We start from the raw sequence: 1,153,433 nt of genomic DNA, 5'->3' as shown, positions 1-1,153,433 counted from the left end.
ATCATGACTGATACAGGGATTAGTGATCACAAGGTCGTTGTAGCTAGGCTCAATACCGTTTCTTCCAAATCCACCAGAAACAGACGCAAAATAATTTTATTTAAAAAAGCGGATAAAGTGTCACTAGAAGCCTTCCTAAGAGACAATCTCCATTCCTTCCGAACCGATTATGCAAATGTAGACGGTTTTTTAGGTCAGAAGGCCTCGGGAAAGTACGGGGTGGGCTGCAATCTCAAAGGGTGCATGGCAAATACAGGACGTGCTTGGATCAACGAACAGTCGGAATTGTAGTTGTATATTGTTGTAGTTGTGCTGGGAAAGTCCCTGAGCTTCAAGCGCTAATAGAAAGCACAGAAGCTGCAATCGTTATTCAAAGATATAGAAGCAACAGCAATTGAGAGATTCATACCTCATAAATTGGTAAGAGATGGAACTCATCCCCCATGGTACACAAAACTGGTCCCAACGCTGTTGCAGAGGCAACGGGAAAAGCATGCGAAGTTCAGAAGAACGCGAAATCCCGAAGGTTGGCTAAAATTTACAGACGCGCGAAATTTGGCACGGACTTCGATGCGAGATGCCTTTAATAGGTTCCACAACGAAACATTGTCTCGAAATTTGGTAGAAAATCCGAAGAAATTCTGGTCGTATGTAAAGTACACAAGCGGCAAGACGCAGTCAATACCTACGCTGTGCAGTGCCGATGGTACTGTTACCGACGACTATGCCACTAAAGCCGCTAAGTTTAAGAAGGGTAGTAGGACTAATCTGACGAACTACAGACCTATATCATTGACGTCGGTTTGCGGTAGGGTTTTGGAGCATATACTTTATTCAAACATTATGAATCACCTCGAAGGGAACGATCTATTGATACGTAATTAGCATGGTTTCAGAAAACATCGTTCTTGTGCAACGCAGCTAGCTCTTTATTCGCACGAAGTAATGGCCGCTATCGACAGGGGATCTCAAGTTGATTCCGTATTTCTAGATTTCCGGAAAGCTTTTGACACCGTTCCTCACAAGCGACTTCTAATCAAGCTGCGGGCCTATGGGGTATCGTCTCATTTGTGCGACTGGATTCGTGATTTCCTGTCAGGAAGGTCGCAGTTCGTAGTAATAGACGGCCAATCATCGAGTAAAACTGAAGTGATATCAGGTGTTCCTCAGGGAAGCGTCCTGGGACCTCTGCTGTTCCTGATCTATATAAATGACCTGGGTGACAATCTGAGCAGTTCTCTTAGGTTGTTCGCAGACGATGCTGTAATTTACCGTCTAGTAAGGTCATCCAAAGACCAGTATCAGTTGCAAAGCGATTTAGAAAAGATTGCTGTATGGTGTGGCAGGTGGCAGTTGACGCTAAATAACGAAAAGTGTGAGGTGATCCACATGAGTCCCAAAAGAAATCCGTTGGAATTCGATTACTTGATACATAGTACAATTCTCAAGGCTGTCAATTCGACTAAGTACTTGGGTGTAAAATTACGAACAACTTCAGTTGGAAAGACCACATAGATAATATTGTGGGGAAGACGAGCCAAAGGTTGCGTTTCATTGGCAGGATACTTAGAAGATGCAACAAGTCCACTAGAGAGACAGCTTACACTACACTCGTTCGTCCTCTGTTAGAATATTGCTACGCGGTGTGGGATCCTTACCAGATGGGATTGACGGAGGACATCAAAAAGGTGCAAGAAAGGGCAGCTCGTTTTGTATTATCACGTAATAGGGGAGAGAGTGTGGCAGATATGATAGGCGAGTTGGGATGGAAGTCATTAAAGCAAAGACGTTTTTCGTCGCGGCGAGATCTATTTACGAAATTGCAGTCACCAACTTTCTCTTCCGAATGCGAAAATATTTTGTTGAGCCCAACCTACATAGGTAGGAATGATCATGACAATAAAATAAGAGAAATCAGAGCTCGAACAGAAAGGTTTAGGTGTTCGTTTTTCCCGCGCGCTGTTCGGGAGTGGAATGGTAGAGAGATAGTATGATCGTGGTTCGATGAACCCTCTGCCAAGCACTTAAATGTGAATTGCAGAGTAATCACGTAGATGTAGATGTAGATGTAGCACTGTTCGTCTAAAATTGTGAGCCGTATGTTTGTGACTATTACATCGCCATCTCTCACAAAGCGAAAAAAGTGGTCCAACTAAGACATTCATATTTCTTTACGTACTACACGAATATGTAATAAAAAATGGGGGTTCCTATTTAAAAAAACGCAGTTGATATCCGTTTGACCTATGGCAGCGCCATCTAGCGGGCCAACCATAGCGCCATATGGTTTCCCCCTTCAAGCTAGACATGTTTCGTTCTTTGACGCTTATTTCGTCAGATATTTGGTCCGGTCACGATCAATTGACCACACTGTATGTTGAGTTTTGTTACAGTATGTTAATCAGTAAGACTTCATAATAGCAGATTCCGGTAGAAGAAGCAATTCTAGCTAGTACGTACACGTCCAGCTGCGAGTTAACAGATTTAGAAACGCATTTTGTCTGCTGAGCTGAGCGAGCGAGCGAGTGCAGGCCTACCTTCATGACGTTCGCGCGGCGTCGCCGTCTCTGACGGTGTGTTGGTGTTGGTGCTCGTGCTTACAGCGTGTCTGCGTGTTATCTTTCCGGAATCGCTTTGCAACTGCAAACCGTTGTATGTATGTATATATTGTATGTTAACCGGGGGGCCTAGAAACGACGGAGATGCTCCGTCCCCGCCGCAGCCGCAGTAGTCCACAACGCCACGACGAGTACCGCAGTCCACTTCACCCCTCCGCCGCCCCACACCGAACCTAGGGTTATTGCGCAGTTCGGTCCCCGGTGGACCCACTAGGGAACGTCTCACACCAGACGTGTTTAACCCCTATGTTTGCGAGGTAGAGTAATGGTGGTGTACGCGTACGTGGAGAACTTGTTTGCGCAGCAATCGCCGACATAGTGTAACTGAGGCGGAGTAAGGGGATAACCTCCTGATAACCATCCACAGACTGGCCGGTTCACTGGACATCGACACAAATCTGCCGGGCGGATTTGTGCCGGGGACCAGGCGCTCCTTCCCGCCCGGAAAGCCATGAGTTGGACCGCACGGCCAACTGGTTGGGTCTGCACAACCCTAACTTTCTGCAGTTTTGCCTCGAAAATGAAAGGGTTGTCATCTGTCGAAATATCGGCGGTTGTCGACAATGCCTCCCGGGTACATTCTTTTAAGTTATTTTAATACAGTGTAATTTTCTCCTTTCCATCCCTGCTGGGGCAATGTGTAGGGGCTGTGGTAAGTTCCTCGACTCATCATTTAAAGCTAGTTCCTCAAACAATTGTTCAAATGGTTCAAATGGCTCTAAGCAATGTGGGACAACATATGAGGTCATCAGTCCCCTAGACTTAGAACTACTTAAACGTAACTAACCTAAGGACCTCACACACATCCACGCCCGAGGCAGAATTCGAACCTGCGACCGTAGCAGGCGCACGGTTCCGGAATGAAGCAGCCTAGAACCACTCGGCCACAGTGGCCAGCTCAAACAATGTAAACAGGGTTTCTCGGGATAGTTTGCAGCTCTCTTCAAGCGATCCGCAGTTCAGTTTCATCAATATTTCCATGGCACTCACCCACGGGTCAATCAGTTTCTGGTACCCTTTTCTGCAAACGTTCCATATCACCTGTTAGTCCCGTTTCGCACTGGCCCCACACACTCGAGCGATGTGGTAGAATGGATCGCACACATCTGTAGTAAGCAGAATACTGTGATATCTGACTGAATTTCCTGAGTGTTCGACCAAAGAACCGAAGTCTGCCACCTGCACTACCTGCTACAGAGCCTGTGTGCTCGTGCCATTTCATGTCCCTACAAAGCGTTACATCCAGACACTTCTATCAGTTGACCGATTGCAGCTCTGACTCCTTGATATTGCAGTCATACGTTTTTTTTTTAGTTTTATGAAGAAAAAATGTTTTAAGTTTCTGAACATTTAAGGGTTGTTCCCAATATCTGCACCACTGTAATAGGATGACCGGAGTGCGTGACGTGGTCGTGGTTGTAAGGTGCGGCTGGGTAGAAGAAGGTGGCTGTTTATAACGATCTTCCTCTTTATTGTTGGTTCCCCCAATACATTTTCCGGTAGCTCAGCCCCACCGCTAGTGTCGTGGTGGAGACGAACTGATGCACGCAGTCCGGGGAATGCGACGCCGCGGTCGGTCAGCGGCTGCGCAGGCGGTAGGAGGTTAGCGGCACGAGACCTGGACGATCGCGCCTCCTGCAGACGCTGCTGCTCTACATCTACATCTACATCTATACTCCGCGAGCCACCTTACGGTGTGTGGCGGAGGGTACTTATTGTACCACTATCTGATCCCCCCTTCCCTGTTCCATTCACGAATTGTGCGTGGGAAGAACGACTGCTTGTAAGTCTCCGTATTTGCTCTAATTTCTCGGATCTTTTCGTTGTGATCATTACGCGAGATATATGTGGGCGGTAGTAATATGTTGCCCATCTCTTCCCGGAATGTGCTCTCTCGTAATTTCGATAATAAACCTCTCCGTATTGCGTAACGCCTTTCTTGAAGTGTCCGCCACTGGAGCTTGTTCAGCATCTCCGTAACGCTCTCGCGCTGACTAAATGTCCCCATGACGAATCGCGCTGCTTTTCGCTGGATCATGTCTATCTCTTCTATTAATCCAACCTGGTAAGGGTCCCATACTGATGAGCAATACTCAAGAATCGGACGAACAAGCGTTTTGTAAGCTACTTCTTTCGTCGATGAGTCACATTTTCTTAGAATTCTTCCTATGAATCTCAACCTGGCGCCTGCTTTTCCCACTATTTGTTTTATGTGATCATTCCACTTCAGATCGCTCCGGATAGTAACTCCTAAGTATTTTACGGTCGTTACCGCTTCCAATGATTTACCACCTATGGCATAATCGTACTGGAATGGATTTCTGCCCCTATGTATGCGCATTATATTACATTTATCTACGTTTAGAGAAAGCTGCCAGCTGTCGCACCATGCATTAATCCTCTGCAGGTCCTCCTGGAGTACGTACGAGTCTTCTGATGTTGCTACTTTCTTGTAGACAACCGTGTCATCTGCAAATAGCCTCACGGAGCTACCGATGTTGTCAACTAAGTCATTTATGTATATTGTAAACAATAAAGGTCCTATCACGCTTCCCTGCGGTACTCCCGAAATTACCTCTACATCTGCAGATTTTGAACCGTTAAGAATGACATGTTGTGTTCTTTCTTCTAGGAAATCCTGAATCCAATCACAAACCTGGTCCGATATTCCGTAAGCTCGTATTTTTTTCACTAAACGTAAGTGCGGAACCGTATCAAATGCCTTCCTGAAGTCCAGGAATACGGCATCAATCTGCTCGCCAGTGTCTACGGCACTGTGAATTTCTTGGGCAAATAGGGCGAGCTGAGTTTCACATGATCTCTGTTTGCGGAATCCATGTTGGTTATGATGAAGGAGATTTGTATTATCTAAGAACGTCATAATACGAGAACACAAAACATGTTCCATTATTCTACAACAGATTGACGTAAGCGAAATAGGCCTATAATTATTCGCATCTGATTTATGACCCTTCTTGAAAATGGGAACGACCTGCGCTTTCTTCCAGTCGCTAGGTACTTTACGTTCTTCCAGCGATCTACGATAAATTGCTGATAGAAAGGGGGCAAGTTCTTTAGCATAATCACTGTAGAATCTTAAGGGTATCTCGTCTGGTCCGGATGCTTTTCCGCTACTAAGTGATAGCAGTTGTTCTTCAATTCCGATATCGTTTATTTCAATATTTTCCATTTTGGCGTCCGTGCGACGGCTGAAGTCAGGGACCGTGTTACGATTTTCCGCAGTGAAACAGTTTCGGAACACTGAATTCAGTATCGGAACACTGATGACGCCGGGAGACGCCGGTGAAGCAGCGGGCAGCGCTCTCCACCGGCCGGTCCTCTGGGACAGCGTCACTGATTACGACGACGTACAGCGAACCGAATGCCGACACCCACCTCTGATGCCCTTAAATAGTGCAGACTGCTGCTGAATCCGCCAGTTACGCAGCGCTTGTGTTTATTAGAAGTTTCTCGACGAGTTGGCTAACGCAACCGCGCCACACGCGGCCCGCGCCTACGTAATTCTGCTAATGCTGCCTTCTGGCTGTTGATGGCTGCCGCGCACGTACAAACATACCGACAATCGTTGCAAAACTGTGTCACCTGCATAACGCGCCGGCCGGCCTTCGTCCGCCGTCTGTCGTGAGGCTGGCTCATCGCGCACTGAAACACTCTCAATCACAAATTCGCATTGTATTTCCTAAAAATAACCCCTTGTCCTCTACACCACTTTCACATCTGTTGAAGATCAAACTGAATATTTGAGCAACATTTTTTTTCAGACAGTACTTTCCTAAAGACAATTGCAAGATATTCGAAAAGTCTGAGATTGCTGTTAATATTGTCTGCAAGTTCATTAACATACAACATGAACAGCAAGGGATCCAACACGCTTCCCTGTAGCACAGTCAACGTTGCATCCACAACTGTCGACGACTGCATTCTGCGTCCTCCATACTACGAAGTCTTCAGTCCGGTAAGAAATTTCGCTTGACACGCCAGACTATCGATCTTTCGATAAAAAACTGTAGGTGTGATACTGAGGTAAATGCTTTTCGTAAATCGACAAATATGCCGTCACCTCAACTGCCTTGATCCATGGGTTTCAGGGTGTTATTGAGAAAGGTGCGAGTTGTATTTCACATGATCAATATTTTAGGGATCCGTGTGGGTTGGCATGGAGTGGTCACTCTGTTCGAGCTACATCATTTCGTTTGAGCTTAGACTATGTTCCAAGATTCTACAAGGATACTGGACAACACTTTCGTGGATCACTTCCCTGTGATCACTACTGGAGAATTTCACCTGTGAGCTCTTGTACGACTGAAGGGATATTTTTATTCGCCTGTCCAGTCAGTGTGTGCAGTAAATGCTGTTGTACTTTCACCTTTGTAGCATCTGTCTTAAGAGAAAAAATTAACTTTTGTACAATGATTAATACACATGAGCTAAAATGACAGGATGGTGTACAAATAGCTACATAGCAATCAAAGATTAATTAGAGTACCGCATTTTTTCCTTAAGTGAGGGTTCTTGCCCTAACCTCCCTTAGTTCCCCCACCATAAAATGTTAAACAATGTTCGGATAAAGATGGTCGGATTCGCCTTAGTAGTTTGGTATTAATTTCAACATAATTTGCGTACTTGCTGGATTGCTGCTAAACGACATTCTACAATATTCCGGCATAGATTACAGTGGATTTAAGAAGATTATTAAATAAAAAGAAAATGTTAAAAAAGGTAAGAATAGGGCAAAAACGAAACTGGAACTTTCAGCTGTCTCTTATCATTTAATAAGTGATAAGGTCTATTTATTGAAAACGGAGTGACAGTTGTACATGTATTCAAAGTTGTTTGGTTTCAAAAATGAACTAGAAGTGGTTAGCCAATAATGAAAATTATGAATTTTCGAAGTTAGTACAAGCTGACGTGAAGGAATGCACTCTACGTTTGGAAAAAACGACCATGTCTGTAGATAACGGCCTTTCAAGAGAAATATTTAAAGACAGACTCAAATTAATATAAATCAAAAAAGGAAAAATGGCTTACAGAAAGCCGGCTGTGGTGGCCGAGCGGTTCTAGGCGCTTCAGTCTGGAACCGCGTGGCCGCTACGGTCACAGGTCCGAATTCTGCCTCGGGCATGGATGTATGTGATGTCCTTAGGTTAGTTAGGTGTACGTAGTTCTAAGTTCTAGGGGACTGATGGCCTCAGAAGTTAAGTCCCATAGTGCTCATAGCCATTTGAACCATTTTTTTTTACTTATAGAAAATCTTCTGTACTTTTAGGCTTTAAAAGAAATGGGACAGATACGACACACAAAAAAATCATTGATCTACTGGTCTTTCCGTAATGTACGACATTTCACTAAAACCACCACCAACTGTATAGAAAAACAATGAATATTGTGACAGTACACACAACCTGTGTTTAGATGTGGGTATGTCGCAGACAGGTTGTGAAGGAAATTATAGAACGAAGCAGTTGCGCAAACGTACTACCTTATCACGATATTATTACTGAACTTGGCCTCACCTGTGCGTTACCAGAAACACGCAGTGACGTTACAGTAAAAAATGCAGTGCTGACTAAGGAAAACACATCTTGCTGTGAATGATATCATGACATTTGTGCTTATACTATGAAGCCTTTCAGAGGGGAGCCAAACAAGCGTCAACCAATATTATCAAAACACTCATCTGGACCAGAATCCTGATGAGTTACTGGCATTAAATGAAATTTTACTTTAGCTTCATAGTGTGCGCTACTAATTCATGAGCATATTATATTTATTGATATATAGACACTTGCCTAATTCACAGAATTATTTAATTAAAAAGAAAAATTGAATGTAGTAATTTAAATAAATAATCAGCATTAAACAGTCATTGACAATTTTATAAAAGAGAAAGCATGAGTACTGCTGTGAAAAGATAAGAAAATTTTGAAAAGTGCAACACATAACAAGAAAGAAAAAGTAGTTTCCTTTTATAGAGATGTTACAGGCACTCATAACTACTGCCCGATATATTCGCATCCTGAGAAGAACTTTACGTTGTAAAACGTCCCCTTAGAAAATTTAATGAACTACTGTGCTGATAAATCTCGACGTTATTTGATTTTCAAACATGAAAACTGAACGTACTCCGATATTACTTTCTTTACTTGTTCTGATCAACACTAAACTGACACACAATATTTTTAGCGCAACGCAATCTGACTTTCAAAAATCCCTACAAAAGAATAGCCCTGACTAACAATAACCTATACCTTTCATGAATCACTTACCTCACAAAAATCTTCGTTACTCGAACTACTGCAATACAGCAAGCGCCACTACTGCCAGCTAAATAAAAGATTCTAACTACTGAAGACACAAACTATTGATAGGAATAGTTAGCAAATGAAAGATTTTGATAAAGAACAAACAATGTATTTACCTTAATAGTGTTCAAAACTCATTATATATATATATATCAGTTCATGACATCGAGTCTTACAAATTTACTGTCTCTGATGGGCAGACGTCCAGATCATCCGCTCTCAAAACTCCGCCATTTCTCTCCCCACATCCACCACTGCTGGCGGCTCACCAACTGCGCAGCGCTACGTGCTGTTCACATCCAACTGTCCAACACTACAATAGCAAGCAACAATGCAAACCAGCCACAGACTGCACACAGCACAGTCAGTGATTTTCATACAGAGCGCTACGTGGCGTTACCAACATAAAACCTAAACAGCCTACTTACAATGTAAATAACACAAATGTCGGAAGTAATTTAATTCTCATGCACTCTAAGGAATAATGAAATCTCCTTTTAAATCGAATGTACAAATAAAGGTCAACAGCAGAAAACTCGTGGAGAGGATCCAAACGTAGCGATCTAACTGATAGGGGCTGAAACAGTAACCACACATAATGGCAATATCTTATTAATCGCTACTTAAAACGTTAATCTGTAGATTTCTTGTGTTCCAAGAGAGGTTCTCTTGAAGTAGCGTCACGTTCGCAATAAAAGTTTTGTTACAAGTAGACCGTGTCTCAGCGCTAGCAAATCCATATGGAAATGATATTGTGTTTGATGAGAAAAAAGCCAAAGTTTTTAAGCTGCCCGTATAAAAGTTCAAATTCTGAGAGAAAACGGAAACTAAACTTATTTTCTACAAAAATGGCTCTGAGCACTATGCGACTTAACTTCTGAGGTCATGAGTTGCCTAGAACTTAGAACTAATTAAACCTAACTAAACTAAGGACATCACACACATCCATGCCCGAGGCAGGATTCGAACCTGCGACCATAGCGGTCGCTCGGTTCCAGACTGTAGCGCCCAGAACCGCACGGCCACTCCGGCCGGCTTATTTTCTACAAAAAATTTTAGATTTCATAAGACAAAATCAATGTACTCAACAGTCGACGGCTCCTGTTCGTAGCGTTAATGCTCACGGTTGTTATAGTATGAATGAGTGCATTGCCTAACACAGTTTATAATTGACTATGTGACTTATATTACTATGTGACAACAGCCAGCTCTGTGTAAATGCTATGTACCTGTGTTGTTTTTGATATGCTTTGTTTGTAGTTGGTTACAGAATTCTGTGTGTCGTAATTTTATTTGCAGTAACGAATTCATGGGTTTCACAATGTGACGCTGTGACTTTATATCGCCTGGTATGATGTCGTAAATGCTTTTATGAGTGTACGTTACATTTTATTAGATGGATTTTGTTCGTTAGCAGGTACATCAATTAGTAAAAGTGAGAAAGTTTAATCTTGTATTGCTTTATATACGTCTTTTCAATTTGATACAGGAACCTGACAATGGTCCGTGGACCGTGTAATGGTACTTGAATTATGTAACCATTACGGCACCTCACCTCAACCTCTCGATACCAGCAATATTCTACTGTGTTTCTGTAAAATAGTTAACATATTTCTGTGACAATATTCAGATTTGATTTCATTAATGTAGAGGTACTTTGATACATCGATATGTTCATATTGCAATGATATTATTCTTATGCATATTCTTTCTTTTGTCACTATGCTCTTTGTCGTACTTGTAACTCTGATTTTTGGGCGCATAAGCGGTTATTAGAGAGTCAAGTCTTGGTCGTCGTGTTGAAAAGACGCAAATTGTAGTCAGTTTATGAAATGTGAACTTTAGCAGTGAGGAAGATATTTTCAAGTATGTTTTATATTGTGATGTTGCAACAAAAGTAATAAAAAAGAAGTGTAACTTAAATTCGGAGTGTTGATTACTTTTTTACATCACCATTCTCTTAACTTGCAAAAGTTTAATCTTCAAGAATGGTTTATGAAGCACATCTATAAAACTTTTTAATATCGCAGAGCCGGCCAGGGTGGCTGAGCGGTTCTAGGCGCTACAGTCTGGAACCGCGCAACCGCTACGGTCGCAGGTTCGAATCCTGATCACAACGAGACCAGCGTGGGAAGCACGAAAAGATGAGTGCCTAGTTTATCCATTATTTCACGAAATCTTTATTAACTGTGCTCTAATGACACCTGCCACATAATATAACTTTGTTGTTGCCCGAAATGCAATATTTAGCAGCGTGAGCAACACTACAATCATAATTAAATTTTACCTTTGTTGTGGTAGGGTTGTTAGAACCGAAACTGGTTGTACAATATAAAAATTGTATCAGCAGCTCTTGGCGGGAAATCATGACGTCCTTTAAATATTTTCTATCACGTCACATAAATCAGCAATCTATTGCAAGTAAAATGTAAAAATTCCATAAAAATACTTGTTTTGTAGTGTCATATCTCACGTATTACTTTGTTCGAAACGTCGCATAATTCCACTTTTAGTTTATGGCAGGCGAAAGGGATGATCGGGCTCATGTAAAAGTGACCCTGGATGAAGAACCTTTATGAGATTTTCACATTAACCACAATGCTAGAAACGACTGACGTGTTGCAGTAAATTTCACCATCATTTTATCTTAATATAAAATATGGTGACTAAAAATGGGGCAACTACCGATAAAACAGGTAGTTTTGCAGTACGTATTATATAAAACTCGATACCGGTAACTTCTTCACTATAATCCGTACAACGTTTAAAACATAATTCACTGCCATCATGAAGAAAGGAAAACATGCGAGCGGATTATTGTATACAGACAGGTTCGGCTGAAGGCCTGCGAGAACAGTAGCGGGAAACAGTTTATGCGCACGTCCGCTCTGCTGATGGGCCTTTCCAATCCGTGCCAACATTTTCAGCCGTGCATTTTTTTGAAGTACTTGTCGCACAGAGGAGAGCCACGCCTTCAGAGTGATATTTCTACCCGTAAAATGTGACACCGAACGATGTTACTGGTACAGCGCGGGTGAAATGAGAGGAAGAGGAACGGGGGTAGGAGAGAATGGGATTTAGGTGCAGGGGTTTTGACGGACACACTCTGCATATTGAGCTTTAGTAAAATATACATGATATGCATACGCATCTCTCCGAATCACCCTTTATCCTCTCTCCACTCCCTGCCCCCACCTCTCTACCCCACCCCTCCCTCTCTTACACATACACACTAGTGGCCGCAGTGGCTATTCATTTCCTCGGCTACAGTGCTTAGCGGAATTTTTTTGCTCCCGTTTTCATTTCCACGGGACGCCGCCTCGCATTTTAAATAAGCGCCCCCCATTCAGCTATACGCAGTCGGGGTCATGCTGGCGCTATTTACGCGGTATTTTTCCCGCTGGTCCTTTGTTCGCGTGGGTGCAGCATGTGAAAGGTTGGACACGAAACGTGTGACGGGTTACGCGTACGAACCGTTGCTGCCAACTGACGTTCGCAGAGGTCGACAAGTCTCTAGCGTTCCCGCATCAATGTCATGCTTGCTATCGCACTGTACAGCGTTTTAGGGGTATAATTACAGAAAATAATTCACGTATTGAATTACGTACAGGGTGAAAATTATTGAAACGGAAAAATTCTTGAAGGTTCCACGAGATACTGAAAACACAATTTCTAAAGTTTCTTTTTCCTGTAAGGACCAAAGTAATACAAAAAGTTTTAGTTCTTTTTTTACCAAGTGACAACATTAAAACGACACGATAGTCCAATTACAATAGAAGTTCAAAAATGCTTCCATTGACTTGTAAGCAGAATTTCACCGGTGGCTCCTGTTCTGTCTAACACAGTCAACGGTTGCAGAAGTGTGGTTAATTTCTACTGCTGTTGCTACTGTCTGGGTAACCAGATATTCTTCAGATTCAACAGGAGTTTTTTAGACAAGGTTGCGCATCTCTCATCACACAGAAAAGTCCAGACGGATCAAGTCAGGAGGTCGAGTAGGCCGTGCTGAAGGACCATCAGTTCCAGTTCACTTCTCTGGGAACTGTCTGCTTAAGAATCGACGCACAGGACGACTGAATGTGCCGGCTCCCTGGTTAAATATGGGCAGACTAGACCAGGTTAATATAATAAGTGGTTCTCCGCTGAAGAACAAGCGGGACCTCGAACAATGGAAAATCGATACATGGTAAGAAGAATGGGGCACAAGTGATAAGGACGGAGAGTACATATATTTTTTCCGGATATAACGATAAGGTTGAGAATGAAACATGCCAATCCTAGCCGCGACATGGTGCATTTCTTGACTGGGCACGGACCTTATCCCACGCACTTGAACCGCGTGAGTCTAAGAGACACATCTACATGTACATTCGGAGGTATGTGAACCCCCGAACACATAATCCTATTCTGCGGCAAATACAGACAACACAGGAACACACCACGAATACAACACTTACAAACTGAACGACACGTATACGATGCAATCAGAACACCAGAATTATGGGACGAACTAAACGTACTGACAGAAAAAATCTCAGATGAATGCCATAAAGAGTACAGGCGCGAGAGACCGTACAGACAACATGCAGCACCTATAAGACGCCATAGTGTGGAGGATGAAAACCGAGACAGAAAGTAGACCAACAGAAATGCATCAGTCTAAGCATAATGTACGGACATCACAATAGATTACACATATCTAAAGTTCAACATGAATAGATGTAAACAGTGTCGGCGCACCGTCGCAATTGCCACAGGCAAACATGGCACTTTAGACCTGTTAATAGCGTAATTGTCTTAGTAACAGCTTAAGTAATTAGCATAGAAATTACAGATTAGCATAGATCTCCTTAGTTCAAGGTAAGCAAAGGATTGGAGACTGAGGATCAATGGCTTGACGACTAATCCCAAGGCTTTCATCCTCAGTTCCCCAAAGTGGAGTGACTATAAACTTCTTTCTTTCCTATCTTCTTTCCTCTTCTTCATTCTAAACTATACTTTTGTAGTTCTTTTTCAAAATTTAAACTTCATGTAAATTTTTGTTATTAAACGGTTTGGGAAAGCTGCCATGAAGAAAAGAAAAGAAAGATAAATAGCAAACAAATATAACGAAGTAAAAGAAAACAAAAGACGATCAACTGTGAGCCGCCTCCACGTGGCGGCACACGGGGCAACCGTGCGATCGGATGCAGGAACTACTGTGGAGGTTCAGCCGTATCAGCGCTCATATACCGATCGCAGCGGCTAAGTGGTCAATAAAGACCCACCTTAAGCAATTAGCTGGTGGGTCGTCGAACCACATGCTTTGTCTTGTAGCGAATGGCACGTCCTCCAGCAACTCTGGCAATGCTCTGGCGAGCAAACCGCAATAATTCATGTCATTTAATGGCCTAGGTAGGAAATATGGTCCAATTAAACAGTCATCGACAACACACGCCCTCACATTCACGTATAACCACGGTTGTGTAAATGCGGCATTCGAAACATGCGAATCATGGGTATTGAAGACCACATGACGTCTGAACGTTGCTTCATTTGCAAACAGCACAAATGACGGAAGTGTGGACGCGAAGACCATTCTGAATGAGAATCGTCTGGTTCCAGGTCGTGCTCACGCTATACGTCAAATGGATTAACGGTTGCTCATGAGGAAGGGCTCTTACAGTCTTGATTCTTCCCCATGTTATGACAGAGCGGTGTAGTGCAGTGGTTAGCACACGGGATTCGCATTCGGGAGTACGACATTTCAAATTCCAGTCCGGCCATCCATATTTAGGTTTTCCGTGATTTTCCTAAATCACTCCAGGCAAATGCGGGGATGGTTCCTTTGAAAGGGTCATGGCCGATATCCTCCCCCATCCTTCCATAATCCGAGATTTTGCTCCGTCTCTAATGACCTCGCTGAAACGCCCGCTAAACCCGCTGGGCAGAACAGGTAATAGGATTGTGGAAAAGGCCAAGGACTGAGGTCAGTTTCTGCTTCTAATTGTCATTTATTGTAATTTAGTCACTCTTTTGGACTGAAGGCCTCCAACAAGAAATCTTAACAAGATAAAATCCAATTAAGATAGCAATAAAATAATTCAAAAAACAACATATGCAAAGTGCAATACAAATGGCTGCGGGCCACAACTAATTTCCTAACTGTAGAATATATGACCATAGACCCTTAAAGGCAGAAGGCCAACAAGAAATATTTAAAAAATCAAAATTTCAATTAAGATAGCAATAAAATAATTTAAAACCCAAAAGGCAACGTATTCAAGGTGCAACACAAATGGCTGAGGGCCACAATTAAATTTCAAAACTTCAGAATATACAGGGTGATTCAAAAAGAATACCACAACTTTAGGAATTTAAAACTCTGCAACGACAAAAGGCAGAGCTAAGCACTATCTGTCGGCGAATTAAGGGAGCTATAAAGTTTCATTTAGTTGCACATTTGTTCGCTTGAGGCGCTGTTGACTAGGCGTCAGCGTCAGTTGATGCTAAAATGGCGACCGCTCAACAGAAAGCTTTTTGTGTTATTGAGTACGGCAGAAGTGAATCGACGACAGTTGTTCAGCGTGCATTTCGAACGAAGTATGGTGTTAAACCTCCTGATAGGTGGTGTATTAAACGTTGGTATAAACAGTTTACAGAGAATGGGTGTTTGTGCAAAGGGAAAAGTTCTGGACGGCCGAGAACGAGTGATGAAAATGTAGCACGCATCCAGCAAGCATTTGTTCGCAGCCCAGGAAAATCGACTCGCAGAGCTAGCAGAGAGCTGCAAATTCCACAATCAACTGTATGGAGAGTCCTACGAAAACGTCAACTACCGAGGCGATGGATCGGCCGCCAGGCAGCCCGTGACAGAGCACTTCATCACTGGCCTCCAAGAAGCCCTGATCTTACCCCCTGCGATTTTTTCTTATGAGGATATGTTAAGGATATGGTGTTTCGGCCACCTCTCCCAGCCACCATTGATGATTTGAAACGAGAAATAACAGCAGCTATCCAAACTGTTACGCCTGATATGCTACAGAGAGTGTGGACCGAGTTGGAGTATCGGGTTGATATTGCTCGAGTGTCTGGAGGGGGCCATATTGAACATCTCTGAACTTTTTTGTGAGTGAAAGAAAACCTTTTTAAATACTCTTTGTAATGATGTACAACAGAAGGTTATATTATGTTTCATTCATTAAATACACATTTTTAAAGGTGTGGTATTCTTTTTGAATCACCCTGTATTACCATAGACCTTTAAAGGCAGAAGACCAGTATGTTTAACAACAAGAAATCTTAAAAATCAACAAGATAAAAATCTAATTAAGATAGCAACAAAATAATTTAAAGAAACAATGTGTGCAAGGTGCAATACCAGTGGCTGAGGGTCACAATCAAACTTCAAAATTTCAAATACATTACCGTAATCTTTCAAGGCAGAAGGCCGCTGTGTTTAAGCTTGAAGGTAAATTTAAAAATTAATTTTGCAGGATTAGAAGAAACAACAATAACCCTAAGCCTATAATTTAAAATAGCTGACAACAGATAATTAAACACCGGTAGCACTCAGAAGGCCTCCAGGGAGGTCGGTCTGCCCTCGTTCACTTAGGCGAGACAGGTGGTGAACCCAACTATACTTGATCCGTCGGAACCAAACCAGGGGGCAGCCACGGACCGACCGACACAACTACTTGCTTCCCGTCAATCAGTAAATGAGAAGCCCAACCGGCAGTGTTACAAATAATCCACAATGGAGTACGTATTAGCTGTCAAAATTACATACCATGTTGGTCAGCGACAACAGGTGAGGAACGGACGCTGCCTGAAATTACGTTAGTGGCCAGGGCAGGTAACCGGAACACTAACGGCCACTAGGCAGAAAATTCTGCTGGTACACTAGAATTTGACATAGGGTAATAGTTACCTTCACTCAAAACAACACTGTCTGAATTTACGTCAGTGCCCAGGGCAGGTAACCGGAACACTAACGGCCACTAGGCACAAAATTCCACTGGTGCACTCAAATCGTTGTTGTTGTTGTTGTTGTTGTTGTTGTGGTCTTCAGTCCTGAGACTGGTTTGATGCAGCTCTCCATGCTACTCTATCCTGTGCAAGCTTCTTCATCTCCCAGTACCTACTGCAACCTACATCCTTCTCAATCTGCTTAGTGTATTCATCTCTTGGTCTCCCTCTACGATTTGTACCCTCCACGCTGCCCTCCAATACTAAATTGGTGATCCCTTGATGCCTCAGAACATGTCCTACCAACAGATCCCTTCTTCTGGTCAAGTTGTGCCACAAACCTCTCTTGTCCCCAATCCTATTCAATACTTCCTCAATAGTTATGTGATCTACCCATCTAATCTTCAGCATTCTTCTGTAGCACCACATTTCGAAAGCTTCTATTCTCTTCTTGTCCAAACTATTTATCGTCCATGTTTCACTTCCACACGTGGCTACACTCCATACAAATGCTTTCAGAAACGACTTCCTGACATTTAAATCTATACTCGATGTTAACATATTTCTCTTCTTCAGAAACGCTTCCCTTGCCATTGCCAGTCAACATTTTATATCCTCTCTACTTCGACCATCATCAGGTATTTTGCTCCCCAAATAGCACAACTCCTTTACTACTTTAAGTGTCTCATTTCCTAATCTAATTCCCTCAGCATCACCCGACTTAATTCGACTACATTCCATTATCCTCGTTTTGCTTTTGTTCATGTTCATCCTATATCCTCCTTTCAAGGCGCTATCCATTCCATTCAACAGCTCTTCCAAGTCCTTTGCTGTCTCTGACAGAATTACAATGTCATCGGCGAACCTCAAAGTTTTTATTTCTCCTCCATGGATTTTAATACCTACTCCGAATTTTTCTTTTGTTTCCTTTACTGCTTGTTCAATATACAGGTTGAATAACATTGGGGAGAGGCTACAACCCTGTCTTACTCCCTTCCCAACAACTGCTTCCCTTTCATGTCCCTCGACTCTTATAACTGTCATCTGGTTTCTGTACAAATTGTAAATAGTCTCTCGCTCCCTGTATTTTACCCCAGCCACCTTTAGAATTTGAAAGAGAGTATTCCAGTCAACATTGTGAAAAGCTTTGTCTAAGTCTGCAAATGCTAGAAACGTAATTTTGCCTTTCCTTAATCTTTCTTCTAAGATAAGTCGTAAGGTCAGTATTGCCTCACGTGTTCCAGTATTTCTACTCAAATCGTAGTCGACGAAAATAGTTAATTGCACCGCATGGTGGCTAAATCTCAGCAGTAGAACCACTCGGTGTTGCTCACCGGAAAACCTCCCCAACAGCAAACCACCGAAGCGAACCACCAAGAATAGACGTGGCCTGGGTAGTTGAAACCACTACTCAACTTTGACGTCCTGGGTCGGTGAACCACGAGGCTCGTAGCGTTCGGACAGCTCCACACACGCACCGACACTGCGCAGGGACTGCCAGCGACCCCAGCCGACTGCACCGCACGGAGAACTTCCCACGTCCGCAACAACCGACCGACTCACTCCAGACCCCCTTGCCGGAAACTATATTCACCAAACCAAAGATGGTACACCGCGTAAATATCGATAGACATCACTACTGCCAGACGTAGAAGGGAGAAGAACCACGACGTAACCGCGACAAGGGCGGGAAACCAAACACTTAGAGACAGCGAAGTTCACGGAAACGCATAATTGGCAGAAAGCACGGCTCGCTCGCCATCGACAGGATGTTAAACTCTAATTACTCCACCTCCTCCCATGTTATGAGTAATTGCAATAGTGCTGAAAGCGATTATGCCCTCTACCCTATTGAAAATGCTCACAGGTAATTATGACATTAAGAAAAATGATTCTTTTGTTTTCAAATGTACCCGCCGCTATTTGACTGTACTTTTGTTTGTTTAATTACAACCCAGATTTCTGGTCTTTTATGTCATTTTCAAGTGACTGATTTTTGTGTCATTAACGTATATTGCAGGACTGATGGCAAACTCACTCATACTACATACACCGTGCATGTGTCTGACCAGCATTCATTCCTCCCCACGCCTGGGCGGGTTTACATCGATAGTAGGTCGATGGTCACAATGTTCTAGCTGATCAGAGTATACTTATTAAAGAGCGGAAAGATTACGAACATCTGTTTAGTGGCATGTTGGTGCAACTTTGTTACGCAACACAACAGTAATGGTGCGTGGTGTGAATAGGACAGAATTTCGCAGGTTTCGTGAGATCCGTCTATGCACGGGTCACGTATTTCCAGTTTATTACGGGCCGGTGGGTTGTGAACACAGAGCTGACGCCAGATCGTTTCTCAGATGTGTCCCACATGGTTCAGGTCAGGTTAAATTGGTGCCCAAGAGAGAACTGTTCAACATTTTCCTCAAACCAGCATGATTTGGGCCGTGTACCATTGACAGTTATCCAGTTTTCTGAATTTTGGTCACGGTCAGTCTGTAAAACGTGAAGAAGACGAGATTAACAATTCATCTTGTTTTAAACTTGTAACTGTTGCAAACGTCTTAAGCACTTTCACTCTTGAACTTTACGTTTGAGAACATGTGCATTTCACGGAACAAATACGTAAAATTTTGTTTTGACACCATATTCCCCGGATTACAGATATCAGGTTATACAAATGTCCGTACTGTGCAGTATACGCCTTATGTAGAATCACCTAGATATTCGTTTGTATGTTACTCGAGAGTTTATTCAGTAACGGTCAGCAGATTTTTTGGAACTACTTTATAGCCAACTGGCAGGGAGAGAGTTCTCTGTAGCTCTGACCCTATTTCTGTCACGTGTCTTTTAGAAGGGTGACTTTCCATTCATCTGTAATACTTCTGTTTTCTACATTTCTTCAGAACCTCTTTGCAGATTATTTATAATCTTCGATGTGTCCATCTCACGACCTGATCTCCAATTTTTATTCTAGCTACTTCTTTCTTATTCGAATCCCCTTTACATTTTGAATATACTATCTTCTATGGCAGTTTTTTCTACCTCATTTTTCGAATTATTTCTCCTAGACACTTAAACATGCTTACGTTTTCTATTTTATTGCATTGTCCTACATTTTCGTTTGCACTCTGATACATCTAAACAAACAGAAAATGGCGTTCTAAAATATTTTGTTTGTGTTACGACAGTATGTTTTGATTACTGTTATTAGAAGAGATTATACGAGGGGTTCTCATAATTCTTTAACTAGCACCGCGAAAAAAAATCCGAAGTAACATAATTCATTTTTTGCTTGTTTGCAGGCAACAAGTGCCGTCCGGGTACCTACTGTAATGCCTGCACCACATTACTGTTGTACGATTATTGTGAGTCGAAGAGTGCAGTTGATTGCCTTGACACAGCTGCCGAAAACAAATTACACTATTGGCCGTTAAAACTGCTACACCAACAAGAAATGCAGATGATAAACGGGTATTCATTGGACAAATATATTATACCAGCACTGACACGTGATTACATTTTCACGCAATTTGGGTGCATATATCTTGAGAAATCAGTACCCAGAACAACCACCTCTGGCCGTAATAACGGCCTTGATCCGCCTGGGCATTGAGTCAAACAGGGCTTAGATGGCGTGCATAGGTACAGCTGCCCATGCAGCTTCAACACGGTACCACAGTTCATCAAGCGTAGTGACTGGCGTATTGTGACGAGCCAGTTGCTCGCCCACCATTGACCAGACGTTTTCAATTGGTGTGAGATCTGGAGAATGTGCTGGCCAGGGCAGCAGTCGAACATTTCCTGTATCCAGAAAGGCCCGTACGGGACCTGCAGCATGCGGTCGTGCATTATCCTGCTGAAATGTAGGGTTTCACAGGGATCGAATGAAGGGTAGAGCCACTGGTCGTAACACATCTGAAATGTAAAGTCCACTGTTCAAAGTGCCGTCAATGCGAACAAGAGGTGACCGAGACGTGTAACCAATGGCACTAAATACCATCACGCCGGGTGATACGCCAGTATGGCGATGACTAATACACGCTTCCAATGTGCGTTCACCGCGATGTCGCCAAATATGGATGCGTCCATCATGATGCTGTAAACAGAACCTGGATTCATCCGAAAAAATGACGTTTTGCCATTCGTGCACCCAGGTTCGTCGTTGATTACATCATCCCAGGCGCTCCTGTCTGTGATGCAGCGTCAAGGGTAACCGCAGCCACGGTCTCCGAGCTGATAGTCCATGCTGCTGCAAACGTCGTCGAACTGTTCGTGCAGATGGTTATTGTCTTGCAAACGTCCCCATCTGTTGAATCAGGGATCGAGACGTGGCTGCACGATCCGTTACAGCCATGTGGATAAGATGCCTGTCATCTCGACTGCTAGTGATACGAGGCCGTTGGGATGCAGCACAGCGTTCTGTATTACCCTCCTGAACCCACCGATTCCATATTCTGCTAACAGTCTTTGGATCTCGACCAAAGCGAGCACCAATGTCGCGATACGATAAACTGCAATCGCGATAGGCTACAGTCCGACCATTGTTAAAGTCGGAAACGTGATGGTACGCATTTCTCCTCCTTCAACGAGGCATCACAGCAACGTTCCACCAGGCAACGCCGGTCAACTGCTGTTTGTGTATGAGAAATCGGTTGGAAACTTTCCTCATGTCAGCACTTTGTAGGTGTCGCCATAGGCGCCAATCTAGTGTGAATGCTCTGGAAAGCTAATCATTTGCATATCACAGCATCTTCTTTCTGTCGGTTAAATTTCGCGTCTGTAGCACGTCATCTTCGTGGTGTAGCAATTTTAAACGCCATTAGTATACCTTACGATATTACACTTTATGAATCGGCTGTGCTAGCACTGTGCTGCATTACCGTGGCTCTGCGATTTCAGTGTTTAAAAGGCTTGCGGACACGAACCCGCAAACAAAAAACAAATTAATTAGATAAATTAATTTTATTGGTGACAAAACTTTATGTCAACATCTTGTAAGTAAAAGAGAAAATCCCCTCCAGAGGTCCCCGCCGCACACGGAGCAATGATGGAGACGTGGAGCGGAGCGTGGGAGGCTCCCCCGTGCGTGACGCAGTGGCTGCGCGCGCCCCCGCGCCGTCTCTTGTTCCGCGATGGCGGCGTGAGATAAACCCAGCCGTGCCTGCCACGGCCGGCGCTGGCAGCGGGCGCCTTATCTCCGGCCGCGCGGCCGACCCGCCGAGCACCGCGGCTTTGCGGGCCGCCTTTCGGCACGCCGGCTGTGTGCGCTCCCAAGTGTGTGTACACGGGAGGGGGTGTGGTCGGCAGGCGCGCCGTACCGCCTCCTCTCATTCTGGCGGGCGAGCGGTTCGCTGACGTGCAATTTCAGCTGTTTACCATACATCATTTGAACTATTATCTTATCGAAATGATGTGGAACGAGTCAGTTCGCGGGATATATATATGATTAGAGTCGAGATTCATCAACACATCATTTTATTCCTACTCATACAACTGTTTAAAAAAGTTTATGGTTTCTTTTTACTTTGTACTGACTACCAGTTTTCAAGTAGAAATTCGTCACTGAAATACGAAATTTATGCAGGACAAATGATTTTAAATTACATTTATAACTTGCTTCGCTACCTGTCAGACAGTTTATGTTTTTGGACAAATAATCGACAGTTTTTATTTCTGCATATTGAGCTCCTCTCTAAACCACTGACGGCTTGAATAATGGCTAATAAAGGTCATTTCATCCCTCTAGTGTTCTTATGAAATTGTACTGGATTATTTATGACGAATTTCATTAGCGGAAATATGTGTTGTGATGGTGCAGTTAAAATGCTTAGCTCCTTGAAGAGGCATGTACATGCCATCCGTGAGTGAACACTATATTAAATTATTTTTCAGATCGATTTTATGCAGTCAATACTCCCTTTCTAAGTGATGAGTTATCCCCGAAAATTATCCCGTAAGATAATGTTGAGTATAAATATGCAAAATATCTGAGGAGGTTGATACTTTTCTTTCCAAGAGTAGCAATTTTGCGAAGATCGAAAGCAGCTGAACTTAATTGCTTGAGAAACTCAGTAATATGCTTCTCCCAATTCAAGCTTTCATCAATATGGACACCTAAAAATATGGAGCTTTGTACCCTACTTACTGACGTCTGCTGATGTGCTACATCAGTCATTGGTATGACTATTTTTTGTACAGAGTTGAATGTAGTGAATTTTTTCAAACTTTAGGGAAAATCCATTCTCAGAGAACCACTTAATAATTTTTTGGAAAGCCGGCCGGTGTGGCCGAGCGGTTCTAGGCGCTACAGTCTGGAACCGCGCGACCCCTACGGTCGCAGGTTCGAATTCTGGCTCGGGCATGGATGTGTTGATGTCCTTAGGTTAGTTAGGTTTAAGTTGTTCTGAAGTTCTAGGGGACTGATGACCTCAGACGTTAAGTCCCATAGTGCTCAGAGCTATTTGAACCAATCTTTGGGAAATATCATTTAGTAACTTTTCTGCTGCTTTTTCTCTAATGGGATTTCTTATAATAATGATATCGTCACCAAAAAGTACCAATTTTGCTTGTAGACTGTTAAATGGAGTGTCATTCACATGTGTAAGATACAGGAGTAGACTCAAAACTGAACCCTGTGGGACTCCCTTTGTGATTTTTTTTTTTTACCCCTGTCACTAAAATTTTCTACCTTTCCGACACTGAATTATTCAGCACAACCTTTTCCATTGTGTTTGTCAAGTAAGATTCATACCGCATGTGTGTAAAGCCATTAGTTCCATAAAACCTGAGATTTTCTGTTAGAGTATCATGATCCACGCAATCGAAGGCCTTGGAGATATCACAAAAATACCAACTGGCGACATATTATTATTGCAATACAGGGAGCCTAGCACTTCCCAGCTTGATACGGATTCGACACTGCGACGGAAACAGAAAGACTTACATAATCCAAAATACACAATTACTTGAGACAGCCAAAACTTCTCAGCCAAGATCGCTTGTAAACAACTTTTACTGGCGATTGCCTTTTTAAGTAAACATGGTTACGATCTTCAGATTTGTGAATACAGGCATGCAATGTGAAATTATACAGAGATAAAATTAAGTATAACAGCAGGTGCATTGTATAATAGCAAAACCGAGTTACATCATACCTCATAGAAGTTATTAATCGTTTCCTACACCAGCTGTACAAGTACTCTATCTGAAACATTGGCAGGTATGTGACGGACGAGATTAACGATGCGTCGGCAAGTCAATATCAAAACCACGATATGCAGAGTAATTCGTCAAACTCTCGTGTCCCATACCTCACACTAATGTTCGCGTCCTTGGAGCCAGGGCACCGCTAGATTGGCGGTTGCTGTCCGGTACTGGCCGGAAAAATGACAAATGACAGCGACGGGTGCCGCTAGGTAGATTAACACTCTTGCAAGAGATCATTACGTTTGTATTGGTTAACCAGATAAAACACGGCATTAAATGTTTGCCGACAGCTGTTTAACCCATAGTGACTGCTTTTTTCGAGCTGTTCTCTACTGGCTGCGACCTTTACAGTTTAGTTAGCTGCTCCCACTTCTTCTGATTTCAGGTCATACCCATTCATACGTAGACATCACGCGACACATCCTTCGACTTTCAACATTTTTCTGACATTGCCTTTTCTTCTCTACCAACAAATGATGACAGGAATTGTAATTAAGGAAGACAAATATAGGTCACAGGTAGACAGCTTAACTGAACATAGTAAAATAGCATTTTGTGGAGGTGTCATGCGTCTTATGCGTGACTTTAATCCGTTCTCTTTGTTATGCTATACATTTGTTTAACTCGTTTTTAACTCGATGAATTTAGCCTATCCATTAATAACATCGTGATGAGTATGTATTTTTCAAGTAGTAGACCACTGGAATAAAATGCACCCACTGTTCATGGCTTTGATACGGGCCGTCACACCGTCTAACTGTTGTTACTACGTGAGTTAAGTGTGTTATCCACTAGCACTGCAATACTTTATTATTTGCATTATTGTTAATTACTTGGGTGGTCATCTGCAGCGTAAAAGGCTATCTAAATGATACAGTGGAAGCCCACCGTGTAACTTCTGCACAATTTTGTAATTTTTATAAGTATACAATAATGTTTGCAGACTTTTATAAATTACAGAATATCGTCATACAGCAATTTATTGTATATCAGTTTTTAGTAATTGCACCAAGTTTTAACGCAGCTTCTACATTAACGCATAAGTGAATGTTATAAAAATATTTAACGGTATCTGTTTTCATAACTATTTTAAGGAAAAAGTGTTTAGGAATCTTTTATCGACACATAACAGGACTCGTGCTGCAATAAAATACACTCCTGGAAATGGAAAAAAGAACACATTGACACCGGTGTGTCAGACCCACCATACTTGCTAAGGAGACTGCGAGAGGGCTGTACAAGCAATGATCACACGCACGGCACAGCGGACACACCAGGAACCGCGGTGTTGGCCGTCGAATGGTGCTAGCTGCGCAGCATTTGTGCACCGCCGCCGTCAGTGTCAGCCAGTTTGCTGTGGCATACGGAGCTCCATCGCAGTCTTTAACACTGGTAGCATGCCGCGACAGCGTGGACGTGAACCGTATGTGCAGTTGACGGACTTTGAGCGAGGGCGTATAGTGGGCATGCGGGAGGCCGGGTGGACGTACCGCCGAATTGCTCAACACGTGGGGCGTGAGGTCTCCACAGTACATCGATGTTGTCGCCAGTGGTCGGCGGAAGGTGCACGTGCCCGTCGACCTGGGACCGGACCGCAGCGACGCACGGATGCACGCCAAGACCGTAGGATCCTACGCAGCGCCGTAGGGGACCGCACCGCCACTTCCCAGCAAATTAGGGACACTGTTTCTTCTGGGGTATCGGCGAGGACCATTCGCAACCGTCTCCATGAAGCTGGGCTACGGTCCCGCACACCGTTAGGCCGTCTTCCGCTCACGCCCCAACATCGTGCAGCCCGCCTCCAGTGGTGTCGCGACAGGCGTGAATGGAGGGACGAATGGAGACGTGTCGTCTTCAGCGATGAGAGTCGCTTCTGCCTTGGTGCCAACACCCGGCATCATGGTGTGCGGAGCGATCTCCTACACTGGCCGTACACCACTGGTGATCGTCGAGGGGACACTGAATAGTGCACGGTACATCCAAACCGTCATCGAACCCATCGTTCTACCATTCCTAGACCGGCAAGGGAACTTGCTGTTCCAACAGGACAATGCACGTCCGCATGTATCCCGTGCCACCCAACGTGCTCTAGAAGGTGTAAGTCAACTACCCTGGCCAGCAAGATCTGCGGATCTGTCCCCCATTGAGCATGTTTGGGACTGGATGAAGCGTCGTCTCACGCGGTCTGCACGTCCAGCACGAACGCTGGTCCAACTGAGGCGCCAGGTGGAAATGGCATGGCAAGCCGTTCCACAGGACTGCATCCAGCATCTCTACGATCGTCTCCATGGGAGAATAGCAGCCTGCATTGCTGCGAAAGGTGGATATACACTATACTAGTGCCGACATTGTGCATGCTCTGTTGCCTGTGTCTATGTGCCTGTGGTTCTGTCAGTGTGATCATGTGATGTATCTGACCCCAGGAATGTGTCAATAAAGTTTCCCCTTCCTGGGACAATGAATTCACGGTGTTCTTATTTCAATTTCCAGGAGTGTACATCAGTAACTTTAAGTAAGGACGATATGAATACACTAGCGGCACCTGCGGTGACAACTGTCAGTTTTCTGACCAGCACCGGACACTGCCTGCCAGTCTAGCGATGTCCTGGCTGCCATGAAGTACACAGTAGCACGTGGTATGGAATTCGAGAATTTGGCAAATTCCTCTGCATATTGTGGTTTTAACCTTGACTTGCCGAGACATTGTCTATCTCGCCCCTTACATACCTGGCAATGTTTTAGAAAGAGTACCTGGACAGCTGGAAGAGGAGACATGTAATAACTTCTATCAGGGTATGTTGTAACACGGTTTTGCTATTACAATGCACCTGCTATTATACTTAACTTTATCTCTGTATAAATTCATAAATTCACATTGTGTAACCACGCTTACCGCAACCGTTAATCGATAGTAAAGGTAGTTCACAAGCGATCTTGGCTGAGAAGTTCACGTCCTCCTGAAAAATTATCACAGATCGCTCCTTAACACTCAAGATGAGTAAACTAAACAAAATACACAGGTTTTTACGGAAAACTGCCATTTACTGTATTTGCTAAACATGCTCCATGTCACATTTGACAGCTCAAGGTATTACGTAACTGTTACTCGCCAAATTCTGACAACTTATTTATAAAATTACACTAAAAGCGCATTGTGTGTTGTATCACTTGCTTTTAATTCACTTTCTGGAAACATACGTCCAACTTTCTTTTTCTCTCTGTATTTAATTCCCGATGTTCCTGAAGGCCTTTCTCATTTTCCGGAAGAGTCAAAACATTGGTATATTCAAACGAATTTTGTCTTGCATATTTTAAGAAAATGTCGGTACTATATCAGTGTCCCGGTGTGTGTGATCGCCTAATCTTCGCTCTCTTGCTCCACCGAACACGCGTTGTTGGCTATAGCCGATCACTTCGCTGCTTACAGGCATCGAATTTAACCACTCGCGGATGTTTTCATTTTCTACGTATTCACAACCGCAAATTCGTATTTCATAAAAAAATATTCGTTCCAATTACAACAGAATCCTTCAGGTCTGTTTTTCTTTATTTTTTTCGAAAATCGCTGAAATATGCACAGATAATTGGCAAACAGGGTAATGGGGAGATTTGTGCACACACAGTACGCGCGGAGACAGTTACCGACACGTGTCGTCCCACGTTAAAACCACAGCGCAACAGGAGCGCTATATTGTCAGCAGTGATCCGATGTTCCAGTTTTCCCACAGACACAGTTCTGCTACGGTAGTGAGAACAGGTGCATCACGGTCTGCGAGTGAAATGGTGTGGCAGATGAAAGCTGAAGTACGTGGGACAGTACGATTCATGTCGGTAAAACGCCTAAGAAGCACACAGACTGTCAGTAAAATTCGTGACTGTCGACATTTTTTTCTGTTTTCCGTCGTTCCCTAGTTGCTTCAAAATTTGTGGGGGCACCTTCCGTCTACGCAACTAATTGAAGGCACTTGTTTTATTTCCATACGCGTTCCGCTTCGTTTATTTGTGAAGCATCTTCAGTGGCCTTTAATACATGTTTCTTTTTATACATATAATAAATGTATTATGTGGTAGTTACAATGTGTTAATATGTTACATTTTGTCATGTTTTTCTCTTGTTTTTTCGGTTAGATTTTGTAGCACGAATTTCATCATGTGAAACTATCGTTCGGTGTTACTTAAGATTTCCAGCCCTCTTAGCCCATGTGTGTGGTCCTGGAGATATATTCATTACTTTCCATCCTCCAGTTGGCCGATTTATGGCGTTCTTTCACCCACATTTGATTCAACGCATCGCATACTTCACTTGCCCTTTACATTTTGTGTTCAACATTCGATGTCTAGTGTTGCCAGCTATCGCTGTGTGTTCATCTCTCGTCTTTTGTTTGTATTGTGCGTGTGGTTTGATATTTTCATCTTTTGTGTGTGTGTGTGAGTGTGTGTGTGTGTGTGTGTGTGTGTGTGTGTGTGTGTGTGTGTGTATGTGTATTTTGTTGCGTATAAATGTGTCGTTCTTTCTGAGAGTGTGATTTTTTTAGTGGATAGACGGAACACACCTCCATGAGTTCGTGACAAAGTTGAAGAATATTCTGACGTGTCTGTGTCTTCAAAGCGTAGTGCAGAATTCAATAAAGGCTACTTGATCCGTCACAATAATGTGGAACTTACTTTTTGAACTACAAGGCTACACACAACCACAACAGTATGACATTTTTATCTTTCCCTTTGACGAGAATAATAAGTTAAAATTAAAATAATGATCACTAGTTCTTGTTCATATTTCATTTTAGGTTAAATAGTAAATGCGTGATATAAAGAAAAAAATGTCATTTGCCATTACGTGCCTCATCTAGTGGGAAGACCTGTGTTAGGGCAGGTCGCAGGGCGCGGCGAGTAATCTAAGCGCGCGAAACTGGAGGAGTCCGCTGAGAGCAGTCTGACCTGGCGAACGTGGAAAGAATGGCCTCGAATGCTGTAGCGTCATGTAGACTTGCCGTGAAGTCCACTGAAGAATTGGCAGCGCTCATGGGTGTCATAAAATTTTCCCAATGGGCTCAGCAGCGATTTTATCCACCGACCATCTTGAGTCCTTATGCTAACTACAAGTGAGCGTTCTATGGCATGTGGACCACATTACAAGCGCCAGTTCACGATTGCCAGCAGCTCTTCATCATTATATGGAGGCTATCTACAGGGTGGTCACAAAAAATCTGAGAAGCTTGAGTGAGTGTTGCAGGAGAGTTTGTGCTGAGAAATAATTATTACGAAAAATTTCGATACGTTGCGCCGCTTCCGAGTTGTTCAGCACTGGAGTTAGATAATTAGATAGTTGCTTGCGCAAATTCAAGCATTTCCACGCGCTAAGATGCGGTGATCCACAGACATCTGTTGGTCTGTGAGCTACCTCTTGTTCAAATGCTTTACAGCAACCAATATCATTGAGCAAAACTGAATCACAATGAGCTCCTTCAGTCTTATGTAAACTGTCCAACTGTCCATTAGTATAGCAGTTCTGCTAGAAGGCTGCTGTTGATGGTATTACGTTATGGCAGCAGCCAACTGGGGACCTACCGTTAGCGCAGTTCGGAACCGCGGGACTGCTACGGTCGCAGGTTCGAATCCTGCCTCGGGCATGGATGTGTGTGATGTCCTTAGGTTAGTTAGGTTTAAGTAGTTCTAAGTTCTAGGGGACTGATGACCACAGAAGTTAAGTCCCATAGTGCTCAGAGCCATTTGAACCTACCGTTATCTGGACTGCTGCAACTACTCCGTCTCAAGCGGACACAGTTACTTTCTGACCCTGAGCTCCCTGGGTTACTCAAGTAACCGCTATCATCTGGCAAATATTGACTGGTATTTGGGGTACCAACTTCCTCGGCATTCCATGGTGATGAGCAGCTGTCCATCATTCCCACTAATGCATTACTCTATCATTTTTCCGGTGTAGGTCAAGATAAAGCTGGTCAACAGCAACACAAAACACACTGAATAAGCAAGCTTTTGAATACGATTTGATTTGAATTTGTTAAAAAGTGCCTTTTTCTGGAGCGATAAATTTAAGCTACTTCCAGGACAACTGTTAAGAAATAAGCCAGTGACAATATTAATAGTGCTCTTACAGACTCAAATGCAAATTTTATGACCTTTGTGCCCTTCTGTAATGATGGATGATTTTAGACCAATCAACGGAAGCTCATACAGTGTGAGACGTCTGTAGATCTTTCATTTTAGTTGAATAGTCTGTGTCCTTGTGTTTGTTATATCGCTAAAAGTATTTTACCCATTTCATTAAATAAACCACAACATGGTCATGGAGCATAACTACATTAATTATTGGCTGTCAAAAGTAGGTAGAAACGCTCCACGTTCAACATGTTCTCCCAGATGCAATTTTAAGTTTCTATACCTTTTCTGGGCACCGTGCATTTGAAACATTCTACAAAAGTTTTTTATTATTCTTATTTATTTATGAGCTTTCGTTTACTCGAAAATATCTGAAATGAGAACGCTGCAGAGCAAAGTACATTAAACGATCGATATTTTCTTTGTCTAAGAAAAACAAAATTTCACAGTGGAGCTACTATTTATATTTTGTTGCTCTAGATGGGCTCTCTTTCTCTTATGGAAATTAGCGTTTGGCGTCTTTGTCCGAGAGGCCCCTTATGGGATAGGTCCGGCCGCCTTGGTGCAGGTCTTATTACATTCGACGCCACATTGGGCGACCTGCGCTCCGGATGGGGATGAAATGATGATGAAGACAATTCAACACCCAGTCCCTGAGCGGAGAAAATCCCCGACCCAGCCTGGAATCGAACCCGGGCCCTTAGGACGGCAATCCGTCACACTGACCACTCAGCTATCGGGGTGGACTTCTTTCTCTTATGAAATGAAAGTGGCAGTTGTCACCCAGGTCATTCCAACATTATGCTCATTGTCAGTTTACGTTCATAAATGTCGGCGCAAGCTTTTGTGCACCAAAAGCTACGCTCTTTTTATTGTAATGGCTGTTCGTCCATTCGTGGCTTCAACTGGATCTATATGTCTGTCGTAAGTTCATCTACACTAGAAGGAAAAGAACAATACCATCAGCAAAAGGAAAATGGTTTTGAGATGTTCCATTCATATGAATTTCTTCTTCACTTTTACAGTGTAAGTATGTAGATTGCTAGCATCGTTTGAAAAACCGAAAGTAAAGCCCTGTGAGGAGAAAAATAATTCGAAAGATCACTTGTGGTGGTAAACCATTGTGGAAACACTTCGATTAACAATTAAAAAAACGTAATCTGTCTGTTACAATATCCTTTATTAAAGTATCAGTAATTCTAAACACATTTTGTACTTTTTATACATATCCCTTTCAGGACCTTGAGTGAATATTACGATGCGCTAAGACATGAAGGAACTAGAGGAAGCTGTTGAGGTTAAAAATTGCAGGCTAAGACAGAGATTAGTACACATTAAAGTAATAATTGAGGATGTACGGTGCTGCTCTGAGATCAGAGGATGCCACCGGAGAGGAATTCGTAGCAGGCCACTTCGAACCCGTCGGATGAGTTATGACCCAAGAAAATAGTATCAGTGTGACTTCAATAATCATCGATATATATTTTCCTGTGTAAGATGTTGGTGCGAATATTTTATGGAGGAACTGTTTGGGAAATGCCATCACATATTTGAGAAATAATTACCAATCCAGTCTTTTCAACTTGCCGGATAGAATAGAATTAAAACGTTTCCTTTCTATGGCATAATAATAAATTTTAAGGATATTATTTCGGATTCTAAGCTCAGTTACTCGCAGTTTAATTTACTTGCATGGCACAAAATCAGCTTAAAACGTAAGTACTCTTTCCAGATTAACTTATCTTTTAACCAAGCATTCGGATATAACGCGGAGCAGTGCGGAGTCATTCCAAGGCAACGCTAATTTCTATGTTTAAGACTTGGCAATAAACATTACGAGCACGAGCCGCTTCTGTGCCGAGAAAGCGGGATTAAACGTTTATTTATGTAGAACGAAGAAATAACGCCGGCAGGGGAGAGGCATTAGGCGCCGGTCGTAGGTGAGGCCGCGGTAGACGAACGACCGCGGTAGCGCCTAAGAAGATTAGGCTGGGCCGCGGCTCGCCGATAAAGCGTGTAAACAAAAGTGGATAAAGAAAGGTGCGTGCGCGCCGGAATGCGCGATAGCGGGCGCTGCGTGCAGCCTAACCGGCAGCGAGCAGGGGTCCGAGAATACGCTGCCGTCACTGTCTCACTACCGCAGAGTGTCGAGACTGCGATCAAATGGACTGGAGATGCCATTTATGCATTCTCTGGACTGTAACACCACGTGAAGAGTCTAGAGTCACCAGTGCATTTTTTTGTAGTAGGGAAGTTCCGATTTACTGTCACGTTGCATCTTAAAAATGTCTACCTATGTCAGTCGATGAGAACTGTCAGAAAGGAGCTACTGTTCCATTTGCGATGACAGATTAGATCAACGTCTACATCTGCATGGTGAACCCGCGCTCCCACCGACAATATTTCAAAGGTTTCAATGTATTTTATTCGTAACTGAAGCGCCAAAGAAACTAGTATAGGCACGCGCATTCAAGTACAGTGATACCGGGTGATCAAAAAGTCAGTATAAATTTGAAAACTGAATAAATCACGGAATAATGTAGATAGAGAGGTACAAATTGACACACATGCTTGGAATGACATGGGGTTTTATTAGAACCAAAAAAAAATACAAAAGTTCAAAAAATGTCCGACAGATGGCGCTTCATCTGACCAGAATAGCAATAATGAGCATAACAAAGTAAGACAAAGCAAAGATGATGTTCTTTACACGAAATTCTCAATATGTCCACCATCATTCCTCAACAATAGCTGTAGTCGAGGAATAATGTTGTGAACAGCACTGTAAAGCATGTCAGGAGTTATGGTGAGGCATTGGCGTCGGATGTTGTCTTTCAGCATCCCTAGAGATGTCGGTCGATCACAATACACTTGCGACTTCAGGTAACCCCAAAGCCAATAATCGCACGGACTGAGGTCTGGGGACCCGGGAGGCCAAGCATGACGAAAGTGTCGGCTGAGCACACGATCATCACCAAACGACGCACGCAAGAGATCTTTCACGCGTCTAGCAATATGGGGTGGAGCGCCATTCTGCATAAACATCGTACGTTCCAGCAGGTGTTTATCAGCCAGGCTGGGGATAATGGGATTCTGCAACATATCGGCGTACCTCTCACCCGTCACGGTAGCAGTTACAAAACCAGAATCACGCATTTCCTCGAAGAAAAAAGGCCCGATAACGGTAGATGTGGTAAATCCAAACGATACCGTGACTTTCTCGTCGTGCAATGGAGTTTCCACGACAGTTCTAGGATTTTCGGTAGCCAAAATTCTGCAGGTGTTGGCGACGACAGACCCTCAGAACGCGAAATGAGCTTCGTCGGTCCACAACAAGTTACTCAACCAATCGTCATCTTCCGCCATCTTTTGAAACGCCCACACCGCAAATGCCCTCCGCTACACTAAATCGCCAGGTAACAGTTCATGATGCCGATGGATTTTGAACGGATAGCATCGGAGGGTACGCCTAAGTGCCAACCAAACAGTAGTGTACGGAATGCCGGTGCGACGTGCGACTGCACGACCGCTGACTTCCCGGTGCATAGACGAACCCGCTACAGTCTCCATTTCTTCCTGAACTGTCTCAGCAGCATTACGCCTTGTGCTCGGTCAGCCTCTACGGGGTCTATCGTCTAAGCAAACCGCTGCTTCGAAATCATTCTCGCCACAGCTGCATTTGTCAACGGACCTTTACCCGTTCGAATCCCATTCCTATGGCTATAGGATCGCAACGCTGAACTAGCACATTCCCAGTTCTGATAATACAGCTTCACTGAAAGCGCCTTTTCGGTTAACGTCAACATGCTGCGACTGCTGGCGCATCTTATTCTATCTCTCTCTCTCTCTCTCTCTCTCTCTCTCTCTCTCTCTCTCTCTCTCATTACAGCTCCTTTCATACACGATTGTCATGCGCAGTCACTGACGTTTTGCTCTCAAGCGCCATCTGTCGGACATTTTGTGAACTTTTTTTTCTAATAAAACCTCAAGTCATTCCAAGCATTTGTGTCAATTTGTACCTCTCTATCTACATTATTCCGTGGTTTATTAAGTTTTCAAATTTATACTGACTTTTTGATCACCCGGTATGTAAACAGGCATAAGACGACACTGCGGTCGGCAACACCGATATAAGACAACAAGTGGCAGTAGCAGTTATTAGATCGGTTACTGCTGCTACAACAGCAGGTTATCAAGATTTAAGTGATGCTGAACGTGGTGTTACGGTCAGTGCATGAAGAATGGGACACAGCTTCTCAGAGGTAGCGATGAAGTTGGGACTTTCCCGTACAATCATTTCACGATTGTACCGTGATTACCAGGAATCCGGTGAAACATCAAATGTACGACATCGCTGCAATGGGAAAAAGATCCTCCAAGAACAGGACCAACGACGACTGAAGGGAATCGTTAAGCGTGACAGAAGGGCCACCCTTCCGCAAATTGCTGCAGATTTCAATGCAGGGCCATCTACAAGTGTCAGCGAGCGAACCATTCAACGGAACATCATCCATATGGGCTTGATGACCGCACCACACAAGGCCTTACGCCTCGCCCGAGTCCATCAGCACCGACATTGGACTGTTGATGACTGGAAACATGTTGCCTGGTCGGTCGAGTGTCGTTTACAATTGTGTCGAGCGGATGGACATGTACGGGTATGGAGACAGCCTCATGACTCCATGGACCCTGCATGTTAGCACAGGACTGTTCAAGTGGGTGGAGGCTCTGAAATGGTGTGGGGCGTGTACATTTGGAGGTATGTGGGACAACTGATACGTACTGATACGACTCTGACAGGTGACACGTACGTAAGCATCTTGTCTCATCGCCAGCATCCATTGCTGTCCATTGTGCGTTCCCACGGACTTGGGCAATCCCATCAGGACAGTGGGGCACCCCACAAGTCCAGAATTGCTACAGAGTGGCTCCAGCAACGAGCTTTCGTGTTTAAATACTTCCGCTGCCCACCAAATCCCCCAGACATGAACATTATTGAGCAAATGTGGGATGCCTTGCAACGTGCTGTCCGGAAGACATCTGCACCCCCTCGTACTCTTGCCGATTTATGGACAGCGCTGCAGGATTCGTGGTGTCAGTTCCCTCCAGCACTACTTCAGACATTAGTCGAGCCCACCGTACGTCGTGCCGCGGCACTTCTGCGTGCTCGCGGGGGCCCTACACGATATCAAACGTAGTCTCATGTGACTTGCTACAGAGTGATAATGTAATTATGATTTATTCGGTTTGTTAACTCTATAACCTTATCGCCGTTAAAATACCTCCTGAAGAGTGAAAAGGCCTGTAACGTGGAATCAGCAAAAGACAAAGAACAGATTAACGCAACAATGCTCAGATTTACCCTCAGTTGAGAAGTCATTGGGTAGCAATATGCATACAGTGTGGTCCATTTAGAGTGACCGGGCGAAATATCTCCCTAAATAAGCATCAAACGAAAAAACTATAAAGAACTTGTCTAGCTTGAAGGGAGAAACCAGATGGCGCTATGGTTGGCCCTCTAGATGGCGCTGCATAGGTCAAACGGATATCAACTGCGTTTTTAAAAATAGGAAACCCTTTTTATTACATATTCGTGTAGTGCGTAAAGAAATATGAATGTTTTAGTTGGACCAGTTTTTTCGCTTTGTGATAGATGGCGCTGTTATAGTCACAAATATATGGCTTACAATTTTAGACGAACAGTTGGTCACAGGTAAGTTTTTTAAATTAAATTACAGATCGTAGGTACGTTTGAGCATTTTATTTCGATTGTTCCAATGTGATACATGTACCTTTGTTAACTTATCATTTCTGCGAACGCATGCTGTTACAGCGTGATTACCTGTAAATACCACATTAATGCAATAAATGCTCAAAATGGTGTCCGTCAACCTCAATGCATTTAGCAATACGTGTAACGACATTCTTCTCAACAGCGAGTAGTTTGCACATGCACATGCACATGCACATGTTCGCACATGCATTGACAGTGCGCTGACGCATGTTGTCAGGCATTGTCGGTGGTTTACGGTAGCAAATATCCTCCAACTTTCCCCACAGAAAGAAATTCGGGGACTTCAGATCCGGTGAACATGCGGGCCATGGTATGGTGCTTCGACGACCAATCCACCTGTCATGAAATATGCTATTCAATACCGCTTCAACCGCGCGCGAGCTATGTGCCGGACATACATCGTTTTGGAAGTACATCGCCATTCTGTCATGCAGTGAAACATCTTGTAGTAACATCGGTAGAACATTACGTAGAAAATCAGCATACATTGCACCATTTCGATTGCCATCGATAAAATGGGGGCCAATTATCCTTCCTCCGATAATGCCGCACCATAAATTAACCCGCCAAGGTCGCTGATGTTCCACTCGTCGCGGCCATCGTGGATTTTCCGTTGCCCAATAGTGCGTATTATGCCGGTTTACGTTACCGCTGTTGGTGAATGACGCTTCGTCGCTAAATAGAACGCGTGCAAAAACTCTATCATCGTCCCGTAATTTCTGTTGTGCCCAGTGGCAGAACTGTACACGACGTTCAAACTTTTCGCCATGCAATTCCTGTTGCAGGTGCAATCGATGTTGATGTAGCATTCTCAACACCGATGTTTTTTAGATTCCCTATTCTCGCGCAATTTGTCTGCTACTGATGAGCGGATGAGCTACGACAGCAGCTAAAACACCTACTTCGGCATCATCATTTGTTGCAGGTCGTGGTTGACTTTTCATATGTGGCTGAACACTTCCTGTTTCCTTAAATAACGTAACTATCCGGCGAACGGTCCGGACGCTTGGATGATGTCGTCCAGGATACCGAGCAGCATTCATAGCACAGGCCCATTGGGCATTTTGATCACAATAGCCATACATCAACACGATATCGACCTTTTCCGCAATTGGTAAAGTGTCCATTTTAACACGAGTAATGTATCACGAAGCAAATACCGTCCGCACTGGCGGAATTTTACGTGATACCACGTACTTATACGTTTGCGACTATTACAGCGCCATCTATCACAAAGCGAAAAAAAGTGGTCCAACTGAAACATTCCTACTTCTTTACGCACTACAGGAATATGTAATTAAAAATGGGTGTTCTTATTTAAAAACACAGTTGATATCCGTTTGACGTTTGGCAGCGCCATCTAGCGCACCAACCATAGCGCCATCTTGTTTCCCCCTTCAAGCTAGACGAGTTTCGTTCTTTGTAGTTTTTTCGTTTGATGCTTATTTCGTGAGATATTTGGTCCGGCCACTATCAACGGACCACCATGTATATTATGTTTGTGATGTTTTGTATGTTTTAGCTGCGTAGTATTGTTTATGTCTAGGACTTTTGAAATAACTAACTCGTGCTGTTCATTTCGCAGGTAAAACGCGCGATTTCTTCGCTTACAAATACGCCAAAGGTGCAGTTTCTGGGGTACTTTTATTTAATGTGTCCATGAGTACAGCAAAGTCTGTTACCAAGATGTGGTTTTGTACAAACTGTGAAGTATGGCCCGAATCTGGCTCGCAATATGGCCGCTCAGCACTCCCCGAATACTCTCGGCTCCCCCCGCAACGCCAACAGATTTTTTTTTTCTTATCTGAGAGCTTTGGCAAGCAGCTCGCGAGAGATGGAGGTTGCAGCCTACACGTGAGCTCAGAACTCGCAGATAGCAACTATCTGGATCTGGCCCCACTCTCGGACAGTGCGGGCAAGCTGACTCTCGGGTATTTTTGCTCGACACGTATTGACTCTCGTATATTTTTGCGCGACACGTATTACTCGCAAAACATCTCCGAGAGAGAAAAACTCTAGGGAGTATACCTAGCTAAACTTTGTCTCCTTACTATTAGAATCACATTCCAATTCAAAGTAATGAGCGTTATTACCTCGAAGTGCGAACATGAGCAGTGATCTCGAATACCTTCGCGAGGAGCCGCAACACCTTGCTGTTAACATCATTAATTTTACGGACAATGAGAACTGCGCCAACGGAGAATGAAACGGAAGGTGCAAGTCAATGATGTGCGAATTATAGAAGGAGAAACACTATGCCGACAAACTTTATTTTTGCTGTCATGTGTGGGGTCTTGCCCTCTCGTCTCGTCTAGGGTGCCTAAAAGATGCTGTGTTATCGAAATGCTATACAACAATTCAAGCAAATAATATTAGTAGTTTTATTTCAATAAAGCAGGTTGACAATACTTAACGTCGAAATAGCAGTGGTGTTGCAAGCGCTGGGTGACACGCAACATAAATCAGAGTCCTTTGCTACATACGCTAGTCATGCTAGTTTGAAAAACAGTTGTGGATCACTAATAACTGTACTCTTAGCGTTCTCTGCTAGGCCTGTCCGTAGACTGTCCCGATACTGAGCGAGTACTGAGCGTCGGGGCTGGCAGGAACTGCGGCGCTTCTCTTCTCTTTGTGTAGAGGCCGCTCGTGACGTCGTTCGATCCTAATCAGCACACCACTGGCAGATGTCCTTTCACCGCCTTCTCTTCTTTTGCGTTCTTCATCTTCGTTCCGGCGCTCGTGGTTTCGCCAGGACATCAAATAACGCCTATATCTATATCATTTGTGAAATATTTATTGTGTGCCTTTTACTATTTCTGCTGCGGTGCAGATACTTGAATCCTCATGCTTTTGTTGATAATAAACAAACACCGTGTATCATCTTGCCTTGTACAAGACTTTTATTCGGTGATTGTGGCGTCGGTTTGGCTGCTTTTATGTTAAAGTGGCTTCTCAGCTGTCATCATAAGGGTGAGTGGTCCTCCTTCCAGACGTTGCTACCAAAAAAGAAATTGAATTGGTCTCTGGGAATCGAGCTCAGGACCTTGATGATCGTAGAGAAGAAGTCTAGCCAGTTCTTTTTTGATTAGCAGATTGACTTGGTATTTTCACGAAATTCAGGTGACGATAATCAAAATCATAATGTAAAATGAACTACAAATTCGTGGCCGAGCGGTTCTAGGCGCTTCAGTCTGGAACCGCGCCACCGCTGCGGTCGCAGGTTCGAATCCTGCCTCGGGCATGGATGTGTGTGATGTCCTTAGGTTAGTTAGGTTTAATTAGTTCTAAGTTCTAGGGGACTGACGACCTCAGATGTTAAGTCCCATAGTGCTCAGAGCCATTTGAACCGTTTGAACTACAAATTCAGCGAACAAATAGTCATTAGTAACGAAAGAAGACAAAAATATTCTGAGTAACCAGGAAAGTAACTTACAATGTATTCTCTAGTTTTTAAATTTTAATTATTTATTTTTATTTGTTTTATTTATTTTTGTGTAAGGAAGAAAAGTGAACAAAACTGGGCCTTACGTGACTGAGCAGCAGAAACAGGAAAGAGCCAAAGGTCGCAAGGGAACTTAACCAACAACTTAACTACTTGTCGATTAAAAATAACAAATAGCATCTTTACAAAAAGCGTTCGACAACATGGGGACCGCAGCCGCTTCCAATGCTCGGTCTCCAGATACTTATGAAAGACATGGGGATCAGGCTACTTCCTTTCTTCAACAACGTAGTGATCCAGGACACAGACGACCATTCGCTTTCGTCTGAGAAAAAAAGGATACGTGTGGACGAATAAGAAATTCATCCGAAAAAGAGTATTCAGGCCCGCTGGAAAGAAAAGCCAACTGTCGACGAGTCCAGAGCTAATGATCCCGACCACAAGAGACCAGCCTGTGAAATAAGCTATAAGGATGATGACATTCGTCACAGTGATGTGTCGGGCGAAGGCCTGTGTGAAAAAGCGGTTGTTGCCACTCGGTATCAAACGATGAATGGCTCTATACCACAACGAAACAATCTCTATCGGTAATATAGGAAGACTAAGATGAGACCAGACAGTTTTCCAAGATGTTGACGGCGAAGCAATTGCAACAGGGAAGCGGGAAGGTGTTTGACCCCAACGGGATTGTAAGGTGCGCCTTTTAGTTAGTTACCTATTGTTGCACATTTGAAGAATATCAAGACCAAAGAAACTGCCAGTTACAAAATATTCGGGGATACGTCGTAATTTGGGGTTATTCCAGCTAACATCATTGGGAGGAGTCAGGATGATCATTTGGAGACAGGAAAAAAAATGGCTCTGAGCATTATTGGACTTAACATCTGAGGTCATCAGTCCCCTATAACTTACAAATACTTAAACCTAACTAACCTAAGGACATCACACACATCCATGCCCGAGGGAAGATTCGAACCTGCGACCGTAGCAGTTGCGCGGTTCCGGACTGCAAAGCCTAGAATCGCTCGGCCACCGCGGCCGGCGACAGGAAAATAAACGAGATGTAATGGGATGCGGCGCCTATGTACATGTTACAAAACTGTGTGGTACAAACAAGATGAACGCCTTCACTTTAATATCTGGAAGATCTCATCCTCTGAGACTGCGAGGCCTGGCCGCTACTTTATACTGACCGCGAAATGTGTGTCGTCGACGCAAGAATCGGCCAGATAGTTGTTTGAATCTGTGGATCATCATCGCGGGAAGCGCGAAAATCTGTGCTACGTAATACACTTTGTTGAAAATAGAGGTGTCTGAGACCCGGTGACTAAGGGAACGGCGTTAGCGTTCAAGAATCGCTCCCTGAACACGAATAGTAACCTCTCGCCAGTTAAGTACCGCCATTTTGGCCGGGTTGCGATCTACTATGATCCAGAAAGTCTTATGACGATCGACAGCAGTCGCCAACGGAATTACTACTTTGTTAAAGCTCTGAAATAGTAGAAAGGTGCATTTGCGATCATTCATGTGGGCACTAGATTGGCGACAAAAGGAATCCAAGTTATCCTTGAACCCTGAAATGCCGTCAGCATTTCCTACTAAAACGATGACGTCATGGGCGTAAGCGAGTATCGAGAATTTGTCACCCAATTTAGTCCAGCCACGAAGTAACATGGCAGATACGCCGAAGCAAGAGTTCTACGAACAAAACAAAGAGTGACATGGATAAGAGCTTCCCCTGGGGTAGATCCCGTCGGATCGAAATTCGGGCGGTAAGGTGACCATTCAAAACCACGGAGGCATGGATACCAGTGAAAACTTTGGCTAGGACCTAGCATGCGTCGTGAGTAAAACCCAAAGCGGTTAACTCATTCATTAAAAAACTGTGCCTGACATGGTCAAATGCCTTGTGGAAGTCGAGAAAAAGCAAGACGCCCGAGGTATTGGTGGCTACAGCCACCGAAACGACATCTCGACATTCGATAATAGATGTCAGAACCGTGCGTCCAAGCACACAGTTTTGGTGATGAGCAATGATTTTCTCGAGCAACTTAGACGGGTGCTTATAGCTCCAGCAACAATTTTATAGTTGAGCTTTAGGAGAGTAATCGGACGAAGTGAGTCAAGGTCAGGTCGACCCTTGGTTTTCGGGATGAGGAGTATTTTACCTTGCTTGAAAGGAACAGGAAGCGAGACACACCGTATCACTTCAATGAGCATTGACGTCATTCTATCACCTACGAGAGGCCAAAAAAAGAACAAAAAATCCTTAGGAATGCGTGACTTGCATGACTGAAATCCGGTAACAACGTCATACACATTGTCCTTGTGGAAATCGCTCGAAAAAGCATCATTCAATTTAGGGGTGACGACTAACCCCAGCAAATGGGTGAAGTCGGGAAAATTTTCAACTGGAAAGTGGGAGTCATACAATTCAATAAATCAGTTAAAATTAAATTGAAAACGTCATGGTGGGACGTTGACAGTCGATCATCGGCGTTAGGAAGTGGAACAATGGAAACGTCTTAGTTGCGCGGGCGCATACGGATCAGATGGTAAAACGGAACGTCGTTGAAATTGCATTCGGAGCCCCTCCACTTGAAATTGTTTTAACTGTAGCAGTTTGGCTTTAATTCGCCGTACACCCATAATCCGTAGAGAAGATTGTCTAGAGCTGTAGTAAAGTTGACGGAGTGATAAAGCTCGTGGGTCCGCGCGGACATATGCCACCCGTAACCACCAGAAGGTACGTGAGCTTTACGGATTTGTGGCTTGGCATGAAATGTCCGCCATTCCACAATAGACGAGTACCGTGCTATAGCACGAGAGCAACGGGCCCGTACTCACTGAACGACAACAGCTAGAGAATGGTCTTGTAGATTGGCTACATTGTGCATCCAGGGAAGACTACATAATTTTACCGGCTGCTGCAGATAATTAAATGTCACAGCTACAGCACAATGATCAGTAAAGGAGGCGGGTATCACGTCAGTGTCCAAAAGCTGCCCGCGCAAGTAATCAGAAAGGTAAAAGCGATCAAATCGACTGCTAGAGCTAGGAGAAAAGTAAGTGTATCTGACACGTTTACGATACCAGCAAACCCAAGCTCCATGTAGGTGCAACGAGTGTGCCAAGTCATCGAGTTCCTTACTAAAACTAAAATCAGGATACTAGTTCATCGGCCGTAGAACACAATTAAAATCAGCAAACAACAGAATCTTTGTAGAGTATTTAAAAAGTAGATAAATGATTTTCTTTTTGTAGAAAAGCGAACGTTCCATAGAACGGTCAGAGCCAGAAGGAGCAGAGAGAAGAAGTAAAGTGATACCACAAAAGGTGCATCCTACAGCCCACCATCATCGAGAACTTCGATTTTCGTAACGGTGTTCCGTCCCTATAAACCAAGGCAGTGCCCGTAGAAAGTTCGGAAGCCACATTAAAGAATGTCCAGAACCCAGATACTAAAAAACTGATCAAATAATGCTTCCTGCATAAACATAACGTCTGCACCATATTCATGTATAAACTGTCGCAAAGTGGCAAGCCGGAGTTCAAAACAAATCCTATTAATATTCAAATTGAGGGAAGTATATGCTTACATAGACAATTGAACTGGAAGAAAAAGTACAAAATTACAAAACCATCATGGAACGGAACTGTATACCAGTATCCATGGCAGAATCAACGGACATAACGGAGGGAGAAGGAATATGGACATCTCTCCCATCTTCCCTGATGCGACTCTTTCAGTCTGGATACGTTGTTTATTGCGGCTTCTCGGATTTCCCGCTACCTTGTGCGGTTGTGAGGGTGGATCATGCAGAACGTTCGTTTTAGACTGGGAGGGAAATACTTCCGCAGCCCATTCGTCGACGGACAGGTCTTCGCGTGTGGAGATTTGTTTCCTAACGACGAGTTAATCCCGCCCTTGGGAATCAATCCAGTTATGCTCATCAAGATGTCGTGACGTGGAAGTCGCGACAGAAGGCGCAGAAGTAATTTAGGAAGCTGAAACAAAAGGTGAGGTATCCGATAGATATGGGGGACACAAGTGGGATTCTGAAACAAATTCTTTAACGGGGGGCGGCCTGCATGATGGGAGAGTCGCTAGATGACTTATCAGTGACCATATGACCAGATGCAGAAGCACCCGTGGCTTCGTCGTGCACAAACTCAGGCCGGAGAAAAGGGACCGTCATTGGAAGACTACCCGAAGGGTGAGCGAAAGCAAAAGCCTCCTCATCGTCTTGTGTTCTGCTACGTTTGTTTTGAATAACCAGGACCGGCCTCACGGGAGTGATGGCGTTAATTTCTAATACGCATGAGCCGTGGGGGAAAATCAGGAGCATTATCTCTCAAAGATCCATTTTGACCCTCAACAACCGTTGTTGACTCAGCTGCAGAATCCTGTGGGAGAAGATCCGCTGAAGTCACCTTTTACGCTGTTCGTAAGCAGGATTCAATACTACCGCACGATGCGTACGAGTGGTACGGATGCGGCTTCTCTGACTACAAATACAGCAGGTTCCTTCCCAACCGGTATACGTAACATTAACCCGCACTTGGAAGTGAGGGTGAATATTTTTTTAATCACCATTTTGAACCGTATCATCTTCATCTTTGCCTAGGTGTGGTGTGTCGTCATCCGGAGCCTTGGCTTTGCTCTGCCGCGATTGGTCCGTTTGCTTGTAAATTTCGGAGGGCGCTGCGTTCTCGAGAGAGACCTGCTGACGACGAGAGTATCGAGTGCTGCTGCGGGGAGTTTAGTTTCCGGTTGTGTGGTAGCGCAATGTTGCGGGAAGGGTGGTATAACTTCCTGTGAACGCACGTGATTGTTACGAGTGTGTGTACTCGGGACGGCGGCAGTCGTTCTGGACGGGCTGTGTGATACGGAAGCTCGGCGTGGCAACTGTTGACGCGGCGTGTCCGCGTTGCTGTGGCGGAACTGGGGCGGTTGACTTAACTCGAGTTGGTGCTGGTTGCAACCTGTCGCCGAATGCTTGTCTGCCTTCTGGATTAACGGTGAGAATTTCTTGACTTGATGTGTCTCACTCAATTTCTGCCCGTGTCGTCGGGTGTGTTTAGCTCTAAGGTCGTGTGCCATGGTGTTTCGCAATTTTAGTAGGTTCAGGTGTGCGCGAAATCCCGGTTCAGTGATCTGCTGTTATATTGTCAAGTGTAACTATCACTAGAAAACAGTGTTAACGCTCTGTGCCTTAATAACTGAACCTAAAATATTATCTATGGCTGAAATGTTTTTCTGACCCAAGTGCAATAACTATCTTGTATTTTACAATTTGAGTGATATTATTATTTAGTACTGGCCGCCACATTTACTAAGTCGAAGATTTACGAAGGCCAGTGGGCGTCATAAACAGTTCCTGCCTAGATAGGCGTTATATTTTGAGCTATGTGTTTCAATGTTTAGTAATTTTTATTTTATATGTTACAGAGAGTTGCTGTCATGCTCTATGTGGACAATTCGCCACGTTGGTGAAGTTTCTAGTTGTTCTGCTGGTCTGTGCCATATTGCTAAAGCAGGCAGTCCTAGCACAGCTGATTCTAATTTATCCTAGTGGTGAGGACCACGGGCTGGTGTCAAGTGCTAACTCACTAACTCCAACCATTCTCAAATATTTATTACTACTGATATTCAGGCCCTTCAGGCCGAGTGGCGACGTCACTAGCCCTTTTTGGTTATTAATTTTATCTTGTTAGCTTGTTTCATTAAACAAAACACTTTTGCTATATGAATTTGTCTTTTGGTCTCTACTGCCCCTTTGGACGAAGTAAATTAACTGTGGGTTTTGCATTCTTGTAGCATTATCAAAACAGCATTTGTGGTTATATTTGATTGGCCTCTCTGGCCGAATGATTAAGGTCATTCCTTTCAGTAACTTATTGTATTGGTCAATAATTAATCAAAAGTGTTTGGTCCTTCAGACCGTGATTATCTTGAATCTTAAGGTTGTCATTCTGACATTACAGTTGTGAATGTTCAGCGGCTCTTCAGGCCTGGAGTTTAAAAATTTTTATTGTGTACTGAAACTGTAACCTCATTTGGGTATACGCTTTCACTCCCTGCAGCCTTTGAGCTCTGCTTACCTTACGTTTTGGTTAAGTTTTCCCATACCACGACGTATCACATTTATACCGACCGAACACCACTGCTGACCTGTGAGCCGTGCTGTGCAGACCAGCATTCCCTTCAAATGTGTTGTATATCCCCGTAATGGAGCAGGATAGACCCCAGAAAACTGTCCTCTAGCTCGAGGTGAAGATTTAAAACCCGAATATTTGTATGGACTACTTCTGTATTCCCCGAAAGAACCATGCTAGTGGAACCATCACGATGAGTAAAGGGGACCTGGGCACCGTGACGTAATAACACCCTGGCAACCTGAAGCGGGTCGAAAAATTTAGTAAAAAACGCACATAATCCCGAATCAAAGTCTATAGTATGCACTTGATCTTGTAGTAATCTTGATATTTTCCACTAGCCTGTCGTGTATCTGTAAAGAGCTGTGCTGCACATGCCGCATGGGTTTTCCAAAACCGAAGCTCACGGCAGCTGTAGGTGGAATAGATGCGGGGAGCATCTTGGCCGTCACGGCGCGAGACAACGCTGTGTCACGAAGGGCTGCACGAACACCAAACAGTGGACGTTAAAAAACAATGTGACGCACACGATGACTCACAAGACACTAAACGGAAAAAACTAAGGCATGCGGCGCTCGGTAAGACGCGGAACTAGGACAGCCCACTACAGTGGCCAGTAGACGGCGCCGTCAGTTTCCAGTCGCTGCTGTAACTGTAGCATTGATTGTATGAAACAGTCTGGATTATCATCCACTACTGAAACTGATGGTGATGAATCAACAGACCCGAGCGGTCTAAGGCGCTGCAGTCCTAGATTGTGCAGCTGGTCCCGGCGGAGGTTCGAGTCCTCCCTCGGGCATGGGTGTGTGTGTTTGTCCTTAGGATAATTTAGGTTAAGTAGTGTGTAAGCTTAGGGACTGATGACCTTAGCAGTTAAGCCCCATAAGATTTCACACACATTTGAACATTTTGAATCAGCAGACACTGCTGTGGAGAATATTGACGTCGCCGAGTAAGATAGGGTTACGGATATTGCTAGCGAACCGCTGTGGGCAGCGAAGGTGAGTCATACTGTACGTCCTGCTCCTGTTCTGAAAGGGTACCTCATTTAGCGGCGCGAAGAGTGTAGCTTATGAGTACTGGTGTGCCGTGGTGGTGATGGTGGTGGTTAGTGTTTAACGTCCCGTCGACAACGAGGTCATTAGAGACGGAGCGCAAGCTCGGGTTCGGGAAGGAGTGGGAAGGAAATCGGCCGTGCCCTTTCAAGGGAACCATCCCGGCATTTGCCTGAAACGATTTAGGGAAATCACGGAAAACCTAAATCAGGATGGCCGGAGACGGGATTGAACTGTCGTCCTCCCGAATGCGAGTCCAGTGTGCTAACCACTGCGCCACCTCGCTCGGTAGGTGTGCCGTAAGGCTGCGTATTATCACGTTACTTATGCTATCTGTACGCAGAGTACGTTGTGAAAAATGTCGGGCTAGATGAAGAAGAAACCGGAATTAAGATAGCTGGGATAAATATAAACAACCTTAGATACGTAGATGATATTATGCTGTTGGCAGGAAGTGAAGAACAGTTAGGCTTTCTCGCTGAAGGTGAAAGAAGAAATCGAAACAGCTTGTCTTAGGCTGAATGTTAAGAAAAGGAAAATTATGGCAACTACACCTATTTCATGACATGTGGGAGGAGATGCAATGGAGGCAGCGTCTCGATCAGTTATCTCGGTTCCCAGATTTCTGGTGATGGTGACTGCAGCCACAAAATTAGGAGACGCTTGCTGCTTGGTAGAAAGGCAGTGTCAAATCTTGACGACGTTTTAAGGAACAGATATATAACTGTAGCAACAAAGATCCGTATTGTAAGGGCTATGGTCTTTCCAGTGAGACCTGGACCATTAGAAAGGTTGAATGGCGAAGAATAGACTGCTTTGAATTATGGTGTTGGAGGGAACTTCTTAGAGCCCCATCGGCTGCAAAGAGAATGAGTAGGCCAATATTTGAGCAAATAAAACCAGATTGCTCCTTGGAAGATCTGATACTAAAAAGAAAGCTGACCTACTTTGCACACATCATGAGAAGACATGTTTGACTGAAAAAAAAACACTAATTCTGGGGAAGATCGAAGGAACTAGAAGAAGTCAGAAAATGAGTTGGATCGATGGCATCACAGAAGTAATGTTTTCCAATCTGGAAAGCGTATGGAAGACAGGACAGGGAAAACTGGCGTGCTTTGATTCAAGGGGTCACGGAGAGGAGAGATAGAGAGAGAGAGGGGGAGGGAGGGAGGGAGGGAGGGAGGGTGGATTGTACGATATCGCTTATCGCTACCTCCCATCCTACTGCCACCGTCGCGAGGTTGTCAGTCTGCTTTGCCCAGCAATAAATGCACCGTAATGCGGTTGCCCTCACAGCGGAAACAGCTCAGCATAACGCCGTTGTACCGCTTTTCCATTGTTTCAGTGAACCCTAACGCAATGTGTATACAGACTAAGTCTTCATCAACAATCCAATCCGCGCTGTTGTGTGCCACTGTAAATGTTTAACAAATACTGCTGGATAAACAAATCCTAGGTAGAACAGAGGACGAATGAATGCAAACTTGAGGCCGAGGAGTAGAATGTGCGTTATTGTCGTCAACGACAAGTACCGAGAGATGATGTAACTGCTTCGTTTCTAAACTACACATACATCGCACACCGTTGACACACAGTTGTGCAAATACTTTCAGACCATTACAGACAGGAAGATAGAGGGAGCTACGAGAAACAAACAAAATGCACATGCTGAGAGCCATCAGAGTCCACGTTACTCATAAAATGTTCCTGAACAACCTTCGATATTTTGTCAGTGTGTTTGGGGTTTACCCAGGGTACTCCGAAAACCATCACAAAGTACGTGTCGGGAGGTACTTCCTACCAAAGTTATCGATTTTCTGCCCTGTTCTGCTTGCGTATTGAGCGAAACAGTAGCTGGTTGTTACATGGCAGCCGCGCGGGATTAGCCGAGCGGTCTGGGGCGCTGCAGTCATGGACTGTGCGGCTGATCCCGGCGGAGGTTCGACTCCTCCCTCGGGCATGAGTGTGTGTGTTTGTCTTTTGGATAATTTAGGTTAAGTAGTGTGTAAGCTTAGGGACTGATGACCTTAGCACTTAAGTCCCATAAGATTTCACACACATTTGAACATTTGTTACATGGCTCTGTAGGTGCTTTAATCTCTCTTATCAAATTCTCATGATCATTAAGCGAGACATACGAAGGGGCAAACATAATGCTCGCACAGCAGGTTTCGTAAAGAATACGGCGCGTTTCTTTCAAGAACTATCATTTCTGTTACACTTTCGCATTGGCTACACCGACCTCTTACGATCGTAACAGTCCGTCTCTGAATTCGTCTGATGTTTGTGGTCGTGTGTACTGGATAAGGAGGCAGTAGATTAGTGTTTAACGTCCCGTCGACAACAAGGTCGTTAGAGACGGAGTGCAGCTCAGATCAGAGAAGGATAGAGAAGGAAATCGGCTGTGCCCTTTCAAAGGAACCATTCCGGCATTTTCCTGAAGCGATTTAGGGAAATCATGGAATACCTAAATCAGGATAGCCGGAAACTGGTCTGTACCGCCGTCCTTCCGAATGCGAGTCCTGTGTGCTAACCACTGCGTCACCTCTCTCGGTGCTGGATAAGGGCTCCAGACACTGGAGGAGTAATGTAAGAATGCAGAGTCTCGCGGCGATAACATTGAATAAAATGTTCTCGGGTTTCCAACTGCGTCAATTGGTTAAAACTACACGAGCTTTCGGCCAAGCACCCCTTGGCCATCGTCAAGTGATACGACTGCCAGTGGGCTGTTGGTGCGCCCTTATACACGCTAGCTGCCGGCTGTGACGTCACTGGTGCCCGTGACATTACCACATATGGGCATGTCTAGAGTCGGCGTTCGATCCCACGCAGCGCTGAGCTGTAAGCCACCGTCTCTATTCAGGGTGTATGCGGTAATTTTTATTTCAATAGCTTCCTTTGTTAAACTATCCCAGAAGCCGTTAGTGCGAGCCACGACAGAGGTATCGTCAAATTTTATGTGGTGACTGTTTTCTAACGCATGCTAAGCTAACGCAGATTTCTCTGGATAGCGTAGGCGATAATACCTCTCATGTTCTTTCCTGCGTTGTTTCACAGTACGCACTGTTTGTCCGATGTACTTCTGGCCATACTCACAAGGTATGTCGTAGACTCCAGGTGTTCTGAGACCTACTGCGTCTTTAACTGGTCTCAGTAATTGACGGATTTTCGTTGGAGGCCTGAAGATTGATTTGCTCTTGTGTCTTTATCATATCTGATAAATCATTTACGTCGTCTGAGATATTAGAGTTCCCGTTACTCTTCCTTGAGCGCACCCAGTGATACTTTGGTTTCTGCACAACTTTCGCCGCCCTCTGTAACTTTCTGGAATCTGTTGGCCACATTTCTATCGAAGATCTTCACATCATCTAACATCGATCAGTAGTCGACGATGGAGTACCAGCGTCGATCACCTTACGGAAATCTACGAAGACGGAATGTACTTGTTTGCGCGCGTGTATTATTTGCAGGATTTACTATATGTATAATGCAAGCAGTGTTTCACACCAATGGGTTTTCCTGGATCTGTACAAATTCTTCGATTCAGTAATGACACTCTGTTTAAGCTTAGCATATGTTGTAGGGTCTAAGAACAGTCGGACCTCAGCGATACTGATCTGTAATGTTGTCCATCCGATCCTCTGGCCTTTTTGCTAAACCGGAATGACCTGCTCTCTTTCCGTCACGCAGACTGGTCCCTGCTACAGAGGTTCTCGATAAATATAAGCTAGGAAAGGTGCTGAATCCGCTGTGTATTCAAAGTAAATTCAAACTGGAATTCCGTCTGTGCCTGGTGCCTTTTTCCCTTTTACCTGTATAAATTCTTTTTCAAAGCCGGGAGAATTAATAACGATGGCTCTGCGCGGCGTTCTGACATTTATATGGTAGTATCCTCAGGCGTGAATACGTTTTTAAACGCAGAATTTGATATATCAGCTTTTCTTCTGCTGTCTTCAGTTTCAACAAAAGCAGACGGATCCACTACAGAATGAATGAAAGGTTCAGGAGAAAACTATTTATCTTTTTAACACAATAGTAGCACAGAAATATACTAGAGTGGCAAAGGGGATTGTAACATTTAATAGGAAGACCAGTGCGATGAAAATCATTGTTGACTTTATTATTTCCATAAAGAACCGTGTCAGCGAAAACAGTGTCGCGGGGAACACACTAAACATTTGCTGCTGTTGTCAAAGCTTTTAGTAAATACAAAGAATAAGCACCACTTTACTGAAGAATAAAAGATGTAGATAAGGATCCAGTGGAAACATGCCATGTTTTCCGATGGACGTGTTTACGTATGCAGAAGATCAAGGGAAGCATTCAGACTGTGTTCTTCCAACTGCAATGCTGGAGGCTCCCCAATGCTTTTACCAGTCACTGTGTGCTTTTTAATGAGTTCTGTGACTACTCTGAAAGGACTCGTAATTGCCAAGACATAATTACGAGAAAGACTTTAAAATTATTTTATGTAACGAGTGGCTTAATCTTCTTATTTTGTCCTTTACTGTCATTGCGTAGAAGTCTACATGTAGATACAAACATCTAGAGAATAGAAGACTTGAAATAAATTGCAATAATTCGTCTCTCCGTCTCTCCCTCCCTCCCTCTGTGTCCATCTATCTATGTGTCTCTCCCTATCTCTCTCCCTATCTCTCTCTCTCTCTCTCTCTCTCTCTCTCTCTCTCTCTCTCTCTCTCTGTATCTATGTCTATCTACCTCTCTCTCCCTCCCCCTTTCTCTCTCTCTGTCTATCTACCTACCACCCCCTTTTTCAGGAAGTAGTTATCCAATTATTTTGCGTTATTCTCCACTTGTACCTGTGCTGCTTCAAATCTCTAGGTTCGTTCTTACCTTTTATGATGCAATTTACATACATATTCTAACCTTTGTCTTCCACTGTAACTTTTCATGGCCGCTACTTTCCCGAACGCTAAGTGTTTCAAGTACTTTACTTTATACCTCATTGCCCACTTAATTTTAACATCAATCTGTAATATCTGCTTTTGCGGTTCGTACATAGTCCATGGAACATTTTCGTCAATCCTTTTGTGTACTACTTCATAAATAACAGTAAGGGCAGGTGGGCTACAGAGTATTGCAGCAACTCTTATCACAGGACACTGGACAGGAACAGAAATAAGTAATGAATTAGTTAATATAGTAAACAGAAGACTTACTTAACTTTCATTTCTCCAAGTGTATGAAGTTTCATAAATAATACAGCAACAAGCAGAGTCCAGCTACTACATTAGCAACAATGAGGCTCTTTGTACGAGGGTGAGTCAAATGAAAACCTTAAATATTTTTTTAAATGTCATTTATTGTGCAGAAGTGGTACAAAGCTGTATCACTCTTCAACATAATCTCCCCCGTGCTCAATGCAAGTCATCCATCGCTTACAAAGTGCTTAAATTCCTTTAGAAAAAAGTTCTTTTGGTAGTCCGCGCAACCACTCATGCACCGCGTGGCGTACCTCTTCATCAGAACGGAACTTCTTTCCTCCCAGTGCGTCTTTGAGTGGCCAAAACACATAGAAATCACTTCGGGCAATGTCTGGTATCGTGGATGAGGAAGACACTCAAAATGCTGGTCTGTGATTGTTGCAACTGTTGTACGAGCAGTGTGGGGCCTTGCATTGTCATGTTGCAAAAGGACACCTGCCGACAGCAATCCACATCGCTTTGATTTGATTTCAGTCCCCAGATGATTTTTTAAGAGATCTGTGTATGATACACTGGTGACAGTGGTCCCTCTAGGCATGTAATGCTCCAAAATGACGCCTTTTTCGTCACAAATGAGAGTCAGAATAACCTTCCCTGCTGATGGATCTGTTGGAAACTGATTCGGTTTTGGTGATGAGGAATGGCGGGCGCCATTCCTTGTTCGCTCTCTTCGTTTCCGATTGTTGGAAGTGAACACAGGTTTCGTCCCCAGTAACGATTCTTGCAATGAATCCATCACCTTCTCGTTCAAAGCGCCACAGAAGTCCTCACAAGCATCAACACGTCGCTCTCTCATTTCAGAAGTCAGCTGCTGTGGCACCGATCTTGCAGACACTTTGTGAAACTGGAGCACATCATGCACAATGTGGTGTGCTGACCCATGACTAGTCTGTAAACATGCCGCAATGTCATTCAGTGTCACTCGGCGGTTTTCCTTCACTACGGCTTCAACTGCTGCAATGTTCTGTGGAGTCACAACTCGTTGTGCCTGACCTGGACGAGGAGCATCTTCCACTGAAGTCACACCATTTGCGAACTTCCTACCCCATTCGTAGACTTGCTGCTGTGACAAACATGCATCACCGTACCGAACCTTCATTCGTCGATGAATTTCAATAGGTTTCACACCTTCACTACGCAAATACCGAATAATAGAACGCTGTTCTTCCCTGGTGCAAGTCGCAAGTGGGGCGGCCATCTTTATACTGATACTGCGACGGTATGTGTGCATCTTCACTATGCTGCCACCTACAGGCCATTATGCACGATGTTTGTAGCACGCTTACCGACTTACAGGATAACGGCGCGAAATTTCGATTTGTTATTACAAATTTAAGGTTTTCATTTGACTCACCCTCGTACTAAAGCAAGAACAATTAAATCGGAGCCACGACTAGGTGGCGTCTGTGTAGCTACACGTAGCGGAGAGGCTTCAACTACAAGCGGTCCGAGTGGCTGTCGTCGGCCGTCCTGTATCCCGGCGGCAGAGGGAGCTCGTGGTACACGGCCGCTGGAGGCGTGGCCGGCAGGCGTGCGCCATTGGGTCCGCCGCATCCGGCATGACCACTTTGAGCCTCTGACGGACACATTTTTTGTTATCGTCGGTCTACATTTTACAGTCTTCCCACTTGGGCCATCATCAGATTTTTGCTGCCCAAATAGCAAAACTCTTCTACTGCTTTTATTGTGTCATTCCTTAAGCAAATTCACTAAGTATCGCCTGATTTAATTCGTCTACATTTCATTACCTTGGTTTACTGTAATCTATATTCATTTTGTAACCTCTTTATAAGGCCATATCCATTCCGTTAAACTGATTCTTCGTGTTGTGTATCTGCTGCAATAAATTACAGTGTCGGTGGCTAAACGCTAAATTTTTATTTCTTTTCCCTGAAGTTCAAATCAGTTTCAAAATTTCTCAAGGGTGTGCTTCAATCTTTGCTCGATGTAAAGACTGAGTAACATAGGGGATAGACTACAACCCTCTGGTTCCTGTATAATTTGGGGATGAACGTTCGCCTCCTGTGTTTTATTCCTACTATCCTGAGAATTTCAAGAATATAATCCCTTCAGCTCAAGCTCTCTCTAAATCCACAAATGAACATAAACTTGCCTTTACTCAGTCTAAGACAGGCCGTAGGGTCTGTATCGCCTCACTTTCTCTTACATTTCTATGAACCCAAACGGATCTTTTCTGAGACCGACTTCTACCAATATTTCAATTTATCTGTAAATAATTCGTGTGACTACTTTGCATACATTGTAAGTAGGCTGTTTAGGTTTTTATATTGGTAACACCACGCAGCGCTCTGTATGAAAATCACTGGCTGTACTATGTACAGTCTATGGATGGTTGACATCGTTGTAATATTCGCTATTGTACTGTTGGGCAGTTGGAGGTGAACAGCGCGTAGCGTTGCGCAGTTGGAGGTGAGCCGCCAGCAGTGGTGGATGTGGGGAGAGAGATGACAGAGCTTTGAGAGCGGATGATCTGGACGTGTGTCCATCAGAGACAGTAAATTTGTAAGACTGGATGTCATGAACTGATATATATATTGTGACTTTTGAACAGTATTAAGGTAAATACATTGTTTGTTCTCTATCAAAATCTTTCATTTGCTAAGTATGCCTATCAGTAGTTAGTGTCTTCAGTAGTTACAATCTTTTATTTAGCTGGCAGTATTAGCGCTCGCTGTATTGCAGTAGTTCGAGTAACGAAGATTTTTGTGAGGTAAGCGATTCATGAAAGGTATAGGTTATTGTTAGTGAGAGCCATTGTTTTGTAGGGATTTTTGAAAGTCAAATTGCGTTGCGCTAAACATATTGTGTGCCAGTTTAGTGTTGATCAGAACAAGTAAAGAGCAAAATGTCTGAGTAGGTTCAGTTGTGCTCAGCTGTTTGCAAATTAAATAACGTAGAGGTTTTCCAGCACTGTCATTTATAAAATTTTTCCAAGGGGACGTTTCATAACATGATGTGTTATACTGACGGTTCTCTCATATTCACACTACTCAGTAGCTGCAGTCTGTAGAACTGGAACTATAACGTTCTACTTGAATTCTGAGGGAACTTCGCCCATTCCTACATTGTTACAGTAACTGAAAGATTTATGGCAATTTGGTGTTGCTACAGCAGAGAGGAATATAAAATAAAATATTCTGACCTCAGGCGTTTCAGCTTCGTATCTCAGCAAGTATACATAGGTGTAGGTGCCGTTCAGATTTAGTGTATACAAAGATTAATCTAGATACTGTTTTTGCAGTAGGGCTGTAATATCGAATAAACTTATAAATCCTATAGGATTCAGGCAGGATAAAAGGCATGGATAAGATACACATTGTTTGTACAAAAGATGTTAAGAGTGAATCGCCACTAAGCACACTCGAGAGTATGTTACTGTACAGTATCACAGTATTTGTTGCTGCTTACCTTCATGATAAAATGCAGAGAGAGCTTGGAATTTAAACCGCATAACGTCCCCTACACGTTCTATAAAAGGATATTTGAAGAGATGGCACCTCCGATGTCTTTTAACACAATTGATTTCGTCAACTTCTCTCACCTCTCTGTCCGTTTCTAAGACATAAGTTTCGTAGTGGTTAATATTCAAGTGAAATTGAAATCAAATCTTGCCTAACAACCATGATTACATTTTTCCTCGCTTCCCTAATCACATGACGGAAGGCCAGGGTGCCACTTGAACAAGACCATGGCTGCATTACTTTAGCAACTTTTTTTCTTTCCATCCTTGAATTTCGTCTATTTATGATCTCGACGTCGACGGGACGATCAATCAAAAATAGTTGAAATGGCTCTGAGCACTATGGGACTTAACATATGAGGTCATCAGTCCCCTAGAACTTAGAACTACTTAAACCTAACTAACCTAAGGACATCACACACATCCATGCCCGAGGCAGCATTCGAACCTGCGACCGTAGCAGTCGCGCGGTTCCAGACTGAAGCGCCTAGAACCGCTCGGCCACACGGACCGGTGACGATCAATAATAACTGATTTGTTTTCCATCTTGACGAAGTCACAAATGAAACAGGAATAATGAGTAGCCGGGAGAGTAACAAGGAACATAAACTATCGGTAATCCATTATACAGACGCGCGTAATAATACTGTAAAATAGTACTCAGAGTGGCGCTACTGAGAGCTCTGGAATGAACGGGAGAGAAAAATTATAGTTGTCACACTGATGGAGACAACCCTATATTAGGGAACCCATTAGAAACCTATATCCTAGGAGTCAGACGATAACTAAAATAACTGTAGTCCTAAACTTGAATCTAGTGTCTCGAACACTGCGGAATGAAAAATGGCGTTCATATTTGCGATAGACAACTGACATGTTGGATACTGTGAATACAAGCAAAACGTTGACAAATGTGGTCATCTTTAATGAAAATGTAGGCCGAATAAATAAACATGGAGATAACGAACCAGCGACAGTATTAGGTCATAATACTCTGTTGTTTCAAGATCCACAGTTATCCACACTACTGCGCGAGAATACTGCGAGTAGTATTATATAGGACACGAATCACCATCTGCCGCCAGAATATATTTCGTGTTTAATTTTTCAAAACAGTACTTACTAGAATGGTGTTATTACTCGCTAAGTGAATTTTTTGAATGTTTATGCAAATAGTGGACAAGCAAATATGAAACATTGGTTTAATAATGCAATGCTTTCGTTATAAGCGATTTTTTAAGCAGTTTCAAATGTTAGTGACTCCAGTGAGCCACTATTGTTCTTATTTATTACGTTGTATTTTTTATACGGCGTAACAAGAAACTTATGTTTGAAAATAGACATAAAATAAATTATGAATTTATCAAGGGATATTTACTAGCACGCTTTTGTGAAATAGTACACTGTCACGTTTAGGATGCCACATTTAAAATTTGCAAGTGCTTAGGCAACGCGGTTTCGGGTCATGAAACGTTAGCGGACCTGCGTATATACTCGTCTACGTGAGTAATACCTAAATAGCGTGACAAGCGGTAATTTTACGGTTTGTATTTCAACAATGTTTATTGAACGTCCTTGTGTTCTCAAATGCGATTGCGTGTGTGAACCGCGATTCATAACAAGGAGCGAGAAAATTATTGTTTCCTGTCGTAGAATAAAGAAGTCTCACGTAATTTTATCTTGGTTGCTGTATAACATTACTTTCAACGTGCCAGAGTGCAATAAGGGATAATGATGTGTGTTCATGATCTCGGCTGAGAACTCACTCCTTTATTTACATTGTTTAATATGAGAACTTCAGTGTGTTCATTGAATTTGGTAGAAAATACACTCGAAAGTGTGCGGTTTTCTGTTTAATGCGTGCACAGAAACAGTACGCTTCTAAGTAACAACAGTCGATGTGTAAAAAACAAGTTGTGCGAGGTGAATTGACTCATGAAGGAGCTGCAGGTAATGGCACGATATCTAAACTGACTGAAAATGTGGAAGAGGAGATCCAGATACAAAAAAATTACTGTACTTTCCCCTATTCAGTCTTGAAGCTCATTTCGCTTGGATGTCCATGCTTAGTAACAACTGAAACTCTTATTTCTTAAAGGGAACAACTCATAATTGGTAAATTGTTCAGGAAGAAGAAAAAACGTGTCACAGCTTTGTTTAATAATTAACGCTGAACTTGTTTCTGCCGTATGAAACAATTCATTTTCTGGCATGTGTAACGCTAGCACTACCTAGTTTGAAAAATATTTGTAGCTGATATTGTGATCTTTATCACCAAGAGTTCTCCCCTTATAGCAACCCATGAGGAAGCAAATATGTTTTAAGGCACTTACTTAACTTACATAAAAATAAAAACTTATAATTGATGAATGACTGTTTTTCTTGCGCAATAAATGTGACGTAAACAAAATATGTCTGTCTTGAACATATTGTTACCAAAAAAATGGCACTACTGTTGTACTAATTATGTTATGAAGAACATTTAAATGATAACCAAATAACTTAGTGTTCCTCATTGTCTCTGAACCTAAACCACTCAATATGTTTAACATTTATTTTATAGCCCTAAGTGTTCACAAAAGTATCAACTACTAGTCCGTTCTTTTCTAAACTGTGTTCGTACTACAGAAAATGCTGGGGAGCAAATGACACTCTGTCACGTTTCCTAGTGCCTCTTGCGGTTTTCTCAGCTGAGATGACCTTTCTGTACAAAAGGATCCACACTATTTCGGTTGTTTTTGCTGCATAAGCTGTAAAGAGACAAAGGTGGCTGGATTCAGTGATGGGTGACATCTATCGATCTAGAACAAGTATTCGGCGACACAATCGTAACTTTTTTCTCGCGACACCCAAGTAGCGTTCAATAGCTAGACATGAGTGCACACTGATCTGGGAATAGTGGCAGATTTTGTTAGTTCTTCCAAGAACATATCTGTCTGTTAAGAACCACAACAGTCTTGTGATTGTATGATTGCTATTTTGTCCTCCACATGCATCTCTGAATAAGTGGATTTCTCTTAACTTTTTGGGGACAAAGTTCTCAATGTAACGACGCAGAAAAGTGCAAGCTTCGTTAGGACCTTTCCTACTTTGACCCCCATGATGATTATAAAACATACCTAGAAACGTCCCATTAGAAAAATTATGAATGACAGTGCAGGAAAACCTCCTACGTTATTTGATTTTCAAACAGCTGAGCAAAACTCAACTTACTCAAACAGCTTTCTCTTTACTTATTCTGATCATCACTAAACTGACACACAACATTTTTAGCGAAACGCAATCTGACTTTCAATAATCCCTACAAAAGAATGTCCCTGACTAACATTAACCTATATCTTGCATGAATTACTTACCTCACAAAAATTTCCGTTACTCGAACTACTGCAATACAGCGAGATCTAACTACTGAAGGCGCTAACTTCTGATGGGCGTAGTTAGCAAATGAAATATTTTGATAGAAAACAAACAATTTATTTATCTTAAAAATGTTCAAAAGTCATCATATATATATATATATATATATATATATATATATATATATATATATATATCAGTTCATGACATCCATCTTTACAAATTTCCATTTTCTGGCGGGCATAAGTCCAGATCGCCCGCTTATAGTAACCTCTCAAAACTCTGGCATCTCTCTCTCTCGACATCCACCACTGCTGGCGGCTCACCTCCAACTGCACAACTCTACGCGCTGTTAACATCCAATGCTCAACACTACAATAGCGAATATTCCAACAATGCCAACCAGGCACAGACTGCACACAGCACAGTCAGTGATTCTCGTACAGAGCGCTACAGGGCGTTACCAACATAAAAACCTGAACAGACTACTTACAACATTCATCTGCTCTCATGTTGTGCATCTCAAAATTAAGAACCCATAGCATACTAAAAGGTATTCAAGCTTACCTTTCTTGTTTTCTCAATTCTTGATCATTATTTGAAATTTCCAACTCTGAGCTGCTCATCTAAATAGTATCTGCGGATAGTTTATCAGAGTCAGTAATAAAAGTCACCACGTGGTTGAGCATGATTCCAGGCCTGCTATACGCCTATTTCTCAAGCGTGACAGCTCCTGGAGTCCCATATTAGGAACAAACGCAGATTTCAAACTGCTTTCCACAAGCAATAAGACAATGTCAGCATCTGATTTAAAACCTTCATTTTCAATTTTGGAGGAGTTATCTCATTTTAGTAATAAGTGAGTCAGTTGCCTTAAAATATGTTTCAAAGAGCAGCTAACGATTATTAAAGCGTAGGATGTTTCAGGAAAATTTCACACCACTATATCTTCTACATAAATGAGCTTGGGGCGGATATTAACTTACGCATCGAAATTAAAAGTTTACCTCGGCGCCAGTTGTAAGTTGCCGGTTAATATGGTTGCCGGTAAAGGTCTTGCTGGCACAGCTAGCGAGCCCCCTGGTTTATTACCAGTTCAGTTTCCACTGTGCGGCATATGACTTTCTCTGAGAGTACGCCACTGCAGCCCCTACAGTGAAAGGGTAGTACGGTCCGCACATTGCCCCATTGGCCTCCGAGGTCGCCTGATCTCAGAGTATGAGAATTCCCTTTCCGTGAAAAAAGACTCCCTCTACTTTGGCTGAACTGCATCACCGCATAGCAGCAGCAGAAGTGAATGCAATAACTCGAGACGTCCTCTCAAAAATGTGACAAGAGTATGACTACCGTCTGGATTTTGGTCGTGCGTCCGGTGGTGGGACAGTGAACATTTATGACAAACAAATGAAAATCTTAGTCCTAGACGCAGTTATAGAAAGTAACCCTGCGATCTACGCGCATGTATGTAAAAGATGTACTCTTTTAAACTCTGATGGTATTTTGAAATAAAAGCTGGCAGTCCTTCGTGTAACTTGGTGCAGGGAGTGGACCTGACGGGATACCAATTCGATTCTACACAGAGTACGCGAAAGAACTTGCCCCCCTTATAACAGCCGTGTACCGCAAGAATCTAGAGGAACGGAAGGTTCCAAATGATTGGAATAGAGCACAGGTAGTCCCAGTCTTCAAGAAGGGTCGTCGAGCAGATGCGCAAAACTATAGACCTATATCTCTGACGCCGATCTGTTGTAGAATTTTAGAACATGCCTTTTGCTCGAGTATCATGTCGTTTTTGGAAACTCAGAATCTACTATGTAGGAATCAACATGGATTCCGGAAACAGCGATCGTGTGAGACCCAACTCGCTTTATTTGTTCATGAGACCCAGAAAATATTAGATACAGGCTCCCAGGTAGATGCCATTTTCCTCCACTTCCGGAAGGCGTTCGATACAGTTCCGCACTGTCGCCTGATAAACAAAGTAAGAGCCTACGGAATATCAGACCAGCTGTGTGGCTGGACTGAAGAGTTTTTAGCAAACAGAACACAGCATGTTGTTATCAACGGAGAGACGTCTACAGACGTTAAAGTAACGTCTGGCGTGCCACAGGGGAGTGTTATGGGACCATTGCTTTTCACAATATATATAAATGACCTAGTAGATAGTGTCGGAAGTTCCATGCGGCTTTTCGCGGATGATGCTGTAGTATACAGAGAAGTTGCAGCATTAGAAAATTGTAGCGAAATGCAGGAATATCTGCAGCGGATAGGCACTTGGTGCAGGGAGTGGTCCTTTATTGTATGATTATATGATAGCGGAACAAACACTGGTAGCAGTTACTTCTGTAAAATATCTGGGAGTATGCGTGCGGAACGATTTGAAGTGGAATGATCATATAAAATTAATTGTTGGTAAGGCAGGTACCAGGTTGAGATTCATTGGGAGAGTCCTTAGAAAATGTAGTCCATCAACAAAGGAGGTGGCTTACAAAACACTCGTTCGACCTATACTTGAGTGTTGCTCATCAGTGTGGGATCCGTACCAGACCGGGTTGACGGAGGAGATAGAGAAGATCCAAAGAAGAGCGGCGCGTTTCGTCACAGGGTTATTTGGTAACCGTGATAGCGTTACGGAGATGTTTAACAAACTCAAGTGGCAGACTGTGCAAGAGAGGCGCTCTGCATCGCGGTGTAGCTTGCTCGCCAGGTTTCGAGAGGGTGCGTTTCTGGATGAGGTATCGAATATATTGCTTCCCCCTACTTATACCTCCAGAGGCGATCACGAATGTAAAATTAGAGAGATTAGAGCGCGCACGGAGGCTTTCAGACAGTCGTTCTTCCCGCGAACTATACGCGACTGGAACAGGAAAGGGAGGTAATGACAGTGGCACGTAAAGTGCCTTCCGCCACACACCGTTGGGTGGCTTGCGGAGTATAAATGTAGTGGCCAAAGGTAAATCTCCAGTGAATCTGCAGCTGTTAATTAAAATGATAACACCGAGTAAAAATTTTGCATTTGACTGTGTTAAAATAAAATTCGTTCTGAGACACGATCCAAAAGTTTCCTTCTATGGGAGTTTATAGAGTTTCTGAAAAGTAAACACTTGGCACTGTTCCTAATTATATTTCACACATTAAATTAAAATTCATCAGCTCCAAACTTCCGATCAATAATCGGTGCAACCTACTGCCACTTCAATAGCAAGAAGAGTACAAATGCTGTAACTAATTTTTTGCATATAACAGAATTAAAGACTAGTCTGCTACAAAATATCTTATTACGTCACTCGATCAAGTACGCAAAGCAAGGATTGATTGTGCACAGTTAGATATTTTTCTTTTTTTTCGTTTCTTGTTCTGCAGCTGTCGCGTCTTCAAGTCCTTTGGCTGCCGGTGTGTTGTCATCTCGCTGCCGTTGCTCACACGGACGAGGGCCAGGAAATTTCATCTCTCTCAGCACCTTCGTACTCTGCGTGGAGTCGCTCAAATACGTAGCTCGCTGGACGGTCGTCGTGGGCGAACCGTCACAGTATAGTAAAATCGTATGAGTATTTTTGAAAAAACCCTTAGTTTGTACTCAGTTGTAGATCGAAGTAAAAAAGATACATTTCTTGGAGCGTTTTCATTCTAATTTCCCTATGACAACAAACTGGGATTATAAAACACAATGATGATATGCTCACTTGGGCTACATCCGGAAATTTGACTGCCTTAGATGACCATTTCCACATTCGTGATAGACAATTTCGCATAAAAATAAGTTAGAACAGTAAAATTTAGAGATGATCATAAGTAATAAGTGGAAACTTCATCTGGGTTGCGACTCGAAAATGATTGATAATCCTTTGTGAGCAATCTGTTTGTTGTCTGCGGTATCCCAGGGAACTTCACAGATGCACCTAAACCCTCAATCTCTAGTAGGTTACCCGTAGCCTAGGGAAGCTGACACGGCAGAGGGCTGGCTGCCCTCTCCAAAAAAAAAAAAAAAAAAAAAAGAAGTCAACGATGAACTTGAACAGGTGTCATGTGACGTCCGTCCAACCCAAATGCCACATAAAATCACGAAAAAAAGGAAAGCAAAAATGGATAGCATATTTGACTGATAATCTGGACGATAAATAGTTTGGACAAGAAGAGAATAGAAGCTTACGAAATGTGGTGCTGCAGAAGAATGCTGAAGATTAGATGGGTAGATCACATAACTAATGAGGAAGTATTGAATAGGATTGGGGAGAAGAGAGGTTTGTGGCACAACTTGACCAGAAGAAGGGATCGGTTGGTAGGACATGTTCTGAGGCATCAAGGGATCACCAATTTACTATTGGAGGGCAGCGTGGAGGGTAAAAATCGTAGAGGGAGACCAAGAGATGAATACAATAAGCAGATTCAGAAGGATGTAGGTTGCAGTAGGTACTGGGAGATGAAAAAGCTTGCACAGGATAGAGTAGCATGGAGAGCTGCATCAAACTAGTCTCAGGACTGAAGACCACAACAACAACAACAATCAAAACATTCTGGGTCCCAGGTTCGAACATAGCCACTCCTTAAATGCTGAATAAAAATCATCAGCAATGGGGATCGAAGACAATCGGCGTAAGAAGTCACCCTCGTTCTGCAAACGACCCTGTGATTGTGGGAAAAGGAGCATACAGACGTTCAGGTCACTTTCTGTTTGCAAAGGTAAAGATAAAATGCGTGTAATCAGATTTTCGTCAGATGAAGCAATCGAACGTTATAAAAACTGGTTTCCTGAAGTGTGAAGAGTGTCATCCTTGCTTTGAGTACCGTATCCCCTGTACAGAAATATACATAATGCAGAATAAGTTTTCTCTCTGCAACGGAGTGTGCGCTAATATGAAACTTCCTGGAAGATTAAAACTGTGTGCCAGACCGAGACTCGAACTCGGGACCTTTGCCTTTCGCGGGCAAGTGCTCTACCATCTGAGCTATCCAAGAACGACTCACGCCCTTTACTTCTGCCAGTGGCACGTCTCCTACCTTGCAAACTTCACAGAAGGTCTCCTGCGAAACTTGCAGAACTAGCACTCCTGATAGGATAGATATTGCGAAGACATGGCTTAGCCACAGCCTGGGGGATGTTTCCAGAATAAGATTTTCACTCTGTAGCGGAGTGTGTGCTGATATGAAACTTCCTGGCAGATTAAAAAGTTCGCAGGAGAGCTTCTGTAAAGTTTGGAAGGTAGGAGACGAGATACTGGCAGAAGTAAAGCTGTGAGGATGGGGCGTGAGTCGTGCTTGGGTAGCTCAGATGGTAGAGCATTTGCCCACGAAAGGCAAAGGTCCCGAGCTCGAGTCTCTGCCCGACACAGTTTTAATCTGGCAGGAAGTTTCAATATACATAATGGATGAACGAGTGTAGGTTGTAGACACGTGGTTGACGACATACAGAAGTTTCGTTGTGGACGTGAAGCGTGCTCGGATAGCTTAATGGCAAGCCGACCGCTGTGATAAGCGGAAAATTCGGGTTCGGTTACTGATCGGACACAACTTTTCACTGTCGTGGTTCCTCTACGCAGCTGCTCGTTATTCTTTTTCTCAGCTGCAAACGAAATAATGTAATGTACCAAGACGTACATGTATAGTGTGGTTCTATAGGTCGGTCTAAGCTGGGCACTGCTCAAGACAGACAAAAAGCGCTGGAAGTGATGGAAACGTGAGACTGGTGCAGACTATCGTAGAACAGATCGACGGAAAGAAGATCCAATTTAGATGTTATGAAAGAGTTCAATGAGCAAAGGAACATCATGGCAAATGTCCCAAAAAGTAATCATCGTCATCATCATGATCACCGTCATTTAAGACTGATTATGCCTTTCAGCGTTCAGTCTGGAGCATAGTCCCCCTTATAAAATTCCTCCATGATCCCTTATTCAGTGCTAACATTGGTGATGTTAAGCCTATTACTTCAAAATCATTCTTAACCGAATCCAGGTACCTTCTCCTTGGTCTACCCCGACTCCTCCTACCCTCTACTGCTGAACCCATGAGTCTCTCGGGTAACCTTGCTTCTCCCACGCGTGTAACATGACCCCACCATCTAAGCCTGTTCGCCCTGACTGCTGTATCTATAGAGTTCATTCCCAGTTTTTCTTTGATTTCCTCATTGTGGACACCCTCCTGCCATTGTTCCCATCTACTAGTACCTGCAATCATCCTAGCAAAGTAAGACAAACATTTTTTTCATACTTATTTAGACACGATATTTTTAACAAACACATTGGAAAGAAAATTTGTGGGAAGGATAACCAAGGGGAGAATAAGAAAGGAAATAGATCTATTCGAAACAAAAAAAGCACCAAGATTATTGAAAAATGAGAAAGACGGCAGAAGACAGAGGAGGAAGTCTGCAGCGACCTTCAGATGACGGTGATGTTGGTGATTATGGTGGCGGTGGTTGCTGGTAGAATTTGTGCAGACTTCTATCGCATGCTTCTCCTCTTGGCGCGACCGCACCAGAGCTCGGCGCAGAAGGCAAGAGCGCCAGCGGCGAGCCCCGCTGCCAGCAGGCAGAAGGCGCCCTGCAGGTGCTGCAGCGCCAGCGCGCGCCGCGGCGCCACCCCCGCCGCCCCCGCCGCCCCCGGCGGGCGGCGCAGCCTCGCCTGGAAGAGCAGCGCGTGCTCCAGCCGGTCGACGACGCCCGCCTCCAGCAGGCGGCGCACGGCGCGGCCCAGCGCGGCCGCCAGGTGCGAGCCGCGGCGCACCAGCGCCACCACCGGCACGGTCAGGAACTTGGCGCCCAGGTGGCGCACCAGCGGCCGGCCCTCCTCGTCCACGTACCTGCCACACCCCCCAGACGGCTGAAAGACTGACTTACATCGTCCAAAAACTAAACGCGAAAAAGTAAAAGTAGAAGTACTGTGACTGATGTAGTGTCCCAGCAATGAATGCCATCCTCTCACAAGGAAACATCACCAACTTGACCTTATATTATAAGGAGAAAAATGTACACTTGCCCCACCTAGCATGGCCTCACCATTGACCGTCACCTCACCTGCATCCCTCATCTCTGCTCCATCCATTCCAAAGCCCACAACTGTCTCCGACTCCTCAAACTACTCTCTGGCTGCACATGGGGGTTCCACCCCTCTACCATCCTCCACAACTACAAATCCTTAATCCGTCCCATCCTCTGTTATGCCAGTCCCACCTAGATATCTGCCCCCCCCCCCCCCCGAATTCTATAAGTCCCTCCAGATTCTTGAGCGTCATGCACTCCGCCTCACCTTCCGTATACACCTCCCGTCCCCCACGTGGATCCCCTATGACCTCATTTCTTTCCCCCATCTGCTCCTATTCCTCGAACATATCCGCATACTCTACACTTCCCGTCGCCTTGATCCCCCTCACCCCTGGTTGCTCCTCTCCTCTCCTGTCCCTGCCCCCTGCCATGTCTTCATTGTTGTGTCCCCCCTACCCTCCATATCTACACCCTTCATCTCCTTTCCCAAGGTGGCTTCCATCAACTCCCCCTCCCAGATGGTGCCCTCTCTCCCTCCATTCATCCCTCCTATCAACTCTGATCCTCACTCCCCCTCCTTTCCTCTGTCCTTTTCGTGGGCTCCCTCTCCCCCTCTTCCATCCTCTTTTTTCCACACCTACCCTCTCTCTGCCTCCCTTCTCTCCCCAGAGTCCTTTTGCTTTCCCTCCTCTGCCTTTTCCCATTCTCTCTCGTGTGTGCCCTGCCCCTCCCCCCCTTATGAGTCATCTACCTCCTTCGGTTTCCCTCCCCCCTACTTTCGTTTTCCTCTCCTCCCTCCTTGTTTTCTCCCTCATCTGTCCAGGTCGACCCCCATCTGCACTTGGCTATGGTATGTCATCTTTGTGCCGACATTTTAGTGCACTGCTTACAGTGACTGTTCAGTGTTGTGTGTCTTTTACGCAGAGTTGCCCCTGGACATCATACTGTCGCTGGGTGTGACTTTTATATCTCTTGCGAACAGAAACCAAACTGTCGCCATGTTTTTTTTAATTGTCTGTCTACTATGTTCCCTGTCTACTTCCTGTGTATTTTATTCGCATTGCCAACCCTTTGTTTTATGTTTTAACTTTCCACAATTTTCCGCCGTTTTACAATTTTATCGCCTGCTTTTATTGTTTATTATCTTCTTCTTACGTTTTAAAAAATCTGTAGGCTGCAGCGCAGTGTACTAAGCTGCTGCCAGCCCGCCACCTTAGGGGGAATCGAAATTCAATAAAGGAAAAAAAAAATGTTCACTTGCAAGAAAATTCAACTCATCACCTGGTCACGACTGCATCACCTATCGACACCCTGAAGAATGCCCCACCTCCTTTCTACTTGCCCTTGCAACCCATTGCACGACTATCCTCTTCACAGGTTCCTGCCCTGAGCTGTGGAAAACAAAATCCTGATGTTCCTCAATCTGCACAAACCCCCTTCTGATTCTTCCTCCTACTATCCCATCTGCCTCACCTCACTGTTCAGCAAGATCTTTGAATCTGTCCTCTCCCAATGGATCCATCAACACCTGAACCTTCTTTCCATTCACGTATGGGGCTTCTGTCCCAAGTTTCTCCTCTTCTGACCAGCTCCTGCAGGCTGCACCTCACCCACCTCCTATCACACCAACTCGACTACCCTGTTTTCGTCGACCTAGAAAAAGCTTACAGTCCCACATGGCACTCCAGTCTCCTTTTCAAACACGGGACATACACATCTCCAGTTAAATAATTCTGCCTTATTTCATCTTTCCTAACTAATTGTCCATCATTCATCACTATTAACAATACTGCTTTTCTCGCCCTCTCCCATATACTTTAGAAATCCCACCGGTCTCTCCAAATCCATCTCACTCAGTCAGTTTACCTTCTTGTGTAATCAATAGCTCCTCAAGATCTACATCTCCAAAATTTGGCCAGTAATTATAGGATGAATCATCCAAGCTTTCAGACTTCATTACTTTTGCCTTAAAATTTCCACATCCATTTATCTTCCCCCACATTGATCCACTACCATCTCATTAAATTCCCACCACATCTCTTACACCATCTGTAAACTAGATTCCAGAAACCCCATTTTCTTCCCTCAGATCTCTAACGCTGCTACGATGTCATGCCTTCCATCTACACACATTGCATATCCTATCCCAGCACAACTTCAACCAACTCCATCTCGCAGACAATGAGATCTGCCCAAGTCTTTATCCTTTCTAACAACTTTAATTCTTCCCCACCTATGACACCCCACATCAGGGCTCCTCTCTCCTTTTCTCTCTCTGTCCACCCTCACACGTTTCCTCTTGTGGCCAACACCCTCCCCACACAGCACAGAGCTGCTGACTCTCCGCCTTACCACCATGTACATGCCCACTATCCACCTCAACTCCTACCTACCATCTTCAGTGTTTTCATACAGAACTGACATCTATCTTTTTACCCACACTCCTCAATGCTACGGAACGTACTCTCTCCTTGCACAATACTTCTCTTGCAGTGCAGGTCCTTTAGAGCTTATGTGAAAGTGCAGTGCTCCAGGAGAATATCACCATGCTGCAATTGTATTTTTGAAGTGTATATTTTTTTTCTTTTAGCTGCTCATTTTTAATATTTATAATTTCGAAAGAAAACAGTTCTCATATTTTTTATCTTCTTTGTTGTATTTTTAAGAATGTCCTTGGTTGAAGAGAGGAGTTCTGTACTGCTGATACTCCACCCACCCCTTGCTCATATGGGGCAAGGAGGATGAAATATAATAAAGGAATCAAAATTACACTTGCAAGATATCAATCCTAGAAAACGGTGCGCACACGAAAATCTGACATTTTATAGCAAAAACTCCTCAGCCAGCTATATCCTGACCTAGTTTCAGTAAGCCACTACAGCGCTCGTGGCTTATAGCTACGTCATCAGGTGCATTTAAATACATGGTAAACAACATAGCGGAAAACATAGAAGGCCCAACATTTATAATTAAAACCATAATGACCGTAGGACGGACAGCCAATAAATAAAAATTTAGGCGTCGACAGACATTTTATCCCAAGCAACTGGGTTGCCGCACTTCACCTGAGCGGTTCGGTGTTGCGCTGACTTTGTGGTTATGCCGCGCTCTTGCGGCATAAGATGTTTTCCGTCCTCCAACATTTTATTGATTGACTATCCGACCTACGTACATTGTGGTTTTAACTATGAAAGTTAGGCGTTCTGATTCTCCGCAATGTTTTTTACTATGTTTTAACATTTATAAGCACCCGATGATGTATCCAGCGAAACTTGTAGTGACTTAATAACATTGGTTCGAAATACGCCTGTTTGCGGAGTTCTCGTATTGATACGCTGCAGCTACATACGAATAAACATAACCAACTGAACAATTATTGTGAAAAAATGAAAATAATGATTTTCGATTTACATTTTAATCATGCAAATCACGTTGAAGAATGGAGCATCTTCTATACTTTATTTTAATAGTACCAGTTTAAAATCTAAAGAAAATAACGCACAACAGCGTTGTCAATAATTAACGAGTGCACCGTAAATATCAGGCATCCGGTAAAACATCAAATTTCCGACATCGCTGCGGTCGGACAATGATCCTGCAAAAACGGGACCAACGACGACTGAAAAGAATCGTTCAGCGTGACAGAAGACCAATCCTTCCACAAATTCGTGCAGATTTCAATGCTGGGCCATCAACAAGTGTCAGCAAGCGAACCCATAATAACTGCATGTCACAAAGCTTTACGTCTCGCCTTTACGTCTCGCCTGGGACCGTCAACACCGACATTGGACTGTTGATGACTGGAAATATGTTGCCGGGACGGACGAATCTCGTTCCAAATAGTATCGAGTGGATGGACGTGTAGGGGTATGGAGACAACCTCATGAATCCATGGCCCTGCATGTCAGCAGGGGACTGTTCAAGCTGGTGGAGGCTCTGTGTGGGGCATGTGCAGCTGGAGTGATATAGGACCCCTGATACATTTAGATACGACTCTGACGGGTGACACGTACGTAAGCATCCTGTCTGGTCACCTGCATCCATTCACGTTCATTGTGCATTCCGACAGACTTGGGCAATTCCATTAGAACAATGCGACACCGCACACGTCCAGAATTGCTACAGAGTGGCTGCAGGAACACTCTTCCGATTTTAAACACTGCCGCTGGTCACAAAACTACCCAGACATGAACATTATTAAGCATATCTGGGATGCAATGTAACGTGCTGTTCAGAAGAGATCTCCACCACCTCGTTCTCTGACGAATTTATGGACAGCCCTGCAAAATACATGGTGTCAGTTCCCTCCATCAGTACTTCAGACATTAGTCGAGTCAATGCGGCGCTTCTGCGTACTACCTGGTGCTCTACACGATTTTAGGCAGGTGTACCAGTTTCTTTGGCTCTTCAGTGCAGAACACTAGTAAGACCATTTCTTGAGTACTGCTCAGCTCTTTGGGATCAGCACAAAGTCGGATTAAAGGAAGACCATCGAAGCAGTTCGAAAGCGTACTTCTAGATTTATTCCTAGTAGATTCGAACAAAACGAATTATGGGCGTGCTTCGTGAATTCAACTGGGAATCCCTGGTAGGAAACCCTGTTGAGAAATTTAGAAAACCATCATTTGCTGCTACCTGCATTTTGGATTCCGTAGAAATATTGCAACACGTGAGGCAATGCTGACCCTACGACTTATCTTAGAAGCTAGATTAAAGAGAGGCAAACCTACGTTTCTAGCATTTGTAGACTTAGAGAAAGCTTTTGACGATGTTGAATGGAATACCTTCTTTCAAATTCTGAAGGTGGCAGGGGTAAAATACAGGGAGCGAAAGGCTATTTACAGTTTGTACAGAAACCAGATGGCAGTTATAAGAGTCGAGGGACACGAAAGGGAAGAAGTGGTTGGGAAGGGAGTGAGACAGGGCTGTAGCCTCTCCCCGGTGCTATTCAATCTGTATATTGAGCAAGCAGTAAAGGAAACAAAAGAAAAATTCGGAGTAGGTATTAAAATCCATGGAGAAGAAATAAAAACTTTGAGGTTCGCTTATGACATTCTAATTCTGTCAGAGGCAACAAAAGACTTGGAAGAGCAGCAGAACGGAATGGAAAGTGTCTTGAAAGGAGGATATAAGATGAAGGCCAACAAAAGCAAAACAAGGATAATGGAATGTAGTCGAATTAATTCGGGTGATGCTGAAGGTATTAGATTAGGAAATGAGACACTTAAAGTAGTAAAGGAGTTTTGCTATTTGGGGAGCAAAATAACTGATGATGGTCGAAGTAGAGAGGATATAAAATGTAGACTGGCAATGACAAGGAAAGCGTTACTGAAGAAGAGAAATTTGTTAACATCGAGTATAGAACTAAGTGTGAGGAAGTCGTTTCTGAAAGTAATTGTATGGAGTGTAGCCATGTATGGAAGTGAAAGATGGACGATAAAAAAGAAGAGAATAGAAGCTTTCGTAACGTGGTGCTACAGAAGAGTGCTGAAGGTTAGATGGGTAGATCACATAACTAATGAGGAGGTACTGAATAGAATTGGGGAGAAGAGGAGTTTGTGGCACAACTTGACTAGAAGAAGGGACCGGTTGGTAGGACATGTTCTGAGGAATCAGGTGATCACAAATTTAGCATTGGAAGGCAGCGTGGAGGGTAAAAATCGTAGAGGGAAACCAAGAGATGAATACACTAAGCAGATTCAGAAGGATGTAGGTTGCAGTAGGTACTGGGAAATGAAGCAGCTTGCACAGTATAGAGTAGCATGCAGAGCTGCATCAAACCAGTTTCAGGACTGAAGACCACAACAACAACAGCAGAACGATTGTACAGTTGTCAAAGTACACTTCGCGTAAGGACAAATACCTGCCGGCGTAGCGGCACCGGCAACGAAGCCGCCAGCTGCTGCGGGCGCTCTTTGAGCAGCTGGGATGCAGGGAGTGCGTTACCTGGTGGACGCGTAGTGTTTGAGGTAGGTGGCGCTGCCCCAGAGGGCGAAGTCCCTGCTGCGCACCACGCGCTCGTAACAGGGCGGCAGGTGGACGCACAGCTGGTAGGAGTCGTTGATGCGCGCCTCGGCCGGCGTCTCGCGGCCCGCGAACAGCGGCAGCGCAACCGGGTGGCCGCCGAGCGCCAGGCCGGACGACAGAAGGTCGTCCACCGTCTCCAGCGGCCGCGCGTACGTCGCCACCTGTCGCGGCAGATCCTCAGCTGCTGGAGCTCGAAACGTGGCGATGTGATGAGCGCGGATGCCCACGCTCTAGCTTAGTACCACACCTCTCAACAAAAGTTTGGAATATCATAGTTTACTACAATGACTTCTTATACACTGAAGAGCCAAAGAGATTGGTATAGGCATGCGTGTTCAGATACAGAGATACGTAAATACGCAAAATACGGCACTGCGGTCGGCAGTGCCTATATAAGACAACAAATGTCTGGCGCAGTTGTCCCCCAACTTCTCCTTTTCCTTGAACAGATCCGCACTCTATACAGTGTGAGTCACCTAACATTACCGCTGGATATATTTCGTAAACCACATCAAATACTGACGAATCGTTTCCACAGACCGAACGTGAGGAGAGGGGCTAGTGTAATTGGTTAATACAAACCATAAAAAATGCACGGAAGTATGTTTTTCAACACAAACCTACGTTTTTTTAAATGGAACCCCGTTAGTTTTGTTAGCACATCTGAACATATAAACAATTACGTAATCAGTGCCGTTTGTTGCATTGCAAAATGTTAATTACATCCGGAGATATTGTAACCTAAAGTTGACGCTTGAGTACCACTCCTCCGCTGTTCGATCGTCTGTATCGGAGAGCACCGAATTACGTAGGGATCCAAAGCGAACGGTGATGGACCTTATGTACAGAAGAGACTGGAACAGCACATTACGTCCACATGCTAACACCTTTTTATTGGTCTTTTTCACTGACGCACATGTACATTACCGTGAGGGGTGAGGTACACGTACACACGAGGTTTCCGTTTTCAATTGCGGAGTGGAATAGAGTGCGTCCCGACATGTCAGGCCAATAGATGTTCAATGTGGTGGCCATAATTTGCTGCACACAATTGCAATCTCTGGCGTAATGAATGTCGTACACGCCGCAGTACATCTGGTGTAATGTCGCCGCAGGCTGCCACAATACGTTGTTTCATATCCTCTGGGGTTGTAGGCACATCACAGTACACATTCTCCTTTAACGTACCCCACAGAAAGAAGTCCAGAGGTGTAAGATCAGGAGAACGGGGTGGCCAATTTATGCGTCCTCCACGTCCTATGAAACGCCCGTCGAACATCCTGTCAAGGGTCAGTCTAGTGTTAATTGCGGAATGTGCAGGTGCACCATCATGCTGATGCAACATACGTCGACGCGTTTCCAGTGGGACATTTTCGAGCAACGGTGGCAGATCATTCTGTAGAAACGCGATGTATGTTGCAGCTGTTTGGGCCCCTGCAATAAAGTGAGGGCCAATGAGGTGGTCGCCAATGATTCCGCACCATACACGGTCGCTGTCGCTCTACCTGTCTGAGCCAGCGAGGATTTTCCACGGACCAGTAATGCATGTTCTGTACATTCACTGTCCCGTGGCTTGTGAAACCCGCTTCATCGGTAAACAGGTAGAACTGCAACGCATTCTCTGTTAATGCCCATTGACAGAATTGCACTCGATGACTAAAGTCATCACCATGTAATTGCTGATGTAGCGACACATGAAACGGGTGAAAGCGGTGACGATGCAGTATGCGCATGACACTACTTTGACTCAGTCCACCGGCTCTCGCAATGTCCCGTGTACTCATGTGTGGGTACATGGCAACAGCAGCTAACACACCAACTGCACCCGCTTCTCCTGTGACGGGCCTGTTACGGACCCGTTTGCGTGCTACGACCATACCTGTTGGCGGTAGATGTACGTAAGTACGTGTTAGATATGTGTTACGCGTCGAGCAGCGCATGACTTTGATTGGGACTTAGGAGTTTTCGCTGCCTCTGCTACAGCGTCCTATATATTTACTTGGCTCGTGTTGCAGAAGTTGTGGTTTTGCTACTTCCGGTTGCGCAAGATAGATGTTTTGCAATGTGCGGCACGTTGGATGCTCTCTGTCCGGGTACCGTTCTGCATACACCCTGCAGGCTTCAGCTGCATTTCGTCGACACTCGCCATAGATGAGTATCATCTCCGCCTTTTCAGAGTTCGAATACACCATGGTCACAGTTCCTACAACACTACACTATCACAGACGTCTGGTAACACGGTGTACTACAGTTGGTCTGCGTGTGGAGACGAATACAGAATAACAATAGCAGTAAGCGCTACATGCGGACACTGCGACAGATAGACCAAACAACAACAGTGCACTACAGCCACACTCGTAAACACGGTCGTCATCGTAAACATGTCGCTGCAGATGCTGCTCGCCGACCGTGGCCCGTGTTTGTTACAACACGCAACTGAACGTCGGAGGTTTCAAGCGTCAACTTTAGGTTACAATATCTCCGGATGTAATTAACATTTTACAATGCAACAAATGGCACTGTTTACGTATTTGTTTATATGTTCAGATGTGCTAACAAAACTAACGTGGTTCCATTTAAAAAAACGTAGGTTTGTGCTAAAAAACATACTTCCGTGCATTTTTGTATGGTTTGTATTAAACAATTACACTAGCCCCTCTCCTCACGTTCGCACTGTGGAATCGGTTCGTCAATATTTGATGTGGTTTACGAAATATATCCAGCGGTAACGTTAGGTGACTCACCCGGTATATTTTCCGCCGCGCCTTTACCGTTGTGTCCCACCCTCTCTCCATCTCCACACCCTCCGCCTCCTTTCCTAATGCAACTTCCACCATCTACCCCTCCGAGATGATGAACTTCGCCCTGACATCTACCCTTCCTCCCAACTCTAACCCCATCTTCCTGCCTCCTTCTCAGGGCTCCCTCTCCTCCCCCTTCCTTCTCCTGAGCGACTTTCCCCTCCTACCCCCTCCCTCTCTTGTGCTCCCCTTCAGTGTCTCTGCACTCCCTCCTGCCCTGTCTTCCCTCTTCCTCTCCTGCCCCACCAGTCTCCTGCCCCTTAGTGCACCTGCTGACACCCCTACTCTCTTCATCCCGCCACCTCCCCTGCTGCCCCTTGCGCTCCCTCCTTTTCCATCCTCTCCGACCTCTCCCTCGGCAGTTTTATTCTTCATCGTGTGTGCTCCAAGTGGGTTTTAAGTGTGTTGTTCTGGAGTGTATTTCATACTGTGGCCGACTTTTAACCTGTACGTGTGCCTTCAGTGTCTTCTTTGTGTTTTTAGAATCGCCAACTGTGTTTTTTAACCTTATGTCGCCTTTTTTAATTGTTCCCCCATGAACGTCTCCATGTCAGTATATTTCTACCTCAATTATCTCCCCTTATTCTGTTGTATGTTCCCCTTTTTTATCGCCTTATATATGAAACATTTTATTCTTGTCTTAGTTGTCATGTCACTCGGCTGAAGAGCGGCGGATTGTGCTGCTGACAGCCCTCCCCTGCCCATATGGGGCAGGGGAATGAAATCACAATAAAGCAAAAAAAAAAAAATGGTGCAGTTGTCACATTGCTGACTGCTGCTACAACAGCAGGCTATCCAGAATTAAGTGAGTTTGAACGTGGTGTTACAGTCGCTGCACGAACGATGGGACACAGCATATCCCAGGTAGCAGTGAAGTGGGGATTTTCCCATACTACCATTTCACAAGTGTACTGTGAATATCAGGAATTCGGTAAAACAACAAATTTCCGACATCGTCGCTGCTGGAAAAAGATCCTGCAAGAACGGGACCAACGACGACTGAAGAGAATCGTTCAATGTGGCAGAAGTGCAACTCTTTTGCAAATTGCTGCAGATTTCAATGCTGGGCCATCAGCAAGTGTCAGCGTGCGAACCATTCGACTAAACATCATCGATATGGGCTTTTGGAACTGAACGGCTACCAGTGTACCCTTAATGACTGCATGTCACAAAGTTTTACGCCTCGCCTGTGCCTGTCAACACCAATATTGGACTGATGATGACTGGGAACATGCTGGCTGATCGGACGACTCTCGTTTCAAATTGCATCGAGACGATGGACGTGTACGAATATGGTGACAACATCATGAATCCATGGAACCTCCATGTCAGCATCGGATTGTTCAAGCTGGTGGAGGCTCTGTAATGGGACACCTGATTCGTATATTTTAATTTAATTTATTTATTTATTTATCTAACCTTATCAGATTAGGGCCATCAGGCCCTCTCTTACATCGGACCAGTGTTTCACACATGCAGCATTTCACATATCAGAGTTACATCATGACCATAGTTTAAATGAGAAAATTAGCTTACTTAGTGACAATATGAATAAAGAGTAGTGACTAAGACCTAATAAAGTAAATGCGGCAGTATTTTTACAACAGGTGCTATACATACAGATTATGATAAAAGCAATAATAATAACAGTAAAACAAATCAAATAATAATGATAAACATGACTAAGACCTAATAAAGTAAATGCTGGCAGTATTTTTACAACAGGTGCTATACATACAGATTATGATAAAAGCAATAATAATAACAGTAAAAAAAATCAAATAATAATGACAAACATGAGAAATATTGGCAATAGTAATGGTTTGTGCAGATGTACATTAATATCTTGGTGTGTAAAGTAGATGTTTACTAGTATAGTGAGTTTTTGGGAAGGGAGATTTAAGGAGGGGGAAAGAGGGAAGTAATGAGGTGAAGTGCATTCATGTACAGAGGAAGGCATTACTGTTGCTTAAGTAGATACGTCATTAACTGTTTTTTGAAGCTGGACATGTTTTTAAGTTCTCTAACATAACGAGGGAGGTTATTCCAGAGTCGGGTTCCCGCTACAGTAAAGGACTTGGAGAAGGTGACTGAGCGATGCAGTGGAACGGAGAGGATTTTATTATAATGGGAACGTGTGTTTCTGTCATGTTGTTCCCAGATGAGCGTTAGGGACGAGGAGAGATATGAGGGACAGTGTACATTTATAAGTATTTTTACAACAGAGTGTATGGAAATCTCTGCGTTTGTCTGCGAGCAGCCAGGACAATTTTGCATATGCTGGTGAAATGTGATCAAAAAGTCGAACGTCACAGATATATCGGACGCAGGCATTCATGACTAGTTCTAGACGTCGGGAATTTTCCTGAGAGAGGCCTTGTAGTATAATATCGCTGTAGTCAATGATTGGAAGTATAAGCGCTTGTACTTATTTCTTTTTCAGATCTAAAGGGAAGAGTTTTTTATATTTTTGTAGGACATGAAGGGATGCTGATGCTTTTTTGCACACTGCAGTTACGTGCTCTGTCCAATTTAGATTTTCATCTATTATTACTCCCAAACTCTTTGCTGAAGGAGAGAAGTTAATATTTGTTCCATTTAGGATAAGAGGTGGTACAGATTCCCAATGTTTTGTGCTAATGAGCTTAGAGTGACCAACAAGTACCGCTTGGGTTTTAGATGGGTTTAGTTTTAGACCTATGTCCTGTGCCCATTTTGACAGTGCATCGAGGTCAGTATTGAAATTTTCAATAGCTTTCTTGAGATAGCTTGGTTTCGCACTTTGATACAACTGAAGGTCATCAGCATACAAATGATATTTGCAATAGGTCAGAATCGATGACACATCATTGACATACAGAGAGAAGAGTATAGGACCTAATACTGAACCTTGGGGAACGCCTGACACTACCTGCCGCCATTGTGATTTTATATCCCCAGACAGGACGCGTTGCTGACGAGACGTCATGAATGAGCAAAACCATTGCACTGCGCTTGGTGAGAAATTTAGACCGCTAAGTTTGGCTAGTAAGATGTCGAAGTCGACAGTATCAAATGCTTTGCTGAAATCTAAGAAGCAAACAATACTCACTTCATGTCTGTCCATGGCAAGTTTCAGGTCATCTGTCACCTTTATCAGTGCGGATGTTGTGCTTCGATGTTTACGGAAACCTGACTGGTATTCGTCTAGTGGGTTGTTAGTAGTTATGTAGTTGGTGAGCTGGTCATGAACTATATATTCTAAGGCCTTTGATAGTGCAGGAAGAAGGCAGATGTGGCGGTAGTCAGAGGGTGCTGTGGCGATGTCTTTTTTAGGCAGTGGCTTAATTCGTCCCAGTTTCCAGGCCTCAGGGAAAACACTTGTGATTAATGAATCGTTGAAAATGTCTGTTATAGAGGGCAGTAGTTGATCAATAATAAGTTTTACCATCTGGATAGTGATACCATCATGTCCAGTAGATGCTGGTCTAATCCGCATTATGGCTTTCTTGACAGTACTGCAAGTGACGTGCTGTAGGTAGAATTTTTCTTTGCTACAGTCGTTCATCCCCATGAAGTAATCAATGATTCTCTGTTTGTTTTGCGGTTCAATTTTGGTTGTAGGTAATGTGAAGAATCGGTTTAGTTCTTCAGCTGGGACCATGGGATTTTCTGCAACTTTTATTTTGCCTAAACCGAGACTACGGAGATTTTTTCACAGGATAGTTGGTCTACATCTATTGTCAGCTTATGTACGGGCATGTCTGAGCTTAGCGTTTCTCACCGCTTGACTGACTTTGTTTCGTTTCTGCTTGCATACAGCATGATTTTCAGGTGTGGGGTGTATCTTGTATGCTCGATGTGCAGCATCTCTGAGATTCATGAGCTGTTTTAGTTCATCAGTCAGCCAAGGTGCAGGTTGCCTTTTTGCTTTTCTGGTCTTTATTGGAGCATATTTGTCATATAGTTGAGTAATTTTGTTAGTGAAATCGTGGAGTTTGTCGTTTATGTCCATGAGGGGAGTAGAGGTCATCCCCCAAACTATTTCTTGTGCCTCAGTTTCGAGTTCAGGCAAATTTATGCGTTTGAGGTCTCGGTATGTAGACAGTTTTTGTTTATTTCTAGGGCATTCTAGTGAATACGTCATGGAAATGATGTCATGGGCAGACATGCCAGGCGCAGATATTTGAGAGGTGCGGATTATTCTGTTCGGAGATTTCGTTGCGAATATATCTATGAAAGTGTGACTGGTAGTCGTGTGATGAGTAGGTGCCAGCTGAAGTAGCGTCATATTTGAGGAAGAAAGCATCCTCTTAAATTTCCCAGTGGAAGGACTATTGCACAGAAAATTGATGTTAGTGTCACCCGCTATAATTACATGTTCATATGACGATTCGAGACTAGAGAGGGCAGTTTCGAAGCAGGCGAACCCACCTACTTTAGGAGGTTTCTAAAGGACACATATTAAGCGCTTTCTGTTAAGTGATTTGATCTCTATGAACATATATTACACTTGTGTATCTACATTGTTTTCGGATGCGTGTAGTACTGTAGGTGACAAATCAGAGCGTATGTACGCCCCTACTCCGCCCCCTCGTCTGTTGCATCTGTCGTGCCTGAGAAAGATATAGCCATCTAGGTTTTACGGAAGTTGTAGGAATACTTGGTTTGAGCCAAGTCTCTGACAAAAGTATTACGTGTATATCAGCAGTTTGAAATATATATTTGAACTCGTCGAAGTGAGCTGGCAGAGACTGGACATTTGCATGGGTACGACTGTGACAGGTGACACGCACGTAAGCATCGTGTCTGATAATCTACATTCATTCATGTCCATTCCGACGAACTTGGGCAATGCCAGCTGGAAAATGAGACACAGCACACGTCCAGAATGTCTGCACAGTGGCTCCAGGAACACTCTTCTGAGTTTAAATATATCCGCTGGCCACCAAACCCCCCAGACATGAACATATCTGGGACGCCTTGCAAGATGCTGTTCAGAATAGATCTCCACAACTTCGTACTCTTACGGATTTATGGACAGCCCTGCAAAATACATGGTGTCAGTTATCTCCAGCACTACTACAGATGTTAGTCGAGTCCATGCTACGTCGTGTTGCGGCACTTCTGCGTGCTCGCGGCAGGTGTACCAGTTTCTTTAGCTCTTCAGTGTAGCACACCCATTGACGATTGTACAATACAACTTTATCCATAGCTGTGTGCAGCAACCGTGAAAATATTTTTTACAGTAAAGACAGCCCACTGGTTGCATTGGATTTTATAGTCGAATTAACCATGGTCTCGACTCCTTAACTAAGGGAGTCGAAACCATGGTCATTCCGACTATAAAATCCAAATGCAACCAGTGGGCTGTCTTTACTATAAAAAAAGTTTGTGCAATACTTAATTAATAAATAAACATAATTCCTGTCCCTTAAGTGTACATCTTAACAAGAAAAACCGTGAAAATCTCTATCTGTTGATGATAATTATCACTCTTTAGTTGGTAGTCTGTCCTCCCACACACGGATGAGCTCTTCCACCCTGCGAAACACGCTCTGGATCAGACCACCAATTTTATCTTGCTGTATTAAGTCTTCAATGACGTCACGAAGATTGTCAGGTGTATTCGGACGCTGTGCAATGGCTACCTTCAATAGGTCCCATACATTGGATTTATGTCTGCGGACTGCGCTGGTCAATGCATTCGATTGATGTTGCATCTTTCAAGATACCGAGTCACTGCTAGAGTACGGTATGGTCTTGCATTGCCATCGACTAGGATGATGTTGTTACCGAGTTCACGTCTGTAGGGCCTTACAGTTGTTTGTAGGACCTCTTGGAGGTATTCGGGAAAAATAAAATTGTTGCAGAATGGAATTAGAGGAGTCCGCCGTCCCATCATTATTGCCTACCAGAACGTTATACTTCTGACTGCTTAAGTGGAAAACTTCTCGTTGGACTTCTGGAATGAAGACTAACCTGATGCAGTCTTTTACGCACTCTTTGGTCTGAGATACGAATCCCTGTTGCCCGGGAGAAGTCATTCCCAATATTTCTGGCAGCTGATGTTAGGCACCTGCGAGCCGACCGCTGGAGGAAACGATGCTGCATTAGTGTTATTGTACGAGGACGACCACTGAGAGGTCTATTGATCACATTTCTCGTCTTTCTGTACTTTCTCCACGCCTTAGACATACCGCTTTGAGGGACATAACCAATTGGCAGCAGCTTTCTGTCTACAATCTGCTGGAATTAAAGCCACTATTCTGGCTCCGTCAAAGTGCTGTATGCCTCTACGTGGCATGTTACTGCAGTGCTGGACACAAACTGAATGAAGCTGTTATTGATACTGAACTGCTCGCCGTGTGCCTCTGTAGTAGCGATATTTTACACGTATGTGTCTGGGAAACTGCGTGCCATAGTAAAAACCGTCCAGGATATGGACTCTTAACTGCATAATGCATAAAGTACCTAGGTCAATGAGACCTCTATTACGGTAGACTACATTTTACGATAGTATTCCAAACTTCTGTTGAGCAGTGTGCTTATAATCTGTAACTGATGTACATGGGAATAATCACTCATTGTAAAAGCAAATGCGGTTGGTGTATGAGCAGAGAAACAGAAGTTATAGCGAGCTAAGAGGCGCGAATCGGAATTCAGTGTGGTATTGGTCGTGAAGTGAGATGGCACGGATCACATGGTTGGCGCTGCCGAATGCTTACGGAGTCAGCCGAGTCGTGTGTCGGCTGGCGATCGCAGTGACTAGCACGAGCAAGGAGGCGGAGGAACACAGCCACTATAGGAGTGGACAAAACCTAAAAACGCAGTATCTCTAAGCGGATACGCTTCTACAATGGGACAGGTCCTAGTAGTGTCCTCCATCAAAGATAGAACAGATCCGTCGGTAAACAATTAAGGTGAAGCAAGAGGCCATATATATATATATATATATATATATATATATATATATGGCAAATTGTTCTTCGTTTATGGGCGACAGTCGGTTGTTTTCTTGGCTAGGTTAAGTACGATCTGAATTAGTATGGTGTCACTAATCGTGCTAGTTACCTGAATTCGTTGTTCTTATAAGAGGAAAGACTAAATGTGTTCGTTGGATGACAAGGTCCGGGAGTTGCTACTTGAACAAAAAGTGAAATAAATGTTCTCTGTTCTAAATGTTTCTGCCGTTGCACCAGTTATTTGAGTTCTTAGGAAATCTGAATATCTGCCCGTTAAAATTGCTACACACGCGAAATTTAACCGACAGGAAGAAGATGCTGTGATATGTAAATGATTAGCTTTTCACAGCATTCACCCAAGGCTGGCGCCGGTGGTGACACCTACAACGTGCTGACACGAGGAAAGTTTCCAACTGATTTCTCATACACAAACAGCAGTTGACCGGGCTTGCTTGGTGAAACGTTGTTGTGATGCCTCGTGTAAGTAGGAGAAATGCGTACCATCACGTTTCCGAGTTTGATAAAGGTCGGATTGTATCCTATCGCGATTGCGGTTTATCGTATCGCGACATCGCTGTTCGCGTGGGTCGATATCCAATGACTGTTAGCAGAATATGGAATCGGTGGGTTCAGGAGGGTAATACGGAACGCCGTGCTGGATCCCAACTGCCTCGTATCACTAGCAGCCGAGATGACAGGCATCTTCTCCGCATGGCTGTAACTGATCGTGCAGCCACGTCTCGATCCCTGAGTCAACAGATGGGGACGTTTGCAAGACAACAACCATCTGCACGAACAATTCGATGACGTTTGCAGCAGCACTGACTATCAGCTTGGAGACCATGGCTGTAGTTACCCTTGACGCCGCATCACAGACAAAAGCTCAACGACGAACCTGGGTGCACGAACGACAGAATCCAGGTTCTGTTTACAGCATCACGATGGTCGCATCCGTGTTTGGCGACATCGCGGTGAACGCACATTGGAAGCGTGTATTCGTCATCGCCATACTGGCGTATCACCCGGCGTGATGGTATGGGGTGCCATTGGTTACACGTCTCGGCCACCTCTTGTTCGCATTGACGGCACTTTGAACAGTGGACGTTACATTTCAGATGTGATACGACCCGTGGCTCTACCCTTCATTCTATCCCTGCGAAACCCTACATTTCAGCAGGATAATGCATGTTGCAGGTCCTGTACGGGCCTTTCTGGATACAGAAAATGTTCGACTGCTGCTCTGGCCACACATTCTCCAGATATCTCACCAATCGAAAACGTCTGGTCAATGGTGGCCGAGCAACTGGCTCGTCACAAAACGCCAGCCACTACTCTTGATGAACTGTGGTATCGTGTTGAAGCTGCATGGGCAGCTGTACATGTACAGGTCTGTTTGACTCAATGCCCAGGCGTATGAAGGCCGTTATTACGGCCAGAGGTGGTTGACTGGGTACTAGTTTTCTCAGGATCTACGCAGCCAAATTGCGTGAAAATGTAATCACATGTCAGTTCTAGTATAATATATTTTTCCAATGAATACCCGTTTATCATCTGCAATCGTTTTTGGTGTAGCAATTTTAATGGCCAGTGGTGTATTACGCTTTTGTAGAGAGAATTCATAGGGTGGCGAACACAGCAGGAGTGGCCGCGATGCATGTAAAGTCAATAGCTTACAGATCGAGGCTGAATACACTTCCAATGTGCAGGTATGTACAGTAAGGACCTGCCAAGCACACGTCTAAGGCCATCGCTTACTGTACCAGTCAGTCAAACTGGTCCCCGTACGCTCGATACGGAGGGATTGTCATCCACCGCTTCTCCTGTTCCGACGCCAATGCGAATTCGTATTTTACTTTTATCTTACAAGGAGGAGTAGTGTGTTCGCCTTCGGAGAGAAGTCTATGACGAGAAACGTTGCACGCTGTTGAGTCATTACTGGGTGAGTCTGCCTACCGTGAGGACGGTGACGAGAGAAGACTGGTAGCCGGCAGAGAGGACGAGCGTCGCGACGACCCACCCCAGCAGCAGGAGCCGCCTCGGCCACTCGGAGACGGGCGTCGGCGTCGAGACGGCCAGCATCGCCGCCCACACGTTCAGCGGAGACAGCCCCGCCAGGCGCGCAGCGGCGCTCATGCACAGCTGGCCGGCAGCAAGGGCAGGCGCACTCGCATCAAAATAGGAGTAACACAAAACATCTTTGATATAAAAGCAATGGTACAGTATTCAGCAGTCTCAGATAATCTAATTAGCGTCTCGTCGTTCGTCTAAAACTGGCCGTTGTAAACCTTTTCATAGGAAACTCAAATTTAGAAATGCTTCTTCAGGACAGTGTTTTAAATTTTTTAATTTAATCATATGGTGATTTTATACAGTATACATATGATATAACACAAGATTAAACCTTAAAGTCCGTGAAACTTCCTGGCACATTAAAACTGTGTGCCAGGCCGAGACTCGAACTCGGGGCCTTTGCCTTTCGCGGGCAAATGCTCTGCCATCTGAGCAACCCAAGCACGACTCACTCCCCGTCCTCACAGCTTCTGCCAGTACCTCGGCTCCTACCTTCCAAACTTTACAGAAGCTCTCCTGCGAAAGTAAAGCTGTGAGGACGGGGTGTGAGTCGTGCTTGGGTAGCTCAGTTGGTAGAGCACTTGCCCGCGGAAGGCAAAGGTCCCGAGTTCGAGTCTCGGCCTGGCACGCAGTTTTAATCTGCTAGGAAGTTTCATATCAGCGCACACTCCGCTCCAGAGTGAAAATCTCGTTCTGGAAACATCCCCCAGTCTGTGGCTAAGCCATGTCTCCGCAATATCCTTTCTTTCAGGAGTGTTAGTTCTGCAAGGTTCGCAGGAGAGCTTCTGTAAATTTTGGAAGGAAGGAGTCGAGGTACTGGCAGAAGTAAAGCTGTAAGGGCGGGGCGTGAGTCGTGCTTGGGTAGCTCAGTTGGTAGAGCACTTGCCCGCGAAAGGCAAAGGTCCCGAGTTCGTGTCTCGGCCTGGCACACAGTTTTACTCTGCCAGGAAGTTTCATATCAGCGCACACTCCGCTGCAGAGTGAAAATCTCATTCTTAAAGTCCGTGTTTTTCAACCAGTTAATTAAGCTGGGTGTGAGAGTGAACAAGTCATCGGGAATTCCAGGGGATGAATGAAGTGGACAGCGTTGGACTAAATGTTCAATTCTCTGCTCTTCTTGATTACATTCACACATTGGTGAATTGATCCAGCCCCATTTGTACCTGAAGTAGCTACAACAACCATGTCCAGTCCTTAACCTGTTGAGGCGGCACCAAAGTTTCCTCGGTAGATCAGAACCTTTTGGCTCCTTTGTGGGATCAAGGTGATGAGCTCTTGTTCCCAATGTTTTTGTTGACCATTCATGCTTCCACCTTAGATCAACACCATCCGCGATGAGTTGTCCTGCAGTAACACTTGCTAGTCTTCTTGATCGCAATCGCTGCTGTGGCGGATGACAGAATTCCTGGTGCAGTGGTAGAGAAGGTGATGCAGAGATTTTCTTGGCCTCCCTCAGTAGAGCTTGTTTTCGCCTTAAGTGAGGTGGAGGGATGTGACTCACTACAGGTACCCAGTGGCATGGGGTTGATTTGATGGAACCAGTAATGCAGCGCATTGTGTCGTTAAGTTTTGTATCTACCTTCTTCACACGTACACTTTCCAACCAGACAGGTGCACAGTACCCGGCAGCAGAGTTCAAATGGTTCAAATGGCTCTGAGCACTATGGGACTCAACTGCTGAGGTCATTAGTCCCCTAGAACTTAGAACTAGTTAAACCTAACTAACCTAAGGACATCACAAACATCCATGCCCGAGGCAGGATTCGAACCTGCGACCGTAGCGGTCTTGGCAGCAGAGTACACAAGACTGATGCCAGTTAAACGCAGAGTCAGCAGAGGTTCCCCAGGTGGTACCACTGAGCTTATGTAGTATGTTGTTCCTTGCAGCAACTTTATGAGAAAGCTTGATGATGTGCTATTTGTTTCAAATAAGTAATTATTATGGACCACAAAATGTATTTGGCGCATATGCGACCTCTTTTGTACAGGACGGCCGTGAGTGGCTTGTGGTCTGAATGGAACATGTGACAGAGAGTCATACATTGAAATAAAAAGGCTGCATTTATTGCGCACTCGGGCTGCAGTAGGGCATAACTATTTTTGGAAACTTGTGGTAAGTTCCTATGGGACCAAACTGCTAAGGTCATCGATCCCTAGGCTTACACACTACTTAATCTAGCCTGAACTAACTTACACTAAGGACAACACACACACACACACACACATACATACACACACACACACACACACACACACACACACACACACACACACACACACCTATGTCCGAGGGAGGACTCGAATCTCCGACGGCGGGAGCAGCGCCAACCGTGGTAATGCGCCTCAGACCGTCCGGCTACCTCGCGCGGCATTCACATTGGCAAAGGGGTGGGCGACCGAAAGTTAAGTTTTCAAAAGGAATAGTGATACTGCAGAGGAGAAAGCTGAACAGAAGAGAGAAGGGCAACAGGTCTAAGCTGGTTTCAGAAATATCCAACTGTTGTGAGTGTCGGCGAATAGGTTTTAGCAGACTTACAGCTACATAACCACGTCGACTTTCTCGTTGTATTACGTTGGCCAAACTCTCAATAGTGCTTGCGAACAGCCTTTCCGCAACATCCACCACATTAGTAATACGTTTTCATTATGAGAAAACGCTGCCTCGTCATGCACCGCTCCATTACTAACCACGGAGAAAACAATCGAAAATTGTGCTCTGTTCAGTGCTCCCAAATTATGGAACAGAAATGGCGGAAACTCAAAAATTTGCTTTTTGGGAGGGGGGAGGGGGAATACCCCTGTAGCAAAAGAAGACCACTTGCCATTATTCGACCGTCTGGTTCTTTAATACTCAGAGTCCAGCGGAAAACTTGGATGTCGCAATCACTCAATCCCAATGCGTCGACAGTAATTTTCCACCCTGGAGAGAGTGTAATCACAACAGCCACACTTTGTTAGCAGTCAGGGGTGGTTTCAACGCACAGGACTGATCAGTTTTTATTTGCCTTTGCCGGACACATAATCACAAACAAAGAAAAGGAGAACATTCAGAAATACCGTAGCTCGAATTCATGAATCAGATGACATTTCCCCGAAATTAAGCATCACCTAGAGCACAATAAATGCCAAGAAATGGTTCAAATGGCCCTGAGTACTATGGGATTTAACATCTGAAGTCATCAGTACCCTAGAATTTAGAACTACTTAAACCTAACAAACCTAAGGACAGTACACACATCCATGCCCGAGGCAGGATTAGAACCTGAGACCGTAGCGGTCGCGCGGTTCCGGACTGAAGCGCCTAGAACTGCATGGCCACACCGGCCGGCCAGTAAATGCACAAAGAGGGCACTACACAGGCGTTCCACACTCACACACTTCGTATCTTCCGACGTAAACCCCTCAGTTTAAGGGAAGACTTCACCCATCCGACACCAATTCTCAAGCGGTTAAGGGACCTCCAAACAAACGGTTCCATCAAATCTTGCTATGCGGTCTCTGTTTAAAAGTCCTGCCTTGGCTGGAGGGAGTTTCAAACGGTCCGCTGCTGGAAGGAAACATTTTCTTGATTTTAGCCTAATCTGAGGTAGTTCATGGCCAAACATTGGGCCAATTTCAGTCGTTCGTGATATGCGGCAACTTCTCTACGAATATTTGCAACTGCAATACCCTCAAGACAGTGAAAGTGAATCTTCTCAACACGGATAGAGTTTAAGCACTCTATAATCAACCTGCAAGCTTCGTTCAGAACAGGTGCCACAGTTTTGGCATAAAGTGGTTTATACCAAACGGGGTACAAAGCCCCTACACTGTCTTCTGTACTCCTAAGAAATAAAGTAACCCTATTGTCTAGTATTACAAGTGTCTGGTCGTAGCTTTCAAGCTGTGTAACCTTGCCACAACCTTGATTATAATTGCAAAGTTTAATATTCGAAGAAACCCAATAATAATTACACATTGAAAATTTACTTTTTATTGATTCAGAAAGAAATAAAATATACCTTATAAACGAATGAAACAAAGAACAGTCAAAGTACACTGCTGTTGACCAAAACCTTACAAATTCAAGTTGTTACGAGATAGTTTTACTTAAACTTTCCCGTAACATGTGTAACACCCAATAGAAATGGTCAAGTTAAATTGGAATAAATTAATTCCCACTGGATAATAAAATACGAATTGGCACTAGTGATTTTCAACACGTAACCAATTGGATTTTTATTTCATATACTACATTGCCTGCAAATCTAAATGAAAGGGCACTGGCAAAGCAAACTGAACTCTAGTAAGAGGGAGGAATGCTTTGTAGGTCGTAACCCCTCCCCGAGGGAGTCCAACCTCATGCCGTTCGCAGAACCACCCGATCGCTTCCCTGTGTGAAATCAAACGAGAAGCAGCTCTGAAAACGGCTAGAGCAGTGTTTTGTTCAGTGGAAGAGAGCCACCCTGACACAGCTGGCACCGTGCGTCTGCCGGCAGACAATGCAGAGAACATTCAGGAATTTGCAGGACAAAAGAGGTTCTTTCGAACAGCACACGTCCACGGGATGCGTGCTGCCAAACGGTCAGGGACCCAGAAGAGCCACTTTTGTAGGAGTATTCAGTAGGAAGTCAAAATTTGCAGAAAAACATGGGCTACTGATATGGGGTGTTAGAAAGTTGAAGAGGAACAGAAAGTTGGGTCCTCTTTGTAGTCCATGAGACACCGACACTCAACCGTGTGACACCAAAGTAAATGATTTTTTTTTTAAATTAAGACAGGTCCCATTGGTTCACATAAACAGTCTAGCAGTGGGGGAAGAGGGTGCGACTGTGCCTAATGTGATCTAACCGTATTAGTCAGGGCCGAAGAAAGCCAGAGGGAGGGATTAAGCATACACAGCTTTGGAGCCCCGACACTGGCAAGTTTTTGACCGGTAAACCACTTGGAATCCGAGTAAAGAAGGGAGGGCAGTGTCTTGCAAGACAACGTCTTACTACTCAGCACTCACAAGAATCGGTATGCTGCAAATCAAAATTGCCGGCAACTACAGAGCTCAAAGTTTTCCACGCCGGATGCGCTCGGCATTTAGTCACTTCTGTCGTAGGCTTCACTTCTGGGCCACACTTCTGTTCTAACATCACACGGCCGGGACGAGAAGCTCTCATCCAGCTAAGGTTAAACTTTGACTGTGGCAGTGACCAACTAACCGAGTCAAAGACTGATTCTGCAGCCACTGCAGTTGCCACTTGTAGGCTCTCGGTGCTGCGGCGCACAGCCGCAACCGCGAAACGAACTGTAAGGCAAGCCGAAGTTTACATAATGATGTTCAGTAATTCAATTTTTAAGTTTCGTAGACTTATTTGCAGTTAGAAACTCAACATAATTTCGACTCTAGCAATAGATCCACACAGAAATCCTATAATACGACGATCACTCCAAAATAAATGCACACTTTTTTTTTTTAAATCCATCTTTTATTCTGCATGTTTGAAAGTTTTACAGTGTGTAGATACATCCTTTAGGAACAATATTTTCATTTCCCCACATAATTTCCATCCCTCTCAAATGCCTTACGCCATCTTGGAACCAGCGCCTGTATACCCACACGGTAAAATTCTGGACCAACCTGTTGGAACCACTGTTTGGCAGCGTGCACAGGGGAGTCATCATCTTCAAACCTTGTTCCACGAGGAGAGTCTTTCAGTTTCCCAAAGAGCTGATAGTCACATGGAGCCAGGTCGGGACTGTAAGGTGGGTGTTCCAGTGTTGTCCATCCGAGTTTTGTGATCGCTTCCGTGGTTTTTTCACTGACATGTGGCCGTGCATTGTCGTGCAACAGCAAAACATTCTGCTTTGCCAATGTGGTCGAACACGACTCAGTCGAGCTTGAAGTTTCTTCAGCGTCGTCACATATACATCAGAATTTATGGTGGTTTCACTTGGCATGATGTCCACAAGCTAGAGTCCTTCTGAATCGAAAAACACCGTAGCCATAACTTTTCCAGCAGAAGGTGTGGTTGTGAATTTTTTTGTCTTGGGTGAATTTGCATGATGCCACTCCATTGATTGCCTCTTCGTCTCTGGTGAAAAATGATGGAGACATGTTTCATCACCTGTCACAATTCTTCCAAGAAATTCATCTCCACCATTCTCGTACTGTTCCAAAAGTTCTCTGCATACTGTTTTTCTTGTTTCTTTGTGAGCCACTGTCAACATCCTGGGAACCCACCTGGCACAAACCTTTTTTTTCTAACGCCAACACTTTCAGTATTCTGCAAACACTTCATTCCCCTGTCCCAACGTAGCGTGACAATTCTTTCACTGTGATGCGTCTGTCAGCAGTCACCAATTCGTTAACTCTCTGCACATTATATGGAGTGTGTGCAGTACGAGGCCTGCCGCTGCGACAACAATCCTCAATATTGCCGTGCCCGCTTTCATCACGTAACCGACCAACTGTACTGCGATCTATAGCAGCATCTCCATACGCCTTTTTCAACCTCTTGTGGATGTTTCCCACTGTCTCGTTTTCACAGCACAGGAATTCTATGACAGCACGTTGTGTCTGACGAACGTCAAGTGTAGCAGCCATCTTCAAAACATGCTTTGACGGCGCCACTCACGAGAACAGGTTGAACTAAGTTTGAAAACAAGCGGGAAGGATGTATCTACACACTGTAAAACTTTCACACATGCAGAATGAAAACTGTATTTTTACAAAAATAGTGTGCATAAATTTTGAAGTGACGCTCGTATGTTCTTCCTCAAGTCCGCAGGAAGAGCTCAGACTTTATAAATACGATAGTTTTAAATCCTTAAGCATATGACAACGAAATAAATGTGCAGTTACTAATCTCAATGTACTCTTACAATGGTTTTATAATCTCTCTTCACGATAATCGTCTTTAAATAATCGTTACGAAATTATGTCAGATACTGACAACACACTACGAGAATGCAAATGTAACGCTGTCAGATTACAAGGGGAAACACATTCTCCTGCAGAATAGTACAGGGCCAAATCAGAGGGTCTAAGAACCAGCGGCTTAGCTCGCCATTCTGGCCTCTTAAACTTTTCAAGACTTTGCTTGGAGGGTTGATTTCCCGTTTGGCGTTGGAGCCGTGTTGTCTGAAGGTGGAGAAGCAGCCCAGTGTTGCTGCTGTGTAATCTGGTGTGAAGCAATGTCCTAAGGAGGTGCTGTTCCAAGACACTTTCAATTTTCCAATTTTCTTTCGGTCACGCTGTTTCTGAGATAGAAAAGACAGAATATTGGAGGGGTCAGGCTTCAACTGATTGGCCTTATAGTATGTGTCGAGTTCTTTCAGAGCAACGGTAGAGAGTGCGCATATCAACCGACTGATTCTGCACAACCTGAGGATGAGATAAATAATGTAATATTACATATTAATAACTCGGTGGAAACGAATGTAAGGGATCATTTACCCAGATGTCTCCCAGTCGTGCACACAGAGAGCTGGACGTCGCATGGCCTAAGATCAACGTAACTATATTGCTAAATGGTAGTGGCCCGGCAATAGGAGGCAGTTGAAGACAAAAAGACAGTGTGTGTGAAACAGCAAGCAGTTAGGGTGCACTGTGGCCGTGTTCGTCTTTGCAAAATGGGCCAGAGACAACATTTGGATGATTTCACACGGGAAAAATCATCGGGAAACCGGAAGAAGGACGAAGTGTGACAAATGTAGCCCAGGGGTTCGGAATTGATCACAGCATTGTTTCACGTGCATGGGGAGCGTTCTGAAAAAGAGGCACTACTGCCAGAAGGAGAGGTAGTGATCGCCACGGTCCACTACAGCAGGAGATGAATGTTACACTGTGCAACAGGCAGGAAGGGGCCCACACCAAACAGCGAGTGCAATTGCAGCGATATTTAACAGGACTACAAGGAATGCAATCTCACGCCGCACAATGGCACGTGGACTGCATTGGGGCGTTCTCCTTGGCTGACGAACAGTACGTTGTGTTTCGCTGAGGCCCTCACATCCACTGCACCGCTTGCGATAGTAACAAGACTGTAGGGAGTGCACGAACGGAAAGTGACCCCACGTGGTCTTCTCGGATTGGCTCTGAGCACTATGGGACTTAACTGCTGAGGTCATCAGTCCCCTAGAACTTAAACTACTTAAACCTAACTAACCTAAGGACATCACACACATCCATGCCCGAGGCAGGATTCGAACCTGTGACCGTAGCGGTCACGCGGTTTCAGACTGTAGCGCCTAGAACCGCTCGGCCACTTCGACCGGCCTTCTCGGATTACAGCAGATCCAGTCTGACAAGGGGAGGCCGCCAATTGTGAAATTCAGATTCGATTCATACTGCGCATAATAAAAGCTCATGGCCACAGGTGTAAAGTGGCAAAGCACCAAGATGCACTTCTCAGCCGTTGTCGAGAAAATCGACAGTTAAAAGAAACCGTTGCGGTGAAATGCTCTCGACGATTAGTAATTTTCTACAGCGTCGTGGCGCAGCGGTAAGCGCTCGGGTTCGTAATCCGAAGGTCGCCTGATCGAATCTCGCGCCATGCAATTTTTTTATTAGTTTTTTGTAATTCAAATATATATATATATATGCATGCATAAGCAAATCATTAATATATATATATATATATATATATATATATATATTTTAATGATTTGCTTATGCATGTTGGTGAAGGCGGATCGCTCTCCAATTGTACCGCCTCCATTTTTCCTTTTTTCTTAACAGGGTGTACCAAAGCTCTCACGTCCGCACTGATTTTCGACAATGTTATAAGTTGCGCTAGGGACCGCATCTACCTTCTCTCGAAGTTAGCAGGCAACTACGCTGTTATGCAGCGGCTCGTTTCGGCCCATTCAACATCTGTCATTCAAGTGTAACGAGCGAGTAACGGAGTTTATATTTCATACCTGCCATAGCAAATTTGTGTTCGTGGGGTCTCTATTCTAATTCGAACGTTTGACTTACGCTATACGTATTCGTTTCGGAATATCATTTCTACGTCTTCCGTTAACTATGCGTGGTTAACATTATGAAGACAATTAATAACATTTGTGAAATACAACTTTGTTTGCGGAAAACATAATAATGTTCGAAGTCGCCAGTTTTTCCACGACAAACGACTTTCAACAACTTATTATATGCATAATTGTTGCAACTGATTGCCGGGAATTATATATATATATATATATATATATATATATATATATATATATTTATATATATTTGAATTATAAAAAACAAATACTAAAAAAAAGGTTACATAGCGCGAGATTCGATCCGGCGACCTTCGGATTACGAACCAGAGCGCTTACCGCTGCGCCACGACGCTGTAGAGAATCATTAATCGTAGAGAGCATTTCACTACAACGGTTTCTTTTAACTGTCGATTTTCTCGACAACGGCTGAAAAGTGCATCTTGATGCTTTGCCACATTACACCTCTGGCCATGAGCTTTTATTATGCGCGGTATGAATCGAATTTGAATTTCGCAATTGGCGGCCTCCCCTTGTGAGTAGTGATTCTCTACGTACTCTTGTATGGCGACGGATGGGAACACGTAACACAGCCAGCAACATTGTCTAATATAAAATATCTTCCATCCTATTGTGTCGTTTGATACAGGATCTGCAGGTAGAATATTTGAATTAAAACCAGTCATGGTTGCAATTTATTCTTTTATTAACAATGAGTTTTGCCTTCGTGGGGCATCTTCAGATTATTTTGAAATTATGTGGTTTGACGTGTGCTTCACTCCAACACAGAGCTGTTTTATCGTTTGTAATATGTTATAAAAGGAAACTTTTGAGATAACCTGAAGATGCCCCACGAAGGCGAAACGCGTTTTTAAGAAATAAATTGCAACCAAAACTGTTTTTAATTCAAAACATCATTGTTTTGGTGATCCAGACGTTACGGTGTGTGGAGGCAAAATTTTGCATAGGCGTACTGATGTCCAAATATTTGAAAACAGTAGGTTCAGCTGTGAAAGCTATTGTGACGCTGTAGTTGTTCCCCACGTGTGTCTTTTCAGCGGCGGGGTTCGGCCCTGCCTTCATTTTTATGGATGGCAGTGAGAAATGGCATCGAACTGTGCAGATGGAGGGACTCTTGGAACGGGAACATATTCGCTGAATAGACAGGTTTGATGGCTCTCTCGTCTTAAATCCCGTCGATCACGTGTGCAGCACGTCCACACGGACCAAAGACAATGCAACAGCTGTTAACTGTGCTGTTTGAGGGATGGAACGTCCTACAACAAGAGCTGTTTACCAATCATGGGAGCACGTTGCAGAGCCAGCAATGCCGTTCTATTAAGCACCATGTATTGCCTTTTGTAACGTCCAAGGGACCATAACAAATAACGGATATTTCAGTCTTTAACTTACAATAAAAGTGTAAGTTCGTTCGTCTCGTTGCGTATTTCTTTGTTACCTTCCGTACTGTACTGTAGCAATTGTTTGTATGTATCGTATACGTTTCGTCGTGGCATGTTACTTGTAAGTGACACATCATGCGAAAATCACTTTCGTCGTTAATCCTTTGTATAGCAATTTTATTTCAAAAACGTTAACGTACGGTTATTTTAATTGGCGTTTTAGTCAGAAATAACAATATGAAAAGAGTATTTCCCGCCGGTTCGTTTCCCAAGGGGGTTGCGGGTGGGGGAGGGGGGAGGGAGGAAGTACAGGAATATTCATAAGTACCTCCAGGTCCTCAGAAGAAGACTGCGCAAGATCTACAAGACACACTGAAACAGACAAACATCAGAAGACAGCATCTCTCCAAGTCTCTACCTCGCAATATATGGGCTCAATATATGGGCCTTGTTTGTGATGTGGTAAGTGTCAATTCATGGGTTCAACTTCTCGACACGATGTGTCTGGGAAGGCGCGAAGACAACTCACTTTGCCATCTGGTAATAGAGTTGCCTAACTGCAGGAGCGAAATTATTCGAAGTGATAATATGGAGACGTGTGTGGCTCGTGTTCTCGCCATCATTTATTTTACACCCTGTTTTTATCGTACTTCCACCTCACTACGTTAAGTTAAATTACTGCTGTCACTGAGTTGCTGATGTGCCTGACCGTGAGCAGCGTTAGCAGCGCGTATCGATATGTCCCCTCTCGTAGTATCTTTGCTCGACTGCTACTACTTCCCGGTCTTGTCTGTCGTGAGGCAGTTCGCGTCGGGAGTTCGGGTAGCGAGTTCGGTCTGCCAGTTAGTTGGTCGGAGTTCGCATAGAAAGTCAGGTCTGCCAGTCAGTTGGAACGGGACTCGAGCGCAGTCTGGACCTGCCAGTCCGTGTTTCCTCTGCGTGGTTGGGTCCGGGCCAGTATTTCCGCCGTCGTGTGTCTGCAAGTGAGTCGGAGGCGCACCAGCAGTGCAGTCGCGATGGACCAGCAGGCAGTCGGTCAGTTGATGCGCACCAGGGAAGATGTCTCCATGCGGTGCAGTCGCTGGGTCCGCTGCCGATCCCTGCGCAGTGGCGGAGCGTGTGTGGAGCTGTCCGATCGCTACGAGCTTCGTGGTTCACTGACTCAGGACGTCAAAGTTGGGTGTGGTTTTAAGTACCCAAGCCTGGTCCATTCTTTGTTGTTCGTTTCGGTGGTTCGCTGTTGGGTAGGTTTTCCTGTGAGCAACGCCGAGTGTTTGTATATGTTTCATTGTGAATATTCACGTTCGTAACCTTTTGTATTTGAGTTCTCATGTACTGATTGATGGCAAGCAAGTCGTTGTGTCGGTCGGTCCGTAGCTGTCCCCTGGGTGGGTTCCGACGGATCAAGTGTAGTTAGGCTCACCACCTGTCTCGCCTAAGTGAACGAGGGCAGACCGACCTCCCTGGAGGCTTCTGAGTGCCACCGGTGTTTAATTATCTGTTTTTAGATGTTTAAAATTTAAGGCTTGCGGTTATTTTTTTCTGTTTTCTTAAAAATTTTGCAAAAGTAATTCTTTAATTTGTCTTTCAAGCTTAAACATTCTGGATTTCTGCGTTTAAAAGTCTATGGTAATATATTCTAAAATTTTGAAATTTATTTGTGGCCCTCAGCTATTTTTATGGCACCTTTCATATGTTTCTTCTATCTACTTCGCTGTGATATTTTAAAAAAAATTTATTGCTGTATTAATTGGATTTTATCTTGTTGATTTGATAAGATTTCTTGATGGGAGGCCTTCAGCCGTGAAAGAGTTGCATTCGGTAAAGGTCCGGCTATGTGCCGCTTTGATTGTAAAGGTTATTAAATCCTGTTACCTGTTCTGCCCAGCGGGTTCAGCGGGCGTTTCATTAACGATGAAACTTGAAGGCACCACAACCTACAGGTGCAATCTGTAACTATTACAATTCTGGTAATGAGTAGTAGGCTTGCCTTTAGGAGTGGGGCATTGATGCATAGCAGCAACATCCAACAAATTCCAGTTCGTTCTCTTGCACACTGAGGACGCCTCCCAATATCGAGCCGGACCTCCTTTTTTCCGGCATGGTGCAGCAACTCGGCATCGTCTCAACAAGTAGAGGGAAGTCCCCTGCAGAAACCCTGAGCCATGCCGCCTCTATAACCGTGCACCATTGCTTAAGTGTTGCCACTGCATGATTTTGTGCACCAACTGACATCTCGATTAAGTCCCATAAGTCTTTGATGGGATTCATGTCCGGCGATCTGGATGGCCAAAACATTCGCTCGTATTCTCCAGACTGTTCTTCAAACCAGTCAGGAACAATTGTGGCCCACGACACGGCGCACTGTCATTCATAAAAACTCCATCGTTGTTTGGGAACACGAAGTCCATAAATGGCTGCAGTGGGTCTCCGAGTAGCCGAATATAACCATTCCCAGTTAATGATCGGTTCTGTTGGACTAGAGTTCCAATTCAAGTTCCGAGTAAACACAGCCCACAGCATTATGGACATTTTTTGGAAATTTTTGGTAAGGTCTTGTGGGACCAAACTACTGAGGTCATCGGTCCATAAGCCTGCACACTATTTAACCTAAGTAACTTACGCTAGGGACAACACACAGACCCATACCGGAGGGAGGACTCGAACCTCCGACGGGGGCAGCCGCACGGACCGTGACAGGGGCCCCATACCACGCGGCTACCCCGCGCGGCACACCATTATGGATCTACATCTACGTACATACTCCGCAATCCACCATACGGTGCGTGGCGGAGGGTACCTCGTACCACAACTAGCATCTTCTCTCCCTGTTCCACTCCCAAACAGAACGAGGGAAAAATGACTGCCTATATCCCTCTGTACGAGCCCTAATCTCTCTTTGTGGTTTTTCCGCGAAATCTAAGTCGGCGGCAGTAAAATTGTACTGCAGTCAGCCTCAAATGCTGGTTCTCTAAATTTCCTCAGTAGCGATTCACGAAAAGAATGCCTCCTTTCCTCTAGAGACCCCCACCCGAGTTCCTGAAGCATTTCCGTGACACTCGCGTGATGATCAAATCCACCAGTAACAAATCTAGCAGCCCGCCTCTGAATTGCTTCTATGTCCTCCCTCAATCCGACCTGAGAGGGGTCCCAAAAGCTCGAGCAGTATTCAAGAATAGGTCATATTAGTGTTTTGTAAGCGGTCTCATTTACAGATGAACCACATCTTCCCAAAATTCTACCAATGAGCCGAAGACGACTATCCGCCTTCCCCACAACTGTCATTACATGTTTGTCCCACTTCATATCGCTCTGCCATGTTACGCCCAAATATTTAATCGACGTGACTGTGTCAAACGCTACACTACTAATAGAGTATTCAAACATTACGGGATTGTTTTTCCTATTCATCTGCTTAATTTACATTTATCTACACTCCTGGAAATGGAAAAAAGAACACATTGACACCGGTGTGTCAGACCCACCATACTTGCTCCGGACACTGCGAGAGGGCTGTACAAGCAATGATCACACGCACGGCACAGCGGACACACCAGGAACCGCGGTGTTGGCCGTCGAATGGCGCTAGCTGCGCAGCATTTGTGCACCGCCGCCGTCAGTGTCAGCCAGTTTGCCGTGGCATACGGAGCTCCATCGCAGTCTTTAACACTGGTAGCATGCCGCGACAGCGTGGACGTGAACCGTATGTGCAGTTGACGGACTTTGAGCGAGGGCGTATAGTGGGCATGCGGGACGCCGGGTGGACGTACCGCCGAATTGCTCAACACGTGGGGCGTGAGGTCTCCACAGTACATCGATGTTGTCGCCAGTGGTCGGCGGAAGGTGCACGTGCCCGTCGACCTGGGACCGGACCGCAGCGACGCACGGATGCACGCCAAGACCGTAGGATCCTACGCAGTGCCGTAGGGGACCGCACCGCCACTTCCCAGCAAATTAGGGACACTGTTGCTCCTGGGGTATCGGCGAGGACCATTCGCAACCGTCTCCATGAAGCTGGGCTACGGTCCCACACACCGTTAGGCCGTCTTCCGCTCACGCCCCAACATCGTGCAGCCCGCCTCCAGTGGTGTCGCGACAGGCGTGAATGGAGGGACGAATGGAGACGTGTCGTCTTCAGCGATGAGAGTCGCTTCTGCCTTGGTGCCAATGATGGTCGTATGCGTGTTTGGCGCCGTGCAGGTGAGCGCCACAATCAGGACTGCATACGACCGAGGCACACAGGGCCAACACCCGGCATCATGGTGTGGGGAGCGATCTCCTACACTGGCCGTACACCACTGGTGATCGTCGAGGGGACACTGAATAGTGCACGGTACATCCAAACCATCATCGAACCCATCGTTCTACCATCCCTAGACCGGCAAGGGAACTTGCTGTTCCAACAGGACAATGCACGTCCGCATGTATCCCGTGCCACCCAACGGACTCTAGAAGGTGTAAGTCAACTACCCTGGCCAGCAAGATCTCCGGATCTGTCCCCCATTGAGCATGTTTGGGACTGGATGAAGCGTCGTCTCACGCGGTCTGCACGTCCAGCACGAACTCTGGTCCAGCTGAGGCGCCAGGTGGAAATGGCATGGCAAGCCGTTCCACAGGACTACATCCAGCATCTCTACGATCGTCTCCATGGGAGAATGGCAGCCTGCATTGCTGCGAAAGGTGGATATACACTGTACTAGTGCCGACATTGTGCATGCTCTGTTGCCTGTGCCTATGTGCCTGTGGTTCTGTCAGTGTGATCATGTGATGTATCTGACCCCAGGAATGTGTCAATAAAGTTTCCCCTTCCTGGGACAATGAATTCACGGTGTTCTTATTTCAATTTCCAGGAGTGTATATTTAGAGTTAGCTGCCATTCTTTACACCAATCACAAATCCTGTCCAAGTCATCTTGTATCTTCCTACAGTCACTCAACGACGACACCTTTCCGTACACCACAGCATCATAACACATTGCTATCCACCCTCTCCAAAAGATCATTTATGTAGATAGAAAACAACAGCGGACCTACCACACTTCCCTGGGGCACTCTAGATGATACCCTCACCTGCGATGAACACTCACCATCGAGGACAACGCACTGGGTTCTATTACTTAAGAAGTCTTCGAGCCACTCACATACTTGGGAACCAATCCCATATGCTCGTACCTTAGTTAGGAGTCTGCAGTGGGGCACCGAGTCAAACGCTTTCCGGAAGTCAAGGAATATGGCATCCGTCTGATATCCTCCATCCATCACCAGTTTGCCCAGTGTCTTTCTGACAACTTGGGCCCAAGGTTTTGTGGGGGTCTCCGCCACATTTGAACCATACCATCAGCTACTACGAACTGAAATCGGGACTCATCTGACTGGATCACGGTTCTCCAGTCGTCTAGGGTCCAACCGATACGGTCACGAGCCCAGGAGAGGCGCATCAGGCGATGTCGTGCGGTCAGCAAAGGCACTGGCGTCGGTTGACTGCTGCCATAGTTCATTAACGCCACATTTCGCCTAGATGTCTCAACGAAAACGTTCGCTGTTGATTTCTGTTGCTATTTCACGCGATGTTGCCTGTCTGTTAGCACAAACAACTCTATGCAAACGCCGCTTCTCTCCGTCATTAAGTGAAAGCCGCACTGCATTTTCCGTCGTGTCAGGTTGAGAGGTTCCATGCCCTATTTTGCATGTCTCCTCTCATTTCCATCAACTTTATTAATGTTCTATGTCATTGCACGGTAGTAACAGACTGAATAAGGTTATTGTAATGAGAGTATTTGTACTGAGAGCTCAAAAAATACTTTTCCCGCATTCCTATAAATGTTGGGTTACTTAACTGGGTGGCCTGTCCGAGTCAAGCATCAGAGGACGCGGCACACGACATTTCCGGTTGGGTGCTGCACTTCCCTGAATTCTGAGAGGTTCGTACAACAGGCTGGTGGAACGACTGACGTCGGTCGAGTTTCGCCTATTGTGTGCAGGGCGAAACGACCTGCGAGACATCTGAGTATCGGCGCAGTTTATGTGTTTACTGTTCCGGCGCGTCCGGAACGAAGATTCGTGACACCGACTGAGTGCGTTGTCCTCTAGATTGTGAGAATACTTGCGGCCCGTGCCCTGCTGGGTGCGACTGTCTGGCGCCGGATGGCCAGTGGCCTAGGCAGGCTGTTTTCGTAGCCGGTCAAACGGTAAGTTCAGTGCCCTCAGCTGAATAGCAGAGGCATGATTGGTCAACTTAAACTGAGGGTAGTTGATGTCATAAAGCCCTGCTCGAAATTGGAGGGAACAGTAGCTATTGGTGCGAATGATGTTCCGAGACAGTGTGGGGGAATTTTGAAATCAGCACTGAACGCTGATTCGCGGTTTTCAAGGAGACTAGGGAGTTGAGCAATGCTGGCTTCGCTCTTGCATCGCATCACAGAGGATTCGGGATCTGATCTTCCTCGGAGTCGGACAGTCCTGGTCGCTCGTTTTCGGAAGAAGTTAGAATTCTCGGACAGTCTTCGAAGCCAGAGGTTGAGACAGAGTTGCTGCACGGCAGAAGTCGGCGCCTACGTCATCAGGACGCAGCCTACCGACGACGTGCTCCAGATTTCAGTACTGGTACAGTATTTGGCGGCTCCGGCATTGTAGGACCTTATCAATTTTATGCTGAATCCCTCAGCAGCACGCACGTTTGATATGCTGCAAGTCCACCTTGCTTGTTTCTTCATGTGATCCCATTTCAGCTCTCACTATTAATTACGATACTGCTATATAGTGGGAGATTAATATTTGATTCATTAGGACGTCCAGTCATTATCGTCAGTCTATTGCATCACAGTAGGAGGCTCTTGTTCTCGAGCCAACTCTTATTCTCATCATATTTCAGTATACCCTATCCTTTAACCTACTGTTTGTGTCGATAATCATTTGCATTTATGTTATGATGTATAATAAATTTCATTGTAGTATTTAATCCGGATATCATTTCGTAGATATATGCAGAATCCCATTTCCTGTTGTTTATTATGATAAAGTTCTCTTTTTCTTGAGTAGATTACGATTTTTATTAAATTATTGTGAGTGTGCGCTCCTTATTTTACCATCTAGTAGGGTCCATCATCATTCCCTTCCATTACCGTTGTGCGCATAATTAATTAGCTGGTAGATAAGGAGGAGGTCGAGTGCATGTGTCGTTCTCATGCAAAATTCTTCTGAATTAAAGAGGTACATACTCTTCTCAACCCCGCCACCTCGCAAGGTAATGCCTGAAATATCGTATTCATGGCACACTCTTGGCACTGCGGATCTCGGAATATCGAACTCCCTAACGACTTTCGAAACGGAATGTCCCATGCGTCTAGCTCCAGCTGCCATTCCGAGTTCAGTGTCTGTCGACTCCCGTCGTGCGGCCATAATCAGTTCGAAAACCTTTTCACACGAATCACTTGAATACAAATGACAGCTCCGTCAGTGCACCGCCCTTTCAAAGGGTACTTCCGCGATCTTTATGTCACGTCAGTGTATGTTCCGTTCGACCCGCCAGGTTAGCCTAGAGCGCTAATGCGTTGCTTCCTGGACTCGGGTAGGCGCGCCGGCCCCGGATCGAATACGCCCGGCGGATTACCGAAGTCGGCCGGTGTGTCGGCCAGCCTGGATGTGGTTTTTAGGCGGTTTTCCACATCCCACTAGGTGAATACCGGGCTGGTCCCACGTTCCGCCTCAGTTACACGACTCGCAGACATCTGAAGACGTTCGCACTATTCCATGGATTACACTAGACACAGACAGGTGGGGTACACTATAGTTCAATTGTTTTATCTTGGCGGTTCGCGCATGCCCGCCCAGACGCGGGAGATTGCTGCGTTGCCAGTTGAATACGCCAAGAGAATCAGCGCCATAGTATAGTTCGCAAACTTAGGTTTAGGGGGGAGCGCGCAGTTTATGAAGTAAAGCCACCATGGCCGCATTAACCCTTTAGCTGCTACAGAGACGTGCTCCCCGCATTCTGCGATGTGCCCGATTTTGTCATCATTGCACTGCTCACCTGTGCAGACACATGGTGTTCCGACTGCTTTGACACATTTTATCATTCGATTTCATAAAAACTATTTGGCCCAAAAATTTGATTTTTACACATCTACTTGACTGATGCCTTCCTCCCATAAATGACTTAATTTTGTTTCGATGTTCAACGCAGTTATTGTGCAGCATTAGATGTAGTAAACCATTGCACGAAATTTTGAAGAGTTTGCAGAGGTAAACGTCCATAGCGTATACTTTCCGTATGGTCGATTTTAGTTGCCACTAAAAATCTCAAAAAACTACATTCAAACGAATAAAATTCAAGAAGTACGACACATCGATATTGTTTTTAAAATAAAGAAAATATAAGGACCGATCAAGGTTTGAACCCAGAATCTTTCACTCAGCAGCCATGCACTTTAACCATTACGCTAACGCAGCTCGTCGTTTAGTATTTCGCCCAGAGGACTTAAAAATATCACGCAAAATACCGACAAACACTGTTGGCATGATTATGAATTACTCACGTTTCGTCGAAGTACTATAGGAAATAAACAATTACCGCTCTTCTTTATTGCGAAAAAGCGGTTAGTGAGAATGATACAATTACCTTTCCTTGCTATGGCCTGAATTAGGAGGCTTATTGCTTGTTTGGTTTAATTAATTAATAGAATATGAAGCAAATGGTATAAAGAATGCTTTTTCCAAACGTTCTATAAATGAAAGTCTGCTATCAAGACATTGCGTTTGTTCAATTACTTTATTTATGACAGAACGTTTCTAAAACTGAAGACACTCGTCCATGCTCTGCACTGCAGTCGAGCTCTGGCAACGTCGTTCTCTGTTCATTGGCTGACTGTGTTTTGTGACGTCAGATGCGCAGAACGTACCTAAACTCGGCTGCCGTCATAAATGACGCGCACTTTAATTCTGTCCTGGGGGGGGGGGGGGGCGGGATTGGGGGGTACGGGGTGGCGGCAGGAAGGGCATCCGGCCAACCCTTATTACTAACCTTGCAAAATCCGTTCCTAACCGTTCCGACCCTGCGAAACTGCGGGACAAGGCGCCAGCAAAAGAAAGGAAGCAAAAGAAAGCAACTGGAATCACTCAACAGAGGGAAGTCCACTGGACCTGACGGGATACCAATTCGATTCTACACAGAGTACGCGAAAGAACTTGCCCCCCTTCTAACAGCCGTGTACCGCAAGTCTCTAGAGGAACGGAGGGTTCCAAATGATTGGAAAAGAGCACAGATAGTCCCAGTCTTCAAGAAGGGTCGTCGAGCAGATGCGCAAAACTATAGACCTATATCTCTTACGTCGATCTCTTGTAGAATTTTAGAACATGTTTTTTGCTCGCGTATCATGACATTTCTGGAAACCCAGAATCTACTATGTAGGAATCAACATGGATTCCGGAAACAGCGATCGTGTGAGACCCAACTCGCTTTATTTGTTCATGAGACCCAGAAAATATTAGATACAGGCTCCCAGGTAGATGCTATTTTTCTTGACTTCCGGAAGGCATTCGATACAGTTCCGCACTGTCGCCTGATAAACAAAGTAAGAGCCTACGGAATATCAGACCAGCTGTGTGGCTGGATTGAAGAGTTTTTAGCAAACAGAACACAGCATGTTGTTATCAATGGAGAGACGTCTACAGACGTTAAAGTAACCTCTGGCGTGCCACAGGGGAATGTTATGGGACCATTGCTTTTCACAATATATATAAATGACTTAGTAGATAGTGTCGGAAGTTCCATGCGGCTTTTCGCGGATGATGCTGTAGTATACAGAGAAGTTACAGCATTAGAAAATTGTAGCGAAATGCAGGAAGATCTGCAGCGGATAGGCACTTGGTGCAGGGAGTGGCAACTGACCCTTAACATAGACAAATGTAATGTATTGCGAATACATAGAAAGAAGGATCCTTTATTGTATGATTATATGATAGCGGAACGAACACTGGTAGCATTTACTTCTGTAAAATATCTGGGGGTATGCGTGCGGAACGATTTGAAGTGGAATGATCATATAAAATTAATTGTTGGTGACACGGGTACCAGGTTGAGATTCATTGGGAGAGTGCTTAGAAAATGTAGTCCATCAACAAAGGAGGTGGCTTACAAAACACTCGTTCGACCTATACTTGAGTATTGCTCATCAGTGTGGGATCCGTACCAGACCGGTCTGACGGAGGAGATAGAGAAGATCCAAAGAAGAGCGGCGCGTTTCGTCACAGGGTTATTTGGTAACCGTGATAGCGTTACGGAGATGTTTAATAAACTCAAGTGGCAGACTGTGCAACAGAGGCGCTCTGCATCGCGGTGTAGCTTGCTCGCCAGGTTTCCAGAGGGTACGTTTCTGGATGAGGTATCGAATATATTGCTTCCCCCTACTTATACCTCCCGAGGAGATCACGAATGTAAAATTAGAGAGATTCGAGCGCGTACGGAGGCTTTCAGACAGTCGTTCTTCCCGCAAATCATACGCAACTGGAACAGAAAAGGGAGGTAATGACCGTGGCACGTAAAGTGCCCTCCACCACACATCGTTGGGTGGCATGCAGAGTATAAATGTAGATGTAGAATGTAGATGAAGATGTATGTCCTATTGGGAGTCAAAGGGTTAAGTTTTGCTCAGCGGCGTATTTTAATTGGAAATGCGACTGACCAGCGACAGCAACAGGGCGAGCCAGAGCGGGGGCGCCAGAGGCCGGAAGGGCGCCGTCCAGGGCGGCAGGCGTCGCGGCGCCGGCACGACGAAGGAGTACCCGTCCTGCAGGTAGGCGGGAGAGAACTGGAAGGCGAGCAGGGTGCGCGGGAAGGGCCGCAGCCCGCAGGCGGCCAGAGCAGCGGACCCGCGCCACACCTCGCCCAGCACACCCTCCGCCCTGCGCCGCGTCACGTCCAGCAGGCCCCACAGGCTGCCGTCCAGCGGCGCGCGGACCGCCGCCGTCGCGTTCAGCGCCGCGCCCACCTGCCGGCCGACCGCCTCTGTACTGCCTCCACACCAGCTGGCGACACTCGAAAGCTCCTCGCTGCGAAGTCGCTAGGCGCGATATAGCGGAACACCAGAACGTATTTCTTACTCGTTAACCGCTGGCCGGGGTGCCCGAGCGGTCCTAGGCGCTTCAGTCTGAAACCGCGCGACCGCTACGGTTGCAGGTTCGAATCCTGCCTCGGGCATGGATGTGTGTGATGTCCTTAGGTTAGTTAGGTTGAAGTAGTTCTAAGTCCTAGGGGGCTGATGACCTCAGAAGTTAAGGCCCATAGTGCTCAGAGCCATTTGAACCATTTGGACCTACTTCCACAATACATTTGTGGTGTGGTCCCAAGGAACGTGTAACACCATAGCTGAGACACTATATATCTTTTGTTGATTCATTTTGCTTTCTGTTTTGTTCAACGTTCCATTGTTGAGGTTCTCTCGCCGGAGAGCTTCTGTAAAGTTTGGAAGGTAGGAGACGAGATACTGGCAGAAGTAAAGCTGTGAGGACGGGGCGTGAGTCATGCTTGGGTAACTCAGATGGTAGAGCGCTTTCCCCCGAAAGGCACAGGTCCCGAGTTCGAGTCTCGGTCCGGCACACAGTTTTAATCTGCCAGGAAGTTTCATATCAGCGCACACTCCGCTGCAGAGTGAAAATCTCATTCTGGAAACATCCCCGAGGCTGTGGCTAAGCCATGTCACCGCAATATCCTTTCTTTCAGGAGTGCTAGTTCTGTAGGGTTCGAAGGAGAGCTTCTGTAAAGTTCGCAAAGTAGGAGACGAGATACTGGCAGTAGTAAAGCTGTGAAGACGGGGCGTGGGTCGTGTTTGGGTACCTCAGTTGGTAGAGCACTTGCCCGCGAAAGGCAGAGGTCCCGAGTTCGAGTCTCGGTCCGGCACACTCTTTTAATCTGCCAGGAAGTTTTCTAATTATTATATGATTAATTTGGTACTGTATAAAAATGGGTACTTTTTCCTTTGTAGAAACTTTGATGTCCTGGTTTAATCACATGTAATGTATTGTCTGTATTATTTAAATTCTTTGCCTTGCGTGGAAGGGACAAAACTTACTATATATAATTGTAATTTCTATGTGAATAATTTTTTTGTAGTAGTACCAATAAGTGTAACTGATCTATTTTATTCAATATGTTTGGTTGCTGTTATGTAATTGCTGATCCACAATAGGTTCTTTGTATGTAAAATGTGGTGTGGCTCCCCTCGGGAACGGAATCGTGTATCGCGCGCAAAATGTGGTTGGCACAGATAGAAAGGTGGAACAAAGAGTCAGTCGGGGACGAGCTCAAATTGGTTCAAATGGCTCTGAGCACTATGGGACTTAACATCTGTGGTCATCAGTCCCCTAGAACTTAGAACTACCTAAACCTAACTAACCTAAGGACATCACACACATCCATGCCCGAGGCAGGATTCGAACCTGCGACCGTAGCGGTCTTGCGGCTCCAGACTGAAGCGCCTAGAACCGCACGGCCACTCCAGCCGGCGGGGACGAGCTACCAAACTGTCAACTGCTCATGTAAAAGTTGTGTATTGTACCGGTGCCGAGAGAGGCTTTTCGTGCCCTTTTCCGATGTGCCAATGCCTCGCATGTATAAAGAGCTGGAACTGCTCTGGAATTGGTATCTATCATCACCACCAAGAAATGACAGAGTACAGCATTTCCGCATGCAAATCCACCCACCAACATGCACCCGCCACCACGTTGCGCAATCACTGAAAAGGAACCAAGGAAATGTAGAAATGTACAGTGAAGGATCAGGTCATGTGGATGATTTATTTGTTTTCAGTTAAAAGGTAAACCAAAAGGCTATTTACGAAAACATACCTTGATCTATCCTCCGTCACATTTCCACTTAGGATCCTTCCCATGCTAAAGTGATTACCGAGTGTCTTTATTGAAAGAACATCAAAGCCCAGTGTTTTACTAATTAATGCCTCTTGAACATAGTGAAAAGAAAGTTAAGGTCAATGTGGCAAAAGAGTGAGCTGAAGTAAATAATGTTTGCTGAAAGTAATTTTGCAATTGAAACTGCTTAAAGTTTGGGGGCTTGCCAAAAAACTAAAGTGAAAAATAGAATTTAAAGTAATAAAGCAATACAAAACAGGTATTATAACAGTTTGCTGTCAATTTCAAAATTAAAAGTCCTTAAAGCTGACGCTAACAAAATTTTGCTATGTAAATGATCACATTACTGCCTGCTGTAAATCGCAAAAGGTGAGTCAGTATCTTACAAATATGTCAAATTTGTGTCCAACTGCAGCAAAAGTTGAAAACTGCAATTGTGGAAAGTTATACACTCATGGTTGCTAAACACTTTTTCCTCTTGTGTATTGAAAGTGCATATTAATAGTGTAACAGGCTCCACAGTTTATCCTTTATGCTCATGATAGATAACAATTAATGGAAAGACCACTATCTATGAAAATAGTAACTTCTTTCATTCGAAGGTCAGTGAGGAAGTGTTTGTTAGTGAAATACAATTTAACTTTTATTTTAAATAGAAAAGTATTTAGCTGAGAGAGGCTTAACCTATGCCCAGTTCATAATTTTTCAGTGAACTACATTTACAAATTTTTTGTCAGATAGGAAAATGTTTGAAAAGTAATACTGAACCTATGTCCAATTTATGATTCTACAGTGAATATTAATAGTAATATTATTGAGACCACTCAGTTTGACTAAGCCCTGAAGGTAATAGTGTGTATCGTTATCTGTTATATTTATGCAAATAGTTTGTTCTGCTCGAACTGTCAGCTCCAACCTTAACGTTAACATATGCGAGTGGCTGATTTCATTGCACTCTCGTGTGACAAAGTATAGGCTGTGTTTGCCCATTGAAGTTACTTATTTTCAGTTTCTTATTTTCAGTTTCTTGAACAAGAATGTTACTCATTCTTATGCCTATTTAGGCTGGCGACCGTTTTTATTATCATTTGGACAGTGTGGATAGGTAAATTATTGTTTGTTACTGTTTAAATATTTACGTAATTCTGACTTTCACTTCCGATAAGCCACCTCCATTAGGTACATCACGGTCAACATAACAAAATTCCTTTCAGAGGGTAACACTGCTCTGTTGCTTTATACCATAATTGCTTTAACAAGATAGTTACATTATACGATCTGCCTCAAACTTAAAGGTTATGGTATAGCAGTAGAAGTGGTAGTGTTGTAAACAGACACATTACCCATGTTTCTCCAGCATCTGAACTCGCTCTACCCGAATATACAGTTCACCATGAAAATGGAAAAAGTTGCCATCTTACCATTCCTGGATGTCACGCTTAAAAGGAAAGTCGACGGTACACTGGGACACAGTGTCTACCAAAAACAGCTGCTGTCATCATCCTGCACAACGAGGTAGTGTCCTATGCTCACTAGTATATAGAGCACATGTGGTCTCAGATACCGACAGTCTGCCTGGTGAGCTTCAACACGTTCATGGAGAACGGCTATTCTGATAAACAGATACGCCATTAATTCCGTTCTAAGCCAGTTGAAAGCAGGGACGTAAAAAAAGATGTGGAGGCATCCATTGCAACGGCTTTCTTGCAGTATTTCGGCGGCCTGTCTACAACAATCTACATCTACATCCATACTCCGCAAGCCACCTGACGGTGTGTGGCGGAGGGTACCTTGAGTACCTCTATCGGTTCTCCTTTCTATTCCAGTCTCGTACTGTTCGTAGAGAGAAAGATTGCTGGTATGCCTCTGTGTGGGCTTAAATCTCTCTGATTTTATCCTCATGGTCTCTTCGCGAGATATACGTAGGAGGGAGCAATACTGCTTGACTCCTCGGTGAAGATATGCTCTCGAAACTTCAACAAAAGCCCGTACCGAGCTACTGAGCGTCTCTCCTGCAGAGTCTTCCACTGGAGTTTATCATCTCCGTAACGCTTTCGCGATTACTGAATGATTCTGTAACGAAGCGCGCTGCTGTCCGTTGGATCTTCTCTATCTCTTCTATCAATCCTATCTGGTACGGATCCCACACCGGTGAGCAGAATTCAAGCAGTGGACAAACAAGTGTACTGTAACCTACTTCCTTTGTTTTCGGACTGCATTTCCTTAGAATTCTTCCAATGAATCTCAGTCTGACCTCTGCTTTACCGACGATTAATTTTATATGGTCATTCCATTTTAAATCACTCCTAATGCCTACTCCCAGATGATTTATGGAATCAACTGCTTCCAGTTGCTGACCTGCTATATTGTAGCTAAATGATAAAGGATCTTTCTTTCTGTGTATTCGCAGCACATTACACTTGTCTACATTGAGATTCAGTTGCCATTCCTTGCACCATGCGTCAATTCGTTGCAGATCCTCCCGCATTTCCGTTCAGTTTTCCATTGTTACAACCTCTCGATATACCACAGCATCATCCGCAAAAAGCCTCAGTGAACTTCCGATGTTATCCACAAGGTCATTTATGTATACTGCGAACAGCAACGGTCCTACGACACTCCCCTGCGGCACACCTGAAATCACTCTTACTTCGGAAGACTTCTGTCCACTGAGAATGACATGCTGCGTTCTGTTATCTAGGAATTCTTGAATCCAATCACACAATTGGTCTGATAGTCCATATGCCCTTACTTTGTTCATTAAATGACTGTGGGTACCTGTATCAAACGCCTTGCGGAAGTCAAGAAACACGGCATCTACCTGGAAACCCGTGTCTATGGCCCTCTGAGTCTGGTGGACGAATAGCGCGAGCTGGGTTTCACACGATCGTCTTTTTTGAAACCCATGTTGATTCCTACAGAGTAGAATTCTAGTCTCCAGAAAGAATCCCTGAGAGACGCGACGTCACGCTAAAGACAATGGAGGAATGTCGTTCGGTCGCATGAATCTTGTTTCACACTGTTACATCCCAAGAGTGAAACACGACAGCGGGTTCGAGTATGATCCTGCGAGCCACATCGTGGTATTCCATGGGCCCCATGATTACCCTGCAAGATTGCATAGCTGCCAAGGATTATGTGACCATTTTGGTTGATCAAGTCTGTTCCATAGCACAATGTTTGTTTTTTTCCAATAGAAATGCTGCATTCCAAGACGACAAGGACCCTGTCCACATAGCTCGCATCCTCCTGGACTGGTTTAGTGATCACGACGACGATCTGTCACGCCTCCCCGGGCCCCACAACATTCACCAGATCACAGTGCTGCTGAGCCTTTGTTGTGTACTTTGGAGAGAATTGTGCGTGACACCTATCCACCTTCATCATCGTTAGCTCATGTTTCACGAAGAATGGTTCAGTATTCCTCTGAAAGCCATCCACGACTGTCTATCCATTCCGAGACGACTGGAAGTTGTTTTGAATGGCAATGCTTACACCTTATTAGGCATAGTAATATAATACGTTTACGGTGATTTCATATTTGGTCCACTCCCTTAAGTTTTCCGTGGCTCTCCCTTCCACCACTGTACAAAAATTTGCGATGACACGAATTATTTATCTAATTTTTCAATCGTTGACCAGACAACAGACATGACAGACCTGGACCCGTATCTGCCACGCAATCGGAGTTCGTCTCGCTGTCCAGCCGGGCTGGAGCCGCTGTTGCTACAAGAAGCACTACGTTTCAAATCCTGTAAACCGTCAAATAAGCTACAATACGCACAATCAATAAAGATATAGATCTATGCTATGCCTCAAGCTGTTACAGTTTTAGTGGCCAGTACCGTTTTCCTAGGTTTAGAGATCTCTGAACGACGCGTACGGCTGATAATCTGGGAACGACTATACAAAATATCATCCAGGATGTGTGAATTGTTGGAATAAGTGTTGACTGATAGAACATACTTCTTTTGTCTATAATGTCATGACAGTGCTACTCAGCGGTTAAGACAAAATAAACTTTTCCCAGTAACCGATATTATCCTGAAATCTGCTATTATTTATTCTATTTTATTAAAAATAAATATAATAGAATAAAAAGAATACATGGATAATATGCAGAAACAAAAAATGTGTAAATTCAATTAAATAAAAGCGGTTTGAGGTTTGTTTACTCCTGATACACCTAACTCAGTTCTTTGTCTCTGATTTTATTTATATAAACTGTCTAAATGACCAAAGAAAGCCGGCCGGGGTGGTCGTGCGGTTCTAGGCGCTCCAGTCCGGAGCCGCGCTGCTGCTACGGTCGCAGGTTCGAATCCTGCCTCGGGCATGGATGTGTGTGATGTCCTTAGGTTAGTTAGGTTTAATTAGTTCTAAGTTCTAGGGGACCGATGGCCATAGCAGTTGAGTCCCATAGTGCTCAGAGCCATTTGAACCATTTGAACCAAAGAAATGATCTGTAAACAATATTTATCTCAAATTTAACATTTACCACAGAAATATAACTTGCAGTATTGACAAATGTGCAAGTATCCTTTCTGAAATTATTCCAAACTTAATAACTCATTCTGTGTATTTGAGTAGCAATAGCTGCGTAATTAACACTGACGAGTAGGGTGCTGTACATTGAATGAAGAGCTGACAGATAACGGTGTGACACGAAGGAAGAAATCGAACGCTTACTCAGGACCAGAGACAGAGAGTGTCTTACAGCACAAATTTACGCCGACTGCAAACGGGACCGATATCAAGAATAAGAAGCCAGAATCGCATACTGTCCATACGTCAGAGCTATTTTCGGGAGGATCATAAGAAAGCTAGGAAAATGCTATTTCCATATTGTATCGATTCCTCAAACGGATTTATTCGTCTACTGTACTGCGTGGAATTAGCTGTATACCACAGGCCCTCTGAATGTGGCTCAAAAATGGTTCAAATGGCTCTGAGCACTATGGGACTTAACATTTGAGGTCATCAGTCCTCTAGATCTTAGAACCACTTAAACCTAACTAACCTAAGGACATCACACACATCCATGCCCGAGGCAGGATTCGAACCACACTGAAGCGCCTAGAACCGCTCGGCCACACGGGCCGGCGCGAATGGGGCATATCATGCATTAGACAATGTAATAATTGTTGGAGGGAGATGTAAAGAACCCAAATGTTATGCCCATCTCAACCAGAGGAATAAATCACCAATGGAAGAAAAATGCCTCACCTCAGAGCATGAAACGACATACGAAGATCCCAGCATCCCGACCAATTTAAAAAAGGAGACACTATAGATTGGAGCGGCGAATACTGTAATCAGCAGACTTGTATAAAGTGTGGAATCCGATACTCATCTTAAATCATTTCGCACATCTAACACCATCTCTCTGCTCAAACATAAGCACATATTAAGGTATCTTTGGTGAATGGTATTACCCTTTGGCACTATGGCCTTATTTTTACTTTTTCGCATAGCCATGCTATTGGTTGTTTTATTCCTGTTGACTGTTTCATTGTTTAACATCACCGGAAAACAATATTTAAGTCGGCGCGCATTGTGTCCCGTTCAAAGTTTGGTCAGACTCCGAAAGGCGAGCAACGAAGTTTGTGCAGAGGGAGACAGCTAGAGGATTTGTCTAAATGACGTTTAAAGACAAAATGATGACTCAGCTGCAAATCCGATAGTTAGTAAACGTTAAAGTATTTTACTGATTGGCGCAACGAGAAGCGTAAATGAATATATGAAATTCAAAAGAAAACATCGTTGTCGTTCTAAAAGATGCACAGCAAAAATGGAAGTGCGCTGAAGAAGCAAATACGTAAGTTTCAGGAATGCCCCTGTTCAGTGGTCAGCCTTACCTCTTTCACGAGACGAATCTCGATACCATCCGTCAGCTCATCGTTGACGAATGGCGGGAGTGGAATTGTGACAACGGTCAGCGGGCACGCGAAGAGATTTTTCCCCTTATCGGGAAACAGTTCCAGTCGGCCGTCAGGGAGCGCCCCTCCTGGTTCCGGGCAGACGGTGAGTAGAGAGACCTGCCCAATCCTGGGTCCCGCGCAGCCTTGGCTCCACTGTGCGTCGTACGGGTGCCACGTGTAAGCCAACACCAACGGCCCCAGCACGACCAGTACGGTGGCCGACGCAATCTGCACAGCAGAAATAACAGCGTATTTGTCGTTTTGTCTGGCCAATGAAGGCAGCAATCCACACAGTCAATATAGGGAGGGTGTCGTCGTTACAGGAACCGAGCCCATGTCTTACGAACTGTGTCATTTCATGTTAAACTGAAGTGTTACCAGCGTAACATTCAGTTATAGTTTCTTGAAGTAAACAGCATGCAGGTGTCGTATTAAATAATACAATAAATTCGTGTAGGTAAAAAAAAAGGAGTTGGAGCATGGCGACGAAGATACCACTGCGCTGTCTTTCTGATAAAGGCAAATGAGAAATGGATCTGAACCGTGAATTTATTTTCAAAGAATATTCTTAAGAATTTCTTTTATTTACTAGCGATTCATCAAGAACATTAACACATTTAATCACACTATGTAAGCGTGGAAGTAGTTGCCACGGAGTAACTGATGAAATCATAATCAAATTCCTTTTAACAAATGGGAATTTTATTTACTTTACTTTAAAAGAAACAGATTTAAAAATTATAATCAGAAAGCACCCACTAAATATCAAGTTACAATTTATTCAGAGGCAGAAAGAAACAAGTTTTGACTGCATGAGCTTCCGGGCAAAGAACTTCGCCGCTCCCTTTTGACACGGCCGTAGTTACGACCGCTCACAACAGCCTCTGAAAGACTTCACTGGTGCAAATCTGCAGCACACCAGATAACTTTAAACTAACAGTTTTAACAATTTACACAAGCACACAAACTATGCACCCCCCGTAGGAGGGATGGAAATGGTATAAAACAATAACAATTAAAATATTAACCTTGCCACCGAAGGTACAACTTCTAAGTAAAGTCTTACGGTGAATGGGTGGCAACTTTATATACTATGGCTCTGAGCACTATAGGACTCAACATCTGAGGTCATGAGTCCCCTAGACCTTAGAACTACTTAAACCTAACTAACCTAAGGACATCACACACATCCATGCCCGGGGAAGGATTCGAACCTGCGACCGTAGCAGTCACGCGGTTCCGGACTGAAGTGCCTAGAACCGCACGGCCACCGAGGCCTGCTTTATATACTAAAATGATCATTTAAATAAAAGCCCATGAAATGCAATCTCATATAAAATTCTACAAGGTTGGCCAAACAATAGTTAAGATGCTCTACAGTACACAGATACTGCCTCTCAAGATGATAGGCAACACCAGAACATATTTCAGGAATTAGGCCGTTACACTCCAAACAATAAAATTCGTTAATACACCGAATCCGACAAACATGACAGAGGCAGCTACTAATGTACGGCAGATTGATAAGGAGATTACCGAACAACCCGAACCGCAGGTTGCTCTAACCCGCCCCCACTCCACAAGGGAAAAAACGGACCACCCAATTCATAAATCACCTTCCCGCGGGTGGACAAACGGAGAAGAATGGTGGGACGACCCCAAACAAAGCGGCTGGTGACCTCACCAAGAAAACAAGTAGAATTTAACAAGTAAATGAAACAACATACCACAAATCACTTAACTTCTGATAAACTGCGATTTCTCGAGGAGACCTGGCGCAGCACCCCCAACTCGCTCTCCCGAACCGTCCGCTGCCAGCCGCTTCAACGGACGCAGGAAGGCGCGCCGATCTCCCGTCTTTCTTGGTCCGCACTAACTGACCGACTGCCTGCTGGTCCGTCCGCGACTACTGCTCCGTCACGACTGCACTGCTGGTGCGTCTCCCACTCACTTGCAGACACACGACGGCGGAAATACTGGCTCGGACCCAACCATGCAGAGGAAACACGCCCACTGGCAAAACTAAATCCCTCCACCAGGAAAGGACCGAGCCAAGCTGCACAAGATGGTAACTGAAGGGGCCAAGAAGCACTCTGAGAACCAGTTACACCACGGCGTCGCAGCTCACACCGGCCAGACTGATGTCGTGGGATGACTCCTGTTGCTCTCGTGTCGGCCGCGAAGCCACTACCCCTCGCTATACGGCTCGGCCCACTGGACTCACGTGGCGACCTCACCTGTGCCGACGCTCAAGGCGGACAAGTCATCTTGTGTCTCAGTGCGCGACCGACCAACCGATCGATCGATCCAACCGCCAATGACCATTGCCTGAGCAACTCAAGCAGACTGGCGGCCTAACGCGCAGACTCAGATGCAGGAACTAAGCCCCGACCGGGCGACCACTCGCTGAGTTCTCTTACTGGAGGAGTGGAAAGATTCTCATTTATCCGGCCTTAAAGATTGATCCAGAACGAAAGACAGGCTAGCACTCCGGACGACAGACAGACACTAACTGCCTCACAAATTCGGATGGGAGACAGACTAGCAACCAGGGGACGAGACACTGACCCCAAACTCACTCCAGACTGATCCACTGGCGAGCTCATAGCGCCCGTTAAATGCACGTCAACAGCAACCTTTCCCCTTTCCCACCAGATGGAGACACCAAAGCTGCGATTGCCACAGCGGCGCCACCGCCACAAACTGAGGGCGACTACTTCACACTACGCGCTGCGGCGCGCTCTTCAAAACAGCAATTTTTACCACGGCTCAGGATAACTAAATACAATTGTATGCACGCCTTATTAATCCTCTTTTATGGGGTAAGGAATGCAAACAACACACGAAAGCTTCCCTGAGCACAAAGTATGTCACTTAGTTTCAAAAAGCATCACTTGTAAATTGACCCGCTGTACAGTCGTTACTGCCGGCCGAAGTGGCCGTGCGGTTAAAGGCGCTGCAGTCTGGAACCGCAAGACCGCTACGGTCGCAGGTTCAAATCCTGCCTCGGACATGGATGTTTGTGATGTCCTTAGGTTAGTTAGGTTTAACTAGTTCTAAGTTCTAGGGGACTAATGACCTCAGCAGTTGAGTCCCATAGTGCTCAGAGCCATTTGAACCATTTTACAGTCGTTACTTATTTCGATCTCTTGGTCCCAGTGGCATACCAACTGCCTTTTAGCGGGCTCAGGGGAGGGGGGTGGGTAACCATGTAAATCACATGGGAAGACGCTGTGACTGAGTGGAGGATGTGAAGAGCTTCCCAGCAAATCTTCTGCAGTGTTCTCGAAACAACCACGGCAGCAAGTGGGCGGCAAGCCTCTCGTTCATGTCAAATGAAGCCAACATATCGAAGTAGTTTTCTATCTAGGTAGGAGACTTGTGTCTCTACCATAAGACGAGTAAATGGGTTGTGTGTTTCGGTGATAAGTCGTGAATGAAAGTTTCGGCATGCCACGGGAGCTTGGCTGAGAAATGTATGTCAAATTCACATTAGAAGAAATCAGCGAACAGGCAAGAGCGATGACCACTTCGAAACCGCCAGATCTCATTTCCATTTTTTTGTCCTTTTACACAAAATTGAAGGAAAATAATTGGCTAGACTGCGCACGTTTCACGTTCGTCACCAGAAGAGCAACGTGTGGTAGGGAAAGTATGACCTGAATTAGTAGGGGTGGGGAAAAGAAGAGATAGCATGGGCGTCTGCAGAAACTTATCCGGGCAGGGAAGAATTGTATGATGCTGAAATTTACATTTTTTTATATAAATGAGTTCGTCAGTTTAGAGAGGCGTCATTCCAGGAGAACTAAACCTTATAAGTAACAAAAAAACTTACTGCATCCCAGAGAACTGATAATTATCCAATCAGTATGTGTTTCAGGCAGATTAGTTTTATAAACATGATCTCATGACTGTCTTAAAACCGTAGCTTTCTGTATTATTAACCCACCGTTGTTAACATGAAAAGCACATCATTCAATGGTAACAGTGGCGACTTATCGCACGAATGTTTTACTTCGTAATTGACAGCAACATTGCAAAACTTTCTGAATGGTAATTAGTCCAATGTTACGTGTTCACATTCTTATTATCATACAAACATTACAGACAATAATTTAAATAACGGTTATTAGGTTATTGTGCTTTAAGAGAAACAAGATGTGAAGATTTGTCTATGGTCACTGAATGCAGGCTTACCGTATTTTACACAAGCTATTGTCACTTTCCTGTCTTTATCTCTAGAGCACAAATAATGACATCTTGCTTGCTGCTGCAGTCTTGTTAGCCTGTAGTTTTTGCTGACAGGAATTTTCACAATGTCACGACTCTCAGCATTACTTTCCTTACAGCATTACTTTCCTTAGACGGTACTTTAGTCCTTATAAAGCCAGTAGTATCTTTCATTGTGTTTGTTGACGAAGCCTCGTCCGTCCCCCCCCCCCCCCCCCCCCCCCCGTTATCACCATCTTTTGAACTGCAACTTAGCTCTCACAATTATATTCACAATATATTTCTGAATGATCTCCCTCGCTTGAAAATAAGTTATCTTCACTGCTATCGCCTTCGTCTTCCTCAAAAACACTTCCCACAAGGTCCTCAAACCCTGTATCACTCATATTTGCATATTCCATACCTGAGAAGCTTATGAAATTTGGAATTTTGTAGTGAGGTCTTATGGGACGAAACTGCTGAGGTCATCGGTCCCTAATCTTACACACTACTTATTCTAACTTAAGCTAAATTACGCTAAGGACAACACACACACTCATGCCCGAGGGAGGACTCGAACCTCCGACGGGAGAATCCACGCGAACCATGAAAGGTGCCTCATACCGCTCGGCTGAGCCATGCGGCAAAAGCTTATGAAACCTGGGATGGCTACAAAGGAACATTTCACCTACGTAAATGGTAACAGGGGTATCATATAACCCCAAGGATTATTGCATCTCAGTTAGGGGCTAATGGCAGCTGACTAACAGCACAACTGACTAGTGACTAATTTATGGAGCAATGACGTAAAACTATTGTAGCCAACTTTACCCAAGAAACAAACTATTGCTGGAGTGACGTATCACCCCTGTTAAAATGATTATGGGTGTGACTTTTTTTAACTGATGATCTGAACTTATTTATTTGTACGATTAAATGTTATATGTATCGGCCACATGATCAACAGGTAAATCGAGAAGACAGTCTGGCTGCTCAGGTTGAAAAGTATTGTGTATTTTAAATCTGATAGGTACCTGCCACATGATCAGTAGGTAAACCGGCCACACAATCTGGCTGCTCAGGTTGAAAAGTATTGTATGCTTTATATATACTCGGAAGGTGATAGACGTGTAATTCATTTCAATATTGGATGAGCAGATGTAAACTTCATTGATTCTGGAACATTCTGATTTCATGCTTTTCTTGACACTAAACTTCTAAAGCGGCATTTCACGAATAGAAGGTGTGCTACCTGACAGCTATCATTTGGCTCTGAACCAATCGTGGCCCTATAAATGAAGAAAAGAAAAGTTCGAGTCGTTTCCTACATATTCATGACCCAGCTGCTGGGAAGTATTGCAGTTCATTCAACTTGGTGGATGGACTCCCTAGGAGATGTAAAAATGGTTGCGATACCTTTCGGTCCCAGAACTGCTGCAGCACGTCTCGGGCGACAAGCTCCGGCTGGTGCGCGCCAGCCGCTGCTTCCACGACGGCCAGGAAGCGAGAGCCGCTGTCCCAGAAGGGGAGCGTCCAGTTCCCCACTGTGGCCAGCAGCGGCTGCACGCCGTCTGTCGAATCGGCCCACACCACCACCGACCGCGAAGCCGTCTGTGGGAGTTAGTTAGTTACTTAGTTACGTGTTCCATCGATCAATTGCACGGAAAACCGTTATGATGCGGAACATGTCAAATGCACAAGAAATGCGCACAGGAAACAAGGTTTTTTTCATTATAATGTTATACGTAAATATTTCTATTATCTATCCCATTCCCTTAAATGGCACAAAATGCATATATTATATCTCCAGATTTATTTACTCATATTCAAGAACTCATCTATGGTAAAGAAGGAGTTGAGAAGGAGGTATGATTTCAATTTGTTTTTGAAACTATTACTGCTGTCTGTCAGACATTTTATTTCAGCTGGTAATTCATCAAAAAGTTTTACAGCAGCCTATTTTACCCCTTTCTCTGACAAAGATAGGTTAAGTAAAGGATAGTGTAGGTCTTTCTTTTTTCTGGTATTGTAATCATGAATGTCGCCATTGATTTTAAACTGGTCCATGTTGTTGAGAAAAATTTCATTACTGAGTAAATGTACTGTGAAACAGTTGTAAGAATTCCTAACCTTTTAAACAGATGCCTACAAGATGTGCGACTATGCACCTCACACATTATTCTAACTACTTTCTTTTGAGCAGTAAATACCTTTTGCCTAAGTGTTGAGTTGCCCCAGAATATTATTCCGTATGACATCAGAGAGTGGAAGTATGTAAAGTATGTTAGCTTACTAATTTCTACATCCTCAAAATTGGCAATTATTCTGATTGCCGGTAGCGTTCTCCCTTCCCGCGCCCGGGTTCCCGGGTTCGATTCCCGGCGGAGTCAGGTATTTTCTCTGCCTCGTGATGACTGGGTGTTGTGTGATGTCCTTAGGTTAGTTAGGTTTAAGTAGTTCTAAGGTCTAGGGGACTGATGACCATAGATGTTAAGTCCCATAGTGTTCAGAGCCAATTCCATTTATTCTGATTGCAAAAGTTCCTGAACCTAGTCGCTTTAGCAGATCCAAAATATGAATTTTCCAATGAAGATTCTCAACTATATGTATGACCCAAAAACATAGTATGCTCTACCCTGGCTACTGACTTCTTTTGATGTGTTATGTTTATTGAGGGAATTATACTTTTTGCAGCAGAATATTGGATGTACTGTGTTTTTTCAAAGTTCAGAGATAGCCCATTCGCAGAAAACCAATTAATAACTTTTCCAGGGACCTTATTTGTATCTTTTCTATCGGACTCTCTTTTACTTGATTAATAATGATGCTTGCATCATCAGCAAAATGTGTCAGTTCAGCATCTTGCTTCACATAAGAAGGGAGGTCATTCACATATATCAAGAACAGGAGGGGACCCATGATCGAACCTTGTGGAACACCTAATGTAATTTCACCCCAGTTAGATGAAGTGGCAAACTCCTTTGAATCACTTGAAGCATACAAAGAGACTTTTTGCTTCTTGTTCTGTAGATATGACTTAAACAACTCATTTGTTGTTCCATTTATACCATAGAATTGTGATTTCTCAAACATAATGTCATGGTTCACACAATCAAATGCTTTGGATAAGTCACAGAATATTCCTGCTGGTGACATTTTACTATTTAAAGACTCTATTATGTGGACAGTGAAATTGTATATTGCTGTCTCAGTGGAATAGTCTTTCTGAAATCCAAACTGTGATTTACTAAGTATCCCATTACTGTTGAGATGGCTACCCACTCTTGAGTACATTACTTTCTGAAAGATTTTTGAAAATGCTGTAAGCAAGGATACTGGCAGGTAATTATTGATATCTTTGGTTCCCCCTTTTTGTAGAGACGCCTGACAATGGCATATTTTAACCTGTCTGTAAAAATACCCTAAGTCAGTGATGCATTACATATGTGACTCAAAACATCAGCTGTAATTGCTCCACATTGTTTTAATAACTTGTTAGAGATGTCATCTACTCCAACAGAACATTTATTTTTCAAAGATTTAGTAATTTTCCTTATTTCACAAGAGGTTGTTAGATGAAACTTAATCTGACAAAAATTTTTCAAAACTGACTCTTCCATGTACTGCCTGGCTTTTATTATGAACTATTCTCCCCAATTTTTTCTCCTACACTCAAGGTAGAATACATTGGCTACCTGTGTACTGTTGGTTAAGATGGTCTCATTCTCTGTAACAGTAATACTACCTACCCCAGCGGTTACTTTTCCTGCCTCCCGTCTAACAACATTCCATATTGATTTGATTTTATTGATGAAGTTGTTAATTTCTTCTCTAATATACATATTTCTTGATTTCCTTACAACTTTTCTCAGTATGTACGCGCTGGAATCGTTTTTATGGCGGCTGGCGTCGTAAAGTAAACGTACCCTGTGTCCTTTGTGCTCGCGAGAACATAAGCACAGTTCCAACAAGAAACGCCACAAACACCAGGGTGCTTCAGGAAATCAACGACAAACTTTCAGGAATGACATCTCGCACACAAGGGATAATTTTGTCATATTAGTAGATTCTTCTGTCATTTCTTTCAGAATTTCATTTTTAAGTCTGAAAAGCAAAGAAACTGCATTTTGTGGCGCTATTGTGCAAGAAAACAAACTTGTAACTTAACATACAGAATCCTGAAAGGTATTCCATATTTTCAGAAGTGGTAGTGTGGACCAAAACGAGAAAAAAAGTGCAGTAAGCATGAGCTCTAAAATGCATACTTTAAGAGCTATGAGCACTTGTTCATCTTCTCCATTGTGAAACACATCTCCTCTGCTGCAAGTTCTCTACTGTTACTAACAGTCTATATTACGCAGTCACCATCTGATAAAACAAATGGGAACGCATTATTCTGTACTTATGAAACAGTAATGTTATAAGAAACGCTCGAAAAATTTCCGTTTGTGGGCTTTGCTGTAGTGTATATGCAAGGTAGTGTGACTCCGATGCAGGTATATGAGCACTGGCATGTACGCAGGGTATCAATGTGGCATTCGTCTCTTTCGGACGTGCGTGTCGTAAATGTGGAAACGTGAACTATCGTGACGTTATTACCAAATGCGACGAATCAGGACCAATGTGTTGTTATTGTTTGAAAGGTCCCCTTTGAACAATTCTACACGACTGTGCTTAAACTGACACACAATATTTTGTTAGCGCAACGCAATCTGACTTTCAAAATTCCCTACAAAAGAATGGCCCTGACTAACATTAAACTATACCTTTCACAAATCACTTACCTCACAAAAATCTTCGCTGCTCAAGCTACTGCAATACAGCGAGCGCCACTACTGCCAGCTAAATAAAAGATTCAAACTATGGAAGGCACTAACTACTGATAGGGATAGTTAGCAAATGAAAGATATTAATAGAGAACAAACAATGTATTTACCTTAATATCATCACAAGCCATAATATATATATCAGTTCATGACAAATTACAAAACTCCGCCATCTCTCTCCCCACATCCACCACTGCTGGCGGCTCACCTCCAACTGCGCAATGCCACGCGGTGTTCACATCCAACTGCCCAACGCTACAATAGCTAATATTCCAACAATGCAAAGCAGCCACAGACTGCACACAGCACAGCCAGTGATTTTCATATTGAGCGCTACGTAACGTTGCCAATAAGAAAACATAAACAGCCTACTTACATAGAGAAAACATAAACAGCCTACTTACATAGAGAAAACATAAACAGCCTACTTACATAGCCCCCATGCTCCCCACAAAAATTTTTACAAATTGGATGGGGCAGTGGCCAATACAGATTTGAAAAAATTTTTCATAATTACAATAACAAAGAAATCAAATGCACACACTTATTGATACAATGTTGGTCAAAAGCTAAAATTGTCTCACAGTCCATAAAGACAGTCCTAATCGTACATCATAACAGTAATTACAGGTTTTTTTTCACAAAGTCTCATTAGTAAAAGAAATTGCACACAGAAGTAGTGGATTTCCATGCAGTCTTGAAGAAGTAGTGTTGTCCTTCCAACGGAAAGACAGTGCTGACTCTTGACATGCTGACAGATAACGGGCCACAACAGAGCAAACCCACAGCAGAGTCAGTCGTAGTTTGGAAGAATATTGGTAGGTAGGTCATCACAGAGCAGACCCACTGTAGTCCTGGTAGAGAGTGTGGTATTGGTGGGCCACCAGAGGTGCAGACCCACTGTAGTCCTTGTAGAGATAATGGTATTGATGGATCATCAAAGATGTAGACCCACTGTAGTCCTTGTAGAGATAGCCAGCAGCCATCTGTTGTGACTGTGCAGGTGCACAATCACCATTGAAGAGTCTTGCGGATAATATAGCAAGTCCATAAACCATCACTTGTGCACTCACAAAGTTTTTGGAATTGTCCTTAGAACCAGCAATGCTGTTATCCAGTCCCTTGCAGAATTATTAACAAACGTGCAAACACTAACAGTCCCTACTTCTCACATATTGTCCATGTACTATGACCAACAGAAACGTGTGCAGTGAAATGTAACTTACATGTTAATAATATCATGAACTGGTGACAATTACAATTTTATAACATAAGAATACAATAACATAGGTACAAAACACATCATTAAAAACATAATAATACAGATAACGTTTGTAGTAATAGGGGCTTTACAAAAGAATAGAAATAAACATATACATCAATGTTACAGGAATTATGACATAAGTACATACATAGATCAGAATAATTATTGAAACATCAACTTTACACATGAGCATTAAAACAAAACAATAAACAATGTCTAAACATCTTTACAAAGTAAATAACACATTATTAATGCCAATTGTATTTGAGGATAACAGTATTCCTCATCATAGTGAATATAGCTTAGTATTAAAAGAAGAAAAAATTCTATGAAACTACACAGAGACAGGAAGAAAACAAATACACAAGGGTACACACACACATAGTGGGATAACACCAATAGGAAAGGACAGGGTTCGTTTTCAGTGTAACATTTGGTACTGCAGTCCATCCCAAAACTTCATTCTATAGATCTTTCGTCTTATTTCACCCTTTGCTTCCACCAAAAAAATCTTATCCAAGCATGCTTTCTGTATTCTGTTCATATTTCTTTCAAAATAATTATTTCTGATTGTACAATACTCATTTGGGCCCAAATCCTTTTTTATATAACTTCGCAATGCATTCTTTACCTATTCTCCATAGTCAGTTTCTCATATAGTCTACCCCCTCTTAAGCTAACTTAAATCTACTGAGCTCAGATGCTAAACTAAGGGACGAGGCAATGCAGCAGCACGTAAAACAATTATTATAAACAGCAATGAAAAAATGGAAAATTGCAAAGCAAGCTACAGTATAAATTAGCAAAAGTCAAATTCAATAACACTATGCCTGGCAAACAGCAGCAACTTATACCTAAACATGACATAGCTCAACCAGAAAAAATAGTACACTAAAGATAACAATGCAGATAAGGGAAATGTATAATCACATCTTAATGTCTAAGTAATTAAAGTGGTGCACCACAAGAAGTTATTCTACCAAAAAGTTACCAATTACTTGAAAAGAAAATTATGAATGCAGTTACTAGTTCCTTCTTATTGTTATTTCCTTTCCAAGTGCTCCTTTTTTAAAGAATGTGGATCATAAAATAATTATTTAATAGATCTGTTGACAGAAAGTGTTCACATTAGCAAATGCATTTAATTTTATTTTATGAAACCAATGCTGCAACACAGCTGGAAAACAGATGTCAAATGAAATAAGCAATTACGCAAACCAAAGCATAAAAACATCATTCAATAGCTATGTGGCATTTCGTAAGTCAGTAGCTCTCAATTCTCGTAGAAAGACACTTGTCATTATCAGGTTTGCAGATGTAAGAATATTTCCAAGGATAATGGCCTCCCCTTTTTTTTTGTGCTACCTGTGCCGCTGAAAAGGGCTCGCAATAATGGCTTTTTCTCCAGGCGTCTGACACAGCTGGGTGCCCGCGACGCATTACGTGCAGGTGGTCACTTAACTTTCGTACGGAAATATTTACGACAGGAGATTCTGCTACCGTGGTAGTCTCATATAAAAATATTTCACAGGTCAAGAATTAGCGTTGCAAATCTGTAGAAACAAAATCCTATGAATATAAACAGTGTCCAAAAAAAATTTTCAGTGGCATTGTGATACATTCACACATGATTCACACATGTCATAACTCTTAAAGTACGATTCTTGGTTTCCAACATCCTTTTTCACAAGTCAAGAGTCCCTACCCACTATTCATTACTCCTTACCTTATTACACATATACGTATCCATCGACACTCGTCAATATTTCGTCATTATAAATATGAAGCATAATCAAATAACTCATATAGCCTCAGCCTATTAATCATAAACATACCTCAGCAGCATAATACACATCGTCGTCGTAAAAATAACATCATAACATCTCAGTCAAATCTCAAAATCGTCGTAGCTTCCTCCAATAATTAAAAAAATTCTCTGCTCATGTCAAAAGTGTCATCTGCCTCAAACGTACTTTAAAAATCATGAATCCATACCAAATACATCATTCAAAGCTCTCATAGTATCACAATGGGTCCGAAAAACTATGAAGAGTTCACACAGTACAGACAAAATACAATTTCGTAAGTGTGAAGTAATCCAACTCTGTAATTGCGTAAACATATGTCACTGATGTAATAAAAAAAGTTTATCTCTCAGTTAAATGATCAGATAGCTGTGTAATTTGTGTGTTAGAGAAATATGGTACCGATGTGTAAAGTTGTATAAGCAAATACCATATTAGCTAGGGTTCCTTGTGGTTGCCACACACATGGTACACAAAGTAGGCGTGTACCCCCTGAGGATTAATGTAATTATACCCTCAGGTGTTACAGATTACAGCAATGGAATGAAATGTATCACGGAAAACTTTCTTTGTAATTCAAAAATCTTTAAAAATAAATGTTTTAAGTACAAAATTAATCACTCAAATACGTGTACTGTAGCGCTAAATGTGCGACTTGTTGCAGCATAATCTGTGTGGAAGTGTAGTAGTTATCGTCCTCCGAAAGCTAAGTTCTGCAGAAGACAATGTACTTACCTCATGATAAACGAAAGTGAAATGCTTTGCGTATAGATATCTTAGTTATTACGCTTATTGTTGTGGTGAAGAACGTACTGTGCTGTAACGTATTGTTGTGCTACGGAAAACCCTGTCTCATTGTAGCTATACTACAAAAGTTACTACTAAAACATGTTTTACTTTCCAGAATAAAACAGAAAAACTGTGCAGATATAAAACAGAAACACCGCAAAAGCAACATTGTAAATTGTCACTCATTAGTAGCGTCGTGATAAAAATCGTGTAGCTGTCACATAAACTAACCACTGTGTCATCTGGTATCTCACAGAAAGTACTTTAAATCCAAAATATATTTTCAAGTAAACCAAAATGTTGCATTAAAATCTCATTAGCAGTACTGGTAAATGTTCTAAGTATGTAAGCCTTATAGTCGTTCCATAATCGTGCAACTAACAAGCAAGAATGTACACACACAATAACACTGTGACGTCTGTTCACTATAGCAATGCATTCGTCATTTCTGTTTAAGTAAGTTCTCTTGGTTCTTGATTGGATATTTAACTTCAAACACTGTTGTATGTTAACAGATTCTAAGTCTGACAATGCATATTAGAAATGTGAAGTGAAAAATTTTATGGCAAAGACTAAGTTAAAAAGTAGATTATCTTTCAATAAACGGTTTTACATGTGAAGTGTGGTGCAATCCTTTACTCTTCATAGTACTCAGAGTTTGAACTTGAATGCAATTGTCAGGCGGTATACGTCGGTAAAGAATACTGGAATTTTTCTCAAGGTTAGCGTCTATGTTATTTTTCTCTGAGCCACCTGGCGCACGCGGCTGCCTGCTGTGCGAGTCATTGTTTGTCTCTTTGTTGGCGCGCGTTGTTATTGGGATTAGGAGACCTAACTTCTACAAATTCGCCTTGCCGAGAGGGCCCAGCTCTGTTAGAATCCCGCCAGTTCTGATGAAATTCACGTCTGTCGTTTTGTCGGTAGTTTACATAGTTTCTTGTTTGTCGGTCATGTGGTGGAGAATTTCTCCCTGAATCGTAACTCTGCGCCGAACTGTTGCGTCTGAAGTTATTCTGCCTCTCTTGATAATACTTGTTTTGGTTCCCATATTGTCTGTTTCTCTGATTGTCTCTGTGATAGTCATTACTACGGAAATGCGATCTTTCTCTGTAACTATTATTACTCTGCCAACGGTTGTCATACGGGTGGTGTCTGTTTTGGTCACGATTTGTGTTGTGAGAATAGCCTTGTCGTGTCAAGTTATTACTTCTTTCATCGCGGAATTGCGACGGATGTGACCTGTAATTGTTGTGTTCCTGGTTTCGCGTTCCGCGATTGTCAGTGTCAATTTCTAATTCTTGTAACAGTCCCTGAAATGCTTCAATGTCGTCTTTGCAACGTCCTGCCAAAATAATATGTCGTAAATGTTCAGGCAGTTTGATTAAGCAAATGCGGATGAGTTCTGAGGGGCTGTATGGGTTTGAAAGATACTGATTCTTATGCAACATGTCTTCAAAATATTTCATAAGACTGGAAAATTCAGATTGTTCGAAACGTTTCATCATTATGATGCTATGTTTTACACGGTCTTGTGTGGCTTGAGACCAATATGCTGAGAGGAAGGCATGGTAAAACTCTCCTTCACTGTGGCAATCGTGAATTACCGATCGCATTCTTACAGCTGGTTCATTCTCCAAGTAGCCACACATAAATTCTAATCTGTGTTCCAACGACCAGTTGGGAGGAAAACAATGAGAGAATTGATGGAGCCATGCTCGTGGATGAATGTCGTTGCCAGAATTCTTAAATGTTTTGAATTTACGTGTAGTAATGAACAGCTTATAGTCAAAATCATCATGTCGGCGAGTAGCATATCGGTCATTGTTACGTCGTGTCGGCGGTTCCATATCGAAATTCGGTGCACATTGCCAGTTTCTTTCATAACTTCCGAAATGCCCTGTGTTATTATTTTGCGTCTTTTCCGTATTTCTATGTCCCTCTTCCCGTGTTGGAGCGCGAGTGTCCTCTGAAATACGTAATTCTTGTATTACCTGTGTCAGCTGATCTTGTACTTCCCGGATTTCTCTTTGGTGTTGTGTATTAATTTGATTCTGATTTTGTTTGAATTTTCTTATTTGTTCATACTCTTCTGTGTCAGTGTAGGCTACAGGTCTTGTGTCATTCAGATCATCTACCTTTGTAGATAAGTTAGTGACCTGATCCGAAAGTTCGGCTACTTTCTCCGATAGTGAACACATTTCTTCAGTGTGTTTTTCTGAACCAAGTTTCAGAGTGTCCATTTGTGTTGAAATCGAATCTACTGTGTCCTTTGAGTTTTCCTGAGTTTTTGCATGTTGCGTAACCGAATCGGTAGATGCAACTGAGTCAATTTTAGCCCACAAGGTCTCATGATTTTTATGAACAATGGTTTGCAGTTCTTTTATGGCTGCTTCGTGATTCTGTAATGCATTTACATGCCGCGAAAAAATAGGTTGAAAATGCTCACAAATTTGTGTTTTTACGTCATTACAGACTTTTTGACATTTCGATTCAATGTTATGTAACTCAGTAGTTAAATCTTCATGTGTTTGTTGAAGTGTGGTGTCTAACTTTTGAAGATTTTGTTCCACTGTGTCTAACTTTTGAAGCTTTTGCTGTGTTTGTTCCATTTGCTGTATTAATTGTAATAACAATGCACTGGTGTCTGGAACATGTTCCTCAGTGCTTTTCGGCAGTGAATTTGCACCGGAAACATTCATATTTTGACAAGCAGAAAATGTGTCTTGACTTATTTGAGAAAACGGTGAGGATCCAAAACCTGAATCTACAGTATTTGCGAGATTGTTTCCTGTCATTTCGGATTCCTGAGGCGAGCTGTTGCCGACCGATCGATCAGGCTTCCCTGTTCTCTAATTGTTTCACTGTCTACACCATTGTTTGCCGCCCGCTCCATTTCCCTAAGCACAATTACCAAATTACTACTTTGAACATTAGTTAATTCATTACTCTGCGGCGCTAACACACTGCTTTCGTCTTCACTGTCATTTCTCAATTTACTTTGGAGCCTAGTATTACGTTTTTCACACGCCATTATTGTCACAATATTTCACGATAACACAGAAAAGCACAATTTGAAGTGCAAAAATAAGAGAACACATTAACGTAACACTGAAACTAATATCTAGTTAATTGCAGCTGCGAAATACTTGGTGCAAATCTACATGCATGCCACAACTGTTCTACTGTACAACAATGAAAGACTTCAACTACAAAGGAGATTTTCTCTACAATTACGCGCTAGCAATAAACAAAAGCTACACTAATTACACAAACTACAAGAAAAAAAAATCAGAAGATTCCAGTGAGGCAGTGAGGTACCTCGGCTAAGGGTCGCCATATGAAAGGTCCCCTTTGAACAATTCTACACGACTGTGCTTAAACTGACACACAATATTTTGTTAGCGCAACGCAATCTGACTTTCAAAATTCCCTACAAAAGAATGGCCCTGACTAACATTAAACTATACCTTTCACAAATCACTTACCTCACAAAAATCTTCGCTGCTCAAGCTACTGCAATACAGCGAGCGCCACTACTGCCAGCTAAATAAAAGATTCAAACTATGGAAGGCACTAACTACTGATAGGGATAGTTAGCAAATGAAAGATATTAATAGAGAACAAACAATGTATTTACCTTAATATCATCACAAGCCATAATATATATATCAGTTCATGACAAATTACAAAACTCCGCCATCTCTCTCCCCACATCCACCACTGCTGGCGGCTCACCTCCAACTGCGCAATGCCACGCGGTGTTCACATCCAACTGCCCAACGCTACAATAGCTAATATTCCAACAATGCAAAGCAGCCACAGACTGCACACAGCACAGCCAGTGATTTTCATATTGAGCGCTACGTAACGTTGCCAATAAGAAAACATAAACAGCCTACTTACATAGAGAAAACATAAACAGCCTACTTACATAGAGAAAACATAAACAGCCTACTTACATGTTTTATTGCAGAACGACAGACAACGGTACATCCATCGGAGGATGTCTATCGAAAACGAATGTTGTGGAGTGGTACACCTAGTTCCGTGCTGCAGAAAGTTGAAATAAGCAGTTCACATAATATGCAAAAAAACTGGTGATTTCTCAAACTGGGGAACAATCAAGAATGGGGTGCCGCAAGGTTCGGTCTTGGGTCCTCTGGTGTTCTTAATACATATTAATGACTTGCCATTCTATATTCAAGAAGATGCGAAGTCGATACTTTTTGCCAATGATACAAGCATAGCTATCACACCCAACAGGCAAGAATTCAAATGGTGAAATTGTAAACGATGTTTTTCAGAAAATCATTAAGTGGTTCTCTGCAAATAGGCTCTCATTAAACTTTGACAAAACACAGTATATACAGTTCCACACAGTAAATGGAATAACACCATTAATAAATATAGACTTCGATGAGAAATCGGTAGCTAAGGTAGATTATTCAAAATTTCTATGTGTACGCGTTGATGATGGTTTGAACTGGAAAAAACACACTGAAGATCTGCTGAAACGTTTGAATTCAGCTACTTATGCTATTAGGTTCATAGCAAATTTTGGCGGTATACATCTCAGTAAATTAGCTTACCACGCCTATTTTCATTCTCAGCTTTCGTGTGACATCATATTCTGGTGTAACTCATCATTGAGTAAAAGAGTGTTCATTGCACAAAACCGTGTAATCAGAATAATTGCTGGAGTGCATCCAAGATCATCCTGCAGACACTTATTTAAAGAGCTAGGGATTCTCACTGCAGCCTCACAATATATATATATATATATATATATATATATATATATGTATATATATATATATATATATATATTGTGAGGCTATATATATATATATATATATATATATATATATATATATTGTGAGGCTATATATATAGCTATATATATATATATATATATATATAACACGATTCACAGACGAAGACCATTTCAACACGGAGAATTTCAGAATATACAAAGGAAAACCATCGAGACAACTGAAAAACCTAAGGCTTTTTGGCACAGGATTTGCAGTACACAGGTCCATCACGGACAGCATTATTGACTTTTCGTCACCAAACGAAAGAATCAGCACCATCACAGTGAAATCAGCCAATAAATCCTACACAATAATCAACGCACATGCACCAACTAATGACTACAACAGGAAAAACCCGGACGAAATTGATGACTTCTGGACGACAATGGAAGAAACTATCAGAAAAATTCCTGCACATAGAGTCAAAATAATACTGGGAGACTTCAACGCCAAACTCGGAAAAGAAAAGATATACAGACATATCACAGGAAAACATACTCCACACAAGGACACCAACAAAAACGGAAAACATCTGATAGACTTTTGCAAAAGCCACGACCTCGCCATTATGTCAACAAAATTCAAGAAACCAACACGAAAACTTACCACATGGAAATTCCCCAGCGGAAAGCAAGAACTACAAATCGACCACGTAATAGTGCAGAAAGACTCACAAAAAGAAATTTTGAACATAGACACCCGTAAAGGCTACTTCGACTCAGACCACCACCTACTACAGATCAGGATTCGTCTTTTGCCCAAGAAAAAGCTCCAGAAGAACAAAATTGTTAGACCAGATCCAGAATACGTTACTTTAAACCAGACACAAATATTACACAAAATTAAAATGGAGAAAACGACAGACTGGACAGAACTTTCACGAAGAATCCGAGAGGCCATGAAACTAGCACAAGCACCACGAACACGGAAACACCGTTGGTGGAACCACACATGTGACCAAGCTATTGACCAACGAATCAGTGCATGGAAAAAATTTAGTTGCCATAAATCGCAAGAGAATTGGATGAACTTCTTGAAAACACAGAAGCAATCAAGCAAAATCATTCGCAGTGAAAAACGACAGTATGACAAACGGCGACTGACAGAGATCGAATCGGACTTCATGAAGAACAATACAAGAAACTTCTACAGAACGTTCAGAGAAAATATGACTGGATATCAACCACCCAACTTGTGCTTCAGAAGACCGGATGGAACCCTAGAAACCAATACCAAAAACAATTGTGACATTCTGGCAAAGTACTTTGAAAAACTGCTCAACACGGACCCCCCCATGGAAGAAATGATGACAGAAACGAGCACATACAATCCAGATAGTGAACCTCCAACTCTAGAAGAAGTTAAAAAAATAATAAAGTCACTCAAGAATCGTAGAGCACCAGGAGAAGATGGCATCATCGCGGAAATCTGGAAGTTACAAGACCCAGAACTCACCAAAGACATCCACAGGATCTTGGAAGACATCTGGAAGACCATGAAAATCCCTGACGACTGGAAAACTGCCCTGATACACCCACTACACAAAAAAGGTGACAAGACTAACCCGAACAACTACAGAGGAATATCCCTACTACCGGTCACATACAAGATCCTCTCTAAAGCTTTACTGAACAGACTAGAACGCCAAACCGACCACTTGATTGGGGAATACCAAGCAGGCTTCCGTAAAGGGCGGTCTTGTGCGGAACAAATTTGGAACCTGAAAATGATTTTACAACACAAACAGAACCTGATCATTACCTTTGTTGACTTCAAAAAGGCGTACGACTCTATCGACCGGAAAACTCTCTTCAAAATTCTAGCAGAATACAAAGTAGACAACAAAACACGGGCTATCATAGAGCAAACTTTAACCAACACGACCTCCAAAGTAAAGTTCTGTGGGGAACTATCAGAGCCCTTCGAAATTCGCACAGGTGTCCGACAAGGCGATGGCCTCTCACCTCTCCTTTTCAATCTGGTGTTAGATAAGGTCATAAAAGAATGGGAAACATCACAACAGGGGATAACCTTAGGAAACCTACAGATTAAATGCCTGGCTTTTGCAGACGATTTGGCGATTGTCACGAAAGGTATAAAGGAAACAAAAGACGCTATTGAAAAACTGCATGAAATCGCTTCCAAAACTGGACTACAGATCTCTTACGAAAAGACACAGTTTATGAGCACAAAGAAACTCTCATCTCTGAACACAAAGTATGGCACGATTTACAAAACAGCAAACTTCAAATACCTCGGTGAAACACTACAAATGAGTGGACATAACAGAGACTCAAATGAAGAAAGAAAGACTAAACTGGACAAGGCATACAAAGTAGTGTGGAATAATTACAACAAGAAGTCTATCTCACAAAAAGCCAAATTACGCCATTACGACACGGTGGTGCTCCCCGAGGCACTATATGCAGCAGAGACCACACTAATCCGAGGGCATACACGTATCAGACAATTAGAAAAAGTAGAACGGAAAATACTTAGGAAAATATTTGGCGCAACTAACAACAATGGAATATGGATCAAGAAACCTTCAGAGGAACTGTGCAAACATACGGAGACAATCACAGAAAAGATTAGAAAACGCAGACTACAATTCTATGGACACCTATACAGAATGCCATCACACAGGCTGACCAAACAGATCTTTGACTGGGTAACCACTAGAAACAACAAATGGGTGGCAGAGGTAGAAAACGATCTGAACCAGCTCAACATAACAGCAGACACAATAAACGACAGAATAAAGTTCAGAAACATCATTAAGAAAAGTAAACTACATGAGATACAATGCGACAAACGAACAGGCATAAAATGGACCGAAGAACGAAAGCAAGATCACAGCCAGAAGATGAAAGAAATATGGGCAACCAAAAAGGCAATCAAGATGAAGCCGAAGATACGAAGCCGACAAGAAGCATGGACAGAGGACCGGAAACAGAAACACAGCGAGCGAATGAGGGAAGTTTGGGCAGCAAGGAAGGCAGCAAAAGGAACTGGCCATGTAGTTTAGTCAAATGCGCTCTTTAAGGGCAAAACACCAATAATAATTATATATATATATATATATATATATATATATATATATATATATATATATATATTCACTTATGAAATTTGTTATTAACAATCCGAACGAATTCAAAAATAATAGCAGTGTACATGGCTACAACACTAGGAGGAAGGATGATCTTCACTACTCAAGGTTAAATCTAACTTTGGCTCAGAGGGGGGTAAATTATGCTGCCACAAAAGTCTTTGGCCACTTACCTAATAGCATCAAAAGTCTGACAGATAGCCATATAGCGTTTAAAAGGAAATTAAAAGAATTTCTGAATGGCAACTCCTTCTACTCATTAGGTGAATTTTTGGATATAGTAAGTGGGTAATTTTCTCCCCCCCCCCCCCCCCCCCCCCCACCAAAAACATAAATATTAAGTGTAGTGTAATATTTTGTGTAATGTATTATCTTGGATAGACATCTTTTATTAACCTGACACGTTCCACATCATTACGAAGTGTCGTATTCATTATCTATGGAACAAGTACTAATCTAATCTAATCTAATACCACGCGTTGCCGTATTTTAAATGTAGTAATACTGGAGTTATGCCACCAAAAAAGGGGTACACTCGAGTACCGTCCCTGTAGTGCCTATCTCCACCATTCTTTTGCCTTTGGTCTCCTAAAGAAGGCCTTGAAGGGTTGACCATTCCCGTGGGACGAGGATGTGTAGCAGGAAGTTAAGGATTTCTTTACACAGCAGAACATGATGTTTTATCAAACGGTATCTCCAACCTTGTACGACGGTGGGATGATTCCCTCTTTGCTCACGGCGATTTTCCCTGATTGGCATACCGATTCTGGACTGTACGGTCTACGAACGGACACCTTTTTATCGCCCCTTACACAACAAACAGGACATGAGCTCCACCACTGCTTCCGTCTGCCTCACAATTACGGAAGGTCGTGGCTGCCATTTCCCGTGTGAGATAACAGGTTTGTATTACGCTGGCAAGTGTGAAGGTAAAACTACAAAGTAAATGCATTTCATAAACTTATCAAAACACAAACTGGTCCCTTTAGAATTAATGTATGCGCTGCGTTTACCCAGAAGTGTGAATGCGCTTTAAAGTAAAAGAAATTTCCTGTATGCTGTATCCCTCGACAGTAACAGACGAATAGGTCTTCGTTTGTTAACAGCATTCTGTAAATTCTTCGTAATGGCAAAGAGCTTTCAGTAGAAGACCTGTGTTTGAGAGTACCAAAGATGAACAACTGCTCATTGCTCTTAAGCTATACGTTTTACAGCTCATGTTTACTGGATTGTTTTCTTATTTTCGTCCGTACTACGACCTCTCAAATTACGGACCACTTTTTCTTAACCGCCGGTCCTACTAGCGCACAAAGTCTTTAGTCATGACACAGTTGTGATCCGTCCAACCGACTTCTTATCATTCGTCTTATGGATAACACTTAGTCACTTAGTGTCCTACCACCATGAGGTAAAGAGGTTAAAAGTGGGTAAAATTGCAATGTAAACAGTTTCCACTGTATGATAGATACATTACAATAAAAAAAGTGTTTACCTTAAATATACGTAGACTCAGAATTATTGTTCTTGTTTTTACAACAGGACGCAGATTGTGTAGGAAGATCATAACTTAATGATATTGTTATTATACTGGAGTGTTAAATTATTATTTACGGAGTGAATACTATCAAAACAGTTTAGAACAAACACACACAGATAGATGTAATATAAAAGAGCCCAAAATCGCCAGTTTTGTTTATTTATGAACCCATTCAGGTGAGAGTGTGCTTCATCTCTGAATGAGACGCAGGAAATTCTTAATTGCCATTCACTATGAGAATTCGGCTCGAAAAGTCAGCCCTTCGTCTCACAGTGGGTGTGATTGTATCGGGATATCCTCCTCTAGCATTACTTTTCCTCAACAGTAGTTGTCGATACCAATATTGCTTTTCTAATTTTGGACAGGTCAGTATTATGACAGTTTGTTTTCATATAATTTTATACACAGTATGTTATATTTCAATCTAAAATTTATGAAAAGGACTTTATAAAATGTTTTAGTTTCGATGTTATAATCGATAAGTACTAGTTCTGAATGTGTAGTTACAATTACTTTTTTAGAAACATTTGAAATTACGATATATTTGTACACTTAAAAGTTCTATTATTAATTACACAATCCTGTACTGTTCACTATGTTTATTTCTGGATTCGTTTATGAAATAATAATCGAAATTAATAATGTAACGAGAACTAGTAGGAATTCATTTTTAAGAAAAATTGTAAACCGTTTGGAGTGCGAGAGTTGTAAGCTTGCCTCTGATGTGATCGCATGTGTTTCTGTATAATGGGTGCGAATAATGTAATTTCAGCTTTGTTAATGTGAAAAATCAAAATACTGTATGATATACTAAAATGTGACAAAATATATTTACGTAAAAAAATCCTGCAATAACAGTCTTCAAATTTATTTAGTTACAACCAACAGTGAGGACCTGATGTGAGATTTTCAGCTACAAGAATCAGACCCCTAGACAAGAAGAACTGGAGCCATCTCAACTTGACAAGCTAAGTAAACCTGAAAGTTTATTGTAATATCCGCTCCTCTCAAAATCTTCATAAAGGCTTTCCTTATTAATTACGTGGACTGCGTATTGTTTAATGTGGGCAATAGCTGGAAGATGGAGGGAGGGGGGAGATTACAGTATGACATGGTGATATTTGACTTTATATCGAAAAGTATTTTGGCTGTTTATCAGCATTGTATGCGTGAAGGAACGTTTCAAACCAGTCTCCATTTCAGTTGTTCGGGCGGATTTCCTGGTACATTGCTGAACTAGTACACCAACTTTGTTTCGCCGCTAGATCAACAGCCACGCTGCCTGTCCCTTCGAATTTCCTGACTTGACTACGCAACGTGTCCTGCTCGACCTATTCAGTGATCCCCAAAATCGAATGGTAGCTTTGATCGTACATCGCACTGAAGGTGCTACAACTACAAAAAAAACCTCTCGTGTCCGGCAGTTGTAAGTGTAGTACCCGTATGCAGTTACTGGCGTAAGCTGTGTCACTTTAGTACGCCGTCAGAGGCGTACAGATCCAAGACGATGATTAGAATTATCTAAACAATCATTCAACGTAACTCTTTATGGTCAGATTTACCCCGGGATAATCTGAGATGTAGCAATTATGACTGTTAAATTTACGGCCAACCATGAAGTATTCTCCGCCTCCGACTAACACATGTGTGTAGAGACAGAATCATGGGTACTTTCATGAAGAGAACTAGAACAAATCCCGCAAGAGTGACAAAAATTTATGGTCCTAGTGAGTCATCGGAAGATGGTACACGTCTGAGTTGCATACCTCCAGTATACGCCGAACAGTTACGCGAACTGTGTTGGTAATACTTTCCGCAGCAGCATTACTGGTTTGAACTGCATTAGGGTGTGCACGCAAAGGAAGCAGGTTACGCGCACACTGCGTGAGTTGGCTTGAAATAGTGCGAAGGATATCCTCCTATTTTCGAATGGGGAGATACACCTACATAAGCGAACAGTCGTCGGCTAGCCACCCGGAATTCACGAAATACTGTTTTGCTGCTCCAGTGCGGCGGTTTGGACTCGCTATACAGTGGGAACGGACTCAGCTCGTCTCCTGCTCTGGAATCTCCTTCAAACGATTTTATCGAAACTATTCGATAGCAAGTTTTTTTATACAAGTTGTCATTTTTGTTTTTAGGACTACTTTTTTCCACTGTCGCTGTTACATCAGTAATATAGGTTACACTCCGTCTTTTGCGATTGAAACAAGAGTCTTCTTCAGACCATAAGCATTTCGTTTTATTTCAAAGCGTCTTCAGTGGTTACTGTAACAATTTGATTGATCTATGTGAAGATCGTAAACAGTTCTCATGTTTTACATTGCGACTACTAAATATTAAACTGCAATGATGACTCACGTTTTTTTTTACTGCATTCCTAATGTTCTTCCACGCAGATGTTGAATTTTTAGAACATTACACTTGACTAATACTGCGTGTTTCATGTTATGTAGAGGTATATACAGGATGTTTCCGTGAGAGTGTGTAAAAATGTAATAGGACATAGACAATGCTCCACTGAACAATTTGAGGTAGGGAACTTGGGGTCAGAGAAGCGAGCTTAAGGAGATATGGTAGTAAACTTGTCTACCCCTTTCTCTAGCATTGCCATTTTCCAGCTTATTTACAACTAACGTGTGTACAAGTTTTCATGCACTGTGCTGTTTATTCACATGTACATTCTTTATTTCCTGCAAGGAAACAAGAAGGACAAGCCTGATTACTGGGAAGTCATAATGGAGGTGGCCGTCTGAACGGCCACCTGTACTTCAGGTTCGTGCAAAGATTTCTGCCTGACTTGGAGAAAGTACCCTTGGCTGTTCGTGAGAGGATGTGGATATAACGTGACTGTGAACGGCCTCACGTCAATGTGGATGTCTGCAACCTTCTCAGTGCTGTATTTTTTGGTCGTTGGAGGACTGGAAGCGGAGATCCAATTCCGTGGCCTGCGAGGTCACTTGAGGATATCTAAAGTCATTTGTGTAAGAGTCCCCAGCAGATACGGAGATGTAATTAGTTGTCAGAATTGTAGCTGCCTGTGATGTGATTAGAAATACACCAGGGATATTTGTCAAGGTGCGTCAGAGTCTTGTTCACCGATTGCATGCTTGCATTGCATTGAAGGTCGTCAGTTTCAGCACATTTTGTAAGAAAAGCTACAGATGTTATGTCCATTGTGTCAATGACGGTGTTTGCAGTTAACTGTAACGTATCTAAATGTAAAAGTAAAAAGTGATGTGGCTTTATTCCTATTATCTCCTTAAGCTGGATTCTCCGACCAACTCAAATTGTTCGGAGGAGTATCCTCTATGTCTTGTTCAATTTTTGGCCACTCGTACGGAAAGACCTTGTATACTTCCTGTAGTTTGTTTTGATGTGACTGTCGTTTGTTTCTGATATCTGTGGCTATGGGAACGTCTGCTGTTCCTCTCTCTCTCTCTCTCTCTCTCTCTCTCTCTCTCTCTCTCTGTGTGTGTGTGTGTGTGTGTGTGTGTGTGTGTGTGTGTGTGTGTGTGGGCGTGCAGGACAGGCGTATTTCCTAAAGCCTGTGAGCACGTAGTACTACTTTGTTAAAGCTACTTTACTATGATACTGTGATACTGTGACGCTGTGATGGGTGATCTTCAGTGGGTATGTTGGCCGCATTATGTGACAATGTTTTCGTGGTGGCTAGCGGGATTGTCATTGATCTACTGTATGTTTTATTAGTTTAAATAACGTTTGGCTGCCGTTATTTGTTTCGTCACCTACTATGTGTTTGTTTTCTGTGGTTGCTTTTTGAATCTGTAATTTTTCTTCTAGTGTCAGTAGACGCTTTTTTGTTGTTGAATATGATTTCGTTAGTATCTACTTCTATTGTGGTTGATGGGTGAGGGGGTGGTTTTCTTGACAGAAGTGTTGCAAATATTGAATGGCTGGAGCACACATTCAAGCTGTTCTGTAATTTATATCTTGTTTCAAATGTTCTGCTAGTCGTTCCCGAGTATAGAATGTCTGGAGTGTAACAAAATCAATGATTCAATGCTGAAAGATTTGAAGAACGAAGATGACACTGAAATGTATCGAAAATATGGTGTTTACCAACTCCAGTGTAAGAGCTGTGATGCTGTTATTTAAAAATTAAGAAACCCATCACAAGGAATTCGAGTGGTTTGCAATGAATTTATCTTTGGTTCATATTAGGTAAGACATTGCTCTGTATGAAATATAGCTGACGTACTGATTATTTTTAACTTGGCAGGAGATCTATACCGACATCTGCATCCCGTCTCCAGAAAGTGGATTGTATGTAGTGCACTCACTTCCCGCTGTACACATCACAATACATCAAGAGTTAATTATTTAGAACTTTCATCATAGTTCATGAATGGTTCATGATATCGAAACGAGATTTTGTCAGATGACAGCATTTAAAGATGAGAGTATTTTTTCTATATTTTTTTGATATTTGAAACTTTCTCGTCTGCTGCTATACAGAAATAACTACAGACGTTTTTCAGTAGAATTGTGCTTTTTTAAGAGCTATGAATAGCTGTAGAAAAGAAACTTTGTTTAGACCTGCAAAAATATAGGTGAAGGAAATATACATTTATGTGTATTTGTGCTCCGTAAACAAAACAAAAAGAATGATTGTTTGATTTTAAGTATCACTCCATTTGAAAGAGGAATATCTTCATCTCAGTTTTCCTATATTCATTGCGCTTCTCGATCAATCATTTTAAATCAAAAGCTGTATTTACGAACATTGGCCTCAAGCTTGGACCATACAAGTGATGAAATGAAAACAGCTTTGTATTACATACGCCTGGTAAATTCACTCATTAGGAATGCATCATCTACACAAACTGTCTGTTTACAAAACGATACACAGGGTGACTCAGCTGTCCCTAACCATGGGTATTATGCAGCTGTCAATGCCTCCAAATACCATGTAAAAGATTTTCATATTCTCTCACTTGTTCCACTCAAACTTTTAGTCCTACAGAAAAAATTAATGGTGTGTTTTTGTAGGAAATTTAATGTAGTTAAATCTTCGGACACGTTTCCGCTAGAGGCCATAGTTTTCAAATTATCAAGAAAAACATGTAAAAGTGACCTTCAAATGCGTTCTCTTGAATAATTAAAAAACTGCGGCCTCCAGTAATAAGTTATCCCAACGCAAAATTTAAAACTGCAGCTAATCTCCACTTAGCAGGTCTCAGAAGGTCGAAGTTATCGACCGACAGCTGAGTCTTCTTTGGCCGACAGGCTTTACTGGATGCGGGTATGGAGGGGCATGTGGCAGCACACGACTTTCCTGGCCATTGTCAGTTTCCGTGACCACAGGCGCTACTTCGCAGTCAGGTAGCTCCTCAACTGACCCCACCAGGACTGAGTGAACCCCTCTTGCCAACGGCACACGGCAGGCCCGAACAGTCACCCAAGCAAGTGCTATCCAAGCCCGACAGCACTTAACTTCGGTGATCTGAAGGTAACCGGTGTTACCACTGTGGCAAGAACGTTGGCAGTACAAAATCAAACAACATTAAATTCCCGACAAAATATTCTGTTCACTATTTCTGTAGTAGTAATACACTACTGGTCATTAAAATTGCTACACCAAGAAGAAATGCACATGATGAACGGGTATTTATTGGACAAATACATTATACTAGAACTGACATGTGATTACATTTTCAAGCAATTTGGGTGCATAGATCCTGAGAAATCAGTGCCCACGACAACCACCTCTGCCCGTAATAACGGCCTTGATACGCCTGGGCATTCAGTCAAACAGAGCTTGGATGGCGTGTACAGGTACAGCTGCCCATGCAGCTTCAACACGATACCACAGTTCATCAAGAGTAGTGACTGGCATATTGTGACGAACCAGGTGCTCGGCCACCATTGACCAGACGTTTTCTATTGGTCAGAGATCTGCAGAATGTGCTGGCCAGGGCAGCAGTCGAACATTTTCTGTATCCAGAAAGGCCCGTACAGGCCCTGCAACATGCGGTCGTCCATTATTCTGCTGAAATGTAGGGTTTCGCAGGGATCGAATGGAGTGTGGAGCCACGGGTCGCAACATATGTGAAATGTAACGTCCACTGTTCAAAGTGCCGTCAAAGCGAACAAGAGGTGACCAAGACGTGTAACCAATGGCACCCCATACCATCACGTCGGGTGATGCGCCAGTATGGCGATGACGAATACACACTTCCAATGTACGTTCACCGCGATGTCGCCAAACACGGATGCAACCGTCATGATGCTGAAAACGGAACCTGGATTCATCCGAAAAAATAACGTTTCGCCATTCGTGCACCCAGGTTCGTCGCTGAGTACACCATCGCAGGCGCTCCTGTCTGTGATGCAGCGTCAACGGTAACCGTAGCCGGCGTGTCCGAGCTGATAGTCCATGCTGCTGCAAACGTCGTCTTACTGTTTGTGCATATGGTTGTTGTCTTGCAAACGTCCCCATCTGTTGACTCAGGGATCGAGACGTGGCTGCACGATCCGTTACAGCCATGCGGATAAGATGCCTGTCATCTCGACTGCTAGTCATACGAGGCCGTTGGGATCCAGCACGGCGTTCCGTATTACCCTCCTGAACCCACCGATTCCATATTCTGCTAACAGTGATTGGTTCTCGACCAACGCGATGTCGCGATACGATAAACCGCAATCGCGATCGGCTACAATCCGAGCTTTATCAAAGTCGGAAACGTGATGGTACGCATTTCTCCTCCTTACACGAGGCATCACAAGAACGTTTCACCAGGCAACGCCGGTCAACTGCTGTTTGTGTGTGAGAAATCGGTTGGAAACTTTCCTCATATCAGCACATTGTAGGTGTCGCCACCGGCGCCAACTTGTGTGAATGCTCTGAAAAGCTAATCATTTGCAAATCACAGTATCTTCTTACTGTCAGTTAAATTTCGCGTCTGTAGGATGTCATCTAAGTGATGTAGCAGTTTTAATATCCAGTAGTGTAGTTTGTGTATAGCGAGTGAGAGAGTATGAAAATCTCACACGTGTTTTTCGAAGGTAGGGGCAGCTTAATCGCCCTGTGCAGTAGATGGCTAACATCTCGAATAGTTCGCTGACTCACTTCATCGCTGTGTAACTGACTTGAACCTTAGAGCGACTCTGTTTCTGCTGGTATTTGTAACTTTAAGTACAGTGAGCCACAAAGACGCATTTGCGGCGCTGCTGGCGACAGCCCACCTCGATGGTGAGGCAGCAGGAGGTGCAGACTGGCCCGCGGCAGGCCTGGACGGCCCACCTGCCCGAGGCGTGCAGCCGGCGCGAGGTGTTCTCCTGCGGGGGAGAGTCGACTGGTCCGCACGAGACGAGCACCAGCTGGCCGGCCGGCAAGTGGCGCTCAGCAGCGGACAGCAGGCAGTGCTCCAGGGCTGACAAGGGCGTAGGCGACAGGTGGCGCAGAGGCAGCTGAGACGAGGGCTCGAAACCGACAACGGCCACAGCCACCACCAGCATTAACATCTTCAATGGGGCCAACACTCGACCCGTTAAGCAGTCTCTTCTCCTGTAAAACAGACCCTTAGTTATCTAACAACTTTTCCAAACATACCGGTACGTGTCTCCACTTAAGCAGAAACTTGACACTAAAATACAGGAAACTGACTGGCGCTTGTAGCTTCGAGATAACAATAATAACGAGCGTATGGCATTAGTGGCCGGGAGACCCCTCGCGGGGCGGTTTGGCCGCCGCTCCACAAGTTCTTTGACGCCACTACGGCGACTTGCGAGTGAATGAGGATGAAATGATGATGTAAGACACACAACAACCAGTCATCTCGAGCAGAGAAAATCCCTGACCCCGCCGGGAGTCGAACCCGGGACCCAGTGCGCGGGAAGTGAGAACGCTACCGCAAGACCACGAGCCGCGGACACCTTCGAGATGAAAGGTCCTCGTTCCAAAAAGTGACCATTCTTGTGAGGTTCGTTTCATATAATACGAACAGGCTCACCAAACTGGAGAGGAACAAAACTGAAAATTACATATGTTTGAGACAATGTCTCGAAGAAGACTGGGTCAACACTCGACCCGTTAAGCAGTCTCTTCTCCTGTAAAACATACCCTTAGTTAACCAACGACATTCCCAAACGTACGTGTCTCCGCTTAACCAGAAACTTGACACTAAAATACAGGAACCTGAGTGGCGCTTGTAGCTTCGAGATGAAAGGTCCTCGTTCCAAAAACTGACCATTCTTGTGAGGGACGTTTCATATAAAACGGACAGGCTGCCCAAACTGGGGAGGAACAAAAGTGAAAATTACATATGTCTGTGATGATGTCACGAGGAAGAAGTAATTTTTTTTTCGTGGTTTCCTTTATTACGTAGAGGAAACTTGAGATCGAATTAGCATGGTTTTCCAATATTTGTGGCGGTTTAAGATAACAGACGGTGCACAGTAAGGCATGTGTCTACATCTACATCTATACTCCGCAAGCCACCTGACAGTGTGTGTGTGGCGGAGGGTACCTTGAGTACCTCTATCGGTTCTCCCTTCTATTCCAGTCTCGTATTGTTCTTGGAAAGAAAGATTGTCGGTATGCCTCTGTGGGGGCTCAAATCTCTCTGATTTTATCCTCATGGTCTCTTTGTAACGCCGGAAATGCATATCCTCCTATTTCCATCTATTGTACTATTATTTGTTTTCCTTATTTTTGCTACCTGAATATATGATATTTCTGTGTCTTCACATATTGTAATTGTTTTACTATTTATATATATGTATTTATGCATTTATGTCGATGTATAATTGGTTTGTTGTGTAAAGATTATTTGTATTTTTACGCTGGGTCTTGCCTAGGGAAAACTGCTATCGAACGATTACATCGATAGGTCGTGTGAAGAATCAAAGTGTGTAGGATCTTTGGGAGTGTTAACTCTGCCGGGTGAAGCGCGGGCAGGGCAGTGAGGGTCTGGCGGGAGTAGCGAGTGGAGCAGGTGTTGTGTGACGCTCCCGCGAGTTGCCGCGCTTTCGGGGTTTGGCAGCATGTAATTGCGCTCGACTCGCGATGATAGTTTCTGACATGGTGTCGCGGACGGGAAGCATTAGCTGGCGCACATCAAGAGCCCGTTTCGCCTGGTGACCGTGTCGAGAAGAAGGCGCGCCAACATCCAGCTTCTGCAACAGCGACGGCCGACAATGAGTGACTGTCGCCACCTCCTCGATCGACGGCTTCAAACCTTCAATCAACCAACAAGGAAGACTAAAAGCACGTAAAGTTTCAGAACTGTATGGCAGACCTCAGCTTTTCAAATTGTTCCATTTGCCTCGCAAAATTACAGCAACTTAGCATGAACCTTTGTTGCTCATTGTCCCAATTGCATTGCCAAGCAGGGTCCCTTCCTTTTCCGAAATGAACCCGAGTGTCGTTGAAATTCAAACGCCAGCATTAAAATAATATAATTAGATTTCACTGCTTTAATTTCAAAGTTCAGTAGCTGGATACAATATTTAGGTTACACGAGCACAAATTTAGAGTGCGAGTTTTGTTAGCATATTTTAGCTTACCTGTGACTGCAGCTCAGCTTGGTACGTACTAAATTTTACTATTGTTAATAGTTCAGAATCATTTAATTCAAGTTCAAAGTTAAATCTCTTGTTTCTAAATTGCGTAGAGTCAAGTTGCTTTTGAAATGATTGTTGAGGTAGTCCAAGACTAACCGTATTTTACTGGATTTCGATGTGCTTCAGAAAGAAAGCTCACTATTAACTTCAGTCACTAAATTAACTTTCGATTTTCCGGTTTCATTAATTCTTTTGCTAAATTAAGTGTAGCGAAATTTATTACTTCTGACAAACTTTCAGTTTTCACACTACACGTGTCAACCTTCAGTTGCCACGCTTCTAGTGCTAATTATATGTGTAATAACCTTTCTTTTTCAGTTATTATAGTAATTGTCCATAGGACTGGCGACCGTAATTTCCCCCAAATCTCAAATATCTAATTACCGCTAGTTGATTGTTAACGTAACGGCCGCACATTTACTTTCTTTATTAACTTTATCCCTATTTCAAAATTAATTTCCACCAGTTTCACTTGCATTTTTCCTTTCATTTAGATGTAACCCTTTCCTCCCTCTTTACCGACAGGTTAACTTCGGTGACGATTGCTTTTCCAAAATTTCCATTAGGTACACGCGGTTTAATTTTTCACTGTCATTAAGGTCGATAAGTGAGGGGGGAGGTTACACGTGGCGACCTGGTGACAGGACAATCTTCGGATTTGAGGTTGTTCTGGACACGAATTTTGTATGTTGCAAATCTCGTAACAAAGTACTGGTTACGTACAGGCCGTTACGTCAGCGAGAATAAGTAGTGGGAGTAATCCTAATTATATTTGAGATTTGGCAGTTATATTGAAAATTATTAAAATGAGTGAAGGCAACAATTGCCAAAATTTGGTAGACTTGGATACGGAACAATCGGTCGAACAGTGGGAAACGCGCGCCGCGGTACCCATTGTTCAGGGGCAGGCGGCTAGCATGAAAGACGCGACCGCCGAAACGCAACAAAGAGCAGAAATGGAAATCCAAAGTTTAGAAAATGTTTCGGAATCAGAAGTGAAAATCAAATCTGAATCCCTTGATGACGAATACGGGTGGACAATTAAAGAGGAAGCCGCTACGGAAGTAAAACCGGTAGTTTCCGGGAATTTAACTGATTTATTGAATGTTTTGATTAACGAAATCAAGAGTCAATCGGCCAAGCAAGAAGATCAGGCTGCCAAACAAGAAGCTCAGGCTGCCAAGCAAGAAGCTCAGTCTGAAAAATTTGAACGGATGCTAGACAATCAGAACAAAGCTATTAACGTTGTTATCAACAATGTTGGAGTTGTTAACACAAAAGTTGATAAAATCAAAGAAGATATTGTTGTAATTAATACCGAAATCGGTAATCTTAAACAGGAAATGATAGGCGTTCAGGCGGAAATTGCGAGCATAAATACTCGTTTTGATTCCGAAATTAGCAGAATAGAGAAAAGTGTAGGAGACGCAGTTGCTCCGATCATCGAGAATAAGGTGATGGAACAAATTCAATTAGTGAGAAAAGAGGATCATCAGAAGGTGGAAACTTTAAAGGCTTTAGTATCCGAAGTAGATACCAAAGTGACGAAGCAGGCTAATACCTGCGAAGAGAAAAAGAGGGAAGTGGAAACGCTTGCGACAACCACTTGCCAAGTGATTACGAGGGTGTCGGAATTAGAAAGGAAACTTGACGAAAAACAGAGCTATGTGCCAATCTGTGCACATAGTTCGGAGTTGTTGACGAAAGAGGAGCGGTTCGACCCCTTGAAAAAAGGCGGTATACACCCGACGGATTTCATTAAAAATTGTGAAAGAGTTTTACCCAGATCATGGACTAATGAGAGAAAAATTAATGCGGTTATTGATGTGTTGGCTGGTGATGCCAAGCGTTGGGGCTTAAACCTCAACATTACGAACCTGACTTTTGACGAGTTTAAAAATTTGTTTCTGGCTGAATACTGGTCAGAGCAGAAACAGCAAGGTGTCTGGCGCGAATTTGTCGTATCGGGGCCTTTCGATGCGAATTCGCGCGTTTCGATGAAGGAGTTTTGCGAGGGCTGGATCCGCAAGTTGGAATATTTGCGTGATCGCCGCACGGAATCCGAAATAGTCTGGGAACTCTACAAGAAGCTTCCAGATGATACAAAACGATACGTAGGAAGCAATTACAGGACAATCAATGATTTCCTGGAAAGAGTGGAGGATGAGGACAATTGGCGCAATAATCGCGACAGTGGTAGAGGCCGTGGTAACAACAACGGGTACCACAGCAACCACAACAACGATAACCATGGGAATAATGCATACCGCAACCATGGCAGCAATAACAATAATGGTTCGGATCGTAATAACAATCGGTACAATGCAAATAATAACAGGAATGACGGAAACCAGTATCATACTAACGTGATACGGGCTTCACAGAATAGTAATAACGCCAGAGGGTGTGATCAGCCGCCTCAGCAGCATCCGAGGAGCGTATCTGCTGGGACGAGACAGGGAAACCATTAGCCGCGCCGGTGAGGGGCCGACCGGGCGTGGAGAAATTTTGGCGGCCCAATAACAGGAGAAAACCCAGGTGTCGTCGTTATGAAAATTCCGTATGGAATAATCAACGGCGGGAGAGTGTGCCAGTATTAGGAGAAAGGAGTGCGCCCACAAGTAGTAGATCAGCTGTAGACACGGCAGTAGAAAATACGTTCACTGTCAGTGAGAACAATTTAAGTAGTGTTCCGGAAATCGACTATAAAGTGGCAGCTGTAATACCCACAGCGGAACTGGAGATTGAGTTTAAGAATGATTCGCAAGTGTTGAAAGAAGATCAGATGTCGGATAAAACGTCCGTCATCGAGCGAGGGGATGCAGAGAGGGATGAGGTCTGGTTAAGGCAGTTCGGTCGCTTATACGACGAACTAAGAGATTATAGGGGCCTGTACGGGAGAAGTGTTTATGGGGAGCGCGGGCAGGATTTGCCGCGTCTCGTCCCGCAGGAAGATAGTGATTGTGAAGTGATAGAAAGTTCTGGCCCTAACCGGCAGACTTTACTAGAAATAGTTGATGTTAACGGGGAGCACGAGCAAGATGCGTCGTGTTTCGTCCCGCAGGAGTTGAATGTTGAAGTAGTAACGGAAAGTTCTGGCCCTAACCGGCAGACTTTACCGAGAGTTGTAGTGGTAGAAGTAGCCGACCCATCCGACGCGAACATCCAGTTTAAACATTGCGAGAGTATTAAGGAGAAAGATTACGAAAATTTTAGTGATAGCCGGAAACGATTGGTAGAAAAGCACGTAGATTACAGCGTGTATGAGGTTAGAGCTGACGTTATACGGTCAGACGGTAGCAGTGTGGGTTGCGCAGATCCAGAGGAAGTAATTTCAGATGCTACTGGGCACATTCTTCCAGGTAGATTGGCAGATGAGATCAATCTGACCAAAGAGGAATCAACGAAGGTGACAATTAGTGAAGTGATAGCAAGGCAGCACTCTTTAGTTGACGAGTTACAGGAAAAGGTTTCGGTATTGGAGGCGAAGCTACAGACTAAGCCTCAGGACAGACGTGTTGAAATTAAAACTGTAAGTGAACAGAGGCTGAAAAAGCCGCCAGATAAACCGGATTTAGGATCAAAGCCGGATGGTTTTTTCTGGAATGACCTGGATACAGACGAGGATTTACTGTGGGAAAATAAAGAAACAGTCGAGGACAAGTGTAGACAGATAGTAGTGTCTGTTAATATGCACGACCTACAACTAAACGTGTTGATTGACACCGGTGCAGAATTGAGTGCTGTATCTGGGAAAATATTTGAGTTACTGAAAGACAGACCTGGCATCGTAGTTATGCCAGTAACAGGAGTGAAAATTATCGGTGCTACTGGGAAGGCCAGTAAACCGGTCACAAAATAGATTTTTGTCAACTTCGAGATATGTGGGGCACGATTTGAACAAGAGTTTGTCGTCGTGCCAGACTTAACTACGGAAGTAATTATCGGGTTAGATTGGCTATTAAAGTACCGTGCAGTAATTAATTGCGAAAGCAAAACTTTGACATGTACGTCCCAAGAAAAAAAACAATAGTAGTTCGTTTTGACGAGGCAGGAGACGGTGTGCATAGGCAATACCAGCCTATACACATTGTTAACTGGCCGAATGACACTGACGTAGGAATGAGTTTGAACTGCCGTAACATGAGGAATTTCGGTTTTGACAATAATGTAGAAAGTGAATTGGAAAGTATTGTAGACGGTGTGTCAAACGTAACACACGAACAAAGACGAGCCCGACTTTCCCGTACCTATTGCCATCACAATCATAGGGCATGGGGCAAATATGTAGCAGTATTTGAGAGAATTATGAACACCTTGAGACATGAATCTACGGGATTTTCTCCAGAGGAAATCCTGTTGGATGACAGAAGTAAAAGTTTAGTGGAAGAGATAATCAAATTCCCTCCACGGATTGACATTAGTATTGGTGTGAAAAAAGATCGTTTGCGAGAAGTAATGAAGCTAAAAGCCGATGCTCGCATACGTCGTCATGACGCTAAAGCGCGTTTTGCTAAGTTTGCAATCGGAGACTTAGTACTTGTAAAAGCTCATGAGAAATCGAGCGAGATAGACAATGAAATCTCTAAATTTAAGTTTGTTTATAATGGACCATATAAAGTCATTGGTATACCTCACACAAATGCTTATTGCTTAGAGTATCCAAGCTCTGGAAAACTATTAGGTATACGGAATATAGTAGACTTGAAATTGTACCAACCTAGGATCGATTAATACCACACAATGGGTAATTTATAAAGTATGTAAAATAGAGTGTAAGATTTAACGATTTGCTAGATTGCCATGCTTTTGACTGACCAAGGTCATTAAAGAAGTTGTAATTAATAAGTAATTAATTTTGATTAATCAATTTAATTTTAATCAATTTAATCATGATCTAATCAACTGAAAAATCCAAGCTGCTAGTTTAAGTTTTCAGCTGAGTCACAGTAGATTAAGGAATGTAAATATGATTTTGTAAATAGCTGTAAGATTCCATGAATATGTGTTCTACTAGTCATTGCCGATGTACTTAGACGCTGTTTTAAGTTTCAGGCTAGTACATGGGTGTGATGATGGACAGTGTTGAGTTATCCACTGTGATAGTGTTTATGGACTCCTTGAGATTACTCGGGAGTGAGTTTTACCGAAAGAATTCAGTGAAACGGACATTCTGGAAATGCCGTTACAAGGGCGAGAGAGATCAAGCGTGCCGCACAGGCGGGCGCAACAATACTGGCGGGGCGGAACCGCTGTCGGCTCTTGTGCCGCTGTCGGCATTCTTTGTACTTGCGAGTACGAAAGGCGGAATAGTTTTTCTTCCCGGACAGCTGATGTGAAAGAATTCTGCTGTCAATACTTATGTTTTTTTCGATCTACTGAATATTATTTTCTTGTTTATCATCAAGTGGACTCTCATGGCAAGCGTATTAATTACGAAAAGGTTATATAAAATGTGTATTCTATGTAATTAATAATTAATTTGCGTATTTTGATCTACCTGTTTTTATGACCATGCAATCTAATTAATTTTGCAAATAGTATTCCATTTCTCATAGTGTTACGAATTTTAATGATTTTGGAATAGCTAAACCATTTTCTATATTTTCTATGAATTTTAATATGTTGGCAACCTGTTTTATTTTGTGCAAGATGACAGAGTGGAATAAGATTAGGAGTGTCTCCACTCAATTATTATGGTCTAAAAATTGATTTATGATTAATTAGACGAATGCTAACTTTTGTTGATGTTTGGAGCATATGCATTTCCGCTGTTTTTTTTTTTTTTTTTTTGGGACATTTTCTGAGTCTGTTTACGTTACACGAACATCCTCAGACAATGTGGGGCACGTGTAACGCCGGAAATGCATATCCTCCTATTTCCATCTATTGTACTATTATTTGTTTTCCTTATTTTTGCTACCTGAATATATGATATTTCTGTGTCTTCACATATTGTAATTGTTTTACTATTTGTATATATATATATATTTATGCATTTATGTCGATGTATAATTGGTTTGTTGTGTAAAGATTATTTGTATTTTTACGCTGGGTCTTGCCTAGGGAAAACTGCTATCGAACGATTACATCGATAGGTCGTGTGAAGAATCAAAGTGTGTAGGATCTTTGGGAGTGTTAACTCTGCCGGGTGAAGCGCGGGCAGGGCAGTGAGGGTCTGGCGGGAGTAGCGAGTGGAGCAGGTGTTGTGTGACGCTCCCGCGAGTTGCCGCGCTTTCGGGGTTTGGCAGCATGTAATTGCGCTCGACTCGCGATGATAGTTTCTGACATGGTGTCGCGGACGGGAAGCATTAGCTGGCGCACATCAAGAGCCCGTTTCGCCTGGTGACCGTGTCGAGAAGAAGGCGCGCCAACATCCAGCTTCTGCAACAGCGACGGCCGACAATGAGTGACTGTCGCCACCTCCTCGATCGACGGCTTCAAACCTTCAATCAACCAACAAGGAAGACTAAAAGCACGTAAAGTTTCAGAACTGTATGGCAGACCTCAGCTTTTCAAATTGTTCCATTTGCCTCGCAAAATTACAGCAACTTAGCATGAACCTTTGTTGCTCATTGTCCCAATTGCATTGCCAAGCAGGGTCCCTTCCTTTTCCGAAATGAACCCGAGTGTCGTTGAAATTCAAACGCCAGCATTAAAATAATATAATTAGATTTCACTGCTTTAATTTCAAAGTTCAGTAGCTGGATACAATATTTAGGTTACACGAGCACAAATTTAGAGTGCGAGTTTTGTTAGCATATTTTAGCTTACCTGTGACTGCAGCTCAGCTTGGTACGTACTAAATTTTACTATTGTTAATAGTTCAGAATCATTTAATTCAAGTTCAAAGTTAAATCTCTTGTTTCTAAATTGCGTAGAGTCAAGTTGCTTTTGAAATGATTGTTGAGGTAGTCCAAGACTAACCGTATTTTACTGGATTTCGATGTGCTTCAGAAAGAAAGCTCACTATTAACTTCAGTCACTAAATTAACTTTCGATTTTCCGGTTTCATTAATTCTTTTGCTAAATTAAGTGTAGCGAAATTTATTACTTCTGACAAACTTTCAGTTTTCACACTACACGTGTCAACCTTCAGTTGCCACGCTTCTAGTGCTAATTATATGTGTAATAACCTTTCTTTTTCAGTTATTATAGTAATTGTCCATAGGACTGGCGACCGTAATTTCCCCCAAATCTCAAATATCTAATTACCGCTAGTTGATTGTTAACGTAACGGCCGCACATTTACTTTCTTTATTAACTTTATCCCTATTTCAAAATTAATTTCCACCAGTTTCACTTGCATTTTTCCTTTCATTTAGATGTAACCCTTTCCTCCCTCTTTACCGACAGGTTAACTTCGGTGACGATTGCTTTTCCAAAATTTCCATTAGGTACACGCGGTTTAATTTTTCACTGTCATTAAGGTCGATAAGTGAGGGGGGAGGTTACATCTTCACGAGATATACGTAGGAGGGAGCAATATACTGCTTGACTCCTCGGTGAAGGTATGTTCTCGCAACTTCAACAAGAGCCCGTACCGAGTTACTGAGCGTCTCTCTTGCAGAGTCTTCTACTGGAGTCTATCTATCATCTCCGTAACGCGATTACCAAATGATTCTGTAACGAAGCGCGCTGCTGTCCGTTGGATCTTCTCCATCTCTTCTATCAACCCTGTCTGGTACGGATCCCACACTCATGAGCAGTATTCAAGCAGTGGGCGAGCAAGTGTACTGTAACCTAGTTCCTTTTTTTACGGCCTGTATTTCCTTGGGATTCTTCTAATGAATCTGCTTTACCGACGATTAATTTTATACGGTCATTCCATTTTAGATTACTCCTAATGCCTACTCCCAGAGAATTTATGGATTTAAGTGCTTCCAGTTGCTGACTTGCTATATTCTAGCTAAATGATAAAATAAAGGATCTATCTTTCTATGTATTCGCAGCGCATTACACTTGTCTACATTGAAATTCAATTGCCATTCCCTGCACCATGCGTCAATTCGTTGCAGATCCTCCTGCATTTCAGTACAATTTTCCATTGTTACAACCTCTCGATATACTACAGCATCACCCGCAAAAAGCCTCAGTGAATTTACGATGTTATCCACAAGGTCATTTACATATGTTGTTAATAGCAACTGGCTATGACACTCCCCTGCGGCACACCTGAAATCACTCTTACTTCGGAAGACTTCTCTCCATTGAGAATGACATGCTGCGTTCTGTTATCTAGGAACCCTTCAATCCAATCACACAATTGGTCTGATAGTCCATATCCTCTCACTTTGTTCATTAAACGATTGTGGGGAACTGTATCAAATGCTTTGCGGAAGTCAAGAAACACGGCATTTACCTGGGAACCCGTGCCTATGGCCCTCTGAGTCTCGTGGACGAATAGCGCAAACTGGGTTTCACACGATCGTCTTTTTCGAAACCCATGCTGATTCCTGCAGAGTAGATTTCTAGTCTCCAGAAAAGTCATTATGCTTGAACATAATACGTGTTCCAAAATTCTACTACTGATCGACGTTAGAGATATAGGTCTATAGTTCTGCACATCTGTTCGACGTCCCTTCTTGAAAACGGGGATGACCTGTCCCCTTTTCCAATCTTTTGGAAGGCTACGCTCTTCTGGAGACCTACGGTACATCGCTGCAAGAAGGGGGACAAGTTCCTTCGTGTACTCTGTGTAAAATCGAACTGGTACCCCATCGGGTCCAGTGGCCTTTCCTGTTTTGAGCGATTTTAATTATTTTTCTATCCCTCTGTCACGACAGTGCTTTGAATGAACTTGGCGGTCAGTTAAGAGTGGATCTCTGCACAGTTTCTCTTTGGTCTAATCGTTTTTGATGATAGCCGTGCTAGTATAAACGCTCACTCGAGATCACCAAATACATAACTAACAACGGATAAAATGAAGAGAAGTTTTGTAGCAGATTGCGTTGAAGAAACTTCGTGAAACCACTAGTCTACCACCGCTAGCACTCTGAATACAGACGACTGATCTGTGCAAAAGGAAAACATTCGACGTTGGTACTGGAGCAGTCTTTTATAAATTTGTTGCATGTGGCAAAATATGTTTTTCACTTTTGCTCGTAAGTTGAATTTAGAGTCCACCTAGTGTACAATTTTATCATCCTCGTGATCAAGTAGTTGCGAAGTCCTAAGTCAAAGGTCTTACAAGCTATGTTCTTTGTTTACAATGCCCAAGGAATTGTGACAGACACTACAGTTTACTAGCATGACCTCTCACATACATTCTGCAAGAGATTACGCGAGGATGAGTCACTCATTCTACACGACAACTTTCTCCAGATGGTTTCAAAGCCGGCCGCTGTGTCCGAGCGGTTCTAGGTGCTTCAGTCCGGAACCGAGCTGCTGCTACGATTGAGCCGGCCGAAGTGGCCGTGCGGTTAAAGGCGCTGCAGTCTGGAACCGCAAGACCGCTACGGTCGCAGGTTCGAATCCTGCTTCGGGCATGGATGTTTGTGATGTCCTTAGGTTAGTTAAGTTTAACTAGTTCTAAGTTCTAGGGAACTAATGACCTCAGCAGTTGAGTCCCATAGTGCTCAGAGCCGTTTTTTTGCTACGGTCGCATGTTCGAATCCTGCCTCGGGCATGGCTGTGAGTGATGTCCTTAGGTTACTTAGGTTTAAGTAGTTCTAAGTCTAGGGGACTGACGACCTCAGATGTTAAGTCCCATAGTGCTTAGATCCATTTGATGGTTTCAAATTTCGTGATTGAAACGTTGTGCGAATACTGTTGCAGTGTTACTCAAACTCCATACGGTCCAGCCAATACCTTATCCTCGAAGTGCGCCGATATTCTTCTCCGGAAGATATCGCTGCTATAGCTAAATGAGTGACTCATGAGCTGAACAGAAATGACGTCATCGATGGAATAGAAAGACTTAGCACACTTTGAAACTGGGCAACTGACAAACTTCGAGATCGTGTTGGAGGACTCTGAAGAGATACTGTAAAATAAATAATATAGGTAACCCGTTCTAAGCTGAAGCCTACGCTCACAATTTTTGTAAATATTAAGCGGGATCCCTCGACACCCAAACTTTCACGGTTATCACTCAAAAAGGTCTGTCACCTCTGCTTTGATTATTATCTAAAAGGAATTCCGCCGAAAATACAGCGATTCGTGTTTTCCTGGCTTGTTAACCATTTGTAACTTTCAGAGAAGTGTCAATATGTTAGCTAAATTTCATACGCAGCAGCATACACTACTAGCCATTAAAACTGCTACACCACGTAGATGACGTGCTACAGACGCGAAATTTAACCGACAGGAAGAAGATGCTGTGATATGCAGATGATTTAGCTTTTCAGAGTATTCACACAAGGCTGGCGCCGGTGACGCACCTGCAACGTGCTGACATGAGGAAAGTTTCCAACCGATTTCTCATACACAAACAGCAGTTGACCGGCGTTATCTGGCGAAACGTTGTTGTGACGCCTCGTGTAAGGAGGAGAAATGCGTACCATCACGTTTACGACTTTGATAAAGGTCGGATTGTAGCCTATCTCGATTGCAGTTTATCGTATCGCGACATTGCTGCTCGCGTTGGTCGAGGTCCAGTGACTGTTAGCAGAATATGGAATCGGTGGTTTCAGGAGGGTAATACGGAACGCCGTGCTGGATCCCAACGGCCTCGTATCACTAGCAGTCGAAATGGCAGGCATCTCATCCACATGGCAGTAACGGATCGTGCAGCCACGTCTCGATCCCTGAGTCAACAGATGGGGACGTTTGCAAGACAACAACCATCTGCACGAACAGTACGACGCCGTTTGCAGCAGCATGGACTAACAGCGCGGAGACCATGCCTGCAGTTACCCCTCACGCTGCATCACAGACAGGAGCGCCTGCGATGGTGTGCTCAACGACGAACCTGGATGCACGAATGGCAAAAACGTCATTTTTTCGGATGAATCCAGGTTCTGTTAACAGCATCATGATGGTCGCATCCGTGTTTGGCGACATCGCGGTGAACGCATATTGGAAGCGTGTATTCGTCATCGCTATACTGGCGTATCACCCGGCGTGATGGTATGGGGTGCCATTGGTTACACGTCTCGGTCACCTCTTGTTCGCATTGACGGCACTTTGAACAGTGGACGTTACATTTCGGATGTGTTACGATCCGTGGCTCTAACCTTCATTCGAACCCTGCGAAACCCTACATTTCAGCAGGATAATACATGACGGCATGTTGCAATTCCTGTACGGGCCTTTCTGGATGCAGAAAATGTTTGACTGCTGCCCTGGCCAGCACATTCTCCAGACCTCGCACCAATTGAAAACGTCTGGTCAATGGTGGCCGAGCAACTGGTTCGTCACAATATGCCAGTCACTACTCTTGATGAACTGTGGTATCGTGTTGAAGCTGCATGGGCCGCTGTACCTGTAAACGCGATCCAAGCTCTGTTTGACTCAATGTCCAGGCGTATCAAGGCCGTTATTACGCCGAGAGGTGATTGTTCTGGGTGCTGATTTCTTAGGATCTATGCACCCAAATTGCGTGAAAATGTATCACACGTCAGTTCTAGTATGACATATTTGTCCAATGAATACCCGTTTATCACGCGCATTTCTTCTTGGTGTAGCGATTTTAATTGCCAGTAGTGTATTATGTAATATGCACCAAACGCAAAATCATAACGACCCCCATATTTAATTGCAAACTTTTTCGAATTTCGTGCATTGTCTTACTTCTAAGTAAATATCGCAATAACTATAACCATTTACGAAATGATGGACACATCACAATGAATCTGACATATGAAGCTTCTATTATAGCAGAAATGATTTTTTTTACCGAATAGTTTCTGTAAAATCGGTTGAGAAAGATTGCGGTTCAGTTGTCGCCCACCGGCTGAAAGGTGGCAGATAGTGTTGGTCTCTTTTTTCGAACAAACGAATGATCTCGCCCAGAGCTTCGGGCGAAAACCGGTCACTGAGCATCGGCCATGACATCCTGCGCGGAATCTAAACATCTCCTCCGTGTATTTCCACTCATAATTTACTCAAACCAAAACCGTACACCGTCCATCCGCAAAGTTACGAGACTGATTTTACTCTTAGCGTACAAGCGAAATAGTGCAGAAACTATAGTGGCAACTTCAACTAACAATTATAAACAAAGGCGTGCGTGTGACCTGCCAGAAGTGAGCAGACAGTGTTGAGTGGTGGACGTGCGGCCACACTGTGTCAACATTGTGTCACAACCAGCAATGGGGCAACGTCTCTACATCGAGTGCTGGAGACATTCTCTTGACTGTTTGGAAGAAGAGAGAAGTTGGTACAAAATTTGTCCCGCCCTCCTTCACATTCGAACAAAGACGGTGATGTGTCGACACCTGCACGAATTGATTGGAATACAAAACGCCCACAATTCTTTTCTTGGAAAAACCATCATGGGTGACGAGTCTTGGTATTATCAATGCGAACCTACATTTTCTTCTGACTGGTTTAATGCGGCCCGCCACGAATTCCTCTCCCGTGCTAACCTCTTCATCTTGGAGTAGTACTTGCAACCAACGTCCTCAATTATTTGCTGGACGTATGCCAATCTTTGTCTTCTTCTACAGTTTTTACCCACTACAGTTCACTCAAGTACCATAGAAGTAATTCCATCATATCTTAACAGGTGTCCTATCATTCTGTATCTTCTCCTTATCAGTGTTTTCCACATTTTCCTTTCCTCTCCGATTCTGCGCAGAACCTTCTCATTCCCTACCTTATCAGTCCACCTAATTTTCAACATTCGTCTGTAGCACCACATCTCAAATGCTTCCATTCTTTTCTGTTCTCCCACAGCCCATGTTTCACTACAATACAATGCCGTACTCCAGACGTACGTTCTCAGAAATTTCTTCCTCAAGTCCTATGTTTGATATTAGTAGAGTTCTCTTGGCTAGGAATGCCATTTTTGCCATTGCTGATCTGCTTTTGATGTCCTCCTTACTCTGTCCGTCATTGGTTATTTTGCTGCCTAGGTAGCTGAATTCCTTAACTTCATCTACTTCGTGAGAATAAGTCCTGATGTTAAGTTTCTCGCTGTTCCCCTTTCCGGTACTTCTCATTGCTTCTGTCTTTCTTCAGTTTACTCTCAATCCATACTCTGTACTCATTAGATTGTTCATTCCGTTCATCAGATCACGTAATTCTTCTTCACTTTCACTCAGGATAGCACCGTCATCAGAGAATCGTATCATTGATTCATGATCTTCACCTTGAAATTTAATTCCACTCCTAAACCTATCTTTTATTTCCATCATTGCTCACCCTTTTTTAATCCGAGCACTCGGCTCTTGTACATATTGTGTATTACCCGTCTCCCCCTATTGCTTGCCCCCTTTTTTTTTCTAAAAATTTCGAAACATCTTGCACCATTTTACATTGAAGAAGGCTTTTTCCAGGTCGTCAAATCCCATGAACGTTTCTTGATTTTTCCTTAGGTTTGCTTCCATTATCAATCGCAACGTCAGAATTGCCTCTCTCTTGACTTTATCTTTTCTAAAGTCAAATTGTTCGTCATCTAGCACATCCTCAGTTTTCTTTTCCATTCTTCTGTATATTATTCTTATCAGCAACTTGGATGCATGAGCTGTTAAGCTGATTGTACGATAATTCTCGTACTTGTCAGATCGTGCAGTCTTCGGAATTGTGTGAATGATATTTTTCTGAAAGTCAGATGGTATGTCGCTAGACTCATACATTCTACACACCAACACGAATAGTCGTTTTGTTGCCACTTCCCCCAATGATTTTAGAAATTCTGAGGGAAAGTTATCTATCCCTTCTGCTTAATTCGATCTGAGGTCTTCCAAAGCTCTTTTAAATTCTTATTCTAGTACTGGATTCCGTACCTCTTCTAAATCGACTCCTGTTTCCTCTTCTATCATATCATACAAATCTTCCAATTTATAGAGGCTTTCAATATATTCTTTCCACCTATCCGCTCTTTCCTCTGCGAACCTACTACAAAACGACAAAGTGCAGAAAGTCACAAGCAGGATCGACTACAATCAAACCAGTGTGACGCATGAGCTGAACATCATCTCAGAGGACGGTATTTCTGACAGTTTCGCATAGTTTAATGTTCTGTGCATTGTACGAAAATTGGGGGAGGGAGGACTATGTAGAACAGCTGAAGCATTAACACCGCCATCTTAAATTTTCTTTTTTGTTGATCCAGTCTCGAAACGTTTTGGATTGGTCGGGTACGATTGCGTAAATCAGCAATATGAACCACTAAACGCAAGATGTGACGTGAACTCTTATATCCACAAATTTCTTCTCTGTTTGATGAAGAACAGACAATTGCTATTTTTTTTAATGTACTACTGATGCAAATACACAATATCAAACGACAACTGGCCTTCAGTTAGAGGCGGGGAAGTTCCCAGTTCCAATGCATCGTTTTTAGACTAGAGTAAATTTCCCTTTAGTGCACAACATAGAACAATATGCAAGCTTACGGTGATGTTCCATTGTGTGCTCCTCCCCAAAATCGTTTTACCCAGGATCTCTGAAGTATTACCATTTCAGGCAATGTTCTTCGTTTGAACTGTGCCCACAAAATAGTAGCGCTCTCACGTCGTCCAAATGGGATAATCCCTGAAGAACAGCCGACACAGGAAGTTCTTTCAGCCCGTGAACAGTTGATACTGCGTTGTGTCTAAAATAGTCACTTACCTCGCTCACATCAATCACAAAAACAGTTTAAAATCAACCAAACTCCCAACGTACTTTGTAATACGGTTCCCGATATGATACGACTGTTGATGTTGTTGGGCACCAGTCCACGGCGTCTGGGGAACTCTGTACGGCAATTTCTCCTTCAGTGATGTTTTATACTATTTGCTGTAATGTGCAGGTATGAGATCTATACATTTTATGACGCCGTTCGGTACATAGCTATAGCTCAAAGCGCTGCTTTGGTCATTCTCATAAGAACTGTTTACCATTACTCTGTTGCGTTTGTTTTTTTTACTGTTCTAAGAGAGTTTTACCGTGTGTTGTCCCATAATAATACCTCAGGCTGTAGTCTGTTACTATTTGAACTTACTCCTGACTTTCGATCCACTTACTTGGTAATTGGTAATCATAAAGAACGTGAATAAACATGAGAATTTCAGACAGCACTGTCGCGTGCAGTTCGTCCGGTAGAAAGGAGCTGAACCGAAATAAAGAGCGCTCAGTTCTTTTATTACAGAAGCCTGATGAAATATTGGTCAGATAATAGCTTTTTGTATACTGGAGACTCGTTCACAGATTTATTAAGTCTGCAAATTTACTTCGCAGAGAAAATGGGGACGAAAGCTAGAGAGAGCGAAGGGAAAGACAGAGACAGAGAGGGATTGCAAGGGGGTAAGGGAGGGGAGCCGAATTTTAATTTCTCTCGAAGAATAATGGAACATAATTCAGTTCAGTTAAATGAATATCTTGTGTTTCATTATAAAGATTCATTTCCCGCCGTTTTAATAGACCGTTAAGAGCGCTTCCTAAGAAATGAACAAACACAGATCAACAAAGCGCATTTCTCTTCATTAAGAAACGTCTGGCATCTTTCTACTCATTTGTGAGTCCGAGGAGAAAACTGGGAATTGTATAGTGCATCAAGTTATTTCAAAGTGGTGGCGCAAGTGGCAACGTTTTCAGACATTTCGAGCGAAAACGTAAGGTGCAGACCTGAAGATATCAGTGAATCGTAAATTATTACTAGCATTCGTTACTTGCAAACAAAACGTTGTTTTTAATTGATTTCGCTCTCAGGCTTGCACAAACTCTGTAACATCTAGAAAATATTGCTTCTATTCATCTCCTCAAAGCTTGTCGAAGGACGACAGAAACCACATAGGATACATTAGCATGAAGAAGTGATGAATGGTGTTTTTTTTTATTAACAGATGTTTGTCGTTTCGATATCACAGTATTGCACCTAGAATTGTTTTAAAGTAAGGAGAAGATTCCCGCAGGTTTGAAATCTAAGTCCTGAACGATTTTGTAGCCTTCTGTTGGAAAGTGGAAAATCCTCTCACGGGCCAAACTTTCCAACAGAAGAATTTTCCAGAGTGAACACCTTCTTTGAGCATGCTTTAAAACTTCCAGCTTTACTCTGCTGGGGCAGAAGTGCTTAGAAGGGGACTGTACAAACTTCCTCTCACTAATTTGACTGATATTGAAAGGGTGTGTAGGGTACAACTACTACTTCAGTATGTCTAAACAGAAAGACACCATTCTGAACCGTTTCTCAGAAAATGGAGTTTGAATATTACAGACGTACCAATGCTGCGTGCTTTGTGGGGCCGCTAGTGTTACTGGAGGCTGCAGCCGGGAGATGCAGTCTGCCTTTGGTAATGGTGAGGTCAGCACGTATTGTTTGCGTCTCGCCTGTTGTGCTGCTTATGGGCGAGCGCACATTTGTTTATTTCTACGTAGCGGTTTGTCTCTGCGTCCAAATTCATTGACCGTCAAGGCGTTTCCATATCGCTAAGCCACAACTGAATTAACATTTCCTTTGAATCATGAACAACCAAAAGCGTATGAAGTAGAGTGGTTTACATGGGACGAAATGCGTCTCCCGCCACAAGATGTTCTCGAAATTAATTTTTTGACGCTTATTACCACCATATACATAAAACTGATGACTGAAGAGCTGTGAGGCCGGCCGGAGTGGCCGAGCGGTTCTAGGCGCTACAGTCTGGAATCGCGCGACCGCTACGGTCGCAGGTTCGAATCCTGTCTTGGGCACGGATGTGTGTGAAGTCCTTAGGTTAGTTAGGTTTAAGTAGTTCTAAATCTAGGGGACTGATGTCCTCAGATGTTAAGTCTCATAGTGCTCAAAGCCATTTTTTGAAGAGCTGTGTGGCTCCATGATGCCGATCTCAATTTCTGATACTCTGATGGCCATGTAAGAGCCATGGTGGTTGAGCATACTGGTTTTCGCCTGCGGACACTGAGGATTTTCGACCTCCCCCGTCGGACATTGTGGCGGCCCTGTTTAAACTTATAGCAACGTCATCAGTCATGTTTGTGAAACGTAAAAGACGTTCAAAACATACTGTGTTCTCAATGGTGTCCATCAGATAAAAACTGAAGAGAGGAAACATGTACCTTCTTACTTCGTCATTGCTGGGTGCAGGGCTGGCATCATGTATAACGATCAGCAGCGCTTTTGTTCAGATTGTGGTCAGGAACACTATGTCCACTCTGAATGTCTCTCAGCAGAGAATTCGCTCTCCCTGTGGCGCCCACTTTGTTACCCCTATCTTATACGTCTGTAATGGGGCTGCCAGCAGCAACCACTATAAATCGATTGGCACCAGCGACGTCTCCTCTTGACAACACAATGGATATTTTGCATGCATCTCCTACACTGCTGCTAGACGCAACACCAACAGCTGTTGACAGTCAGCATCTGCAAGACAACTGTTCGAACCCCATGTTTGTTCATCATGGAGTTGTTCCCATCTCTGCTTATCTGCCATCTGGCCATATGTCGGCACGCGTCTGCCATCCGACACAGAACAACATGTTAGGAAGCAATAGTTGCTGAGGAAACAGCGCTGTACCCCTTTTGATGACAGCCTCCATCATCTGTGTACACAGGATGATGACCCTCCTACTGACGAGGTGCTATCCTCTGATGCTCTGGAACTAGACGATACAATGTCTCTACCCAACCCTATTTCCAGGCAGCATTCACCTATGGACACAGACCTTTCCCCATCTGTAACTGATGAGGCTGCCTGCCTTTCTGTGTCTGACACATTTCTGATAATGTTCCACTGAGCTGGCCCAGTGGGGCATCTTTTTTCCTGGATGCTGAGGATGGACGTTCTGGAGGTGTACAAAGTAATGCACACCCCTTGGTGGGGTAACTCCCACATGTCACCATGATGTGCTCTTTCATGGGGGACTAAGCGGTTCTCCCTGTGCTCCCTTCATGGTTGCATCTCCTGCTCTCTTGACGATGGCAACTTTTCAACTTATGACTTAGCCATGGTCAATGTTAATAACATTCGCACGTGCCATAAACAAGCATTACTCCACAAAATGCTGTATGCAGCGGACTTTGATATTTCCCTTCTTTAGGAGGTGAAAGTTGCAACATTCTGCGCTCCCCATGGCTTTATGGCACACATCTCCTATGCTTCCACTATCGGCAATGTGATGGCAATGATGGTATCCTCATTGATGCAGTTTCCAGTCTCCCAGATGCCAGAGGTATGGCCCTCACGTCTGGTGGGGTCAGCATCATCAGCATCTATGCGTCATTTGGTTCAGCTCGCCGCTGTCAACATTCCACTTTCTTCCCAAAGACAGTCACACATCTCTTCCTGGGTTGGCAGGATGCCTTAATCATGGGAGGCGACTTCAACTCCAGCCATGTATCCAAAGACCAACTGCCGTATCACTCTCTGCGCATGGTGCCGGCGGCGATTGTCCAGCACCTCAACCTTGTGGACTCTTGGGAGCATGTTCATGGTTATCGCCCAGGGTTTATGCATTTCACTAGCCATTCTTCCAGTCGTATCGATCGTGTTTATATCTCCCACTACATTGTCAGTGGATTGCAGGCTGCTCAATTCTGACCCCAGGCGTTCTCTGAGGATGACGCATGTACCTCTACCGCCAAATTGTGCAGCGCAGCTGGGTACCATGGAAATCTGTGTACTGGGAGATCATCGAGATCACGTGGACAAATTGTCGTCGGTGTCGTGGTGCATATCGGTCTGCCCTGTCACGGTGGGTCCTCTCACAAAGTCCATCGTCTGCAGGGCTCACATTGGTTGTGGAAGGGAGGTCATGGCGTGGCAGCGGCAGAATTTCTATTTCACCATTCTCTGGGAATGTGCTACGATACCATATTCGCCAGAGCGATGGTGAATAGTGTTACGGTATTGTCCTCTCTCGACTTCGAAGCAGCTATGGTCAGGAAGTGCATATATCACAGTTTAGTCCAGGACTGTCCGTCTATGTACCACGTGATAGCAGGATGCAGCCACCATCGGATGACTTTCATTAATGGTCTTACAACGTATGCTGGGTGGCGCTTACCTACTCAAAGCGATATGGGATTTGCCTTCCATGCATATTACGATTTGCTGTACTCTGCACATCACCACCCTGCCAACATTATGGCCCTATCCCGACTCTCCTTTGGCTCGGTTCCTGGGGATTCTACGATGAATCTTCTTGCTGACCGCATGGAGGATGAAGTCCATGACGGTATCCAGGTGGGTTCTACAAACTAGTCGCCTGGCCCTGAGGGCCTCCCACTACAGATTTACTGGACATTTTGTCTTCTGCTGGCGCCAATGTGGAGAACTCAGACCACATCCTCGACGGTCTCCTCATTCCAATCCAGAAACCTCAGGATACCTCACGAATATGTGATTATCGTCCCTTGACGTTGCTCGATAGAGGCAAGCTTAAATGGATTGCTCAGTATCTTTTCCCCTGAGCAAACCTCTTCGAGAGGTGCCAGTAAAATCCTCACTGCCTGTGTCGCAGTCGAGACATAATCGCTCTTGCTCACGCTCATCTTGTGCCTAGACTTTTAACAACTCTTGACATCTGCCAGGCGTTTGGTCGGATCGATCACGGCTACCTGGAAAGGGTGCTCAGCAAAACAGGATACCCCGGTACTACCATCTACTTCAAAATGCATCTCCTTCGTGGAGCGACGTCCCATGTACCCTGTAGTGTCCTTCTCGCTGCTCCCATATTTATCCCTCATTCAGCGCGTCAAGGGTGCTCTTCTCTGCATTTTTGTATGCTTTCGCCATGGAGCAGTTGCTGTCCCAGATATTTCTCGATGCCCGTGATATTCAACTGCACTGGTTATGGGGACGATCTCGTCATCTTTATCTGGTGCGGTGCCGAGGTCAAAGAGCCACTGGCATGGGTTACCGCCTACGACGAAGCTTCTGGTATCTGCCTCAACGTCCGCAAATCAAGAGCCATGGTTATAGGTGTAGGGCTTCCTGAGGACAGTGCTGCCCCATTACGTGTAGCTGCTACTGTCTGATGTTTAGGACTCGATTTCGCAAGTGATCTGCATTGTACGACTGCCCTCAACTGCCGGCACCTATTGCCCCAGTAACGAGCTGGGCTCACAGATCATCGTTTATGAGCCCTCGATCTTCTGGAATGGACAAAATATATTAATGGATGTTTGGCGACACACATCTCCCACGTGGCACAGACACTCCACATTCCGTCAGCCGTGGCCCGCCGCATGCTAGCGGCACTGGGTTCGTATGTTTGCCACGGTTTGCTAATCAAGATACAGTACGAGACCCTCCCACGGTGCAAGGGTGGTTAGGCCTGCATCATGTCCGTTACAGAGAGATAGCCCCTTTTTTCAGCTCTCAGATGGTGCTGTTGTCCTACGTGCCTTACCAGCCTGTTGCTGGAGACCCTTCTAAAACGCTCTCAGCCCCTAACCAGCCGCCCTTCTTTTACTTCCGCCGTTTTCCTTCGAAATGAGCTACATCCGTACTTCAGTATTGCCAGTGCACTTGATGTCCGCCAAGGTGATCTATGGCTTTCTTCAGCAGAACAGGTCACCAAATGTGGTTGAGGGGAAGCAGCGTCACGTCGAAACGCATACCGTCCGGCGATCGATGTGCGCTCCTTACATTTCCGCTGAAGTCCAATCTGCGTTGTACCTTGCAGTAAATGGGAAGCAAATAGGCCAGGCACCCCCTCACGGGATTCACCTTGCAAACACCGCGTTGTTATTCGCCTGTGATGTCACCTATTGCCCGGATCGGCTATGGGTGTCTGGATCTAGGCGCTACAGATGCTGGCCTTAATTACGCGTACGACACCTCATCAGATACTTCCTCACCCGCTCCTCTTCTGGTCTCAGGATGCTTCACACAAAAGAAGACGAACTCCGTGAAGTGGATAAGTGGATCTGTCAACATGCAGTCCACCATTTCTGAATTTGTCTCTTTCGTCTATCATTTCTTTATTGACTCCTGCTTGTTTTAGGTCTTCTTCTGTTTCATGAAACCAGTTTTTTTTTATTGAGCCGTTGGCTACATCAAAAATCCTGTTTGTGAGTCTGTGAGACTGTTATTGTTCATTCTGTTCCCAAAGAATGTTAACCGACGTTTTCTGATTATGTCTGTGAGTCTGTTTGTATGATCGTACAGTTCTTTGGTTGGCCTCTTCAACCATACACCATCTCTACGTACTGCTCCAAAAATTTTTCGAAGGATTTTACGTTCTATATTTTCTGTCTCTGTGATGCCTGGTGTCCCGATTGTGAGCGTTTCTGACGCGTAGAGGTCTTCTGGAAGTACAACTGTATCAATTAATTATTAAATATTGATACTTTACACTGTCATAAATCTGTTGTTGAAATTGCTTGAGGAAAAAACAGCAGCTAGATTCGATCCAGAGACCTCGAGCTTATTAATCAATGCGATTGTGTCTTTAGTTGCTGACTCCGTGAACACTAGTGGCCATATAAAGCATACAAAATTAGCACGCCTACAATTCTGAAACCTGATGGTCTCAAAAACGGTTGAAAGCTGCGTCTTTCTCTTTACATATGTTAAAGCTCTACTCGTTACGTATACTCATTTGTCGGTATGAATGAAATCGGTAGTGATGAATTCATACATTCCCCTTGTTGGCTGCGCGCTGTACTGCCATATCGGTGGGGCCAACGAAAGGAGGAAAACCCACACAAGACTATATTGGGGACGTACAGGTAGTAGACAAAAACATGGAAACACATTCAAATCTGTAATACGGTGTAGGAAATCCGTTGACATTCACCACAGCTTCCATTCGTCTCGGAATGGATAAATACAGATCCCTTATGACTATCAAGAGAATTCTCGCAAAATTGTGGCAAGTTAGGTAACCGATGTGGATAGCGACCATGCACCATTTTCTTCTAAGACGATCGCAAAGGCGCAATAATATTGACATATCGTGACCGTGGCGGCCAGGGAATATGCGAAAATTCGTCCTCGTGCTCACAACAGTCCTTACGATGCGAGCTGTGTGCACAGGAACCTGTTGTCGTGGAAAACAGCATCTCCATTGAGGAACAAATATTGCGCCATGGAGTGGATCCTATCGGCCAAAACGGTCACATAACCCTTAGTACTTGAAGCAGTAGATGAGTTTTGCTGTTTGGGGAGCAAAATAATTGATGATGGTCGAAGTAGAAAGGATACAAAATGTAGGCTGGCCAAAGAAGAGAAATTTGTTAACATTGAGTATAGATTTGTCAGGAAGTCTTTTCTGAAAGTATTTGTAAGGAGTGTAGCCATGTATGGAAGTGAAACATGGAATATAAATAGTTTAGACAAGAAGAGAATAGAGGCTTTCGAAATGTGATGCTACAGAAGAATGCTGAAGATCAGATGGATAGATCACGTAACTAATGAGGAGGTACTGAATAGAATAGAGGAGTCTGTGGCATATTTTGATTAGAAGAAGGGATCTGTTGGTAGTACATGTTCTGAGGCATCAAGAAATCACCAGCTTAGTACTGGAGGGAAGCGTGGAGGGTGAAATTCGTAGAGCGAAACCAAGAGATGAATACATTAAGTAGATTCGGAGGAATGTAGGTTGCAATAGGTACTTGGAGATGAAATAGCTTGCACAGGATAGGGTTGCATGGAGAGCTGTATCAAACCAGTTTCTGGACTGAAGAACACAAAAACAGCTCTTGGCAGTAATATGATCTCGTGGAGTAACCATGGGGTCATAGAACAATACGATGTCTGCCCAAATCTTCACAGAACGCCCGCATGGTTCACTTTCGCGATGTAAACTCGGCCAGAAGTTAGAAACAGTGAACAAGACTCATTCAAAAAATTACTTTCTTTCGTTGCTCCACAGTCAGGGTTTTATGGCTTTCGTACCATATATTCCTGTTACGGGCTTTTACGTCACTGATGAGGGGTTTTGTAATACCAGCTCATCCTGAAATTCCCAGATAATGGAGATCATCTTCGTGTTGTTTTGTTGGTGACTGATTTCGCGAATGCAATGACCTTTGTAGCTGTCGACCTCTCATATTTCCTCACTTTCCTGTTCAATGATCATCCGTCACGATTATTCGATACACTCTTTCGTCAGCGTTGTAACTTAGCGAATGATTTTTTCCGCTTCCCCTGTCTACGGTATAAATCTTCGACTGGAGCCTGTTCAAACCGTGGACACTTCGGCTATCGGGATTGGGGAGGCACCCACCGTAGGAGCGCTAGCAATTTGCCCACTACGAATTCGCTTTGCTCTGACATAATACTGTCACAACTACACAGAAACTGCTCTGGCCAAGACTAACATTGCAACGTATTGATCCGCGAGGGGTAGCCTCGTGGTCTGAGGCATCTTGTCACGGTCCGCGCGGCTGCCCCCGTCGGAGGTTCGAGTCCTCCCTCGGGCATGGGTGTGTGTGTTGTCCATAGCGTAGGTTACCTTAAGTTAGATTAAGTAGTGTGTAAGCTTAGCGATTGATGATCTAAGCAGTTTGATCCCATAAGGTCTTACCACAAATTTACAATTTTTGCAACGTATTGAGGATATTGCACAGGTCCCGCGGGTGGGCAAATACAACAGTCCAAAATGCAGAACTGGCTAGCATCTGCATTTATGTTCAAGCGTGCATTTCTCGCCGCGTCTCCATATTTTTGTCCAACCCCTGTCCGTAAAACAGTCAAGCTTGATTTTTCAATTTACCAACAGTGAAATGCAAATTCAGTTGAAATATACTGAATAACGTATGGAAACACACCATGGCATGCAAGTATAGGCGCCTTATTACCATATAGCCAACGTCTATTACGTAAAAAACACGTGCAGAATTTTTGTGGAAATTTCCAGCTACATTGTTAGTTAACGAAAGGGCACAGATGAAGTACGTGATTATTGGTACAATACATTACACTTTAAGATTTACCTATGATTTCGTGATATTTAACTTACTATTTACGAAAAAACTGGCTCAAAGGTCATGTACACTATAATTTGACGTTCTGCAAGGAAAATTCACTCATATCAAACTGACGTGAGTAGTGGTGCACTTCACGTAAGACCTCATGTATATTATTCAGTCAATAGCCACGAAAATTGTACGTCTTGTATTGTTTTAAGATACGTCGCTAGTGTCAGCGGGGCTGGACGGAAGACAGTAAAAAGCGATTGCCTATGACACGCTAGGTAGCTGCGATAGTGAGGGAGCACACAGACTGCAAGCGTTGGACGACACTTGTTGTTCGCTGGTAAAACGGGGCAGCTCATGCTGGGGGACAATGGTGTGGACCCTTGATGGCATGAGATCTAGGAGTGAGGACTTAAAGAGGAGACGCATTACAGACATGTTCGCCATCATAGTTTCTGTCCAGTAGACAGACTTTTTCACCAACGGCGTTGTCACGTAAATACACCTTTTCTCATGAAATCACCGAAGTTGGTTGGTTCAGTTGGGGGAGCGGACCAAACAGCGAGGTCATCTGTCTCATCGGTTTAGGGAAATATGAAGAAGGAAGTCGACCGTGCCCTTTCAAAGGAACCATTCCGACATTTTCCTGAAGTGATTTAGGGAAACCACGAAAAACCTAAATCATGATGGCCGCACGCGGGTTTCAGCCGCCGTCCTCCCGAATGCGGGTCCAGTGTGCCAACTACTGCACCACTGCGCTCGGTATCACCGAAGTTACGCAACGTCGGGCGTGGTCAGTGGATGGGTAACGTAATTGTGTGGGTGTTATGTTGACGTGTTGCACAACGGTTTGATCTGACAAGTATCCTTTGGCTTCTGCAAGAAACAATATCCACCCCACACTACTACAGAAGTCAGACAGATGATCCTGACGTACCAAAAAGAAATGCTTGATAAACTTTCAGCAATAAATATCTTCTGGAATCGTCCTCTGTAAGGAAAAGGCACAAAAATATTCTATTTTCGTACGTAACTAGTAGGATACTTGGGTACTGGAGTATTGCTAGCTAGTGTAAGAAAAACATTAAATGAATGGAAAATATTATTTACTGCAAAATCTGAGAAAATAAAGTGAAACCTTTTTTTTTATAAACTGATACACAAATTTCTGGGTTCTTCTCGGAATGGGAGGTTACCTCTTATGGATAGGAATCCTGTTAATGAAATTTATATTCAAAGTGTGGGAAAGCTCTTTTATCCCTTTTCTTTAAGAATGTTATTTATTCAGCAGAATGGCTGAGAGGCACACCTACTCAACTTGAATAATTATCCGATTGAATTTTTCAAAGTACGGTTGAGGCTGTCGCGTGAGAAATGTAACGGAGTGACGTGAATGAAATATGTTATTTCTAATGGAGGAAAGATGGGGCTCACCTACGGTGTAGCGCACAATACCGTGAGCTGCAACGACTGTTGCCTGCGTCGTTCGCCGCTGAAAAATAACAAAATTATCTCTTTCTATCTGGATTGACCTTCGCCAATCGAACTCTCCCTACGCCTTGATGAAGTCAAGGACTCCTATTTGCCCCTAGTCTAACTACTGGCGTGGTACACCGGTCAGATAACCAGTCCACCTGGATGCCACTCAATGTTCGCTCGCAGGCGCTAACTAATACTCTGTCTGTGTTCACACCGTACATTTAGTGTCATGGCCAACACAGAGAACAAGCATTTAATCGCGAGCGACTCAGTATATAGTATCACTCAGATTTGCTAGCGACAGAGGTGCTCTCTCAGTGCAGTACTGAGTAGAGACTTTGTTCCTCGCTCTCTGCATGCATGCACGAGCGCACTCGCTCCCGCTACGTGTTCCTACTTTAAGAGCTTCACCGGACCGACCCCTCTCCATATAATCCGCTGTCTTTCCCTCACTCCTCCGTCTTATTGCGCCAGAAATAGCCCGCCAATCAGCGTTACTCTTACAAATGGGAGAGTGGCGCTCCATTTCAGCCGACCAGTCCGGAAATATATAGCATCCGCATTAGGCGTTTACTTTCCACCTGTGAGAACTCTGAAACTGCACACTAGGTCCATCAAAAAATGCGTATGCTGGGGCTCTCCCAAAGAATACAGTGGGTTTTGCTTTTAAGGTGAACACACAGGCCATTATCCATTTTCTCTGACAAAAAACTGTTTTGGTCCTTGGGTGATCGACTGGCTGGTGCAGCTGCATGCTAACTCACCCTTCTATGGACTTCCCAGCGGGCTGGTTGCCTCCGCCGAGCGAAAACTCCTGTGCCTGTCATGTCTTGAATGTTTGTTTATGCCAGCCTCGACTTTTAAAACTCGGTGCGCACTTGCAAAAAAAATGGCTCTGAGCACTATGGGACTCAACAGCTGAGGTCATTAGTCCCCTAGAACTTAGAACTAGTTAAACCTAATTAACCTAAGGACATCACAAACATCCATGCCTGAGGCAGGATTCGAACCTGCGACCGTAGCGGTCTTACGGTTTCAGACTGCAGCGCCTTTAACCACACGGCCACTTCGGCCGGCGCGCACTTGCAATTTATTTATTAGATTTGCATATCGATTAAATGGAAATAAGTAAACTTGACTCTACCCTATCGAGTTTGGGCTGGAACGAAACATCTTGATACACAGAATACGATGTTGAGGTCGGAATATGAAAGAAATGAAAGTCAGGAGAGAACGCCACCTTATCTTTACGAAAAAGGGGAGGATATGCAGTGACGTATAGTTCTTGGTCACAGGTCTTTGTGTTAGTGTCCTGGATTAAGTTCCAAAGCTCTCCTCAGTGTCTCACGAGCTGAGGACATGTGACGCTGCTCACAATCATCAGTTCGTTGGAAGGAAACGTTAAGCCAAATAACCTTCTCGGTGCTGTCTGACAGGTGTAGGCTATGTACTAGTACAGGGTTTCACCCTCTCTCATCTTCTGATCATCGTCATCATCATCACTGTCAGCCATCACGAACGTGACATCACATTGCGGACACCCATTACAGTCACACCGAGCGACATAGGACAATGGTTATCACACTGGACTCGCATTCGGGAAGACAGCGGTTCAAATCCAAGTCTGGCAGTACAGATTTTTGTTTTCGGTAGTTTCCCCAAATCGATCCAGGCGGGAATGGTTCCTTTGGAAAGAGCACGGTCAATTTAGTTCCGCATCTTTGAAACAGTCCGAACTTGCGCTCCGCTTCTAACTACCTCGATTTCAGTGGACCGTTAAACCCTAACCTTCCTTCCATACTTTCTTCATTACCGTCACCCACACATGTCAGATACACCTAAACACACTGCACTCATACTTGGCGAGGTTAAGGATTTACTGTGCTCGAAGGACAGGAAAGGTTTCCAATTAAGTGGCTTAATGTGCTCTTCGGGGTGTCTCAACGAACAATGCCACACGTTTTCTTTACTTATTTTACAGGTTTTGGGACAGAAATCAGTGTAGTATTTAAATATTTTTGAGGAGCATTTTATGTTGTCAGGTCCCAATTATTCTTCGCATGCCGTTACAAAAGCAGTAATGGATATAGGAACAGCACATTGTTCTTCATTTAGTTTGATTTAGTGAAAGAGTGTATACACTGTCTGCCAGCTTGCGCTGCTGTGACAACAGTTTTTAACGGCAAAACGATATGCATTTTCAACATAAATATTTGTGTTTGAAACTATAATACACTACTAGCCATAAATGCATATGATAAACGGGTATTCATTGGAGAAATATATTGTACTACAACTGACATGTGATTACATTTTCACGCAATTTGGGTGCATAGATCCTGAGAAATCACTACCCAGAACAACCACCTCTGGCCGTCATAACGGCCTTGATATCCCTGGGCATTGAGAGAAACAGAGCTTGAAAGGCGTGTGCGGGTACAGCTGGCCATGCAGCTTCAACACGATACCACAGTTCATCAAGACGATTGTGACGAGCCAGTTGCTCGGCCACCATTGACCAAACGTTTTCAATTGGTGAGAGATCTGGAGACTGTGCTGACCAGGGCAGCAGTCGAACATTTGCTGTATAGAAAGCCCGTACAGGACCTTCAACATGAGGTCGTGTATTATCCTGCTGAAATGTAGGGATTCGCAGGGATCGAATGAAGGGTAGAGCCACGGGTCGTAACACATCTGAAATGTTACGTCCACTGTTCAAGGCGCCGTAAAATGCGAACAAGAGGTGACCGAGACGTGTAACCAATGGCACCCCATACCATCACGCCGTGTGATACGCCAGTATGGCGATGACGAATACACGCTTCCAATGTGCGTTCACCGCGATGTCGCCAAACACGTATGCGAACATCATGATGCTCTAAACAGATCCTGGATTCATCCGGAAAAATAACGTTTTGCCATTCGTGCAACCAGGTTCGTCGTTGAGTACACCATCGCAGGCGTTCCTGTCTTTGATGCAGCGTCAAGGGCAACCACAGCCATGGTCTCCGAGCTGATAGTCCATGTTGCTGCAAACGTCGTCGAACTGTTCGTGCAGATGGTTGTTGTCTTGCAAACGTCCTCATCTGTTGACTCAGAGATCGAGATGTGGCTGCACGATCCGTTACAGCCATGCGCATAAGATGCCTGTCATCTCGACTGCTAATCATACGAGGCCGTTGGGATCCAGCACGGCGTTCCGTATTACCCTCCTGAACCCACCGATTCCATATTCTGCTAACAGTCATTGGATCTCGACCAACGCAAGCAGCAATGTCACGATACGATAAACCGCAATCGCGATGGGCTACAATCCGACCTTTATCAATGTAGGAAACGTGATGGTACGCATTTCTGCTCCTTACACGAGGCATCACAACAACGTTTCACCAGGCAACGCCGGTCAACTGCTGTTTGTGTATGATAAATCGGTTGGAAACTTTCCTCATGTCAACACGTTGTAGGTGTCGCCACCGGCGCCAACCTTGTGTGAATGCTCTGAAAAGATAATCATTTGCATATCACAGCATCTTCTTCCTGTCGGTTAAATTTCGCGTGTGTAGCACCTCATCTTCGTGGTGTAGCTATTTTAATGACCAGTAGTGTAATTCAGCCTTTGCGCACATACACGATCCATTAATGTGACCACCTGTTGAAAGCATGAGTACCGTCTTTTGCAGCGCGGACCTGCAGGAAGAGAGTGGGTGAGGCTCTGGAATGTGGAGCCTTGCGGGCTCAAGGGCCGTGGCCAGCTGCGCTTGGTTTCTTGGCTGAGGATGCGTGGCGCGCACAGCCTGATTGAGGTGGTCCCATAGATTCATGACTGAGTTTAAATTCGCCAAGTTTGGTGGCCACGGTAGTACGATAAACTCGTTCTGATGCTCTTAGAAGCCCGCACGTACACAGTGAGTAACGTGACACGTTGCATTGTCCTGCTGGTAGATGCTGTCGTGCCGAGGAAAAAACGAACTCCATGTAGGGCTGTACATGGTTTCCAAGAACAGATGCATACTTGTGTTTATCCACTGTGCCTACCAAACCAAAACTCACCCTCCTCCGGCCTAGACCCTTTCAGCGATTGTTACAAAGAGTTTGCTTTCTAAAGTTTCACTCTGAGGGAGCATAAAACGTTTCTCGTCTGGAAAGGCCAGCTGTCACCAATCAGTAATTGAGTGCCAGATCCAGCCTTCGTCGCCGACTATCATCAGTCAGCATGGGTCTATTGCAGAGGCCCCTATGCAGCACGGTTCACTGAACGGTCCTTGAGAAGACACTGGTTCATCTGCGCGGTCAGTTATTCAGTAGTTACACTTCTGTTTCCGCGTACACATTTCGGCAAGCGTCCTTCACCCCTGGCCCGTGGTGCTTAACAGTTACTTCGGCGCCTGTTCCTGATAGCGCCACTTTGCCATCTACGGTGTACTTTAACCACGGCGGCTCACGAACGGTCTACAAAATTGGCTGTTCCTTTCACATTTGGCCCGGAAGCCAACGATCAAGACCTGGACGTCAGCTGGATCACTCCGCTTCCACATTACGACAACGACTGCACTGTTTCATACATCCCACGGAACGCTTTATATACCCTCCACTGTTAGTGCTGCCACCTGTCGCCTGTAAATGTTTATTGCCCGTCGACTTCGAACATATGCGGTGGTCACGTTAACAGTACTGCACCGTGTATGCACTAGAACCTGGTCACTCCATCACGTGTGACTGTTACGGCATAACTTTTCTGTGAGACTCGACATTGTAAAATCAGATAAGAGAAGAACTGTCGCTGTGATATCTGAAATTTGTGCGTCGTGCCTTTCCGTACCGTTTGGTACATATACATACCATGGGGCTTTCAAGCAGTCGTAAACTTTAACAGCAGTTTCAAAGCAAAAACGTTACTGTAGTATCTGTGGATTATTTCCTGATGGGAAGGAGCGCCGGTCCTCGACACGAATCCGCCCGGTGGATTTGTGTCGAGGTCCGGTGAGCCGGCCAGTCTGTGGATGGTTTTTAGGCGGTTTTCCATCTGAATTGGCGAATGCGGGCTGGTTCCCGTTATTCCGCCTCAGCTATACTATGTCGGCGATTGCTGCGCAAACAAGTTCTCCACGTACGCGTACACCACCGTTACTCTACCATGTAAACAAAGGGATCACACACGTCTGGTGTGAGACGTTCCCTGGGGGGTCCACCGGGGACCGAACCGCACAATAACCCTGGGTTCGGTGTGGGGTGGCGGAGGGGTGAAGTGGACTGCGGTAGTCGTCGTGGGGTTGGGGACTACTGGAGCTGCGTCGGGGACGGAGCCTATCCGAAGTATCTAGGTCCCCGGTTAACATAACATAACATAACATCTGTGGATTAAATCCTTCCATTATATTACCGTAGTTTATAATTTTGGCTGTGCTTAACAGTGGAGAAATCAAGTTAAAAAGGATTCTTCAGTTTGATCTCATCAAATGGCTTTTTTTGTACTTAACACACATGTTGCTTTTCATAAATGTAAGCTATTTTGTAAGTATTTTTCGTGTTGTGTGCTAACCATAAGAGTCCCATCAATTCGCTAGTGTAACACAGCTATTTACATACATTTGGCACTACACTAAGTTTTCACAACACGTCATCCGCTTCTTACGGTTTCCTTTGACGTAACGCAGAAGTCGGCAGTCCTCCAAGTTTGAGTAAAGTATGAGAAACGATGAGAGAGAAGAAACGATTTGCTGTGTAGTATACACGGTCGCAGAGCCTTGGACTTGACGAGATCTGTCTACGGAAAAAGAAATTACTAAGGTCCCAATAGTCTGTTAATTAATCTGCATTAGTAGAACATTACGTGTAGTATTTGAAAGTAAGCGAAGATTCGCCATCTTCTACTTTTCCCACCTCTTTTTACACAGGATACCTGACTTATGTCCGCCCCCGCATATTAGTGGTCAGCGGCGTCTGGTTCAGATTCCCGGTACTGTCAGAGTTTTTTGTGGGCAGATTGGAGCGAGGTGCGCCTCGTGAAGCTACCTGAGGAGTTACTTGAATGAGACGCGACTGGTTTAAGGGCAAAAAAGAAATGCGGACGTCCTCTGAAAATAGATGAGTAGAGCAACATATGTAGAAGGAGGGACAGAGTGACGAGACGTGTGTTGAGCCAACAAGGAATAAATTAAACGGTGCTTGATGGGGCTGTAGAGGGAAAGAAATTCTTGGCAGGTCGCATCAAAGTAATGAGAAAACTAATGACAAAAACATGAAACTCTACTCAGTCCTATATGGGACTGCAGGCTTTCTCGGCGAATTCTTCTGATGAAATCTTCTCGAATCGTAGCATCACCTTGTCGCAACGTTTCGATGACCTTCCTACTTGTCATCTTCAGGTGAATATGAAGCATACGAAACTCGTGGAAACATTGCAACAATACGACGTAACGACTCGGTTGATAAGATGATTTGCTCAATTCATTCATTTCTGTTTCTTAGTATTTACGAATGATTAACATCTCAGAACGCTTCGAGACGCTGCTCGTCAGGTGACTTATGATAATGCCGTGCAGCGCCCTATATTCTCACACCATAGACGCACACTCTTGGTGAAAAAGAGAGAGCTGGCCCTGTTCGCGAGACGTGCAGTCGTCGCCTACGCGGCGCGGCGCACAGCGCCTCGTATTTCGCGCGTAACGGCGGCCTTCGCCGGCGCCGTTAGCAGGTTCAGACTTACGGCACCGCCGCGGCCCGCCGCGCCGTTCCGGAGCGCAAGCACCGCGGCCGCCCGCTCTACGGCAGCGGCGCCGAGATGGGAAAGCCGATACGCCGCCCCTCACACCGTGACGGAACCGTAGGCCGCACTGCGGCGCACACTTCGCGTATTGTGTTCGCCGCGGTCTGCCCGTACGTCAGGGCAGACAACTTTCGTGTACCACACTGAGGCTGGACGACAATGTTTAGTGACAGTGTACTTCATAACTATGGCAGTGAATGCATTTTCACTGCTGGAATTTACACTCCTGTGTAGAATTCTACCACTCACAATTTCTTAAAATTGGCTCCTCCTTACAAGTTACCATCACATCCTATTACAGAATTTCGCTTAGGATATACTGCCTGGATGTTAAGTAAGAGTTCTTTACACTAGTAAATCTCCAATGTGTGTAGTTAAGTATATACTATTCTCTTTGTATTTCGTTATTGTATAATACCTACATGTACACCGTAGGGTGCTATAACAAAACTCTGAAACACTGTTAGTATTTTAAACATTTATTTATTTACATATTTATTTATATTTTACATGAGTGTTTTGAATGGTTTAATGCGGTGATTTCCGCTCCTGTGGGAGCCTCTTCATCGCAAAGTAGCTCTTAACCCAATATCCTCAATTGTTCGTTCGACATTTTACAATCTTTGTCTGTGTGGTGTCACCGCCAGACACTACACTTGCTAGGTGGTAGCCTTTAATTCGGCCGCGGTCCGTTAGTATACGTCGGACCCGCGTGTCGCCACTATCAGAGATAGCAGACCGAGCGCCGCCACACGGCAGATCTAGAGAGACTCCCTAGCACTCGCCCAGTTGTACAGCCGACTTTGCTAGCGATGGTTCACTGCCTACATACGCTCTCATTTGCAGAGACGATAGTTTAGCATAGCCTTCAGCTACGTCAATTGCTACGACCTAGCAAGGCGCCATATTCGGTTACTATTGATATTCATATTGTGAATCATGTACCGTCAAGAGCGACGTTCATCATTAATGGATTAAAGTTAAGTATCAAACTAGCTACGTCCGCTTTCTGGATTCTAATTCCTTGTCATGTTCCAGACCTCATGTCAGTATAGTTCTTCCCTCCTCACGCCAGCCTGCGTGAGCTAAAACGTGTGCATTTCGGCCTCCTCTAGTAACACGGTGTTGGCTCTTCTGCCAACACAACAGTCTGTACAGTTTTTTCCCTCTACGGTCCCCTCAGTACCATTCAAGTTCTTCCATGACCTCATAACATCCATCCTAAGAGCTTGCCCCTTCTTGTCATTTCTTTGCTGTATGTTCCTTTCTTCCCAGATTTTGACGAGAACCACTTCATTCCTATGTTTTACAAGTCCACCTAATTTTCAACATCCTTCTGGAACACCATATCTCAATCACTTCGATTCTCTTCTGTTCCGCCATTTCCACTGTCCATGATTCACTACCGTACAATGTTGTGCTCCGAACTACATTCTCAGATATTTATTCATGGATTATAGCCTATGTTTGATACCAGCAGGCTCCTCTCTGCCGGAATGCCCTCATTCTTGTGCTACTGTCCTCCTTGTTTCGTCTATCAGGGGCTATTTCGCTTACAAGGTAGCAGAATTCCATAACTACGCCTACTTCGTGACCACTGATATTGATGTTAAGTTTATCACCATTCTCATTTCTGCTACTTCTCGTTACTTTTGTCTTTTTCCAGTTTAATCTAAATCCGTGTTCTGCACTCATTAGACTGTTCATTCCATGCAACAGCTGCTGTAATTCTGCTTCACTATCACTGAATTTCATCATTGATAATCTTTCACTTTTAATTTTAATCACACTCCTGAACCTTTCTTTTATTTACGTCATTACTTCTTCGATATGTAGATTTAACAGTAGGGACGAAAGACTACATCCCTGTCTTACCCCATCTTTTATTCCAAGAAGTTCGTTTTTGATCTTCCTCTCTTATTGCTACTTTTTGATTCTTGAACATATTGTATAATACCCTTCTTTCCCTGTAGCTTATTCCTATTTTTCACAGAATTTCTAACTTCTTACACCATTTTACATTGTCTAACGGTTGTGTAGGTCGAAAAATCCTATGAAATTGTCTTGATTTTCCACCCGTCTTGCTTCCATTATCAAGCGCAATGTCAAAAAGCCTCCCCCTTTGCTAAAGCCATTTGATCGAAGCCTCCACCTCTGCTGAAGCCAAATTGATTGTCGTCTAACAGACCCTAAATTTTCTTTTCCATTCTTCCCTATATTATTCTTGCCTCTCAACTGGAAAAGCAGACGGTCTCGAAAACAGATGTAAGACAGACATAGTGCTCATAACGTTTAGGAAATTATCCTTGTAATTCTTTCAAAATCACAATGATTTCTTCAAACCTCAGGTTCAGTGAGCTTAGGGAAGAGAACAGTGCTTGTCAGAAAGTGTCCCTTCTATCATGTTTTATAAATACATCCCCGTCAACTAAGAAAAATTTGTTTCTCACTTTACAATGTCTTATTGAGGGCAGTGAGCATTCAAGCCCATTTGAAATGCGAGGTCTGCAACCCATTGTGGATAATCTAATTTCCGTTCCTACACTCTCTTTTTCTTCATAAATTCAACAACAGCGAGTTTCAAATCTAAAAATCATACCAGGCAAGCCCCTTGACTTAACCGAAGTATTTTGCAGTAATATATGAAGTTTCCATACTCTTCTCTCAATTCCATCGAAAATTGTTGCCACTGACAGTGCAATAACGAGTGCGAATTCAAAAAGTTTGGGAATACTATTCATACCACCAATTTCTTCATGTGCTGCAAGCCTTGCGGTTTAGCACAAAGTGTTTCAGATTCCTCGATCGTTGTGGTTTTTGCTCTTTCATTGTCAACTAAATCTTTAACTTTTTTCTGCATGGTAGTGCAATGTCGTTTCATAGTAAATTTGCAGTACCCGTCTGTTGCGCAACCGCATAATACATACTGAAATACTGAGAATTCTCATCCCTCTTTTCTGTCATTACCATTCATTTTTAAAGGCTTTTGACGATAGATAGCTAAACTGCTCTTCTTGTCTGGACATCCTGCTACATCCATGAACGTCCTTCATACCACAACGAAATAGCGAAAGGTAAACAGCGCTGACCCGACGATTCTGCCGAACTGAAGAGAGTTGTGCAGACCGTAAAGAGCCACCCCACAATGTAAAACGACAGTTCACGAAGTACCCAGTACTTCCGAAAGGAACGAGCAAAACCGAGACGGGCCGATTCGTCGCCAGCACACGGCCCACTGAACAGGACTGCGTGAAATCTGGTACACCGTGCCCGGTCCTGCCCCAGAATATCAAGGTCATGTCCTAGTGACCAGCTTTCAGTGTAGCTTCAACTAAAATAACAATAACGGAAACAAAATATCTATAGTTCATCTCCCATAGAATAATGTTTTGTGGCATGTGTTCACATCCATCATCCCTTCTGGTCATTATTGATGATTCCTACATGTTGTGTCTTGGCAGTAATACCTTAGTAATTTGTAGAACTACACTACTGGCCATTAAAATTGCTGCACCACGAAGATGACGTGCTACAGACGCGAAATTTCACCGACATGAGGAAGATGCTGTGATATCAAACAGATTAGCTTTTCAGAGCATTCACACAAGGTTGGCACCGGTGAAGACACCTACAAAGTGCTGACATGAGGAAAGTTTCCAAACGATTTCTCATACAGAAGCTGCAGTTGACCGGCGTCGCCTGGTGGAACGTTGCTGTGATTCCTAGTGTAAAGAGGAGAAATGCCTACCATCACGTTTCCGACTTTGATAAAGGTCGGATTTTAGCCTATCGCGATTGCGGTTTATCGTATCGCGACATTGCTGCTCGCGTCGGTCGAGATCCAATTACCGTTAGCGGAATATGGAATCGGTGGGTTCAGGAGGGTAATACGGAACCCCGTGCTGGATCCCAACGGCCTCGTATCACCAGCAGTCGAGATGACAGCCATCTTATCCGCATGGCTGTGACGAATCGTGCAGCCACGTCTCGATCCCTGAGTCAACAGATGGGGACGTTTGAATGACAACAACCATCTGCACCAACAGTTCGACGACGTTTGCAGCAGCAGCATGGACTATCAGCTCGGAGGCCATGGCTGTGGTTGCCCTTGACGCTGCATCAAAGACAGGAGCGCCTGCGATGGTGTACTCAACGACGAACCTGGGTGCACGAATGGCAAAATGTCATTTTTTCGGATGAATCCAGGTTCTGTTTACTGCATCATGATGGTCGTATCCGTGTTTGGCGTCATCGCGATGAACGCACATTGGAAGCGTGTATTCGACATCGCCATACTGGCGTGATGGTATGGTTGGTTACACGTCTCGGTCAGCTCTTGTTCGCACTGACGTCACTTTGAACAGTGGACGTTACATTTGAGATGTGTTACGACCCGTGGCTCTACCCTTCATTCGATCCCTGCGAAACCCTACATTTCAGCAGGATAACGCACGACCGCATGTTGCAGGTCCTATACGGGCCTTTCTGGATACAGAAAATGTTCGACTGCTGTCCCGGCCAGCACATTCTCCAGGTCTCTCACCAACTAAAACGTTTGGTCAATGGTTTCCGAGCAACTGTTTCATCACAATACGCCAGTCACTACTCTTGATGAACTGTGGTACAGTGTCGAAGCTGCATGGGCAGCTCTACCTGTACACGCCATCCAAGCTCTGTCCGACTCAATGCCCAGGCGTATCAAGGCCGTTATTACGACCAGAGGTGGTTGTTCTGGGTACTGATTTCTCAGGATTTATGCACCCAAATTGCGTGAAAATGTAACCAAATGTCAGTTCTAGTATAATATATTTGTCCAATGAATATCCGTTTATCATCTACATTCCTTCTTGGTGTAGCAATGTTAATGGCCAATAGTGTACTTCTTACAATTCTCTAAGAAGGCCTGTATTACGAACAGAGTCGCAATGATGGCAACGCGTGGTGTTGCACGGTAGGAACCCCGTTCTACGCGTTGTCGCTGGATCGCCCCCGCCTCATCGCATTTTAACACAGGAGTCCTGCCGTGTGTTTCCGCTGCGCAGCGCAGTGCGGTGAATTATTTGCTGGCGGGGCCGTTGGCAGTGAGGGTGTTATGCGGCCGCCTGTCGTAGAACAGCACACGGCTGTCACTGCGCCTGCGCAGGCGGCAGCTTCGCCTTGAAAAATACACGCGCGCCCCCCAAAGTGCTCCCACACGGCGTTAGCAGGGGGCGGACCTCGCGTGCCTCTTGCTGCCTGGCTTCTCTCCAGCACACGTGACCCACGTGGAACTCAAACTAGCGCTGTGGAGTGGCCCTCCACTGCAAGGCACAACTGTTCTTCCCAAACTGCCGCAGTAATCTTCCTTGAGACGATTTGTACCATTACTTCTAGCTCATTTTTGTACCTGGCCTCTAACATGCAAACCTGTGGTGAAAACCCCGGTTTCTTTTGTAATTTATAGAGAGTTTCTACTAAAGTGGTAGCACATTTGGCTTCACTAAATCAATACTTTGTAATGTAGATTCGTCAGTAAAATGTCAACTTGTAACAACGGAAATGCACATCCTCCTATTTCCATCTATTGTACTACAATTTTTTTCCTTATTTTGTTACCTGAAGATATGACATTTCTGTCTCTTCATATATTTTAATTGTGTTATTATTTGTATATATATGCATTTATGTCGATGTATAATTGGTTTGTTTTGTAAATACTATTTGTATTTTTACGCTGAGTCTTGCCTTGGGAAACCTATGCTATCGAACGATTACATCGATAGGTCGTGTGGAGGACCAAAGTGCTTAGGATCTTTGGGAGTGTTAACTCTGCCGCGTAGAGCGCGGGCAGAGCGGGGTCTGGCTGGAGTAGGGCGGCGGAGCAGGTGTGTTGTGTGACGCTCCCGCGAGTTGCCGCGCTTTCGGGGTTTGGCAGCATGTAATTGCGCTCGACTTGCTATGATAGCTCTGACACGGTGTCGCGGACGAGAAGCATTAGCTGGCGCACATCAAGAGCCCGTTTCGCCTGGTGACCGTGCCGAGAAGAAGGCGCGCCAACATCCAGCTTCTGCAACAGCGACGGCCGACAATGAGTGACTGTCGTCATCTCTTCGGTCGACGAGTTCAAACCTTCAATCAACCAACAAGGCAGACTGGAAGCACGTAAAGTTTTAGAACTGTACAGCAGATCTAAGCTTTTCAAACTGTTCCATTTTTCTCACTAAATTACAGCAACGTAGCATGAACCTTTGTTGCTCATTGTCCCAATTGCATTACCAAGCAGGGTCCCTTCCTTTTCCGGAATGAACCCGAGTGTCATTGAAATTCAAACACCAGCATTAAAGTAATATCATTCCATTTCATTGCTTTAATTTCAAAGTTCAGTTAAAGTATTCATAGCTGGCTACAATATTTAGATTACACAAGCACAAATTAAGAGTGCGAGTTTTGTTACCATATTTTAGCTTACCTGTGACTGCAGCTCAGCTTGGTACGTACTAAATTTTACTATTGTTAATTGTTCAAAATCATTTAATTCAAGTTCAAAGTTAAATCTCTTATATCTAAATTGCGTAGATTCAAGTAGCTTTTCAAATGATTGTTGAGGTAGCCCAAGACTAACCTTATTTTATTGAATTTCGTACTGCTTCAGAAACAAAGTTCACTATTAATTTCAGTCACTAAATTAACTTTCAATTTTCCGGTTTTATTAATTCTTTTGCTAAATTAAGTCAGAGTGTAGCGAAATTTGTTACTCCTGACAAACATTCAGTTTTCACACAACACGTGTCAACCTTCAGTTGCCACGCTTTTAATGCAATAACCTTTCTTTTTCAGTTATTATAGTAGTTGTCCATAGGACTGGCGACCGTAATTTTCCCCAAATCTCAAATATCTAATTAACGCCAGTTAATTGTTAACGTAACGACCGCACAATTACTTTCTTTATTAACTTACCCTTTTTTAAATTAATTTCCACCGGTTTCACTTGTATTTCTCCTTTCATTTAGGTGTAACCCTTTCCTCCCTCTTTACCGACAGATTAACTTCGGTGACGATTGTTTTTCCCAAATTTCCATTAGGTACACGCGGTTTAATTTTTACTGTCATTAAGATCGATAAGTGAGGGGCAGGTTACAAACTGACTCTTTTGCCCTTGCTTGGTAGCAAGTCCACATCGACAGCAACTTTGGTGGTATTAGCCGTCGAGGTACACTTGCTTCTTGATAAAAATGATTGTACACAGTCATTATTGTGAAAATTTTTTAGGTACTATGGTGGTCTCAACAGACCAAACTACTTTCGTTCAAATTATAGTGTGACTTTCGTGCCCTTTATGGCAGCTAAGCTTGATAATTGTCATCGACCAAAACTAGTGGTGAATTGTGCAAAATAAAGGACAGCTGAAAGCTTAACCAGAAATTTTAACAATTATTTGGCTCCTGAATATCCGCACCTGCAATCACAGGGGGCTGTAACGCCAGTGATGATGATGGCGATGATGATGATGACGATGATGTAGGACTTTCCATTTTCTCGTCTCGCCTCCCTGTGTTACCACTGGCAGTACTATACCCCTCGTAGAATTTGTTCAGTCCCTCCGCACCTCCGATGTACTTCTTGGTATAACTGCATAAAATCCTTACTGGAACATTTGTTGTAGTGTGAATGGTGAAAAAAAGGTTTCTAACCAGAATGACATAGAGCGAGAAAAGATTTTCTACGACTTAAAATTCGAGATGTGTCGGGTAGTATGGGCCATACAATAAAAACAACTTTTCAAATAAAAAAGGTGCCTTTGTGGTTTACAAACAAATGAATCTGTTTATACATCAAAAATGCAAGGTAATAAAAAAGTATGTTAAAATAACTTTCAACTTGTGGTCGACTGAATCTTGACACAACACATCAAGATTTTCAGCAAGGTAGTTCTGGGCTCTTTTTCATAAAGTTTTGATACAGATCTTTACCTATCAATTTCTTTTTCTCTGTTCAATATGTGAAGTAGTTTTAAATTTTCTGCCAAATCGTAAGCCAACTTTTGAAACTCAACCTTAGCTTGCAGTGCTAACTTTGAATCCAAATCTTTCATGTGTGCAACAAATTTTCTTTGTAACTACCTTCAGACAGTGGTTTGAAACCACCGCTGATCTGACACTTCCCTATAATGATTTTAATCTTCGTAACAGTGTAGTTCTGGGAACATTAAAACGATCGACAGCAGCACTTTCGGCCATTTCGTCTTCCAAAACATGTGAATCCGATTCCTTCATCGCATTCTTAGACCAGTCCCCTCAACTCTCATCGGCACATTTCTTCTTCAACGTTTTCCATACAACTCTACTTCGGGGTACCCAACTGCGCTGTACATTAACACATGACGGAAGCAGAAACTCACTTAAGCTAGTGGAATTTCATTATTACAGTACAATCTACATTAGACTATTTAAATACCGCAATACCTGTGTGGTAGTACTATTTCTTACCTGTAAAAGAAATAAAAGATACTGAAAATGACACCATTCACCAGCTTCGACAGTCAGAAACGAAAATGGATTCTACTATGACACATACTCAACAGATACGTACTGAAGTTCTAGCAAATGGCGCAGTTATGTGTGCGCTTTATTCGAAGCACTGCACGCATCTGCTGTTTTCCAGCATAAAGCAGGTGGCGCATATTGCCCACTGGCGCATAGTAACCACCGTTTCCCTACAGTTTCTTACAAAACATAAAATACAGTCTAAAATCTTCCTTGTTTGTGCCTGCATGTGTGTGTGATACATTTCTTAACACCTACAGGGTGTTTCAAAACTGACCAGTATATTTGAAACGGCAATAAAAACTAAACGAGCAGCGATAGAAATATACCGTTTGTTGCAATATGCTTGGGACAACAGTACATTTTCAGGCGGACAATCTTTCGAAATTACAGTAGTTACAATTTTCAACAAGAGATGGCGCTGCAAGTGATGTGAAAGATATAGACGACAACGTGGTCTGTGGGTGCGCCATTCTGTACGTCGTCTTTCTGCTGTAAGCGTGTGCTGTTCACAACGTGCAAGTGTGCTGTAGACAACATGGTTTATTCCTTAGAACAGAGGATTTTTCTGGTGTTGGAATTCCACCGCCTAGAACACAGTGTTGTTGCAACAAGACGAAGTTTTCAACGGAGGTTTAATGTAACCAAAGGACCGAAAAGCGATACAATAAAGGATCTGTTTGAAAAATTTCAACGGACTGGGAACGTGACGGATGAACGTGCTGGAAAGGTAGGGCGACCGCGTACGGCAACCACAGAGGGCAACGCGCAGCTAGTGCAGCAGGTGATCCAACAGCGGCCTCGGGTTTCCGTTCGCCGTGTTGCAGCTGCGGTCCAAATGACGCCAACGTCCACGTATCGTCTCATGCACCAGAGTTTACACCTCTTTCCATACACAATTCAAACGCGGCAACCCCTCAGCGCCACTACCATTGCTGCACGAGAGACATTCGCTAACGATATAGTGCACAGGATTGATGACGGCGATATGCATGTGGGCAGCATTTGGTTTACTGACGAAGGTTATTTTTACCTGGATGGCTTCGTCAATAAACAGAACTGGCGCATATGAGGAACCGAAAAGCCCCATGTTGCAGTCCCATCGTCCCTGCATCCTCAAAAAGTACTGGTCTGGGCCGCCATTTCTTCCAAAGGAATCATTGGCCCATTTCTCAGATCCGAAACGATTACTGCATCACGCTATCTGGACATTCTTCGTGAATTTATGGCGGTACAAACTGCCTTAGACGACACTGCGAACACCTCGTGGTTTATGCAAGATGGTGCCCAGCCACATCGCACGGCCGACGTCTTTAATTCCCTGAATGAATATTTCGATGATCGTGTGATTGCTTTGGGCTATCCGAAACATACAGGAGGCGGCGTGGATTGGCCTCCCTATTCGCCAGACATGAACCCCTGTGACTTCTTTCTGTGGGGACACTTGAAAGACCAGGTGTACCGCCAGAATCCAGAAACAATTGAACAGCTGAAGCAGTACATCTCATCTGCATGTGAAGCCATTCTGCCACACACGTTGTCAAAGGTTTCGGGTAATTTCATTCAGAGACTACGCCATATTATTGCTACGCATGGTGTATATGTGGAAAATATCGTACTATAGTGTTTCCCAGACCGCAGCGCCATCTGTTGTTGAAAATTGTAACTACTGTAATATCGAAAGTTTGTCCGCCTGAAAATGTTCTGTTGTCCCAAGCATATTGCAACAAACGGTGTGTTTCTATCGCTGCTCGTTTAGTTTTTATTGCCGTTTCAAATATACCGGTCATTTTTGAAACACCCTGTACATGCGTGTAATGTTGCGCAACGGATTTATCTAACACGAAATGAAGAGTGGCCCTGTCGCTTACAAATACCGCCTGGAGGTAGTTGTTAGAAACAAAAGCTAACTGACAACAACAAGCAGTTTAATCACAATAAATATCTTACAAGTAGAACATATCCCATGGATAATAATAACGATAATGAGCGTATGGCATTGGTGGCCGGGAGGCCCCTCGCGGGGCGGTTCGGCCGCTTCTCCACAAGTTCTTTTACGCCACTATGGCGACTTGCGAATGAATGAGGATGAAAGACACACAACACCCAGTCATCACGAGGCAGAGAAAATCCCTGACCCCGCCGTGATTCGAACCCGGGACCCGGTGCGCGGGAAGCGAGAATGCTACCGCAAGACCACGAGCCGCAGACATCCCATGGATTGTTCACTGATTTTATAGCATATTCAGACTATATTCTCGTCTCCGAGCTCATCCAAATTAATTATTGTGCCGCGCGGGGGTAGCCGTGCGGTCTGGGCGCCTTGCCACGGTTCGCTCGGCTCTCCCCGTCGAAGGTTCGAGTCCTCCCTCGAGTATGGGTGTGTGTGTGTGTGTGTGTGTGTGTGTGTGTGTGTGTGTGTGTGTTGCCCTTAGCGTAAGTTAAGTTAGATTAAATAGTGTGTAAGCCTAGGAACTGATGACCTCAGCAGTTTGGTCCCGAAGGATCTAACCAAAAATTTCTAAATTAATTATTTCATATGAATATTGTGAATAAAATAAACAACACAAAACAGTAAAAGGCACTGATAAGGGGAATTAATCTCTATTGAAAGAATAAATGGCATTCGGCATTATAAAATTTTATTTTAAGCCACAATCCGTTTAAATGAAGATGATGTAATGACATAAGCGTCCAACGGACATACAAAACTAAATAAAAGTCTCTGAACTAATACCAGCAATCAGCTGCCTAGTTCAGCTCTGTGTTTGGATCCGTAGCCTCAGAAATAGAACCTGAGATGGCTGACGTCACCTCAGTACGAAACTCTATGAGAAACTACACCAAAAAAATTGGCGTGAAGCCTCAGTGGAGATAAAAAATACGTTAATAGCGATCACAGAAATTTATTTTTGCAGCCTTACTGATCCGGAACGAATTGTAATACCACCGTGAATACAGCGCTGTGGCGAAACGGAGTGACGATTCTCGAAGAAATGTGCGCCGTCGGCAGAGCTACAGACGCTCAGACTATTCTAAACGCTACAATGCAAAACCTCGGACAGCAGACTGCGGTGCACAAGCTACTGCTGTCTTCTAACTTCTCTGCACACTACAAACGAGAGACGTGAACTCCCAGGCAAAACGGCGAAATTTAGTGAAAGTATAAGAAGAGAAGTGCTCTCAAAATCACCGTACGCTGCTTAATACACGAGAACCCCCAGCCAGAAAAGCGAAGTTCAGAAATGTCTAAGTTTATAACAGATATAATGTTCTGCTCGCTAAAGTACAAGTTCGCCTGGGAGAAAAAGGCACCAAGTCCGTCCGTCATCAACAAGAGCTGACACAAAAGCACGAAAGACGTCCACCTTTCGCGCGTGCCCAGGCGGAAGTCCCCTCTCACAAAACTGTTGGCTCTGGGCTCTCCAGCAAACCCCCGACTTCCTCCCCCTCCCCCCCCCTCTTAGTGCGAGCGGTGAATCATAATCATAGAATTTCCGTACATAATCACTCTGTGCTCATTCTTCCGACCACCAACCAACCACCCACTTAAGCTTGGTTTTTGGTATACAGGTATACAGGTACGGCCAAACTTTCAGGAAACATTCCTCACACACAAATAAAGAAAAGATGTTATATGGACATGTGTCCGGAAACGCTTAATTTCTATGTTAGAGCTCATTTTAGTTTCGTCAGTATGTACTGTACTTCCTCGATTCACCGCCAGTTGGCCCAATTGAAGGAAGGTAATGTTGACTTCGGTGCTTGTGTTGACATGCGACTCATTGCTCTACAATACTAGCATCAAGCACATCAGTACGTATCATCAACAGGTTAGTGTTCATCACGGACGTGGTTTTGCAGTCAGTGCAATGTTTACAAATACGGAGTTGGCAGATGCCCATTTGATGTATGGATTAGCACGGGGCAATAGCCGTGGCGCGGTACGTTCGTATCGAGACAGATTTCCAGAACGAAGGTGTCCCGACAGGAAGACGTTCTAAGCAATTGATCGGCGTCTTAGGGAGCACTGAACATTCCAGCCTATGACTCGCGACTGGGGAAGACCTAGAACGACGAGGACACCTGCAATGGACGAGGCAATTCTTCGTGCAGTTGACGATAACCCTAATGTCAGCGTCAGAGAAGTTGCTGGTGTACAAGGTAACGCTGACCACGTCACTGTATGGAGAGTGCTACGGGAGAACCAGTTGTTTCCGTACCATGTACAGTGTGTACAGGCACTGTCAGCAGCTGATTGGCCTCCACGGGTACACTTCTGCGAATGGTTCATCCAACAGTGTGTCAATCCTCATTTCAGTGCAAATGTTCTCTTTACGGATGAGGCTTCATTCCAACGTGATCAAATTGTAAATTTTCACAATCAACATGTGTGGGCTGACGAGAATCCGCACGCAATTGTGCAATCACGTCATCAATACAGATTTTCTGTGAACGTTTGGGCAGGCATTGTTGGTGATGCCTCGATTGGGCCCCATGTTCTTCCACCTACGCTCAATGGAGCACGTTATTATGATTTCATACGGGATACTCTACCTGTGCTGCTAGAACATGTGCCTTTACAAGTACGACACAACATGTGGTTCATGCACGATGGAGCTCCTGCACATTTCAGTCGAAGTGTTCGTACGCTCCTCAACAACAGATTCGGTGACCGATGGATTGGTACAGGCGGACCAATTCCATGGCCTCCACGGTCTCCTGACCTCAACCCTCTTGACTTTCATTTATGGGGGCATTTGAAAGCTCTTGTCTACGCAACCCCGGTACCAAATGCAGAGACTCTTCGTGCTCGTATTGTGGACGGCTGTGATACAATACGCCATTCAGCAGGGCTGCATGAGCGCATCAGGGATTCCATGCGACGGAGGGTGGATGCATGTATCCTCGCTAACGGAGGACATTTTGAACATTTCCTGTAACAAAGTGTTGAAGTCACGCTGGTACGTTCTGTTGCTGTCTGTTTCCATTCCACGATTAATGTGATTTGACGAGAAGCAATAAAATGAGCTCTAACATGGAAAGTAAGCGTTTCCGGACACATGTCCAAATAAAATATTGTCTTTCTTTGTGTGTGAGGAATGTTTCCTGAAAGTTCGGCCGTACCTTTTTGTAACACCCTGTATATACTTCTAGAATTTATTCCAACTTTGTCATCTAGACAAAATTCCCCCAATTGTAGACCACTAAGTGAAAATTTCACTGGAAGCAGCCTCGCATATGTGCCGAGCTAACGGCTGATGGCGCTGCCAGATCGCACAGGACATTCCAGACTTCCTCTGTACTGGTCAACAAGATTTGCAGCGTAACTGCAAGGTAACCACGGGTCTCAGCTGCTCACTGTATGCGTGCTGCCACGATCCACTACGTGAGGTCGCCGACCGCTGCTTCACGAAGAGACCCTGAGGCGCCCCGCATCTCCCCTTTGTAAGCTGGGCTGTGAAACCGTCTTTGAAAGCTGTACCGCCGCCTCTCCACACTACACGCCCTTTCCAGGCTGGCGAGGGCTGCCCGCACACACATCTTGAGACCTACGTCCCATTTCTGTCTCTTATTCCACCGAGCTAACAGTCTTTGATAATAAAACCAATCACCCATCATGGAATAAACATTAAGAATTAATACAAGAGTGTGCCTGACTAAGTCAGTCACCTTCAAATGTTCTCATAAACGATACGGAACATATCAAGTTTCAGATTAATCGCATGGCGAGGGATGGGAATTGAATCACTCCAAGGTGCAAAATATCTGCATCTACGTATATACTCCGCTAGCCACCAAACGGTGTGTGGCGGAGGGCATAATTCATATTTCCCTCCCTCTGTTCCAGTCGCGGATCGTTCGAGGGAAAAACGACTGTCTGAACGTCTCAGTACGAGCTCTAATTTCTCTTATCTTTGAATGGTGATCATTGCACCATTTGAAAGTTGGTGGTAATAATATATGCTCTACATCCTCGGTGAAGAACGGATTTCGGAATTTAGGGAGCAGCCCCTTCTGTTTAGCGCGCCGTTTATCTGCTAGAGTGTTCCACTTCAAACTTGCTATGAGATTTGTAACGCTCTCGCGATGGCTAAATGTACCAGTCACGAATCTTGCCGCTCTTCTTTGGACCTTCTCAATCTGTTGAATCAGACCCAACTGGTAAGGGTCCCATACAGACGAACAATACTCCAAGACTGGACGAGTTAACGTATTGTAAGCTATTTCCTTTGTTGAAGGACTGCATCGTTTCAGGAGTCTACCAATACACCGCAATCTAGAGTTCGCCTTGCCCGTTACTTGTGTAATCATTTCATTTGACATCGTTTCGAATAGTCACACCGAGATACTAGACGGACGTTACCGCTCCCAAAGACTGTTCATTTATTTTGTACTCGTACATTAATAGGTATTTTCGCCTTGTTATACGCAGTAGGTTACTCTTACTAACATTGAGAGATAAGTGCTAGTCATTACACCACGCATCCATTTTCTGCAAATCCTCATTGATTTGTTCACAACTTTCGTGTGATACTACTTTACTGTAGACTACACCATCATCGGCAAACAGTCTAAGGCCGCTGTCAATACCATCAACCAGATCGTTTATGTAAATCGTAAAAAGCAGAGGACCTATTACGCTGCCCTGGGGCACACCTGAAGTTACGCTTGTTTCTGTTGAAGTCACCCCGTTCAGGACGGCATACTGCTTCCTGTCTGTTAGAAAACTTTCTATCCAACCGCATATGTCATCAGATAGACCGTAAGCCCGCACTTTTTGTAGCAGGCGACATTGCGGAACTGAGTCGAACGCCTTTCTAAAGTCGAGAAATATTGCATCAGCCTTGGAGCCAGATCTAGAACCTGTCGTATATCATGCACAAAGATGGCCATCTGTGTCTCGCATGACCGCTGTTTCCTAAAACAGTGCTGGTTTCTGCAGATGAGCTTCTCAGAGTCCAGAAAGGTCATTATGTCTCAACACAAAATACGTTCCATGATTCTACAACAAATCGATGTCAGTGAAATTTGCCGGTAATTATGTGCATCCCATTTTCTACACTTTTTATAGATTGCTATGACCTGGGCCTTCTTCCAGTCCCGTGGAACTTTCCGCTCTTCCAATGATCTCTGATAGAAGATGGATTAGAATGGTGCTATATTTGTAGCATAGTCAACATAAAATCTTATGGGGATACCGTCTGGGCCAGATGCCTTCCTGGCGTCTAAGGATCTTAACTGTTTTACAATCCCAGATATACTAAACACTATGTCAGCCATCCTTTCGTTTGTTCGATAATTGAAAGGAGGAATGGTGCTGCAGTCCTCTACCGTAAACGAGTTTTTGAAGGCTAGGTTTAGAATTTCGGCCTTCTGTTTATCATCATCAGTTACATTACCCGTACTGTCAGCAAGAGAATGTATTGAATTATTTGTAGCGTTCATAGATTTTACCTACGACCAAAATTTTTTGGGTTTTTTTTAGAATCTGCAGATAAAATATTCCCAAAATGAGATTTTCAGCCGGCCGAAGTGGCCGTGCGGTTCTAGGCGTTACAGTCTGGAGCCGAGCGACCGCTACGGTCGCAGGTTCGAATCCTGCCTTGGGCATGGATGTGTGTGATGTCCTTAGGTTAGTTAGGTTTAATTAGTTCTAAATTCTAGGCGACTGATGACCTTAGAAGTTAAGTCGCATAGTGCTCAGAGCCATTTGAACCAATTTGAGATTTTCACTCTGCAGCGGAGTGTGCGCTGATATGAAACTTCCTGGCAGATTAAAACTGTGTGCCCGACCGAGACTCGAACTCGGGACCTTTGCCTTTCGCGGGCAAGTGCTCTACCATCTGAGAAACCGAAGCACGACTCACGCCCGGTACTCACAGCTTTACTTCTGCCAGTAGAGCACTTGCCCGCGAAAGGCAAAGGTCCCGAGTTCGAGTCTCGGTCGGGCACACAGTTTTAATCTGCCAGGAAGTTTCAGATAAAATATTGCTTTCAAATTCGTTAAAAGTATCTCTCATTGTCCTTCTGACAGCTGCTTTCATTTCGCATAATTTCTGTTTCTCAATGCCGCCTTACAATGTAACTATTGAAATTCGTTCTGGTTCTTTTGGATTTTCCTTTTTCTGAACATTTTCTCAAAGATGAGTCCAAGACTGGTGTCCCTACCATAGGGCACATAGCCACTCCAATTTTCAGTGTTAACTTCAAAGCAGATAGGTGGTGACGACTCGACCTGCCTAATGGTGACACGGACCTTCTAGTCACAACATTATGCGATTGTCGGATCTTACAATCAACCTTATGAGGTCGCAGAATTCCTGCTTCGGAATAAGCTTTTTCTATGTAGCCGCACGAAGATCAATGTCCTTGTGGAGAAATACCACTACAGACAACGCATCCGACTGAACTCTTCTGTCCACTGCTGCTGCCTTCCAGATTTTGTACCAGAACTAAACTTGCGCTGTACCAAATACAGTGTCTGGTTGTTTAGGCAGAGCACATAAATGACGTAGTAAATAGTAGGATTACGGATAATATTGGTAGCATAAATACGGAAAGAAACATAACTGAATGCGTAACAGAGAAACTGGGAGCCGACCACTTTTCTTTGTTTGTTGTGCACAAAATCAGTAGCGCACAACATTCAGTGTTAGTCCATTGTGTATTCTGTACCACTATGCAATAGAAATTGCATTTCGTAACTAATAAAAACTAATCAATCGCGTAACTTCTGCGCTTTTATGTAACCAAAGCATTTACTTTCCATGCAAGTACAGTTTGCTTGCACAAACACAAAAAGTATTAATTATTTTTGTTACTTTGTGCTCAATCAAACGTTTGTCATCATGATCAAAGGTAAGATTTTCCTGATGTTACCGATAAATTCGAAAGTTGTTTATGAATAACAGGAACATGTTTGAAATATGTTCGACAAAGTATTGAAGTGACGACTTTCTTTTATTTTACGTTTTTATGGGAAATTGCATTTTCTAGAGCTATATGATAAATTTGTATTTCTTCTTTATTTTTACAACAACATAGCAACATGGCAAATCAATTGTTTTCGAATAACCCGAATTAATCATTGACAGTTTCAATTTTGATGTAAATACTGTTTATTTTGAAATAACAGGCAGGAGGATGTCTCTGTAGAACAAAAACATTCCTTAGGTTACCCAGCCCTTTATATATACCCAGCAGTTACTGGACATTTGACCACTTCTGATTTTTAGCGGAATCTAGTAGGACACTGATCGTATATGTAACTATAGCGATCATCGTGAGGTAATGCCGATACGTATGCAACACAACCAACATACAGGTATTGCAGGTATGATTTTAACTGACCAAAGCTATTAGGAAAACTACCGCAGTCAGCGCTTACTTGCGGTAGTCTACATAGGCCTATGGTACTTGTTGTTGTTGTTGTGGTCTTCAGTCCTGAGACTGATTTGATGCAGCTCTCCATGCTACTCTATCCTGTGCAAGCTTCTTCATCTCCCAGTAACTACTGCAACCCACATCATTCTGAATCTGCTTAGTGTATTCATCTCTTGGTCTCCGTGTACGATTCTTACCCTCCACGCTGACCTCCAATACTAAATTGGTGATCCCTTGATGCCTCAGAACATGTCCTACCAACCGGCCCCTACTTCTAGTCAAGTTGTCCGACAAACTCCTCTTCTCCCCAATCCTATTCAGTACCTCCTCATTAGTTGTGTGATCTACCCATCTAATCTTCAGCATTCTTCTGTAGCACAACATCTCAAAAGCTTCTATTCTCTTCTTGTCCAAACTATTTATCGTCCATGTTTCACTTCCATACATGGCTACACTCCATACAAATACTTTCAGGAACGACTTCCTGACACTTAAATCTATACTCGATGTTAACAAATTTCTCTTCTTCAGAAACGCTTTCCTTGCCATTGCCAGTCTACATTTTATATCCTCTCTACTTCGACCATCATCAGTTATTTTGCTTCCCAAATAGGAAAATTCCTTTACTACTTTAAGTGTCTCATTTCCTGATCTAATTCTCTCAGCATCACCTGACTTAATTCGACTACATTCCATTATCCTCGTTTTGCTTTTGTTGATGTTCATCTTATATCCTCCTTTCAAGACACTGTCCATTCCGTTCAACTGCTCTTCCAAGTCCAGAATTACAATGTCATCGGCGAACCTCAAAGTTTTTATTTCTTCTCCATGGATTTTAATAGCTACTCCAAATTTTTCTTATGTTTCCTTCACTGCTTGCTCAATATACAGATTGAATAACAGCGGGGAGAGGCTACAACCCTGTCTCACTCCCTTCCCAACAACTGCTTCCCTTTCGTGTCCCTCGACTCTTATAACTGCCATCTGGTTTCTGTACAAATTGTAAATAGCCTTTCGCTCCCTGTATTTTACCCCTGCCACCTTCAGAATTTGAAAGAGAGTATTCCAGTCAACATTGTCAAAAGCTTTCTCTAAGTCTACAAATGCTACTTATGTAAGTCTAAATAGGCCTATGGTACTTACGGTAGCCTACATTGGCCTACAGTACTTGCGGTAGTATACATAGGCCTATGGTACTTATGATAGTATACATAGGCCTACGCTACTTTCACAGCACCGAGATACGTGGCTGGAGTCCCATTCTGGAGGATGACAGTTCAAACCTGCGTCCGTCAATCCCGATTTAAGTTTTCTGTGATTTCCCAAAATCGCTTCAGGCAAATCCTTTGAAAGGGCACAGCCGATTTCCTTCCTTTATCCGATGGAACCGATGACCTCGCTGGTTGGTCCCCTCACCAAATCAACCAACTAACGTCCTGTTACGACTCTAGACAGAACATCTAGATGGGGGGACACGTCCATCAGGCGCAGTCGCTGGCCTGCGCCGCAGTGAAAGAAACAGCAGCGGCAGTTGGAAGAGTGCAAACAGGCGGGAGCGCGCCACTGGCTGTGACGAGCTGCGGCCTCCCGCCTTTGGTCGGCCGCAGCGGCGGCAGCAGCCGGGGGCCAATTAATTAGCGCCTCTCCGCCTCCGTGCCGGCTAATTATTCCGAGAGGCGCCCGCGGACTCGCCTGCCGCCTCGATCCGCCGCAGCCCACCTGCTCAGAAGCAGAGTTCACAAGCAGACAGTGGCTTTGTCAGCGTCCGACGAGACACCGGCTCAGTTGCCTGTGCTTCCGAGAGCTCTCTTAATCAACACCGCCCAGTATCTCATCGCGGAATCCGCGCGGACTTGTCGCTTTTGTTCGCAGAGGCTGCTGGCTCGGCTAACGAGAATGCCTCCTGAGGGCAATAAATTATAGCAGGTTTCGTTAAATAGTGCACATGTGCGGTCGTATAAGCTGATACCTTGCCTACAGCAAAGTGCCTACGTAGCACGACCAGTGTTTCGACAGAGCGAACATCTACAATATTCGCTATCAAGTCAGATACTGGCGAAGACCGTAAGTGTTGCCACTCAATTCGCATAAGAGCGTAAACGGCACTGGAAAGAATACATACATTCAGCTAGTGCCTTCTTTGTGCCACATTTGTGAGTAGTTCGTAGCACTAGTGAATAGAACTGGGGGGGGGGGGGGGGGGAGGGGGAAAGAAAATAGCACTACAGAACTAAGTTTGGTTGGTTGATTTGTGAGAGGGACCAAACAGCTAGGTCATCAGTCTCATCGGATTAGCGAAGGAAGTCGGCCATGACCTTTCAAAGAAACCATTCAAGCATTTACCCGAAGCGATTTAGCGAAATCACGGAAAACCTCATTCAGAATGGCCGAACATGGGTTTGAACCGTTGACCTCCCGAAAGCGAACCAGTGTGGCACTGTTGTACTAAGGGAATGGACAGGTTAATAGGACAATGATAAATCATCGACACGGTAGTGGAGAAAAGTGTGAGGAGGTAAAAACTGGTTGGCTCAAATGGCTCTGAGCACTATGGGACTTAACATCTGTGGTCATCAGTCCCCTAGAACTTAGAACTACTTAAACCTAACTAACCTAAGGACACCACACACATCCATGCCCGAGGCAGGATTCGAACCTGCGACCGTAGCAGTCGCGCGGTTCCGGACTGAGCGCCTTAACCGCAAGACCACCGCGACCGGCAGGTAAAAACTGTACAACAAGCAGTTTCAGATGGATGTACACTACTGGCCATTACAATTGCTACACCAAGAAGAAATGCAGATGATAAACGGGTATTGATTGGACAAATATATTATACTAGAACTGACACGTGATTACATTTTCACGCAATTTGGGTGCATAGATCCTGAGAAATCAGTACCCACAACAACCACCTCTGGCCGTAATAACGGCCTTCATACGCCTGGGCATTGAGTCAAACAGATACAGCTGCCCATGCAGCTTCAACACGATACTACAGTTCATCAAAAGTAGTGACTGGCGTATTGTGACGAGCCAGTTGCTCAGCCACCACTAACCAGACGTTTTCAATTGGTGAGAGGTCTGGAGAATGTGCTGGCCATGGCAGAAGTCGAACATTTTCTGTATCCAGAAAGGCCCGTACAGGACCTGCAATTTGCGGTCGTGCATTATCCTGCGGAAATGTACGGTTTCGCAGGAATCGAGTGAAGGGTAGAGCCACGGGTCGTAACACATCTGAAATGTAGCATCCACTGTTCAAAGTGCCGTCAATGCGAACAAGAGGTGACCGAGACGTGTAACCAATGGCACGCCATACCATCGCGCCGGGTGATACGACAGTATGGCGATGACGAATACACGCTTCCAATGTGCGTTTACCGCAGTGTCGCCAAACTCGGATGCGACCATCATGATGCAGTAAACAGAACCTGGATTCATCCGAAAAAATGACGTTTTGCCATTCGTGCACCCAGGTTCGTCGTTGAGTACACCATCGCAGGCGCCCCTGTCTGTGATGCAGCATCAAGGGTAACCGTAGCCATGGCCTCCGAGCTGATAGTCAATGCTGCTGCAATCGTCTTCGAACTGTTTGTGCAGATGGTTGTTGTCTTTCAAACGTCCCCATCTGTTGACAGAGATCGAGACGTGGCTGCACGGTCCGTTACAGCCATGCGGATAAGATGCCTGACATCTCGACTGCTAGTGATACGAGGCCGTTGGGATCCAGCACGGCTTTCCGTATTACCCTCCTGATCCCACCGATTGCATGTTCTGCTAACAGTCATTGGATCTCGACCAACGCGAGCAGCAATGTCGCGATACGATAAACGGCAATCGCGATAGGATACAATCAGACCTTTATCATAGTCGGAAACGTGATGGTACGCATTTCTCCTCCTTACACGAGGCATCACAACAACGGTTAACCAGGCAACGCCGGTCAACTGCTGTTTGTGTATGAGAAATCGGTTGGAAGCTTTCTTCATGTCAGTGCGTTGTAGGTGTCGCTACCGGCGCCAACCTTGTGTAAATGCTCTGTAAAGCTAATCATTTGCATATCACAGCATCTTCTTTCTGTCGGTTAAATTTCGCGTCTGCAGCACGTCATCTTCGTGGTGTAGCAATTTTAATGGCCAGTAGTGTATAAGTGTGAGTAGTTCGTACAACTAGTGAATAGAACTGAGGAGAAAAGACAAATTGCACTACTGAACTAAGTTTGGTTGGTTGGTTTGTGAGAGGGACCAAACAGCTAGGTCATCGATCTCCTCGGATTAGCGAAGGAAGTCGGCTGTGCTCTTTCTGAGAGACCATCCCAGCATTTGCCAGAAGCGATTTAGGGAAATCAGGGAAAACCTAAACGGGATGACCGAACGTGGGTTTGAACCGTTGTTCTCCCGAAAGCGAGTCCAGTATGGCACTGTTGTACTGAGGGAAGGACAGGTTAAGAGGACATTAATGAATCATCGACACGGTAGTGGAGAAAAGTGTGAGGAGGTGAAAACTGTACAGCAAGCAGGTTCAGATGGATGTAATTAGGCAGAGCTGAAGAAGCTTGTCCGGTGCAGAATAGCGTGGACAACTCTTCAAATCAGTCTTCGGTCTGAAGTCCACAAATGTTGTGCACTACTTTGTACACAACGGTAAGGAGAGTTGGGCTACAGTGCGGTGAAGCAGCTGTCGTTGTAGGGAAGCTGAAAAGATCAGCGAATATGTAAATACAATAAACAGAAGATTTACTCAGTTTATAGCTTTCTCCAAGCGTCACGAATAAACTTTAAAAAAGAACAAGCAGCAGTGAAGATCAGCTATTCCAAGAACCCAAGTGTTGTGGAGTGTCGTGCTCCTACTACTGATGCAAGAGTGAACTGTCGAAGGCTGATTAAGGCGAAGATTGTCGAAGGCTGCAACTCAGACTGGGCCGTGTAGCTCCCACCAGCCATGCTATACCGCGGTGCATAGGGCTCTCATAATCGGAGCCACTGAAGGCGTGGCTCAGCCGGCACGCGTCACTGGGTCCATCAGGTCCCTGCACGAATGTTGTCGCCGTCTGTCGGGAACGTGTGTTTCTGTTGCCAATAGTGAGGGTGATATCGATCGGTGACACAACAACAAGTGAGTAAAACTGACATGTGGAGCTTGAGGTATATTTGCTCACACCTGGTGTGCAAAAAGATATCCGTTCTACAGTTCCGACTGTTATATTCTAATTACCTTGCATATGAAACTTCCTGGCAGATTAAAACTGTGTGCCCGACCGAGACTCGAACTCGGGACCTTTTCATATCAGCGCACACTCCGCTGCAGAGTGAAAATCTCATTCTGGAAACATCCCCCAGGCTGTGGCTAAGCCGTGTCTCCGCAATATCCTTTCTTTCAGGAGTGCTAGTTCTGCAAGGTTCGCAGGAGAGCTTTCTGTAAAGTTTGGAAGGTAGGAGACGAGATACTGGCAGAAGTAAAGCTGTGAGACCGGGCGTGAGTCGTGCTTCGGTAGCTCAGATGGGCAGTCGGCTTTCAGCCGTGTTACCGTGCGGACGGACTCGGCGCGCCGGGCAGTGCTCCGGAGGTGTTGTTGTTTACCTGCTAGCGCGCGGTCGCGTCGTTGTATTGCCGTATAGCACCTGTACCGACCCGACATGGCGTTCTCATATCGAAAAGCTACAATCAAACTAACGTTCAACGCATCGTACACGAGACCGAAGGCCCATGAAATTGAACGGTTTCTACGAGACATCATGCACATCGAACCACAAGAACTGATAGGAATTCATCTGTCTATTGTAACCAGCACAGTGTAACTCAAACTGATTGACGAAGCGGCCTGCGACAGATTACTCCAACGATCTGCAAACGGCTTTCGCTTCTGTCACGCAGACGGTAACGTGAGCGTGGTAGGAGTTGACCATGCTGGTCTGGGGGTGCGTACCGTGCGCATCTTTGAACTACCGTTCGAAGTCCCTGCCAACCTAGTCGCTGATGCGCTGCGGCCATACGGCACAGTTCTGAGCCACACAGAGGAGAAATGGAACACATTCGAAACGTACCCTGTCCTTAACGGGGTACGACAAGTGCGCATAGAACTTAAGAAGCACATTCCATCGTATGTTTTCGTTGGTGGCTGCCGCGCAATTGTTATATATGATGGACAACCGAGGACCTGCTCGGGCTGCGGCCAGGAGGGCCATGTTAGAACTGAGTGTCTGCAGCGCCGCCTCGTTCAGGTGGCCCGCAATGAACTTCCCCAACGATCCACTATGACCTCTCTCCCGCTAACATATGTGGAGGCGGCACGACATGATGTGACGGATGATCAAAACCTGCTACCTCCTCAAGCCGCTGCCAGCTCCGTTGGAGAGTCAGCGCCGTCGACGACGCCGCAGCCCAACGGTGCAGAGGTTCCTACAGCCTCCGCCCACCGCAGCGTCGTGGGCACCCAGCCACCGTCACTGTCGGGATCAGACACAGGGGTTCCTAGCGACCGAGACTGTGTCGAGCCCCGCCCTCCAGTGGATGTCGAATCTCGGACCCGAAAGCAAAAATCACCCAAGCGACACAAGAAGAGGCGATTGTCAGCTGACGAACAGGACAGGAATGTGAAGCCGGCGGAAGACATCGACTTCGTTGACTCGCCCACAATTGCAACGGACTCCAGTGGCATCATTCACCAGAAGGTGCCTGAAGACAAGGAGCACTCTCCTAAATCTGGTGGCCCAGAAAACGAGGCGCACTGCGTCGACTCCCAAAATGTGGGCTCCTGTGAAAGCGTCCAGCCCCCAATGACATCACAATCGTCTCTTGGTGATTGGGCAGACGATATGGAGGCAGATGATGCACAGCAAACATCGATATCTCCACCAGAGCCCATGGCTGACAATGAGCCCGGAGGGCTCTGCCAGTCAGGGACTTCTACGGCACAGTAATGCACGGCATGCAGGTGGATGGCTGCGTGGTGTGTGGAGTGTGAAATAACTGTGGGATTGCACCGGCACACTGCCTCCGCCACTTGATGTGTCTCAGTCATACCGTGTGGGAACAGTCAACGTAAATGGTGTCCACTCCACTGTCAAGACCCGCATGTTACACGACATGATCAGAGCGGCAGACTTGGACATTGCCCTTCTCCAGGAGGTCCGTCCCGAGCTGTGTTTAGACCTATATGGCTACACCACGTACAGCCTACCCGTAGGTGATGGCGCAGGAGGAACGGCCATCCTTCTCCGAGATGGCATAGACGCGACGGACGCGACGTACTTGCCGAACGGGCGAGGCATCGCACTCACACTTGGCGCAGTGCGCCTCATTAACGTCTACGCTCCCTCCGTTAATTCGCACCGCGGTGACAGGCATGTCTTCTATTCGGAGGAGTTGGCCCCACTTTTGCAAGGAAATATGTACCATTACATAGTGGGCGGCGATTTTAACAGTGTTCTGCGGCCCGAGGACCAGATACCGCATTACGTCCCATGCCCCGCTCTACAAGCATTGATACGTGACCTCGCGCTCCACGATACATGGCTCTTGCATCATGGGACCCAGAGTGGATATACGCACTTTACCAGCCATTCTGCCAGTCGTCTGGACCGGATATACGTCTCGCGTGCCCTCCGCACAGCAACCCGTGATGCAGAACTCTGGCCGACGGCCTTCACGGACCATCTCGCGTACATCTGCACTGTCACCTTGCCCCGACAGCTCACAAGACGCAGCAGGGGCCCGTGGACGCTGAACGTCTCCCTCCTTCGCGAGGAAGCGTGTCGGCGAGCAGTCACTGACACGTGGCGTCGATGTATCAGGCGCCTGCCTATGTACGCTTCCACGTTGCTGTGGTGGCTGGGATGTGTCAAACCTGCCCTCCGAAAGACCTTGATGGCCTACGGGCGTGACAGATCGAACTGGCAAAGGGCAACATCGGAATTTTACTATACAGCGTTACGTGAGCTGGCGACGCAACCGCCGTGGTGGCTGGGATGTGTCAAACCTGCCCTCCGAAAGACCTTGATGGCCTACGGGCGTGACAGATCGAACTGGCAAAGGGCAACATCGGAATTTTACTATACAGCGTTACGTGAGCTGGCGACGCAACCGCCGTCTCCCGAACGTCAGATGTCCGTACAACGCATCAAAGCTCGTCTACTTCGCATCAGGACAGAGCAGCTCGACGGTGTCCGCATCCGTGCGCGAGTGCAAGACTGTATCCCCAACGAAACAGCGTCAGTGTATCACATTGTGCGCGAGAGGCGCCACCGCAAACGTCAGCTCATTACGGCGGTAAACACGGAGGACGGCGGGCGCGCAGTGACACAAACGGACATCGCGCACACGTTCGCCAGACACTATGGGACCTTGTACATGGAAGATCCGCGAAATGTAAGTGATTATGACGGGCTGTTGCACGATTTTCCCGCCCCTCGGGACGTGGCACCCGATGATAGTCTGCTGTTGCCCATTACACCCGACGAGCTGACATCGGCCTTGGCACGCGGAGCACCGAACAAGTCGCCTGGACCGGACGGTTTACCCCTGGAATTCTACCGCACTTTTTACCACCTTATGGGTGACAAGTGGCTACAAATGTTTCAAGACCTGATCCGCCCTGATTTCACTGTCCCCACAGAATTCACAGAAGGCATCTTGATCCCAGTTCCGAAACCGAATGGTGGTTGTAGGTGGCAGGATTTTCGCCCACTCACACTCCTCAACAACGACTACAAGATCTTCGCCCGTATCCTCCGCGCGCGTCTCCACGCCGCTATCGGGAAAGCCATCCACACCGATCAGACATGTTTAGGTGGTGTCAGCAACATTCATACGGCGTTAGGAGCATACCGCGACGTAATTGCTTTGACGGCGGCCTGCAAAATACGAGGCGCCCTTGTCGCCGTAGATTTTGACCACGCATTCGACCGCGTCGATCACGGCTTCTTACGCGCAGTTTTGCATCGCATGGGCCTCTCTCCGGAGTCTGCACAGGTGGTCCTTCGACTGGTCCACGGAGCGCGCTCCCGCATGTTGGTCAACGGTTATCAGTCTGGTCACATTGTTGTTGGACGGTCAGTGCGACAAGGGTGCCCCCTGTCGGGCATATTATTTGCTGCAGCACTTGAACCAGCTTTACATGGTCTACGGCAGCGATTAACTGGTATCTCCTTGCGGGACGTGACCTTTTGTTGTGGTGCATTCGCCGATGACGTGGTGTTCCTGGCCAGATCCGAGGATGAAATGCATATGGCGCTACAATGGCTACGCCAGTACGGGGAGGTCGCTGGGAGCGTCATCAACGTGAAGAAGACAAAATACATGGATGTCGGAGGGGGGATTTCCCACACAACGGCGGTGCCCTTTGACAAGGTGCCCGTACTCAAGTGTTTAGGAGTGCAATTCTATAGCAATGTCCGCCGCCGTGCCACGTACCGCCGGCTCCTACACCAGACACGTGCTCTGCTGCAGGACAACAAACTGCGTCGCTTGGATATGCTCCTCAGAACACGTTATGTCAACACCTATCTTGTCTCAAAACTGAACTATTTTGCGCATATCCTTCCCTTGACAGCTACGATGGCCGACAGATTTCAAGCAGCATATGGACATTTCGTAAGCACCGGTCTGGTTTTTAAAGTCCGATACGCCACCCTGACACTGCCGCAGCGGGCGGGCGGTATCGGTTTAATTCACGTATATAACCGTGCGCGATCGCTTTATCTCAACACTATGCGTCGCACGTGGACCTCTGCCCACGCCACTCTGACGGGCACCCTGATAGCGGAAGTGGCACCACACCCTCTGCATCCCCCGGTTTATGTAGGACACATTTCACCGGCACTCACCCACATCAGAGACTTCTTTATTGACTTCAGTTACTTACGTTCAGAACTTCCGACGACACGGAAGCCCAGCACAAAAGACTATTATCGCCTCTATCAGCAGCGGCAACCTGTAAATACGGTCACCCACAGACACCCTGCAGTTGCCTGGAACACGGTGTGGCGAGCGGTACACACGCCTTTTCTACCTACGACGGTGCGTTCATTGTGGTACGTAGTTGTGAATGGGAAGTTCGCTACTCGTCAGAGGTTACATTCCATACATCTGACGGACGACCCCTTGTGTCCGACATGCTCAGTCGCTGACTCGGATGCACACCGTCTGACGTGTGCCGCGACCAACGAGTGCTGGCTACTAACGCAGCGCATGCTGGCATTACTCTTGCGGCGATTGCCGGAGTCTATCTCCCCTGATGACGTATTGCGCCCCGGCGTCGTATACTTTCCATCAACCAGAACGAAAGCCGTTAACTGACTAAAAGGCATGGCCGTTTACTACATATTTTGCGATGCTCCCAAAGGCACACTCGACTTTTGGTCCCTATTGATGACGACACATGCAGCTTTCAGCCGCCACCCGAAGTACAGAACTCGTTTCGCAAATTATTTAGGTTCATTATTTGCGGGTCCTCCTGCTCACTGGGGCGTTCCGGGTATGAGACGCTGAAAATGAAGAAGAATCCTGGAGCATATTGATCCTCTACGGACGGAATAGGGGGGGAACCCCTCCCAACAGGCGAGAAGACGACTCGGACGCTCGGCTACGGCAGTTGTAGGATCTTTCTTTGTAATGAAACAAAAATAAATCTATAATAAAAAAAATGTTATAAAAATTAAAGAAATAAATAAATAAAAAGAACAACATCGACAAACCCACTCCATCCTCTTCCTGATCCTTCGATCCTCGAACTCGAACACGTTGCTTGGGCGTGGCGGCGGGATGGCCAGGCTTCGGGTGTCGACCCCTGCCCTACCCGTCGTCCTGCTCCGGCAGCGGTTCATTTAAAAAAAAAAAAAAAAAAAAAAAAAAAAAAAAAAAAAAAAAAAAGGATGGTAGAGCACTTGCCCGCGTAAGGCAAAGGTCCCGAGTTCGAGTCTCGGTCGGGCACACAGTTTTAATCTGCCAGGAAGTTTCATATCAGCGCACACTCCGCTGCAGAGTGAAAATCTCATTCTGGATACCTTGCATATAATAATTTTTTTCATAATGTGGGGCCACAGTCATAATATATTTCTTTAAAGTCAGTACAGCCATTAGACTTTTTTTTAGTATTATTTGCAGTGTTACATTTACATGATCATGATTTCGGCTTAAAATGCCATAATCAAGTGTTTTAATGTTATACAGTACCTAAGATGGCATACTGTCGTATTTAAAATACACTGTTAGACACATTGCCTAAGGGTCAATATTTCTGGTAAAATCCTACTTCTTTGTTTTATCACTGAGTTTACCATCTATTCAGTCAAGATGGTAAACTCAGTGATAAAACAAAGCAGTATGATTTCACCAGAAATATTGACCCTCAGACAATGTGTCTAATAGTGTATATTTTAAATACGACAGTATGCCATCTTAGGCACTGTATAACATCAAAATACTTGATTATGGCATTTTAAGCCGAAATCATGATCGTGTAAATGTAACACTGCAAATAATAAAAAACAGTCTAATGGCGGTACTGAATTAAAGAAATACCTTGCATATGTGGAATTCTTTTTGTTACAATCAGATATGGATGAGTGTGCTCAACAAACCACCACTTTCAAAATCAACATTTTCGAAAATTCTAATATTTTAATATCGCTTTCATATTGTAATTCCAGTCCTTCAGAAGTAGCCGTGACAGTGATCGTCCTGTCGATTAACTCACAACCCGTGTGGTGGTCATACCACGATTCTATTCTGGAAGTGTGTCAAGCGAGCTTGCATCAAAGAGCTATTATACCATATTGCGTGCTTCAGAGACATTAGATCCAATTAACTATTTATTCTCGAGTCAGATCGGGCGTGCCCTGGGCGTCAGGTTTCTCTGGCGGCTGATCCTTTCACACCAGAAAGTATGAAGAAGCCGCATAGTTCCCTGCTAACGTCCATAACAAGTAGTATGCCTTACTTACAAAACCATCCTACCCCAAATTAATATTTACTTTTAATTTCAGAACGTGGTCTACAGGCAACTGGACGTATTACGGAGATTGGGTTAAGAAAGAGTACACATTTTGTAATTTACCTGATCGTGTTCTCGGGCACAAATGCATCTTATACAACCAGTAAAACTAAAAATAAGTTCACGACAGTAGACATTTGCTCGTTTTTTAAACGAGCTCAACAGTGCATTTCCTTCGCTAGCCTATTTCTCTAGTCATTAGATTTGAATTTTTCACTTTCTCAGTTTCATATTAGAATTTTCTACTATTTGAATTATTTTATAGTTGCCGTTCAGGAGTTCACAATACACTTTCACAGCCACCGTAATGTAAAATTTAGAATTCTTAACTGGTACAATGATAGCTGGTTATTGGCTAATAAATTCGCGCTATCTGAACGAACTGATCATTAACAGCCCAACCTCCACGTCATAACTCATGCGATTATATTTACTTTTTCCTTACTGATCGACGAATTGTCCTTCTGCGAGAATTCGCGACTAATACAGCGGTAAGGATCTCATGTAATCGCGACTTAACACACAACCGACTTCTCGAAACGTTTAAGTCAAAACTCAAACCGTGGTGACTTAGGCATTTTTGTTTACACCACAATGCCGTCACATTCTGAAAATCCCAGAAAACCAGAAGTGTACTGTGTTATCAGTAGCCATGAACTTATAGATGTGTTACAGTCCTGGCTAAAAAGATTAATTTCTACTGAATTAACAATTATGAATTTTGAGCTCAAAAATAGCTTCTAAGCTAATCTACTGCATTTGTTTATCCACTTTAAAGATGCTGAAACAGTTCTTATCTGTTATAAACGTAGATTTCACCTTAAAACTGTCGTTGAACTGGACCAGGTAGAAATATATAGGTTGGTCAGCAACAGCTTGAAAAGCTTGTAAGGACTTTGCAGGGTAGATTGAGCTGAGAAATAAGTGATAAGAAAAAAATTCTATACGTTACGTTGTTTCCGAGTTAATTAGGATTGAAATTAGGCAATCAGGCCGTTGCATGCTCAAAATGAAGCGGCGCCCCAAATAAATGTAGTGTTAGTTGTGCTAATAGCGTAGATGGTACCGCAAGAAGCTACTCAGCCTTTGACTTGGGTTCGTTCCTTACTATTGCTCCCTGTCTAATTTTTGTGTCGCTCTCGTTTTCGGTTTTAGGAAACCAAAAGAAGAACACGTTTGGCGACACCGTCTCTGGCATGCCGCTTCAATTAGGGCGCGTGCAACGGCACGATGGCTAACTTCAGTGTTAATTAACTCAGTAATTGCGCCATGCGCGGAACTTCTTCCTTAGCATTCATTATCTCTCAGCACAAACTACCTTGAAACACCCTTACATGTTTTTCGGACTGTTTTTGACCATATCGTGTATATAATACGTATTCTCATCGTGCACTCCTCTTTTATCGATATGAACAATTTTAATAGCTGCGACTACAAACTCTGAAGTCGCTCTGGAACAAGGAACGGGTTATTTGACCATAATCAATGTTTCTTTCTTTCCTTCAGTTTATTAACTGAGATTTCTCTTTGTTGCAGCTGGCATTCGCCGCTGGCAGCAAAGCTGCCGACAATGCGACCTTGCTACCGGACGCCGACTCTGATGCCGTGGGCGGCGATGGAAACTTTATGAGCAACAGCCTGGACCAGCTCGAGATGGAACTCGTTGAACAGGTGAGCTGTGCTACGAATTCCTGCCTCAGTCGTAACGCCTATTTAGTTGGACACAGCTCCACGTAACACAATAGAGCTTTCAACTACTTGTTTATTGTTAATGTGACACATTTGCGTCTCCGTTTGTTCACAAGCTGAATTTGGTAAGTCATTATCCATATTATAGTGAAGAACTATTTCAGACAGCTAACGGCAGTGCCATCTTAAGATGGTTTCCACTACTATGCGGCATTCAGGTATAAATAAATTGTCCAGCTAACCTGGAAGTCCTTGTGTATGTTTTGTGAAAACGTGAAATTAGCATTCTACTCCATTCAGTCATTGAGCTGACAGAACGTAACAGTTAGAAACAACGGACGCAAGAAGAGCGGCTTCTAGACCTAATGACAAGGCCTACTTAAACTATTCAGTCATTGAGCTGACAGAACGTAACAGTTAGAAACAACGGACGCAAGAAGAGCGGCTTCTAGACCTAATGACAAGGCCTACTTAAACTGTTCCTCCCTACGATTCGATATTTTTTTCTTAGAAGATCTCTTTCCAACTTACGTAATGAACTTTGTTTTGTTATTTTTCCTATTTATGGTGAATGAAGCGCTGCATGGAATGTCTGCTACGACGTGTAATCATCGGCTACGTACTTGTAAGAAAGAGTAAGAGAATGTGGAGCACCAGTTAAGGCCTTCCATAAAGCAAGCTATAGCTAGTAACAAATCCTTAAAAATGGTAACCCCACAACTTTTGTAACCAGCCCAGGAGATACATGGTATTTATGTTCTGCACAAGTACTCCCTCAACACAGGAATGAGAGCTGTATATTCAACGACTGCGTGCCTAAACTCCAAGTACCTGGTTTTCCCGCGGCGGTTGCTCTTCTCTCTTTGCACAGCCTGCCCCGATGTGCACCGCAATACTTGTTGCTTAACAGGACGTGGAGCCACTCACACAGCCAATGACAACTTAAACTCGGGACCTTTGCAGGAGAACTTCTGTGAAGTTTGGAAGGTAGGAGACGAGGTACTGGTGGAATTAAAAGCTGTGGGGACGGGTCGTGAGTTGTGCTTGGGTAGCTCAGTTGGTAGAACACTTGCCCGCGAAAGGCAAAGGTCCCGAGTTCGAGTTTCGGTGCGGCACACAGTTTTAATCTGCCAGGAAGTTTCATATCAGCGTACACTCCGCTGCAGAGTGAAAATTTCATTCTGGAATGACAATTTAGCCTGGTATAATTCAATATATTCTTTTAGACACACACACGCCGTGTTGGGGTGCACTCACCACAGTTAATATTATTCCACAATTGACGTCAGTATTTGCATTTCACTTACGTAATCCATTGTAACGTACTAAAGTTATTGTTGAAGTAATATTAGAGTGGGACAAATAAAAGTGGTCTGGAGAACAGAGTTCCAGGGTACAAAGAAACAGAGCAAAGGAAAGGAGATACAGTACTAATCTGACTATAGCAGATGTTGAAAAGGACCACCGTTCATCTCTAGGCACTATTGGTCCATGGTCAGCAAGTTTCTGACTGCGGATCGAAGCTGGACTGCTGGAATTGTTGCAGTACCATCCAAACTATTCTGGTGCAGTTTTTGAACACTGTGACGGTTGTTGTGATACACCTCAAACTTGAGGGCTCCCCACCCAAAGTAATCGCACACCGACTGATCAGGTGAGCTGGGTGGCCAGCTAGAGCTGCGACCGAACTGACTGCTAACAACTCTGCTAGGCGTGAATGTTGTGTGAATGTGCTCCTAAGTTCGACGAGCCGCATGGTCATTTGCTGCACCCTGCTGGAAGTAACTGCAGGTCTTTTCCGCCTCCGTTAATGCTCCCACAAATAGTTTCGTTCAGGCCACCTTTAATGTGCCCCCCCCCCCCCCTAGACAATTCAAATACGTGCAACACAGAGCACACATGAAATTCACTGTTCGGTGGGTGGTTTATAAGTCGACGAAACCGACTGTTCTTCCAGCCAGCACTAAACAATTCCTTTGTTCATTACACGAGCGTGAGCGTGACCGGACGGTGAAGTTTCAAAAGGTCGGTGTGCGATATCCGAAACGAGAAAGTACCTAGGCTCGTCATATTCAAACAGTGCAATCATACGTGTTTCTTTCACTTGGAACTTGTAATCAGAGTCAATCTAGTCCACGTTATCTACCAGTAACCGTCCCTGCGTGGTTGATCGTTGACCTCCCGACACGAAACACGAGGTCGAAAATCGTCCCCTTTCAGATAAACATCAATATTGAGCCATGAACACTGATAGAAAAGGTACAACTTTCGTGGAAAAAATTTTTAATTCCATGACAATAACTTGAGAAATTTGTGCTAGAGCCACGGCTTTGACCCTGGACGATCCCACATCAACTAAGCTACGACTACCGATGCGGTCTACCCTCGCCACAGCGGCACATGTCGAGAGATCAGCGATACAGCAGTGCGCTTAAAAACCTCTGCAATATTTTAGATAATTAGTGGTTTTATTGGTCATTTTGTAATTCTAAAATATGCTGAGTAAGTAATTATAGGAGTATACAGCTCCATTTATCATTTCAGGTCACAGCTTAACCACAGCAGTGGAATGACATAGGCGTCAGAAATTTTTGCTAGTGGCACACATTACAACAAATGTGGAAACGTATCCAATAAGAAATGAGCACTAAAGCAAAAGTCACATAGTTATCTTACGATCCTGTCATTTTCCGCTCTTAAAATATTTTTTTCAGATGATAAGCTATAATGCAAAAATATTTAATATCTTAAATAAAAGTTCTTAACTAAAAAGCGTGCAACATTTTTGCAACAAAAAATCGTATAAAACTTGTGTTCTGTCAGCATAGACCTACAATAGTAACTAGCGTATATATATGTACACGCTCTATCAAGTAATTCAAGTTGAATAATGGTAGGCAACACAAACACGTCTCTATGAACTTCTTAAAAATGGAAACTAGACCATGATTGACCACAGCTACTGGTAACGCTATCACTGTAGAATTTGTATCATTGACAGGTGTTTCATGTCAAGATCAAATACCCAGTAAGATAAAAACCAGTCGTAAGTAGTCCGATTTTTAGTAAAATAATTCATCATTTGCTCGCATAATTACTGTGGGGAAGTTGTGAAAATAACGTAATTAGTCGCCTGTTACGTTGTAGAACAACATTTGGGATGAAAAGCAACCTCATTCCTTCGTGGGCGGAAACACGCAAATTATAAGCGATGGCAAATAGAACTTCTCGGCATAACTCGCGAAGGAAATGTTCCATTTCAGCAAAATGGTAACGGGCCTTGCTGTTATTTTTTATACCATCACCACTATAAGATAAAGCTCAAGTGCGATATTTTTGGAAACCAGGGAAAACAATGTAAGATATGTAACGGTAGACTTCCGCGGCCGTTGTCATAATCCATAAAATCTTCAATGTATGTGACCGCATTGATAGTGTGTAAAATTCTCTGACATTTCAGTCGATGTTGCAAATGGTCTTCCACAGGGTGTTTTTACTAACAACAAAAACGCCCTGAGAAAGGCCATTTGCAACATTGGCCGAAACGTCGGAGAATTTTACACTTGTCATTGTGGTCACATAGCCTGAAGAATTTTATCGACATTGTAAGACATTTCCAGCTAAGACACTATCTCGAAAGGAACAATCCGTGTGAGAACACAGTAATCACTACTGAGTGAACACGATCAATTACAGTTGGTTTACAGACATCCCACTTCTCTCTAGTATTCAGTGAAATCAAGGACACAAAAAAGTCCAAACAGGTAAGAGATTATTTTCATCTTAATGATGTTGACGAAAAGTTGACTGCTTCGTTCGCGTGCTTCACTACTGTACAGAGTGATCAAAAAGTCAGTATAAATTTGAAAACTTAATAAACCACGGAATAATGTAGATAGAGAGGTAAAAATTGACACACATGCTTGGAATGGCATGCAGTTTTATTAGAACCAAAAAAAAAAAAAAGAATGCACAAAATGTCCGACAGATGGCGCTGGACAGCAAAACGTCAGTAACTGCTACCATGACGGGCGAGGGGTGCGCCGATATGTTACAAAATCGCATTATCCCCAGACTGGCTGATAAACACCTGCTGGAACGTATGATGTTTATGCAGGATGGCGCTCCACCCCATATTGCTAGACGTGTGAAAGATCTCTTGCGTGCGTCGTTTGGTGATGATCGTGTGCTCAGCCGCCACTTTCGTCATGCTTGGCCTCCCAGGTCCCCAGACCTCAGTCCGTGCGATTATTGGCTTTGGGGTTACCTGACGTCGCAAGTGTATCGTGATCGACCGACATCTCTAGGGATGCTGAAAGACAACATCCGACGCCAATGGCTCACCATAACTCCGGACATGCTTTAGAGTGCTGTTCACAACATTATTCCTCGACTGCAGCTATTTTTGAGGAATAATGGTGGACATATCGAGTATTTCCTGTAAAGAACATGATCTTTGCTTTGTCTTACTTTGTTATGCTAATTATTGCTATTCTGATCAGATGAAGCGCCATCTGTCGGACATTTTTGAACTTTTGTATTTTTTTGGTTCTAATAAAACCCCATGTCATTCCAAGCATGTGTGTCAATTTGTACCTCTCTATCTACATTATTCCGTGATTTATTCAGTTTTCAAATTTATACTGACTTTTTGATCACCCGGTATATAGAGGGCCAGAGATAATTATGGGAACAGCCCGCGAGAAATACATACTAGAACATAAATGTAGATGCTAGCGAAGCCTGCAGGTTGCGCTGTTGTATTTGACCACGGGCGCCACCTGTGCAGCGTCCTCTATACCTCGGGAGCGTCAGTCGTGGTCTGGTCAGAACAGTGTTCTCTGCATCTGTGAGTGCATTATGTCAGAGCTAAGTGAATGCGAACTTGAGCAAATTGATGGTGTTCTTATCGTGTGTGTTCCCCTAACCAAGGTAGCCGCAGTGTTTGGTTTTCCAAGAGCCACTGTATTGAAGATCTATACCATTCACAGGATAAGCGGAGAGGCATTATCCGCTAAGTCGTAACACGGACGAAAGTGTCTGTTGAGTGATCGTGACAAATGGTCATTTTAGAGGACGGTGAAGGAAAATAAGAGGACGAATGGTGCGAAAGTCAATGCAAAGCTGAATATCGCGCTCTCGAACCCTGTCAGCTACAAATCAACACGAAGGGAGCGCCATAAGCTGTGAATTGCAGGACGATCTGGATCAGTGATGCAATGCCCATTACAGAAAAACGTGCCGCCGAAACCATAAAATTAGGACATGGAGCAAAGCAGAAAGAGGTCCGGTAATTTTTAAGAACATTTCTCGTGGAGAACAGAGGTCTAGCAGAAAGTAATTAAAAAATGAACACAAATAGTCTCTACTGCAAAAGCCGACCGCGGTGGCCGTGCGGTTCTAGGCGCTGCAATCCGGAACCGCGGGACTGCTACGGTCGCAGGTTCGAATCCTGCCTCGGGCATGGATGTGTGTGATGTCCTTAGGTTAGTTAGGTTTAAGTAGTTCTAAGTTCTATGGGACTGATGACCTAAGATGTTAAGTCCCATAGTGCTCAGACCCATTTTTTCTATCGCAAAAAAAGGAAAATTGTGTAACCTGTTACGTTCATGGAGTCGTAACACCTGCTTCGTTCACCGCCACCGCCTACCACCATAGTATGAGGTCTGAAGATGGTAAAAAACTGACTGAAACAGCTTACCACAAAATGTTTTTTTACCGTCCAGACTGATTATGTTCACTTTAATAGAAGGTCAGTTTGCTGGGTGAATCTTGTTGCACACTGCTTAGAATTTCTAACCAAGTTTACGCTCCAAGAGTGAAACATGGCGGCGGTTCGATTATGATTTGGGCAGCTACAACGTGGTGTTCCCTTGGCCCTTCGATGCTTTATAAAGTCACATTACTTCTAGGGATTATGTGGCCACTTTGGCTCATCAGTTCCATCCCATGGTACGATATGCATACTCAGTGTTGACGCTGTGACCCCTTTTCACACGGTTCGCATCGTCCATAACTAGTTTCGTAAATAAGAGGATGAACTGTCGCATCTCCCCTGTCCGCAACAGTCACCAGATCTCAGTACCAATCAGCCTCTATGGTCTACTTTGGAGAGAATGGTGGGCGATCACTACCTATATCTGTCGTCGTTACGTGAATTTGCAACTACACTGAAGTACCAAAGAAACTGGTACAGCTGCCTAATATCGCGTAGGGCGCCCGCGAGCACGCAGAAGCGACGCAGCACGGCGTGGCATGGACGCGACTAAAGTCTGAAGTAGTGCTGGAGGGAGTTGATACCATGAATCCTGCAGGGCTGTCCATAGATCGGTAAGACTAGGAGGGGGTGGAGACCTCTGCTGAACAGCACATTGCTTAATAATGTTCGTGACTGGTACGTTTGGTGGCCAGCGAAAGTGTTTAAAGTCAGAAGAGTGTTCCTGGAGCCACGCTATAGCAATTATGGGTGTGTGGGGTGTCGCATTGCCCTGCTGCAATTGCCAAAGTCCGTCTGAATGCACAACGGACGGGAATGAATGCAGGTGATCAGACAGGATGCTTACGTACGTGTCACCAGTCAGAGTCATATCTAGACGTGTGAGGGGTCCCATATCACTCCAACTGCACGTGCCCCACACCATTACAGAACCTCCACCAGCTTCAACAGTCCCCTGCTGAGATGCAGGGTTCATGGATTCATGAGATTGTCTCCATACCCGTAAACGTCCATCCGCTCGATACAATTCTAAACGAGACTCGTCCTACGAGCAACATGTTTCCGGTCATCAACAGTCCAATGTCGGTGTTGACAGGCTCCGAAAGCCCATATCGATGATGTTTCGTTGAATGGTTCGCACGCTGACACTTGTTGATGGCCCAGCATTGAGATCTGCTGCAATTTGCGGAAGATTTGCACTTCTGTCGCGTTGAACGATTCTCTTCAGTCGTCGTTGGTCCCGTTCTAGCCGGATATTTTTCCGGCCGCAACGATGTAGGAGATTTCATGTTTTACAGGATTCCTGATATTCACGGTACACTCGTGAAATAGTACGTGAAAATCCCCATTTCATCGCTGCCTCGGACATGCTGTGTCCCATCACTTTTTTGCCGACTATAACAGCACGTATAAACTCACTGAAATCTTGACGCCGGCCGCGGTGGCCGTGCGGTTCTAGGCGCTGCAGTCCGGAACCGCGGGACTGCTACGGTCGCAGGTTCGAATCCTGCCTCGGGCATGGATGTGTGTGATGTCCTTAGGTTAGTTTGGTTTAAGTAATTCTAAGTTCTAGGGGACTGATGACCATAGATGTTAAGTCCCATAGTGCTCAGAGCCATTTTTGATATCTTGATAATCTGTCATTGTAGCAACTGCGCCAGACACTTGTTGTCTTATATAGGCGCTGCGGTCTGCCCGTTCACATATATCTCTATTTGAATACACATTCCTACACCAGTTTCTTTTGCGCTTCAGTATATATATGAAAACAAGCATAAAAAACGCAAACGTCCATTCGCTCGTCAGGCCATATGAAATCTTACTATTGTTGTTCTTTGAACGACTACAGCCTCTGATTCGTACTCACCTAGTTTACAAGAGTACCGATAATAGCACCTACACGTTAAATGAATTGGCGTTGGACTGTGTAGAGTTCAGAACTATAGTAATTATAGTAACAATGATCTTATTCTGTTTAATGCTGATCTGCCTCTATACATTTTTTCCTATTATTGCATTTAGCATAGAAGCTTTCGCATGAGTCTTCTATGCTGACGTTGTACTAAATACAATGGTTCCAAACAGACCAACATTTACCCGAGTCTTCACGGGCAACAACAATTCGCCCTCGTTAAACATCTGTGACGTTTGACAAGCCATTAACAAACACATAACAGCCACAGCAATAACAGACCCTCTATAGACTCCAAATACTTCTAAAGTCTAAATTACTGAACTCGCTCTGTGAGGAGCCGGTTTCGAATCGCCGTTGGGGTGTCATAATTTAAAACTCCTCGTATGTTTTTTTTCAGGTAATTAGAGTTTACAGAGTAGTATCACTGACAATCCATACAATACCGAAAGCTATTGGCGATGTTTCATCTTGGACAGTATCCTCGGCAACGGAGCCTTCTTTTCCTCCAGGAAAAGCGGCGGTTTATTGTTGTCATCCTAAATGTTTGTTTGACTGAACGAAGTTGCAGGGAAGGGAGCCTACGGTCTTATGTTCCCCTGCACGCTGGTAATACACACAATTGTTTTCATTTCATGGATACAGGTCTTGTTCCTAAGAAGCTCGGTTACTTTATGGTATTTTATGGCTTCAGGATATCACCATAGCGCAGTGGCTGGCGAATTCTCCGTTCCCGAATTATTTATTTCTGAAATGGAAAGCACATCTTGGTTTCAGGACTCGTGTTCCATCTTCAGGTGTATATTAAAATGTGAGTTCTAAAAAGATGCGTAACTGAGGGTAAAATAGATTGAAATATGTTAAAATAGTGCATACCTTGTATCAGGGATGCTCTATTTTAATGTATTTTAACATATTTCAGCCTAAGTTATGCAGTTTTAAGTACCTATATTTTAATATGTAACTGAAGCTGGGACACCGGTCGTGAAACTGGGTTGTACTTTCCATTTCAGAAATAATTTTTTTTGTTACCACTGTACGGATTTTATCATTTATGATGTTCTGAAGGTGTTTAGATTTGCTTGGAAGACTAATGAAACTTAGGTAGTTTCTCTCACGACTTTTAGAGCCAGAAATATCTCTAACAAAATTAGGCCGAAATGTATCTCATGCTACACTTACGAAGCAGTTTTGGCTGTTCTAAGTCATCACTCACCATGTTGGCTGTAATAAATATGCTGACTCCATCTGTTTTTAAGCCATGCCCTTATTGAAAAGGTTCTTCTGGTACGTCTTGAGTTAGACAGTCAAGAATTAAAGGTCATGTCCATACCGTGCTGAATCAGTACATTATGACGACATGTCTTACAGCGTGATGGCGCACCTTTCGAATTCAATATAGCGGCGATTCTGCATGCGATGGATTAGACAAGACGTTTCCAGAGATAAGTGGCACTAGGGCGTCTACATACTGGTCACGCAGTTCAATAAAATACGAGCTGGTGGTTTTTACCCACGGAGCTGGCTCCTGATAGCGTCACATATTTTTTCCATTGGGTTCATATCAGGCGAATTTGATGGTTGAGACATCAACGTAGGCTCACTATTATGTTTCTCGGGCCACTGTAGACTATTCTGACCTTATGACATGGATATTTATCCTGCTGGGAGGTGCTATTACTTTCAGGAAAGATACTAAGCATTAAGACATGTAGGTCAGCACCTGGTCGACAGCTATCATGTTGCCTTTGGCTACTACTAGGGCTGTGTTTGAACACGATTCGAACTGTTCCAACAGTTTACGTCTCCGTTCGGGAAATCTCTGGTTCTGTTCATTCTTTTGATCGGCTGTGATCTAGTGGCATCTATCGATACGATTACAACGACCTTAATGCATGGATTTTAATAATAATCATAATAATAACTGTGAAACATGGTCTGTTATGCCTTACAACGGTAACTAATAAATAAATAAAATATTGTAATCATGATTTTATCCAGTTCGTGAGCTCTCGCACATCCTGCCATCTGATGAAGTCTAGCGGTATTATCTCGAAGATGATTCTCGCCGATGTAACCCATTCTCAAAACAAAAATTAAGTACTTTATTACGATGCTTGTTTGTGTGCCATTTAATTCCTGCTTAATTTTCTCGATTGTTTCATCTAAATGTTGCCATCTGGTAATGAAACTCATTACAATCTGGTGACGTTTCATCTGTTATTCTAATTTGTGAAAAGGTATGGACTGCTCATTTGCAACTTACTTTGTAAATCATTACTGCCTGTGATAAATAGCCTAAGGCGCTGCAGACAGGGACTGTGCGGCTGGTCCCGACGGAGGTTCGAGTCTTCCCTCGGGCATGGGTGTGTGTGTTTGTCCTTAGGCTAATTTAGATTAAGTAGTGTGTAAGCTTAGCGACTGATGACCTTGGCAGTTAAGTCCAATAAGATTTCACACACATTTGAACATTTTTTTGTGATAAATGCATAAAATATTACACTGGGTGCACGACTGCATGAAGGATAGGATTTTCATCTTTGTTATCTATTCTTAAAAGTCAGCATAAGCTTTTAAAATGTTAATACATACCAGTAGTGTGTAAGAACTTGTAGGAGTTTTTACAGTGGTAGAATTTGATGTTATTTCCTCCGGTGTTTCAAAGAATAGTCAGATTTTAAACAGAGCCATAGGTCATTACTGTGGCTAGTTCGTTGTTTCTTGCATATCCCTCACACTCATGCTGCGCGAGTCAAATGTCACCTGATTGTTGAAACAAGCGCAGTGCTATGTCAAACACTGCAGCGTATCAGAAAAAAATGTTCCCCACCTCCACCTGTCCGTATCCGTGACACAGTGCTTGTTTTGAGCAGCCATTCATGTATAAGACGGTTTATGTGGACACTGCTGTTGACTTGTTGTAACAAGAAGCTGATTTATCAGTCCAGGTAAGACGGTCCAGTCTTTATATGCCATCTGTAATTGTAACTGAAGATGCCATTGAGTCAATATGAAAACATGTAGGTGTCACCTGCTATGGAGCGCTGTGTTCATCAATGTGTGGTGAGTCATGTGCTCTGACACAGTCGTGCGTCCGTCAGCACCGCCCTTCTCGTCAAATTTGCCACATACCGCTGCCTGTTACAGATGAGAAACGGAGCGCGTACGAGTCTGATGTTGCGGGTTGCATAAGTCAGATATCAAGGCGCCGCTGCCTCGCTAGTACTCTACCGTCTTCCTTCCTTCTTTCCCGCTGTAGGCCCGCGTATATGATGTGTCTGAGAATGGTGACGCTTCGGTCGGTTAGTACTCGTCGACTCGCTCCCTCTTACTGAAGCGTGTAGGAATGTAAAGCTTATCGTGACGTAGTAGGTACGTTGAAATTTGCTGCTGTAAAGTAGCAGTAACAAGGCGAAATGACCATTTATCGGGATCAGATTGCCTTTAAACGAAGCTGTATTTTGTAAGGGTGCGGAGGGTGTAAGACAAAAATTAATTGATGCAGTGTTTACAACTGCAAAAATGTTTCATTGAGGAAGGATTGGTGTCTGGATAAGTTCCATGCCATAATGCACGCTTCAGACGAAAAAAATACAAATTTCATCTGATGCAGACAAAGTGCTTGTTTTGTTACTTATTCCGCCTGCACCAAGAGAAAACGTGCTTTGGGCACAGAGCAACGTCACTGTGAACAAAAAACGCGCTGTTTCCGTACACTTTTGGTCATGGCAACTTCTATTCATGGACTGATACCGAGTTGTGTAGTTTACTAGCCATTTCTGTAACTCTTTCGAAAACTGCTGTAAATTTATTTTAAGATCTCGCCAGCATTTAGAGAACGCACTTCATCCTCGTGTAATGTTTCCTTCTGCTGTCCTCCCATAATATGTAGGGTGTTTCTTTTAACTTGAGACAACCAAATATTTAGGAAACTATGCATCGTACGAAAAAAAATCAGTAAAGCGGACATGCGTCCATGCTACAACTGACCTCCTCCTAACAATCCCTGCATGGTTGGGGGTCAACTTTGTATTATCAAAAAATACCCAAAGTTTTCTCAAACCATTTGACATACGGCGGTGTAATCGACAGATATCAAATACTGCTTACCTGCAAGTAAGAGCCGGTGCATTTGATTCTACATTTCATTTACGACGTAAATTTCAACCTTTATGATCTAATGGTTGCTATTTACGTTCAAAATTTGCTTTTGTGCTGCAAATGTGATTGTGCAGTACAAATAATATGCCTAGATATTGAAATTTATGGTACATGAGCTACTTGTATGGTCGGTCTATGTTTCCATCCATCCACCGTAATTCTCGCACTGGCCGCTATGCGACTACCTAAAGAATACAAACCACATTAAGTTAAAATGTCCTTGAAATGATAGTGACAAGTGCATCTGCCATGGACAGTCACTGAAAACGAGCACCCCAGTTGTGAGAGGCAAGGGGATTCATCAATATCTAGCACCGCAGTGGTGAGAGGCAAGCGAACTCACCGACATCAAGCATCCAGATGGGAACAGAAAACTATTACAGCCACATCCTTGTTCTGGGATGACCCTGAAAGAACATTCTAATCTAACACTGAAATGGCAAGGCTACATTAAATTTCTAACATAAATATCAACAGTTCGAACACAAAGTTTTATTTACATGGTATATAGAGAATCAAATGCGTTATATATATATATATATATATATATATATATATATATATATATATATGTGTGTGTGTGTGTGTGTGTGTGTGTAAACAGGGCAATATTGACTGTCAATCGATCAGTCTTTGCACTGGTACATATTGTTCATGCCCGCATCTCGTGGTCGTGCGGTAGCATTCTCGCTTCCCACGCCCGGGTTCCCGGGTTCGATTCCCGGCGGGGTCAGGGATTTTCTCTGCCTCGTGATGGCTGGGTGTTGTGTGCTGTGCTTAGGTTAGTTAGGTTTAAGTAGTTCTAAGTTCTAGGGGACTGATGACCATAGTTGTTAAGTCCCATAGTGCTCAGAGCCATATTGTTCATCATGCCTAGGAGTTGTGTATGTAGCGGCAGTGCCGCGAATCAGCAGGTATACATGCGACCGAGGCGAACAGGTGTCCTAGGTCTCCCTTCGACGCCGGCTTGTACCCAGAAACAGAGTGAAGTGACGAGTTTTCGGTTAAATGGGCGACAACGGGGACCCACTAGTCGATTCACCGAGCACACGGAGAGTGCAAGCTCGGAGATAACGTCGTAGGACTCGGTGGAGGGTGTAAAGCGATTATATGGACCTCATTTCTACTCTCTACTGTCTCGCTCGCGTTACAAAGCAAGAATCATCCGACCTCTACCCTTTCTATGATCAGTCGCGGACGTCCAACGCTGTGCCGCGCACTCGTGCTTTCACCGTCCTCCAACCACTTGTTGACGACAGCAGCACGCTAACGGGCGACCAGCTTCATCGTTTCCGAAGTGCTTCTTTCCAGGCGCCGGGCCGTAATCATCTGACCTTTGTCAGAGGATTTCCCTGTTTGTGGCCCATGTAGTTACAAGAAAGACGCCCCATTCGTTTTGCTACTCCTATCTCCTTTCCTTACCGCGTAGTTATCATTATGTTTTAGCTAATCAGAGCATTATTCTCTGTCTATAAGCGCATTTTCCTGTCAGAGCGAACTGAAAGCTATTGGTACCTAATGTGTGACACCTAACACGAGCGCAGGATTATTTCCGCTCGGTCATTCCTTCCTCAAAAACTCGTTAAGTATGACAAATGTTATAAGGAAACTGTCACAAAAACCGCACCGAATGACGTTTGACGTTTCCCATTTTTCGGCCTTTTGGCATCCTTCTTGTACTTACGATGCGACTTTCTATTATCCCCGTGAGATTATTTCGTCACGACCTCCACAACTGGTGGTCTAGTAGTTGGCGTTCCTGGCCCTAGATCGTAAGATCCGAGTTTCGATTCCCGGACAGGTCAAAGATTCATCACTCGGGAGCTCCGTGTCTATTTTACCCTCATCATTTCACGTCGTTTTCATCGACGCATAAGTTACCGAAGTGGCGTCAAATAGGAAAATCTACAGCAGTCGGCTCAAGAACCGCAGACAGGTTCTCCGGACCAATAACGCCACACGATCACTTCATTTACCATTGACGACAAAAGCTTGTAATATTAACTAAACGAACGTGGTGCCTTGTAACATTTAACGGTATGTCACATATCTGGAAGTCGAAGAAGTACAAAATCAAATAAAAACGGCTGCGTCTGATATTTAACTCAGTTGTTTCAAGGGATACTACGTCATTATGTTCAGTAAAGCAAATAAGCATCCATCGTAGGGGAACATTAGCCGCCAAAACTGACATACCTCTGGAAATGACAGGTGATGCAAGAAAGAGCACTTGCACGTGCTAACAGCCGAATAAATTATCTGTGTCTCAGACGACAGACATGTTTTGGCTGCCACGGATTTAACTTTCACATTGCAGGCACTGCAGGACTCAGTAGCTGATCGATGAGCTCTTTTTATTTTGTTTTGTAATGGCTTACTAACTGTGACATCAGCAAGGCCAGAGCACTTAGTTTGTTTGGCAAGAAAATGGGTAGCGAGAGGGGTTGGCATTGGCCGGACTGTGAAAACCGTGTTCCGTCTAACCAGACGTGGTCTAATGTGACACACAAACACAAAATCCAGATGTGATTCCGATAACTCTGTGTTGCCCGCAGCTCGTGGTCTAGTGGCTAGCTTTGCTGCCTCTGTATCACGGAGTCCCGGGTTCGATTCCCCACCATCATCATCTTCATCATCATCATCATCATCATTTGTGACAGTGGCTATACTGGATGGTGAAAAAAACTGGACTATGTAAAATTCTGGTACTTTTTACTGGCGGTGATGACCGCGCAGTCGGGCGCCGCACAAACCAAACATCATCATCATCATTACTCTGCATAGGAACGTCACTCCACTATCATATCATCGACTCCGTCTCATCCCACAAGAAAATATGACGATAGTGGCAGAATAATTCATGATGTACTATATATGTCCTAAAAGAGTATACGTAAAGTAATACAATGCCGCTGTTTCACTGATTCTCTACATACTTTACGTCCCATTCTTCCACAGCGGTAAAAATAAACAATGTAATGTATGTCACATAACTACTTCATCTTTGGACTAACCGTAGGAAGGAGCATCCGTAGGGCACTGGGTTATTTGCGTGAGCGAAATTTTTCAAATCAACTGAAATGCCCATCTATGGCTGAAGCAAGTGCATAAGAATACTATGTGACAACCGTATACCGTGAATAAAATAGTTCTCGGCTTGTAGCCTCAGACTTCAAGAAGAATGAAATAATTCCATTTCCAGAGAAAGTAGGTGCTGACAGGTGTGAATTTTACTGAATTATCAATTTCATAAGTCGTGGTTGCAAGACACTAACGCGAAATATTTGCTCGAGAGCGGAAAATCTAGTGGAAGACAATCTCCGAGAAGATCACTTCGGATTCTGGATAAATGTAGAAAAACACGAGACAATACTGTCCTTACGACTTCACTTAGAAGACAGATTAAGGGAAGGCAAACCTAAGTTTACAGCATATGTAGACTTACAGAAAGCTTTTGAAAATGTTGTCTGGCATACATTCTTTCAAATTCTGAAGATAGCTGAGGTAAAATACAGGCAGAGAAAAGTTATTTACAACCTGTGCAGAAAGTAGACAGCAGTTACAACAATCGAAGAAGAAAGCAGAAGCAATAGTGAGGAGGAAGTGAACGAGGGTTGTAGACTGCCCCACTGTTATCCAGTCTCTACAATGAGCAAGCAGTAAAGAAAACCGAAAAATTTGGAGAAGAAATTAAATTTCACGGAGGAGAACTAAAAACTTTGAGATTTGCTGATGACACTATAATTCTGTCAGAGACAGTAAATAGCTTGGAAGGGTAGTTTCAAGGAACAGATAGTATCTTGAAAGGAGGATATAATACGAACATTAACAGTAACAAGACAAGGGTAATGGAATGTAGTCGAATTAAATCAGGCTCTGCTGGGGGATTTAGGTTAGGAAAGTGGACACAAAAAGTTGTAGGTGAGTTTTGCTATTTGGGCAGCAAAATAAATGATGACGGCCGAAGTAGAGAGGTAGGCATTTGTCTGGAGTGTAGCTTTGTGTGAAAGTTAAATGTGGACGATAAGCAGTTTAGAAACGAAGAGAATAGAATCTTTTGAAGTGGGGTGCTGCAGAGATGTGCCAAAGATTAGTCGGGTGGATAGCATAACTAAGCAGGAGATGGCGGAGAGTGTTGTACCTGGAGTATAGTGTACCAAGGAAAACATGATGTTTCTTGGTCGGTGTTTTATTCGAATGGCAGATTTTAGAATCACATGAAGCAACGCGCACTAAAAACAGCCATAAGCAGTTTCTACTAACTTTTGCCTCTCGACGTTTAAAGGTTTTTATCGACACATACTTCCCCAGAGTGCTGTTTCAACAATTACTTCCCCAGAGCGCAGTTTACAATCAGTTTAAACTTTACCCTTAATACCCCTGTGTCCATCATGATGGAACTAACGATGTCCATTCATTGTATAACCGCGGGACCGCTACGGTCGCAGGTTCGAATCCTGCCTCGGGCATGGGTGTGTGTGATGTCCTTAGGTTAGTTAGGTTTAAGTAGTTCTAAGTTCTAGGGGACTGATGACCTCAGAAGCTAAGTCCCATAGTGCTCAGAGCCATTTGAGCCATTTTTCATTGTATAAGCGGGATGCTAACAACTGGTTAGCTGCTCTTTCCAGAATAAATACTCTCCTAGCCTCCTTGATGTAATCAAACCCCGGCCGGTGTGGCCGAGCGGTTCTAGGCGCTTCAGTCTGGAACCGCGTGACCGCTATGGTAGAAGGTTCGAATCTTGCCTCGGGCATGGATGTGTGTGATGTCCTTAGGTTAGTTAGGTTTAAGTAGTTCTAAGTTGTAGGGGACTGATGACCTCAGGCGTGACGTCCTGTAGTGCTCAGAGCCATTTGAACCAGTTTTTGTATTCAAACATTTGTCGGGCAGTGAGAAAACAAACAAAATCGTCGGGTTCAGATGCTTTGGAAGCTCTGTTTCTTCGGGTGGAAGTTGGAATCGCAAAAGCGAAAGAAACTTTCAGTAAAAATCGTAGTACATCAATAATGAAAATCATCTAATGAAAAAAATTGACAGAGGAGTCGTATCACGAGGATCGGAAACTCAGATTTAGCATGAGGAGGATAAGACGCGAGCAGGGCAGCCGTTGCCAACATGGGCCTAATTACTACCCCTGGGGAACAATATAAAATCATCTGAGGGGTAAAATCAAAAAGATTTAGAATATGGCTTAGTCACTGTCCTGTAACATTTTTAAAACATAATCATTAAAATATTACGAATTTCATAAGGAAATCTATATTGCAATTCACTAAATCCTGCACAATAGCAACTAAATACCATCAGCCAAAATCGTCCGTTTATCTTAAGCAAAATACGATGTTTTCGACTAAAACCAGCATGGACAGATCAGGACAATAGTATACGAAGCCGCCCAAATTCTTCACAAATAAATGCGAGAAATCAGATCTGCAGAAGCACCAAAAATTATTGAGAGTACCGCAGCACTACTTTTACTGAAAGCTTCTTTCGCTTTTGCGATTCCAACTTGCGTCAGAAGAAACGAAGCTTCTAAAGCAGTTTTAGAAAATCAGTAGGTTTTCCAAAACCCTGCCGTACACGTCACCCAAGAAATTCTCAAAATAGCGTAAACAGTTATTCGTTTGAAAACTGCGAAACGCCACCACAAACGCTCGTGGTTTGTTGGACCTCCTACCACGCCGGCACGGACGCCTGTCTCTGAACTGACAGAGCCCTCCCCTGTTTCCGGCTGAGATACGCCGACGCCGCCCCCCGTTATGACAGGTGCGAGAGCCGCCCGCGGCAGGGGAAGACGGTAGGGAGGCGGGGGTGGGGATGTTACGGTCCAGAGGCGCGTCACCACTGACGGAACACTTGCTGTCGCCCTGCAGAGTGCACACTAATGCAGGGCTCCCATCGTACTGGATGTTTCCAGGATGCTGAGAACTTTTTCAGGTCTGTTGTAAGTAGTCCACACCTGATGTTCAGAACTGTGATTGAGAACACTTTTAATATTGTTTGCATCATTCGTCATACAACAAAAAATGTTATCAGTACATTGAAAAGTAATTTTTGTACAAAAACTGCCAAAAAATTGTTTTACTAAATTTCAACAACGTTGGCTAATACGTAGTTCAAGCTGTTCGGAAAGCCTAACTAGCTAAAGTTAGGTGTCACGACAAGCAGGTGATCCAAGTTCAAATTCCGGTTGATACAAGTTCGTATCATTTCATTTCATTCATTTTATCTCCTTTATTGTTATTTGCCCACGGGGACGGTAGACACGGTGGACGGGGGGGGGGGGGGGGGGGGGTTGATACAATTTGCCACTCTTCAGCCACATGAGCGTAAAACTTTTAAAACATAACATAAGAAAGCCGTATAAAAGATGGGCATGGCGGGTGACTGAAATAAATGTTCTGTACAATAAAAAGATAGATCGTCAGTTACATAAGTTAATATACCGGGTGATCAAAAAGTCAGTATAAATTTGAAAACTGAATAAATCACGGAATAATGTAGATAGTGAGGTACAAATTGACACACATGCTTGGAATGACATGGGGTTTTATTAGAACCAAAAAAATACAAACGTTCAAAAAATGTGCGACAGATGGCTCTTCATCTGATCAGAATAGCAATAATTAGCATAACAAAGTAAGACAAAGCAAAGATGATGTTCTTTACAGGAAATGCTGAATATGTCCACCATCGTTCCTCAACAATAGCTGTAGTCGAGGAATAATGATGTGAACAGCACTGTAAAGCATTTCCGGAGCTGTGGTGAGGCATTGGCGTCGGATGTTGTCTTTCAGCATCCCTAGAGATGTCGGTCGTTCACGACACACTTGCGACTTCAGGTAACCCCAAAGCCAATAATCGCACGGACTGAGGTCTGTGGACGAAAGTGATGGCTGAGCACACGATCATCACCAAACGACGCGCGTAAGAGATCTTTTACGCGTCTAACAATACTTTTTGGTTCTCGTAAAACCCCATGTCATTCCAAGCATGTGTGTCAATTTTTACCTCTCTATCTACATTATTCCGTGGTTTATTAAGTTTTCAAATTTATACTGACTTTTTGATCACCCGGTATATTCAATATAGACACAGATTGATGGAAAATTAGTGTCACACACGAATATATAAAGACAGATACGTAGTTGCATAAGGTAACGGCTGATGTGTTGTCTGATAAAAATGCATACACGGAAGAGTGAAGAGATGAGTGAATGTAAACTACTAGGGATAACGGTATCATTGGGCCGTAGAATTTAAAGGCAGTGCATAGGAGGGGGTATGTGTAGGTGAATGTTTGGAGGGAGAATGGGGAGAAGAGTGGAGAGAGATGCGGTTCTGAACCAAGACTTACGAAGTGGGTGGAGAGTGTGAGGTAACGGATGAGTTGTGGCGCCCTTGAAATATTGTATGTTTGGAATTGGGGCGGCCGCACTGGACGGTCGTCAAAGCCAGGGCCCAGCAGAAAACACGTGGTGGCAAACGTTAGCCGGACGAGAGGGGCAGCGCATGGTCCAGCTGCGTGGCTGGGAATTCCGCTGTGACGAGGACGGTGCTTTGTGACGATGAAGGAGACACACAGGGAGTGCCAAAGACGGCGGACTATGTGAAACCTTAATGGCAGACATTTCACAGTTCGCATAGAAATTAACAGTAGCCAGATGAGTCATGACACCTCAAAAAGAAACATGTACATTACTATCATTTGCACGAGGATTCTCATGGTGTAATCAGATTTTCAATATCTTTATTACTTTAAAGTTTAGTACCTGACGGTAAATTATACAAGTAACACGCAGCAACGAATTTCCAAAATCGAAGCGGTTCTTCCGATTTCGTTGATCTACGTGTCTTTAGAAAGCTATTAGTGTAAACCTAAATTGGTATGAATTACAGGCATGTAACTTAAATAGTACATGAGTTATTGGAGATCAAAATGGCAAATTACTATCGATCGCGTCAGGCCGTAAGTACTCCACAGTTACACGACAAAACGGTAGCAGCATGCTTATAAATATATTTATTCATTTATGTCTTTGTATATATCCGATATATAGTATTCATGAAGAAATTGGTTAAATATTTACTGTGTTTTAGAAAGCACAGAGACATTAGGTTCCTAGCCTTCTTCTGCTTCTTTTATTTTGATATGCGTTTATTTAATTCTTTATGTATTTAATAATGTGTGTTAGAGTGTTTTTATGGTCCATCCGTAGGAATATTTACTTAATTTCAAGTTATTTAAATGTATGCCCAGTATTTAGAAAATGTCTCATTTTGTTTGTGTGACTGTGCGTTGGCATGAAGACATGGCGCGAGCGCTCTAGCCAATCACAGCGCTCGTGAATGGGGAGACTGGATGGAAGCGAGTTTCCGGGGAGAACACAGGGGTAGTCCGGAGTGTATGGCACAGGACACGGGAAGTGGCGGGACGCGGAGTCGGCGGAAGGACTTGGACAGTGGAGCGGTTTGCAGGTGGTCGCGCGAGAGAGAAATACTTCGGAGTGCGGACTTATGAACTTGTGAGATTTCCGAGGTTTCTACAGTGAAGACGTAGTGTGCGTTTAGAAGTGAATATCTCGCGAGCTATGTTGTCGTTCACAACTAATTACGCGCAGTAGGAATCTACTGTTTCCCTGATGTTGTTGTTGTGGTCTTCAGTCCTGAGACTGGTTTGATGCAGCTCTCCATGCTACTCTATCCTGTGCAAGCTTTTTCATCTCCCAGTACCTACTGCAACCTACATCCTTCTGAATCTGCTTAGTGCATTCATCTCTTGGTCTCCCTCTACGATTTTTACCCTCGACGCTGCCCTCCAATACTAAATTGGTGATCCCTTGATGCCTCAGAACATGTCCTACCAACCGATCCCTTCTTCTGGTCAAGTTGTGCCACAAACTTGTCTTCTCCCCAATCCTATTCAATACTTCCTCATTAGTTATGTGATCTACCCATCTAATCTTCAGCATTCTTCTGTAGCACCACATTTCAAAAGCTTCCATTCTCTTCTTGTCCAAACTATTTATCGTCCATGTTTCACTTCCATACATGGCTACACTCCATACGAATACTTTCAGCAATGACTTCCTGACACTTAAATCAATACTGGATGTTAACAAATTTCTCTTCTTCAGAAACGCTTTCCTTGCCTTTGCCAGCCTACATTTTATATCCTCTCTACTTCGACCATCATCAGTTATTTTGCTCCCCAAATAGCAAAACTCCTTTACTACTTTAAGTGCCTCATTTCCTAATCTAATTCCCTCAGCATCACCCAACTTAATTAGACTACATTCCATTATCCTTGTTTTGCTTTTGTTGATGTTCATCTTATATCCTCCTTTCAAGACACTGTCCATTCCATTCAACTGCTCTTCCAAGTCCTTTGCTCTCTCTGACAGAATTACAATGTCATCGGCGAACCTCAAAGTTTTTATTTCTTCTCCATAGATTTTAATACCTACTCTGAAATTTTCTTTTGTTTCCTTTACTGCTTGCTCAATATACAGATTGAATAGCATAGGGGTGATGCTACAACCCTGTCTCTCTCCCTTTCCAACTGCTGCTTCCCTTTCATGCCCCTCGACTCTTATAACTGTCATCTGGTTTCTGTACAAATTGTAAATAGCCTTTCGCTCCCTGTATTTTACCCCTGCCAACTTCAGAATTTGAAAGAGAGTATTCCAGTTTCCCTGATATTCAACTTATATTTTATTTAATTGCTGGACCATCGACATCAATATGTGTTTGCAGAAATATACGGCATTTTCAAAAGTACTTCTGCTATCGTACCCATCATTTAAAGTCGTTAAAATAGCACCTGCAGATTTTATTTAACTGCAATTTTTCATTTATAAATTTCTATATTAATTCGCATTTGCCGAGTGATAAGAACCTTTGACCATTCGATTCATGTGTGTATTCATGTTGTATACTGTAGACTCAGCAGCGTTTGGCTTGTAATGCGGCAACAATGTATCCCACCCCCTAGACAACGAAAACAGCCAAAACTGTTAACATTTGCAGCTTTGAATCGGAGGGTGCGTAGTTATTATTAGTAATCCCGCAGGAGGAGAAGACGGCAAAGGAATTCTGTCAAGGCCAGGGCGATAGATTTCACCTACATCTGGTAGGACGGTTATATATCAGTTCGAATTTCGTAGTCGGACAAGTGAAGTGCACGGCATTTTATGTCCTATACTAATACAATGAAATCTAAATAACTACTCTGTCTCTTGGTACCCTATGATGTCAAAGTATCACACAGGTGAACATTTACCTCTCCTAGTTCTCTGTAAATAGCAACTGCTAAGTCAGAATGCAGTCATCGGAATGGAACTCGCGAAACTGTGCTCCACGGTGCAATTACAGGAACTGTACTGAACCGGCTGCCGGTGCTGCTTCGTGGCTCGTCCTCTTTCCTGCCTGTCGGCAGGAGGATTCCTCTCTCTGCCAGTACTAGGCAGAAGCAAAACCGAGCGAGGTGGCGCAGTGGTTAGACACTGGAATCGCATTCGGGAGGACGACGGTTCAATCCCGCGTCCGGCTATCCTGATTTAGGTTTTCCGTGATTTCCCTAAATCGCTCCAGGCAAATGCCGGGATGGTTCCTTTGAAAGGGCACGGCCGACTTCCTTCCCTAATCCGATGAGACCGATGACCTCGCTGTCTGGTCTCCTTCCCCACAGAACCCCCAACCCCCGATGACCTCGCAGAAGCAAAGTAGTTTCCAACCAACAGCGGCCTCTCGGTCACCTGGCAACACAGTTGTCGGCGATTACGACGCGCTGATGGATGTGGCGCGGAAGCAGAAATATGGCGGACTCTCAGTATTTGCTGTCCGGTACAGAACAGACTGCAACACTGAGGAGAAAGAATATAAACGGTTACATTCACAGAACTGACCATTATCCCTCACTTGGAAAATTCAGCATGTACGTGTTCCATCGGACAAGGTTCAAAAATGGCTCTGAGCACTATGGGACATAATATCTGAGGTCATCAGTCCCCTAGAACTTAGAACTATTTAAACCTAACTAACCTTAGGACATCACACATATCCATGCCCGAGGCAGGATTCGAACCTGCGACCGTAGCAGTCGCGATGGGACAAGGAAATTGAGGCTACGTCGCCCAGGAAAGAAGGTTGGCTCATTCCTCGCCACACCTAAATCGTCAGGAGGAGTGGCAGTATGTCTGGCATTTGCTGTTCACATCCCCTTCAACACAAACGAATAGGGAATCGAACCTGATGTGCAAAACAGAAACTTTCCTTGTGTTTTTGTTCTTCACATACAGAAGGTACGTACCCGGATTCAAGACAATGCTAAGAAATACGCTTTGGATTCTTTTACATGGTCCACGGCGCAGCTCTGTACTCTGGTGCAAAGTTGTTCAACAACTTAAACGTGTATACCAAGTCAGTCGTGCAAATTGTCTTGTTATTGAGATTCGAGGACAAGTTCTGTTAACTGCGAGGCAGGTAATTGCATATATATACACTCCTGGAAATGGAAAAAAGAACACATTGACACCGGTGTGTCAGACCCACCATACTTGCTCCGGACACTGCGACAGGGCTGTACAAGCAATGATCACACGCACGGCGCAGCGGACACACCAGGAACCGCGGTGTTGGCCGTCGAATGGCGCTAGCTGCGCAGCATTTGTGCACCGCCGCCGTCAGTGTCAGCCAGTTTGCCGTGGCATACGGAGCTCCATCGCAGTCTTTAACACTGGTAGCATGCCGCGACAGCGTGGACGTGAACCGTATGTGCAGTTGACGGACTTTGAGCGAGGGCGTATAGTGGGCATGCGGGAGGCCGGGTGGACGTACCGCCGAATTGCTCAACACGTGGGGCTGAGGTCTCCACAGTACATCGATGTTGTCGCCAGTGGTCGGCGGAAGGTGCACGTGCCCGTCGACCTGGGACCGTACCGCAGCGTCGCACGGATGCACGCCAAGACCGTAGGATCCTACGCAGTGCCGTAGGGGACCGCACCGCCACTTCCCAGCAAATTAGGGACACTGTTGCTCCTGGGATATCGGCGAGGACCATTCGCAACCGTCTCCATGAAGCTGGGCTACGGTCCCGCACACCGTTAGGCCGTCTTCCGCTCACGCCCCAACATCGTGCAGCCCGCCTCCAGTGGTGTCGCGACAGGCGTGAATGGAGGGACGAATGGAGACGTGTCGTCTTCAGCGATGAGAGTCGCTTCTGCCTTGGTGCCAATGATGGTCGTATGCGTGTTTGGCGCCGTGCAGGTGAGCGCCACAATCAGGACTGCATACGACCGAGGCACACAGGGCCAACACCCGGCATCATGGTGTGGGGAGCGATCTCCTACACTGGCCGTACACCACTGGTGATCGTCGAGGGGACACTGAATAGTGCACGGTACATCCAAACCGTCATCGAACCCATCGTTCTACCATTCCTAGACCGGCAAGGGAACTTGCTGTTCCAACAGGACAATGCACGTCCGCATGTATCCCGTGCCACCCAACGTGCTCTAGAAGGTGTAAGTCAACTACCCTGGCCAGCAAGATCTCCGGATCTGTCCCCCATTGAGCATGTTTGGGACTGGATGAAGCGTCGTCTCACGCGGTCTGCACGTCCAGCACGGACGCTGGTCCAACTGAGGCGCCAGGTGGAAATGGCATGGCAAGCCGTTCCACAGGACTACATCCAGCATCTCTACGATCGTCTCCATGGGAGAATAGCAGCCTGCATTGCTGCGAAAGGTGGATATACACTGTACTAGTGCCGACATTGTGCATGCTCTGTTGCCTGTGTCTATGTGCCTGTGGTTCTGTCAGTGTGATCATGTGATGTATCTGACCCCAGGAATGTGTCAATAAAGTTTCCCCTTCCTGGGACAATGAATTCACGGTGTTCTTATTTCAATTTCCGGGAGTGTATATATATATATCTCCGTAAAATATTTTCTTTTGAAAATACGAACGCAATAAAACGTATATTACGCTGCCTTTGGAAGATAAACATCACGTTTATAATGAAACAGAGGAAGCAAAAGTTTTTTTCCGAATAATTGCTTTCTTGCCGATTCAAAAGGTTAAGTTTAATTGGTGTAAGCAAAAAAAATGGTTCAAATGGCTCTGAGCACTATGGGACATAACTGCTGTGGTCATCAGTCCCCTAGAACTTAGAACTACTTAAACCTAACTAACCTAAGTACATCACACACATCCATGCCCGAGGCAGGATTCCAACCTGCGACCGCAGCGGTCGCGAGGTTCCAGACTGTAGCGCCTAGAACCGCTCGGCCACTCCAGCCGGCCAATTGGAATAAGCACTGTGTTACTCGGTGCAGTGACGGTTTATTGACAATCAGTGTGTCCATTAAGTTGCTAAGCATAGCTTTTGTGTTGTTAACGTATACCTCCACTTGTTTGAATCCATGACGGTTCTCTTTCTTGCTGGAACCTACATATGAAGATGTATGAACGACTGAATGATCACTATTTTGTTGCTCTAATACAGGATGAACCAGAAGTTACGTAAAATCCTAAAATTCAAATGGCTTCAAATGGCCCTGAGCACTATGCGACTTAACTTCTGAGGTCATCAGTCGCCTAGAACTTAGAACTAATTAAACCTAACTAACCTAAGGACATCACACAAATCCATGCCCGAGGCAGGATTCGAACCTGCGGCCGTAGCGGTCACGCGGTTCCAGACTGTAGCGCCTAGAACCTCACGGCCACTCCGGCCGGCCCCAAATTCAAAACTTTATTATTCTACTAACATACGTTTTCTCACAAAAGATGCTGCAAATGTCATCCATGTGCTGCAGTACACACCTCAATACGTCCCTTCATGTTAGCTGCTACGCTAACGCTGGATGTTTCGTCTCGATGCTGTGCTTCAGTTAATCGACTGTATGAGCGTTGCTGTTATAGACTTTATCCTTCCGATATCCCAAAGAAGAAAGTCGGGGGGGGGGGGGGGGGGGGCAGATAAATCTGGCGATGTAGGCGGCCACACGTCGCGTGATGTTAAGTGTCCGTCAAACAACTCATGCTACATTATGAGGGTGTTATTCACCGCGCGCGCTGCTGCACCATCTTGCTGCAGCCAGTCCAGCAGTGTCGTTCAACGGCTTCTAACAACGATAAAAACTGCATTTGATATCCTGGTAACGTTCAGCTGTTATCGTCTCCGAGAAATAAATTGGGGCTCACCATTCTTTTGTGCGAAGCTTGACACCAATCGCCAAAATTCTATGTTTGTAATGGAGTCTCCAATACCTGTCGTAAGACAGTTTTGCTAACACATTTCCAGTATCGACTTTCTTGCTGGATGTAACAGGATACGCGAATATTTTCTAATGATGCATCACTTAACACTGAAGGCTGGCCAGAACGTCACACAACCAGTTTTTCTAAAACGAGCGACTACGAGTAAAAATAACCATTTGTTAGCACCCTTGTTTAAGGAAAAGCTGCCCTAAAGTCTTTCTGGCGTTTTAAAACAGATTCCTATTTAAAGTAACCTGAGAAGAACTGTCGGAAGTTCGATGCGGATTTTCGCGGATGATGCTGTAGTATACAGAGAAGTTGCAGCATTAGAAAATTGCAGCGAAACGCAGGAAGATCTACAGCGGATAGGCACTTGATGAAGGGAGTGGCAACTAACCCGCAACATAGACAAATGTAACCTATTCCGAATACTTGAGTATTGCTCATCAGTGTGGGATCCGTACCAGGTCGGGTTGACAGAGGAGATAGAGAAGATCCAAAGAAGAGCGGCCCGTTTCGTCACAGGGTTATTTGGTAAGGGTGATAGCGTAACGGAGATGTTTAGCAAACTCAAGTTGCAGACTCTGCAACAGAGGCGCTCTGCATCGCGGTGTAGCTTGCTGTCCAGGTTTCGAGAGGGTGCGTTTCTGGATGAGGTATCGAATGTATTGCTTCCCCCTACTTATACCTCCCGAGATCACGAATGTAAAATTAGAGAGATTCGAGCGCGCACGGAGGCTTTCCGGCAGTCGTTCTTCCCGCGAAACATACACGACTGGGCCAGGAAAGGGAAGTAATGACAGTGGCACGTAAAGTGCACTCCGCCACACACCGTTGGGTGGCTTGCGGAGTATAAATGTAGATGTAGATGTTTTTAGCACACAAATAACTCAACACTGGGATCGAAATGACGGGAAAGTGTTTGGATATGACGTGCCGCGCGTCTACGATCAGGTCATCCGTTGCCAAGGCAAACATTCCCGCCGATAAGAAAGTCAGTTTCCCACTACATTATTTTCTTTTTAATTTAGGTTTGCGTAATTTCTGGCTCTGACTGTTTTTATTACACCATCGTCATTTTAAGCAATGGCGGCTCATGCAAAATTTTATCAGTGCGTTACTACGTGGTGGCCTATAGGGTTTCGAATTACACTGATAGTAATCGTAACAATATTGAAAATATAGCATATTTAAATGTTGTAACTAATTGTTTGGCATTGCGAGGAACAAAATACAATGTGAAAAATGACGGTAACAGTGGTAAATAAACCCAGAATGACAAATCGCCAGTATACGCACTTAACCAATACGCTGCAGAGCTGATATTTGTACCGCTACCCGAAAATCGCTCATGCTGTATGCTTAAAGAACTTAAGCGCTGTTTATCTGTTTTGTTCCACCAACCCTCTCACTTCAATGGACGAGATACTTCCATTAATCGGCAAATAAAAAAGTTTCGAGAATTTATCATAACATACCTTTGCGTGCTATCATTTGTAGAATGCCTTGTTTCGATATTTTGAACCGTTTATGAAATATGGCGATTGTTACTCCCGCATTGTCGATGCGCAGGGACAGCAATGGGCGCACGCGACCGTCCAACGGATATATGAACAAAACTTTAGAAAACGAAAAGAGATATCGTTCTACTTTTAATTTTAAATAAAATTTCGATATCTTAACTACATTTCACACACATCAGCGTTTGGGCGTATCAACCATACGCAATGTCTACTCTATCCGTTTTTACCGCTGCAAACTCTTTAAAATTTTGTGCTGTGCTTGGACGTACCATAGTAATTACGACAAATAACGAAAAGAAACTCAGTCCTTTATCGAGCGAAGATGAGCAAAAATAAATGTTTTCACTGAATGGGATGATGAGTATTTCAAGCGAATGGATTTCCGTCTCTCAACCGAGGTAGAATCATCACGTGAGCAGTAGAGCGACAAAAAAACCACGCTCAACACGAAATGTGGTGAGCACGACTATAGCTCTCAGAGTGTTAAAATTTTATAATTAATAGTTTAACACTGAGAGGAGTGAAATGTTGTTGTTGTTGTGGTCTTCAGTCCAGAGACTGATTCGAGGCAGCTCTCCATGCTCCTCTATCCTGTGCAAGCTTCTTCATCTCCCAGTACTTACTGGAACCTACATCCTTCTGAATCTGTTTAGTGTATTCATCTCTCGGTCTCCCTCTACGATATTTACTCTCCGCGCTGCCCTCCAGTACTAAATTGGTGATCCCTTGATGCCTCAGAACATGTCCTACCAACCGATCCCTTCTTCTAGTCAAGTTGTGCCACAAATTTCTCTTCCCCCCAATTCTGTTCAGTACCCCCTCATTAGTTATGTGATCTACCCATCTAATCTTCAGCATTCTTCTGTAGCACCAAATATCGAAAGCTTCTATTCTCCTTTTGTCTAAACTATTTATCGTCCACGTTTCACTTCCATACATAGCTACACTCCATACAAATACTTTCGGAAATGACTTCCTGACACTTAACTCTATACTCGATGTTAACAAATTTCTCTTCTTCAGAAACGCTTTCCTTGCCATTGCCAGTCTACATTTTATATCTCCTCTACTTCGACCATCCTCAGTTATTTTGCTCCCCAAATAGCAAAATCATTTACTACTTTAAACGTCTCGTTTCCTAATCTAATGCACTCAGCATTGATTTTATTCCACTACATTCCATTATCCTCGTTTTGCTTTTGTTGATGTTCATCTTATATCCTCCTTTCAAGACCCTCTCCATTACGATTAGCTGCTCTTCCAGGTCCCGTGCTGTCTCTGACAGAATTACAATGTCATCGGTGAACCTCAAAGTTTTTATTTCTTCTCCATGGATTTTAATACCTACTCCGAATTTTTCTTTTGTTTCCTTTACTGCTTGCTCAATATACAGATTGAATAACATCGGGGATAGGCTACAACCCTGTCTGACTCCCTTCTCAACCACTGTTTCCCTTTCATGTCCCTCTCGACTCTTATAACTGCCTTCTGGTTTCTGTACAAATTGTAAATAGCCTTTCGCTCTCTGTATTTTACCCCTGCCACCTTCAGAATTTGAGAGTATTCCAGTCAACATCGTCAAAAGCTTTCTCTATGTCTACATATTCTAGAAACATAGGTTTGCCTTTCCTTAAGCTATTTTCTAAGATACGTCGCAGCGTCAGAATTGCCTCACGTGTTCTAATATTTCTACGGAATGCAAACTGATCTTCCCCGAGGTCGGCTTCTACCAGTTTTTCCATTCGTCCGTAAAGAATTCGTGTTAAAATAGTTAGTAGCAGCGGTATTACTGCCCGAACCACCAAATTGCGTCTATATACTATACCCGTGAGCCACAGCTTTATTATTCCAAGCATTTCACCGTCACCGCTGGCAGATGTCCGTGACAACAGAGCAGCACAGTTGAAAACAGATAGCTGCGTCCCTTCTCTGAGTTGATCGTAACAACAGCTGACTGTACAGCACTCGACACTCGTGTGTAGTTAAAGCGGAGAGAGCGTTACAAAACATATTTTCGTCGAGTTTATTTGCTTACCAGCACGGTTTCGTAGAGAATTGGCGTAATTTTAAGGCGATCTCCAGCTCGCATTCGAAGAGAAATGGCATATTTTTAGTGCGATATTTGCAGTGTGGTGTAGCACATTAGCATATAATCACCGGCGGCCAGTGATCGTAATCTATTCGACATTCAGTCAGTTTAATTTTTAGCTCTCTAAAGCCCATCGAAGTTCTTCCTTGGTCCACCTGCCACCCATTCGCTTGCCACGTGTCGTTCCATATCATGCCCATTTCTTTACAGCCATAAAAATATTCCAGGTACTCTTAATTTTGAACTGTACGTTCCCATTTCTTCAATCTACGCTGGTGTCCAAATCTAAGGCAACAAACCGCTCTTTCCCCGTCGTGTATCTAATTCACGATATAATGATACAAACTGTCAACCAGATATCCGTACGATAGTGTACTGCACGGAACTTGGCATTTCGTTCAACGGACAACCATGCCAACGATGACGCCAGGTCACCTATCAAACCTGCGCAATCGCTGTGTACACTCACTGACGGTGCAGTATAGCACAGAGAATACGGCTACCAGACTTCCTGCGGTGAAGGGCCATAGAAAGAAAGGAAGCAGGTGTAGCGTTGCTCTTGGGGGGCGAAAAGAAAAAGAATTGTTATTTTACATTTTTTTTGAAAAATGTCGAAAAAGTGAATATTTCGGTGGGCCACCTGGCAACAGAATCAGGGACTGATTACACTATTATAATATCATACGTTGAGCATTAAATACCTGAATAAGAGCAGGAGATTGATTTATTTGAGATCGTTCGGAAAAAACCATTAACATTTCTGTGCATTTTTATAGCCGTGATGTAGCGATACCCGGAACAACACAGAGGGACGAGAAGATTTATAGACTTTAAAAGAAATGCAACACTACACAATTTAAGAAAAGTTGATTCAGAAATAATAGGAAAACGATAATGTTCCTTCTGCCTCATGAAGCGTTCAGCCCATCAGCGTGATCGTAATTTATGGTGATGAACTAAGACAAAATAATTATCATTCAAGTAAGTGAGGAGATGGAAATCATCAAGGTTAATTTTCTAAAATAAGCACACTTATATCTGTAACACACGTTTTTTTAATACTACGTACCTTTTCATATTAAATTACAATAGATGACTATTGTGGTTAAATACTTTATACATAACAGTCAAAATGTCCTCTTGATGCTGTTTTTCGTAATCAGTTACAAGAAACTGCATGTTTTCTGATTGGAAAAAATAACAATTATCATATTTATTGAATATTTTCACATAAAATATAAAATACCGATGCGGAACGCAGCAAGTCCGCGCCCGCCTTTCATAGAATACAAACAGTAAAAGGTGAGGCACCCAATGCTTCATTTGTCTTGAAACAACAGAATTCTTTTTTATATCATCAGTCGATACATGTACATAGAGAGTTACAGGCACCGCGCAAGAACGGCAAAGATAAAGAATAATAGATTCTGTCGCTGCTATGCGATGGTTCATTTCTTTTACTTTACAATTGTTCGATAACTTTAGGCCGTCAGGCGTTTACTATTGAGCGTATATTAATGTTCGTGAGGGGAAAATTACTAATATTACACAGGACAGTCGCATGTGGCCTAATGGCTTAATGTGAATCGCTCTGTTATTTTTCGAATATGGCGACAGTTTATAGAGACTGTAACTGTATGCCAGCCGTAGTACTGCATGGCAACTGGCATGTAAGCCCTGAGCATCCACTGGATGTGTTGTACGGAGGAAAACGCTGTGCAGAAGCCGTCGTCAGAGTGGCCTTTACTGTCGAAAACATGCTGTTTGTCTGCCCCCTGACGCGTCTTCACAGAAGGGAAGGTTTAGAGTGGAGTCATCAACGTGCCACATGGGCGATCTAACAGTGGGCCAATGTTGTTTTCGTAGATGAGTCTCGATTTATTCTGGAGAGTGATTCTCAGTGGATTCGAATCTGGAGGGAATGTGGAACACGATTTCGGCACCCAAACAGTTCGGAAAGAGACCGACATGGAGGAGGATCGCTAATGGTGTGGGCAGGGATTATGTCTACCACTCGAATCCCTGTTCACGAATTTGTGCAGATGACTCGGCAAGGTTTAAATGGGACCTCATTTGCGGTTGTTGCGAGGTGGTGTGGGCCCAGACTTCGTATTGCTGGACGATAATGATCGACTTCATAGAGCAGGGGTTGTTGATGTTTTCTTGGAAAAGGAAGATGTTTGACGCATGGCGTGGCCTGCTCGCCCTGACGATTTGAATTCCACAGAGCACGTCTGCAACGACCCGCCAGGGCAGCCGAGAGCGCTAACGCGCTGCTTCCTGGACTCGGGTAGGCGCGCCGGCCCCGGATCGAATCCGCCTGGAGGATTAACAACGAGGGCCGATGTGCCGGCCAGCATGGATGTGGTTTTTAGGCGGTTTTCCACATACCGCTAGGTGAATACCGGGATGGTCCCTACGTTCCGCCTCAGTTACACGCGTCGCAGTCATTTGAAACACGCCCACACTATTTTAGGATTTCACTAGACGCAGACAGGTGGGGTACACTGATTCCGTACTGGGGGGTACGGGGTGGCGGCAGAAAGGGCATCCGGCCATCCCTAAAACTAACATTGCCATATCCGTTGTAACCACGCTGAGCCTGCGATCGCTGCGGGACTATGGCGTAAGCGAAAGAAAGAAAGAGAATGCCTGTGACGCATTAGGGAGACGGTGTGCGTCTACATCTACATCTACATTTATTCTCCGCAAGCCACCCAACGGTGTGTGGCGGAGGGCACTTTACGTGTCACTGTCATTACCTCCCTTTCCTGTTCCAGTCGCGTATGGTTCGCGGGAAGAACGACTGTCTGAAAGCCTCCGTGCGCGCTCGAATCTCTCTAATTTTACATTCGTGATCTCCTCGGGAGGTATAAGTAGGGGGAAGCAATATATCCGACACCTCATCCAGAAACGCACCCTCTCGAAACCTGGCGAGCAAGCTACACCGCGATGCAGAGCGCCTCTCTTGCAGAGTCTGCCAATTGAGTTTGTTAAACATCTTCGTAACGATATCACGGTTACCAAATAACCCTGTGACGAAACGCGCCGCTCTTCTTTGGATCTTCTCTATCTTCTCCGTCAACCCGATCTGGTACGGATCCCACACTGATGAGCAATACTCAAGTATAGGTCGAACGAGTGTTTTGTAAGCCACCTCCTTTGTTGATGGACTATATTTTCTAAGGACTCTCCCAATGAATCTCAACCTGTTACCCGCCTTACCAACAATTAATTTTATATGATCATTCCACTTCAAATCGTTCCGCACGCATACTCCCAGATATTTTACAGAAGTTACTGCTACCAGTGTTTGTTCCGCTATCATGTAATCATACAATAAAGGATCCTTATTTCTATGTATTCGCAATACATTACATTTGTCTATGTTAAGGGTCAGTTGCCACTCGCTGCACCAAGTGCCTATCCGCTGCAGATCTTCCTGCATTTCGCTACAATTTTCTAATGCTGTAACTTCTCTGTATACTACAGCATCATCCGCGAAAAGCCGCATGGGACTTCCGACACTATCTACTAGGTCATTTATATATATTGTGAAAAGCAATGGTCCCATAACACTCCCCTGTGGCACGCCAGAGGTTACTTTAACGTCTGTAGACGTCTCTCCTTTGACAACAAAATGCTGTGTTCTGTTTGCTAAAAACTCTTCAATCCAGCCACACAGCTGGTCTGATATTCCGTAGGCTCTTACTTTGTTTATCAGGCGACAGTGCAGAACTGTATCGAACGCCTCCCGGAAGTCAAGAAAAATAGCATCTACCTGGGAGCCTGTATCTAATATTTTCTGGGTCTCATGAACAAATAAAGCGAGTTGGGTCTCACACGATCGCTGTTTCCGGAATCCATGTTGATTCCTACATAGTAGATTCTGGGTTTCCAAAAACGACACGTCAGCATCGACCAACCACTCTGCTCTGCAAGAAGAATGGGCATTATTGCATCAACGTGAGATTGATGACCCCATTCACAGCATGCCCCGTCGTTTTAGGGCCTGTACTGCTACCAGAATTGGTAACATCCCATACTGAGTACATTAACCAGTTGTCGGAATGTGTTTGCAAATCCGTTAAATTGGAAAAACGAAGCACATTGTTGCCTGCCGTTAAGCACGTTGCAGTTGTTCGTATTCTGCAGTTTTTACGTTGCTTTTACATTAGGATCACCTGTTCATACTGTTTTGTAGTAAAATAAACGAAACCTTGCAAAATTTCCATTTGTTGCTTTAATTTCGGACACCAGTGTATTTCCCTAAGACAAGTCGTAGAATCAGTATTGCTTCAGGGGTTCCTCCATTTGCAAGATACCTCGTGTTGGAAGGAGAAAGAGATGTGAATTTTATTTAAATTCTATAAATGAAATCCATGGGGTGCTGTTCAACATATAAGTGGTTTATTCAGTGAAACTGCATTAAACTGCTATGCAATAATTATTGAAATTTTATCAAATTCCTTTAACAATCAGTCACAAATTATTCAAATAATGATAAACAAAAATAAAAAATGTGGGTCTCCAGAAACTGTAGAAAGTATAAAAAAAACCAACAGCAACAACAAATAGAATTGAACTGGCACCAAGAGCTCACAACACGTGAATTATATAAGGTACCTGCCATGGTATTTGCCTTTTAGCATGAGCATTGTATGACTTCATTCTAATTTAATATATAAATAAATTACACGAGACGGGTTGACCTGGTGTAATAAATGAGGAAGGAATAAAAAAAAAAAAGCTGAACATATGACTCTCTTAACGGGCAAACGGTGAATACTGTGCCTTTCGTTTTTATGAGCATCTAACACATTGCAAAGAAATTCAAGAAAGCGAAGCGCAGCTAGGAAAGCGGGAGTTTTCTGTATTACCATGCTCATGGCGTGGTCGGCGTGGCGGTGGAGTCGGCTGATTGCATGCGGCTGCATCAAGACTGCCGTCGACGTAGTTGATAGCGTCTAACATGCCCTAAGCTGAAAATAGTGAACGAAACCTGCCTGCTACTGGAAGTTATCATTACTGGACGGCGGTATGCGTCCATCTGCAAGTGTAACCCTACGTGAAAATGCATTAAACAAAGCTCAAAACTGTTCTAACAGTACTACAGTGGCTCTGAGCACTATGCGACTTAACGTCTGAGGTCATCAGTCGCATAGCACTTAGAATTAATTAAATCTAACTAACATATGGACCTCACACACACCCATGCCTGAGGCAGGATTCGAACCTTCGACCGTAGCGGTCGCTCGGATCCATATTGTAGCGCCTAGAACCGCACGGCCACTCCGGCCGGCAGTACTACAGTCATCGGACATGTAGTAAATCAAAATGTGATCCCGAGTTAAGCTCTTTATAACGCCCACAGTCAGTGAAGCTTGGATCCAACAGACTTTGCTCTCTACGCTGTTTGCGACGAATGTAAAGTGCATTGTCTCATGACAAGCGATTAGAGAAACCTTGCGACTTATCGGAAGCAGTCAAGAGCGAACGCCTGCCTCCTCAGAAGCAATATTCGGGAATGCCCAATACTAGTGCGCACCTCGCACCTGGAGAGAGAGAGAGCCGCTCCCCTCCAGTGTCTTGTCTCTACCCTTCCACAAATTACGTAGCTCGAACTATTTTTTCAGAGCGAACATTAGATTCTTGCCAATGCAGAGGTTCCTTTCAAAATTTCCTCCCTCCTTGCCGTCGTATTCCGCGAGGAAAAGAGAGCGATACTCTGCGTGAGACAGAATATACAAATAAACCAAGACTTCTCCCTTTGAGTATTGCCGCTGCGTTCCCAGGTGTTCTGCTCGCGGGAAACGGTCAAAATTCCCCGGGCCACTTGAGATTCTTGGACACTCAACTCATGCTGTTGCTATTCAACTCGCCGCTCTGGTCTGCGTCACCTAGAATCGTGATCAAGCTGTTTCTCATTCTAAGTTTAGAGTTTCCGCTGCCTTGGGCAGATGTGCGAATGTCCACGACTTCCTTTGGCAGGGTGTTGATGTATGCAGTGTTTTCGCCTGTCGCTAATCATCTGGGGACCTGCCCTCTCTGAAGCGTGCGACATAGGCGCGCGACCGCCGCTCGCCCGTGGGCATTACTTGTGTCCACCTGGTCGCCGGGCTTCCCTGCTAGGAACACATCAGAAGAATTCCTTTCATGCACAAAGTGTACCAAGTTTGCAAAGAGAAGAATCATAGCCCTTTCCCGATGCTTAATGACACAATAATTCACCTCCATCACACTTCATATATTGCAATAAACTAATGACAGATTTTAAAAGCCATTATCTCCTTTAATTATAAACATGAAAAGCTTTGATATTTTTCACGTTTCTCAGGAACCTTAAATGAATTTTGTGCGAGGTCGATGTAACGACACCAAATATTTCATTGCTATCTGTACCCGGGGGACAACTTCTCATCTTACCGCTGCACTACATTTGACACTTCACGACCGTAAATTAGACTTAGAGAAAGCTTTTGACAATGTTGACTGGAATACTCTCTTTCAAATTCTGAAGGTGGCAGGGGTAAAATACAGGGAGCGAAAGGCTATTTACAATTTGTACAGAAAGCAGATGGCAGTTATAAGAGTCGAGGACATGAAAGGAAAGCAGTGGTTGGGAAGAGAGTGAGACAGGGTTATAGCCTCTCCTCGATGCTATTCAATCTGAATATTGAGCAAGCAGTAAAGGAAACAAAAGAAAAATTCGGAATAGGTATTAAAATCCATGGAGAAGAAATAAAAACTTTGAGGTTCGCCGATGACATTGTAATTCTGTCAGAAACAGCAAAGGACCTGGAAGAGCAGTTGAACGGAATGTATAGTGTCTTGAAAGGAGGATATAAGATGAACATCAACAAAAGCAAAACGAGGATAATGGAATGTAGTCTAATTAAGTCAGGTGATGGTGAGGGAATTAGGTTAGGAAATGAGACACTTAAAGTAGTAAAAGAGTTTTGCTATTTGGGGATCAAAATAACTGATGATGGTCGAAGTAGAGAGGATATAAAATGTAGACTGACAATGGCAAGGAAAGCGTTCCTGAAGAAGAGAGATTTGTTAACATCAAGTATTGATTTAAGTGTCAGGAAGCCTTTTCTGAAAGTATGTGTATGGCGTGTAGCCTTGTATGGAAGTGAAACATGGACGATAACTAGTTTGGACAAGAAGAGAATAGAAGCTTTCGAAATGTGGTGCTACAGAAGAATGCTGAAGATTAGATGGGTAGAACATATAACTAATGAGGAGGTATTGAATAGAATTGGGGAGAAGAGGAGTTTGTGGCACAACTTGACTAGAAGAAGGGATCGGTTGGTAGGACATGTTCTGAGGCATCAAGGGATAACCAATTTAGTACTGGAGGTCAGCGTGGAGGGTAAAAATCGTAGAGAGAGACCAAGAGATGAGTACAGTAAGCAGATTCAGAAGGATGTAGGTTGCAGTAGGTACTGGGAGATGAAGAAGCTTGCACAGGATACAGTAGCATGGAGAGCTGCATCAAAGCAGTCTCAGGACTGAACACCACAACAACAACAACGACCGTAAATTTCGTCCTCGCCCGTGTACACCGCTACGCGACGTGCGCAGAGCAGCCAGGTTCGTAGAGGACTTGTCTCCCACCGCCGGCACTTTCGCCGGCAGAGGGAGCTCACATCCGGCCCGGTCCGTGCCGCAGAGCCTGGCAGCGGCGCCGCTGCTGTGTTTGCGTGCTGCCGGCCCGCCGGAACAGTTAGCGGCGCGCCCGGGCAATTACTGTCGGCGCTCGCTCTAATGGCATTCCGCTGGCGCCGATTACGGGGCCCGGCTGCCGGCGCGCGCTGCTGCCGCCGCCTGGTGGTGGGCTCGTCTGCGTCTGCTCGGGACCGAGGCGGGCGCCGGGCTGTCCGCTCTGGAACCAGCCTCACCCGCCTACCTGCCGAAGCGCTGTATGGCGAATGTCGCTTTTACCTCAGCGTTTTGCGAGGCCTGATGTTGATACGCGGAGGAATCTGACGAGGTTGCTCCCGTGAGTCAGGTCTGTTTTGTGGCTGGGAGCCTGGTGGAAAGCTTAACCAGAAACTCAGGCGATTCCGTGACGATATTGGTTGCGGATTTGTCTGCCTGCACCATGCGGAGAAAGATTTCTACGGCCCCCGTTAACAGGTCAGATGTGCACTACACACAGGAAGCAACTACTAGGTTATGGGAGTGGCAGTGGCGTGCTTATGTGGATTTCCTAGGGTAGGGAAATCTCTCTACAGACTCGATAAGATGCGTTCTGATTCCAGAAGGCTAACTTCGTCATCGCACTTCGGAGAATGCAAATGTTAATATACACTATTGGCCATTAAAATTGCTACATCAAGAAGAAATGCAGATGATAAACGGGTAGCCATTGGACAAATACATTATACTAGAACTGACATGTGATTACATTTTCACGCAATTTAGGTGCATACATCCTGAGAAACCAGTACCCAGAACAATCAACTCTGGCCGTAATAACGGCCTTGATACGCCGGGGCATTGAGTCAAACACAGCTTGGATGGCGTGTACAGGTACAGCTGCCCATGCAGCTTCAACACGATACCACAGTTCATCAAGAGTAGAGACTGGCATATTGTGACGAGCCAGTTGCTCGGCCACCATTGACCAGACGTTTTCAGTTGGTGAGAGATCTGGAGAATTTGCTGGCCAGGGCAGCAGTCGAACATTTTCTGTATCCAGAAAGGCCCGTACAGGACCTGCAACATGCAGTCGTGCATTTTCCTGTTGAAATGTAGCGTTTCACAGGGATCGAATGAAGGATAGAGATACGACTCGTAACACATCTGAAATGTAACGTCCACTGTTCAAAGTGCCGTCAATGCGAACAAGAGGTGACTGAGACGTGTAACCGATGGCACCCCATACCATCACGCCGGGTGATACGCCAGTATGGCGATGACGAATACACGCTTCCAATGTCCTTTCACCGCGATGTCGCCAAACACGGATGCAATCATAATGATGCTGTAAACAGAACCTGGATTCATCCGAAAAAATGACGTTTTGCCATTCGTGCACCCAGGTTCGTCGTTGAGTACACCATCGCAGGCCCTCCTGACTGTGATGCAGCGTCAAAGGTGGCCGCAGTCACGGTCTCAGAGCTGATAGTCCATGCTGCTGCAAACGTCGTCGAACTGTTCGTGCAGATGGTTGTTGTCTTGCAAACGCCCCCATATGTTGAGTCAGGGATCGAGACGTGGCTGCACGATCCGCTGCAGCCATGCGGATAAGATGCCCGTTATCTCGACTGCTAGTGATACGAGACCATTGGGATCCAACACGGCGTTCCGTATTACCCTCCTGAACACACGGATTCCATATTCTGCTAACAGTCATTGGATCTCGACCAATGCGAGCAGCAATGTCGCGATATTATACTCCCCAATCGCGATAAGCTGCATTTCTTCTCCTTACACGAGGCATCACAACAACGTTTGACCAGGCAACGCCAGTCAACTGCTGTTTGTGTATGAGAAATCGGTTGGAAACTTTCCTCATGTCAGCACGTTGTATGTGTCGCCCCCGGCGCCAGGCTTGTGTGAATGCTGTGAAAAGCTAATCATTTGCATATCACTGCATCTTCTTCCTGTCGGTTAAATTTCGCATCTGTAGCACGTCATCTTCGTGGCGTAGCAATTTCAATGGCCAGTAGTGTATTTGGTACCAGCACTTGAACCGAAAATTTGACTGTGATATGAAACAATACCTTGAATTCCGAGACAGAGTGCAAGAAAGGAGACAATGCTGAGGTGCTACAAGACGCTGGTGCTGCCAGCACGTCTGTACAGCGGTGGAGTGTGAGCCGTGACTAGCAAAGTCAAAAGTGGGGTAAAAATCCCAGAAACACGGTTTCCTCGATCAGGTGACGTGGAGGGCTGGAAGAGGAATGACGATACCCCCCCCCCCCCCCCCCCCCCCAAACACTGAACATGAGTTGCGGCGTTGTGGTAGCAAACTAACAATGATCCAGGTATGACTTGATTTATTTCGTTCTTATTCGAGTTAAGGAGCACCCTATATTTGCATCGGTAATTAGTTTCGGTCTGTGATAAATATCTGATTTTAAAGCGAATCTTATGCCATTCTTACTGCAAAATAGGGCACGTTTCGGTAACAATAACGGAAGTGGATAATGATAACAGACTCTTCTCTCCGAACCAGACCACAAAAGCTCAATAATATTGAGGTCTGGCGACTGTGGTGGCCACCACAGATGTAACAGTTCATCCCCGCTGGTCCCAAAACCTGTTTTGGACGATACGAGCTGTGTGAACAGTGGCGTCTTGGAGCCCAGCATCACCACTGGGGAGAAAACATTGTACCATAGGATGGATCTGATTAACCAAAATGGTCACATAATCCGTGGCAGAGTATATATGCGTGTGTGGTGTCGGTTGTTTCGGACATGTCATCATTTTACATGCTGCAGCCACTATGAGTCACAAAGGAGTTACAGACATTAAATGGCAGTGGACATTGATCTAAATCAATGGGGAAAGTTGATAATGTGTGCCTAATCGGGATTCGAACGCAGGTCTTCTTCTTACTAGGCAGATGCGCTGGCCACTGCGCCATGTTTACACAGTGGTCGTCTCAACTGCACGGACAACCGAAGCACATCTCCAGTCAGAGCCAAATACCTTACTTATGTAGTGCCCCTTGCCCACTATCCTCATTACTCGTGGCATCTCGCCGATTCCCGTAAGAGCTCGAGGTTTGTGTGCGTCTGTACTGAAGGAATCATTGCCTGATAAGCAGGAGACCCAGGTTCGAATTCCGGTTATGCACAAACTTTCAACTTTCCTGATTGGTTTAAATCAATGTCCACTGGCAGCTAACGCTGTTAATGCGCAGAAGATGCTGTGATATGCAAATGATTAGCTTTTCAGAGCATTCATACAAAGTTGGCGCCGGTGGCGACACCTACAACGTGCTGACATGAGGAAAGTTTCCGACCGATTTCTCATACACAAACAGCAGTTGACCGGCGTTGCCTGGTGAAACGTTGTTGTGAGGCCTCGTGTAAGGAGGAGAAATGCATACCATCACGTTTCCGACTTTGATAAAGGTCGGATTATAGCCTATTGCGAGTGCTGGTTATCGTATCGCGACATTGCTGCTCGCGTTGGTGGAGATCCAATGACTGTTAGCAGAATATGGAATCGGTGGGTTCAGTAGGGTAATACGGAACGCCGTGCTGGATCCCAACGGCCTCGTATCATTACCAGTCGAGATGACAGGCATCTTATCCGCGTGGCTGTAACGGATCGTGCAGCCACGTCTCGATCCCTGAGTCAACTGATGGGGACGTTTGCAAGATAACAACCATCTGCACAAACAGTTCGACGACGTTTGCAGCAGCATGGACTATCAGCTCAGAGACCATGGCTGCGGTTACTCTTGACGCTGCATCACCGATAGGGGCGCCTGCGATGGTGTACTCAACGACGAACCTGGATGCACGAATGGCAAAACGTCATTTTTTCGGATGAATCCAGGTTCTGTTTACAGCATCATGATGGTAGCATCTGTGTTTGGCGACATCGCAGTGAACGCACATTGGAATCGTGTATTCGTCATCGCCATACTGGCGTATCAACCGGCGTGATGGTTTGGGGTGCCATTGGTTACACGTCTCGGTCACCTCTTGTTCACATTGACGGCGCTTTGAACAGTGGACGTTACATTTGAGATGTGTTACGACCCGTGGCTCTACCCTTCATTCGATCTCTGCAAAATCCAACATTTCAGCAAGATAATGCACGACCGCATGTTGCAGGTCCTGTACGGGCCTTTCTGGATTCAGAAAATGTTCGAGTGCTGCCCTGGCCAGCACATTCTCCAGATCTCTCACGAATTAGAAACGTCTGGTCAATGGTGGTCGAGCAACTGGCTCGTCACAATACGCCAGTCACTACTCTTGATGAACTGTGGTATCGTGTTAAAGCTGCATGGACAGCTCTACCTGTGCACGTCATCCAAGCTCTGTTGGACTCAATGCCCAATCGTATCAAGGCCGTTATTACGGCCAGAGGCGGTTGTTCTGGGTACTGATTTCTCAGGATCTATGCACCCAAATTGCGTGAAAATGTAATCACATGTCAGTTCTAGTGTAATATATTTGTCCAATGAATACCCGTTTATCATTTGCATTTCTTCTTACAAGGGGAGGCCGCCAATTGTGAAATTCAGATTCGATGCATACTACGCATAATAAACGCTCATGGCCAGAGGTGTAACGTGGCAAAGCTTCAAGATGCACTTCTCAGCCGTTGTCGAGAAAATCGACAGTTAAAAGAAACCGTTGCGGTGAAATACTCTCTACGATTAATAATTTTCTATAGCGTCGTGGCGCAGCGGTAAGCGCTCGGGTTCGTAATCGGAAGGGCGCCGTATCGAATCTCGCGCCACGCAATTTTTTTTATTATTAGTTTTTTGTAATTCAAATTATATATATATTTATATATATATATATTTTAATGAATTGCTTATGCATGTTGGTGAAGGCGGATCGCTCTCCAATTGTACCGCCTCCATTTTTCCGTTTTTTTAACAGGGTGTACCAAAGCTCTCACGTCCGCACTGAATTTCGACGATGTTGTAAGTTGCTAAGTTGCGCTAGGGACTGCATCTACCTTCTCTCGAAGTTAGCAGGCAACTACGCTGTTATGCGGCTGCTCGTTTCGGCCCATTCAACATCTGTCCTTCAAGTGTAACGAGCGAGTAACGGAGTTTATATTTCATACCTGCCGCAGCAAATTTGTGCTCGTGGGGTCTCTATTCTAATTCGAACGTTTGACTTACGCTATACGTATTCGTTTCGGAATACCGTTTCTACGTCTTCCGTTAACTATACGTGGTTAACATTATGAAGACAATTAATAACATTTGTGAAATACAACTTTGTTTGCGGAAAACATAATGATGTTCGAAGTCGCCAGTTTTTCCACGACAAACGACTTTCAACAACTTATTATATGCATAATTGTTGTAACTGATTGCCGGGAACTATATATATATTTGAATAAGGTTGCATGGCGCGAGATTCGATTCGGCGACCTTCGGATTACGAACCCGAGCGCTTACCGCTGCGCCACGACGCTGTAGAAAATTATTAATCGTAGAGAGTATTTCACCGCAACGGTTTCTTTTAACTGTCGATTTTCTCGACAACGGCTGAGAAGTGCATCTTGGTGCTTTGCCACATTACACCTCTGGCCATGAGGTTTTATTATGCGCAGTATGAATCGAATCTGAATTTCACAATTGGCGGCCTCTCCTTCTTAGTGTAGCAATCTTAATGGCCAGTAGTGCATTTAATATGAGAAGGTAAAACAAAGGAAATTAAATTTTCTGTGCTGTTTGGTGGATTTTTTATTAATAACCAACTTGCAGCGCATTTGAGAAGCACCACAAAATGCCATGGATTCTGTTTCGTGCAGCGACGTTTCAGAATTGCACTTGTCCATTATTTTATTTAGTTCAAACGCAGCTCGTTGTAGTACATCCCAGAACTTGAAACTGTTACCTAATCGTCAGCAGCGGCAAGACAATCGCTGTTTATGCCACTGTCAAAACTATATTAGCTATCCATAAATATTTTTTCCTTTTATACAAATAAAGTTTTGAATATTAATCCACGACTATTATTTTTTTATACGTTCAGTTCAACTGGATTTATTAAGTACAATAATGTACATGTATCCATGTCAGAATGAAAACAGCAACTAGATCTTATTGTCCTTTGCCGTGTTTGGTAAACATTAGCTACATTTCTTGTCCTTCCTGGTATCTTTCAGAGCCGACTTCTAGATAGATTGCTCCTGTTTGATTTCACTGAGTTTATTACCCAGGAACGTGGCCTGTGAACGCAGTGGATGAGCTGCACGCTGCGCCGGGACTGTATCGGCAAAAGCAGGGGAGAGTGCGGCCAGAGTGAAGCTCTGGTGAGCAACACAGGTTTGGGTTCATTTCGCGTCTGCCGCGGGGTGTAACGGAGCTGCGTGTCAGCCCAGCGCGTGACAAATGAGCGGAGTTCTTCACAAACCACAAGCCAGAGGCCGCCTCCTGCGCTTCTACAACTCAGCTACGTTTCTCCAGCTGTCGGCTGGCAGTGCATCAACGCGCCGCTCACTGCAGCTGGGTATCGTGTAGACAGCCTCTCAAAAACTCTCACCAGAGATACTCTTCTTCATGTCCTACTTTCATTACCTCAGCAACAGATTATATGAACTGGCAACTTTACCTGTGCTCACTACATCTACATCTACATACATACTCCGCAATCCACCAGACGGTGCGTGGCAGAGGGTACCTCGTACCACAACTAGCATCTTCTCTCCTGTTCCAGTCCCAAACAGAACGTGGGAAAAATGACTGCCTATATGCCTCTGTACGTGTCCTAATCTCTCTTATCTTATGTTTGTGGTCTTTCCGCGAAATGTAAGTTGGCGGCAGTAAAATTGTACTGCAATCAACTTCAAACGCTGGTTCTCTAAATTTCCTCAGTAGCGATTCACGAAAAGAACGCCACCTTTCCTCTAGAGACTCCAACCCGAGTTCCTGAAGCATTTCCGTAACACTCGCGTGATGATCAAACCTACCAGTAACAAATCTAGCAGCCCGCCTCTGAATTGCTTCTATGTCCTCCCTCAATCCGACCTGATAGGGATCCCAAACGCTCGAACAGTACTCAAGAATAGGGCGCATTAGTGTTTTATAAGCGGTCTCCTTTACAGATGAACCACAACTTCTCAAAATTCTACAAATGAACCGAAGACGACTATCCGCCTTCCCCACAACCGCAATTACATGCTTGTCCCACTTCATATCGCTCTGCAATGTTACGCCCAAATATTTAATCAACGTGACTGTGTCAAGCGCTACACTACGAATGGAGTATTCAAACATCACAGGGTTCTTTTTCCTATTAATCTGCATTAATTTACATTTATCTATATTTAGAGTTAGCTTCCATCCTTTACACCACTCACAAATCCTGTCCAAGTCATCTTGTATCCTCCTACAGCCACTCAACGACGACACCTTCCCGTACACCACAGCATCATCAGCAAACAGCCGCACATTGCTATCCACCCTATCCAAAAGATCATTTATGTAGATAGAAAACAACAGCGGACCTACCACACTTCCCTGGGGCACTCCAGATGATACCCTCCCCTCCGATGAACACTCACCATCGAGGACAACGTACTGGGTTCTATCACTTAAGAAGTCTTCGAGTCCATATGCTCGTACCTTAGTTAGGAGTCTGCAGTGGGACACCGAGTCAAACGCTTTCCGGAAGTCAAGGAATATGGCATCCGTCTGATAGCCTTCATCCATGGTTCGCAAGATATCATGTGAAAAAAGGGCGAGTTGCGTTCGCAGGAGCGATGCTTTCTAAAGCCATGCTGATGCATGGACAGCAACTTCTCTGTCTCAAGGAAATTCATTATATTCGAACTGAGTATATGTTCGAGAATCCTGCAACAAACCGATGTTAATATGTATTAATGTTTTTCGAGAACTAGACTACAGAGAGCCTACTGGTTGTGAAGATGTACTTTCATTTAATATGATTCTCTGTCTGTTCGTAGCCACAATATACAGAAGGAGGCTTCAGAAAGAGTGTAAGCACGAACCCGGTTCGAAAATTGAAAATGAATTTCTAACTGCACTGGCATGTATTCCAGTTCGACAACTTCTGTTGAATTTATTTGCTACAAAACTCTTTCTCCTGGCTATCTGAATTAGCTAAGCCGGCAGTGCTAATTTCAGTTGCAGATTATGAAGATCCGGATACTCTCATTAGCTTTTTTCAAATGTGACCATCATATTTTGGAAATATAAGTTCACTAGGTGGAGTATTATTCGCACCGCCCCGTAAAAAAGCGCAGTGCTTAGTTTGGAGCGTTGTACGTTACGTAAAGCTGTTGTCAATCGGTGATGTGATCTTTCACTGCCAACGTAAGTTGGCTGTATGGAATGAGCATAAAAAAGTGGGTTGACGTCGTGACGTGATAAAACGGAAGAGGTGTGCTTCCGCGTTTTGATGTGCCCGTGACCACAAAGTGAATTAAGCTGCCAGATTTGATGGTTTGCCACGCAGACTATTCAAAGCGTATAATAAGAATGGTTTTTAAAGTGGTACCCTTTCATATACGAAACTCCAGCCCTATAGTCTATAAATAAATCTCACGGTCCTGCATTGCACAGTCGCCCACCCTTCCTTAGCCAGAAATCGAGCAGTTTGTCAATTTTTTTGCCTCCCTATTCACCGGAACCGTGACCGACAGTATACTGACGGAAAAAAAATCAGAACATCGAAAAGTAATTAAAGTACAGTAATGAAATTTCGGGAATACATTTGTCTAGGTAACATATTTAAGTGATTAACATTGTGGAATGTGTGGTGTATACGCACGACTGAGTGGACAGTGTACAAGAGGAATACAATGATGACGATACGTGCTTAACAATTGAAAGTGATCATGAAACAGGTGGAAAACCATGTATTTCATCATTCAATCGAACAGAAAACCACAAATCCCGTTTCCGCTCAAACGTACTAACGGATAATCACTGTCCAAGGAACGGATACTATAAATAATTACGTACATGCAAGATTATCTGCAGCACAGCAAAAAAATAATTATGAACACATTTCCAGTAAGTCCACAGCAACATGACCGTGTAGCACATAAGAAAAACTACGTATATTCAAGGGAGGACAAGGTGCACTTGTTACAAAAACTGATGTCTGTGAGTTTTAAGTGTGCTTGTAACCTCCTCCTCACTTATCGACCTTAATGACAGTGAAAAATTAAACCGCGTGTACCTAATGGAAATTTGGGAAAAGCAATCGTCACCGAAGTTAATCTGTCGGTAACGAGGGAGGAAAGGGTTACATCTATATGAAAGGAAAAATGCAAATGAAACTGGTGGAAATTAATTTTGAAAAGGGGTAAAGTTAATAAAGAAAGTAAATGTGCGGCCGTTACGTTAACAAATAACTAGCGGTAATTAGATATTTGAGATTTGGGGAAAATTATGGTCGCCAGTCTTATGGACACTTACTATAGTAACTGAAAAAGAAAGGTTATTGCACATATAATTAGCACTAGAAGCGTGGCAACTGAAGGTTGACACGTGTAGTGTGAAAACTGAAAGTTTGTCAGAAGTAATAAATTTCGCTACACTCTGACTTAATTTAGCAAAAGAATTAATAAAACCGGAAAATTGGAAGTTAATGTAGTGACTCAAATTAATAATGAGCATTGTTTCTGAAGCACATCGAAATTCAGTAAAATACGGTTAGTCTTGGGCTACCTCAACAATCATTTCAAAAGCTACTTGAATCTACGCAATTTAGAAATAAGAGATTTAACTTTGAACTTGAATTAAATGATTCTGAACAGTTAACAATAGTAAAATTTAGTACGTACCAAGCTGAGCTGCAGTCACAGGTAAGCTAAAATATGGTAACAAAACTCGCACTCTTAATTTGTGCTTGTGTAATCTAAATATCGTAGCCAGATATGAATACCTTAACTGAACTTTGAAATTAAAGCAGTGAAATCGAATGATATTACTTTAATGCTGGCGTTCGAATTTCAACAACACTCGGGTTCATTCCGGAAAAGGAAGGGACCCTGCTTGGTAATGCAATTGGAACAATGAGCAACAAAGGTTCATGATACGTTGCTGTAAATTAGTGAGATAAATTTAACAGTTTGAAAAGCTGAGGTCTGCCATACAGTTCTAAAACTTTACGTGCTACCAGTCTTCCTTCTTGGTTGATTGAAGGTATGAAGTCGTCGATCGAGTAGGTGGCGACAGTCATCCATTGTCGGCCGTCGCTGTTGCAGAAGCTGGATGTTGGCATGCCTTCTTCTCGACACGGTCTCCAGCCGAAACGGGCTCTTGATGTCTGCCAGCTAACGCTTCCCGTCCGCGGCACCATGTCAGAAACTAACTTAGCAAGTCGAGCGCAATTACATGCTGCCAAACCCCGAAAACGCGGCAACTCGCGGGAACGTCACACAACACACCTGCTCCACTGCCCTACTCCAGCCAGACTCTCTCTGCTCTGCCTGCACTCCACGCGGCAGAGTTAACACTACCAAAGATCCTAAACACTTTGGTTCTCCACACGATCTATCGATGTAATCGTTCGATAGCATAGTTTTCCCTAGGCAAGACCCAGCGTAAAGATACAAATAATATTTACAAAACAAACCAATTACACATCGACATAAATCCATGTATATATATATATATATATATATATATATATATATATATATATATATATATATATAAACAAAGATGATGTGACTTACCAAACAAAAGCGCTGGCAGGTTGATAAACACACAAACAAACACAAACATACACACAAAATTCAAGCTTTCACAACCAACGTTTGCTTCGTCAGGAAAGAGGGAAGGAGAGCGAAAGACGAAAGGATGTGGGTTTTACGGGAGAAGGTAAGGAGTCATTCCAATCCCGGGAGTGGAAAGACTTACCTTGCCGGCCGCGGTGGTCTAGTGGTTCTAGGCGCGCAGTCCGGAACCGCGGGGCTGCTACGGTCGCAGGTTCGAATCCTGCCTCGGGCATGGATGTGTGTGATGTCCTTAGGTTAGTTAGGTTTAATTAGTTCTTAGTTCTAGGGGACTTATGACCACAGCAGTTGAGTCCCATAGTGCTCAGAGCCATTTGAACCAAAGACTTACCTTAGGGGGAAAAAAGGACAGGAATACACTCGCACACGCACGCACACACGCACACACACACACACACACACACACACACACACACACACACACACACATATCCATCCGCACATACGCAGACACAAGCAGACATATATATATATATATATATATATATATATATATATATATATATATATATACAGTAAAACAATTACAATATATAAAGAGACAGAAATGTCATATCTTCAGGTGACAAAATAAGGAAAAAAATTTATAGTACAATAGATGGAAGTAGGAGGATATGCATTTCTGGCGTTACATGCTCCATACAGTTATCAGTATGTGCACGATAGCGACGTGCTACGTTACGGATATCATATTGTGCGCGCATAGATTACAGTGATTTCAAGGGAAGCAGTAAATGGTTATATGACTTCAAACAGTGCTACAGCATTGTAAGATGTAAGGTAACGAAATTTCAAACCAAGCGTCAACTTGACGATGCACAGCAAACTGTGGACTTGGCCCAAAAATTTGTAGATGAGATAAACAAACTTATCCCATCCTTAAATGACGAATATTTTTTTCGACTCCGACCATTCGGAATTTGAAGAGGAAATGTGTTTGAAACGGACCCAGTAAATTAGAGGAACCAATAGAGTTGTATCAAAATCAACTAACATCAATACCTTAATGCATTCGTATACAATTATACCGACTGTTAATCTGGATGGCAAATTGGCTGGAAAGTTATTTATTGTGCTGCTAGAAGTTGAAGGTACTCTGCTCCCAACAATTCTTTCTTGTGTTTGTGGTCCTGGAAGGAAGGTTGGTAATATTTACGTCACAGCAAGCAACACGGGGAAAATGTGTGTAAGAGAACTACAACTGTGATTTGATATGTACTTTTGGCCAATATCTGGCCAAAATAATTTGCTGTTGCTTGATTCCTTGTCTGCGTATAAAAGTCATGCTCCTTTAGAGTAAACTTTTCCTGCTGAAAATTGTGTGACATTACAGTTCATACCACATGGAACCACTGGACAAATTCAGCCTATGCATGTTTGTTTTTGGCGTGCCTATAAAACATATTATCGAGCTATCTGTAGCGATGCCTTAAAGGATAGCCAGTTTCACGATAAGCTCCTCAACAGACTGTTTTGTATTCGGTTGCAAGCCATCACGTTCCGTCAGTTCTCATCACCCCGTTGAATCAGTATAATTCAATATGCATTTTTTAAGAGTGGATACCAAGCTGAACGTCCTCCATGATTTGTAACACCCAAAGAGTCCGTCTTCTATCTTGACGGTGCGAACCTTTGTGATCACTTTGACGCGCGATTTTTCATTCGGTATTCATGGTGCAAGTTAATGGTTCCTTTTGAAAATTTCTTGAATGTCGGAAATGTCGATTTTGTGAATTGTGAGCACTGAATCCCACAGAAGGCTAATCGCTGCACCTCCCGGACACATTTCCTGTCGTCCTCCTGATACACATGGTAAGTCATTAGCAGCTAGTATTTTTCCTGTCATAACTGTTAACACAACAATTGCAAATGAGCCTTCCTAAAGATTGAAAACGTGAGCTCGTACTCAACGGGTTCTTTATTAGTATAGTAATGCTACCTAAGCCAACATGTTCTACCCACGGGGCAAGTTGGCAGAGTAGTTGGAGCAAATTGTCCAATATGACTTTATCATTTAATTCAGTTACAACGCTAATTATTTAACTGAAAGTACATCGACTGTAATGCTCCCAGTAACACAAATTCCTACAGATTTATCAGAAAAACTGCGATCATAAATTTTGTTATCATTGTTATAATAACAGTCTGACAGAAACGTGAGTCCAAAATTTTCGTCTCCGCTGGAATGCCCGATAGGGTTCTCACAGTTCAAATATTCATAAAGAAGTCCTTCGCGTCATTTTTGACACATGGCATGTCTGACCACCGCTTACAACTTGTGCAGTTAAGCCATTCATCACGTGTATTGCTGGGAGAAAATGGTTTAAAACACGTAAGTCACACGGCATACTCATTCTCATCTTGAAGAACGTTCTTAAGAATACGGCTGCATTTCGTGTCTGGTGTGATACTGAGGTTCTCATAAACAGATACTTCATATAATATTTGTTTATTATCAGCACCCACCAAAATTGTTCAAATGGCTCTGAGCACTATTGGACTTAACATCTGAGGTCATCAGTCCCCTAGAACTTAGGACTACTTAAACCTAACTAATCTAAGGCCATCACAAGCATCCATGGCCGAGGCAGGACTCGAACCTGCGACCGTAGCAGCAGCGTGGATCCGGACTGAAGCGCCTAGAACCGCTCGACCACAGCGGCCGGCTACCAATCAGTTGTGCACATCAAAAATAACATTGGTAATCACTGCACATACAGTTCTGTCCATGACAATGGAACAAGAGCTAAACTCAACTTACATTTACCAAGACAAAATAAACGCAAAATTCAAAACAGAATTTTCTGCCAAGGAATAACACTGTACAATAGATTACCAAAAGAGATAAAAGAAATTGCAGAAATACATTTATTTAAAAAGTCAGCTAAAAAGTACGTGTTATGCAATACATTTTATACATTAAATGATTACATTTATAAGACATTACACAAATAAATAATAATAATTACTATAAAACATCCAAAATTCCACATAACACCTTCACACTATGTTTTCTTCCTTCTTTTTTCCTTTTCTAGAAAACGTTACCCGCAAGCTATGCATTGTATAATACTAACACCTTTTCGTCTTTCTGAGCCCAACATCTCACTCACTATAGAGGGATGCTGACTCAGTTTTTCAGGTATCAAATGGGAAGTTGTGGTACAGAAAATGGCCCAGAGATCACCAGTGTGTGTGTGTGTGTGTGTGTGTGTGTGTGTGTGTGTGTGTAGTGAGTGAAGTTTTATGAAACAATGTGTGTATAGTGTGTGCAGTGACTGATGGTGAAATATGAGTGAACAATGTGGCATTACATTATTTAATTAGTTATTTGAAAAAAAAATTGTTGTATACCAGGAGTAAATCAAATGATTGTCTCTAACTATAAATCTGTAAATTTATGTCTATACGAAGTAGCTTATTTTCAATTGGTCTACTTGTAAATACTTTGACATGTCCTATGTCCTTGTAAAAAGAGATCCACAGATGAATAAAGCTACTTCTAATAAGTAAAAACATATACCTGATTCACTCTAATATGATCGCCACTATTGCTGCCGTCATAGCTTTATTGCCATGATACCGTTACTCATAAACGAAAATCTCGTGCAATACACGAGTGTAGCTGAAAACCAGCCACCATCCTGCCACTCTGCTAGTAACTGACCACCTTCTGCTGGGTCGCTCCTTTTGCAGTAGTGGCTTCTGACGTCATTATTATGGCGTCAGTCAACCCATACGTCAGAATTACAAGATACTCGTAGCTTTTGAATCAAGTTTCAAAGGATTATGAATACCACTTATTAACTTCTCAGTCCTGAGCTCATCTTTTATGAGTGAGAAGGTTATGTTCTTGACTAATCCATTGCTCTGGGACAAAATAAGACCAAAATATAAATTTAAAAAACCGGAGTAATTTACAAAAATTTTAATATATGTTCAAAGTGAATAATATTTATGTCAGAAAATAATCTAATATATACAGGGCTATTGTACACGATTTCTTCGTTCTGCACTTTCCAAAATAAAGCATGTGCAAATATAACTGATGAACGAATATATCTGTAAACTCCGCATGTTAGCATGCTGTAGTCTAAAAATGTACTTCTAGTGTCCCTCTGGTCATACATCATAGTACATGCAGCAGTAACATTCGTTCCATACTTTATGTAGCAACATGCTTCAGAGGTAGTCAAAGCAGCACTGATGCCTTCTCTGAGCTGTTCCAGCATCCTTGGCAGCGGTACATAAGCACGGTCCTTAACCCTAAAGGAAATATTCACAAGGCGTTAGGTAAGCTGACGTGGGTAGGCCAAACGAACATCTTCGCTCCTATGCCCACTCCAGCGATGCGGAAGTTCGTCGTCTAAGAACCGACGAATATCAGTGCTCCAATGAGGGGAGGCCCAATCTTGTTGGAATATAAAATTTTCGGAATCGACAGTCATTTGTGAAACACCAACACCTGCAACATATCAATGTCCCATAAAACTTCGACTAAAAAAAATGGTTCAAATGGCTCTGAGCACTATGGGACTCAACATCTGAGGTCATCAGTCCCCTAGAACTTAGAACTACTTAAACCTAACTAACCTAAGGACATCACACACATCCATGCCCGAGGCAGGATTCGAACCTGCGACCGTAGCGGTCGCGCGGTTCCAGACTGAAGCACCTAGAACCGCTTGGCCACTCCGGCCGGCAACTTTGACTAAGACACTGGCCAGAAAACATTATCCTTCGGCAAATCTCGTACATCTGCCACAATTTCATGAGGATTTTAAGGTTCAAATGGCTCTGAGCGCTATGGGACTTAACTTCTGAGATCATCAGTCCCCTAGAACTTAGAACTACTTAAACCTAACTAACCTAAGGACATCACACACATCCATGCCCGAGGCTGGATGCGAACCTGCGACCGTAACGGTCGCGCGGTTCCAGACTGTAGCGCCTAGAACCGCTCGGCCACCCCGGCCGGCTGAGGATTTTAAGTTCCCAATGCTCTCACATTGTGGCGATGAACCTCTCCACATAAATAAAGATTGCTTCGCCGCTGTATGTCAGCTTGGAGGTGAAATGTTCATCATCGAGCGCTTCCTGTATTGTGAAGTAGAGCTGAAGGCGCCGGCCATAACCTTCCTGTTTAAATCGTTGCACGAGCTGCGGACGATACAGTTTTAAATGTAGCCGCCGCCGCAGAAACTTCCACACACTTTGCTGCTGTATTCCAAGTTTCTAGGTCGCGTGGATCGTTGATTTTTTGGACTGCGTACGAAACTTTCCCTCACCTTCTCCTCGATTGCGTTTTGCAATCTGGTCGACCCGAACGCTTTTGTTCATAGAGGTAACCAGAGACCCTAAACTGTCGATACTAACGCACAATTCTACACATTTCTCTGTTTCCACGACGGTTCTTTTCCATAATTCCTTTTGAGTGTACGCTGTGCTATTATTACATGTAAACATCTCCCATACGCTTTCTTGCTTTGTCGCCATTTTGTCAAGGCATTGCCCTCGTAACGCCAAATGCACAATGCAGACTCAGTGAGTTTACGGTTCTATTCCCAAATCAGTAATACTTGTACATGTGATGCTTTAGAAAATATAGAACTGGGAAGACCGTTGATAATGTGTAGCTACCCTTTACAATACTCAGAAAACTCAGTATCAGAACTGGAGAGCCGAACTGCCCGAGACACCTCGCGGGCCAAGCCAGCAAGGCGTGACCCGAACGCCACCGAAATGTATCGGCAGTAATATCGTCAGTCTTTTTTTTTAACAATACTTTGATTTTAATAATTTTGAAATGACTTATTGATAGCTGGCTGTTGAGAGATGTTTATTTTAAAAAATGAAGTAATTTGGATGACAGGTGTAATTAATAATAGCAACTAAAGTTTAACGTTTTGGCACCCTACCGCCGAACACAGCAGCCAATCACAGAGCAGCAGCATCATGCATGCGATCTTTCTCACGGGAATGGTACCGAATCTAACATCTGTCACCGGTATCTCATCCCACATTGCGTCATCTCTAAGCTTCTTGTTTCTCCACTGCCGGGGAATAGCTTCCTGGAGCCTAATATGATGGCTGAAGAAGCCAGAAATATTACAAACTACAGACAACACGAGCCGTGTATATCCTTCTTGGTGGAATGACTGGAACTGTTCGGCAGTTTAGTGACATCTCTGAACAGTCAAAGGGACTGTGTGAGTCAACGTCTATCTTCAGGAGTTCTGGGAACCGGGGAGATGCCAATTTTTTCTTATGTGTGTATTTCGAAAGTTAGTGATGCGTGATGCATTGTTATCGTGCTTTAATTAACTTGTATTAATTAAGAGCGCGGCTGCCGTATGAAACTAGTAATGTTTATCGTGCTATTTTAACCTCTTACTGAGATAGTCATACAGGTTAAGAAGACTGAAGGAATCAGTTATACGTAGATCGATCTGAGAGTGACAAAGAGAGTGTAAAATTCTCCAGAACTATGTTACATGTGGTACAGAAGTTTTGTCTCGTTTATGTCGGTTTGTGGAATCGGAGCAACTACTACTCCATTAAATAAATACCAGTTGTCTGCATGAAACTGAACTGATTCGATTTCTGTTCTTCTTGATATCATAACAAGACCTTCAGAACATGTGCTAACCCATCATCCATGAGAATAAAGATATGCCGCACGGGATTAACCAAGCAGTCTAGGGCGCTGCAGTCATGGACTGTGCGGCTGGTACCGGCGGAGGTTAGAGTCCTCCCTCGGGCATGGGTGAGTGTCTTTGTCCTTAGGATAATTTAGGTTAAGTAGTGTGTAAGCTTAGGGACTGATGACCTTAGGAGTTAAGTCCCATAAAATTTCACACACATTTGAACAATAAAGACATCGGAGGTGGACAAGAATCAGGGAACTCCGAAACCACAACAAATTACCAAGCCTGATGCGCTACAGGCAAACAAGTCTCAATAATATTGAGAACGGTTAACTATGGCGGCCAGTGGAAATGCAAAAAAAAAACATATCATCCTTGTGCCCACAAAACCAGTTCGGGGTGATGAGAGCTACGCGAAATGGAGTCCTGTCGTTTCGTACACTGTGTCGGTTGTGCTCTTTTGCATTCCCTTTTGAGGCTGCAGTCCGTTCTCTGGTGACGTCGAATGTGGTGTGTGCATCTAGCAGGTGAAAGACGGGTGAAGGACACATTTGCTGGTCCTCTAGACATGAGAAACACCTTAGCTGACTTTCTAAATTGTAAGAATGATTTGGAATCTTTTACATCACTGACATCGGTATTCGGGAGTGGAAATATCTATTTCCTCTATGTTTTTTTTTTTTTTCGGGTTTCACGTAAAGGCCTTCACGGACGGGATGAGTTTCTAGTTACTCAGTGGTTTACAGCACGCTCCACCTAGCTAAAGTTTCGAGTTTTTGGAGAAATAATTTTGAGCCTATATCTTCAGAATAATACTGTGCGAGCGATACTGCTATGCAAGCGATATTTCTGTGTGCTTGATATCGAGAAGTATCGTGTAAATGGTATAATGTTCTGGCAAGCCATGTGAAAATATATGTGTTCTTGCAAGTTAGGTTAGTGAAGGTAGCCCATTTGACCTATTTTCCCGCCAAAATTTGAACTTACTGCTATGATGTCATTGTGACATTGCCATATCTACAGCCGCCATCTTGGATCTGCCATCTTGAATAAATTTGGCAGCTATGTAACGTGGCGCCTTGCTCTCGTTGTCCCACTGCTAGTATTATTTTTCTTTCCCCCGTAATTCTAACAACAAGTTTATTGTAACTGTGCAAATTATCAGTATCTAATGATTCACTTGTTACTTACATATCATGAAAAAATCCTGTTTTCCTAAGGGGCTTCGAAATGGAGAAAGATACACGAGAACTTTCAATCAAATCAGTGTAGTCATTTCCGTAAGATTATTGTGTCTGTATTTGCGACGAGTATAGTACGTAATGTATGTAGCACTGCACGAATTTGGAAAACAATAATCACTGTGACATAGAGCACATGTGATGAATGCCGCATTTTTGTATTTGTATAATTTTTCAGTGTGTCTCTTGCAAAACAAACTTTCTTTACAATCATAAACAATTCTAAGTCATCACACGGCTTAGCAGCGTACCATGCATATCGCACCATATCGCGAAGATTGGCGCAGACGACTGATTGCGAACGATGGATTCGATTTTACGCCATCTTCTCTTGAAGGTATCTCTTTATTATGTTCGATGACGTACGCCCAATGTCTTTTCATAACGTTCTGCGTCTGCATGTAAAAATAAATGTCGCAAGTCTGCACCAACAGAGTATGTTTAGGAGGGATTTTTTTACTATTGCACGTTGGCAGAAGAACGTCGAACGAAAAAGAAAAGTGCGGGGAGCCAGATTCGATCCACGGACCTCGCACTTTGAAACTAACCGCTTCCCTCTCAGCTGTGGACTCCTTCAATGCTAACCGACCTTACAAAATATGTAAGCAAGTCTAAAATTTTCAGGCTTCTCAAAGACGGTTGAGAATTGCGTCCTCCTGTTTCCATATGTTGAAGTCCTAGTCGTGCTCTAAACATCCTGTTAGTATGAATCAGATTGGTCAGGGGAAGTTTGAAAAATATGCACAGAACAGATATAAAGTGAGTACCAAAAATAAACTAGTAACGTTAGACTCGTCACTGGCAAAAAAAATCGTATTTGTAAATGCACCTGCCCCAATTCTTATACCATGAGGTATTATATCCTTCATCCATTCCCTGACCATGTCATCGATGCAGACATCGGACAGCGATATTGGAATACTACAGCCTTAACCTACTCTCTGGTTTATCTCTGTTTCTGGGAAATTATAGCGACGGAAATTGGCCGTGACCATTTCGAAGGAACCGTCTGGGAATTGAGTTCTGTTTATAGAAAGCACGAAAGGTCCTAATGTGAATGACCGCAGTCTTCCTAGTGCGTGCTTTGAGTTCATGAGTAGAAGAACAATTTCAAAAACCATATTTTAACATAGAAAAAATTGAAGGAAACTAGGCTTTAGTGTCTTGTCAACGACAAACTCTTTAGAGCACTAGGGCAGATGTAGGAGGAATGGGGAAGGTAATCGATCTCGTCCTTTCCAAATGAACTATCCCCGCCATGTGCTGTGGCAATCAACGTTTTGAGCTATATAGGAAGACAACGGGAAATGTAAATCAACTTGTCTGGGGTGGGATTTGAAACTCCGTTTGTAGCACTGCTATCGATATCACCTACGTTTCTGTTATTAACTTTTTTGTCTGCTTATATTTAATAAGACTTCTGTATCACGAAGCTCTTTTAGATACCGTCTGTGTAAAATTTTTATTCATTATTTATGTCTATTTATCTCACTGTAATAGATTTATGTGTGCAGTTTTAAAACCAATGCTCTGCAAAACTATTGGCATGTTAAAAGTATACTTGTAGTACTGGTAATCATTGTAATGATGTAAAAACCTAGTGGGAATTCCTTTCGCAACGAAACTGGCTTAGCGGGAATAGAAAATGTGGATTTGGTCGACGAACTGCAAGGTTCCTTTTTGGCAAGAGTTAGTTGATGGCTAGCATGTAAAGTGTTCGCATGTTGTGTGCTAAATAAGGTAAGACGATCAGCAAGATTATTTAATATAGCCTCGGATATGGAAGAAATTTTGCTCGTTTTTCATAGAATACATTGATTAGCTCTGGACGACAAAAATCTGACGCTAAGAAGAGAAGAATCAGAGATTTTGTACAAGAAGAGCCGTAAGTACACTTGCCGCCCTTTTAGTAGCCACAGAAGATCGCCATAGTCATCACCTTCGTCTTAAATAATCGGTTGAGTACTATATAACTGCATAGATCAGTTATTTGGTTTCTTATCCAGATAATAATGCCATTTTGCTTAAAGTATGCGTTGAGGACCCGTATTCAATCCTGTTATTTACCTAGGCAGAATCCTTTTCCAGTTCCTGCAATATTTCCGAGAATTCTACTTTATTGAACTGAAAAGAAATTGTTTTCTAGAACAACGTTTAATAGCTTTGGTTGAGTATTAGATTTCATAATTATTCAGTGAGTCTTGTTTCTGGTGTATTCCATTAGTCTTACAAAAGTACAATTACAAAGAAAAGATCTCAAGTGCCTTGCTCAGATGTTATTCTCATTGAAATCCCAGTGCGTTATTAAAGTTGTCTGCCTTAAACTGGGACCATTCAGAGCATTTACTGGTTAGTAAACCTGAAGGGCCAGCTTACGGAATAATTACTTACATGTTTGTAATAATGTTTATATTTTACATACGTTTGTAGGAAAAAGTGTTTCTTTTTCATATTGTGTTGTAACAGGACTAGCCAGCCTTCATTTTAATCACAGATAGAATTAGTTTCTCGCACCCTCATGCTAACTGTTGAGCTATCTTTTCATTATGCATTATAACTGCAGTAATAATGAAGTGCAGCTATGACAGTTGTGTGATTTACTAAATAACTGGCTGCAACTATTCAAACTAGTATACTAGCTTCAGCGGCCACAGGTTTCGTTTGTGCTCTAGCAAGTATAAAGAAGTGAATGTTCCATAAGAAAAAAAAATCAGAAACAGTGAATATAAGTATCAAAAAACTACTTCAATGACAGCAAATTTCTAATCATTAAACTGATGGAAGGACTTCGCATCCAGGTTAATAGTGCTCAATCGTGAGTAATCCTCTGCACGTAACGAACATTAGTTCTCCTATTCTGTTGTAAGGATAGTAAGTGTTACTGACAGCAAGTTGTTGCGAAAATGCTTAACATTTCTTCAGTGTTGTTCACGCCAAAACACGTAAATTTCTTGTTAAAATGTACTACTGTCTAAGAGTCCTAAAAGCAAAATAGTATTTCACTATTAAGTAAACTAATACCAATAGCTAACTCTCTTTATGAGCAGTGCAAGTACTTGGTTCAAAACTGCGTAATTAGGAAGGAGACCGTTTCGTTTTATGTAATTGCCGTTCACTTTATTACTAATAGAACCATGGGTCGATTTCCTTTTATTTCTACAGAAAACTTTCGATAAATGAATTCAATTGGATACCTTAACCATTGATCACATTCCTCAAAAACGTTCAAATGTGTGTGAATTCTTAAGAGACCAAACTGCTGAAGTCATCGGTCCCTAGACCTACACACTAAACTAACTGATGCTAAGAACAACACACGCACCCATGCCCCGAGCGAGGACTCGAACCTCCGGCGGAAGGGGCCGCGCAGTCTGTGACATGGCGTCTCAAACCGCAAGACCACTCCACCCGGCCCTCACATTCCTCTCACAGCAGTAACATTATCATTATATTGCTGTACTAAATGTGTTCCATTTTTTTCTGAATATGAGACTGTGACTTATGATATTTTCGATGTGGAACACAATAGGAACTTGCATTTTTCACGCTTTCTCCCATTTGATGATTGCTTTTGTAAGCAAACGGAACATTGCTGCAAAATCGTAGCTGAAGGACTCTGCTTCCATTCGAGTGCCGCCACACTTAACCACTGGAGCGCTACTGTGGGACTCTGTTTATTTTTTAGCGTTCCGAACTGTGTCTTGGGATACCAACGGGACTTAGCTTCTGATACGGTAAGGCTGGACTGTAATTATTTTCACCTCATTTAGGTGAGTGATTCTGAACAGTGCCCCTGGAATTTAACTGTGTTTAAACCAGTCGGGGCCGGCCTGAGTGGCCGAGCGGTTCCAGGCGCTACGGTCTGGAACCGCGCGACCGCTCCGGTCGCAGGTTAGAGTCCTGCCTCGGGCATGGATGTGTGTGATGTCCTTAGGTTAGTTAGGTTTAATTAGTTCTAGGCGACTGATGACCTCGGAAGTTGGGTCGCATAGTGCTCAGAGCCATTTGAACCATTTTTTAAACCAGTCGGGACTTTGAATATTTCGTTGCATGCGACATTTAGGAATTCGTGCTAGTGCCGAGTGAACTTTAGATCATCGGGGTTAGGCCATGTTTTAGAAAACTAATCGATTTGCTAACTTTCAATCGATGTTCTTCAGCATTCGACAATTTTTATTAAAATTGATGTGTTCGGTAACGCTATTCGGGGTTCGAGCAGTAATTAAAACGGCACGTAACTCTTTGGAAGGTACCACCAGTGAACTGTATTCAGCTATGAATAAAAACTTGTGAATTTTAATGAACTTAACACACGCATTCGATTCGTCATTTGACATCAGGTTCCTAGACTGTACTCTGGTGAACATTTGTACTTGTCGGTCAGCAGCATCGAGAGTGTTTTATTTGCGCGTTTTAACAGGTGTTAAGCGCACTCATTCGATTCGTCATTTGACATCAGGCTCCTAGACTGTACTCTGGTCAACATTTGTACTTGTCGATCAGAAGCATCGAGAGTGTTTTGTTTATGCGGTTTAACAGGTGTTAAGCGCACGGGTCGGACGGTAGAAGCATTTGCAGCACCATTCCACCGACTGTCGCAAGACCGCTCGTGCTTCTAGTTTCTACGAGTATTGTTGCGGTGTTCGGGTGTTAGCAGACAGTTTTGCAAAGTCTGGACAAAGCACATCTCTCGTTGACCCAATCCACCACTGGTGGTAGTACTGCATAGACAGAGACACGGGGAGACAGGTACACACACACACACACACACACACACACACACACACACACACACAGAGAGAGAGAGAGAGAGAGAGAGAGAGAGAGAATGAGTCAAATAATGTGCACGCCAGACTTAATCTCCTGATGCAAATCTCACGCGCCCGGCACGTCGCCGGAGCTCATCAGGTGGAAGTGAGAACGTGTGAGAGAGCTCCCCCTGCGGCCGCCAGAAGTGATGAGAAGAAAAACTGGCGGCGACGCCGAGCGCCGCGGCTGACGTCATAACGAGAGGCCGGAATTAAAATTGGTTGTCCGGGCCAGCCGGGAGCGGCCGGCGCCGAGTACGGGCGCTGCCAGCGCGCCGGCCCCGAATGCAGATGCAATTACCGCTGCGCGTCCCGCAAACACGAGGGAACGGCCAGAAACAAAGGGCCAAAAAAGGCGAACAAGCCGCAGCGGGACATCGGCCGGATGAAACACTGGATTCTGTGTGTGCGTGTGTGTGTGTGTTTGTGTGTAACCGGAGCCCAGTGCTACGAATAATAGAGGTCGAAAAAAACAACGGCGGGGAGAAAGAGAGAGTGGTGAGGTCTCCGGGGATTGCTTTCGGGCTAATCACGGGTCATAGCGGCCCTGAGAGCGCGCGCGTCCGGGTTGATAATGTTACCGCCAGGGGTGAGCGGCCGCTTTCCGCTGACTGCGGCCTCTGCAGAGAGGACACCCACACACCAACTGCACGCCACAACTGCTGACCCATTTTGACGGAAAAGTGTTGCAAGCGTACGAGACACTCGTCAGCGGAGTGGAGAGCGTACCAACTAACAGGGCGCGTGTTGCAGAGGTCAGTTTAAATTATTTTTCCTTCTTTTTTATATTATTTTTTAAGCATTGCTGTACAGGGGCTGGACAAAAATATACTAACACAGCGAGAAATGGATGCTTGAACATAAACGCAGGTACTAGTCGAGGCTACAGTTTCATTTCGGAGTTTTTATCGTCGACTCGGACACACAGTTTCCTGTCCTGCAGAAAGCTGTCTGTGAGTCCAGTGTAACAATCCGCAACAGGGGTAGTGCGATGCAGTTTGACGATAAGGTTGGGCCGCCACACCTTATCGTAAGCTTTTTCGATGTCAAGGAATACACCAGTTGTGAAGTGCTGCTTGTTGTATCCTTCTTGTATCCGTTCGGTGATCCGTAGAAGTTGAAGTCTGGCACATAACTTGTCCTTGTAACCGAATTGTTCGGGTCGTATAACATCATGCGCTGGATAAGCGTGTCATGGAGCCTCTTCTACACCACTCTCTCGAGCACCTTGCCAAGGGTCGGCAAGAGGCTAATTGGCCGGTAACTGGTGGGTTCTGCTAGGTTTTTGCCTGGCTTTGGGGCTGGAACTGTTCGGGCCGTCTTCCATGCCGTAGGAAAATATCGCTGCAGGAGACAGCTGTTGAAAATTCGGGTAGATTTTACGGATCTCTGCAGGTGTGGTGAGTTTTGGGAGGCTCTGCACAGGCGTAGTAGCAATGTCCTCAATAGATTGCAAGTGTTAGTCGTGGCCAGAACAGTGTTCTGTGTAGATGGCAGTGAATTATGTGAGAGCTAAGTGAATGCCAACAAAGGAAAAGTGTTGGTGCTCATACCATACCGAGGTAGCCTAAGTGTTCGGTGCTTCAAGACGCATCGTATGAAACATTTATACAGCATACACAGAAGGCGCAAAAACATGTGTTAAGTCACAATGCTGACGAAAGTGTGTGTAGTGCGATCGCAGTAGACCGTCATTGAAGAGGACTGTGACGAAAATAAGAGGACGACAGATGCAAAAGTCACTCCAGAACTGAATGTTGAACTCGCGAACCATGTCAGCACCAAAATAAATCGAAGGGAGCTCCATAAGCAGGGAATAGCAGGGCCAGATGGAATGTCAAAGCTGTGTCCAAAACAGGAAAACATAGTGTCGAAGTCATAGAACCTGGACTATGAATCAGTGGGAGAAAGTCATTTGATCGAACGAGTCTTGTTGCACACTCTTTGCAGCTTCTGGCCAGGTTTACATGGTGGTGGTTTTGGTGATGGTTTGGGCAGTTATATCGCGGTATTCCACGAGCCCTATGGGTATTCTGTAAGACAGCATTACAGCCAAGGTTTATGTGACCATTTTGTCTCATAAGGTCCATCCTATGGCGCAACATATGTTCCCCAGTGGTGATGCTGTTGTTAGGTGGTCAGTTTTTTCTGAAACTGTCTCACAACAAGTTTCAGAATATTTCTAACCTCATTTCCTTTGATCAGTTTGTCTGTCACTGAGGCTCTACGATAACTGTAATCAAAAAGTACCTCCAGTGACTGTCCCTTTTGTGGTCTTCGTTCCACTTCTCTCTTTCCAGTACGGTGAAGTACGTACAAAATTAGGAGCCTACGAGCTGGCAAGCAAAAGATAAGTCCTATTTAAGAGCAGCTGGCTGCTATGTAAGTGTTGAGAGCCTGAGGCGGAGTCCCAGCCTCAGATAGACAGAACGGTATTCGCGTCCATTCGCGTCTCCCGTCCCACACTCTCAGGGCAGGACACGGGACACCTGCTTCTGACGGAAACAACCCAGCATTGTTCGTTGAAGCCTTTTAGCAAGATAACGAATCACTAGCCAGGTATTACTTACCAGAGGCCAGCGTATGAATCTTCGTTACCTCTAGAACGATGCCACAAAATAATGTTCGGTTTTAATTTTTAGAATCCTACGTTCTGGTTTGTCCTTACTGTCATTTCCATAGGGCCTACAGTATCTCGCCTGTGCCTACATGCTGGCCATTATATAGGTCTGTATCAAAATTGTGGCATGGAGTGGGGGTGATTTTCTGCCTGCCTCCCCACCTGAGACCACTACTGGTTCGAAACAACAGAAATCTGAAAGAGCAGGAGGTTGTTTCACATCTTTACTTGAAATTTTTTGAACGTAGTTTTAGGAAATGTAAGCAGTCGTAAAATACTGTTAGCAATATAATGAAAAATTAATAAAAACAGCATGACTGCCTATGTAGTCCAGATAGCTTTTGTAATTTAGATGACTCCGTGGCGTCTGTTCTTGGCTCTGAGCACTATGGGACTCAACTGCTGAGGTCATTAGTCCCCTAGAACTTAGAACTAGTTAAACCTAACTAACCTAAGGACAGCACAAACATCCATGCCCGAGGCAGGATTCGAACCTGCGACCGTAGCGGTCTTGCGGTTCCAGACTGCAGCGCCTTTAACCGCACGGCCACTTCGGCCGGCGTCTGTTCTTTCGGACATCAGCGGCGACGAGCAAAAACTGGGATTCGCACCTCGGATCTCCTGTATAGAAGGCAGTTGCGTTAACCACTGCACCACCCGGCCACAGTGTTTGTCGCGACTAAGTGGACTGCCACTGCACGCCTCTCGGGCGACCCACAGCAACACCGTCTCCAAGGAAGGCCTCGGCGCTTGTTGGTGACGTCACGTCAGCTAGGCACGGCGAACGACAGGTCTGTTGCAGGCAGAAACGCCTGGCCGAGCTGATCACTATAAATCTTTTATTCTTGGACAAAATATTTGGTATTGTTTTGGATTCTGCAGTTTTATTTAGATGAAAGATTTTGTTACTATCGTAAAGCTACAAATGAGGATCATAGTTCTGTATTACTGAATCCTGTCGAAACAACGGTAGATCAATATAAGAAGATGCTTTGCCCCATTGCAAGTTTAGGAAATTTTACATGCAAGTAACTATATTTACTTGATCCATTTCGTTATCGAAACTTACCCCAACCACCTTACAATTAACTCGTTTCTTTTATTTATTTTTTAATTTCGTTTGACATCGTCACTGGAAATGTGAACCAATTTACATGTGTTAATGTCCAACTGTTGCCAGTCATTAGATTACAGTCGTTTTCAACGACAGGAATTCTAAACAGGAAACAAAATAGCTTCATACATCGAAAACACTGCTGAGCTTAAACTTTTTTAAACATGCACATTAGAAAAGATAAATATTCCTCTCTTGAAACTGAAAGGAGAAACTCAATAAGACAAAAAAATTTTATTTGATAAAACAAGTATCTCTCTTTTGCCTCTTCTTCTGTCCGCCACCCCCTCCCCCAACGTGTACAATCGCAAGATATTTCATTAACATTCAATGCTCCTCACCCCATAGTCAACCAAGATACCTAAAGAAGAGCAGCAATATGTTCACAGTTTCTTTTAAAAGCAACGCAGTACAAACATAACTCAAAAATGGCTCTGAGCACTATGGGACTTAACATCTTAGGTCATAAGTCCCCTAGAACTTAGAACTACTTACACCTAACCAACCTAAAGACATCACACACATCCATGCCCGAGGCAGGATTGGAACCTGCGACCGTAGCAGTCCCGCCTTTCCGGACTGCAGCGCCTAGAACCGCAATACAAACGTAACTTCCTCAGATTTACAAATAAGGTAAAGAAGCACGAATCCTGTTGCTGCTGGGCCATGAAGTTGTTTTTGTATGTCAATCCTTAAAACAGGTGGAAATTTAAGTTCAGAAGTACACTATTTGTTGAGAAGTGTAATGAATTGCACAATTAATTGATTGCAGAAATCTCTCAGGACAATTTGTGTTGGTCAAGTACTGCCAATAGTTTCACATTTTACTGTGTCAGGGAGGGAGACACCACCATTATGAGTGCAACAGACCTGGCGTTCGCCGTGCCTAGCTGACGTCACGTCACCAACAAGCGCCGAGGCCTTCCTTTGAGTCGGCGTTGCCCACAGTCGCAGCCAGCGCCACCTGTCCGTGTCCTCCGTGCTCGCTACTCTGAGATTCCCGCAGGAGGTCAGACGTGGTCGTGCATTCGCACAGAAGAACGTGGATTCGTCCCCCATCGAAGGATATGTCCGAAAGAACAGACACCACGCATTCAAATAATTGATTCGCCTCGATGGGGAACGAATCCACCTTCTTTTGTGCGAATGCACGATCACGTCCGACCTCCTGCGGGAATCTCAGAGTAGCGAGCAAGGACGACACGGACAGGGAATGTGGTGGACAGGTAGCGCTGGCTGCGACTGTTGAGTTGGCAGAGAGGAGCGCCGAGGTAGTCTGCGCAGTTGTGATAAATACTGCTTTGTAAGCAGGAGATTCCAGGTTCGGATCCTGGTCCGGCACGTTTGCTTGTCGCCACTGATTCCGCGTAACGTCCCGATGTGGCTGACACCGACAGTCCCTTACCTTTCCTTTTCTTTCTCCCCCCTCCATCTCCAGTTTACATGTAAAACTTTTGTTACATTTTTAATAAACCTCTACTTGATCACTACAGGGAACTAGCAATGTCCAGCGCCAGTGGCCGGCGAGGTCTCTGCTCTAACAGAAGCAGCACAGATACAGAGCGTTCTGGAAAAAAAAAAAAAAAAAACTCTTCAGCTTGGTTGTGAGTTGGCGTTAGGCTACGGAGGAGTGATGGCAGAGGCTGTTGGACGACTGATGAGTCCAGCCTCACTGTGGCAGAGAAGTATCTTTCCGCTCAAGTACCGAGTCCATAAACAGATCTCAACTCGAGAGTATCCAGCCATCACTGCCATCGCTTTCCGCATTACGCTAAGATGGGCCATTGTTGGGCGACCACCGATTCCGTAGGGGGACGATATTAGCCCACTCCTTTCAGAAGCCAGTTATTCCGTTTTAATATCTCGCAGCCAACTAGTTTGCTTTTAGTATCTAGTTTGGTAGCCCGCCCGGCTACCCGTGCAGTCTAACGCATTGCTTCCAAGGCGGATTAATGTCGAGGTCCGGTGTGCCGGCCAGCCTGAGGATAGGTTTTAAGGCGGTTTTCCATCTGCCTCAGCGAATGCGGGCTGCCTCCCCTTATTCCGCCTCAGTTACACTAAAACGGCGATTGCTCAGCAAACACTGTCTCCACATACGCGTACACCATAATTACTCTACCACGCTAACATTGGGGTTGCACTCGTCTGGAATGAGACGTTCCCGGGGGGGGGGGGGGGGGGGGGGCGAGAGGGGGGCGAGAGGGGGGCGAGAGGGGGGCGAGAGGGGGGGTTCCTCTGTGGCCGAACCACACAATAACCCTGGGTTCGGTGTGGGGTGGTGGTGGGGTGAGTGGACTGCTGTAGCCAATTATGGGGTTGTGTACCACTGAGGGCTAAGGTGTCGACGAAGCCTCTCCGTCGTTTCTAGGTCCCCAGTTCGATACATACATACATACATACACCACTGGCCATTAAAATTCCAACACCAAGAAGAAATGCAGATGATAAACGGGTATTCATTGAACAAATATATTATACTACAAATGCCATGTGATTACATTTTCACGCAATTTGGGTGCATAGATCCTGAGAAAGCAGTACCCAGAACAACCACCTCTGGCCGTAATAACGGCCTTGATACGCCTCGGCATTGAGTCAAACAGCGCTTGGACGGCGTGTACAGCTACAGCTGCCAATGCAGCTTTAAAACGATACCACAGTCCATCAAGAGTAGTGACTGGCGTATTGTGACGAACCAGTTGCTCGGTCACCATTGAGCAGTCGTTTTCAATTGGTGAGAGATCTGGAGACGTAGGGTTCCGCAGGGAGCGAATGAAGGGTATAGTCACGGGTCGTAACACATCTGAAATGTAACGTCCACTGTTCAAAGTGCCGTCAATGCGAACAAGAGGTGAACGAGACGTGTAACTAATGGCACCCCATACCATCACGCCGGCTGATACGCCAGTATGGCGATGACGAATACACGCTTCCAATGTTCGTTCACCGCGATGTCGCCGAACGCGGATGCGACCATCATGATGCTGTAAACAGAACCTGGATTCATCCGAAAAAACGGCGTTTTGCCATTCGTGCACCCAGGTTCGTCGTTGAGTACACCATCGCTGATGCTGCTGTCTGTGACGCTGCGTCAAGGGTAACCGCGGCCATCATCTCCGAGCTGATAGTCCATGGTGCTGTAAACGTCATCGAACTGTTCGTGCAGATGGTTGTTGTCTTGCAAACGTCCCCATCTGTTGACTCAGGGATCGAGACGTGGCTGCACGATCCGTTACAGCCATGCGGATAAGATGCCTGTCATCTCGACTGCTGGTGATACCAGGCCGATGGGATCCAGCACGGCGTTCCGTATTACCCTCCTGAACCCACCGATTCCATATTCTGCTAACAGTCATTGTATCTCGACCAACGCGCGCAGCAATGTCGCGATACGATAAACCGAAATCGCGATACGCCACCGGCGCCAATCTTATGTGAATGCTGTGAAAAGCTAATCATTTGCATATCAGCGCATCTTCTTCCTGTCGGTTGAATTTCGCGTCTGTAGCACGTCATCTTCGTGGTGTATCAATTTTAATGGCCGGTAATGTACTTGCACGTCGGTGATCCAGCTGGTGTCCGGGCCTGTCTCTCCGTGTCCTTCCTGTAATTTACTAACCAATCTTATAACCAGTGATCGTATTCGCGCATTATCAAAGACGGTGAAACAGACGATTTCGTCGACATTCACATGATCGATATTTTAAACGCACATTATATAGAGTGATATTTAGATCGAATTAATTTGATATGAAAACAGCGCATTACTTTATTTGTATTAAAGATTGTCCGATAGTGATTGCCAATACATGAAGTGCTTGGAGGCGTTTCATTTCTTGAGAATTACGTTTGGATGACCTGACAAACAGCAGATCTAAGCGGACCGATGGCACCAATACCCTGTCGCGGGTTGTTATGGTGTCGCCGACGCCAGGTAGGACACAGTGGATAGGGCGAGCGGTCGCCAGTAGCAAGCCGACACAACGCTGACATACAGGCAACGCCGTCGTTGTAATTATGCACGAGGTGAACGCCGCTGCCACGTTCCTAAAGAGTTGTTCTGCGGTGAGGGCATTTTAAAGTACTGTGAAGATCCTGGAAGGCGGTAAGTAGTGAGCATTGGGCGGAGAATGCGGAGACGTCGGCGCCAGTCTGCCGATAGGAGAGCAATATACCGGTCGACACCATGCAGAACCTGTAAAAGCTACACGTATTTATGGCTCTATGCTCTCGGCAGAACTTTGCAGGCAGGTGTGATGATCCTGTAAGAGTCAGACCAAGTTCCTCATCCCAAAAATATCTGTAGGTCTGCCCTCATATACACTCCTGGAAATGGAAAAAAGAACACATTGACACCGGTGTGTCAGACCCACCATACTTGCTCCGGACACTGCGAGAGGGCTGTACAAGCAATGATCACACGCACGGCGCAGCGGACACACCAGGAACCGCGGTGTTGGCCGTCGAATGGCGCTAGCTGCGCAGCATTTGTGCACCGCCGCCGTCAGTGTCAGCCAGTTTGCCGTGGCATACGGAGCTCCATCGCAGTCTTTAACACTGGTAGCATGCCGCGACAGCGTGGACGTGAACCGTATGTGCAGTTGACGGACTTTGAGCGAGGGCGTATAGTGGGCATGCGGGAGGCCGGGTGGACGTACCGCCGAATTGCTCAACACGTGGGGCGTGAGGTCTCCACAGTACATCGATGTTGTCGCCAGTGGTCGGCGGAAGGTGCACGTGCCCATCGACCTGGGACCGGACCGCAGCGACGCACAGATGCACGCCAAGACCGTAGGATCCTACGCAGTGCCGTAGGGGACCACACCGCCACTTCCCAGCAAATTAGGGACACTGTTGCTCCTGGGGTATCGGCGAGGGCCATTCGCAACCGTCTCCATGAAGCTGGGCTACGGTCCCGCACACCGTTAGGCCGTCTTCCGCTCACGCCCCAACATCGTGCAGCCCGCCTCCAGTGGTGTCGCGACAGGCGTGAATGGAGGGACGAATGGAGACGTGTCGTCTTCAGCGATGAGAGTCGCTTCTGCCTTGGTGCCAATGATGGTCGTATGCGTGTTTGGCGCCGTGCAAGTGAGCGCCACAATCAGGACTGCATACGACCGAGGCACACAGGGCCAACACCCGGCATCATGGTGTGGGGAGCGATCTCCTACACTGGCCGTACACCACTGGTGATCGTCGAGGGGACACTGAATAGTGCACGGTACATCCAAACCTTCATCGAACCCATCGTTCTACCATTCCTAGACCGGCAAGGGAACTTGCTGTTCCAACAGGACAATGCACGTCCGCATGTATCCCGTGCCACCCAACGTGCTCTAGAAGCTGTAAGTCAACTACCCTGGCCAGCAAGATCTCCGGATCTGTCCCCCATTGAGCATGTTTGGGACTGGATGAAGCGTCGTCTCACGCGGTCTGCACGTCCAGCACGAACGCTGGTCCAACTGAGGCGCCAGGTGGAAATGGCATGGCAAGCCGTTCCACAGGACTACATCCAGCATCTCTACGATCGTCTCCATGGGAGAATAGCAGCCTGCATTGCTGCGAAAGGTGGATATACACTGTACTAGTGCCGACATTGTGCATGCTCTGTTGCCTGTGTCTGTGTGCCTGTGGTTCTTTCAGTGCGATCATCTGATATATCTGACCCCAGGAATGTGTCAATAAAGTTTCCCCTTTCTGGGACAATGTATTCACGGTGTTCTTATTTCAATTTCCAGGAGTGTATATCAAGCGGATCTTGGAGGGTCGTAGGAAACAACATCTTAATGCGCTCCTTTGGGGCACCGACAGGACAGCGCCAAAGCACATTCCTTTCGTTAGCTTTAGGCCTCGGGGCGCGAAAGTGCGGGAATTTCATTGGTCAGCGTGGTCTGACGTAGTAATTTTACAAAATTATTGAAAAGTGTGAGGACGCTCTCCATGAGAACTGAGTCTTGTGATTGGATGAGGCTAGGATTGTTCCCAAAGAAGGGGAGAATCTTACGAGGAAAGACAGACATAGTCAGTGGGCTTGATTAATCAGTCGTAAAGGTGCTAAAGCAATGAACTACTGTTTGTTTACACACTAAAAAAGTAAATCGGAACTTTTAAAATACAAGCTGGAAAAAATCAAGAAAAGAAAGTGGGCCAACCTGCCCCGGTCGCCGGGCTTCCTCCTTCCAGCTGCATGTGTTGTCGCAGAATGGCTGCCTTCCCTTCTTGGATATTTTGATCAAAAAAAAAAGCCGGACGATACGTTAGGACACTCGGTCTACAGGCCGGCCGCGGTGGTCTCGCGCTTCTAGGCGCGCAGTCCGGAACCGCGTGACTGCTACGGTCGCAGGTTCGAATCCTGCCTCGGGTATGGATGTGTGTGATGTCCTTAGGTTATAGTATGAAGGCTTTCACGACCGGATGACATATCTTCTGGTAAACCTTCCGGGGTGTAAGGTCGTGGTCCATGAAACTCTTCAGCTCCTAACGTTTCGTCCAGAGCTGCGCTGGACATCTTCAGAGGGGTGTTTCTCCTCCGGTGAGTCTTGCCGACTGACGGGTCGGACGTCTGAGAGCGACTTATGTATCGTAGAAAGTGGGCGTGACCAGAGTTACACGTGATATGCAGAGATAACCTTTGTCAGAGATAAAACTTAACTATCGATCGTAATCTCGTCACGGGTAAAGCTGTCTAGCAATTCTGTAGTGCTACTGTCCAAATATCACTAAGTTTCATGGTCACTTCTTTCCGATTAAAATTATCCCTATGTCTATATATTTCAATTGCTTCTCTACAAAGCCGTGGGTAATAGTTCGTCGTCGTAGATAAAATTTTTGTTTCGGAAAACTTCACTTGATGATTTCCTGGCTGAAAAGCGTGTTCTGCTACAGCCGATTTATCTGTTTTTGCTAATCGGCAAAGACTTCTGTGTTCTTTTAACCGTGTATTTACGCTTCTTTTTGTTGTTCCAACATAAACTTTACCACATGTACACGGAATTTTATATACGCCACTGGCTGATAGAGGAGCGCGTTTATCTTTTACAGACCGAAGAACATGACAAATTTTCTTCGTTGGTCTAAAAACAGGTCTAATATCATGTTTATTTAAAATCTTTCCAATCTGATCCGTTACTTTCTTTATAAAAGGGAGAGAGACTGTATTCTTCCATCGTTTTTCGGACTTGTCCTTAAGCTTTTTGTTACTCGGGTGCCGAATTCTGCTTACTTCTTTCTTTGAGTAGCCATTTTTCTCAAAAGCGTGCTTCAGATGTTTTAATTCGTCGTCTAGATACTCCGGCGTGCAAATCCGTCTGGCTCTGTCAACGAGACTTGTAATCACACCTCTTTTTTGTTTTGGATGGTGGTTAGAGTTTTTGTGTAAGTATCTGTCTGTGTGCGTTATTTTTCTAAAAATTTGTTGTTTCAAGCTTCCATCCGTCTGTCTCATAACTAAAACATCCAAAAACGGTATTTTGTTATCATTTTCTCTCTCCATGGTAAACTGGATTCTTGGATTTATATTATTAATGTAATCAAAAAATTCGCCTAAGGCTTCTCTACCATGTGGCCAGACCACAAATGTATCGTCTACATACCGATACCAGCGAGATGGTTTCTTATCTGCTTTTTCCAAGGCTGACTGTTCGAATTTCTCCATGTAGAAATTAGCTATTGCAGGACCCAATGGGTTACCCATTGCTACGCCATTAAGTTGTTCGTAAAACTCATTATTCTACTGGAAATGACTGGAAGTAAGACAGTGTCTGAGAAGAGCAGTCAGATCTTCTGGAAAAATATCCGTTATAAAATCCATAACTTCATTAACTGGAATCATAGTAAATAAAGATACTACATCGAAACTTACTAAAATATCTTCAGGAGTCAGAATTAAACCTTCAATTTTCTCTATAAAATGACGTGAGTCCTTTATATATGATCCGTTTTTCCAAAATATGGTTGTAAGCGAGTTGTTAGATATCTTGCTATTTCGTACGTAGGAGAATTGATAGTACTAACAATCGGTCTCAGAGGTAGGTCCTTCTTATGTACCTTGGGTAGGCCATAGAGTCTAGGACACATAGCTTCAGTCTTCCTTAGGTTAGTTAGGTTTAAGTAGTTCTAAGTTCTAGGGGACTGATGACCACAGCTGTTAAGTCCCATAGTGCTCAGAGCCATTTGAACCATTTGAACTCGGTCTACAGGAAGAAGACGCACACGGACTTATATCTCAATGCTCGGAGCTGCCACCATCCAGCACAACGTAACTCAGTACTGAACACCTTAGTACAAAAAGCCAGGTCGATCCGTGACAGCGAGAGTTTGCCGCGTGAGTTCGCACATCTGCGGGAAACCTTCCGAAAGAACGGCTACACCGAGACACAAATATGACACGCCTTGCGTGCAGATAAGAGGCGGCAGGAGAAACCAGAAGAAGACGAAGCAAAACGTGTGGGGTCTCTGCCGTTTATTGGACCGCCGACAGCCAAGATCGCAAGAATATTAAAGAAGCACGAAGTAATTACCATCTTTCGCGCACCGAAAAAAGTCAAAGATATACTTGGCTCAACCAAAGACCAGCTAGGGTTGCAGCCGCCGGGCATTTACAGTACTGAGTGCGAATGTGGGATGGAATGTGTCGGGCAGACACAACGATGTATCGCCCAACGCTGTACTGAACACATCAGGAACGTACGACTAGGACAGACAAGCAAGTCCGCGGTAGCAGAACATAGCATTATCGAGGGACACACCTTCGAATTCCAAGAAACGAAGAAGTTATGCAGCGCCAACGGTTTCTGGGACTCGGTCTTCAAAGATGCAGTGGAGATACGCCTGCACAACAATTTAGTAAACAGGGATAGCAGTTTTTTAGCTTAGTGCAGCGTGGAATTGACAAAAAACGTCAGGAACACTCTGATCTGAAGGCACGTGGTTGGCCGGCCTACAGAAGCTGACGACGTCCAAGCAGCTATATAGATATTCAGAACACAGCATCCCGACAACAAGAACATTGTGATCAGAGACCTACCGAGACGACTGTCTCCGCAGGCGATCAAAACAGACTTGACTGCCCAGGAGTACGTCGTCAAGGCGGTCCTGCAGATGGGCAACATAGGAAGCAAATGGCCCCTATACCAGATCACACTGCGAGATATCCCGCAAAACAAAAGGGAAATAAAGATGGTCCTGGCTGTCCCTGTGACCACTGAAGCACTGCGCTGCAAAAACAAGACGGTACAGTGCTTCAGGTGTCAGGGCCTTAACCATATTGCAGCACACCGCTCCATGGCACTGAGGTGCAGAAAATGCGCCGAGGCCCATGACACAAGGACATGCACAATAAAACACTCGGACCCACAAATAAGGTGCGCACTGTGTGGTAAAAACCACACAGCAGGTTACCAACGCTGTGAGGTCCACAAAAGACACTCACAGCAGGCAAAGGGCCCCAAGGCCGCCCCCCATACACGCAAAAAAAAACACCACCAACCCATCCAGCCACACAAGAAAACAAAACACGACAACACACACGGAGAAGGCCTGGGTAAAACCAAAACCCAACACACCAATCGCAACTTACACGGAAGTGATTTATCCTTCGAGAAGCCATGGAAACGTAGCCCCGTCACCACAACACCAGACACCATCACAAGAGCAACACCGGGAAACGCACAGCAACAATGACCAGGTCCACCATGACAGAGAAAGCTCTAGGTAACCCCACACACAGCCCACACCCTCGGATCAGGTGTTAGGCATTATGGTGCAGGCCATGAACCTCGTCATGGAAATGATGAAGGAATTCGAGGAACCCCAGAAGCAGAACACGCAGATCCTCATTGCCCTTCACGCAGCAGTCCAGCAGTCGCTTCCCTCTGCGACTTCCTCAGTAGTTCAAAACCCCATCATGAATAGATGACCAAACATCCAAGGCCTGACAATGTGCGTCTGTAACACAGACGGCATTGTTAATCAAGAGGTCGAGTTCAGAGAACTCATGAAGGAGTTCTCCATCGACATATGCATGATGGGGGAAACCCACCAAAAACTGGGAATAAAAGAGACAGTCCCCAACTATGTTAGCTATCGCAAAGACAGGCCAACCCAAAGCAGAGAAGTGGCCATATACATAAAAAGAGGGATCCCCCACCACTAGGTATTCTTACCAGCTACCAATAAAATCGAAGCATTGGCGGTGGAAGCAACCACTGCCACCGGACCCCTAACAATTGTTGCAGTCTACCGACCCCCACATGACCAGATAGAGGAGGGAGACACAGCTGCTCTAGGGCAAATTGAAGGCAAAGTCATAATAGGGGGACACTTCAATGCCAAACACCCTGATTGGAATTCTAGAGTAACCTCCAGAGCAGGCGCCAAACTGCAACAACTAGCGCGCACCCACCACTTCAAAACATGGGGTCCAGTTGAGCCCACACATTTTCCAAAAAATGGAGGCAGGCCCAACGTTTTAGTCATAGCTCTCACTAGGAGGATCGCAGGGTTTTTGGCCGCAAGGACAATCAACAGAATGTCCTCCGACCACAACCCAGTGATTCTAGAGGTCGATGTGGGAGAATGGGTAGCACTCCCACGGTACCAGACGTCTTACAAACGTACAGACTGGGAGCGATACTGAGAAACTGTCGCCTCTGATATCGCTCGCGCTCCGCCACCTACTGCCGAAACAGTAGAACAAGCGCTACAAGACTTAACAGGCACCATCTTGCAGGCAGCGGAAGAGGCCACCCCTCCACAAAGGGATGTCCCACCGCCGCAAATACAGCTCCCGGAAAAATTGCTAGCTCAAATTCGACATAAGAACAGAGTGGTAAAAGAGTGTAAGATCACCAGAAATCAGGCCACCAGGAGGCAGCTCAATCGTCTACAGAGAGAACTGAAGGTAGTGCTCAATGAGCACAGAAACCAGCAATGGCAAAACCGCCTCACAGCTCTCAAAGTAGACGATCATACACTATGGCAAGCAACAAAACAGTTCACAAAAAGACGCGCTAGGATGCCGACACTGCACGGCGAGTGGGGTCTGGTCTACAGCCATGCTGGGAAGGCCAACGCCCTCGCCGACTCGTCTGAGAAGCAGTTTCAAGCGGCAGAACCCCAGGTTGAAGAGCATGAAGAAGTAGTCAGTCGTCAACTGGCTGTCTTCCTCAATGCTGAGGAGGACCCAAAGGACGAATACACGCTTTTCGCCCCCGAGGACGTGGCAAAAGTAATTAGGTCCCTCCCCACGAGGAAGGTGCCAGGACACGACAGTATCACCAATCAGTTAGTAAAAAATCTCCCACCCACGGCGATGACACACCTCGCGAACGTCCTCAACGAGATTACTCGATCCCGCGAGTTCCCAGCTTGCTGGAAACATGCGGAAGAGGTAGCGATACATAAACCATGGAAAGACTCTCTATTCCCGCAGCACTACAGGCCGATTAGCCTCTTGCCAACTCTCAGCAAGATCTATGAGCACCTCCTGCTAAGACCCATACAGGAACATATTACCAGAGAGCAACTTCTGCCGGATTTCCAATTCGGGTTCCGGCGGAACCACTCTGCCCCACAACAGGTCAGTGGTTGAAGCAGCCACGGAGGGCTTCAACCACAGAGGCTATTGCGGGATGGTGCTACTAGATATAGCCAAAGCCTTTGACTCAGTATGGCATAGAGGGCTACTCTACAAGTTGTACACACAAGGGTTTCCCAGGAGCATAGTTAAGCTGATCAAAAGCTATCTCACGAATAGAACTTTCTCAGTCAAAGTAGAAACTGCCACCTCCACCAAAAGGCGTATTCGTGCTGGGGTGCCATAGGGATCGGTCCTGGGGCCCGTTTTGTACAGTCTGTACACTGCGGACACACCAACCGCCCCTCTGGTGCACACTGCGCAGTACCCAGACGACACAGCCCTCTACACGAGAAATACGAACAAGGACCTGGTCATCCATAGGCTAAAAAGGGTTTTAGATGACACAGAAACTTGGGCCCGTCGCTGTCGTATCACCGTCAACTCTGGAAAGACACAGGCTACGCTGATTACCCGCAGGCTCGGAAGGCGCGAACCGCCTGAAAGTCCCCCCCCTCCACCTTCTCCCAAATGGAACCCAACTCCCCTGGCGCAGAACCGCCAAGTACCTTGGCGTAACCTTGGACTCTCGGCTCACGTGGAAACCCCACATAGACGAGGTCCACAGGAAGGTCTGCTCCAGAATGTCCATCTTATTCCCAATCTTGAACTCAATCAGCTCCCTTCCCTGCCCAGTAGCAGTTAATGTGTACCAGGCCTGATCTGGCCAGTAATGGAATATGCGTGCCCTGTCTCGGGATACGCTGCGAAGCAGCACCTGGACAAACTCCAGAGGCTGCAGAACCGCGCCCTCAGGAGGTTAGTGCATTTACCTCTGGGATTCCCCACAGATGATCTGCGCGCCGCAGCTGAAATCCCACTCCTGAGAGAGCGTTTACAAGATCTGGCAACAGCCTTCTATGAAGGTTCTTCCAGATCAGGAAACGCACTCATCCACTCCCTAGGTCGGTATGACATGTCCCGCGACAAGCACAAGCGCCCCATGACGATCCTCGACAATTAAGTCGAAGAGAAAATTCCTATACCCAATCCCTAATCCAACTCCTTCCGATATAACACCAATCATCTCGCCAACCTCAGGCAAGTACCAGACACAAACAGAACAATCATCACATTTCACAGACACCAAAAAACTATAGAAATAATCGCACACACACCTACAAAGGGGAGTAAAAGCCGAAAGGCTACAAACTCCCCCACACACTTCCCCAAAGAGGGGAAAGTAACAGATGAGAGCAGCAGCAGCATCCCGACACTAAGCGCGATAATCCGTTTCCTGCAGACACAGCGCACGCGAATGGATAGCCACATATTACCTTACTGCATATATTTCAACCTGCAGCCTTCACACCAGCACGGCGCAAGATAGTACATTCGATTATATCAACACCTGACAAACAAATGCTCGCTAGCGCAGCCTGATTACGAGACAACGATATAAACTCTGAAATCCAAAGTCTTTCCTCTATACGTGTACTCCGTAAATTAACAAACATTACAAACAAAACTGTCATCTCTCATAATACAGGAAGCTTAAAGTGCATAAATTGGTGAAAAAAGTCCAGATCGCAATGGTTATTTTATTTAAAATGACCGATGTCATCATAGTCCTCGGCCATCTTCGGAATAGCACCATCATCTAAAGCTGGCGATGTCTGAAACAGCCAGTAGAGCTCAGCTCAGTCGCTGAAATTTCTGAGGTCTACTGACTGTTCTGGACATCGTCAACATCAGCTGATGGTGCTATTCCAAACATGACCTAAGGCTACGCCAAAACCGGTCATTTTAAATAAAATAACCATGGTGATCTAGACGGTTTTTCACTAATTTGACATAGCTCACAAGATCACTGTTCTTCGAAAATGTTACACAAATTTTTGACCATAAATGGTACCGACTAACAGCTTTCTCTGAATTTGGATAAGTAAAGATGGTGCCTATATAAAGAAAGAGAGTGAGACAGTCCGATACTACTCGGGTACAAAGTTACCTGGCGAACTTTTCTATGAAGTCGCATCGCATAAATATTTACTAGTAGTTCTAAATAGTGATTTGAAATGTGTAAGAGGTCCGTAGGCCCTTACTATAACTTTGCACTCGGCACAAGTCGATAGGGCGAACAATCGATTGTGACGTGTTGTGAGAGCGAGTGTGGAGATGCGCCAGAGTGGTTGGCGGGAATGGTGTGTGTGGGTTTTTAACCGAGAAGGGTGTCACCATGGCCGTGGTTAGACCCCTAAATAATAAATGAATACCGGGAAAGTGATGAAGTACTTTATAAAAGTGATCAGTGACGTTACTAGTGCCTATATTTAGTTTCGCGTCTACCGCGCCGGCCTAACCTTGGATTGCAGTGTTGGATGCGGTGATGGATTAGCGTGTGACGATAATGGCAAATGAAGAAAGCCTGCGCTGAGATTAGCCGTAATTAGATATGTATGACTAAGGCAGTGGCTGTCTCCTTTTTTGTGTTTTGAGAAGAATATAAGTTCGTAATTAGTAAAACTGTGTTGGTGTTCCTTATTACCATACATTCAGTGTTATAACATTGAACAGGACGAACTGGAAAGTAACAACTTCCGTAGCAGTCAATTCCGATTACCAGCCCCATTAGGTTCACGGTCATGTTAATAATAAATATTGGGCTGCTATTCGATCAGATCAGGTCGGGATAAAAATCGAAGGTGTTACAAATGGGATCGATGAGTTCTACGTAAGGCGAATGAGAAACCTATATTTGTTGGAAAAGCGTTGGGAAAATTCAGTGCGTCTCTAAGAAAAGCGAACCGACAAGTAAACATAACAGCAGACATCGAGCGAGATCAAAGATGCACCTCATAGGGTTGTAACCGTTCCGTATGGCCCATATGAAAATGAAACAGAGTTGCTAGGGGAACTGAAATGAGGCTGTTTGGTAGAAAAGCGACGTAGTTGCAGAGAAACTCTGCTGCGTACATATAGAGTTCAGGCCCTCGAGGATGACTATGCGAGAATGTCACTGCGATCAGCTCAAATTCTGCGAGGGGTCGCCAGAGGAAGGTAAAAGAACAGATCAGCGTGCTGTCAGAACTATTTATTCCTCGCTCAGTACTCGAACAGAATTGAACCGAAAATCGTTAACTGCTGCACTATCTGATCAAAAGTATCTGAACAACTTATGTGATGCGGTACTCACCGTCCCCTCCCCCCCCCCCCCCCCCCCTAGACATGACGAGAGGTGCACCCGCCAGGATAAACAGAGGCGCATGAGTGTCGTGCTGTAATTGGAGAGACAGCAATTGCAGAACGGGTCAGTCAGGGGAACCCAGTGGACTATTCATTGAAAGGAAGGAAGGAAAGAAAGTCAGGTTTAACGTCCCGTCGACATCGAGGTCATTAGAGACCGAGCACAAGTTCTAATCGTGCCAAGAATGTGGAAGGAAATCGGCCGTGCCCTCTCAAAGGAACCATCCCGGCATTTGCCTGCACCGACCTACGGAAATCATGGAAAACCTAAATCTGGATGACCAAGAGCGGGTTGGAACTGTCGTCCTCGTGAATGTGAATCGAGTGTGCTACTCACTGTACGACCTCACTCGTTCCTAATCGTCACCGTATGTCACCTTAGTAACCAATCAGTCAGGGATAGCTCAGTACTTCTAATGTTACACAAAGCGACTGTTGGTGATGTCAGCACGAATTGAAAACCACAAGGAACAACCACAGACGAACCGAGTCCAGATAAGTCTCATGTACTGATGAAGAGGGGCCGTGTAGCGTCGAGGAGAACAGCTGTAAAGTGTTACAAGAAATCAGCGCAAGGAATCACTTGTCAGTTCCAAAGTGCTACTTACAGTCCAGACGGCACAGGGACAGTGCGTCGGTACACTACTGGCCATTACAATTGCTAAACCACGAAGATGACGTGCTACAGACGTGAAAGTTAACCGACAGGAAGAAGACGCTGTTATATGCAAATGATTAGCTTTTCAGAGCATTCACACAAGGTTGGCGCCGGTGGCGACACCTACAACGTGCTGACATGAGGAAAATTTCCAAGCGATTTCTCATACACAAACAGCAGTTGACCGGCGTTGCCTGTGTGAAACGTTGTTGTAATGCCTCGTGTAAGGAGGAGAAATGTGTACCATCACGTTTCCGACTTTGATAAAGGTCGGATTGTAGCCTACCGCGATTGCGGTTTATCGTATCGCGACATTGCTCCTCGCGTTGGTCGAGATCCAATGACTGTTAGCAGAATACGGAATCCGTGGGTTCAGGAGGGTAATACGGAACGCCGTGCTGGATCCGAATGGTCTCGTATCACTAGCAGTCGAGATAACGGGCATCTTATCCGCATGGCTGTAACGGATCGTGCAGCCACGGCTCGATCCCTGACTCAACATTTGGGGACGTTTGCAAGATAACAACCATCTGCACGAACAGTTCGACGACGTTTGCAGCAGCATGGACTATCAGCTCTGAGACCGTGAGTGCGGCCACCTTTGACGCTGCATCACAGACAGGAGCGCCTGCGATGGTGTACTCAACGACGAATCTGGGTGCACGAATGGCAAAACGTCATTTTTTTGGATGAATCCAGGTTCTGTTTACAGCATAATGATGGTCGCATCGGTGTTTGGCGACATCACGGTGAACGCACATTGGAAGCGTGTATTCGTCACCCTGCGTGATGGTACGGGGTGCCATTCGTTACACGTCTCGGTCACCTCTTGTTCGTATTGACGGCACTTTGAATAGTGGACGTTACATTTCAGATGTGTTACGACCCGTGGCTCTACCCTTCATTCGACCCCTGCGAAACCCTACATTTCAGCAGGATAATGCACGACCGCATGTTGCAGGTCCTGTACGGGCCTTTCTGGATACAGAAAATGTTCGACTGTTGCCCTGGCCAGCACATTCTCCAGATCTCTCACCAATCGAAAACGTCTGATCAATGGTGGCCGAGCAACTGGCTCGTCACAATACGCCAGTCATTATTCTTGATGAACTGTGGTATCGTGTTGAAGCTGCATGGGCAGCTGTACCTGTACATGCTATCCAAGCTCTGTTCGACTCAATGCCTAGGCGTATCAAGGCCGTTATTACGGCCAGAGGTGGTTGTTCTGGGTACTGATTTCTCAGGATCTATGCACCCAAGTTGCGTGAAAATGTAATCACATGTCAGTTCTAGTATAATGTAATTGTCCAATGAATACCCGTTATCATCTGCATTTCTTCTTGGTGTAGCAATTTTAACGGCCAGTAGTGTAGTTTGCTAGAAAACATCCACATACTGCTGCAATAGTTTACCTTTGAATATCTGTGAGCAGTGAAAGGCTAACCGCATAGTTCACAGTTCTTGAAAAATAAAAAGTTATGTATGGAACATACAACGTCATTGTTTTAGCACCCTGCCTAATTGTGTAACACTTATTTCACAGATAAGTTGATGAATTGTTGTTGTTCTAACCAATACAGGTTTCCTGTCTGAAACCAGGCCTGGACTGACTGTCCCGGGACCAAAAATCTGGCCTTCTATATCCCCAGAATAATAGGTGCTGAAACTTCACAGTTTTCGAAGTTTAATTTGCGGAAATTACATTGAAAACTTAACGCATTAAATTAACTGAATAGATCAAAAATTGGTTCTTTTTAACAGTTTCTTCTACTACAAGAAAGAGACCAAATTAGTTGTTTAAATCATGAAATTAACTAATACACTTACGCAAACAATACTTTTGACAAAACTGTTAATTCTTTTGGAATTCATTAAGGACTGGCTTTGCTAACATGTTTTTTGAATAGAGCCAAATAGATCCTTTAAGAATACTATTTGTTGTTCCTCCAGATGTTTCTAATTAGTGCAGAATTTATATTTGTTTATACGTCAAGAACAGAATTGAAGTTATGAAACAATTACTGATTTCACCCTATAACAAAAGATACTAACTAGGAATAGTCAAAATAAATTAGAAAATCAATTATATACATAAACTAAGCACAAAATTAGATCTGGTGTTGTATTTTTTAAAACTGAGGGCCAACCTTTCTCTTCTATGGAAATGCAGATTATACTCACGTGTGCTAATGCTAATTAGTTAAAAGTGAAAAAATTAATTTTAAGGAGGCAGATGGCAAAACAAGAGGGGAAGTAACAATATACCAGCTTGCTTCGTCACAAGTGGGATGCCATTCCTCCACAGGTGTCAGACACCTCGTTGAAAGTACCATCAGAAGAGATCAAGCAGTCATGAGAGCGAAGACGGGACGCAGCCCATATTCATATGCCGTAACAAGTGTCCAGATTGTTTTTCTCACATAGTGTGTATGTGTGTCCCCAGACACCTAGGTAGATACTCTACTACAGTACATACGCTGCCAAAGACTTTACCTGCTACCAGTAAGAGGTGCCCGCTAGCAATCACTTGCATCTAGCTTCTGGTGGCATGCAGGAAAAAAATCCAGCTGTCTTCACAACATGAGCTCACTTAATATCACTCTGTGCTTTATTATTCACCTCCCTGACAGGTGTGCATACGTGACAGAGATGATTATTGAATCTCAATTGGACAGGTCTTTGAATTGCGAATACACGGATTCTGACGGCCTAGCGTGGCCACGGACTAACTGAATTCTTGTCTTTTTTATTTATTTATTTATTTATTTGTTCCGTGGGACCAAATTAAGGAGAAGTCTCCATGGTCATGGAACGAGTCAATACATGAAATTATAGCACGATAGTAGAAACAGATAAAATGAAATACAAGAAACATATTCAGGCGACAAGCCGTAAGTTTAAATAAAAAGTCAACAATGTAACAATGGATTTTGCTTAATTTTTCAGCTCTTCCCGGAGCTCCTCGACAGAATAGAAGGAGTGAGCCATGAGGAAACTCTTCACGTTAGACTTAAAAGTGTTTGGGCTACTGCTAAGATTTTTGAGTTCTTGTGGTAGCTTATTGAAAACGGATGTAGCAGAATAGTGCACTCCTTTCTGCACAAAAGTCAAGGAAGTGCATTCCACATGCAGATTTGATTTCTGCCTAGTATTAACTGAGTGAAAGCTGCTAGCTCTTGGGAATAAGCTAATATTGCTAACAACAAACGACATTAAAGGAAATATATACTGTGAGGGCAATGTCAGAATTCCCAGAAAATTGAATAGTGGTCGACAAGAGGTTATCGAATTTACACCACACATAGCTCGAACAGCCCGTTTTTGAGCCAAAAATACCCTTTTTAAATCAGAAGAATTACCCCAAACAATTATACCATATGACATAAGCGTATGAAATTATGCAAAGTAGACTACTTTTCGTGTTATCACTTACTTCAGATACTGTTCTAATGGTAAATAAAGCAGCATTTAGTTTCTGAACAAGATCCTGAACAAGGGCTTTCCACAACAGCTTACTATCTATCCGAACGCCTAGGAACTTGAACTGTTCAGTCTCGCTTACAATATGCCCATTCTGTCTTATCAAAATATCGGTTCTTGTTGAATTGTGAGTTAGGAACTGTAAAAACTGAGTCTTACTGTGATTTAGCATCAAATTATTTTCCACAAGCCACGAACTTATTTCATGAACTAAATGGTTCAAATGACTCTGAGCACTATGGGACTTAACAGCTGATGTCATCAGTCCCCTAGAACTTAGAACTACTTAAACCTAACTAACCTAAGGACATCACACATATCCATGCCCGAGGCAGGATTCGAACCTGCGACCATAGCGGTCGCGCGGTTCCAGACTGAAGCGCCTGAACCGCTCGGCCACTCCAGCCGGCCTGTTTCATGAACTACATTGTTTGATACTGCTTCAACACTACACACAAGATCCTTCACTACCAAGCTGGTGTCATCAGCAAACAGAAATATTTTTGAAGCACATGTAATACTAGAAAGCATATCATTTATATAAATAAGAAACAGCAGTGGCCCCAGCACCGACCCTTGGGGAACGCCCCATTTAACAATGCCCCATTGGGACTGAACATCACTACCACTCTCAATATTGCGGAGAATTACCCTCTGCTTTCTGTTCTTAAAGTAAGAGGCGAACAAATTGTAAGCTACTCCCCATACTCCATAATGGTCCAACTTCTGCAGCAATATTTTGTGGTCAGCACAGTCAAAAGCCTTCGTTAAATCAAAGAAAACACCTAGCGTTCGCAACCTTTTATTTAATCCGTCCAAAACCTCACAGAGAAAAGAGAATACAGCATTTTCAGTTGTTAAATCATTACCAAAACCAAACTGTACATTTGACAGCAAATTATGTGAATTTAAATCCTCCGGTAACCTTGTATATACAACCTTGTCGATAACTTTAGCAAACACCGATGGCATAGAAATAGGTCTAAAATTGTCAACATTATCCCTGTCTCCCTTTTTACAAAGTGGCTTCACTACCGAGTACTTTAATCGGTCAGGAAACCGACCACTCCTAAAGGAAAAGTTACAGATACGGCTAAGTAATGAGCTAACATACATAGAATAATACTTCAGTATTCTGCTAGATACCCCGTCATATCCATGAGAGTTCTTGGTCTTTAGTGATTTAATTATTAACTCAATCTCCCTCTTGTCAGTATCATGGAGGAGCATTTCAGGTAACAGTTTGGGTGTTTGTGTACAATTTTACGACGACTAGGCACGTACTGGTTTTGTAAACTGTCAACTGACGATGGTGTATCCACCTTTACTGTTGTAATAATAAATATTTGTTTTGCACTTCATCAGATATAATATTAGCATTAGTATATAGTACCCACCGCCAAGCTCTACACAATTTCTAGTGGCATATTTGCGTAGAATTTGTTGTAGTAGTTTTACTGTAACCTACGTTCCAACCTTCTTCTCGACACGAATGCTTCCGCGTTGAAGGTAGAGGTTTCTTATTATAGTTTGCTTCCGTAATAGTGATAATCGGAGCTACATACTATTTAATCGCGAATCTTGAAACAAGATACAACCAACAATCGCTGCCCTGGACGATTCGATATACCGTAGATCCCGATCACATATTCATGATCCTGGGCGCTTTCCGCATGCGCCTGGAAACGATCGCGAAGTCGACGACAATAACACGGGTACCGCAGTAGTCTGTGCAGTCGTATCGAAATCTACGAAACAAACGTGTTAGCGAGGCCACTCCATTCAGATCTTCAGCCATTTCCACACAGTGCTCCAGTGGAAAGGCATAAACCAGCGATCAGCGCCGAGCTTTTCACGGCTGCACTTCCGATCGGTGCGCGCACGACTCTGGCGGAAGATTTACCGCCGGACGTTAAAATGGCGCGGGGGCCGCGTTGCCGCACAGAGCGCGTATCAAACAAACGCCGCACACATTCTGCGCCGGCAGATATTCGGGGCGCCTGTTCCCCAAGGCGACGCTTTCTGGCGGTTGCTTTTTTCCCTTTCTTTTTTTTTTTTTTGCATTTTTTGCAATCGCGAGCTGTCGCATCGGCAGTCCTGGCGTTCCGCCCCCGGCGAACTAATGGACGGCCGCGGTATATCTCCCTGAGCCTGCGGTCGCCGCGCCCGCCTCGGTGGTAATATTTTCGTTCCATTTCACTCTCCAACTCGTTCTCAAAATGACGCTCTGAGATATGACTGAGTGGTGACTTCACACGTAGCTAACTAATGCTACTGGGTATACTTCGAATGTTCTTACCCAGGGATGGAGTCCTTTTCCCTTTAATACCGCGCAGGCAAAGCACAAACAGCGCCAATTCCAGTACATATTTCTAAGTACTCTTTACTCTGATACAGATTACAATGTACTGACTCTGCGATTCACTATGAAGTATATGGCAGAAGGTACTTCTTTTTCGATGAAATTTATTATTTTTATATTATTATTGTGTACTTAAGTCTGCTGACAAAACTCTACCATTTAGTGCGCAAGATTTATGAGACAAGTGAACTAAGCTCAGACTTCAGGAAGAACATAGTAATTCCAATCCCGAAGAAAGCAGGTGTTGACAAGTGTGAAAATTACCGAACTTAATAAGTCAAGGCCGCAAAATACTGAAAGGAATTCTTTACACGCGAATGGAAAAACTGCTAGAAGACGACCTTGGGATGACTTATCTTAGAAGATAGGTTAAGGAAAGGCAAACCTACGTTTCTAGCATTTGTAGACTTAGAGAAAGCTTTTGACAATGTTGACTGGAATACTCTCTTTCAAATTCTGAAGGTGGCATGGGTCAAATACAGGCAGTGAAAGGCTATTTACAATTTGTACAGAAACCAGATGGTAGTTATAAGAGTCGAGGGGCATGAAAGAGAAGCAGTGGTTGAGAAGGGAGTGAGACAGGGTTGTAGCCTATCCCCGATGTTGTTTAATCTGTATTTCAGCAAGCAGTAAAGGAAACGAAAGAAAAACTTGTAGTAGGAATTAAAGTCCAGGGATAAGAAATAAAAACTTGAGGTTTGCCAACGACAGCAAAGGACCTGGAAGAGCAGTTGAACGGAAGAGACAGTGTCTTGAAAGGAGGATATAAGATGAACATCAATGAAAGCAAAACGAGGATAATGGAATGTAGTCGGATCAAATCAAGGTATGCTAAGGGAATTATATTAGGTAATGAGAGACTTAATGTAGTAGATGAGTTTTGCTATTGGGGGGGGGGGGCAATATAACTGATGATGGTCGAAGTAAAGAGGATATAAAAAGTAGACTGGCAATAGTAAGAAAAGCGGGAAGAGAAATTTGTTAACGTCAAGTATAGATTTAAGTGCCAGGAAGTCTTTTCTAAAAGTATTTGTATGGAGTGTAGCCATGTATGGATGTAAAACATGGACGATAAATAGTTTAGATAAGAAGAAAATAGAAGCTTTCCAAATGTGGTGCTACAGAAGAATGCTGAAGATTAGATTGGTAAATCACTTAACTAATGAGGAGGTACTGAATAGAATTGGGTATAAGAGGAATTTGTAGCACAACTTGTCTAGAAGAAGGGATCGGTTGGTAGGACATGTTCTGAGGCATCAAGGGATCACCAATGTAGTACTGGAGATCAGCGTGGAGGGTAAAAATCGTAGAGGCAGGCCAAGAGATGAATACACTATGCAGATTCAGAAGGATGTAGGGTGCAGTAGTTACTTGGAGATGAAGAAGCTTGCACAGGAGAGACTAACTTGGAGAGATGCATCAAAAAATGGCTCTGAGTACTATGGGTCTTAACATCTGAGGTCATCAGTCCCCTAGAACTTAGAACTACTTAAACCTAACTAACCTAAGGACATGACACACATCCATGCCCGAGGCAGGATTCGAACCTGCGACCGTAGCAGCAGCGCGGTTCCGGACTGAAGCGCCTAGAACCGCTCGCCCACAACGGCCGGCGGAGAGCAGCATCATACCAGTCTTTGGACTAAAGATCACAACGAGTCCAATATGTCCCACACGAAACGTCTACATAATGAGCGATTTTCTTAGGCGCCACACTTATTTCAACTTCTCACTATGCATTTCGTTCTATTCTTCTGACCAAGTTGGTTCTAACTTGAATCCCTTCACCTCTTGGCTCACTTTCCACTTTAATATATTGACTGTCTTGTTCAAACATGTTCAAATGTGTGTGAAATCTTATGGGACTGAACTGCTAAGGTCATCAATCCCTAAGCTTACACACTACTTAACCTAAATTATCCTAAGGACCAACACACAGACCCATGCCCGAGGGAGGACTCGAACCTCCGGTGGGACCAGCCTCACAGTCTATGACTGCAGCGCCTTACCCCGCTCGGCTAATCCCGCGCGGCTACCTGTCTTGTTTATCCTAGACTTTCATATCTTTTTTGACCTCGTCGATCCACTTCATATTCTTATAGCTTTCTGTGTGCTCCAAGATGTCCAGAATTCTCTCGTTATCCCCGTAAATGTCACCCAACGTTTCTTATATTATTTATTACTGTTTAGTGTATTATTTACTAGCTGAGTAACCGGCGTTGTCCAGGTGTGTATGTATTCCCATGTTCTGTTAGTCCATCTCCTTCTTCCCTCTCTCTCCGTCCCTCTCTCTATGTCCGCCACCTCTACCACCGACTCTCTGTCCATCTCCTCCTACCGCTCTCTCCTTTCAGCTCCTCTTTCCCCCCCCCCCCCCCCTCTCTCTGTCAATCTGCTCCTCCCCCTCTGTCCATCTGCTCCTCCCCCTCTGTCCATCTGCTCTTTCGCCTTCGTTCATCTACCCTCCGCTAATGCCTTCTCCTCCTCCCCCTCTCTTTGTTCATGTTCTCCTCCGCCTCTCTCTTTTCATCTCCTCCCACATCCATCTCCTTCTCTCCCCTTCATTTGTGTATCTCCTCCCTTTTCCTTTCTTTGTCCATTTCCTCCACCTCCTCTGCCTGTTCATCTCCTCCTCTGTCTGTCTAACTCTTTCATTTCTCTGTCCATCTCCACCTCCTCTTCCCTCTCTCTGTCCATGTCCCCTCCCCTAACTCTGTCGACCCCTTCTCTGCCTATCTGTGCCTCTCTCCTCCTTCCCCTCGCTGTCTGTCGAGTTCCACGTCTTCTCTCTCCATGTTATCACACTCACCCCAACAGGAAGCTGATGTTTCTTACCTCTACAATATTTCTTTGCAGATTGTTGCTATCATGTGCACCAAATTTGATTCAATTGTTCCATGGGTTTAGGATTAGCTTTTTACCAGTTAATTTGCCCAAGTAGGCACATTTCAGATATATTTCACATATATGTAACATATTTCACGAGCATTCTACACATATTTCTTCTGTATGTACAGCGAATTTCGCTCTGCAGTTTCATTTTCACGCATCTCAATGTTTATGACGACGTTTCTCCTGAACTACTTGTCGTACACTGCTATGTTTTTCTAGGTCAATTCATCGGCATACGTGGATAGTGTCTGCGAATTGTGTTGCGAATGTAGGTAGTAACAAAGAAGTAATAAATTAAAACGACAAACACGATGCGACAATTTTTCTCGTAGCTCAGTATTTGACGTCATATTTCCTGAACTAAATATGTATCACACTACGATATATTTTTGTTGGTACATTCAGCAGAATGTGTGAATACTGTCTGCGAAATGTGTTGCGAGAAGAGTGAGTAGCAAAGACGCAATTAGTTAAAACGACATGCATGATGGGGTACTTTTTTCTTGTGTCCCAGTATTTGACGCGATATCTCCTGAACTATGTATTGTAAAATAATATAGGTACATCCAGCGGCAGCTGCAAATACCGTCTACGGAATGGGATGCGAATAGAGTAGGTAGCAACGAAGTAATAAATGTAAACGCCATTCTTGATGCGGTAATTTTTCGAGCATCTCAGTATTTAAGACGTCATATCTCCTTAACGAAGTGCCGCATAATAATGTAATTTTTGTGATATGTTCAGTGATATATGTCAATACTGTCTACAAAATATGTCACGAATACAATTAGTAGTAAAGAAATAAAAAAAACTTTATGCTTCACGTGGCAGTTTTAGCGCAGGAACAGCAAAAAATGGACTAAGCGGTAAGCTTTTTAGCACTCTTCATGAGAGCATACACAATTTCATTTTCTCTGACACCATAGGGCTCTTTGTAAGCTGTTACGTACCTTGTAAACTAGAAGTTGCTTATTCACACAAGTGCAAAACAATTATTTATGCCCCGAAGAATGCCCCTCAATAGCAGAAACAATAAGAAAAACGTGACCTTATTTGAATGGTGATCGGGAGAGCAAGTTTAAGGAAAAGCGCATCAACGGGGGGATATCATTTGGTAGTAATGACTTTGTGAACATTCAATATGAATTGCAAACTGCGACTCCTAATTTCACTAACTCACAGCTTAACGAACAGTACCTTATGCGGTTCGTTAACTCCGGAATGTACCTTAATTATCAGTTGCTCATTATTGTTTCATAACCTGCAAATCTGTGTTATTTGAGCAATATTAATAATAGCAAGTTGTTTGTCACTGCTGCCTCAAGACCTCGGAGGAAACTGCGTCAGCGTCAAATCTACCTTACGATCTGAAAACCACGGAGACAAGTGTCCGATGTATACCAGATTACGTGGATTATTTGAGGTCGTAGAGGGATGTCGTTGAAAATTCTAATGTGTATGCCGTAGCAAATGGCACATTTGTGACTCAAGAGAACGCGAAACAAGTTACTGAATGCGTGTAGCCCAATTAAACTAACTTGCTTTAAGCGAAAACGCAGGGGTCCCCAGAAATATGTTAATCCTCAATTCAGTAAGGATTAGTTTCATCAAGTTATGTGTTGTGCTTCCGAATGCACCATTCGTTGGCCACAAGTAGTTAGATATCTACTACTAAAATGCTGTCTGTTATAAATATTGCTTTGTTTTTTAGTACAGGGTATCTCAAAAGGTACGGTAGAACGTCAATGTGTTATAGTAACCAAACTAATTAAGATGTTCACATCGCGTCTGACTTATGTGATACGCTATCTCATAAAGCTTCTGAGCCATTCAGTAAATTACAGCATATGAGCCTTCAGTGGTGTACACAACATCCAGTCTATATTCAAGCTCTCTCCACTCTTGGTTCAACATATCTGCATGAACTGTGGCAATTGCAGCAACGATTCCGTTCTTTAAATCGTATGTCTGGATAACAGGCGTTTGGTACTCTGTCCTTGACATACTCCCATAGGAAGAAATATGTCGGTGTAATGTCAAGCGACGTAGGGAGCCGGAGAATTGGACAATCCCTGCCATCCTAGTAGCCTGGAAACTCCCTGTCTAGAAAATCTCGCACTATCTTAGCCCAGTATGACGCTGCACCACCTTGCTGGGAAACGACTGTGTCTTGATGGTCAGCCAGTTGTGGTAACGGAAACGCTTCAGCATATCAATGCTACTGTTGGAATTAACTGCTTTTCTGAGGAAAAAAAAAGAAAAAAGACGGTCCCACAATGCAGATAGTGTCGGAAGTTCCATGCGGCTTTTCGCGGATGATGCTGTAGTATACAGAGAAGTTGCAGCATTAGAAAATTGTAGCGAAATGCAGGAAGATCTGCAGCGGATAGGCACTAGGTGCAGGGAGTGGCAACTGACCCTTAACATTGACAAATGTAATGTATTGCGAATACATAGAAAGAAGGATCCTTTATTGTATGATTATATGACAGCGTGTAACCTCCCCCCTCACTTATCGACCTTAATGACAGTGAAAAATTGAACCGCGTGTACCTGATGGAAATTTGGGAAAAGCAATCGTCACCGAAGTTAATCTATCGGTAAAGAGGGAGGAAAGGGTTACATCTAATTGAAAGGAAAAATGCAAATGAAACTGGTGGAAATTAATTTTGAAAAGGGGTAAAGTTAATAAAGAAAGTAAATGTGCGGCCGTTACGTTAACAATTAACTAGCGGTAATTAGATATTTGAGATTTGCTGGAAATCACGGTCGCCAGTCCTAAGGACAATTACTATAGTAACTGAAAAAGAAAGGTTATTACACATATAATTAACACTAGAATCGTGGCAACTGAAGGTTGACACGTGTAGTGTGAAAACTGAAAGTTTGTCAGAAGTAATAAATTTCGCTACACTCTGACTTAATTTAGCAAAAGAATTAATAAAACCGGAAAATCGAAAGTTAATTTAGTGACTGAAGTTAACAGTGAGCTTTCTTTCTGAAGCACATCGAAATCCAGTAAAATACGGTTAGTCTTGGACTACCTCAACAATCATTTCAAAAGCAACTTGACTCTACGCAATTTAGAAACAAGAGATTTTACTTTGAACTTGAATTAAATGATTCTGAACTATTAACAACCACCGAGCGAGGTGGCGCAGTGGTTAGACACTGGACTCGCATTCGGGAGGACGACGGTTCAATCCCGCGTCCGGCCATCCTGATTTAGGTTTTCCGTGATTTCCCTAAATCACTCCAGGCAAATGCCGGGATGGTTCCCCTGAAAGGGCACGGCCGACTTCCCTCCCCATCCTTCCCTAATCCGATGCGACCGATGACCACGCTGTCTGGTCTCCTTCCCCAAAACAACCAACCAACCAACTATTAACAATAGTAAAATTTAGTACGTACCAAGCTGAGCTGCAGTCACAGGTAAGCTAAAATATGCTAACAAAACTCGCACTCTAAATTTGTGCTCGTGTAACCTAAATATTGTAGCCAGCTACTGAACTTTGAAATTAAAGCAGTGAAATCTAATTATATTATTTTAATGCTGGCGTTTGAATTTCAACGACACTCGGGTTCATTTCGGAAAAGGAAGGGACCCTGCTTGGCAATGCAATTGAGACAATGAGCAACAAAGGTTCATGCTAAGTTGCTGTAATTTTGCGAGGCAAATGGAACAATTTGAAAAGCTGAGGTCTGCCATACAGTTCTGAAACTTTACGTGCTTTTAGTCTTCCTTGTCGGTTGATTGAAGGTTTGAAGCCGTCGATCGAGGAGGTGGCGACAGTCACTCATTGTCGGCCGTCGCTGTTGCAGAAGCTGGATGTTGGCGCGCCTTCTTCTCGACACGGTCACCAGGCGAAACGGGCTCTTGATGTGCGCCAGCTAATGCTTCCCGTCCGCGACACCATGTCAGAAACTATCATCGCGAGTCGAGCGCAATTACATGCTGCCAAACCCCGAAAGCGCGGCAACTCGCGGGAGCGTCACACAACACACCTGCTCCACTCGCTACTCCCGCCAGACTCTCACTCTCTGCTCCGCCCGCGCTTCACGCGGCAGAGTTAACACTACCAAAGATCCTACACACTTTGAGTCTTCACACGACCTATCGATGTAATCGTTCGATAGCAGTTTTCCCTAGGCAAGACCCAGCGTAAAAATACAAATGATATTTACGAAACAAACCAATTATACATCGACATAAATGCATAAATATATATATACAAACAGTAAAACAATTACAATATATAAAGAGACGGAAATGTCATATCTTGAGGTAACAAAACAGGGAAACAAAATAATAGTACAATAGATGAAAATAGGAGGATACGCATTTCCGGCGTTACAAGCGGAACAAACACTGGTAGCAGTTACTTCTGTAAAATATCTGGGAGTGTGCGTACGGAACGATTTGAAGTGGAATGATCATATAAAATTAATTGTTGGTAAGGCGGGTACCAGGTTGAGATTCATTCTGAGAGTGCTTAGAAAATGTAGTCCACCAACAAAGGAGGTGGCTTACAAAACTCTCGTTCGACCTATACTTGAGTATTGCTCATCAGTGTGGGATCCGTACCAGATCGGTTTGACGGAGGAGATAGAGAAGATCCAAAGAAGAGCGGCGCGTTTCGTCACAGGGTTATTTGGTAACCGTGATAGCGTTACGGAGATGTTTAATAAACTCAAGTGGCAGACTCTGCAAGAGAGGCGCTCTGCATCGTGGTGTAGCTTGCTCGCCAGGTTTCGAGAGGGTGCGTTTCTGGATGAGGTATCGAATATATTGCTTCCCCCTACTTATACCTCCCGAGGAGATCACGAATGTAAAATTAGAGAGATTAGAGAGCGCACGGAGGCTTTCAGACAGTCGTTCTTCCCGCGAACCATACACGACTGGAACAGGAAAGGGAGGTAATGACAGTGGCACGTAAAGTGCCCTCCGCCACACATCGTTGGGTGGCTTGCGGAGTATAAATGTAGATGTAGATGTAGATGTAGAACCTACCCTCAAACAGCACCAAAAGTTCACCTTCGGGATGTCAGGTACCTCTTGCGTCGCAGTATGTGGATTGATTTTGCCCCATATGTGAACAACGTGTTTGCTTACTTTCCTACACATGTGAAATTTTTCTTCATCGGAAAATGGTAGGTTGTTTAGAAAATTTTCATTCTCCTGTAAACGGCGTAGAAGAACTACATACGTTGTCGCTTGTCGTCTGTTTCCAGTGCCTGCAACAGTTGTAATCGGTATGGATAAATCTGTAAACGTTTCCAAAAGACCCGGCGCATAGTCGCTCTATGCATTTGCAGCTCTTACGACACCCTCCGAACAGACTTCTGCGGAGAACGTTGAAAAAACATGTTCAAATGTGTGTGTAATCTTATGGGACTTAACTGCTAAGGTCATCAGTCCCTAAGCGTACACACTACTTAACCTAAATCATCCTAAGGACAAACACACACACCCATGCGCGAGGGAAGACTCGAACCTCCACCGGGGGCGAACGTTGAGTAGCCAACTGTATCCGTTCTGTGTCCGCTTCACTTGTCCCACTTCTACTACTGTGATGCTTCATACCAGCGCTTCCTGACGGCGTAACATTCATATACCACCAGTGTATCGACGTCCGCGAGGGTCGCTGCTTCCTATACCGTGTTTGGAAGTTCCTTTGAACCCGAGCGTCCCATTAGGTCTAAAAAAAAACATACCACACTCTAAGTCTTTTCTTGAGCTGTTGTCATTGTACTTCACTCATGACAATCTAGAACACCCACAAACAAAACTCTGTTAGTTTGTCTGTCAATTAAGCCAATCACTGTGTGAATATCTCAATTAGCTTGTGTGCTACAGCACACTGAAGTTGTAGCGTACCTCTTCAGACACCCTGCCTAGTTCGTTCTTATCACTGAATTTAACAAACACATATCATTCACTAATGCAAAATACTCCTTTGTGGGTAGTCACTTTCTTCTACCGACATCTTCTATTCATCCTTGGTGGCTGTGCCCAGATAACGAAATAGGGTAACAGTTTTGAACACGGCTGTCTTTCATATATAAGTTTCAGTGGAGAAACAACACAGCCAACCGGTTGCAAATAATTTTTAGTACATTGCCCTAGGTTTGGACACCTCTAAGGATGTCTTCACCAGAATGAAATTTTAAAAGTCGCTGTGTTACACTGCGAGAAGGCAATAGCCAAAGTTTAGAGTAGATATGCTAAAGTCAAAAATAAAAATTGAAAACGTTCGAACCTTTGGTACGTATACCTCGCAATGGACAAATTTGGCTATTGCCTTCTCACAGTATAACTTCACGCCTTTTAAAATTTCGTTCTGATGTAGACAGCCTTAGATGTGTCGAAACCGAGGTCAATGTACTAAACAATTATTTGTAAGCCGTTGGTTGTGTTGTTCCTCCGTTTGAAAGGGGGAAACTTTAAATGTTTTATGTAAGTAACACAAAACCACATTACAAAAACATCTGATTTAAGATAAGATAAGGGACGTGTAAGTCATCTGAAGCTTAGGATGCCTGTCATTGAAACGTACATTGTAAGACAAAGAAATGACGCACCACCAAGGAGTTATGCAAATTGGTCACAAATTGATATCCATAGAGGTATCGACGGAATATGCAAAATTTTAATTGTGGCGGTCGATGGACGAATGCGTGACGCTGCAGCGCAGTTTCACTACGCAGCTGGCAAGGATAGTAAACAGGGGACATGTCGTCGATATCGGGGCATAAAGTTTGCCAATTTCATTCCCTGTACTTACAAGGGAACCTCCCCATCGCACCCCCCTCAGATTTAGTTATAAGTTGGCACAGTGGATAGGCCTTGAAAAACTGAACACAGATCAATTGAGAAAACAGGAAGAAGTTGTGTGGAACTGTGAAAAAATAAGCAAATTATACAAACTGAGTAGTTCATGGATAGATAAGCAACATCAAGGACACAGGGACCCCAGGAGCGCCGTGGTCTCGTGGTAACGTGAGCAGCTGCGGAACGGAAGGTCCTTGGTTCAAATCTTCCATCGAGTGAAAACTTTAATTTTTTATTTTCAGTTTATGTGACAAACTCTTATGTTTTCATCACTTTTTTGGGAGTGATTATCACATCCACAAGAAAACCTAAATCGGGCAAGGTAGAAGAATCTTTTTACCCATTCGCCAAGTGTACAAGTTAGGTGGGTCGACAACATATTCCTGTCATGTGACGCACATGCCGTCACCAGTGTCGTATAGAATATATCAGATGTGTTTTCCTGTGGAGGAATCGGTTGACCTATGACCCTGCGATAAAATGTTTTCGGTTCCGATTGGAGAGGCACGTCCTTTCGTCTACTAATCGCACGGTTTTGCGATGCGGTCGCAAAACACAGACACTAAACTTATTACAGTGAACAGAGACGTCAATGAACGAGCGGACAGATAATAACTATGCTAAAATAAAGAAAGTAAAATTTTCACTCGTGGGAAGACTTGAACCAAGGATCTCTTCTTCTGCAGTTGCTCACGCTTCCACGGGACCACGGCGCTTCTGAGCTCACGTTTTCCTTGATGTTGCCTATGTAGCCCATGGACTACTCAGTTTGTATATTTTGCTTATTTTTTCACAGTTCCACACAACTTATTCCTGTTTTCTCAATTGATTTGTGTTCAGTTTATCAAGGCCTATCCACTGTGCCAAGTTATAACTAAATCCGAGGGGGGTTCGATGGGGAGGTTCCCTTGTTAGTTAGACAGTAACTATGTCTCACAGGCAGCCGCTTGAAAACCTAAACAAGTGTCAGTATTTGAGAGAGGTCGTGTAGTTGGGCTCAAAGAAGCCAGCTGAAGTAATCGGCGAGTCGCTCGACATTTTAAAAGGAACGATGCCATTATTCAACTATGTTGGCAGGAATGGGTGAAACTTGAGAGAACACAGAATCGAAAAGGAAGCTGTCGACCGAGAGACACGATACAAAGAGAGATCCGAAAAATCAGAGACATACTCGGAGCCTCAGTTCGTCGTTATCATCGATTTGACGCACATCTCGTGCTTCGTGACCACTAGAAACTATTAATAGATGACTCACAGAAAAGGGGTTGAGCTCACAGCGCCCCTTGCGTCGAAAAACATTGACTTTTGTACACCAGCAAGCCAGTTTGCAGTGGTGTCGGATACACTTGGCCTGCAGAATCACTGACTGGAGTAGATTTGTCTTTAAGGGGCCACACCCTGCCTATCTAACCCATGTTAATTTAGGCAAGTATTCGACCCATTTCTGAAAAAACTATTTGATGCAGGACCTCAATATTTTTACTGTATGTTACATGATGCTAATAGAATCAACCGTACTAAAATCTACATGGTGATTCAAAAAGAATACCACAACTTTAAAAATGTGTATTTAATGAAAGAAACATAATATAACCTTCTGTTATACATCATTACAAAGAATATTTAAAAAGGTTTTTTTTTCACTCAAAAACAAGTTCAGAGGTGTTCAATATGGCCCCCTCCAGACACACGAGCAATATCAACCCGATACTCCAACTCGTTCCACACTCTCTGTAGCATATCAGGCGTAACAGTTTGGATAGCTGCTGTTATTTCTCGTTTCAAATCATCAATGGTGGCTGGGAGAGGTGGCCGAAACACCATATCCTTAACATATCCCCATAAGAAAAAATCGCAGGGGGTAAGATCAGGGCTTCTTGGAGGCCAGTGATGAAGTGCTCTGTCACAGGCTGCCTGGCGGCCGATCCATCGCCTCGGGTAGTTGACGTTCAGGTAGTTACGGACGTTTAATACACCACCTATCAGGAGGTTTAACACCATACTTCGTTCGAAATGCACGCTGAACAACTGTCGTCGATTCACTTCTGCCGTACTCAATAACACAAAAAGCTTTCTGTTGAGCGGTCGCCATCTTAGCATCAACTGACGCTGACGCCTAGTCAACAGCGCCTCAAGCGAACAAATGTACAACTAAATGAAACTTTATAGCTCCCTTAATTCGCCGACAGATATTGCTTAGCTCTGCCTTTTGTCGTTGCAGAGTTTTAAATTACTAAAGTTGTGGTATTCTTTTTGAATCACCCTGTACTTTATCCATTGTATAGTTTTCCAGAAATATTTTTTTTTAATTTATTAACAAAAAATATTAAGTTTTTTCTGAAGAAAATATTTTTTTGTGAACTTCCTAATCGGGGAACATTAATGAATGTAGTACCAGATGTAGCTTTTTATGTTATGCAGAGTCTCTGAAAATTACATTAATTTATCTATGATAGTTTCTGATATAATGGGGCATATCTACTGAAAATTTTAGTTTGCGGGAAATTGACTTTAAAGAAAAAAACTTTTGAAATTTGTTTCTTGCAGTTAATTAAAACTGTCCTGCAGCATTTGATGGCCCTTCTTTGGCCTCTAGCTGGTCTTTCAGCTATTTTTTCACCTTCCTGGATGTTTGTCTTGCTTTCTTGGCCATATTAGACGCAGAGCTGATGCATCGGCTATCCTCATTTTATCGCAATGTTGCAGCCCAGTGATAATATTTTCACCGGGATTAATTCCCAGCTTTTTCAGTACCCAACACTTTCCAATATTATCACAACTGAATGTAATAACAGCGTGATGAACTCATAGTTTCATGGTATGCATGCCTACAAATACAGTTTTAGGAAGGCGGTTCCAAATTATGCTGTTGAAACATTCATTTGGGTTTTGTGTCTACCCATGCAGAAATTTCCTTAGAAGGTCAGGATGAGCCAAGTCTCTGGAAATAGGTTTAATTGCTGTAATAACAGCAACAGGAAGAGAATGCTGGTGAGAATAAGATTCTCCAGCTGCCTGAGCACTATTCTATTTGCAACACGAATTTTCTCCTGATGGACACAATCCATGACATGGCTTATCATCAGTAGAGGACTTATGGAAGAAAATGGCCCAAACATCTCTCTTCATTGCCTCCCGATTTTCTTTATTTCTCCTAATTGCCTGCCCATAGTATACCTGCAAGTTTTCTATAACAACTACTCGCAATCACACTTGAACAAAACGAACTGCGTGTTTCAAAGCGTGTTGTTTACAAACAGCAGAAACAAAAGAATACCGACCGTTTCATTCCAAGGATAGTCAACACAGTTTGGAGTTAAAAAAAATCCCTAACGTGCAATGTAGGGGATATAAAGATCTAAAATATATGCAAAAAAAGTGGCTGACAGAAAAGTGGGCGTGGCACATAAATACACGTGGTAGGAAAATGCTCTTTAAATGCTAGAAAAAAAAATTTTCAGCAAAATCCTTTTCAGAGTACTTAAATAAAACCTTAATCTATCGAAATATGATGGACACCGAAAATCGATTTTTTTCGACCTGAACCACGGTGCGGTCTGCTTAATGAGTCCCGCTTCGAATTGAGGCGCACTGGCCAGTCAAGGCGTGTGTGGAGACGCCCTGGACAGCGCTGGGATACCAGCCTGACTGTAAACTGAAGAGCGAGCAGCGCTTTTGGTGGGGGAAGTGGCCTTTCCCGGAAGAACCCTGCCACTGGCCTACAGGGCAACCCAAAATCAGTTGCCCGTTACCTATCTAGAGGTGTAGTTCGGCGTGCCACGATATACGTCGTTTCTGTTCGTGGGATCTTAGTTGCCAATCTCAGTTAGTTGACTTTGAGTACTCACTGATATACTTCAGTATTCGGAAGTGATGGATAATCGCCCTGCATTGCAAGAAAATGTACAGAATACAAAGGAGATATTTGCGCAGAACGAGCGTTCGATCGTCTCTAACGTTATTACAGCTTGTGTTAAGGAGGCAACATAAAAATAGCTGTTGGCTAATGTTACCAGTCCCAATGAAAGGGCTGCAGTTTATGCAAACGTCAGCTTCGCCAAAATAGGACGCATAAGGAAGGAACGCGAAAACAACTCGCTTGGTTTACTGGAATCGCCGCGAAGAAAAACTAATAATTTAGGTAGGAAACCCATCGTTATAGACAGTTTCACAAAATCGGTCATTCGACAAACGATGAAGACATCGCATGAAATGGAATTTACCTGGAAATACTTTTCAGACATTTTTACGAAGACAATGACAAAAAAAGCAGTGCGAATCGAACTAATACAACACACGTAACTATAAATTTCTGATTAATTTTTAAACACTCTTCGTGTTGCAAGAATTGTTAAGTTTTAATGCAGCCCTTCAAAGAAAACTTCTACCTTTTAGTAGAAACACAAAGTAACAACAAGCCTTAAATTCTACAGACTGATTGCACTATATCTGGTTCGTCTTACGAATAGAGGAACATACATTCATATGAATAGGCATTCGATTCTATGTTTGTAGTAGAATCCTTCCTTCCGTTCTTATGTTAATATTATTTACTCTATAATGCTTTGTTTGGAAGAAGCTATCGTCTTTTATTTTCCTTATACTCTTAACGCCTTTGTCTACAAATAAACGCAGACGGGACGTATCTGCACACGGCGTCGCCACAGATTTTAAAGCGCGCGCCACGGCAGGGACTGTACTACGTTGTGGAACAGCCTGTAGAAGCGCCCTGTGACGTAGCAGGGTAGCCAGAGTGGGGACTCGCGCGCTCGCTCTTCAGTTTACCGACAGACTATACCAGCCTGACTGTCGGCCACAAAACGGCGAGTGATGGTGTGGTGTCGCATTTCATTTCATAGCAGGACCCCGTTGGTGGTCAAACACGGTACCCTTAACAGCACAGCGGTACATCGACGACATTCTTCGTCCCGTTTTGTTGTCATTCGTGGCATTCCGTCCTGCGCTTTCATTTCTGTAAGATCATGCCCTTCCTCTCACAGAGTTTTTACTGCTTGTCGGGTGCTTTCCAGACCATATCTTGGGCAACAAGGTCGCCAGATTTCTCTCCCGAATTGAGAACGTTTGGAGCATTATGGACATGACCCTCCAAACATCTCGGAATGCTGACAATCTAACGAGCCAACTGGACAGAAAATTCGATTATTTTTTCGTTAGAGTGTATACCTGATCATATGTCCTACCTGTAAATCACACGAAATAATAAACTCGATATTCCAGTAAAGCTCATTTGAAACACAGTTAAACGCAATGCACACTGCAATCTGCATCTCACCGTACCACGTGGAAGTGTACTACTCAAAATGTTCCATCTTGTTCACTAGACAAAGGTCTGGATAACTGCGTGCTGCGCCCAGCGACAAAAGAAGAGTCAGTACGTCTGCTCCAGAGAACGGAGACCAGCCGAGAAATGGAATTTTGTGTGTTGCGAGGCACGTGGGCTGAACAAGCGAAATTACCTCCTAGCATTCCTACTGACCTAACTCCGGTTCAAATACGAGGATGAGTCAACTGAAAACCTTAAATTTTTAATAACAAATCGAAATTTCGCGCCTTTATCCTGTAAGGTGGTAAGCGTGCTACAAACAGGGTGCATAATAGCCTGTAGGTGGCAGCATAGTGCAGATGCACACATACCGTCGCAGTATCAGTATACAGATGGCCGCCCCACTTGCGACTTGCGCCAGGGAGGAACTGCGTTCTGTTATTCGGTTTCTGCGTAGTGATGGCGTGAAAACTATTGAAATTCATCGACGAATGAAGGTTCAGAACGGTGATGCATGTTTGTCACAGCAGCAAGTCTACGAATGGAGTAGGAAGTTCGCAAATGGTGTGACTTCAGTGGAAGATGCTCCTCGTCCAGGTCAGGCACAACGAGATGTGACTCCACAGAACATTGCAGCAGTTGAAGCCATAGTGAAGGAAAACCGCCGAGTGACACTGAGTGACGTTGCAGCATGTTTACAGATTAGAGGGTTTATCGAACCCCCTTCGCCGGCTGGAGTGGTCAAGCGGTTCTAGGCGCTACAGTCTGGAACCGAGCGACCGCTACGGTCGCAGTTTCGAATCCTTCCTCGCGCAAGAATGTGTGTGATGTCCTTAGGTTAGTTAGGTTTAACTAGTTGTAAGTTCTACGGGACTGATGACCTCAGAAGTTAAGTCCCATAGTGCTCAGAGCCATTTTTTGAACCCCCTTCAAGCTACTTCTCTACTGTTCATTAACTGAAGAACGTGCGGAAAAGACGAACACTTAAATCTTCACATGGAAGTTCTGATTTCTCTTATTTTATTACAATGATCATTTCTTCCCACGTTGGTGGGTAGAAAGTAGGTGGATCGAAAATGGTTCAAATGGTTCTGAGCACTACGGGGCTTAACTTCTGAGGTCATCAGTCCCTTAGAACTTGGAACTACTTAAACCTAACTAACCTAAGGACATCACACACATCCATGCCCGAGGCAGCATTCGAACCTGCGAACGTAGCGGTCGCGAGGATCCAGACTGTAGCGCCTAGAACCGCTCGGCCACCCCGGCCGGCAGGTTGATCGAAAAAAGCCTTTGCTTTAATGACTGCCACCCCACTTCGTGTATCATATTCGTGGCACTCTCTCGCCTACTTCGAGATAAAGCAAAATTTCTTTGAACTTTCCGATGTCGTCCGTCAGTTCTGTTCAACCGCAAACTGAAAAAAAGTTTAGGGAAGTTTCAAAAGAAAACTACTAACTTTGGAAGAAAAGCTTGGGGGGTGTCGAAAACATTTTATTTTACTTCACTTCATTTTAACGAACATAAATATTTTGCAACTTAAAGTAATCATGTTTAAGAAAACAGTCTGCAAATCTGTCTCTCACTAAAAAACACACATCGACCTCCTCTGCCTTAATACCTAACACAGTTGTTATTCGTTATAGACGAGGAGGAAGAGTGTCCCGTCTTCCTTTGGTGTGAAATACACCGGAGGAAATCCGTACGGTCGGATGAGCTGTATCTACACTCCTGGAAATTGAAATAAGAACACCGTGAATTCATTGTCCCAGGAAGGGGAAACTTTATTGACACATTCCTGGGGTCAGATACATCACATGATCACACTGACAGAACCACAGGCACATAGACACAGGCAACAGAGCATGCACAATGTCGGCACTAGTACAGTGTATATCCACCTTTCGCAGCAATGCAGGCTGCTATTCTCCCATGGAGACGATCGTAGAGATGCTGGATGTAGTCCTGTGGAACGGCTTGCCATGCCATTTCCACCTGGCGCCTCAGTTGGACCAGCGTTCGTGCTGGACGTGCAGACCGCGTGAGACGACGCTTCATCCAGTCCCAAACATGCTCAATGGGGGACAGATCCGGAGATCTTGCTGGCCAGGGTAGTTGACTTACACCTTCTAGAGCACGTTGAGTGGCACGGGATACATGCGGACGTGCATTGTCCTGTTGGAACAGCAAGTTCCCTTGCCGGTCTAGGAATGGTAGAACGATGGGTTCGATGACGGTTTGGATGTACCGTGCACTATTCAGTGTCCCCTCGACGATCACCAGTGGTGTACGGCCAGTGTAGGAGATCGCTCCCCACACCATGATGCCGGGTGTTGGCCCTGTGTGCCTCGGTCGTATGCAGTCCTGATTGTGGCGCTCACCTGCACGGCGCCAAACACGCATACGACCATCATTGGCACCAAGGCAGAAGCGACTCTCATGGCTGAAGACGACACGTCTCCATTCGTCCCTCAATTCACGCCTGTCGCGACACCACTGGAGGCGGGCTGCACGATGTTGGGGCGTGAGCGGAAGACGGCCTATCGGTGTGCGGGACCGTAGCCCAGCTTCATGGAGACGGTTGCGAATGGTCCTCGCCGATACCCCAGGAGCAACAGTGTCCCTAATTTGCTGGGAAGTGGCGGTGCGGTCCCCTACGGCACTGCGTAGGATCCTACGGTCTTGGCGTGCATCCGTGCGTCGCTGCGGTCCGGTCCCAGGTCGACGGGCACGTGCACCTTCCGCCGACCACTGGCGACAACATCGATGTACTGTGGAGACCTCACGCCCCACGTGTTGAGCAATTCGGCGGTAAGTCCACCCGGCCTCCCGCATGCCCACTATACGCCCTCGCTCAAAGTCCGTCAACTGCACATACGGTTCACGTCCACGCTGTCGCGGCATGCTACCAGTGTTAAAGACTGCGATGGAGCTCCGTATGCCACGGCAAACTGGCTGACACTGACGGCGGCGGTGCACAAATTCTGCGCAGCTAGCGCCATTCGACGGCCAACACCGCGGTTCCTGGTGTGTCCGCTGTGCCGTGCGTGTGATCATTGCTTGTACAGCCCTCTCGCAGTGTCCGGAGCAAGTATGGTGGGTCTGACACACCGGTGTCAATGTGTTCTTTTTTCCATTTCCAGGAGTGTATAATAAAGAGTGAATGTATATGTTTCAGTCAGGAGTCTGTTGCCGACATAAGAGAAAGAGAATAAGCTGAAGATGCGCACAAAGACGAGAAAACAACCATACCTGATGCGGCTGCATTATATATATATATATATATATATATAAACGCACTTCAAAGCGTTCCGAAAGAAAAGAAACTGACCACCAAAATGAGAGAAATGAGCGTCATAAATAATATGGTCCTTCATACTACAGTCACATTCCAAATATGTATAACAACACACCTACAGGAAAATGGCCAGTTGGAGGACATGGAAATGATCGTCCCGCATATTCCTCACAAGTCATTTCTGGTGCTGCAATACCTACTTCCTGATCTAAATAGCGCAGCTACGTCTTTTGCTGCAGCGAATGTCGCTAATAGGTCCTGTACATCACATTCGCGAGAATTATTTTAAGAAATAATACGTATAAAATGTTAAACAGGTCTCCTACCTTTTTGTATCATGTATTCGTAGTATAAATTTTGAGTTTACAATAAGGTGCTTTTGGAATAAAAACTGAAAAATCGCTTCTGTGTATACATTACAGTTATAAGTTGTGAGGTAACGGGCGAGTTGTGGCGGCCTGGAAATATTTTAAGTTCAGAGTGGGGGGCCACCGCTCGGCAAGCCGCAACTCGTCAGCAACCGCATGATGCCACACAACGGCCGGACCGCGTGGCTGGGAATTCCATGGTGACACGCCTGGAGTGCCAAGGACGGCGGACATTGTGAAACCTTAACGGCAGACATTTCACAGTTCGTATAGAAATTAATAGTAGCCAGATGAATCGTGATACCTCAAAAAGAAACATGTGCATTACCATTATTTGCACGACGATTCTGATTGTGTAATCAGATTTTCAATATCTTTATTAGTTTAAAGTTTAGTATCCGACGATAAATTTCGCAAGTAACACCCAGCAACGAAAGTCCAAAATCTAAATTCTTCGTCCGATTTTCTCGATCGATGTGTCTTTATAAAGCAATTAGTGTAAACCTAAATTGGTATAAATTACAAGCATGTAACTTGAATAGTACATGAGTTATTGGAAGTCAAAGTAGCCGATTACTATCGATCGCGTCAGGCCATAAGTACTCCACAGTTACACGAAAAAACGGTAGTTGCATGCTTATAAATATATTTATTCGTCTAGGTCGTTGTTTATATCCGATATTTACTACTCATGAAGAAATTGGTCAATTATTTACTGTGTTTTAGAAAGCATAGAGACATTAGGCTACTGGCTTACTTTTGTTCTATTCTTTTGATATATGTTTATTTAATTTGTTTATGTGTTTAATAATGTGTGTTAGAGCGTGTTTTGGTCCAGCTGTAGGAATATTTATTTAATTTCATGTTATTTAAATGTAAATGCAGTGTTTAGAATGTGTTTTAATATGTTTGTTAGTGTGCGTTGGCTTGGAGACATGGAGGGAGCGCTCTAGCCAATCACAGCGCTCGTTACTAAGGGAGGCGACTACTGAAGTGAATGGAGGGGGAGTTCTGAACAGGGCGGCGCTAGGGACAGTCGCACAGGACACGGAGGGCTCTGGACAGTACGGGAGAGGACACGAGAGAGTCCTGGACAGTATGGCAAGATGTAGAGTGGAGCAGTTTAGCGCGCGGTAGCGGGAGATAGAAATATTTCGTAGTGCCAACTTGTGCACTTGTGAGATTTCCGTGGCTTCTGCAGTGAAGACGTAGTATGCGTCTAGAAGTGAGTATCTCGTGAGCTATGTTGTTGCTCATAACTAATTACATGAAGCAGGAATCTATGATTTCCTTGTTATTCGACTTATATTTTATTTAATTCCTGAACCATCGACACCGATAAGTGTTTTGCAGTAACAAATGGCATTCATAAAGGTACTTCTGCTATCGTACTCATCATTTAAAGTCGTTAAAAATAGTACCAGCAGATTTTATTTAATTGCAATCTTTCATTGATAAATTACTACGTTGCATTAAAAATTCGCAATTTCCGAGTGATGGGAACCTTTGACCATTCGATTCATGTATCTATTCATATTGTTTACCGCATACTCCGCTTGTAATGCGGCAACTACGTATCCCAGCCCCTAGACAATGAAACCAGCCTAAAATTTAATATTTCAACTCTGAATCTGAGGGTACGTATTTGAGGGCCATCACATTTTATCATTTCAGTTTTTTTTAAAAACCCGCAAACTTAAACTGTAAAAAATAAGTGCAAAAAAAATTAGCTGCTGACTAGACCTTCATGTCACGAAAATACTTTTATCCAGCTAGAAGGCTTTCCTTAAATCAGTGTCCTTTTCCTTCAGTTCAACTCGACAGATCTCCAATACGTTGTCGAATGAGCATACCGAGATATCCACGTAGTTGAAAACTTTATCGCAGTAATTCCTCGAATTATTGTACAGTGTGTGAAATAAGAGAAGAAATGTTGTGTGAATTACCAGTTTTTCTGCATTCTCTTTTTATTTCGACGCCGCATACGAAGCACTGCTACTAGCTGTTCTGTGTCCACTTCGTTGCTGAGTGCAGACTGAGGAAATTTCTCTGGCGTCTCTGCTGCCACTATCTCGTGGCATCCCAGTGCGCGGCAAATTGAGGTGCGCGTACCGCATGTAGCGCGTCGCAGTTCTTCGCGCATTTTGGTAACTTAACAGGTTCAAGTGCGACCGGGCAGACTGTGACGCGACGCGATGGTGACGCGACGCGATGGTGACGCAACTTGCACCTGCACCGGGTCGCGTGGTTCTGTGGTTTGTGACGTCAGGAAAGTTTCCAACCGATTTTTCATACACAAACAGCAGTTGACCGGCGTTGCCTGGTGGAACGTTGTTGTGACGCCTCGTGTAAGGAGAAGAAATGCGCACCATCACGTTTCCGACTTTGATAAAGGTCGGATTTTAGCCTATCGTGATTGCGGTTTATCGTATCGCGACATGGCTGCTCGCTTTGGTCGAGATCCAATAACTGTTAACAGAATATGGAATCGGTGGGTTCAGGAGGGTAATAAGGAACGCCGTGATGGATCCCAACGGCCTCGTATCACTAGCAGTCGAGATGACAGGCATCTTATCCGCATGGCTGTAACAGATCGTGCAGCCACGTCTCGATCTCTGAGTCAACAGATGGGGACGTTTGCAAGACAACAACCATCTGCACGAACAGTTCGACGACGTTTGCAGCAGCGTGGACTATCAGCTCGGAGATCATGGCTGCGGTTACCCTTGACGCTGCATCACATACAGGAGGGCCTGCGATAGTGTACTCAACGACGAACCTGGTTGCACGAATGGCAAAACCTCATTTTTTTGGGTGAATCCAGGTTCTGTTTACAGCATCATGATGGTCGCATTCGTGTTTGGCGACATCGCGAAGAACGCACATTGGAAGCCTGCATTCGTCATCGCCATACTGGCGTATCACCCGGCGTGATGGTATGGGGTGGCATTGGTTACACGTCTCGGTTACCTCTTGTTCACATTGACGGCACTTTGAACAGTGGACGAAACATTTCAGATGTGTTACGACCCGTGGCTCTACCCTTCATTCGATCCCTGCGAAACCCTACATTTCAGCACGATAATGCACGACCGCATGTTGCATGTCCTGTATGGGCCTTTCTGGATACAGAATGTGCTGCACAGGTCAGCACATTCTCCAGATCTATCACCAATGGAAAACGTCTGGTCAATGGTGGCCGAGCAACTGGCTCGTCACAATACACCAGTCACTACTCTTGGACTAATCTTTATCAGTATGTGTAGCAGGTGGAAGGAGGAGAAGAAGAAGAAGAAGATGATGATAATGATGATCATGATGATTCTCAGTCTGCCGAAAGCAGAGGAGTGGTACCGACAATAGTCTCATTGGTTTTTGGAGTATTGTTTGAGTCCCTGTCTACACCATCTGATTCTTCATGGTTTCTCTACATCTTTTCAGGCTAATGTGGAAATGATTCCTTCAGCAAGTTCACTACTGCGTAGTTCCCATGTCTACACTACTGGCCATTAAAATTGCTATACCAAGAAGAAACGCAGATGATAAACGGGTATTCATTGGACAAATATATTATACTAGAACTGACATGTGATTACATTTTCACGCAATTTGGGTGCATAGACCATGAGAAATCAGGACCCAGAACAACCACATCTGGCTGTTATAACGGCCTTGATACGCCTAAGCATTGAGTCAAACAGAACTGGGATGGCATGTAGAGGTACAGCTGCCCATGCAGCTTCAATACGATACCACAGTTCATCAAGAGCAGTGACTGGCGTATTGTGACGAGCCAGATGCTCGGCCACCATTGACCAGACGTTTTCAGTTGGTGAGAGATCTGGAGAATGTGCTGGTCAGGGCAACAGTCGAACATTTCCTGTACCCAGAAAGGGCCATACAGGACATGCAACATGTCGTCGTGCATTATCCTGCTGAAATGTAGGGTTTCGCAGGGATCGCATTAAGGTTAGAGCCACGGGTTGTAACACATCTGAAATGTAACGTCCACTGCTCAAAGTGTCGTCAATGCGAACTAGAGGTTGTAACCTCCCCCTCACTTATCGACCTTAATGACAGTGAAAAATTAAACCGCGTGTACCTAATGGAAATTTGGGAAAAGCAATCGTCATCGAAGTTAATCTATCGGTAAAGAGGGAGGAAAGGGTTACATCTAAATGAAAGGAAAAATGCAAATGAAACTGGTGGAAATTAATTTTGAAAAGGGGTAAAGATAATAAAGAAAGTAAATGTGCGGCCGTTACGTTAACAATTAACTAGCGGTAATTAGATATTTGAGATTTGGGGGAAATCACGGTCGCCAGTCCTAAGGACAATTACTATAGTAACTGAAAAAGAAAGGTTATTACGCATATAATTAACACTAGAAGCGTGGCAACTGAAGGTTGACACGTGTAGTGTGAAAACTGAAAGTTTGTCAGAAGTAATAAATTTCGCTACACTCTGACTTAATTTAGCAAAAGAATTAATAAAACCGGAAAATCGAAAGTTAATTTAGTGACTGAAGTTAATAGTGAGCTTTCTTTCTGAAGCACATCGAAATCCAGTAAAATACGGTTAGTCTTGGACTACCTCAACAATCATTTCAAAAGCAACTTGACTCTACGCAATTTAGAAACAAGAGATTTAACTTTGAACTTGAATTAAATGATTCTGAACTATTAACAATAGTAAAATTTAGTACGTACCAAGCTGAGCTGCAGTCACAGGTAAGCTAAAATATGCTAACAAAACTCGCACTCTTAATTTGTGCTTGTGTAATCTAACTATAGTAGCCAGCTAATGCTTGAATTGAACTTTGAAATTAAAGCAGTGAAATGGAATTATGCTGGCGTTTGAATTTCAACGACCCTCGGGCTCATTTCGGAAAAGGAAGGGACCCTGCTTGGCAATGCAATTGGGACAATGAGCAACAAAGGTTCATGCTGAGTTGCTGTAATTTTGCGAGGCAAATGGAACAATTTGAAAAGCTGAGGTCTGCCATACAGTTCTGAAACTTTACGTGCTTTTAGTCTTCCTTGTTGGTTGATTGAAGGTTCGAAGCCGTCGATCGAGGAGGTGGCGACAGTCACTCATTGTCGGCCGCCGCTGTTGCAGAAGCTGGATGTTGGCGCGCCTTCTTCTCGACACGGTCACCAGGCGAAACGGGCTCTTGATGTGCGCCAGCTAATGCTGACACCATGTCAGAAACTATCATCGCGAGTCGAGCGCAATTACATGCTGCCAAACCCCGAAAGCGCGGCAACTCGCGGGAGCGTCACACAACACACCTGCTCCACTCGCTACTCCAGCCAGACTCTCACTGTTCTGCCCGCGCTCCACGCGGCAGAGTTAACACTACCAAAGATCCTACACACTTTGATTCTTCACACGACCTATCGATGTAATCGTTCGATAGCAGTTTTCCCTAGGCAAGACCCAGCGTAAAAATACAAATAATATTTACGAAACAAACCAATTATACATCGACATAAATGCATAAATATATATATATACAAATAGTAAAACAATTACAATATATAAAGACACAGAAATGTCATATATTCAGGTAACAAACAAGGAAAAAAATAATAGTACAATAGATGGAAGTAGGAGGATATGGATTTCCGGCGTTACACGTGCCCCACATTGTCTGAGGATGTTCGTGTAACGTAAACAGACTCAGAAAATGTCAAAAAAAAAAAAAAAAAAAACAGCGGAAATGCATATGCTCAAAACATCAACAAAATTTAGCATTCGTCTAATTAATCATAAATCAATTTTTAGACCATAATAATTGAGTGGAGACACTCCTAATCTTATTCCACTCTGTCATCTTGCACAAAATAAAACAGGTTGACAACATATTAAAATACATAGAAGATATAGAAAATGGTTTAGCTATTCCAAAATCGTCAAAATCCGTAACACTATCATGAAATGGAATACTATTTACAAAATTAATCAGAGTACATGGTCATAAAAACAGGTAGATCAAAATACGCAAATTAATAATTAATTACATAGAACTCACATTTTTACATAACCCTTTCATAATTAATATTCTCGTCATGGGAGTCCATTAACGCTAAACAAGAAAATAATATTCAGTAGATCGAAAAAAACATAAGTATTGACAACAGAGTCTTTCACATCAGCTGTCCGGGAAGAAAAACTATTCCGCCTTTCGTACTCGCAAATACAAAGAATGCCGACAGCGGCACAAGAGCCGACAGCGGCACCGCCTCGCCAGTATTGTTGCGCCCGCCTGTGCGGCACGCTTGATCTCCCCCGCCCTTGTAACGGCATTTCCAGAACGTCCGTTTCACTGAATTCTTTCGGTAAAATTCACTCCCGAGTAATCTCAAGGAGTCCATAAACACTATCACAGTGGATAACTCAACACTGTCCATCATCACAGGCATGTACTAGCCTGAAACTTAAAACAGCGTCTAAGTACATCGGCAATGACTAGTAAATCACATATTTATGAAATCTTACAGCTATTTACAAAATCATATTTACATTCCTTAATCTACTGTGACTCAGCTGAAAACTTAAACTAGCAGCTTGGATTTTTCAGTTGATTAGATCATGATTAAATTGATTAAAATTAAATTGATTAATCAAAACGCGCTTTAGTGTCATGACGACGTATGCGAGCATCGGCTTTTAGCTTCATTACTTCTCGCAAACGATCCTTTTTCACACCAATACTAATGTCAATCCGTGGAGGGAATTTGATTATCTCTTCCAATTCACTTTCTACACTTTTGTCAATGCCGAAATTCCTCATGTTACGGCAGTTCAAACCCATTCCTACGTCAATGTCATTCGGCCAGTTAACAATGTGTATAGGCTGGTATTGCCTATGCACACCGTCTCCTGCCTCGTCAAAACTAACTATCATTGTTTTATCTAGTGACATACATGTCAAAGTTTTGCTTTCGCAGTTAATCACTGCACGGTACTTTAATAGCCAATCTAACCCGATAATTACTTCCGTAGTTAAGTCTGGCACGACGACAAACTCTTGTTCAAATCGTGCCCCACATATCTCGAAGTTGACAAAAATCTGTTTTGTGACCGGTTTACTGGCCTTCCCAGTAGCACCGATAATTTTCACTCGTGTTACTGGCATAACTACGATGCCAGGTCTGTCTTTCAGTAACTCAAATATTTTCCCAGATACAGCACTCAATTCTGCACCGGTGTCAATCAACACGTTTAGTTGTAGGTCGTGCATATTAACAGACACTACTATCTGTCTACACTTGTCCTCGACTGTTTCTTTATTTTCCCACAGTAAATCCTCGTCTATATCCAGGTCATTCCAGAAAAAACCATCCGGCTTTGATCCTAAATCCGGTTTATCTGGCGGCTTTTCCAGCCTCTGTTCACATACAGTTTTAATTTCAACACGTTTGTCCTGAGGCTTTGTCTGTAGCTTCACCTCCAATACCGAAACCTTTTCCTGTAACTCGTCAACTAGCGAGTGTTGCTTTGCTATCAATTCACTAATTGTCACCTTCGTTGATTCCTCTTTAGCCAGATTGATCTCATCTGCCAATATACCTGGAGAAATGTGCCCAGTAGTATCTGCAATTACTTCCTCTAGATCTGCGCAACCCACACTGTTATCGTCTGACCGTATAACGTCAGCTCTAACCTCATACACGCTGAAATCTATGTGCTTTTCTACCAATTGTGTCCGGCTATCACTAAAATTTTCGTAATCTTTCCCCTTAATACTCTCGCAATGTTTAAACTGGAGGTTTGCGTCGGATGGGTCGGCTACTTCTACCACTATAACTTTCGGTAAAGTCTGCCGGTTAGGGCCAGAACTTTCCGTTACTCCTTCAACATCTAACTCCTGCGGGACGAAACACGACGAATCTTGCTCGTGCTCCCCATTAACATTAACTATTTCTGGTAAAGTCTGCCGGTTAGGGCCAGAACTTTCAATCACTTCACAAATACTATCTTCCTGTGGGACGAGACGCGGCAAATACTGCACGCGCTCCCCATAAACACTTCTCCCATACAGACCCCTATAATCTCTTAGTTCGTCGTATAAGCGACCGAACTGCCTTAACCAGACCTCATCCCTCTCTGCATCCCCTTGCTCGATGACGGACGTTTTATCCGACATCTGATCTTCTCTCAACAATTGCGAATCATTCTTAAACTCAATCTCCAGTTCCGCTGTGGGTATTACAGCTGGCACCTTATAATCGATTTCCGGAACACTACTTAAATTGTTCTCACTGACAGTGAATGTACCTTCTACTGCCGTGTATACAGCTGATCTACTACTTGTGGGCGCACTCCTTTCTCTTAACACTGGCACACTCTCCCGCCGTTGATTATTCCACACGGAATTTTCATATCGACGACACCTGGGTTTTCTCCTGCTATTGGGCCGCCAAAATTTCTCCACGCCCGGTCGGCCCCTCACCGGCGCAGCTAATGGTTTCCCTGTCTCGTCCCAGCAGATACGGTCCCCGGATGCTGCTGAGGCGGCTGATCACACCCTCTGGCGTTATTACTATTGCGCGAAGCCCGTATCACGCTAGTATGATACTGGTTTCCGTTATTCCTGTTATTATTTGCATTGTACCGATTGTTAATACGGTCCGAACCATTATTGTTATTGCTGCCATGGTTGCGGTATGCATTATTCCCATGGTTATCGTAGTTGTGGTACCCATTGTTGTTACCACGGCCTCTACCACTGTCGCGATTATTGCGCCAAATGTCCTCATCCTCCACTCTTTCCAGGAAATTATTTATTGTTCTGTAATTGCTCCCTACGTAGCGTTTTGTGTCATCTGGAAGCTTTTTGTAGAGTTCCCAGACTATTTCGGATTCCGTGCGGCGATCACGCAAGTATTCCAACTTGCGGATCCAGCCCTCACAAAACTCCTTCATCGAGCCGCGCGAATTCGCATCGAAAGGCCTCGATACGACAAATTCGCGCCAGACACTTTGCTGTTTTTGCTCTGACCAGTATTCAGCCAGAAACAAATTTTTAAACTCGTCAAAAGTCAGGTTCGTAATGTTGAGGTTTAGGCCCCAACGCTTGGCATCACCAGCCAACACATCAATAACCGCATTAATTTTTCTCTCATTAGTCCATGATCTGGGTAAAACTCTTTCACAATTTTTAATGAAATCCGTCGGGTGTATACCGCCTTTTTTCAAGGGGTCGAACCTCTCCTCTTTCGTCAACAACTCCGAACTATGTGCACAGATTGGCACATAGCTCTGTTTTTCGTCAAGTTTCCTTTCTAATTCCGACACCCTCGTAATCACTTGGCAAGTGGTTGTCGCAAGCGTTTCCACTTCCCTCTTTTTCTCTTCGCAGGTATTAGCCTGCTTCGTCACTTTGGTATCTACTTCGGATACTAAAGCCTTTAAAGTTTCCACCTTCTTTTGATCCTCTTTTTTCACTAACTGAATTTGTTCCGTCACCTTATTCTCGATGATCGGAGCAACTGATTCTCCCACACTTTTCTCGATTCTGCTAATTTCGGAATTAAAACGAGTATTTATGCTCGCAATTTCCGACTGAACGCCTATCATTTCCTGTTTAAGATTACCGATTTCGGTATTAATTACAACAATATCTTCTTTGATTTTATCAACTTTTGTGTTAACAACTCCAACATTGTTGATAACAACGTTAATAGCTTTGTTCTGATTGTCTAGCATCCGTTCAAATTTTTCAGACTGAGCTTCTTGCTTGGCCGATTGACTCTTGATTTCGTTAATCAAAACATTCAACAAATCAGTTAAATTCCCGGAAACTACCGGTTTTACTTCCGTAGCGGCTTCCTCTTTAATTGTCCCCCCGTATACGTCATCAAGGGATTCGCATTTGATTTTCACTTCCGACTCCGAAACATTTTCTAAAGTGTGGAATTCCATTTCTGCTCTTTGTTGCGTTTCGGCGGTCGCGTCTTTCATGCTAGCCGCCTGTCCCTGAACAATGGGTACCGCGGTGCGCGTTTCCCACTGTTCGACCGATTGTTCCGTATCTAAGTCTACCAAATTTTGGTAATTGTTGCCTTCACTCATTTTAATAATTTTCAATATAGCTGCCAAATCTCAACTCTAATTAGGATTCCTCACACGAATATTCTCGCTTACGTATCGACCATTTCGTAACCAGTACTTTGTTACGAGATTTGCACAATGCAAAATTCGTGTCCAGAACAACCTCAAATTTGAAGATTGTCCTATCACCAGGTCGCCACGTGTAACCTCCCCCTCACTTATCGACCTTAATGACAGTGAAAAATTAAACCGCGTGTACCTAATGGAAATTTGGGAAAAGCAATCGTCACCGAAGTTAATCTATCGGTAAAGAGGGAGGAAAGGGTTACATCTAAATGAAAGGAAAAATGCAAATGAAACTGGTGGAAATTAATTTTGAAAAGGGGTAAAGATAATAAAGAAAGTAAATGTGCGGCCGTTACGTTAACAATTAACTAGCGGTAATTAGATATTTGAGATTTGGGGGAAATCACGGTCGCCAGTCCTAAGGACAATTACTATAGTAACTGAAAAAGAAAGGTTATTACGCATATAATTAACACTAGAAGCGTGGCAACTGAAGGTTGACACGTGTAGTGTGAAAACTGAAAGTTTGTCAGAAGTAATAAATTTCGCTACACTCTGACTTAATTTAGCAAAAGAATTAATAAAACCGGAAAATCGAAAGTTAATTTAGTGACTGAAGTTAATAGTGAGCTTTCTTTCTGAAGCACATCGAAATCCAGTAAAATACGGTTAGTCTTGGACTACCTCAACAATCATTTCAAAAGCAACTTGACTCTACGCAATTTAGAAACAAGAGATTTAACTTTGAACTTGAATTAAATGATTCTGAACTATTAACAATAGTAAAATTTAGTACGTACCAAGCTGAGCTGCAGTCACAGGTAAGCTAAAATATGCTAACAAAACTCGCACTCTTAATTTGTGCTTGTGTAATCTAACTATAGTAGCCAGCTAATGCTTGAATTGAACTTTGAAATTAAAGCAGTGAAATGGAATTATGCTGGCGTTTGAATTTCAACGACCCTCGGGCTCATTTCGGAAAAGGAAGGGACCCTGCTTGGCAATGCAATTGGGACAATGAGCAACAAAGGTTCATGCTGAGTTGCTGTAATTTTGCGAGGCAAATGGAACAATTTGAAAAGCTGAGGTCTGCCATACAGTTCTGAAACTTTACGTGCTTTTAGTCTTCCTTGTTGGTTGATTGAAGGTTCGAAGCCGTCGATCGAGGAGGTGGCGACAGTCACTCATTGTCGGCCGCCGCTGTTGCAGAAGCTGGATGTTGGCGCGCCTTCTTCTCGACACGGTCACCAGGCGAAACGGGCTCTTGATGTGCGCCAGCTAATGCTGACACCATGTCAGAAACTATCATCGCGAGTCGAGCGCAATTACATGCTGCCAAACCCCGAAAGCGCGGCAACTCGCGGGAGCGTCACACAACACACCTGCTCCACTCGCTACTCCAGCCAGACTCTCACTGTTCTGCCCGCGCTCCACGCGGCAGAGTTAACACTACCAAAGATCCTACACACTTTGATTCTTCACACGACCTATCGATGTAATCGTTCGATAGCAGTTTTCCCTAGGCAAGACCCAGCGTAAAAATACAAATAATATTTACGAAACAAACCAATTATACATCGACATAAATGCATAAATATATATATATACAAATAGTAAAACAATTACAATATATAAAGACACAGAAATGTCATATATTCAGGTAACAAACAAGGAAAAAAATAATAGTACAATAGATGGAAGTAGGAGGATATGGATTTCCGGCGTTACAAGGTGACCGAGACGTGTAACCAATGCCACCCCATACCATCACGTCGGGTGATACGCCAGTATGGCGATGACGAATACACGCTACCCATGTGTGTGCACCGCGATGTCGCGAAACGCGGATGCGACCATCATGATGCTGTAAACAGAACCTGGAATCATCCGAAAAAATGACGGTTTGCCATTCGTGCACCCAGGTTCGTCGTTGAGTACACCATCGCAGGTGCTCCTGTCTGTGATGCAGCGTCAAGGGTAACCGCACCCATGGTCTCCGTGCTGACAGTCCATGCTGCTGCAAACGTCGTCGAACTATTCGTGCAGATGGTTGTTGTCTTGCAAACGTCCCCATCTGTTGACTCAGGGATCGAGACGTGGCTGCACGATCCGTTACAGCCATGCGGATAAGATGCCTGTCATCCCGACTGCTAGTGAGACGAGGCCGTTGGGATCCAGCACGACGTTCCGTATTACCCTCCTGAATCCACCGATTCCATATTCTGCTAACAGTCATTGGATCTCAACCAACGCGAGCAGTACTGCCGCGATACGACAAACCGCAATCGCGATAGGCTACAATACGACATTTATCAAAGTCGGATACGTGATGGTACGCATTTCTCCTCCTTACACGAGGCATCACAACGACGTTTCACCAGGCAACGCCGGTCAACTACTGTTTGTGTATGAGAAATCGGTTGGAAACTTTCCTCATGTCAGCACGTTGTAGGTGTCGCCACAGGCGCCAATCTTGTGTGAATGCTCTGGAAAGCTAATCATTTGCATATCACAGCATCTTCTTCCTGTCGGTTAAATTTCGTGTCTGTAGCACGTCATCTTCGTGGTGTAGCAATTTTATTGGCCAGTAGTGTACATTGAAACCATTCACTCGCGGGTTGGTAGATTTTTTACCCGGAAGTTCGATCAGCACACGACCGTTGCCGAGATGCTTTGTGAACTCAAATGGGAATCTCTGCAGAGATGACGACGTTCTTTTCGCGAGGATCTGTTGAGGAAATTTAAAAAAAACTGGCATTTGAAGCAATCAGCAGAACGATTCTACTGTTGACAACATACATTTTGCGTAAGCACAAGGAGGGTAAGATGAGGAAAACTAGGGCTGTTACATGGGCTTAGAGAGAGCCATTTTTCAGTCGGGCACCCTCCATTCGGTGGCTTGCGAATTACCTATGTAGACATAATTACCACTACTGCTACTACTACACTACTGGCCATTGAAATTGCTACATCACGAAGATGACGTGCTACAGGCGCGAAATTCTCCAGTTGAAAACGTCTGGTCAATGGTGGCCGAGCAACTCGCTCGTCACAATACGTCAGTCACTACTCTTGATGAACTGTGGCATCGTGTTGAAGCTGCACGGGCCGCTGTAACTGTACACACCATCCAAACTCTGTTTTAGCAATGCCCAGGCGTATGAAGGCCGTTATTACGGGCAGAGGTGGTTGTTGTCTACTGATTTCTCGCGATCTACGCACCCAAATTGCGTGGAAATGTAATCACATGTCAGTTGTAGTATAATATATTTGCCCAATGAATACCCGTTTATCATCTGCATTTCTACATCTACATCTACATTGATACTCCGCAAGCCACCCAACGGTGTGTGGCGGAGGGCACTTTACGTGCCACTGTCATTACCTCCCTTTCCTGTTCCAGTCGCGTATGGTTCGCGGGAAGAACGACTGTCTGAAAGCCTTCGTGCGCGCTCTAATCTCTCTAATTTTACATTCGTGATCTCCTCGGGAAGTATAAGTAGGGGGAAGCAATATATTCGATACCTCATCCAGAAACGCACCCTCTCGAAACCTGGCGAGCAAGCTACACCGCGATGCAGAGCGCCTCTCTTGCAGAGTCTGCCACTTGAGTTTATTAAACATGTCCGTAACGCTATCACGGTTACCAAATAACCCAGTGACGAAACGCGCCGCTCTTCTTTGGATCTTCTCTATCTCCTCCGTCAACCCGACCTGGTACGGATCCCACACTGATGAGCAATACTCAAGTATAGGTCGAACGAGTGTTTTGTAAGCCACCTCCTTTGTTGATGGACTACATTTTCTAAGCACTCTCCCAATGAATCTCAACCTGGTACCCGCCTTACCAACAATTAGTTTTATATGATCATTCCACTTCAAATCGTTCCGTACGCATACTCCCAGATATTTTACAGAAGTAACTGCTACCAGTGTTTGTTCCGCTATCATATAATCATACAATAAAGGATCCTTCTTTCTATGTATTCGCAATACATTACATTTGTCTATGTTAAGGGTCAGTTGCCACTCCCTGCACCAAGTGCCTATCCGCTGCAGATCTTCCTGTATTTCGCTACAATTTTCTAATGCAGCAACTTCTCTGTATACTACAGCATCATCCGCGAAAAGCCGCATGGAACTTCCGACACTATCTACTAAGTCATTTATATATATTGTGAAAAGCAATGGTCCCATAACACTCCCCTGTGGGACGCCAGAGGTTACTTTAACGTCTGTAGACGTCTCTCCATTGATAACAACATGCTGTGTTCTGTTTGCTAAAAACTCTTCAATCCAGCCACACAGCTGGTCTGATATTCCGTAGGCTCTTTCTTCTCGGTGTAGCAATTTTAATGGCCAGTAGTGTACTATTAATGTGTGAAGCAAGTGAATGAACGACTAAAAAAGGTTTCATGCCAGTATGTCTGGAGCGTTGATTCCATTCATCGTCAGAACGACTCCATAAACACATTTTCGTCAGTCGAAAGTAGTCGCGCAGTTCTAGAACAGGACCGGGACCGAAGAGCCCAAATGTAAATACGGCTAACATCGGTGATACCCAGGGTGGAATCGCCCGTAGCGGGCATTAGCAGAGGGCCCGCAGTGAGTTTTTCGCGTGGCCCGGCGCCGTGCGGCTTCCTGTGCCGCCCCCCGCCGCCCCCCTCCCCCACCGGCGGCCCCTGCCGCCCGCAGCCTGGAGCACCTCCGGGCCGGCTGGTAATCCCCTCGGCAGAGCCCCTCCTAATACCCCCTTAACTCGGCCTCCGGGCCTAACTGGCGACCGCCCCGCTGCCGCGGTGCAAAAACTGCTTCCCAATTCCCCTGCAGCTGTTCCCCACCTGCTCCTCGTTTGCATCGCTCGCGACCGACATTCAGGGTCAAAGTGGCTCTAAACCCGCGCAACAGGGCAATTTCCGCATCCCTCGTCCTCGTACCTCTTACACTGATGGCTATTAGGATTGCAGTAGCAGGAGGAATATCATTTTTTATCCTACTAGGCGTAGGTAAAACACAGTTTATCATCACTCGCACTGGCAGTGACACAAAGGTCAAAGCGATATGAAATGGTTTTCAGTAGGTGCTGCTCCCCTGCTCTTATATAGTTGAAAAATGTCATATTACCGCCTACAGCCGCTGGTAAGATACACTACTGGCCATTAAAATTGCTACACCACGAAGATGACGTGCTACAGACGCGAAATATAACCGATAGGAAGAAGATACTGTGATATGCAAATCATTAGCTTTTCAGAGCATTCACACAAGGTTGGCGCCGATGGCGACACCTACAACGTTTTGACATGAGGAAAGTTTCCAACCAATTTCTCATACACAAACAGCAGTTGACCGGCGTTGCCTGGTGAAACGTTGTTGTGATGCCTCGTGTAAGGAGGACAAACGCGTACCATCACGTTTCCGACTTTGATAAAGTTCGGATTGTAGCCTATCGCGATTGCGGTTTATCGTATTGCGACATTGCTGCTCGCGTTGGTCGAGATCAAATGACTGTTAGAAGAATATGGAATCGGTGGGTTCAGGAGGGTAAGACGGAACGCCGTGCTGGATCCCAACGGCCTCGTATCACTAACAGTCGAGATGACAGGCATGTTATCCGCATGGCTGTAACGGATCGTGCAGCCACGTCTCGATCCCTGAGTCAACAGATGGGGACGTTTGCAAGACAACAACCATCTGCACGAACAGTTCGACGATGTTTGCAGCAGCATGGACTATCAGCTCGGAGACCATGGCTGCGGTTACCCTTGACACTGCATCACAATCAGGATCACCTGCGATGGTGTACTCAACGACGGACCAGGGTGCACGAATGGCAAAACGTCATTTTTCGGATGAATCCAGGTTCTGTTTACAGCGTCATTGTGGCCGCATCCGTGTTTGGCGACATCGCGGTGAACGCACATTGGAAGCGTGTATTCGTCATCGCCATACTGCCGTATCACCCGGCGTGATGGTATGGCGTGCCATTGGTTACACGTCTCGGTCACCTCTAGTTCGCATTGACGGCACTTTGAACAGTGGGCGTTACATTTCAGATGTGTTACGACCCGTGGCTCTACCCTTCATTCGATACCTGGGTAACCCTACATTTCAGCAGGATAATGCAAGACCGCATGTTACAGGTCCTGTACAGGGCATTCTGGATACAGAAAATGTTCGACTGCTGCCCTGGCTAGCACATTCTCCAGATCTCTCACCAATTGAAAACGTCTGGTCAATGGTGGTCGTGCAACTGGCTCGTCACAATACGCCAGTCACTACTCTTGATGAACTGAGGCATCGTGTTGAAGCTGCATGGACAGCTGTACCTGTAGACGCCATCCAAGCTCTGTTTGAATCAATGCCCAGGCTATCAAGGCCGTTATTACGACCAGAGATGGTTGTTCTGGGAACTGATTTCTCAGGATCTATGCACCCAAATTGCGTGAAAATGTAATCACATGTCAGTTCTAGTATAATATATGTGTCCAATGAATACCCGTTTATCATCTGCATTTCTTCTTGGTGTAGCATTTTAATGACCAGTAGTGTACTATGTTTATACAGTTGCTGTCAGTAGTGTGATCACCATCAGGTACATCAATATATTCACAGCGCCACGTTAGGCAAAACATAAAACCGTATCGTCAGGTGATAAAAACATGAACAACACATTGTTCTTATATCGTAGATTGCCGACATAATTTACATTACGATGTGATAACAGAGTATTATTAGTGTTTTTATCACCTGGTGATGAAGATATTATATTTCGCTTAAGTTGATTCTGTAAATACTTTGATGTACCTGGAAATTGTCAGACCATTTTCTCTCAAACAGTTCTTGAAAGAACATTAAAGTCCAGTTTCATGTAGCCAGGCATCGTCACAGTCGAAGTACTAGCTTTGTTGGAAGCTGACGTGGAATAAAATTGACTGTTGACTCGCTGAAGGATACAGGGTGGCATCCACGTGACGTGATTTAAGAGAGTCACAGGAGATGTTTGTTCTGATTGGTTTACTACGAACAGTGGGGTGCAACAGGAGATTCTCCACCACAGTGATGAAGTAATAAATGAAAGTAGTAAATCAAAAATGTAATAAAGAATTCAACGCTTTTGCCTTTTCAGCTGATGCACTGATGTGGAGAAGTAAATAAGAAGGAGAAGAAGAAATGCAACAGAAATTAAAAATGTGAATCCACCAATTGAAGCAGTTTGGCATAACAATAATCCACACGTAACAATTGTGATGTCAGTCGGCAGACAAGGTTTACATATGAACATCGACCTGGATGAAGCTACAATTTGACCGCTTTCAGTACGTTACTTGTTTCGTTCATAAAGACACAAAGTCTTGTACCGAATTAGTAATGGAATCCAGAAATGAGCTCAGTTTTATCACCAAATTAGGACTGTCCTATGCGACAAGAAAATTCTTTTAAGAGACAAGAAAACCACTAAGGAGGCAGTTTTTTTCCTGTAGCTTTTGACGCCCTTCAAATCTGTTATCGTCACCAGTACAAACAAAAGCAGACTCCAGGCTGCAGAAGTACACTGCTTGAGTCCTGTGCGAAAAAAAAGGCTCGCGAAGACTGTATGAAATCATAAGATTCGAAATATTTTGTACGCTTAACGAGGTTGAATCAAATAAGGAAAGCGAGAAACTAAAGGCATTTGTAGGCAAAAGACCTAGACGTCGGACCAGGAAACGGTGGACCACTCAGGTGAAAGAAGAAGTGAAAGGCAGAGGACTGTGATTGTACCAAGAGTGGGCAGAACTGTACCTGAACACACGAACATGGAAAGAGTTCTTACACAACACTCGCCTTACTGCTAATGCTTAATAGATGGTGACTGTGGTCACAATGGTGGTGACATCTTTACAGGCGAAGCTCTAACTTGGTTTATCAAGGATATGGAAGAAAATGTGCTGTTGCCAAAAAATGCTCTTCTGCACCCATGTGACTTGATTTATTTGGTTCAAGGAAATTCTTAATACTGCGTTGCCTGTAACATTCCGATGGACTATCTATAAATATGGTTCTCGGCCGAGACGTTGGATGTTTTGTGTTCGCTGCACCTGAAGATTTCGTTCAGTTGCACCGTCGAAATACTGTGGAAATTTCGCAATGACATCCAACGTCTCGCCCAGAACCAAATTTACAAATTCTTAATATTGATTGTCAGATGAGAATATCAACACCGTATCTCCCGAATGATTCAACTGAAGTTACAGTTATGGAACTTCGCTCACTTACTTTATTAAACTAAACTTCGTCCGAACAGACCTTGGAAGGCCCAACGGAACCAACCGGCCGCCGTATCATCCTCAGACCACAGGCGTCACTGGATACGGGTATAGAGGACATGTGGTCAGCGCACCGCTCTCCCGGCCGTATGTCAGTTTACCACTTACTTTATTAATACTGAAAAATTTAGGAAAGCGTAGAAAGCGAGAATGTGTGTCACTAATCGTGCGACCCCTCCCGCCGGAGGTTCGAGTCCTCCCTCGGGTATGGATGTGTGTGTTGTCCTTAGAGTTAAGTTTCAGTTAGTTTAAGTAGTGTGTAAGTCTAGGGACCGATGACCTCAGCAGTTTGGTCGCTTAGGAGTTCACACACATTTGAACATTTGAACATTATTATAAATTGGTTTCCTTCACTCTCAAAATTAGGTGACAGATGTAACATAATAACCGCCTCTTAGCGGCAAATGAACTAAACATTAATTTACGTACGTTTGTAGTAAAATATGCGACATGTCTTAGCATGATCCGCTGTACCCAAATATTCTGCTATCCAGGAACCTGCGATCTGTTGCAAGTTGCCTATCCCGAGAAGTGTATGTTGCTGAAGAATCACCGATAAAGCCTTGAAAACTACAGAAAACGGAGTTAGTTTACGGCAGTAAAGCTCCGATTATATAAAGAATCGCACTCTCGTATATAAAACAGCTTCAAACGTCTGATTATTTTACATATGAGTTAACGCATGTTAAATATTTAAGTTTAAGCATGTAAGCGAGAAAAAAAGTTTAGGAGAGATTTGAAATTATACTTGTTGTTGTTGTTGTGGTCTTCAGTCCTGAGACTGGTTTGATGCAGCTCTCCATGCTACTCTATCCTGTGCAAGCTTCTTCATCTCCCAGTACCTACTGCTACCTACATCCTTCTGAATCTGCTTAGTGTATTCATCTCTTGGTCTCCCTCTACGATTTTTACCCTCCACGCTGCCCTCCAATGCTAAATTTGTGATCCCTTGATGCCTCAAAACATGTCCTACCAACCGATCCCTTCCTCTAGTCAAGTTGTGCCACAAACTTCTCTTCTCCCCAATCCTATTCAATACCTCCTCATTAGTTATGTGATCTACCCATCTAATCTTCAGCATTCTTCTGTAGCACCACATTTCGAAAGCTTCTATTCTCTTCCTATCCAAACTATTTATCGTCCATGTTTCACTTTCATACATGGCTACACTCCATACAAATACTGTCAGAAACGACTTCCTGACACTTAAATTTATACTCGATATTAGCAAATTTATCTTCCTCAGAAACACTTTCCTTGCCATTGCCAGTCTACATTTTATATCCTCTATACTTCGACCATCATCAGTTATTTTGCTCCCCAAGTAGCAAAACTCCTTTACTACTTTAAGTGTCTCATTTCCTAATCTAATCCCCTCAGCATCACCCGGTTTAATTTGACTACATTTCATTATCCTCGTTTTGCTTTTGTTGATGTTCATCTTATATCCTCCTTTCAAGACACTGTCCATTCCGTTCAACTGCTCTTCCAAGTCTTTTGCTGTCTCTGACAGAATTACAATGTCATCGGCGAACCTCAAAGTTTTTACTTCTTCTCCATGAATTTTAATACCTACTCCGAATTTTTCTTTTGTTTCCTTTACTGCTTGCTCAATATACAGATTGAATAACATCGGGGAGAGGCTACAACCCTGTCTCACTCCTTTCCTAACCACTGCTTCCCTTTCGTGCCCCTCGACTCTGTACAAATTGTAAATAGCCTTTCGCTCCCTGTATTTTACCCCTGCCACCTTCAGAATTTGAAAGAGAGTATTCCAGTTAACGTTGTCAAAAGCTTTCTCTAAGTCTACAAATGCTAGAAACGTAGGTTTGCCTTTTCTTAATCTTTCTTCTAAGATAAGTCGTAAGGTTAGTATTGCCTCACGTGTTCCAACATTTCTACGGAATCCAAACTGATCTTCCCCGAGGTCCGCTTCTACCAGTTTTTCCATTCGTCTGTAAAGAATTCGCGTTAGTATTTTGCAGCTGTGACTTATTAAACTGATAGTTCGGTAATTTTCACATCTGTCAACACCTGGTTTCTTTGAGATTGGAATTATTATATTCTTCTTGAAGTCTGTGGGTATTTCGCCTGTCTCATGCATCTTGCTCACCAGATGGTAGAGTTTTGTCATGACTGGCTCTCCCAAGGCCATCAGTAGTTCTAATGGAATGTTGTCTACTCCCGGGGCCTTGTTTCGACTCAGAAATTACCCTTAAGTTTGCTGGAAGTCGCTATGTGCTCTAATTATGAAATACTGGATGAGTATAGTTTGGTAAATTGCGATAAATTTTAAGCAAAAACTAGTTTCTCACGCATCTCAATGTTTGTAACGTTATATCTTCTGGACTACGTGCCGTACAACGATATAATTTTGTAGCATAGGTACAATCAGTGGTATATGTGGATACCATCTGCAAAATTTATTGCGAATAGAATTTGTAGTAAAGAAGTAATAAATTCAGACATTATTCCTGATGTTGAAGACTGAGTGCATAACAGTGAAAATGTAAACGAAGAACTTTTTTCCATTCATCGTATTGTGGGGGTTGCCATGGAGAAAACGTCTAAAATTTGTTGAAAGTTGTTAAGCGCTCTCATTCTCAGATACTGGATGAATGAAGTCTACCTGTTTGCGCACCGCACGTTATGCTGCCTAAAGACAAACGCACAGTTTCTCGCTATAATACTTATCTCATTGTGTGGTGTGCGTGCTGTAAGACCTTCAGTACACACACCATCAGATTATTTGACTTGTCGCTCTAACGAAGTAGGCGAGTGTCAGCAATATGTCTCGTGGTCTTATCGTGGCGTGTTTATCTTCTGCCGTTAGGTCAGACAATAGAAATGCCACTTGCACGCTTAGAGTAGCAGATTGACGGTGACCAACTTTAAACAGAACTTGATTAATTTTCGCACACATTTATTAAAATAATAACAAGCATAAAAATTACTGAACTTGGTTCTGGATGCTTTTTACAATTGACAATCTGAAGTTCCTTTGGTATTGGTACGTTAATCTTATTCTCACATATATCTCTGATATTTGACAAAAGTGTCTATACATTTATCTTCATGGCTATATACAGGAATATGGTAATCTTATTAGGCGCAGACTGAAGCTTGACTATAGTCTGGTACAGAGAAATGTAGAACTCGCGCGTTCATGAATCACTGCGCGAGTGTGATCCGCGAGGAGAAAAGGTTCTATGTAAGCAGTTATCTCATTGGCTGTGTTACATATTAATATGCGGATCGGCGGAAGCAGAATTTGGTCCATCTCTATGGCAGCGCCATCTCGTAGTGCGGAGGTGGACGAGCGCTGCGCCTGTTCTGTTGTGCTTACCGGGCCCGCTCTAGTGGAAAAGTTGTGTACACGCTGACTACGCGGAACTATGTACACAACACATTGTGTTAAACGTAACATTATACCTTTTATGAGTAGACAGTGGCAGCATTTAAAATTTTTCAAATCAGTAATTAATTATCCGATTGATAGTGGGTGCTACCTGCTATCAACACTCGTGTGGCGTTAAAGGGTACTGGAACTGAGGTGACAAATTTTTTGCCAAGTGAGAGTTTAAGGCTATACGTCCAAACCTTCAAAGTTCGCCCCAAAAAATCTACATTCGAGTGGGATTAAGTAATTTGCCAATGCCAAACAGAGGTTCTCATTGATCATTTTCTTCTGATATGCCCCCCTCCAGGATGATTTAGAAGTCTGACTGAACTTCCAAACATTTGTAGTTGATCCAAATTTATATACTTCGTCGCAAATCGTATTTCAAACTAACAGCTGCCCTTTAGGTCAATGTGGTACTCTCAAAATCGACCAGATAGTAGTAGTTCCGAAATCGAAAATAGAAAGGCAGCAAAATACCCTTGTTTCAGGACAGAAACTAAGACTGAATTTGTGTGATGTCAGTCAGAAGTAGTTGTACAAAACAGTATCGTCCACCTACACGGATGTAGATACACTCCAGGATTTCTGAGGCACGCACGTACGGGCGGGGGCCATGTACAATGGTGTGATACCAATCACTGCAGATGCAGAAATGTCGTTTTCACAGTAAGTCTTTCGATTTGGCCAACTTAACACAACTGCAGCACTTTATTTTCGACTCAACAGAAAGCAGTTAAAAAAGGGTCGACATTGCGTGTAAACAGAATTTCCATCACAAGATAGTGCACGTTAGAAACTAGTTCGCAATTAGAATTGCTTTATTCTTAATCATCTTAAAAATATTTACATTCTTAATATTCCAGTTCTGTTTTTGCACCCGGGTTTACCAACATTTCCGTGAAAATTGATGAAAGACCTTGACTGATCTTGGGAATTTTGCTCCATTTTGATACGCGAGGGGATGCCTTCCAGTATATTTACCAGAGTGGGACGTAATGAATTGTACTTACGTTGCGAAAATGTTTCTGGTCCCTGCGTTCAGATTTTGTTAATACAGGTGCCTCCTTCCGTAGTTGGAAATACTACTTGCTTCTGAGTCCGCAGCTCATGGTCGTGCGATAGCGTTCTCGCTTCCCGCGCCCGGGTTCCCGGGCTCGATTCCCGGTGGGGTCAGGGATTTTCTCTGCCTCGTGATGACTGGGTGTTGTGTGATGTCCTTAGGTTAGTTAGGTTTAAGTAGTTCTAAGTTCTAGGGGACTGATGACCATAGATGTTAAGTCCCATAGTGCTCAGAGCCATTTGAACTTGCTTCTGAGGATGTTATAATGCGAAGGAGTCGGTTGTGTGGATTAGTAAAGTACTACATTATTCCTATTCACTCCAAAAAATTTCATTGAATGCTTTCTTTCGCTGGAATTTTTTAAGAAGCGAGCAATGAAAGATTGATCTGATAACAGTTATGGGAACAGACGCCGGCGGTTGGTATGTACCACTTGGTGTTTCTAGGATTTGCAGCAGAACAGCGTGTAGTGCTTGGAATAAAGCGCAGACACCGCTCCGCCATTTTCTAAAACTTTATTGGTGTGGCTATTGAGTTTGTGTCAAAAGTGGATTTCATTTGTTTTTGAGTGCTGTACTATGCAATCCTCAGTATCTGTTTATGCTATTAAAGGTAAGAAGTAATATTATCCTACTATTAAAATTTCAGTAGTCTAGTGCAGATTGTGTCGCAGTACTGGAATTCCACTCGCTTCAGCCGGTTTCTCTTTATGAAATGTTTTTATAAGTAATGTCAGTCTCACAGTATGGGCCATACCAAATTAGGATAATATGGGCAATATAAGTTTAAACAAAAGGGGGGGGGGCGTACAATGCCAATGTTGAAGAATGAAGAATTGAAGACATAGTGTGCCAGAGAGGATCGAGCATTGGCGGCCCAAGACTTCCGGTTTACTGCCAACGGCCTTTTCAAAGAGGGTGGAAGAGCGGACAGAGGTTCAGGGCACTCTCTTGTCCTAGGGGTGGGAAACTGCCCCTAAAAGCGGAAGAATCAGCAATTATCAACGGAATGAGGGTGCAGAAGGCAATTGAAGCCACTGCATTAAAGAAATGTAACGTGTATTCACAGGACATGAGGCCTGTAATTGAGGAAGTGTCACGATGATCTCTCCATTGGCAAAAGATTCCGGAACAGTCCCCCATTCGGATCTCCGGGAGGGGACTGCCAATGGCGAGGTTACCACGATAAAAAGAGTGAATAATCAACGGAAGGATAACGTTCTACGAGTCGGGACGTGGAATGTCAGAAGCTTGAACTTGGTAGGGAAACTAGAAAATCTGAAAAGGGAAATGCAAAGGCTCAATCTAGATATAGTAGGGGTCAGTGAAATGAAGTTGAAAGAAGACAAAGATTTATGGTCAGATGAGTATAGAGTAATATCAACAGCAGCTGAAAATGTTATTCCGGGAGTAGGATTCATCATGAACACGAACGTAGGGCAGAGAGTGTGTTAATGTGAACAGTTCCGTGATAGGGTTGTTCTTATCAGAATCGACAGCAAACCAACACCGACACAAAATAGTTCAGGTATATATGCCAACGTCGCAAGCTGAAGATGAAGAGATAGAGAAAGTGTACGAGTTTGCTGAAAGGGTAATACAGTATTTAAAGGGATATGAAACTCTAATAGTCATGGGAGACTGGAATGCAGTTGTAGAGGAAGGAATAGAAGAACAGGTTACAGGAGAATATGGGCTTGGGACAAGGAATGAGAGAGGAGAAAGACTAATTGAGTTCTGTAACAAGATTCAGCTAGTAATACCGAACACTCTGTTCAAGAATCACAAGAGGAGAAGGTACATTTGGAAAAGGCCGGGTGATACGGGAAGATTTCAGGTATATTACATCATGGTCAGACAGAGATTCCGAAACCGGATATAGACTCAGAACACAATATAGTAAGCTGAAGTTTAAGACATTAGTCAGCAAGAATCAATACGCAAAGAAGTGGGATACGGAAGTACTAAAGGATGACGAGATACGGTTGAAGTTCTCTAAGACGATAGACACAGCAATAATGAATAGCCCAATAGGCAGTGCAGTTGACGAGTAATGGACATCTCTAAAAAGGGCCATCACAGAAGTTAGGAAGGAAAACGTAGATACAAAGAAGGTAACTGCGAAGAAACCATGGGTAACAGAAGAAATACTTCAATTGATCGATGAAAGGAGGAAGTACAGACATGTTCCGGGAAACTCAGGAATACAGGAATACAAGTCGCTGAGGATTGAAACAAAAAGGAAGTGCAGGGAAGCTAAGACGAAATGGCTGCAGGAAAACTGTGAAGACATCGAAAAAGAAATGATTGTCGAAAGGACAGATTCAGCATACAGGAAAGTCAAAACAACCTTCGGTAACATTAAAAGCAAGGGTGATAAAATTAAGAGTGCAACGGGAATTCCAGTGTTAATTGCAGAGGAGAGAGCGAACAGGTGGAAAGAATACATTGAAGCCCTCTATGAGGGGGAAGATTTGTCTAATGTGATAGAAGAAGAAACAGGAATCGATTTAGAACAGATTGGAGGACTTAAGATCAAATAAGACAGAAGGAATAGAAAACATTCCATCAGAATTTCTAAAATCATTGGGTGAAGTGACAACAAAACGACTATTCACGTTGGTGTGTAGAATTTACGAGTCTGGCGACATACCATCTTACTTTTGGAAAAGCATCATCCGCAAGAATTCCGAAGACGGCAAGAGCTGACAAGTGCCAGAATTATGGCACGATCAGCTTAACAGCTCATGCCTCCAAGTTTCTTACAAGAATAACATACAGAAGAATGGAAAAGAAAATTGAGGATGTGCTAGATGACGATCAGTTTGGCTTGGCAAAGGAGAGAGGCAATTCTGACGTTGCGGATAATAATGGAAGCAAGACTAAAGAAAAATCAAGACACGTTCATAGGATTTGTCGACCTGGACAAAGCGTTCGACAATGTAAAATGGTACACGATGTTCGAAATTCTGAGAAAAGTAGGGGTACATCTACATATACATCTACATGGATACTCTGAAAATCACATTCAAGTGCCTTGCAGCGGCTTCATCGAACCACCTTCACAATTCGCTATTATTGCAATCTCGTATAGCACGCGGAAAGGATGAACACCTATATCTTTCCGTACGATCTCTGACTTCGTGGTGATCGTTTCTCCCTATATAGGTCGGTGTCAACAAAATATTTTCGCATTCGGAGGAGAAAGTTGGTGATTGGAATTTCGTGAGAAGGTTCCGTCGCAACGAAAAACGCCTTTCTTTTAATGATTTCCAGCCCAAATCCTATATCATCTCTGTGACACTATCTCCCATATTTCGCGATAATACAAAAAGTGCTGCCTTTCTTTGAACTTTTTCGATGTACTCCGTCAGTCCTATCTGGTAAGGATCCCAGCTATAGGCTGAGATGGGTCGTATACAATACATACTACAGCCAAGAAGGAATAATAAGAGTGAACGACCAAGAACGAAGTGCTCGTATTAAAAAGTGTGTAAGACAAAGATGTAGCGTTTCGACCCTAATGTTCAATCTGTACATAGAGGAATCATTTATGGAAATAAAAGAAAGGTTCAGGAGTGGAATTAAAATTCAAGGTTAAAGGATATCAATGAGACGATTCGCTGATGACATTGCTATCATGAGTGAAAGTGAAGAAGAATTATATAATCTGCTGAACGGAATGAACAGTCTAATGAGTACAGAGTATGGATTGAGAGTAAATCGAAGATAGACAAAGTTAATGAGAAGTAGTAGAAATGAGAACAGCGAGAAAGTTAACATCAGGATTGATGGTCACGAAGTAGATAAAGTTAAGGAATTCTGCTACATAGGCAGTAAAATAACAAATGACGGACGGAGCAAGGAGGACATCAAAAGCAGACCAGCAATGGCAAAAAGGGCATTCGTGGTCAAGAGAAGTCTACTTATATCAAATATCGGCCTTAATTTGAGGAAGAAATTTCTGAGACTGTATGTCTGGAGTACGGTTCAAATGGTTCAAATGGCTCTGAGGTCATCAGTCGCCTAGAACTTAGAAATAATTAAACCTCACTAACCTAAGGACATCACACACATCCATGCCCGAGGCAGAATTCGAACCTGCGACCGTAGCGGTCGCTCGGTTCCAGACTGTAGCGCCTAGATCCGCACGGCCACTCTGGGCGGCCTGGAGTACAGTATTGAATGGTAGTGAAGCATGGACTGTGGGAAAACCGGAACAGAAGAGAATCGAAAAATTTGAGACGTGTTGCTACAGACGAATGTTGAAAAGAAGGTGGTTTTGCGCAGAATCGGAGGGAAGGAATATGTGGAAATCACTGACAAGGAGAAGGGACAGGATGGTAGGACATCTGTTAAGACACGAGGGAATGACTTCCATGGAACTAGAGGGAGCTGTAGAGGGCAAAAGCTGTAGAGGGAGACAGAAATTGGAATACGCCCAGCAAATAATTGAGGACGTAGGTTGCAAGTGCTACTCTGAGATGAAGAGTGGAGGAATTCGTGGCGGGCCACATCAAACCGGTCAAAAGACTGATGAAAAAAAAAAAAAAAGATGGTCGAGTAGGATGATCCGAGATTTCAATGAAATTAGCAGTTTCCAGTGTTTTTAAGGTGAAAAAGGGCTGATACTGATCGTTTTAACATTACTAGAATTACGTTACAAAGGAGATTAAAATCAGTGTAGTGAATCATCATATATTTAAGACAGTTCAGATGGGCTTTTTTCAACTCAACGTTTGAAGAAAATTACGAAGGAATGGTTGTAGCATTAGAGATTTAGATTCCATCTTAGTTGTCGGTAGCTAAGATTGAGTTCCAAACGTTGATTTACGATTTGTCAGAAAACTTAAAACTGCCTCCCAGCTTTAATAGAAGGAAGTGTTTGGAGGTAAAGCTTTCCGTCAAAACATCGTGAGGAAGTGATAAGAACTGTCTTACAGAAAACCACGGCCACAAGTTTAATGCGTTTGGTTGGATTCAATCGATCACAAGTCGAAAGGATTTTAACAGTTTTATTATCTTGTACTGTTCATATACAAACAGATTAATTTGTTTGTGGGTATCAAAAACACGGTTTTGGGTTTCCATTTATCAATGGGGAAAAACGGGACCCTGGCAGGGTAAAAAAAAGATTGGAAATTTGTGGTAAGGTCTTACAGGACCAAACTAGTTAGGTCATCGTTTCCTAGGCCGACACACTACTTAACCTTACTTAAACTAACTTACGCTATGAACAACATACACGCCCATGCCCAAAGGGGATTCGAACCTCCTCCGGGGGTGGGGGCGGGGGGCGGGGGGAACCGCGCGGACCGTGACAAGGCGCCTCAGATCGCTCGGCTACTCCGCGTGCCTCACAGGGTCACTTTATTGTCCGTCTCTCTGCCTGCCTGTCCGACTATTAAAAACGCTGTTTCTCGAGAACGATTAGACGTATCAACTTGATATTTATGTCACATGCCAAGGTCTATGTAAAAAATTTAAGCGTCTAAGACAAAGCCACTTACGTCACGGATTTTGACACACTCAAACTCACTCATCAAAATCTGTAGTATACTTTCCGTTGACCTAGAATCATACCGAGGGAGGTGGCACAGTAGTCGGCACATTGGGCTCGCATTCGGGAGAACAGTGGTTCAAACTGGCGTCCGGCCACCTTGATTTAGGTATTTCGTGATTTCCCTGAATCGAGTCACTCAAATGCCCTTTAGAAGGGCACGGCCGAATTCCTTCCCCGTCCTTCCCTAATCCGATGGGACCGATGACCTCGCTGTTTCGTCCCCTTTTCCAAATAAACCAACTAACCGACCTGGAATCATGAAATGAGGCAAGAAGCAAGATCTCATAGTATAAGTAGGCGAGAAAATTTGAAACTGTTAATTTTTAATTGTATCACACGATTTTTTTTATCCGACTGCCTGTCAGTCCGTCTGTTAAAACCCCTTTTTTCTCAGCAGCGGATATAAATAATGAACTGAAATTTATCTTACACACTAGAGTTTATGGTCCCTTCGTGGTGTAAAAAAATTCAGCTTCTCCATCAGTGCAATCAAAAGATACTGGCGTTTACGTTACATATTTTGTGATCATGGCAGTATCGATATCGATAACCGGCAAAAATCGTCGAAATTCTCGATTCACAGGATGGTTGAACTGTCAAGTTCGTGTGAAACGCTCTGCGTGCTAGTCCTACTCGCTCTTATCCAGATATTTTGAATTTTTTTTTAATTTTATGACCCTTTCCCCCCTATACTTTTCTTAACATTTCGACTTGTAAGTATCTGAAAATCTCTTCTTGCTGTGAGTCGGTTTGGTTAGAAATGTTTTCTCCAGCATTTAAATAAAAACAAATGTTCAAGAATAGATTTCTTGCATTTATACCTTATTTGAAAAGCGCAAAAAAGTTGTATACCAATTTTGGCTTAAATGGCCCATACTAGATGCCGTTCTCCTAATGGCGGATCAAAAAGTGTACGATTTATTACCCAAGTTATTATTCGCTTCAGACCAGTTTAACTAAGTTTAGCCATGTCACATACACCACAATAAAACATTAATCGCTTTACACTGGAGCTCTGAGACCATAAGAGCGCGGTGCGAATAATTAGCCGGAATACATTACGCACGTCTCACGCGAGCGCGGCTGATCGACGAGTGCTGTTCCAGTGTCTGGACTCCCTACCAAGTAGGAACGACGACAGGCATAGAATGACTTCTGAGACGCGCTGCTAGAAACGTAAGAGGTCGGTATAGCTCACGCGAACATATAACAGAAGCTGAAATGGGAGTGCTTGGAAGAAAGACGACATAGTTCTCGCGAAACCCTGTCTGATTAATTTAGAGACTCTGTATTCGGCGGCGACTATATGGAAATTGTAGTGCCATCATCGTATGCCTCAAGTCGCGTTCATGCGATTAATGTAAGAGAGATTATGACATCTGCAGAGGTGTGTAGGCAATAATTTTTCCATCGCTCAACGCAGGAATGGAGTAGGTCAGAAAAGCGATAATATTGGTACGATTTTCCTTCCTCCATCTACTGCGCAGCATATTGCAGAGTACGTGTGTGAATGCAGCCAACAGTACGAATGATAAGAGAGAATTCAGATGGTTCAAATGGCTCTGGGCACTATGGGACTTAACATCTGAGGTCATCAGTCCCCTAGAACTTAGAACTACTAAAACCAATGTAACATAAGGACATCACATACATCCATGCCCGAGGCAGGATTCGAACCTGCGACCGCAGCGGTCGCGCGGTTCCAGACTGTAGCGCCTATAACCGCTCGGCCACACAGGTCGGCGATAAGAGAAAGTTATTGTTACGTTGTGATTAATTTTGACTCGACGAATCTGGTTGGCGTTCACCGTTAATGTGATACAGCTCGAAGGAATTTATGGAGGGCCGGCCGCTGTGGCCGAGCGGTTCTAGGCGCTTCAGTCTGGAACCGCGCGACCGCTGCGGTCGCAGGTTCGAATCCTGCCTCGGGTATGGAAGTGTGTGATGTCCTTAGGTTAGTTAGGTTTAAGTAGTTCTAAGTTCTAGGGGATTGATGAGCTCAGAAGTTAAGTCTCACAGTGCTCAGAGCCATTTGAACCATTTTAACTCTATGGAGGAAACACTGTTAACAGAGTTGGGCGTCTCTTGAAAACAAAAAACAAAAAAAAAACAAAAAAACCATTGTGTTAAGCGTCCTTCCGACGTTCCTCGAACGTTTGGGCTCTTTTGGGGTACGTAAGGGACGATCTAGGTCTTTGCAAGGCAGGTGTCCTCCGTACCCTTGTCATTGCGGCAAGATATAGATCGGTCGGACTGTCGAGATGTTGAAGACGGTTGTGTGGAATTTAAGCAAATAGACTACTGTGAAATATTTGCTTGCTGCTAGCCATCATATGGAATACAACAGCACGAATGTTTTGGCCTCCACTTAGACATCCCTTGTATCTACATCAATACTCCGCAAAGGTCGTTACGGAGTGTAGCGGAGAGTATTGGTGTACCGGTCTCACTTCTGTTCCAGTAGCGAAGGGTCCACGTGAAGAACGGTAGCTGGTTAGCTTCCGTGTGAGGTGGAATCTCTCTAATTTTGCCTTCGTGGTATTTCGATAGGTATACATATGAGAAAGCAATCTATTGGTAGCAACGTAAGTCCTCGAAAATTTAACAGTAAACCACACCGTAATGCAGAACGCGTCTCTTGTAGCATCTGCTAAGCGCCGATCCTCTGAAGGTCTTCCCGCATTTCGCTACAATTTTCTATCGCTGCCACTTCTCTGTGCACATCAACTTCGTACGCGAGAAGTCACACTGAACTTGCTATGCTGTCCGCTGGGTACCTTATATACACTACTGGTCATTAAAATTGCTACACCACGAAGATGACGTGCTACAGACGCGAATTTTAACCGACAGGAAGAAGATGCTGTGATATGCAAATCATTAGCTTTTCAGAGCATTCACACAAGGGTGGCGCCGATAGCGACACCTACAACGAGCTGACATGAGGAAAGTTTCCATCCAATCTCTCATACACAAACAGCAGTTCACCGGCTTTGCCAGGTGAAACGTTGTTGTGATGCCTCGTGTAAGGAGGAGAAATGCGTACCATCACGTATCCGACTTTGATAAAGGTCAGATTGTAGCCTATCGCGATTACGGTTTCTCGTATCGTAACATTGCTGCTCGCGTTGGTCGAGATCCAATGACTGTTAGGAGAATATGGAATCGGTGGGTTCAGGAGGGTAATACGGAACGCCGTGCTGGATCCCAACGGCCTCGTATCACTAGCAGTCGAGAGGAAAGGCATCTTATCTGCATGGCTGTAACGGAACGTGCAGCCACGTCTCGATCCCTGAGCCAACAGATGGGGACGTTTGCAAGACAACAACCATCTGCACGAACAGTTCGACGACGTTTCCAGCAGCACAGAGTATCAGCTCGGAGACCATGGCTGCGGTTACCCTTCACGCTGCATCACAAACAGGAGCGCCTGCGATGGTGTACTCAGCGACGAACCAGGGTGCACGAATGGCAAAACGTCTTTTTTTCGGACGACCCAGGTTCTGTATACAGCATCCTGATGGTCGCATCCGTGTTAGGCGACATCGCGGTGAACGCAGATTGGAAGCGCGTATTCGTCATCGCCATACTGGCGTATCATCCGCCGTGATGGTAAGGGGTGCCATTGGTTACACGTCTCGGTCACCTGTTATTCGCATTGACGGCACTTTGAACAGTGGACGTTACACTTCAGATGTGTTACGACCCGTGGCTCTACCGTCCATTCGATCCCTGCGAAACCCTACATTTCGGCACGATAATGCACGACCGCATGTTGCAGGTCCTGTACGGGTCTTTCTAGATACAGAGAATGCTCGACTGCTGCCCTGGCCAGCACATTCTCCAGATCTCTCACCAATTGAAAACGTCTGGTCAATGGTGGCCGAGCAACTGGCTCATCACAATACGCCAGTCACTAGTCTTGATGAAATGTGATATCGTGTTGAAGCTGCGTGGGCAGCTGTACCTGTACACGCCATCCAAGCTCTGTTTGACTCAATGCTCAGGCGTATCAAGGCCGTTATTACGGCCACAGGTGGTTGTTCTGGGTACTGATTTCTCATGATCTATGCACTCAGATTGCGTGAAAATGTAATCACATGTCAGTTGTAGTATAATATATTTGTCCAATGAAACCCGTTTATCATCTGCATTTCTTCTTGGTGGCAGTTTGTATGGCCAGTAGTGTACATTGTGAAACGTAATGATCCTATAACACGTCTTTGGATACCCCCTAACTTACTTTTACGCCTAAAGATTTCTCTTGTTTGAAAGTGACAACCTGTGTTCTAAGACAGAACACAATCACCGTTCAGTGTGACAGCCTTACCGCCCACGTGGTACCACTCTATTGGTCGACATGGGAGTCAACGTCTTGCTGCATCAACAACCTCCCCATCATCCAATGATCCAAATGGCTCTGGGACTTAACATCTGAAGTCATCAGTCCCCTGAACCTAACTAACCTAAGGACATCACACACTTCCATGCCCGAGGCAGGATTCCAACCTGCGACCGTAGCAGCAGCGCGGTTCCGGACTAAAGCGCCTAGAACCACACGGCCACAACGGCTGGCTCCCCATCAACCACTTACTGCTTCCCGTGGAACGCATCCTTCTCGGACCCAACAGATGGAAGTCGGAAGGCGCGAGATCCGAACTGTAGGATGAATGAGAAGGAACAACAGTGCAGTGAAGTTTTGTGAGCTACTCAAGAGTGGGTACACTTGTGTGACGACTTGCGGTGTCATGGAGAATAATAAAGTCTTTTACATTTTTGTGCCGACGAACATGCTGATGTTGTTTCTTCAATTTCCTGAGGATAGCACAGCTGTGTGCGACCGTCTGGCACATATGAGATCGTACGGGCTTGCGCAATCTTCTTACGTTCGTGACAAACGCCCCGCCCAACGACTTACAGTGCTTTTGCTCACTGCCAGTTCTCCGTAGATATTCTGCAAGCGCCTATGAACATCTGTGATGGCGTGGTCTTCTGCCAAAAGAAACTCAATGACAACTCTCCACTTTCAACATACGTCCGTTACAGACGCCATCTTGAAGGTATGCACAGAGCCGCTACCCACTGGGACTTCGTGATACTTTAGGGTCTGAAGCAGGAATATTCCACGATGTCTCAAAACAAATTCCGCATTTTTTAATAAGTAAAGCCGAGAGAAAAATACGTTGCGTTACTTACTGAATGCCTCTCGGATGTGCTGTGTTCCGTTTGCTAAAGGCTCTTCAACCTAGTCATTTAACTGGTCTTATATTCCGAACGTTCGTATTTTTTTCCTTAGGTGGCAGTGCTGAATTGTACAGAATGCCTTCCGGAAACTGAGGATCACGTTGTCATCCTGGACGTTGGTGCTATTGGGTCAATGTTGCAAGGGAAACCTTTGAAATTAGATTAGTGTGTCATCTTATAAACAGGAAATAACGTGTTTTTCTTTAACCCTGCACAGAATCCAGCCAAACTACCTCAGGATAAAGGTGAACTCAATTCTTTAATTTATCTGCGAGTAGCTACTACAGCACAGTTGGCTAGTAGTCACCTTTGGTAGGCAGTGACGCTAGAGTTGATTACTCGTTGTCCTATCTTTCTCTGTGCCCTCGTACATGGTTTGCACTTGCGCAGCACCGTCCACGGTGGATTGATGTTGGGGAACGCTAACAGCTTATGTGTCATCCCTGGTTATATTTTAAATGTCGTGCAAGAGCGCCAAATAGTTCTTTTCACAAACCATAAAATTTTCCTACAGTGTATAATTTCAAAAACAGAAATTTTTCGATGTGTACTGTCTACATTATACACACACAAAGTGAACCAAAATTCGTGGACTTGGACTCCGCAGGTCAGTTCCTTGCATACTGTGTTCTAGTTGTCTTTAGTCCGAAGAATTGCTTGGTGCTTGATGCAGATGTCCATGGTACTCTATCCTGTGCAAGCCTCTTCATTTCACATTAACTACTGCAACCTGCATTCTTCCGAATCTGCTTACTGTATTCATTTCTTGGTCTTCCTCTATGATTTTTACCTCCCACATTCCCCTTCAGTACAAAATCGGTGATCCCTTGATGCCTCAGAATGTGTAATACCAATCGATCCCTTCTTCCAGTCACGTTGTGCGGTAATTTCATTTGTCCCCATTTCTATTCACTACCTCATCATTAGTTACGTGAGCTCCCCATCTAATTTCCAGCCGTCTTCTGTAACACCACATTTCAAAAGCTTCTATTCTCTTATTGTCTAAACATTTTATCGTTCATGTTTCACTTCCATAAAGGACTAAACTCCGTAACCCTTAATTCTACATTCGAAGTTAACAAATTTCTCTTCTTCAGAAAAGCTTTCCTTGCCATTGCCAGTCTACATACTGTATCCTCTCTACTTCGTATATCATCAGTTATTTTGTTGCGCAAATAACAAACCTCATCTGCTACTTTAAGTGTCACGTTACCTAATCTAACTTCTCAGCTTCACTGGATTGAATTCGACTAAATTCCATTAACCTTGTTTTGCTTTTGTTTATGTTCATCTTATGTACTCTTTTCAAGACACTGTCCATTCCGTTCGTCTACTCTTCCAATTATTTTGCTGACTCTGACAGAATTACGTCGTCATCGGCAAACCTCAAGGTTTTTTATTTATTCTCCCTGGATTTTAATTCTTACTCCAAATTTTTCTTTGGTTTCCTTTGCTGCTTGCTCAATGTACGGATTCAGTAACATCGGGGATAGGCTACAACCCTATCTCACTCCCTTCTCAACCACTGATTGACTTTCATGGTCCTCGACTCATAACTGCAGTCTGGTTTCTGTACAAGTTGTAAACAGCCTTTCGCTTCCTGTATTTTATCTGTGCTACGTTCAGAATTTCAAAGAGAGTATTCCAGTCAGCACTGTCAAAAGTTTTCTCTAAGTTTACAAATACTATAAACATTTGTTTGCCTTTCCTTAACCCGTCTTCTAAGATAAGTAGTAGGGTCAGTATTACCTCGCGTGTTCCTATATTTCTCCGGAACACAAACTGATATTCCCTGAGTTGTCTAATTAAGCTGATAGTTCGGTAATTTTCACATCTGTCAACACCTGCTTTCTTTGGGATTGGAATTATTATATTCTTCTTGAAGTCTGAGGGTATTTCGCCTGTCTCATACACCTTGATCACCAGGAGGTAGAGTTTTGTCAGGACTGGCTCTCCAAAGGCTGTCAGTAGTTCTAATGGAATGTTGTCTACGCCTGGGGCCTTGTTTCGACTCAGGTCTTTCAGTGCTCTGTCGATCTCTTCACGCAGTGTCATATCTCCCATTTCATCTTCATCTACATCCTCTTCCAATGCCATAATATTGTCGTCAAGTACATCGCCCTTGTATAGTTCCTCTATATACTCCTTCCACCTTTCTGCTTTCCCTTCTTTGCTTAGAACTGGGTTTCCATCTGAGCTCTTGATATTCATACAGGTGGATCTCTTTTCTCCAAAGGTGTCTTTAATTTTCCTGTTGGCAGTATCTGTCTTACCCCTAGTGAGATAAGCTTCTACATCCTTACATTTGTCCTTTAGCCATCCCTGCTTAGTCATTTTGCATTTCATGTCGATCTCATTTTTGAGACGTTTGTATTCCTTTTTGCCTGCTTCATTTACTGCATTTTTATATTTTCTCCTTTCATCAATTAAATTCAATATTTCTTCTGTTACCCAAGGATTTCTACTAGCCCTCGTCTTTTTACCTACTTAATCCTCTGCTGCCTTCACTATTTTATTCCTCAAAGCTACCCATTCTTCTTCTACCATATTTCTTTCCCCCATTCCTGTCAATTGTTCCCTTATGCACTCCCTGAAACTCTGTACAACCTCTGGTTCTTTCAGTTTATCCAGGTCCCATCTCCTTAAATTTCCACCTTTTTGCAGTTTCTTCAGTTTTAATCTACAGTTCATAACCATTAGATTGTGGTGAGAGTCCACATCTGCCCCTGGAAATGTCTTACAATTTAAAACCTGGTTCCTAAATCTCTGTCTTACCATTATATAATCTATCTGATACCTTCTAGTATCTCCAGACTTCTTCCATGTATACAACCTTCTTTCATGATTCTTGAACCAAGTGTTAGCTATGATTAAGTTATGCTCTGTGCAAAATTCTACCAGGTGGCTTCCTCTTTCATTTCTTAACCCCAATTCATATTCACCTACTACGTTCCCTTCTCTTCCTTTCCCTACTATCGAATACCAGTCACTCATGACTATTAAATTTTCGTCTCCCTTCACTATCTGAGTAATTTCTTTTATCTCATCACACATTTCATCAATTTGTGTTAGGCGTTGCAAAATGTGATTTTTTCAATTTAAATTCTCATCAACATGGACACCTAAGAATTTTGAAGTTTCCACCCTATTTTTTATTTCCTCACCATGTTTACACTTTTGGTGTAGTACCTCTAGATGCACAGAACTCAATATGTTGTGTCTTTTTAAACATCTGTTTCTGTATGTATGTCTTGACTGATTACAGTACTAGTGCCGCCTGCAAAAAGATCTGATTTTGCTTGTTGTGTCTTAGACGGAAGATCGTTTGCATACATGAGGAACAATAGCGAACCTAAGACTGAGCCTTCCTTATCCCCATACGTGATTTCTCCTCAGTCGGAATCACGTTCCTGGACTAGATTGATTGGATAACCAAGTACAACTTTCTGCATTATTTTGGTTAGATATGACATTGTCCATTGGTTGGCTATATTATCAGTCCCATAATACTTTCATTTATCAAGGAGAACACCGTGGTTCACACAGCCAAACGCATTTAACAGGCCACAGAAAAATACTAGGCAGCGCTATTTCATTATTTAATGTTTGTAAAATTTCGCAGGGTGACGACGTAAATGGGATTCTCAGTAGTGCAACTCTTCTGAAACCGAAACTGTGAATTTCTGACGTATAGTTGTTGCTAAGGTGAGGTACTATTCCAGGGTGTATACATGGCTAAAGATTTTCTATGCCGGCAGTGAAACGGGTTGGTAGTTATTGACATCTGTCCCATCACTTTTCTTAAAAAAGATTTTAACAACGGTACATTTCAGTCTCTCTGGAAAAATTCCTTGAGGTGATGGCGATGCATTATATATTTCAGGTAAGAGTGGGCTTATTATTTGGGAACAAATGTTTAGTATATTGAAAATAGAACCAGAACCAGATGAGCTATTGTTTTTGAGAGAATGTATAAGTTCTTTTTCAATTTCAGAAGGAGGTGTTAGCGATACTGAAAGGGTCCTGTAGCCACCTTTCATTAGTCCGGTAGCCCATTTTCACTAGCATTTCTCTTTCTTTTCCTTGTTTCTCTTTTCTCATAACTCTCATAATCGTGTGACTGAATGAATGTGGTTGTTGGTCACGTTGCTAGACGGTGGCGCAGTCTGTGCAGAAAGTCTGCGATAGTCGTACAGATCCAGCAGCAGTTGTACAGAATAGCCAACTCTCGTAGTGGTCAAGCAGGCAAAGAGGTTTGCTCAACTTGTGAGAAATCCACCGGCGTTAGGTTGGTGGCGGAAATGGCATCTTTGGGTTTTCCGGGCCACGCGGAGCCTGGAAGAGGCTGGAGAAGTAAAAAGGAGGCAGTCTGCCGCCGGTACGAGAAGCGTCCACAGCTGTGCTCCAGTCGAAGAAGGGCGAGTTTGGCTGACCGCGTGGCTCGTTGTTACTTGGCAAGAGGAGAGCTGTTAGCTTTTAGTCTCGCTTTTCAACTCTGAAAGATTGCTTTGCCTTGTCGCAGCAAGGAATGCAAAACTTTGGCTGATTTTTTTTTTTTTTTTGTTTGTTTTTTTTAAATTTCTATAGCAGACTTGGATCCGCCGGAAGAGCGCCTCACAAAGGTGTCGATACGATGTGAGCACTCGCTTCTGTATGAATGTCTGTTTGCCTTCAGCTGTGCCTGTATAAGCTTTTATTTTTCTAAATATTAGTTGCTCTGCCTTCTCGTAAATTTTCCTTGCTTTATGTATCTTTCGTCTGGGGAGCCAACCACGTCGTTGAACATTAGAGTTTTTTGGGCTACCGTCATCACTAACTGTCCGATATCACGCTTGTTTTAAAGAATGTTAACTGTTCATGATTGTATGGTGTGATATTGTGGCAACTTGGTCACGATACCTAGATATTGCGTGTCCACAAACCACGTGGGCACGCGGGTGAACTGCGAAACGTGTACCTTTTCACGAGTTTTTGCGATCGGTTATCAGGCAACAGCAGTTGTATGAATGATTCAAACCAATGATTTTAGGTGTAGATCATAACGGTGAACGCTTCGATGCTTTTCTTTAATGTTTTAGGAGTTAATGTTATCAGGAATTGTGTATACGCCTCACATCCATATCTTAGGAATAAATGATTTTATCTACAATTTCCTCTTTTGTTCCGAGGTTACGTTTTTGCACCTAAGCCACTCACCTCGTAGCTTTCCCGTTAGCACATCCAACGCGTTTCGTTGCGCACAGGTCCAGAGATTAGTTTCCTCTTTTATTTTAAAACAAATGCTTTAGATTAAGTCTTATTTTCAGGTGTGTTGCTGGGAGCAGATCTTATGCACAGTGTTCATGCATTTTCTATTTTATTTTAAATGTTTGATTCTCGTGAACAGTACACGGGCAATACTATTAATTACATCGTATCCCCTATGAGCGACATCATAATGTATGCATTTTTATGAGTTTTTGGTCTGTGATCAAAGTAATTTATTTTCCGACTCGGCTAAACCTTTGATTAGTTGTATCGTTAGAGTCGGTGGCGGGGCTAATCTTCTCACGTTAATTTCACGATCAACAAGCATTTCCATTCCCAATAACAGCGTAATAACCCGTAGAAACAGGTTAGTTACAATACATTCACATGGTTGAATTTTATGAGAGTTACATTTTTCACATACTGCTGTGATTTTTTTCGTGAGCTGTTTGTCCCTATACTTTCTGCTATATTTAAGAAATGATTATTGAATATATTTGTTGCATAATTTTTAACATTTTTATGCAGCGACAGCAACTGATATTGTTTGTATAAGAATATACAGCCTACAGTTGCAGGTTAACTTTATCGTTTACCTTGGTTTCAACGTGAGTAATAACGTCTTCTTCAGAACATAAAATATTATTTAAATGTTTTCCTAAAACAAGCCACGTCTTAAGTCAACTTTATCAAACTTGATGCATAACCATAAGGTTTTGTCATTTCTATGAAGTCAGCTGTAGCACAATCACTTTAAGCCCGCTGTATGGGCCCCGTCGTGTGACTAGAGACTAGAGAGTCTCTAGTCACACGACGAGTGATTGTGCTACAGCTTGCTTCATAGAAATGACAAAACCTTATGGTTATGCATCAAGTTTGATAAAGTTGACTTAAGACGTGGCTTGTTTTAGGAAAACATTTAAATAATATTTTATGTTCTGAATAAGACGTTATTACTCACGTTGAAACCAAGGTAAACGATAAAGTTAACCTGCAACTGTAGGCTGTATATTCTTATATATATTTGTGGCCTGTAACTCATCATGTGCAGCCCTTCCTTTCAGTTCAGTAATAATGTTGTCCTGTTCTGTAGCTGGTTCTGATGTCTATCGTCTCTAATCTTATCTGTATTATTTGAGCGTCAGTTTGACTGGTGGCAGTTACCGATTTTTACAGTATACGTCTTGTCTGTCTCTGGGGCGGCTGTTAGCTGTTGAGTAGAGTGTTTTATGTTACTAATTTACTATCTCAGCTTGAGGCTGGAACAAATTTATTTTCTAAGCACTTGAAGGATTTCTTGCGCTTTCCTTGGAAGATTAAACGTGGTCTACTGTCCGTTCAAAATTTCTAGTGTTCGGCGCACGTACAGAACAAAGTGCGACCATCAGTTTTGAGGACCACGTACTCGGTACATCGTAGCGGTCTGAAGCAGATAGAGGAGGAGGAGTGTGCAGCTGGGGCGTAACTCAGCCGATTCAATCGTACCGCCTGTGGCAGTCCGGCGCAGCGCGGTCTGCGCTTTTCGGTTTTATCGCGGCCGCGGTGGAGGTAGTCAGTTTTACGAGCGTTATATCTGCGTCGTGAATCAGGCGAAAAAAACGGGCCTTTGGCAGCAGTTGCGGGTGGGCGATTCGAGGCGCGATAGCGGCTGGGGCCAGCGAGCGTTGCCGGCGCGAGCCGGCCGATGGCGTCGTCCCCTTTAACGCAGCCGGGAACACTTGGCGCGTCAATCAATGCCCCACAAAGCCGGCGCCGCAGATAACAAACCGACCCACACAGCCACGCCGCCGCCCGCGTCTCTCAGACACAGGGAAATTCCGAAACACTGCCAGACTCTCTCACTTGACACTTTCTACTGAAAGTCTTGGCTCTGGAATAACAAGTAGCTCTCTCCTTTCTCCTGCTTCCAAAGCTCCCCCCCCATCCCACCTCTCTCTCTCTCTCTCTCTCTCTCTCTCTCTATCACACACACACACCTGTGACGAAACGCGCCGCTCTTCTTTGGATCTTCTCTATCTTCTCTGTCAACCCGACCTGCTACGGATCCCACACTGATGAGAAATACTAAAGTATAGGTCGAACGAGTGTTTGTAAGCCACCTCCTTTGTTGATGGACTACATTTTCTAAGGACTCTCCCAATGAATCTCAACCTGGCACCCGCCTTACCAACAATTAACTTTATATGATCATTCCACTTCAAATCGTTCCGCAGCTCCTGCCACCCTACTACGGTTAGTTGAATCTTTGTATTAAAAGTTATACAGGGCGATTTTTTCTACATCTACATCTACTTTTATACTCCGCAAGCCACACAACGGTGTGTGGCGGAGGTCACTTTACGTGCCACTGTCATTACCTCCCTTTTCTGTACCAGTCGCGTATGGTTCGCGGGAAGAACGACTGCCGGAAAGACTCCGTGCGCGCTCGAATCTCTCTAAATTTACATTCGTGATCTCCCCGGGAGGTATAAGTAGGGGGAAGCAATATATTCGATACCTCATCCAGAAACGCACCCCATCGAAACCTGGACAGCAAGCTACACCGCGATGCAGAGCGCCTCTCTTGCAGAGTCTGCCACTTGAGTTTGCTAAACATCTCCGTAACGCTGTCACGCTTACCAAATAACCCTGTGACGAAACGCGCCGTTCTTCTTTGGATCTTCTCTATCTCCTCCGTCAACCCGACCTGGTACGGATCCCACACTGATGAGCAATACTCAAGTATAGGTCGAACGAGTGTTTTGTAAGCCACCTCCTTTGTTGATGCACTACATTTTCTAAGCACTCTCCCAATGAATCTCAACCTGGTACCCGCCTTACCAACAATTAATTTTATATGATCATTCCACTTCAAATCGTTCCGCACGCATACTCCCAGCAGTAACTGCTACCAGTGTTTGTTCCGCTTGTAACCTCCCCCCTCACTTATCGACCTTAAAGACAGTGAAAAATTAAACCGCGTGTACCTAATGGAAATTTGGGAAAAGCAATCGTCACCGAAGTTAATCTATCGGTAAAGAGGGAGGAAAGGGTTACATCTAAATGAAAGGAAAAATGCAAATGAAACTGGTGGAAATCAATTTTGAAAAGGGGTAAAGTTAATAAAGAAAGTAAATGTGCGGCCGTTACGTTAACAATTAACTAGCGGTAATTAGATATTTGAGATTTGGGGAAAATCACGGTCGCCAGTCCTAAGGACAATTACTATAGTAACTGAAAAAGAAAGGTTATTACACATATAATTAGCACTAGAAGCGTGGCAACTGAAGGTTGACACGTGTAGTGTGAAAACTGAAAGTTTGTCAGAAGTAATAAATTTCGCTACACTCTGACTTAATTTAGCAAAAGAATTAATAAAACCGGAAAATCGAAAATTAATTTAGTGACTGAAGTTAATAGTGAGCTTTCTTTCTGAAGCACATCGAAATCCAGTAAAATACGGTTAGTCTTGGACTACCTCAACAATCATTTCAAAAGCAACTTGACTCTACGCAATTTAGAAACAAGAGATTTTACTTTGAACTTGAATTAAATGATTCTGAACTATAAACAATAGTAAAATTTAGTGCGTACCAAGCTGAGCTGCAGTCACAGGTAAGCTAAAATATGCTAACAAAACTCGCACTCTAAATTTGTGCTCGTGTAACCTAAATATTGTAGCCAGCTACTGAACTTTGAAATTAAAGCAGTGAAATCTAATCATATTATTTTAATGCTGGCGTTTGAATTTCAACGACACTCGGGTTCATTTCGGAAAAGGAAGGGACCCTGCTTGGCAATGCAATTGGGACAATGAGCAACAAAGGTTCATGCTAAGTTGCTGTAATTTTGCGAGGCAAATGGAACAATTTGAAAAGCTGAGGTCTGCCATACAGTTCTGAAACTTTACGTGCTTTTAGTCTTCCTTGTTGGTTGATTGAAGGTTTGAAGCCGTCGATCGAGGAGGTGGCGACAGTCACTCATTGTCGGCCGTCGCTGTTGCAGAAGCTGGATGTTGGCGCGCCTTCTTCTCGACACGGTCACCAGGCGAAACGGGCTCTTGATGTGCGCCAGCTAATGCTTCCCGTCCGCGACACCATGTCAGAAACTATCATCGCGAGTAGAGCGCAATTACATGCTGCCATACCCCGAAAGCGCGGCAACTCGCGGGAGCGTCACACAACACCTGCTCCACTCGCTACTCCCGCCAGACTCTCCCTGCCTGCCCGCGCTCCACGCGGCAGAGTTAACACTCCCAAAGATCCTACACACTTTGATTCTTCACACGACCCATCGATGTAATCGTTCGATAGCAGTTTTCCCTAGGCAAGACCCAGCGCAAAAATACAAATAATATTTACGAAACAAACCAATTATACATCGACATAAGTGCATAAATATATATATATATATACAAACAGTAAAACAATTACAATATATAAAGAGACAGAAATGTCATATCTTGAGGTAACAAAACAAGGAAAAAAATAATAGTACAATAGATGGAAATAGGAGGATATGCATTTCCGGCGTTACACGTGCCCCACATTGTCTGAGGATGTTCGTGTAACGTAAACAGACTCAGAAAATGTCCCAAAAAAGAAACAGCGGAAATGCATATGCTCAAAACATCAACAAAAGTTAGCATTCGTCTAATTAACCATAAATCAATTTTTAGACCATAATAATTGAGTGGGGACACTCCTAATCTTATTCCACTCTGTCATCTTGCACAAAATAAAACAGGTTGACAACATATTAAAATTCATAGAAGATATAGAAAATGGTTTAGCTATTCCAAAATCATTAAAATTCGTAACACTATGAGAAATGGAATACTATTTGCAAAATTAATCAGAGTACATGGTCATAAAAACAGGTAGATCAAAATACGCAAGTCAATAATTAATTACATAGAATACACATTTTTACATAACCTTTTCATAATTAATATTCTCGTCATGTCCAATTAACGCTAAACAAGAAAATAATATACAGCAGATAAAATAAAACATAAATATTGACAGCAGAATCCTTTCACATCAGCTGTCCGGGAAGAAAAGCAACTCCACATTCCGTACTCGCGAGTACAAAGGATGCCGACAGCGGCACAAGAGCCAACAGCGGCACAAGAGCCGACAGCGGCTCGCCTCGCCAGTATTGTTGCGCCCGCGTGTGCGGCACGCTTGATCTCACTCGCCCTTATGACGGCGTTTCCAGAACGTCCGTTTCACTGAATTCTTTAGGAAAAACTCACCCCCGAGTAATCTCAAGGAGTCCCTTAATACTATCACAGTGGATAACTCAACACTGTCCATCATCACACGCATGTACTAGCCTGAAACTTAAAACAGCGTCTAAGTACATCGGCAATGACTAGTAAATCACATATTTATGAAATCTTACAGCTATTTACAAAATCATATTTACATTGCTTAATCTACTGTGACTCAGCTGAAAACTTAAACTAGCAGCTTGGATTTTTAAATTGATTAATATTCAGTAACTCTTAAATCATTTAATCAACATAAATTACTTATTAATTACAACTTCTTTAATGACCTCTAGGTCAGGCAAAAGCATCGCCACATGGCACATCCTTAAATCTTACACTCTATATCTACATACTGTGCAAATTACCCTATCTGTGGTACTAATCAATCCTTGGTTGGTACAATTTCAAGTCTACAATATTCCGTAAGCATTCGTGTGAGGTATACCAATGACTTTATATGGTCCATTATAAACAAACTTAAATTTAGAGATTTCATGGTCTATCTCGCTCGATTTCTCATGAGCTTTTACAAGTACTAAGTCTCCGATTGCAAACTTAGCAAAACGCGCTTTAGCGTCATGACGACGTATGCGAGCATCGGCTTTTAGCTTCATTACTTCTCGCAAACGATCTTTTTTCACACCAATACTAATGTTAATCCGTGGAGGGAATTTGATTATCTCTTCCAATTCACTTTCTACACTTTTGTCAATGCCGAAATTCCTCATGTTATGGCAGTTCAAATTCATACCTACATCAATACCATCCGGCCAGTTAACAATGTGTATAGGCTGGTATTGCCTATGCACACCGTCTCCTGCCTCGTCAAAACTAACTACTATTGTTTTATCTTGGGACGTACATGTCAAAGTTTTGCTTTCGCAATTAATCACTGCACGGTACTTTAATAGCCAATCTAACCCGATAATTACTTCCGCAGTTAAGTCTGGCACGACGACAAACTCTTGTTCAAATCGTGCCCCACATATCTCGAAGTTGACAAAAATCTGTTTTGTGACCGGTTTACTGGCCTTCCCAGTAGCACCGATAATTTTCACTCCTGTTACTGGCATAACTACGATGCCAGGTCTGTCCTTCAGTAACTCAAATATTTTCCCAGATACAGCACTCAATTCTGCACCGGTGTCAATCAACACGTTTAGTTGTAGGTCGTGCGTATTAACAGACACTACTATCTGTCTACACTTGTCCTCGACTGTTTCTTTATTTTCCCACAGTAAATCCTCGTCTATATCCAGGTCATTCCAGAAAAAACCATCCGGCTTTGATCCTAAATCCGGTTTATCTGGCGGCTTTTTCAGCCTCTGTTCACTTACAGTTTTAATTTCAACACGTCTGTCCTGAGGCTTAGTCTGTAGCTTCGCCTCCAATATCGAAACCTTTTCCTGTAACTCGTCAACTAGTGAGTGCTGCTTTGCTATCAATTCACTAATTGTCACCTTCGTTGATTCCTCTTTAGTCAGATTGATCTCATCTGCCAATCTACCTGGAGAAATGTGCCCAGTAGCATCTGAAATTACTTCCTCTGGATCTGCGTAACCCACACTGCTATCGTCTGACGGTATAACGTCAGCTCTAACCTCATACACGCTGCAATCTACGTGCTTTTCTACCAATTGTGTCCGGCTATCACTAAAATTTTCGTAATCTTTCCCCTTAATACTCTCGCAATGTTTAAACTGGAGGTTTGCGTCGGATGGGTCGGCTACTTCTACCACTATAACTTTCGGTAAAGTCTGCCGGTTAGGGCAAGAACTTTCCGTTACTCCTTCAACATCTAACTCCTGCGGGACGAAACACGACGAATCTTGCTCGTGCTCCCCATTAACATCAACTATTTCTGGTAAAGTCTGCCGGTTAGGGCCAGAACTTTCAATCACTTCACAAATACTATCTTCCTGTGGGACGAGACGCGGCAAATACTGCACGCGCTCCCCATAAACACTTCTCCCATACAGACCCCTATAATCTCTTAGTTCGTCGTATAAGCGACCGAACTGCCTTAACCAGACCTCATCCCTCTCTGCATCCCCTCGCTCGATGACGGACGTTTTATCCGACATCTGATCTTCTCTCAACAATTGCGAATCATTCTTAAACTCAATCTCCAGTTCCGCTGTGGGTATTACAGCTGGCACCTTATAATCGATTTCCGGAACACTACTTAAATTGTTCTCACTGACAGTGAATGTACCTTCTACTGCCGTGTATACAGCTGATCTACTACTTGTGGGCGCACTCCTTTCTCTTAACACTGGCACACTCTCCCGCCGTTGATTATTCCACACGGAATTTTCATACCGACGACACCTGGGTTTTCTCCTGCTATTGGGCCGCCAAAATTTCTCCACGCCCGGTCGGCCCCTCACCGGCGCGGCTAATGGTTTCCCTGTCTCGTCCCAGCAGATACGCTCCCCAGATGCTGCTGAGGCGGCTGATCACACCCTCTGGCGTCATTACTACTCTGTGAAGCCCGTATCACGTTAGTATGATACTGGTTTCCGTCATTCCTGTTATTATTTGCATTGTACCGATTGTTATAACGGTCCGAACCATTATTGTTATTGCTGCCATGGTTGCGGTATGCATTATTCCCGTGGTTATCGTTGTTGTGGTTGCTGTGGTACCCGTTGTTGTTACCACGGCCTCTGCCACTGTCGCGATTATTGCGCCAATTGTCCTCGTCCTCCACTCTTTCCAGGAAATCATTGATTGTCCTGTAATTGCTTCCTACGTATCGTTTTGTATCATCTGGAAGCTTCTTGTAGAGTTCCCAGACTATTTCGGATTCCGTGCGGCGATCACGCAAATATTCCAACTTGCGGATCCAGCCCTCACAAAACTCCTTCATCGAGCCACGCGAATTCGCATCGAAAGGCCTCGATACGACAAATTCGCGCCAGACACTTTGCTGTTTTTGCTCTGACCAGTATTCAGCCAGAAACAAATTTTTAAACTCGTCAAAAGTCAGGTTCGTAATGTTGAGGTTTAGGCCCCAACGCTTGGCATCACCAGCCAACACATCAATAACCGCATTAATTTTTCTCTCATTAGTCCATGATCTGGGTAAAACTCTTTCACAATTTTTAATGAAATCCGTCGGGTGTATACCGCCTTTTTTCAAGGGGTCGAACCGCTCCTCTTTCGTCAACAACTCCGAACTATGTGCACAGATTGGCACATAGCTCTGTTTTTCGTCAAGTTTCCTTTCTAATTCCGACACCCTCGTAATCACTTGGCAAGTGGTTGTCGCAAGCGCTTCCACTTCCCTCTTTTTCTCTTCGCAGGTGTTAGCCTGCTTCGTCACTTTGGTATCTACTTCGGATACTAAAGCCTTTAAAGTTTCCACCTTCTGTTGATCCTCTTTTCTCACTAATTGAATTTGTTCCGTCACCTTATTCTCGATGATCGGAGCAACTGCGTCTCCTACACTTTTCTCGATTCTGCTAATTTCGGAATCAAAACGAGTATTTATGCTCGCAATTTCCGCCTGAACGCCTATCATTTCCTGTTTAAGGTTACCGATTTCGGTATTAATCACGACAATATCGTCTTTGATTTTATAAACTTTTGTGTTAACAACTTCAACATTGTTGTTAACAACATTAATAGCTTTGTTCTGATTGTCTAGCATTCGTTCAATTTTTTCAGACTGAGCTACTTGCTTGGCAGCCTGAGCTGCTTGCTCGGCAGCCTGAGCTTCTTGCTTGGCAGCCTGATCTTTAATTTCTGCCGATTGACTCTTGATTTCGTTAATCAAAACATTCAATAAATCAGTTAAATTCCCGGAAACTACCGGTTTTACTTCCGTAGCGGCTTCCTCTTTCATTGTCCCCCCGTATTTGTCATCAACAGATTCAGATTTGATTTTCACTTCCGATTCCGAAACATTTTCTAAAGTCTGGAATTCCATTTCTGCTCTTTGTTGCGTTTCGGCGGTCGCATCTTTCATGCTAGCCGCCTGCCCCGGAACAATGGGTACCGCTGTGCGCGTTTCCCACTGTTCGACCGATTGTTCCCTATCCAAGTCTACCAAATTTTGGTAATTGTTGCCTTCACTCATTTTAATAATTTTCAATATAAATGCAAAATCTCAACTCTAATTAGGATTCCTCACACGAATATTCTCGCTGACGTATCGACCATTTCGTAACCAGTACTTTGTTACGAGATTTGCACAATGCAAAATTCGTGTCCAGAACAACCTCAAATTTGAAGATTGTCCTGTCACCAGGTCGCCACGTGTAACCTCCCCCCTCACTTATCGACCTTAAAGACAGTGAAAAATTAAACCGCGTGTACCTAATGGAAATTTGGGAAAAGCAATCGTCACCGAAGTTAATCTATCGGTAAAGAGGGAGGAAAGGGTTACATCTAAATGAAAGGAAAAATGCAAATGAAACTGGTGGAAATCAATTTTGAAAAGGGGTAAAGTTAATAAAGAAAGTAAATGTGCGGCCGTTACGTTAACAATTAACTAGCGGTAATTAGATATTTGAGATTTGGGGAAAATCACGGTCGCCAGTCCTAAGGACAATTACTATAGTAACTGAAAAAGAAAGGTTATTACACATATAATTAGCACTAGAAGCGTGGCAACTGAAGGTTGACACGTGTAGTGTGAAAACTGAAAGTTTGTCAGAAGTAATAAATTTCGCTACACTCTGACTTAATTTAGCAAAAGAATTAATAAAACCGGAAAATCGAAAATTAATTTAGTGACTGAAGTTAATAGTGAGCTTTCTTTCTGAAGCACATCGAAATCCAGTAAAATACGGTTAGTCTTGGACTACCTCAACAATCATTTCAAAAGCAACTTGACTCTACGCAATTTAGAAACAAGAGATTTTACTTTGAACTTGAATTAAATGATTCTGAACTATAAACAATAGTAAAATTTAGTGCGTACCAAGCTGAGCTGCAGTCACAGGTAAGCTAAAATATGCTAACAAAACTCGCACTCTAAATTTGTGCTCGTGTAACCTAAATATTGTAGCCAGCTACTGAACTTTGAAATTAAAGCAGTGAAATCTAATCATATTACTTTAATGCTGGCGTTTGAATTTCAACGACACTCGGGTTCATTTCGGAAAAGGAAGGGACCCTGCTTGGCAATGCAATTGGGACAATGAGCAACAAAGGTTCATGCTAAGTTGCTGTAATTTTGCGAGGCAAATGGAACAATTTGAAAAGCTGAGGTCTGCCATACAGTTCTGAAACTTTACGTGCTTTTAGTCTTCCTTGTTGGTTGATTGAAGGTTTGAAGCCGTCGATCGAGGAGGTGGCGACAGTCACTCATTGTCGGCCGTCGCTGTTGCAGAAGCTGGATGTTGGCGCGCCTTCTTCTCGACACGGTCACCAGGCGAAACGGGCTCTTGATGTGCGCCAGCTAATGCTTCCCGTCCGCGACACCATGTCAGAAACTATCATCGCGAGTAGAGCGCAATTACATGCTGCCATACCCCGAAAGCGCGGCAACTCGCGGGAGCGTCACACAACACCTGCTCCACTCGCTACTCCCGCCAGACTCTCCCTGCCTGCCCGCGCTCCACGCGGCAGAGTTAACACTCCCAAAGATCCTACACACTTTGATTCTTCACACGACCCATCGATGTAATCGTTCGATAGCAGTTTTCCCTAGGCAAGACCCAGCGTAAAAATACAAATAATATTTACGAAACAAACCAATTATACATCAACATAAGTGCATAAATATATATATATATATACAAACAGTAAAACAATTACAATATATAAAGAGACAGAAATGTCATATCTTGAGGTAACAAAACAAGGAAAAAAATAATAGTACAATAGATGGAAATAGGAGGATATGCATTTCCGGCGTTACACGCTATCATATAATCATACAATAAAGGATCCTTCTTTCTATGTATTCGCAATACATTACATTTGTCTATGTTGAGGGTCAGTTTGCCACTCCCTGCACCAAGCGCCTATCCGTTGCAGATCTTCTTGCATTTCGCTGCAATTTTCTAATGCTGCAATTTCTCTGTGTACTACAACAGAGACTGCGGTCTAATACGCGCTGTAAGATGCAACCACAGCTACATTATGTGTTGAAAATGGTTTCCGTTTTCCTCAACGCATGCGTGTACGCGCCTAACATGTTCTGTCTCACACGTTCACATTGGTCTGGCTGCATCCGTTCAGTGTCAAAGGCAGCAAGAATACTCTGCTCTGGTGTCTCTACAACTGGAATGGGCTCTGCATACACGATACGTTTGAGATGGTCCTATAACCAGAAATCGCACGGGTTGAGATCCGGTGAACGAGTAGACCATGCAACTGGACCCTCTCGTCCGATCCATCGATTAGAAAAGACACACCTGAGATGCGTCCGGACGTTAACGGTGAAATGGGATGAAACATCATCATGTAGCAACCACAAAACCCTTCGAATCATCAACGACATTTCTCCCAGCAGGGGAGGCAACGTCACGCACAAGAACTGCCGATAGTTCCGGGTGTTAGGAGACATGGTAGGAAGACTATTCCCAAAATACGGTCGCCAGTTATCCCGACCCACACATTCCAGCTGCACCGATGCTTATGTTTCACTGTCACCATACTATGGGGGTTCTGCATACTGCCCACAGATGACTGTTACACTACTGGCCATTAAAATTGCTACACCAAGAAGAAATGCAGATGATAAACGAGTATTCATTGGACAAATATATTATACTAGAACTGACATGTGATTACATTTACACGCAATTTGGGTGCATAGATCCTGAGAAATCAATACCCAGAACAAGCACCTCTGGCCATAATAACGGCCTTGATACGCCTCAGCATTGAGTCAAACAGAGCTTGGATGGCGTGTACAGGTACAACTGCCCATGCAACTTCAACACGATACCACAGTTCATCAACAGTAGCGACTGGCGTATTGTGACGAGCCATTTGCTCGGCTACCATTGACCAGACGTTTTCAGTTAGTGAGAGATCTAGAGAATGTGCTGGCCAGGGCAGCAGTCGAACATTTTCTGTATCCAGAAAGGTCCATACAGGACCTGGAACACCCGGTCGTGCATTATCCTGCTCAAATGTAGGGTTTCGCAGGGATCGAATGAAGGGTAGAGCCACGGGCTGTGACACATCTGAAATGTCACGTCCACTGTTCAAAGTGCCGTCAATGCGAACAAGAGGTGCCCGAGATGTGTAACCAATGGCACCCCATACCATCACGCCAGGTGATACGCCAGTATGGTGATGACGAATGTAGGCTTCCAATGTGCGTTCACCACCATGTCGCCAAACACGGATGCGACCATTATGAAGCTGTAAAAAGAACCTGGATTCGTCCGAAAAAAAGACGTTTTGCCATTCGTGCACCCAGGATTGTCGTTGAGTACACCATCGCAGGCGGTCCTGTCTGTGACGCAGCGTCAGGGGTAACCGCAGCCATGGTCTCCGAGCTGATAGTCCATGCTGCTGCAAACGTCGTCGAACTGTTCGTGCAGATGGTTGTTATCTCGCAAACGTCCCCATCTGTTGACTCAGGGAACGAGACGTGGCTGCACGATCCGTTACAGCCATGCGGATAAGATGCCTGTCATCTCTACTCTAGTGATACGAGGCTGTGGGAATCCAGCACGGCGTTCCGTATTACCCTCCTGAAACCACCGATTCCATATTCTGCTAACAGTTATTGGATCTCGACCAACGCGAGCAGCAATATCGCGATACGATAGATCGCAATCCCGATAGGCTACAATCCGACCTTTATCAAAGTCGGAAACGTGATAGTACGGATTTCTCCTCTTTACACGAGGCATCACAACAACGTTTCACCAGGCAACGCCGGTCAACTGCTGTTTGTGTATGAGAAATCAGTTGAAAATTTTCCTCGTGTCAGCACGTTGTAGGTGTCGCCACCGGCACCAATCTTGTGTGAATGCTCTGAAAAGCTAATCATTTACATATCACAGCATCTTCTTCCTGTCGGTTAAATTTCACACCTGTAGCACGTCATCTTCGTGGTGTGCAATTTTAATGGCCAGTAGTGTAGCAGAACAATATAGCAATGTATAGTCTGCAATTGTACAAACTTGCTTCCATTAACTGCCATTAGAGACAAGTACCAAGCAACGTGTACGGCTGCTTGGCCTCTGTGGGATATACTCTACTAACTGGAATTCAAAACCACGGGTACCTGGGTCCCTGCAGATGCGACCACTGGCTTCCGTCTGCACCTATCCACATACTACACTCCAGGAAATTGAAATAAGAACACCGTGAATTCATTGTCTCAGGAAGGGGAAACTTTATTGACACATTCCTGGGGTCAGATACATCACATGATCACACTGACAGAACCACAGGCACATAGACACAGGCAACAGAACATGCACAATGTCGGCACTAGTACAGTGTATATCCACCTTTCGCAGCAATGCAGGCTGCTATTCTCCCATGGAGACGATCGTAGAGATGCTGGATGTAGTCCTGTGGAACATCTTGCCATGCCATTTCCACCTGGCGCCTCAGTTGGACCAGCGTTCGTGCTGGACGTGCAGACCGCGTGAGACGACGCTTCATCCAGTCCCAAACATGCTCAATGGGGGACAGATCCGGAGATCTTGCTGGCCAGGGTAGTTGACTTACACCTTCTAGAGCACGTTGGGTGGCACGGGATACATGCGGATGTGCATTGTCCTGTTGGAACAGCAAGTTCCCTTGCCGGTCTAGGAGTGGTAGAACAATGGGTTCGATGACGGTTTGGATGTACCGTGCACTATTCAGTGTCCCCTCGACGATCACCAGTGGTGTACGGCCAGTGTAGGAGATCGCTACCCACACCATGATGCCGGGTGTTGGCCCTGTGTGCCTCGGTCGTATGCAGTCCGGATTGTGGCGCTCACCTGCACGGCGCCAAACACGCATACGACCATCATTGGCACCAAGGCAGAAGCGACTCTCATCGCTGAAGACGACACGTCTCCATTCGTCCCTCCATTCACGCCTGTCGCGACACCACTGGAGGCAGGCTGCACGATGTTGGGGCGTGAGCGGAAGACGGCCTAACGGTGTGCGGGACCGTAGCCCAGCTTCATGGAGACGGTTGCGAATGGTCCTCGCCGATACCCCAGGAGCAACAGTGTCCCTAATTTGCTGGGAAGTGGCGGTGCGGTCCCCTACGGCACTGCGTAGGATCCTACGGTCTTGGCGTGCATCCGTGCGTCGCTGCCGTCCGGTCCAAGGTCGACGGCCACGTGCACCTTCCGCCGACCACTGGCGACAACATCGATGTACTGTGGAGACCTCACGCCCCACGTGTTGAGCAATTCGGCGGTACGTCCACCCGGCCTCCCGCATGCCCACTATACGCCCTCGCTCAAAGTCCGTCAAATGCACATACGGTTCACGTCCACGCTGTCGCGGCATGCTACCAGTGTTAAAGACTGCGATGGAGCTCCGTATGCCACGGAAAACTGGCTGACACTGACGGCGGCGGTGCACAAATGCTGCGCAGCTAGCGCCATTCGACGGCCAACACCGCGGTTCCTGGTGTGCCCGCTGTGCCGTGCGTGTGATCATTGCTTGTACAGCCCTCTCGCAGTGTCCGGAGCAAGTATGGTGGGTCTGACACACCGGTGTCAATGTGTTCTTTTTTCCATTTCCAGGAGTGTATTACATACACGTATAGTTCATCAAGTAGATTTAATATGCATTTAAAATATAAAAACTATTTTTACACAATGAGAAACAAGATTTATCAGTTCCCATAATTGGGTGCATGTTTAAAACACAAGCCACGTGTCACAGGTGGCGTTTACGTTCCGAAAACTCCATGAACGGTTCCATACGTCGAAGTAAGTTTTACGATATGTGTCAGCGCTCTAAGAGACAAATACTTTGCTCTGTTATAAACGCCCATGACTCTCTTACGTACCGCTATATTGAAGTACACTGTTTTTAACAAAGTAAGGCATGTTTTGGTGCCAGCTCTTGAAAGAAGGACCAAATAGCATGCTACGTTTTAAGGAGTCAGGTAATGTAGCGGGTAACCCACTGGGCTCACATCTGAGAGAAACGATTCAACTTTCAGTTCAGCCGTCCTGGTTTCCGAGATTACCCAGATCGCTTGAGGCGAATGCCAGAATAGTGCCTTTATGAACACCACGACGAAATTTCTGCCCAATCCTTGTCTATTCAGGGTTTGCACTTCGAACGTAATGACCTCGTTTTCCATTTTACGAAACGTTCTAATGATTAAAGATAAATATTTCGCTAAACAGAGAACATTCTTCAAAACACGTACGACGACATATTTTCGTAGCAAATTAAGGTACGCGAACAGTGATGACTTTCAAACTTAGCGAATATTTACCTAAAAATTTTAATTTGGGTCACAACACTGTATGTAGTTTATTAAGAACTTTAGAATGCCTATAAAACAGTAGATCGTTTCATATTTAGAAACATAAGTAGAAATGTCAGTGGTTTGTTTCCTTTCTCCGTACATGAAGAAAAGTTAAGAGTATTAACAAGATAGCATATTTCGTGCACAGTGAAGGGTGCTCACATTACATATGGCACGCTACGTATACAGGGAATGTTAAAGGTCTAAGCACAGATATTTTATTGATGACTGAGGAAGGTGTACAGTACAGAATTACATCACTACTCACTTCATTTGCAGAATAATAGTTACAGGTGCAAGCTTCCTACTTTCGATTGCTATCAAGATGGCTCTGAGCACTATAGGACTTAACTTCTGATGTCATCAGTCCCCTAGAACTCAGAACTATTTAAACGTAACTAACCTAAGGACATCACACACATCCATACCCTAGGCAGGATTCGAACCTGCGACCGTAGCGGTCGCGCGGTTCCAGACTGTAGCGCCTAGAACCGCTCGGCCACTCCGGCCGGCAATTGCTATCAAGACTGTACTAAAATTGGCAAAGGTAACGTTAATCAGAACACTGGCAGGAGTTGTTATCTAAATAGTAATAGATTTATTCATTATTAACATCACAAGACAAAAAGATGTATAAAGAAATGGCACAGACACATTTTTTGTTGGACAAATGCTTTCAATGATACAGGGTGTTTCAAAAATGACCGGTATATTTGAAACGGCAATAAAAACTAAACGAGCAGCGATAGAAATACATCGTTTGTTGCAGTATGCTTGGGACATCGGTACATTTTCAGGCAGACAAACTTTCGAAATTACAGTAGTTACAATTTTCAACAACAGATGGCGCTGCGGTCTGGGAAACTCTATAGCACGATATTTTCCACATATCCACCATGCGTAGCAATAATATGGCGTAGTCTCTGAATGAAATTACCCGAAACCTTTGACAACGTGTCTGGCGGAATGGCTTCACATGCAGATGAGATGTACTGCTTCAGCTGTTCAATTGTTTCTGGATTCTGGCGGTACACCTGGTCTTTCAAGTGTCCCCACAGAAAGAAGTCACAGGGGTTCATGTCTGGCGAATAGGGAGGCCAATCCACGCCGCCTCCTGTATGTTTCGGATAGCCCAAAGCAATCACACGATCATCGAAATATTCATTCAGGAAATTAAAGACGTCGGCCGTGCGATGTGGCCGGGCACCATCTTGCATAAACCACGAGGTGTTCGCAGTGTCGTCTAAGGCAGTTTGTACCGCCACAAATTCACGAAGAATGTCCAGATAGCGTGATGCAGTAATCGTTTCGGATCTCAAAAATGGGCCAATGATTCCTTTGGAAGAAATGGCGGCCCAGACCAGTACTTTTTGAGGATGCAGGGACGATGGGACTGCAACATGGGGCTTTTCGGTTCCCCATATGCGCCAGTTCTATTTATTGACGAAGCCGTCCAGGTAAAAATAAGCTTCGTCAGTAAACCAAATGCTGCCCACATGCATATCGCCGTCATCAATCCTGTGCACTATATCGTTAGCGAATGTCTCTCGTGCAGCAATGGTAGCGGCGCTGAGGGGTTGCCGCGTTTGAATTTTGTGTGGATAGAGGTGTAAACTCTGGCGCATAAGACGATACGTGGACGTTGGAGTCATTTGGACCGCAGCTGCAACACGGCGAACGGAAACCCGAGGCCGCTGTTAGATCACCTGCTGCACTAGCTGCACGTTGCCCTCTGTGGTTGCCGTACGCGGTCGCCCTACCTTTCCAGCACGTTCATCCGTCACGTTCCCAGTCCGTTGAAATTTTTCAAACAGATCCTTTATTGTATCGCTTTTCGGTCCTTTGGTTACATTAAACCTCCGATGAAAACTTCGTCTTGTTGCAACAACACTGTGTTCTAGGCTGTGGAATTCCAACACCAGAAAAATCCTCTGTTCTAAGGAATAAACAATGTTGTCTACAGCACACTTGCACGTTGTGAACAGCACACGCTTACAGCAGAAAGACGACGTACAGAATGGCGCACCCACAGACTGCGTTGTCTTCTATATCTTTCACATCACTTGCAGCGCCATCTGTTGTTGAAAATTGTAACTACTGTAATTTCGAAAGTTTGTCCGCCTGAAAATGTATTGTTGTCCCAAGCATATTGCAACAAACGGTGTATTTCTATCGCTGCTAGTTTAGTTTTTATTGCCGTTTCAAATATACCGGTCATTTTTGAAACACCCTGTATGTGGTCTATGGTAAACAAAGTGATCAGCTGGGGATCAGTACACGACACTAACAGAACTAACCGCTTTACCTGACTTCATACGTGTTAATGTGTGGTATGGACCAAAAACTACGCTACTATCAAGCATCTTTACTCTACTATTCCATAAAGAAAAATATGGTTCCAAATAACAGGGTGCTGAGAAGCATATATTGGAGCCCTGCGCCGCAGCTGCGAATACTTTACCGTCCTGCTGGTCACGGCGTCACACCACGATGCGCTCGGCGACTGGAGTCATGGACGGCAGAAATCTGTTAATTTTGCGCGCCCAAAACAAAATGCAAGTGCGCAGTCTCGCGTTCGGCTAATTCGGAACGCAGGTACTTCCCTATGAGCCTCTGAAACCCCGGTGGATTCCAGTACGCAGGTGGACCCGACTGCTGGTCTGCCAAACCAATTTAACTCCGTGCCACAACTATGCGTGACAGAATATATCAAATGTTTAGACGGCCGACTCGAAACAAATAAGTACACCCACGCATCACTCGCTGTGTGCGTGATGCTGGAAGCAGTACCTCTGACGGTTCAGATGGTGACTGTCACAGGCTCTAAGTGGCACACTAGCAAAGGACACAAGTCTTACCATTTAGGTAGAGACCTGCAGTTCCTTACTAGTGAAGCGCCACTACAAGAGCGTCCACTTCTCTTTCACTCACCTTTCCTCGGCATCTCGGTAGCCTAGCACATTTACATGTTAGACTACTCCCACTTTGGCCCAAGCCAATCACGAGCTGGAGCACGGCACTCGAAGCTGGGAGACCGCCACTTGCTCTGCATACCCAGATTTGACCAATCAGAGACCTTAAAATTAATTGGGGAAAATGAAAAACGATTCAGTTTCGCAGCCTCTTTCCCACGCGTTTATGCTGTGCCTTTTGCCAATAGCATGACCTGTATGGAACCACAGCCCTCCATAAAAAGATCGTTATCTCCCCTGCTGCGTCCATTTCGAACTTTCCAAAGAACGGCCATAAACTCCCTAAAAGCCTCATGCCTTCCCAAATATGTTTTGTACCAGGGTCTGGACGTCTGGGTGCCACTGACCTGTCCCACGGAAATTCACAGAAACATACAGTCGTCCCATCGGATTCCTGCCTAACAAGGACCCATCCTCTGCTTTATTGCCGGTCATCAATGCTCTGCCCATGGCAGCGACGATTCCTACCTGGACGTGGCTGCCGTCCGACCGGCGCCATCCAACGTGTCTGCACAATGAGACCTAGGAGCTGGGCAGTCCGCAACGTTTTCACCCAGGCTTAGCAAAAAAAAAAAAACGCTCCTCTCGGCCCTCTGCCGCCGTACACCTTTACTGCAGTTGTTTAAATCGGCATCCTCTTCCTTTGAACGCTAGTAAAGCTTACCACTACTCCTTCACTAGAGCACACAAGCAAATGGTTCAAATGGCTCTGAGCACTATGGGACTTAACATCTGAGGTCATCAGTCCCCTAGACTTAGAACTACTTAAACCTAACTAAGCTAAGGACATCACACACATCCATGCCCAAGGCAGGATTCGAACCTGCGACCATAGCAGCAGCGCGGTTCTGTACTGAAGCGCCTAGAACCACTAGGCCACAGCGGCCGGCCGCACAAGCAAGATCATTAACTACTACCAACCATTTCATCATATTGTGGCGGATCGGATTTATAGTATTTCACGACTCTAATTACTTATAAATGATATTTCAGGTAGACCAAAAAAATATAAAACCAGTTACCTATTGTCAGCGTAACATTTCATTTGATCTCAGAAATGATTACTCCGGCTAATATTTGTCACTCTGCTAAAGAAATCTCCACTTGACGTTGTGTAGAAATGTTGTCTGTGAAATCGTGTGAGTGGCACTAAATTGCATATAATTTATCAGATTTTGCACAACTGTTGCTTAAGATGGAAGCACTTTTCTCTAGCAAAGGAAACAGTCACAAAATGCTACCCGCGCACAACCCTGGCGTATGTCTCCTATTAAAATATTTCATGTAAATCGTCCGAAATAATCAGGCTTCATACATCAGCAAATAAGAAATTGATATTATGTAATGTGCTGTGAGCACTGTATTTAAGGATTCAATCTGAGTTGAATTCTGTATTTTAAAGTAGATTCGGGACCACCAGTGCACATTTACTTCCATTCATTTATATCTAACAACATTTATGTTTGTTAAAATTCTCGATTCAAACCTACCGCGGAGATATTTTTGCTAAGATGGCGGCAGACAGACGATAGTCAGTTTGTCTATTGTTATTCTCGATTCCTTTTATATCAAGTTAATATACTCAGATAACAATCTTTAAGCCGTTTGTTCTCTATTCTTTAGCATTTAAAATTATTCTCAATAAAAAATGATTCATATTTTTTATACCAGCTCCTAGTTAACTCCGCTGTAAGTTACTGGCGCTAATTGCTGCGCTCCTAATTGCAGAGCTGAAAATTAACACTTAAAAACATTAATTAGATTGGATTACAATTGAAATAAATGCAAATCCATGTATAGACAATAGCGACCCAATTTTTCAAATAATAATTAACAATATATAGTTACAGGCTTTCTCTTTACAGACCTCACACGTCTCACGTCGAACAGTTCATCGGTTAGCACAGGAAGAACAACTGAACCACAATTATCACAGATAACCAAAAAAAGATTAATTTGTCATTGTCTATGAATGTACTTCTCCGATAATAGTTTTAATTCAGACAGAAATTAAATTATTACAGAAATAACGAAATAATTATCGTCGTATTTACACGACACAGTCTTTTTTATACGTAGTATCGATAATATTGCTTGAAGTTTGTACACTTAGTTCATTTTAACATCTCGTGGCTAGAACATAGTGTCGTGGATATTACAGTATGAATGAAGTCAGATTATATCCATGTATAGCAACCAAGTAATAAAGATCAACTTCCCTAAGAACATTGTGCAGCATAACACCGTATCAGAAGTGAGAGTGCCTTGCAATCTCTTACAGTTACTGGGAGTAGTATGTTTTTAGTTGAGTAGTTCCTCAAAGTGCATGTGGCATAGCAAGCCATTAATACCTGCTTCCCCCGAGGCAGCACGTCAGGTACTGAAGTGTGGATGCGTGGACGAAATACGGTTAGTCTATACTGAGAGACATATTCCATTTAGTGGAGCAGTTACGACCGTACAGAAAATATCAGGTAGCAAATTATGTAATGTGTTTGCGAGAAGACCGTTAGATGCAGAGGGGAAAAAAACGACTAATACGCTGAAGTATGTGCATATTAAGGTAACAGTTATCACAATATCTGCATTTATACCCCTAATACCTCGTGTATAGTACTGTGAACATCCATAATTGTTCCCAAAGAGATACAAAAAAACGATCAAAGCAATTTCAACCAAACTTGGTATGCACGTGGCTTATATGGCAGAACATGTTGTGGGGTGATGACACGATCTATCTCTTCTATGGAAGGGGAGGGAAAACGGGAGATATTAGCTTCGAATCCAGTTGTTTTTATGTTGCCTGTTTAATGTGTGACATTCGTATCGACATTTCACCTCTCATAGTGTGACTAGATGTGCAAACGGGGAGTCACATAAAAATAATCGATAAAAACTGACATTAGTGGAAAATCAACAATTTTTGAGATTATGCACCCTCAGCAGCATCGTAATACGGTAATATTCAGTAATAACATAGAATCAATTTGAAATATTGCTGAGAGATAAAAAGTAAGTGAAAAATTTTATTAATAAGTTTGGCAATTTGAACACTATTGTTACGTATATTCCAAAAAGAACTGAGAAATCATATGCACATATTGATGTTCCTCAGGCGTAGAGATACTTTTCATAGTTTTGTCGATGAAATTAATTGAAGTAAGTTTGACCAAGGAGCCTTTGTATGGAAGATCACGCTTCCAAGCACAGGGATATTCACGAAAATTAAGGATAAACAGCGATCAGAGCCTGGCAGCCTAAGATCACAGACCTGTTCAAGTTGGGCGCAGAAAGCACTTCCACTCTGGTCAGGCGACTGTCGTTCTGGATACGAGTCTTTAAATAGGACCTGCGGCAAACAACCAATCTCACTTGATAGCTAAACTTCAAGGAAATATCACGCGCCTCGGCAATCGGTACATTTTGCTGCCAGGTCACGTGGATCTGCCACAAACCTATAATTTTCGCCTTTTGCACAGAGAAAGACAACTGATACCCAAGACAGTTTCGGCAGCTTGAATTTATTGGGCAGTTCAGTACGGATATTACGCACATTGTACGGTAGATAATGGGCAACTGCCCACAGCACAGGCTACGGAGGTTCAGCTAAAAGAATGTTTACATATTGAATTGACAGGACCGCAGTTTAAACAGGTTTGGCAAGTAGGGACTAAGGTAAAGATCCGGTGCGATATGTCACAAGACAAACCCAGACCTTTCGTACCAGAGCGACTGCGCAAACTTGTTTTTGATGATATACCTGTCGGGTTTGCTAATACGATAATTATCTGCTGATGACTCAGGAAAATAGGATAACAACTCCCAACACGAGCAGTCATTTCGATCGTTTCGTTACTCGAAAATGGCAGTATCTACGACTAATTTAGTAATGATATCACGAATGTACGATTGCAACCAAGCCTCGAGATCAACAAAATTGCCGCTTATATTATATTACCCCTGTTAGGTCTGCTGGGTTTTTTCTTGTATTAGTTAGCACATTTTCAGTGGTGTTAATGTTACTCAACCGGTGTCTTTTAATGGAACGTATTTTAAAGACCATAATTTATCTGTTTATTCGTGTCTAAATACGACTCTCACTTGACTGTTTTTTGCGAAGGTCTGCTCGCGTACTACAGTTTATATGTCAAATTTTACTGAGCACAAAAACTGACCTTGATTTCACCAGTCCACTACGAAAAGAAATATGATGATATCGCAGATCAGACAGGAATATTTCAAGCAGATTCCCACTCTTAGGAGATCTTAACCAAGAGCGGAGGATGATACAGGCGTTATACCGCCAGGAGTAGGGAGTGCACTCTTCACAACTCTGTCCCTAGCAATGTGATGGAAAATGTGCAAGAAAGAGACTGTCTTACAGTAATATCTGGTAACACGGTTTTTTTCCCGTTCGTGTTTTGACTAGTTGTATGCGGCCCGTCACGCATTCCTCTCCTGCATCAAACTCTTCACATCAGAGTGGCACTTGCACTCAACGTCCCAGTGATTTGTTCCATAAATTACAATCTCTGTCTTCGCCTGCAGTTTTCACCCTCTAATGTCCCTTCCAGTATCATGGAAGTTTCCAAAATGAGATTTTCACTCTGCAGCGGAGTGTGCACTGCTATGAAACTTCCTGGCAGATTAAAACTGTGTGCCGGACTGAGACTCGAACTCGGGACCTTTGCCTTTCGCGGGTAAGTGCCCTACCAACCGACCTACCCAAGCACGACTCACGCCCGCTCCTCACAGCTTTACTTCTGCCAGAACCTCAGTTCACATCAGTGCACACTCCGCTGCAGAGTGAAAATCTCATTCTGGAAACATCCCCCAGGCTGTGGCTAAGCCATGTCTCCGCAATATCCTTTCTTTCAGGAGTGCTGGTTCTGCTAGGTTCGCAGGAGAGCTTCTGGAAAGTTTGGAAGGTAGGAGCCGAGGATCTGGCAGAATTAAAGCTGTGAGGACGGGGCGTGAATCGTGCTTGGGTAGCTCGGTTGGTGGAGCACTTGCCCGCGAAAGGCAAGGGTCACGAGTTCGAGTCTCGGTCCGGCACACAGTTTCAATCTTGCCAGGAAGTTTCATCATTGCAGTTATTCTGTCATGTATTAACATATGTTCTTTTGTAACGTAACAATAGAGAACTTTGTATACTGTCTCATATGTTTATAATCAAATGATAATATCGATTACATCTTATGGAAAAACTCTCTGTACAATAACTATTTAACTGATTTTGTGTGTGTATGATATCTGTTTTATCAAGCAATGTTTTTATGGTTATTCGCCAAACCTTAGAAACTTCAAAGTAAATAACCGATCTTTACCTGAGGGATCAGAATACTCTTTCTGAACGTAGTCTTACACCACTGAAGCAGGGATGTTACAATCCTGTTTGCTTTAGCACCTTTTCTTGCCGTCGCGGGCAATGTTGGGGTTTCACTTGAAAGTCAGTCGTGGCGATATATCAGCGAAGAAAAGTCCCAGGTAGACGTTCGAAACAAACAGTGGTGACGTATCGTGAACTGCGCTGCACAGTGTTAAACGGAGGATTCAGATGAGTTTAATTCAGAAGTAAGTCATCTCTTTCATACAGACTATCCCATGAGGAGTGGTCAGTATTCAGGGATATGACAGACACGATCATTCGAAGCAAAAAAGGCTAGTAAAAAAAATGGGCTCTAAAATGCGTGCCATAAGTGCTATGATCACTTCATCTTCGACATTGTCAAACAAAATTTCTTCTTCTGCAGTCTCTTCACTTTCCATATTTTGAGAGGAAGTAGTGTGGACCGAACCAAGAAAAAGTTGTCTAGTAAGCATGGCCTTTAAAATGAATTCCTTAAGAGCTATTAGCACTTCTTCAGTAGAAGAGATGTGTTTCACGGTAACGAACTGGAAAAGTGCTCCCAGCACTTACTGCACTCACTTTAGAGCTCATGCTTACTCGGCTTTTTTTTATTTTCGTCCATACTACCATTTCTTAAAATAAGGAAAGCAAAGAGCTTGCAGTAGAAGAGATTTGTTTCACAGTATCGAAGGTGAATAAGTGCTCATGGCCCTTAAGGTATGTATCTGGAGCCCTTGTTTATGGACTTTTTTGCGTTGAATGATAATTCCTGTCATATCCCTGAATACTGACAATTCCTCCTGGGACACCTGCATAATTAACTTGGGTGCAAGATTTATGAGGCTACAAAAGTTAATGTTCTCACTTCACAGCTTCAGGAAGCATGACGTTTACAAAAAACTATATTTGTGATAAGAGATGTGAAGATACTGCAAGATGTCGGCTGATTACTGCTCACACGTCTGTGCATTATTAGAAAAATAAGGAAGTTTCATTTCTTTAGAACTGTTACAGAAAGATCAGTTGTAGTTTCCAACTATTTTTAACAATACTTTCGTTTTGTAAATTGTATCCTACTTTCAGTGTAAATTATTGTGAGCAGATCGTTACCTTTATCCCACCTCATGTGTTATAATCCGGCATCACTTAGAAAATAATTTTGTGTGATCTTAATACTTGTACGGCAAAAGAATATTTGTGCAACATAAATGGTAACTGAGTGGCTCTGTATCAAGTAATGTGGCTTGTTGAATATCTATGGTACTGCTATTCTGTTAACTCAATAAAGCAACTGGTAGGACAGTTACTAGATCTGTTTACTTCCGAAGAATGGCCGCAATGTTTATGTTTTTGTGGTTAATTGGCTTTTAATGTATTTCTATATTAACTTGAAACAGTCATAGATTTAAATTTGCTTACATTACATTATGAATAGATTTAGTAATTCTGGCTACAAAAAGTTCTGAAATTGTGCTTGCTTGAATAATCTTGATTTTCGCTTAAGGGGCTCCGGAAAGGCTCAAAATCATGAAAAGTTCAATTTTTACTTTTTTGCGTTTTCTGAATCTGCAGACTATTACCTTCTAATAGATATATAATTTATTCAATTCCGAAGACTACAACTATTTTTCAATTTTTTTTGAAATGTGTTCTAAATGGGCGTGACCCACTGTGGCGCTGTTAAACTGCTGTCAAATGGTGTTATTATTAACGTCCGTGTTCATCAGGTACATTTTAGTGATGTGAGATAAAGTATGTGTTGTGGCTAACCTGTGATGGTTCAATATATATCGCTGGTGTGATTGTCGATTGTTTCATGTTTATTTACTCTGTCGTTATCTTCAAAATATTCGTAATTAATTCTGTTTCTTGAGTCTCTGTTTTGTTGAAGTATAATAATGAGTAAAAGTAAAGTTATTAGAAATCCTCTGAAGGCTTTTAAGAAAAGGAGAAATGTTGGAAAGCCAAAGGTATGTGTTATTACTGTAAACAATAAAGACGATAACCAAGTGAGTGAACCTAACCTCTCAAGTACACCTGCCCATAGCAGTCAAAGTGGGAAAGAAAATACTTCACAGAAGAAGCTTGGTTCAATGAGTGAAAACCATGAATGTTTTATGAGCGAATCGGATGTGAATGAAATATTTGATATGTCGGTTCTCAAAGGAATTTTTTCAAACTGTGTAAGATGTATTCATTGTAGTGAAGTTGGTCTGGAACTCTCCATAATAAAGCACGTAGGACTTGCTAGTGAAATACAACTGAAATGTGATAAGTGTTCATACATGACCACCTTTTGGAACAGTGTTGCAGTAACTGCAACTGAAGAAAATGGTAGCAAAATCTACGAACACAACAACGAGTGATGCTTGCTTTAGACAAGGAACGCCTTCGGGCTGCAGACAGGGCTGTAAAGAGTCTAGAAATACAAGCAAGAGTAAACAGGAGGAGGAACAAGAGGAAGCTGGAGGAGGAGTTTGCAGAGGATGAAGATAATCCATCCTATGGACCTGGAATGCACTAAAAAGTTAATCCAATCTTTGTTGCTCGATTCCCAAAACTTTTATTTTCTCATACTAATTACATGTTTTCTAAGGATCTTCCAAACATATTTGTTTCAAACTTTCAGTAAATGTTACACAGTACCTTCTGCATAATTTAACACAGCCTTTTTCCAAAAAACTGTATGTTTTTGAATATATAAATAAAAAATTGCAAAAAAATGTTGTGAATTTTCATTACAATTGAAAAAAATCATCTTTAATAACTGAACTAAAATTTTGTAAAATCCCTGTGTTAAGTTGTAGCCCATATTCCAATAAATAATCTGTAAAAAGTTCAACTTCCTACCTCAAATACTTTGTGAGGAAAGATGTAATTTATAAGCGTTATTTTAACATTGCAAGTATAGGGCGTTCCGGAGCCCCTTAAGCAAATGCGTCAAATGTCATACCAGGTTCATCCCATGACTTCTTAGTCGAGATCCAAAATTATTTTTCATTTGCCCTTCAGGGATGGGGATCATTTTCCTCATTATTTAAGATTTCTCGTGAGGTGAGACTGTACTGCTTCCCGCCCCAGTAGTTGAATACTGGCGCTGGTATTCGGTGGATAATAAAAAGTTATCTAAATGGTACCTCAGGTGAGCAGCGAAATGTTAGTGAAACAGTTTCGACAATACCCTCAATAATACCCACAAGATATTCAGAATATCCCGACAGTCTTTACAGTAGTTTCGAGAGGTGTTACAATAGACATTTCCAAGATTTATATCTTTTAAGTTATTCCTAAATAAGTAAGTGCTTCAGTAAAAGTAATCATCAATAACGCTAAGGTGCCTCTTTGCTAGACTATTCGTGTATATGGTTTACGTGTCTGTAGCAACACAAGGTTTATCAAGTTAGCAGATACAACTTCAGACTCGGAATGTACGAGATACAAAATAACAAAAAATTGAATGAGTGAAGAGGTGTTGCACTTATTGTGGTCAAAGTTTCGCACATGTTACCTTCCTCGCCGATTCTGCGGAGAATCTCCTCATTCATTATCGGTGCACCTAATTTTCAATGATTCAGTTCCATATAATGCTGTGCTCCAAACGTACATTCATCGACATTTCTTTCTCAAAGGCCTGCGTTTGATGCTAGTACATTTCGTTTTGCCGTGAATGCCCTTTCAGCCAGTGCTAGTCTGCTTTCTATGCCCTCCTTGCTCCGTCCATCATGCGTTATTTCGCTTCGAAGGTAGCAGAATACTGCCGATTTGTCTATTAATCAGCATATTGGCTTCTAAATTCCGCGCCATCATCACTCCTAATACACAGGGCGATTCCGTCATGGCTTTACAAACTGGGCTGTTGAGAATGCAATCAACAACCCAGAAGAATTTTATTGTCCATGTACCGGTACCATTGTTGCTACTATTTTAGGGTAGGAAACTATCGTAGCAGATAGTATGGACCAAAACAACAACAAAATCTCAAATAAAAATGAGCTACAAAATGCATACGTTAAAAGCTATAAGCTTCGATGTTGTGAAACACATCTCTTCTACTGAATACGTCCCATAGGTCTAGGGCAAGCACTTTAGAGCCCATATTTACTAGGCATTTTTTTCTTGTTATGATCTATACTACCTCTTCCAAAAATATGGAAACGAAAGAGCTTGCAGTAGAAAAGATGTGCTTCACAGTATCAAAGATGAGCAAGTGCTCATAGTTCTTAAGGTATGAATTTTAGAGCTCAAGTTTAGTAGACTTTTTTTCGTTTTTTGCCCCGCACTACCACCTCTGAAAATATCCTACTCTACAAAAACAAAAACAGTATCAGTATATCTCTTTTACTGTCATAGATACATTTATACACTTCTCCGTCATCCTTGAAAGTCAGTAACATCATAACGGGATCACCCTATATTTATGTCTATCTGAGACTGACGCCTTCATCCAGAGTTCTATGTGGTGCTCGGGAGGCCCCAGTGAACTTCCTCGTAACGTGTGAACCCTCGCCGCCTGCTTTTGCTACACGATCTGCCTACACCACAGGGCCAGCGAACGTGTAGGCCGCAGAGGGTTGAGCCACGGGTCGCCTTTCACAGCGCGTGTTCCACGGCAGCCTCAGGTGGGGATCGCCGTGACGCGTGTGGACGGGGGGCGGAGAGAGGAGCCCCTCACTCTGCCTCCTGGAGCCAAGAGCTGAGAGCGCCGAGGGGTGGCCGCCTGCCTGCCACGGGTTGCCAACCTCGCAATGCAAGAGTCTCTCTTTCGTGAATAACGCCGTTCTACCTTCGATTTATCCGTATTTTCAGCGGGCTGGGTACTCTGGCACTAAACAATCCCAATGAACACGCTACTCATACAAGCGAATTTCCTCCAAACAGCAGAACGCCATCCACTGTGCATCGATTTCCGTAACCGACTACCGTCTCCAACGTCGATCTTTCACTGGCTTTTCGCCTCCATCTCTCTCCTATCCTTTACAAGATGCATAGGGACTACCTAAAACAATTTTGCTGTAGCAGACAGGTTCGAGAAAGTTGACACATTTCGAAATACGAGAGTCCAAGAAATATGATTCACTGTAATCATTAAGGGTCTTCTCCATGGGAGATTGGAAAGACTTGATTCCAAATCATAGATATCATTTCTTGTGGATAGTGTAACACTTGAGATCTGAGAAGCCTGTGTACATTTCTTATGACCTCAATCAGCACACCATCTACTGTTTGTGATCCTTCTCAATAAACGAACACCTATAATCCACTGGATATATAGGGGAACCTGTGACATTGTATCGAGACAGAATAAGTTACAAATACTGAAGAAATATCTAGCTTCAGCATGAGAGAGTTGCAAATAGCAGTTTCATACCACGTTCCTTAGCTGAATCACTTTCAAAATTCAGCGATTTTATCACGAGGTTGCATCGTGGGCTATGTCCACACCCGTCAGCAGTGTGTACTTCCGACACTTTGCTCATCGTCGCATGTCGTTCACTGGGGGTGAGCGCCACGCAGCGCCGGTGGCGTATAGCGGGAATGATTCAAGTTTCTGGCTAACGGAGCTGTCCGAATGGAAAGACCTGTTGGGAGGTAGGAATGTGCATGGCTTAACAGTGTCAGAGAGCGAGCTAATACTTAATATGTGTTGGAGAGCTTTCGTGCTCGTATGGAAAGATTAAGAAGAATCAATATGGACGTGTGGCTGCACATTTGCACATCTACTTACTTGAGAGAACACCGACTTTGGTTTGCGGGTCTAGCAAGTGAAAGAGAGGTGGAAGACACGTTGTCTGGTTCTCTAGACATGAGAAACACCTTAGTTGACTTTGTAAATTATAGGAATGATTTGGAATCTGTTATATCACCGACATCGGTATTCGCGAGTGGAAATAGCAGTTTCTTCTATTGTTTTTCGAGTTTTCATGTAAAGGTCTTTGCAGACGGTATACGTTTCTAGTTACTCAGTGGTTTACAGCATGCTCCACCTAGCTAAAGATTTGGGTTTCTATAGAAATAATTTCCAGTCTATATCTTCGGAATTTCGTTGCGCCATCGGTACTGCTATGCAAGCGATATTGCTAAGTGCTTGTTATCGTGAAGTATCGTGAAAAATGTTATGATATTCTGACAAACCATGCGAAATTACATATGTTCTTGTAATCCCAGAATGGGTGTAGAAAAGCAAGCAAGCAAGCAGATCGGGACCAGAAACAGTAACATCTTTGTGCCGAAGGAAACCGACCCAGCCTTTACACAACAGTTCTGAGAGTGATGACGATCCACTGAGGGCACTCTGGTCACGTGTCGGTAGTGGATGACTGTCCAACCTCACGCGAAATATTTAGTGCAACATGGTGCATGTGCTTATGCTGTCTGTCTTCGCAGTATATGTACAAGTGTCTGGCTGTCGATAGCTATACGAATGACGTAAAAGGGTCACTTTTGTATGGCGCAGGATACGAATTGTATGTTTACTACATCGACACGATACACGGTGATATATTGGCGGGTTGGGGATCAGTTTCACTCTCTAATATTCAAGCTCCCATTCACAGTGACAGAGCAGTGTAATTGAGTAAGAGTCTTTCTGAATAACGATCTGTAGGACACTTTGCAAGGTTTAATTGTTAGTGCAATTTGGTGATCTGTACAAAATCGTTTTTTCCGCTGAAAGTATCATCTACAGAAAGAAAGAAAAGGCGGACAGTGCTCCCAAACCGGCAGTATCAGTAATTCGGTGGGTAAATTCAATAAGAGCCAGTCATAATCCTCCAATCATCCACAAGACATCCTACGTGCCAGGACGTAGAAGTGTCTACAAACAGATTCGAACAAGATAGAGGCAACGTATCTACAGTAAGTTCTGAGAAAGCAACTGTTCAAAGACAAATTTGAAGCAGACCATCCATCTCTGGCTGGGATGTCACTCATCTGCCACTGTGGCACCAGGACATCTCCAGACAAGTAGCTGTAGGATACCGAAAATTCCCACCATTTTTCTCTTCTGTAAGACAGTGCTTCGAATTCTGTTTGCATAATTGTTCTGATTTCCCGCAGTCTGTGCTTAGATAGTGTTCTTTCCAAACAACAGGAATGCTTTTATGATTAACGGTGTTTTCACAAATGCACACAGACAAGATGAAGGCTTTCAGCGGTGAGAATGTTTAACGTTTCTGAGACGTATGTTGACTGTAGATCGAAGATTTTGCAGTGATGTGTCAGCAACACTTGTCAGTTAAGCACACGTGCATGGCTAGATGTGGCTCGCATGTCCCATTATTAGCGCTAGCAACAATGCAGACTGTGTTATTCTGGAAGCATTGCAACAGATTTCTATAGCGCATCTAGAGATAGAAATTGGCTGTTACTTACATAGATATGTGATGTCGGCATGCCAATGTGAACCTTTAAGCTGCTATGCAAACATATCTCAGCAGTGTGGGGTAGCTGTGCAGTCTGAGGTGTCTTGTCACAGTCCACACAAATCCCCTCATCAGAGATTCAAGTCCTCCATTGGGCATGAGTGTGTGTGTTGTCCATAGCATAAGTTAGTTTAAGTTAGATTAAGTAGTGTGTAAGCTGAGAAACTGATGACTTAAGTAGTTTGGACCCATAAGATCTTACCACAAATTTAAATTTTTATCTCTCAGCACTGTACCTGCACGGCAGCTATGTGTCGTTGTGCCAACAGTGGTGCCTAGGTGAACACTTATTTCGACAGAAATTTCTCAGTTGTCAAGAATGAAACGGATGCTGCCGCCTCATGCTTGCGGTACACAAACGGACACCTGTGCATGGCTTTGCAACTGATTGCCAGGATGTCACTTCACGGGGCCCGCCAGAGCATCCCAACTCCCACGGGTGTGTTCGGAGTTGGCGTCATTGGCTTCGGGTGGTGGGATGTGTTTTGTTTAAATTATATTCCATTGATTTTACTGACCAATAGGATGCTGCAAATTAAAAAGGCTACCCTGCACATGTGAAGAACATCGATATTATTGTTGTTTGTTTGTTGTGGTCTTCAGTCCTGAGACTGGTTTGATGCAGCTCTCCATGCTACTCTATCCTGTGCAAGCTTCTTCATCTCCTAGTACCTACTGCAACCTACATCCTTCTGAATCTGCTTAGTGTATTCATCTCTTCGTCTCCCTCTACGATTTTTACCCTCCACCCTGCCCTCCAATACTAAATTGGTGATCCCCTGATGCCTCAGAACATGTCCTACCAACCGATCTCTTCTTCTAAGCAAGTTGTGCCACAAACTTCTCTTCTCCCCAATCCTATTCAACACCTCCTCATTAGTTATGTGATCTACTCATCTAATCTTCAGCATTCATCTGTAGCACCACATTTCGAAAGCTTCTATTCTCTTCTTATCCAAACAATTTATCGTCCACGTTTCACTTCCATACATGGCTACACTCCATACAAATACTATCAGAAACGACTTCCTGACACTTAAATCTATACTCGATGTTAACAAATTTATCTTCCTCAGAAACGCTTTCCGTGCCATTGCCAGTCTACATTTTATATCCTCTCTACTTCGACCATCATCAGTTATTTTGCTCCCCAAATAGCAAAACTCCTTTACTACTTTAAGTGTCTCATTTCCTAATCTAATACCCTCAACATCACCCGACTTAATTCGACTACATTCCATTATCCTCGTTTTGCTTTTGTTGATGTTCATCTTATATCCTCCCTTCAAGACACTATCCATTCCGTTGAACTGCTCTTCCAAGTCCTCTGCTGTCTCTGACAGAATTACAATGTCATCGGCGAACCTCAAAGTATTTATTTCTTTGCCATAGATTTTAATACCAACTCCGAATTTTTCTTTTGTTTCCTTTACTGCTTGCTCAGTATACAGATTTTATTAATTTGCATAAATTTTATCAATTAATTTTGTTAATTTGCATAAATTTTTTATATCAATGTGTTGTGAGTGGTATAATAGTTAAGGGTAGGGTATGCGTGAGTGGTTGACATGGAGCAGAACAGCAGGTTAAGTGCAGAACACTAGGTTAATTTGCATAATTTGCATAATTTTTATGTAAAACACAGTACAATGGTTTAAGGGGGTGGGTGACAAAGATGAATGCGCCAGAAATGGCCTTCAGAAGCATATGAAATTCGAAAAGAGTACCAGAAAATGGTAGGAGGACATAAATTACTTAATTTGATATCAAAGGTGGTACAATAGTTTAAGGAAATGGGGGTGACATGGAAAACTAATTAACAGAACAGTAACTTATGTGCCGGCAATGAGCCAAACATTAGGTTAAGACATCCAGAGTACAGTGCCAAACATTAGGTTATGCTACATGTTTGCTCAATGTAACTACTTCTTACAAGTCCTACATGTTTCCAAACAGTAGATAATGATGAGCAAGAGAAATCCATCCCCTAAAAACTGAATTTTTTTTTTTTTTGTAAATAAAGTATATACCCTTGAATTTCCTGTTATGAGATCCTTCCTCTCTCTCTCAGAGCCACCAATTTCCATATATTTCACATACTGCCTTGAATCCCCTAATTTGTTTAAAGAAACAATATTCCACACATTGTATAAATTGTTTAAACAATATTCCATACACATTAATCGAATTCCCCGCAATTATTAATTGACCAATTTAATTAAGTAGTCATTTAAGTTGAAATGTGTGAGAGGGGCTATCCAATAACTCAGACCTGAAAGTGTACCTGTAGCAGCAAGGGGTGAGGTTTCCTGAGGGAGGAGGGGAGTGCGAAGGGGTGGGGGAACAATAGGTTAAATGCCTGTCAATCAAAAGGAAGGATTCTTTTAGCAGAAAAATAGGTTAAGGACCTATCAATCAAAGGAGAACAATAGGATAGGTACCTGTCAATCAAAAGGAGAACAATAGGTTTGCCCCTGGGTGCATACCTGCCCCTGATGTAGGCAACCCACACTAAAAAAAATGCACTGGCGTCCTTGTTGCCCTACTCTTGGAATGAGAGGATATTCGACAAATATCTGGTCTTCCCATTCGCTGCAATTTGAATCCTGTCAATCACGTGCGGGAAGCTTTGGAGAGACGTGTTGTAGACATTCACGTGCACTACCGGTCATCCGCAGCTGTCAACTGCGTTTGCGGAGGAATGGAACACCTTACACAAGAATTCTTTATTAAACAGCAACCACGTTGCAGATTATGCACCAGTTCATGGTGATCACACAGCCTATGAAGAAACATGTGCCATCTTTTGTAATGCTCAGGGGACCACAGTGAATCGTAGTTACTTCAGTGTAATTATTGTCTTTGAATAAAAGTGCAATTTATGTTTGTCGCTTTGTGTATTTCTTTCAGTCACTTTTCGTAATACACTCCTGGAAATGGAAAAAAGAACACATTGACACCGGTGTGTCAGACCCACCATACTTGCTCCGGACACTGCGAGAGGGCTGTACAAGCAATGATCACACGCACGGCACAGCGGACACACCAGGAACCGCGGTGTTGGCCGTCGAATGGCGCTAGCTGCGCACCATTTGTGCACCGCCGCCGTCAGTGTCAGCCAGTTTGCCGTGGCATACGGAGCTCCATCGCAGTCTTTAACACTGGTAGCATGCCGCGACAGCGTGGACGTGAACCGTACGTGCAGTTGACGGACTTTGAGCGAGGGCGTATAGTGGGCATGCGGGAGGCCGGGTGGACGTACCGCCGAATTGCTCAACACGTGGGGCGTGAGGTCTCCACAGCACATCGATGTTGTCGCCAGTGGTCGGCGGAAGGTGCACGTGCCCGTCGACCTGGGACCGGACCGCAGCGACGCACGGATGCACGCCAAGACCGTAGGATCCTACGCAGTGCCGTAGGGGACCGCACCGCCACTTCCCAGCAAATTAGGGACACTGTTGCTCCTGGGGTATCGGCGAGGACCATTCGCAACCGTCTCCATGAAGCTGGGCTACGGTCCCGCACACCGTTCGGCCGTCTTCCGCTCACGCCCCAACATCGTGCAGCCCGCCTCCAGTGGTGTCGCGACAGGCGTGATTGGAGGGACGAATGGAGACGTGTCGTCTTCAGCGATGAGAGTCGCTTCTGCCTTGGTGCCAATGATGGTCGTATGCGTGTTTGGCGCCGTGCAGGTGAGCGCCACAATCAGGACTGCATACGACCGAGGCACACAGGGCCAACACCCGGCATCATGGTGTGGGGAGCGATCTCCTACACTGGCCGTACACCACTGGTGATCGTCGAGGGGACACTGAATAGTGCACGGTACATCCAAACCGTCATCGAACCCATCGTTCTACCATTCCTAGACCGGCAAGGGAACTTGCTGTTCCAACAGGACAATGCACGTCCGCATGTATCCCGTGCCACCCAACGTGCTCTAGAAGGTGTAAGTCAACTACCCTGGCCAGCAAGATCTCCGGATCTGTCCCCCATTGAGCATGTTTGGGACTGGATGAAGCGTCGTCTCACGCGGTCTGCACGTCCAGCACGAACGCTGGTCCAACTGAGGCGCCAGGTGGAAATGGCATGGCAAGCCGTTCCACAGGACTACATCCAGCATCTCTACGATCGTCTCCATGGGAGAATAGCAGCCTGCATTGCTGCGAAAGGTGGATATACACTGTACTAGTGCCGACATTGTGCATGCTCTGTTGCCTGTGTCTATGTGCCTGTGGTTCTGTCAGTGTGATCATGTGATGTATCTGACCCCAGGAATGTGTCAATAAAGTTTCCCCTTCCTGGGACAATGAATTCACGGTGTTCTTATTTCAATTTCCAGGAGTGTATATTGTAGCAGTTTTTGCTGTGTATGGTCCAACCTTCATCGAGCTATGGTTGTCAAATATCATCCGAAAGTTACTTTTGCACAACAGTCTATACACAGTTGATTTCCTAAAAGGCAGACAACCAGTGTGGTGCCACGTACTGAATGCATCTGGTTCAGAAGGCGTTGAATCCGTTCTCTCTTAGGTCTCCAGTTGTCTGGTTTGTGTTCTCGAACATGTTCCTCGAAACTATCGATCTCAATGTACAACTAGTCGCCATGCTTCATTAATAGAAACGACGTTATCTTAGTTATCATGCATGCATACATACATTAATCCTTGTTCCATATATCATGAATACGACATTTCGTAATGATGTTGCACATGTCACTTTAACGTAAGTTTTGTTTACACAAAATAATTAATTAATAATTTTTTTACAGCTACTGCTTCATATCTAAGAATTCATCTGTTGAGTAGAAAGAGTAGTCGTTCAGAAATTCTTTTAATTTATCTTTAAATGTTGGTTGGCTATCTGTCAGACTTTTAGTACTATTTGGCAAATGACCAAAGATTTTTGTGGTAGCATAATTCATCCGCTTCTGTTCCAAAGTGAGATTTAACCCAGAATAGTGAAGATCATTCTTTCTACTAGTGTTGTAGCTATGCACTTTGCTGTTATTTTTAAATTGGAATCGGTTAGTAATGCAGTGAGTATATGTATTGTGAAGATACAGTGAATATCTCGAGCTCCTTAAATAAATGCCTGCAATCTTATCTTATCAACGTAGTTATCGAGATACAGATTGGTCTTCAAGGCCTATTTGTAATTATTTTCGTCCTACATTTAGTTGTCAATGAATAGGTTGCTTTAGGCGGCACTTGTCAACATGCGGGCAATATGACATTTCCATCTAAGTTGGTGTTTAATAGTTATGGAACATTAGCGATCTTTTAAGACCATTCTTCTGTAAGAAATACTATCAGCAAGTAAGTGTGAGGGACTAGATACAAGGATAGAGTCGAATTTTGTTACAATAATTCGTTTGCCATCAGATTCCTATTGCCGGCGGAGGTGGCCGAGCGGTTCTAGGCGCTACAGTTTGGAACCGCGCGACCGCTACGGTCGCAGGTTCGAATCCTGCCTCGGGCATGGATGTTTGTGATGTCCTTAGGTTAGTTGGGTTTAAGTAGTTCTAAGTTCTAGGGGACTAATGACTCAGAAGTTGAATCCCATAGTGCTCAGAGCCATTTGAACCATTTTTGAACCAGATTCCTATTAATAATGTACAGAGGGGTAAAACTAAGATTCTTCGGAATGGGACATAGATGAAATTGACATATACCGAATAGGGAATGCTAACGTTAAACCGAGCGAGGTGGCGCAGTGGTTAGCACACTGGACTCGCATTCGGGAGGACGATGGTTCAATCCCGTCTCCAGCCATCCTGATTTAGGTTTTCCGTGATTTCCCTAAATCGTTTCAGGCAAATGCCGGGATGGTTCCTTTGAAAGGGCACGGCCGATTTCCTTCCCAATCCTTCCCTAACCCGAGCTTGCGCTCCGTCTCTAATGACCTCGTTGTCGACGGGACGTTAAACACTAACCACCACCACCACCACTAACGTTAAAGATTATTCTCAAACAAGAACCCAATGAATTACTTCCCCTCTCCTCGCGTATGCCTATGGTGTATTTAAATAGCAATCAGCTCGCAACTAGTCACTGACGCCTTCTCGGAATGGATGATATTATATCAGTTGTGGGATCCTTATTCGAAGTGTCTGATGATAGATGATCAAGTTCTGTAAGCATACCACTTGTGGTTACTGCTGCAACTTAATTGTTATCTCTTGTCGCTCACTGGAAGACGCCTGCAAATGACATCGTTTTACTTTGTTATAGGTTCAGAACATTTCTTAAGAAACATAGAGATTCTACACTATGCATTAAACGCATGTTTCTGTTTTCATTCTTTCCAGCTTTAAAAACGAAGGAAGGAAGAACGGAGATTAATGTCGCGTGGACGACGCAGCCATTAGACGCCGACCAAAAGTTTAGATTGGGGAAGAACGGGCAAGGAGGTCCGCTGTGCTCTTTTATTGGAACCATCCAGGTTACCTTAAGGGGATTTTTCGATCTCTAAACTTTAAAAATATCGTTTTTATTACATATTTTGACTCCTTATAGTCTTATGAAATGTAACCTAATTGATTTTGTCGGGAAATTATTCTTTATACTTGAAAATCACGTTTCGATGGAAGCACACTTACGCCCACTCTAGCCGCTGTCGGCGTTTGGGCCTTTTGCGACGCTAATCGACATCTCTTTCTCAGTAAAGCAATTGTAATATGCTAGATCGAAACAAATATCGACATACGTGCTGTACTTTCCCACCAGATGTCTCAGGTATATACTTTATCACAGGAGTTCAACGAATGGCGGTCTGCAGCATGACTGCTGTTCTCAGAGTTGGTATAAATAGAATGAAGCTGGGATGAAGGTGGCAATGGATACTTCAGATCATAAGCCGCCACCGAGAACTAAAGTTGCTGAAGCTACTGCTGATGTATACAAACATCTGACTGATTGCCTTGGAGCCCACAGCGCACACGCAGAAGAAAAATGAAGCACTTGTAATGTAACAGTATTTACTTGTGCTTACCTGCTCTCAGTAGCTGCACCTCCGTCAAATCTGGCTGAAAAGTGCTAGTCGAAATGATGAGGTCTACACCAGGTTTGCACTTCACACACTTCCATTGGAGTTAGATGTTGCGTATCCTACTGTTTGTGGCCAGATCGAGTCTCACTTACTATAATTTATGCACAGATAAATGGTTAGCCACATCTACACTCTGTTGAAGTTCCACAACAGTTCACGTCTGGCAAATGAATAATTAGCAAAGCTATGAATCACGGTCCTTGTAGTCTAAAAGTCATACCAACACGAGAAAAGACATGCACAGTGAATAACACAGTTCACGGTTCGACCTAAATGTCACAGTGAGCATTATTGACCTTTCGCACAGTTCATGAAATTAGTTACAAGCTCACATCACTGAATCACTAATTAAACTCCTGGACGCAACATTTAAGTAAAGCGGAGTGCATTTTTTTCCTACTTGTAATTTATACTATTCGTCTGCCGTACATTTCCGTGAATAGGCGGGCACAGATCTTGTACGTTTCATAAGCGTCTGTAGATTGCCTGAAATGGCTTCCAGAAGCTCCTCTTCCATAAGTTTGCAATAGTAAGGCTGAAGTTGGCTATTGTTGTTTGCTGACTTTCCAAATTACGATTAAATATTTACCTTTTTGACTACCGTAACTTAATAACAGAGGAACATTCATCTTTAAGTGAAGTTACGGATTCAACAATCATTGCTATTGAATTTCGCTCTCCAATTTTCCAAAATATGTGATTCTATTGCAGCAACAATGCTTTAGTTAAGAATGCTAATTACTCCAGAATTAAATGAATGAAACAGTCGCTAAATATTTTCAACATTATAAATCCTACAGCCCTTTACGTGACTTTTTCATGTGCTTTATCACGAAGTTAGCAGTCAGTTATATGTTCACATATGAACAATAATAACGCAGGTTTATATTACTGGTATTTGTAATTAGCATGGTATTGAGATAAACTAATTACACTTATGGGTTCTAATGAACCAAAAGAATGTAATGGATAATAAAGTTGAGTTGTCAAAGACCTGAGTCAATATTTGAGATTATTAAATAACTGTGCCTATTAAAGATATTTGTAAAAAAATTAATTTAGGCGATGAAAAACATAACATAAGGAAACAATCCACCTACTTTGTTACACATTGAATTCATTAATTTGGACTTAGGCTCCAAAACATGTTTTCGAGTATAAAAATTGTCTATGTTGCTAACAATCGGACGTGCGTCATTTTCAACGACGGACTGAGGGACGACCTGAATAACATAAAAGTCATCGGAGTCCTTATCAGCCCATGGCTTGCTCATTCGCCACGAAACGGGAGGAGAAACGGCTCAAACATTCGGGCCAGCACTCATTCCACAGCAGAACTACGCCTAGAGAGAGTCGCGCCTTAGAAAATGAGATCGTCGAAGAAGAGGAGGGTTTACTGTGGCTCAGGACTGGCAAGTTAACAGTAAGTTGAAACATTTTAAGTTATATACACAAAATCCGAACTCAAAACATTAAATGTGTGTTTTTCTAGACAACATTTATTAAACTGGTTCGCCTGATTAAAAAAATTACTTGGTGAAATTGTATGCCTTTATGGATTCAACAAAGTAGATACTTGTAATTTTGGCCTGAACCTCAAGAAACAATACTTTTTCATTATTTCGTTATTTATTTACACTTAAAGGCAAGAAAATAGGTCACCTTTCAGTACCTACGTTTTAAAGTGACCCCCATTTTGAAATGCACTTCGGGAAATTTGGTTTCGGGGTTCACGGTACAGAGAATTTAATTCTGATAATGTACTTACGTTTAATCTTGATTGCGGACCTACACTTCAGCATCAATCGTTCGAACCGTTTAGTTGCGCAATCCGCGCAAAGCTACTTTGGCAGGCATTTTGTGCTGCATAGGCTCATCTATTTACCTGCAAAAAATTATTTATATAGTATTTACTTTATAAAAGTCTTGTAGAATTGTAAAAATATCATTTTTGAAAAAAAAAGTTGAAAACGTGCATAAATCATGGCTCCGGTACCGCAAAACTCTCTTAAACTACTTAAGAAAATCACAGTAAACCTTAATTTGGATGGCTAGAAAAACATTTGAACTGCCGTCTTCCAAACTGCAAATCCAGTGTTTGCTATTGCACGACATCACTCGGTACCCCTTGTTTGAGAATAGCTGGAGAACGTGTTGTCTTTTCGTTTCTTTTTACAAGGAACGTTCAGCCAAAGTTATAACCATTATAAGATAGACACTGGTATCACAAGCTAGTTGGGAACAAATCAGTGATCCAGAAAGCGTAGAATAAATTTCTTATATTTCCTTCAATTATCACGAATTTTTGTGTCCTTACTGTACCGGTTCCGGTAAGCGATTACCATCTTCGATTTGCAGCGAAACATGGTAAAACATAATACAACCTAAACCGGTAGTCTAAAGATCAAAACATTTTGTAATAATTGACGGAAATGATATAAATTAATTCTAGGCTGTGGAATACCAACCAAACTTTTAAAATTTTTAAAAACATTGGGCTGATTGTCTGTAACTTACATAGTTACACGTACCCAGCTAGACATCTGGTGCTACATTTCTGGATTGTCACGTCCCAGTTTCATTCAGCATCGTTTTAATAATTTTTTGTCTTAATTTCTTTTCTTTCACATCAGCAACTTTATGAAGCCACAGCTCTGACAGTTCTGTATGCATGTATAATCAATATGCATCGTGCTCATGCAACAGAAAATATCTCCATTCCAGTATTTATTTTAATTTATATTTATAGACCAATGATGACGTATGCGTCAGTAATTCACTTTTGTCCTTTACATTCGGGGATTACGAGGATTTGCGTAGGATATATTGATGATCAATATTCTGTATATTTGGAGATTACGAGTATTTTCAAACGATATATTGTTTATCGGCATTTCCAGTGATGTGTAACGTCCAGATTATACCTCGAGGCGAAAGATACATGTGATACCACGTAATCCCAAATGAAACTCTTTTAAGTGGTCTTGCGTCAGTTGGAGATGAAAATTTTTCGCTAGTGGAGATCTACATGTTCAGGTCGGGAAAAAAAGACGCGAAAAGTGCTATACGGCGCTTTCGGATATGTATGTGCTTCGAAATATAACGCCACTTATGACAGCTTTAAAATGTGAATGACTATCAGATATAGCTACGCCCAAGAAGATTCCACACTGTTGTTAAGTAATAACAAGTTTAATAACATGTACATTCTCCCCCTACGTGCATGTATCTTTGATTGACGAAGGATAAGTAACAAATATTTCTTCATACAGCGATAATCCGAAACCACCAGAAGGAAACTGTGACATGGTCTCAGGCCTCGGAAATATTTTGAAACATAACTAAGCCCAATAGACTAAACCAAACCGTAGCCGACACTATGTGAATGTCAAAAGGGCAAAATATAATTTCAGAATAGACTACAGTCGTCATGGGTGCTGAATGTCTTTCCCGAGAGTTCTTAAGCTACAGAAACAATCAAACAAGCACTTAACAAAACACTCCCGTCAAATTCTAACTTCGAAGAAATAGAGTAAGCCAGACATTCTTCCATAGCAGGCCACCATTGTGCCGAAAGTCGTAACTAAACTGTCTGATCAAAAGATTCCGGGCACCTGTTAATGGATATTAATATGGGGTGATACCAAAGAGCCGAAACGAGAGAATGTAATGATGTTGGACGATGATGTACGAAACGAAGTAGACATTCTAACTCTTCCAAATATTGATTAACATTCTTCTGGGTGTCGTATCACGTCACTGTATATAACACCGTAAACCATAAATTATTTAACCGACGTTTCGGCGGTATTACAGCAGTTTTTCTCTAGACCCTGAGGAATACTGTTGTAATATGGTCGAAACATCGAGTTTACGGATTCTACTTTAAAATACTTAAACTTTAAAATATTTTATACAATGACGTGGAACGACGCCCAGAGCAATTTTAATGATACTGACAGCAACCGCGGAAGCCGCCGTGATTATGTCATTATGTCATCCAAAAATTGTTCTCAGGTCGGAAATCTGGGCAAGCCAGTCCATATCAGGAATGTTATTGTCCACAAACTATTGCTTCATGATAGAGTGTATTGTCGTGCTGAAACAATTACTCATCTTTTCCGAACTGTTCTTCTACTGTACACAGTTTACAACACTGTAAAACCATATCCTGCCACATTTAGTGTTTTGTTAAGTTCAAAAAGCAGAGAGCGGACTATACCCTCACCACGCAAATATACTATGTGGTTAAACGTATCCGGACACCTCCAGAAACAAACGTTTTTCGTATTAGGTGCATTGTGCTGCCACCTACTGCCGGGTATTCCATATCAGCGACCTCAATAGTCATTAGACATCGTGAGAGAGCAGAATGGGGCGCTCCGCAGAACACAAGGCACGCTGACAGGCTGATCGCTACACACAAGCTGCTTTTCCCCAACATGGTTGAGGTACATTGCGCTGCACTGAACTGCACTGAGACGCTCCTTTGCGCAGCTGGCTGTACATAGGGGTTTCCAGTGATCAAAAGTATCTGAGAAATGTCTGACATGAAAAAACACAAACTATTCCTGTCTTGAGTATGGTGCGAAATTAGTTAATGTTTCTCAATTAAGCCAGCTATCTGGTAATACAGCATAATAAATGTGCAGGAGATTTAGATTCGGTGTTTATGAATGGCTTGCTTAAAAACCAGAACCCTTCTACGTGATCCTCTGAGAAATGAGAATATAAGTCATCCAAATACTGCAGAAATTACGTGTTAATTTACCAGTAAACTCACAAACATCTTCCATCCCTGTTGTCCCCTGACTGGTTAATGCAATAAGGTTGGAGCTTGACTCTTTAACAGCTCCAGAGGAGGAGCGTAGTGCCACTCACTTGAAGGGTGTCAAGGGGTTGCCTGCCCACAGGCGCCTAGGAATCGGTCAAGGATTGTCTCGGTACAGGAACATTTTTCAAGTGCTCAGCAAAGTTGCGAAAGCGGCATCGAGGGCGTTGTTGGCCTGGTCGATCTTAGTGACCCTTTGCTGTTTTGTTCACATGCATATCTGTGTCACAATTCCTCCACCCCATGACCACACCATAACCACAGAATGGCATGAAACATGAGGACTGAAAAGTGTAAACATTCTTTTCATTTTTGAATCACGTTAATATTCGTTAAATGGTTATGAATGGTCCCTAGTGGTTCCATCCTGGATACCAAAGCAAAACTTATGCTTACGCTACATTCCAGAGGAGTTAGATGAGGTTTTGTGAGTTTGTAGACCCACAAAGTCCTTCAGAACGCTTGAGTCGTCCAGGGGTTGTCAAAGAATCAAAGTTCGTCAAAAACGTTGTTTTGTAGCATATCGAATTGTAAACTATTGTTTCTGACCGCGAAATGTATGGGAATCAGCACAACGTTAGGTGTGGTTTAATTGACGCCCATTATGCCACCTCTGAAGGCGTTTTAGTGTCGATTGTGAGCGGCGGTATATCTCAAATGTTTCTCTGCGAACCATCAGAAAATTACGTGGTTTCAACGCTGGGGGTCGCGGCGGCTTTGGTTACAGTTGTGATGAAATTTGGTGCCAATGTACGAGGGTCACTACAAAAGGAATGCACACTATTTTTGTAAAAATACAGTTTTCATTCTGCATATGTGAAAGTTTTACAGTGTGTATATACATCCTTCCCGCTTGTTTTCAAACTTATTTCAATCTGTTCTCGTACGTGGCGCCGTCACAGCATGTCTTCAAAATGGCTGCTACACTTGACGTTAGTCAGAAGCAACATGCTGTCATAGAATTCTTGTGCTGTGAAAACGAGACTGTGGGAGACATCCACAAGAGGTTGAACAAGGTGTATGGAGATGCTGCTGTCGATCGCAGTACAGTTAGTCGGTGGGCAAGCAGGTTACGTGATGAGAGCGGGCACGGCAATATTGAGGATTGTCCTCGCAGCAGCAAGCCTCGTACTGCACACACTCCAGACAGTGCGCAGAGAGTGACTGCTGACAGACGCATCACAGTGAACGAATTGTCACGCTACGTTGGGATAGGGGAAGGAACTGTTTGCAGAATACTGAAAGTGTTGGCGTTGAAAAAGTATGTTGACAGTGGCTCACAAAGAAACAAGAAAAACGGGATACAGCGAACTTTTGGAACAGTACGAGAATGGTGGAGATGAATTTCTTCGAAGAATTGTAGCAGGTGATGAAACATGGCTCCATCATTTCTGACCAGAGACGAAGAGGCAATGAATGGAGTGGCATCATGCAAATTCACCCAAGAAAAAAAAAATTCAAAAGCACACCTTCTGCTGGAAACGTTATGGCTACGGTATTTTTCGATTCCGAAGGACTTTTGCTTGTGGATATCATGCCAAGCGTACTGCCATAAATTCTGATGCATATGTGACGACACGGAAGAAACTTCAAGCTCGACTGAGTCGTGTTCAACCGCATCGGCAAAAGCAAGATGTTTTGCTGTTGCACGACAATGCACGGCCACATGTCAGTCAAAAAACCATGGAAGCGATCACAAAACTCGGATGGACAACACTGAAACACCCGCCTTACAGTCCTGACCTGGCTCCATGTGACTATCATCTCTTTGGGTAACTAAAAGACTCTCTTCGTGGAACAAGGTTTGAAGATGATGACTCACTTGTGCACGCTGCCAAACAGTGGCTCCAACAGGTTGGTCCAGAATTTTACCGTGTGGGTATACAGGCGTTGGTTCCAAGATGGCGTAAGGCAGTTGAGAGGGATGGAAATTATGTGGAGAAATGAAAATATTGTTCCTAAAGGACGTATCTACACACTGTAAAACTTTCAAACATGTAGAATAAAAGATGGATGTTTAAAAAATCTGAAGTCTGGCCTAATTTTCACATGTGTCAACATCTTGCTGTTTGAAGCGCCGCTGAGTCTGAGATTGAAATCGCCGGGCACCACGCTTTTGCGTCAGTACAAAGTCAGTTTGATGTTTGGTTGTTTATAAGTTATATCACACCAGTAACTCCCCCCCCCCCCCCCCCAATCAGAAATTCCTTAAAGAATTGTACTTCCATGTATAAAAGAGCTTCAAACATCTGGCTACTTTGCGTGATGCAGAAATTTTAGCACATGAGCGGCCAAAGCGTAGTAAGCGATACACTTTTTCCTTTCATTATTTCGTGGAGAATGTTGGCGAGAAGACGTTTGAAATTATGTGTAAAGTTTGTTGGAAGTCGCTAAGAGCCCTCGTTTCGTATATACTGGATGAATAAAGTCTGGCTTCTCTGAGAGCTGCGAATTACGCTTCCTCACGACACATACACAGTTTCAAACTTTAATACTTGACTTACTGTATTAAACCTTTAGCTTAACAATATACCTTCTAGTGAGTAAATTATTCACCGTTTTAAATACACTCCTGGAAATGGAAAAAAGAACACATTGACACCGGTGTGTGAGACCCACCATACTTGCTCCGGACACTGCGAGAGGGCTGTACAAGCAATGATCACACGCACGGCACAGCGGACACACCAGGAACCGCGGTGTTGGCCGTCGAATGGCGCTAGCTGCGCAGCATTTGTGCACCGCCGCCGTCAGTGTCAGCCAGTTTGCCGTGGCATACGGAGCTCCATCGCAGTCTTTAACACTGGTAGCATGCCGCGACAGCGTGGACGTGAACCGTATGTGCAGTTGACGGACTTTGAGCGAGGGCGTATAGTGGGCATGCGGGAGGCCGGGTGGACGTACCGCCGAATTGCTCAACACGTGGGGCGTGAGGTCTCCACAGTACATCGATGTTGTCGCCAGTGGTCGGCGGAAGGTGCACGTGCCCGTCGACCTGGGACCGGACCGCAGCGACGCACGGATGCACGCCAAGACCGTAGGATCCTACGCAGTGCCGTAGGGGACCGCACCGCCACTTCCCAGCAAATTAGGGACACTGTTGCTCCTGGGGTATCGGCGAGGACCATTCGCAACCGTCTCCATGAAGCTGGGCTACGGTCCCGCACACCGTTAGGCCATCTTCCGCTCACGCCCCAACACTGTGCAGCCCGCCTCCAGTGGTGTCGCGACAGGCGTGAATGGAGGGACGAATGGAGACGTGTCGTCTTCAGCGATGAGAGTCGCTTCTGCCTTGGTGCCAATGATGGTCGTATGCGTGTTTGGCGCCGTGCAGGTGAGCGCCACAATCAGGACTGCATACGACCGAGGCACACAGGGCCAACACCCGGCATCATGGTGTGGGGAGCGATCTCCTACACTGGCCGTACACCACTGGTGATCGTCGAGGGGACACTGAATAGTGCACGGTACATCCAAACCGTCATCGAACCCATCGTTCTACCATTCCTAGACCGGCAAGGGAACTTGCTGTTCCAACAGGACAATGCACGTCCGCATGTATCCCGTGCCACCCAACGTGCTCTAGAAGGTGTAAGTCAACTACCCTGGCCAGCAAGATCTCCGGATCTGTCCCCCATTGAGCATGTTTGGGACTGGATGAAGCGTCGTCTCACGCGGTCTGCACGTCCAGCACGAACGCTGGTCCAACTGAGGCGCCAGGTGGAAATGGCATGGTAAGCCGTTCCACAGGATTACATCCAGCATCTCTACGATCGTCTCCATGGGAGAATAGCAGCCTGCATTGCTGCGAAAGGTGGATATACACTGTACTAGTGCCGACATTGTGCATGCTCTGTTGCCTGTGTCTATGTGCCTGTGGTTCTGACAGTGTGATCATGTGATGTATCTGACCCCAGGAATGTGTCAATAAAGTTTCCCCTTCCTGGGACAATGAATTCACGGTGTTCTTATTTCAATTTCCAGGAGTGTATTTCAATTAGATAGGCAACCTTCCACTGTGAAAGTCATCGATCGTTTTAGCTCTTTAATAAAATAGATACAATTTAAAATCGCGCATCACCCACAGTGCCCTCAAACTCTGAGAAAGGGCGTTAATTAATGTGAGCTAGTGTTTGGCTGGTTAGACTTCATCAATTGTGGATGTACCTAACTACAGTCAACGTCATTCCGATTACTCTCGATTGATAAACTGTGTGCAGTAATTGCTTTTGACATGTGGTGAATTTAATTGCTTTCATTTACAACCATTTAGTACCCACTTTTGTTTGGCTTTATGTAACTTTTCATAATAAATACTGTAAAGATATCGTGTTATAAAACTTCTTGACGTGTTAGAAATCGAAATAAGCTCCTTCCGTTTCATGAGAAATGCTCTTGCTAACTAAGTACTGTATCGACTTCTGTCCACTACTTTCCAGAACCCTTAGAAGGTACTGTGTATACAATTTAGTGCGAAATATGGCGATTAACGGTTTATCCACAGCCGCTGGATTGTTTTTATAATGAATCTTTTGCTCTGGAGTGCAGTGTTCTTTGTAGTGTGGTCTCGGAGTCTTTCGCTACACCATGCTGGAATAAAATCACTCTTGGTGTTGAAGCTACGCATTTAGCATAAAATTCTCGAGATTTCTACAGTTTTTTCTACCATCGTCTTCAGAAGTTTATTCTGAATTACTCGGCTTGAACACCGAGAAGATTTTACTCTCTTGTCTGTAATGATATTGGCTCACATGTTACAACTCCGCCCTGAAACGTAACTCGAACCCAGGTCTCTGCATTTCGCTCCTAACGGCCTCGTTGTCTATGCAAGCCTCACAACTGGTGGCAAACTTATAGTGTACAATGCCCCTCCGCTATTGTCGAGACACGGAATCTCAAAAGGTTTAGACATGTCAGTTTCCTCACAGCGCAAGCTCGGTTACAGAGTGACAGATTCTGTTTTTAGTCTCGTTTCTTTTCCCTTTTCTACGGTAACATTTCTTCTGTGTATTTCTAATAAATTATTTTTATCCAGGTACCAAAATTGTCGGTTACTGATTTCAGTTTTTGGATATTCATTAAGATTTTTTAACAAATAGGTTGGAAGAAATAATTTTATAAAGCTAAGTGGTGATAAGAAAAAAATACACTACTGTCCATTAAAATTGCTACACCACGAAGATGATGTGGTCCAGTCGCGAAATTTAACCGACAGGAAGAAGATGCTGTGATAGGCAAATGATACGCTTTTCAGAGAATTCACACAAGATTGGCGCCGGTGGCGACACCTACAACGTGCGGACATAAGGGAAGTTTCCAACCGATTTCTCATACACAAACAGCAGTTGACCGGCGTTGCCTGGTGAAACGTTGTTGGGGTGCCTAGTGTAAGGAGGAGAAATGTGTACCATCAAGTTTCCGACTTTGATAAAGATCGGATTGTATCCTATCGCGATTGCGGTTTATCGTGTCGCGACATTGCTGCTCGCGTTGGTCGAGATCCAATGACTGTTAACAGAATATGGAATCGGTGGGTTCAGGAGGGTAATACGGAACGCCGTGCTGGATCCCAACGACCTCGTAACACTAGCAGTCGAGATGACAGGCATCTTATCCGCATGGCTGTAACGGATCGTGCAGCCACGTCTCGATCCCCGAGTCAACAGATGGGGACGTTTGCAAGACAACAACCATCTGCACGAACAGTTCGACGACGTTAGCAGCAGCATGGACCATCAGCTCGCAGACCATGAGTGCGGTTACCCTTGGCGCTGCATCACAGACAGGAGCGCCTGTGATGGTGTACTCAACGACGAACCTTGGTGCACGAATGGCAAAACGTCATTTTGCGGATGAATCCAGGTTCTGTTTACAGCGTGATGGTCTCATCCGTGTTTGCCGTCATCGCGGTGAACGCACATTGGAAGCGTGTATTCGTCATCGCCATACTGGCGTATCACCCGGCGTGATGGTTTGGGATGCCATTGGTTACACGTCTCCGTCACCTCTTGTTCGCACTGACGGCACTTTGAACAGTGGACGTTACATTTCAGATGTGTTACGACTCGTGGCTCTACCCTTCGTTGGATCCCTGCAAAACCCCACATTTCAGCAGAATAATGCACGACCGCATGTTGCAGGTCCTGTACGGGCCTTTCTGGATATAGAAAATGTTCGACTGCTGCCCTAGCCAGCACATTCTCCAGATCTCTCACCAACTGAAAACGTCTGGTCAATGGTGGCCGAGCAACTGGTTCGTCACAAGACGCCAGTCAGTAATCTACCCGCATGGGTAGCTGTACCTGTACACGCTTCCAAGCTCTGTTTCACTCAATGCCCAGGTGTATCAAGGCCTTTATTACGGCCAGAGGTGGTTGTTCTGGGTACTGATTTCTCAGGATCTATGCATCCAAATTGAGTGAAAATGTAATCACATGTCAGTACAAGTATAATATAGTTGTCCAATGAATACCCGTTTAGCATTTGCATTTCTTGTTCGTGTAGCAATTTTAATGGCCAGTAGTGTACATTGCCGGAAATTCAAGGTTGTTGCAACATTGCCTATGGAGTACTTGACATGACTGCATTTACAGATCAAAGCACAAGCGGTTCTGAGGTATCACGCATCGACCCGTACTGCAACACCCATATTAGTATGTGATGTAGCATCCATAGGCGGCTTTGTAGACGCTGACTCTGACATCCAGACTATCGTATAGATGGCGAATACTGTCCTGGGGTACGCTACGCCACGCCCACTCGACCTGTTCACGTAGTTCTGTAAGAGTTGTTGGTTGTCGAGTTGAACGAGTCACTTCTCGTTCCATCGTGCTCCACACGTGCTCGATTGGAGACAAGACCGGAGATCTACATCTACATCCATACTCCGCAAGCCACCTGACAGTGTGTGGCGGAGGGTACCCTGAGTACCTCTATCGGTTCTCCCTTCTATTCCAGTCTCGTATTGTTAGTAGAATGAAAGATTGTCGGTATGCCTCTGTGTGGGCTCTAATCTCTCTGATTTTATCCTCATGGTCTCTTCGCGAGATATACGTAGGAGGAAGCAATATACTGCTTGACTCCTCGGTGAAGGTATGTTCTCGAAACTTCAACAAAAGCCCATACCGAGCTGCTACTGAGCGTCTCTCTTGCAGAGTTTATCTGTCATCTCCGTAACGCTTTCGCGATTACTAAATGATCCTGTAACGAAGCACGCTGCTCTCCGTTACATCTTCTCTATCTCTTCTATCAACCCTATCTGGTACGGACCCCACAAAGGTGAGCAGTATTCAATTGGTGGGCGAACAAGTGTACTGTAACCTGCTTCCTTTGTTTTCTGACTGCATTTCCTTAGGATTCTTCCAATGAATCTCAGTCTCGCATCTGCTTTACCGACGATTAATTTTATATGGTCATTCCATTTTAAATCACTCCTAACGCCTACTCCCAGATACTTTATGGAATTAACTGCTTCCAGTTGCTGGCCTGCTACATTGTAGCTAAATGATAAAGGATCTTTCTTTCTACGTATACGCAGCACATTACACATGTCTACATTGAGATCCAATTGCCATTCTCTGCACCATGCGTCAATTCGTTGCAGATCCTCCTGCATTTCAGTAAAAATTTTCCATTGTTACAATCTCTCGATATACTACAGCATCAATCCGCAAAAAGCCTCAGTGAACTTCCATGTTATCCACAAGGTTATATATATATATATATATATATATATATATATATATATATATATATATTGTGAATAGCAACGGTCCTACGACACTCCACTGCGGCACACCTGAAATCACTCTTACTTCTGAAGACTTCTCTCCATTGCGAATGACATGCTGGCCAGGAAAATTGTTGCACATCTTACAGAGCACATTGAGTTTCACGGGCACTATGTGGGCGAGCATTATCCTGTTGAAACAATTCATCACTTTCCTGTTGCAATAAGGCAAAAAACGGGTCTAACCAAATTCTGTACATAGCGAGCGCTGGTTAGCGTCACCACCAGAAACACCAAAGGTGAACGAGAGTTGCAGCTTATCGCACCCCAGACCTTAAGGACTGGGGTGGGTTGGTTCAAATGGCTCTGAGAACTTTGGGACTTAACATCTGAGGTCATCAGTCCCCTAGAACTTAGAACTACTTAAACCTATCCAACCTAAGGACATGACACACATCCATGCCCGAGGCAGGATTCGAACCTGCGACCGTAGCGGTCCCGCGGTTCCAGACTGAAGCGCCCATAACCGCTCGGCCACCACGGCCACTGGGGTGGGATCAGTGCATCCTGATCGAATGCACTGTACGAGTCAGCATCCTCCAGGTTTGCGTCGTACGCGCAAACGACCATCACTTACGTGCAGGCCGAACCTGCTTTTATCGCTGAAGACCACAGAGCGACATTCCACTTCCCAAGTGATCCTCTCACGGCACCAGCCGAGCCGTGCACGTCGATGCTGCAGCGTGAGTGGAAGACGGACCAGAGCTGTGAGTGCCTGCAGTCTCACTTTTAATAACACGTTTGGGCTCAGAAGCCCTCTCATCCGTGCTGTGGTAGCTGTACGGTCTGCCACTGCTGCCTTTGCAATGCAACGGTTCTAGCGGCGTCTGTGCTGTATGGACGTCCAGAAGCTCTTCTATTGGTGTGAGAATGTTCACATGACACTACCACCTGCTACTGTTATATCATAACCTCAAAGCTGGAGGCAGTTCGTATAAATGAAACTAATTTTATTAAAGCAGTTGCAGTATAAAGAAGCAGAGCAGTGTTACCCTCTGAAAGGAATTTAGTTGTGTTGACCGTGATATACCTAACGGAGGTGGCTTATCGGAGGTGAAAGTTAGAATTACGTAAATAATTAAACAGTAATAAACAATATTCAACCTATCCACACTGTTCAAAGAATAAAGACAACGGTCGCCAGCCTAATTAGGCATGTGAATTATTAACATTCTTGTTCAAGAAAATAGTTATGAGTAACTTTAACGGACAAACATAACCTATACTTTGTCACACAGGAGTGCAACGACCTCTGGCACCTGCATATGTTCACGTTAAGGTTGGAGCTGACAGAGCAGAACAGACTATTTGCATAAATATAACAGATAACGAAACACACTATTACCTTGAGGACTTAGTCAAACTGTATGGTCTCAGTAACTTTACTACTAATATTCACTGTAAAATCGTAAATTGGCCATAGGTTTAATATTACTTTTCGAACAAATTCCTATCTGACATGAAATATGGATATGGTTCACAGCAAAATTAGTGATTGTGCATAGATTAAGTCTCTTACTACTAAACCCCTATCCACGTAGAATGAAAATTAAATGGAGTTCACTAACAAATTACTTCTCGCAGTCTTTCGAATAAAGAAGTTACTGGTTTCATAAATAGTGGTCTTCCTATTAATCATTATCTAGCATGAGCACAATAGACAAGCTGTGGATCCTGTTACACCATTAATATGCACTTTTATTACACGACAGGAACCCAATATTGCACAGAACTTGACAGGGATAGGAAGAGTAATTGAAACTTTCTATGATTAGGTAACTTTGAGCCTCTGGACTACTTTCAGTGGAGGGCCTTAATCTTGACCACTGTAGTAGACCAAACTAAATGCACTTTCATTACATTAGTGAAACAAGCACTTAGCAAGCATGAACATATAACTTTCAACAGTTGCAATTGTGAACTTTTACTGCAGTGAAACACAAAACTGAGATATTTGTAAGATCCTTTCAACAAACAATATTAATATTAGCACACTCTATTGTCATATTAATTTTAATATGCTTTCAATAAAGGACACTCGGTAAGCACTTTAGCGTGGGAGGGACCCTAAGTGTATATGTGACTGAGGATAAATCACGGTAGGTACAAGAGTTCAGTTAAAATTTACCTTATATTTGAGTACACTATAGCATCCTATGAGCTGATCATTCACTGTACATTACTATAGTTCTTATGTGCCATTACAGTGATTGCGCAATGTGGTGGCAAGTGCATGTTGGTAGGTGGATTTGCAAGTAGAATTGCTGGACTCTATCAGTTCTTGGTGATGATGATAGATATCAATTCCAACATAATTCCAGCTAGTTACTGCATCCATCTGAGGCTTTGACCCATTGGCAAACGGCACAAAAAGCCCCTCTCGTCACCAGCGCAATTCACAACCTTTTCGTGAGGTTCAGTAGGTCATCCCCGGTTGCCTCTTAATCCACTTCCTCTACCTATGCCAACCACAATTGCGCGCTACTAAGTTCCGTTCCAGGGGGGAGGGGGAATCACAACGGTTTTTACATACAAATAAATAAGAATCCTAAGTGAAGGTCAGCAGTTTACATAACAGCAACCAAACATATTAAATAAAATAGAATATTTGCACATATTGACATTTCTACAAAAAAAATTATTTAAACAAAATTATTCAACCTCAAAGATAACCAAAGAGATTATGTGGGAAAGACAAAACATGTCATTTGCTCATATTGTGCATATTACGGAGATTACACTTCTTACAGTATCGAATTAATCATTCACTAATTACAGAAGTTCAACGATGAAATGTTGAACAAAACAGAAAGCTAAATGAATCAACAAAAGGTATGTAGTGTCTAAGCTATGGTGTTACACACTGATAACAGCATCGTTACACAGCTAACGCACCTCTCGAAAGGACCATCCCGCCAATCGGAAGACCACAATTTGACCCCTTTCAGACTCGCTCAGTCGGCTGCAGGAAGCGCGAGAGCGTCTCTACGACATGGTTGCCTGCTTGCTTCACACGTTTGCATCACACTGGGTTTTCTGGCTGTGAGCTTTCCCTGCTAAATGGTAGACACAGATCGCCCTCTGGTAGCTATGCCAGTACGCTATCTGTTGGTAGGCGACGATGACACCCTGGTGACATATGACGTCATCAGATCAAAACCGACGTCGTCGTTCCAGGCGTATTAATTTTTTTCGACAGTGTAGTATAAGATCCACTGGAGGGAACAAAATGTGAAAATTATCAAGAAATATTGAAGATGGTCCTAAACAGAAGAGAATGGATGCATTGTCTAAGTTGATTGATTACTCTGACTAAAACATAATCAAGTAATTTGAAACACTATAAAAATGGTTCACGTAGACATTTGAAAAGCCTATGCTAAGTTTTGTGTTAGCAGAAGAGCCAACACCGTGTTACGAGTGGAGGCCGAAATGCACGCGATTTAGCTCACGCAGGCTGGCGTGGCGAGGGAAGAACTATACTGACGTGAGGTCTGGAACATAACAAGGAATGAGAATTCAGAAATCGGACACAATTAGTTTGATACTTGACTTTAATCCATTAATGATGAACGTCACTCTTGACGGTACATTATTCACAATATTATCTGTTCAGAATACATTCTTGAAGATAGTTCTTATAGTAACTGAACAGGGCGCCTTGCTAGGTCGTAGCAAATGACGTAGCTGAAGGCTATACTAAACTGTCGTCTCTGCAAATGAGAGCGTATGTAGACAGTGAACCATCGCTAGCAACGTCGGTTGTACAACTGGGGCGAGTGCTGGGAAGTCTCTCTAGACCTGCCGTGTGGCGGCGCTCGGTCTGCAATCACTGATAGTGGCGACACGCGGGTCCGACGTATACTAACGGACCGCGGCCGATTTAAATGCTACCACCTAGCAAGTGTGGTGTCTGGCGGTGACACCACACTAAGTTCATTCGCATTGTTGGTCTATCTAATTATATCAGGTGTTGTAAACAAAGTTAGCTATTGCAGAGGTGTTTGCACTCGAAAATTGTGCTGGGCACTTGAAAAAACGCTCGCCTTTCGTAGGAGAGTGGTTCAAATTTCTCTCCGAACATACAGACTTCGTGTTTTTCCGTCAATACTGCTTAAAACGAATGTCGAAAACGTTCCTTCCGACTTGGTTCCCAGTTCTTCTTCAATCTGATTACGTGCCCAATCTGTAATGCCTTCGTCCTCGAAGGTAATTTAAAGCTTCAATTTCCGTTCATTGAAACAGTGTGCGATTCAGTGTCGTATTTCAGTGTGGTAAGTTTTTAACTACTCGCAATATAGTGCCACTGAAATCAAACCTGTCTTACAGCACCGTGGCCGTGGCGTGTGCTTTCGAGAGCGTTTGTAACAAGATGAAAATTGTATGGTTGAAGTATTATGGCAGAGGTCCATACGAAAGAAAAGGAGAAAAAACGGGAAAAGAAAAAATATTGTAAAAGCACAATGCTCGTTGATATAGGATATTATAGACTGCATTACTCGTTCTCTAGAAAATGGATGCAATATGCAAATGCAAGCGTCTGCGTAATGGCTGGAATATTGCACCCCATCACTGGCGGAAATAATAGCCCTTACCTTCGGGCAATGCATAGTGTACAGAGAGAGAGAGAGAGAGAGAGAGAGAGGAGGAAGAAGGAGACGGAGGTCGAATAGACCACAGGAGTAAAACACGCTAGCCGCTAGTATATAGAGAAGCGCCCACATAGCGCAGGAGATGGTAAGGTGTTAGCCATAATAATGCATACTCCTATTTCACAGAACCGCCCGCTACGTAAACGATGCCAAGGCTTAGTGAATCGCCACATGCGCCCATTATGCATTTCAGGTCAATCTTATACCCCTTGCGCTTGGCATAAACGTGTTTCATGCGCTTATAAAAGGAGATGCACTGCCTTCCAGAGACCTAGAGACCTAGCAGTAGTTAGTAGCTTGAAAATAACAGTTATTCCAGCCACACCTACGAAATGGTACAGATGGGCACGGCCAGGTTCGGTCGTTAGAGGCCAGCATGGAGTGGTAGAATATTTTACCAGAGACACATCCATTATCGAAAATGAACGTGATATGTCACACTGTAATAAACTGTCCTGAATTGAAGATGGCAACCAATTTATGAAACCACTCATGAGCACTTGTACAGTTCCAATTAAATGCTTAAAGTAGAACAAAAATATCGTAGCCGTAAGCAGCATAATATCAATTTCAGCTGGCCAGTACTGGGGCCATTGCCGTCAATATCTCAGTATTTACGTGTAAATCTGTAGAAATTTCCCATGATGCTGTGGCGTATCTTTCTTGGTCAGAAACACACAGTTCTCCATTCGGTTTGCAATTGTGTTTCGTACGTTATCCTTATTAGTACTGGCAGATTAGTGGGAAATAGTAGATGATCAAATTAAAGTAGCATGCACGGACAAGAATCTATTCAAGGTATTATTGGGTGGTGGTGGTAAGTTCCCATGGGACCAAACTGCTGAGGACATCGGTCCTTGGGCTTACACACTACTTAATCTAACTTAAACTAACTTACGCTAAGGACAACACAGACACCCATGCCCAAGGGAGGACTCAAAACTACGACGGGGGAGCCGCGCGAACCGTGGCAAGGCGCCTCATCCCGTGCGGCTACCCCGAGCGTCATATTATCGGGAGCAGAAGATACGTAGAAGTGACTGATGACATCAAGGTAACTGATCAACTTGTGAAAACAAAGAAATAGTATTCTCTTGAACAACACAAAACCTAATAACTTTGTTCCAATTTTTTTTTTCTTTTGCCTATGAACATGTAACAATATTTGTGTAGAAAAAAAAATTCTGGACAAGGTGAGTGATTACATCAAACTTATCGAAGAGGATTTAACAATTTAATGGTACTGTCTTTTCCTTTAGAGATGCACAATAGCGCTACAGTTTTGTTGGTAATTATCGTATTGTTGTGTTACAGTACTACCATAGTCCATTTACCAACGTATATTTCAGTAATAAATTATAACAACATACCAGTTCAAATTGCTGCACCTTCGCGAACTTGCTGACTATAGTATGTCGCTCTGCTTCATGAGGTAGTGATGATACCCATTTTAAATCAAAGTATGAACTTGTTAAGCAATGTAAATGTAATTTTCATGTTGTCTTCATGTGTACTTGGCATCTGTAGATTGTTCTGTAAGTTCCATTTGTCAGCTAGTTTAAAAATCAAATCCCGTAGTCTTTGGGAGAACGTTTTCACGTCTTCGTAATGAGCTTGCAAAAATTATACAATTTTTCGATCAACATACATGACTGAAAGGCTTCTTTTCCCATACAAAGCTAAATACGATTACGTGGCAACCTGACTGCAAAAATCTATGAAATTGTCTGTGTCTCTACATATGACGACAGTTTATACAAAATATAAAGTATATTACGTCTTCAATAAGCCAGATAATTAAATAATACTGGGGCTGTGTTTCGTCTGAGACCTATGTTGTCGAGAAACGTGAAATATGAAACAAAAATTGTCTGCAGTGGGACTGCATTGCCATCTACACTGAAGCACCAAAGAAACTGGTGTAGACACTCCTGTTCAAATACACAAATATGTAAACAGGCAGAATATGGCGCTGTGGTCGCCAACTTCTATATAAGACAACAAGTGTCTGGAGCAGTTGCTACAATGACAGGTCATCAAGATTTAAGTGAGTTTGAACGCCGTGTTATACTAGACGCACGAGCGATGGGTCAGAGTAACCCCGAGGTAGCGATAAAGCGGGCATTCTCCCGTACGACCATTTCACGAGTATAGCGTGAATATCAGGAATTCGGTAAAATGTCAAATCGCCGACATTACTGCAGCCGGAAAAAGATCCTGCAAGAATGATACCAACGACAACTGAAGAGAATCGTTCAACGCGACGGAAGTGCAGCCCTTCGACAAATTGCTGCAGATTTCAATGCTGGGCCATCATCAAGTGTCAGCCTGCTAACCATTCAACGAAATATCATTGAAATAGGTTTTCGGAGCAGAAGTTCCAATCGTGTACCGTTGATGATTGCACGACACAAAGCGTTACGAATCGCCTGGGTCCGCCAACACCGACATTGGACTGTTGATGACTGAAAACACGCTGCCTGGTCGGACGAGTCTCGTTTCAAATTGCGTTGAGTGGATGGACGTGTGCGGGCGTGAAGACAACCTCATGAATCCATGGACCCTGCATGTCAGCAGGGGACTGGTCAAGGTGGTGGGGGCTCTGTAATTGTGTGTGGCGTGTGCAGCTGGAATGATATGGGACCCTTGATACATCTAGATACGACTCTGACAGGTGATACGCACACGTACACGTACAAGTGACATACTGCCTGAACACCTGCATCCATTCATGTCCATTGTGCATACAGAGCGACTTGAGCAATTCCAGCAGGACAATGCGACACCTTACATGCCCAGAATTGCTACAGAGCGGCTCCAGGAACACTCCTCTGAATCCAAACACTTCTGCTGGCCGCCAGACTCCCTAGACATGAACATTATTGAGCATATCGGGGACGCCTTGCAACGTGCGGTTCAGAAGAGATCTCCACTCCCTCGTACTCTTACGGATTTATAGGCAGCCCTGCAGGATTCATAGTGTCAGTTCCGTCCAGCACTACTTCAGACATTCTTCGTTGATCCAATATGGACCGTGGGACAAAGGCTTGCATGTATTTCTTGATGCAATAATTTACCAACAGCTGCATGTACTGTAGAAATTTATTTTAGTTTATTATATTATGTTTATTTTATTGCGCCTGGCCACTAAGAGCTGTTGCATAACGATTTGATTCACGGATCCAGTTCCGTGTATAGTGATTTTACGACTATGACATGTGGAGCCTGAAGATGGCATCAATGTGATGCCGAAACTGGTAGCACATAAGAACTCCATAAAATAAATTTCAACAATACATACGGCTGTCGGTACATTATTGCATCAAGAAACTTCAGACACTAGTCGAGTCCAGTTCGCAGCATTTCTGCATGCTCGCGGAGCCCTACACGTTATTATGCAGATGTACCAGTTTCCTTGGCTCTTCAGTGTAAATATGGCGCGTTCATGGTGTCCCACTCTTTCTCTTCCTCAAACTGAGACAGAGTGGAAGCGGTGGAGCAGTGTGCAGCCAGGCGAGAGAGCTTTGGCGCACAAGCGAAGGCACTGCTCATGAGCCGAATTCCAGACAATCCCTGTTCTGTAGTATCACATTTCAAAAGTTTCTAATTTTTTCCTAACTGAACTATTTATCTGCCACGTTTCACTTCCATACAAGTTTACAATCCATCAAATGCCTTAAGAAAAAACTTTGTATATTTAATTTTATATTCAGTGTTAAAATATTCTCGCTTTTAGAAACGCTCTTCTTGCTATTGCCAGAGTATATCTCCCAGCCGTCGTTAAAACTCATCTACAATTAGTGCCTTTTCCTTAAGGGGAGTCGTACCGCCCAAAATGACAAAATTTTACATTTTTTCTTTTATGCAAATTATGAAAATATGGATCTTTATGCTTAATTTGGTGTTGGTTTTGTTGAAATATTCGATTATTTACTATTTTAAAAAAATATTTGAAAATAATCATGCAGTGACATTTCCGAGAATTTTGTTTTCCATCATTTCGCATATTGACATTTTTCTCTGAAACTATATAGTCTAGAAGGCTGTGGTTTCTTTTGTTTTGTAGAGAACTGTCCGTTTCATAAGTTGCCTACACTGACGGTACTTCGCAGTACACTCTTTGAACTGTACATTTGTTTGTGTTTGACAACAACAGTTATCCACTAGCCGCGTTTTAGTTTCTGTGTTTCCTGTGATAGTTTTCGTCATGACTAAACCGAAACGATTGTTTAAAAAAATACGAAACAAAGGAAACAGATACCACAGAACAAATGTAGCAGCAGTATAAAAGAGTGGTTTGCGCCGAAGGGCGTGATAATTTGGTTGTAAATAGTGACAGTCCTTCTACTCCTCCGAGTGCTTCCAAGAAAAAACTGCTGGATAATGATGTAAAATACAACGCAGCTTCAGACAGCGAAACAAACTACAATATCATTATTAATCTCCATATACTTGTTTCAGCTTTGTGTGAAACAGTGTGTTGGCGTATATGTGGAGGGGCAATTGAAATTTCTAAAAAGCTATCTCAACGCAATGGTCTGGTGTGCACTTTACAAATAATGTGTTTGAACTGTAAAATTCTATGGACTTAGATGCATAGGAAAAGGCCATTACGCTGGTAAGGTTCATTGTGGCTTGCTGAATCACCCAAGTCTCCCTACAAAATCTATTAAATACAACTCCATAGTAAGAAGTAGTGTTAAGGCGTGTGCTATGGAATCAATGACTACAGCAGCAGAGCAGGCTGTAGCAGAAAATGGCACTTCTGACATAGCAATATCATTCGACGGATCCTGGCAAAAAAGAGGTTTCCAGTCAAAGAATTCATGTGCATCTGTTATCAGCATCGACAATGGGAAAGTGTTGGATGTTGACGTGTTGCCCATGTACTGTCAGGGTTGTAGGCAAGCAGGCAAGAGTATTGAAATGCAAATAAAGCATGAAATGAGTTGTCAGAGGAACTATGAAGGAACTAGTGGAGGGATGGCGGTTGCTTCTGCAGTGAAAATGTTCCATCGTTCCCAGCATGACTGTACTGTTTGCTACATGAGTTTTCTTGGGGATGGAGACTCACGATCGTATAAGGCAGTGGTGGGGAGTAAACCCTATGGTGATTTGTCAATTACAAAACTAGAGTGCATTAATCATGTCCAAAAGTGGATGGTCACGAGACTACGTAGACTCAAACAGTAGTTGGGAAGCACCATGTTATCTGATGGTCTAAGACGTCGACTGACTCACAAACAAATTGATCAGATTACACAATATTATGGTATGGCTATTAGAAGTAACAGAGATAATTTAGATGGTATGAAGAGAGATGTTTGGCCAATTTATTTTCACAAGCTATCTACAGATGCTGAACCAATACACAACCTGTGTTCCACTGAATGGTGTTAATACTTGAAGGCAAAAGAGGAGGGTAAAGTAGACACTTTCTCGCACAAAATTACTATAACAAATGCTGTTATGCTTTCCATAAAACCTGTGTTTCAGGATCTTGCCCAACCAGAGCTGTTGAAGAAATGTCTCAAGGGCAAAACACAAAATGAGAATGAATCATTTAACAATGTTGTATGGTCAAGGATACCAAAAAATGTGTTTGTTGGAAGGTCAGTCTTTGAACTTGGTGTTTTGGATGCTCTTCTTACTTTTAATGATGGCTACTCTGGAAGGCTACAGGTTTTGGAATATCTTGGCATTCATAAAGGTTACAACACCAGTAAAAGTGTGATGGACGTGGAGCAACTGCGAATCACTAAGGCAGAGATCGCCACAAACGATACGTCAAAGGAAGCCAGATCCAAGAGGAGGAGGGCAGCACTGGGTGAGGAAGGTGAAGGAGGATATGAGGACTATCATCCAGGAGGATTCTAACATACTTTTTATGTATCTGTTTGCTGTATATTAAAATTTTTTTCTTAAACGCAATTTTCTCAACATGACATTTTTCAGTATAAAAGCCCCTTCTTCTCAGAAACTTCTGTATCTACATCAATGAATTATTTACCACATAACATAGATAGTAGAATGATGTTGTAGTTAATAAAATTCAAGAAATTAAAATTGTGAAAATTTACACCAACAAATTATATGTTTAGGGAAAGAATCATAACTTTTGTTGCAGTTGTTATTTTAAAGTGATTGTAGAGCAAGACAGTCACAAAACATGGGAGAACATGTGATAAAAACACCACATTTAAATAGTCAACAGTTCAATAGAAAACGGGGCATTTATATATCCAATTTAACATTGTCGAGATAGGGCGGTAGAACTCCCCTTAATTTACTTCCTTCACCATCGCCGATTTAATACAATTGCATTCCATTATTTATCTTCTGTTTTCATTTATGTTTGCCACAAAACCTCTTTTCAAGACACCTATTCTGACTCAGCTGCTCTTCTATGCCTTTGCCGTCTCAGACAGCAGAGTGTCATCTACAAAATCGAAAAGTGTTCGTTTCTCCTCGCTGATCTTTACATCTCTTTCCAACTTTCCCCTGCTTTCCTTCATTGTTTGCTCAATGTACAGAATGACAGTCTACTACCCCTCCCAACCTCGTCCCTGTCTGAAGAAGCTGGCGCCGCTATAGACGTGACACCAGCCTACTGGCCAGTGTAATGACGGGGCGGCCCTGTGTTGCAGCAGCAGCCGAGCGCGGAGCGGCGCGGCGCCGGCTGGGCGCCCTGGTCCACGTGGAGCGCCTGCTCACGCACCTGTGACGGCGGCGTCGCCTCGTCGCTGCGCCGCTGCCAGGCCGCCGCCGGCTGCGTCGGCGAGTCCATCCGCTACAAGATATGCAACATGCAGGTCAGCGAGCGAACACACACACCTTTCCTTCTGAGAGCACAGTGGCCTTGACGCTTGTAGTCTTTGGGTGCCTTGCGTGGAGGATGCTAAGTTCACCCAACCTGGATATGATGTGACGTCATTATGACGTATATACGTTTTAGTCGATTAACACACCTATCGACTTTTACGAACATTCGAGATTCTAAACTGTCGTCAGCTAGTGGCTTGTTTTGACACGTGCGATTCTGAAAGCAGCTCAGTGTGGTAGCGTATATGTATTTCGCCAAAATAAAAGAGCTGGATATTAATAGGAATATTCCTGACCGTGGCCTTGAAAACACCACGTAAAAAAGTGAAGTCTTCTTATGTCCCAACCAGATTAGATTGTGTGATTGTTGTATTGAATGCTTGCGCCGAAAATAATATTTATTTATTATCAACATTTTAGTATGGTTTCATACAATTGGTCTTGTCAGTACATATTAGATTGTAGCAGCATACTCTTGCTGACTTTTTTTTCTTAATTTATATAGCTGAAAGAGAACTCGTGCAAGTTTGTTAGCTAAGTAATTTATATGTCCATACCAAGATAGTCTTTTATCAACCATGATTCCAAGTCATTTTACACTCGGACCGCAGAGACAGGTACCTTAGTGTCCAGTAATGACTGATGTGTAGAATGATTGAATTTCGAACTTAAAAAGAAAAATATGAGGCATTGTTGAAGAAAAATCGTCGACCGGAGATGAAATACGAGGGGAAGTGGATTTCTCCATGTAATCTTAACCAAAGGTTAGTGTCTAGTACTGATTGACGTATGAAATGATTGAATGCAGTGTCAAAGCATTCCATGGTGGTAAGCTATTCTCTCATTAGTCTCTCGAATGCTGAACACATAATTAGAGACGAGCAAACGAAAAACAACGCACAGGACACAAAAACAGTACAATACACGATTTAAACGCAAGGAACGCAGAACACATTTAAACGAATGGTTCAGAGCACAGCGCTACCCTGTCACAATCTCTCGAAAGTTCACAAAAGTCGAATAGTTGATATACGGTTTCTATCGTTTTCGATGTGGCGTGTATACGTCATAATGACGTCACATCGTATCCAAGTCCGGTGAACTTAACATCCTCCGCCTTGCGTACACCAGCCAGAGAGCTTCAGACTCTCTGTGTTTACATGTCGCACAACTTATGGAAGAGGAAAACCGAATTTCACAAACCGTGTCGGTTTACATGTCCACGCCTGAAGCGGTGTTTCCACCTTGTCACATATTAGTTTCCCGAACGTCAGTTGCCTCTGTAGCGTAGAACTTGGGTGGAGCCGTGTTTGGACTATGGAGCTGCACAGGCGTGGGTTCAGTTCTACCAAAACTTTATTAAGGGGGGTAGGACGTCAAACGGGCCGACTTGGAGCAGGAGAGGCACCACAGGACAGTTTATTTTCTACTGTCTACACTTTTACAAATAAATTCATAAAACTTTGTCAGCATGACCAGGAAGGATTCAGGATTCACACTCATAGCAGTGGAAGTGCAAAAACATAACAAAATAAATTTTTTTAGATATGAAATTTCATCATTTTTTCACTTACTGTTGGCTACATTTGTTGCTATAGGTACATTTTTCTTCACAAGTAAGAGAGATTCTTTGATGAATTATGCACAGCATACAAACCATACTTACAGGTGTATGAAACTCTAGAATTTTCCAAATCTATTAAAAACTGTGGTAAAAATTGAGATCATTAACTACAAAATTTTATTTTTTTCTAAACATAAAGTTTAAAAGGTAACAGCTCATCCTTTTTTTCGTAAATTAAATACATTCTAGAGTTTCAGACATCTGTAAGTATGGTTTGTATGCTGTGCAAAATTCATCAAGCAGTCTCTCTTACTTATGAAAAGAAGTGTACCTATAGCAACAAATGCAGCCAATAGTAGGTGAAAAAATGATGAAATTTCACGTGTAAAAAAAATTATTTTGTTATGTTTTTGAACTTCCGCAGCTACGAGTGTGAATCCTGAATCCTACCTGGTCATGCTGACAAAGTTTCATGAATATACTTGTAAAAGTATAGACAGTGGAAATTAAAATGTCCTGTGGTGCCTCTCCTGCTCCAAGTCGGCCCGTTTGACGTCCTACCCCCCTTAAGCGTAATTATTCTTTTTCATACTGGAGAAATCGTAACAAAACAGGTCGTAATTCAGAGCCCAATAGAGTTCTTCAAGGCAGGGCTAAACAACAGAGTATCGGAGTACCGCCTCATTTGTGCTACTGTAATCGCAACTTCCTGTCAGAAAAGCCACAGTTCGTGGAGCATTTATTGTTCGCTTGTAGCGCCACTGGGTGATTTGGTGGTGTCGGATAGGCAATTTTCTAGCATCACACCTAGCTGGGCTAGGGCGATGGTGAGTCTGTAATTCCTCACTCTACATTCATTACCTCTTCCAATGCATTTCTGTATGTTGCAAATTTTTGTGAGCAAGTTTTATCGCTGTGTCGCATATGGAGTGGTAATATCATGCACATCAATAGCAAAGGGACCTCTTGTTGTCTGTAGGTACAGCGTAGTCGGCTTCTAGCCAATGGACGCGTCCGGGACTAAGAAATCAAGCTGTTACTATCTCCATGTCCGTTGGCGTAGAGCTTTCCCTGTCCCCTTCTCTGTGTTACTGTTTCTGGTGACCGTACAAGTTCAATTATATCCATAATATGGCTTTTTGTATGAAAATTGTACGGAGAATTATACTTGGGCAAAATTATTCCATTTATTGCGTTGATCGCACAGGTTTTTGAATAGAAATACCGGTTTCGGCTGTGCAGTAGCCGTCACCAGACTCTGCAATGGAAGTGAAAGAATGTACATTACTAGCCACTGCATTAAGAGATTAAAACAAATTACAGAAGCTATAGAAACCCGTTACACCTCTCATTTTGCTACACTACAAAAAGTCATGAAATGTAAAAATAACATAAGTAAACACTGTCATGCATGATTCAACCGCTAATACATAGGATGCAAAGCGATCCTAGACGTCTTCGATGCATTCGTACCGGACAAATAAATATAAAATGTAATTAAAATGACATTCGTTTAAAAGTGCAGTTCTTTAAATTGTTCTCAGTTGCATATAAGAAAGCATGATTAAAAAATTTAATCATTTGTAAAATGTGTTCGTCTTCAGACAGTTTATTTTTTGAACATTTTGTTAAGTACTGACCAGTTTAAAATGTAAGGAGACGAACACATTGTTCATATGATTAAACATTTTAAGAAACCTGCTTTCATATAGTGCAAATGATAATTTAAGGAACTGTACTTTTAAAGGAACTTTCTTTTAATTACTTTGCATATTTATCTGTACGTTGTGCATGCATCAACGACCTCTAGGATCGCTCTGCATCCAATACATAAATGCTTGAAGGATGGATGGCAGTTCTGACTTGTGACGTTTTTACACGTTATGATTTGGTCCAGTGCAGCAGAATGAGAGCTGTATTGTGTTTTTTACGAGAACCACTTCAGAAGAAATGCACACCATTTTTGTAAAAATACGGTTTTCATTCTGCATGTGTGAAAGTTTTACCGTGTGATTCCTATTAACGTTCAAAAACCTCTGGAGCGACGTAGATGGATCTGAGATAATTAATTCAATGTAAGACACATGAGGCCGCAAATAACGAGAAATACACCAAAGGTAAGTGACAATTGTTGAACATGTGAAGTCATCGCACGATGTACGTCGCCACCAGTACAGCGGTTGAGCCTATCCATCAGATCATCCTAATCCAGGTCAAGTGTAGTTCCGGCCCACGTGTGCGACTTCAGTGCGTAGCGCTCAGGTTCGAGACTTGTGTCTGGCAGACAAGATTTTTTCATTACGGTAGACAATTATGTGTTTGCATTTAGGTAAGATTTATTATTTTATTTACAGATCTTGGAGTCTGCGCTGGTTTATTGCAGTGAACACTACAACAAAAACCTGCCGTACTGCATCACAAATAAAGGAGTATAAGCTTCCGAATTTCTTTGCTATCAATAAATAACCTACGGTTTCTTTACTACATAATGTCTGTAAACAAAAAAGAAGGAACAAAAAGATAGAAACAGAAAATAAGAACAGCTTCTCCTTGATTACAGCGAGAGCATTAATTTGGTAACTTTTACGTTTACAACAGATCTTAGTCATAAAAGGTGTTTAAAATTTGCACCATTGTGCAGCAATGTATGGCATTGCTCCCTACCGGCGAGTGTAGAATCGACAAACACAGTCACTGCAAGTGAAGCGAGGTACATCATCTAGTGACACGTGTTCAACATTCGTTATCCAAACTGCCTGTTGGCTTCCGTCTCGGGTTCTTCGGCCGACGCTCGTCTAATGATTTTCCTGACGTTTCGCCAGTACGAGTGGCTGGCATTGTCAAAGTTTCACCCTCCATTGCTCTTTGTCGATTGGACCCGAGCTCGCGGCCGCGAACTAAATGTACCTGGCGTGCCAACGTCCAAACGCTTCTCCGCTGTCATTTCCGGTGCAGTTCTCTTGCTACCTGCGACGGTCGTTCGCCGCACCATGGGAAGCCAGGATCCGTTTAGCTTGAGGCTTTGTTCTTTCTTGTTGTAGCTATTCTTGTGGTTATGTGTTTCTATAGCTTCTCTGAACAAGCGAGAATTTCCGAGTCGGCGAATTTTACTAAGTGTTCCGTCTCATACAGCGAGTGCTCTGCCACAGCCGATTTCTTCACCTGTCCCAACCTGAAATGTCGCTTATGTTCTGCGAGCCTGGTATTGATTGATCGTCCAGTCTTTCCAACATAAACTTTTCCACATGTGCATGGTATGTGGTATACTCCCGACACTGAAAGTGGGTTTCGTTTCTCCTTTACCGATCTGAGACACAGCGGTTTCATTTTCCCGCAAGATATCACAAAGCTCTTTCATGCATGTCTCACCATGAGCTATTTCGCGTGGAATGGCAGCTTCCACGAACACCTGGAAGGCGTCGCCATGGGTAGTCCTCTTAGTCCCGTGGTGGCCAACTTCCTCATGAAACATTTAGAAACACAGGCACTGTACTTGATACCTTGTAAACCTAAGGTGTGCAGATACGTCGATGACACCTTCGTCGTGTGGAGACATGGTGAGAACAGCTCAGTGACTTCCTAAGACACTTGAACAGCCTCCATGCCAATATAAAATTTGCCGTCGAAATAGAAAAGGACAAAAGCTACCATTCCTAGATGTGCTGGCCACAAGGGATGGCGAAAGCCTGGGACACAGCGTTTATCGGAAACCGACACACACGGACCGATCGATACCTGCACAAACTTTCAAATCACCACCCGAGCCAGAAAAGAGGCATGATTAATACGCTCATAACGCGAGCGAGAAGTATTTGAGAACACCAGTACGTCAGACGAGAAATACAACATTTGTAAAGTGTTCTGAGGAGCAATGGGTACTCCACACGTTATTTTAGCAGTATAACAGAGCCAAACGATCGGCGAAGTGACAAATCAGAAAAAGAATTGTCGGTTACGGCCTTTCTGCCATACATTTGCAGGTTAACCGACAGAATCGGCCGTATATTACGCAAACACGGCGTAAAGACTATTCACAAACTGACAAGAAAGATCGGAGAGTGTCTCAGATCGGCAAAGAAGAAAACTAACCCACTTGCAGTGCCAGAGTATACCGCATACCATGCACATTTGGACAAGTTTATATTGGAATGACTGGACGATCAGTCAGTACCAGGATCGCAGAACATAAGCGACATTGCAGGTTGGAGCAGGTGGGGAAATCGGCTGTGGCAGAGCACGCACTGTGTGAGAAGGAACACGTAGTAAAGTGCGGCGACACGGAAGTTCTGGCTGTAGAGAAGCACTTTCAGACCCGCTTGTTCAGAGAAGCTATAGAAACACATAAACACAAGAATAGCTTCAACAAGAAAGAAGAAAGCCTCAATCTAAACGGATCCTGGCTTCCCTTGCTGCAGCGAACGACCGTCGCAGGTAGCAAGAGAACCGCACCGGAAATGACCGCGGAGACTCCTCTGGACGTTGGCATGCCAGGTACATATAGTTTGCGGCCGCGAGCTCGGGTCCAGTCCACCACCAGCAGTGGAGGATGAAACTTTGACAATGCCAGCCACTCGTACTGGTGAATCGTCAGCAAAATCATCAGACGATCGTCGGCCGAAGAACCCGAGACAGCAACCAACAGGCAGTTTGTCAACAAGTGGCCACGAAAGCACTAACAATTTTGTATTTGGTATCCACTTTTGGCGTGTTCGCCGACATCTGCGACCGCGTGTGTCTTACATTACACTGCTTGTCTCAGCATCACTACGAGGTCGTTTCGAGTGCTTTTAAACGTTAGCGATTCAGGAGACAGTCTGAACACCATTGTCAGAGTGTTTGCAAGTGATGCTGTTACTTACCGTGTAGTAAAGTCATGAAAAGAGCAAAACCAACTGCCAAATGTTTTAAACAAAATACCTGTATAGTGCAAAAAGTAGCAACTGATCCTTAACTGAAACGTATGACAGCATCTATACGACAACTAAAAGGAATCTGTTAAATTTACGTTACATTATACAGGGTGGTCAGAAAATGTGTGAAATGCTTGTAGGGATGTTACAGGGCAGGTTGTACTGAGACATAAATGTTAAGAAAGAAATTCGATACGTTGCTCCGTTTCCGAGTTATTTAGCATAGAATTTAGCCAATCGGGGCGTCGCGCGCTCGCATTCAAGCGGCCTCCCAGGGGCGGTGTTACCCAACGAGTACTCTGTCTCGTTAGCTGAAACATGAATTTACGCGCGACGATCTGATTGGCTAACTTCAATGCTAAATAACTCGGAAACGGCGCAACGTATCGAATTTCTTTCTTAACATTTATGTCTCAGTACAACCTGCCCTGTAACATCCCTACAAGCGTTTCACACATTTTCTGACCACCCTGTATATCACACAAATCTAAAGGCTTTCAGTTCAACTAAATACTTAGGGATTATCTTTACGAATAATTTAAAGGGGAACGATCACATAAATACCACTGTAATCGCCTCCTAAAAAGTATCACCTATGCATGTATTTAGTTTAAGTAGTTGAGTTATCTGCCGACCACAACCAATGACTTCAACTGTTGAATGGAATGGGAATAAAACAAGACTGCTATGTAAGCCTGACAAGAAATAGACTGCACAAATCCTGAATGCTCTACATCAAAAATTCATCTCTGGGAATGAAGATAAGGAGCTCCCATTGAAAAATAGCGACATAATGAGAAGGACAGACAAGGCTTGGTGCTGAAATAATCATCTTCTCTATGATGACTATTCGGAAAGTAAGGTCTGGTGAGTCGCGAAATGGCCACCACAGTGAAAATCAAAAAAAAGTTCCATGTGCAACAGATAGTGAACCTCCCAGCTACTTCCCTAGATAGTCGCCCTCCGAATACCCTTGTCATTAAAGGCAGCCGTCCGTGCTTTCTGCCAATTCTCTACGCTGATCTGCAGCTTGTTTTCTGTACCAAAATGTTGTCCTCATAGCCAGCGGTTCAAGTGAGCAGAGATGAACATCAGACGGTACCAAGTCCGGGCTGTATGGTGGGTGATCGAACACTTTCCATAGAAAACGCTGCAGGGACGTCCTGATTGCCCCTGCAGTGTGCGGACGGGAACTGTCATGAAGAAGGAAATGCGTGACAGTTGAGTTGTGTGGGCTGCATGAAATCAGGCGAAATCTCTCATACGCGGTCATGCTAGGCAGGAGAAATATATTTCAGGGCAATTTTACGTGCTCACTGTGCGTTGAAAATTGAAAAGAGCGAAGTTTCGTGATCAACGGGGATTACTAGAGACACCGTCCAACATACACTACTACCCATAAAATAGCTACACCACGAAGATGACGTGCTATAGACGTGAAATTTAACCGACAGGAAGAAGATGCTGTGATATACAAATGAGTAGCTGTTCAGAGTATTCACACAAGGTTGGCGCCGGTGGCGACACCTACAACATGCTGACGTGAGGAAAGTTTCCAACCGATTTCTCATACACAAACAGCAGTTGACCGGCGTTACCTGGTGAAACGTTGTTGTGATGCCTCGTGTAAGGAGGAGAAATGCGTAACATCACGTTTCCGACTTTGATAAAGGTCGGATTGTAGCATATCGCGATTGCGGTTTATCGTATCGCGACGTTGCTGCTCGCGTTGGTCGAGATCCAATGACTGTTAGCAGAATATGGAATCGGTGGGTTCAGGAGGATAATACGGAACGCCGTGCTGGATACGAACGGCATCGTATCCCTAGCACTCGAGATGACAGGCATCTTATCCTCATGGCTGTAACGGATCGTGCAGGCACGTCTCGATCCCTGAGTCAACAGATGGGGACGTTTGCAAGTCAACAACCATCTGCACGAACAGTTCGACGACATTTGCAGCAGCATGGACTATCAGCTCGGAGATCGTGGCTGCGGTTACCCTTGAGGCTGCATCACAGACAGGAGCGCCTGCCATGGTGTACTCAACGACGAAACTGGGTGCACGAATGGCAAAACGTCATTTTTCGGATGAATCCAGGTTCTGTTTACAGCATCGTGATGGTCGCACCAGTGTTTCGCATCATCGCGGTGAACGCACATTGGAAGCGTGTATTCGTCATCGCCATACTGGCGTATCACCCGGCATGATGGTATGGGGTGCCATTGGTTACACGTCTCGGTCACATCTTGTTCGCATTGACGGCACTCTGAACAGTGGACGTTACATTTCAGATGTGTTACGACCCGTTTCTCTACCCTTCATTCGATCCCTGCGAAATCCTACATTTCAGCAGGATAACGCACGACCGCATGTTGCAGGTCCTGTACGGGCCTTTTTGGATACAGGAAATGTTCGACTGTTGCCCTGGCCAATTGTGGCCGAGCAACTGGCTCGTCACAACACGCCAGTCACTACTCTTGATGAACTATGGTATCGTGTTGAAGCTGCATGTGCAGCTGTACCTGTACACGCCATCCAAGCTCTGTTTGACTCAATGCTCAGGCGTATCAAGGCCATTATTACGGCCAGAGGTGGTTGTTCTGGGTACTGATTTCACAGGATCTATACACCCAAATTGCGTGAAAATTTAATCACATGTCAGTTATAGTATAATATATTTGTCCAATGAATACTCGTTTATCATCTGCATTTCTTCTTGGTGTAGCAATTTTAATGGCCAGTAGTGTATATGTCCAAAGCTTCGTCAGATTTTCGCTGTGCTTTCCACTTCGCCATGGGCTTTTTTTATTATTTATGAATAGACCAAGTCCTTTCCTGTACGGTTTCAAGTATAGTCCTTTTCCAATGGCTGCGGCTTCCATCATGCGGTTATGTCTTCTCGCCTCTTCTAACTGTGCTTGGGAGTTTTGCGTGTTCTTGACCGTTCGAGCAATAGCTGCATCACCACCAGCGAGGGAACCTACCGCCGAGAGCGCGGAAAGGGCAGGGACAAGAAATGGAATAAAACCGCCGGATGTCTTGGGTATTGGTAGAGCTCGAGGTGCTTTAACCGATCCTCTTCTTCTTCTTCCCACATCTTTCTGGTTCAGTGCGTTTTTAGCTGCATACATCGCTGTCAGGATACAGTTTTTCAAACAGTTCTGCTTCCCCCCTTCTTGTACTTCTTCTTGTTTAGCGAACAACGTGCTGTATTCATAACTCGCTTGAAGTTCACCACTCCTAAAACCAGCTTAATTTTTCCGCACATGGTTTTATCACAGAGAAATCAACTATATATTTTACCCATGAAGAGTAACTTCAGCAATGATCCTCTCAGTAACTCGTATAGCATTGAAAAACATTAATAATTGTAATACTTTGATTATAATGAGAGAGGTATGAAATAAAACACAAAAACGGTTTGAGATTATAAATACATAAATTATTTATTTAAATATTATACATGGGGTGTAGTATTTCAGGAATATCATTACAATCTGTATGTATCTTCTTCTTCTTCTTCGCACCTGCACAGTACTTACCAAATAAAGCTTTTTGACAAGCAATAAATTCAGCACATATCTCACTCAAGCCAGTAGATTACTCACAGTACTCAGGTTTTTCACACACACCTTTAATCTGTTTCTCTTTAGGTTTAGCGTTCATGTGCGAACAAAGGTGTTGCTTAAGATCGTCAAAATGTATACTATGCACACGTAGGGAGTTGACAACATCATTGTATGCAGAGTCTATGCTAGGCAACCAATGGTTCAGTCTGTCCAGTTCAAGACGTATGGCAATGTTCAGATCGTATAACTTTATAACTTAGGCATGTCTTAGATAAACACAGTTGTCACCCGATTTCACACATAATGCACAGTCATCATACACTGTTGTAATAGAAAGTGTCACACCACTAAGGCGAATGTCTAGAGGAGAACGAGATGTATAATACTCTGTAGTCATCTGCTGATTGATGTAGCGCTCTGCACGACATATTTCATCCCAGTCGAACTCGGAAATTGGCAATTGAACACATTTGGATATTTTTTCAATCTCCATTCTCGCATGCAACCCCCAGACACGATGCGCTTCTATAGCAATGTTCACACGTTTCGATCCATTGGGAGTTAAATTGTATGTGGAGGTGGTAAGCTTAGGAGCACTGGACGCCTTCTTATCCACCGTCTCTGCACTTTGTGGTTGCGCTATCACAGAGATGTTCTGCTGGGATGGGTCATACGTTGGTGACCAGTGCAGACCTCCATCTTGTTGTTTAACACCACCAGCGACAGCATTCGGTGAGTGGGACGGACAACAACAACTCCTTGTCCTGCTCCATCAAGTGGGCTATGTGCGCTACCGGATCCCACGTGGCCGCAGCTGGTTCAGACGCGCTGGAGGCTGTTGCTCCAGGTCTCGACGAGATGGCAGACAAGGTTTCTACAGGCCAGGACGTGGCAGCAGAGCTTGGCATGTTGGCACTCGACCCTGTTGAACAAAGGCGAGGAAGCATTAGACATGGACCAAGACGTGAAAACTTTGAATAATAAGGCTAAGCAGAGAGAATGATGTGATACGGGATACTTACTTTTCCTTAATCCTGTTGTGCAAACTGTGCTGGAGTGCGACTGCTTTTAGCACTTCATTGTTCTTCTTCTTCTTCTTCTTCTTCTTCTTCTGATGCTGCCGACTGACTGAGGCCCCAGAGCTGCTGAGCATCACCTAGATCTCCTACAATGACATCACCAGATACTACTATCCTATTGGCGGAAGTCTAGCACATGACTAGTATTAAGCGTCCCTATTGGTTCCAACCATTTCTTGGATTACATCACAGAGTGGACGACAGCGTGCTCTGGTGGTGGCAATATGTACAGGACCACTTGGACCTCGTGGTGAACACAGTGTATGCGGCCATATTGGATAACGGTACTCGCGTCATCAGATGACATTACGGGCGACAGTGCCCTCTGGTGACAGTACTGGGTACTAGGCCACATGGTGAACACAATGTATGCCACCATCTTGAATAATAGTAGTCGTGTCATCAGATGGCGTCATGGACGACAGCGCCCTCTACTGGTGGTAGTGTGTAGTAAGTCACTTGGAGTCTGGAACTCGTGGTGAGCGCACACACTGGGTAGCGGTAGTGGCTCAAATGGTTTACATAAAGACTGGTGCATGATTTCGACAGCTGACGATTAGCAAGCACGCTTGCAGAGTCTTTTAGTAGTTTGCATGTCTGTATGCTGTGTGGCATGTCAGAGTGTGTCTTCTGTATTACTGTGGTAAATATACTCCACCCCTAAATAAATTGTTCCAAAATAAATAAAGTACACCCCTTCCTCTCTCCACCAGCCCAGTGCAGGCTGAGTCCTTTTCCCATCAGGTCCTAGGAAGAGGTGGCGGTGAGGCGTCTTAGTTGTGTGGAGTTGAGCTTCGTTTGTTGCAATTTTCTTAGGTCAGTAAACCTGGGTGTGATGCATTATCCTGTTGGAATTTGAACTTCCCGCTGATTCCTAGGAAGAGGTGTCGGTCAGATGACTTAGGTTAGTGGAGGTAGTCCAAGTGACCTTTTTTCCCACCATTTTCTGAGGTTAGTAGAGGTGTGATGCATTATCCTGTTGGAATTTGAACTTCCCGCCATTTTCTGTGGGAGTGGGTTAGGTTAGTGGACATAGCCCAATTGACCTATCTTCCCACCAAAATTAAAATTTCCCACCAGGGGGGCGTGGCTGGGGTGTGTGGCACTTGCGTCATCAACTGACATCACGGCCACCATCTTGGATTATGTCATGCGCTTCTGCCATCTTGGATGATGTCATCACCGCCATCTTGTATACATCTGGCAGCAATGGAGAGCGGGACAACGGTCCCCTAGCCCCTCTACTTGCGTAGGGATCGGCATTAAGCCCAAAGCGCCACGGATTGTCAACTCCCGATGTTGTCTACCTGGAGAGCAACTGGGCAGCGTCCTATAAAGCTGTAAAGTTGAAAAATACCAAGTAAGAGTGGTGACGGCACTTGACTCGTGGAAGCGAGATATCACTGGCGAGAGCAGCGCTGTTTACGGCGAACATAGAGAAACCTGGTATCATGGCGGCTGCTGAAGTGGAATCTCTCTCGCGGTTGGGTTGCTAGTGTACTGGAAATGAGGCAACCCGCGGTGGGTCACTGTGTGGCTCGTGGTTGGGCCGTAGGTGACAGTCGAGGTGCAGCATCCCTCTTTCAAGCAATCTTGCCGTATGATTGGCCGCTGCGACGTAGGTGACAGTCAATGGTACCACATATGTCCAACATGAATACCGGAGCATTCTGTCGCTTACTGTACGCTGCGTCAATCACACAGCCTCCGACACAAGAAACACAGGGCACGTGGTCAGATGATCTTTCATTCGTCAAGCCGGCCGCTGTGGTTGAGCGGTTCTGGGCGCTTCAGTCTGGAACCGCGCGACCGCTACGGTCGCAGGTTCGAATCCTGCCGCGGACATGGATGTGAGTGATGTCCTTAGGTTAGTTAGTTTTAAGTAGTTCTGAGTTCTGGGGGACTGATGACCTCAGATGTTAAGTCCCGTAGTGCTCAGAGCCATTTGAACCAGTTTTCATTGTGATTCTTCAATTTCTCCAGGCGTATTTTATGACGAAATAAATCTCGGGTAAACAGCCTGGTGTGAGTGTGCACAGGATACAATATTTCGGCAATCGACCACGTCGCCATCATCAGGTGTGCTGATGTACTGACCGGCGGTGCGCCAGCACCATGCACATATAGGACAATCCCCCTCCCGCTCCTCCCTCAGGCGCTTCCTCTGAGTCGGTGTGGTCCGCTCCCCGCGCGCGGTCCAGGTACAGCGTCCGTTGTCCCGCCGTCTGGGCGCCGCGTCCTAGGTCTTCTCGTTCAGGACGGTCTGCCGGCACCGCTCCCGTTATTCTTCCCTCCTCCCCCGAAGTCGGTACACTCTGGGAAATATCCTTTTTCTTCTTAATCCGGGTGATCGCGGGCTCCCACGCCTTGCTAAGGATGTAATCGCTGTCACGATTTAGTTATGGCTCCCTTACTCTGATTTCTATGGCTTGTTTGATGACACAGTCCCAATATTTGGAAGTCTGTGTCAGGAATTTAGTTTGGTCATAATCCACGCCGTGGAGTTCCGACGGGCAACGCACAGCGATTGCCGACTTAATGGGCTGTTGCAGTCTAGTGTGCTGTTGAAGTTCTCGGCATCGGTCCTCAATGGTACGAATGGTCTGCCCTATGTATACACTACCGCATTGGCAAGGTATCTGATAAACCCCTGATTTACGTAGACATAGGTTGTCCTTGACACTACCAAGAAGCCTCTTGGTTTTGCTTGGAGGACGGAAGATGGTTTTCACTTGGTGTTTACGTAAAATGCATCCAATTATTCCGGATAAGGCCCCGCATAACAATAATTCCTCATTCGTCAACGACATATACCCTAGTAGCGGCGCATTTCTGGACACATTTTCACAGGACCTTTTTTCCTCCATTTCCAGTCAGGAATCCGTCCCTGCTAAAATTGGCTCTGAGCACTATGCGACTTAACTTCTGAGGTCATCAGTCGCCTAGAACTTAGAACTAATTAAACCCGACCAACCTAAGGACATCATACACATACATGCCCGAGGCAAGATTCAAACCTGCGACCGTAGCGGTCGTTCGGTTCCAGACTGCAGCGCCTAGAACCGCACGGCCACTCCGGACGGCTCCGTCTCTGCAGTTTGTCGATTTTACTACTGTTCTACATCTACATCTACATTTATACTCCGTAAGCCACCCAACGGTGTGTGGCGGAGGGCACTTTACGTGCCACTGTCGTTACCTCCCTTTTCTGTTCCAGTCGCGTATGGTTCGCGGGAAGAACGACTGTCTGAAAGCCTCCGTGCGCGCTCGAATCTCTCTAATTTTACATTCGTGATCTCCTCGGGAGGTATAAGTAGGGGGAATCAATATATTCGATACCTCATCCAGAAACGCACCCTCTCGAAACCTGGCGAGCAAGCTACACCGCGATGCTGAGCGCTTCTCTTGCAGAGTCTGCCACTTGAGTTTGCTAAATATCTCCATAACGCTATCACGGTTACCAAAAAACCCTGTGACGAAACGCGCCGCTCTTCTTTGGATCTTTTCTATCTCCTCCGTCAACCCGATCTGGTACAGATCCAACACTGATGAGCAATACTGAAGTATACGTCGAACGAGTGTTTTGTAAGCCACCTCCTTTGTTGATGGACTACATTTTCTAAGGACTCTCCCAATGAATCTCAACCTGGTACCCGACTTACCAACAATTAATTTTATATGATCATTCCACTTCAAATCGTTCCGTACGCAAACTCCCAGATATTTTACAGAAGTACATCTACATCAATACTCCACAAGCCACCTGATGGTGTGTGGCGGAGGGTACCCTGAGTACCTCCATCGGTTCTCCCTTCTATTCCAGTCTCGTATTGTTCGTGGAAAGGAGGATTGTTGGTATGCTTCTGTGTGGCCTCTAATCTCTCTGATTTTATCCTCATGGTCTCTTCGCGAGATATACGTAGGAGGAAGCAATATACTGCTTGACTCCTCGGTGAAGATATGTTCTCGAAACTTCAACAAAAGCCCATACCGAGGTGCTACTGAGCGTCTCTCTTGCAGAATCTTCCACTGGAGTTTATCTGTCATCTCCGTAACGCTTTCGCGATTACTAAATGATCCTGTAACGAAGCACGCTGCTCTCCGTTACATCTTCTCTATCTCTTCTATCAACCCTATCTGGTACGGACCCCACAAAGGTGAGCAGTATTTAGTTGGTGGGCGAACAAGTGTACTGTAACCTACTTCCTTTGTTTTCGGACTGCATTTCCATAGGATTCTTCCAATGAATCTCAGTCTCGCATCTGCTTTACCGACGATTAATTTTATATGATCATTCCATTTTAAATCACTCCTACTCCGCCACACCTTCACCTGCCCATGTTAGGCAAAATTTTTCTGCCTGACACATGTAGCACTATCACCGTCAGAGGGTGGTACGGGACTACAAGTCCCACCGCCACACCTCCAAAGTGAATTGCAGTGACGCAGTCACTGCCCTGTGGAAATTTACTGCCTCACCAACACAGTTAGACCGGAATAGACCGGTGATGCTGTATTGTAACATATCACCCCGGACTGCAAGTCCATTAAAAAAAAAAAAAAAAAAAAAAAAAAAAAAAAAAAAAAAAAAAAAAAAAAAAAAAAAAAAAAAATCACTCCTAATGCGTACTCCCAGATAATTTATGGAATTAACTGCTTCCAGTTGCTGACCTGCTATTTTGTAGCTAAATGATAAGGGATCTATCTTTCTATGTATTCGCAGCACATTACACTTGTCTACATTGAGATTCAATTGCCATTCCCTGCACCATGCGTCAATTCGCTGCAGATCCTCCTGCATTTCAGTACAATTTTCCATTGTTACAACCTCTCGATACACCACAGCACCATTTGCAAAAAGCCTCAGTGAACTTCCGATGTCATCAACAAGGTCATTTATGTATATTGTGAACAGCAACAGTCCCATGACACTCCCCTGCGGCACACCTGAAATCACTCCTACGTCGGAAGACTTCTCTCCATTGAGAATGACATGCTGCGTTCTGTTATCTAGGAACTCCTCAATCCAATCACACAATTGGTCTGATAGTCCATATGCTCTTACTTTGTTCATTAAACGACTGTGGGTAACTGTATCGAACGCCTTGCGGAAGTCAAGAAACACGACATCTACCTGTGAACCCGTGTCTATGGCCCTCTGAGTCTCGTGGACGAATAGCGCGAGCTGGGTTTCACACGACCGTCTTTTTCGAAACCCATGCTGATTCCTACAGAGAAGATTTCTAGTCTCCAGGAAAGTCATTATACTCGAACACAATACGTGTTCCAAAATTCTACAACTGATCGACGTTAGAGATATAGGTCTATAGTTCTGCACATCTGTTCGACGTCCCTTCTTGAAAACGGAGATGACCTGTGCCCTTTTCCAATCCTTTGGATCGCTACGCTCTTCTAGAGACCTACGGTACACCGCTGAAAGAAGGGGGGCTAGTTCCTTCGCGTGCTCTGTGTAAAATCGAACTGGTATCCCATCAGGTCCAGCGGCCTTTCCTCTATTGAGCGATTTTAATTGTTTCTCTATCCCTTTGACATAAGACCAAAATTTCTTAGGATTTTCTGCCAAGTCAGTACACAGAACTTTACTTTCGAATTCATTAAACGCCTCTCGCATAGCCCTCCTCACACTACATTTCGCTTCGCGTAATTTTTGTTTGTCTGCAAGGCTTTGGCTATGTTTATGTTTGCTGTGAAGTTCCCTTTGCTTCCGCAGCAGTTTTCTAACTCGGTTGTTGTACCACGGTGGCTCTTTTCCATCTCTTACGATCTTGCTTGGCACATACTCATCTAACGCATATTGTACGATGGTTCTGAACTTTGTCCACTGATCCTCAACACTATCTGTACTTGATACAAAACTTTTGTGTTGAGCCGTCAGGTACTCTGTAATCTGCTTTTTGTCACTTTTGCTAAACAGAAAAATCTTCCTACCTTTTTTAATATTTCTATTTACGGCTGAAATCATCGATGCCCCAACCGCTTTATAATCGCTGATTCCCTGTTCTGCGTTAACTGTTTCAAATAGTTCGGGTCTGTTTGTCACCAGAAGGTCTAATATGTTATCGCCACGAGTCGGTTCTCTGTTTAACTGCTCAAGGTAGTTTTCAGATAAAGCACTTAAAAAAATTTCACTGGATTCTTTGTCCCTGCCACCCGTTATGAACGTTTGAGTCTCCCAGTCTATATCCGGCAAATAAAAATCTCCACCCAGAACTATAACATGGTGGGGAAATCTACTCGAAATATTTTCCAAATTATCCTTCAGGTGCTCAGCCACAACAGCTGCTTAGCCAGGGGGCCTATAGACACATCCAATTACCATGTCTGAGCCTGCTTTAACCGTGACCTTCACCCAAATCATTTCACATTTCGGATCTCCGTCAATTTCCTTCGATACTATTGCACTTCTTATCGCTATAAACACGCCTCCCCCTTCACTGTCCAGCCTGCCTCTGCGGTATACATTCCAATCTGAGTTTAGGATTTCATTACTGTTTACGTCTGGTTTCAGCCAACTTTCTGTCCCTAGTATTATATGGGCGCTGTGACCGTTTATTAATGAGAGCAGTTCTGGGACCTTTCTATAGACGCTCCTGCAGTTTACTATTAGCACATTAATATTGTTATTCCCTGTTGCATTTTGCCTACTCCTACCTTGCCGCGTCTCAGGAGGCGTCTTGTCGGGCCTAGGGAGGGAATTCTCTAACCGAAAGAAACCCCATGTGCACGCCACACGTACTCCGCTGCCCTTGTAGCCGCTTCCGGCGTGTAGTGCACGCCTGACCTGTTCAGGGGGACCCTACATTTCTCTACCCGATAGTGGAGGTCGAGAAATTTGCACCACAGATCTCCGCAGAATCGTCTGAGCCTCTGGTTTAAGCCTTCCACTCGGCTCCAAACCAGAGGACTGCGATCGGTTCTGGGAACGATACTACAAATAGTTAGCTCTGATTCCACCCCGCGTGAAAGGCTTTCCGCCTTCACCAATTCCGCCAACCGCCTGTACGAACTGAGGATGACCTCTGAACCCAGACGGCAGGAGTCATTGGTGCCGACATGAGCAACAATTTGCAGTCGGGTGCGCCCAGTGCTCTCTATCGCCGCCGGCAGGGCCTCCTCCACATCTCGGATGAGACCCCCCGGCAAGCAGACAGAGTGAACACCGGCCGGCCGAAGTGGCCGTGCGGTTAAAGGCGCTGCAGTCTGGAACCGCAAGACCGCTACGGTCGCAGGTTCGAATCCTGCCTCGGGCATGGATGTTTGTGATGTCCTTAGGTTAGTTAGGTTTAACTAGTTCTAAGTTCTAGGGGACTAATGACCTCAGCAGTTGAGTCCCATAGTGCTCAGAGCCATTTGAACCATTTTTTTTAGAGTGAACACCGGCCTTCTTCCCAGACCTTTTCGCTATTTCCCTGTGGGGCTCCATCACCCGCCTAACGTTGGAGCTCCCAATAACTAACAAACCCCTCCCCCCCGTGTGCCTGCTCGGACCTTGCTGAAGGAGCAGCCACATGTCCACTCACAGGCAGAGCGGGCGATGCCACACAGCCTCCACATTTACCCTCCGCCTCGTGAGCCGCGAACGCCGCTGAACCCGCCACTCACCTTGGGGAGAGGGTGGCCCAACCACCCCGGCACCCGCGAAGATGTCTCGACAGCAGGGACGGTGGGAGACGCATGTAACACCTGGGGTGTACCATGCGACGCACCAGACTCCCCACTGCCGCTACACTCCGCGGCAGCAGCCTGGGGACGGCTGACCGCGGCCATCAACACGCTCAGCTGTTCGCGAACAGTGGCCAGCTCCTCCTGCGTCCGTACACAGCAGTCACACATCCTATCCATCCTAAGGAATCAATTTACTGAAGACAAGTAATCAACTTTTAACTAGACTGCTAATTCACTAAAGGCGGCTGACTAAACTGACTAAACTGTGGTTGCTAGCCACTTCTTGTAGAAAACAATGAAAATAGCACTACCTGTTTCTGGACTGTATTGAAAACAAACACTAGCAATACTGGCACTATGGTTGACTAAAGGGACTCTCTCTGACTGTATTCAAAACAAACACGAAATCTATGGAACACTATTAATAGCACTCGACAAATAAAGCTTTCTAAAAGCAAAAACGCCGGCCGCGGTGGTCTCGCGGTTAACGCGCTCAGTCCGAAACCGCGCGACTGCTACGGTCGCAGGTTCGAATCCTGCCTCGGGCATGGATGTGTGTGATGTCCTTAGGTTAGTTAGGTTTAAGTAGTTCTAAGTTCTAGGGGACTGATGACCACAGGTGTTAAGTCCCGTAGTGCTCAGAGCCATTTGAACCATTTTAAAAGCAAAAACACACGGAAGAAGAAGTGATAAGTAATAAAAATACAGTTAATGCTTAAATTAAGGTAGCTCGCTGCACAGCAGACGTGAAGCAGACGGCGGTTAGGACGACTGCTACCAGTGTTTGTTCCGCTATCATATAATCATACAATAAAGGATCCTTCTTTCTATGTATTCGCAGTACATTGCATTTGTCTATGTTAAGGGTCAGTTGCCACTCCCTGCACCAAGTGCCTATCCGCTGCAGATCTTCCTGCATTTCGCTACAATTTTCTAATGCTCCAACTTCTCTGTATACTATAGCATCATCCGCGAAAAGCTGCATGGAACTTCCGACACTATCTACTAGGTCATTGATATATATTGTGAAAAGCAATGGTCCCATAACACTCCCCTGTGGCACGCCAGAGGTTACTTTAACGTCTGTAGACGTCTCTCCATTGACAACAACATGCTGTGTTCTGTTTGCTAAAAACTCTTCAATCCAGCCACACAGCTGGCCTGATATTCCGTAGGCTCTTAATTTGTTTATCGGGCGACAGTGCGGAACTGTATCGAACGCCTTCCGGAAGTCAAGGAAAATAGTATCTACCTGGGAGCCTGTATCTAATATTTTCTGGGTCTCATGAACAAATAAAGAGAGTTGGGTCTCACACGATCGCTGTTTCCGGAACCCATGTTGATTCCTACAGAGTAGATTCTGGGTTTCCAGAAATGACATGATACTCGAGCAAAAAACATATTCTAAAACTCTACAACAGATCGACGTCAGAGGTATACGTCTATAGTTTTGCGCATCTGCTCGGCGACCCTTCTTGAAGACTGGGACTACCTGTGCTCTTTTCCAATCATTTGGAACCTTCCGTTCCTCTAGAGACTTGCGGTACACGGCTGTTAGAAGGGGGGCAAGTTCTTGAGCGTACTCTGTGTACAATCGAATTGGTATCCCGTCAGGTCCAGTGGAGTTCCCTCTGTTGAGTGATTGCGTTTCATCCCGTATAATATGTATCCCATTGTATTTAATGAAATGGGAACTTGAGTAGGCAGACTACTTGATCAACAGACTGAATCCCTTTAGCCCATAAGCAAATGCAGTTGCCTAGTTGTGTTTGCTCTAAACGACAGTCTCGCATTTCAGTGAAGTACCGGGATGGCGTGTACACGCGGTCGGCGTCTCTCTCACACGCACGCACACAGAGTGCGGCGCTCACGCCGGCACAACTTGTCTCGGCAACGCAAACACGCGCGCACTGGAGTGGTGCTGGTCGGCCTCGGACGCCCCTCCACTCTCCAGTGGCGGCCGCCGCGCGTCGAGTGCTGGCTGCGCGCCGGGCCGGGCTGTCCCGCGGACGGACAAACCCCCTCCCCCACCCGCAGCCGCCATTCCCACTCCACCCCCACTCGGCGCGGTCCGGCTGACACTGGGACTACCACGCCAGGGGCGCAAACAAACCGCGCCAGCGCCATCGCACGCGCCGCTCTAATAAATGAAAGGCAAACACGGTGCCGCCGGTCGCACTCCGCCACGCACCGCACCTGGCCGAGTGACCACTTCCACCCCACAGCCAGACACATCCCACCCCACGCCTTCCCCTCTCTCTCTGTCCTAATCTCGAATTACGGAAAACTCGGTGGGCTTCACGTCCCGAACCGCATTTGGTCTGCTATCAGTACGATTATGAATCAACAAGCACGTTACACTTGTATAAATACTGAAAAACACTTTTTCTTTACTTCCGCTAGAGGTAATTAAACTACCCGCACGTATGACATTTCTCCCACCACTTCACGAGCTAAAGCGTACAGGGCGTTCGGAAATTCCCGCTGCAAACTTCTAGGACTTGTAGAGGGAGTGAATAAACTGTATAATATTTTGAACAGGAAGGCATGTCCGGAAACCTACTGTTTCCGTTCTACGACGAATTCAGTTCATATGCGTAACGCGTCCACGCCAGCCGGGGAAAAGAGAAAAGTCTCAGAGCTGCTTATTCTGGTATGCAATAGGGTAGACAGAAAGACGTGTACCACGTCAGACTGTCCCCTGACGTCACTTAACGCCTGCCTTGCTTCGGGACTCCTACAGAGACAGAGGAAGATCTGCTGGCACGAATTATGAAATTTTGGACCTCTATTAGGGTTATGCTTATCAATTAAAATTATAACTGGACTATTTTTAGCTATAAAGCTGCACAATAAACTGAAGAGACACTAGGTGGGAATGAGAATGTGTTCCATAACAAGCTACGTAGGTACAATGTCTGTAACAACGTTGGTGGAGCCCACATCGAGCCGCTGCTGTAATGCATCAGTGTTGTTCTGTATGTATAGTCTGCAGGGTTCTCTTTTGTTTTGAAATAATGTAAACACGTAACATTTAGGTGTTAATACCCGTACAGACAAATGTGTTTAAGAGATAAAGGATGTTTCATTATGTTTCTTTTCGAATTGTTATCTAATAATTGTACGGCGTCACGCGTAATTGCCGGCCGCGGTGGTCTCGCGGTTCTAGGCGCGCAGTCCGGAACCGCGCGACTGCTACGGTCGCAGGTTCGAATCCTGCCTCGGGCATGGATGTGTGTGATGTCCTTAGGTTAGTTAGGTTTAACTAGTTCTAAGTTCTAGGGGACTGATGACCTAAGATGTTAAGTCCCATAGTGCTCAGAGCCATTTGAACCATTTTTTTTCACGCGTAATTCAGTTCGACTAGCAGAAGAGGATGAGTTAATCATCACAACTGAAACAGCCTTGGAATGGAAATTGCAAATGGCTCTGAGCACTATGGGACTTAACATCTGTGGTCATCAGTCCCCTAGAACTTAGAACTACTTAAACCTAACTAACCTAAGGACATCACACACATCCATGCCCGAGGCAGGATTCGAACCTGCGACCGTAGCAGTCGCGCGGTTCCGGACTGCGCGCCTAGAACCGCTATGGAAATTGCACATCCGTACGATGCTGTGAGGCAAGTTTTGAATATACGTCTCACCCGTATAGACAATTGGATGGCACTCACGTCTGTGCTCTCTGATATTTTTCAAGTAAGCAATTCGTGTTGCCCTGATACCACTCTCTTCCTAAAGAACTTTTCCGTTATTCGCCGTCGTCTTCCAAATAAATCCTAGAGTGCGAAGATTTTACAAAGTGTGTTGATACTTCCTTCAAAATTTATGAAACTCAGTAACTTCTTCCGAATTTCCTCCAAAATACGTCTTCTGTTGTCTGTAATATAGAAGCTACTCAGCACGCAGCAAACGAATTGCTCAATAAACCAGCCTTCTAAGATCTTCTGGGTATTTTCTTTTGTGATGCTGACAATGTTGGTGACTCACCTGCCTGAACACTTCACTTCTCTCTTGATTCACTGAACAAAAGTAAACGACACACCTGCCGGTTAGGCCACTCGTTTCAGTGTGGTTTTTAGTTTCAATACAGCCCTTAGAACAGCTTCTTCCTCCATAAACTGATAGACATTTGTGTCCAAATCTCATATTTGACTATGAAGAAATTTATCCCTTGTCTTGCTCTGTACTAACGGCATCTACGTGCCTTAGCAAAGCTTCTATTATATTAGACTATGGTGCTATTTAGAATACTGAATGGCAGTTTGGTCTGTGGTCTTGCCAGTCCAGCACAACCTGGCCATCTACAAGTTTTACAAAATACGGTACTCAGATGGATACTTTGTGCCAGCCGCATCGTTGACCTGCACGCTGCCCTACATACGGATACGGTACTAGAAGCAGTTCGCAAACGGACGACGACCCTGCACAACAAAGTAGACACTTTGCGTAACTCGGCGTACCACGTAAGAGCTCTGGACAGGACAATACCCCTGCCATGGCATCGGCATAAGGTACCACGTTCCTTGGTACTATGATATCCTAATCCATTCCACCAACTCACCAACTGGTAGTATCTTATGGTCCGACCAACAGGCCCTAAGAAGTTGACCCCGAACGTTTATTCATAGTAAAGTGAACCTGAGTACCTAATTACCTTCCACCATGAAGTCTGGATCGCCGTCGACGATAGCACTTCGATTTACAGCCTGTCAGACAAACAAAAAAAGGCATCTACAACCTCGAATCTGTTCTCCCAGAGTATTTACCGGTGGAGAGCTCCGCCTGACTCGACGATGGCGATCGACTCCGCGCGCTCTGCTGCGCGTCGTTTATGATACCGCCCAGTTTTGTAGCTCTGTTGATACTAAAATTTTCTATTCGCCAACCCGTTCCACAGTAGGAGAAAGTAACTTTTCTTAACAAAATTTATAAAGCACACCTACAGATAGTTTAAGAACACAATAATAGTTAGTTAGCAAATACATCATGTACAAAGTTTATGAAAACCTAACGATACTATCTTTACCTCCCAATCGACCTCCACCCACCATGAAAGCTGGAACGTCCACTAGCGGACTGTAGGACCAGGTTGTCTACCACTGCTCTATAGTAAACTAAGCTGCTTATACATAAGTAGATATGCTTAAATATAAAAGATTGCAGAAATTCACCATTATTGTATTCAGAGATTCATGTGGCAAAAGAGAATTTTCCTGTATCTGTTCTTCAACATACTTCGTTCTTATTGATGTGAAAGACTTCTAAATCTATTTCTGCTGAGAGGTTTTAGTTCCGAAGGTCTACTGGATGGTTTCAGTTGAAAGTCAATTAAAAATTTCAAATGAATTTACCTTAAATCTCGATTTAAACATAGGAGTCCCAGAGGCTCCACCTCGTGATATACGCTACAGAAAAGCCACTTCGTGGGTTAAGGGCTAGATTTGTCACCATTAAGCATGTCTGCGATGCTACGGGAAGATGTATACTTTCGTAACACCCTCGAGCCAGCAATCTTCATGAACCTTTACAGCTTAAGTTTCGGGCATGGCAAGAAATTCTTCAAGATGACATTAGGGAACTGTTTGCTTCCTTGCGACAACGACCACAAGATTCTGGCCATGGGAGTCACATTTCTTACTGGTACTGATGATCATCATAAGTTCTGAATGGAATAAAATAACAATTTAAAACCCGTTATGAGAACACCTCCAAAACATTTGATAAATATCGGAATGGTGCATCATGGTCTAACACTTTCCAAGCCCGTCGGTGTACGCACAGCAAAGGTTCTTGTCCGTTACATCGGTTAGCAAAGTAAAAGCTTCACAATACTCCGACAGAGCTTCAGGTAATTATCTTCAGGCAGTGATGTTTGCCGCTGGTAACAACACACCAGGATGGCGTTACTCATGTCTTCCGTGGTGATAATGTCTTTAACAGCAGTATGTAAGTTCGTCAAAAATGACAGTTTCTACTAAGCTGTTGTTCCAGCCTTGCTTTGCATCACCAAATAGTGACAGATGAGTCTTCTTCGCTTGGACAAAAGATTCTAACCCTGCATTTTCTGCGTCTTAATATATTTTTCAGTCATCACAAGAGTATGGAGAAAATTTGTAGTTTACTTTTTCGGGGCGTACTTTCATTTTGAGATCTGTAGCAGTGTAAAACTGTCAAACCTGATCGCGAAATGAGGAATAATGCAAATAAAAAAAGTAAGCTGTCTTTGTCAATGACTTTACCGGTCATCGAAGTAGTTTCTTACGTCCGCTTAGTGCCCCAGTTGCGTTATTCCATTTAAGCAATTACCGAGCAAGTGCACAGCGGTATCAGAATGTGTGTAATAACTCGGTTGGCAGAATGCTTCGAGAACGCCTCTGACCACCCATAAAATTTTCACAAGACTTCGAAGCAAAAACAGCGAAATGGAGTAGCTGTTGACATGAATGATCCCGCTGTGTGAAAAGTCTGTAATTATGTAATAATCACTAGCACAATACTTATTTTATTGTGTAAATGGGATTATAACTAATCTGCATAACAAACGACGAATTCTGAAGGGATCTGCATTTGTAGTAAATATGAACGGTCCTTTGCTGATGGAAAAAGTCACGGGACTTGTTGGCTGTAAGCGATAAAACTAATCCATTTTTTACGATTTAACATGTAGAGCCACGTCGCATGTATGAAAAAATTTGTTCTCCTCTCTCTGCACACACTGATGCTTACCCAAAACGATTGATGAACTGTTGGTGTAGAGACTATGAAGCAATTAACATCAAAGTAATGACTGCAGTGCTATAACACTGTTCATTTGTTGTTAGCTACGACCCTGTTTTACAATAACGACCCAGTTTTCTTTTTTTTCACAAGGGAGAAAATTGCATTTTATTTCACTATATGAAGCAACGAACCTCCTCCCACACTCTGGTAAAAAACAAAACAGTGTGCAGCGATTGCTTTAGTTGGTAATGGTAATGTTTATCCATTACCATTGATCATGTGACATCGCGTATTTACGAACCTATAGGCAACACCTAGTTATTACAGTAGCCTGTTAATTTTAATGTGACAATATCAACAAGCAGCTTTGCAGTCTCCCGTCCATGATGTGTTATAATGCGCCTAGTGGTCGAATTAAAAATTTGTAACATTGTCTTGTGTCTATACATCGTACTTTTATACCACTTTATAAACTTTTTCAGCGTGTAGATACCACTAGGAAGATAATGATTGTAATAGAAATTGATTTGCGGCGGCTCGTAAACCACGTGATCCATATATGTAATCAAGTATGCCACTTTCTGGCAAGTAGTGAGTAAATATCTGTAGGATTTAACTTTTCCTCTGCTACTTACTGCTAGCGTAGCTATCGAATTAATAAAAATACCAGATAGCAGCCACTGTTGTAGTAGCTAAACATAACGGGGATCACTTGTGAAAGAAGAAACGCCGCGTAATGAGCTACCAGAGTGCTGCATGATTCATGTGCATCATAGCACTCACCATTAAATACAAATGTAGTCTCTATCACAACCAAAGTAAATTGACATCACTCCTTCACCTAGCAGACGTCAGACAGCGGAACACATTATTATTCATATTCATTCTGTAATACATGTAAACCTATCGATAATTTATTCAGACTGTACAGAACGACTTTTAACCTATATCAAGGAAGAAGACAGATTACCAGAGTGGTGCAGAATACATGCGGCAGTACGATAGGGATGCACCCTTCCCCCACTTTCGTTTGTTATTTATATGAATAAAACCACCCAAGAGTCGAGACAAATGACGCACGGTCTCAGTCATATCAACAGAAACTCAAGAGTTAGATGATTTACTTTTAGAAGATGACTTAGCTATTTCAGCATCTCCAGAGGATAGCTCACAGCATGCTGTACAGTTACGGACTGTCTATATCTACATCTACATGGATACTCTGCAAATCACATTTAAGTGCCTGGCATAGGGTTCATCGAAGCACCTTCATAATTCTCTGTTATTACAAGCTCGTACAGCGTGCGGAAAGAACGAACACCTTTATCTTTCCGTACAAGCTCTAATTTCCCTTATGTTATCGTGGTGATTGTTTCTCCCTATGTAGGTCTGTGTCAACAAAATATTTTCGCATTTTAAATTATGTCCATCCCAAATCCTGTATCATTTCAGTGACACTCTCTCCCATATTTAGCGACAATACAAAATGTGCTGCCCTTCTTTGAACTTTTCTGATGTACTCCGTCAGTCCTATGTGGTAAGGATTCCACACCGCGCAGCAGTATTCTAGAAGAGAACGGACAAGCGTAGTGTAGGCAGTCTCCTTAGTAGATCTGTTACATTTTCTAAGTCTCCTGCCAATAAAACGCTGTCTTTGGTTAGCCATCCCCACAAAATTTTCTATGTCTTCCTTCCAATTTAAGTTGTTTGTCATTGTAATTCCTATGGATTTAGTTGAATTTACGACCTTTATATTTGACTGATTTACCGTCTAACCGAAGTTTAGAATATAGATGACTTCACACTTTTCGTTATTTAGAACTAACTGCCAATTTTCGCACCATTCAAATATCTTTTCTAAATCGTTTTGCAGTTTGTTTTGATCTTCTGATGACAAACGACAGCGTCATCTGCAAACAACTTAAGACGGCTGCTCAGATTGTCTCCCAAATCGTTTATATAGATAAGGAACAGCAAAGGGCCTATAACACTACCTTGGGGAACGCCAGAAATCACTTCTGTTTTACTCGATGACTTTCCGTCAGTTACTACGAACTGTGACCCCTTTGAGAGTAAGTCACTAATTCAGTCACATAACTGAGACGATATTCCATAAACACGCAATTTCACTATAAGCGGCTTGTATGGTACAGTGACAAAAGCCTTCTGGAAATCCAGAAATACGGAATCGATCTGAAATCCCTTGTCAATAGCACTCAACACTTCATGCGAATAAAGAGCTAGTTGTGTTTCACAGGAACGATGTTTACTAAACCCATATTGACTGTGTGTCAATAGACCGTTTTGTTCGAAGTAATTCATAATTTTCAAACACAAGATATGTTCCAGAGGCCTGCTGCATATCGACGTTAATGACATGGGCCTGTAATTAAGTGCATTACTCCTCCTACCTTTCTTGAATATTGGTGTGACCTGTGTAACTTTCCAGTCTTTGGGTACGGATCTTTTGTAGAGCGAACGGTTGTATGAGATTGTTAAGTATAGAGCTAATGCATCAGCAAACTCTGAAAGGAACCTAATTGGAATACAATCTGGACCAGACAACTTGCTTTTATTAAGTGATTTAAGTTGCTTCTACTCCGAGGATATTTACTTCTATACTACTCATGTTGGCAGCTGTTATTGATTCGAATTATGGAATATTTACATCGTCTTCTTTTGTGAAGGCACTTCGGAAGGCTGTGTTTAGTAAATCTGCTTTGGCAGGACTATCTTCGATAGTATCTCCATTGCTATCGCGCAGAGAAGGCATTGATTGTTTCTTGCCGCTAACATACTTCACATACGTCCAAAATCTCTTTGGATTTTCTGCCAGGTTTCGAGACAGTTTCGCTGTGGAAATTGTTATAAGTATCTCGCATTGAAGTCCGCGCTAAATTTAGAGATTCTGTAAAGCATCGGCAATCTTGGGGATTTAGCGTCTGTTTAAATTTGGCATGCTTGTTTAGTTTTTACGAAATACGACGTGGATATCAACACCGAGAAAACAGAAACTATGGCCTCCTGCGCAAAATTCCGAGTACAGATTAAGACCTGTTAGAAAAATTAAATTGTCGAAACAGTCAACACATTCACAAACCTAGGTGGTAAACTAAATACCGAGGAATTACAATTGCCAACAACTTAAACTGGAAGGAAAGTATAGAAAATGTTGTGGGGAAGGCTAACGAAAGATTGCGTTTTACTGGAAGAATATTTAGAAAATGTAACAGATCTACTAAAGAAACTGCCTCCACTACGCTTGTCCGTCTTCTTTTAGGATACTCCTGCGCGGTGTAGGATCCTTACCAGATAGGACTGACGGAGTACATCGAAAAAGTTCGAAGAAGGGCAGCACGTTTTGTGTTATCGCGAAATATGGGAGAGAGTGTCACTGACATGATACAGGATTTGGGCTGGCCATCACTAAAACAAAGGCGATTTTCGTTGCGACGGAATCTTCTCACGAAATTTCAATCACCAACTTTCTCCTCCGAATGCGAAAATATTTTGTTGATGCCGACGTACATAGAAAGAAACGATCATCAATAAAATAAGGGAGGCCAGAGCTCGCACGGAAAGATAGAGGTGCTCGTTTTTCCCTCGCGCTGTACGAGATTGGAATAATAGAGAATAATTGTGAAGGTGGTTCGATGAACCGTCTGTCAGGCACTGTGATTTGTAGAGTATCCACGTAGATGTAGATGTAAACTACCCTTTCGTGCAAGAAACAGACCCAGCTGAAAAAGCTATCAGGCATGCTAAAGCAATGCGAGTCATGAACAACGTAATGTAACCTTCCCGCGAGGGCCACACCAGAATACGCCTCATCAGACCTTAGCAAGACCTTTGCCGTGCTATGACAATGAAGCCGTGACAACAAAGGCAAACGAGAGGTGAAATACTGTTCAGTTTGCTTACGTACCTAAACACGCAAGTGCGTGTCGTTTCGCTTAACCTGCTAAAGATTGCAACATCTACCTCATGTAACGGCATTTCCCAAAAATCGTATTTCGTGACACTGAATTAATGTGAAGCGTTACCCAACATTGTGTTGAAACAGTTATTTCGTGAATCTGGATGAAGAGCGGAAGACTTACGAGAATTTAAAAAGAGAGACAGCAGAATAGCGGCGGATATGTGATAAGCCAAGGATGTATAATGACCAACACAAACCAATTTTATTTATCAGTGTTTAAAATGTTCGAAATTATATCTTCCAGGGAGATAAAGCAACCGATTGAAATTGGCACATGGGAAAAATGTTACAAATTAAACGTTCGGAGCGTATCAACAGACTGACAATAAGACAATGTTGTGTGACCCGCAATCCACCATTGCATTGCCACAAGTTCCAAGAGCGAAACTCAGATGAATTGTTTATTCTCAAGTGCAGTTTTACTTTCTTTCATTTCCGTTTTTACGCCTTTCATTATCAACCCTGAAGGGAAAGAGTGGGCTGATGAGAGAGCTAGTGCTTTTTCCAACCATAGGTTTGATTTTTTCGTTTTGACTATTTTTATTTTTAGATGGGGACAAAGGAGAATTTTGAATTTATTATCTTTTTTCTGTTTCTGATTTTGTTTCTATTTTGATTTTGGTTTTGATTTCAGGTGGCTAATTAAAATTCCAGTATTCGCCTTACAGGTGACGGAAACCTAAAACCTCATCTGGGATTAGTCAGGAAATATAACGCCCTCTCGAAATGTAAATTGTCGGCAGTAGAATCTTTCTGCAGTCAGCTCAAATGTCAGCTGTATAAATTGTCTCAGAAGGTGTTCCTCTAACAGAACGTCGTCTTCCCACTAGGGTTTCCAATTTTATTTGCCAAAGCATCTCCGTAACACTCGTCTGTTGCCCGAACCTACCGGTAACAACTCTAGCAGGTCCGCCTCAGAATTCCCTCGATGTCTTCCTTTAATTCGATCTGGGGCGGATCCCAAACACTCCAACAGAATGGATGACACTAGTGTTCTACAAGCATTCACCTCTACAGATTATCCTAAAATTTTCGCAATAAACAGAAATCAACCATTCGTCCTACCTACTACTGCCGTTACGCGCTAGTTCCATTCCATATACCGTTTTACACTGTTACACCTAGATATTTAACTGACGTGACTGTATCAAGCAGCACTTTACCAATACTGTACTCGAACAATATGGGATTGTTCTTCCTACTCATCTGCATTAACTTACAATTTCTAAATGTAGAACTAGCTGCTATGCATCATACTAACTAGAAATTTTTTCTAAGTCATCTTGTATCCTACTTCAATCACTCGATATCAACACCTTCCCCTACACCAGAACATCATCAACAACCAGCGGCTCATCCCGTCTGTCAGATCATTTATGTATACAGAGTGTCTCTCCGAAAAGGAGTCAGGTACATTTTCTCTGATATTTGAACACATATTTACAGTTTCATTTTTCTGAAGTATAACTAGAGTTAGTCCAAACAGATAATGATCGTCACGTACTTCATCCGACGCCCAGCATAAGAAGACAAGGATGCAAGCCAAGTAACCACGTTATTTTATTCTTATGGTCCTTATTTACGTTTCGTAAGTCTAGTGCGACATTCGTTTTTCGACATATACCAACAGGAACAGTAAAACACAAAGAATAGTCAGTACTGCAGCAGCGACAGCTCCTCCTTGGCTCGCGTTGATTGTTACCGCCATGCAGAATTGCTGGTCAGTCACTGACGCCAGCCACAAATTGCAAGAACGAAAGACCAGAGAAAATGAACCTAAAGAGCCACAGACAAAAGCTGCGACCCTATAACACCTCAGTGGTGCTCTCCTGATAATACTCTTGTCCTCACCATCGAGGACACTGTACTTGTTTCTACTATTTAAAAATTCTTCGCTACATTCACGTAATCTGCGAACCGACTCCTTATGCTAGTACCTTCATTAAGTCTGCAATGGGGCACTGTGATGGACGATTTTCTTCAGAAATACACTACTGGCCATTAAAGTTGCAACACCAAGAAGAAAAGCAGATGATAAACGGGTATTCATTGGACAAATATATTATACTAGAACTGACAGGTAATTACATTTTCACGCAATTTGGGTGCATAGATCTTGAGAAATCAATACCCAGAACAACCACCTCTGGCCGTAATAACGGGTTTGATACGCCTGGGCATTGAGTCAAACAGAACTTGGATGGTGTGTACAGGTACAGCTGCCCATGCAGCTTCAACACGATACCACAGTTCATCAAGAGTAGTGACTGGCGTGTTGTGACGAGCCAGTTGCTCGGCCGCAATTGACCAGACGTTTTCAATTTGTGAGAGATCTGCAGAATTTGCTGGCCAGGGCAACAGTCGAACATTTCCTGTATCCAAAAAGGCCCGTACAGGACCTGCAACATGCAGTCGCGCGTTATCCTGCTGAAATGTAGGATTTCGCAGGGATCGAATGAAGGGTAGAGAAACGGGTCGTAACACATCTGAAATGTAACGTCCACTGTTCAGAGTGCCGTCAATGCGAACAAGATGTGACCGAAACGTGTAACCAATGGCACCCCGTAAATCACGCCGGGTGATACGGCAGTATGGCGATGACGAATACACGCTTCCAATTTGCGTTCACCGCGATGTCGCCAAACACTGATACCATCATGATGTTGTAAACAGAACCTGGATTCATCCGAAAAAATGACGTTTTGCCATTAGTGCAACCAGGTTCGTCGTCGAGTACACCATCGCAGGCGCTCCTGTCTGTGATGCAGCGTCAAGGGTAACCGGAGCCATGGTCTCCGAGCTGATAGTCCATGCTGCTGCAAACATCGTCGAACTGTTCTTGCAGATGGTTGTTGTCTTGCAAACGTCCCCATCTGTTGACTCACGGATCGAGACGTGGCTGCACGATTCGTTACAGCCATGCGGATAAGATGCCTGTCATCTCGACTGCTGGTGATACGAAGCCTTTGGGATCCAGCACGGTGTTCCGTATTAGCCTCCTGAACCCACCGATTCCATATTCTGCTAACAGTCATTGGGTCTCGACCAAAGCGAGCAGCAATGCCGCGATACGATAAACCGCAATCGCGATAGGCTACAATCCGACCTTTATCAAAGGTACGCATTTCTCCTCCTTACACGAGGCATCACAACAACGTTTCACCAGGCAACGCCGGTCAACTGCTGTCTGCGTATGAGAAATCGGTTGGAAACTTTCTTCATGTGAGCACGTTGTAGGTGTCGCCATCGGCGCCAACCTTGTGTGAATGCTCTGAAAAGCTAATCATTTGCATATCACAGCATCTTCTTCCTGTCGGTTAAATTTGGCGTCTGTAGCACGTCATTTTCGTGATGTAGCAATTTTAATGGCCAGTAGTGTAGTAGGACTGACACTTGGCTGTGTTTCATTCTTACGCTTCCGCCAACTTGACACAGATTGTTGCAGCATTGTTCTCATTCAAATGCAGGAAACGAATTACAGCTTAATACTTCACTCCACCAGTGGTGTGCGCCATTTCTCTTCGACTTGTCTACCAGCGTGCTACGGCACTGTGACATGGATATCTCATGCATACTAGGACTACAGAAATGATCATGCAAACAAATAATAGTTACGTAACCTTACGACTAGCCGCCGCACCGATATATTAATAATCAAACAACTAATCTCAAGAACAAAGCTTCTTCCATAAACTGAGTTTTTATACACATGTGCTTTTTTCACTAACATTAATGTGACCACCACCTATCAACGTGCAATAACAACTCACAGACGGCAGGTAGAAGCAATGAGAGTGGAGGATATACACTCCTGGAAATGGAAAAAAGAACACATTGACACCGGTGTGTCAGACCCACCATACTTGCTCCGGACACTGCGAGAGGGCTGTACAAGCAATGATCACACGCACGGCACAGCGGACACACCAGGAACCGCGGTGTTGGCCGTCGAATGGCGCTAGCTGCGCAGCATTTGTGCACCGCCGCCGTCAGTGTCAGCCAGTTTGCCGTGGCATACGGAGCTCCATCGCAGTCTTTAACACTGGTAGCATGCCGCGACAGCGTGGACGTGAACCGTATGTGCAGTTGACGGACTTTGAGCGAGGGCGTATAGTGGGCATGCGGGAGGCCGGGTGGACGTACCGCCGAATTGCTCAACACGTGGGGCGTGAGGTCTCCACAGTACATCGATGTTGTCGCCAGTGGTCGGCGGAAGGTGCACGTGCCCGTCGACCTGGGACCGGACCGCAGCGACGTACGGATGCACGCCAAGACCGTAGGATCCTACGCAGTGCCGTAGGGGACCGCACCGCCACTTCCCAGCAAATTAGGGACACTGTTGCTCCTGGGGTATCGGCGAGGACCATTCGCAACCGTCTCCATGAAGCTGGGCTACGGTCCCGCACACCGTTAGGCCGTCTTCCGCTCACGCCCCAACATCGTGCAGCCCGCCTCCAGTGGTGTCGCGACAGCGTGAATGGAGGGACGAATGGAGACGTGTCGTCTTCAGCGATGAGAGTCGCTTCTGCCTTGGTACCAATGATGGTCGTATGCGTGTTTGGCGCCGTGCAGGTGAGCGCCACAATCAGGACTGCATACGACCGAGGCACACAGGGCCAACACCCGGCATCATGGTGTGGGGAGCGATCTCCTACACTGGCCGTACACCACTGATGATCGTCGAGGGGACACTGAATAGTGCACGGTACATCCAAACCGTCATCGAACCCATCGTTCTACCATTCCTAGACCGGCAAGGGAACTTGCTGTTCCAACAGGACAATGCACGTCCGCATGTATCCCGTGCCACCCAACGTGCTCTAGAAGGTGTAAGTCAACTACCATGGCCAGCAAGATCTCCGGATCTGTCCCCATTGAGCTTGTTTGGGACTGGATGAAGCGTCGTCTCACGCGGTCTGCACGTCCAGCACGAACGCTGGTCCAACTGAGGCGCCAGGTGGAAATGGCATGGCAAGCCGTTCCACAGGACTACATCCAGCATCTCTACGATCGTCTCCATGGGAGAATAGCAGCCTGCATTGCTGCGAAAGGTGGATATACACTGTACTAGTGCCGACATTGTGCATGCTCTGTTGCCTGTGTCTATGTGCCTGTGGTTCTGTCAGTGTGATCATGTGATGTATCTGACCCCAGGAATGTGTCAATAAAGTTTCCCCTTCCTGGGACAATGAATTCACGGTGTTCTTATTTCAATTTCCAGGAGTGTATAAATCGTGTCAGAAGGATGCGGAAAACAGTGCAGTCGTTGTCATAATGTGGAAACGTAGCGATTTGTCTGACGTCCAAAAATGGCGTGATAATTTGCTAAGTTTGTAAATTGTTTTCCTGCAGCCGTGGTTAAGGTATATCGTGCACGGTAGAATGGCGCTAACCAAAACCGGTGTCGAAGTAGCTGTTGCGCACTGTGTGCCATAGGTGACAGGTGAGAGCGATGGCTGCAGAGGTGTTTGCGGGCGAAAAAAGGTGCAACTGTTGAGCAACTGACGTCCCAGATGAACCAGGAGACTGCCAACAGTGTCTGCTCAACGACTGTACAGCCAGCTCTGCTGCGGATGGGGCTCCACAGCCTGGGTCAAGCTGTCCTGCTGACTGCTGTTCATCAGTGACGAAGCCAGAAATTTGGCACGCCAATGCAGCAACTCGACGTCTACTGAGTGAAACAGGTGGCTTTTTCCGATGAATCACGATTTGTGCTCCATCAGACAGAAAGCCGCTTGGCGTATATGGCGTAGAAAGTGTGAAAGAAAAGGATACAGGTCGGAGCAGGGAGTTGTATGGTCTGGGGAATGTTTTAGTGGCATTCCTAGGGCGATTTTGTCATTCTGAAAGGCACAGTGGACCAACACAAGTATACATCTGTCGTTGGGCACCAAGTCCACCCCCGAAATGCAGTTCGTTTTTCCTCGGCACGATGGCATCTGGCAGCAGGAAAATGTAAATTGTCAAACAGCTTGCAGTGTACAAGGGGGGACCCAAAAGTAACCGGAATCATAATGCGGCACATCGTGTACTTGTAGTAGCAAGTTGCGCCGCCAGAGGGTTGTAGTAGGAGCTCTGCTGTGTCATTCTGCCACGCGGCGTCACCCAACAGTGAGACGTGTGGTTTCTTTGGCAGTTCTTTGAGTGTGTGTACAGTGCAGACGTGACACGAGGAAATGGCTAGTTCTTACGAACAACGTGCAGCAGTGAAGTTTTGTTTCTTGCTCGCAAGAACGCAGCAGAAACTGTTGCGATGATTCAAAAAAAATGGCTCTGAGCACTATGGGACTCAACTGCTGAGGTCATTAGTCCCCTAGAACTTAGAACCAGTTAAACCTAACTAACCTAAGGACATCACAAACATCCATGCCCGAGGCAGGATTCGAACCTGCGACCGTAGCGGTCTTGCGGTTCCAGACTGCAGCGCCTTTAACCGCACGGCCACTTCGGCCGGCTACGATGATTCAGACAGCCTACAAAGACCGTGTCCTTAGTATATCGCAAGAATATGAATGGTTTTCTCAGTTTAAAAAGGGAGAAATGGTGGTCGAAGATCACCCTCGTTCCAGTCGACCTTCAACTGCTCGAAGACAACACCGACAACAACCGTGATCTCATCAGTGAAGATCGACACAGGGCAATCGACCAACTCGAGAACTTGTCCGGGTTGTCCTGGATCTCAATTCAGCGCATCTTGACCAACGATTTTGGGATGCGAAGAGTGGCTGCAAAATTCGTGCCGAAGCTTCTTACCGGAGATAAAAGGGATTGTCGCGTTCAAGCCTGTCTCGAAATGAAGGACGGGTTTAAAGATGATCCACATTTTTTCAGTAAAATCATTACAGGTGATGAGTCATGGTGCTATGGGTACGATCCAGAAAGTAAACAAGTCATCAGAATGGAAGTCGCCTGGCTAACCTCGACCAAAAACAGCTCGACAAGTGAAATCGAATGTGAAAACGATGTTGATCTGTTTTTTTTTTTTTTTCTTTTTTTGACATCAAAGGTATCGTACACTCTGAATTTGTCCCTGAAAACCAGACAGTAAACCAACAATTCTATTTGGAGGTTATGAAATGGATTCGCAGAAGTTTGTCGCGAAACGTCCGGCTTTGTGGGATTCTGGCGTGTGCTTCTTTCATTACGACAACGCTCCCGCGCACACGGCTCTCAGCGTTGGCCAGTTTTTGGCCTCAACGAAGACGACTACCTTGACCCACGCGCCCTATTCGCCGGATTTCGCACCCTCGGACTTCTTTCTATTCCCAAGGATGGAAAGAGACTTGAGATGGAAGCGTTTTGCGGATGTGGAAGACGTAAAACCCAATGTCATGAAAGTGCTAGCAGGTATCAAAGAGGACGAATTTAAAAGGTGCTTAAAACACTGGAATGAACGTTTGGACAAGTGTATTAATGCTAATTGAGAGTACTTCAAAGGAGATTAAGGTTGTATTTGAAAACAATAAAGTACGTGCTTTCTAGAAAGAAACTCCGGTTATTTTTGGGTCCCCCGTCGTATGTGCGTGGTTGAAAGAGCACCGGGATGTCTTCACCATACTCTCCTAACCACCAAACACTAAGGATTTAAACCCAATCGAGAATCCGTGGAACCTCCTCGATCGGGCTGTTTGCACCATTGATCCTAAACCAAGAAACCTTGTGCAGAAGGCCACGGCACGGGAGTTGGTATGGTTGCCGGTACCCTCCAAAAAATATGTTCAAATGTTTGCGAATTCCTAAGGGACCAAACTGCTGAGGTCATCGGTCCCTAGACTTACACACTAACTTAAGCTAACTTTTGCTAAGAACAACACACACGCCCATGCCCGAGGGAGGACTCGAACCTCCAGCGGGAGGGGCCGCGCAATCCGCGACGTGGCGCCTCAAACCGCGCGGCCACTCCGCGCGGCGACTTTCAGAACCTCGCTGCAAAAGATGGTTATTCAGGTTTTTGAGTGGTGCTTACATCAGTGTGAGTGGATAGTGTAAAACTTACCATTCTGAAAGAATTTTCTACACTACAACTTGATCAATGAGGTGAAAAGCGAACTTCACTCTTTCTACAGGCTGCAAAAGAAAGCTACTATTAAATGACAGCGTGGAAGTAGGGTACTAAAGCGTACTAAAACAACTATCGGATGATGCCTGACAAACTTATAATCGAATCGCTTTAACGCATAGAGCGAATTTACGGAACTTCCACACCGTTTCTATGTCAAGAACCGCACTGCTAGTCACTGCTTTTTCTGCCAAAAGATCCTCTCCTCGGGAAGTCAGAGAGGTTTCGATCTATCGAAGCTCTCGATGTTCCCACAATGGTATCCTACTTATTTGCATTTCGACTTCTCGCATGATAGGCATTCCTGTTTTATACATATAAGGTATGGGGGCCGAATAACCCTACATCAGTACATAATACGTTGTAGTTTCGTTAGTAAGTCATATAGAACATCAAAATTTATGAGAGTGGCTCTTTAATCTCTTTTGAACATAAAAACATAAAGATATTGTCGATACTGATCTCTGGAGGTTCAGAAACTCAAAATAAGGAAAATGCTTCAATTAACGCCACATACTTTTAACACAAAGTCAGTTGGTAGAGCACTTGCCCGCGAAAGGCAAAGGTCCCGAGATTGAGTCTCGGTCCAGCACACAGTTTTAATCTGCCAGGAAATTTCATATCAGCGCACACTCCACTGCAGAGTGAAAATCTCATTCTGGAAACATCCCCCAGGCTATGGCTAAGCCATGTCTCCGCATTATCCTTTCTTTCAGGAGTGCTACTTCTGCAAGGTTCGCAGGAGAGCTTCTGTAAAGTTTGGAAGGTAGGAGACGAGATACTGGCAGAAGTAAAGCTGTGAGGACGGAGCGTGAGTCGCGCTTGGGTAGCTCAGTTGGTAGAGCACTTGTCCGCGAAAGGCAAAGGTCCCGAGTTCGAGTCTCGGTCCGGCACACAGTTTTAATCTGCCAGGAAGTTTCACAAAGTAAGTAGTTATTTTCACTCATGATTATCATTAATTAACTAAAACATCACACTGTCAACCTGTTTTGAGCTTATATAGCACATGAACATTCACCATCAAAGTCATCAGTCGGTACATTCTGGGCACTTGTACATTGTAAGGTTTATCTTTTTTCTAATGCCCCCACATTTATCATGCAAATACCTGACACAGAATTTACACAGTGACATGTACTCCACACGACCTTCATCACACAGAAAACACATCCAGCCTTTGCCTGAGTCTGCGCTGCGTTGGGGATCCTTTGTCGCAGGAACTTCTTTAGACCTGGTCTTCTTACGTATGTTTAACACGTAATTAAACAGTGAGGCCTTAATTACAGTTCCTTTGTAGTTCAGCGATTTACGTGTGATCCTCTCAGGGCGTTTTCGTTTTGTCATGGAAAGCACAGCAGAAAATGGAGTTGGGCGTGTAGTTGTTCGTGATGTTTCTGCCACTTCTTCGTTAGCATTGTCTATAGGACGACTAAAATTAGGGATTTCTACTGTGCGAAAACGTTGTGAAGTCATTTTCAATGAGGGAGATACGCTTGGTGGATAGTCTTGAGCAGTACTGGGATATGAAACTTCTATTGCAGCCGTAATTTGATTTCCAGTTGCTGGTTCTGCTAGTTCTGCTGCTTAACCTACAGCTGAAGCGTTTTTCTTGCAACTTCCTCCAGGTGACGTTGCAGGAGCAGTGTCAACCGCTTCCTGCCAACAGACCGTTTTAACACATCAGAACCGTATGGTAAACTGTTAAGCAGGCAGACGTTGAAAACAGAGACAAGTAAAACTTTCGCAGTTATTGGCATATCACTCTCATTCAATCGAAAATACGAAAACCTAGTTATTCTTCCATTTCCTTATTAAGGTAAGGATTACGGCCAAGCATCCTGGCACATGATCCAGTTAGATATGGCCGCGTAGAGTCCTCCAAGGAATTTTATGTACTTCTGAAGCTCTTTTTCACACTCATTCCTTCGTCTATTGCATTCACTGCAGCCTTCAACTGTTCTTCTGACCATAGTGCTTTTTTTTGCGTCTAAAATTAAAAGACAATACCGTTTAGAGTACGTGAAGTAGTTTTACACAAAACGATGTTTTAATACTATAAATATATAAAATAAAGTAAAGACTGCAAGTTACGACTGCAATATCGTAAATATTTTGTCTATAGACCTATAACGCCAGTATACTGTTGTATGTAGACCTATAATGTCACCATGGCGTTAAAGTGCTATCATGTATTTCATGAGAGTATAAATTCGTTTCTCTAGTATTACACATTTTTTTATAAATTAAGGTTTGTAACATTAAAGAAGAACCTTGGAGGATAGCGAAAATGTATAGTTTTACATAGTTTTCCATTCGTTCAACCAATAAATGCTTACCTTGATATAACATCAGTGTGTCCGCCGCTCGTGGTCTCGCGGTAGCGTTCTCGCTTCCCGAGCACGGGGTCCCGGGTTCGATTCCCGGCGGGGTCAGGGATTTTCACCTGCCTCGAGATGACTGGGTGTTTGTGTTGTCCTCCTCATTTCATCATCATCCAGGAAAGTGGCGAAAATTGGACTGAGCAAAGATTGGATAATTGTACGGGCGCTGATAACCACGCCGTTGAGCGCCCCACAACCCCAACATCATCATCATCATCATAACATCAGTGGTTTAGCTGAGTGACAGAAGACACAATGGCGTTTGTAACCTTGATATGAAGGATGATCTACATCTACATCTACATACATACTCCGCAGTCCACCATACGGTGCGTGGCGGAGGGTACCTCGTACCACAACTAGCAATGCCTCTGTACGAGCCCTAATCTCTCTTATCTTTGTGGTCTTTCTGCGAAATGTAAGTTAGCGGCAGTAAAATGGTATTGCAGTCAGCCTCAAATGCTGGTTCTCTAAATTTCCTCAGCATCGATTCACGAAAAGAACGCCTCCTTTCCTCCAGAGACTCCCAGCCGAGTTCCTGAAGCATTTCCGTAACACTCGCGTGATGATCAAGCCTACCCGTAACAAATCTGAATGGGGAACTTGTAATACCTTTTCCTGCCACTAACTGCCGTGACAGCACAGACCCATACAGCAGACAAGAGCTGCCTAGTACGATTACACGAAATTACTTGGGTGGCGTTAAAGGCATAAACGGCGTCATATGATCGAGGTACTTGGTTGTAGTCTGACGTTACGAAATTCCGATCAAGCTGATAGACATCGAAAAATGATGATGACTGCTATTCCCGTTATTTTTTTACTAAAGACACACACAGACACACACACACACACACACACACACACACACACACACACACACACACACACACACACACACATACACACGACCACACAATTTTTCGATGAGTGAGTTTTAAATTCCGAAAACTCATTGCATTGCGTTGTTGTTCTTCTTGTTTTTGTGGTCTTCAGTCCGAAGATGCATCTCTCAGACGTACTCTATCATGTGCAAGCCTCTCTTCGAATAACTACTGCCACCTAAATTTCTTCCGAATCTGGTTACTGTATTCATTTATTTGTCTCCCTCTACTATTTTTAGTCCACACATTTCCCTCCAATACTAAATTTATGATCCCTTAACGTCTGACAATGTGTCCTGTCAACTGATCTCTTCCTTTAGCCAAGTTGTGCCACAGATTTCCTTCTCCCCCAGTTATATTCAGTACTTCCTCATTAATTACGTGATATACCCGTTAAAGAATTAGTAAAACGATTTTCGCTCAGATACTAACATGTACTCTTTTTCCCGTGCTACCGCGCGCCGCACATTAGAGAAATTTATTACGGCTTTTATTTCCTCCTCGTTCCGCGGAAATGTGCTGAATTTATCTGAGAAACTCTGCCTCCGTCGTCGAAGCACCCGTCGATCCACTCGGCCCGTTCCGCCTTAACGCACCGGCGACTCGGTGACTTATTCATATCCTTCAAAAGAGATAAGGCGAAAGGCTGCGATCCGTCTTTTGTTTCCCTTTTTCCGCCGGACCGCCTGGCAAACGGGCCGCCCGCAGAACGAGATGGATGGCGGAGCGAACGCGGGCGGGTCACACAGCGGCGGCTATTCGCGGCACTCTAAAGCGTTTATCGATTCCCTCCGCAGACACAGCCGCCGCCGCCGACGCGCCACGAAATGTGTGGGCGCTGCCCGCTCGGTGACTACGATTCACTTTTACCTCGCTGTTACCCCCCTCCACCGCTTCCTCCAAACCACTCTTTTTTTTAAGCAACATTTAGCGTCCGAGTGGAGGAAAAACGAGAATGCGCCGCTTCAGCTGGCAGTCTGCAGTGAACAAGACGAAAAGGACATTAAACAAGACGCGTGCCAACTTTTGTTTTCGGCCAGTGTTTCTCCTGCTTGCCGCAGAGCGGTGCAAATTGGTATATTTGTTCTTCTTTTAAAGGGTATTCATAGTTTCAGAGAAACGATAGAGTGTCTTGTTACAGTTTTTGTGAATCTGTTTCCAGTTTCCCCGTACATCTTATCCGAGGAGTCGTTCCTCTCTGTTTGTCTCCTGTTTCCAGCGATATACCGAGCGAGGTGGCGCAGTGGCTAGCACACTGGACTCGCATTCGGGAGGACGACTGTTCAAACCCGCGTCCGGTCTCGCTCATTTAGGTTTTCCTTGACTTCCCTAAATCGCTTCAGGCAAATGCTGGGATGGTTCCTTTGAAAGGCCACGGACGAGTTCTACATCTACATACATACTCCGCATTCCACCATACGGTGCGTGGCGGAGGGTACCTCGTACCACAACTAGCATCTTCTCTCCCTGTTCCACTCCCAAACGGAACGAGGTAAAAGTGACTGCCTATGTGCCTCTGTACGAGCCCTAATCACTCTTCTCTTATCTTTGTGGTCTTTCCGCGAAATGTAAGTTGGCGCCAGTAAAATTGTACTGCAGTCAGCCTCAAATGCTGGTTCTCTAAATTTCCTCAGTAGTGATTCACGAAAGGAACGCCTCCTTTCTTCTAGAGACTCCCACCCGAGCTCCTGAAGCATTTCCGTACCACTCGCGTGATGATCAAACCCACCAGTAACAAATCTAGCAGCCCGCCTCTGAATTGCTTCCGTCCCCATCCTTCCCTAATCCGATGGGACCGATGACCTTGATGTATTGTCCCCTCTCCCCCCCCCCCCCCCAAAAAAAAAAATAAACCAATCACCCAACCTAACAATGCAGAGCTGATACCTGTTAAGAGTGCTTTTGCTCTGGACATTTGAATTATTGATACAAAGTCGATACCTACAGTACGCGGTAGCAATGGTAATGTTACGAATAACAGTCCAACAAAAGCGGAGTTATAGTAAAATGATCTTCCGAAATTCCTTCACCAAAGAACACGTGCTAGGAAATGGAGTGCCAAATGGAGAAATCGGAACATTTCCAACATATTCTTCGGTTTGAATTCAGCAGAGGACTGACAGCAGCGGAGGCAACCAGAAACATTTGGGATGCGTATGGGGATAATACCATGGGAGAGATGACCCACCGGCCGCTGTGGCCGAGCGGTTCTAGGCGCTACAGTTTGGAACCGCGCGACCGCTACGGTCGCAGGTTCGAATCCTGCCTCGGGGCATGGATGTGTGTGATGTCCTTAGGTTAGTTAGGTTTAAGTAGTTCTAAGTCTAGGGGACTGATGACCTCAGATGTTATGTCCCATAGCGCTCAGAGCCACTTGAACCATTTTGAACAGAGGACGCCAAGAAAACGGTTTTCTCGTTTAATGAGGATCTTTTTGACATTAGTGACTGTCCCAAGTCCAGGAAGACCTTCAAGGTTTAATGAAGATCGTTTAAACGCATTAATCCGCAATGATCCACGTCATTTCGAGAACTGGCAAATATGATGAACTATGAGCAGTCCACCATCCTGCGGCATTTGCATGCAACACGGAAGTTTCAAAAATCGAGTGTATGCGTGCCGCTTACTGTAAGCGAAAATCACAAAAATCAGTGGGAGGAGATATGTGCATCTCTGCTTGCTCGTCATCAATGGCTCGCGAACAACACCGACCATTCATATCCCGTATCGTTAACGGTGATGAGGAATGGTGTCTTTATACTGATATAAGGTAAAGAAAGAAACGGTTGAGCCGAAACAAAGCAGCAACTGCCAGTACAAAGACCTCCGTACATCCACGAAAGGTAATTTTGTGCATCTGGTGAAACAGTGACGGTGTAGTGTACTTCGAATAGCTTCCCCGAGGTGCGGCCATCACTGCTGACATTTACTGTCAACAACTTATACGTCTTACGGACGCAGTCGAAGAACAACGACCGCGAAGATTGCGGGAAGTGATGCTATTCCACGATAACATCCGCTCGCATTCTCATAGACTGACAAAATACACTGTACAGTAGTTGGGTTGGGAAGTCATTCCGCGTCAGCCTTATTCACCTGATCTTGCGCCCACAGAGTTTCACCTTTTTCGCTGTCTATAGAACTATCTTCAAGAAATTTCCTTTCCGGATGAAAAAGCGCTTCGAATTTTGCTTGGCGATTTCTTCACTTCAAAACCACGTGATTTATACAGTCGCGGAATCGAAAAATTACCCTTTCTTGGCAGACTGGCAGACTACTGGACATTAAAATTGCTACACCAAGAAGAAATGCAGTTAATAAACGGGTATTCATTGGACAAACATACTAGAACTAACATGTGATTACATTTTCACGCAATTTGGGTGCATAGATCCTGAGAATTCAGTACCCAGAACAACCACCTCTGGCCGTAATAACGGCCTTGATACACCTGGGCATGGAGTCAAACAGAGCTTGGATGGCGTGTACAGGTACAGCTGCACATGCAGCTTCAACACGATACCACAGTTCATCAAGAGTTGTGCCTGCCGTATTGTAACGAGCCAGTTGCTCGGCCCACCATTGACCAGACGTTTTCAATTGGTAATAGATCTGGATATTGCGCTGGCCAGGGCAACAGTCGAACATTTTCTGTATCCAGAAAGGCCGGTACAGGAGCTGCAACATGCGGTCGTGCCTTATCGTGTTGAAATGTAGGGTTTCGCAGGGATCGAATGAACGGTAGAGCCACGGGTCGTAACCCATCTGAAATGTTACGTCCACTGTTCAAAGTGCTGTCAGTGTGAACAAGAGGTAACCGAGACGTGTCACCAATGGCACCCCATACCATCACGCCGGGTGATATGCCAGTATGGCGATGACGAATACACGCTTCAAATGTGCGTTCACCGCGATGTGGCCAAACACGGATGTGACCATCATGATGCTGTAAACAGAACCTGCATTCATCGAAAAAATCACGTTTTGCCATTCGTGCACCCAGGGTCGTCGTTGAGTACACCATCGCAGGCGCTCCTGTCTGTGATGCAGCGTCAAGGGTAACCGCAGCCACGGTCTCCGAGCTGATAGTCCATGCTGCTGCAAACGTCGTCTAACTGTTCGTGCAGATTGTTGTTGTCTCGCAAACGTCCCCACCTGTTGACTCAGAGATCGAGACGTGGCTGCACGATCCGTTACGGCCATGCGGATAGGATGCCTGTCATCTCGACTGCTAGTGATACGAGGCAGTTGGGATCCAGCACGGCGTTCCGTATTACCCTCCTGAACCCGCCGATTCCATATTCTGCTAACAGTCATTGGATCTCGACCAACGCGAGCAGCAATGTCGTGATGCGATAAACCGCAATCGCGATAGGCCTACAATCCGACCTTCATCAAAGTCGTAAACGTGATGGTACGCATTTCTCCTGCTTACACGAGGCATCACAACAATGTTTCACCAGGCAACGCCGGTCAACTGCTGTTTGTGTATGAGAAATCGGTTGGAAACTTTCCTCATGTCGGCACGTTGTAGGTGTCGCCTCCGGCGCCAACCTTCTATGAATGCTCTGAAAAGCTAATCGTTTGTATATCACAGCATCGTCTTCCTGTCGGTTAATTTTCGCGCGTGTTGCACGTCTTCTTCGTGGTGAACCAAATTTTAATGGCCAGTAGTGTATTATTGACTACTAAATTGTTCACTATGTGTCTCTGTTGTGTTAATTAAACTTACGGAAAAACACTACGAACTTAGGCACCAATGTAATAGTATGTCGATATAAATATCGCCATACTGTCCAATCGTATACCACCGGTCCCTCGACGAATGATCCGTACCGAAGACTTGAAAGATGCAGAGACCACACGAGTGCACAATAAATCCGCTGAATTGCAGAGGCGTATCACTGACGTAGATCTGCACTACGAATTTGTAACTATACTGTGTTCGAACATTATAAATTAAGTCGAAGAAAACGATCCATTGAGACATAGTAAGCACGGATTCAGAAAATTGTGTTCTTGCGGAACACAACTAACTCTTCATTCACACGAATTAATGAATTATGTCGACAAGAGATCTCAAATTGATTCCATATTTCTAGATATCCAGAAGGCTTTTGACATTGTTGCTCACGAGCGGCTTCTGGTCAAACTGCGTACCTGTGGACTATCTTCCCAGCTGTACCACAGGATTCTTCATTTCCTATCAGAAAGGTCAACGTTCATAGTAACTCAAAGAAAACCATCTATATCTGGCATTTCCCAATGAAGTATTTTAGGGCCTCAGCTGTTTCTAATCTATACAGGGTACTTGAGACAAAAAACGACGCATCGTACGAAGAAAAATGTTCTATGTGAAAAGTTAATAGAGGGCTATTACAAATGATTGAAGCGATTTCATAAATTCACTGTAGCTCCATTCATTGACATATGGTCACGACACACTACAGATACGTAGAAAAACTCATAAAGTTTTGTTCGGCTGAAGCCGCACTTCAGGTTTCTGCCGCCAGAGCGCTCGAGAGGGCAGTGAGACAAAAAGGCGACAGGAGCAGAGAAAGCGTATGTCGTGCTTGAAATGCACTCACATCAGTCAGTCATAACAGTGCAACGACACTTCAGGACGAAGTTCAACAAAGATCCACCAACTGCTAACTCCATTCGGCGATTGTATGCGCAGTTTAAAGCTTCTGGATGCCTCTGTAAGGGGAAATCAACGGGTCGGCCTGCAGTGAGCGAAGAAACGGTTGAACGCGTGTATCTGGACATGCTGGAAAATTGGCTCATGCCACAACTGGAGACCGACAGCGCCGACTTCATCTTTCAACAGGATGGTGCTCCACCGCACTTCCATCATGATGTTCCACATTTCTTAAAGAGGAGATTGGAAAACCGATGGATCGGTCGTGGTGGAGATCATGATCAGCAATTCATGTCATGGCCTCCACGCTCTCCCGACTTAACCCCATGCGGTTTCTTTCTGTGGGGTTATGTGAAAGATTCAGTGTTTAAACCTCCTCTACCAAGAAACGTGCCACAACTACGAGCTCGCATCAACGATGCTTTCGAACTCATTGATGGGGCCATGCTGCGCCGAGTGTGGGAGGAACTTGACTATCGGCTTGAAGTCTGCCGAATCATTAAAGGGGCACATATCGAACATTTGTGAATGCCTAAAAAAACTTTTTGAGTTTTTGTATGTGTGTGCAGAGCATTATGAAAATATCTCAAATAATAAAGTTATTGTAGAGCTGTGAAATCGCTTCAATCATTTGTAATAACCCTGTACTAGTGAAGAGGACATATGTTTGTGCTACAACTGGCCACTTCCCAACTACTCATCCTGTGTGAGCGGGGTCATCTTCGCAGAACCCCTCTTTTTTGCGGAATATTTGGATTCTGCGCCAAAAAATACGTACTGTTTAATCAAACCATTTTTTTCCATTCGTGGTAGATGGCACTGTTGTTAAAATGTTCAAATGTGCATGAATTCCTAAGGGACCTAACTAACTGTTGAGTTCTTCGGTCCCTAGACTTACGCACTACTTAAACTGACTTAAGCTAACTGATGCTAAGAACAACAAGCAGACCCATGCCCGAGGGAGGACTTGAATCTCCGGCTGGAGGCTCCGCGCAGTCCGTGGCATGGCGCCTCAAACGGCGTGCCACTCCGCACGGCAGGTGGCACTGTTATCGACAAATATCCAGTGTGCCTGCTTTTGGAATCAAGGACGGAAGCGTTTGTTTCTACTTTCCACATTTTATTTCGATGCAGATGTAAACCTTCGTGTTCTAACAGTTGATATACTCACAGTGGTCCATTGATCGTGACCGGGACAAATATCCCACGAAATAAGCGCCAAACGAAAAAACTACAAAGAACGATACTTGTCTAGCTCGAAGGGGGGAAACCAGATGGCGCTGTGGTTGGCCCGCTAGATGACGCTGCCATAGGGCAAACGGATCTCTACTGCGGTTTTTTAAAAATAGGAACACCCATTTTAATACATATTCCTGTAGTATGTAAAGAAATATTAATGTTTCAGTTGGACCACTTTTTTCGCTTTTTGATAGATGGCATTGTAATAGACACAAAGATATAGCTCACAATTTTAGACGAACAGTTGGTACTCGAAGGTTTTTTAAATTAAAATACAGAACGTAGGTACGTTTAAACATTTTATTTCGGTTATTCCTGAGCAATCAGTAAAGGAAACAAAAGAAAATTTCGGAGTAGGTATTAAAATTCATGGAGAAGAAGTAAAAACTTTGAGGTTCGCCGATGACATTGTAATTCTGTCAGAGACAGCAAAGGACTTGGAAGAGCAATTGAACGGAATGGGCAGTGTCTTGAAAGGAGGATATAAGATGAACATCAACAAAAGCAAAACGAGGATAATGGAATGTAGTCAAATTAAATCGGGTGATGCTGTGGGGATTAGATTAGGAAATGAAACACTTAAAGTAGTAAAGGAGTTTTGATATTTAGGGAGTAAAATAACTGATGATGGTCAAAGTAGAGAGGATATAAAATGTAGACTGGCAATGGCAAGGAAATCGTTTCTGAAGAAGAGAAATTTGTTAACATCGAGTATAGATTTGAGTGTCAGGAAGTCGTTCCTGAAAGTATTTGTATGGAGTGTAGCCATGTATGGAAGTGAAACATGGACGATAACCAGTTGGGACAAGAAGAGAGTAGAAGCTATCGAAATGTGGTGCTACAGAAGAATGCTGAAGATAAGGTGGGTAGATCACGTAACTAATGAGGAGGTATTGAATCGGATTGGGGAGAAGTTTGTGGCACAACTTGACTAGAAGAAAGGATGGGTTGGTAGGACATGTTTTGAGGCATCAAGGGATCACAAATTTAGCATTGGAGGGCAGCGTGGAGGGTAAAAATCGTAGAGGGAGACCAAGAGATCAATACACTAAGCATATTCAGAAGGATGTAGGTTGCAGTAGGTACTGGGAGATGAAGAAGCTTGCACAGGATAGAGTAGCATGGAGAGCTGCATCAAACCAGTATCAGGACTGAAGACCACAACAACAACAACAACATTCCAATGTGATACATGTAACTTTGTGAACTTATCATTTCTGATAACGCATGCTGTTACAGCGTCATTACCTGTAAATACCAAATTAATGCAATAAATGCTCAAGATGATGTCCGTCAACCTCAATGAATTTGGCAATACGTGTAACGACATTCCTCTCAACAGCGAGTAGTTCGCCTTCCGCAATGTTCGCACATGCATTGACAATGCGCTGACGCATGTTGTCAGGCGTTGCCGGTGGATCACGATAGCAAATGTCCTTCAACTTTCCCCACAGAAAGAAATCCAGGGACGTCAGATCCGGTGAACGTGCTTCGGCGACCGATCAACCTATCATGAAATACGCTATTCAATACCGCTTCAACCGCACGCGAGCTATGTGCCGGACATCCATCATGTTGGAAGTTCATCGCCATACTGTCATGCAGTGAAACATCTTGTAGTAACAAAGGTGGAACATTACGTAGGAAACGAGCATGCATTGCTCCATTTTGATTGCCATCGATGAAAGGGGGCCAATTATCCTTCCTCCCATAATACCGCACCATACATTAACCTGCCAAGGTCGCTGATGTTCCACTTGTCGCAACCATCGTGGATTTTCCGTTGCCCAATAGTGCATATTATGCCGGTTTACTTTACCACTGTTAGTGAATGACGCTTCGTCGCTAAATAGAACGCCATAACACCTGTCATCGTCCCGTAATTTCTCTTGTGCCCAGTGGCAGAACTGTATGCGACATTCAAAGTCGCCGCCATGCAATTCCTGGTGCATAGAAATATGGTACGGGTGCAATCGATGTTGATGTAGCATTCTCAACTCCGAACTTTTTGAGATTCCAGATTCTCGCGCAATTTGTCTGCTACTGATGTGCGGATTAGCCGCGACAGTAGCTGAAACACCTACTTGGGCATCCTCATTTGTTGCAGCTCGTAGTTGACGTTTCACATGTGGCTGAACACTTCCTGTTTCCTTATATAAAGTAACTATCAAGCGAACGGTCCGGACACTTGGATTATGTCGTCCAGGATACCGAGCAGCATACATAGCACACGCCCGTTGGGCATTTTGATCACAATAGCCATACATCAACACAATATCGACCTTTTCCGCAATTGGTAAACGGTCCATTTTAACACGGGTGATGTATCACGAAGCAAATACCGTCCGCACTGACGGAATGTTACGTGATACCACGTATTTATACGTTTGTGACTATTACAGCGCCATCTAACACAAAGCGAAAAAAGTGGTCCAACTAAAACATTCATATTTCTTTACGTACTACACGAATATGTAATAAAAAATGGGGTTTCCTATTTTAAAAAAACGCATCTGATATCCGTTTGACTTATGGCAGCGCTATCTAGCGGGCCAACCATAGCGCCATCTGGTTTCCCCCTTCAAGCTAGACAAGTTTCGTTCTTTGTAGTTTTTTCGTTTGACGGTTATTTCGTGAAATATTTGGCCTGGTCAATATCAATGGACCACCCTGTATATTCGAAATTTACTGTAGTGTTAAAAATTTGATTGTACAGCACAATGTGGTTAGCCGTTTCCATGTCTGGTTGGAGACAACGCTAAACGCTATCGTGGACTAACGACGTGGATGTAATAGTTTTCGGTTGCCTTCGGAATGATTGATGTCGATGAGTCCCCTTGCCTGTCACCACTGAAGCGCTTGGTTTCGGTGAGTATCCATGCCAGGTCGCCTGTCACTACCACTTCATGGACATTTGACCTTATTGCAATGGTTGTGGTTCGTATTGTGCAAGTAGACGCGTAACGAGCAGCGCGAGAGTTACGGCGGTTGGACGGAAAAACACCTCGAAATCTGTGACAAATATGGCGGCATTCGAGGACAGCCGCCGAAATCAGGCAGTCCGATGGTTCGGGGACTCACCACTGTCAACCCCGTAGGGAACAGAAAACTACATTACCATACAAGTAGCTTATCTGAAGGGAATTTCAGTATCTAGCAGTATTATTTGTACTGTCCAATCACACTTGCAACACTCAAGTAACGTTTGAACATTAATATCATCCGTTGCAGGTCAACTTTTACATCGTAAATAGCCGCACTTGATATTTGTGGGTTACAGCACCGTCTACTATAAATGGAAGACAATGGCTTGGTAATTTGTTTGTATTTTTTGCGTAGAATTGAAAAATGCGAAAAAAATGTGAGGTTCCCATTTGAAAATACGAAGCTGACCCCGCACAAGCAGACAGGGTGGTTACGAGGTGGGTAGTTATAGCACAGACATATGTCTCCTTTACTAATATTAACTTTTCATCTAGAATTTTTTTTTCGTACGATGGGTCATGAGCAGCTCTCTTAGACTTTTTGTAGATGATGGTGCCGTTTGCCGTCTATTAAAGTCAGCAGAAGATCAAAACCAATTGTAAAACGACTTAGGAAACGTTTCTGTGCAGCCCTGAAAGTAGTAGTCAGTTCTAAACAATATAAACCGTGAGGTTCTCCGCATGAGCACTAACACAAATCCGTTAAATTTCGGTTACACAATAAATCACGCAAATCTAAAGGCTATAAATTCAACTAAATACCTAGTGAATACGATTACGAACAACCTAAATTGGAACGATCACATAGATAATATTGTGGGGAAGGCAAAACGCTTAGGAGATCAAACTTGTCTAACAAAGAGAATGCCTACACTACGGTTCTCCATCCACTTGCCAGCCCTATCTATCAATCAAATCAGTCACAACATGCGCCGTATGCGCCAGAGCAATGTCCTACAAAATGAGGGACAGGTCGTTCAGAAAGCGTTGGCGCTTCTTTCTCTGAGCAGATCGTAAGCTGTACTCCAAAAAGGAACAGCTTAGAGAAAGAAACGGCGACAGTTTCTGCGCGACCTGTCCCTCACTCTGTAGGACAATGTTCGGGCGCATACGGCGCAACTCGTGACTGATTTGTTCGGTCGATGAGGCTGGGATGTGCTGTACCACCCACCACACTCCCCGGATTTCGGCTCTTGTGAATACGTCTACATCTACGTGATTACTCTGCTGTTCACGATAAAGTGCCTGGCAGAGGGTTCAATGAACCACCTTCAAGCTGTCTCTCTACCGTTCCGCTCTCGAACGGCACGCGGGAAAAACAACTACTTAAATTTTTCTGTGCGAGCCCTGATTTCTCTTATTTTATCGTGATGATCATTTCTCCGTAAATAGGTGGGTGCCAACAGAATGTTTTCTGCAAACGGAGGAGAAAACTGGTGATTAATGATTGGCACTCTAATTCACGTATCATGTCTGTGGCACTATCTCCCCTATTTCACGATAATACAAAACGAGCTGTCCTTCTTTGTACTTATTAAATGTTCCACCTGAAGCGGATCCCACACCGCACCGCGATACTGCAGAATATGATGGACAAGCGTGGTGTAATCAGCCCCTTTAGTAGACCTGTTGCACCTCCTAAGTGTTCTGCCAAGGAATCGCAGTCTTTGGTTTGCTCTACCCACAACATCATCTATGTGATCGTTCCAATTCATGACATTTGTAATTGTAATCCCTAAGTATTTAGTTGAATTTACACCCTTCATATTTGTGTGGCTTATCGCGTAAGCAAAATTTAGCGGATTTCTTTTAGTAGTCATGTGAATAACTTCACACTTTACTTTATTCATGAATACAACTTGATTGCTAATTTGAAGGAAGCACTCCGTGCATGCGCTTCAAAACTGTTACAGAGATTCGTCGGGCAGTAGACCGCTCTGCTAGAACTATCAATACAATGGCGCTGCTAAGGGTTTCCTACGACATCCACGCTGCTGGCAACGGGTTAAACACAGTGCTGGTGACTACGTTGAAGCACAGTAAAACTTTGAAAGGTGTATCTACATTTAGGTCACAAAAGTGATGGGATACCTCGTAATATCGTGTCGGATCTTCTTTTGCCCCGCGTAGTGCAGCAGCTCGACGTAGCATGGACTCAACAAGTCGCTGGACGTCCGCTGCAGAAATATTGACACATGGTGCATCTATGTTGTTGTTGTGGTCTTCCGTGGTGAGACTGGTTTGATGCACCTCTCCATGCTACTCTATCCTGTGCAAGCTTTTTCATCTCCCAGTACCTACTGCAACTTACATCCTTCTGAATCTGCTTAGTGTATTCATCTCTTGGTCTCCCTCTACGATTTTTATCCTCCACGCTGCCCTCCAATACTAAATTGGTGATCCCTTGATGCCTCAAAACATGTCCTACCAACCGATCCCTTCTTCTGGTCAAGTTGTGCCACAAACTTGTCTTCTCCCCAATCCTATTCAATACTTCCTCATTAGTTATGTGATCTACCCATCTAATCTTCAGCATTCTTCTGTAGCACCACATTTCGAAAGCTTCTATTCTCTTCTTGTCCAAAATATTTATCGTCCATGTTTCACTTCCATACATGGCTACACTCCATACGAATACTTTCAGAAACGACTTCCTGACACTTAAATCAATACTGGATGTTAACAAATTTCTCTTCTTCAGAAACGCTTTTCTTGCCATTGCCAGCCTACATTTTATATCCCCTCTACTTCGACCATCATCAGTTATTTTGCTCCCCAAATAGCAAAACTCCTTTACTACTTTAAGTGCCTCATTTCCTAATCTAATTCCCTCAGCATCACCCGACTTAATTAGACTACATTCCATTATCCTTGTTTTGCTTTTGTTGATGTTCATCTTATATCCTCCTTTCAAGACACTGTCCATTCCATTAAACTGCTCTTCCAAGTCCTTTGCTGTCTCTGACAGAATTACAATGTCATCGGCGAACCTCAAAGTTTTTATTTCTTCTCCATGAATTTTAATACCTACTCCGAATTTTTCTTTTGTTTCCTTTACTGCTTGCTCAATATACAGATTGAACAACATCGGGGAGAGGCTACAACCCTGTCTTACTCCCTTCCCAACCGCTGCTTCCCTTTCATGTCCCTCGACTCTTATAACTGCCATCTGGTTTCTGTACAAATTGTAAATAGCCTTTCGCTCCCTGTATTTTACCCCTGCCACCTTCAGAATTTGAAAGAGAGTATTCCAGTCAACATTGTCAAAAGCTTTCTCTAAGTCTACAAATGCTAGAAACGTAGGTTTGCCTTTCCTTAATCTTTCTTCTAAGATAAGTCGTAAGGTCAGTATTGCCTCTATAGCCATCTATAATTGCAAAAGTGTTGTGCACGAACTAACCTCTCAACTATGTCCCATAAATGTTAGATGGGATACATGTAAGGAGATCTGGTTGGCCAAATCATTCCCTCCAACTATCCAGAATGTTCTTCAGATCAATCACAGCAGGTTTGGGATGAGCCACAACTTCGGATTTGCTCGAGACAAACATCACCACCTTGTCTGGCTTTGGCTCTCGAGGGAGAATCGGCTACCGTTTTCTACTGAGAGACCTCATTGACAGTATCCACAGCAGAGTTCACGCCATCCTAATGGCGGAGGGTGAACACACCCCATATTAATGTCCACTGCAGGTGTCCGGAGTCTTTTCACCAGACAATGTGTATTTCCGCCATTCGTTCTACTGGCAGTACTGATTCCTGCCGCACGTGTACGCCGTTATCACAGGGCGTGCACAAATTGGCGATGGATATATGCATCACAGGCAGTTAAAGGAGGAAGAATTAAAACTGTCCACACATTTAGTTAACACTTAACTTCTGCAACGTTACCAACATAACGGAGACAAAAATTTCGATGATTTTAACGCAGTTTCTGTGCGTGATCCAGAACTTTCCTCTTGCCATTGTAGTACCGGTTTCGTGGCAGCCATTGTGTGTGGTCGGACACAGCGCGAGGTGGTCGTGTCTGCCCCGCGTGTGTACGTGCGTGTTCCCCCACCGCCCCGCTCCTACAGCTAGCGGCCTGTTGCTGACAGGCGGTCAGACCCCGGCGGCAGGCGGTATTGGCAGCCGTTCGCTGCAGAGTGGACGCCGCGCCAGCAGGACCTTTCTCTCCAATACGCCGCACTCGACCACGTCGAGGACATCCTCTACAAATCGCCTGACGAATCGTTACCGCTGACAGGTGCGCGACCTGACCGGGCGAGCTCCTAGCAGGGGCAGGCGCTGTGCTGGTAGGTACAGTAAGTGCTGCAGGAGCCAATACCGTCTGTAGCGCCAGTGTTAGAGATATACCTTGCGTCGTTTGATCACTAAGTTAATTCGTGACGTAACTTACAGCTTTTCGTGCAGTTTTTTTTTTATCGCATATTCAGGGTGTTACAAAAAGGTACGGCCAAACTTTCAGGAAACATTCCTCACACACAAAGAAAGACAATATGTTATGTGGACATGTGTCCGGAAACGCTTACTTTACATGTTAGACCTCATTTTATTACTTCTCTTCAAATCACATTAATCATGGAATGGAAACACACAGCAACAGAACGTACCAGCGTGACTTCAAACACTTTGTTACAGGAAATGTTCAAAATGCCCTCCGTTAGCGAGGATACATACATCCACCCTCCGTCGCATGGAATCCCTGATGCGCTGATGCAGCCCTGCAGAATGGCGTATTGTATCACAGCCGTCCACAATACGAGCACGAAGAGTCTCTGCATTTGGTACCGGGGTTGCGTAGACAAGAGCTTTCAAATGCCTCCATAAATGAAAGTCAAGAGGGTTGAGGTCAGGAGAGCGTGGAGGCCATGGAATTGGTCCGCCTCTATCAATCCATCGGTCACCGAATCTGTTGTTGAGAAGCGTACGAACACTTCGACTGAAATGGGCAGGAGCTCCATCGCGCATGAACCACATGTTGTGTCGTACTTGTAAAGGCACATGTTCTAGCAGCACAGGTAGAGTATCCCGTATGAAATCATGATAACGTGCTCCATTGAGCGTAGGTGGAAGAACGTGCGGCCCAATCGAGACATCACCAACAATGCTTGCCCAAACGTTCACAGAAAATCTGTGTTGATGACGTGATTGCACAATTACGTGCGGATTCTCGTCAGCCCACACATGTTGATTGTGAAAATTTACAATTTGATCACGTTGGAATGAAGCCTCATCCGTAAAGAGAACATTTGCACTGAAATGAGGATTGACACATTGTTGGATGAACCATTCGCAGAAGTGTACCCGTGGAGGCCAATCACCTGCTGATAGTGCCTGCACACGCTGTACATGGTACGGAAGCAACTGGTTCTCCCGTAGCACTCTCCATTCTGTGGCATGGTCAACGTTACATTGTACAGCAGCAACTTCTCTGACGCTGACATTAGGGTTATCGTCAACTGCACGAAGAATTGCCTCGTCCATTGCAGGTGTCCTCGTCGTTCTAGGTCTTCCCCAGTTGCGAGTCATAGGCTGGAATGTTCCGTGCTCCCTAAGACGCTAATCAATTGCTTCGAACGTCTTCCTGTCGGGACACCTTCGTTCTGGAAATCTGTCTCGATACAAACGTACCGCGCCACGGCTATTGCCCCGTGCTAATCCATACATCAAATGGGCATCTGCCAACTCCGCATTTGTAAACATTGCACTGACTGCAAAACCACGTTTGTGATTAACACTAACCTGTTGATGCTACGTACTGATGTGCTTGATGCTAGTACTGTAGAGCAAAGAGTCTCATGTCAACACAAGCACCGAAGTCAACATTACCTTCCTTCAATTGGGCCAACTGGCGGTGAATCGAGGAAGTACAGTACATACTGACGAAACTAAAATGAGCTCTAACATGGAAATTAAGCGTTTCCGGACACATGTCCACACAACATCTTTTCTTTATTTGTGTGTGAGGAATGTTTCCTGAAAGTTTGGCCGTACCTTTTTGTAACACCCTGTATAACTTCACTAGTATCGCTGATTAATGACAGAAGTATCTTTCGGATCTGTCACGCGCTCCTTTTTGGGAGATTACTGTGCAGGGATGTGCTCGAAGGAGTTTGAAGATGTGTAAGCGTGTATTGCCAAACGCGGGTGTAGAAAGATTGCTGGTATATACCATGACGGGTTGAGGTAACTGTGGTCAATCCTAATTTTTCATCATCTAGAGGCAGAGCAAATGATCATATAAAATTAATTGTTGGTAAGGCGGGTGCCAGGTTGAGATGTAGTCCATCAACAAAGGAGGTGGCTTACAAAACACTCGTTCGACCTATACTTGAGTATTGCTCATCAGTGTGGGATCCGTACCAGGTCGGGTTGACGGAGAAGATAGAGAAGATCCAAAGAAGAGCGGCGCGTTTCGTCACAGGGTTATTTGGTAAGCGTGATAGCGTTACGGAGATGTTTAGCAAACTCAAGTGGCAGACTCTGCAAGAGAGGCGCTCTGCATCGCGGTGTAGCTTGCTGTCCAGGTTTCGAGATGGTGCGTTTCTGGATGAGGTAACGAATATATTGCTTCCCCCTACTTATAGCTCCCGAGGAGATCACGAATGTAAAATTAGAGAGATTCGAGCGCGCACGGAGGCCTTCCGGCAGTCGTTATTCCCGCGAACCATATGTGAGTGGAACAGAAAAGGGAGGTAATGACAGCGGCACGTAAAGTGCCCTCCGCCACACACCGTTGGGTGGCTTGCGGAGTATAAATGTAGATGTAGATGTAGCAAATAGTCCTTCATGTTTCCCTTACTCGCCGAATAGGAGGCTCTAATGGTGAATTCGTAACAGAAAAGTTCAGGTCTGCTATCACTGCATTTCAAAGCATCCGTGTTAACGAAATTCTTGTCCTGTTCAATGCGTGTCTGCTATTCCGTCGAAAAGAAGTCGTTTCAGAAATAAACGTTTGTTCCGCGTGACTGTGAAACTGTGGTTGTACTATTCTGTTATAGCAGGCAGTGAAAGCTGTTAAGAAATGTCGGCCAGCATACTCGAACAAGTCTGGAATCTTATTTTGAAAGAGGACGCACACCACACGTAAACACCTAGTACACAACTGCCTATCTGTTTCAGTATTTGCACGACAGTGGATCTAATGTTGTAGATATAGTTCAAGTGAAGGCAAAGAAGTGCCGGAACCAGAGCGCAAGATACAGAGAGGTGAACTGGAAACTAGTCCGACAAGCACACTATCTGGCATTGAAGTGGGTGGAAGAGAGGTATACAGATGTCATACAGCTGATCTAGAAAAGCATTTTTATTTGCCATCAGCTGTATATATTTTATTCTTGGGCGGTTTAGGTTATTTCAGCCTTCATCAACTGAAAGAGAGATTATAAAATCTGTTGGTTTAAAAATGCATGTTTCTCATATGTGACATTTTCGTATGCCCAATGTAACAATGATAAAACCTGGAATGTAACGTAATCAGATTCTGAAAATACCTTGAAAAACTTAGGTAAGATTCATATACACGCCTGACAGTTAACAGGTGACTGGCATCTCAGGTCTACGTAATCCCAGATGCCCGAAGAGTCTAAACTTTAGGCTCTAAGAGACCCTCTGCTCTGTTGTGCAGGATGTAGCCTTGTCGGGTTTGCCGTCGGATCTTAAAGTCAACATGACGCAATTTTAGGGTGTTCCATATGGCTGCTTTCTGTAGATTAGACGCTGTTGCTGAGTTTTGCTGAGATGATGTGGCATAAAAGTCACTAATAGGAAAGTGTGCATCATGTCAATCTTAGGATCCGATGGCAAACACGACAGGAATATCACGAATGATTATCCTGAATAGGAATACAGAACGACATGAGCTGTAGCATTTCGAATAAATAGGAAAATACAAGTGTTATTTTTGTTACGTTCGTTTATCTTGAACATATTTGGTCATTTTGTGTCTCGCTTAAAATAAACAGCAATAATGTGGAGGTTTTTGTGATTAAGTAACAAACGTTAGGCTATTCTCAGCAGGCAACAAGAATAATCGTTACCATTTCTTAGTGTCTTACAATCGTTAAGAAGGTTAACAAACGAAAATCGATTCGTAATATAGGCCTTTATATCAAATAACAGATTTTTACAAAGAAATCTTATCTCTGAAGATTTTTGCAGTATGAATGTCGTGTGTGGAGCAATCACCTAAATTTATACCCCAAATGAAAAACCCTTGTGCAGTTTAACTTTTCTCATGATGTAGCGCTGCATGTGTGTCACATAATATATTGGTACGATGCTAATGATGTCTTTCAGTGAGACCATGCGAAGTGTAATGTCGCCTCTCCTGAAGTCACCGTATAGTATTTGAAAAATTGTCCTGTAGTGGCACATACACTACTGGCCGTTAAAATAGCTACACCAGGAAGATGACGTGCACCAGAAGCGAAATTTAACGAACAGGAAGAAGATGCTGTGATATGCAAATGATTAGCTTTTCAGAGCATTCACACAACGTTGGCGCCGGTGGCGACACATACAACGTGTTGACATGAAGGTGCGTTTACACTGCCATTTGTATCGGCACATGTATGAGATACATGTATATGCGACTTTGCGACATGTATCGCGACTTGTATGAGTTGACAAGTAACAACCTCATACATGTATGAGCGTGCGTTTACACTGGTTGATATGAATCACTGTGCGATAGCTTTCGACGACGATTTGGAAGATTTCACATTTTTATGTGTTGGTACACTTGCTCTTTTGGAAGATGATAGGAAGAAAAGGCGGAGGAAGCGTAGATGGTGGCAGAGAGAGTTTCTCGCGAATTAACGCTAAAGGATGGCGCATATTTTAGAAATTATGTTAGGATGAGTATGGAGGATTTCCGCGGTTTGTTATCACTTGTGACTCCTCTTGTGTCCAAAACCAACACAAACTTTCGGGAAGCGATTCCACCAGAGGATCAGTTGGCAGTAACACTCCGTTTTTTGGCCACTGGGGATTCCTCTTGAAACGAAGATTTCATTACAAAACACTTGCATTGTCGCGCGATTGCTAATGCCAACGTCTCACACATGATTGTCGGCATCCGCTGTCAACATTATCACGCGAGGCCGCCGGAATAATAGCAAAAAATTGATATACGTGCCAGATGCATGAAAAAATTATAGAATGTATTACATACTCTGATATATATAAAACTTTTACCTTCACTTCTTGGAATAAAACTTGCACAGTAGCCTCGCAAACACGAAGAATAATGTTGCATATGGCACTTTTTGATGTTATATGCAGATACATTAACGTCGAAACGATTGTCGGCACCTCCAAAACTCAAACAGCCGCCAAAGAGCCTGATACTACGCATGCGCTAATCGTCAAAATAAGCGGCAGGCGACAAGACGACAGGAAATGATGGTACTGCGCATGCGCGAGTTCTTCAAATGTCGCTCATACATGTCGCGTATATGGCCAAAAAGCGATATACAAAATGTATACGCGACATGTATGAGCTCGAGGGTCCGCATACAAGTTCCGTGAATTTTTGTATGCATCACAGACAGGAGTGCCTGCGATGGTGTACTCAACGACGAACCTGGCTGCACAAATGGCAAAACAATTTTTACAGCATCATGATGGTCGCATCCGTGTTTGGCGACATCGGGGTGAACGCACATTGAAGCGTGTATTCGTCATCGCCATACTGGCGTACCACCCGGCGTGATGGTATGGGGTGCCATTGGTTACACGTCTCGGTCACCTCTTGTTCGCATTGACGGCACTCTGAACAGTGGACGTTACATTTCAGATGTGTTACGACCCGTGGCTCTACCCTTCATTCGATCCCTGCGAAACCCTACATTTCAGCAAGATAATGGACGACTGCATGTTGCAGGTCCTGTACGAGCCTTTCTGGGTACAGAAAACGTTCGACTGCTGCCCTGGCCAGCACATTCTCCAGATCTCTCACCGACTGAAAACGTCTGGTCAATGGTGGCCGAGCAACTGGTTCGTCACAATACGCCAGTCACTACTCTTGATGAACTGTGGTATCGTGTTGAACCTGCATGGCAATGTGCACGCCATCCAGGCTCTGTTTGACTCAATGCCCAGGCGGATCAAGGCCGTTATTACGGCCAGAGATGGATGTTCTTGGTACTGATTTCTCAGGATCTATGCACCCCCGCATGAACCATGGACCTTGCCGTTGGTGGGGAGGCTTGCTTGCCTCAGCGATACAGATGGCCGTACCGTAGGTGCAACCACAACGGAGGGGTATCTGTTGAGAGGCCAGATAAACATGTGGTTCCTGAAGAGGGGCAGCAGCCGTTTCAGTAGTTGCAAGGGCAACAAAATGGTTCAAATGGCTCTGAGCACTATGGGACTCAACATCTTGGGTCATAAGTCCCCTAGAACTTAGAACTACTTAAACCTAACTAACCTAAGGACATCACACACACCCATGCCCGAGGCAGGATTCGAACCTGCAAGGGCAACAGTCTGGATGATTGACTGATCTGGCCTTGTAACAATAACCGAAACGGCTTTGCTGTGCTGGTACTGCGAACGGCTGAAAGCAAGGGGAAATTACGGCCGTAATTTTTCCCGAGGGCATGCAGCTTTACTGGATGATTAAATGATGATGGCGTCCTCTTGGGTAAAATATTCCGGAGGTAAAATAGTCCCCCATTCAGATCTCCGGGTGGGGACTACTCAACAGGATGTCGTTATCAGGAGAAAGAAAACTGGCGTTCTAAGGATCGGAGCGTAGAATGTCAGATCCCTCAATCGGGCAGGTAGGTTAGAAAATTTAAAAAGGGAAATGGATAGGTTAAAGTTAGATATAGTGGGAATTAGTGAAGTTCGGTGGCAGGAGGAACAAGACTTCTGGTCAGGTGACTACAGGGTTATAAACACAAAATCAAATAGGGGTAACGCAGGAGTAGGTTTAATAATGAATAGGAAAATAGGAATACAGGTAAGCTACTACAAACAGCATAGTGAACGCATTATTGTGGCCAAGATAGATACAAAGACCACACCTACTACAGTAGTACAAGCTTATATGCCAACCACCTCTGCAGATGACGAAGAAATTGAAGAAATGTATGATGAAATACAAGAAATTATTCAGATAGTGAAGGGAGATGAAAATTTAATAGTCATGGGTGACTGGAATTCGAGTGTAAGAAAAGGGAGAGAAGGAAACGTAGTAGGTGAATATGGATTGGGGCTAAGAAATGAAAGAGGAAGCCGCCTGTTAGAATTTTGCACAGAGCACAACTTAATCATAGCTAACACTTGGTTTAAGAATCATGAAAGAAAGTTGTATACATGGAAGAACCCTGGAGATACTAAAAGGTATCAGATAGATTATATAATGGTAAGACAGAGATTTAGGAACCAGGTTTTAAATTGTAAGACATTACCAGGGGCTGATGTGGACTCTGACCACAATCTATTGGTTATGACCTGTAGATTAAAACTGAAGAAACTGCAAAAAGGTGAGAATTTAAGGAGATAGGACCTGGATAAACTGACTAAACCAGAAGTTGTACAGAGTTACAGGGAGAGCATAAGGGAACAATTGACAGGAATTGGGGGAAGAAATACAGTAGAAGAAGAATGGGTAGCTCTGAGGGATGAAGTAGTGAAGGCAGCAGAGGATCAAGTAGGTAAAAAGACGAGGGCTAGTAGAAATCCTTGGGTAACAGAAGAAATATTGAATTTAATTGATGAAAGGAGAAATTATAAAAATGCAGTAAATGAAGCAGGCAAAAAGGAATACAAACGTCTCAAAAATGAGATCGACAGGAAATGCAAAATGGCTAAGCAGGGATGGCTAGAGGACAAATGTAAGGATGTAGAGGCTTATCTCACTAGGGGTAAGATAGATACTGCCTACAGCAAAATTAAAGAGACCCTTGGAGATAAGAGAACCACTTGTACGAACATCAAGAGCTCAGATGGAAACCCAGTTATAAGCAAAGAAGGGAAAGCAGAAAGGTGGATGGAGTATATAGAGGGTCTATACATGGGCGATGTACTTGAGGACAAGATTATGGAAATGGAAGGGGATGTAGATGAAGATGAAATGGGAGATACCATACTGCGTGAAGAGTTTGACAGAGCACTGAAAGACCTAAGTCGAAACAAGGCCCCCGGAGTAGACAACATTCCATTGGAACTACTGACGGCCTTGCGAGAGCCAGTTCTGACAAAACTCTACCATCTGGTGAGCAAGATGTATGAAACAGGCGAAATACCCTCAGACTTCAAGAAGAATATAATAATTCCAATCCCAAAGAAATCAGGTGTTGACAGATGTGAAAATTATCGAACTATCAGTTTAATAAGCCACAGCTGCAAAATACTAACACGAATTCTTTACAGACGAATGGAAAAACAAGTAGAAGCTGACCTCGGGGAAGATCAGTTTGGATTCCGTAGAAATACTGGAACACGTGAGGCAATACTGACCTTACGACTTATCTTAGAAGAAAGATTAAGGAAAGGCGAACCTACGTTTCTAGCATTTGTAGACTTAGAGAAAGCTTTTGACAATGTTGGCTGGAATACGCTCTTTCAAATTCTAAAGGTGGCAGGGGTAAAATACAGGGAGCGAAAGGCTATTTAAAGTTTGACAGAAACTAGGTGGCAGCTATAAGAGTTGAGGGGCATGACAGGGAATCAGTGGTTGGGAAGGGAGTAAGACAGGGTTGTAGCCTCTCCCCGATGTTATTCAATCTGTATATTGAGCAAGCAGTAAAGGAAACAAAAGAAAAATTCGGAGTAGGTATTAAAATCCATGGAGAAGAAATAAAAACTTTGAGGTTCGCCGATGACATTGTAATTCTGTCAGAGACAGCAAAGGACTTGGAAGAGCAGTTGAATGGAATGGACAGTGTCTTGAAAGGAGGATATAAGATGAACATCAACAAAAGCAAAACGAGGATAACGGAATGTAGTCGACCTAAGTCGGGTGATGCTGAGGGAATTAGATTAGGAAATGAGACACTTAAAGTAGTAAAGGAGTTTTGCTATTTGGGGAGCAAAATAACTGATGATGGTCGAAGTAGAGAGGATATAAAATGTAGACTTGCAATGGCAAGGAAAGCGTTTCTGAAGAAGAGAAATTTGTTAATATCGAGTATAGATTTAAGTGTCAGGGAGTCATTTCTGAAAGTATTTGTATGGAGTGTAGCCATGTATGGAAGTGAAACATGGACGATAAATATTTTGGACAAGAAGAGAATAGAAGCTTTCGAAATGTGGTGCTACAGAAGAATGCTGAAGATTAGATGGGTAGATCACATAACTAATGAGGAAGTATTGAATAGGATTGGGGAGAAGAGAAGTTTGTGGCACAACTTGACCAGAAGAAGGGATCGGTTGGTAGGACATGTTCTGAGGCATCAAGGGATCACCAATTTAGTATTGGAGGGCAGCGTGGAGGGTAAAAATCGTAGAGGGAGACCAAGAGATGAATACACTAAGCAGATTCAGAAGGATGTAGTTTGCAGTAGGTACTGGGAGATGAAGAAGCTTGCACAGGGTAGGGTAGCATAGAGAGCTGCATCAAACCAGTCTCAGGACTGAAGACCACAACAACAACATGCACCCACTTTGCGTGAAAAAGTAATCGCATGTCAGTTCTAGTATAATATATTTGTCCAATGAATACTCGTTTATCATCTGCATGTCTTCTTGGTGTAGCAATTTTAATGGCCAGAAGTGTATACTAGTAATAAACATTGTCAACAGTGGCGGTATATCTCCGCCGGTGCAGCAGGGTTTTACAATGGATGTAATTGGTCACCGTGCATGCACATTGGCGTCTATCATTAGCATGGGAGAAGAGGTATTCTCTACCATTAAGAGCCAGATGAATTATGAAATGTCGATTCACGCAATGATTCAACAGCTTACGTTACTTCAGCGTATTGCCACAGTACTAAGCTACACTCAAGCAGAGTTTTTAGTTGTCTTCACAGTTACAAAGGAAAAAATATCCCGCGTATTAAAATATCATAATCTTTCCTTCATGGGGGACCAAAGTGGTACAGAATGTTTTGAAAAATATTTCCGCCATTTCCCTGTTAACTGCCGGCCGCGGTGGTCTCGCGGTTCTAGGAGCGCAGTCCGGAACCGCGCGACTGCTACGGTCGCAGGTTCGAATCCTGCCTCGGGCATGGATGTGTGTGATGTCTTTAGGTTAGTTAGGTTTAAGTAGTTCTAAGTTCTAGGGGACTGAAGACCACAGCTGTTAAGTCCCATAGTGCTCAGAGCCATTTGAACCAACCCTGTTAACTGTTCGTTTATTTTACACCATCACGATTTGACTTTATAGCCATTCTCAAGTGCATGCTGAACTGAAAATCGGTAAAGAGTACGTATCACACAGGTTAGGGCGTAGAAACGAGAGCTTGTTACGAATATGAAAACATCACTTACATGTTAAAAACTGCTCTATAAGACCAGAGGTATATTTTTAGACGCTGACATTTCACAGACAGTCAGACATTTTTGACAACGTAACTAATGGTTTCAAATGTTTTTTAACCAATTGTTTCTACGTGTAAAATGGTAAAATGGTTCAAATGGCTCTGAGCACTACGTGACTTAACATCTGTGGTCATCAGTCCCTTAGAACTTAGAACTACTTAAACCTAACTAACCTAAGGACATCACACACATCAATGCCCGAGGCAGGATTCGAATCTGCGACCGTAGCAGTCGCGCGGTTCCGGACTGCGCACCTAGAACCGCTAGACCACCGCGGCCGGCGTTTCTACGTGTAACATTGTGTAAAATTGTGTAAAATAAGTGAACGATTAACAGTCATATGGCGGAAATTTCTTTAAAACAAAGAATAAAATAAAACACCATGGTTGAGTGAGCCATTTATTTAAAGAAAAAGGGCCAATATCGTTTCATTCCCGCTGATTGTATCCAGTCAGCTATGTAATAAATTTACCCAGAGAACACTACATAAGACGAGTGCATAAGGCGACACGAGTTTCCTTTTTGGTCACGAATGACGCGAAATAATAATTCAGCAAACTCTATCCGACATGTGAAATATGGTTTGCATGACAGAATCAGCGAAACGTTTGCCAGAAATGTTTACGATTCACTAGCGACAAGGCTGGTCCCAATTAATTTCAGCAATTTAAATTGTATTAAAAAGGTGCATGGCGAAGTCCAAAATGATTACCGTCCTCTGCATGTTTACATTTACAGTACCAGATGCAATAAATCACAGCATATACCGGCCATCAGACAAGAGTCCAAATGTTTACACTGTGGCCTAGAGTTAAACAGAACCAGCGCTAAAATTCACGTTATACGGAGCAAACATATCGAGTGACTGCCAATAAAGCGGTTACGTCAATGTGCGTAGGATGTTTTCGTGATGATGATACAGTCTTTCAGGATGATGGAGAAGACCAAATGTAATATTTATTACAGATATTTAAACTACGAATGTACAGCTACTAAAAAATAAGTATTTATAACGCCACACGAGTTTCGTTTTACTGATGTAAAGCATCGTCAGTGGTCTGTAATCAAACATACATAATTTTATATTGCTTTCTGGATCTAAAAATAGTTCGTTGAAAAAGATACTGAGGTGCGATTTTTCGATTACGGCAATGTACGTCAGGTTTTCGCCTACATCAAGAATTGTTTACTTGCATTTTTTCGATGTATTTCTTCGTTTGGCACTGAAGTTTCTTATCTACTCTCACTCAGGTTTGGTGCATTACACATTAGCTGATGTTAAACACGTCACAATATACTACCCTTCATGTTTCCTTGCAAACTTCTATTTAAATTTATCACTGTTTTTTTTAGTGTATTTAATGTTGCCATGTTAACCACTAGATTTCGTTTCCACTTGATCTAAAAATACCATCTATGGTTTGTCATATATGAATTATACAAACAGTAGTGACATTATATTGTCTCATATTTCACATCAGGTATTTTGTAGTGTTGCAAATCAATGTGAGACTAGGCAAAAACCACCAGTAGCAAACAAAGGAATGGTCGAAAATGTAGAAGCAGAAAGTAGTTCCTGATGTAAGTGAAAATCAGGCACGAAATGCCATAAGTAAAAGATCACAAGTCTGTGTCTTTTATAACTAACTGTTTCAAGGTCTAGAAAGCAAAGAATAATTTTAAATGAAGACCTTGGCTGTAAAGGGATAATATGGTTGTTTTGAGAAATTGTGCAGTATTTGTTTCACTAAAATTTCACGAGATATTTCAAGTACATCCATTGCGAATCTTTCATTCGGATAAGTGTTTTTTTTTCAAACATTTCTGTAGTGACGACATATTTTGAAAGACGTAAATACTGTCTGCAATGTGTTCTTAAAAATATGTCATGGGTACTTAATACTTGCAAACTGAGTGCACTTAACATGAGTTAGCATTGGCTTACTACTGTTTACTTGCTGGGCGAATTACCGATACATTACTATGAAACTTCATTTAGAAGGTCCGACTTCTTTCAGTTGTGATACTATGATTTTCATTTCCAATTTCTGCAATAATAAACCATAACAACGTCAAAAATTAATCAATGATTCACCACAATACAGGGTGAGTCACCCAACATTACCGCTGGATATATTTCGTAAACCACATCAAATACTGACGAATCGATTCCACAGACCGAACGTGAGGGGAGGGGCTAGTGTAATTGGTTAATACAAACAAACAAAAATGCACGGAAGTATGTTTTTTAACACAAACCTACGGTTTTTTTAATGGAACCCCGTTAGTTTTGTTAGCACATCTGAACATATAAACAAATACGTAATCAGTGCCGATTGTTGCATTGTAAAATGTTAATTACATCCGGAGATATTGTAACCTAAAGTTGACGCTTGAGTACCACTCCTCCGCTGTTCGATCGTGTGTATCGGAAAGCACCGAATTATGTAGGGATCCAAAGGGAACGGTGATGGACCTTAGATACAGAAGAGACTGGAACAGCACATTACGTCCACGTGCTAACATCTACATCTACATCTACATTTATACTCCGCAAGCCACCCAACGGTGTGTGGCGGAGGGCACTTTACGTGCCACTGTCATTACCTCCCTTTCCTGTTCCAGTCGCGTATGGTTCACGGGAAGAACGACTGTCTGAAAGCCTCCGTGCGCGCTCTAATCTCTCTAATTTTACATTCGTGATCTCCTCGGGAGGTATAAGTAGGGGGAAGCAATATATTCGATACCTCATCCAGAAACGCACCACCGAGCGAGGTGGCGCAGTGGATAGCACACTGGACTCGCATTCGGGAGGACGACGGTTCAATCCCGTCTCCAGCCATCCAGATTTAGGTTTTCCGTGATTTCCCTAAATCGTTTCAGGCAAATGCCGGGATGGTTCCTTTGAAAGGGCACGGCCGATTTCCTTCCCCGTCCTTCCCTAACCCGAGCTTGCGCTCCGTCTCTAATGACCTCGTTGTCGACGGGACGTTAAACAACATTAACCTAACCTAACCCAGAAACGCACCCTCTCGAAACCTGCCGAGCAAGCTACACCGCAATGCAGAGCGCCTCTCTAGCAGAGTCTGCCACTTGAGTTTATTAAACATCTCCGTAACGCTATCACGGTTACCAAATAACCCAGTGACGAAACGCGCCGCTCTTATTTGGATCTTCTCTATCTCCTCCGTCAACCCGATCTGGTACGGATCCCACACTGATGAGCAATACTCAAGTATAGGTCGAACGAGTGTTTTGTAAGCCACCTCCTTTGTTGATGGACTACATTTTCTAAGGACTCTCCCAATGAATCTCAACCTGGTACCCGCCTTACCAACAATTAATTTTATATGATCATTCCACTTCAAATCGTTCCGCACGCATACTCCCAGATATTTTACAGAAGTAACTGCTACCAGTGTTTGTTCCGCTATCATAAAATCATACAACAAAGGATCCTTCTTTCTACCCTTACCTTTTTATTAGTCTTTTTCACTGACGCACATGTACATTACCATGTGAGGCGTGAGGTACACGTACACACGTGGTTTCCGTTTTCAATTACGGAGTGGAATAGAATGTGTCCCGACATGTCAGGCCAATAGATGTTCAATGTGGTGGCCATCATTTACTGCACACAACTGCAATCTCTGGCGTAATGAATGTCGTACACGCCGCAGTACATCTGGTGTAATGTCGCCGCAAGCTGCCACAATACGTTGTTTCATATCCTCTGGGGTTGTAGGCACATCACAGTACACATTCTCCTTTAACGTACCCCACAGAAAGAAGTCCAGAGGTGTAAGATCAGGAGAACGGGCTGGCCAATTTATGCGTCCTCCACGTCCTATGAAACGCCCGTCGAACATCCTGTCAAGGGTCAGCCTAGTGTTAATTGCGGAATGTGCAGGTGCACCATCATGCTGATACCATATACGTCGACGCGTTTCCAGTGGGACATTTTCGAGCAACGTTGGCAGATCATTCTGTAGAAACGCGATGTATGTTGCAGCTGTTTGGGCCCCTGCAATGAAGTGAGGACCAATGAGGTGGTCGCCAATGATTCCGCACCATACATTTACAATCCACGGTCTCTGTCGCTCTACCTGTCTGAGCCAGCGAGGATTGTCCATGGACCAGTAATGCATGTTCCATAGATTCACTGCCCCGTGGTTTGTGAAACCCGCTTCATCGGTAAACAGGTAGAACTGCAACGCATTCTCTGTTAATGCCCATTGACAGAATTGCACTCGAAGATTAGAGTCATCACCATGTAACTGCTGATGTAGCGACACATGAAACGGGTGAAAGCGGTGACGATGCAGTATGCGCATGACACTACTTTGACTCAGTCCACCGGCTCTCGCAATGTCCCGTGTACTCATGTGTGGGTTCATGGCAACAGCAGCTAACACACCAACTGAACCCGCTTCTCCTGCGACGGGCCTGTTACGGACCCGTTTGCGTGCTACGACCATACCTGTTGCATACAGTTGGCGGTAGATGTTTTGCAATGTGCGGCACGTTGGATGCTCTCTGTCCGGGTACCGTTCTGCATACACCCTGCAGGCTTCAGCTGCATTTCGTCGACACTCGCCATAGATGAGTATCATCTCCGCCTTTTCAGAGTTCGAATACACCATGCTCACAGTTCCTACAACACTACACTATCACGGACGTCTGGTAACACGGTGTACTACAGTTGATCTGCGTGCGGAGACGAATGCAGAATAACAATAGCAGCAAGCGCTACATGCGGACACTGCGACAGCTAGACCAAACCACAACAGTGCACTACAGCCACACTCGTAAACACGGTCGGCATCGTAAACATGTCCCTGCAGATGCTGCTCGGCGACCGTGGCCCGTGTTTGTTACAACACGCAACTGAACGTCGGAGGTTTCAAGCGTCAACTTTAGGTTACAATATCTCCGGATGTAATTAACATTTTACAATGCAACAAACGGCACTGATTACGTATTTGTTTATATGTTCAGATGTGCTAACAAAACTAACGTGTTTCCGTTTAAAAAAACGTAGGTTTGTGTTAAAAACATATTTCCGTGCATTTTTGTATGGTTTGTATTAAACAATTACACTAGCCCCTCTCCTCACGTTCTGTCTGTGGAATCGGTTCGTCAGTATTTGATGTGGTTTACGAAATACATCCAGCGGTAACGTTAGGTGACTCACCCTGTATAACATTAATTTTACTGTCACCTTACAACAACACGTAAACAAGGTTAAGGTTGGACCTTATCATTTCTGCCATCACACTGTCACGTAAATTCACTTAAAGTATGGTAAGATATACAAGTTAACATTTTTTGTTTAAATAATTATTCACTTTTAAGTGACTATCAACAAGTTTGAAGCACATTTGTATTCTGGAATACATTCATGAATCTTTACCTTAGTCGTAGCTATCCACATCATTCTCGGACTTGTACAAAACATCCTTGGCAAGCATTTTCCTGGCACGAACACCGCACACGTTACTCTACTGACGGAAACACATCCTGACAAAATTTTACCATTAGCGAGAATCTGAAATTAGAAGTACAGCTGCCATTTCTCTGCTTAATATGAATAAAGCACCTGAGTTACCGTATTTCGTTTGCCATAATTCTGCTTCTCTTCAAGGTCTTCAAATGTGCTTTATTTCAGACCAATGAAAATGTTTTATATCAATAAAACGAAACGCGTATGGTGGTAGAAATTTTGCATATAATAGTTGTTAGAAAGACAGAATTTAAATTTCTTTAACAACAGTAAAGCTGCTACGGACATCATAACCACACAAATTAAGAATTAAATGCATCAATCTGAGATGAGGAGCCCTGGCCCAGAATAGCCTGAGTCGAAAACTTTGAACTAAAATGAAGAAATTTCCTATGTACAGTTGGTCTGCTGACGACCTCTGTGACAGGAAATAATGAAACCAGCTGCACAACTGAGAGGATACTCTAAAGGGAGGCGATTTGACAAGCAGTCGCTTGTGAGAAACGATTTCGAAAGCTTTCTGGAAATCTAGAAATATGGGATCAACTTGAGCTCCTCTGTCGATAGCACTCATTTGTTCCTGTGAACACAGAGCCAGTTGTCTTTCATTACAATGACATTTACTGAATCCATGTTGGTTATGTGTACACATACAGTTGTCTTCGAGGTATTTCACAGCGTTCCAAAATCCTGCTACAAGTTGATGTGTATAATAGGGCTGTATAAATCGTCGAATCACTTTTATTTCCTTTCTTGCGTATTGGTGTGACGTGCAACTTTCCAGTCTTCAGGTGCGGATCTGCCGCCAAATGAGCGACTATATACGACTGCTAAAAATGGTGCTATTTTATCTGCTTACTCCAACGCCTAACTGTTTTACCATCTTAACCAGAAGATTTGTGTTTATTAAGTGACATAGGTTGCTTCAGTACCCAAGAGGAGGAGCAATAGTAGTAGTAGTAGTAGTAGTAGTAGTAGTAGTTGTTGTTGTTGTTGTTGTTGTTGTTGTCGTCGTCGTCGTCAGTTCGAAGATTGGTTTCAAGCAGCTCCCCGTGCTACTCTGTCCCGTGCAAGACTCTTCATCTCCGAATAACTACTTCAACCTACATACTTCTGAATCTGCTTATTGTATTCATCTCTTGTACACTCTCTATGAGTTTTACCTCGTGATGTCTCAGAATGTGCTCCATCAACAGCTGTCTCCTTTCAGCCAAGTTTTAGCACAAACTCCTTGTCTCCCTAGTATTATTCAGCACCTCCGCGTAAGTTACACCATCTACCAGCCCAGTCTTTAACATTCTTCTGTGGCACCACATTTCAAAACCCTCTGTTCTCTTTTTGTATAAACTGTTTATCGTCTATTTTTCACTTCCATAAATGGCTACTATCCAGAAAAATACTTTCAGAAAAGAGTAATTAGCACTTAAATCTGCATTCGAATCAAAGTAGAGAAATGGTAATGGCAAGAAAAGCATTTCTGAACAAGAGAAATTTTTTGATTAGAATGCAGATTTAAGTGCTAATAACTCTTTTCTGAAAGTATGATGAAAGTGAGAAACGGACGATAAACAGTTTACACAAAAATCATTTCAAAAATGGCTCTGAGCACTATGGGACTCAACTGCTGTGGTCATAAGTCCCCTAGAACTTAGAACTACTTAAACCTAACTAACCTAAGGACATCACACACACCCATGACCGAGGCAGGATTCGAACCTGCGACCGTAGCGGTCGTGCCGTTCCAGACTGTAGCGCCTTTAACCGCTCGGCCACTCCGGCCGGCTAAAATCATTTCCAAATCAAGTTTTCACAGCAATTCGACTACATTTCATTTCCAAAATGCTATTGACAATGTACCTCAAAAGCGGCTCGCAGTCAAATTGCGTGCTTGTGGAATATCTTCTCACAAGAAGAGGCCACGACGCTGCGATCATGGATTTACTTCAAACTTTGCACACCTTCAGTAGGCCATTAAAACAGCATAATGTAGAAGTAGTAAAGTGCACTGCTCTGGAAATTCCGAGAAAATCGCAGGAGGCGAATGAATCACTCGTATGTTCCAAAGTGCAATCAGGAGTTCAGCTAGCACAAGGACTCTAAGTAGGGAGTTAAAACAGTCAATCATCTCCTCGTGAGCCACACCTTTCTGTGCTCAACGCTAAGCGACGTTTGAGATGGTGCAAAGAGAGACGCCGTTGCACACTGGTAGCTGGAAACGAGTAATTTGGAGTGACTAATCACGCTTCATCCTGTGTGAGTCTGATGGAAAGGTCTGGGTTTGGCGAATGGCTGGAGAACGTTAACTGACATCATGTGTAATAGTAACAGTGAAGTAAATACGAGGTGGTGTTTCGATTTAGGGAGGTTTTTGGTAGTTAGGCTGTGGAGACCATACTGCACTTAAGAGAACAGTAAATACAGAAGGATATGAACACGTTTTAAAGCATTATGTATACTGTAAAGTGGAAAAACAGTCCGGAGACGATGACTGTATCAGTACGACGAGACACCAGTCATAAAGCAGCATCAGCGAGGCATTGGTTTGTGGACATAAACATTCCTGAAATGGTCTGAGCTGCGGACGGTTCATACCTGATGCTGATGGACGTCGTTGGCATGGAGTTACAACGTCAACTTTGCTCTACATCCCAGCGTCCTATCTTCTCTGGTCTCAGCTCTTGAGAAAGAAAGCGTTTCCGTTCCTCCACAGATACTCAAACACCTCACTGAAAGCGTCGGCAGCTAAGCAGTCATGAAGTCGAAGGGTTCTCACACCCCAATTAGTGTTCCATAGCAGGTGTCTGGCACTTTTTATTTGAAATAATGCATTGCAAACCACCAACTGTAGCAACACAACTTTATTCCTCTACCTTTTCATAAAACAGTCATCACTCGTGACGTTATATGAGGCGTGTTTTTTAAGTAAGTACCGTTTCTAAATTTGAAAAAGACGTGCTAAGAGGAGGAGGTTAGTGTTTAACGTACCGTCGTCAACGAGGTAATTAGAGACGGAGCTCAAGCTCGGGTTAGGAAAGGATAGGGAAGGAAATCGGCCGTGCCCTTTCAAAGGAACCATCCCGGCATTTGCCTGAAACGATTTAGGGAAATCACGAGAAACCTAAATCAGGATGGCTGGAGACGAGATTGAACCGTCGTCCTCCCGAGTGAGAGTCCAGTATGCTAGCCACTGCGCCACCTCGCTCGGTGACGTGCTAAGATATCTCAATAATTTTATTTTTACCTGAAAGCCTGTACCTTAATCTACATTTCTACATAATTTCCGCCAATATTGAGGCACTTGTCGTAAAGTTGTAGCAGTTTTTGAATACCCTCCTCACAGAAGTCTGCCGCCTGATTTGTTAACCACTGTTTGGAACCGCGTGACCGCTCCGGTCGCAGGTTCGAATCCTGCCTCGGGCATGGATGTGTGTGATGTCCTTAGGTTAGTTAGGTTTAATTAGTTCTAAGTTCTAGGCGACTGATGACCTCAGCAGTTAAGTCGCATAGTGCTCAGAGCCATTTTTTTGTTAACCACTGCGTCACCACTGTTTTGACTTCGTCATCGTCTTGAAGACGCTGATCGCCCATGTGTTTCTTCAAGTGCAGGAACAGATGGTAGTCACTGGGTGCAAGATCGGAGCTGTACGGAGGATGATCTAGAGTTTCCCATCGAAAAGATGTGATGAAATCTTTGATCTGATTCGCCACATGCGTACGGTCATTGTCTTGCAGCAAAACGATGCCCTTGCTCAACTTCCATGGACTGTTGCTTCGATTCTGGTGAGAAGTAGACCACCCGTGATTCATCGCCGGTAACATTTTGGCCTAAGAAATCATCACCGTCTTTGTGGTACCGCTCAAGGAAAGTCAATGAACTGTCTAAACGTATGGTTTTGTGCACATCCGTCAACATTTTCGGTACCCAACGTGCGCACAATTTTAGGTGATTGAAGTGCTCGGTGACAATGCCATACAAAACACTACGAGAAACCTTACGAAAGTCATCCCGCAAGGAGGAAATCGTAAAGCGTCTGTTTTCTCTCACCTTATTGTCCACTTCCTGCACCAAACTTTCATTAACGACCGAAGTACGCCCACTCCATTGTTCATTATGCACATTTGTGTGGCCATCTTTAAATGCTCTCACCCACTTTCTTACCATTCCATCACTCATAATGTTTTCTCCGTAAACTGCACAGATCTCACGGTGGATATCGATCGCTTTTAGGCTTTTAGCACCAAGAAATCTTTTAACAGCCCGTGCTTCACAGTCGGCGGGACTCACGATTATCGGAGGCATCTTAAACACTCAGTACACAATGTAAACAAGGAAGAATCAGACTGTAATGGCGTCAGTGCGTAGATTAAAGTACAAGCTTCCGTTTAACAACAAAGTTATTGGGATATCTTAGCACCTCTTTGTTTAATTTCAAAACGGTACTTACTTAAGAAAACACGCCTCGTAACAACGCAGCAAACACGATGTAGGACACGCAGGGAAGTACAGAAAAAAATGTACTGAAAACTTACAGTTGTAAAGTCACTTACAAAGCTGGAAATTTGTGATGTACACGTACATATCAGTAGAATGGTGCTTCACTAGGAATTCCTCCGTCTTGGCTCACACAGTATTTACTACTCATTACAGCAACTTATGTTCGAAGATCACGAACACAAACTTGAAATTTTGGTAATACACTACTGGCCATTAAAATAGCTACACAACGAAGATGACGTGTTACAGACGCGAAATTTAACTGACAGGAAGAAGATGCTGTGATATGCAAATGATTAGCTTTTCAGAGCATTCACACAAGGTTGGCGCCGGAGGTGACACCTACAACGTGCTGACATGAGGAAAGTTTCCAACCGATTTCTCATACGCAAACAGCGTTGCCTAGTGAAACATTGTAGTGATGCCTCGTGTAAAGAGGAGAAATGCGTACCATCACGTTTCCGACTTTGATAAAGGTCGGATTGTAACCTAACGCGATTGCGGTTTATCATATCGCGACATTGCTGCTCGCATTGGTCGAGATCAAATGACTCCTAGGAGAATATGGAATCTGTGGGTTCAGGAGGGTAATACGGAACGCCGTGCTGGATCCCAATGGCCTCGTATCACTAGCAGTCGAGACGACAAGCATCCGCATGGCTGTAACGGATCGTGCAGCCACTTCTCGATCCCAGAGTCAACAGATGGGGAAGTTTGCAAGGCAACAACCATCTGCACGAACGGTTCGACGACGTTTGCAGCAGCATGGACTATCAGCTCGGAGACCATGGCTGCAGTTACCCTTGACGCTGCATCACAGGCAGGAGCGCCTGCGATGGTGTACTCAACGACGAACCTGGGTGCACGAATGGCAAAACATCATTTTTTCGGATGAATGCAGGTTCATGATGGTCGCATCCGTGCTTGGAGACATAGCGATGAATGCACATTGGAAGCGTGTATTCGTCGTCGCCATACTGACGTATCACCTGGCGCGATGGTATGGGGTGCCATTGGTTACACGTGTCGGTGACCTCTTGTTCGCTTTGACGACACTCTGAACAGTGGACGTGACATTTCAGATGTGTTACGACCCGTGGCTCTACCCTTCATTCGATCCCTGCGAAACCCTACATTTCAGCAGGATAATGCACGACCGCATGTTTCAGGTCCTGTACGGGCCTTTCTGGACACAGAAAATGTTCGACTGCTGCCCTGGCCGGCACATTCTCCAGATCTCTCGCCAATTGAAAACGTCTGTTCACAATACGCCCGTCACTACTCTTGAAACTGTGGTATAGTGTTGAAGCAGCATGGGCAGCTGTACCTGTACACGCCATCCAAGCTCTGTTTGACTCAATGCCCAGGCGTATCGAGGCCGTAATTACGGCCAGAGATGGTTGTTCTGGGTTCTGATTTCTCAGGATCTATGCACCCAAATTGCGTGAAAATGTAATCACATGTCAGTTCCAGTATAATATATTTGTCCAATGAGTCCCGCATTTCTTGTTGGTGTAGCAAATTTAATGGTCAGTAGTGTAATTTTCGTCAGGTTACGTCAAGTACCAGAGATCAAAGGTGTTACGAGTGCTGAAGTGCAGAAGCGAGGTGTAGCAGTGCGCGTTGCGGGTTGCTGTCCGCAGGCGTGCCCCGAGCCGGGCGACTTCCGCGCGCAGCAGTGCGCCTCGTTCGACAAGGAGCCGTGGAGGGGCGCCGAGCTGCGCTGGTTGCCGCACCAGCAGGAGGCGGCGCCGTGCGCGCTCACGTGCCGCGCGACGCGGCCCGACGGCTCGCACGTGGTCGCCACGCTGGCGGCCCGCGTGCAGGACGGCACGCGCTGCCGCTCCGGCTCGCTCGACATGTGCATCAGTGGCCAGTGCCAGGTACGTCCGTAGCCTCTCCCACTCTACACTGGCCCCTACCTTGTCGTTTCCGTAAGAACGGGCAAAAATTTAACAGGATGCTCTACTGAACAATTTGAGGTAGGGCACCTTGGGTCGGAGAAGCCAGCTTAAAAAGATGTTGTTGTTGTTGTGGTCTTCAGTCCTGAGACTGGTTTGATGCAGCTTTCCATGCTACTCTATCCTGTGCAAGCTTCTTCATCTCCCAGTATCTACTGCAACCTACATCCTTCTGAATCTGCTTAGTGTATTCATCTCTTGGTCTCCCTCTACGATTTTTACCCTCCACGCTGCCCTCCAATGCTAAATTTGTGATCCCTTGATGCCTCAAAACATGTCCTACCAACCGATCCCTTCTTCTAGTCAAGTTGTGCCACAAACTTCTCTTCTCCCCAATCCTATTCAGTACCTCCTCATTAGTTACGTGATCTACCCACCTTATCTTCAGCATTCTTCTGTAGCACCACATTTCGAAAGCTTCTATTCTCTTCTTGTCCAAAATATTTATCGTCCATGTTTCATTTCCATACATGGCTACACTCCATACAAATACTTTCAGAAACGACTTCCTGACACTTAAATCTATACTCGATGTTAACAAATTTCTCTTCTTCAGAAACGCTTTCCTTGCCATTGCCAGTCTACATTTTATATCCTCTCTACTTCGACCATCATCGGTTATTTTACTCCCTAAATAGCAAAACTCCTTTACTACTTTAAGTGTCTCATTTCCTAACCTAATTCCCTCAGCATCACCCGACCTAATTTGACTACATTCCATTATCCTCGTTTTGCTTTTGTTGCTGTTCATCATATATCCTCCTTTCAAGACACTGTCCTTAAAAAGATAGCAGGAATAAAATCACATTACTCTGTGCAATTTGTGGTCTCATAGGACAACTATCCGAGGAATTCCACCCAATAATATCCAAACAGCAGACTCTGTACACAATTTATATAAATTGCCAACACTAAACTCTTTTAAATAACTACAATTTCATATATCTTACAGAACTTAACAAGTGGTAAAAAAGAATGAGCTTTTAAAAACATTAACGGCAGCCTGCCACCATTAAATCAAAGAACCTTTTACAATAATGCTTTTAGAGGCCGGCCGGCGTGACCGAGCGGTTCTAGGCGCTACAGTCTGGAGCCGAGCGACCGTTACGGTCGTAGGTTCGAATCCTGCCTCGGGCATGGGTGTGTGTGGTGTCATTAGGTTAGTTAGGTTTAAGTAGTTCTAAGTTCTAGGGGACTGATGACCTCAGAAGTTAAGTCCCATACTGCTCAGAGCCATTTGAACCTTTTGCTTTTAGAGTTTACCCACGGGACAAAATCCAGTAATAAGTTAACTTAGCAATACAACTTAAGATCATTTACAAAAACCTTGAGGAAGATAATGGCACTTGGCACCTTGAAATCAAAGAAGCGCAACACACAACCAACGAATATAATAACAAAATAATAATTTGATACAACCGAAGGGCAAGGCCAACTCCTAACGAAATCACAGACAAGCGAGCTCTCAACACTTCGGAGCCTTCCCACTAGAAACGGTCCCCGAAATAAACCGCTGAGAACTCCCCGACATGCCTCCCACAACTGCCCATCATTTACTCACCTTGGTTATATTCTGTAACACACGACAGATAATATCAACACAAGATAAAATTCAAAATCAAATAACAATATAACATCCCGACAGCACATTATAACCACTGCGCCCTTAACTCGGGCGCTCTTAACAAGTGCCGGAAGCCAACACACACAAATCTTGTCCGAAAGAACAGATACCATCTTACTAAATATATAGTTCAGGCTCACCGGCCACTTGACCATCTTCTTCTTCTGTGCGAATGCACAAACAGTGCCCGAACTCTTACGGGAATCGGCAACGCGCCGCGAGTAATGGGTATAATGGGAGGGGGCACTACGAATGTAGTGCGGGACAATACGTTGAGAATGTGGGTTTCGCGGGAGGTGTGCCAGAGATAAATCCCTGCAGTCGCGCTATCTTCTGTGTCCTCGGTGGCTCAGATGGACGGAGCGTCTGCCATGTAAGCAGGAGATGCCGGGTTCGAGTCCCGGTCGGGGCACACATTTTCATCTGTCCCCGTTGACGTATGTCAAAACTTGTAAGCAGCTAAGGGTGTTCATTTCATTGTAATTTAATTCTCGATTCTTAAAACAAAACAATAAAAGCCAAGCGCACATGAATAGTCAAACCACAGTCTTAGAAGTGCCTTAACGACACCAAACGGGACTATTCCACCAAGTTAATAATACCACAGTGAGATAAAAATACAGAACATACCACTAAATGATGTTACACAAACCAAATTGACGAGATCGTGTTGTTCAGGTCCCAGAAGACCACATATACCAGGCAGCAGTAATTCACTATGTGTATACCGTCCAAAACCGCCTTTCTTAGGCAGACTTTACCTAACACATCAAATGCCAAATACACCATACATGAACGCAACTCCGGGCAGGTAACAGGAACCACCTACGGAATTCCTTCGAAAAGGAACAAACAGGCACCACCTATGGTAACGCTGAGCAGACCGTGTGGGCAACGACCCACTCAGCGGGATAACCAAAAGATACCCCAGTTGAGTAAATACATTAGTACCAACAAATGTCGTAACGTGCCACATAAGGAGCCACACACACACACACACACACAGCAAAAACTTCCAACAACGCCGTCCCACATCAGAATGAAGTTCAGAAACTGCCGCTGGAGCTTCCAGCGGAAAATCTGAAGAGCCAACCGAGCCCACACCCTAACCTGGCAGACGACTCCAAAATTCAGCAACTAGTTGTCTCCGGGCCAGAGTATCACAGGACCCCACCGGACCTCCACATCAGACAGGCAGGCAGAACAAGTACGCCGACTCCACTTAATCACCACCGCCTGGCCCGCACAGCGGCAAGTCGCCTCCGCCCCAGACCACTCTGCTCATATTGCGAGGCACAACAACCTTAGCGCTAGTCACCAGCAAGTCAGGCAGAGCGAACTTCACGTTCTGTGCAATACCCGGAAACCGACTACCCTCTCGCTTTCCGCCCGCCACCGCAAACACACGCCAGCGACGTAATAGCAAATCAGCACCGGTACCCCACCCGATCCAGAACAGAGAACTATAATCGATTATAGCGCGCGCTCTAAACAAGATCACAGGATAGCGGCGCGCGCCATATCACTCTGTATCTTTTTATTTTCATTAGTTACAGTTAATGCAAATACCATCCTTGAAAAAATTTACGTATCATTTGTACTGTATCTTAAAAAATGTGCTGAAACTGGCGGCCATCAACCTCTATTCAAATATGACATCGGCGAACAAGATTCTGATGTACCCTCACAAATATCCCTGGTGTGTTTCGAATTACATCACAGGCGGCTACAATCCTGGCAACTACACTCCTGGAAATGGAAAAAAGAACACATTGACACCGGTGTGTCAGACCCACCATACTTGCTCCGGACACTGCGAGAGGGCTGTACAAGCAATGATCACACGCACGGCACAGCGGACACACCAGGAACCGCGGTGTTGGCCGTCGAATGGCGCTAGCTGCGCAGCATTTGTGCACCGCCGCCGTCAGTGTCAGCCAGTTTGCCGTGGCATACGGAGCTCCATCGCAGTCTTTAACACTGGTAGCATGCCGCGACAGCGTGGACGTGAACCGTATGTGCAGTTGACGGACTTTGAGCGAGGGCGTATAGTGGGCATGGGGGAGGCCGGGTGGACGTACGGCCGAATTGCTCAACACGTGGGGCGTGAGGTCTCCACAGTACATCGATGTTGTCGCCAGTGGTCGGCGGAAGGTGCACGTGCCCGTCGACCTGGGACCGGACCGCAGCGACGCACGGATGCACGCCAAGACCGTAGGATCCTACGCAGTGCCGTAGGGGACCGCACCGCCACTTCCCAGCAAATTAGGGACACTGTTGCTCCTGGGGTATCGGCGAGGACCATTCGCAACCGTCTCCATGAAGCTGGGCTACGGTCCCGCACACCGTTAGGCCGTCTTCCGCTCACGCCCCAACATCGTGCAGCCCGCCTCCAGTGGTGTCGCGACAGGCGTGAATGGAGGGACGAATGGAGACGTGTCGTCTTCAGCGATGAGAGTCGCTTCTGCCTTGGTGCCAATGATGGTCGTATGCGTGTTTGGCGCCGTGCAGGTGAGCGCCACAATCAGGACTGCATACGACCGAGGCACACAGGGCCAACACCCGGCATCATGGTGTGGGGAGCGATCTCCTACACTGGCCGTACACCACTGGTGATCGTCGAGGGGACACTGAATAGTGCACGGTACATCCAAACCGTCATCGAACCCATCGTTCTACCATTCCTAGACCGGCAAGGGAACTTGCTGTTCCAACAGGACAATGCACGTCCGCATGTATCCCGTGCCACCCAACGTGCTCTAGAAGGTGTAAGTCAACTACCCTGGCCAGCAAGATCTCCGGATCTGTCCCCCATTGAGCATGTTTGGGACTGGATGAAGCGTCGTCTCACGCGGTCTGCACGTCCAGCACGAACGCTGGTCCAACTGAGGCGCCAGGTGGAAATGGCATGGCAAGCCGTTCCACAGGACTACATCCAGCATCTCTACGATCGTCTCCATGGGAGAATAGCAGCCTGCATTGCTGCGAAAGGTGGATATACACTGTACTAATGCCGACATTATGCACGCTCTGTTGCCTGTGTCTATGTGCCTGTGGTTCTGTCAGTGTGATCATGCGATGTATCTGACCCCAGGAATGTGTCAATAAAGTTTCCCCTTCCTGGGACAATGAATTCACGGTGTTCTTATTTCAATTCCCAGGAGTGTAATTCCATCCCCATACCCACTGGGGTCTCATACACAAGTGACTGTTGACATCCCCATAGGAAATAATCGTGGGGATTAAGGTCAGGTGACCTCGCAGGCCATGGAATAGGATCTCCCCTTCGAGTTCACCGACCAGGAAATACAGCACTGAGATGGTTGCGGACATCCGCACTGCAGTGAGGCGTTGCACCGTCATATTGCGTCCACGTCCTCTCACGAACAGCCAAGGTTACTTTCTCCAACAACTCAGGTAGAACTTTTTGCACGAATTTCAAGTACAGGCCACTCAGACGGCCAGGTAGAAGATATGACCCAGTCAGATTGTCACCTACGATGTCGGCCTAGATTTTCACAGCAAAACGTACTTGATGGTATGACTCTACTACAGCGTGAGTGTTCTCCTCATCCAACACATCACTATTCCTGCTGTTCGAAATACGAGGGTTCCCCAGAATAATGCACAGACTTTTTTTCTTCAACAGTTTTTTATTGAACATAATGAGAATTACACACACGAAAGAATGGTGTTTTATCTCGATTATTTTTCCACGTAATCTCAGTCCCGTTCCATGGCCTTCCTCCACCGTGAAGCAAGGGCGTGTATGCTCTTTCGGTACCAGTTCTTGACCTGGTGGCGGAACCAGTGCTTCACTGTATCAATTTCCCCCCCAGGGGGAACGTCACTCTTTGGCACGTTCGTGCTTGGCTATCACGGGGCCCCAGCCTATGCAGCGTTTTTTCCCTTCCGTGCTTCATGTCTATCGTCTTGCTATTCTTTTTCCCCTCCCTTGGGGAACATGTGTAGGATGTTATCGGAAATGCCCTGTATTGTCTGTCGCTGACTTAAAATCAATCTCACAGTTGTTTCTCTCTCCTTTTTCCTTTCTTCGTTTCCCTTCTCCTCTCGTTCCTCTGCTTCGACGTTTGAGGTTTCTCTTCTTCTTCTTCTTCTTCTTATTCCTCCCTGTGCGCTCATGAAGGCCGGCCCACGCGTCTGACACGTAACAGGTGACTGGGTAGTGCGTAATTCCCAGCTCTGGGTCGACATGTAGGGTTCGCGTGTACCCCTGGTACAGGCCAGCCCAGGGAGGATGACTGCCTGAGTTGCAACCTTCCCAAATTGCCGGCCGATTGGTCCCTCTGTCAGATGTTCGGGAAGTGTGATCTGAGGTGTGAACAATCACCTAAGGTGGTTGCGCCCCCTTGTCAAGGGAGCAACCAGTTAGAAGGAGCGCACCATCAGAGATGCTGGCAATCATGGGGGATTTTCTAGCAATGAGCCAATCATCTTCCCAATCTTCCAAACGTAATGAGGCTAATTATTAGAAGACCCTTCCCGCTGCACCACGATTCCTCGTGGTTTCACATACTGAAGACAGTCAGTCCTTCGCCGCAGTAAATCCGTTTATTATTCAGATAGGTTGTGATGCAATTGCTGGACATGTGAAATCCTGCTCTCGTTTACAGAATGGCATTTTGCTTTTGGAGACTGCTTTTGATTCTCAAGCACAACAGCTGCTTGCTGCCTCGCTTCTTCACAGCTACCCTGTTCGTGTCGAGGCCCATAGAACTCTGAATCCTTCCCGTGGTGTAATTTACACCATGCTGCTCGACGATCTAACCGAGGCCGATATCCAGTCTTACCTTTCTGACCAGGGTGCCATTGCCATCCATTGTGTAATGAAAAAGGTAAATTCCTCCTTAGTGCCCACTTGCACTCTTTTCCTTAACTTTGATAGAATGGTGCTGCCGTCCAAGATCAAAGCAGGCTATGAAATTATCGCAGTCCGGCCGTACATTCCAAACCCAATTCGCTGCTACCAGTGTGATCGTTTCAACCACACTAGAACGTCATCCCGACACTCAGCCAAATGTGTAACCTGTGGTAGGGACGCACACAACAGCGACTGTCCGCCTCCTTCTGCACGCTGTATCAACTGCAATGGCGGTTAAAGGAAAAAATGGCTTATCCAGTAGCTCGCAAGTTACTGGCTAGTTGCAAGCCCTGTGTTCTCCCATTAGGCATCTATAGCTCTGTTATTGTTACTCCTCGCTCCATGAAGGACATGGCCATGCAGACGTGCGACCTCAAATTCAGCTCCGAGGTTGTCAAATCGCTCAGTGTCAAAGTAGCATCTCCGTCCCCCCCCCCCCCCCATTCCCACTGTGCAACAAACCGCCAAGCTCTCGCCTCAAGGGGTGCAGCCACCAGCTACATAGCCAGTAGGCAGGAAAGGACAGAAAGAGTACTCCCATGAAGACTTCCTCCGACCCTCCAGCCAAACAACACCCAAGTCTTCCTCTAACGAGAAAGGCTCGAAGGAATCCACCAAACGCAAACGGTCTTCTTCTTTGCCAACTTGAAAATCCTGTTCGATAGTGTCGCCACATGGCGCCTTAGCCCGGCCAGCCTCTGTCTCGCTAAGGCGCACCAGCAACCGTTTTTCAGCATTGGACTCCATGGACCAACTGCACAAGCCATCCGATGCTTCTGTGGGCCTCATGGAGCAGGATCCTCTTGCTTCTATGCCCTGTAGTAGCGACTCTACACTAGCTGCCAGTCGGCGGCCGCCGAGTTGACACCTCTACATCTCTTCCTCCTGATGGCTGTCCCTTAATGGAACGTTCATAGCCTTTGGTTCCACAAAGAGGATTTACAGCTGCCTGTAGCATTGCAGCATCCCCTTAAACTCTGCCTTCAGGAAACTAAATTGCACCCTCATGACCGCTTTGAGCTTTCACATTACTTACCGATTCGTTTTGACCTTCCCCCTGCGGTCGGCATTCCATCTCATGGGGGCATCATGCTGCTCATACAGGTTGACATTCACAGTCAAACCATCTCCCTGACTACCTGCCTTCAAGCTGTTCCCATTCGCCTTTTCCTTCCCTGCCTGACTTTTGGCCTCTGTACCATTTTTGTACCTCTGTCATCAGAGGTCACTAAGGCAGACTTCCATTTGGGGTTCTCCCAGGGCCTGTCAGAGAAGTGCCCTCTTGGCTGACCTTCTGTCTTTACACTGGAGCACCCACTTTTCTTTCTGACTCTTCGTACACCTATTCATATTTGGACTTATTGTTTTGCTTTGCCCAGCTTCCCCATCACCTTGAGTGGTCCATTCTTTCTGACACCTACTCGAGCAAAAATTTCCTATGTGCTCTCCGTTTGCTGACTCCTACCTCATCTGCGTGCACGCCCAAATGGCAGCTTTCTAAGGCTGACTGGCATCTTTACTCCTCTCTGGCGACCTGCGAAGAACCGAACAACAAGATTTCCCCAGTTGTGATGACCAGGTGGACTATCTCACCAATGTTATCCATACTGCTGCAGAACGTTCCATTCCTCGCATACCTAATCGTGTTCTAGTCTCTTGGTGGACTGAGGCATGCTGCGACGCAATTCGCGCACGAAGATGTGCTCTCCGCGTTTTTAACCGTCATTCTACGACAGCAAACTGCATTCATTGTAAACAGATGCGTACAAAGTGTCGTCGCGTTCTTTGGGATAGCAAACGAGCTAGCTGTATTTCATTCACTAGTTCTCTTAACGGTTCCACCCCTTTCTCTGTCGCCGGCCGTGGTGGCCGAGCGGTTCTACGCGGTTCAGTGTGGAACCGCGCGACCGCTACGGTCACAGGTTCCAATCCTGCCTCGGGCATGGATGTGTGTGATGTCCTTAGGTTAGTTAGGTTTAAGTAGTTCGAAGTTCTAGGGGACTGATGACCTCATATGTTAAGTCCCATAGTGCTCAGAGCCATTTGAACCATTTGAACCCTTCCTCTATTGTGTGGGTCAACCTCCGACAGCTCTCTTGGACCAAGATCCATTCCCCCATTTCCGGCCTCACAGTAGCAGACGATGTTATCGTGGACCCTATTGCTATCTCCAACACCTTGGCCACCATTTTGCCAAAGTTTCGAGCTCTTCCCACTATCACTCTGCCGTCCCCCATCAGAAACGAGCGGAGGACGCCGGGCGATACCCTTCTCTTCTCCGAATCGTGTGCTACAATGCCGCCTTTACTATGAGGGAGCTAGATCATGCTCTCAGATCATCCCGATCGTCCGCCCCAGTGACGTACGCCATCCACATTCAGATGTTGCAGCACCTTTTTCTTGCGGGCAAGCACTTTCTGCTTAACAAACACAACCGCATCTGGGCAGAGGGCACATTTCCCGGACGCTGGCGTGAATTCACCATCGTACCCATACTTAAACCCAGTAGGGACAAAAACCTTCCCTCTAGCTACCGCCCCATCTCTCTTAACATCTGCGTTTGCAAGGTGATGTAACGTATGATTCATGCCCGACTAGTAAGGTGTCTCGAGTCTCGAAATTTGCTGACAAATGCACAGTTGGGATTTCGAGCACAGCGTTCTGCAGTTGACCATCTCGTTACTTTGTCCACCCACGTCACGAATGGTTGTCTGCGGATATCCCAAACTGTGGCCATGTTTTTCGATTTGAAGAAGGCCTACGTCACCCGCTGGAGAACTGGTATTCTCTGTACTCTTTACACATGGGGCTTCCGTGGCTGCCTATCCTGTTTCCTTCAGGTACTTCCACAAGACTGAGTTTTCACGGTGCATATGACTTCTGCCTTGTCGGACACCTTTATCCAGGAAAACTGTGTACCTCAGCGTTCCGTCCTGAGTGTCATCCTCTTTGCTATCGCCATTAACCCTATCGTGACCTGTCTCCTGCAGGGCATCTCCGGTTTCCTTTTTGTCGACGATTTTGCCATCCATTGCAGTTCTCCACGGACCTGTCTCACTGAGCGGCGTCTTCAGCGGTGTCTTGATTGTCTAAATTCCTGGAGCATCGACAATGGCTTTCGCTTTTCCAAAACCATCTGTATGAATTTCTGGCGACGCAAGTGGTTTCTCCCACCATTTTTACATCTTGGGCCTGTTGCCCTTCCGTCTGTTGGAATACGAAATTCCTGGGGCTCATGCTCGATAGGAAACTCTCTTGTTCCTCCCATGTATCTTACCTGGCAGCCCGCTGTACGCGGTTCCTCAATGTCCTACGTGTCTTCAATGGTACTTCCTGGGGTGCCGATCGAACCACCCTCCTCCGTTTGTACCGGTTCCTTGTCCGTTCGAAACTCCACTATGGGTGCTTTGTTTATGTATCTGCACGCCCATCCCTCTTATGCCGTCTCAACACTATCCACCATTTGATCATGGGCGCCTTTTACACCAGCCCGGTTGAGTGTCTGTATGCTGAACCTGCTGAACTACCTCTGTCCTAGCCATGACTTTCCCCTCAGCAGGTATGAATGCCGTTTGTCTGCAATGCGTGGCCACCCATCCTATGCTTCCTTCTTTGATGATTCCTTTGATCGTCAGTAAGGGGCTCGTCCCCCTTCTCTGCTACCTCCTGGAGTCCGCTTTCGGCACTTGCTACAGCGGCTTAACTTCGCACTATCTGCACCTTTCCCAGGGGGGCATGAACCCTTCACCACCTTGGCTTCGTGAAGAGGCTCATGTTAACCTTTGGCCTTCATTCGCTTGCTAAGGACACTATTCCAGCCCCGTTCTATTGCCTTCACTTTCACGACCCTCGCATGGCACTTCGCGATAGTACCTTTGTATACACTGGTGGCTCTCGGACTGTCCGTGGGGTCAGGTGTGCCTTTGTCATTGGCACCCGTGTCTTTCGATATCAGCTTCTGGCACACTCCTCAGTATTTACAGCCGAGCTCTTCGCCTTGTATCAGGTCACGGAGTACCTCCAGCGACACAGCCTTTTCAATTGTGTTCTCTGCTCAGACTCTCTCAGTGCCTTTCAAAGTCTGTGTGTGCTGTACACCGCCCATCCCTTAGCCCAGCGGGTCCAGGGAAACTGTCAGCTGCTCACTCTTGGTGGAGCCAATGTGATGTTTCTGTGGGTTCCTGGTTATGTCTGTCTGCCAGGAAACGAGGCTGCTGACGCTCCTGCCAAAGCTGCAGTCCCCATGCCTCATCCTGTGAGTACCTATATTCCCTCCGATGATCTCTGTGTTGCCGTCTGTCAGGAGGTGGTGTCCCTTTGGCATCAGCAATGGTCCTCCCATCACAGGACTTAGCTCTGGCTTATTTAACCTCTCCCAGCGGCTTGGACGACCTCCTCTCTGCCCTCCCGCCGGGACGAGGTTATTTTAACTCGGTTGCATATTGGGCACTGCCATTTTAACCATCATCATTTGCTACGTAGCGTTACCCCGCCACTTTGTACACACTGCACTCAACTTTTTACTGTCCGTCACTTCTTGATGGAATGTCCATTTCTAACCTTTAACATTCCCGTTTGGGTTTGCCGTCTGAGTTATCGGCCGTTTTAGCAAATGACGCGTGGGCCGTCGACCGAGTCTTACTTTTTATCCGCCAAAGCAACACGGCCAAGGCCATTTAATTTTTAGTTTTGGACCTCCGTTTCTGTATGGTATCTTTTTTAGCCCTTTTTCCACGTGCCTGTTTTTAGCTGTCTTCTATTATGTCAAGTGGGACTGACGTTTTTTAAATCCTCTCCGTCTTCGTCTTCTATGGTTTTGATTTCGGCGCGTATGACCCCAGTTGTTTTTGTGCCCTAAAGCAACACAAACAACTGTGCGAATCACCTCTTCATTGTCCTCAAAATGTCTTCCATTATGGCATCTTTCAATGGCCCAAGCAAGTGGAAGTCTGAGGTGGCTAGGTTAGGTGTGTCAGATGTGACAGCCGTGGATGTTGTCCCCGACCGCTGCAAATCGTGGAACTCCGCCGAACCGCCTTCTGATGACCTCACCCTCCGTGTCCAGCGACTAACTGTACTTCTGTCGACAGCAGATGCTCCATACGCCTTGCACAAGCGCTTGCGAATATTCCCCGCAGTTTCTTTCTCTGCAGTGAGAAATTCATTGACGGCAGGTTGCTTGTAACGTACATCACCTACAGACGCCATTCTGAAACTGTCCTACAGCTATGCTATGTGTCGGAAGTGATGGAAACTTAGTGAGCTCACTCAGGAGACCTCAAGTAATACATACGTAACGTTTCACATTCGTAGCATTGTTTTCGGATGAGAAAAAAAAATGTTATGCATTACTTTCTGAGCAACCCTTGTACCATCACGATCAAATAAGGCCTCGTCAGTAAACAGTGCGATTTGGAGAAAATCTGCTCGATCAATCTATTGTTGGAGCAGCCGCTGTCACAGTGCGACCCTTGGTGCAAAGTCAGTCGCAAGCGTTGCATGGATTCGTTGTGAGTGATATGGGTATAATTATTGTTCGTGGAGTACTCCCCACACGCTAGTATGTGCAGCGTCTATTTCACGTGCAATACGACGAGTACTTGAAGCGGAATTCCCTGCAACACGTTCCTGAACCTCCTTTTCAAAATCGGGTGTGCGAGTGGTCCCCATGTTGCCAGTTCCTTCGTTTCTTCTGTCCAACGGACCAGCCTCCCCCATTCGTCGATCGACATAAATAAACATTCGTCGTGACGGATGACGCCTGTTAGGAAATCGTTCCCTCTACAGCATTTCAGCAGCGAGAGCATTGCAACGTACTTCCACACACACAGGTACATTTCAGTGAGTTCTAAAAAACTCTACCGCTACTGTTCCATCGTATTGTACTGAACGTCTCTGAATAGTACTGAGTACTGAATGGATCTGTCGTTGATTCATAGCACGTTCGGTCATGCGACAATGTAAAAACGATACAACAGAGCTGCCTTATGGTCAAGAAAGCTAAGCAAAACCTGCACCATGACTTCTTAGGTATCAGGCACTTCCTCCTTGTTTTCTTGCAGGAAATAAAGAATGTGCATGTAAATAAACTGGACAGTACCTGTAAACTTGTACACACGTTAGTCGCAAATAAGCTGGAAAACAGTAATGCTATTCAAAGCGGTAAACGAGTTTACTCCAGTATCTCCTTAAGCAGGCTTCTCTGACCGCAGGTTCCCTACCTCAAATTGTTCAGTGGAGCATTCTCTATGTCCTGTCGCATTTTTACACGCTCTTACGGAAACACATTTTAGACCTTGCACACTCATTCAAGTTTGAAACAGTAACTCATGCCCTCAAATATGAGAAACAGTTTTAGGGGATAAGTAATTTCAGTATAATAGTGATACGGAGAACAATATTACATAAAACAGCGACAAGCAAGGAGAAAATCATTTAACAGTATACCTTACTGAAGATTAAACATGAATTGTGGGTTCCTAGTTTCATTATTTCAAAGCCGGGCGAAAAACAGTAAAGCTGAGTCCGTACACTCCAAAAATGTCCTTTATTGGTTAACGACGAATCTCTGTCTTTTTCTTCGTTTATATCAATTACTACGTGTAATGACAATGGGAATCGGCCAATCTCTACACTGAAACATGCAGATCATTAACTGCTAGTAATACTGCCCCAAGGTACACTCTAAGACAAAAAAGCCACGCTCCCCAAAGGGACGGAAATCCGTAGATGTGGTGTACATGTAGAGACAAAAAATTATCACAGTTTCAGAAAAATTGGTTGATTTATCCGAGAGAAAGAGTTTCACAAACTGAGCTAGTCAATAACGCGTTTGTCAACCTCTGGTCCTTATGTAAGCAGTCATACAGCTTGGCGTTGATTGACAGAGTTGTTCGGTGTCCTCCTGACGGATATCGTGCCAAATTCTGCCGAATCGGCGCTTTAGATCGCCAAAATCCCGACCTCGCTGCAAGGACCTGTCAATAATGTTCCGAACGTTCTCAATCGGGGAGACACCTGGCGACCTTTTTGTCCAGGGTAAGGATCGGCAAGCACTAAGACAAGCAGTAGAAACTCTCGCTGAAACTCTTGCTGAAATGTAAGCCCAGGATGGCCTGCCATGAAGGGCAACAAAGCGGGGTGTAAAATGTCGTCGCCGTTGTGCTGTAAGGGCGCCGCGGATCACAACCAAAGGGATCCTGGAAATAACACCCCAGACCATCAGTCCTGACTGTTGGGCCGAACAGTGGGCGACAGTCGTGCTGGAATCCCACCCCAGTCCAGGGCAGCTGAAATCTCATTGACTGGAGTAGAATTGTGGAACTGATCTCTGATGATTCCGACGCTGACAGCCCTGTTATGACAGTAAAATCTATTAGCCACGTGAACCCCTGAATGCCTAATCTTAGTCTCTCCACTGACTGATTTGCACAATGTAGGATCCTTAAAACGTCCTGGCAGATTAAAACTGTGTGCCGGACCGAGACTCGAACTCGGGAACTTTGACTTCGTGGACAAGTTCTCTACCATCTGAGCTACCCAAGCACAACTCACGCCCCGTCCTCACAGCTTTACTTCTGCCAGTACCTAGTCTCCTACCTTCCAAAGGCAAAGGTCCCGAGTTCGAGTTTCGGTCCGGCACACAGTTTTAATCTGCCAGGACGTTTCATATCAGTGCACACTCCGCTGCAGAGTGAAAATTTCATTCTGTACAATCCTTGCTTAACAGGCGTAATTTTCAAACATGGTGCAATCGCTTATACCGTTTAAAATCTAACAAAGAAACATTACTGCCTGAATCATTTAACATGCACACTGCTTCATGATTCAGACTCGCACACACACAAATGGTAAGAAAATTCGTGACACTGCTTTAACATTACTGCAGCCTTTCAATATCTCATACAAATCCTTCGGCTCAGCTACCCACCCGTGGCGTGAGCTTTGTTTGCTCCTATCTCTCGGCATCCTGCAGTCACGTACTGTATGACTGGCACGATTACACCTATAACATTTTTTTTTTTTTTTTAATGAGCTGCACCTTCGTCACAAACTGCGGTGGGACTACTTCTACGTTTAGTGACTCGGCCCTGTCTTGCTAACGGTGCTCATCACTGAATCTGATATTCTGTTTTTTTTTTTTTCTTTATTGAATTTCAATTCCCCCCGAAGGGGGCGGGCTGGCAGCAGCTTACTACGCCGCTCTTCAGCCTACAGAATTTGTGTTAAAAAGATGAAGATAATAAAAAATAATAACAGTTGGCGATAAAATCGGTGACTTAAAGGTAAAATGGCAGAAAATTCTAGAACTTAAAACATAAAACACAGGGTCGATGATGCTAAGAAAATACACAAGAAGCAGAAAAATAACAGACAGACAGTTAAAAAAAACACGGCGACAGCCTGGTTTCTGTTCGCAAGATACAAAATGCACACCCAGCGACAGCATGATTTCTGTTCGCAACACTGTGGAAAGATGCACAACACTGAACACTCACTTAAACACGGCACTAAAAAGTTGGCACAAATATGACATACCACAGCCGAGAGCAGGTGGGGGGGAAACTGGACAGATGATGGAGAAATAAAAAGGGGGGGAAGGAGAGGAAAAGTGAAGGGTGGGAGGGGGGAAAGAAGCCAATGGAGAATGAGGACCCATAAGAGGGGTGGGGGGTGCTGAGCAGACGTGCCAGGGAGTGGGGAAGGCAGAGGAGGGGAATGCAAAAGGACTCAGAGGGGGGGAGAAGGGACATAGGGGGAGGTTGGGCGGGAAGAAAACACAGGATGGAAGGGGGGAGGAAGAGGGAGCCCAGGGAAAGGACGGAGGAAGGATGGGGGTGAGGATCAGAGTTGATAGGAGGGATAAATGGAGGGAGAGAGGGCATCGTCCGGGAGGGGGAGTTGATGGAAGCCACCTTGGGAAAGGAGATGTAGGGTGGAGAGATGGAGGGTAGGGGGCACACAACGGTGAAGACGTGGCAGGGGGCGGGGTTGGGAGAGGAGAGGAGCAACCAGGGGGTGAGGGGGTTCAAGACGGCGGGAGGTGTAGAGGATGCAGATATGTTCGAGGAATAGGAGCAGATGGGGGAAAGGAATGAGATCATAGAGTATCTGCATGGGGGACGGGAGGCGTATACGGAATGCGAGGCGGAGTGCATGACGCTCAAGGATCTGGAGGGACTTATAGAATTTGGGGGGGGGGGGGGGCAGATATCCAGGCAGGACTGGCATAACAGAGGATGGGACGAATTAAGGATTTGTAAGTGTGGAGGATGGTAGAGGGATGCAACCCCCACGTCCGGCCAGAGAGGAGTTTGAGGAGTCGGAGGCGGTTGTGGGCTTTGGATTGGATGGAGCGGAGATGAGGGATCCAGGTGAAGTGACGGTCAATGGTAAGGCCAAGGTAGGTGAGGGTGGGGGTGAGGCGGACAGGATATGCGCAGACAGTAAGGGAGAAATCCAGGAGCCGGGAGGAGTGAGTGGTATGACCTACGATGATTGCCTGGGTCTTGGAAGGATTGAGTTTCAGGAGCCACTGGTGACACCATGCAGCAAAAAGGTCAAGGTGATTCTGGAGAAGGCGTTGGGACCGTCGGAGGGTAGGAGCGAGGGCGAGGAACGTGGTGTCATCAGCATATTGCAAGAGGTGTACTGGAGGGGGGAGGGGGGGGGGGGGTTGTGGCATATCCGCCGTGTACAGGAGGTAGAGGAGAGAGGAGAGGACAGAGCCCTGGGGCACACCTGCAGAGGGGTAGGTGTGGGAATTGGCATTATGGATGGTAACATAGGAGGGGCGGTGGGAGAGGAAGGAGGCCACCAGACGGATGTAGTTGATAGGAAGGGCGTAGGTTTGGAGTTTAAACAGGAGACCGGGATGCCAGACACGGTCGTAGGCCTTTTTGAGGTCAAGTGAGACAAAAATGGCGGAGCGACGGGAGTTAAGCTGGAGGAAGAGGAGGTGAGTGAGGCGGGGGAGATGGTCATCAGCAGAGAAGGAAGGTCGAAAGCCACATTGGGTGTTTGGGAGGAGGTGGTTTTGGTGGAGGTGGAGATGGATGCGCCGGGAAAGGATGGATTACAAGAGCTTGCTGAACATCGATGTGAGACAGATAGGACGATAGGAAGAGGCATCAGATGGAGGCTTGTTGGGTTTGGAGAACATCAGGATACGGGAGGTTCTCCACAGGTCGGGATAGAAGCCAGTGACAAGGATGACATTGTAGAGGGTGGCAAGGATGGAAAGGAAGGAGGGAGGGCAATGTTTGAGGTGGTGGTAGGTAACGCAGTCGTGGTCGCGAGCAGTGTTGCGTTTAGTGCGGAGTGTGAGGCTGATGTCCTGTGTAGTGATGGAAGTGTTAAGTGCAGATGGTGGGGTGTGGCCCAAGTACTGGAAGCTAGGAGCAAGGGGAGGAACAGAGGTATTCGTACGGTCCATGACATCAGGGAAGAGGGAATAATGAAAGTGGGGATCATCGGGGATGGAAAAAACATCAGAGAGGTGGGAGGCAAAGTGGTTGGCCTTACTGAGGTTGTCAGGAAAGGGACTGTCATTAAGAAGAAGAGGGTACTGGGGGGTGGGGCGGTTCCCAGTAAGGAGGTGGAAAGCAGACCAATACTTGGAAGAGTTTATGGGGAGCGTGGTGTTGAGTTGTGTACATGTCTGGCGCCAGGCACGGCGTTTCTTCGCAACAAGCAGGTTGCGGATGTGTCGTTGTAATTGCCAGTGGCGGGTAAGTGTGTCCCGGTTACGAGTGCGGAGAAAAGAGCGGTAGAGGCGGCGGGACTCTCGAAGGAGAAGGACGGCCTGTGGAGGCAGGGCAGGGCGGTGAGGGTGGATGGCTTTGGTGGGGATGATATTATGGATAGAAGGCAACATTTTATCAAGTCCCTGAAGGCTCTCTGGTTTAGTATCAAAAACAAGACGAGGCCGATATTTTGGCCGCATTCCTCCAAAAATGTGGCTAGACAACTCTGCTTCCGTCCACTCTATACAAGATGGTCCATTGATGGTGACTGGGCCAAAGATCTCACGAAATAAGCATCAAACGAAAAAACTACAAAGAACGAAACTCGTCTAGCTTGAAGGAGGAAACCAGATGGCGCTATCGTTGGCCCGCTAGATGGCACTGCCATAGCTCAAACGGTATCAACTGCGTTTTTTTTAATAGGAACCCCCATTTTTTATTACATATTCGTGTAGTACGTAAAGTAGTTGGACCACTTTTTTCGCTTTGTGATAGATGGCGCTGTAATAGTCACAAACGTATAAATACGTGGTATCACGTAACATTCCGCCAGTGCGGAAGGTATTTTCTTAGTGATACATTACTCGTATTAAAATGGACTGTTTACCAACTGCGGAAAAGGTCGATATCGTGTTGATCTATGGCTATTGTGATCAAAATGCCCAACGGCCGTGTGCTATGTATGCTGCACGGTCTCCTGGACGACATCATCCAAGTATCGGGACCGTTCGCCGGATAGTTACGTTATTTGAGGAAACAGGAAGTGTTCAGCCACATATGAAACGTCAACCACGAACTGCAACAAATAATGATGCCCAAGTACGTGTTTTAGCTACTGTCGTTGCTAATCCGCACATCAGTAGCAGACAAATTGCGCGAGAATCGCGAATCTCTAATACACTCCTGGAAATTGAAATAAGAACACCGTGAATTCATTGTCCCAGGAAGGGGAAACTTTATTGACACATTCCTGGGGTCAGATACATCACATGATCACACTGACAGAACCACAGGCACATAGACACAGGCAACAGAGCATGCACAATGTCGGCACTAGTACAGTGTATATCCACCTTTCGCAGCAATGCAGGCTGCTATTCTCCCATGGAGACGATCGTAGAGATGCTGGATGTAGTCCTGTGGAACGGCTTGCCATGCCATTTCCACGTGGCGCCTCAGTTGGACCAGCGTTCGTGCTGGACGTGCAGACCGCGTGAGACGACGCTTCATCCAGTCCCAAACATGCTCAATGGGGGACAGATCCGGAGATCTTGCTGGCCAGGGTAGTTGACTTACACCTTCTAGAGCACGTTGGGTGGCACGGGATACATGCGGACGTGCATTGTCCTGTTGGAACAGCAAGTTCCCTTGCCGGTCTAGGAATGGTAGAACGATGGGTTCGATGACGGTTTGGATGTACCGTGCACTATTCAGTGTCCCCTCGACGATCACCAGTGGTGTACGGCCAGTGTAGGAGATCGCTCCCCACACCATGATGCCGGGTGTTGGCCCTGTGTGCCTCGGTCGTATGCAGTCCTGATTGTGGCGCTCACCTGCACGGCGTCAAACACGCATACGACCATCATTGGCACCAAGGCAGAAGCGACTCTCATCGCTGAAGACGACACGTCTCCATTCGTCCCTCCATTCACGCCTGTCGCGACACCACTGGAGGCGGGCTGCACGATGTTGGGGCGTGAGCGGAAGACGGCCTAACGGTGTGCGGGACCGTAGCCCAGCTTCATGGAGACGGTTGCGAATGGTCCTCGCCGATACCCCAGGAGCAACAGTGTCCCTAATTTGCTGGGAAGTGGCGGTGCGGTCCCCTACGGCACTGCGTAGGATCCTACGGTCTTGGCGTGCATCCGTGCGTCGCTGCGGTCCGGTCCCAGGTCGACGGGCACGTGCACCTTCCGCCGACCACTGGCGACAACATCGATGTACTGTGGAGACCTCACGCCCCACGTGTTGAGCAATTCGGCGGTACGTCCACCCGGCCTCCCGCGTGCCCACTATACGCCCTCGCTCAAAGTCCGTCAACTGCACATACGGTTCACGTCCACGCTGTCGCGGCATGCTACCAGTGTTAAAGACTGCGATGGAGCTCCGTATGCCACGGCAAACTGGCTGACACTGACGGCGGCGGTGCACAAATGCTGCGCAGCTAGCGCCATTCGACGGCCAACACCGCGGTTCCTGGTGTGTCCGCTGTGCCGTGCGTGTGATCATTGCTTGTACAGCCCTCTCGCAGTGTCCGGAGCAAGTATGGTGGGTCTGACACACCGGTGTCAATGTGTTCTTTTTTCCATTTGCAGGAGTGTACGTCGGTGTTGAGAATGCTATAGGAACATCTATTGCACCCGTACCATATTCATATGCACCATCTATTGGGCAACGGAAAATCCACGATGGCTGTGACAAGTGGAATATCTGCGACCTTGGCGGGTTAATGTATGGTGCGGCATTATGGGAGGAAGGATAATTGGCCCCCATTTTATCGATGGTAATCTACATGGTGCAATGTATGCTGATTTCCTACGTAATGTTCTACTGATGTTACTATAAGATATTTCACTGCATGACAGAATGGCGATGTAATTCCAACATGATGGATGTCCGGCACATAGCTCGTGTGCGGTTGAAGCGGTAGTGAATAGCATATTTCATGACAGGTAGATTGGTCGTCGAAGCACCATACCATGGCCCGCACGTTCACCGGATCTGACGTCCCCGTATTTCTTTGTGTGGGGAAAATTGAAGGATATTTGCTATCGTGATCCACCGACAACGCCTGACAACATGCGTCAGCGCATTGTCAATGCATGTGCGAACATTACGGAAGGCGAACTACTCGCTGTTGAGAGGAATGTCGTTACACGTATTGCCAAATGCACTGAGGTTGACGGACATCTTTTTGAGCATTTATTGCATTAATGTGGTATTTACAGGTAATCACGCTGTAACAGCATGCGTTCTCAAAAATGATAAGTTCACAAAGGTACATGTATCACATTGGAACAACCGAAATAAAATGTTCAAACGTACCTACGTTCTGTATTTTAATTTAAAAAACCTACCTGTTGCCAACTGTTCGTCTAAAATTGTGAGCGATATGTTTGTGGCTATTACAGCGCCATCTGTCACAAAGCGAAAAAAGTGGTCCAACTAAAACATGCACATTTCTATACGTACTACACGAATATGTAATACAAAATGGGGTTTCGTATTTAGAAAAACGCAGTTGACCTATGGCAGCGCTATCTAGTGGGCCAACCATAGCGCCATCTGGTTTCCGCCTTCAAGCTAGACAAGTTTCGTCCTTTGTAGTTTTTTCGCTTGACGCTTATTTCGTGAGATATTTGGCCCGCTCACGATCATTGGACCACTCTGCATACAGCGCTCAAACTTCTGTCCTAACTTTCTCAATATAGTGCATGAGCATCTCACTCACATCTTGTACTCGGTAGCATTGCCTGTTCGGTAACTCCTTCCTTAACCTACGCGACAAGCTCAGAAACAATGATTTGCGGAATTGGCGCAACGAATCGTGTTTGTGCAAGGTCTCAGTAATTACTCTCCTTAACAGTCTTTGGGGAAATGATAGAAAACCTGAAAGACCGTACAACCACCAACATGTAACTTCCTAGCCTGCTCCTCCAACCGATCAGACAACCACAATACCTACACTATCTGTTAATTATTATCTATGACCCACCTCTCAATTTTTGGAACCATAGAATACTGAGGACGTAGCACAGTTATTCTTCGTGGATCTCGAGGCAGTATAATTTGTGGACTCGATTGCCAAATATCGTCAAACTGTTCAAGAAGCCTGTATCTGTAACTCCATTTCTGACAGCCTGCTATGTACAGCCGCCGTTATGTGCGTGCTCCTGGTCTGAGGCCTGTTGTTTCGCAGCGCGTCGGCTGCGACCTGCGCATCGGCTCGTCGAAGCGCGTCGACGCGTGCGGCGTGTGCGGCGGCGACGGCTCCTCGTGCGCCAAGCCGCTCTTCCACTGGGAGCACGCCTCGGCCTCGCTCTGCTCGGCGCCCTGCGGCGGCGGTAAGTAGTCCCACACGTCGTCAACACCATGGCACGTGTGTGCAATATTTCACTCTCATATGTTAATCCCATCATGAGCGGAGCCAACAATGTCTGCTGTATCGACACTGCCTGGCAAGAAACCACCCGGTAGGTTAGGAGGAAACGAAATGAGAATATACTGGTTGAGAGGGTATGTGATGTCATTTCAGCGACTACAAAATCAAATCAAATTTACAAGGAACTTGACACGATGAATGACGGCACCTCGACACTGTAGCGTGGGAGGTAACGGATTTGGACACAGGTTGTCCGTGGCTCATCGCTGTACCGTCAAATTGTAATCCCTGACAGAGTACTCGTTAAAGCCTGTACTATGGTAAGTGAGCGGGATTCACCTTATGAGAAAGGATTTTCCCATAAATATCGACCGCGTCTACCTGAATGGTGGCAAATCAGACTTACATCCACTCTGTAATAACAATGATCCGTCAAGTAAGTCCGAAATACAATCACACGTCAGGATGGATCAAAAGCAAACCAGAAGATGTTACCAATGTGACAATAATACGCTCGCCAGCCTAATTAAGCATTAACTGAGTTTCTTCCCTGTACGAGTTGGTATATATTCATGCAAAACGACAAGTTGTAATACTGCATAATATAGTAGAATTTTAGAACCAAAAAGTCTATTGAACTGATAGTTTCACGTTCTGTACTGACATGGAAAATCATGAATACATAACACTACACTATAATGTTTACTACAAAACTTTATACTTTCTATTAATCTGATTAAAATCAGGCATAGGTTACCCTAGAAATTGTACTTTCATGCCACACACACAAAATGTCAATTTTGATAAAGATAAAACACTGATAAATTTTGACTTTTATATTGACTTTAACTTTTGCTGGGCTAACCAATTTAGAACACATCAGAATTCAAATGAATAAAGGGGGGACCCTGAAACTGTTATGATCGCTGTATTTAAAAAAATGGTTACTGAATTTATTATTCATTCAAGATTTCCAGTATATAAGTTACTACTCTTTTCATCTTATTTAATGCTCATTTAAATGCCCTTAAATCTGTCTCGAAATAATAAACTTCATTACTATATCAATACTAAAGTTATCTTTCGACTTCGTTAGACCTCCGCTATTCATTTACTGGTTCATTAACAAAACAGTTCTTTAAACACCATTCTAATATAGCTAGTTCTGCAAATAATTATTATTAACACAATTTTTAATTTTCATTTTGGGACACTCGGATTGCACAACGTTTGGAAAGGACCCCGTCTAGGTTAGTTGTCAGGATAATTAAATGATGGAAAAATTCTGGTAAAATTTAGGTTATTATTGCACCAAACAAACACAGTTCACTCTCTGATCCATACGAATACAGTACTAAAAGTTTCAGTCTGCTAGTATCGATCCGGCGGTTGGCGGGCGTTAAGATGGCGAGGCACAGAGCAGACATACAACCACAGCTATGGCTCTTGACGTATCGGCACTTTAATTCTTCATGGCGTCGCAACACTTTTCCATTTAGTGCCTATGGAATTTTGACATGCTGTGTGGGCGTTGGACGGCATACCCGAGGCTCAGTGAAGCTATGTCTTCCAGAAGAGCCTCCTCGCTCCAGAAGGTGTTGCTCAGACCAGTGCCAAACTCCAACTACTAACTGTGCCCGTTGTGCCATGTAGTGCCCGCGCATTTTCCCGCGCTCGCCTGCCATCCACCTTTTACCGCTCCCTGACAGACCGGGTATTCACCCGCGGTTTTGCAATCTACATATCCTAACACATTGCCTACGTATGAACCAGACACACAGTTACAATTTTAAATATCTTACAACAGTTTTAACATTTGTTACATTTCAATTCTACTACAAATAAACATTAATATCCACATTGAAACTTATTTACAGTTTTCTTAACGTAATGGCATGAATTAAAAAGAAATGAAATCAGAACATCAATTACACAAGTTTATCGTAAAATCAGATGAAAAGAATTACTTATATGTACAATAGTACAGAGTCGTTGTTGTTACAAGATACCCCTCAATCACTACCACTCGTCCCCTGACGTCATACCCGATGGCTCCACACACCGTGATGCCCGCAGTAACACCGCTATGCCTGTCTGTAACATCGAAAGAATGGGAACTCTCCCCAGGTCTGTGCAATGCTGACGCAGGTCGCCTGGGGTAGTGCAGAACCACGATTCTTCGCTGAACGCAATGCAGCCGTTTGTGTCGTGGTATTAAAGGGAGTCTACGCATGGGCATTAATTCCATAATCCGGCTGCTGCTACCCTTCGATCACTGGCGCAGGATGACAGACGATGTGTCTAGGAGTCCACTATATATCTCGGATTTTAGGTGCAGATGGGAAGGGGCTACGATGTGCTTGCTGCTCAATACAAGATCCTCCCTTGTAGTGGTCATACATGGTCGACTGGAACTTTGACGTTGTGTATGCCTGACCTCATGTTCCCCTGCAGTTCAACATAGCCTCACTGTCGTATCCGAATGCCCCACAACTCTGGATATTGCACGATTCGACCAGCTGTCCAAATAGTGGCCCTCAATGCCGCCCCTTTCAAACTCTGTCATGTGCTGATAACGCTGTCACACATATGAGGCACCTACGTGTCCTTCACCATGATCATTCATCATCTGACGCTTTTCACTCCCCTTATGTATCCAAACAGGCGAGGTAACAACGGTAATGCTCCACGGTGGCTCTCTAGCTGTCACAGAGAATTCTAGTTCTAGGTATTCACATACCCAGTGATAGTGTGTACGTTTACGATGTTGATACCTGACCATGTCTTCTCGGTGTGTTGCTTCTTTGTGAGGCAGTGTCTATATATTTTCTATTTTTGTTCTTATTTCTACGTATATACGAAGGTTGGAACTTTAATAGTGGCAACTATTTATTTACAGCTCGTACAAAATAGGTACGTGCTTCAAAGTTTTACTGACCTTCAAAGTAGTCACCAGCATTGTGTATAACCCGTTGCCAGCGATATGGAAGTCTTACGATACTCTTAGCAATGCCAGTTGTGTTGACAGTTCGAGCGGCGCACCCTATTTCCCGAGGAATTTGTAGCAGTTCTGAAGCGAATGCTGTGAAGTGTTTCCTTCAGTTTCTGCTTCGTGATGACTGGGTGTTGTGTGCTGTCCTTAGGTTAGTTTTTAAGTAGTTCTAAGTTCTAAGGGACTGATGACCATCGATGTTAAGTCCCATAGTGCTCAGAGCCATTTGAATCATTTTTTGTTTCCTTCAGTTTAGAAATCGATTGAATTCACGAGGGCTAAATTAAGGGGAATGCAGTTGGTGGTATAGCACTTAGCAGGACCATCAGTCAAACAAATCAGTAACAGCTTGCACTGTACGTGCTTGAGCATTGTCCTGCAAAATGATGGTCACATCCTGCAGAAAGTGTCATTACTTCTGTCTCTATGCTGTTCATTTTTGGAACGCAACCTAAGACCAGCTCAGAGACAAAAGTGATGACACTTTCTGCAGGATCTGACTATCATTTTGCTTTCAGATATCTAGTCTGTCTTGTGAAATAACACTCATAGCAAAAACATCCAAGTCGTCATGGAACATTGGCTATATCTCACGAAAATGAAGAACTATAATAAAATAAAGACTAAAATACATAAAAGCGCGAAACCATCTCGTATATAATGAGTGCATGCAGGAAAATATGTTAACTTACGATCTTGGCACAGGATGACACCGCCCTGCCCCCTCCCCCCTCCCCCAGCCAGTCACAGCCAGCCTCAACGTCGGAAGTTTCTTCCCGAGAAACCTTGAAGTTGACGACTTGTCTCGTTCCGTCAAATCCCATTCTGCTCCATGGACGGCCTGTGTGAATGCGGCCGTTTGAAAAACACTGTGAAATGGTTTGGGGCCCCGTTCCGTTAAGTTAAATCGACCGTCTGAAGTAACTTCAACCAAATTTTGTAAGTACATGACTCATTACTTTTATTTCATGTACACATTGTGTTCAAAGTATCCAGACCTCTATTAGTGGACATTAATATGGATCGCGTCAACCCTACAGCTTTGTAACGTCTTGAACTCTGTAAGGTATGCTTTCAGTGAGGTGTCTGAACATCTGTGGCAGGATCGCAGTCCATTATTCTTCAAGAGCTGAACGCTGTTAAGGTAATGATGTTGGACACCCAAGTCTGGAGTGAAGTCGACATCTCTCATCCCAAAGGGGGTCGATTTCATGAATGTTGCAGCACTTTCTCCACTCCACTCTCAACCTCAACCTACGATAACCTACTTTCCCCACACCCTCCACTAAAAGTTTCTGCTCTTTCCGTCCTATCACCACCTCACAATTCACGTTTCCTCGCCTTCATTGTGCCCCGCCCTGTGCCCCCCACCTTTTCCGCTTTCTGCTCTTCTCCTCCTCCACTCCCCAGTTCCCCCACCCCTTCCCTACAGCCTCCTGACACTTCAACCGGCAGCCCTATCCTGCCACATTCCAGATCCTGCCAGCTCCGCCAGACAGTGCTCCTCTCTCACCCACCTATACCCTGCTATCCTTCCCCCCTCCCTCCCCCACTCCAGACTGCTGTGTTCATTCAAAAAACAAATCACAACCTCATTAACAGAACCTTGTATGAGAAGCTGTTTAAGCTTTTGTGTTTTGTAATACCATCCCTGTGATTTGTCACTCTCCTTGTGACCTGTACATCATTCTATTCAAACTGATAGATTGCCAAAGCTACACTACTGGTCATTAAAATTCCTACACCAAGAAGAAATGCAGATGATAAACGGGTATTCATTGGACAAATATATTATACTAGGACTGGCATGTGATTACATTTTCACGCAATTTGGGTGCATACATCCTGAGAAATCAGTACCCAGAACAACCACCTCTAGCCGTAGTAACGGCCTTGGTACGCCTTGGCATTGAGTCAAACAGAGCTTGGAGGGCGTGTTCAGGCACAGCTGCCCATGCAGCTACAACACAATACCACAGTTCATCAAGAGTAGTGACGCGTATTGTGACGAGCCAGGTGCTCGGCCACCATTGACAAGACGGTTTCAGTTGGTGAGAGATCTGGAGAATGTACTGGCCAGGGCAGAAGTCAAACATTTTCTGTATCCAGAAAGGCCCGTACAGGACCTGCAACATGTGGTCGTGCATAATCCTGCTGAAATGTAGGCTTTCGCAGGGATCGAATGAAGATTAGAGCCACGGGTCGTAAATCATCTGAAATGTAACGTCCACTGTTCAAAGTGCCATCAATGCGAACAAGACGTGACCGAGACGTGTAACCAATGGTACCCCATACCATCACGCCGGGTGATACGCCAGTATGGCGATGATGAATAGACGCTTCCAATGTGCGTTCACCGCAATGTCGCCAAACACGGATGCGACCATCATGTTGCTGTAAACAGAACCTGGATTCATCCGAAAAAATGACATTTTGCCATTCGTGCACCCAGGTTCGTCGGAAACGTGATGGTACGCATTTCCCCTCCTTACACGAGGCGTCCGAACAACGTTTCACCAGGCAACGCCCGTCAACTGCTGTTTGTGTATGAGAAATCGGTTGGAAACTTTCCTCATCTCAGAACTTTGTAGGTGTCGCCACCGGCGCCAACCTTGTGTGAATGCTCTGAAAAGCTAATCATTTGCGTATCACAGCATCTTCTTCCTGTCGGTTAAATTTCGCGTCTGTAGCACGTCATCTTCGTAGTGTAGCAATTTTAATGTCCAGTAGTGAACGTGAAGGATATGGAATATTCTGTCTGTCTGCCACGCAGGCTCGGCAGGTATGTTAGGTATAGATCGTACGAAAATCCCTGAGATATATCGCTCATTTTATCGTCGAGTATAAAGTGTTAATCGTCATTTGCCGATAGTGCCAATTTGCTGTGCTGTATAGTGGAAACTGAATGTAGATTAGATAGATTTATATACTGAAAAGTCGATTTATCGACATCATTTAATACACATTCCCGGTTATAATTTCTTAGCTAATGAATGTTCACACATTTCGCTCTACGCATTACGCGTTGCTTTTCAGTTTCCAGAGCGTATATTTGTGCTTCTGTGCTATGAATGCTGTAATACCGTACCTGATAATTCGTCTTTCATTAAACCCACTTTCATGTTATGTACGAATGGGATGTTGCAAATATTATTATCGATGAAACCCGAAATGTCAAACCACCTATGGACATCATTTTTAACAACATCACAAATATTTTAGGAAAATACATGGTATATTAAGCTGTCTGTGCAACAGTTTTTGGCGCCTTTCTCTCACAGTTCTTCAACATTTAGCCGTAACGGAAATCGGGAAGAAGAGACTTAGAAATATCTAAAACAACTATTCTTACAGCTATGGGTTTGTCAAAAACAACAGTAATTCTAGTTAATTCTGTAGCGACAGAATCAAAATTTTCCTTAAACACGACACTCCACATAAATCATACAATTTCTTTTCGGGCTTCTTTGTTCCAGTTATTTTATAACGTAGTTTGTATTCTCTTGGTACAGCTAAGCGGTCGCAGTGCGCTTTATGTATGCTGCATTTACGTCACAGAGGGTACTTTGGTTGCACAAAATAGTACAGTAAATATTTTATGCGATTCTGTTCATGCGTGCTGCTACTGCCAAGTCGTAATTAAACACGGGAAGGAACTGTTCTGTTGTTCGAAACTCATCACATTCCACCGCAAATAGTGACTGATGCGATGCAGTTGGCAGCTATTGTGACCGTAACAACAGTGCGTCGTCCCCGGCGCCTATACTTTCTTTCTCTGCGGCGTGTAGATGTGCCGTTCGTCTCAACTGGTTTTGTTCTCTTTTCTTTTACAGAATTCAGGAAATCAAAGTGTTTCTTTTGAAGAACTGTTGTACAGTACTGTGTATAAATGAACATGGCCATAAGCTCCAATGTCCATTTTAAGCTATTAATTTATCCTAGAATCGGAACAACCGAATCTGTGTGCGTTCAGTACACAGTGCACATCGCACCCTTTCTCTCAGATTGTCTCCAGTATCTATCAGCATATCATGACTCTTCTTTTACCATTCTACTTCTGTATCATCGAGCATACTGTACCCGCATTGGGGAGGACGACGGTTCGAACCCGCGTCCGGTCGTCCTGATCCAGGTTTTCCGTGATTTCCCTAAATCGCTTCAGGCATATGCCGGGATGGTTCCTTTGAAAGGGCACGGCCGATTTCTTTCCCCATCCGATTAGACCGATAACCTCACTGTTTGGTCTTCTCCCCAAAATCAATCAAGCATCTCTATCATAGATTTGACGGGATTTACTGAGCACCACTAAGAAATATTTTTGGTGCTTTTTAGTGCTTTTTTTGCTACAATCGTTAACCGTATTTGTGTGCAACCAACATCAGAAAAATTCGGTGAGATATACCGTGATGATATACATAATTTATTAATCAAATTATTGTTTAAACCATACACGGGTCACCTCAATTCCACCGAATGTAGACAGTAGACGAGTGCAGATAGCTAAGTCATCAAGAAAATTCAGACAAGCCTTCCGCAATGAAATATGTTGCTGTAATAGAATTTTAGTTTGCTAATAATATGCGTGGCAGCTATTGAACTTACACTGTCGCTTGTCTGTGACCACAATGCTTAAGTCTTTTCGTTTCTGTATTTCCACTGCCCTCAAAGTTCTTCGTCTCCTCCTCCTCGTACAATTTCCCCCTTTATTTCTCCTTTCTGGATGTCTTCGGACGTAATATTCTAATCTCCTGACAAGGAGTTTTCATTGCCTTTTTCCCTCGGTCTATAAATGTCTGTGTCAGCCCAATATCCCTCAAGAGCCGGAACCAGTGAAGGTATTACGCTGGCGTCTGTACCGAAGTCGACGTTCTAACTCACCGCGTAGGTGTTCCATTCAGTTCAGTTTGGGACTCTGGGCGGGCCAGTCCGTTTCAGGAATGTTATCGTCCACAAACCATTGTTTTCCAGACGAATGGGATGTTATAAATGTTATTATCGATGAAACCTGAAATGTGAAACCACCTATGGATATCACTTTCAATAACTTGACAAATCCAGAATGAGATTTTCACTCTGCAGCGGAGTGTGCGCTGATATGAAACTTCCTGGCAGATTAAAGCTGTGTGCCGGACCGAGACTCGAACTCGGGACCTTTGCCTTTCGCGGGCAAGTGCTCTACCAACTGAGCTACCCAAGCACGACTCACGGCCCCTCCTCACAACTTACTTCCGCCAGTACCTCGTCTCCTACTTTCCAAACTTCACAGAAGCTCTCCTTCGAACCTTGCAGAACTAGCACTCCTGGAAGAAAGGATATTGCGGTGACATGGCTTAGCCACACTTGGGGGATGTTTCGCAGGAGAGCTTCTGTGAAGTTTGGAAAGTAGGATACGAGGTACTGGCGGAAATAATGCTGTGAGGAGGGGGCGTGAGTCGTGCTTGGGTAGCTCAGTTGGTAGAGCACTTGCCCGCGAAAGGCGAAGGTCCCGAGTTCGAGTCTCGGCCTGGCACACAGTTTTAATCTGCCAGGAAATTTTATATCAGCGCACACTCCGCTGCAGAGTGAAAATCTCATTCTGGAAACATCAACCAGGCTGTGGCTAAGCCATGTCTCCGCAATATCCTTTGTTTGAGGAGTGCTGCTCTTGCAAGGTTCGCAGGAGAGCTTCTGTAAAGTTTGGAAGGTAGGAGACGAGGTACTGGCAGAAGTAAAGCTGTGAGGACGGGGCGTGAGTCGTGCTTGGGTAGCTCAGTTGGTAGAGCACTTGCCCGCGAAAGGCAAAGGTCCCGAGTTCGATTCTCGGTCCGGCACACAGTTTTAATCTGCCAGGAAGTTTCAACGTCACAAATATTTGAGGAAAATACATAAAATATTGAACTGTCCATGTGTGTGTAACAGTTTTAGCGTCTTTGCCTCACAGTTCTTCAACATTTATCCGTAATGGATATCACCAAGAAGAAACTGAGAAATATCTGAAATAGCCATTCCTACGACTATCGATTTGTCAAAAACACTATTAATTCTACTTAATTCAACAGCAACAAAATCAAAATTTTCCTTAAACACGACACTACACCTACATTATATACTTTGATTTCGTGTTTCTTTGATTCAGTTTTTTCATGAAGTATTTTGTACTCTTCAAGAACGGCAAACGATTCTTAGTACGCTTTATGTATGCCGCATTCACGCCACAGACGGTATTCCAGTTGCACAAAATACAGTTCAGTAAACATTCCCTCAACATAATGTGCATTGTCACACTGATAGAAACGCTCATCGGTTCCGAACTATTTCTGTATTCTACGTGGCACAGTGCTGTAGAATGCGCTCACATTCTTCTGTATTTCGCGTTTCCTTAAACGCAATAACCACGAAACACTCCTCCATAACGTAACACCACCTCCTCTGCGATTAATCGTTGGCACTGCACCTGTTTCCAGCTAACGGTCTCCAGACATTCGCCACACCCAAACCCTCTCATCGGACCCGCACAGGGTACAGCTGGTTCATTACTGCGGATCATTCGTCTGCAGCCATCCGCTGTCCAGTGGCGTCTTTCTATGGAGCACCTCAAGTATCACTTAGCATAGATTACGGAAATGTGTGGCTCATGAGAAGCTGCTCGATCACTGTATCCCATTCACCTACATCTACATCTACATTTATACTCCGCAAGCCACACAGCGGTGTGTGGCGGAGGGCACTTAACGTGCCACTGTCGTTACCACCCCTTCCTATTCCAGTCGCCTATGGTTCGCGGGAAGAACGACTGCCGGAAAGCCTCCGTGCGCGCTCAAATCTCTCTAATTTTACATTCGTGGTCTCCTCGGGAGGTATAAGTAGGGGGAAGCAATATATTCGATACCTCATCCAGAAACGCACCCTCTCGAAACCTGGACAGCAAGCTACACCGCGATGCAGAGCGCCTCTCTTGCAGAGTCTGCCACTTGAGTTTGCTAAACATCTCCGTAACGCTATCACGCTTACCAAATAACCCTGTGACGAAACGCGCCGCTCTTCTTTGGATCTTCTCTATCTCCTCTGTCAACCCGACCTGGTACGGATCCCACACTGATGAGCAATACTCAAGTATAGGTCGAACTAGTGTTTTGTAACCCACCTCCTTTGTTGATGGACTACATTTTCTAAGGACTCTCCCAATGATACTCAACCTGGCACCCGCCTTACCAACAATTAATTTTATATGATCATTCCACTTCAAATCGTTCCGCACACATACTCCTTGATATTTTACAGAAGTAACTGTTGCCAGTGTTTGTTCCGCTATCATATAATCATACAATAAAGGAACCTTCTTTCTATGTATTCACAATAGATTACATTTGTATATGTTAATGGTCAGTTTCCACTCCCTGCACCAAGTGCCTATCTGCTGCAGATCTTCCTGCTGCATTTTGCTGCCATTTTCTAATTCTGCAACTTCTCTGTATAGTACAGAATCATCCGCGAAAGCCGGCCGAAGTGGCCGTGCGGTTAAAGGCCCTGCAGTCTGGAACCGCAAGACCGCTACGGTCGCAGGTTCGAATCCTGCCTCGGGCATGGGTGTTTGTGATGTTCTTAGGTTAGTTAAGTGTAACTAGTTCTAAGTTCTAGGGGACTAATGACCTCAGCAGTTGAGTCCCATAGTGCTCAGAGCCATTTGAACCATTTTGAACCATCCGCGAAAAGCCGCATGGAACTTCCGACACTATCTACTAGGTCATTTATATATATATTGTGAAAAGCAATGGCCCCTAACACTCCTCTGTGGTACGCCAGAGGTTAGTTTAACGTCTGTAGACGTCTCGCCATTGAGAATAACATGCTTTTTAAGTTCCTACGCTCAGTCTAAATCTACATCCGTACTCCGCAAGCCACCTGACGGTGTGTGGCGGAGGGTTACTTTGAGTACCTCTATCGGTTCTCCCTTCTATTCCAGTCTCGTATTGTTCGTGAAAAGAAAGATTGTCGGTATACCTCTGTGTGGGCTCTAATCTCTCTGATTTTATCCTCATGGTCTCTTCGCGAGATGTACGTAAGAGGGAGCAATATATTGCTTGACTCCTCGGTGAAAGTATGTTCTCGAAACTTCAGCAAAAGCCCGTACCGAGCTACTGATTACCTGGACTACGGGTATCTCTTTGTAACATAGGAGTGATTGCTACCGCCGATTTCATGCGGTTTCTTACATTTACGCTCAGCAAAGCTCGACATTCACTGTACATGAGGTCCGCCCGGTCTCGATTTAGCCGTAGTTGTTCCTTCGCGTGACATTCAGATCACCAACAGTCCACTTGGGCAGCTATAGAGCGCTCGCAATGTCCATGATGGATTCGTTACTCAGATGACATCCAAAGACCAGAGCACGTTCAAGGTCACTGAACTCCCCTGACCCACTCTGCTGTCACTCCTTCTCTCATGACAACACAGCACTCCCCTCCTCCTTTTATACTGGAGTTCTGCCACTCGTCGCATCTAGCGGTCGATTCTGCATTTCGTAAAGGAGTTACAGGCAACTTTGATAAGATAGTGTATGTGATAAGTTATCTACGTCTCGACTGCTGCAGGAAGCAGTGTTCATCAGGCAGACGAAGGCTGCCTGCAATGGCAGCCGACACTTCTGTAGTTTTATCGGCAATGACGTGTTCACACGCCCATGACGATTTTGCTCAACTGGACTCCGGCCACGAAAGCTTACTGTGTTTCTACACTACTGGCCATTAAAACTGCTACTCCAGGAAGAAATGCAGATCATAAATGGTTATTCATTGGACAAATGTATTACACTAGAACTGACATATGATTACATTATCACGCAATTTAGTTGCATAGATCCTGCGAAATCAGTACCCAGAACAACCACCTCTGGCCGTAATAACGGCCTTGATACGCCTGGGCACTGAGTCAAACACAGCTTGGATGGCGTGTACAGGTACAGCTGCCCATGCAGTTTCAACACGATACCACAGTTCATCAAGAGTAGTGACTGGCGTATTGTGACGAGCTAGTTGCTCGGCCACCATTGACCAGTCGTTTTCAATTGGTGAGAGATCTGGGGAATGCGCTGGCCAGGGCAGCAGTAGAATATTTTCTACGTCCAGAAAGGCCAGTACAGGATCTGCAACATGCGGTCGTGCATTATTCTGCTGAAATGTAGGGTTTCGCAGGGATCTGATGAAGGGTAGAGCCACGGGTCGTAAGACATCTGAAATGTAACGTCCATCGTTCAAAATGACGTCAATGCAATCAAGAGGTGACAGAGACGTGTAGCCAGTGGCACCCCATACCATCACGCCTTGTGATACGCCAGTATAGCGATGACGATTACAGGCTTCCAATGTGCGTTCACCGCGATGTCGCTAAACACGGATGCGACCATCATGATGCTGTAAAAAGAACCTGGATTCATCCGAAAAAATGACGTTTTGCCATTCGTGCACCCAGGTTCGTCGTTGAGTACACCGTCGCAGGCGCTCCTGTCTGTGATGCAGCGTCAAAGGTAACCGCAGCCATGGTCTCCGAGCTGATTGTCCGTGCTGCTGCAAACGTCGTCGAACTGTTCGTGCAGATGGTTGTTGTCTTGCAAACGTCCCCTCTGTTAACTCAGGGATCGAGACGTGGCTGCACGATCAGTTACAGCCATGAGGATAAGATGCCTGTCATCTCGACTGCTAGTGATACGAGGCCGTTGGAATCTAGCACGGCGTTCCTTATTACCCTCCTGAACCCATCGATTTCATATTCTGCTAACAGTCATTGGATCTCGACCAACGCGAGCAGCAGTCTCGCGATACGATAAAACGCAATCGCGATAGGCTACAATCTGACCTTTATCAAAGTCGGAAACGTGATGGTACGCATTTCTCCTCCTTACACGAGGCATCACAACAACGTTTCACCAGGCAACGCCGGTCAACTGCTGTTTGTGTATGAGAAATCGGTTGGAAACTTTCCTCATGTCAGCACGTTGTAGGTGTCGCCACCGGCACCAAGCTTGTGTAAATGCTCTGAAAAGCTAATCATTTGCATATCACAGCATTTTCTCCCTATCGGTTAAATTTCACGTCTGTAGCACCTCATCTTCGTGGTGTAGCAATTTTAATGGCCAGTAGTGTACTTACGTACTTACGTTCCGTCGGTGAAGCTGTCATTGGAGACAGAGTACATGGTCGGTTTGGGTAAGGATTGGGAATGGATATCTTCCGTGTCCTTTCAAAGCTGCCATCATGGCATGCACCCTAAGTGATTAGAAAAATCACAGATCCCTACATCTGGATGGTGGGACAGAGATTCGAACCGCGTTCAAACCGAATACGAGCTAAGTGTCTTAACATTTTGCTCCCTCGCTAGGTGAGGCGGCAGAAGCACTTTTGTCAGTGAAAGAAGATTGCGGGAGGTTGCCCTTTCAATTCGGAATAAGCTTTCAATATTCCTCCAGTGCCGGCTGTGCTGGCCGTGCGGTTCTAGACACTGTAGTCCGGAACCGCGGGACTGCTACGGTCGCTGGTTCGAATCCTGCCTCGGGCATGGATGTTTGTGATGTCCTTAGGTTAGTTAGGTTTAAGTAGTTCTAAGTTCTAGGGGACTGATGACCTAAGATGTTAAGTCCTATAGTGCTCAGAGCCATTTGAACCATTTTATTCCTCCAGTAGCACTGTTGTAGCCAGACTACTTTTCAGGAACTTGCTGAATTGGTTGTTAAATTCCTTAGAGCTTACGTTTTTTAAACTAATAGCTTTGTCTACCAGAGTAAATCTGTTGGTTCTGTGCTTAGTAAATTAGAAGGCGCGACCTATACTGCCACTGTGAGGAAATAATCATACAATATTGTGGCCAACGGTTACAATGTGTCAATGTTTCGGCCACAGCTATTATTTGAGGACTCTCTTTCATTTAATTCACTGTTTTAATTTTTTTTCTCTTTTCAATAGTATGAGTAGCATTCAAGTTACAACACCTCTGATTTTTTTTTTTACTCAGGACTGGAAACGTAGAAATATAAGGCCTGTTTTAATATACGCGTGCACTCATCTACATCTACATCCATACTCCGCAAGCCACCTGACGGTGTGTGGCGGAGGGTACCCTGAGTACCTCTATCGGTTTTCCCTTCTATTCCATTCAGTCCCGAAACATTGTGAATGTGTGACAGACGGCAGGCTTGTGCAGCACAGAGGACACTAGCAGCAGCAAAACCAACAGCAATGGCGATAGTGAGGTCTGTCTGTGATACTCAAAATGGCGATGTTTTCATTACAAGGACAACGCGTAATCATTCGTCTTCTTCATTTGTATGGCGTGACACCGACTGAAATTCATCGACAGTTGAGTGAGACAAAGTGGGGACGATGCCACGGACGTGTCTAATGTGCGTTTGTGTGCCAACAGACCAAGGCTACCTAGGTCTTGCACCAGCCAGTCTGTCGACTCGAGCTACTGGAGGAAGTTGCTTCGGAGGATCGCCGAACCAGTGCGGAACACATCGCCTCCAGAGTTGGCATTTCCGTGAGATCTCCGCACATAATCCTGCATGAAGACCTGAAAATGCGAAAAGTGTCTTCCAGGTGGGTGCCACGTGTGGTGTCACCGCCAGACACCACACTTGGTAGGTGGTAGCCTTTAAATCGACCGCGGTCCGCTAGTATACGTCGGACCCGCGTGTCGCCACTGCCAGTGATTGCAGACCGAGCGCCGCCACACGGCAGGTCTAGAGAGACGTCCTAGCACTCGCCCCAATTGTACAGCTGACTTTGCTAGCGATGCTACACTGACAAATACGCTCTCATTTGCCGAGACGATAGTTAGCAGAGCCTTCAGCTACATTTGCTACGACCTAGCAAGGCGCCATTACCAGTTTATATTGAGATTATTATTGATGTATCAACAAGAGCGATGTTCTCCAATTATGGATTAAAGTTAAGTATTACATCAAGTACGTACTTTATTTGCTACTATTAATTCCCTTAACTGTTCCAGACCTCACGCCAGTCTGCGTGAGTTAAACGCGTGTATTTCGGCCTCCTCTAACAACACGGTGTTGGCTCTTCTGCCAACACTACACCACGTATGCTACGCGAATGGTATTTTGCCAGACAATGTTGAAGCGTGATGACGGCATGGATGGTACTTTCTTTTCGATTGTGACAATGGATGTCACACTGATTCCATATTTCAGTCCCGAAACGAAGTGGGATTCAGCTCAGTGGAATCATACACACACTCTGCCATGGGAAAAATGTTGGTGACCCTGTTCTGTGACAGAGGTGGAATACGTCTTACTCATTACTTTGCAAAGGGCACTACCGTGATTGGTGTATTCTACTAAGAAATTTTGGAGATCAAGCTCCTTGCATCACTGAGTGAAAAACGGCAGGAAAAAAACCGACATGTGCTCTTATACCCAAGAAAACCCCGCAGCTAGTGTTCCTTCACGACAGCAACCTTGAAGTGATTGCTCATGCTCCCTGTTCATCTGACCTGACTCCTACAGTGTTATAGGACCTCTATTGTTCCTGATCTATATTAACGACATAGGAGACAATCTGAGTAGCCGTCTAAGATTGTTTGCAGATGATGCTGTCATTTACCATCCTGTAAACGACTTGCAAAATGATTTAGATATCTGTATGGTGCGAAAAGTGGCAATTGACCATGAATAAGGAAAAGTGTCAAGTTCTTCACATGAGTACTAAAATAAATCAGTTAAATTTCGATTACGCGATAAGTCACACAAATCTGAAGTCTGTAAATTCAACTAAATACTTAGGGATTACAATTACAAATAACCTAAATTCGAATGATCATATAGATAATATTGTGGGTAGAGCAAACCAAAGACTGCGATTCAGTGGCAGAACACTTAGAGGGTGCAACAGGTCTACTAAAGAGACTGCTTACACCACGCTTGTCCGCCCTATTCTGGAGTATTGCTGTGCGGTGTGGGATCCGCATCAGGTGGGACTGACGGATGACATTGAAAAAGTACAAAGAAGGGCACCTCATTTTGCATTATCGCGATATAGGGGAGATAGTGTCACAGACATGATACGTGAATTGGAGTGGCAATCATTAAAACAAAGGCGTTTTTCGTTGTGAAAATCACGTTTTCTCCTCAGATTGTGTAAACATTCTGTTGGCACCCACCTACATAGGGAGAAATGATCATCACGATAAGAGAAATCAGGTCTCGCACAGAAAAATTTAAGTGCTCGTTTTTCCCGCGTGCCGTTCGAGAGTGGAACGGTAGAGAGACAAGTTGAAGGTGGTTCATTCAACCCTCTCCCACGCACTTTATTGTGAATAGCAGAGTAGTCACGTAGATGTACAGATTTTCGACCGTTTTCAACGATGAAAGACGTTCTCCGCAGTCGCACATTCACTAGCCGTGCGTCTATCACAACAGCGATTTTCCAATGCCCAGACCAAACTCATAAAGAAGCGTTCGTTGCGGCCAAGGAATCATGGCGTGGACGTTTTGAAAAATGCGTACGGTTGTAAGGAGATTACATCGACGAATGAGACAGGTTTCACAATTTTCATGTGACTACGTTATGAGAAGGAAAAAACCGGTCTTATGTCTTCAATGCACCACGCACTGTAAATGATTTTTGTTTTATTCTTGAACTATATACACCGTCCGCTCAAAAAGTTCTGAGAGCTACTTTATTCCTGGCGCACAGACGCCGTCAGCGCGGTAACTACGGTGGCAGCTCGAACTAACTACTGTAAACAGCAGAGAGACGTTCGACCACTCAGTTGCGGGCAGAAAGTGTTAAGCAGCGGACCTGCGGCCGTAGTGTGTGTACATTGTTTGTCACAAGTCGTCAAAGCATTCTCCAGAACGTTTTGAGGAGGAGAAAATTGTGTGCAAAGTTTGTCGCACACGTCCTGACTTCCCAACAAAAACAACGAATCGTGGACGCCTGCCGCGACATGATGGAAATGCAAAACGCGGAAAATTCTTTTCTGGAAAAAAATAACCAAGGGTGGCGAGATCTGATGTTGTCAATGCGAACCTGCCACCCAGCGACATTCACATGAAGAATTAACAGTTTGATGACATAATCGACACTCAAGCCCGTGTGACGCGCAGTTGAACAACGTCCCAAAGGAGAATTTTTCTGACAGTTTCGTGAACATTTCGTGCGTTTTATTCAATGAAGTAGATTACGTAGAACAGCTGAAGCATTAAAACCGTTATCTTAACTTTTCTCTATTTTTTAATAATGCAGTCTCGAAATTTTTTTGATCGTGTTGTACATTGGGTTCGGAGTACTGTCAGCTTCAGCTGCCTTTAGTCGTTTTTTCCTATGTCATGCTTCACATAATTTGTAAGATATATGTGTAACATTCAGTTGTTTCGTCGCGTCTTTGCTTCCCACGCTCAGTTAGGCTGGGGGCGAATGGACAAATTTTCACACGTTCTGTCTTCTTCATCGATTTCATAGTCACTGCTATCTTCAATACTTTTCCTCAGATACCCAGCATCATTAAACAAAAGCAGTACCAAATAAGATGTGTCAAGCATGTTGACTGTTCCTTTCCACAACAACAAAGCTCCATATCCTTCTCCATTTCAACCATACGACGCTGCAACCAAACTACCCTGCAACCTACGTCTTATCCAACACCACTCTGCATTCAAGAAGAGATTACAGCTGCATCTGTTATTACAGTCATGGCTTCCCTCTAGGTATACCACCACTGTTTTCTGTTTTTCTCCAAAAGAGATCCAGTATCTCAGGCACACTGTAAACTACCCACGTTTTTCTCATCGCTTTCGACTTCTCTGTTCTTCTTTCACCTGTTAATCGTGCTCTAATATTTCTCGTTCTTTCTCTACCCATTGAATTTTTTGTTCATACTGATTGTTCCTGTATTGTTGCCACACATGGCATTACTTACATTCGATGAAGAAACTATCCAAATAAATTACGGTAAAGTCGTCGCGTGATGTTTTCATTGTTGTCGGCAACTACATCGCCCGATTGCATTCCGTAAGTTGTTTCAGCACTTTCTGCGATGTGAGAAACTCGAATTTTACAGTGAGGAAACTGCTTAATACACTGTTAATATGACCGACGTTCCTTAAATACCATATATTTTATATATAACGCGCTTCTGGAGGCGCATTAAGAACGCATCCAAAGTAAACAATGCAGAACAAGTTTATCAGTAAATTCATGAACTCATATCTTCTCCTTGGAGTAAGCTTGTACGTTGGCAGTATGTGGTTAAGTCAGAGAAGAATGCCACAATAACTGTTTTTGGGCTGAGTTCACTTTCGAATGAAAAACTTAATAACATGAAGCACTACACCAGCCAATACCGAAGTCCACATGCTCGTATATCCGCATTGCAGAAGCCACACTTTGGGGAAACGTGGTGACAACACTGGCTGTTCCATCGAGAGTATTTTGCTGGTTGGAATATGGCGCCGAAGATCCCGCTAGTTCCTTACTTAGACTAAACCACTACTTAACAAAATAAGCTACTACTTTTGTCGGTGCCTTACCCACAGAACCCATTAGTAATGAACTGCCTCCCACAGCCCAGTCGCTGACTTAAATACAGAGAAGGCATCAGAATGCAGCTGTAACTGTCTAAGGCCACAGAGGTGAGCAGGTTACGCTGTCAGCGACCTTCTGTGGTGATAGTGCTGATGACCGTTGGCCCAGTAGAATCTTCTGCCTGTCGTTTTCTGAAGTAGCCCCTGCGGCTTTACTGTGTTGGCCAATCACTTGATGCCTCCGTCTGCCTGGCTGTTATATGAGGGAGCGAAGACGCTGAGCGGCCTCAACGTGGTATCCCTCCTCACCGCCCCGCCGGACAAGTGGGTGTGGCACATTTCCAAGTCCCAGAAAGCGACGGCCCCTCTGCCGGCGACCTGCGGAACTGCCAAACCCGGAGGCTCGCTGTCATTGTCCAAGTGTGTGGGCACCTGTGTCATGGCAGTTCTGATCTTGTCAGCTTACGGACACTACATGGCCTATTACTGTGGCAACTGGAGATTTCTGTCGATGGTTAAAAAAAAATGGTTCAAATGGCTCTGAGCACTATGGGACTTAACATCTGTGGCCATTAGTCCCCTAGAACTTAGAACTACTTAAACCTAACTAACCTAAGGACATCACACACATCCATGCCCTAGGCAGGATTCGAACCTGCGACCGTAGCAGTCGCGCGGTTCCGGACTGAGCGCCTAGAACCGCTAGACCACCGCGGTCGGCCTCTGTCGATGGTCTGTAGCACTGAGGCGTCCACCTTCGGAACAGAAGATTATGGAATATTTCTAGTCGGAAGGATCGGTGCATTGTGAGGGCTCACCTGGTTCATGTGTTTGCGGCGTCTGTCACATTCTTGAAGTTGCACTCGGCCATTACTCGACATAACAGACACGTTCCAACCGCTGACACGCAGCGTTGATAGCCTCTGGATAAGACGAATACCCTCACCTCATCCTGTATGGATTATTGATACCCAGGAAGGGAGGGGGCAAGAACAGTCAGGTGAATAATCGAGAGTTTTGACTGATGCGACATCCCACGCAGTTTATTGGCCTGCCTAGACCCATCTTGTGGGGAGGAGCAGTAGGGGGCTAAAAATAATGCAGAGGCCTCGTCCACCAGATGGTGCTGACGCATCTTGGCCATTTGTGTCTTGAATGTGCCGGAAAACCTTCCCACAAGACCGCTGGTAGATGGAAGGGTGCCATATACACCCAGGCAATGCCACATTATGAACAAGAAGTGCCAAATTCAGCAGACGTAACCTGGGGACCACAAGGTGGAAAAGCGAAGCAGAGTTAGGAACTGTTTTTACCAATGATTCGAAGACACCTGTGGGAAACTGTTGCCTGCATGAATGACAGTCAGACAGGAGTAACCCAAGAAAAGGACTACAAAGTCTAAGTGGAGGTGTAACTAGCTCTGACGTCATAAATATTGTGCAATACTTTAAAATGAAGTAAATAACATGAAACGTTTCTAGCATGTCAGGAGTAATACAAAATCAATATGTGTTGGATATAAGTTCAATAACTTTAACCATTTTCGAAATTTGGATGTTTTTCTGTAAAAATCATTGGCGCAACAGAAATGAGCTAGAAACTTAAAAATTTATATTTAGATTCCTTTTGCATAATAATTTAGTAGAAATAGTATTCTGGATCTCACAAATTAAAATTTTAGTTGAAATTGACGATTTTCTGGTTTTTGTCTTAGAAATTAAGGAAGCAAGATAGATTAAGTAGGCGAATAAACAAAGCTAGGATGTTTAAATTTAAGTAGAAGAGAGATCCGCTATAATCATAAAAATGTGAGAAGTTTCAACAGAATAACTATAAAACTATAGCGATAGCGTATCTCCAAACGGCATGTTCAGAGCTCGTCTACTGCATGTAGTGTAATGAAATTAATTACCTCGCCTAAAATATTTGACTTAGCCACGTCAGACTTTTATTATGATTACTTACTTGTATGCTGATTGCGCAATTAAATTGAAAGTTTCATCGGCCATCAGTAAAGGAAGCAATGATTTATTTGATAACTTAAAGTGGTGCATTACTAGCCCAGCGGCTAGTCGGGAGAGCAGATTTGATCAAGTGTTCCCTTAGCCATCCGCACTGCGGCTTTATATGCAAGAACGCAGTGCGAGAAAAAAGAAAAGGCCCCAGTTCTCTCCAGACGCTGATTAGCGCACCAGATTAGCGCACCACCTGTGCCGGAGTCGCGTTGCGTCCGTATCGTTGATATAAACAGCCTCGGATGCAGTAATAAGTTACTCGGGATACGCGTAACCATGAAATCGTTTTCGAGTGAAGCGTTAATTTTGGGATGACGTTAATGATCTATCTTTACTTTGCGTATGTCGTATTTTCACGTGCCGCCGCAGGACAGACATTCTACCATTATTAGTGTGGCGTTTGATGAACATTATCATCAAATTATGGCGAGCATTCACTTAAACATTTAATTTGAACAGTTATAGTGGCATCAGCGCATTAGACTTTGAACTGCTCTGGTAGTTGGATTGTGTGGATCCTTTTTGCTCTGTGACTTTCAGAATATAGTGAACATTTTAGAGAGAATGGTTTTTGATTATGAATCCCAGACAATCTCCTAATTCCTCAGAGCTATAAGCTGTAGCTATAAATGTATTTCTCAGATGAAGTGGGCACTAGGAATTCTAATTACAGGCTTCACGTTTTGATAATCACTTTCTGGTTGCCAATATTATAGTTAGAGAGCCAGTGTTGAGAACGGCAAACATCATAAATACAAAACATTTATTCTAATGTTTCACCCGCCGCCCCCCAGTGTGTTGTACCGTTTACCTAAATTTTGCGTCGTTGTTGAACCCCAACGGGAGCAATTCTCCCTGCTGGATATGACAAGCTGTTCTGGTTGAAATGTTGGAGTTGGCCTTGAACAGTGGCAAACGAGATTTATGATCACCTAATAGAGTAAAATGTCTTCCCTATACATAATCGTGTAACGTCTTCAGCATGGAGATAATAACCAGGACTGCCTTCCCTCTTTCACTGTAATTACGTTGTACTTTTTGTTAAATCCAGCCTAGTCGTCAAATCTGGGGTGTCTAGGAAACCTGCTTTGTCGGATCGCTAGACAACATTCAAACAAATCGTACTAGTGAGTTTTATTATAAAATGAAAAAATACAAAACTTAAATTTGTGTTACATGGAAGTGCTGCAAGCAAAGGGCGGCACGCAAAATAAGCAAAGTTTTTCAGTATAAAAAATTCCCTAGTCCCAGATACATAGATTGTACAAGCAAAGTAACTAGTGTTACCTTCTCTGTAGTTAGTTTTAAAAACTTGTTACATTACAAAATTTTTTATTTAAATAATTACTTTTAAATAGAGGGTCATTCAAAAAGAAAGAAAAGATGTCAGTTGTTTATTATTGAGAAACTATGAAGGACAGAAACACATTGAGCATGTCACTAGACAGAAGAATGTTCAAAGTTTTATGTTCGCACAGACTCTATATCACACACACAACTTGAGCACCATGCGTTCCTCGAGGAAACATCGAAGCGGTAGTCCACTTCATGCCATCCCTGTTGCCGGCCGAAGTGGCCGTGCGGTTAAAGGCGCAGCAGTCTGGAACCGCAAGACCGCTACAGTCGCAGGTTCGAATCCTGCCTCGGGCATGGATGTTTGTGATGTCCTTAGGTTAGTTAGGTTTAACTAGTTCTAAGTTCTAGGGGACTAATGACCTCAGCAGTTGAGTCCCATAGTGCTCAGAGCCATTTGAACCATCCCTGTTTATTGAATCGACAGCTTCAACAATTCGATTTTTCTGCCCTTGTATATTAGCTCCCATGGATGATACAAACACTCTGTCTTTTATGCATTTCCGCAGAAAAAATGGCAAGGTATGAGGTTTGGTGACCTGGGAGGCCAAAAGAAATAAACAAGATCTTGTTGTTCTAATCCAACGTTGTGGTATGGTGTTGTTAAGAAATGGGTGCACCTCAATGTTTTAAGTCAGGCGGGGAACCGCCATGCATAAAAATGAGATCCCTGCAATCTTCGTGAAGTTGAGGAAACAACCAATTTTGTAGCATGTCCAGGTATGACATTACTGTCGCAGTTTCCACCGCAAAATGAGAGGTCCATAAACTTTGTGAACAGAAACGGCCAAAACACATTCAGTTTCGCTGAGCCTCTTTCATGTTCGACGACGATTCCCGGCTTTTGTAACCTCTAAATTCTTACATTATGGTGGTTTACTTTAGGCAGTAGCTGAAACGTCGATTCGTCCGAAAAGATGAGTCGTTCGGGAAAAGTGTCCTTTGCGATATGCTGGAGAACTACAACCCAAAATTCGTTCCTTCTATTATGGTCGCCGGTACACAGTTTCCGCAGTAACTGCAACTTGTAAGGCGTCGTTTCAGAACACCCACACCATTGTTTGAGGAAGTTGAAATTTCCGGCCTGCTCCTCTTGTTGACATCCGCAGGCTCCGTGCGAACTCATCTCGGATACGCTCCACATTTTCATCATACATGGTTGGCCGACCAGAGCTCTTTGCTTTCCATACGCGACCAACTTCCAAGAATTTTGTATACCAGTCATAAATCAGCTTGTGCAGCTTCTTGCTGAAAAGACGCCGGAATGCACGTTGCACTTGAACAGTGGATTGACTTCAGGCAAATTCCAAAACACAAAATAATTTCTTGATGCAATAATTTACCGACAGCCGTATGTATTGTAGAAATTTATTTTATTTTATTGACTTCTATGTGCTACGAGTTTCGGCATTACATTGATGCCATCTTCAGGCCCCTGTACAATGAGTAGAAGAAATGTACTATTATAAAAAATATAGAACATACGTTAACAATCGACAGGTATCATGTTAACTATGTAAGTGACTCAAAGAGATATATTGTATATCATTAAAACTATATGTAACATTAGGGCACATATTCTTCTGCCTATGTCATGCTGCTGTTAATAGTTTTTCCTGTTTTACTGTTCAACTATCGTTGCACTCTTGAGTTGCCAATTAACCAATTTTATACTTGACGCAATATTGCATTTCCTGACACTCTGCTAATGGGTATAAGTCCGTTATTGTCTGACTTTAACTAGTCAAATACTTTGACCAGTTTTTACGTACCGTGACATTTCGAACCATGCAGATATTTCTGACTCATTAAGGTCATTACACAGAATATGATGACACTGGATGATGTATTTAAGATCCGGATTGTCATGTCATACGCTACTACACCTGCCCTTAATGCAACCTCAGAATGATTTGACATGGTTATATGTCATACCTTTAGTCTTAGGGAGTGTATACATTTCATTTTGAGATTTATCTTCATACATATAGGCTGCCTCCTATATTTCTCTTTTTCTTCCTTTCCTTTTTATTTAATCGATTCCACTTGTTATAATCCTGCATAATTATATAAGACTTATATGTAGGGAGATAGACATTTCTTGATAGACAGAGATTGAGAAACTTCTTTGTAACCATGACTACATGAGGCAGCTACTCGCATTGCATTAACCCCCTCAGCACAATGTGGGGTTGTCCTACATAAGGGCTCTAATGAAGTGTCTACGATGACCACATGTTTGATGATTTTATAGTACGATTGCATTGGTATACTTCGGGAATGCAATTGGGTTTTAAGACAAACTCTTTTATGCTTTTTATCGTTAATATTGCGGCAGCTGTTTGACGTACCACACATACGACCTAGACCACACATAAGTAACTATGTATTCTGACATGGTTCACACATTTCTTGTATTTTATTTTATTGTTATTTATGTTAGTTAATTTTTATTAAAAAAATTATTCTACTGTTCCACTGGACATACGAATGCATGCAGTACATCTGATGTGTTGCATGGCCTATTACAACTGTGTGTTACGGTTTTATGAATAATAGCATACACATATGTTCATATACCATGCGTTATTTGAGTAAAACAGGGAAAACTATTGACAACAGCATGACATAGGCAGAAGAATATGTGCTCTAATGTTACATATAGTTTTAATGATATACAATATATCTCTTTGAGCCACTTCCATAGATAACATGATACCTGTCAATTGTTAACGTATGTTCTATATTTTTTATAATTTTTTATAATAGTACATTTCTTCTACTCATTGTACACGGACCTGGAGGTGGCATCAATGTAATGCCGAAACTCTTAACACATAGAACTTCATAAAAGAAATAAATTTCTACAATACATGCGGCTGTTGGTAAATTATTGCATCAAGAAGTTCATGCCAGCCGTCGTCCCACGATCCATAATGGATCGACGAAGACAAAATAATTTCTCCCGTGGTGTTCCTATAAACACACAACAGCACAGATGTATCAAAACTTCAAACCTTCTTCTACCCAGTGACATGCGCAATGTGTTTCTATCTTTTAAAATTGGTCAGTAAAAACCAAATGAAATGTGTTCTTTCTTTCTGAATCACCCGGCATTGTAAGTTCCTCTAATAAAGTAAAATGATCAGGGTGATTCGGATATCCAGATTAATAAAAGGCGAGTAGAGACGGTTCCTCTGTACCTCATAAAACAGATTTCCATCGTGGAGCTAGAGAATGTTTCAGCACTGGCTTGACATTTAATCTGCTCTGTATGTTGCAGCACGGCAGCGGGAGTGCACGGTGGCCCGGTAGTGACGTGTGTGTCTGTCCGCAGGGCGCAAGATGTCTCGCCCGGTGTGCCGGAACCGTGTGACGGGCGCAGAGGCGGACGAGAAGCTGTGCAACGCCTCCCAGAAGCCGCCGCGCCTCTTCCTCAGCTGCAACGCGCACCGCTGCCCGGCAAAGTGAGTACCAGCCGACGGCCGTCGAGCCGCGCCTGACGTATAGACTGCGCCGCTCTACGTAGGCGTCCGCGGGCGCTGTCAGTCTCGTTAAGGGGGAACGATAAAGTGACGGACGAAAATACACTACTGGCCATTAACATTGCTTCAACGGGTATTCATTGGACAAATATATTATACTAGAACTGACATGTGATTACATTTTCACGCAATTTGGGCGCATAGATCCTGATAAATCAGCACCCAGAACAACCACCTCTGGCCACAATAACGGCCTTGATACGCCTGAGCATTGAGTCAAACAGAGCTTGGATGGCGTGTACAGGTACAGCTGCCCATGCAGCTTCAACAAGATACCACAGTTCATCAAGAGCAGTGACTGGCATATTGTGACGAGCCAGTTGCTCGGCCACCATTGACCAGACGTTTCCAATTGGTGAGAGATCTGGAGAATGTGCTGGCCAGGGCAGAAGTCGAACATTTTCTGTATCCAGAAAGGCCCGTACAGGACCTACAACATGCCGTCGTGCAACACCCTGCTGAAATGTAGGGTTTCGCAGGAATCGAAAGAAGGGTAGACGCACGGGTCGTAACACAACTGAAATGTAACGTCCACTGTTTAAAGTGCCGTCAATGCAAACAAGACGTGACCGAGACGTGTAACCAACGTCACCCCATACCATCACGCGCCGAGTGATACGCCACTATGGCGTCGACGGATGCACGCTTCCAATGTGCGTTCACCGCGATGTCGCCAAACACGGATTGGACCATCATGATGCTGTAAAAAGAATCTGGATTCATCCGAAAAAATGACGTTTTGCCATTCGTGCACCCAGGTTCGTCGTTGAGTACACCATCGCAGGAGGTCCTGTCTGTGATGCAGCGTCAACGGTAACCGCTGACATGGTCTCCGAGCTGATAGTCCGTGCTGCTGCAAACGTCGTCGAACTGTTCGTGCAGATGGTTGTTGTCTTGCAAACGTCCCCATCTGTTGACTCAGGGATCGAGACGTGGCTGCACGATCCGTTACAGCCATGCGGATAAGATGCCTGTCATCTCGACTGCTAGCGATACGAGGCCGTTGGGATCCGGAACGGTGTTCCTTATTACCGTCCTGAACCCACCAATTCCATATTCTGCTAATAGTCACTGAATCTCGACCAATGCGAGCAGCAATGTTGCGATAAGATAAACCGCAATCTCGATAGGCTACAATCCGACCTTTATCAAAGTCGGAAACGTGATGGTACGCATTTCTCCTCCTTACACGAGGCATCACAACAACGTTTCACCAGGCAACGCTGGTCAACTGCTGTTTGTGTATGAGAAATCGATTGGAAACTTTCCTCATGTCATTACGTTGTAGGTGTCACCACCGGCGCCAACCTTGTGTGAATGCTCTGAAAAGCTAATCATTTGCATATCACAGCATCTTCTTGCTGTCGGTTAAATTTCGCGTCTCTAGCACGTCATCTTCGTGGTGTAGCAATTTTAATGGCCAGTAGTGTATTGCTCAAATTCAGGATTTCTTTCTCCGTACTATTGACAAATGGGGTTTGCTGCAATGAATAAAGCATACATTGAAGTTTTCACTGTCATTTTTTATTGAAAGATATTAGTACCCTCACTGTATAACTGGGATTTTCACGAGACAGCACTGAAAGGAGGTATATCTAGGGTTATCGCTGTAATTCCGATTGTGGTTATCTGAAACATGAAACTAACATGTCATCTGTCAGTTCATCATACGGATTTCCAAAAAAAAGCTATTTTGGCAAATTATAGATATTTGAAAAACTGTTCATTTTTGGACCTCCTCCCCTTTTCTGGCAGGAAAAAGTACTAAACATCAACATAAAAACGTCGGCTACGGTGAACTGAAGACAATTCAGTTTGCTTCAAGGGAGGTCAAAAATCCTTAAAATGGAATGAAAATTGTAGCATGGGCGACGACAACCATGCTGAAAAACATGGTTTGGGAAAATCGCGTTTAAAGTTTGACAACTATTTATCATATAAAAAAAAGGAACAAAGCTTGAAACTTATGGGTTATCGTCAATGTCGCTCTGGGTAGTGTATGGCCGCTTTCTGCTACTTTGACCTCATACGCCCTCATTTTCGTCCTCAAAGCATCGCTACTGGGTTCTCTATCTTCATAGAATCGGCGCATGTAATCGCCGATTTTGATTTGAAGGGCATTATCCACGTGCGTTAGTGCACTATGGGCTACGTTGAATAGATACAGGACCAAACTTGAAGTAATATTGTGAATTTCGCTTCGGCTGGATGTTATTTTCGAAGCGTATCTCCAAAAGAGACTAATGAAACTTTCATTCACATTTTGAGTACAACCGCCCGAACAACGCAAATCAGGTTTACTAAGATCGGTATAGATAGGAAGAGTGAGCTCGAAACCGCTTTTGTGATCGCTTCCATGGTTTTTTGACTGACATGTGGCCGTGCATTGTCGTGCAACTGCAAAACGTCCTGCTTTTGCCTATGTGGTCGAACACAACTCAGTCGAGCTTGAAGTTTCTTCAGTGCCGTCACAAATGCATCAGAATTTATGCTGTTTCCACTTGGCATGATGTCCACAAGCAAGAGTCCTTCGGAATCGAAAAACACCATAGTCATAACATTTCCAGCAGAAAGTGCGTTAGTGCACTATGGGCTACGTTGAATAGATACAGGACCAAACTTGAAGTAATATTGTGAATTTCGCTTCGGCCGGGTGTTATTTTCGAAGCGTATCTCCAAAAGAGACTAATGAAACTTTCATTCACATTTTGAGTACAACCGCCCGAACAACGCAAATCAGGTTTACTAAGATTGGTATAGATAGGAAGAGTGAGCTCGAAACCGCTTCTCTTAAGCAGATGCCTACCATGAACGCTCAGCTTCAAACGCTCACAGAATTATTAATTTTTGGAGTTCGCCCGTAACATTTTTGGGAATAATTTTTCAATGTACGAGGGTTACTCCAAAAGAAATGCACACTATTTTTTTTTTAACTCCATCTCTTATTCTACATGCTAGAAAGTTTTACAGTGTGTAGATACGTCCTTTGCGAACAACATTTTCATTTCTGCACATGACTTACATCCCTCTCAACTGCCTTACGCCATCTTGGAACCAGGGCCTGTATACTCGCACGGTAAAATTCTGGAACAACCTGTTGGAGCCACTGTTTGGCAGCGTGCACAAGGGAGTCATCATCTTCAAATCTTGTTCCACGGAGAGAGTCTTTCAGTTTCCCAAAGAGATGATAGTCACATGGAGCCAGGTCAGGACTGCAAGGTGGGTGTTTCAGTGTTGACCATCCGAGTTTTGTGATCGCTTCCATGGTTTTTTGACTGACATGTGGCCGTGCATTGTCGTGCAACTGCAAAACGTCCTGCTTTTGCCTATGTGGTCGAACACAACTCAGTCGAGCTTGAAGTTTCTTCAGTGCCGTCACAAATGCATCAGAATTTATGCTGTTTCCACTTGGCATGATGTCCACAAGCAAGAGTCCTTCGGAATCGAAAAACACCATAGTCATAACATTTCCAGCAGAAAGTGTGGTTTTGAATTTTTTTTCCCTTGAGTGAATTTGCGTGATGCCACTCCATCGATTACCTCTTCGTCTCTGGTGAAAAATGATGGAGCCGTGTTTCATCACCTGTCACAATTCTTCCAAGAAATTCATCTCCACCATTCTCATAATGTTCCAAAATTTCGATGCATACAGTCTTTCTTGTTTATTTGTGAGCCACTGTTAACATCCTGGGAACCCACCTGGCACAAACCTGTTTTAATGCCAACACTTTCAGTATTCTGCAAACACTTCCTTCCCCTATCCCAACTTTGCGTGACAATTCGTTCACTGTGATGCGTCTGTCAGCAGTCACCAATTCGTTAATTCTCTGCACATTGTCTGGAGTGTGAGAAGTACGAGGCCTGCCGCTGCGAGGACAATCGTCAATATTTCCGTGCCCGCTTTCATCACGTAACCTGCTTGCCCACCGACTAACTGTACTGCGATCGACAGCAGCATCTCCACACACCTTTTTCAACCTCTTTTGGATGTTTGCCACTGTCTCGTTTTCACAGCACAGGAATTCTATGACAGCACCTTGCTTCTGACGAACGTCATGTGTAGCAGCCATCTTGAAGACATGCTGTGACGGCGCCCCTCACGGGAACAGGTTGAACTAAGTTTGAAAAGAAGCGGGAAGGATGTTTACACACTGTAAAACTTTCACACATGCAGAATGTAAACTTTTTTTTTTTACAAAAATAGTGTGCATTTCTTTTGGAGTGACCCTCGTATATACATTCGAATTCCGCAGTAAAAGAAAAATCGAGATTTTTCGACCGACACCCTGTCGTTACCCTTAAAATCCTCCTAGCGTTTATGTTATAAAAAACTGAAAACGCCAAGCCACTGAGATGTCCTGCCTTTCGGTCGTGTTGCGGCGGCCTCCCTGAGGATGTAGACTTTTTTGTTGTGGATGCAGTGCTTCAGTATAGAGGCGTTAGAGTGATACACTAAGGTGACAAATGTCATGGATTGCCCCCTAATATCGTGTCGGACCTCCTTTTTCCCGGCGTAGTGAAGAAATGCGACGTGACATGGACTCAACAAGTCGTTGGAAGTCCCTTGCACAAACATTTAGTCAAGCTGCCTCGATAGTCGTCCATAACCGAGAAAGTGCTGCCGGTGCAGGCTGTTGTGCACGAAGTGACCACTCGATTATATCCCAGAAATGTTCGATGTGATGCATGTCAGCTGATCTGGATGATCAGATCATTCGCTCGAACTGTCCAGAATTTTCTTCAAATCATAAGCGAAAAATTGTGGCCCGGTGACATGGCACATCGTCAGCCATAAAAATGCCATCGTTGTCTGGCTGCAAATGGTACTGTCATCTATAGTACTTTCATTGCTATCGCGAAGATTTTGTCTTGCCGCTAGCATACTTTGCATACGACCAGAATCTCGTCCGATTTTGTGCCAGGTTTCGAGACACAAAGTCTCGTTGTAGAAAGTACACAACTGGCCATCAAAATTGCTATACCAAGAAGAATGTAGATGATAAACGGATATTAATTGGACAAATATATTATACTAGAACTGACATGTGATTACATTTTTACGCAATTTGGGTGCATAGATCCTGAGAAATCAGTACCCAGAACAAACACCTCTGGCCGTAATAACGGCCTCGATACGCCTGGACATTGAGTCAAACAGAGCTTGGATGGCGTGTACAGGTACAGCTGCCCATGCACCTTCAACATGATACCACAGTTCATCAAGAGTAGTGACTGGCGTATTGTGACGAGCCAGTTGCTCGGCCACCATTGACCAGACGTTGTCAGTTGGCGAGAGATCTGAAGAATGTGCTGTCCAGGGCAGCAGTCGAACATTTTCTGTATCCAGAAAGGCCCACACAGGACCTGCAGCGTGCGGTCATGCATTATCCTCCTGAAACGTAGGGTTTCGCAGGCATAGAATGAAGGGTAGAGCCACGGGTCGTAACACATCTGAAATGTAACGCCCACTGTTCAGAGCGCCGTCAATGCGAACAAGAGGTGACCGAGACGTGTAACCAATGGCACCTCATACCATCACGCCGCGTAATACGCGAGTACGGTGATGACGAATACATGCTTCCCATGTGCGTTCACCGCGATGTCGCCAAACACCGATGCGACCATTATGATGCTGTAAACAGAACCTGGATTCATCCGAAAAAATGACGTTTTGCCATTCGTGCACCCAGGTTCGTCGTTGAGTACACCATCGCTGGCGCTCCAGTCTGTGACGCAGCGTCAAGGTTAACCGCAGCCACGGTCTCCGAGCTGATAGTCCATGCTGCTGTAAACGTCGTCGAACTGTTCGTGCAGATGGTTATTGTCTTGCAGACGTCCGCATCTGTTGACTCAAGGATCGAGACGTGGCTGCACGATCCGTTAGAGCCATGCGGATAAGATGCCTGTCATCTCGAGTGCTAGTGATACGAGGCCGTTGGGATCCAGCACGGCGTTCCGTATTACCCTCCTGAACCGACCGATTCCATACTCTGCTAACAGTCATTGGATCTCGTCCAACGCGAGCAGCAATGTCGCGATACGTTAAACCGGAATCGAGATAGGCTACAATCCGACCTTTATCAAAGTCGGAAACATGATGGTACGCATTTCTCCTCCTTACACGAGGCATCACAACAACGTTTCACCAGGCAACGCCGGTCAACTGCTGTTTGTGTATGAGAAATCGGTTGGAAACTTTCCTCGTGTCAGCACGTTGTAGGTGTCGCCACCGGCGCCAACCTTGTGTGAATGCTCTGATAATCTAATCATTTGCATATCAGAGCATCGTCTTCCTGTCGGTTAAATTTCGCGTCTGTAGCACGTCATGTTCGTGGTGTAGCAATTTTAATGGCCAGTAGTGTATTCCCTGCTTGCTTCACACGTTTGCGCCACACTGGGCCTTCTGGCTGTGAGCATTCGGTACTAGTGTAGACACAGATAGCGCTCTTCTAGTTATGCCACAATACTATCAGTCGGTGGACGACGTTGAAACCATTAACAGTCATCTACCATCCCCCCAGTAACGTATGCCGTCATCGGATCAAAATCGTCGGCGTTCTTCGTAATATTTTTTTCGGCTGTGTGTTTGACATATGTCCAGTGTTCTCTCTATAGGGACCAAGCATTAACGCACGTCGTAGTAAGGTATCACTTGAAAACGAGCTAACAGGCTAAAACCGCGATGGTACGTTTAATAAAAGTCGTGGCACAAACTGTTGTCCTCTGTGGGCAGCGTTCGCGCCCCGGCGCTGGCTGCGTGTTACAGCTGGTAGTCACGTGACGGCGTGCTGTGCAGGTGGGTGCCCGACCCCTGGGGACCCTGCTCTGCGACCTGCGGCAGCGGCCACCGGCGGCGAGGCCTGCGCTGCCTGCAGCAGGAGGGCAACGGCAGCCTCACGCTGGTGAGTACCGCTCCCTTTCTTTCTCTCTTTCTTTCTTTTGCTACTGCCTTCATCCCGCATTGTGCGCAGGGTCGGCAGGGTCAACAACGGAATTGGCACGGTTAGTTGTAAGGGGTGGCCGGATGCCCTTCCTGCCGCCACCCCGTACCCCCTGGGACGGAATGAGTGTACCCCAACTGTCTGCGTTGAGTGCAAATCGTTAAATAGTGTGAATGTGTTTCAAATGTCTGCGAGTCGTGTAACTGAGGCGGGACGTGCGGACCAGCCCGGTATTCACCTAGCAGGATGTGGAAAACCGCCTAAAAACCACATCCAGGCTGGCCGGCACACCGGCCCTCGCGGATTCGATCCGGGGCCGGCGCGCCTACCCGAGTCCAGGAAGCAGCGCGTTAAGCCCGTCTCACACGGAGCAAGATTCGCTGTAAGTTTCCTTGCTGGCTTGCGAGGCGGCTACCTTGCGTGCTCCGTCGTCTGCTAGCGGGCTACCTTGCTGGGAACTTTGTAAGTTTTCTAGGATAGGTCCGGTGCTATTTTTCTTGCAAGGTTCCCTGCGTGCTACCTGCGTTGGCCAATCATGAGGCGTTTCGTTTGTGACGTCAGACGCGGAAAGCTTGGGCGGGAAGCCTTTGTTGATAGTCGCTTTTCTGCTGTTGTGAGGAGCGGTAGGAAGTTCTTATAATTATTAAATAATGGCACTGCAGTGGTCCATGGAAGCGATTGAAGCACTGATATGTACTTATAGGGAAGAACAGTGTCTGTACGTCGTGAAAAGCGCAAACTATTATAATAAACACTTGAGTGCAGAGGCACTCTGTAACGTCTACGCTCGGGCGTACGTTAACTTTTTAAAGCCTGTACTATGGTAAGTTGACGGGCTTCACCTTATAAGAAAGGATTTTAGTAAATATGTTGACCGCGTGTACCTGAATGGAGGCAAAATCAGACTTACACCCACTCAGTAACAACAATGATACGTCAAGCATGCCTAAAGTGCAACTACACGTTAGGACGGGCAAGAAACATACACAGCAGATGCTACCAATTGTTAATAATACGGTCGCCAGCCTAATTAGGCATTAAGTGAGTTTTTTTACTTGTACAAGTGGATGTACGTACAAGCATAACAACACGTAGTAATACTGCATTATATGGTAAATTTTAGAACCAGAAAAATCTACTGAACTAATATTTTCCCTTTCTGTACTAATTTGGACAAGCAATAAATACACAACATTACACTATAATGATTACTACAAACTGCGTTTTGTCTATTGATCCGACTGAAATCGGGCATAGGTTACCCTAGAAATAGCACTTTTGAAACACACATACAATGTCAATTTTAAGAAGAGTAAAACACTGATAAATTTAGGTTTTATATTGACTTTAACTTTGCTGGTCAAATCAGTTCAGTACACTTCAGAATTTAAATGAATAGAAAAGAAAAGGGGGGGTGGGGGGGGGGGACCCTGAAACTGTAATTGTCACTGTATTAAAATTCTTTGACTATTGAAGTCATTAAGCACTCAAGGTTTCCAATATATGAATTACTACTCGTTTTGTCTTATTTCTTGCTTATTTAACTACCATTATTTTTGTCTCAAATTAATTAAACTTCATTACTAAACCAATTTCAACATTATCTTCCAACTTTGTCGGGCCTATGTTCTTTACTTGTATATTCATTAACAATAAAGTTCCTTAAACATCATTCTAACATAGATAGGTCTGCAGGTAAGTATTATTAACATAAACTTTACATCTTCATTTCGGGACACTCGGATTGCACAACATGTGGAAAGGACCCTGTCTAGGTTAGTTGTGAGGATAGTTAACTGATAGGACAATTCTGGTAAAAGTTAAGTTGTTATTGAACAGTCAGGAACAAAAGTAACACTGGTCCACACGGATACAGTACTAAATGTTTCAACCTGTTCGTGTCGATGCGGCGGTTGGCGGGTGGCGAGATGGCGAGGCGCACAGCACACATACAATCACAGCTATGGCTCTTGATGTATCGGCACTTTGCTTCTTCTTAGCGTCGCAATCCTTTTCCATTTAGTGCCTATGGAATATAGCCATGCTGTATAGTCGTCGGAAACAGCACATCCGAGGCTCAATGAAATCACGTTTTCCAGGAGAGCGTCCTCGATCCAGAGCGTGTTTCTCAGACCGATGCCCAATTCCGACTAACTCTGCTGAGCCCGTTATGCCGTGCCGCGCCCGTGTGCATTTTCCCGCGCTCGCCTGCCTCCACCTTTTACCGCTCCCCTACAGACAGGGTATTCACCAAAGGTTTTACATTCCACATATCCTAATACATTGCCTACGTATGGACCAGGCGCACAATTACAATTTTAAACATGTTACAATAGATTCAACATGGGTTACACTTCAATTCTGTTATAGCATTGCTTGAAATTTGACATAAATATTAATATTCACATCGAAAGTTGCTTACAGTTTCTTTAACATAATGACACGAAAAGAAAAAGAAATGAAATCAAAACATTGCTTACACTAATTTATCGAAAATCAGAAGAAAAAATTATTATATGTACAGTTGTTGTTACAACTCGTTTTGCAAATACCAATACATCCATTTGTATAAAATTTGCAAAGGATTTACGATCTTCTATCCTATAAAATAAAGTCGTATATAACAGTCATTATTGGTATATTTATAAAATCAAACAGTAATGAAATGGTCATACTTTTCAAACAAAAGTAGGTGTTATGCGAATTAACCTCAACTCTTTATGAAGCATGGAGCGCACACCTTTTCCAGCGTTTCTCCTCTTAATCCAGTTTTTCGTCCATTCTTTCTTTCTTCTTCTCTCATTAGCATGCATTTCTGCATCGTTTAGCACCAAAACAGCTAAAAACGCCAGATTGCTCTGAACATCTGTACCTGAAGCAGCCATCTTCGTTCGATACGACATGCAGCCGATCACAACACAACTAGCTGACGATCTTGCACCGCGGGAGAGCTTCGGCATGGAAGATAGCCGGCTCCTTTGCCTGCAAGCCGGCAGGCATGCCCGCCATCTCGCAAACTTACGGCGAACCTTGCTCCGTGTGAGACGGGCTTTAGCGCTCTCGGCTACCCTGGCGGGTGCTGAGTATCGCTCCCTGCCTGCTCTCAGCTAACGGAGCCCCAGCTGTTGAGCGCAGCTCAGTCTGGTCCTCGCCTACCTCTACAGTATCCTCATCTATCCAAATGATCTAGTAATTAAGAACAACCAGGGACACGCGCAAAGCTTTCGCATTTTTATAGTTTTAAATCGTGACAGTAATTGGAGTAAGTGTAGTCGTTGGGATAAGGGTAGTTGTGGCAATGAAGAGGAAACATCTTTAAAAATTGGCCAAACGTGAGTAGGAATCGCGCACTGAGGATCCCATCCAAACTATATACAGGGTGAGTCACCTAACATTACCGCTGGATATATTTCGCAAACCACATCAAATACTGACGAATCGATTCCACAGACCGAACGTGAGGAGAGGGGCTAGTGTAATTGGTTAATACAAACCATAAAAAAATGCACGGAAGTATGTTTTTTAACACAAACCTACGTTTTTTTAAATGGAACCCCGTTAGTTTTGTTAGCACATCTGAACATATAAACAAATACGTAATCAGTGCCGTTTGTTGCATTGTAAAATGTTAATTACATCCGGAGATATTGTAACCTAAAGTTGACGCTTGAGTACCACTCCTCCGCTGTTCGATCGTGTGTATCGGAGAGCACCGAATTACGTAGGGATCCAAACGGAACGGTGATGGACCTTAGGTACAGAAGAGACTGGAACAGCACACTGCGTCCACATACTACTTTTTATTGGTCTTTTTCACTGACGCACATGTACATTACCATGAGGGGTGACGTACACGTACACACGTGGTTTCCGTTTTCAATTACGGAGTGGAATAGAGTGTGTCTCTACATGTCAGGCCAATATATGTTCAATGTGGTGGCCATCATTTGCTGCATACAATTGCCATCTCTGGCGTAATGAATGTCGTACACGCCGCAGTACATCTGGTGTAATGTCGCCGCAGGCGGCCACAATACGTTGTTTCATATCCTCTGGGGTTGTAGGCACATCACGGTACACATTCTCCTTTAACGTACCCCACAGAAAGAAGTCTAGAGGTGTAAGATCAGGAGAACGGGCTGGCCAATTTATGCGTCCTCCACGTCCTATGAAACGCCCGTCGAACATCCTGCCAAGGGTCAGCCTATTGTTAATTGCGGAATGTGCAGGTGCACCATCATGCTGATGCAACATACGTCGACGCGTTTCCAGTGGGACATTTTCGAGCAACGTTGGCAGATCATTCTGTAGAAACGCGATGTATGTTGCAGCTGTTTGGGCCCCTGCAATGAAGCGAGAACCAATGAGAGGTGGTCGCCAATGATTCCGCACCATACATTTACAGTCCACGGTCGCTGTCGCTCTACCTGTCTGTGCCAGCGAGGATTGTCCATGGACCAGTAATGCATGTTCCGTAGATTCACTGCCCCGTGGTTTGTGAAACCCACTTCATCGGTAAACAGGTAGAACTGCAACGCATTCTCTGTTAATGCCCATTGATAGAATTGCACTCGATGATTAAAGTCATCACCATGTAATTGCTGGTGTAGCGACACATGAAACGGGTGAAAGCGGTGACGATGCAGTATGCGCATGACACTACTTTCACTCAGTCCACCGGCTCTCGCCGACTGCTACGGTCGCAGGTTCGAATCCTGCCTCGGGCATGGATGTGTGTGATGTCCTTAGGTTAGTTAGGCTTAAGTAGTTCTAAGTTATAGGGGTCTGATGACCACAGCTGTTAAGTCCCATAGTGCTCAGAGCCATTTGAACCATTTGAACCGGCTCTCGCAACGTCCCGTGTACTCATGTGTGGGTTCATGCCAACAGCAGCTAACACACCAACTGCACCCGCTTCTCCTGTGACGGGCCTGTTACGGACCCGTTTGCGTGCTACGACCATACCTGTTGGCGGTAGATGTACGTAAGTACGTGTTAGATATGTGTTACGCGTCGAGCAGCGCGTGACCTTGATTGGGACTTAGGAGTTTTCGCTGCCTCTGCTACAGCGTCCTATATATTTATTTGGCTCGTATTGCAGAAGTTGTGGTTTTGCTACTTTCGGTTGCGCAAGATAGATGTTTTGCAATGTGCAGCACGTTGGATGCTCTCTGTCCGGGTACCGTTCTGCATATACCCTGCAGGCTTCAGCTGCATTTCGTCGACACTCGCCATAGATGAGTATCATCTCCGCCTTTTCAGAGTTCGAATACACCATGGTCACAGTTCCTACAACACTACACTATCACAGACGTCTGGTAACACGGTGTACTACAGTTGGTCTGCGTGGGGAGACGAATGCAGAATAACAATAGCAGCAAGCGCTACATGCGGACACTGCGACAGATAGACCAAACCACAACAGTGCACTACAGCCACACTCGTAAACACGGTCGTCATCGTAAACATGTCCCTGCAGATGCTGCTCACCAACCGCGGCCCGTGTTTGTTACAACACGCAACTGAACGTCGGAGGTTTCAAGCATCAACTTTAGGTTACAATATCTCCGGATCTAATTAACATTTTACAATGCAACAAACGGCACTGATTACGTATTTGTTTATATGTTCAGACGTGCTAACAAAACTAACATGGTTCCATTTAAAAAAACGTAGGTTTGTGTTAAAAAATATACTTCCGTGCATTTTTGTATAGTTTGTATTAAGCAATTACACTAGCCCCTCTCCTCACGTTCGGTCTGTGGAATCGGTTCGTCAGTATTTGATGTGGTTTACGAAATATATCCAGCGGTAACGTTAGGTGACTCACCCTGTATATGAAAACGAGTGTACACACACACACACACACACACACACACGTGGGACAAATGTTGCATGGGACAACGGGGGCCATAATATGACGTTGGTTTTTTGTTGCTAGATGGTGGCGTTCAGGTACAGGTCTGTGTGGGTGGGTTTTCTGTAGACGCTGTGGCCAAGGCACCCATTGCGTTTACGGCGGCCACAGCGTCAACAGAAAACCCACCCACACAGACCTGTACTTGCACGCCACCAGCCATCATCATCCAGCACAGAAGGGCACAGTATTAGAAACATTGATGCATCGTGCAAAAGTAATATCATACGACGATAACCTGCCCCATGAACTGAGCCACCTACGCAAGGTTTTCGGGAATAACGGCTACAGCGCCCATCAAGTAAAAGAAGTGATTTCTGGGAAATATCAGAATAAGACCACCGACGCAGAGCAGGAAAAGAAACTTGCTTTGCTGCCATTCTGTGGCTCTGTGTCGGGCAAGATAAGCCGCCTATTGAAAAGACACAAGATCAAATCAGTCTTCAGGCCTCCAACGAAAATCCGTCAATTACTGAGACCAGTTAAAGAAGCAGTAGGTCTCAGAACACCTCGAGTCTATGAAATACCTTGTGAGTGTGGTCAGAAGTACATCGGACAAACAGTGCGCACTGTGGAACAACGCAGGAAAGAACATGAGAGGTATTGTCGCCCATGCTATCCAGAGAAATCTGTGTTAGCTTAGCATGCGTTAGAAAACGGTCACCACATAAAATTTGACGATACCTCTGTCGTGGCTCGCACTAACGGCTTCTGGGACAGTTTAATAGAGGAAGCTATTGAAATAAAAATTACCGCCAACACCCTGAATAGAGACGGTGGCTTGCAGCTCAGCGCTGCGTGGGATCCAGCGATCGCGCCGTTGCAGAGGGCACATCTAACGCCGACTCAAAACATTCCCATATATGGCAATGTCACGGGCACCAGTGACGTCACAGCCGGATGCTAGCGTATATAAGGGCGCACCAACAGCCCACTGGCAGTCGTATCACTTGACAATGGCCAAGGACTGCTTGGCAGAAAGCTCGTGTAGTTTTAAGCAATTAACGCGGTTGAAAACCCGAGCACATTTTATTGAATTCAGTGATGTTTAACAGTAACGTCTTTGAAGGTCAACGAAGGTCAAAAAGGTGGCATGAACGTCCATTTACAAGAGGTGTTAGAATTGATGACCATTGGTATCAATGAAGTGCTGCAATCTTCTTATCGTGGATTGAGTGGTATTACTTATCACTTCGGCACTTACAGGAGCACATGCTCTGACAATTCCTTCTCGTATATCGTGCAAACAGTAAATATTCGTCGAATACGGCGTATCCATCTAACGTGCCATTGACATGTAAACACCATTCGGCGGTTTCGCAAATTTGGAAGTTTGTGGTAAGGACTATGGGACCAAACTCCTGAGGTCATCGGTCCCTAGGCTTACACACTGCTTAATCTAACTTAAAGCAACTCATGCTAAGGACAACACACACACCCATGTCCGAGGGAGGACTCGAACCTATGACGGGAAGAGCCGCGCGAACCGTGACAAGACGCCGAGACCGCGCGGCTACCCCAGCGGCGACGGTTTCGCAATACAACAATAATAGGAACGGTAATACCAGTATCGTCGAATCAAGCGAATGTGAATGATGTATTCCTACGAACGTGTTCAGGTCATTGGGTGTCATTTGTGTCATGCGTCTGTACGCGAGATTTCCACACTCCTAAACACCCATAGGTTCACTGTTTCCGATGTGATAGTGAAGTGAAAACGTGAAGGGACACGTACAGCACAAAAGCGTACAGGCCGACCTCGTGTGTTGGCTGACAGAGACCGCCGACAGTTGAAGAGGGCCGTAATGTGTAATAGGCAAATATCTATCCAGACCATCTCACAGGACGCCTCGCTTGGTGTACGGAGCGTAATCATTGGACGATTGAAGAGTGGAAAAACGTTGCATGGAGTGACGAATCGGGGTACACAATGTGGCGATTCGATGTCAGGGTGTGGGTATGGCGAATGCCCGGTGAACGTCATCTGCCAGCGTGTGTAGTGCCGACAGTAAAATTCGGAGGCGGTGGTGTTATGGTGTTGTCGTATTTGTCATGGAGGGGGCTTGCACCCCTTGTTGTTTAACGTGGCACTGTCACAGCGCAGGCCTACAATGATGTTTTAAGCACCTTCTTGCTTCCCACTGTTGAAGAGCAATTCGGGGATGTCGACTGCATCTTTCAAAACGATCGAGCACCTGTTCATAATGCACGGCCTGTAACAGAGTGGTTACAAAACAATAACGTCCCTATAATGGACTGAACTGCACAGAGCTTTGACCTGAATCCCATAGAAAACCTTCGCGATGTTTGCGAAAGCTGACTTCGTGCCAGGACTCACCGACCGACATCGATACCTCTCCTCAGTGCAGCACTCCGTGAAGAATGAGCTGCCAATCCCCAAGAAACCTTCCAGCACTTGATTGAACTTATGCCTGTGAGAGTGGAAGCTGTCATCAAGGCCAAGGATGGGCAAACACAATATACCAGCATTACCGATAGAGGACGCCACTAACCTGTAAGTCATTTTCAGCCAGGTATCCGGATACTTTTAATCACGTAGTGTATTTTCAGTTACAGTAAGCATGTTAGTCCGTAGTAGCAACAGGCGAATCACAATTCAAAGCTAAAATGACAAAGATGTTTGTCGTTTCGTTTAGAAAAGTCAATTTTTACGACAGAGATACTGAACTACCGCAGTGGTCGTAGTTATTATCAGTGACCATGCTGTATACAAATTATACAGTCACTAAGTACTTTAAAACAAACAAAACGCTATTTGTAATTAGATAATATGAAAAAGGACTCTCTTATTTCTGACTAATAAGTTACCTTCCTAAATTACCGGTATGAAACTCTGTGTCCATGACGCTCTTTTGCCTATGATTGTTAAACGTTTCTTTTATGTAAACATTTTTCACAAATGCCATGTTTTAGCGCAAAATCGATATGCAGTGTCAGAAATCGGTTAAAAAACCTAACTAACGATTCCTCATTCATACCTGTACTATCAATATGTCTTGTAAAAAAGGGTGTTGACTTGAGAAATAATATACAGGGTAGTCCATTGATCGTGACCGGGCCAACTGTCTCACGAAATAATCATCAAACGAAAAAACTACAAAGAACGATACTCGTCTAGCATTAAGGGGTAACCCAGATGGCGCTATGGTTGGCCCGCTAGATGGCGCTGTCATAGGTCAAACGGATATCAACTGCGTTTTTTAAAATAGGAACCCAAATTTTATTACATATTCGTGTAGTACGTAAAGAAATATGTATGTTTTAGTTGGACCACTTTTTTCGCTTTGTGATAGATGGCGCTGTAATAGTCACAAACGTATAAGTACGTGGTATCACGTAACATTCCGCCAGTGCAGAAGGTATTTTCTTAGTATTAAAATGGACCGTATTAAAATGGACCGTTTACCAACTGCGGAAAAGGTCGATATCGTGTTGATGTATGACTATTGTGATCAAAATGCCCCACGGGCGTGTGCTATGTATGCTGCTCGGTATCCTGGACGACATCATCCAAGTGTCCGGACCGTTCGCCGGATAGTTACGTTATTTAAGGAGACAGGAAGTGTTCAGCCACATGTGAAACGTCAACCACGACCTGAAACAAATGATGATGCCCAAGTATGTGTTTTAGCTGCTGTCGCAGCTAATCCGCATATCAGTAGCAGACAAATTGCCCGAGAATCGGGAATCTCAAAAACGTCGGTGTTGAGAATGCTACATCATCATCGATTGCACCAGTACCATATTTCTATGCAGCAGGAATTGCATGGCGACGACTTTGAACGTCGTGTACAGTTCTGCCACTGGGCACAAGAGAAATTACGGGACGATAACAGATTTTTTGCACGCGTTCTATTTAGCGAAGAAGCGTCATTCACCAACAGCGGTAACATAAACCGGCATAATATCCACTCAAAAATGGTTCAAATGGCTCTGAGCACTATGGGACTCAACATCTTAGGTCATCAGTCCCCTATAACTTAGAACTACTTAAACCTAACTAATCTAAGGATATCACACACATCCATGCCCGAGGCAGGGTTCGAACCTGCGACCGTAGCGGTCGCTCGGTTCCAGACTGTAGCGCCTTTAACCGCTTGGCCACCACGGCCGGCATAATATGCACTATTGGGCAACAGGAAATCCACGATGGCTGCGACAAGTGGAACATCAGCGACCTTGGCGGGTTAATGTATGGTGCGGCACTATGGGAGAAAGGATAATTGGCCCCTATTTTATCGATGACAATCTAAATATTGCAATGTATGCTGATTTCCTACGTAATGTTCTACCGATGTTACTAAAAGATGTTTCACTGCATGACAGATAGGGGATGTACTTCCAACATGATGGATGTCCGGCACATAGCTCGCGTGCGGTTGAAGCGGTACTGAATAGCATATTTCATGACAGGCGGATTGGTCGTCGAAGCACCATACCATGGCCCGCACGTTCACCGGATCTGACGCCCCCGGCTTTCTTTCTGTGGGGAAAGTTGAAGGATATTTGCTATCGTGATCCACCGAAAATGCACGACAACATGCGTCAGCGCATTGTCAATGCATGTGCGAACAATAGGGAAGGCGAAATACTCGCTGTTGAGAGGAATGTCATTACACGTGATTCTTGAGTTTCTCACGGCGTATTTGATAATCAAAATATCCACGGGTGTACTGCCGGTCTACAGTGTCCAACGGGCACAATATTTCGGCGATCATACATGTCGCCATCGTCAGGTGAACTGACGGACTGAGATCCTGTGAACGTGCCGGCACGGAGATCCGTACGCTATGGCTGCTCAGAGGGAACTGGATTTTGTTAAACGCCTTGATAGCTTCAGGTTGGATGAGTCAGATATCATGGTGAGTTTTGACGTCGTTTCCTTGTTTACGAGGGTACACCTGCGACAGTCACTAGAATTGATTAGTCAGAAGTTTGACGAGAAGACCACTGACCTTTTTAGGCATGTGTTGACTTCCACGTATTTTCTTTTTAATGGAGAGTACTACGAACAAACGGAGAGAGTTACCATAGGTAGCCCACTCTCACCGGTGGTAGCGAATTTTTACATGGAGAACTTCGAGGAGGAAGCCCTGTCGTCATCCGAATGGAAACCTACTTGCTTTTTTCCGTTACGTGGACGACACGTTCGTCATTTGGCCACATGATATGGATAAACTCCTTGACTTCCATACACCTCAACATCAAATTCACTATGGAGACTGAAACGGAGGGTAAATTACCTTTCCTTGACGTCTTGGTCAAGAGAAGGGCTGACGGCACCCTAGGTCATGGGGTGTATCGGAAGACAACGCACACTGATCTGTATTTGCACGCAGACAGCTGCCACCACCCTTCACAGAGGAATGGCGTACTTAAAACTCTAGTACATAGTGCGCGCACTATCTCTGACGCAGAGAGTCTACCCCAGGAATTGGAACGACTGAGAACTGTATTTCGAAAAAATGGGTACTCAGAGTGGCAGATTCAACGTGCTCTCCGCCCAACCACTGCAGCACAACCTGTGGAGATGGATGAAATCACGAGGGAGGAGGTAGGCACTGCGTTTATTCCATATACAGGCACACTCTTGGGGAAAATCGCCCGCATTTTGAAGAAACACCGTGTCGGAACTGTGTTTTGTCCTCCGAATAAAACTCGTGCATTGGTGTGGAGCGCCAAAGATGACCTCGGTTTGAGGAAGGCCGGCGTGTACCAGATTCCGTGTCAATGTGGCAAGTCGTATATTGGTCAGACGATGCGTACCGTCGAGGATCGATGCCGTGAACACCAGAGGTGCACTCGACTGATGTATCCGAGAAAGTCGGCGGTCGACGAACATTGTTTGTCGGAAAATCATGCTATGGACTATGAACGCACGAGGATTCTGGTACAGACATCGAGATACTGGGACAGCGTTGTTAGAGAGGCCATCGAAATTCGCACCAATGACGACCTCATAAACCGTGACTGTGGCTATAATCTTAGCAAGGCTTGGGAACCAGCGATTGGGTTAATCAAGAGGAAATCGAGCAAACGTATAGTTGTGACGACCACGGCGGACAGAGCCATCACTCCGACGTCATCTCAGACGCCGTCGCAATCTGTTCCACCGCGCGACCGTGGCGCGGTGCGCGGACAGCGGAGAGAGCGCGCCGCGGGCGGAGGGTATTTAAATCGGCCGCCGCCGCGACCGAACCCAGTTCCCCCTGAGCAGCCATAGCGTACGGATCTCCGTGCCGGCACGTTCACAGGAGCTCAGTCCGTCAGTTCACCTGATGATGGCGACATGTATGATCGCCGAAATATTGTGCCCGTTGGACACTGTAGACCAACAGTACACTCGTGGATATCTTGATTGTCATTACACGTATTGCCAAATGCGTTGAGGCTGACGGACACCATTTTGAGCTAATCGCTGCATGTAAGCGCTAGCTCTCCATCATGTACGGACGTGGCGGAAAGGGAGGCAAAGCTGCTGCCCTGCTGCAATTGCTGGGCCTCGTGCTCGGCGCATCAGAAGACGGGGAACGCAAGAAGACGGCGGAGCGGAAGGAGCAGTGTTATCGCTGCCAAAAACTTGGCCATGTTGCCAAGTACTGCCGTAATGCAATGGCGTGTTTTCGTTGTGCCCAAGCACACGATTCGCGCCACTGCGCGAAGAAAGACGCCACACGCTGCTGCGCCAATTGTGGCGGCCCTCATGCGGCGAATTACCGCGGCTGCAGCCACATCAAGAACTGGAGTCGCGATGACAAAGCTAGACGGAGACACAAGATTACCAAGAAGACGGATACAGCCGAGGCCGTTGCGTCCTCGCCACCCCCCGCCTCTGGCGGATCTGTGGTGGCTGATGACGTGGCTGTACCACCGGACGCAGTCAGCGAGGCGTGCGCCAGGGTCCGCGCCGCCGCCGATGAAGAAATTGCTGCCCTCAAAGCCGCAATGGCGGAAGAGAGGGCAACACTCCAAGCCGAACTAGCCGAGGCTCGGCTGCTGGTGCATAGTCTCCGTGATGCATTGGCCAGCCAGCCCCTCCCAGCACAGAAGAAGGATGCCGACACGCAGACTGCCGCCCCCGTGGAACCTGTAGTAATACAGGAAGCCACGAGGGTGGAAACACAAGACGCAGCCGCACAGACAATTGTCGTGGCGAAGAACACGGCAACCCAAGCCATCACGGAAGAGGCTCCTTGCCCCCTCTCCAAGACGCAGTTGCAGAAGGTAGTGTCCATTCACTTGGATACTCTCAGGTCCTACAACGCCCGCCCTCCTCTCACGCCAGCCCAGTGGGAAGCTCTCTTCGTCTCAATAGAACAACAAGAACAACAAGAAGACTACGCAAGCCAAGAACAAGGGGCGAGGACCGCTGAAGACGCCGATGCTGCCAACTGGGAGGATGTGATACATCCTAAAGTGTCACAAGCAGACACACACCACAAGAAGAAGAAGAAGGACAAGAAGAGATACCCAGACGCCAGAAGGACCTAGAAGACTCTCCTCCTCACTGTGTCCGGCACCCATCACCATCATCATCATCATCATTAAATATCCGTTCTGTCCGTCGCTGACTGACAGTCCCAGGCGTCGACAGGGCCAGTTAAGTAAAGGCCCCTAGCCGATGCATACATGTCAAATTCACGTGACCTACCGCCTGTCTCCGACAGGCAATTCACATGAACCCAAATACGCACAACCGTCCCACTTATTCCCAAAAGTCCCAGCATACCTCAACCCATCTCAGTGGAGTAAATGTCTAACGACAACAAACTCCCCCTTAACATCCTCAAGAAGAGGAATTCAAGTGCGAAGAGAGAGAGAGGGAGCGACCGAACCCAGTTCCCCCTGAGCAGCCATAGCGTACGGATCTCCGTGCCGGCACGTTCACAGGAGCTCAGTCCGTCAGTTCACCTGATGATGGCGACATGTATGATCGCCGAAATATTGTGCCCGTTGGACACTGTAGACCTACAGTACACTCGTGGATATCTTGATTGTCATTACACGTATTGCCAAATGCGTTGGGGCTGACGGACACCATTTTGAGCATTTACTGCATTAATGTGGTAGTTATAGGTAATCACGCTGTAACAGCATGCGTTCTCAGAAATGATAAGTTCACAAAGGTACATGTCTCACATTGGAACAACCGCAATAAAATGTTCAAACGTACCTACGTTCTGTATTTTAATTTGAAAAACTACCTGTTACGAACTGATCGTCTAAAATTGTGAGCCATATGTTTGTGACTATTACAGCGCCATCTATCACAAAGCACAAAATGTGGTCCAAGTAAAAAATTGGTATGACGCTTATTTCGTGAGATATTTGGCCCGGTCACGATCAATGGACCACTCTGTATACTTGCAAAATGATATGCGATTTAATTAATTACTCTGCTCTAGGATGTACTATGTTTTGTAGCGGTTATGGGTTCAGTGACACTAGATGTTGTTGCTGTGGTCTTCAATCCTGAGACTGGTTTGATGCAGCTCTCCATGCTTCTCTATCCTGTGCAAGCTTCTTCATCTCCCAGTACTTACTGCAACCTACATCGTTCTGAATCTGCTTAGAGTATTCATCTCTTGGTCTCCCTCTACGATTTTTACCCTGCACACTGCCCTCCAATGCTAAATTTGTGATCCCCTGATGCCTCAGAACATGTCCTACCAACCGATCCCTTCTTCTAGTCAAGCTGTGCCACAAACTCCTCTTCTCCCCAATTCTATTCATTACCTCCTCATTAGTTATGTGATCTACACATCTAATCTTCAGCATTCTTCTGTAGCACTACATTTCGAAAGCTTCTATTCTCTTCTTGTCCAAACTATTTATCGTCCACGTCTCACTTCCATACATGGCTACACTCCATACAAATACTTTCAGAAACGACTTCCTGACACTTAAATCTATACTCGATGTTAACAAATTTCTCTTCTTCAGGAACGCTTTCCTTGCCATTGCCAGTCTACATTTTATATCCTCTCTACTTCGACCATCATCAGTTATTTTGCTCCCCAAATAGCAAAACTCCTTTACTACTTTAAGCGTCTCATTTCCTAATCTAATTCCCTCACCATCACCCGACTTAATTCGAGTACATTCCATTATCCTCGTTTTGCTTTTGTTGATGTTCATCTTATATTCTCCTTTCAAGACACTGTCCATTCCATTCAACTGCTCTTCCAAGTCCTTTGCTGTCTCTGACAGAATTGCAATGTCATCGGCGAACCTCAAAGTTTTTATTTCTTCTCCATGAATTTTAATTCCTACTCCGAACTTTTCTTTTGTTTCCTTTACTGCTTGCTCAATATACAGATTGAATAGCATCGGGGAGAGGCTACAACCCTGTCTTACTCCCTTCCCAACCACTGCTTCCCTTTCATGTCCCTCGACTCTTATAACTGCCATCTGGTTTCTGTACAAATTGTAAATAGCCTTTCGCTCCCTTTATTTTACCCCTGCCACCTTTAGAATTTGAAAGAGAGTATTCCAGTCAACATTGTCAAAAGCTTTCTCTAAGTCTACAAATGCTAGAAACGTAGTTTTGCCTTTCCTTAATCTTTCTTCTAAGATAAGTCGTAGGGTCAGTATTGCCTCACGTGTTCCAACATTTGTACGGAATCCAAACGAGTGACAATGACAGAGGGAAGCAAAGGTCATTATTTCGTCGGCGATGGCGTGAGGAAAAGCGGCTCTTTGTGGGCGGTGGGATGGGTTCTTTACCTGCTTCAGTGGGTGAGGTGTGAGAGAAACATTGGTGGTTCCACTAACATTCATTTATTGACACATAAGACCCTTTAAACGAAGAGAGCAATATAATGTGTTCTAACTCGCTCAATCCCTCGCGGCGACAGAGCGGCGGAGTCGTAGCGTGCATATTCTAACGACGCTGAGGCGGCGACGGCTCGTGTTGCAGCGGCGCTCCAGGCACCGTATACGTCCACTCAGTACCGTGTCCGTGACTCACGGCGGCTCCTTGCGAATTCTCTCGTTGCGTTACTAACAAGCGGCTACGGCGTGGCGCGCAGTGCTCCATCCCGGAATCTAACTAGCGTCTCTTAGGTTCGCCGTCTTCTAGCGGTGTTCGTCAACCTCTAGGTTCACAGGTGCCCCATTTTGAGTGGCCACAGTCCCTTCGCACTCACCAGCCACCTGGGTAAGTACCACACGAACTTCTTTCTGGCAACATCTGGGACAGTATCTTCTGCGTTGACCTATTGGCCCGGTACCGGGATCTTCTTCTGTCGAGCAGTGCAGGGGCTAAGTCGTTGTAACGAAGTATGTCGTCCGCTGACTAAGCATCGGTCCGTCCGTCCAGGCGACGTTTCTTCGTGTCTTCTTTCTCCCCTCGGAGGACCCCGTCCTGCCCGTTTGTCGGGGTATTTATTCAATGTTTCCGTCAATGTCGCGAAGTTTCTAGGGCGGCGACTGACTCCTCAATCGCTGATCTATACTTAACACGTTGGCAGAAACGTGACCAACGTCGACACACGTGCCGGCTTTACTTGTTCGAATGCTGCCGCTTCCGAGTATTGTGGCTTAACTTGTCAAAGACTCTAAAATGTTTACTCAACCTATAATAAGTCGTTACGGATATCTGCTTCGAATAACCATAAAAAACACCTAATTATTATACACAACTATAAATTACATATAGTTATTACGCATAATACCCTAAAAATTATTGTAATATTCAGAAATAACCAGTTTTAATAAAAACACACGAAAGAGAAATTACACTACTGGCCATTGAAATTCCTACACCAAGAAGTAATGCAGATGACAAACGGGTATTCATTGGACAAATATATTATACTAGACTTGCATGTGATTACATTTTCACACAATTTCGGTGCATAGATCCTGCGAAATCAGTACCCAGAACAACTACCTCTGGCCGTAATAACGGCCTTGATACGCCTGGGCATTAAGTCGGACAGAGCTTGGATGGCGTGTACAAGTACAGCTGCCCATGCAGCTTCAACACGATACCACAGTTCATCGAGAGTAGTGACTGGCGTATTGTGACGAGAGAGTTGCTCGGCCACCATTGACCAGACGTTTCCAACTGGTGACAGATCTGGAGCATGTACTGGCCAGGGCAGAAGTCGAACATTTTATGCGTCCAGAAAGGCCCGTACAGGTCCTGCAACATGCGGTAGTGCATTATCCTGATGAAATGTAGGGTTTCACAGGGATCGAATGATGAGTAGAGCCACGGGTCGTAACACACCTGAAATGTAACGTCCACTGTTCAAAGTACCGTAAATGCGAACAAGAGGTGACCGAGACGCGTAACCAATGACACCCCATACCATCACGCCGGCTGATACAACAGTATGGCGATGACGAATACACACTTCCAATGCGTTCACCGCGATGTCGCCAAACACGGATGCGACCATCATAATGCTTAAACAGAACCTGGATTCATCCGAAAAAATGACGTTGTGCCAATCGTGCACCAAGGTTCGTCGTTGATCACATCACCGCAGGCGCTCCTGTCTGCGATGCAGCGTCAAGGGTAACCGCAGCCACCGTCTCCGAGCTGATAGTCCATGCTGCTGCAGACGCCGTCAACTGTTCGTGCAGATGGTTGTTGTCTTGCAAACGTCCCCAATTGTTGACTCAGGGACTGAGATATGGCTGCACGATCCGTTACAGCCCCATGCGGATAAGATGCCTGTCATCTCGACTGCTAGTGACACGAGGTCGTTGGCATCCAGCACGGCGTTCCGTATTACCCTCCCGAACGCACCGATTCCATATTCTGCTAACAGTCATTGGATCTCGACCAACGCGAGCAGCAATGTCGCGATACGATAAAGCGCAATCGCAATAAGCTACATACCGACCTTTATCAAAGTCGGAAACGTGATGGTTCGCATTTCTCCTCCTTACTCGAGGCATCACAACAACGTTTCACCAGGCAACGCCGGTCAACTGCTGTTTGTGTATGAGAAATTGGTTGGAAACTTACCTTATATCAGCACGTTGTAGGTGTCACCACCGGTGGCAGCCTTGCGTCAATGCTCTGAAAAGCTAATCATTTGCATATCACAGCATCTTCTTCCTGCTGGTTAAATTTCGCGTCTTTAGCACGTCATCTTCGTCGTGTAGCAATTTTAATGGCCAGTAGTGTATATTGCAGTAAAAATGAATACTAAGCATAGTTTGTGAAAAATACACTGCGATACCTGTGTATGAGCGTCACCAATACAACAATTGACCCAACATTTCCAAAATTACTTTCTGACAATTTATTATTTTAGTCCGCACTGTCCGAACAATTGACACCAACTTTCTTCAAATGATTAGGGCATTGCACCTAATACACCACTTCCTGGTTAATTTGTCCCGTGATCCATCACACTCCCACACTTTTGCGCCATTACAGAGGAAGGTAGTATGCACCTTTGAGCGAAATTTCGGGACTTACTTATCGCAGGGTATCGCAAAACTTGCTCTTTAGTTTTGCCGCACAGTGTTAATGATAAACTTTGTAACAGTTCTTACTGTTCTGCGTGCCACTTCTTTCGGTTGCACGATTAGTGTCAGACGGTTTCGACCCCTCCACGCGGCTCAGTAGGCACAAGAGATTGCTGCCTGCAGCGGACGACTGAGTTCTTTGCCTTTCCGCACAGTAGTTCCGAAGCGGCGTCCACTGGGCTGCTCCTTCCGCGCAACGAGGCAAAGAAGGCAAGAGGAGAGAGATTTGTAGGGCACCTACCTTCGTCAAAGGAGCCAATTTCCTTTTCAGGCCGCGTGCGACCTGCGGCAGCTAATGGTGTCCCGTTAGGTCCCCGCTGCTCCTTCTGCCCGGTTCCCGCTTTGCGTCAACAGCAAAAGGCGTGTTCGACGTTCCATTTCCGTTGCTGCACCTCAAACGCCGTCACTACTAATATAAACAGGCCACGAGAAACTTTGTTAAGTTAATGGCAACATTCCAAAAGTGCAAAAATTTTCCCATTTTACAGCAACCGGTTTAAAAGTGTTTCAGAACAAAAACAGTCTCGGTTACGAAATTATTTAATGTCAAAGACGCGTCTCACCCTGTTGGAGCACCATCAGGTTGTCTACAAAAACAAGAAACCAATGACGTAGATACAAATGGAGGAAAAGGGCATGGCCCTGTCTTTCTACCTTGCACAGCTACGCAGACATCGTAAACTGAAAGTAAAGAAACTAACGTAAATGTAGCCGGATACGTAACCCATCAGTTATAAAACCACATATAATGTAAAATAGACACCAAAGTAACCGGATATACAGTACAGTCCATCCGTTATGAAACATCTAACGCATGAAGTGGACCTAGTGAAAGGAGAGAAAAGCCAAAATAACAATCAGAAAGTACAAATATGTGCGGAAAAATCTTCCACATTTATTGTATATTATCTAGAGTACGCCAGCCGGTAATACGCTTACAAAACCGCGGTATGAGCCACATACGGCACAATGTCTGTATTGCCCAAGCGTGGCCCTATCTTGTACTGTTACGGCGGAGACGGCTGATGTGCTCAAGGTCCACTTCACGGTTTAGAAGTTTCTAGGTGGATGGATTGTATACCCGGTTACCTTGGTGTCTATTTTACCTGATATGTGGTTTTATGACCGAAGAGGTCATGTATCCAGTACTTTTACACAGTCTGATGATGCACCGAAAGGGTGAAACGCGTCAGTGACATTAAATAATTTCGCAGTCCAGACTGCTTTCTTCTGGAATTCCAAAGATGTTTACACACGAACCTCGGTAAACTCCATGCTCGATACGACAAATCGCAAGCGGGTTTCTTCTCATAAGCAGTCAGGCGTCAGTTTGTAAACATCGGGCGAGTTGCGAAACAGGACACAGCACTTCAGCAAAGTGAGCCTCCGATTGTACACTACTGGCCATTAAAATTGCTACACCACGAACCCAGACGCTACAGACGTGAAATTTAACCGACAGGAAGAAGATGCTGCGATATGCAAACGATTAGCTTTTCAGAGCATTCACACAAGGTTGGCGACGCCTACAACGTGCTGACATAAGGAAAGTTTCCAACTCATTTGTCATACACAAACAGCAGTTGACCGGCGTTGCCTGGTGAAACGTTGTTGTGATGCCTCTTGTAAGGAGGAGAAATGCGTACCACCACGTTTCCCACTTTGATAAAGGTCGGATTGTAGCCTATCGCGATTACGGTTTATCGTATCGCGACATTGCTGCTCGCGTTGGTCGAGATCGAATGACTGTTAGCACAATATGGAATCGGTGGGTTCAGGACGGTAATACGAAACGCCGTGCTGGATCCCAACGGCTTCGTATCACTAGCAGTAGAGATGACAGGCATCTTATCCGTATGGCTGTAACGGATCGTGCAGCCACGTCTCGATCCCTGAGTCAACGGATGGGGACGTTTGCAAGACAACAACCATCTGCACGAACAGTTCGACGACGTTTGCAGCAGCATCGACTGTCAGCTCGGAGACCATAGCTGCGGTTACCCTTGACGCTGTATCACAGACAGGAGCGCCGGCGATGGTGTACTCAACGACGAACCTGGGTGCACGAATGGCAAAACGTCATTTTTTCGGATAAATCCAAGTTCTGTTTACAGCATCATGATGGTCGCAACCGTGGTTGGCGACATCGCGGTGAACGCACATTGGAAGCGTGTATTCGTCATCGGCATACTGGCGTATCATCCAGCGTGATGCTATGGAGTGCCATTGGTTACATCTCTCGGCCACCTCTTGTTCGCATTGACGGCACTTGGAACAGTGGACGTTACATTTCAGATTTGTTACGACCCGTGGCTCTACCCTTCATTCGATCCCTGCGAAACTCTACGTTTCAGCAGGATAATGCACGACCGCATGTTGCACGTCCTGTACGGGGCTTTCTGGATACAGATAATGTTCAACTGCTGCCCTGGTCAGCACATTCTCCAGATCTCTTACCAATTGGAAACGTCTCGTCAATGGTGGGCGAGCAACTGGCTCGTCACAATACGCCAGTCGCTACTCTTGATGAACTGTGGTATCGTGTTGAAGCTGCATGGGCAGTTGTACCTGTACACGCCATCCAAGCTCTGTTTGACTCAATGCCCAGGCGTACCAACGCCGCTATTACGACCAGAGGTGGTTGTTCTGGGTACTGATTTCTCAGGATCTATGCACCGAAATTGAGTGAAAATGTAATCACATGTCAGTTCTAGTATAATATATTTGTCCAATGAATACCCATTTATCATCTTCATTTCTTCTTGGTGTAGCAATTTTAATGGCCAGTAGTGTAGTAATGAAAACCATGAAGATGAGGGGATGCTTCACTGAGTTATTAAGATTTATCTACATCTGCACACATACCCCAGAAGCCGGCGTAAGGCACCAAATACCACTACCAGACATTTCCTTTCCTGTTCCACTCGCAAACAGAGTGAGGGGAAAACGACTCTCTATTGTCCCCGTACGAGCGCCAATTTCTATTATCCCATCTTCGTGGTCCTTGCGCGATATGTACGTTGGTGGCAGTAGAATCGTTCTGCAGTAAGCTTCAAATGCCGGTTCTTTAAATTTTATCAATAATATTCCTCAAAAAGAACGTCGTCTTCCCCCCGGAGTCCCCTTTTGAGATCATGAAGCATCTCCGTAACACTCGCGTGTTGATCGATAGTACCAGTAAGTAAACAAGCAGCCCACCTCTGAATTTTGTAAGTGTAGAAATACATTAGTTAATATTTCAGGGGATTTGTGAAATACCTATAGCTCTCATTTATGTGACCATATTGTCCGTAGTTGGTTTACAGTTCTTAGGGTATTTTTCTCTGTCGTTGCAACTAATGGGAAAGTTATGTTGGCAACACCACAAAACACAAACCACAACACATACTTGGAAGTATAAAAACAAACAGAAAACAGAGATGTGAAAAAAATTGTGCTGTGAAGAACATAAGAAATGCATAGTGCTGCAGAACAACTTAAAATTAAACCGCAACTATCAGTGTCCAAAGAAAAAAAACATCAACGACGTGCTAGCAGACGGCGTTTCCCGACGTAAGCGAGAAATCAAGCAAAAATCACTGTGTAAGTACAAACCAACATATTGTTAACGAACTGTTCTTCGATCTTAAAGCAAATCAAAATGTAAATAACTTAATTACAGACCATTGATGATCCTTCATCTCAACAAAGCGAAAAGCGTCTGGTGAAAAGAAAGGAAAAAAAAAACTATGTAAACTTAGCGGTTATTATAGCTGAGCAGTCGTTCATAACTGGCATTCAACTAAGTTTCAGAAGCATTATTAGTTCAGGTGTTGAAACGATTCTGGGTTTGTTGTGGTTGGATTGTTATGTTTGAGGTGCTTCCGGGGCGTCGTACGGCGGCGAAAGACGCCCTTTTCTTGAGTTTCAGTCATCGTAAGTGGTCGCTCAGAATCTGCAGCGCCGTGTGTCACGCCGTCGAGCTTCCCCCTGGCGAAGTTAAATGGTTTTTGCCAACACAGGTCTAAGAATGTAGAACGAAGAAAATAAGCTGACGACAGAGATCCGTCAGAAGAGATGTTCTTGTGAACGACTAAGTGGTAATCTGAGTTATAAACTGAGTCTGAGTTGAAGTCTGACCAGTAAACTAGATTGTGTCCAGAGTACACGGGCCGTTCTCCACAATGAAAGATGAAAGTAGCTTAACTGGAAGAACCCGTTGCAGTCAAATCTTCGAAGGAAGCACTCGAGAGTTCAAGACATCTAACGATAACTTTTGAGGGGTGCACATGGGGCCGGCCGCGGTGGTCTAGCGGTTCTGGCGCTGCAGTCCGGAACCGCGGGACTGCTACGGTCGCAGGTTCGAATCCTGCCTCGGGTATGGGTGTGTGTGATGTCCTTAGGTTAGTTAGGTTTAAGTAGTTCTAAGTTCTAGGGGACTTATGACCTAAGATGTTGAGTCCCATAGTGCTCAGAGCCATTTGAACCATTTTTTTTTTTTTTTTTGGGTGCACATGGGGCCCGAAGATGGGATACTGAATTGCCGAAACCGGTAGCGGAAATAAAATAAAACAGTTCTCAATTTGCACTGATTTTTGGCGAATTTCTTTGTTAAATATTTGACGAGGCGCTGTCCCATGTCCATAGTGGATCAACAGAGACATCCCAAAGGTGTTCCATTGGACAGGCCAGTCCTCTTCAGGTGCGTTATTTTCCACGGAGCATTGCCTCACAGGCTCTGCTTTAAGACAGGGGGCGTCGTCATGCTGACACAATCAATCATCGTTTTGGGATTGTTGTTCTACTGAACCGGGTACGCATTGGTGTAAAATGTTTTCATATTCCCCTCATTTAGCGTTTTCTTAAGTGCAAAAGCAGAACAACACCGTAACGACGAATACAGTGCCGTACCGTAACACCACCTCCTTCAACTTCACTGTTGGCACTGCACTTGACGGCAGGTAGTGGTCTCCAGCCAGAACCCTTCCATAGCACTGCCATAAGGTATTACTCGTTTACAGTCATCCACTGCCCAGTAGAGCAGCTCTGAATACCATCTCAAGCGGCGCTTTGCACTGTCCACAGAAACGTATGCTTAATGCGGAGCTGCTGTATCGTCGTACTCGCTACGCACTATCGCCGTGCTATCTGGACTGCTGTTAGTACTTCGAAACTCACAAGCGACTCCTTCCGCTGATTTCATGCTATTTTTTACAACGACTACCGCAAAATCGGACGCTGCCTGTTCGTCAGGACATGAGCTCTTCCTGGACTTGCTTTAACTGTGGTTGTTCCTGGGAGTTTCCAGTTCACAGCCAAATCACCAGCAGTCGAACTAAGAAGTTTAGAAGGGATGAACTGTCGATGACGGATTTTTACTAATGTGACATCCAACGACTAGTCCACTTCCGAAATCACTGGACCCTTGTGACCGTCCCATTCTGCTGCTACTGAAGGCAGAATACTCCTTCCTTCTTTCACACCCCCGTCTGCAAGTCTTTTAACATCCAGTGTCAATACCACAATCTTCTATAGGGCGGGTATGACATGTTGACGAAGCATATCGCAGTAACGCTGGCCAGTCGGAATGTACGTCTTTGGTCCTTGAGCGCCAACCTGTTCAAGAAAGAATGGGCCAATGATGAACGTATGCGTGAAGCCAGACCATACGATGACACGTTCACCGTGCATAGGAACTTCGTGCACATTGACTGTAGGTGAAGATCTCCACACTCGACAATTTTGTGTGCTTACTTCACCCGTCAGAGAAAAATGGTCTGACGAAGTCAAAAGGTCGTTGGGCGTCCTGTGGCGCAAGCTGCTATATGATATGGGTCCTGTACGGATACCATTTGAGAATGGTTCGAAGCATCTTGCGTACAGTGGACCACGGGATGTCCAACTGTCGTGACAGAGCACGCGCACTGCCTAACGATCAAGAATTGCGTGCAGAGTTGTCTGGCATAGCAACAGCGATGTCATCAGCCACCTGTGGTGCACCCGGTCTTCGGCATCTTCCCGGAGCGACGCCCAGTTCTCCAGTTTATTCGAACTTCTACATCACGCTCCGCACAGTGGGTGGAGGAAGAGGCGCCGTCCGTAATCTTTCAGCCGGCGATATTCTCGAAGTGCAGTTGCAGCATTACTGTTGATTTGATAATAGAGCTTCACCAATAATGCCCTGCTCCTTTTCTCCAAGCTCATGTTGACTGGTCAAAAAGTGCATGGCGACTGGTCAGGTGTGTCAGACTATGCATCACTAATACTGATCACGGCACCTGGTGGCCATAGTTGGAATTGGACGGTGGCTCTGCGACGCATGGAAATCATACACCCCGTACTCTGGACATTAATGCTGTCCAGTCTGATACACGTGCGGTAATTAGTTTCCGTGTTGTAACGTGTTAAATAGGGAAAGTTTGATTACAGGATGAAAAGTGTTTAAACCGACAAACTCCGGGAGGTTGTAGGAGACATCAAAACAAATGTTTTTCCCTAATGTCACAACACTGTTGGAACACGTGAGGCAATACTAACCTTACGACTTATCTGAGAAGAAAGATTAAGAAAAGGCAAGCCTACGTTTCTAGCATTTGTAGACGAAGAGAAAGCTTTTGACAATGTTAACTGGAATACTCTCTTTCAAATTCTGAAGGTGGCAGGGGTAAAATACAGGGAGCGAAAGGCTATTTACAATTTGTACAGAAACCAGATGGCAGTTATAAGAGTCGAGGGGCATGAAAGGGAAGCAGTGGTTGGGAAAGGAGTGAGACAGGGTTGTAGCCTCTTCCCGATGTTATTCAATCTGTATATTCAGCAAACAGTAAAGGAAACAAAAGAAAAATTCGGAGTAGGTATTAAAATTCATGGAGAAGAAGTAAAAACTTTGAGGTCCGCCGACGACATTGTAATTCTGTCAGAGACAGCAAAGGACTTGGAAGAGCAGTTGAACGGAATGGACAGTGTCTTGAAAGGAGGATATAAGATGAACATCAACAATAGCAAAACGAGGATAATGGAATGTAGTCAAATTAAATCGGGTGATGCTGAGGGAATTAGATTAGGAAATGAGACACTTAAAGTAGTAAGGGAGTATTGCTATTTAGGGAGTAAAATAACTGATGATGGTCGAAGTAGAGACGATATAAAATGTAGACTGGCAGTGGCAAGGAAATCGTTTCTGAAGAAGAGAAATTTGTTAACATCGAGTATAGATTTAAGCGTCAGGAAGTCGTTTCTGAAAGTATTTGTATGGAGTGTAGCCATGTATGGAAGTGAAACATGGACGATAACTAGTTTGGACAAGAAGAGAATAGAAGCTTTCGAAATGTGGTGCTACAGAAGATTGCTGAAGATAAGGTGGGTAGATCACGTAACTAATGAGGAGGTATTGAATAGGATTGGGGAGAAGAGAAGTTTGTGGCACAACTTGACTAGAAGAAGGGATCGGTTGGTAGGACATGTTTTGAGGCATCAAGGAATCACAAATTTAGCATTGGAGGGCAGCGTGGAGGGTAAAAATCGTAGAGGGAGACCAAGAGATGAATACACTAAGCAGATTCAGAAGGATGTAGGTTGCAGTAGGTACTGGGAGATGAAGAAGCTTGCACAGGATAGAGTAGCATGGAGAGCTGCATCAAACCAGTCTCAGGACTGAAGACCACAACAACAACAACAATGTCATTTTTTCCTATGAGGATTATTTAAACCGGTGGAGGCCGTATTACGCTCTTCAGTTGTTAGAGGGCATATTACGCTCTTCAGTTGTAGGCAACTGCTGTCCACCAGTGTAGTAGTGCACTGTCTCTGTTTGCTAATGGAGCGATACACCTGGAGTGAGTACACTGATATGGCTGGTGCGTACTGCGTAGCGCACCACAACATACGAGCTGCACAGAGGGTTTATCAACAACAATATCCTAATCGCCGTATCCCGCATCATACGACCTTTGCTGCTGTGTACCAACGTCTCCGAGAAACCGGGTCATTTAGCAGATTACCTGGACAGGGACGCTGTCGCACGGTAAGAACGCAGCAATTTGAGGAAGCTGTCTTGCATCATATGGAGCGGGATCCTTCAGTCAGCACTCGTGCAATTGCACGTAACGTGGGGACGAATCAGACGAATGTAAGATCAGTCCTTCGAGAGCAATTGTTACGTCCGTTTCACTTACAGCGTGACCACAACCTGGAACCAGTTGATTATCCACCCAGAGCACAGTTTTCGCAGTGGTACCTAGAACAGTGTGAAATGCATCCTACATTTCCATCCTCTGGGTTGTTTACAGATGAAGCAACGTTTGGGTGTGATGGAGTCATCAACATGCACAATTCGCCTGTTTGGAGTGAGGATAACCCACATGCCACAGTTACTAGCGCTCATCAAGTGCGGTTTTTCGTTAATGTGTGGGTCGGTGTTGTTGGGACTGTCTAATTGGGCCGTATCTGCTACCTAGGCCATTAAACGGCAGGCACTATTACAATTTTCTCGCCAGAGCATTGTCAGAATTTCTGGAAGACGTCCCGCTCCCTACAAGACAACGCATGTGGTTCCAACATGACGGGGCACCAGCACATTTCAGTCGTCGTGTGCGTCGATTTCTGGACCGACGGTTCCCAGAAACGTGGATTGGCAGAGGTGGTCCTGTACCATGGCCTGCTCGATCCCCAGATATGTCCCCTCTAGACTTTTTTGTGTGGGGAGAAATGCGTATCCTTGTTTACACAACTCCTGTTGCATCGGAAGAGGATCTGGTTGCCCGGATACTAGCAGCAGCAGGAACAATTCAGGATATTCCTGGGATTTTTGCCCGTGTCAGACAGAACATGATCCGACGGTGTAACCTTTGCTTACGTGTCAATGGAGGCATTTTTGAAAATCTACTGAAATTGAAATAGGGTTGTGTTAATGTGTTGTCTCCTGGTTATAAAAAAATGGAAGAGTGTTTGTTGGTTTGATTAATTTGCCGCCAGAGAAATCTTCCCCTACTGGTTTAAATACTCCTCATAGGAAAAAATGACATTAGGAAAAAGTATTTGTTTTGATGTCCCCTACAACCTCCCAGAGTTTGTCGGTTTAAATACTTTTCACCCTGTATAACCACACGGTACATTGAAAATAAGTAAATTGAAAGTATTCCGGTACAAGTGAAAAGTAAATTGAAAGTATTCCGGTACAAGTGAAAATACAATTTAGTCTGTCTATGCAAGAAAAACGTCTGTACCTATCTACGCATAAAGTATGAATTGAACACTACAAAAACACAGTTTCAACACTGGAAAATATTCTCCATAAATGAGTAATGTTAAGGTTCAATACCTTTCACCTTTACACCAGCATAAACTGAGAATTAATTATTTTACCTTAAGCGTTGAGCCAAGCCGTTGTCGATACTGGACGTTATACTTACATCAGTTCTACATGTTTCGGAAAAATATATTTGTGATAGTCAGATCTCAGCACTCCTGTAATGGCGGACAACAAGGAGACCAGCGATGTTACGTTCGTCCCCGCAGCAGCGTGTGCTAAAAATGCTGAAAACTCACGCATGTGGCCAATGGGAATTACATTTCTATAAATGAAAACACAGAACCACATTTACCGCTAAGTTTTGACTTCGGAAAAATGAAATTTTACAGAATAACAGACTTGAATACAGCAATTCGCAGATGAGTAGCAAGCGAACAAATCGACCACCCAGTGGCAAGAGAGAGCAGAACGAACAGAACAGAGGGCCATAACCTTATCGCATGATTATACACTCCTGGAAATGGAAAAAAGAACACATTGACACTGGTGTGTCAGACCCACCACACTTGCTCCGGACACTGCGAGAGGGCTGTACAAGCAATGATCACACGCACGGCACAGCGGACACACCAGGAACCGCGGTGTTGGCCGTCGAATGGCGCTAGCTGCCCAGCATTTGTGCACCGCCGCCGTCAGTGTCAGCCAGTTTGCCGTGGCATACGGAGCTCCATCGCAGTCTTTAACACTGGTAGCATGCCGCGACAGCGTGGACGTGAACCGTATGTGCAGTTGACGGACTTTGAGCGAGGGCGTATAGTGGGCACGCGGGAGGCCGGGTGGACGTACCGCCGAATTGCTCAACACGTGGGGCGTGAGGTCTCCACAGTACATCGATGTTGTCGCCAGTGGTCGGCGGAAGGTGCACGTGCCCGTCGACCTGGGACCGGACCGCAGCGACGCACGGATGCACGCCAAGACCATAGGATCCTACGCAGTGCCGTAGGGGACCGCACCGCCACTTCCCAGCAAATTAGGGACACTGTTGCTCCTGGGGTATCGGCGAGGACCATTCGCAACCGTCTCCATGAAGCTGGGCTACGGTCCCGCACACCGTTAGGCCGTCTTCCGCTCACGCCCCAACATCGTGCAGCCCGCCTCCAGTTGTGTCGCGACAGGCGTGAATGGAGGGACGAATGGAGACGTGTCGTCTTCAGCGATGAGAGTCGCTTCTGCCTTGGTGCCAATGATGGTCGTATGCGTGTTTGGCGCCGTGCAGGTGAGCGCCACAATCAGGACTGCATACGACCGAGGCACACAGGGCCAACACCCGGCATCATGGTGTGGGGAGCGATCTCCTACACTGGCCGTACACCACTGGTGATCGTCGAGGGGACACTGAATAGTGCACGGTACATCCAAACCGGCATCGAACCCATCGTTCTACCATTCCTAGACCGGCAAGGGAACTTGCTGTTCCAACAGGACAATGCACGTCCGCATGTATCCCGTGCCACCCAACGTGCTCTAGAAGGTGTAAGTCAACTACCCTGGCCAGCAAGATCTCCGGATCTGTCCCCCATTGAGCATGTTTGGGACTGGATGAAGCGTCGTCTCACGCGGTCTGCACGTCCAGCACGAACGCTGGTCCAACTGAGGCGCCAGGTGGAAATGGCATGGCAAGCCGTTCCACAGGACTACATCCAGCATCTCTACGATCGTCTCCATGGGAGAATAGCAGCCTGCATTGCTGCGAAAGGTGGATATACACTGTACTAGTGCCGACATTGTGCATGCTCTGTTGCCTGTGTCTATGTGCCTGTGGTTCTGTCAGTGTGATCATGTGATGTATCTGACCCCAGGAATGTGTCAATAAAGTTTCCCCTTCCTGGGACAATGAATTCACGGTGTTCTTATTTCAATTTCCAGGAGTGTATATATATATTAAATGATAGCAGCCAACGATTACATGTTGGCTTCTTCCATACACATTCTTGTCATAGTCTTTAGCAATCATAAACGTAATATTTACTACACTGAAGAGCCAAAAAACTGGTAGACATGCGTAATATCGGGTAGGGCCCCCGCGAGCACGCAGAAATGCCGCAACACGACGTGGCATGGACTCGACTGTCTGAAGTAGTGCTATGAGAATTGACACCATGAATCCTGCATGGCTGTCCGTATGAGTACGAGTGGTGTGGGGATCTCTTCTGAACAGCACGTTGCAAGGCATTCCAGATATGCTCTATCATGTACATGTCTGGGGGGTTTGGTGGGCAGCGGACGTGTTTAAACTCAGAAGAATGTTCCTGCAGCCACTCCGTAGCAATTCTGCCCGTTTGGGGTGTCGCATTGCCCTGCTGGAATTGCCCAAGTCCGTCGGAATGCACAATGGACATGAACGGATGCAGGTGATCAGATAGGATTCTTATGTATGAGTCACCTATCAGAGTCGTATCTAAACTTATGGTGGGTCCCATATCACTCCAACTGAACACGCCCTACATCATTACAGAGTCTCCACCAGCTTGAACAGTCCGCTGCTGATACGCAGTGTCCATTGATTCACGAGGTTGTCTCCGCTCGATACAATTTGAAACGAGACTCTACCGACCAGGCAGCATGTTTCCAGTCATCAACAGTCCAATGTCGGTGTTGACGAGGCCAGGCGAGACGTAAAGCTTTGTGTCGTGCAGGCGTCAACGGTACACGAGTGGGCCTTCGACTCCGAAAGCCCATATCGATGATATTTCATTGAATGGTTCGCACGCTGACGCTTCTTTACGGCCCAGCACTGAAATCTGCAGCAATCTGGGGAAGTGTTGCACTTCTGTCACGTCGAACGATTCTATTCCGTCGTCGTTGGTCCCGTTCTTGCAGGGTCTTTTCCCGGCAGCAAGATATCGGAGATTTGATGTTTTACCGGATTCCTGATATTCACGGTCCACTGGTGAAATGGTCGTACGGGAAAATCCCCACTTCATCGCTACCTCGGAGATGTTGTGTCCCATCCCTCTTGCGCCAACTATAACACCACTTAAATCTTGACAACCTGCCATTATGGCAGCAGTAACCGATCTAAAAACTGCGCCAGACACTTGTTGTCTCATATAGGCGTTGCCGAACTCAGCGCCGTATTCTGGCTGTTTAGATATCTCCGAATACGGTGTCTATACAAGTTTCTTTGGCGCTTTAGTGTAAATGTACACTGCTGGCCACCGTAAATGCAACACCCTGAAGGAAGCATCCGAATCAAGCGAAATTTACACCATGGGTTTGCAGCGATGAGACATGCAACTGATTAGAATTTCAGCGCAGACGCACATCACGCGCGCCTGTGGCGCCACCTCATAGCGCCATTTAAGGCTTGGCGATTTCGACGAGTGTACGTTCGGCACGTGTGTTTACCTTGTGGTTGTTTCACAAGACGATCAGTTATGCCTCGTAGACAACAGCGAACATCGTTTGATCAAGTATCCGAGTTCTACAGAGGAAGGATAGTGGCTTACCGAGATTGTGGATTGTCATACAGAGAAATCGCTAGTCGTGTTGGACGAAACCAAACAACTGTAATGCGGATATGTGACCGTTGGATGCAGGAGGGTACGACGGACCGACGTGGTCGATCGCATTCACCTCGGTGCAACATTGCACGTGCTGATAGGCAAATTGTGCGCATGGCAGTGACGGATCGCTCAGTGACATCCCGAACCATAGCACAGCACATTGCGTCTGTAACGCATCATCCAGTGTCTGCGCGTACCATTCGACGCCGTTTACAGCAGAGTGGTCTGTCCGCAAGACGTCCATTGCTTCGTCTACCACTGACGCAGAACCACAGACGTCTCCGTCGCCAATGGTGTGATGACAGACGGATGTGGACGGCAGAATGGAATGACGTTGTCTTTACTGACGAGGCACGCTTCTGTCTGCAGCACCACGATGGTCGGATTCGAGTGTGGAGACACCGTGGAGAGAGGATGCTGGACAGCTGCATTATGCATCGCCACACTGGTCTTGCACCGGGTACGATGGTATGGGGCGGTATTGGATATTACTCTCGCACGCCTCTAGTACGCATTGCCGGTACTTTAAATAGCCGGCGCTACGTATCCGAGGTGCTGGAGCCAGTTGTCCTTCCTTACCTTCAGGGCTCGGCTACAGCCATATTTCAACAGGATATCGCGCGACCACACGTGGTACGCATTGTCCAAAGGTTCTTCGTCAATAACCAGATTTAATTGCTTCCCTGGCCGGCTCGCTCTCCGGATCTTTCGCCGATAGAAAACATGTGGTCCATAGTTGCTCGAGTGACCCAGATTACATCCCCAGCTGCCACACCAGATAATCTTTGGCAACGTGTGGAAGCTGCTTGGGCTGCTGTACCCCAGGAACACATCCAACGTCTCTTTGACTCAATGCCGAGACGTGTGGCAGCGGTGATCTCCAACAATGGCGGCTACTCTGGCTACTGATTCTGGCAGGAACCACATGTCACAGACGTCTGTAAACGTAATCATTTGATACTTGGTCAACATGTTACCTACAAAATAAATTTTGTTGTGCTACCTCTTGTCTTTCTTGGTGTTGAATTTACGGTGGCCAGCAGTGTACATAATTACAGATTTCATCACTGTTTTTAGTATCAGAATAGTATTTCGCTTTTAGCAAAAATCCTCATAGCTTGTGTATTTTGTATTTAGTTGTCATAAGTACCCACGAGTACGCTAAGCGCTGTGTTTGTCCGGCCATTTCCCGCAGGTTCCTGAGTTGGAGTGCCGCGGCCCGTCGCCACACCAAGAGGAGAGCTGCAAGGCCGCCGACTGCCCCACCTGGAGGGCCACGCCCTGGTCTCCCGTGAGTGCCGCCCCCTTTTACTGCTGCCGCCTGCCCAGCGCATTAGTCAGCATTAGCCGTTTGTTCATCTGCCTACACTACCGCTCAATGACTTCAACAAACCTAACAACTGACATCCAGTTCCCTGTAGAAACCGTGTAAAACCATGACTAAGTACAGTGTCACGCCCCCTCTCCGCCGCGTGCTGGTGTTGTCGACGCCGTGGAGCTGTTACTGCTACAGCTCGGTCGGTGGAGCCGAGACGCGATGCGCGATGATGGATGTCTCTGTCGGTTAACGAGAGACGCCGGCCGGAGTGGCCGAGCGGTTCTAGGCGCTACAGTCTGGAACCGCGCGACCGCTACGGTCGCAGGTTCGAATCCTGCCTCGGGCATGGATGTGTGTGATGTCCTTAGGTCAGTTAGGTTTAAGGGGGGTAGGACATCAAACGGGCCGACTTGGAGCAGGAGAGGCACCACGGGACATTTTATTTTCTACTGTCTATACTTTTACAAATAAATTCATAAAACTTTGTCAGCATGACCAGGAAGGATTCAGAATTCACACTCACAGTAGTGGAAGTGCAAAAACATAACAAAACAAATTTTTTTTAGATATGAAATTTCATAATTTTTTCACTTACTGTTCGCTGCATTTGTTGCTATAGGCACATTTTTCTTCACAAGTAAGAGACATTCTTTGATGAATTTTGCACAGCATACAAACCATACTTGCAGGTGTATAAAGCTCTAGAATTTTCCAAATCTATTAAAAACTGTGGTAAAAATTGAGATAATTAACTACAAAATTTGATTTTTTTTCTAAACATAAAGTTTAAAACGTAGCAGCTCACTCATTTTTTCATAAATTAAATAGATTCTAGAGTTTCAGACACCTGTAAGTATGGTTTGTATGCTGTGCAAAATACATCGAACAGTCTCTCTTACTTATGAAGGTAAGTGTACCTATAGCAACAAATGCAGCCAACAGTGAGTGAAAAAATGATGAAATTTCACATGTAAAAAAATTATTTTGTTATGTTTTTGAACTTCCGCTGCTACGAGTTTGAATCCTGAATCCTTCTTGGTCATGCTGACAAAGTTTTATGAATTCACTTGTAAAAGTATAGACAGTGGAAATTAAAATGTCCTGTGGTGCCTCTCCTGCTCCAAGTCGGTCCGTTTGACGTCCTACCCCCCCTTAAGTAGTTCTAAGTTCTAGGGGACTTGATGACCTCAGAAATTAAGTCCCATACTGCTCAGAGCCATTTTTTAACGAGAGACAAGATCTGAAAAAGCTCTTAAGAAATCGTTTCTCGCGTAATGATTTAAGTTTGACTGCGAGTCCGCACAGTTTCCTTATTAACGCGAACTGCGCACTCTGATTGTCTCATATGGTTTGAAGTTGAATTATTATGGGCCCGGTTAACACTTTAGTGCAGTAATTGATGGATCTTGCCTCATGCGCATCGTCCACATCACCAAAAGCGAGGAAAAAGTTCAATTGCAGATCGCATTGGTCGTTGTTTTTTCGTTGCTAACAGGGGAACCTCCACATCGCACCCCCCTCAGATTTAGTTATAAGTTGGCACAGTGGATAGGCCTTGAAAAACTGAACACAGATCAATCGAGAAAACAGGAAGAAGTTGTGTGGAACTATGAAAAAAATTAGCAAAATATACACTGGGTAGTCCATGTGCAGCATATGCAACATCGAGGATGGTGTGAGCTCAAGAGCGCCGTGGTCCCGTGGTTAGCGTGAGCAGCCGCGTAACGAGAGGACCTCGGTTCATGTCTTCCCTCGAGTGAAAAGTTTACTTTCTTTATTTTCGCAAAGTTATGATCTGTCCGTTCGTTCATTGACGTCTCTGTTCACTGTAATAAGTTTAGTGTCGGTGTTTTGCGACCGCACCGCAAAACCGTACGATTAGTTCCAATGGGAACCGAAAACATTTGATCGGAAGGTCATAGGTCAACCGATTCCTCTATAGGAAAACACGTCTAATATATTCTATAAGACACTGCTAACGGCATGTGCGTCACATGACAGGAATATGTTGTTGACCTAACTTGGCGAATGGGTAAAAAGATTCTTCTACCTTGCCCGATTTAGATTTTCTTGTGGATGTGATAATCACTCCCAAAAAAGTGATGAAAACATAAGAGTTTGTGACATAAACTGCAATAAATGAATGCAACAGTTTTACAGTCGCACAGTTTTCCCTGTGCACTGTCAAAACATATGTTTTTAACGTTTTCAAATTTTTCCGTGTGTAGACCGTCAAATCCTGCACATGTCCAAGCAAATCTGAACATGTCCTGGAATTTTGGAGAGCGAAGTTGATTATATAAAATAATTAAACTTTTCACTCGAGGGAAGACTTGAACGAAGGACCTCTTGTTCTGCAGCTGCTCACGCTAACCACTTTTTTTTTCCCCATTTTGTTCGTTATTGATCGTTGTGTTTGGTCGTTGCGGACGTCGTAACACACCCGTTGAAGTTCGTTGTTCATCGATTAGCTCAGTTTTTTTTTATTACAGAGGGCTGCTAACCCTCTAACCGAACACGCTGAGCTACCGTGCTCACGTTAGCCTTGATGTTGCCTATGATGCACGTGGACTACTCAGTTTGTATATTTTGCTTATTTTTTTCATAGTTCCACACAACTTCTTCCTGTTTTCTCGATTGATCTGTGTTCAGTTTTTCAAGGCCTATCTACTGTGCTAACTTATAACAAATTCTGAGGGGGGTGCGATGGGGAGGTTCCCTTGTAAGTAAAATTGTTCGCTCTATATGACGCGAGACGCACAGATACTCTTTAACAATGTATTAATTATCTTGCATCGTAATATTATGTATTTCCAAACCTTCCTTGTCACAACCAACATTCCACGAATTTACTTCGAAGTTAGTCACTGTTCATTAACTTTTGATGAGCAATTACCAAATATTCATAGAATGATGGAGGTGACACGTTGAATTTCTACTTTTGATGAACAATTTTATTGTTCCTTTTCGACAAATACTTTATAAACATCACGCCACACGCACACACGGTTAATTAGCATTGGCAGTTCTGTTAGTTTCAACTATCGGGACAATTACGACCGCTTTAACCCTCGGCGTAATTGTACCTTCTTCATGTATTCATGTCAATGTCTCCTACTTGAGACTAAATGTATATTACAGTCTTTTGAAACTTTGTCCATTCCTTTCTATAAGTTCACTTATATGAATGTTGAGTCCAATATTGCCTACTTCCGTGAATAAAGTGCAACAACTCGGTATACACAGTCAACATACTATCTCGGTTCAAGCCTCTAATCTGAATATCAATTCACAAAATCCGTACGTCTACGTCACGCAACAACGACTCTTGAAATTGAAACAATCTCGTCGCGCTCCGTTCGCTCAACTATGGCAAGAGCTGCTTTCGTATGACTTGATGGCACGATAGCGACTTACTTTTTCCGTGAATGAGTATCGTAGACGCATTGAATTTCTTCGTTGCGTTTACAACTCTCTTCCACATAAAAGTTATTTCTGACCGACATTTCTTTGGACTTAACTTTCATGGTATTAATTTGCAATTATTACTTAGATGTTTGGCAAATAAGTAAAGATGACCTTTCTTTCTTCTTCCTTTCTACCAAAACTACCAAAACAAAATGCTTAATGTCGGTGTTTATCAAGACTTTCTGCTGTTCTGCTGTTATATCATCGGAAAAGTTGCCGTACCTGTCCGGATAACATTTCCCTACTTTACATCATGATGGTCTTTTTGGGGTTCATTAGGGTGTTCCAACAAGAATAGTTTTAAAATTTTGAACATGGCTATAAAGGGCTGCTGTGGAGCGTGTAACAGCGCTGTTAAATTGTTACAAACTTAGTCAGCTAGTGTCGTAATTCCGAAATGAGATTACGCGATAAGTCACACAAACCTGAACGATGTAAATTCAACTAAATACTTAGGGATTACAATTACAAATAACCTACATTGTAACGATCACATATATAGTGTTGTGGGCAAAGCAAACCAAAGACTGCGATTCACTGCCAGAACACTTAAAAGGTGCAACAGGTCTACTAAAGGGACTACTTACAGTATACTTCTCCGCCCTATTCTGGAGTATTGCTGTGCGGTGTGGGATCCGTATCAAGTGGGACTGATGGATGATATTGAAAAAGTTCAAAGAATGGTGGCTCGTTTTGTATTATCGCGAAATAGGGGAGATAGTGTCACAGACATAATACGTGAATTGGAGTGGCAATAATTAAAACAAAGGCGATTTTCGTTGCGACGGGATCGTCTCATGAAATTTCAATCACCAGTTTTCTCCTCCGATTGCAAAAACATTCTGTTGGTACCCGCCTACATAGGTAGAAATGATCATCACCATAAAAAAGCTACTAAAGTGACTGCTTACACCACGCTTGTCCGCCCTATTCTGGAATATCGCAGTGCGGTGTGGGATCCGCATCAGGTAGGACATCTAAAAAGGACAAAGAAGGGCAGCTCGTTTTGTATAATCGCGAAATAGGGGAGATAGTGCCATAGACATGGTAACGTGAATTAGAGTGGCAATCATTAACCACCAGTTTTCTTCTCCGTTTGCGAAAACGTTCTATAGGCACCCACCTTCTTAGGGAGAAATGTACTCATGATAAAATAAGAGAAATCGGGGCTCACACAGAAAAATGTAAGTGCTCATTTTTCCCGCGCGCCATTCGAGAGCGGAACGGTAGAGAGACAGCTTGAAGGTGGTTCATTAACGCCTCTGCCAGGCAATTTACTGTGCATAGAAGAGTAATCACGTAGATGTAGATGTAGTAAGACTGTCGCGCAATAAATATTTCGCGTGAAGCGCCGTTGCGACAGAGGCAAAGGTCAGTTGTGGAAACTAAGCCACTGAATATCAAAATTAACGTTATTAAGGAATACACCCGACTGACTACACAGCATAAGAGGGCACGTGTATTCGCGAGCGGGTGATTCAAAATGAGAACTAACACTGTAAGGGAAATGGATGATAAGTACAGTTACGTCGGTACACACTCAGTTGTATGCGAACGTACGATCGCCATAGAGGCGCGTGTGTTCTAAGTACTATTATTCACGTAGCCTGGGTAAAAATAATTGTGGTTAAAGTGCATTTATTCATTTGAGAAAGAAAATAATCGGACATTATAATTAAATGAAAAGAAAGATTGCAGTTTCTGAATGTCGCGGCAAATATGACGTATATATTGAAATTGACATTGGCGGCCACCAAAGGAAAGAGATGAACACGTTCACGTACCTCCATTGTTGAGCAGCGCCGTCGTGAAGATCGTCGCCTCCATCTAAATTCTCCATGCAAAATTAAAATAATAATAATAATAATCTTCCAGAGTTACAGGATCCATGGTATCGTAAATGAGAAAATCGTTTTGTTTCACAAGTTGCTTTCATTATTTGGCACAAATTCGCTTAAAATTACAGAGCACTTCGTTTACACGTCTTATCACCAGGACATGAGAACAACGAAAGGTAACTACACTCCTGGAAATGGAAAAAAGAACACATTGACACCGGTGTGTCAGACCCACCATACTTGCTCCGGACACTGCGAGAGGGCTGTACAAGCAATGATCACACGCACGGCACAGCGGACACACCAGGAACCGCGGTGTTGGCCGTCGAATGGCGCTAGCTGCGCAGCATTTGTGCACCGCCGCCGTCAGTGTCAGCCAGTTTGCCGTGGCATACGGAGCTCCATCGCAGTCTTTAACACTGGTAGCATGCCGCGACAGCGTGGACGTGAACCGTATGTGCAGTTGACGGACTTTGAGCGAGGGCGTATAGTGGGCATGCGGGAGGCCGGGTGGACGTACCGCCGAATTGCTCAACACGTGGGGCGTGAGGTCTCCACAGTACCTCGATGTTGTCGCCAGTGGTCGGCGGAAGGTGCACGTGCCCGTCGACCTGGGACCGGACCGCAGCGATGCACGGATGCACGCCAAGACCGTAGGATCCTACGCAGTGCCGTAGGGGACCGCACCCCCACTTCCCAGCAAATTAGGGACACTGTTGCTCCTGGGGTATCGGCGAGGACCATTCGCAACCGTCTCCATGAAGCTGGGCTACGGGCCCGCACACCGTTAGGCCGTCTTCCGCTCACGCCCCAACATCGTGCAGCCCGCCTCCATTGGTGTCGCGACAGCCGTGAATGGAGGGACGAATGGAGACGTGTCGTCTTCAGCGATGAGAGTCGCTTCTGCCTTGGTGCCAATGATGGTCGTATGCGTGTTTGGCGCCGTGTAGGTGAGCGCCACAATCAGGACTGCATACGACCGAGGCACACAGGGCCAACACCCGGCATCATGGTGTGGGGAGCGATCTCCTACACTGGCCGTACACCACTGGTGATCGTCGAGGGGACACTGAATAGTGCACGGTACATCCAAACCGTCATCGAACCCATCGTTCTACCATTCCTAGACCGGCAAGGGAACTTGCTGTTCCAACAGGACAATGCACGTCCGCATGTATCCCGTGCCACCCAACGTGCTCTAGAAGGTGTAAGTCAACTACCCTGGCCAGCAAGATGTCCGGATCTGTCCCCCATTGAGCATGTTTGGGACTGGATGAAGCGTCGTCTCACGCGGTCTGCACGTCCAGCACGAACGCTGGTCCAACTGAGGCGCCAGGTGGAAATGGCATGGCAAGCCGTTCTACAGGACTACATCCAGCATCTCTACGATCGTCTCCATGGGAGAATAGCAGCCTGCATTGCTGCGAAAGGTGGATATACACTGTACTAGTGCCGACATTGTGCATGCTCTGTTGCCTGTGTCTATGTGCCTGTGGTTCTGTCAGTGTGATCATGTGATGTATCTGACCCCAGGAATGTGTCAATAAAGTTTCCCCTTCCTGGGACAATGAATTCACGGTGTTCTTATTTCAATTTCCAGGAGTGTATTACCAAAACTAATAAACGAAGACCGTAAATCTTCTTTTGTCCGTCAGTGTTAAATACTTTTCAAATGAATCTTTGGTATGAGAGTCGAACAATTATCTATACATTTATCAATAAGAAAGAATTATTAAGTTTCTTTACAAGTGACGGTCTTGCAAAGAATGAAAAATGGGACAACCAGTTGGATAACACAGGTTTTTGGAATCCTTGACCTAGGTTTCGATAGCCACAAAATTATCCTCTTCAGAAGGATATTGCAACGCCTAGAAATTACACATGAGTTACAAAAGTTTCAAGTAAAACAGAAATAGCAAATAGGACAAAGTACTAAAAGCCAAGAGTACACACTTACGTCTTACGTATTGTGGTGAAAAGGTGCGTTAGAATAAAGCCCTTTGGTTCTTGTCAAGTAAAAGTTCACCTCAAAAACATTAAAATAACAAGACATGATAATATCATAGCATCAGTGTGAATTTTACGGATAACACCGGCTAACTGACTATCGTAATAGGCTCGTAAGTTGAGGTAATTCAGGTATAGAGGGCGCAGTTATGTCACCATAGGTATTGTGGAAATAAACATGAACAGTGGACTACATAAAATCAATTTACAAATAAAAAATTAAGCCTGATTATGGGCGAAAAATCATGCTGACTATCTTATGTCTGATATCTGAGTACAAGTTGTGCTCGATTATCGAGCACTGCAAGCCTACCTTTAACAGAGCAGTGCATTGAAGATTAGACTGATGTTATCGCATTATCATGACAAGTTATTTTATTTTTAGAAGTGAAATTTTACTTGATGAAAGCCAAACGGCTCTATTCTAACGTAGCTTTTCGCAACAGTATGCTAATTGAATTTATCCGCTTTTGCCATTTCTGTTTTACTTGGGCTTTTTGTCACCAATGTGTAATTCCTAATCGCTACAATCTCCTTCTCAAGAGGATAATATTATAATTATCGAAACCTGAGTCAAGGGTTCTAATAAACCTGTGTTACGCAGCTGATTTTTTCTGATTTTTCATCCTTTCCAAGAGAAAGGTATAGTACAACATCGGTAAGCATGCCAGGTTTATGTGTCTGTTTTCATCTGTATGCAGTATTACCCAGTAGAGTGTTGTGTACAAACAAAGTATAGTTACCTCAGCTGGTAAGTTTGTTTAACTGTGTGACGAATGAATGACTCTTCCATACTCCCCTGTTGCCCCCTGTGATGTTGTGATGTCCGCAGTGTACTTCAAGCATTGGTACGATACATACTGCATGGTTAGTGCAGTTCGGTTCCTTAGTGACAGCTGACAGTGCGCACATCGTTGTTACAGCCCCAAGAAGGGAGATATCCATAGACAGACGTACTGCAGTTGTAGCACTCAGACATTCAGGTTTATCTATGCCCCAAACTGCGAAACGATGTGGTGTGTCTGTGCAATACTCCCTTTACCGCCGAAGTCAACAGTTAGTAATCAGGACCAGCCACGACCAGGACGACGTCGTAGAAGAACCGGAAGTGATGTAAAATGCATTATAGCTAATAATAAGAGAAATATGTTCAAAACAACAGTACAAAGTCGCGGAGACTGATTGATGCCGGCTTGAAAGAACGTGTGGCAGCGAGTAAATCCCTTCTGCAGCCCAAAAATAAAAAGAGACTCGATTGGTGTGGGGAACACAGCAAGTGGACACATGACAAGTGGAAGAAAGTGTTATTCACAAATGAAAAAAAACTCGACATTTTTCGTACCAGATGGAGGACATTTGTTCGTCGATATGAAGGAGAAACGGTATTCCAGCACTGCATTCTGTCTACAGTTAACCACATTGGGGGTTTTATTACGTTGCGAGGTGTTTTTCAGGAGACAAGAGTTGGCGAATTCGTGAAAATAGAAAGATATATGGACAAGATGTACTACTATCACGTACTTTAGTATCGTAAGATACCATGTGAACTGCGCTTAATAGCGAAAGAGTTCACATTGTAACAGGATAATGATCAAAAACGTCGGTCGGCATCCTGTTAGAAATACATTGCACCAAAGGAAAAACAGAAGATACGGAAGCATATGATGTAGGTGTACCAAAGCACTGACTGTAATCTTATTGAAATGGTCTGGGATGAAGTGGATGGACTTACGCAGAAAGTTCGCATAACAAGCAAGGAACATCTGTGGAATGTCTTTAAGGATGTGTGAAATGAGGTAGACTCGCGGTACCTACAATAACACGTTGAACACACACCTCGAGTTTGTGAGGCAGTCACTAAATCTAAAGGAGGATACTTTGATGAAAGTAAAACATAATGTTTCTAATCAAAATATCCACGGGGGTACTGCCGGTCTACAGTGTCCAACGGGCACAATATTTCGGCGATCATACATGTCGCCATCATCAGGTGGTGATCACCTGATGATGGCGACATGTATGATCGCCGAAATATTGTGCCCGTTGGACACTGTAGACCGGCAGTACACCCGTGGATATTTTGATTATCAAATACGCCGGGAGAAACTCAAGAATCACATAATGTTTCTGTTTGTTTATATACGTTTAAGTGTATACCATTACATTTTTGGAGAAATAATGTTTTTTTGTGTTTATGTTTGAAATATAAGGTAACAGCCGTAGTTTATTGAAGATCATTTACAAAATGATATCAAACATTCCAGTTTTATGAAAAAGGAAACGCTTTTTTTTAATTTAACTAAATAATGCGTACAATAATACTATCCCCTCAAAAAATACGTTAATACTATTCATTTATATCACGTCAGTGGCCATTGCCCACATTATGCGCCAACACACACTACGCTACACTGCAATAGGTGCAGGAATCTTCTCTTTTCTACACATAACTGATTTTGCCTGGCAGTGGCTGTTAAATGAAAGCCCTAAGTATGCTAATCTCACTACATCTATTTAGCAGTTATTCTTTCACTATACGTGCAGGGTCACATCGGATTCTGATTAGATTATGAAAAATTTAATTCTGTTTGACACATCTGACAAAACAAAATAAACGCAACAGAAACACTAAAGTCCGGAACGACTGTCTCATTGTTCAGTCGTAGCTTCTATAGTCCCATACTTACACACGAGGTGGGGGAATACAGTCAACTTGTACGATGATCAGCATTGGAAAGCCTCTTTATACACAGGAACTATGATCTACTTGAGGATGGGTTTATCGCCATGCACAGGCTTTGGTCTAACAGATCAACAATGAGATACAAGAGGGGAAAATTGTGACTTACATTAACTATAAATATTCTAGAAAAATTCGTTCAATACGAAATGGTGGAACTGTTAGATAGGCGGGTCCAATATCTCTCCAGCAGAAGTGGCCGGTAACTAAATAGCACTGATGGCTGACCACGTGCCGTTCTGTACCACAGTGAGAACAGAGCGACTAGATGAGCAACACGACTGAGATACAACTGAATTAATGCTCCGCACATCTAACAAAATTTAATGAACTTAGATGGTACGAATCTAACAGCTACGAACATACAGTGTCTACACAAACGGATACAGGAACCTACAACATACTGTATGCGTGGTACTGAGCTTCATTCCAAATACGGAATTTCACAAGCAAGAAGTAATTTAAACATAGTCACTCCCTACGCCTGAAGGTGCTAATACCAACGGGTTTAAACGGGTCCTAACCCATAAGATATAAACCGACTTAGGATTACATCTCCACATTTCAGCAGGTCGTGCATACTCACCAGGACTTCAAAGCAGAGTGGCCTCTCAGTCCGTTGTTAGACCCCCTCCTGTGCAACCCTCGGCGTCTGCTCTCGATGGAAGGCGCAGCTAATTGACCAGTCTCCAACGCTCGCCGAAAGCGTGATGGGCTAAGCCCCAGGAGGGTCTGGGAAAGCACAAGCCTTCGCTGGGCTCAGTACTTCCAGAACAGAGAAGGCTTCGAGAATGTCCTCGAGCATTTTCGCGGCCAGCTACACGACCAATCAAACAACAAGATTTTAAAGACGGCGGGGAAGTTCGGCTATGATGTTGACAATTGGTCCGCTGAGTTTGAAAAGAAAGCCAAACGAATTCTTCCCAGCCTCTGAGCGAAGGAAAGAAAGAAAACCTTCACTGACTTGGAGCTGCTCCGCCATATTCCCATTTCAAGCAGGTTACTGCCCCACGAATTAGTATAAGGGAAGGCATGAGGCTGCTGATCACGAAAGACTGTATAAAAAAATAAAATAAAATGTCCAGGAGAATTCCTCTTCAAAGTATAGGCATCTAAACGAGAAAAGAAAAACCACACACACACACACACACACACACACACACACACACACACACAACCTTTAAGATACTTCCCCCATTCTGTTGACTTCTCTATGTTGTCTCCTTGACCCCTCGGAAAAATCTGATTCAGCTCCTCACCACAGTGAATGAGACGTGGAGATCAAAGAAATGGGAGCATTATCCTTCACAATCCAGGGCATATGATTTTACAGTAATAATTAAACTATGACAGTTTGGTATACAAAGACAGTTATTTATCATTAAGTACCAGTTAACTGAAGTTTTTTACTCATGTGGATGGTACAGATCAACGCCCAGCGTTAGATGGAAGGCATTGTCCAATGAGTCATTTGATGCAGAACCCTTGGGATTTGGCCATTGAGAAATCCATGATTTTTCTTTTTTACTTTTTTAGAGGTCCCGATTGCATAATCAGTTTATTCCATAACACTTTTGTGTGTTTGAGTGTTATGCTATTGCTCTTCACCCTGCTAGCAAGATATAAAGTAACAAACTTAAAAATGGTTCAAATGGCTCTGAGCACTATGGAACTTAACATCTGAGGTCATCAGTCCCCTAGAACTTAGAACTACTTAAACCTAACTAACCTAAGGACATCACACACATCCATCGCCGAGGCAGAATTCTAACCTGCGACCGCAGCGGTCGCGCGGTTCCATACTGAAGCGTCTAGAACCACTCGGCCACACCGGCCGGCGTAACAAACTTAAATGTCACTTATATACCTGCGCCACATTCATTCAGAAAACAGGTACTCGTAACGTTTACCCTCCACATACTTTCGTAAATGTATAAGTGATGCCGAAGCGTACTGCTAGACCAGGCTCCACGTCACTCTTCTGGTTTGTAGAGTGTCGTATCGCGACAAGAGATGTAATTTTCTGGAATACCATGGTTTTCACAAAGCTGTATTGTCACTTTACTAAACAACCAGTTTCGGTCATAAACGGACCATCCACAAGTATAATGTGACATCGCAATCTAGTGTGTGACAAACCATAACAACTAACGAGCGTAATGTCATAAACGAACACGTTAGTTCAACGCTATTTTTCTGCACAATTAGCTGCTCCAAAATACAGATAATATTCTCATCAGACGGTACTCACAGTTTTCGATGAGTTGTGCCGGAAGACTTTTTCCTGAGCCACACGGGGCTTCTGACTCGTGTAGGTTTTCATCTACGACGCGTAGTCGCAAATGTTTAGTTATCATCTCTGAAAAATAAAGTAGCGTAACTAATTTTTTGTTTGTTTGCAGATTCATGTCTGAAGTCCTCTCACACTAGCTAATCCCAGCACCAAAGTGCCTGAGCACAACAGAAGACGAAGCAAAGCAAAATATTGAACCCTATTCATAAAATCGAGAAACATTGCCATAAATGTTTTGGCAAACCCAACGTTACTTTTTCTATGGGATGATTAAAACTTTATGAATACTCCACGGACATATATACTCCGCAAGCCATTGTACAGCTCATAGCGAAAGGCAGATACCTAAACCTGTGCACTGTTTCATGAGGCACGCAGGCTAAACTGACAAGATTTCTCCCTGACCTTCCTCAAACCTATAAAGGCCGCTCATACAGCTTTTTGCCACTACATGTCGCCTCAAACACGAGTTTGCCATTCACGAGAACTACCACAGCTCACACTACACCTCTTCTATCCAAATCCTTACAACACTCATTTCTTTCCCTGACTGGTTCTTACACCACACCAATATCCGTTTGCTACTGAAATATCGTGAGTAATGAGTTTGTTAATATACTGCTATTGATTTGAATTTTACTGCAAAATAAAAGGAAAAGCAAAGTGCTTTATTCGATGGAAATCATTTCCGCAGTGACTGTTTAATGGTAAATCACTTCCAAATCCGAATATTGGTTCCTAAAGCATAGTACACCACTGGCCATTGAAATTGCTACACCAAGAAGAAATGCAGATAATAAACGGGTATTCATTGGACAAACATATTATACTAGAACTAACATGTTATTACATTTTCACGCAATTTGGGTGCATAGATCCTGAAAATTCAGTATCCAGAACAACCACCTCTGGCCGTAATAACGGCCTTCATACGCCTGGGCATTGAGCCAAACAGAGCTTGGGTAGCGTGTACAGGTACAGCTGCCCATATAGCTTCAACACGATACCACAGTTCACCAAGAGTAGTGATTGGCGTATTGTGACGAGCTAGTTGCTTAGCCATCATTGACCAGTCGTTTTCATTGGGTGGAGATCTGCAGAATGTGCTGGCCAGGTCAGCAGTCGAACATTTTCTGTATCCATAAATGCCCGTACAGGACCTGCAGCATGCGGTCGTGCATTATCCTGCTGAAATGTAGGGTTTCGCAGGGATCGAATGAAGGGTAGAGGCACGGCTCGTAACACATTTGAAACGTAACGTCTACTGTTCAAAGTGCCGTCAGTGCGAACAAGAGGCGACCGAGACGTGTAACCAATGGCACCCTATACCATCACGCCGGGTGATACGCCAGTACGGCGATGACGAATACACGCTTCCAATGTGCGTTCACCGCGATGGCGCCAAACACGGATGCGACCATCCTGATGCTGTAAACAGAACCTGGATTCATTCGAAACAATGACGTTGTGCCATTCGTGCACCCAGATTCGTCGTTAGGTACACCATCGCAGGCGCTCCTGTCTGTGATGCAGCGTCAAGGGTAACCGCAGCCGTGGTCTCCGAGCTGATAGTCCATGCTGCTGCAAACTTCGTCGAACTGTTCGTGCAGATGGTTGTTGTCTTGCAAACGTCCCCATCTGTTGACTCTGGGATCGAAACGTGGCTGCACGATCTGTTACAGCTATGCGGATAAGATGCCTGTCATCTCGACTGCTAGTGATACGAGGCCGTTGGGATCCAGCACGGCGTTCCGTATTACCCTCCTGAACCCACCGATTCCATATTCTGCTAACAGTCATTGGATCTGACCAATGCGAGCAGCAATGTCGCGATACGATAAACCGCAATCGCGATAGGCTACAATCCGACCTTTATCAAAGTCGGAAACGTGATGGTACACATTCCTCCTCTTTACACGAGGCATCACAACAGCATTTGTGTATGAGAAATCGGTTGGAAACTTTCCTCATGTCAGCCCATTGTGGGTGTCGCCACCGGCGCCAACCTTGTGTGAATGCTCTGAGAAGCTAATCATTTGCGTATCAGAGCATCTTCTTCCTGTCGGTTAAATTTCGCGTTTGTAGCACGTCATCGTCGTGGTGTAGCAATTTTAATGGCCAGTAGTGTAGTTTGTAGGCACAATGCTACAGGATTTCCTACGCCCTTTCCTTCCTCCATACTGATTTACACATAAATTTGTGTAGATGTACAGCTGAACGTGGAATCCGAACCAAGCTCGTCCTGACATTTTTCGCATTAACATGTCATTTTCAGAGGTGAAAGACGAAATACAGGGAGTCCCAAAGAAACACCGGCAATGCTTAGTATGTTGTGCGGGATGGCACACTGATCAGCTTTCAAGAAGGAACCCATATCCGTAAACGCATGGGCGTTGGTGGTCGTCCAAGTCCCAGACAGGTGTATGTTCCACATGGCGTCAACAAACCCAACGTGAGTACCACATCACGCAGTCTACATAACAGACGGACTTCGAACTGCGTACCTCCTACGCCAATGCAGAGCCTACAGCGGCGGCGCTGAGCCTCGCGCACTCTAGCCAATACGCTCGGTCGTCTTCGAAGTATGTAACACCCCACCCGTTGCTTGTCCGATTTTTGCGTTTGTTCGCCACTGACAAACTACTTAAAGAGAAATTGGGAGTGGAACTGTACGCAAAAATGGATAACGCTACATTTAAATGTGGCGGTGGTAGCGATGACGATTAATCACACCTTTTTTTAATTCCAAACATGAATGATCATGAACACTTAGTGTTCAATGATATCAAACACATACACAAAAATAAAATAACGCAAAAGGGTGAATTCAGGATCAACTACTGAAAGTAAAGGCTCTATTGAATCACAATAATTTTATTATAACCTTCAGATCAATGCTTATTTTTTTTCATAGTTCCACATAACTTCTTCCTGTTTTCTCGATTGATCTGTGTTCAGTTTTTCAAGGCCTATCCACTGTGCCAACTTATAACTAAATCTGAGGGGGGTGTGATGGGGAGGTTCCCTTGTGAGTAAAATATAATGAACAATTTACGAATTATCCTCCTGACTGGCATTGGCAGTGAACTGTGTTAAAATTGGTCCAAAACGCGATCTCTTATAACTTGGCTGACCGACTGACATCGACACAAAACGTAAAATACGAAGAACCACTACACCCCAAAGCACCGTGAAACCTCTGTGGAAATAGCAATTGCACGTGATCCAACTATTTAGCGTTACTCCTAACACAGGCCGATGCGGGAGCCATCTCACTGTAATGTTCCTGTTGCAGCGGCTGTCTGCGACGGCGACGGCGCGGCTGTGCGGTTGGCGTGTGGCGTCTCGGAAAGTACACTCCCACACTACTCGGACAACAGACCGCTGTCCATAAACTTCTCTATTTGCAACGATCTTCCGGCAGCAAAGACTTGGCGCGGCTAACGTCCACTCAGAACGGAAGACCAAGAGGGGAGACGACTTGGCTAACGTCCTCTCAGTACGAGAGCCCAGAACGGAAGACCCTTAACCGAGAGTCCAGCGAGATCGCTCTTCACCTTTGTTTTCTCACCTCAACTTTTACCGAGCGAATCACATCAGTAGAAGCTCTCAAAATACCCAGTTTGCCAGCGCCGACCAATGTATGGCCTGGGAATAGAACTCTTTTCCACCATTCTTTATATTTCTACAAAATTTCACAAGTAAACTCCGCCCTCGCCGGCTAGGAAGAACGACAGCTGTGGGCAATAACACGTTTACTGGAAGTTTCCTCCCAAGAGACCACTCGAGATTTTCCTGGCAAGATTCCCCGTCGTAGTGAACACAGATTCTTGCGTTGAAAGTTTTGTTATTCGGAACTCCTGGGCTGCCCCACTTGAGTTACTCGAAGGCGTAAAATTAGTGGGACATAGGCGAGAGCACGCACAGGAAAGCCCGTCCAGCTATCCACTGCTCTGGTTTGGTAAACACTTGAACACCTGCAGCCGCACGTCCTTCAGAGATTGGCGACCGCTGTGACCGCTCTAAACGGATTACAGAAATCCCCCAGTTCACCATTCATACCGTCAGGCTGTGGCCTTCGGCGGCTAGGCGGGGAAGTAGCCGAGCTCTGTCTCGCGTACTGCCTCTCCGCAAAATCTTATAATCACAAAATCGCGGAATTCTCGCGTGCCGATGCTTTTCCACATAGATTTCCTACATCGTAATTTAGAGTATTACTCCAACAAAACCTAAAGTGTCACTTTAAATGGACTATGTAAGGTGCAAGGCCGTTGCCACCTTACAAGTATTTCAGTCGCGCTGTGGACTCTAGCTATGAGGTCCTCCGCTGACGTTACAGATGTGCCATACACCTTATCCTTCATACTAGACCACAGAAAACATTCGAGAGGTGTGAGATCTGGCGATCGTGCTGGCCATGGAACTGGTGCACGTCTACTAATCCACCAAGCTGAGGTAATTCCGCTCATAGACATCAGTGGGTGCTGTAGCTCCATCGAGTTGCAGCCAGATCGGTCCTGCCCGTCTATTTGGCATATGGCCAATGATGTGTGTGTGTGTGTGCGTGTGTTGAGTGCAGAGCAGTGAGGCAGAGACGCGCGCCGCGGCTGTTGCAGTGTTCGGCGACGTGCGGTGCGGGCGTGCAGACGCGCGCCATAACGTGCGGCGACGCGGCGTCGCCGGCGCCCCCGGCGCTCTGCGACACGGCGACGCGCCCCGTCCAGAAGCAGGCCTGCCACTCCGGCGTCGTCTGCCCCGGGCCCGTCTACCGCACAGGTGAGTCTCTCCCTCTGTCTCTCTCGCTCCCTGTCCCTCTGTCTCTCTCTTTCTAAAACTCCCCAGAAGAATAATATACACTCCTGGAAATGGAAAAAAGAACACATTGACACCGGTGTGTCAGACCCACCATACTTGCTCCGGACACTGCGAGAGGGCTGTACAAGCAATGATCACACGCACGGCACAGCGGACACACCAGGAACCGCGGTGTTGGCCGTCGAATGGCGCTAGCTGCGCAGCATTTGTGCACCGCCGCCGTCAGTGTCAGCCAGTTTGCCGTGGCATACGGAGCTCCATCGCAGTCTTTAACACTGGTAGCATGCCGCGACAGCGTGGACGTGAACCGTATGTGCAGTTGACGGACTTTGAGCGAGGGCGTATAGTGGGCATGCGGGAGGCCGGGTGGACGTACCGCCGAATTGCTCAACACGTGGGGCGTGAGGTCTCCACAGTACATCGATGTTGTCGCCAGTGGTCGGCGGAAGGTGCACGTGCCCGTCGACCTGGGACCGGACCGCAGCGACGCACGGATGCACGCCAAGACCGCAGGATCCTACGCAGTGCCGTAGGGGACCGCACCGCCACTTCCCACCAAATTAGGGACACTGTTGCTCCTGGGGTATCGGCGAGGACCATTCACCAACCGTCTCCATGAAGCTGGGCTACGGGCCCGCACACCGTTAGGCCGCCTTCCGCTCACGCCCCAACATCGTGCAGCCCGCCTCCATTGGTGTCGCGACAGGCGTGAATGGAGGGACGAATAGAGACGTGTCGTCTTCAGCGATGAGAGTCGCTTCTGCCTTGGTGCCAATGATGGTCGTATGCGTGTTTGGCGCCGTGCAGATGAGCGCCACAATCAGGACTACATACGACCGAGGCACACAGGGCCAACACCCGGCATCATGGTGTGGGGAGCGATCTCCTACACTGGCCGTACACCACTGGTGATCGTCGAGGGGACACTGAATAGTGCACGGTACATCCAAACCGGCATCGAACCCATCGTTCTACCATTCCTAGACCGGCAAGGGAACTTGCTGTTCCAACAGGACAATGCACGTCCGCATGTATCCCGTGCCACCCAACGTGCTCTAGAAGGTGTAAGTCAACTACCCTGGCCAGCAAGATCTCCGGATCTGTCCCCCATTGAGCATGTTTGGGACTGGATGAAGCGTCGTCTCACGCGGTCTGCACGTCCAGCACGAACGCTGGTCCAACTGAGGCGCCAGGTGGAAATGGCATGGCAAGCCGTTCCACAGGACTACATCCAGCATCTCTACGATCGTCTCCATGGGAGAATAGCAGCCTGCATTGCTGCGAAAGGTGGATATACACTGTACTAGTGCCGACATTGTGCATGCTCTGTTGCCTCTGTCTATGTGCCTGTGGTTCTGTCAGTGTGATCATGTGATGTATCTGACCCCAGGAATGTGTCAATAAAGTTTCCCCTTCCTGGGACAATGAATTCACGGTGTTCTTATTTCAATTTCCAGGAGTGTATTTTTGACAGGGCACGGTGCATATCCTGCGTATTTGTGTAGAATGTACAAGACTAGGGCACAGATGTCCAGCTGTGAATTGGTTGGCACAACTGAAGACACAGTGGAACTCTAATCGTCCGGAGTGACTGGACCCGATTCGGATAATCGAATATCCGGATTTGAACAGTTCTCCGCTCGTAATTTCTCCACAATATTTCGGCAGACGTACACGCTGCCATCTTCAGGTGGTTCCTGACGAATGCTGTGCTGTTTCTCACGGCGCCCTATATACAGGGTGTCCCAGCTATCTTGTCCACCCAAAATGTCTCTGGAACAATAACAGCTATTGGAAAACGACTTTCACCGGTATCAATGTAGGGCTGGGGCCCATGAATGTACATATTTGGAAACATTCTAAAACGAAAGCATATGTGTTTTTTAACACAAACCTATGTTTTTTTAAATGGACCTCCTATATTTTTCTTCAGCAATCCATAGCATGACAAAGCACATACACAATGGCGTAGATCGCATCGCAATATTCCCATTACATCCCGAGATATTGAGACGCGAAGTTGACGCTTGAAACACCCGACATGCGCTGCTAGCGCACGTCCTGAGGCTCAGGCGTGTACCCCGTGCTGCCCGTCATCGCGATGTGATTGACATGTGTAATCACACCTCCATACTTATCAAGAGGATGGCAGCAGACCGTATTATTCGTTTCGGACCATCGCGATTACGGGCAGCATGGGGTTCACGCCTGAGCCTCAGGACGTGCGCTAGCAGCGCATGTCGGGTGTTTCAAGCGTCAACTTCGCGTCTCAATATCTCGGGATGTAATGGCAATATTGCGATGCAATCTACGCTATTGTGTATGTGCTTTGTCATGCTATGGATTGCTGAAGAAAAAATATAGGAGGTCCATTTAAAAAAACATAAGTTTGTGTTAAAAAACACATATGCTTTCGTTTTAGAATGTTTCCAAATATGTACATTCATGGGCCCCAGCCCTACATTGATACCGGTGAAAGTCGTTTTCCAATAGCTGTTATTGTTCCAGAGATATTTTGGGTGGACAAGATAGCTGGGACACCCTGTATACTAGCCGTTTCTCCCTCCACCGTTCCTCTCCTGGTGTCTTCGGTCAACACCGACTCAAAGCAAGGCCTCGGCGCTTGTTCGTGACGCCACGTCAGCTAGGCAAGGCGAACGCCAGGTCTGTTGCAGGCATACTCATAATGGTGCCGGCCGGTGTGGCCGAGCGGTTCTAGGCGCTTCAGTCTGGAACCGCGCGACCGTTACGGTCGTAGGTTCGAATCCTGCCTCGGGCATGGATGTGTGTGACTCCTTAGGTTAGTTAGGTTTAAGTAGTTCTAAGTTCTAGGGGACTGATGACCTCAGAAGTTAAGTCCCATAGTGCTCAGAGCCATTTCAACCATTTCATAATGGTGGTGTCTCCCTCTCTGACACAGGAAAATGTGAAACTATTGGCGGTAGTTGACCAATACAAATTGTTCTTAGAGATTTCTGTCATCAGTTAATTGTGCAATTCATTACACTTCTCAACAAACAGTGAACTCCTGAACTTAAATTTCCACCAGTTTTAAGGATTGACATACAAAAACAACTTCATGGTCCAGCAGCAAAAGAATTCGTGCTTCTTTATCTTATTTGTAAATCTGAGGAAGTTACGTTTCTACTGAGTTGCTTTTACAAGAAATTATGAACATATTGGTGCTCTTCTTTAGGTATCTTGGTTGACTTTGGGGTGAGGAGCACTGAATGTTAATGAAATATCTTGCGATTGTACACGTTGGGGGAGGGGGTGGCGGACAGAAGAAGAGGCAAAAGAGAGATACTTGTTTTATCAAATAAAATTTTTTTGTCTTATTGAGTTTCTCCTTTCAGTTTCAAGAGAGGAATATTTATCTTTTCTAATCTGCATGTTTAAAAAAGTTTAAGCTCAGCAGTACTTTCGATGTATGAAGCTATTTTGTTTCCCGTTTAGAATTCCTTTCGTTGAAAATGACTGTAATCTAATGACTGGCAACAGTTGGACGTTTACACATGTAAATTAGTTCACATTTCCAGTGACGATGTCAAACGAAAATAAATAAATAAATAAAAGAAACGAGTTAATTCTAAGGGGGTTGGGGTAAGTTTAGATAACAACACGTATCAAGTAAATATAGTTACTTGAATGTAAGATTTCCGAAGCTTGCAATGGGGCAAAGCATCTTCTCATATTGATCTACGTTTGTTACGACAGGATTCAGTAATACAGAACTATGATCTTCATTTGTAGCTGTACGATAGTAAGAAAATCTTTCATCTAAATAAAACTGCACAATACAAAACAATACCAAACATTTTGTCCAAAAATAAGAAATTTATAGTGATAAGCACGCCCAGGCGTTTCTGCCTGCAACAGACCTGGCTTTCGCCGTGCCTAGCTGACGTGACGTCACCAACAAGCGCCGTTGCCTTCCTTTGAGTCGGTGTTGCTTCGGTGCGGCCGGCGCGGCGGCTACTGGAGGTGGTGGAGGAAGCGGCGCCTGGGTCTGAACTGGGGTCTGCAGTCTCCCTGTTGCCACCGTCTGGATCGGTCCTCGATCTCTGGGACCGCATCTTTCTCTCCAGGCTGAGTGCAGGGTTCCAAGCCTGACTACGCTGAAGGCCGCTGTCTTTATTAATTAGATCGTCCTGAAGTCGGATTTCGATGGCCTCTTTAGTAACGCAGTCCCAGAAGTAGGAGGATTGACAGAGTATTTTTGTTTTTTCATAGTCCATAGTATGACCAGTCTTTATACAATGGTCAGCCACGGCTGATTTAGTGGTTCAAATGGCTCTGAGCACTATGGGACTTAACATCTCTGGTAATCAGTCCCCTAGAACTTAGAACTACTTAAACCTAACTAACCTAAGGACATCACACAACACCCAGTCATCACGAGGCAGAGAAAATCCCTGACCCCGCCGGGAATCGAATCCGGGAACCCGGGCGTGGGAAGCAAGAACGCTACCGCACGACCACGAGCTGCGGACGGCTGATTTAGTGACCTGGCGTAATCCGGTATGGCGCTTGTGTTCGCGGCACCTCTCTTCCACAGTGCGTACTGTCTCCCCAATGTATGATTTTCCGCACTGACAGGGAATTTGATAAACGCCTGGTTTTCGAAGGCCTAGGTCATCTTTCACTTAACCCAGTAGAGTCAAGGTTTTTGCATGGGGTCGGAATACACATTTCAAATTGTGTTTCCCCAGGATTCTACCGATTTTTCTTGAGGTGTTTCCGACAAACGGAATGCACGCCAACGACTTGTGTTCTTCTGTTTCTTCTTCTTGTTCTCTTGGCGCAGTCTGTCTGAGTGCGTGTCTTATTTGCTTCTGGTTGTACCCATTTTTCCGAAATCTTGTCTCGAGGTGCTGTAGTTCTGCTGGAAGGCTCTCCTGATCGCAGATCGATCGTGCCCTGTGATCAAGTGTGCGCAAAACGCCTCCACGCTGGGAGTTGTGGTGGCAACTGAAGGCATTTAGGTACAGATCTGTGTGTGTAGGGTTTCTGTATATACTGTGTTCCAGCTTGCCGTCAGGTTACCGCTTCACTGTAGGGCACCATCCTGCTCCACCTCCATCGTGAACTGTACGTTGGGGTGCAGCGAGTTGAGGTGTTCGAGAAATTCATTTAAGCTGTCCCGTCCATGTGGCCAAACAAGGGACGTGTCATCCACGTAGCGGAAGAAGCAAGTTGGTTTTTGTTTGGCTTGTTCTACTGCCTTCTCCTCGAATTGTTCAAATTGGAAATACGCCGGGAAACTTTAATGTGTGTGAAATCTTGTGAGACTTAACTGCTAAGGTCATCAGTCCCTAAGCTTACACACTACTTAACCTAAACTACCCTAAGGACAAACACACACACCCATACCCGAGGGAGGAATCGAACCTCCGCCGGGACCAGCCGCACAGTCTATAACTGCAGCGCCTCAGACCGCTCGGCTAATCCCGCGCGGCCGGGAAACTTCAGATCAAATATCCGGATAATTGGATAAATCATTAAAACACGTCATTTCTTTTTAAAATGGACAAAAACTCATGCAAGGCAAGAAGACGCAGCTAAAATGAAAGGATACACGGGCGAACATACCAAATCGAGTCATGTTCCAGTCAAGAAAAGAAAATGGGATGACTCAGCGTTCACAGAAATATTTCGCTAAGTAGTGGACGTCAAGCATAAAATAGCATAAAATAACACAGAACGCTGCCATGGTACCTAGAAAGGTTGAAAGACAAAAAGAAGAAATTCCTAATTAGGAAGGTAAAATACTAACAGATTCTACTCAGATTAAAACTGTGTGCCAGACTGAGATTCGAACTCGGGACCTTTGCCTTTTGCGGGAAAGTGCTCTACCAACTGAGCTACCCAAGCACGACTCACGTCCCGTCCTCACAGGTTTACTTCCACCAGTACCTCGTCTCCTACCTTCCAGTTTTAATCTGCCAGGAAGTTTCGTATCAGCGCACACTCCGCTGCAAAGTGAAAATCTCATTCTGGAAACATCAACCAGGCTGTGGCTAAGCCATGTCTCCGCAATATCCTTTCTTTCAGGAGTGTTAGTCTTGCAAGGTTCGCGGGAGAGCTTCTGTAAAGTTTGGAAGGTAGGAGACGAGGTACTGGCGGAAGTAAAGCTGTGAGGACGGGGCGTGAATCGTGCTTGGGTAGCTCAGTTGGTAGAGCACTTGCCCGCGAAAGGCAAAGGTCCCGAGTTCGTGTCTCGGTCCAGCACACAGTTTTAATCTGCCAGGAAGTTTCACATCAGCACACACTCCGCTGCAGAGTGAAAAGCTCATTCTAGATTCCACTCACTTTGAGTAACAGTATCTGGTGAGCTAACCTGTCCCCACACACCAAAAAAGTGATCAAAAACCGACCATATATGATGATCTAAGGGGTTATGCATTTTATACTTTACCTGAAACTGTCTCACAGCAGTTACGTAAGCTGACTCAAGACGAACCGGCGCCTATTCCTGTTTGGCGCTCGCTTACAGGCTATAGGCGATACAGGCAGATTCCAAACGGAAAAAGAGTGATAGGAAGAACAAATAACAGCAAATAAAAATGTCAATACGTTGATGAAAATTACTCAACAAAGGATTAAAAATAAAAATAAATAAATTTAATCCAATTAATCGTATAAAAATAATAGTCATTTTGATAAATATTTAAATAAAAAATTATTTGTTTATGACCTCACGAGACTCAAACAGACAACCTTCAGCTGGTGAGGACGGTTTCTTAACCACTACGCTACGCCACCACCTCATATTACTGCATTATACAGGGTGATTCAAAAAGAATACCACAACTTTAAAAATGTGTATTTAATGAAAGAAACATAATATAACCTTCTGTTATACATCATTACAAAGAGTATTTAAAAAGGTTTTTTTTCACTCAAAAACAAGTTCAGAGATGTTCAATATGGCCCCCTCCAGACACACGAGCAATATCAACCCGATACTCCAACTCGTTCCACACTCTCTGTAGCATATCAGGCGTAACAGTTTGGATAGCTGCTGTTATTTCTCGTTTCAAATCATCAATGGTGGCTGGGAGAGGTGGCCAAAACACCATATCCTTAACATACCCCCATAAGAAAAAATCGCAGGGGGTAAGATCAGGGCTTCTTGGAGGCCAGTGATGAAGTGCTCTGTCACGGGCTGCCTGGCGGCCGATCCATCGCCTCGGGTAGTTGACGTTCAGGTTTCATAACTAACCTTTTTCGTAGGACTCTCCATACAGTTGATTGTGGAATTTGCAGCTCTCTGCTAGCTCTGCGAGTCGATTTTCCTGGGCTGCGAACAAATGCTTGCTGGATGCGTGCTACATTTTCATCACTCGTTCTCGGCCGTCCAGAACTTTTCCCTTTGCACAAACACCCATTCTCTGTAAACTGTTTATACCAACGTTTAATACACCACCTATCAGGAGGTTTAACACCATACTTCGTTCGAAATGCACGCTGAACAACTGTCGTCGATTCACTTCTGCCGTACTCAATAACACAAAAAGTTTTCTGTTGAGCGGTCGCCATCTTAGCATCAACTGACGCTGACGCCTAGTCAACAGCGCCTCAAGCGAACAAATGTACAACTAAATGAAACTTTATAGCTCCCTTAATTCGCCGACAGATAGTGCTTAGCTCTGCCTTTTGTCTTTGCAGAGTTTTAAATTCCTAAAGTTGTGGCATTCTTTTTGAATCACCCTGTATTTATTACTCTGCAGACCCAGTCACAATGACGATCTGCTGCCTTCAAAAAGTTCGTTCTTATGCAATGTCTTATGAAGCTTACCTACTGTAGGCCGATCTCTCCGATGACGGTAACTGAATATGTCACGCTAAATCGTGTCTTGAGCGGGAGGATCCATTACTGTTTTGCTAGTGCTGTGTATTTAGTGTGCGTATTCTGTAACCACTACTGTGTGTGTATTTTTGTGTGTGTGGTTATCATGTCTGATTAAACGCGAAATAAAAGGGGTAGACTCAGGATTCAGGAACCAAACACATCAAGAAAGAAAGCTGGACAAGGAATTGGAAATGTACTGAGCATTTGTTGTGGCAGTTTGCCAACGGCGAACAGTTTGAGTGCGACGTCGAGCGCTCCTGTTGGAGGAAGACAGCTACAGTCCGCGAAGTGTCTACCAATACGTAATTTTAATCTGACCATAGAGTTAGTTCTCTGTGATAGGTAGGACGGCTACCAGAGCGCGTTAGTGTTTTGTGTTACACTACTGGCCATTGAAATTGCTACACCACGAAGATGACGTGCTACAGACGCGAAATTTAACCGACAGGAAGAAGATGATGTGATATGGAAATGATTAGCTTTCCGGAGCATTCACATAAGGTTGGCGTCGGTGGCGACACCTACAACGTGCTGACATGAGGAAAGTTTCCAACCAATTTCTCATACACAAACACCAGTTGACCGGCGTTGCCTGGTGAAACGTTGTTGTGAGCCTCGTGTAAGGAGGAGAAATGCGTACCATCACGCTTCCGACTTTGATGAAGGTCGGATTGTAGCCTACCGCGATTGCGGTTTATCGTATCGCGATATTGCTGCTCTCGTTGGTCGAGATCCAATGACTGTTAGCAGCATATGGAATCGGTGGGTCCAGGAGGGTAATACGGAACGCCGTGCTGGATCCCAACGGCCTCGTATCACTAGCAGTCGAGATGACAGGCATCTTATCCGCATAGCTGTAACGGATAGTGCAGCCACGTCTCGATCCCTGAGTTAACAGATGGGGACGATTGCAAGACAACAACCATCTGCACGAACTGTTCGACGACGTTTGCAGCAGCATGGACTATCAGCTCGGAGACCATGTCTGCGGTTACCCTTGACGCTGCATCACAGACAGGAGCGCCTGCGATGGTGTACTCAACGACGAACCTGGGTGCACGAATGGCAAAACGTCATTTTTTCGGATGAATCCAAGATCTGTTTACAGCATCATGATGGTCGCATCCGTGTTTGGCGACATCGCGGTGAACGCACATTGGAAGCGTGTATTCGTCATCGCCATACTGGCGTATTACCCCGCGTGATGGTATGGGGTGCCATTGGTTACACGCCTCGGTTACCTCTTGTTCGCATTGACGGCACTTGAACAGTGGACGTTACATTTCAGGTGTGTTACGACTCGTGGCTCTACCGTTCATTCGATCCTTGCGAAACCCTACATTTCAGCAGGATAATGCACGACCGCATGCTGCAGGTCCTGTACGGGCATTTATGGATACAGAAAATGTTCGACTGTTGCCATGGCCAGCACATTCTCCAGATCTCTCACCAGTTGAAAACGTCTGGTCAATAGTGGCCGAGCAACTAGCTCGTCACAGTACGCCAGTCACTTCTCTTGATGAACTGTGGTATCATGTTGATGCTGCATGTGCATACATCCAAGCTCTGTTTGCCCAGGCGTATAAAAGCCGCTATTACGGCCAGAGGTGGTTGTTCTGGGTACTGTTTTCTCAGGATCTATGCACCAAATTGCGTGAAAATGTAATCACATGTCAGTTCTAGTATAATATTTCGTCCAATGAATACCCGTTGATCATCTGCATTTCTTCCTGGTGTAGAAATTTTAGTGGCCAGTACTGTATTACAAGGCGTTGTAGGGTATAAAAGCGGTGTGCACGGCATCAGATGTTGACGGATCACTGTTAAGGACACGGAGATGTTGCGAACTTCGGTGAGACAGCGTTATCGGCACCGAGCACAGTTTGACAGGGGATTCATTGCGGGTCTCCATTTGGGCAGCTGGTAGAATCGTGCAAATCTGTGGCGCGTTTGGGTGTTACAGGGGCTCGATCTTGAACTCTGTGTGAACGTGACGACAGGCAGACTCGTCGTTAGGGTTCTGGTCGACCACTTGTGGCCACTACAAGCGAGGATCGTCATACTGTGCACTACGCACATCGTGACGCCTTTACATCTGCTCCTGCCATTCGAGAACAGATAATAGACTCACTGCAACATTCTGTGTCTTCCTGCACCGTTGATAGAGAATAGCAGAAGCAGGACTAGAGACATACTGTCCCATGCACAGACTGCCGTATCAACACAACACAAACGGCGGCGCGTGGAGTCGTGACGCGACTGGGAAGCATCGACTACTGATGAATGGCGTCGCATTGTGTGGAGCGATGAATCGCGGTTTCTACACTGCCCCGGGCGACTGTAGTTGGCAAGTGTGGAGCTAACCTGCCCATTCTTTCAATTAAAGACAGAAGTGTTACTCTGGGCATTATGGTGCGGTCAGCTATCGGCAGTTCACAGTTGGTAGCGGCTGAGGGAACTCTGACGGACATCCTGCGTCCTCATGTATTACCTATGTGACAGTATCGTGGTGCCATTTTCAACAGAGCAACGCTCGTCTACAAGTGGCACGTGTCTCTACAAACTATATGTGTGATGTCAAGGCACCCGGATGGCCGGCGAGATCCCCACATCTATCCCGGTGCCATTATCCAGAATATCAAGGACCAGTTACTAAAGGCTGGGGACCAGTTTGCTTCAGCAGAGGATACAACGACTTTACGACTTCAGTCCCAGCCGAATCAATGCGTACGTCAAAGTCTGAGGAGCACGACGTCATACTGACAAGCAGGCTTATGCTGCCATTCTTTGCAAATCTGACTCATTTTGATAATCACTGAAATAACATCACAAGCCCCCTCAGGGCATAAAATTTCATTTCGTTTCCTCGTCCCCTTCTGAATCCGTTACATTTCTGTCGGGTAGTGTTAAACGAGACGATTATGTAAATAAAAGATACTCGAGCAGTAAAGTAAAGCCACTAGCATTCAAAACACTTGATTACGAATAACAGACCGACTAGTTCTAACGACCGCTGCAAATGGAGAAAGATTAGAGAGATTAGATTAGATTAGTACTTGTTCCATAGATCATGAATAAGACACTTCGTAATGATGTGGAACGAGTCAGGTTAATAAGTGGTGTCCATACAAGTAATTACATTACATGAGACTTAATAATTTTTTTGGGGGGGGGGGAGGGGGGTATTACCCACTTACTATATCCGAAAATTCATCTAATGAGTAGAAGGAGCTCCTATTAAGAAATTCTTTTAATTTCCTTTTAAATGCTATATGGATATCTGTCAGATTTTTGATGCTATTCGGTAAGTGACCAAAGACTTTTGTGGCAGCATAATTTACCCCCTTCTGAGCCAGAGTTAGATTTAACCTTGAGTAGTGAAGATCATCCTTTCTCCTAGTGCTGTCGCCGTGTACACTGCTATTACTTTAGAATTAAATCAGACTAAGAACAGCCGACCAGTTGCAAAGGATAAAGTAATCTTTACCTAGGTTTCAATAGATATAAATCTATCTTCTTCAGAAGACGGCAGTATTATAACAACATGAAGTGATATGTCCTTATCGTTTAGGCAAACATCTGCATAGTTACATTAATCATATAAAATATAGCCCTGACAACAGGGTTTGTCAAACAAATAAAATAGGTACCTATATGATTAATGTAACTATGCAGATGTTTGCCTAAACGATAAGGTAGGTACATGTACCTATTTTATTTGTTTGACAAACCCTGTTGTCAGGGCTATATTTTATATGATTAATGTAACTATGCAGATGTTTGCCTAAACGATAAGGACATATCACTTCATGTTGTTATAATACTGCCGTCTTCTGAAGAAGATAGATTTATATCTATTGAAACCTAGGTAAAGATTACTTTATCCTTTGCAACTGGTCGGCTGTTCTTAGTCTGATTTACGTGGAACCATTGCTGTAGCGCAGCTATGTTTAAAGTACTTTAGAATTAGTTCGGATTGTTAACAACAAATTTCATAAGTGAAATATACATTGTGAGGCTACAGTGAAGATCTCTAGCTCTTTAAATAAGTGTCTGCAGGATGATCTTGGATGAGCTCCAGCAATTATTCTGATTACACGCTTTTGTGCAGTGAACACTCTTTTACTCAGTTATGAGTTACCCCAGAATACGATGCCATACGAAAGCAGAGAATGAAAATAGCTGTGGTAAGCTAATTTACTGAGATGTATATCGCCTAAATTTGCAATGACTCTAATAGCATAAGTAGCTGAACTCAAACGTTTCAGCAGATCTTCAGTGTGTTTTTTCCAGTTCAACCCCTCATCAATCCATACACCTAAAAATTTTGACTGTGCTATTGCAACCCTTTTGTAACCCGATGTATTTCCCAAAACAGTTTTAACCGTCCCATCCCGTATACATAATTAAGGTGATAACAGCCAGTGACCCCTTCAGTGCAGATGCACACCAAGTTCAAACTCTTACGGGAATCTGCGAGATGGCGCGAGTAATGAGGCTAATAAGGAAGGGCACTACATCAGAAGTGTGTAGCATAAGTTGAGAAACTGGGTCTGACGAGAGGCGTGCTAGGGTAGTCCTCGCAGTTGCGGTGACCACTTGTCCGGAAGGCGTAGTAGTCGACGTATCTGCCTTCGTAAGCAGGAGACCTGGGTTCGGATCCCAGTCCAACATAAATTTTCTAATTGGCTTATGTTTGAAAGTACAGACACCAGATACATAAAACTGTTTTAAGTTACATCTTATGCAGTTATCTCTCGTAAAGGAGACCTCCACAATTACAACTTTCGACAGGCACTAAATACATGAGCTAGTTAAGTACAGATGCAACCGTCACAAAGCTGCACTACAAATAGGTACAACTTTTTACGACCTAGTTGGTACAATACTGGCTCTCACAGATAAAAATTCTGATGAAACGACATTGCATTTAACAAATAAAGGATGATTACATCACAAGTTAGTAATAGTATCCCTTTACAGGTCACCTAAGGGTATCATCAATGTATTTCTAGAAAAATTGGACATGCTGTTAGATGTACTAAGAGGGACCAGATGGTTGCATTATGACACAGTAATTGGTGGAGATCTGAATGCAGATTTTGATATAACAACACATAAACGTACTGTGACTGAGTTGAAAAACCTTTTAAGACAGTGCAATTTGCACTCAATCAATAACAGGCCCACAAGAGATAAAGCATGTCTTGACAATATTTTTGTCAACTTTAAAACTACAGAAGAATCATGTGCTGTCACAGGGTTTCCATTTTCAGATCATGACTCTGTATCTTTAAACTATACAAGTAGGTTCTGTATTGATAATAGTAATATTCCTAAGCCTGTCCCAAAAGTTATAATCACCAGGCCTGTCACAGATGACAAAATTGTTCAGCTCTGTAAGTCCCTTGCTGAGAGAGACTGGTTCAACCAATGTCATGGTGACACAAGTTATAGTCTTAGTGCTGATTTGTCAGGGAAACTATTATTTGAGAGATTTTTTAAAACATTTCTGACACAATTTAATGACAATATCCCCATAAAGAAATGCAAATTAACTGACAAAGGCTTTACAAACAGGGCTACAAACAGACAAAATTCATGGTTCACTAAACAATTATCAAGTATGAAAAACCAAGTTATGGTGTTGCACAATATATGTAGCAATCAGAAAACAGAACATGCCAGATTAGCCTATATAAAATGCAGGAATGAGTATAAAAAAGCCATCGTGGAAGCCAAAAAAGCACATAATTTCAATACCATTGATAATTCTACAAATAAGTGCAAAGCTGCATGGAAATTAATAAATGGTGTTGCTAAAGATGTAAGAAGCAAAAAAATTAATATAAGTCCCCAAAAATTCAATGATTTCTTTATTAAATCTGTTGAAAATGTAGGAAATACTATAATCAAACCTGATATCAATTCATCAGAGTTACTTTCTAAAAATGTTTGCGGAACACCAACAGACACAGGTACGTTTATGTTCTCCGAGGTCTCACCTAAGCATTGTAAAACGGATGAAATCTTCAGACAGTGTAGATATATATGACATATCCTGTAATTTACTAAAGAAAGTAATAGACTATATTGTGTACCCCTTAACATTCTGTATAAATAAATGCATATCTGAAGGATATTTTCCTGAAGAACTCAAAGTGGCTAGGGTAATTCCAATATATAAAAAGGGAGATATGGACTCACCTTGCAGCTACAGACCAATCTCCATAGTCCCAGCTTTTTCTAAAATACTGGAATGTGTAATTTACCAACAACTATCTGTCTACTTTGAAAAATTAGGAATAATTAGTGAATCTCAGTATGGTTTTAGGAAAAAGTTGTCTACTGTGGATGCTATAGACTTTGTAGTCAAATACTTACATCAAGTGTTTGAGGATAAGGGCTATGCTCAACTCACATTTTGTGATCTAAGCAAAGCTTTTGACTGTGTAAAGCATAAGCCACTCCTAGAAAAACTGGAATTCCATGGCATTAGACATAACAGCCTTAAATTAATGAAATCATATCTTCAGAATCGTAAGCAAGTTGTTTGTGTAGGGAGAGAAATGTCGAGTATAGAGCAAGTCAAGGTAGGTGTTCCGCAGGGATCTGTGCTGGGCCCCTTTTTGTTCCTGATAATGATAAATGATCTGCCGTCATTTATCAAGTCCACCACTGTGTTGTATGCAGATGATACAACATTTCTTCATGCTAGTGAGGATTTCAATAGCCTTAAAACTTGTGCAGCAAAGACAATTGACCAAGCATCCTATTGGTTCAAGGCAAATGGATTCCTGCTGAATGAAAACAAAACACAGCAGATGGTCTGTAGTCTTAGAGACAAGCTTCTGTCAGACAATCCAAGTTATGTCAAATTTTTGGGGGTATACATTGATGATAAATTATCTTGGGGTCAACATGTACAATATATTAGTGGTAAATTGTCTAGAGTTATTTACCTGTTAAGGCGACTTATGGATTGTGTTCCTGAAAAATATGTTAGAACATCCTATTTTTCATTCTTTCAGAGTATAATAACATATGGAATTATTTTGTGGGGGAACTCTAGCTGTGTACATGACGTATTAATACTGCAAAAAAAAGCTATTAGGATAATTACTGGTTCTGCATATAAGGCACACTGTAAACCATTGTTCTGTGAACAGAAAATCATGACTGTTATAAACTTGTACATATACTATGTTCTAATTTATACGAAGAAGAAATTACCAGAAACAAAAACCAGAGAAAATGTACACAGCCACAATACAAGAAGGAATAGGTGCCTCTATATTCCTTACCACAGGTTGTCAAAGTCACTCAACAGCTACGAAATCATGGGGTACAAATTATTTAATAAACTTCCTCAATCTGTTCAAGAATTACCTGAACAATTATTCAAACAAACAATTCATGACTGGCTAGTCCTCCACCCATTCTATGACATAAGAGAATTTATCAACTGTAATATAATACTATAATGTTAACAAGAAACCTGTTGTTTCTTTCAAACTATTAATTGTATTTTAGTATGTATATGACGTTGTCTATTGCTGTAACGGCCGAATGACAATAAAATTATTATTATTATTATTATTATCAAAGGAACAACGATATTCAAAACAGTATGCACTTACATGGTTTTTAAAGCATGAAAAGTGCCACAAAATTGCTGTGGTTTACGGTATCGATAATGTCGAACGAAAATGCTACGAATCAAAAAGCTAATAGCTTATGTGACTTACACAAATTTTAGTTTTGACTACAGAAAACAGCCGCGCGGGATTAGCCGAGCGGTCTGGGGCGTTGCCGATATGGTAGCTCAGCGTGTTCGGTCAGAGCCGGTTGGCCTCTGTAATAAAAAAAACTGAGTGGAAAGATCAACAAACGAACTTTAACGGACTTCATGTGGCGTCCGCAACGACCAAACACAGCGATCAACAACGAACAAAATGGAAAAAAAAAAGAGCGCTGCAGTCATAGACTGTGCGGCTGGTACCGGCGGAGGTTCGAGTCCTCCTTCGGGCATGGTTGTGTGTGTTTGTCCTTAGATTAAGTTAGGTTAAGTAATGTGTAAGCTTAGGGACTGATGACCTTAGCAGTTAAGTCCCGTAAGATTTCACACACATTTGAACATTTTTGATCTACAGAAAACAGCATGCCTATTTTGGCCCAGATATTTTGGACAGGTGTTTTCCGGAAAATATGAAAGGACTGACGGTAGGTTACAGAATTTTATAAGATTAAACAAGATTCCCGCTGTGGGCCACTACCTTTTTGGTGGTACTGGACGGCACAGCCGCAGCACGAAAGAGTGGCGCGAGGTAGACAGATGCCTCCCGTCTCGGTTAATTTGATTCTGCAGTCTGCACAGCAGCACAAAAGCGTTTCCCTGTTGCAGGAGAAGAAGAGGAGGCGCTTCCGGGACAGGACCACACGCAGCCCTTGGTGCAACCGTATCCGCCCACGGACGGCAGGTAAGAAATTGCTCAAGACACCTACACGATTGTAACTCAAAGCAGTTCAGTTATACAGTAAAAGCTTTCATATGCGACGTTTTATTCCTAGGAAACATATATTTTGGGCCTATATTGCAGCCTTTAGCATTTCTTTCTTTTTTTTTTTTTTACCAGTTTCGTTTCGTGCTGCATTAGACATCGCTACTGTGGAAATGAGTACCGCTATCGGCACTGAAATTATCCGATATTTACTGCTTCGGACTACGAATTCATACCAATTACTATACTGCTAACAATCGTTGCTAACAATAGGAGTGGTTGTAGTTTTCAATGAAAATTTAAGCACGTATCTTCTTTGTTCACAACGATGTCTCCTGCAGCAGAAAACTGAACATTCGGCGTAATTTATGTCAAATATTACGACTTTAGTTCGAACATCCATATCCCATCGTGATGTATGGCGTAACGGATAGATCGGCACAGCTCAATCCAATAGAAAGCTTTCGCATGGCGCACCTGTTGTTTCGAAGTCTCTGCACCAAGTAAGGCCTAGATATTTTTCAACACGTTAAAAATATTGTTGTTTATCCCTTATACAGATTCCATACTGTGCCAGTAGCAAAATACATTTAATAGTTTTTTTTTTTTTTTTTTTTTTTTTTTTTTTTTTTTTTTTTTTTTTTTTGTTAAGGTATTGTACCCATACCATTATTAATGCTGAGCTCCATTTTCTCGACTCTAATCCTAGTTGTTAAGTCGCAGGGTATTTCATCACAGACTAACATGTTCCTGGTGAAAGTGGACCGCTAATATTTCCCTGTTACCGGAACTGCTTCCATTGCTTTACCAGTCAAAGCAGATATTACCTCACTAACATCTTTCTGTAAGCAGTTGTGGCCTCAGTCCTCGAATGGCATGAATCCCGAAGTCATCTGCATGCTTTGAGAACGTTGCAGGGCACCGTAAACATTTACGACTGACCATTGTGTGTAGGTTACAAGTATAGTTCTCAAAGAATGTATTTATAAGTAGGCCTACTTTACAGAAGGTGTATTAAATGGTGCTTTAGTTTGTACCAGTACTGTTCATGTGATGCTTTCATAATTTGTTAGTCTATGGAAAAGTTTAACTTTGAATGACCCATTGTGTGTTCATCTATGAAAGCAAAGTGGTTGGTTGTATGGGCCCTTGCTCAAAAGCCATTTCAAATAAATAAACCTTTGTTGTTTTAGACTGTGGTGCTTGCTAACCAAATACGTTTTAACAAGGCATCACTCTCCAAAATCAAGTAGGCCTAATACTATCTTATAAAAAAGTGACACCAGGTGTAATTGCACAATGAAGTGTGTAACGCGCCAGTTTTCAACAGAAATAGGTGAGTTAAATCTGGATCAAAGAGACGAGAAGACTGTAGGTTTGTGCCACCAGCCAACCTCAGTGCCATTTTTAAGAAAGGTTCACTACACTCACCTAGGCAAAAGGTAGGAGGTTCTCCACAGTATGATCTACTCAGCTCAAAAACAGGAGATGTACATAGTTTCTCCACTCATAATAGCTGGAAGAGCTTATGTGATTGGGATGTCATCCAGCCTTAGGAATATAATATTGCTAAATCAAAGATAGGTGGCCCCTATGCTAGTCCTTGAAAATATAACACCACGTCTGTTTGAAAATGTTTAGATATATCTTAAAACAAAGATGATGTGACTTACCAAATGAAAGTGCTGGCAGGTCGACAGACACACAAACAAACACAAACATACACACAAAATTCAAGCTTTCGCAACAAAATGTTGCCTCATCAGGAAAGAGGGAAGGAGAGGGAAAGACGAAAGGATGTGGGTTTTAAGGGAGAGGGTAAGGAGTCATTCCAATCCCGGGAGCAGAAAGACTTACCTTAGGGGGGAAAAAAGGAAAAAAGGACGGGTATACACTTGCACATACACACATATCCATCCACACATATACAGACACAAGCAGACGTATTTAAAGACCTTTTCCCCCCTAAGGTAAGTCTTTCTGCTCCCGAGATTGGAATGACTCCTTACCCTCTACCTTAAAACCCACATCCTTTCGTCTTTCCCTCTCCTTCCCTCTTTCCTGATGAGGCAACAGTTTGTTGCAAAAGCTTGAATTTTGTGTGTATGTTTGTGTTTGTTTGTGTGTCTGTCGACCTGCCAGCACTTTCATTTGGTAAGTCACATCATCTTTGTTTTTAGATATATTTTTCCTACGTGAAAATGTTTAGAATATGATTAATAATAAATGACCTGAGAGACCCTCATGCCTGTAGTGTGTTTCTCAAACCACAGTAACACAATTTGTGAACATTATGATGCACTGTCTTGCTTGAAGATACATGTTACATAGGGGATGCTGCGGACGAACAGACCAATGTACACCATTGGACATTACGGTCTTGTTTAGTTTACCGGTGAGAATTGATAGTAGACGTATCTGTGCATCCATTTGATTCCAGGTAAATATGGGCTACACGAGATACAGCAACCATCTACCAGAACACGACCCTGCTGACAAGTGCATGTATCTTGTCACGTAGTTTACTCTGCTATCAGTGTGTTCCAACATGTACCAAGACCCACCAGTCCAAGCTATCTTTTCTTCTGTGCATCAAGTCTCTAATGCCAGAGATCCTGCATCCAGATTAATCATCTGAATACAGATGCCAACTGTACCACCAAAATGTGATTATCAAGCTTTGAGAACCAATATTAAATGACCAATCTAGGAACATACTACAGTCTCCTAAATACCACTCCCATAAGGACAGTGCAGACAAAATTAAACTACGTAACATGAACACAGAGGCACTCATTCTGCCTGCAGCTGTACACAAATAGAAGGAAAGTAAACTTTAATACACAGTTCAGTCTGAAGCACCTTCTGCTATGCATTTCACTGTGGTTTGCACAGTGCAAATGTACATTTACATTGTGGCATGTGAAATTTGGTGAGCAAAGATACTCACTTGGGAGCTGGTTCTGGGTGATATTGCTCCTCACTGATTGGAGAGAACTTTGATGCACAGTGGTCCCTCTATGCAGAATTACAATCTGCAATCAGAATTATAATCTGCAATAGTCAAAAAGTCATCATCTACAGCAATTCCTCTCTTGACAGCCATTGTCCCTGAATCGATCTCCATATGGTATGTGAATGCCATTTTGGCTTGTGAAAAAACTCACTGATGACACAACCTCTGAGATCATGTTCCATGCATCTAGCATCCACAATGTGCCTGTGATTGAATATTCTCATATAATGTGCCTTGTCCATCCTGTTTATTGCTGTCACACTGGCAGCCATTTCTAGATCAGATGACATCTCAGACCACTGAAATTCCAAACTATTCAATTCAGTGGAACACCAGGTGCACTATGTCTCCAACACAGGATCTGTCTCGAATCTGGTTGCTCATGAGTGTATATGCACTTTTGTACTGAAATGTGAAATAACCAACCACTGCAATATGTACTCATCTCTCTCAAATGGCTTTTTCTCAGAACCGTAACTAGGAAACAACAATGGGGTTTCCTTAGGATTAAGACAGAGTCTTGAAATTACCATGCAGCCACAGTACTTAGTAACTGCACTTACAGTTTCTTTGGCTTATCGCCAGTGACAGAATGCCTTTTCTTTAGTAACAGGTTCTAATAATACCAGCACTTGCAAAGCAGGTTAGAAATCAGATTAATAATGTTGCTCACGCAGCATATGTTTTCTTTATTTGGCAACAACATAGTTATTGACTGTGGATGGTATCATCAGAATGGAAATTATTAAGTCACTGTAAAAAAGTCATTAATTTTGTCACTTATCTTGAATGGATTCCCACGTAGATTTTGTCGAAGTTGTTATGGCTCATCTTGTTGATTCTAGGGTGATTCCACTTTGACCGCTAGACGGTCCTGATCTGTATTTTAGCAATATTTGAAGATCTAACAAATGCGTTTTTCGGGAAATTCTTAATGATCAAGCAATCCCAGATCAGAACAATGATACGGTAGAAATAATTTTTGACTTGGTGTTCACGATCCACATTTTTATTAAACTTCTTCTTAATTGTCACATTATCAAGAAAACAGTTTTGTATCAATCTTCATATATTTAATTTCCACTTTAATCAAACACAAGACTTGACTGTTCTTTTACAAAGCGAAATAACAACTTAACTTCTGCAAAGTGAAACAAAGACTGCTCTGTGCGTATTCATGCCAAAAGGGTTACAAGTAAGTCAAAGATTATGACAGTCTCACAGGAATGAATACACACAAGAACCATATCACTGTATATATCGATACATCGGAGTACCTAAACATTAATAAAACCAAATGTGAATATTGTCACAAAAATATGTCTGTTACTTCGCAGAAAAATAGTACGATATTACTGGTATCGAGAACTGGGGTTGGAGTGCTGTAATGGTCACGTAAATAAAGAACCATTACAAGGTGAAGCTGGGAATTTCCTTAGAGTCTAAATTCATTACATTGGGAATGAAATCACTCCACTGTTGCTGTTGTGAGTCTTCCATGAAGTTCAACAATGCTACAGTACTTTGAATTTTCCAGCGAATGGATACACAGTTGTGGCTGAAAAGTATAATGTAGGGCTATATTCCCCATACACAGTACAAAAGCCTTTGCATTGTTTCTGGCCGAGTCTACATTTTGGCTTTCATATACTCAATAAAGCAATTATTTTCATAATTACAATTGCTATTAGCATTTACATCCACAGCTGGACCATTGCCATGTACACATTCAGCATACAAATGTGATAATAACTGTGACAGAGTGCACACAAAATAACTTGGCCTTTACTGGTGCAGATGGGAGGAGGAAACGGTAGTGCCGGGAGGGCAAGGGGCCTTGTGAATGGCCACCACATGGTGTAGGAGGTACGGTTGAAGAGCTAAAGCATACCACAAATGCATATTCCGCATAAGTTGTAAGCTACACCTAGCTAATTGCATTAACAGGTTATATCAGTATGGCCAATAATTTGACAAATATAAACATTCAGAGTCAATAATTTCTCACTAGAGTGCCAAAAAAGAAATCCTCACATAAACAAGAAATCAACCAAAGCAAAACAAGTCCAACCACCTGCCATTAGAAGAAAATCTCCTAAAACAAAAAGGGGGTAAAAAACATAGCATAGTGGACAGTATCACTTACTACAACACTAGTAATTTAAAATAAAGGACATGTGTCATGTTGAAGTTATGTACTGTCCTCTGATAACCTGTTCATCAATATTACCAAAATATAAAATCATCTTCTGCATTTTTTGTGATGCAGTGAAGGCTTGGGAAGTATTTGTAGTTGTTTCTCCCTGTTCTTTATTACCTTTGCTGTGTGACTGGAATAGCTAGTGGTTCCTGCAGCCCTCTCAAGCACACTTGACTCTTGACTCATGCTCTGCCTCTTCAGACATAGATTTAATGAGACTGCTTATAGTCACACATGTCATATTATGAAGGCCTCTCCCTGAACCTACAGTGCACAAAGACTGTGTTACCAGGCCATGTAGTAAAGAAGTAGATGTGAGAACATTCAGAGCACACAGGACAGAAGGTTAGAGGCAACTGAGGCAGCTGCCCCTTCGAAACAAAAGGATGGGATCGCCCAACTCTTAGGACAAGAATGTGTTTGTGTGCAGAGGCCACATTATTCTACACAAGTTACACCAAAGTAGGTCCTCCTTTCAATAGTAGGAGGGATACAAATTTGACTTATTATTGTATAGAATTAAGCAAATTGAAAAACAGCTGAAGTTGTTAGAAATAAGCCCTCAGAAGCTGATAGGGTTCCAACTAAATTATGTACTGAATAGCAGGAGAATTAGCCAGTCTGCTACAAAAAGTGTGTCCTAGGTCACTGAAACATTGGAGTATCTTGTGTCATTTGAAAAAAGGTATGGATCTTTCTAAATAGAGTAACAGTACCAACACACAGAATTACAGACCAATCTGTCTGCTCCAGAACTATGGAATAATTTTGTATAAATTTTTCACAGCAACCTAAGTGTGGGCTTCCTAGTTCTGGATTGGTGAAAGTTGGTAGTCTTTGGGCCACAAGTGTTTTGCATCCAACTGCTGCCAACATTTGTGAAATTAATGTGCAGTAAATGTGTGTACCATAGCCATTTTATAGTGATTGTCATGTTGTGTCATATCATGCTGTGCCAAATCAATAAGCTCATGTATAGTGCAAGCACTGCATGACAAAATCTTGGAGGCCACTTCCCTTCCACATTGCCTGTCCTACCTCAGTAGCTGGGGGTCAGTGGGCAGAGCTGCACTGCTCACACATCTCTGAGAATTCATTCAGGACATTGTGAACAAACTGTACTTCAAACGAGGCTTTTGGAGACTCAACAGCTCATCTTTATGTTGCAATATGCATACTGAAAGCACTGGTAGTGTGAAACCTAGCTTGTTCTATTTGTGAAGTAGATGCAAAAGAGTAGGTAGTGGAGCCATTAATGTTGCCATATTCCTGGGCTTCCTAAACAGTTTCCCACCATTTCCTGTTAAACAGAATATGTATTTACGCAATGCAGAAACATTTAATTTGATTGTATGTCCTCAAAAAAAAAATCTGTCTGTCATTCATAACAGAGAAGACATTATCAGACGTGAAAGTAGCATGCCGTGTATCTCAAGGAAGTCTGACAGCTCTGTTATTGTTCGCGATATATCTCTATGACCTGGCATATAATGCCTATGGCTCTATGACACTGCAAGTGATGCAGTTGTGTACCAGGAGAGGAAATTGTTTAAAAATGATGATGAAATGCAAAGAACCTGTAGATGATTAACTGTTGCAGCTGATCATAAACATAAATAAATGTAATCTACCTTAATGCACTTCAGTAGAACAAAAGAAGAGATATCATCAGACTGCATGATTAACAGTTCATCACTTGAAGCAGCTACAACTATCATATGCCTAGAAGTATCTGTCTGGGGCAGTTTAAAATGAAATGGTCACATAAATCAGTCCCTGGAGAAAGTAGGTGTCAGAGAAGAGTAGTAGTCTGCATACAAAACCATTGTCTGATCCAATCGTAAATAATGTTCATCAGTCTCAAATCTGCATCAAGTTAGATAAGGCAGTGATACAGACAGAGAAATTTCAAAGAGATACACAGTGAATAATGGGTTGGTTTAGTCAGCATTCATTCATTCATGTGGCCTTCAGTCCTGAGACTGGTTTGATGCAGCTCTCCATGCTACTCTATCCTGTGCAAGCTTCTTCATCTCCCAGTACCTACTGCAACCTACATCCTTCTGAATCTGCTTGGTGTATTCATCTCTTGGTCTCCCTCTACGATTTTTACCCTCCACGCTGCCCTCCAATACTAAATTGCTGATCCCTTGATGCCTCAGAACATGTCCTACCAACCGATCCCTTCTTCTAGTCAAGTTGTGCCACAAACTTCTCTTCTTCCCAATCCCATTCAATACTTCCTCGTTAGTTATGTGATCTACCTATCTAATCTTCAGCATTCTTCTGTAGCACCACATTTCAAAAGCTTCTATTCTCTTCTTGTCCAAAATATTTATCGTCCATGTTTCACTTCCATACAGGGCTACACTCCATTCAAATACTTTCAGAAATGACTTCCTGACACTTAAATCTATACTCGATGTCAACAAATTTCTCTTCTTCAGAAATGCTTTCCTTGCTATTCCCAGTCTATGTTTTATATCCTCTCTACTTCGACCATCATCAGTTATTTTGCTCCCCAAATAGCAAAACTCCTTTACTACTTTAAGTGTCTGATTTCCTAATCTAATTCCCTCAGCATCACCCGACTTAATTTGACTACATTCCATTATCCTCGTTTTGCTTTTGTTGATGTTCATCTTATATCCTCCTTTTGAGACACTGTCCATTCCGTTCAACTGCTCTTTCAAGTCCTTTGCTGTCTCTGACAGAATTACCATGTCATCGGCGAACCTCAAAGTTTTTATTTCTTCTCCATGGATTTTAATACCTACTCTGAATTTTTCTTTTGTTTCCTTCACTGCTTGCTCAATATACAGATTGAATAACATCGGGGAGAGACTACAACCCTGTCTCACTCCCTTCCCAACCACTGCTTCCCTTTCATGTCCCTCGACTCTTATAACTGCCATCTGGTTTCTGTACAAATTGTAAATAGCCTTCCGCTCCCTGTATTTTACCCCTGCCACCTTCAGAATTTAAAAGAGAGTATTCCAGTCAACATTGTCAAAAGCTTTCTCTAAGTCTACAAATGCTAGAAACGTAGGTTTGCCTTTCCTTAATCTAGCTTCTAAGATAAGTCTTAGGGTCAGTATTGCCTCACATGTTCCAACATTTCTACGGAATCCAAACTGATCTTCCCCGAGGTCGGCTTCTACTAGTTTTTCCATTCGTCTGTAAAGAATCCGCGTTAGTATTTTGCAGCCGTGACTTATTAAACTGATAGTTCGTAATTTTCACATCTGTCAACACCTGTTGTCTTTGGGATTGGAATTATTATATTCTTCTTGAAGTCTGAGGGTATTTCGCCTGTTTCATACATCTTTCTCACCAGATGGTAGAGTTTCGTCAGGACTGGCTCTCCCAAGGCTGTCAGTAGTTCTAATGGAATGTTGTCTACTCCCGGGGCCTTGTTTCGACTCAGGTCTTTCAGTGCTCTGTCAAACTCTTCACGCAGTATTATATCTCCCATTTCATCTTCATCAACGTTCTCTTCCATTTCCATAATATTGTCCTCAAGTACATCACCCTTGTATAGACACTCTATATACTTCTTCCACCTTTCTGCTTTCCCTTCTTTGCTTAGAACTGGGTTTCCATCTGAGCTTTTGATATTCATACAGGTGGCTCTCTCTTCTCTAAAGGTCTCTTTAATTTTCCTGTAGGCTGTATCTATCTTACCCCTCATGAGATAAGCCTCTACACCCTTACATTTCTCCTCTATCCATCCCTGCTTAGCCATTTTGCACTTCCTGTTGATCTCATTTTTGAGACGTTTGTATTCCTTTTTGCCTGCTTCATTTACTGCATTTTTATATTTTCTCCTTTCATTAATTAAATTCAGTATTTCTTCTGTCACCCAAGGATTTCTACTATCCCTCGTCTTTTTACCTATTTGATCCTCAGCTGCCTTCACTACTTCATTCCTCAAAGCTACCTATTCTTCTTTTACTGTATTTCTTTCCACCATTCCTGTCAATTGTTCCCTTATGCTCTCCCTGAAACTCTGTACAACCTCTGGTTCTTTCAGTTTATCCAGGTCCCATCTCCTTAAATTCCCCCCTTTTTGCAGTTTCTTCAGTTTTAATTAACAGGTCATAACCAATAGATTGTGGTCAGAATCCACATCTGCCCCTGGTAATGTCTTACAATTTAAAACCTGGTTCCTAAATCTCTGTCTTACCATTATATAATCTATTTGATACCTTTTAGTATCTCCAGGCTTCTTCCATGTATACAACCTTCTTTCATGATTTTCTGCGCAAAATTCTACCAGGCGGCTTCCTCTTTCATTTCTTACCCCCAATCCATATTCACCTACTACGTTTCCTTCTCTCCCTTTTCCTACTGCCAAATTCCAGTCACCCATGACTATTAAATTTTCGTCTCCCTTCACAATCTGAATAATTTCTTTTATTTCATCATACATTTCTTCAATATCTTCATCATCTGTAGAGATATTTGGCATATAAACTTGTACTACTGTAGTAGGCATGGGCTTTGTATCTATCTTGGCCACAATAATGCGTTCACTATGCTGTTTGTAGTAGCTTACCCGAATTCCTATTTTCCTATTCATTATTAAACCTACTCCTGCATTACCCCTATTTGATTTTGTGTTTATAACACTGTAGTCACCTGTAGTCTTGTTCCTCCTTCCACCGAACTTCACTAATCCCCACTATATCTATCTTTAACCTATCCATTTCCCTTTTTAAATTTTCTAACTTACCTGCCCAATTAAGGGATCTGACATTCCACGCTCCGATCTGTAGAACGCCAGTTTTCTTTCTCCTGATAATGACATCCTCTTGAGTAGTCCCCGCCCGGAGATCCAAATGGGGGACTATTTTACCTCTGGAATATTTTACCCAAGAGGACGCCATCATCATTTAACCATACAGTAAAGCTGCATGCCCTCGGGAAAAATTACAGCCATAGTTTCCCCTTGCTTTCAGCCATTTGCAGTACCAGCTGAGCAAGGCTGTTTTAGTTAGTGTTACAAGACCAGATCAGTCAATCATCCAGACTGTTGCCCTTGCAACTACTGGAAAGGCTACTGCCCCTCTTCAGGAACCAAGCGTTTGTCTGGCCTCTCAACAGATACCCCTCCGTTGTGGTTGCACCTACGGTACGGTTATCTGTATCATTGAGGCACGCAAGCCTCCCCACCAACGGCTAGGTCCATGGTTCATGGGGGGTGGGGGGGATTAGTCAGCATGACAGCATCAAATAAATACCCCTATGCAAAAATCTCTAGTGTAAGAAGTTACAAGAAAGGTAGTGTATATCACAGAAACTCATTTTAAAAACTTCTGTATGAGTCAAGAAACAAATTACTTTCTCAAATGAACAACATATACAAAGGGCTTGATAGTAAAATTAGAGGAGTTTTGTCTTACTGAATGTATTGCCCACAGATTTCCTTTCTACTTACCACATACAGATGCAAAACAAAAGAGGGAAGTGAATCTAGTACATTACGTGTCCTCCATAAGATTGCAAGTGGTGGTTTGCAAGACACAAATATAGACAGAGAGATGGGCACAGTTAACATATTTTTAGACCATATGTACAACAATGACCTTTGTTCAGAAGCAATGGAATTAGACACAGGATTCAAAGTAATGAAGTACTGAAACAAGTTCCTAAGTCCATGTGTTTGTGCTCTACAACAGAATACATTGGCCTGAGTATTTTTCCCCCTCTAGGAAAAGTTTCCCACCCCGTGACCCCCTCCACTCCTTCCTTCTACCACAATACCAGTGCAACTAAACTCCACAAGTTGAAACCCACTTTCCATCACACATACAGTTCTCCTCATCCATTGACTAACATCACTTCCTCCTAACTTCCTACTTCTTGTATATATTCCATGGCTCTCTTCCTCTCCTCCTGTGGCCACTGTTAATCTTCCTTTTCACATGCATCTTTCATATTGTTAATGTCATGCCCTTTCTTCTCCCTTTTCTTTATCTTACATTGGTATTTTTCAATTTTGTGGTCTTGCTATGATATTTTCTTATGTCTGTTCCTTACAAATCTTGATTCTTATATTTGATGTATGTGTTTAGTTCTTCCAAATTTCCATTCTTACATTTGATGTATGTGACTTTCATATCTCCCATAACCTGTAAATTTTGCGTATTCTATATTTTCTTTTTCCTTCATCTATAAAATTGAAAGAGCTGGAGCTTTAATGTCTCTTGATTTTTTTTTTTTTTTTAATTTTAGCCATTCTCTCCTAGCTTTTGCTTTTGCAAGTGCCAAATAATCTAAATAATAATGCTTCTGTTTTACCTCATATAGTATAGACTTTAATTTTTAAATTCTGTGAGTTTTCTTAAGAGTGAACTGTTACACAGATTAAAAAACTCACTGACATCGCAATGGATCAAGAGGAGGCTCGATTAGATTATACTGTTGTTATAATTTTCTCTCCATCTGTCTCTCTCTCTCACACACACACACACACACACACACACACACACACACACTGTAGTTCCCCCCCCCCCCCCCTTCCCCATTTCCCCACTCCTGCATCCCCAACTAACCAAAAATCTTGTATGCTTAGTATTCCTTTATGCCTCAAACACTGTTGAAGATTCTTTTGACTGTCATCAAAGTGTATCCAAAATAATGTATGTATGCTTGTTTGTACACTAGCATGGTTCTCAATTTCAAGTTTATTGGAACAAACACAATACTGGTGCAGTTTCAGTAAATTACTACTGAATTTTTTTCTTTCATTTTCATTGCAGATAATTATTGAGCAGCTGAGCTTCATTTTTGCTCGAACACTTTATTGTTGGTGCCGTGGTGCATATTATTAATTCTTCTTTTATCTGTTAGCCAAAATGCTATGAATTTATAGCTTTAACAAAGTATGTATTCACAGCTGTTATCTTTCATTTCTCTTATTGTTTTCAAATTTATGTACACAATAGTGATTTTTAATTTGTGTTGCAGTTTTAATGTATAAGCTTTGCAGTTTTGTTCAGTAGCAGTATTGTAATTCTCTGCTCCTGTCCTGTTGATTCAAATGCACTGTAGCTTTAACCTGAAACCTTTCTTCCATTGTGATTTTCAGCCATTTCAAAATGTTCTTTGCGTGCGGTTGGTTGTATTTGAGGTACAGTATATTAAATTATCATGGCCTGTCTAATGCTGAAATCATTCACTTCACGCAGTTTCTATAAGGCACACTGGTTCCCATTGCAGCACCAGCCCATTTGAAGAAGAAACACAAGTATCCATTCATTCCCAAGTGGCACTGTTCCCTGCTTCCATTAGCTCACATTCCCTATTTGCATCTTGTGAGACATGACAACCCCATGAGGTAACATGTCCGCATGTTCATTTTCAATTAGACATCATTTTTCTGGACATTTTCTGCAAACAAGAATGTGAAGAGGGCTGGAATGTATCTTCCTTTAGAAAAGGCATGACTCAAAACACCCCTTACATTTCATTATCCAATTTTGGCATGGATCATTCTAATAACTTTTCTTTCAAGCAGTTTTGTGACAGTTGCTATAATGAAATTCTGTGAACACATCTTCATCAGTTGCATATTGGCTACAGCAATGGTGAAGCAACTATTACTTTTCCCCTTTAGCAAAAGTAAGTTCTGTACAGCAATTTTTAAGAAACTTTTGTAGACGCTTATTGACTTGAGCTTACTTTCTTTTTAACTTTGTGTAGAGCTGCAGTACATATGCTCATTTTGAGAAACAGATTATCCAAGAACTCTTTTTGTCTGCTTTAGTATTGAATTGACAGGCAATAGATATCTTATATTTTGTATCTCCAACAACTTTCAAACCACCACTGAATTACCAAACAACAGGTAAAATGTAGTAGGTACTACTTCAGAGGTGGTGTTAGTGCAAATAATATTGTACATGAGCATTATCATGAAAATCTAAAATTGTGGGTAGACTGTGTACAGTGGTTAGAGGACAAACCACCACCAACTATTTAGAAAAAGTTATAACAAGTGGCAGTAAAGAAGAGAAAAGCTAAACATTAATACTGAAATCTTACTATTCTTAAGAGGGGGAAACTTAAAAAATTTGAAGAATACACACTTACTTATTATGCCTTGATGTTTTGGTAGCATGCTAATGTGTGAAATTTTATATATTTAGAAAGTTATTTTGGTTTAATGTAAAATCTAAATCATTATTATGTTTCCCTGCTTTTTCACAAACAGCCAAGTGAAAAAATATGTCTCTTGTAGTGAATCAGACAGAATTCAAGATTTAAATGAATCTCTACAGCAAACAAGTATATATTTCCTCTATAAATTTGGTAATGATAAATCCCAGTGGAATGTAAATAACTCAAGAAGTAACAACTCACTGAATAATAGACATATTGAGTCATCAAAAGGCACCTAAAAAAGACGGAGAACATAGCTAGTTCTCAAGCAAATCTAGTTTGTGGACTGGAAGGGGAAGTGAGATCAGGAGAAGGGCACACTGCAGTGAAGAGGGTGTGAGTGCAGAGCAAGTGTAGTTTGGCTCATGGGTGGGGAGACCAATGCCAGGTGGATTATGAGATCAAAGGATGTATTGCTGGGACAACTATTATGTAAATAATACAGAAAATCTGGTGTTGGGAGAAGAAGACAGAGGACACAAATTGAGAAGCATCGGTTGAAACTGAGCATGTTGTGATCAGCAGTTTGTTCCATCACTGGGTGATCTACCACCCCCTCCGCTCCCGGCCAAAATTCGGCAATGGCCATCCATTCAGATGAGCAGCTGATTAGCAGTTGTGCCTGCAGAAATTGCAGCAGATCTGGTATATGAGTTGACTGATTTACAGGTCACTGTTTCTTTGATGGGATGGGTTGAGCCTATGACAGGAATGGAGTAGGATGTGCTGGATGGGCGTATCGGATAGGTCTTGCAACTTGATATTCCACAGAGGTATCACCTATTTGCCAAGGGGCTGGGAACAGGTGTGGTATAGTTATGGACTAGGATACTGCTTAGATTGGGTGGACTGAGAATTACTGCATTGAGAGTGGTGTGAAGTATTTCTTATTTTTGCTCACAATGGTAAATAGTCAAAGCCTTGACAAAGGATATGGTTCAGTTGTTCCAATTCAGGTAGATTATGGGAGATGAGAGGGTGGCACTGATTTGCAGCTGGTTTTTGGGGGTGACTGGAGGAGTAGAGATGTGTGAGGGTATGACACAGGAAATCTATCTGTCGACAAGGTTCATGAGATAGTGCCTGTCTGCAAAGACCATCAGCATACTGTGTAAGGGATTTCTCATCACTGCAAAAATGCGCAGTTCACTGGTAGTCCATGAATTGTTAGTGGGCTTGTATGGAAAGAGTTATGAATGGAACCACCCGAGTGGTAAATGTCAACGTCCAGGAAGGTGACACATTGGGCTGAGGAGGACTAAGTGAAGCAGATGGGAGAAATGATATTGAGACTGTGGAGGAATGAGAATAGGGTACTTTGCCCATAGTTCCATATCATGGAGATATCAACAATTAATATGAATCAGACAAGGAGTTTGGGATCTTGGTTGGCTTGGAAAGTTTCCTGTAGATGGTCCATAACGGGTTGGCATCGGAGGGTGCAATGGCTGTGTCGTATACTTGTCTGCATATCGTCCCCTCAAACAAGAAGTAGCTATGAACGATAGTGTAATTAATTGGGTGTATAAGGAATAAGATAGTGGATTTTGAGTTGAAAGGACATTCATACCACCATCCAACCATGACCCTCCCCAACTCCCTCCAGCACCTCCTGGATAGCTCACAGGAATTTCTTACCTCCAACTTCACTTTGCTCTCTTTTCAAAAGACACTTTGCAGCTGTCAGTGGAGGAAAGAACAGCCATCAACAACAGATCCTGATTAATTATACTTACTGCAACCAGAGACTTTGCCATTGTCGTGATGAACCATGGTGGTCACTTGACAGAAGGCATCAGTCAACTGTTTGAACAAGTCCTACCATAGTGATGCCATCCCAGAGGTCCAGCACAACCTCAAATCCCTATTCAAATCCTCAGGTTCATTCCAGAACCCCCCCTCCCTCAGCCCAAATCTGTCTCCCTTCTCACCACAATAACATAAATTTTCCCCAATCTCTCCATCCTTTAACGTGTTTTGGCGGCAACACAACCACCTAACCTTTGTGCACATCGTTTTCTACCAACCCATCAACATAGCCCAGCTTTATCCAACACTTTTTCGCCTTTTTTCACAACAGATCCCCAGTTACTTTCTCCAGTTATTTTCATTTTCATTTCAACCTCATGTTACACTTTCCACCTTCTAATACCATGTCACCCTCACAACACCCCCACAACAACCCCATTAAGTTTTATTTACATTCCCTCCGCAAACATGCCTTCACCCTAGCCAGATTACGCTCGCATATTTTATTTTCTCAGGCTTGTCTGACATTTGGCATTACCCCCAAAGGCCTCACACTTAAAGTTCCCATCTCTGGCTGCAACCCTTCTTTCCATCAGTCACTATACCAGTTCCAAACTGAACAATCCATTGCCTTCACCCACCTAATCCTTCACCTACACATCAACTCAGCCAATGAACACACCCGTCAACTCCTACCCTTAACAAAAGTCCTCAATCTTTCCTCTCCCACATCCACACTGGCTGTTCAGAGCATCCTCCTACAGGCCAACCGCAAATTAGAACAGCATGCCACCCTTCACCTCAAAAAACTATCCAATCTCCTGGTTTCCCACCTCCGGAAAGGCAACTCACTCACCCTTCACAACCTTTCCAGCAGACCTCAACCTCCTGTCATTGCACACAAACCCAGTCTCTCCCATCTACTCAACCTCCCACTTCCAGCTCCACTCCCTCCAAAACCTCAAAATTCCAATCAACACAATCTGAAACCACAACATCCTAATTCAGTAGTTAACCTTTCCTCCAAACCTCTCTCCCAATCAGAAACCTCTGTCCTATCCAAAGGCCTCACCTTCAGCCCCACTCCCAGATTCAACCAAACAGCCCTCGTCAAAGATTTACTGTCCTACACTCGTACTCTCTGCTGGAAGTATCACATTGCCATGAAGAAACATGATCCTAATCCTACTCCTAATGATCCAACTCCCCAAGACACTATCCAAATTGAACCCTGCCTGGAACAGTTCCGTCCTCGGTCACAGCGGGACCCACCTCCTCTTCCTCAAAATCACCCTGTCCAAACCTTCCAGAAATTTCTGACTTCCAGCCTTGCCTCTCAATCCTTCTTAAAAAACCTTAATCCTACTCCCAACATCACCACTGCTGAAGCCCAGGCTATCCGTGATTTGAAGGCTGACCGGTCCATCGTCATCCTTCCGGCGGACAAGGGTTCCACGACCGTGGTACTTGATCGTCGGGAGTATGTGGCTGAGGGACTGCGTCAGCTTTCAGACAACACCACATACAAAGTTTGCCAAGGTAATCCCATTCCTGATGTCCAGTCGGAGCTTCAAGGAATCCTCAGAACCTTAGGCCCCCTACAAAACCTTTCACCTGACTCCATCAACCTCCTGACCCCACCGACACCCCGCACCCCTACCTTCTACCTTCTTCCTAAAATTCACAAACCCAATCATCCCGGCCACCCCATTGTAGCTGGTTACCAAGCCCCCACAGAACGTATCTCTGCCTACGTAGATCAACACCTTCAACCCATTACATGCAGTCTCCCATCCTTCATCAAAGACACCAACCACTTTCTCGAACGCCTGGAATCCTTAACCAATCCGTTACCCCCGGAAACCATCCTTGTAACCATTGATGCCACTTCCTTATACACAAATATCCCGCACGTCCACGGCCTCGCTGCGATGGAGCACTTCCTTTCACGCCGATCACCTGCCACCCTACCTAAAACCTCTTTCCTCATTACCTTAGCCAGCTTCACCCTGACCCACAACTTCTTCACTTTTGAAGGCCAGACATACCAACAATTAAAGGGAACAGCCATGGGTACCAGGATGGCCCCCTCGTACGCCAACCTATTCATGGGTTGCTTAGAGAAAGCCTTCTTGGTTACCCAAGCCTGCCAACCCAAAGTTTGGTACAGATTTATTGATGACATCTTCATGATCTGGACTCACAGTGAAGAAGAACTCCAGAATTTCCTCTCCAACCTCAACTCCTTTGGTTCCATCAGATTCACCTGGTCCCACTCCAAATCCCATGCCACTTTCCTTGATGTTGACCTCCACCTGTCCAATGGCCAGCTTCACACGTCCGTCCACATCAAACCCACCAACAAGCAACAGTACCTCCATTATGACAGCTGCCACCCATTCCACATCAAACGGTCCCTTCCCTACAGCCTAGGTCTTCGTGGCAAATGAATCTGCTCCAGTCCGGAATCCCTGAACCATTACACCAACAACCTGACAACAGCTTTCGCATCCTGCAACTACCCTCCCGACATGGTACAGAAGCAAATAACCAGAGCCACTTCCTCATCCTCTCAAACCCAGAACCTCCCACAGAAGAAACACAAGAGTGCCCCACTTGTAACAGGATACTTTCCGGGACTGGATCAGACTCTGAATGTGGCTCTCCAGCAGGGATACGACTTCCTCAAATCCTGCCCTGAAATGAGATCCATCCTTCATGAAATCCTCCCCACTCCACCAAGAGTGTCTTTCCGCCGTCCACCTAACCTTCGTAACCTGTTAGTTCATCCCTATGAAATCCCCAAACCACCTTCCCTACCCTCTGGCTCCTACCCTTGTAACCACCCCCGGTGTAAAACCTGTCCCATGCACCCTCCCACCACCACCTACTCCAGTCCTGTAACCCGGAGGGTGTACACGATCAAAGGCAGAGCCACGTGTGAAAGCACCCACGTAATTTACCAACTACCTGCCTACACTGTGACGCATTCTATGTGGGAATGACCAGCAACAAACTGTCCATTCGCATGAATGGACACAGGCAGACAGTGTTTGTTGGTAATGAGGATCACCCTGTGGCTAAACATTCCTTGGTGCACGGCCAGCACATCTTGGCACAGTGTTACACCGTCCGGGTTATCTGGATACTTCTCACTAACACCAACCTATCCGAACTCCGGAGATGGGAACTTGCTCTTCAATATATCCTCTCTTCCCGTTATCCACCAGGCCTCAATCTCCGCTAATTTCAAGTTGCCGCCACTCATACCTCACCTGTCATTCAACAACATCTTTGCCTCTGCACTTCCGCCTCGACTGACATCTCTGCCCAAACTCTTTGCCTCTGTACATGTCTGCTTGTGTCTGTATATGTGTGGATGGATATGTGTGTGTGTGCAAGTGTATACCCGTCCTTTTTGCCCCCTAAGGTAAGTCTTTCCGCTCCCGGGATTGGAATGACTCCTTACCCTCTCCCTTAAAACCCAAATCCTTTCGTCTTTCCCTCTCCTTCCCTCTTTCCTGACGAAGCAACTGTTGGTTGCGAAAGCTAGTATTTTGTGTGTATATTTGTGTCTGTTTGTGTGTCTATTGACGTGCCAGCGCTTTCGTTTGGTAAGTCACATCATCTTTGTTTTTAGATATACAATAACAAACTCACACATACCTTCTACATGCTTCTCAAAAACGATAAATGTAACCATTCTGGATACCCCATTGTAGCTAGTTACTGTGCTTCCATTGACAGGCTCTTCAGTTTTGCTGACCAACAGCTTCAACCAATTGCCTGCAGCCTAGCCACCCAGTGAAGCAACATCCTTCTGAGCACAACAGGCCAATTTTCACTGACTGATTCACTTCCCACGCTGTCCAGATCCTTCCTCCCAACAACAACTTCTCTGAATTTCGTATATGCACATTCTCCTTGCTACACATCCTTTGATCTCACAACCGTCCTGGCCCCAATCTCTGCTAGCCTCCTGCTCCACACTTCTCTCCATCCCTACCCAGGATCTTAACTTCACTCGTTGTACTCACACACCCTCATCCCTGCAGTCTCCCCTTCCTTTGCTCTGCCTCTCTCTCCCAATCCACTCCTCCATGACATTGTGTACTGCACAATGTGTGTGTGTGTGTGTGTGTGTGTGTGTGTGTGTGTGTGTGTGTGTGTGTATGTATGAGTAGCCGCCACTATTCAGTGGATGTTACCTCTGCTCCTTATATTATTTAGGTTTCACCTGTAATTTGGTCATTTGCCAATGACTACAGGTATTTATGACTGTTTTTGTATTATATAACTGTTAATGAAAATGCAGTGAAATGCTGTTGTGAAGTGAAGCTTATCACTGTACATCATGTACTTTTATGGCAGGCACAATAGTGAAAGGCACTAAATCCATACACGCAATTAACGTTTATTCATACTAATTTTTTTAGTTTCACTCATGTGATAACAGTGGAATCCCATACATTTGAGAATCATTTCCATACATATTGGCATTAATGATTTTACAAATATTTTATAAATGGGTGATGACTGCCTCTCATTAGAAATATAATGAAAGATTGAAATACGTCTTCAAAAAGAAAAGAGGAGGGAAACTGCTTGCATCTACTTTCGCCTCTCATACTATTAAACTTTCTTTAGGTAAACAGAACACTATCCACAGATGTATGATGAAAACTTCCTGTAATTGGGCAAGAAGAGAAACATTTTTGCAGTTGCAATGTTTTGTAGAGAGAAGTATTATGCAGTTAATTTTCAGTCCATAAATATTATTATTAAAGTAGACATGTCTGTGGTGAAGGAAACGTGTTAGGTGGGAAACATAGTGTTGTGTTTAGTCACAAGGATATTGCAAAACATTATCAACTGTAACAAACTGTTGAGTGTCAGCTTGGCTTATCATCTATGCATTGAATTTCAGTAACCTAGAGGTCTTCATCAGATGTTGCGAAAGATGGTCTTACACATTCCCACTGCCTGGACAGAGTGTGAAGTTTTCATATGTGAGTTTGAATTCCAGGAACTGTCCAGCTTTTCACTATACATATTTTTCTAGAGCTTGCGTCAGCATTCTAAAGCACATACCCAGGAGCGCACAAATGGGCTGCATATATAGCCTAACAAGGAATTGTGTTATTTACAAGTTACAATATAATTTAAAGAAAACACCTTGTATAAATGCCAAACATCTTTATTTTTATCACCTTTACGCATAAAATTAATCATATTTGCCTTTTTAACTATTGTAAACAAAGAAATAAAACCTCTTTAAAAAAAATCAGTGTTCAAGAACCGATTTGACAATGTTCACATAATTTAACTTCAAAACTAAAATACTTATTAGTTTCCTGATTTCTGATCTTTTAGTGGAACCAATAAACAGTTTTTCATGATCATCTTCACTCAGTTGGCATACATTCAGGGCACCAGACAGCCTGATGATCGCTACAAATGCGTCTCATACCTTGCTGCATTGTTTACATATCCTGCAATCATGAGACCTACTATAAAAAGAACATTGGTAAACTCCTCCATGAGTAAGTGTAACAGGGCACATGGATTGTTCTGGATGAAAGTCCAAGTAGTAGTCTGCCTTTGAGTCCGATAGCTCTGGGTATGTTCTGCTGCTATATTCGATGCTCAGTAGAAGTTTATTGTATTTAGCATGAATCCAACTTCTTGTAGGTTATTATGGTGGACAACTTTCATTTCAGAGCTGTTCATCTGATATATCACAAGACCATTTATGCCCACCATATTGACAAAATTGTAAAACATTGTGAGAGGCCATCATTGACTATTTTTAGTGATGTCATATTGTCTAAACATTTTATCATAAATATTGATGCCACACTTCATTTGGTTATAAAGTATGATGATTTCTGGTTTTCTAGCATCACCACTAACAGCATCATTTTTTTCATCATTGTGAAGTGTAGACAACAACAAAACTACTTTGTTTAGCTTTCGCACATAACTGACTGGTGTGCGATCATGTTGAAACTTGAAAAGGGTTCATTTATTTCTCAGTTTTGTGTTGTTTTGAGCAATTCAGGTATCCCTGGTTTATTATTTCTTAGCGTTCATATGGCCATAATCCTGTGTGCCAACAGCTGTTTGCATGCAAGGACACTAGTAAACCAGTTGTCCATAGTGATATTGTTTCCCAGGCCATATAATGGGCTCATATCTGATGGACAATATTAAACACTTTATTTGATTCTCTAAATGGTCCCTCTTGATGCATGCCTACATAGATCTCAAAATTATACAAATATGGATACTGTACGTCCACCACCATAATGATATTTATAACAAACTTTGCTGGTTTGTTTGCCATGTTCATCACAAAACCACAGCGTCCATTGAAAGTGACTGACTGCTCATCAGTCATAATATTTCTTACATTTCTGAAGCATTATGTTACTAATTTGGCATGGCACAACCAATCAGTGATTTGCTTGATGAGTCTGCCTGCCTCTTACGTAATCAAAGCAGACAGCCCACAGTAGGAATCGGAATCTGCTCTCTGACGTAATCGTATACACTAATTCAATGCCAGTACCTTTCAGATTATCTCAAAAGTCCTTTATATTTCTTTGCCCTGCTCAGCAAGTTCCAATTACTTATAAAATGCCTATAAGTGCCTTGATTGCTATCAGGCCAGTATGAGATGCTTCTCTGTCTCTTTGATATTCACTTTTTATGGTATCAGTGTAAATGTTTGTCAAATCAAAGAGAATGTTTTAAACATCAACATCAAAAAATAGCAGAAATGATAGAAGAGCTATTTTAGCTTTTTTAGCCAAACCTATTGGGCCTGGTGGATGAGCCAAACTGAGTGAGATTTGGTTCTTGAAGTGAGTGGAGGGACCTTTCTCCATTTCGTGCCATTTCAAGATTGAAGGGCAGCCAAAGCTTCATCAGCATCATCTTCCTCACCTTCCTGTTCCATATCACACTTGTGAGGAGATACATGCAAGACATTTTGTTCCCCAAGTTGTCCTTCCTCCTCACTTTCCCTCAAAATGTCATAATCTTCATCATCCTCCAGTAGACATCTCTGAATCTGTTCATCCATCTAATTTATGTAACCTAACATTAAAAGTACAATATAAAGAATAAGAAATTACTCCAATTGGAAAAATGTGTACAAATGACAATACTATGAAATGAGCAATGCTTTTGTAGTATTTATTAGAGTAATTGTATCACATTTACCTCAGTTTTACAACTTGTGAAAATTAACGTCCATGAATGGTCATGCAGGCTATAGATGTAGCCCACAGACTTTAACTACAATTTATTTACATGTCTTTGCGCTGTGGGAATCAGCACACTAATAGTTAGAACTGGGGTTCATACCCAAGGAATACACGAAATGGTGGCATTATAGTGCACCAACTGTCAAAACTAAATGTCTGTTTTACTCACTAGGCTATACATGTAGCCTGTATGTGCACTCTAGTGTTAAAAAAATAGTATCCTGTATTCTTAAAAGACATATTATTGGTCAAAACTAGAACAAAGGTCCTTAAGCATACATCCAGAAACCAATCGTTGTTGAGACATAGACCATTCTAGCCCGTAATAGCCACCTACCTGTTGCCACTATATGAGGTGCTCAGTTTCAGTACTACTCATTCTTACATATTCTTCAGAATTAATTCTCAAAGAATCGTGGGCACAGAATCCAGTAATGTGTGCACTTTTTTAATGTGGGTGGAATCTAACTAAAAAGCCACCTGTAAACTGCTAATGTTTAGCTCCCCATCGTAGAATACATTGACAGAACTGTAGCCTGTTGTGGTGATTTTGTGAACTGAGAGCTTGTGTAAAGGGTATGGATAAAGTAGCTGCTTGTATGTAATTGAACACAGAAGTATGTGGTTTCTGCCTTCAGCGGTTCCAGTTATTTGCATATTTGTTTCAGTATCATTTTCTTCTCATCACAACTCTAGCTCTTCCATATCTGGTACAGTGTGTGAGCTGTTGTTGCTGTTTCAGTTGCTCCCATGTCTGCAAGGTGTTGATTAACACTGTTGCTAAATCATAGAACAATACCGTGTCTGCAATTTCCCTCAAAGTATAATGGGGTTGAATTTCACTGTTTATTTTTCACATTCCAAGGAATCACTAATTTTGTTCTGATCCTAGCACAGCGTCAAAACAATATGTGTGGGAGGGCTAACAAAGGAAACAGCTGTAAGTTAAGTGTCTAACAATGGCTTCACAATCAGTGATCTTGTTGACAGAAGTAAAGTTGTCCACATGTCAACAAGTATTTGTTAGCAGGCATTTGCTTATTGGGCTTTTTCTAGTTTTAGTTGATATTGTCTTCTGTAAGAACATGGAACACTTTCTTAATGCCCTTTAGATCCCTGCTAGTTTCAACTCTAATACACTGCCTAGTTAGATTGCTGTGATCACTTGTCAAAACCTGAATAACCACCTTTTTGAGTGCGAACCCCTGTGAGATGTGCAGGAAGAGAGTCAGTGAGGCTCTGGAAGGTACTGACTGGGATATGGAGCCATGGCATCTACAATGCTATGGCTAGCTGTGCTAGATTACTCATGTGATGAACCATAGTGCAAACAGCCCAGCTGATGTGGTCCCACAGGTTCTCAGTTGGGCTTAAATCCAGGGAGTTTGGCGGCCAGGGGAGAGCAGTAAACTCATCCTGGTACCCTGAAACAAGGATGTCTGTTGTGAGTTGTATGACCTGTTGCATTGTCTTGCCTGTAGATGCCATCATGCTGAGGAAAAACGAATTTGATATCACAAATGTAATACCACAAAAACGTTCCACAGACAATAATTCCGCCTCTTCTGCTTGGAACACTTCCGTGATTGTTTCAGGGTGTTTGCTTTCAGACGTTTCATGACATACACACCAAAGGCTATTTATCCAATGGATTCATCTGAAAAGACCATCTGTTGCCATTCAGTGGATGTCCAGTTGTAGTATTGATATGCAAATTCCAGCCCTCATCGCTAACAAACAGCACTCAACATGGCTGTACGAACCAGAGGCCCATACACAGCAACATTCACTGAACTGTCATTGAGGAGAAACTGTTGGTAGCCTCTTGGTTCATCTGGGTGGTTGGTTGCTCAACAGCTGCACATCTATTGACCCACACACATCTCCACAGCTGTTGTTCACCCTCATCGTCTATGGCCCGTGGTGCACTGTAGTTGCTTTGGCACGTTTTGGATAGCACCATTCTGCCATAACAGCACACAAACAGGATAAAAACTTAGCCATTTCAGAAATGCGTCCTCTGTAAGACCAAAAGCCAATGATCGTGCCCTTTTAGACACCAGACAAATCTCTCCTTTTCTGCATTATGACAATGAGTACTCTGTTTTCCATGTCCCCCTGTTATGCACTATATACCCTCCACTGCTAGTGCTGCCATCTGACATCTGTGATTGGCTTTTACATGTTGACATCTAACAGAAGCAGTGGACACATTAATGTGACATGACAGTGCATATGAGACTGCCTGAGAGATCTCACAAGACATCAGAGTTGAGAAATGCTGAAACAACATGCGTTTCAGAAAGCACCAACATGGGAACATCAAATGACAAATCAGTTGCCAGCAGTAAAACTTTGGTTTAAAAAGCTCATGTAACACCTCACAGCCCAACTTGGTTGTCGTCCAGGCAGTAAGCAGATCATAGGCCATGTTTCATAGCACTTTAAAGAGATTACTGGGTCAGGTGTAAAAAAGAAAGAAGGAATGTATAAAAATTTTTAACCCAACAGCAAACACAAAACTATACTTTTTGTCAATCACATGAGGAAAACCCCAGAAATCTTCATTTATATTTGTGATATTGATGCAGGAAATTATATGAATAATAGTTATTTTGTAACTGCATGAATATTTATTGAGAAGACTCATATTCATGAACAGGACATGTAAGTTATAGCCAAGCAGTAATAGTAATAATACTGATGATAATAATAATAACAGGACACCCACACCAAGCAATAATAGTAGCACAAAATGTAACAAATCCAGTACAGTGATTATGCAGAAATTTTCATAATATGTGCTCAGAAATATAAGATTCTAGTTTAGAGACAATATACTCCCATCTCCTACTTAGAAAATACTCCCAAGAAAGAAAAAAAACTGGATAAAATTCAAGTTTTAACATCAATGATATATATTCTGGAAACAAAACAAATCTATATTTTTGTCAGCAGTAACCTTTTTCTTTAAAAAAATGATAGGAAAGCAAACACAATATTAATGCAAATGACATATACATATAGCAGTGTTGCTCAAATTTTCTCATGTTGAGAGAACTGAAGGGTGATCTGTTTAAATGTTAAAAATTCTTCAACAACCAAGATCACACAATTTTTTTTTTTTTTAATTTATGATGATGGAATAAGATATAGTTGTAGGCAAACTACTAGAATTCTCTCAGACACAGGTTTATTAGCACTTTGCTTCTGCACAGATACAAGTCCGGAGGCTAACTGCCATTAGCGGCCAACATCCTTCCCAAAGCCCTCTCCTCAAAGATAGCACACTTATACACTGAACAAATATCGATATTTATGGCGCTCTATGCCACATAGCCTCCCACGCGCAGTATGGAGTACGTCCCTGTGAATGGGGGGGGGGGGGGGGGGTGAGAAGTTGGGAAGGTAATGTACAGTTCTTCCGCGACTGGCGACTGGTAGGAGACCGGGGGGTGAAACCCAGTACGTCAACGGCAAAGTCAGCAAGCGACTCCTGCGGCTGAAGATGACGTCCTGTCCTGGTGTGGAAGTGTAGCACTTCTTCAGCAGGCAGGCAGAGAATCACCTTGCCAGAAGGCCTAACAAAGGCATTTAAATTGCCACACACAGCACTTGTGTTCAATTTAAAGTGGCGCACCACACGAGTTTCTGGACTTCCTCCCCCAGCATTGACACACGTGGGTACCACACACACCGTATCGCCATCTATGACAACAGATAATTTATGTATGTCATCAGGGTGTACATGTGTTGTGAATTCTTGGGTGGCACCTGTACGAGCAATGGTAGGGAGGCAGGGAGGTGTGAGAAAGCCATGGCAGGGGGAAGCATCTGTGAAGAGGGGGGTGACAGGTGCACTGGACTGCGCAGGCGACAACCTCGGGCGATCAGCTGATGGATGAGGGAGCGTGACTGAAGGCAACAAGGAGCCAGCGTGGATTGAACGGCATGACAAAGAGCTGTCACATGAAGATGGTAACACAGTGGTAGAATCCGAGTGGTTGGCAGTTCGACTGCGAGGGCTGTGAGAAGTGAAACCTCGAAAAGATTGGCCACTCGAATTAGATGAATGCGGAGAAGAAGCAGTGTTCGGCAGAGAAGCAAGCTGTGGAGAATCAATACCCAAATGGATGGTATGAGAAGATGGATGGCCGCTAGAAGCAGGAGTGGGAGAAATAGGGGCAGAATCAGGGAGGTTCACCTGAGGCTCAATGAAAGCTGGTTTCACTCGGTTGTCAGACCGTGGTTACAGAGCCTTTTATGAGGAGATCCATGTTATTCTCGGAGCGTTTGATGACATTGTAAGGACATGTGTAGGGTGATTGAAGCGGGGCTTTGATTGAGTCGTCTCTGAGAAACATGTACTCACAAGAGTCTAGCATGCGCGGTATGTACACACACGGAGGTGTATGAGTAGCCGGAGGTGGCGGCTGAATTTTGTTGCAGTGCAAACGCACTCACCCGAGAAGTGAAGGGAGTTCAGAGGGCCATGGAAGTGGGGTGGGAGTGACTAATTCTCCAGGTAAAACCAGAGGTTGGCCATACACAAACTTGGCTACGGAACCCTTGAGGTCTTCCTTGAAAGTCGCACGAAGGCCAAGAAGCATGAAGGGCAGTGCTTCTGTCCATAGTGAGTCATGGCAATGCAAGGCAGACTTTAAGGTGTGATGCCATTGCTTGACAAGCCCATTGCTTTGGGGTGGTATGCGGAAGTATGAATTTTGACAATATCACACATTTTACATAAGTCGGAGAAAACTGAAGACCCGAATTGTCGTCCCTGGTCAGTGGTGAGGTAAACAGGTGATCCAAATCTAGAGATCCATGAATCTAAGAATGCTCGACTTACTGTCTCAGAGGTAATGTTTGGAATAGGCACAGCCTCAGTCCACCGAGTCATCCTGTCAATAGCTGTAAACAAGTAACGGAAACCCTCGGAGGGGGGCAAAGAGCCTACGAGGTCCACATGAACATGGTGGAACCGGCCTGGCAGTTGGGCAAAACAGCCAAGGGGTGGGGAAGTGTGCCTGGAAACTTTGTTCTGTTGACACAACATGCATGCCCTGGCCCAAGACTGACAGTCGCAATGCATGTCTCTCCAGACAAACCGTTCAGGTACCAGACGGGTGGAAGCTTTGACACCGGGGTGTGCTAATGTGTGTAATTTGTCAAAGACCTGGCATTGAAGGGGCTTAGGAATGAATGGCAGCAACATACCAGTCGATTCATCACACCACACTAAGTCAGATATGCCAGGGACAGTAGAGCGTACCGGTTGGAGAGAGGAGCTGTGGTCCAAAATTAACTGCATGGTATCGGGGTTTGCCGACTGCAACCGAGGTAGGCCCGTTAAGTCAATTAAGGTTGTGCAGCACCAACGTGCGAGAGAAAATTGGCAACCACATTGTCCGCTCCTCAGATGTAGCGAATGTCATTTGTAAATTGCAAGATGTAATCAATTTGATGAAACCATCGTGGGGGTGGATCAGCCGGAGGATTTTTTATGGCAGGAACCAACGGCTTGTGATCAGTGAGCACATAGAAATCTCGTCCCTCAACATCAGTTCTGAAGTGTCTTATGGCCTCGTAAACTGCAAGTAATTATCTGTCGAATGCTGAGTATTTCTTCTGTGTGTTGTTTAGCTTTTTTGAGAAAAACTGCAGGGGGCTCATAACATCATTGTATGTCTGACTCAGTACTGCGCCAACAGCATTGTCTCTGGTGTCAGTAGTGATAAACATTGTGGCGTCCACACGCGGGTGATCAATAGTGGCCGCAGAGGCCAAAAGCTGTTTGAGTTCGTTAAATGCCTTGTCCATGTCCGGTGTCCATGGGACCTGGCGGGTGCCAGAAGTTTGTGGGCCAGCGAGAGCATCTGTGAGAGGAGCCTGCACCGCAGAAGCGACTGGCAAATGTTTACAGTAATAATTAACGGTTCTGATGAACCTGCATAATTCCCTATAGGTCTGGGGCCATGGCATCTCAAGAACAGGCTTGATCTTGTCCTGCGGAATGTGACGGATGACTGGTGCAATTGAGTCTTTTTATTGTTCAGTTCAATACCAGTGGCTGCTAAAATATCTGTCACGACTTGAATACGCTCCTCACTCTGTTCCAAAGTAGAAGCAAAAATCAATATGTCGTCCATGTAAACGAAACAAAAGTCTAGATGGGTTAAAGTTTGATTGATGAAACGCTGCCACGTTTGGGGGCGTTTTTCAACCCAACCGGCATAAATTTGTATTGAAACAGCCCGAAGGGAGTGGTTATGGCAGTCTTTTCAATATCGTTCGGAGCCATAGGAATCTGATGAAATGTGTGCTTACAGTCCAAAACAGAGAAGTACTTTGCACCTGCGAGTGCATGATTAAAGTCCGCAATGTGTGGGACTGTGTATTTATCAATGATAGTGCGGGCATTTAAACGCCTATAGTCTCCAACGATACGTCAAGTACCATCTTTCTTTTGGTCAAACAGGATAGGACTAGCCCAGCAACCGGAAGAAGGTTCAATTGTTCCCTTTTGTAATAGTTCATCTAATTGTTCTTTTGCAATTTTCATAAATTCCTGCTTGAGGCGGCTTGGGCGTTGCGATATGGGCAGCCCATTAGTTAGACGTAACCGATGAACTGTGCCATTAGTGACTACTGCAATACATGCCGTGGCACGACAATCAGATGTCCGTGAAGTGGAGCAGGCAGTGGCGGATGGGCAAAGCTGTGGCACTGAGGGCACGGAAGTACAGGTGTGCCAACCGCTCGTAGGCTGCGTAAAGGCCACATGCGTGTTAACATGGGCGAGGTTGATACACTGATTCTTGGTAGCAGGCTGTGCCGCTACAAGCGCTGGAGGCACGAGTGGGTGTGGCTGAACAGCAGATGGCCGTAGTTCATTGCCACGAGCTTGGGAAGTTAATTGTCCATTCGGAATGCAAGGAACTTAAGCACTCGGGCATACAAGTCATTACAATAGAGGGTGCTGACACAGTTTACAGAGTTCACAACATTGTCGTTAACGTGCGTGGGCACGGGAACATCAGATTGGCATGGACTGACCTCGTCTGTAGCCGATGAGTTGTCTGCTTGTAGTGTCGTGAGGCATTGTTGTGTGGAGGCCAACTCATGGTGTATGTTGCGGAGATGCAGCAGCATTTCCATACGCTCCATCTGCAACTTAGAAGACTTGGCGCACTCCACTAGCCACTTGTTTGTCCAAGATTGCAGCTCCAAGGATAGGTTTAAACACTTCTTAGCACACCACACATGTTTGGTGTTAGCCAAACTGTCACTCGGCGGAGCAAAAGGAATATGTTTGTTTAGTGGGGGATAAAACACAGTGACAACTGATAGTGCTTGAGGAAATCAATTCCGAGAATAGGTTCTTCAATTGTTGACACTAAAAACGTCCACTCCAGCTTGCACTTGGTCGAAAGTTTCACTCTATGCAGAGAAGAACCCGAACATTGTACGGTAGACAAGTTCACTGCACAAAGTACTGTTTTGTGTGGTTGCACTTTATTGGTTGCTAGGTGAACTGGCAGTGAAGAGACGTCTGTGCCAGTGTCTACCAGAAAATGTACACCTGATTGTAAATCGCGAACATAGACTCGACCACACTTACTGTTGTTGTCCGAAACGGAATGCAGCATTGGATGGTGCCCATTGCTTACATCGCAGGAGGTGGCACCACAGCCTACCTGCAGTTGGAGTTTGGGTAAGAACACAGTGACTGGCATGTGCGAGCTTGCTCCCCAAATCTTGCGTGGAAGAAACAGTAAAGCTGGGCGGGCCTGTGCTCCTGTGGGTAGTTGCTAGGTGACGGAGTATGTGACTCAGAGTCGTCCACAGAGGCCAATGCACTGTCGTTGCGGGGAGTTGAAGGTGCAGGCAGGGCGGCTAGTTTAACAAACTTGTTATTAGCAGCACCAGACAAGGACGTGGTGTCAGAAAGCTTCTTAGTGCAGTCACGTCCAGAATGCAGTGCACGGAGCTCACTTTGCCTGGCGGAGTATGCTCTGTCGGCGGCGTGTAAACGTTCATTTACTGGCCTATCTTCATACGCAGAGATTGCAGTCTGGACAGGCAAAGGCAGCATTTCTGTCCAGATTTCTGTGAGCGTGTCATCAGGCAGAACTTGCTCATCAATGAGAAGACAGATGCACCGCCACAGCTGGGACGGAGACCTGTCACCAAGACGCTCTTCGTAGATGAGCTGTCGCACATTTTCTCTCCTGGTTTTCGAGACGCACACCAGTATCGTCTGTTTCGCCACAGCGTACTTCCCTGCTGGGGGGGGGGGGGGGGGTGCTTTGATCAGATCGTAAATTAAATCGACGCAGTCGTGAAGATGGTTCATGAGGCAGGTGAAGCGTGCGTCGTCGTCCAAAGCACAGACATTGAATGTTTGCTCAACCAGATTAAACCAGAACTCCGGGTGAGCGGGTTTGAAGTCTGGTAGTTTCGGCAGATTCGGGACTACAGTCACTGAGGAGGTGCGCCTATTCCTTCGGACGGAAGTAGAGCATGCAGAAGATAGCGAGTCCGAATTATTGGCGGGTATCGCAAAATTCACTTGACGCCGGGGGGGCGGCTGAGAAGCGACGGACGCTCGAGCAGTGTGAGGATCGTAGTCAAAATGTGCATTCTCATTGACGTGATAGCTCGGAGAGAAGCCACACGTACTTAAGAATATCGGTGAATGTCCGTTATGCACACTATATTCACTCGGCCTTGAGTGGTGGGGCTGGTTGTAGATGTCCGGGTAATTACTGTCCAGCATAGAATTGTTGACTTGATTAGAAGCAACACAATTATCCCACACATGTCCACTAGGATGCACACTTGGTGTGATATTTGCTGTTTGGCGAGCATTGAGCACCTATTGACTAGCCGGCGCGGAAGGATACACACGTGGCGGGAACTGATTCGAGTTTTAATTTACTACTGGATTTTCCAAAGTAGCAAAACTTCACTCGACGCCACGAACTGTATTGAATTGTGCATTCGACACAGGAGTAGGAATTTTCTGAACAACACTCTGTGGAGAAGACGTGGGAAGGTCTAGGCTAACAAAGCCAGAGTCCGCAACCGTTGGCGGTTGGAAGAAACTGGCAGCACTTGACGAATTCCACTGCATGTACGGGCTGAAGGATTTCAAAGAGTCTTGTGGCATGTCCACTACAATAGCAGGAGTGCTGGAGAGATGTTGCTGAAATCCGGGTGGCAGTGAGTGCTGAAAGGCCATTGTCTGAAGCTGAACAATGGCCCTCGCGATCGCGAAGAAACCCGCCACGGTAGGCGCGTAAATAACCTTCGGGCAGTAACTTGGACGTGTATTACACAAAAAATGGGGTCACCAGTGAGGGAATAAGATATAGTTGTAGGTAAACAACTAGAATTCTCTCAGATACAGATTTATTAGCGCTTCTACACAGATACAAATCTGGAGGCTAACTGCCGTTAGCAGCCAACATCCTCCCCAAAGCCCTCTCCTCAAAGATAGCACACTTATACACTGAACAAATATCGATATTTATGGTGCTCTACGCCACAAAGACAACCAGTTTCAACAGACAATGCTTTCATCTTCAGGTCATAAAATCTTATTGTTGTAAAGTAAGCTCATTTTATGCTCACATCACACACATCCACCTGATATCATGCATGTGATATCGGTGTGAAATGAACATGTTTTACAACAATAAGATTTTAAAACCTGAAAATGACAGCATAGTCTGTTGAAACCAGTTCTCTTAAATTTATGCAACTTTGGCTGTTGATTGGTTTTTAGCAGTCTTAGCATAGCATCATACTACAGAACCTGACAGCACAGTTTCCTCATTCTATCTACTCCAGTAATAGCACGTTTTCAAGCTCCGTGAGTTATTTTTATATTTACGCTTTTTTCAGAAACTGTGTATTGACCCTACAGAAGACAAACACAGCATGTCAATTAGGTTTAAAATTTATTCTTTCATGTTCTTTTGATCTTTGTTCTGCACTTTCCAATTTTTAGTGTCTAGCAAAAGGTAGACCAGTAGATTGATTAAAAAATGCACATTTAGTTGATTTAACATAGGAAAAATTTCTTATGTTGATGTTTCCTATTTTCACTTCTGTCATTTATTTCACTTACTTGAATGCTTTTTATGCTGAACACTCCTTTCTTGAGATCTTATTTTTTATACTGCTGCAAACAGCTGTCAGCAGAATGCTTCTGATAACTGTTTGTGTAATCTGTTACAAAGGACAGATCTCTCTCCATTTCAATCAATTTGTTCTTGAGATTATGTGTGTGATAATGAATTGCACTTACTTGTGCTTCTTTTGTGCCTTTGTCCCACACTGAAGAATGTGTACTCCATATGTCTTTAGAGGTATCTGACAGAATATTTGGAGCGTATTATGAAATTAATGTGATGTGAATACCCATAAATATTGGAGTTTATCATCAGATTATAATTTTTTTAAATATATTTTAATATTTTATGTGTAGAAGTAAGTCATTCTTGCATAATAGACTAATAACATCACATCTCAGTACGTGGAATATTAGCTAACCAAATAGACAGTTAAAGAATCAATACTGAAATCTTGCTAGTTTGTTATTATGTATCTGGCATATATTTGTGCAGCCTGTATTACTGTCCTTCAGATTGAGGTATCATTCTATATAGTGACACTTTGTCTACCATAAAATCAGTAGATATACTATTCACATAACTCACAAGATAGGTCCCTGTTAAAAAGTAAATACAAATGTGAGAGAAGTTATAAAGGGGGAAGACAGTAAACAGCACAATTCCTAGCACTGTAAGTAAGCTGATTGTCTTTCCAGGTAACAGCACAAATTTATTATTTTGAGTAAACATAACCTGTTGGTATACATTGGGTAGATAGTCTGTCATTATATTGATATATTTACTACAACAGGAATTTTAGTGTTCAACAAAATCTTACCCATAATAGCTTCATTTACATCTCATCTTTTCTTATTAAATTGTGGAAGGAAAAACATATTTCTGTTGTGCCTGTGGAAATAATTTCTGGTGTAAGAAAGTTAACTAAAAAAATAACTAATCCAATTAAACAACACAAGCACTGAAACTTCCTGGCAGATTAAAACTGTGTGCCTGACCGAGACTCGAACTCGGGACCTTTGCCTTTCGCGGGCAAGTGCTCTACCAACTGAGCTACCGAAGCACGACTCACGCCCTGTACTCACAGCTTTACTTCTGCCAGTATCTCGTCTCCTACCTCGTCTCTCTATTTGGTAGAGCACTTGCCCGTGAAAGGCAAAGGTCCCGAGTTCGAGTCTCGGTCGGGCACACAGTTTTAATCTGCCAGGAAGTTTCATATCAGCGCACACTCTGCTGCAGAGTGAAAATCTCATTCTGGGAACACAAGCACTGATCAAACTGTGTTATGCAAATGTGAATGTCTTTGATTCTGCTTGATGGCCTCTAGTACACTTTAACATTAAACATGTACATACATTGTGCCTGTTTCCCAGTGTCATCCACTCTTTTTCACTAGGACATTGCTTAAACCTTTTCTTCTCAGAAAAAATCCATCAAATAATTTCTGTACAAGTAATTCAACTTCCATCAATATATCTGGCTATATGTCTCACCCACATCCATTTTAGCTTTACAGAAGCTAAAATAACATTTTCAATTACTGCTTTTTTCCCATCCTTTTATTTCTTTGTCTTTCATTACTGTTCTTTCTATTACCCATACCCCTTCAGAAGCTCTCCGTTTTTGGCCATGTTGGAATATAGGTTACTGCTAGCAGTTCATATTGTTTAAAGTCATTCTATTTCAGGCACATTTGGACCTTAATTTTTCACACAGTATTCACTTTCTCAAATTAACTTTAAGATCTTTTCTGTCTTCTATTGATTTCTTTCAGTACAAAACTAATCAGATAAAAAGTATTCCCTTTCATTCCCTAAAAAGGCTTCCCTGTAAACTGAAATTCTCTATGTCAGTACTTTCCTGTGAATTTTACTAGCCAATGTTTGTTTTCCTTACAGTTTGTAGGACATTTCTGATTCAGAGAATTTCAGTTTCAGAGAAGCCTGTTTAAGGATGAAAAGTGGCACTATTTCATCTTATTGATTTTATAGTGAAAGAAATAAATAGAAGAATGCAAAGAGCTTCGAGTTTCTGTACCAATAAGCCTGAAGTGGACTGTCTGTAAACAATATGTATAAAATGCATCATTTTGCTGTGGAACTTAGCCATATGTTTTTGTCCTCTGGAGACATATTTTTACATATTCTTAAGGATGTTGTAAATATTTCTGTTACTAGTAGTCACAAATGAATTTTCTAGTTAGATTACTTGCAGTAAACCACCATTTTCATACTTTTCATAAAACTATGTGTTTCATTATGTCACTTAGAGAGTAATGGACTGCAGTATCATATATCATAGCTACTTTTAATGCAAAATCTACATATATTTTGCTCTTCAAAATGAGTGAGAAATTTAAATGCTTAATTTGAAGCCATTTTGACTATTTTTCAGCTGTGACTGTCTCAAGAAATATGTAAAGGTTTTTTTTAAATTACCGCCACCAATTTGTGACTGGTAGTGATAGTTAAAAAAAATCCTTTACATAAATGCTTAATGCCTGACTCAAGTAGATGACACAGCCCATCTTAAATCACTAGATGTTATGATTAGGAGGAGGCTCAAAAGATTCTCCATTACACTGGAAGTAAAGCACTGAGTGTGGAAGAGATAGAAAGCTACAAAGCAAAACTAGTTTTTATACAGGGGTAGTAGGGGTTAACTGAACGTAATTTTTTTTTCTTCTTGTGTTGTTGTTGTTGTTGTTGTTGTCTTCAGTCCTGAGACTGGTTTGATGCAGCTCTCCATGCTACTCTATCCTGTGCAAGCTTCTTCATCTCCCCGTACTTACTGCAACCTACATCCTTCTGAATCTGCTTAGTGTATTCATCTCTTGGTCTCCCTCTACGATTTTTACCCTCCACGCTGCCCTCCAATGCTAAATTTGTGATCCCTTGATGCATCAGAGCATGTCCTACCAACTGGTCCCTTCTTCTTGTCAAGTTCTGCCCCAAACTTCTCTTCTCCCCAATTCTATTCAATACCTCCTCATTAGTTATGTGATCTACCCATCTAATCTTCAACATTCTTCTGTAGCACCACATTTCGAAAGATTCTATTCTCTTCTTGTCCAAACTATTTATCGTCCATGTTTCACTTCCATACATGGCTACACTCCATACAAATACTTTCAGAAATTACTTCCTGACACTAAAATCTATACTCGATGTTAACAAATTTCTCTTCTTCAGAAACGCTTTCCTTGCCATTGCCAGTCTACATTTTAGATCCTCTTTACTTTGACCATTGTCAGTTATTTTGCTCCCCAAATAGGAAAACTCCTTTACTGCTTTAAGTGTCTCATTTCCTAATCTAATTCCCTCAGCATCACCTGACTTAATTTGACTACATTCCATTATCCTTGTTTTGCTTTTGTTGATGTTCATCTTATATCCTCCTTTCAAGACACTATCCAAATTCGTTCAACTGCTCTTCCAAGTCCTTTGCTGTCTCTGACAGAATTACAATGTCATCGGCGAATCTCAATGTTTTTATTTCTTCTCCATGGACTTTAATACCTACTCCGAATTTTCCTTTACTGCTTGCTCAATATACAGATTGAATAACATTGGGGACAGGCTTCAACCCTGTCTCACTCCCTTCCCAACCACTGCTTCCCTTTCATGCCCCTCGACTCTTATAACTGCCATCTGGCTTCTGTACAAATTGTAAATAGCCTTTTGCTCCCTGTATTTTACCCCTGACACCTTAAGAATTTGAAAGAGAGTACTCCAGTCAACATTGTCAAAAGCTTTCTCTAAGTCTACAAATGCTAGAAATGTAGGTTTGCCTTTCCTTAATCTATTTTCTAAGATAAATCATAGAGTCAGTATTGCCTCACATGTTCCAACATTTCTGCAGAATCCAAACTGATCTTCCCCGAGGTCGGCTTCTACTAGTTTTTCCATTCGTCTGTAAAGAATTTGCATTAGTATTTTGCAGCTGTGACTTATTAAACTGATAGTTCGGTAATTTTCACATCTGTCAACACCTGCTTTCTTTGGGATTGGAATTATTATATTCTTCTTGAAGTCTGAGGGTATTTTGCCTGTCTCATACATCTTGCTCACCAGATGGTAGAGTTTTGTCAGGACTGGCTCTCCCAAGTCCGTCAGTAGTTCTAATGGAATGTTGTCTACTTCCGGGGCCTTGTTGCGACTCAGGTCTTTCAGTACTTCTTGTGAAGTAAATTTTTGTGTAATTTTCATTAACAAATCTTCACACAGATGTCAGTACTTTCGTTATAGCAGTACCTCATACGCATTTGATTGAACCAGAAAAAACTTTTATCTTAATTTTGGATTACATAACACTAGCAGCTAGCCTTCCTGTTGAAGGTTCACATTCCAATGGTATGCTTTCATTTTTATATTGACTGTTAATATGTAGTTTTCAGTTGTGTATTTAGTGGTACTGCCATTGTGTCAGTGAACTGAATAGGATGATGCAGTTAATAATTACTTTAAGGTTTGGGTGCAAGAGGTATTAGTTTACCAAAAGCTCAGGATGGTTACAACTTGGTGATAATTTTTGTGTAAGCTGTCGTGTGGTAGTATCTAGCTGCAAGTTTCATTATAGCAAGTATATCCACATACTTAATTTTGGTTACACCTGTTGGTGTTGTTTTCGGTAGTCTGATGGTAGCTGTGCTAACTCACGATATTTCACATGTGGTGATAGTGGGCACAATATGCTAGAGCTTAGTAATGAGACGGCACCATGGAGCTCTCACTTGCATGGTGACAACAGGGCCCATCACCTTATATTTTAATGTCAGTGTGTGGTTGGTACAGTACTTGATGGATGGGTATATGATATTGGTAACTCAAAATCTTTACACAATAGGGGCATACGATGTATGCAGTCATGCCATTACATACAGAGGCTTTGTATTGTCCCTTTTTGGTTTTAGTGTGCAAAAGGCTGGATTCTGCTCCTTGTGGGGCTGCATGTTAGTGACAAGATCAATCCTGGACTTTTGTACATTGATGTTGTTTTTGTATATTGTTTGGTCATTACCAGTTTATGTTTTGATTTCATTTTGCGGTTAATAAAACAAAAAAAATATGACCAATGCTGTCTCTCCTTCCAAGTATATTGGTTCAAATGGCTCTAAGCACTATGGGACTTAACATCTCAGGTAATCAGTCCCCTAGAACTTAGAACTAACTAACCTAAGGACATCACACAACACCCAGCCATCACGAGGCTCCAAGTATATTCATTCAGAGTGGTTACACTCTTTTATATCTGGGGACCTGTTGTGTTTAATGTAGGTCCAGCTCTGCAAGTGGTTTTCTGTGCAACCTTAAAATATATGTGATGAATTTTCTGCATACATGTCATGCACCAGAGAATCATTATATTATCCCCTGTTAGTTGACTTCTGTGGATATTCTGTAAATATTGACATATCCTCTTTACAGTTTTATAACAAACTCTGCTGGTTTTCTTAGGTTTTGATAATATGGGTAGTCATCACATTTGGTTGTAATTCTTCAAATGCATCTGAAGGTGGGACTGTTGTCATGAAACCTGGTTGTGCTCTCCTTTTATTGGAAAATAAAATTTGTAACAGTACTTGTGGATGTTATCAATCGAGAATGATCTCTGCAACAGTTGTCATATCAACAGAAACTTGTCAGATGATGTCTGGAAAGGACATGGGGACATCTAAGTATATTTTAATTTACATCACAAATTAAGTGAACATTAGTGCTGATATAAAATTTAATAAGAGGTGTTCTACACTTAAGGTTGTACCTAAGTACATTTTTGCAATATTTAGACAAGCCAGTGAGCATCAATGTGTTTACATTTCTAATATTAATCAGTTGTGCATACCACAGGAGATTAGGGAATTATATAAAAAGAAGAACAACTAAAAATGGGTGATTATACTTAGCACACTTTGCATTGACAGCTGATTTGAGTACAGATGTTTTTGTGTTATATATAGGCATGTTATGAATAATATGTTGCTGTTTAAGGAAGAATTAAAGGCCGCACATGAATTCAAGTTTTGGGGACTGGAGGTTGAGCAAAACCTACTACAAAAAAGGCATTGCTTTCCATTATTTCCCATTTCGTATTTTCCCCAGGGTATAAAATTGTACCAATATTCAGTTGTCAGACCATGAATTAAATTTTCTAGATAAGCTCTCATTTAATAAACAAGAAACATTTACACAGAAACATGTGGAGAGTTAACACCTCACATGACAGTGGCTGTACAGCAGACAAAGGTAGTCCCTTTTAAGAAAAATAGTGTCACTACTAGATTCACTAGGGGTATACTTAATCAGGGTAAGGGCAGTAGGGATTCCACAGGTAGTATCACTCACCAGTGGCTTGCTAAAAATACGAACAAAGAAGCTAGCTGAGAATGGAGATCTCATTATTTGGATGAATAAAGGTAAAACTACTATGGTGTTGTTTCATGCTGAATATAAACAGAAATTGGAATTTATTACAGATAATGGCATAGAATGGTTTATATGTGATATCACTAGCAAACATGGTGGAAATCAAAAAAGTATTTAAAGATAATATTAGATCAGTGTCCCCCCCCCCCAAAAAAAAAAAAAATTGCCTCCAATGAACCCAAAAACTCCTGTCCTATAGCACACTCAAGATGCAGAAATAATATGCCTATATTATTAGTATCATTGATAGTTCGAAAATCAGTTAGCAAGGTATCTCAATAAGATTTTCATACAAAATTATTTTTTTCCAGACCCATGTATAGTTAAAAATGGGAAGCAAGTTTTTGAGCATCTGCAGTCACTTAGTATACCAGAAGGAGTGACATCAGCATACTTTTATGTGGAAGTATGTGTTCCAACATCCCTATTCATGAAGCTCTTAGCATCAACCCAATAATCTCTAGACTTATACTACTTGGGGAACATGTCTACAAACAAAATGCAGGATAGGCCATTGGTTCCCCTACAGCCACTGCCTTAGCCAATATTTGCATGGTGCATTTTGAACAAAGATTCTTTAAAGCAAAACTGCACTTTAAAGACAAGATCATAGCTTGCAAGTGGTATATTAATGATCTAATTCTGATTTTTGATGACAATAAGGATCAGTTAAGATGTTGTGGAGGTTGGGTGGGCAATGGAATACTATTTCAGAAGGGATGGATAGGATGTCCCTCATTTCAGGACATGAAGATAAATAAACAAAGCCCTAATCAAGGATGTGGTTTAGTTGTTGTTGTCACTGCAGAACCACCTTCTCTGGATGGCTAGGCTGTATGGGAGAGATTCTTTGGTTTGGAAGAGATGGCTGTCAAAATGCAGGTAGTGTTGGTGGTTGGCAGGTTTAATGTGGAGAGAGGTGTGGATGGAGCCATGGAGGTAGTCAGTGTTCAGGAAGGTGGCACACTGGGTTGAAGAGGACTGGATGGAGCAGATAGAAGGTGTTGAGGTTATGAGTAGGGATCCAGGAGGTATCAGGGTAGAGGATGGTGGAGAGTCGGTGAAGGAATTGATCTGCATCTCTGAGATGGAAGACTAGATTTCGGCCAGTTGGTTGGAGGTGTTGATCAATGAGGGTTGAAATTCTTATAGTTTGGATGCAATAACCAGCTACAATAAGGCATACAGGATTGTTGGTGTGTCATATGGCACTTGCTGAGAGCATATCTCTTGCCTTTTGGCTCTGGTCGGCTAGAGGTTTAGTTTAAAAGACCTACTGGGTAAAAGCAAGGCAATGCCCTCTTGCATAGGGCAGGGAACATGTGCAACTCTGGCAATGACATGGAGGCAGAAGGTTGGTGGCGCTTGTGCTTTGGTGGGCTGTGCTGTGGGCCACTTGGAGGTTGTTGTGCCAGCTTTTCCATTCCTTGAAGGGAATTTTTGGATTGTTGTCTTGAGTGGCTTTGGACTTGTGTTCAAATGTTAACACAGTTTTTTTAAGTGTTGCAAGGGTGAGCTGGACAGTTATTCAATTCATCTGGGCTGTTGCAGGTGTGCTTAAATTTTCATGTGATTTTAAGTGCTGCACAAATGATCTGGACAGCTATTGTGTTCATTAGCCTTGTATCAGTTTGTTATTTAAATTTACCAGTGGTTTTAGGTGCTGCTCAGATCAGCTTGGCAGTTGTTGAGTTCATTTGAGTTCTTGCAGTTGTTGACTGAATTTTGATGGATTTTAAGTGCCTGGAAGCTGTTGGCATGGTTGATGTGCTGCAGATTTTGTTTATTATATATTAATGTGGATATTAAGTTTAAGTTCATGTTCCACTATCTGGATGATCTGGTTGTGTGTAGTGCTTGTGTATATATTATATATTAATGTACAGTGCAAGTTAGCAGCTTTTGAGCTGATTAGCAAGGCTCCAGGTTGACATTGATGGTCCTAATGGCAGCTGTGAATTGAAGGAAGCTGTTGCTGATATTTACCATTTCTGTTTATGCCACAGTAGTAGGAGTTGGACTCCATGGAGATTATACTTCAGCAGTTATAAAATTGTGCATTATTAGTGGACTAAAATCTGTTTGGGTCAGAAGGCATGGATAGTAATAGTTTTGGAATGCTGTGAAACAGGTATGTCCTTCGGCCTTGCATATCTGCAATTAGTGTGTGACGTAGTAGCCCAAATGGCTTGTCAATTCTGGCCATTCATTTGGTTGTTGAAATAAGACATTGTTAAGGTGATGTAGTTGGTATAATTCAACTGCTCTTCACTCAAGAATTGCTTGTGGGACCAAGCTGGGGTTACATTGGGTTTGTGGATTTTGGGGAGCACAGAGAAGATACGTGTGCAGGGTGTCTTAGGGGTGAGGAGCAAAATAAATTCTGGAGAGAGGCCGTGGAGGTCCTAATGCTTTAGGCAGGCATTGGATGCTATGTTGGACTTGAGGCATGGGACCACTCTGGCAGAGTTTACAGGTGGACAAGTCAAACAATTGGCAGAAGCCTTTCGCCCGGTAGTCACTGTGATTCATAATGACAGTGGTGGAACCTTTGTCTGCTGATAGGATGATTAGATAAGGACCTGTTTTGAGGCTGTGCATGGCTGTCCTGTTCTTTGCTGTAACATTGGCGTTTATAGGGGGACATGGGAACGGATGGTGAGGCCAACTTGAAGGTAAGAAATTTGTGGATATTGTTGGGAGGGAAAGGGGAGGATCACAGTTGGATGGTGGTTTGAACTGGCAGAGGCAGAGTTCAGTGTTGGTATTAGGTTGTCTTTGGTTGGAGGGATGGGTGACAAAGAAGTGTTTTCATTGCAGGGATTGGATGAAGGGCTTAAGGTGGATCCTTTGGATAGGACTGAAACTTCTGTGAGGCTGATGAATTTGATGGAAGGGTTAACAACAGTGTCCTGGGTCTGTTTCAACTCTGTATTTAGTTTGGCTTTGAGAAGGAGTTCTGGGGGATGTGTCAAGTTGAAAAGGTCCACTAGGCTGCATCTGGGTGCTACGAGGGGTTGATGAGGAGGAATACTGTGGGTAAGATAGTGGTGCCCCAAGGCACCCTGCCTCAAATTTAGCCCCCCACATCAAAGATACCAATCTTTCCTTCACTGACTCTCCGCCATCTTTGTCCCTTTAACTTCTGGATCCCTGCTCATTACTGTTGACATCACTTCCTTATACACCAATATCCCTCATGCACATTGTCTTACCACTATTGAATCCTACCTCTTCCAACATACTTCAGACGCCAAACCCATTACCTCATCCCTTATACTCCTTACTAACTTTATCTTAACACACAACTAGTTCTTCTAAGGAAAGGTACACAGAGAAATCCAAGGCACAGTTATGGGCACCCACATGGCACCTTCCTATGCCATCCTATTTATGAGTCATTTAAAGGAAACTTTCCTAGCCTCCCATTCCCTGGTGTGGACTCAGTGCCAAGACACCCTATCCCCATTCCTTCACAGCCTCAACACCTCTCCCATCTGCTTCACTTGGTCCACCTCAACCCAGCGTGTCACCTTCCTGAACACTGACCACCTCTTCCCTGATGGCTCCATCCACACCTCAGTCCATTACGTAACTGGGTTTTCTCTTTTGATGCTAGTCAATTGTCAGGATGAGCATTACTGCAAAGGGCATTTGATTCTAAAGCATTATGTCAGGGTGAAAACACTAAATAAATTACTTTTTCTCTCTTAACAACATGTGGGTAGGATGGGTTCTTCCTTGGCTCGGCTATGCGGTAGAATGAAACAGCATTTTTACATAAGATAACTTTTATTGAAGATTTGTACAATGGTTTCCTCACTGGATTGTTCTGGCTGGTAAAGCGGCAGCTGTGTTGTTTGTGAAGCCTCTGCTGCATGAGCAGCGGCATCTGATTATCCCTGGCGGTGTGTGTCTCGCGTCGCCATTTCGCCCAGTTGACTGACGACGTGCACCGTACGGTGGCCCGTTTAATTATTGAGAACAAAGTCGTGAATCGGGTGGTGATACCTCAGATGTGGCGTCCCAGGGTTTCTCTTCTCGATGAGGCCGCATGTGACAGTGTTGTGCATCGGCCAGCGGAGCAGCGAGGCGGGGGAAGGCCAGCGTCCTGGGCTCGAACAATGGACTCCAGCTTGCCAGTCTTTTGCTGTCAGATCTTCATCATCAGCTCACAGGTGACTGCTGATGTGAGGCCATCTCCTTCCCATCCTCACGAGTCACCCGAGTACATAAAAGTCAGTCTTCAAATACCTTCTAACTTCTGTCTTCTGACGATGAGACTGCTGCTTGCTATTCCATTACAGCGGCGGACCTAGTGCTTCTGTGTACGATGTAGGCTCTCCTGCATGATGGTCTTCAGCACTGACTGAACTGTACTGGAACTGAACTGAAAAACTACTGTTGGGCCCACTGCGTATTTACTTCAGTTCACTGGAGGTGAATGACTTCACGGTCATTGCCTCTTTTGTCACGTTGAAAAGCTTCTTGAAGAATCTTCTTAATGTCGGTCAATAGCTCTTGGAATGTAGGCAAGGGCCTTTGATCACATGTGAAAATTAAGAAACATGTGAGCTGGTCAGGCGATGCCCTGACGGCTGAATTGACAGCTTCTGCTTATGTGGGGAGGGCAATGGCTTCTCCTGAACGTGCTGACTTCACGGTCATTGCCTCTTCTGCTCTGCCCGCTGTTTGCCAGTGTGTAATTCTTCTAAACTAAACAAAGTTTTTCATTTATTTTCTAATTTCTACCTCACTTCACATTGATTTCACTAATTTATTTACCTATCTAAAGTACCACTCAACAATTAAACCCACCCGAGGGCTCCCTTCATCAGACAATACCACTCTGGACTGGCACAACTGAACCACAACCCTCATCAGCACTTTGATCACCTTTCATCATGCACTGAAATGAGGGACATCCTACCCAAGATCCTTCCCATCACTCCTAGAGTGGAGATCCATCACCCACACAAACTCCACAACATCCTAGTCATCCCTATGCCACACCTGGGCAGGTCCTGCTCCTGAGACTTCCACAGGGATATGACACTGGTGACGACCTGCCCAATCTACCCACCCAGCACTTCCTATTCCCTTCCTGTCATAGGCTTTTTCCACTCCATAAGAAACCAGGCCACCTGTGAAAGCAGTCGTGTCATAAACTAGCTCTGCTGCAATATTGCACAGCTTTCTATATGACTATCAACCAGCTTCATCATACAAGAAGATTGTATACATGGAAGAAGCCTGGAGATACTAACAGGTTTCAGATAGATTATATAATGGTAAGACAGAGATTTAGGAACCAGGTTTTAAATTGTAAGACATTTCCAGGGGCAGATGTGGACTCTGACCACAATCTATTGGTTATGAACTGTAGATTAAAACTGAAGAAACTGCAAAAAGATGGGAATTTAAGGAGATGGGACCTGGATAAACAGAAAGAACCAGAGGTTGTACAGAGTTTCAGGAAGAACATAAGGGAACAATTGACAGAAATGGGGGAAAGAAATACAGTAGAAGAAGAATGGGTAGCTTTGAGGAATGAAATAGTGAAGGCAGCAGAGGATCAAGTAGATAAAAAGACAAGGGCTAGTAGAAATCTTTGGGTAACAGAAGAGATACTGAATTTAATTGATGAAAGGAGAAAATACAAAAATGCAGCAAGTGAAGCAGGCAAAAAGGAATACAAACGTCTCAAAAATCAGATCAACAGGAAGTGCAAAATGGCTAAGCAGGGATGACTAGAGGACAAATGTAAGGATGTAGAGGCTTATCTCATGAGGGGTAAGATAGATACTGCCTACAGGAAAATTAAACAGACCTTTGAAGAAAAGAGAACCACTTGCATGAATATCAAGGGCTCAGATGGAAACCCAGTTCTAAGCAAAGAAGGGAAAGCAGAAAGGTGGACGGAGTATATAGAGGGTCTATACTAGGGTGATGTACTTGAGGACAATATTATGGAAATGGAAGAGGATGTAGATGAAGATGAAATGGGAGATATGATACTGCGTGAAGAGTTTGACAGAGCACTGAAAGACCTAAGTTGAAAGAAGGCCCCGGGAGTAGACAACATTCCATTAGAACTACTGACGGCCTTGGGAGAGCCAGTCCTGACAAAACTCTACCATCTGGTGAGCAAGATGTATGAAACAGGCGAAATACCCTCAGACTTCAAGAAGAATATAATAATTCCAATCCCAAAGAAAGCAGGTGTCGGCAGATGTGAAAATTACCGAACTATCAATTTAATAAGTCATGGCTGCAAAATACTAACACAAATTCTTTACAGACGAATGGAAAAACTGGTAGAAGCTGACCTCGGGGAAGATCAGTTTGGATTCCGTAGAAATATCGGAACACGTGAGTCAATACTGACCCTACGACTTATCTTAGAAGCCAGATTAAGGAAAGGCAAACCTACATTCCTAGCATTTGTAGACTTAGAGAAAGCTTTTGACAATGTTGACTGGAATACTCTCTTTCAAATTCTAAAGGTGGCAGGTGTAAAATACATGGAGCGAAAGGCTATTTACAATTTGAACAGAAACCAGATGCCTATTATAAGAGTCGAGGGACATGAAAGGGAAGCACTGGTTGGGAAGGGAGTGAGACAGGGTTGTAGCCCTCCCCGATGTTAGCAAGCAGTGAAGGGAACAAAAGAAAAATTCAGAGTAGGTATTAAAATCCATGGAGAAGAAATAAAAACTTTGAGGTTCGCCGATGACATTGTAATTCTGTCAGAGACAGCAAAGGACTTGGAAGAGCAGTTGAACGGAATGGATAGTGTCTTGAAAGGAGGATATAAGATAAACATCAACAAAAGCAAAACAAGGATAATGAAATGTAGTCGAATTAAGTCGGGTGATGCTGAGGGAATTAGATTAGGAAATGAGACACTTAAAGTAGTAAAGGAGTTTTGCTATTTGGAGAGCAAAATAACTGATGATGGTCGAAGTAGAGAGGATATAAAATGTAGACTGACAATGGCAAGGAAAGTGTTTCTGAAGAAGAGAAATTTGTTTACATCAAGTATAGGTTTAAGTGTCAGGAAGTCGTTTCTGAAAATATTTGTGTGGAGTGTAGCCATGTATGGAAGTGGAACATGGACGATAAATAGTTTGGACAAGAAGAGAATAGAAGCTTTCGAAATGGGGTGCTACAGAAGAATGCTGAAGATTAGATGGGTAGATCATGTAACTAATGATGAGGTAATTCAACAGAGTTGGAGAGAAGAGAAATTTGTGTCACAACTTGACTAGAAGAAGGGATCGGTTGGTAGGGCATATTCTGAGGCATCAAGGGATCACTAATTTAGTATTGGAGGGCAGCGTGGAAGGTAAAAATAGTAGAGGGAGACCAAGAGATGAATACACTAAGCAGATCCAGAAGGATGTAGGTTGCAGTAGGTACTGGGAGATGAAGAAGCTTGCACAGGATAGAGTAGCATGGAGAGCTGCATCAAACCAGTCTCAGGACTGAAGACCACAACAACAACATCAACCAGCTGTGAATTTTAAAATTTTCCTGGCGAATTGACTGTTCAAACAAATTTCGGGCTTGCAGCCAGTCATCTTCAGGTGAGCCGTCACATACTGGCAAAAACGTCCTCCGTTCCGCAATATATAGCGTACTGAAAACTTGATAGTTGAACCACACTGCCCGCCGGCAGTGCCCTCGCTGGTGGAATAGCAGAACTCAGTCGCTCTCTGCATTGCTGTTTGCCACGGCCGTCGACGCACTCTGTCGTCTTCGATTTGAGCAAATCGTGGAGATGATGGGATTCCATGCACTGAGAAGCAGGAAGTGAATAGAGAGGAGAACATGCTGGAACAATCTTTAGTTTTTCTTCCTTTCGTTGGCAACACTTCGTTTAAAATAGCAAGAATCCTCTGATAATTTCAGGTAAAAGTGGTTTTCCACCCACCATCGAAGATTACGGACCTTGTGGGGTCAGTTAAGGACAATCTGTTACTACAAAAGGCTGTGCCAATGTGGTATGGCTTACATAGGTCAAACCACACGCACCGTGAAAGAACGCTGCACTGAACATCAACATTACACCCGCCTTTTGCAGCCAAGAAAGTCCGCTATTGCTGAACATTGTATTTCTACTCGACATTCAATGGAGTATGAGAAAACAATGATTTTGTCCACAGCAACGTCTTTCTGGGACTCCATTATTAAAGAATCCATAGAAATATGACTGGCAGAAAATCTGTTAAACCGTGACAGCTGCTACCAGCTGGACAGTGCATGGAATCCCATCATCTCCACGATTTGCTCAAATCGAAGACGACAGAGTGCATTGACGGCCGTGGCAAACAGCATCACAGAGAGTGACTGAGTTCCGCTATTCCACCAGCGAGGGCGCTGCTGGCGGGCAGTGTGGTTCAACTATCAAGTTTTCGATGCATGCGCAGAATACTTACAGTACACTATATATTGCAGAACGGAGGACGTTTTCGCCAGTATGCAACGGCTCACCTGAAGATGACTGGCAGGTGCCCAGTTGAAATATTGTGCGAAGTATTGAACGACGACCAGCTGCAAGCCCGAAATTTGTTTGAACAATCAACCAGCTGTCCACCAAGATAAACTGTTACCACCAAACTGTGGCCAAGAGCAAAGTGGACCAGCCTAAGTCACAATCCGTGGCTTAATGTTACACACTTGATTTCGATGGTTGCTTCACAATGTAGGCCATATGGATTCTCCCCTCCACCACCAGCTTTCCTGAGCAATGCAGATGGGAGTTATCCTTAGAAATATTCTATGCTCCTGAACTTATTGCAGCCTCAACCCTCTGTAACCTACTATCCTCACACTGTCCACCTAACAGTTCCCCCACCCCCTCTGTCCTGTCCTATAAGCTCCTCTCAGTTCATGTCCCCTAACTCTCACTGTGTACCACTCTCTGCCAACTTACCCCATGGTCTTTTCTCCTTCTCTGTACAGCTCCCTTTCCACTCCCTGTTCCCTCTCCCCTCCCTCCCCCACAGCCTCCTGAAGCTGCACCTGGCAGCCTTGTCCTGCCGTCATGTATTCCCTGCACACTCCTCCACATAGCACTCTTCTCCTGCCCCACACATAACCTGCTATCCCTCCCTCTTCCCCTCCCCACTCTGGGTTGCTGCTGTCATTTGACATGACAACTGCATTCTGGCCAGAACAGCCAGAGATTTTGTGTATGTGTGTGTGTGTGGGGGGGGGGGGGGGGGGGGGGACATGTGTCTGTGCCTGTATGGTCACTAGTATTCGAAGAGTCCACAGCTGAACTTCATAATCACAAAGTCCCTGGATTGAATTTCATCAATGGTATGTGTTTTTTTCCTTTTTTTCCATTCTCACGTAATTCTAACAACAGATTTACGCTGAGATGACATAAATTATGGGATAGCGCTATGCATGTATACGAATGTTGTTCATATCTGTGCCCACAAATTATAAAAGGGCAGAGCGTTGCCGGTGCTGTTTTATTTGTACTCAGATGAGTCATGTGATATAGTTTCCGATTTTGTTTTGGCTGCATAACAGGAATTAACAGACTTGGAGTGTGTTATGGGAGTTGCAGCTAGACACATGGGACATTCCATTTCAGAAATCGTTAGGGAATTCTGAGATCCAAAGTGTCAAGAATGTGCTAAAAATACCGTATTTCAGGCATTATCTCTCACCATTGACAACGCAAAGGCCAACAGTCTTCAGTGCTAACAGACAAGCAAAATGTGCAAAAGAACCCAGAAATCAATGTGAAACATACAATGAATGTATCCGTTAGGACAGAGCAGTGAGATTTGGTGTTAATAGGCTATAGCAGCAGACACCCAACGCAACTGCCTTTGCTAACAGCACAACATCTGCTACAACATCTCATCTGGACTCATGATGATATTGGTTGAAGCCTAGACGCTGGAAAACTGTGGCCTGGTCAGATGAGACATGATTTCAATTAGTAAGAGGTGATGGTAGGGTTTAAGTGTAGTGTAGACTCCACAAAGCCATGACCCAAGTTGTCAATAAGGTACTGTGCAAGCTGATGGTGACTCCAAAATGATGTGGGCTGCATTTACATGGAAGGGACTGGGTCCTCTGCTCCAATTGAACTAATCAAGGACTGGAAATGGTTATGTACAGACACTTGGAGACTATTTACAACCACTCATGGACTTCATGTTCGCCAAGCATGTCACTGGGCCACAATTGTTCACCATTGGTTTGAAGAACATTCTCGACAGTTCGAGTGAATGATTTGGCCATCCACATTGCTCGACATGAATCCCATTGAACATTTATGGGACATAATCAAGATGTCAGTCAAAATACTGCACCGGTTACACTTTCACAATTATGAACAGCTATAGAGGCAGCATGGCTCAATATTTCTGCAGGGGACTGGTTGAGTGCATGCTATGTCTAGTTGCGACACTGTGCTGGTGAAAAGGAGGCCCGAAATGATGTTAGAAGGTATCCAATGAATCTAGTTGCCTCAGTGTATATGACCATGCAAATTATAAATATGTAATGAATCCGTGTTATTTTCATAATATGTAATCCTGAAAAATTGGATTTTTCTCTAAAAATTTGAAGGTAGTTTCCCATTATAACCGTATTTCTGCTGGTATATTCCATCTCACCATCAGCCCGCTTTCTTGGTACAAGGCCACCTATAGTATGACTCATTATATGAGCCCATTTTCCTGGTGTTCCTTCAGGTAGTTTCACCCTACCAGAAACAGCTACTTGTGCACAAGGTGCTTTTGGTCGGTGGAGGGAGAAAGGGAACAGTGTTTACAAACCAGGAAAATACTTCATTTGTATGTTAGCCTCTAAGATAGGTATTTTGCCAATGCTCCAAGGTGTTTGATTTTATGAGTAAATATAGTGATGTGCCTGGTACTTTGACGAAAAGAAAAAGTGAACTTGATTACCAAATTGCTTCACAGTGAAGTTTCAAAAATTAAGTTAAAAACAACACTTGTGTATACGAACAGCTCTATCTCCAAAAAAATTACATTGCTTCAAATTGTTCTGAAGTAATAACACAAGTGCACATGAAAACTGGAGAAGAAATATTTCGCAACACTTTTGAAATGCCAGCAGAGAAACAGCTCATGGTACAAGACAAACTAACTGCCCACTACGAAATGGATGAAGAAGCTCTGCTTGAAGAAACCAAAGAAGTAACTTCCTCTTCATCAGATGCTTAAAGTCTGAAGAGAAGCAAGTAGGTGAAAATGGACAGCAATTGTATTCTGCTGGATTACAAGATTATGGTCATCAATCTAGTGAGAGAGACTCCAGGAATGAGTTTGGCCAATGTTTGCAGAAAGGGAGTATCACACCTCAAAAACATGAAAGATTTAAAAAGGTGGAAAGAACATAAAAAGCAAGGTAGAATGAAAACTGAACAACTTAAAACAAATGACCTGTGGAACTATGAACATTTCATAGAAGCTTGAGAATGTGGTCACTAGCTGACAATGAGAAACTTGCAGAAATGGGCTCTTCCTGCTGCTAGCCAATATTATGAGTTGAATTTTCAAGATCCTAACTCATAGGTTGTGCTCTTCAAATGAAGTCATTAGCTTGATCAGAGTAAAATCATCAGATATGTGACTGAGAGTGCTTCAGTAGAGAAAATCCTTGATGCAGCATCAAATTTCTGAATTCAGACTTGAGCCCTGATACCAAAATACAAGGATTTTGTTATTGACATTGATCAAACAGTTATTACAGAGAAAGGAACCCATTCATTCACATGAGTCAAAATATAGTTTTTGCAGACCATGCAATACTAATTTGTTGTTGTTGTTGTGGTCTTCAGTCCTGAGACTGGTTTGATGCAGCTCTCCATGCTACTCTATCCTGTGCAAGCTTCTTCATCTCCCAGTACCTACTGCAACCTACATCCTTCTGAATCTGCTTGGTGTATTCATCTCTTGGTCTCCCTCTACGATTTTTACCCTCCATACTGCCCTCCAATACTAAAATGTTGATCCCTTGATGCCTCAGAACATGTCCTACCAACCAATCCCTTCTTCTAGTCAAGTTGTGCCACACACTTCTCTTCTCCCCAATCCTATTCAACACCTCCTCATTAGTTATGTGATCTACCCATCTAATCTTCAGCATTCTTCTGTAGCACCACATTTCGAAAGCTTCTATTCTCTTCTTGTCCAAACTATTTTTCGTCCATGCTTCACTTCCATACATGGCCACACTCCATACAAATACTTTCATAAACGACTTCCTGACACTTAAATCTATACACGATGTAAACAAATTCCTCTTCTTCAGAAATGTTTTCCTTGCCATTGCCAGTCTACATTTTATATCCTCTCTACTTCGACCATCATCAGTTATTTTGCTTCCCAAATAGCAAAACTCCTTTACTACTTTAAGTGTCTCATTTCCTAATCTAATTCCCTCAGCATCACCCGACTTAATTCGACTACATTTCATTATCCTTGTTTTGCTTTTGTTGGTGTTCATCTTATATCCTCCTTTCAAGACACTTTAGATTAGATTAGATTAGATTAGATTAATACTAGTTCCATGGATCATGAATACAATATTTCGTAATGATGTGGAACGAGTCGAATTTTCCAATACATGACATAATTAGGTTAATTTAACAACATACTTAAGTTAATATAACAACTTTATTTTTTTGTGTTTTTTTGTTTTTCTTTATTTTTTTATTTTTATTTTTTTTTCAATATTTTTGTTTTTTTTTCTTTTTTTTCTCAATTTATATCTAATAATTCCTCTATGGAGTAGAAGGAGTTGTCATTCAGAAATTCTTTTAATTTCTTCTTAAATACTTGTTGGTTATCTGTCAGACTTTTGATACTATTTGGTAAGTGACCAAAGACTTTAGTGCCAGTATAATTCACCCCTTTCTGTGCCAAAGTTAGATTTAATCTTGAATAGTGAAGATCGTCCTTTCTCCTAGTATTGTAGTTATGCACACTGCTATTACTTTTGAATTGGGTTTGGTTGTTAATAACAAATTTCATAAGAGAGTATATATACTGAGAAGCTACTGTGAATATCCCTAGATCCTTAAATAAATGTCTGCATGATGATCTTGGGTGGACTCCAGCTATTATTCTGATTACACGCTTTTGTGCAATAAATACTTTATTCCTCAGTGATGAATTACCCCAAAATATGATGCCATATGAAAGCAATGAGTGAAAATAGGCGTAGTAAGCTAATTTACTAAGATGTTTATCACCAAAATTTGCAATGACCCTTATTGCATAAGTAGCTGAACTCAAACGTTTCAGCAGATCATCAATGTGTTTCTTCCAATTTAATCTCTCATCAATGGACATACCTAAAAATTTGGAATATTCTACCTTAGCTATATGCTTCTGATTAAGGTCTATATTTATTAATGGCATCATACCATTCACTGTACGGAACTGTATGTACTGTGTCTTATCAAAATTCAGTGAGAGTCCGTTTACAAGGAACCACTTAGTAATTTTCTGAAAGACAGTATTGACAATTTCATCAGTTAATTCTTGTTTCTCACGTGTGATTACTATACTTGTATCATCAGCAAAGAGAACTAACTTTGCTTCTTCATGAATATAGAATAGCAAGTCATTAATATATAATAAGAACAACAAAGGACCCAAGACTGACCCTTGTGGAACCCCATTCTTGATAGTTCCCCAGTTTGAGGAATGTGCTGATCTTTGCATGTTACGAGAACTACCTATTTCAACTTTCTGCACTCTTCCAGTTAGGTATGAATTAAACTATTTGTGCACTGTCCCACTCATGCCACAATACTTGAGCTTGTCTAGCAGAATTTCATGATTTACACAACCAAAAGCCTTTGAGAGATCACAAAAAATCCCAATGGGTGGTGTTCGGTTATTCAGATCATTCAAAATTTGACTGGTGAAAGCATATATGGCATTTTCTGTTGAAAAACCTTTCTGGAAACCAAACTGACATTTTGTTAGTACTTCATTTTTACAGATATGTGAAGCTACTCTTGAATACATTACTTTCTCAAAAATTTTGGATAAAGCTGTTAGAAGGGAGATTGGACGGTAATTGTTGACATCAGATCTATCCCCCTTTTTATGCAAAGGTATAACAATAGCATATTTCAGTCTATCAGGGAAAATGCCCTGTTCCAGAGAGCTATTACACAGGTGGCTGAGAATCTTACTTATCTGTTGAGAACAAGCTTTTAGTATTTTGCTGGAAATGCCATCAATTCCATGTGAGTTTTTGCTTTTAAGCAAGTTTATTATTTTCCTAATTTCAGAGGGAGAAGTGGGTGAGATTTCAATTGTATCAAATTGCATAGGTATGGCCTCTTCCATTAACAGCCTAGCATCTTCTAATGAACACCTGGATCCTACTATATCCACAACATTTAGAAAATGATTATTAAAAATATTTTCAACTTCTGACTTTTTGTTCGTAAAGTTTTCATTCAATTTGATGGTAATACTGTCTTCCTCTGCTCTTGGTTGACCTGTTTCTCTTTTAATAATATTCCAAATTGTTTTAATTTTATTATCAGAGTTGCTGATTTCAGACATGATACACATACTCCTGGATTTTTTAATAACTTTTCTTAATATAACACAGTAGTTTTTATAATTTTTGATAGTTTCTGGGCCACTACTCTTTCTTCCTGTCAGATACATTTCCCTTTTCCGGTTACAAGATATTTTTATACCCTTAGTAAGCCATGGTTTGTTACAAAGTTTCTTACAAGTATATTTAACTATTTTCTTGGGGAAGCAGTTTTCAAATGCATTTACAAAAATGTCATGAAATAAATTATATTTTAAATTGGCATCAGGTTCACGGTACACCTCATCCCAGTCTAACTGCTGTAGGCTTTCCCTGAAATTTGCATTTGTGAAATTGTTGACTGAACGTACTACTTTGGAGGACTGTGTAGTATTGCTGAATGGAGCTATGTCATATATTGTAACTAGCTGTGCACCATGATCAGAAAGACCATTCTCAACAGGCTGAGCATTTATCTGGTTAAACTTATCTTGGTCTATAAAGAAGTTATCTATCAGTGAGCTGCTGTCCTTTACCACCCGAGTAGGAAAATCAATAACGGGTGTCAAATTGAAAGAACCGAGTAATACTTCAAGGTCATTTTTCCTATTACCCTCTTTCAGAGAATCTACATTGAAGTCCCCACAAATAATAATTTGCTTCACCCTGTCTGACAGATAGCACAACAAGGAGTCCAAATTTTTCAGAAATAGATGAAAATTTCCTGATGGGGACCTATATACAGTTACAATTATAAATGTGCCTTTATTTAATTTAAGCTCACAGGCACATGCTTCTATATGTTTCTCTACACAAAACTTTTTTGTTTCTATACTTTTTGCACAATGATAACTTTTGACATATATGGCAACTCCTCCTTTCTCCATATTTTCTCTCATTACATGTGCAGAGAGCTTATAACCACTTACATTTACCTTATCCATATCAGTAACAATGTGATGCTCAGACAGGCATAGTATATCTATTTCATTCTCAGCTTCTAAATCTTCCAAACAAACCAGAAGCTCATCTACTTTATTCTTTAAACTCCCAATATTTTGATGAAATATACTTACATTATTTTTAATTATACTTTTATGAGAACCTTTCCTTATTCTAACATTTGCAGTACCCTCCTGTCTGAGTTTCTTGTTGTGCTTAGGCCTAGTTCCTATACCACACTGTCCACTCCGTTCAACTGCTCTTCCAAGTCCTTTGCTGTCTCTGACAGAATTACAATTTCCTCAAAGTTTTTAATTCTTCTCCATGGATTTTAATACCTACTCCGAATTTTTCTTTTGTTTCCTTCACTGCTTGCTCAATATACAAATTGAATAACATCGGGGAGAGGCTACAACCCTGCCTCACTCCCTTCCCAACCACTGTTTCCCTTTCATGCCCCTCAACTCTTATAACTGCCATTTGGTTTCTATACAAATTGTAAATAGCCTTTCGCTCCCTATATTTTACCCCTGCCACCTTCAGAATTTGAAAGAGGGTATTCCAGTCAACATTGTCAAAAGCTTTCTCTAAGTCTACAAATGCTAGAAATGTAGGTTTGCCTTTCCTTAATCTATTTTCTAAGATAAGTTGTAGGGTCAGCATTGCCTCATGTGTTCCAATATTTCTATGGAATCCAAATTGATCTTCCCCTAGGTCGGCTTCTACTAGTTTTTCCATTCGTCTGTAAAGAATTTGCGTTAGTATTTTGCAGCCATGACTGATTAAACTGATAGTTCGGTAATTTTCACATCTGTCAACACCTGCTTTCTTTGAGATTGTAATTATTATATTCTTTTTGAAGTCTGAGGGTATTTCTCCTGTCTCATACATCTTGCTCACCAGATGGTAGATTTTTGTCAGGGCTGGCTCTCCCAAGGCTGTCAGTAGTTCTAATGGAATGTTGCCTACTCCCGGGGCCTTGTTTCGACTCAGGTCTTTCAGTGCTCTGTCAAACTCTACACGCAGTATCATATCTCCCATTTCATCTTCATCTACATCCTCTTCCATTTCCATAATATTGTCCTCAAGTACATCACCCTTGTATAGACCCTCTATATGCTCCTTCCACCTTTCTGCTTTCCCTTCTTTGCTTAGAACTGGGATTCCATCTGAGCTCTTAATATTCATACAAGTGGTTCTCTTTTCTCCAAAGGTCTCTTTAATTTTCCTGTAGGCAGTATCTATCTTACCCCTCATGAGATAAGCCTCTACATCCTTACATTTGACCTCTAGCCTCCCTGCTTAGCCATTTTGCGCTTCCTGTCGATTTCATTTTTGAGATGTTTGTATTCCTTTTGTCTGCTTCATTTACTGCATTTTATTTATTGAATTTATAAATTATATTTGTTTTAGTGTGCCAATATCAGTCAACTTGTTAACTCTCACTGAACAGAGAACAGAGGTTCTTGTGCAGCAGAAGGATATGCGTAAGTGACCCATTTGTACCCTGCACAGTATGCTGTTATGTTATCCAGAAAATTTCTACCAACAGTTGTAGTTTGCTTGCAAGAAGCCATTTGTTCATTTGGGACAAGAGTGAAGAAATCAGCTGATGAGTACACTAGCAAATACAAAAACAACACTATAGCATCTTCAAAGAGCAGGAAACTTACAACAGCATTATACCAGAATTTTCTAACCATTGTTTTGAAACCATACATAAAAGAAGAAGAATTTCTTTCGCTCCTCATTTCATAGGGAGGGCAAACAAAATTGGGTTTGTATGACAGAACTTTCCAAGATGTAGAGGGTCTGCCAAAGTGCAGTGTTAAAGTAAGTCCTTCAAAATGTACTCTGCTGTTGCACCCTTGTGACACTTGTTTTTATGGGCAGGTGAAGAACCTTATAAAATGACTACAGATTGTGTGTACATCATGGAGCAGAATAGAATATATAGCTTCTAGAGAAGGCTGCATAAAAAATCCAATCAGTTGTACACCAACAGTTGTGTTAACCAAAATTCAGTAATGTCCTTTGATATGTATTGTACACCACAAAATTGTATGATCAGAGGTTACACATTGTGCTTGCCACAAATGATGTACAGTAATGTAAATAAAATGACTGTATGGATTTGACTGAAAGTGCTTGTGTATCCTTTTTCTATTTCGAATTGCCTTATGAAAACAAATTCTGCTTTTTCCAGGATAAAGCTTATGAAAATGATAAATGAATCATTTAGTATTGATAATTTGCATGGTCTTAATAAATTTGTTATTAGAATTATGTGGGAAAAGAATAATGGGAGTGGGATTCAATCCAAATACCTCACCCTTATGAAACCAAGTGCTTCATCACTCAGATGCAGATTTCATTAACACTAGTTACCAAAAAAAGGATATAAACATGTCTAAAATTTTCAAACTCAATTTTCTTGAAAACGATTGAGAATTGTGCCTTCCTGTTTACATCTGTTTAAGTCCTAGTTGTGACATACACAACTTGCCAATGTGAATCAAGTATATGAAGAACAGTTTGAACAGTCCCATTTTCAGCAAATTTTCAACTGTAAAGTCTTCTGCAGCCAACAGTGAACTGCAGCTTCAAACCAATGCCTGTAGTGCACACATGTTTTCAGCAACAACAGTGCAATTTTTTGTTTCCTTTCTTTTTTTTAAAAAAAAAAAAGAAAAAAGAGAAGTTACTTTCCTTTATGAAATATTTTAGAAGTGTTCTCCTTTTGGACGTTCTTTTAATGAAGTTTTAAAGCATTCAATAAATATTTTCAGTTTATTTGTAAGTGTGGGAGGTAACCAGAACTCTTCAAACTGGGAACTTCCAATGTATACGGCCTGTCCACATCATCACACATACATTAGTTCAGCTTCCCATATCCTACCCACATACAGAATCAAAATGAGGGCGAATTTCGGTATGTGAGTCCAATACTTTCCTAAATGCTATTAATTTCAGGTTGTTCAGTATTTAAGTTGCAAGTCAGAAATATAGAGAAAACAAATATTTGATTTGTCTATTTTTGTTTGATTAATCATAATTTTATCACTACAACTAACATATCATCAGGAATCATTGAAGCAGTGTATAACATAGAGGTTCATTTCATGAAAATACAAGGCTGGAAAATAGTTTCCGATTTCCATCTAATTATCAGATGAGTGGAAAAAATGGTTGTTATAAAACAACCTCAAAAGAGTTTTTTAAAAGGTGACTATAATTGTGCTTAAATGTCATGGGATCTATTTCATTTCATTTCTTGTAGTCTGAAATTCAGATAAAATTGTGTTCTTTGGTACAATTACTCTTAATAAACTTTGCCTGTTGATTACAATTTTTTCAGTATATGATATGCTTAAAAATTACTATTTTGGTTTAAGATGTGGAGCAGGATCTGTCATAAGAAGACAGTAAGGTGGCACAGAGGCTGTGCACTGGACTTATCATTGAGAAGAGAAGGGTGTAAACTTCCATCTGGCCATTCAGATTTAGGTATCCACGGTTTCCCAGATCACTTATAATCACTGGCAACATGGTTCCTTCAAAAATTTCCTGCCTCACCTGATCTGAGCTCAAGTCATGTTTTTAATAACCTTATCATCAGTGAGATGTTAAACCCTCATATTCTTCCTTGTTTCTATGATGAGAAATGTCCCATTCATGTTAATAAGCATATAACAAAGTCTGGAAATGATGAGATACTTCAGAACTTCTTGATAGACTGGTCCATTATGTGCCCCTCAAGAATTTTCAAAGGGCACTTACTTGACTGCAGAGTTAAAAATTTGTTTTGGGCACAAGATGTTGAATTCTGCTTCAGCAGTATACAGTTATAAATATTAATAAGCTGCTTAAGTGTGCATTAGACATAACAGGATCATAATTAGGTTGATTATGTTTTATGGATTACTGCACCATTTCCTCATTGCAATCAACACTTGCAACTAGAAAACCTGGAATATCAAATGTGGATGATTGCCTGTTCACATTTACAAATAGCACAGAACCGATTGCAGTAATTTTTCTGACTTTGATTTTACCTCTCTCTGCTGCTTGCCTTGGTATGTTGTTATGCTTCCATGATAATCATATTCTGTAAGAGATCTAGCATATTAGTAACACAAATTGTGGCATTTTATCAAATTCCATTTAAACTAATGGTGGTAATGGTTTTGATGTTTTTCCTGGAATTCTGAAGTGATGAGGATTGAATATAGTGATGACATAAACAATCTGACAAAAAAGTAAAGCACCCGGAAGACACTATCAAGAGTCAATGTAACTTCATACACATACAGACCATTGGTGAGAATGTAACTGATCGGAGTTACAGTTCTCTGTGACAAGTAGAATGGGCCCAGAGTACATCAGTGTTGTACATGTATGGTGCTATTACCATAACTAGTGTGATATACAGGGTGAGTACAAAGTGTTGCTCTGATTATAAAAGTTTTTTATAACAGAATAAGCATTTGACATAATAAGTTACATTTGATGCCATTACATAGATTAGTGTTACTAGTTAAAGACCACTTACTTTATTAAACCTCAACGTGTGCTCTCTTGGTAGCTCGAAGAATGTCAAGGTGGTATTCCAGTTCACACCAGGTGTTTCATAACATGTGTTCTGTTACAGTAACCACAGCAGCTTGTAACCTAGCCTTCTGTTCATTGACATCAGCAACTGGTATGGTGAAGACTCTTTTTTTTTAGGGGGGGGGGGATATATTAAGGACAGAGTCTTCATCACACCAGCTGCTGTGGTTACTGTGACAGAACACATGTTATGAAACACCTAACACCTGGTGGGAACTGGAATACCGTCTCGACATTCTCCGAGCTACCAAGGGAGCGCACGTTGAGGTTTAATAATGTAAGTGGTTTTAAAAAGGACTAGTAACACTAACCTATGTAATGGCATCAAATGTAAATTATTATGTCAAACTGTTATTCTGTAATAAATTGTTATAATCTGGGAAAGACTCTGTGCTCACCCTGTTTAAGGAGCAAGAACATTAGCAGATGTTGAGTGATTGCTTTCAAGGACGCGGAGACACTGTATACTCATGTGAGGCAGGGTTATCAGCTTCAGATGGAGTTTGAAAGTCGCCTAGTTGTGGTTCCCCATTTGACCAGCTGCTGGAATTGTACAGTATCCAAACTTGCGGGGCATTCAGGTATGACAGTGGCCCAGTGATGGACTGCATGGGAATGTGAGGGTACGCATACTTAAAGGTTCCTGTAAGTCACAAAAGAGGTTTGCCATATTGTACAACAAGCACATTTTAACCCCTTCAGATCTGTGCCTGCAGTCTGAGAGCAAGTAGTGGACTCCCTGTAACATTCTGTGTCATCTCTCACCATTGGTCGACAACTAGCAGCAGCCATACTAGGAAATTACCATCCCATCTGAAGACTGCCATTAACCAACATGAACAGCTGCACTAGGAGTATTGCTGTTAGCAGGAAGTATGGACTGATGATCAATGGCATCACATTGTGTTCAGTGATGAACTGCGGTTCTGCAGTACACTGGATGACTGTTGTCAGTAGGTGAGGCAGTGACCTGGGAAGTGATCCCATCCATCCATTGCATTGGAGAGGCACAATTGTGCTACTTCTAGTGCCATGGTGTGAAGAGCCATCAGGTATGATCTCAAGTCAGCACCAGGAGTGATTGACAGAACTCTGATAGCATAACAATGTATCTTGCACAAACTGCATCCTCACATGTTACCTCTCATGTGCCAGTAATGAGTGGTATCATTTTTTAACAGGGCAATGCTTATCCACACATGACACTTGTCTCTATTAACTGACTGCATCATGTTGAGGTATTTTGATGGCCAGAAAGATCCACAATAGAACATTTGTGTGGCCTTCTCAGATGTCAGCTCCATCACAGGGCCAATATCCAGTATATTGGGGGGGACCAGTAGTAACAGTTGTGGGCTAAGTTGCCACAGAAGAGGATACAATGGCTTCATGACATCCTTCCCAACTGAGTGAGAGTATGTCCGCTAAGTCAGAGTGGGTGCAACATCATAATAATAAATGGGCTCATACTGCAAGTTCTTTGTAAATTTGATTTGATTTTGAAATAATGCCACATATCTTCCAACACATGAAGTTTCATTTCCTCCTCCATTTCACTTTTGTTGTCAGGTGGTGTAGATGAATAATTTAAATAAACACCTTTGATTAAAGAAGTTGTGGCTACACTTAAAATAATTTCTGGGATACATAGAATAGGTAGTTTTATTAGTTTGATAAGTTTTTCTAGGCCATGTGAAGTAGGTATGGTCTTGACAGTTTCATTAACCCATTAGTGTTTTGTAGGTCGTCATCCATACTTACCTGAAAAATACAAGCATGTTTTAGACTCACTGTTTCATTCACTGCTCTGTTGTGGAACCATTTTCTAGAAACCACTAATCAAAGCATAAACATACTTAGATGGAAAATCAAAGCATTTAGGATAATTTGTGGTTAAAAAAAATTAGCCTTTTAAAGTTTACTGACCTCATTTTTTTTTAAATGTCCCATACTTATTTACTTATTTGTCTTCAAAATGAGAAATGGTAAACTAGTTCTCAACAAGAACACATGTGAAACATCTTGGCAGCACAAGGAACTTTGTCATTCATGTGCAAGTGCTCCCCTGACCTAGCTACCCAAGCATGACTCACAATCCACTTTCACAGCTTTGCTTCCATCAATAACTCAGGAGGTACTGGTGGAAGTAAAGCTGTGAAATTGGGTCTTGAGTGGGGTTTGAATAGCTTTAAAGGTCCCAGGTTTGAGTCCTGGAGCAGCAGCAGTTTTAAACTGCCAGGAAATTCAGATCAATGCACACTCTACCACAGAGTGAAAATTCATCCTGGAAGAATGTACCAGGTGTGATCAAAAAGTAACAAGATTTTTTTTTTTTAATTTTGCAGGCTTTATACATCCAATTTTCAAAACATTTTTTATCTTGTCAGCACATAAGTTCCTGCTGCACATTTGCATTTTCAGTTGTTTTGAGTATTTAGTTTATTGTTGGCAGTCGAAAAGGTTATGCGTGTTGTCGAGTGCTTCACAAATTTTTACTTACTAAAAAGATGGATCAAAGAATTTACATTAAATTTTGCTTGAAAAATTGAATAAAATGGAATACCATGTTCAAAATGATTACTATGGCTTTTAGCAAATCAGCTGTGAGCAAGACAAAAGTTTATGAGAGGTATAAATGTTTCAAAGAAGGTCGAGAAGACATTGAAGATAGACGCCCTAGCACATCAATTACTGATAACAATATGCAAGAAGTAAAGAAAATGGTTCTGGAAAATTACCAGATCACCATCACAGAGGTTGCTGATGGTGTTGGCATATTCTTTGGCTCATTCCAAGCAATTTTGTGTGTGTGTGTGTGTGTGTGTGTGTGTGTGTGTGTGTGTGTGTAAGTACAATCTAACTTCTGCACCATTTCAGTTTTATTATACAACATAGTCTGCACCACAGATGGAACAGTATTAGCAGATAATGCGGATTTTGATAGAGGACTCTCCTATGACACAATTACTGTACCAAGCACAGTACACTCAAATGTCCGTGATAAATTTCCTAGAACGTCAACCTACCAGGAAAGTATAATTCATTCTGGCATCACATTACACAACAATATACCGGATGGAATAAAAATTGTTCCAGATCCAGTATTAAAGACTAAACTAAAGGTACTCGTGGCACTGATCTATTCCGTAACGGAATTTCTAAATGTAGAAAAGAGTAATTTTGCTTTGAACTGAACTTATATTGCAGGTGTGTTTTTGTTGTTTCTTACTACCATAGTTACTATGGTCATTTGATTGATTCATTATCACATGTGCAGACTATGTTGTATAATAAAACTGAAGCAATAAATGTATAACTGGTTACAATTTCATTAACAGAGTACATGAAGATTCACTGTATAAGATTTCTTGATGTGTACATTTCTTCAGACACTTTATGTTCTATGGCATTGTAACTCATTCAGATTTCTCTCTTTGCAAATGCTGTCCACTGTCTATTATAATTCTTCATGTATGTCCTGAGCCACCATTGCATCACAAAATCAAGAATTTAAGCCAATTGTTTTTCTAAAGAGCCTTTTGTGATATAGTCCACATCTATATAAAAGTGAAGAGCTCTGCATGAGAAAGCACATTGTTTTGCTTTCTCAGTTAGCATTTACAAACAAAAATTGCATCGGAAAAGAGTAATGAAGTGAAAAGGAGAATAAAAAAATATCCTCTGTTTTGTGTGATGAATGTAAATAAATGGAACATATTTTACATACATAAGAAAATAAATCCAGTTATCACACAACTACACTACTGATGACAAATTGCTGGAAACAGTACCTTCTGTAAATTAACTAGGAGTTACTATCCAGAGAAACCTTAAGTTTGATGACCACATAAACCAAATAATAGAAAAATCAGATGCCAAACTAAGACTCATAGGAAGAACCTCAAGAAAATGTTAAGTCAGTCCCGAAGGAAGAGGCATACAGGGTGCTTGTTCAACCTATTCTTGAGCATTGATCAGCAATCTAGGATCCATACCAGGTAGGACTGATAAAAGAGAGAGAGAAGATCCAAGAAAGAGTGGATCATTTAGTCAGTGCAGGGGTGTTATAGAGTTGCTGAACAAACTCCAATGGCAGACATTACAAGGGAGGCGTTTGCATCACCAAGGGCTTTACTATTGAAATTTTGAGACAGTATTTTCTGGGAGGATTCAGCCAGCATGTTATTTCCTCCCACATACATCTTTCTAAATGACCAAGACAAGAAAATTTGAGAAATTAGAATTAATACAGAGATTTACCAACAGTCATTCTTCCCATGCATTGTTTGTGTGTGGAAGAGGGAAGGGTGGGATCAGTTAGAGGTACCAGAGTACCCTCTTCCACACATCTTTTAGTGGCTTCCGGAGTGTGATTTAGATGTAAACATAAGTCTCATGGAATTTCTACTTCAACTGTTCTCAAGGAATTATTGGATTTAGTGAACAGTTGTGAAATAACAAGTTTGTTAAATAATGTACACAACACTGCAAAAATTACATTTCAGTCTTTCCATACTTATTGGCACTTAAGCTCCATTTTGGAGCCTCAATATGTGCATCACAAATCAGTGAGCTACACTATTTAGCAGAAGTTTCACAAAGTTCATCATTGGCAAAGGCTAATAATTTCTTTACACAATCCTCACGGAGACATAGTAACTGTACAGATTGAAATCTCATCCATGACTCACACAGGCTGTGTGGTTGATGCCTGTTTATGAATCTGTGTATTACAAAAATTACAATTTGGTAAAATATAGGAATGAATATTTTGGAAATTAGCATGAAAGATAGAAAAAAATGTCCATTACAAAAGCTGCTTAGCTAGAAAACAACATAACATACATCATGAGTGTGGAGTTTTAATGTGCATAGCGATTCCCAAAAGTTCACCAAGAATTTTCGAGAAAGTGAAATTTTCTAGTTGGAATAATTAGGCCTAACCAACAGGTTATTTAAGTAAAAGTATGCATTTTTTTGAAAAAGAGAAATTGGAGCTACAAAACCTTGGCACTGATATTTGCAAAGAGTGACATTTATAGATTGGAACATGAAAATTTTGAATAAAAGTAACTTTTAAAATATAATTTTTTTGGAAGAAGTGAAACATTTGTCAAAAAGTGGAGGTGAGGGCTTTTAAATAAGCTATGTTAATCTTAAAATAACTTTTTGTGGTAGCTAAATTTGATGTGCATATTGTTTGTAATTATCATGAATTATTAATGCTTCTTTAAATAAAATGTTTTTACACAAAGTAAAAGTACTTTTTCCATAATCAGACAGCAAATTTTATTGTGAATAATGAAGTTTATTGAAATATCACATGGATGATAATTTAGCCATTATATGTAATTTTAATTAGCAGTATGCATCACATGTATCATGGAAAAAAGAAAAAAAAAATCTTTATTTACGAAGTAGAATTGTAACAGTGGAACTATCTCACTTTGCTATGTCTCACACTGGGTGATAAACTTTTAGCCCAGTCATACTAAAAACTGAAGTATATTGATAACCTCTTTAAATGATAGATTATTAATGCAGTTTACAAATATCTGCATATCGCAAAAGTTTTCTTGGTGTGCACAAATTCTTTCAAAACTTATTTATGACTAACAAACATTAGCAATTGTTTCCTTCTCAGAAAATATTAATATTTTCGAGACTAGTTGCTTTTTTTATTTGACAAAAAAATTCTCACAGTGCACAGTGTTATTGTGGAATGAACCAGATGACAAGAAGCAGTAACAAAGCTAATGAACTGGATGCTTGTGAAATGAATTTCTAACAAGCATCTTCGCCACTTGCTGTATAAAGAGGTAGACTTTGGTGAGATTTTTGTATGGATCAGAGTGAAAGTTCATAAAAGATACTCTCCTCATATTTTTCTTCAGACTATACTCCAGTTTATGCCAGACTGCATGCAATAATGAGTGTTCTATCTGTTATGCACATGGCTTTATATATGTTTTCTTACTTTCAATGTTTGTATTTTTCATGGACATTCTTATTGCATAAGTTTCACATGAAGGTAAATTCTTCCTGATTTTTAGGGTGATATGCATGTTAATGTATTTCTACACTTTTTGCCAGCTTCATGGCAGGAAAATGGGGCCCTTGCAGTGTAACTTGTGGTATTGGAATTCGCACGCGTGATGTATACTGCAGAATATATTTGGAATTCTCAAAAGCTTATGCCAAGATGCCTGATGAAAACTGCCAAGGACCAAAGCCATCAGAGTTTGAAAAATGTAAAATGCAGCCTTGTGAAGATCAGAGGTATTGAAAGCTTTTACTACCATGATAATGCATTTATCTGTTAGCTTCAAGAAATGTATGTAATTGACAAAATTTCAGTAACCTATGCTTTTAATGTGTTTTGTATTACAGCTTTCCTACTGTCAGAGCTGTACCGTCAACTGTCCAGTTACTACAGCTAGGCATATTTTTATCCAGACAAAATTATAAAACCACAAAATTCGTATCCTGTGACTAAAAATCTACAACATGAACCCAAAATATGCTGATAAAATTCCAGAGATTGTTGAGGGATATTGTCTGAGTATTTTAGTATAAGAAACCTATGATTTCTGATGGCTCATATCAAGTAATTGCATTTTGTTTGTTTCCTTACCTTCATTCATCATTATGTCTACTTACACTGAAAATATCTGCACTACAGGGCAAATGGTAACGGTATGTGCTTTGTGTTTTATTTGGAAACAAACCTGCTCTGTTCATCATAGTATGGCTTTAGTGAACAGTAATGTCCTCATTACTCTTCCTCTTCAAGCTCGCCATCAGTACTGCTCAATTCTGCCTGGGATTTGTTTTTAAGGCTGTGTTAATTCTATATTAACAGTGATAAACAGCAGTATAATTAGGTTTACTGTGAAGAGTTGACTATGAAGCAACTTGTGAGTAGTTTCACTGAATGCAATGACAAAGTGGCACAATAACACTATGCTGAACTGTGGTAAAAGCATTATTTTGTTTGAGGGTAGTTGCATTACTCTTTGTTTTGTGTTGTACATTTTAGTCACTGATAATTACAGGCTTGATCACTTCTGTGAACATACGCTGCCTGAGAAAAAATGTGCAGCATTGAGGCACTCCACACTTGATATCAGTAGTTTTGGGGTTTGAAAGACCTCTGTTTGTTTTAAGCAACACAAATTGTTTCCTGTTGCTCATATACAATTTTATTAAATCATAGCCAGTTCCTCTAATACTGAGGTTCTACAGCTTATCAAGTAATATGGGCTTGCTGACACAATCAAATGATGTTCCTAAGTAAGGGACATATTTTCAGCCAACAGTGTTGATTGACAAACGTGTCATGTATGCCATATTACATCCTCAACATTGCACTCCATCCGAAGAAATCTTCAAAAGATTGTTCCAGTTACTGCAGTCATGGGATAAGGACAACACCAGATAATGAGAAGCAAGTGATGCAATGAGTAAAACATGGTCCTAAAGCATATGTGTGAAGAACTGAAGACATAAATCACACTCTTGAATGGTCTAGTGTGCGTAAGCAATTGCGTTATTCACATTTATAGTGTGTATCAGTTCTCATGGTTCAAGCCTATCATGCCAAATAACAGTTCTGCCAATGGGTTCTAAGACAGATCATTCAACATCTACATTTCATATCGTACATTTTATTTACAGGTGATGTGGAATTCACACACTGTGGGATAATAAATTACCATAATAACCAAATATGGGCCTTTGCAAATCTTTATTAAGCATGGAAGTGAGGCATCAGGCTTGCTTTAGTACCAGTGTGTTTGCAGAAATTGTGAGTGACAGACTCAGAAGACCATACACTTTACTAGACAAAGTAATAGGTGCTGTTTACCGTCAGTTTCTGCACAGAAAAGTACCTGTGCTGTTGGGTAGTGTCAGCCTGGCCAAAAGACCCAGACATGGTTTATGCTGCTGTGGCAGCACCCATTTCCTACATGTTGTACAAAAGCACCTAACAAGACCTAATGAGTGAGTATTGGTTGATGAGGTCCAGTATTGTAGGCTCCAAATTCAACTGACTTTAATCCCTTGGATTTCTGTCTGTGGTGAAATATTTAAAAGTATTAGTTTATTCCACACCCCACTGCCTACTTCAGTCTTTGTAGACAATTTTACTGTGGCAATTAATCGAAGGTTAGACATCATCAACACAAAAACTGTGGTAGCTTACAGAGTAAATCCTTTGTCAAGTTAGGGTACACACACACACACACACACACACACACACACACACACACAAACACATGTGGATGCAAATGCACACTTTTCTTTGATCTTTTTTCTCATAAAACATTTCAAAAATGCTCCTTGGTAAATAGTGGGGAAGTTTCATTAGCAGAGTGTTTCTCCATCAGCTTTTCTCTTTTCCATTACCATGGACAGACAAAATTCAACTACTGTATTTTGCCCTGTTGCTGTCCAGAGAAATTAAAATGCATAGCTTCAGAATGGGAAAAATAAACTTTCTGTAGCACCTCACAGTCTTACATATTTATCTGATTGAGCCAAGTGGTCTACAGTATATTTGCATTTTTATCAACAACCTGCAGTTACCAGCTTATTTTATTCCTTCTACCAGTATTCCTGGCAGTGTTTTCCATCTCAGGCATGTCTGTGGTGGTGCAGGAGATGAATATAGAATATTCTCTTGGCATCACACAGCAGGGCATTAGTTGACAGAAATCAGATTTCTCTTTCATTCACTGTCTCTTGTAGCTTATTTATGTTGCACCAGTTCCTACAACATGCAGTTATCATACGGTTGTGAATCCAGAGAAACCGTAATGGGCTGGAGTTCTAAGCAGCCTTAAAACCTTCGTTTGGATGGAATAATTTTTAAAAAAGATAATACACATTCAGCTACTGTAGGTTTTTGTCATTGATGTTTCTTTTAATTTTCACTGTGAAGTCCCTTTGAACTTTACCAGCAATGTTCTTAATGTGAAATAAATGTATTCTTCAGTATAGGCTGACTTGTCGCTGAAGTAAAGTGTTCTCAACAGTAATACAAAGTACAGCTGGGACACAATGCTGTGGAAAACTTGACTGTTGAAAGTACATCTCTGGACCATGGATTGCTAATTTTTCACCCAAGGCATTAGAAGAAGACATATACCAGCAAAACAATAAAGTTCATCAAATCCTTTTTTTTTTTTTTTTTTTCACTTTGAGAACCCGGTTTTCACCAATGTTTCCATGTTGTTGTTGTTGTTGTTGTTGTTGTTGTGGTCTTCAGTTCTGAGACTGGTTTGATGCAGCTCTCCATGCTACTCTATCCTGTGCAAGTTTCTTCATCTCCCAGTACTTAATGCAACCTACATCCTTCTGTATCTGCTTAGTGTATTCATCTCTTGGTCTCCCTCTGCGATTTTTACCCTCCATACTGCCCTCCAAATGCTAAATTTGTGATCCCCTGATGCCTCAGAACATGTCCTACCAACCGATCCCTTCTTCTAGTCAAGTTGTGCCACAAACTCCTCTTCTCCCCAATTCTATTCAATACCTCCTCATTAGTTATGTGATCTACCCATCTAATCTTCAGCATTCTTCTGTAACACCACATTTTGAAAACATCTATTCCCTTCTTGTCCAAACTATTTATCGTCCATGTTTCACTTCTATACATGGCTACACTCCATATAAATACTTTCAGACATGACTTCCTGACACTTAAATCTATATTCGATGTTAACAAATTTCTCTTCTTCAGAAACGCTTTCCTTGCCATTGCCAGTCTACATTTTATATCCTCTCTACTTCGACCATCATCAGTTATTTTGCTCCCCAAATAGCAAAACTCATTTACTACTTTAAGTGTCTCATTTCCTAATCTAATTCCCTCAGCATCACCTGACTTAATTCGACTACATTCCATTATCCTCGTTTTGCTTTTGTTGATGTTCATCTTATATCCTCCTTTCAAGACACTGTCCATTCTGTTCAACTGCTCTTTCAAGTCCTTTGCTGTCTCTGACAGAATTACAATGTCATCAGCGGACCTCAAAGTTTATATTTCTTCTCCATGCATTTTATGGCCTACACCGAACTTTTCTTTTGTTTCCTTTACTGCTTGCTCAATATACAGATTGAATAACATTGGGGAGAGGCTACAACCCTGTCTCACTCCCTTCCCAACCACTGCTTCCCTTTCGTGCCCCTCGACTCTTATAACTGCCATCTGGTTTCTGTACAAATTGTAAATAGCCTTTTGCTCCCTGTATTTTAACCCTGCCACCTTTAGAATTTGAAAGAGAGTATTCCAGTCAACATTGTCAAAAGCTTTCTCTAAGTCTACAAATGCTAGAAATATAGATTTGCCTTTCCTTAATCTTTCTTCGAAGATAAGTTGTAAGGTAAGTATTGCCTCACTTGTTCCACCATTTCTACGGAACCCAAACTGATCTTCCCGATGTTGGCTTCTACCACTTTTTCCATTCGTCTGTAAAGAATTCGTGTTAGTATTTTGCAGCTGTGACTTATTAAACTGATAGTTCGGTAATTTTCACATCTGTCAACACCTGCTTTCTTTGGGATTGGAATTATTATATTCTTCTTGAAGTCTGAGGGTATTTCGCCTGTCTCATATATCTTGCTCACCAGATGGTTGAGTTTTGTCAGGACTGGCTGTCCCTAGGCCGTCAGTAGTTCTAATGGAATGTTGTCTACTCTCGGGGCCTTGTTTTCACGTAGGTCTTTCAGTGCTCTGTCAAACTCTTCATGCAGTATCGTATCTCCCATTTCATCTTCATGTACATCCTCTTCCATTTCTATAATATTGTCCTCAAGCACATCGCCCTTGTATAGACCCTCTATATACGCCTTCCACCTTTCTGCTTTCCCTTCTTTGCTTAGAACTGGATTTCCATCTGAGCTCTTAATATTCATACAAGTGGCTCTCTTTTCTCCAAAGGTCTCTTTAATTTTCCTGTAGGCAGTATCTATATTGCCGCTAGTGAGATAAGCCTCTACATCCTTACATTTGTCCTCTAGCCATCCCTGCTTAGCCATTTTGCACTTCCTGTTGATCTCATTTTTGAGACGTTTGTATTCCTTTTTGCCTGTTTCATTTACTGTTTTTTTTATATTTTCTCCTTTCATCAATTAATTTCATCAATTAAATTTCTTCTGTTACCCAAGGATTTCTACTAGCCCTCGTCTTTTAAATTCTTGATCCTCTGCTGCCTTCACTACTTCATCCCTCAGAGCTACCCATTCTTCTTCTACTGTAGTAGGCATGGGCTTCGTGTTTATCTTAGCCACAATAATGCGTTCACTATGCTGTTTGTAGTAGCTTACCCACACTCCTATTTTTTTATTCATTATTAAACCTACTCCTGCATTACCTCTATTTGATTTTGTATTCATATCCCTGTATTCACCTGACCAAAAGTCTTGTTCCTCCTGCCACCGAACTTCACTAATTCCCACTATTTCTAACTTTAACCTATCCATTTCCCTTTTTAAATTTTCTAACCTACCTGCCCAATTAAGGGATCTGACATTCCATGCTCTGATCCGTAGAACGCCAGTTTTCTTTCTCCTGATAACGACATCCTCTTGAGTAGTCCCCGCCCAGAGATCCAATTTTACCTCCGGAATATTTTACCCAAGAGGATGCCATCATCATTTAACCATACAGTAAAGCTGCATGCCCTTGGGAAAAATTACGGCTGTATTTTCCCCTTGCTTTCAGCCATTTGCAGTACCAGCACAGCAAGGCTGTTTTGGTTAGTGTTACAAGGCCAGATCAGTCAATCATCCAGACTGTTGCCCCTGCAACTACTGAAAAGGCTGCTGCCCCTCTTCAGGAACCACACGTTTGTCTGGCCTCTCAACAGATACCCCTCCGTTGTGGTTGCACCTACGGTACGGCCATCTGTATCGCTGAGGCACACAAGCCTCCCCACTAACGATTTCCCATTAACATTGATTGATATCACCTACTGCAAGTATCTTCAACTACTGTATTACAATTACCATGAGAGATAATTATTACCACCTTATGCTTATGTACAGAAAACAAATCATAAATAAATGAAAATTAAACAATGGGAACTCCAGGCTGGAATATGAACAACATTATGAAAAGGGTAGATTACTGCTCACCATAAAGATAACCTGTTGAGTTGCAGACAGGTACAACAAAAAGACTGTTACATATTATAGCTTGCAGCCAAATCCTTCTTTGGCAAATAATATGCACACACACTCACATTCACACAGGCAAGCACACCTTGCGCACACATGATTGCTACCACCAACAGCTCCAATCAGAATACAACTGTCACGTGAGTAGCAATCTGGAACGGGGTGGGAAGGGGGAGCGATAGCAGGATACAGGTTGGGGGAGAGAAGAGCACTGTTAGGTGGGGCATGCAGGGACTACGGACTACCAGGCGCTGTGTCAGGAAGTGGGATGTGTGGGAAAGAGGAACCAGGGTGCAGAAAGGGAGAGGAGTGGAAAAGGAGAGGAGCAGGGTAGGGGAAAGGATTGGTGGGTACATTGGCAGGGGGCAGCACCCAAAGAGGGTGGTGGAATGTGGAAAGGGAGGAGGTGATAGTATAAGGGGGCTGAAACTGCTCGATGGAGGGTATGGGGACAATAGGTTACCGTATATTGATGCAAGGATAATTCTGGGAGCAGAGAATATTTGTAAGAGTAACTCCCATCTAGGTAGTTCAGAAAATCTGGTGGTGAAGAGGAGGATCCAGATGGCCCAGGTTGTGAAGCATCTATTGAAATCAAGTGGGAAGGATCTTGAGTAGGATGTCCCTCATTTCAAGGGATAATGATAGATAATCAAAACCATGAGAAGGGTATGGCTCAGTTGTTCCAGTCTGGGGTGGTATTGGGTGACTTAGGTAGGACTCTGTTTTGGCTGGCTCTTGGGGTTGGTGAGAGAATTGGGGATGTGCAGGGAAATGGCGCAGGAAATCTGTTTCCAGACTAGGTCGAGGGGAGTTCTTGTCACTGCAAATATGCCATCCCCAGGTGGCAATATTGAAAAATCAAGTTCACCATCATTCTTATTATGTCTAGGGTTTTTTCCTTTCCTTGTATTTGTTTCTAAATACTAGGAGTTTCCACCATCTAGTGCATCTCTGTACTGTGCTTACCATTCTGATACAAAGAACTTGAGCTGTTAGGGTGTCCCTAAAGGAATTGTCAATATTTGGTGATTGGACAGGAATGATTATTCAAAGCAAAAAAGTCTAGTAAACATGGGCTCTAAAATGCATACCTTAAGAGCTGTGAGCACTTCTTCATTTTCAGTACTGTGAAACAAATCTCTTCCACTGCAAGCTCTTTGCTTTCCATATTTTGAGATGTGATAGTATGGACCAAAAAAGAAAAGAAGCCCTGTAAACGTGGCCTCTAACAAATACAACTTAAGGGCTATGAGCACTTGTTCATCATCGTTACTCTGAGACACATCTCCTCTACTGAAAAAAGTGTTGGTTGCTTTTAAGGTATGCATTTTAGAGCCCTTGTTTACTAGTTAATGCTGTTCCACTGAGACAGCAATATACAGTTTCACTGTCCGCGTAATAGAGTCTTTAAATAGTAAAATGTCACCAATAGGAATTTTCTGTGACTTGTCCAAAGCATTTGATTGTGTGAACCATGACATTATGTTACAGAAGTTACAGTTCTATGGCATAAATGAAATAGCATATGAGTGGTTTAAGTCGTACCTACAGAACAGGTAGCAAAAAATTTCCTTATAGGGATCAAGTGATTTTAATAAGTTCTGCAAGTTTCGCAGGAGAGCTTCTGTAAAATTTGGAAGGTAGGAGACGAGGTACTGGCAGAAGTAAAGCTGTGAGTACCGGTCGTGAGTCGTGCTTCGGTAGCTCAGATGGTAGAGCACTTGCCCGCGAAAGGCAAAGGTCCCGAGTTCGAGTCTCGGTCGGGCACACAGTTTTAATCTGCCAGGAAGTTTCATATCAGCGCACACTCCGCTGCAGAGTGAAAATCTCATTCTGGAAACATCCCCCAGGCTGTGGCTAAGCCATGTCTCCGCAATATCCTTTCTTTCAGGAGTGCTAGTTCTGCAAGTTTCGCAGGAGAGCTTCTGTAAAGTTTGGAAGGTAGGAGACGAGGTACTGGCAGAAGTAAAGCTGTGAGTACCGGTCGTGAGTCGTGCTTCGGTAGCTCAGATGGTAGAGCACTTGCCCGCGAAAGGCAAAGGTCCCGAGTTCGAGTCTCGGTCGGGCACACAGTTTTAATCTGCCAGGAAGTTTCATATCAGCGCACACTCCGCTGCAGAGTGAAAATCTCATTCTGGAAACATCCCCCAGGCTGTGGCTAAGCCATGTCTCCGCAATATCCTTTCTTTCAGGAGTGCTAGTTCTGCAAGTTTCGCAGGAGAGCTTCTGTAAAGTTTGGAAGGTAGGAGACGAGGTACTGGCAGAAGTAAAGCTGTGAGTACCGGTCGTGAGTCGTGCTTCGGTAGCTCAGATGGTAGAGCACTTGCCCGCGAAAGGCAAAGGTCCCGAGTTCGAGTCTCGGTCGGGCACACAGTTTTAATCTGCCAGGAAGTTTCATATCAGCGCACACTCCGCTGCAGAGTGAAAATCTCATTCTGGAAACATCCCCCAGGCTGTGGCTAAGCCATGTCTCCGCAATATCCTTTCTTTCAGGAGTGCTAGTTCTGCAAGTTTCGCAGGAGAGCTTCTGTAAAGTTTGGAAGGTAGGAGACGAGGTACTGGCAGAAGTAAAGCTGTGAGTACCGGTCGTGAGTCGTGCTTCGGTAGCTCAGATGGTAGAGCACTTGCCCGCGAAAGGCAAAGGTCCCGAGTTCGAGTCTCGGTCGGGCACACAGTTTTAATCTGCCAGGAAGTTTCATATCAGCGCACACTCCGCTGCAGAGTGAAAATCTCATTCTGGAAACATCCCCCAGGCTGTGGCTAAGCCATGTCTCCGCAATATCCTTTCTTTCAGGAGTGCTAGTTCTGCAAGTTTCGCAGGAGAGCTTCTGTAAAGTTTGGAAGGTAGGAGACGAGGTACTGGCAGAAGTAAAGCTGTGAGTACCGGTCGTGAGTCGTGCTTCGGTAGCTCAGATGGTAGAGCACTTGCCCGCGAAAGGCAAAGGTCCCGAGTTCGAGTCTCGGTCAGGCACACAGTTTTAATCTGCCAGGAAGTTTCATATCAGCGCACACTCCGCTGCAGAGTGAAAATCTCATTCTGGAAACATCCCCCAGGCTGTGGCTAAGCCATGTCTCCGCAATATCCTTTCTTTCAGGAGTGCTAGTTCTGCAAGTTTCGCAGGAGAGCTTCTGTAAAATTTGGAAGGTAGGAGACGAGGTACTGGCAGAAGTAAAGCTGTGAGTACCGGTCGTGAGTCGTGCTTCGGTAGCTCAGATGGTAGAGCACTTGCCCGCGAAAGGCAAAGGTCCCGAGTTCGAGTCTCGGTCGGGCACACAGTTTTAATCTGCCAGGAAGTTTCATATCAGCGCACACTCCGCTGCAGAGTGAAAATCTCATTCTGGAAACATCCCCCAGGCTGTGGCTAAGCCATGTCTCCGCAATATCCTTTCTTTCAGGAGTGCTAGTTCTGCAAGTTTCGCAGGAGAGCTTCTGTAAAGTTTGGAAGGTAGGAGACGAGGTACTGGCAGAAGTAAAGCTGTGAGTACCGGTCGTGAGTCGTGCTTCGGTAGCTCAGATGGTAGAGCACTTGCCCGCGAAAGGCAAAGGTCCCGAGTTCGAGTCTCGGTCGGGCACACAGTTTTAATCTGCCAGGAAGTTTCATATCAGCGCACACTCCACTGCAGAGTGAAAATCTCATTCTGGAAACATCCCCCAGGCTGTGGCTAAGCCATGTCTCCGCAATATCCTTTCTTTCAGGAGTGCTAGTTCTGCAAGTTTCGCAGGAGAGCTTCTGTAAAGTTTGGAAGGTAGGAGACGAGGTACTGGCAGAAGTAAAGCTGTGAGTACCGGTCGTGAGTCGTGCTTCGGTAGCTCAGATGGTAGAGCACTTGCCCGCGAAAGGCAAAGGTCCCGAGTTCGAGTCTCGGTCGGGCACACAGTTTTAATCTGCCAGGAAGTTTCATATCAGCGCACACTCCGCTGCAGAGTGAAAATCTCATTCTGGAAACATCCCCCAGGCTGTGGCTAAGCCATGTCTCCGCAATATCCTTTCTTTCAGGAGTGCTAGTTCTGCAAGTTTCGCAGGAGAGCTTCTGTAAAGTTTGGAAGGTAGGAGACGAGGTACTGGCAGAAGTAAAGCTGTGAGTACCGGTCGTGAGTCGTGCTTCGGTAGCTCAGATGGTAGAGCACTTGCCCGCGAAAGGCAAAGGTCCCGAGTTCGAGTCTCGGTCGGGCACACAGTTTTAATCTGCCAGGAAGTTTCATATCAGCGCACACTCCGCTGCAGAGTGAAAATCTCATTCTGGAAACATCCCCCAGGCTGTGGCTAAGCCATGTCTCCGCAATATCCTTTCTTTCAGGAGTGCTAGTTCTGCAAGTTTCGCAGGAGAGCTTCTGTAAAGTTTGGAAGGTAGGAGACGAGGTACTGGCAGAAGTAAAGCTGTGAGTACCGGTCGTGAGTCGTGCTTCGGTAGCTCAGATGGTAGAGCACTTGCCCGCGAAAGGCAAAGGTCCCGAGTTCGAGTCTCGGTCGGGCACACAGTTTTAATCTGCCAGGAAGTTTCATATCTGCGCACACTCCGCTGCAGAGTGAAAATCTCATTCTGGAAACATCCCCCAGGCTGTGGCTAAGCCATGTCTCCGCAATATCCTTTCTTTCAGGAGTGCTAGTTCTGCAAGTTTCGCAGGAGAGCTTCTGTAAAGTTTGGAAGGTAGGAGACGAGGTACTGGCAGAAGTAAAGCTGTGAGTACCGGTCGTGAGTCGTGCTTCGGTAGCTCAGATGGTAGAGCACTTGCCCGCGAAAGGCAAAGGTCCCGAGTTCGAGTCTCGGTCGGGCACACAGTTTTAATCTGCCAGGAAGTTTCATATCAGCGCACACTCCGCTGCAGAGTGAAAATCTCATTCTGGAAACATCCCCCAGGCTGTGGCTAAGCCATGTCTCCGCAATATCCTTTCTTTCAGGAGTGCTAGTTCTGCAAGTTTCGCAGGAGAGCTTCTGTAAAGTTTGGAAGGTAGGAGACGAGGTACTGGCAGAAGTAAAGCTGTGAGTACCGGTCGTGAGTCGTGCTTCGGTAGCTCAGATGGTAGAGCACTTGCCCGCGAAAGGCAAAGGTCCCGAGTTCGAGTCTCGGTCGGGCACACAGTTTTAATCTGCCAGGAAGTTTCATATCAGCGCACACTCCGCTGCAGAGTGAAAATCTCATTCTGGAAACATCCCCCAGGCTGTGGCTAAGCCATGTCTCCGCAATATCCTTTCTTTCAGGAGTGCTAGTTCTGCAAGTTTCGCAGGAGAGCTTCTGTAAAGTTTGGAAGGTAGGAGACGAGGTACTGGCAGAAGTAAAGCTGTGAGTACCGGTCGTGAGTCGTGCTTCGGTAGCTCAGATGGTAGAGCACTTGCCCGCGAAAGGCAAAGGTCCCGAGTTCGAGTCTCGGTCGGGCACACAGTTTTAATCTGCCAGGAAGTTTCATATCAGCGCACACTCCGCTGCAGAGTGAAAATCTCATTCTGGAAACATCCCCCAGGCTGTGGCTAAGCCATGTCTCCGCAATATCCTTTCTTTCAGGAGTGCTAGTTCTGCAAGTTTCGCAGGAGAGCTTCTGTAAAGTTTGGAAGGTAGGAGACGAGGTACTGGCAGAAGTAAAGCTGTGAGTACCGGTCGTGAGTCGTGCTTCGGTAGCTCAGATGGTAGAGCACTTGCCCGCGAAAGGCAAAGGTCCCGAGTTCGAGTCTCGGTCGGGCACACAGTTTTAATCTGCCAGGAAGTTTCATATCAGCGCACACTCCGCTGCAGAGTGAAAATCTCATTCTGGAAACATCCCCCAGGCTGTGGCTAAGCCATGTCTCCGCAATATCCTTTCTTTCAGGAGTGCTAGTTCTGCAAGTTTCGCAGGAGAGCTTCTGTAAAGTTTGGAAGGTAGGAGACGAGGTACTGGCAGAAGTAAAGCTGTGAGTACCGGTCGTGAGTCGTGCTTCGGTAGCTCAGATGGTAGAGCACTTGCCCGCGAAAGGCAAAGGTCCCGAGTTCGAGTCTCGGTCGGGCACACAGTTTTAATCTGCCAGGAAGTTTCATATCAGCGCACACTCCGCTGCAGAGTGAAAATCTCATTCTGGAAACATCCCCCAGGCTGTGGCTAAGCCATGTCTCCGCAATATCCTTTCTTTCAGGAGTGCTAGTTCTGCAAGTTTCGCAGGAGAGCTTCTGTAAAGTTTGGAAGGTAGGAGACGAGGTACTGGCAGAAGTAAAGCTGTGAGTACCGGTCGTGAGTCGTGCTTCGGTAGCTCAGATGGTAGAGCACTTGCCCGCGAAAGGCAAAGGTCCCGAGTTCGAGTCTCGGTCGGGCACACAGTTTTAATCTGCCAGGAAGTTTCATATCAGCGCACACTCCGCTGCAGAGTGAAAATCTCATTCTGGAAACATCCCCCAGGCTGTGGCTAAGCCATGTCTCCGCAATATCCTTTCTTTCAGGAGTGCTAGTTCTGCAAGTTTCGCAGGAGAGCTTCTGTAAAGTTTGGAAGGTAGGAGACGAGGTACTGGCAGAAGTAAAGCTGTGAGTACCGGTCGTGAGTCGTGCTTCGGTAGCTCAGATGGTAGAGCACTTGCCCGCGAAAGGCAAAGGTCCCGAGTTCGAGTCTCGGTCGGGCACACAGTTTTAATCTGCCAGGAAGTTTCATATCAGCGCACACTCCGCTGCAGAGTGAAAATCTCATTCTGGAAACATCCCCCAGGCTGTGGCTAAGCCATGTCTCCGCAATATCCTTTCTTTCAGGAGTGCTAGTTCTGCAAGTTTCGCAGGAGAGCTTCTGTAAAGTTTGGAAGGTAGGAGACGAGGTACTGGCAGAAGTAAAGCTGTGAGTACCGGTCGTGAGTCGTGCTTCGGTAGCTCAGATGGTAGAGCACTTGCCCGCGAAAGGCAAAGGTCCCGAGTTCGAGTCTCGGTCGGGCACACAGTTTTAATCTGCCAGGAAGTTTCATATCAGCGCACACTCCGCTGCAGAGTGAAAATCTCATTCTGGAAACATCCCCCAGGCTGTGGCTAAGCCATGTCTCCGCAATATCCTTTCTTTCAGGAGTGCTAGTTCTGCAAGTTTCGCAGGAGAGCTTCTGTAAAGTTTGGAAGGTAGGAGACGAGGTACTGGCAGAAGTAAAGCTGTGAGTACCGGTCGTGAGTCGTGCTTCGGTAGCTCAGATGGTAGAGCACTTGCCCGCGAAAGGCAAAGGTCCCGAGTTCGAGTCTCGGTCGGGCACACAGTTTTAATCTGCCAGGAAGTTTCATATCAGCGCACACTCCGCTGCAGAGTGAAAATCTCATTCTGATTTTAATAAGTTTGCCACTTCATCTAACTGGGGTGAAATTATATTAGGTGTTCCACAGGGTTCAATCATGGGTCCCCTTCTGTTCTTGATATATGTGAACGACCTCCCTTTCTATCTGAAACAGGAAGCTGAACTGACAGTCTGTTTGCTGATAATACAAGCATCATTATTAATCCAGTAAAAGAAACTCCAATTGAAAATGATACAAATAAGGTCTTTGGAAAAGTCATTAATTGGTTTTCTGCAAATGGGCTTGCTCTAAACTTTGAAAAAACACAGTACATCCAATTTTCTGCTGCAAAAGGTACAGTTCCTTCAATAAATATAACACAGTAGACAGGGTAGAGCATACTAAGTTCTTGGGTGTACACATAGATGAGAATCTTAATTGGAAAATTCATATTTTGGATTGTCTAAAGTGATTAGTTTTAGTAATTTTTGCAATCAGAATAATTGCCAATTTTGAGGATATAGAAATTAGTGAGCTAACGTACTTTGCATACTTTAACTCTCTGATGTCATACGGAATAATATTTTGGGGTAACTCAACATTTAGACAAAAAGTATTCACTGCTCAAAAGAAAGTGGTTAAAATAATGTGTGGGGTTCATAGTCACACATCTTGTAGGCATTTGGAAATTCTAACAACAGCCTCACAGTACATTTACTCACTAATGAAATTTGTTCTCAACAACATGGACCAGTTTAAAAACAACAGCGACATTCATGATTATAATACCAGAAAAAAGAAAGACTTACACTATCCTTTACTCAACCTATCTTTGGCACAGAAAAGGGATAAAATATGCTGCTGTAAAAAAAATTCGACAAATTACGAGACGAAATAAAATCTCTGACAGACAGCAGTAATAGCTTCAAAAATAAACTGAAATAATATCTCCTTGACAACTCCTCTACCATAGATGAATTCTTGAATAGGAATAAATAAATCTATAAATATAGTATATGCATTTTGTGCCATTTAAGGAAATGGGGTAAATAATAGAAATTGAAGTTATTTTCTCATTTTGAATATAAAGAATTTTATTGAGACAGAGGAGCTTCTGTCCACAGTTGAGCATGGATTTAGAAAGCACTGTTCATGCGAAACACAGCTTGCTCTTTTCTCACATGATATCCCTTGAACCATGGATGAGGAGCAACAGTCAGATTCTGTATTCCAAGATTTCTGGAAAATGTTGGAAATAGTGCCCCACTGTGCATATAGCAGACTGTTCACAAAGGTACGAATATATGAAGTAGGTTCCTAGATATGTAAGTGTCTCAAAAACTTCTTGAGTAATAAAACCTAGTATGTTGTCCTTGATGGCGAGTGTTCATCAGTGACAAGGGTATCATCAGCAGTGCCCTAGGGAAGTGTGGTAGCACTGCTGTTGTTTTCTGTATACATAAATTATCTGATGGAAAGGGCGTGCAGCAGTCTGTAGCTGTGGTGTATGGGAAAGTGTCATCATTGAGTGACTGTAAGAGGATAGAAGACAACTTAGCTAAAATTTCTAATTGGTGTGGTGAATGACAGCTGTCTCTAAATGTAGAAAAATATATATGTGTGAATGGATATGTGTGTGTGTGTGTGCGAGTGTATACCTGTCCTTTTTTCCCCCTAAGATGAGTCTTTCCGCTCCCGGGATTGGAATGACCCCTTACCTTCTCCCTTAAAACCCACATCCTTTCGTCTTTCCCTCTCCTTCCCTCTTTCCTGAGAAAGCAACCGTTGGTTGTGAAAGCTTGAATTTTGTGTGTATGTTTGTGTTTGTTTGTGTGTCTATTGACCTGCCAGCGCTTTCTTTTGGTAAGTCACATCATCTTTGTTTTTAGATATAAAATATAAGTTAATGCAGATATGTACGCAAAACAATCCTGTAATGTTCAAATACAGCATTAGTAGCGTACTGCTCAACACGGTCGCATCAATGAGATGTCTGGGTGTAACACTGCAAAGTGACATAAAATGAAACATGCACGTAAGGGTGGTATTAGGGAAGGCAAATGGTCAACTTTGGTTTATTGGGAGAATTTTAGGAAAGTGTGGTTCATCTGTGAAGTGTGAGCCATCCTCAAGTATAGCTTGAGAGTTTGGGATCCCCATCAAGTTGGGTGGGTTAAGGGAAGACAACGAAGGAATTCTGAAGCAGGCTGCTAGATGTGCCAGCTGTAGGGTCAATCAGCATGGGAGTGTTATGGAGATAGTTCGTGAAGTCAAGTGGGAATCCCTGGTAGAAAGACAATGTTCTTTTCTAGGAACACTATTGAGAAAATTTAGAGAACTGGGATTTGAAGCAGACTGGCTCTGTTTGTGAGTGGAACAAAGGAAGAATCACAATAAAAAATTTACATTTTTACATGCATTGATTTCCAAACTTCACAACCTAATTTTGGAGAGTAAAGCAGCATGAAAATTAAGGCTCTCATAAATGATGAGGAGTTATAGAAATTACCAGCTGCATTTAACACAGGATATGTCTCATTTGCTCATATGAGTGTCTGCCACATGGTTGCCTTGAGGCCTGACTAACAACATTCCAGCCACACAATGGCATATATTCACAGGCTGACAGTATCTGGTGTCAATAACAAACCCAACACACTTTGTGAGTCTACAGGTAGTATTAGCAGAGCACAGGCAACTGAATAAGGAAATAAAGAAATATAGAGACCCTCCAATAGAACGGAAAGTAAGGAGAGTGACTACTCTGAAGTACCCGGAATGACAGTAAGAAACAATATTTCCCTCAATTACACACTCACATAGCCCTAGTCTGCTGCCCAGTTACAAGCCATACTGCTTTTTGAAACACTAATAATGGTTAGTGCGCTCTTCAGTCTTATATTGTATAACTTATGACAATGTCAAAGTTGTCAGAATATATTGCTATTACAGTTCTTAAATTAATTGTCTGATGAATGTCCTTCTCAAATTTTCAGATGAATGCTTTCCAGATGCTATATTTCTACATATTACAATTTTTTACATATAGTAAGGACTAACCTAAATAAACTATTATTATTATTACTATATTAAAACATTTTGTATGTTTTAACATTGCTATTAAAGCCACAGGCATCAGTGGCACAGTAAGGGTGATGGCAATTTATAATTGCAGGAAAGGGGGGGGGGGGGGAGGGGGGTAGCAGGGGAGGGGGAGACAGTAGCAAACTGTGACTCCCCTTCCTTCAGAACTGAACATTGGATCCACACCTGCTGAGAATGTTGCAAGAAATGGATAGAATGGACATGCAACACCAGGATTCAATGCCTGAACCCATTACAACATTCTCTGCCATTAGTGGGACATACTCTTCCAGGGATAGTGTATCTTCGAAAAGGAGGGCTCTGATGTGAAACATGTAGAAGATGACTTTGTATGTGATTCCCAGCACTGCCTGAAAGGGAGTAGGAAATTTTTTTTACCATTGTTTCAAGAGGATGCTTAGTTTTAGCTTATAGCCCAACAATATTATGTTCATGATATTTACTGAGCGAGCCCTGTTTCACACATTTATTTTACAGTTTATTGAACTAAGTACTTATTTTCAGTGCCATTGAACATTTTAATCAATAAAGGGGAATTTTACATTCAGCGTTGTTGAATGGTAACTATCAATATGATCATGTTGATATTAACTGAGCAATAGCTACAGTAAGTGCAGCTAGTTTGTAGCAGTCGAACAATATCAGTAGTTGACTATTAAACTTGGATTCTAACTGCTGCTTCACTTTGGCTTTTTCTACATTCCAGAATAATTTTCTGCATAATGGAGTCAATGGAACTGGGTAAATAAATGAATTAATGAAATATAGTGCTCTGTTCAAGCATAGATAATGATCTTAAAAATTAGTTACAATATTACCAAGTATACCCTTACCTACTTTTTTACAGAGGTGCTGACAGGAAAGATAATTGCCTCTATAGTTTTTTCATAAATGCATTAATGCATTTAAGAAATATAGTGGTCTGTTTAAGCATAGATAATGATCTTAAAAATTGATTACAATATTACCTAGTATACCCTTACCTCCTTTTTTACAGAGGTGCTGACAGGAAAGATAATTGCCTATATGGTTTTCTCATAAATGCATTAATGCTTTGAATGAAACATCACAATGACTTAAATTTATGCAAGTAACTGACTTCTTCAGACAGGTTATTGCCAAAGCACTTCTCATTTATTTCGACAGTCATTACTGTCCAGGAGATACCAAAAATGTAGAATACCCTTGGAAGTTATGTGATTTTCTTCAAGTTGTTGTTATAATTCTCTGCCAATTCTTACAGTGGGCCTAAGAGTTAAAACTTTTTGATTTTGTACATCCTTCAATAAATTTCCATACTGCACCATTTGTTAAAAATTGTAATACAGTTACCTGTGAACAATTAATTTCCAGTCTCAAAAATAATATAGTATGTAAATATTACTAACACTATAATGATATTCAATTGTTTTTCTTTTTGAACTTCAGGCTCTTTCTGGATTTGGTGTTGTAACATATGTTTAGTTTGTTCCTAGTTTTCTTTCATGCTAAATTTGTACAGAAAGAGAGAATATTCATTGCAAATATGGATGCTATTTATCTTTTTTATATTTTTCTTGTATACTGGTTCCCCGCAGCATGAATGATACACTTCGAGATGGCACACAGAGGGACCCAGCTTCAACATCTCACATCTCCCATGGAGATCCAGACATAAAAGTGAAGGTTGCTCCTGGATCGTCTGGGCCATATTCGTGGAAGTCACAAGGCTTCACTCACTGCAGCGCTTCCTGCTTAGGAGGTACTGATAAAGGCTACAATGTCCAACTTCTGATGAGTAAAACAAATTCTTTCTCTGACAATAGCAGAACCAACCCTATGTAAAATTCTATTTACAGCAACATTCTTAACAAAGTGAACCAGCCTTGCAAATTTTGGGACAGCTCCAACTGAAGTGCCGCGACATGTCGTGTATCGCAAACCAACACACACAAATCTATATCTTCATGCCAGTAGCTGCCATCACCTATCACAGACCATAGGTGTCCTTAAAACCTTAGTGCATCGGGCGCACTGTATATCCAATAAAGACAATGTGCAAAAAGAGCATTTTTAAATCAAATGGATTTTCTCCACAACAAATTCATAGAGCATTCAATGCAAAACCTAAAATGCAGGTATGTGATGGGGAAGAAGATAGTAATTCCTTCAGATCTAGTGCTTTTTTGCCCTATGTGGGTTCTCTTTCCTCAAAGATAGGTCATATTCTTGAGATACACTGTCAAAGGGGATCTTCCGGCCCCCCACAAAGATTGCAGCTTTACTCGGCTCTGTGAAGGATGATTTACAGCTTCGTAAAGCTGGTGTGTATCAGATTCTTTGCGGAAATTGTGAGAAGTCTGACATAGGTCAAACAATAAGCACTGTTCATGAGAGGTGTGCGGAGTATCGAAGATACACACGCTTATTACAGCCAACAAGTCAGCTGTGGCCGAACATTGTATTGATACAGGGCATTCCATGAATTACAGTGATGTGAAGATTTTAACATCCACCTCCTCTGTCTTCAAGGAAGCTGTAGAGATTAGATTAGCCAATAATTTAATAAATAGAGATAATGGTTTTTATTTGGACAAAGCATGGAATCCAGCTCTTGGGGTAATTAAACTGCATAGAAGTTGTCATGGCATCACCGCCGCCAATCATACATCGATAAGGGAATTGAATGTCTGTACACCTTCAGCACAGGCGGCGCATGTATAAACGTATTTCTCTGCCTCCGACCAGCATCTGTGATCCGCATGTGTAGTACCACTGTGGTGGAGCATATAAGGCCGCACTTGGCATCTTGTCGTCAGTCTTGTGACTCATTCTGAGTATGGCTGGACGATACGCAGCTGAAATATCAGTGGAGGGAATTTTATTTGCGCGGTTGCATGCCCGAAATTTTATGGACTACAAATACTGAAATACCTCTTTATAAATCTGTATGATACATTATCTGGAGTAGATTTTCCATGATGTTAAAAATGCACACTTAGTTTAGAAAGGTAGAAGAACTAAATCAAACATGTTAAAAAAAAGTTTAGAATAGAGATTAATGGAGAGTAACATAAAGCAAAAATTAGAAAATATGTTAGACAGGGATGTTCATTATCATCATACATATTTAACCTCTTTGTAGAAAATGCTGTGAGGAAGAAAAAACACCTGCAGTTAAAATGAAAAAAGTTCTCCTACACTGCTTAAGATTTGTGGATGATTATACCTTAATAGCTGACAGTGAAAAACACATGCAGAACATACACTGACAGGAATGGAAAGTGTTACACCATAAGAACATATAGGCCAAATGATACCAAACTGATACTCCAGTATTTCCATGCCTGCAGTATATTTTGATTAAAATTTCATGCTTCTGCAAGCTCATTTTCACTGCATAAATGAGCTATTCATAGAGGCAATGAATGATGAGAGTACACAGTGGCTGTTCAATGTGTCTAATGTTACTGTAACTTTTCACGTGTAGATTGCAACACAGTATCGTCAAAGGATATGAGCTTGCAGCTTATCAACATCTTTCAGAGAAAGTTCAAATCATTGGGATCAGGGACATGGGATCATCATACCAACAGATCACACAGATAGTTGGCCATAGTGCAGTGGCAGCAGAATGAGATAAGATAAGATACTTTGTTGTCACATAACATGTTTTTATACAATCATTCGATTGAGAACATTGGTGACTCATCAGTCTTTAACCTAAGTTGTTACAGTATTTTATATACTGCAGGAAATACGTCATACATACATTGCTTATTATAATAAAAATACAACATTATATTTTAAATCTTTTCGTAACTCATTGAATCATTACTATAGCCTTCACACTCCTATATGAAGTATGGATGTACTGAATGGGATACAAACCGCCATATAATTCTATATATAAACATGAATATACAGTGAACGTGTATACTTTGTATCTACATGGCTTCGAAAGTATACCATTTGTACTTGCATCTTTACTCCCTATTCCTATTTATAAATTATTCTAAACTATAACATTGCTTTTTATTCATTTAGAAATTCTTCTAGACTATAATAACATTTGCTTTTTAGGTATGTGCCAATGGTCTCCAATGTGGATTCCCGAAATATTGACCTTATCTTATTTCTGATCTTCAGAGCCATGTAATATGGAGTATTTTCATATAGTGTGAGTCGGTGACAAGGTAGCATGTATTTCAATTTATGTCTAGTTTCATAGGCATGTGTGAATGTATTTCCTTCAAACAGATGTGAGTTTTTCTGTTCAAAGAGAAGTATTTCATATATGAAGATGGAAGGGATTGTCATGAAGGGGAGAGAAGACAGACTCAAGACAAAAGTATGACAAGAAAAGTAGCCATGGACTGTCCAGAAAGACTATATCATGAAAATATTGTAGAATCATTTCCCTTACCTTGATAAATATGAGGGGCATTCAATAAGTAACACAACAATTTTTTCCTGAAAGCAATTTGGTTTTATTCAGGATTCCAATACACCACATTACTTCCCACTCTTTTGGCTACAAAATCCTATTTTCCAACATAATCTCCGTTCATTGCAGTGGCCTCATGCCACCTTACTGGGAGAGCCCATATGCCTGCATGGCCGCATGGTACCAATCTACAACTCGAAGTCAGCACTAAAGTCTTGCTACATCAATAACCTCCCCATCATCTGTGTACTGCTTCCAGTGGAGTGCATATTCCATTGGGCCAAAGAGTTGGATGTCGGAAGGTGCAAGATTCAGGTACACACTTCTGAGTACTCAATCTGGTGTACAAGTGTGTCAGCACTGCCAACAGAGATGTCCAGTTGAGCAGTGAGCTGTTTGATTATTGCTGGAGTCACAACTGCGTGTGGTCAGTTGGCACTTGGAAGATCGGCCAGGTTTGCGCAGCCTTGTTGTGATGATGACAGATGTCTTGCTCAATGACTTAACATGCTTCTGTTCTCTCCCAGGTCTCCACAGACATTCTGCAAATGCCTGTGAATATCTGTGACACTCTGGTTTTCTGCCAAAAGAAACTCAGTGACAGCCATCTCCCTGGAATCCACTTCTGTTACAGATTCCATTTTGAAGGCTGCACATTGTGCTGTCATTTATCTGAACTTCATGGAACTATAGGGGCTAAAACTGAAGTATTTCAAATTCCAGATTTTTTTTGACTGGTATTGGCTGAGAAAAAAAAGTGTTGCATCACTTATTAAAATCTTTCGTAGATGGATGACAACAGCTGAAATCTGGCCAAAGTTTACAGGCTGAGTGTCACCACAAATCATCAGGAACAGATTACTGAAAATTAGTTTGAGATCTTGAGTTACAAACTGTTGTTTATTGCTGGCACCAAACCACAGATTTACTTGGTGTAGAGCCAGAGTCAGCTGGGATATTGGGTAGCATACTGTGGTGCTCAGTAGCAATTCTCATTTCTTGTATTTCTTGAAGTTTTTCTGGCAGATAGAATATTCCATCATCTTTTGGGTGTGCAGTCAAGATGGTATTATTGCTGCTTTTGATATTTCTGCTGATAACTGTGGAGCTGTCTTCAAGATCAGTTGATGACAGAATTAAAACTACTAGATACAGTACTGTGGAGAAAATGCATTTGTTCAGAGATACAACTGTCAGCAACAAGAGCATTAGATAAAACTTTACGTGTCTAAGCATATAACACAGCAAGCACCAAGTCAGCAAATTCATGAAGCTTATGATTTATGTGGTTAATTATTAAAACAGATGGCACATGATGGAATGCCAGGCAGCGAGGACTCAGAAAAATAATTCCTTTGAGAATGCAGACATGAAACAATTGCTTCACTTCTGAAATCCAGCTCTCTACCCAGGGATGTTACCAACAGACTGGAGGGATACAGATCTGTGCCTACCAGGTTACACAGTCTTCCTAAAGGCCACAGAGTTACAGAGGGGAAAAAAGGTTCAGTTGTGTGGTTCTTTGATGCATAAAGTTTTGTCTGTGACTAACACCCTTGTTTCTGACAGTCTTATCCCTGATGCCCATACATTTACTCCACAGTATTGTGTCAAGTGGTTTTAATTCTGTCACTGACTCACCTTGGAAATGGCTGTATAGTTATCAACCAAAATATTGTGTGAAGAAATAATCACACCCAAAAGATGGTGGAATAGTCTGATTTATGTTTGTGGTGATATGGTTGATACCAATGAGTCTGTAGATGAACTGACGGAAAGTACAGGAAGCAGTTATTCTTGAGATATACACTTTTATAGCAATCTCCAGCTAGCAGTCTTCATGAAATGCCACGGTGTGTGTTTTAGTCATGGCTAAAAATTCATCAAGATGACATTCAGAGCCTGTTTGCTTGAAAACCATTATTATTATTGTTCTTGTCATGGTCTTCATTCAGAGGACCAGTTTGATCCAGCTCTCCACCTTAGTCTATTCTGTGCAGACCTCTTTGTCTCTGAATAACTACTATAACCTGTGTCCATTTGAACCAGCCTTGGTCTCCCTCCACAAATTTTACCCCTCACATTTCCCTCCATTACCAAATCGGGAATTCCTTGATACTTCAGATGCATCAATCAATCTCTTCTGTTAGTCAAGGTGTGCCAAAAATTTTCCATTTTCCCCAATTCAATTCACATAATTACAAGAATATATTTGTGTCTGTGGCAGTCATACCTCATATTGATGTTAATGATCAACATTAGCTCCAAATGAAATGAAAGTTTATTCATTTACCATTTTTTATTTGTTTGTATGATGAACATCTCTATAAAGCTAGATAAATATTGGACTGGTGCTTCATGGTCCAACACTTTCCATTTCTGTCAGTGTACTTTCTAAATTTGCAACAATAATGAAAAAATGGAGGTTAAAAAAAAGTTATTATACTAAGCTAGTCAAAAATGAGAAAGGTGGCTGACTTCAAAAATAAAAACAATTAATTAGAAAAAAATCATATATTTTGTCATTTAAACACTTTCATTACAGAAGACAACACCTTGACCGTAACCTGTGAGTGCTGTACTTAGGGTGTTGTAATATAATCCTAAGTTCATCCCTTAATGCTGGCTCATCATTTTAACATTTCCCTCTCATGACAACTACTTAATAGAAGGACAAACCTTCATGATCTTTTGTACTGTCTTTTAATAAGTCCTGTACTTAATCTTTTTGAGTGGTGTTAATACTTTTGCACAGTTTGTAAAACTCTGATACTTTTTAAACAATGAAAATGCAGGATGGAATAATGCCAGTATTATGAAAAGGATAGATTGTTGCTCGCCATATAGTGGAGATGTTGAGCTGCAGATAGGGTCAACAAAATTACTGTCAGAGAAGTAAGCCCATGGCCAAAAAGACCTTCATCCGTATTAGACAACACACACACACACACACACACACACACACACACATGCTAAAGCAGACACGGCTCACACACAGATGGGTAGGGCAGCTAGATGGAGGGGGGGGGGGGCAAGTGGGAAAGGATAGAAGTAAAAAGACTGTGGGTTCATTAGTGGAACAGAGGGCTGTGTAATGTTGGGGTGGTAATAGGTGAGGGGATAGATGGGTGTAGGACAATAACTAACAAAGGTTGAGGCTAGGAAGGTTATGAGAATGTAGGATACATTGCAGGGAGAGTTCCCATCTGCACAGTTCTGTAAAACTAGTGTTAGTAGGAAGGATCCAGGTGGCACAGCCTGCAGAATAGTCATTAAAACAATGAATGTTGTGTTGAGCAGTGTGCTCAGCAACTGGACAGTCCAGCTTTTTCTTGACCACTGTTTGTCAGTGGCTGTTCATGTGGACAGACAGCTTGTTGGTTGCCATGCCCACATAGAATGCAGTGCAGAGGTTGCAGCTTAGCTTGTAGGTAGGTGTTGTGTTGCGCATTTGTTTAGCGCGGTCGCCGCACATAAGATGTGGCCACTGCCTTCTTGAGCACCTTGTGTCAATGCTTCAGTGGCAGCAGCACTGCATACTTCAAAGTGCTCATAGTGGGGGCACCACAAGCAGCAGACATACCACTGGAGTCAATGTAGCCAATCAGGATGCAGCCCCACGTAATTAAGTTGCATCATTGCGTCCCAGAAGGGGGTCATCTGGTGGGCCTCCTGGAGTACGGAGCAGGTTTCCTCTCAGGTGTGATGTAGTTACTGTGTTAGTGTTTATGGGAGATGAACTTTGGCTAAGGACCTCAGTATGAGTGATTACTCTGAGTTATGTTTCACCTCATTCTCAGAATAAATTTTCTAAGTTGTAATTCATTCTGACTTTCCATCTGGTGGTTTGTACCTGGGACACAACAACATGAAGTCATCACATACAAACAAACCCAGGGTATGGCCATGGGCACCCACATGGCACCATCCTGTGCCAACCTATTCATAGGCCATCTGGTGGAATTCCTTCTAACTACCCCTAGTCTCAAATCTTTCACATGGTTCAGATTCACTGATGACATCTTTGTGATGTGGAGTGAGCATGAGGACACCCCATCCACATTCCACCAGAACCTCACACCTTCTCCCTCATTCGCTTCACTTGGTGCTCCTCAGCCCAACAAACCACCTTCCTCAATGCTGATCTCCACCTCAAAGATGCTTACATCAGTACCTCCATCTACACCAAACCTACCAACCACCAGCAATATCTCCACTTTGACAGCTGTCACCCCTTCCATACATCCTAGCCACCTGTGGCCATTGCATCTGTAGTGTCAGACAGTCCTCAAAATATACCAAAGGTCTCACTGAGGCCTTTACAGGCAGTAATTATCCTCCAAATCTTGTACAGGACCAGATCTACCATACCTTGTCTCTCTAGTCACCCCCTTCCCCATCCAAAGTCCCATTTTCCTGCCACAGAGGAGTGTTCCCCTCATGACTCCATGCCACCCAAGACTGGAGCAACTGAATCACATTCTCTGCCAGGGTTTCTCATGGTGCACTGAAATGTGGAGTATCCTTCCCAACACTTCCACAGTGGTATACTGCCATCCACTGAACCTACCGACACCAGCTTTTCTGAGTTGCACAGGTGGGTACTCTCCCTGCAATATGTCCTATGTTCCCGTAACCCTCCTGGTCTCAACTTTCATTAGTCATTGTCCGTTACCATGTATCCCCTTTCCTGTTCTCATCCCAGCAATACATGGTCTCTAGTCCACTAATGGACCCACAGCCTTTCTACTTTTCTCCTTTTCCACTGCCCCCACCCCCAACCACTTCTCCACTCTCCATCTCACCTCCTGACGGCACCTATTTGCTCTACATTCACTCCACCTCATCACTTAATGCTCCAACAAGCTGCACTTTACCACCTCCCTCCCCTACACTGCTACCCCTCCCCCTCCCCACCCCAGCCTCTTTAACCCCACCATCTGCATTGCTTCTCCCATCAGGCACTGCTGCTTCCAGTCTGGCCTCTGCAGCCAGAGACTGTGTTTATGTGTGTGTGAGTTGTGTTTGCGTGAGTGTGTATGTATTTTGTCTAATTCAGATGAAGGCATTTTTGGCTAAAAACTTACTTTTTGGCAGTCTTTTTGCTATGCCTATCTGCAATCAGCATCTCCACTATATGGTGAGTCTCTCCTTTTCGTAATACTGATTTTTTTTTTAATTTGTGAATTTCAAAGCTGTGCACCAATACCTAAATGTTTTTAATTACCTGAGTTATCATTAAACAATGGAAGCTCCAGGTAGGAATATCAACAGTGTAGGAAAAGACAGATTGCTACTTACTGTGAAGAAGACACGTCAAGTTGCAGACAGGCGCAATTAAAAGACACTTACAATTACAGTCTGGAATGCAACTATCATGTGGGATACAAGCCGCAGTCAGGAGGAGGCAGGAAAGGGGAAGGGTTCGTAGTGTATGGGTGGGAAAAGAGGTGAAAGCTAGCTGGTGGAGTGTGCAAGGACTAGGGTGCCAACAGGTGCAACGTAAGGTGATTGTGGGGCAGGGAGGTGGGGAAAAAGGAGCAAAAAAGGAGAGGTGCAGGGAAAGACGGGCAGATGCATTGGCATAGGGCTTCTAATAAACAGGGTGGAAAATGAGGAGACGATAGGACAGAGGGGGTGGAAGTTGTTGATTTGAGGGTGTGGGTACAGTATGTTATCATAGGTTGAGGCCGGGATAATTACAGGAGCAGAGAATGTGTTTAAGGATAACTCCCATCTGCGCAGTTCAGGAAAGCTGGTGGGGGAGGGAAGGATCCAGATGGTTCAAGTAGTGAAGCAACCATTGAAATCAAGTGTGTTATTTTGCTCTGGACCCCAGGTTGGCAGTGGCTAGTTGGCAACAGAGGTGGTAAATGATGTGCTGCTTCCACAGGTGGCCTGGTGCATTATGGGATAGGATAAACCTGTGACTGGACTGGAATAGGAAGTGCTGTGTGGGTGGATTGGTCAGGTATTTCATCTGGATCTTCCACATGCGTATGATCCTTGAGGCAAGGGGTTGAGACTGGGAGTGGCATAGGGAGGACTAGGATATTGTGGAGGTTGTGTGGGAGTCAGAACACTCCTTTAGAAGGGGTGAGAAGTATCTCGCATAGGCAGTCACTCATTTCAGAGCATGATGATAGGTAATCAAAGCCCTGGTGAAGGATGTTGTTCAGTTGTTCCAGTCTAGGATGGTACTGGATGATGAAGGGGACACTATTGGCTGGTTCTTGGGGATGGTACAAGTATTGGGGATATGAGGGGAAATGGCATGGGAGATCTATTTGCTGACTAGGTCTGGGGGTAGAGCCTGTCTGTGAAGTCCTTGGTGAGACCCTCAGCATACTGAGTAGAGGAGTTTTTGTCACCGCAGATATGCTGTCACTGGGTGGCCAGGCTGAATGTGAGAGATTTTTTGGTGTGAAAGGGATGACAGCTGTCAAAATGCAGGTACTGTTAGTGATTGGTGGCTTTTCTGAACTGTTCAAATAGGAGTTATCCTTGCAACACATTCTCCACTCCTGTAATTCTCCCAGCCTCAACCTACAGTAATGTACCCCCACACCCTCTATCTTATCATCTCCTCATTTCCCACCCTTTTTATTTGCAGCTGTCTGCCAACGCATCTGCTTGTATCTCCCTGGTCCTCTCCTTTCTTGCTACTTTTTTTCCCACTTTCCTGCCTCAACCTCCTGACACTGCACCTGTTGGCAGTCTAGTCCCTGCACACTCCACCAGACAGCATTCATCTCTCTTCCTACCCTGGCAGTCACCACGTGTGAATGAGGTGTGCTTGCTTATTTGTGTGAATGCTGTATGTCTCTCTTTCACTGATGAAGGCTGTGGCCAAAAGCTTTGTGTAAGTGTCTTTTCCTTATGCCTGTCTGAACTTTACTGTCTTCTTTGTGTAAGTAGCAATCTGTCTTTTCCTACATTATTGAGTTATCATTAATATAGTTTACAATTTGTTTTTAATGTGGCCACTGCAGTCTATATGTTATAAGTGCTTTAATTCTGTATGATAGGCAACTGTTCATTTTCCATTTGAGAATAGCTTAGAAGAAAGCAGGGGTATTGTCATTGTCATCTTTAATATGGAGATAGAGGAAAGTTCTAGTTATAAATATCATATAACACAACAGAATATTTTTGTTTTAATATACAGTTTTGTTTTAATGTATAATACATATGTTAAAATACTAATTAAAAGAAAAAACTTTGATTTTCAAGGAGACTTTAGTGAGGTTTATAATTTACCTTGTTTTGGCATATTTTGTAAGTATTTTTCACAAAAAGTCTTTTGATAGTTTTTGTTGTCATCTCTGTATTTTCCCAGGTGTCCAAGAATCCTTGATATCCTGTGTACAAGACAACAATCAAAAGACAGTGAGTCCGTATTTGTGTGACAAAGAAACCAGACCAGAAGTACTGATACGAACATGTAATGATCACCCTTGTCCTCCACGGTGGAACTATTCTGACTTTCAGCCTTGTTCAAAGCCATGTGGCATTGGAATAAGGACAAGAGAAGTTATGTGCATACATGAAGTCACAAGAGGTGGAGGAAACACTGTGATAGTGCCTAACAACATGTGCCCACAACCACCTCCTCCAGACAGGCAATACTGCAATGTCTTAGACTGCCCAGTGAAGTGGCACACAAAACCATGGTCTAAGGTGAGTAAGCTTCTTGGTTGTAATCTATGTAATTTTCTCTCATATGCGTTATGACAAACTTTCATATTTAAAAAAAAAAAAAAAGTTATAAACTCATTTGCATTTTATATTCTACCTGTCTCTTACTGTGGTGTTTGGCTGAATTAACAAACAAAATTTACATAAATCTCAATACCAGAGAAGGAAAGTTGCTACTTACCATATAGCGGAGATGCTGAGTCACAATAGGCACAACAAAAAGATTAACACAATTGTAGCTTTCGGCCATAAAGGTCTTTGTCAGCAGTAGACACACATACACACACACGCACACACACACACACACACACACACACACACACACACACACACACACACACACACATCTGCAGAGAGCTGAAACCACACTGCGAGCAGCAACACCAGTGCATAATGGGAGTGGCAACTGGGTGGGAGTAAGGAGGAGGCTGGGGTGGGGAGGGGGAGGTATAGTATGGTGGGAGTAGCGGACAGTGAAGTGTTGTACTTTGGCTTACTAAGGGTATAAAAATATCTTGTAACCAGAAAAGGGAACTGTATCTGACAGCAAGAAAGAGTAGTGACCCAGAAACTATCAAAATTTATAAAATATACTGTGTTATATTAAGAAAAGTTATTAAAAAATCCAGGAGTATGTGTATCATGTCTGAAATCAGCAACTCTGATAATAAAATTAAAACAATTTGGAATATTATTAAAAGAGAAACAGGTCAACCAAGAGCAGAGGAAGACAGTATTACCATCAAATTGAATGAAAACTTTACGAACAAAAAGTCAGAAGTTGAAAATATTTTTAATAATCATTTTCTAAATGTTGTGGATATAGTAGGATCCAGGTGTTCATTAGAAGATGCTAGACTGTTAATGGAAGAGGCCATACCTATGCAATTTGATACAATTGAAATCTCACCCACTTCTCCCTCTGAAATTAGGAAAATAATAAACTTGCTTAAAAGCAAAAACTCACATGGAATTGATGGCATTTCCAGCAAAATACTAAAAGCTTGTTCTCAACAGATAAGTAAGATTCTCAGCCACCTGTGTAATAGCTCTCTGGAACAGGGCATTTTCCCTGATAGACTGAAATATGCTATTGTTATACCTTTGCATAAAAAGGGGGATAGATCTGATGTCAACAATTACCGTCCAATCTCCCTTCTAACAGCTTTATCCAAAATTTTTGAGAAAGTAATGTATTCAAGAGTAGCTTCACATATCTGTAAAAATGAAGTACTAACAAAATGTCAGTTTGGTTTCCAGAAAGGTTTTTCAACAGAAAATACCATATATGCTTTCACCAGTCAAATTTTGAATGATCTGAATAACCGAACACCACCCATTGGGATTTTTTGTGATCTCTCAAAGGCTTTTGATTGTGTAAATCATGAAATTCTGCTAGACAAGCTGAAGTATTGTGGCATGAGTGGGACAGTGCACAAATGGTTTAATTCGTACCTAACTGGAAGAGTGCAGAAAGTTGAAATAAGTAGTTCTCATAACATGCAAAGATCAGCACATTCCTCAAACTGGGGAACTATCAAGAATGGGGTTCCACAAGGGTCAGTCTTGGGTCCTTTGTTGTTCTTATTATATATTAATGACTTGCCATTCTATATTCATGAAGAGGCAAAGTTAGTTCTCTTTGCTGATGATACAAGTATAGTAATCACACGTGAGAAACAAGAATTAACTGATGAAATTGTCAATACTGTCTTTCAGAAAATTACTAAGTGGTTCCTTGTAAACGGACTCTCACTGAATTTTGATAAGACACAGTACATACAGTTCCGTACAGTGAATGGTATGACGCCATTAATAAATATAGACCTTAATCAGAAGCATATAGCTAAGGTAGAATATTCCAAATTTTTAGGTATGTCCATTGATGAGAGATTAAATTGGAAGAAACACATTGATGATCTGCTGAAACGTTTGAGTTCAGCTACTTATGCAATAAGGGTCATTGCAAATTTTGGTGATAAACATCTTAGTAAATTAGCTTACTACGCCTATTTTCACTCATTGCTTTCATATGGCATCATATTTTGGGGTAATTCATCACTGAGGAATAAAGTATTTATTGCACAAAAGCGTGTAATCAGAATAATAGCTGGAGTCCACCCAAGATCATCATGCAGACATTTATTTAAGGATCTAGGGATATTCACAGTAGCTTCTCAGTATATATACTCTCTTATGAAATTTGTTATTAACAACCAAACCCAATTCAAAAGTAATAGCAGTGTGCATAACTACAATACTAGGAGAAAGGACGATCTTCACTATTCAAGATTAAATCTAACTTTGGCACAGAAAGGGGTGAATTATACTGGCACTGAAGTCTTTGGTCACTTACCAAATAGTATCAAAAGTCTGACAGATAACCAACAAGTATTTAAGAAGAAATTAAAAGAATTTCTGAATGACAACTCCTTCTACTCCATAGAGGAATTTTTAGATATAAATTAAGAAAAAAAAGAAAAAACCAAAACAAAAATATTAAAAAAAAATAAAAATAAAAAATAAAGAAAAACAAAAAAACACAAAAAATAAAGTAGTTATATTAACTTAAGTATGTTGTTAAATTAACCTAATTATGTCATGTATTGGAAAATTCGACTCGTTCCACATCATTACGAAATATCGTATTCATGATCCATGGAACTAGTATTAATCTAATCTAATCTAATCTAGACAGAGGGCAGGAGAGAAGGTGTGGAGGAGGAGGGATAAGTAGCAGAAAGGAGAGAAATAAAAAGAAATTAAAAGACTGGGTGTGGTGGTGAAATGACGGCTGTGTAGTGCTAGAATGGGAACAGTGAGGGGCTGGATGGGTGAGGACAGTGACTAACGAAGGTTGAGGCCAGTAGGGTTACAGGAACGTAGGGTGTATTGCAGGGAAAGTTCCCATTTGCACAATTCAGAAAAGCTGGCGTTGGTGGGAAGGATCCATGTGGCACAGGCTGTGAAGCAGTCATTGAGATGAGGGATATCGTGTTTGGCAGCATGTTCCGCTACAAGTTGGTCCACTTGTTTTTTGGCCACAGTTTGTTGGTGGCCATTCATACTGACAGACAGCTTGTTGGTTGTCATGCCTACATAGAATGCAGCACAGTGGTTGCAGCTTAGCTTGTAAATCACATGACTGGTTTCACAGGTAGCCCTGCCTTTGATTGTATAGGTGATGTTAGTGACCGGACTCCGATCTTTTTGTTGTGCCTATCGCGATTCATTTCAGCATCTCCGCTATATGGTGAGTGGCAACTTTCCTTCTCTGGTACATTCCATCCTGGATTTTCCATTGTCTGATTACATAAATCTCATAATTTTTCAGAATTTTATTAAATCTACCACATATATAAAACTGTCATTCACAACAGCATATACCAGCAAGTGATGTTACAAAGGTTATAAAACTCTGATCACAAAATTTAAAACAATCTACATCTACATACATACTCCGCAAGCCACTGTGCAGTGCACGGCAGAGGGTACCCTGTACCAGTAATGGTCATTTATTTCCTTTCCTGTTCCACTTGCGAATAGAGCAAGGAAAAATGACTGTCTTATGCCTCAGTATGCACCATAATTTCTTTTATCTTCTTATCTTCATGGTCCTCTAACAATTCAGCTGCATAAGATGCATTGTTACTAGCAACATCATGAGCAGACATATGTACTGAGATGTGGTAGTTGTTTCATATACATGTTTCACATCTTAATTACATACTGATGGGGAAAAAAAAAGAAAAAAAAAAAAAGAAACAAGATCATCAAGCATCCTTACTCATTTCAGTTCATTATCCATTTGACTACATGCAAAATGGCTGTGTCTCTTCATTAGTATTATGCTTATTATTCATTTCTGTGGTTGATAAGGTTATTTATTTTCACTAAAATATGGATTCAAATTGACATCTACATGGAAACGAAGGATTGCTTCTGAGCACATAGAGGAGGTGTTGTGTCACAAACAAGCACAATGAAAGAGAACACTAGAAATATTTTCAGTTTTCAAACAAACTCATCCTTCAGGAGCAGCACCCACACACACACATGACCACTGTCTCCAGGCACTAAGGTATGACTGTGACTACGACTGCATGTGAAATGAGCAGCACTCTAGCTGTGATGGGTAGTGAGGGGGGGGGGGGGGGGGGGAATGGATGGAAGAAGGTGAGGAAAGGACTTGTGGGTACATTGGCAGGATAAAAGCCATGTGATTCCTGGAATGGGAGCGGGAAGGGGATAGGCAGGAGGAGGACAGGAGATAATGAAGGTTGTACCCAGGGAGGTTACAGGGACAAAATTACGTTGTAGGGACGGTTGCCACACTTTCGGTTCAGATAAAGAAGTTTTGAAACTTCCTGGCAGATTAAAACTGTATGCCAAACTGAGACTCAAACTCCGGATCTTTGCCTTTCATGGGCAATTGCTCTACCAACTGAGCTACCCAAGCACGACTCACAACCCATCCCCACAGTTTTACTTCTGCCAGTACCTCATCTCCTACCTTCCAAACTTCACAGAAGTTCTGCAAAACTTGCAGGACTAGTAAATACCGGAAGAAAGGATATTGTGGAGACATGGGTTAGCCGCAGGCTGGGGGATGTTTCCAGAATGAAATTTTCACTCTGCAGCAGAGTGTGTGCTGATTTGAAACTTCCTGGCAGATTAAAACTGTGCCAGACTGTGACTCGACTCAGGACATTTGCCAACTGTGTGCCCAGACTGAGACTTGACCCGGGACCTTTGCCTTTCTCAGGCAAGTGCTCTACCAACTGAGCTACCCAAGTATGACTATGACCTGTCCCCACAATTTCACTTCTACCAGGAGAACTTCTGTGAAATTTGGAAGGTAGGACACAAAGTACTGTTGGAAGTAAAATTGTGGGGAAGTCATGAGTTGTGCTTGGGTAGCTCAGTTGGTGGAGCATTTCCCTGTGAGAGGCAAACATTCCGAGTTCTAGTCTCGGTTCGGCACACAGTTTTAATCTGTCAGGAAGTTTCAAATCAGCATGCACACTCTGCTGCAGAGTGAAAATTTCATTCTGGAAAAGTAGTTTTTTTGGGAAGAATCCAGATGACACAGGCTGTGAAGCACTCATTAAAATTAAGCAACTCATGATGGGCAATACTTTCAGTAATGTGGTGGTTCAGCTGTCTCTTGGCCACAGTTTGGTGGTGTCCATTCATGCAGACAGACAGCTTGGTTGTAGTCATGCCCACATTGACTATGACACAGTGTTTACAGCTTAGTTTATAGATCACAGGACTGCTTTCACAGGTAAACTTCCCAGTGATGAGAGAGGAGATGCCTGTCATCAGATTGCTGTAGATGGTGGTGGGAGGATTTTTGGGATAGGTCTTGGAGCTAGGTGTGTTCCAGGGATATGAACTATGAGGCAAGGGATTGGGAGTAGGGATGGACAAAGTAATTGCAAGGTTTGGTGAACAATGGAATATCAGCATGGGAGGGATATTCCTGTTTTCAGGGCATTATGAGAGGCTGTTGAAACCCTGGCACAGTGTGTTGCGCAGTTATTCCAGTCATGGGTGGTACTGAGTCATGATGGGAGCGCTCCTTTGTGGCCAGACAGTGGGCACATGGGAGGTGGTAGACAACTGGAGAGACAACGGAAGAGGGATTTGCTTCTGGACAAGGTTGGGAGGGTAATTTGGGTCTATGAAGATCTCAGTGAGACACTTGGCATCTTTGGAGAGGGGCTTTATGCAAGGGACTCCTTGGTGCAGAATGAGTGGCATCTGTCGAAGTGGAGGAATTGTTGGTGGTTGGTAGGTTTGAAGTAAAAAGAGATACTGATGTAACCATCCTTGAGGTAGAAGTCAACATCAAAGAAAGTGGCTTGTTGGGTTGCAGAGGACTAGGTGGAGAGCATGGTGGGAGTTGTTTAGGTTCTGGAGGAGTTTGGATAGGATGTCTTCATCCTCAGTCCCGATCATGAAGATGTCATCAATGAATCTGAACCAGGTTACGGATTGGGGATTCTGGGTGATGAGGAAGGATTCCTTGAGACGGCCCATGAATAGAACAACAGAGGATGGTACCCTGCTGGTGTCCATTGCTGAACTATGGATTTGTTTGTAAGTGTGACTTCAAGGAGAAGTGGAATGAGTATGTATCACCATTTACATGTCAATTGTGCGGTGAGCCAGTTTCACTGTCTCTCCCATGCACTATGTTCAGAATGTAGGTTATAGTGATGGACTGGTGACAGGAACCCATAAAGTACATGGTTGCTTTAAACTAATTTATTCAGCACAAATGAGTAAATGAACACTTCATAAAATAAATTCTGATTGTAGTGTCTATTACCTGGCTAAAGTTGTAAACATGTTTGAACAATAGTTCCATATCAACACTGTCGCGAAGTGTATAGATGCCCCTCAGTGAAGAGTGTGTCGACTGATTGCATGACAGCTGGAGAACAATGGATGTGTGACTGAAACAAAGTTAACTTTCATCACAATCATGGGAGTGCCGTGCACTTTGCAGATGTGATGAAACGGAAATGAATATGAACGGAGAGTGCCAAACAAACTTCTGAATGCATTGGTGGGGAGCTCGACCTACATGATCTGTGGCTTACAGAATTGGCCCCCTGAATAAGTGTCTGCACAGTACTGTAGCCCAGCTCACATTGTGTGTTACTTTTTACTAACCTGCACCTGCGTATGCGACATGTGTTGCCAGAATTTTGCCTATTAGTAAGTGTGCACAACAGTGGATACCTGATGCAGTTAGCTTGTACTGACTGTGAGCATATCTGATCTGTTCTTGTTTTTTTTTGCATCACGGTTGCCACAGGGATGTAGTTGCTCATGATGACCAGGAAAGAGGTTGTAGACTTTTAGTCTGCTGAGGGTTGGGAGAGGGAGTGTTCAGCAGCGGCAAGGCCATGGGCATTGAAGATGTTAGCATAGATGGAGATGACATTGGCAGTGATGAGCATCAGGTCGTAAAGGAACAGGAACTATGGAGAGTCAGTGGAGGAAATAGTTGGTGTCTTTTATATAGGAGAATAAGTTATGGGTAGACTGAAGGGTGGGTTCACAAGAGCAGCAATTCCCTCTGTGGGACCGTAGGAATCAACCACAATGGTGGTTCCGAGGTGGTTGAGTTTATGGACTGAGAGAGAGAGAGAGAGAGAGAGAGAGAGAGAGAGAGAGAGAGAGAGAGAGACTCAGGGCAATGGTTCCGGGGTCGATCTAAGGATTTGAACAGGGACGGGAGAACCTGGTGGATTTCTGGAATGGGTTCAATGTGGAATAGTTTGTAGGTGGACATATCTGACTGCTGGCAGAGTCATTTCACCAGGTAATGCCTGCAGTTCATAATCATAGAGGTTAACAGTTGATGAAATCGTTCCACCAGGTAATCCCTGCGGTTCATGACTATAGTGGTAGAGCCTTTGTTGGAAGTAGAATTATACAAGCAGAATCAGTTTTTAGGTGGTGGATTTTTGTTTCTTTTGTGGATCTGAGCTTGGTTGCCATGTTAAGCCATTTTGGGAATGATGGTGAGGCAAGGTTTGAGATTAAAATTGTGGAATGTTAGCAAGAGGGGATTTGGAGGCTGAGAGAGTGGGTCATGGTTAGATGGAGAAATAAACTGAGTCAGGCAACATTCAATATTGGTTTTGGATAGAGTCTGATTGGTAGGGATAATGGTGAAGTAGTGTTTCCACTGTAGGGACCGGTAGAAAGAGAGAAAGTCCTTAACAAGCCAGGTGACTGAATTTTGGATTAGAGCAAAAGGTAAGGTCTTTGGAAAGGACTGATACTTTTATAGTTCTGTGGCTTTTGGAGGACAGCCCAGTAACTGTGTTATGGGACTGTTGAGGCTCTGGATTCTGTAGGGTGATGGGAGGGAGTTTTGGAGGGCGTGCTAAATGTAGCAAGTCTGCAAGGCAGGGTTTGGTGCCCATGAGGAAATGCAGTTTTTTTTTTTTTTTTTTTTTTTTTTTTTTTTTTTTTTTTTTTTTTTTTTTTTTTTTTTTTTTTCCTGGAGGGCAATGATTTCAGCCCGGAATTTGGCAGGTACAAATTTGGGATTTCCAAGTGAGTGGTAGTCTAGATCTTTTCTACTTCTTTTCTTCCCCCATTTTCTCTCCCTCCTCGCCACCCCCCCCCCCCCCCCCCCCCCCCGCCCCTTCCCCCACCACCTCACCCGTCCCTTCCCCTTTGCACAGCCTCCTGATGCTGCTCCAAGCAACCCTATCTGTCCTCACCTTGTCCTTCTACACTCCCACAGAGTGCAAAAGTATCTTCCTCAGCCCTTCCCAGCTATACCTCCCCCTCCCCACCCAATGCCTCCTCCTTACCCTCACTACCGACCCCAGCTATATTGCTACTCACATCAGATGCAGTTGCAGCTGGGCCTTAGTGCCCAAAGACAGTGACCCGGTATGTGTGAGTTGTTGTGTAAATTTGTGAGAGTGCTACTGTTGAAGAAAGACTTTGTCCAAAAGCTGAAAATATTTCTGGTGTCCTTTTTTGTTGTGCCTGTCTGTGACATGTTCAACAACCAGTCTTGCTGTTATTGCAAGCATGTATGTTTGTGTGTCTGTGTGATAGTGTATGTGAATGCATGTACTCTTACCAGAAGAAGAGTAAGAGCCCAAGAGCTAATTTTTTAACATTTTTCTGTGCCACACACCAGTCCTCTATAGGTTAGTGGTTGCTTTTCCCGTATTTTACATATTTTGCTGTGTTATCTTTACTTTACAGGCTCACACAGGATAACTTACCTGGAAAATCAGAAATAACTCTGAGGTAAAATGAATTTGTGGGTAAAGTTAGGGAAATCTTGGATAATTCTGAAAGACATGGATAATTCTGAGAAACTCAGGGAGGACCTGAACTATTCATTCATGAAAATAAATGTACTGAGTCAATTTGTAACAAACCACTCTGAGGTTCCGCTTCAGAAACAGGCACTTGTGGAGTCATGTAAGCAAAGGTGAAGAAGTTCATTGGATGTGACCTATCAGCCAATCCCTTCTTTTAGCCAAATGTGCTGCAACTTTATTTTTTCACCGGTTTGATTCTCTAAGTACCACTGTTGAACATTATATCTGGAGTTTTGTATATAATTTGTTTTTAATTCTAGCCGAACTTCAAATAATGACTAACAAGCTACTGTGTAGCTCAAAAAGTTTCATTTGCAGTTGTGAAAGATTGTAAAGAAAAACTTGCTCTTGCATACAAAAAAGTGGTTCATAGAAATTTTGAAATTCAGCTTGAAAAAAACTGGAAATTTCAGGGAAAAGTTGGTAGAGTAAGCCATAAATATGTGACACATTTCATTTGTATCCAGGGCATGTTGTCACTTTATTTGGATTCATTAGAAATGCTATTCTCAGACCTTTACCATTTTCTCCTTCTATAACTATGAGATTACATCATAGTTAGACAGAGAATCCAAAATTTGGTATTGAATTTTAAGGCGTACTCCTGTGCAAATATAGACTCAGATCATAATTTAGTAATGATGAAGAGTAGGCTGAAATTTAAGAGAATTACCAGGAAGCATCAGTTTAAAAGGAAGTGGGATACTGGTGTATTGAGGAGTGACGAAGTGTATTCATAGTTACCTGAGGCTGTAAATAGTGTGATAATGAATATCACAGTATTTCCTGCAGTTGATGGAGAATGGGCATCCGTAAAACAGGTAATCAAAGATGTTGGACAATCAGATACAGATAACAGAAAAGTAAGTGTGAAGAAATTATAGGTAATAGAAGAAAAGTCAAGGCACTTTCATAGGGTTTGTCAGCGTAAAAAAAATGTTTGACAATGTAAAGTGAGACAAGATGTTTCAAATCCTCAGATAAATTATGACCAATGCCCACTGAGAGACTGGACATCACTTGGTGGTATTGTGGGCAGATGACATGGTAAAAAATAAATATAAGTAGAACAGAGACAAATGAGGAACCAGTTCAGCAAATGATACAGTCCACAATAGGGAAATCCATTGATTCAGAAAGAGCAGATTCTATGGCCTGGAGCCTGGGAAAGAGCATACAATTCTGGTGCAGGCACAAGTCTTTCAGAGCACACCATTCAATGTACAGTGTTGAACATGTGGCTCCACAGCAAATGACACTGTCAGTTAAAATTGCAGTGAGCATGGGATCATCAAGATTGGACTGTGGTTCAATGGAAATCTATTGCCTAGTTGGATAGTTGGATCAGTCATTTCTGTTACTACACCAGGTCAATGGTCATATCCGGATACACTGTCATCCAGGTGAATGTGTGCTCGAAACACGTGCATCATGTAGTGAGCGCAGACTGGTGGTGGCAATATGATGTTATTGTGGGGGGGGGGGGGGGGGGGGGGGAGGTTCCATGGTACGTGTGGTAGTAATTGAAGACACTGTGACAGCTGATAGCTGTGGACTGTGTGAACATTATTGTAGACCACTTGTATCCCTTTTGCTTGCTGTCCTCTCCAACAGTGATGATTTCTTCCACAGGTTTGTGTCAAGGCTAGAATCATGCTACAGTGGTTTGAATAACATGATAATGAACTGGCATTGATGTTACAGCCACCAAATTCACCTGGTCTGAACATGGTGGAACAAATCTGTGATGCTAACAGGCACAAGCTCCATGCCCATGTACCAGTGGCACATAGTTTATGGGAACTAAGTGACAAGTATATAGACATCTGGTGCCACATACCTCCAGAAACCAACGAAGGTCTTGTTGATTCCATGTCATGAAAAGTCACTGCTGTATTATGTTCCAGTGGTGGAGCAACATGCTATTTAGCAGGTGGTCATATTGTGTTTGGCTCATCAGTGTATGATATTGCTATCCCCTAAGAAAATGTGGAAGATTTACAGGACTTATTGAATGAAATGAACAGACTACTGTATTCAGAATATTGATTCAAAGTAAACCAATGAAAGAGGAAAGTACTGAGGAGCAGCAGATATTCAGTTAGTGGCTAACTTTACATCAAAATTGATGATGAAGTGAAGGAATTCTTTTATGTTAATTACAAAATGATGTATAACAGATGAATCAAGATAGACATCAGAGGCAACCAGAACAAGCAAAGAGAACATTCTTTGCCAAAAGAAGTCCGTTGATACGGAACATAAACCATCACTCGAGAAATAAGTTTCTGAGTATATATGTCTAGAGCGGAGTATTGTTTGAAGTGTATCAGTGACTACGGAAAAATCAGAAGAGAAAAGAATCAAAGCATCCTTTAGTATCCGGTCTTTTTTGCCCAAGTGAGTGTATGTGTCACAGTTATCATTCATAAATAAATAATGGCATAAATAAAGAAAACTATTTACTGCATAGTGGAGTCATTGAGTGGTAGAACAGATCACCACAGACCAGCACCAGCAGTTCAAGTCATCGCTCTTCACAGCACTGTGCTGCCTGAGCAGTATCATTTGCACAACCACCATATCTTACCACCCCCAAAAACAACAGACTGGTTGAGAGATGGCACAATACTATGAAGGAGGCTCTGACGGGCCACAGTGGGTCTTCGTCCGAGGCACTGCCATGGGTGCTCTTCGACATTCGGTCAGAATATAAAAATGTCATTCATGCGTCACTTGCGGAGGTCCTATACGCCAATACCGTATTCCTTCACACAGACTTCTCACAGCCTGCGTTTGATGCAGCACACTCTGGCCTGTCGACTTTGGTGAACTGAGTTCACAAACATATTCAGAATATTTACATGCCACCACCGTCACCACACACAGAGCAGTAAGTCTTCATTCATAAGGACCATCACCAGTGTGAGTTCATAATGATACGTGATGACACCATATGTCCATCCCCTCAGCCAACATACACGTGGCCTCACAAAGTGCTGTCCTGGAGCGAACAAATGTTTGACGTACTAGTGTGCTGCACACCAACAACAGTGTTGCTCACAAGGCTCGAACCTGTTTGGGTTCTGCAGGACATCCACATTATGTCCCTCACAGACAACAGACCATCCAATTCCAACAAAGGCAAACAGACTGTGCTGATGCCACCACCACCTACTCAGCCAAGCCACTCACACATCTGCCGTCACTGTCACCTGCACTGGACCTCACCTCTGAATTGTGTTATAACTGCGTCAGAAAGCTGCCTCAACACATGTGGCAATATCATCTGTATGCCATTCATCAACATGCTCCTTCCCCCTCCACAACAGACAACAAATACCCATGTATGGTGAAGGCCTCAAATGAGCTCACCATCATTATACGGCAGCTGTCCAACACTCAGCTCAATGAGGAATGGTCCAATCATGTCTTACTCATGCACTAGCCAAGCTACAGTCTGTCTGGTGATCTCGCACATCACTCACTGTCGATGTAACCCACAATATTCTGTACTTCCCACAGAGGCTCTGTGGGAATCAAAAGCTCTGGAAGGTCAAAATCTCTCTGGCATCCAAGAGAGATAATCTTTGGATGAGGAAAGCAAAGACAATGAGTGCATTCTTGATGTTGCAACTGTACAGAATATCTGTAAATTCACTCTATGCAATAAAATGATTCATGTATTCATGTATAACCACAACATGCATCATTTATTAGTGTTTCTAGTAGACCTTGGTACGCTATTTCCACAAGCGGTTAAAGTCTGTAAGCAGTTTACTGCATTGAAATGACTGTTAGCAAATTCAGTGTCTCTCTGTTCATAAATGTCATTTCTGGGCCTCAAATGCAAGCTCTGGTAATCAGGATACATGTTGAATAACAAAGATCTTTGGCTACATTCCATCTGTGAGTGGAGAATACAGTACGTAAATTTTAACTAATGAGAATCCAAGTTTGTAGGTTGAGTTCGTCTGTGGTGATTTGTTCTTGGATTCTGAATTATATGATCCACATTTCTGTAAGTGTGTCTGCCTTCGTTTCCACTGTAATATTGTGGATGGGTATCACCTCAACCCATCTTGATGTTCTGTCAATGGCCAAAAGCGAGTACCAGAAACCTTCCAATTGAGGAAGAGGTCCTACAGCATCGATCTAAATTTGTTTGAAATCTACTTTGGGTGTCAGAAAGTGTCTGGGCTGTGGCTGGGCGTGTCGGCTGGTTTTGCTGTGTTGACGAGCCAGGCAGCCCTGAGTCTAGCATCTCGCTTAACCCCATGCCACACGAACTTCTCTGTTACCAGTCCTGTTGTTATTCTGATTCCTGGATGGCCCAGGTTGTGTACTCTGTTGGACACCTCCCATCTGATAATGTGTGACACTATGGGGCATATTCTATCTTGTAACACGTCACACAGCAGTGTTAGCCTGGTACTGGGTAAGTCTTGATATTTCATTCAAAGACTGATTGTCTGATCTGTTATGAGTTTGTTGATGGAAGAATCATTGGCTTGCTCTGTGGCCATAAGTTCATAGTCAAATTGTAACGAAATTGCACTGATGTACGAGAGGTGATCTATGATTACATTGTCTGCTCCACAAACATACTGTGAAATGAGGTCTAGGTGGCAGAAATGGTACGGACTGATTTCTTGAGGCATGTTCTTTATAGTGTCCATGAGTGGCTTATGATTGTTGTGAACTGTTACCTTGTGCCCTTTTATGTTCTCATGAAAATGTCTGCAATGTAGATTGTAAGCAGATTGCAACTGAAGGCAGACAACAGAACCTAATCAGCTGCAGTACATTGTTGGCAATTTGCTGCAGAACAGCCTCCATCATGGTGTTGCAAGTGTTCATTGTAAGGCTGAGTCGTGCATTTGTGTCAGGATGGACTTGGGTGACTGCCTTGATTAGTGACTGTTTTGAGGTCCACAGCGCTTCTTTCATACTTGCTGTCCATTCGACTTTTTCTTGCTGTGTTTGTCCTTTTCAGCCATCACATCTGTTAACAGTGACTGTGAAGCAACTATGTGTGATAGGTTGCAGCAGTGAAAGTTTAGTGGGCCAAGGAAAAGATGTGTAAGACATGGCACGTCTCCAGTAGAGGCAGGGTCTGAACCATAGGTAAGCACTCCACGATAGGGTGGATGCCTTCTGTGTTCAAGGTGTGGTCTAGGATCATGACTTCAGACTGTTTAAGTTGAGATTTAGCCTTCTTAATGATAACCTGACTTCATGGAGAGTGGCTAAGACCTGTTCTAAATGAACTGAATGATCTTTGAGGTTATTGCAGTAGGCCAAAGCACTGCCTAAATATGTGTAGCAGTGTGGGAGCTGTAAGAGGAGTTCACATATGATGTCACATTTGGGATGCATTCCAGAAGAGGAGTCCACCAGTGATGTCACATATGGGGTGCATTCTTAAAGCTGTATGGCATATACAGGTTCTCAGAATACCCAAATGAGGTAATAATGATGATTTTCTCAATGTTGTCTAGGTGCATTGGAATAAGGAGGTACACCCACTTACAGTTGAACTCTGTGGCACACACAAGTATGTGAGTAAAATCTTGCATGTTAAGAATTGTCCTGGAATTAGGAACCCAGTAATCACCACAGAGCCTCGTGGTACCATCTTTTTTTGGGACAAGTTTGATACCGGAGGCCTATGGACAGTCCACCGGTCGCACAATCCCCATTTGGAGCAGTGTGTCAATATCATTCTTCAGGATCTGCAGATTGACTGGATAGAGGTGACATAGTTTGTGACAGCTGGGCAGACATTCTCTTGTAACGGTGCTAGGGTGCAGGAGGTGGCAGTAGCGGAAGCACTATTTGTCAACACCATATGTTGCCTTTACTAGGCTGGGCATGACTGTTGTCCCATTGGGCCAGTGTTGAAGGAGGCAGGGCAGCACCTTCGTTATGAGTGTAGCTGGCTGGTGACCCATTTGATGTAACCAACTGCTGTGAGATAAGGACCGTAGATTGTTGTGTGCCTATTCAAATGATGTAGTAGTGATTTCAATGCAATGTGTAAGAGGAGAATTCTCATATCATAGTTTTGTGACTGCAATTGACATTCAAGAATTCGATGATGCATCAAAAGGATGTTGTTTACTGTGTGAGTGCAGTTGTGGAGGGTCTCCACGTAGGCATCATCAAAGAAGTGGTGTTCTGATGGGCAGGCTGTGCCACTTTGGGTTGTATATGGGGAGAGTGCAATGACACCATCCATATGATATTCTGTTCTGTGCTGTGTGAGCATGACTAGCACAACATCCAGTTGACTGGCATGAAGGAAGTCAATTCCCAGGACTGGCTCTGTGATGTCAGATACATAGAAGTCCCTTTGACATTAGTGAAAATCTCAATTTGTTAGCATGGAAATTCCCCAATCTTACGGACATTTTGGAGGAGACTGTAATTGTCCTACTGTCAATTGGGGTAATTACACCTTTGTAAGTGGCAGGAGTGACGCTTGACGGTGTGTTATATCTAATGGCAGCAAATGGACCTGACCTGTTAGAGGATTATCACATTGAGGCTGGTATCAGTAAACATTAGGCTGTTGTAGCAGTAATTGTCACCAAACTACAAAATACAGCTAAAACAAGTAGAAAGATTTACATGTTCAGAAAATTAGATAAATATGCAGTAGTGTCACATCTCAAATAGGAGCTCAGAACATCTACCTCTGAGAAGGAGCTTACAGAAGAACTGTGGCTCAAGTTTTCTTGTAGTTGCTCAAGCACTAGGTAGATGTCTACCTAGTAAAACAGTTCATGCTAGGAGGGAAGCTCCACAGTATACACTCACTGTAAAGAAACTTGTAAAGAACCTACTGCATTATAGATGTAAGATGAAGCATAGGGCTGTAGATAGAGAGATGCTAAATAAAACGTGTTTAGCTGGCAAGACAGAAATGCCTGAAACCTTCTATCACTAACGTAGCAGAATATTATTGATAAATTTCTCACAAAAGCCAAAGAAATTCTGGTCATATGTAAAGGCTGTTAATTTCAGACACTCATGAATGAGATAGGACCTAAGATCGAGGGCAGCAAAACAAAAACAGTAATACTGAACTCCATTTTCAATTGTTCCTTTACACAGGAAAATCCAGGAGTATTGCCCCAGTTTAATTCTTGTACCACTTCAAAGATGTATGAAATAGGTATTAGTGTCATTGCCATCAAGAAACATACAAAATCATTAAAAATGAGGAAAGCTGCAGAGCCCAGTGGAATCCCAATCAGATTCTATACCAAATTTGTGGCTGAAATCAGACAATGGAAAATCGAGGATGGAATATAACAATATTATGAGAAAGAAAGTTGCTGCTCAGCATATAGCGGAGATGCTGAGTCACACATAGGCACAATAAAAAGAGTTTCACACTTAAAGCTTTCGGCCAATGGCCTTTGTCAACAATAGACACACACACACACACACACACGCACACACACACTCATGCAAACGCAACTCACACACACGACTGAGTTAGTCACTATTTCAAGCATGATATATCATAGATCTCTTGAATGAAAAACCTATGTTCATTGCTTGAAAGGAAGCACAGGTTACACGCATCTACTAGAAGGGGTGTCTTCGACATCCATTTGTTGTAGAATCTCATAACATAAAGAGAACTCAAATGTGATGAGGTAACTCAGTCAAAATGACATCCTCCATGCTACCCAGCATATATTTTGAAAGTTTAGATTCTGCGAAACCCAATTAGTGCTTTTCTGAATTGGTGTGCAGAAATCCATGGACAAGGCATTTGAATAGATGCAGTATTTCTTCACTTCTGGCAAAGCATTTGAGTGAATACCACCATTACCCTCATAATCAAAAGTATAATTGGATGTGGGGCATCAAGCAAAATTTAAAAGTGAATTGAGGATTTCTTGGTAGGGAGGATGTGGCAGGTAATTTTGGATGGAGAGTCTTTGATAACTGCAGGCATAACTTAAGATATGCCCCACCTAAGTGTGTTGGTACCCTTGTTGTTTGTGATGTCTTGTTGTTCATGACCTTGCAGGCAATTTTAATAGGAACCACATGTTTATTGCACATGGTGAGGTTATCTGTAATGAAGTACTGTCTGAAAAATGGAGCACATATAGTCAGATCTTGAAAAGATTTCAAGATTGTTGCAAAGATTGGCAACTTGCTTTAAATGTTCAGAAATGTTAAATTTTACTCTTCACTACATGGAAAAAAGTATCCTATGGCTACGATATTAATGCATCACACTTGGATTCAGGCAAATCATTCAAATACCTAGGTGTAACAGTTTATAGAGTTATAATAGAGGGAAACATTCCTGTCTTTTAGTTTATTATAAATCTTAAGTTCTGTGTGTAGAGGTGTCTGGGCATAAAAATTTTATCTGTGTGTTGGAAGTTTGAAATTTGCTTTGTGAAGAGTACTATAATGTACTTGAAATGATAATTTTGTAGTGCATGGTGATTTTGTATAGTTTATACAGTTAAATGTAAATGTAATATATCTGTCTCAAAATGTACAGTGATCAAATCATCTGATGTGAGGAGATATCTCAAGTAGAAAAATAAACATAAATGCCCTTTTTATACAAAAAATGAAATGATTGTATGGCATTATTGGCTCAGTGACTTACACATCTGTAATGATGAAATGATGATAATGACAACACTACACCCACTCTCTGAGCAGATAAAATCTCTGACCTGGCTGGGAACCAAACCTGGGACCCCCTGATCTATTGGCAACCATGCTAATTGCTAGACCACAAGCTGTGTACTTTTATACAGAAAATTAAACAGATGTCAATAAAATAAAAAAGGATGAGAAGTTTTACATTAGTTTATAGAAATTACTTTAGTATCATTTATTGTTATAATTTGTTATATGGAAGAATGTTAATAATAGATTATAACATAGTGGCTTAATTTTATTCTTTAAACTAAAAATTCTTTTATTGACTTATTGCACTACAAAAATGGCTGTAGTATTGTTATGTGTGCATATAAATGTATTTTGTTGTTTAAACTGTCATCCATATATTCTTCTGTAGAGTAGCAACTTATCTACTTGAAGATTATACAACTGTCATTTCAGTGAGAAAGTTCCATGTTAAATATATTCCTGTCTTTTAGTTTATTATAAATCTTAAGTTCTGTGTGTAGAGGTGTCTCAGCATAAAATTTTTATCTGTGTGTTGGAAGTTTGAAATTTGCTTTGTGAAGAGTACTATAATGTACTTGAAATGATAATTTTGTAGTGCATGGTGATTTTGTATAGTGAAATACAAATTTCATAAATATATAGAGATAGAGTGATTAGTATTTTTGAACAGTATGCAACATGTTTCTGGTGATTTTGTTTTAATTTATTAGAAGTCTAATGTCATTAGTTGAATTTCTCAAGAGGATCATGCCATGCTAATTGAAAATATCTGTGATACACTAGTTCCACTTGCTTATATGAATGGCACTTGATCAAAAACATATTGCAAAAGTTATGCTGTTCAGTTTGTTTGCTATGAAGTCTATGTGTGCTGTGCCTTCCAATTTAAATTTTTGTCTGCATTTAGGTCTCAAAACTTCACAGCGTTTACTTCTCTTGTTACCTTATCAATGCGAGCTGTTTTTATGCGCACCATTTCTGTTGATTTAGCACTAGATGGCATCGTCTGGAAATTTTTTACATTCAGTTTCAGATAATTTTGATGAAACCAGGATTTCAGGTTTTCTAGAGTATTTTGTACACTACCTTGTTTTTTTTTCTAAGACACCATTTTCAATTAGGACTGAGGTGTCATCTATAAGACTGAGTGAACATCAATGTTTGATGACATGTTATTTATATAATACAGAAAATGATATGGACCCAGTACTGAACCTTGTGGTACCTCTTTGTAAATTATGTTCCGATCATAGAAGTAATTGTTTGAATTTGCTGTTGTAATCTCTCAGTTTTTCCTTTCTGTCAAATATGATTTGTACCACTGCAACAAACTGCCCCCATCCTACACCTTTGTAGTTTATAAAGAAGTAATGTATAATTTACTATGACTTTTTAACCCTTATCTAATGAGGAGATTAATTTTTCGGTGAATTCACTTGTGGAATTTATAGAACTTTTCCTGTTAGGAAACCAAACTGATTTTTACAAATATAATTTTAGTCACAAAATTTTCCATTTGCTTGGATAAAATCTTTTCAATTACTTTAGAGAACGCTGGGAGGAGTGAGATAGGACAGTAGTTCCTCATATCTTCCAGTGATCCCTTTTCTGAAGAGTGGCTCAGAACATCTCAGGACATTGGAAAAACATCTCTGTTCAACTGATTAGTTAATAATTGTAGTCAATGCACGAAAGGTAATATCACATACAGCCTTCACAACAATGATGCATATTCCATCCCACCCACAACACCATTGCATAGTCCTTACCATCCAGCTGAATTTGAATATAAAATATAAAGTGTAATGAAATCATACAAAGAAGAACAGCATGAATGGTCAGGTTTGTTTGACCCATGAGAGCACTGTGCAGATGCTCAAAAAACCAAACTGGCAGACTCTTCAAGATGAGTGCAAACTATCGCATGAAAGCCTACTCACAAAGTTTCATGAACCAGTGTTAAGTGAAGAATCTAGGAATGTACTACAATATATTGCTCCCAATGGGATCATGAAGACAAGATTAGACTAACTATAACACACACAGACGCCTTTAAGCAATTGGTCTTCCACACTCCGCATACGAATCAAACAGAAAGATGCTATAATAATTGGTACAATGAGAAGAACATTGTGTCATGCACTCTACAGTTGTTTGCAGAATAAGGCTGCAGCCTTATTATTTTTCCATCAGCTCTTCTGGTTTGGGTGCACTTCTTATTACAAATCAATGTTGCTCTTTCTTTTTCTTCCTGTTGCTCTTAAAACTGCTGCCGTCTCAAGTATTTCTTGCTTTCATTTTCATTTTGTGTGTATCTAAAACCATTCTCCTGGCAATTCTCATTTACCATTCTTGAAACGACATATTACTTTGGTGTTTTTATCATCATCTAAGCTAACATATTATTGTAATTGCCCAGATTTTTTGACATTTTTGCTCGTTGTAATAAACTCTTCTCTGTGCTTTATCTGTCAGAGTTGCCAATGTTTTCTACATTCTCTTCTAGGTACCTGTCTGAATGACACCACATTCTGTTTTTGATTTGTTTTGCACAATATTTTCTCTTCCACATACGTGCAAATATTCACAGCATGTAACGTCTTGTTTATTGCCTCTCAAAGGACTATCATAACTTTATCAGCTATTATTCCTTTATACCTTCTTTCAACTTCATCTTCTAAACAGTTTTTAAAGGAATGCATTTCTGTTCATGTATCTCATGGATTGTTACTCTCTGCTATTTCAAAAACTTAAATGGGAAGGACAAAAATGTAAATTAAAAGTTCTACTCAAACTCATGAAAATCAAATACTGACCAGTCCCTGAAATAATGTCACTGTAAACTTTATACAGAAATAATGCTACCTCCAAAGACACATTAAGATAAAAATATGTAGAAGGGAGGCTAAAGGAACTCTGTTAAAATTAGTTGGAATTGCTTGCTTCAGTTTAGGTTATTCTGACATTGTGCATGCATGTTCTATTTACAAGTTCTGATTTGTACTGCATTAAATATGTGAATTTTATTTATGATTACATCTTATTAATTCCAGTGCTCGAAACCTTGTGGTGGGGGTATAAAAACAAGAGAAGTTGAGTGCCTGCAAGTAATGGCCCAGAACCATATAGTGCCACGTCCTACATCACAATGTCCTGCATCTAAACCAGCTGACAAGAAGCCATGTAACACTAAAGCTTGTTCTACACATTCTGATCGACCAATTATTGATACTGAAAACAAAACTTTTATCCAAAAGAACTCAAATGACAAGAAAGTAAGTTTGAAGATAGGAGGACAAGCAGTGGTGTTTGCAGGTGTTCAGGTGAAGATAAGATGCCCTGTTAGAAGATTTAACAGGTAAACACTTCACTTTTTATGTTTTAAGCTTACGAACTTACGAGTATCTTCCTATGCAAAATGTTTGTAAAATGTACCATCAACTTAGTACTGCATTAAGGAACAAGATCATTTTTTTCAGTGATTTAAAAAATTAAACTTTTGCTGGTTTAAATCAACAGCAATGTTATTCTCACATTGTTCTTAACTTCGTGGATTTCTACAAAATGGATATCACAGTAAATTCACTTTACAAAATATAATGTAGAGTATGACTGTAGAAATAGCATACATTTAACTCAGCATAAACCATCCCCCCCCCCCCTCCCAAACCACCCCTCCCCCTAATCAGTAGCACAAATTTATGTAGAGCAATGTTTGTTACATATAATTAGAAGTTTAATTTCAATGCATGTACAGCTTCAAAGTGATAAGTCCAGTGCACTTTGAGATACATGTCAAGCAAGAGACAATGTTTTTCATGTTTGTGCACACAGAGTGCTGAGTGCTTTGGAATTGCAGTATTTTATATGACTGAAATAAAGCAAATCCACCATGGGGCTGTTGTTTTTGATTGAGTAAAACATTTTTTGGGTTTTGGGGAGAGTGATCTAGGTTAAAATAACATTGCCACAAAGGCCAGGTGTGGGAACTGACACACAGTTCTGAGAAGTGATTGACAGTGTGAAGTCACATACACTTCTTTCATGTAGGATGTTCTGAAGAAAACTGCTTCGATAGATATGATGAGGTTGGCCTTTACTGATTTAGTAGTCGTGCTTATTGTCATAATTATGGAGAAAGAACTGCTGATTTTAAAGCTCAAAGCTCAACTGGCAGTAGCACAGGCAAAATTGGGATTGTTGAGAACTGCAGTTGCCAGCAGTAATGTTGGAATGGAGTTTATGATTGGTCTATTGTCAAACCCGCCAAATCAGACAAGAAGTTGTAAGAGATACTGCAAGTCTGTTAGTTTTAGTCTAGATGTCTCCAGCTGCTTCCCTAGAATGGAGACTGGAGAAAAATATGTAAACAACCCAAGGAGTTCATGAACACTCCAAAAAGAAAGGAAAACAGAAGCAAGTTGTGGTTCGTAGTAGTCAGAGGGGTGAAAAGGCCAAGAAGATCCTTCTGTTAGTGAGTACCCATGGGATGAAAAGTGTGAACTAGTACAGAACCTGCAGGCAGTGGATATAAAGTAACAAGCCTTTCTAAAGGCAAGTTTCAGGTCTCAGTAAAACCATTTGCCATTTATGCTCTCTGGGAAAAAATCTTGGTGAAGCAATCCACATAGTAATTATCAGGGGGAAGGAGGTCTTTGAAAGGTAATCTCAACTTGGCAATTGTGGAGAACATCAGGCACATGTCTGGTAATGCTCATCAGACTAACATGAAGACTATCACTCTCTGAATAATAAGACAAATTCTGTATGAAGAATTCCATCAAATATGTTAATGCAGAACCTTAAAATGTTGCTCAATAGAATGGGGCAGTGACACTCGGGAGTGGTTAATACATTGGACCTTATGCAGTGCACCACGAGTGGTATGGTCTACATCCGAATGTGTCCACTAAGAGCTTACTTACATGACTTGCGCTGTGTGACAAAAAAAGTGAAGCACCTAGAAGGGGAGAGGAAAGTAAAATGAAACTTCATAAGTTGAGAGGGTATGTGATGTTATTCCAGTCATTTAAAAAGAACTTGGCAGTATGTGCCAACTTATAAGTATGACATTTCTCCTCCTCTTGCCTGTGTGCATGCACTGATTTGTTAGGGAATGGCATCATAAAGCCAATGTATCCTCTCCTGAGGCGAGCTGGGCCACAGCTGTTGTAACTGGTCTTCAATGTCCTTGATGCTGGCAATGGTATTGATTTCACATTCAGACTAGTCCCACACATGTTCCATTGGTACATACCTGGGGATCATGTTGGACACAAGAGTACCTGAATATCTCACAGACAGCTCATAGAGATGTACATGCGTGATTGGCCATTATCCTGTTGCAAAAAGGCATCACAATGCTGTCGAATGAGAGGTAACACTTGAGGGTGCAGGATGTCTGTGACATACCATGGTGCCATCAGATGTCCACTATTATCCATGACCTGAAGTCATATCCAATGCCCCCCTCCACTCCATGATGTTAGAAGTAATTGCATCTCTCCAAAACATTGGACGAATGAGACCTCTCCCTATGTCACCACCAACAGTGGTCATCCGAGATATTGCAGAACTGTGATTTATTTCTGAATGGTTTGTGATGCCATTTATCAGCAGTCCATGCCTCCCACTCACAGAACCAATAACGTAGTCCTGCTGATGCTAGCCTCTGACCAATTCTGAGGGATGACACAGAATGTCACAGGAAGTCTGTTATTTATTCTTGTATGAGCAGGTGCAAATGTGAAAGGATTACAATGCACCTGGTGCATAGTAAGGTGATCCTCCCTGGTGGTCTAAACCTCATCTCCCAGAACGTTGAAGATGAGTATGCCTACCCTCACACTTCAAGCAGTCCAACTTTGGACCACTGTTACATCTGAATACATTCAAATATGGATATTGCAAGACTCAACCAGCTGGACAAATGAAGACCCATAATGACGCCCATTTCAAAATGTATTAGATGCTGATAAAACTATCTCACGTGAGTATGCTGCATGTCTCTGTCCTTCAGCATTTGATAGCATTCATGTCCCTTATACACGGAATAACCAAAGAAACTGGTACACCTGCCTAACATTGTGTAGGACTCCACGAGCATGCAGATGTGGCATGGACTCGACTAATGTCTGAAGTAGTGCTGGAGTGATGAATCCTGCAGGGCTGTCCATAAATACCTCTTCTGAACAGTACGTTGCAAGGCATTCCAGATATACTCAACAATGTTCATGTCTGGGGAGTTCGGTGGCCAGCAGAAGTGTTTAAACTCAGAAGAGTGCTCCTGGAGCCACTCTGTAGCAATTCTGGACATGTGGGGTGTCACATTGTCCTGCAGTAATTGCCCAAGATCCTCAGAATACACAGTGGACATGAATGGATGCAGGTGATCACACAGGATGCTTACGTACATTTCACCTGTCTGAGTCTTATCTAGACGTATCAGGGTCTCATATCAGTTCAACTGCATATGCTCCACACCATTACATAGCCTCTACCAGCTTGAAGAGTCCCATGCTGACATGCAGGGCCTATGGATTCATGAGTTTGTTTCTATACCCATACACATCTATCTGCTCAATATGATTTGAAATGAGGCTCGTCTGACCAGGCAACATGCTTCCAGTCATCAACAGTTCAATTTCAGTGTTGAATGGCCCAGGCAAGGCATAGCTTTGCACCTTGCAGCCATCAGGGGTACATGACTTGGTCTTCGGCTCCAAATTGATGATGTTCCATTGAATGCTTCACACACTGACACTTCTTGATGGCCCAGCATTGAAATATGCAGCAATTTGCAGAAGGGTTGCAATTCTGTCATGTTGAATGATTCTCCTCAGTCAACATTGGTCCCATTCTTGCAGGACCTTTTTCTGGACACAGTGATGTTGGAGATTCGATGTTTTACCAGATTCCTGATATTCACAGTACACTCGTGAAACATTTGTATGGGAAAAATCCTCACTTCATCGCTACCTCAGAGATGCTGTGTCCCATCACTTGTGCACTGACTACAACATCACTTTCATATTCACTTAAATCTTGATAACCTGCCATTGTAGCAGCAGTAACTGATCTAACAACTGCATCACACACTTTTTGTCTTATATAGGCATTGCTGACCACAGTACCACATTCTGCCTGTTTACATATTTCTGTATTTGAATATGTATGCCTTTTGTTTGGCACTTCAGTGTATATGCTACTTGATATGTCAAGTTCCATGGAGATATCCACCAGAGTAAAAGGAAGTCAATATAAAAGTTTATTTGTTGACCACAACTTTAATAAAGTCTTCAGTGTATTATGGAAGTAAAGTTCTTTCAAGTGAAAAATAAACAATAGACCTCCAATGGCAAACAAAATTAATAATGTGACTCTTCAAAGCTTTCCTGGCGGATGTGTTGTAAATAGTCTTCACAGGTTTGCCGGCAGATCATGTTGTGCAAATTCCACATTATTTCGTCAGAGCAACTGTCTGACATCTTCAGGTGATTCAACCTTTCTGGTGGCTAGGTACAACTGACGGTACCCGCACATTGACACCCTGTTTCTAGAACACGCACATGCACAGGTGTGGAAATTGTGCATGCACAATGATTTGCAGTTAGATGGTGCCATATTCAAACTACCTCTTCCAAAAATCGCAGAACGGCCCTCCTGCACATGCACTGTATGCTGCATTTGCCAACAGTGCGGCCAGATGTTACTCACCAATGGCCGTATTAGATCAGTGTTATGATGGGCCTGTTATCAAAGAATCTTGATTTTCACATCATGATTTAATAGTAGCCAATGCAGGGTTCCAGGCTATGCTCAGCTGAAATCCCATGTTGTTGTTGATGAGACTATCGGCAGTACGGATATGTATTGCTTCCTCAATGATGCAATCCCAGAAAGATGATGCTGGGGATAAAACTTCCGTCTCTTCATAAATCATCCAATGTCCTGTATTCAGACAGTGTTCCGCAATTGCCGATTTTTCGGTTGATGAAGGCGTGTATGACGCTGATGTTCATCACAGCATTCTTGTACTGTGTGGCATGTCTGGCCTATATATGCTGCCCCACATTGTCAAGGAATCTGATACGAATACACCCACCACTTTGGCCTTTTTGCCATATTTTGATGCCATGTCATCAAGAATCAGAAGAGTCCTCGAAAGATATGGAATTAAGTGTGTTTTTCAACCATCTGCAAAACCGAGAAGCCTGTTGGGTTTGGTTAAGGATGACCTTGGCCTGAGGAAATGTAGTGTGTACAAGATTCCTTGTCAATGTTGGGCAGCGTATATAGGTCAGACGTGCCGCATGGTATGAGAACGCTGCAATGAACATCAGCGTCATACACACCTTTGTCAACTGAAAAAATTGACAATTGCGGAACACTGTCTGAATACAGGACATTGGATGATTTATGAAAAGATGGATGTTTTATCCACAACATCATCTTTCTGGGATTGCGTCATTAAGGAAGCAATATATATCCATACATCCGATAGTCCCATCAACAACGATACGGGATTTCAACTGAGCACAGCATGGAGCCCTGCATTAGCTGTTATTAAATCATGACACAAAAATCAAGATTCTTCGATAACAGGCCCATCATAACATTGGTCTAATTCGGCCATTGGTGAGTAACGTCTGGCCGCACTGTTGGCAAATGCAGCATACAACATACCTGCAGGAGGGCTGCTCTGCAATTTACGGCAGTTGGAGTTAGAATATGGCACCATCTAACTGCAAATTATTGCACATGTGCAATTTCCGCACCTGCTCATTCTTTGGGTGCGTGTTCTAGAAACAGGGCATCAATGTGTGGGTACCATCAGTCGTACCTAGCCACCAGCAAGGTTGAACCACCTGAAGATGTCGGATAATTGCTCTGAGGAAATATTATGGAATTTGCACAATATGATCCAGTGGCAAACCCGTGAAGACTATTTACAAAATTAATAATCCTGAATCAAAAAATAAATAAGTTCCTCAACATGCGGAAAATAACCAATTGATAAAAAAGAACACAACACTCTTTAAGAAAGAGTTTGAAGAAAGTTAAACTTAAAGCAAGTTCCTTAATTCTTGGGCTTGGAAATCAAAGTCTGCACTCTGGCTTAAGCCATGGGAACAAACACTTTCAAAATATCTTACAGTTGTACTTCACAGAAGAAGTTCTAATGATCAAATAGTACTTAAAGTGTCTAAGTCTGGTAAGGACAGAAGCACAAAGTAAAATCTTTGCACTATCTTGTCAGTGAAGTAAAAACAACAGAAATGATACCAAGTCCTGGCTATCACACCACCAATCACACTTAGAGACCAGATGGAGGAGGTGGCATTCTAGCTCGGAAGATGGTGATGAGTCTGTAGTGAGGCATTGCTCAAATTTTCTTTTTGGTTGCTCACTGCAGAGGAACAACCTATCTAAGCGTGAGTGCCAGCCTAAATAGGTGCCTCACAGTACCATTCATGTACATCTATTTTCAGCATGTGAAACTGTGGATGCAGGAAGAGGTGCAGTAAATCAACGACCTCTACCATCACCATGCAAGCTGCCTGGTGGTCTGCACAGAATGCTGTTGTTGCCACCTGCTGGTCTGCGCGTAGTGTTCCAGAACTCATATTTCCTGTGGCATTCATTTTGTAGGAGCAGAGCTAGTGACAGCCCGGACTACTTAGACATTGTGCATGGTGCCATCATTGCCTGTCATCCAGAGTGCCATGTCACTACTAGGCTTGGTAACAACACTAAACTTGAAGAACACTACTGTGCTCTGATGGTTATTCTAACTGTTACAGAGAATTGCTACTTCAGTTTTTTGTCAGACAGTGTATTTATACAAGCATTGATTGCACTAGGCACTGTTTGTCCAAGCCCTGTGATTTTCAATATTTTTGATAGGTCTTTTTAGGATAAATGTTTCCAAAAGATATAGCTGCCAAATAACTATTGATGCAGTTGCAACAGCCAGTGAAGCACAAACAGAAAAAGGCACTTTGTGCAACCCAAGTGGTAACAGTCATTTTACATTTCAACTTCTTCATTAAAATGTAAAAAGCTTTTTAAATAAGAAAGACAAATTCTTCATACCAAAACAGGATAGTCATAAGTGTAAACATATTTCTGCATATATTCTGTGCATGAAAAAATGTAAGCTGGAAATGAACACTCACATCTAGATGGATACAAGGTAGTATACCATCACTGTGGCATAATACGAGGGTTGGAACTTTAATAGTGGCAACTATTTATTTACAGCTTGTTCAAAATAGATATGTGTTTCAAAGTTTTACTGACCTTCAAAGTAGTCACCAGCAGTGTGTATAAACCCTCGCCAGCAATGTGGAAGTCGTAGGATACTCTTAGCAGTGCCAGTTGTGTTGTTAGTTCGAGCGGCGCGGTCTATTGCCCGACGAATTTGTAGCAGTTGTGAAGCAAAAGCCGTGAAGTGTTTCCTTCAGTTTAGAAATCAAGTTGAACTTACGAGGGCTTAAGTCAGGGGATTGCAGTAGGTGATATAGCACTTAGTAGCTCCATCAGTCAAACAAATCAGTTACAGCTAGCACTGTATGTGCTTGAGCATTGTCCTGCAAAATGATGGTCAGGTCCTGCAGAAACTGTCATCACTTCTGTCTCTAAGCTGGTCATAGGTTGTGTTCCAAAAATGAACAGCATAGAGACAGAAGTGATGACAGTTTCTGCGGGACCTGACCATCATTTTGCAGGACAACTCTCAAGCACGTACAGAGTGTGTGTGTGTGTGTGTGTGTGTGTGTGTGTGTGTGTGTGTGTGTTTGTGACATCATAAGAGTAGAACTGCCAAACAGTAATTAACATATTATTTTCAATATATTTACATCATTTACCTTCTTATCAAAACAGTGACAGTTATAAGGCAATTCACTAACAACATAATATGGATGTCACATCATTCCAGACATACTTGGGAATGACAATAAATGCCAAAACAGTGTGTCATGAATAAAGATTAGTTATTATAAGCAGCTGTTGTGCTGTGTGTATCTAATAAACATGTTCAACAAGTATCTTTATCCAGTACAGCATAACAATGCACGTAATTAGTGCTGTGGGCAGAGTTTTGCATTACAATACTCCAGGTAGAGAGTTGATGTTATAATTATAGTACATCATCTCAGCAGAAAATATGGCAACATATTGACTGTTTACATGATTTCATAATGTAATTTCTTAAGTCACAGATAGGCACAGATAAGACACTTACTCATAAGTTTTCAGCCACAGTTTTCATCAAAAAAGACACACACACACACACACACACACACACACACACACACACACAATTCATTCACACAATCAAGCACATCTCATGCACACATGACCGCAAACTCCAGTATTCTGGCCAGAGCTGTTAGAGTCAGTGGTCATGTGTGTGTGTGTGTGTGTGTGTGTGTGTGTGTGTGTGTGTAAAATGTGCTTGCTTGTATGAATGAACGGTGTGTGTTTCTTTTTTTCTGATGAGGGATGTGGTTGAAAGCTTATGTGTAAGTATCTTTTAATTGTGCTTTAAAAGATATACTACTACACATTTAGAAATTCTTCTGTAGAGTAGAAGAAAATGGCAAACAGATATGATATCAGTTTGTGTTTGAAGTTAATATTATTGTGTGTTTGAGATTTACGGGCGCTAAACAGCGGGGTCATCAGCGCCCAGTTAATATTATTATTGCCAGCTGCGGTGGCCGAGCGGCTGTAGGTGCTTCAGTCCGGAACCACACAACTGTTGCGGTCACAGGTTCGAATCCTGCCTCGGGCATGGATGTTTGTGATGTCATTAGGTTTAAGCTGTTCTAAGTTCTGGGGGACTGATGACCTCAGATGTTAAATCCTGTAGTACTCAGAGCCAATATTATTATTCATTTAATTCTGCTTGTAAGTAGGTAGCTGGTCAAAGATTTTTGTGGTTGAATACCTCACTCATTTCTGTGCCCCAATAAGGCTGAGTGAAGGAAAATGTAACTCAATTCTCCTCCTAGTATGTTAACAAATACTGTTATTGTTTTCAAACTGTGAATGATTGTTGACAACAGTAGCCATCACATAGTATCATTGCTACATGCTTCTGTACAACAAACATTTTTACCACCAGTGATGAGTTACCCCAGAACCCATAAGACATTAATGAGTGAACATTTTCATCTCCAAAATCTGGTATCATCCATAATACAGTAGTTTCTTCATGCCCTTATCAATATAAACATCAAATGATTCAGGATATTCTGTTCCATTTATTGATTTACCCTTATGCTGTATTTCTAATAATATGGTCAGGTCTTGTACAGTACTGAATTACAGATACACTGAGATGACAAAAGTCATGGGATACCTCCTAATATCTTGTTGGGCCTCTTTTTGCCTGGCTTAGTGCAGCAGCTTCATGTGACAAGGATTCGACAAGTTGTTGGAAGTCCCCTGCAGAAATACTAAGTCACGCTGCGTCTTTAGCTGTCCATAATTGCAAAAGCATTGTCAGTGCAGATTTTGTGCATGAACTGACCTCTCAATTATGTCCCATAAATGTCTGATGGGATTCTCCAGAATGTTCTTCAAACCAATCATGAACAAGTGTGACCTGGTAACATGGCACATTGTCATCTGTAACAAGTCCATCATTGTTTGGCAATGTGAAGTCAATGAATCACCACAGATGGTCTCCAAGTAGCTGATAATAACCATTTATAGTCAATTTATTTATTTATTTATTTAGCATCCAGTAGATCACACATGTGATATAGGATTTGTCATTTGATTACACGTAACACATAACAACACATACACATAATAAATTGACAAACATATACAAACAGCAAACAAATTACATACACATAGTACATAAGTAGTGTACAAGAACATATTACCCAAAAAACAAAAGTACATGCTCACAATAAAAATTTTTAGATAAATGAACTATGCCTTATACACAAAACTTGTTACGGATATACACAAAAAGGTATTACGGATATTTAACAGATTTTTTCCTAAGTATCATAATTACAGGGTTGAAAACATCATTTAATTAGACTGAATTTTTTAAAAAAAATAAGTAGGCTACAGGTTTCAATTCACAGTCTGAGACAGGTATTCATTTACACTGTAGAAGCATTTTTCCATCAAGTATTTTTTTACTTCATGCTTGACACAGTCCACAGCCCACACCATTATGGAGCCACCACCAGCTTACACAGTGCCTTGTTGACAACTTAGGTCAATGGCCTCATTGGATCTGCATCACTGCCGAACCCTACCAAAAGCTCTCCCCAACTTGAATTGGGACTCAGCTGACCAAGGCATGGTTTTCCAATCATCTAGGGTTGGGTATGGGTGGGAGGGAAGATGCTAGAGGAGGGATGTGACATACAGGATAGTTGATTGCGAGGTTGTGCTGGAGGGGAGGGGAGGGCAAAGGGGGGATGAGAAAGTAGAGGAGGGGAAAGAATTAGCCAGGTGCTTTGGCAAGATAAAGACATGCGTAAAGCTGGAGAGGGAGCAGGGAAGGGGATAGAGGCAGGTGGAGAGAACAGGGACTAGTGAAGGAGTCGCAAGAACAAAGGATATGTTGCAAGGAGACTTCTCACCTGTGGAATCCAGAAAAGCTGGTGTCAGTGGGAAGCCCGTGCCATCTGTATTGGTTTCGTCAACACCAGAAGTCTACATGTTTTATATATATTATGTGAAAATTGCACACACATCTGCAGTCTCAGCGAGCTGAAACCACACTGTGAGCAGCAGCACCAGTGCATGATGGGAGTGACAACTGGATGGGGGTAAGGAGTAGGCTGGGGCGGGGAGGGGGAGGGATAGTATGGTGGGAGGAGCAGACAGTGAAGTGTTGCACTTTAGATGGAGGGCAGGAGAGAAGGTGCAGAGGGAGGGGGGGGGGGGGGGGGGGGTAAGTAGCGGAAAGGAGAGAAATAAAAATAAATTAAAAGACTGGGTGTGGCGGTGAAATGACAGCTGTGTAGTGCTGGAATGAGAACAGGGAGGGGGCTGGATGGGTGAGGACAGTGACTAACGCAGGTTGAGGCCAGGAGGGTTACAGGAACATAGTATGTATTGCAGGGAAAGTTCCCATCTGCACAATTCAGAAAAGCTGGCGTTGGTGGGAAGGATCCATGTGGCACAGGCTGTGAAGCAGTCATTGAGATGAGGGATATCATGTTTGGCAGCATGTTCCGCTACAAGTTGGTCCACTTGTTTTTTGGCCACAGTTTGTTGGTGGCCATTCATACTGACAGACAGCTTGTTGGTTGTCATGCCTACATAGAATGCAGCATGGTGGTTGCAGCTTAGCTTGTAAATCACATGATTGGTTTCACAGGTAGCCCTGCCTTTGATTGGATAGGTGACGTTATTGACCGGACTGGAGTAGGTGGTAGTAGGAGGATGTATGGGACAGGTCTTGCATCTAGGTCTATTACAGGGGTATGAGCCATGAGGTAAGGGATTGGGAGCAGGGGTTGTGTAAGGATGGACAAGTATATTGTGCAGGTTCAGTGGGCAGCGGAATACCACGGTAGGAGGGATGGGAAGGATAGTGGGCAGGACATTTCTCATTTCATGGCAAGACAAGAGGCAATCAAAACCCTGGTGGAGAATGTAATTCAGTTGCTCCAGTCCCAGATGGTACTGAGTTGCAAGGGGAATGCTCCTCTGTGGCCAGACTATGGGACTTTGGGAGGTGGTGGGAGACTGGAAAGATAAGGCACGGGAGATGGGAGGATAATTGCGGTCAGTGAAGGCTTCAGTGAGGCCCTCGGTATATTTTGAGAGGGACTGCTCGTCACTGCAGATGCAATGACCACAGGTGACTAGGCTATACAGAAGGGACTTCTTGGTATGGAATGGGTAGCAGCTGTCGAAGTGGAGGTATTGCTGGTGGTTAGTAGGTTTGATATGGACAGAGGTACTGATGTACCCATCTCTGAGGTGGAGGTCAACATCTAGGAAGGTGGCTTGTTGGGTTGAGTAGGACCAGGTGAAGCAGATGGGGGTGGTGTTGTTGAGGTTCTGGAGGAATGTGAATAAGGTATCCTACTTTCAGTCCAGATGGCAAATATGTCATCAATGAATCTGAACCAGGTGAGGGGTTTAGGATCCTGGGTTTTTAGGAAGGATTCCTCTAGATGGCCCATGAATAGGTTAGCATAGGATTGTACCATGTGGGTGCCCATAGCCGTACTGCGGATTTGTTTGTAGGTAATGCGTTCAAAGGAGAAGTAATTGTGGGTGAGGATATAGTTGGTCATGGAGACTAGGAAGGAGGTTGTTGGTTTGGAATCCATAGGGCATCTGGAAAGGTAGTGTTTGATAGCAGTAAGGCCCTGGGCATAAGGAATGTTAGTGTACAGTGAGTTTGCATCAGTAGTGACGAGCAGGGCACCGTGTGGTAAAGGGACAGGAACTGTGGAGAGTCAGTCGAGGAAATGGTTGTTATCCTTTATATAGTAGGATAGGTTCTGGGTAATAGGTTGAAGGTGTTGGTCCATGAGAGCAGAGATTCACAGCAACCGACCACAATGGGGTGTCCTGGGTGGTTGGGTTTATGGACTTAAGGAAGCATGTAGACGGTGGGAGTGCGGGGAGTGGTAGGGGTAAGTAGAGAGATGGACTCTGGGGAGAGGTTCAGGGATGGGTCTAAGCATTTGAGTAGTGACTGGAGACCCTGCTGGATTACTGGAATGAGATCACTGTGGCATGGTTTGTAGGTGGAAGTATCTGACAGCTGACGGAGTCCTTCTGCCACATAATACTTGCAGTTCAAAACAACAGTGGTGGAGCCATTGTCTGCAGGTAGGATTATAAGGTCGGGATCAGTTTTTAGATGGTGGACTGCGGTTCTTTCTGTGGATGTGAGGTTAGTTTGCATGTTGAGGGATTTGGGGAATGACGGTGAGGCAAGGTTTGAGGTTAAGAAATTCTGGAAAATTAACAGAGGGTGGTTTGGAGGCAGTGGGGTTGAATCACTGTTGGATAGAGGATTGAACTGAGTTAGGCGAGGTTCAATATTGGTCTTTGATTGAGTCTCATTGGTCAGGTTGGTGGCGAAACAAATGGACTGGCGCTGCTGCTCGCAGTGTGGTTTCAGCTCTCTGAGACTGCAGACGTGTGTGCAAGTTGCATTTGTGTGAGTGTGTGTGTGCGTGTGTGTATGTGTGTCTACTGCTGACAAAGGCGTTTATGGTCGAAAGCTACAATTGTCTGAATCTTTTTGTTGTGCCTATCGTTACTCAGCATCTTTGCTATATGGTGAGTAGCAACTTTCCTTCTCTGGTATCGTTACATTCCATCCTGGGTATTCCATTGTTTGATTATATGAAAATTGTCACATTTAAAAAATGAATAATAAAGTTATAAAGTTGGTTTTGCCATTTGTAATGTAACATTCACAACTTGCATAACTGAAACTTAATTTAACAGAGACCAAAAAGGAAACTGTGTTTGCCATTCTGTGTCATATGCTTATTGATTTCAAGTATTTTAAGTAGTGTTGTAGTTTTGCTTTTCTGTACCACATACAAAACATCAGGATGTACTTCATTTGGCTGGTTTTCTATTAGACTCATCAGCTGTGTGTGTATGTGTGTGTGTGTGTGTGTGTGTGTGTGTGTGTGTGTTTGAGAGAGAAAGAGAGAGAGAGAGAGAGAGAGAGAGAGAGAGAGATTGTGTCAGGGTGGGGAGGTGGGGGGGGGGGGGGGGGGGGGCGGAGAGAGAGACAGATTCACAAAAACAAGAAGGGGAGCAGTCTTTCAGTCGGATGCCCCTTGGGCGACTTGCATGTCCCAAACCTACCCCAATAATCCTAGTGAGGAAAGAGAACCTACAGTTTAACATGGAATATGAACCCTATGTCATTCCTAGAAAACCTTCCTATCATTGAGATGTGGAGGTTAAGTTAAAGATAGGCAGAAATATTCTTAGTCCACCTGGAATTTCATCCCATGACTTCCTACAAGTGTGTTTACTACAAGACCACTAGGCCCGACAGTATACGACAGTATACTACTAAACAAAATGGAGGTACTAGGAATAAGGGGAACAGTAAATAATTGGTTTCAATCATACTTGGAAAATAGGGTACAGTGTGTAGAGATCTCACAAACGAAGTTTAGCAGATTGACAAAACACATTTCCAAACCAGAACATATTAACATAGGAGTCCCTCAGGGAAGTGTGTTAGGGCCAATACTCTTCCTAATATATATCAGTGATTTTCCCCAGAGTGTCAAATACGGGGAAGCAATACTATTTGCAGATGATAGCAGCATCCTTATCAGTGACAAGTCACCAAACAAATTGAGAGACAAAGCTGAAGAAACTCTCGATCATGTATGCAAGTGGGTAGTAAGCAACAAATTAACCCTCAATATTAAAAAAACAAACAGTATTAATTTCCACATAAATAAAAAACATAATAGCATAGGCCTAAGAGTTAAAGATGAACTTATAGATTGTGTCACAAACACAAAATTCCAAGGAATGCATGTTGACTCACAGCTCAACTGGACTGACCATATTGCAGCACTAGAAAAGAAAATTGCTACTGCTTGCTATGCACTCCGGATAATTATGTCAGTATGTAATAGTTCATGTGCTAAGACGACATACTTTGCATATGTGCATTCAATAATTAGTTATAGCATAACCTTCTGGGGTACAAATGTGCAGAACATACAAGCAATTTTCAAGCTGCAAAAGAGGGCAGTACGAATAATAACAAAAAGCTCCAAGAGAGCTCACTGTACTGATTTATTCAAAACCATGGGAATCTTGACAGTACCATGTCAATACATCTTTCAGACTGTGATATATATAAAGAAACACATTGACCAGTACACACAAAACAGATCTATGCACCAACACTGGACTAGATCCTGCCACCATTTGCATCTCATACGAAAAAACAAAACAAAAACCCAAAATAGTTTATTATTTAATGGATTAAAAATGTATAATAGACTTCCAGAGGAGATCAAAGCTGAAACTGGAATACATGCCTTTAGGAAAGCTGCAAAAAATTATTTAGCAGATAAATGTTACTATACTGTCAAAGAATACTGTAAATGACATGTGTTCACCTCAATTCATGCAAGAGTACCTTTGTAAATTTATATTTATCTTTAATTAAGATTGGTATGTATTTGTTTTGTGTAATCCATGCAAGAAATATGTACTACCAGAAGTACTATTATGTATATACTCATTCCATGTATACAGTTGACAACACCCATACAACACAAGTTGTCTACGGATGAATAAATAAATAAATAAAAATAAATCCCAAGTGTGCTATCTTCCTAACGGTTATAGGAGAGATTTTACCAGGTCTCCATTAGTGTAGGTAACAATAGTAATAATAATAATAATAATAATAATGCGAGGAGATAGAATTAATGCAAAATATCTAGTATAATACATCAAGTAAAACCACAGATTTGGAACAACAGAATGCATGAATAGCTTTAAATATGTGGTCAATTCTATTGCAGCAAAAGGGACTAAACAAGGAAGACTTGACAGCAAGCGACATAACAGCTTTATAAACCACATGAAACATGTACCACAAAAAGTGCTTTTCCATAAATACCAAAGTTCATCATTACAACGCCGACATAAAACCAGTATAACTATATGCATCTGAGTGTCTTATCCTCTCTGAGAGGTGTTTAACAGTAGAATTAGGAGGAAAAGAGAGAAACATCTTACACAGTATACTGGGTTCAACTTATAAGAATGGGATCTATATAAAAATATTTAAACTAGAAATATATTTCGAAATAGAAAAAATTATGGAAGCAATTCACAGATGCATAGTCTGATTTAATGGCCACATAAGAAGAATAAATGATTCCAGATGAATGAAACGCATCTTCAACATCTTTGACTCTAAACTAAAAACAAGTGTAACACTGTTCATGAATATCAAAATGATATAGAGGTGTGGCATCAATAGGTCGTATTAATCACAATTAATGCCACCTTAGGACTCTTATTGCTTTGCCAAGCCTCCATGTTAGTTTTTAGTTCTGTTCTGTATCTTAAGCTGTGTAAACGTTTATGACTAGGGGTGACCCCCAAGTTTCTATGTCTTCCGCGACTTCCACGCCGAGTGTTATACGCACGACGCCATAGCTGCATCACCCAATGCTTTGTTCGAAGATTTGGAGGCCGAACTACGACAACCAGGCCACTCCAATCCTTTGCCAATGGCCGGCACTTCACTAATCAACAGTGATTCATGATCTCCAACCAAGTTAACCTCAAACTTTGTTGTTCTACAATGGTCGAATGCTACACCGTTAACTCAGACAATGGACTCGGGTTTCGTGTTGCCGGACTGTGCTCGCCAACATGTGAAATGTGTAGTGGATAATTTTCAGAACTGTGTAACTACTGATCGATCATGTAATGTTCAAAGTGATCTACATTCGCACACATACTTTGACTCTCAATGGGCCGCAACGTCGGTGACAGTCATGCCGTGTGCAGTGCCACCATTTGTGCAAAATGCTCACACTATCAACCGCTTCTGGTTTTGCCTCAGTCACAAACTAACGATGGACATTTTCATACACCAAATTTGCCTTGTTCACCCACTACATCTGTTGCTCAGTTTTTCAACCATGTGGGTTCAAGCACATCTTACGGCGTTTCGCCTTCCAGGAACATTTTACCACAACAGTGTGATCTTCAGCAAGTTTCACTGGTAATTTATAGTCTGGCCAATGGGGTGTGTTCCAATGTGCACAGAAAACTTAGACTGTTGTCACATGAAGTACCAGCCCCCCACATGATTCCCGGCGGGGTCAGGGATTTTCTCTGCCTCGTGATGACTGGGTATTGTGTGATGTCCTTAGGTTAGTTAGGTTTAAGTAGTTCTAAGTTCTAGGGGACTGATGACCATAGATGTTAAGTCCCATAGTGCTCAGAGCCATTTTTTTGAACCCCCCACACGCACTGGTGGCCGGGCATCCCGATTTTGACCGTTCAGCCGCTTGCCTCTCCCACAGTTCTGCCTGTGACTGCTGCACCGGCCTTCCGCGTCACTTCCGAGGTGAACAATTTCAAACCTGTACCTCTCACCTCCAGTCCAATTTATGGGACTGCCACATGTGCTGCGCAACCTCTCATTCCTACGGGGTACCTACCGTGCCAGCCTCGTCATGTTTTCATGACACATCAAGGACAATGCAACCTGCCATTGCTTCGGACATACTTGCAGTACGGCCCCTCCTACCATGGACCAGCAGGCCTTGTAAGACACACTGAAGCTGCCTTCATCCGCCCCCCCCCCCCCCCCCCTCCCTCTGGCCATCTTCCGAAGCTGCCCCTTCTATATGAGGAAAACCCCATATCAAGATATCATGGTTTGCATTTGTGGAGCATCTGTTCGAGTTACATCATGTGACCGACGACAACTCTAAATTCCCATGTCTTGTCATGCGCCGCCATGATCACTCAGATTTAATTTATGATCTACTCCTCTTGCCACCACCTCCACCAAAGTTCACAAAGAAAACAATATTGGACTGATTTGCCAGCTGACCACAAGAATTAATCATCAAGATCTTGTACGAGGAGCACCTAGGGGACCGAACTCCATCACAACTCTGGCGCCGCCTTTGATTACTTGTGAGTGAACATACGATGCCGGACATTACGCTGTGGGCAGTATGGTCTGCCATGTTACCTACCAACCTACAGATTCACCTGCTACCACACTCCTTCAAATCAATTGGCTTTCGTCTTCGCATCGCAGACCAGCTGTATGCACTGCTACGACAACACCAACCAGCACACCACTCACCACTGGTTGGCACAACTGCTCCTGTTTACCAGCCATCTGCGGGCAGAGGCAGATCTCACTCCACCTCTGCACCGTCTACACAGTGCGACAGTATCCGCTCTCTCTTTCCTTCATCCGAGCACTCAAGAATCGCCCATCAATCAAATCAATGAGTACAAGCCTCCTCTGCTGCTGCAGTCGCTGCCACCACCACGTCCGGCTCATCCATATTGTTAGTACCACAAGATTTTTGGCGATTATGCCAAGAAGTGTTGATTACCTTGCCAGCACCCAAATGCTGACTGCAGGATCTAGAAGATGCCGAGTCCTGCTGGGAACCTCACAGGCATCCTCACACATTTCACTCCGTCCACTCATCCACCTGGCTGAGCGGTTGTTTATACGTGACCAAAAGTTTGTCATGGCTCATCTTCCTAGCCGACACAGGCACTGAAGTTTCTATCATACCCACATCATTGGCTCCTCCTGCTTTTTCACCAATGAGGTCACTTCTACGAGCTTTCAATGCACCAACATTACAAACCTCAGGCTCTGTCAAAGTTACGATGCAGCTATCTCCTTCTCTATGTTTTCTGTGGACTTTCTACATTGCTGACATCAATGAACCAATTCTCAGTATGGATTTTTTGTCACATTACAACCTCTCTCTGAACATGGTTCAGGGCTCAGTGCTACATCATCCCACTAACACTCAGATACTGTGCTCCCGCACTTATGTTCCACGTTCTGTTTCTCTCGCGACATGTGAGTTAATACGCAAGTGCTCCACCCTCGTGGGCAACATTGTGACCTGCGTCACTAACTTACTGTCAGAATACAACGCAGCAGCACAACTCCACCGGGAAAACGATGAGCTGAAGCAATGAATAGCACACACTTGCAACGAGCTCATCGCGGCTCATACCTCACTGCTGAAACTGCAGTCCACAGTGCTGCCACCTAATCGTGTTTCTCCAGCAAACACCAGCTTGGGCACTTAGCAGGTTAGTCCAAAAACATTAACTGTGTGTGATGATTTGAATCCGGTAGACACCGCACCCTTAACACGCTCACCACATTCAGTGCCATGTGTTTCAAACAGTGCTTCTAATGACAGTCGCATGCATGATACGACCACACCCACAGTGCAGGCAGCCACCCCACATGTTGATAAACATTCCCCCTCTCTCAAGCACCAGCCACGTGACTCGGCGGCCATTGCTGTTCCCCGCATGACGCCAACGCCAATCTTCCCTGCCCCACTTACCCAAGGCAAGGCTGACAACAGACAGTCGCTGTGTGTCCCGACCTGCTCCATGCTGTGCATGCAGCCGACCTCTCCAAACAAGTGTGCACCGTGCTCACATAATAGGTATGCGACTTTCGTGCTGCCTTTTCCCACTCACACTAATGGGTATGCCTCGTTGTGCCCAACTCGTCCAGAAACTTCGCATCAGGACATTGCTCAGTCTCGTGTGCGGTTTTGTTTCTTCTGCCACTGATGGAATGACACACAAAGTAGTTACCACTGCCAGCCATCCTATTAGGCACAAGGTTAGATGCCTCAACCCCATTAAGATGCACACGGTCCGGCAGAAAATTAACGAATTATTGGAGGTAAGTATCCTGCAACCATGGGACAGCAACTGGTCTTCATCAATTCACCTTGTCACCAAACATGATGGCTCTTTCTGAAAGTGCGGTGACTACAGATGCTTAAATGCTCATACCATCATGGACAATCACCCAGTGCCGAGCATAAATGATTTCACTCATATGTTATCGGGCTCCACAATATTCAGTGTTATTGGCTGTAAAAGTGCCTATCACCAGATTCCCATAGCACCGGAAGACATTCCAAAGACAGCTATTATCACGCTGCTCAGTTTGTTCCAATACAACTTCATGCCATTTGGTCTGAAAAACGTGGCACAAACATGGCAGTGTTTCATTGACTCAATCTTACGACAGTTCGAGTTTTGCTTTGCATATCTGGATGATATACTCATTTTCAGCAACTCAGCTGAGGAACATGAAAATCATTTATCCAAGGTCCTCCAGACCTTCAACTGCAATGGTGTCAAGGTCAACAAGGACAAATTCCAATTGCGCCAGTCTTCTGTCACATTTTTGGGTTACACGATCTCCACAGGTGGAATACAGCCTCCCAGTCCCTGCGTTCAGGTCATCACATCACTGCTGCCTCCAGCTACTTGCAAAGAACTCCGATATTTCTTAGGTACAATAAATTACTACCATCGGCATCTGCCTTCTACCACCACCGTGCAGGCCCCGCTGACAGACTCACTGTCAGGCAAACACACTTCAGGCCTTAAACCAGTTCGATGGACTGAACCTATGCTGGAGGCCTTCAAGGCTCTAAAACTTCCTTAGCTCATTCTGTGACACTCGCCCATCCTGACCTGTCGGCCGAGTTGTTCATCACTACGGACGGCAGTGACATCGTGGTGGCGGCAGTACTACAGGAATTCAAAGGTAACATGGTTTCTCTCCTTCATTTCTTCTCTAAAAAACTGTCTACAGCTCAGAAGAAATATTCCGCTTTTGATAGGGAACTTCTGGTGGTCTATGAAGCCGTCAAACACTTTCGCCCCGATGTTGAGGGCCATTCTTTCTCCATCCATACTGATCACAAACCAGTAGCGGACGCTTTCTGCAACCCTCCCGAGGACCCACCCCCTTGGTGTTTCCGCTACTTTGATTTAGTCTCTCAATTCACAACAGACATTTGCTACATCAAAGGCACGCGAAACATCCCCGCAGATTTTTTCTCGCAGTTCAATACTGTATCACGCATCATTGACTTATCCAACCTGGCTGCTCTCTAGACCTCTGACGAGGAATTTCAAGCTCTCTTTGCAGATCCTCAAACATCTCTTGTGCTTACCAAAGCCAAGTTCCCCAGCATTTTGGACAAGGTGTGGTGTTATTCTTCTACCGGCACCCTGCGGCCATTACTCCTGCCCACATTACGTTGGCAAGCCTTCGACGCCTTGCATAACCTTGCTCACCCTGCTTTCTGTGCCACCACACGGCTCCTTTGGAAAAATATTAAATGGGACTTTCAGACCTGGGCACGCAGCTGTGTCTCCTGTCAATGCAACAAAATTGGCAGCCACACCTCCCCTCCACTAGGCAAGTTCAACATTCCGCAAGGAAGATTTTGTCATGTACATATCGACCTTATTGGTCCACTACCACCCTTGCAGGGCCATAGGTATAATCTCTCCACAATCGACCACAAGTCTCACTTGGTGGAAGCTGTTCCTTTACCCAACGTCACTGCTGAAACTGTGGCCAAGGGTTTCATCTTGTCATGGATCGCCAGGTTCGGTTGCCCAACCACAATCACCTCCGACCCAGGTCAGCAGTTCGAGTCTGCCCTGTTCACCATTTTATGTAACATCTGCGGCATTAAAAAAATTCATACAACAGCCTACCACCCACAAAGCAACGGGTTAGTTGAACGGTGGCACTGCACCCTCAAAACTGCCCATAGGTGCCATGGCTGCCTTTGGTCTGAGGCGCTTCCATGGACGTTACCCTGTCTCCGTTTGACCTTTAAACCAGACTTACAGGGAACCATCTCTGCATCCATTTTCGGGGAGAACCCAGATTTCATTAGCCGCATGCACACTCACTTCAAACATGCATGGCTACACCCACCAAGCAGCTGCACCAGTATTCTTGAAATACACAGACAAGCTGCTTCCAAATAATGAGAAAAGAAATACCATAAGTTGGAAAATTTTAAGCAATCTTATAAAAGAAAATAATAAGTAGTGCAAATCATGTAACTAAATGTACTAACAGAACATATCAGCACAAAATAAACTACTGAAATTACAAGTAAATACAGACTGAAGTAACATGTAAATCTTCTTAACCCCGCACTTAAGCTGAAAATATTCAGTCAGTGTTCATTCATGGGTGTCAGTTTTCTGAACCATATTCAACATCAAGGTAATATATGCCTGGGCTCCCACACAACAAGGTCAAAGCAGTATAATCATGTAGTCCAAACACTCTATCATACAGTGTGTCCAGTCCAATTCCCTCACCTTTCACGTAGCGTAAACAGATATTAAATATTCCATTGTTTGGGACTAATAAATGTCATGAAGTATTGTTCATAGTGGAGCCAATCATCAGTGTACATAATGCAGTAATCCAAACTTTCTCTGCAACCTTCATGACACAAAATTTCAAACATCAATCAGTGGTACAGATGCCTTTCAATAAAATTATGTAACAAGTATTTTCATCCAGCTGAATAATAAGGTGTAAGGCATCATCTTGTATGATAATACAGTGGGACTCATATAAGTCAGCATAATTAAGGCATCTTAATTAATTAAGAATGACAGCATTGGTGGAGAATGGTAATTTCAGTAGATCAACAGAGTAGGAGAAGAATAGATGTAAAATAGAAACCAAAGTGAAAAAAATGCTACAACAGCTGGAGCCATGTGCTTCTCATGGCACATCACACACAAAGCATGTATATCCTCCTGAGAGTTTACATAATTTGTTAATGCAGAAAGAAATAATAAAATTTTATACCAGCAGGTAAATCTGTTTTTCATAAGCAACTATAACTAACATATGGAAATTTTTAGTCAGTACTTTTCCTTTTTTGTCTGTCACATGTAATGTTTTCTCTTTCCATTCAAGATTTGCACTAATGCTGTGTAACTAATCTGTTTCCAAAATAAAATCTTCACTTAATTCTGTTATTACAAACAACTGTGTTCAAATTCTACACCCGCAATTTCAAATGTCAGTAAGTTTTGATTTCTTGCCATCTTGATTTCTTGCCATCTTGCTGTGTATACTACTAGCCCCCCTAACCCTGACTCCTATTACTTTCATTTCATTACAATTCTTATTTTGTTTCGTTTCATTACATAAACCTTCTGATATTCCAGAAATGCTGCTACCTGAATCGAGTAATGGTTTGCCTTCCCTGTTTCATACTTTTGCATAAACATAAGGATTTCCTAATTCATTGTCTGTCCTTGCATCAATGTCTCCATCTGATAAATCCTTTTCAACTTCACTGAATTCCATATCCTCATTATTTTGAACATTTTTGCTCCTGTATCTAGTTGGGTCACTTTCTTCTTCTTCCAATTGACATTTAAATCTGAAATGTCGCTACCACTTATAGTGGTCATTATGCATTACCCAAAAACAAAATTAAATCTTCACTCATCCATTACCTTTCCTTGATATGATTCATAAATATCATTGCAATTTTCATCCCAGCAATCAGGGTAAACTCTTTCACGCAAGATTTTTTTAAAGTGAGACACTTAATTGTTCTTTGCTCACATTTATCCACACAGTGTGCAGGAAATGCATATTCCTAACTTCAAGAGTTAGAACTGAACAATGATTAGACATCTCACATACTGATTTGTTCTGAGCACTTTCAAAGACTATGTTAGCAGTGTCATTAGTATTTGTTCATATAACAGAGTCAGGCCCTTCATCTGCAACTTCATTTACATTTCTGCTTACCTGCGTCAACTTAATGAATAACATGGAATCAGCTTCGTCCTCATCTAACAAACCATCTTTTAATCCAACAAAATAATCCACATTTTTGTTTTCATTAATTTTAATTCTTCCTTCATAAATAACATCACTTACACTACAAATACTGTTTCCATCTTCATCTACCAAATGTTTGCCGCTCTACTCATGTTCCACTACTTCTTATTCTCAGAAGAGATCTCATAAATATTTAAGTTATAATCACTAGCCTCATTAAATTTTTTTCCTGTACAAACATTACAAAAGTTTTGTAAGTCACATTCCTGCAACTCATAATTAAGATTTTTCATTTCTGTGTCTTTTGTTGTTTAACCTAACCTTTTCAGAAAGTAATCCAACACTCTTGATCCACTCTTATATTAATAGCTCGGTATTCTTGTGTAATTACCCTCCCCCACTCACATACCATGTTGTAGAAACTATTTTTTATATCACATTTATTATCATTACTGGTTCATGCAGTAAAACTACTATTCATCACCCTCACATTTTGAATTTCAGGCATAGCCACCATTAGTTTATTGACTCTTTAATTTTTGTATCCTGACTGAAAGGCTGATGTAGATGTTGAATATTATTCCAGTTTGTTTTACTTCATTCATATTCCCTGTTATATTGTTTTTCTCTATTATCAAATTCATTTGAAGGTCCCCTTTTTTGATATTAGTGATTGTTACCTTCATTCCTCCCATGATAATTATTTTACCCCATTTTCCATTGTAACAGCTGCCCCCCTTCATTTCTGAAATGATTTGAACCAAAACCCTGTATGTTAATGTTTCCAAAGCTCCGTAAAACTTATGTACATATTTGAGAAAACATTCAGCTGATTCATCAGGTTCATACACAGCCATCTTGAACATTCTGAGGTAACCTTCTCTTTAATGCTTCCATTTGTGTCAGTTCATCAAAAGGTTGGAATAAATGGACAAGTTTCTATGATTTATTTTTACAAAATTCTTTCATACCCCTCTGCATCTTGGTTCATTTAGACATTTGCTTTGAGTTCTAGCCTGTTCAACTGTGACCAAAACTTATTTAGGAAACTCTTTTAAAAATCATTACATCTTAAATCTTGTGTACAAGTCTGATTTGCCAAGGACAGTGCTTCACCATCCAAACATATTTCCATAGATTTAATTTTAAGGCCATCAGTCAGATTTTGAATGAAATTTCTTTACAGTGTTGTAAGAAATCAAAAGGATGCAAACAGCATCTCTAGGAAAACTTTTCACTGGTGTATTGAACAAAACATTACAATATGTGTTAAAATATTTTTGCAAGCACACCATCATGTAAATTATGTAATTGTTTTTGGACACCAAACAAATTATTTTCTAAACATGGTATACTATTCCTACAGACACTATTATTTTCATAAATGACCTCTTCAAAGTTACAAAATTTTGTATCGCAAATATTCTTAACATATACAACTTTGTTATATAGATTATGATCTACTTCTGTAATCTCACCTGGTAAAATAATTCCCAAATAAGTTACTCTCTGGCCAACAATCAGAATGCAGGATTCTGTGTTTGCGACTTATTGCCTATTTCTTTGAGTTTAGAATTTGCAGTTTCGATTTGATCCCTCAGTACATTTCTGACAGCAGGAATGTAACTAATTAGTTCTTTGTAGAATGCCATGATCTGCTTACCTAACTGTAATTAAACTGACTCACAACTTTTATAAATCGTATTTCCTCATTCAAGTTTCAAAGTTTCTCTATTTTCTGTTAACTCATTCATCAGGGCATTGCTGTTTTGTGTTAACTCATTTTTCAAGGTAGTGCTGTTTTATGGTACCTCATTTTCTGAGGCATTATTACTTTCAATAATGTGATTGTTTGTTTCAGTAATTTAATTGTTTGTTTCAGTAATTTGCCTGCCTAGAGCATCAGTGTTCCTAGCTAAAGAATTTATAGGCATTGTCATGTCTGTCTTAATAATATATTCACTGAATCTACTGGATCTTCCATATTCTGACTTTGAAATCCTAACCTTGAATTGTCTTTCTCAATCAAGTCCTGAAGTGAATCATTTTTCTCTCTTTTTGGGGCATTTTCAAAGTATGAGAAATAATATAAGTAAACAAAGAAATTGTTTCACATACAGAATTAGAGTAACAAGTCGCAAATTTTCTGTCACTGTGCTTTCTCTAATGAGATAATTAAAGAAGAAAGCTGAAATTATGTACTTAACATCTGCTGTTATGTATCTGGTTATATCCTCTTTGTTCTCCAGTCATATTGTTCACAGATCTTGATTGCTTTTCTGTTTCAACTCCACACTGTTGACGTTTGTGTTCATTGTAATTTTGTTTCTTTTAATATCAGATTGATATTTCTTCATACTATATTAATATCTCAGGACAACGCACCACACATATTCAATGATCTGCACTCAAACCAGACATTTGTCATTACTTTAAAGTGCGATGCATTGTATGGCATATCAGCGTACTAAGATATTATATTTTTACTTTTCTGATTATTTTGATGTTGATTTTGTTGTCCTCTTTAGAAGCATGAGCTAGTACATAGAAAATTAACTGAAATAAGGATTGTGAATATCTGTTAAATCTCAAGCTATGAAATGAACATTTAAATATCTCTATTCTGGAACTCTTCATGCATTGCAATGATACAGTTTGAATTAATGATTCAAACAATACATCTGCTTTCTAGAGCCTCACAAAATGACTTGACCACAATTTAGCACAACTTCCTGCCAAGACTGTACATGATGAAGAAGCACCAACATACTGTACAAAGCAAAGAGTTCACATTTTTGTGAGGTGATCACTGCATATTTAGCAAAGCTTAATAGAATTGAACTTACAAAAACATTCTTCTAGAGACGTGGGAATATAAATATTTAATAATACAATAATTAATTTTACTTGACATAGTTTTTATACATAGTTTTATATGAACTTTTTCTTTTAGTAACTGGTATCATAGGATTCACAAAGTGTCTTGGGTTTCATTACATTACAATATTTTGGAATGGTGATCAACTGTGCCATCATTTTCTAAATGATTTCTTCACTTGACTCAAATCATGCTCCTCTCTGGAGCTTTTACAACTTGAGAAATGGGCAAAACTTCCACAGAGCATGTCAGGGGAGAAAGTAGCCTGACTATCCATAGGAATGTCATGTTTGGCAAGGAAAGTTTGAATCAGATACGCAGAATGGGCCGTTGCATTATAGTGATGGAGCTGCCAAGTCTTTTGCTGCTAACTAATTCAATTGTTTACACTGCACAGTATCACAAAGGCAATGAGGGACCTCCTAGTAGTATTATGTTGGGATGGTTTGGCCTTGTGATGCATACTTATGATGTACCACTCCATAGGAGTTGAACAGAGAGTCAACATGACATTGACATTGCTGCGGACCTCTATGCTCATTTTGACCTTGGAAATATAGTATGTTTCCGCTATGATGACTGCACTTGGTTTCTTGGTTGTACCCGTAAACACATGTCTCATTATGTGCCATCAGTATTCAGAGAGTTGGGATTACTGTTTGCATTGTTGAGCAACTCCTGTGCGATTTCCAGATGATGTTGCTTCTGCTTCATTGTCAGCAGCTTCAGTATGAATTTCACAGACACACTCCTCATGCACAAATCAGTAGTCAGAATTGAATGTAACAATCCAGTGCTTGCCCCTATCTCTTTTCCAAGTGCTCATGCTGTGATACGGTTGTGTCCCATAATTAAAGTCAGCACTTTCTTAATTAAATTGTCATTTCAACTTGTTGAAGGTGTGCCTGAATGCAGTGCAGTTTCCACTGATGTGCAGCAATCTTTGAAGCAGTTGTACCACTCTTTTATCTGTGATTTGCTCATAGAAATGTCCCTGAAAGACTGTTGAATTTTTCAAATGGTTTCCACTTGGGTATCACCAAGCTGTTCACAAAATATGATTCAATATTGGTGCTCAGTTTCTTCCATCACTTCACAACTTGATGGAATCTGATGAGCATTCACCACTCTTCCTTACTCATAGGCCAGCTGCAAGTGACTGACACTTTCTGCTGGTGAGAAAAAATTCAGACTGCTCGTGAATGTCTCCCACCACATTTCCACTGTTAATGCATCAGGACTGGCCAGGAGGGGAAACAGTAGGCACCCGTTGAGGTGAAGAATAAAACATAGTTTAAACTACATGAAGTTTTAATGCTGTAAAGAAAGGCAGGCCTTGAGAAGCTGCTGAAACTGTATAAGCAGCCGCCCAGGAGAGCAAATGAGGAGGGCGTCTGATTGGTTTGGAAGCTGCCAGCAGAAGACAGCATACAGTGTGTCCGCTCCCGGCAGCTGGCCGCGGTTCGACCCCCACTGGACCACCTCCAAGCCTCCCTATTGATCAGTCAGACCATGAGACGCATAGTTCAGTAGTGTTACCTCGTCAGCAACACCTGAGTTCGGTTGCTGATGGTTCAACACTTGAGTTTCAGGGTGGTTCTATCCGGTTCTGGGCAACATGACTGAGACGCTGCAAATTACCACCAGGCAGAAGGCACTGACAAACATCAAGTGAAAAAATAAAAATCAAACTTTATACTAATCAATCCAGTCAGTATCGGCCCCCACTGTACACCCTTCTCCCCTCCACAGGAGTGAGGCATGGGGGGATGGTAGATTGACAGTTACTAAGGGGCTCCTGCGAAGGACGGCCTTACATAATTTTACTATACATCTTAATTATTTGTGTTTCCATGTTAGATTTGCATTAAAAAATGACAATAATTAGGTGATGAATGCTTGCTTGACAAAATTTGGATGACAGCGGATGGTGTGGCGGTGGTGTGGGATGCTGTGAGCAGCAGCAAGGGTTGCGGTGCTCAGCTGTTGGCGGTGGCAGAGGCAGAGGTCTCTGATGCGGCAGACAAGAGTGCACTGTGATCCACTGAAACTTCTGCCGTGATGGGCGATGCACGATTCACAAAGGGGTGGGGGAAGGGGTTAACACTGGTGGAGCACTTCACATGCATATTTTGTTGCTTACATGTTAAGAAGGGCCATGCCTTTCCTTTTGGGTAGATATTATGTATTTCCTATTCATTTCTACTCACTACTATCTTTTACTGACTACTACAGTATGGGGGCAGCAAGGAACACTTTTGCTCCCATTTCTTGCTTAAGCGTGGTATTCCCCAGGAGGTTGCTGTTCAGGGACAGCAGGAGGGGGTGACCAAAGTCACGCAAAAAGTCCTTTTCTAAATGCTACCCATAGCATTAAACCAATAAAGATAATTACTAAAGGGGTACATACAGAACTAGGAATAAGTATATGACTGTGATACTGGTGGTGGTGCCAATCCGTGATGTGCGCGGTGGCACGATCTAGCGTAATCTGCCCTAACTCTTTGTTTACCAGGTCAGTTGAAGACTGTACCAACTGGTAATGTGAGTGATTGGGGAGAGATGGCCAATTGTCAGGTGATGGTAGTACCATTGGTTGCTCTGGTAAATACCACATGAGAGGAGGGAGTCGCACATTTTGGGTGTAGGGTAAGTGTGCAAACACTTCCTCGGTGGGGGTAGCGATATTGCAGTGAGAGCTGTTAAATAGTAAACTGCTACTGTTAAGTAGCACTCGGTAGGGCTGAGTTGCTCAAAGGTATACGTAACATATGATCATGGCTGTTATGGGGTAGAGTACAGTGTATAGAAAGCTATTGCCTATGGCAACAAACTGAGGTTCAGTTATGGGTAGAACTAGATGGCTACAGAGGGGGGTTGCTTGCTCCGAGAGAAACAACGCGACTTCGTATGCCTTTTTGTGAGTGTGAAGGATGAGCGTTGAGCACATGTAGTACTTTCCCTGTTGGCAGCTTTGCAAAGCACCCTTGGAAAGGACAGAATGAGTCCCCCCGGTTCTTACTCATAACCAGAATTTCACAATTTTTCCTTATATCATAAACTTGTACAGAATGCCAGTACACTGGAAAAGCGTGGATACGGTAGCTTTCAAATTCACAATTAGCACAAAAGACTGGTAGGTGGATCACAGTATTCAAGTAATCGTGGTCTCGGGTCATTTGGACATGAGGGGAAATGTAGTATAATGCAAGAGTTGCTTCCCACATGGGATATATCATCTGTAGAGGGGCCGGGAGGCAGGATGAAATATTGGTTAAGATTTGTAGAAAAAGTTCAGCAGCTTTAAATTGGGACTTAGTCGATGACCTAGACTGTTCTGGATGATATTATGCAGAGAGCAGACATGTACTTGGGTGGCCTGCGCATTGTGTAAAAGTACCTGCAGGGTCTTCATCACCATAAGGATGGTGGTTACGTTGTTAAGTTCCTGATGGACCAAAGTGAGATTGTGCTGAATCGAATTACGTATTGCATCATACTGGTGGTCTAATTCAGCAGCAGTTTCATGCACTTGGTGAGTGGTCGCAAAACGGTTATCTTCTATGTGTGTGATGTATTATAGCCTCATGGTTGTCTTCTGCCATGTGTAGGGAAGCATCCAAACTATCCGCATCTGATTGATCGGGTGTGCCAAAAACTGTTTTCAAGATTGTACCGTCAGCATTAAACCATGTCCGCTTAGTGCAGCGCAAGGGTACGGCATCGGATATGCTACGCAGTTGTCCCTGACTATGCGTAATTACTTGTCGTAGATCGCGCAATGTGCGGAGAGCTTCTCTCTGATCGGCACATACTAATAACCTCTTGCAGGTTAACAACCTCTTCACCACATCTTGCAACATGAATTCTTCCTCTTTAAGTGCAGATAGACCCAAGTTGGTAGATATTACTACCTGGTGTGGAGTATACAATAGGTTATTCAACCAAACATTCAAACATAGCTCCTGAATTGGATGGGTGATTCCAAAACGGTGGAAGGCTGAGAACAATGGCAATAAGGGCGAGCACCAAGTAATATATCTTTGTGTTAGCACACTGGAAGACAAGAAGACGTTAACACACTAATAGCAGCGTCATGGTGGCAGGTGGTAGAACAGGGTGCAGGCAGTCAGGCTTGAGTACCTACAAGTACGAATTAATTTTGTAAGCTGCAGCTAATGGTTATTTTGCAAAAGGGAAGTATTACATTAGTTGAAGAAGCAGTAAGTAAATACCTGAAATTTTAGTGGCAGTTGAAAAGTCGATGGTGAACTCAAATGTCAAATGCACACTATGTCATGGGGTAATCCAAACTGGCAACTCCAGGGGACGGTAGGGGTATAAATTAGTAACAACGGGGTAGTGGGGGGAAGAGGGGGAGGGGGGGGGGGGGGGTTGGTATGGTCATGCTGACAAAAGGCTTACACATCCACTTGATCAGCATGAGCACAAAAGGGCAGGGTTACATTAATCAATACCTGTAATCAGTACGTAGGCGGAATTCGTGGTATGTAGGAGTTTCATAAGTTATTTGCTGAATTGGAAGCTTAAGTACTGGACATTGGGGTTTAGGAAGAAAAGGGATTTTTCCAATGAGAAGAATCATGTTATGTTTAACGCAGAGTTTGTTCTTGGTATATTTGTGTACAGCCATCCGCGATCGCAACGCCAGGGTTGCCCAACATACTGGCCAGTTATGCTGAGAGGCCCACCCACGACAAACTGGGAAGGTGTTCACGTTAAAGAGTAAGGAATGGAGTATGATCGTGAACAGGCTTAGGTAACGGATTTCAGAATAAAACTGCTTCAGCGGTGATACCTACTAGTTGCAGGGTACGGAGATATGGGACTGGATACACACATCTACTGGGTGATTGGTCACTTGCTCAGATAACTAGCTGAAACACAGATTTTTCCCAACGGTAATACCTCAGAAAGTAGTTAATGGGCCACTGCAATCAAGGGAGGAGCAATACCTCTATGATATGGCTGGAAAAGCATGTCTAATATACAGGGTTATATTAGTTCTTGTGGTCCTGCCAGAAGGCATAGCCAAGCTACCCTTCCCTGATGGAAGAAAGGAAAAAGACAGAATAGATATGTTGACCCAGCAGTAGGGTAAGAGAAAAAGGGGTGGGCAAAAAATCATCTGCAGCGACTAATACGGCAGTAGTCCACAGGGACTTCCACAGCAGAATCGGTCGCCTACCGCTGGCCTAGCAGAAGAGTAAGGAACCGAGTCAATGAAATTTGGCCTCTACTAAACTGGGTTTACCAAGGGTCAAAACAGGACTGGTCTTAGTTAACCAGCAGGGAACCGACTATGTAACTAGAGGAGCAGGAGGCTGAACGTGGCAACAACAGAGAAATTCCAACTGTAGAAGTCATATTGGAATAGGAAAGGCTTCCTTCCCCCTCCCTCTGGGGGGAGGCAATGATGCATAGATGAAAGAGACAGGTGGGTGTTATACATAAAACATATTCAAGGAAATGCAGTATCTTCAATAGTGCAGAAATGCTAGGTTGTTACCCTGATCCTCACATATAATAGGCTTTAGTCAACAACGACAAGTGTTGGCACGGTAATTGAGAAGGGTCCCAGCAATAGAGACATGTACATGTGGACAGAGGGAAGGATAGCTTGGTATGCTAACGAGAAGTGAGAAATTAAATAGAAGATTCGGAGTGTTGGAATCAAAGAAGAAAATATGACAGACCCCAAAGACAGGAAAACCCCCCTCCCCCCCTACCCAGGTTCCCCCACTGTTCCAGTACTTCACTGTGGCATCGGAGGGAGAAGTGTGTTCGGCCTTCCCTGCACAACGGCCCTGCCACAGCTTCACGTTCCCAGTCCCTGAAAATTAACCCCAACACTCCCTATTAACTGTTCAATGAAGGGTAAACAATTAGTATTCTGCAAGACAAAGTAATGGATATAGAATTTAAGTTGCAAATGACACAGGAGCTTCATATCAGCACTGAAAAAATATTATGAGATGAAAGACAAGGGCCCAAGAATGGGTGGATAGCCCAGGGGCATGACACTGATTGAGCCTCTGAGTTCAGTGGCAAAATAGCCTGACAGTAGGCTGGGTGCAGGATGAACACTGCTAGACTATAGTAGTCGTACTGAGAGACAAGAGCCACGGACGTATAGACAAAAGGGATAGGTAGACGATCAATTTACGAAACCGAAAATTGAAAGAATAAATCGATCAGCTGGGCACTCTGTGGGTGCTAACCACAACGTGCAAGGTACACGGCCCTGGAGGAGTGTAGGACAGAATATCGGAAAGGAGCCATCAGACATATTGGCAGATTGTTCCCTCTGGGTGGAGAGAATAATGCACAGATGAAAGAGATCGATTTACGAAACTGAAAATTGAAAGAATAAATCAATCAGCTGGGCGCTCTGCAGGCACTAACCACAACGTGCAAGGAACATGGCCCTGGAGGAGTGTAGTGGAAAGTAATTGTTGAGGTGGGAACGAGCAACTCAAAGCAACAGCAGGAACCCGGTGGAATGCATGGGCAAGGAAGACATAGAGTGAATACATGTTGGGGGAGGGGGGGATTTAACTACAAAATTCCTAAAATCCCCAAAGTAACAAGGTGAGCTATGAAAAATAGGGGCTAGAACTACCACAATAAAGTGTAATAAACTACTATAGTGTAGTAGCACAATCTTCAACAAGATAGCGCGTAACCGTGCTTGGGCAATTGCATCACGTCATGGGCACTACTCATCCACAAACAAATGCTTATTTCAGTGGGAGCTTCCATCTTGGAACATCACGGGTGTGTTTGTTTGAATAAACAAACGGGTGCCTCTCACTTCCTAAATGTACGTTGGAGCACTGTACCCAAAAGGTAGCAGTGTCTATTTTCATGCTCGCTCATAACAACTTCTCTTCATCAATTAATTACTTCATAAGAAGTAAGGTGAATAATAATGAAAGCTACATTTGTGTGGATGAACTCTTAAATGTGCAACTCACACATGGGGTGCTAACTACTATTCTTCATATACTTGGGTGAAATTTGATCATATCTCTCCTACCACAAAATCTATCTCGCTTACCGCTCTACAGCGAGAGGGTAGCATACTTCTTCTCAGCTTCAGGGGCGAATTCAACTGGGGTGCTTCACTCACTTCTAAACATACCTGACCGGCTTTGGGTCGAAGAGAAAGAAAAAGAAAAATACAAGTTATTGGTACCAATTATTAACTGGCTATCAACTGACAATGCGTAGTGGCTCGGACATCACTCAACACTGCTAAGCATACAAAAGGCATATACTACAGAGTGGTGAAACAATTTATCAGACTCTGTACTGGGAAAACAGGTAACATTATGAAGCTGGCTGGAGGCAGTAACAGACCAAGGCGACAGAAGCAGGTATGAAGTTAGTGCTGAGGTTGCAGCGCAGTGTGCGCGGGCGACACACAGAGATAACGAGACAGTGGCGAGGCACGTGTGATGTTGAGCTAACCAAGAGCGGCACGTCTTGAGTGAGCAACACCTTGGGCATTGTAACTAACCACTGGTAGACATAGTCCATAAAAATTAGGAAGATTAAAGCGAAACTAGTGTTTGTTGCTAATAGTATTGACCAACAAAATAGTAAAGAAGGGTTGAATAGACTGTGATGAGCACGTAATGGTGCAACCATTAATGAATTCGGAAAAAGAGTAGGTAGTCGGTTATGAAGGTACGTGAGACTAGGTGGAGGGTGGGAGGATAGTACTATTCGACGGGGGAGGTTCGGAACAGCAAAGCGCCACCAAACTAAATGTCGATGTGCTGGAAGACACCTCTGTAACAATGCGCTTCATTATTGAGGTGTGTTTCCGCTTCACGATCCATCAGCTGGAGGTCGCTTGTTTCTAAACTTCCCACGGAGGTTTAGCCTGATTAGCGGACATGAGAGTGAGGGACTCACAATCTTTTGTAATCTTAAGGCAGCTTGAAAGAAAACAGGGAAACAAATGCTTCGAAAATGACAATAGACTTAGCTCATCTGCAAAGCAATGGAACAGTGGAGTATTAGTTGCAAAAATTGGATGAGAATTCAAAGTATCGCAATCTATTGAACAAGAAAGGACACACAGAATGGACAATGCAAGGAGGGGGCTCCACATACTAGGTTTGACAACAAAATGAAACATTCAACAATGTAGGATTGTAAAAAGTAACATTGGAGAAGAATTTTTGTAAGGTAAACTTGATGCATTCTTTTGAAAGGCAAAACAAAATCATTGTCAATAAAGGAGATCCAAAAATGAAATATAGTATAATACAAAAATTCTGCAACAAAGCTGAATTTAGGGCAAATAGCTTAATATCATCAAATAGGAAATACTTATACAGTAGTTGGGAGAGGGTACCTTTAAACACTTAATACTCTCGTTGCATGTGGACATGTTGGGGGCTTAGGAATGCAAATAAATTTACAAGTTGAAGTTACTCGGTCAGTGAGGTGGAAGGACGGAGGAAATTATGTTTATAATAGGTATTGCATAGAACATGTGGTGCTGTTCTGTGTTAAAGTTCTATGCATTGTTTGCGAAGATAGTTCTAGTAAGTGTATATTAATTTACTTGCGGAAGACAGACACGCTGACGGCACGCGGAGAGCGGGGAAGGAAGGAGAAGTAGGGGGGTGGGGGCTCAGGTGGTGACAGCTGGGCGCAGCTTGTGGGGCAGCGCGGGTTGGTGGAGTGGCAGGGGGGTACTGCAGTGTCAGATGAGTGTCTCTGCCCTTTACATAATGGCTGCTGCACATGCAGCTGCCTGGTTTACAACACCAGCTGATTTTGACAGGTTGAGCACATGTGTTCACAGTTTTGCAGTATCAGTGTTCAAATGGGAAAATTACATAATGCAATCTCTTCTTCATGCAATATTCTTATTTAGAATGAACTGTATTGGTACTGAACATAGAGCTGCTTTCTGACCACTAGGCGTGTCATAACACATAAATGACATAAATAGAAATAAAATAAGTAAAACACAGGTTAAAACTAGTGGTTAGAACTAGGCCAGCATTGCAGAACAGGCTGGGCTGGTAAAACTCAAACAGTCTTTTTCAGAGAGCGATGCCAGGGTGACATTTTGGTTATTATAGTATGGGAGCATAAAATACAAATTATAGGGATAAAATGTTTACTTGAAAAGAGGAAGAAGAAGAAAAAATAATAATAATAAGGTGGTTGCTTGAATCTTGTTACATTCTCCTTTGATTGATCAAACTGGGAATCTCTTAGGCACAAAATTGCATCTCCTTTTCTAATCCCTAGATCTGAGAGCATAAGAATGCTTCGATCTGAGCCTGTATCTGGGGGCAGGGGAACTTTCCATTTTCTCCACTTCACAGGAGGAGCAGAACCTGTGGAAGGTCCAGTGCTTCTCTCAGAAGGTTGTGGGAGGGGCATAGTTCCTGAGTAGGGTTTTAACCTGTCAAAATGAACAATCAGCTTGCAGTCAGGCAGTTGTTGTTCTGCATTAACAGGGGAAGTAAGCCGAATAATTGAATATGGTCCATCATACAAGGGGGTAAGTTTCTTCACTCTTCCTTTCTTTACACTAGTTTTTTTCAGTAAAACCGAATCACCAGGTTTGTAGGGGGGGATAACATTTTTATTTCTTCTTTCTATCTGCTTCCGGATTGCCTTGTGGTTGTTCCCTTGTACCTTCTTCCAAATGGCCATAAGGCAGCGGACTAGCTCCTTAACAGCTGTGTGATCGATTCCCGGAGGTAATTTATCAATCTCAAGATATATTCCATAGGGCAGCCAAACACTATCTCATAAAGGGTATGTTCAGTGGCTTCGTGGAAACGGCTGTTGCACCCACATGCCACGTATGGAATGTATCTTTGGCAGTCGCTGTGGGTTGAGTTGATGTAATAGGAAATCATTCGTTTCACAGTGCGTTAAACATGTTCAATGCGGCGACTTGTCTGAGGGTGAAAAGGGGTGGTTCTCCCCTTTCTAATTCCCAGCAATTTGCAAACTTGGAAAAATAAGGTGGGCATAAAGTTAGTTCCTTGGTCAGTTGTAATGGCTTCAGGGCTTCCGAAAGGAAGGACAAGATGATCTACAAAAGCTCATGCTGTGGTTTCAGCTGACATGTCAGTGATGGGTACCAAAATAAGGTATCGGGAAAAATGATCAATAATAGATAGAATATATTTACTTCCTTCTGTACTTACTGGAAGTGGCCCTACTACATCTAAAGCGACAAACTGAAAATGTTTTGATGCCTTGGGAAGAGATTGTAAGGGAATTTTGATTTGTGGGGGTGGTGCTCTTTGGGCACATGGTAGACAATTTTTTATATACTTAGCAACATCTTGCCATCTATTGTCCCCCAAATACTTCGCAAAAATGCGGGTGTTTGTGGTTCTTTGTCGAATGTGGCAAGCTTGGGTGCTTTTATGGCACTGGGCAATAATTTTTGATTGCAAATCTTTTGGTATTACTATACGTTTACTCAGGGGGGTCTTACGATATAGAATTCCATCCTCTGTAACAAAATCCAGATGGGAGTGGTACTGGCAGCATTTTGCATCATTTTCCTGGGAGTCTTTTAATTCGTCAGTTAGTACATCACCTGTTTGAGCTACTCTCACCTTTCTACTAAGGGCGTCAGAATTCTGGTGCAATCTTCCAGTTTTGTGTTGCACTTGGTAATCATACTCACTCAAATTCAGGGCCCAGCGTGTGAGGCAGCTGCTAGGGTCTTTTAAATTTAATAGCCATTACAGTGCCACATGATCTGTTACTACTGTAAATTTTCTCCTGGAAAGGTAGCATCTAAAGTAGCTAACTCCAAATGTTAGGACCAGTAATTCTTTCTCTGTTGTATTGTAATTGATTTCCGCCTGGTTCAGCTGACGGAATGCGTAACCAATTGGTGTTTCCTCACCGTCAATAATTTGACTGAGAACAGCTCCTACAGCAAAAGATGCATCACATGAGTGAATGAACGGTTTTTGAAAATCAGGATAGATCAACAAGGGGGAACTAGTTAGAACATCTCTGAGATGCTGCACGGCAGCTTCACACTCGGAGGTCCATTGAGAGGGTACATTTTTTTTCGACAGGTGGGTAAGGGTTTTAGCTATTGTGGCATAGTCCTTTACAAAACACCTATAATAATTGCTGAGTCCCAGAAAGCTTTGCAATTCTTTTACATTCTTAGGGGACGGGAAGGTAGCAATATCAACAATGTAGGAAATGATAGATTGCTAGTTACCATAAGGAGACACATAAAGTCACAGACAGACAAAATTAGAAGACACTTACACAAAGCTGTCAGCCACAGCCTCCATTAGCAAAAGAGAAACAGAGAAACACACTATTCAGACATATGAGAAAGCACACATCACACACAAGGCTGCTAACTGTGGCAGCTCAGGCCAGAATGCAACTTGTTGCAATTTTAGTTGCATTCTGGCCTGAGCTGCCAGAGTTGGCAGTCATCTGTGCATGATGTGTGCTTGCTTGATGTGTGTGTGAGTGGTAACGTAATGTGTCTTCTTTACATTAAGCAGCAATCTTTTCTTACATTATTAATATTACATTAACATTTTCTTACTCTGATCTGAAATGATGAGAGCTACCCTGTGTAGTCAATGTGGCTGACACTCTTTATCTCACCCCCCCTCGCCATGAACCATGGACCTTGCTGTTGTTGTGGAGGCTTGCGTGCCTAAGCGATACAGGTAGCCATACTGTAGGTGCAACCACAACAGAAGGGTATCTGTTGAGAGGCCAGACAAACGTGTAGGTCCTGAAGAGGGGCAGCAACCTTTTCAGTAGTTGCAGCAGCAACAGTCTGGATGATTGACTGATCTGGCCTTGTAACACTAACCAAAATGGCCCTGCTGTGCTGGTACTGCGAACAGCTGAAAGCAAGGGGAAACTACAGCTGTGATTTTTCCCGATGGCATGCAGCTCTATTGTAGCGTTAAATGATGATGGCGTCCTTTTGGGTAAAATATTCCGGAGGTAAAATAGTCCTCTATTCTGATCTCTGGGTGGGGACTACTCAGGTGGATGTTGTTATCAGGAGAAAGAAAACTGGTATTCTACGGGTCAGAGCGTGCAATGTCACATTCCTTAATCGGGCAGGTAGGTTAGAAAATTTAAAAAGGGAAATGGATAGGTTAAAGTTAGATATAGTGGGAATTAGTGAAGTTTGGTGGCAGGAGGAACAAGATGTCTGGTCAGGCGAATACAGGGTTACAAATATAAAATTAAATAGGGGTAATGCAGGAGTAGGTTTAATAATGAATAAAAAAATAGGGATGCAGTTAAGCTGCTACAAACAGCATAGTGAACACATTGTTGTGGGCAAGATAGATACGTAGCCCATGCCTACCACAGTAGTGCAAGTTTATATGCCAGCTCGCTTCGCAGATGATGAAGAGATTGATGAAATGTTTGATGAGATTAAAGAAATTATTCAGAGAGTGAAGGGAGATGAAAATTTAATGGTAATGGGAGACTGGAACGTGACAGTAGGAAAAGGAAGAGAAGGAAACATAGTAGGTGAATATGGATTGGTTGGAAGAAATGAAAGAGGAAGCCACCTGGTAGAATTCTGCACAGAGCATAACTTAATCATAGCTAACACTTGGTTCAAGAATCATGAAAGAAGGTTGTATACATGGAAGAAGCCTGGAGATACTGGAAGGTTTCAGATAGATTATATAATGGTAAGACAGAGGTTTAGGAACCAGCTTCTAATTGTAAGACATTTCCAGGAGTAGATGTGGACTCTGACCACAATCTGTTGGTTATGAACTGTGGATTAAAACTGAAGAAACTGCAAAAAGATGGGAACTTAAGGAGATGGGACCTGGATAAACTGACAGAATCAGAGGTTGTACAGAGTTTCAGGGAGAGCATAAGGGAACAATTGACAGTAATGGGGGAAAGAAATACAGTAGAAGAAGAATGGGTAGGTTTGAGCGATGAAATAGTGAAGGCAGCAGATGATCAAGTAGGTAAAAAGATGAGGGCTAATAGAAATCCTTGGGTAACAGAAGAGATACTGAATTTAATTGATGAAAGGAGAAACTACAAAAATGCAGCAAGTGAAGCAGGCAAAAAGGAATACAAACGTCTCAAAACAGAGATCGACAGGAAGTGCAAAATGGCTAAGCGGGGATGGCTAGAGGACAAATGTAAGGATGTAGAGGCTTATCTCATGAGGGGTAAGATAGATACTGCCTACAGGAAAATTAAAGAGACCTTTGGAGAAAAGAGAACCACTTGCATGAATATCAAGGGCTCAGATGGAAACCCAGTTCTAAGCAAAGAAGGGAAAGCAGAAAGGTGGAAGGAGTATATAGAGGGTCTATACAAGGGTGATGTACTTGAGGACAATATTATGGAAATGGAAGAGGATGTAGATGAAGATGAAATGGGAGATATGATACTGCGTGAAGAGTTTGACAGAGCACTGAAAGACCTGAGTCGCAACAACGCTCCGGGAGTAGACAACATTCCATTAGAACTACTGACAGCCTTGGGAGATCCAGTCCTGACATAACTCTATCATCTGGTGAGCAAGATGTATGAGACAGGTGAAATACCCTCAGACTTCAAGAAGAATATAATAATTCCAATCCCAAAGAAAGCAGGTGTTGTCAGATGAGAAAATTACCGAACTATCAGTTTAATAAGCCACGGCTGCAAAATGCTAACACAAAGTCTTTACGGACGAATGGAAAAGTGGTAGAAGCTGGCCTCCGGTAAGATCAGTTTGAATTCCATAGAATATATGAGACAATACTGACTGTACGACTTATCTTAGAAAATAGATTAAGGAAATGCAAACCTACATTTCTAGCATTTGTAGACTTAGAGAAAGCTTTTGACAATGTTGACTGGAATACTCTCTTTCAGATTCTGAAGGTGGAATGGGTCAAATACAGGGAGTGAAAGGCTATTTACAATTTATACAGAAATCAGATGGCAGTTATAAGAGTTGAGGGGCATGAAAGGGAAGCAGTGGTTGGGAAGGGAGTGCGACAGGGTTGTAGCCTATCCCCTATGATATTCATTCTGTATTTTGAGCAAGCAGTGAAGGAAACAAAAGAAAAATTCAGAGTAGAAATTAAAGTCCATGGAGAAGATATAAAAACTTTGAGCTACGCCGACGACATTGTAATTCTGTCAGAGACAGCAAATGACCAAGAAGAGCAACAGAACAGAATGGACAGTGTGTTGAAAGGAGGATATAAGATGAACATCAACAAAAGCAAAGTGAGGATAATGGTGTAGTTGAATTAAATTGGGTAACGCAGAGGGAATTAGAGTAGGAAATGAGACGCTTAAAGTAGTAAATGAGTTTTTCTATTTGGGGAGCAAAATAATTGATGATGGTTGAAGAAGAGAGGATATAAAATGTAGACTGGCAATGGCAAGGAAAGTGTTTCTGAAGAAGAGATATTTGTTAACATCGAGTATAGATGTAAGTGTCAGGAAGTCATTTCTGAAAGTATTTGTATGGAGTGTAGCCATGTGTGGAAGTGAAACATGGACATAAATAGTTTAGACAAGAAGAGAGTAGAAGCTTTCAAAATGTGGTGCTACAGAAGAATGCTGAAGATTAGATGGGTAGATCACATAACTAATGAGGAGGTATTGAATAGAATTGGGGACAAGAGAAATTTGTGGCACAACTTGAATAGAAGAAGGAATCATTCAGTAGGACATATTCTGAGGCATCAGGGGATCACCAATGTATTATTGGAGGGCAGCATGAAGGGTAAAAATCGTAGAGGGAGACCAAGAGATGAATACACTAAACAAATTCAGAAGGATGTAGGTTGCAGTAGGTACTGGAAGATGAAGAACCTTGCACAGGATGGAGTAGCATGGAGAGCTGCATCAAATTGGTCTCTGGACTGAAGACCACAACAACAACAACAACAACAACAACTCTTATCTCTTACAAACCTGCATGCCTGTCTGCCCAGGTATGAGGGTGTGGTCCTACAATTCCACACATGATCACAGAGGTTGAGAAATCTGCATGTGAAATAGTCACAGAATTATCTGTCCCCCTAGTTTAAGCTCTTCACCTGATTCCTTATCAGAGAAGCACAATCATTTTCAGATACAATGTTGGTAACCGCTAGCTCACTATTCATCCCACATTTGTGATTAGCTCTCTCCTCCAGTTCAGCCAGCCACTTGTAGGAACTGAGGGTGTCCTCTGAACCCAGGTGCCAAGCTTCATTCATAGTGAGATGCACCATAATTTGCCGCCGGCCGCATCCAATAAACTCAGTAGCTGCTGGCAGAAGCATCTTCACATCCCAGATCTCCCAGAAAACATACTGAGTGGCCTCTGCCTGTCCTCCTCAACTTGGCTGTTATTTCCCTAAGAGGTTCCATCACTCTCCTAATGTAGATGCTCTCAGTTTCCAAGAAACCTACGCCCTTCAGTTGTTGAGACCTTTCTGTGTCAATAGATGAAGGAGAAACCATGTGGCTTGCACGCACTTTTACCTTCTGCTTATATATTTGCAACAACACAGTTGTTTGCCATTCAACATCAGGTGAGTGTAGACTACCCATGTCAGGGGTATCAGAAGATGCCGCAACACCACTGCTCTAGAGGCATCGGAGGTGCTGTAGCTTTCACCACAGCTGTCTTGGAGCTAAGCAGAGCAGCAACCTGAGATATGCAGAATGAGATTTTCACTCTGCAGCAGAGTGTGCGCTGATGTGAAACTTCCTGACACATTAAAACTGTGTGCCGGACCGAGACTCGAACTCGGGAACTTCGCCTTTCACGGGCAAGTGCTCTACCAACTGAGCTACCCAAGCACGACTCACAACCCGTCCTCACAGCTTCAATTCTGCCAGTACCTCGTCTCTTACCTTCCAAACTTCACAGAAGCTCTTCTGGGAACCTTGCAGAACTAGCACTCCTGGAAGAAAGGTCCTGAGTTCGAGTCTCAGTCCGGCACACAGTTTTAATCTGTCAGGAAGTTTCAACCTGAGATATGATGACCATGATTAAATCATCTTCCAACAGTACTTCAGGAAAATTATATGTATAAATTAAGAACTCACATTTCATAAAAAGTATATTTTATGGATTTTAGAACTTCTGCATTTATGTTCACTTCAAAACATTCTGTTTATTAATATGCTATCATTAATTAAGGAACCGCTGGACACACTATGGAATGATATAAACATGGCGGAAGTTGTCACTCAAGGTGCCAGGCTGAGACTGAAATTAATATGCAAACATATGATCTGTAATAAAGGGAGGTTCTGGGAAAAAATTATACATGTGTCATATCTAAATCTTAATGGAGTTAAAACATTAATACTATATAATGTTTTTCATTTATTTAAAGATATAGTTAACATTTTTATGATTTTTTTGTGAAGGTATAATTTTTCTGACTGCTGAGTCTTTAACTGACCTAAATCATCCATTGAACATAAGGATAAAAAAATAAACCATCAAAAGCAGCGTCATACAGTAGTCTTCTTGTGAAAACCAATTTATTTGCCAGGATCACTATGTTAACAAAATTTTTTGATTACTAGTTTCAGCAATAGGAATATTAATCTTCAGACGCATAAAACCAGCCTGTGGTAGCTACATCATACAGTGCTTAAACCACTTTGTCACATTAGGACCATACAATATGCATAAGGCAATAAGAGGCATTACAATGAAATGCGAGGTGTGTTACCATAATCTTTGTACTACGTGGAATACGAATGGCTTGAATGAAATAGATACACACCACATCTTGCCTCTTCATGATATAAAGCCATGTTGGCTGCGATAGAGTAACTGACGACAGCAGTACAAATTTATAGATCATCTCCAGTATTGAATGATCATGTCAGGTAACCATAAAAGCAGATTCATTAAAAATCCTTTGACAGGCATTGCGTACTTTGCCACCAGACAATAGTTTTGCTAAATCAACTGTTAAACACATCATAAAAATCATTAGGTCACTGGAATGTAGTAATTCTTCTGCTTATGATGGTATGTCTGTCAAACTATGAAAAGTTTGTACTGACCTTTGAGTTATCATAGTAATCAGTCTGTGAGTCAGGATGCATTTCCTGAAAGACTGAAGTAAGCATAACACCATTTATAAAAGCAAAGATAAGCAAGTGACTTCAAATTATAAACAATCCATGTTCTCAAAGTTTTTTGAGATTGCAGCTTACAGCAAAATACTGGAATCACATTTCTGAGAATAACCATGTAAGAACAATTTTGTTTGACTTTAGTAATGGCTTATTTCCAGAGAAAGCAATATATGATCCTACAAACCCAGTTACATTAGAACTACTCAAGAAAAGTTATCCTCTTGGTATTTTTTTATCTCGCCAAACTCTTCGACTGTGTAGATCATAGAATTCCACTAGGTAATCTAAAATAGTGTAGCATCACCCCTCGCAGGGATAGCATCATATATAAAAGTTGCATAAATGATAAGTATGATATGGTGCAAAAAGCACCCTGGTATGAGTGTTGTGGATGTATGGTACCAAAGTAGCCTATGGTAGCTGGTGATGCGTATGACTGAGCTTGTTCTACACCCTTCAGTGCTCACCTAAGATGGGATATAGAAAATTACATGTCAACGAATTAATGAATGAGAGATGTAAACCATGAAAGACAAACAATGTTATTACATAACATTCCGCACAAAAAATTCTCCCAATTTCTGTATTTCAATATGATCATATCTGGTGCTTGTGAGGATGGGCATCATCATGTCCGTCAATCTAGACATATATTTCTAGACATATAGGTAAAGAAATTATTGTATTGGAAGATTAAGTTCTTTACAGGGAACAATGTTGCTGCCATTGAATGAAAATGATGATGTAATATGGTTTCATGGACCTTAACAGTTGCCATTTCTGCCTTGGTAGTCATCAGGGAAGGAAGGGCAACTGTTAAGGTCCACGAAACCATAGGATACTATCATTATATGTTCATTCAAGCCATTACAGAACTTCATTATACTTCATAGTTAAAGCAGACACAGTGGGGGGAATGTTTCCCTGTTGTTTGTGTTACTTAAACACTCTCTGAGGTCAGGGGCATCTTCATTTGGTTGTTAGGCCAAATTTGTGGTTCTTGCCACTGAAACTTCTGCTTTTTCCCATTGGCATGTGTTATATATACAGTAGCTCAGAGTACTTCTAATTAATTTACCATTGTTGTCACAGATGCTCCAACTAGGTGGACATCAACATCAAGAGTAATGTGTAAGACCTGTATTTATGGGACATTATTTCTGTGATCATTGATGTACTAGTGGCATAGAATTGTTGCAAAAATGCTATATCCATGGAGAGAAAGTAAAACACAGTGACAGTGCATTACATTTAAGTTGGAACATTAGTTCTTAATGAAGTGTTTAGAACATGATGGTGTTATTACTTTGACTAATATCTCTAGCCCAACAATAGAAATAATCATAAGACTTCAATTTATTGTTACCTTTATTTTTTCAAGTTGTGATTTGTCAAAAGAAACAAGCACTGTAACTCTGCAGGGTGTCCCAAAAGTGATGTATCCACTTTTTTAATATCTCTTTAATTAAAGCAGATAGACAGGAAAAATACTTTGTCAGATACATTAAGGTGGTATAGGCTCAAAAGACCACCTTCCACCACAGTACATTGTTGATGACTTAGAACAGAGTGGCATGCCAGTTTTATTGATTCTAATGCAATAGCATTGCAGGCTTGCTCGGATTGCTCACTTAGATCATCCAGTGTTTGTGGTTTGCAGCATACAATGCATTCTTGACAGTACTCCAAAGACAGAAGTCTGAAAAGGCTAAATCTGGGGATTGAACTGGATACACCACAGCACTTCCTCTTCACCCTCTCCATCTCAAAGGGATTTTGCAGTTGAGAAATTACCCGACAACTAGTGGAAAGTGAGGTGGTGTACCATCCTGTTGAAAGTAATAATCTCCATTGCCAAAATGTCATTAAGACCTGGTGTTATGATGTGGAAAATTTCTAGGTAACAGTCACCTCTTCAAAGAAGTATGACATGATTAATCCACTAGATGAGAGATCACACCAGACTGTAACCATATCAGTTACACATGGATTATCATCAGCATAGCACACACAATTATGGTGATTAATTGTCACATTAAAGTTAAAGGTGGTTTCATCCAACCACACACACTGAAAAACCACTCACAAAATTCAATTCACCTATTGGGATCATTCACATTCATAGCATGGAGAAGAATCATAATGTAAGGCTTCCATCTCTGAGTGCACATAATTCTGTGAACATTGGTTTTACTGAGAGCACTGCACCACAATTTTTTTCGTGGATTGTGTGTATGTGTGAATCACTGCATCAGCTCTTTACTTATCCCTTTAACATACCTTTTTTCTGCTACCACCCTTCTTCAGATCATGTACTATTCCACTGATTTCAAAATTGTCTCAGGCTCCTGTAACTGTTAACCATACAGATGGTGGTGTTCCAAATTCAACTCCCCAATGTTGTTGAACCTCACTCACATTCCCTGTTTTCCAATGACATTTTAGCACCAACTTCAGTATCTCAAATGAGACCTCCATATTTATTTCTAATACTGGACCAAATGAAGCATTGCTCACTTTTTTACTGGCTTAAAATTATTCCTATCTGCTTTAATTACAGAAAGATACAGTTTGAAATAATGTATATGTTGCTTTGGGACACCTGTATTAAGAGATATTGGATCATTATCTTTGACCTTTCTGCCGACGCAGATGTAATACAAATTCTCACCTATTCCAGAACGAAGATCCAATGGGAAAAAAATAATACACAGATAGTAAACTCAAAGAAATTTAAAATAACAAAGAAAGGAGCATTGAGGATTCAGAACTTAAATTTCAGAGACAATGGAAAATATAGTTGTATTGGTAAGTATTTTTGTTGTGTTGTCGTTTATTATTTTGCTATGTCAAAATGGTCAAATTTCTTTTCTGCCAGTGTTTTGCGAGCATGTTTTGTAATGTTTTCACCTTTTCTTAACATATCACAATTCACTGTTTGTTTGTTAAATTTCTGATAGGTACAAAGGCAAAATTCTGGTAGCATATTCATTGTCCACAAAAATTTATTTGGAGTTACAAATGTTGTTTATGTTTATCGTAAACTAAAAATATGTGTCAGAGCTGTCATACATGTATAATATTTACAACAGAGAGATTTTTACTCAGTGGTTAGTCCTATTTGAATCTTATGATGCTCTCAATGCTGCTACTGCTGCACTCTGTAATTATTATTGTCTACCTTAATTAGCATAGGTAGACCACAGTTTATGATCATTCACAATGGTAGTGATGCAGAGACTGAGGGAACAAACAAGCAATTCCTGTGGTCAATGACAGTGAAGTTCACAAAGAGAATTTCTAGCCAGGGGGTAGCGAAAATCATCGTAGGCTTGCACAAATAGTCCAGGGAGTGATCTGTATTGGAAAACATAAACACTGGCAAAATCAGTCACTCTGTTATCAATGACACATTTTAAAGGGTTCAGAGAATAGCAATAATTACCAGACAAGTATGGGGCCACATTATTTACAGACACTCTTGCGTCAGTGGATGGGCCCAAGTGACAAGCTCTTAGGAGCAGTGCCCTCTGCTGAGTTGCAGCCATGGTGTGAAGCCCAAGCATCTCTGACCATTCCTCCATATCGATACTTGGACTGAGCAACTAATCTAAATCTCTGTGTGACACTGAAAACTCTAACTATTATGTTTACATTCTGGTTGCAGTACAATGAATCACTTCTACAAGTTTATATTGTTAATAAATATTGCATCATTGTCAAATTTTAGTTACTGCATTAATGTGCATGCTTGAGTTAGGCTGGGGGGAATTATTAGGCAGAAGGTGCAGTGAAGTATGTGTAGCACAGGAGGACACAGGAAAAAACACAAAAATACACTAGGGGGTAACGCGATCAGTTCGGACATCCAGGAATAATTATAGTAGAGAGAAGAATGTGGGACACAAAATAGTGCAACCACAATCTGTGTGGTTACATAGCTGTCTGTTGGGTGCAGATGAGACTGTTGATACAGAGTGACTAAGAATTCAGAGTGTATGCAGTTTTGGAGGTGAGAATAAAAAATTGGAAAGTAGAGAAAGAAAGGACAGACATGAGTAATGCAATGCAATAGAGAATAGTGACAAAGAGGAATAGCACTGGCTTTTGGTATGGAAGGGAAGCAGCTAGGTAAAATGAAACAGTGGAAGATCTTCACCAACATATTTACTGTGTGGTGCATGGCAAAGTGTACCTTGTTTCGCTACTAGGCATTTCCTTTCTTATCTCATTTGCAAATGGAGCAGGGGAAAAACAACCGTCTATTCTAGTTTCATATAAGCCCTAATTTCCTTATTTTATCTTCATGGTCCTTACTGGAAATGTAAATTGGCAGCAGTAGAATTATTCTACTGTCAGCTTCAAATGATGGTTCTCTAAATTCTCTCATTAGTGTTTTCCAAAAAAAAAGTCACATTTCCTCCAGAACTCCTATTTGAGTTCATGAAGCAGAACTGTAACACTTGTGTGTCGATCAAACCTACAGATTACAAATGTAGCAATATGCCTTTGAAGTCTTCCTCTAATCCAACATGGTGGGTATCCCAGACACTGGAGCAGTACTCAAGGATAGGTCACTTTAGTGTTCTGTATGCAGTCTCCTTTATAGATGAGCTACACTTTCTTAAAATTCTCCCAATAAACTGAAGTTGACCACGTGCCTCTCCTACTACTGTCCTCATGTGCTCACTTCATTTCACATTGCTTTGCAGTGTTATGTCTATATATTTAATAGATATGATTGTGTCAAGTAAGACATTACTAAGGGTATATTTGAACATTATAGGATTGTTGTTTTCTTCTCATCTGCATTAACTTACATTTTTATATATTCAGAGCAAGCTACCATTCATCACATCAACTACAAATTCTGTCTATGTCATCTTGTATCCTCCTTCAGTCACTCAATGACACACTGCCCCATACACCACAGCTGCTGATTGCTGCTCATCCTGTCTGTCAGCTCACTTATGTATTCTGTGGGGCAATCCTGATGATGACCTTGTCTGTAATGAACACTTGCCATCGAGAACAGTGTACTGGGTTCTATTACTTAAGACATCTACAAACCAGTCAAATATCTGGGAACCTAGTCTGTTTGCCTGGACAGTCTCCAGGGTGGAATAACAACAATATGGAAAGGATAGCTGCTACTCAACACATAGAGGAGGCATCGAGCTGCAAACAGACACAATGAAGAGAATGCTAGAAATATTTATGCTATGAGACACAGCCCATCTCCAGAAGCAGAAAACTCACACACATTCATACAGCAGCAATAGCTCACACACACATGTGGCCACTGTCTTCAGATACTATGGACCCAGAGACAGTGACCACGTACAAATAATAGTGTCACTTCTGCCACCAAGTAAAAATATAGCCCTGTAAGCAATCGGAATGTGAAATATTTCCTTTTTTTATGTCAGTATGCTCTTTGTTGCTTGGCAACAGATGTTGATTTCTTTTATGAAATGACTGTTGGTGTAAGGGATTAAAAAGTTTGAAGTTTTCCATACAAAATGCAATGGTTATTGAGAAGGAAGACTCTGCACTGCTGGTAAAGTTGTTTTAGCAGAACAGCAGCAATAGTAGCACTGCAGTGCATGAATATTACCAACAGAAGCAGTGCAAAGATCTAAAAAAATTATCTAAAGAATTTGATCAGTAGATATGAAGAAACATGAAGAAACAGTTGAATTAGGTGGTGCAACAGAGAGAGAGAGAGAGAGAGAGAGAGAGAGAGAGAGAGAGAGGGGCAGCCCATTGCCATTGCAGTTGTTGTTGAAGTCGCTTTTGCTAAAGTCGATTGTGCAGCATGTGCCTCAAATTCTGCAGCCAGTGCTTGAGCTTTGTCACAAGAATTGTCTCTCCCCTGGTCAACAGTTCAAAAGATTTTGCAATGTATTTTACATTGATATCCCTACAAGATTCAGAATGAGGACAAAATGAATCCGCAAGGTAGGGTACAATGCTGTGACTTTACCCTTCATTTTTCGGCACACCTGGAAATGGATGACACATAGCCAGGGAATATTTCATGGACGGACGAGGCCCATTTTACTCTGCATGGTGCATTGACTGCACAGGGGGTCTACTCAGCCACATGTTGTACAGAAACATCCATAGTACTCAGCTTAAATGACTGTGTAATGTGGTTTCACAAGCTCCGTCATTCTCACTCCATTTTTTGAGGATATTACACCCCATTGGCCTGATAGGTGTACAGAGACATCTGCATGGTATGAGAATCTCCTTGTGCAACACATTATTCCAGCTTTGCTAGAACGCAACTGTGTCCACACCACTATTTTCATGCAAGATGGGGCGGCACCACACGTCACTTGCCAGGTGAAAGATTTGCTTGGAGAAAACTTTGGTAATGACCACATTATCTCTAGGCAATTTCAAGATATGATTAGATTAGGGGCGTATCACTCTGATTACACTGAGTATGCTGCGAACAGCTGTCGACTATACCATATTACAGATGCAGCATTTGCTGATTTGGGAAATCATATTGAACACATCTTGTAACTTGTAAATATGCCAGAACCTTTATTTACATGTGTTCGATTATTCCTCCCCTATACCTGCACCCACACTATGTCACTATGTTCTGATTGCTTACAGTGCCATATTTTCAAATTGTGGCAAAAAATGGAACTATTCCCCCCCCCCCCCCCCCCCTAGTGTACCCTACGAGTGCACCAGTTAATGAACATACCTATGATGTTTCAGCATCCTGCAGTGTATACAGGCCATACTGAAATGCTCAGAACACTGTCAGTTTAATTATAATCAACTAGTATGTGTGAGCTGTTATGTGAAAGTGTATGAATTTTCTACTTTTGGAAGAGGCCTTTGTCCAAAAGCTGAAGTATTTCTACCATTCATTTTCTTTGTGCCTCTCTGTGACTCAACAACTTCTCTAAGTGGTGAATAGCAATCTTACCTTTGCATATTGTTGTTGTTCCATCCTGGGCTATCCATTGTTTGATTATGTACTAATTGGTTTCTAATTAATATTTTATCACTATCTTGTAGGAGAGGAGACTATGCTGTGTATCAGTTTTTAAAGATGTTGATAGAAACCTAAGTTTAGAGTACAAATTAGAACTAGCTGTCAAAACAGTAGTTTATTTGAATGTTATGTCAACATTAACTGTCTTCTGTTCTTTTGTTTTTGTTTTTATAATTACACATAGCAGTATGTGAGCTGTCATATTTATTTGTTGTGTGATTTCAGCTGGATTATCCAGGGCAGATCTCTTCCTTTCTGTAAAGCAGCCTCTAGTGACAAGTTCAGAAGAACTGGAAAGGCATTCACATAATCGTTTGCAGCAACAGATGCCTATGAACGATAAGAACATACAGATGACAGGTGACTATGTGTAAAATGCACTATCAATTTATATCGCATTCTGTCATGAATAATTCTGTAACTATAACAACACCGTAAAATCAGAACTGGGGATTGGAGCTGACAGCAAAGATATTTCCAAAATTAAGGTGTTGAGTAAAATTGTAACAAATCAGGCTCAGATGTCAGAGTCAGTCAACACTTTTTTTTATAAATGTATCTAAATCAGATGTAAATGTACATGTTTAAGCAGAAAAAGTACGATTAAGGCACAAGGCAGAAGAATACTTTAACAAATATGAGAAAATGTCAGTTAAAAATGTAAAGAAAACTATATTACAGCTAAAAAACAAAAATTCTGCTGTGTGGGAATCTCCTGATTTTTTCAAAAATATTTGAAAAAGTGTTGGTAATACAAATTAAAAAAATTATAGTGAAATCAAACATAATTTCAGATAATCAATATGGCTTTCAAAAAGGCAAGAGTACAATGAGTTTGTGAACGAAATCAGTTCCACCCTAAACAAGTGAAGAAAAGTTGTAAGATTGTTCTGTGACCTCACAAAAGCATTTGATTGTGTAAACCATCAATTGCTCTGTATAAAATGGAAACATATGGAATTTGGGGTTGTGTTTTAGAGTAGTTTAGGTCATACCTCATGAACAGATAACAAAGTGTAGTTATATCATCAAGTAAGGGAAATTCCTTCTCTGAATGGATGATTAGTTCACAAGGCTCAATTCTGGATCCGATTGTGTTTTTACTCTATATAAATGATCTACTCCTGAACGTAAATTCACACTCAGTTTTATTCACTGATGGTACTTCTGCCCTTGTTGAAAGCAATGACCCCAAACAAATTCCTTCAACTGTTACTAAACTATTAGACAGTTTGGAAAACTGGTTCCAATTAAATGGGCTAAAACTGAATATTTGGAAAACACATTTGCTGCAGTTTAAAACTAAAACTCTAAGGTAAAAGAATTCCACATTAGTTATAGAAACCAAGAACTGAAAGAAGTGGACTGTGTTAAATTTTTAGGCATGCATGTGGACTAAAATCTATCCTGGTCTTCACACATGAATTATCTAGCAAGTAAATTAAACAGCCTGATATTTGCAATGAAGATTCTGTCATATTCAACTAACATGGAGACAAGAAAAATAGTTTACCACAGCTATTTTGAATCAGTTACAAGGTGTGGCATTATTTTTGGGGGAGACACAGGCAAAATGACTAGAATTGTAAAATTACAAAAATTAGTTGTTATAAATATGTCTAATGCAAAACCAAAAGTATCTTGTTACCCACTGTTAAGAAATTTAAAAATATTAAGTGCTCCACATTTGTACATTTATGAACTGATTATCTTTGTATACAGTGACCCAAAGTTATTCATAGACAATAAAGACAATAGCGTTAAACATCAATACAGTACTAGGAACAGGGAGAATTTCATGCTTCCCAACCATAGATTAAAGCTGTTTACACAAACCCCAGAATACATGGGCATGAAAATTCACAACATCCTAAAAAAGAAACAAATCATGAGAATGGAGATGGGGCAACTAAAGCAAAAACTACAACAGTTGTTAGTACAGAAATGTTATTATTCCTGAGAAGAATTTCTTAATGATAATGTGACAATCTGAGCAAGAAAGAAAGTGGCTGAAATGTTTTGTTGATTAAGCTTAGAAGTTTTATTTCTAATAAATGACTGTAATAATTATTCTCTTTTTACAGTAATACAGTTGTTAGGCTACACACAGTCTCTGTAAATTATAAACTATTGTTTCTGTAATACACATAAATTGTAATTGCAATATTGACAAGTTCCCTGTACATTATATCTTGTGATTTAACTCTTTATGTTATGGGACAATAAACATTCTGATTCTGATTCTCTAACTGAACTAGGAGCAAGACGGGACCTTTTCTCACAAGACTTGAGCCATGAGACACAACCAGAAGGTCAAATGAAGCTAGGACGAACATGGGCATCCCAATCAAGTTCATCTACTCTTCAGCCTTCCCTTTCATCACCAGAACCTCCAGGAGTTAAGGTAATTTGTAAATATATAGAGCATGAAGTACTTGTAGACCTCCAGAAGTTTTACTAACTTATTGTTCTGTTTGTGGGCATTTAAACTGTACCAAATCTTCAGTCCTCTCCCCAATTTATCTGTAGTTCACTTGCCTTAAACCATGTTATTCATGTGTCTTTTGCTTTTGATACATTAATATCTTGGTTGAAGGCTGGTGTCTTGTGCCTGTTGCATCATAGTAATAGACAAAAATGAGTACAGAATGAATTTCTGTTATTGTATTATAAATTACACATTTCAGTGATTTCTTGTACTTTAACCATACAAAAACACTGCTTTGTGTCATTCCTTTCTGCTTTTGGGTTACTATAAAGGCTAATAAAAGAAATACTGTATGAAAGAAGAGCCATTTAATGGACACTTATGGCTCATAACATTTAGTTTATTTAACACTAGCTGTATGCACTGCTGTGCTCACATATTAGTAGTTTTGTTATGATGAATGATGGTGACTTACAACTGGATTCTCATCCTCATTGAGCAATTGATAAACGCTCAGACTTGCTGACCTCTGTGTTAGTGCCATCTGCATCTCAGTAATGTATAACATATTTAAAAATATGAATAGTTCTCAAAAATATAATGCAACTACCAGACTTAAAAATGAAAAGATGGAATGGTTTTTTTAGAAATTAAAAAGTTTGAAAATCTCTTTGATATTGAAAAAAAAAAGAAAAGGTTGCTATAGAAATGGCTAAATCTGAACAGCTACTCAATGTAACAGGAGTTTTGCAAAATTATAAGAAATACAACTTTGCTGGCTTAAAAAATCATTGAAAATAATCATAGCAAAAATGACTGCAAAAGAAAAAAAATACAATCATTTGCTACACAGTTGTTTAATTTGTGACCATAAATTAAATTAAATAAAATATGAAATTTGAAAATCACAAAATATGTATTATTATCCACTACAGAATGGATGCCTGTTTCAAGGAATTAAGTTAGGCACTAAAATAAAATGCAGACTTTCTAAAATTAGTAAATAGCATTAAACTGATGAAGGAAGAAAATAAATAATATCAGCTGCTCTCACATGTCTACTTGTTCAGGTAAGCATAACTGCTGATGTAACACCATCCCTCCTCTTCCCAGTGCTCCCTGCCCTAAATGCCCTGTGCACACTGAAGTGGCACATGCAGCATTGCTGCCAAGTGGTGGGTGCAGAGGGGAATGGGCAGGACTCTGCACCTATGTGTCGTGCTGTTGAACTAAGTATGCTTCATACCTGTACACTATACAACAAAGTCATTAATTTTTTTAATATGGTTTATGTTCACTGATGTAGAAAAAGATGTTCCATTCCCTACTTCACATTCTCAGGGGCTAAGGGCCAAATTCCCCCCCCCCCCCCCCCCCTCCTAGTAGCCCATGTTCTTCCACAGTGTTTAACCTATCTCCATATCAAATTTCATCAAAATCAGTTCAGTGGTTTAGTCATGAAAACATAGCAAACAGTGTTACTTTCACACTTATAATACTAGTATGTATTTGCACCAGTACATAATGCAAATACTGACTGACTCTCTACTTTATGTTTGTCATAAAAATTGCTCTTAGCTGTCATCAGTAAGCATCATCATTGTGGATTTTGTCATGATGTATTCAGAAGCTTATTATTTTGGATCTGTATTGTAAAATGCCAAAGATCACATCACACTCAGTTACTAAACGCTCCAGCTTCTCATTGTTGTGATGTGACAGCAGATAAAAACCTAATATTACAGGAGCTTGAAATGTACTTTCATAGTTTACCATCCATTCATGTTGTCAATGTATCACATAATTCTGTTCACATAGCTCCAGATAATTCGAACCAGTTGGAAGTGGAAACAGCAGTTTTTAAACAGAAAAACTGTGAGACTGCTGCATTAGATCATTTCTGTGTAGACAGAGTGGTAGGACTCAGAAGTATCTGCCAAAAAATGCTGTATTGATACTCAAGCAGAATTTGGAAAGACAGTGTAAACCTAATGACTGGAAGTAGGATTGCATCACCCTACAATTTAATAAGAGCAGCAGGGGAAATTGCTCTACAAGATGTATTATATATTGTGACACCAACTGCTTTCTGTGACGTGAACTGCATCTAATCACTCTTAATAATTACATTGAAGTGATATTGTGGAAAACAGTCATAATAATTGATGAAGAGAAAACATGAAAGCTTCAAGGCAGCCTTGCAGCAAATTGACAGGAAATGTGCATAATATGACAAAAGCCAATTCATAATTTAATTGAACAATGGAAAGGCCTGGATGGAATAATTACAATATTATGAAAAGGATAGATTGCTACTCACCATATAGAGATGTGGAGTCGCAGACAGGCACAATGAGAAGACTGCTATACATTTTAGCTTTTGGCCAGAAGGAATTCCTGTGAAGTAGAAAAAACATGCACACATTCACCTCTGGCAGCTGTGGCCAGGCTGGGTCATAACTGTGCTTGATGGGTTCAGCAATCCAGTGTGGATGATGTGATTAAGGAAGAGGCATGGCGAGAAGAGGGGAATAGCAGGGTGGGATGGGGGAAGGTGTAGTGCTGCTTGTGGGACTGTGCATGGACCTGGTGAGGGCAGGGCAGAGCTGCTAGGTGCAGGTTGGAGGTTGGAGGGGGCAGGAGGGGAGTGGCAAAGGTGAGAAGTAGAGAAGGGGAAAAGGTCTAGTGGGTATACTGGTGAAACAGAAGACTGTGTTGTGCTGTGGTGGGAGCAAGCAAGGGCACTGATAAGTGGAGGACAGGGACTAGTGGAGGTGGAGGCCAGGGGGTTATGAGGACATATGATATATTCCAGGGAGCACTCCCATCTCTGCAGTTCAGAAAGGCAGGTGTTGTTAGAAAGGATCCAGGTGGCGCAGGCTGTGAAGCAGTCATTGAAGTGAAGCATATTGTGTTGGGCAGTGTGTTCAGCAACCCAGTGATCCAATTGTCTCTTGGTCAGTTTGTTGGTGGCCATTGATGTGGATGGGCTGTTTATTAGTCGTCATGCCCACGAAGAAAGCAGCACAGTTATTGCTGCTTAGCTTGTAGGTCACATAAGTGATATCGCAGGTAGCCTTGCCTATGATAGGAGATGCCTGTGACCAGACTAGAGTAGGTAGTGGTGGGAGGGTGTATGGGACAGATCTCAGATCTATGTCTATTGCAGGGATATGAGATGTGAGGCAATGGATTTGGAGTAGGGATGGGCAGCAGTATATCACAGTGGGATGGGTGAGAAAGTAGTGGGTAAGATACCCATTTCAGCACAGGATGAGAGGTAGTTAAAACCCTGGTAGAGAATGTGATTTTGTGCTCCAGTCCCACTGAATCATGAGTGAGGTGCTCCTTTGTAGGCAAATGGTGGCTGTGTGGGAGGTGATAAGTGACTGGAGAGACAAGGCACAGGAAATCTGTTTCTGTACAAAGTTGGGAGTGGAATTTCTGTCTATGAAGGCCTCAGTGAAGGCCCAACACAGTGTGGTTCACAACTTGCACTACCCGGATCCTTCCTACCAACACCAGCTTTTATCAATTGTGCAGGTGGGTATTCTCCTTGCAATATATCCTACACTCTCATAACCTCTGTGCCCTCAGCCTTGCAAGTCTCTGTCCTCCACTTACTTGTCCCCTTCCTTGCTCCCATTCTGCCAGCACATCCACTAGTCCTTTTCTTCTCTGCTTCCACCTTTCTCCTCCCCCCACCCCCAAGCTCCACTACACCTCCCCCTCCCCAACCTGGTACCTCCCTCCTGTTCCCCATGCCTTCTCCTTATCCCCACCACCATACCAAATTACTGCTCCCATTAGGCACAGTTACGTTGCAGTCAGGCCTCAGCGGTCAGAGACAGTGGTCATGTGTGCATGAGTGGTGCTTGTTTGGATGAGTGTGTATTTTATACTTTAGAAGAAGGCCTTTCAGCCAAAACCTCAAATATAAAGCAGTCATTTTGTTGTGCCTGTGTGTGACTTATCATCTTCTCTATATGGTGAGCAGTAATCTATCCTTTTCATAAAATTATATGAAATGGTTGGAACAGACAGTGAAGTAGGAGTGATTTCATATTACAAGAAATACTGTGTTATCTGAAAAAGGAAACTGCAAAATTAATTGAGAAATGTTAGGAATTTGATATTAAATAAAACAGCTTGTGATGAAGCAAGCTAGGATATTTTTAATTCCCCTCTTGTTTTGCCATCTGCCTCCTTTAAATTCATTTTTTCACATTTAGCTAATTACCTTTATCATACGCGAGTATAATCTGCATTTTCATAATGAAGAAAGATTGGCCCTCTGTTTTAAAGGATAGAACACCGGATCTAATTTTGTACTTGGTTTTATGTATGTAATTGATTTTCTAATTTATTTTGATTATTCCTAGTTAGTATCATTTGTTATAGGGTGAAATCAGTGATTGTTTCTCAACTTTAATTCTGTTGTTGACATATAAACAAGTATAAATTCTGTAATAATTGTAAATGTTTGGAAGACAAAGTACTAGTAATCTTGAAGTATCTATTTAGCTCTATTCAAAAACATTTTAGCAAAATCAGCCCTTCATTAATTCCAAAGTAATTAACAGTTTTGTCCAAAGTATTGTTTGTGTACTTATATTTGTTAATTTCATGATTTAAACAAATAATTCAGCATAAACCTCGTAGTAGAAGAAACTGTTAAAAAGACACAATTTTCGATGTATTCAGTTAATTGAGTGAGTTAAGTTTTAGTTTTAATTTCTGTAAATTTAACTTTAAACAATGTGTGGTTTCAGTACTTATTATTGTGATGACATATAAGGGCCTGATTTTTGGTTATGAGACAGCCAGTCCACAGCCGAGTTTCAGACAAGTAACCTGTTCTGGTTAGAACAACAACAGTGCTTCAATTTAACTGTGAAATAAGCGTTAAACAACTAAGACTTGTGTAAAAACCAGTGACAGTGACTGCTCCATATGTACCTGTTTATTTTTAAAGAATTGGGAACTTTGTGGTTATGTTTTTACTGCTCGTAGATGTTCAACAGTAAACTATTGTAGCAGTATGTGGAGTTTCACCAACTAACTATTAATGAGGCTTATCGAAGGTTAATTAATACTGCACTTGCCATATAACTGTGTAATATTGGGGGTTGTGCAAAGCGAAAATTAAAGTACTGTGAAACGCAGCTGTGCACCTGTCAGCTACATGATTTACAGTAGTGTGCGTCGGAATCCACAACCCATTTTTCAGCCAGTGTAGCAATGCAGTACATAGACACCGAGGACAACAAACAATCAATGAAGAATTAAAAGCAGGTGGAACCACCACAAGCTGAATCATAAAAGACAGAAGTCAGATAATGAACTTATTTTCAGATTATGAACTTATTTAGTAAATCACTCCTTGGAAGTAGTTCAGAATATAGATATGAACAGTCAAGGGGTAGCACATCAAATACATGCCACAATGAGTGCTATATACACAGTTGTTCCACGCTATTTCTAAAAAATTAACACTAAAGTGACTAAGAAAGTCATCAGAAGATCAAAACAAACTGCAAAATGATTTAGAACAGATATCTCAATGGTGCGAAAAGTGGCAATTGACCCTAAATAACGAAAAGTGTCAGGTGATCCACATGCGTGCTAAAAGGAACTCGTTAAACTTTGGTTACACGATAAATCAGTCTAATCTAAAAGCTGTAAATTCAATTAGATACCTAGGTATTACAATTACGAACAACTTTAATTGGAAGGAACACATAGAAAATGTTGTGGGGAAGTCAAACCAAAAACTGCGTTTTGTTGGCAGGACACTTAGAAAATGTAACAGACCTACTAAGGAGACTGCCTACGATACGCTTGTCTATTCTCTTTTAGACTACTGGTGCACAGTGTGGTATCCTTACCAGATAGGACTGATGGAGTACATAGAAAAATTCAAAGAAAGGCAGCACATTTTGTATTATCATGAAATATGGAAATATGGGAGAGGGTGCCACAGAAATGATACAGGATTTGGGCTGGGCATCATTAAAAGAAAGGCATTTTTCACAAAATTCCAATCACCAACTTTCTCCTCTGAATGTGAAAATATTTTGTTGACACTGACCTACATAGGGAGGAACGATCACCACAATAAAATAAGGGAAATCAGAGCTCTTATGGAAAGGTATAGGTGTTCATTCTTTCCACGTGCTATATGAGATTGGAATAATAGAGAATTGTGAAGGTAGTTCAATGAACCCTCTGCCAGGCACTTAAATGTGATTTGCAGAGTATCCATGTAGATGTAGATGTAGATGTAGAACCCCCTTCAAAGCACAAACTTTCTTGCAGTTGATAATACATCAAGTAAATTGCCAAAACCCTGTTCGTCATATACGCTGATGAGCCTACACATTAAGACCACTTGCTTAGTAGCATACTGGTTGACCTTTGGAATGCAGTACATCAAAGTTACTGAGTGGCATTGAATTGACAAGTCCGTGATGGTTTTCTGGAGCTATGTAGCACCAGACATCTATGTACAGGCCACACTATTCTCCTGAATTATGGGCTGGTGGTTTGTGGGCTTGGAGTTGATGCCTGATAGTAATCCAGATGTGTTCCATCTGCTTCAGATCAGGTGAATTTGGTGGCCAAGACGTCAGTGTGAGTTTACTATAGTGCTCCTCAAACCTCTGTAGTACAATTCGGACCTTACAGCATTGCAGTTATCCTTCTGGATGATGCCATCGCCATCAGAGAAGATCTCAACCATGAAGACATGTAGGCGGTCTGCAACAATGTTCAGATGGTCTGTAACTGTCATGGTGCCTTAAGATACTACCAACAGGTATCATGGAAGCTCAGGTGAATGCCGTATGTAGCATGGTTCTACTCCCACTAACTTACAGCTGTGTCATGGTGCATGTCACAAGCAGCAATTAGCCTGGGTGATGGCATATTTGGACACAGCCATCAACCTTGTGCAACAAGGAATAAAATTTGTCTCATCAGACAACATGTTTCCATTAATCCAAGGCCTAGTCTCAATGATCCTGTGCCCATCGCAATTGTAATTGACAGTGTCAGAGCCCCATATTTGTCAGTGTACACTGTGCTCTGATACACTTGTACACCAGCACTGTAATCTATCATCAGATCTGCCACACATTGCCAGCTATCCTATTTTACAGAGCAGGGAAGCTCTGACCTCCATGTTTCATGATGAGACATAGATGTCCAACACCTTGTTTGCTTCTCATGGTTTCATGACTCTTCAGCTGCTTTGCTTGGATACTGAACCGCCAACCAGCTTCAGTGACTTGAGAGGCTTGTTCCCAGACTCTGCACTGTAACAATCTGGGCTTTCTCAAAGTTTCATATGTCACTGTGTTTCCACATTTGTGGCCCACGTGATTGCTAGAATGAGTCCCCATTCACTCTCTGCACAGATTATATAGCAGGGTGTATACAACCCTGGACAGCCGGGAGATCCAGGAAAAGTCTGGGAATTTTTTCATCCGGGAGAAAACCAGGCAAAACCCAGGAATTTTTTACAATTCCGGGAATTTTCCATTGTTTTAATTTTCAGTTAATTTTTTGTAACTTTGACTGGTAAGAATCAATACTCCAACAAAGAAATTGTATGTCGCTACTGCAGAATAATACTGCAACAATAAAAAACGAACGAGAGAAAAAAAAAAAAAAAGAAAATAAAACTTGAGTTGCAAAGGAAATGTACCATATACAACAACAAAACACAGTGCTCATACAAGCGTCTGCCAACAGCAAAATCTGTCAAATGCTTTAGGAAGACTATGCAATGTTTCATAACAACAAATTACCTCCTATGAGCGTGACTTCATAACTGTTTAGATTAGATTCGTTTGAGCGGTTCCGAGTTAGTTTATGCGCATGTGCAGTTGAGTCTCGAATGAGTAGTACCTTCTCCCACTTCTGGCTACAGAAGTGTAGTTAGCTGTATAAGCAATAGCAGCAAGCAGCCAGATGTTATCCGGGAAAATTTCACTGGTGTGCCTAAGCTGCCAGATTCACGTATGCGCAACAGGCTCGGAACTATGGGGTAGGGGCAAACCGGTGTCTGCCCAGGGCGGCAGTTTCAGGGTGGACGCGACAGATTCATATTATTGAGGAAAAAGACCGTTTCACAAAGCGTCTAGCATCCAGCGCGCGTTGGTCTATCGATTATTCATATGATTTTGAACGCATCCATGTTGCTTGCATATTATTGAGGAAAAAGACCTTGTTTCACAAAGCGTCTAGCATCCAGCGCACATTGGTCTATCAATTATTCATATCATTTTGAACGCATCCCTGTTGCTTTTTGAACATTTTTGAAAACAATTCTAAGTTGATTTCTGAATGAATCATAAGTTGATTTTTGAATATGTGCATAGTGTACGTGATGTCTCTGCCAGGGGAATCCCCGTCACATCTAGAAATAAACTTTCCTGCAGACAAAAGGGGATGGGTCTACACGACCTGAGGGGAATAAGGCTGAATGGGTGAATGCCAATCGCTGTTTATTTGTTTGACTGTATTTGCAAATGATCAGTATTGTTATAATTACTAGCGAATTCCATAGATTCAGACTAACAGAGTGGAAATAAACGACTAACAGGAATAATAGGCAACAAAGATTACATATTGTCTTCTCCGTGTATACAAGAAAATGAAATTTTGACAAAAATTTTTTGGCCAGAATGCTACACTGCTAAGGGCCAGTTATACAGTCCCTGGCTAGCAGCCGCTAAAGTTCTATTCTGGGAGTAGCGCGGAAAATGCGTTGTACGAACATGTAATAAGGCCTGGCTGGAGAATAAATGTGGTATAACTAAACCGGTGACTGTGGCAGGGTTAATTAACCAAAGAATAAGTTTTGACACTGGCAGGGATAGTTACAGAATTAGTGACGACAAGATTGTTTATTAGAATGAGGAAGGAGAAGAAACGGGAGACTCAAACAAATTACGGAAGAATATGACAATTCCAAATTTATATAAAAATTTCGTACTACTACTTTTCGATCTCATGCTTCAGAAGCTAGAGAGTATGGATAAAATGTGAAACTATCTCCTGACATAAAACTTTTTGCTTGTAGTAGGCCTAATAGGCATTTGATGTTGGTACTTCGTGAATTACATTCCGTTGTGCTATAAAAATGACCTTTTGTGTCAAACCAGTCTCGTGTATTCGGTGTGTGTAACAACTGCTGCAATATTAGGCAGGCCTATTTGGTTTTACCCAGCAGACAGTGACAAAATACACGTAATCAGCTCGAGAAACCACACCAGTCTTGGGTACAATTTGTGTTAACAGCTTTTTTAGCATTATACGATGACATTTCGTTTTTTCATGTAGCAAAACATCGACGAACTTTGATGAGGTATAGATTCTTTCCCAGAAAGTACGCTATATAAAGCTGTGACAGGATTAGAGAGAAAAAAAAGCTAGGACTTGTAAGGAATGAAGAAATGTTTACTGTCTTGCTTGTCTCTTGTCTTTACTCGTTTTATGTATTCTACACTCCTGGAAATGGAAAAAAGAACACATTGACACTGGTGTGTCAGACCCACCATACTTACTCCGGACACTGCGAGAGGGCTGTACAAGCAATGATCACACGCACGGCACAGCGGACACACCAGGAACCGCGGTGTTGGCCGTCGAATGGCGCTAGCTGCGCAGCATTTGTGCACCGCCGCCGTCAGTGTCAGCCAGTTTGCCGTGGCATACGGAGCTCCATCGCAGTCTTTAACACTGGTAGCATGCCGCGACAGCGTGGACGTGAACCGTATGTGCAGTTGACGGACTTTGAGCGAGGGCATATAGTGGACATGCGGGAGGCCGGGTGGACGTACCGCCGAATTGCTCAGCACGTGGGGCGTGAGGTCTCCACAGTACATCGATGTTGTCGCCAGTGGTCGGCGGAAGGTGCACGTGCCCGTCGACCTGGGAACGGACCGCAGCGACGCACGGATGCACGCCAAGACCGTAGGATCCTACGCAGTGCCGTAGGGGACCGCACCGCCACTTCCCAGCAAATTAGGGACACTGTTGCTCCTGGGGTATCGGCGGGGACCATTCGCAACCGTCTCCATGAAGTTGGGCTACGGTCCCGCACACCGTTAGGCCGTCTTCCGCTCACGCCCCAACATCGTACAGCCCACCTCCAGTGGTGTCGCGACAGGCGTGAATGGAGGGACGAATGGAGACGTGTCGTCTTCAGCGATGAGAGTCGCTTCTGCCTTGGTGCCAATGATGGTCGTATGCGTGTTTGGCGCCGTGCAGGTGAGCGCCACAATCAGGATTGCATACGACCGAGGCACACAGGGCCAACACCCGGCGTCATGGTGTGGGGAGCAATCTCCTACACTGGCCGTACACCACTGGTGATCGTCGAGGGGACACTGAATAGTGCACGGTACATCCCAACTGTCATCGAACCCATCGTTCTACCATTCCTAGACCGGCAAGGGAACTTGCTGTTCCAACAGGACAATGCACGTCCGCATGTATCCCGTGCCACCCAACGTGCTCTAGAAGGTGTAAGTCAACTACCCTGGCCAGCAAGATCTCCGGATCTGTCCCCCATCGAACATGTTTGGGACTGGATGAAGCGTCGTCTCACGCGGTCTGCACGTCCAGCACGAACGCTGGTCCAACTGAGGCGCCAGGTGGAAATGGCATGGCAAGCCGTTCCACAGGACTACATCCAGCATCTCTACGATCGTCTCCATGGAAGAATAGCAGCCTGCATTGCTGCGAAAGGTGGATATACACTGTACTAGTGCCGACATTGTGCATGCTCTGTTGCCTCTGTCTATGTGCCTGTGGTTCTGTCAGTGTGATCATGTGATGTATCTGACCCCAGGAATGTGTCAATAAAGTTTCCCCTTCCTGGGACAATGAATTCATGGTGTTCTTATTTCAATTTCCAGGAGTGTATATTTAATTTTATGTCACACAAAACAGCAAATTATTAGCAAATAGGCAGTAAAGACTGCAAATTTTCTGGAGTTCTTGTTCTGCCAGTTAAAAATAGTCCCATCCAGTATTAATTGCGAGATTTTTTTTTAAAGAGGGGCAGGATGTCTAAAGTGCCGACTGGGAGCAGGAGAGACACCGCAGGACATTTTAATTTCCACTGACCAGAATATAGTTTGATGGCACCCATTACAAAATATTACACGTTTGATCTCCACAGAGCGAAGTATGTGCGATAGAAGAATGCTGTGTGAAGAGGCGTGGCACTGAACTTTGGCACACTTAAGACCGAATAACATGTCTTACGTTTCCTCGAACGCGTATGTTTCATTTTTCAGAAAGATGTGTGCTACAAGATGAAAATATTTTTGAAAAGCAGATTTTTTAAATTTTTGGCATCCTACCTCAAACGCTCGAGGGAGGGGGAGCGCCACTATCTAATATTGCCTCGGTTCCGAAATATTGTAGCTCCGGACCTGATAGATAGAGCAGTCTGAAATGTAGTGGGGAGGTGGTTGTCTCCACGTGACCCGTATTTACGTTAAGTGATTTTGCTGTTTCCTCTTCAGTTATTGCTCTCACGTCAAATGAAAACAAAATGGGTTTCTGTGGTCGGGAGCTATCAAGTGCATTAAAATACATTCACATAATTACGGAAGGCTTCAAATGTTATTACTTTCAGATTTTATTTTGTTTTCACCTTTCTGACAGTCAAGCGTTAATTGCCTTGCAGAACAATGAAGCTATTTTTGTTGGTTTGTTAAAGAAATTTGACCTTTGTAAATCTTTTCTGCTGAGGCAGTCAATTTGTTTGAAATGAAGTGTTTAATTCCGCACTATGGGCTAGTTTCAACTGTTCTTTGCATTTCAAGTTCACATTTTCATCTTCTAGCATGTATGGCGTTATGCCATAATAAAGAACCAAACATGAAATAATACAGTCCTGGTACGCCAAGAAAATTTACATCTGAATCTGGACATACGAATGTGCACTTTAAGCCGAATTATGCATTTTAGTATGGTTCACGAAATTCCCATGCTCTTGGAGTATCCCCTATGTCTTGTTCCTTGTATGACATAATGGAAGGTCTATTAATGTTTTACACGTACGGCGCGGCGACGCCTGTTATCTGGTGCTCTCTGGCAACTGCCGAAACGAATCTGTTTCTAACAGGTCGCAGGAAAATATTCCGAATGGCTGTTTGAAAAGCGTAACTTTCAAAGTAAATTTACTCTTACGCAAGATGAACTCTGTGCGTGAATGTCCCATGAATTTCTTAAATCACAGAGCGTTTGACTCTCCTTCAAAAATCAATTCTTTGAGGACGACCATTTAGAATATTTTCGAGCCCAGAACGACATACTGGAAGGGATTATGTACCAAAGAACTGCAATAAATCTCTCCCACAATAAGATAATTAGTCTGTCGCAATTTGAAATTCAGGAGGTCTTCTCCAAAGAATGTGATATTATACTAAATTGAAAAAAAAAAAAAAATTGCCAACTGATATGTTACGTGACTTGTAAAAAGCTCTTGTAGATCACTATATTCTCTTAGAGAAACCCAAATATTATAATAATAGAAATCTCGTAGGAACTGGTTTTCATACTGCCTAATTGAAAGGATACAGAGTGTTGCATTAAGAAACCTCGGGGTGTACTTAATGACACAGCATTTTCAAAACGCACCACACAGTGTTTTGCAGAGTACGTATACACAATAGGGAATAATCATTATAATTGTACTATTGGGATCAATATAGGGTCTGCTCTTGTTCTTCTTACATATAAATATCTTCCATCTTATATTCAAGGAACCCAAATACAGAATGTCCACAATTAAAGTTCCAGTTTCAAAACACTGTAGAAAGAGAACCACTGCTCAGAATGATGTCAAATTTGAACAGCATATTATTGATACAGGGTTAAGCATTATGGAATTTTAAAAAATTTAATGAAAATTTTACCAGTGGATGTGGGTGTAAGAGTCTTAACATAAATGGGATTGGCTACAAATAATAGATGAATCCCAATACAACAGCAATGGTTTGAGCTGCATGTTACACCAACTGTACTGTTCAATGTGCATGGCTGCCCAAGTTTGTCAGTCAACAGTTGTGACACTGTTAGTTAGCTAAGCCCATCCACCATAGTGAAGTCATACCAGATTGGATGACAAGAATGGGTTTTTAACTGTCCTGAGGCCAAAAATCGAATAAAAAGCAAAATGACATCAGTTTTTAATTATCATGGGGCCCAAACCAAAAAAAAAAAGAAAATGGCATTTGTGTTTAATTGTCTTGGAGTCAAAAACTGCACAAAAGGAAAATGACATTTCTTCTAATTGTCGTGAGCCAAGATGTGTTGATCACGGCTTTCTGCCACAAGTTGAAATCAAGAACCAGAATGTTCAACAGCAGATCAAAATGTCTCGGGTGTCAAGTTCAGAATGTGCTGTGAGTGTGTGTCTTCAGTTCAGCTATATTTGTAATTGGAGCACTGAACACAACATTCTTCAGATAATCCCCAGCCACAAGTCACATGAATTAAGATTCGGTGATCTGGATGGCCAGGCTGTAGGGTATTTCCAAAATGCCTCTGCAGCAGCCACTTCACTGGTAGTAGAGGACCGTCATCTTGCATAAGAATGATTCTACCCACATATCCACACTGTTGAAGTATTGCAATGATGGTGGTGCACGAAAGACCCTCATATTTACCAGTGATGGTACAGGTAACAAGACACACAGTACTCATCCCCTTGAAAAAAATATGGCCCTAGGGCAAACAAGGCTGTCACCCTGCACCACACAGTCTCCTTTGCAGAATGAGGTGGTATCAGTTGATGTGTGTCCAGATTTTCCATTGCCCATATTCTGCAGTTCTGTATATATTGACATTACCTTGAAGATGGTAATGGGCTTTGCCTGTCCACGAAATTTTCCGTGGTCATTCATTGTCCCCTTCCATGTGAGCAAGAAATTCAGAGTGAATGTCTGTCTTGCTGGTAGGTCAGCAGGCAGTAGCTCCTGAGTATGGGTGGATAGCAATGCAGGATGTTTCATAGGATTTTATGCACTGAGTTCACAGGCATGTCCAGGGTACAGGCAATTCCCTGTGCACTGCATGTTTGCACAACATTGCTTGATGCCTCCTGCAATTCTGTGGCCACATCTTCAACAGATGTTGCATCAACTGCTTTCGTTCCTCTGCCAAATTGCGCTTCAAAAGAACTTACCTTTTTTTGAATGTTGTAATCATTTTCTCCAGATCGTTTGCAGACATCAGACCAATGTCTTCCTTCACACCAGAAAGTGTCCAGAACTTCTGCAGGGCTAATGGTGCACAACCACCATTTTTGTAGAAGAGTCCTACCAGTAGTGCACAATCCATCATGGAGACAGTCATGTTGTGCGTCTCAGACACTGACTGAGAAAGGGTCGTGTGTCACACATCTGTTGATGAAGTGCATATTATGACACTTACAGTTTCATCTGTTGGTCTTCTTTTTTCCCTCCACGTCATTTCTTCCAGCATCAGTAATATGCTGTTCAGATTTGACATTATTCTGAGCCAGTGGTTCTCTTTCTATAGTGTTTTGAAACTTTAACTATGGACAACCTGTGGTTCCCTTTGTTGATGCCAGTATTATAATCAAAAAATTACCAAATATGCAGCAACCAGTCGCAAAATCATGTTTTATTTATTCACTATGTAACCACTCATAAATGATGAATGTTTTTGTCACCTACATTTTTGCAACCACTAATCTGCATAGGAAAATAAAATATTATTTCTAAATGTAACAGAGTACACATGTTTCGTTGTTTACTTTTTTTTTAAGTTGCTGAGGATGGTAATGACTGGGGTAAACTAAGAGTGTTGTGGACAGGAAGCATTGACCAGCCCTCAGCTCTGAATTGCTAGATTAGTCCAACTCAGAAGTGAACTAACTCCCTAAGTGCTTAGCATTTAGTATCATCTGAAGAGCACACATAAATTTATGGGTTGCTTTTAGTTGGCCAAGCATTATCCCCTTGTGCCAAACAAAAGCTACATCCATCTAACTGAAATGGAGCTCACATACTATTGTGTGCAAAACACAGAAACAGGTGAAATGAAGACAATGCCTAGGGTTGTAGCTTGCAGAGGACCCTGTGATTGTACTGGTATGATCGTATGAAGAGAATATCACTTCACATAAACCCTGAACACACTTTTCCCAGAGTGTTCACTGAACGGAACCAATAATAAAAGTTTTTGATGATATAAGGAAAATCAGATTCCTGAGGAAATTTTATATATTTATAATTAAAATTTATATTTTTACTATTATCAGCTATTTTAACCTGTTATAAATAGTAACACATGCTTAGTATTAACAAACTGAATTAAAATTATTCATAATTTATGTTGCCTGTAATTTTCTTTTCTTGTGGGTATTTAGAGCACACTGTTTGACTGAATTTAATCATATCATTTGTCATGTTAGTTTTTCTTGTGCTATACTGTGAACAACACATATTTTCATTTGTGCACAGTTGGGTGAGTTCAGTGCACCAACTAGTTCACCTGGCTCACTGGAGGATCACAGTCCACAACTGTCATCTGCAAGTTCAGGAAGTTCAAGAGCGGGTGTCCCTGCAATGCCACATTTCCAGCAACTGCTAGAAGGTTTGCAGGTAAGCATGCTGAAGATTGTTGTTACTATTAGCAAGCTTCACAAGCTACAAAAGCTCTTCACTGCAGGCATCACAACCCTGTGCTAGGTTGTTCTATTTTGGCATTTAATTTTACAATACATCACATGTAAAATTTTCGTATCTTCTTTGACATTGCCACATCTGTGCTCTCTCTCTCTCTCTCTCTCTCTCTCTCTCTCTCTCTCTCTCTCTCTCTCTCTTGATGTGGTAACATGTAACATGTGGTGATACATAAAACTCCAGAGCAGAGATGTGTATCCTTAGATCTTCTTACCAGTGAATGATACTCAAAATGGAAAATTATAAAATAAGAAGTTGTAGGTAAAAGTGAAGATATTGTGCAAGGTTGTTATGTTTATTTGCATGTGGTGAGGTCTGTTGAGGGACAATGTGCACCTTCAACATGGTACAGTGATTGCAGGGACCCAGGAACAAAAGTTGTGGTATCACCAGCCTGACTTGGAGGTGTGCTGAATTCCAAATTGTTGGGAGAAATAATTGAATCTTGTTAAGAAAAACATGTTAAAATAATCTTTGTTGTTCTTTCTGTGTTTGCTTCTGAATTGGGACATGATACACTGCATAACAGTGAAGCACCCAGAAGAGGAGGAGGAAACAAAACGAAACTTCACAGGCTGAGAAGGAAAGTAATGTTATTTCAACGATTAGAAAATCTAGCCAGCTTCAAAAAAACATAGCAGTATCACCCCATTTATCAGTCAGACATTGCACACCACTTTGGCCTGGACTAATGCACTGATTCGTTTGGGGAGCATGTCATAAAGCGACTGTATCCTCTCCTGAGTCAACCTGGCCCACAACGGTTACCACTGGTCATGAAAACTAGCACTGTGGCAAAACTGATGTGTGAGTTGGTCCAGTACATGTTCTTCTGTGGACAGACCTGAGGATCTTGCTGGGCATGGGATTATCTCAGTATCAATCAGACTTTTTGTAGATACGTATGGCTTGTGTGGATGAGCACTGCCCTGTTTAAACATGGCACCACAATACTGTCACATGAGAGGCAATGGAGGAAGATGTAGGATGTCAGTGATGTACCTTGTACCATCAGAGTTTGCTTAGTCATTACCACTTGTGACCTGAAGTCATGCCCAATAGCTCCCCACAACATGATGACAGGAGTAACACCAATGTTCTTTTCCAGAATGGAACCTCCTGGGTTTCCACTGTACTCAATAATGATAGTCATCCACATAGTGCAGAACCGCAATTTACCACTGAACACAATCGATACTACTCATCAGAAATCCATGCTTCCTGGTCACAGTACCACTTCAGATGAAGTCATCTGTGTTGTGGTGTTAACAGCAGCCTACATACGGGACATTAATTGCATAGTCCAGGCAGTGACTGTCTGTGACAATAGTGAGGGATGATGCAGAATGTTGTAGGGTGTCCATTGCTTGTTCCCAGATGGCAGGCACAGATATGAATGGGTTGCAATGTGCTTGGTGCACAGTATAGTGATCCTCTGTTGTGGTGGTCAGCCATGGTCGACCAGAACCTTGATGACAGGTATACCTGCACTCACATTTTTATGCATTCAAACATTGGACCACTACTACATGTGAAGGCCCCATAAATCTGGATATTGCACAGTTCAACCATCTGACTAAATGGAAACTCACAATGAGGCCCCTTCAGACTCTGTCAGGTGCTGATAACACTGTCTCAGACTAGTACATGGCACCTCTGTGTCCTTCTCAGTGCTCACTCAATATCTGACTCTGTTCACGCCCACTATATACCTGATGTGGCTTGGTAACAATGCTAATGCAGTCTGGTGGCTGTTATACCTCTCACATAGAATTATAGCTGTATCATTTACATACCTGCCCATGGTGTATACATTTAGAAATTTATACTGATATATGTTTATGTCTTCTGGGTGGTCCACTTTTTTGTCAGGCGCTGTATATTGAACCAAGAAATCGTGATTGTAAATGAGTTAATGTATTTTTTGTGAAGAGAATAGATATGTTATTGTGATACTTGAGTCTCTCCTGGTATATAAAATGTTCAACCAATTTACAGGGATGCAGCCAGGTAATGTCTTTGACAACTGTTGATATTTTGACAGCTACACACACTGTCGTTTTCGAGATATAAATCCAGTGAGAGAAGGCCATGCAAGGAAATTTAAAACCTTCATGTGGGGCATATGCTGACGGACCCCTCGTGTGCACACACACTGTAAACAATATTGCCTTCATATAACCAGTGATAAATATCAGAGTTTATACTGAAAATGAATTACCAATGGGCGAGGTATGAGGTAGCATTAACTTTGTGCTGCTGCTGTTTCACAAGGGAGAGAGCAGAATTCCAAGCTGCATTTAAGCAAAACCCACCATCACCATAAGATCACTTGCTTATGTCATCTCAACTGCTTTCTTAAAATCAATATCTCAGTGGCTGACAGTGGACACCAGAAGCTCCACCTGTTATATTCCACAGGATGACCAGTACTAAGGCAGTCTTCTGCAATACTGGATTTACTCTGCTCTTGTAAGAATGTGACACACTCATGCCCAATACATGGGCCTCCATTGCCCTGGTGGTGTAACCAATGTATGACATTATACAACTGCAAGTGATATGTTAGACATCCACCTAATATAAACCAACATCAATCATCCTTTACAGACCCTAAAGGTCCCTAATCTTGGTTAGTGGTCAAAACATACATTTCACATCATGTTTCCACAGAATGCATCCAATAATCCAATAGTGTTGGCAATTCTAAGGGTAAGACAGACACGCCATAGACTTTGGTGACACCTCATTATTTTTTAACTCACCTGATTCATTGCTTGGTTGACAGCGCAACGTGTATCTGATCTGCCTCCCTCCCTCCCTCCCGCCCTCCCTCTCTCTCTCTCTCTCTCTCTCTCTCTCTCTCTCTCTCTCTCTCTCTCTCTCTCTCTAACCATTGTGAGAAAAGGTGACTTAAGCTGACATGCTTTTGGGATCTGAAATGACATGGGCCCTATCAACCAAGGTACAAAGTCCTCCTTCACTCTGAGCCAGATGGCATCAACTATTTTCCTGAAGATAGAAATCAATGTGAGTTGACATCTTACAAAGGGCGTTTCCCAACATACCATCAGTCTTCTTCTTGACATATACATCAAAGAAGGGCAGGCAGCTATCCTTTTAGTCATCACCATGAAGTGAATATTTGGGTGGATTGAATTAAAAAAAGCCATAGTATGTTACAAAGAGCTCCCCAGTGTAACTCCATCTGTCTCTTCATATAACTGGTCATTCAAGAAAAAGTAAGTGGAAGTCAGCACATATTGAAATAGGTTGTGTTAATTGAACACCAAACCTAATCTCACAAGGGGAGGTCACAACATTGGGATCACATATTTACTTCAAACTTTGTACGCCTTTAGTAGCCATTAAAACAACATAATGTGTTAGTGGTAAGGTGCACTACTGGGGCAATTCTGACAAAATCACAAGAGAAGTTTTACATGTCTGTTATATGCCTTATGTATCTGTGAGTAGGTGCTGCACATTAGAGTTCATGGTAATCAAGTGATTAGCAATCGAGCCTCACAAGACGAGTATGTATGAAGCAACAGATCAACTCCCACTCAAACTTCATTAAACTATACATTTTTTTTTTTTTAATTTTTCCATCACTAGTCATTTTATTTAATTTATATGACATTCGAGAAATAATATACTGTAAAAACCATGTGTATTTGCATGAAGTTTTAATGTATGTTTTTCATGTCTGTATGACAAATATCGTCCTGTAATGTGTGATTTTGAGAACATATCAGCTGAGGAATTGTTCATTACTCTTGTGGTCCAGACATTTTGACTTACTATATTACTGATTGTGAATAATTTCATTCACATTATTATTTATTGACATTTGATTTGTGCTTTCCAAGCCTGTCCCTCATCCTTGAAAATTTAATTACACTTAGTAAATAGTCTAGTAACACATGAAATTCACTACAACTTCATGAAAATGCACATGGATTTTTTTTCAATATATTACATCTCAAATGTCATATAAATTAAATAACATAACCAGTGATGAAAAATAGATTAAAAAGTAAGTGGTTGCAGTATTTAAACTGTTACTTCATTTGTGACTTGTTTGCTTCATGTGTATGTTAATCACTTGACGACAATGACTTTTTATGACCAGCAGCTTAGCACAGATACGTCAGTTACACAATAGATGTGTAAAACTTCTTTTGAAATTTTCTCCAAATTGCCAAAGTAGTGCATCTTACTTCTTGGACATTATGTTGTTTTAATGACCTACTAAAGGTGTTCAAAGTTTGAAGCAAATCCGTAATTCCAGCATCATGGCCTCCCCTTGTCAATTAACTGTAACAAGTCAGTCAAAGAACACAAATGATGAGAGATCATATCAAAACTAACTAAAATATCAAAATCATTCAAACAACTTCTTAATGTGGTTCACGCACTGATTTGCTAGTGGGCTTGTAGCAAGATATTTTACTACATGTTTATGTCAGAGCAACATAGGCCTAAGAGGAACCCCTTCCTTGTGAATCTTCAGAAGGCCTTATAATCAGTGGATCATGGCACAATAAGAATTAAAACTCCTATAGTCCCTTGCAAGAAGAAATTTTTCTTTAGAACGTTGTTGGTCTTCCTCTCAACCTTTTTCGTTGGGTCAGCACTGAGCCAGCAATGGATCAGACAGTAAATACTACATCTTTAGAATGTAATCCTGCTTGCTCAGCACAACTGTAGCATTGTCCTTGTCTGTGGGTAAGATAATAATATCAGGATCCAGCATGAGTGAACACAAAGAAGCTCTTGTTATATTACTCCTGGATGAATGTGTCCCAGTCAGTGTATGACATTCTTCTCCCCTCAACACTTCAGCAGCATCAGGACATGCATGGATAAACCTGCATCATCCAAAGCTTTTTTGATGAGATTTGTTGCAGAATGTCTAGCTGTAGTGCTGCATGTTATTAATGATCATGCCATCTCAGAAGTTGTTTGGTAGAGGTCAGAAATGTGGTGTAACAATTCTTTAATAGCAGTGGAGGAATAGATGGATCAGAAGTATAACCAACACATAAAGACACAGCAGTATAGAATTAAAGTAAAGAACAGCTAAATTATTTCAGTTGCAGCAGAAGAATTAATGACAACTTAATCCCTTAATAACTGAGGCCAAGCCTGAAACATGTTTCACAAATATTTCTACCTTTCATACTTGGTATTGCTGTTGTTATCTTACCTGTGTACTATGATATGTTTCTTGAATCCCATTATATTTCTTTTTTTGCATTACAATTTAGCACAGTCTTGAACCCAGTGATTTCTACAATCATACTATGATCAGTAGGGCTAGATTTTTTATTGTGAGCACACCTTGGTCCAACAGAAGAGTCACACAGCAATCAATTAAAGTTTGGGTATCATTTATAATGCCACAACAGCAACAGCACTTGCTATCCTGTGCATGCATTGATGTCTTCACTTTTGTTCTTGGTAAAAGGCCCTTTTGCACTACCCACCGTAAGCATGAGTTCCTGATATGGTTCCCAGAAGAAGACTGTCCCAACACTAACAATTAGTGGTGGCATTCATCTGAAAATTTTGAGCAGTTTTCCTGGTGAAATATGTGAAATATTCATGAAGTTGCAGGAAGCAGTAAACAACTACTTCATGTCATCTGCTCAAGAGCAAATCATGTGATCCTGTAATATTCACTGTTTAAATTTTCCATGCTATCCCACAAAAACAGAGTACAAAATCCTAGCTAATGCACCCTCCTGATATGGTGAAAGCTTAGATGTTGATTTCTTTCCAGCTTCTGAAAGTAAGAAAGCTTTCAAGGATGTTCATTATGAGTTAGTTGCCATGTATGAAAATAGTGCTACAAAATATGACACCAACCTTGCCTGCTTTTTGCTTAAACCTACATAAATTACAATGTATTTGCATAAATAGTAAGGAGACATGTTAGTGTCTTCAATTAATGATGGAATTGTCAAAATATATAGATGCAAACAAAATTTATCCAGCAAACAGTATCTGCTTACACACCTTACATATGCTCAGCTTGAGAGGCTCACCAAAAAAGTGACTTTAGAGGCAGAAGATAAAACAATGGTGCACCTTCATTTAGTCCCAGTGACTTTTCATTAACGACCTTTACAATTTCTGGAAGTTTCAATGTATGAAATGCAATCTTTGAATGTTTATCAAATATGCTTATCACATATTAGTCATTTTTTATAATGACACATCATTACATTATCAGTTATAAGAGTAGGAATTAGAGAAAAATAATAATAACATGAAACACTTCATACTGCTCATCTTAGAGGAAAGATCTGGGATTGCTGTTCAAGTGGAAGCCCAGGTGCTTCAAGGCAATTTCATTTTTGCCTCATAAATCATGCAGAAGATGTATTTTTCTTAAGGGTTATTGAGAAACATAATTTATGAGATTTTTGATGTGTCATAATGCCCTGCTAAATGTGTATTGCACTTGTTTATATTCCAACAAAAATGGCACATAATGGAAGCAGCTGCCAAAATCTTCCAACATTACAACCCTGATTCTGATTACTCTTGGTCTCCTGGTGGTGTTGGGCATGTTGTTATACCAAGACTGAACAGAAAAGCAGGCAGTGGAGATTCTCTTCACTGCTATCACCAAAAATATGAATACACAGATGTAATTTGAAAGGTTCTACTAAGGTTTCTTTCCCATGGTGTACTTTTGATGTGCTATGCCTGTAATTATGGAAAAATTTTATCAGGATCTTCTGATAAAATTATAGAAGGAAAAAAGGTTAAATCTTTGATGAAAGCTGTCCTAGGAATTTTGTTTGCTGCATAGCAATGTTCCAGAGCACTCCTCACAGCAGAAAGTGGTGCATGCAGATTTCTTTGGATATCTAATGTTATTGCATACCCAATGTATACCCAATGTATACCGCAGAGACAGGCTGGACAGTGAAGGAGGAGGCGTATTTATAGCGATAAGAAGTGTAATAGTATCGAAGGAAATTGACGGAGATCCAAAATGTGAAATAATTTGGGTGAAGGTCATGGTTAAAGCGGGCTCAGTCATGGTAATTGGATGTCTCTATAGGCCCTCTGGCTCAGCAGCTGTTGTGGCTGAGCACCTGAAGGATAATTTGGAAAATATTTCGAGTAGATTTCCCCACCATGTTATAGTTCTGGGTGGAGATTTTAATTTGCCAGATATAGACTGGGAGACTCAAACGTTCATAACGTGTGGCAGGGACAAAGAATCCAGTGAAATTTTTTTAAGTGCTTTATCTGAAAACTACCTTGAGTAGTTAAATAGAGAACCGACTCGTGGCGATAACATATTAGACCTTCTGGTGGCAAACAGACCCGAACTATTTGAAACAGTTAACACAGAACAGGGAATCAGCGATCATAAAGCAGTTACTGCATCAATGATTTCAGCTGTAAATAGAAATATTAAAAAAGGTAGGAAGATTTTTCTGTTTAGCAAAAGTGACAAAAAGCAGATTACAAAGTACCTGACGGCTCAACACTAAAGTTTTGTATCAAGTACAGATAGTGTTGAGGATCAGTGGACAAAGTTCAAAACCATCGTACAATATGCGTTAGATGAGTATGTGCCAAGCAAGATCATAAGAGATGGAAAAGAGCCACCGTGGTACAACAACCGAGTTAGAAAACTGCTGCGGAAGCAAAGGGAACTTCACAGCAAACATAAACATAGCCAAAGCCTTGCAGACAAACAAAAATTACGTGAAGTGAAATGTAGTGTGAGGAGGGCTATGCGAGAGGCATTCAATGAATTCGAAAGTAAAGTTCTATGTACTGACGTGGCAGAAAATCCTAAGAAATTTTGGTCTTATGTCAAAGCGGTAGGTGGAGCAAAACAAAATGTCCAGACACTCTGTGACCAAAATGGTACTGAAACATAGGATGACAGACTAAAGGCCGAAATACTAAATGTCTTTTTCCAAAGCTGTTTCACAGAGGGAGACTGCACTGTAGTTCCTTCTCTAGATTGTCGCACAGATGACAAAGTGGTAAATATCGAAATAGACAACAGAGGGATAGAGAAACAATTAAAATTGCTCAAAAGAGGAAAGGCTGGACCTGATGGGATACCAGTTCGATTTTACACCGAGTACGCGAAGGAACTTGCCCCCCTTCTTGCAGCGGTGTACCGTAGGTCTCTAGAAGAGCGTAGTGTTCCAAAGGATTGGAAAAGTGCACAGGTCATCCCCGTTTTCAAGAAGGGACGTCGAACAGATGTTCAGAACTATAGACCTATATCTCTAATGTTGATCAGTTGTAGAATTTTGGAACATGTATTATGTTCGAGTATAATGACTTTTCTGGAGACTAGAAATCTACTCTGTAGAAATCAGCATGGGTTTCGAAAAAGATGGTCGTGTGAAACCCAGCTCGCACTATTCGTCCACGAGACTCAGAGGGCCATAGACACGGGTTCACAGATAGATGCCATGTTTCTTGACTTCCGCAAGGCGTTCGATACAGTTCCCCACAGTCGTTTAATGAACAAAGTAAGAGCATATGGACTATCAGACCAATTGTGTGATTGGATTGAAGAGTTCATAGATAACAGAACGCAGCATGTCATTCTCAATGGAGAGAAGTCTTCCGAAGTAAGAGTCATTTCAGGTGTGCCACAGGGGAGTGTCATAGGAACGTTGCTATCCACAATATACATAAATGTCCTTGTGGATGACATTGGAAGTTCACTGAGGCTTTTTGCAGATGATGCTGTGGTGTATCAAGAGGTTGTAACAATGGACAATTGTACTGAAATGCAGGAGGATCTGCAGCAAATTGACGCATGGTGCAGGGAATGGCAATTGAATCTCAATGTAGACAAGTGTAATGTGCTGTGAATACATAGAAAGATAGATCCCTTATCATTTATCTACAAAATAGCAAGTCAGCAACTGGAAGCAGTTAATTCCATAAATTATCTGGGAGTACGCATTAGAAGTGATTTAAAATGGAATTATCATATAAAGTTGATCGTCGGTAAAGCAGATGCCAGACTGAGATTCATTGGAAGAATCCTAAGGAAATGCAATCCGAAAACAAAGGAAGTAGGTTACAGTACGCTTGTTCGCCCACTGCTTGCATACTGCTCAGCAGTGTGGGATCCGTACCAGATAGGGTTGATAGAAGAGATATAGAAGATCCAATGGAGAGCAGCGCGCTTCGTTACAGGATCATTTAGTAATCGCAAACGCTTTACAGAGATGATAGATAAACTCCAGTGGAAGACTCTGCAGGAGAGACGTTCCGTAGCTCGGTACGGGCTTTTGTTGAAGTTTCGAGAACATACCTTCACCGAAGAGTCAAACAGTATATTGCTCCCTCCTACGTATATCTCGCGAAGAGACCACGAGGATAAAATCAGAGAGATTAGAGCCCACACAGAAGCATACCGACAATCCTTCTTTCCACAAACAATACAAGACTGGAGGAGAAGGGAGAACCGATAGAGGTACTCAAGGGACCCTCCGCTACACACCGTCAGATGGCTTGCGGAGTATGGATGTAGATGTAGATGTAGACCTGGCCTGATGCCCTGTGACTTCTTCCTGTTTCTTCCATTAAGAATCAGTGGTATGACAGACATTTCCAGGATGACAATGAGGTAAGAAGAAACATGAAAATGGTCAGCAGCTGCCAAAGTGAGAAGCTTCTCACTCAGGGTGTATTCCAACTCATCCATTGTATAGAAAAATGAGTCACTTTTAATGATGAAAATGTTTGGTTTAGTTAATTTTTTGTGCCTAGATTGTGTTTCACAATGATCCTAGATGTGTCATGTTTACAGTTTTATACAAAATAAAACAGATTTCTTAGAAATTTGTCATTGACATATAAAAACAATTTTTTGTAATAATATTTTAAAGATAATCAATATTAATACACAACGCTAAAATATACTAATAGCCAACAGTAATTTATGCTACAGTTTTGCATACTTAAATAAAGTCTACAAAGTTATATATTGTTTACCACACCGCAGAAAATATTTATACATGTACAGGTAGTGAAAAAATCATTTAAATCATATTTGCGCTAATACACTTAGTCTGCATGTTTTCTTCTATATTTTCTGCAGTATACTTTGCCTTCCATTTCATTATTTCAGGAAATTTGTTTCCACATGACAAAGAAAATGTTTTACTCCATTTACAACTTTATATATGTCCCATTGATTTGCCTGCAAGTACTTCTTCACGTTATATCAACATTCAGAAATGAGATGTTCTTTCAGTTCTCATTTGAAGGTGTTCACTTTCTTTATGCTCATTATGCTAAGTGGCAGTCTGTTGTAAAAGCAGCTTCCTGCATTTTTAGGGTCGCTATCTGTCATTTTCGATCTTTTGCTTCAGATGTGGTAGTTATCTCTAGTTCTTATGTAGCGGTTATGTAAATCTCAGTTTAGAGGTGCTGTGCAATTTACCATTAAAAGAGGTATTGTCTCAAATATGTACAAACTTGACACAGTCAATATTTTTAATTCTTTGAATTTGTTTTTGTGGGATTCCCGTGGTGTTAGTTTACCTGTGCGTCTGATGGATTTCTTTTAAAGTATTAAGATTCTTTGAATGTTTACATCTGCTGCTCCTCCCCATATTGGTATAAGTACAGTGTGTGCAAGAAGATAAATCCATAGTACATTTTTAGAAAGGTTTCTATGTTCACTGTATAGCACATTCTTTTCATTAAGAATACATTTGTGCTTATTTTTGAACACATCTTATCAATGTGATTTTCCCATGTTAGAAATTTATTCACATCTATTTCCAGAAACCTGTTACAGTCCACTTCTTCTGATTCTGCATCCCCAATGCTCAAAATAAATTTGTCTGAACTGTTAGTTCTGTTTGTTTCAAGTTTCTTCCTGTTGTTCATTATATTATACACTGTATACTGCAATGATGCATTGTCAGCCCTGATGAGCAGCTTTTATTTTGAGTGAGGATCGTAACAGCATATGCTAGTGAATTCAGTCTCTTATTTAAATTGTTTAGGTGTACCTCCCACTTCATATCTACCTGAACATGTATACCTAGAAATTTTGTATGACTGACCTTCAACACAAGGTTTGCAGGATGGAGGTTTTGTGTGGTATGAAAGTTAACCACCACAGTTTTTTCAGAACTTACGATGAGCTTATTGGTCTTGAACCAGTGTGTTAAGGTATGCATAACCGATACTGCAGCCTCGTGCAAATTTTCCTCATTCTGTGATTTAATTAGAATATTAGTGTCATCTGCAAACAGTACAGTGGTTCCATAATGTATTTTACTAACCAAGTAATGTACATACAGCAGAAATAGGACAGGTCCTAGAACTGACCATTGTGAGACTCCATACTTGATTTTCTGCTCATCACTGTAGAAACTAGACATTTTTTGTGTTTCACTATCTTTGTGTTTTATTTCTGTAATCTGCTGATGATTACTGAGGTACAAGTGGATCCACTTTTCAGACTGGCCTCTAATACCATAATTACTTAATTTACACAAGAAAATGCCATGATCAGTTACATCAAAGGCTTTATTTAGATCCAGAAATATCCCAGATACATGTTGTTTATCATCCACTGCCTTTAATACTTCATTTAAGAAGGCAAAAATTGCTGATTGAGTTGACTTTCCAGCTCCACTTATCAGCCTCTCTTTATTTAAGAAAACTTTCAATCTCCCAAGGAACATTTTTTCCATAGTTTTGCTGAAGCCTGACAAAACTGAAACTGGTCTATAGTTAGCAATATCACTTTTTGCACCCTTCTTATGCAGAGGTGTTAGTTTTGCAGTTTTTAGATTATTAGGAAATACACCATTCTCAAAAGATGAATTTACTATGTCTGTTAGTGGTTCCAAAATAAATGTTGCACTAGCTTTGATAGCATCTGGTATCTCATCAACACCCACTGAATATTTATTAGGCAATTCTTTTAGGAGTCTTGACAGTTCCTCAGGTGTCGCTGGATACAGGAATAATGTGTTTGAATGAATTTCTTGATCTGAGTGACTGGTTGGCTGTTTGTCATGGTGTGTATTTATTAACTGCTATGCTATATTTGAGAAACAATTGTTGAAAGCACTAGCAACATGTTTGGGGTCTGTTAGTTTATTTTTATTCATAATCAGCTCTATATTACTGTGATTAACTGGCCAGGCACCCATTTCTTTCCTTAGAGTTTGCCAGGTTGCTTTAGTTTTATTCTTGGAATCATACAATATTTTGTCATTTTGTAGTTTTTTTGCTTCTGAAGTAACTCTTGTTCGTATTCTTTTGTATCCTTTGAAATATGCAATAAAGTCAGGACTGGTATTATGCTTGGAGTACTCATACAATCTCCTTTTATTTTGACATGATATCCTTATCCCTTTTGTAATCCACATGTTTGTTTTTTGAGTAGAGTTCAGCATAGTTGTTTTCTTGGAAAAAGCTATTTCAAAAAAAATATTTGACTGTAGCCATAAACTTATCATATTTCTCATTGGTCTCATTACAGTCATATACATCTTTCCAACTTCACCCTCTAGGAGAGAACAAAAGTATTCCACATTTTTTATACTGAAATTCCTTACAGTGTGTTGTATTTGACTGGGAATTTGGTGTCCTGAAACATTCATTGCAATAATTTGAGCATAGTTATCACTAAAACCCATGTTTACAACCTGTGTGTTATAGGCATATTTGCATGTATTTCTTGAGATCTGATCAATAATAGATGCAGAGGTAGGTGTTTCTTGAGTTCGTTCAGTTACCGTTGGACTGATGTTGAACTATTGTAGTAATTTTATGTCATCTCTGAATTTATTGGATTACCAGAAATCAATATTAAAGTCACCACATACAATTATATTCTTCTTGGGAGAGTGAATTTCTTCCAAGAGTTCCTTCATGTGATTGTAAAACACTTTTTCGTCTCCATTTGGTGACCTGTATACACAAATAATAACTGTATTTTGCCTTGATAGTTCAGCAATGGAGAGTTTTATATCTTTTTCATAAGATATTTTGTGGTATTTAGTTGTTGTTATTATGATCTTCAGTCCAGAGACTGGTTTGATGCAGATCTCCATGCTACTCTATCAAGTGCAATCTTCTTCATCTCCCAGTACCTACTGCAACTTATATCCTTCTGAATCTGATTAGTGTATTCATCTCTTGGTCTCCCTCTGCAATTTTTACCCTCCACGCTGCCCTCCAATATTAAATTGGTGATCCCTTGATGCCTCAGAACATGTCTTACCAACCGATCCCTTCTTCTAGTCAAGGTGTGCCACAAATTTCTCTTCTGCCTAATTCTATTTGACATCTCCTCATTAGTTATGTGATCTACCCTTCCAAACTTCAGCACTCTTCTGTTCACCACATTTTGAAAGCTTCTATTATTTTCTTGTCCAAACTATTAATCGTTCATGCTTCGATTCCATACATGGCCACACTCCATACAAATACTTTCAGAAACGACTTCCTGACACTTAAATCCATACTCGATGTTAACAAATTTCTCTTCTTCAGAAACACTTTCCTTGTCATTGCCAGTCTACATTTTATATCCTCTCTACTTTGACCATCATCAGTTATTTTGCTCCTCAAATAGCAAAACTCATTTACTACTTTAAGCATTTCATTTCCTAATCTAATACATTCAGCATCACCCTATTTAATTTGACTACATTCCATTATCCTCGTTTTAATTTTGTTGATGTTCATCTTATGTCCTCCTTTCAAGACACTGTCCATTCCGTTCAGCTGCTCTTCCAGGTCCTTTGCTGTCTCTGACAGAATTACAATGTCATCGGCGAACCTCATAGTTTTTATTTCATCTCCATGGATTTTAATTCCTACTCTGAATTTTTCTTTTGTTTCCTTTACTGCTTGCTCAATATACAGATTGAATAACATTGGGGATAGGATACAACCCTGTCTCACTCCCTTCCCAACCACTGCTTCCCTTTCATGACCCTTGACTCTTATAACTACCATCTGGTTTCTGTACAAATTGTAAATAACCTTTCGCTCCCTGTATTTTACTCCTGCCACCTTCAGTATTTGAAAGAGAGTATTCCAATCAACATTGTCAAAAGCTTTCTGTAAGTCTACAAATGCTAGAAACGTAGGTTTGCCTTTCCTTAATGTTTCTTCTAAGATAAGTCATATGGCCAGTATTGCCTCACGTGTTCCAACATTTCTACTGAATCCAAACTGATCTTCCTCAAGGTTGGCTTCTACCAGTTTTTCCATTCGTCTGTAAAGAATTCGTGTTAGTATTTTGCAGCCATGGCTTATTAAACTGATAGTCTGGTAATTTTCACATCTGCTTTCTTTGGGATTGGAATTATTATATTCTTCTTGAAGTCTGAGGGTATTTCACTTGTCTCATACATCTTGCTCACTAGATGGTGGAGTTTTGTCAGGGCTGGCTCTCCCAAGGCTATCAGCAGTTCTAATGGAATGTTGTCTACTCCCAGGGCCTTGTTTCGGCTTAGGTCTTTCAGTGCTCTGTCAAACTCTTCATGCAGTATCATATCTCCCATTTCATCTTCATCTTCATCCTCTTCCATTTCCATAATATTGTCCTCAAGTACATCGCCCTTGTACAGACCATCTATATACTCCTTCCACCTTTCTGCTATCTCTTATTTGCTTAGAACTGGGTTTCCATCTGAGCTCTTGATATTCATACAAGTGATTCTCTTTTCTCCAAAAGTCTCTTTAATTTTCCTGTAGCCAGTATCTATCTTACCCCTACATCCTTACATTTGTCCTCTAGCCATCCCTGCTTAGCCATTTTGCACTTCCTGTAGGTCTCATTTTTCAGACATTTGTATTCCTTTTTGCCTGCTTCATTTACAGAATTTTTATATTTTCTCCTTTCATCGATTAAATTTGATACATTCTGTTATCCAAGTATTTCTACTAGCCCTTGTCTTTTTACCTACTTAATCCTCTGCTGCCTTCACTATTTCATCCCCCAAAGCTACCCATTCTTCTTCTACTGTATTTCTTTCCCCCATGCCTGTCAATCGTTCCCTAATGTTCTCCCTGAAACTCTCTACAAGCTCTGGTTTAGTCAGTTTATACAGATCCCATCTCCTTAAATTCCCACCTTTTTGCAGTTTCTTCATTTTTAATCTACAGTTCATAACTAATAGATTGTGGTCAGAGTCCACATCTGCCCCAGGAAATGTCTTACAGTTTAAAACCTGGTTCCTAAATCTGTGTCTTATTGTTATATAATCTATCTGAAACTTTCGAGTATCTACATGATTCTTCATGTATACAACTTTCTTTTATGATTCTTGAACCAAGTGTTAGCTATGATTAAGTTATGCTCTGTGCAAAATTCTACCAGCTGGCTTCCTCTTTCATTTGTTACCCCCATTTCATATTCACCTACTACGTTTCCTACTCTTCCTTTTCCTACTATCGAATTCCAGTCACCCATGACTATTAAATTTTCGTCTCTCTTCACTGTCTGAATAATTTCTTTTATGTCATCATACATTTCTTCAATCCCTTGTCATCTGCGGAGCTAGTTGGCATATAAACTTGTACTACTGTGGTAGGCTTGGGCTTCATATCTATCTTGGCCACAATAATGCGTTCACTATGCTGTTTGTAGTAGATTACCCACACTCCTATTTTTTTATTCATTATTAAACCTACTCCTGCATTACCCCTGTTTGATTTTGTATTTATAACCCTTTATTCACCTGACCAGAAGTCTTGTTCCTCCTGCCACCAAACTTCACTAATTGCCACTATGTCTAACTTTAACCTATCCATTTCCCTTTTTAAGTTTTCTAACCTATCTGCCCGATTAAGGGATCTGACATTTCACACTTCGATTTGTAGAATGCGAATTTTCTTTCTCCTGATAACGATGTCCTCCTGAGTAGTCCTTGCCTGGAGATCCAAATGGGGGGCTATTTTACCTTCAGAATATTTTACCCAAGAGGACGCCGTCATCATTTAACCATACAGTAAAGCTGCATGCCCTCCGGAAAAATTATGGCTGTAGTTTCCCCTTGCTTTCAGCTGTTCTCAGTACCAGCACAGCAAGATTGTTTTGGCTAGTGTTACAAGGTCAGGTCAGTCAATCATCCAGACTGTTGCCCCTGCAACTACTGAAAAGGCTGCTACCCCTCTTCAGGAACCACACGTTTGTCTGGCCTCTCAACAGATATCCCTCCATTGTGGTTGCACCTACGGTATGGCTATCTGTATCGCTGAGGCACGCAAGCCTCCCCACCAACGTCAAGGTCCATAGTTCGTGGGGGGTTGGGGAGGGGGGGGGGGTATTTAGTTACACTGTTGAATTCAATATTTTCTTTAACATATATAGCAAACCAACACCAAAAATAAGAAGTGGATAGTTTGGAACTTTCCTACAGAGTCAATAAAACAGAGTGACATCTCTAAAAATATATGATACATGCCACTCATCGCACATATCTCATTTTTGACGTTGGCTTACTAATGAGTTGAGCCTATTTCATTTCTGAAGATGACAGTTTAAGCTGTCAAAACCAGTTAAGTGAACCAAAGAAAGGTTTTCTTGTGCAGCTGATGACTGAGTTTTTATCTTTGGTCCAGTATTCTGCAGCTGCTGAACTACAGCTCTGAACAAAATCATAAATGAGGATTGTAAAATGATTTTTCTGCTTGATGATGCATGGCTACAATAGCCTATGAACTGTCATATACGCCTTAATGTATTGAACGTTTAGATGTTTTGCGATAATTTTACTATTACCATGTAAATGAAAATATGTTTAAAATTTTTTTACTTTATTCCACATGCATGAGAACCATTTCACTTGACATATGTGCAAGATTGAGTATTGTACAGTGGAAGCCTGCTTAATGTGCACCTCCTATAATGCATAATTTGCAAATGACCAAAAGAAATTGAAAAAAAAAAAAAAAAAAAAGACTCGCTTGACGAATGATGTTTTGGATAATGATTTACATTGGTTCATGGTGTGGGTTCCTGTAGTCATGTCCTAGTTCATGAACCACGGGCAACGTATGAGTGGCCAAGTAAGTGGTCCCGACAGTCGGGATACCAGTTACTTTGGAATAAGGCTGGGCATCTCGGACATATTCTGAGTCGTTGTCACCTTTGTGCTCATACGGCAAAGACTATCAAATCCACCAGTTAGTCCCTCAGCCGTTAGGGGTAAAACCCAATGGGACTCGGGGCAAGTAAGGCTAGCAACCTGCTTCCCTGGTACTTTAAATATGATGCTGACAACAATCAGAGCAAAATGCCTCGGACCTTTGGAGGTGACGGAGTCCCACCTCTAACTGACAAACCAGGGACTCCTAAGATACGACTTGGCAAACAAAAATGGTAATGAGATGGGGAGCTATTAATATCAATGGGGGCTACTCTTGGAAGAAGGTAGAGCTGGCAGAGGCTGCAAGTAAGATGGGGCTGGACGTTTTAGCTGTTAGTGACATTCGGGTAAGGGGTGAGAAAGAAGAAGAAGTGGGAGAATACAAGGTCTACTTGTCAGGAGTCAAAGCAGGAATAGCACAATGGGGTGTAGGGCTTTACATCAGGAAAGAAATGGAACCCAGCGTAGTTGCAATAAGGTATGTAAACGAACGACTGATGTGGATAGATTTGACAGTGTCTAGCAAGAAAATTAGGATTGTGTCAGTATATTCGCATTGTGAAGGGACTGATCAAGATAAGATGGATAGTTTTTATGAGGCACTCAGTGATGTAGTTGTTAGAGTAAAGGACAAGGACAGTGTTCTGCTCATGGGTGATTTTAACGCCAGGATTGGAAATCGAACAGAAAGATATGAAAAGGTTATGGGTAAATTTGGAGAGGATATGGAGGCCAACAGGAATGGGCAGCAACTCTTGGATTTCTGTGCCAGTATGGGCTTAGTAATCACAAACTCCTTTTTTAAACATAAGAAGATTCACCGGTATACTTGGGAAAGCAGGGGAACCAGATCTGTCATTGACTATATAATAACAGATCAGGAATTCAGGAAGGCTGTGAGGGACACATGTGTATTCAGGGGATTCTTTGATGACACTGATCATTATTTAATCTGCAGTGAAATTGGGATTGCGAGGCCGAAAGTGCATGAGGTCAGGTCCATATGTAGGAGGATAAGAGTGGAGAAACTTCAGGATAAGGAAATCAGGCTCAAGTACATAACAGCGATCTCAGAAAGGTACCAGTTAGTTGAATGTAGTCAATTACAGTCATTGGAAAAGGAATGGACAAGGTACATGGACACAGTACTAGAAGTGGCTAAAGAATGTCTTGGAACAGTAGTGTGTAAACCTAGGAGGAAGCAAACAGCTTGGTGGAATGACACAGTCAAGGCAGCCTGTAAAAGGAAAAAGAAGGCGTATAAAAAATGGCTACATACTAGAACTTAGGTAGACAGAGAAAGTTATGTTGAAGAAAGAAACAAAGCCAAACAGATAATTGCAGCATCCAAGAAGAAATCTTGGGAAGACTTTGGAAACAGGTTGGAGACATTGGGTCAAGCTGCTGGAAAACCATTCTGGAGTGTAATTAGCAGTCTTCGAAAGGGAGGTAAGAAGGAAATGACAAGTATTTTGGACAGGTCAGGAAAACTGCTGGTGAATCCTGTGGATGCCTTGGGCAGATGGAGGGAATATTTTGAAGAGTTGCTCAATGTAGGTGAAAATACGATCAGTAATGTTTCAGATTTCGTGGTAGAATGGGATAGGAATGATGATGGAAATAGGATCACGTTTGAGGAAGTGGAGAAAATGGTCAATAGATTGCAGTACAATAAAGCAGCTGGGGTGGATGAAATTAAGTCGGAACTCATCAAGTACAGTGGAATGTCAGGTCTTAAATGGCTACACAGGATAATTGAAATGGCCTGGGAGTTGGGACAGGTTCCATCAGACTGGACAAAAGCAGTAATCACACCAATCTTTAAACATGGAAACAGAAAAGATTGTAACAACTACAGAGGTATCTCTTTAATCAGCGTTGTGGGTAAAATCTTCTCAGGTATTGTTGAAAGGAAAGTGCGAGTATTAGTTGAGGAGCAATTGGTTGAAAATCAGTGTGGGTTTAGGCCTCTTAGAGGTTGTCAGGACCAGATCTTTAGCTTACGACAAATAATGGAGAAGTGTTATGAGTGGAACAGGGAATTGTATCTATGCTTTATAGATCTAGAAAAGGCATATGACCGGGTTCCTAGGAGGAAGTTATTGTCTGTTCTACGAGATTATGGAATAGGAGGCAAACTTTTGCAAGCAATTAAAGGTCTTTACATGGATAGTCAGGCAGCAGTTAAAGTTGATGGTAAACTGAGTTCATGGTTCAGAGTAGTTTCAGGGCTAAGACAAGGCTGCAACCTGTCTCCACTGTTGTTCATATTATTTATGGATCATATGTTGAAAACAATAGACTGGCTGGGTGAGATTAAGATATGTGAACACAAAATAAGCAGTCTTGCATATGCAGATGACTTAGTTGTGATGGCAGATTCGATTGAAAGTTTGCAGAGTAATACTTCAGAGCTAGATCAGAAATGTAAGGACTATGGTATGAAGATTAGCATCTCCAAAACGAAAGTAATGTCAGTGGGAAAGAAATATAAACGGATTGAGTGCCAAATAGGAGGAACAAAATTAGAACAGGTGGATGGTTTCAAGTACTTAGGATGCATATTCTCACAGGATGGCAACATAGTGAAAGAACTGGAAGCGAGGTGTAGCAAGGCTAATGCAGTGAGCGCTCAGCTACGATCTACTCTCTTCTGCAAGAAGGAAGCCAGTACCAAGACTAAGTTATCTATGCACCATTCAATCTTTCGACCAACTTTGTTGTATGGGAGCAAAAGCTGGGTGGATTCAGGTTACCTTATCAACAAGGTTGAGGCTACGGATATGAAAGTAGCTAGGATGATTGCAGGTACTAGTAGATGGGAACAATGGCAGGAGGGTGTCCACAATGAGGAAATCAAAGAAAAACTGGGAATGAACTCTATAGATGTAGCAGTCAGGGCGAACAGGCTTAGATGGTAGGGTCATGTTACACGCATGGGAGAAGCAAGGTCACCCAAGAGATTCATGGGTTCAGCAGTAGAGGGTAGGAGGAGTCGGGGCAGACCAAGGAGAAGGTACCTGGATTCGGTTAAGAATGATTTTGAAGTAATAGGTTTAACATCAGAAGAGGCACCAATGTTAGCACTGAATAGGGGATCATGGAGGAATTTTATGAGGGGGGCTATGCTCCAGACTGAACGCTGAAAGGCATAATCAGTCTTAAATGATGATGATGATGATGATGATGATTTACATTGATTTAGTGTAGCTAGTGACAGAGAAACATTCAACAATACAAACACATTTCATATGAACAATGTCTTTAGCACATACTGCAGTCTGGGTTTACGACTCTTTCTGCAACCATCTTAGTGCAGCTTGTAATCGCACATTTTTCTAAACTTGTGTTTACAAAGTGTTTTTTGTGTGCAAATTTTAATAACCTGTCCCCAAAGATAAAGCCATAAGAAGATGACCACAAGAGAAAGAAAATGACCTTAGAAATGAAATGTAAAATCATTGAAAACGTGAACCTGGTGTGAATGTTGCTGATGTAGCACACACCTACAATTGGCCGACATTATGTATTTCCTTTATCCTCAAGAATAAGAACAAGATGAAGGAGATAGATGCTTCAAAGGGAGTGACAAGAGTATCTAAACAACGGTTTCATATTCTCAGAGATGTCAAAAGGTTGCCCCTTATGTGGGTAAATGAAAAGCAACTGCAAGGCAACACTATTAACAAGAACATCATTTTTGAGAAGGTGAGAATGATTTTTGCCAATCTCATTAAAAAGACATCAGCAGCTGAACAAGTGTTTAAGGAACGCTACGGGTAGGTTGAGAAGTTTAAGAGAAGAACTAACATCTACAGCATTGTGAGGCACAGTGAAGCACCCAGCTCCGACACAAAGGCAGCAAAGAACTTCATCAGCAACTTCAAGACGCTCATAGATTCTGAGGGTTATCTGCTGCAACAGGTTTTTAATTGTGTCAAGATGGCTCTATTCTGGAAAAAAAGATGCACTATTACTCTGGCCAATGTACCAGCAGGTTATTTCTGACTTTAAGAAACTCTACACTAAAGCACTCTTTGATCATTGCTGTGAGTCGACTAAAACTACCAATCTCTTAGAGAGTTTTGGAAATATAACTTCAACATCATTGATTGTGTCTAGATGATTGGAAAGGCATGTGAAGGGGTTACCAAGAGAACTCTCACTTCTGCTTGGAACAAGCTTTGGCCAGAGAGCATTGTCAAATGTGATTCTGAGACTTTTGAGTCAATACCTGTGGAGCCTGTAGTCAATGAGATTGTATCTTTGGCCAAGAGCATGGGACTAGAAGTGGTTAACAATGATATCAATGAGCTTCTGGAAGCTCACAGCCAAGAAATGACCACTGAAGAGCTTATTGAGTTGCAGTGTGTTTCACAGCAGGATGTTGAGGAGAGGAGTTGTTCAGAGAAGGAGGAGGAGGTGGTAACAGCAAAGCAGAAATCCACTGGTGCAATAAGAGAAATGCTGAAAGCATGGGAATCGGTTGCATCGTACATTGAAAATCATCAGCCCAATAGAGCAGTGTTTATGCATGCTACAAATTTATTTGATTATAATAATGGATCACATTTTCACCAAGTGTTGAAGCATCAGAAGGAACAAATGACCGTAGATAGTTTCCTAGTAAAAAGAATTAGTTATGTATCATGAATAATAAAGTGCATAATACTATATGTATAATTTTCTCTGAATAAATAGCATGAGTAAGATAAAAGTTTTAGTACTCTTTCTGTATGGAACACATCATTGGGACATTAATTTATATGGGATAAATTGTTTTGCTTAATGAGTGTTTCGCTCTGCAAGGAAGTTTCTGGGATGAATTATGCGTGTTATGTGAGGTTCCACTATATTTGTTTCTGTTTGTGTATTCTAGTTTTTTGACAAGTTTTACATCCTGGAGGATCTCCTCACTACAAATCTATTGGATCAAAAAGTGCATCTAATCCAATCTAATATTTGCTGTCTCTAACAGAATTACACTGTCTTTGGTAAACCTTGAAGTTTTTGTTTCTCCTCCCTGTACGTCAATATCTTTCCATATTACTCCTTGGTTTCAATTACTGCTTGCTCAATGTACAAATAGAATTATGTTGCCGATAGGCTACAAACTTGTCTTCCTCCCTTCTCAAATTTAGCTTCCTTTTCATATTGTTAGTATCTTACAACTGCAGGGTGGTTTCTGTACAAGTTACAGATAACATTTTGCTCCCTGTATTTTGTCCATGCTGTCTTCATAATTTCAAAAATTCCTTTCCAGTCAACTCTGTTAAAAGCTTTCTCTAAATCTACAAATTCCATAGACATAAGTTTGTCTTTCCTCAACCTACCTTTGAAGATAGGTCATGTGATCAGTATTGTCTCGTATGTTCCTACTGGAACCCAAACTGATATTCCCTGAGATTGGATTCTACAGACATCTCCATTCTTTTGTAAATAACTTGTGTTAGTATTTTGACACAATGATTTATTTGGCTGATAATTCAGTAATGTACATACCTATCAACACCTGTAGTCTTTGGAATTGAAATATTACATTCTTCATGAAGTCTGAGAGTATTTGCACACCAGATGGAGTAGTTTTATCAGTGCTGGCCCTCAAAGAGATGTCAGTAATCTTGAAGGAATGTCACCTACTGCAGAGCCTTGTTTCAGCTTAGGTTTTCCACTGCTCTGTCAAGTTCTTCTTACATCATCATATCTCTCATTTGATCTTCATTTACTTCCACTTGCCCTTCTAGTACATTATCTTAAAGTTAATTTCCTTTGTATAGTCTGTTTGTACACTCCTTCTGCCTTTTCCCTCTTTGTTCTTTGCTTATAGGTGAAATCTATTTTTCGCCTGCCTTGCATGGTTCTGCAGCTTTGTGGATGTCTTCTAACCATTCCTTCTTTGACATTTTCTGTGAGTCTCATTTTTAGACCTCCGTATTGCCCTTTGCCTGCTTCATTTTTACATTTTCTCTTTTTGTCAATTAAATTCAATATCTCCTGTGCTTCCAAGGATTTCTACTAGTTCTTTTCTATTTCCCTGTTTGATCCTCTGCTGCCCTCTTTATTTCATCTCTCAGAGACACCCATTTGTCATCTATTGTAATCCTTCCCCCGGTTTCAGGCAGTCATTACCTAATGCCCTCTTTGAAGTTTTCAGCAACTTCTGCTTCTTTCAATTTACTCAAGTCTCATCTCTTCAGTTTTCAACCTCCCTCCAATTCCTTCAGTTGTGATCTGCAGTTTACGAACAATAGCTTCTGACCAGAGCCCACTTCAGCCCATAGAAATGTTTTGCAGCTTAAAATATGGGTTTGGAAAGCACTGTCATAGTGTTACATAATCTTTCTGGAATCTTCTGTTTTATCCAGGTCTCCTCCATGTACACAAGCTTCTTTAACTATTCTTAAACCAAGTGTTAGCAATGATTAAATTCTGCCCTGTGCAAAATTCTGCCAGGGACCATCCACTTTCATTCCTTTCCCCAAGTCCATATTGTCCTGCTATTCTTCTTCCTCCTCCTTTTCCTGCTGTTAAATTCCAGTCCCTAGTAACAGTAAAACTTTTGTCTTCCATAACTAACAATAATTTCTCTTGTCTGTTCATCATCTGCAGAGCTGGTAGGCATATATACTCGTACTACTGTGGTGGGTGTTGGCTTCATACCTGTTTTGGCTATGACAATGCAGTTACTATGCTGTACTTAGTAACTTACCTAGATTTATATTTTCTTGTTCATTATTAGACCTATTCCTGCAACTTTTGTTTGATTTTGTGTTAGTAACCCTGTACTCACCTGACCAGAGCTCATATTCTTCCTGCCATTGCACTCCCCTAATTCCCACTGTATCTGACTTCAACCGATCCATTTCCCTCTTGAAATTCTCTGACTTACCTACTCAGTTATGAAATTTAATGTTCTACATTCTGACCCCTAGAAAGCTAGTTTTGTTTTTTCTGATATCAGTATCCTTCTGAGTAGTCCTCACCAAAAGGTCTGTGTGAGGAACTATTTTACCTCCAGAGTATTTAACTCAACAGGTTGCCATACTCATTCTGTCTACATCTACATCTTTACTCTACAAACTACCATGAGGTACATGGCAGAGGATATGTCTCACTGTACCACTTATTAGCACTTCTTCCTTTCCCATTCATGCAAGGAGGGTGGGAAGAATGATTGTTTGAATGCTTCTGTGCATGCAGTAATTATTCTAATCTTATCCTGACAATCCTGTGTGAGCAATATGTTGAGTCATCATTTAATGCCAGTTGTTGAAACTTCATTAACAGTCTTTCTTGGGATAGTTTATATCTATCTTCAAGAGCTTTCCATTTCAGTTTCATCATTATCTCTATGGCACTCTCCCATGGATCAAACAAACCTGTGACTATTCTTGCTGCTCTTCTCTGTATTTGTTCAATATTCCTAGATAGTCCTATTTGGTATGGGTTCCACACACTTGATTAACATTCTAGGACTGGTCATACGAGTGATTTGCAAGCAATTTCTTTGCATACTTCCTCAGTGTTCTACCAATAAACCAAAGTCTACACCTTCTTAACCCACAGTTGAGCCTATGAGATCATTCCATTTTCTATTCCTGCAAAATGTCATGACCAAATATTTCAAGCAATGGAAAATCCAGGATGGAATGTAACAATACGAGAGAAGGAAAGTTGCTACACACCATATAGCGGAGATGCTGAGTCGCGATAGGCACAATAAAAAGACTCACACAATCATTAAGGCCTTTTTGTCAGCAGAAGACACACCTACACACACACACATACACACACACACACACACACACACACACACACACACACACAAGCGCAACTTGCACACACATCTGCAGTCTCAGAGAGCTGAAACTACACTGCGAGCAGCAGCAGCAGTAGTACAGGTGTGGCACCATCCCATCATGCACTGATGCTGCTGCTTGCAGTGTATTTTCAGCTCTCTGAGACTGCAGACATGTGTGCAAGTTGCGCTTGCGTGAGTGTGTGTGTATGTGTATCTAGTGCTGACAAAGGCCTTAATGGCCGAAAGCTATGATTGTGTGAATCTTTTTATTGTGCCTATCGCGACTCAGCATCTCCGCTATATGGTTAGTAGCAACTTTCCTTCTCTCATATTATGACCAGGTATTTGCATGAGATGCCCGATTCCAGCAGTGACTCATTAATATTATAATCATGGGATGCTATATTTTTTAGTTTTGTGAAGTGCACTATTTTACATTTCTGAATATTCAAAGCAATTTGCCGATGTTTTGGACCACTTTGAAACCTTATCATGATCTGACTGAATATTTATGCACCTTCTTTAAGATAGTACTTCATTATACATAACTGCCTCATCTGCAAAAAGTTTGTGGTTACTATTAATATTGTCTAAAGGTTGTTAATATACAACATGAACAGCAAGGATCTCAAAACGCTTCCCTGGGGCACACCCAGTTACTTATACAACTGACAATGACTCTCCATCAAAGATAACATACTGTGACCTTCCTACCAAAAAGTCCTCAATCCATTCACAAATTTCACTTTATGCCCCGTATGATCAACATTTGACAATAACCAGAGGTGTGGTACTGAGTCAAATGCCTTTTGGAAATCGAGAGATACTGTATCTACCTGGCTGCCTTGATCCAAAGCCTTCAATATGTAATGTGCAAAAAGTACAAGTTGGGTTTCAAATGTTCAATGTTTCAAGAATCCATGATGGTTGGCATTGAGGAGGTCATTCTGCTCAAGTTACCTCATTATGTTCTAAGATTCTATAACAAATCACTGTAAAGGATATTGGATGGTAGTTTTGGGGATCACTTCTACTACCCTTCTTGTGGACGGGTGTGACCTGTGCTTTTTTTTTAATAATTCTTTTTAATAACTTTTTGTTTGTTTGAGGGATCTGTTGTAGATTATAGTTAGAACAGGGGCTAACTCAGCTGAAAATTCAGTACAGACTCTGACAGGGATTCCATCAGGTCTGGAGCTTTGTTCAGTTTTAACGATTTCAGTGTTTCTCAATACCACTGACACCAGTACTGATTTCACTCATCTTTTCAGTGGTTGTTGTTGTTGTGGTCTTCAGTCCTGAGACTGGTTTGATGCAGCTCTCCATGCTACTCTATCCTGTGCAAGGTTCTTCATCTCCCAGTACCTACTGCAACCTACATCCTTCTGAATCTGCTTAGTGTATTCATCTCTTGGTCTCCCTCTACGATTTTTACCCTCCACGCTGACCTTCAATACTAAATTGGGGATCCCTCGACGTCTCAGAACATGTCCTACCAACTGATCCCTTCTTCTAGTCAAGTTGTGCCACAAGCTCCTCTTCTCCCCAATTCTATTCAATACCTCATCATTAGTTATCTGATCTACCCATCTAATCTTCAGCATACTTCTGTAGCACCTCATTTCGAAAGCTTCTATTTTCTTCTTGTCTAAACTATTTATCGTCCATGTTTCACTTCCATACATGACTACACTCCATACAAATACTTTCAGAAACGACTTCCTGACATTTAAATCTATACCCGATGTTAACAAATTTCTCTTCTTCAGAAACACTTTCCTTGCCATTGCCAGTCTACATTTTATATCCTCTCTACTTCGACCATCATCAGTTATTTTGCTCCCCAAATAGCAAAACTCCTTTACTACTTTAAGTGACTCATTTCCTAATCTAATTCCCTCAGCATCACCCGACTTAATTCGACTACATTCCATTATCCTCGTTTTGCTTTTGTTGATGTTCATCTTATACCCTCCTTTCAAGACACTGTCCATTCTGTTCAACTGCTCTTCCAGGTCCTTTGCTGCCTCTGACAGAATTACAATGTCATCGGCGAACCTCAAAGTTTTTATTTCATCTCCATGGATTTTAATACCTACTCCGAACTTTTCTTTTGTTTCCTTTATTGCTTGCTCAATATACAGATTGAATAACATCGGGGATAGGCTACAACCCTGTCTCACTCCCTTCCCAACCACTGCTTCCCTTTCATACCCCTTGACTCTTATAACTGCCATCTGCTTTCTGTACAAATTGTAAATAGCCTTTCGTTCCCTGTATTTTACCCCTGCCACCTTCAGTATTTGAAAGAGAGCATTCCAATCAACATTGTCAAAAGCTTTCTGTAAGTCTACAAATGCTAGAAACGTTGGTTTGGCTTTCCTTAATCTTTCTTCTAAGATAAGTCGTAGGGTCAGTATTGCCTCACATGTTCCAACATTTCCATGGAATCCAAACTGATCTTCCCCGAGGTCGGCTTCTATCAGTTTTTCCATTCATATGTTAAGAATTCGCTTTAGTATTTTGCAGCTGTGACTTATTAAACTGGTAGTTCGGTCATTTTCACATCTGTCAACACCTGCTTTCTTTGGGATTGGAATTATTATATTCTTCTTGAAGTCTGAGGGTATTTCGCCTGTCTCATACATCTTGCTCACCAGATGGTAGAGTTTTGTCAGGGATCAAACTCTTCATGCAGTATTGTATCTCCCATTTCATCTTCATCTACATCCTCTTCCATTTCCATAATATTGTCCTCAAGTACATTGCCCTTGTATAGACCCTCTATATACTCCTTCCACCTTTCTGCTTTCCCTTCTTTGCTTAGAACTGGGTTTCCATCGGAGCGCTTGATATTCATACAAGTGGCTCTCTTCTCTCCAAAGGTCTCTTTAACTTTCCTGTAGTCGGTATCTATCTTACCCCTAGTGAGATAAGTCTCTACATCCTTACATTTGTCTTCTAGCCATCCCTGCTTAGCCATTTTGCACTTCCTGTCGATCTCATTTTTGAGACGCTTGTATTCCTTTTTGCCTGCTTCATTTACTGCATTTTTATATTTTCTCCTTTCATCAATTAAATTCAATATTTCTTCTGTTACCCAAGGGTTTCTACTAGCCCTCGTCTTTTTACCTATTTGATTCTCTGCTGCCTTCACTATTTCATCCCTCAAAGCTACCCATTCTTCTTCTACTGTATTACTTTGCCCCATTCCTGTCAATTGTTCCCTTATGCTCTCCCTGAAACTCTGTTCAACCTCTGGTTCTTTCAGTTTATCCAGGTCCCATCTCCTTAAATTCCCACCTTTTTGCAGTTTCTTCAGTTTTAATCTACAGTTCATAACCACTAGATTGTGGTCAGAGTCCACATCTGCCCCTGGAAATGTCTTACAGTTTAAAACCTGGTTCCTAAATCTCTGTCTTACCATTATATAATCTATCTGATACCTTTTAGTATTTCCAGGGTTCCTCCATGTATACAACCTTCTTTCATGATTCTTGAATCAAGTGTTAGCTATGATTAAGTTATGCTCTGCGCAAAATTCTACCAAGCGGCTTCCTCTTTCATTTCTTAGCCCTAATCCATATTCACCTACTATGTTTCCTTCTCTCCCTTTTCCTACTCTCGAATTCCAGTCACCCATGACTATTAAATTTCAGTGGTATGAGGATTAAATTGTGGAATTCTCATGGATTTTCCTTTGTAAAGGAACATTTGTAAACAGAGTTAAGCATTTCAGCTTTTGCTTTGCTACCCTCAATTTGAGTTCCTGTCTCATTCACTAGGGATGGCCACTAACTTTGGTGCCACTAACAGTCTTTACATACAACCAGAATTTCTTTGGGTTTTCTGAAATATCGTGTGACAATATGTTGCTTCAGTAGTATTTAAAGAAACAGAGAATACTGCATAGTAGGTGTAAAACATAGTGTATGGATGGAGATAAAGAGATGCTTGATGTAACACATTTGGCTGTCAAGAGAACAATGTGTGATGCCTTCAATGACTACTGTAGCAGAATATTGTCACATGATTTTTCTTTATAGTGACTGTATACCATCAAGATTGCATCCCATTTGAACTGTTCTACTGGGTGTGTACCTGTCCAGTGCATAGTCAACTATTCTTTTAAACTTAATCAATAGTTCCTCTACATGCTCCTGCTCTGTGCTGAAAGTTGAAGTTGCTCATTGAGATATGATATTACTGATTTTTTTATCTAATTTACTGAACATGTATATCTTTCTGGCTGTTTTAGTTGTCCATTGTACCTTGGTAATCACTGTTGCCACACCTGTGTCATGGTCACTGATACCAATTTGGATGTGGACTCCTTAAAGAGCTCTAGTCTGTTTGTTACTGGTAGATCCAACATATTTCCATCATGAGTGGGTTTCCTAACTATCTTATCTAAGTAATTTTCAGAGAAAGCATTTAGTAATCTTTCACAGGATGTCCTATCATATACACCACTCACGAAACTGTGATTTTCCCAATTAATTGTTGGATGATTAAAGTCTCCAAAGATGATTACAGTATGGTTGGTGAATGTATGTACAAGGGAACTGAGATTTTTCTCTAAAGTTTTTAGTTACGTCAGGAAATGAGTATTGTGGGTAGTATAAGGATACAATTATCATTTTATGCCCACCCCTGGTACTGAGTCTTGCTCAAACAGACTCACATGCAGCTTCAATTTCTATCTTGGTGGATTTTAGTTTCTTGTCTACTGTGACAAATACACCACCTCCATTTTCCATATGCCTATTTTTTCGATATATGCTTAAATTTTCCTCAAAAAATCTCAGTGCTTTCTGTTTCAGGTTACAATCAGCCTTTGTACCTAGTATTAAGTGAGCTTCAAACTCTGGCACTTTGTTTAGAATGTTTTGGCAGTTTATCATTAGGATTTTAACACTCTCATCTGTAGGAGGCATTTCTTTCACTCTTACACTGTTACTTCTGTTTTTCGTACAGCTATTGTCATTTGACTTGTGTGCACCCCACACACAATCAGCTACCTGGATAGCAGCCTCTAATGTGTAGTGTACACCTGACGCATTTAGTGGGACCCTACAGTTCTCAACACTATGGTGCAAGTCCAGGAAGTCACTGCCTAGCTTTTCACAGAACCGTTAAAGTCTCTGGTACAGTCCTTCCACTCAGAGGACCATGATAAACAGGGCTGTTGATAATGCTGCAAATTGTAAGCCCATCGAAACTCCTCATGTGAGATTGGTCTTCTCAACCTTCTCTGCCAGTCACTGGAATTACCCAAGCTCAGACAACAGGCATCATTTGTTCCAACATGCATCACAATCTGCAGTTGGTTGCACCCTGTTCCCTCAATGGCTGCTGGAATACCCTCTTCAACACGTTGAATGAGACCCCCAGGCATACACACTGAAAGCACCTGATATCCTCTCCTGCCCCTTTATGCCATATGTTTGAACTGCTGATGATTGATAGACCCCACCTCTTTTTTGTTTGCTTCCTCTTGATGTCAGACAAATCAGGTTTACCGAAAACAGATGAACTGAGTCTCACTGTCTGAGTCTCATTTTCAGTGAAAGAATCTCAAACTTGTTTCTTAGGGGGATCAGTACAACATCCTGAGTCCTTCCTGGTCCCCATCCACCCTGTACAGGATGCGCAGATATACCACTGACATGCCATGTGCAGTCAAGTGGATGAGTAATGGCAGATCCTATACTTTCTGCAAAGGAGACAGAATCCACAGGAGAGGATAGTACTTGAAGTACCTCGTACTAGTACCACAGGTCGCTACTCTCAGGAGCTCTACTAACACACTGATTCATAGCAGCTGCCAATTGTTTGACAGTAGTGAGGGCAACTTCCAGCTGCTTATGAGCATCATCCATCTCATCCCATGTTTGTGAACAGCATTCACAGTTGGACTGCATTTTGGCTGGTGCAATGTATTACAAGGCAGTGAAAAAAATAACTTCAAATGAAGCCCGCTGACTATCTTTTAGTCTGTTGAGCTAAAAGGTTGGTAATTCCCTATAAGAATTGAAGCAAAAACACAAAATGAGATCTCTATTAAGACAACACAAAAACCTGTGGTAAAAATTACTAGTTTCCAAAGTGTTGTGAGGTTAATTATAGTTGTTAGCAAACTAAAAAAAAGACTTAATTTACAATAAATGCATATAATATATATGACTATTTCTCTTTACAGGAAAATTAACTGTAACACAATATGTTAATTTTAATATCTGCCACAGTAACTAAATTTACTACAAACTGCTCATAGATTATGCAGTGGACAACGGTAGCCTCTGACAATGCTCGAAAATGCACTTTTATTTGTGTTGACATAGAGTGAAATTTGTGAATCACAAACACTGATTTATTATTAAATAAGTTACATGTCCACAACACTTGTACCAGTAACTTACAAAAACATAGTTTTGTAAGTATTCAAAAATTCTCATAACCAATCTGTTTCTAATGTAATTGTACAATGAAATTAGAGAACAGTTGTTTTGGATGAGAATAGGCCTATTGTTCCTAAAAATTTTAGAAGAGTACAATTGAGTTTAAGCCTATAATAGACAATAACAGTGTGATTATGTTTGGAATTTTGCAATGTATCACAATTTAGCTATACTGTAGAACTGTGTGCCTTCAGGGAAAATAACTGCCGTAGCATTCCCTTACTTTTAGTTGTTCACACCACCAACATAGCATGGCCATGTTAGTTAATGTTACAAAGCCATATCAGTCAATGAACTAGTGAAAGGTTCATCCTCCTTAGGACCCACAGGTTAATCTGTCCTCTCCACTGAGAAAAACTCCATTGTGGTTGCACCTATCAAATGGCTGTCTGTGTGTCGATGCAAGCAAGCCACCCTTCGTTACCAAGGTCCATGGTTCAAGGACAGAAGGAGATTGTTGGGGGGGGGGGGGGGGGGAGGTATTTAACAAAATAGTTTGCTTTCCATCAGTCACATTACAGAATACCATAAAGATTGAAACTTTGGACTATCTTGTGTTTGGGAAAAAGAAAAAATGCCCATTCACCGTATTACAATTCAGTGATGATGAACTGAAGTTTTAAGTGGTGAAAATCCGCTTTCTTTTATAAGGTTATGGAAGAATTTATTTTGTATATGGTTAAATTATCTAGGAATTTTGAAACTTACCTCTGTCTGTATTTGTAAAAGTGAGTCTATTGAAAGGAAATCGTGTTCTTAATCTTGGTCTATTTTTCTTATTCTCCTCAAAAACAAAACAAAAATTAAATTCCTTGCTGTGGTTTTTTTTTTTTTTTTTCAGATGTGATGTTTTTAACCCCATGGTTATAAACATATTTCTGTCAGACAAGTTACATATAAGATTTTTACTAGAACTAGAACATTATGCAAATATGGTTGTTTCCCTTCACTCAACTAACTTCGTTAATTTTGTAGTATGTATATTTTTTCTCACTCATTTAATAAAGAATCTGATTAACCAAGGAAACAGGAATTTTTACCTTTCCAGGCTTTCAGCAGCGCCAGGGGACTTCGAACAATTCCAGAAACTGCTGTAACATCATTTGGAACTAAAAGACAAAACGAGGAAGAGGAAGAATATGGTGACGATTATTTTGAATATGACAATGAGAATCCTGTGTTTCAACTGGGAGAGCAGGATAACATTACTGAAGAGTCAACAGAGGAGCCAGTTATCTCTCTCAGAGGTAAACAAATAATTGATTAAAATGATTTAACAGTTACCAACTTACAACAGATATTATCATAATCTTTCCTTTAAGATAAAAATATTCAAAAGTACATTTCCTCAGTGCATTGTCATATATGGGCAATGAAATCAAATTTTGTTTCTCAGTCGATCTTGAATGCTGCTCTACAGATCACCACTGGCTCTCTTCAGTTATACGTGCTGATTGCCTAATACTGCACAGTATTGCTATAGACAGATAGTGTACAAAATTTTTGTCTTACCTCCTTCACAAATTTTATTTGGTAGGCAGAAGCAGATAACATATGACTGCTGTTTTTCTTGTTTGTGACTTGTAAATGGATAAATTTGGGCTCATTAACTCAGTAACTTAGGCTTTACAACTATACTTCATCGTAGAATCAGGGTTTTCTATTGTTGTAGATCTGGTTCATGAATCAAACTGTAAAATTTTCATTTAAATATGTCCAGTGTATACTATGAAAAAATTGGGAAAAAAACATCAGATCAGATAACTGAATGTAATGAAACATGTAGATGCTATTAATAGTGCAGAGGATGTGTGAGAAACTGAAAATAATCTAAATATAGTGGCAAAGGGTAGAAGAAAATATATATTTTCCAGGATATGACAAGCATTTTTAAGAATTCACATGCAGTTGGTGTGTATAAAACTGATAAAAAGTGAAACAACTTTTGAAAATCCCACTTTTTCTGGTGTTGTAAGATTAACTGAATACAGAAACAAAATTGTTTTCATGTCAGTGGGGTAACTGCAAAGCTGTTGGAGAATTATTCATTATGCTTTTGTATGAGAGAACGCTTTACTGTAGCTGTTATTTTAATATTTAATGTTTTCTTTGCACCTGTGCATATGAAAAATGTAAATGTTCAGGAACTCTCTTACCAGTGTTGATATATTTCATTTTATCATTACATATTTAACTATAATTACATGGTTTTACATATTTGAATTTAATTCTACATAAACTTGCATATTATTGCTTTTTTCCCGTCTTATTCTCATTAGGTTGCTCCCTAGGAACACTACTGAATCAGACATACTACAGAAGTTGAAAATGGGAGGTACATTATCTCTAAAAACCACATTTTAGTGCAAAAAAATGTGGTTAATTGCACTTTGAGTTGGATAATGTAGGATGTGATTCTTCTTAATTTTGTAATATTTGACATTTCAGTTCTCAAAAGCAAAGCTGATGTGATAACAATACTCTGTGTTGCACTGTTATAGCCATTAGTATGTGTGGTGGAGGGTTTGGGTTTTGTTGAGATTGGCAGTGGGGCAAACGAAAGATTACCATCCCAAAGTTTTGCAGCTACTAGTAACTTCTAGTGATTCAGAATGAGGGAGCTAGAGAATATATGCACTAAGAAAGTTTGTTAAATAATACTTCTTAGAGAGTTCATGACTTTTTGTGTTTCTGATGCCTCCTGTTGCATCAAAGTGTGTGGTGCTGTATAAGTAACAAACTACATCTGTTTAGTCATTGATTAAACAAAAGGTGGCCATCTCATTGTTGGCAAACTTGATGGAGAAGGACCCTCAAAGCCAATAACAATAAAAGTGTGAGAACAGTAGCTCATTAGTGAATGGCAGTCTTAAATTGTTGTGGCTTGTGGGAATCCAAAAGGAAAATCTTCTTGTTAGGTATTTGGCAGGAGAAAACAGATATAAAGGTACTGAAGTCTGCAAGCTTTTGGAGCCAGTGACTCCTTCTGGCAGAAGGGCTGGAGCGGAAGGAAGAGGGCAAAGGAAAAGGACTGGTGAGGCTTAGGAAATAGGGAGAGTTCAGAAAAGTCACCCAGAACCCCGGTTCAGGGCAGACTTACAGGGCAGGATGAGAAGGAAAGGTTGATTGTTGGATTGTTGGGGACTGTACCAGAAAGATTTGAAAACTTGAGAGCTTAAAGGTGGAAGAAAGGGGAAATATACAAAACAAAGATTATTGACATCACATCATGCTTGAGTTAAGAGTGGAAACCCAAGTGCATTGTATGTGGGTATGAGAGGGCTGGAATAGACAGGTTAGAAAACTAAAAGGGTCTGAAGAAAGGAATAGTTACTGAGAAGATGTGCTGAGACTGAAAAAATTAAAATAATGAAGGCTAGGGCGATTCCAACAACAAACACATGTTGAGATGCCAGTTCTCACCTGCAGAGTTCTAATAAACTGGTTCTAAGGGAAGAATGCAGATGGCACTTGCAGTGAAACTGGCACCAAGGTCATGACTGTCATGATGTAGAGCATGGTCCACAAGAGGATAATGTATGTTACCGGTATACACCCTCTGAATCCTACCTAATAACTTGATGGTAGTGATGTCAATGTAAAAGGCTGAACAGTGTTTATATAACAACTGGTATATGATATGTTATTTCACACGTGGCTCTCCCTTTGATGTTATTTGTTTTGCCAGTTACAGAGCTGGTACAGATGGTGGTTGGGTGATGCACAGGATAAGTCTTACAGTGGTGACAGGCACAGGGGCAGCAGCCATAGGATAGGGAAATGGATACAGAAGGAGCTTACAGTCTTTCAAGGACATTGTGGAGATTGGGAGGCTGATGAAAAGCTATTCTAGGCATGGTGGGCAAAGTGGCGGACACAGTGGAACTCATTTCAAGGCATGATTTTAGGAAATTATAGCCTTGTCAAGTAGCTGACTAAGACATTCAAGATCATGATAATACTGAGTGACAGGAGGTGTTCTCCTAAGTTATTTTTTGGGGTGATAAGCAGTACCAGGATTGGATGTGATGGCCCAGTAAATCTGCTTTTGAACCAGGCTGTTGGAATAATTGTGTCCAGTAAAGGCTGAAGTGAGAGTGGTGGTGTATTGCTGTAAAGGGCCTGCATCTGAACAAATACATTTGCCTCAAATGCCGAGGCTGAGTGGGAGGGAGTGTTTGACATGGAAAGAATGGCAACTGTCAAAATGTAGTACTGTTGTTTGTTAATAGGTTTAATGTGGGCAGGAGGGTGTAGCTGACCTTTGGTGATTATGAGGACAACATCAAGGAAAGTGGCATGGATTTGAAATAAGGCAGTTCAAAATTTAATTTGGAGAATGACTTCAGACATTCCAACAGTTTTAATAGCCTCAGCATGAGTCCATATGGCAAAGATGTCACCAACCTATCTAAATGAAAGCAGAGGCTGCAGACCTATGGATCCCAAGTAAGCTCCCTCCTAGCATCCCATGAAAAGGTTGGAAAAGGAAGGAGCAATCCTGGTTCCTATGACCATGCCCCTGATGTATTTGTATGTCTGCCCCTCCAAGGTAAAGTAGTTGTTGGTAAGTATAAAGTTGACTAAGATGAGCAAGAAGGATGTTATAGGTTTGAGATCAGGTGGGCTCTGGTTGAGGTAATGTTCACCAGCAGACAGACCATTTACATGGGAGATGTTGGTATAAAGTGAGGTGGTATTAGTGGTGACAAGTAGACAAGCATGGTGTGTGATGGAATGGGACGGACACAGATTTCAGATGACCTAGGAAATGGTTGGTGTCTTTAATATAGGAGGGAAGTCATTGTACTATAGGTTGCTGGTGCTGATCATCATGAACATTCAGTGCTTTGAAGCCAGCAACCATGGGATGGCTAGCCTTATTTGATTTGTGGATATTAGGTAGAAGATAAAAGGTGCATGGTTTGAGAGGGGTAAGAAGTCATTTTCAGTAAGTTGAGGTTTTAAGCATGGACTGCAGTTCAGTTTGTATCACAGGGATGGGATCTAAATGGCAGACATTATATGTAGAGGAGTCTGACTGCTGGTGTAGACCCTCACTTACATGCGTCCATTGGTCAAGTACCACAGTGATGGATCCCTTGTTTGCTGTGAGGATAATGATAAAGTCATCAGTTTTTAGGGAACAAAGAACCTGGAGTTCTACAGAGAACGGGTTAGGTTCATGTTATAGGGACCTGAGGAATGGTTGGGAAGCAATGCTGGATGGTAGGAATTCTTGGAAGGCTTGTAAGGGATGATTTTGAGTTAGTGATGGTGGATGAAGTTGGGATGATGGTCAGAACTGTTCAAGACAGGGTTCTGTGTCAGTTTTGCTGATGGAAAGGTTTTGGGATTGGTTTTCAAAGTGATATGTCCCATTCACTGTTCATTTGAAGGAAAGTAGGTCTTTCACCAAAGCAGCATAATTAAATTGACATCCAGGGCTGAAAGTGAGAACCTTGGATAACACAGTTAATTTAGGAGGGGAGAGTGTCTTAGATGAGAGGTTGAGAACACTGTAGTGTTGCAACTGGCTTGTGTGATCATAAGTTATCCTTGGTCCAGGGGGCAGTGGTGAAGGCTGGAGGATGTTAAAAGCTTGGCCAAGCTCGGTTTGTAGGGGAAGAGTGTTGGCTGATGATATGGCTGTTTAGGGAGCAGGAGAGGGACAGAAAGGGAAACACCACTGTTGAGGTAGTTTAGGAGAAGGTGGGATACATTTTTGAGGTGAAGTCTGGCCTGTTGTTGCAGTTTGAAGTTGGCTTGGCAGATGATACCATTCAAGGAAACATGAGGTGCAGATAACTGCAGGAATTTGTAGAAGGAGAGAACTCTGGTGCAGTGAAAATTGGGAGATGAGACATAGAGGTCACAGGTTAGGCAGGTAAGAGCAAGAGATTGCTGTATCTGAAACTGAAAAAGTGGCTGGTGTAGAGTATGATTACATCCAGAAACAGGGACTTTCAGTGCTAGGCCTTTGGGGGTAACTTCCAGAAACAGAATGTGGGACCTTAGTGTTGATAGTGCAAAAGCATATTTTTGAAAAGACTGAACGTAATACATGATGGGATTCATCAAGGCAAAAGAGGAGGGTTTGGAGTATTTGAGATGGTGTGAGTGGCAAAAAAGAAGCAGAAGAGGGAAAAAGAAAGAAAAAAGGAAAAGTATTGGAAAAATAGATACAAAAATCATCAGAACTGACAAGGGTCAAAAAGAGGTAATGTGTGGGTGACAATTTCTATAGTACAAAGACTTCCCTCCCATATTGAAGACAACAGTTATTTCTTAGATCATCTAAAGTCTGTCACCATCCACTCCCATCAAAGTCCTTGCTTGCCATCATTGATGCTGCCCCCCTCTGTTCCAACATCCTCCTTGTACATGGTTTGTCTACTGATGAACAGCTCCTCAGTCAGCTTCCACCTGATTCCAAATCTATGATGTGTTTCCTGCTCACTTTAATCAATGTTATACTTACAAACAGATCAAGGGTGCAGCCTTTAAAATCAGGAAGGTTCCTTCCTATGCCCCTCTTCATGGGTCACTAGGAAGGGACTTCCCTGGAATCCATGAGCCTAACTTTTGTTTGGTTTAGATACATGGCTGACATATTTGCCATATGGGCTCATGGTGAGGCTGACCTGTACACATTGTTGGAATCTCTTAAAGTCATTCTCCCAATTACATTTCAAATGGCCCTATTCCGAATCCAACACCACTTTTCTCAAAATTGCCATTGTTCTCACTGAGGCTCAGCTACACATCTCTGTTGACAGTTAACTTACTAACAAACAATAGTGCTTACAGTTTGATATTTGCCATCATTGCTGTGTCAAACATTGCCTCCCATGCAGCCTTGGCATTAGAGGCAAATGTATTTGTTGGGATGAAAACTCTACAGAAATATACCACCAGTCTCACATCAGCCTTCACTGGATATAATTACCCCTTTAGCCTAGTTCAGAGGAGATTTCCTTGGCTATCACATCCAATCCTGTTACTGCTTATCCTTCCAAAAAATATTGTAGGAATATGTCTCCAGTCACTCAGCATTTTCATGGACTTGAATTTATTAATTGGCTACTTCAACAAGGCTATGACTTTCTAAAATCATGTCTTTAAATGAGGTCCATCCTGCCCGACATTTTGGCCACAGTATCTAGAATAGCTTTTCCTCAGCTTCCCAATCCCTGCAGTTTCCTTGACAGACTCTATACTCCTTCTGCACCCGTTCCCGTATCCTATGGCTCCAATCCCTGTGACTGTCCACACTGTAAGACTTGTACTATGCACCCTCCTAACACCATCTATACCAGCTCTGTAACTGCGAAAATGTATGATGTCAAAGGGAGAGCCACGTACGAAACAACACATAATGTGCCTTACATAAACAGTGTTCAGCCTTTTACATTGGCATGAGTACCACCAAGTTGTCAGTTAGGATGAATGGACATATTCAGAGGGTGTATACTTGTGACACACAATATCATGTTGTAGAGCATCTTCTACTACCTGACAGTCATGACTACAGCCACATTTGCCATTTGCACTCTTCCGCCACACACGAGTTTCTCAGAACTCCTCAGGTAGGAACTGGCTGTCACAACATGTGCTTGGTTCTTGTCACCCACTGGCCTTCATTTATGTTACTTTCTTTGGCTTCAGCATTTCTTCTCAGTAACTATTCCTTTTTTCAGTCCCTTTCAATTTTCCAAATCTTTTATTTTCTGATTTGTCTATCCCCTCCTCCTCCTCCCCCCCCCCCCCCTGCCCCTCAATGCCCCACCCCTGCACACACACACATACAGTGAACTTAGGTTTCCACTCTTATTAACTTATGCACAGTGTTTTGTCAGAAATCTTTGCCGTGCATATTACCCTATCTTCTTCAGCCCCTCTGCCAGAAGAAGGAGCCACTGACTCCAAAAGCTTCCAGATTTCAGTACTTTTCTTTCTCCTGCTGCTCCTTGGTGTTTAGATTTTTTATCTATCCAATTACATTATATTTTCAAATATTGATTAGTTTCATTGTTACGTATTCGAATCCCATGATTCACAAGGTGGCAACTGTCCTTCATGTACTCTTTTTGCATTTAATCCTTTTCTCCTGTCTTGTTCATACATCGCTGAGGAAGTGTATCTATGAAGAAGTGTGCAACAGCTACCCAGAAGTAAATAAAATAATTTCATACACAAAGAAAATGTTTCTAAATGTCCTGTCTTATGTGTTGCTCTTTAGAGATCTGATGTCGAACATAGTGTTGCCACCTGAGCGTATCTTAGTGAGGTGGTGCACATGGATTGAAGTTGTCAGTTTCTATAATGATTATTTCCAAGCCATAAAACCTGTGATTGATTCATTTATGAGAGAGAGCCTTCAGTTTCAGTATAAGAGGCACAAAATGCTGTCATTGAACCTAAAATCAAAAATGTTTTTGTTTATATCCATGTCAACTTTTTCTTGCTTGTTAGTAGCAGAAAATTAGAATCTCTTGGACCATCTGTACAGAAATCATTAGAAATGGTTGAGAATGTCAAATGCAAGCTGACTGGCATTAGAGATGGTTTTGGGACGGGGGTAGTGAATAAGTTTGATGCTGTTTTTGGAAGAAATCCAGGCTACTCCACTTTTCCTTCTATTGGCAATGTCCTCAGTGGAGGAGATGAAGACACTATAGGTGAAATCTCTCCAGAATTACACAGGAACTGAAACTGATGGTAGCAAAGCAAAGCAGAAATGTTTAACCACATTTTCATGCTTCAGACTGTATACAGAAATTGTGGCTCTGTAATCATAATATATCATAGAGCCCCAAATAAAATATTTTGACCTGTATTTGAAAGAAAGCATAGGTCACACTCATCTACAAGAAGGTTAACAGAAGTGATCCTCAAAACTATCATCCAGTGTTATCAATATCTATCTGTTATAGGATCTTAGACCACACTATGAGCCCAAACATTATGAGGTATCTCAAACTCTCTTTCATGTCAGTAAGCAAGTGACTTCTAATTATAAATCCATCACCTTCCACCTGCATTCTCAAAACTTTATTAGAGGATAGCTTCTGTCAGAATATTGAACACTTTTTATGGAAAATACTCATTGACAATTGCTCAGTTTGGTCTCTGTAAAGGAGTTTTTGCAGAAAAAATTTACAACTGCTCAGTTTAGCTTCTGTAAAGGAGTTTCTGCAGAAAAATTTGTAAATGATCTGGTAGAATTAAACAAGAAAAGTTACCAAGCTGACATTTTCTGTGAGCTTGCCAAGATATTTAATTATATAGACATAATATTTTGCTATAGAGACTAAAGCAAACAGCATTAAAATCATCCCCCTTGCATGGTTGGGGTCATAATTTAACAACAGAAAGTCACATTCACAAATGTCGCCACAGGGATAAAACTTGATTAAGAATGAGAAAAGTTTATGTATGGTCTTCTGCAGGGTTTGTTATGCAGTACACACACGTGTTTGATCTACATTAAGGATTTACTAAAGGCCTTAGAGTACTCTTCAAAACACTGTAATGTTTTCTCTCAATACCAATAAGGGCCCAAAAACAACAGCACCATATAAAGCTAGGAGTATAATGGAACCGGCTTACAACTTGCTCACAGTAGACAACTTAACTACCAATATTACAAAAGTTCATAGCACACAGTTTCAGAGAAATAAGAATTATTTGCATCTACCAAAAATAGGGAAAATTGGGCATACACTTAGTGAATCTCAATGTATGAAATTAGTAGGCAGTTGGATGGGCAACAAACCCAGGTGGTGCTAGCATATGGATAAGATCTCTGACTCACAGCACTGATTTGAAGACGGGATTGTTAGCACACTTATCATACTTTCAGCTGTAGAGTCCTTAAATATAATTTTCTGGATCAATACAGTGTCGCACAAAAAAGTAATTATTTCTCAGAACCATGTAGTGAAAATATTGTGCAAAGATTATAACAAAACATCTTGGAGAGGCCCAGTAAGGGATACAGAGATTATTATTTCATGATCATTGTATTTGTCCCAATCGTGAATTTAAGATGAACTGTGAAATTTACAACCCCAATACTAGATATAAAAATAATTTCCATATACATTTTTCATTCTTGTTTAGATTTCAAGATGGAATTGTACAGCCTTGAGAAAGTCTTTAATGGGTTTTGGTTGTGCCACATATCAGGCAAGACACAAAATTTCTGGGTATTAAAAATGAGATAAAAATTTCCTTAGTTTGCTACTCATTCTGTAATTTATCAAAATATTTGCATGCAGAGAGTTAAATCCCAGTTAACATTGATATTAAAATTAAACAGGATTCAGTTTCCCAGTATACAGGCAGCTGATTACAGTCTCCTAGATCAGTAAAGTCAAATTAATTTTTACTATGTTACAACAGATGCAACAACATCTCAATAATTTAAGAGGGAGAACAGTGGCTTTTTTTTTCAAAGTAGCTAATTTATAATGTATTAAAATTGTAACATTGTAATGTAGTAATAATTCCCGTAATTAATGATACAAGTAGTTTACCACTAGTGGTAATTTTGGTAATTTTTTTTAGTATACTTCACAAAAATTCCCAGCAATGGCTATGATATGATTTACATAACATCATTTGAAAGTGAGTAAGAGAATGAATAACTGTACAAAACAACCTCCTTTGTGCACAACACCATTGTAAGGGATGATCTTCTACTGGATTCCAAGGCAGTCAACAGCCAAAGAGGTCTGCACACTACCCATATAGTGACCTCACCATTGAGACCCAAGTCAGTGACTGAAAGTGGGGGATAACAAATTGTGGCTGGTAAAGTCCACTACCTGGCTGTAATGTACCACCTTATAGCCATTAAGAAAAATGTAGTCCTTCTCAGGATGCCAGTGTGTGATCTTCCTCAGTAATTGTTGAGAAATATTTATTCTCAAGATAAGTTTACAGATTTTCTCATTATCAGATATTAATTGGTTCATTTGGGCAGTTAGCCAAAAAGTGGGCCATACAAAGTGAATAAATAAATAAAGTAAAAACATTTGATAATACAATTTAAATCTTCAAACCACTCATCCTAACAGTGGCTGTGGAGAGATCATGCATTGCTGTGCTGAATTTTACCATCTATAGCCCCCCCCCCCCTCCACAAGCACTGTTACAGTGAACGAAACCATATAAAGTCTTCTCACTCATCTCCAGACTGCCCACTGCTTCTGATGTGTGGTTTCCTCCAGTAATGAAAGGAAGCATTAGTGCACATTCATTGCAGGGGCAATTGTAGAAGTCAGTCAAGGGGGGGAGCTAATGGGGGGAAGGAGGGGGTTAGGGGGAATGGAATATCGCTCAACAAAAGGAGAGTTGGGGTCCTCCACTGACAAACTGGTGAAATTTGGTGTTGCTTAAAGTAGGTTTTGGTAACTGTTTTGGAGTTCAGGGTAATAACATGTCTACAGAATGTGTGTGCCTGGGAAAATAAATAGACCCATATGTCCAGCGTTTTCAAAGTTTTGGTAGGCATACCCAACATATTTAGCTTTCTTGATTATTGTAAGTGGTACTTGTACATTAATGTGCATCCAATGTATATTAAGAAATAATAAGTCACCCATTTTAAGTTAAATGATATTTATTGGTTTAGATAGTAAGTTATTTGCCACTCTTATTCTTTTGTTAAAATGTGTTTGAAATACATTGCAACCTATATTGCTACATAATTATAAAAAAAATGATTGAATCTGTTGAAGTAATATATTCGCTGATTTCTGAATTCATTTTATCCAGTGTAATATGATACTTTGTTGGGGGAGGGGGCGCTATAGCCCCCACAGTCGCCCACCCCCCCTCCCCTCCACCTGCTGCTGCCCCTGATTCATTGTGATTTATGTCCTCCACATTTTGGCTGGGAAATTATCTCTTATTTTGGGAGATGATAAACAAAGTATGAAACATTTACTAACCATTCCTTCTATTTTGAATGCCTAAAGATGTTCTTAGAGTCATTTGTACACATGTCTTCTGTAGTATTTTAACTAATTATATTACTCTTAATGTTCTTTTGCATCAACTTTCATAATCTGGCCATTATCACCACAGTAATGCTCATTGTCACTGATTGTTTCATTTCTGTCATGTTCATTAATTAACTCACTTTTCATAATAATATTGAATGTAATTCAGTGTGCTCCCCTGACTTAAAGCTCCCACTACAGACTGCCAACATTATTTTGATAGAAGTTACACTCTAGCACTTTGTACCAGTGTTTTCTGTTCACATAATTCAAAACTTCTTTGTAATATCCTTGCATTTTTTACACCTAATTATTGTCACATTGGTAAGATAAATAATGTGTAAAAGAAATATTTTATTTTATTTTACTGGTTTTTGTCATTAACTTTACTATTTCTTTTTCCTGGGTAGCACAGAAAATTTAAAATTTGACTGGATGATCACAGAGTGGTCCAAATGTTCACAGACATGTGGCAATGGTGGATTTCAGGTAAATAAATAGTTTCATTTTATCACTTTATCACATACTTTTTAATAATGCAGTGCCTATTTCATTATGAAACATATGTTTTTTAAGTATTTGGAGCATTCATCTTCAAAAACACTTTTGATAATTTCACTTTATCATAAATAATTACTCTTTTGGTTATTGTTCACTATTCTCTATTTACTAGTTGTGTAAGAAGATCAGAAAGCTTAGCATGTATTTGTTTGTACTGCATAACATTTTATAGACAAAAAATTCTGATTATCTAACGGTTCAACTTGAAGACCAACGCAGGAGGATGGAAAAATACTAGAAATGTTACAAGTATAAAATGCTGTAAGAATTGGTGTAGCCAGTTAAGGAAACATGTGATCCATTGTAACTCACTATACAGGGTGGTCCATTGATCGTGACCAGGGCAAATATCTCACAAAATAAGTGTAAAACGAAAAAACTACAAAAAACGAAACTTGTCTAGCTTGAAGGGGGAAACCAGATGTTGCTATAGTTGGCCTGCTAGATGGTGCTGCCATAGGTCAAATGGATATTAACCACGTTCTTTTTAAATAGGAACCTCCATTTTTTATTACATATTTGTGTAGTATGCAAAGAAATATGAGTGTTTTAGCTGACCACTTTTTTGCTTTGTGATAGGTGGCGCTGTACTAGTCACAAACATATGGCTCACAATTTTAGATGAACAGTTGGTAATAGGTAGGTTTTTTAAATTAAAATACAGAATGTAAGTACGTTTGAATTTTTTTTTTCGGTTGTTCCAATGTGATACGTGTGCCTTTGTGAACTTATCATTTCTGAGAACGCATGCTGTTACAGTGTGATTACCTGTAAATACCACATTAATGCAATAAATGCTCAAAATGATGTCCATCAACCTCAATGCATTTGGCTATATGGGTAACGACATTCCTCTCAACAGCTAGTAGTTCGCCTTCCGTAATGTTTGCACATGCATTGACAATGTGCTGACGAATGTTGTCAGGCGTTGTCGATGGATTATGATAGCAAATAGCCTTCAACTTTCCTCACAGAAAGAAATCCGGGGATGTCAGATCAGGTGAACATGCGGGCCATGGTATGATGCTTCGACAACCAATACACCGGTCATGAAATATGCTATTCAATATCACTTCAACCACACGCGAGCTATGTGCCAGACATCCATCATGTTGGAAGTACATCACCGTTCTGTCATGCAGTAAAAGATCTTGTAGTAACATCAGTAGAGCATTACGTGGGAAATCGGCATACATTGCACCATTTAGATTGCCATCGATAAATTGGGGGCCAATTATCCTTCCTCCCATGATGCCGCACCATACATTAACCCACCAAGGTTGCTGATGTTCCATTTGTCGCAACCATAGTGGATTTTCTGTTGCCCAATAGTGCATATTTTGCCGGTTTACATTACAGCTGTTGGTGAATGATGCTTCGTCGCTAAATAGAACGCATGCAAAAAATCTGTCATCGTCTCGTAATTTCTCTTGTGCCCAGTGGCAGAACTGTACATGACATTTAAAATCGTTGCCCTGCAATTCCTGGTGCATAGAAATATGGTGCAATCACTGTTGTTGTTGTAGCATTCTCAACACTGAGGTTTTTGAGATTCCCGATTCTCGCCAGTTTGTCTGCTACTGATGTGCAGATTAGCCGTGACAGCAGCTAAAACACCTGCTTGGGCATCATCATTTGTTGCAGGTCATGGTTGATGTTTCACATGTGGCTAAACACTTCCTGTTTCCTTAAATAACATAACTATCCAGTGAATTGTCCAGACATTTGGATGATGTCATCCAGGATACCGAGCAGCATACATAGCACATGCCCTTTGGGCATTTTGATCACATTAGCCATACACCAACACGATCTCGACCTTTTCCGAAATTGGTAAATGGTCCATTTTAACACAGGTAATGTATCACGAAGCAAATACCATTCGCACTGGCGGAATGTTACGTGATACCATGTACTTATATGTTTATGACTATTACAGGTCCATCATTCACAAAGAGAAGAAAGAGGTCCAACTAAAACATTCATATTTCTTTACACACGACATGAATATGTAATAAAAAATGGGGGTTCCTATTTAAAAAAACGCAGTTGATACCCGTTTGACCTATGGCAGCACCATTTAGCGGGCCAGCCCCATAGTGCCATCTGGTTTCCCCCTTCAAGCTAGAAGAGTTTCATTCTTTGTAGCTTTTTCATTTGATGCTTATTTCGTGAGATATTTGGCCCATTCACTATCAATGGACCACCCTGTATATCGTCGCTAAGCAATGAAAACTTGTAACTCAAATTGGTCAAATTTTACAGGAGAAACAGAAAACTAATTATAGAAGTCACATGGGGACCTGATTAGTCAAATGTAATGGTTTCTGCTACACAATATGGATCCGGTCATTGGTACATAAGACTTTATTATGCACTTCAAATTGTCTGCCGGTTTTTGGAGTTACGAGGTTTTCACAGTTATTTTTTTGGTAGTGATGGAGATAAGAGGCATGTAACGAGTGCACAGTTAAGAACTGAAATGAGTGAATGTTTAATTTGTTTAAAAATATACTTACTTAAACTTTGCATAATTTGTGTATTATGAAACATCTGTAAGGATACATTGTTACAGATATAAAGTGAAATGAATAATTTCACATTGATCAAAATATTGGAATCTGGATTTTAATAAATTACAGTGTTTAAAAAAAATAGAAACAATGTCGTTAGCTTTAATTAAACTTTTATTACTGTAAACATTTATTATTGTTACTATTACACTACTATCACAGTCATAGGTGGCTGTAAACAAGTTTATTTTTGGCTGCATTTTTTTTAGGCACAGACATGTTCTCTCATTACAAATGTGAGGCAGTGTGTCATAAAATGAATGCACATCCCTTGGAAGGACCAGCTTTAGTTGCTGCAAATGTGAAAACTTTTCTGCACTGATCTTTAGTAGTGAAACGTAGAGAGGGGGTACTGTAAATGAGCTGGGTATGTTTGACATCCTTCTTGGAAGTGGTTCCCATGTATTGCTAAATTTCAATTTATATTTCATTTTTCCAGAGGGACATACTTGGCCGAATAGACGAATACAACGAGAGTTTATCATAGGACTTGAAAAACGTGTGGTCCAAATAACTGACAACATAAGGTCTAGGACTCTGCCTTGTGGTAGTAAGCATAGAATCACACTCCATTTGAGTGTGATCTTTCTCCAGAAATTTTTGCACTATTGTACACTTTTCTGATTGGCGAGATTAGCCAGTGCATTACTCATGACTGAGTTTCGATTCTGGTACGTGCATCCGTAGCTATAGAAAATAGCTTCTGAATAATTTTGGATGAACGTTTCTATAAAATGCACGAGTATACTGGCAAATTCCAAAGCTGTTAGTCCACCTTCATTCTCGTGCTGAAAGTAACAATAACCATTGCTACTTTTTAAATCATAGATGGTAAAGTTGTGGACCTTCAGTTTGCTTTTGCAGTACAGTGCAGATGCTTTTAGTCTGGGAGAAAGCAGAAGTGCTTGAAGATCAATTGTAAACACTCTAGCTGATCCTAATTTATCACTATTTTTCGCTTCCCTTGCCTCAGTTTTTCGGGTCATATGCAAAGAGTATTCATTGTCTGAGAGATTGCCTGTCTGGTGAGAGCAACAAAGGTTGCTCTGGTCCTTTCTAGGTGAAAATAAGTTTAGATTATTTTCATCGAATACCTCACAGAACTGTTTGTAAGCAGCTGGGATTTGTCCTCTTCTCTTGCAAAATTCTATATATTCCCCATGTAGTTCTGATTTACTCTTCACATTAGGTTCCAAGTAGAGTTAAGTGGAAGAACGATGGCAGTAATGCGATTCCAGTTTCGGCAACTCTGCAAAAAAATCTGATGCTGATTGTCGTCCACCTGAAACTTTCATTGGTCTCTCCTGCATTTGAGGCCCTTCTGCAAACGTTCTTCCTGATGCACTAGATGCCCATGTTTTGACACTCCATTCACCTAAGCGCAAAATTTTCAGAAACATAGTCTTGCAGACAGTTTTTTTCTGTCCTTCTAATACAAAATTGTAATATAGTGTGTTAGAACGGTGAGATTTATTAGGTTCTGAATTATTTCTGCATCTTTTAACTGGAATGTAGTAGACATGGCTTCTAACAAAAATTTTTCTTTCGTCCCAAGATATGTCCTGCCACAAATGATTAAATATTAGCTGTCTCTGCTCTTCTGTAATATCCTTGAAATTCCTGTTCCGATTTAAGGAAGAATGTTTACAAGTACATCGTGGTTCCATTTCCCTCCTACTTCTGCTCATTGTTGGTCTGTTGGTGCCAAACTCATCTTTTTGCATTCCTAAATAATCCTGTCCCCTCATAAGTTTTTCTTTCTGCAAACTTTGAAGTGATTGATTGCTTTTCCTTGTACGGCGCTGCTTAGTACTTTTTACTCCCACATCAACTTCATCATCGTCGTCTTCCATGCTGTTGTTACTGCTATGGTCATTTTTGTTTTTATCTGGATCATACACATCACTACTGCCACTGGAGATATCATCCTCACTGCAGTGTTCGAAAAGACTTTCAAACTCAGAAGTGGATTTTGCCTCTGTATTGGCTTCTTTTTCCACATTATCTGTAGTGTAAACAATAATATTTAAATAATATAATCACCTCAACTTTCAAACAAGGATTTTTCCTGAAGTTACAACAATATAAACTACGGTTTACCTTCATTTTGTAGGTCTACTCTTTCTTTTGGTGCAGGACAAGGAGAACCCGACTAGAATCTTCTTCTGGTGATTTTATACGACATGATCCATTGTCAGCTTGTTTCACAAGATGAAGAGTGAATTTACTCTTTTTACCCATAGCTGAAAACAATGTAGTTACTGTAGAATGTATAGGATTCTGTTAAGTTCTAAAATTAGAACCTCGTATGTACCGAGTGCAGTCTGCTTTAGCGCGATGAAAAACTCGTAAGTCAACATTGTATTTAACGAGGTCATTATTAATTCTGTATATTAAAATACAATACATATATACCTAGAAATACTTACATGTACCTGTAGCAATAAAGCAGTGTTGGGTCTGTCAGTCAAAAAGGTTACTTTCACATCAAAAAACGTTTTAATCTCGGAGCATGTGTTCGCCCTGCACACTAACAATGGCGATTACTGGAGATGCAAGGTTTACAGCACAAACTACGTATCGCTGGAGATGTGAGGTTTTCATTATTGCCGCTAGATGACGACACCGTTCAACTCGAAGAAGGAAGGTTTCAACAGGCTATGTGGCATAATTGTCTACATTTGGTAATAGAGTTACATGTATTTCATTGTCAGATGGAGTTACGAGGTTTTCATTGCCTAGCAACGGTATGTATTTCTCTTGACTGCAATGTCAAGAAGCAGTTTGATAAATGGTTTCAGTTACAGGACAAATATTTTCATATCATGGTTTCTAATGCTAGAGGAGCATGAGAAGCTATGTTCCAAAGGTGCTTATTCATAGCTGAAACCAATTACCTGACTGCTTATTATCAAGACAAATAAATTTATAATGAATTACAAAATGTAAAAGCAAACAATGGAAGGTCCATAATGCCTTAACAATAATATTATGAAAAGGATAGATTCCTGCTCACCACTTAGAGGAGGCATTGTGGAATGTGAAATGTGTTTTATTCATCTCATAATATACACAATTTCAGAATATAAGTCTGATGTCCAGGAGACACGGCAAGGTTACAATTAGATAATTTGAAATTTTGTCACACTTACAATAATACTTTGTGGAGAATTTACTTATTTAAAATTTGTCAAACTTACAGTATTTACATCTACTATAACTACTATAAATTTTTTTCTATTTTAGGGATCCAGCTCAAAGTATTACTTCATCCTTCATGAAATCTTCCACAGAGTAGTACCATCATTCAGTTAGAAAATCATGTAACTTGCTTTTTAAAATATTTGTCTTCATATTCATTATTTCACAGGCTTTTATTGTGTTGTGAATTTTCTTGGCTATATACTAAGGAGTTTGAACTCGCAGTTTTAAGTGATGTGAGGTGAGCATGAAGTTTTCTTTGTGTCTCGTGTTCTTTTTTTTTTTTTGTTTTTTTTTTTTTTGAAAAGGCTGCATGCCACATGTCGCCACAATTCCGCGATCTTACAATGCGATTCCAACGCAGCGTCTGAGACAAGACAAGTCGCGCAGCAGCAGTATCCGCGCACCTGTCCAATGGCACTCTTTTAGCAGAGTTGACACTCGGTGTGGTGGCTGACTGTAAATGGGAACTGCCTTTATGGTCCCTCCCATCAGCCACCGCGCCGAGTGTCAACTTTGTTTCTGGACCAAAAGTCCTTCTTCGGAAATAGAAAACACAAACACATTCACACAAGCACAACTCCCTCTTCCTACTTCCCCCCCCCCCCCCTCTCTCTCTCTCTCTCTCTCTCTCTCTCAAGCTCATTGCTCTTTCTCTATGAATGAACCTGCTCCAATGTGATACGACTCCATCATTTATGGTACATAGACAGTGGTTGCACAGCAGACACGTGAAATGATCCAAAAGTGTTTCTACATTTGACATAACTGCAAGAGAATTTAATGCTTGCAGACAGCAACACTACCCAAGTAACAGCTAAATGTGATGTACACATCACAACCACAACCAGTGGTGCCAACTCTATCAAGGGGAATTCCCACCTGCATAGTTCAGAGGAACTTGTGCTGGAATGGTGTATCGAAATGGCCCTTGTAGTGAAGCAGCCATTGAAGCCATTTGTGTTGTGGTGTGCAGCATATTCAGCAACTGTATGGTCAAGTTTATTGTTCACCACAGTTTGGCAGTGACCAATCGTGCAAATATATCATTCCCTATTGAATAAATAGTTGGTTATTTGTCTTGTCCACATAGTTTTCTGTGCAGTAATTGCAGCATGGCTGACATATAACATGGGTGCTTTCACACGGCCTTGCGTTTTATTGGATGGGAAATTTCTGTGGTTGGACTGCAGTAGGAAGTGGGTCAGTGTACAGGACAGGTCTTGCATTTGTGTCAACCACAAGGAAAAGACCCATGGGACACAAGATTGGTTACAGGAGTGGAAGAAACAGGGATGGAACAGGATGTTCTGTAGGTTGGGTGGGCAGTAGAACACTGCTTTGGGTGATGTAGATAGGATTTTGGGTAGAATATCCCTCGTATCGAGGCACAACAAGGGGTAGCCGAAGCCCTGGCCTAGCTTTTCATGGCCAGGATCATACTGGGTTATCATAGGAGCGCTGATCAGTAGCTGGTTAACAGGTTTACTGATGTCAGAGGAGGTGGTGGCACAGGAGATATGTTTGTGGATGAAATGGCTAGGATACTGTCTGTCAATAAAGACTCTGGTAAGGTTATCAGTATATTTCAACTGCTCCTACTGTCCACTCCAGATGTGTCATTGACATGTGGTGAGGCTATAAGGAAGAGACTTTTTGATATGGAATGGGTAACAGATGTCAAAGTGGAGATACTGTTGGTGGTTGGTGTGCTTGATATGAAGATATGTGTTTATGGAGCCATCTGAGAGGAGAAGACTGGCATCTATAAAGATGGCTTATCAGGTTGAGAAGGATCAGGTGAAGCAGATGTGGTAGTAGGTTTAGATTAGATTAGATTAAATTAGATTTACTTTCATTCCAATTGATCCGTAGTGAGGAAGTCCTCCAGGATGTGGAACATGTCAGAAAAACAACAATACATGACAAATATTTACAACTAAAACAAATAAGCTAATGTACCATTCCACAGGTCCCAAGTGGAATGGTCGTCATTTTTTAATGAACACTATATGAAAGAGTCATTTTACAAATACTAATGCACTGAATTTAAAATAAAAAAGTTTTTTATTTATTTATAAGGTAATAAACATGTAATAGAACTACTATAATACTTATTTACAATGAACACATTACTGCACTGAAATTGTGCAGTAGTTATATTGTACTTATGTACAAATCAGTTGATTTTACTGAGAAATTCATCACTGGAGTAGAAGGAGTTGGCCACCAATCAATCCTTTAGGTGTTGTAGTTATGAAGTAACGAGTAGAGATTGCTCTTGCCATGAGTCCAGACCATGAGAATGTCATCAGTGAATCTGAATCATGCAAGGGATTTTAGATGTTGACTGGATAGGAACAATTCCTCCAGAAGGCCTGTAAATAAGTTGACATAGTATGGTGCCATGTGAGGATCCATTGCAGTGCTACAGATTTGTTTATAGATTTGCTCTTCAAAACTGTCACAATTGTGGGTCAGGATGTGGTTGGCTGGGAGGATTATGAAAGAGGTAATGGGTTTGGTATCAGGAGGATGTTGGAAAAGATTGTGTTCCATGCCCACAAGGTCACGGGCATAGGAAATGTTGGTGTACAAGGCTGTCACATCTGCAGTGACCAACATGGAGTCTGGTGGCAATGGGACAGGAATTGTGGAGAGATAATGTAGGAAGTGATCAGTATTTAGAATGTAGAGTGAGAGGTTATGGACAGTAGTTTGGAGGTGTTGGTCAGCAAAGACAGCTGTTTGTTTGGTGGGAGCATTGTACACAGCCACAGTGGGACGACCAGAAGGGAGACCAGTGGGGTTGGGTTTGTGGAGTAGGTAAAAGGTAAGAGTGCAGGGAATTGCTGTTGTGAGGAGGGAGGTGGATTCCAGTGTCAGGTTTCTGGATGGATGTAAGATCTTGAGGAGCTACTGGAGACCATGTTAGACTTCTGGGATAGGATCGTGGTCATCAGGTTTGTACACAGAAGTGTCAGAGTGTTGACAGAGGCCCTCAACTTCATATTCACTCCCACTCATGACCACTGTGGTCGAGCTTTTGTTATGGGAAGGATGATGAGATTGGGGTTGGTTTTCAGGTTACAGATAGCTGTGTTTCCATAGAATTGACGTTGGACTCACTAGGGAGGGATTTAGGAAAGGAGGGTGTGGCCAGATTAGAAGTAACAAATTTGTAAAATTTTATTAGGGATGACTGGGTGGAAGGGTGGAAGGACCAAAGTTGGAGGAAGGTTGAAACTTTTAAACAAGGTTCTGGGTGGGGCTTTGGTTGGTAGTTGTCAGTGTGGTGAGTGGTGAAGAAATATTTCCACTACAGAGCACAAGTAAAGGAAAGAAGGTCCTTTACAAGTCCATCATGGTTGAACATAGGTTTCTGTCTGTGGCGTCGATCCACGCATCGATAGGCCAAAACATTGTAAGTGTATTATGTCTTCGAGTTGATCTTTGTTTTATATACTTCCGGGACCTCAGTTCCGGCCTAGTCTTCGACTTGTACGTTTGTCGCGTAATAAAAGTATTGATGATTAGAAGAGATAACTGTGGTCGTTACCTTACCACCTTGATATCTCCTTCAGTGGTGACCCCGAAGTTCGAATAATCCGTTGAACTGAGTAAAAAGTGACTATCGCACTAGCTTCCGCGTTCCGCATGGACCTTTGTCCGCTATACAGTGGCCTTCTACAACAAGCCGCCGCCACCGCCCGGTTTTCACCAGCAATAGCAACTAAATTCAAGCACGCCAGCTGTAGTTGGTGCCTGACATGAATTTCCGCAGTCCTATAGCCTCGAGAACCCAGGGACCTCGTCAGGTGCAGTGGTTTTGAACGTGATGCCAGCGGGCTCCGACTCCGGCTTTGTTAGCCCCCAAGTGCTTCAGTTTTCGCCGCACAGCAGTACAAGAAACCACTACACACTGATACCAAACTTTAATGCAAGTACTGTAAATAGTGGGAAGCATAGTTTTCATAATGTGCCACAACAGGACGCCTTTTTTAATGTGCAAGTCCCATGTGTGTATCATTCCGCACCAGTTGCACACTACGTGAATGACATTCACCAGCCTGTTACTCTGAGTGTTCATCAGTGCAGTAATAAGAGCGGGTCAGGTTCCACCAAGCTCATCAGTGACTCTGTGATGGACAATTTCGCTGCAGATGTGGAGGACCAATTGCATAATAACCTGTTGAGCAACTGCCGTGACCACTTTGACCTGCCGCCGCAACAACCGGACCCGCTTCACTCCAGGCCGGGCTTCCTACTAACGGATTTCGCTTCCCCTCCAGCTACTATGAACACAGCTGGCATGTCTGCTTCCTCTCTACTGCCCTTACAACGCAGACTTAACTTGACTTGCCTACTGCTGCATCCGCGAGCAGCTGCCCTCATTCTTCGACCACCAGTTCGTCGAATATACCAAAACTTCCGGCATTCAAACCTGCCCACCCGAATTCTGGTTCAACCTGATTGAGCAAACTTTCAGTGTCCGTGCACTTGATGACAACGCCCATTTCACATGCCTCATGAACCACCTCCACGACCGTGTCAACTTAATTTATGACCTGGTTAAGTCACCTCCTCAGAACGAGAGGTACGCTACAGCTAAACAAGCAATACTGGAACGTTTCTCCAAGACAAGAAGAGAAAACGTTCGACAGCTCATCTATGAGGAACACCTCGGCGACAAATCTCCGTCCCAGCTGTGGCAATGCCTTTGACTTCTCGTCAGTGAATGCAACATGCCAGACGCCATGCTCACCGAGATTTGGACAAAAAAGCTGCCTCTGTCTGTCCAAACAGCCATCCCCGCCTACGAAGATAGACCGAATAGCAAACACTTGCGTGCCGCCAACTGAGCTTACTCCGCTCTGCTATGTGAATGCCGTGCCCAGCAGTCCGGCAGCTATGCCAGTTTCCAACCACGACCAGGGCCCCAACTTGGACGCCCCACTAAACCTAAGTCTGTCAAGTTTGCTGCACTACCGGCACCTTCATGTCCACACAACAACAGCACATCTGACTCTGCGGAAGATTCTGGGGCGCCGCCGTCTGACCACTCGCAGGAGCAGACATCTGCCCATAAATACTGTTTCTTCCATGCAAAATTCGGGGAACAAGCATGCAATTGTAAACCGCCATGCTCCTACCCAAACTTCAACTGCAGGTAGGCAGCGGCACCACCTCCTGTGATGTAAACAACAGGCACTGTCCCACGGTCCATTCTATGTCCAACACTAATGCTTAGAATGGACGAGTCTACATCCGCGACTTGAACTCTGGTACGAACTTTCCCCTCCGACATGGACGCAGATGTTTCCCTACTTCCATCTTGTCTTGCTACTGAAAAGATCTGACTACACAAAACTGTCCTACATACTGTAAACTCATCTAGTTTGTTGTGCTTAGGTTCTACTTCATATGCAGTGTCCCTCTCGCCTGAGTGCAACCTGAAGTGGTCCTTCCTGGTGGCTGACATTGATGATCCCATTTTGGGCATCGACTTTCTACGACACCACAAACTGTGGCCTGACCTCATCAAGAATACAGTGTTCTACCACCCTATCCAGGAACACATCCCGTGTGCTTCGTCGAGCGTCAATAGTACTGCTAAACAGGTCCACTTGGCTAGGAAGTGTAATAACCCCTCCTCCAAGCTCTTGTCATGGACCAGTAAGTGGCTCACAGAGTGTGTCGAGTCTACACGCCCGTGCTTGGAACAACTTGAGCTACGCCGTCGCCTCAACAACTTAAGTAACGAGTTATCTTCGGCACGGCAGCAGCTTGCAACACATGACACCTCGGCAACACACAAGGTTAACTGGAGCCACTACAGTGTTCTCGCACCCGATTGCATTTGTGACCATGTTCCACATAAACTGTACAGCGTCCGCACTCCCACCATCTCTAACTGTGTTAATTCGAGCGCACATTCATCCCCCTCCTCGCTTGGGCAGCTAACTTCCCAGGCGCAGGTTAGTCTTTTGATTTACTGCCATCAGCTGTTCATTTGGGCCCACTACCACCACCAAGCTTGACAGCGGCACCTTCGGTTACTAATATACAGTGTACCAAGCTTGTTTTGCGCAGCTCACTTGTCTGTCACTCCCAGCCACCCAACAGTTGGCACTTATGCAAACTTTCGCTGTGCACGCCACAATCCAGCCTAGCGGGTGCCACACACACTATACCACAAACAGTCACCTCGTGTACCGCGTCGCGCGTTTCCGTGGTTACAGACGGCACCGCCCACAAACTTAGCTTGCAAGACGGACCGCCTATCTCTTGCCAACCACGCCATCTCAAGCCAACTCATGAAAGTGGCTCGTGAACAAATAGGTGATCTCTTAATAGCCAGCATAATCGAACCATTTGCCAGATGCTGGGCCTCGCCTATCCACTTCATCACAAAAAGCGACGGCACCCGGCGTATGGTTAGCAACTATACTAAGTTGAACTCTCATACTATCATAGACAAGTACCCAGTTCCTAACGTTGCAGATTTTAACCATGCTCTTGTAGGCGCCAAATATTTCTCGGTAGTGGACTGTAGGAGGGCCTATCATCAAATTCCGATGAAAAGGCAGCTGTTACAACACCTTTCAGCCTTTTCCAGTACTGGTTCATGCCCTTTGGCCTCTGCAATGCTGCACAAACTTGGCAGATATTCATAAACAAGGTGTTGTTTCATCTGGATTTTTATTTCGTTTACTTGGATGACATTCTTATTTTCCGTCCTACTTTGCAAAAGAGCAAGGAACATTTGCAAGTTGTTAAAGACACTCTTACTGCTGCCGGAGTTGAACTGAATAATAAGAATCTCCAATTGCACCAGACTTTGGTAAGATTCTTAGGCTACATCATGTCAGCTAAGGGCCTCACTCCTCCCGAGGATAAAATCAAACCTGTTTTGAATTTGCCATGCCCTCACTCATTTAAAGAACTGTGCAGGTTCATTGGAACAGTTAACTATTATAGGATGCACTTGCCTGCCTTAGCCGATGTTCAGGCTCCCCTAACAGACGTCCTTGCTGGTAAAAATACGACCGGTTTCTGCCCGGTCCTCTGGACCCCTGCCATGGAACAAGCTTTTGACAAACTGAAGCACCTACTAGCAAACGCAGTGACTGTTGCCCACCCGCATCCAGACACTACATTTTTTATTACCGCGGATGCCAGTGATACCGCAGTAGGTGCTGTCCTCAGCCAAACAATCAGAGATACTACCTCTCCTTTGTAGTTCTTTTCTAAGAAGCCCAATGGCGCAGTTCACGAGGCTGTGAAATACTTTTGCGCCGAGGTTGAGGGTAGGGACTTCTTCATTTTCACCGACCATAAACCTTTGGTTGCTGCTGTAAAGAACCTCCCGACTGACCCTCTACCTAGACGCTTCCATCATTTGGACTTAATATTGCAATTTACCTCTGACATATGATACATCAAGGGTGCAGATAATGTGGTCGCAGATTTTTTGTCTCGTGTCGGCGCTCTCACAACTCTGATTAGACCTCTCTAACTTGCCTCGGCTGCAGTCTGCCGACACCGCCACTATGGACCTTATTTCCGATCACAGCTCGTCACTCAAACCTGTGCGATCCACCTTTCCCAGTGTCATAGGCAAGGTTTGGTGTCACAAATCAACTGGTGTGCTGCGTCCCTTCATACCCAAACCTCTACAGAGACAAGTGTTCGACAAATTACACAACCTAGCTCATCCAGGTGTGAGAGCCTCTACCAGACTTATTTCAGAGTGCTTCGTCTGGCACATCGTGCATTGCGACTGCCAAGCCTGGGCCCGTGCCTGCATTCTGTGCCAACAAAATAAAGTTTCGCAACACACATCGCCCCCACTAGGCAGCTTCACTGCTCCTCCCAGTCGCTTCCAGCATGTTCACATCGACTTGGTGGGCCCCCCCCTCACCCCCTCCGAGGGTTACAGATACGTGCTATCTATTATAGACAGAACCTCTCGTTGGGTGGAAGCTGCCCCGCTACCCAATATTACATCCGAATTAATGGCACGATCCTTCATAGACACTTGGATTTCACACTCTGGCTGCCCTGTTTGCTTGACAATCAACCAAGGCCATCAATTTGAGTCTGCCTTGTTTTCTGAACTATGTAGGCTGTGTGGCATCAACAAAATTCATTCAACAGCATACCACACCCAAAGCAATGCCCTTGTGAAACGTTGGCATAGGACACTTAAGACAGCCCTACGTTGCCATGGCCTCCTTTGGAAAGAAGCCCTGCCATTCGTCTTACTCGGTTTGCGGACCACTTTCAAGGAAGACCTTAAAGGCTCAGTGGCTGAGTTCGTCTATGGCCAGTCACTTACACTGTCAGGTGAACTTGTTGCTCCTACTCCAGTCGCCAAACCGTGCAGCCTGCAGGTTCCTGCCACGCCCACTCAGACCTCGCCGTCTGGCTCTCACCCCTCTACTCACAGCACACCGCCCTCACCGTGCTATGGTTTCCCCAACCCACTGGCTCAGCATACCTCTCCATTAGCAGGCGCCACTTATGAACTCTCTACCCACGTTCATCCTAATGACATTTGTGGTTTATCTGTCGTCATTAGTGGCGATACCGCATTAGTGGTGCTTGCGTGTGACGATTCATGTGGCTCGTTAGGTGGTGAGTCACAACATGTAGTGAAGCGTTTCAAAATCTCTCGAAGTGCTACGTGTGGCAGCCTACGTGCTTACGTTAGGCCGAGTGGAAAGGTGATCATTAGGTACCCTGTCAACGACATCTTTCCACACCAGCACTCCTGCACCGGCCGATGACTACGACCGCCAACGTCGCTTCAAGACTTCAGCATCAGCATTCCAGGATTTGCTCCACGCTCTCCTCCCACACGATCTGTGCCGTTAGACATGGAGGAACTCACTGTAACCCACTGAAACACTCGCCAACCCCCCCCCCCCCACCTTCCCCCCTTCCACCCCCCCTCCCCCCCGCCTCCACCTTTGGGTACGTACTCCACACTGCAGGGGGTGAGGGGGGAGTATGTGGCGTCGATTCACGGATCGATAGGCCAGAACATCATATGTGTATTATGTTTTCAAGTTGATCTTTGTTTTGTGTACTTCCGGGACCTCAGTTGCGTCCTAGTCTTCGACCTGTACGTTTGTCGTGTAATAAAAGTATTGATGATTAGAAGAGAGAACTGTGGTCATTACCTTACCACTTTGATATCTCCTTCATGTCTAAAGGTGAGGCCTTTAAGAAGTACTGAGACTTCTTAAGCAGTCAGAATTTTGGCAGAATGGTTAGCAACAGTGTAATGGGATGAGTATTCAGGACAGTGTATTTCATGGAGGGTGGAGGAAGGTTTAGGGGATGTGGAAAGTGAACTGAGTCAGCAAGACTAGTTTGGGAAGCTATGAGAGGTTTATGGGGTGGGATTGGATCAGAATGTTAAGCCCTTTGCTGGCTATAGGGAGTCCCATATGGCAAAAGACCGGAGTAGCTGAGCGGCTGTTCCTGGAGGAGGTTCGAGTCCTCCCTCGGGCATGGGTGTGTGTGTTTGTCCTTAGGATAATTTAGGTTAATTAGCGTGTAAGCTTAGGGACTGATGACCTTAGCACTTAAGTCCCATAAGATTTCACACACATTTTTTGAACCGGAGTAGCTAGGACAGCTTTCTCATTTGGTGCTGAGAATCCTGTTCCAACTGAAAAAGGAGAGTTTCTGTCGCAGTGATGGTATTCAGGAAGTTGTAGCCACTTAGTAACTGGATTTTGTGAAAGGAGTGGAGGCTGTCAAGAAGGGTTTGAGTTTGGATTATATGATTGTGAAGGAGCAAATCTGTGAGAGTGAGGGACTGATGGAAATGGGAAAGATGAAGTTTCTTGCAGTAGGCAGGGTGACAGCCTGATATGCCAATTTTAATGGTAAACCTGTTAGTTGAGATACCATGTGCCAGACATAATTTCACAAAGAGGATGTGTGACTGGTATTCTGCTCGGGCAAAGTAGAGTTTTCAGAATTGGCAAAGGTAGAATGAGCAGAAAATTCATGGTTGTATGGTTGGTTGACAAAAGGAGTTATTGAGAAATAGTTAAAAAAGATTGGGCCAAATCTTACAGTCAAAGTACTATATTGGAAATAAGTGGTAGGTACCATATAGAGAGCTATGTAGGAAGTTAGAAGGAAGGTCAGAAAAAGTTTTAAAGAATCGAAAAGTAATAGGCGAAATTGTAAATAAATATGTGCAAACATGAATTGACCCACATGACAGAAACCTTCACAAACATACAGTGTGATTGTAAATATGCATGTGTGATCAGCTAACAGGAAAGTTGGGCAGCATATTGTTGATAGTGGAGAATATATTAAAAACAGTACTAAAATTAAATGATCAAAAGAGAGCTGTCACCGCAAGAGCAGGGCATTAAGAGGGTGGCCAATGTGTATTTTGAAGGCAGGTACTGGAGGGTTTGAAACCTCTACACCACTACTTTTTGCCGTATTTATCTCATCACTGAAGCTCCAACAGCATTTAGTCTCCAAGCCTTTGTGGGAAGGAAAGGTAGCAACATTTGTGTATTCACATTTGTTGTCACATTGTAATAGACTGCTGACCATTGAAACTGCAACACCAGCAAGGATAGAAAATAATGAAATTCTGATTATTGTCATATACAGTACAGAAGAATGAATGCAAGATCAAATTTGCACTTGATTTGGGGGTGTACAGTGTTCAAAATTTAATATGCAGAACTTCCACGTGTGGCAGTAACAATTGCTTTAAACCTGCCGTGCGTCATGTTGAGCTGAGCTTGGATGACAGAAGTGATTCTGTCATTCTGTGCTACTTCTACTCTGTGCCAGGGTTTATCAATTGTAGTGGCTTATGAGTGATAGGGTGCCAGTCTCTCAGCAGTCTGTGACCAGATGTTTTCAGTGGCTGAGAGGTATGGAGGATGTTCTGGCCCGGCAACAGTCAAACAGCGCTTGTATAGAGGCACACCAAGGCAGCATTAGCAACATATACTCTTCTTGAAAGATAAGATCATGGAGACCTCAAAGATAAGGTACAACCACAACCTCAGATCATCAGAAATGTAATGGTTGCTGTCCAAATCACCATTTATGCAAACCAGAGGTGGTCATGACTCCTGACATCATCACACCAAGTGCTGGTACCGAATAATGATAACAAACACAATCTGGTAAAGTTTGATGTCTTCAGTGTCTACAAATAGAGATAGGTCCATCATGATATTGCCCACAGAACTGGATCTCTTCTAAAATGATGATATGATACTATTCTTGTGTCCACTGTTGTCGTTGGAATCCCCTACCATCAGCATGTCCCTTGACACTGCTGCTTCAAGGGAAGCTGCAACATAGGTCACCATTCTGACCGTCCGCAGTGCTCCAGACGTCATCATGTGGTCAGTGTAGATACTTCTGTTATCTGGAAACAAGTGCATTTCTTGACTCAAGGTATGTAATTTGGCTGTACAGTCCTGCACAGCAATATGTCCATGCTCTCAGGTACTAGTCATGTGGAGCCTTTTAGATCCTGCCAAGCACTGAGTGCGACCTTCCTGTACTCATCAATTCCATGTTCACATGACAGTCATGAGGTCTTGATCAGACAAACAGCAATATTGTGGAATGGTAAACCACAGACCCTGTATGCCATAGTCATGCTGCTACCAAATTTGAACACAAGCTGGTAGATTTTGATCCTTCTGAGATGAGACAACACAATCATACATTAAGCCAACAAAATTCAAATGTAATTTCTGAATGAGAAACCCACTGCATAGTATTTGCTTGTGTGCAGAACATATGTAGCAGTACTTATATCTACTTGGAGCAGTTGCACTGAACTAGTAATCATATATCCAAGATGTAGTACACTACATGACAATTTGATATTTGCTCCATACCACCTTCATGTTGCAGTTTTAATACCCAGCAGTGAATTTGTATTTTGGTTAGGATTTCGTGCCTGAGACTAATTTCCTTACATTACTCCTTCCTTCATTATATGTATCATGTGGCTGTGATTCAAAATCACTTTCTGCATGTATGTCCCCTGGTGCAAACTTTATTTATTCTGCTCTCAAATTGTGAGCAACTCAGACTGCTAAATAATCTTATTTATCAACACATGGTGGCTCCATGGTAAAGTGCCATATCAAAAAACCCAAAGGTTTTGGGTTTAGTTCCCAGGCAGTCCTATAATTTTCATCTGATACCTTTCTCATCTTTCAACTGTGGCAGTGTTATGGCTTGGAATGCACATTTAACTGTAGGTTGCACTATAACTTGCTGGATAAGTCTTTTCTAAGATCAAAGAAGGCAGTGGCATATAACTTCTAATAGGACCATGCTTAGAAAAACCCTGTAGTGTTCAAACAACCTGAGGTTGATGATAGCATTATATTTTTGCTCTTTCAAAGATATTATGTTTGCCCCATCAAAGACTGGAGGTTCTACTGATAGCCAATTTATTTTTAGATAGGGACATATGTATTCATTACAAACTATTAACACATTATCATACTTTCACTGTTAATTTTAAAGTGCCAATCCTGCAATGAAACCAGGAGACTTGCACATCTGTAATACAGTATTACTAATCAACTGTGTACATTCCTAGGTACGAGCTGCTCACTGCATGCTTCATGTTAATGGAAGCACCCAGAGTGTTGAGAATAGGCTGTGTGAGGATGCGGGACTGCCAGTTCCTCCAACAATGCAAAACTGTGGACTGGAATTCTGTCCACATTGGACAGCAGGAAACTGGTCACTCTGTGAGGAATCTAGGTGCTTTACGTGGAACACAGGTAATAACAGTGTACTGTCACTGTAATAACAGTGATGATAGTGACATAAAAACAATATGTGATTACTTATTTAATGAATCAGTGTGATGCACAGAAAACATGAATTACTCTTCAGAAAAAAATTTGTGGTAGTATTTTCAAACTTGTGTACTCTTTTAGAAAGTTGTACTCTTTCCAACTTTTGATAAACTGTAATTGAAATGAGTCTGCCTCTCTTTGAAATATTTTTTTTCTAATTACAATGCATGCCACCTGCAAAGCATTTGCCTTGCCATATCGAAATGTAACTGTAGTGATAAGTTCTCATCCTTTGTAAACTGTAATATGCTGCATGCAATTTACTTGCAAAAGTGTCATCCAAGGTTCTCAGAAAGTTAGATACCTACATCAAGGAGATATACCTTGTGTGACTCTTCAAATGAGGTGAAACTAGATTCAAAATCAGAAGCAAATCAATATGATAAAGTATTCAATGTTTTATTAATCACTACACGCAAATACCAACATGTTTCCTGTAACAAATCAATTGCTCTTTTATTTCTAATTCTTGTCAAACTTATCTAGTTAGTTTTGCAAGAAATGACCTCAGAAACTTTTTTTTACTACGGTAAAAGTAAATGTAGTTCAATATATCTTTTGCTAAAGATATCTTGAGCTACATTTACTTTTACCATAATAAAAAATAATCAAGTCACATGTAAAGTTTAAGAAAGTTTTATTTAAACTGATTATACAAATATACAACACAATGCCATCGTATGATATAAAGAAGTTACAGTTGTTCCTTAAATGATGAATTCTGTGCACCTATTCTTCCTGGTAAATTGGTTAATTTTATTATCAATAGGACAATCAATGTCAGGGTGAGTGTTCAACAGAGCTAAGCCATTAAGTCGATCCTCCTCCATTCTCGACCTCAGCCATGTCTTTGTACGCTGCAATGTTGAAAAAGTTCTTTCTACTGTAGCAATAGATGCAGGTGGACAAGCAAATATTTTGTACAGTGTGTGCAAAGTAGGATAGTCAGATCTAGGACAAACAGACAACGCTTGCATAACAGACACGACCATTAAGGGTGTTTATGCTCATTTGCTTGTATTTAAGAATCCATCCCATTAGTCTCTTTGTAATCACAAAGAGTGATTCTTCTTCTTCTTCTTCAAAGAATGGTAGTTCAATTAAGCACTGACTGAATTTATGTGCCAGATCATTACCATCATGTTTCAGTAGTTGTGAGGGCAAAAGTATGTTGAATTTTAAATGATAAATTTTTCTTCTGCAAAACACTTTCTCACGTCAGTCGTAACATGGTCCAGTGTTGGAATAAAAACAGTTCTTTTCCAATATGTCATAGCATCATCATTATGATCACAGTTTTCCCTGTGTCTTTGTCTGCCTGTAAGGCAAAGAACACTCATCTCCACATCCAACTCTTCCACAACTGTCTTCACCTCTTCAACAATATGAACAAAGTGGCTATCAGCATTAGCTCTCATGCCGTCATACACCTTGAGTGTCAAATCTAATTTCACTTTTGCCATCACGACATCCAAGCTAGGGTGCTGTAAGATTTTGCTGACTGGATATGTTGTGCTCATAATGTCACTCAATGTAAACAGAGTGATAATAAACTCACAATTAGAGAGAGCTCGAAGGAGAATATTGGCTTTGTCAGCTGTTGTTCTATCCCTCCAACACTGTATTCCTTTAAGAACTTTGCAAACTGTTCCAAGATTAGCTGCGAATTGAATGATAGCATCGTGTCACTCAACCCATCTTGTTTGACAATGTGACTGCAGCGAGTGTTTCAGGGGACTCATCAATGTTGCGAACCACTTGCTAGATGCTGTAAAGGATGATACTAATTCTTCAGTAGTACAAAGTGAGTTCCTCACACTTGTAGTGTGCGGGTTGGGTGGTGAGGGCGGCGTGAGTCGCAATGCGGGCAGGGGGGTGGCATGCCCCCCTTATGCCTTATGTATCCGTCACTGAAATACCTGTATTGCAAAAATATTGCTCGAACATAGAACAAGCAAGAGACAGCAGCAAAAAGTGGCAGAGTATCACTGTATTCAATTGTCGAACTAATTACATTTGTTAACAGAATCTTCTGTTGGTTCTTGGTAGAACAACATTATAATAAACGAAAAGCAACAGTTTGCTTTTGTTCTACAATATTACTTTTATTGTTAACTGGTTTTCAGACTATAGGCCATCTTCAGGCATTTACTGAGTATTATCACCATAGAAGTTACAGTTTTTGCAAACAACATTGGAAGAGAAGTAACACGTCTAGACTGAAGTAGAAACATACAGTAAGTAATGTTTTTGACAGTGTGGTGGTAATGCAATGAAAAAGTAAAAATTGAACAGTACATAAATAACAATGGAGTAGACAGGAAAACCTTTAACACAAAATAGGAATAGCATGCCTACATAATAGTTTTCTATAAATAAGCAAAACTAATAAAATAAAATAAAATTTGTACTAGACAAGGCTACATCGGTAGGTATGAAACATGGAGAGTGAGACACAAACCAATTAAAAGAAGAGACAATTATCAATGGAACTACAGCATACGTAAGGAACCAACAGTAAATGCAATCTTTGAGAGTGTGATGGTTCTGCATTTTAACATTAACATTATAATCGAAACAGTGGCTGTGTAACAGTTTGCATTAAATAAATGAACAAAGTGAAATATGAACAATATTTGATGAGACAACCACACTGGGTGTTAAACATGTACAATAATACAAGTACCAGTTAAAAGAAAGCCTTAACTATTGGAATTACTGTCTATATAGAATACAAGGACAACTTCAACAAAACAAAAGAACTTAATGAATACAGGAAAATGGGAATATGTAGGAAGAGACAGTGTGGGAAGTAATGAACAACAGAGATGATTATATGAAGTTTAAGAGAGGGGGAGTGTTGTGCTGTGTCTGGTCATTACATTTGGGTGAGTGTAAGAGTCAACAGCACTGTTCTGGTTATTCCAAAATGAGTGAGGATTTTATTCACCAGTTGTATCAGCTGAGTTATCAGGATGAGTGGAAAGATGAATAAGTATGCATTAGAGCACAAACATCCTCTTGGAAACATTGAATGTGTAGAAGAGCTTGTAACATACATATTAAGAGTCAAGAATGCAAACTGGCCGCTGCTTAAACTTTTGCAACAGACTATCCTAGTATATCTACCTCAAATCTCACAACCTTCAAGAAGGATCAGACTGTCATATGAGACATTTCTTTAAGACTTGATTGAGCCACCCACGTATCAACTGAAGAACGTTACTGCCCTCCACCCTTAGTCATTTATGAAAGCATGAAAAACAAAGGTGCCTTCAAAAAGAATGACACCATTACAGAACACACCAGAAACCAAAGTGTGCTGACTTTGAATTATCTGCTAATATCGAGTAAGGCATAAGAAGTTATGAAACGTACAAAAATCACTATCCTTCAGATTTGCAGGGATGCATTAGAAGATTTAGGGAGAGTGACAAATTTATTTTTCCGCCTGTTGCTTCCATTTTTAAATAAAAAAGTGTCATTTACTCACAGTATGCAATACAGAAAATAAATCAATCTCTAAGGGATATAAGAAATTTATCAAAACTGCTATCAAATAAAATCTCCGTAATTTCCTATCCTGAACTGAACGAAATCCCAAAATCTCTTGAAACTAAAACATAATGTGAACTTGATATCACCAACTTCATGTGAACTTGATATTAATGTTCTGTCTTTATAATATTAGCACAAACTTTTGTTGATGGGTTCATATCACCATTCTTGACATTGTAACTCTTTATTTCAGTTTGTTTTCAGAAGACTTTCTTGTGTCCGGAGCTGTACCTAGGAACTAAACAGATTGTAATAAAAAATATATAAATAAAAAATTAAACTAAGTTTGCCAGCTGGCAGTCTAACAGTAGTCATTGCCATCAACAAACACCATGTCAGAAACACTCCCAGAAACACTATCCCTCCAAAAGATTGGACCTACCAAAGAATAGCACCTTAAATTACCTAAACTAAACTAAACTCCATCTGAACAGCCCTTCGAAGGCCCAACGGCACCGACTGTCTACCATGTCATCCTCAGCTCACAGGCATCACTGGATGCAGATACGGAAGGGCATGTGGTCAGAACACCACTCTGCCGGCCTTTGTCAGCTTTCATGACCAGAGTCACTACTTCTTAATCAAGTAGCTCTTCGATTGGCCTCACAAGGGCTGAGTGCACCCCACTTGCCAGCAGTGCTCAACAGACCCAGTCAGTCACCCATCCAAGTGGTACCCAAGCCCAACAGTGCTTAACTTCAGTAGACTGTCATCGAGAGCGCACCGCTAGTACCTGCTACTAATAAGGCGAGTTCACTATTTGCTTGTTACTTATTTTTACAAGTTTCAACCAGGAGCAACTTATTTTCAGTTATCTGTGTAGTTGTGTGTCCAAGTGCTTACTAGGCACAACCTTTTATTTCAATAACAGTGTAGTGTACAGTACTGCCATTGCTACCGACCATTGTATTGACCCTCGTATCGTACAGGCTTTTGTTTGTTTGATTAGAACCGCTCAGTGTCAGTTAGACCGTCTGTGAGAGAGCACTTTGATTTCCCATTTGTTGCATATTTTTACAAGCTTAAAACAGGAGCGACTGCAGTAATGGATAGGAACTGCGATTGTTGTGTACAGATGTGAACTGATTCTTCTCCCACAGCTCCAGGCTGCATTGGCTGCTGTCATACAATTTGAGGCTGCTGCTGAGGGGCGTCACTGTGGGGGATCGAACATGGGGATGCGAGGGATGTCCCACGTTTCCTCCGATCGGTCCACTGCTGTGACCGCCCCAGCTACTGCCTGCACCGAGGTTGAGCCCTCACCCATGGTCGAGTGGGAGTCATTCCAAAGTCTGGCAGGCAGCGAAAAACTTTCTGAGGGGCTGATCATAGGGCTTCCCTGGTTCATTTGACGAACAGGTTTTGGGCGTTATCTGTGGCTGACGATGTCTCTGAGCTGGATGCAATCGTCCACCCTGTTCCAGAGGAAGCTTCTCAGCCCGCAAGGTCTGGGCATTGACAGAAGGTGGCTTTGCTGGTAGTTGGGAGCTCCAACATTAGGCATGTAATGGGGCCCTTAGGAACATGGCTGCCAAGGAGGGGAAGGGAGCCAGTGATCACTCTGTGTGCATTCTAGATGTGGAAAGGGTGCTTCCAGATGCCATGAAGAGTACAGGGTGCAGCCAACTGCAGGTGATGGCTCATGTCGGTACCAATGACGTGTGTCGCTTTCGATCGGAGCAGATTCTGTCTGGTTTTGGGCGGCTAGCGGAAATGGTAAAGACTGCCAGTCTTGCTTCCAAGATTAAGGTGGAGCTCACCATCTGCAACATCGATGATAGAACCAACTGTGGTCCTTTGGTGCAGAGCCGAGTGGATGGTCTGAATCAGAGGCTCAGGCGGTTCTGTGATCGTGTAGGCTGCAGATTCCTTGACTTGCGCCATCAGGTGGTGAGTTTCCAGGCTCTTCTTAATAGGTCAGGAATCCACAACACACAGGAGGTGGTTATACGGGTAGTGGGGGCTGTGTGGAAGGGACTGGGAGGTTTTTTAGGTTAGAGGGTCTCAGAGAACCACAGAAGGGGTGGACAGGTAAAACACAGTAAGGTAGTTGTAGAAGCGATTGGTATTGTAGTTGTAAATTGCCGTAGCTTGTTGGGAAAGAACCAGAGCTCCAAGCCCTAATAGAAAGCACTGAAGCTCAAATAGTTGTAGGTACAGCCAGAAATAAGTTCAGCTGGAATTTTTTCAAACAATCTAACAGTGTTCAGAAAGGATAGATTAAATACAGTTGGTGGTGAAGTATTTATTGCTGTCATAGGTAGTTTTCCTTGTAGCAAAATTGAAGTAGATAGTTCGTGTGAAATAGTATTGGTAGAGTTTATACCTGACAATCAGACTAAACTATTAATTGGATCATTTTACCGACCCCCTGACTCAGAAGATATGGTTGCTGAACTGTTCAAAGAAAACTTGAGTCTCATTTCAAATAAGTACCCCGCTCATACAATTATAGTCGGTGGTGACTTCAATCTACCCTTGATATGCTGGAAAAATTATACGTTTAAAGCTGGCGGCAGGCGTAAAATGTCATCCGAAATTGTACTGAATGCTTTCTCAGAAAATTATTGTGAACAATTAGTTCATGAGCCCATTCGAAGCATAAATGGTTGTGAAAGCATACTTGACCTTTTAGCAACAAATAATCCTGGACAAATAGTGAGTATTGTGACAAATACAGGGATTAGTGACCACAAGGCAGTTGCTGCTAGGCTGAATACCGTAACACCTACAACCATCAAAAAGAAACGCAAAGTATATCTATTTAAAAAAGCTGATAAAAATGGTCTTAATGCCTTTTTAAGAGACAGTCTTCACTCCTTCCAATCTGATCATGTAAGTGTAGAAAAGTTGTGGAATGTTTTCAAAGAGACAGTATCGACAGCAATTGAAAAATATATACCACATAAATGAATAAGTGACGGTACTGATCCCCCATGGTACACAAAATGGGTCAGATCATTGTTGCAGAAGCAACAAAAAAAGTAAGCCAAATTTAAAATAATGCAAAATCCCTAAGATTGGCAAAGTTTTGCAGAAGTTCGAAATATAGTGCATACTTCAATGCGAGATGCTTTTAATAATTTCCAAAACGAAATTCTGTCTTGAAATCTGGCAGAAAACCCAAAGAGATTCTGGTCATACATAAAGCACACCAGTGGCAAAGACACAATCAATACCTTCACTGCGCGATAGCAATGGTGAAGTCACTGATAACAGTGCCACTAAAGCAGAGTTATTAAACACGGTTTTCTGAAACTCCTTCACCAAAGAAGACGAAGTATATATTCCTGAATTCCAATCAAGAACAACTGCCAAGATGAGAAACATAGAAGTAGATATCCTCGGTGTAACAAAACATCTTAAATCACTTAATAAAAGCAAGGCCTCTGGTCCAGATTGTATACCAGTCAGGTTCCTCTCAGAGTATGTAGATAAAATAGCTCCATATTTTGCAATTATATACAACCCCTTGCTCACAGAAATATTCATACCTAAAGACTGGAAAATTGCTCAAGTCACACCAACACCCAAAAAAGGAAGTAGGATTAATCCGCTGAATACAGGCCTGTATCAATAATGTCGATTTGCAGTAGGGTTTTGGAACACATACTGTATTCGAACATTATGAAGTACTTCGAAGAAAACGATTTATTGACATATAGTCAGCACGGATTCAGAAAATATCGTTCTTGTGAAACACAACTAGCACTTTATACTCATGAAGTAACAAGTGCTATCGACAGGGGATGTCAAATTGATTTCTTTAGATTTCCTGAAGGTTTTTGACACCGTTCCTCACAAGCGTCTTCTAACCAAACTGCGTGCTTACGGAGTATCGCCTCAGTTGTGCTACTGGATTCATGATTTCCTGTCAGAAAGGTCACAGTTCGTAGTAATAGATGGAAAGTCATCGAGCAAAACAGAAGTAACATCCAGCGTTCCCCAAGGAATGTTATAGGCCCTCTATTGTTCCTGATCTATATTAGTAACATAGGAGACAATCTGGGTAGCCGTCTTAGATTGTTTGCAGATGACGCTGTCATTTACAGTCTTGTAAAGTCATCATATGATCAAAACAAATTGCAAAATGATTTAGATAAGATATCTGTATGGTGCGAAAAGTGGCAATTGAAGTTATTCACATAAGTACTAAAAGAAATCAGCTAAATTTCGATTACGCTTAAGTCACATAAATCTGAAGGCTGTAAGTTCAGCTAAATACTTAGGGATTACAATTACAAATAACCTAAATTGGAACGATCACATAGATAATATTGTAGGTAGAGCAAACCAAAGACTGTGATTCATTGGCAGAGCACTTAGAAGCTGCAACAGGTCTACTAAAGAGACTGCTTACACCACGCTTGTCCACCCTATTCTGGAGTATTGCTGTGTGGGACTGACGGACGACATCAAAAAAGTACAAAGAACAAAGAAGGGCAGCTCATTCTGTATTATCGCGAAGTAGGGGAGATAGTGCTACAGACATGATACGTGAATTGGAGTGGCAATCATTAAAACTAAGTCGTTTTTCGCTGTGATGGGATCTTCTCATGAAATTTCTTTCACCAGTTTTCTCCTCCGGTTGCGAAAACATTTTGTTACCAGCCACCTACATAGAGAGAAATGATCATCACGATAAAATAAGAGGAATCAGGGCTAGCACAGAAAAATTTACGTGCTCGTTTTTCACGCGTGCCATTCAAGAGTGGAACGGTAGAGAGACAGCTTGAAGGTGGTTCATTGAACTCTCTGCCAGGCACTTTATTGTGAATATCAGAGTTATCACATAGATGTAGATGTAGATGTAGATCTGATGGGAGCCAGTGTTACCAGTGCGACAAGACTGCTGGCACCTTAAGCCACCAACCAGCAATAATAAAACCGCTGACCAGTGCCCACAGGAAACTACACTACCACTATGTTTTTGACAGTAATTGCAGTCCAAAGTCCAAGTTGGCAAGACTAACCCTTTGTTGAGGCCAGGTTACCTAAGGTTCTGAGCAAGTCACCATGAAATGCAAGGTACTTGTACTCATATTGATGAGATTTGTCATCTCTTATTTGATATATGTGAGGCTTTTTACATGTCATTGCAAACACACATTTCTGCTGTGAGTGTACACTTGTAAACCTTGTGCATGAAACTAACTGGGTAGACCATGGGCGACTTTGGGAGTAAATACCAAGCTGTCTGCCCAGGGGTTTTGTCATGACCCCAAGGTAACCCTGGATAGTAGAAGGTATCGACACCTCAAACAACTGTCTCAGCACTAATGTGTGCTTGTGGTGTTGAGGTTTCTGTTTCTGCACTTCATGAGTAAATACCAAGGATAACTATAAAGCATATACGTACATCTCAGAAATCAGTGTGTGCCCATTATGGACATGTGATGGATGGAGTAATCCACGGATCTGTGATGTGTCTTGTACTGTGGAGGCATAATGAGAACACTGACCAGGAATGCAATGCAGAAGAAGTTTATTAAATCTTCAAGAAACACAAGTCTCCATCATTGAGCACCAGCCTAATGTTGTCATGGCACATGGATACAGCATGAGCTGCTGGCAGGCACATGACATATCGTGAAAACGATGCCCACAGCTGCAGCGCTGTGGTTGTGGAAGACCTTCTGCTGGCGTCTGCAAATTGCATTTGTAGGTTTTAAGGACTTTAATTATGACACTTCATTTTCTGTAAAATCAGCTGTGGTATACCATGATATGCAATAGAGATACACTTAATTTTGTTGTTCAGGGACCTGAAGATGGCATTAATGAGATGTCAAAACCGGTTGTCTAAATAAAATAATTTCTCAACACATACTGCTGTTTGGTGATTTTCCTTGGTAAAACTCTTGAGACTGACAAGTCTCTGGATAGAAATAACCAACAGTTACAGTCAAACACTTTTTCCTCACACACAATAACCAGTAAATAAACCACATCAAGCGAAAACAAACAAAGTCCAAAACAAGATCTAAAGCTCACTGAATCCAAAGATAGACCACTCCTTGTCCTAGAGTCATTGGCAGTTGATGGTTGCCACAGTATCTTGTGCCATGTCTGTGGATTTTTCCTGAAACTGTGATACAAATGGACAAAATGAATGTCTTTAATGAAGAAAATGGCATGACTGTGGAAGAGGCATGGGGAAGAGAATACTATAACTTATTCTGAGTTCAGAAGTAATGAGGTATATTGAAAAGAAGGACCTCCTCCACAAGATCAGTATTGATTGTGAAAGCACTGGTCTTCCAAAACCAAACTTACACGTTCCTCACTTGAAAGTGTGAACAGCATGCATGAAGGTGATCAGATAGGTTAAAAGTATTTGACTGGGTACAACACCATTTCTTATTAATTACTGTCCAATAATACGGAATGTCAAACAAAAGCTGTGATGGGATTGAGGATATCTGAGGATATATATCTGCTGTAAAACCAAATAATGTAAATGCTTTTAGATTGAAGGAGATGACTCACGAAAAACCAAGTGTTGAGTTGTTGACAGATACACACAAAAGAAAGAAAACTTGCTAGCTTTTGGAGTTATCTTTTGTATTTTACCCTAGCTCATCAATGGATAACTCTGAAAGCTATCAAGTTTTATTTCCTTTGTGTGTGCCTATCAGTGACTCAACACTTCTGCTTTTCAGCGAATGGTCTCCTTTACATTCTGTGGTTCCACAACAGATATAGATGTCAATGAATTTGGACAGTAGCTTTGTAATGTAGATGATAGTGAATTGTGCTTTAATTGTTTGAGAAACCTACTGCATATTAACAGACAGAGTTGGGGTACTTCAGCTGGAAATTTTATGAAGAACTCGAAAGGGATTCCAGTAGGCCCATATGCATGCCTCCAATTTTAGTAATTTCACCTATTTCTTAACACCACTGACCATAATATATAAATAATTCATATTTGTAGTGGTCTAAGAATTAATCTGGGAAGTACTCTTGGATTGACCTTTGTGAAGGAATATTTTAAGATAGAGTTAAGCATTTCTCCTCTTGCTCTGTTATCCTGGGCATAAAAGCTGGTGCCACTTACAGCTGCCAATACTTGTGCCAGTGTGGACATCCTCAAAGGACTGACTGTTGCTGTGATTTCTAATACATTTTCATTATGAGATAAAGAGTGGGATTCCTAGCATTGATACACAGTATGTCATGTCACACACAACTTATAAGATTGTAATGATTCCAATCAACTATAGGACAATTAAAGTTCCATTCATTCATTCATACACACATCATGCTCTGTCCCATCATAAAAGAGAGCCTTCAGGGATGTGGGAAAGAAAATGGTTCAAATGGCTCTGAGCACTATGGGACTTAACATCTATGGTCATCAGTCCCCTAGAACTTAGAACTACTTAAACCTAACTAACCTAAGGACATCTCACAACACCCAGTCATCACGAGGCAGAGAAAATGCCTGACCCCACCGGGAATCGAACCCGGGAACCTGGGTGCGGGAAGCGAGAATGCTATCGCACGACCACGAGCTGTGGACAGGGATGTGGAACTAGTCAAGTTATTCATTAACAAAAAAAGAAAAAAACCACTGCTGGCTACTGATGTAAGGAATGCTAACAACAAACTATGACTACTGATAGTCTACCTCAAAATGATAATTATGGGAATTGCTTCTAGATTACTTTATATACTTGTATTAGGAGAAAAACGGCTATTTTGAAGAAAGTTCCTGTACACCTTTTATACTACTCAGCTGCTGTTTTTATCTAAAACTTCAAACAGGGCATTTATACAACTTTGCACAGACCACTATTAGTTGCCTGTGTTTGGTAGAGCAAGGAAATTCCAACTCAAATATCAGAGTATTGCAGAGTTTACATTCTTGTGTCCTAATATTCTGATAAATTATAGGAGTCACTAATGAGTATTCTTTTACTTTGTCTTTAAATATTTGTGGATTTCCAGTTTCCCACCTAATGTCCACTGACAGTTAGATGCAGTCAACAAACTTTATTATTTGGTTATTACAGTAGTACCAGATCGTTGGCATCCAGGCGTAGTGAAGCAGGAAAAAAAGAAGATTAATACTTAGCATTCCATTAACAATGAGGTCATTAGACCCAAAGACTGAGCAGTGATAAGACAATGATGAGAAAAAAGTTGACTATGCCCTTTTAAAAGGGAGCATCCTGCTGACAGCCTCAAACACTTTATGGAAAGTATATAAAATCTAATTTTGGATTACTGGATGGAGACTTGAATGGTGTTCTCCACAAATCGCAGTCATACAGTGAAAATTCCAGGATTAAATAACAGCAGTACTATGAAAAGGATAGATTGGTACACATCATATAGCTGAGAAGTTGAGTCACAGATAGACACAATGAAAAGACTGCTATACGTTTTAGCTGAAAGCCCTTCTGTAGTGGGACTGAGTTGTAACTGCACCTAATGGGAGAAGCAGTCTGGTGGTGGGGATAAGGATGAAGCCTAGGCCGGTGAAAGGAGGGGGTGGGGGAAGGTAGTGCTGTTTATGGAAGTGTGTAGGGATATGGGGGGACAGGGTCGGCCTGCTAGGTGCAGTTGGGAGGTTTGGGGGGTGGAGGGTGGAAAACGGAGAGGAGGGGAAAAGGACTAAAGGATGCATTGGTGGAATAGAAGATTTTGTTGTGCTGGAGTAGAAGCAGTGAAGGGGATAGGTAAATGGAGAACAGGGACTATTGAAGGCTGAGGCTATGGGGATTACAGGAATGTAGGATGTACTGTGGAGAGAGTTCTCACCTGCACAACTCAAGAAAGCTAGTGTTGGTAGGAAGAATCAAGATGGTGCAGGCTGTGAAACAGTCATTGGAGGAAAGCATGTTGTGTTGGACATCATGTTGAGCAACTGGACAATTCAGCTGCCTCTTGGCCACAGTTTGTCAATGTCCATTCATGCAGAAAGGAAGACAGCTAGTTAGTCATCAAGCCCCCGTTGAAAGCACCACAATAGTTGCAGCTTAATTTGTATATAACATGACTGCTTTCACAGGTAGTCCTGGCTGTGATGGGATAGGAGATGCCTGTGACCAAACTGAAATAGGTGGTGGTGGGAGGATGTAAGGGACAGGTCTTGCATCTAAGTTAATTGTAGGGATATGAACATGAGGCAAGAGGTTAGGGGCAGAGATGGAGTAGGATATCTAATAGGTTTAGTGAGTAGCAGAATACCACTGTGGGAGGGAGGAGTGGGAAGAATAGTGGATAGTATATTTCTCATCTCAGAGCGTGACTAGGGGTGGTCAAAATCCTGGTGGGGACCTCCAGACTTGGGTGTTACTGAGTCACGAGTGTTCCTTTGTAGCCAGATAGTGAGTATGTGAGTGGCGACAGGTGACTGGAGAGGCAATGCTTGGGAGATCGGTTTTGTACTAGGTAGGGTGGGTAATTTTGGCCTGTGAAGGCCTCAATAAGATCCTTGGTATATTTGGAGGGTAACCGCTTGTCACTGCAGACGCAATGGCCATGGGTGTATGGAAGGGACTTCTTGGTACAGAATGGGTGGCAGTTGTCAAAATGGGGTTTTGCTTGTGGTTGGTAGATTTGATATGGATGAAGGGACTGCTGTAACCATCCTTTAGGTAGAGGTCAACACTGAGGTAGGTGGATTGCTGGGTTGAGAAGGACTAGGTGAAGCAATGGGGGGAAGGTTCTGGAGGAATGTGGATAGTGTGTCATCACCCTCAGTCCAGACCACATAGATGTCATCAGTCAATCTGAACCAGGTTAGGAGTTTGGGATTCTGGGTTGTAGAAAGGACTGCTCTTGATGGCTCTTGAATAGGTTGAAATGGGATGGTGCTCATTGCTGTACCATGCATTTTTTGTAGGTGATGTCTTCAAAGAAGAAGAAGTAGTTGGGGGCAAGTATATAGTTGATTATCGTGACCAAGGAGGAGGTTGTAGGTTTGTAGTCAGACCGATATTGGAAAGGTTGTGTTCAGTAGCAGCAAGGCCATGAACATCAGGGATATTAATGTAAAGGGAGGTGGCATCAAAAGTGACAAGCATGGTGTGGAACCATGTTGAGTCGATGGAGGATATAGTTGGTGTTTTTTACATAGGAGGGTAGGTTACAGGTAATAGGCTGAAGGTGTTGGTCCCCAAGAGCAGGGATTAACTCAGTGGGGGCACAGTACCCAGCCACAATGGGATGTCCTGTGTGGTTAGATGTATGGACTATAGGAAGCATGTAGAAGGTAGGAATGTGAGGAGGTTACAGGTGAGGAGAGAGGGATGTTCTGGGATGGATTAAGGATTTGAGAAGGACTCAAGATCCTGTAGGATTTCTGGAATGGGTTCACTGTGGCAGATTTGCAGGCAGACAAATCTGACAGCTAGCAGAGTCCCTCCACCAGGTAATCTGTGCAGCATAACCACAGTGGTGGAGCCTTTGGCGGCAGGGAAGGCCATAAGGTCAAGATCCATTTTTAGGTGGTAGATTGCTATTCTTTCTGTGAATGTTAGGTTGTTTTCCATGTTGAGGGAGTTGGGGAATGATAGGGAGGGAAGGTTTGAGGTTAAGAAATTACGGAATCTGATTAGGGCACAGTGAGGGTGGATCATGGTTTGGCGGAGGAGAGAAATGAGCCAGGCTTGGTTTAGTATTGGTTTTGTGTTGAGTCTGTTTTGTAAGGTTGGTGGTCCTTCTTTCAGTCCCTACAGTCCCAATACTTTCTCGCCAACAATGCTACCTGTCAGACTCATCCCAAAACCAATATTGCACCCTACCTGACTCCGTTTACTCCTCCATCCAACCATGATCCACCCTCATTGCCCCTTAATCAACCCCCCACCCCTCACTGGTTAACATTCCAGAATTTTTTAACCTGAAACCTTGCCTCACCATCATGGAAATAAACCTTACATCCGCAGAAGGAATTATGATCCACCATATAGAAGCTGATCCCGGCACTATAATCGTACCTGCCAACAAAGGCTCCATCACTGTGGTTTTGAACTGTAGGGGTTACCTGGTGGAGGGTCTTGACAGATGTCAGATGTGTCCACCTACAAACCCTGCCACAGTGACCCCATTCCAGAAATCCAACAGGTTCTCCAGTCCTTCCATAAATCTTTTCGCCACACATTGTCCTACACATCACTGATGAAGCCGCCTCCCTCTACACTAACGTTCCCAGTGCCCATGACCTTGCCACTAGTGAACACTATCTTTCCAATGCCTGACTGACTCCAAAGCTATAACTTCCTTCTTGGTCACCATGACCATCAATAGCCTTGCTCAGTATTACTTTTCCTGAACCCTGTCACTTGGTTCAGATTCATTGATGACATTTTTGAGAATGAAGAATATCAATCCCACTATCCTTCCCACTCTTCCCATTGTGGTATTCGGCAATGTACCAAACCTATGCAGTGTCCTTGTTCTTCTCCTGGCCCCAATCTCTGGCCTCATAGCTCATATCCCCACAGTTGACCTAGAAGCAAGACGTTTCCCATACATTCACACACCACCACCTAATACAGTCTGGACACAGGCATCTCCTAACCCACTGAAGCCAAGGTTATCTGTGAAAGCAGTCATATGATCTACAAACTAAGCTGCAACCCATGTGCTGCTTTCTATGTAGGCATAATGTATAACAAGCTTTCTATGTGCATGAAAAGCCACCAACAGACTGTGGCCAAGAGACTACCCAGTTGCTGAACGTGCTGCCCAACACAATGTGCTTCACTTCAACTTCAGTGACTCCTTCACAATCTGCACCGTCTGGATTCTTTCTGCCAACACCAGCCTTTATGAAATGCACAGGTGGGAACTCTACCTGCAGTATAGCATTCCTTCCTGTAACCCTCCCCACCCTGCCTCAACTTTCACCAGCCCTGTTCTCCATATCCCCATCTCTGCTCCCACTACAGCACAATGCAGAAATTTATTCGATCAGTGCACCCACTAGTCCTTTTCCCATCATCTACTTTTCCACTCCTCCTGACCCCATCCCTTCGTGCCCCCACCTAAACCTCTTGCCTGTACTTCGCAGCCCTTCCTGCCCCACCACATCCTTACATCCTCTCATAACCAGGACTACATCTTCCCCCATATTATCCTGATCCCCCCCCCCCCATTTTTCCCACACCCTGCCTCCTCCTTATCCCCACCACCAGATTGTTGCTCCCTTCAGGTGCAGTTACAAAATAGTTGAGCCACAGTGGCCAGAGACAGTGGTCATGCATGTGTGTGTGTGTGTGTGTGTGTGTGTGTGTGTGTGTGTGTGTGTGTGTGTGTGCGCGCGCATGTGTGCTTTCTACTTCAGAGGTACTAAACTCATACAGCGAATGCTTTCATGACCAGATCAGTGGGGACGGGCAAGGGACAGTAGTGTACAGGTGGGGAGAGAGACAAATGCTGTCTGGTGGAGTGAGCACGGTTGAGAAGCCAAGAGGCGCAGCATTAGGAAGTTGTGGGGTTGGAAGGTGGGCAGAAAGGAACGAAAAACAAGAGGAGCAGGGAAAGATGGGCAGATGCATTGGCAGAGGGCTGCAAATAAACAGTGTGGGAGATGAGAATGGGAAAGAGATGATAGGGCAGAGTGGGTGGAAACTGTTGTGTGGAGGGTGTTGGGACAGCATGTTACAATAGGTTGAGGCCAGGATAATTACAGGAGCAGAGAATTTGTTGTAAGGATAACTTACATCCCCACATTTCAGGAAAGCTGGTGGTGGAGGGAAGGGTCCAGATGGCTCAGGTAACAAACCAGCCATTGAAATCAAGCGTGTTGTGTTCAGCTGCATGTTGTTCCACAGTTTTCTCTACTTTGCTCTTGGCCACAGTTTGGTGGTAGCCGTTCATCCTGGTGGACAGCTGGCTGGTAGTCATACCAGTAGAAAAAGCTGTGCAATGATTGCAGCGATACAGATGACAGTGACATCTTTGGGATAAGGAAGCTCTTATCCTTTCCTGTGACTGCTGAAGCACTCACCCCCAAGGCATGGACCCAAATTTTATGTGGCTTTAGGTGCCAAGCTGAAGGGCATGTGGCTAAATACTGCCGCAACTAATCACAGTGTGTCAAGTGCACCGGCGAGCACGACACCCACGCCTTTGACGGACAATGAGACGAGGCGTCAACTTGTGCTTGCTGCGGCGGCCCACATGTTGCAATCTGGCCTGGCTGTCCGGCCTTTTCCAGTGATGGCTGAACTGGAGACAAGGCATAGACGAAGAAGAAATGACTGACGGCATCATAAGTGCCGCCGAACAAAGACGCAACTGCGAGGTGAGAAGACAGCTATCACAGTGATCAGGATGATCAAGGGTAGCGACTACATCATCCGCTACACAAGGGAGACTGAACTGCAGCCTTCACTGAGCCTGTCAGCACAGCCAGTGAAGGAGGAGTAATGCCACTATGTGACCGTACATCTCCAAGCGTTTGGCTACGGCGATCGACTACCAGACACTGATGGGTGACCTAGGCCTTCCCCAGTGCCCAGGCACCATTGATGAAGCATGGCAGGTGGCTCTCATGGCTTAAACTGCAGCACACTGTGCTGCTGTACAGTAATGGACTGATCTCTTACAACTAACATATGGCTTGACATGGTATCCTCTTGCATATACCCGCTGTTAACTTAACCCATCCTTGCATGACCTGTCTCAGTCTGCAAGATTCTGCTACTGCTCTTACTACCCAAGCCTAACTGTCACAGAGATTTTTTCCCCTTGGCACTTGCCTTGGCACTTTTTTTCCTCTGTCCTTGAAAACACTACCCTTCATTCAATTTTTGACCCAATCTAGCTCCATATGGGCGCGTATTAATGGTTAACCTTAACCAGATGTACACAAACATTGCAGTACCCACTTCCTGTGAGACCTCACTTTAGTAAACACTAACCCTTATGCAGAGATGGCAGTAGACTTTTGTGTTGGCCATCATGCCAGTGTGGGTGTGGAGGGGCACCATCTCTATAAGAAAACAATGAAAACTAAACAAAAAAGAAAAAAAAAAAAGATGCAGAAGAACTAGTCTTCGACATGGCTGCTTTCACAGGTGGCCTGGCCCCTGATGGGGTAGGATAAACATGTGACAGGACTGGAATAGAAAGTGCTGGGTGGGTGGATTGGGCAGGTTTTGCACCTGGGTCTTCCACAGGGATATGATCCTTGTGGCAGGGGGTTGGGATTGGAATGGACTAGGATGTTGAGGAGGTTGGGTGGGACATGAAACACCACTTTAGGAGGAATAGGAAATATCTCTCATTTCATGGTATGATGATTGGTGATCAAAGTCCTGGCAAAGGATGTTGTTCAGTTGTTCCAGTACAGAGTGACACTAGGCAATGAAGGGGAGACTCCTTCGCAGCTGGTTCTTGGGAGTGATGGGAGGATTAGGGGTGTGAGGGGAAATGGCACAGGAGATCTGTTTGTGGACTGGGTCTAGGAAATAGTGTCTGCCTGTGAAAGTCTTGATGATACCCTCAGCATATTGAGCAAGGGAGTTTTGTCACTGCAAATGCACTGACCCTAAGTGGCCAGGCTGTATGGGAGGGATTTTTTGGTGTGAAAGGGGTGACAGCCATTAAAATTCAGGTACTGTTGATGGTTGGTTGTTTAATGCAGACAGAGGTGGGGGGTGAAACTATCAGACAGGAGGAGGTCAACATCTACAAAGGTGACATGCTGGGTTGAGGAGGACCATGTGAAGTGGATGGGGGAGAAGGTGTTGAGGTTGTGAAGGAACAAAGATTGGATGTCTTGGCCCTGAGTCCAGATCATGAAGATATTGTCAATGAACCTAAACCAGACCAGGTGTTTGGTGTATTGGGAGACTAAGTAGGTCTCCTCTAGATGTCACATAAAAAGGTTGGCATAGGAGGGTGCCCATGGCTGTGCCATGGATTTGTGTGTATACCTTCCCTTCAAATGGGAAGTAGTTGTGGATTAGGATAAAGTTTCAAAGGTGCATGAGGAATGAGGTAGTGGGATTGGAATCTGAAGGACATTCGGAAAGGTAGTGGTGTTTGATATCAGTAAAACCATGAGCTCGAGGGATGCTTTTTTTTATGTCAAAGTAGCACAAAAAAACAAATTTTGAAGTTTTATTTTATATAATGTTTGAACAATTGAATGTACACATATGTGTACAATGGGTCTTAACAGAGAAAAAATGCCGATCTCATCGTATTTTCACATTTTTATTTACAATGAAAAATATATACATTAATTCTCATTTTATGCACCCATTACATTTTATGAACACATTACTTCTCATGTTTATGGAATTTAGCAAAACAATTGTTTTTTAATACGCACGAATAAACTTTGCCCTTTTTATACATTATGCAAGAACATGACTTGCACCCTGGTAGCCAACACATTACGGCAAAACAACTCTCAATATATTTAGGAAGATGGTCAACCCTGTCACATTTGCTTTCTCTAGGTGGCTTTGGTACAATTCGTCTTCATTTTGTGGCCTGATGCTCCTCATATTTATCAGAACTGCTGACATATTGCTGTGTCACACTTGGAGAAATTTCTTTCGACAGTTCCAGTGAGTCTACAATATTTGAAGCCCTTACCAAGCTGTGGGCCAAGTGAATTCTGAAGTTAATGGGAGACATCCACTTTTGTTTCGGTATCCCTTCTTTTTGACTACATGTTTTGTACATAATACATGAATTAATTATGGCTAAATCAGTTAAGTGGTTGAATATTCTGACAGTCCACTTTTTCGTCCTGATGTCTGACCTATGGTATGCAATGTATCTATCACAAAGATTGATGTGTCGACATAAGTGCCGACACAGTGTTATTTTGAGGGGGCCGATAGGCACGCTATCTAACGCAGACGGGCGTGAATTCTGGAACAGGATAACTATTGAATGGTAGCAAGAAAAGTACGTAGCTGCTTTATACTTAACTTTAATGACTCCTTGTGATACATCTCTCTTGACTATACAAATGCGACTCGTAATATACATGCACTGTTACAATTGGCGCCTTGCTAGGTCGTAGCCATGGACTTAGCAGAAGGCTATTCTAACTGACTCTCGGCAAATGAGAGGAAGGCTTCGTCCGTATTGTCGCTAGCAATGTCGTCCGTACAACTGGGGCGAGTGCTCTATCGTATTTCGAGACCTGCCTTGTGGTGGCGCTAGGTCTGCGATCACACAGTGGCGACACGCGGGTCCGACATGTACTAAATGGACCGCGGCCGATTTAAGCTACCACCTAGCAAGTGTGGTGTCTGGCGGTGACACCACAAAGATCAATGCCATCCATATTGCGATTATAACTTTGGATGATGGCTGGTTGTTTGACACTAACCTTTGCTTTTTCTGTATTAATACCACTGTTTGTAGGTACGCTCTGATTCACTCCCTGTGCACAAGGATAACAAAGTGACAGATTTATTGTCCTTCCATTTGAGGGCACAAACTTCCTGGTCCTCCCTTACGTACTCATCCCATAATAGCTCCTGATCTCTCTTGAACTTAGAAGCTACTCCTTTTATTCTGTTGGCCATCACAGTGCCTGTGTGAAATATATTCTTGTCCAGTAAAAGCTGAACAGCTTTTGAACTGGTGAAAAATCTGTCATTGTAAATTACATTATTGTATTCACTGGGTACAGTTCTAGCCAGTGCTTTGAGTGTACCCGCTCCAAGGCCATGTTCTTTCTGATCACTTTCAGGAATCGTTCCTTTGCTAGTGCATATAGCAAAATCAAGGAAAAGTCCATCTGATGACAGCAAAACAAAATTTTTGAGGCCAATTGGATTAGGTTTGGAAGATACATATGTTCACATATTACACCTCCCCATGAATGGAATCATCTGTTCATCCACAGACAGGTGTTGAGACCTGGATAAACTAATACATTTATTTCTAAAAGCATAAAATGGTTCAAATGGCTCTGGGCACTATGGGACTTAACTTCTGAGGTCATCAGTCCCCTAGAACTTAGAACTACTTAAACCTAGCTAACCTAAGGACATCACACACATCCATTCAAACCTGCAACTGCAGCGGTTGCACGGTTCCAGACTGTAGCGCCTAGAACCACTCAGCCATTCCAGCCGGCTCTCTAGAAGCATCAATTACAGGTTTAACTTCCCAGAGTTTGTCATTTGTGTCATGATCTTCCAAATTATTTACAAAATGCAGATTATTCCATGATTTGTAGTATCCATCTCTTGTCATGGTTGATGATACAAGTGGAATATCAAGTTGCATATTCCAGTAAAGTCTTGCCTGGGACAATCTCAATGTACCCATCAATATCTCAATGCTGACAAGGAACAAAATTTCATTAGTATCTGTATCAAGATTTTTATGAGTTCTTGTGGTAATGGTATAAATTAGTTTGTCCTGCAACATTTCTCCAGAAATTTTTATCAATGTACTCAAAAAAAAATCTATGAAGGGTTTCTCAGTTCACCATCTGTCTGTTCTTCAAAGTTTTCATCAGAAGGCTGTCAATTAAACATCCTGCAAACAAATAGTGCCATTGAAAAATACTGATCTAAATCATGTCAGATGACCCACAGAACTACACCAATGTATTGCTTACTTAGATAGCCTCCAGCTTAGTGGACAACAGTGAGCAGATGAAGCTGATGTTCCAAGATTGTGGTTGTCATTGTCAGATGCAGATGCCTCTAGAATAACATCCACATTGCATGCTTCAACTTCAAGCACATCATTTCGTTGAGGTGAAGTTGGAAGTTCATCAACAGAATCCTCATCTTCATCTGACAAGGAACTCAAGTCATTCACCTCAAGTAGTTTTATAATTTCATCATCTGTCAGAGAACTGAAAATTATATAAAGTGAAGGTAACTGTGGAAGTAATTGAATAAAGAAACGAAAGTGAACCTAATAAAAAAAAAAAAAATTTAGAGCTTCTACCAATATTTTTTTAATTTTTTTTATTTACTGTTTTAATACATTCTTAATGTGGTTTTACTTTATACCACAACAAAAATAAATGTATCTAGCACCGCATCGTGCTCTGAGAAAAAGAAAACAATATCTCAGCACGTTCCTACACCGAGGTAATGTATATGGGGAAAACGAAAAAAAAAAAAGTGCTTCATACAGGATACAGAAGGGTGTGTCGCTACTCTCCTTACGCTTCATCATCCAGGTACGTCTTCACGTATATCATGTTGTTCCACCGAGAATCGAACTTAGTCATGTCAGCTCACTCAATGGGTATCTTCTCCTACCTGTTGATGATCCAGCTGCGTGGAGGGTCGCGTAGGGCACTCCCTAAGTAATTAGAAAAATACTGTCTGTATTTTGGGTTCCGTACGATCTTGCAATGACGTTCTTGTAGGTAGTTCCAAAAGTCTATAACATCTTTAGGTCCATCGTGAAATAAGTAGTGTACCGCATGCGCACGGATCCACGTGACAGCGTTGGTCTTGGCGCGCGGGAAATACTGTTGATCCGGAAATAGTAGAAACCGAGGTGTAATGTGTTCCGGAGTCACTCGTAGAAAATACGACAAAATTTGTCGCACCAAGCGCCATACGTCTTCTGCCGCGCCACATGTGAGACGGTGTTCGTCCGTGTCTGGTATCCCGCAGTCTACGCAGAGAGGCGATTCCGCCATGTTTATCTTGTGGAGGCGTGATCGGGTGATCTGTTTACCATTGACTGTGATGTACCATGTGCATCGGACGGCTGTGTCCAGTGGAATTGCGTGAATCGTCTTCCACACCACCTTCCAATTAACCTGAGAGCTTTTCGTCTCCACGATGTTTGGTGGGCGCCTCTGCTGTAGAACATGATATATATCCCGCGCCGACGCCTGTTTCGTCGGTGGTACTGCGATACGGAAATAGCTGTGTTCAATGTAAAAGTTCCCGAAGTAGTAGAAGGGTGGGGGTATGTCTTGCGTCGTCAGTGGGGGCATAATGGATGGCGGAGCTAAGAACTCCAACAGCAAACCTGTCAAACTTTCCGGGTGGTGGTGCCACAGCTTGATGTGTGAGCTGACATACAGCGACACAGCTCTGTCGTGGACATGGACTATGCCAAGACCTCCCCTTTCTGGGGGAAGGGTCAGTGACCCATAACTGACTTTGAAGAGCATGCCTGTACTGACGTAGGCTCCGAATGCCGCTAATAGACGTCGAGCCATCAGTAACGGTATTGGGAGAACACGCGCTATGTGGGGAAGGCGCGATGCGAGGTAAACATTAATGAAGTGTGTCCTTTGGAGAATGTTGAGGGTCCGCAGACGAAGGTTGAAGATCTGGACCCGAATTTGTTGTAATAAGCGGCGGTAGTTAAGAGCCGTGGTGCGCCGTATGTCGTCGTGAAACTCTATCCCGAGACATTTGATAGTGCCACGAAGCTGTAGGGGTTCGACACACGCTGGGGTCAACCCGTCTCCTATGGCCATGGCGACCGATTTGGCGACGTTGAGACAGCTGCCGGAAGCCACACCGTACGTGGTAATCCATTCTAGTGCTCTGTTGACATCATCGCGATTGCGGAACACGAGAATCAGGTCGTCTGCATATGCTGTACAGCGAAATGTGACGTCACGTAGGGTAAGACCGGTGAGGTGTTGACGGAGACCACAGAGGAGCGGTTCCAGTGCCAGAGCATATAGTATCGTCGACAAGGGGCAGCCTTGACGGACGGAGCGGAAAATCGGGAGGGACTGCGAGAGACGCCCGTTAACGAGCACTTTGGAAGTCGCTCCTCGGAGTAGGCGCATCACGACGGCTGTGAATTGCTGTGGGTACTGCATGTGCTGGAGAACGGACGTTAGGTATGCGTGATCCACTCGATCAAACGCTTGGCTAAAATCTAGTGATGCCAGCGCTCCCGGGACGCGGCGTGCCCTGGCTAGGGCTATTAAGTCACGGTATCGACACAGTCCTGTGTGGATGTTGTTGATACCCCCTAGGGAAGTCTGATCTGGCGAGATGACGTAAGGTAGGGTCGGTCGTAGACGGTGTGCTAATAGTCTGGTGAATATCTTCATGTCGCAGTTGACGAGTGTTAGCGGGCGGTAATCTTGTATTCGAGCCCCACCTTTAGGCTTGTGAACCAGTATAATTATTCCTTCTACGAAGGTCGCAGGGAGCGGCACCGCGGGGGACATAAGCTCCCGACAGATGTCTGTTAACTTGGGAGCCAGTAAATACTGAAAAGTTCTATAAAACTCCACAGGGAGCCCGTCGGGGCCAGGAGACTTATTCGCCGCTCCTTTACCGATGGCGTCGATAACTTCGTCTTCCGTAATGTCGTTCAATAATTCAGTTTGTAAATCCTGTGGGACAATGCCGTAAACCAGTTGTGAGACTGCTGTCACCGTCTTCGGGTCAGAACATTGAGCAGAATAAAGTCGTGCGTAATGGTCGAAGAAGGCTGCAGCAATATCGCGTTGTGTGGTGTGATGAAGGCCGTCCTCAGTGGTGATGGCATGTATCAGCGCCCGTCTTCGCAGTGTACGTTCTCGGATGACGTGGTACATGGTGGGTCGTTCCGTTGCGAGTCTGTCTTGTGTCCGCGCTCGGACGATCGTCCCTTCGAGGTGTCGGTGCATATGGGCTACGATCTGTGCTTTCGCACGCTGAACTGTCAGCTGTCGTTCCGGTGTGGGTGGCAAGGAGAAGCATTCGCGAAGGACGGTGAAATAAAAATCAAGGGTCTGCCGCCTCCAAGCAGCAGTCTCACGACCATACGCAATAAAGGTTCGCCGTAGGGCCGGCTTCGCGCAGGTTAACCACCAACTAATCGACGTAGGATACGTTGGGAGGCGGCGGACGCACAAACTCCACGTGTCTTCGATGGCGCGTCGACAATCCGGAGAAGCGAGATGAGCAAGGTTTAATTTCCAGGGATGTCGGCTGCGCCACACCCGTTGGCGACGAAGGGTGACAGCACATATATAGGCCTCGTGATCAGAGAAGGCTACTGACCACACCTCCGCGTCACTCACCGTTGCCGCGAGAGAACGGGAGACGTAAATCCTATCGATGCGACTAGACGAGTGACTCGTGAAATGGGTGTATCCCGGTCTATTTCCTCGGACATGTTCCCATGTATCTACTAGCTGGAAATCGCCGATGAGTGTCCCAAGTTCGGGGCACGGTGAATGGCGTGGCAGCTGATCTTTAGGTGCTTGGGTGCAATTGAAACTGCCCCCTAATATCAAGTCATCGTGCCTGCCCTGAAAAAGCGGTGCTATTCCTTCTGTGAAGAAGAGCGATCGGTCACGACGGCGATTCGTTCCGGAAGGGGCGTACACATTGATAAACCGGACGACTTGCACCGTTACGGCCATTCCTCTAGCGTCGGGGAGATATCGGACTTCGTCCGCCTCGAGGCCCTCTCTGAGGAGAATGGCGACTCCACTGTTAGTTGGTGAGGCGTGGGACACATGAGCTGTATAACCATACATACCCAGGAAATCTTCGACGAAGACTTCTTGGAGAAAGGCAATGTCAACGTCTGCTGCATTGAGCATGTCTTGGAGCAGCGACAACTTCGTACGTGTCCGAATGGTGTTAATGTTGATGGTCGTTAAGCGATAGGTTTGTAGATCGTCTCCTGCGGTGGGGGCTGCCGTCAGTGTCGCCGTAAAAGGTGGGGCCTGTGATCTGCTGGCCGCGTCCGCGCCGTCATCTGTTGCTACTCGGGAGGGGCCGAGGTGTGGGAGGAGAGACTCCTCTCCTCATCCACCACAGCAGCCGCAGAATCGTCTTCAATGTCATCCGCCCAAGGTCCGCAAGTTAACGGTGGCTGCGGCAGAACACTTGTGGGCTGAGTGACTAAGGGTGAATCCGCAGTTGTTTCCGGTTGTGTACCAACGGCGGGCGCTGTGCTGGCCATCCGTTTGTCCGAGGGAGCGGAAACGGATTTGTCAAAATCAGACAAAGTGACAGGTGAGGGCGATCTCGTGTCATCCATTCTCCTCGTCGTTTCGTCGGCCGTCCGGTCGTCAACTGGAGAAGACGTCCGCTGGAGGCAATCGTCTGAGGGTGTGCGACGTCGCTTTTTATGTTTTCTCGGTGACCTTTGTTTGCGGACGTGGGTTTCTGAGTCCGAAAGAGTTTGTGGTTCCCGTATAGCATCCCCCTCAGGGAGAAAGGCAGAGGTCGGTACAACCCTAGCGTCGAGTTCCATTCTCTCGTCCGAATCTTCTTGTGGAGTCGATGGGCGGCGTTCTTCAACCCCTGCAGACACCGTAATGGTGTTGGTCAATCCAGGACCGGCGACAGGTGCGCATTCTAACACTTCCTGTCTTCCGGGGGGGTTGTCGTCTGTCATGACGGTCGATCGTGTCACCTCTGCGTAATTGAGGGGGAGGGCCGTGAGCATAGGAGGTGGTGTCGTGTCATGCAATGGAAGTTGTGTAATCCGACGTTGAATACATGCCGAGCGGACATGACCCTCCTGGCCGCAACCAGAACAAGTACGAGGTTGGCCGTCGTACATTATTATTGCTCGACAGCCACCTATGACTAAGTAGGACGGCACATGTTTCTTTAATTCAATTTTCACTTGTCGGACGCCGTTGAGGACTTGGTACGTCTCGAAGGTGTTCCATTTTTCGGCCACGTGGCTAATTACCGTCCCATAAGGGCGGAAAGCTGAGGTAACGACGTCCGGTGGTACTTCGAAAGAGAGTTCGAAGACTCTTAGTGTGCGTAATCCTAGTCCAGCATGGTCAACAGTAACCTCTCCGATGTGACCATCGGAGTGTTTGAACTTGAGAGTGTTCGCACATCTGTTCACAACTGCGTGACATAACTCGTCATCGACCATCTTGACGTAAACGACGCTGCTTGTGATGGATAGGTGGATACCAATGATGTGCTGTGTTGGTATTTGAACTTCGTCACGGATAAATCGTTCGACTTCAAAGGCTCGTGGTCGTGCGTAGTCGGGCTGGAAGCTGATCTTGATGGTAGCTTTTCTGTATGAATGAGCCATGGCGACTCAGTGTTAACGGACGCGAGTATTAGCTGCGGCGAGGAAGTAAACAAACTACGCGCGCTCGCGACTCTGCCGACGGGACCGCGACACTGCGGACGGGACGTAAACAAGACGTCCTCGCCGCTCACCGGCCGAAAGCAGACTGCGAGCAGATGAATCTGATGTTCCAAGATTGTGGTTGTCATTGTCAGATGCAGATGCCTCTAGAATAACATCCACATTGCATGCTTCAACTTCAAGCACATCATTTCGTTGAGGTGAAGTTGGAAGTTCATCAACAGAATCCTCATCTTCATCTGACAAGGAACTCAAGTCATTCACCTCAAGTAGTTTTATAATTTCATCATCTGTCAGAGAACTGAAAATTATATAAAGTGAAGGTAACTGTGGAAGTAATTGAATAAAGAAACGAAAGTGAACCTAATAAAAAAATAAAAATTTTAGAGCTTCTACCAATATTAGAACCCAGGATCTATGGATTACTAATCCAGCATGCTACCCATTACACCTGCACTGTATTAACTCCTACAGTCCAGTATTAGTAGCTAATCTATCAGACTTTAATTTAGATTACATTTTAAATTATGATTTCGCAATGAGATCAGTCTTAGCATTAGTACCACTACATTCTGTGAGCTAGGACTTGATGTACACAAATGTGTACTTTAAATTCAACAGTCGATGTTTGTAAAACTATGAACCCATCGTTTTAATTGCATGCACATATCACTTCATTGATGACATGTCTTGTTTGGAGTAAGACATGATGAAAACAGTAATATAACTCAAAATTGATTATTGAAACTGAATTTACCTTTCTTGCATGCTGCAGATGATGCCATCCTTCAGCTCGGGAGTTTCAGGATGTGAAAAAACCTGCCAAAACTGACTTGCACGTGACCTAGTGGCAAATACAGAAACCACATGATGTGCAAATCAGGTCTCAATTTGGAAAAACAACACTTGGCAGGATGACACTACAAAGACCTGATGTGGACATATGTGTATGTCGAGACTGAAGAGGATAGGGAGGTGGCATCAACAGTGATGAGTAGCGATCCAGGTGGTAGAGGGGTGGCAATGGTGGAGAGATGGTGAAGGAAGTGGTTGGTGCCTTTGACATTGGAGGCTAGATTACAGGCAGATGGTTGGAGGTGTCGGTCAATGAGGTCTGAATAACCAGCCAGCATTTTTGTGCCCCCACTGAAAGAATTTCAGCCCTTATTGACAAACATCTCCAACCAGTTGCCCTTAATCTACCTTTCCACATCAAAGACACTAACCTCTTCCTTCACCAACTCTCCACCATCGCCATCCCCTTTACCTCTTGGATCCCTACTCGTCTCTGTTGATGCCACCTCCAAGTCCATCAACTTCCCTCATACCCATGCCCTTAATGAACACTACCTTTCCCAGCATCCTTCAGACTCCAAACGCACTACTTACAGTCCCTTCCCCTTCCCCTTCCCCACCATGTCCAGATTGCTGCTTCCTTCCCACGTGATAGTTGCATTCTGATAGGTGCATCCTGAGATGCTGAAGTTGGTGGTCATGTGTGCATGAGGTGTGGTTGCTTGTGTGGGTGAATGTCATGTGTCTCTCTCTCTTACTGATGAAGACTGTGTGCAAAAGCTTTATGTAACTGTCTCTTAATTGTGCCTGTCTGCAACTTGACATGTCTTCTTTACAGTAAGTAACAATCAGTCTTTTTGACATTATTGATATTCCTACATGGAGTTTCCATTGTTTGATTGTATTACAAAAAAAGCAGTTTTTCCTTTCTACTGGGAAGTTAGATATTTCATTAAAATCCTTCATTAACTGTTAGGTAATATGTATGAAATTGTCATGATGTTATTGATTTATGAACATTCTGAATTTGGTGTTTTAAGTAATTCTATGTATTTACCAAAGTACTGAAGATAAAATTAACACTATCCTTGGCTATTAGCACTACTGACTGTCATGCAAAGTTTCATTCCATTTTATGCTAGGGAAAGGGATAATTTAATATATAGTAGTGTACTTAATATCTCATTGCCTGTGAGGCTGTTACACCCCTCAGCTTAAGTTGCAGACCATCTCAGGTGGGAAAACACTTGTCACAATTGAGCCATGACTGATATTATTTATGCAGCTAACTTCTGTCTGATTCTATGTTGGCAATTTTCAGCACTATGTCACAGCACTTTTGAAACACGAGTGAAAATAGATAACATTTATCCAGTTCTGAATGTATTCCACATATTACAGGAAGCTGACGTTTCTGTTGACAGTATTACCTTGACTGTAACAGTAAGAAGCAGGTTCAAATAATGAAGATTCTATTACTATTACTCTGTATCAACAATAATGTTTTAAAAATAAAATAAATTGTTTGTTATTATGTACAGACAAGATCCGTCAATGGTTGCTTTTTACTACAAATTTCAGTGCATGTCATTACAGAAGCAAAACTGAAGTTATTAAATCCCCACTTAAGCTCATTTTGTAATTGTTTACTCTTATCTTTCAGCTATGCAGCGCAGAGATGTTACATGTTTGCTGAGTAATGGAACAGAAGTTAATGGCTTGTGCAATGAATCAGAAAAACCTCCAGTAAGACAAGAGTGCTATAATGATAAGTGTAAAGGAACATGGAAAGTGGGAGAGTGGTCTGAAGTAAGTATTTTGCATATTTAATGAAAAAAATTACATTACATACTTGTAGGACTTGCAGCTCTTTCTTCGTTACGTCATTGGTTACTTTTATCAGTAGAACAGGAGCAGTCTTGTTCACAGGCTTAAAAAATAGAGTGAAGCAGGACAACATTATAATCATTACTGCTCCAGTGAACTAAGACAAATATGATGAAAAGGATTTTGCTACTATGTAGCATTCATCAAGATTGGAGTTCAGGAGCTGTAGGAAGAGATAGTCACAAAAAACAGTGCCATAAGTGTTGGATAATATCTAATGGTTGACTTAGATAAAGAAAGACATGTGTTGCTGTCAAGGAATATGAATGAAGTGAGTCAAGTGCTGATAGCTTGGGTACCAGATACTAGTCTGGCAAAAACTGTATAATACAATATGAGTAGTGATGTGGATATGTTTGGAATTGCACTTTAAATACAAATTTGAGTTTCAGTCAGTTTCTACACTAAGATGATCAGCCTTTTATGATTTAAAACACAAGAAGAGTAGTATGGGAATCTAAGAATGTATCTTACTGGTACTGCACTGTACCTTAAGTTAAATTAGACCTGAAGATACAAATCACCTGTTGAGTGCTGAAGGAGAAAATACAATAGATGTACATTATCAGACAGTAGGTACACTTATCATTTGCCACTGGCATCTGTAGATGAAATGTAAAATGTACTAAATGGTGTGAAGTGCCAGTATTCTCCAACCCATTCTTACACAAATTGGGCTTGACGGGGTACTGCATTGTCTTGCTGAAGATACAGTTCATCTGGGAAAAAGGGACAGAAGGAAGAGTTTTAAAGTCCCATCAACATTGAGGACATTATTGGTGGAGCTGAAGCTCAGATTGTTTCAACGATGGGATAGGAAATCATCCATGCCCTTTTGAAAGGAACCCATATTAGATACCTCACCATTCACTACAGAGTGGACAATAGTAATCAAATTCTATGATGCTTGAAGAGTTAGGTCTTTAAATTCAGTATACATTTTCCTACATGATTCCTTGTTGTTAATCTCTTTCGCTGTTCTTGATGTTTCCTCTTGCCCATTTCCCCAAATTGCAATTTCCTGAAATCACTTCTTAAAAAGTTATACACATTTAAGTAACAATCACATAATTGTGTTTAAATATTACATTATGATTTAGTACAATTGTCAGTAAGCAGTTAAATTTGTATAAACATCACTACACATGCAAAATAATATTAAATACAGTAACCTATTATACTTCTATATAATTCACACTCTACACACTTTGTATACCACTAGCATTTACTTACTGTTAAACAGAAAATGTCAGCACAGACAGTAACATAAAAATGTACCAGAAGCAGTAATTTTCCTGTATATAAACCAGTTTTTTGTATGCTTTTCTATCTTTAGGACACAGAGTGCCATTTGGTAATGTTAGCCATCATGCTGGGTTTCTCAGTATTCCGTAAATCTATGTTTACATTAAGTTTAGAAACATGTTTCTGTTCACAACACTGTTTCCGACCAATTCCACAACATGTTTCCAACTATGTTCATTGTTCACAACCCCATTCACACTAGTGACAAACATTTCTGCATGTTTCTTCATATCATCTACACACGGGTTGTGACAGCAAATGTTTCACTTTGTACACTACATTGTGTCCAGTGGTGAGGCTGAATTAATTATGTGTGGTGTTGCATTAGTAATACTTTATAATATAAGTAGTTGAAGACAAAGGTACAGTCACCATATTGGACAAAAATGTAAGATAGAGTGTTGGTGGGAATGGTAGGCTGCATAAGCTGAATGTGGAAGATGCCACTGCTCTTCATAACTTCACTATGATGTCACAGCCCAATTTTAAAACTCGAAGTGTTTGATATAGCTTATTCTTAACACAAATTTTAAAAAAGTCAACTCCTGTGAAGTAGGGATTTGGTGTTAGTCTTATGTATTTGGCAGTAAGAGAATTCTTCCAAAGAATCTCAATAGAATTATGTAAAGGCAGTTCAGCTATGTAAAGACAAATGGAAAGTTTTTTTTATTTCATATTGAAACTTTTATAATATGTTAATATATCATATCAAATCATATTTATCATCAACACCTATCACCTCTTCTACGGCAGTTTCACAATTGGCACTAATAAATGTGATGCGGGGATCTGTTGTCAAACCCCTGCTCTATCCAAGCTCACTGATGATTCCTTCTTTCTCTTATATAATTTCATTTCTGCCACAAAGAGAATGTGTCTATATCATGTCAGCAGAGACCTCAATTTCTTTGCTACATCACTGTTGCTGGTATTAAGCACTGCGCTGATTTTTTGGATGCAGTCTTGTTTGAGCTCAGGAGTTCCATACTTTGCACTTCACTCACTCCACTGACATTCATCTGCAACAGAGTGTGAGAAGAGCATGTATCTTTCATTTTGCCACAACAACAGATATTTGAACTTACCACAAACTGTGAACTTTCCACACACTGTGAGGCAACCACACACTGTGAGGCAACACATTTACTGCAGCCCACTACAGGAAATAAGTCATTAAAAAAATGAACACTAGCACTACAGATGAGCATTTAGCAGTCACAGGCCAGAATCAATGATTCCTTTGATCTGTATTGTCACAGCCATGGATAGCTGTTTTCATGTTTAATGAAGCAGTAGCTGCAAACAACATTGTGCGCATTGTTGCAAAACATTTTTCAGATTCAGTGTAAATGCCACTTGACACTGTTTGGAGGACCAGAAATTATAAAACATTTTCTTTCATTTCTGAACCATGTACTTTATTCATGCTCTTCAGATCCAGAGACAGCTTGTTTTAAACAATTCAACTAGCATTTACAAGATATCTTTTACTTGTATCCTTTCTGCTTTCTGTGTGATGGTCATTCATTTTCCTTACACTGTGGTGGTGCACATCCCTGTTTAACGATGTAATGCAGTTTTTTTTTTTTTTTTTTTTTTTTTTTTTTTTTTTTTTTTTTTTAAATGTATTGAGGGTACAAATCAAATCTGGTAATGGAAAGTACTGGCAGAAAATAAATAATTAAGGAGTAACTTGAGTTGTTAAATCATTTATATTGAGTGTACTGTCAATGCACTAAGTTCCCTATATTTATCCCTGTAAGGTTGTCTTGAGTGGATTCCAATGACACAGCTAATGGTTTTCTTCTTAACAGTTATTTGTGTGAATACTGGCAACACAGCCACACATCATAATACAAAAGACAAGTGTGTGAAGTCAAATCTATAGTAGACTTCAGTGACATATCCTCATATACCTTAGAGCTTATTTTTACCACATTGTTTTCAAAGTGTTTCCCATGTTATGTGTTACCCAACCACAACACCAAAGAATTTGTTGCTTTATATTTTATTTATAAAGTACAAGTCTAGCCAGGAATTAATTTTCTGACCTGGAGTGTTTCATTATTCATTACCTGCATCGGCATATACAGGGTGAATCACCTAAAACTTGCACTGCAAATATTGGGGAAACAGAAATGTCTATTGATGTGCAGTTTCCACAGAATGAATTGATGCTCATGGGCTCATATTGATGATAATGACAATGATGATGATGATGATGATGATGATGATTGGTTTGTGGGGTGCTCAACTGCGTGGTCACAGCACCCATACAAAGTCCCAATTTTTTCAAAGTCCAATCTAGCCACTGTCACAAATGATGATGATGATGATGAAAAGATGAGGAAAACATAAACACCTAGTCCCCAGGCAGAGAAAATCCATAACTCAGCCAGGAATCAAACCCGATACCCTGTTATCCAGAGATAGCAGTGCTAGCCACTAGACTTCGAGCTGCAGACATTGGCTCATATTATTAGCCAATAAACAGATCTTTCCTTCTCATCTCGTCCAGTAAGTTTCCACTGACCCGGGGTTCTGGGTGACTTTTCTCAACTGTACCCCTTTCTCTAAACCTCTCCAGTCCTCTTTTTTCCTTCCCCTTCAACTCTTTTGCCAGAAGAAGGAGCCACTGGCCCCAAAAAAACCTTTTTGTGTGTGTATGTTCTCCTGCCACTGCTTGATGAGTAGGTCTTCTATCTGTCTATTTACATTATATTGTCAATAATGGATTATTTTTGTTGTTTTAGATTGTAATAATACTTAGGAAGTGTATTTTTTGTGCAAACATACACATTTTTAAATGTAACAATGCCTACTGACATTAACAAACTGAAAGTAGAGTAAATTAGAATGTCAGTGCTGTATGTTGCAGGATTCTATTGTGAGTCATTAATGAGGTATCACATCTTGAAAAGTTCTCACACATACACTTCTACAATACCAGTGGTAGCACACACTAAAAAACAACATAAGTGTATACACTAGTTATGTGGATTCTGACCAGTAATGAGATGACCAACCATCACAGGTTGTGTTCAAGGTGACCACCAGCAGTAGAAATACACGCTTCCAGTCTGGTATGGAACAAGTGCTGTAAGTGTGTTTGCATTTCAGTTGAGATGTCAGAGCAGGCTGCAGTAATAAGTCATTCCATATCATCAGGTGTAGTTGACATGTCCTTGTTGGCAGCATCTTTCAGTTTTCTGCTCAGAAAAGTCTACATGTGTCAAACCCAGGGGATTGCCTGACCAAGGTACAAGTCCAAAGATTTGAAAACAGTTTGTGAAGACATGCTGTAGCATTTCTTGCCCTAGGAGCTGGACAGCCTTCATGTTTGTACCACAGGTTCCTCCTAGTCTGCAGAGGAATGTGTTCAGTATCCAACATCACAAGTTTACACTCCATGGACTCTGGAATTCCACCTGATGAAGCCAACGGGGGATTGTTAATGTGCCAATAGGGCATATATTGGAGGTTTACCTGCCCATGATTGGTAAATGTGGCTTTGTCACTAAACAAGATACATGATACATCTGGAGTATCCTGTCTTAATGCCCATGTATGTAAGTTAATACCATTTTCATAATCATTTCCACACAGCTCTTGATAGAGAGAGATGTGATAGGGGTGGAACCTATGTCGATGGGGAATACATAAGGACACTTGCCTGACTCATGCCACTTCTTCATGTGATTGTGCAGGAGCTAACGTGAGGATCAACTGCAACAGCAGTGAGGACATTAGTTTCCCCCTCTTCTGTCATCACCTGTTTTCTCTTGTTTTGTCATCTAGGTGTTACACTATCACTTTCATGTAACTGGTTGAAACAAACTGCATTCTTCCTGGATGATCCAGACACGATGAGCATGTCGGCTTCTTCTGCATTCGTAAAGCCCATCATCCACTCACAACATACTGCATGGACTAACTCGCACTCTAATTGACTAGTAATCATGACCTTTGCTTGGTCTGTCACACAATGACTGACTAACAAGTCACAGTGCATACAAGCACACTGTAAGCAAACATAAGAACATCATACCTAGCAATTACACAGCATGGAAACTTTTCAAAATATCTCATAAATTACTCACACTAGAATCCTGCAACAAACACCACTGATATTATAATTCACCCTACTTTTAGTTTGTTCCATTTAAAAAGTGTATGTTGCACAAAAATACACCTTGTAAGTATTATTACAATCAGCTTATTGGCTACCCATTCAAGCCCCTGACTACCAATCCATTCTGTGAAAACTGCACGTCGGTAGCACTTTCCATTTCCACAATATTTTGGTGCAAGTTTTTGGTGATTCACCATGCATATTATCTTATGCTTTTTATAAACATAGAAAACGTAACAGGTCTACTAAACAGACTGCTTTCATTATGCTTGCCTGTCCTCTTCAGGCTATTGCAGTGTGGTGTGGGATCCACAGCAGATAGGATTGATGGAAGACATTGAAAAAGCTCAAAGAAGGGCAGCTTGTCACAAAATAGGGAAAAGTGTGCTATGTATATGATACACAAATTGGATGGCAGGCTCTTTTTGCTGTGCCAGGATCTTCTCATGGAATTCCAATCACCAACTTATTTTTCAGAATGTGAAAATACAGGGTGTACATAAAGCCCGGGTACACATTCAATTATTTATCACACAAGAACCAAACATTGTATAGATATCATACATATGTCATTTTGAAGAGAAACCCTGAAAGTTTGTTTTTTTTTCATGTATACTGCCACAGCATAGTTTGGTAATTTGCCGATAGTCAGCTCTAGTCGCAAACATGGAGGTCATGCTACAGAAGGGAACAGCTGTTTCACAAAATGGCCTCCTTGATCACAAGATCTCACTCCCTGTGAAATTTTTCTGTGGGGTCACATTAAAGATTTGATGTATGTACCGCCTCTACCACATGATGTAGCAGAGCTCCGGGAGAGAACAAGAGAAGCAACTGCCACAGTTGAAAATGCCATGCAGGGATGGGTATGACAAGAATTTGATTGCCATATAGATGTCTGCCGGGTCACTCATGGTTTGCATATTGAATTTTTTGTAAAAAACTTTCAGAATTTCTCTTCAAAATGCAATATATATGACATATGTACAATGTTTAGTTCCTGTGCAATAAATAATTGAAAGTGTTCCCAGACTTTACGTACACCATGTATTGTGTTGGCACCCCTCTACATAGATGTAAATGATCATCATAATAAAATAAGATAAACCGGAGCTCATTTTTGCCACACACTGTTCGAAAGTGGAACAGTAGAGTAGTAGCGTGAAGGTGGTTAGATAAACCCTCTACCAGGCACTTTATTATGAATTGCTGGGCAGCCATATAGATGTTGATAAACAGATTATTCCCAGATAAATATTTATTGGAGTTTTCTGTGTGCTGTGCTATTTTTGCTCCTAGTTCTTACACACTACTAGTATCTACTGCAGTAGCTGTAATGAAAATGGTAATGCCATCTATATCGTGTACATAAGGAAAGTGGCATGTCTCTCGGCTTAGCCTTTGATGCTGCCAACCCACAGGGTATCTATTCTTAGTGGGTTATCATCAGCTCTGCCCTCACATTCAGGCTGGGTTCAGCAGTACCTGGCTCAGCCTCCAGAGGATCCCTCGGTAACCAGCCAGAGGATGCAGAAGATAGCAACAGGCGTCACTCCAGACATGCACTTCTTGGTGCATCCACCACAACTTCGATAGCCTATAGGAAAATTGTAACCATCCATTGCATGAGTATTTCTGCATGTGTGGAGCCAGATAGAGCCAGTTTCATATTTGCCAGCCAGTGACTGATGTACCATTGCCGTTTTGACACTCCCTCAGATTAGACATCACCTTCACCACCCAGACAGCTGCACTCCCACAATGCTTGCTCAGAGCCTTGGTGTTCAGTGCCATGGACAAGACAGAACTTCAAATGCATACTTCGTTTTGAAGACAGACTTTTTGTTGGTCAAGAGAACACACTCTACACTCTCAAGAATCTATCTTTGTTTTGTTGGAGAATCTACCACTCATCATATAGTAAAGATGCTGGGTCGCAGATAGGAACAACAAAATAACTCACAATTATAGCTTTCAGCCGGTATGTATGTCTATTGTTGATGAAGGTCTTAAGGCTGAAAGCTGTAATTGTGAGAGTCTTTTTGTTGTGTCTGTCTGCGACTCAGCATCTTGGCTTTATATCCTCTCTACTTTGACCATCATTAGATATTTTACTCCCCAAATAGCAAAACTCATTTACTACTTTAAGCGTCTCGTTTCCTGATCTAATTCCCACAGCATCACCCAATTTAATTCGACTACATTCCATTATCCTTGTTTTGCTTTTGTTGATGTTCATTTTATATCCTCCTTTCAAGACGCGGTCCATTCCATTCAGCTGCTCTTCTAGGTCCTTTGCTGTCTCTGACAGAATTACAATGTCATCAGCAAACCATAAAGTTTTTATTTCTTCTCCATGGTGTTTAATTCCTATTCCAAATTTTTCTTTTGTTTCCTTTATTGCTTGCTCAATATACAGATTGAATAACATCAGGGATAGGCTACAACACTGTCTCACTCCCTTCCTAACCACTGCTTCCCTTTCATGCCCCTCGACTCTTATAACTGTCATCTGGTTTCTGTACAAATTGTAAATAGCCTTTTGCTCCCTGTATTTTACCCCTGCCACCTTCAGAATTTGAAAGAGAGTATTCCAGTCAGCATTTTCAAAAGCTTTCTCTAAGTCTACAAATGCTAAAAACGTAGGTTTGCCTTTCCTTACTCTATTTTCTAAGATAAGTCATGGGGTCAGTATTGTCTCACGTGTTTCAACATTCTATGGAATCCAAACTGATCTTCCCTGAGGTCAGCTTCTACCAGTTTTTCCATTTGTCTGTAAAGAATTTGTGTTAGTATTTTGCAGCCGTGGCTTATTAAACTGATAATTCAGTAATTTTCACATCTGTCAACATCTGCTTTCTTTGGGATTGGAATTATTATGTTTTTCTTGAAGTCTGAGGGTATTTCGCCTGTCTCATACATCTTGCTCACTAGATGGTAGAGTTTGGTTCGACCTGGCTCTCCCAAGGCTGTCAGTAGTTCTAATGGAATGTTGTCTACTCATGGGGCCTTGTTTCAACTTATGTCGAAATAATATAATATTGTCCTCAAGAACATCGTCCTTGTATAGACCCTCTATATACTGCTTCCACCTTTCTGCTTTCCCTTCTTTGCTTAGAACTGGGTTTCCATCTGAGCTCTTGATATTCATGCAAGTGTTTCTCTATTCTCCAAAGGTCTCTTTAATTTTCCTGTAGGCAGTATCTATCTTACCCCTAGTGATATGTGCCTCTACATCCTTACATTTGTCCTCTAGCTACGCCTGCTTAGCCATTTTGCACTTCCTGTCGTTCTCATTTTTGAGACGTTTGTATTCCTTAAGATATATAGTATATGTAAGGTATATAGTATATGTATGTTATTTTCTACTAATACTAACTCTTTCTCATGCCAATGCTATGGAATCATACAGTTGTTAACAAAATTCAATTATTTTCAACAAATCAGACCCAGCTCAAGCTTTGATAAATTCAATCATATAATAAAAGGCAAATGGTTAATCCTCAACATCACTCTTCCTAGCTTCCTTATAGTCATTTCTCAGAATTTCCTAGGGCACACCATCATAAACAAAAGCACAATGCATTACAAATCAGGGTACCAATAAGTCCGTAATATTTCATTTCCATAACATTACTATAAACCTCATAAACTTCACATACTCATTATAGTTCACTATACAATAAACCATTCCTCACAGCACTTCATGTCAGTATAAACCCTCATCAACATCTCAAAAGTACTTCAGAAAATCTCATAATACCATCAACAGAAAAATTGTTCTGCATTTTAATTCTTGTATTCTATTCATAATAGTACAACATGTTGTGGGTTTTTTGGCTACAGCAACAGCCATGCACAGTAAGCTCCAACTTATTATGATAAGACACTTTTATTAAGGTTCGTATGATTACAGAAAACACAAGGAAAACATTGCAGAAATTCACGACACGTGTATCACTCAGTCAAGTAGTAGATGGTAGATGGGACTCCCCAAAGAACTCCACTTCGCCAGTGAAGTTACTGGCGTTCGACTGTCACTACAGACCCCCCCCTCCTGGGAGTGCGAAGCACTGGAGGCAGGACGTGGGTATCTTCCTGTGGAGTGGCATTGTGGGATGCTCGCTGGTTGATAGCAGCGTGTGCTAAGAGTCCATACTGTCTGTGCAGGCTGGACGAGTGCTCGTATAGTCCACCATCCAGTGGGGCGGGGAGGGGGGGGGGACGGACTGGCCGACCTGCACTCATGAACTGGACTGGCACAGAAGACGTCATCGTTGCGTTGCAGTACTGGCGGAGAGGGGGATGCGAATCTTGAGCATCCCGTTGGTGCTGAACGTTGCAGCTATGCCAGCCGTATCCACCCTCTTTGGGATAGGGACTGTGCGCAGGATGGTGATATGTGATGTGGGTGTGGGCCCACGTGAAGTGTCCCCTATGCAGAGGATGAAGATGGATCCCTCGTGGAGCTGCAAGGAAAGCTCGTCGTGTGGGCACTCAGCGGCATTGATTGCGATGCAAATTTTGTTGACAGTGGATGTATGGGGCACTAGGGGGGATGGGGAAAGTAACATAGTTCAGGAGAAACACTGGAACACTCTGTGGGGGTATTGGGTGCCATCACTTGGGATGGGGTAATGTCACATGCAACATGTGGTTGAGCCTGAGGTTGTGGATTGTCACACGGAGTACCATCTCACGGAACCACTGAGTTGCCCACAGATGTAGGCTCGGTGCACATACGATCATGGTGGGGTGCAGGGGAGTGAGCGGTCTGTGTGAGATCGAGGTCGTCACTTGATGGGAGAACACTCAACTCCGGGGTGTGTGTTACAGATTCCTTGATCGTCCAGGCTGGTTTCACGCGTTGGAGGGAAACTGTCTGCCAGTGGCCACTGATGAGAATATCCATAGTATTGTCCACGCGAGCCGTTACTTGATGCAGGCCAGAGTAAGATGGCTGTAATGCCGGTTTGACTGTGTCATCCCGTAACATAACGAACTCGCAAGAGTTCAGTGCCGAATGCAGGAACACCCGAGGACGGGTATGTGTTCGTGGAGGAGGCGTGCGGATCACGGCTATGTGTGTCTGGACATGCTCAATTAGTGTGGGGAGGTCAGATAGGTCAGCGATTGCTTCGTCATTGACAAACTCTGCGGTGAGAACTAGGGTCTCGCCATACAGGAGCTCTGCGAGTGAAGCCTGGAGGTCTGTCTTGTAAACTGTGCGTATTTCTAGCATAACCCAGGGAAGGGCGTTGCATCACTCACCACCGTGGCACATGAGTGCCACTTTAAGAGTCCTGTGCCACCGCCCAACCAATCCATTGCTCTGAGGGTGGTAAGCTGTAGTGCGGAATCTATCCACCCCACAGAGGACGCAGAGTTTGTTAAACAGCAAGGATTCAGACTGTCTTCCCTGGTCGGTGGTGATGGATGTAGGGCAGCCAAATCGAGCTGTCCAGGAGGATACGAATGCACGTGCTATGGAATCCGTTGTGATTTCCGGCAGGGGTATTCCCTCCACCCAACATGTAACGTGCTCAATGACAGACAAGATATACCGAAACCATCAGACACGGTAACGGTCCTACGAGGTCCACATGTACATGTCGGAAGCAGCCTTTCAGGATGTCGAATTTACCTAGACTGGGTTGTGTGTGCCTGCCGACTTTGCTGCGCTGGCACTGTAAACAAGCACGAGACCAAGTACAACAATCCCTCCTCACACCTGGCCACACAAAGCGTTCTGTAACCAGGCGCGTAGTAGCCTTAGCACCAGGATGTGCCAGGTTATGTAAAGTAGTGAATACTTGGCGTTGCAGCGCAGGGGGAACCATAGGTCGGGCGGTGCCCATGCATATATCACACCACAGTGGCCTGGCCGAGCCCAGAAATGATCTGAAGGGAAGTATCTGGGTCCTGTCGGAGGTTGTGCAATTCGGTGTCACTGTCCTGTAAGTGGGCCCATTCGTCGAAGTTAATGGGGGACAAAATTGCAGTGATATGTGATAGGTAGTCAGCCACCACATTTTCTGAACCCCAAATGTAACGTATATCTGTTGTGTATTGGCAAATTAAGTCCATTTGCCAAAACCTACGTGGGGGGAGATCACGTCGGGGTCACCAGTGTGGGTTTTTTGGCTATAGCAACGGTCACGCACAGTAAACTCCAACTTATTACGATAAGACACTTTTATTAAGGTTTGTATGATTACAGAAAACATAAGGAAAACATTGCAGAAATTCATGACACATGTATCACTCAGTCAAGTAGCAGACGGGACTCCCCAAAGAACTTCAGTCTCCAAAGACCATTTACTCTGCACTTCGCCGGTGAAGTTACTGGCAGTCGACTGTCGCCACAATGTGCTATAAAACAAGAAAAATATGTTAATCATTAACTTCACATAGATCTGAAAAACAACACTCTCAATTATGCCTTTCCCTCATAAAAACACCACAGTAGTAACTGAATTGACTGTGACTGAATTGACTTCTTACTTTTTCAGTTTCCATAAACATTATTTATTCACTAAAGGACTAGATGTTTAAGCATTGTTAACACTGGCTGACTATAGTAATATTTTCTCTGTCCGACACATTTATGCAAAAAATTTAAATTTCTTTTCCTCTCATCATAAAACTATAAGACATGTTTATTAATTCTCACTTCTCACAAAATATTCTCATCTCACAGTTCACCACCATCATCATCATCAACAACAATAAGCTCATCTTACAGAAACTATGACAGCAGCATAACATTCATTTCTCATTACCATGTAACAGATTCCAAATCCAGCATTATGACATTCAACATATTATATACCACATAGAGAACTGAATAAATGCTCAGGAATTGACTGAGACTTGTATTTCACAAAAGAACATAATAAACTACAAAACATGAGTTATTTACAACCAGTAGAAAGTGACACAGTACAACCAAAAATAAGAAGTCACCACATTTAAATTATTTGCACAAAAATTTGTGAAAAACTGTAACTACAGAATTATTTAAATATGGTAGAAAACATTTCATTTCTACAACATTCCTTTTTTTTGCTTTGTGGAACACATACATATAACTTTTTTCTTTTCTCTCTCGTTTTGCTGCAATATGTTATTTTCCAGTATGAAAATTGTTACCATTTACTCTATTATGCTCCTCCTGATGATAATTGTTACCATTGTGATTACTATGATCCCTCCTGTTGTGATTCTTATTGTGCCAATTTTGATTACTACCACTTTCAAAAGTGCGGGTGTCTGTTGTAGTTGTATTTGCCCGTTTTTTCCAACCTTGGCCAAAATCTGCCTAAAAGTCCTTTCTCAAAGTCTGCATAGGTTACGTCATGATTCATGTACTGATTTACCCAGCTTAATGCTTCATCTTCCAGAAACTTCTTAACAAATTTGATTTTCATAATATCAGTCTTATTGGACACAGTGTTATCTCTGCAATGTTTCAGAAAATCTACAGGATTTAAACTACCTTCATCTGAAAAGTTTTTCTCTGGAATATTTCAAAACATGGTACCAACATTGTTAACAAGATTTCTATTAATTACATCATTATACAATTCTTCAACTTTTTTACACAAAACCGAAACACTGCTTTCTAGGGTGCTAGTTTCACCGTTACTTAATTTTACATTTTCTGTGAGTTTGCTGTGTGTGGTTTTCACCTGTTCAACAAAACTGCTTTCAACAAGTTCCAGTTTGGTGTCAACATTAGTTACCAAAGTTGAACTTTGACTATTTACATTTTTGTCCACAGTACTTATTTGATCATGCACTTTATCAAAAGCAATTTTGTTTTCCTCACTATCTTCAGGGATCTCATCTTTGACATTTTTAACTTCATTGTTAAATTCAAGCTCAATTTGTTTTGTTTTGGATTCCACAGACTCTACTCGAACTTCTAATCTATCAGTTTTTTGTTCAGTATCATTTATTTGAGCTGTATTTTTACTGACATACTCAAATAACACTCGAATTGAATGTCCAGTTCCTGTGAACTGATTCTTATTTTCTTGTTTATGATTTTCAAGTTGCTCATTTAGGCCCGTTTCACACTGGGATACTGGTGACAGTCGCCAGTGATGGCCACCGGTAATTCTGGTGAACACTCCTGGGTCACCAGTGTTCGACACCTCAGGTATTGCCAACTGATTAGTTAGTGAAATGGACCCAAGCGAGGAGGGTCTTTATGTCATTTAAGGATATGTTAACTATTCACGGATTTCAGGACACGTCACCTCATTTAGTCCATGGAGGAAATATTGTGAGCAGTATCAGAGATGACTTTGCAAGCTACTTCGTTAGCCCTGAAGGTGAAGTGGCTTGGCAGCTGCAAAGAATTTAATTGCTAGAAATGTTACATGAATGTTAATGTAGTTGGGCCTCATTGCTCATCTGGCATTGTATTTGTGATGTACATTGTGCAATTATTACTATGTTAACTGTAAGAAGTCACATTATTGTATTCACTGAAATGATTTGAACTTACAATTAAAATTATAGTGTGTCAGGAAATATATACAGATGCAAAAGATTTATAAACCAGTTGCTCTTCAACACAATGTCTCTTTAGAAGATGTTGGGCCCTAGCCACCATGAAAGTCTGTAGATTTTATTCAACTGGCAAACACACAAAATGGTCTCAGTACATGAATGTTCGAAATTAAGTACACCCACTGCTGTAGCTCCAGAGAGAGGATGCTTGCATCTAATTGGCGGCAGCATGGTTGTTTGTGGCAGTGGCCTCATGCCACAGTGGCAGCTGTAGGAATTGCGGCAATGTAACTGGCAGCATTTGTATTTGAAAGTGCGGCCACCCGGATTGTGGCCGATATCACACACGCAACTTCAAAAATCACAACATATTTGGAACAAACAGCCAAATATTTGTGACAATGGAGATATAAGTTTCACAGCTGTCCTATTTGAATGATAGTTATTAAAAATAGTGATATCACAGATGAGAGGCTAAAGCAAACAAAAAAGGCAGCAAAGATAAAAATTGATGTAAACAACTTGTTTTTGTTTATTTTATTTTTCTTTGTGTTATCAAAATTTAGACAGTCAATAATGGCACAAATTTACAATAGGTGTAACTTTTTAGACTGGTCCCTTACATCAATAAAAGTTTGTAGCTTTGATTAGTCAGAATATGTTGAAAAGTAGATTTTTCTCAAGAAACCACTTAAAAAAGGGGGGGGGGGGTCATCTTATGTTCAGGGTCATCTTATATTGTAGACATGCATTTATGTGTAGTGCAGCAGGATATAGTGCAATGAAAGGTGATAAAATGTACAGGTGTTGTAATAAGTGAAGGAAATTTATTAGCTGGAATTTTCAAGCCACAGAGTGCTCACTAAGGGTTTGGGCAAATAATTGTTTGCACAGTACGAGGAAATGTTATTGGGGCCTCTGACAGAAGATTCACAAATAAGTACCTGTCAATTTTCATGTGAGAAATGCGTCATAAATAAGTACCTGTCAATTTTCACGTGAAAAATGCACACTTCAGAAACTACAGTATGAAGAGGAATCATGGAGCAGCAATTACTGTACACAATTTGTGCCAGCAAGTGGACCAAATAGTTTTTAACCCAAGGTTGAGTTCTGTCACTGGATATCCAACCAAGTACTACAATGTTGAACTTCTACAGTTTTTATTGCTCACAGTTGAGGCCTTTCTCAGTGATTTCAATGTTTTCAGCGCCCACGGTAGCCATGCCTAGGGTGATGAAAATTTGTATGCGACACTCATCTCAGATCATCAGTTGCAGACAAATAACAAGCCTAGCTTGTAAAATGCCTTTGATATATAGTTTTTACTGGAGTTTTTACTATCATCATAGAATCTGAGCACAATTACTGCCTATACTAGTTGCAGAAAAATTAACTTGAGTGTCCCTTTGGGATTTTGATGCTGCTTCAGATCTACAACTAACTCCATCTCATCCCTTAAGTCTGGACAGTGTGTACTTAGCAGCGCTGTTTATTCAAATCCACTCAAGAAACATTAGATATGGAAATGAATTCTTCCTGCTGTTGGTGTATTTCAGACCTGGCAATGTCAGTGAAAGCACTTGTCAACTCTGTTAAAGCCCACGATGTCCTTGTATGCTCCAAATTATATGGCTGCATTTCAGTTGCTAATCTTTTGTCAATACAATGAAAAGCTGTGAATAATTTGCACTTTAATTGTGATCACAAATTTGTCAATTTAATTTTTTGACTGTAAGAATGTTATTCCTTGCTTACGTAGAAACTGCTGTGATTTTTTGCATTTTTCTTATCTACCATTGGAACAGTGAGAGAGAACTTTACTGTTGAGATCACCCGGAAAGCAAATAGTATGCAAACATAGTTATTTCTAGCTTTTAGATGTGTGCCAAACAGACATTAAACCTTTCTTAGAAGTTAGCCTCTGGAAATTTCCATGTGTGTTTTTAGAAATTTTAGCATTATACTGAGTGTACTGAGTTTCAAGAATATACAACTCTCACTGACACACACACACACACACACACACACACACACACACACACACACACAAGTTTTCTGTACTTTGATTGGCAGTAATGAAAACACTGATTTTTGATTGCCTCCTGCCTGGCATGGTGGGAAGCTCAAATTTTGGCTCTGGCCATCTTTCATGCTGTCAAATGTAGTAAATGATAATTGAAACTGAAGCAGCTGTTGCTTTCAGAACGATTTCCTTGAAAGGGGTGGGGGGGTGGGGGGGGGGGGGGGGGCAGTACTATGTGGTGTTATGGAATCTACTCCAAGACCCAGTAAATAAATATATTAGTAATATAATTCAGGATGTTGTAGCTCTATTAAATGTTATCTTGTTAACATTCATATTCTCCACTGTTTCTGATCTGCTGCACCAGTCTTTTGCTCTGCTATACCGTAACCAACAGAAATTCTTGTACATGTATAAGACTTGCAGATTTATTCATGCAAATGAAGATGAAATTTTGTGTTCTCGTACTTGAGTATTAATATAAACAGGTCTTAGTCCCTACCATAAAATCTAAAGGTACAAGGGCCAAATTTTTCACTACATGTAGTCGCAATAATATTGATATCAACATTACTGCAAATTGCTGCAATACACAGGAATATTGTGGTATTGTCTGATGCTGCTGCTGCTGTAGTCCACCGGGGATGTAGAGTGCTTTGCATGACTGGGGATGTGTATCTCTAATATTGTTCATAAATGCTTCCCACTGAGTCAGCCTTGCTTGCTCTTCCTCGCGGTGGTAGCACCATAGTGCCAAATCATGAAATCTGAGAGGTGAAACATTATGGTTTCACTTCATTTTGAAAGTTGGCACATATCTGTAGAGCCGTTAAACTTTTTTATTGTCTACAGGAATATAGAAGTGAGCAAAAATGAGCAAACAAGAGAACAGTGACATTTATGCATGTGATACATTTACAACCAGAGCTATGCGACATAGAAAGCAATTAATACAAAGACATCAATATGAAAAAAGACATTCTCTCTGCTACTGTCGTTTTAGAAGAAGATCATAGCAGTGAGTCACAGTTGTATCCTACACAGGTTCTTAAGACTGTTGAATTGGTTGTAAGCTTCATCTCATGTATTTCCATGTTCATTGGCACCAACTTGCCAAATGCTCTTTTTTCTGATTGCAGTCTTTGTATACATTGCTTTACAAGTCCCATAATTTCTGAAATTCATCATTGTTTCACTGTACTGATGAACTACAATAAGGTATTAATACAAACATTTTATTGTTATTTTAAATATACCTTAGTGAATTTCTTGAGTCCTTCTGCAGAAGCACTACAAAATTATGGTACAATGTGAAATGCATATTAGAAGTACATCAAACTGTTGCAGGGATCCAGTAGCTAAAATCCAAATGGTGATCACCAGTCTTGTTGCAAACAATGTACATACTGTGGTATTAATCTTATGAATTCTTAGACCAACTGCTTATACAATTAAGTGAAACTCCACTCAAAAAATTTTGGAAGGAGGTTTTTTATTTTTTTATTTTTATTTTTTTTTTAACTTACTTGCAGGAGAGCTTCACTCACTTCTGCTAGTTCTCCGTTATTCATATTGCAGCAATACTGTGGCCGTGTAAACACTTTTGCCTGGAAATCTACTGCCCAAACACTCCCAGGCAATGGCGGCACATAATTTTGCCACACGTGTGGCAGCAATTCCTGTGACCAGCAGTGTTGCTGGGGCAAGTTGTCAGCTTTATGCAATTTCTATGGCTCATGTAAACGTATTTTAAGACATAATAGGGCCATCTGGAAAGTAAGCTCTTATCAGTGAAATATGAAAAAGCTACTTAATGTCCTCAAGTGTTGAGCCACTTGAGATCATTCTGAATCCTGCATTGCAGAAATTTTCACCTGTAATCATAATCAGCTGTCAAGAATTTCTTTACTAACTTTGATCCGTTATGGTGATGTTAATGGTGCTCTGTGTTGCTGATAAAGTCTCTCACTGAGGAATATTTGTCTTCTTTAAATGAATCCATCAGTCTTTATTGACAAATTCTCAGATCAATTTGATGGCCAGATACTTTGCACTTCATTATGGTGATTCTAACATTCTGGATTGAATGTTCCCACTACTCACTGCACCATATCATTAACTACGCAAATTTTGTAATATATCAAGAAAATACTCAGTGTTTGAAAATATAAAAGATATTTAAGAAAATGAGTAGATACTGAAAATAAATGCTAAGATTATATAAATTAATGTAAGATTAGGCCAGGTGGGTGGCAAGAACAAAACACATGTTATAATGTCAGCTCCCACCTGTGGAGCTCTGAGAAACTGGTGTCAGGAGTGAGAATCCACATTACACATTTACAGAAATGGTGAAACAGGAACAGAGGTCATGGCTGTGATGTTGCAGAGAATGTTCTGCAGCAGAATATTTTATGTTGCCAGTACACATCCTCTGTCTATGCCCATTTACCCTACCTAATAACCTAGTGGTAGTCATACCAATGTAAAGGCCAAACAATGTTCACATAATACCTGGTACACGGCATGTGTCATTTAAAGGTGGCTCTTCCTTTGATAGTATATGTTTTGGCAGCTACAGGGCTGCTTTGTGTGGTGGTAACGGGTCCATTTGGCAAGTTTTACAGCAGAATGGTCACGGAGATGGGAACCATATAGTAGGAGTGTTTATAGAGATAGGAACCATGTAGTAGAGAAATGGGTTCAGAAGGAGCATAGGGTGCGACCAAGACATTTCAGACATTTGGATTGGGGGGGGGGAGGGGGGGGCTCCAATGAAAAGCTATTTAGATGTGGTGGAACTCATTTCACGGCACGATTTAAGGAAGTCATAGTTCTTTCAAAGTACCTGCTGAGGGAATTAGATTAGGCAATGAGACACTTAAAGTAGTAAAGGAGTTTTGCTATTTGGGGAGCAAAATAACTGATGATGGTCGAAGTAGAGAGGATATAAAATGTAGACTTGCAATGGCAAGGAAAGCGTTTCTGAAGAAGAGAAATTTGTTAACATCGAGTATAGATTTAAGTGTGAGGAAGTCATTTCTGAAAGTATTTGTATGGAGTGTAGCCATGTATGGAAGTGAAACATGGACGATAAATAGTTTGGACAAGAAGAGAATAGAAGCTTTTGAAATGCGGTGCTACAGAAGAATGTTGAAGATTAGATGGGTAGATCACATAACTAATGAGGAGGTATTGAATAGGATTGGGGAGAAGAGAAGTTTGTGGCACAACTTGACCAGAAGAAGGGATCGGTTGGTAGGCCATATTCTGAGGCATCAAGGGATCACCAATTTAGTATTGGAGGGCAGCGTGGAGGGTAAAAATCATAGAGGGAGACCAAGAGATGAGTACACTAAGCAGATTCAGAAGGATGTAGGTTGCGGTAGGTACTGGGAGATGAAGAGGCTTGTATAGGATAGAGTAGCATGGAGAGCTGCATCAAACCAGTCTCAGGACTGAAGACCACAAGAACAACAACCTGATTAATACATTAAAATCCAGGATCACACTGAGTGACAGATGTGTACTCCTGAATTGTTTTTAGGAGTGATCAGCAGTGCCAGGATTGGATGTGTTGGTCCAGGAAATCTGCTTTTGAAGTAGGCGATAGGATGATTATGTGTAGTGAAAGCTGAGTCGAGAATGGTGATGTATTGCTGCAAATTAGTCTTCATCTGAACAGATATGTTTGTCTTGAATGTCAAGACTGTAAGGGAGTGAATGTTTGACATAAAAAGGACGGCAACTGTCAAAAGGTGCTTTTGTTTGTTTGTAGGTTTACTGTTTTAATGGAACAGAAGTGTGTAGCTGACCCTTGATGAGATAAGGTCAGCTTCAAGGAAAGTGTTGTGAGATTCAGAATAGGACTATGTAAAATTTAATTGGGAGAATGTATTTAGTGATTCCAAAAATTTCAACAGATTAGCCTCAACATGAGTACATATGGCAAAGATGTCATTAATGTATCTAAATCAAACCAGTGGCCAAAGGCTTATCACTCCCAAAAAAGCCCCCTTCAAGTGGCCCACAAAATGTTGGCCTAGGAAGGAGCCATCCTTGCTTCCATGGCTGTATCCCTGATCTGTATGTATAACTGCTCCTCAAAGGTAAAGTAGTTGTTTGTACGTATAAAGTTGACTAGGGTGAGCAGGAAGAATGTTGTAGATCTGGAATCAGATGGGCACTGTTGAGATAATGTTCAGCAGTAGACATACAACACACCTGGTGAATATTGGCATCTAGGAAAGTGGCATCAGTAGTGACAAGTAAGATGTGTAGTGGGAGTCGAATGGGGATAGATTTCAGACAATCTAGGGAATTGTTGGTGTCTTTAATTTAGGAGGGAAGTCTTTGCACTATAGGTTACAGATTTTGATTAACCAAGGCAGTGATATGTTCAGTGGGTGTTTTGAGACAAGCAACTATGGAACAGCCAGGGTGATTGGGTTTAATCAACTTTGAACTTACAGACAATCCCTTTACCTTTAAGCAACAGACATACAAACAGATCAGTGGTATGACCACAGGAACCAGGATGGTTTTCACCTATCCTTCCTTATTTATACAGTTATTCATCAAACAGCACAACCTTTAAATAATAAAATATTGCCAGTTGGCATTTTTGTGATCTTTCCAAGCTGTTTCATTATGTAGATCATATTACTATCTCAGAAAAACACAATATTTATGGAATTGATGGTTTTATGTGCAGTTGGCTTGAATCGTACTTAAAAAAACAGAATGTAAAAAGTTGTGCAAAAAGCTGTGCTGAATAATTTAGACAATACAAAATTGTTAAGGCTTTCGTGGCCACTTGTTGACAAACTGCCTATTTTCTTCTGTCTTGGGTTCTTTGACCAATGTTCATCTGATGATTTTACTGACATTTCACCAGCATGAGTGGCTGGTATTGTCAGAGCTTCACCCTCCATCGCCGGTGGTGAACTGGAGATGATCTCATGGCCACAGACTACATGTACCTGGTGCGCCAACGTCCGAGGGCTTCTCCACGGTCATTTCTGGTGTGGTTCTCCTCTTGCTACCTGCAATGGTTGTTTGCTGCAGTACGGGAACCCAGAATCTGTTTTGTGTATTTCTACAGCTTCTCTGAACAAGCAAGTGTGATAGTGCTTCTCTACAGCCAGAACTTCCATGTCGGTGAATTTTATTACATGGTCGGTGTCACTTAGCACATGCTCTGCCACATCCAATTTCTCTACCTGCCCCAAGCTGCAGTGTCGCTTATGTTCTTTAATCCTGGTGTTGATTGATTGCCCAGTCATTCCAACATAAACTTTTCCACTCGTGCATGGTAAGCATACCACTTACCATGATTGATCATCCAGTCATTCCAACATACTGCTTACCATGCACATGTGGAAAAGTTTATGTCAGAATTACTGGACAATCAATCAACACCAGGATCAAAGTACATAAACGACACTGCAGGTTGGGGCAGGTGGAGACGTCGGCAATGGTGGAGCACACACTAAGTGAGATCGACCATAAAATAAAATTCACCGATATGGAAGTTCTGGCTGTAGAGAAGCACTATCACACTTGCTTTTTCTGAGAAGCTGTAGAAATACACAAATATGAGAATAGCTTCAACAAGAAAGAAGAATGCCTTACGGTAAATAGATCATGGGTTCCCGTACTGCAGCGAACACCCGTCGCAGGTAGCAAGAGGAGAACCGCACCAGAAATGACCTTGGAGAAGCCCTCGGATGTTGGCGTACCAGGTACACATAGTCTGCGGCCATGGGCTCGGCTCCAGTTGACCACCGGCACTGGAGGTTGAAGCTTTGACAATGCCAGACACTCATGCTGGCGAAACGTCAGTAAAATCATCAGATGAATTTCGGCCGAAGAACCTGAGACAGAAGCAAATAGGCAGTTTGCCAATTTAGACAATGTTGGAAGGGTAGAAAGTTTTGGTGACTGGGGAGAAATCACAAAGGAAGTTCCACAGGGTTCAAAGTTATGGCTGCTGCTATTCCTTATATATCTGAATGGTGTTCAACTTAACATTTGACAAGCTGAATTGGTACTTTTTGCAGACGATACTATTGTTACGGTAAACCCCATCAGAGATAAAACAACAGAAGAATTTGTAATTGATATTCTCCAAAGAATTATGAAGTGATTGTCAGAAAATGATCTCTCCCTAAATTTGTGGGTAAAAAATAACAGAAGCAATGCACAACAAATATAGTCATCCCAACAGCTGATGTAGCACCAGAACAGTAGTCGATAAATGAGCTAGAATGCTCAATATTTTTGCGAGCATATACATCGACGAAAGCTTGAACTGGAAAAAGCATATTGCTGAACCGGTCTAACAGTTGAATACAATTACTTTTGCTCTTCATCTGACTACTAATCTTGGAAACAAACAAATTAAATTCCTGACATATTTTGCATATTTACACTCAATAATGTGATATGGAATAATTTTCTGGGGTAACTCACAACTTATAAAGAAAGCACTGAATGCTCAAAAGTGAGCAGTTAGAATAATATGTGGTGTTCACCCATGGATGTCATTCAGGTACCTCTTCAATGAGCTAAGCATTTTTTAAACATTTTCTAAAAAGCCATCACAGTACATATATTCACTAATGAAATTCATCATAAATAATCCATCACAATTTAAGAAAATTAGTAATGTCCACACCTACAACTCTAGAGGGGAAAATGGTCTTAAGTAGCCATTACTGAAGCTCTCGGTGGCTCAAAAAGGAGTTCAATATGCATCAAAAAATATTTTGCTCATTTTCACAATATCAGGAAATGTCTGGCAGGTACCAATGAAAGTTTTAAATCTAATCTAAAATCATTTCTTCTGAACAATTCCTTTTATTCTATGGACAAATTTCTTTTCAATAACCACTTTCTATTCATACAACTACATTTAATACAATTTAAGTGTTTTTGCTGAAAAACACTTAAATTGTATTAAATGTAGTTGTATGAATAGAACTAAAAATAGTGTGTTCATTCATGTTAATACCAATCATGTTTACCTATCCTGTAAACTGACATGTTACACATCATTTGATAAAATTATTGTTCAAATGCTCTGTGGAACATGTAATTAACTAACTTGGAGGGGGTTTCCTGGGTTCCATAAGCCTTCAGCCCCAGGTTTGGATTAGATAAATTAATGACATCTATGGCATAAGGCTGATCTGCTGAAATTTTTGGCGTATCGAAATATGTTCTTCCAATTAAATTTCACTTGGTCCGATTGTGAATCTCATGCTACTTTCCTCAATGTTGGCCTCATCCTCACCAACAGTCAACTACACACTTCCGTTTACAGTAAACATAAAACAAACAAGAGTGCTTACATTTTGACAGTTTGCTCCATTTTTATGTCAAATGTTCCCTCCCATACAATCTTGTCATTTGAGCCCAACATTTTTGTCCAGATGCAGTCTCTTTACAGCAATACACTGCAATTATCACCTCACCCTTCACTGTACATAATTATCCCACCAGCCTGGTTCAAATGAAGATTTCCTGGAATAATATATCCAATGCTGGTACTGCTAGTTCCTCCTAAAAACAGCTTAGAAGTACACTTCTTATCATTCAGTACTATCCTGGATTTGAATGAATTAATCAACTTTTTTGGCAGAGCTATGACTTCTATCCTGGTCAGACCTCATGCTCCTTCTGCACCCACTTCCTTACCATATGGCTCCTACCCTCATGGTCAATTCCATGCAAGACTAACCCAATGGATCCTCCTACCACTACATGTACCAGCCCTGTAACTGGCTAAACATTTACTATCAAATGGAGAGTCACCTATAAAATGACACATGTTGTGTACCAGCTGTTATGTGAACACTGACCTTCTATGTTGGTATGACTACCACCAAGATATCAGATAAAGTGAATAAACATAGACAGAGGGTGTGTACTGGCAACACACAATGTTCTATTGCAGAGCATGCTCTACAGCTTGACATCGCCATGCCTGTTTCACCATATCTGACATCTGAATTCCTGCTCTTGACATCAGTTCCTCAGAGCTGTAAGGTTGGGAACTGGCATTTACAGTATCTGCTTGGTTCTTGCCACTCATCTGGCATAAATTTACGTTAATTTCTATGGTCTTACCATTTCTGTTCTGTAACTATTGCTTATCTTCATTCCCTTTTATAGTTTTCTATATCTCTTATTATCTGATCTGATGTATCCTCCACTCCCCCACCCCACCCCCGAAAAAAAGACACACACACACACCTCTACCACAGAAATGCACTTAGCTTTCCACTCTTATTAACTAATGACAATGTAGGAAGAGACAGATTGCTACTTACCTACTTACCGAAAAGAAGACATGTCAAGTTGCAGACAGGCACAATTAAAAAGACACTCATATACAGCTGTCAGCCACAGCCTTCATCAGTAAAAGAGGCACACACTCACATCATTCTCTCTCTCTCTCTCTCTCTCTCTCTCTCTCTCTCTCTCTCTCACACACACACACACACACACACACACACACACACACACACACACACAAGCAAGCAGGCAACCACACCTCGCGCCAAAATGCAACATACGTGGGATGCAAGCAGCAATCTGGAGGGACTGAGGAAGGGGAAGGCATAGTAGTGTACAGGTGGGGAGATAGAGGAATGCTGTCTGGTGGAGTGTGCAGGGACTAGATTGCCAAGAGGCACAGTATAAGGAGGTGTGGGAAAAGGACCAAAAAAGGAGAGGAGTGGGGAAAGATGGGTGGATGTGTTGGCAGAGGGCTGAAAATAAACAGGATGGGAGATGAGAATGGGAAGTAGATGACAGGGCAGAGTGGGTGGAAACTTTTGGGTGGAGGGTGTGGGAACATTATGTTACTGCAGGTTGAGGCTGGGATAATTACAGGAGTGAAGAATGTGTTGGAAATATAACTCCCATCTGTGCGATTCAGAAAAGCTGGTGGTGGAGGGAAGAATCCAGATGATACTGATATTAATGGCTGCTTCAGTACCCAAGCCATCTGTATTCTTCCCTCCACTACCAGCTTTTCTGAACTGTGCAGATGGGAGTTATCCTTACAACAAATTCTCTGCTCCGGTAATCATTCTGGACTCAACCTACGGTAACATGCTGTCCCCACACCCCCCACCCAACTGCTTCCACCTCCTCTGCCCTGTCATCTCCTCCTCATTCTCATCTCCCATCCTGTTTATTTGCAACCCTCTGCCAACACATCCGCCCATATTTCCCCACTCCTCTTCTTTTTGCTCCTTTTTTCCTCACATGCCTGCCCCACAAGTTCATGACACTGCACCTGTTAGCAGTCTAGGCCCTGCACTCTCCATCAGACAATGTTTGTCTCTCTTTCCCCAACTGTACACTGCCATCCCTTCCCCTTCCCCACCCCATCCAGATTGCTGCTTGCATCCCATGTGACGTTGCATTCTGGGCCAAGATGCTGGAGTTGGTGGTCATGTGTGGGTGAGGTGTGCTTGCTTGTGTGTGTGTGTGTGTGTGTGTGTGTGTGTGTGTGTGTGTGTGTGTGTGTCTTTTACTGATGAAGGCTGTGGCCGAAAGCCATCTGTGAGTGTCTTTTAATTGTGCCTGCCTGCACCTTGTCTTCTTTATGGTAAATAACAGTCTGTATTTTCATACATTGTTGATATTCCTATCTAGCATTTCCATTGTTTGATTTTCACTCTTACTAACTCTTGCACGATGTTTTGTTGGTAACCTTTGTGTTGCTTGTTACCCTTTCTTCAACTTTTTAGGTTCTCGGGATTTCAAATCTCAACCAGTGCACATATCTACAATCAGTCTTTCATTCTCAACCTGTCTGTTAAGTCTCCCCTGACCTGGAGTTCTGGGCAACATTTCCATAACTGTTCCCATTTCCTAAACCTCACCAATCCTTTTCCTTCATCCCTTTTCCTTTCCATTCAACTCTTCTGCCAGTAGAAGGCACCATTGTCTCTGTAAACTTGTGAATTTCCATAGCTTTTATATGTCATCATTGATAAAATCTGCTTCAGGTGTAAAGATTTTTATACTTATTTTAAAAAAGTAAAGCACAACCTATGTCCTATATACAGGTGCATATTAAACTGTGAGTCCAAAAATGATGCATAACCAAGGATAATATAGATTAAACTATGTTAAAATAATGTATCCCTGGTATGTAGCATGAAACAGGATATCCTCTTTGATTCTGGACCTGCCAGAAAGCCTCTCACAGAGGAGGATAATGGTCTGGACTAAAGGTGTGCCATACATGTATCCACATGGTAAAAGGCTGTCATTCAAACATAGTGCTGCATACACATCCATCAAACTTGTAATGAGCGCAAGCCAAAGTTGGAGTCATCATTTATGGACTCACATTTTAATGTGCACCTGAAGATGGGACACAGGTCCTGAAATTGGGCTGTGCTTTCCTTTTCAGAAATAAATAGAAATAATTTTACAACTGTAACAGATTTTATCTTTTATTATGTGTGTTTTCCTGTGCTACTGCTTGGTGTACAGATGTTTTATCTGCCCAATACATTTTACTTTTTTTTAGTACAATAAACAAATCTCACATTGGTTAATTCAGCTCTACACATCTTCAACACTGACCACTGTAAGATCACCACTGGATGCAGTAAGATATACATATATCCAAGAAAATAGCCATAATACATATGCAGAATGGTAGCTATACTACAATGAAGCTGGGATTAATCACAAAATCTTACTTTCTGGATGACCAAGCATATGATACTGTTAGTCAGTGCCCCCAGCAAATGTTCTGTCTCCACAGCCTAACAGCTTTTTTCTGTGTGAACAATGATCTGATTAAAAATATTTTTATGCTGTGGCACTTGTAGTGTACTGCACCATGTGAGATGCAAGGTATAAAATATCGCATTCTGCAGTGTGTGTGGTATGGAACTAAGAAACCAGCAGGCAATGCATGCCGTGAACAGCCTCGACCACCAGTCATGAAAGTTTGCATGGGACCTCCTTGTGCTCAAGGTAAGAAAAGTAAAAGAAAAGAAACTGGTTTAAAATAATTTTTCATTGCTTTAACATCAGCATTTTATCACATATTAGATCTTAATTATTTACTAATATGTATCTATTACAGGTTGGTTAGTTCTACCAGGAATAGCTAATTGAAATTTTTATAATAATAATAATAGTGGTATATAGTAAGTACTGATAGTTAAATAAGAGAGAGAGAGAGAGAGAGAGAGAGAGAGAGAGTTTAAGGTACAGCTTTGGAATTCAGAGATTTGAATTCAGCTCTACTATACAAAGGAGGATCAAATGTGAAAGATGCACAAAGCTAAATATAAAATTCTTGTTTGTATATAGCCTCCCCTTTTGCAAGTACATTCCCTCCATAAAGCGGAAATTTCTTGGTTCTGTTCATAAGAAAGATTCCAGATTCCCTCAACAATTTTGTATTGCTGATAAAGCTAATTTTCCATTATGTACCACCCTACTGGAAACTTCTTAAGATAGTCACATACTTGATTTATTTATTTATTATTGGTCCTGTAGATAATACAATTTTACAGTAAAGCACATCATAATATAGGACAAGTCAATTTGAAAATTATGTTAAGACTGTGTATGATGAATGATGAGAGATGACGGTAGTGGTACATAACTCACATAGCAGAATACATATAGGATATATAGACAAAATATAAAAAAAGGTGGTGTGTGATGAGAGATGGCAGTGGTGGTACATACTACACAGTGCAGAATACATATGAGATATACAGGCAGAATATGTATATCATACAATAATTAAATTTTCTTACTAAGTAGAAATACCTGCAAGTGAATAAACAGCTTATTACAAGTAATTAAAATTTTGTTTCAAGAAATTCATGTACAGAATAGAAACAGTGATTTAGCAGTAATTCCTTTAATTTAATTCTCATTATTTTTGGTTTTTGCTTGTTTTTATGTCTTTTGGGACGTGGTCGTATATTTTAATGCCCATACACTTAACCCAATTTGCATATAATTTTGTGTTGTGAGCTATAATTTGTAACTGGGTTTTGTTTCTGGTGTCATGTGTGTGGCAGTCTGCATTTCTGTGGAGGGATTCCAAGTGCTGTACTACAGAATAGAAACAGTGATTTAGCAGTAATTCCTTTAATTTAATTCTCATTATTTTTGGGTTTTTGCTTGTTTTTATGTCTTTTGGGATGTGGTCGTATATTTTAATGCCCATACACTTAACCCCATTCGCATATAATTTTGTGTTGTGAGCTATAATTTGTAACTGGGTTTTGTTTCTGGTGTCATGTGTGTGGCAGTCTGCATTTCTGTGGAGGGATTCCAAGTGCTGTACTGTATTACTTTGGATACTTCTAATACATTCGACATTTTTGTGAGCTTTACTTAGGATGTTGGTGACACTCTAATAATACAAGCATTTTTGTATGTTATACCCACTGATTAGTATACTAATAATTGTTATAGCTCACTTCACAGCCTTGGTCAATGTTATTCCTCTTATTCTTTCCAGCCTCAGCAAGATTCACTAGTTGAGATTTTAGAGAAATGTTCTCTTTATATTTATTACACTGTCATATGTGGGAATGTTGCTTTCCCTTATTACCAAATCTGTTGATAACTAAAACTGAATAAATATTGCAGCAACTCTGCTACTCTGATCTTTATGATAACTGTAGCTGCTACAAAATATGGAATCCAATTTCATTGTAGCATTTGCTGCAGTCTGCACTATTTTTAAAACTCTGTGTGAATGTTTTGTGTCTCTTCTCAGAAAGATTTTTAGTGATTTTTCCATACTTCTCTTTCTATTTATATTTCTCTCCTTGCTGCTCATTGTGTTCCTTGTTTGGAAAGTTGTAAGTCAACACTTTTTTTTCATGCCACACATCAAGTGTCAAATGTAAGTAGAGCATTTGGTTTAAATTGTCTATCTGTTTGCTTTCCATGTCTTTGAAGAGTTATGATTGAAGGAAAAGTGCCGGCCGGGGTGATTGAGCGGTTCTAGGCGCTACAGTCTGGAACCACGTGACCGCTACGGTCGCAGGTTCAAATCCTGCCTCAGGCATGGATGTGTGTGATGTCCTTAGGTTAGTTAGGTTTAAGTAGTTCTAAGTTCTAGGGGACTGATGACCTCAGAAGTTAAGTCCCATAGTACTCAGAGCCATTTTTTGAAGGAAAGGTAGAGAGTGAAACTAAGTGTTGCTGCATGACATTTTTCTCTCAGATGATGCTTAGACAGATACCAAGCTTGACAGACAAATAACCATCAACAGTGTCGCATACCGTCAGTCTGTAAGACAAAGTTTTGGAATCTGAACTAGGACGATCTACCCAACTACGTCTCTAATCGATTTTGCTAAATACTGGCAGTGAAAAATTTTTCACTACCAAAATTCAATCTGTCCACCTCTGATTTGATTCTAGCTTCACAAGCACATGTTAGCAGCTTCAGTTACAGAGGCATGTGTAAGAACATAATTACTACAGAATTTTACTCAGAATAATAAAGCACATTGCCTATATTATATAGTGCCCTTCCTGGAGAATATCTTAAAGCACATGCTCTGACTGCAGAATATTTGAATGGACATGCATACACACACTTCTCATAGTTCTTTGATTGTATTTTTCAGCCTCAGGCCACACAAATAGCATCATCGAAGGTTTTGTCTCTGTAATAGGTAATAATCAGATTATTTGAATACATTACATAGTTACTCATCAACTGAATGGGCCAGAATACAAAGTAACTTGTCAACTGAACAGGCTAGGATAGGCACTCATAATATAAAATTTCATTGGAAATTGGTCACTTTTATCACCTTAGGCAGTATGCCTAGCCTAGTCAGTATATGCTCTTTTTTGACCTTAAAACTGCAAATATGTGGCTGATAGCAGTGACATGTATTTAAAGTGTAAGGGCCATTCTTTTACATTTAAACATTGGCAGAATTACTTTAAATGCAAACTTTTGGGTTGGGCTTTACCATGACTGTTATTGACATTAAATGAAACAACAAGTTTACCGTTACCAGTCACTGTTCATTTATCTCCATGACACATTTCAAAGGTTTAAAACTCCATCCTCAGATGGATTTACATTTGTTATTATGACATTAGTGCATGTGTTGCATTACGAATTTTTGGAGGAACTTGTGGCTCTGTCTAGTGGAGAAACAATACACTATTTCAGAACATGGTTTTGGGTTTCTTGTGACAAAAAACTGAACATATATCTAACAGTAAAAGTAAAATAAGTAAAATATAGTTTCTTTCTTTCTTGAAGTCATTGTCCCACTTCAAAGCGGGGGCAGAGGGTGGCCGGATGCCCTTCCTGCCGCCACCCCAATCCCCCGGGATGGAGTTAGTGTACCCCAGCTGTCTGCGTCTAGTGTAAGCCATGGAATAGTACAAACGTTTTCAAATGTCTGCGAGACATGTAACTGAGGCAGAACGTGGGCACCAGCCTGGTATTCACCTAGCGAGATGTGGAAAAACGCTTAAAAACCACATCCAGGCTGGCCAGCATACCAGCCCTCATCGTTAATCCGCCAGGTGGATTCGATCTGGGCCAGCGCGCCTACTGGAGTCCAAGAAGCAGCACATTAGTGCTCTCAGCTACCCTGGCAGGTCAAAATAAGTAAAATAGAGTACCTAACTATTTTACTTATTTTATTTTTGCCGTTAGATATATGCTTACTTTTTTGTCAGAACAAACCCAAAACCACGTTCTGAAATTGTGTTTTATTTCTCCACTAGACAGTGCCACAAGTTCCTCCAAAAAATCATAGCACAATACACACACAAATGTCATACTAAAAAATGTAAATCTGCCTGATGATGGCGGTTTAAATCTTTGAAACGCGTTTGGAGATAAATAAACAGTGGCTGGTAACATTAAACCTGTTGTTTCATTTAATTTGCAGATTTAACAAAGTTGAATGAATGCAGTAACAGCTGCAGATTTTTATTGAAAGTATATAAGTTGTTGTTTTGATTCAGTAGTCATTTAACTATGAATGAAAGAAAACAACAATGACTTCAAACATTATGGCTCCCGCCAGTTGCAAAGTATTTTAATTTTTTGTACCTAAAAGGATCTACAGATACTCATCAGGAGCTACACCTAGTTTATAAGTGTACAGTAATGAGTGAAGAAAAAGTTAGAAAATGGTGCCAAAGACTTTAAAAGTGGCCATAGAACTGTGTGAAATGGAGAAATCAGTGGCAGGCCTATTATTCAGAACTTTGAAATTGTACAGCAAGTGAACCAAGAATTGTAATCTGAACAATTATTGGCAGTCATTGCTCTGGCTGATGACTCCTTTCATGTTGGATCACCACTATTTGTACCATTTTGCAGCAAAGCTTGGATACCAGCTGCAAAATAAGTAGTGTACAACATTGGTATGAGTATCAACCAATATAAAGAGCAGAGTATGTCAAAGGCATGAGTGTTTTGGATCATTATTGACAAGATGGAAATGATTTTTTTCTTTGCATTGTTAAGAGTGATGAGACAAGAGTATCCTACATGAACTGAAAATCATACAAACAGTCAGTGCAATTCAACTTCTTCAAAACTACCATTGTCAGCTGCTTCAATGCCCAAACAGAAGATGCTTGCCTGTGCAGAGAGGTTGAAGAAGCTAATGTAATGTTACAAAAAGTGCTTCAATGTGAATGGTTATTACATGGAAAAGTGAAGTAGTTCAGTGGGAAACTAAACTTGTCAGTAAAAGCTTTTTTATAATTCTCTCTCTCTCTCTCTCTGTCCAATTTTGAAAAGAGAATGAAAGTGGTGGTGATGGTGATGGAAGTGGAAGAATTAGTAACAGCATTGGTTTTATTTTGTTACAGTAGTAGTAGTAGTAGTAGTAGTAGTAGTAGTAGTTGTTGTTGTTGTTGTTGTTGTTGTAGCTTTGGTTGTAGTGGTTGTTGTTGGTAAGTGTATAGTTTGAATTGTTTGTCTTAAGAGCGTTTTAAGATAACTAGGAATACACAAGATTGCATTACAGAATTGGATTTATATGGATATACGTACCTACACACAAGTAAACGTACTACTTACAGAAACAAAACATCAGATATTTAATATATATGCTCCCTGTAATGGAAATTTGTTACATGTATTGTACATGTTCTAATTACTTGCAAATAATATGTAGTACCCTTTCATATTTGCACTACTGTCAGTGCAGTAGTAGGGAAACCAGTAATGTGTGGGGATGAAATTTATCTGTGATCTTTATCTTACTATATAGTCATATCATCTGTTGTATGAATGACAAAATAATACCTGCTCCTGAACTGTTTATTATAGTACTAAAATTTTTTTCTTTTTTTGTTGTTTCTATTGCAGTTTGGTTTCTCCGTAATCCTTGAGAACAAAAAAATTTTTTTTTGTAACTCAAGTAAAGAAACGTATAATTTTAACTACAAGAAAAAAGGATAGTAACTATATCTTTCATCCAAATGATGCCTTTGACAAAGCCTTCAATGACATTGGGATATTTTCAAAGAAACCATTTTTCCTCATCCTTGTAACAGGTGGATCCACCTCATACTGGGGCCTGAATGACCTCCCCCTTCTTTCTAACCCTCTCCAAACTAATCTCCATTCCTCGCTGAGAAAGAAAGTATCAGTTGCAAAAGCTAGGGTAGGCTTTTGTACTTTTGTCTATGTCTTGTCAGCAATACTTTTGCCTCCTGATGGTAAGCACTGCCCTTCCTTTCTGTCTCATAAGTTTATTCTTTTCTCAAGTGAGTTTTTCTTTGATGTGATTATTAGGAAACCAGTATTTACTTTTAAGTGCAATATTGAATCATACCATTTTTGCCATTGTGAATACCATTTCTTCCAGTATTTCAGTGGCCTGAACTAGTTCACCAACTACATCTGTAACATAAATTAATATACCATAATACACTACCATTTGTAAAAAGTGCAACAGCAGGAAGAATACACATGACTGAAACATCCTTCATAGCACACTGTAGTTACATGACAGTTCAGAAAATGATTACAGTTTCAAAACTGTGCATGCACTCTGAGAGTTCAGTATTTTGCTTAGTCCTAGCTTGTTACAGTTGAAGTATAAATTTTACAGTGTGGAATGTAAACTGACCTGATATGTCTCTAGGAAGTTTTTCACCATATTGTTTGCATATGGGACCACAGAGCATCAAAACTAACAACCATGACCCAGACATGTTAGGTGACTGACATTATCAGGTGAATCTGTAGGCCATGTAAGCAGTGCTACTTGTCGCTCTTTAACGAAAGCTTGGACATTCATTTCTACTTGTGATTGTGAATTTTTGCACTGAAACATGGAGTTGCCTAAAGAAAGAGAAGTACTACAGGCTCATATACTGTCCTGATGTAGTGGCTGATGTGGTTACTCTCAATACATAGGAGTTGAAACTGAATGTAGCATCCCATGGCACCCCAAAAAAATCACACTTGGTGTTTGTCTGCTGTGCTGCTCAACAATGTGGGCTCCCAGATTGTAGCAACAAGTTGCAGTGGCACTCATTTGAAAACACCAAATTTTTGCCCTTCAGAATGACAATAATGATATTCACATGCCCATTGTTGTCTGAGGAATTTCTAATCTGTGAACACTGGAAGCTAATGCAATTGCATGAATGCCACCAGCCCACTCCAATGTAGACTGCATCAGACCACTAATGCAGATAGGTACATACTACTGCAGTGCTCCATTGTCAAATAAACACTGTTGACAAAGTTATGAGGCCTTTTGTGACATTGCTGATAAGGTGGCAGTTATCTCATGCAATGGCAACAATGTGTGGTCCAGTAACTGCTTGTCACTGTGTGTCATTCTCTTCTACCTACTGATTCCACACGTACACCACTGTTACAGAAACAAATCCTGCATGAACCAAAATGTCATACAATAACATTTCTACTTCCCAGAGACCAATAATTTGTTTCATTTGAGCTCACTCATACTAATACTGTGCCCTTTTGTACTGAATGGCTCTTTACTGACTTAGCTTGGTGCAACAATGTCCTTTTTAGATACACAAGAGAGAGCATAGCTAGTCCTTCATATATTCCTGATACCTCTGCAATATTGTTGATACACTCTTCTACACATTCTTCACATTTGAATTCATTCAAAACATTCTTTTTGGCTGTTGAAATTTTTACACGTATTATTTTGTTGTCTGTTACGTGTGAACGTACAGTGCAGATCAGGTACTAGTGTTACTTAAGAATGTATAGAAACTGGTAACTTGATCAGTAGTGAAAATGTCTCATGCCTAGACAAAAAATAGACAAAGTGTCCCAAATTTGCAGGGTTAAAATTATGTGGATGGTTGTTGTTGTGGTCTTCAGTCCTGAGACTGGTTTGATGCAGCTCTCCATGCTACTCTATCCTGTGCAAGCTTCTTCATCTCCCAGTACCTACTGCAGCCTACATCCTTCTGAATCTGCTTAGTGTATTCATCTCTTGGTCTCCCTCTATGATTTTTGCCCTCCACACTGCCCTCCAATGCTAAGTTTGTGATCCCTTCATGCCTCAAAACATGTCCTACCAACCGATCCCTTCTTCTAGTCAAGTTGTACCACAAACTTCTCTTCTCCCCAATCCTATTCAACACCTCCTCATTAGTTATGTGATCTACCCATCTAATCTTCAGCATTCTTCTGTAGCACCACATTTCGAAAGCTTCTATTCTCTTCTTGTCCAAACTAGTTATCGTCCACGTTTCACTTCCATACATGGCTACACTCCATACAAATACTTTCAGAAACGACTTCCTGACACTTAAGTCTACACTCGACGTTAACAAATTTCTCTTCTGCAGAAACGATTTCCTTGCCATTGCCAGTCTACATTTTATATCCTCTCTACTTCGACCATCATCAGTTATTTTACTCCCTAAATAGCAAAACTCCTTTACTACTTTAAGTGTCTCATTTCCTAATCTAATTCCCTCAGCATCACCTGATTTAATTTGACTACATTCCATTATCCTCGTTTTGCTTTTGTTGATGTTCATCTTATATCCTCCTTTCAAGACACTGTCCATTCCGTTCAACTGCTCTTCCAAGTCCTTTGCTGTCTCTGACAGAATTACAATGTCATCGGCGAACCTTAAAGTTTTTACTGCTTCTCCATGAATTTTAATACCTACTCCGAATTTTTCTTTTGCTTCCTTTACTGCTTGCTCAATATACAGATTGAATAACATCGGGGAGAGGCTACAACCCTGTCTCACTCCTTTCCCAGCCACTGCTTCCCTTTCATGCCCCTCGACTCTTATAACTGCCATCTGGTTTCTGTACAAATTGTAAATAGCCTTTCACTCCCTGTATTTTACCCCTACCACCTTCACAATTTGAAAGAGAGTTTTCCAGTCAACATTGTCAAAAGCTTTCTCTAAGTCTACAAATGCTAGAAACGTAGGTTTGCCTTTCCTTAATCTTTCTTCTAAGATAAGTCGTAAGGTTAGTACTGCCTCACGTGTTCCAACATTTCTGCGGAATCCAAATTGATCTTTCCCGAGGTCCGCTTCTACCAGTTTTTCCATTCGTCTGTAAAGAATTCGCGTTAGTATTTTGCAGCTGTGACTTATTAAACTGATAGTTCGGTCATTTTCACATCTGTCAACACCTGCTTTCTTTGGGATTGGAATTATTATATTCTTCTTGAAGTCTGAGGGTATTTCGCCTGTCTCATACATTTTGCTCACCAGATGGTAGAGTTTTGTCATGACTGGCTCTCCCAAGGCCATCAGTAGTTCTAATGGAATGTTGTCTACTCCCGGGGCCTTGTTTCAACTCAGGTCTTTCAGTGCTCTGTCAAACTCTTAATGCAGTATCTTATCTCCCATTTCGTCTTCATCTACATCCTCTTCCATTTCCATAATATTGTCCTCAAGCACATCGCCCTTGTATAGACCCTCTATATACTCCTTCCACCTTTCTGCCTTCCCTTCTTTGCTTAGAACTGGGTTTCCGTCTGAGTTCTTGATATTCATACAAGTGGTTCTCTTCTCTCCAAAGGTCTCTTTAATTTTCCTGTAGGCAGTATCTATCTTACCGCTAGTGAGACAAGCCTCTACATCCTTACATTTGTCCTCTAGCCATCCCTGCTTAGCCATTTTGCACTTCCTGTCGATCTCATTTTTGAGACGTTTGTATTCCTTTTTGCCTGCTTCATTTACTGCATTTTTATATTTTCTCCTTTCATCAATTAAATTCAATATTTCTTCTGTTACCCAAGGATTTCTATTAGCCCTTGTCTTTTTACCTACTTGATCGTCTGCTGCCTTCACTACTTCATCCCTCAGAGCTACCCATTCTTCTTCTACTGTATTTCTTTCCCCCACTCCTGTCAATTGTTCCCTTATGCTCTCCCTGAAACTCTCTACAACCTCTGGTTCTTTCAGTTTATCCAGGTCCCAACTCCTTAAATTCCCACCTTTTTGCAGTTTCTTCAGATTCAATCTGCAGTGCATAACAAATAGATTGTGCTCAGAATCCACATCTGCCCCTGGAAATGTCTTACAATTTAAAACCTGGTTCCTAAATCTCTGTCTTACCATTATATAATCTATCTGATACCTTTTAGTATCTCCAGGATTCTTCCAGGTATACAACCTTCTTTTATGATTCTTGAACCAAGTGTTAGCTATGATTAAGTCATGTTCTGTGCAAAATTCTACAAGGCGGCTTCCTCTTTCATTTCTTCCCCCCAATCCATATTCACCTACTATGTTTCCTTCTCTCCCTTTTCCTATTGACGAATTCCAGTCACCCATGACTATTAAATTTTCGTCTCCCTTCACTACCTGAATAATTTCTTTTATCTCGTCATACATTTCATCTATTTCTTCCTCATCTGCAGAGCTAGTTGGCATATAAACTTGTACTACTGTAGTAGGCATGGGCTTTGTGTCTATCTTGGCCACAATAAAGCGTTCACTATGCTGTTTGTAGTAGCTAACCCGCACTCCTATTTTTTTTCTTCATTATTAAACCTACTCCTGCATTACCCCTATTTGATTTTGTATTTATAACCCTGTATTCACCTGACCAAAAGTCTTGTTCCTCCTGCCACCGAACTTCACTAATTCCCACTATATCTAACTTTAACCTATCCATTTCCCTTTTTAAATTTTCTAACCCACCTGCCCGATTAAGGGATCTGACATTCCACGCTCCGATCCGTAGAACGCCAGTTTTCTTTCTCCTGATAACGACGTCCTCTTGAGTAGTCCCCACCCGGAGATCCGAATGGGGGACTATTTTACCTCCAGAATATTTTACCCAAGAGGACGCCATCATCATTTAATCATACAGTAAAGCTGCATTTCCTCGGGAAAAATTACGGCTGTAGTTTCCCCTTGCTTTCAGCCGTTCGCAGTACCAGCACAGCAAGGACGTTTTGGTTAATGTTACAAGGCCAGATCAGTCCATCATCCAGACTGTTGCCCCTGCAACTACTGAAAAGGCTGCTGCCCCTCTTCAGGAACCACATGTTTGTCTGGCCTCTCAACAGGTACCCCTCCGTTGTGGTTGCACCTACGGTACGGCCATCAGTATCGCTGAGGCACGCAAGCCTCCCCACCAACGGCAAGGTCCATGGTTCCTGGGGGGATGTGGATGGTAGTTCCTATGTGGATGGTAGAGGAAGTAAACTGCGTCCTTTGATGCAGGAAACAAATAATAATAAATGAAAATCCAAGTTTTTATCAGAAAGAAACAATTTATTCCTTGTAGCAGCAACATTAGCTTATAGCAGTTGTTCAAAAAGATAACCAAAGTTCAGCACTGCAATTTTGCACTACATTATTCATTGACATAATTAAGCTGTTGTTTGTGATATGCCTGTAACTGCTGTTTCATCCGTATTCTCCACTCCGTGTTCTTCGAAGTATGCATTTCAAGGACGAGATGACGGGGGCTTATTGATGAATCTTATCCCATATGATCCAACACTTTTTCATCAAATTACATTGTGCAAACAATTCATTTAAAACGAACTGACACAGTTCTCTATACCTTTTACAACCTGGTTTCTTTCCCACGCTGAAAAATTTGATACTTAGAAGTGAAACATTTTCTTGTACCTTCAGTTGGCTCTCTGGGCTTTACACTCAGCTACACCATATGTTAATTGCATACCGGCAACTACTTGTGTCCAATAATAGTCCATCTTTGCCTACCAGACATGAACTGTAAAAGATCATTAACCACAATGTACACACATCACAGATGACGGTGTTCTATTTTTCAAGGTAGCACCTCTAATGTCATCAGTCTTTTAACTGGTTTGATGCAGCTCACCATGAATTTCTCTCCTGCACTGACCTCTTTGAGTAGCACTTTCATCCCCATATCCTCAATTGTTTGTTGGAGGTATTCCAATCTCTGTCTTTCCCTATGGTTTTTACACTCTAGAGCTCTGTATAGTACCATGGAGGTTACTCCCTGATGTCCAAACATATGTCCTATCACCCTATCCCTTCTTCTTGTCAGTGTTTGTCATATGTTTCTTTCTCCATCAGTTATTAGGAGAACCACATCATTCCCTATCTTATCTGTTCAGCTAATTTTCAACCTTCTTCTGTAACACAATATCTCAAATGCTTTCGTTATGTTGTGTTTCAGTTTTCCTGCAGTCTGTAATTCGCTACCATACTATGCTGTGTTTGAAATGTGCATTTTCAGAAATTTCCTCCTCAAATTTTATTCACTATGAAACATAAACAGTTTACAAACATTAACTTCACAGTGTAGCATGCCACCACTTTCTAGCAACATTTGTTGAAGTGATTTATATTTGACACTGTTTGGCTTTCTTAAAATGGAAAGGTGGCAGACACAAATTTGAAATAAAATGTTTACTTATCTGCTTCATCAGCAACTTCATAGTCTTTTCTAAATTCCTCTGTCCTCATTCCCAAGTGTTAGAAGGATTCAGGCAAATGTAGATAGTAGGCTCAAAGATTATATAGAAAATCAGAGTTCAAATTGTAAGCATCTTACATTTATTAAATTTGCCAGTACAACTTTCATTATTTACAAAAACTTTTATAAACAAATATCTTATTACTGTTATCAAACAATATCATCCACAAGGTCTCACTAAACTGCATATGGCAAGAGCTCTCCCAAAGAACTTCTCACAACAATATCTCTCTTAGAACAAACTTACATAGTAATGTGCATAGCACTGATGGCCCCAAAACAAAGAAAAGCAATAAAAAATAGGAATTTTTACAGTTTTTATAACCAAATTCTTCTAGCACACTTATAATTGTTTTTTATTTTTAAATTAGGATTCTGCAACTCTTCTTCAGGTAAGTAATTTGACCATTACTGACAGCATATTTGCACATGTCCGTGTAGGTAATGTATTTCAATAAAAATGTGAAAAATTAAAATTGGTATCAGTTACTGTTTTAATCATGCTAAAATGATGCACACATCTTGGAAACAAAAAATAAGTGTTTTCATATAAATCTGCCAAAATTATACATCCACTACACAGTATTGAAAAATATATGAAATATTCGTTACCTTGTCACTTGAAAATTATATTGTTCGGTACTGCATGTCTTGAGTATCAGCCCTGAACTTTACAACATTCTCAACAGCATTACAACAGACACTGCTTACTGGCTGAAGTTTTCATTTTCTATCATTGTTTTCTTTTGTCAAAATACTAATGTGTACAATCTTGAAATGAAAGTTTTGGGTGTTCTGCATAATGTTTTCACCTGTTTACCAGATTTTTCAGCAACAGGAATCTTTTTTATTTCAATCTGCATTCATGACTTTCATTATTGGCCACCATCTTTAACTCACAAGGAGGGCAGGGGTGGTCAAACACTTTTATGGCAGCATACACTGCTACTCTGGTACCAAGCGCCGTGGGTTTTGAATCCGTGTCAGGCGGCATGGAACTCAATGACCACTAGAGGTCTCTGCAGCAGTTGCACCATAAGCCGTGGCTGTGCGCGCTCCTGGCCCCAAGTCTAACGTGAGGATGCCATTGTGGAGCACGTCGTGCCAGCAGCCAATGGCGGCAAACCCTGTCATGTATTTAGGCGGCTGCCTCTCACTCAGCAAGGCAGTCTGGTATTCGTATTGAGCTGGTTGATATCTCACTTACAGACATCGTGTTTATGTTGCATGTGCTTACTTCCCATTTACGAGTGGATGTTGTTTGATTTCATGAGGTTATCTCTCGTGACCCCATTGCTTAATACTTTGTTGTTGACCTTGGTCTTTTGCTCGGTTGTCTATCGTCATGCTTGTCCTTCTATTCCCGTTCATCCATCTTGTTTGTTCACGGGCCACTCCTGTTCAGCCCTGCTGCATTTTTGTTAGCGGCAACCCTGCGGCCATTCCTGTTGCGGTTACATCAGCTACTTTCTGCGTAAGAGAAAGGTCAAGATGTATATAGTGGAGGCTATTTCTGTGTCTGTGAGTTGAATTGCCTCAGAAAATTATTCCATCTTATATCAATGTATAGAAGCATACAAAATAAACTAATTTTCTGATGTTTCCATCACCAAAATCATAATTACACATAGAGCAAATGTTGCTGAATGAAAGCACTTGAGAAGAGCTAGTCTATGTGATTGCTAGTTGAAATTCTGATCAAAATGAACATGCAGGGTTTTTTAACAATCAGTTTTACATGTTTCCTTTCCCCTGCACTGTACTGTTATTGACGATGACACATTGTGCCTTCATTGAGTGAGCCGAACTACTCTATGTTATCCAAAGTTAAATGTTACTCCATTTACCAAGAACATCTGAATATTTCATTTATTGCTCCTTCTCTTGTACCATGTTATATAACTTAATCTGTCTCTTTTTCAAGTTATTGTGACATTAAGATTTAACGAGTTTCTATTGTCTCTTTACAGTGTTAGAATGCAAGGATCAGTCAAAATACTGTCAGATAGTGAGAACCATGAAAGTGTGTGGTATGTACCAATACCAGTATCAGTGTTGTCAGTCCTGCCGCAGTAAAGGTTAATCTGGCAGATTCAGTCAACTGTTTCTGCAAGAAGAGGGAAAACATCTGTGTATCACTAAAGTTAAACAAAAGCAAGATACAGACTGCGTACTACACAGTGATGATATTCCTCTTTGAAAGATGTAAATATTCTTGGGCATTGGTAGTAGTGATGTGGTCTCAGAATTCTGTGTGTGATTTTTTTTTTTAACAGTGTGCTAATGTTCTGCTTTTACCTTCATATGAAACACCATACTTTTGTGCTATGTTTATACCAACATGTTTACACATGGCTACATTTCCTCTGTATAAATGATCAAAACTTGTAATATTTCCATGTGAACTTTAGTTGTGGACATTGGAATATGTGCTATAGCGTGTGAAAATTTACCACAGTCCAAGTGAAAACATTTCACAAACAGTAATGACTTCACCTGAGAGTGTCTTACATTGGCAAAATCAGTGATGTCAGCAAAATAAAGGAAAAGCTGGCTCTTAAACTGTTGCCAATATATTTGTTTTAATATGCCCATCTTAAATTTTCATATAGCTACACAAGTTGAAATTCTTGTTCCACATTCCAAAGAATTTATATTTATAAGTGTAAATAAAATATCAAGAAAATAATGAACATTGAGACTGTCAGATTAATGAAGATAAAACTAAATGTGTGAAGTGCAGTGGATTCTATATTTCCTATTTACATAATAAATCTGAAGTATCTCTTCAGAAAATTGCTATTGTGCTGTCTAACTGATTTTATGCTTTGCATGAGGAAAAAACTAATCCCAGAGTAAATATGGGGCCATCGTTCATTTTTGTACACCAAAGGGAAGATTAAAAATGCAGAGTTTGTTATCATAGAAACTTCTGATTTAGGACATATTCCAGAATAGTCATAAGTATCTGAGTTACTGTAAATATTGATATTGGAATAATTCCTTTGATACTGTTGTAATCTTAATAAAGTTTAATTGGTCATATGTAATTTTGCAAGTAATTCAAAGAATCATTCTCAAAATATTCTGGTATCCACATCTAATTACTTGAAAAAATTGTGGGAAGAACATAAATGCAGCCTAATTGCAACATAAATAGTTGTTGTTATGCAATATTACTGTTGATTATAGTGCAGATCAGTTTATGTGTCGTTATTGTGCAATGTAAAATATTTTATTTCAGTTGAATCTAGAATCTTAAAAGCTAAAATTGGGTCATATTAATCTATTATTTGATTTAAACATGCAGTCTCTTTCTCTCAGTTAATTTAATTCTCTAATAATCAGTGACAGGCTTTATTTATTTGAACAAATCAGTTTACAGTACTTTTTCATGCTGTAACTTCATGATAAACAGTAAATTCATTTTCCTCCCTTGATGAGTTTACAGCACTGTTACCAGTACATCACAGAACTCTGTTCACAGTTTCGCTTCATTTTAATGAAGATCTCCATTTATATATAAAGGCATCGGTCTAAGTGAACAATTATGTACCAGTACAAAGGAAGAGATGCTTTTTGTGCATTTAGTACTTTGAACTGAATCAAAATTCTGTAAATCTATGCATTGATCATCACAAATGTAACATAAAAAGGTTTCTGTCTGTGTTTTAATATTATTGCACTCATGCTAATTACTTATTATTTGAAAAATATGGATGTCAAACTCCAGTCATAGAAAGACAGAAAAAACTTGCACTCAGTAAACCTCAACACCTGTTCCTCAGGGAATTCTACATGTGATCCTTCATTGTATATTTGCCATATTTCTTTATTTTAACAGTTTTCATACCTAGATGTTAGAGACTGTGAATGAGAGTAATACATGGTGTGGTGCTGTAGATTACTGAACCCTTTTGCTAGAAAACTGATGTTGCAGTAACATTACAAGTACCATGAATATTTTTCTAAAAAATGCTAGAACAATTCTGATAAGTGTACAGTGTTTTCTGATATCAAAGCTTATTCAATAATTGAAAGATATTTTGTTAACTGGAGTATCTAAAGTAAAAGCAGGAGATGCAAGAAATAACATTTCTGGTAGTTACACTGGGTGTGACTGTTTTTCTTTTTTTGCTACTCAGTTTCTTCTTCTGAATTACTGTTTGATGTGGACAAGGGAGTAATTTATTTTTGCAGAAAGATACATGCAAATCAATTCTCATTTTAAAATGTAAATGCTCCTACAGGGAAGAAAACATTTAATAAAATATGAGTCATGTATTATTCATTAGTTCTTAAGAGCTAAGCAGACGTAATTTCTGAATACATTATTCTGAACCACTGCACAAAATCTGCAAATGGAAACAGAAACTCGTAGGAACCACAGCACAATGGTAGCAGGAAAATATTAATATTTCATTTAAGTCACAAAAGGAATTCCACTTACTCATGAAAACTCAGTAATTTATGGTTGCAAGAAATGGTTTAATTTTTAATGCTCTTATGCTATTAAAAATATCAATAAGGATACTAGGGTGAGAATAGCTTTTCATTCATTATACATCAGGATAGTAATATAGCTAACATCATGATTGAAATGCAGACTACAACATAACCTAACAACATCTCTGATATTATTTCTGCTTGTTATATAAAAAACCACATAATAGAACTTAATCCAAGATATTCTAGTTGAGTCTGAATCCATGTGATTGTGTGTGATAGGGAAACTCATATTATGGCAGTGACAATGGTAAAAGTATATGTTTGTCCATGTTATAATTACTTGACTGAATAAGAATTAACTTTTTTCCAAAACTAAGCAAAATAATCAAAAATGAAAATGTTAAAGATACAAGGTCTGCATCCACAAAAAAACATGTGTGACATGCTTATGTGTGGCTAGAAGTAAGATTTTATTCCACTTTACCCCAATCAGTTTTATATTAAGCAATAACTACAGTATCTTGAGTATTAATTTCTTTTCATTCAACAGTGATTTACTGTGTTCAACATTCGTAAACACAGGATCTCCAATTTTTACCATTGTCTTTCACTGCCTCATTCTTCTATTTCATCTATCTAATAATATCATATGGACAGTCTAAGCCCTTCAACCTAGCTATGGATGAGAAGGAGAGATTTAGTGGCATTAATCAATCTGTATGTCAATTCGTAACAAATATGCAGAAGTTTCAAATAAACAAGTACTGCTCACAAAGGATATGGAATCAGATCTGTGTCCCACTCCAACATTACTTTCATTGGCATAAATATTACATTATTATTATGTAACTTAAATGACAAATTTGTAAAGGAAATCGGTTGCTGATAATATTTCCTCTGAAGAACTATCTTCATTATGTCAGTTCTGGGGATAAAATCTTACTAGACCCTGATATGCTCCAGAATTTCTGAACATTTTATAGTCTGAAAAATTAACAAGTTAGAATTTTTGTATTTGCTTTTCACAAATTATATTTGACTGTTTGTTTTTGTAACTGTGAAGATTCATCCCTAATGCCGATTTCAAAGAGGCCAATAGTCAGCCATGTGAAATAATGTCTTGCTGCAACCTAGTGTACATGATCAAATGAAAATCTGTTGTGTACAGAATACGTTTCTAAATTTAGTAACAATTTGAACAGTCTTTGCACATGCCACATTTGTACCTAATCCTTATTTTACTGAAATGTGATATGGCAGATGTAGGTATGGCAAAACATTAACCATGTTTTATAAAAAGGAAAAGAAGCACTTCTTTTGTGTACTCATTTCGAAAACTTGACAGTCTTAAGCCATTTAAGGAAGATGGCATGACTCTTCTCTTACATTATTTATAAAAGCCTTCTTTTATCATCTAATTTGCATTACATGTTGATTGTGGTATAGGCTATCACACCAATACCACTATGTTCCTTTTGTGGGATTTTCAACAAAAATAATCAATTGTTGATAATATAATGTAAATGAGTAGATAAAAAATCTACTCACCAAGCAGTGGCTGGGCAACACACACACAAAAGGCTTTAACTTGTACAAGCTTTTGGAGCCAGTGGCTCCTCCTTCTGGTAGATGAGTTGAAGGAGAAGGAGGAGGGGTGAAGGAAAAGGACTGGAGAGTTTAGGGAAAAGGGTACACTTTGGAAAAATCATCCAGAAGCCCAGGTCAAGGGAGATTTACTGGCTGGGATGAGAAGGAAATACTGATTGTTGGGGACTGCACCAAATGAGATTTGAAAACCTAGAGCTTAAAGGTGGAAGACAGGCTAATATGCAAGACAGAGATTACTACTAAAACATTGTGCATGAGTCAATAAGTGTTAAAAGCTAAGTGCATTGTATGTAACAGAGGTGGGAGGGCGAAGGCAAAAAATAGACAAGTCAGAAAATGGAAAAGGCAGAAAACTAAAATGGAGTAAGGAATTAGTAGTTACTGTGAATAAATGCTGATACAGAAGTAATAACATAAATTAAGGCCAGGTAGGTGGCAAGGACGAAGGACATGTTGTGGTGCTAGTTCCTAGCTGCAGAGTTCTGAGAAACTGGCTCCACAACACGTCCTTGGATCTTGCCACCTACCTGGCCTTAATTTACATTATTCCTTCTGTCTCAGCATTTATTCACAGTAACTACTCCTTTCTTCACTCCATTTTAGTTTTCTACATTTTTCGTTTTCTGACTTGTCTATTTTTTGCCTTCCCCCTCCCACCTCTGTTACATACAATGCACTTAGCTTTTAACACTTATTGACTCATGCACAATGTTTTAGTAGTAATCTCTGTCATGCACATTAGCCTGTCTTCCACCTTTAAGCTCCAGGTTTTCTAATCTCATTTGGTGCAGTCCCCAACAATCAGTATTTCCTTCTCATCCCATCCAGTAAATATCCCTTGACCTGGGCTTCTGGATGATTTTTTTTATCTGTACCCCCTTTCCCTAAACTCTCCAGTCCTTTTCCTTCACCCCTCTTCCTTCTCCGTCAACTCGTCAGCCAGAAGAATGAGCCACTGGCGCCAAAAGCTTGCAAAGGTTTAATCCTTTCTTGTGTGTGTTCCCCTGTCACCATTTGGTGAGTATAACTTCACAGATAAGTGTGTCTTTCATCATGTACATCTATTTGTAATTAGTTTATTTTATTTTTGTATTTTTCAACTAAACATCAGCTCTCATCACTTTTCAAACAGAATACACACCGAACAGGAAAGTAGGGTCTTTGTCTCCATTCATTGAGACATCACATTTTGTCCAACAAGATATGTTTTTAATTTTTTTTCTTTATCACAGCTGTAGCTACAATAAATGGTGTATTTTGATTAGCTTCTACAAATATTCTATAATTTCTTACCATACTGCCCAGTAGTGGGATTTCATAAAAACATGGACAATATTCATTGAATTATTCCAGTAAAACCTTTGATCTGTTTTATAAATTGACTGTCAAAGTAATACAGTTTTATTAATTTCAGCAACTTTTGTTTGTGATGTAATTGTGTTTTCAGTGAGGAACAAGAAGCAACCTTTAAAGTCTTAGAAAAATAGAGTATGGAAATATGTATCTATTTAGACGGTGTTTGGAGAGTTTTTGTTTCACAAGGCAGTTCTAAACTGGTGCTGATTAGGATCTCACATGTACAGAAAAGTTGGCTGTACAGTGTTTTTTAATTATAAAATTGAATCTGAGATTAAGTTTTGTTTTCTGGGGAGAGGAATGTATATTACCTGCATCAGTACTCTTAGCAAAAGTCTTTAATATTAGGTGTGTTCAAAGAAAATGTTATTGTATCAAATATATGACATTTGAAATATGTACTAAAAACTGTTAATACATAAAGTATGTTTATTTTACAATAAAGATATACCAAATTAAAAATAACAAAATGTTTGGTTTCTTGCACTTCACTAAAGAAGAGTTATATAGTGAACTTTATCAGCTATTTCAGCACCACATAATAGATAGGACCAAGGATAAGGATAATAATACCAGTATTACCTTTCCAATAATAATCAAACAGCATGAAAAATCTATAAATTAAAGACATGTTCATGATAAAATGAGTATAGTGCCATATTCAGTACACAACTGACAGCATCACAGTCTACGTCCCATTATAGTTGATGGTGCTGCAAACTTACACAATCTGTCACTGTGTGTGTCAATCCAGGTGCAAGTACAAAAGGAACAAAATATATTTCTAATTTCTAAACAAATTCTCTCTCTGAATGTGGAAACAAAAGATGAAGAAATGACGTACTTGGAATGGAAAATAAAATCGCAAAAAGCTGGGTATGTGCAGCTAATCATGATGCCAGCTATCCATAGAATGGCTGGCTCCCTATATGTATGTATGACTGGCTTCTAGCATTCATTTACATCTACATTGAGTGTCTTCTTCTAAGAAACTCTCTAGGTCTGTTATGTCTTAGATAAAATTCTTTTTTATCTTGGTGTGCTTCAGGCTGTAGCATTCATCAACATCAACATATATACTCTACAAGCCAGCATATGATGGAGGGTGGAATGATTTATTTTTAATCTGTATCTTTTTGTTGATCAATGAATGGTATATATGTTAGTTTCCATGGTCACCTGTGCTGTGAATTAATTATGGTTCCGACTTGTAATCAGATATGAATAAAGGTGTTTCTGTTCCTCTTAGTGGACTCCTTTTCCTTTGCAGTGTCTTTGGCGCTAAAAGTTGAAAGAAGGCTGGAAACCCTCAGAAATCTGTGTGTTAACCAAAAAAATTTGTTCTTTCACCACTAAACTACTAAAGGTTCTTTATACATCGACAGATAATTTCCATCTGGCATGCAAAATACAATTGTGTCGCCATTGCTTGAATTACATATGTTTTGCCTCATTAGACTGCGCAAAGGGAATACATTTCCATAAAGCAAAACATCTGAGAATGAATGAGAGTTATAAAACTTATTTTGTGTTTGCTTCCATGATGTCACTACTGTTATTGTGGGTGGCGTTCTTCCTCAGCTGCAACACACCTCAAAGCCGCAACATCTAAGAACAAGCAGCCCGCAGCAGGTGAAGATGCTAAACTCATCATCCTGTCTTGCAGATATGCTGCCCATGTACCTCATATCACCTTCACATTTTAATAGACCATTTCTCCCATGCTGTCCAGAACATAACGATTAATTAAAAAAAATTATTAAACATCTTGATTATCTTTCATAACTTGGAAGGACTGGGGGGGGATAACCCTTCATTTTCCCAAAACTGCTGTGTTATACCTCATATTCTCCCACTGAGATGAAAGATGTCTTTAAATAACCAATAACAATTTCTAATTCTGTACATGTATTTAACATAACAAATAACTATAAGCATTTTGTCTTTTCTAATAATTCCAACGTATTTCCAACCAAAGAAATACTACGTATTTTTATAAAAAGCAACAACATAGATCTCCTTGTTGTTAGTAACTTCTGCTAATCTCTATTTACCTTTCTAGTTTTGTGATTTGTGCTGCAGAGAATATGTATATTGTCAACCTTATTTTAACCTCTATTAATTTTCTATATTTTTCTTAGTGCTACTTTCACATCTTAAAGTTATTTTCTTTTCTTTATGTATGATATTAACTACTGATTATCCGTGGGCAATATCCACTTATATGCTAATGGTTAGATGAACTGTTTGCTTCCACATATTTAAAGAGTGAATAGGTACTGTTTGGACTTGGTTAACTAACTGCTACACCAGAACCATTGCAGTACGCTAAAGTAGAAATGTGTGATAAATTAAATAATCTTTGTTTTAATTTTCCACTTCATATTAAATTTTCTATGTAGCCACATTATGTTTAATGATGTAATTGTTATTTATCTGTTTATTTAACCTGATCAGATTAGGGTCTTCAGGACCTCTCTTACACCGGACCAGAGTTCCACACATTTAGTGCCTTGTTTTTACATTATGGTTACCTAGCAAATAACAGTAATTTTAATGTGACAAATAGTAATAAAATCTTTTGAATATTTGCAGACAATGTGAATAAATAGTATAGACTAATAGTTAACAAACTTAATACTGGTGTTACTTCTACTACTGCTGCTGCCACTGTTAATGTTCATAATAATAATAGTAATAATAATAAAAATAATAATAATAATAATAAATCTGTAAAACCATCATGTCCGTCTTTTTGTCCTTGAAAATGATAATCTCCAAACCTACTTGTCAAATTTTCATGGGGTTTTCAAAGGTAGCTTGGCATAGTTTGGGGCGCCATATAGTATTTGGTTCATCAAAATTGTGTTACGGAAAAAAAGATATTGTGATTTAAAGTTTTAGTAAAACTTTCTTGTCTCTCTGTCCAAATAAGCGAATCTCCAAAACTACTAGATGGATATTTACGGGGTTTCAACTTGTAATTTCAGTGCAGCTAAGGGCACTGCATAGGCAATATTTCATCCGAATTGGATTATAGAGAAAATTATATTCATACATATTATAAAAATGTGTGTGTGCATGTATGTATGTTTGTATATACTGGGTGTCTCACGAAAGATGCCCGGGTACGGATCCATGGGTCACACAGCACAGCCACCAGGCAACGCCACTGCATCCACCAGCCGGCGACATGCCCGACTCTGAGACACTAATCTACTGGTAGTCGGCTGTGTGTAAACTTTCTTTGAGTTAAGCATAAACACTATTGCCATCTGATTAACACCTGTTTACTTTTATTTACAGTAGGTGCTCAAAATGAGGTCCCTTTATGGTAAGAACAGCCTGACATCTCCTGAACACATTCGACGAATTTCGGCTGCTGAACTGCAGGAAATGGCTAGCCGAACCCTGTCTTCCAACTCTTTGAGCATGTGGGGATTGGTTACATATGCCTTGTCTTTTAACATTCCCCAAAGATAAAAATCACACAGACTTAGATCTGGAGAGCAAGAAGGCCAGTCAACTATCCTATCATCAAAAACGCTTCATATTGCTGTCATAGAAGCATTAGGGATGTGTGGTCTAGCATTGTCCTGCATGAAATAACCTTACATCTTTTTGTAAGGTGTTCATTCTTGGGAAAACAGATGCAGTTTATTGTTCACATACCTATTAGAATATATTGTTTCATGGAAAAAGGTTGGTTCAATAATTCATCTTGCACTAATTGCACACCACACTCCTGTTTTCTCATCATGCAGAAGCTGTAGAATAATTCACGAGGATTTTTGAAACTCCAATGTCAATTGTTCTGGGAATTACACACCCTGACAAATGCAGCCATGCTTTGTCAGGAAAAAAAGCATCTCAGGATCAACTTCCCCATCATGCACAGACTTTAACAGCCAGTTGCAACAACAGTGTTGAGTAACAATATCTGGGTTCCTCAGTTCATACACTACTATTATTTTGTATGGTTTCAGTTTGTGCACAGCTCTATGAGCAGATGCTCTCGACACACCAGTCTGAAGTTCCAAACGATGCAGATATTTTCTCAGACTTCTTTCCAAGGACTCCAATCTCATCTAATTTATTTTTGGTTAAAACACTAGGTTTTGTAGGGCTTCATTTGCATAACATAGATCCAGTCCCTTGATATTCCTTCAACAATCTGATTGTCATAAAATCATTGGGAACATGCACACTGGGAAATTTTTGTATGAATTTAACCCGACATTCCACATACGATTCTGTTTTTGCATACTTCAACACAAAGAACACTCGTTGACAAGAAACTCAAAACAAAACACTCAGTTGCACTGTATAGAAGACATGTGCATGGTACACTATGTGATCAAAAGTATCCGGACTCCTGGCTAAAAATGACTTACAAGTTCATGGCGCCCTCTGTCGGTAATGCTGAAATTCAGTATGGTGTTGGCCCACCCTTACACTTGATAATGCCCTCCACTCTTGCAGGCATACATTCAGTCAGGTTCTGGAAGGTTTATTGAGGAATGGCAGCCCATTTTTCATGCAGTACTGCACTGAGGAGAGGTATTGACGTCATTCAGTGAGGTCTGGCATGAAGTCGGCATTCCAAAACATCCCAAAGGTGTTCTATAGGATTCAGGCCAGGGCTCTTGCAGGCCAGTCCATTACTCCACCACAGGCCATGCATTGTGAACAGGTGCTCAATCATGTTGAAAGATGCAATTACCGTCCCTGAATTGCTCTTCAACAGTGGAAAGCAAAAAGGAGCTTAAAACATCAATGTAGGCCTCTGCTGTGATAGTGCCACGCAAAACAAAAAGGGGTTCAACCCCCTCCATATAAAACACGACCACACCATAACACCACTGCCTCCAAATTTTACTGTCGGTGCTATCCACGCCAGCAGATGATGTTCACTGGGCATTCGCCATACCCACACCCTGCCATTGGATCGCCACATTGTGTACCATGATTTGTCACTCCACACAAAGTTTTTCCATTGTTCAACTGTCCAATGTTTATGCTCCTTACACCAAGGGAGTCATCGTTTGGCATTTACCAGCATGATGTGTGGTTTATGAGCAGCCACTCAACTGTAAAATCCAAGTTTTCTCACCCCCTGCCTAACTGTCATAGTACTTGCAGTGGATCCTGATGCAGTTTGGAATTCCTTTGTGATGGTCTGGATAGATGTGTGCCTATTACACATTACGACCCTCTTCAACTGTCGGTGGTCTCTGTCAGTCTACAGACGAGGTCAGCCTGTACGCTTTTGTGCTGTACACATCCCTTCACGTTTCCACTTCACTATCACATCAGAAACAGTGGGCCTAGGGATGTTTAGAAGTGTGGAAGTCTCGTCTGTATGACACAAGTGACACCCTACCACCTGACCACGTTCAAATTAGGTGATAGCACACTGCACCTAATATGAAAAATGTGTGCTTTTGGAGGTGTCGGATACTTTTGATCACATAGTGCATTTCTGTCTGAGGACCGCACCTAGTGACATATGGGCAGGGAAAGCCCTGGACTCAGGCACAGTTGCAATAATAACATCAAGCAGCAATATTTGAAATGATTAAACTTGACAAAAGAACTCGAAAGAAAACAGCAGTACACTCAGTCAGACAGAGTAGAAGGCGCTCACAAAGTATTGGCGTCTGAGAACTATGCATAGCAACAACCATCAGATGCAGCCGCAACAGCTGACAAACACATCACACAACCCACGGACACCTCCCAAGTGTCTTTCGTGAGACACCCTGTATAATATCATAAACACTGAAATGTCTGAAAAACAGCTGCATCATGCATGACTTTTAAATTTATAATTACTAATCCACTGACCTGATTTCCATGAAATTTTGTAAGGAGATAGCTTGAACCCTAAGAATGAACATAGGCTACTTTGGAATGTGTGTAACACAATACACTTACTGTTCTGAAGAATATTATGCAAATTAGGGAAAAATATTTACTCTTTGAAAAAGCTATTTACTTTTTAACTTTACCATATTTGTGAAAATGATTTTCTTGGTTAAATTGTGCTGTGTAATACAATTCAAAGTAATGAATATAGTGCTTATATGATCTCCAGTGTGTTTATTCCATACTGTCATGGTATTTGCTGCATAATGTTGTAAGGTAATGGGGGATAATATGGCCATACAGCAGCTTTGCTGGCAATGGAAATATCTGCTACAAAAAAATGGATGGGATGTGAAAAGCACAAACACAAGTCAGTACATTCATAGACTCATGTTTCCCTGATAAGGAAAAGGCAGCATTCAGCAGTTTCAGATTGTTTAAATTACTTCACCACATAATTGCATATAATTACTGTACATGACTTTGCACTTAAGTAAATAATGTAGGGTGTGCTTGTAATGTGAGTTCTTGGATTTGCTGGATACCTAATCATTGAAATAGAAGTTATGCAAAAACAAGCCCTTCCAAGTAGTTCGTAATTTAAATTTAAAGCACAGCAGCAGAAATAGTATGTTGCTGTACTTCAGTCAATACGTTTCACAGTAGAATTAAGGTACAAAGATGTTTAGAACAACTGCAAAGTAAGTCATTATTTTATTATGACGACACCATTCAGTTTCGATCTTTGTAGTGCCAGACAAGTATTTGTATGTCTCATATTTCGTGCAAAGACATCATTAAATGAAGGGGAAGGGGTGAAACTGTGCCAAAAGATGAAGTTATTCCTAATTATGTAAATCTCATAGCATGTCATAAATTAGAACTGATTTTAATTTTCTGTGCTTAAGAATAAAATTATGTGTTAAATGCAGAGTGAAAATAGTGTAATGCAAAATTGATATGAAAGTACTTGTTTTGCGTTTTGATGAGCATTCATAGTTACGTTACATAGTGTTTTTTTATTTTTTTTAATTGCAACGAATTATAAAATTATGTGGTGATAATTGTGTGTAAAATTATATAATGTATTTAGGCTTAAGTATTTCAATCTTATAAAATTGTAAACGAATTGTGGCCATGTTTAGGAATTATTTTGATTAATGTTGTGTCACGTGACCCGACTAAGAACTGGAGATATGAGTGTGAAAGTGGGGCTTTTCGTCATTATCTATTGTGGTGGTAAGTTCAGAGTGGCAAAGTGCTGCAAGTGTAACCATGGACACCAGTGTATGTGAATAAACTGTGAAGGAACAACGTGAGAGTGTGTTTTTGTAGTGTACCTCATTTTGTGCAAGGTTGTGGTATAGACAATTGTGTATTCAGTTCACTGCTGTTCAAAGGCTAGCCGATATATGACTCAGTATTGGGGGCACAAATGCAACAGTTCACTACCAAACCCTTTGCAGATGAGCCACGTGAAAAACAGGTAGTGAATGAGCCTGAGTACAGTGGCAATGTACACATTGCATAACGTATAGCTGCTGTACACACTATCCAGTATTTGAGAACAAGAGAACATAGTGACTTGCAACAAAATTTACACATAATATCAAACCCTTATGAAACTTTTTCTCACTGACAACCTCCACAGAATGATGAAAAGCAAGAAGTCTATTGCTTATTATATTTCCAGTGTTCATTCATAAAACTGTCGCATCAGTCATGACATCATAATGTTTAAATTTGTTGCATCTTTGCTACTAACTCTTATTCACAACACTTTCAGCAGACAGTATCCACATATGCTGCTGAATGTGTCTACAAAATTTTTTCGTTGTGTGGAACATAGTTCAGGAGATATGAGAGAAACGTAAGATGGACAGAGGTAGTGGGGAGAAGGTGATGGACAGAGAGGAGCGGTGGAGGAGATGGACCAGTAGGGAGGGGGGGGGGGGGGGGGGGGGGGAGCTCGAGGAGTTGGACTGAGACTAGGACAACACTGGGTACTCAGCTACTAGTAGTAGTAGTAGCAGTAGTAGTTATAATAATGATTACAATAGTGACAGATATAAAAAGTATTTATAGATGCACAAAATAGATATATCAACAATGTGGAAGAGATAGATTGCTCCTTGCCATAAAAAAGACACATTAAGTTGCAGGCAGGCACAATTAAAGGACATGCAAAGCTTTGGCCACAGCCTTCTTGAGCAAAAATGAAACACATACCATTCATACACAAAATTGCACCAAATGTGCACATGACAGCCAAGTCCAGCAGCCCGGGCCAGAATGCAGCTATCACATGGGGTGAAGCAGCAATCTGGAGGAGGCAGGGAAGCTGAAGAGATAGTATAGTGGTTGAGGGGGGGGGGGGGGGGGGGAGACGAACACTGTGTGGTGTGGAGTGTGCAGAGGCTAGAATGCCAACAGGTGCAGCATCAGGAAGTTGTGGAGCAGGGAGATGGGAAAAAAAAGAGCAAAAAAGGAAAGGAACGGGGAAAGATGGGTGGGTGCATTGTCAGAGTGTGCCAGATAAAGACCGTGGGAGACAGGAATGGGGAGAGGTGATAGGACAGAGGGGATGGAAATTGTTGCGTTTAGGGTGTGGGGACAGTATGTTGCCATAGGCTGAGGCTGGGATAATTTTGGGAGTGAAGAGCACATTGTAGGGGCAACTGCCATCTTTGCAGTTCAGAAAAGCTGGTATTGGAGGGGAGGATCTAGATGGCTCAGGTACTAATGCAGCGATTGAAATCAAGCATGTTATGTTCAGCTACATGATATGCCATAGGGTGGTTTACTTTGTTCTTGGCCACAATTTGGTGGTGGCAATTCATCGTGGTGGGCAGCTGCTTGGTAGTCATACCATTCACGCCTCCTCCAGATTGCTGTTTGCATCCCACATGATAGTTACATTCTGGCCCAAGCTGCTTGAATTGGTGGTCATGTGTGTGTGAGGTGTGCTTATTTGTGTGTATGAATGGTGTATGTTTCTCTTTTGCTGATGAAGGCTGTGGCTGAAAGCTTTGTGTAAGTGTCTTAATTGTATCTGTCTCCAATTTAACGTGTCTTCTTTATGGTAAGTGCAGGGTGTATACTCCCAGGACAACTGGAGAATTCAGGAAAGACTCGGGGATTTTTTCATCCTGCAGAAAGCCAGGAAAGACCCTGGAATTTTTTTCAAATTCTGGGAAATTTTTATTGTTTTAGTTTTGAGTTAAATTTCTGTAATTTTAAGAGGTAATAACTAATATTCTAACAAAGAATTTTACTTCAGCCCACTACTGCAGTATAATACTGCAGCAATAAGACATAAACAAGAGAAAAATAGCAATATAAAACTTAAGCAAAGAAAATGCACCATTTACAATAACAAAACATAGTGCAGACAAGTGTTCGCTGACAACAAAATGTGTCTAATGCAGTACGACAAAGACTACACAATACTTCATAACATCAAACTGCCTTCAATGAGCATGGTGTCATAACTGTTTCAATTTGGTTTGTTTGAACAATTACTGGTGGACTCATGCTCATGTACAGAGCTGGAGCCACGTCTCCTGCATCTAGATACTTGAAGTGTGGCTGTTAAATACATAAGCAGTAGCTGCAAGCAGGCAGATGCTATGGGGAAAAATTTTTCTGATGTGACCAAGCTGCCAGATTTGTGCATGTGCAGAGTGGTCAGAGTTGTAGTGAGGAGTGATCTCCATGTGACCTGTGTTACTGTTTTGTGATTTTACTTTTCTCTCTTCATTTACAATCGTCACTTCAAATGAAATCAAAATGGATTTCTGTGTCTGGGAGTTATCAAATGAATTGAAATACGTTCATATCATTACAGAAAACTAAAATATGTTATTAGTTCCAGTTTTCTGCCTGTACTTTATTTCCACATTATTAGCATTCAAGCAGTAATAGCTTTGAAGAACAATGAAGTTATCTATGTCACTTTCCTAAAGAAATTTGGCTTTTATTAATCTTTTTCACAGAGGCAATCAATTTATTTGGAACAAAGTGTTTCATTCCAAACTGTTAGCTAGTTTCAACTGTTTGCTGAATTTCAAGTGCACATTTTCATCTTCTGGTATGTAGCACATTATGCAATAATAAAGAACCAAACACAAGGTAACACAGTAATGGTACAGAAAGAGAATTGGCTTTCCAAAAACCACACTGAAAAGCTTTAGCAGAATTTTACGTACCTCCCTTCTGCGAAACACAATGTTTTTCAATAACAAGACATGTTTCAGCACTTGTCTGGTATCTTCTCTAGGCTTGACATTATGTCTTAATTTATGTTGTTTACGGCTTAAACTTACAGAACGCCATTCTTCTGGGAGCACAAATGACAAAATAATATATAATGCAGAGAATAAAAGCAAAGTAGTCTGGGATGTTATAAAAAAGGAAACGGGGAGAGGCAAATGCAGAATAACATACTGCTAAGGGAGGAGGATAAAGTAATAAATGATCCACAGCAGTTAGCAAACTGTGTAAACGAGCATTTTTCAAGTATTACAGAGAAGCTGTAGCAAAAATTCCCCCAAACAAATGTAACATCTTTAAATAATGTTGCACTAAATACAATGATGTTACTTCCAACCACAAAGAATGAAGTCAGTAAAACAATTCAAAAAATAAAGTCAGTTGGCTTAGATGAAGTACCAATGTGTGTACTGAAACAATGAATAGGGATTATGCAAGGTCCCTTAACAAATATAATAAATGAATCGTTCACATCAGGGACATTTCCAGAGCAGTTAAAACATGCAAGAGTTGTACCTTTGCTTAATAAAGGCAATGCAGAATACATAGAAAATTACTGGCCCATTTCCCTGCTGCCAGCATTCTCAAAAATAATAGAAGCAATTATGAAAGACAGGTTAATGAATTATCTGAATAAATACAATCTTTTAAGTGAATCACAGTTTGGTGTCCGAAGTGGCAAAAATACAGTCAGCCATAGTCGAATTCACAAAAGTTGTACTTGATGCTCTTGATAAAGACGAGTGTGTCACAGGCATATTTTTGGATCTTTCTAAGGTGTTTGATACAGTCAACCACAAGATTCTATTAAATAAATTAGAAGCATTAGGAATAAGATGGGTAGCTAATGACTGGTTTCGATCATACCTAACAGATAGGGTACAAAGAGTAGAGAAAACACATACTTCAAATAGATCCAAACATTTAGTAAAACACTTTTCAGAACCAAAATACATTAATATAGGGGTTCCGCAAGGTAGCATTTTAGGACCAATACTGTTCCTGATATACATCAATGACTTCCCCAGTAGTGTTATTCATGGTAAAAAAATCCTCTTTGCTGATGACAGCAATATTATAGTCACTGAGAAAAGAAGAGATCTCCTTGCTGAGAAAGCAAATGAAACTCTCAGGGAAGTTTATGATTGGTCAATAAGTAATAAAGTGATATTGAACGTAAAGAAAACTAATGCCATGAATTTTAGTTGGAAGAGTAAAAATTACAATGTTAAATTAAATGTAGATGGCACCTCTATAGACTGTGTAACAAATGCAAAATTTCTAGGAATGAATACTGATTCTCAGTTGAAGTGGTGTGAACACACAAAGGTACTTGCAAACAAACAGAATGTCTCCAGAATGAGATTTTCACTCTGCAGCGGAGTGTGTGCTGATATGAAACTTCCTGGCAGATTAAAACTGTGTGCCGGACCGAGACTCGAACTCGGGACCTTTGCCTTTCGTGGACAAGTGCTCTACCAACTGAGCTACCCAAGCACGACTCACGCCCCATCCTCACAGGTACTGGCGGAAGTAAAGCTGTGAGGACGGGGCGTGAGTCGTGCTTTGGTAGCTCAGTTGGTAGAGCACTTGTCCGCGAAAGGCAAAGGTCCCCATTTCGAGTCTCGGTCCGGCACACAGTTTTAATCTGCCAGGAAGTTTCAAACAGAATGACATTAGCATGTTACGCCATTAGAATCCTATCATCAGTATGTATCATGCAGTGTCTTTTAGTTAGATATTATTCATGTGTACACTCAATTCTTAGCTATGGTATTCTTTTTTGGGGAACAAATGCACAAAATATTAACACAGTTTTCAAACTCCAGGAAAGAGCCATAAGAATAATAACCAAAAATACTAATCGAGCTCATTGTAAAGATCTGTTCAGAACACTGGAGATTTTAACTGCTCCATGTGAATACATTTACCAGTCAGTTGTACACATCAAAAATAACATTGGTAATTACTCCACAAACAGCTCTATCCATGACCATGCAACAAGAGATAGACTCAACTTACATTACCAAGAAAAAATAGACATAAAACTCGAAACAGCATTTTCTAGCAAGGAATAAAACTGTACAATAAATTACCAAAAGAGATTAAAGAAATTGCAAAAATACACTTATTTAAAAAGGCAGCTAAAAAGTACCTGTTATGCAATACATTTTATACATCGAAGGATTACTTAGCTAAAATATAGTAGCGGTTTAATAAAAAAATGTTATACAAATAAATAATAATAATGATTATAAAATATTCAACATTCCACATAACACCTTCACTTTATGTTTTTTTCCTTCTTTTTTTTCCTTTCTAGAAATACTTACCCCCAAGCTATGCATAGCACAATACTAACACCTCTTCCTCTTCCTGAGCTCAACATCTCACTCATTGTGGAGGGATGCTGACTCAGCTTTTCAGGACAGCAAATGGGAAGTTGCAGTATAGAAAAAGGCCCAGAGATCACCACTGTGTATGTGTACAATGTGGCATTACATTATATAATAAGTTATTTGTAAAAAAAGTATTGTATACCAGGAGCATATCTAATAATTGTATCTAACTAGAAGTCTGTAAATATATGTGTATATGAATCAGCTTATTTTAAATTGATCTAAATTTGTAAATATATCTAAAAACAAAGATGATGTGACTTACCAAACAAAAGCGCTGGCAGGTCGATAGACCTGCCAGCACTTTCGTTTGGTAAGTCACATCATCTTTGTTTTTTCCCACGTGGAATGTTTCCCTCTATTATATCCATACCATAAATTTGTAAATACTTTGAGATGTCTTATATCCTTGTAAAAAGAGATCTACGGATGAATAAAGCTACTACTACTACTACTACTACTACTACACACTGTGTTTTATCATTGTACCTCCTCGCAAGGCTTTATATTTACTCCTGGACTAGAATACAAACTGCCAACTATAAAGTTTCTGGGTTTCACAAGTAATCTTGTTTATTTTCACACAGTTTGAAAAACTCATGAAAAGTTTATTTGTCTTATTTCTGTTGTATAGAAGTAAATAAACAACTTTTTCTGTTTTTTCCAAGAAATTTGTATTCCTTATTACTAGCTGTTTCAGTTCTGTGTGGATGTAAACTTGATTGGAAATAATACTTAACAGTTTTCAATGTGTAAGTAAAAAAGTCTATGTTGAAGTCACTACATAGTGAAATATTAAGGCACTTTGAGTTGTATAGTCTAGGTTTGGAATGAATATAGTGCTAAGGACTGCTCTCTAATTTTGCATTCATTATCTGGATAGCATACATAAAACAATTGCCCTAAGTGCAGAAACTCTGTATGTCCTCTGAACAACAGGCAGCACCACTGCACATGGCCACGTGATGCCCCACTACGTGTGAAATTCCAAAAAGAATTGCGATGAAAGGTGTGTGAGCAGAGAAAACACCAAATGCAGGCTTCCTACGTCATTGTAGCTGTGCGTGCACATTAATCCTGTCTTCTTACACTCTCTGGCAACTGCTCAAACTAACCCAAAATTTCTAACAAGGTCTGGCATTTGCCTGCTTTATTTCTTCATTTGTTATCCTTGGTGTCAACGTACTGCATTGTTATACTAGCTGAAAAATGGGGTGTGGAAGGCAAACACAGACTACTTTAAATGATGTAGCCGACAAGTGCACATTTGCATTTCACAGACATTTACTTTCACTGTTTACAACCCTACAATAATACACAGTTATAACTGACCAGTGCTCTATTGTTTAACTTTCAATAAGCCTTATTAATAGGTTGCAGGCAAACATCCACATACTGCTACAATAGTTTACTGTTGAACATCTAAGAGCAGTAAAAGCCTTACCACACAGTTCACTGTTTTTGTAGAATAATAAGCTATGTATGGAACAGACATTGCCACTGCTTTAACACACAGCCTATGGGTGTAACATTTATTTCACAGTTTAGTGGATGCATTGTTGTTGATGTAATCAAGACAGGTTCCTCGTCTGAAACTCAGCTGTAGACTGACTGTCTCGGGACCAAAAATTGGGCCCTTATATATCCTCACAATAATACCTGCTGAAACTACACATTGTTAGAAGTTTAATTTACAGAAATTACAATTAAAACTTAACTCATTAAAATAACTGAATACATAGAAAAATTGGTTCTTTTTAACAGTTTCTTCCACTACAAGAGTTAAGCAAAATTAATTGTTTAAATGATGAAATTAAAAAATATCATTATGCAAACAATAATTTTGACAAAACTGTTATTACTTTGGAATTAATTAAGGCGTAGCTTTGCTAACATGTTTTTGAATAGAGCCAAATAAATCCCTTTAAGAATACTATTAGTTGTTCCTCCAAATGTTCATAATTATTATAGAATTTATATTTGTTTATAAATCAACTATAGAATTTAAGTTACGAAACAATCACTGATTTCATTCTATAATGAAAGATACTGACTTGGAATAGTCAAAATAAATTAGAAAACCAACTACATACATAAAACTAAGCACAACCCGGGATTGAAATGACTCCTTACCCTCTCCCTTAAAACCCACATCCTCTCATCTTTCCCTCTCCTTCCCTCTTTCCTGACGAAGCAACCGTTGGTTGCGAAAGCTAGAATTTTGTGTGTATGTTTGTGTTTGTTTGTGTGTCTGTCGACCTGCCAGCACTTTCATTTGGTTAGTCACATCAACTTTGTTTTTATAGAGGGAAACATTCCACGTAGGAAAAATATATCTAAAAACAAAGATGATGTGACTTACCAAATGAAAGTGCTGGCAGGTCGACAGACACACAAACAAACACAAACATACACACAAAATTCAAGCTTTCGCAACAAACTGTTGCCTCATCAGGAAAGAGGGAAGGAGAGGGAAAGACGAAAGGATGTGGGTTTTAAGGGTAAGGGTAAGGAGTCATTCCAATCCCGGGAGCGGAAAGACTTACCTTAGGGGGAAAAAAGGATGGGTATACACTCGCACACACACACATATCCATTCACACATATACAGACACAAGCAGACATATTTAAAGACAAAGAGTTTGGGCAGAGATGTCAGTCGAGGCAGAAGTGCAGAGGCAAAGATGTTGTTGAATGACAGGTGAGGTATGAGTGGCGGAAACTTGAAATTAGCGGAGATTGAGGCCTGGTGGATAACAGGAAGAGAGGATACATTGAAGAGCAAGTTCCCATCTCCGGAGTTCGGATAGGTTGGTATTAGTGGGAAGTATCCAGATAACCCGGACGGTGTAACACTGTGTCAAGATGTGCTGGCCGTGCACCAAGGAATGTTTAGCCACAGGGTGATCCTCATTTCCAACAAACACTGTCTGCCCGTGTCCATTCATGCGAATGGACAGTTTGTTGCTGGTCATTCCCACATAGAATGCGTCACAGTGTAGGCAGGTCAGTTGGTAAATCACGTGGGTGCTTTCACACGTGGCTCTGCCTTTGATCGTGTACACCTTCCGGGTTACAGGACTGGAGTAGGTGGTGGTGGGAGGGTGCATGGGACAGGTTTTACACCGGGGGCGGTTACAAGGGTAGGAGCCAGAGGGTAGGGAAGGTGGTTTGGGGATTTCATAGGGATGAACTAAGAGGTTACGAAGGTTAGGTGGACGGCGGAAAGACACTCTTGGTGGAGTGGGGAGGATTTCATGAAGGATGGATCTCTTTTCAGGGCAGGATTTGAGGAAGTCGTATCCCTGCTGGAGAGCCACATTCAGAATCTGATCCAGTCCCGGAAAGTATCCTGTCACAAGTGGGGCACTTTTGTGGTTCTTCTGTGGGAGGTTCTGGGTTTGAGGGGATGAGGAAGTGGCTCTGGTTATTTGCTTCTGTACCAGGTCGGGAGGGTAGTTGCAGGATGCGAAAGCTGTTGTCAGGTTGTTGGTGTAATGCTTTAGGGATTCCGGATTGGAGCAGATTCGTTTGCCACGAAGACCTAGGCTGTAGGGAAGGGACCGTTTGATGTGAAATGGGTGGCAGCTGTCGTAATGGAGGTACTGTTGCTTGTTGGTGGGTTTGATTTGGACGGACGTGTGAAGCTGGCCATTGGACAGGTGGAGGTCAACATCAAGGAAAGTGGCATGGGATTTGGAGTAGGACCAGGTGAATCTGATGGAACCAAAGGAACCAAGCACAAAGCTAGATATGGTGTTATATTCTTTAAAACTGAGGGCCTATCTTTGTCTTTTATGAAAATGTGGATTATACTCACGTATGTTAATGGTAATTAGTTAAAAGTGAAAAAATGAATTTTAAGGTGGCAGGTGCAAAACAAGAGGGGAAGAAAAAATATCACAGCTTACTTTGTCACAAGGTCACAGTAAAAAATTGCGAATGGTGGTTTGACAAGTAAATATCCTTTTACGCAAGATGAATTATGTTATCTGTGAGACTGAGCAATGAATTTCTCAAATCATTAAATCACAGATTGTTTGACTCTCATTAAAACCTTAACACTTCAAGGACCAGCCACTCTGAAAACTTTAGTGCCCAGAAAATTGCCATTCATGCCATTATTTCGAATCTTACTGCACATTTTTGTTTGATATATCTTAAATGGGTAATATATGCTAAAAAAAGAGCAATATTACATGTAAAAGCTTAGCTTTTCTTGTAGCTATACTACACGTTTATTAATTTAAATCATGAACTTCCATAGTTGTGTGTGTGTGCTACTTAACAGTGATGTCGCTATTAGCAGACTACATCATGTGTCCCATACTCTGCAGGCGCACGGGGGGAGGGATTTATTAGTTATTGGGAGCTACAACGTTAGGCGGGTGATGGAGCCCCTTAGGGAAATAGCGGAAAGGTCGGGGAAGAAGGCCAGTGTTCAGTCCATCTGCTTGCCAGGGGGGCCTCATCCAAGATGTGGAGGAGGCCCTGCTGGTGGCGATAGAGAGCACTGGGTGCACCCGACTGCAATTTGTTGCTCATGTCGGCACCAATGACTCCTACCGTCTGGGTTAAGAGGTCATCCTCAGTTTGTACAGGCGGTTGGCAGAATTGGTGAAGGCAGAAAGCCTCGCTCGTGGGGTGGAATCAGAGCTAACTATTTGTAGTATCGTTCCCAAAACCGATCGCGGTCCTCTGGTTTGGAGCCGAGTGGAAGGCTTAAACCAGAGGCTCAGACGATTCTGCGGAGATCTGGGGTGCAAATTTATTGACCTCCGCTATCGGGTAGAGAAATGTAGGGTCCCCCTGAATAGGTCAGGCGTGCACTACACGCCGGAAGCGGCTACAAGTGCAGCGGAGTACGTGTGGAGTGCACATGGGGGTTTTTTTGGTTAGAGAATTCCCTCCCTAGGCCCGACAAGACGCCACCTGAGACGTGGCAAGGTAGGAGTAGGCAAAATGCAACAGGGAATAACAATATTAATGTGCTAATAGTGAACTGCAGGAGCGTCTATAGAAAGGTCTCAGAACTGCTCTCATTAATAAACGGTCACAACGCCCATATAGTACTAGGGACAGAAAGTTGGCTGAAACCAGACGTAAACAGTAATGAAATCCTAAACTCAGATTGGAATGTATACCGCAGAGACAGGCTTGACAGTGAAGGGGGAGGCATGCTTATAGCAATAAGAAGTGCAATAGTATCGAAGGAAATTGACGGAGATCCGAAATGTGAAATAATTTGGGTGAAGGACATGGTTAAAGCAGGCTTAGACATGGTAATTGGATGTCTCTATAGGCCCCCTGGCTCAGCAGCTGTTGTGGCTGAGCACCTGAAGGATGATTTGGAAAATATTTCGAGTAGATTTCCCCACCATGTTATAGTTCTGGGTGGAGATTTTAATTTGCCGGATATAGACTGGGAGACTCAAACGTTCATAACGGGTGGCAGGGACAAAGAATCCAGTGAAATTTTTTTAAGTGCTTTTAAGTGCTTTATCTGAAAACTACCTTGAGCAGTTAAACAGAGAACCGACTCATGGTGATAACATATTAGACCTTCTGGTGACAAACAGACCCGAACTATTTGAAACAGTTAACACAGAACAGGGAATCAGCGATCATAAAGTGGTTACTGCACTGATGATTTCAGCCGTAAATAGAACTATTAAAAAAGGTAGGAAGATTTTTATGTTTAGCAAAAGTGACAAAAAGCAGATTACAGAGTACCTGACAGCTCAACACAAAAGTTTTGTCTCAAGTACAGATAGTGTTGAGGATCAGTGGACAAAGTTCAAAACCATCATACAATATGCGTTAGATGAGTATGCACCAAGCAAGATCGTAAGAGATGGAAAAGAGCCACCGTGGTACAACAACTGAGTTAGAAAACTGCTACGGAATCAAAGGGAACTTCACAGCAAACATAAACGTAGCCAAAGCCTTGCAGACAAACAAAAATCACGCGAAGCGAAATGTAGTGTGAGGAGGGCTATGCGAGAGGCGTTCAGTAAATTCAAAAGTAAAGTTCTATGTACTGACTTGGCAGAAAATCCTAAGAAATTTTGGTCTTATGTCAAAGCATTAGGTGGATCAAAACAAAATGTCCAGACACTCTGTGACCAAAATGGTACTGAAACAGAGGATGACAGACTAAAGGCTGAAATACTAAATGTCTTGTTCCAAAGCTGTTTCACAGAGGAAGACTGCACTGTAGTTCCTTCTCTAGATTGTTGCACAGATGACAAAATGGTAGATATCGAAATAGACAATAGAGGGATAGAGAAACAATTAAAATCACTCAAATGAGGAAAGGCCGCTGGATCTGATGGGATACCAGCTCGATTTTACACAGAGTACGTGAATGAACTTGCCCCCCTTCTTGCAGCGGTGTACCATAGGTCTCTAGAAGAGTGTAGCATTCCAAAGGATTGGAAAAGGGCACAGGTGATCCCCGTTTTCAAGAAGGGACGTTGAACAGATGTGCAGAACTATAGACCTATATCTCTAACGTCGATCAGTTGTAGAATTCTGGAACACATATTATGTTCGAGTATAATGACTTTTCTGGAGACTAGAAATCTACTCTGTAGGAATCAGCATGGGTTTCAAAAAAGACGGTCATGTGAAACCCAGCTCGCGCTATTCGTCCACGAGACTCAGAGGGCCATAGACACAGGTCCACAGGTAGATGCCGTGTTTCTTGACTTCCGCAAGGCGTTCGATACAGTTCCCCACAGTCGTTTAATGAACAAAGTAAGAGCATATGGACTATCAGACCAATTGTGTGATTGGATTGAGGAGTTCCTAGATAACAGAACGCAGCATTTCATTCTCAATGGAGAGAAGTCTTCCGAAATGAGAGTAATTTCAGGTGTGCCGCAGGCGAGTGTCATAGGACCGTTGCTATTCACAATATACATAAATGACCTTGTGGATGACATCAGAAGTTCACTGAGGCTTTTTGCAGATGATTTGGTGGTGTATCGAGAGGTTGCAACAATGGAAAATTGTACTGAAATGCAGGAGGATCTGCAGCGAATTGACGCATGGTGCAGGGAATGGCAATTCAATCTCAATGTAGACAAGTGTAATGTGCTGCGAATACATAGAAATATAGTTCACTTATCATTTAGCTACAAAATAGCAGGTCAGCAACTGGAAGCAGTTAATTCCATAAATTATCTGGGAGTACGCATTAGGAGTGATTTAAAATGGAATGATCATATAAAGTTGATGGTTGATAAAGCAGATGCCAGACTGAGATTCATTGGAAGAATCCTAAGGTAATGCAATCCGAAAACAAAGGAAGTAGGTCACAGTACGCCTGTTCGCCCACTGCTTGAATACTGCTCAGCAGTGTGGGATCCATACCAGATAGGAAAACAAAGGAAGTAGGTTACAGTACGCTTGTTCGCCCACTGCTTGAATACTGCTCAGCAGTGTGGGATCCATACCACATAGGGTTGATAGAAGAGATAGAGAAGATCCAACGGAGAGCAGCGCGCTTCGTTACAGGATCATTTAGTAATCGCGAAAGCGTTACGGAGATGATAGATAAACTCCAGTGGAAGACTCTGTAGGAGAGACGCTCAGTAGGTTGGTATGGGCTTTTGTTGAAGTTTCGAGAACATACCTTCACCGAAGAGTCAAGCAGTATATTGCTCCCTCCTACGTATATCTCGCAAAGAGACCATGAGGATAAAATGAGAGAGATTAGAGCCCACACAGAAGCATACCGACAATCCTTCTTTCCATGAACAATATGAGACTGGAGTAGAAGGGAGAACCGATAGAGGTACTCAATGTACCCTCCGCTACACACCATCAGGTGGCTTGCGGAGTATGGATGTAGATGTAGATATCTGCTGTCATTTGCCAGCAAGATAATGTAACAAGAGCTGACTGTCTGAGAGAAGTGCGTCAAAGTCAGGACTTCAGTGCTTTGTAAATTAACATGCTGTGTTTGATGGAATTCGACTTATACTTTCAGAATATGAAAATATGCAACAATCATGTTGCTGTCTGTCAAAGATCTTTCCAAAATGCATTATTTTTTTTACTGGGTTTCATTTCCCAAAGTGTCAGGAAGTTCTACTCCGGGGTATAAAACCTTCACCATTTAAAGGATTGATGAATTTGACTGTTCTGAGTGAAAGTATATTGTCAGTTAACATTGAGAAAGTGTATTTTCATCCAGAAAAATTTGTATTTTCAACAGGGAAATTCCAGAAAAATCTGGGAATTCTTTTTCCTTGTAAGTAGCAATCTATCTTTTCCACATTGTTGTTATTCCCACCTGGAGTTTCCTTTGTTTGTTTTATTTTCTGATATAGTGAGTTCTGGGTAACGGAAATTAAGGAGATTGCATTATGTAAGAAGTGGGGATAGAGGAAGATCTGGTCAGAAAGGAGTATGTAAAGAGATAACAAGTGCATACAAGGACCATCGTAGTCTTTATTGTTGCTTCAGTAGATATGTCATTAACAGTTTTTTGAAACTAGTGGTGTTATTCATTTCTGTAACATAATGAGGGAGGTCAGTTCAGAGTCAAGTTTGTGCTACGGAAAAGGACATTGAGAGAGTGACTGAGTGATTAAGTGGAACAGAAAAGATTTTGCTCTGATGGGAACAGATGTTTCTGCCATGTTGTTCACACAAGAGAGTTAGGATCGAGAAGAGGTATGAGGGACAGTGTATGTTGATAAGACAGTAGAGAAGAAAGAGGGTATGGAAATCTGCTTGCTTGTCTGTATGCAGCCAGTATACCCGTGCATATGACAGTGAAATATGATCGAAGAGTTGAGTGTCACAGACACATTAGACATGGGTGTTCGTAACAAGTTCCAAGTGCTATGAGCTTTCCTGAGAAAGACCTTCCAGGATAACATTGTTGTAATCAATAATTGGAAGTATAAGGGTTTGTACAAGTTTCTTTTACAGGTCAAGAGGGAAGAACATTGTATACGTCCATAGGGCAAAGAGAGATGCCAATGCGGAAAGCGCTCATCCTATTCGTCAGATCATTAATGTATACAGAGAATAAGAGTGGTCCTTTCAAATTTCTCTGGTGGGCTCCTGACAATACTCTTGTCTCATCTGAACACTTGTCACTGAGGACAATGTACTGCGTTGTATCACTTAAGAAGTCTACAAGCCATTCATATATCTGGGAACCTATCCCATATTCTCTCGGGTGGCATACCTTCTCTTGAAACTAAGGAAGGCAGTGAGCTTGGAGTACCTCAGGGTGACATACTTTGGGCTATTCCAGTCACATATTTCATATGGTCTGATTATATGGGGGCACTCCCCTCACATCAAAAACATATTGAAATTACAAAAAAAAGTCATACGTATAATATGTAAAAGAGGTCATAGGGAGCACTGTCGTCCTCTTTTTTCCAGACTCAGAATACTTACCATTATAAATCTATACATCTACGTGTCTGTACTCTATATTAAAAATAATATTTCAGAATTTATTGCCAGAAGGGAAATACACAAACACAACATCAGGGCTAACGGTAATTTAGACATACCACACCACAGATTAGCGAGAACAGGAAATTCCCACAGAGTTAACCCACTCGAAATGTTCAATAAACTGCCAGTTCATGTTCAGTCTATGGATACAAATTCTTTTAAAATTAAGTGGTACAGCTGGCTGTCAGATCATCCATTCTGTGACATTAAAGAATTCTTTGAGATGCCTGAGGAGAATATAAGCATTTAAAAGTTGTCTGTAGTTAAACATATTATTTTGTGCTGTGGTTAATCATGTGTAATTACAAAGTTTATACTATAAACAATAAAATACCATATTATATTAGATTATAAGATAGCTTGTTGCGTTAACTTTTAAAAGCTATCCTTTGTAATTTGGTACACTGCCATGCTTCAAATGTATTCTATAATGTCTTGACAGAAGTTTATTTTATTATTCTGTATGACGAAGCCAATATCATTGTAAAATGATCTATGGTGAATAAAATTCTTGATTCTCAGTCCGTTGTCAACAGTCTGCAGTGGGCACCACAACAAATGCTTTCTGGAAGTCTAGGAATATGTAATCTGCCTGTTGCCTGTCAGCCATGGTTCAGAGAATATCATGCAAAAAAAGAGCAAGATGAGTTTCACACAAGTGATGCTTTCTAAATCCGTGTAGATTTGTGAACAGAAGCTTTTTTATCTCAATGAAATTTATTGTATTCGAACCAAGAATATGTTCATATGTCCAATAATACTGTAGCATACTGCTGTCAAGAATATGGGTCTGTAATTTTGTGGATCCATTTTTATACCATATTCTATGAGGTTTCAGGATTGCAGCTGAATCATGTTGACTTCTTGCCACAGTATTTTGGCTGGCAACTGTACAGCCATCTTCAGGCGTCCACCATTGGAGACTTCTAGTTCACGGTGTTGACTTTGTAGCAAAACTGACGCATATGCATTGGCGGCCGTCACAGGACCTTCCTCTATTGAGTCAGTGCCCTCTGCAAATACTGTTCCATCTGTGGTGCACAGGAGCATGCAAAATGATGAAACTACATGTCCGGCCTCTATTGGAAAAAGTGTTTGTGGTGCTATAAACAAATGTCAGATGTTGCCAGACGTGTCATTATGAGTAAAATATTTCTTCTCAGAATAAATTTGTATTTTCAACAGGGAAATCCCAGAAAACCGTGGGAATTCTTTATCCTTGTAAGTAGCAATCTACCTTCTCCACAGTGTTGATATTCCTACCTGGAGTTTTCTTTGATTGTTTTATACTGCGTTCTGGGGTAAGAATTGGGGATAGCAATCTGATGTACTGGCATTACGTCAGTATAAAAACAAATGACAAAAACGGTAAGTTTTTATTACAAATTAATGCTTCTCGCATTTTCTCGTGTAACGTGACTGCTACGCCTCTCCTCATTAAATAACTTATGGTCCTAGGTCAACTGCAAGGCACTTAAACCGGTCAAGAATTTAGTTTTCGAAAAAAAAAAAAAAAAAAAAAACATGACCTGTAAAATGTCGTACTTGTCTGTTGCACTGACATACAAGCTTCTATTTTGTACAGAATGAAGAGACTGGGTACCTTAATACGTGACATAAATTTCCGGCCGATAAATGTAACCTTTCCCGAGAGAAAGGCAAGCAATGTGATGTGGCAGTACGTCAGTACAAAAGTAAATGACAAAAAGGGTACATTTTCTCACGTTTTTACTACAAATTAATGCTTCTCGCGTTTTCTCGTGTAATGTGGCTTCTATGCCTCGTCTCTTGCCAAATCTTATGGTTCTAGGTCAACTGCAAGGCACTTAAACAGGTCAATAATTCCGTTTTCGATAACCAAAACATGACCTGTAAAATGGCGTACTTATCGATTGCACTTACGTGGAAGCTTCTATTTTATACTGAACGAAGAGACTGGGTACCTTAGTACGTGACATAAATTTCCAGCCGATAAATGTAGCCTTTCCCGAGAGAAAGGCGAGTAATGTGATTGGTTTTGGTTGGTTTGATTTTTAAAGGGACCAAACTGCGTGGTCATTGGTCCCTTGTTCCATAGAACCAAGTCCATGGGATAAAACGGAAAATGTACCATACACACCACAGGAATTCTAGATGCGCGAAAAAATAAGCACAAAGCTGAACACACTTGGGACAACAGAAGACAAGAAATCACAGACATGCAAGAAACAGGCAGATGAGCTTACAACAGGAGAGCAGATGCCCTGGGATCGCCGATCACGAGGATAAAAAAGGATGAGCCAGCCACTCTGCAACACATTAAAATCTCTAACCTAAAAGTACTAGGGTAGAAAGCATAGGGAGGCAAGGGACAGGAGCTAAAACTTAAACCAAGGAATAAAAACCAGCGTCATGTACAAAATGTATAGCCAAGTTAGCCATGGAGGTATCACCTCCTAAGATCGAAGGAAGTGCGTCAGGAAGATTAAAACTCCGTCGCAGAACGGCTAGATGTGGACAGTCCAACAAAATGTGTACCACTGTCAGATGGGAATCGCAGCGACAGCATGTTGGGGCCTCACATCGTAGAAGATAGCCCGCAGAGAAGTCTCACACTCATGTGTGCTCTCCTTGATGGAGCAGAGTTTATTGGGCGTAACTAAATTGCGCCATTCAGCATCCCAAATCCCGAAAACTTTGCGGCATAACTCCAATCGGAGGTCAGGTTTGGGTATACCAATATCCAGAAGCGGCTTACGAGTGGCCTGTTTGGTCAGGCTGTCAACGAGCTCATTTCCTGGATTTCCGACATGCCCTGGGGTCCATACAAAGACCACTGAACGACCAGACCATTAGAGGGTATAAACCGACTCCTGGACAGTTGCTGCCATATGATGGCGCAGGTAGTACTGATCAATGGCCTGTAAACCACTCAACGAATCACTGCAGACCAGGTAGGGCATACTGGGGCAGGAACAAATACACTCAAGGGCACGAGAGATGGGCACCAGTTCGGCAGTGAAGACACTGTAACCATCCGGCAAGGAGCGCTGTTCGATATGTGCCGAGTGAGCATAGGCAAAGAATATGTGACCATCAACCAGAGAATCGCTGGTATAGATGACTTCAGAATCCTGGGACGCATCAGGGATCGATAGGAAGTGACTGCAGAGTGCCTCAGGAGGAACCAAGTCCTTATGGAAATGCGATAGGTCCAGTCTTAGTTTCGGCTGAGGCATACACCACAGGGGCAAATGCTGATGGGCCCACACGAGATGCTGTAAAGGAAAGGACTCAAGTTCCAACAACAGGGAGTGGACACGTACAGGGATTGTTATCCCTGACTGAGGTCGCCATTCAAGGAGAGGAACCACCATGTTTGGGAATAAAAGATGGTAATTCGGATGCTGAGGCGAACTATGGACATGCGCTGCATAGTTGGTGAGCAGTTGGAGGCGCCTGGTGTGTAATGGAGGGACTCCAGCCTCCACTAGTAGACTGGCCACTGGACTCTATCGAAAAACGCCCGTCACTTGACGAAACCTGCAGTGGTGCACAGGATCAAGCAACTTCAATGCTGAGGGCACTGACGAACCACGGTCAAGTCATGAGTGAACTAGGGCTTTGTAGAGCCACAGCAACGTAGAGCGATCTGCCCCCCAAGTGATGTTGCTCAGGCAGTGGGTGGCATTAAGATGCTGCCAGTACTTTCACTTAAGCTGACGAGTGTGAGGGAGCCATGTTAGCCGGGCGTCGAAAATCAGTCCCAAAAAGCAATATGTTTTGACTACCCATAGTGGATAGCCAGCAAGAAAAAGTGCAGGGTCACGATGGTCTGTCCGTCGCTGACAGAAGTGCAAAACACAGGTCTTGTCAGCAGAGACTTGAGACCCATGGGCGAGAGCCCATGACTGCGCAGTCCAAATGGGTCCCTGTAGTCGGAGTTCAGCAACACCAATGGTTGAGGAACTGAAGTACAGGCAGAAATCGTGAGCATATAAGGAGGGCGACACTGACAACTCTACAGATGCTGCGAGGCCATTGATAGTGACTAAAAACAGTGGAACGCTCAATACAGAGCCCTGCGGGACCCAATTCTCTTGGATATGGGAGGAGCTAAAGGAGCCTCCGGCCTGAACACGGAAGGTACAGAGGGAGAGAAAGTTCCGTATAAAAATCGGGAGCGAGCCACAGAGGCCTGTCGCAAGGATGTGGTGGGAGGAGCTAAAGGAGCCTCCGGCTTGAACACGGAAAGCACAGAGGGAGAGAAAGTTCCGTATAAAAATCAGGAGTGAGCCATGGAGGCCGCCCTCATGCAGCGTTGCAAGGATGTGGTGGCGCCAGGTCGTGTTCTAGGCCCTCCGTAAATAAAAAAAGGTGGCTACCAGATGTTCGGATGGCAGACTCAACACACACCAAATTATCTGTCGTTGAGCGGCCTCAGCGGAAACAACCCTAGGATGGAGCCAGAAGGCCCCAAGACTCCAGGAGCCAACACAACCTCTGGTTCACCATTTGTGCAAGTAATCTGCAGAGAACATCGGTGAGGCTAATGGGATGGTAGCTGTCCAACACTGCAGGGTTATTCCCAGGTTTCAACACTGGGATGATGATGCTGTCTTGCCACTGGGACAGGAACCCTCCCTCGATCAGATGCGATTCAAGATAGACAGAATCTGAGGCATTGAGGCCACAGACAGATGTTTGAGTAATTGGGAGTGAATTGGGTCAGGGCTTGTAGCTGTGCCAGGGCAATGGTAAGGAATTCCCACTCAGTAAAAGAATGTCATGTGACGAGAGTCTCCCATTGGGCAGACCACTCGCCTGGTGCAAGTCTTTCGATTTGACGCCACTTCAGCGACTTGCGGGTCGATGGGGATGAAATGATGATGAGTAGGACAACACAACACCCAGTCCCTGAGTGGAGAAAATCTCTGACTCAGCTGGGAATCGAACCCGGGCCCTTAGGATTGACAGTCTGTCGCGCTACTGGGGGCGGACATTCCCACTCACTAAAAGGAGCACTGTACAGCTCAAGGCGGCGCAATGTAAAAGACAAATGCTGTCGTTTTGCCCACTCTTACAAGGACCAAAAAGCCGGCCGATAGTTTGCAGGTGCAGAACTCCAAGTAAAATGCTCGGCAATTTCACCTGGGTCGGTGCACACTGCCCCATTTACTGAAATTCCACACACTCCTAGTGGGGTTGGGTAATCATAAAGATAGTGAATCCGAGTCCACACCTGGGTGGTAGGGGTATGAGAATCAATGGAGGAGACATATCATTCCCAGCACTCTTGCTTCCATCTTTGCATCAGGTGGTGGGCACGGGCATGGGGCCGCTTAAAAAAAATGATCATCTCCAACGATGGATGCCACTTATGTCACTGGAGGGTCCGCCTATACTCTTTGATGGCCTCAACAATGTCCGGTGACCACCAAGGCACAGTTTTATGCCGAGGGCACTCGGAAGAAAGAGGAACCATGCGTTCTGCAGCCGATGCGATCGACGCAGTGACCCGCTCGACCACCACATTAGTAGTGCCATCTGCTGCAGTGTCAACAGTGACAGCAGATGTGAAAACCAGCCAATCGACCCTATTAAGGGCCCATTGCGGCAGATGTCCAGAAGTGTGACACTAGGGCAGTGACAGGAAGATCGGCAAGTGGTCACTACCACACTAGTCATAATGAATCCTGAAGTGGACAGATGGTGAAAGTCCTGGGCTGCAAAGCGATAGGTCAATGGCCGGATAAGAGCTGTGAACCACACTGAAGTGTATGGGGTCTCTTGTATTTAAGAGGCATAGGTCGAGCTGAGAGAGAAGATTCTCGACATCTCTACCCTGGCCAGTAGTCACGACACAATCCCACAAGGTGTTAAAGGTGTTGAAGTCCCCCACAAGTAGGAATGGTGGGGGAGTTGGGAGATCAGAGCAACCATTTCATTAAGAGGCACAGATGGTAGTATCCATGGTCGTCCTTATCCTCACAGCAACAGCCTCTAGAGCTGTATTAAGAGGCACAGATTCAGAATATATAGAGGTAAAGACAGACAGACATACTCCACCTGACGCCCTGTTACATTCAGTCCATTTTTTATAAAAAAAAAACGATGGCCATGAAGGGCAGGGGTGTGCATTGCTGGGAACCAGATTTCTTGGAGGGCAATACAGAGAGCAGGTGTTGAGATTAGAATCTGTCTTAGTTCAGCCAAGTGCTGAAAAAAACTGCCACAGTTCCACTGGAGGATGATGTCATTATTAGGCTGGAAAGGCATAAAGCGATCAAGGAGGCAGGTTACACCTCAGGGTCACCAGCTGCCACTGATTGAGTACACGTGAGAGTGACTTCCTTGGTGTGTGAGGAACCGGCGAGATCTAGGTCCTCAGCAGATGCCAGAATCTCAACCTCATCCTCAGACGCAGAACTTGTAGGTTGCAGTGGGGTGGGTGCCACCGCAAGTTCCTTGGTCTTTGAGGTCTTCTTCTTTGACTTTTCCTGCTTTAGGATCATGAAGCCCTATGACCAGCTGCTGGTGGGCACTTACGCCACTGGCAGGCGTCATCCTTACCGATGGTGGAAACCTGGAAAGGGAGGAACCCAAGGGATCCCTTAAAAGCGATAGGAGCCAAAGAAGTTGGATGCTTCTCAGCTTTGAATTGTGGACAGATGTCCCCAATGAGTGTGTGGAGGAGGGGGGGGGGGGGGGGGGGAGTGCCTGTTGCTATCAAAGTAGATGGCGTAGGAGCAACAGGGAGAGTAGTACCCCCCCCCCCTCCCCCGATCAATGGGCAGGTGTAGTCTTCCGCCTCTGAGAGGTGAGAGGTGACTGTTGGAGGTGGAGCTGATGGCGCTAGAACAGTGGTAGCGGCAGTGTAAGAGGTAGTCATGCAAACAGGATGGATGAGTTCAAACTTCTGCTTAGCCTCAGTGTAGGTCAGGTGGTCCAGGGTCTTATATTCCATGATTTTCCATTCTTTCTGTAAGATCCTGCAGTCTGGGGAGCAAGGTGAATGATACTCTCCACAGTTGACACAGATGGGAGGCGGGGCACATGGAGTATTGGGATGTAATGAGCGTCCACAATCTTGACATGTGAGGTTGGAAATAGAATGGGAAGACATATGGCCAAACTTCCAGCTCTTAAAGCATCAGATCAGGGGAGGGATATAGGGCTTGACGTCACAGCGGTAGACCATCAGCTTGACCTTCTCAGGTAATGTATCACCCTGGAAGAACAAGATGAAGGCATTGGTGGCAACCTGATTATCTCTCGAACCCCGATGAACGCACCAGACGAAATGAACGCCTCACCACCGTAAATTGGCGTGCAGCTCGTCATCAGACTGCAAAAGAAGGTCCCTATGGAATATAATACCCTGGACCATATTTAACCTCTTATGGAGCGTGATGCTAACTGAAACATCCCCCAACTTTTCACAAGTGAGTAACCTTCGTGACTGGGCAGATGATGCTGTTTTTATCAAAACTGATGCAGAGCACATTTTGGACAAGCCCTCCACCTCCCCAAACTTGTCCTCCAAATACTCTAAAAAGAACTGAGGCTTCATGGACACAAAGGATTCCCCATCAACTCTTGTACATACAAGGTAGCTGGGTGAATAAGCTACACTGCCATCCTTAGACTTTCGTTCCTCCCATTGTGTGGCCAGGAAGGGGAACGATTTGGGGTCATACATGCTTGCATTAAATTGAACACTCGAATGCTTAGAGACTGCTGGTGGCTGGCAACCAGCAAGAGATGATGTACCACGCTTCACTGCCAGTCATCCACCCTGATACCACCAACTCCGACCGAGGGCACGCACCACGGGCGCCACCCAGACTCAGCTATGGCCACCTGGCAGGATGATCATTGCCAGGAGTCCCGATGCCACAGGGAGATTGGCATCTACTCCATGGCACACGTGGGGAGTTAACGGCGCACGCATTTACTTAGAAGCTTCTATTTTGTACAGAACGAAGAGACTGAGTGCCTTAATACGTGACATAAATTTCTAGCCGATAAATGTTAACTTTCCCCAGAGAAAGGCGAGCAACGTAATGTTCTGGCATTACGACAATATAAAAATAAACGACAAATACGGTAAGTGTTCTTAAGTTTTCACTACAAATTAATAGTTCTAGTATTTATCATGTAACGTGGCTGCTACGCCTCGTCTCGTGCAAAACCTTACGATCGTAGGTCAACTGCAATGGATTTAAACCGGTCAATGATTGAATTTTCGATAACCAAAACATGACATTTTAAATGGCGTACTTGTCGAGTGCATTTACTTAGAAGCTTCTATTTTGTACAGAACGAAGAGACTGGGTGCCTTAATACGTGACATAAATTTCCAGCCGATAAATGTAACTTTTCTCGAGAGAAAGGCGAGCAATGTGACGTACTGGCATTACGTCAGTACGAAAACAAATGACAAAAACGGTACATTCTCATACGTTTTTACCTCAATTTAATGCTTCTCGCATTTTCTCGTGTATCGTGGGGGCTACAGCTCGTCTCGTGCCAAAACGTATGGTCCTAGGTCAATTGCAAGGCACTTAAACCGGTCAATAATTGAGTCTTCGATAGCCAAAACATAAACCTGTAAAATGGCATACTTATCGATTGCATTTATTTAGAAGCTTCTATTTGGTACTGAACGAAGATACTTGGTACGTGACATAAATTTTCAGCCTATAAATGTGTCCTTTCCCGAGAGAAAGGCGAGCAAGTTAATGTTCTGGCATTACGTCAATACGAACATAAACAACAAAAACGGTACGTTTTCTTAAGATCTCACTACAAATTAACAGTTCTGGTATTTATCGTGTAACGTGGCTGCTACACCTCGTCCCGTGCAAAACCTTAAGGTCCTAGTGAATAGGTACATAAGAAAAAGCCCCAACAAGCTATGACAAAAATTTAAAACCAGTGATAATAATCATTAGCGCGTCCGCCGTAAGTGTCGATAAAGGTATATTTTGCTACGCCGGAAGGCGAATTACAAATGATAAAAAAAAATGGCTCTGAGCACTATGGGACTTAACATCCATGGTCATCAGTCCCATAGAACTTAGAACTACTTAAACCTAACTAACCGAAGGACAGCACACAACACCCAGTCATCACGAGGCAGAGAAAATCCCTGACCCCGCCGGGAATCGAACCCGGGAACCCGGGCGTGGGAAGCGAGAACGCTAGCGCACGACCACGAGCTGCGGACAAATGATAAAAACTCCAGTCATTTTTGTCAATCATTAGGGAGACTCTTTAGTTCTCGTGGCGAGAAGACGTTTTTCTTGTGAATCAGTGTGTTGTCTAAATAATAATCCTATGAAAATACTAAGTCTGTAAATTCGTTTTTGTGCTAAACCACGAAAGTTTTCGCTTCTTCCGCGCATTATCTCAATGTCAGGTCAAGAAGCGGCCTGCATCGGAAGAGGAAGTCTGTTCAAGAATTAATGTTAAACACACGGTCAAGAGATAAATACGTATGGCGGAAGAAAGCGAATATAACAAAGGATACCAGATGTAAGTTCATGACACCACTGGCAAACAATTTACTGGATTTGTGAATTAAACGTGGAAAAACAATTTATTCGCTGCAAAATACATAAAAAATCACATATGACAATAGTACAATCAATATATATATAAAATTTTGAAAAATAGAAAACTGAAATATATTATTTTTGGAAATTTAAGCATACGATTTACGTGTCGGCAAGTGTTAAATAGGTACTTTTATGACACACGAAATGTTATGAAACAAAACTTCAAACTTTTCTCTCGCTAATCATTACATAAAAGTAATGAAAAATTCATTAAAATACCTTTAGGAAGGGAAATTGAGGAAAGGGATCTCTAATTACTACGCAGGAGACGCTGCAAAGCGTATCTAAGCAAGCGGTTGCGTAGCGGCCCTACCTTTGCTGTGATGAAACAACCAGCGTATTTCCAAAATTTTCCATAAATTCCGATTTCACTTTTGAATTGGTTACTTTATCCATAATAATTTTTTGTTCTGGTTATTTTGCTCCCAGTCGTGATGCTGCACATGAAAATTTGAAAATAATTAGTACATGCCATAAAACCTCATACCATGTCATAAGTAATTTTGAATAATTTACACAACTGGTTTCATGGCTTTCTCAGTGGCATGTCACAGGTCGCCAGTTGGGTTAATGGTCATAGAGCTCGGCTTTCTGACTGCCAAGCTGCTTCACAATACAAGCGTCTGTGAAGAAATTCGAATCAACCATCAATGATGGGTAGCTTCAAATATGGGCAATTTTGTCGCCTTAAATCCAAATGAATATTTTAAATATCACTTTTGAATTTCTCCATTAATTAATGTATGGACCTCAAAACAAGCAATTTGCCTGAGTAGCTGCAGAGCAGGTTCTAAAAGGTTTGACACAATGTTTCGCATCCATTTACCATAGGGAATCAAAGGAAGAAACCAAACACATTACATTGCATTTACTCTCTGTTCCTTGACTAACACATATGAATCCATGACAAAAATAAAATATTTGAAGAATCTCCTGCGATAGGAAGAAGAACAGGATGTGACACTTTAATTATAGGGCACTAGATCAGAAACAATGAAATTAATTCTGTGTCACATTGATGTACTGCATACTAGTGTAATAAAATACTCATGAAATAAAAACGGTTTTGTGCCTTTGTTGCTATCGAGTGTGAAACACAAATCGTAGACAGATTTTATGGGTCACCACTCAACAACATTAAAGCATTTTACACCGTCGAGATTGAGGAGTGGAGCAGACGCTGTCGGCAGAAGACGAGGCAGCGCAGTGCCTCAGCCCCTGCCGGTAGGCAGCAAATGGGTCCCAGAGAACTCAGATGCATGCGGTGTTCAGAGGCAGATGGTCGGCCAAGAAATCTCTCTCTAAAATATTGTTGAACCAAACTGTTACTATCAATGTACAGAAAGCGAAATATATTGTAGATTCGCTTGAATTACACTCATAGCTTCAGCACCTAGAGGAAAGGGGCGATAAAAGTTTTGTCGACGTGTGCTTTCAGTTGCCAGATGTCGTATTAGCTAGTTTCGCGTTTTACCACAAGACTACGGTCATAGTCAAGAGTGATGTACTCAGACTGCAGTTAAGACTTCTTCCAGGAAGTGCGGCAGTCTACAATGTTCCCAGATCGAGCATATTGCCAGACACAGAAATCTGAGGGGAGCATGACTGTATTGTCCACCTTACATGAACGACTCGGCGGTAAATTTTTTGTTTAAGACTGTATCTACAACACATAGTGCACACTGAAGTCAGAGAAGAATTAAAAAAAAAAAATTAGTTTATGAGAGCAACGTTAACTATAGCGTTCGAAGTATTCATAGTATTGTACACGTGTGTGTGTGTAAACGCCTTGCAATGCCCACTCAAGGAAGACAAGGATACACAATCTAGCTTAAATGTTATAAACACGCCTCAGTTTGTGGATGAACACAGACTTAAGTTGATAATCATTTTGAATATTTAGCAGTACTGTACCCATTCGTGTTAAACTCATTTTCAACCAATGATTCCCACAGCTACAGGAACACTACTTGTGATACCTCTTAGACAAAATACTTGCGCACTGCCATCAGACGAAAAGATCAATCTGACACAAACTGTGCAGAGTTTGTTTTACAACCTTCATACCTGGATAAAGAGCTTTTCCTATTTGAGATATCTGTGAACGTTGCTACATAAGACGATTTAAGAAGAAACTAAATTCCTTCAGCTACGACAATGCTTAAAGAAATCGTCTTAACTGCACTAAATCGTGGTTTGTGAATCGTTTACCGGCCATACTCTGCCGCATTTTGCTGGTTGGACGGCAAGAAGCTTAGTGACAAATTTCACTGAAGGGGGACGAAATGTCTCCCACTGGAAGGTGATGTTGTTTTATTTAAATGATTACAAAATCAGGCGAAACGAACAGTGAGGTTGTCAGTATAAGCACATTACTTTTGTCAGTATGATGTTGCACTGCCCAGGACCTGTAATGATAGAGGGCCCGTTTAGGTCAGGCATATTGTATACAGAAGTGGAAGAGAGAGCACCACTAAATTCTACAATCCGTATGCATTGCATACACACAGAAATTACTGCTACAGTGTACTTATGGAGCCCAATGAGTGAATTGCGTATTTTCTGGCGGGAAAGAGCACTAGCAAACAGTCTTCGCTACATTAGGTTACTTAAACTGGTGTCACTCAGCTAGACTTTATGGTCAGCGACTAAGTGTAAGGTCAGTGAGTCGGATGCGAGTTTTGCAATTGTGAAATACTTTCCTACATTATAGAAGCGAATATTAAATTTGAACTAATATTGCGAAAATTTTGAACTTGTATATAGCTTAGAATGAAGATCTTTCTGTTTATTGCAAAGGAAAACAATTGATTTTCTAAAACATTCTCTGTCATACACAACTTGAAACAGGTCACGTCGACCAAATCATATAGAAGAACTGACAGCGACGTATATCGGAAGGCAGTAAGATCCCTTGGCTTTTAGTTTGGCAGTATTCGACAGCCATTTCTAGGCACAAGTAAATGAAGAAAGACAGCACGTTTTTGTTATCAAGTGACGTCTTCATCAATTACTTTAGTTTTAGTATAATCTACGAGTAATTGCTGATGTTCGATATTAACATGAAAAGGATTCCGTAGACAGGGAAAGAACCTGTTCTTGGGCAACCACTTCTATAATGACCAAAAGGCATTAAATGATCTTCAAGCACATGTGTTCCAGCAGGGGTATGAAGAAAATGATACTAATAAAGAAGGTAATAATCGAATTATCCGGTAACTTCACACTTCACAGTGGATTTTCTCGAACTAAGAAATTTGCTGAATTAGTGAAAATTTCAAAATGGCTTCACATCGAGGCTGTGATGCCTAGAGGAGTCTTTAAATCCTGTTGACATGAGAATAGCACAATCTCCGCGTCAAAAGCTTGCTTCTACTTAACCATTTAACAGACTCCCATTATTTTCACCATGACTAATTTTGTAAGCTAAGCACATCATCCGTTACAGCACACTCCTGGGGCTGGGAAATGAGGCCACAATGGTCTGGTGGAAAGAACTATCACAGGTGCAATGCGTGGGTTCAGGCGTTTACTTTTAAGAGGCACAAACAGATTTACTTTACCTCTGGTAACCTTAAAAGAAAGACGCTATAATCCAAAATCCCCATTAAACATCACGTTCCTTCATTACCAACTGGGCAGAGCCGGTTTACGTTCGGAAATGACATAGGCGGAAGTCATGGTAAACAGAAATACTGTCACCAGTAAACTTACTTACATTAGAAAATTTTATTTTATTTGCTGAACTGACAGCTATTTAAAGGAACATGGTTATTATTTTATTTGTACTTGATTGAATTAGAGACGTTGAAAAATTTGGTGCTGGACTGTGTTTTGAATTCGTATCTCCTCTTTCGAGGATCTGAATCTCTAGGAACAGTATAGTTCAATCATTTCGTTCCTTTTCCCAAGACTGCAATCTTCTATAGGTCTCCTCCAAAGGTAAGTATGTGGGTCCGAATCCTGATCCAGTACAAAAATATTCATAATTTGATTTCAAGCCCTATCAAGTGCTAGTGAAAATTAACATGCATTTTTAATGTTAGGACGGTAGTGTGCCGTTCGATTGTCGCTCAGGCACAAAAATTTGTATCCTAATTTTAGACTCAAACGCCTAGCAGCTGGTAAAAAAAAACCAAAAAAAAACGATACGTAACATTTGATTTTACTTAGTTAACGTCCGCAGCTCGTGGTCGTGCGGTAGCGTTCTCGCTTCCCGCGCGCGGGTTACCGGGTTCGATACCCGGCGGGGTCAGAGATTTTCTCTGCCTCGTGACGACTGAGTGTTGTGTGATGTCCGTAGGTTAGTTAGGTTTAAGTAATTCTAAGTTCTAGGGGACTGATGACCATAGATGTTAAGTCCCATAGTGCTCAGAGCCATTTTTGAACTTAGTTAACAATCCGATTACGTGTGTGGTTTGCATCTCAATCACAGAACTTCACATCATGTGCTTCATCTTTAAATGCATGCACACTTTGTTACTTCTGAATGGAGGTGTATCAGACATCTTTCGTAGTTAGTTAACAGGGACGAATGGGGCTCGATAGGAGTCCCGGTTTATTGCAAAAACTGTCATCTTTTATTTTCAAGTTTAGATTTTGTTGCTGATTTTAGCGAAAATTTCGGTAATTCATGACTCTTCATGGCTAGTCAGCAATACGATTACATCAGAATAGATTAAATCTGATTAGATTAATACTTGTTCCATAGATCATGAATACAATATTTTGTAATGATGTGGAACGTGTCATATTAATGAAAGATTTCTTTACATACCATGATTCAATTACTTTACAACAATTTATTACTCTCTCTCTCATTCTTTTTTTACATTTCTCTCTCTCTCTCTCTCTCTTCTCTCACACATACAAACACACACACATAGATTCTTTTTTTATTTTAATTTCCTTGTTGTGTTCGACTATCAGCCAGGCATGAAAACGTCCTTGAATGAGCCGCTTAGTTTTGAGTACACTTACGAAAGAAATATAAAAACAACTATTAGAGTTACTGATTTATGACACTTAGTTTGCAGTCAGTTCTGAGTATTATTAGTAACTACCATCCAGCCCCTAAACATAGTTACAGAAATGCGAATCAGACGCTTTACGTCTTCCAGGCCGTGGCAGCCGCGTCTTTGAGACACCAGCTATGTTCATTTCCCAGCCCGCTGTAGGAACACATTGGTTCGTCTTCTTCCTGCTGGTACTGTAACTGAGATTTAGCAACAAGGCAAGATATGTTTGGGAACTCTGTGATCGATGAGCTACGTCCAGATGTGCACGGAATGAAGCCTCAAAATTCACTTGATTTTTCCTGTCATTTCCAGTGAATAATCTGAGTTATTATCGCTTGAGGTGTAACAAAAGATTGTAAATTTACGGTTTTCAGCCCAGGAAAGTCGTTGCACGTGGAAATCGCAACTAATCTCGTCCCTTAAATAGTGGTTTACGCATTCTAACCAGTATTGGTATCGTAGGAGAAAGCCAAGACACATACCTCTTCTCTAGGTCTGTGGTAACATGGTGACCTCTGAAAAAGCGTCTGTTATGGTTCGTGGTTCCAGTCTCGCTGACTATAACGTTTTTATCCCTTCTGTGGAAGAGCTACAAGCAGTCACATCGAACATCGATAAGGAAATCGCATGAAAATACTTTCGGCTCATAATGCAATGGCGAAAAACTTACAATGCTGCACAACAGGTAGCGACTCTTTCCGCTGCTGACAAGCAAATGTTGGGTTTCTAGGAATACATAACTTTGTTTATGAAATGCCACATTTGCATACCTCTTGAGTATGACACAGCATACAAATTGAACACAGACCCAATCGAAATCTAAGTGAGTAGTACTTTACTAATTCGTGCCGATGAAGGCACCCTTGTGTACAGATAATCAGTTTTATTAAAACAGACTTTCGTCGTAAGGTTATCTTGGGTATTTTTATTTCATTTCTTATAATACAGTGCACTATTTTCTGGATGTTTCTTTATGTGTTGTTAAAAAAATAGTAAACATGAGAGAGAAATAAATCATCAACGATATATGCGAATTCTCTGATGTTATCTACAACAGTCTGACAATACACATGCATTTTATTGATTACATGCATGTAGAAAACTTGTTCTGAGTTAAAGCTGTCAAACAAGGTTTGAAGAAGAATAAAATGCCACTACCACACGACAGCTAATGTAGAAAATACTTTTCTGACGTATTTTGGCATGATGCGCTCTCCCCATACATAATACAAAAGTTTCGAGATGCATCTTCTTCCTGGCGGTCTATTAAACCTGAAAAGAACAAAATGTCGCAGAAGTTAGACCCTTTTCCATATGCGACTATTTTGGGGTGAGAAGTGAAGGGAATTATGCTCAAAGTTCCATTAGATTGATAACTTCAGCAGACAGCAGAATTGCGTTTTAAAAAATGTAGCAGTGAATGTTCTCGAACGCTCAGCGTCTTATCTGCAGTGCGTGACACTTACCGTAATGCCATTAGCTGACACGTAGCTACAGCAGCTTCAGAAGTCAATAACAATTCCTCCAGAACTTCTGCATTCTACAGTGCTGTGAGATAATGCCGGATCTAGACTTCTGAGAGACAGACAGTTAACAGCTTTTCTTTTGCACTGCACGGCGTGTTCAACAAACAGATAGTGCAATAGAGTTACTCAAGTAGAAAGGAACACTTCCTATTACATTTCTGCATCCTACACTGTTGGCAGTTACGTGTAGGTTGCAATTACGTGATTTTATTTCGGTGATTACAAAATAGAGTCGAATGTATGCACTGGGTGGCCGAGGCAGCTAGTTCATGGCGATTCAGTCAACTAAGTAAATGAATGTACTGAACATACTGCATACCACTACAGGGAGTCTGTCTGTCAGAATTCTCATCCAGTGTGGCGCAACGGCGTTATGATAGAATAATGAGTCAGAGAGAAGGTGCTTTGGTGGTCTGTTGGATTGATGATAGATTCAGATACTTATGGTCTGGGTTAGATTCCAATTTCTGCTGATGATTTTTGATAGGGAGAGACAGATTCTATCCTCTTCTGGCTACGCCAAGTGAAGAAGGTATAATGGCATTGTGGTCTGAAATTCACATTAAACATGATATTCCTTCTCTACCAAGTAGACGGTAGGTCGAACCACAATAAAATCAGGAGTGGCGACATGTAGAAACTCTATCACCAGTAACCTTTCGTATACTAGTTATTCGGCTGGCCGGTGTGGCCGAGCGGTTCTAGGCGCTTCAGTCTGGAACCGAGCGACCGCTACGGTCGCAGGTTTGAATCCTGCCTCGGGCATGGATGAGTTTGTTGTCCTTAGGTTAGTTAGGTTTAAGTGGTTCTGAGTTCTAGGGGACTGATGACCTCAGAAGTTAAGTCCCATAGTGCTCAGAGCCATTTGAACCATTTTATACTAGTTATTTATTTCTAGTGATGAAACAAACGCTATGTAGGGTCACAGGACACTTATTCCATCTTTTATTTGAGCTTCTGTATGTCGATAAATTTGGCTCTGAACTATTTGCGAGATCAAGTGGTTCAAGTGGCTCTGAGCACTATGGGACTTAACATCTCAGGTCATCAGTCCCCTAGAACTTAGAACTACTTAAACCTAACTAACCTAAGGACATCACACACATCCATGCCCGAGGCAGGATTCGAACCTGCGACCGTAGCAGTCTCGCGGTTCCGGACTGAAGCGCCTAGAACCGCACGGCCACCGCGGCCGGCTTTGCGAGATCACTGTTAAGTTCAAGAATGTTATTCCGAGCTGCTGGTGGACAAAAATTCAGTAGCTGATGTCTGTTTGTGTGTAGTCAACAACGGTATGTGTGGGGTTCGATTCTCAGTCAGCACTGAACTCTTCGTCATATTATTTCTAGTTCAAACATGCTCCCATGTCGCTGCTGGTGCAACAGACCTATATTTAACGTTCGTTTTCTCTAGAATACAACAGTGATAGGTGCCGGGTTGGAGTTCTGGGAAGGAAAAAATTAATGTTTCGTCTCGTCATTTCAGTTAAAACTTCTAGCTACTGCCGAAAGAATCCCATATGTCGCAGTTGATTGTGCTTCGACGACAATCCGATTAGGTTCTGGGTTCGAACCCCTGTCCAACACAAAGCTTTACCTCACGGCATTTCAAGTAGTTACTTGTGAAGAAGCAATATTTAACATCTCTCGTATTTCGTTAACAGGGACAATAGATGCTGGGTAGGAATTCGCATCTGTTAAAAATGTTTACATTATGTAAATTAAAGATGATATTTACTAACTGATACTGTCTAAAATTTAGGTATATCACTCTCTGTGTGCCTAGTCAGGAATGACTGTTAGTTTCCTCCAGTCACGAAATATTTGCTTAGCCTGTATGACCTGGGTTTGAATCCATATGCAGAACGAGACGGTTCGTCGTGTCCTTTGAAGTTCACACGTATTCTAAACTAGCTGCTCGTGAATAACTTAAATTTTTAATGTCATTTTGTGTTAAATAATAAATACGGTATGTTACTTTGAAGAGGTAATCATGAATACGACGAACTTACTTCGTGCATTACCTATCTGACGTAATAATGAGAGTGGTAACATTTCAGGTATGTCATTTATTGTAATAAATGTGAGCTTACAAGCCTTAAGGACAGTCTTATCTGTGATAAGGTGTTCCCTGATATTTGTAGTATCGTGGTATTACTTTACATCTTGGTCATTGCGTTACAGAGGAGTGTTTTCTAGTGGTGCCGTGTTGTAACCATTTTCAATAGTCAAACGACTGTACCGAGGAGCGATTAGAGGACCTGCTAGACAGCTGCGTTATGCCGGTTGCGTGCGAATCAGGCGGAAATGCAATTCAGGTCGTTCGGATACTTCTCAGCACGACTGTACATGTCTGGGGAGTATGGCGGCCAGTGGAAGTGATTACATTCAGAAGAATGTTCCTGGAGCCCCTCTGTGGCAATCCTGGACGTGTGGTGGGTCGCATTGTCCTGCTGGAATTCCTCAAATTCGTCGGAATGCACAATGGACATGTATGTATGCAGGGGATCAGACAGGGTACGTGTCACCTGTCAGAGTCGTATTTCGACGTATCAGGGATACCATTTCGCTCCAACTGCACACGCCACACCCCATTACAGCGCCTTCACCAGCTTGAACAGTCCCCTGCTGACTTGCAGGTGGCATGGATTCATGAAGTTGTCTCCACACCCATACACGTCCATCTGCTCGATACAATTTGAAACGAGACTCGTCCGACCAGGCAACATGTTTCCAGTCATCAACAGTCCAACGTCCGTGTTGACGGGCCCAGGCGAGGCACAAATCTTTGTGTCGTGCACTCATCAAAGGTACCAGAGTGGGCTTTCGGCTCCGTAATCCCTTATCGATGAAGTTTCGTTGAATGGTTCGCACGCTAACACTGGTTGTTGTCTCAGCACCGTAATCTATTGCAATTTGCGGAAGGATTGCACTTCTGTCACGTTGTACGATTCTCTTCAGTCGTCGTCGGTCCCGTTCTTGCAGGATCTTTTTCCGGCCGAAGCGATGTCGGAGATTTGATATTTTACCGATTTCCTGATACACTCGTGAAATGGTCGCACGAGTATATCTCCACTTCATCACATTCTCGGAGATGCTGTGCTCCATCACTCGTTCGCTGACTATAACATCGCGTTCAGAGTTACATAAATCTTGACAACCTGCCACCGTAGCAGTAGTAACTGATCTAACAACTGCGCCAGACACTTGTTGCCTTACATAGGCGTTACCGACCGCAGCGTCGTATTCTGCCTGTTTAAATATCTCTGTATTTGAATAGTCATGGCTATACCAGTTGCTTTGGCGCTTCATTGTATTTTCTAGTGGATAATGTCAGAAGCTCCATGAGAGAGTTTGCTAATAATACGGTTGAAACTTCCTGGCAGATTAAAACTGTGTGCCCGACCGAGACTAGAACTCGGGACCTTTGCCTTTCGCGGGCAAGTGCTCTACCATCTGAGCTACCGAAGCACGACTCACGCCCGGTCCTCACAGCTTTACTTCTGCCAGTCAAATCTCGTCTCGTACCTCCCAAACTTTACAGAAGCTCTTCTGCGAACTTTGCAAAACGAGCACCCCTGAAAGAAAGGATACTGCGGAGACATGGCTTAGCCACAGCCTGGGGGATGTTTCCAGAATGAGATTTTCACTCTGCAGCGAAGTGTGCGCTGATATGAAACTTCCTGGCAGATTATAACTGTGTGCCCGACCGAGACTCGAATTCGAGACTTTTGCCTTTAGCGGGCAAGTGCTCTACCATCTGAACTACCCAAGCACGACTCACGCCCCGTCCTCACAGCTTTACTTCTGCGAGTACCTCGACTCCTACCTTTCAAACTTTACAGAAGCTTTCCTGCGAACCTTGCAGAACTAGCACTCCTGAAAGAAAGGATACTGCGGAGACATGGTTAGCCACAGCCTGGGGGATGTTTCCAGAATGGTATTTTCACTCTGCAGCGGTGTGTGCGCTGATATGAAACTTCCTGGCAGATTAAAACTGTGTGTCCGACCGAGACTCGAACTCGGGACCTTTGCCTTTCGCGGGCAAGTGCTCTACCATGTGAGCTACCATGTCTCCGCAGTATCCTTTCTTTCAGGAGTGCTAGTTCTGCAATGTTCGCAGGAGAGCTTCTGTAAAGTTTGGAAGGTAGGAGGCGAGATACTGGCAGAAATAAAGCTGTTAGGTCCGGGCGTGAGTCGTGCTTCGGTAGCTCAGATGGTAGAGCACTTGCCCGCGAAAGGCAAAGGTCCCGAGTTCGAGTCTCGGTCGGGCACACAGTTTTAATCTGCCAGGAAGTTTCATATCAGCGCACACTCCGCTGCAGAGTGAAAATCTCATTCTGGAATAATACGGTTGTCTGCACGAAGAGCTTAGGACCGTAGCGGATTGCTAGAAGCCGTCCAGAGGATCGACGAATGGTGCAGACACTGGCATTTCACCCTGAACGTGAAGATATATAACGTATTACATCTACTATAGGCGAACAAATCCACTACTGTTCGATTACACGATCGTGAGACAAAGAGAAGCCTACGAATAGCTATGCACAACGACTTAAAACTGTAGGAAAAGCAGATGCCACGCTCAGATTCGTTTGGAAGGATTTTAATGAAATGTAACTCATCCACGAAAGAAGTGGCTTGTCGCGTCTGGTTGCGCATTCGCTCAGTTCAACTTGCTGGAACTCCTATATCTGTGCGATCTGTTCTCACGGTCGAGAGAAGGCGACCTTCAACATTGTGCTGAAAATTACGCAACTCCGTTACAACCTGTTCTGCACTTGTATGCAATTAGTTGCTGGAGATGTTCTGGAATGAGATATCAATGTGGGTAGGAGGGAGGGGGGGGGGGGGGGAGCGCATCGTCGGCGTATAAATAGAGGAGGGACGGGTGGCCCACTTCTTTCTTACCCCGCTGAATGATGAGTGTGGCGTTCGCCGCCTGTTTGGTACTGGTCTCGCTGTCTGCCGGGCTGCTGGCAGTCGCGGCGTGGCTGTGGGCAACCCGCCGTCGAACGTCGATCCCAGGACCCCCGACACTGCCGCTGCTGGGAAACGCGCTCATCTTCTACAAGCTGCCCGTACTGTGGGACCGCCTCGCGGAGCTGCACAGTCGCTATGGGGACATCTTCAGGCTAGTTAGGCGCACTACCGAGTGAGGTGGTGCAGCGGTTAGCACACTGGACTCGCATTCGGGAGGACGACTGTTAAAAAACCGCGCCCGGCCGTCCTGATTTACACTACTGGCCATTAAAATTGCTACACCAAGATGAAATGCAGATGATAAACGGGTATTCATTCGACAAATATATTATACTACAACTGACATGTGATTTCATTTCCACGCGATTTGGGTGCATAGATCCTCAGAAATCAGTTCCCAGAACAACCACCTCTGGTAGTAATAACGGCCTTGATACGCCTGGGCATTGAGTCAAACAGAGCTTGGATGGCGTATACAGGTACAGCTGCCCATGCAGCTTCAACACGATACCACAGTTCATCAAGAGTAGTGACTGGCGTATTGTGACGAGCCAGTTGCTCGGCACCATTGTCCAGACGTTTTCAGTTGGTGAGAGATCTGGAGAATGTGTTGGCCAGGGCAGCAGTCGAACATTTCCTGTATCCAGAAAGGCCCGTACAGTACCTGCAACATGCGGTCGTACATTATCCTGCTGAAATGTAGGCCTTCGCAGGGATCGAATGAAGGGTAGAGCCACGGGTCGAAACACATCTGAAATGTAACGTCCACTGTTCAAAGTGCCGTTAATGCGAACAAGAGGTGACCGAGACGTGTAACCAATGGCACCCATATCATCACGCCGGGTGATACGCTTTCAATGTGCGTTCACCGCGATGTCGCCAAACACGGATGCGACCATCATGATGCTGTAAACAGAATCTGGATTCATCCGCAAAAATGACGTTTTGCCATTCGTGCACCCAGATTAGATTACATTAGTACTTGTTCCATAGATCAAGAATACGACACTTCGTAATGATGTGGAACGTGTCAGGTTAATAAGAGGTGTCTATACAAGATAGTACATTAGACAAAATATTACATGACAGGCGCTCCTGTCTGTGATGCAGCGTCAAGGGTAACCGCAGTAATGGTCTCCGACCTGATAGTCCATGCTGCTGCAAACGTCATCGAACTGTTCGTGCAGATGGTTGTTGTCTTGCAAACGTTCCCATCTGTTGACTCAGGGATCGAGACGTGGCTGCACGATCTGTTTTACAGCCATGCGGATAAGATGCCTGTCATTTCGACAGCTAGTGATACGAGGCCGTTGGGATCCAGCACGGCGTTCCGTATTACCCTTCTGAACCCACCGATTCCATATTCTTCTAACAGTCATTGGATCTCGACCAACACAAGCAGCAATGTTGCGACACGATAAAGCGCAAACGCGATAGGCTACAATCCGACCTTTATCAAAGTCGGAAACGTGGTGGTACGCATTTCTCCTCCTTACACGAGGCATCCCAACAACGTTTCACCAGGACAACGCCGGTCAACTGCTTTTGTGTATGAGAAATCGGTTGGAAACTTTCCTCATGTCAGCACGGTGTGGGTGTCGTCACCGGCGCCAACCTTGTGTGAATGCTCTGAAAAGCTAATCATTTGCATATCACAGCATCTTCGTCCTGTCGGTTAAATTTCGCTTCTGTAGCACGTCATCTTCGTGGTCTAGCAATTTTAATGGCCAGTAGTGTAGGTTTTTCGTGATTTCCCTAAATCGTTTCAGGCGAATGCCGGGATGATTCCTTTGAAAGGGCGCTGCTAACTTCCTTCCCCATCCTTCCCTAAACCGATGTTACCGATTACTTCACTGTTTGGTCCCCTCCCGCAAATGATCCATCCATCTAGGACACTGCTGGGACCCAATACTACGTCTCCGTTTACGTCTCTGTGTCCATGATTACTCTGCAGTCCAAAATTAAGTGCCTAGCAGACGATTCATCGAACCATCTTCAAGCTATTTCTCTACCGTTCCCCTCTTGAAACCGGGCGGAAAAAACGAACACGTAAATTTTTCTGTGCGACCTCTGGTTTGTCTTGTTTTATTGTGATGACCTGGGGATGTCAACAAAATGCTTGCACACACTGAGGAGAAAGATGGTTATTGAAATTTTATGAGATCAACCTGTTGCAACGAAAAACACCTTTGTTCTAATGATAGACACCCCTCTTCAAATATCATTTCGGTGCACTCTCTTCCCTGAATCACCGTAGTACATAATGAACTTTTCGATGTCCGCCGTCGATCAAATCTGATGCGGATCCCACACCGCACAGCAGCACTCCAGAAGAGGACGTACAAGCATAGCGTAGGCAGCATTTTAGAAGACCTCTTATACTCTGAAGAGCCAAAGAAACTGGTACACCTCCCTAAAATCGTGTAGCGCCCCCGCGAGCACGCAGTAGTGCCGCAACACGACGTGGCATGGACTCGACTAATGTCTGAAGTAGTGCTGGAGGAAACTGAGGCAATAAATCCTGCAGGACTGTTCATCAATCTGTAAGAGTACGAGGGGTTGGGAACTGACATTGTGAATCCTGCGGGGCTGTCTACAAATCTGTTAGAAGTCTCTTCTGAACAGCACGTTGCAAGGCATCCCAGATACGCTCAATGATATTCATGTCTGTGGAGTTTAGTGGCCAGCGGAAGTGTCTAATCCCAGAGTATTGCTGGAACAACTCTGTAGCACGTCTGGACCTGTGGGATGCCACATTGTCCTGCTGAAGTTTCCCAAATCCGTCGGAATCCACAACAGGCATGAATGGATGCAGGTAAGCAGACAGGATGCTTATGTACGTGCAACCTGTCAGAGTCGTATCTAGACGTATCAGGGATCCCGTATCATTCCAACTCCAAATGCCCCACACCATTACAGAACATCCACCAGCTTGAACAGCCCCCTGGTGACATGCAGGGTCCATGGATTCATGAGGTTGTCTTCACACCCGTGCACATCCATCCGTTCGATACAATTTGAAATGAGACTCGTCCGTCCAGGCAACACGTTCCCAGTCATCAACAGTCCAATGTCGTGTTGACGGGCCCAATCGAGGCGTAAAGTCTTGTGTCGTGCATTCATCAAGGGTGTACGAGTGACCCTTTCGCTCTGAAAGCCCATATTGATGATTTTCCGTTGAATGGTTCGCACGCTGACAGTTGTTGATGGCCCAGCACTGAAATCTGCAGCAGTTTGCGGAAGAGTGGCACTTCTCTCACGTTGAACGATTCTCTTCAGTCGTCGTTGGTCCCGTTCTTGCAGGACCTTTTTTCGGCTGCATTGATGTCGGAGATTTGATGTTTTAGCGGATTCCTGATATTCACGGTAAATTTGTGAAGTGATCGTATGGGAAAATCCACACTTTATCGCTACCTCGGAAATGCTGTGTCCCATCGCTCGTGCGCCGACTACAGCACCATGTTCAGACTCACTTAAATCTTGGTAACCTGCCATCGTAGCAGCAGTAACCGACATAACAACTGCGCCAGACACTTGTCTTGCAGAGGCGTTGCCTACCACAGCGCAGTATTCTGCCTGTTTAGATATCGTTGTATTTGAATACGCGTGCCGACACCAGTTTCTTTGGCGCTTCATTGTATTATCTCAGCATTCTGTCAATAAATCGTAGTCTTTGGTTTGCCTTACCCACAATATTACCTATTTGACCGTTGCAAATTAAGTTATTTACAATTGTAATCCCTACGTATTTAATTGAATTTACCGCCTTTAGATTTGTGTTATTTATCGTGTAACCGAACTTTAGGCGATTGCTTTTGGTACTCGTATGGATGAGTTCACACTTTTCATTATTTAAAGTCATTTGGCACTTTTCGCACAATACAGATATCTTGTCTAAATCGTTCTCTAATTTGTTTTGGTCATCTGATGACTGTATAAGATGGTGGATGACAGCATCATCTTCAAATAATCTAAGAGATTGACTCAGATTGTGTCCAAATTTGTTTATCTAGATCAGGGACAACAGAGGGTCTGTAACACTTCCTTGGGGAACGTCAGATATTAGTTCTGTCCTACTCGATAAATTTCCATCCATTACAACGAACTGTGACCTTACTGACAGGTAATCACGAAACCAGTCACCTAACTGAGACGATACTCCATAGGCACTCAGTTTAATTAGAAGTCGCTTGCGCAGTACGTTGTATAAATCTAAAAATATGGAATCAGTTTAACGTCCTCTGTTAATAGCACTCTTACTTCGTGAGGATAAAGAGCAAATGGTGGTTCACAGAAACGATATTTTCTGAATCCGTGTTGGCCGCTTGTCAATAAATCGTTTTCTTCGACGTACAGTAATTGAAAATGTGCGAATACAGCGTATGTTCCAAAATCCTGGGTCTGTAATTCAGCGGATTATTCGTATTTCTTTCGTTGGGTATTGGTTTGACTTGTGCAGCTTTCGCCGGCCGTGGTGGCCGAGGGGTTCTAGGCGCTTCAGTCCGGAACCGCGTGACTGCTACGGTCGCAGGTTCGAATCCTGTCTCGAGCATGGATGTGTGTGATGTCCTTAGGTTAGTTAGGTTTAAGTAGTTCTAAGTTCTAGGGGACTGATGACCTCAGCAGTTAAGTCCCATAGTGCTCAGAGCCATTTTTTTTTTTTTTTTTTTGCAGCTTTCCAGTCTTTAGGTACGGATTATTTTACGAGCGATCGGTTGTATATGACTCCTAAATAATGTGGAGTTGTTGTATCAGCGTACAGTGAGAGGAACCTGACTGGTACACAACCAGGGCCGGATGCCTTGCTTTTATTAAGCGATCTAAGCTAACCGAGGGTATCTACTTCATGTTGGCATTTTCTCGGTTCGAATTCTGGAATATGCATATGGTGAAGGAATTTAGGAAAACCGTATTCAGTTACTCTGTTTTAGTGGCACTGTCACCAGTGACATCACCATTGTGATTGCGCAGGGGAGGTATTGATTGTAACTTTCTGCTGGTGTACTTTACATACAACCAGAATGTTTTTGGATTTTCTTTGAGATAGAGTTTCGTTGTGGGTGGTATTACAAGCATCTCGCATTGAAGATCGCAGCACATTTCGAGTTTCTGTCGAACTTCACCAATCTTTAGGGTTTTGCGTCTTTTTTTAAAATTTCGCATGCTTTCTTCGTTGCTTCTGCAACAGTGTTCTGACCTGTTTACTGTACCATGGGGAAGCGTTACCGTCTCTTATTAATTTATTTGCTATAAGTCTCTCAATACTGCTCCCTTGAATTTAAGCCTCATTTGGTCTACACGTACATATTGAGATTGGAAAGAGTGTATACTGTCTCTAAGGAACGCTAACTACTGTGTTACTGGCGACCACTAGCGTTGTAGTTCGTTCCTACGGACTCAATTATGCATTTAGAAAGTGGACACGGGTTCGGAACAGTATCCAGGAATCATCAGAAAGCAATTGAGACATTTCCACTGTTTCCTAATGCTAACTATGGCCATAGTCGCTAAGCGTTGGTGCCACGAGTGTCTTGAATAAGTTATGTTGTGCCACCAGTAACGATATTTATTTTTTAATTTGATACGTTGATGCGCCTTTTGTGCATGTTTTGCTCATCATCAGGCGTATTCTGTTGCTTGCATATGAAGTTAAATATGTCTGCCATAGTCTTGACGAAGACGCTTCTTGTGAGAAAATGATTGAAGCGATTTCACAGCTCTACAATAACTTTATTATTTGAGATATTTTCACAATGCTTTGCACACCCATACAAAAACTCAAAAAGTTTCTTTAGGCATTCACAAATGTTCGATATGTGCCCCTTTAGTGATTCGGCAGACATCAAGCCGATAATCGAGTTCCTCCCACACTCGGCGCAGCATGTCCCCATCAATGAGTTCGAAAGCATTGTTGATGCGAGCTCGCAGTTCTGGCACGTTTCTTGGTAGAGGGGGTTTAAACACTGAATCTTTCACATCACTATGCGTGAAACTTGCCCGCACGCGTTCAACCGTTTCTTCGCTCACTGCAGGCCGACCCGTTGATTTCCCCTTACAGAGGCATCCAGAAGCTTTAAACTGCGCATACCGTCGCCGAATGGAGTTAGCAGTTGGTGGATCTTTGTTGAACTTCGTCCTGAAGTGTCGTTGCACTGTTATGACTGACTGATGTGAGTGCATTTCAAGCACGACATACGCTTTCTCGGCTCCTGTCGCCATTTTGTCTCACTGCGCTCTCGAGCGCTCTGGCGGCAGAAACCTGAAGTGCGGCTTCAGCCGAACAAAACTTTATGAGTTTTTCCACGTATCTGTAGTGTGTCGTGACCATATGTCAACGAATGGAGCTACAGTGAATTTATGAAATCGCTTCACTCATTTGTAATAGCCCTGTATATTTTATGGAAAAAAGGGATTACAGGGTGTGAGTATGTGGGGGAGGGGGGAGCTGGAGCGAGAAAGCTGCAACCAGTGTTGTTGTTGTGCTCACTGCTTCTAACATTGTAATGGAATTCTGCATTATAATGTAGTCTTTCCAGCAGGAAATACGTGTAAATAAAGGTTGGAAGACATAGATCGTAGGCAAAATCTCTGACATGCAAAGAATATGAAATAGTGCTACATACTAATTGATATTAACATATCGTCATGCGTCTAATGCAGACAGGTCCACGACCAAGACTATGCAGCTCAAAATCGTATATATCTCCGTCTACACACACATTCCGCAAACCAATGTGACGTGTGTGGCAAAGTGTATATAGCGCGGTGCGGCGTGTTGCAGTTTCTTCCGGTTCCGCTCGCGAGTGGAACGCGGGATTAATGACTGTATAAACGCCTCTCTGCTTGCCGTAATTAGTCTAATCTTACGTTCACGGCCCCTACGAGAACGATGTATAGAAGGATGGACAACATTTCTAGTTTCTTCACTCAATTTTGTTACAGGATTTTCACGGGGTAGTCGCCTTCTGTTTGTCGACATGGAAAAAGCTCTCGACAGTGTAGAATGGTGCAAGATGTGCGAAATTCTAAAAAAAATAGGGGTTAGCTATGAGGATAGACGTGTAATATAGACTATGTACAAGAGCCAAGAAGGAATAATAAGAGTGGACGACCAAGAATGAAGTGCTCGGATTAAAAAGGATGTAAGACAGGTACGTAGTCTTTCGCCCCTACTGTTCAGTCTGTACATCGAAGAAGCAATGGTGGAAATAAAAGAAAGGTTCAGGAATGGGATTAAAATGCAAGGTGAAAGGACATCAATTATACGATTCGCTGATGATGTTGCTATCCCGAGTGAAAGTGAAGAAGAATTACATGATCTGCTGAATGGAGCGAACAGTCTAACGAGTACAGAATATGGCTTGAAAGATAAATATCGAAGAAAGACAAAAGTAATGAGAAGTAGCGGAAATGAGAACAGCGAGAAACTTAACGTCAGGACTAACGGTAACGAAGCAGATGAACTTAAGGAATTCTACTATCTAGGCAGCAAAATAACCAATGACGGACGGAGCAGGGAGGACATCAAAAGCAGACTAGCACTGACAAAAAGGGCATTCCTGGCCAAGAAAAGTCTACTAGTGCAAAACATAGCCTTAATTCGAGGAAGAAACTTCTGAGAATGTATGTTTGGAGCACAGCATTCCATGGACTGTGAGAAATCCGGAGCAGAAGAGAATCGAAGCATTTGAGATGTCTTGATACAGACGAGTGTTGAAAATTCGATGGATTGATAAGGTAAGGAATGAGCAGATTCTGTGCAGAATCGGAGAGGAAAGGAATACGTGGAAAGCACTGACAAGGAGAAGGGACAGGATAATAGGACATCTGTTAAGACATGAGGGAATGACTTCCATGGTACTGGAGGGAGCTGTGGAGGGCAAAAATTGTAGAGGACGACAGAGATTGGAATACATCCAGCAAATAATTGAGGACTTAGGTTGCAAGTGCTACTCTGGGATGAAGATGGCACAGATGAGGTATTCGTCGCCGCCCGCATCAAGCCAGTCAGAAGACTGATGACTCGGAAAAAAAGAAAAAAAGGAAGCCTTCTTCTACCCTCAAGCACGGCCCCGAAGATTGTCTATGACATTTTTGCACATCCCAGTCATCAGCTTCAAGTTTTTCTAGAATTAGCTGAGTGATGTATTCTCCAGTCTTGCCGTCAACTTCTATAAAATCAATAAAGTTTTCCTTCAGTTCACATTCAGTTTCTGTTCTTCTTATGTAAAGAATCACCTAGCTCACTTGTACTGTGTGAGATAAATCTGGAGTGTAGTGAAACAGGATGTGACGATCTCACTGATAATCATTCGCGTATTTCCAAATTTATTTGCTATTTCGTCGATGATTTCATATTGTAATGTCTTCGACAGATAGGACAATTGTCCTTTGTTTTACGTGATATAACTGGTACTTGATAGTAGGACTGTCTTTGTCGAGCATTATTATCGAATGAAAAAAATTTCCTTGACTATGTTGAGGAAAATTTCCAGTGAGATCACTCAGCGTTTCTTTAAAACCTCGAAAAGATAGTTTGTGGCAAGGTACATGATAATGTCCATTACTGTATTTAGAATATGTCTCCATTTTTCTTTTTCCGAGTGAATTAATTGCTCGGTCTCGGGATCGATGCCTTGACACGATTTCATTTACTGCAAACGGGCTTTCCACTATCAACTGAAGAACGAAAGTGACGAATGCAGGTTGCAGGAATACATGAGGCGTTGAATACGCCATACTGTATCTTAATGGTTTCTCATTATGCATTCATTATGCTTAATGTCTGCCATATTTTGTACCTTGAATGTGTACTCGTATCATATAATACGACAACTGGTCTGTAAGACCAGAAATATGTGTTTTCGACGATGACATGTCACAGACAGGACAGGCATTTCTTAACATTCCAACATGCACTTGAGTATGGCCACAGAACCGAAATGATGATTGTATGAAATAAAAGAACGATTAACAGTCAAATGGCGGGAATTTCTTTCAAAAAAACTATTTAGAAGTGTTGCTTTATACCTGCCACAGTAAACTGCGTTTTCTGTTTTACAATAAACAAGCCAGGATCTTTTAATATTTTTCTTATTTGCCAATGTTCCAAACCACATGTGACGTGTCAAATTGCCGACCGTTGCGTTATTTGGATGTTCACCATTTAGTAACTCAGCTTGTCTGCTCAAGAATAACCTTCGTTGATCGGTAATTTTTTGTCGTCCATCCATGTAGTGCTTTTTTTTTTTTTTTTTTTTTTTTTTCCTACTCAACTGCCGCAAGTCACTACATGCTAGCTTGTTGTCATCTTTCTTCTGAGATAATACCGACGATGAGGACTATTTACCATCATCTGAGCCTTGAAGTGTTGACTGTTCAGTCGAGTTATCTTAAATGTCCAAATTAGAAGAATTATTTGAAATATCTGGAACTGTAGTAACGGAAGTATCAGTAGAGCTGCTTTGTGAATCCTTCTTCTCGTCTTAGAAGCCTGTTTATTTACTTCTTCAGTTTTATCTTTAGTTCTTTTTCTGTTTTGAGCCCCAGGAAGCTTTTTGCTTTTGAAACTTCCTGGCAGATTAAAACTGTGTACCAAACCAAGACTCGAACTCGGGACCTTTGCCTTTCGCGGGTAATTGCTGTACCGACTTTTTTTTAACGTCTGTTCATTTTGCTCGGTGTTGTTCGTTGCGTTTCGTCTGGGCGGACGTCACAGTACTTCCGTCCAAGCTAATCGTTGATTCCTTTACTCAGTTTCTTTTATTACAGAGGCCAGCCAGGGTCTCTGAGCGAACACGCTGAGCCGCCGTGCCGGAACCGACTGAGCTCCACAAGCACGACTCCCCCATAGCTTCAATTACGCCAGTACCTCGTCTCCTACCTCCCACAACTTCACAGAACCTCCCCTGCGAAACTTGCAGATCCAACACTCGTGGAAGGAAGGATATGGCTTAGCCACAGCCTGGGTTATGTTTGCGAATGATATTTTCTTTAACACTGCAGCGGAGTGTGTGCTGATGTGAAACTTCGTGGCAGATTAAAACTGTGTGCCGGACCGAGATTCGAACTAGTGATCTTTGTCTTTCGGGAGCAAGTGCTCTACCGACTTTTTTTGTGATCTCATTTTGTTTCTTTATTGTTCGTTCTGTTTGTTCGTGGCGGAGGTCCCATGACGCTTGTTCATCATTGCTCCATTAACTAAGTTTTCTATTACAGAGGGCAGCTAACCCTCTGACCGAACACGCTGGGCTACACAAGCAAACACAAATATAGCGTAGCCTATAGTCTAGAAGAAAAAGTGTAGGCACTCGACAAGTTTCCGCGGGCCTGTTCAATATATGTACTATATTTGACAAGAGTAAGACAGGATAAGTGAACTATGCCGTCTGAATTGAAATATAAAACGTTGACGTCCTTTAAGGGAGTTATGAAACATCCGATCACCTATTGTATTGGACTGAAATGGGGACAGAAACGACGGAGAGGCTTCGTCCCCGCCATAGCCCTCAGTGGTCCACAGCCCCACAACATGCTACAACAGTCCACTCACCTCACCGCCGCCCCACGCCGAACCCAGGATTAGTGTGCAGTTCGGCCCCTATTGGACGCCCCCCCCCCCCCCCCCCCGCCCCCCGAACGTCTCACAGATGACGAATGTAGCCCCAATGTTTGCGTGGTAGAATAACTATGGTGTACGCGTAATCAACCGGGCGGATTCGTGCCGGGGACAGGCACGCCTTCCTGCCCCGAAAGTGTTGCGTAGATCGCACGGCTAACCGGGCGGGCCTATCACGTATAATAAGCAAATAAAATAGACTGACGAAGATCGAAATACAGCTGAACAAGCAAAAAATCATCTACAGAGGCATACACCAATCAATAATACAGACTAAAACACAGGAGATAAACCATAATATAAACTCAACCACGTAATTTGCAGCTGTTAGTTGTCAGAAACTTTGGAAAGCTGACGTGATGACTTTGCAGTCTTCGCTGACAAGAGCTCTTTGCTGATTTCTTTCGTGTGAAAGAAAAAGCGGCACTTCATTAAATGGAAAATTAATATATCGAGAAGGTCAAGTTTATGTTCCACAGAGCAACCTAAATCACATGTTCCTAAAACAGTTTCGTCAGTGCTGTCTAAACACTCATAAAATATATCACTCCCGTAGTTTTTTTGAGATGGAAGACAGTTTATTTCCAGGAACTACTTCAGCCTGTAAAAGAATGATGAAAACGCTGTCAGACGGATAAATCAAATAAGAAAGGCCATTTATTGAGCCGAAGTCATTTATGGCGGTGAAAGTTGCTACTTGAGTCAGACAGCATTTCATTCACAACGGTTTGAGCACACTTCACGCAGCTGCTCCGTTTATTACGCTTTTTGACATCGTAACCCGCTGTGTGATAAACTAAACATTGTTTCGGTATGTTGTCCTTATATGGAATAGGAAAATCGTTCTCCCAGTCCACTATTACCATTTTCTCCTCAATTTTGTCCTCAGTGAGCAAGTTAATGCGTCGTGTCGCCACTGTCAGTAATTGCAGACCGAGCGCCGCCACACGGCAGGTCTAGAGAGACTTACTAGCACTCGCCCCAGTTGTACAGCCGACGTTGCTACGAAAGGTTCACTGAGAATTACGCTCACATTTGCCGAGACGATAGTTAGCATAGCCTTCAGCTAAGTCAATTGCTACGACCTAGCAAGGCGCCAATTATCCTTTGCTATGTATCTAATGACGCATATACTGTATCAACAAGACCAATGTTCACCAACTGTAGATTAAAGTTAAGTATTCCAGCAGCTACGTACTTTTCTTTATAACATTCATTACGTATCCTGTTTCAGACCTCACGCCAGCCTGCGTGAGTTTAAGCGCGTGCCTTTCGGTTACCCGTCGCTGTGGACTGGCTGTCTTGTCAGTCCACAACAATTTTTGTAGAGTGAGTTATTTGGTATTCTAGTGTTGAGCGCATCTGATACATTACGGTACTCATATCTCTCGTGACTAGTTCCGTGTTTTCACTGCAGTTAAAATTCTCGGGATTAGTTATGCGGAAAAGGTCTACAAACACAAACGAAAATATTACTCCTCTGTTGCTTTTTGATAAAAAAAATCCTTAACGTCACGAAATACAACTAAACACAACAACAATTCTAAATGTGTCTTACGAGCCGTCCTGTTATAAATCTACTTCAGTCAGCAAGCGACCGCTGCACAGTCAGTGGGTGAGCGCTACCACTACCGTTATAAAAGATACCACGTAAAACCGAAGTAACGACACTTCTCCTTCTAAGCGCTACGACAGTAGTTTGACTCTATGAATGTATCTATTAATTATAATATCGCTGATTATTCGCACACCCAATCAACCGCGTAAATGAACAGTGATCGTGGCTTGACGTTCAACCGTTCGTGTTTATTCAGCTCAACTCGTGTAACCCCGTCCCGTTTTGTCTGCGATAAAGATTCTTTTTCTGGATGTGACGGAGATTTCCTGGCAGAGACGTCAAGTACACTACGCACGAATTCAAAAGTCATCTTGGAACATGTTCAGAAATCAGCTCAGGAATTGTTTTAAAACCACTGGGACGTGTTTCAATATCATATGATTAATCGATGAAACAACGGCGCTGGATGCCAACTGCTTTGTGAAACAAGGTTTGTTTCTTTTTTTTTTCCTTTGACGTATGAATTTGACTCCATCTGAAATTGCCTAAAGGGGCATATATCCCGGTTTATCCTCCCCTCCCCTCTCCCACCCCCCTGGATACAAGCCTGTTAGGACAAGATGCTACTTTTGGTTTACAGCATCTCTGGAACACTCTCGCATGAGTCAGACATACCTGTGACCATTCGTGGTGCTTCTTTGACTACATCCAGTACCCGCTGTGCTGTATGGAGTGGTTCTCATACACTTCGTCAATATTCTGAGACGGAACCCACGATTTCATGCACTACTGGCCATTAAAATTGCTACACCACGAACATGACGTGCTACAGAAGCGAAATTTAACCGACAGGAAGAAGATGCTGTGATATGCAAATGATTAGCTTTTCAGAGCATTCACACAAGGTTGGCGCCGGTGGCGACACCTACAACGTGCTGACACGAGGAAAGTTTCCAACCGATTTCTCATACACAAACAACAGTTGACCGGCTTTGCCTGGTGAAACGTTGTTGTGCTGCCTCGTGTAAGGAGGAGAAATGCGTACCATCCCGTTTCCCACTTTGATAAAGGTAGGATTGTAGCCTGTCGCGATTGCGGTTTATCGTATCGCGACATTGCTGCTCGCGTTGGTCTAGATCCAATGACTGTTAGCAGAATATGGAATCGATGGGTTCAGGAGGGTAATACGGAACGCCGTGCTGGAACCCAACGGCCTTGTATCACTAGCAGTCGAGATGACAGGCATCTTATCCGCATGGCTGTAACGGATCGTGCAGCCACGTCTCGATACATGAGGCAACAGATGGGAACGTTTGCAAGACAACAACCATCTGCACGACCAGTTCGACGACGTTTGCAGCAGCATGGACTATCAGCTCGGAGACCATGGCTGCGGTTACCCTTGACGCTGCATCACAGACAGGAGCGCCTGCGATGGTGTACTCGACGACGAACCTGGGTGCACGAATGCCAAGACGTCATTTTTTCGGATGAATCCAGGTTCTGTTTACAGCATCATGATGGTCGCAACCGTGTTTGGCAACATCGCGGTTAAAGCATATTGGAATCGTGTATTCGTCATCGCCATACTGGCGTATCACCCGGCGTGATGGTATGGGGTGCCATTGGTTACACGTCTCGGTCACCTCTTGTTCGCATTGACGGCACTTTGAACATTGGACGTTACATTTCAGATGTGTTACCCCCCTTGGCTCTACCCTTCATTTGATCTCTGCGAAACCCTACATTTCGGTAGGATAATGCACGACCGCATGTTGCAGGTCCTGTACGGGTCTTTCTGAATACAAAAAATGTTTGACTGCTGCCCTGGCCAGCCCATTCTTCAGATCTCTCACCAACTGAAAACGTCTGGTCAATGGTGGCCGAGCAACTGGCTTGTCACCATATGCCAGTCACTTCTCTTGATGAACTGTGGTATCGTGTTGAAGCTGCGTGGCCAGCTGTACCTATACACGCCATCCAAGCTCTGACTCAATGCCCAGGCGTATCAAGACCGTTATTACGGCCAGAGGTGGTTTTTCTGGGTACTGATTCCTCAGGATCTATGCACCCAAATTGCGTGAAAATGTAACCACATGTCAGTTCTAGTATAATATATTTGTCCAATGAATACCCGTTTATCATCTGCATTTCTTCTTGGTGTAGCAATTTTATTGGCCTGTAGTGTATGTCTGTCTAGTGTTGAAACTAATTTTTGGACTCCCTAAAGACACTTGAGAAGGGAGCAGTAGGAGATTTAAAAATGTTTGTGTTTTAAAACTGTTATTTCTTGCTGTATTGATTTTTTTAGGCTAAAGGCATCTTTTAAGTCACAACACAATTTTTAGATGTGCGCTGGGGTACTAGGTCACTCTCATCGGATATCTAACATTGAAAAAAGATCACACACGATAAATCCATTAATATTCAAACTAACCTTTGAAATTGACTCATGTATTTATTTAGTCTTTGTAATTTGTGTGACGTCTCGCTATATTTCACGTGCCATTTACATTTTGTTTACCTTGTGTTAACAAGATTTACTCTGTTGTACTAAATGAACAAGTTTTGCTGGATGCTTGGATAGAATTTGTCATGTTGTTGTCTCTATGGAAGATTGAGTCATTGTGAATGTTTGGGCAGCCGTAAAAAAATCTCTGAGGTGAGAATATAGTGCTCAATGATACTGTATTGTGGTTAGGGAAACCGGTCATATCTGACCTCAGCTCCAGTCTCAAAGGGTTAGTTAAATGCCTGCATGATCCTTTAACCATTCAGTCATTTATTTATGGTCAGGTTTGTATGCAGCAGTGAGTGTGTGAATTACCCCTGGTTGAATGAGGACTAGACAGGGTGTGGTTTCCTTTTCTTTTGTTTTTAGTTGGCAAAGCTGTCATGATCCAGCATGTTAATCTCAAAGACACAGTCTGAGTGTCATAATTTCTTCTGCTCTGTGTAACACTAACCTCTTTATTGGAGTGTGACACTCCGCATGCAGAAATTATTCAATAACAGGGAGGTAGTGAAAGGTGGCAAGTCACTCTGTCACTTTAACTGCTCTGTCGGTCAGATTAATATTCATATTTTAGGTCATGATCTCCATGTTCCCCAATACTACATTTGGCATGTGTAGCTTATGACTCTTTTTTACACGAGGAAATTGTGAGCAGAATATTCTTATAACTGCATGTGTAGCCAGTAGTAGAGAACTTGTACCCGAGGGGCCATAGTGGAGGCGACAGAGAACAGGTAGAAAGGTGGATTGTGGGCCATAAACGTTGTGTCCAGCGACCTGGTTGTGCGATTGATTTGGGGAAGCAGCACTCTGTGAATTGTACCTGCAGAGGGACCTCGGCCCGTGGCACTCCTCTCTTGCTACTTTGGGACAGAGCAGGAGGGCGCCAGGTCGCAAAACATTTTCCCCGGGTCAGGCGACAGTCCATCGCGAAGGTGTCCTGATGGCGGCAAGTGGGTGCAGGAAGTCATTTAAGAGAGACTGTTGTAATCTGAGGTTTTGTACAAAGGGAAGGATGGTCATAAAACTATAAGCATTCTCAAACTAGAATCTGGGACGATACAATCGGAGTTACTGGTGTACGAGTTTAGTGGAGGAGAGACTGTAGCTCCCCTGGTGCCAGGAAATCGTCAGATTGTTTCAGCGATCGGAAAAAAATATATATTTCACTGGCATGACTGTCTGGGCAGCTCAACAGCCTTCTTTCAGAAGTTGGAAATGGTCAGCCTGGAAAGATTAGATTTCTTCATAAATGAGGGACTGTGGTCCCATCTAGGTAGATGTCTTTTGACGAAACTTGGCCATGCTTACCGTGAGAATGACGCGCCTCTAGTCCAAAATCTTCTTTTCCCGAAAGTGAGATTCTGAGTCGCTGATTGGTTCCTCTCAGGATACACAAAGCAGAACCTCGCTGCCCCCAGTGTGGGAATTCCGATGTTGTTTCTGGATTGGCTACCAGGCCAGCAAAACATTCAAGAGGGGAGATTCAGTGATGGAGGATAGTTTGGTTCGTTCGTACAACATGGAGATGGGCCCTTTTTCTGATAATTCGGCTCCTGCATAAGGATTGATGAAAAATAATTGTGATTCTTTGCCTTCCTCGTCTTCTTGTCCTCCCCTGGTGGAGAACTTCATGTCTTTCGCTATTGGGTGAGACTTGGAGCATGCAACTTGTGGTGGACTAACAGCCAGTGGCAATTTCCAACTCTATCGACACCGGAGCAACATATAACCTCGGACTTATCATGTGTCACGATGGTGAACTTATTCCAGCTGAGGAGGCCGTCTGACGTTTGGCAATTCCAGCCGCGCCTTCCAGGCTGTGAGTCAAATTGATTGGCCAGATCAGCGAACGGACGCACCTCACATTGAAATTTGGCATGATTTCCGGGCTCTGATAGGGAAGTTTCCCGCATTCTAATAATCAGAACGCCAGTGCGAACAGTTTGCAAGTTTTCATGTATCAGACTATTACAGCTGCCACCTCTCACCACAGCGTGCCGTTTTCTACAGCCGCCTGAATCAAGGTGAAAGGGTAAAGTGCCGGCTGCTGTGGCAGAGAGGTTCTAGGCGCTTCAGTCCGGAACCGCGCTACTACTACGGTCGCAGGTTCGAATCCTGCTTCGGGCATGGATGAGTGTGATGTCCTTATGTTAGTTAGGTTTAAGTAGTTCTAAGTTCTAGGGCAGGGCTTCCCAACCTTTTCAGCTGGCGGACCTCTTCTTCAGTTGAAAATCCATGGCGGACCCCTAGTCAGTCAAGAGCACAGTAACTTTAAATTTCAGAGCGAAACCCATGGGAACTGAAAGCTTCTTAATGTAAGTGCCATGTTCCCAATGACCCCCCCCCCTCCACCCCTCCCCCCCCCCCCCCGAAGTATCAATAGTCTTTGGTTTAGAGATGAATGAAAACAACATAAAATTAACGATCGAATTTGAATTCCCACTGTATCCAGACACTTACTAGTGGATTTACTCACTTTGTTCAAAACACTACAGCCTGATTAAAATTACGTGGTAATTGAAATTTCACCCGATGGAGCTGTCTTCCTCAAGAGCAATCAACGTCACGTCGAAACTGTTCGCTGTTGACAAGCTGCCGCTTATGGTCTGTTCACTTCCACTATTTGGTGGCTACTGCTGTGTAAGGAGCATGCATATTTCGTAAAATTCGTGTGTGTGTGTGTGTGTGTGTGTGTGAGTGGTGTTTCGTGAAATCCGAAGAAAAATATTCAAATGTATGTAAAGTCTTCCTTTGGTCGTCCTCCCTCCTCATTCATTTCAACTGGAAACTTCCCTTGTTGTGAAGGCAATGGAGAAACTGCACCCTTCTTCAATGATCCTGACTTCAGCCACCGATCCATGTTAGAAGTAATAAACTGGTCAAAAATCGACTTATGAAATAGGTAGTGCACTGACAAAGCAAGTTTAACATTTAATTATGCCTGAGGCCGCATACGTGCCAGCGAGCGCTGTGATTGGTCGACGAAGCTCGCTCTGCGCATTCGTAAAAGGTTTCAGCGCATCTAGCGCCGTGAGCCGGGCCACAAACGACCTCCGTATTGTTGCGAAACAGTCGATGAGAGAAGCCGCATTCTCCGGCACTAAACTGTGTATGCGTTCTCAATTAGGAACCGCAAAGGCTGCTTGGGAATACGACCTGAAGTAAAAGTCCACGTTTTTCACACGAAAAAGACAATAATGATGAATTTGATTTTCACATTTCTATTCAATAATTTTACTCATTATTTTACACTATTTGGTGAAAGGTGGCCGCGGACCCCTAAGGGGTCCGCGGACCACAGGTTGGGAAGCCCTGTTCTAGGGGACTGATGACCTCAGATGTTAAGTGCCATAGTGCTTAGAGCCAAAGCGTAAAGTACTGCTGCGCCAGCGTAGAGTTCTTAAATGATATTCACAGCTTCCTGTTCTCCGTGAACTATAGTTTGTGGTGTAATTGGTCGTAGTTGATTCATTTGAATAGAGTTTGGCCTCGCAGTGGATTCATGTAAACGAAGCCCGATAGCGTCGTAAATGGGATTAATTCAGGGGAGAACTTGTGTAGTTTCCACCCCACTGAATGCTTTGCCAGTCAAGGACCATTCATTTCCTGCTCTATGTTTGTCATTTTTTTAAAGATTTATCAGCTCTATTGCAGTTATAAAAGGATGAATAAAAACTTATCATTATTTTTGTAAACTTAGATATGCAACTGTTCTCATTCATACTGCCTTGGCCATTCGCCGTTTTTATGTCACTGTGGTGACACATAGATACACCAGCAATTCAGAATGCACTCATACCAAATTAACTAATTTGATGATTAACTGGGTTCTGAAAGTGACTGCAGACAATGGCAACGAAAGTGCCATGAGTAAATTCACTAGTTTCACGTATAAAAATTAAGGCTGTAGTTCACGATTTCAATAATACTTTTGTATATGTAAAGGTACATCTACATCTACATCCACATGATGTAAAGGTACATCTACATCTACATCTACATGATTACTCTGCAATTCACATTTAAGTGCTTGGCAGAGGGTTCATCGAACCACAATCATACTATCTCTCTACCATTCCACTCCCGAACAGCGCGCGGGAAAAACGAACACCTAAACCTTTCTGTTCGAGCTCTGATTTCTCTTATTTTATTTTGATGATCATTCCTACCTATGTAGGTTGGGCTCAACAAAATATTTTCGCATTCGGAAGAGAAAGTTGGTGACTGAAATTTCGTAAATAGATCTCGCCGCGACGAAAAACGTCTTTGCTTTAATGACTTCCATCCCAACTCGCCTATCATATCTGCCACACTCTCTCCCCTATTACGTGATAATACAAAACGAGCTGCCCTTTTTTGCACCCTTTAGATGTCCTCCGTCGATCCCACCTGATAAGGATCCCACACTGCACAGTAATATTCTAACAGAGGACGAACCAGTGTAGTGTAAGCTGTCTCTTTAGTGGACTTTGTTGCATCTTCTAAGTGTACTGCCAATGAAACGCAACCTTTGGCGTGCCTTCCCCACAATATTATCTATGTGGTCTTTCCAACTGAAGTTGTTCGTAATTTTAACACCCAGGTACTTAGTTGAATTGACAGCCTTGAGTATTGTACTATTTATCGAGTAATCGAATTCCAACGGATTTCTTTTGGAACTCATGTGGATCACCTCACACTTTTCGTTATTTAGCGTCAACTGCCACCTGCCACACCATACAGCAATCTTTTCTAAATCGCTTTGCAGCTGATACTGGTCTTCGGATGACCTTACTAGACGGTAAATTACAGTATCATCTGCGAACAACCTAAGAGAACTGGTCAGATTGTCACCCAGGTCATTTATATAAATCAGGAACAGTAGAGGTCCCAGGACGCTTCCCTGGGGCACACCTGATATCACTTCAGTTTTACTCGATGATTTGCCGTCTATTACTACGAACTGCGACCTTCCTGACAGGAAATCACGAATCCAGTCGCACAACTGAGACGATACCCCATACGCCCGCAGCTTGATTAGAAGTCGCTTGTGAGGAACGGCGTCAAAAAGCTTTCCGGAAATCTAGAAATACGGAATCAACTTGAGATCCCCTGTCGATAGCGGCCATTACTTCGTGCGAATATAGAGCTAGCTGCGTTGCACAAGAACGATGTTTTCTGAAACCATGCTGATTACGTATCAACAGATCGTTCCCTTCGATGTGATTCATAATGTTTGAATACAATATATGCTCCAAAACCCTATTGCAAACCGACGTCAATGATATAGGTCAGTAGTTCGATGGATTACTCCTACTACCCTTCTTAAACACTGGTGCGACCTGCGCAATTTTCCAATCTGTAGGTACAGATCTATCGGTGAGCGAGCGGTTGTATATGATTGCTAAGTAGGGAGCTATTGTATCAGCGTAATCTGAAAGGAACCTAATCGGTATACAATCTGGACCTGAAGACTTGCCCGTATCAAGCGATTTGAGTTGCTTCGAAACCCCTAAGGTATCTGCTTCTAAGAAACTCGTGCTAGTAGCTGTTCGTGTTTCAAATTCTGGAATATTCCATTCGTCTTCCCTGGTGAAGGAATTTCGGAAAACTACGTTCAATAACTCCGCTTTAGCGGTACAGTCGTCGGTAACAGTACCATCGGCACTGCGTAGCGGAGGTATTGACTGCGTCTTGCCGCTTGTGTACTTTACATAAGACCAGAATTTCTTCGGATTTTCTACCAAATTTCGAGACAATGTTTCGTTGTGGAACCTATTAAAGGCATCTCGCATTGAAGTCCGTGCCAAATTTCGCGCGTCTGTAAATTTTAGCCAATCTTCGGGATTTCGCGTTCTTCTGAACTTCGCATGCTTTTTCCGTTGCCTCTGCAACAGCGTTCGGGCCTGTTTTGTGTACCACGGGGGATCAGTTCCATCTCTTACCAATTTATGAGGTATGAATCTCTCAATTGCTGTTGCTACTATATCCTTGAATTTGAGCCACATCTCGTCTTCATGTGCATAGTCAGTTCGGAAGGAATGGAGATTGTCTCTTAGGAAAGCTTCTAGTGACACTTTATCCGTTTTTTTAAATAAAATTATTTTGCGTTTGTTTCTGGTGGATTTGTAAGAAACGGTATTGAGCCTAGCTACAACGAGCTTGTGATCACTAATCCCTGTATCAGTATGACATTTAGCATCACTTGGACATATATTTATGATAAAGCAAACGGCCGCTTGCATAGTCTCCCTCCCACCTCCCAGCAATGTTCGTAGGGCCGAGAAAGAGGGGAGTGGTCTCCTCAGAGTAAAATCGAGCTCTGGCCATTCTATGGTCAGGACCAGATGGCCATACAGATTTAGAATGCGGGCGCCCATTATGGTGAGCACCATACCCCTCACAAATGGAAGGTTCATGACATCCTCAACTGATATGTTCTCGTGAAGATCATGCCCAAGATAGTCACCAGGAGAGATGAAAGAGGCGTAACCGGCCACATCCAGTAAAGCAGCCAAGTGCACCTCCTGAAGCAGTGCGTCCTGTGTGTCCGTACGATCCACCGCAAACATTGGCGGTGGCAAAACAGCCGAGTCGCTAGTGGGGCGAAGTTGCTCTAGGTCGTCGGCTTGTGCAGGCATCGCACTTGTCACCGCAGGTTCGTGGACCAAAGTAACGTTGTGATCCTCTTCATCTTGAGAAATCACTGAGGTGTCACAAGGGCGATCGGTTATAGAATCTCAGATAGAAAGCGAAGCATCCTAGTCAGAGGTTGTGCGGTACTGCCACGTGCACTTCCAGGGTGACCGCTGCTAGCGCATCCGACCTTCAGTGTCGGAAGACGGGAGTGATTCACGGCCTTGCGGAACTAAATTTGTCGTAGGAAAGACTGATGAAAGTTCCATCGAAGCGTCTGGCTTGGCGTCGACGTTGTCAATATGGTAGGGAGATAGAGGGATGCAGCCACCTCCAATGTGTCAGACTTCACAGGTAGGCGTGTCACTTGTGACAGTGGCTCTGTTGGTCGCGGTAAGCGGTAAGTGAGGGCCGCCGCGTAAGTTGTAAGCATGGAGGTAAGAATAGAGGGAGACGCCGTGACGTCACAGCTGTGAAGCTATGTGAAGCCGAGGGTAGCCATCTCAATCCGACCAAAACATTGCTGCTGTAAGCTTGTGTGGATAGGCTCGTCGCTCGCTTTTGAAACGATTTTGCGCTATTATGGTGACTTGTGTGGTGTTCGGATGTACGAATCGTTCTGATTGTGATGCGAAATCGAAGGGAATAACATTTCATGTGCAAGTTGTCTCGTTAAGTGTGATTTTACAACTTCATTGCGAACGAACGTGTGCTACATCGGTACTTGTACTATAGCGTGTTTTTCTCCTGTACGATTTTAGATTTCCTAAAAATGAAAGTCGGAAAGCTCTGTGGGAGAATGCCGTGAGGAGGAAGAATTGGCGTGCGTCTAAATGGAGCACTATATGTTCTCAGCATTTCCGAGAAGAGGATATAGACTGAACTTCCCTTTCAACAGTAAGGCTCCGAGAAAATGCTGTACCATCAGTTTTCCCTACACACCCAAAACATTTGCAAAAGGTATGTTAATTCAAAGAATTTAATTCTTAGTTTTCACGTTTCAGTATAATACGTACGTATCGCCGATAATCGAAGTGTTGAGTAACTCACTTTGTCTTCATCATGTACCAAATTAAAAGCTAACACTACATTAACTGGCGTAAAGTATAGGCCTAAACAGGACACTGTGTAGATTTGCCATTCTGTGTACCGTATTTCAGTAAATATTGGTGGTAATGAACAGTGTTCCCCAGTAGTGTAACGTAACTGAAATGTCCCAGTACGTATTACAAACAAGATGTATTTATGGGGCTTTGGAGGGAGTGTATAGCTAACTTAGTTTTCAGTTTCCATTATTTAGTTTGTGATATACGTTTATTACTGAATTAACAAAATTGTATCGTTTACACTGAAGGCTAGCTATTCGTAATATTGCATTAAAAACTATTTTTAATCAGAAGAAAGGCGGAATGTCGCCTTTGCGAGATTTTATTTTAAACATAAACTTTGAAACAACCAATCTGATGACGTTACATGCGTATATGGTGCAATTAACGACTGTAATACACGCAGCGTTATAGCACACTGGCAATGTTTTGGTCAGAGTGTCATGGCAGCGAGCCACGCCCCCATGGCTTCAAAACGTAGTACGGCTGGGATACGTAGCGCCATCTCCCCTTATTCTTACCTCCATGGTTGTAAGCGTATTGTCATATCGCTGGCTTAGTTGTGGAGTATCTTTCCGGGCAGCCACGCCTGAGAGTCGAGCGCGGGACACGGTACTGTTATGTTGTGTAGTGTGTGGCTGTGCGCGTAAGAAGCATTGTTAATATTCAGGTTGAAGTGTTGCTACGTGCTGTTACAGTAAAGTGATGAAATATGGAAGTGATTCAGAGGAAAGTATGTCAAGAAGTAATGAAAAATGAGCAGTGCCGTCGATAACGTATTTATGTATCCTCTCGTTGCGTGTCGCACAGTATCGATCATCCGCGCCGTGTTCGGCCTCTCAGAATGAACTGATGTGAATCAGTAGAAATTAGTTACCATAACGAGTGCAGTCAAGTGCCAGTGTCTTGTAGCGAGTGTGAGCACATGCGTTCGATCCTCGCGTTTCCGCATTATCAACAATCAGCCGCGCCGCGCCGCGATGGTTACGCGCACGCTCGTACAAGTGAGAACTGAGAACTGAAAAATTAACTTTACGAACAGTGTTACATCATTACTAGTGACAAGGAGGACTATTACCAGGTATCTGTATGTGTGACGAGCGTAAGAACTTTCGTTCGATCATTCGGCTTCCGCAACATCAACAATCACCCGCTTCGTGTCGGTTACGCGTACGCTCGTCTAAATGATATTTTGTGGACTGTTAATCATCCATTAATTGGGATAACACTTCTGAATTGGAATGTAAACAGTGCAACCTGCGAGTTTCCTTTACTAGTCTCAGAATATAGATTTTCATACCAGACATAGGACAGTGTTGTGTTTTAACGTTGAGTGGCTCCCCTAAATTCGCTTGCATTTTTTCTATAGAGCAGAACAATAGGACCGCCGCGGGATTACCAGCTACGTGGTGTGGACAGGGCGCACGGTCAAGAAAAGCAGAAACAACAACAGTATAGGGTCCCCCACCCCCATTCGTACTCCCGGGCGTGTTACAAAGTGACAGGCAATACCATTAGTACAGTCTCTCTCGGCATCTCAGCGAGCGACAGTTGATTTATGCGTCGTTGTAGGCATTCCGAACGGAGATGAGCCGCCTGGCCACAGCTAGAACAGATCTTGGGTGGACCGACATGTATGAACGCAAATCACCCATTGATGTTTACGTAGAATGTCAAGTGACAACGAAGACCAAATGTGATCCGACGCACCCCGTTTGAAATGGGGTGTGTACTGAACTGCACCCACCTTTTTGCAGTGTAATTGTCAACCACGCCGTAGGGTCCGAAGACCACTATGAATTCTTCCGCCGGCAGCTGCAAAGCCAACCGAAATAAATGTGCTGTACGAACGCCAAAGCCAGCGTACACTATAGCGACCGCGTCTGTGTGACAAAACCATAGAGAAAATATCTCTGGAGTGAACATTGCGTACTGCGCATGTTGTCAACATTAAACCAGGATTGTCATGTGTTTTCGGGACTTCGCTGCGCGTGTGTGCTTTCCGCAGAGTTTGAAGTTTGTAATATCAAGAGTTTTTGTTGTGTTTTCACCGTTTATTGATAGTGTAATAGCGATGGTGAATTACTGTTGTTGCTACGGATGCAAAGAAAAATATGTGAAAGGAGGGATAGTAACTTTTCATGGGTACTATGTCCAAAAATTTCGAGACGCATTATAATTAAGGCTTGATTCCGTAGACCTATTTTTCTACGATTTTATGATTATATAATAGATATTACGGCTCGTACAAAAGCTTACAAACAATCGCTTCCTCTCGTAAATTTGCTAGTGGAACAGGAAAGGGAATGGTTAGTTGTTTCAGCAAATAGTATCCTCCATGCATTTATCAGTGACTTGTCGATTATATATATAGATTTGAAAGACGGGAGACAGATAAATTCAATAGAGTGGGAGTCTGTAATTGCCTTCGTATAATATGTGTGTCCAAACCCTTTTGTTTACTATAAAGTTACAGTAGGAGACCACGTTAAGTGTGTCTAGCACATGGAGAATGATTTTATATTTTAGTTTCCCAAAGGATGAACAACGAGCAAAGATGTGGCTCCAGAAAATAAGGAGGAGTAATTTTGTCCCCACAAAATATTCAAAAGTATGTTCAAAACACTTTGAAGAGGAATGTTTAGACAGAGTAAAATTTGAACGTGTGTGGCTGAAGGTAGTTGCTATACCAACTATTTTTAATTTTCCACAGCATCTATTACCAATTTCTGCATTCAGCTTAAATACATTTTCTGCACAAATCAAATAAAAAACACAATAGTGTAGCTAATCAGCGTACACATTCATCTTCTTTGGTGTATTTTGCCTTCAATTTATTTTCTTCGCCATTTGATTAAGAAGGGTAAAATATTAGTAAACATGTCCCCAAACTCCTTCATTTGTGTCACTTACCACTTCCCTTAATGGTGTTATGTGGGTTGACTGTTACATGACCAACTGTATTTGCTTTCCAGTACATTTATTCTCCGATCGCCTTTTTTCCCCCTTCTTACTCAGTCTATTATTTATTTAATAAACTGCGAGCAAGTACGTAAAATGCGTTAAATAAACACTTCAAAGTGTCACCAGTAAAAAATTGTGCTTTAGGTCGCAAAAACGAGAAAATTAATACGCAAAAATAGCAGAAAAAAGGACGAATTAGCAGGGATATAATCGCTAATGTGTGGCAAATTCGGTGTTTTTCGGACACTTGCAAAAGTACGTACGCCTGACAACATTCGTCAGCGCATTGTCAATGCATGTGCGAACATTACGGAAGGTGAACTACTCGCTGTTGAGAGGAATGTCGTTACACGTATTGCCAAATGCATTGAGGTTGACGGACATCATTTTGAGCATTTATTGCATTAATGTGGTATTTACTGGTAATCACGGTGTAACAGCATGCGTTCTCAGAAATTATAAGTTCACAAAGGTACATGTATCACATTGGAACAACCGAAATAAAATGTTCAAACGTACCTACGTTCTGTATTTTAATTTAAAAAACCTACCTGTTACCAACTGTTCGTCTAAAATTGTGAGCCATATGTTTGTGACTATTACAGCGCCATCTATCACAAAACGAAAAAAGTGGTCCAACTAAAACATTCATATTTCTTTATGTACTACACGAATATGTAATAAAAATGGGGGCTCTTATTTAAAAAAACGCAGTTGATATCCGTTTGACCTATGGCAGCGCCATCTAGCGGGCCAACCATAGCGCCATCTGGTTTCCCCCTTCAAGCTACACAAGTTTTGTTCTTTGTAGTTTTTTCGTTTGATGCTTATTTCGTGAGATATTTGGCCCGGTCACTATCAATGGACCACCCTGTATAAAACAACAAATGTCTGGCGCAGTTGTTACATCGGTTACGGCTGCTACAATGGTTATCGAGATTTAAGTGCGTTTGAACGTGGTGTTATAGTCGGCGCACGAGCGATGGGACACAGCACATCCGAAGTAGCAATGAAGTGAGGATTTTCTCGTACGATTATTTCACGAGTGTACCGTGAATATTAGAAATCCGGTAAAACATCAAATCTCCGATATCGCGGAAGCCGGAAAAAGATCCTGACGACGACTGAAGATAATCGTTCAACGTGACAGAAGTGCAACCCTTCCGCAAATTGCTGCAGATTTAAATCCTGGTTCATCAAAAAGTGTCAGCGTGCGAACCGTTCAACGGAACATCATCGATATGGACTTTCAGAGCCGAGGGCCCACTCGTGTACCCTTGATGACTTCATAACACAAAGCTTTACGCCTCACCTGGGCCCGTCATCACCAATACTGGACTTTTGATGACTGTTAACATTTTGCCTGGTCGACGAGTCTCGTTTCAAATTGTATCGAGTGGATGGGCGTGTACGGGTATGGAGATAACCTCATGAATCTATGGTCCCTGCATGTCAGCAGGGGCTGTTCAAGCTGGTGGAGGCTCTGTAATGGTGTGGGGAGTGTGCAGTTGGAGTGATATGGGACCCCTGGCACGTCTAGATACGACTCTGATAGGTGACACGTACATAAACATCCTGTCTAATCATCTGCATCTGTTCGTGTCCATTGTGTATTCTGACGGACTTGGGCAATTCCATCAGGACAATGCGACTCCCCAAACGTTCAGAATTGCTACAGAGTGGCTCCAGGAACACTCTTCTGAGTTTAAACACTTCCGCTCGCCACCAAAATCCCCAGACATGAACATTATTGAGCATATCTGGGATGCCTTGCAACGTACTGTCCAGAAGAGATCTCCATCCCTCTTAGTTTTACAGATTTATGGATAGCTCTGCAGCATTAATGGTGTCAGTTCCATTCACACATTAGTCGAGTCCATGCCATGTCGTGTTGCGGAACTTCAGCGCGCCCGCGGCCTGCTTAGCCGGGTGGTAACGCGCTCGCCTCCCAAGCAAGTGGGCCCGGGTGCGATTCCCGGCCGGGTTGGAGATTTTCTCCGCTCGGGGACTGGGTGTTGTGTTGTCCTCATCACCATTTCATCCTCCTCACCGGCGCGCAGCTCGCCCCATGTGGTGTCGAATCAAATAAGACTTGCACTTGGCGGCCGAACTTCCCCGAATAGAGGTCTCCGGCCAACGGTGCCATACGCTTATTTTATACAGTGGGTCTACACGATATTAAGCAAGTGAACCAGTTTCTTTGGCTCTTCAGTGTACGATAACACTCAGAGCAAATTTTGCACGATCCACAGACAGCCGGCACACGGATTCCGTCTATTTTTTTTATTCTCGAGTCAGAAACATACAAATTTACAGTAGCCATACACATCAATAAATAAAGATATAAATAAATAAATTATATATATACAGGGTGAGTCACATAACGCTACCGCTGGATATATTTCGTAAACCACATCAAATACTGACGTATCGATTCCACTGACCGAACGTGAGGAGAGGGGCTAGTGTAATTGGTTAATACAAACCATAAAAAAATGCACGGAAGTATGTTTTTTAACACAAACCTACGTTTTTTTAAATGGAACCCCGTTCGTTTTGTTAGCACATCTGAACATATAAACAAATACGTAATCAGTGCCATTTGTTGCATTGTAAAATGTTAATTACATCCGGAGATATTGTAACCTAAATTTGACGCTTGAGTACCACTCCTCCGCTGTTCGATCGTGTGTATCGGAGAGCACCGAATTACGTAGGGATCCAAAGGGAACAGTGATGGACCTTAGGTACAGAAGAGACTGGAACAGCACATTACGTCCACATGCTAACACCTTTTTATTGGTCTTTTTCACTGATGCACATGTACATTACCATGAGGGGTGAGGTACATGTACACACGTGGTTTCCTTTTTCAATTACGGAGTGGAATAGTGTGTGTCCCGACATCTCAGGCTAATAGATGTTCAATGTGGTGGCCATCATTTGCTGCATACAATTGCAATCTCTGGCGTAATGAATGTCGTACACGCCGCAGTACATCTGGTGTAAAGTCGCCGCAGGCTGCCACATTACGTTGTTTCATATCCTCTGGGGTTGTAGGCACATCACGGTACACATTCTCCTTTAACGTACCCCACAAAAAGAAGTCCAGAGGTGTAAGATCAGGAGAATGGGCTGGCCAATTTATGCGTCCTCCACATCCTATGAAACGCCCGTCGAACGTGTACCTCACCCCTCATGGTAATGTACATGTGCGTCAGTGAAAAAGACCAATAGAAAGGTGTTAGCATGTGGACATAATGTGCTGTTCCAGTCTCTTCTGTACCTAAGGTCCATCACCGTTCCCTTTGGATCCCTACGTAATTCGGTGCTCTCCGATACACACGATCGAACAGCGGAGGAGTGGTACTCAAGCGTCAAATTTAGGTTACAATATCTCCGGATGTAATTAACATTTTACAATGCAACAAATGGCACTGATTACGTATTTGTTTATATGTTCAGATGTGCTAACAAAACGAACGGGGTTCCATTTAAAAAAACGTAGGTTTGTGTTAAATAACATACTTCCGTGCATTTTTTTATGGTTTGTATTAACCAATTACACTAGCCCCTCTCCTCACGTTCGGTCTGTGGAATCGGTTCGTCAGTATTTGATGTGGTTTACGAAATATATCCAGCGGTAACGTTACAAATTGTATTTATATTATACACTCCTGGAAATTGAAATAAGAACACCGTGAATTCATTGTCCCAGGAAGGGGAAACTTTATTGACACATTCCTGGGGTCAGATACATCACATGATCACACTGACAGAACCACAGGCACATAGACACAGGCAACAGAGCATGCACAATGTCGGCACTAGTACAGTGTATATCCACCTTTCGCAGCAATGCAGGCTGCTATTCTCCCATGGAGACGAACGTAGAGATGCTGGATGTAGTCCTGCGGAACGGCTTGCCATGCCATTTCCACCTGGCGCCTCAGTTGGACCAGCGTTCGTGCTGGACGTGCAGACCGCGTGAGACGACGCTTCATCCAGTCCCAAACATGCTCAATGGGGGACAGATCCGGAGATCTTGCTGGCCAGGGTAGTTGACTTACACCTTCTAGAGCACGTTGGGTGGCACGGGATACATGCGGACGTGTATTGTCCTGTTGGAACAGCAAGTTCCCTTGCCGGTCTAGGAATGGTAGAACGATGGGTTCGATGACGGTTTGGATGTACCGTGCACTATTCAGTGTCCCCTCGACGATCACCAGTGGTGTACGGCCAGTGTAAGAGATCGCTCCCCACACCATGATGCCGGGTGTTGGCCCTGTGTGCCTCGGTCGTATGCAGTCCTGATTGTGGCGCTCACCTGCACGGCGCCAAACACGCATACGACCATCATTGGCACCAAGGCAGAAGCGACTCTCATCGCTGAAGACGACACGTCTCTATTCGTCCCTCCATTCACGCCTGTCGCGACACCACTGGAGGCGGGCTGCACGATGTTGGGGCGTGAGCGGAAGACGGCCTAACGGTGTGCGGGACCGTAGCCCAGCTTCATGGAGACGGTTGCGAATGGTCCTCGCCAATACCCCAGGAGCAATAGTGTCCCTAATTTGCTGGGAAGTGGCGGTGCGGTCCCCTACGGCACTGCGTAGGATCCTACGGTCTTGGCGTGCATCCGTGCGTCGCTGCGGTCCGGTCCCAGGTCGACGGGCACGTGCACCTTCCGCCGACCACTGGCGACAACATCGATGTACTGTGGAGACCTCACGCCCCACGTGTTGAGCAATTCGGCGGTACGTCCACCCGGCCTCCCGCATGCCCACTATACGCCCTCGCTCAAAGTCCGTCAACTGCACATACGGTTCACGTCCACGCTGTCGCGGGATGCTACCAGTGTTAAAGACTGCGATGAAGCTCCGTATGCCACGGCAAACTGGCTGACACTGACGGCGGCGGTGCACAAATGCTGCGCAGCTAGCGCCATTCGACGGCCAACACCGCGGTTCCTGGTGAGTCCGCTGTGCCGTGCGTGTGATCATTGCTTGTACAGCCCTCTCGCAGTGTCCGGAGCAAGTATGGTGGGTCTGACACAACGGTGTCAATGTGTTCTTTTTTCCATTTCCAGGAGTGTATGTGCCCAGTACTTTGCAACCCCCAAGGCGCTTGGAGTGGCTTGCAGGAGATCAATCTTTTTGCAGGATGTAGGGCACAAAAGGCACTGGAGCATGTGGCTTGTGGTTTGTTCTTGTCCACAATCACAGGACGTATCTTCTGTTATGAAGCCCCATCTCTTCAGGTTGTCTCTGGATCGTCCAACTCCTGTTCGTAATCTGTTTAAAGATTTCCACACCAGCCAGCTCTCGTTGTGTCCAGGTGGTAGTTCTTCAGCTTCTGGCGTCTGCAGGTGAGGCGTCGACTTCTTCCATAACTCCAGCCTTGCCTTCTCTGGTGAAATGGTGAGCTTCTCGGATGTTCTCAGGAAGCTCTTTCGCGATCTCAGCCGTTGCTGTGGTGGATTATGTCCGTGCAGTGGATGGGCACTGTCCTGTTCCACTTTCTGTCCATTAAGTTAACAGACGACGGTGGTGACAAGAAGGGTATCCAAGCACAAAATCAAAGAAAATAAATTTCCAGAATCATGAAAACAGCGGACCTCTCATTATGGGATAAAGGATAAGAGGGTCTATTCACGACTAGGTAAATATTTATATCTTTTTCATTTCATTCATCATAGTCGATGTTTTTCCAACGCCTGCAGCTGTGGCAATAGAAGACCTTAAGCTATACCATTCCCTCCAGAAATCACTAACAGCGGTAGATCGAGGATCTGGAAGTTTTTGTATACCACAAAAATTCAGGAGAAAAAGTTCTCACTGACGATTTACTCGTTGTTTATAATTAAAGTGCTGCTTCAAATGGCTCTGAGCACTATGGGACTTAATATCTGTGGTCATCAGTCCCCTAGAACTTAGAACTACTTCAAACCTAACTAACCTAAGGACATCACACACATCCATGCCCGAGGCAGGATTCGAACCTGCGACCGTAGCAGTCGCGCGGTTGCGGACTGAGCGCCTAGAACCGCTAGACCACCGCGGCCGGCAAAGTGCTGCTACTCAGGGGGGTAGATGTGTTGAAGCGTTAATGCATAACCTATTTACACTGCGAAAAAGTTCTAATTTTGACCACCAGATACAAATCTGGAGCTGTGCAACATCCTGTCGACATCTTCGGTGTTCGTATTGCACACTCTGTGTAAATATCAGTTAATAATAAAGTAACATTATTTCTCTCTCATCTGTTTCACCTTTTCTGCTAATGTCCTGCTACTAATCCATTACATACGGAAACATTTCTATGCGTTTTGAAACGTCCCCTTAGAAAAATTATAAATGACTGTGCTTAAACTGACACACAATATTTTTAGCGCAACGCAATCTGACTTTCAAAAATCCCTACAAAAGAATGGCCCTGACTAACAATAACCTATATCTTTCATGAATCACTTACCTCACAAAAATCTTCGTTACTCGAACTACTGCAATACAGCGTGCGCCAATACTGCCAGCTGAATAAAAGATTCTAACTACTGAAGGCACCAACTACTGATAGGCATAGTTAGCAAATGAAAGATTTTGATAGAGGACAAACAATGTATTTACCTTAATAGTGTTCAAAAGTCATTATATATATATATATATATATATATATATATATATATATATATATATATATATATATATATCAGTTCATGACATCCAGTCTTACAAATTTACTGTCTCTGACGGACACACGTCCAGATAATCCGCTCTCAAATGTCCACCACCTCTCTCCCCACATCCACCACTGCTGGCGGCTCACCTCCAACTGCGCAACGCTACGCGCTGTTAACAGCCAACTGCCCAAAACTACAATAGCAAATTCCAACAATGCAAACCAGCCACAGACTGCACACAGCACAGCCAGTGATTCTCATATAGAGCGCTACATGGCGTTACCAACATAAAAACCTAAACAGCCTACTTACAGTTTTTTTTGCACCAACTGTTCCAAATTTAAACTTGGTGGTCAAAATTGGAACTAACTTTTAGCCAGTGTAAATTGGTTCCGTATTAATGCATTAGAATGTCTACAAAGTTTCGCTGCCGTGCGGTAACTACAGCCGATTCTGGACCTCTGTCAGTAGGTGCACTTTACTTACAACCACCGAGGATACAGTGTACCGTTTAAATTCTTTAAAAGTTCCTCTTGTGTATAATAACGACAATAAATCCATAAAATGTTGTTCCCTTTATTCATTTCTCTCTGTATTTGCAGACAATACAGAAACAGAATTCCAAGCAGAATAGTTAATGCAAATAGCTATTGTTGTTATTATTAGCAGTTGTGATAATTTAACGCAAATAATTTAATTATTCATTTTATGTATTGTTTAGTAAGGCTCGATTAGCGCCGTAAGACGCTATTTTACAGCAGACCGGAAGAAACACACACCAAAAAATTTTAGAAAAACGTTCTCTATTTTTATGCCATACTGCTCGTTGAATCATGTACATCTAAGTAATTAACTGAGAACAACGTAATTACAAACACAAATAATAACAGCATATAATAAGAACAACAAGAATATTATCCGCTGAAGCGGAACCCATCTGACTGTTTGGGAAACAATTCTTTCGCAATACGAGTTTTCACCTACAGACATGTTATCTGTAAATGTTCCGCTGCCTTGTACTGGTCTGCCCAGGAAATGAACACTAGAAATCAGGTCATTGGCGGTAATTCTCATTTCCAAGTTGAAACCTTCCCGTCTCTTCTATATCTCTTTCGTTACGCAACCTTCCCTTCTCCAATAACCTATGAAACCTTCCATTGGGATATCTACCTCTTGCTTAATAAAAACAAATGAAATCTCCCCTTTGAAATTAATTCTATTTCTCAATAATAATAAGTGCAATCTTCGCACACAAATTTAAATGCTGCTTATTAAAAGTAATTTGCTGATTATTTCGACGAAACATAGAATGTGTCGTCGTCGTGGCCCTCAGTCGTTACCTGAAATAACCCAAAACTGTTCCTTACCTTTTTTACTGTGACTGGATCGCCATCTGACTGCTACATCGAACTGCGACATGAATATACTTACTCTGTTTTACTATACTCTATTAGCTGCTGATGGGCTGTCATAATAAGTTGGTTGGTTGGTTGGTGGGATTAAAAGGACCAGCATAATAAGTGGCTGTATTTATTACCAAAGCTGACGTTATTCTTTAACAGCAAATCTGACGTTATTCTTTAATTAATTTGACTTAAGTTACGTAATTCATAGTTAAACTTTTCTTGACAACAATAAAATTTTGCAAAGTTTTACGTTGATGGTTTTTGGGATGGATTATAATCAGTAATGCAATATTGCTGACAAAAATTAATTACATTCTGAAAACGATTCTTCAAATATTTACTGTTGGTAATGAAATGATTTTACAAACGTTCAAATGGGACTTACTTTTTACAATAATCTTACAACTAACATTGCGCAAACATACCTTCACTAGTCTTGAGTTTCTCAACAAAAATTATTCAATAATATTAGTTCCTCTTATGATAATAGTTAGCTGATGTCTCTGTACATGTGTTTATAATCTCTTGTAAATCATAGCTGGTGGCTGGCAGGCACACCGCTCCTCTAAACCTCTCGCTTCAGACCTGCTACCGACTCGCTTCACATCTCGCTTACTACTTACTGACTTCCTACGAACGCTAAAGTGCGGTCTCTCCCGCCAACAATGCTTTCTGGTGCAGACAATCCCTGCTACCATTACAAAATGTACCAATGCGCGGTCTTTCCCGCTCTTATACGCGGTCTCTCCCGCCCTTTTTAAAATGATATTGTGCGGTCTCTCCCGCCACTAATACTTTGGTGCAGACATTCCCTGCTACCACAATTATTTCCAAAATGTCAAATATTAATTATTCCTACTTAATAAAATATAAACGTCTTTCATAAATTGTGGTTTGACAATAGACAATAGAAATATACACGTCTTACAAAGTCTTTACTAATCTCCGTTGGCTGAGGTTTACAACGATGTATTACAGTTTGCTAATACACTCTAGTTCATTGCTTACAAAACACCATGTTGCAGATTCTACATGGGCCCGAAGCTGGTGATCGTGCTAACACAGCCGGAAGACGTCAAGTGTGTCCTTTTGGGCAGCAAACCGCGACAACGCGAACCATACGTTGCGGACGTAATCCGTACATTTATGGGAGACGGGCTACTCAGCATCAACGGCGGAACCTGGAAAAGACACCGAAAGAACCTCGAACCGGCGTTCCATATAGAAGTGAGTCGAATTTAGTGTAAGATTCTTCTACCTAAAAATGATGCACTATGAAGTCTACTCACCTGTAATTGCTTTTAGGGGAAGTGCAGCAGTGTGAATGCTCATGTACCAGGTTACCCTATAGACCCTCACTCTTCCCCTCCACTCTCCAGTCTAGTGAAAAAGATGTTGCGTTGAGACATTTTCTTGCAGTTGTCTGAACTGCTGGTTCAGACGAGTTGAAATTAGGTACTTCAGATCATGAGTACTTAAGTTCGAGCTAATTAGGGCGAAATCTCGTCCAACCATCAGCCACAGTAAGAGTGCTTATTGAGTACTGACGTATATGAAATATCCATTCACTGTAAGCCTCATAGATTAACATAGACGTAATAGTTGATTACAATTCGTGCATATGCTGATATAGAAGTCAAATTTGCCGACAAAGTTTCATACGTTGCTGAGGCACACTTTCAAAATATTTTTATATAACGGACCTACAGTCTCTGGTGGTCCGTTACACAATAAACGTACGAGGGTTGCCCAGAAAATAATGCCCTGCATTATTTTTCTCAGCCGAAAACAACGCTACGAATGGGAAACGTTATACATGTACACTACTGGCCATTAAAATTGCTACATCACGAAGATGACGTGCTACAGACGCGAAATTTAACCGACAGGAAGAAGATGCTGTGATATGCAAATGATTGGCTTTTCAGAGCATTCACATAAGGTTGGCGGCGGTGACGACACCTACAACGTGCTGACATGAGGAAAGTTTCCAACCAATTTCTCATACACAAACAGCAGTTGACTGGCGTTGCCTGGTGAAACGTTGTTGTGATGCCTCGTGTAACGAGGACAAATGCGTACCATCACGTTTCCGACTTTGATAAAGGTCGGATTGTAGCCTATCGCGACTGCGGTTTATCGTATCGCGACATTGCTGCTCGCGTTGGTCGAGATCCAATGACTGTTAGCAGAATATGGAATCGGTGGGTTCAGGAGGGTAATACGGAACGCCGTGCTGGATCCCAATGGCCTCGTATCACTAGCAGTCGGGATGACAGGCATCTTATCCGCATGGCTGTAACGGATCGTGCAGCCACGTCTCGATCCCTGAGTCAACAGATGGGGACGTTTGTAAGACAACAACAATCTGCACGAACAGTTCGACGACGTTTCCAGCAGCATCGACTATCAGCTCGTAGACCATGGCTGCGGTTACCCTTGACGCTGCATCACAGAGAGGAGCACCTGCGATGGTGTACTCAACGACGAACGCGAGTGCACGAATGGCAAAACGTCATTTTTTCGGATGAATCCAGGTTATGTTTACAGCATCATGATGGTCGCATCCGTGTTTGGCGACATCGCGGTGAACGCACTTTGGAAGCGTGTATTCGTCATCGCCATACTGGCGTATCACCCGGCGTGATAGTATGGGTTGCCATTGGTTACACGTCTCGGTCACCTCGTGATCGCATTGACAGCACTTTGAACAATGGACGTTACATTTCAGATGTGTTAAGACCCGTGGCTCTACCCTTCATTCGATCCCCGCGAAACCCTACATTTCAGCAGGATAATGCACGACCGCATGTTGCAGGTCCTGTACGGGCCTTTCTGGATACAGAAAATGTTCGACCGCTGCCCTGACCAGCACATTCTCCAGATCTCTCACCAACTGAAAACGTCTCGTCAATGGTGGCCGAGCAACTGGCTCGTCACAATCGCCAGTCACTACTCTTGATGAACTGTTGTATCGTGTTGAAGCTGCATGGGCAGCTGTACCTGTACACGCCATCCAAGCTCTGTTTGACTCAATGCCCAGGCGTATCAAGGCCGTTATTACGGCCAGAGGTGGTTGTTCTGGGTACTGATTTCTCAGGATCTATGCACCCAAATTGCGTGAAAATGTAATCACATGTCAGTTCTAGTATAAGGCGGTTCGGCGGAGCTCTACTATTTGCAGCAGTTGGAGAGACCATCCATGGCTGTCAGACTGGATGTGTTGCAACAAGCTGATGTTGTCACTCGCCATTAAAAGATGACATTCGTGGAAGGCATTTTGAGGATGATGAGGAAGTGATTCACACATTGAAGCACTGGTTGCATCACGAGGACAAGGATTGGTACCGACAGGTCACACACGCTCTTGTTTCGCACTGGAGGGAGGCGATAGAATGGGATGGAGATTACGTGGAATAACAGGGTGTGTAGATAAAATACCATTGTTTCGTGTATGTAATTCTCATTATGTTCAATAAGGAACTGTTGAAGAAAACTGTGGTGCATTACTTTCTGGGCAGCCCTCGTATTTCGTTTGCTTTCTTGCCCCAGTTAGCTTTTTATCTGTAATGCCCTGAAATTAGTGCATAACAGTACAAATGTCGACGGTGTGTGTTGTATGTCCTGTTACCATTCACTCACGTTACTTTTTGTTGACAACGTTGATGCCCTACTTACTTCATTGTTCTCAAGTTTGTATTCAGTACTGCTCGGTTCTGTGTAGGGTTTAGTAGTTCGGTGGTGTTAGCTGCATGTTAACAGTGATACACCACAGTACTGCGGGTAGATTTACTGACTAAATGTTGGCTTCTATACATCACATGGGATGGAATTGACGCCCGAGCTGGTCCCACACACGTCTTGCCGAGACAGATCCAGGGATCTTGCTGCTAGAGCTTGCCGGCCACTTGGGTTCCTCACAATTAGCAGACATGCGCCATGAGTGGACGAGCATTGTCCTGTTGAAAATGGCTCCATGACACTGTCACATGAGAAGTAATGCATGAGTACGCAAGGTGTCAGTGACGTGCCAACGCTCTGTTAGTTACTTCAAGCACTGTCACCCCTGATCTGATGTCATAAGAGACGGCTTCCCACATCATGAGGTCAGGAGTAACATTGCTGAGCTTCTGCAAAACATTGGAAGAGTAGTATCTTTCCTTACGCTGCCGCCATGCTCGATGATGATGGTCATGTGAGGCAGTGCATAACTGTGATTCATAGCTGAACACAACGCAACGATAATCATCGGCAGTCCGTGCATCCCAGCCATGGCAACACCCCAAATCCTTCCGTTCTGTTATTAACGGCAGCATACACTACGGATACAGAATTTTGTAGTGAGTCCATTACTTCTTCTTGGATGGCAGCCACAGGCGTAAAGAGATTTCGAAGTGCATGGTGCACAATACGACGATCCTTCCTTTTGACGGTTAGATGTAGTCCAACGAAACATTGACGATGAGTGCAACGTCAGGTTATTGTTGCATCAGAATACCGTACAAATCTTGATACTATTCGATTCGAACAGCCTATCAAATGAAGACCCACAATGAGGCTCATTTTAATCTCCGTCAGGCAACGATACCACTGTCTCACAGGAGTACACCCCCATCTCTGTGTCGTTCACAGTGATTGCGTAGCATCTGACGCTGTTCACATCTCTAATCTACCCTACCAGGCCTGGTAACAACACTAAACACAACCAATATTAATCCAATCTGTTGGACTGGAATGTTAATCATTTACATACCCAACGAGGGGTGTACATGTACGAAGTTACGTTGACATCTGGCCATGTCTTTGGGTTCTAAACTTTTTTGTGCCAGCGGCGTATCTCCTAAGAGTCGTCAGGCCCATTTCGTTCGGTGTTGCTCAGATATCTGCATTTTTTTTTTTTGCCATCTATAGATGGAATCAAGACAAACGAATACTGCTCATTCATATCGTTTCATCAGCGATCGGTGTCAACGCAGAATGTCAGTTTTTTGCCCTGTTACAACCAAAATGAGTTTAAATGTCTAATTTTACGTGCAGATTCGATAAAGTTACCCCAAATTAGTCTAATGCTGTATTCGTTTTACTGATAGAAACACATAAAAAAAAATTTTGCCGTCCGAAGTGGCCGAGCGGTTCTAGGAGCTACAGCCTGGAAACTGTGCGACCGCTACGGTCGCAGGTTCGAATCCTGCCTCGGGCATGGATGTGTGTGATGTCCTTAGGTTAGTTAGGTTTAAGTAGTTCTAAGTTATAGGGAACTGATGACCTCAGAAGTTAAGTCCCTTAGTGTTCAGAGCCATTTGAACCATTTTTTGAAAAAGTTTTGCATTACCCCGGTTCCCAGAACTCCTGATGATACGCGTTGACTATGGATATTGTATCACAGACACAGTCCCTTTGACTGTTCAGAGATGTCACTAAACCCGCCCAAAATATGTAAACAACTATGCATGAGCAGCGCTTATTAGATGGTGGGGATCCGACAGCCGATCAGTTCCAGTCATTCCGCCAGGAATCATTTCCAGTCATTCCACCAGGAAGAAGGTACACGGCTCGTGGTGCCTGTAGATCAACCATGCCTAGACGGTCAATACCGCGGTTCGATGGCGTCCGCATTGTTACTCTGTGCCAGGAAGAGCTCTCAACTAGGGAAGTGTCCAGGCGTCTCGGAGTGAACCAAAGCGATGTTTTTCGGACATGGAGGAGATACAGAGAGACAGGAACTGTTGATGACATGCCTCGCTCTGGCCACCCAAGGGCTACTATTGCAGTGGATGACTGTTACCTACGGATTACGGTTCGGAGGAACCCTGACAGCAACGCCACCATTTTTAATAATGCTTTTTGTGCAGCCACAGGACGTCATGTTACGACTCAAACTACGCGCATTAGGCTGCATGATGCGCAACTTCACTCCTGACGGAAGGCAACCCGGTCAGGCTGAACGCCTTAGACATACTGTCCAGGGAGTGCAGCAAGGTGGATGTTCCCTGCCGTTTTGGGGTAGCGTTATGTGCGGCCAACGTACGCCGCTGGTGGTTATGGAAGTCGCTGTAACGGCTTTACGACACGTGAATGCCATCCTCCGACCGATAGTGCAACCATATCGGCAGCATACTGGCGAGGCGTTCGTCTTCATGGACGACAATTCGCGTCGCCACCGTGCACATCTTGATAATGACTTCCTTCAGGATAACGACATCGCTCGACTAGAGTGGTCAGCATGTTCTCCAGACATGAACCCTAACGGACATGCCTGGGATAGATTGAAAAGGGCTGTTTATAGACGACGTGACCCACCAACCACTCTAAGGGATCTACGCCGAATCGCCGTTAAGGAGCAACAGTGCCACGACGAATACAAGCATGCATCAATGCAAGAGGACGTGCCAGTCATATTCAGGTGAGCCACCGAAAAATGACGAAGAGCTGCTCTGTTCCACAATATATAGCGCGCTGCAGTTATAACCTGCATGCAGCATTATCAAGTTGACAGACGGACCACACTTCCTGGCGCCAGCGCCCTCGCTGGTGGAACTGCGGAATTCAGCTGTCTTTGCGTTACCGCTCGCCGTAGAGAGCCTGTATACAGAGAGGCGAGTACTGACTTGACCGGTTGACCCGGGGTCTAGCCATCTCCCCTCCACACTGTTTGAGCACTGTAGCTAGCGACCAATAAGGAGCCACCAGACGACTACCAAAGAAAAAGTGCTGTGTATCAGCCGCGCGCGAAATTTTGTGTTAGTACTCACAACTCACTATTGTGTTTGTATGTGTATGCGTTTCCTGCGTCGTCCTCGTATTGTATTTTCGAAATGATTTCGTTTCGAAGATAGTGTTGTGGACTATCGAAAGGCTGAAGTATTTGTAAGTACCATATTTAGTATGAATTTTCTGCACTTTATGTTTTTTTAAGCGTTGTAATTCATTGCTTTCAATGATAATGCTGTCGGCGAACGAAAGGAAGAGTGAAATAGTTAATACTATTTCTCAAGTGGGTGCATTCTCTGCTTGCTTTTTGAAGCTATTAATCCAGACTGCTCACTTGACAGTTGTTATTGGCAACTTGGTAATGTTGGCTACTTAAGATTATAGAATTACGGGGATCAAATAAAACATGAAAGATAGGGTATTGGTAGGGTAAAAATAAAATAAGCAGGATCGGGTAAAAATAGCCGTTATTAGAGTAAATTATGGAAGGAAATAAGGTGAAGGTACAGCCAACTTGTTTACCTGAAATCCTCATTTAAAAATCTTGCTGTGGACTCCAGTAATTTAAATGGTGTGATAGTAAGCAGGAGATCTAATACAGCGCGCGCAAATCGTAGTATAAAACAGCGGTATACCTATTTTGACAGATTTTCATTTCTCGGTACTGGAAAATTACCATTTAATACATGTTTCTGTACGAAATTGGTTTTTATGTTTCTTGTTACCCACATAGACTTTTAATGGTCCTTGAAAAGAAGGCTTTTTCGTAGGCCATTTTTTCCGTATGTTTCAGAATCAGCTAAAACTTATTAACATTGTGTACTGGAATTATAAAACACACTTGTATACTAAACTGTGAGTTGTTTTTTCCATTGTTTGGAAAGGTGGAGGAAAAGTGGAGTAAACAGAAGGCAATCATATCTTGAGCAGCTGACTGCGTCCTAAGTTCAGATTAATTGCAAATAGTGTTTGCTTTTTAAAAAAAAATTAGTAACTTTTTTGTTTACTCTCTGTATTTCAATTTGGAAATCATTAGACTGTCAGTAGTGTTGAATGCCTAGAAATTACATTAAACTGCAACCTTTAAGAGAAAGACACAGAGTATGCTGTGGTAGTTTAAAATTAATGCCAGGTGTAAATAAAAGCTGTTACTCAACTGTAATTTAAACATACCACTGGTATCTGAGAGCAATACTAAAAAGTTCTGAAAACACAAAGATCTGTTCTCAGTAAAGATGAGTATACTTGCTTGGCTACATGGGCCTTCCTGTAACTTCATTCAAGGTAAAACAGTTTGTTGCTGAGTTTGTTCATGTACTACAGAAAGCATATTTACCAGTGAAAAGAAGTTTTGCCAGTAAGGATTGGTTTTCAGATTTTACCAAAGACCCAGCTCTAATCACCCAGAAACTTCAGAAATTTTAAATAATATATAGGAGCACACCAACACGTCCATTTGTCTTTCCCTTAAAAACATTTCCCTTAAGATTTGGAATTGGAACTATCAGACTGAAGTGTCTAGAAAAATTTGTTTAGGCCAAAACTATTAGTTTAAATACTGTTTGTAACATTAATAGACATAGTTAATATTTCCTCTGTATAAAAGTCTACCCTTTTCCTCATACTGTTTATAACATTAATGGACGTAGTTAATATTTCCTCTGTATAAAAATCTACCCTTTTCCTCAAAACTTATACTACATTAATTTGTTTTACATAGATAGGCCTATGTCTAATAGACCATTATATGAATTCTTTTTATCTTGCCTCATCCTTTTATTGTCCTGTCACCTGTGTAGGTACTTTCTTCAATTTAGTCACTAGGTCTTTTTTTGTGCCCCCAAGTATTTTTTTTCTTTTTTCAGTGAAATGTTTGTGTGAATATGAAGCATTTTTAACCATATTCTGACGAGTACAAAAGCTTTTCACCCGAAATTTCGAAAGTTTAAATATTGTTTTGTTTTTACCCCTCCCTGCCCAAGGTAAAATGTGTACTTATTGGTGGTTTTTATGAAATTGTGGTCTGATCTACCATGTGTCTACATACCTGCTGCACTTCTTATATCAAATGTATGTTACTGTAGGGAGGAAAATTCTGAAATAATTTAAATGAAGCCAAGTACAGAAGTGATAGTAATACATGCTCTTCTCTCTTAACAGGAAATTCTCCCGCAGTGGAAAACGCGTGTGTTGAAGCTGCACAGAAATGATTGTAATGTGCAAGAAATTAAATCTTTAAACATCCTTGTTGGTGTTAAAACAAGGGAGGAGTTTGGACAGTGGTTGGCACAGTTTGAAAACATAACAAAAACAACTTGTACAATAAGGTGCACTGAACCTGCATCAGGAAAGTATGTTGTTTTCAAACAAAGGCTGGTATGTCACCACAATACTCGCAGTATAAAAGTTCATGGTTCAGTGCAAAGGGCAACAAAAAACACTAACTGTCCATCAAAAATGACAGTGACAATTCACACTGTGCATGATACAGAGGTAAGTCTGTAGAGAAAGCAATGCTCTACAAGGAAATGCCGTGTGAGGTTAACTTGGTGTTGGGTCATAACCACAGTGTTGAGAGTGCTGCTGCTTTAAGATTTAGGCAACCATCAAGTGATGGCAAAGAAAAATTAATATCCCTGTTTGAAAGAGGTCATTCAGCAGCCACTGCTCTTGAGTCAATAAAGGTTGAAATTCAGCTGAATTGTTCAGATTACCCTTTAGTCCTTGCAGACAGAAGCAGGTGTCCTGATTACAACTTTTGCCACTATTTGTTCAACAAAGTTTTAAGAAAAAGTATGGGCCAACAGACTTCAACAAAGAAGGAAAGCAGCTGTTGCAACAGAGGATAGAGGAATACAACAGCGAAGTTGGAGCTGTGTGTGCCAAGATGATTCAGAAAGATGATGATTATATAGTATGGTAAGGGTATATTCACAAATTTGTAGTCTGATGAAAACTTTATGCATATACATTTAGCTACTATTAATATTTGTATGATTGTTTTTCAGCATTTGCTCACCACTGATGCAAAAAGTCCATACTCATGTAAAAGCTGCTTCCAAACTTGTATTTATGGATTCCACTGGTTCTCTGGATCATGATAGCAGCAGAGTGTTCGTTTTACTTACTCACAGTGAGTGTGGAGGTTTACCACTAGGAGTTCTGATTATGTCTTCAGAAAGCTGCGGAGTTATAGAAATGGGACTAGAGTTGCTGAAAGAGATAGTGGGGGAAAATATTTTTGGGGGAAACATCAATGGCCCAAGTGTGTTTCTGACTGACGACAGCCAGTCAGAACAAAATGCAATTGGAAGGTGCTTCCCAAACACAAAAACTTTGTTGTGTATATTCCATGTCCTGCAGGCAGTGTGACACTGGCTTCTCAAAGCAAAAAATGCTATACCACAGCAAAAACAGTGCGAATTCTTCCATAATTTCAAAAAAATAATGTTTGCGCAAACAAAAAATGAAGCAGTGGTAAACTATAATGTAACAAGAGCGAACATCAGTGAAAATCATCAAAATTTATTGAAATACTTGGAAGGGTATTGGGATAGGAGAGAACTGTGGACCCTTTCACATCGGCGAGGTATGCTTATAGAAGGGCACAACGCAAATAATATAAGTGAGGCCTTCATGAGAATTTTAAAGGACAGAATTTTTGAGAGGGTGCGTGCCTTCAATGTGGTTCAGATGGTGGACTTTTTTCTCACAAAGGTGAATTTGTATTTTCAGAGGAGACTTCTTGATGCTGCTAATGGAGCAAGTCCTAAGTCTTTCTGTAGGCCTATAAAGGCTCCTTCACAGGAGATTCTAGCAAAAATCAGGCAAGTCAATGAGGATGTTCTGCTCGTTCCCAGTGAAGAAAGGGAGAATCATTATTACATTGTTAATATGGCTGTTCTTGTTTGCACTTGTTGCCAAGGCAATACAGGGAAGATCTGCAAACATATAGACTGGGGCATTACTGTTTTACCATCAGGAAACTACAGGGAGGTGACGGATAGTGACAGTATACGTAGACTGTATTATTTTATTGCTACAAATGAGGAGACTCCTGAAGGGTGGCTAGAGCCTCTGTATTGCTCTCAGAATGCAGGGGGCTTCAAGTTCTTCGGAACGTTTGGAGCAAATGGACACAGGTTTGCCCTGTGAAAGCCAAGAAGAGATGCCAGAGACACTTCACATGGAGACAGTTCCAGACAAAAGAAATAATGATTTAATCGACGAGATAAAAGCTCGTCTCATAGATTTTTCAAATAAATCCCCTGAGGAAATGAAGAAAGGCCTTGAAGTCATGTGCGAAAAATTGGGAAAGCTTAAAACGCCATCTGCATGTGCATCTTATTTGGCAAATTTTGGTGAAGGTAAGTAAAACATACTTTTATATAAATGTTATGGAAAGTAATTCAATATTGTACGAGTTCTAATTTTTGTTACAGGAAAATCTAGAAAATATCGTGGTAACTATATTCCCGTTCAGCCCACTGCAATAAGCAGAAGAAAAAACAAGTTGGCAGGTCGCAGATGTCATCCGGGGGGGAAACAAAGACCACACTCTAAGCAAAGCAAGGAATTTGTAAAGACAGTAGAAATTTCTGAAATGGTAAGTATTACATTTCTAAAGTGAAGTATGGCATTTTGAAATTTATCTAGCAACTTTCCTTTACCCAAAGGGCATATTAAGGAATAAAGTAATTATTATTTATTTAACATTTTTAAGTTTGATGGAGCACTGCTGGACATACAGTGCTATTGGCTAACTTGCATAAATTTAATACTGTGTGCTAATGGTGGTGTAAAGACCGAAACAATCCACAAAAGAAATAAGAAATTGCAACTGAAAACTGCCTCCAGACTGACCTCACATCCAGTATTGATAAAGGCTATGGCATGCAAGTTTCAGGCACCATTTTTAAAATAATTCTTATTTTATTTGAAGGCAGCTCTGTTAGTATAATTAAAGAAAATACTTAATTATGATTTGATGTGACTGTCACGTGGAATAATTTGTAGACATTGCTATTGAAAAAACTGAAGTCACTCCACACCTTGAACTTGGTGTGGATAATTCCATTACACAGCAAGCCAGCTGAATGATACACTGCAAATCAGTCATAAAGTGTTTACACGTTCTGTTTCATTCGGAAAAAAAAATGATGTGTGTACAGGGTGTTCCCTTCTGTGCAAGCAGCATTGCATATTTCCATTGGCTTGTGACTTTCTCATGCAAATGTGACTGTTCAAACATAGTTCACAACACGTCTTGTTCCAAAGCAGTGGCATTAGTACATTATGGAATAATTGCTGATGGGTAAAAGTGCTCATATCTTGTGTTAAAACAACTTCCTGATTGGCAGTTGCCTCAAGTTCCCCATTAGCTTAAAATCTCATTCCTGACTAAACACCATCTAGGCAGAAAAACTACATCTGGTATTATCACCCATATTAATATACTCATGTTCAAACTGTTTGCTAATCTTGTTTAGATGTTAGGTTATTAACATCATGGCATTTCGTTTCTTTGGTCCAGTATGTCTTGCATGTACAGTAAAATTCTCATTATATGACATCTAAATTGTAACAATTAACTAGGCCTATATTTTTTATTATTTGTTATCTAAGTGTTTTTTTAAGGTGTGGCATATACATATTATGACTTTAAGTAGCTAATTACAATATAAAGATGTAAATACACACAAATGTGGAGCCACTTTGAGCTTCATTCCGTCATTGAATATTTTGATACAGAAATGGATAAGAAAAGCCATGTTACATAAACAATTTTCCCCAATAATAACCCAGTATCAGTGCAACAAACTTAGTAATCCATAATTTAGAAATAAAGGTTTTCAGTAATGTTAATGTGGATTTTAATTTCTTTTCAGGCTACCTTTCCATCACCAGCTATGCAATCATCCCAGTCAGCTTCAGACTTTTGAAGGTGCACGACTGTTTACTGCAGCATAGTGTGTAGGATTTTCTTAATCTGAGATCCAACCTAATGGAACTATTAAGGGAATGATTGTAGTAATTAAGTTTTTTCTTAAAGCTCAGGCCTAGCCTGACTGCTGAAATATATTAAGTTTTTTTTGTTGTAGCTCTAGCTCGGGTCTGACCCGATTATTCCCGGCGGGGTCAGGTATTTTCTCTGCCTCGTGATGACTGGGTGTTGTGTGATGCCCTTAGGTTAGTTAGGTTTAATTAGTTCTAAGTTCTAGGGGACTGATGACCATAGATGTTAAGTCCCATAGTGCTCAGAGCCATTTTCTAACCCGATTATTGAAATAAGTTTTTTCTTAAAGCTCAGACCAAACTTACTATTGAAATATAGAAGTTCTTCTTTAAATTGGTATAGCCCAAGAATGTGGATACTTATTGTGTATGTTGCACAAGTTTCTGGGAAATGTGAATTATCTTTTCTTAAAATGTAAACTACATTTTATATTCTGCATATGACTTTTTTCATTTACATCTGTTCCTTCAGGTTACGTTATTAAGTTTTTTACAACATTAATGCATTTTTTTGTTTAGTTTAGGATGGTTGCCTGAAAGTGTGTTCTCCCAGCAAAAAAATCGTTTACTTCCCTTTTAGTTAATTTGAGATGGAAAATTTTTGTTTAGACTCTACATGCCAGAGGAAGTTATCATCATAAGCAATTCCTTTATGCCAACCTTGGTGTAAATGGGGGCAATCTGTTCATAATTCCTATTTAAATGTGATGCTTATATTAACATTGCAAAATATCTTCACTTAATCTTCTAAAATAAAGTTTTAATACCAATTAATAAAATAACAGTTCGTTCCTGCCAATATTACAGTTTATTATTGCCAATATATATTAAAATGCAGGAAACATTTTTCATTATCAGCTGACGGAACTACTTCAGAAAGCAGACATAATATGACAAATTAAATAAGCTTATTTAATTTGTTATATGCATCGATGACAAAGAATGAAAATATAAATATAGCACTGGCACACATTTACTAAATTCAAGAAACCAATTTAAGAAAGGTATTGATTATAATGATTACAATTTGTACACAACTGCCACAAAACAACACTGACAGTAAAACACAATTTGGGGTTATTCACATTACAGCATTTTTAAAAAATGATACTGTATTGCTATACAGACTGTTGTGTTATTTAAACTAATTGGGATTTCATGTAATGTACTGTAGTGTTTCTGTCCTAACCCATACCAAGCTCACTTATTTATTTATTTATTTATTATTTATTTATTTATTTATTTCTTACACCATGGATCCAACTGTGACAATTTCACATGGATGTAGTGTGTGTCAATTTTTACATTGTCAATGACAAGTACTAGTACACTATGTTTACAGGTAAAGAATATAAAGTTACTTAACCACTACAATGATCCATAACACAATATAATGGAATGAGAATCCTTAGACCTACAGATTACAGGTATAAAACAAAGTAAATTAAACCTGAAAGATCATATAACCCAGACTGTTAAATATAAGCAGTTAACACTAAAAGAGTTACATATGTGACAAGAATGTTCAGCTTAATGTTCAATTTATATGATAATACATCTTATTTTAAGGCTGTTTCTCACTGTGTTTCATAAACTCTTCCAAACTGTAAAATGACATGGCTAAAAGAAATTGCCTCAGAAGCTCTTTAAATGTAGATTTGTTGGCAATTTCACATTTGATTTCTGGAGGAAGAGCATTAAATATCTTTATACCCGAGGACTGTACACCCTTCTGCACAATCTTCAAATTTTTACCTTCAGTGTGGAAATCATGTTTCCTCCTTGTGTTATACTGATGGTATTCACTGTTACATTTGTATAAATCAGTGTTTTTACTTATGAAACACATAAGTGAGTATATATATTGAGAAGTAGTTGTAAGAATTCCCAGATTCCGGAATAGGCTTCTGCAGCTGCATCTAGGATCTACACCAGACATCACTCTTACAACACGCTTCTGAGCAATGAATATTTTCTTTGCAAGAGGTTGATTTCCCCAGAAAATAATTCCATATGCCATCAAAGAATGGAAGTAACCATAGTATGCAGCTTTTTTAATGCTTAAGTTTGCACTGACAGAGATGATTCGCATTGCAAAAACTGAAGAGCTGAGTCTCTTGTAAAGATCTAAAATGTGATGGGACCAGTTTACTCTACAGTCAATCTTCACGCCTAGAAACTTTGTTACTTCCACTCTTTCTATGACCTGTGTGGCATATTTAACAGTCATTTCTTCCTCAGTTTTGGCAGTTGGGGTGAACTGAATATAATTAGTCTTACTCAGGTTAAGTGAAAGACCATTTGCAGTAAACCATTTCATTAAATCTATAAGAATAGTATTAACAGACTCTTGAACATTTTCACATTTAAGACCATTAACCATTATGTTAGTATCATCTGCAAAGATGGTAAAATTGCACTGAATCATTGAAGAATAAGGTAAATCATTTATAAATAACAGGAACAGTAAAGGACCAAGAATAGAGCCCTGTGGAACTCCACAATTTATGTCTCTCCATTCCGATGAAATCATTCCACCACACAAATTGTCTGACTTATCTAAGACTTTCTGTTTCCTCTCTGTCAGGTATGACTGAAGCTAGTTATTTGCTACACCACTTATTCCTAGATGGTCTGCCTTCAGTAACAGTATTTGGTGGTTCACAGTGTCAAAGGCTTTACATAAATCACAAAATAACCCTGTTGTCACCATTTTCTCATTTAGAGATTCCAAAACCTTATCTATAAAAGCATATATTGCTTGTTCAGTTGACAGACCTTTCTGGAAACCAAACTGATGTTTGCTGAGAATATTGAATTTATGTAGGTGTTCTAAAATTCTAGAATACATGAGCTTTTCTAGTACCTTTGAAAACACAGTCAGGAGAGATATTGGTCTGAAATTTTTAACATCAGTTTTCTCCCCTTTCTTAAAGAGAGGCTTCACGATAGCATACTTTAGTCTATCAGGAACAATTCCTTGCTGCAAAGAGGCATTGAAAATATGACACAGTATATTGCTTACAGAAGTACAACACTGCTTTAACAATTTGCTAGAAATATTGTCTACTCCACAGGAGTTCTTGGTTTTCATGGAGGCAATTGTTCTTTCAATTTCTGATACTGTAACAGGTCTAATATGCATTTGGATGATTTTGTTAGGGAAAGCATTTCGCAAAAAGGTCAGGGCATCATTCACAGAACCCTTGCAGCCTATTTGCTCAGACACTGACAGGAAGTGTTTATTAATGATTTCAGCTATGATCTCAGGATTTTGCACAAGATTCCCTTCATGTTTGATTATGAAGTTTTCTACAGCTCTTTTTTTATTGTTCCCTGTCTCCTTGTTAACTATTTGCCAGTCAGTCTTCATTTTATTATTGGAGTTATCAATTTCTTTTACATAATACAGTGCTTTTGATGTCTGAATAACTTTCTTTAGGATTTTACAATACATGTTATAATGGCTGATTAATTCTCTGTCCCTTGACCCTCTGATTGCAACATAAAGTTCTCTCTTATATTTACATGACACTCGAATACCCTTTGTGATCCATGGATTCTTTAAGGACGAGGAAATATTGTTCCTAACAAACTTTTTAGGAAAAGCTTCTTCAAAGTGGGATAGGAATTCATTTATGAATATGTTGAACTTTGTATCAACATCATCTACTCTGCGAACTGAATTCCAATCTTCATGCTGCAGCTTATGGTTAAAAAATTCCAGGGTCTCTTTGTTCATAAGTCTGATTGCCTTCCAGGATGGGACTGCTTTCTTGACAGGTCTGTAGTCATGTAGAGTGAGGAGCTGTCCATCATGGTCTGATATGCCATTTACTATTGCAGTGACAGTGAAGTTCTGGTATAAATTTACATATAAAAATATATTGTCTATCAGAGATTGACAGTCAGGTGTGATCCTAGTAGGAAAGTCAACCACTGATGTAAGATTGTAGGAACTCAGCAAATTCTGGAGCTCTACTTTGTTGTTGCATTCCATTGCGAAGTTGACATTAAAGTCCCCAAGTAAGATAATGTCATTATTTTTAGAAAATAAGGTTGATAGTAACAATTCTAACTGAACCATAAAGACTGTGAAATTGGTTCCTGGTGCCCTGTACACTGTAACTACTATTAATTTGGAACTGTTTAATGTCACTTCTATTGCACACACTTCAAACTGTTGGTCACTGCAATATTTCCTTACATCTACAGATCTAAAAGTTAAATTATTCTTAATGAAAATTACTACTCCACCTTTTCTCATGCTATCTCTACAGTAGTAGGTGGCAAGGCTATAACTGTCTATATGTAACATTTCAATTCCTTCTGTAATATGGTGTTCTGAGAAACATAAGATCTGAGCATTGTTCATAAAGTTTTTGTTATTTATGTTAACTTCTAATTCATCTAGTTTGCTTCTTATTCCCCTTATGTTTTGATGAAAAATGGAGAAGTTGTTTGGATTATTACCTATTTTGGTGGTTTCTTCTTTCTCGTGCCTGTGGTTAAAAAATCCTTCAGATGAGGAGGACACACAACTTTATGTTTACCTCCTGTTCTCTGTGATGATGTCGATTTTTCTTCAGTAGATGCTTCCTTCTTTACTGAAGATGATGAAACTGATGACTTGCTTGTTGATTTACCTTGAGCTGATGCTGTCAATTCCCTTGGAGATGATGAAGCTATTGACTTGCTTGCAGGTGGGGATAAGATTGCTGTTGCTGTAGGCTCCAGGGGTTGTACTGCTGTTGCAGCTGGTGTTTCTGCTGGCAGTGATATTTTTGACGAACTGCATGTAGGCAGGTGCACAAGTGGTGTTGCTGTAGGTTCACAGAGTGGAAATGCTGCCTTTTCTTCTTCTGCAGTACATGTAACCATTGAGTTATCTCTGTTTGGTGAAGAAACAGAATCATCTGAGCATCTAGGTACTGAAACTTCTGATCCATTCATTTTCTTCGTTTTTGTTATTAAGCATACTGGCAGAGGGATTACAGCATGACCTTCCACTGTGTTGCAGTTAATAGAATTTAACAATTGTTTGCACATAGCTTCCTTTCCCTGTGTGTTCCTGTGCATACCATGCTTTGTAAAGTGAGCTCTCTCCATGCTGTTTGCGTCAATAAAGGTAGCCTGTGGGAAACTGCAGCAGAGTTTTCTTATTTTCCTGTTGACTTTGTTAATTTCTAGGTTAACACACGAGCTACTTATTAAGTCATGCCTATGTGGAACACTAAGCACGAAAACTTTTATATGTGAGAGTTTTTCCAAAGTTTCTTTGAGTGCTCTTGTTGCATGATGGCTTTCATTACGATAAACATCGTTTGCACCACCTATTATGACACAGACGGAGGAATTTTTTGTTAGCTTTTCACAGTTTTTCACAATCTCGCCACGAGGTGCACCTGATTTCACAACACTAGTAATTTTGTAGCGAGATTGCATAGCTATCATTATACTGGCTACTCCTTTGGCATGGCTATCTCCTAATATACATATTTCACTTTTATTTGGCACTGGATTGACATTAAGTTTCTTCCCTGTAGATTTACAAGTTAAACTCACTTTTTTGAGGTTGCTGTTTTCATCATTGGCAGACTTAAACATCACACTCGCAGCATTTAATTGTTCAGTAGGCCTGTATAATAACAGCTTGCTGCACTTGTTAGTATTTGCCGAGAATAATGTTAACATAGGTTCATGATGTTTTGAATGGATCGTTTCTATAGGATTAGGGAAACGATTACAAATAACACTTTCTTCTGAGTTTCTTCTTTTTTCAAAAGAACTTACCACTTTTTCAATGTCGAGGACGTATTTTCTTGCATTCTGTAAATCCTGTTTCAAACAATCTTCAACGGATTCATTGTGACCATTTAAAAATTTCGTGAGAGCAGTTACTTGTGGATCACACTGCGCCTGGCCACAACAACATGAGTGATCTGTCGTATTTATTTTACACAAACACGATGAGTGAATCCACTTATTAATCACTGGACACAATCTGATACCTTCTATAACCTCTTCATTGCACAATATGCAACTTATATCAATAATACTACTAAATTTCGCGGAGCAGTTTACTATAACGTCTATACTTAGACCTAGATGTCTGGTGCTCGTACTACTAAATTTCGCGGAGCAGTTTACTATAACGTCTATACTTAGACCTAGATGTCTGGTGCTCGTAAAACCCCACTCAGTGCTGCCTTCAAATTGGCAGCAAGCTTATACATACATCTCTCACTGCCATTTGACTAGTGGAGTTATGTTCAACTTCAGTGATATTACCATCAACAAAAATGCAAAATTAAAAATGTTCAGAATGCAATCATATGTCCAAATTAATTTGTGATGTGTTGCACATCACTACAATCTATAATGCAAAGTAATCCCTGGAACATATTACTAACGAACTGTCAGGCTATTTAGTTCACAAAATAGTCCTTTAGGACTTCAGCATAGTAAAATTTTGTTTTAATTGCTCTTTTCATAAAGAATGCCTATTAAGTACTAAAAACTGAACCATATAATGTCTAAGTAACTTTGATTTTCTAATTTTGCAATTACACACACACACACACACACACACACACACATATTTACGGATTGCATGCTGTTTGTGTGATCCATATCTGAGGAGGGGGTCATGCTTATCCACCACTGCCAGATATCAGCTTTCAGGTAAGTGACGCACTGTATTTCCTTTATGTATATACATATACAATCTTCAGTCATTATCTTGTGACATTAAGGTGCACAGGAAACAACAGTATGTATCAGGAAAGAAACTGGAATGAGTTACAACAGGACAGGTATACCAGCTTGCCCAGGAAAATGCATTAAACATAACTAATATTATATCAGCTTCACTTTTAAGACTTATGCCTTACAACATTAAGTCTCTGTCATTGTCTTCCTAATGAAACTCCTCCATCACACTTGTCAAACAGGGTGCTTCAAGTTGTTGAGATATCTCACTTCAAAAAAACTTAGTAAAACATTTATCATAACCTAAATAGGTGTGTGTCACTCAGGGGACCATATTATACAAAGTCTTTTTCTTCATGAATGTTTCCCACAAACTTTCATGCATGGAGGATAAAATCCATTCACTAACGATGGTACTAAGTAATCCCAAATAAAAATCTAAGCCAGCTGACAGAGAAATCAAATAAATGTCTCAAAGATGGTTAAAATTCATCACATATAAGACAACGCGGCCCTAAACATAAAGAAAACTAACTGTATGAACTTCCATTCAAATAAAAACCATAGTGAGGTTTGACCAATAGTTAACAAAGATTGATTAAAACATGTGACAGAGTAAATTTGTGGGCATTAATGTGTTGCCAGCTGGAACAAGAACATGTGAACATTTTAGCAGAGCACATGTTACACTACTCTGAGAATTCTCGAAGTTATCTACTTTTTAAATAAACATTCAAACATCAGTAATACACCAAAATACTGGTCAGTTATGTGACAATATTTTAGGATACCAGTGCTTGGAATGTGTAGATTGTCTTCAAGGCATACACAAACAGAAAAAAGCACTATTGCCCACAGAAAAATCTTTAACTGTATGGAGTAATACTAGACAAATTTTTCCAGATAGATGTAATTTTTAAATCTGAGACAATATGTGGAACAAGCAACTGAAAGTATATTTCCACATTTTCTGTCGTTATTAAAATTATATGTAGTATAATACAGTTAAAACAAATATTAGGGCCCACTTTTAGATTCGAAGTTGAGGTAAAAATAGAAAGTGGAAGACAAAAGATGGACAGATGTAAATGTAAAATCTCCATATCATTTAACAGCAATGGGGGTTTAAAAAAAGCTGACAGCCAACACCTTAATCTGTACTGCACACTCAGTCTGCCATATTTATTTTTAAATCTGAAAGTTGTTACCATTTGAAAAGTCTTAGCCTATTTTGTTTTGCTAAGATCCAAGGTAACTGGTGTTATCATAACATGTTTCTTTACACTTAAACTAATTTAGTAAAATTCTTTAATTTGTATAAAAATAACACAAGTAAGACTTTTGGGCCCGTATGAATGTAGTTTTATGAGCTTAGCCAGAACTATTACATGAGCACATGTTATTTTCTGATTTGACTAAAAAAAATGTATTCAAGGTAAGTACATTCTATGCTTCTTTACAATGATTCCATCACAACACGCCTATAGTAAGCATATTTTACTGTGCCTTAAAAGCCTTTGAGGTCTGGTACTGGCAATTTACCTAATGTATCATGGCTGACTGTGCTACATTCAACTTCTATTGGGGCAAACATAGATATATTAACAAACTGGAAGATTAATACATTTGTTAATGTGTCCATGTTTCATCCTACGTGCATGAAAATGATTTACAGTCCTAGAAACAATTAAAGAGGAGTCAGTTAAATAGTAACATTTAATACTGTAAAAAGGTCATGAAAGAGCAATACACTAATTAGATTGGTTTGGCTTTCTTTATCTACAGAAACTTAAGGCTGCTGCCATGGAATCATTTTTTAGCAAAATTGGGATAAAATGTATTGTATTATATTCTACTTGTTTCTATCCAGGATAATGCCCCAAAAATCCCCATAGGTACTGTTGCATACTTACATATGTTGACCTCTCATACATATGTTGTGTGTGCTTTGGAAAAAATTTTTTTTTGTGTAATTGAGTTCTTACTCAAGTTTGAGAAAAAAAAAATCAAGTTAATAAATCAGAATGATCATTCTGGAAACGTCCCCCAGGCTGTGGCTACGCCATGTCTCCGCATTATCCTTTCTTTCAGGAGTGCTAGTTCTGCAAGGTTCGCAGGAGAGCTTCTGTAAAGTTTGGAAGGTAGGAGATGAGATACTGGCAGAAGTAAAGCTGTGAGATCGGGTGTGAGTCGTGCTTCGGTAGCTCAGACGGTAGAGCACTTGCCCGCGAAAGGCAAAGGTCCCGAGTTCGAGTCTCGGTCGGGCACACATCTGCCAGGAAGTTTCAAGTTCATAAATGTATGTGTAATACACCAAAATACTGGTCAGCAGCTATGAAACTCTATGAATGGTTTTATTGAGCCTTGGTCAGTCTTTTCTGAAGAGATTACTTTTGCACAGTAAAAAGTTGAGTCATAAGATCAAAACATCTGCAATACAAACGCAACTTCGAAAAATAATTTTTCAAATAGGCACCTAAAAAATTTAAGAAAACTTTGACCATATTTCATAAATGTCTGACAATAGAATGATGTTCTTATAGATCCAGATGTCTTAGTTTTCTCATAATAAACCAGCTCATAACTCTGTGCCATAATGACATGTCACACCACAACACCCTTATGTTGTGAGTCAAGGCGCACAGGTGGGATCGGACGCTTCCATTGACCTCTAGTTTCTTACAGTTTTCGATTTTCTGTAATTAGGCTGACATTCCTGATTATGGCACATGTTACATAGTACTGATGAATATGTGGTTGTCCACAGGTATTTCAAATACTCATTTACAGTGCAGTAGCCCAAATGTTAGTTAATAAAATTGTTGTATATCTTTGACCAAATGTGTGGGAATCATTTGCACCAAATCCTTTACACTCTTATAGACTCAAAACTAGTAATCTATGTATAATTTAAAAAATAAACACGTACCATTTAATTAATATTTCTCTGCGGACACATAAATTTTAAAAATTAATAAAAATACCGCAATATTTGATTTTATGTGTTAGACATGGCTTGTGAAAGCCAGCAACGACTGTGGAAACAATGCCTTTGTTTATAAATAACTGCTACCACACGATTTTTACTTTTATTTATATTTTTCACGACCCGTTTCGTGAAATAATTCTCATTTTGAAGTGCATTGTTCTGTATACTATGCCATTTTTTCGTGGTGTTTGTGTGGGGTTCTGGTTCTTCTGTGGTCCAATTTTCTGAGTACAATGCAGGCATACATACAAAAATAACAAACGCACATATATGGTTACAAGCGAAAACACCACGAAAAAATGGCACAGGATGGTGAACAATGCAATTGAAAATGGTTATTATTTAGCACAACGCTTCGTGCAAAATATAAAGAACAGAAAAAATTGTGACTGGTAGCTCAGTTATTTATAAACAAACTCTTAGCGCAACGAAATTTGTGACTTGTCACGTTTTCTTAAGCTGACAGTTTTATTGTTCTATAGTAGAATGATTATTATATTTCACTGTGTTAATACAAAATCATCTGTAAATTACATTCAAGGTTTGTAGTAACAACCACACCAAAAGCTTTACGTTCTACGCGATAAATCGACAGTTCTCCGATTTTACGGTGGATAATCATCACTAACGCACAACATATTCGTACTTGTTGTAATCTTAGCACACTATTCATAAAGAAGCGCGTATAATTTCCGCGAAGAAATATAACTTTCACAGAAAAAAACAGGTTTTCACAACTAAATATAAATATCCACGCCTTTGTATGTACTTTCCTACTAGGCTACAACAAATATCAGCTGTTCCCAGCCCGGCAATATAGCTTTTATAAGGCGCTATCTGATTGGATACTCGGTTTCGCCCACTTCTGAACACTCATTGGTCTCTAGCTTGGAGCTCAGACGGAATGGAGGGGGTATGGCTAGACCGCTGCCAGACCTCGGGTCAAGTCAGGAGTTGCTCACTGCTACGTCCAAGTTCGGAATGTCGGGAGTTGCACGTCACGAGAACAAGAGACTATTCTGGACCGTAAAGAAAGTATGGCTGCACACTGGTCAAAATAAATGAAAACTAAGGCTGGTCAGCTCCGTGAACAGGCAGCGGACATTTAAAAACAATTGATATGCAATACACAACAATGTATTTTAAACAATAATTGAAGAAATTTCTACTCTACTAAATGCAATCTACTGAATTCAAAGCAAATTTTTACTGCAACTACTAAAGATCGTCACAAATTGATTAATGTCGGATGAAATTAAGGAAGCTTGGCTATGGCTAACGAAATTTTAACTTACGTTGTTGATGACTGCCTTGGGCGTTGCAACTAGATTTTCGCACAAATTCTGTTCCAAAAAAAAAAATCTCTCTTCCGTAATTTTCTCTGAATATCTCGTTTCTTTCGCTCAATGGAAATTTTATTGGATGGCGTTTGATGTCATGTAACAAATAAAAAGCACAAGATTAGCTACAATTATTTATGAATATTTCCACAATGCCTATCTCACATAAATTTTTATTCCTTTAAGTTTTTTTTTTAATTCGGGTCCCTGTTCGGGCGCCAATTATAACGATATGTTTACGTAATGTGTATACATAAACATACAGTTATAAATGTCCCCGTTCGTAGCCGCTAATTATAACAATATATTTACTTTTGTGCTGTAACATATAGCTATAATCAGCGGTGGAAACATATTTGCGAACGCCGACCGTGTGCGGCTGTTTCTTGTTGGATCGTCTGATCAGTCGGAAGTGGCATTGCGGAAGAGAGTAAATGCCTATTCAAAACATAATTATTTTTGGATAGCTCAACATGAATTTCGTAAGGGACCGTAGTTTATCATGCATTTACCAGTAGAATATGGCGCGGAGAAAATATTTCGCCGCATGCAACTTCCGTCCGAACTCGACGAAGGAATTCGTGACTGTGAACTCTCTATTTGGCGGAAACATAAAGAAAATTAAATAACTTCATGAAGGAGTGAGACATAGATTCTATATTAAATAAATAGTCCATTCACCAGTTCCATTTAAATCTGAATTTATGGCAATTAATAGACGAACTTACACTGCAATGAAGGATTTAACATGGATGCCGTTTTGACTGGCACTTCTCGTAATGAAAACAATTCCTTTGACGTTTTCACATACACGTCGCACAATAAATCTACTGCTAGGCACTTTTAGTATTACACATTTACTTTACACTAGAACAATATTATTTTTAACAATAATAATACGGCGGCAAGACATGCGCGTCCGACACACGTTACAGGAGACAAGAGAAGAATGAGTAACTGTTCATCGAGAATATCTCGTACATCAAAAAAAATGTGTAAAAAAGTGTTCTTCTTCTGTCCGTTTTTCGCGCCGCGGTTTTCAATGTCAATAACTCACAGCATCTCTGACGGCGCTTCGACAATAAACAAGTTACGTCACAGGTCGTTCACCTTTTACATTCTCGCAACATTATTTGCTAACTGTAGCTGTTGCCGAGCGACTACTCGATTAGTGAATGATTTAAAATGATAAGGCAATCACATAATGTTACAAAGTTTGGGCATATGTCTTCCCACCTGTACTTCCAACGTAAGTTCATGATTGTGGATTCCATCACATCCCAATGCTCTATGTGCCCCACCTCCCATCTGTGTCAACTGCAGTGAGCAACATTCCCCTTGCTCGCCGGACTGCAGGCTTCTACAGAAAGAAAGGAAAATCCTTGAATACAAGACCCTGGACCGACTGACCTACACTGAGGCTAAGAGGAAATTTGAAAGGCCATGTCCTGTGCGCATGACAGCATCTTATGCTGCAGCTACATTGTACAACTTTGATTCCAGCCCCATCAGTTCCACCATTTACAGTTGGCCCTCAGGCCCACAAGACTATGTCTACCCCCCACCCCCCGATGGTGTGGGGCACTCCTATCCCTGTTGCTCCCATACCACCTACTTCTGGAGCAATACCCTCCCAACCATCGGGGACATCAGTCACCACTTATCAGCTGGAGAAGCATCAGTCTTCTTCGGCTGCTGTCACTAGGAAGGGCTTGCTTTGGTCACTCGCTTCCCATGTTCTTACCAGTGGGAAAGAGGACACCCACAAGTGGCTGAAGCACCTACAGGCAGCTGGTCATAGGGCTTAAAGATCATCCTCAGTCCCTAAGACTGAATCAGTGAAGCCCTCCCAGACAGAGAAACCCAAGGAGCAGTGAGAGAACTCTAAGAAGAAGAAGACCCCCAAGAACAAATAAATTGCGATGGCACGCACACCACCACTACCTACAAGTTCTGCATCTGAGGATGAGGTGGAGATTCTGGCGTCCCCTGAGGACCTAGATCTTGCCAAACCTTCAGGCACAATGGATCTATGCGTGCATTTGTGCCTTGAGAATGGCAGGGTGTGCTCCTGTCGAAATATCGGCAGTGGTCGATGACATCACCTGGCAGCAAACCCGTAAGTTATTTGAACAATGGATCTAGATCGCACAGGTACTCAATTGGTGGCAGCAGGTGACCCTGAGGCGTAAACAGCCTCTTTGATTGCTTCACGCCTTCCCAGTCTCAAGGCAATGTTATCCTCCAGTGGAATTGTGGCAGTTTTTTCCACTAACTAGCTGAGCTACGACAACTGTTAAGCTTTACACCTGCTTTCTGCATTGGCTTCCAGGAAACCTGGTTCCCAGAAATGTGGACCCCTGCCCTTCGTTGCTATAGGGGATATTACAGAAACTGTAGTGGCTACAGTAGTGTCAGGTGGAGTATGCAGTATGTAGTGAACCTGTGCCCCTTCAAACTCCTCTCGAAGCTGTGGCTTCAGAGTAAGGACACCGCAAGAAATAACCGTCTGCAATGTATATCTTCCTCCAGATGGTGCAGTACCCCTGAACGCATTGGCTGCACTGATTAATCAACTCCCGAAACCTTTCCTACTTTTGGGAGATCTTAACACCCATAACCCCTTGTGGGGTGGCACCATGATTAATGGCTGAAATAGAGACGTCAAGAACTTACTGTCTCATCTCGACATTTGCCTCTTAAATCCTGGGGACCCCACACATTTCAGTGCAGCTCATGGTACTTATTCAACCATTGATTTATCATTTTTCTGCCCAGGACTTGTCCCATCTATTCACTGTGGTAGTGAACACATCCCCGTCTTCCTGTCACTCCCCCAGTGTCATTCTCCAGGATTCCTACTCAGATGGGCAATAAACAAGGCAGACTTGGAAGCTTTCCCCTCTGCCGTTACCACTGAATCTCCCCCACTTGATAACAATGATGTGGTGGTTGAGTGAGTAACCACAACAAGCCTCAGGGCGTCCCCAGTGAAAGACAGTGCCTTGGTGGTTGCCAGAAATTGCTGAGGACATTACAGAGCATAGGCAGGCCCTACAGTGACATAAGCCGTACCCATCAATGGAGCACCTAATAGCTTCTAAACTGCTCTATGCTCATGTTCACCAGCTCATACAATGACAGAAACAGGAGTGTTATGAGAGGTACGTCTCAACCATTGGGTACCAAACATCGCTTTCACAAGTCTGGACGAAGACCAGACGCATCCTGGGTACCAGACCCCAAAAGGTGTCCTTGGCATTAATATCAATGGAGTGTTATCTACTGATGCAAATACAATTGCTGAGCACTATGCTCAGGCCTCTGCATCGGAGAATTACCCTCCACCCCCCCCCCCTTTTGTAGGGGGGGGGCAAACTCTTTCTTGTTCACTACACACCACAGTGAACCATATAGTACTCCATTTATTGCATGGGAACTCATCCTCGCCTTTGCACATTATCCCGAAACAGCCCCTGTGCCAGATTGCATCCATGCTCAGATGATCAAACATCTCTCATCGGACTACCAGCGACATCTCCTCACAATCTTCAACCACATCTGGAGCGATGGTGTATTTCCGGTGCAGTGGTGAGAGAGCACTATCATTCCAGTGCTCAGACCTGGTAAAAACCCGCTTGATGTTGATAGCTATCAACCTCACCAATGTTCTTTGCAAGCTGCTAGAATGCATTGTGAGTCGGCAGTTGTGTTGGCTCCTTGAGTTACGGGGCCTACTTGCTCTGTGCCAGTGCGGTTTCCACCAGGGTTGCTCTACCACCAATAACATAGTGTCCCTTGAGACTGCCAGCTGGACAGTCTTGTCCCAATACCAACACCTGGTAGCCATATTTTTTTACTTAAGAAAAGCCTGTGACAAGACCCAGTGACACCATATCCTAGCTACATTACATGAGTTGGGTCTCAGGGAGGCTGCTTCCCATTTTTATACAAAACTTCCTGTCACTCTTGACTTCCCATTGCCTCCCATAGTTCACCCCATGTCCAGGAGAATGGAGTCCCGCAGGACTCCATATTGAGTGTCTCTCTATTTTTAGTTGCAATTAAGGGTCTAGCAGCAGGTAGCAGATGCAAGGCTGTCCATCTCACCTGTCCGTATCCAGATGACTTTTGTATTTCCTACTGCTCCTCCAGTACTGGTGTTTCTGAGTGGCACCTACAGGGAGCCATCCACAAGGTGCAGTCAGGGGCTCTATCCCATGGCTTCCAGTTCTCAGCCACAAAGTTGTGCATCATGCTCTTCTGTCAGCATTGTACCAATCATCCAGAACCAGAACTTTACCTTAATGCAATCCACTGACTGTAGTGGATACATATCAATTCTTAGGACTGGTTTTTGCTGGCTGATTGAGTTGGCTTCCTCATCTTCATCAGCTTACGCGATAGTGCTGGCAGCACCTCAGTGCCCTCCGCCACCTGAGCAACAGCAAATGGGGGTGCTGTTCACTCTACACTGCTGCAGCTCTACAAAGCCCTTGTTCAAACCCACATTGACTACGGGAGTCTGGTTTATGGTTCAAAGGTGCCCTTAGTGTTGCAGTTACTAGACCCAGTGTACCACTGTGGAGTTCGACCAACAATGGGATCTTTTAGGATGAATCTCATGATCAGTGTACTGGTGGAGGCTGGGGTCCCTCCATTGCAGCTCACGCACTGACAAATGCTCGCCAGTTATGTCACACACATTCGTAGCTCTCCTGAGCATCCAAATTACTGTCTCCTTTTTCTTGATGCTGGCAGTTCATCTCCAACATCGGCACCCAGGTCAGGGATTATGATTGCAGTTCATGCCCAATCCTTTCTGTCTGAACTAGAGTCCTCTTCTTTACCACCTCTCCTTCGGTTCCATTTGCATACACCTTCATGGTGTACACCTAAGCTGCAGCTTCATCTGGACCTAACTCTGTAGTGACTCCTTTGAGCAGCTTAATGCTACTGAACAGTGCTAACCACGCCATCCTTTGGTAGCAACCATCCAGGAGTCTGTCTATGCTCTGGAATGGTCCAGTCATTCAGTGGTGTTTGCCTGGACCCGAGGACATGGCAGAATCCCAGGCAATGAACTTGTTGACAGACTAGCCAAACAGGCTACTCAGAAACTACTTCTGGAGATCGGAATCTCTGAAACTTATCTGCGTTCGGTATTCTGCTACAAGGTTTTTCAGCTTTGGGGCACCAAATGACCTAACCTTAGAACGCACAATAAACTGCGTGCTATAAGGGAGACTATGAATATGTGGAAGTCCTCCATGCAGGCCTCTTGCAGGGACTCTGTGGTTCTCTGCTAGCCCCGCAGCAGCCACACTTGGGTGATCCATGGCTATCTCCTGCTCTGTGAAGACCCACCTCAGTGTTGTTGTGGTGGCCGGTTGAGAGTGACCCACATTCTGTTGCGCTGTCCTACTTTGGCTACCCTGTGATGTAGTCTTCAGTTACCAGGCTTTTTACCATTAATTTTAGCTGACAATACCTCACTGGCTGGTTTAGTTTTATGTTTTATAATTGAGGGGTGATTTTATCATTCTATATATATTTTAGCACATGTCTTTTGCCACTTTGTTCTCTACCCTAGTGCTTTTAGGCTGGAGGTTTTAATGTGTTGCAGAGTGGCCAACTTAAACTTTTTTATTCTCGTATCAGCCAGCTGTGGTAATCTGCTCTTATGTTTTAATCCCTTCTACCCATTTCTTGCATCTCTCTGTGGTTTTCTTGTTCTATTTTGTCTGTTGTAGTGTTTGTTGCCTTCTGTCATTCTTGTGGTTTTTATTTTCTCCCAGTTTTTTGCAGTAAGTTTCGTTTGTTTTATTCTTTCCCTTGTGGACTTGTTTTTATATGGACAAGGGACCTAAGCAATTTGCCCCCCCCCCCCTTCTCATGCCCCCTTAAACCAACCAACCAGACACAAAACAGATGTTGAGCAGCAATCTTTTAACAAATAATATAGCTTTTAGAATGTACATGTTTACTATGGTTAGCATAAGGTTTTGGAAACAAGCCACAGCATGAGTCCTTATATTTCGCTCCACAGATGATTCTTATAGCCCTTTATTGAAGGATCAATACCTTATTTAGATTTGCTTTGGTTGTTGCTACCCAAATTTTTATTCTGTAATTCAAGTTAGAGGAAAATAGAGCATGGTATGTAGTCTATAGGACAACAGTGTCTTTGCAGAACTTGCTAATCATATTAATTGCAAATATAGTCTTAAACAACTTACATGCTAGGATGTCAACATGTGTGTTCCATTTTAGATTGCTTTGAATTGTTTAACTGAGAAATTTTACACTAAACTCTTTTTTTACTAATTCATTGCCTATGTATTGTCTAATTTCATCATTAAAACTACTGTTGTTAAAACCCATGAGACAAGTTTTACTACTGCTTACATTTAAGAGGCTTTCATTAAAGTCCTGAACCATTTCATTTGCCACATTATTACAGTGGGTGGGTTGTTCATTAAATGATTCCTTTTTACATAGGATGGATACATCATCTGCATACAGAACATTTTGGAACTCTGAGTCCAATATCTTACATCATTTACATAAATCAAAAATAGAAGAGGATCCAATACTATAAGCAGTACAAACTGTTTTCGGTTACTCATGTAGGATTTTACGAGGTCATGAGCGGTGCCTCTGACGCCAGTGTTCCATAGCTTATCTAACATGGTAGTCACGTTAACATAGTCAAAAGCTTTCTCAAGGCCAACATTAGGTTGTGCATCTGGAGAAAGTTTATAATTCTGTTATATATGACTTTTTCAGCTATTCTGGAAAGGACAGGAAGTATTGAGATTGGTCTGTAGTTTTGAGTTTGTCACCTTTTTTAAAGACTGGTGTTACCTGGGTTATTTCTAGTTTGTTAGGCAGTGTGCCTGATTCTATTATATTACTTACTGCTACAGACAGAGGTACAGAGACATGTTGTCTACACATGTTTAATACATTAATATTAAGGCCATCACACCCTGAGGAACTGGAAGATTTGAGAGAGCTAATGATGTTAATTATTTCTTTGCAATTTGTAGGATGCTAGATATTTGCTATACTGCAAGTTACTATGTTTGTCATTGATAATACTCAGATAGGTTGCCTTTAAAATTATACTGCAGGTTATTATTTTTGTCATTGATAGCTTCCCCTACTAAAGAAAAATATTCATTGAAAATATTATCAATTCCAAGTTGATCTTTTACAACCATCCCACTGTGGTCAGTAATAAATTCCATGCAGGATTTGTCTCTGCCTGCTCTAAAACTGTTTATCACTCCCAAGACACCTGCAGTAACATTGTATGAAACCTGAAGCTTGTTTGGAAGATAGTTGCTCCTGGTCTGTATTAATAAAGCTGTTTAGTATTCTTGATAAATTTTGAAGGCCTCCTATATCTTGAGATTTTGTCAATTATTCAACATTGCATTATGGAATAATTTTAATTTTTCCCTTGTGTCAGTAACATGATTATTTATCCAGATACTTTTGTTTATATTTATAGTTTGTTTACTGGTAACTTTCATGGCTACAACTGGGCATGTGGCATCAAAACAATAGTAGAAGTCAGCAGCAAAGCTGTCATAGAAAAATCTATCATTCTCAAAACATGGTGTGTGTGCTAACGTGCATTTCAGTCTACTGGTGTTATCATTATACATAATTCTTTAATTTACATACAGTTTCTTTTTAGTGACAAAGGGCATCTCATTTGCCTCCAATTGAACTGTACTGCATGGTTATCAGAGATGGCTGATTTTAGAATGGATGTACTTTAGGAACTTTGTTGTTATGTTATCAAGACATGTTTTGCCATTGCCAATTTGTCTAGTTTTCTGAGAGATAAGTGGGGTCAGATTGAATACATCGAGTAGGACCTGTAGCGTTTTGGAGTTCCAGTATTGAGTAATAGGTCAAATACTTACGTCCTCTGTTATTATGGTATTTACAAGCCCATTTAACCCAGAAAATGTACTGTCTACATATGAGCAAGTCAGATACATTTTTGAAAAATAAAAAACCATAGTCCACTTACAATAGGAACAATCTTTTATAACATACTATCATCTGACCCAAGACAGCTAATTTAAACACTTTAAAGAATAAAGTTACACATTTATTAATATATAAAAGCTGTTCATCAGTAATACCTTTCTAACCCACTGCATATAGCCTGAGTTTGTTTCTGCGACAAAAAAATTATAAGTTTTGCTACAAAAAATTATAATTTCTGACCTTTACTGTTTTATCAATGTGTGCACTTATGTATGTTAACTAAACCTTTATATATGTGGCCTAAAATCTATGAAAAAATGTGTGATGTTCATTTTCAAACCTTCTTTTAAGCAACCATTTTATTCTCAAGCTTTTCTGTTTTTTCTACTGTCCATCTTACTTTGACTTTAGTTTTGTTAAGTCTTTTTCAATAGCATCAATGCTTCTCCTTGCCTCTTAACAATTTTCTAGATTATCAAACCTTTCATTAATTTGTTTACTCGATTTTTCTGAAATTCCTTTTGTTAAATTGACTAGTATATCAAACAGACTATTGCCACTATTACTTCTGATCATGTCTCCTCCTCTCATCAGACCTGAATAAATGCATACAGACCCTATCTACACATTTCGTGATCTACTGCCTCCTCCTCAGGCCCTACATTAATGTGACTCTCCTCATTAATATTGTCATTATTCTGCTGTAAATCTGCTTCCTCCTCCTCCTCCCTTCTTTCATTCTCATTTTCTACATTTACATCACCCATGTTCCCAAAATATATTACTAACCAGAATTATCACTCAAAATAAAATAAAATAAAAAAATTTCAATGCTAAAAAAAAGTTCTTCACACAAACTACAAACACTATCACTTTGAGGAAAAGTAGAAACAATTGTTGGAAATATGTTGTTGCTAAAGACAATGTTGCTGCTGTACTGTGTTGTTGTTTGCTGTACTCACAGCTGAAATTTTGTATCGTACTTTGTCCAAATAGTTGTTCATCCTTGTTTATTCTTTTCCTTGTCCAAATTTTGTTTTAGATCTTGATTGTTCTCAATATTCCATCAAAATGTACCTGAAACTTAAAAACTGTGTAGGCACTCCAGTCAGAAATTTACATTGATCCCAGCTCCTCCACCAGATGAAATGTTTCTATTTTTGGCTGGGATCATGTATTTAACTTGAGTTATCTGCTTTGTTGAGTTTATTTGGTACTGTAGGTATAGAAAAGAAATAAGTTGAAGTCCTGATATAACAAAGACTGTCTAAGTGTGGGTAGTGATGCTCACATTAATTCATGCCATATGTTATGTTGAGTTTCAATATTGTTTATTTCTGTGTTGAAGCCCTTTCAGCAATAAGACGAGCCAGGGTACAACTGTTTAAAGTTGGCACAGTGTGTGGCTTTAAGTATAAATTACATATGTACAGATCAGATTGGCACAGAGGTCATCTCAAAACTTTGACCAAAACTACATGCACTACTGTGGTTCCGCATGATCCTTATATACATTTTGCTACAATGAAGTGATTGTTAAAAACAGAACATTAAAGTAGTATGAGGGGGTACTCCAAAAAACTGGAATAATATTGCCATGGGCAGAGCTTGTGTAGTATGCATTTTTGCCACTAGGAGTGTATAGTGCAACTCATTGTCAGTTCAGTGCTCCCTGCATTGTTGACCTTGTTTGTTCTGTTCATCTGCAGTGATTGTTTTTGCTAGTGCCGTTTTGTTCTTGTTTCATTTTTTATGATGGCAAGTTTAAGTGAACAATGTACAGCTGTGAAATTTTGTTTTCTACATGATAAAAATGTTGCTGAAACTGTTTTAATGTTGAGTGGTTTGCTCAATTTAAAAATGGCGACATAGTAACTGATGACAAACCTCATCCTGGCCTTCCATCAACTGCCCAAATTGATGAAAATATTGAAAAAATTTGAGAGCTTGTGCTCACAGATGTCAACAGACAATTGATCAACTGTCAGAGATTAGTGGGTATATTGGAGCTTGGTTCAGCAAATTTTAACAGAAGATCTGGAAATGAAAAGTGTTGCCGTCAAGTTTGTTCCTCAGGTACTGACTGACGATGAAAAGGAACATAAAGTTGAAACGTGCTGTGCTTTGAAACAACAGCTTGAAATTGATCCAGATTTTCTGTTAAAGGTCATTATTGGTGATGAGTCATGGCGCTATGGTTACAACCCAGAAACAAAGCAACGGTCAAGCCAGTGGAAGAAGTCATCGTCACTCTGTCCAAAAAAATGTCATCAAGTCAAATCAGACATCAAAACAATGCTGATTTGCTTTTTTGATGCCAAGGGCACAGTTCATTCAGGGTTTGTTCCAGCAGGTCAGACTGGCAATCATATCTTTTATTTGGAAGTTTTAAGAAGATTGCGAAACTGTGTTTGCCAAAAAGACCTGATTTGTGGCAGACAGGAGATTGGTTCTTCCACCACATCAACACACCTGCGCACACAACCATCTCTGTATGACAATTTTTGGCTAAAAATGGTGTACTTCTGCTGCCCCATGTACCTTACTTGCCTGACCTGGCTCCGGGCAACTTTTTTTTATTTTCATGTATAAAAAGGGGCATTTAAGGACACTGATTTGACAGCACTGAAGAAGTCAAGAAAAGATGAGGAAAAAGCTGTCAGCCATTTCTAAAGATGACTACAAAAAATGTTTTCAACAGTGGAGGCACCGATGGGACAAATGTATTAATTATAATGGAGAGTGTTTTGAAGGGGATAAGGCTGTTATGTAAACTATTTGAAAATATATAGCTTTCAAAGAAAAATTTCAGTTTTTTTCTGAGTAACCCCTCATACAATGAATTTTGACAGACATCAGAATGATGAATGATACTGTAAGAATTGTAAAATAAAATAACATTACTTACTATATGAATCTTCCAGAATGAGATTTTCACTCTGCAGCGGAGTGTGCGCTGATATGAAACTTCCTGGCAGATTAAAACTGTGTGCCCGACCGAGACTCGAACTCGGGACCTTTGCCTTTCGCGGGCAAGTGCTCTACCAACTGAGCTACCGAAGCATGACTCATGCCCGGTACTCACAGCTTTACTTCTGCCAGTACCTCGTCTCCTACCTTCCAAACTTTACAGAAGCTCTCCTGCGAACCTTGCAGAACTAGCACTCCTGAAAGAAAGGATATTGCGGAGACATGGCTTAGCCACAGCCTGGGGGATGTTTCCAGAATGAGATTTTCACTCTGCAGCGGAGTGTGCGCTGATATGAAACTTCCTGGCAGATTAAAACTGTGTGCCCGACCGAGACTCGAACTTGGGACCTTTACCTTTCGCGGGCAAGTGCTCTACCAACTGAGCTACCGAAGCTGTGAGTACCGGCCGTGAGTCGTGCTTTGGTAGCTCAGTTGGTAGAGCACTTGCCTGCAAAAGGCAAAGGTCCCAAGTTCGAGTCTCGGTCGGGCACACAGTTTTAATCTGCCAGGAAGTTTTATATGAATCTTGTTACAGATCAGTCTCATTCACAATGAAAATTGTGAGATATATAAATATAACAGTACATATTATGTTTTAGTGGATTATTTGTAAAATATCAAATATAATTTCTTCATAGCATGTTTCCTGCTTTAGTAAAATTTACTTCATTCCAGTTATAACAGTCTTCCAAAAATGAGCATGGCAGACAGGATAATGCTTACATAGTAAGAGTCATATTTTGATTAGGCAATTATCATAACTGGATTTTAGTGATTTTAAGAAAATAGTATGGCTTCAAACATTCCTGCCAATCACAGTGCCTGTTTGAGACATAAGGAAGACATTGTACATGTTTATTTCATTATAACAGTCCACAAAGTATAGTGTTACTTACACTGCCCATATCTGGCTATACTTGGTATTGCTGTCGATGTGCTATTAGCTTTTCAATTAATTAATGTGAGTGAGAGTCTGCTGGTAACAAACTTGAATAGAAACAAAACGTCCTATCTGTTATGCTTCAGGACGAGGAATCAATTAAGAGGAATCAATGCAGTAGTGTGAATGTCATTATTTTATGTCGACACTTGATAAAGGAATCAACCATAAATTTCCCAAATTTACACCAAGTGAAGATATACATCCCATTTTATTCCGCATGTGATTTCAAGACATGTTACCCAGTACATGGGTGGACCACAACAAAATGAGATTCATGGTCAGCCATTTATCAGGAAATGCAGCACAATGGAGTATACTGAGGGTAGATGGTTTCAGGTCTTTTGTTGATTCTGAAAGGGAATTCTGAATTAAATACTGGAGTGAGGGAGCACAAAAGAAACTTCACTTGGAACTATTGGCATCAAAACCATGTAATAGCAATGAATGGATGGGATGCAGAGATTTTGGTGAATGTCAACTACATGAATCCAAATACCTTGATGATCCAATTCATGAGGAGCACTTAATAGAAGTCATTATCAGCCATGTACCTTAGAGAGTAGAAGGTAAGCTATTAGGGAAAGACAGGAAAAGCTAACAGCCTTTCAAAATATTTGGAATATCTGGATACAATAGAAACCCAGCTGAAACACTGAAACAATAATTATACAAACACGATCAGGGTCAACAGACAAATCCAAGCTAACAGTCAAGTTATGGGACAAAGAGAACAGAAAAATGAATATAATAACTAACATATCAATAGATCCAGATGGAGGTAGAGAGATGCTAATTGAAGTACTCTTGACAGAGGTCAGGACAATCAAGAACTTCATAATAACACACAGAGGGAAAACTGATAAGCTTCAGAAGAGAGGCTCAATCTTTTGAGTCTGTTGCAATTGAGCTGATATCACAAGAATCCCATATGATTATGTATGATAAAGGTAATATAATGATGAATGATTTATTAGATGATGATCAATATAGCTAAAAATTACATCCAACCAAAGCTACATGGAATGATTGGCAAGGTACCAGTAGAGTCAGGCAGTGAAATTTGTGTTGTGCACCATTTTTGAATGACCTATAAGTTGATGCCAATGTTGCTGATCACCAGTGTCAAGTTGACGAGAATTACAGGAAAAAACAGTAAATCGATACAAGCAGAAATCTTAATTCATTTTGCTATTGGTACATGTAAGTTGAGTTACCCAATGTTCCTTGTATCTGAATTAAATGAGCCTATCCTTCTGAGAATGGATTGGCTCTAAGAGATTGGCAGACACACTCAGTTTGAGAAAACAGATGAACAGGAGTCAGATGTTAGCATACTGCCTCCATTTAAACAATGTTTAACAGAAAGTAATCAGAAACTGCCAGTTCATCTTCACCAAAGCAGTTATAACCCCATTAGTTTGCAGTATCAGTTATCTTTATTACACCAGAACATTCCGGGACTCAGAAATAAAGTTGATGAACTACTCATTTGTATCGATGAAATGAATTCATCTAACCAAATTGACATAATCTGCCTCTCTGAACATCAAGTGACCACTGGCATAGATATGTTAGACATTTCAGGATTTAAGCTAGCTTCCTACTTCTGCAGAGTAGATATGGATGGAGGAGGAGTTGCCACATTTATTAAAAACTGCCATAAATTCAAGAACATTGACATTAATAAATTCTGTTTAGACCAGCCTCTAGAAGCATGTGCAACAGAAGTAGAGTTCCATAACAGATCCTATATAATAGTAACTATTTACCGAGCACCTGCAGGAAATTATAATCTATTCATAAATCATCTAGAAGCTCTTTTGGGTTATTTAACAGGAAGAAACAAAGAAATTTTGATTGCTGGTGACTTTAATACAGATTTTCTAATGCACTCTTCCAGTAAACATTTACTGCAGTTAGTAATGTTGTCTTTCAATCTAACTCACACTGTAAACTTTCCAACTAGGATCACAAAATCCTCAAAGACAGCCATTGATAACATTTTTATAGACAAATCAAAGGAACAAAATCATATCATAAATCCTGTAATAAATGGACTATCAGATCATGACATGCAGCTCCTTGTTTTAGATGTAAATTCTAAGCAGATTATCAAGACTGCTAAATCTGAGTACAGGAGAGTATTCAATCAACCAAAAATTGAGTGTTTCAGAAAACTGCTCAAAGATATGAACTGGAAGGATGTTTATAGTGCTCATGACATGAATGAAAAATATAACACATTCGTGAACAATGTCAGTACCATGTTTGAAAACTGTTTTCCTCAAAAAGTTACTCAAATTAAACAGAAGTCTATAATAAAACCATGGATCACACAAGGAATAAAGATTTCCTGTAAGACAAAAAGGGAAATGTATCTGTTGACCAAGAATAGCTCCCATGCTGATGATTTAGCTAAATACAAGGAATACTGTAAAATATTAAAAAAAGTAATTCACACATCTAAACAAATACACTACGAGAAGAAGATAGCAATGTCAGGGAACAAAATAAAAACAATATGGGATATAGTGAAAGAGGAGACTGGTAGAACCAGAAAAGAACAGGAGCAAATAGCACTAAGGGTAGATGACACATTAGTAACCGATGGGCATAATGTGGCAAATCTATTTAACAAGTACTTTATATCCGTTACTGATAGAATGGGATTGTCAGGATCAGTAAATAATGCCCTTGAATATCTGAAACTAGCCTTTACAAATAGCTTCAGGTACATGAATATGTCACTCATTTCACCAAAAGAAATAACTTCCATAATAAAATCTTTAAAAATAAAGCATTCTAGTGGTTACGATGAAATATCAACAAAGTTAATTAAGGCATGTTCTTGTGAGTTTAGTACAATTCTAAGTTACTTGTGTAACCAGCCAATTATAACTGGGACATTTCCTGACTGGCTGAAATATGCAGATGTTAAGCCTCTATTCAAGAAAGGGGATAAAGAGATGCCATCAAACTACAGACCGATTTCACTTTTGCCAGCATTCTCAAAAATTTTAGAAAAAGTAATGTACAGGCAGCTTCTCAACCATCTGACCACAAATATCATATTATCAAGAACACAGTTTGGATTTCTGAAGGGTTCTGATATCGAAAAGGCTATTTATACCTACAGTGAAAATGTACTTAATTCATTAAATAACAAGTTACAAGCAGCAGATATTTTCTGTGATTTGTCAAAGGCATTCGATTGTGTAAACCACAACATCCTTTTAAATAAATTAGAATTCTATGGTGTCACAGGCAGTGCTGCAAAATGGTTTGAGTTATACCCCACTAACAGGAAACAAAGGGTGTCAGTGCGAGGGACTAGTGAATTAAGTCATCATCAGAATGGGAAGAAATTACATGTGGTGTCCCACAAGGATCCATCTTAGGGCCATTGCTTTTTCTTGTGTACATTAATGATCTCTCATCAGTTACACTGCCAGAAGCAGAGTTTGTTTTGTTTGCAGATGACACAAGTATTGCAATAAATAGTATGTCGAGAGTAGTTCTAGAAAGATCTGCTAATGATATTTTCATGGATATTAATAAATGGTTTAAAGACAACTCACTGACATTAAACTTCGAAAAGACTCACTATATGCAATTCAGAACCTGTAAGAGGTTTCCACCCAGCCTATGCATAAAGTACAAAGAAGAGCAGATAGAAGAGGTTGACAGTCTTAAATTCCTGGGATTACAACCTGATAATAAATTCAGTTGGGACGAGCACACCACAGAACTGCAGAAACACCTTAACAAATCTGTATTTGCAATTCGAGTGTTAGCAGACATAGGTGACATAAAAGTGAAAAAGCTTGCATACTTTGCCTACTTTCATTCCATAATGTCATATGGTATAATATTTTGGGGTAACTCTTCAAGTCAAACAAACGTTTTCAGAGTCCAAAAGCGTGTAATACATATTATTTGTGGAGTAAACTCACGGACGTCTTGTAGAAACCTCTTCAAAGAACTGGGTATACCAACTACTGCCTCTCAGTATATTTAGTCCTTAATTAAATTTGTCCTAAATAATATATCTTTTTTTCCAACAAACAGCTCAGTTCATACATACAATACCAGGAACAAAAATGATCTGCACAAGCACTTACTTTAGTTCAAAAGGGGGTCCACTACTCAGGAACACTCATCTTCAATAATTTTCCAGCAAATATAAAAAATTTAGTTACAAATAAAGATCAGTTTAGAAGGAGCCTGAAAGACTTACTAGTGGCCAACTCCTTCTACTCCACTGACGAATTTTTTAATAGAAACAAATGATGTGTTGTATATATTCATAGTATTAGTATGTTATTTCAGCTTTAAAAAAAAAAAGTGACATGTTCCACATCCACAAGGATCTCCTCAATATGGATCTATGGAACGAAAAACTAATCTAATCTCTAATCTTAGATTCTAAAGCTATTTTAGATTTTCCTATGAGATCTGTAATTTTTCAATGTGGTGAGAATCAGCAACTAGTATTGTTACTACTTGATTCCATGGCAACCAGCCAGATGACTAATACTCACAGCAGAAACTGTGATACATCAGTCAGAGATAGATAAGGCACCACATATATGGAAACAATACCAGTGGAAAGTAAGTAGTTAATATTGATAAATAATTAGAGCTTAATGCAAATGAGAAAGTAGACATTATTCACTTACTAACCAGTTATAAACAGAAACCAGGAACAATTTAAGATTTCACATGAACAATATATATATATATAATAGAGGGAAACATTCCATGCGGGAAAAATATATTTAAAATATTGCTGATACAGAAGCAAATAACCAGAGCCACTTCCTCATCCTCTCAAACCCAGAACCTCCCACAGAAGAACCACAAAAGTGCCCCACTTGTGACAGGATACTTTCCGGGACTGGATCAGATTCTAAATGTGGTTCTCCAGCAGGGATATGACTTCCTCAAATCCTGCCCTGAAATGAGATCCATCCTCCATGAAATCCTCCCCACTCCACCAAGAGTGTCTTTCCGCCGTCCACCTAACCTCCGTAACCTCTTAGTTCATCCCTATGAAATCCCCAAACCACCTTCCCTACCCTCTGGCTCCTACCCTTGTAACCGCCCCCGGTGTAAAACATGTCCCACGCACCCTCCCACCACCACCTACTCCAGTCCTGTAACCCGGAAGGTGTACACGATCAAAGGCAGAGCCACGTGTGAAAGCACCCACGTGATCTACCAACTGACCTGCCTGCAGTGTGATGCATTCTATGTGGGAATGACCAGCAACAAACTGTCCATTCGCATGAATGGACACAGGCAGACAGTGTTTGTTGGTAATGAGGATCACCCTGTGGCTAAACATGCCTTGGTGCACGGCCAGCATATCTTGGCACAGTGTTACACCGTCCGGGTTATCTGGATACTTCCCACTAACACCAACCTATCCGAACTCCGGAGATGGGAACTTGCTCTTCAATATATCCTCTCTTCCCATTATCCACCAGGCCTCAATCTCTGCTAATTTCAAGTTGCCGCCACTCATACCTCACCTGTCATTCAACGACATCTTTGCCTCTGCACTTCTGCCTCGACTGACATCTCTGCCCAAACTCTTTGTCTTTAAATATGTCTGCTTGTGTCTGTATATGTGTGGATGGATATGTGTGTGTGTGTGTGTGCGAGTGTATACCCGTCCTTTTTTCCCCCTAAGGTAAGTCTTTCCGCTCCCGGGATTGGAATGACTCCTTACCCTCTCCCTTAAAACCCACATCCTTTCGTCTTTCCCTCTCCTTCCCTCTTTCCTGATGAGGCAACAGTTTGTTGCGAAAGCTTGAATTTTGTGTGTATGTTTGTGTTTGTTTGTGTGTCTGTCGACCTGCCAGCACTTTCATTTGGTAAGTCACATCATCTTTGTTTTTTTTTATATATATGTGTGTGTGTGCGCGAGTGTATACCTGTCCTTTTTCCCGCTAAGGTAACTCTTTCCGCTCCCGGGATTGGAATGACTCCTTACCCTCTCCCTTAAAACCCACATACTTTCATCTTTCCCTCTCCTTCCCTCTTTCCTGACGAAGCAACCGTTGGTTGCGAAAGCTAGAATTTTGTGTGTATGTTTGTGTTTGTTTGTGTGTCTATCAACGTGCCAGCGCTTTCGTTTGGTAAGTCACATCATCTTTTAAGGCTTACAGGCATTCAACAATGAGGTTATCAGTGACTCACACACACATTGAAAGAAGTGAATGTGGATAAAAATAAAGTCTCATGATTTGTTCTGTGTGAGACCATACAAGTTTCAGTAGCACTAAAGGACGTAGTATGGCGTAAAATTAACGGGATGATAGATTGGCATATAATAGCAATATCTAACAGTCATTATAATAACCCACTGGTTGTTGTTGTTGTTAAGAAACCACATGGAGAAGTTAAGCTAGTGCTTAATGCAAGAACACTAAGTACTATAATAGAACCAGAAAGAGACAGACCACCCATAAAATATGAGTTGTTGACAACGTTTACGGGGGTGAAGTACATTAGTACTATGGATTAAATATCTGGATATGGGCAAATTGAACTACACAAGACATCATGCAGATATACAGCATTTCTCATTAAGAGTAGAGCTTATCAATTCAAGGTTCTACCATTTGGATTGAACATCTCAGTGTCAGTCTTCATAATAGTTCTAGATATGGCAATTGGAGGTGGTCTGAAATACAAGATCTTGGTATACGTAGACAACATAGTAATAATATTGCAGACCTATGAGGATCACATACACTTATGTCTCAATTGTATTTGCAGGGAATTACCCTGAAATTATTTAAATTTCAGTTCAAACAATGGAAAATCCAGGACTGAGTAATGACAATACTATGAACATGACAAATCAGTCCTAAATGCATCGCATATGACAAAGTTATTGAAATAATATTCAGTGTGGCAATGGACACGAGAATGCACAGCAGAGTTCTTAACTGGTGCATCCTGAGTTCAGCTATCCATTTCCTTTTACAACTGATGCTTTGGATTATGGGCTCAGGGCACACAGTTGGGTGCTATAGAAACACAGTTGGGTGTTATAGCATTTAAAAGCTGCGTGCACACACATACTGAAAGGAATTATGGCATAACTGAGAAAGAGACATTAGCAGTAGTATGATTGTTTAAGAAGTTTAAATACCAATTTGCAAGAAATTGTCCACAACGATCACACATTATTAACACTACTCTTAAAAACTAAACTGCTACACAGTTGGCTCACTAGGTTGGGATTCCCTTGCAGGAATTTCATTCTTCTTTAAATTACATCAAAGGCAACAAAAATATAGCAACAGATGTGCTGTCTCAGTTTCCAGTACTTTTACCGGAAGATGTTGGGAATGTGTCACTTACAGTGTATTTTTTTGAAAACAATCAGTTTAGACAAGGTTGCTATAGATTTGTCATAATGTGCAGGCAGAACAATGTGAAGCCCAAACTGTACTTAAACATACTTAGTGGTTAGAAAATGGGACCAGATGAATCAAACACCAGATGGAAGGTCCACAGAGGAATACTGTTCCACAAAAGGCACTCTTTGAGTAATTGGTTGCTATGTATACCAAATGTGAGATATCACAGAAAGTGAAAATAAAGATGAGGAACTGCACATCTTACTTTATCTCAAAATACCCAATGAATATTTAGTAGCAGTGGACTTCTATGGCCCACTGTCTTGGAGGTGGGGAAGTACGATGTTAATTTTTGTCATTCTGGCTGAAATTAGTTGAATTGTATTCAATGAAAAAGTCATAGTGTCATACTAAAGCTGAGAGATCATTATTTAAAGCAGGTACAGGGACCAAAACATTTGTTACCAGAAAATCAATCATGTCCACATATCTCAGTACCAGCCAGATGCCTGATGCTGTAACTAGGAAGGTTATATTGATCTTAATGTGCTGGTAAACACTACAGGTGGAGTGAGATGGCAAGTGATTTTGAAAGAATACTGAAAGAACTCCCCCACTTGGCTATCCGGGTAGCAACCACAGAGATTTTAGGCAAGCAAATTGAAGGTGAAGCATTGTTAAAATACAGCAGCTGGCCCAAAGAGAATTTATTGATTACTCCACTACTGCAGTCAAATATCAAAAAGGTATTAATAAAGCAGGTAATGAGAGAAAGAAAGATGGAAAAGGAGTGCCCTTAAAGTGTATGAATTAAGGGACTTGGTATTAGTAAAGAAGCATAATAAAAGTTCAAAGAGTGAAGAACTAACAACCAACTTTCAACATCTCTATGAAGAGCCATATACAATAGCTCATATACATCCCCTGAAACCAACTGTGCTCACTGTCCTGATTACAAGGAAAGAAAACATGTTTAACATGCAAGATTCAAACCCCTTTGTACTCGGTGAATGATAAATTCTTCACTACATTACGTTAAAAATTTAAGACAAATTGAAATTCAATGAAACCTCGCTCCCAGCTTCAGGCAGTGTTGGCTTTGGTCACACAGCTTGAGGCTGTTGTCAATGGGCATAACTGTGGGGGTCCGGATGGGGGTTTGTCGGGGACGGCTAGCTCGTCCCACGCATCCCCTGATCGGACTATGACTGTGGCTGCCCGGGATACTGCCCACATTGAGGCTGATCCCTCACCTGTGGTAGAGTGAGAGGTCGTCTCGAGGTGTGGCAGGGGGTGAAAGACATTCCGGAGGGCTGAACGGAAGGCCTTTCCAGTTTGTCTGATGAACCGGTTTCAGGCTCTGTCCCAGGCTGATACTGATCTTTGGCCGGACATGGCTGCTTGTCCTGTTCCAGAGGTTGCCCCTCAGTCTGCAAGATCCGGGCGGTCGCAGAGGGTGGGCGTACTGGTAGTTGGGAGCTCCAACGTCAGGCGTGTAATGGGGCCCCTTAGGGATATGGCACCAAGAGAGGGGAAGAAAACCAATGTGCACTCCGTGTGCATACCGGGGGGGGAGTCATTCCAGATGTGGAAAGGGTCCTTCCGGATGCCATGAAGGGTACAGGGTGCACCCATCTGCAGGTGGTTGCTCATGTCGGCACCAATGATGTGTGTCACTATGGATCAGAGGAAATCCTCTCTGGCTTCTGGCGGCTATCTGATTTGGTGAAGACTGCCAGTCTCTCTAGCGGAATGAAAGCAGAGCTCACCATCTGCAGCATCGTCGACAGGACTGACAGCAGAACTTTGGTACAGAGCTGAGTGGAGGGTCTGAATCAGAGGCTGAGATGGTTCTGCGACCGTGTGGGCTGCAGATACCTTGACTTGCGCCATAGGGTGGTGGGGTTTCCGGTTCCGCTGGATAGGTCAGGAGTCCACTACACACAGCAAGCGGCTACATGGGTAGCAGAGGTTGTGTGGCGTGGACTGGGCGGTTTTTTAGGTTAGATGGCCTCGGGCAAGTACAGAAAGGGCAACAGCCTCAAAGGGTGCGGGGCAAAGTCAGGACATGCGGGGACCAGGCAGCAATTGGTATTGTAATTGTAAACTGTTGAAGCTGCATTGGTAAAGTACCGGAACTTCAAGCGCTGATAGAAAGCACCGAAGCTGAAATCGTTATAGGTACAGAAAGCTGGCTGAAGCCAGAGATAAATTCTGCCGAAATTTTTACAGAGGCACAGACGATGTTTAGAAAGGATAGATTGCATGCGACCGGTGGTGGCGTGTTTGTCGCTGTTAGTAGTAGTTTATCCCATAGTGAAGTAGAAGTGGATAGTTCCTGTGAATTACTATGGGTGGAGGTTACACTCAACAACCGATCTAGGTTAATAGTTGGCTCCTTTTACCGACCTCCCGACTCAGCAGCATTAGTGGCAGAACAACTGAGAGAAAATTTGGAATACATTCACATAAATTTTCTCAGCATGTTATAGTCTTAGGTGGAGATTTCAATTTACCAGATATAGACTGGGACACTCAGATGTTTAGGACGGGTGGTAGGGACAGAGCATCGAGTGACATTATACTGGGTGCACTATCCGAAAATTACCTCGAGCAATTAAACAGAGAACCGACTCGTGGAGATAACATCTTGGACCTACTGATAACAAACAGACCCAAACTTTTCGACTCTGTAAGTGCAGAACAGGGAATCAGTGATCATAAGGCCATTGCAGCATCCCAGAATATGGAAGTTAATAGGAATATAAAAAAAGGGAGGAAGGTTTATCTGTTTAGCAAGAGTAATAGAAGGCAGATTTCAGACTTCCTAACAGATCAAAACGAAAATTTCTGTTCAGACACTGACAATGTTGAGTGTTTATGGAAAAAGTTCAAGGCAATTGTAAAATGCGTTTTAGACAGGTATGTGCCGAGTAAAACTGTGAGAGACGGGAAAAACCCACCGTGGTTCAACAACAAAGTTAGGAAACTACTGCGAAAGCAAAGAGAGCTTCACTCCAAGTTTAAACGCAGCCAAAACCTCTCGGACAAACAGATTGGTTGGTTGGTTTGGGGGATTAAAGGGACCAGACTGCCATGGTCATCGGTCCCTTTTTCCAAAGACAAAGAACACCCACAGAGAATAAAAACAAGGAACAGAAGAGATCACAGACGACACAGAACAAGAGATACTGAGACAAAGACAAGACAAAACAAACTAAAACCACACAGAGTGTGACGGTGGTTGGCCGACCATAGACATAAAAAGGAAAGGCCAACCACTGAGAAACACATTAAAAAATCAGTGTAAAACCATAGGCCAAAGGCCAGAATCAACACAAATCATTAAAAGAAAACAGAAACACTCAGAGTAAATGATAAAATCCCCCTGCCCGAATAAAACGTAAAACTGAGTCAGCCATAGTGGAGTCGTCTGTTAAAAGGGCAGGGAGCGTAGCAGGCAGCGCAAATGTCTGCCTGACCACAGCTAAAAGGGGGCAGGCCAGCAAAATGTGGGCCACTGTCAAAGCTGCCCCACAGCGACATAGAGGAGGGTCCTCCCGGCGCAGTAGATAACTGTGTGTCAGCCGGGAGTGGCCAATGCGGAGCCGGCAAAGAACTACTGAGTCCCTGCGAGTGGCTCGCAGGGATGACCGCCACACAGCCGTCGTCTCCTTGACAGCACGGAGTTTATTGCGCATTGTCAGTTCCCGCCATTCAGCGTCCCATAGCGCCAAGATTTTGCGGCGGAAGACTGCCCGCAAATCAGTCTCTGGGAGGCCAACGTCCAGAGATGGCTTGCTGGTGGCCTCTTTCGCCAGGCGGTCAACATGTTCGTTACCCGGGATACCGACATGACCGGGGGTCCACACAAAGACCACAGAGCGGCCGCAACAGGCGAGAGTATGCAGAGACTCGTGGATAGCCATCACCAGACGAGAACGAGGGAAACACTGGTCGAGAGCTCGTAAACCGCTCAGGGAATCGCTACAGATAACGAAGGACTCACCTGAGCAGGAGCGGATATACTCTAGGGCACGAAGGATGGCGACCAGTTCAGCAGTGTAAACGCTGCAGCCATCCGGCAAGGAACGTTGTTCGGAATGGTCCCCTAGAGTGAGCGCATATCCGACACGACCAGCAACCATCGAACCGTCAGTGTAAACAACACCAGAGCCCTGATACGTGGCCAGGATGGAATAAAAGCGGCGGCAGAAGGCCTCAGGAGGGACTGAGTCCTTAGGGCCCTGTGCCAAGTCGAGCCGAAGGCTAGGGCGACGAACACATCATGGGGGTGTATGCAAAGTAGCCCGGAAAGGAGGTGGAACAGTGAAACCCTGGAGCCCAGAGAGAAGCTCTTTGACGCGGACCGCTATTGTACAACCAGACCGCGGCCGACGTTCTGGCATACGGACGACCGACCGCGGGAACAGGAGGCGATAGTTTGGATGCCCGGGCGAGCTTAGTACATGGGCAGCATAAGCGGCCAGCAAACGTTGGCGTCGGAACCGCAGTGGAGGTACACCTGCCTCCACTAGTACGCTGTCCACAGGGCTGGTGCGGAAAGCACCAGTGGCAAGGCGTATCCCGCTGTGGAGAATCGGGTCCAGCACCCGTAACGCAGATGGGGATGCTGAGCCATAAGCCAGGCTCCCATAATCCAGACGGGACTGGATTAACGCCTGGTAGAGCCGCAACAGTGTAGAGCGATCGGCGCCCCAGCGGGTGTTGCTCAAGCATCTCAGAGCGTTTAGATGCCGCCAACACGTCTGTTTAAGCTGCCGGATATTAGGCAGCCAAGTCAACCGGGCATCGAAAACCACCCCCAAAAACCTGTGGGTCTCCACCACAGCAAGGAGTTCGTCGGCAAGATAAAGCCGCGGCTCAGGATGGACTGTTCGGCGCCGGCAGAAATGCATAACGCAGGTCTTGGCTGCCGAAAACTGAAACCCATGCGCTACAGCCCAAGACTGCGCCTTACGGATAGCGCCCTGTAGCTGACGTTCAACAGCTGCAATGCCAGTAGAGCTGTAATAAAGGCAGAAGTCGTCAGCATACAGGGAAGCGGAGACAGAATGTCCCACGGCCGCAGCAAGCCCGTTAATGGCTAGTAAAAACAGACAGACACTTAAAACAGAGCCCTGTGGCACACCGTTCTCCTGGACGTGGGAGGAACTATACGAGGCCGCGACTTGCACGCGGAAGGTACGACACGACAGAAAATTGCGGATAAAAATCGGCAGAGGACCCCGAAGACCCCATCCATGAAGCGTAGAAAGAATGTGATGACGCCATGTCGTATCGTACGCCTTCCGCATGTCGAAAAAGACAGCGACCAGGTGCTGACGGCGGGAAAAGGCAGTACGGATGGCCGACTCCAGGCTCACCAGATTGTCGGCGGCGGAGCAGCCTTTACGGAACCCACCCTGAGAGGGAGCCAGAAGGCCCCAAGACTCCAGTACCCAATGCAAGCGCCGGCTCACCATCCGTTCAAGCAACTTGCAAAGAACGTTGGTGAGGCTAATGGGACGGTAGCTGTCCACCTCCAGAGGGTTCTTTCCAGGCTTCAAAACGGGGATGACAATGCCTTCCCGCCACTGCGACGGAAACTCCCCCTCGACCCAAAGACGGTTGTAAAGATCGAGAAGGCGCCGCTGGCAGTCCACTGAAAGGTGTTTCAGCATCTGACAGTGGATGCCATCTGGCCCAGGAGCGGTATCAGGGCAAGCAGCTAGGGCACTGCGAAATTCCCACTCACTGAATGGAGCATTGTAAGATTCCGGGTGGTTGCTGCGAAACGAAAGGCTCCGACGTTCCAGCCGCTCTTTAATGGAGCGGAAGGCCTGGGGGTAATTCGCAGAAGCGGAACTCATAGCAAAATGCTCTGCTAAGCGATTTGCAATGACGTCGGAGTCGGTACAAACGGCTCCATTCAGTGAGAGCGCAGGGACGCTGGCAGGGGTCCGATAGCCGTAGACGCGTCGAATCTTGGCCCAGACCTGCGAGGGAGTGACATGGAGGCCAATCGTGGACACGTACCGCTCCCAGCACTCCTTCTTGCCCTGGCGGATAAGGAGGCGGGCCCGCGCACGCAGCCGTTTGAAGGCGATAAGGTGGGCTAAGGAGGGATGTCGCTTGTGACGCTGGAGCGCCCGCCGGCGATCTTTAATCGCTTCAGCGATCTCAGGCGACCACCAAGGCACAGCCTTCCGCCGAGGGGACCCACAGGAATGGGGAATGGCAGATTCGGCGGCAGTAACGATGCCGGTGGTGACCGATTGAACCACCGCATCAATGTCATCGGTAGAGAGAGGCTCAAAAGCGGCAGTGGAGGAGAACAAGTCCCAGTCAGCCTTATTCAGAGCCCATCTGCTAGGGCGCCCAGAAGAGTGGCGCTGTGGTAGTGACAGAAAGATCGGAAAGTGGTCACTACCACACAGGTCGTCATGCACACTCCATTGGACAGACGGTAAGAGGCTATGGCTACAGATGGAAAGGTCAATGGCGGAGTAGGTGCCATGCGCCACACTGAAGTGTGTGAAGGCGCCATCATTTAACAGCGAGAGATCGAGCTGCGACAATAAATGCTCAACGATGGCGCCTCGATCTGTTGCCACTGACCCACCCCACAGAGGGTTATGGGCGTTGAAGTCGCCCAATAGCAAGAAAGGTGGCGGCAATTGGGCGACCAGTGCAGCCAGGACAAGCTGCGAGACATCACCATCCGGTGGGATGTAAAGACTGCAGACGGTAACAGCCTGTGGCGTCCACACGCGTACAGCGACAGCCTCTAAAGGCGTCTGGAGAGGGACAGACTCGCTGTGCAGAGTGTGAAGGACATATATGCAGACGCCACCAGACACCCTTTCATAAGCTGCTCGGTTCTTATAATAACCCCGATAGCCACGGAGGGCGGGGGTTCGCATTGCTGGAAACCAAGTTTCCTGGAGAGCAATGCAGAAGAAAGGGTGAAGGCTGATAAGTTGGCGGAGCTCAGCGAGATGGTGGAAGAAACCGCTGCAGTTCCACTGGAGGATGGTATTGTCCATGGCTGAGAAAGGCGTGACGGGACGGGGAAGGCAGATTACGCCGCTGGGTCACCTGCTGCCTCTGATTGAGCACCTGTGCTAGTGTTATCCATGGCGTCTGAGGGACCGGCGAGTTCTAGGTCCTCAGCGGACGCCAGGATCTCCACCTCGTCCTCAGACGCAGAGCTGTAAGGTGGCGGTGGGGTGGCTGCCACCGCGAGTTCCTTGGGCTTAGAGCTCTTCTTCTTTGATTTCTCACGCTGCTCCTTGGGTTTAACTGGCTGGGAGGGCTTCACCGATTCAGTCTCCGGGACTGAGGAGGATCGTGAAGCCCGTCGACCAGCTGATTGCGGGCACTTACGCCACTGGCGGTCGTCAGCCTTCCCACTGGTGAAAACCTGGGAAGGGAGGGACCCGAGGGACCCCTTGCGAGCGTGAGAAGCCGAAGAAGTTGGACACTTCTCCGGCTTAGAAGCAGGGACGGACGTCCCTGATGGGGGGGATGGTGTTGCCCCTGAGGTAGGTGGCGCAGGAGCAACCCGGTGGGTAGAGCCCCCCACTGGCAAGGGGGCAGGAGGAGTCTTACTGGTTATCGAGCTGGCTGGAAGTCGTGAAACTGATGGGGCGAGCACAGGTGTTGTAGCGGCGGCGTAGGATGACGTCATTCGCACGGGATGTAATCGGTCGTATTTCCGCTTGGCCTCAGTATAAGTCAGTCGGTCCAGGGTCTTATATTCCATGATTTTGCGTTCTTTCTGGAAGATTCTGCAGTCTGGCGAGCAAGGTGAATGGTGCTCCCCGCAGTTGACACAGATGGGAGGCGGGGCACATGGAGTATCGGGATGAGACGGGCGTCCGCAATCTCGACATGTGAGGCTGGAAGTGCAGCGGGAAGACATATGGCCAAACTTCCAGCACTTGAAGCACCGCATCGGGGGAGGAATATAGGGCTTGACGTCACATCGGTAGACCATCACCTTGACCTTTTCCGGTAACGTATCACCCTCGAAGGCCAAGATGAAGGCACCGGTAGCTATCTGATTTTCCTTCGGACCCCGATGAACGCGCCGGACGAAATGTACACCTCTGCGCTCTAAGTTGGCGCGCAGCTCGTCATCAGACTGCAAAAGAAGGTCCTTATGGTAAATAACTCCCTGGACCATATTTAAACTCTTATGCGGTGTGATCGTAACAGCAACATCCCCCAACTTGTCACAAGCAAGTAACCGTCGTGACTGGGCAGAGGATGCCGTTTGGATCAGGACCGATCCAGAGCGCATTTTTGACAAGCCCTCCACCTCCCCAAACTTGTCCTCTAAATGCTCGACGAAGAACTGAGGCTTTGTTGAGAGAAAAGACTCCCCATCAGCTCTCGTACAAACTAAGAATCGGGGCGAATAAGTGCTACTGCCATCCTGAGATTTACGTTCCTCCCACGGCGTGGCCAGAGAGGGGAACGTTTTCGGATTGTACTTTTCAGCATTAAATTGAGCCCGAGAACGCTTAGAGACTGCTGGCGGCTGGCCGCCAGCGAGAGATGATGTACCACGCTTCATTGCGGGTCATCCGCCCTGATGCCACCTACTCCGACCAAGGGCCCTCCCCACGGGCGCCACCCAGCCACAGCAATAGCCACCTGGCAGGATGGCCATTGCCGGGAGTCCTGATGCCCCAGGGAGATGGGCATCTACTCCTTGGCATACGTGGGGAGTGAACGGCGCAGGCATCAGTAGAGCGATCCCTGTGTTGTCAGGGGGCTACAACCAAGAGGGTACATGGCGACCCCACCACAACGGACTGGCTACCGTGCTGGATCTTAGGTGCAAAAATGGCCAAGGTCGTCGTCACAGTTAAAAGAAACACTGCAGAGTGCAGCGTGGTAATCGCCCAAGAGATCGAAAACGAGCGGGACACCATTGCAACGACGAGAAAGACGGCTATAGGTCTAATTGCACGAAGGATACAGTGCACCATGTAAGGTGCCCTTCCCCAATTGGCTCGCTCTTCGGAATAATTTAGATAGATGGAGGTCAAACCCGAGAGGGGACCATCACAGAAGGCCGAAACGTTGGAGACTCCTTTTAGTCGCCTCTTACGACAGGCAGGACTACCGTGGGCCTATTCTTACCCCCGAACCCGCAGGGGGGTCGGACAAACAGAAGCTAAACGATGTCAAAGTTAGCGTAAGGAGGGCTATGCGTGAAGCGTTCAGTGAATTCGAAAGTAAAATTCTATGTACCGACTTGACAGAAAATCCTAGGAAGTTCTGGTCTTACGTTAAATCAGTAAGTGGCTCGAAACAGCATATCCAGACACTCCGGGATGATGATGGCATTGAATCAGAGGATGACACGCGTAAAGCTGAAATACTAAACACCTATTTCCAAAGCTGTTTAACAGAGGAAGACCGCACTGCAATTCCTTCTCTAAATCCTCACACAAACGAAAAAATGGCTGACATCAAAATAAGTGCCCAAGGAATAGAAAAGCAACTGGAATCACTCAACAGAGGAAAGTCCACTGGACCTGACGGGATACCGATTCGATTCTACACAGAGTACGCAAAAGAACTTGCCCCCTTCTAACAGCCATGTACCGCAAGTCTCTAGCGGAACAGAAGGTTCCAAATGATTGGAAAAGAGCACAGGTAGTCCCAGTCTTCAAGAAGGGTCGTCGAGCGAATGCGCAAAACTATAGACCTATATCTCTGACATCGATCTGTTGTAGAATTTTAGAACATGTTTTTTGCTCGCATATCATGTCGTTTTTAGAAACCCAGAATCTACTCTGTATGAATCAACATAGATTTCGGAAACAGTGATCGTGTGAGACCCAACTCACTTTATTTGTTCATGAGACCCAGAAAATATTAGATACAGGCTCCCAGGTAGATGCTATTTTCCTTGACCTCCGGAAGGCGTTCGATACAGTTCCGCACTGTCGCCTGATAAACAAAGTAAGAGCCTACGGAATATCAGACCAGCTGTGTGGCTGGATTGAAGAGTTTTTAGCAAACAGAACACAGCATGTTGTTATCAATGGAGAGACGTGTACAGACGTTAAGGTAACCTCTGGCGTGCCACAGGGGGGTGTTACGGGACCATTGCTTTTCACAATGCATATAAATGACCTAGTAGATAGTGTCGGAAGTTCCATGCGGCTTTTCGCGGATGATGCTGTAGTATACAGATAAGTTGCAGCATTAGAAAATTGTAGCGAAATGCAGGAAGATCTGCAGCGGATAGGCACTTGGTGCAGGGAGTGGCAACTGACCCTTAACATAGGTAAATGTAATGTATTGCGAATACATAGAAAGAAGGATCCCTTATTGTATGATTATATGATAGCGGAACAAACACTGGTAGCAGTTACTTCTGTAAAATATCTGGGAGTATGCTTGCGGAACGATTTGAAGTGGAATGATCACATAAAATTAATTGTTGGTAAGGCGGGTACCAGGTTGAGATTCATTGGGCGAGTCCTTAGAAAATGTAGTCCATTAACAAAGAAGGTGGCTTACAAAACACTCTTTCGACCTATACTTGAGTATTGCTCATCAGTGTGGGATCCGTACCAGATCGGGTTGACGGAGGAGATAGAGAAGATCCAAAGAAGAGCGGCGCGTTTCGTCACAGGGTTATTTGGTAACCGTGATAGCGTTACGGAGATGTTTAGCAAACTCAAGTGGCAGACTCTGCAAGAGAGGCGCTCTGCATCGCGGTGTAGCTTGCTCGCTAGGTTTCGAGAGGGTGCATTTCTGGATGACGTATCGAATATATTGCTTCCCCCTACTTATACCTCCCAAGGAGATCACGAATGTAAAATTAGAGAGATTCGAGCACACACGGAGGCTTTCAGACGGTCGTTCTTCCTGTGAACCATACGCGACTGGAACAGAAAAGGAAGGTAATGACAGTGGCACGTAAAGTGCCTCCACCACACACCGTTGGGTGGCTTGCGAAGTATAAATGTAGATGTAGAACCACTTTTTAGGGAAGATTAGGACAGAAGGTATGATGCCAATTAAAGGCAAGGGAGTACTCAACAACAATCCCTGTGCAAACAAGTGAAGAGATGAAACTTCCTGGCAGATTAAAACTGTGTGCCCGACCGAGACTCGAACTCGGGACCTTTGCCTTTCGCGGGCAAGTGCTCTACCAACTGAGCTACCGAAGCACGACTCACGCCTGGTACTCACAGCTTTACTTCTGCCAGTACCTCGTCTCCTACCTTCCAAACTTTACAGAAGCTCTCCTGTGAGCCTTGCAGAACTAGCACTCCTGAAAGAAAGGATATTGCGGAGACATGGCTTAGCCACAGCCTGGGGGATGTTTCCAGAATGAGATTTTCACTCTGCAGCGGAGTGTGCGCTGATATGAAACTTCCTGGCAGATTAAAACTGTGTGCCCGACCGAGACTCGAACTCGGGACCTTTGCCTTTCGCGGGCAAGTGCTCTACCAACTGAGCTACCGAAGCACGACTCACGCCCGGTACTCACAGCTTTACTTCTGCCAGTACCTCGTCTCCTACCTTCCAAACTTTACAGAAGCTCTCCTGCGAGCCTTGCAGAACTAGCACTCCTGAAAGAAAGGATATTGCGGAGACATGGCTTAGCCACAGCCTGGGGGATGTTTCCAGAATGAGATTTTCACTCTGCAGCGGAGTGTGCGCTGATATGAAACTTCCTGGCAGATTAAAACTGTGTGCCCGACCGAGACTCGAACTCGGGACCTTTGCCTTTCGCGGGCAAGTGCTCTACCAACTGAGCTACCGAAGCACGACTCACGCCCGGTACTCACAGCTTTACTTCTGCCAGTACCTCGTCTCCTACCTTCCAAACTTTACAGAAGCTCTCCTGCGAGCCTTGCAGAACTAGCACTCCTGAAAGAAAGGATATTGCGGAGACATGGCTTAGCCACAGCCTGGGGGATGTTTCCAGAATGAGATTTTCACTCTGCAGCGGAGTGTGCGCTGATATGAAACTTCCTGGCAGATTAAAACTGTGTGCCCGACCGAGACTCGAACTCGGGACCTTTGCCTTTCGCGGGCAAGTGCTCTACCAACTGAGCTACCGAAGCACGACTCACGCCCGGTACTCACAGCTTTACTTCTGCCAGTACCTCGTCTCCTACCTTCCAAACTTTACAGAAGCTCTCCTGCGAGCCTTGCAGAACTAGCACTCCTGAAAGAAAGGATATTGCGGAGACATGGCTTAGCCACAGCCTGGGGGATGTTTCCAGAATGAGATTTTCACTCTGCAGCGGAGTGTGCGCTGATATGAAACTTCCTGGCAGATTAAAACTGTGTGCCCGACCGAGACTCGAACTCGGGACCTTTGCCTTTCGCGGGCAAGTGCTCTACCAACTGAGCTACCGAAGCACGACTCACGCCCGGTACTCACAGCTTTACTTCTGCCAGTACCTCGTCTCCTACCTTCCAAACTTTACAGAAGCTCTCCTGCGAGCCTTGCAGAACTAGCACTCCTGAAAGAAAGGATATTGCGGAGACATGGCTTAGCCACAGCCTGGGGGATGTTTCCAGAATGAGATTTTCACTCTGCAGCGGAGTGTGCGCTGATATGAAACTTCCTGGCAGATTAAAACTGTGTGCCCGACCGAGACTCGAACTCGGGACCTTTGCCTTTCGCGGGCAAGTGCTCTACCAACTGAGCTACCGAAGCACGACTCACGCCCGGTACTCACAGCTTTACTTCTGCCAGTACCTCGTCTCCTACCTTCCAAACTTTACAGAAGCTCTCCTGCGAGCCTTGCAGAACTAGCACTCCTGAAAGAAAGGATATTGCGGAGACATGGCTTAGCCACAGCCTGGGCGACGTTTCCAGAATGAGATTTTCACTCTGCAGCGGAGTGTGCGCTGATATGAAACTTCCTGGCAGATTAAAACTGTGTGCCCGACCGAGACTCGAACTCGGGACCATTGCCTTTCGCGGGCAAGTGCTCTACCAACTGAGCTACCGAAGCACGACTCACGCCCGGTACTCACAGCTTCGGTAGCTCAGTTGGTAGAGCACTTGCCCGCGAAAGGTAAAGGTCCCGAGTTCGAGTCTCGGTCGGGCACACAGTTTTAATCTGCCAGGAAGTTTCATATCAGCGCACACTCCGCTGCAGAGTGAAAATCTCATTCTGGAAACATCCCCCAGGCTGTGGCTAAGCCATGTCTCCGCAATATCCTTTCTTTCAGGAGTGCTAGTTCTGCAAGGCTCGCAGGAGAGCTTCTGTAAAGTTTGGAAGGTAGGAGACATGGTACTGGCAGAAGTAAAGCTGTGAGTACCGGGCGTGAGTCGTGCTTCGGTAGCTCAGTTGGTAGAGCACTTGCCCGCGAAAGGCAAAGGTCCCGAGTTCGAGTCTCGGTCGGGCACACAGTTTTAATCTGCCAGGAAGTTTCATATCAGCGCACACTCCGCTGCAGAGTGAAAATCTCATTCTGGAAACATCCCCCAGGCTGTGGCTAAGCCATGTCTCCGCAATATCCTTTCTTTCAGAAGTGCTAGTTCTGCAAGGCTCGCAGGAGAGCTTCTGTAAAGTTTGGAATGTAGGAGACGAGGTACTGGCAGAAGTAAAGCTGTGAGTACCGGGCGTGAGTCGTGCTTCGGTAGCTCAGTTGGTAGAGCACTTGCCCGCGAAAGGCAAAGGTCCCGAGTTCGAGTCTCGGTCGGGCACACAATTTTAATCTGCCAGGAAGTTTCATATCAGCGCACACTCCGCTGCAGAGTGAAAATCTCATTCTGGAAACATCCCCCAGGCTGTGGCTAAGCCATGTCTCCGCAATATCCTTTCTTTCAGGAGTGCTAGTTCTGCAAGGCTCGCAGGAGAGCTTCTGTAAAGTTTGGAAGGTAGGAGACGAGGTACTGGCAGAAGTAAAGCTGTGAGTACCGGGCGTGAGTCGTGCTTCGGTAGCTCAGTTGGTAGAGCACTTGCCCGCGAAAGGCAAAGGTCCCGAGTTCGAGTCTCGGTCGGGCACACAGTTTTAATCTGCCAGGAAGTTTCATATCAGCGCACACTCCGCTGCAGAGTGAAAATCTCATTCTGGTAACATCCCCCAGGCTGTGGCTAAGCCATGTCTCCGCAATATCCTTTCTTTCAGGAGTGCTAGTTCTGCAAGGCTCGCAGGAGAGCTTCTGTAAAGTTTGGAAGGTAGGAGACGAGGTACTGGCAGAAGTAAAGCTGTGAGTACCGGGCGTGAGTCGTGCTTCGGTAGCTCAGTTGGTAGAGCACTTGCCCGCGAAAGGCAAAGGTCCCGAGTTCGAGTCTCGGTTGGGCACACAGTTTTAATCTGCCAGGAAGTTTCATATCAGCGCACACTCCGCTGCAGAGTGAAAATCTCATTCTGGAAGTGAAGAGATGAATTATGGACATTAGATAGCAATCAAGTGATGAATTATTGTCTGAGCCGACTGGGATGGCAACTATGAAAGTCATGTTTGTTATCAACCCAAGAGGTGCCGGGTAAAGGAGGATCAAGTATTAACTTTGCAGCTATTAAGAAAAATAATTAAGTATTAACATTGTAGTTATTAAGAAAAATAGTTATTAAGTGTGTTGTGGATTGTACTTTTAAGATATGAAATATTTAGGTTTTTTTCTTTTTCACCTTTTGTATGAACGGGATATACTGCTTAAGATAACAGTGTCTGTTCCGTCAATTTAGATTAAGGATACACAGTACTGGTATTAAATGGTGTGCATAAATGAACCTTTAGTGGAGAAGAATGTGTAATCAAAGTCAGACCATCAGGAATGATGTGCCCTGGTTTCTACCTGAAAGACAATGTAGACCTGTATGGCATAGTTCATACTTTATTGACAGAATTTGCTTTTTTTAGGGCAATGATGGTAATAAATGTGGTTAACATAAGGGACCCACCAGATGTGGGATATATGTTCAACAAGATGTGCATGCATACTGGAACAGTGGGAGCACTGTAAAGAAAGAATCGTGTGTCTCGGAATAAGGATCTTAACAAGTGAACAGTTGGGGCCCTGAGCAACAGTGAGCTTATAGTGGCTATGCTGCACAAACTATTTTTATGAACATATTGTTTCACTCTGTAGTGACAAAAAATGTAATTGGGGTGAGAAGATGTAGGGGAATAAGCATATGTCATGAGTAAATGAGCAGTTACTAACAACGTAGGAAAAGATAGATTGCTACTTACCATGAAGAAGGCACATTACGTTGCACACAGAAAAAATTAAGACACTTACATAAAGCTTCCGGCCACAGACTTCATCAGCAAAAGAGAAACACACACCATTCGTATGCACAAGCAAGCACATCTCTCGAACACATGACTGCCAACTCCAGCAGCTCGACCTGAGCTAGAGTTGGCAGTCATGTTGAAGCAAACCAAGCGCTGTATCATGTGTGAGATGCAGAGGCGAGCGAGTGCGCCGAGACTTACCCCAGTTCACTGCTAGTAGCGCCACGTCACCTTAACGCATCTGCATGTAGCGCAAAAGTATTACACCACAATTTAGTATGAAATTAAAAATCAAAATTTATGTTTAAAACTTTGTTAAATTATAGTTTAGTGTAATAATGTTCCTAATACCAAGTCTTGATGTTCTAAACTTACTGTAATAGTTTACGGAAAAATGCCATTTTAAGAGAAAAATCAGAGGCGCTAAATAATGATGCTAGGAATCCAGAATTTGGTCAGAAGGTGCAGTTAGAAGTTATAAATAAGTGATGCTGGTTTCCAAAACCATAAAACAAAAATTAACACCTGAATCCACATTTTTCGGAAAAATCAGAGGCGCTAAATAATTGACTTAGAAACTTGAAAATTTGTTTTATGCTTCAGTACACCCCAAAAATAATAATAAGAGAGAGTCCACGTTAATCTACCTCTTATAGTTTTTGAGTAATTAAATAAAAAATAATTTTGTAACTAAAATGTATGTAAGTGTTGTAGATTAAGTACTTGAAATTTTAATGACAGAGGATTTTGGTTAACCAGATGATCAAATACCGGTATATCAAATAATAGAACTACACCAAGTTTAAGACTTGTAACATAAATAGCAACTGATATAAGTTTTAGCAAAGGTATGGTTCAGAGGTAACAATCTACCGTTAGTTCCTCTAAATAAACTCTATTAAGCAAAGTTTTCATTCTAGCGAGCTGAAACTTTCTACGTGCTTTCAAACTGCTTATCTGCATACCAGCAAAACTGAGAAGTTTCTGAAGTAATTGGTAACTATGTTATTAAAGATTATGTGCCCGAGATAGCGGTCATTTGTAGACTGACGCCGTATGCAAATAGACAGAGACAACAGATGTTTTCTCGGCAGTCCGCACCGGCACCTTATAAATACAGCCCCTGAAGCAGTAGGAAGGTTCAGTTCGCTCTCAGACACTGTGAGGTCCATGCCAGTTAAACGTCTGGTCACACTCTGCCTTGGATGACGTCAGAGCCAAGCTGTAACAAGCGCATATTTGGCAATGAAAACGGATAGTGAACTCGCGAGGACTGTACACCATCCTGGATTGTTTAGAATTCAGTAAAATAACTGTTAGTGCGCCGTCTGTGTGAAATTCAATTCCGCATGGCAAGTGGTGAATTTTTTTCCACTTCTATGGCGAGCATTAATTTTTGAACATTGACTGCGAACTTTCAATTGAGTGATGTTTAGTCAGGGCAAAAAACAATCTGGTAGGAAGTTACCATAGAGGTCGCCTCTGAACTGCTAAGGGTGCTGTTAGATTAGAGAGACTTGTTTTCAATTGAACATAATGCAATTTTAAGTGTTGTTTGTGAGAAACTTTAATTAAATTAAATCTTGATTGGAACTTTGAACTTTTACTGAAGTCGTAGTCCTGATCCCGCAAAGAACTGGGAAATAGACACTTTTCTTTCAGTGGGCTGGACCAGAATGTGGCTGTGCAGACTGGAAACTAAGGTCAGTATGCTTCCCTTCGCTTTCAGGCTGACCACCAAATTAGTTGCCAGGCTCACGTGTTTAAAGACGGCATCAAAACTTTAAACCAGTGAAGTAGCTTACTCGCCGCCCCGCAATGTGTACAGTGTTTACATAACACCTGGTATATGATATGTGTCATTTTACAGGTGGCTCTACCTTTGATAGTACAACATTTTACTAGTTACACAGCTGGTATAGGTCGTGATAGGAGGGTGCATAGATCAAGCAAGGTGTGTGGTGGGAATGGGACGGGTAAACATTTCAGTTGATCTAGGAAATGTTTGAGGTCTAAAATATAGGAGAGAAGTCTTTATACTATGGGCTGCAGATGATGATCAACTAAGGCAGACATATGTTCGGTTGGTGCTTTGAACCCAGCAGCTATTGGTTGGCCTGTGTGATTGGGTTTGTGGATCTTAGGAAGAAAGTAAAAGGTGGGGGTGCAAGGTTTGGGTGGGATAAAAAGTTCTATGGATTGAGATGTTAGTCCCTGTGAGGGGCCAGAGGTTTCTTGTCACCACTGATGCTACCTCCCTCTACACCAACATCCCCCATGCACATGGTCTGTCTGCTGCTGGACATTTCCTCAGTCAGCAACCACCTGATTCCAAACCTATGATATCTTTTTTGCTAACCTGAATCAACTTTATACTTGCCAACAACTACTTTACCTTTGAATGGCAGACATTCAAACATATCATTGGTACAGTCATGGGAACCAGGATGGTCCTTACCTATGCCAGACTTTTCACAGATCACTTGGAGGAGGCTTTCCAGGGATCCATAAGCCTCCAATTCCTAGTTTGACTTAGATACATTGAAGACTTCTTTGCTGTATGGGCTCATGGTGAGGCTGACCTGTTAAAAGTACTGGAGTCTCTAATACATTCCCCCAATTAAATTTCACATTGTGCCACCTGAATATCACACCACTATCCTTGACATTGATCTCATCCTCACTGATAGTCAACTACACATTAAACCTAAAAACTAACAACAGTAGTTATATTATGACAGTGGCCATCCTTTCCATGTCAGATGTTCCCTCCCTTACAGCCTTGGCATTTGGTACACACATATTTATTCGGATAATGGCTCCTTACAGCAATAGAGTACCATTCACACCTCAGCCTTCACTGGACATAATTATTACATCAGCCTAGTTGAAAAGCAGATTCCCCGGGCTCTCACACCCTGTCCTGGTACTGTTGATCCCTCCAAAAAACAACTTTGGAGCTCACCGCTTGTCATTCAATTTTATCCTGGTCTTGAATGTATTGATCGGCTACTTTGACAAGGCTATTATTTCCTAAAATTGTGCCCTGAAATGAGGTCCATTATGTCCGAGTCTTTGCCATCCAGTTATAGAATATCTTTCCATTGCCCTCCCAATCTTTACAACATCCTTGTTAGACCCTATACTCCTTCTGCTCCCATCTTCCTACTACCATGGCTCCTGCCCCTGTGACCATTCCTGCTCAAGACTTGCCCTATACACCCTCCTAGCATCACCTATACCAGTTCTGTAACTAGCAAAACATATTCTACCAAGGGAGAGCCACCTGTGAAACAACACATATCATATACCAGCTATTATGTAAACATGACTACCACCAATCTATCAGTTAGAATGAATGGGTACATGCAGTGGGTGTATATTAGCAACATACAATATCCTGTAGCAGTACATGCTCTACAACATGACAGTCATGACCTCAGTGTGCGTTTCACCACACATGCCATCTGTATTCTTCCCCCCAACACCAGTTTCTCAGATCTCTGCAGGTGGGAACTGGTGCTACAACATGTCCTTGGTTTTTGCCATCCAAGTGGCCTTAATTTACATTAATTTCTTTGGTCTCAGCATTTCTTCGCAGTAACTGTTCCTTTCTTCATCCACTTTTAATTCGCTACACCTTTCGTTTTCTGACCTGTCTATGTTTTGCTGTCCCCCTCCCACATTATCATATACAATGCACTTAAGTTTTCACCCTTATTAAGTCGTGCGCAATATTTTAGCAGTATTCTCTGTCTTACAGATTGCCCTATCTTCCACCTTTAAGCTCTCAGGTTTTCAAATCTCGTTCGGTGCAATCCCCAACACTCAGTCTTTCCTTCTCAAACTATCTGGTAAGTCTCCTTTGACCCGGGTTCTACATCTACATCTACATTTATACTCCGCAAGCCACCCAAAGGTGTGTGGCGGAGGGCATTTTACGTGCCTCTGTCATTACCTCCCTTTCCTGTTCCAGTCGCGTATGGTTCGCAGGAAGAACGACTGTCTGAAAGCCTCCGTGCGCGCTCTAATCTCTCTAATTTTACATTCGTGATCTCCTCGGGAGGTATAAGTAGGGGGAAGCAATATATTCGATACCTCATCCAGAAACGCACCCTCTCGAAACCTGGCGAGCAATCTACACCGCTATGCAGAGCGCCTCTCTTGCAGAGTCTGCCACTTGAGTTTATTAAACATCTCCGTAACGCTATCACGGTTACCAAATAACCCTGTGACGAAACGCGCCACTCTTCTTTGGATCTTCTCTATCTCCTCCGTCAAACCGATCTGGTACGGATCCCACACTGATGAGCAATACTCAAGTATACGTCGAACGAGAGTTTTGTAAGCCACCTCCTTTGTTGATGGACTACATTTTCTAAGCACTCTCCCAATGAATCTCAACCTGGTACCCACCTTAGCAACAATTAATTTTATATGATCATTCCACTTCAAATCGTTCCGCACGCATACTCCCAGATATTTTACAGAAGTAACTGCTACCAGTGTTTGTTCCGCTATCATATAATCATGCAATAAAGGATCCTTCTTTCTATGTATTCGCAATACATTACATTTGGCAACTTTTCCAAACTCCACCCCTTTCCTTAAATATTGCCAGTTCTTTTCCTTCCCCTTTAACCCCTGTGCCAGAAGAAGGGACCACTGGTTCTGAAACCTTGCAAACTGTAACATCTATCCAAATTACTTATATCTTCAAACTTTTTGTTGTTATACTTTTAACTCTTTGGTGTGAGTATTACTCTGTTCACACCTCTACACCAAAAAATGTTAGATTCATTCCTTCTGTGGGTTCACCTGACCAAGATATTGGCCATCCCTTCCAAGGGTCCACCCACCCTTCACCTCTCCCATAATTATGTCCGCCCCATTAGCTGAGTGGTCAGCACGACAGATTGCCGTCCTGTGGTCTGGGTTCGATTCCCGGCTGGGTTGGAGATTTTCTCCGCTCAGGGACTGGGTGTTGTGTTGTCTTCATCATCATTTTGCCCCCATCCAGCATGCAGGTTGCCCAATGCGGCGTTGAATGTAATAAAACCTGCACCGAGGCGGCCGGACCTGCCCCGCAAGGGGCCTCCCAGCCAATGACGCCAAACGCTCATTTCATTTCCCATAATTACACAAAATCAGGACCATCCCATCTTTGATACCATGCACAGCCTCTGACATAGGTATCCGCAAACAGGCACTTTCCTCTTCTAGAATCTCAGAATACAGACATTTTTTTATTTGTTACATAATTCTCACACAGTGATTGTCTGCAATTCTAGTAAACCGAAGGCTTAATAGTTCTGAGCATGACAGAAAATATTGTCTCTTTATCAACCAGTATATAACTTAAATTTTATGTTTGCCGTGCAGCTCACTGGAAAGTATACCATTTCCTTGGTGCAGATGTCTTTGGCTTTGTCTTGCAATCAAACTGGACACAAATCTTAATGGAACAAAGCCGAAACAGAATTTCCAACCTTTTCTCTGTCATTTCCTCCCAAAGCCCTTATCAAGCTACTGTAAAGGACCACTCCAGTGCCCTGGTGCAATTCCGGCAACAATTCCCAACATAACATAACATAAACATATGAGCTGCGCACATTGATGCTGCTTCCATGTATTGCTCAACTTAATCACAACAGCAACCATTTAGCTGTGGACAAAGGACACCCGTGATGGCTAATTGAGTCTACTTTCAGTTTTACACAGCACAGCTACTGTGGAACTCTCTGAAGATCACGACCACACTATGCCGTATGTATATACATCTCCACTTCATCTGTGGGCCGAAACACGAGGCGTGTTTTTTAAGTAAGTACCGTTTTGAAATTAAAAAAAAGATGTGCTAAGATATCTCAATAATCTTATTTTTAAATGAAAGCCTGTACCATAATCTAATTTTCTACATAATTTCCATCAATATTGAGGGACTTGTCATAGCGTTGTACCAGTTTTTGAATACCCTCCTCATACAAGTCTGCCGCCTGACTTGTTAACCACTGCATCACCACTGTTTTGACTTCATCATCGTCTTGAACACACTGACTGCCCAGGTGTTTCTTCAAGTGCAGAAACAGGTGGTAGTCACTGGGTGCAAGATCGGGGTGTATGGAGGATGATCTACAGTTTCCCATCGAAAAGATGTGACGAGATCTTTGGTCTGATTCACCACATGCAGATGGGCATTGTCTTGCAGCAAAATGATGCCCTTGCTCAACTTAGATGGACTGTTGCTTTGATTCTGGTGCGATGTAGGCCACCCATATTTCATTGCTCATAACAATTTGACTTAAGAAATCATCACCGTCATTGTGGTACCACTCAAGGAATGTCAATGCACTGTCTAAACATTTGGTTTTGTGCACATCCGTCAACATTTTCAGTACCCAACGTGTGCACAATTTTCGGTAATTCAAGTGCTCGGTCACAATGCTCTAAAAAACACTACGAGAAACATTAGGAAAGTCATCCTGCAAGGAGGAAATCGTAAAGCGTCTGTTTTCTCTCACCTTATTGTCCACTTCCTGCACCAAACTTTCATTAACGACCGAAGGATGCCCACTCCATTGTTCATCATGCACATTTGTGCGGCCATCTTTAAATGCTCTCACCCTCTTTCTTACCATTCCATCACTCATAATGTTTTCTCCGTAAACTGCACAGATCTCATGATGAATATCGATTGCCTTTAGCACTAAGAAATCTTATAACAGCCCGTACTTCACAGGCTCATGATTATCGGAGGCATCTTAAACTCACAGTACAAAATGTAAACAAGGAAGAATCAGACTGAAACGGCGTCAGTGCATAGATTAAGGCACAGGCTTTCATGTAAAAATAAACTTATTGAGATATCTTAGCATGTCTTACTTTAAATTTCAAAACGGTAATTACTTAAAAACCATGCCTCATACATCAATCGAGAAGAGAGAAAAAAGAACAAGCGTGAACAGGTCAAAAAAGATTTGAGACTTTCTTAAAGTCCGCATGATGGAGCAGAGAACAATACAGTCACTGAGTTACAAATACTGCAATCCTGTTGTCTACATCTACATCTACACGGTTACTCTGCAGTTCACACTTAGTGCCTGGCAGAGGGTTCATCGAACCATTTTCATACTGCTTCTCTACCATTCCACTCTCGAATGGCACATGGGAAAAAGGAACACCTAAATCTTTCCATTTGAGCTCTGATTTCTCTTATTTTATTATTATGATCATTTCTCCCTATGTAGCCGGGTGTCAACAAAATATTTATGCATTCGGAAGAGAAAGTTGGTGATTTAAATTTCGTCAATAGATCTCGCCGCAAAGAAAACCACCTTTGTTTCAATGACTGCCATCCCAACTCACGTATCATATCAGTGAAACTCTCACCCCTATTGCGTGATAACTCAAAATGAGCTGCCCTTCTTTGCACTTTTTCGATGTCCTCCGTCAATCCTACCTGGTAAGGATCCCACACCACGCAGCAAAATTCCAGCAGAGAATGGACAAGTGTATTGTAGGCTGTCTCTTTAGTGGGTATGTCATATCTTCTAAGTGTTCTGCCAACAAAGCGCAGTCTTTGTTTCGCCTTCCCCACAAAATTATCTATGTGGTCTTTCCAAACGAAGTTGCTCGTAACTGTAATTCCTAAGTATTTGGTTGAATTGACGGATTTCTTTTAGTACCCATGTGGATGACCTCACACTTTTCTCTGTTTAGTGCTAATTGCCACTTTTCGCACCATACAGAATTTCTCTCTAGATCATTTTCTAATTGGAATTGATCGTCTGATGATTTTACTAGACGGTAGATTACAACGCCATCTGCAAACAATCTAAGGGGGCTGCTCCGATTATCACCTAGATCATTTATATAAATCAGGAACAGCAGAATGGCCTATGACACTACCTTGAGGAACACCAGATATCAGTTCTGTTCTACTCGATGATTTAACATCAGTCACTACGAACTGTGATGTCTCTGAGAGGAAATCATGAATCCAGTCACATATCTGAGATGATACTACATATGCATGCAATTTGATTAACAGTCACTTGTGAGGAATGGTATCAAAAGCCTCCTGGAAATCTAGGAATATGGAATCGATCTGAGATCACTTGTCAACAGCACCCATTACTTCATGGGAATAAAGAGCTAGCTGTGTTGCACAAGAATGATATTTTCTGAATCCGTGTTGGTTATGTATCAATAAGTCATTTTCTTCAAGGTGATTCATAATGTTCAAGTACAGTATGTGCTCCAAAATCCTACTGCAAATTGAGGACAGTGATATGGGTCTGTAATTCAATGGGTTACTCATATTTCCTTTCTTGAATATTGGCATGACCTGTGCTACTTTCCAGTCTTTAGAAACAGACCTTTCGTCAAGTGAGTGGTTGTATATGATTGCTAAGAAAGCGCTATTGTGTCTGCATACTCTGAGAGGAACCTGATTGGTATACCATCTGGACTAGAAGACTTGCCTCTCTTAAGTGATTTGAGTTGTTTCGCAACACCTAAGATATCTACTTTTATGCCACTCATGCTAACAGCTGTTCTAGTTTCAAATTCTGGAATATTTACTTCATCTTCTTTCGTGAAGGAATTACAGAAAACTGTATTTAGTAACTCCGCTCTATTGGCGCCATCGTCGGTAACATTTCCATCGCTATCACGCAGTGACGGTATTAACTGTTTTTTGCCGCTGGTGTACTTTACATATGACCAGAATCTCTTTGGGTTTTCTACCATATTTTGAGACAATATTTCATTGTGAAAACTATTAAAAGCATCTTGCATTGATGTCCACACTAAATTTCGAGCTTCCATGAAACTTAGCCAGTCTTGGGGATTTTGCATTCTTCTGAATTTGGCATGCTTTTTTCGTTGCTTCTGCAACAGTGTTCTGACGTGTTTTGTGTACCATGGTGGATCAGTCCCGTCTCTTATTAACTTATGCGATACGAACCTATCTATTGCTGTCAATACTGTATCTTTGAATTTGAGCTATATCTGATCTCCACTTACATAATTAGCTTGGAAGGAATGGAGACTCTCTTTTAGGAAGGCATCAAATGAATTTTTATCTGCTGTTTATTTTTAGTGGTTTTGGTTGATGTGGTTTTGAGCCTCGCTACAATGACCTTGTGTTCACTAATCCCTGTATCTGTCATGATGCTCTATATTAGATCAGGATTATTTGTGGCTAAGAGGTCAAGTGTGTTTTAACCATTTACAATTTGTGTGGGCTCATGAACTAATTGTTGAAAGTAATTCTCAGAGAAAGCATTTAGTACAGTTTCGGAAGATGTTTTCTGTCTACCACCGGCTTTAAACATGTATTTTCGCCAACAAATTGAGGGTAGATTGAAGTCTCCACCAATTATAACTGTATGAGTGAGGTACTTATTTGTAATGAGATTCAAGTTTTCTTTGAAGTGTTCAGCTATTATATCATCTGAGTCGGGGGGTTGGTAGAAGGAGCCAATTATTATTTTGGTACAGCTGTTGGGTATAACCTCTAACCATAGTAATTCACAGGAACTATCTATTTCAACTTCATTGCAAGATAAACTACTATCAACAGACACAAACACACCACTACCTACTTTATTTAATCCATCCTTTCTGAACTCTGTTTGTGCCTCTGTAAAAATTTTGGCAGAATTTATCTCTGGCTTTAGCCAGCTTTCTGTTCCTATAATGATTTCAGCTTCAGTGCTTTCTATCAGCGCTTGTAGGTCCGGTACTTTTCCAACACAGCTACGACAATTTACAACTACAATACCGACTGTTGCTTGGTCAATTCTCGTTGTTTCTTTCCCCTGTACCCTTTGATACTGGAGCCCTTTTTTATCTTTCCCAAGACTGTCTAACCTAAAAACTGCCCAGCCCATGCCGCACAGCCCCTGCTACCCGTGTAGCTGCCTCCTGTGTGTAGTGAACACCTGACCTATGTAGCGGTACCCAAAACCGCACCACCTATGGCGCAAGTCAAGGAATCTGCAGCCTACATGGTCACAGAACCGTCTGAGCCTCTCATTCAGACCCTCCACTCAGCTCTTTACCAAAGGTCCGCAAGCGGTCCTGTTGATGAAGCTGCAGGTGGTGAGCCCTGCCTTCATCTTGCTAGCGAGACTCACAGATAGCCACTGGAAACCAGAGAGAATCTCTTCCGATCCATAGCGACACACAACATTAGTGCCGACATGAGCCACCACCTGCAGTTGGCTGCACCCTGTACCCTTCTTGGCATCCGGAAGGACCCTTTTCACATCTTGGATGACTCCCCCCGGTATGCACACGGAGTGCACATTGGCTTTCTTCAAACCCTTAGCTGCCATATCCATAAGGGGCTCCATCACCCGCCTAACAATGGAGCTCCAATTGACAAGTAATCCCACCCTCTGCGCTTGTCCGGACCTCTCAGGAAGACCGGCCACTGCCACAACAGGCGAGGCCACCCTTGCTGGCTCGGAAGTGCTTTCAGCAGTGGGCAGCACCTCAAACCTGTTACGGAGGCATAAGGGTACAGCCTTGTGGCCAACACCAACTTTTGTCTTCCACCCAGGGATTCGCAACCCCGCCATGGTTCGCCAATCACTTTCAGGCATGTGTTGACCGGCAGGGACATCTGAATCTGAGGGCGCAGTGGCATCAGAGATCCCAGGCAATGCTACAGGTTCCAGAGGCGCCAAAGCACTCTCCTCGGGTGTCCCAATGTCACCGCGGCCCAGGGCAACAGCCTGGAGCCTGTCAACCACGGCTAACACAACTTCCAGCTGTTTATGGATGGTGGCCAATTCCCCCTGAATCCGTACACAACAGGCACAGTCCCTATCCATTCCTAACATTTTTTTTCCTCTTTTTTATGACACAAGCCATTGAAAACAAACAGATGACTGATGACTAGGCAAATTTACACTGTACGGGTACTAAAACACGATGCTACAACTGTCAAATACTATAATACACCCGAAATTTGTGAATTAAACTATGCAAGTACCCAAAAACACACAAAGGAATTAAGAATTAAACTACGAAACAAATAAGTGAGCTCAGAGTACGACTTGCTACTGGCTGCTGCTTATCCAATGGCAGACTGTCATTGCTGTACAATAACGTGCCAAACTGGAGAGACAAGAACTGCCTTCACTCAATCCCAAGCTGCTAAAAGGTGACTTGAGAGTTGTTTTGAGTGGTTTCCCACATTAGTTGAATGGTGATGCTAGATCACATGTTATCAAAATACCTAAAAAAATACTCTGTTCAAAACACATTTTGTTCAACTTTAATAATGTTAATAAACATTAAAGAATGTAAGGCATGAAAATACTGCAACAAATCTAGTAACGTGCTCAGACATGAAATTTTGCTAGCAAACACAGTGCAATAGATAAAATAATGTTGAACAACACTATATAGCAGGATCTTGGCAATTATTTTGATTTTTTCCTATTTCATATTTTCTATTTTTAGTATCAAGCTAACATCACTGATCTAGGAATAAAAATATCATTTTGTAAATAACTTGTTGGGTGCCCTGGATTTAATAATAAGAACAACGTAATTTCACAATGTTAAATCAAAACTATGACTTTCATATTGGTATTAACAATATAAAATGATGTACTTTGTACATACTAACAAAATATGCTGACCATTTAGGTATTAAAGTAATGAACCTTAAAAACACTGAGTACATACCTATCACTCATTTGAGATACAATAGGTTTTTTTGTCTCTCCTGCAATTTTTTGTTCTTAGAACATGATACATATTGAAAGTTGCCAATCAGCTACATCAAAAATGAAATTTAAAAATTTTGTCCCCACCTGGATAAACTTTTTCAGATGCTCATGGGCTTTGACCCTTATCTTTACATCTCCCAGTGACAAAGTTTCCCATAATGCTTCAAGAATGAGATTTTCACTCTGCAGCAGAGTGTGCGCTGATATGAAACTTCCTGGCAGATTAAAACTGTGTGCCCGACCGAGACTCGAACTCGGGACCTTTGCCTTTCGCGGGCAAGTGCTCTACCAACTGAGCTACCGAAGCACGACTCACGCCCAGCACTCACAGCTTTACTTCTGCCAGTACCTCGTCTCCTACCTTCCAAACTTTACAGAAGCTCTTCTGCGAACCTTGCAGAACTAGCACTCCTGAAAGAAAGGATATTGCGGAGACATGGCTTAGCCACAGCCTGGGGGATGTTTCCAGAATGAGATTTTCACTCTGCAGACCCTATGTGTAATTTCCTTTCCTGTTCCGCTTCCAAATGGAGCAAGGGAAAAACTAATGTCTGTATGCCTCTGTATGAGTCCTAATTTCTGGTATGTTCTTGGTCCTTACGTGCAATGTATGTTGATGGCAATAGAATCATTTGGCAGTCAGCTTCAAATGCCAGTTCTCTAAATTTTCTCAATAGTGTTTCTGAAAAAGGATGTTGCTTTCCTTCCAGGGATTCCCATTTGATGTGCCAAAGCATCTCTGTAACACTTATGTGCTGTTCAAACCTACCGGCAACAAATCTAGCAGCCACCTCTGAATTGCTTCAATGTCTTCCTTCAAACCAACCTGGTACTGATCCCAAACACTCAAGCAGTACTCAAGAATAGATCACACTAGTGTCCTATATGCTGTCTCCTTTACAGATGAACCACTCTTTCCTAAAATTCTCCCAACAAACTGAAGTCAACCATTCACCTTCCCCACCACAGTTCTCACATGTTATCATATCGCTTTGCAATGTTATGCCCAGATATTTAAACGACTTTACTGTGTCAAGCAGGTCATTATTAATACTGTATCCGAACATTACAGGTTTGATCTTGCTACTAATCCACATTAACTTACATTTTTTCACATTTAGGACTAGCTGCCGTTCATCACACCAACCGGAAATTTTGTCTAAGTTGTCTTGTATCTTCCTACAGTCACTCAACATGGACACTTTACATTACACCATGGCATCATCAGCAAACAACTGCAGATTGTTGCCCACTCTGTCAGCAAAATCATTTATGCATATAGTGAACAACAGTGATCCTATCACACTTCCCTGGGCACTCCTGATGATACCCTTGACAATCTATTAAATGATTTGAAATCTCTATTTACTCCTTCTAATATTCAGAAGATAAGCTTCATCAACTTAGTAGTTTGATGAGCCATTTCATGAGTCATTCATTAGTGCTCTCTCATCAGCAATAGCAGTAGTCTTAACTAATGCTTACATGGTAACAAATAATAGTTGCCTTCTCTTAGGAAATGGTTTCATACTTGCCTTACACTTACGAAATAGTTTCTATTCATGACCAATTAGGCCTGTATTTGTGACACACCTAACACGTCTATCCATTCTCATTATCTCTACAAGCTTTTATTTGCTTATGATATGTAATCTTCTGTATTAAAAAAGTCATATGAGCCCAGCAATAATACATCATAGTATAGACAGTATATAAAATTCTTCTTAAACATAACACATCATCTCAAGTTGTCAATTACACATACCATAGCTATAATGGATTTTGTTTATATTATCACAGTTGTTTCTTTTATTTACAACGTAACTACTATAAACTCTCTGTAATAGGCCAGAGACCATTTCATTGTTGTTCTACAACTGAAACTAGTATACAATAGTGCAAGATGATTTAAGTTAAAGATCACAGGATAGAAAGCATAGAAGAGACTGCTCCTGGGGGGAAAAAAGTGAAATATTGAAATAGTTAACTTTGATACCCGACTGTAATCAATCCACTGAATCTGCAAAGATAATGAATTCTCCTAGGGCTATGAACTTCTTTAACGTGTCAGTATTATATAAACATTTCCCTTGATCCATTCTGGGATTTGCTGAAAACAAAGCATTTAAAAAAATGCTTGTCTCTTTCTTCGTACAGGGTGTCCATGATGAAAGGTCCCATTTCAAAGTGCTGTAGAAAGATTCTCACTGCTCAGAATGAAGTCTAATTAGAACAGCATATTATTGTCACAAGGGGATACATATTGGGGGAGGGGGGAACAGGGTTGAGAATTTGGCCAATAGATGACACCGTAAACATGGAAATATGCACACCAAGAGATGTGTGGCACATGGCTGTTCATCAGTTTGTCTGAGATGCCCAATATGAAAGTCTCCATGAAGGATCATGTGCTGCTGATAAAGCTTGTTTAGTAGAACGGTGACCATGCTCCAGTAGCCCTGTAGAAGTTCTGGACACTATAGGGTATGAGTAACGGCATTAGTATGATGTCTGCTTAGGGCGGAGAAAATGATTAATTTGAAAAGATAGCTTCTTTTGAAGTGCACTGTGGCAGAGTAAGGGAAGCAGTTGATCTGAGATCTGCCGAAGATGTGACCACAGCATAACAGGAGTTGAGTTGTGGTGTGCATACATGCAGTGCAAGTGGAATTGCCCGACCATTGGACATGCCTTGGAACACAATGCATAAAATCCTATGAAACATCCTATATTGCTATCCATATAAAATCACCCATATTCAAGAGTTGCTTCCTACTGATGTGCCAGCAAAACAAACATTTCACTCTGGAATTTCTTGCTTGCATGGACATGGACAATAAATGGCCATGGAAAATTCTGTGAACAGATGAGGCTCACTTCCATCTTCAAGGGCATGTTAATACGCAGAACTGCAGAACATAGGCAATGGAAAATCCGCACACACACACCATCTGGTACCACTTCATTCTACAAAGGTGACCGTGTGATGCAGGGGTGGCATCATTTATCGTAGGGCCATGTTTCTTTCGAGGAGATGATTCCTGCAAGTCGTATTACCTATACTGTCACTGGTAAATGCTACGAGAATGTCATTCCAACCCTTTGAAAATGTGGATGTGTGGATATGCAAGACGGCACTCCCCTGCACATTCTACAGCCAGTGAAGTGGTTGTTGCTGAGAAATATTGAAAATGCCACATTTATTGGACATCGTTTCCCTACAGCCTGGCCATCCAGGTCACCTGATGTTAACCCACGCGACTTTTGGCTGTGGGGTTATCTGAAAGATGTGTTTAGTGCTGCAATTATGGACAGAGCTGAATTGAAGGCACACATTGCACAACATATGCTTTATGTGACCCCCTGAGACACTCTGATCTGTTGTGGAACATGCTGTTTCTCTATTTCAACTTGTGGCAGAAAACGGCAGACAGCGTATTGAACATGTCTTGTGACAGTCTCATGACAATTAACAACCAATGTCATTTTGCTTTTTAAGCTGTTTTTGGTCCCAGGACAGTTAAAAACTTATGTCACTATGCTTTTTATGTGGTTTTTGCCCCCAGGTCAATTAATAACCGATTTTTCCCATCTGATGTGGTATGACCTTGCCATGGTTGAGGGACTTACCTGACTAACCTTGCCACAATTGTTGACTGGTGAACTTGTGAAGCCATGCTCAATGAACAGTATGGATGGTATAATGTGCAACTCACACCAGAGCCATCGCATTGCAATTCATCTGTCGTTTGTAGCCCACCCCATTTATGTTAAGATGCTTACAGCGCCATCTATTAGCGAAATTTTTGTTAACTGTTATTATTGTTATTATTATTATTATTATCGTTAATTCCCCATTAAGGAGAGCGTTAAAACACAATCAATATTCACAATGACAATATGGTACATAAATTGGTACATTTCAAATTCATGGCACTTTTTTCTGTCTCTTTCTTTTCTCTTCCCAAAAACCTCTCATAAATTCACTGTGTTTCTTCTTCCTCTCTTCTGTCCACTTCTTTCCTGATTTCTTCTCTTTCGGTGTTTCTTCGAATTTCTGTTTGTTGATTTTTTCTCTGTATTTTCCTCTGTTTGATACTTCTTCTGTGGAGATGTTTAGATTTTTGAGGTCTTCCATGGTTTCCTTTACCCAGTTAGTTTTCACCTTATTCGTCACCATTATGTTAAAATTCTTCTTCGTCAGCCTATTTTCATTCATCCTATGAATGTGCCCATAGAATTTTGCCCTTCTTTTTCTGATATTGTCTGTAATTGTCTCTGCCTGTTTGTACAATTCCTTTGTTGGTCTCTGAACTGGCCCATAGATCTTTCTCAGAATTTTCCTCTCTTGCTTTGCCATTTCCTTCATTTTAGTTCTTCCTCTGATTACTGTTGTTTCTGAGGCATACAAGGCCTCAGTTAAGACTACTGTTTTGTAATGTCTTAATTTGGCATTGACGGAAACTGTAATTATTATTATTATTATTATTTGTTTCATAATGTTTTCTCCTGCATCAATAATATGCTATTCCAATTTTACATCATTTTGAGCAGTAGTTCCCTTTCTACAGCATTTTGAAATTGGAGATTTAATTATGGACACACTGCATTTGAATTAGAATAATATAATGTAATCAATGCACGCCAGAGATGACTACTGGTTATGCATTATGCTCACAGGCCCAGCAGTCATCTTTAATTTGTTTAACCCAACAGCTGACACTTACCAACCAAAGGTGCTGCTTACTTTATTCATCATGTAGTTCACAATCTCTCCTTTATGTTTAACTGACCATTTAATAAATAGTTAATAATGGCATAGAGCCTCAGGTAAGCAATAAAAATATATAAAATTGTAGAATTTCAGCATAAAGCTTAAAGTGTTATTTGTTTGAGGAAGAATATATTTTCGTTGATTTTGTCAAGAGCCAGTCTAGTATGTGTACATTTTTCCTTTAATAGTTTCTGCATAAGGAAGAAGAAAAATCCCACACAATGTTTAGTTGTTAATTGGAATGTAGTGCTAGTAGTAGTAATGATAGTAATAATAATATTTATTGTTGTATTCTGTAACACCATAGTCAAAATTTATCGATGGTTAACAATATTAAATGACATGTTGCTGAAACAACAGAAGTGAGCAGGAATCCTGTGTAAGTTGTGTTTAGATTATAATGTTTACTGGTTAAAGTAATTAAATGTGGTATCTGTTTAGGACTTTTGTAATCATTTTCTTTCTACTTTCAGTATGATAATTACATGACTGTTTGCTATTGTGTTATTTGTTACAGACAGGATGCAGCGATGTTGGGAGATCATTGTGAAGAGGCGTAATGACCAAACACATATTGTATTCAGTCATTAATTTGTCTTTCCCCAGAGCAATCAGCAACTCTAAGGTTAAAGTCTAACCACTTTAATGTATCTTGCACTCATTTCATGCAAGAGACGTGTGAATGATTTGGTCATTCATCCCCGAACAATGTTGCTGTCGGTCTTTGACCATGTCAGACACTAGCCCCTGTTTAATGATAAAGTGGTCCACTATCTAACAATAATGTGTTGTCTTCCTGTGAAATTATAAGGATAAAGTAAAATGCAGTATGTCATTCTACCATCCAACATGGGACATGGCAAAAAATAATTGCATGTGAGTTACGTAACAGCCCTATTCAGCTTTATGTATTTTATCCACCCATGCATAGGAAATACTGATTTTGTAAACCAAAGGAAAAGGTCAACCAGTAATAAAATCTGATGAAATTTTTGGATGAGGAAAATTTTTTATGATGTGATGCAAAGTCGTAAGGAAATCTTAAGTGACGCCAGCCATGCCAGCATGTGTTTGAAAACTTTATGTGTTTGACAACTACCTTGAATTTTTCTTAAATAACTCTTGGAACATTTTGGATTTTGAGTGATAAACTTTATTATCTGTAATTTTATTTCTGCATATTGTTGTACAGGTTATCAAACATGGCCGCTACTGCACCAGTGGCGGCTGCTGTGTAAGAGCATGTGAACATCCTAACTTTTGACACCTCACGGATGTGTTGGTTACTTTTATTCGAATGCCATTAATCGTAACATAGATGGGGTAATCTGAAATACACAGCACACTGTGCTGCTCATCCTCTAGACTTCATAAAACTTGCCATCAGGGTTGCGACTACATCTTCAGTTGTGCACGTTTGGAGCTTTTGTGCATGAGCAAATGGTGTTCACATACGGATTTGATCATCAACGTGCATGGTTCACGGCATGCTCAGCTAGCTATTCCCACTGAACTACAAGTTTACGTCAATGTCACTAGGTGGTAGCATGCTGCAGCAGACCTTTATCCCTGGTCACTTGGCATAAATCATGCTAGGTGGCAGCACACTCCTCAGATATACCAATTCATTCACTACATAGTAAAATTAGATCGGACATCAGTATATGTTACAGTTATACTGATAGAAAACCCTATTTTGTGGGTTTGTGTATTTGTTACAGTATATTAAGTTTTGGATTTTATCATACAGTAATCCATTTGAGGCATTGAGACCCATAAAGTACATCATAATCAACTGCGAGACTGTAGCATTTATTCACACTTCTGACACCTGTTGATCTTTTGGTGGGTCAGGTTTCTCTGTCCTGTTGGCCCTTATTGCATATATGAAAATTCACAAAAAGGTGTCTCACTGGTTTGTTTGATATTCCATTAAATGTGGGATCAACACAGTGTGATTTCGGCCCTTATTGTTCTCAGTGCCTCATTTCTATTCTAGTCAAGAGACCTTGTTGGTAGACATTACTACCTGAAATTAATCATTTCCACAAATGGCTGTTTGTGTTCAGAGTTGGTTGTTTACTGTGCAGGAATCGGCTTTCATGTGCAGTGTCAACATGTAATCTGTTGAATCTGTTTTCAAGTGCTAGCAGAAAAGAAAATTATCAGGATAAGTTAGCCGCAAAGGAACTAGGGCCTCCCAGACCAGATCCTTTGATGGAGAATCTGACGAAATCAAATAAGCATTAGTACAAGGAAACATTTAACAAGGAAGTGTACAATAGTGTAAGTTGGTGTGTTGGTGCAAGATAAGAATGTCTGAATTTCAGTCTGGAAGTTAATTCATGGACTAATACATGAGTTACGGATCTTGTACATTTGTCTGAAAAAATAAAAAAGCACGAAAACTACCACTTACACAAAAATTTGAAACAGAAAATAGCAAAAGCTTACATGTTATTTCATTCCTGCCCTGAACTGTACTTAATTATGTGACAAACAACAAAATTCCACAAAACAGTCCTTTCTTTTGGTAGACAAGTTAAGCATATCATTGTTATTATTATTATAGCTAGTGACTGTAGTTGTATAAATTTGTTGATAAGCATAGCTGTAATACAACAGATGCTATTAATTTCACACTCTAATGTTTATCTGAATCCAAAGATTTGTTACCACTCAGAATGTATACTCATGAGGAGCCACTGTACTGCACTTTGCACCGGCAAGATGGAGTGCTATATGTTCTTCTGTTAGTAAAACGAGTATCATTCTTGTTTGTCTGTATTAGTTAATAATTTTTGCAGCACATAGTTATTGAATGTATGAACTCAAACTCTGTTTTTAAATATTATGAGATTCTGTGAGATTTAATTAGATAAAATTTGGGAAACCAGAAAAGATGTAATTGGAACATGACACAGAGAAACAAATCCATGTTGATGGTGGCAACATTGGCAGTGGAAAAAGGAGATTCAGATATTTACGCTTCAGAATCCACAGTGGCTAATGTTAGTGGTTCGTTTGAGGATCCTGACTTACAACCACAAGTTTGTGCGGAAGTTCTACCTTCTCTCTCATATGGTTTGAGAGTTTTTTTGAAAAACTGACTGAACTAATGTTAGTATAGTGGTTGAAAATTCTTCTCGTATTGCAAAAAAAAAAACACAACAGTACATCAGGATGGGCAAAATGTTTATGTTTGGCAGTGCAGTTATAATATATAAATAATCAGATTACCATGATAGAACGATATACTCATTACAATTTGCAGATGACCAACTGATTATAGCCCAAGACTATGAGGACATAGAGTATATGACCAGAAAATTGATTCAAGAATATAAAAAATCAGGTCTAAATGTAAACATGAATAAAACGAAGTACACGGTAATTGGTGGAGTGAATGGAGACTTAATATTAGAAGAAGGGATGGGAACAATAACAGCTACTGAGGAATATAAATATTTAGGTGTGAAAATTACAAATGATGGGAAACAGGACAAGGAAATTAGATCAAGAATAAATTCTGGAAAGACGACAATCTCTTTATTGAATGGAATTCTCTGGGACAAACACATAACAACTGATAACAAAATAAGGATTTTTAAAACAATAGTTAGGAGCATTATTACATATGGTTCAGAAGTGTGGACAACAAAATGGCAACTGAAATCAAAATTATTAGCCACAGAAATGGATTTCTGGAGACGTTCAGCAAGAATATCAAGACGAGAAAGAATAAGAAATGAAGTAATCAGAGACAAGATGAAATGTAAAAATTCAATTATGGATTTCATCGAGCACAAACAACTTAAATGGTATGGACACGCTCAGACGAATGGAACAGGAAAGGCTACCAAAATGCATAATCGACTGGGTACCAATTGGAAGAAGAAAAAGGGGACGACCACCTGATACATGGATACAGGGAGTTCAGTCAGCAATGAGGAAGAACAACATTCCTGAAGATTTATGGACAAATAGAGAAGAGTGGAGAACAATAATTAGTGACTTACTGTAATCTAGAATAGGTGCCGGAAAAATGTACTCACATTGTAAATCCAGAATAATAATAATAACCACCACTTTCGATTCAGTGAAAAATGAAACATCAGGTCTCACAGACAGGTCACGCAGAAGCATACAATACAATACCACGTGTAGTAGCTGAATTGTCTGAGGATGTTAAAGAATTAAAAACCACTCAGACTATAATTGAAAATAATATATCAAAATGGATGCACCAAGTTAACAATCTGTCACTTGAACTAGTCACAGAATATACCAAATCCTACGAACAGTTTAACAAACTTTTAATCACTGGATTTCAGACAAAAACACTGAAATTCTTGAAAAAGCCAAAAAGGAAATTTGTGCTGCAGCATAGTCCACTGGTGTGGAAGTCCTGTCTGAACTGGGGACTTCAGGCGAGATGATACAAAAAAATTACCTGACTGGTATGACACTGTTAATGCATAGGTCTCTGACTTGAAATGGGAACTGGATATGATTAAGATGTCACCGCATGAGACAATGGCTACACTGACACATGCAAATGGAAGGTACGATCAGTTTGGACAGGCTTTCCTTGTAAAGTATTGGTCAGAGCATGTCTAGGATCACTTACAACATGAAATGTTCAATCCTGAAACATACAACCCGAAATACAAAGGAGATGGCTTACAAAACACTCATTCGACCTATACTTGAGTATTGCTCATCAGTGTGGGATCTGCACCAGGTTGGGTTGATAGAGAAGATCCAAAGAAGAGCAGTACATTTCGTCACAGGGTTATTTGGTAAGCGTGATAGCATTACGGAGATGTTTAGCAAACTCAAGTGGCAGTCTCTGCAAGAGAGGCGCTCTGCATCGTGGTGTAGCTTGCTGTCCAGGTTTCGAGAGGGTGCGTTTCTGGATGAGGTATCAAATATATTGCTTCCCCCTCCTTATACCTCCCGAGGAGATCACGAATGTAAAATTAGAGAGATTCGAGCGTGCATGGAGGCTTTCCGGCGGTCGTTCTTCCCATGAACCATACACAACTGGAACAGAAAAGGGAGGTAATGACAGTGGCACGTAAAGTGCCCTCTGCCACACACCGTTGTGTGGCTTGCGGAGTATAAATGTAGATGTAGATGTAGATAATTAAAAAATCTTTAAAACTAGAAACCTTAAAAAAACTCAGCAACAATTTAAGACTTGTGATCTTAACTGTAGATAATGAATTCTTTAGGAATATTTAAATAACACTGATCTACCAGAAAACTTCAACTTCATGATTTTAACTAAAGTAAACTTTACAGCAAACTCAATAACCCTGTTGTTGCACCACAGCAGACAAATGATTTATATCAAATAGCTTAGGCACTTGTGATAGTGCACAACAGTTCACAATTACGTAAACAAGAAATCTGATTTCCACAACTTACAGTTCATAGTAAGACTAGTGTTCAACTTATAAGTTAAATAGAGAACAAATGGCCATCAGAAACTAATTAAAACCACAATAAAATATACAGATGGTAGTCAAGGTAAATAAGGTAAATCATTAACACAATAACATGCAGACAAATTGGCCCAGGTAAACAGCTCGTTTTCAAGGGAACAGCTCAAACATCAAACACGCATGATGCTCACCTTTTCCAAACAGCACCCTGCCAAACAATGCATCCAGCAGTTTGGGTCAACAATTTGTGGCCACCGTACTGCAGATTATATCAGGTCACAGCTCATCCCAAAATAAGCAAGTACATTCGACGTCCAAAAAATGACTCAGCTCTACCGAGGCACCATTGCATGCCGTAATTCATGAGTTATGCCAGGAACAAGGTTACACAGGCTGCTCATAGCTGAGTGAGAATGAGGTTTGCCCTAGCAGACTTGCGCCTCAGCGTTACCAGGGCTGCGCCTCCTCTCCTTACGGACTCTGTGCACAACTCCACAGATAAACATTGACTGCTGCTGACAATAAGTCACAGCCATGGGGCAGGACTTAACTGTTTGGCTTCCTGGGCTGACTATCCATGAACACCTTCGCTCGCCAAAACACACAGGGCGGTCCCACCAGAATGGCTGCTGCCAACTTTAGGCAAGTGATAGCACAAGTAAAATCAAAAAATCAAAAGCATCAAACTGACTTATGGTTGAAGCTAAGATGGTTACTGTTGCTAGTAGAACCCTTTCAGAGTGTAAACTTGGATATTCTGCTACTGAGTTAGAAGCTGTGGCCATAATATGTACATTTAAGAAGTGCAGTTCTTGGAAAACACATTAAGGTATTTTGTGACCACCACGCTCTGAGGTTTTATTAACCTGTAAGCAACTAAATCCTAGGATTATGAGGTGGACAGCTTTTCTAACTTTTCTAAAGGAATACAGTTTTGAGATATTTATTTTTTTTTTTTTTTTTTTTTGGTCATCAGTCTACTGACTGGTTTGATGCGGCCCGCCACGAATTCCTTTCCTGTGCTAACCTCTTCATCTCAGAGTAGCACTTGCAACCTACGTCCTCAATTATCTGCTTGACGTATTCCAATCGCTGTCTTCCTCTACAGTTTTTGTCCTCTACAGCTCCCTCTAGTACCATGGAAGTCATTCCCTCATGTCTTAGCAGATGTCCTATCATCCTGTCCCTTCTCCTTATCAGTGTTTTCCACATATTCCTTTCCTCTCTGATTCTGCGTAGAACCTCCTCATTCCTTACCTTATCAGTCCACCTAATTTTCAACATTCGTCTATAGCACCACATCTCAAATGCTTCGATTCTCTTCTGTTCCAGTTTTCTCACAGTCCATGTTTCACTACCATACAATGCTGTACTCCAGATGTACATCCTCAGAAATTTCTTCCTCAAATTAAGGCCGGTATTTGATATTAGTAGACTTCTCTTGGCCAGAAATGCCTTTTTTGCCATAGTGAGTCTGCTTTTGATGTCCTCCTTGCTCCGTCCATCATTGGTTATTTTACTGCCTAGGTAGCAGAATTCCTTAACTTCACTGACTTCGTGACCATCAATCCCGATGTTAAGTTGCTCGCTGTTCTCATTTCTACTACTTCTCATTACCTTCGTCTTTCTCCAATTTACTCTCAAACCATACTGTGTACTCATTAGACTGTTCATTCCGTTCAGCAGATCTTTTAATTCTTCTTCACTTTCACTCAGGATAGCAATGTCATCAGCGAATCGTATCATTGATATCCTTTCACCTTGTATTTTAATTCCACTCCTGAACCTTTCTTTTATTTCCATCATTGCTTCCTCGATGTACAGATTGAAGAGTAGGGGCGAAAGCCTACAGCCTTGTATTACACCCTTCTTAATGCGAGCACTTCATTCTTGATCATCCACTCTTATTATTCCCTCTTGATTGTTGTACATATTGTATATGACCTGTCTCTCCCTATAGCTTACCCCTACTTTTTTCAGAATCTCGAACAGCTTGCACCATTTTATATTGTCGAACGCTTTTTCCAGGTCGACAAATCCTATGAAAGTGTCTTGATTTTTCTTTAGCCTTGCTTCCATTATTAGCCGTAATGTCAGAATTGCCTCTCTCGTCCCTTTACTTTTCCTAAAGCCAAACTGATTGTCACCTAGCGCATTCTCAATTTTCTTTTCCATTCTTCTCTATATTATTCTTGTAATCAGCTTCGATGCATGAGCTGTTAAGCTGATTGTGCGATAATTCTCGCACTTGTCAGCTCTTGCCGTCTTCGGAATTGTGTGGATGATGCTTTTCCGAAAGTCAGATGGTATATCGCCAGACTCATATATTCTACACACCAATGTGAATAGTCGTTTTGTTGCCACTTCCCCCAATGATTTTAGAAATTCTGATGGAATGTTATCTATCCCTTCTGCCTTATTTGACCGTAAGTCCGCCAAAGCTCTTTTAAATTCCGATTCTAATACTGGATCCCCTATCTCTTCTAAATCGACTCCTGTTTCTTCTTCTATCACATCAGACAAATCTTCACCCTCATAGAGGCTTTCAATGTATTCTTTCCACCTATCTGCTCTCTCCTCTGCATTTAACAGTGGAATTCCCGTTGCATTCTTAATGTTACCACCGTTGCTTTTAATGTCACCAAAGGTTGTTTTGACTTTCCTGTATGCTGAGTCTGTCCTTCCGACATTCATATCTTTTTCGATGTCTTCACATTTTTCCTGCAGCCATGTCGTCTTAGCTTCCCTGCACTTCCTATTTATTTCATTCCTCAGCGACTTTTATTTCTGTATTCCTGATTTTCCCAGAACATGTTTGTACTTCCTCCTTTCATCAATCAACTGAAGTATTTCTTCTGTTACCCACGGTTTCTTCGCAGCTACCTTCTTTGTACCTATGTTTTCCTTCCCAACTTCTGCGATGGTAGAGATAATGCGTATAAAATGCAAGAACAATGTTGTAGCTGACACTATGTCACATCCACTGCAAAGACTGACTGATCTTTCAGATATAATAGGACAAATAACTGATTACAGAATGAAAGAGACACATTTTCAACAAAACTATTTAGATGACAAGTTTTCTTAGTGTTGTCCCATGACATAATGTAAAAAAAAAAAAGAAAATAAAATGTACTGGAGAAACCAAAGGTTTTGTCCATGATTACGGTAGCCTCCTTGTGGGTCTATTGATGACAATATGACGCAATATGATACTCCTAAAACTTTTTTGTCAAGTGACTCTGGCCATGGAAGCCGACACTGTTATAATACAATTTAGATATGTATAACAACATGGCTAACTACAAGATGCAGATCTAAGATGGCATACAATAAACTCTCCTTACACAAAATGCATCTGAGAAATTTCACAGCATTACAAAAGTCAGAACACCATTTTATTCAACAGGAGTAATGTTTCTGGTGACAACTTGCAAGTGTGCATTCCAGATACTTAGTTTGGCATACTCATATGTTTGGGGCCGTTATGGTACCGCAAAATGTTTAAGGAAACTGCACTTTCCAAATATGGGAAGTATTTTGTACAGCTATTAAAACTTGTCTACTATGTCACAAAGCAAAGCCCACTAGTAAGTGTCACTATACAGAATTACGCTCTATTTTACCAACACAGCCACTACAAATTCTCTCTCTTGAAGCCAGCAGGCTAAGGCCCTTTGGATGAGGTGGTGTTGAATATTTAGTAGCTCTGTAGGAGCTTTTCTCAAAACATGTCAAGCTATATGCTACAAGATACACAGCAGCATCTACTACTGTTAGGAGGATCCTCAAACATTACGTACCAACAGTTGACGAGGCTGTCACATTCCTCACAGACAGTGTGTCAAATCATATGTGCAAGAAATGAAAGTTTTTTACAAGGCAATAGAATTAAGCACATTTTGATATTCTCATAGCACCTTCAAAGTAACTCGGTTGAATGCATTTTCAGACAATTCAATTGATTTATAAGAACTTCAACTAGTGAACAACACACATGAGGGACAGAATTTATTGAACTGTTTGAAAATACAGTAAATACAATAAAGTGCCAACGAAACTGGTATAATAGTCATGCGTATTCAAATACAGAGATACGTAAACAGTCGGAATGCAGTGCTGCAGTCGGCAACACCTATATAAGACAACAAGTGTCTGGCGCATTTGTTAGATAGCTACTGCCACTACAATGGCAGGTTATCAAGATTTAAGTGAGTTTGGACATGATGTTATAGTTGGCACATGAGCAATAGGACATGGCACCTCCGAGGTACTGATGAAGTGGGGATTTTTCCCACATGATCATTCCATGAGTTTACCATGAATATCAGGAATCTAGTAAAACATCAAATCTTGGACACTGCTGTGGTCGGAAAAAGATCCTGGAAGAACGGAAGCAACAATGACTGAAGAGAATTGTTCAGCATGACAGAAGTGCAACCTTTCCACATACTGCTGCAGATTTCTATGCTGGACCATCAACAAGTGTCAGCGTGTGAACTATTCAATAAAACAACATCGATATGGGCTTTTGGAGCCGAAGTCCCACTCGTGTCCCCTCGATGTCTGCAGGACACAAAGCTTTATGCCTTGCTGCTGGGCCCATCTACTCTGACATTGGAATGTTGATGACTGGAAACATGTTGCCTGGTCAGACAAGTCTCATTTCAAATTGTGTCAAGTGGATGGATGTGTACAGGTATGGAGACAACCTCATGAATCCATGGACCCTGCATTCAGCTGTGGACTTTTCAAGTTGGAGGAGGTTCTGTAATGGTGTGAGGCATCTGCAGTTGGAGTGATATGGGACCCCTGATACATCTAGATACGAATCTGACAGGTAACACGTATGAAAGCGACCTGTCTGATCACCTGCATCCATTCACGTCCATTGTGCATTCTGATGGGCTGGGGCAATTCCACCAGGACAATGCAACACCTCACATGTCCAGAATTGCTACAGAGTGGCTCCAGGAGCCCCCTTCTAAGTTTAAATACTTCCACTGGCCACCAAACTCTCGACATCAACATTATTGGGCATATCTGGGATGCCTTGCAATGTGCTGTTCAAAAGAGATCCTCACCCACCTCATACTCTTACAGGTTTATGGACAGCCCTGCAGGATTCATGGTGTCAATTCCCTCCAGAAGTACTTCAGACATTAGTCGAGTACACGCCACATTGTGTTTCAGCACTACTGCGTGCCTGTGGGGATCCTACACGATATTATGCAGGTGTATCAGTTTCTTTGGCTCTTCAGTGTAATTTACCTTTTTTACACAACACCATAAGGCCTCCAAAATTACTTAATAAACATAAAGAAACCAAATAGTGGATAACTTCATTGCCACACATGTCTGGAGAACAAGGTAAAGAACACATTTGTTGCACTCACTGATCATGCCAAAATTAGAAAAAACACGTACGACAAAAGGTTAGGTCATGTTCAGAAATACACTGACAGAAAAAAATTGCAGCACCAAAAAATAATTAATGAAGAGCAATGAAATTTCAGAAATACATTTGTCTAGGTAACATATTTAAGTGATTAATATTGCAAGATCATAAATTAATATAAACACGATATATACCATTGCAAATGTGAAATGCTGGTACATTAATAACTGATGTAACTGCCAGAAAGTTGAATGCAAGCATGCAAATGTGCATCCACTGTGTTGTACAGGTGTCCGTTGTCTGTCTGTAGAATGGAGTTCCATGCCTGTTGCACTTGGTCAGCCAATGTTAATGCAGTTTGTGGATGATGCTGGAATTGTCATCTAATGATGCCCATACGTGCTCAATTAGAGACAGATATGATGATGAGCAATATGTTGACACTCCACAGAGCATGTTGGGTTACAACAGTGGTATGTGGGCAAGCCTTATCCTATTGGTAAATACTTCCTGGAATGCTGTTCACAAATGGCAGCACAACAGGTCAAATCACCAGACTGACGTACAAATTTGCAGTCAGGGTGTGTGGGATAACCACGGAACACTCCTGCTGTCATATGAAATTGCACTGCACATATAGGTCCAGTGTGTCTAGCATGCAGACAGGTTGTCACATGTCCTCAAGTGCCTCCTTCTAACCAACACACGGAGGCAGAACCAGCTTTCATCAGAAAACACAGAGACCTCCACCCTGCCCTCCAACGAACTCTTGCTCGACACAAATGAAATCACAAATGGTGGTGGTTTGGGGTCTTCTGGCACAGAGCTGTCCTTGAAGTAACCAATTAGTTATCGTTTGCTGTGTCACTGTGGTGCCAATTGCTGCTCAAATTTGTGCAGTTCAATGTGCCAGAGCCATATGCCGAACACAATGGTCTTCCCTCTCGGCAAAGCCACATGGCTGTCTGGAGCCCGATCATCTTGTGACCATACATTCTCATAATCAATGCTGCCAGCAGTCATGTGCAGTGGCTATATTCCTGCCAAGTCTTGCTGCAATTTTACAGATGGAACATCCAAGTGGCATCTTCATCACCTTAAAGGCATTCATAACTAATATTAACTCACCACATCCAGTCTCAAAGATAACGAACACTCAGAACTGCTACAGCATGTACTTAAAGCAAAGCTGATTCCGTCCTCATAGTGGTGCCACTCTTAATGTGTTTGGTGCGAAACTTGAATAGACATCCTCTTTCAGATGCAGAAACACACCTACCAACTTTTGTTTATGTTGCACAACTCCTGCTTGGTGATATGATATTTTTTCCACCAGTGTATTTAGTTGAAATCACAGTACTGCTTAAATCTCATCTGAGATCATATGCTTTACACAAAAGAAACAGCAAATGCCAATTACTCTTTGCGGGATCTTATCGAATAGTCAGTGTACCACAATGAGGTAGTTATCTTTTGGCCTTTCCTAAATCTGGTAAAATTAAACAACTTTGGCTCCAGGTTCTGAAAAGAAGTCTACACGTGTAACAGCAGCAGTGATCTTTTTCTCTGATCTGAAAAAGCATTAGATATACTAACTCCTTTACAGATGACGTGTGTGAAAACTGAAATAACAAAGAGAATGAAACCTATACTTGTATACCGTGAATTCTAGATTAATTAAATATATTTAAGCACAAAAGAGTAGATCACTACTTAAGATAATCCTGCTGTAATATATGCAGATTTTGTTGATGTAGCGAAGATTGCTTTCATTTACTTAACAAATTATTATGTGACGCAGAGGTCCCGTGAATCATTACATGAAACACTATATTTGTAAAGAAACTATAATTTATTTTACTATAGGTACAATGTGCTTAAATAAGGAATTAACAGAAAACTCAGATGAAAAGTATTGAGGTATCAAGCTGGAGAGTGTATTTATGAAAGGACTCATGTTTTCTTCAGACAAAGTCTAATAAAGTTCTATTTAATGAAAGTAACTGTCACTTAACCATGACCTTGAACTGGAAAACTAGTATAAGCTGAAGAAGAGTACTGACACTGAAATATAAATTTTCGTGATGACTCAGTGTAGATGCACTATGTTCTAGCAATCTATATTTGCAAAATGAAATCCTCTAGTGTAGATTAGGTACTAATTCATTAGCTTTAAGTAGATAAGTACTTGTAAATAATGAGCGACTGGTGAATATTTCCACATGATGTAATTACACTAAGACACAATGCTCCCTAGAGTAAGATACTGTCTCTTTATGGTTTGCTTTGTGTGTATTTTTGCATGTGTGCATGTCTCTGGTCTGCTGTGTGCAGATGCTTCTGCTTTGTGGTCTAGGGGATGCCTGTTGCCCAAATCATAATATGACAAAACCACGTAGTAGAAAACTTCAAAGCAAAGTCGGCCTAACCTGACATTTGTTCATTAATTTTAAAGTCCAATGAAAATATTTTTGTACAGCACAAGGAGAATATTGAGAAATAAGTGTAAGATACTCACTTGTTTATGTAAATATGTTTTGATTTCCTGACTAACAGCAAGAGCAGCAAGGATGAGTTGCAACTTCTTAACTGTGTAGCGTAAGTGACAAAGCTCTGAATTAGTAACACTTAGCTTGAGTTACAGTGAAGTTATAACGTCTTAAAAAAGGGAACCATTGTGTGTGTGTGTGTGTGTGTGTGTGTGTGTGTGTGTGTGTGTGTGTGGCTGACGTAAAGAACGTACTAAGGACAAAGTGTAAGTGAAATCCCACATCTGGCAAGTGTTACTATGTGTAAAAACATTTCACTGTAATATGTACAGATCTTGTTGACGAAGTGAATATTGATTTCATTTACATAACAAATTACTATGTGACCCAGAGGTCCTGTGAATCATTACAGAAACACTATATTTGTAGAGAAAGAAGAAGGTGAACATTTTCTTACCTGGACTTGATCCTGTGAGTTCTGGCCGGCTATGGTTTAATTTGTGGATGAGGGATGTCCTTGGAAGGTCTTTCAAGGCATTCCATACAAACATGACCATGTGAGTATGTTATCCACTTTACAGCTGTTCCAATGAACTGTTCGGCAAGTCTGTGTGGCGCAAACCTTATGATAATTCCAGTTATGTAACGCAGACTTAATTGTAGAGACAGGCTATTGCCTGTGTGACAATGTTATGAAAATTCAAAAACACCAAATGCAATCTTAATATAGAGACGGCTGCGTCTAATGTAAATTTTTGTAACTGTTACTTTGTCCGTTCATTTCTTATGCTGTCTGTTTAAAAGAAACTTGCAACCCTGAATAAAACTGAACCGATCTCCAAGGATGTTGTAGAATTTATTAAAATCGCTTATGATTTATCAATACATACATAAATGTGTGTTGCTAAATATTTTCTTGTTGTTCTAGAAATAGAAATCTTGTACCCTTTGTATTTTAAAATGTTTATTTCAGCACAACTGTTTAGCATTGTGCAAAGTGTTACTGATTCAGTCATACAATTGCTTCATGATCCTAGCGTATGTGGAATGTTCGATGACTACTTCAGTGATGTCCTTGTTGAATCTTGATATCCAGGAACAGTATAGACAAGGAACTCATCTCCTGGATCCCATTCCCCTAAGTGAAACTGTCTGCCAACCTGTCACCTGACTGCCTGAAATGTGGTCTACCTTTTCACTGATCAGTCATCAAACAGATTGTGCAAGTTAATCTAATATGCTTAAATACTGAAACATAAAAAGAAATGAAAAACTATCCATTCAAATGAAAGAAAACATTTTCCTATGTATATGAACAATTTCTACCTACAGTGATGACATCAATATATTTGTTGGTTTTTTTATGTGACGAAATGTACTATGAGTTATGCAAGTTCAGAAACAAAACGAATGAATAGATGTTATGTAGCAACTTGTTGGATGGCGTTGTCAAATTCGCGGTGAAAACTTGTGCTAACACCAATCAGGGAGGCTGTGTAAACCCACAATATCTCATCATCACAGCGTCCCGATTTCAGAGTGATGTTCTACGACTTATTTTTACTCAAAGAGTGACTTTAGGTCAAATACTCATATGTCTCATTATGTCTTCTACTCTCTCCCATTATAACAGTCTTAGTTAACAGATGGAATTTTCCTTCAATTATGATTATTTATTTATTTATTTGGCGTTATCCCAGCTGGGTTGCATAGGTAAACGGAGCAGCTTATTGGACTCCTAATGGTGTGTGACTTGGTATGTGGCAGAGGTTCGATATCCTTTGGAGATGATTTCTGAATGGTTTCAGAGTCACATGCAGCTTTTCTCCAGAGGGCACTGAAAAGTGTGTGTAGTCATACTTGAGTTTGAGATCTGCAATTGTGTTTGAGGCACAACTTTTGGCTTCTTCATCCACACATATACAGACACAAGCAGATGTCTGCTTGTATCTGTATACGTGTGGATGGATATGTGTGTGTGTGCGCGAGTGTATACCTGCCCTTTTTTCCCCCTAAGGTAAGTCTTTCCGCTCCCGGGATTGGAATGACTCCTTACCATCTCCTTTAAAACCCACATCCTTTCGTCTTTCCCTCTCCTTCCCTCTTTCCTGACGAAGCAACTGTTGGTTGCGAAAGCTAGAATTTTGTGTGTACATTTGTGTTCGTTTGTGTGTCTATCGACGTGCCAGCACTTTCATTTGGTAAGTCACATCATCTTTGTTTTTAGATATATTTTTCCCACGTGGAATGTTTCCCTCTATTACCAAAAGAAAGTGCTGGCCTCTATAGAGGGAAACATTCCACGTGGGAAAATATATCTAAAAACAAAGATGATGTGACTTACCAAAAGAAAGCGCTGGCAGGTCGATAGACACACAAACAAACACAAACATACATACAAAATTCAAGCTTTTGCAACCAACGGTTGCTTCGTCAGGAAAGAGTGAAGGAGAGGGAAAGACGAAAGGATGTGGGTTTTAAGGGAGAGGGTAAAGAGTCATTCCAATCCCGGGAGCGGAAAGACTCACCTTAGGGGGAAAAAAGGACGGGTATACACTCGCACACACAAATATCCATCCACACATATACAGACACAAGCAGACCTGCCAGTGCTTTCTTTTGGTAAGTCACATCAAAACCCACATCCTTTCGTCTTTCCCTCTCCTTCCCTCTTTCCTGATGAGGCAACAGTTTGTTGCGAAAGCTTGAATTTTGTGTGTATGTTTGTGTGTCTGTCGACCTGCCAGCACTTTCATTTGGTAAGTCACATCATCTTTGTTTTTAGATATATATTTCCTACGTGGAATGTTTCCCTCTATAATAACTATATATATATTTTGTAGGTTAAAGTTATCGAGAAATGAATGGGAGTGGTTACATTAATGGCTGTGCATTGAAATTGGATTATGAGAATTCTTTGTTTGTCTCTGTGGATATAAATTTCTAGTTCCTCATACAGAGACATTCTGTGTCCTTTGATCAGTGTTTGCAGTGTTTTAAGTCTGCTTTCTTCAATGTCAAACAGCTGTCTTGTATCTTTTATATGGGAAATTATTGCAGATTTGTGTGGTGTGTTGCATTGGAAGGTGTTCTTCAAATCTGGTGTGGAAGTTACTGCCTGTTTGACTGATGTACTGACCTGTGAATTTTCTACATTCGATTTGATGTATGCTAAAGGATGAAAATTTATATTGACTGGAATGCAATTCTAATTTTATGTCACTTGAAGATTTTGGTAATTTTTTTGGGAGATATCATCGATGAAGGAGATACATGTTGTTAGTGTATTTGCCTGTTTCTTGAAGGTTATTTTGTTCATTTTAATTTTTATTTCTGTAACTAAATTGTCTATTATTGAGGGTTTATACCCATTAGCTGCAGCTATTAGTTTCATGATTTTTTATTTCACTCTGGAGATTCTCATCACTCAGTGGTATTTTTAGAGCTCTATGAATCATTGAGTGGCATGCTGCTAATCCATGCATGTTGGGTGGGAGGAGGGAGCATGTATATTTATGTCTGTGGTGGTTGGTTTCCTGTAAATTTGGAGGACATACTATGATTATATGATAGCGGAACAAACACTGGTAGCAGTTACTTCTGTAAAATATCTGGGAGTATGCGTGCGGAACGATTTGAAGTGGAATGATCATATAAAATTAATTGTTGGTAAGGCGGGTACCAGGTTGAGATTCATTGGGAGAGTGCTTAGAAAATGTAGTCCATCAACAAAGGAGGTGGCTTACAAAACACTCGTTCGACCTATACTTGAGTATTGCTCATCAGTGTGGGATCCGTACCAGATCGGTCTGACGGAGGAGATAGAGAAGATCCAAAGAAGAGCGGCGCGTTTCGTCACAGGGTTATTTGGTAACCGTGATAGCGTTACGGAGATGTTTAATAAACTCAAGTGGCAGACTCTGCAAGAGAGGCGCTCTGCATCGCGGTGTAGCTTGCTCGCCAGGTTTCGAGAGGGTGCGTTTCTGGATGAGGTATCGAATATATTGCTTCCCCCTACTTATACCTCCCGAGGAGATCACGAATGTAAAATTAGAGAGATTAGAGCGCGCACGGAGGCTTTCAGACAGTCGTTCTTCCCGCGAACCATACGCGACTGGAACAGGAAAGGGAGGTAATGACAGTGGCACGTAAAGTGCCCTCCGCCACACACCGTTGGGTGGCTTGCAGAGTATCAATGTAGATGTAGATGTAGATGTTATCTTGTTTGTAGATGGTTAAATCAAGGAAGTTAACATATTATTTATTTCGTACTCACAGGAAAATCTAATATTCTTGAGCATTTTGTTGAATGTTCGGAGAGCATCTTTATCATCATCATCATCGTTTTCCCCATCAATGATAAGAAAAGTATCGTCTACATCTCCTCTGTAGAACTGAACTTTTTGAATGCATGTTAGCTTTTTTTTGTGAAAAATCTTGTACTCTAGGTGGTTGAGGAATTTTTCTGCTATAGTTCTTGATATGCTAGCACATGTAGCTAGTCCATTCGTTTGTTCGTAGATTTTTCCGTTGAAAGATAATTATGTTTCAATATCAGTTCTAGAAAGTTAATGAATTCTGTGATTTTTGCCCAGGAGATCATCTTGTATTTTATTAGATTCTGTTTAATAACAGCTAAAGCATCACGAATGAAGATGTTAGTATACAAATTTGTTACATCTGAAAGGATCAGTTGACATTTGTTAGCACTCTGTACGACTTTCAGATCACTACCAAATGAGAGGCTATTCATTATTGCGTAGTTATTTTCAAGCACAAGGTTATAAATCTTCAGTAATAGACAATTTAGTTTAAAAAAATAAAAAATAAAATGAGCAAAATAACCATCAAGAACTAGTACAATACACTAACAGCATGCACAGTTTTCCTCACTAATATGTCCCAAAAAATTGCCACCATCTTAAAGTGGCACAAACTAATAAATGCATTCCAAACATAAAATTTGCCAAAGACTACTTCACAACCTAAAAAGCAGTCAAAATAAATTTTCATCCTAGGCCATATACTACACTCCTGGAAATGGAAAAAAGAACACATTGACACCGGTGTGTCAGACCGACCATACTTGCTCCGGACACTGCGAGAGGGCTGTACAAGCAATGATCACATGCACGGCACAGCGGACACACCAGGAACCGCGGTGTTGGCCGTCGAATGGCGCTAGCTGCGCAGCATTTGTGCACCGCCGCCGTCAGTGTCAGCCAGTTTGCTGTGGCATACGGAGCTCCATCGCAGTCTTTAACACTGGTAGCATGCCGCGACAGTGTGGACGTGAACCGTATGTGCAGTTGACGGACTTTGAGCGAGGGCGTATAGTGGGCATGCGGGAGGCCGGGTGGACGTACCGCCGAATTGCTCAACACGTGGGGCGTGAGGTCTCCACAGTACATCGATGTTGTCGCCAGTGGTCGGCGGAAGGTGCACGTGCCCGTCGACCTGGGACCGGACCGCAGCGACGCACGGATGCACGCCAAGACCGTAGGATCCTACGCAGTGCCGTAGGGGACCGCACCGCCACTTCCCAGCAAATTAGGGACACTGTTGCTCCTGGGGTATCGGCGAGGACCATTCGCAACCGTCTCCATGAAGCTGGGCTACGGTCCCGCACACCGTTAGGCCGTCTTCCGCTCACGCCCCAACATCGTGCAGCCCGCCTCCAGTGGTGTCGCGACAGGCGTGAATGGAGGGACGAATGGAGACGTGTCGTCTTCAGCGATGAGAGTCGCTTCTGCCTTGGTGCCAATGATGGTCGTATGCGTGTTTGGCGCCATGCAGGTGAGCGCCACAATCAGGACTGCATACGACCGAGGCACACAGGGCCAACACCCGGCATCATGGTGTGGGGAGCGATCTCCTACACTGGCCGTACACCACTGGTGATCGTCGAGGGGACACTGAATAGTGCACGGTACATCCAAACCGTCATCGAACCCATCGTTCTACCATTCCTAGACCGGCAAGGGAACTTGCTGTTCCAACAGGACACTGCACGTCCGCATGTATCCCGTGCCACCCAACGTGCTCTAGAAGGTGTAAGTCAACTACCCTGGCCAGCAAGGTCTCCGGATCTGTCCCCCATTGAGCATGTTTGGGACTGGATGAAGCGTCGTCTCACGCGGTCTGCACGTCCAGCACGAATGCTGGTCCAACTGAGGCGCCAGGTGGAAATGGCATGGCAAGCCGTTCCACAGGACTACATCCAGCATCTCTACGATCGTCTCCATGGGAGAATAGCAGCCTGCATTGCTGCGAAAGGTGGATATAAACTGTACTAGTGCCGACAATGTGCATGCTCTGTTGCCTGTGTCTATGTGCCTGTGGTTCTGTCAGTGTGATCATGTGATGTATCTGACCCCAGGAATGTGTCAATAAAGTTTCCCCTTCCTGGGACAATGAATTCACGGTGTTCTTATTTCAATTTCCAGGAGTGTAAATCACATGTAGTAAATGCTAAGGTCAGTGCATAGGTCACACAGGCCGTAACTTCCACACCAGATTAAAAAGAACAAATCAACACCTCCCAATACAAACACCGCACAAATCTGCAATATCCTCCCAATGATATAACAGGACATACATTTGAAAATGTAGAAAGTCACCTTAAAATACTGCATACACTGAACAAATAACACAATGTCTCTTTATGAAGAACTAGGAATCTGTATCCATAGAAAGAAACTCGGGGAACATCTATTGAACAACAATAGTGAAACAGGCACAACCAACTTTTTCAAAAGCCTTGACAACCACTCACATTCATTTTTCAGTATGTCCAATCTACAATATATCTGTATGACCTGTTGTAACCTTTTTATAGGTAAGAATTTATATAATAATTAATTGTGCACATATCCACACACTCGCCCAGCGTTTTCATATTTTTTACTATACAGGGAAAACATATTTATGTATACACCCATTCAATCTATTTTTGTATCCAATACTGCTGCACATTCCTATTTGTTAACAAAAATACAAGAAAAGCAATTCTTGTATATCCTTTTTGTTTTGGTTTGATCCACAGCACTTAATATTGATTTTGAGTTTAAAACACACACACACACACACACACACACACACACACACACACACACACACACACACACACACACCACTTGCTACAGTATAACCATTTTGCCCCAAAATGAGCCTTAAGATTTTTATTATAAAATAAAATATTTTAATAACAAAGTTTAGTAATTTTATTTTAATATTCTGAGACATCTCTGTACATAACAGCACTATATTTACAATGTACATTAATTAGATACAGTTTTGGCACTTCAACAAAGATGGCACACAACAGTACACTAGCATCCTTGGCTTGGGTAAAATTTGTACAAAGAGATTCAGGAAATACTTAAATATTCATCCCACTTTGAAAAAAGTAGTTTTTTTTGGGTCTGTAGGTGAGCAAAAAAGTGAAGACATTACTTATGTATACATCTGTTAGTGTATAATTAGTATGGAGAAATAATTGTGAACACTCATGGTTTTTATACATAGATAAACATGGTATTATTACAGATCCAGTAAAGCCGCTGCATTTTTCCTCAGTTACCATGACCGGGAATATTAATCAGGAACATCATTAACACTCAGAGAAAACAGTTACTGAAAATTCACAGAAAGTGACAAAGGTAATAACCGTAGAACACTACATCAAGACAGCACCAATAAAATAAAATACACATATTTCTATAGTGCATATGAATTTTAGCTTGAACATTTTGTTTCTTACTTTTCTGTCTAGATTTACGATGACTGAAATATCTGCAGTGGTTAAAGAATGAACAGAAAAACATTCAACAACAAGACTGGCATTAATATAATGGAGATTAAATTTGAAATGCTATACATTTTTGAGGATTAAAAAAGTGAAATGTACAGCAAGGGCATCATAAACGGAAAAACATAATGATTTCCATTGCTTACTGCAAAGTCATTATATAATGATGAAAGTTATTCTGATTTCGGCAGTTTTCTCCATGTGACTGTAAACTTTATTTCTCATTGTACATCAGAGTTGACATCTCCATTTTTTTGCGTAATATTTTAATGAGCGACATTCATTTTATTAGGACCTATTAACAATTGTGTTAGATGAGTTAATACAAAAGACATATGCTTGCAGTATCAGACAGTGAAGGCAGACTCAGTCACTGAAATACTTCGGAAAAAAATTGAAGCATCAACTCCACTCGACACTTCGAAGTATATCGTCTACAGTAACTGTAATTCACAGCTGGGAGCTTGGAAAAGTGCTGTTGCTAGAGATTAAACAGTAAATTTATACAATACTAAATCATATACGTCGCAAAAAAGATGTGGAGCACAGAGTCTCTCCGCATGTCCTATGTGAAAGGCTCTGAGATTTTTGTGAAGACAGTGACTGAAATTACCAATAAACTCTAAAAAAGTGAAAATACTTCATCTTATTTTGTTACCAGTTAGTTGATTTCCTTATTTTCTTTGTTTGTCTTCCCAATTCTTACTGTCTTTTGATGTGCACAACACAATAGTTCCTCTTGTATATGCTATTTGTACTGCAGTCATGCTGCATAAGAATCAGAATTTCAAAGCTAGACATGCCAGTGAATAATCATGTAAGTAACCTTTTTTCTGCAAAGCATCCTTGAATTAATGAAGAAAAATACTTATACTCAGAATCCCACACAAAACGCTGAACAGTGGTATACAGAATAATAAAGTTATGTAAAAATATAGACAATACCATAAAGAAACTATCCATGGTTAAGTTTTGTGGGTCTAAACAATAAATTAAATATGAACTACAGCAAGGAATTAAATATGAACTACAGCAAGGCATATACATTCATATACGAATAGGAAAAAAGTGCTGAATCCTACAATAAGGTCCAATATTTTCAGCATGACATTTGATGATTATGAGACAAACTGCTCCAAAATATTGTCCTACTCACGATTGAACCTAGGACCTGAAAGAGCCAGAGTCAAGTGCCCTACCAACTAGATCACCACAGCTTTTACCATTCAGAGCCATATTATTATAAAATGAACAATTAAGTGTTTCAGAGGGCCACCCATCATTAGGTCACTGATTACCTGTTGGCAATTTTCATTTGTTGTTTGCGCCCTCAGCTTTTTTTGCGTAATTTACTATTCCGTTGAACTACAGAGAATTATTCTTTATCGAAAATCAATTAAATAAAACTCAACAATTACATGACCCTGAGTTTATGTTGTGTGTGTGTGTGTGTGTGTGTGTGTGTGTGTGTGTGTGTGTGTGTGTGTGTCGGGGGGGGGGGGGGGGGGGATTTGTACTTTCAAATTAAATAAGACTGAACAATAAATGAATAAGGGAAAGGCAACCACTTATCTACAGAGGATTGTTATGTGGCACACAGATAGGTGTAACAGAAAATGCTTAACACTAGCTTTCACACACTTGCTCTTATCTAGTATGAATACACACATTAAAAGTTGGTGTGTGTGAATGTGTGTATTCCTACTAGAAAAAGGGCAAGAGCTTGAAAGTTAGTGTTTAATGTTTTCTATTACATTATTTCTCAAGCATGGCCCACAGTACTCATAGGTAAATTGTTGCCTTTCCCCTATTTTATGTATTTTTCCATCCAGGAATTTCCATTATTGTTATTAATGGTACAAGACAACAAATCAAATTCAAAAAGTGACTGGCTGCATATTACACCTACATAAACTCCAGTTTACCACATTCGTTGCCTGGCGCAATTCAGTTTAGTTTCGCGCACGGCCGAAAGCCAACTGTTGGAATGCTGGAAAGTAAACAAAGCGATTAGTGGGAATAGTAACGATGTAACTCAAATAGGGCAGTAAGTCACTGGTGACCTAATGCCCCACAGCCCTTGATTCATTACAAAGAACGAAGTTCTCAGTTCCAAAATGTGGGAAGCAATAAATGCTTTGGCCAAAGGCCTGCCTGTGATCTCACTGTAGATTTGTCATCGAGTCAAGAAGCATACTGTGAGACACACACCAGTGACCTTTGTGTCTTCAAGTACCCTGGACAGCATAAAAGACTGAGTCAAAGTGAGGAAAGTAGTGATGACATAGTAGTGCATTATAGATAAATAGTGATGAATAGAATTTCATCGAGTTCAGATTCTTATTTGGAGCAATTATATGTTAGTGAAGATCTCAATGACATGTTGGAAGAACTTGCTGCAGATGAAGAAGAGGAACTGAGCTCTATGGAACAAATTCATTAACTGGCAATAGTTATATAAGTTCACTGGAAAAGATGGGCTTCTGATTGGATATGCTATGTGACATGCATCAAACCAGTCTCAGGACTGAAGACCACAACAACAACAACAACAAGTGACATTAGCTTAGGTGAAGTGCTTTTGCTATTCTTAGATGACAAAGTGATAAGCCTTTTAGTCAAAGAGACTAATAAATATGCAGAGCACAAACTAAAATGACTAAATATGATCAACTGAACAGACTGAGGAAATTACAAATTTCATAGGACTGATTATTTGGATTGATCTAGTACAGGCACCGTTCGTAAGATGTTGGTCAACGGACCCTATTTACAACTTTTCATTTCCTTGCAGCAGGATGTTCGGTAATCGTTTTGAATTACTGTTAGCAAACTCGCATTTCACAAATAATGAAACTAAAGATGAGAGTATCAGACTTAGAAAAGTTTTACCATTCCTAAACATGTTGACAGAGAAAGTCTTTTCACCAGTTGAAGATACTGTAGTTGATGAGGCCATGGTTCCTTGAAGCGAATGACTGAAGTTCAGGCAGTACATACCAACAAAATTGCGTAAGTATGCTGTAAAACTTTTCAAACAGTGCCCCGTGAAGGGTATACACAGTGTGCGAAAGTATACTCTTGATGAGACACCAGTGGAAGAAAGCAAGATGGCACAGCTGAAAATGCTTGCAGTGAACTCACAGATAAATTGCTAAATAAAGGAAGAGTTTTGTTGGTAACTTTTACAAGTGTGATGAATTAACAGTCAAATGTCTAAAATTCAAAATTCAAATCACTGGAACTGTACAGTACAACAAAAGGTTTATGCTAAGTTTTGTAATGTCATACCCATTGAAGAGAGATGAAATGATAGCAAAATATGATAATGGTATTGTGGTGCTAAAAGGGAGAGATGTTGACAATTTTAATATGTTATCAACAAAACATGCACCTATTACAATGTCACCCTCGAGGTCGTCCTCCAAAACAGCCTTTGGTGATACTAGCATATACTAATGGAAAACCTGGCACTGACGGAAGTGACCAAATTGTCATATGCCACAGTGATAAGGAAGGTTATCAAGTGGTATCAGAAATTAGCACTGCATATGCTTATAGGAACAAATACAGTAAATGCTCGCTTTGTGTACCAGAGAGCCACAAATACAAAACTAGGCATAAGAAAATTTCAGGAAAATCGTTACCAAATGGTTGTTCACAGAAAATGCTATGCCTGACAGTAAAAGAAATAAAACAAGGAATGTGGTGCACCAGTTAGAGATTCATAACAATCAGCAGGACAAGCCTGTATGAAGAAAGTGCACCCTATGTTACTAGAAGAGGCAAACTACCGAATGGGAAAAAAAAACCTATTATTACAATAGTCCAAAATCACCTCAAATCTGTTTAGCATGTTTTAATGAACACCGTACAACATACTATAATGTAATATGTTATCCTAAATATAAATGAACAAAACGCATAGAATTATGAGTAGGTATATTGTTTGTATATTTATGTTGTATATCCTATAGTTACATTTCAGTGCTTACTCCATTACATTCCTTTGAAAATTCCAACTGCAAAAACTGTAACTTGAAAAAGGAGAGTGTCACCCATATGCGGGTGAAAGGGCCTCCACAGGAGCTTGCCAGTCATCCACATACAGACGATGCAGCGACAAACGTTTGTACAATGAATGTAATGCACTGATGTACCTACCTCGCCTACTACCGTTCAGTCAAAAATTATAAAATATCTCAGTGGGGGCAACTGGCAATCAAATCTTCAAGACAGGCCTGAACTTAAAATATGAGCAGTTTGCAAAATAACAAAGTGACAAATTGCTTCTTGAGGAGTTAATTCTTCTTCTTCGAAATGTGTAACTTGCCTGTATTGTGCATACAATGGGAATTATAAGTGTTTTAAAACAGATTCTAACTATCAACTATCATCACACACAAAAGCAAAAGAAAGAAAACAAAAGTAATGCAATCTGACATCTTAATTCTAGAGGAGTAAAAAGGTGCAACAAACTTCAGTAGGAGATAACATTCCTCATAAAATACGGAGTTTCACATCTTTAACAAAAACCACTATTCTCTTTTCAGTGTTTAAGTGTGTATGGAACACGACTGATAGTGATTTACTATATACAATTACATTTTCACAAATGTTAATGTGGGTAACTTTCAAGGATCAATAAGGAACCAACATGTAAGACTGTAATCTGTGGTCATCGTATTTTGTGGGCATCAGTGCTAATGTGAAAACATGTAAATAATACATATGTTCCTATACAGTCAATCCATTTTAGTAGATGCCCATGTACAGTTGCCAGTATATAAACAAAATGCCTACTTTCCTCTAATTTATGAGCCGACTCGCCCAGGCAGGTATGGAGTGATCTCAAATTTAATTTAAGATCAAAACAATGATGTGACTTGCCTTTTTTTTAAACATATGCAAAAATTTTCCAGAGATTAAGTTCAGAGAAAAACTGAGCAAAAAAGTTGAAACTACTGGATCCTTGAAACTTAGAAATGAGCACCACATGTCAATTCTATGTGCTATAAAAATAGTAAATTACAAAGCAGTGAAGATTAAACTGAGAGAGGAGCTAAGGGTTGGGGGGTGGTTAGGAGCAAAAGTTTCAAAAAATAGATGACCCAACCCACTGCATCAACATTTGAAAGTAAAACTACATATTAAAAAAGACCTCTTTCATTCTAGATCCAAACCAATGGAGGAACTAGAGTATGGAATTCTACAAAAATTAAAATATCTGAAGTTTTGTCCCATGTAGCTTTCACAAAATAATTTAATTTTATTCACTTTAGTGAATTTCTCTCATAACAAAATATAAATTCAAATAGCTTGAGTAAGGGAATTGTATAAGGTAATATGATGTATAGTTTTAGCAGCTACTTAATTATCGACATTTAAAAATTCAAAGAATTAATACTGATGGAAAGGGTACTTGTTAACTTGTTACATACATAGTAGCTAACATTATTAAATATACATATAACAAACATTCACCTCCCTTCTCCTAAGTGAAGAGAAAAAGTAATACTGCAAGATATTTATCACAGTTTGTTTCATACTGGCACAAAGACACTGCAACACACTTTCAGCAAAGAGCATAGTCCTTTTACTTTAAGTATGAGCTTTTCCAGCTTTGTGCAAAATGTAGGACACATTGTTCTAATTATTAATACAGAACATATAATCTGGAAATGAATAGGAGCTTTCAGTCAGTTTTCTGGAACTGTTAAGTAATTTTGTTCTTCATTAAGTGAAAACTTTAGCCGATTTGGATCAGGGTATTCCGGGTTTTCCACAGCTCCTTTCCCAAATTTTAATTCTAGAAAATCCCTTATGTTATTTGGGGCAGACACCTTACGCCCAATAAATTCAATTGTCGAAAGTGGCTTCAAGAAATGTTCAGGGAATTCTCTGTCTTGCTTGTGAGTGGGAAACCAAGTATCTTTCGTCATCGTTCCATTTTTTGAGTAGAAAGGGAAGATATCTACATGCAAATGATTGACAGGGCTATACTGTACTCTGAAGAAGTCTCCTTCACGTGCTTTCTCCCACACAAAGCCATCTTCATCAATAACTGGCTGCAAACGTGCACCTGATAGCCATGGACTAAGGTGCAAGTCATCACGCAACACTCCAATGTCAACATCATAATCCCATGGCAATATATCACCAGAACGCATAGCACCAAGCAAAGTTCCACCTTCTAACCAGTAACGTACACCGTCTTGTTCAAGACGTTTGAAAACGTGGTGTGCAGTACGACGTAAGCCGGCCAGGCAGCAGGGGGGTGTCCAACGACCTTGCCACAAGTATTCTGGCATATCATTGACAACTGTGCCAAAGCAGCGAGGCGTTTCACGAGTACATCCATACCACTCCGTCACACCAGTTTCACGAATCACCTGCATATAGTAGAAGGGAAGAAAATAAATTACAACTGTTAAAGAAATGAAAACTGAGAGGATGACAGGAACCATGAACGGTAGAAGAGATCTTTATTTTTATAGGCAGGCATTCCTAAATATATCTGTTTTACTCAACAGGTGACCCAATTTGGCAACCATATTAAACTGCAAACTGTCCATCTCTTTCCTTTATGTAATTCTCAGGTATAAATGGAATCCTCCAACAAGAATAGATATCGTGAAATTTAAAGAAAATGTTAAATCTGAGGTTGCTAAAAATAAGATCTGTAAAGTGAATATTGAATCAATGATAAATGTAACCTAATTATAGCAGATTTCAATTTAATATAATAACATGCTCAGTATATATTAAGTTCAAATCTGTTGAAATTAATGACATCACAAATGCTAAAAGCAAGCTAATTAATCTATTTTTGCTCAGTATTTGTGGTCTACAATGAAAATATGGGATACAGCAAAGTCATGCTATAGGTAGTCAGTTTCTTCACATGCCTAAAACTAGTGGAACACAGATGCGAAACATTGTGATAAACTGAAGACAGCTTAACCATAGAAAACAACTGAACTAAGCTTTCACACTATTAAAAGGACAATGGAAACCAGGTGCTTAAACACGAACACACCAGAAATGAAACCAGTGAGAATGCATCTCGGGCTTGGTCAATGAGCACTATAAAACAAAAGATTATATCACAGTTAACAGGCAAGTAACCAGTATTATGAAAAGTTGTGTGTGTGTGTGTGTGTGTGTGTGTGTGTGTGTGTGTGTGTGAGTGAGAGAGAGAGAGAGAGAGAGAGAGAGAGAGAGAGTGGAGTGGGGATTTTTTTACTGGGTGCATACGTGGACAAGGGGAAAAAAAATCCTGGATTTCCCAGTTACAAATACCCTTTCTCCCTGGTGAAAATACAGTTTTTCCAAGTTAAGTGACAGTATACTTTCCCTCAGAAATGTAAAACTTATCAACCATTGAATCGTTACAGTTTTATACATCGGTGTTAAATTTCCCGGCAATTTCCTAAATGAAACTTAGGGGGGGGAAAAAAACACATTTTCGAAATATCTGTGGTGTGCAGCAACATGTAGGCTGCATATTTTCGTATGACAAAAGTATAAGTTCGAATTCCATGAAACACAGCATGTTACTTTCCGAAGCATTGAAACTGAGATTAAGATGCGTTGCCAGTCATAGCTCATCTCACGTGATCTCGCCAACCAATGACAGCCGATATTCAGAGCACAGGACACATGATGTAGTCAGTCAATAGCAACATCTTTGATCAGTAGTGTGACCACACAAATTGGAAAAGTTAATGGTTTAAATCAATATACATGGTGTTACAAGAAAAGCAAAGCTTTCACACATAATATTGGTCTCTAAGATTAATAAGCTCCAAGAGAATCTAAGTTTTCACTTACAATGTTGATCTGTTTTGTGCGTGTTATACTTTAAGACATATCACACAAATGTGCCAGTAAAATTTTTAATAATGAAATAAATGTCTAATCATCTGGGCTCTAAATTCTTCACAGTGAGTTGATTTTTAAATGAGAGTCAAACTTTCTGTGATATAAGAAATTCATCGTACATTCTCGCACATAGTTCATCTTGTGTAAAAGGAAATTTACTTTGAAAGTAATGCTTTTCAAATCACCATTTGCAATATTTTCCCGCAACTGTTAGATATGTGTTCATTTCAGCAGTTGCCACAGAGCACCAGATAACAGGTGCCATTGCTCTTGTGCAGCTACAACGACGCGGGAAGACCATATGTTCGTACGTGTAAAACATTAAAATATCTTAGATCATAAAAGAAACATCAGAGGATACCCCACAAGCATCAGACTTCTGTGAAACATACTGTAGTGCATAATTCAGCTTAAAGTGCATGTTCGTATGTCTGGATTCGGATGTAAATTTTCTGAGAGTACCAGTACTGTGTTATCTGTTTGGTTCTTTATTATGGCATAATGCCGTACGTGCTAGAAGACAAAAACGTGCACTTGAAATTCTGTGAACAGTTGAAACATGCCAATGGTGTGGAATTATAAACACATTGTTTCAAATTAATGGACTGCCTCATCGGAAAAGATTAATAAAAGCTCCTTTTCTTTTTTTAGAAAACCAGCAAAAATAACAATTGTTCTGCTAGGCGATTAAGGCTTGGCTGTGAGAAAGGTGGAAATTAAAAAAACTGAAACTAATAAATTATTTTAGCCTTCCATAATTATGTGAATGTATTTTAATTCACTTGATAGCTCCCGGCCACAGAAATCTGTTTTCTTTTCATTTGACATGAGAGCAATAAACAATAAGGAAACAGCAAAATCACTAAACGTAAATACGAGGCAAGTGGAGACTACTCACCTCCCCACTACAACGCAGACTGCTCTACGTATCAGTCCCAGGTCTACGATATTTCATACACAATCACTGGTTTAGTTATCCAGCGTTTATTCTCCGGTTATGCGTTATTACATGTTCGTACGAGGGGCATTTGAAAAGTCCATGCAAAAATAAAAACTACTTACATGTTTGGGGTAAACCTTTTTTATTTTTCGACATAGTCTCCATTTAGACTTATACACTTCATCCTATGCTGTTCTAATTTGTTGATCCCTTCCAAATAATAGAAATTGTTCAAGTCCGCAAAATAGCTATTAGTTGCTGCAATCACCACCTTGTTCGAATGAAATCTTTGTCTCACCAGCCATTTCTTCAAATTGAGGAACAAATAATAGTCCGAGGGAGCCAAGTCTGGAGAACAGGGGGGATGTAAAATGAGTTGGACTCCTATTTCCAATCATTTTGCGTCCACAACTGCTGAGGCGTGTGCTGGGGCATTGTCATGATGGAAAATGACTTTTTTGTGGTCCAATCGCCGGCATTTTTCTTGCAGCTCGGTTTTCAAACAGTCCAGTAACAATGAATAATATGCACCTGTACTAGTTTTATCCTTTTCCAGAGTGTCTATGAGGATTATCCCTCACGAATCCCAAAATACAGTCGCCATAACCTTTCCGGCCAAAGGAATGGTTTTTGCCTTTTTTGGTGCAGATTCTCCCTTGGTAACCCATTGTTTAGATTGCTGTTTGGTCCCAGGAGTATAGTAATGTATCCATGTTTCACCCACAGTGACGAAACAACGCTTAAAGTCCTGCCGATTCTTCCTGAAGAGCTGCAAACCATCCTTGCAACACTTCACACCATTCCATTTTTGGTCAAGCGTGAGCAATCGCAGAACCCATCTTGCGGATAGCTTTCTCATGTCCTAATGCTTATGCAAAATATTATGTACCCATTCATTCGAGATGCCTGCAGTGCTAGCAATCTCACGCACCTTAACTCTTCTGTCATCCATCACCAAATCATGGATTTTATCAATGAGTTCTGGAGTCGTAACCTCCACAGGGCATCCAGAACGTTCAGCATCACTTGTGCCCATATGGCCACTCCGAAAATTTTGAAACCACTTATAAACTGTTCTAATCGAAGGTGCAGAGTCACCGTAATGTTTATTAAGCTTCTCTTTAGTCTCTTGAGGCGTTCTGCCTTTCATAAAGTATGTTTAATCACTACACGAAATTCTTTTTCGTCCATTTTTTGACAATCACTTGACTTCCTTTATTCACACGAATGCCAAATACAAAGAAATAGACCAATAAGGCTGAAACTTGGTGAGCGTACTTTCCAAAGATGCTACTAACTAAACATGACCTCGATACACGCCGGTGGTGCCATCTTTTGGACTTTGCACAGACTTTTCAAACGCCCCTCGTACAACGAGTTTTCCGCGCTATTCCCAGAATAGAACTTCAGCGCCTGCTAGCTGGGGACTGTACAACTGGCCCTTACTAGTGTAGCGGTTTGGCTAAAAACTTTGTCAAAATTTCATTTTCTTGGATACACCGAGAAGACAACACATAACCTCTCTTACCTGTTATGCCTGTTAGTCGTTTATTTCCCCTCTGGTAGTTTGAATCTATGGGTTTCGCAAGTATTTATAACATTGCTTATCATTCGCAGATTCAGTCAACGACATAAACAGCGATTGGCGCCCATTCGGCTTTATTCCACTCCGCACGTATAGCCCTGTTGCCCTTTGTCTGCAGGATAGTTTATTTTCAGATGCGACGGGGATTCCGCTGGTAAAGACATCATGTACACTGTGCACGCTTTCAAAAATCAACTTATGATTTATTCATAAATCAACTTAGAATGTGTTCAAAAACTAACAGGGATGCATTTCAAAATCATATGAATAAACAATAGAACAATGTGCGCGGGATGCTAGGCACTTTGTGAAACAAGGGTTGTTTTTCCTCAAGAATATGAATTTGCTGCCCCCCCCCCACCCCCCCACCCTTTAATTGCCATCCGGTTTGCCTTCGCCCCGTAGATCCAAGCCTGTTGTGCATGCGTGAAGCTGGTAGCTTGGGCGCGCCAGTAGCATCTTGCCGCTTGCTGCTATTGCCTATACAGCTAACAGCCACATTTCTGTAGCCAGAAGTGGAAGGAGATACTACACATATGCGACTCAACTGTGCATGTACATGTGCCCGCTCGCAACTGCTCAAACGAATCTAATGTAAACAGTTGTGACGTCACGATCATCACAGGCAATTTGTTGTTCTGAAGCATTGCATAGTCTTCCTAAAGCCTTTGACACATTTTGCTGTTGGCAGACACTTGTATGAGCACTGTGTTTTGTTGTTGAATATAAAGCATTTCGTTTGCAACTTGAGTTTTATTTTTGTCTTTTTTCTCTCGTTCATGTTTTATTGCTGCAGTATTAGTCTGCAGTACCAGGATACAGTAATAGCCTTTGTTAGAATATTGGTGCGTGTCAGTCAACATTACAAAAATCTAACTGAAAACTGCAACAATGAAAAATTTCCGGAATTCTAATAAATCCTGGGTTTTTTCCGGTTTTCTCCTGCATGAAAAAATTCCCGGGTTTTTCCCAGATGTCCCGGTTGTCCCAGGTTGTATACACCGTGTTTTACTATTTAGATACTACAGAAAACTTCTGCTATTGTCTTTCAATATAACCTGTTATCCTCAAAGGTAAACAGTAAAAAATATTCCACACATGGAAAATGCAAAAAAATATATATATCTCACAGAATGAAGTAGTTATTCATAACTATCTTTGAGGGGACATGAGAATATACAATGACAGTTTAGCATGAGAAACATTGGAAAAACAAACTTATGTCGGATAGACATTACATTTCGCCAATTAAGAAAGCAAAGGGCACATGGCACAATTGCAGATGGCACACTAACAATGGCAAGAAAATTGTACAAGCACCCAAAGAGCCCCTTAAATATCCATATGGTTTAGGAGAAGAATCAAAAATTCAGAGAGTGAAAATGACATATCAATTTGTAAGTATGACTGATGAGGTGTATAAAGCCATCTAATGAATGAATGAATGAATGAATGATAGCTGGAGATGAGAATGTTTCAATAGAAACTGTTAGAACTGGATGGATATTGATGCACTAGGAACTTTCAAATTTATTTACAGAGTGTCTGCAGAGGAAGAAAGATTCAAAAAGCTAGAACAATGTGGCAGTTATTCTACTTCACAAGATAGACAAGATCAAAAAAAATCAGTTCTATGTATATTCACTAAAATGAACACCAACCACACATCAAAAATATAATTGATTTTCATGAAAAAAGGAATAAGCTGGCTTTAGAAGTCAGTTCTTCACATGCACACTGCAAATTTTGTGAAATATATTATAGTACAACAAGGATCTTGAATTGTCTCTGTCTGGGACTCTTAGATTTGTAAAAGCATCTGCCTCAATTTCAACAAAATCTATGCTAACAGACCTAGAGGGAAAAAGGCATTATACAACCTATGTAAGCATACTGTAACACCAAAATAATTATCAGCAGAAAATCTAAAAGTAGTTCTTAGATCCTTGAACAGGGAAAAGAAAGGAAGAATTCTAATTAATGAAACATATGTGAACCACCAAAAATTTGCTGACAACACTGTCATGTTCACCTCTGGTGCAGATATACTCCAACAAAAAACAGATGAATTTAATATAACAAGTTTGAAAGTAGACTAGAAAATTAACCATAACAATTATGGAATAATACAAATGGACATACTGAAGTGCAGATTGCAAATGTGAATAATGAAATTGGAGAACCAGTTGGGGACGTATGAGCAGAAGAATAAAACGGTCTGGAAAATTTCCAGTAAACAAAACAGTTTTCATGATGAAGGCAACAATGTACTACATAGGAACCACATTCCATGGTTTCTGCAGAGGAGGACTTCTGAGATGTGAAAAAGAGTCAATGACCTGCATTTTATTTTTAAGTGTAATATAGTAAAATGACTACAATGAGAGAAGTGGTAATATTAATTTTATTATAATCTGATATGTAATCAGCGTGTATGACCAGTCTTGGCATGTGGTATTGAAACATTAACGCAAAAACTGTTTAAAAACTAAGTGTTTTCAGTGAGAAATGAACAGATGGATGTTGGGAATTACTGAAAGTGGAAGCAAAACAAATAAATAGGTCAGGATGGCAATCTGAACTGGAAGATGCAGCTATCAAAGTAATGAAAATTAGATGGAAGTGTGTGGGACATGGAGCTTGGCAAACAAATAGTAGATGGATCGAGGAAGTTCTTTGCTGGATTCCAAAAGTGGAGAAAAGAATGAAATAACACCTCAGTGGCATCAATGAAATCTCACTACGGTTGGAAAAGTCTCGAGATGGTTTTTACTGGAATCCATTTGTACACTGTCTGGTTGCACAAAATGCCTGAAGCCCAGTGGTGGGATTTTTCTACAGACATCAATTACATTTCTGGATACAAAAATGTAATGAAAATACAAATTAGTTTACTTCTTACCAATTGCAGCCATTTCACTAGTTGCAGCCATTTCACTTCCTGTACCGTCTCGTCTCCTACTTTTCTGTATTTATTTATACACTGATATGCCAATCACAATGTTGGATGCCACTTGGTGGCATTTTGGGCACATAGCATGTTAACAGAAGTATGTAAGCAGAGCAGACATGGATGGGGAATCACCATAGCAATGATATGGGCTGCAAACAGGGAAATCCACTAAGATAAGTGACTCTGACAAAGTGTAGATTATTATTACACAGAGCCTGTGAACCAGTATCTAAAAACACCGAAGTTGGTCAAATGTTCATGTGTTACTGTCATAAGCATCTACAGAAAGAGGCAGAAGAACAGTGCTACTACCACGGTTGGATGTCCACGACTTTCCACAGAACATGGGGATCGAACCTTGTCTGCTCTGTCAAGTACGATAGATGGTGATCTGTGGCATCTCTGCCAAAAGAACACAATGCTGGTGCATGCACAAGTGTTTTAGAGCACACTGTTCATCATACATTGTTCAACGTAGCTCTGTAGCAGATCACCCCTACGTGTTCACACGTTGACCCAACAAAATTGTCAATTACAATTGCTATGGGCACTGAAGCATCAAGATTCAACTGTCGATCAATGAAAACGTGTCAGCTCTTTGGGTGAATCACATTTTTGCTACAGTAGGTCAATGGTTGTCTCCACAAACTCCATCATCGAGGTGAAGGCCAGCTTGAAAAGTGCAGCCCACTACAAACGTTGGCTGGTGGGGGGCAAGTATTATGCTATGGGAGACATTCTCTGGTGCTTGCGTGGGAACTGTGGTAGCAATTGAAGACACCATGACAGCTGCGAACCACCTGCAACTTTTCAAGCTTTATGTCTTCCCTGACGGCATATTTTCTGCAGTAAAACTGATTGTCTCTGAGCCAGAACCATGCTGCATTGGTTTGAGGAGCATTATAGTAAGCTCACGATGTCTCAGCGACCAAATTTGTCTGATGTAAATCCTATGGAATCCATCAGGGTTGCTATAGGGTGTCATCACCAGATACACAAACCAGCAGCCTGTTATTTACGCAAATTAAATGACCTGTATGTAGACATCTAATGTCACATACCTCCATCCCTGATATGCATAATCGGTAGCGTACTTTGTTCCAAAGACGGACAAACAAGCTATTAAGCAGGTGGTCATAATGTTTCTGGTCATCTGTGTAATCTGATATGTTCTAGTAGCTCCTATTTTTCCTGTGGTCTGAATTTGTGTCTTACAGAAATACCAACTCCTTTTTTTATTTGTTTTAATGCAGTTCCTTATATTAGATTATTGGCTCTTTTCTTATGACTGTCTTGCTTTAATTTTTTTCACAAACAACAGTTTATTTCTTTTTATTTAAAATTGGCCATTAAATTTTGAAACTAAACAGTCACGTAGCATAATCTATATTCCCATAACCTTTTTGTCTTTCTGTGTCCTGCACATTATCAGTGGTTCTCAAATACTCATTCTCATGCAGAAATTTTTTCCATATTGTTACAAGGTCCCCTAATCACTTTACATCTGCAAACAATAAACACACAACCTACAAAGCCTTTAGTACCTCCAGGTTATGTTGCTTCCTTTAATACCTTTTCCAACACCCAATGGATTCCAAACCTACAACCTCCTCCTAGTCGCCATGACCAACTACATGCTCACCCACAATTAACAATTACTTCTCCTTTCAAGGCATTACCTACAAAAAAATCCAGGGCATGGCTATGGGCACCCGCAGGGCATCATCCTATGCCAACCTATTGCTTCTACCTTTTTAAAAATGCAAATCCTAAACCCTTCACCTGATTCAGATTCACCGATGACTTTTTCATGATCTGGACAAAGGGTAAGGACACCCTATCCACATTCCTCCAGAACCTTAACACCTTCTCTCCCAATTTTGTCACCTGGTCCTACTCAACCCAAAAAGCCACCTTCATTTATGTTGACCTCCACCTCAAAGATGGCTACATCAGTACCTCTGTCCATATGGAACCTACCAACCACCAACAATACCTCCACCCTGACAGCTGCCGCCCCCCCCCCCCCCCCAATGGTTCTGCTCAACCCAACAAGCCACCTTCCTTGGTGTTGACCTCCACCACAAAGATGACTACATCAGTACCTCCACCCATATCAATCCTACCAACCACCAGCAATACATCCACTTTGTCCCTCTTGAAATATACCAAGGGTCTCACTGAGGCCTTCACAGACTAATTACTTTCCAATCTCGTACAAAAACTGATCTCCTTTGTCTTATCCCTCCACTCCACCAACACCAAAGTTCCACCATCCGGCCACAGTGCAGTATTCCCCTTCTTGACTCAATACCACCTATGACTGGAACAACTGAATCACATTCTCCACCAAGGTTTCAACTACCTCGCACCATGCCCTGAAATGAATAATGTCCTACCCACTATCCTTCCCATTCCTCCAACACTGGTATTCCACCACCCATTGAACTTACACAACATCCTTGTCCCTCCCTACACAACCCCTACTCCCAAACCCCTCGTCTCAGGGCTCATATTTGTGTAAGAGACCTAGATGCAAGACCTATCCCACACGTCCTCCCATCCCCACCACCACCACCACCACCACCACCACCTACTACTCCAGTCAAGTCATAAGCATCACCTATCCCATCTACATCTATACTTTGCAATCCACTGCAAGGTACATCCCATTGTACCAGTCATTAGGGTTTCTTCCTGTTCCATTCACGTGTGGAGCATGGGAAGAATGATTGACTGAATGCCTCTGAGCATGCAGTAATTACTCTAATCTTATCCCTATGATCCCTGTGTGAGTGATATGTAGGGGTTTTTAATATATCCCTAGAGTAATCATTTAAGGCCGGTTCTTGAAACTTTGTTAATAGACTTTCGCAGGAGCTGCAATCGCTGTTTTGCATTTTACATGGACATGACAACCAACAAGCTGTCTGTCCGCATGAATGGCCATCAACAAACTGTGGCCAAGAAACAGCTGGACTACCCTGTTGCTGAGTACACCACCCAACATGACATTCTCCATTTCAATGACAGCCTCTCCCATCTGGATTTTTCCCATCAACACCAGCTTTCTTGAACTGCACAGGTGACAACTCTCCCTGCAACATATCCCTTCCCTGTTCCTATTCCAGCACTACATAGCTACCTATTCCACCAATGCATCCACAGTATTTTTACTTGTCTCCTTTTCCACTCCCCCCACCCCCACCCTCTTAACTTCCCGATTGCACCTAGCTGCCCTACCCTCTCTCCACTTCATCCCTGTATGCTCCCACAAGCAGCACTTTACCGCCTCTACCCCTAACCTGCTATCCGTCCCCTCCCTGCCCATCCTCCTCCTTACCCCCACCACCCAGTTGCCTCTCCCACCATGTGCTCCTGCTCACAGTCTGGCCTCAGCAGCCAGTGACTGTGGTCACGTGTGTGTGAGTTCCATTTGTGTGATTCATAATACTGTTACAGTCCATCCTGGATTTTCCACTGTTTGACTTTCTTTAACACACTTCACTTATTTTGAGAACATAGTAACGGACGATATTGAGTGGTACACAATACATGAGGTAGTTTAACTTTATATCTGGATGTATCAAGTCTTTTAGGAGAAATGTGTTGCCAGATCCAATCATCAGTCTTTTGTACTTAAATTAGCACAGCAAAGTTCAAATGTAGTTAGGAAAGTAATTACGTTACTAAGTTAACAAATGGGAAACAAAGTAAAAAATGAGAGATTAATAAGAGCAGAGCTTAAACATCCTATCAACTCTGTGTTACATTTTCTTACAAAAAGTTTGTAGACTTTTTATTTTGCTTAGGGAAGCAGATGGCCATTAACTAATTTATCTCCTGAAGCAACACAAACTTCTTTTCCTTGTTGCATTTATCAATAACTACACACATAACAGCACTATGTCTAATGAAAGTAAAGCAATAAAAAATAAGTAACTGAAGGCTATGTACTGCTTTTTACCAACTACGGTACCTGTTTTATACCAAACTGTCGAAACATCTGCTGGCGCCTTGCAGCTTCCAATTGTTCAACCTTCTGCAATAAATGCTGACTCCTAAAGAGTGGTTTGCCATCAGTGACAGTCTCTCCATGTATGAGTTTCACCTGCAAGCACAGAAATTTATCAGAAAATACATGTTTATGCCATGATAGAAGTGTTTCAACAGTCTAAAGGCTGATTAAATGTTTTATCTCTTCAAGAGATTGCTAACCATTGCCAAGACACATTGGGGATGGGGTATGGGGTGGTTGGGGTGGGGGGCTGGGGGAGGGGGTCTAGCAAGCTAATTATTCAAGTCCACAGGGAGGAGACAACTTTCAGGTCCTCACTACATTGTCTACATCTTGTGAATGCCTCCATTGTTGCTTGTTTTTTAGAATTATATTACACTAACCATGTTCCATGGATCCCATAGTGTGTGCTGCCTGGGTTGTAGAAAGAAGTTAAAAGATATATATTTGTGCAATGCACTGAAATGACAAAACATTACTGTATTAAAGTTCTAATTATAATTATAAATTAAATTTAAGTACTTCTGTGAATATACTCATTAAAGTAGAAGTTGCCCAATAGAAAGTTCTTTAAATCAGTCTTAATCTCTACTATATTATCTACTTGCCACTTAATGTGCTCTGGTAGGTCGTTGAATACATATGCACCTATGTCTTCCAATCTTTTCTGTTCTAATGTTCACCCCTCATTGTCAATGCAGATGATGTTTTCAGTCCTAGTGTTATATTCATGCTTTCCACTATTTTTTGTGAAACAAGAAATATTGGAAATGACAAAGGACATTAATGAATATATTTATTGTGAAGCAATTGTCAAAATACCTAGTTTTTTTAAAAGGTATCTGCAGGATGTTCTTGAATTAACAACAGATGTAATTATTATATCACACTTCTTTAGTCTGTAAATATTATCCTGTAATCTGAATCTCCCCAGAAAATGATTCCTTAGCTCATCAGTGGATGGAAATATTTAGAATAAACTAGTTTGTTAAATATGCAGAAAAAACTAGTTTGATGTATCACCTATAGTAGTAATCATGTGTCCCCAAACATTTCTGAACCAAGGTGATTCATTAACTATACGCACTTTTATAATGGTGCATGCTGTTGATCCACATTCTGCACCACTGGTATAAAATTATGCGCTAAAATTTCAATGCAAGTGCTGCAGCAGCTCCTGTAATTGAGTCATACATGCATCACAACAATATGTTTATATTAATATATCTAAAAACAAAGACGATGTGACTTACCAAACGAAAGCACTGGCACGTTGATAGACACACAAACAAACACAAACATACACACAAAATTCAAGTTTTCGCAACCAACGGTTGCTTCATCAGGAAAGAGGGAAGGCGAGGGAAAGACAAAAGGATGTGGGTTTTAAGGGAGAGGGTAAGGAGTCATTTCAATCCCGGGAGCGGAAAGACTTACCTTAGGGGGAAAAAAGGACAGGTATACACTCGCGCACACACACACCACACACACACACACACACACACACACACACACACACACACACACACACACACACACACACACACACATCCATCCGCACATACACATGTGACACACCAAACTTTCTTACCCACTATCTCTGTGTAAAAGTGCTTAACTCAGTGTGTGCCCACTTTTTAAAGTTTATTGGCTTAAGATGTGTCTCGGGGATGGCCACACACTCGCCCTATCATCCTGTTACTATAATTTCATTAAACCGTATGCAAGTCTGTGGTTTGCAAAATGAATAAATGTTCTTAACACAAGCTGGATACTGTTCAATAATTAAAATGTTCTAATGAGCCCTTGATTAATACTGTGAGTACAGATTGGGACATGCAGCTTTACTGTATGATTAAATGATGATGGCGTCCTCTTGGGTAAAATATTCCGGAGGTAAAATAGTCCCCCATTCGGATCTCCGGGCGGGGACTACTCAAGAGGACGTCTTTATCAGGAGAAAGAAAACTGGCGTTCTGCGCAGGATAGAGTAGCATGGAGAGCTGCATCAAACCAGTCTCAGGACTGAAGACCACAACAACAGATTGGGTCACAAGCTTGATCAAAAATGCACTAAGTCCTGTTCACCACATCACTGTTAAAAGTTCAGGAAAGTTGGTTGTGAATAACTTCTCAAAGTCCACAAACCTAAGCTAAGATTTCAAAATCCTTTAAACGCAACACTGCAGTGCAGTGTTTAAGTCCCTTAATATGAATCTCGAAAAATTTTCAAGTTCTCGATAAAAACTCTATATTTAAACATTTTGTATGACTTTTGCTTGCACGCCGATTCCCTTAAGCTATTAAAAGTACCAGTTTCACTGTCTTTTTATTGGAAAATCTAGCAAAATTGGAAAATCTAGTCTTCCGTTGGTTGCACGTGAACTTTGTAAGGAACAAAAATTTTATTACATTTGCCATTAATGCAAGTATTACACATGAATCAGGGCAAGAATTTCACCAGCTTTTACACAGTGACATTACACTTCAGCTGGGCTCCTTTGTTTTTGGGTTATTTACATCTTATTCAGTGAAATACTCAAAACTAGGAATATTTATTATTCCCTATTTTAAGAAATATGAGAGTCAAACTTTTACAGATACCTATTGTAGTCTGTTATCCACTACCACCACTACACTTATTGTTATGCAATTTATTTTGCACTAGAATGTGTCATCTGCTATTTGAAAGATAACTTCACATGCAACCTCCTCCCTAGGTATGTTCATCTGCGCTGAGACACTTTCCCTGCAGCATCAACTGTCAAAACAGTGTGCATCTAGCATGCCATCTGTCAAATCAGTGCAAATTATTCCCTATGATATAAAGGGAAGAAAGTATGCTAAAGCAAGCTAACTTTCTGATGGTTCAGAACAGTTTCATTTAAGAGTAAATGTTGCTGGACTCTACCGTCTATAACAGGTTGGTTGGTTGGTTTGTGGGATTGAAGGGACCAGACTACTAGGGCCATTGGTCCCTTTTTCCATGAACTTGAAACTCCCACAAGGAATAAAAACAAACAATGGAGATGACAAGAGATGACACAGGACAAGAAAGAGACAGACAGAGACCAGACAAAAGGAATTAAAATCACACTGAGTGTGACAGTGGTTGGCCGACCATAGGAACAAAAAAGGAAAAGCCAACCACCAAGAAACACACTAAAACCCCCAGTCTAAAGTCGTAAGCCAAAGGCCAGACTCAACACAAAAAAGGACAAACACTTAGATCAAGAGATAGAAACCCCCTGCACGAATAAAACTCATCGCAATGTCATCCGATAAAAGTGCAGGAAGCGTATCAGGCAGCGCAAACATCAGCCTGAGCGGAGTTAAAAGTGGGCAGTCCAACAAGATATGGACCGCCATCAAAGCTGAGCCGCAGCGACATAAAGGTGGGTCCTCGCGGCACAATAAATAGCTGTGTGTTATCCAGGTGTGGCTAATGCGTAGCCGGCAGAGGACAACAGAGTCCTTGTGAGAGACCCGCAAGGAGGAGCGCCACGCACCGGTAGCCTCCTTGATGGCGCGAAGTTTGTTGGGTGAAGGAAGGGTGCGCCATTCTTCACCCTAGGTGCCTAGTGCCTTCTGCCGCAAGACTGGCCCGAGGTCACTCTCCGAAAGGCCTATCTCCAAAGCTGGTGCACCGACAGCCTGTTTGGCCAGCGTGTCAACACATTCATTTCCCAGGATGCCGATATGACCCGGGGTCCACACAAAGACCGCAGAACGGCCGCAACTGGCAAGAGTATGGAGGGACTCCTGGATAGCCATCACCAGATGAGAATGAGGGAAACACTGGTCGATAGCTCATAAAGCTACAAAGAGTCACTACAGATAATGAAGGACTCACCTGAGCAGGAGTGGATATACTCTAGGGCACAAGAGATGGCAACCAGCTCGGCAGTGAAAACACTGCAGCCAGCCGGCAATGAGTGTTGTTCATAATGATCCTCTAGAGTAAGAGCATAACCGACATGAGCAGCCAATTGAACCATCAGTATAGACAACGTCAGAGCCTTGAAAGCGGCAAGGATTGAAAGCAAGCGGTGGCGGAGGGCCTCAGGAGGGACAGAGTCCTTCGGGCCCTGTGCCAAATCGAGCCAAAGGCATGGGCAGGGCACACACCATGGTGGTATACGCAGAGGGGCCTGGAAAAAGAGGTAGAAGGCAGAAAACCTCAAGCTCAGAGAGAATAGCTCTGACACAAACCGCGATCGTACATCCTGACTGGGGACGCCGTTCTGGAAGATGGACGACCGACTGAGGGAACAGGAGATGATAATTGGGATGCCCGGGCAAGCTACAAACGTGTGTAGCATAAGCGGCCAGTAATTGTTGGTGCCGGAACCGCAATGGAGGGACACCTGCCTCCACAAGTATGCTGCTGACAGGGCTTGTCCGGAAAGCTCCAGTGGCGAGTCAGATCCCACTGTTAAGGATGGGGTCCGGCAACTGCAATGCGGAAGGGGATGCCAAATCGTAAGCCAGGCTCCCATAAACTAGACAGGACTGAATTAACACCTGGTATAGCCATAGAAGGGTAGACCGATCGGTACCCCAGCTGGTGTGACTCAAGCAACAAAGAGCGTTACGATGCCGCCAGCTTATGCTGAATATGAGGCAGCCAAGTCAACCGGGTACCAAAAACCAATCCCAAAAACCGATGCGTTTCCATCACAGCAAGAGGTTCGCCGTCAAGATAAAGCCATCGCTCAGGGTGAACAGTGCGTCGCTGGCAGAAATGCATAATGTAGGTCTTGGCAGCCGAATACTGGAAGCCATGTGCTACAACCCAAGACTGCGCCTTTTGGATAGCGCCCTGCAGCTGCCGTTCAGCAGCTGCAATGCCAGTGGAGCTATAGTATAGGCAGAAGTCATCAGCATACAAGGAAGATTAGACAGACGTTCCCACCGCCGCAGCGAGCCCATTAATTGCAATCAAAAAGAGGCAGACACTTACGACAGATCCTTGCGGTACCCCATTCTCCTGAACTCTGGAGGAACTGCGGGAGACCGCAACTTGCACACGGAAGGAATGAAGCGACAGAAAATTTTGTATGAAAATCAGGAGCAGACCCCGAAGACCCCAACCATGAAACGTAGAGAGGATGTGATGTCGCCATGTCATATCATATGCCTTCCGCATGTCAAAAATAGACTGTGACAAGGTGCTAACGGCGGGCAAAGGCCGTACGGGTGGCAGACTCCAGGCACACCAGATTATCAGCGGCAGAGCAGCCCTTAAGGAAGCCACCCTGAGACGGAGCCAGAAGACTCAAGTAGCCAACTCAACCTTCGGTTCACCATGCATTTGAGCAACTTGCAAGGAACGTTGGTAAGGCTAATGGGGTGGTAGCTGTCCACCTCCAGTGGGTTCTTGCCAGGTTTCAACACGAGGATTACGACGCTTTCCCATCACTGCGACGGGAACTCACCCTCAACCCAGATAGGGTTGAAAAGGTCTAAGAGGTGTCACTGGCAGTCCACCGAGAGGTGTTTGAGCATCTGACAGTGGATGAGATCTGGCCCAGGAGCCGTATCAGGGCAAGCGGCTAGGGCACTTTGGAATTCCCACTCACAGAGCGGAGTACTGTACGATTCAGCGGAACTCCGAGCAAAATGCTCCGCTAAGTGGTTTGCAATTGTGTTGGAGTCAGTACAGACTGCTCCACTCAGTGGAAGTGCAGGTATGCTGACGGGGGTCTGATAGCCATAGAGTCACCTAATATTGGCCCAAACCTGTGACGGAGAGGTACGGGGGCCAATGGTGGAGACATACCTTTCCCAGCACTCCTGCTTGCGTTGGCGAATGAGGCGGCGGGCTCGCGCAAAGAGCCGTTTAAAGGCGATGAGGTGTTCCAATGAGGGATGTCACTTGTTATGCTGGAGAGCCCGCCTGCCATCTTTAATCGCCTCAGCGATCTCGGGCGACCACCAAGGCACAGTCCTCCACAGAGGAGATCCAGAAGAACAGGGATTGGCAGATTCTGCGGCAGTAACTATGCCGGTGGTGACTGAGTGAACCACCACATCAATGGCGTCATTGGAAAGAGGCTCAATAGTGGCAATGGAGGTGAACAAGTTCCAATCAGCCTTATTCATGGCTCATCTGCAGGGGCGGCCAGAAGAGTGATGCTGTGGCAGTGACAGAAAGATTGTAAAGTGGTCACTACCGCCCAAGTCGTCATGCACACTACATTGGACAGGTGGTAACAGGCTAGGGCTGCAGATCGATAGGTCGATGGCTGAGTACGTGCCATGAGCCACACTGAAATGTGTGAAGGCACCATTATTTGAAAGAGAAAGGTCGAGCTGTGCCAATACTTGCTCAACGATGCTGCCTCGGGATGTTGCCACTGATCCATCGCACAGAGGGTTAAGGGTGTTGAAGTCGCCCAGTAACAGAAAAGGTGGCGGCAATTGGGCTATCAGTGCAGCCAGGACATGCTGTGAGACATCACCATTCGGTGGAAGATAGAGACTGCAGACAGTAACAGCCTGAGGCGTCTACACCCGAACAGCGACAGCCTCTAAAGGTGTTTGTAGAGGGACAGACTCTCTGTAAATGGAGTGAAGGACGTAGATGCAGACGCCACCAGATACCTGCTCATAAGCTGCCCGGGTCCTATAATAACCCCGATAGCCACGGAGGGCAGGGGTTCACATCGCTGGAAACCAAGTTCCCTGAAGAGCAATGCGGAGGAAAGGGTGAAGGCTGAGAAGTTGTCGGAGCTCAGCAAGATGGTCGTCCCCGACAAACTCCCATCCAGACCCCCACAGTGATGCCCATTGGCAACAGCCTCAAGCTGTGTAACCGAAGCCAACACTGCCTGAAGCTGGGAGCGAAGGGATGCCAACTCAGCCTGCATCCGAACACAGCAGTCACAGTCCCTATCCATGCTAAAAACTGTTGTGCAAAGAACATCTGAACTAATCTACAGAGCACAAACAATTCGACACAAAATTTAAACAGTTATTAAAATACAAGGTTGCCTAGTAAATGCAGTAATGCTGCTACTTGCGCACTGCTGACACACTGCTTGGCAGCAGAAGGAGACTACGCGATTTTACACTATTCAGGTACTAAAGTGCGATGCTACAACTCTCAAATACTATAATACGCCCGAATTAATGCATTTCAAAGCATAAGCTATAGTGATTAAAGGGCACAGAAATACAATGAGTGAGGGACAACCAGAGCAACAATTGAGTCAGGATTTTGCTACACACGGATTTACTTTCGAACTGCCACATGTGTAGCTGTGGCAACAGAAACCTCAGTACCACATGGACCCAGCATCAGAAGCAGAAGCTCATCATCCATCATGGAGGTGGCCACACAACACGTCTCCCCTCTAACACTGCCTACGTAAGTGTGATCTCTTGTTCCATTTTAGGAACCATGGGCCCTTTTTCAGTGGCTAGTTTTAGAAAACTTACTGCTCTGACTCCTCCAAAGATGCCAACCCAATTGGTGTAATAGGCACACTCCTCCCGCATGAGCAACAAAAGGATTTGTTTTTGTTATAGTTCCCAGTTACGCTGATTTTGCTCAAGTCCTGAGACTGACAAATATCCATTTCTTCATCAAGTTTGAACTTAATAGTCGCACTCTGACTTTCTATTCTAAGAAGCAGTCACTGTAGAAAATACTGAAATGGTCAATACCAGCTGTTAGCTTTAACCACATCATCAAGAAGGTGAACAGTCACTTTGTCCTTTTGCAACACTGTAAAATCTCAATTAACCTTCACTTTTGGGACCACGCATTAGTGAAATGCTGAAAAGGGTGGAACAAAGAATAAAAAGAATGAAACAAGTGATTTAGAGGGCTCAAAGTGGTGTAATTTGTTTGTTTGTTGATGCTTCAGGGCACAAAACAGCTGAGATCATAACGGCCCATGACATAACTTAAAATGGTTAATTACTGCATGAATCTGAAGTCAACAATACTCAGAGCCTAATCGACTGGAGCATGGAGATAGTTAAAAACAATCACTTCCCATTTGAGGAAGATGCTCAAACAGTTGAAAATTAAATTCCCTTCACCATATTACTACGACAAATAGAAAGTAAAATGCGAGCTATAGCTCATACTTTATCTGCTAAAAGATCTAATAATTCAGGTGGCAAACATACATTAAAACAAAAGATAAATCGGCATATGGTCAGAAAAAAGCGCACCAACAATGGTTTGTTGCAGAGTGGTGTAGGGTTTCCACTTAAAATGATAGTGACTGAAATGACAGTGCCTAATATGCAGCCTAGCTAAAAGAATCTCCTCGCACCAAGAGGGGCAAGAGGAAGTCATCCAAGCCATTGAGGGGTTTTTAATTTCCCAGAATTTGTTCCCATAAAGAAAAGACAACTGTTCATGCCAGAGTGACACAATGTTCCTATGTGAGGCAACACAGAGATCATCTGGAGGCACATAATAGCTAAAAGGCCAATGTAGTCTGACTGCAGCTTGGCAGCAGCATTGGCAGCTTCATTCAATGACACTCTGACAGGACCAGGGACCAATGTGAGCACAACACTTGCTCCATCATCATATATTGGCTTTGCTGTACTACAGGGTGGTATGTGTATAGCACACAGAGGTTCTGGAGTGTATTAGGTGACTCTAAACATAATACACAACTGAGGAGCCTGTGTCATCAGATGTACCGGGTGGCCTGATAGAGGACAGAAAGCCAATGACAAAGGAGCATCCGACATCAAGACCAGTCTTAGACTCTGTTATGTTTTATGGCACAAAAGCAACTAGGGTCATATGTACCCAGGTCAGAACTGTAGAACACGAAGAAAAAGAGAGGAGTTAAAAATAACTACACATTAACCCCAATTGACAGAAGAGAATACAGCTAAAAACAGGGACATGGAGAAAGGTCTATGAAATACGCCATGTAGAAATGGAGGTCCTGAACTAAAGATTAAATGTTCTTCGCCATATTGCTACGATGGATAAAAAGTAAAATGCAGTTGACAGCCGCGTGTCGTTTGCTAAAACAGCCAATAACTCAGACGGCAAGAACAAATGTAAACCTAATTGGTCACAAAAAGGGGCGTTCAGTCAGGAAATGGCAAACATCAAAAGTTGAGGGCAATGAGTACAAAATGGTGCGGGAGCACCACTTAACGGCGATGGCTAAAAAGACAGTTCCAGAAATGCTACCTAGCTAAAATGATCTACTCCTGGCGAAGGGGCTGAGAGGAGCTGCTGGGAGAGGCTTAATAACATGGGTCTTGTTCCCATGAAGGGAAGGCCAGTGGGGATGCCAAAGTGACACCACCTGCTGACAGCCAGTAACACAGAGATCACTGGAGGGTATGTAAGAACTAGTGGGCAGAGGTATGGGGACTGCAGTCTTGGCAGCAGCATCAGCAGCCTCGCTTCCTGTCAGATCGACATGTCCAGGAACTCGCATAAACATCACAGTGGGCCCATCAGGAGTGAGCAAGTGACAGCTTTCCTGGATCCATTGCACTAAGGGATGGACAGTGTACAGCAAATACAGGCTTTGAAGGGCACTGAGAGAGTCAGAGTAGATGATGCAATTGAAAAGCCTGTGTCACCGGATGTACTGTGTAGCCTGATACAGGGTGAAGAGCTCTACTGTGAATACTGAGCAGTGTTCCGGAAGCCGACACTGAAAAACTTTGGTGCCAATGACAAACGCACACCCAACACAAAGGTCAGTCCACGAACCATCAGTGTACACAAAGGTACTGTTGCGAAGTTCTAGACAAAGGTCATGAAACTGAAGGCAATAGGGTAAGGATGAAGTAGTGCCCTTAGGAAATGAATGAAGGCCAAGGTGAACACCAGCCGCCACAGGAAGTCAACCAAGATGATGAACGGTTCACATCCATCGCGAAAGTGGCAGGTAGTGTGAAGTTAAGCTGCTGGTGTGAGAGCCGAAAACGAATTCCGGGAGGTAACAGAACACAGGGACATGCCCCATACTGATGATCACAGGAGTCATTGAAGGATGTGGCACAGGATGGGTGGCCACACATGGTAGACAAACGACGGCATGCATATCTACTGAGGACAAAGTCACGGCGGTAAGACAGTGGTAGTTCGCCAGCTTCATACAGACTCTCAACTGGACTAGTGTAAAAGATGCCAGTGGCCAAAGGGTTGCCACGATGGTGGGTAGTATTGAGATGGCTTAAGAGGGACGGACGTGCAGATGCACAAACGAAACACCCATATTTGAGATTCGATTGTACACAGGACCGGTACAAACAGAGGAGCATGGTTCAAATTGCTCCCCAGGAAGTACTACTGAGGGCACGCAGGACAATGAGGGACTGCATACAGCATACTGCCACGCATGTCAGAATCAGTAAAGATAATCGAGACATCGCTGAAGACACCACTCAGTGAGAAAGGTCTATGAAGAACTGCAATAGATGGCAAAATTGTCAGTGAAAAGGGAGCCGAAGATGCCCAGTGGGAGACAGGCCATTAAAGGGTTAATGGCGATAGCAACGATGACGACACTCAGGATGGAACCCTGAGGCACACTGTTTTCCTGGATAAAGGAGTCCAACCAGACAGAATCCACACATACCATGAAAACTCGATCTTTTAAAAATTTCTAAAGGAAACAGAGCATGCAGCCACAGAAGCCCATGTGTAGAGAGTACAGAGGATACCAGTCCTCCAGCAGGTGTCGTAGGATTTCTCCGAATCAAAAACTCAGCCACAGTCTGGGATTTCTGCAGAAAACCATGCAGCGGTTAGTGAATTGCGAGACTCAAGCCACCATACCAGCTGGACATGAATCATGTGTTCTATCACCTTGCAAACACACCTGGTGAGAGAAATGAGGTGGTAGCTAGAAGGAAGGTGTTTGTCCTTACTGGGTTTAGGTATAGGTATGACAGTGGCTTCACGCCAGCATCTGGGTAATGTGCCCCTTGCCAAGACGCAGTTGTACGTGTGAAGCAGGAAGTGCTTGCCCGCAAGAGAAAGGTGCAGCAACTTCTGAATGTTAACACTGTCTGGCAATGAGGCAGAGGATTGGGATGAAGCGAGAGCATGATCTAGTTCCCTCATAATAATGGCTGCATTGTAGCACTGACTATTCTGGGAAGAGAAGGGATCGCTCGAGCCACCTCCACTTGTTTCTGATGGAGAAAGGAAGGGTGATATTGGGAGGAGCTCACACTCTCCACAAACTGGCAGCCCAAAGTGTTGGAAGTAGCAATAGGGTCCATGATGACATCATCTGCTACTGTCAGACCAGAAATTGGGGAATGGACCTTGGTCCCAGAGAGCCGTCGGAAGTTGGCCCACATGACGGAAGAGGGAGTAGAATTGTTAAAACAACTAGTAAATGAAATCCAGCTAGCTTTTTTTTAAATCCCGAAGAACGCAATGATACTGGGCACGCAACCGTTCATAATGAATGCAGTCTGCCATTGTAGAATGATGATTAAAATTGTGGAGAGCATGTCTCCGCATGTGGATGGTGTCGCAGCATGCCTCAGTCCACCAAAGGACTGGGTCACAGCACGGTACAGAGGAAGTGTGAAGAATGGAACATTCTGTGGCAGTAACAATAACATTGTTAAGATATTCTAACTGGTCATTGCAACTGGGAGAATGCTGTTCATCGAAGGTCGCCAGGGAATAGTAAAGCCTCCAGTTGACATTATAAAGCTGCCATTTGGGTGTGCACATAGGTGGGGGACAAGTCAGCAATTGGATGGCACATAGGAAATGGTCACCTGAATACATGTCAGAGAGAATGGACCACTTGTGATGATTGGCAAGCTGGGCAGTGCACACGGAGAGGTCCATATAGGAACAGGTGTGTGTGGAGTCTGAAAGGAACGTGGGTGCTCCCATGTTAAGGAAGATGAGGTTAAGGTGACTGAGAAGGTCATCCAAGAGGGCACCTCTCTGACAGGTTCTGGGTGAGCCCCAAAGGGGATGGAACACATTAAAGTCACCAAGCAGCAGAAATGTGTGTGGGAATTGCCCAAAAGCTGGAGGAAGTCTGTCCTGGTGACACCGAATGACAGAGGGATGTAAATGGTACAAAGGGAAAAGGTCAAGTGAGGAAGAAAAATGTGGACTGCAGCAGATTGGAGCCGGGACGTAGGGGAGATGGGCTGACTATCAGCATCATCCCAGATGAGCAGCACAACTCCCCCATAAGATAGAATGCCGTCCTGGGAGGGGGGCAGGTCAAAGTAGACCAGGAAGAAATGCAAGAGCTAAGAGTGGTCGTGAGGTTGCAGTTTTATTTCCTGGAGGCAGAGTACAAGTGGACGATGCTATTCTAAGAGAAGCCACAAGTCCTCTTTATCGGATTGAAGGCTGCGAACATTCTACTGGAGGAGAGTCACTTGACCCATATAAGGAAACTTTTTGCATCCTGTTCTGTAGGTATGACTTAAACCACTCATATGCTATTCCATTTATACCATAGAACTGTAACTTCTGCAACATAATGTCATGATTCACACAATCAAATACTTTGGACAAGTCACAGAAAATTCAGAAATACGGAAGCATCCGATCCCGCCTGTCTGCTTTGACCCATGACATCACAAATATGGCAGAAACAACCATAAACCACGATTCCAATATGGCACATATAAAGTCGTTACATACACACAAGAGGATGAAAATACATCGAAAAACAAACACACACACCTTCCAAAAAAGCCTAATGACACTAACGGGACAAGTGCGGGAAATGGGGTGTTTTTGCGTGGGGGGAAACTAAATATAAACAAAAAACAAAGATGATGTGACTTACCAAACGAAAGTGCAAGCAGGTCGATACACACACAAACAAACACACAAAATTCAAGCTTTCGCAACCAACGGTTGCTTCATCAGGAAAGAGGGAAGGAGAGGGAAAGACAAAAGGATGTGGGTTTTAAGGGAGAGGGTAAGGAGTCATTCCAATCCCGGGAGCGGAAAGACTTACCTTAGGACAGGTATACACTCGCACACAAACACACATATCCATCAGCACATACACAGACACAAGCAGACTGCTGTGTCTGTCTGTGTCTGTGTATGTGCGGATGGATGTGTGTGTGTGTGTGTGTGTGTGTGTGTGTGTGTGTGTGTGTGTGTGTGTGTGGGCGCGCGCGAGTGTATACCTGTCCTTTTTTCCCCCTAAGGTAAGTCTTTTCGCTCCCGGGATTGGAATGACTCCTTACCCTCTCCCTTAAAACCCACATCCTTTCGTCTTTCCCTCTTTCCTGATGAAGCAACCGTTGGTTGCGAATGCTTGAATTTTGTGCGTATGTTTGTGTGTGTATCGACTTGCCAGCACTTTCGTTTGGTAAGTCACATCATCTTTGTTTTTAGATATATTTTTCCCACGTGGAATGTTTCCCTCTATTATATTTAAATATAAACAAATTTAGACACCCTCCCCCATACAAAACCACACAAAACGATGAAAAAAACCGACATTACAAAACTCCCCAAATACCACTAAACACAATATCATCTGGAATCGGACACTTCCCTTGACCTATATAGCTCAACAGCAGCTTCCGATCCCATAAATTAGGATCAAACACTTGCCTTGGCCTATATAGCTCAAAAACATCTCCCGATACCTATACCAACACACACAGCCACACATTGGGATCGAACACTTCCCTTGACCTGTGCAGTGTTAATTTTATCTGTCATATCCATTCCTGAACAAAAACAACAACCGATTAATTTTACTAAAATTACCACACGACGCACAGCGAACAACACTAAATTAACCTTCACACAAAATCGTTAACTCACTGAAACAAATTCCACTACAAACACAGCCGACACACTAACAATTCTTGATAATGAGCAAAAGCAAACTGAGCCCATTACACCACACAAACGAAAACCCTGAACATACCACCAGAGAGCACAACAAACCACAACACGACGACATCTACAAACACGCCACTCAGAAACCAAACTCCGCGCCGTCATGACGTCACACACGACAACACCCTTACGTCACGGGCCAAAGCCGACGCATGGGATCGGACGCTTCTATCGACCCGAAAATTCCTATTGGCGACATTTTACTATTTAAAGACTATTACACGGACAGTGAAATTGTATATTGCTGTCTCAGTGGAACAACATTTTTGAAATCCGAACTGTGATTTACTAAGTATCCCATTAATGTTGAGATGGCTAACCATTCTTGAGTATATTACTTTCTCGAAGGTCTTTGAAAATGCTGTAAGCAAGGATACTGGCCGAAAATTATTAACATCTGTGGTGTCCCCCTTTTTGAGTGGCCTGACAAACTATGGGAGGTGGGAAGTTTCCTTGCAATACATCCTACATTCCCGTATCCCTCCTGGCCTCAACTTTCATTAGTCAATGTCATCATCCATACAGTCCCCTCCCTGTACCAATTCCAGTACTACACAACCGTCATGTCTTTTAATTTCTTTTTATTTATCTCCTTTCCACTACTAACCCCCACCCCCATCCCCACCTTCTCTCCTGCCCTCCATCTAAACTGCAGTACTTCACTGTCCGCCACCCCCACCATACTATCCCTCCCCCTCCCTGACCCAGCCTCTTTCTTACCCCCATCCAATCGCCACTCCCATCATGCACTGGTGCTGCTGATCACATCGTGGTTTCAGTTATCTGAGACTGCAGACGTGTGTGCAAGTTGCATTTGTGTGTGTGTGTGTGTGTGTGTGTGTGTGTGTGTGTGTGTGTGTGTGTGTCTCTCTGCGTGTCTGCGCGCGCGTGCCCGCGCCCGCATGTGTGTCTATTGCTGACAAAGGCCTTAATGGCCGTAAGCTATAATTTTGTGAATATTTTTGTTGTGCCTATCGCGACTCAGCATCTCCGCTGTATGGTGAGAAGTAACTTTCCTTCTCTAATATTGTTACATTCAACAAAATCCGGTGTATGTTAAATAAGGAGTGTAACAAGACTTATTGGCTCAGTTGAACCTGTTTATGCTAGACATTGACTTATGATGTAGTTTGGCATCTGACGTAACATGTCCTCAGATTGTCTACTGGGACAAATACACCACCTACATTTCCCATTTGCCTATCCTTTCAATACATACTTAAATCTTCCCCAAAAATGTCACTGCTATTAATTTCAGGTTTCAATCAGCTTTCTGTACTTAATATTATGGGAGCTTCACTGCTTTTCATGAGCACTTCAAACTAACACTTTGTTGAAAATGCTTCAGCAGTTTTGCATTAGGATTTTAATACTCTCGCCTGTGTGTTTCGACTGACCTGAATTGTCCTCACAGCAATTAATATTTCATACTCATTGGCTTTTCCATCTCACAACCAAACTACTGTAATGATCAGTCTGTCATCACAATCTACAGTCCAAAAAATAATATAATCGAAATAAATAATGTCATGGTTTTGTTCTAGATCTGAGGACATGTTACGTCAGATGCCAAACTACATCATAAGTCAATGTCTGGCATAAACAGGTTCAACTGAGCCAATAAGTCTTGTTACACTCCTTATTTAACATACACCGGATTTTGATGAATGTAACAATATTAGAGAAGGAAAGTTACTACTCACCATACAGCGGAGATGCTGAGTCGCGATAGGCACAACAAAAATATTCACAGAATTATAGCTTACGGCCATTAAGGCCTTTGTCAGCAATAGACACACATGCAGACACATGCAGGCGCGCGCAGACGCGCAGAGACACACACACAAACACACACACAAACGCAACTTGCACACATGTCTGCAGTCTCAGATAACTGAAACCACGATGTGATCAGCAGCACCAGTGCATGATGGGAGTGGCGACTGGATGGGGGTAAGAGGGAGGGGGAAGGATAGTATGGAGGGGGTGGCGGATAGTGAAGTACTGCAGTTTAGATGGAGGGCAGGAGAGAAGGTGGGGATGGGTGTGGGGGTTAGTAGTGGAAAGGAGATAAATAAAAAGAAATTAAAAGACATGACGGTTGTGTAGTACTGGAATTGGTACAGGGAGGGGGCTGTATGGATGACGACATTGACTAATGAAAGTTGAGGCCAGGAGGGATACGGGAATGTAGGATGTATTGCAAGGAAACTTCCCACCTCCCATAGTTTGTCGGTGGCCATGCATGCAGACAGGCAGCTTGTTGGTTGTAATGTAATTACATTCTCTGCCAGGGCTTCGATTACCTCTCATCATATCCTGAAATGAGAAATGTCCTGCCCACTATCCTTCCCACCCCTCCTACAGTGGTATTCTGCCATCGAGCAAATCTTCACAATATACTCGTCCATCCTTACACAACCCCTACTCCCAATCCCTTACCTCATGGATCATACCCTTGTAATAGACCTAGATGCAGGACCTGCCCTATACATCCTCCTACCACCACCTACTCCAGTCTGGTCACTGACATCACCTATCCCACCAACGGCAGGGCTACCTGTAAAACCTGTCATGCGATTTAAAAGCTAAGCTGTAACCACTGAGCTGCATTTTATGTAGGCATGACAACCAACAAGCTGTCTGTCCGCATGAATGTCCCCCGACAAACTGTGGCCAAGAAACAAGTGGACCACCCTGTTGCTGAATACACTGCCAAAAATTATATCCGTCATCTCAATGACTGCTTCACAGCCTGTGTCATATGGATCCTTCCCAACAACACCAGCTTTCCGGAATTGTGCAGATGGGAACTTTCCCTGCAATATATCCTACGTTCCCGTTACCCTCCTGGCCTCAACCTTTGTTAGTCACTGTCCTCACTCATCCAGCCCCCTCCCTGTACCCATTCCAGCACTACACAGCCAGAATTTCACTGCCAGTCTTTTAATTTATTTTTATTTCTCTCCTTTCCACTACTTATACTCCGCCCCCTCCCCACCCTCTCTCGTGCCCTTCATCTAAACTGCAGCACTTCATTGTCCATCACCCCCACCATACTATCCCTCCCCCTCCCTGCCCCAGCCTCCTCCTTACCCCCACCCAGCCATCACTCCCATGATGCACTAGTGCTGCTGCTCGCGGTGCGGTTTCAGTTACCTGAGACTGCAGACATGGGTGCAAGTCACGTGTGTGTGTGTGTGTGTGTGTGTGTGTGTGTGTGTGTGCGCATGTGTGCGTGTGTGCGCGCGCGTGTGCGTGTGTGTGCGTGTGTACACGTTTGCCTATTGCTGACAAAGACCTTAATGGCCAAAAGCTGTAATTGTGTGAATCTTTGTTGTAACTATCGCGACTCAGCATCTCTGCTATATGGTGAGTAGCAACTTTCCTTCTCTAATATTGTTACATTTCATCCTGGATTTTCCATTGTTGGATTTTGATGAATGGTACACATCCGCCATTTAAATGCTGTCACGGGTCAAAGCAGGGGAGTGGTATTGACAGATTCAATATTTCTCACAAAATTAAGTGGGCCATTAGGATGGAGAAATTATTCCCTATAACAGAGTCCTGCAGTATTGCTAAAGACTGTGTTGTAAGAAGCTGCTTGTCACCACAGAACCTGAGCACAGATACTTAGATGCTAATATAACGGAGGATTGAAAACGAGATGCATCCCCTTACAGAATACCAAGTGGAGAGTAGCCCTGTGGAGACAGCAGGCTGCACCTTCCATATTCAGTGGATCCACAACACCTTTGGTTTGTTCTTCAAACTGAGGATCTACCCTTAATTTGGGGAGTGAACTATCTTTTCTGTGATGAAGTCACCTTCTGCCTACCATCGACTAGAAACTACAGCATACACTCTACCACAAAGTGGCTGAACAAAAGACACATTCATCAGTTGCTCCAACAATGCTACTGCACACAGGTTTGTTTGACCTTTGCAGTTAGTAACAACTGACAAAATAACAGTCTCAAGTTCTCTCATTCTTGACAGTTCAGTAATAGGGAGCCAAAATCACAAGAAATGATTTACAGGCTGTACGGGTAATCTACATCTACATATTTTGTTTACCAGTGTGAGGTATACGACTGAGGATAGTTGTCATTCTAATTGCATAAGGAATGTGATAAAATGACTGCCTGAATGCATTCTGCAGTTAGTCTCTCTCTTGAGGTCCCCATGACAAATGTGTGTATATTCTCCACTTAATACTGGCTCTTAAAACTCTGTATGTAGGCTTTCATAAAATAACTGGCATTTATCTTTGAGAGTATGCCAGTTCAGATTTTTCAGCATTTCTGCGATGCTCTCAAGAGCCAAACAAACCTGTTATCTCGCCCAACCCTTCTGTGTATATGATCAATACACCCTGTTGGTTCAGCTAATGTTATGTATTGGACACCCCCTGAAATCATGGTTGCTGTGACAAGCTAATTGGTAGCAAAGTCCAAAGTGTGTGTCAGATTGGAAGGTGACAATCAGGTTGAGTTGTAAAGCAAATGAATGATAAAGCAGAAAATCTGGTTGTGGTCACAAAATGACCAGTAGTAATGCACAAGCGATTTATAAGCAAGCTTCATTTTATAATGACTCCCTGTTCCCAGTATGTCACTAAATCCTGCCACCTGCTCGACCTTCGCTTGGTACTACGAAACCATTACATTTCGTACGCCTGCAAACTTACACTCAAATATCTGTACAAGTTAAATGATCCCAACTGCATCTCACTGTTTTAGTCATAGGATGCTACTTTTCACCATTCTCTGAAGGGGATATTTTACGTTTCTAAATATTTAAAGTAAGTTGCCAGTGTCTACACTACATTTAAATCTTGTCATGATCAGGCAGAGTATTTGTGCAGCTATTCCAGATAGTACTTCACTGCACATAACTGCATTATCTACAAAAGTGTGTGATAACTGCATTATCTACAAACCTGCGTTACTATTGGCAGGTGATTGTAAAGGCAGAGAGTAGGTAATTGGCCACTGAGATGGTAATTCCAAACTAAAATATAATAAATAATAACAAGAAAACTGCTATGGAAAAACATAACTAGCTCTATTTCTCACCACACTGCAAACGTCAACTCATTCGCTCATTTAATTACACATACAAAGCTCAGGTCTTGAGCTACTATGAAGCAAGTACAATAAATATTAAACTTTTTTCCAATTATGCTTGAGCATTTGTCACAATCTTTTGTTTAAAGACACATTTGCGGCTATTTGACAGCAGTAAGGACTTGCCTTTACGTTCCTGGCAGAAGACTGGATGTACAGCGCCTCGGGAAATGGAAGCAAGAACGGTGCTGGCAGATTTTCGAGCAACTGCCTGTCGATCAACAATACGTGCTTACCGGTAACTGCTTCACATACGTTGTCTGTTGACGGTGCATAGTGAATATACCACTGCCGCACATTTACTCTTACTTTCAAACATTCTGCGGGTTTCCTTGACGAGAATGACGCCGCAGATACTTTGTAGATACCACTTTTAAGTTCTTGAATAAGTCTGGACAATGTCCTCTTACTTTTGAAGCGCGTTGAATCCGGGGCGAAGAGAACATACTTTGTGTCAATTTGTAGCAAAGGGTTTCTTCCACCAAATTTGTCAGTTAATCTTAGTTCCAAATCCAGCAACTTTACTTTCGATGAGAGATTAAAGTGCCGGAAATCGAAGGGTGGATAAGGAAGAACGTCGCTAATGACAACCACCTTGAGATTTGGAAAAAGATGTAGAAACGATTCAACAGTTCCAACAATATCGTTGTCAAAATTTTCGAATCTTCGTATTACTAAAGTGACAATACTATCGTCCGAAAATATATTGGTAGACTTTGGAGGAAGATCAGTTTTTTGATTAAAATCATAAAGTCCTCTGTCAAGCGTCGATAATAATTTCCATATACAAAATAGCACTATTACGTTCAAGATCACTACAAAAAAAGTCACAATTCTAGCTAATTTCATTCGCATAATCCCGTCGCTTGAGGGGGCATATACAACTTTGTTGACTACATCTTACTTCAGCGTACTGTCATACCACCAAAGACTATCACATCCAATACCATTCTGGATAACAAATGACAAATGCAAATTACGAGGTACTTCATCCTTTTCGAGTAATGAATTCTGAAGAAAATTTGAATTTCTAAAGAACGAGGCGCATCTGTTACGTACACTTTGTAAGACAAAAGTAAGAAGAGAGAGTTTGCTTGTATCCATTATCACAGTTGACATGGACAACAGAAAAACATGCAGAGGTTAGCCAAATTCTGCCAGGAGTTTCGTTTTAGAAAAATGAGGTGACAGAGCTGCTACTTGTCATTAAATTGCATACGAGATTGTAAGACACATTGTGTGTAGGGTTCAGTAAAAGCAAAATCATTTCATAGTTTGGTGTAACTGATGAGAAGTACAAGCAAACTTTGTGTATTAGAGTAACTTTTTTGGTTTATTTTGTATCAGTAATAGAAGTTAGGTTCACGATGACATCTTAAAAAGTAAATGGCGTTAGTTTTCTAAGAATATTTAACGAGATCCATAAATGCCAAATCGTGAAATTGGACGTCTACTAGCGCCAATGGCGTCAAAGATAATTAACACCGAGAAATAAATACGCAAAAGATTTAAGTTTTAAACCAAGCTTCGCAGTAGATCTATAAATACGTCGAAAATTCCACACATTTTATTGTGGAAAGAACAATATGTGAATCCCTCAACAACAATTGTGGCAGAATCTTGTAGGAAGACCTTAGAAAACCCGAAGAAATTGTAGTCTTATGGAAAGGCTGTAAGAGGCACGCAAGTCAAGCGTCTAGAATCTCATTTATAACGTAGAAACCAGGATTGAGGCTAGCAAAGTAAAATCAGAAATGCATTTCAGATGTTATCTTTCAAAGTCCAGGACTGAGCCACATATTAATCGTCACACCTCTGCAAATGCGATTGGTATAAATGTTTGCCAGTGGTGTTTCGAAATAACTGAAATTGCTAAAATTGTGGGAAAAGGCTCAGAACTCAATGGAATCCCAATCAGATTCAGTAAAAAAATTTGGACCTGAGTTAGAACTTCTTTTAACTGTAATGTATCATAGATTTCTTGAACAAAAATGTGTGGCTAGTGGTTGGAAGAAGGCCAACGGCCTTGCCGCAGTGGTAACACCAGTTCCTGTCAGATCACTGAAGTTAAGTGCTGTCGGGCTGGGGCTAGCACTTGGATGGGTGACCATCCGGTCTGCCGAGCAGTGTTGGCAGGTGGGGTGCGCTCGGGCCTTGTGAGACAAATTGATGAGCTACTTGATTGAGAAGTAGTGGCTCCTGTCTCGGAAACTGAGATACGGCCATGAGAGCAGTGTGCTGACCACATGCTCCCCCGCCATATCTACATCCAGTGACGCCTGTGGGCTGAGGATGACACGGCAGCTGGTTGGTACCGTTGGGCATTCCAAAGCCTGTCCAGACGGAGTTTAGTTTAGTTTTAGTGGTTGGAAGAAAGCACAGGTCACACCCATCTACAGAAGAGTAGCTAAGTGATACAGAAAATTACACTCCAGTGTATTTGACGTTTATACCGCAAAATACTATAACATACTCTAAGTTCAAACATTATGAAGTACCTTGAACAGAAATACTTATGTAATATTCTGAAAACTTTGGTAATGCAAAACTCAATGTTGCTTTACTCGGATGATATTCTGTAAGGCCATGGATCATGGCAGTCAAGTAGATACAGTTTTTCTTGACCTCTGAAAATAATGTGACTTGTTACCACACAAGTGCTTATTAAATGAAAGTAAAATCATAAGCAATATCAAATTAAATTTGATAGTCAAATTAGGATTTCTTGTTAGGGATGATGCAACATGTTATCTTGTGTCGAAGAGTAACTGGTATGCTGAGGCTCTTGCTGTACTTTTTTTCTCCACAAATGATCGGATATCTCCAATGAAGTACTACCTGAAACTGTCTGTACAACTTTCCATCCAGTGCTTGGTAAGACTTCAAAGGGGTACAGAGATTGGCATCTCACTTTAAATAGTTAGAAAGCTAAAATTGTGCACCATACATAATGCAGATATCAATACAGTACATATCAACTCATACAAGTACATGTGTGTTACTAGTTGTGGGGCTATGAAATGGAACAATTTCTTTGTGTCAGTTGTAGGTAAGGTAAGTGGCAGACTTCAGTTCAATTGTAGGATACTGAAAAAATACAATCAGTCTATAAATAAGATGACTTACAAAACACTTGTGCACCACATACGGAGTTTTGCTCATGGGGGTGGGACTCCTGCAAAATAAGACAGAGAATATTAAACATAGTCATATAAAAATGGGTGACATGAATACTCACGGGTATGTTTGTCTCCCAGAAGAACATCATGGAAATGCTGAAAAACCTAAACTGGCAGCCACTTAAAGATAAATGTCATGTATCCTGTGGCAGCTAACATATAATCTTTGAAGTTCCTTATTAGGTGGTGATTTTGAAATGCACTAAAGCCTTCTACACATTGCTGTCATAGGGACCACTAAAAAAAGATTAACTACATCATGCACAGAGACATTTAACCAGCCATTATTCTATACTTCATATGTGAAAGTGAGGAGAAAAAACCTTTATATGTGGTACTATGGGAAGTTCTATCATCTATGCATTTCACAGTGATCTGATGTGTATGGTTGTAGATGTAGAACTGGACGTCAGAGTGCTGTAGCATTTCCACACAAACACAAACATATCAGGAATCCTTTTATCGAGGTAAAGGAACTGATAAGAAAGTACCCATTTAGTATGTGGTTGAAGTTAATTTTACACATTAGTGGGTAAGTGGTTAAACCTTTTTATAACAGTATGCTGCACTACTTTCGGGGCTACATTAAAGCTAGGCAAAATATGGTGTATTTCATTCACAGCCTGCCTTTATATTTTCAAAGAAGTATTGACAGTGGACAGCAAATGTCATAAAGTAGTAAGTTTACTGTGAAAGTATCGGTCTGCTCTCAAAGGTTTCTAGAGTGAATACCACAAGTGATCTATACTAAACATGTCTGTGTGACAAATTCTGTCTTCCTAATTGAAGGACTGCCCCAGGTTACGTTACTACGAGTCATTATTGAGAGAAAATAGGAACTCCCTCCCTCCCTCCCTCCCTCCCTCCCTCCATCCATCCCTCCATCCCTCCCTCTCTCCAGCTACATTTGCCAACTGAATACATTGTGCTGGGACTGCATTTCAACAGATGGACTGAAGTGAGAGGTTGTATTAGGTGGGGTGGGTAGAGGGAGAAAGAGGCAGGAAGCGGGAGGAGGGGCATCTAGGGGCTTGGAAAGAGGCTGCAGGTGTGTGGGATAAGAATTTAGGAGGGAAGGGCAGCAGATGCATGTGCACAGGAGCCTGCGAGTTCATGCGGCACACGATACTGATGACGTAGAGACATGTATTGTGAGGTAGTGACAGGGCTTGTAGCAACAGAACCTCCAGGCAAATAGAGAATACATCATGGTCTGCAACAGATGAACCTTTGCCACACAATGAGAGATGCAAACACAACATCCAAACAAAACTGCAAGTGTGACATCAGTAAACCCGAACCAAACACACACATCAAAAAAAGTTTTGCATCATCCTGGTCCCCAGAACTCCTGAAGATAGACATTGACTGTGGATATTGTATCAAGTCACAGGCCCTTTGACTGTTCGTAGTTGTCACTAAACCTGCCAAAAGATGTAAACAACCATGCACGAGCAGCACCTATTAGATGGAGGGGGTCCGACAGCCCATCAGTTCCAGTAATTCCACCAGAAAGGAGGTACACAGCTTGTGTTGTCTGTAGTTCAACCATGCCTAGATGGTCAATACCAAGGTTTGATCACATCCTCATTGTTACTTTGTGCCAGGAAGGGCTCTCAACAAGGGAAGTGTCCAGGGTTCTCAGAGTGAACCAAAGTGATGTTGTTCGGACATGGAGGAAATACAGAGATACAGGAACTGTCAATGACAAGCCTCACTCAGGCCGGCCAAGGACTACTACTGCAACGGATGACCGCTACCTATGGAATATGGTTCGGAGGAAGCCTGACAGGAACGCCATCATGTTGAATAATGCTTTTCATGCAGCCACAGGATGTCATGTTACGACTCAAACTGTGCGCAATAGGCTGCATGATGTGTAGCTTCACTCCTAACATCCATGACAAGGTCCATCTTTGCAACCACGACACCATGCAGTGTGGTACAGATGGGCCCAACAACATGCCGAATGGCCCGCTCAGAAATGGCATCACGTTCTCTTCACGATGGCATATGGCTTCAACCAGACAATCATTGGAGACATGTTTGGAGGCAGCCCGGTCAGGCTCAACGCCTTAGACACAACATACAGCGAGTGTACAATGTGGAGGTTCCCTGCTGTTTTGGGGTGGCTTTATGTGGGGCCAACGTACACCGCTGGTGGTCATGGAAAGTGCCGTAACGGCTGCACAATACGTGAATACCATCCTCCGACCAATGGTGCAACCATATCAACAGCATATTGGCGAGGCATTCGTCTTCATGAACAACAATTCGCTCCCACATCGTGCACATCTTGTGAATGACTTCTTTTAGGATAATGGCACTGCTCGACTAGAGTGGCTAGCATGCTCTCCAGACATGAACCCTATCAAACATGCCTGAGATAGATTGAAAAGGGCTGTTTATGGACGACGTGACTCACCAAACACTTGAGGGATCTACGCTGAATCGCCATTGAGGAGTGGGACAATATGGACCAACAGTGCCTTGGTGAACTTGTGGATAGTATGCCACAATGAATACAGGCATGCATCAATGCAAGAGAACATGCTACTGGATATTAGAGGTACCGGTGTGTACAGAAATCTGGACCACCACCTCTGCAGGTCTCGCTGCATGGTGGCACAACATGCAATGTGTGGTTTTCATGAGCAATAAAAAAAGGGCAGAAATGATGTTTATGTTGATCTCTATTCCAATTTTCTGTACAGGTTCTGATACTCTCGGGACTAAGATTCTGCAAAACTTTTTTTGAAGTGTGTAAATGAAGATTCAGAAAGCAGCATCAGGCTAAATAGATGGGAGGTTTCAATAATTCTTGAGATTTGCAACATACACTGCACACCCAAAAGGAGACACAGCTTTTTTTTTTCAATACCACATTTTGTTTGAGTGTAACAATCTCCCTACAAATATTACAGGCCTTTACAAATTACTTAGGCAAGTCTTTTCACACTGGAATGAAGTCTTTGATTGTGAACAGGCATACAAAGATTTTGCAAAGGCCCATAGATTAGTCTATTTCAACTCCATCCTACCTTCACCTAATTGCTATGTCCACACAAGTCATGTTTAGCAGCATTAGATTCCTACACACCAGCACTATGCACTGCACAATGGAAATGAGTGAGCTGTGAAAGATCATAAAGGAACTGTGTGCCAATGTCATGTCAGTCCAGGAACCATACACAGGGAAGAGGAAATTTCTGCACTTCCCAGCACACATGACCACATTAGTTGGGCACTATATGCCAAGGCAGCAAACACCATTCTCAGTCATAGATACCTAATCACTAAAGTCACACAAGTATTCAGTGAGGTTGTTGTAACAGTAGAGACATGTACTCCTTAATTCAAGTAGATTATTACTTGCATATATGTGCAGTTCTCCCATGTGATTGATCAATATCTTGACAAATTAAGAGCTGAAGCAATGTACAGTCATGCTTATCACATAATAGCATAGCAGAGTGACAGATGGACAAGGTGTAATGCTGCTAAATCTTTATCTAAGAAATGAACATCACTGTGATTAACAAAGAAGGTCAGGCTAGCAAATTTGCAAATAGGGGCAGTGTAGAGACCAATATAGACATTTTACTGGCAAATCGGGGAGCAGCTAATGTCCAGGGGGGTTAAACAACATATGACCTCTACAGACCATAGTGTCATAACCTTCAGTATCAGAGCAGTAACTGTGAGCTCTAGAAATACTGAAGGCAATAAAGAAGCAGATGGCTGGGATTTTAATTGGCATGTAGTTATTGCTGAAATAGCTTCTTTCAACCTAGATCATTTACCTGAAAACATAGATCTGGGCTCATGTCTTTACTGAGCTCTTGCAGGGAGAACAAGAAAATCACATTTTGAAGAGGCAATATAGAGCTAATCCTAACACACTTTGGAGTAGGGAACTGACAGTGTTATGCAGAAAATTCCATAAAACAAGGAATAATTACCAGCCCTCACTAGGGAGGGATGGAAGAGATCGAAGGCTAAATGTGTACTGGCCTCTGAAACAGACATATAGAAAGGTCTGAGACACTAAAAAGGATCACTGGGAGCACTTTGTGATGGAAGAACTGAAACAAGACTTGTGGGACTGGCCTCATAAACTTTTAACTGACAAAATTAAGTCTCCCACCATCCTGTCCACCCTTCGCAATTACTGACGAATCAATAAGAAATGGCTGGAGGAACTTCTCTGCATATTTACTAAACAGCCTTTTGCCATATTATTCTGCAAATACAGGCAACAACCATCAGTTAGTACTTTGTGATCAGATCAGTTCTGAATATAGTAATGATGTTGTCCTACTCCTGTTTGTTCAGGAAGAAATAGTGATAGCAATAGCCACACTTGAACATGGCAAGGCATCAGATCCAGAAGGTCTCTGTTCAAAAGTGATACAGAAAGTAGCTCAACTCATAATGCCATCATTAACAACTCTGTTGAACGAGGTGTTGAGACAGTGCAGGGTACCAGAGACCTGGAAATCTGCACATGCAGTTATCATAAAGAAAGGCCTCAATAAAGATCCTGCTCAGCCAAGGAGATATAGATTTATATGTTGAATAAAGATATTACCAAAAGTTCAGGAGTGACATCTTCAAGAGCACAGGTAGTTCCAGAGTCTCTGCATATATCAGATTGTCTTCCGCAAAGGTAAATCGATAGATGACACCATTAATTAGTCTCTTCAAATTATAGACAGGGAAAAAAATAAATATTGTCCTGCAATTATGATTGACATCACGGGCACATACAGTAATATCTGATGGCTTGTGATTTCCAACTGCCCAAGAAGTGTTTGGATACCAAAATACCTTTTCATGGACTACTGTAATGGTCAAACAGTCGAATGGCTTGCTGGTTGGCATAAGGTAATAAAAAAGATCCACAAAGCTCTATATGTCCAACAATATTTTCAGACCTAACAATTGAACTGTTACTGGGTGGAACAGTTGAAGTGAATGTAGCTGTGGCATACACAGATAACAACTTGGTGATGGTGTCTGGAGGTTCCAGATGCAAGCTTGAAGAATGTGGAGACAACATGCTCTCAAAGATGCAGTGATGGTGCAGGAGAAACAATTTAACAATAGCTACAAATAAAACTACATATATGTTGATTAAGGGCAGTTAGAAAACACCACATGCAGGTATTTCGGAGTTTTTCTTGATGACAGAAGAAAGTTCTCAGCTCATGTAAGTATGATCTGCCTAAAGGCTGCCAAAATCATGCACAAAACTGCCAACTTATTCCTGGAGGCTGTTAAAATGTACCACAATGTAACACTGATTGTCATTGTGGGCTTTGCAATAAGTGCTTGGGCACACTGGTTCTGCCTGGTATGACACAGTTTCACCCAAAAACATATGCAGTGAGGGTTCTGCTAAGGATGATGGGACCATACAGTACTACATTGGCAATGGCTCTTCTAATCATTCTGAGAATATGTCCTGCAGACATCACAATATGATATCTTGCCACAGCATATTGGTTGAAATGAAAGCTCCTTAAAGTCTTTGAAAGAGCCTTTATGAAGATCTAGAAGTGGAGTGGATCAGTGCTGAACAATGTAGTACTCCATATTTTATGAATTTCTCATTTGGATTTTGATTTTACTCCTACAATGCAGGAAGGAAGGAAGTATCTACAGATACAAATATTAGCAAGTATAGAGAAGAACTTAAGTCTATAGATTGGAATACTGTTATACATTCCTCCAGAAATGTTGATGAAGCCTTCAGCACATTCCTCAAAATCATTTCTGAAATCTTCCACACATGCTGTCCACTGGTTAAAAAACAAAAGAACAAAAAAGTTAGGAAATCTAGCCACTCAACTTTACAGAAGTGGTTTTCACCCCAATTACAAAAACTGAGACTATTGGTAATTACTTGTCATGATAAGGTCAAAAAGGGAGCAGTAGATAAAGAAACTTACAAAAACCTGAAAAGAAAATATAGATCTGAAATTAAAATAGCCAAGTGTAAGGCAAATGGTGATTTCATTAAAAAATCACACAATACATGTAAGGCTGCATGGAAAGTAATAAAAGCAGAGCTAGGTGTGGATATAAACTACAAAGACAACACAAATGCTGCTAACGTCACTGCTGATGATTTCAATCACTTTTTTGTCAACTCTGCCAATCTTAGCCTTCCAACCCACAGCAACCAGAATTCCAATTCAACACATACACCTATTTCTCACCCCATATCTGGCAGAAATTTTTCAACAAAACATTACAAACATAGTGTCAGCTTGTAAATGGAGAGAAGTACAAGTAACTGATATAATTAAAGCAACCTCTAAATTAGGATACTCTAGATCTGAAGATGTGTATGGCCTGTCAAACTATATAATTAAAAAAGTTGTAGATCTCATAACATATCCTCTTTGCATATTGATAAACTGGATGCTCTCGAGTGGACACTTTCCAGAATGTCTCAAAAAAAACAGTTGTCATACCATTATACAAAAAGGGTGACAAGTCCTGTATCAATAATTATAGACCAATTTCGCTTGTGCCTATTCTCTTAAAAATAATAGAACATTGCATACTGCAGCAAATATGCATACACCTATCAGACAATAATATATTAAATGATTCTCAGTATGGATTCAGATCAAACTTATCAACAGTCAAAGCTGTTGAAAACCTTATCTCTTTTGTACTAAGCGCATTTGAGTCAGAATTATCTGCTGAAGCCATTCTAATTGACTTGAGTAAGGCTTTCGACTCAGTTAACCACAAATTATTATTAGATAAACTGTGTTGCTATGGAATCAAACACTTGGAACCCTCACTAATTGAATCATACCTCAGCAATACAAAACAAATAGTAAAGCATAATGACCAACAGTCACAGACTTTAAGTATAAAACGAGGTGTTCCTCAGGGCTCAGTGCTTGGCCCTCTACTATTTATATTGTTTGTAAATGACTTTCCGAATAACTTACCCTGTAAATCTATCCTCTATGCTGATGACACAACATTAGCTAATTCTGGAAGGATATAAACATATTGAAGGAGGAAAGTGAAGAGTGTCTCAAAATATCTAATATCTGGTTTAAAGCTAATGACTTATCTATGAATCAAGAAAAGATTGTCAAGATAATCTTCAGTTTGTCAAACAGTAACATGGAGTTATCATCTGTTAAACTACTAGGAATACACATTGACTCAAAATTAACTTGGGACACACATACAGATTATGTATGTCGAAAGCTATCACGAGTTATCTACCTACTAGCCAAACTACACACATGTGTTACACAAGATTTATTGCTTCAGTCATACTATGCCTTCTTTCATTGCCATCTACAATATGGCATTCTTGTATGGGGTAACTCTCCAGGAGCCAAAAAAATTTTCACTTGGTGGAAGAAAGCAAGTAGACGTTTTTACGGAATCACTGACAACAAGACCTCATGTAGGCCTTATTTTAGGGACTTAAAAATTCTCACAGTCCCATCTCTTTACATATATTGTTGCCTATTAAACATAAAAGAAAACTTAAACCACTACACTATAAGGAAATCAGTTTATCAACACAATACTCGACAAACAAATGTGATTGATATACCCACAACCAGGCTTAAAATTATTCAACACTTTACCCGTACAGGCTCAATTGGTTTCAATGGATATTTTCAAAACTAAAACCAAAGTGTGGATGAAGAAAAATACTTTCTACAGTGTAGAAGAATTTCAGAATAGTTGTAAAGATGATCTAATTTATTGATAAAGTAAGGCTTACTGTTATGTATAGTTATGGATGTAGAGGCAGCTAGCTACAAGCTAATAGGGTACAACACTGTCTTTTTTTTTCATGTAATATTTTTGTTATATGAAACATAATGTACAAATAGCTATAATACTTCTGACAACATTGATTGCATGTTAATGCTGATAAATTATGGCTTACTGTTATGTATGGATCTAGGTGTAGAGGCTGTTGTAAGCTAATAGTTTACAACATTGCTATATTTTTACTATGTAATATTTTGGTATGTAAAACATAATGTACAAATAGCTGTAACTCTTCTGACGACATCGATTGCATGTTAGTGCTGAAAGATGGATAAAATAAATAAATAAATAAACATTCCATCAACATCGCGGTCATTAGAGCTGGAGCACAAGCTCAGATTGTTTCAAAGATGGAGAAGGAAATCGGCCATGTCCTGTCAAAGGAACCATCCCAATATTTGCATTTGCATTTAGGGAAATCACAGAAAACATAAAATCTGGACGGCCGTATGTAGATTTGAACCACTGTCTTCTGGACTGTGAGTCCAGTGTGCTAACCACTGTGCCACTTCGCTCCGTTTTTCCTCCTATGATGTAGTTTGTCTGTCTGACTATTAACTTCATATTATGAATATTAGCTTTCATACATGCAAACATTTTAGTTCGCATAGTACATTTGTATGATCCAAACAGTGAGAACATACTGCAGCATCTCAGACTATGCCAACATAATTTTTATTGGATGAGTCTTGTAGGGGTTCATTCTACAAAAGCCAAAATAAGAGGCAATTAATAAGTTCTTTTCTGAAAAATTTATCAGTACTTTGCTGTAAGCAGTATTTTCAAAATCTTCTGAAACATCTGTACAAATAGTGAAGTGTGTCTGTAGTTAGCGGTGAATCCTCTGAGGTGGAAAACATAGCTGTGCCTGTGTGACAACATAGCTTCCTAAATTTATATGTTTTATTGCCTATCC

General features: G+C 42.7%; 3 protein-coding genes and 1 non-coding gene across 5 annotated transcripts; 3 read left to right on the top strand and 1 right to left on the bottom strand.

Annotated features, from left to right (window-relative positions):
- Positions 1 to 84,108: 84,108 nt before the first annotated feature.
- Trnap-cgg lies at positions 84,109 to 84,185 on the top strand. The gene has a single exon. It is a non-coding gene; the product is annotated as a tRNA-Pro (tRNA).
- A 329,615-nt stretch (positions 84,186 to 413,800) lies between these two features.
- LOC124615662 (protein madd-4) lies at positions 413,801 to 928,115 on the top strand. Its single transcript, XM_047143690.1, has 25 exons — positions 413,801 to 413,812; positions 414,279 to 414,443; positions 491,298 to 491,537; positions 512,786 to 512,930; positions 538,177 to 538,306; positions 545,181 to 545,286; positions 577,746 to 577,886; positions 594,831 to 594,990; positions 611,289 to 611,364; positions 676,563 to 676,748; positions 682,566 to 682,594; positions 682,913 to 682,924; positions 694,611 to 694,706; positions 704,731 to 705,071; positions 725,695 to 725,999; positions 771,758 to 771,885; positions 776,327 to 776,461; positions 778,360 to 778,505; positions 794,045 to 794,185; positions 826,703 to 826,919; positions 838,099 to 838,172; positions 856,647 to 856,833; positions 885,941 to 886,086; positions 913,013 to 913,160; positions 927,087 to 928,115. Exons 1-25 carry the CDS (start codon positions 413,801 to 413,803, stop codon positions 927,197 to 927,199), a joined length of 3,579 nt encoding a protein of 1,192 aa, XP_046999646.1. The 3' UTR covers positions 927,200 to 928,115.
- An 87,757-nt stretch (positions 928,116 to 1,015,872) lies between these two features.
- LOC124616703 lies at positions 1,015,873 to 1,022,612 on the top strand. Of its 2 annotated transcripts, XR_006979867.1 has the most exons (5): positions 1,015,873 to 1,016,016; positions 1,018,021 to 1,018,779; positions 1,018,869 to 1,020,227; positions 1,020,303 to 1,020,466; positions 1,021,749 to 1,022,612. XR_006979867.1 is itself a non-coding variant. In XM_047145046.1 (4 exons), the coding sequence occupies exons 2-4, from the start codon at positions 1,019,954 to 1,019,956 to the stop codon at positions 1,021,800 to 1,021,802; spliced, it is 492 nt and encodes a 163-aa protein (XP_047001002.1). In that variant the 5' UTR covers positions 1,015,873 to 1,016,016; positions 1,018,021 to 1,019,953; the 3' UTR covers positions 1,021,803 to 1,022,612. The 2 variants fall into 2 exon arrangements, 1 of the variants encoding a protein (XP_047001002.1); XM_047145046.1 differs by having other exon boundaries at positions 1,018,021 to 1,020,227.
- An 87,898-nt stretch (positions 1,022,613 to 1,110,510) lies between these two features.
- Positions 1,110,511 to 1,142,415, bottom strand: LOC124615689 (fukutin-related protein). Its single transcript, XM_047143722.1, has 3 exons — positions 1,141,638 to 1,142,415; positions 1,122,477 to 1,122,608; positions 1,110,511 to 1,111,527 (listed from the first exon to the last, which is right to left on the bottom strand). The coding sequence occupies exons 1-3, from the start codon at positions 1,142,364 to 1,142,366 to the stop codon at positions 1,110,835 to 1,110,837; spliced, it is 1,554 nt and encodes a 517-aa protein (XP_046999678.1). The 5' UTR covers positions 1,142,367 to 1,142,415; the 3' UTR covers positions 1,110,511 to 1,110,834.
- Positions 1,142,416 to 1,153,433: the final 11,018 nt, after the last annotated feature.

Source organism: Schistocerca americana, chromosome 5 (assembly GCF_021461395.2).
Source record: "Schistocerca americana isolate TAMUIC-IGC-003095 chromosome 5, iqSchAmer2.1, whole genome shotgun sequence".
Lineage (NCBI taxonomy): Eukaryota > Metazoa > Arthropoda > Insecta > Orthoptera > Acrididae > Schistocerca > Schistocerca americana.
This window is presented reverse-complemented; position numbering and strand designations above follow the sequence as displayed.

Coding starts and splice junctions, on each gene's coding strand:
- LOC124615662 (XM_047143690.1), top strand. Junction 491,538..512,785: donor GCATCAGTGGCCAGTGCCAG/GTACGTCCGTAG, acceptor GTTGTTTCGCAG/CGCGTCGGCTGCGACCTGCG. Junction 577,887..594,830: donor GCCGCCTGCCCAGCGCATTA/GTCAGCATTAGC, acceptor CGGCTGTTGCAG/TGTTCGGCGACGTGCGGTGC.
- LOC124616703 (XM_047145046.1), top strand. CDS start 1,019,954: ATGCAGGGGGCTTCAAGTTCTTCGGAACGTTTGGAGCAAATGGACACA. Junction 1,020,228..1,020,302: donor TTTGGCAAATTTTGGTGAAG/GTAAGTAAAACA, acceptor TTTTTGTTACAG/GAAAATCTAGAAAATATCGT. Junction 1,020,467..1,021,748: donor CAGTAGAAATTTCTGAAATG/GTAAGTATTACA, acceptor ATTTCTTTTCAG/GCTACCTTTCCATCACCAGC.
- LOC124615689 (XM_047143722.1), bottom strand. CDS start 1,142,366: ATGCGAATGAAATTAGCTAGAATTGTGACTTTTTTTGTAGTGATCTTG. Junction 1,122,609..1,141,637: donor CTTCTGCCAGGAACGTAAAG/GCAAGTCCTTAC, acceptor CTGTGCTTGCAG/GTGAAACTCATACATGGAGA. Junction 1,111,528..1,122,476: donor GACAGTTTGGTATAAAACAG/GTACCGTAGTTG, acceptor TACTATATGCAG/GTGATTCGTGAAACTGGTGT.